The sequence below is a fragment of the Catharus ustulatus genome, chromosome 2 (genome assembly GCF_009819885.2).
Source record: "Catharus ustulatus isolate bCatUst1 chromosome 2, bCatUst1.pri.v2, whole genome shotgun sequence".
NCBI lineage: Eukaryota > Metazoa > Chordata > Aves > Passeriformes > Turdidae > Catharus > Catharus ustulatus.
In genome coordinates this window covers 5,584,009-6,737,441 of record NC_046222.1, presented here as the reverse complement: position 1 = coordinate 6,737,441, position 1,153,433 = coordinate 5,584,009, and the positions used below count along the sequence as shown (strand labels likewise).

Below are 1,153,433 nucleotides of genomic sequence, written 5' to 3'. Positions count from 1 at the left end.
CAGGCTGGATGGGGCTCTGAGAAACCTGGTTTAGTGGAAGGTGGAAAGGTGTCCCTGCCCGTGGCAGAGAGGTTGGAATTAGCTGATATTTAAGAACTCAGATTCATGGAATATTCTGGACTCATCTGACCCAAACCTTTCCATGATTCTACAACAAATGAAAGCATTGTCCAGGCAAAATGAATGTGATTTATGCATTTCCTAAGGTTTTTTAATAAATATTCTGTTACTCTTGTCTGCCACAAAGTTTTAAAAGTCAGGAGTGACCATAAAGCAGGCCATGGACTTTTTTCAAAAGTTCTTTCTGAGAATTAATGGTTCTCCTCCCTGTGTAATACTTTGCAGGTAAACTAAAGTTTGGCTTTTCAACACATATGTGATTTTAATTTTAAAGCAACAGATCAATTGCTCCCTTGGTAAATTGCTTCAGTGGAATACAACCCTCATTTTGTACAGCTGAATTCTAACCCAAATTTGATTGTTTTCAAACTTTAGTTTTTCAGCTATGTGTGTGTTTTCACTCTGTCAGTTTATGTAGCTTCACTGGTCAATATCTCATTCCATGGTGGATATCTACAATCCATGATCAAATCCTCTCTAAACCTTCTCTGCACAAACCAGAAACTACTGATGTTTTTTGGTAGGAGGTGAATATTCCAGTCCTTACCTACTGTTCTTTTGAGCATTTTCCTACAAATGGCAGTCTTTTTAACTTAATGAATTAATCATCTGACATAGGTATTGCTAAGCAGGTACTGAAGTCTGGGGAGGAGGTTAAAACAATTATAGGAAGAGATGATGTCATTATTTGAAGCCCTGCATGAACTGCTTCAGAGGGCTTCTAGTTGCTGTTGCACACACTGCAGCATCCAAAACTTGAATGGGAATGCTCTCAGGGTGTTTCTTGTCCTTGTGAGAGCTCATGTGAGACCTCATAGGGAACCCCAAGCAGCAAAAAGCTCTTTGGGTTTGCCTTTTGATTGACTGAAGAAGAACAGACTAGCTGGAAGACAGAACTGTGTGGGAGATGAAATGAAAGGAAAAGCATTAGTAATTTGCAGTTGTCATCTCTAGCAACGAGATGAACTGGCAGTGCCAGGGCTGAGCTGATCTCTCCTTTCACTGATGAGGAGTAACAGAGCTGCTTAAATGCCAGGCATAAACAAGGCATTAACACTACCTTAGTATCTACTAAGATAGTCTTCAGGCTCAGCTCAGCATCTCTGTACTGCTTACATTTCATGATTGTCAACACACAGGAAATGAGTGACATAACTCTTGCATGCTCTGACCTCTCTGCAGTAATTTAATCCATGGAAATCTTCATAATGGAGTTTGACTGCAGTTTTCTGCTTTGGATTGAGTTTTGAGGTCTGTTGTGGTAAAGGTCCTTAGTGGATCAGGCTGTGAGGAAAGCGTCGACAGAACCATTGCTGTTCCCTGCTTGCAAAGGACGTCCTATGAAAGATTGAATACCGCAGCTTGATTTTTATTTATTTATTTTCTTTACAAGGAAAGTCACTTACCTGAATTGTTGAATAGTACATGTAATATTTATTAAGAATGTACCAGAAGAAGGAAATCAGACAAAAAAAAATAGAAAAGCTTAGCTGCAAAATCCAACATAAGTTAGCTAATGACCTCAGGAGTCTCAAGTAAATCCCTTTTATTTGAAAATATCTAAATGAGGCTTCTACATATACATCTTGATTTAGATTCATTTTTTTTCTTAACAGACTGTAGAATAGGACAAGTTCCAAATTGAGATAAAGCACTCATTTTTTGGATGTTGGGGTAAAAAATCTGTTCCAGCATGGATGAAGGACAACTGTTCAATTGCGGCAGCTAACCATAAACTCGAGCCTTAATCTAAGAGTTCTTCTGAGTCAAAACAAGAAGCTGGATTCATGTTAACACAGGAAATTGGACAATTACATAATCTTGAGACCTCTTCCAACCTAAATAATAATAACTATTACTTATTATTATTATTATTATTATTATTATTATTATTATTATTATTATCATTATCGTTATCGTTATCATTATAATTATTATTTTAATATAAGGCATATTGCAGACATTAAATAAGACATTGAAAACTAGCTAGTCTAGGAAAGTGTCCTCATAGATGTATATACTGAATATTACACAGTTACTTTGCATTCTGAAATACTGAAAATTCAAATTACAATACAGAAGGTGATTTTTATTTCAAAATAAATTCTGCATTTGGGACCCCAAATTTGTGCATATAGAAAACTGGATTTACTCAAATATTATATGTGAGGAATTAAATTTTCTTTCCCTATGTAAAATAAACACAGAAAGCTCTGAAAATTCATATCAGATCATTTTTGTAAGAAAGGAAAAAAGCCTTCAAGAGAATGATGACATCATTTACACTTACTTAACCCATACATTCCTCATATGATTTTCTGAGTCTTATTCCTTCCTTTAAACCAAATCAAAGTAAAATGAGAGTTGAAGTCTTGAAATCTCACTGATTTTTCAGACTGAATTAAAGAAGATGGTAGGGATTCACCTCTTCATTGTCACAAGTCTCTTAATTGACCAATTGGGCAAGAGTGTTTCCTTGTTTAAAAGTGTTCCTTAGCCAAGAGCCTTGAAGGAACAAAGAGCACTGCTGGGAACATCAGCCTGGCTCTGCTCCAATAGATAGGATGCCCATGATTATCTAATCCAATGAGTCACCAAAAAATGAAGCACTCTAAACTTCTCCTAAAAGGTTGGGTTTTGCAAAAGTTTAGATGAGTAGATCTCCCTTAAGACAATAAAACATGAATAAAGATGTAATGCAGTTCATTATAAGGTTGTTTCTTTGTGCTGACATGATAATTGAAAACACAACAAGATTCACTGGACTACCAAACTTTCTCTCTGTTCTGCTGCTGAGCTGCCCTACCCTCTCTAACTGGGGGTTTTCTGTTCAGTTTGACAGGAGAGTCTGCTCTAATGGTTTACAGTGTAGACCAATCCATAGGGTTCAGTGTCTGCACCAGAAAAAAACAACTTTCTAACAAAAGCAATATGAAATCCCTTTTTGTGAGAGCAGAGAGAGTGAAGAAAAGCAAAATGAAAACACACCCTAGTTTTCACAAGTTTGTGTCTCTCTTACAGTATTTTTTGTGGTAAGATAGCATTTGGGTCTGTGTCTGTTTATCCTAATGCTTTAAAATAATCACCATCATCAAGGAATCTGAGCTGTACTGTATTTTAATTTTGGAGAATAAAAAAAAATTGGTAATTTATTATTTTGAATAACATGAAGTGACAGAATATTAGATATAAATACCAAGTAGAAAACATAGAAAGGGGTATTGAAATATTAACTCACTTAAAGTATTTTGAATCCTTGCTTTTAGCTGAAATCTTAAATTCAGCTGGAATTTTAAAGACTTTAACATTTAGTGATAAATAGTCCTTTGCAATCTGTAGATAGAATATTTCCTGAATACATAACAGTGACAGAAGACAAAGAGAGAATCTGAATTTGTGTGGGAGCCCCAGTGGCAAGTAGAACTCAGTTCCCTACATACACAGTGAGGTAAAAAAAAATAAAAATTAAATTACATCAGATTATTCTCAACTTCAAAGCAATAATGAAGAATATGAAACTCAGATAGTCTTGTGTACACCTGAAGAGTTATAAATATGTTCAAATTTAACTCTCAGCTGGATATTAATTAGCAATTCTGTTTTTTCCTTTCTATGGACAACAGTGTTTCTGTACACTCCACCTTCCAGCAAATGCTTGTTCAAGCAGTAGTGTGTACTTCTCATCAAAGAAACAAGTTTATTTTCAAAGTATTGACAAACTGTATTTTGAGACCTTTGAAAATCCTTGCTATACTGAAGGCTGCTCAGCACAGATACAGAACCCTTGAAAATCCAGCTATAATTTTTGGTACTGAACCTTTGAAAAATCAATCAATGTTCCTCTCCAAAAACATAGGTCTAAATAATCTATACACTTAACAAAAAACAACCAACCAAAAAAGAAAAATCACAAAACCAAAAACAAACACCAAAACACACAGGAGAGCAACCACCCTGCATATTAAATATACATTCATTAGTTACTTCAAAGAGACAGCAAAGTGTTGCTTTGTGAAAAGCAACAGTGACTCCTTTCTCATATTAAAACTGGGAAATTTTATATTTGAAGTAAAAAGGACAGGTGGTAAAATATAACAGTGTAAAATAAATGCTAAATCTATTCTAGTCACTAATTAACCTTGTCTCACATGATAACAAGCTCGAGAACATTTCCTGCTTTCCTGTATGCATACATATCAGAATTACACTGCAGAGAGTTTGGATGAGTTTGGGCTAATTCTGCAAGTTCATTATGTTCCAGACTTAAAGGTCTTTTCTTGCAAAATAGAAGGAAATAATGTCAAATTAAGGGTTATATTTCCTTCCTAACAGGAATGCCATGTGCCTTGACTAGTCCAAGATGTACCACATGAGTACCATGGGTTTGAAGATTTCCTCCAGAATATATTTCTGCCTAGCAAACATGCAAAATAAAAAACCCTTTTCCAAAGCTGCTATTAGACTTCTTTGCTTCAAACACATCACAAAGAGATGATTATGACATGTCTTAGCAGTCCTGCCCATCTCCCCCTAAATTTATATATATATATGACAGTACAGAATCGACATGTGTTGAACTAAAAATGATCTTACTGCAATTAAAATTTAGCTGTCATGTATACCCCCAAAGAAACTGGAGGGTTTGAAGCATTGAGCAAAGTTGTGCAAAACCTTGTTTCAAATTCTATTCTTAAACTTCTCAGGAGCAAGTTATAATTTGCCAAAATCATTTTTAATTAAAGAAATTTACAAATTAATTCCTGTAATTATTACTAGCTCTGTAAATTGTTTAGAAGCTTTAATTACGAACATTTAATATTCAAAATTCAAGCTGAATTGTGATTAAATGTAGTCCTATTTCTGCTTCTCTGCTGGATGAAAATAACTCTTGGAATGAATGATTTCAGAGTATTAAAAATACACAATTAACAGTTAAAAATGTGAAACTGCCTAATATTTACCTAAAGTTCGGTTTCTTCTTAATGTATTCTTACAGCTAAGAAATACTGCTGACGGGGCAAAAACTTTAAAAATTTGGAAAGAACTGAAAAGAGTTGCATAAGAAGTGCAGGTGAAGATGAGAGATTTTAAGGCTGAAAATCAAATGCATGGAGAGGTGTGTATGCTCAAATTTGTCTGTTTTATATATTTGTGTTTCTGTAAATCTTTACATAAACCACATGGCTGCAGACACAAGTTTGGTCAGGCATTAGCTCTGTACTCTTCAAGCTTGTTACTTTTTACTGTAATTTAAGTACTTTGAGGCCCTAAGAACTTTCATATTTTCATCATTTTCAATACATTTGACACAGATGTTAGTGGCACATGGATTATCTGCTTCTCTCTGATCAGTTCCTGCGATGGACTTTGTGCAGTGAGGAAGCACCTCCTCAGTAATACCTCCTGAGGAGCAGCCAGAAAAGTCCATGATTTGTTACCACCTATTCCTGCCAAACAACTCTAGAAAAGTTTACCAAGAGAACAGCTGGATTTTCTCTTAAAAAAGAAACAGCCCAAAACAACAAAATCCAAACTAAAGACTATAGAAGCTGGTAATATTCTATAGGAAAATTAAATTCATTTATTTCCCTGTGTGTGAATGAATCAGACAGGACAGTTCACTAATGAATGTCCAATTACACGGGCACCTTTCCCCTCTTTGAGGGTATATTCTAGAAAAAGACTGAGAGACAGGCAGAAAAAGGAAGACTTAATACTGTCTCGTTCATGATAGTTTTCTGTATTTCATTTCCCAACTAATTAACCTTTTGCTGCAGAAAAGTTCTGTGTTAAGAAGCACAGCAAAACAATCAAACAACTTATCATTACTGAAGGACTGGGTCTAATTTAAAATATTTCCACTCTTCAGAAAAAACATTAAGTTCCATAAAAATTTTCTATTCTCTCACCCCCTAAAAAAAATCATACTGGTATGCAGAATCCAAACTTAGAAAGTTTTTTTAAAATTTCTGTTTCCGATTGCTCATGTCAAAAATGTTTGTCTCTTAGCAATATAGAAAAACAGCATTTTTCATACCACAAATTGTGAATAATATATGTTTATTATGTTCAGACTTGTCATGCATAACCATGCATAACCTGCAATTTAAAGAAATAGCACTCAAAATGTACAGAAAGCATATGTACACACATGGGGTCTCCCTTTCTATGGGCACCCACACACCTTGATTATATATGAATGCACATATGTGTGTGTGTGTATATATATATATACAAGTATGCATCCCTTCTTTGTGTATGAGAGCAAACAATAAATATAAAATGTGATATGCAGTGTTTTTTATTGACTGAGCAAAGGGAATGAGGTGAAGTTCCTCATCCCTCTCAGCCCCAGACTGCCCAGAAGTCTTTGTACATGACCATCATCTCTGCCTTAGTAGAACACTAGCACAGTTGACTGCAAATATATTCTAATTTAAAGAACACATAAGGCAAGACACTCTCAGAACTTGCCTCTCCTCAACATACTTCAAAAGCAGCCACTCATAAAAGAGAAATATCTCCTTGCTGAGATGCTTTACTGCTGCTTTAATTTACCTGACAATCTATTTTGATGACTTCCTTAGTGACAGATATTCAAAAACTCCTCAATATGAATATACTTAATTTAAAATCAGTGAGCTAAAAACCTATAAAATGCATAATTTTAATAGTTTGAAAATCATAGTCACTATTATACAGGAAGTTGGTATAACCAGACATGATTATTAAATGGATAACACGTTATGGTTGAAAGATTCCAACAGGCCCATTATGCTGAAAACATTTCTGGAAATAGATTTTTTTTCTTTTCCCTTTTTTTTTTTTTCCCCTACATTTCTGCATTTTTAGAAATTATATTTCTTTTCTACATTTCAAACATTACCTCTAACAGACAAGTGTATTTATGTGCAAATTTCAACGTGACTGAAATTGCCACTTCACAGCCCAAGAACCCTATTAGTGGCAAGTAGTCTAACAACTTGTTCCCAATATCTTCTCTTGCTGTGCTCCCAAAGCCCAGCTCCTGGGTGTATTCCACTGCCCATTTCCCTGCTGTGAAGGGCACAGCCTATGCTCCACCAGTTTGTGTATGAAGGAAGTCAAATTAGAGTAGCTGATGGTTATTATGCAATACATTTATCATCATCTGTAGGTGCTTCCTTAACCCCTGCTAAAGTCACAACAAGGACTTTGCTGGCTTTGAGAGCTGAATCAGGTCTGCAGTTGCTTTCAGGCTGTAAAAACATGCACAGTTTTGTAAGGAGGGACAGCTTTGAATGCAGTTCTCTGGAAAATGCCTTTCCTTATGCAAGGGCTGGGGCCCATCACGAGACATTACGGGGCAGAAGCTTGGAGATCAGAGCAGGCTCACCAAAGATGCAGCATCAAGGCTGTCAGACACAGTGTGACCATTCTATCCATGACAGATCAGACATGCCACAAGAGAAAAAAAGAAAAAATGTCAGGAATTCTCTGGTCCTTGTATTGTGCCAGGGTACAGGGTCATTGCAACAGCACCAATTGTGGCAGATGTTACAGGTCATCCTTGTCCTTACCTGTCCAAAAGATCACATATTTAGTAGAAACTCCTTGATAATTCATTCTGTCCCATGCCATTGCCTAGGAATCTCCTGCAAATTCTACTTTGTGATCCAGTTGTCTTTTTTTGGTTTTTATTTTTTTTTTTTACTTTATGAGTTACATTCAGCATCCTGGAAGATATGAACCCCATAGTTTCAAGATAGAGTTCATATGTATTCCCTCAGAATCTGATGAAACCAGTAGGAACTTAAGAACCCTTCAGGATACAGCTCTGTAATTTCTTACTGAAAAGAATGAGATATAAGATAACTGTAAGGAAATAATTTATGTTATTCCTCTAGAAATCTCTGTAAGGATACTGAGGGAATATACTGACCACAGAGTCTGAGTCTGCTACACTGAAACTCCATAAATGGAAGATTTTGCACCAGTGCAGTCAATTGCTAGGTATTTTTTTTTTTTTTTTAAATAACTTGTGCTTGCTATTTTTTTAATGACTCATGTTTAATGAGTGTCAATGAGGAGAACATGTTTCTTCTTCTATTAGAGGCCTCTGAGATCTAGTTTGGAAAGACATCAAAAGGGTAAGTCTTATTTTAAAAAATATTAAAAAATGAGAGATTAGTTTCTAAATTATTGTGTTCTACCTTCCTTTAATTGATTCTCTTATTCAGACTTGTTTGAAGTTTTACATCAGAGCCCCAGGGGAAACATAGCCATGGATTAAGCACCAGTTTGACCTATGTGCTACTGCACAAAATCTTCACTTATCTTGAAGTACATATGTAAGGCCTAAAATTCTGATAATAAAGGAAAAAATAAACATATTAGGTGCCATGAAAATAGTGAATTAATTAATGAACAATTTTTAAATTATAATTTAAAGTGCATGAGTGTGTACAGACTAATGTTTCTTTTCACAGGAAAGATTTGCCCATAAATGTGGTCAAATGTAGTTGGCTTTCTTGCTGCCCTTCGGAGGAAAGATGCTCAACAATGTCAAAAGGTTACAAATTAACTTTCAAAGTACAGTGGTTGTGCAAATACTATATTCAATATTAATTGCAAACTGTTCTTGTCTTTTGTTAGAATATTTTTTGTGTTTGTCAAGACAGTTTGGAAAGCATACCCAAAATGGTATTTCTGAAAACATAATTCTTAAACAGAAAAGTTGGTTTCTTTCAACCTACAATAAAACAGGTTTTATGTCTTACATAAGTTTAGAGCAATGTTCACACTGTACCTAGCTGTTAATTAATACATGACAGAAATTTCTGAGTGACTTTTTTTTAGGCAATGTATGTACCAGAGTCCCTTGGACTAAAAACAAAACCAAAAAAACCCCCCAGCTAACAAAAGCAAAAGTCAACCAACAAATGACACCCACACAATAATTTAATTTTAGTCAAAGTGTATACAATTACTAGCTCTGTCACGGATTAGGTCTAAGCACATCCTAAAATGTACATTTCTGGATAATATATTTGTCTTCTGCCTTCCCTAAAGGATGCAGTGCATCTCCTCTAACAGGTGAATTTTCACATTATAAAATGCAGTGTGATCTTGTGGTTCCTCAAGATTCCTCAGCGGAAACACAAGATCTGATTCAGCTTTCTGCCACCTTTAGCCAAGCACTGAAAAGAATTCAAAAATCAAAAACAGCAAATCCATTTCCCTTCCTGTGCTCTTTTCTCCCCAAATTGATGTTCTGCATCATCTGCTGGGAGACAAATGGCTTAAGTGGACTGAAGTCTCACCCTGTTAACACTGATGCTGATGAGAAAAAGAAACAATTGCTTCCATGAACTGGACTGAACCTTTAGCCATCACTAGAGAGAAGCACTTGAGCTATTCCTTAACGATGTTCAAGAGAACACACTGTCATAAGCACTGCTAACACAAGCACCCAGATACTAAAATGTCTTTCTAATTAAGGCAGAATTGAGAAAAACCATGAAAACAGAAGAGATGAGGAAAAGGAAACTGCAAGAAGGTCAGGAGTTAGTGCTTCCAAGTCAGTTTTGCACAGAAGTGCTAAATAACATCAATACATAAGAGAAGAGGCAGGCAAATGGAGAGGAGAAATCAAAAATAGATTCAATCCTTAAACATCATTTAGAAAATAGGTGTTTTTCTTCTCTACAGCTTCTGGGATTGTTTGCCTCTTCCAAATTCTATGGTAACATAGAGATGTGTATAAGTATTAATGTTCAGGAACATTTTATCTCTCTCCCAGAGACTTGGTTATATAATCATATAAACTGCAAATATGCAGTGCTCCTTGTACTGTGCATTTGTGGAATTAGAATATCAGTCTATGTTCAGGCTTTCAGTGTGAGGCTCTAGAGACAAAATTCACCCTGTGCTGTATCCATATTTGAAAATAGCTCATGGACCCAGTCAGAATTGGCAGTGCCTTACAAATGCCTCTGTCTCCTTTCTCTGTTACCATCTTGGTGCATTCCCTTGGGAATCCCATCCCAGAGAGACAGCAAAGGTAAGGAGTGTGGGGCACAGAGAAAAGGGTGCAGAGAACAGCCCCTGGAAAAGCCTGCAAGCCTATAACTCGGCAACCAAACTGATTCCTCTATCATGCCCTTGGGGCTTTGATAGATGATTATTAATAGGGGAAAATTCTAAATAAATATGACTATATAAGGCTTCGTAAAAGTTACATACTTGGAAAGTGTTCACAATTTGCAGAAGGTCAGAGCCTTCTAATTGCATCTTGTCTCCAAATGTTCTTCAACTCTTCTGTCAAAATGCTTGGAACTTTTTATTCCTTGTTTTTTTGTTCATCTGTTTAGGGTAGGTCATCATCTAGAAAGCATTTTTCATGTTGTGGATTTAAGGAAACATCCTCCCAAGAAATTGCTTTGAGTCATGGAAAGGTCATCTATGGGAGTACAGAAATATAAATTAGTAAGAAAATTACTGGACTTCATATTTACTCTAATATTGACTTTTAACATACACTTTAAGGTTGAAACAATTTTGTGCATAGAGATGAACTAAAATCAAACTTCTGATAGTTAATTTTAAACTCCAATATGCATCTTACCGATCAGCACTCCAAATTAATTAATTGTACAGTAATAGTTGTCCACAAGTCTATGTACAAATCCACTCCATGTGTTACTACCTTGGTTTTTAAGGTCAATATAGGTCTTATTTCATTGAAAAGATGAGTAAAAATGAATTAAATAATTAGAAACATATTTAACTTTAAAGTCTAGCATCCAATTTACAACAGCTTCATCAAATAATTTAGAACCTGAAATTAAAAAAAAAAAAAAAAAAAAGGATTTGGTAGGATTATATTGTGTCCAATAGGTGTGATTATGCTACAGCTGCTCCCTTTTCCTAACTAATGGTGTATTTTGACACTTTCCTCTACAAATAGGTAGCTTGAATTACAAGGTCCTATGCCAAACAGTTCTGAATGAAATCTGGTTTAAAAACATTTTAGTAAACTTCCACTCCAACAAAGCCGTGGAGACATTGAATTGTATATGCATATACTTAATTAGACTTTTCATCCATTAGGAATATGAAGAACATGTGTGTCAGATAACTGCAAATTCTCTAGCGAAGCCAGAAAATAGTATGGGACAAAGTCATGTCAGCTTTTAATGAGAGAAACAGTCCTGTCAAGGCTCTTTTACCTCCAGGGAAACAGAATGCTAGCTTATTACCTACCCTTCTTTCAAATAGTTATCAAGTTTAAATTTCTCTTACCTCAATGAAATCACATTGAGTTCATTATAATCTAATTTTCTGATCCAGAACCACTTAACTTATTCTTAAATTAATGCTGGTACCATGCATATATTTAATTGTGTCTACATTTTTCTTTTATGGAAAAACCAAAGGATGATCTGCCATTATAAGCTGCATATCAAATGCACATCCACTATGGGACATTACTTTCTCCCTACTACTTTTTTTGGAACCACAAGATTTTCATACTTAAGTAGAATTTTGTTGCTGCTGAAACACAGAGGTTCATGCTTTTTCCCCATACCCTTTCCTCCATGTGCATTATGCTGTATATATTTCTCAACAGTTTATCCACAGAGTTCTCTAAGTTGCACAAAATTTCAGCACCTAAATCTTTGATGAATGCATCACTAAATAGATTGGAAAAGAAATGATATGCTGATGTGGATTGCAAAGTCACATGGAATTTCTCAGAGAGGGTTTTTCCCTACATGGCAAACCTTAGTAAAAGTATTGTCAGATATTAAATTTTTAGGAATGATTTCTCAAATGTGGGCACTATGAAAACAGTTTCCTTTTTTGTAGCTTTCTCAGATATGCTTTTTCCTCAGTAACCAACATCCCACCTTCAATCACTGCTGTGAATTTTTTGCCTCTGTTTTTCTGTTAAATGTATATCTGGAAAAAAAAGGGCTGGATTCTGACCTGGTTTAAGATAGAAGTTTTTAGAACAACCCTACTGAAATCAATGGAGTTTTTCATCATGTGTCTGGAAGTCAACCTGCTTCTTTCAAACCCTTCCTTAGGGGCTGATGGGAATGCCCTTATTTCTGGTGAAGCTTTATTTAAAAAAAAAAATGCATATCACTTGGTTATGCTTGGTGTAATGAAAGATATCTGAATTAGATTATATAATTTGATTTTTTTTAAATACTGCTGTTGTTTATGGAATAGCAAGGATGTGTCTCTGTCATAAAAATCATAGCAAAGTGCTTTATATAAAATTCCATGTTGTCTGCTCTAAACTGATTCCTCTAAGGGTGAACAGGGTTTGCAGGTGGCTCAGGTAGCTCCTCTCTGCATTCAGGCACTGCTGTGTAGGTACAGATTGTGACAGGTTTAGATTTTGTCACATACAGAGCTGCAGGAGCTGCTGAAATCTTCCCAAGATTTCCAGAGATCTGTGTGGGACATCTCTCATACATTTACCATCATGTGGGTGTTTACTGAGCATGACACAGCTCCCAACCATCAGTGCCTTTTATCCCCTACGCAGTCTGAAGGCGTCTGACAATGCCTTCCTCTTGCAAATGTGAGAAAAGACAGACTTCTCTAACTGCTTTCTCCAAGTCTTTAGCCACAGATTAATCACCCCAGTGCAGAAACAACTGCAATATTCTCATAAATATGTTCTCAAAAGCAAAAAAAAAAATTAATCAGCTATTCATATTAATCCAAGGAGTAGTTTCTACAAAAGGTAGTTGGTTTCAAGATCTGAGTCTGGTCTCATACTCATTTTATCCCAAAGTAGTCAGAATGTTTGTTTTTAAATTACTTTTCCAAAACCAAATCCAAGACCAGCTAGTAACTTTGTCTTTCCTATGTTATAAATTAATTCTTGCCTATCAGGCTAAGCAAGATTAGAACTCCATCAATTTATGTTGTCTCCCTCTCTTATCTTTTGTGACCAGTGGCCAGTTGTGAACCATCTTGTGAAGCCCCCATGTGCACCTGTAATGCCTTGGGGTTTGAGGATATGACTGTGGGATGAGAACCTCCTTAGCACAATTTGCATCCTCCTGCCCCTACACCAAGAGCTTTTATTCAGTCACAGACTTCCTGAAATCTTTTACACCAGCTTAACATTTATATTAATTTGTACACTTTTTGTCTTTGAACAGATGTCTATCTATATGTGTGTGTGTGTGTGTAAGCCTGGAAAGTGTTGCAGTATGATGCTCCAGCCCTCAGAACATCTTTCTTACATAAAAGTTACACCCTGCTTGAAAGCTTCCTTGGAAATGCTGAGATTCATTGTATTATAAAAGTGCACAGTTTTGTTAGGATGCAAGGATTTCTGGCTGCATATTAATTTTGCTGTAAAGTGCACTGAGATGATAAGCTTCCAGCAACTCAGTCCAACTCAATTATCTGCATCCTTCCAGGTGGAGACATCAGGACTTTATGCCATTTTTGTCATTTCACTATTTTACAGCTCAAACTTCTACATAGAGCCAGAGCAATCTAAAATTTAAAATGTCTATTAAACTTCCCACCCCTCTGGCAACCAATATGGCAGCTGCTCTACTGGATCAAAAAAAATTTGCCCTCTTGGAGATGAACTTTTAGAAAATGAACTAATCATTTTATACTATAACTTGCTTTAAACACGAGCCAGAATTACCTAAATTTTGATCTGTGCACATTTGGCCCAAATCATGCAGCCCCATATCACTTTCACCTTTACTTGAAGACACACAAAGGAAGATGGAATTCTTCCTTTGAAAAACACCTTTGTGCTTTAGCTGTATTTCCCTCAGGGCAGCCTCCAGGAGGCAAAAATAATCCAAGGAGCAGACTTTCCAGCTCAAAATCAAATAAGAGCAGAATGAGACAGCATCTTCTGTGAAGACAACTTTCTTCAAGTCTTTCCTCTGATGTTGATGCTACCAGAGCTCTATGCCTTGGGATATGCTGACAGAAGCTGACATGTGGAAGAGTGGAAGTAATACCAAAATAAACCCTAATGGCCCAGATTTTAGTTGTACTTGGTACTTACTAAATAAATAAATAAAATTCTTCAGGATTTAAAGGTTCTAACCACTGCATTAAAAGCAGCCAGTTAAAGCTATCTTACCATGTACATAATGACATATTTACCGATTCTACATAGAGAAATGATAACAAAGTTTGTGCATTAATTATGTTTTGTAAGTTAAAATATCCTCCTGTTATCTTAAGAGACAGAGCTTTAACTTTAGAAGAGCAGTGACTCAGGTGAACCACCTCACATTTTGCACAGCTTGGGTGCAAACTATGCCTTTAGACATCTTGTGTTATGACAAATGCAATGTACATTTTCTTCCTTGAGGTTGCTTTAAAAGAAAATTAGAGGGGGATATTTTTAGAAGTTTATTTCCCTGAAAGATCAGATAGTAATCTCTACTCTACTCTTCTTTTTCTTTATATATGCTGTTGTCTGAAAGTGAAATATATTTTAAGAATCACACGGTATTTCAGTGTCAAATATAACTATTAACAGATATACTGAGAGAAAAATCCACTGGTTGCATAAGAATAATTTTTTAAAGTCTGAAGAATACAGAAACTTGCATTCAAGTCCCAAAATTGCTCCTACTTCCAAAGATATAAAATCTAATTTTTATTTCCAAATACACTCTCCAGTTTATCAACTGGGTAATAATTTTATTTCTGATAAATGCAATTGGAGAACGTAGATTGAGATTCAGGATCCACAATCAGTTGTCAATAAACCTGAGGCACTGACATAGGAAAGATTTTTATCTGATTTTCACTTCTTTTTATTCATATTTCCTTGAATTTATTGTTGGTTTTAAATGTTCTAGAAGCCTCTAATGGGATAAATGTACTAGTACTATTTCTAGAAATAGGATATCTAAGGTCATGAGGAAAAAAAAATCAGTTTTCATCTATGATACGTACCAGGTTTCATTCAACTGTTATTGTAATTTATGGAGTAATATCTAAGCAAGGTAATTAATTGATCAAAGATGCTTTTCCAGAAAGGCAAAATAATCAATACACTTCAGCACCAAGGTGCTACATTCACTACAATACTTTACAAATTAATGCTTCTGGGTCTCATTTGTCCCAAACTTCAGCAATACGTAAACATTAGGCCAAAATTACAATGTGCCTATAATAAACAAACCTTATTTAGGAGGATAAATTCGCACCTGACTTTCAGCTGTTCATCCTGTCAAATTTCATGGTTCCAACTAACATTTGTTATGTCCTAATGCTCATTTGATCATGTTTATTCCTTTGACAAACAGTGAGGTTTCAGTGATGGCAAAGCCCAGGAAACCCCTCCCTGCAGCTGCTCTTGTCTCACAGGGTCACAGCATTTACACACTGGTGCCTTTAGGCAAGTACCTGAGTGCACTTATCAGCATTTCCTGAGGCACTTGTGTTTGTAAGACAAAGTGGGAACTTGAAGTGCCACTGTAAAGGGTGCTTCACAGAGGTACAGGAAGCTGGATTGTCACTTTAGGAAATTACTATCTCTTTAGAATACACAGGTCACGTGAGGAATTCTTCAGAGCTAACAAAAGTCTTTAAATACCTGGTTATACTGCGTTAATGCTAATCAATTAGCTTTAACAAGCACAGTACAAAACCCAGCTCAGCTCTGGCAGGTGGCAAGGTGGCAGGAAAACAGTTTTGCTGAAGGGCCCTTCTGGTATACAGGGTCAGGAAGAAAAAACTTCAAAAAAAGCTGTGGGAAAGGTAGTAGAGGAGATTTGGGCACTTTAGCCAAGATAGAAAGCAGACAAACTGCCAGAGATAAGTGTTAGGAAACGAGAATGTGCACAGGGGAGCAGCAGGAGGGCACAAAACCCTCAGTGGTGAAAGGTCTCAGCAAGGAGTAGATTTGGCAGCTAACTTTCAGAAGTTCAGATGTAAAGTAACAGTGACTGAAGGGAGAAGAGCACAAATTGTGTTTGTAATTGTTAGAAAAAAAAATTATTACCTTGGAAAGACGTTTTGTGGGGTAATCAAATACAGACCAAAAACTACAGACAATGTCTCCCATGTAGAGTAAGACCAACAAGGTGACCCACACTTATGCTGAAAAGACACCAGCTCGGTGCTTGGCAAACTTACCGTAGATTTTCTGCTAAAATGTTCTTTTTCATGCATGAAAAAATAATTTAGGGCAGAATCCTGACTCCACTGAAATCAATGGCAAACCCTCATTGACCTACTGAAGTCCAAGCTCCATTTACATTTGCTGTTTGATTTTTGTTAGCAAAATCAAAAGAGAATGTCACACTCCTTCTATTCCCTATTTAAATGGTAAGAACCTTAGTGCATGGACTGTCTTTTGGACACAATGCAATCTCAAGTGTTTTAAATGTAATTTTTTACTTTTTTTACCGTCTTGATTTGCACACTTTTTAGAACAGATATATGTATATAGTGTTTAGTTAATAAAGACATAGGCTGCAAATGCAACATTTAATTTCCACACACAGGTTTTGAGGTGTCTACTCTTTGATGCACGTTTGTGTGTTATCAGTGTCCGGTCACAGGGAAGCAGATCCTCATTTAGACTTTTAAAACCTACTAAAATGTGGAGGTGCTAACACGCCTGGGGTGACCTGCCTACAGAGCAGGCCAGAAATGAGGTACCACAGCAGAAAGCTGCCAGAGCACCCAAACAAATTACCCAAACTGAACAAATGTGTGTTCAGTCCACAGCTGCAGGTCCCCTGAATGGGCTTTACCCTGTCTCCAAACACATCCACCTACCTCTGAAATTCTTTCTTGTAATCATGACCTTCAGTATCGCTATACATGATAAGAACTGATGCCATCAGTGTACTATAATATTCATATATTTCATCAATCACATTTTCCCCCTTCTGCCTGACATTATTTAAAAAACAACATGCATTTATTGCATTTTCCTGTGCAATGAAAAGAAACTTTTTTCCCAACAGTTTACATGAGAATTAAATCCAATATCACTATGGAGTCTTTCCATATACTGTCTTATTATTTTGTTCCTGCATAATCTTTACAATTAAATGTTTAATTATGTTTATTTTATTTTTTAATATTTTTTCCCTCGCCAAAATTAGGGACTTCTGTTGCTTTTCCCCTTTTAAGTGAAGAGGAGGTAGGTAAGAACTCTGGGATTGATTTCTTCAACTGACCTGCAGAGATTATTTTATTATTTTGTTTTGTTTGAAGGTTTGAGGAAGTAAAGCATAATGACCAAAAAAACCACTCTGTGGTCTTAATGTATGTCATCTGCCTAATGCCCCCAAGAAAAAGACATCATATACTATATATTTAAACCTGCTTCTCCAATGAGGTTGCTGCTTTGACGTTCTAAATTTTGAAAAATCACAGGAGGTATGTTCACAAAGCCCATTAACAAATAAGATTTGTGCTCACACTTCCTGCACACTGTTTTGAAAATTGATCCCTGAGGGCCTAATTAGCCATTATGCACTTTTCCTACTGGAAAAGGAGAAGGAACTTTCATGCTTAAAATAACTTAGCAACCAAAATCTTCCAGAAGATGTAATCTTTCTTAGTCAGTATCTCACCTCCAAATTAAGGGAATCCCACAGGGCTCCATCCCAGCATCCAGTGAAAGAACCACAAGAATTACCCCATTGGATATCAGCATTTGTCATCTGCATAAAAAGCAGGAAAATTGTCATGTCTTAATCCTGACAGATGTTAAGTTCTCTTAACTTATATGGAAATTAGGGATGTAAAAGGAGAAGCTGCACATCCCTCAAAAGAATGAGCTGAAAGTGTAGATGATTGTGCAGAACACTGGGATACAGGAAGATGCCAGAGCAGAAAATGAGTGCAGAAAAGTGTGCTCTGATTATAAGGACTTGGATGCTTCACTTTAAGACCTCCCTGAACACAGCCATGGGCATCCTAATTATTTTCTTCTCTCAAGCATGCTACTAATTTGTCCACAGCATTTAGCAATCAAGTGGCATTTAGCAAACAAGTGCTCAGCTCCACATAAAACAATGTCCCTCACTGAAATGTTTACCTGTGGGGAGATGCTTGTTAGAAAATTACTCAATATAAAATTATTCAATATGCTTGGGACATAAATTCTTCTGGTCTTCAATATCCTTTCACTCCCACTGGCTTGCACTTTTGCTTTGCCCTGTTGAACCATGAAGTGACCTGCACAACTGCTTTCCAGAAATGGCAAAAATCTTGCCCTTCACAGATACAATCAACAATTTAGCAGGCACCAATTTGGAATTGCTCTAAGTCAGCTATCTTCATAAAAGCAAATTTTACCACACTGTCTTGGAATCCAATTATCTGTTTGACAAATGCTGGACTTTGGGATGTTTACTACCCACTCAGAAGAAAAATAAAATTAAAAACTTCTTATTTAAAAAATAATTAGATAGGTTCAGTGCATAATTCTGATATTAAACTTTTCAGAAAACAAATAAATGGTGAACTTTTATTATGATACAGGTTTCATAGATATTAGTAGAACATTTTAAAACTATTTTAGAATGAAAATAATTACAAACAAGTTTTTCTTCAAGGAAAAATAATTATATTCTGAGAAAGTTCAAATTGAGTGTTTTAGCCTTAGGAATGTTAAAAAATATCTGAAAAAAATCTCTGCCAAAATGTGTCTATTTCTTAGAATTTTTTTTACTTTCAATAAATCATCATTTTCCATAAAGATTGTTTTGGGGAAATTTTAATGAAATTTTAATGTTACTAAGAAATATGAACATCTACTTTTCTCTGAAGGTGAATGTTCCTAGAGGATGGATTCAAGAAAGAAACTGTAAATCAGTGTAGCCTTTTCTATTTTCAAGGCTAAATTTTTGTTTTGACCAAGAAATCGACCAGCAGAATTTTAGAGAAAGAGAAAAATGGAAATAATTGTTTTGAGTGGCTTAATTAAGAAGTCAACAGTAGCTGAAATGGTAGATGAATTATGTTTTATAGAATGGTTCCAGTTAAACAGAATACTTGCCAAATACAGATGCTTAGTGACATCTAAAGACACTAAATGATTAATTACTGTTAATAGCAATGGAAATGTTCAAAGAATAAATGACTCAGTTTTTTAATTTCCATAATCATACTGAAAAAATTCTAAGAGTAGCACTGAAGTAGCATAACTACAAAATGCAAATGAGCTATGTGTGATCACCCAAATATGACTATCTCACTCCCAGCATTTCACCACAATTTACTTTTTTGATTGAATCACGTTAAAATGAAGAACAGCCATTCTGAGTGCAAGTATTTCTGAGTAAGGTTAAAAGATTATGACAAAACAGAATTGAAGCATAATCCATTACCAATTTATTTTTTCCATTGTTGACTCATTCATAATAGACATAAATCTGGTATTTTGCATTAATGGTTGCAAAAAGCACTCTGTGTTAATTTGTAAAACACGTTGGAAAAAAAATATCAGTGATAAAGATGTTTTTCTCTTGGTTTCCTGATAATTAATGTTTCTTCTACATATTACCCAAGCTAAATTTGTACATTGGTATTTCCAGCAATTTCAACAGAGTTCAGGCATGTAGAACTTCAGTATTTTTCTTTTTTCTTTCTTTTTTTTTTTTAAATAAAGAATTTTGTTCTAATGCCAATGCTGTATGATATTATTGCTATGAGAACAAGCAAAGCAGAGGGAGAGAGAAACCCACCATAGTGTGCAATCACGTGTCCCATAAGCACCAGAGGAGAAAAGGGCAGTCTGGTTTTCCTAATAGAAATGCATAGCACATAAAATATACAGAATAACATTTTACTAGAGCTTACATAGTTTTCCATTTAATTTCAGTCTAACTTTACATTTTATATTCTATAACTAGCAAGAGTTTTAAATAACTTGCAGTTATTTCGTGTTTTGCAATTATAATAAGGTTTGGGTAATTATACAAAGAGCATTTTTGCCATTTATTTCTAATTTGAAACTTTCTCAAAAGCATGGAATCAAAACAAAGTATTTCCAATTCTAAAAGAAGGGGAAATAGCTATTTATAAATAGGCAACAATTATCAAAGTCTCTTATCTACCTGCTATCATTTTAAGAAGGGACCATGCTGGCATAAACCAGTAAAAAACTCAGTAAGTATCAGCAGTATTAAAAAAAAAAAAGTATTAAATTATTTTACATATATTTAACATCTATAAGAATGGCAGCAAAAGTTGCTGTAAGGTTGGCAACTTGAACCTCTTTTCTCTACTCCTTCTCTCATTCCTAAAGCAAATAGAATAATTATTTGACCAAAAATATTCAGAGAATGGAGACAGGAAGTCAGTTATTAAAAAAAAAATTATATGTATGGTGGTACAAACAATATATGGGCAGATACTAAAGGACAGGCACAGTTAGTTGTACTTTGGCATAGAGCTCTTAGTTTGAAAATTGGAAAGTGCAAGTCAGATAAATTATATTATTTTATCAAAGCCTCAGCTCTTACACTAAAATGTTTGGATAGCTAGGAGACCTAATTTGAAAAAGCGTTAAAAAATTAATCACACATGACTGCTGGATTTTTGGATGTAGATTTTAAAATTTCATTTTAACTATTCATAGGAGGAGTTGTCTTTAAAACTTTAATAATTTTGTCTACCGTGACCAAACATGACCTTCGATTTACAGTATTTAAAAATGCTATATTACTACCTAAAGCTTTGGATAGTTGCCTCATCTTTTTGCTGTAGCAAATGTGGATAAATGAATAATGAACCTGCCCCATAATGATTAAACAATATGTGTTTAGGATGGAAAAATAATTATGAAGGTATTTTCCAAAATAAAAAAATAAAATTAAATCCAGCTGTTTGCAATATATCACAGTAGTGCCAAGCTTCTGGCTGTGAAACATGCAGCAGGCTGTAACTTAGGTAAGAAAACTGCTGTCCATGCTCTTCTCTAATTTTTCCCACAATTTGACTTGCCTTTGGGAAATTCTTAAGGATAGAGGCCAAAGCATAAAGGTGTACAGCATATTTTTAGCTCACAGGATTTAGAAAATGGAAATTCACCTTTTTGATGAAGTAACTCTGGAGAAAAATAAACCTCTAAAGACAGCACAGACACTTTTTCTGGCTATGACAAAACAGTATGAAAAATTTAACTGGAAAGACATCTGTTCTTGTGAGCTGTTGATCCAGGATAAGGGCAGGATCGCTTTTCTTTGGGGGAGGTGGGTTTTTTCACATGTTTATCTGGGCCTGTCACAAGCTTAGCCTAGATTGTGCAAAGAACTTGAGCACTGTGAAGAGAGGTTACTCAGTTATGAATGTACCCTTAGTTAATGTGCTATGGTTGTAAGGTTAATTATTACAAATTATATGGCACCCAGAACCTGAATTCTAGAAGAAAGGATAAATTCAAACAAATTTGTTTTATTTCTAGCAAATCTGGAAGCAATTCTTGCCTCTATTCAAATTATGCACTTACAAAGATATGCATCATCTCCAAGGACTCAGAAACTGATGCAGGTCCTTATTATCCATAAGCATAATTGGCAAGTTTTACTGTTTCCTTTACCATTTTGAAATAAAGCAGTCGACAAAAGAAAAAGAAAAAGGAAAGCTGCTAACACCTTGACCTGCTCAGCATCCTCCCAGAAGCCAGGATGCAGTAGGAGCTTAGGAAGATGACACTGTTCTGCTCTTACCCTTTTAGCGATGCAAGAAGTGTGCTGAGCGCGGCATTCCAGAGCTGCCATCCACAGCGAGACAAGGTCTTTAGCACATGGCATCTGGATTCCTGCCTCGTTCCCTCAATGCCACAAGTGTGACCAAGTCACTAGATCAAGCAACACCCCCTTAGAAATTATGCAGTGGTTATGCACATGCCCTCCAAAACTGAAGCTGAAGAAACCTCCTGCGGAGCAGAGGGGAATATTATTTGTAGTTCTAGACCTGAGCATTAATCACAACAAGGTCAGACACACGAACAAAGCCCATACATTTAAATGATTCAAAGCTATTAATCTGAGCTTGTAACACTACATTTTCACCATGCTTTCCCTCTCATAGCTGGGCACACTCGTTGACTTGTTTTATCTTTGAGTACCAGCCCTTGCTGGCAGTAATAGGTTTTCCCTATATGATTGCACAAGGAATTCCCACAAGGAATTTCTGATGCTGACTAGGCAGGTGGGTCACTACCTATGAATTTGGTTTGCACCGCATAAAAGATTGAAGGAAACAAAAATAAAAGCAACAACCAATCTCAGTAAAGGTCATCTGAAAACTCATACAAAGAATTCAAAGTAAAACTTTAAAAAAATAAAATCAGATTTTGATAGAAACCTTTTTTTTTATCTCACAAAATATTCGCTCAATTCAGGTGAAAGCTGAAGACTTTTTTCCCTCACCAAATGTCTATTAAAATAGCAATCACTGACTTAAAACAAACTCAGATGGAATTATTCGGGTAGCTGCAACCAACCTACTTTGCATTTTACCATGTGCAAACAAAGTACCTACCTCATGCACTTCAGAGGCTACAGAAAGGGAGAATCTAACAACCTGGACATTTGGAAATGTAGAATCTCACAAACATGACCATCTATCAATATTTTACATATTATTTGAATATAGTGAATAAAATATGCATTAATATGTCACCAGAATGAGTTTTCTGCCTGAAGGAAAAAAGGTCATTTGTGATGCTGAAGGACTGAATGATTGAGGGGATATAGGAGCACTAAAAGCAAGAAAACCCAGTTCATTTGGCTATTCTGAACATCAGATAAGGTTAATAAATGGTCTTAGCATAGTTCTCAAAGTGCAAGAACCCACACCATAAAACTGTTAACATTAATTGATACTTTCACCAGTAGTCTCAGCTGAAAGGTCACACAACGGGAACACTTCCAGATCTGAAGCACGTCACAGAGACCTGAAGCTTATACACATTCTGCCTTTCCTGTGTCCTGCCAGAGCTAGAGATTTTATTTTCAAGGACTGTTCATTTGGAACTTTCTTTGCGCACTAAAACTTAAAAATATTTGCTAGCCTCTTCTACCTATAAATCTAAAAATAGAAACTTGGAAGGAAAAAGTCATTAAAATTTACCACTGCCTTCTACTTTTAAGGGAAAGTATTTCCAACAGAGAGTAGGAGGAGGATGAGTAATCCTGGCACCTATTCTATATTTCAGCTCTCTACATCCTTTATTGTTTGCCTAGCTGTTGCATAAATTCAGAATTTACTATTTTCAAAAGTATATATCAACACGATATATATAGTGCAGTACATACCAACTAGAGAATTGTGTGAGCAACATAAACAAAAGGCCAGGCTCTTCTCTGGTGCTCCTGAACACAACCTGGTGTGCTCTCAGAACTCTGAATCCCACCTCACATCAGACTTCGAGTCACAGAAGCACCAGTTATTTAGAATATTCCCCTAAAATAGGCAGCCTGGGAGCAGTGCCTGTAGGAACTGAACAGAGATTTCAGCATCCCCCCTCCCATCCCTGTGGGAGGCTGCAGCCTGCACACACACGTGTGTTCCCTGCATGTGGCAGCAGTCCCACCCATGGAGCAGCCTCCCTTCCCACGCCAGCCCACCCTCTCTCTTCATCCTCTGTCCGACCACTGCCACCCTGGAGAAGAGGTGAAGGGAGCACTGTTCAGGCTGGCTGCTGTGCTGGGCACTGGGAGGGAAAATAAATGGCAATATAAAGAGTGTTCTTCAGTTTGCTGAGTGGAAGACAAGGCTGCCACTGAGCTGAACAGGTACTGCTCAGCCCAGCTCAGGCTTCCCACCAGCAGTGGCAGCAGCAAACAAACCCAGTCTGTGCCTGTGCAGCCTCTCTTATTACACATATTTCGCTCTGATGCACTGTAGGTTTTCCCTCTGGGCCTACTGAGCATTATTTCCATCTGTGCACTCACACAAGTCCGGCAGGAGGAGGACAGGATTGCATTTGGTCCTTCCTGCTCATCGTGGTTTAACCCCAGCCATCAGCTCAGCCCCACTTCAAATGACCCCATCACCCCACCAGCTGGGAAGAGAACCAAAGGAAAAAAAGCAAACCTTTTGCATTAAGATAAAAACTGTTTAAAAATTGAAACAAAATGAAGTATAAAAATAATAATAGTAATGAAAGGGGATGAGAGATAGCACTCAAGAAAGAAGTGATGCTCAGCACAACCTCTTCACCACCCGCTGACTGATGCTGGCCAGCAATCACCCCTTCCAGCCAACTGCACCCAGTTTGTGTACTGGACATGATCTTTTATGGTGTGGAATATTCCTTTGGCCAGTCCAGTTCAGCTGTCCTGGCTGTGTTCCCCTGAGGTTCTTGTGCCCATCCTCACAAGCATGAGACACTGAACAGTCCTTGGCTGAGGGCAAACACTGTTCAGCACCAAAACATCAGTGTGTTTTCAACATTATTCTTGTACTGATTCCAAAACTCAGCACTGCACCAGCTACCCCAGAGAAAATTAACTCTATCCTACCAAAACCAGGATACCACCACTGAAACACTAGGTACTTCCCTAGAAAAGTACCTAGTGATGATTCTTACAGAAATATTTATGAAAAAACAGATTGGACATCAGGAGCATTGAGAGCATTCTGAGAGCAGAACACAAACTAGATGCTAATTCTCAAACCCTGTTGTTAAGGTTCTCCTGCACGAAGTAGACATCAATCTGAAATGTGATGAACAGTAGTGTGACGTGGATATTGGAAGATGCTTTCTTGCAAAAAAAGGGAGCAGGTGGTAATTCGTAGTACATGAGGTTGTTTATTAGCTCTGAATTGTTATATGAATTGTTCACAAATGACCTTCAGATGCCATCATTAAAAAATTCAGAGGACTATGTGAAAAGTGAGTTATCTTAGAAAGATAATTAACATGTTCTCTATGTTATCTACTGATTTTTATTTTCAAAACTTAAGAGGTAATAAAATGCTAATTAATCTTAGGATAGTTTTAAATGTAAACAAGCATTTTCAGTCCATTTCTGACTTCTTTAAAAAAAAAAAAAAAAAAAGTAGAATCAGCATTTACACCAAGCAAACAATTCACTCTCCCTCTGTCCATCGCCAATTTATTGACAACTTACATTTTATTATTTCTACTTTATATATATAGGCTAGTTTAGTTCCAGTGCATGACACAGCCATGAAATATTTCTTCTACTGCCTAGAAATAGAGAAGGGACATGGATTGCTGTTTAAATGGCAGTGTCACATTGACAGCACGCAAGAATCCAGCTTTACAATCAAATAATAACTTGATTAGAGATATCAAAAGCCAGGTACCATATTTTTGGTCATATCATTTGATATTATTCTCCCCCAGACCCTAAAAAATTATTCCTTTAAGAAACAGTGAGTTAGGATGAAGTGAGAATGAGTTCTGCAATTCTGGAAGAAGTAATAAGGAACAGAATGACAGAAGCCTTGATCTAGCTTTAATACCCCCAGCTTCCTTAGCCCATAACATGAAGATACAGAGTCATGGAGTAACCTATGCAGTTTTCATAAACTTATCAAGTTTTAACCACTGAAAAATAAGGGTTTGTCTTTAGGGTTCTGATGGGTTGTTTTTTGTTTAGGTGGTTTTTTTTTGGTTTTTTTTTTTTTTTTTGGTGGTGGTGGATTCTTTCCCATTTTTTTAACTTGGGAAGCACATATAATGGTTTTGTAATAAAAGTCCTACAGTTTAATACACATCAGCATCAGTTTTCACCAGGGATATCAATATATCTGCATGGGAAACTGTTTCCTATAGATTGATTTCAGCTTCGTACTGCTTAGTTTTAGGATAATAGTCATTACTGCTATAACTACAAGGACAGGAATTGTTTTATTAAAATAAATGCACTCTTCCATAAATGCCAGCGTCACACGAGCAAGGTCTGCATAAAATACAAAACTGCTGACAAGAAGGGTTAAGCAACCAAAATATATCAATGCTAAGTCTCAACATAATTGTCTAAATGTCAGCTAAACCTTAGAGGACTACCTTTCCAAATCTTAAAACTAAATATGATTAATAGAAAAAAGTTAAATATCAATCTCTAGACACAGAATAATGTTTTAAAAGGCTGGGTTTAGAGATAATTAACTAAGGATCCATTTGAGAAAGGTTATAAGTCTCAAGTAGCACAGTCAACATTTTGAATGTTATTAATCCTAAGATTTTAAGCTATTTAAACATCTAGATCTCATTTAAATACCCTCTCTTATATGTGATTTGCCATATTAGCAAGGTCATTTGACAACAATTTTGCACAATTGATGTAAATTACATTACAGATGAAACTCTACTGCCAACTATGTGATTAAAGCAAAAAATGAATAGAAAGAAAAATCCAAATACAGTAAAAGTCAAAGCGTGATAATATCAAGATACCTCTGAAACATGTAACAGTGTCTTGGAGTCCAAAAGAATTATTAACTGATAGGTGAGTGTGATTTGTAGCTGCAGCTATCAACATACATGCAGAGGCATGAATGCATGTGTACAGACCCATAAAATGTGTTGAAAGTATTATCACATTACACTGAAAATTATTGGAAGAACACATGTGAGCCATTGAAGTTTAGTCCTCATGCTTATAGACATCAGATCACAAGCTTGAAAAGCTAATGAATCCCCTAACTCCTCATGCAATGCAAAGCTTGGATGGAAATAATTCTCCATTTTTTATTCCTCTTCTTTTTTTTTTAATGTGTAGTTCCAGCTATTATTAGTGGCACAGTCTTAAAACACTGTTCTAAAAAGAGAAACTTAATTCACACATTTCTACTATGTCATGGCTTCCCAAATACCAATTTATTTCCCCAGCCTCTCACCCCTCTAAAATGATGGGGATGTATTCATTATTATATACATTTTAAAGAGGGTTTCTGCATCACAGGGAGTTTAAGGTCAAAAGCATCAAGAGATTTTGCATGTGAATTTTGAGAGGTGGTTGGAAACTGATTTTTCAGCACTCTTAGGCAGCACTTTTTATGCTTATGGATTTATTGACACTACAATTTTAGTTCTGATTTATAAACACTTGTCCCAGGCCAGGCAGGGTTAAGTTTTGCAGGTGAGGAAGCACAGCCAGGACCTGGAGGTTGTTCTAAACCACCTCACACCATTCCAGGGGTGTGGGGAAGGAAGTATTTCCAGAGGAAAGTCTCTCTTGCTGTCAGAAAAGCTGCAGTCAGGTCATGGGCTCCATGGTGAACATTTTGGCACACAAATCCTTTTGTACACTTTTGTTCCTAGGGTTGCTACTAATGTTTGTTTTCTTATCTCACTGCTGCTTTCAGCAAACTGTTCTCACTCCAGTCCATGAGAGATGAGTGGCTCATGGGTTTAGAGGGAATAATTAATTGGAGAATACCATTCCTAAAACATGGTAACACTTTTGCACATAAGACACCAGGGAAATGAAGAATCTTGTTTACAAGTGAGAAAAGTCGGGTTGAAGTTATTTGGTAGCATAAGATAGCATTTCATGTCATAGATAGGAATAAACTCCAGTTTCTCAAAAACATCCAGCTGCTTTCATTATCAGACCTTCCTTCACTTCACTGCAATCTTTTGCCTCATTCAAAATTCCCCAGCAGCAGCTCAGCACAGGTCCCAGATGTGCAAAGGACTTCTCACCCTGGTTAACCCATAGAACAGTTTTACCCTGAGCACTGGCCTGGATGGGATCCTGAGAAAAAAAAGCTGTATGTGATCATTGACTTTTGTCAGGGTCATCATACCTAGGCACAAGAAATGAGTCAAGAATCTGCTCCTCCAAAGTGACTCACCTGGCCTGCTGCCTTGCCCTTTCCACCTCAGAAGTACACAGACTTCCTGCTCTTCCAAAAATCCTTTCAGTCCCTCCATTCCTGCAGTACAAGATGCAACATAAACCTGAAAAAACTGTCAAGTACCAGGCCCCTCAGATCAGCAGAGAGGTTGTGTGAAATAAAGTAGTTTTAAAGGGATTACGCATTTTGTATGTTATGGCTGGCAATAAGAAACAGCATTCAAACAGAAGAAAAATATAATGTGTGGAAGAGAAGCAAATGTAGGGAAGAGTCACTTGTAGTTTGGGGAATATCAAGAGAAATGGTTGAGGCTACCACACAGTTACATTAAGAGCACTGGAGAAAAAATTCAGAGGGTAATGAAATCAAAATGAGGGAATCCAAAATGGAGACTACCAGCCTCTATCAGAGAATTTACTCTGAAAACTTTAATACTCCTCACACCTTAAAATCAAACTTAAGTGCTGATAAATAATGTAAAAAAATCCCATACAGCTGCACTTCTCCAAAAGAAAGATAGACCTCATCAATGCATCATAGCAAACTCAACAGGAAATGTGCTGTTTGAATTAAAACTCTTGTCATGGCAAGCTGAGAGTAAATGGTGATGAATGCTGGTCAAATAAAAATTAAATAAAATTGCAATACAATGTAGTGGACATGTTCTTTAGAAAAAAAAAAAAAACCAAACCCTTCTGTGATCTCCTCTCTTTGCAAATCACAGCAAAACCAGTGTGGAGCAGTTGAACCATGAAACTTTCCCTTGATTAATCAACCAGAGAAACAGCTTTCTCACTTAAATACACAATGTATTCCTACAACTGCTTAGTCAGAGCTTCTAATCAGACAATGAGCTTAATTCAAACAAACTGTAGAGTCCTCAATTTTTTTATTTTTTTTTTTTTTTAATTGGATTGAAGTCAGCTAGTGGAAGAAATCCTCTAAGACAGAATCATAAGGTTCTTCTTTTAAGGTTCAGTTACTTTTCAGAGATATAGGTCAAATCTCTCCAATTTTTTGCTCCTTTGGTTGCATGCCACACAAGTGTAAAAAACCATCAAGGTGAGATAGAAAGGTTGACATTCACCCAAATACAAAGTCAAGCTGCTTTTCAAGTAAATCATCAAAACATGATGTGTAATCCCTGTCCTGTCACCTGCAAAAGAGTGAACCCCAGGCATTTCAAGACATTAAATGCACTAAAATGAACCACTTCATCTGATAAAACATCACAGACAGAAATTCAGGCTTCTGTCTTAATATATCTGTATATACTCCCAGAGGCAAAAAAACTAAGACATAAAAATTTCCAAGAGGAAAGTGGGTAGGGAAGAAGGAAAGGGAAGCATTCCAATACCAATGCAATATTTTTTTAATCATCCTGGAAGCTAGATCTAATCAAAGCATGAGCCTTCATGGAATATGATCCAGCATTGCTCTCACAGTGCTTTCACTTGAGTCCATGAAGTTAAAAGTATTGCTTTATTTATGGGCAGTGGTGCATCATTTCCTGCAGAGTGTAGTCTTGGAACAAGAGGTGAAAAGAATAAATCACTTGAGAAGTCCTCCCCTCTTATCACTACAGCTGAGCATCTAAAATCATTTAGGTGATATTAATAACGATAATCTGGCTTTTGCCTACAAAACCATGCCAATTTCCCTGGGTTTGACCTGGCAACCTCAAATATAGATGGTGTGATATATCACCAAGGAGAAACCATTATGAATCAAAGCTTTTGAACTTTCAAGTAACTGGATAATTTTGTTCCCTGTGAGGTGCAATATAATACATTTCCAGAAGTCACATCATGCTGATTTATTTCTAAATACAAAAATTCCCAAGTATTCATTCCCTGACCAAGAGAATATGCAGGTTGGAACCACTTGGTATCACTGAAGCAGAGATTTTTCAAGACAGTTATTCCTCATTCCTTGATTCAGCAAAGGAAAAATGGGTCCTATCTGTAGCCACTTAGGGATCTCCAAACATGTTCCAAATCTTAGCTCCCTCTCTGCTGATGGAGAGAAAAATGGTTGAAGTGCCAGGGGACAGGTTGATATCCATGATATTTTTCTTTCTTTCCAAAAATCTGAATAACTCTTTTATTTTAGGGACACACCCTTAACTTTGTTCAACATGTAGCAGAATAATTTAAGAGGAAGGGAACTATCTGGCTACAATTTAAAGCACGATAAAAAAAGGGTGAGAAATTCTCACCCTCACCATTCTATCACAGGTTTGCAGTCTCTGGACACCTTGCCAGTGTGCAGGACCACACTTCTATGTGACACAGCCTTGTGTTTCAAACAGATTAGTAGCCAGAATCAAAGCATCTGGTGTTGGCTGTGCAGAACCACTCTTCATAATTAGTTTAATATTTTATACCAGGACATATTTCATGTGTCTTAGCCTACTAATCCACTATTATACTCCGTGATTCTACTGATCTGTGTTCCTCATTCATCCATTCACTGTAACTGAAGGACATCAGTTTTGCTGTTTAGTGTCCACAGCCTTTGCCTGATGGAGATGGAGGAATGTAGACTGGCCATGTGACATAATAAATCCATAGGGATTAGTGATGATGTATATCACTTTCATGCTTGTGAGAGCACTGACACTGTGATATTACTCATTGATAATGATCCAGCATCTGCACCTCATTTCTGTGGAATATTTCTCTACATCAGCTTTTTCCACTAACTAGAACAACTGTTTCGGGGTTGTGCTTCCAGTTTTCTCCTGTTATTTTCAAAGTAACACACAGTTTGGGGACTGCTTCAGCATATTGACCAATATTTCTTTGGCTTTGTGTTTGCTATATCACAGCTTTCATTTTGCACTTGATGTGCTATGAATCTCCCTCTGCATATGTGACCATGTGGGCTTTGATGATAGCACTTTACCAATTACTGCTCACAGCTGCAGATCTTTCCCAGTGGCATTTTCTTGATGCACAGCATCTTAGGCTCTTTTTCTGGGCATGCCTCACACCAGTTGTGTTCTAAACATGTTATTGGAAGAACTAATCGGCACATCCCAATTTTGGATAAATTTTTTATAAGTCTTTGCCTGTTGCACTACTTTTTGTTCATTACAATGGGCATACATGTCATAAGGGTCAGGAAGAGGTATGAGAAAGGTATTACAGATAATTTTTGTCTAAGTGATTAACTGGAATTGCCAATGCTGCCTTTACAGTGAAGCATCACTGATGGGGCAGAAGAGCTTTTAAGGATGATACAGCCTGCTATTTATATAGCCATCTGCAAGGCTTTTCCAAAGCCATGAGATGAAACATAGGGGAGAATGTGAGGTGCTGGTCTTCAGTGATTTCTGTCAAAGAATTCATGGTATTTGAGGACCTTGAGGGCAGATTTTCAGTGACTGTGAAGAAGTAGCACCCCTCAGCCTGTTCTAAGATTCTTCTCCCAGGTCCTTGGTTCAAGTCAGGAGATCTTGGCTACCTGATTCCAAGCAGATTGATGTTAACTGATTTCAGCCATTGCTTTAGAGTGCATCCAGGGGTTTAACACATGGTATGTGTTCCTGGCCTTCCAGCCAACCTGGGTACAAGGCAGACAAAGCTATGGGATGGTTTTATCTCCTTCCAGCAGCCAGATATCCTCATATTTTTACATCTGAAAATCTCAGGTTTTCTCTTGCCACAGGAACACTGATGGTCTCAAGGCAGGTTGTAGAGGTATGCATGGAAGAGCTCTCTGAACATGCACAGTGAAAGAGCACAGATGAAATGCATGTGAATGGTCTGAATTTCCATATGGGTGCAGTAAGAGTGCAGGTTGTGATGTAATACATAAACTCACAAAGAAGAAAAGCCACTGTTAGAGAAAATATGTATATGCAAAAATAAAATTGACAAGAAGTTTTATTCTGTCAGTTACAGAAGACCATTGACAGATTATGTTATGGGAGAAAATGCTTCACTAATGCAGTTAATGTGGTGTTATCCCAGATGTATCTAAATTGCTTTGATGCTCCCATTTTGTCATGTCCTTGTTTGCTGGGCTGCTTTTAACTTGCAGCCAGAGAGACCAAGAACTAGAAATTAAATTCTCAAACACTTTTAGATGTCTTATAAGCAGGTGTCTCCATTTTCTCTTAACAAAATGGAATTTTTCATTTTAGCTGGATTTGAAGAATAATTTAGGCAGGTATTTGCAGCTGGTGGTTCTCCTTCTTCAGTATCTGAGCATTTCTAAGATGCATTTTTTTAATATAGTATCAGGGAAAGTAATTAATCTCTATGAATCCTTCTTTAAGTACATTTCACAAGTTTAAATATATAACACCTGCTGTGGAATAAAAATCTTCTGTCCTGTTATATTTCAACTCTGATGCTTCCTTTTTTGTTTTCAGAGTAATTTTGTTTCAACTGAAGCTCTCACATTCCAAACTAAAGCAGGAGGTGGTACAAAAGCTCTAACAGACATTGTAGAGAAAGAAGAGCTCATAGCTCAGAAAACAAGTAGGAGCATCAGTGCTTCAGCCTCTCAATACTGAATGGCCAAGAAATCTCTTCCAATGGCATATTGCAAATCCTATCTACTTCTAAGCTATTTTAACCTCAAATAATAAATTTGCTCTGGGTCTGAAGCAATAGAGGGACACACTAAAAATACAATCATTTCAGAATTGAAATGACTTAGAATGTAAAACTCAGCCTTTGTAAATGTTCATGGCCAATATTTTGCGAAAGCAAGCAACTCTTTATCACTCTTACCTTTCCATAATGCAGCCCCTGAGATGCACAAAAGGGTTGTATAAGCAACCTTTGTGATGGGAGAAGCACTCCTCCTTTTCCCTGTCTGCCCAGCTGCCTCTCAGGCAGCTCTGGGAGCAGGGAAGCAAGATTGACAATGGCTCCAGGTGTGTGGTGGTGACACGAACACACTTTGCTAGTCTGCTTCTCTTCAAAGACATGAACAGGAAAAGAAGCAGCAAGAGCCAGAGAACCCCCCTAGGCTGCTTTTTTCCTAGTAGTTTCTAAATTCCTTTAAGCATCTGAACCCAACAAAGCAACTCTCTGATGCATTGCATTTGAGGTTGTCTCTTGCTATAGCATGGCTCACATTATATTCCACTTTCTTATCAGCGACAATCAATTTCCCCACCTATTAAGTAAAGTTTCTTCAGCTGTTTTTTTTGCAGAGGAAATTGTGATTGACTTGAAAAATTAAAAAAAAAAAAAAAAAACCAACAAACTCAGAGTCATTACTGTAAATTTATTTAGAAACAGAAAACAAATATTGTCCAGTTCCAGTCTTGTTGTTTACCAAGAACATTGTAGCCTCAGTTCAGTTGTTTGTGTTACTCATCTTTGTGCACTCATTAAAGTGAAATATGGGTAAATGGATGCAGTGGCAGCCCATAATGACAGCTGATGTTTGAGGAGGGTATTAGACCCTTTTACCCTTTTATGCCTCAATCCCTCATATGTGCATTTAGGGGGGATGGAGTGGTTGATTATCTTCCTAGATACTAAATAATCCATCATATAGTTTCTTATCATCCCATCCAGAGGTTTTTGCTAATTTGGAAATCTTCTTTACCTGCAGAATCATTAGTTCTCCCTTTCTCCTTGAGATAATAATATTCACCCCTAAATACACATGGTTTCATTTATCTCTTTGGTCTTTATCTCACAGGACTTTTTTGGTTTTTTAAATTTATTTTCTTTCTTTTTAAAAAAAAACTCTTTTATTTAGATATAGTTATTGGCCTATAAATTAACAGAATCTTAAACCAATCTAAGGATTCTGAAAATACCAATAAAATAATTTATTCATTATTTAAGTCCTATTAAAAATATTTATTTGCTAATTTCTCCTTTATAAAAAAAAATTGTTCTGTGAAATTAACTTCTATTGTAAACTCATGCACAACCAGTGCATGTATTTTTTTAGTAACAGAGATTTGTACACTATAGCACAACTCTGCCTGAAAGGTTTTAACCTTTCCAAGCAATATATAGGTCATAGTAAAGCCCTGGTTTTTAGTCACTGGATAATGATTTACACTTGTAAATAATGTTACTTTCACTGTGGAGCTTATAAGAAGTATTCAAAAAATGAATTTTTTTTACTTTTGGGTTTTTACACCCATTTAGTTGTAAAATCACTGAGCCCCTATTACAGAGAAAGTAAATTATTCACAGAGTTGAAGGACAATATCTTGTAACTGAAAAAAGTTGTTTGAACCTACCACCCCATATGAAATAGTTATAATGCCCCAGTCCTGAGAGCTGGTAGTCACATGCTGAATGACAGATCTGCATTAGTTTGCTGGTCTGGATTTGACCCACAGAGTAATTCAATAGTCCTCCACTTTTTGTTCCAGAAAATTTATGAGTGTAGGATGAAGGGGTATTAGATATCGGCATTTATTCCTCTGGTGCTTTGGGATCTGTTTTAAAAGACACTGACTGCTGACATTATTAGTGAATTAATTGCTTCTACTGAGTCTCTTCATAGACAATTATGTAGGATTGCCTCTCAGAAGTCTGTAATGAAGGTAGTGCTGAAACCCCAGCACTGCAAAAAGCATTTACTGCTTCTGCCCCAAATGACAGAGCATTTTACATGTGAGGGAGGAAACTTTAAAGGCTTACTTTTAAATTTAGAAAATTTTATGTTGCATCTATAAAGAAATATGTTGGAACTAAACAACTGAGCAATTCAAAACTCAGCTTATTTATTTCAGGTGTTGTATGCACACACATGCATATATATTGTACAGATTTTATGAGATAGTATCTATATTTATGACTATTCCATATATTTATTGGAAGTAATACAATACATTTTCTACAGTTGAAAATATGAATAATTTTGAATTGAACCATCTTTTAATTACTAGTCAAAACTCATAGAGATTATTTCTAATAGGAGGATACCTACAATGAACACAGCCCAACAATATCTACTCTTCTTAATGTGGCAGTTCACTTCATTAATGTGCCAAAACTAGATGAATCATAGGTCCATAATTATGCTATTAAAGACAACTAGGAGTGGAGAGATCATATATGCCTCAAAGACTCCATCTTTTAAAACAAGGAGGGGATGAAAAAGAGTCCAGTAAGATCAGAGTATGTTAGATACAGAATAATCTTATTGTGCAAATATCCACAGCTGAAGGAAATTAAACAAAAGCAAGTATTCACCATTATTTCATCATGGACCCTGGAACCTTCATAGTCCTAGATACAGTGCTAATAAATTAATACAAAACATTTTTTTAAATGTATCCAAGATTTTAATTTTTTTTTTACATTGGAAGAGGGAGTAAAAGAAAGCACAAAGAAAAGAAGCAGATAGGAAAGAAGCACAGAAGAAAAAAAAAAGGTGTCAAAATTTGATATCCACAGCAGCAGCTGGATAGAAGATTTTGAAAAATGAAATGACCACAGGCAGCTTTTAAATGAGAAATTATAAAACTGCAGATTTGATTAATAAATATCTAGTTTGTGAAATCAAAATGACTTAGCAGTATAGTTTATTTTAAGCTTGATATTCATTTATGAAAACTCCTGAATCAGGATCTCACTAAGGATAATAAATAGAACTAGAAAGAAACCATGATTAGCCAAGTAAGTATTCTTGAAAGGAAGAAAAGGTGTACTGAAACAATACAGTAAGAAGATTGAATAAGAAATAAAGGTGAATTTAAAAAATATGGTATTTTCAAGTTCAGCAAAAAGGCCTTATGCTATGTTTGGAATTATCCACCAGCAAAATACTTGGCTATACTGCTCCCCTGATGCCGAAAAATTACTTTACATGGAAGAAAAAAAGTTTGAAATAAGAGAAAAATCAATCCCAGATAGTAGAACAATAATAAATTGAAAATAGGACTGTCTCTTATGTGAAAAAACCTCTGTAGAGCTGTGAAGAAATAAAGAAGCTTTAGTTCTAATAAGGATAAGGCTTTTTAAGAAAAAGCTGATGAGTGAGAAAATGCAGAGAAGATGCTTCCCTCCCCAACTTCTCTGAAATCAAAATAAAACCTGATAAAGTTGTATATCATAAGGGATGTTTACACACCAGAAATGGGGACATAGCTTACATCTCACATATGACAGATCCTTGAGAACACATATGTGCATTTCCTGTGCAGCTTGGAGGGAAACAATCGCATCCGGAAACTCTGCTGGCTCCAGCAAAGCTTGGCACAAATATGAACGGCTTTGAAGGCTTCAGGTGACAAATAAATTCCTCAGGCAAGTGAACAATAGCTAGCAGGATTATCCAGTTAAAGTTTTGGGGTATATCTGTGGTCTCACCCCATGTGGCAGCTCAGCCCCACCCAGCCCCACTCTCTCGTCTGCCCTGGTGGGATGCAGGACAGAGTCAGGAGGGAGAAAGTGAGAAGAAAAAAAAAAAAAAAAAAAAAAGTCAGGCATGTAAGCAAAGCAAAAGGGGAAATCCATTCACCATTTCCCATGAGCAGGCAGGTGTTCAGCCATCCCTAGGAGAGCTGGAATCTAACATACATGATAGTGATTTAGGAAAATGAACACTATCATTCCAAACATCCCCCCCTTCCTCCTGCACTATGTGCTGAGCATGATGACAAATGATCTGGGACATCCCTTGGTACAGATCAGGTCAGCTGTCCTGGCTGGGTCCCTCCCAGTTCCTTGTGGACCCCCAGTGCCCTCACTGTTGGGGTGGTGTGAGAAGCAGAAAAGGTTTCTGCACAGACCCTGTTCAGGAAATCATCTCTGCATTATCAACACAAATCCAAATCACAGCCCCATGCTGGCTACTCTGAAGAAACTTAACTCTCTCCCACCCCCAAACCAATACAATTGGACATTCCAAATGGAAGTATTGCTTCAAATTAATTTCTTTAGGTTCTGTTGACATCTTGACAAAAGAATTCTGAACCATTTGATAAAAGGCAGTGTACAGATGACATAGGTCATCTAAGTGGAATTTTCAGAATAACAGAAATTCATTGTTTAAAATCAGTTATTTGGGCCACTCCTGTTAAAAATAGTCATGACTAAAAAGCAGAGATGCACATAACTGAATACCTAATTGGGTTATTCTAGTAGAGAAGTGACCATCTGAAAGTTTATTAACAAGAGTAGCAAATACCTGTCAACTCACAATTACACGTGTGATGGTTAATAATCATATAGCATAAAATAGATAAATTCATAACAGAACTAGATGACTAGCTAGTTTTTCCACCACATCAATAAAACTAGTTCATATATTGCAGAGTATTCTTAGGTGAATTTTGGGTGTAAGGTTAAAAGAAATCAACAAACACTAGATGAGATAATGCAAATGGCTAGAGCAGTATAATTTAATAATATGTCTTTGCCAAATAGCTCAAATTCTCTCATTCCCTTTCTCAGAAAGACTTCTGGTAAGAGTCTGCAGATTTTTAAAAGGAACAAAATAGGAACTCGGAAAATCCATACAATTTCAAAGTGATAGAGATCCCTTCTGAGTTTTCCTTTTTAATCATCCTTTTTTATGTTACAGAAGACACATTTTTCCTCTGTTATATTTTGTGGGATACAGATTAAAAATTTGCAGGAGAGAGCTTTGTGCAAAGAGCACTGCTCTTGCTTCCATGCACCTTGCCTTCAAGGTTGTCCTTTTGCTTGGCTGAAGAACCACTCCTGGAAACTGATCACCTCAACATCAGCACCAGTTTTCAGCACAAAGCAGTGGGCAGATGCAGAGACCCCTCCTAGTCTGGGGAGAGTGGGAAAAAATTCACAATTTTATTAATTAATAAATGTTAATGTTATTCATATTAATGTTAACATGATGTAGTGTATGCATATAACTTATATATGTTAAGAAATAAACGTACAATCAGCAATCAAACAATTGGATGATTTTATATGTATATATTTATGTGTGGAGCCTGAAAGGAATATGTTTTTAAAAAGGGCAATAGGAAACAAAAGTAGTGACCATGTTACACTGCCAGCAGTCTCAAGCCTGTGTGATTAGAAGGTCAATATGTCTGTAGCAGAAAAAATGTATATATTGTGAGATATTATGGAAGGTGTGTTGTCATGTCAGTCCCCTTCATGCAGTGAAAGGTCAGTGATCCACTGTGGAAGAAAGGTGACAATTCCTGTGTAAGACTGACTGACAGCACAGATGCTGTTGGACATTGTGTCTGGTGTCAAAAGACCAGTGGACAAAAAAGCAGCTGTAGCTTTATTTTAGATTTTAGAGCCAAGAGCAAAGTAAAGTCATGCCTGACTTTCATGAAAAATGGCACCTGAAACATTTCATGACATATTTATAACTCCTAATAACCCTTGTAATTAACTGTGTCAATAACCTCTTTTCAGAGAAAAAGGACAGGGTTGCTTTCTGTGCACAGTTTAGTCCTGCAGCTTTCAGTGTAGTTATTGAAAGGCAAGAAGAAAATCGGTGGCTGTCAGAGCAGTTTACATTGGTCAGCTGGAAGGGAAAAGAATAAATGTGAGCAACATGTAGTATCAGAATGAACTATATCATGTCCTCACTTTCCATGGGTTTGGGGTGGAGGGATTTGATCTCACCTGTAAATTTCTGAAGAATTTGCTCTCCCAAACACAAAGGTCCTGATTCTCTTTAGATATGTAAGTTACATGACAAGTAGTTCCACTGATGCAAAGTAAGTTTAAGGAGAATCCAATTCTTACTTTCCAGCTGTCCCTGGCACTTGGATAAAATGTAGTTCAAAATTCTCTTTTTTCCTGTGAGTCAGTCTCACAAACACAGTGCCTCATTACTGTCCTTGAGGAATGTTTTAGAGCTCCATCAAGCTTATTCAAACAATGCATAAGAGTCCTTAAGCAGAACTCAATTACTGTTCAAGTGGAAGAATAGGTAATTGGACAACACTCATCAGTTTTGGAATAAATGATATTAGGTGCCGGATCTGAAAAGCAAACCTTTGGGTTATAATAGAAAAGGGAGATTAATTTAATGAAAGACAAAAATTTCCAGTTCTCCTAGGTTAGAAATAATGAAACAAAAACTTTTCACTGTATTTCAGGTAGTAGTAAAAGAGAAGGTGCATGTACACTTGGCTTTTTAAATTATCTAAGCTACTTTCAAATGAGAAAAGGAACCACGATTAGAAGTTTCTCAAATTATTCTTGTATCAAAAAGGTTTCATCCCTATGTAACCTTTATTGAGCTGTGACTCAGAAGTATTAATTTGAAGTTTTATGAGTGCAGATGGGAAACTGAAACCTATATTTTATTCAATTCAATAATTTTATTCTACTTTAAATTAATTTCTAAATAGATGCATTGATACAAACATACATGAATGGAGCCATTGTATATATTTTCTTAAATGTACTTTTGGTGGTAACTTTTTCAGAAATATCATTAGAATGTCTAAAAGTAATGTGGACCATTGATTTTTGAAAGAAGCAACAACAAACAGGGATTCCTAAACTTCTTTTAAATATACTGGAGCTGAAATGTTAATCAAATCCCCCAAAATCTGGAATATGGTACCTGAGGGAACCTGAAGTTCACATCTTGAGGTACAGAAATAAAATATTTCAAAGGAAGCCAAGGTTAATGGAAAGTAGTGGTGATATGCAGAAGGTGACAGCTAATTTTTCTGAAAATAAGATTCTGAATAAAGACAAGATTCAATGTGCAAATAAAATGGCCCCATAATCAAGTATATTTAGCCCTGCACTTTTTAGTCAGAAAAAATGCAGCTTCTGAGGCAACTAATAAACTTTTTTAATGAATTCCCAGTCCTAATAGAGCCATGTTGCCAAGACTATATATTGTCCATATATACATATATATATATATATAATTAAACTTTAGAGATAAATGCTTGATATAGATGGGACATACATTTTAATATTTAAATAATGACACTGACAATTAAAGAAAGTATAAAAGTTAAGGAAAATTGAAACACACACATTTTACAACAATCAATTTAGGAGCATAAAATAGATATGGTCAAATGTTTTTGGGGGAAAAAACCAAAACAAACTGAAAAAAAGAATCCTGGAAAAAAACCAATAAATGCATGGATTTAAAGGATTTTGGATTCAAAGTAGTGCAGGCTGCTTTTTGCTGTTGCAGATGTTGTTACATTTTGGATGGTATAGTGAAATATTCATTGCCTATACTGAGGACTGGATGTGACCTTGGAGTCTAATGATTTGTGCAGTTACCCAGGATAAGGAAAAGTGGGGTTTCAGTTCCTGCACTAATGAATGTTTGTGTTCTATATTCAACAAAAATTGCTCAAAATGTATAAATATTCATTGGTGTTGAGACTATCTCTCCTTGCAGATGAGTGCTCTCATGCTCAGGTGAAAGCCATGCTCGATTTTTTTGTCAGTGTGTGATTTGACCTCATGGTTTCTCTGGTGACCAGGTGGGAGAGGTCACGGCTTTGGCCACTCTTCAGTTCACTGCTCATTTAAATTGGGCTTTGTTAAACAGAAAATGTACAGATTTACATGCACCCTCTTCCTTAATGTGTCTTTAGCTATTCCATCCTAGAAGGATACTGTATTTCCAATACCCTATTGATCCTGCAGTACTTTGGGCATTTAAAAGTATGGATCAAATTTTAAGAGAGATCCAAATAAAGAAAAAGAAGGCACATCAGAGAAAATGTATTCCTGTGAGTGAGATGAGGACCAAGTCAGAGTGTTCACAGTCACCAGGTATATCTTGCATTTAATCTATTTTCCACAGTAGACAATTAGTTTTGTGAATTGTAAGAAAATTAATCTGGTTTTACTAGAAACTAAACTGAAGTAAAAATTCCTAACTTTTAAAAAGTTTATAAAACATTTTCCCCTATACAAGTACTGAGAAAGCCAGCTACAACTTTGCTTTTACTCTCTTCAGAACAGAGTTTTATGAACAGCAAGTTAACTTTTGCAACAGATTCAGTAGCATTGCCATATTGATCAATAATGGTGTCTCACTTCCTTTCATTCCTTTTTTTATTATCATTCAGCAGCATCACTCCCCATCCATTACATTTTTTCACAAACACTGTTTGCTGACTCTGGCAAGACACACATTTGTGCACAACTCATCAGTACAATTCCTAGGAGATGCTGCAAGGGCTGTGAGAAACAGGATACTCCCCCTTCATGTTCTCTTCATTTCAGCTTCTATTCTAACTTCCTTTTCTAAGGATCCTCTACTGGAGTTGCTCTCTTAACTGATATCAACTATGTCTGCTTCTTGTATTTGGTTTAATCTGTCCCCAGTATCTCTTGGCAGCTGTTACACAGTTATTTGAGAATAGCAAGTTTAAAAGAGGGATGGGGAAGGTTAATTATAACAGCATAATTAATATAGTTCCTACTGAAGTAAGTGGCAGTTTTGTAATTTTATGTAAAACAAGCAGGATTACACTAATTATAATTTCATAATCTCCCCATTAGAGAAGCACAACAGTAACTCCATTAAAACATATTGCTTAGCAGTACATTCCCTGCTGACAGGATCCATAAAATAGAACTTTAGATGTTCAAAACATGAGATATGTAACATGATGTTATGTCAGGCAATAGCCATGCTCTTTTGGAACTATTCTAATCATTCCCATTATGTAAAATTTACACTTTCCTCTATTTTAATCTCAAAAAAAAATCACACCATATCTCAACTCTTTATTTAGATATTCTGAGTGGAATGCCCAGCCTGATTTTCTCCCTTTGCAATGTAGGAATTTCAGCCTGATAAGAGAAGAAAAAGCTCAGCATTAATTTGGCACATGAAAATTTGCAAGTGTGGGGATAAACAGACCACTGAAAAGTGTAGTCTTCTAACCCATTTCCAATTCTTCCAATTTTTTTTAAACCTATATTTCATCCCCCTATTTACATGACTAAAGAAAGAAATTATTGTAACATCACAGCATTTGAAAAACAATCTTACATCCAGGATTAGACTTAGTATTTCTCATCCACAAGGAGGCCCATGATGCCCTTCCTAAACACTGCAGAGCTGTGAGTTCTAGATCTTTAAGGAGTTATATTTTCACTGAAGTTAACAACGCTAACTCAGCACAAAACTTGATGACAGATTCCAAACACCTGTGGGAAGTAGGTCAGAATTAGAACTCACATAAAAAAAAACCCTAAAAAACAACCAACCAACAAGCAAACCCCCCTCTCTGCAAACTTAATTTATTTATATCAGATACCAAAGTGATGCCATAAGTAGAACACTGCTTGTAATGTTTTTCAAATCAAAAAGTTACTGTTGCGAGATTTTCAGTAGATGGATCCTATCTACATTAGTTTCTCTTCAATGAAAATTTGCCAAGATCTGTAGATTTGGAAGGAATCACATCTTTTGTGGTGCATAACCATATGAAAATTTCTCCTATTCTGTTAGTCCTTCACATTAATTCATTAAAATGGATATTTTTTCACAGATTTTATTCCCTTTTTAGCTATGGTATCAGCAACATCTTTTTTATTTTCCCTGCTAACTTGGATTTAGCACTTATGTTCTTTCTTTTCAGAATCATAAGATTTTACAAACAAAACAGGTAATTTAAAAACTGTCAGGAGTTTTGTAGGCAACCACTGTTGAAATATTTTTTTCTTGCTTACATTCAAGCCATTAGGCCTCTGTGCCTGATTTTTGCCCTCAATTTTCTGTAAAGTTGATGAGAAGTAGATATTCACAGAACAAAAATGCCCATATAAAATGAACCTGTATGCACTATATACTCATGATCACACTTTGGGTCACAAATCCAGAGGATTCTGGGACTTAAATGTACACAGGCTAAGTGCATCTTAAAGCAAGTGGTGATGCACCAATATCGAGAGGAATTTTTGGAACCTTGTTCCAATGATGTTTCTCATAAAGTAAAATGCTAAACAGAAATGAGTTAAAAAATAATTAAATGAAAATGTTAGCATCATATGAATATTCACATTAGTACTTCACCTTGAAAACTTCCTAAACTCCGAAAAAAATTTGTAAGTTTCTTCAAATATGGCTCAAAATTGGCAACTGAAGACTAATTCTAAATAGTGAAGTGATACTTCTGTATTTATCCACATATGTGTATTACCTATATAAAATCCTACAGCAGGCCCACTGAACCTATATATATTAATGATATACTAGCCTAAACCAACAATTAGTGCACATTTTTAAGAATATCAATATGTCCTTAGACTGAAAATAATTGAAATAAATTTCCAGAGAAATCAGATTGTTTCAGTACTTGCTTCAAATAGGATAAGTCATGTTTGGCTGAGCACATTCCTGGTCACAGTGAACAAGAGCTGGGTTTCTGTTCAGCTTCTCTGCTGAGGACCCCTCACACAGCCAGGAGCAGAAACAGGAAAACCACCAGAAGCTTTTAAAAATCTTAGTATTATAAAAAGTTTTTTATCATAAATAGTTTTTTTTCCCTGATCAAGAGGCAATTTCAACTCTGTGTATGCAGTTTCTAGGGGGGTTTATTTTATTTTAATTTAGTGAAGAAAGCTGAAAACTACCAACAGTGTTCATAATGGAACCATATGCTAAACTAAAAAAGAAATAAAATGTATAATTGCATCACTATGTCTGAGATGCACCAAATGTTTCAAATTCACTTTTTTAATGTGCAGGATGTTAAAGTCATACCCTGTACATCAGTATTGAAATGTTTAAATGCATTATTTTCATATTTATACCTTAGCACAAAGCCATAGGAGAAATTTTGCAATGCATTACCCCACATATGCAAGCAAACCGCAGGCAGCATGGAGCAAAGATGGGGTTTTTGTCTTTGTGTTTACTTTGCAAAATGAGTTCATTTGGAGAATACAGGGCTGTGATGAAACTTTAATGATGGAAGGGACACTTGGAAATTGAAAAGCTGTAATTTCTCCCTGTAAATGTATGAATCCTACTGTAAGTACTCCTGGAAAGCTGCAGCTCTTTAGTAGCCCTGTAACACTCCAGGAACATAAAGCCAAGGGACCTCTTCCTCTGCATTGCCAAAATATTCTCAGTAATTAAAAACCAGCAAACTGTTTATTGTTAATGGCACAAAAGGAACTAAAAAGCCTGCAAGAGCATGGGCAGGAACTGAAAAGCCTGCAAGAGCTTTCACACTGGTGCCTGGCAAAAGGAGATTGCCAGTGATAGAAGTTACCTGTCTTTCAGAATCACAAAGTGAGATAGGATTTAGTGAAAGCTGAACATTTAGATAACAAGGAAAGTTGGCAAGGCAGCCCTGGGGATTGCTGTTATTCAAACCCATCCATCCATCCATCCATCCATCCATCCATCCATCCATCCATCCTTTAAATCCCCTCCCTAAGCAAGTTACTTAGCAATAATCTCATAAATTCTAGCAGATTACAGTACAAGTAAATTGTTGTTTTACTACAGCTCCTCAACATACTTCTCTGGGACTGTACCTTACAAAAAATTCCATGTTAAGAGTCTGGTAAATACAAAAAACATATCAATGAAGATTTCTTTAATTAAATGTTCTCAAAGTACATGAGAGAGTAAGAGAAAGAGTTTTAACAGCAAATAACATCATAGCTTGGTCACATATTTAAGACCAGAAGACCAAGTTTTATTTCTTGTGTTGAGTCATGGAAAAAAGGTCTTGTAGTTGGGTCCCTGACATCTGTGTTAATATTTGTGTCATGGTGACTTTAGTCTCCCTCTTTTGCTGACTTACCACAATTAGCTTCAAAAAGTGAAATCTCAGTTCTTTGTTTTTTGCTTTTCGGAGTTTTTTTAAAGATACAATTACATGTCACCCAACCTTATCAGTTAGTTCAATGGAATTTCAGAGAGGCTAAACTAAAACTGACAAGTAGAGCTGTGGAAAACACAAAATCATGGTAATCTATCCTAAAAATGTTATCCATTACAGCTCTCACCATGACAGTCCTGTGAGTATTGCCTTCAGGATGTTTTCTGCCTGGCCAAATATAATTCATTTGTGTGTTGTTATTGAAGATACATTATGAGCATCTGGTGGTATTTATATGTCTAATTTTTCTAACATATTAATTGCATTTAAAACTAAAAAGACTACCATAACTGGAAAAGTTCCTTTTGAATACTTCCTGTTATCTCTCATCTTTCTCCAGGACTCTCAGCATGCTTTTGTGGTGGGTTTTAGATCTAAAACGTGTGAGTCTTGAAAGGCAAATTTATGTGCATTCATAATACTAAGCAGTGCATACATAATTAGATTTAAAGAATGCAACTGATAAAACACATCTACTTGCTGTGTTGTTGCTGATATTTATAGCTGGCACATGGAATTTAATATGGATCATTACTTTCTCAGGATTTTACACATTAGTTATGGCTATGGCATTACCCCAGTACTTCTTGATGTAAAATATTTTTGAGTTGTACATATTAGAAGAATGCTTTCCATCATATTTGTCTTACCTTAATAGGAGAAGACAAAGTTTTACATCACCATAGCAATGCATTAATTTCTGTCTTTCAATATGACTCTAACATCAGGCACAAGACATAATTTCTATTGAGCCAACTATCTCCAGTATGGAAACATCTGCAAACTATTCATGGATTTTAAACAGCAGCCCATTTGTGTGTATTGTTTCATAACACTTCATGCCACCATTTATTTAAGATCTTGCCCTCAAGGTGAATTAAAATATTATTTCATTTAAAGAATAATTCAAATTCAACCCCCACACACAGTAACACTGTTTGCATTATTTGTAAGCACTTAAAATTTAAATAATATTGAATCTAGCCAAGCTAAACCAATATGCTACATTTTTCAGATCTCATCTTTGATAAATGTTATCATTTTTGATGCAATCCTTCAGAGATCTGTGCCCATCTCTTAAAATGTTAAATGTAAAATATATTATCAAAGTCACTGGAAATAGTAACATTGATTAATAAAAGATGGCAAATATGCTTTTAAAACAGAAGTATTCACATGGATGTAACAAGATTGCTATACTCATAACCTCTCTCAAAATACTTATAACATCTTAGAATTTAAATATGTTCTTCAAAATGTTTTTTAGTACACTCTCTAACCCATTGTTGCAGATGCAAATATTTTTTTTAAACTTCTCTGAGTGACCAAAGATTCTTCTATCTCTAAGACTCACTTAAAAGGGGAGACTCCATCTTTTCCATAATCCCACAAAATTTAGGTTAATTATTCAATGTGATAACTTTTTTTTTCTGTGTTATAAATAGATATTTTTAACAGTATGAAAAGTTACGGAAGAACAGAGTGCAGAAATCTTCCTACTAAATACAGTCCTCAAAGTTGCATATAAAATAAGGAAAAAAAAAGAGATAGATAGATAGATAGAGAGAGAGAATAAAATCTCTCAACTCCTTCAGGCTTAATGATATATGTGCTATACTAAGGACTTTTCTTTAACATGTTTTCTTTTCAGTATGCAGCACTGAATAATACTTTCTACTATTTAAAAGCCTAAGTAGTGTGAAAACTGTTGAAAGAAGCAAATACACAAAGCTAACTAAGCTGATAAGGCTGTGATTGAATGTATCAATAGAGAAGGGAAATTCCCATCTTAGTAGCATGGTTTATAAACAGCATGCATTTTTTTCCAGATGGAAATTTTTTAACTAGCAAATAGGACATAACTTGCATTCATCTTCCTCCTAGTCAGACTTACTGATGACAGAAATATTCAGTGTGCACTGCATACACTAGTCCTGAAACTGATATAAACAACAATAATAAAAAAAGGTTAAAAAATTGATTTGCAATCTCCTATAAAATACATGTAGACATCAGTGATGACTCAAGCAAATTGTTGTGAATAGTGTTCCTTAAAGCAAAACAAAGAAGTTTGAGGGCTGTTAATGTTAGATGCTAACAACTCTTCCAGGCTGTGAACGCATAGTAGTGACAGAAATTAAAAAGCAGATGTCCTCCCACGTTGAAATTCCCCCCAACTTACTTCAAGATTACATGGTTGAGGAAAGTACAGCAAGTTCTAATTTCTAGGGGGAATAATGACTTGTAGATGCAATAATTTAAGGAATAATGTACCCCAACTGTACTTAATAAGGCTATAATTCCATCAAAGCCTTCCAGGGACATAATAAACCATGAGAGTGAAACTCAAGTGGTTTCCTCATGTCACCAGAAGGCTGAGATGGAATTACAGTTCGAATTTATATTCATTTTGAAGGAGACTTATTTAATATTGCACATTGATCATGATTAATGCCTTTGGAACCGCCAAAAACTATTAGGGGTGTTCACGGTCTTTTGAAGCCACCAAAAGTCAATTATGCCACTGACAAGTGATTCTCAGCAATTCCTTTCTTTTAAAGCTGTGGTTTGGCCAGCACAAATGGTTTAACCATGCTAAAGTTAACATCAATTTGGTCATATATTTTTAATAGGTTTCTCCTTCATATTGAATGAAGGTGGGAAATATTAATTCTGTCTATGTGCATAGCTCTTTATTTATAGATTTTCATTGGAAATTAAGGGGCAAATTCATTGGAATCATTTGGCTAGCTTAGCCACTGAGCATCACTGAATGGATATACTTTTATTAAACAGATTTTTCACTTAAATGCCAATAATTTGTCCACGTCCTTTGTGAGCTAACTGAACTCAGAGGAGCTTTAGTAACAAGAGAAAATTCTTTTTTTTTTTGCTGGAAGGCAGCAGGTAATCTGTTTTAAAATGAAGGATTGCATGGAAGTGCCCAGAGAGCCCACAGACAAAATATTGTGGCATGGGGGGAAAAACCAAAAGGGGAAATCGGGCTCTTAAATAATGTGTGAACCAAAGTTTCTAGAGGTAGAATAATGTTCAGTGTAATCCCTCAAATTTCTATTCATTTTTGGACTTGATTATGCTGTCTCCCTCCACAGCCTCCTAGGACAGGAAATCCCAATGTCATTGCCTAAAGGACAGCTACTCAAAAATGTGGTTCATTGTGATCTCCTACTGAATATCCTTCCTTGCCTAAGCATAGGGACTTAGCATCTTTGGGATGCCCTTTGGCATCTCTGGACTCAAGATTTTCCTCTCCTGAAGGGTCTCCACAGTTCCAATGTGGATATTTGCCAGCCTCTCGTGGATTTCACAGATATCATAGGGGATCTAATACAGCAGAAGATGCCTTTATTTAGACAATGGCATTAAGCCAAAGTGTTTACATGTGTCAGAGAACCTGCCATAAAATATATTTCCCCAGAGATGACAGTGTGTCAATTTCTGAAATTCCTAGTGCTGAGTAGTTGATTTGATTTACACTTCTGAACAGAAAACACATCAGGGTAATCTCAGCTCCTCTTTGCAACAATATATTCCAAGTAGAGGATTTATTTGTAATTTTTTAAGATCAGACACAGATAGAGATAAGTCACATACAAATCCTGTTGAAAGTCTTTTGGCCAATTTCTAAGATGATAGTAGAGCAAATTGATCTTTAAAGCCAAAAACATGACAGCATAGTAATCAGTTACATACCACTTCTGAGCAAGATAAATATACATTCTACACACCAAGCTAAAAAAGCATCATTAAAATGTAACCCAAAAAAATGCAGTGTTGTTTACTTCAAGCACAGCAATCCCTTTTGGCTTTTGGAAGGAGATTTTCTCAAACCCAGGGCCCAGTTCTAAAGGTTGCCTTTGGAAAACCACAGTATGAAAACTTTCTGATCCTTGCATGGACCATGAAAAGTCAAACCAGATATCAGGTTTGCACATGGTTTATGAAGAAATGTCCCTTTGGTATTTGATGTTTTGAATGCTGAGGACTCAACATAGAACAAATGAAAGGAAGAAAAATCCAATCAGGATCTAATCAGGCTGAGAAAGTCTCAGAGTCAAAAGTTTTTGGAGGGTGAGACAAAGTTCATAGGTTTAATGCAATAGGGGTGTCTTGTTCTTACAGACTTCCCTTGGCATTTAGTCTTGGACAAAGCCATATGAAGTCTTTGTCTGCAATAACCCTAGAGAGGTGCTGCCAGTGTTCCCTTCCCAACAACAAATGTTGAACCCTGGCTTTGCTTCCTGAGATGGATTGGAAGCTTTGCAGTTTCCACATGTAATATTTGCAATTCATGCCAAATCACCGGTATGCTCCAGCCTTATGTGGAATCTAGCACAACTCAGATTCCCAGTGCTCTTTTGCAACTATTTCATCAGTAATCATCTCTGCCTGGCTTCTCTGAAAAATTACTCAAATTCATGAAAAATTTAAATTCTTCAAAAAGAGATAAGGTCAAAAATAACAGCCTCCTGGATGTTTTCCTCCCTATTAACAGCAAATTCTTTGAGAGAAAAACTGCTTGAACTTGTCTGAGTTGCTGTTCCTAATTAGGAGTTCCAGCACTGGAGGAGCTTTTAATTGTTCCAATCCATTTCTCAGGTTAAATAAATAAATAACAATATCTTTGTATTCCTGATACTGTATGGTTTTAAGCTGAACTCCAAGCAAAGGCATCCTCAGGAGTTATCTACTTCCTTCTGTGCCTCAGTTTTTATTGATATGGAGTAACCAAAATACATTTTATGGCCATTTTCTAGATGTGCTTTCTCAAAAATTAAGACATGAAGTACGGAATTCTGGATACACAGGTACAATCACAAACAACCAATTAAAAATTTATCTAGCCAAAGCAAGTGTTCTGGTACAGAGTCAGCCTGCTTTTCATTTGCTTTCATTTCAGTTCATTGCTTTTGTGATCAATCAGTGGAAAACAGAAATATGTTCTGAAACATGGAAAAGTGTATAAAATTTTAAAATATTTGTATTCAATCAGATCTAAGGAGAAATTTTTTCTTTCTCCCTCTTAAGGACATTGGAGGCATAATAATAATAAAACATTGGAGCAACTGCCCTGAGATGCAGCAGGCATCTTCTCTGGAGGTTTTCAAAATCTGTCTGAACCAAGCCCTGAGCAGCCCAAACTGACCACAAAGCTACTTGGGCATAAGCACGAGGTTGGACAAGAGACTTCCTGATGTCCCTTTATCCTATGAAACTATGTGTGCATGTCTTAGGTTGCTGTAAATTAATTAATAAATAAAAGGTGCAAAAACCATTTCCAAAGTTTTTAAATTTTATTCCCCAGTTCTCTTCAGATACAATCTTTTTTATTTTTTGATAACAAAACAAGGAGTGTCTTTGGCAAATTATTTCAGCTCTGAACTCTATTTACCTAGACCTTGCTTTGTCAGCAATTGTCTTCTGTTAGCTTCTCTGCTGTACATTGACATTGGAAATAAAGAAGTTGGCTAAGGGGAAATAGCTGGGTTTTTTCCTGGAATGATTTTTGAAATGCTTTCCATTTTTGAAACTTTATTCCTGAAAAAAATTGAATAAAAGATTAAAAAATAGAAAAAATCATAAATTGGAACAGTATATTATTGGTATTTTCTTAGTCATCTATTAAGTATGAATGTTTATTAGATTGGATAAAAAAGGTGCTAACTTATAGCAAAGAGCAAAATAATTGGATATTTTTGTACAGGTCTGTTGATGAATATCCTAACTTATTTTCAAATTTTGAGCATTGAATAATTTGTCTGCAAAGCTTGATATATTTTGAATAATTATTCTCAAAATGGAAGCAACCAACTATAACAAGAGTTTTGTAAAATTTTAACCTTAATATTTCTCAAATCCTTTCATGCATTCCATAAGAACATTGACAAGGTTAAGCACATGGTAAGAAGAATACTTTCGGGTAAACAGGAGTCTTTCTGTAGCTCTAGCTGAGACTTAGAGGTCAAAATGAAGGTATTTTAAATTGGTGGTGATTTCTTTTTCCCTCCACATAAATCCAACTATAAAAAATGCACTATGGGAGGTATTCTGAGGAAAGAGGTAATTTGTGTGTAGAGGTCAAATGTGAATAAACATGCATATATGTGTACAGCTATTTAAATATAGCTGCACAAAATGGGCCAATAACAACAAAGTATGGTGCAGTGACATTCTGTATGATGAAAAAAGATCATGAAATTCATGAAGGAATTATTGACATGTTAAATCTTTGGTACAGGGGATTCACAAGAAAAGGAAAGAGTGGTGTGAGAGGATATCTTTGTTATACCTCTTTTTAATAAAAGTTTTCAAGATTTCTAGTTAATTGATCTCAGGAGAATACAGAGTAAATTGTTTTATACTTCCCATATATTTCAACTTACTCTAATTGAGCATAAATTGAAACAAAACACTTTTCCTCTCTCACACTCTGCTATTTGCCTCAAAGGGCCACCACCACAGACAAAGGACCTTTGAATCTGTCCAACAGCTCACTCAGGGCATCATCAGAACCTGTTTGTACAGACACAGACATGTCTCAATTAATTGATGAACTCAATCTGCAACAGATACTGCTGGCATCTCCTGTACTCTGGGCAGCTCACTAATCCAACACTACTCCATAAAAATCCTATTAAAGGACACACACTTGGAGTTCACACTGGAGCTCCTGCCTGCCCAGAACAGGAGCACTGGTCCCACTGCTGTCACCAAAACATTCCCAGGCCTGGCAGAGCAGGATGATTGCTGGAGCTTGCAAATTTAACCCCACAGGTGATCAGCAACACAGCACTGCAGCAACCAGTGAAAGCAAAAATCAGCCCCTAAGGAGAGAGAGCACCAGACTCACAGTCAGGTACCCCATGGCAAGCACAGGAGCTCTCCATTAATAGCTGAGCAGCAATAACAGCTATGGATTCTCTCCAGCACATTCCAATCAGATCTGGCACTGCCTTGAGCCCTTTGTCCCACACTGAGTGCCCAAAAGGTTTAAACCCAGCCAGCAGCTCAGCCTCACCCAGCTGCTTGTTCACTGCCCCATGCATGGTGGGAGAGAGAAACAGAAGGGTAAAAGCTGGAAAACTCATGGGTTGGGATAAAGACAATTGCAGGTGTTCAGCCATCCCAAGGAGAGCAGGGCACCCTCATCTCCAGTGGTGACTTAGAATCACAAATCACTCTGAAGGTCACCCTGCTCCTTCTTCCCCCACCTTTCTGTGCTGAACATGGTGCTACATGGTCTGGGACATCCCTGTCCTGGCTGTGTTCTCTCCCATCCCCTTGTGCCCTTTGAGCCCACCTGCTGATGAGGGGAAGCAGAAAATGTGCAATTGCTGCTCAGCAGTAATGAAAACATCCCTGAATTACCAACATTGTTTCCAGCACAAATCCAACATGCAGCCAGTTATCAGCTACTGGGAAGAAAATTAGCTCTACCCCACCCAAAACCAGTAAATACCTCATGTAAGTGTTTAATCCATCTCTAAAAATATTAATAGGAGAACTATAATCCCAACTGAGTGAACAAAACTGCCATTAACAAGCACAAGGATTGAGTTGCCTGAATGGCTTAAGGAGATATACTGTTTTATTTAGAAATACATGAAACTAAAGTTCAGTAAACTTCCAGCACACTAATAGATTTCCTTTTTGGGAGGATTAGGTATTTGAGATGATTTTGAGTGATTCAAAAGGAGCTCAGATACATATTCCCTAGCAAAACATACAGATCACTGAGACACTGATTTTTTTAAAAAACAGCCCACCTTTACACTTGGAAAAAAACTCTATTTTTCATCAAGCACTTTCTAGAATACCCAGGAACTTCTTTTCTCTGGAGTCTGAGTGTAATGAAGTGTCCAAGGAGGTGTTGGTAAAAAAGATATAAATTACAATTAATTTTTCAGGTGTAGCTCTCTCAAGTGTCATGTTCTGTTTTCTTTATTTATGAATAAATTACAATTTTCATTAGTTTTTTCATTATTACTATTTTAAAAAATATGAAGCTGGTTTCTAACTTATAAAAAAATAGTTTTGCTTTTTTTTTTTCCCACAAGAATGAATTTTCTGGTTTTTTATAGTTTGAAATAGATTAAGGAAAAAAAAAATGCATCCTCTAAAATTGCTTAACATGGGACAGTGCCTTATGATATAATGGGTATAGACTTTAACTCTTGCAACTGCCTCTTCTTTTTTTGTTTTTTATTTTCCTTCCCTTAGCTTTTTCCTCTCATTCCCCCATAGTATTTTCAACTCAGAGTATAACCCTCATATAATTTCCCTTTGGATTTGAATCCAGTGGATCTATCTGTACAGAAAGCAAATTTGCATACCTTTCAGATGAAGCTTTGTAAAAGCTTCTTATTGACATCATCATTAGATATTAGGGAACAAACTTTATGTAAGGATTTCTTCAATGACACTTCTTGAACAAAATCTTACTAAAATTGTATTTCCTTACTTGTTACACACAACCAATATTTCTGATAATCAGAGTCTGATTCAGGACATTGAGCTCATTTCTTTGTTGCCCTGTCATCCTCAGCTTTTGGGATACTAAAAAAGCTGATGTGTCTCTGACACACACCAAAATGAAAGAACAGAATTTGTTTTTTCCACCACTCCATCCAGCCCCAAATTAATCATACATCACTCCAGTTATTTGGATTTTTGTGGCTTTCCCCTACTGTTTGGTGAACACAGTCCTTCCAAATGTGGGTCCATGGTAGCCAGGAAAGGCAGGTGATAGATGATCCCTCTGCCAATGGCCAGACTGAGAAAATGCACATTTCCTACTCACAGAAAAATAAAAATACAAAATAAAATGACATAAAAAGTTGATGATTTTTCACAAACCTTCCCAAGCCTTCCAGTTTTTGGTAAAACTGATGTCCTTGTCAGAGTCATTGTTAAGAGCACTGGATATTTGTTCAGCTGTGGAAATCTGGAGCAGAAGATTGTAGATTCAATGAAATGGCATTTTCCAATTAAATTGTGTTTTGCTGGAAGTTCCCCAAGCTCTACCAAACACCATGGTTATACATCCTATGTAAACTACAGATTTACATTATTTTTGCATGACAGATTTTTGAATACATAAGGCTTGGGGGAACAAAGCTTTGCAAGGTGAACATTACAAAATGCCCAGTGATTTTTTCTTTCTCCCACAGGCTTTCCTGTAGGCATGCATAATAGGGACATTAGTTATTAAATTGGCACTGGGTCTTTCTCTATTTCTCTATCATTTTCAAACAGGTTAATTAAAGCTCATTTATATGCCAGTTAAATAGAAGGTAACTTGAGTCAGAGGAAACATCAGCACACATTTTATCATAAATCCTTCTGAACTTATAAATGACCTTCAACCACTTCCAATATCTGCCTCTTGAAATATCTAAAAATCTTCTTATTTTTTGTTTTACATGGGAGACTTCCTTTTCCAAAGTCCTGTGTCGTGGCTGTCAATAAGCTCAAAGGAGGAAATTATTTTGCACAGTTACCACTCATGAAGAATGAGAAGGAAAAAGAAAACATTCTCCTGAGACTAAAAACAAAATAACAGTAGTGCATTGCTGCCGTGCAGATGCACCAGCATTGGGCACTAAAATATACTTTTAGCCTAAGTGAGAAGCAGGTAAACAAAGCAAGCATTTCATCCTCAGCCTCAGTTCCTTTGGAGACAGATGTTGACACAATTGCAAGTGCAGTTTCTGTGTACAGATCTGTCAGTGACGGAAAGCCCCAGGTACTGCTGGCATGCAAAAAAACTAATTAGCCACAAGTACACAAAACTTGGTTGTATCAGTGCTGCTCAAGGCTCAAAACCAGAATTTTAGGGCTCACTTATATCAAGATATGTCTCTGTTTCCTTTGTGTGTGCTCTTTACCAACAGCAAAACAAGACAAAACCACGAGGTTCAATCTTCTTTAACAGTTTCAAGCTTGTAATGTTTTAATGTGAGTATGCACAAAACTATTTTGGAGCATCAGAAACAAGGGGAACTTTCTAGGTAGGGTGATTGTAAACACTCCTACAGTCATAAAACTCTTTAATTCTACAGTTTTTGGTTTTCTATATTTTCTTAGATTTTTCTTTTCCCTTTAATCTGCTAAACTCCATGAAACTCTGTCACTGAAAAATCATAAAAACAATGTGTCTATGAAGCTAATACCCAGAATTGTTTTTTTGCTATTGTATCCTCAAAGATTGTCATAGAATATTCTAGAAAAAAAACAACTTGGATCATATGTAACCATTGATTTTTAGTCATAGTTCCTCTTTGATTTCAGTGGGGAGTTCTTATTAGGCATCCCTGGCATGAAATGGCCACTTGTATTAGATTTTTTAGGAAAAAAACCCCACACAGTTGGCAAAAATAATCAAAACAGGCATCAAGAAATTTGCCCCATATTGTGAGCAATCACAATAACAAAGTTATCTATCCTGCACCACTGAATAATTGCAGTAAAAAAGAAAACAAAACTTTTTTTTTTTTTTAAATAAGTATCAATCCTCAGGAGCTAAAAGTAGACAGATCAAACCATATGATTTAGGATTAGTTTCTGAAGAATTAGAAAAAGAAATCTTCAGAGCCTGGAGTTTCTCACTGTGGGAGCCATCTTGTGGAAGGAAATTATTTTCCCTGTGATAGCTTAAAAGCAGATTTGCTTTCCTTTAATTGGAAAAAATATAGATGGGATGTAAAAGGCACACAGTCCTAAGTATATCTCCCTTTCACAGCTTTAAGAGAAGAAAAAAAATAGACAGATGACTCAGAAAAATATTTTTGGGGTTTTTTTTATACCCATTATTGGATGTTCATTCCCTAAAGGTTTCTGTGCATGATCCCAGATACACTAGAGGAAAAATTTTAAATTCCAAGCTCAAGAAAAGCTCTCCTTTTTCCAGAAAAAACATGATTTTCACTCTTTAGAATTTGGATATCAATGTTTCTTACCCAATATTACAAAAAATCTCATGAAATGCAGTTCATGATTTTTATCAATGTCCTATTTTCTGAAGACTCTATTATACCTAAAGGACATTTTTACTCACATGTGACAAGTTATTACCTGTCCCCATTTCCTAGATAGCAAGGAGGATTAAAATAGGGCATATAAGAAATCTGTGGAAGAGACTGGAGTCAACCTGGAGGAGTTTTGCCATTAGCAATTACAATGTTTATACAATTCCTCAATCTGTTATTCCCTCAAAAATATAATTCAGCAATTTATGAGCAACACACCTGATCTGCCAGTTCTGGCTGCAGGACTTCATGAGCTCCTCTTCTCTCACAGCAGGGCTTGGAGGGGCTTCTTTGCCCAGCCAGTCAAGCATCACTGATGGGGAAATCATGTCAGCTGTGGCTGCCTTTGCTCCAGCAAAAGTGCATTTGATCTGAACATTTTTTTCTCTTGATTCTTCCTTTTTGCTTTGCTTTTTCAGTGAGTTCATTCCAGCTGTTCTTTCCATGGATCACGTTGGGATCTGAAGTTCTTATTCAGTCTTGGTGAGCTGGAATCCACTCCTACAGGAAAGACAGCCCCATTGTTTCACTTTTGTGCTGCCAAGGTAATTTCTTTAACGACCTGACCATTGCTCGCCTTCATTTCTGCCTCTGCAAGATAACCTGGAGCCTCACTGCTGCTGCCTGAGAGAGGGCCCTGGTGTTTCTGAAAGGAATTGGGTAAGGGTGGGCACTGTGTTAGAGGATCAAAGTGCCATGATCTTCCCAAGAAGTGTCTTGATAAAGACACCTTGGGGGTACAGGCACATCTGTGCTCTCACCTTGGTGATTTCAGCTCTTGCGGTGTAGGCGACACAGAAGAAGGGATGGAGTCCTCGTTTGGAGTTCCACAGAGAGCTCTGCTGTGAAAGGGGCCAGACAGAGCAAGGGTTTATATAGGGATAGAGAGAGGGTGGTACAGAGGCAGGGTGAGGGGAAGGACCAATGGGATACAGTAAATCTGCATATAGCAGCAAAGTATCTTGGGAAAAGCTTCTCTTCTTGCCATGACAGAGTCATTGCCTAGGGGCATTCCCTCCAGGGGAGTGTGATGGACTGTTTCTTAGCAGGCCCACCAGCCTCCACAGTTAGGAAATGAGGATTTCTTTCCTGGCAGATTATTCTTTAGTCCTGCATTTTATCCTGGCTGCATTTATCCTGTCTTTCTCACCTTGCACAGGTGGGCTCTTCATGAGAATTTTTGCAAAGAATCGTGAGGCATTGCTCTTCAAGCTATTCTGCTGTCTCTGACATCATCTTTCTAGAACATTCAAAAAGTTTTAGAGTACCCTTTATCTCCAAATTTTGTTCAGTGTTGTCCATAGTCTTATCAATTTTAAGCATAAAAAAACCCTCACCAGCAGTCATAAAATTCAACTGATTATCCATGGGGTAATGATGTTGGGTAGCACAGAAGAATATTCCAGACCACCTCATTCTTGAAAATTAGCAGCAAAAATAGAACAATTGGAAAGTTTTACAAAACTACAAAGTAATATGAAAGCTGAGTTCAGTAATGTTCCAGAGAATTGAGTTTTGGATTTTTCTAAGTTTTTGGCAAGTGTTTTGTGCTTGGTTCAACGTCTATTTTCTTTTTTATATTATACCATCAAAGCAAGTCAATTTCACAATATTATCTTTACTCCTTTGGTCTGTCAGTGACTTTGATGTCCTCATTGTAGGGTCAGCTCTAAGAAGTCAGAGCTTTCCCCAAAGACAAAGTTTTATCATTTCTTCTAGGTTTGCTGACCCAGAAAAATTCAGCAAGTAATATGAACAAAGCAGACATTTAGTCCATAGAAAATAAGAAAGTACAGATCCCAAGACAGAAATGCAGTCAAGGACAAAGGCATTGCTAAGGAGCAAGGAGAAAGGAATTACTGGGAAAAAAAATATGTCCAAAACAGTCAAGGCCTGCAGATAAAGTAGGGAGTGAAGCAAAAGAAGGGATATTTTTGGAAATAGTTAATCTCTGCACCTCCCACCCATGCTTTTCTTTAATGCTGCAAAATAGTAAGTAGTAACAAAATACATTTGAATCTTTCATAAAAAATATCTGTGACCAAGCAGAAAAGACTTTCAATAAGGTTTATGTTCTTGAGGCATAGATAAAGTGTTAAAAAATCTCTTCCCAAACCCCGTAATTTCTGCTTCAGTGATAAAAGTGACACCGATGTTTTCAGTTCTCCTGTTGACGGCTTTCTGTCCACTTGAGTTCTCTCAAGATACCTTTGATTTTGTTTAAACAGGCAACAGAATCCAGGCATTTCTTACAGATTTAGTTATGTAATATATGATACTCATCATCTTAAGTAGGCTACTCACTCCTGTTAAAGAATGTTGTTGATTTTTCGGTGTTTGTGCAGCCATAGCAGATCTGACCTAAAACTCATGTAAATGAAAGGCATCTATTGAATCCATGGGCTTCAGGGCACAAACCAGTCAGCCTTTCACTGACTCACTGAAATGCTGCAGTCAGATATATGATTCATGTTTCTTTCCAATGCCTTGGACTTGAATGTGGTTATTCAAGGAGTTAGTAATCACAAGGCCAGTATTTTATAAGCTATGAATGTTACAAGAATGCAGATATATCAACTCAGTACTGTTCTTTCTGAAAAAGATGATTTTTAACAGTGCAATACAGATTTGAAAAGAAATGAAAGGAAAAAATTTCGGGGCAGATAAAAGCTGTGTTAAAACTGCTGTTCAAAACTGGAATTTGCAAGTGTTTGCTTTCACAACTGATATTAGGTAAACAAGGAAGATAGATAAGGTGTTTGCTTGCAAAAACAGATAACCAAAGAAGTGTCAAAGGGATTTGAATAGAGAGGAAATTTATGGACCACAGTTTTTATTACATTCGTGTTTATTGACATTACTGCTAGGATTTACTAGCTAGATTTGTATAAAGTGAAAGCATATTTGGTAAATGTGGGTGTAGATTACTTTGAGATTGTAGCAGAAAAAAACCCCACAAACCACCAAGATGAAAATCCCAATTATATAAAATCTGTCATTAATTTCAATAAATAAATGGATAGTTTATCTAGTTATGGCTATGGGAGGACAAATATCAATGAAGTAACAGAAATCTATTTGCCTTTTACTGATTTGTCACACTCTCCCTCCAGTTTACTAGAAAAATACATTCATATTTTTCCTAGTTATTGTTCAATAATATTCCTTTATGTATTCATTAACTAAATTACTAAACTTAGCAAGTAATGCAATCCCTAATTTAAAAAAAAAATCCTGCTTTTAAATAAGGGCAAAATATTTTAGAAAATGGCTGCATTTTTTGAGCCTGAGTCTGTGTTTATCAGTAGTGATTTAAACAGCATCATTGAAGACTTTTATGTTGTTAAACTAAACCCTAGTGCTGAAAATATTAGTGCAGTTGCATAATACGTGTGATAAGTATTTCCCTGAGAATTATTACAGAACATAAGAAGGTCCTTCCTCTTTTACTTGGCTTTCAGGAATTTCACTGGGGTCCTCTTAACTTTGTAGAGGGAAAAGAAAGTTGAGTTACAGCAACAGATAAGAAGGCCTTCAAGTTTATAGAGCAGATTTCATTCCTTCCTTGCTAGACAGCTAATGTGAGGAATGATTGCCATCTGTGAAACCTCTAATCTGCCCCACCAAGATAAATAAAATGGGGAGCAATCAAAATTTGCAGGATACCCTTCACACTGTATCACCCATGGCCAAATTACCTGTTTTCATGAGATTAAACCCCACTTCAGTATATTTCTGAAAGGATGTGATAGAAATACACTGTACAGTCAGGGTACGACGCCCTGGTATTTTAGACTTATATAGAGAAAAGCTTTAAACTGACATTTTTTCCCTGTCAGAGGAAGGAAATGATGAACCAAGAAATCTGTCTCTGCAATGTGTCAGAAGGTGATCCCAAGGGGGAGAAGTATTACTAGAAAAATGAGCTCTGCCTTAGTTTCTTAGGTATATACAAGTAGCATTGCTAGAGGACAATTTCATACCCCTGTGAAGAAACCTGAGTTGAGAACTCATGTCACAATTAGCAGCAGTTTCTGTGAACTGCTCAAGTTTCAGCAAAGGGAGCTACTCTTGGGTGCACCCTCTTTCCACTGGAAATAAAAAAGACTCTTTGATTCCACCTTCCTTGGAAATCTTGCAAACAAATTTTTCAATCCCAGCCTGAGCTTTCTGTGTGTGTGTGACAGAATAAGTTCGAGATAATCCGTGTTTCAAGACCACTAAGTAATGACTTGGCTTCTTCTGTCACTGTCATGCAGTCGACAATCATTCTTACTCCTTGTTTTTAGGCAGGTAACACCAGGGAAGCCAAATCCATACCCAGTGATAGGTGTGTCACAGAAACCCCTCATTCCTCATCAGCCAGACTGGCACTGTTGGGAATGTGCCCTCAAGCTCCAACTGTGCCCAAAATTCCTTCCAGAAAAGGAGTTGCTGATCAGGGGAGGAAAGGGCTGGTGCATTGCCAGATCTCACTTCAAGAAGGAGTCAGCACGTAGTCAGGGCAGGAGGCTGGACACGAAGGCTCAGAAATGTAAAGGGGGACAGTTAAGATACAGTCCCACAGTCTGCAGGAGCTGAGCTTTGTAAATTACTTAATCCTTAAAATTAGGATAAAAAGGTGATGTTTTCATTGACTACAGTATTAATGGATCATAAATGCCCTTTCTGTCAATTCTCCAATCTCGGTACAACTGGAAATTGCAAATTTTTAAAAATACTTTGGAGAGTTTCTGACATCAATTACTGCTACTAATGAAGTAGAAGCTAAAGGTTTCAATTGTCTTATTTTGCTATGTACTTTCCTGCAAAAATAAGTAGTTTGAATAAGATAAACTGAATACTTGTATGTGTGTGTGTATATATATATATATATCTGTGTGTATCAAAGGTAGCTATTTCTTCTTTTTGTTGATAAGGAACTGTAGGACAGAGAGTTGACACCTAACCAGAGTGTACATACAGAAATCACAATATTAGCCTTCTCAATTCCAATATCACCCTGTTGATTCTTCCTAAAATATGCAAGAGCACATTATTGTCCCACAGCAATCACTTCTTTTTCCCAACAGGAGCTCACTACCACACACTGATTTTACTTTCCCCACCAGTCAGCATGCAGACCATTCTGTGCTGGTTTGGGGTTTTTTTTAACTTTGAAGTAAGATGGAGAGTTTCTATGCAGTAAAACCAAGAGACTAAAATGGCTGAAATGGTTTTATGAGTAGTTACCTGGCAGTTTTTCTTCTAGCAGGCTAGGCAAAGAGCATGGAGGTTAGAGAAGAGGACAGAAAGAATATTAACAGGAAAACTAATAATTTTATGAGTTTGAGAGGACTTGGGCTGTAGTGATAGTGTGCACTGAGATATGCAGTACCTACCAAAAGTCATAGTCAATGGTTAGGAGTAGATAATATTTAACATTTATATAGTGTTACACAGCTTCAAAGGACTATGCAAACATAAATTAATTAATCCTCAGGATTTTAAGATCTCTATTTAGATAGGTAGATTCCTCTCAGAAAGTTCTGTGTAACACAGATGATTACATCTACTTACAAAATAGGACAAACAACAGCAATAATATCACTGGCTTTGTGATTCAGTTAAGCACTGTTATCCCTCTTTTGCTGATGGAAAAGCTGAGGTTTAGCTATCAGGAAATTTCTGTGAGGCATGTCAATGAGAGAGCTGAAATTAAATTTTTGGAATGGCCTATCTTTTGACTCTTATTTTCTGCCTGCTAAGTAAATCTAAGGAACAATATAGTTTAGTGATATGAGGCAGATAAATAAATTTAAATTAAAAAGTTCAGAGTTATGAGGTTTCTTTTCTCATAAAATTTCCATACCAATAGTGCAGTTTTGTGTTATTTTTTGAAACTTACATCAAAGTAATGTTGGGGTATGGGAAAAGATATAGGAAAAACATTCATCATAATATGGCCAGATTCTGACCACTGTCAAAGAACAGACTTGTTTTAAAGGGCCCTATTAATTGATCTGTTTGGTGACTTTGAAAATTTCTTCTTTATTGTCCATTGTTTCATATTTTCAAACACAGCTGACACATACATGTTCAATAAAGTCTGATGTGATTCAGAAATGTCCGTCAGAGTCTGCAGAGATCCTGTAATAACATTGATCCCACTTAGGAGTTAACTCAGAGGCCTGATGATAATTAAAAATGTCAACATCATTAAATATTTCATTTCTCGTATATGAAAGAAGAGGTTGAGTCTCATATTTGCATAATTTACATAACAGCCTTCTAATTTTGGTGATTGAATTGATGACACCTGGGATGTCTGAGCTTTTGGTTTTTTCCTTTCTAGCCCACAAAGTGCCATACCCAGAGAACTTCTCAAATCCTATCAGTGTATTGAACTTCTTCTGTGAGTATTGAAATCCAAAAATTCTGAGAAACACAATCTTAATGGGGTTTTTCACATCGTTTAAGTATGATGGCTGAGCTGATACAGATGGAGCACAGAGAGCTTTTCTCATGTTATTGTTCTCATTTGACTCCTGCTAGGAAGATAAATGGCAATGTTGTCAGTCAAAAATATTTTAATATTAAGTTTTCTCTCAAGTGGGACCAAAGGGTATTACAGCTTTGCATCAATTATCTTATTACTAGCTTTTAGGAACTGTAAATTATGTTTTCCAGAATGAACTCAATTTTACAGAACCAGCCACAAATATTGCAGCCTGGTAACTTTCTTCCTTACTTTAATTCATCTCTAATGTACAGCAAAATACCCCATTGGTAAACCAAAAATAACCAAGGAATACATCAAAGAAGACCATTCACTATATAGGTAACTAACTTCAATTTCATTTTGAACTTTTGCCACATGATTTAAAATGCTAAATATTTCAAGGTTCACATTATAAATGTTTTTCTGGTGGCCTTTCATTTTTACATTAATGTTGTAATATACAGACAGAGAATTTTGATATTATGTACTGAATTGTTTTGTTAGAGTTGCTGTAAAGAATTTAAAAACACCATGGCCTAGGATAATATCTCCTGGGAAATTCAGCTGTCATGGGAGAAGAGGGGAGGTCTTCTCATGAATTAATAAATAGCTTAAATAGTAGGATTAAGTGATCAGCTTCAACAAAATAGAGGTTTAACAGCAGAATCCCTCAGGGAGCTCTGCTGGGATATCTACTGCTCAACATAAATGATCTAGAAAAAGAAGGGAATAATGAGATGACTAAGTGTTCTGATGATACAAAATTCTCTAAAATAATAGTGATGAGAAATGACTGCCAGGAGTTGCAGTGGATTTCAAGGTATCAGTCAACTGTGGGACAAACATTACTCTGGACAGGAGTAAGATAATGTACATGAAAGGGGGGAAATCTCTTTATTGTAAATACAGAGTGATGGTCACTAACCAAGCTGTTATCATTCTGAAGAGATATTTAATTGTCATTGCCCATAATCCTAGGAAAACATTAATAGCCTGACAGTGACAGGCAAAGCCTAAGTAGAATAAGAAAAAAGCAGCTGAGGGAAAAACAGAGAGTAAAAGAGACCATCATTATGGCTTCATGTACAGTCACAGCACAGTCACATCTTGAATTACAGATTCATTTCAGTCTGCTCAGCTAAAAACCAGGACTGTCAAAAAGGCAGGGCTACAAAAACCCCAAAAGGATGGATTGCTCTCAGTACTAAACAAACCCTGACATGCTGGCTTGGCAAAGTGAACTCTTAGGTATTTAAAATCATAGAGAACAAGGTATGATTATTTATATTTTTCCACATCAAAATTAAGAAACCCAAAGTTAGTAGACAGAAGCATTAATACCAAAATTCACACCTTTTAAGTATACTTGTGGAGATTTTTTGCCATTTGTTGCAATGCCTTGGATCTGTAATAGGCTTAAAATTAGCATCATGGAAAAGGGGCCCTGACAGGCTACTCTTACAATGCTAAATTACAGCCTCCAGCTCAAAGGCCAGGTGAGGAAAGGCAGAGGAAATAACTGAGAGGTCCTGCTCTGTCCTTTCTCATGCATCAGAACCAAAAAGGTTGGCTAGATGAAAGTTTCAGTCAAAGTGCTTTTATTACCTTCTGGATTTTTTTTCTAATTACAGCATGTCTGCTTCTCATCTGTGAAATGGGGCTAAAAATACTGCTCTTACTTTGGAAGCATGTTAAGATTTGAGATTTTCTGTGATGTCTTTAAAGGTGAGTAAGGCACAGAAGTGGTGGGTTTTGTTTGATTGCAAAAATACTCTGACATTTGCTTGTGATTAAGTTATTTTAAACGTCTTCTAAATAGCTTGGAGACAGTTTCATCTAGTTGTAGTGACTTCTAAGGAGAAATGACTTTGAGTAGAAATTGTATTGGCATGCTCATTCTACACTCCATCATTTGTTTATTGAGGTGAGGGCTGTTAATGTTCTCTTTGGGCCAGCCTCTGCCTGCATATGCAGAAATCTATAAAATCCCAATTAAACTACATTTTGGTATAAATGAATGGCAAGCATTCTGCTTTTCCCAGGACACTTTGGCTCAAGTGTTTTTCAGACTCCTGTTTCCCCTGTTCTTAGCACAGAGGTAATGGATCCTGATGACACACTCACTGCTGCTGGAGCAACTGCAGCATTTCCATGGCCTCTTTTTGCAGCAATTGATCAAATATCTGCCTGGTGAGACCTTTTTGAACATGCCTGCTGACGAAGGAGGAGGAGAAAGGAGCCATTACTTTTACTTGGTATGCAAGCACCATTTCCAAGGGAGTGGTGCCTTGACCTGCCAAAGTAACGTGTCCATTCTCCCTCTAAAAGGTGATTGCTGCAGCCTTGATTCCTTCAGAGGAATTAATCTCTGCTAAAAACTTCTGGAATTTGCTCTCTAGGCAGCTTGAAGGCTATTGAAAAAAGAGGTTTTCTAATACATCATAATTACATAAACACCTGTGCTGAGCAACCTTTACTGAGCTGCCCACTTTTTTTTTCAGCTGCTCACCAATGCTCAACACTCCTCATCTTCAGTTTGGTGGTCTAATGGCTGAGCATAGGATGCAGTGAAGTACAGATGGGAATTCTAGATCAAAGACATTTCAGGAAAAGTGCTCAGATATACCTGTTCATATTATTGGTTTTGATATAGTTTTACAACACTTTGTAACAAAAAACTGCTGAATTTTAATGTAAGGGCAAAACCTGAACTGGGAATAATGTCTTTTACAAGTGTTCTCTTCAGATTATGTAAAAAAACCCCTTATAATAATATTTTTTTACTCAATATATAAATGCCACCCTGCACAGTACTGTGTGCAATTTTTAAAGATTTTGTTTACTTTTCCAGATTGTTCAAGTGTTTTTTAGAGTCATACAAATTTTAGAGTTTCCAAATCTCAAAGCTATTCTTTACCAGAAATATTCCTAGCATCACATCCTTTTGTGAAGTTATCTTAAAAAATATAAATACTTAAGACTGGATTTGAAAGTTCATCACAGTGTTATCTGAGAATGTATTTAATGACCCATTCTGTCTTCAGCCTGAATCAAAATTGAATCAATTGAATTGAATCAGTTTTTAGATGGGCAATAACTCTTTCCCTATGTCTGAACTTCTTTCTAAAACTTGCTAAGCACAGCAACATCTTAAGGAATTAGTATATTCTCAGTTTTTCTCACATTAACATTATATGGTATCATCAACATAGACTAATCAAACACTTATAATGATATTAACACAGAAGATGTCCTTCCCTTCACACCAACTAAGAACAGCATTTTTTTAAAATTATGGTTCAAGTTGTTTGAAAATATAAGCCTACTAATGAATTTAAACATTTGGGTTATTTAAAGAAAAGGATCTTTCAATTCAGTATTAATGTCATCTTATTTTAGGAACAACAGTCCTACAAGTCAGAATGTTCAAAATTCTCACAACATTAAAGCAGCTAAAAATCTATGTATTGACATAAAGTTTCTGACCTGAAGCTGGTGTGGAGTTGGAGAGATGGAATCATGTTAGAATTTGTCTGAGAACATATATAAGAGAAATTATAGGAATAAAAGAAAACAGACCATCCTGCCCAGATTTCTCTCTACAGCAATGTATTCCTCCAGAATAAAAGCTCAGAGCAAGAGTGAGAATTTCCCGGTGTAATCTTACAACCTCCTACTCCACAAAGGATTTCCAATGCTAAGATGGTCCCTTTGTACTTAATATGCTTCCATCAAATGCATTTGGTTCTTTCACCCAGATTTGTCCAGCTTCCTTTAGAATCCATGAAAACATTTAGCATTACTTTTTAGAAAATTATGTGTAATCACAAAAACTAGAGGTTTGGCTCAATTTTCTCTGTCTTGGTTTTTAATCTGTTTAGTAAACAATCTGCCTACTACGAATCATGGGGATAGAGAATATCATTACAAAAGCCCAAGCTGTTAAACCATGAGGCTGACAAGGGATTAATTCTTAAAAATTGCCTCAGGCTTTCAGAGGATTTTTTACAGTTTGGAATTAAAGACTGATGGAGTGGTTGCAGCTCAGCCATGATGTGTTTTGCCCCAGAATGGTGACACTAAGCTAAAGCAGAAGAGGTTTCCTTTAAGATTTTCTTCTAGAGCTTCAGATCTCACAGAAGGTCAACCTTCATATTCAAGTCAGAAAAAAATAAGCAAAATATTTCTATGTTATATGCACTGTACTTAAAAAAGACAGTCTTTTTTCATACATGTGGAGGAAACTGAAAACACTATTTACTACTTGTTCTCAGCAATTCCTTTTAGTTTTAGGATCCTGCATTCAGTTTAGCTGTTCTCTGCTTCCCTTACTTTTCATTGAATTACTCAGTGACTGTTTTAGATGACTATATAGACACAAATCTTTGAGAGGATCTTCCATAATTCTCAAAAACATGTTCTGAAAACACACATCTATTCAGACATAAGCCTGGAATAAATAACATCAGTCACAGCCCTATCCAACAATAAGACAAAGCAATGCTCAATATTGGACTATGGGGGTTTCTTTTTCGGGAGTTTCTTTTTTGAGGGTTTCTTTAAAATACAAGTCTGCACCCAGAAGTGTTATGATTTCAAATGCATATTTACAAAGCAAAAAATTACTATGCATGAGAAATATTATGTCATTGACCTAAGAGTTATATTATTTAAATTAAAATAGCAGTTACAAAATTTATTTATTTATTTATTTTATTATGGGGTGTCTTTACTTTTTTTATTGTCATATTATCTACTTAGCATCCCATGGAAAATACATTTTTCTCCTGATAGAATTCTAGTCCAGATACTTGAATTCCAGTTTGACATTACTCTGTATACTTATGAACTTCCACTTGAGTTGTATATTTTTTTCCTTCACATGCAAAACCTCTTTGAGCACAGCTCTCCTTGCAGATTTTCTCTTCCTCTCAGCTTGCTACTATTTGAGTTCCAGATCGAATAAGTTTGAAGAGTCTGCATATGGTATTAAAAGACTTCATGATTAATCTTTAATTCAGAATCATTTATAACATTCAGAAACAGAAATATTCTTTGATTTTATAACTCTCAAAGTGAGATATTTTCAATACCATTAATTAATTTTCTTAGTTTATTTAACCTACATTGTGAATTATTTTATGTAAGCATTATATGTACGCATAATACACTGAAGATATTATATTTCCTTTTAACAGTAAAACTTCTGGGTTTTGGGCATTGAGAGGGTATTATTTTTTAATTTTAAACAATGAGCTAACTAATAAACCAAAAAAGATCTGTTAAACTTTGGCACTTCATTTCATCAACTTGTGTTTGATTGGAAGGCAGTTATTGAAATAGACATCTCCTTTCATTAAGAGTGTCCAAAAGTTAATTCATGTGTAACCTGTAATTAATTAGGCTATAAAAGGTGCTTGTGCTCACATCAGGGTAAGGTTTTCAGAGTAAGAATCCTTCATTTTGTTAGTGATAGCTGTCTAGGTTTTAGGGACCAGCACTTTGTGCTGCTTACCTGTGGGAAAAAATAAAGTTACACATAAAGGAGAGCATTTTGCCAGAACAAAACATTTGTGACCCCTTGAAAAACAGCACAAATATTAAAAATAATACAAAAGTCATTACAGGGTTACAAAACTGAAGAAGTCAGTGAAAAAACTGTATTAAAAGTTTCCTACCGGTAAAAATATACTTTGATCATAATTATCTTCTGAATCATCAACATGGGCTTATATTCAGCAACAATTTTACAAAATATAATCATGCTTTAAAATCTCAAATTTCATACCAACAGACCTTGACTAGCAAAAATTAGAGTACAGTAATTTCACGAATACAAGCCGCACCAATTTGACCAAAATTTTGGTGGAAACCCGGAAGTGCGTCTAATATTCCGGGGCAGCTAATCTATTAACAAAATTCTAAAAGCTGCCAACACGGAAGTGAGAGCCCGCGGCAGCCCCAAGCCAAGCTGGAGCCCGGCCGGCCCCGGCAGAGGTGGGAAAGCCTGGCAGAGGCGGGGCCAGCAGTGTGGGGGCGGGCGGCAGAGCCTGAGCCAGCAGGGCGGGGCAGGGAGGGCGGCAGAGCCTGAGCCAGCATGGCGGGGGAGCCCGGGAGAACTGGGGCTAGCAGTGCAGGGGAGCATGGCAGAAGCAGGAAGGCCGGCGGGTGGGGCTGCCTGGCAGCGGGGGAAGCCCAGCAGAATCGGGGCCAGCAGCGTGGGGGAGCCCGGCGGTGCGGGGGCCTGCAGTGCCGGCCAGGGCGAGGAAACGCGGCGGCGGTGCAGACGGGAGGGGGCGGCCGGCGAGCCTGGTGGCGGCGGCGGCAGCCCTGCCGGCGGGGCGAGCGAAAGCGGCGCTCGCGAAAGCGCCGCTCGCGAAAGCGCCGCCGCTCACGAAAGCGCCGCCGCTCGCGAGGCGCGGCGCAGGGCGAGCGAAAGCGGCAGCGGGGCGAGCGAAAGCGGCAGCGGGGCGGACGGCGAGCCCGGCGGCGGCAGCCCTGCCAGCCGGGCGAGCGAACGCGGCAGCGGGGCGGTGCTGACGGGAGAGGGGGGCCAGCGAGCCCGGCGGCAGCGGCGGCAGCACCACCCGGCCAGCCCCGCCGAGCCGTGGCGTTGAGCTGGGCCACCCGGCCCCGTCGGCAACCATGAGCGGGCCGAGCCTTCCTGGCCCCGCCCCGAGCCAGTAAAGCCCGCTATGCCACGATCCTGTTACTAATTGGCCAATTTGTGAAAGCTGCGCACAGATTCTCGCGACGAACGAAAGTGCGGCTAATATTTGGGGTGCGGCTTATCTATTGACAAAGACAGCAACATTGTCGAGGCACCGGGGGTGCGGCTTATAATACGTGCGGCTTGTATTCGTGAAACTACTGTACTAGAAGGAACAAATAGTATGTACCTAACTTGGACTCTGTCACTACTTGACAGATATTTCTGTAAGATAGATATAATAAACACTGTATATTAAAATTAGATTAATTTCTCATGAGGACATAGACACAAAATTAAATAATTTGATCTCATTCAAACACTGTGCCACAATAAAAATATGTAGCCACATCATATTTCAAAATGTAACAAAATCCTCCTTGCAGAGTCTGCTCTGAAACTACAAATTTGGTAACTGAAGTTTGTTATAACTATACTTGCTGAATAATTGTTAAACTATTGCTTACTCTCATTAAAGAGTTTAAACATATTCTGACTTCAACACACTTTCTCCACGGTGTCATTTGAGGTCATAACACATTAATTTATGCAATTTCTGTAAGCAACACTTAGGCTAGGAGAATGAAAGCTAAGAGAAGTCATCCTCTCATAAGATGCTTTTGAGGAGACTGAAAAACAGGAACTGATCCTATGCAAGGCTGCCTAGGAAAAGAACAGGAAAACTGTTTCTTACAAGTAAAATTTAGCCAACAAACTACATTTAAGAATTTTGCATAAGTCAGATTTTCTACAGCGAATCCTTGTGCTCAAACCAGTAGAATCAAACAGTACAATAATCCTTTATTAATCATTTATTTCTGTTGAATTAGCAGTCAATTAATAAGCAACTATTTTAATAATTATTATTAATAAGTGAAGTATCAAGTATTGATAATATTGTGGTTTGCTTCTTTTCCACACCTTTGCAAGACTATCACAGTGAAATAATTGCTTGCAAAGGACCCAAATACAAGTTCTAAATTAGATGCAATAATTTTGAGGAAACATCAAACAGCATATGTTTGCATTTCCTGAATTCAAATTTGTAAAACAATTTAACATTTGGATATGTTTAAAAATTATTCTGAAATACCTAATTAATATGCCCTGGGTTTCACTGATGGAGTTCAAACCACTGAGGAAAACATAATTGCTTGTCTAGAAGTGAGAAAAGTGTGGGATGGCATAGGAAGGATATACTGAACACCTCCCATAGCTTGGGAGGAAAAACAAGCAAATATAACCGTAAGTACTAGTTCAGAATTTTGCACTTCAGACAACACTGCCTGAAATAGAGTACTATTTCCTTTTCAATGGAAGATTTGTAGCATGGGATCTGCATCATATCTTACTTAAATGGGGCTCTGGTTGAAATCAAATATTAGTTAAAAGAGATCATGTACTGAAAGGAGCTAAAAACCCAATTTTCGGTTTTGAGGGGTTTTGAGGGGCTTTTTTGTGGTTGCTGTTTGGGTGTTTAAATGCCTAAAAATTCGTTAGAAACAAATATGTGTTTTAATGACTAAGATAGTTCTTGCCTTCAGTAACAGCAAAGGAAAATCTTTACAAACTAGAATTTATGATCAATAATTTCAAACCAAAACAGTCTGTGACCAATGACGTTTAAATCTCTTGTGAGTGAATGATATCTCTAGCAGTTAATAGAGGTAGATCTTGGAGAAAGCCTGCTAGTAATAAGTGAAACATAATGAGAAAAGTTATAGATGTGGTTCCTATCCCTGTATTTAGGCACCACAGTCACAATAAATTTAGTTTAAAATTCTTTACTAAAGACCTGCAAAGCATGCTTGGGTGTACTCTGCTTCTATGAACAAGCAGGTGAAAAGTAGAAACTGAATTGTTTGAAGCAACTAGACTTATCTTTCCTATAACTGTAAGCACAATAAACAGCCATTTAGCCCATCATTAACATATTAATATTATTTATTATTTCTATATATCACTACATAAAAATATAGCTTGTTTTCTATTGTTTTGTTAGTGCAGTGTTTATTCCCTGTATCTTGAGTTACAAAATATAAACCTATTTTTCCAGTACATTGTATTTTATCTATGCAGCAGAGGCATTTTATTGAAAGCATATATAAACTTTATTTCTTTTGTTTGTTATAGCATTAAAAATAATTGCTATAAAACTTGGAACCTTGGAATTTTAGGTGCACATACTAGTCCTTCCATTCCTTTCTGGTTAAACATTCTCACTTGTTCATTTACCGGAGACAAATGAAATGAGACAATGCAAGGTAAAAAGAAAGGAAGAAAATTAAAATTAATTAAGCAACAATTCATTGTCTGTTTAAATAGCCACAAATGGGAATATTTTATTTCAATGCAAACTTTAAAATTATTTGCAAAGAGTTTCAGTCATTCAATAGGGGAAATTAACAAAGAGGGAACCTGGATGCACCTCTGAAGACTTAAACTGTTCTTTCTGTGTTTATAATTGCACTTGAAAATTGTCTAGCTGAAGTTCATAAGGAGTCATGGGATGAAAATGTAAACCCTCAAGTGTAGTGCTTTAATGACAGATTGCACTTTCAAAATGTTTTTTCTTTAACCCTTGCAAGTTAAACCTACTAGAGTTATGTAATTTCCTAGAAGTACAAAAAAAAGTTCAGTTGGGCAATTAGATTAATACAGAATAGTATTTACTTCTATTGAAACTTATTGACACCCTGCAGTTTAGCTTATCATAGACTTTTGCTGATTTAGGAATTTGATATGGCACAATTTATCAGTCATAATTAAGATTTTAATAGCTGTTGAGATTTAGTCACATTTATTTCCCTTCCATTGAGATGGAAGTCTGAAGACTCTTAAATACCATTAAAAACAACATTTTAAAAAAATCTATCAATACCTAATTTATACATATGCAATGGTCCAAACAAGAAAATGAAAATAGGTTAAAATATCACACTCATTTGCACTTTCATCCATAAGTGTATGTATATTTGGACATACACAGTCTTCTTCTATACAATTGTATTTATTTTATGATATAAAGGTTATGTACTCTCTACAAGAATATAATTAGAGATTCCTGAATAGCTGGGTTATTTTTCAATTAAATCCCTTAATGATATGCACAAAGCAAACAGAAATGCTTATTGTCTTATTGAAGAGAGATTTAGGGAGCTGATTCTCCTCCTCTACTCAGCCCTAGTGGGGCCACACTTTAAATATCGTGTCCTGTTCTGGTCTCCACAGTTCAAGAAAAACAAGGAGCTACTGGAGTGGGTGCAGCAGGGGATACAAAATTATTGAAGGGCTGGAGCATCTCTCTGGTGAGGAGAGACTGTGGGAGATGTTCAGTCTGGAGAAGAGAATCCTGAGAGGGGATCTCATCAATGAGCATAGATATGTCAAAGGATGGTGCCAGAATTCTCAGTGGTGCCCAGAGACAAGGCAGGAGACAACAGCCATAAAACAGAACCTGGGATGTTCCACGTCACCATGAGGAAGAACTTCTTTATACTGAGAGCTGCAGAGCACTGGAATGGGCTGCCCTGGGAGGTCATGGATTCTCCCTCTCTGGGGACTTTCAAACCCACCTGGAGATGTTTCTGTGTCACCTGCTCGAGGTGACGCTGCCTTGGCAGCCGGGTTGGGCTGGATGATCTCCAGAGGTCCCTTCCAAACCCAACTATTCTGAGATTCAGCATCTGAGTGTTGCAGTGAAACAAAGATGGGCTCTGCTGGGAAGGATCAGCAGAGTTTTACTGCCAGGTGTGAAGCTGTGGGGCCTCAGGTATCCCTACATCACAATTACACTTTGGGAGCAATAACAGGTGAATTACTCTGAACAGAGCATCATCATAACAAAGTGGAGTTGGACTCTTGTGTGGATGAGTGGTATCTGTAGCAAAATCGATAAGAATGCAGCGAGTTTCATTTTACACGAGGTGCTTTTGCAGTGCTGCCGGCAATTGCTCAAGCACCACGGTTTCCAGAAGGGCCACTCACAGCAAGGACAACCAGCTACGCTGCCGTCAACAAAGAGAATGCATTTGACTTCCAACTTAAAAGTAATTTCTCTAATGAATTATTCTAAATGGGAAACAATGAAATTACACTAAAGGGAGGGAATAAACAGAAAATTGACGTGACTTGCAATCTGCTGTTGCAAAACAAAGAATATGGCTGATAATATATATAATTTTACATGTAAATGGCGTGTAATCTAGCTATATACATGAACTACATGTAAATTTATCATGTTCAAATTTATTTTTAATTGGTTTAATAATGTTTTGCTTCATATATTTTCACATTTTAAAAACTAATCTTATTCCTTACCAGGATAAAGTCAAGACATTTTCACAAAGAAAATTTGCAGAGAATTCCATCTTAAACTAACTTCAAATTTAGCATATCGCCAAAAACATATGTACTGAAACAGTGATGTACATTTTTCCTAACTGTGACAATCAATATAAAATGTACAGTTTGAGCTACTTGGCCAGAATTCAGGTTTTCAGCAGAAAGACTGTGTTTGCATAGTTCTCCCCACCCTTCAGATTTAAAAAAAAATGGCTTTTCCCTCTGATTAAATGAGAAATTCAAATTAAGCTATTTTAGTTCTTATATAAGTTTTACATTTTTTCCTCATCATGAATTTCAGAGACATCCCTCAAATTTTAATTATTGTAAACCTGGCTTTATGTGTCATTAAAAATAATATCTCTGAAAAAATTGTTTCTGGACCTCTCAGATAAGCCAGAGGAATCAATGATTCTCCCAGTAAATATGGACTGTACTACTGGATCCTCATTTTTATACATATCTTCAATTCTCACTCTGCACGTTTCCATTAATGACTTGTCATGTTAGCCAGAAAACGGAGTTACTTTTCATGCATTGCTTTGAAATCTTTGAAAGTACAATCACAGACTGATATTACATGAAGGTTTGGAAAATTAAATCTGCCCATTTCTATAGACCATCCCTGCATTCCAGTTTAGTTTTAGTTTCCAGGTATTACTGGTTATCTCATAACATTTTCTGGATGCATGAGCCACTATAGAAATTCTTTAGCATTGTTTCAAACATTTTTCTTTTTCCTATATTAATTGATGGTGAAATGACCACAGGTGTGCAAAGCTTTGTTTCAAGAAAACAATAAAAGTAAAGCTACAATAATAACACTACAAAAAATTTCGAATCAATAAACCACTTTTCTTCCAAGTAAGCATTAGCACTAAACTGCCTTTATAGGTTTTTATTGTAGCTATAACCCTTTTAACTAAGGTTTATTATTTGTTCTTAGTTGACCATTTCTTCCTCCACGTCAGTAGAGACAACTTTTTAGCATGACCAGAAAATATCTGATGTACAAGAAATACTGAATAAGTGAAACTTTAGACACAGCTTTGTTTCATTTAAAAATATTCAGCTTCTCAGCTTAACAGGTTCACTGCTGTAATTGATGTAACAGGAAAAAATAACCCCAAAAACTGACAGGTTTGGGGCATTGCCCACCTCTGTCTCTCCTGGGAGCCTGTTCAGTGTTAGACCATTTTCTCTCTCAAGAAATGTTTCCTCTTGTCCAGTCTGAGCTTCCCTTGAAGCACCTTTGAGGCTCAGCACCTAAGGCTTCTAATACTGTACATATGAGGAGACACTGAAATTGGAAGTTTTCTCTGCATTGTTGCTTGACTATCAGTAGGGTTTGGGAAGGGGAAGGAGTGGTGCTGACAATTTTTTGGGTGGAGGTTGTTATTTGCTTTTAAAAAGGTGACCATTTACAAAATTGTAGGGCAGATTGACTTGGCCTGTAAAAAATGTGAAGGGATAGCACTTCTGTGGACAAGACTTTTAGCTAACACGTGTTATTTGGCTTTGAACATGTGTTCAGTTAAATACAAAGTAGAAGGTGGATGATAATGTGTCCTTGGTATTATTCCATAACTACTGGCCTGTAGTACATTAAAATAAAAAAGGCAAACAAAACCAAGGAACATATCAGCCTTTTTCATAACAGTGATCTTTTTTCCTCCCTGGGCCAATTTCCCTATCTTCCCCTCTCTGTCCTTCCCCAAAAGGGAAAATATGAAAGAAATCATGAAGCTATAATTTTATTCCAAGTATGCTTTTTTGTTTAGCACTTCTATGTGATTAGCCTAAGGGGTGTCTTCACACATGCCATGAAAGGCAAATCCTACAAGGACAGTATCAAAAATGCTGCTAATTTTGAGGATTTCATTTCCTTCATCTTAAAAGACAAATCTCCTACCCAAATACCAGTAACATATCCACACACCATTTTTCCAAACCCCACAAAAGTAATTTTAAAAATCCACTAAAAATGTTATGCTACAACAGTGCAGTTCTTTGCCATATAATTTACATCCCTCAATCAATGATAAGTAATAGAAATGAAATAAAAGGGCAAAAGAGACTTAAGCTATCTAATGTTAAACCTGCATATTTTTTCATAAAAAATATAAATGGACACATATTTTACTATCCCATGCTAGGGCAGATGTGATTTTCCATAAATAACACTGCTTGTCAGTTTTTCCTACTTAAAAAATAAATTTATATTTCCTCTACTGAGTTACTATTAAAAAAAATCAACCCAGCAAAAAACAATTCATGTTATTCTGAGTCTGTGTTATCATTTATTTATGAAAGAATTCATAATCATGTCATTCTCTAGCTGGATTTTTTAACTTGTTTCCTAGGTTTTGAGATAAAAAGAAGGAACTAGTTATGAGGAAACTAAACAGCAATAGCAATGTCTTCCACAATTACCAATTTGTCAAAACAACTATGTAAATTTCAAAACGTGTCCATTTTTCACTGTCAAAATCATCAAAATACGTTTTGATTTCAAGCTGATTTTAGTTTGGCTTTAATTTTAAGCAAAATATTTCTCTTTGTTTGAAGAGTTGAGCTCGTTTTCAAGGAAGAAAAGGTTGATGTATACAACAGGCTCTAATTCTCTGAATTCAGGATCACTCAAAAGAATGAGCACTAAATATAGAAATATTATTTTGCTGTACTTCAGCCCAAAAATTCTATAACACCATGACCACATCTGTTTCTTATGACTGAAACTGTTTTCAGTGAGGTCCATTCTTAAATACTCTTGCACTACTCCAGGGAAAGGAGAATTGGATGTTAAAAGTTGTGCCTGGAATTCAGGACACTCGCCTTCTTGGAAGTAAGGAGTTTATTATTTGCTATAATTATTAATTTAATATTCTATTTAGTAAAGGGAAGAAAGCCTGATTGCATAGCTAATCACATATTATACAACCTAGATAAATTTGCTATAGAGATGTACACCTTGCTGAGGCTACTTTCCATTCATTACCCAGCCCATTATGGCTTTATGGTTTCATCATGAGCAAGGGAGTCACTTATTGCAAGTTCTGGAGGAGCACATTGAGTGATATTCCCTGGCTAAAGCAGGGAGTAAATGCCCAAGATACTTCAAGTGTATAAAGCAACAAGAACTTTCCAGGAGTCAATCATGGTTCAAATGATCTATGGCTCATTTTAGCCTTTGCATTAAGGTTAGAGAAATTTTAAGAAACAGAAAGGTGGAGTACACATCAGTCAACTAGTAAAAATAGCATGGGTAAAAATTCAGAATTTTTCATAGCTGAAAGTATAACTTTCATTATACGATTTCAAAAAATTATATTAGTGAGGCTTAAAAGACTCAGTCTTTCTCCCCAATTTTTTGCCATAAAAATGTCACCAAAATAAGAGAAGCTTCATGAAATTTAAAATTATTGAAACAATTTTTCTATCAGTATTAAACATTGGAAAACTTTGAAATATTTCTGTTTTTGAATGCTTGCTATGGAGCAGAAAGGGGAACAAATATTTTGGAAGCTACAAACCTTTAGGAATTTACATGAGTTCCTGGACTGTATAATCACAAAGATAAATATATAAGTTATAGCAAGTTCTAGCAAAGTGAAACCTGAGGGAATCTCCTCAGAGGAAAAAATAAACCAAAAATCCACAGACAGAATTCATTTAACACACAGTGAAAAAAACCACTTTATATAAATAACAGGTACAGGCTTTTAAGTTAATAAGAATTCAGATGTCTTGGGTTTAGATGCACTGCTCTGAAAAACATGTTTATAAGAACTTTCAGTCTCAACAAGGACCGTGATCCATTCACAGCAGCTGCTGCCCTGCTCTTCTGCACTCACTTTAGCTGCTGTAAAGGACTGACTGCACAGGAACAGACCAGGCATAAACTCTCCATTAATTCCACACCTCAAAGCTGGAAGCAGTTTCATGCCTCTCTTCTCCATCCTTCCAGCAAGTGGAAAGGCAAACGACAGTAACCACAGTGATAAATTATTTTTTGTTGGGCTCTCTGCACTAAATCTTTTAAAATGCTTGAGTACTGAAGTTCTCTGCTGTCTCTTGTCATGCACACCAAATTAGCAAATTTCCTTTCTTAAAAGCTGTTATCATAGCCATACTCTGACCTTGGAAATTAAATGAATAAAATACTCATTAAAAAATGAGCTTCCTACATGGATAATTCATTTTTGTTGTAATCTTGTTATAACATCAGAGCTGACAAAGTTGCCTGACTTCAGATTGATTACCAGTCCTGCTCAAACTCTTGTAAACAATTATAAAACTTAATACTAATGAAATAATATACTTAATGTAGATTTGATATCAACATTGTAGTTCCACTAGGAAGCACTCAAAAAATACCCCTTTCTAGAAAAACTAGCATATAAAAAGCCTAAAACATGAAGACCTGTTTTTAAGTTAGTCCACTACCAAACTGCTGAAGGCTAGTTCCTATAAAAAATTCCCATTTAAATCCATGGTGATATTTTAAAAATTGCATGCTGTGAAATCACCTAAAAAAATTAACATGTTACCCATTAACCTGGGTATCAACATGCAATAATTTTAGGAAAATAAAAATAGGAGCTTCAGAACTTCTGTCAGTATCTGAGCTCTCTGAATTCCTATTGATAGAGGGAAAAAAAATTGAAAGACATTCTGTCTAACCATGGAGCAATTTGATCTAATATAGAAGTGCTTGGGTACAACTGAAGAACAATTCCATTCATCCTGCTAATAGAAACAGACTAGATTTTCATCCACATCTGTGGTAAGGACATGAAATAGATGAAAAAATCCTAGGGAAGGTCATAGTCATGAACAGAGAATAAAGCAAAACTGAGGGCTGAGGCTTTCTGTAATAATGAAAAACTGGCAGCTGGACTGGCGCTAGGAGAGACAAAAGATTTTGTGGGGGTAGCAAATAAAAGTGGGGAACCAAGGCATGAAAGCAGAAATTTGCTGATTACTGATTTAAAATAAACTGATTACTTTCATTGTTACCTCAAGACTCTCTACCTGCAACACATTCAGTATTTACTGAAGCAAGAATTTTTACCACAGGGGCCAAGAATTCAGAAACTGTCTTAAAAAATTAAAAAATCCAGTGTTCAGCTGTTCAGGTGTGGTGGAAAGTATTTATCTCTTCCTCACATGAAATAAGAGGAGTGTCTAGAGCTGTCTAGATAACTTTTCCAGTGTTTTCAGAAAACTCCAACTGCAGTTTTGTTGTGGCTGAGTCCTATTGGAAAAATGTGCAGTATCCCACTGGTCAATAAAAAAATTGGTTACAGAACAGAACCTAAACTGACACAGGAAAGATAGAGTGTGAGCTTTGAATTTTATCAATATAAATCAATATATATATATCAATAGATGCTACACTGAGATAAGAAAAAAAATAAAGGAAGTTTATTTATTTATAGGCAAGGACAAAGTGAAATAATACAGAATTGGGTTGTAGAAAAGACAAAAGTGAATAGGACATAATTATTTTGTTGAAAGCAAGCTGAGGAGGTTTTATTCACAATGAGTAAGCAACATGCAGGAAGAGGTGGTAAAGAGGATATGGAAGTCCTTGATGAGATAGAAAAAAAAATGTTGTGAAAAGAAAGAAACAGCATGGTCTTCTTTCATTTCTTGAGGACATTTTGTACCATCAGTTTACATCTTCTTCTGCCTATTTTTCCTTCAAATACAAAGCCCTGAATTAAAGAAGAATGATATTTCAACACTTAAATTATTCATAATCAAGGTGAAGAGAGGATAAGTACAATAGGTGTGGGTGATATTTTGGTAGAGAGATAATAAAAAGAACTTAGAACAAACAGCCCTAATTCAGCAAATCTGATAAGCACATATTTATTAAATTCTTTCAGAATCCAAGAAAACTCTTCCATATTTATTCATAATTGCTGGGTAATTTCTGTATGCTTGTACATTCTTCAGGATGTTCAGAATGAAGTTGGAATTCTTAAATGATGTAGACACTTAAAAACCCTCTGATGGGTTTGACACTTCTAGATTTACAAGGATGTCTCTAAAAATTATGGAAATAAAAAAAACCCAATAAAAATCTTAGAAGCACAGATATGAGGAAATGAAAGGAGCTACATTTAGCTTTTGCCACATGGACAGAAGTTCCAACTTTGTTTATTTTTATAACGTGTAACTAACCAATATTTAAATAAAGATATTATAATATCATCTCCAATCCATGAGTTTACTTGAGCCTTTAGAACCTTTGACATCTGCTAGAGCAATGTTACACAATTTGATCTTTATCTGATAGATGCAAAAATATATTATTTGCAGGATAAAAGGGAAGGAAAAAAGGTACAATAAGGAAACTTCAAGATAAGTAATTTGAAAAAATGGCTGCATTAAGTATTTGGAATATTATACTTTAGGAGAAAATCCACACCTACACACTGGATTCCAAAACTCTGTATTTGCAGCCAGGCCTAGAATATTACATAACAAATGCTCTAAAAAATGACAACAAAATCCAACAAATGGCACAGAAGACTGATGACATGCCAAAATTACCAATAGACTCCTTATTTTAAAAAAATGCATAGGATATGCTGCCTTGCACAAGCTGTCTGTTAACTACTAGGGTATGACACCTCGATTACTTTTTAATATTATTGATTCTTACTATTTTATTTCACTTTGAAGAAATCTGATCTTCAAGATCAAAATACACTTCTACCGGCAGTTGAGCTGGTGACAGTAGACTTTTCAACATCCAGGTAGAACAGGGAGAGCCTACAAAATGATCCAGCCTGTCTATGAGGGACATTTGCTACTGAAATGCATGTCCAAAATGAGTAATCAGGAGAACAAGCATCAGCTTCTGTCAGGAAACCACCAATCCTCAGCCAGTCTTTATTAGACATGTCATTTGACCCAGTAGAAGAGCTATGATCAGAAAAAAAAAAAAAGGGCATTCACTATTAACTTGGTTTTCAATAAGTAAAGGACTTCCAGAGTTCAGTAACACGTGAAGATTTATGAAAATTAGGATTGGGACATGGCAGACACTGAATTTCATGTACAGAACACACGTTATATTCTTACCATTGTACATCAACTGGACACTGTGGGCACGGGTACTATGCATAAATAATGGTGATTTTCTTTCCTTTTCTGTTTATAAATATGTAAATATTTCTCACTCAAAAGAAACTGAATAGTAACTATTAAGTAGACAAGCAGAAATAAAAATTATTAAGGTGATGTCTGTAGTACAAACCATACCTAAAACACTCTGCTAAATCATGAACTCAGAAATTAACCCCAAATTATTATTATTTGACAAGTTATCAGTCCAAGACAACCTTGAGTGTGTTTGGCACAGATTTGGATAAAGCTTTCCTTACTGCTTTGGGACAATATTTGCATCTAGGAGTTCTTTGTCCAGAGTTGATTCAAACAAATCTCCAGGACATTTTAATGACAATCAATCAGTTATTCTGGGACGTTTGTAATCAGGGGATTCTTCTATATTCAAAAAAAAGTTGGGATAAATCCATCAAATGTGCTAAGATAAAATGCGTAACTTTGGTGTGTTAAATCCCTGTGTAGAGGCGCTAACTAGAAAATAATTTAGTTAATAATGCACACATTTGTTCACTTGTCTCACATTTCACACTTTTCAGATTCTACTCCTTACTGAACAGGTAAATGAGAAGTAATCTCTATTATTATAAACAGATTTTTAAAGCAAATCAGTCTAAAACTTTCCCTTAATGAAGAAAAGAAATAATGCTTGCAACTTATCACATATCTGTGATGTGTATTCCAGGATTTCAAAAAATACAGGAATTGTGAAACAGAAATCACTATGTTTGTAAATTAATTTGATATTACCACCAGAATAAGTATTTAAACTGTTACTTTAACCTTTTTTTTTAAAAAAGTGACATTTCTGAACCGTTTGTCCCTGTAAGCCAACAAAACATATTTTGGGGAGGAAGGGGAGATAACAAAAACCCAAAAGGGTGGGGGCAAGTGGGACATGTAGTTTAAGGAAGAGTATTGGAAATTAAGCCTTCAAATAATTTCGCTCTCTGGAAACTAATTGTTTTATGCTGAATCTGCAGATGTATTTAAAAATTAAATATCACAGATAAGCATAAATGTCATTAGGCAGTTTTTGCCAATATAGGCTCTTCTAAATTGAATGTGTTATACTTTAAAATGAAATTTCTCCAGATCTTTACAGAAGTTTATCCATTTCTGAATACTTTAGTAGACAAACTTGGATGAAAAATAGAAAGTCAAAAGCCTTTCACACAAAAGAAAAAAAAAATTCAATGATGTGGGGAGGAAATTCACCTTCATTCTTCACACTATGTTTATGAATGATACTGATACAGTGTGTGGCTGACAAAATAAAAGAAAGGGAGAAGAAAAGAAAGGGGCAGAGTAAATTCTAAGCAAGCTTTAATGTTTAAAAGCCATAAATGAGTTGGAAATCCCTTGGTTCTGTGCAAAGTCCACCACATGCCCCTCCACATCTGCAGGACTGATTTAAGAGTCAGATAACAGCTCGATATTTCACCCCCAGTGCAGAGTCTTAGGTTGTAAAAATTCTTACTTTCCTTGAAGTCATTTTGTTTGTCATGTTTAAACCCTACTGCAAAGTCATCTACTGCTCTTCTGTGTAAGAGCTCTAACAGAAAATGGGGGAAATGGGCTTTAGGTCACTAATTCCTTTGAGTTTGTTCACAGTACTAATGTGTTGAACAAGGTTGTATTAACTAATCAAACAAAACTCTTAAATTATGTGAGCATAGGCCACATCTTCTATTTCAAGCATTGGTACTTCCTCAGTTTGCCTTAAGCCAAAGCAAAGATTAAGAGCAATGAAGCAAAGTCTGATGAGTTGCAAGTATTGCAATATGCAGGGTTTTTTTTAAAGTACTGTTTAAAGATCTAATTCCAGAAATCAGTCTGTGCCAAGCCTCGCCTTTTCAAAACTGACATTTCTTCTTTATGGAGTTATGAATGAAAAATAAAGACTGAAAATTAGAAAAAAAAAAATCAATTAGAAATCAGCATTAACATTTTGCTGAAATACATTAAGTAGGACAGTCAGACTTCCAATAAAGGTCTACAGCTATGTAGTATTGAGGCTCTGATTTGGTAACATTTTATATGACTAACACCTACAACTGTGAGAAATTGTAAAGTGTTTATTTGTAGCCGAAGGTCCTCACTTTTCTCTTAATGATGTGAACATGTGTAGGATGTGCAGTAACATTAACACAGAAGGATTTATTTTCTTCTTGCAAAAAGGAGTAACTCCAATAGATTTTCAAAACTCAAACTGTAGACAAGTATCTTCTATAATAAATAATCATATATTGTCTGAGATCCACAGTTAACTAGATTTACAACACTTGGTATAAAACATGAATTCTTACAAGCAAAAATATTTTGATAAATGGAGTATTTAAATGTACATTAATTTTTTTCAAAATGCACAGTCTGTTCCCCTGTTTAGTTTCAGAGTTGCTCTAAAGAAACAATAACCTTGAACACAAATCATGAGCATCAGAGATGGCCTTCATGTGTCTGTTATCCTTCCCTGACATCACAAATAAAAACATAACACATTTGCATTTCTTTGTCTTGTCATGCTTCTGAAGAGTAAATGTACACTCAGGCAAAAATTAAAGGCTGGAAAAATCCATTGGAAACACTGCTGAAAGAAGTCAAGCTGGAGATTAGACACTTTGCTTAGGGAGCATTCTGAATTTTTAAACTGGCCTAACTTTAGACTTTCTAGAGCGCTGTTGGCAGGGTTACCTGAAAATGATACCTTGAAAAAAAACCAGGGCCATAATATCCATGAGGAGTAAGAATTCCTTTTTGAAAAATATTAAACACTGTAGATATGAGCAGTTTGTGTTTCAGTTTCCATGCTTCAAGGTCCATTTTGTGAACATTTGAGTTTTAGAAGAGGAAGGTGAAGAAAACATTCTTTTCCTGACACAAGAGTTCTGCTTTCTCCCCAACAGATTTTTTTGTGAAGCACCTCAAGTACTGTTACACAGATGCTGAGTTTGCCCAAGCATTTGACATAACTTACACAAATGGTGTTATGGGTGACAGAGAGCTGAACTGGTTTGCCTGCTTTGAAGGAGCAAAGGGGTGTCTCAATTGATAGCAAGATATCTCTAGGCATTGCTAAAATAAGCACATTAAAATATACTGGTACTCACATGAGTGCTGTTTACTGTCAAACTATACTTTAACAGTATCAACTATAGAAGATACTCCAAAAATGCAAATTAATGTGTATCTGCATTTATATAATGAATAGATGGATATATTTCAGAGACAATACATTTCACTGTTAATCTTCACTTCCCACAAATATGTGTTCTGCAAGGTTTCTAGTGCTTATTTTTTCTTTTTCTTTTTTTTTTTATTTGTTCTTTTTGTTTTGCCATCAAAATAACAATTCCCCATAGCCTCCAAACACAAAGATAGATTAATTGTACTAATCAATGTTACAAAATGGGCATAGGCTAAACTAACAAATACCTTTGCTTTTAAGTTCTTGTTCCCACACAGATGTAACCTCTGGGTATTCCAGGGGAAGTGCTAAATGCTTCATATGCTTGATATCCAGCCAGTCCCTTTTCTATTGTACTGAAGTATAAAGAAATTCACACTGCTGGGAGGCAAATTGCTATAGAGTCACTACATTTTTTCATTTTTAGAACCTTTTTTCCCTAAATGTTTTATGCATGTAGTAGTTTTGAATGGTGTTGATCTGCTGGACTAGATCCATTTTATTTATGGAAAAAAGAAGTTTCAATCATGGCAGTGCTCTCTCCCTTAACCTGTTATTACACATCAGTTCAGGTAGCCTGAGGAATTAGTTTTATCTCCAAAATCTGTTCAGTTGTTTTGCCTGATGTTGTCATCTCTGGTCCTATACAGTGCCCTTATGTTATTGAAAATTTCTGTACTGACATTGCCTAGAACTAAGCCTGCTTTAATTTCAAGAATGAACAGTAAAGGTTCAAAAGGCATCTGAACATGGCACTAGGATGCATGGGTTGGACTTGAAGATCTGAGATGTCTTTTCCAACTTTAACAATTGTGTGATTCTAATAAGTCTTTTATTTCTAATATTTGTTACTTACTATTTTGTGGTCGATCATACCTGAAGCAGCTGCAGTACTGACCACCTTATAGAGACTACATATGCTCACCACCCAGCTGGTTAAAGACCACCCAGCTCCAAAAAACAAACTTTCCATGGAATTTTGGACAGCAGATAAGCAGAAAAGTGTCTGTAAGGCACTTCACCTGTTCATCTGCCATTAATTTTACCAAACTCAACCCCATGGACTGAAACTGCTCATCCCAGTGACAGCTTCAGACCAGATTTTTAGAAAACATCATTCAAACCAGTTTGGCAGTTCCTTAAAAGAAGAAACCAAGTCCTTCTGCATGTGTTAAATAATTCACAGTCTGCTCATTTTCCCCATATATTCAGTGGGAAGTGTTTCCAAGCTGGAGAAACAGACTCTACAGTTTAAAGCACTAGAAAGAAGACTGTGGTTTGCACTTCATCCATCACTTAAATATTTTACTAGAACAAGAGACAGTTTCTGAAGCATCTCTCCCTGTCACCCACGTACTGTGGCCTCGTGTCACTCTGTGGAGGGGCCTAGGAGTAAACAAACTGGATTTCTTTACAGACAAAGAAATAATTTGAAGATGTTGAAGGATTTGAAGATGTTCCAGGAATACATCAGATATGCTTCAAATGCTAATAGTGCCTTAGGTCTACAATCCTGGCAATAGCTGGTTTGAAGTAAAACTCCTGAAATGTATATGGAATTGAGTGCAGCTCCCCAGAAAATCTGCCATCCTGCTCTGTGCCACTTGGAATTAAGTATTTACTTTTAGCATTCACAGACTTTTTTCTAAGTTATCAACATGAGCTGGCTAGGAACACAATCTGAAGGTAACTGGAGCTAGCAAGGGACTTGCAGAGAAGAAAATAAATATCACAATGAATCTTGTTCCCCATAGAGATTCAGGAAGGTAAAATACATAACTTCCCAAGGAAAGGAGGGAGGTACCTTTTTTCCTCTTACCCATGATATCACTATGATGCTCAAAAGGTAAGAAAGAAGCATTCTGACTTTTGTTAAGTCCACTACAGCAAAAAAAAAAAAAGAAAACCATTATTTGCATCCTGCAAGAAGTTTACTGTGTCTCCAAAAAGCTACTCATTTCTGAAAATGGTAGAATGCAACAAGTTATGAGGCAAGGAAACAGTTAGTATTGCCAAAATTGTAAAGCTTTGTTTGCTTTGCTTTGTTTTTATTTGAACAGACTGTTTTAACCAAAATCCTATATGCATAATGAAAGCTGCCAAGTCACCATGGACTAAAACAGAGGAAACACAAAAAATAAAATTTAGCCAAGGTTGTCCAGCCAGCTCTGTAAGAGAACAGAGGATTTAGCAGAGAGAAGGGGATCCTGGAAGAAGGAGATTATCACTGAAAAATTGCATCCAAAGTTCATATGAACCAGAAAAGCAAATTTCGATTATGTAGGCAATCTCAGTTTTGGCTTGCCATATTTCATAGGAATTTCAAACTGACACTTATTTTAATAGGTCTGTCCTGACCATGGAAAAACCTCTTGATCACTTCACTCTGCATGATTGCTTTTCCTTTACCTGATGAACTGATAAAGAATACCTTTCTTAGACAGAGATTTTTTTACACCTCTGCTACACCTTCTTTTAGAGTGTGTTTAAAATATTGCCAGATATTTTGTAATAATGCTTTTTAACTTTCTGTGGTACAGATCTTTACAGTATTCAACATTTCTCAGTACAGAACCTGTATTGAGAGCAGCTGAACCTGTTATCCCCCACTTAACTTTAGTAAAGTCTTTTTCTCTTCTTTTACACCACACTAAAAATCAATGATTTCTATAAATTCTCAGCTTAGATTTGAAATGTCAGCAAGTAGTCTGTTTTCTTCTTCTTTTTTTTTTCTTTTAACACTTGAGTGAAGGATAGTGTATATTTACACATTTCTTAATTTGTGGTAAGTTTTTTACTCCTCCTGTCTCTCATCTTGCTCCCCAAGGAAGGGAGAATAAATGAGTAAATTAAAACCTTTCGGTAGGTTAAAATACATCCATGCCAGGAATCATTTTGATTTTCACATCTATCAGAAAAGTTGACACATTTTAACACATTTGCTCATTATGAATAGAAGAAACAGTTTTATCACTCAAAAATAAGAAATAAGGAGGGGGGAACCCCATATAGGCTGTTTTCTGACAGGCATTGACAACTACAAAGAGATAAAAACTTTAGAAGTGATAAGAGTATTTAGCAACAAAAATAAGCATATCAGTTTGAAAAAACATCATGTAAAATTTGGAATTTAGAAAAAAGTGAGAAGGTAAGTTACTACTTTAATTGGAAAACAAAAGGTAAAAAGAAAAGCAGAATGTAATTTGTAACCCTTTCCACAAACACTTAGAGAAATCATCATTAAAACAAACCTATTGAAGTACTACAGATTAAAACAGATCTTCCTCCAATTGGAGGGAAAAGATCATCTTCTATTTTATCATGTTCTAAGGCATTATCACCTAAATTAATTACAACAGTTCTAAACACCAATCAGTTCAAAATCAAGAAGCATTCAAGTTCTTCATGTTTCCAAGGCCTCTACTTTTTATGCCCAGGCCTATCCGAAAGAACAGCTGCAAGTTTTCATCTCTGAGCTTCTCCTAAATTGCAGCATCTCATTCCCTGAATCAACTGCACACAGGTGTGAAAAATTAAGATCAGGACAAAGGGAACCTCACTCTCCAAAGATAAAAAATGCTACATGCCAGCTTCCTTCCCATCCCACTTTGTTTTATTCCTCTTGTTACTTTTAAGAAAGACTGTCATGGACTTTTTTTTTAATATTTGATGCATCTGGGACTAAAGTTTTTTTATAATGAAGTTAAAGCACACATTTTTATGCACTTACATGTCTTATATGCATTATATATGAATATATAATACAAGCTATGTATATTATGCATAAATACATCAAGTATACAAAATATGTACATTATGTAACAATACATCAAGTATATAATAAAATAACCCACCTGGTTTGTGAAAAAAAAAAAACAGGCACATAGGCCTTTGTGACATCTTAAGACATTCAAGAGGTTTTCTCACAATAGAGTTTTTGTGGCTCTTTTGATCTAATATTACCCATGAGGGAAGGTTTATATGGTCACATGGTGTTTCTTAAAAGATCAATTAATATATTTACTAAAAACAACCCTCAAATAGTTGAAATATTTTACTCTTTTTCCAGGTGTACACAAAAAGTAGAAATTTCAAAATATGAACAAATTCAAGCAGTTATTCTAAATTTACCTTTCTTATGTTACTCAAACAAGTTATTGTTAATCACATTGGGAAAAACAGATAGAAGATTATAAATCTTAGAATGCCTAAACAGTTGTTCAGAGCTGTAACTATAAAATATGGCATTGGTTTGGTTATTGTCTTTGGAGGTTTTTGTTGTTTATTTTTTTTTCAGAGCTGAAAGAGGTCTGTAGTTATGCACACTGCAAGAAAATTGAACACAAAGTTAATGTAAAACTTGCTCCTTTCTTTCTTTTTCCCTTTTTAAAGAATGCACCTAATAAATATGCTGATTCTTCCTTTTACCTTGGATTTCTTGGGCTGCTTGTACTGTACTTGTAGATCCAGTGCTATGACCTCAACTTGTCTTATGATTGAAAGACTTCCATAACCTAAAATACCAGTTTTAAACCACCTCTGAAGAAAGTATCAATATTATTCATTCTTTGATCAATGATACCAATTAAGTCCCAAACACAAAAGGCATACCTGAAATAATTTCTTCACTGGGAGATGGTAAATTCCTGAAGGTATTATTCCTGTGGCTGGCACTATTGGGGTGCAGAGGAAAGGAAATGAGAAATAGCTGCTCCTGTGGGCAATACAGCATGACTAATTGCTCCTTAACATTTCATTTGGAGTTTATATCCCAAAACATCATTCTCAGAACAGCTGTTTTCACCCTGGGTTTTGATATATTTAATAATAAAATATTGTCTAAGATATCAGACATTGTCATTTTTACTCTGTTCCTGTTGCTCCTAGTTCCAGCTGGCCTAATTCTATTTACATTTAGCAGCCAGACAAGCTTATTGTCCCCTCTGTAATCTTTCCTTTGAGAAACTTAATGAATTGCAGCTCTTTCAAACCTTTTCAAAAGACTTTGACATTTCTTTTGCAACATTTGACCCTGAAGTAGTGAATACTTTTCATCTCTTCTGACAAAAACAGCCTTTTGCATGTTGCAAAGACGGGAATAACAAACTGATGTTTGGTTGTTTGATTTGATCCTATTTTCCTAATAAGCAACAAAAAAGGGGAAGACAGTCTTTTCACTCAGCCTAAAGAGTCAAAAAGCAACAATATGTCAAAGCTACAGTGGAAAAGAACTGAGAAGGTAGGTGACATCTAATTAAAGCCCAATCCAACCACTACATAGGTCTCTAACAAACCCTTTCATCAGTAAAGTGGAGCTGAGTGAAGCACACATTTAAATGGTGCTCACGGTGGTCATAGCAAACATAGGGAGAGCTTTTCACAGCTAGCAAGGCAAAGGAAACTATTGGGGGATTTATAAGACAGTCTGCCACAGTTGTGGAGCACATGATAAATGCTGGGAAAGTGTCTGTCCAGAGGCTTAGCAGGGAAGTGATGGCAAATAGCATTGCTTACCAGGTGGGGAGCAAAAGTGATTTCTCAGAACTGGAAAACAAGTTTATAGGAAGAGAAGAAAGAGTCTTAAGGAGTCTTGAAAGTAGAATCAAAACACAGTATCTGACATGTTAAAAAGGGAGACGTAGTGTAAGACATGTAAAAGTTCTCACAACTAATCCAATCAAAATGACAAAGTAGGAAAGAGATCCTGGCTGTGGAAGTGAGGCATGGTCAAAAAGAATGCAATTACTGAGGTCATTTACATTGCTTTAGTGGATGCTTCTGTTACTGTGTAAACAGCAGTTGTTAGGTGCATTGAAAATTCACTTCTGTGAGCACAGGTAAACTGAAGGTTTGAATCCAATGGTGAAAAAAAAAAATCCTGATTTTCTGTGCTTGGCTCTGCTCCTCTTTGAGAGCAGACACAGCTCGTGCCTGTCACTGCACACGCCTCCACGCACTCGTGCTTTCATAGCAGCACATCCAACTCCCAGAGCTGATGCTCTGCAAAGTTCTCTTTTGTTGCTCAGATCTCTTCCCACTCCTCAGCTTTCTGCCTCCTTGGGCGGCGCGGACGCACGCGTCGCTCTCTCGGCAATTAGGATTGTGCAGCCACCAGTTTGCATTGGCTGCTATTTTTCACTTCTGCTCTATAAAAGGTATTAGCCTTTTTTTTTTTCCCCCCACTGGGTAGTTTGGTTTATGTTTATGCATGAGTTTGTACACTGCTACATATGCTGAGCTAAAAAAGTTAACTCGGTGCTTGTCACTCCCTGATTGAAGCTCAGCAAGTATTGCTGGAATTGGAATAACAGAGAGCAGAATACATCTGAAATAAATATGTGTGTATATAAAAGGGCAATAAATGCATGCAGGAGGGCAATTGCACTGTTGTTCCATTAACTTACTCAAAGTTTCAATTTTTTTTTTCCTGTGACAAATGTAGAAAACTTCTAACTTTTTTTCTTAAATCTTGAGGTGATGGAGAGGAGTATTTCCCACTCTGCAATAACCAAGAACTATAAAATATTTTTTAGCCAAGTGGAAAATCTTTCTTCAGTGCATTTCTTGACTCACTGGGAGCAAAATAAATGCTTAACCTTCTTTAAAAAATCCTACCACTAAATTTACAAGAAAACCCCAAAAAACTATTGCAATCCAAAATGGTGAATCAGGAAATTTTTCACAACCATGTTACACAACTTAAGAAAACACCTGATGTGCATGAAGTTGAGGTTCGGTTCCTGTTTTGAATTAGAATGAAGAAATTGTCTCCTTTTTTTGCCAGACCTTGTAATAGTGTATACTAATTATTCTTTGGAATTAGTTCAGATCAATGCTATTTACCTACTAAGGTGTACAAGCCACAGAAAAGAATTCAGGTAGCTCTGCTCTGAAAACCTCTTAGCCTAGGCAATGTAGTGTCAAGGACTAAGTCATTATCCCAAACTTGCTCACTTCTGCAGTATCTCTGTCTCTGCTTCTCTACCATTATGAACAGACATTCCATCTTGAATGTGAGAAACCACTGCTCCCACTTGATCTGTACCAATATTTTTTCCACAAAAACGGCTTTGCATTCATTAAATACCATTTCCCATAAAAAGAAAAAGAAATTGTGGAAAAAATTATCTTTTTTTTAAATGTAGAAAACTTATTAAAGGGCAGAGAATCTATGAAGTGTGATTGTTAGGCAGATCTGACTTTTGAAAAAAGGTTTACTTTTGTCCTATTTGTCTTGCATAAAATCCACAATACTTTTGATGCACAATACCAATCATGTTTTGCATATTCTAGAGGAATCACTAGAGCTGCAAGGAGCAGATAATGTGCAGCTACCATCCCTGTTACCAAGATCACTGTCTCCTGCCTGTATCCAAAGAGATATCATGTCCAATGACTCTTATGGGTTCAATTTTATATTCACCCAAGAACTAAAAAATATTAAAAATAAATGTGCTTTTGGCTCTGTTGTGCTCTGGACCACAGAGCACAGCTCCAGCAGGATTTCCTTTCCTGCTATCCTCACCTACAATAGGTAAGCCAGCAGTTTTCTCAAAGCCTGCTCCAAAAATCAGTCCCTGCTCCAAGAAGAACATTTGATCTCACCACCCCCAGTCTCCCCTCTCCTCATTATTTTATTTCTGAATCTTTAAATAATTTTCTGAAACAAAAACATTTCAAGGAAAAGTTCTCAAAGTGTTTTCCCACGTGCAAGACTTGTCATAACCTGGGCATTAACACAGGCTATAATAAGAGATTTAAGTGAGCAAACATTCAGGAAAAGAGTGGAAAAACATCCAGAGATCCCACTGGTACTAAGGATGAAGGGAAAGGGCTGGAAACAAGTATCACATCCTGCTCTGGCATGTTTTGCAGCAAACATGACAGCTGCCATGCTGTTTTGTGAGAGCTGTGCCCTTGTTGTGGTATGTTCTACATGCTCTGCACCTCCAGGATTTCCCCCCTCAGGGGAAGCTCATGCAAGAAATGCAATATTGTTGAGTCTCATGTTGTTTGGGCATTTGATTCCTCAGGCTCAGATGTTTCTCAGATTCTGTCTTTACTTCTTGTGCAGAAAGAAAAGGGTGTGAGCTTGAGCTGCCATGTGGATTAAAGCCCAGAACACTTCACTTCCACTTTGGAGTACATCAGACCTGATGGGGGCTTGATAAGTGAAATGCAGCAACTAAGAATATGCATTTAATGCAGGTAATACCTGTGACACAGACAGCTGGCTTGGAAGGCAGAAAGGAGGGGGTGTAGGGGATGTTTGTTTAAAGAATTGTGCTGATTCCTTTAGAGCAACATGGAAGAGGTTGAGGGTAGCATAACCCAAGTCAGGGGACTGTAGTCTCCAGGATCGCACCCTCTGGGAGGAGAAGGAGGAATATTTCCTGAAGGAGAAATGCCCTTTTTGAAATTCCATGAATTTCAGTAGTTTCAATGATAAAACACAACAAATTATTTTCAGTCTTTTCACCCAATATATATCTGTCCTGCAAACAGAAACACCAGACTGCTTGTGGATTTTGAGAATTTGAAACAAAAAGTTGAGTTCTTCTGATGAACTCATTTTTTTTTTTTTTTTTTGACTTCTTTTTTAAAATATTCATCTTCCAGCAAAAGTCAACTTTTCTATCAGATACTCAGCCATTTGTCAGCCATTGTGTTTAACAATCCACATGAGAAGTCAGGAACTGAGATTTGACTGTCAGACTGAAAAACTGTGTGACTGGAAGAGAGAGCATCTCATAGGCAAAATTTTGTTTTTATCTTGAGGGCTAACTATATCATGAACATATCAGGAAACATTAGAAATATTATTCTGTTGTCAAGTATTAAAAAAAAGAGAAAAATAATCTAGCCCCTTGACACAGCCAGCTCATCACAGTTTTCTTAGGGTTGGTATTTCTCCTGCATGGTCATTGTCACAGACATCCACATACTGTTTCTCTTGTTTGAAATAAGAAATAGAAATCAATCCATAACTCTTACATCTCCAACTCCCTTGGCCAGCTGGAGAAGCCGGCTGGTGGTTTAGCAGCTCCCACATCAGGAACCTCTCCCACATTTTGTACTGGCTGGATGAGTTTTTGAGGAGCAGGCATCAGAAACATGCCATGTCATCACAGCTTGAGGTGTTTTGGTGAGTGTACATTTTTGGTTTAACATTTGAGTAGGAACTTGCAGCACAGGAAATAAAACCCTGAAGCTCTCTATGCACTAACCACAAAAATTATTTCGCACAAGGATGGCTGCTGTAGCAGGAATGCTTCCTGCTAAAGCTGGCCTGAATGATGATATTTAAAATACTTGGGGTTTTTCTTAAGCTGAAGCCACATAGGCCATGAAAGTATGAGATAACAATTCATTCTTTTTCTTCCACTGCTCAGATACCAGTTCAACAACTTTCTTCACCATGCATGCAGTGAAATGTCTCTCCATACATTTTGGTATCATCATATTCTATTTCATTGCTGGCAGACTTGGACTGTGCTACAATAAAATAATGCATCTCCACTTGTGTTCAAAACAATTTTATACTAGATTTACTGACTACATCCTTGGTAGAGGAATTTTGCTGAAATATCCAAACATAATTTGGGTGTATTATTATTATTGTACATGACAATTACAGACATATATTATACATTAATTACATACTATATATGATATATTACACATGAGTTATAAATAAGTAGATATATGCTTCAGTCTTTATTATTATTTATATAAAGCCAGAAAGATTTATTTTTCATATTTTCAATATTCAAGAAATTACTCTATTGATGACCTAAGTTTTGTTTGTATGCCCTACAAACAGACCTTATCCATGAGGAAAAAACTTATATATATGACCAAGCAGGTAAAACATTTTAAAATAATTTTAATCTTAATATCCTTAGACTTACAATCAATATATTAATTAAAAATACCTAAATAAATATTATTTTCTCTTATGTGTACCCTCCAAAGATACCAGAAATTGCTTTAATAACTGATATGAAGAGCACTAATATAATTTTAACGTGAAGTTATTACCAATTTGTTTGTGATTTTGCCAGGTGTCAAGAAGTGATTGCAGTAAATTTGCTATCTGAGATGGCTACTCAGGATAAAATAGTCCATCTTTTGAAAGGGATATTTGATTAACTGAAACCATTGAGCCAATTACTGTAATTTGGGGGGCATTCTTTCTTTTATCCTGGGTGATTTCCTTATTTTAAAGAGAAGCAAACTCCCTTTGAGCATTAAACTGTATTTGCTTTATAATGGAAATAAAAGACATTTTCTAGACTGTATGGTGCTATAACATTATTTTGTTTGTTGTGTTTTGAAATACACATAAAAGTAAAGATCACATTAATTTTTATGAATATTTTACATGGAATCTTTAAATTAAAATGGTAAATGGTATAAATAATAGCATGCAATCCTAAAAGCCTTTTATGAAAAGAGAAAGAGATGCAAAGCTTAGATTATCTTCTGCAAAACCAATTTAATTTTTTTCCATATTATATTTATTCAGTAGTTCTATTTAAAGTAAGAGTAGTTGTTCAAATTCAAGCTGATTAGAGTACGGATAATTCAGAGAAACATAAAATGCACGGAATATGCTAGCAAAAGCTATAAACAGTATTGTAAGAGTAGGGTGTTTTCACCCTATATTTCAGTTAAAAAATATTTTAAAAGAATGATATTATTATATTTCAGAAAATGTCTTATACAAAGGCATTGTAGAGCATCCACTTATTTAGCATAAAATGGTTATTTTATCTTTGTAAGATATTTAGGTAATTGCAAACACATGTTCTTTCTTAATGGTGAAAAAAATGCAAATACTTAAATACTCAAAGCATAAACCTCTCAAGTGGTACACTTAGAAACATTTTGTATGTAAATTCAGATAACTGGTAATAACATCCTAATATTGGTGCTATGAAAAAAATAAATATTTTATATTCCAGTATGTAGGATAGTGGCTGCATTACAACTGGTTATGAGTTTAAAGAAGCCATTTGAGTATAAAGAATTTATCTTAATTATTAAGTTAATTAGGTATTTAGAAATGTGTAAGTAGCTTAGTGCAAAAGCAAAAAGAACAGAAGACAGTGATCTAAAAATTATTAAGGGAAAGAAGAGCTTCCTGAATGACTCTGTGCAGTTTATGACTTGCTTCATAAGTTCAAAAAGGCTTTTTTCAGATCAGGTAAACTTTTCAAATTAATAAAATTATCTCGAGTTCTGACAGATATTGAAAGGTTTCCTCATTAAGTGTGCCTACCAAGGGTATAAAACAAACTGTAAATATTAGAGATGTTCCTGCAGTTCCAGTCCCCAAAAGAAAAAGAATACTGATTGTTTTCCTATTCATGAGCTGATCCTTCTAGCACCATACCACACACTCTCATTTCATTACATTTTCCATTTCCTTTCTTTTAAAATAGCTTTCTCCTTCCAAACCTAATCTGAAGCAATTTTTCATGACCCTTTTTGATCACTTTGCAAGTAAGCATTAAATAAGTGATTCTGGTTTATTCCATGTTAGTTGGTCTAAAATGGTGATTTTTGTTGAGTTTGGTGAGAGGAGAAGAGCATTACTGGTTTTCTGGACTAAAGCACTGCCATTTTATGCAAAAATCAACATCCTTCCCACCTAATAACCCTAACATTGTAAACAATAAGGGAGTCTCAAGGGCTGAATGGCAATAATCCCCACATCTGATCCAAACTTTTATTAAGAATCATACCAAAGTTATACAACAGCAAATTACAAATACTGCAGAAAAGCACCACTTGCATAAGTCTTCACATGAGGCCTATATTCACAGAATTAAAATGTCTCTAATGTTCAGCATTTACTCTGAAGAAATTAGTTTTAGATTTCACTTCTCACCAGTAGCAAAATCACCTGGACTAGAGCACCCAGCAGTGAAACAAATATTACTAAAGCAAAGCTAAAGAAAAGGAATGTTTTTTATTCTTGTAACATAATGAATTCAACAGAAAATTTTAATTCTGTTGTGATTAGAAATTTAAGACAATAATTATGTCTTATATAACAGTGTCAAATTACAAATATTCAAGTTAAGTTATGCTGGCAAGCAGACATTAATTAATTTTGGTAAACAGAGAAAAACAGTTAAACTTAATTACATTTCAGGGCTATTTTCTACTCCATAATTGTTTGTTGCAAGAATGCACCTTTAATGACTTCTTTTAATTAACTGGTCCAAATTCTTTATTTGGTTACATGGACTGGATAAGATGGCTCACTAGTCCACCTATACACTTTCCAGGCTATTCATTACAAATTGAAGAGAATTCTCCAACCATTAAACAAAACTCTTTAGCCCGTGAAGAACCTGCACCTGACTGTCTGAGGCATAAGAAGACAGGATACATTGATTTCAGAGAAAAATTTTCTTTAAATTTAATTTACTTACAAAGGAGGTACTTGACTCAATGTATTCTTGCCTGTAACGATGATATATCCATGTTGATAAAGAAACATGCAGTTAGGTGAAGAAACCAGCATTTATTCCTTGTGTTCCCTGTTGCTCTCATTTTTCCTGCTTTTATTGGAAGTCATTACAGCTATTTTGCTTGTCTTCAATTAGATTGCTCTCTAAGACAGCAAACATTAATCTAATGTGAATAAAATACTGAGAGCCATCTCCTTGTGACTAAAGGATGCTGTTGTTGAGCTTTGCCCTGTGTGTTTCCTGATTTTTTAGGACCATGCATATTAGTAATATCAGGGCAAATCCTTTGAAAAAAAAAAAACCCTGCCTGTAATGGATTTGATGATGTATCCATAGCCTCTTTGCAACTTACTGTGTCTTTTTTTTTTTTTTTTTTTTTTTTTTTTTTTTTTGCTGCAGCACAGAACAAATACATCAATATTTTGTTCAGTTTGCAAAGAGGAACCTTTCAAACAGGTACAGGGAATTTCATATTGCTTTCAGGAGGCAGAATAAGTGTTGGAAAAGAGCAACTCTAGACATCATTCAAAGAGGATTCAATGAGTTCTTTCTGAATTTAAGAAAACCCAGATCTACACCCTTAGAAACAGACTTATATTGTACACCCAGGAGGGTCCTAGAGGAGGCAGATTTTCACAGGGATACTGATTTTTGGTAGCAAAACATTTCACTGAACCTTCATTAAATTTTTCCTGATGAGAATATGTACAATCTCTTGCTTTCAACAAATTTGGTGTTGTGGTGGTCATCTGGATTAGTATTTCTGAGTACAGTTTGGTTTCAGTACCTCAGTAAAGTGCATAGTTGGAATTTTACTTTACTTATTATATCATGTCTCAGTAGAGCTAACGCTGAACAGTGATTTGGTCTTTTGAAAAAAACAAGGTCTTCAGCTCCTTCATTAGTGTAAAAGAGCAAGGTTTGCTGATTCCAAAATGGTAAAATTAACTTTGTAAATTTGCATTGGGTCTGCACCCCCTTCCTGTGGCTCTTACCTGAACTATTTCTCCTATCTGTTCCAATACCCAACTTTTCATCATTTTAAATTTCTACAAAGGTCAGACTGCACTCCTTATACTGCACTGTAAATATTACTGCAAAAATCCCCTGAATCCACAGAAGAAACACCCAAAAAACCCAAACAAACAAAAACCAAAAACCCAACCAAACAAAAAACCACCCCACATATGTGCGACCCAGTTCCCAATGTTTGCTTGCCACTCTGTAGAAAAACTACAGTAATTACTGATACCAAGACTACAAATTTATTGAAAAAAGAGCTTAATTTCCTGTCTTTCACAGACACTAAATTTAGTGGTTATTCCATGCAAAATGTCCCAAGCAAAAATAAATGAACTCCAAATTCCCTGGTATTAACTGATGTTTATGTTTACCACACTTAATTGCACATAATTGTTCTCTAGAATTGTTCATATGCAAGAGAAAAAAAAATAAAATTAGATTAAATAAAAATGGTTATCAAATCAAGAATTTTCCTCATAGTTGTTTCCTTAATACTTACATGTATATTGTTGGTGGGCAAATCCTTAAAAATTAACAAAATTCATGTTTCACGTTTTTAAAGTTGTCCCCATGCTTGAAATGTCATGCCCCAAAATTTCTGCCTGAATTAGGAAAAAAAAAAAACAAAACAAAAGAGAGAGCACACAGACATTTATTATAAATATTGTGCAACAAGCTAAAACTTTGTGACAACCAGAAATTCCATCCTCTTGCACTTTAACTCAGCACAAACATAAGAGATTGTTTATGTGTAAAAACTAGAATGACTTTCAAAACAATATTTCATTCTTTTAATAATAAAATGAAGTTTATCATTGTAGGAGGTATTATATGAAATTTTAAAGTTCTGACAAATATTAAAAAGAAGCAAGTAAAAATTGCAAGCATGAGAGAGATGGCAAAATATTTTCATAAAGCACTGTTTAAAGATTTGAAAGCTCAAAAGCAAACAGAATTGGTACTGAAAATGGCTAAGAGTAAATGCACATAAGGTAATAAAAAATAAAAACTAAAACCTAAGGTAAATAAATAAAATCTGATTTGTTTTGTGGTAAAGACCCAAAAATAAAACCAACAGTAAATAGATTATGTTGGAAATAAGTCATCTTTAGGAAATATTTTTGAGAAAAAATTTGTTAGAAAATATAACAAAATCAGCATTACCTTTAAAGCAACAAATGTTGAACTCCTTTTTTTTTTTTAAGAAAAAAAGGCATGTTGAATTGATAACACAATCTAGAGAAAAAACATCTTCTTGCAATCATTCATGCTTTATGCCAGTTCTCATCTGAATCATCCCTGTGAAGAAATTTTTCACCCTCTGCTTGCAAGGAAGTGTTCCCAGATTTCTAATAATCTATCCCAAGGCCATCTTTATTTTTGAAGTAGAGAAAATGGAAACTGCACAACATCATGTCTACACACCAAGAGTGCATGATAGAATTATAACACTTATTTTCTATGCTATTTTAAAAACATTCTGATGTTTTCATATATTTGTTTTATGTGATAACATCACCATACACCAAGGAGAGGTTTTTACTGAAGTAAATGCAATCATTTGCTTATCTGTTTGCTGTTTGTGTTTTTTCCACTCAGTGTCCCTGAGCTATTTTTCTAATACAAAAACTTGTATGGATAGATGAAATTATTCCTGTGGTTGGGTATTTCCATGCTTTTTATCAAAATCCAATTGACAATTATTTTTAGTTAACATTTCAGTTATGTTTGTGACTCTTCCAAAAGTACACAAAATTTCTTCTAATTTCACTTATCTAAAATTTTATCACATTTTCTAGTCCTTATATTATAGATCTTGAAAAATATATTAAATTACATCAAATTTTTACTGTTGGGCAATTTTCCATAATTGTGCTATATTAAAAGCGAACAAATCCGCATACACAAAAAACTCCCCCCAGAAAATCCATTTTTTTATTACTTCCATTTTTGCAATACTTTACATATTTAGTTTCTTCGGTCTTAAACATCAGTTAACTCTTATTTTAAAAATACAGACCCTATTTCACACCTACATAATTTATCATCTATTAATCCCACAGTGCTATATTTACAATAGAGAACATTAAAAACAGCCTTTGAAGGATAAGAAGATAAGTTTCCATGATGGATATTTGTGGAGGATTTTGCCATCCATGCAGGCTACTATTAATACCTTTGAATATACCAATTACCTTTTTTGTTGATACAATCACAATATTGTGGTACATTGAGGGTACCTCTGTATTTTCAGATAGAAAGACTGATTCATTCCTATAAAACTGCCCTGGATCAAATGAAACCAACTTTCCTTTTTCTAGTAATTCTATATTTTGATTAGGGCTAAATAGCCTGAAATTACCCAACACCAAGCACCAAGGTAATTAATGAGAAATATTGATTATACAGCAAATTTCTTTCGAAAGAAGAAGTTTTTTATTCTGATATAAAATTTCGAGAAGTCACTTGAAAAAGTTGGTCGTAACATCACATTTGCCTAGCCAAGACTTACCTGTGTGAGCTTTGTGCCATGTGTAACAAGCACAGACCTGGAGGGAACCAGGAGTTTTCATGGTGTGGAATAAGAGCTTTACAGTCTCCATTTGTGTTTACATAAGGCAAACATTTTGGCTCCTCGTATGGTTTGGTCCAACTGTTCCAAAAACACCTTACTCCACTGGATACAACAGAAAGGTAATTCCCGACCCAGACAAGGACACTTGGCTCACCAATTTCACAAACAGCTGCCACTGCGAGAATGTGTGTCATCCAAAAATCTACAGCAAGATATTTTGAAAAAAAAAAAAATCAAACACATGAAATATTTTCTCCTGGTTTACTGTCTTGGCAGCAGGCTCTGAAGCCTCATGTTCTCACAGCACTGGAAGGGGCACAGTTGCATGGCCAGGGGTGAGGAGTGAGGAGCAGCATCCCTCCTTCCAGCAGCTGTTAGCCACCGTTTTATCTGGTGAAATCCAACAGCACCATAAATTAATTCCAGTAATGAATCATTTTGCCTTTCAGATTGATTTTCTATTGCTTCCATCTGGAAAACCTTTCATTTTATGCAAAACAGGTGTTAAACACTACCAAATACAATCATTCTTGTACTGTTGGACTCACTATGAAATGGAATAAGCAACTATACAGGGTGCAAGGAAGTGGAGATTTAAATTCATTTAAATTAAAAATATGTGAACAGAATGTATCCTGCATTCATGTCTGCAGCTCATCTTTACAAAACACTGCCAAATTCTTTCAAGTGTGCCAAAGTTAATTTTTTTTTTCACTGATGTAAAAAGCTCTTTTAAAATAAAGCTGTCCTTTAGAAGTGTGAGCAGTTCTTATATATTTACTGCAATATACTCTCATATTTAGGAGCCCAGGGTTTTTCTGCTGTTATCTGACCCCTGATAGTGACTATTGCTCCAGTACTGCCTTGTTGCAATTATTGTGAGTGACAACCATGCAAGGATTGTTTAGACTGAAAGCATTTGCTCTGGGTATGTCCATTGCTTTAATTTGCTGCCTTGGAAGAAAGAGAGACATACATTGCCTTCTTGCTAAAATTAAAAACTATTGCACTAACTTTTTCATTAGTATTTTGACCTTATTTGTCGCAGAATTGTTTTGCCTCATATTTCCTCCAACAGTTATATTCCATATCAGAGAAATTAAATAAATATAAGTCAAAAAAAAGAGTTGAAATAAATGTTAGCAAGGAAGAGCTCAATGTTTATGTTAAAAATAGTTAGGACTTAAAAAAATTGTTACGTTTTCTGTTGATATTTTCTAATAAAATGGTAATTTTCCTCTAAAACTGAATTTTTCTCCATTCACTGAGCTGACAGTTGAATGCTGCAGCTTATGTAAGTGGACAAGTCCTACATTTACAGCCAAAGAACTTCAGGTTCTATATTTGATGACCCCAGACTTCAGGTAGGACACACTGTTGAGCCCATTATTCTCTAATACATTTTTCCAAATAAGTTTTTTTTTTAATATGCTTTGCTATGTATCTGTTTGGTTTATTTTCCTTACTTGATTTAGATATATTTGTAAACTCACATAGCACAAATATGTCCTGCAATAGAACATGAAAATAATAAAATATATTAATATATAATTAATATATATTAATATATTATTAAATGTTCTTTTCTAATTTAAACCATAAGCTCCATATCTACATGTTACCTTCCATTCCAAACTGTTATTGTACAGGCACTGTGTCTGACTGAAATTGCTAAAATAAAAAGAAAATTTTAGGTGAAAAAAACCAAATAAACAAACCAAACAAAAAACAATCTCCAGCAAAACAAACAAGACCCTACAGACATTATTCAGTGCAATATTGTGATTAGCAAATATATTTGGAAAAGAAAAACACAAATTTGATTGTCTGTAATTTGAAAATTAAATATAATGGGGAGGTTTTGAAATACAAATTTTTATACATTGTTAGCTCTGATTGTAATTTGGTATTCAAAATAGATTAAAATTGGATTGGTCTGTCTAAAAAGTAATAATTCCATACCATGTTCACTTCTGAGCTTGTTCTGCAATGTGAGTCTTGTTTGTCAGGTCCCTACAAATATTCTGGGCTACAAGATGTAGTTTCCTGTGGGAAATGCAGGCACAGGGAACTCTCAGGGCCTTGTGCATAGGGGCTCAGAGATAGAGATGGGTACAAGGCTTGACCTAAGACCTTGGAGAAGGCTTGGAGAATTACAACAGTAAAAGTGAACAGACATAAAACAAGAATAGAAGTTTTTAGTTCAAGTAGAAGTATGTTTTAAGCAAACAGAGATATGTATTATGTAAGAAAAGCAATATGTTAAGACAGTAAAAGATTTTAAAGTTTAGCAATAGAACTTATTATAAAGTTAGTTAGAAACTTAAGATGTATCAAGGTAGGTTTGTGAAGTGTTATTTGATTGGTTAAAAATGACACTGTGGCAAAACCACGAAAAGCAAAGCAATTAATGATTGGTGTGAAAAGATGCCAACAAGTTTCATAGAACTGTGTGATTGGCTAAAAAACTAACATAAGGCACTGTAACTAAGAATTAAACAGCTTCTGATATTATGGCATTGGATGTAACACCTTGAATGTCTCACCCTTCTCTGAGGCTGATGCCATGAGACAATAAACCATCTTTTAAAACATCTCTCAGCTGCCCCATCTCTCGTAATTTTAACCTCCTGATAGTTACCATCACAAAGATGATGGACAGAATGATGAAGGACTTAAAAACAGAAAGCATGGTTATACATGTGAATTGAACATAAGGAATGAGGAAACTTCTTCCTAAAAGCATAAACTTTGAGCTGTAAGAGAAGTTTGATTCTGCCCCGTGAGAACTGTGGCATTTTATCTTCTTTTTGCCAGGGTCAGGATTAAATGCTCAAGAGTTGATATTTCTTGCTTGGACTCAGATGTTTATTAATTCCCATCTATATTACAGTGAGTTCTACAGCATTTCTAGCTAACAAGCTAAAAATGGAGATGTATCTCTCTCTACAAGGCGTTTTAAGGCCAGACTGTCCAAGAATGGACAACTAAATTATTTTTACTTTTAACTCAATAACTGATCACCCCTAGCCCACAATGCAGATTTTTGCATCCAATTAAACAAGATCACCTAGACTCATGAAGAAGTTGAAGAAGACAGACAAACCTCTGTCCTAAAATCTGCATCTTCTATATGTTACTATATTCTAAAACTTTAAATTCTAAGTTTTCCAGCGTGTGATATTGCACACTTCTATTCAAACTGCACACCAGTGCTCCCAGCTCTATCATTCCATTTTGGAAGCCTTCTCCATTGCCTCAGGTCAAAAGCTATGTTTTCCTGGGGGTCGGTGCCTGCCAACACAGAAAGTCTAAAATTCTCACTTTCCAGGATTCCAACAGGAGCCATTAGCAAATTCTTTAACAGCCTTCCTGAGCCACCACTTCACAAGAGAGAAGCTGCTCTTGCTGTGATGCTCCTCTGTGCACAGCCACAGCCACCAATTCCATGCAGACAAGGCAGAGATGCAGCATACAACAAATTCACTCTGAGGACACATTTAGCCCTTGTTTTCAGAAACTCCCCAAGGAACACAACGTTATTTTCAGTATATTGTCAAACACTGATAGGAAGTTTGTTGATTTTCATGTTGCATGTAGCACAAAGGATGTTTCTCAAAAGAGACTTGCCTCTCTGGTAGTGGAGCTGTTATCTGTCATAACAAGGCTGAAATACAAGTCTGGATACGACACTCTTCTTCTCCAGCATTGCACAAAACACACTCAAGGATCATGCAAACCCATCTGTGGCTGATTCCAGACCAGATGCCCTGATTCTTCTTGGATACAGTACTATAGTTTTTCCCACATGCAATTGCATGGAAGTTCATTACACACAATAAATGGAAACAGCAGCAGGAATTAGACCTGATCTTAGTACAACCACTGGAAGGAAAAATGCATTTCTACTTCTGTAATATTGTGTAAAGACACAGACACATCTGAGAATAGAACTAAAAACCAAAAAGGAACAGGAAAAGATATAGAGCTAATCCTCAGTTATCTTTTTATAATAACTGTTAGGAGAAATGATTTCCCAGAATATCATACAAGATACATGTGAAAGAACATTATACATTTCTAAAGTCTCATGGACTATAACATTTTATGGCAGATATATTGTACCTAACAGCACTAATTATAGACTGTGAATTAGTTTGTATGGTGAACCTAGTCAAGAAAGTGTATTAATTTTAATATATGAAAGAAATGCACACTACTTACAGTTTGGGAAGCTATAGTTTGTGAACCAAGTATTTTGAACATGGATTAAATTTTAAAGGGGATAACTAGCTTAACACAGTTTTAAAACTTAAAAAAAAAGCAAGCAATGAAAAATTGTTGGCAAAAATTATAATTTAATACTCTAAAAGCATAAACACTTGAATGATAAGTCGATTTATTCCAGCAATTTTATCTTCATTAATAATGGTGGTGGAGGTGACAGTGGAAGATTACATTCAGCTGCACCTGCCGAGATTTTAAAATGGACATTTAAAACATGGAGTGTGTATCATACAAATTACTATTAAAAAAAAAGCCTTGAATACACCACAAAGCTTTATACTTTTTGTTAAATAAAACAGTGATAACATCTCTGAAAGTCTTGGGACTGGTCATAAATATTTACTGAGGAAAAATGATGCATAACCATAAGCTTTTTACTTCAGCAAAGAGTCATGCCAAGAAGATGTGGATATTAGGGTTAGGCACACATAACTGATGTTGAAATAGTTATTCATCAGAACAAGCTGTTCTGCAATATTATGGATTTTCCCTGTTGTTATGACTTCCAATCAAGTTTAGAACTTCTTCTAGAAAGGGTTTGCTGTGTACAAATTATTGAACCTAATATTGTGTTAATTACATGAAACCAGATGGCTTTATCCTACAGTCACACTAATCCTCCAGTAAATCTATATATCCCTCATTTTTTTATGAGTTCAGAACAAAAAGAACAAAATGATCAAAGAATGCTGTATGAGGGAATACTGTCATTGACACTGAGAAAGCAGTGTTATCGGGTTAATTAATATTATTAAAATTCTTTCTTTGGCTAATTGCTTTCCCTATAAAGGATGCAATAAGACACAATAAGTACAACTTCTGTATGTACATTTCCAGTTTAAATGTATCTTCATTTAATTAGGATAAACTATTGCAGTTTAAAGATATTAAAAATCTAGAACTACTATCTCCCTAGCTCTGTGTGATATCTGAAATCATATTTTATAGCAGCTTACTCAAACCAGCTCTATGTAGTGGTTTCAGGTAGACTATATACTTGTCACTGACCAAAATAACTGATGTTATTAAAATTGCCACCTTCTAAATCAGTATTTCTCATTCTGCATTCTAACATTTTTTAAAGAATTTGAGACTGCAACTATTGCTTCTTTTAATAAAGAAGCAAAAAGCTAAAAAAAGAATATTTCAGTCCTCTATTAAAAGCATGATTGCTACATTCTCCTCTTACATCATGTATCATAATTCTGCTAAAACCCCACATGATTTACAAGGAGTTTCTATCATTAAACTTGCTGTTGGCTTCATTTCTAATCTTATATCTTCTGCCAGTCACCACAATTTGCATTGATCAGCCAGATGATGTTGGTTTGGGGTTTTTGGGGGTTTTTTATGGGAACAGGATAGGAAGGTTAATGACACATTAAGTTTTATTCTCTCAGGTACTGGGCCAGGTACCCAGCCTGCAGTCTGAGAGCTCATAAGCCCATGCTTGAATCCACTCTTATGCAGAACATTAAGCAAATGCTTTAAGAGTTGTGCCAGTTGGGAATGTTTTCATGTGTCAGTGCTCAGGCCATTTATTTTACAGGGAAGGGTGTTATCTACAAGAAAAAAATCTTAGACATGTCATATTAAGTCAAAAATACAGTATGTCTGGAAAGAAGCCTCCCAGTGCTCTGCAAGCAACAACTTAAAGGTGAAGAACTCCTAAAAATCAAAGAATATCAAATTACACTTTTTTACTGATGCTATCAGAAAGGAACTATGCTACCAAATAATTTATTTGAGTATGTGTAAGCAGGATTTTTTTTTAGTTGAGTTGTATAGGTAGAGTTCAAATTGAACTCTTTTATTTAAAGGACTAGCAAAATACATTATCACAGCCCTTCTCTCTTAGGCTGGCTCTTCTGCCCAAAGTCTAAGTGAATTTCAACAAGGTTAATTAAGGCTAAATGCAGATACTCCCCTGATTCCTGGGGCATAAGTAACAACTTTGGTTATTATTTTGTTTTTCAAACAAAAAATTCCACTTTCTGTGTTCACAGTTCCTGCGGGCAGACTTTTAGGATACCCCACACTAGGGTGACACTGAAGGAAAGGAGTTGGTTATCAGACATTATTTACTGTGGAAATTTTACAAAGTAATGCACAATATTAACACAGTTATGCAAGTGCAGGATCAATACTTTATTCTGTGATCAGCAGAATAAACACCTGCCACTTTTTTTTCTGATAAATATTAAATGACTACTAACACTGGCTGAATAACAACTTTATGCTATTCTATTAGGCACTGGACTTTAACATTACAGTTGCAGAGCAAGAAGATATACAACTGTTCAACTGTTGTTCAACTGTTTTTTGGGGTTTTTTTTAAACTTAATACCTTTTAGGTAGATTAAATAATATATTATGTGTTTGCAATCCAATAAAGATACTTGAAAACTGTATTCTTCAATATTTATCAAAATTAGATTCGTTGGAAATCTGAGCCTTTTCTGAGTTTTTGGGAAAGATATACAATCTATAAGGGGTTTTTTAAAAGTTATATAAAAGTCTAGAGTCCATCTGCATTGCATTTATTCATCCCTAATCCAACAAGTTTGTTAATATTAGCAAGAGACACTTGTTTTTCACTTCTTAATTAATTGATATTCCCTTACGTCTTTATCCTAGCCATAATACAGTATTTGTTCTCCATTTTAGATGCCAGATCTGGTCTTCTCTAATCTCCAGCAGCAATGATTCAAAATTTTTCAGGTTTTTAGTAGCACCTCTGTTCTTTTGATTGGCCTCATGGGAGGCTTTGGGCTTTGCTCTTCCTTGCAGTTCTACTGAGGGAAAAAAGTCTCTTGTATGACTGTTTAAACACTGAATTCAGGAGAAATTTTACATGTATGCTATAATTCCCCTATTCAGGGTTGTGTCCTTTTACAAGCTGATTTTGGTGCTTTTTGACTTGATAGATGCACAAGTGCCCTCATGGTGAAATATATTTGCCTGGTCTGGCATAATATGGGGCTGATACAGTGTCCAGATCCAAAGTTCATGATGGATTATCTATCATCATTAATTTCCTGAGGGCCAGAGTCAGAACCAGGCTTTTTATACAGTGCTACTCTTAAAAATCCTGTTACCCTACTTCAGAAAATGAAGAATAATAATTTTGATAACCTATAAGAACTGAAAGACACATTCCAGTTTTCAGTGTCTGAACTCATTGAATGCATGGGTGTAAATTTGTGCAGCAGTTACATTAGAAATGTCTGTGTGGGAATCCTGTTATTACTCAACACCCACATTTCTTGTAAACTAATAACAGGATTTGTGTTGTCTTCTGTACACTGTTCATAAAATTTACCCTACATCCTCCACTTTACCCTTTAAAAATTTAATCAAGCATCTGTCATTTCATAGCCTTCTCCAAACCCTCTGTGTTGCTGTAAGGGTCCATATTATTCCATGATTATTAGGAGGAACAGGTTGCATCTCAGTTTAGTTTGCCTCAACATGAATAATCTCTCAGCTAACATCTGAAAATACAATAAATGCACCATGTGTGCATATGTTTAAGGGGATAGGTGAAAAGGAGAAAAGAGATAAAAATAAACCTTATAAACCTTTTTGCTAAAACTCCTTATGTTTTTTTTCCTGACTATACAATGAGCATAGTCAGAACCTGGATTAATTTTTCTTCCTAGTGGGCAAGTCTGGATATGCTTGATCATACAACTAAACATTACCTACAGAGCAATCTGAATTTATTTTCTTGCGTAATCTAGAGGATTTTCATACTTCCAAAATGCTTTCCACCTTTTCACAGGTCAAGCATGCCTGAGTTCACGTGGCTGCACAGCTTCCCATTCCTACTACATTTGATATAGCCATAAAACCTCTCCACGCATATTTCCAGTGTTCTCAAAACCAAAGTCACGCAAGAAAGGGCTTCCACTTCTCAACACACTGTGGAGAGGATGTGGGAAAATTATCTGCTGAAAACCATGATGATAATTTAGAAGTCAATGAGACTTAAGTAGAAGCAGCTGTACTACTATGGTGGGTAACAGGATCCAGAGAGATGAGCAAACACCTGCTACCCCCCTCGCAAGATATTGTTAGACTTAATTAGTCAGTGTTGAAAAGCACTTTAAAATCCACTGAAAAAAAGGGCAAGTATTATTAATTTTTATTGTAATTACCATAATTATCTCTATTATTGTTATGCAAAATGCACTGTGTGAGAAGGCACAAGATTACAACAAGTGCTTTTCACAGAAGATACAAAATATTGGTTTCAAAATTCTCTAAATTATAGCCATGTCTACAATGTCAATTTGGCTAATGTCTCATTTTAGTCTTTGGTCTCACTTCTCTGACACTCTGGAGAGTTTGCTCCTGGGCTGGTGTTTGAAGCAAATCTTGTGAAAACACGTTACCAGCCACATCAACTCAAACCTCACAAGTCCCTGAAGAAAAAACCATTAATGACAACTGCCAATGAGGTCTGGAACAGCCTGGCATGCACAGCCAGAGCAGGACCTTGGGCACCATCACAAAAAAGGTTTTTTGGCAAACGTTCGGTTTCCTTAAGCCTGAGTGAGGTCAGAGAGCAAGGAGGGAAGGGGCAGGGGGCAGTGATTGTGTTTGGGGACAGAAAATGACAGGGAGCAGGGTAAAACAAGCACAGGTGACACAAGGGAACAAGAGCTTCTATACCTGGCAGCCTCCCACCTCCAGCTCGCTGATTCTGCCTCCAGACAGCAGGTCTGCATGACAGAAATGACAGAAAACTGCATCACAGCTCTGGCCAGGAACGGAGTGAGACTGATAAACCACGGAGAGAGACTGATAAACCACAGCCATACACGTTTATAAACATCAAGAACAAACAGACACCTACAAACAGTGCAAAAACCTGATCTGCCAGGCATCCCCTCTGCACAGGTCAGAGAACAACTGCAACTTTCACAGTGACACTCAGCTACTCAGATGGGGGAAAAAAAAAAAAAAAAGAAAAAAATCATTCACTGAATTTTGAAGTAAAGCTGCCTGAGTACTGCTTTTACAGAGCACCATCTTGTTAGAGAAACATTCACAACTCTGACATCTGCCTCACACAACCTTCCCTCTCTCCCTGTTTTCCCCTGGATACATCCTCCACTAGGCTGACCAAAATATCATATTCTGATATCTCTGTCACCCTGCTGCATAAACAATAGATTGAGGTTCAGTACACCTCTGTGGCTCTCCCACTCTGTGGGTTTTTCCTCTCAGGTTGATTGATACACAGTCACAGAAGGATCTCTGATTTGCCAAAATTGAAGAAAAATGGTATTTTGAGGCACCCAAGCATCAAATACCAGGACAGCAGTTATTCCACTCATGACTCTTCCATGGCAGTCTCTGACTTCTTGCTTGATATATAGGGAGGGTAGGATATTTCAAACTCTTTATAGGGAATGTAAATCCCACAGATGGCCACAGTTCTCCAAAGCCTGAGAGGCACCTGGAGAAGTTGCTGATGAATTCTATTAATGGATCAAACAGTCTGGTGGAGCTTTCCGGACCTCTACTCTGGTCACACCTGTGGAGAAATGATTTCATAGTAGCCAGCAGAAGCTGTGGTTGACAAGCATGAGAAGCTCATCAGTGAGCCCTTGTCCAGCTGTCACTATGGTCTGAGAGAAGGATGCACTTCATCTTGATTGTGATGCTGATCCTAACACAGAGTCTTAAATGTGATCAGAGATGCACACACAGCTTCATCCTCCCTAGAGTTATGTCCCATTTTGGAAGGTGTCCAGAGCAGAGGAGGAAGCAGCACATCCAGTGATGTGGTCGAGATGACGCCCAGACCACTTGAGCAACAGCAGTGAATAAAAGAGTAGAGAGGCAGCACAGAGCAGCATGCAAACACAGGACTCTAAATGAAATGGGCTTGGGAAGGGCGCTGATTTCTCTCACAGATGCTGGCAGTGCAGAGTGGGAGGAGGAGGAGCATGTGCAGCACCGTGTGCCTGCTATCCCACACAGGGCACCCCTGTGAGCTGCAAAGGGCTGGAGCAGCTGCTGAGCCAGCCAGGATTAGGAGAGGAGGCAAGCCCTGCCTGTCAGAGGATTTGTCTTGAGCAGTGTGAGCACAAGCTGTTTCATATCTATTACTACAGCAAGGGAAAGCTCTCTTGTATAAATTCCATCCCTATGGCCTAAATCCCCTTAAATATCACTGTTTTTCTCCTTATCTAATGCCTCTGTTCTCTCAGATTTTAATATTATTTGATAAAGTTATCAAGTAATCAAACATTTCCAACTGGCTAGCATATCATAACTTCATGACTCATGCATAAAATTTTCTAGCAATCACAAATGAGAGAGTTTGAGGAAAACAAATTCTATTCTTTTTCTAAAAATGAACCCAGAATATCACTTTACAGAAGTCTGTATTTGTTACTGGGCTAGTTAACCAACAGAAAAACAAATATGCACAATATATACATATTTATTGTGGGATGATCTACCACAGATCCATCAATCAAAATATTAAGTACTCACTGTACCTAAATGAAATGATTGTTAAGCTCTAATTGTCATTTTCTCTCCCAACTGAATGAGAACAGATGCATCTAGGAAATTCACAAAATTATTACTTTGTAAATGTACCTACTGGCTTTCATTACATGTGAAATTCTCAAATCTCACCTTATATGCCCCATTACAGTTCTACTATTAATTGAAATATATAAAATTTCTTTAGGTTGTTCATCTAAACAAGTAGCTTGTCAGGATTACTAGTAGGCTAGTCCTTGCCAGCTAAGGCTAATCCTTACTAGCAGACTTCCCACACTATCTCATTCCCTTAGGGACTGTAATCATCCAAATGTCAGTGCTCCAGGCTCTCACAGTGGGATTGCCTCCTGCCTGATAAAGTCTTAATTTTTTGCTCCTGTCTAAAGACTGAGATAGAATTATGAAAATTTACTTATAAGTCAAACAGTGACAAAATATTTAGGCCTGAAATAAATACACGGATTCAAAATTCACTGCTGGAATAAGCTGAGGAAGCACACAGAAACAACAACATCATCATCATCATCGAGCAAAGTCATTCAGGGTCTTAGGTCTGCCTGTAACAACACACTGTAAAGTACACTGGGCTCCAGGCACAAGCTTTCACTTGGACACTTTGGGGCAAGAAAAGCAGAACAAGCCAGTCTAACTGCTATTTTCTAATTGGAAATGGAAAATGTCCTTCAGCATCTGTGTAGCTGAAATAAGGAAATAGCATCTCCTTGAATGGAATAGCCAGGGAATCTGAATTAGCTGGTCCTTATGTGGTGGTAAGTGAATCTTTTCCATATTCCATATCTAGACTGAGCTGCCAAGCAAGGATCTCTGTGGCTGAACTTGGTCAGGCTAAAAGCCCATTTAGTCAATGATACTGTCTCTGGAAATGACTGAGCAATGGTTTAACCAATGAAGATTGTTCAAATAGAGAAAAAAACAGGATAGAGTGATATTTCCTATATTGGCAGCCCCTCACCCCAACTACCTGAGGGAGGCAAGGATTTTTCTGAGCTGGAAGAATAACTTCACCACATGTTTGAATTTTCAAGAAGTATTTAAATACATTAGCTAATTTCATCATTGTTAAAGCACACTTTGACATATTTTAAATTCTGGGGCAAATGTTCTGGGATTAAGTTTTACATTATAAAAAAAAAATCTCAGTTATGGTTTAATAAAATTACAGAAATTGCAAAGAATTGTCTTTTCTCAAGACTTGGATTTAGGTATGAATGTAACATATAATGGGATAGTTCAAAATTAACTACCAGAACTTGTCAGGACATTCCAGTCACAAATACCTACCAACAATCTATTTCTAGTGTCTCTTTGAGTTATGATTCTCGTAGAGCAGTCTACACCTAGGTAAATCCTTTGCTGTGATAACATTTTGTAAGCAAAACTGTGGGGTTTTGGCCCTAAAACAGTAAAGAATACTCAAGATTTCCTTTCATTTTAATGCACTTATGCAAACAATCTGATTTTACAAACAGTTATTTTTGACTCTGATGTTATAACACTTGCATATTAATTTAGTAAATTATATAGATAAACATTTGTGGGATGTGTCATCACAATACATATTATATTATAAAGAGGATGAACTTTGAGAATACATTAAAACAACATTAACAGGTTAACAATTAAGAGGTTTTGAATAAAAGAAAAAAATTCCAAAACCATCACATGTGCAACTCTCCTCATTATCTGAAGTACTGTCTGACAAGACAAAGAAGACAAAGCCAGTATGGATGCAATTTCTGTAGAAGTTTGCCATATTTAAAAATAAAATAAAATAAAATAAAATAAAATAAAATAAAATAAAATAAAATAAAATAAAATAAAATAAAACAAAATAAAATAAAATAACTACAAGTCTACCATAAATTTGTTGTAGCAATTTTTCATGATTCCCCCCAGACCAGTTCTGCAAAGTGAAACTTCAAGGCTGTTGGATCATGAAATGAGGTTTTAAGGGGATAGGATGTCACAGTGTTGGTGAATGGAGGCAGGAAAAGTCATTGAGCATCATGATGCTCTGAATTCTTCATCCCACATGTCCCAGATCAGAACCCTGCCAGCCAGGGCAAGTGACAACCCTCATCCCAAGTACTTTTCTTGTTGAGTTCTGCAGCTGCTTGTCCTCCTGGATGGAAAGCTGTGAAAACTAAACCCCCTGACTGCTGCTGCTGCAGGTACTCCTGTTTTGTCAGTCCTGTTTCCACCAGAAGGAAAGGAGTGAAACAGTATCTCTGAGGAGCTGCTCCACCACACATCTGGAGAGAACCATAAAGAGAAGCAAGACACTTTCATCTTCACTTTAGCTATTTATATCAATGCTTGGCATGTATCTTAGAGCTCGGTAATACCCATGTAATATGCAAGAGATTTATTGATATCTTTCCTTATTGCAAATTTCAGTCTATCCTAGAGTACTCTATTACAGTTTGATTTTTACCCACCTGCCTGCATGTGCCTTCACAGATGCAAGAAAACCTGATTATAATAAAATTCTGGAAGTAGAGGTAGAAAGACTTGATGTTACTAAGACCTTTCTACTTTTTTTTAGTTTTACTAATACTAATAATAGTTTTATTATTGCATGACTGTGTAGTTGAATTTCTGTCTTGGACTTTGTAGAAATATTTGTTTTTCCTTTTTAGGTGTTGATCTCATGATATGGAACTTAAAAAAAAAAAAAAGAAAAAAGATGTTATGCATTCTTTTCTTATGGAATCCTGAGAGGAAAGGGAACTTTTTATTTGGAATTAAACTGCCAGTGCTTCAAAGTAATTATTCCAACTGCCTGTATTAATCTAGAAAAGACAGTCTGTAATCCTTCAAGGCAATAAAGCCAATCCACACTCTAAACACTGAACTGAATAGATTACTGAAAATCAAAACCAATCAAAGCTAACTAGTCATCAGAGCTGATGCTCATGAAGTATTAGCTGTTCCTGCTCTTGTAAGGTTCACAGACATGTTGTCATGTCTATGAACATCTTTCAGATCCAAGGCTTTGGATTTAATCTCAGCATACTTTGAAGAAATTCAGATTTTTCAAAGCTTGCCACTTTTCTGGTTATGTGACCTAGTTATGCTCAAATGACTACAAACATGCTGCTCATGAAGAATTTAGAAGCCTCTGTTGTAAGAATCACTGGAACTCTTGGCTTTTCCCTTAATTTTATTTGCTGCAGGGGACCATAACACCCAGATGCAGCTATATCTGCATACTCAGCTCTCTGCCTTGGAAGGGTGCAAAAAAATGTGACTATAACAACAGCTGACATCTTTGGAGGTTGCTTTAGATTTTGGGTTCTCCCGGTGAGTTAATTCAGGCCACCTAAAAAGGAAATTTTCTAGTCCTCATATCAGCTTCTGACCTATTTGACATGTGCTGTGCACACCAATCTCTAAAAAACAATAATAAAAAAAAAATAAATCAAATTTTGTTCACTTCTACATAGGCCATAGAGACATTGCCCTAGGAGAGGCTTTTTTGTCACAACTTCTGGACAGATTCAAAATGAGCACCAATATGAGCATAGACATAGGGTTGTTTATTACTGCTATTATGTTTTTTTTTAAACTCTAAATGCATTCCAAAATAGATCTCCCTTTCTAGGATCCATTTCTTGCATTGTTGATTCAAGTCACAGAGTTATTGTTAGGTTTTGTGGGTTTTGGTGTACTGTTTTCCAGGTTTGGGTTTTTTTCCAAGAATTCAAAACTGTCTGCTTTCATTTGGTGGCTAATCCATTTCTCTCTCCAGAAATAGAAGGTAATATATTTGTTGCATTATGGACCTTGTTGTTAGAAAAGGAAAAACCAAGTAAATAATGTAAAAAATCAACCTCACTCTTTCTTAAACTGATTTTACAGTTGAATGGCTTCAAATGTAGTGTAAGCAAAGCTCCATGACAAATCTATCATCTGCTATAATGCTTTATACAAGTCAATGTACAGTAAATGTAATCTATGTGGGTAAAGTTTGGCAGTAATTATTTTGCTCTGGAGAAATTACAGGTACAGATGTTAAAATTAACCAATTTATAAGAGAGGACTTTTTCCATTGTCTTGTGTTCATTAATAAACATAAAAAAGGAATAATACCTGATATTGGTACTTCAACAGAACATGAGTAAGTCCGTGTGCAGAGGACTCTCAACTTCTAGTCTGTCCTTCATGAAACTGCATCATAACAAAAGATGTACATTTTGTGATGCTATTTCAGTAAAAACTTTTATATGCCCATCTACAAGCTAAGAAAATATTATTTGAAAAGGTAAAACGTAAATAATAATTATAAATAAATAAAACTAGATAATATAGTATGAGAAGGGTACAATTAACTTAATAGGTATTTCCCTTTTTAAATTTACAGTTAGACCCCAAGATCCTTCAAACCTTATTTAATTTGCATATCATTCATTGCCCATCTGCTGTATTTCCAATTTCTTCTTTGCCATCTGGTTTTCTAATGCTGTATCTACCACATAAATTTTTCTGCATGTAAGGCCACTAAATTGTAGCTGATTGATTAAAACATATTACAAAATAAATATGTGTAGGCTTCTTCTACAAGCTAGCTCACTGCTTAAAATTAATTACAGACCCTAAATCACCCTTGGTAGCTGATAAGGTGAATAATGACTGTAGAGTTGACTCCTACAAAGAATGGAAGAAAAGAAGAAGCTACAGCAAAAGACAACCAGAAAAATCAAAGGAGAGGTCCCAGAAAGGTTATGAAAAGAAAAGATAAATCCCAAAGCAGTCCAGCAGAATGGAGATATTGAGGAGAATACATGACTGGGAGGAAATGTGACAGTCCCAGAATGTGTCATGCAGTGTGATAAGAGAAGCAGCAGCAGCTGGTGCATGTTAAACAGCACTTTGCTCTGCAATTGGTCCTACTAATTTTAATAAGATAGATTTCTATTCACTGATGTCTCATAATCTGTCCTTTGTGATGTATCCAACATTTCTGCCTCTCCATACACCCCAGGTCTCTCAGACTGTTCTAGCTGTCTGTCTCAGCTGCTGTGATTTTTGTCTTACTCTTGCATGCTTTCCCCAGCAGACCCTCCAACTCCTTCAATCCAACAGCTGCTACCAACACTTGTAGTTTTGGCACAGCAGCCCAACAGTTTCAAGAGGTTTACTGAAAATGTAGGTGGGTCAGAATCTATATTTCTGTAAAACGTGATACATGTTTGATCTTACACAATTCAAAAGACTGTTCTGTTTTGTAAGGGTCCCAAAAACATGTTAATTTTGACTGCTATATTTTCACTTCTGTGAAGGTACTCGTCCAAAGATAGGTAAGTCATTGCAAAGTGGCATAAATATATTATTTGCCTGACTGGGCATGTAAATAGGCTGTGGGATAGTGAACAGACTGTCAGCTTGCTTTCTAGGAGTGTTAAATGAAAATAAAGCTCTGAATTGAGAGGAACACAGTACCACATCAGTAGTTACCCATTGTACAGATATTTAGGAAGGAAGTGAAGGACCATTATAAAGGTTAAAGTGTCCAGAGACTACATCAAAAAAATTTCAAGAGAGACATTCAGAAAGAAAATATAAACATCAGCAGGTTTTTTTCAGAATTAGTCCAGTTGCTCTGGAAGGATATATTCACATCTCTGATTTCTACCTCTATCACTTGAAAAGTACTGAAACAAAACCTAAAACTTCCCCCTGTTCCTCACTGTGACATCTCGCTAACATATTCCATTTTGCTGTCTCAAAAATGAAGTTAAAGTAGCTAATTTCAAACAATTTACACTCCTAATCTTTCCTACGCTCCTAATCTTTCTGACAAGAAATGCTAATTATGATGCAACTCCATTCATACCTTTTCTCACTTCTTACTTAACACTTTGTCAACAATCCCTGCTGGAAGTTTTTTCATGGAGAGTATGAAAATTGTTTTTAAGAACTTTTATTTTCTCCTTATTTTTCCTGTGATAAAAATACATATAGCTTACAGCAATGTGGAAGTCCACACAGAACATTAAACTAGATTTTTTTTTTTCAATAAAACTCGAAATTTTTTAGGTATTTTCTTACTTGCAGATCCTAAGCAAGAAAAGGAGATAACACTCTAAATTGCTCCAGGAAAAAGCAATCATCATATGACACCTACTGTACTCATCCTAAAGTATTTTTTCTACAGCAATCACCTCATGCAAGGATTCTGACATCAGAGGGGATGCTCATTTATACTGGAATGAAGTCTAAGGCAGATACACTAAAATAACAATAATTCTCTTTTGGAATGGCAAGTTTCTTTTAATTGAACTCAAGTATTCAGTAACAACATCATTTACCATGTAGATCATACTAAAATATTTTCAGCAAAATAACATGTAAAAGTTACCAGACTACTCCATGGATTACAAACCAGCAGCATATTATTATTTGCAAAGCAACACCTTGCTTGCAGAGCTACTATTTATACATTCTTATTAAATGCTTCTTTCAAATTCAAGGCATATTTATGAGCCAAATTTTAGAACAAAATTGCAATGTTAGATACACAACACTCTCCCATAGGTCTGGAGAGAGACTGATTCTTTTTGATATCAGTAAACTTCAGTTGAATGAATTGGCGCTTGCCAAACATTCACCAAATATATTCAGGAGTGGAAGAAAGCAATAAACTTTAAAATTCAGAGAAAAACCAAGTTGCAAAAAGATGCATAATTCTATTGAAATTTCATGCTTCAGAGACTTGATGTAATAAATTTACTTCTGGACTTCATTCTTGATTTAATAAATTAAGTATCCCAAACTTTCATGCAAAGATATGAAAGTGATAGGCTTTCCCTCAAAGCATTTGTTTTCTTATTCAGAATCATCTGCCCAAAACACAGGACCTCTCAGCACATGTTCATCATCACATAATATCACACACAAATTAATGTTAATGTTAATGTTACAGATTATATCTGTCCTGATTAATTGTCAGAAACAAATAGAGGTGCAAAAAAAAAAAAAACCTAGATTATATATATTTCTACAGATTACAGCCATTTCCAGAAACACATTCTTTCAAACTCTTTTCCAATTTCTATAATAAAATAGACTGTAAAAGTGAACTTCACAGTCCCACTGGCTCACAGTTTATGATAAAGAGTTCCTAGGACACTAATTAATTCTCAGATTAATCTTATTGGTGGAGCTGCTGGACTGCAGACCCTTTTCTTGTACAAGTTACAACTGAAAGCAGAAAATACTGGATGGAGGAATAAAATGCCTCCTTTAGTTTCTCCTCCATTCAAAGATACAGATGTGTCATCCTGAACAATTTGCCACTAATTCACCTCCACTGATATCTACTGATACAGACCTACTGCAATTTCTACAGGCTAATATGTGAGCTAATTTATAAATAATACATCATATTAAAACACATTCAGGTTATAAATGCACATATTGACATAGAAAACATTTACTAAAAAATAATAAATACTAGCAACAAAACTTTTTTTTTCCCAATTTTTTGCAATATCTAGATCAAAGAAAATACACAATATGACTAAACTCTTGATTTTGAAGGCTGTAAAGGATTTGACAGAAAGGGCCAATGACACCTGGCACTTGTTCACTCTTGAAGTCTCTTTAACAAGATGCAGACTCTGCTGGCTCTAACTTTTCACTGTTAGGAACTCCTGCACGATCACAGAGACTGCAACATGTTCATAGTTTGTGGGGACCAAGAATCTCTCAGCTGTTTTTCTTCTCATTATGTTTATGGCTTTTTCTGCCCATATTTTCAATGTCTGTCCTCTTCATTATAAGAAAATTCCTTCTGTCCTAAAATCTGGGTGATCTTTTGAATGGCCAGATTACTTCGGGGGGATGGAAATTATACTCCTCTCTATCACCAAAACTCAGAAAATCACTTTCTGACTCCCTTGCACTGCTTAGAGCTTCACTGTTATTGATTAGTTGGAATCCTCGTGGCAAAGGTTAATGTAACAAGGATGCAGAGAGCAGAACTGCATCTTCATTGCTTGAACTAGAAAATGACAGAATTTTCCTGGTTATCTGGTTAATTGGGCAATGCTGACCGTTCTGCCTTAAACTGGCTTTATTATCAAATCTTAAAGAAACAGGGAGAATGACAGCATGAAAAGAGAGGAGAAAAATAAAAACTTTCTGAATTCAATGTAAACAGATATTTTTTCAGTGCAGTTCAGATCAACTCCCTGGCTAGAGGTGCTGAGGGACAGATGTCTGATTCGGCTGATCTGAATGAAGGAAATTGGCACAAAGAGCAAATTGTCCAAAAGTGCAACAGATCTCAGAGCAGAATTCTCTGCATTAGAGGCATCCATTGGGCGGTATCAGGGCACTCTCTTTCTGTCATTGCTCCATTTTATAATCCCAGTTCATACGAAGCAAATATAAAGTGATACTATTAAAAATTAACTAATTTATTCTGAACATATTCCTTGCTTCATCTTTGTTCTTAACTTTGCTATTAAAAGCTTTAACACACTTTTTCACTTGACATTAAGCTTCCATTTCTTCCCTCCAGGATTATGGCAGCTCCCCATGTGATGCACAGATATGTTCAAGTCAGGGCAAGTTTTGAAACCACAAATCACAGAACACAATACTCTTAGCACATGCTTTCCTTGGCACTTTGCTCTTCATGTGAAGCAGAAAGCTCACAGAGGCCATTTTTTGCCATTGAGCACCAAAACTTATTACTATTATGAGGACAAGAAAATAAAAAAACAAATTAAAAAGGCAAATTATTAAATTGCAACAACATAAAGCACACAACACAGCGTCACATGTCATGGAATGATGATCACAACTTGTGTGGGAAAACTACCGAAGCAAAGAATTTTCAGTAAATTCCAGGACAGTTTATGCTAATTTTCAAACTTCAAGCAATTTATTTAGTAATTTAAAAGATACATTAAAATTGAAACCATTCAGTAGCAACAAACTCAAAATTATAGCTTTCACTGAATAATGACTTTCTTTGGGTGGTTTTTCCTCTAAATTTTAGATTTTTATCTTTTTATAAAATATATTGAAATAAAAATTAAAAGCCCTTCAAATACCTCTAAAATCCAGTACCTAAAAATTTATATACACCTGTGCTTTTCCAAACAAAAAGTTCAAATTGCTTGCTACTATAATTGAGCTAGATCATGCTTCATAAAATGTTGTGATCACATCAGTAACTTCTTCATTTTATTTTAGAAGCATCGAAACAGAATCCATGTTGTATAAAAATTTGGGTTTCACTGTCATGCAGAGTAGCCAATACAAAGATAGAAAATTAGAAAATTAGCATATTAACAAATTAGCTACTTTGCAGAGTGATTGCACAAAGCACTAGAGGATCAAGTTCCATTCAACAGTTCATTTTCAATTTGGTGACAAATCATGATATGCAATTCCTTTTATATCTCATTTTTATTTCAATCTACCTACATGCACAAAGAAATAGTCTTGCTAGAAATATGTAGGATGAAGGTTTAGATGTGCATATTGGTATAGGAATAATTTGATACATACATTTACTAGAGGAAAAAATGCATATGTTTGCTATAGTGATGGCTTTTTGTGGAAAATTCTTGCCATCTGGAAGGGTGCTAAATGAACTGTTTGCAAGGTTATTGTTTTGTTTTGTTGATAGCCAGAGCACTTATTTTCTATCGTTGGCATTTATTGTTCTTTGCAAATTGCTTTCCTCAGCCATTATAACAATACAATTTAACACTACTTAAAATATATCCTCACTTGTGATTGGAAAACATTGACAAAAAATGAATGAATTAATCATCACAAATTCCTCAAAGTCATTAGGATGGAATTAATCTCCTATATCAGGGTTCAGGTTTCTGTTAGAAATACAGCAAATAAAATTTACCACAGAGAAAACAACTTTAAATCTTCATCTTCTGCTTAATATTAATCTTCAGGCCAGATGACATATTGTTAATATGGAAATACAAAACCATTGTATTGACTACAAAATAAAGCACCAGAAAATTATATACACTTACATAGATTTGACCTTTATTTACACTCACTATTAAATGTTTTCTGTGGAAAAGAAGAAACTGCTAGGGAAAAAAAATCCTATTAAGGAAAAATTAATAAGTTAGATAAAAACCAAGTTATGATAGATGGGACACCACCATCCAGAGTTTTTCACATGGGCAGATGCATTACTCAACACTTCAGGTCTGAATGTGAGCTTTGACCCAGCACAGCTTGGTGGAACACCAGGCCAAATTTGGGATTTCAAGGCAAAGATCAGCCAGATCTATTTTCATTCTTTATTTTCTGTACAGGGTGTACAGACTATGCTACTTTACCATTTTCCCTCTTGGATAAGCATGGTTATTTAGCTCTTTGCTGAGTGATACAACTTCAACAGCAGCACCTTACCCAAGCACTTAATTTTAAGCACACCATTAATCTAAATGGAACCAAATGAATATTAGCAGATTTCAGCTTAAATGTTTTAATAAATCCTTTGTTACTAAACAGAGAGTTTCTACAATGAGAAGGACTACCAGGAAAAGAACAATGTAAATTTACATCTGTTCATCTGCAGATTTGGTCCACATAAGTTGCAAGAGCTGGATTTAGTTTTCCACCCCTCCTGTCACATTTTTCACTCAATTATGCAAGGAGTTCTAATGTCTCAAATCTTAGTGTAATAAATCAGATTTGCAGTTTGATCACAGTAAGTGACTTCAAATATAATAAATTATTTCACCATTAACAGAATTAATAAAACTTGGTGTGTATTTCATCTAAATTTATCTCTCTATGCATCAGCATTCTCATCTCAGGGATTCACAATAACATCATACTCATGGTATAACCAGCATACAATCCTTTGTTTTATTAAGACAGACTAAAAACACATGTGCCATTTCGAGTTGCAACTTCTGTACATTTAGGATTTAGAATAGATGCTCTCCTTCAATGACAAGTAATCATTTTCTTGTCCTGTTTCCTACTCTGAAGTGAAAAAGCTGTAAAATACAACTGGACCAAAAAAAACCAATGATACAGTACTACTGCATGTTTCCAGGTGAAGAGTAGCATATGCAATATGAGGAGTAAAAATATCTATAATTCCACTATGCAATAGCATTAAATGTATATCCATATATAAATACATGGTGTCCTACTTATCTCTTTAAAATAAGACAAAAATTGTTGCACATTCTAAAAAAAATACTTCCAGACTTCCAAAATTTATAGCCTTGCAATTAAAAAGGGGGTTTTGTGAAATTATTCTATGTAGTTTGTAATTATATTCTGAAATTGTACAGCACTTTGAGAAGAAGGATAATCTGCAATACAGCTATAGTAATTTTATATCTATCACTAGATAAAAGATGAACTATTCAAATCTATCTGGAAAATAATCCCTTTTGGCAAAGTTTTCTCTCTGCTCTATCCTTATTCATGTTGTGAAATGCATGAAGTATAATAGGGCAAGAAATTAAAAAATAAACCACACAACTTTGTATTTGGAGGTTCTTGGTCATTGTTTTATCAGTTTTACAATTCGTACCCTGAATTTATAAAAAATCTACACTCTAAATACTCATAACAAAGATGAGATAAAAAAATCCCAATCATCAACTTCCCTGAAATAAATGCTGAATATTTTGTAGGGAGATTTTTAGTTCTTAAAAATAAAATTGTCTTGATTTAAACTACTCTCTAGCCTGAGCTTGAGGAGCTAAAAAATGGGTCTATAAACAGACTGTAATTTTTCAATATAAAATATCTTTGGGGCTACAGAGCTTTCCTCTAAAAGATTAATATGCCCTAATCTTATTACTATTAGAAATATATTGCTCATATAAATAAATATTAACTCTATTGAACAGGAATTTTTCTGCCCCAAGATCATAAACACTGATTAACCAATACTACTTGGCATACTCAAATTTTCTTCCCTCTTTAAAGCATGCAAAATGATTTCCAGTCTTCTGTGTTTCCAAGTTGAGTGTAAAAATAGAGCATATTTTAGTCCATGAGCAAATCAATATGACTGTTCTAATAGGAAAGAAAAATTGCATTATCAGCTGGACTGAGAAAGAGGGCAGCCTGCACATATCTAGAAGGATGGAGGGCGTAGTTTCAAGTCACTGCCATGAATTACCTGTCCAGAAATTGAAATCCATTTGAGTCATCCCGAGATAAACACACATCCTCATCCTGCTGTTAGTTACCTGATTTTCTATAAACCTTGTCTATTTTGGACCAGGAATTCCATCCTGAAGTGAAATACTGAGTTTTATTTTCTTACTGAATTTCTTTTCAGTTTGGGGTTTTGAATTTGCATTTGAGAATTTGTTTGTGAGAATGAACGTTATCTGTTAAAGCTGTAGCCTTCATCCATTGCACTCTTAAAACTGAACTCAAACTTGAAATTAATTTAGCTTGAAAACCAGACATAACCTCAGCAATTGAAGAGCCAGAATCTACCTAGATTCCCAGTAAATCAACACCAATGCAAGGTTCCAACTTCCCTATGTTAATTCAGGGTAGTTGAACGCCTATTCCAACATTTTGTGAGTAGCAGAAGTGACAATTGCAATAGGCACATGTTAGAGATTTACACCTTTGAGTTGCAGAAAACTCTCTTGCTCTTTTAAAGCAAAGACTGTCAAATTTTCATGTCCTGTTAAAAATTAAATTTTTGCCATAAAAATCAGTAACAAAAGTTTTATTTAAGTTAGACAACTGAAGAATTGGTAGTTACTTCCCTATCTCTGACTGTGGCTGATAGCACTGGCTCCAGATACCTGATAAAAAGAAAATTTGTGCAGTTTTGTTCTCATTCAGTTGCTTAAGCTTCAGTGCCAATGGGATTTATTTCCTCAGTGGTTATAATTACTTTTTGATGCCAGAGGTATCAAAAAGTCCAGTCACTCCTTCCAGTTAGGATTTTCTTACATCTGCTAGGAATAAATTACATTACCTGTCCAACTGCCTATTCATCTAACCTTGTTATTACTTCAGAACGTTTCCAGGCTTCATTATACTTGACTACTCTCAATAATTTAGTGTCAGCTCTAAATTTTTTCTTATCTGAAGTACTTTCTTCAGTTTTCACGTCATATAATAATCCAGAGAAAATTTGACATGGGAAATATCCTAACAACCGCTAGCCTTTAGACAAACTAAAGATGCGATTTACACTCACATTTTCTGGTGTCTGCTTTCCATTTCTCATTTTTAATCAATACCATTAATTTACTTCTCACTATTTGACAGTCCTTCCCAAATAAATTCATGGGAAGAATTAGCTCTGAAACAGTTAAATAATAAGTTATTTGGGATTTTTTTTTTAAATGCAAATACATGGTCATGCTCAAAGGGTTTGTCTTGGCTTGTAAGGCAGGATGTAACCAAAAGTATGTATTCTATCACCATCTGTTAAAAATGAGGCGGGGCAGTGTTCTTTATCTTTCCACAACCCATCCTTCCTCCAGGGAGGTATATTCTGTTAATGGCCATTTAGTCCCACTGCATGATGATAAAATTACATCATCCCATTGGGAGATGCTCCACCCAGGGGAAGGAGCCAAACATTTCCCACCTAGATAAAATCTGAGCTTTGGAACATCACAGCAACCTTTTTCCACTGGATTCCGGTCCGGGTTTTCCAAATTACTGACTCCATTCCGGACTCTGGGAGGAATCCAGTCCGGGTTTTCCAAATTACCGACTCCATTCCGGACTCCGGGAGGAATCCAGTCCGGGTTTTCCAAATTACCGACTCCATTCCGGACTCCGGGAGGAATCCAGTCCGGGTTTTCCAAATTACCGACTCCATTCCGGACTCCGGGCAGAATCCAGTCCGGGTTTTCCAAATTACCGACTCCATTCCGGACTCCAGGCAGAATCCAGTCCGGGTTTTCCAAATTACCGACTCCATTCCGGACTCTGGGAGGAATCCAGTCCGGGTTTTCCAAATTACCGACTCCATTCCGGACTCCGGGAGGAATCCAGTCCGGGTTTTCCAAATTACCGACTCCATTCCGGACTCTGGGAGGAATCCAGTCCGGGTTTTCCAAATTACCGGCCGACTCCATTCCGAACTCCGGGAGAAATCCAGTCCGGGTTTTCCAAATTACCGACTCCATTCCGGACTCCGGGAGGAATCCAGTCCGGGTTTTCCAAATTACCGACTCCATTCCGGACTTCGGGAGGAATCCAGTCCGGGTTTTCCAAATTACCGGCCAACTCCATTCCGGACTCCGGGTGTTTTTTATCCATACATATGCCGCACCTGATTATAAACCGCACATTACAATACGGAGTGTGACAAAAGGTATCTATTCTATCACCATCTGTTGAGGGTGGGGGCAGTGATCCTTATCCCAACGGCAGATATTCTGCTAATGGGCCATCCATTGAAACCAGGCAGGGCATTGTTCTTTATATTTTCACAACCCATCCTTCCTCCAGCCAGTCATTTTCTGCTCATGGCCATTGAGTCCCACTGTGGGACTGACAAAATTACTGCAGCCCATTGGAAGTTGCTCCAGCCAGGGGGAAGAGCCCAGCATTTCTTACCAAGATAAAAACAGAGGTTTTGGGATACTAAGGGAGCCCCTTTCTCCACTGGACTCCAGAGGAAAACCGGATTTCTCCACATCACCACTGGAGCTCCGGAGGGAAACTGCACCTTGTACAGGAACACTGCTCCAACTGAGCCACATCTGTCACTGCAGGAGGATGCAGCCACCATTTAATGGGACTGCTGGCAACACCCTGCCTGACGGGGTGTCAGGTTGTACTCTGACTTTGTCAGGGTTTGCAGTTTGTTTCTTTGTAGTACTGTATTTCTGTTTCAATTTTTCCTAGTAAAGAACTGTCATTCCTATTCCTATATCTTTGCCTGAGAGTCCCTTAATTTCAAAATTATAATAATTTGGAGGGGGAGGGAGTTTACATTCTCCATTTCAAGGGAGACTTCTGCCTTCCTTAGTAGATATCTGTCTCTCAAACTGCAAGAGTTTTAAAGAGTATATCTGTATCTAAACACAAATACAAGGCATATTTGTTATGTTTTAAAAATGATAGCTTTACCTCTTCCTCCTTGGAAGCTGTTCACTCTTCATATGTATGTACAAGTATGCACGTGTAAATACATACAAAAATTCAGCTTTACATGCTTCAGATCAAGCTCACACAGTATCTTTGTTCTTGTGAGATGAATCATGCCAGTCCCATCCTCTCCCAAATTTTTTAAGATGAACCAAAATCCTACTACCCAATGGGAGCCACGAGCATCTCCCATTTGATGTAATATTTTACTTATCCATATTGATATGGACTCAGATATGCCTGTCCAATAATAAACAAGGCAGACTTTATTATTATAGCCATACAGTGGACTGAAACACAAAGTATTGGTGATAATTTAAGAACTACCCTCAGAAACTCAGTACCCATCAAGGTGTTCTATCACCTTGTCAGTCATTTTTGTTTTGTTTTTTTTCCCACTTTTTTCTATTTGGTCTTAATTTTCTTGACTTTCCCTTTATCAAATGTACCACAGCATGATGAAATTTTATGTCTGAATAGTTCCTACTTAAGTTTTCCTGTAATGGAACTACAATTCATGCCCAACCCTTTGCTAAATATTATTTATACAATACTTCTGAAGGAATTTATCTTCTGAAATTTACCATTTAACCACTTAAATATTTATTCTTTCTCAAGTTTTAATCTGTATACTTTTGCTGATGATGGACTTAACCTTCCCAAATCTAAGAATTTCTAGTTTTTACACTTTGTTTTGAAGCTTATTTATTAAGGGTTAGGCTTAACCTATTATTTACTCATTTTTTCTTCTTGAGTATCCAGTGTTGTATTTCTAGGTTGTTTTTATACATATACAGTTTATTCACCAGTAAGAAACTTAATTCTATTGTGGCCATCTCTACTGCTACGAGCAAGTGTTGCTTGAACTTTCATGAGCATTTCTTTGGAATGCTATAAAATTTAGGGAGTTGTTTTCTTATATACCTTGATAAGAAAACAATTTTCTTTTAGTGTGAGCTTCCTATGAATGATAATCAAGTGACATTAAAAGCATTTTTTAATGTTTTTTCAAGTTCCCTATTGATGTTAACCTTCATTTTCTTGAACAAAAGTTTGGTAGGATCCTCTGAGTTCTGAATGTTTTCAAAACTTTGAAAGCTACACAATATGCAGTACAGAAGGGGAAATATTAGAAAATTTGACATATAGTAATCTAGACTGAAGGATTTAAGTCATGCAGGTTTCATGGCAGTGGAAAAGACAAAACTTGAAACACCTAATTTGTTTTTTACTGCTAGTATAATGGCCAAAGTGATGAAATCTTCTCTTTGTTTGCAATCACTTTAAGCCCAGAAAAATGACCAAAAAAAAGGGTTTTTAAAATAAATTTTATAATATGGTTAAGTGAGATTAGAGCCTTGTAGGCTGTCCTACGCTCAGACCTTGACAAGAAGAAGCAGTTTCACACGTGCTAAACCCTGATGGATGTTTGAGCCCACCCAATGTAGTACACACACATTTACACTGTAGGATATGCCACACAAATATCTATAGGTTCCACAGAATTTTGTTCTCATTACAAAAAAGTTCTTTGGACTATTTTACTCTGGCTGCAGTAAGGGAGCACTTCAGAGCCAATTTGAAAATAGCAGGGGTCACAGTACATTAACAAAGATCAGCCCCATGAGGTTATTATCTTTTTTGAACTGCAGCCTAACAGGACATGCACGAAGCTTAGATCCCATTTCATAATGAAATAACAAGGTTGTGTTATAGCTGCTCAGAGGGAACACTTCAAATGTGACCAAACTGCTAATTCTGCTATAACTGTCCAAAGTGCCTAAAGGGCCATTTATTAAAAATAAAAAATAAATTGCTTCTGCCACTGAATAAATCCCCAATTGTACAAGGTCTGAGGGCAGCATTTTGAAGGAGAAATATTTAAATGTTACAAGCAAAGTTTGCTTAATAGGAGACATTGGATTTTCATTTGTTTTTAAAAGAGCTACATGTGCCTGTCTCAAATTATGATCATATGCAGTTGAAGCCAAAAATTAGTATCATAAAAGATAAAGTCCACAGTACATCACAACACAGTACATATACACACTCCATTTGGAAATCACTTTATTTATTACAGCTAGTGATAATCCCAATTGCCAAAGAAAAAAATATGCTTTCTACTGAAAAATTTCATTCTCTCTGTTCCACATTGGCTAAACCATCAGATTATAAGAATCATTCCTTGTAAATTTAAATAAATCCAGTTGGTTCACTTTTTTTAATTGATGTATGGAAAACTGCAAAACCTTCTAGTGGTTATTCCACTGCTGTCGTCTGACAATTTCTTATATTTTAAAAGGTGACCTAGTGCAGGATCTGTAGACCAGACTCTGCTTTGATTTCAAGTTAATGCAATTTTAAAGTACTTCCATGTAATTAATTAAACACACACAATATTTGTGCTAAATAATTGCAGAATTTTATAAATTAATCCCCGTCTTTTTTCTGTAGCTACATTGACATTTATCAAAATATGTAGCATTAATATATTAAAGACAACCTGGTGACAAACATCTTAAAAGTGTTTATAAAGAAAGTAGTAAATAAAAAAGAACATTTTAAACATGGAAGAGTATCAGTATTCTTATGAAATACACACAGGTGTGTTCAGTCCTGCCTCTTATTTGCAGTGTCATAAATACTCTGCAGTGGTATTTTATTATGTTATAGCAGCACCTCTGCTTTTGAGAAAAGACATTATGTGTTGTGAATACATGTGGAAAGACAGCACCCACTCCAAAATAACCTCATGTATTAAAAGCCAACGTTGAAAACTCATTATCCACAGATTCTCAAGTCCCAGTTCAGTCCTCCAGCAAAAATATTTGCCTTTTCTCCCTCCTTAGACTGACTGTTCTAATTATAAAGTTGTTACAAATATGCTCACAAAAAAACAGTCCCAATTATGTTCCCTTCCCAAACAAAAGGAAATGTGATTAAAATGAGAACATAGGGAAGAGGAAAACAGACTAAATCCTCTTGCTGTAGCAGTGCTAGAGTCTGTACACTGCATGCTGAAGAGTTCTATAATTTAAAGTAAGTAAGAAATGCCATTCTATTTCTCAAAGTTTTCTATAAATCACATTTTGCCCTCTCTCAGTTCCTTCCCTTTTACTGCTTCATCCTACAGAAAAAGCATTATGCTGGATTTTTGACATAATTTTCACGACTGCAATGCCACACATAGGATTACAACTTAACCAAAGGATCAGGCAGAAAATAAACTGTGAGGAGAGGCTGTGAGCTTTTCTACTGGATTAAAGAACAAATCTCCAACAGTAGTGCAAAGAACACAGACATCACAAACCAAGAACATTGCTTTTACTGTGAACATTCTCACTCAGACTGGCTCCACTGTGATCCCCATCTAGGAAGACAAAACCAGAAATGCCACAGACAGCCCGACTACACCTATGGGGTTTTTTCCTTGCTACATTTTTTGGACCCATCTGACAAAGGATAGTTTTTGCTCTGCAGGACAAAGAGACTCCTTCACCTGCCAGTTCTTACTTTACCTTGCCATCAATGCACAGTTGGGACCTTCAAAGAGCTCCTATCCTTGTACTTCACTACAGATTAAAATCTGGATTTCAGCACTGGACAGCTAAAAAAGAAACCGTAACAAATTACCTGGATGCCTGTATCATTTGTCAAAAAGTAACAGTCATAGATTTAAATATTTACCTCCTCTTTTTTTTTTAAATAGTCTGAAGTCTTCATTTGAAAGTGAAAGCAAGCTGTGCTCACAGATAAGAATGTTCTATGTTATGAATACCTGTGCAAGTGGTTAGAGAGACTTTACACACCCATTATTCTCTTTCACACAATCAAGAATAGAGGAGCTGTAGGTCCACAGACACTTTTCCAGGCTGTTACAAGTAAGAATAGATGCTGACATTGAAAGCTGGTGCTTCACAAACTGCAGCATTTAGGTTTAGTATGAGTTCCCAGAACCTGCTTTGTTGGTGTCTCAAGCAGAGAGGACAGCACAGCTCCTCTTCTACTGGTATAATCTTCATGTGCAAATGGCTGCTTATCACATTATGAAAGAGCTGTATACTGAGAATTTCAAAGGAGGTGTCCAAAAAGCTGAGGTTTTTTGCCATACAGGATTGCAAGTGCATTGGGATAGAGGAGGCTGAGCAGGGTGATAAAAAGGAGAAAAGAACCTACACAGAAAAATAGAGGTAAAATGCAATGTTAGATTTCATAATACATATCCTGAAGGCTCTACAATGATCCAATCCCAAAATATTTCTGCAATGTCAAGTCAAAGCTGGAAGGCATTTATTTGGGTTTTGAGGGTTTTTTATTAGGTTTAAGAGGGAAAATTTAAGGTAGATGCTTGGTAAAATTCTAAGACTCCAAACCACCCAAAGAAGGTAAGAATATAGCACAAAACTGTCTGGTTTTCACTAAACAGCATTAAACTGCTATGAGAGACTTATTTAGGCAAGTCACCATCACTAGGCAGGGCAGCAGTACTATAACATAAAAACCTTACTTTAAAATTCACCTTTGGAAGAAATTCCAATTCTGAGTTAATAGAGTCAGTTGGAAGTAATCAAAAACTGTGAATTGCTGCAGAGGAGAAGAGTTTTTTGTACCCCTTACCTAGTACCAAGGAAAGTAAGGTCTCCCCAAAGAGATATTCATAGGTTAATACTGTGAAATGAGCCTTATTTGCAAGGAGGTAATCTACTATTAGAGCTCCTAAGGTCATTCTAAAAACCTCAGACAAAAAACTCACAGTCATTTCTAAAGGAACCACCAGCAGAAATACCAAACTCATTTTAAGTATCATGCATTTCATGGGTAAGTAGGAAGGAAAAAATGGAGAAAAAGTACATTATTACCCCTTGAAAATTATAGCAAGCAAAATGCAAAAACTGACCTCTTCTAAAAAGATGCACTGCTTCTAAAAGGGAACAGATATTAAAACAATAATCCTGAGCCTATGCACCTTAGATTTCCAAGAATTTAATATTTTTCTAAAAGAAGAAAAAGCAAACAAACTGCAATAACAAGAAGGCATAAGAATTTAAAATTGTCCTGTGAATAGGAATATGTGCTTTATAGGAGTTTTCAGTTTTGGTTTCAAGGATTTGACTTATTCCCAGATGAGGAGTACATAGCAGCTTTCATCCAGAAAGAACCTCCAGGATGCATTTCTCCTTGTACAGCTATTTAAACTCATGTGCCTCCATTGACTTCAATAGATTTCCTCCAGTCACAGTGGAGCAAGGCATATCTAGGCTGTAGGACTGAATAGAAATGTCAACAAACACAGTCAGGCAGCCAGTATATTATGGAAGAGTGCCCAAGGACAGTGCTCAAAACTGGTCTGCAATGGTTCATTTCATTGTGGAGGAAACTACAGGGCATTCAACTTGCATTAGGTTGAATTTATCTGTCAGATTCAGAAAATTATTCAAAGAAAGATGATGTGCAATTGCTGAAAGACATTGCTTGTAACTCCTGAGAAGCTGTGTGATGCTGATCTCACAATTTATCTGAAAGAAGAATTTGATCTGTAACTTCCATTGATGGTAAGAAAAGCATCACCAGTAGCTATTATATTGCAGCATTTGTTCCCATTAATTCAATGAAACAATTGATTACAACACATCAAATGAAAAATAAATCTAAAAGCCCATATTTTAAACCTTAAATACTTTTAAATAAACTTCAAATTTAATTGATAGGAAGAAATTGTAGGCAGATTTGACTTGCTAGTTAAAGGTAATTCCATACAGACAGCCCTTTGGTACTCACATGCCATTTAAAACACATGCTCTGTAACTTTCAGTAAGACTGGGTTTTGAAACAGAGCACAGGCATTTTGTTTTTCTTGCAATTAACCTTTTATGTAAGTATTTGATTGCAAAGCTCAATATGTTAGAAGAGCTTTGTGTTTAGAACAGGATAAAATAAAATGGAACCAATGTATATTTATATATTTGGAGATCAGTTTGGATGAATCCTACATCAAATCAGTTGAGGAAAGTATTGGATTGCTTTAGGGGCTAATGCAATCAATTCCAGGCAATCATGTCCCATGTTTCATTGCAGAATGAGTTGTTTTTCCATGCTGAGTCTTTGCACAAAGTGGGAGAGATGCTGACACAATCAATAGCCTGTTCCCTACAAAAAATAGTTCAAAGGCTCTATGTAAATAACATTATCCTATTTTAACAGAATCCTTCCTAGCATCAAGTAGTATGGCTGCAGACCAGCAGGTAGCAGAGAAATTATGCACTCTTTCCTGAAACTAAATTGATTAAAGTCAATAATATCAGATAATTTAGGATAACTAAGCCCTAGCTTCTTAGCAATAATTTTTGAAGAGGTCTTCACTCCTAAAAGACCAAGTAACATCCGTCATCACTGATAAAATGAGAAGGAAGGAAAACAGTTTCTTTTTGTTGGTTTTATTGTTTGTTTATGGGTATTACTTGTTTGTTTTCTGATGGTAAAAGAAATCATAAAAAATCATAAAAATAATCTCCTCTGGTCAACTTTATAAAAATGTATGCCCTCACCTTTTCTGTCAATACTTTATATTTAATATTTTATTTTGCTGTAGGTTTTTTCATTACTTTTTTGCTATAATTTTTAATCAGACATGTTGTAGAGCAACTTTTGGTTCTGAAGTCAAGTGGTTGCTGTTATGCCCCTGTGTGTATCTGGATTTAACTGCTTTGTGATTGTACATAGGCTGATATTCCAAGTTAAATAGGTCAATATTTAGTCTAACTCTAAATCTATATGTTCCTTTTAAAGAAAAGGTTTGCCATATTCATTACTAAAGCATGACATGATTTGTCCAATGAAATTTTTTATTGATTTCACTTAAAAAAAGGTCATAAAGAGTTCATCCAAAGTAAGTTTCAAAGCTATTTAAGATATAATACAGTTATTTAGGAAGAAAAAGAAAGAAGCAAATGTCTACCTATGGAAGATTTTATTTTAATTTTTTTCTTTCACTCCAAAATAAATTCGTCATGTTTTCTGTTCAACAGAAACATAAAATTTGACATATAATTTCGTTTTTAGACATAGAAATTATACAACTTTTCACTGCTCCTAGTGATGATTGTCAGCAACAAATGGCAATTATGTCTACAGCTAAAACTATTTTAATGATCATGGGATAGATATCATATTTGGATGTTTAATTTTGTGCACCAGTATGGCTACTCCTTCTGCATTCTTATATTCTTTTAAATAAATAGCAAGGCAACCTGAATAGAGATGCTCATGGGGAAAATATTTCAGAGACCAAATGATTGAGCAGGCTCACATCAAGATTCTTGTACTAACAGGGCCTTGCATGGGACATGAAGAGCTTCTCAGGAATGAAAGGGAATTGGGAACTCTTTGTTGGAGCTTGAAAATCATTGATTTCCTGAAAGCAAGGATCCATTGGGCAGGGGGAAATTATACATAATCCATTACTCCTCAGTTTTCTCTTCCCTAATAGATGAACATTCTCTGTTCAAAAAGGTTAAATAGTCAACCTAGTTTTCTAGTAAATTTTTGTAAGTATTTAGCAAGCCTTTGATCACTGGTAATTCATTTTCCAGGGAACTGGAGACACAACTAGACATATCTTTCTCAGGGTTTTGTCCAACTTTGGTATTAGCAGGAGTTGCAAAGTCACATTGGAAAAAAATCACTAACATTTTAGTAGCTCTTTCCCAACAAAGCCCAGGGTCCCAGGATAGTTTCAAACCTAAAGCAAGCTTTCTCAGTATGTGACATCATGGTTTAGCCCCAGCCAACAAGCAAGCCCCTTCCAGCTGCTCCTTCATTCCTCCCTGGTGGATGGCAGAGAGAATCACAAGAGTTAAAATGACAAAACTTGCATGTTGAGATAAAGACAGCTCAACAGGGAGAGCAAAATCCATGCATGCAAATAAAGGAAAGCAAGGAATTCATTCAACACTTCCCATGGGCAGGCAGGTGTTCAGCCATCCCTGGGAAGACAAATGCATCACTCCCCTGTTTTCCTTGTTTCCCCAGATTTATGACCTGATCACAATGGCAGATGGGCTGGGATATGCCTGGGATCAGCTGGGATCACTGTCCTGGCTGTGTCCCCTCCCACCTCCTTGTGTCCCTTCAGCCCCCTCACTCTGGGATGGGGTGAGAGGCAGAAAAGGCCTTGGCTCTGTGTAAGTGCCCCTCAGTAGAAACAGAAATACCCCTGAATTATCCATGCTGTTTCCATTAACAATCCAAAGCACAGCCCCATATTAGCTGCTGTGAAGAAAATGAACTCAATCCCAGCAAAACCAGCACAGATGATAAGTACTGGAACTAACACGGAGTTAAGAAAAAAAATTTTAAAATCCACCAAAACTCAAGCAAACAACAACAACAAAAAAAGACCAAACTGAGCTAACACTACTTTTCATATCCAAGCTACAAAAGCTGTGTCACTTCACTTTGAAAAACAAAATTACACAAGACAGCTTGAGCCAATCTAACACCTTGTCACTGCTCCCTACTGCATGCTGTCTCTGTTTACCTTGCTTTAGCTGCAACATATATCAGGCCTCTCCATGAGGCAATTTCAGATGGTTTTCTGCTGGGGTAGTGCAATCCATCTTTTGAGCAATGGTCTTGGGTAGAGCCTGGAAAGGAGCAGAATGACACCAAGGGAAGGAGGGAGGAATGCTCCTCCTGAAACCTCCCCATCTGGCAGGGCTGTGGGACCAGCTCAGGGTCTCACCTAATTCCAGCTGGAGAGGAATCAGGTTATAATGGGTTTGGCAACTTCAGTGCTTTGGATTTACAAGCTTGAGAGAGACCTAAATAGGTATAATGATGTTGATATAAATAGTGATATAGTTATAATGGATATAGTGCTCATTTTGATGAATAAATGATGTTGGATTTATCATGTTGCTGGTTGATTCTAGCATCAGACGTCAGGTTTCATTGCCAAAATTTCAAGAACTCCTGAAGACTGCTGCTGGCTAGGAGTAATATGGGACTGCTGATCTCAGAAGTGGAAAACGTTAATTGATATGAGACTGTAGTAAAAATTGTTCAACTCTCAAAGGGCAAGAACCTCCTCTGTTTTGTAGCCATCAGACTCTCTCAGGTGCACCAACACTAGGTTGAAAACTGCATTCTGGCTAAGCCACAGTGTACAACCTCTGTTATCTTCCTACTGTTCTTTACAGAGACCCAGCAATGGAGGAATCCTTGGAGGAATTCAATTAAAAAATGTGCTGGTAAAAAGAAAAAAGCAAATTGAAGAAAGGAGTATCTATCTGTATATATTTATTTCTGGATATGTCTATAACTGCTAAATTGCCAATACTATTTTTAGTATTATCTAGATTTTTCGTAAGTGAAAATGAAAATAATTTATATCATGTTATGTAAATGCTGTATTTGTGATTACTGAAATCACAGTTTTATTAAAGTTCTGTTGGTACAGGGAAGGTGAACTCAATTCATATTCATTATTTAAAAGCTCTTAAAAGATACATGACAGATTTCAGAGCAGTTTAGCTTCAGAATTTTAAAATGTTCTTATAGTATAGAAAAGCTGCTACAAGCAAAGATAGAAGATTATACTGAAATGGATTTCACTGAAGAGGTTAAATCACAGGTTCCCACATTAATTTATTTACCTCATATCAGCACAGCTAAGGGTATACCTCTTTAGATTATGTCAGATCATGCATATCTCAAGAGCAAAGCCTCTTTCATAGACCAAAGGACTGATCTTTTCAAAAATGCAAAATAAAGTACAGTAATTTCACGAATACAAGCCGCACCAATTTGACCAAAATTTTGGTGGAAACCCGGAAGTGCGGCTAATATTCCGGGGCGGCTAATCTATTAACAAAATTCTAAAAGCTGCCAACACGGAAGTGAGAGCCCGCGGCAGCCCCAAGCCAAGCTGGAGCCCGGCCGGCCCCGGCAGAGGTGGGAAAGCCTGGCAGAGGTGGGGCCAGCAGTGTCGGGGGCGGGCGGCAGAGCCTGAGCCAGCAGGGCGGGGGAGCCCGGGAGAACTGGGGCTAGCAGTGCAGGGGAGCATGGCAGAAGCAGGAAGGCCGGCGGGTGGGGCTGCCTGGCAGCGGGGGAAGCCCAGCAGAATCGGGGCCAGCAGCGTGGGGGAGCCCGGCGGTGCGGGGGCCTGCAGTGCCGGCCAGGGCGAGGAAACGCGGCGGCGGTGCAGACGGGAGGGGGCGGCCGGCGAGCGTGGTGGCGGCGGCGGCAGCCCTGCCGGCGGGGCGAGCGAAAGCGGCGCTCGCGAAAGCGCCGCCCGGCGAGCGAAAGCGCCGCCGCTCGCCGCGAACCGCGAGCCGCGAAAGCGCCGCCGCTCGCCGCGAACCGCGAGCCGCGAAAGCGCCGCCGCGAGCCGCGAGCCGCGAGCCGCGAAAGCGCCGCCGCGAGCCGCGAGCCGCGAACCGCGAGCCGCGAACCGCGAGCCGCGAGCCGCGAGCCGCGAACCGCGAGCCGCGAGCCGCAAACCGCGAGCCGCGAACCGCGAGCCGCGAGCCGCGAACCGCGAGCCGCGAACCGCGAGCCGCGAAAGCGCCGCCGCGAACCGCGAGCCGCGAAAGCGCCGCGGGGCGGGCGCGGCGCTCGCGAGGCGCGGCGCGGGGCGAGCGAAAGCGGCAGCGGGGCGGGCGGCGAGCCCGGCGGCGGCAGCCCTGCCAGCCGGGCGAGCGAACGCGGCAGCGGGGCGGTGCTGACGGGAGAGGGGGACCAGCGAGCCCGGCGGCGGCGGCAGCACCACCCGGCCAGCCCCGCCGAGCCGTGGCGCTGAGCTGGGCCACCCGGCCCCGTCGGCAACCATGAGCGGGCCGAGCCTGCCTGGCCCCGCCCCGAGCCAGTAAAGCCCGCTATGCCGCGATCCTCTTACTAATTGGCCAATTTGTGAAAGCTGCGCACGGATTCTCGCGACGAACGAAAGTGCGGCTAATATTCGGGGTGCGGCTTATCTATTGACAAAGACAGCAACATTGTCGAGGCACCGGGGGTGCGGCTTATAATCCGTGCGGCTTGTATTCGTGAAACTACTGTAATGTGAATATGTCTGGGCACAGACTGAGATAAAGAAGGCCAGTAACTGATGATGGAAAAAGTAATTGTAACTATACATTTCATCACTTTCTCAATGGCTCCCTATTAAGATATTTGCATACTGAAAAGAGAGTAATGGGAATAAAGACACTGAAAGACAATCAGATTTTTTAATACATCCTCATTTTCTGAATTTCATTTTTTTTGGGATACATACACAACATTCTAAAAAGAAAAAGCAGCCCAAATACTTGATTTATAGAAAAAAAAAAATCTCATTTTTTCTCATTTTACGTCCCCTGGAGTATAGTGCAGAAATATTTCAAAAGGAAGGTCACCTTTCATATGCGACCCTTGGAGATGCACATAAAAAAGACAGGAAGAAATCTCAAAATCCACTTCTTAATCAACCACTGTGCTTCCCAGGAACAATCATATCTGAAAATCACCATGTCTGTTTCAATCACCAGGTGGATGTGGCAGTTGCCAAAGGCAGAGCCAGTCCTCCTTCCCTCCACGGAACTCCATAACATGCAGCACAGTTTCCTGGCATAAAGCTCCAGAACATTCTGACACAGACATATTTGTAAGAATGAAGTAAACCCCACTTCCCAGCTGGGAAAAACAATCTCAATGTTTTCAGAATTCTGTGAAGGCTTTTTTTCTCATTTTAAGCTGTAAATAGCTAAGTACACATGCATCTTGGCAAGTGGAGGCTTTTGCAATTTTTTAACAGCACCTGCAAAATGAAAGAGAAGAAAGACAATGTAAAGTATGTGTGGGTTGATCACATGTTAGAGGAATGGTTTTACATCCACTATATGATTTTTTAAGAAATGAATTAATTTTGATTTAAAGTGATAAACACTTTTTCTCAAAGAAAACTGTGACAGAAAATATCATTTAGCTTTCCATGTTCTAAAGTTATTTTGCTCTGAACTACTTCTCTGCAAAGTTACTGCAAACAGCATTTTACAGCAACCTAAACTAAAATATTTATTATATGCAACCGATAGTTTGTGACCTATTTCTATATAGGTCTTTACTTTGTTCACCTATCACCTTAAGATATATCAAGAATTTTGTCCTTTTATCTTTCACTGAACATGCCCTAAACCAAAAGGCACTTATATAAATCAGAATGATCAGGAAATGTGTTTGAAGTTCAACATTTTTAGCATCTCTGACATAGTTTGTCCATATTAATATTAAAATGAAACTATCTCAGTGAACTACAGTTCAATTCATGGAATAATTTAACTCCATAAATATTTTAGCAAACACATTATTAGGTCCCATATGTAGCTTATGCATTTGTGTGATGAAAATAATTCTAATGCTCTGGAAAAGTCTGTGTCCTCCTGAATTTAATGATGGGTCCTGCTTAATGCTATATTGTATATTATGAAATTATAATCACCTTATTTTGTCCCTTAAAAGCAAGGTAAGAATTCACTGCTGATATGCATTTGCTTTGCTATTTAGGTAACCAAAATCTGGAACATAAATTGTTCCAGATACTTTGCCTCAAAGTTGCTCTAAATCCAGAGCACAGAGTGTTAAATATTCAGATGGAAAATTTCAGATGTACTAGACTGGGAGTCGAGAAATTCAGGTTCTGCCTGTTTCTGTGTCACTTCAGATGCTTTTCTGACTTTTATTTTGCTTGCCTGACATATCCTCTAAACATATATGGAAAGAGTCATCCTAGCTCATCAGGAAGGAACCCTGATATCATCTATTATTGTTCATTTCAAAATGGGATCCATATCCAGGTGTTATGCAAGCATCTCAAATATATATTTTAAAAAAATAAAATAAAATAAATTCCTGCAAATCTAAATCAAAATGTGATATTTTTCCAGATATCACGTTTTATTTGACATTGTCATATTTACCTTTCTTCCATAACCCAGTAGGCAATCAATAATTGAAGAGATACATAAATCTCTTACAGTATATTCTTGTAAGTGAAGCATTAGCCCATTACCCTTTTTTAAACTTAATTTATTTACCACCACTTGGAAGACCTGCTTCTTTCTTTCACTAACTTCAGGCTCCTGGAAGTGGTTTGTCTTTCTCTTATTAATCTGACACATGAACAAATAGATAGTGTGATAATTACCAGGATGCTCCAAGGAAAGAGCATGAATTCCAGAACAAAACAGCAGGGTATGAACTCCTAAATGTCTGTCCTGCTTAATGTCCTTGGCAAATAAAAAGGAAACATTACAAACCAGAACATTTTGATAATGGGATTTGTTGGTTTTTACACAATGCTTCTGGTTTTACTTGTGTTCCATGGCCTTTCCTAAAGCTATCCTCAACTATTTAACACTTACAAGTGTCACAGGAACATAGAATGGTTTGGGTTGGAAAGAATCTTAGAGATCATCCACTCCCAACCCCGCTGCCATGGGCAGGGACAGCTCCCACTAGACCAGGCTGCTCAGAGCCCCATCCAACCTGGCCTTGAGCACTTCCAGGGATGGAGCAGCCACAGCTTCCCTGGGCAACCTGTTCCAGTGCCTCACTGCTCTCACTGTAAATACCTTTTTATGATATCTAACCTAAACCCTTCTTCTGTTTAAAACCACTCCCCTCTTTCCCTACCACCGCAGGACCCTGTAACAAGTCCCTCTCCAACTCCCTTTTAAGCCCAATCCAGATACTGGAATGCTGCCACAAGGTCTCTGAGCCTTCTCTTCTGCAGGATGAACAGCCCCATGTGTCTCAGCCTTTCCTTACAGGACAGATCCTCAAGCCTTCTGGTCATCTCTGTGTTCCACATCCTTCCTGTTCCAAGGACCTCAGAGCTGGATGCAGTATTCCAGCCAGGCTACTCATGGGAGCAGAGTGGAGGGATGAAGAACTGCTGGTCACTGTCCTTTCAGTGCCATAAAAAAGCCTCTTTGGAACTGCAAAACCTTCAGCAGTGACAATCCCCAGAAATATATCATCTTCAGGTGAAACCTCAAGGGCAGAAGGGAGAGGCAGTTGCTGTTCTACCATTCCTTCAATCATAGTGGAGGCTTCTCTTCACCTAATTTGTAATCATTCCAAACCTCCCTTGACTTATTACCTTTGTGGGGGTTTTTTCAGGGGCTACCTAAGAAAAGTCAGCTCCAGTATCTGACAGCCAGCTGTTCAGCAGCAGAGAACAAATGAGAAGGGCTTAGCTGGCTCTGGAGTGGTTATCCTGGAAGTAAACTAGAAGGGAAGAAAAATGGCTGTAATTGGTGTGCATAAACCACTTCTGCCCATCCCTCCTGAGTGGTGGAAAAGGAGGAAGGGAAACTCTGTCCCTCCTGCCAGGTTCAGTGGTTGTGCCACTTTCTTTGCCCAGCTGAGGAGCATCTCAGAGCTGCCAGAGCAGCCTTGCAGATGGCAAGGGGGATAACAATGCTGGCCACTTCTCCTCCACGTGTTGGATAGTGAACTTAAGCCTAGACATCGAATGTAGCTCCATTTCCTTTGTGTGTAAATGGCATTACACACCTTGCTGCAGCCTCCCTCAGAATGGATTGTAGCCAGAAATGCTGCAGCCACTGCTGCACTCTCACCTTGGAATTATTCATCCTGCTTCATGGCAGTGAGAGGTTTCCCATAGACTCTAACAATTGTTCTCTTTATGTACAGCAGCTGATGGCTCACCTAATCATTTCCCTGTCACACACAGATCTGTGAATGGGATCTTACTTCAAAAGTCACAAGGAAAAAACTCTCTTACTTGGCTTTAAAGTTTCTCTGACAGTAAGGTTTTGCTCTGCATAGTATCTTCAGCACTTGTTACACAAACAGAAAGTCACTGATTGATAAGACTTGACTTATTAATTGTGCAAAGGGACCAATTATAATAGATTATTAGGATGAACCTTTGTCCCTGAAGATGTTGAGACTAGAATCACAGGAAGTCAAATATTATGACAACTATTCTTTTGGGTTTGGATAAGAGCTTGAAAGTTATTGAAATAAAATATCAATGGCTAGACATGCATATAATATAATTAAATGTATTAAAATAATGCAGAAGTTCACAAAATATGACTCATACTTCTGAGCTACCAACAAAAGAAAAGAACTGCTGCTGCTGGAAGGAACAGTTGACAAAAAGAGTCAGTATACAAAAGCAACCCAAATAAACAGATAATCTTCTCAAACAAGAAAGCATGCAGCTGGATTCTTCTATCACTTTATGACTAAGTAGCATAATAGGGATGAGGAATGTGACACATAATTCTTTGGCTTATACTTCAAATTGCTAGGAAGGATTTCCAATACTGAAGAGATGTGTGTTGAGATGAAAGAAGCCCGTGTTCTGTATGATCATAATGCATCAAATAAAAAAGTTATAGGTTATTACAGGTCATAATTAAAGTCAAAACCAATCCCACAGCTCACCTGACACGTGGATAAAATATAAACTGGTATAAACTGACTTCTCCACATGTATATCTTAAGTGTGTGGAACCACAAACCACTGTGGTTCCAGAAAACATGTTCAGTCTGTAACACCATGACCACCTAATGTCAGGCAATATACAAAACATTACTCACAGTATAGTGAAAATTATGAAACAATTTTAGTATAAACAACCCTTGCCAATGTTTGTGTTTCAATAGCTGAATATGCATTTTTCTTGCTTTGTGGCTGCATTGCTTCTACTTAGGTGACACTTCATGGGTACACGAGTCCAAAATGCAGAGATTTTTATCCACAGCTCTGTAATGGACAACAAAAAATGTACTATCTCTGGGTTAAAACAGAAAATGAAAGCTAGAAAGAAATAGTCAGAATGTGGCATAAATTTATTGGACCCTGCCATGTAATTCCTGTCAACAATCTGAACATACATGCCAATGGCATAAATGGTCCAGTAGCAGTATCTGGTTTTAGCTGTTTTACTCAATAGGCACACGAATGCATTTCTGAATAGGAAACTATGATTTTTTTCCTATTATTTTTCTCATATGCAAATAGGTCTGAGAAATAGGTTGCATTCTGAAAATAAAACTTATTTAGTAGCTTGTAAAAATTCTCTATAAAATGTGAAGGAAGAGTCTGATTAATCTTAAGAGGATTTGTGAATATTTTCTTATGTATTTTTCTTTCTCATTGCTAACTGTAAGCTTTAGTGGCCATAAACCATTCATCTTAAAGAAAGACCTTAAAGTTGCATATCCTCAGCTCTACTCTGACTTACAATTTTATCAAAATTGAATTTGAGGATCTCTAAAGAAACTGCATGGACAAATTTAGCACAATCTTTTATTAGAAAATGATAATGGGCGCAGTATAATCTTATCTCATTCATCTTGACGTTCTTGTACCTTTTTTCTGTTCCCATGTATGGGACAATTGCCTTTTGTTGTTGCTGTTGCTGTGGGTAAGACAATAGAGGTCACTGCTGATGGTGTAAGCTGAGAGCTGGCCTGAGGTTCCCTTCTTGAGGAGACACTATCATCCATCCTTTTCAGAAAAAAAGGAAATGCTGACATTTTGTAAACAAAATCAACTGGCTTAGCTGACAGCCCCTGCAGTGCTCTGTATTCAAAGATGCTTAAAAGCTATTATCTGATGAACATTTGTGAAAAAATAAATATTACGATGCGCAGCATTGTTTTACCGTTTTAGTGAGGGTATTTGCATATGGCAGAGACGGGGAGGTTTGTACACAATGTGAAGCTGACATGTTGGCATCGCTGAAAAGATAGGGACTAGTCACTTTTGAAAGGTCATTCTTCAAAGGAAATTATTTTTCTCTGTTATCTCACACAAAATTGTTTAGTTTTCAAACTTTCCAAAGGCATTCAGATTCCAGTATAATCACAATAGTGCATTCCATTAACTATGAAAAAGATTAAGAATGACCTTTCATCAGGCAAAAGACACAGCACAACTGGCAGCTTTATGTATTTATTTTCAATTAGATATAAAAATGCAGCAATGTTCCAATTTTCAGCTACATTCTTGCACAAAGGTGGGCATTTCAGACTATGCAGGTACTAAGAAAGTGTGAACATTGAATGAAAAATAAATGTATATAAAAAAGTGAGGAATATCTAAAGAAATAAATGAAAATTTGTTGTGCCATCAGTGGGACAATATAGTGTATTTAAACAAACAAAGAAAGAAAAAAAGAAAGTAAACATCTGTTCATCCACAGGCAGGGTAGGGAGATTCCTTGATAAAAATAATTTGGGTTAGTTTGCAGCTCTAAGCTTTTCTGGAAGAGACTCTACAGCCATTCAAATATAATAATATTATTAAATAAATCTCAGTGAAGCAGTGGTCAAATTGAATCTTGAGGCACAAAAGGGTGAGGAATGACCCTAAACCTACTGATCTTGTTTGGTTAATGCCCTCTGATGACCACCAGTGGCCTCTGCAAGGGGCTCTGCTCATTGTCTTTGGTTTCATGAAAGGAGTGATGAGCACATTCTGTGACATGGGGAGCCAATGCCAGCTGGGTAGGACTTGTCACACTTTCCTGGGTTCATCTTGCAACAGGCTGAGATGTTCCTTGGGATAGAATCATTCATCTGAAGCCACCATTCTTTATCAAATTCCAAAAAATCAACTGTGATATATTGTATTTTGCATTATTGCAATCATAATGCCAGTTTGGGCAGAACTATAGGATTACAGCTGATTCAAAAAGCAAGAAAAATTCATCTCAGCTTGAGGGACTTGTTTTATAATAACTTCCTTTCTTTTCTGACCGATATCCAACAGAGAGAAATTCAAGTACTTTTTAAAGGATCTCTGTCAAAAATAAACTGATAAAAGCAATACAGAATTAGTCCATTTCCTTGATGACCTAACTTTATTTTTTCTTTTATCAACTCTACCAATTTATAGAGCACTGAAAAGCTGTTCTGACACTGTGGTGGAGTTGGTATTATTAGACACATGCAAAAATATGCGATTTTCTTTGTAAGAACATCCTAACTCTAAGCACTGGAATTCAAGCTGTTTATACAAGACAAAATTCTGAAACTAATTTGGTCACTGGAGTATTATGCCCAATGGCAATATCCTCATTATGTTATCATCTAGCACTAACACAAACTAATTTTGATTTATCAGAAGAAAAACCACAGATATACAACTCCTATATCAGAACTTTGCAAAATTTTTTTTCTACATATAGCTGTACTGGACAAGTTCAGAGCTCGTATTCTAAGAATTTCTACATAAACAAATTCAGTCAGTAGACAAGAATGGCTCAAAAAGAGCACAAACATAAAAAAATTTCCAAGTGTAACTATCCCAGCAGTAGCCAGACAGCTTCCATGTGAAAGGAACGGCTGAAACACATGCTGGCTTTCAGTCTGGCTTTTCACAATTTAAACATGAGAGCTTTACTTCAAGTAAGCTTTTGTTAGAGACTTTTTTTTAAAATTTAGTTAATTTATTTCGTGGAGAAAGAGGGGAAATATTGCTTGAAATTTGCATGCTGAAGTGAGTGACAGTGCTTGCAGTAGCAAGGCCTTATAGAAGGTTTTGTGTTTGCTCCGAAAACAAGTCAGAGTGGATTCATGTAGGGTCCTGGCAGAGTGTGTTCCCTGGCAACTTCTCTTTGACTACAAAATAAATAAAGAAAAGAAAGTGCAGTGAAAGCCTTTATGCTTTTACAAATTTCAAATAGGTTTTAAAGTAAATTTCTTTTGTTGTATTAGTCTGCTTTCTAATATGTCAGCATTATGTGTACTCCTCAGTCAAAATAGTCTATTCCACCATTTTACAAGATCTGGAGAAAACTTTTTTTGTTAAAACTACAGGTAATAATGAATGGACTGTGATGTCCCCTAGAGACAAATTCCTTGCCTTGTGCCAGACCTTTTGTTGTAGCAGTTTGATATTTCCTCCAGGGGCACAAAGCTGGCAGGGCTGGATGGCTCCCTGCCCTGGGCTGTGCATTTTGGGGCACAGTAACCAGGACAGCACAAAGCTCTGCTCTGCCAAGGCAGCCTTGCTGGAGTGAGAAATGCATCCACTGAGGGTCTCAGTGGTCTGGGAGTGTCAATAATAATAATAATAGTAATAAAAATATTAATTACTGCTATATTCTATATGAAAATGCAGTGGAAATGAAGGTGTGACAGCTTCTTCCACATCCACTGGCTCTTCCCAGACAAGAAATTATCTCATGACACAGTTCACAATGTTCAAACATTTTAATGCTTCTTTGTAAAAGTGTAGCATAAAATGCTCTTGCAGCACTGTCTAATCTTGTGTGTATGTGTTAAGGTACAGAGGCTTCTGCCCAGACATCCATCAGTTCTCTCTTCCTGTCTTTCTTTGTCAAGTTGAACAGGAATTTGATGATTCTTTAGGAATCCAACTCCCTGATCAGGATTTTGAAAATATGGCTTATTTCTACCATAACACCAAAATCAATTTTTCTGTGTTCTTGAAATATCCTTTTTCCATTATTATTAGTAATTATTATACTATTACTAATAGTAGGACTCCCAGCAATATTACAACTTTTACCCAGGTAATATTTTAATTTATATTTATGCAATATTGCCATTTCTACTTCTTTACAATTTCCAAACATTCTGAAATCTTTTCCTCTTCTAATCATCGTTTCTTTTCTATTAAAACAGAATTGAAGTGCCAAATTTCCCTCAAAATGCCTATTCTGTTGGCCTTTAATTCAGAGGTCAAATAGTTATGTTCTACACACACATACACAGGATTTAATTACTCACTCCCTTGCACCTAGTTCACATATTTGTGCAAAATAAGTGACACATATGAATGAGTAAAAGTGGCATATACTGATTTTCATACAAATAGATGCACACACACACATAAAAAAAAAGGAGGATCAAACCCACAACACTTACAAAAAATGCAGGGAAATATTACCAAGGACACAACCACCTTATCTACATTGATATGAAAGGACTCATCAGAATTAGCCAACAAACACATTGATAACAGTAATCCTAGTCTAGACAAGGTCTTATAATTTCAAAGAAGATTTTCAGAATCATCTAAGAGCTATTAGTCCTCTAAGTCTCAAGATGGGATCCTAGATGCACCAGTTTCAGGTAAGAGCAGAACATGACAAAGCAGTTTATGGTCAGTTACAGAACAGAAAAAGGGGATAGGATACTTTTAGCTTTATGTGCCAAACTTGAAAACACACAAAAATCCCCATACCCAAGCCAAAACTTGAAAGATTTAAATATCATTAGAAAATTTGATTTTTTAGAAAATCCTTGATATGTGTAAAAACTTACACCTGTATTGCAGACATTTGAAAACAAAAACCCACAAAATTCTTATAGGAGATTTATTTTCCTAAAATAGATTAAAGCCAAAATCCACCTGTATAAATCAAGACTAAAGAAATTATGAGAGACAATTTTTTTCCTGTAAATAAGTTGTCAGTGCCTGACAGCTTTCCTATTGATTTTTATTCTAGAAACTGCTTAGTTCCCCTCTAGCAGTCACAGGTAGAGAAATCTTATTCTCAGGATGTTTCCTAGATGCTTTTTACTTCTACAGTACTTTTTAAAAAGGGAAATATATCAAGGAAAGCAATTCTTATAGGCTGATGTCCACAGTTAAAAGAAAATCTGCATTCTTGCTAAAGTAAATTACACCATCAGAGACTTCTGTTTCTGGCAACACCAAGAGAGATAAAAATTACTTTATTTAAAAAGACCCTACTCACATTAGATGGACATAGAAGATGATTCAATCTTCCCTCTACAAATGCATCCCCAGACACACTTGATTTAAATCTTACAGAGGATGAAAGAGTTATTGAAAGTTGTATTAACCATGAGGTTTTCTTCAACACCTGGGCTAAAATGCTTTAGTGCAAAGCACTGATGAGTTTCAGAAAATCTGGAAATGTTAATGCTAACTGAGACTAAAAAATTCTGTGGTTAAGGATGGGTAAAACAATGTGCAGAAAGAAGGAACCACAGAGTGTGGTCACAGTTTGCATCTCATCTTTTTGCTGCTCTCATGAAAAATGAGCATACTAGACCATTTTTTTCTGTCAGAAGTTTCTTGCTGCCACCTTGCTTTATAAAAGTACATTTATTTAGTCAGGCAGCTGACCTCAGGAGAAAGAGAAAAGACTTGTATAAATCTAAGTGTGAGGCAAATATTCCTTCACTTATATTCCACAAAACGTTTTCAATGAAATATTAAGTGGATGAACTTACCCTCAAATTATATTTTGGATAACACACTAATGTCATTGTGGTGCCCTTCACATTCCATCAGTTTATGCTATGTTGGATAGTAAAACATTAGGCACAGGTCATTTATTTCAACAATAATCATCTGTGTAACGTTGAACAGAATGTTACTTCTCTAACAATAGCAACAGGATGACACATCCCACTTCCCTTTCATTTGGATACTGAATTGTTGCACTGCACTAAAAGGATTAAGCATTGCATAATAATCACAATATCAAGATAAATGTGGCTAAGGCAAAGCACATTAAGGCCATTTCAAGGCACAATTTCTCATTTGAGCTTTGTACAGAGACTCAGGAGCTCGGCTCTTGAAACACAAACAAAACTGGGAAAATGTTTGGTACACTTAATAAAAAATACAAATGTAAAATTTGCATTATTGCGTGTTAATTCCGGACACGCAAACAACCTAAAAATTATTTTTGAAAAAGAAAAGAAGTATTAATAATAATAAAAAAATGTATCTATCTGGCACTATGTATAATTTTAATATACCACCTAAATTGATAGAACTGGAGTATTATTGCAAACTTTTTGATCAGTATTCAGTCCCTAGAGATAAGCACTAGCAAAGTCAGAGGCTTAGATATTCCCCAACTTTTGGATCTAGAATAACCTGTTTCACAAAACACTTTCCACTGGCTATTTTTTCTCAAAAAGCAGGCCCTTAAATTTTAATTAAGTTCTTCTTTGAGCCTCTGAGATTTTCAGTAGGGTCAATATAATGATTATATCACTGAAATGTTATTGCATTTCGTTTCCAATACCTTTTCAACTAAAAAATCCAAAATTTTTCGTATTGGCCCAATAGATACATGATGCATTGTTAAAAAAATTGATCGTGATGTTTTTGTGACAGAAAACTCCACTTTTTTCTTGAAATCACATAATGAGAATAGAAAACCCAAAAGTGAGGAACCTGTTGAATCACATTTTTACAACTGGGTAGAAGAGGTTTGATTCAAATTTTCTTTAATTAAAATGTCTGTAACCTTAGCCTATGTAAACCAGTATATCCTTTGACAAAAAGTATGACCCACAAATGTAGTAAAATTGTCAAATGAATTATGTATTAATGGGAGAATACTAACAAGATGACAGCCTTGTAAAAATCGCAATCGGTGTAATTCTGAACGTTTTTAAAAAAATATTTATTTAAAATTCTAGATTAACACTTTTAAAATCTACCACATAGGAGTACGACATACAGGAATGTTTGTCTTTTTCTACCTGTTAACTATTTAATTGTATACACTCCTTAATATTCTTTTTTGTTCTTTTTTTTTCTTGTGAATAGGGAGAATTCTTCAGGAGCTGGGGTGCTTCATTGGTGTAAAATTACAAATTTGGTATGACTGTGGAACTATGGTAAAATCCAATAGAGACCAATACTCTTATAGCTAGGAGCTCTGAATGTTTGATATTGTTTTCAGGTCTTGGAAAAATATATTTCTCTAAGATCAAAAATCCCTCTTCCTGTAAATTTTTAAGGCAATGGAGCTGAATATTTTCACTTAAAAGGTTTGTCAGTTGCTTCAAACATAGCCATGAGCCTTTTGTTTTCAATACCTCTGCAATACCAAAACCTTACACAGTCAACGCTGCATAATTTATTTCCATGTGAGTTCTAAGGAAAAGATTTTTATAGCAAACATCTTAAGTCACCTATAGGAATTTTAGGGGGCTTTGAGGAGTTGTGGTGTGGAGAACTCGAGAGTCAGAGGACAAAGACAGCCCCTGATAAGAAGACCCACTTAAGTGTATGGCCAATTTTAAATTTGAAATCTTACTTATTTTTATAGGAACAGCTGACTTCCTGATTTTAAAAGCTCTTTGGTCTTCCTCGGGGATCCAGGACATCTAATTCTGTTCATGTCAAAACAGGGACAAATTTCCCATTTCACTAGGCTGCGTGTTTGACAATTTTTGGAGTTTTCTTTCTATAATATTTTAGCCTTACTTTCTATTTTGTCAAGGAGACTATCTCCTTTATAATATAAATCCAGGAAGCAAAATACTCTTAAGTTATTTGCCAAGACTTTCAGAAAACTGCTCTAATGGTACAAGATGGCACAGAGATATTCTTCTGTTAATTATTAACTAAATTCTTTGGGGAGGTGGGAGGGAAGATACCCATATTAACTATATCCATCTATGAAATTTAAATAGATAAGCTGAATTTGGGCTAGACCTTTACTTGGTGTGATCAGCATAAACTTTCTGACTTCCCCCCAACCCATGCAACACGTAGAAATTGATTGGCTTGTTCATTCAGCAAGTTCTCTTTTCCATGATTACCTCTGCCAAGGACAGACTCCAACCACAGCCCCAAGCACTCCGTGCTGGGTTATTACCCATTCTCCACGACTGGCCATGTAAACTTCTAAGCTTATATAGCCATCAATTTTGATGAGAAGTCATACAGGCATAGGGGTCCATGCGCCCAAATGGCCTTTCTTGAGCTGGAAGAGATTATATGTTTATTGTTTTCAAAGTCAATACTTATCAAACTCTACAGTTTGGGAGTATTTTGTTTTTCGGAGCAGCCCTTGTCACATTCGTCAAAGTAACTGACTACTTCTTCACTCTTCCATTCATCTTTTTCTGTTTTCCAGACTTTTCATTCCATTGTAGCAGTTGCAGTGGATCAGAGCCATATGGCTCTGACTTTTAACTGCTGCAGCAAGCTGCTCTACCACCTGGCAAAGGAGTGATACAGATTCTGCTCCTTATTTCCAGAAATTCCGTGTCTCCTTTCACAGTGACTAGGCTTTTCACAAAGCAGTGAGAGGAAAGAATTAATCTGAACCCACTTAACAGACAACATACAATTTTTTATACTGATATTTATTGAAAATATGTATCTTTGAAGACTGCATGCAGTACAGGAATTAATTTCTTTTTAACGTCTTAACAGTGCAAAAGTCAAGGATGAATGTAATGATGACCAGAATGTGCTTTGTAGATTTTTCAAGTAATCTTGCATCCAAAAGCAGATGTGGTATTTGATCTTCAAATAACACGTATTTCAAAAGATTAACGGCAACCTCTTAAAAAAAAAAAAAAAAAAAGGAAAAAAAAAGAAAAAAAAAAAAGAAAGCCCTCTTGATTTTCTTTTATTTCTAAGACAGTATAATAGAACCAGTATTTATCCCTTCACCTTAGCTACTTTTCCATATAACATGCAGAGGTTCGACCATGTGGTCTATCTGAAAATACTCAGTAATGTTTACACATTTTTCCCTGTAAAATTTTTAAGTGAATTCCATGTGTCATTAACATTTGTGCTGTAACTGAGGAGCAGCTTGAAGATCCAAATGAAAAAGGAAAACCACCAAAAACCACCACAAGAGCACTTAAAAAAGAGAGGAATTAAATATAGGCTCAGTGTCCTTACTTGAGAGTGCACTTTGCTGCACACAGAGCTGTGGTAAGCTTCATAAATAGGTTAAAATATATAAAGTTTGTTGACATGTATTGTGTTGCCCAAGCTTCACATTCATCAACACCAGAATTTTGAGGAATTGCATTTTCATACTTGGAAAATCTGGCTTATCCTTGATTTTATATTATGCTGATTCCTTGGGGTTTATTTTGTCTGCAATTCATTGGTCATAACCTAAAGTAAGTGAGTAACGATCTTGCTGATTGACATGCATGCCAGATGAAGAGGAAATATTTGTTTGTTCTCAAAGACTCAACAAAACTGTCATTTCTTGAGAGTAAGAGAATTCTTGGTGAGGTCACCTTCAGGAAGTCAGAGTTGAAGGTGAGGGTGGAAGGGTTCAATGAGATATTTCCTCACATTAGACCATAAATCACTGGCTGCATATGTTTTATAAAAAGCCATTTGGGAAAAGAAGAAAAAAAGAAAGAAGAAACATGGAAAGACAGAAAAAGCACTATGGAACAGAAGGAGTGTGAGGATAAATAAGGAAGGCAGGAAGGAAAGGCTACAGTTTCAAGAAATGGAGAGCATTGGCTTGCCTGTGAGAAAGGGAACTTTATGTTCTAGAGTCTTGGTGAAGGAGCAGAATACAGAGTGTGGTATGAGCAGTTTCATATAACCACACAAAAATGACATTACAATTACTTCTGATATCTCCAAAAAAACTGGAGGTGCATTGAAGAAAACCTCATAAGACTGGAGGAGAGATGCAGGGAAGTTAAACTTCTAAGAAAATTACGAGCCGTGATGATTCTGGTTAACAACTCATTTTTCATTACTGCTCTGTCATGTGCTGCTAAAGGCACTTTTAAAATCTTAGCTCACTAGATTGCTGCCGAGTTATAGCATGTTTTAAAGGGAATTTTGGCTTCAGTGAAGCCAAACAAACAGAAATGTAGAACCTTCGCTAAGGAGCAGGGGAGTTACACTACGTGCTGCTGTGCAGTGAATTTCATCAGCTCCTCACAATGTGCTGTGAAAGGACACAAAAAGAACTCAGGGTCCTTTTATCCTCTGGAATCCAAGCTAAAATCCAGTATCTTTGTGACACCAAACAGAAATAATTCAGTAGCACTTAGGAAGGGGATACTTTTATCTACTGTTCTGACACCTTCTGGTCATAAGTAGCCTTGGCTTTCAGTCCTTGTTGATTTGAAGGGGTTAGATACTGTCCATTTCTGCTGTGACAGAGGATGAGTTTAGTGTTCAGAGGATGGTTTTAGTGTTCAGCACTGAAAAATGCCTATTTTAATGATGTCCCGATGGAATGGACTAAGCAATTAAAAGTTTTTTGCTGAAAATCCTGCTATTAAATTATTAACACGTGGAATTCACATGGAACAGGGTTATAGATCACCCTGTCCAGCACCTGTCATTGAATTCACATGCACAACAAGTTGTACTGTATCATTCTTGACTCTGATGCTTTCATTGTTAAGGAAGATGACTCACAAAACAAGGATCTCCCTCTTTTGCTCCACTTCCAATTTCTTCCTTCCTACCATCCTGCTCCCCTTTCCAGAAGCATCAGATTGATGCAGTGTGCAAATGCAACACACAAACGATGAAGAGAGCCCAGGAGCACAGACTGAATGCCTGACTCATTTACTCATTAGCTATTTAATTGGCAATTTAAGAACTGTTTAGCTAATTTCAGTATTTGTGATTTCTGTTGTGAACCAAATCATTGTCATGGTTACCATACAGTTGATACACTACACACACAGTTTTTTACAGATTTTTTACCACATCTGGGAAAGATTATCAACAATAATGGATTGTTGTTCCAATCCAAAATACAGAAAATTCCCCAATACAGAAATGTTTCTCAGGTGGATTATCTTCTAAAATCTGGTAACCACCCCACTTGCCATATTCAGTAAACAAATTATACATAACAGATGCTTTTTCAAAGCATGAAATAGGTTCCTCCAAGTGTTTAGGCCACAGAGACTTTTGAAAATAATGGGGAAACAATGCAGTATGTTCAAGCAACAGAAGAGGTTATTTGTTAATTAAAAGGCTAGAATAAAGTATTTATGTGAAGCTAATGAAAGTTCTGCCATAACTGGGCAAAAGTGGGCAATGATAAACTAAGGGTTTTTTTGTAAAAGCTTGACATTATTATCAAAGGGAGGAAAAAGTTGCAGTACCATAAGTTAAGGATGCATGATGGTCACTGAACTCTAATTACATTGTGCTTTTTTTCCCCTCCTTTTTTCCCTATTTTAGGCAGAGAAATGCACATTGCAAAGTGAGAAGAATATATATTTAGAGAATAGAAGTTACAAAATGCATGTCTACATTTGCAGATGCAGGCAAAATATTAGGTGCTCATGCACCTCTCTGTGGCATAAGAGTTTGGGTTGGATTTTGAGAACAGATTAGTGTTAAGTATTTTAAGGGAGATATATATTATTTACTCTATTCATCTGCAGCTTTAAATTGTAGAACATGAAAGCCAAATGATTTTTTAACATCTTGATGTCACTGCAGCACTGACTTATGGTGGCAAACTGACAGATGAAAAATACACACACTTGCCTGAGTCAGTGAAATAAGGATATGATAAATATTAAAAACTGTAGCAACTTCACACAGGCATGGGTTTATCCCTTGATCAGAAGGGAGGAGATGAAGTAAAATCACCCATTTGATTATTAATATAATGTTTCTATAACAATACACATTTTGAAACATAAAAGGAATAAAACCTCCACCTTCAGAGATGGTTTCAAAGTGAACCTTATTCTTGTGCATCCAATAAAAAGTAGATGCAATATAATTTAAAAACATAAGCTTTTGGTCTTGCATTATTATCATAAGCAACTGCCTTAAGAGACTGTAAGGGGTTTTAATCATGCAACAGAAAACAAATTGTCTGCTTTATTTTCTTGTTGATCAGTGCTTTTCCTTCCACTGTCACTACCTCATATGTTTTAATCCCTTCTTCCTATTGCTTAGATTAGTGCACCAAACAAAAAAAGATACTGTCCCTCTCTGAGATGCTTTCCACTGGTTTATGAGTCCTAGGTTCATACTTTGGTGTAAGGAAAAGCTTGACTGTTAATTTCTGGAGTTATCCCACTCTTTTCTCCTGGTATCATTGTTGAGCTGCAAATGCAGTTAAAGAACATTTTTTTACCTTCCCTCCTCAGATAGCAAAAATTTACTTCAGTACGCGGTTGGTGTCTTGTTCTCTTTTCTGAATTTTTCTGCATTTCCTCATACTACATTGTGTCTAAGCTATGGTTTAGTTTTGTGGCCTCTGTTCTCATAGCAGTGGAGCTCTGAACTGGAACTCTGGGAAGGTTCATAGGTGGGAGATATTCCTGTCTTCTCAGATAACTTCTATATCCTTCCTTCATGTCCACAAAGATCCCAACACTATTTTATTGAATGGTCATATCCCCAATCTTCTTTTTTCTTCCCTTAAATTTTCTGAATGTTTTCAATTCTCTTTTTCCATGGTCTTTGCTAAGTTACCTCTCAAAAATCCTGAGGCAGACTTTTGCAAAAGAATCCATTGGGCACCTTTGTCAACAATGTACTTCTTTCTCCAGTCTTTTTTTTGAATCTACTGATTACTCAGGAATTAAAAGTTCCAAAACATCTCCATTTTTGAGAAAACAACTACTGGCTTGTCACACTCAACATGAGACAGGTCTTTGCAATAATATCTACTTTATGTCACATAGCTCTGCTTTGGTGAAGAGTAGAAGACGGACCTGAGGACCACATGGAGATTGATCTCATCTTTATTTTAAGGATGTATGAAGAAAAATTAGTCTGGTTTATGGTCTGGAATACAGTTTTCTGAATACCATGGCATTCAGCACTAAAATGTCTACATGGAGATGAAGAAATTCTATGAACAACTTTAAAAAAAAAATCTTTTTAAACAAAGATGATGTTAAAAATTCTCATAGACAATTTTTATCTTGAATATACATCATCTATCAATAGAAATACCTTCTGAATGTAGGATGGGACAAAGTTTTTGGTGAAAACGGTTTTGTATGCGCATATTTAGTATGTCACCACAACTCCATTCTCTCTTACCACCAATTAGTAGCGTGACAGTTTGAAGAATGTCAAACATATTTAGAGAAGAGGGAATTTGCCAGCTTTACAAAAGTGTAAGCTTGTTTTGGCAAAGGTCCACAAAAATGGGCATGAATTTACCAGCTTTGTTAAAAAAAAAGAAAAAAGACACCTAATGGATCAGATGGGAGGACATCAATGGTTCTTCCCACTTTGATAAAAGTCCAAGCTGCTGCCTGTGCCAGGCTGGCTCCCACCTAAGCAATCTGCCACCTAGGGCTAGGAAGGGGATGCAAGTGAGAGGGTAAGGAGGATCCTGCTTTGGAGTCATAAAATTATGTTTTCTTCACAAGCAAAAGACTTTTAAAAGGTGAAATACAATACAACAACTGCAATGTGCATTGAAAGAGAGCTGATGGACAGCATGCAACAATTCCTGCAGTAACCTACTGCAGATTATATGTGAATGTAACCAACTCTTTATTATATTGTTCATCCTTCATTAAAACAGCTGTACAATAATTTGATATGTATTACAATTTGAATATTACCCCATCAATCTTACTTATCTCTCTGATATCTAGCTGTTGTGATCTGCACAATGCAGAAGCTGAGCTATTGCTTGAACAAGAACAGGTCTGGTTTGGAAGACATCCTACAGTGACATCTTTCCACATTTTCCAACTTCTCTTCATTGCAAGAGTACTTACATAAATCATAGAATCCTGTGACCAGCTCATGGACTATATCAAGAATACATTTTAAATATGGTCAGCTAAAATCCAGTTCTGTCCTGTCTGTCAAGGCTTTTCCTTTCAGAATGTAAAGCACTCACATGTGTTGGAACACCTGCTTGTCTTTCATCACTTAATTTGATGGGAACTTTTTCCAATCCTGTTTAGTATCCACAGAAAAGTCATGTCTCTTCTCCCTCCACTTCTCAACCCAAGTATGAACAGTATGACAGACAGATAGACCAGGATTTAGTCTACATCTAGAATAAAATACAGCACCTACAAATTATTGCTGCTAAAAGTGTGTTGATTACACTAAACCTCCTCAATGCTTAAAGCAATAAGCAGACATCTTTTCCTCCAGTCTAGAGGGATATCTTAGCAAGCTGATCTGTCTGCACAACCTCATGGACCATGCTCAGCTTCCAAAACAGATACCTAAGATACTGACAACACACACACAAATCCTAATCTAAATTTGCCTCTTAACAATAATCATGTTAAAGAGCACTTTCTGTAAATAACCTAGTTAGACGCTCAACTGCTCCAGTCAATACTACCTGATAGAACAGTCCTTTTAAGACACATGGGGAAGTAATCATTTGAGCCAAACAAATTAAAGGGAATTAGACATCTTAGAAATCGGTAGGAATTAGTGCTCGTTCCATTACTGTTTTGGGTTTGCTTTTTTTTTTCCTTTCAAGCGTTCTACATTCAGTGGAAAAGGGGATTTATTTGTCAGCCTATAACATCAAGGTTCCTCAGCCTGTGAATATCTAACAGAAGATTGATTGTAGCTGGATGTACAGGCTCATTACAGAGGGATGTTTAAAGAACATCGTGATGAAAAAAGTCACTCAGAACAAACAGTAAAGCCAGGGAAAGAAGGATGTTAACAAGATAACACACAGAATGTAATTAAATGGGCATAAAAATTAGAGGATCACAAATACAAAAATTACTTCCGTGTGCTGGAACTCTTTTAAACACTAGTCAAATTAATCCTTAATTTCCAGCTAACATTGGAGCTTGTTGACACCAGCTGACTTTGTGTAAGTACAGGTGCTTTTGCCTGGCCAAACAGAGGTATAATATCCTGATGCTGAAACTCCTACATGCACAGGCAGGCTTCTAAAATAATATTAAAGAAATTATGCAGAAAACCTGAGTTAAAAAAAAAAATAGAAATAAAAAGCAATCAGCATTTTCAATACATTAAGAACACTAAATTTCATTAGATGATGACCAGAAAAGCTAAAGTAGGGGATTTTAAAAAGTCACTCAGGATTTGAATGCCTTGCATGTTCTGCATCTCTGCCACTGTTTAAAGGCTGAAAAGTACCAAGGGCATCATACAGTTATTTTCCCTACTTAGCAGAGTTAATTATTTATGTCTGATACCCTTTGTCTTAGCATCATATTCTGGAAGTAATACTTTGAATTCATAAGACCTCTCTGGTACAAGGTCTCTCTCAGTAGGAGTATGTCAAAAACCAGCCCTTACTTAATCAACATTGAATTACTAAAGCTTTATTCTGTATTGAAAACTGCCATTTCTGCAATCAGGAGAATAGACAATGAAGGAAGGGACACTGGGTGTCTCAGAAAAACTAGCCTTTGTCATGACCAATTTTTCAAAGCAGATAATAAATGCAAGCTTTGGCAAGACTGAATGTCATTAAGCTTTCATAAACCAAGGATTTATGAAGATGGGCCAGTGTAAAAGTTTGTACTTATGCAGATAAAACCTGGATCACAACTAAGCAAATCTTATAATGAAGGAGTATTTGTTAATTTGTGGTGTTCGGTCTTTCTTGCAAATACAGAAATTTCATAGTGGTTTTTAGGTAAGGTGTCCAAAATAATTTGCATATCATGGCTGCCTGTATTATCCAGGAACCTGAACTTGAAAATACAGAAGATTTCCTTCTGCCATAAAGTCCTTGGTAAAATACTGTAGAATCCCTGCCTTTACTGTGTCTATTATGACTGTCTGTTTAAAACAACGTCAATATAACTGTACTCATTTGGAGAACTGCAGGAGACCAAGTTTTACTGACTGTCCTTTATTTACACATTCTGAGAAGCTAATTGTAGCCAAACTTCATAGTAGAACTACCTCACATTCCCCACTTTAAGGTAGAAGGGTTAAGAACATACATATGGGTGTGCCAACAACTATAAACATATGTAAAACAGTTTCTTCTCAAAGGTAAATCAGATAACAGCTCTTAGAAAAATGCATGTTTTCACTCTGTAGGTATTAAACAATTGTGAGCCATTGTCTTGTACAGCAAGACACGTGGTCAGCTGTGTACTATAAAGAATTGCTGGGAGCTCACTCTGGCACAATTATCCAGGATTACCCCCATATCCATCAGTGGATTATTTGAGAATATATTTAAGTCCAGATCTTCACCCCTCACTGCCATAAAAGAGCACTGTAACTTTTTATTCCATGTCTTTTGATCTGATAAATCTTTCCTGTTCTTCTGCTAACCAAAATAACTTAGCAGGTGACAACAGAATTTGTCCTGCTCCTCTGTCCTGTGCAGACACGAAACAAAATATAAACTAGTGATTAGATCTTGCCTAAAAAGAAAAACAAAATTGAGTTTGGACACTACATTTTCTGGAGAGACTAAACTTTTGCACTATGGGTTGTCTATTCTGTCTAGGTGAGACCTCTAGCAGGATTCAGAGGGGCAAACATCTCTTTTCAGAAGAAAATTTAACTACTATGTAGCTCAGCACTAAAAAGCTCAGTTCTAGGTCTGAAATTAAACTCTGCCTAAATCCCATTTTATGTAAAAAAGGTAGATTATGTATCTGTCTATCTTATCTCCCCATTTTTAATCTGTGCAATGCACATTTTGCCAGAAGAAAGACATTGGGTAGGATGCCTCAAGAATAAGAATCACATTTATCTCAGGTATAAATTCACTCATTTATATTTGGCTTCATACGGTTTGTCTCAACAGTTTTTTAAAGAACCACTCCACTATCTTCCATTTTCCCAAAGAAAAGCATCATTTTGTGAGCAGGGGGTAGCTTGCTTCCACATGGAAAAAATAGTGAAGCCTCTCAAAATTGCTGATTCACAAATTGTCGTGATTGAAAGTTAATCTCAATTATAGTACTAAGGTGTATTGTCACAGTGTGATAATGGTATTTGCTGCCTTAAGTGGATTTTGATTCAAACACCAGCTTCAAATAAAGAAAAGAGAAAAAAAAAGGAGAACTAAACATTTACTATATGCTCACTGCAAACCTAGTAGAGGCTTTTATATTTACAGAAGGTACAAGGACACCTGCACAGAGAGAAGGAACTTTTTAAATTTTTCAAGGTATTTTCTTAAACAGCAACTTTAAATATTTTTAAGAAGGGGATGTTGCTAACTTGAAACTAGTTCATATTCGTATAGGAGCTACATCTCTGTTAATTATTTGAAGAAATAGAAAATAATCTACTGATAGCTTGACTGATGTTTACAGGGGTCATATAGAGGAAATAAAAATAAAAACAAGACAATGCCCTTAACTAGATATAGTTTCTAACTCTAACAGAAAAAGTTTTAAAATGGAGAAATCCCAGGAGAAGTTCAGTAGTATTTCCCTGCAAAATAACTGTTAAAATAATCAAATAAGTGTTGAAAAGGATCAATTTGGAAATAATGCTGTACTATAAAGTTTACTACAATAGGAAATATAGAAAATATTGCTGCACTCCAGATACAGTACCCAATTCACAAATCCTCAGAGTAAATGGCCACATAACCTACTACAAAGGACAAGGATTCCCCCATTTCTGGCTTTTTTCCCAGAGATTTTCTTTTACAGTCACTGTCAGAGAAATAGCATGGTTCTTGACACATCTGTGGTTAAAATAATTATTTTACTGGAAATTTTAAACTGAGCATGAATCAAGTGTAACTTTCCTTTTTGACATCCATTAGAGCACATTATCCTATTCATCTTCAGCACTGCCAGCAGAGCCCCCTCCTGTCTTCCAAAGCATCCCTGTCTTTTCACCTTCTGACTGAATTTTTCCTCCTCACAAACAGATATTTGGTACTTTTGAACCCAGTCCCAGACAGTGACAAGATAACTTGCTTAGACCCACAGTATCTCTCTGCAGCACTTCTGCCTCCATCAATGCTCTCATACATTATCAGGTTTAAAAGGGGAGCACACTGTAACTGAATTAGTCCAAATTTCAAAATATGGATTTGTCTTCAGATGAGCAGCCAGCACACAAAACGCACTCTGAATTTCTCTGCAAATATGAGTTAAGCAAGAGAATGGAAAAAGAACGTTTTCAACCAGATTAATTCTGCTGGATGCTGAAGTAGCTCCCAGCAATCCATCAAATGAGGCTTCGTTTCACCACATGAGGATCCATCCGCACGAATACAAATTTAAGGTACTTTAAATGTTACAACAAGGAGAATAAATTTGCAAAGGACAGAAGGGCAAATCATGGTCCAGAGAGAGAAGTGAGCCAGCTGTTTGAATTCCTGCAAAGGAGGCCTAATTATCCAGAGCAAGGAGCTTGTCTTAAATGTCAGCATTCATAAACCTGGAAAGTCTGTGACTGAGGAACTCTTCAGAAGCTCTGCAGCTGAAATGTATCCAGAGAAATGTGTCTGGAGAACTAGATGTCATTCTAAACAGAACTATAAAGTTGGGTGGTGGGGTGGGGGGAAATGCTGTTTATAGGAAATTAAATGCTAGAAATTTTATCTCTAATGTGTTTTTTGGTCTGTTTTTTATTTGTTCATTTTAATATCATTTTTCTATTTTTAAGGAATAGCAAACAAAATAGTAAGTCACTAAACTCCATTGTTCTTAACAGAGAAAGATATAGAATTTATATTCCTCAGTGAGTTGAAAATATTGCAGCTGATTATCACTGTCAGGCTGAAATTTCCATTGTTGTTATAAGGGGATATATGTTACCTTACCACCTTCACAGAAATTGAAGATAAAGAAATCCTATTTTACAAATTATTTCTATAAAGAAGCATAAGAGTCTAATATAGAAGGTGTAACAAAAATCAGAATTAAATACAGTGATGCAGCCTTCAGTTTCTCTGCTTTGCAAAGCCATGACGTTGTTGGGAAGTGAGTCACATTCACAGCTGGAGTCAACACAGGCAAGGTCAGAGATACGAAATTTTCATGCAGAAAGGCAATGGAATTGCTTGGAGAAGTCCTGACATTTCAGAATCCTGCTCCTTTTCTTGTCTTTTTCATGGATAATTTCATCACACTTTACCAGTGAAATAGGGCAGCACTAGGCTGGATCTTCCCAATTCCTTAACTGTAATTATAAGACTAGCACAAGGCCATTTTCTTAACCAAGAGGATGTTTGGACAGCAGCTAGAGGGACAGAATGCCCTTTCTGAATATTTAGCTGTGCACAGACTGCATAGAAACCTAGGGGAGTTTGGCAGAATTTTCTCTGAATCTGGCCTGTACCAAAGCCTTGGGTACTGGAGCAGCTTTAGTGAGGATACAGTGCTCAAAAATATCTTATCAGCCCCTGATGATGCTCTACTGAGCACATGTTAATTCTGATTTTCAGAGGTTTATAACCCAGCCAATTTGAAAGGAATTTTCTTAGAGATAGCAAAAGTCTCTTTGGCCAAATGACTATTCTCCTGCCAAATTTTGGGTACCTACTGCAAAGCCAAAGAACCACACCTCAAAGAAATGCTTTTACAAAAATCTGATACTGGCAAAAGGGTTTGCTTGGCTTAAGCTGGTGAGAAAAGTACAGTTGTAAATTATAATGAGATAAGGTGGGCACACATTTCTACATCAGTTAAAGATTCACTGAAAATGGAAAGTTTTAAGGTACAAAACCATCTGCAATTTTATGTTCACCTTCCCCCTCAAAAAAAAGGGTGGGGGAAAAATTAAACTCCAGTAATTTTTTTTTAGTATTTCCTTTTCCCTTTCGATTGATAGCTTTCCATTCTCATTTTGGGAATGCTTAAAGTATGTCTATGTTTAAATCTAACTTTACAAGTACTTTGAAGAATATTAAATCACACCAACATGAAATTAAATAGTTTCTTCTTAGTTGTATTAAAAAACAATAATTTTTTAATTTCCAAAAAGAAAAAATACTTCAATTATCTTTTACTATTTTTTTTTTTTCTCTTTTCCTTCTACAGTTTCCTTTTCCTTATTCAGGTTACCAAGGAAGCTCACAATCTACTTTCCTGACACCTGTACTACTGCCTTGGAACATAATTTCACCAGACAGTGAAAAACACCTTCTCTCAAAACTGCCAAAAATTTGAGATCCTTTCCCTGTTCTTAAATACTTTTTTTATCTTATGCTGGCTCTGGTCTTTCCCAGATTGCTGCACTACTCCATTCACTTCACTAAAATGGCATTGGAAATGGGGAGGGGTGGTGAAAAAAGTGGATTCCTATTCATTTAGTGTGTAAAATAAACCATCACAACTGCTGAGCATGTAAGTTTAATTTTTTTTCACATTTTTTCTGAACTAATTAAATTGTAAGTCACCTTATATACACTCACTTGTAGATAAGTAAATTTATAGAACTAAATATGAAATTTCTGGTAAAAACAGGGTTATGTTTTCCAAAAAACGTTTTCCAGAAAAACCTGAAGCAAGTACTTATTTCTACAATTTGCCAGAAAATGTTTTCATATCTACTTAAAACATGCATGTTACACATTGGGGTAAATCACAGCTCCTAAGAAATTTTACATTTCTCACCTTGCAAATTCTCCCAAACCGAAGTGTGGCAAGCCTTTTTACTTCAGTAGATCATAGTGTCAGACACTTTGTTTGCAGTGATGAGTCTGAAGGATTTGAATTTGACTTGAATATCAGGCAATGGATGCAAACAATCAGATCTGCATCAGCCTGAACCAACAGCAGCAGGCACTGTGCTGTGGATTTACCCATTTCTGCAGTCTCAAATGAAAGATCTGTGTGCTGAACTTGGGATTATTCACTGTGAGAACCACTGGGGATGATGAATGCTCAAGTGAGCACTTGCTATTGGCCTTGGACTGTGAAGCTGCAAGAAACACTGATATGAACAAAGTTAATGCAATTTCTGCTACTTTAGGAGCATTCAGCTGTCTACTGATGTGAGCAGAGAGTTGATGGACACAACAATCTCTGGCTACTTGCTCCCAAGAGGCAAATAAACTTTACTTGCAGTTCTTTATTGTCCTAAATTTTTAATCTGAGAATAGTGGTGTAGTCTAAGAAATCCCTGGAGGATAATGATTGAAAGTAAAAAAGTACAGCAAGTTTATTAATTGCTCAGCTGAGCTGGGATGGTTTTTGTTGTAACTGTTTTCTTACATCAAGAGTTTCCAATGAATAGAGAAGTGACAGATGTTTAGAGGAGCAGAACAGCACCTCTTGCAATAGCTTAAAATTAAAGAATTCATCATGAAGTTGCTCTCACCTGAAGTACAGCAGCATTCTTTGTGTCTTTACTTATGGATCCTAATCCTGGCAACTAGAGGTTCAAGGTTTGGAGGATTAGTCCCCTGTCAAAATCTTAAGGGAGTTTGCTGCTTTCAGCAGCATTAGAGAATCTGAGGAAGTCCAAAGCCTAATTGCATTTAGGACCACAGCATCATTATGTTCTTTCTCAGGAAAGAATAGCTGTCTCAGGCTCCCACAGGTGAGTCACTAACAACAGTCCCACAGACAGCAGTCACCAGGCTGCAGCACAAAATCCATCCTGCAAAATGCACAGAAACCATTCAGGCTGTCCCTTCCAGAAGGCAGCCCTGAGGAGCCAAGTTTTCACAGTTCTAGCACCAGCAGAGCCTGGCTTACCCTTTTTACAGCCTCCCAGCAGTCTTCATTTGTTACAGGAATGGTTTGTGAAAGCAATTTGAATGCAGAAATAGATTCACCTCCACATGACTGAAAACTGTACATCCATCATTAGAAACATTTTTGAAAATATCAGTTCTTCCTCAGTTACAGTTTGGTATGTGCATGGGTGTGTTGCTAGTGCCCAACAGATGTGAGTGAGCAACTGATAAATAAATTATTTGGTTTTGCCATTTTCCTCTATAGAAAGTCCGTCTTGGACTGTGCTGATTTTTAGCCATTGAACAGACTTGTGGGGGTTTATTTCTTCACAGGGTTTAATTATTGTTCACAAATTACAGGTATGAGCCATGGACCAATGTAGTCAAAAGATGACAATGCCTTTTTAATGAAAGAGGAGATTAATTAGTACTTGATGACTGCTCATGTAGCTATATCAAAGTCCAATTATTTTTAGGATTTCAGAAGAGGATTTTGTGTGCGTTGGAGATTTTTATCCAACCAAACTATGAGCACTGAGATCTTGCTATTTTACCATTTTTCATTTGTTTATTTTCCCAATATTTCTTTCTTTGTTAATTAGATGTGTGGTATTGAAGCTGGAAGGACACAAGGCAAACATAAAGACACAATAAATTGCAAAGTGACCAAAACAGAGTGAAAAAAGACCATCTGCAAGCAAGGAAAAAATTGGCCTTAGTAAGTGTAAAACATACTGAGAGAAAATAAATAGCAGAGATATAGAATGAAAGGATATGAAAAAGCTGCAGGAACAAGTGGATTTTTGTTTACTTTCTTTGCTTAATTCTGTTTTAGTAATGCTTTTTCATGTCACCAAACACTACAAATCACAGGTAAAAGAAGTTGGTGTTCATAAAAAGTTTTTTTTTTCTTTACTTTCTGTGAGAAGAAAATACATAAATAACAGAAGAGTTCACAGATTTTAGTACTGGTTGAGACTAGAAATTCATTCTTAATCCTGCAATATTATTTGTAGAAAACCAAAGTGCACATTTTGGCCACTTTTATCAATGTGTTATTTTTTTAGATATGAATACTTTCAGAAATAAACTGAATTTGTGCAAGTATTCAGAAGTTACACATAAAAGCTGGTTAGACATTTCCAACATGATTCCATCTGCACATCCCAGGTCAGCAGGAAGAGTGTTCAGCCACCAAGTTCATCAATTTTGTGCCCATTATACGTCCTTGACAACTTTTCTGCGATTTCTGTGGTGCTGTGATAAAATGAATATACTTCCAGTAGGCAATATATTTATCTCAAATTTATTTACTGCATGGAGACTGGCAAACAGCTTTCTGATGATAGCAACATTTTATTCAATATAGCCTTGTGAAAAAGGTTAACAGCCTCCAGATAACTCAATGGCATTACTGCAGCAGATCTTGCATCCCAGGGGTTTATGAGTGAATTTAGTAGGTTTAAACTAGTCCTTTTTCCTGGCCTTTCCAGTATGCACCTTATCACACAGATGCTTTTCCTAGATGTCCTCACTTACATGCCCCTAGTCATTTAGGCTCTGCATTGTAGTCCCTGGAAGTAAAGACCCTAAGTAGCCTGATAGTGGTTTCTCTTAATGCCATTTTACACCCTCTAATAGCTACAGAACCATAAAATTAATGTAAATATAAATTACCCCCGTTTCACTGCCTCTTTGTGCTATCAGAGTGATGTGAAGTGCCCCTCTTACAAATGAGAGGGAGCCCTGGGAGCCCGAATTGATGCAACTCTCATGATGGGTGGAATGATGGGGACAAAGCAGGCAAATTTAAATCACTCAGTCTTGCTCAGGGCTGGTTTAATGGGCACTACTTGTGCTTTCCTTTGGCTCCTTGGGCAGTACCTCAGATGCCCTCATGCAGGATGAGGAGTGTGGCAGCCTGGGACTGAGTCCTTCCCTTAAACATAGCTGTGATATCTTCCCTGCCAGAGGTGCCAAGAGAAAATATCTTTGGTGAAAAGTGCATTATAACAATACCAAAGGATGGCTGAGTGCCTATGGAGCTGTAAATAGAAAAATGCAAGTATTTTACCTAATTAAGGATTTTATTTCATTTAAAGCTTCCCATTCCAAATACAAGTTGCTATTAAATGTTTATTAAAGGCAGCAAACTTTGATACTTCCGTAAGTAGCAAAACTTGCATCTTTTTAATCCAAGTCCCACAAAATTCCAAAGTGTGGTACTTGTGTTGGTGAAATATCAACGTGTATTTTGATTACCAAATCCACTTGTGCAGTGTAAATGTACATAATTTATTACATATTAGTATTAGCCATCATTATAATCCCTTAGGAGATAAAAGCCCAGATAAATCAGGTCTGGCAAAGCAACGAACAGATACCATCACTTTTTCTGTTCAAACAGAATAAAGAATTATATCACTGCAGTCTAATACTAGAGAAATGTTGTTTCCTCTCACAATCATCCTTTGAAACTCTTTATTTAGTAGCAATGCCCAATGGTGTCACCACAATCTGCCTGGCTTCCAGAGAGCAGCTCAGGAATCACTGAACTTCTGTGTTTTTACCAGATCCCACAACTTTTACACAACAACTTCAATAGTGCAAATTAAACTTGGCCTGTTTAAGTATTGTAGCTGAAAAATTTGGTTTCATACCATTAAATAACTATTATTTTACCCCTCTTCTTTTAAGCAGTCACAAATCAAGCAACAACTATTCCAGAACATTATTTGGGAAAAGAAGAGCTTCTATCTAAAAACTGTTGGTCTGAGTTCAGTAATTTTAAAACATTGTTTCCATAAATCGAAAGTTATCTTTTATTTTTAAAAAAATTACTTTTACTGGACAGTACTGAAAGTTAACTTTTTAAAAAATTATTTTCCAGGAGGCTGCAATTCTACCATTGTATCATGCAAAATATGCTGGAGTTAAATGGAGTCAGAGTTCCTAAGGGTAGGTGAGTGTTTAATTAAACCTAGACATGAAGTACAATGCTGCAGTTTGCAATGCTGTGCCTGGTAGACATGCTAGGAATGCAGTGCTCATTTTATTTGACTGTTTAGGCAGAATTCTAATATAACTACATTTATCCCTATTAACAGTGGTATCCTAACATTATCAGATTCATGGTAGGGGAGCAGCAGTATTTCCTGTACTCAATAAAAAATTAGAGCAGACTTGGGTTGGTCTCATTTTTCCCTATTGTGTTCAGTGTCTGATAAACCTGTAAAATTTGCTTTTTTTTTGTATCTTTGCAAAGAGCAGGAAAGAAAGGCCACATTTCTCTTTTGTGACTGTTGGCTCTCTGATCCACAGAATAATGATGAACTTTTGGACTACTGTAAGAGGTATTTTTATAATAAAAAGTAAAATTCAATATAAATCAAACATATTCTGAGATTCTAAGTTGTCTGTGTCTCTAAAATGCCTTGAGCATGAAATGTTTCACCTTCAGTTTTGAAGATAGAATGTAAAATATTTGGGATGCAAAATGAAGACTAATTCTGGTTGCTAACTCTGGTAGTTGACTATTATCTGATGCCAGATTTTAATTGGTTTCTAGATATATCAGCCTGTATTATGATATGGTAAAAACAGGAAAGTGTCAAACATAGAGAGCTCATCCGGAGATATTCAGGTCTAGGGCCTAATGCAAACTTGTGCATTAGTAATTTATGGATCTTTGAAGCTCCTCTTTGGCATCAAGGCCAACTGGAATGGAGTGAACACTGCAGCACATTTCAGATTCTCACCCTCCACAGCAGCCTGGATGCCTGCAAAGGGACATTGGAGAGCATCCCCTGGCCCAGGCTGGTGCCTGAGATCACTCACTGCTGCATGGACAGGACCAAAACCTTGTTGGGGACAGGTTACAAATAGCATTGGCAGCTGAGATTCCCATGCTCAAGAAGGTTCCCTGGTATTTTTTAAACTGCTCATATAATAATATATAAATTTGTGCCAACAGCTTTACTTAAAGCCTCAGAGAGAAAAAAGAAGGTACATTTTATGTGAATATGTCTGAATCAATTGTTTAATAAAATTGCCATTTAACTTCTCTTTCATAAAATATGTAAATTATATTCCTTGGTTCTTTCATTTTAAGATACATTTTCCACTTCTATAATCATTGTCTTAGCTTTTTTTGAAATTTCCTCAGGCTACAGGCTACTGACTTCTTTTATTTTTTTTTTTTTCAACAAGAATCAATGAGAAATAAAAAATTATTCCTGAAGACTTACTTCAGTGCCAAACACAAACAAATAACGAGAAAAAAAATCACAATAAACAAACAAACAAATAGAAAAAATAAAGATGGCTTTCATACAATGTGATATCTCTTTCAGACTTCTAAGTAATGACATTGCACTGGGAGCTTGAGTTCAACTCATTATTTATCAAAAATGCAATTTTTTGCAGATTTTTCACCCTCCAAATATGGTTATATTTTTTAGTCTTAAAGATACCGTTTTGCACTTTGGCATACTAAAAAAATTCATTGCTCCTTTGCAGCCATTTTACTAACAATGGCACATCTTTCCTTTTCCGTGCTAGTCCTCTGACCCTTGTCCCAGAGATTTTATTAAGAATTATATTTTCTTCTAATTTAGTTGTTCAAATTTTTAATTGTGTAAAGAAATGAACCCACTCTTTTGAGTCTTCAGTAGAAGTATGCCTGGAAATTTTTTAAAAAATGTTAAAAACCCAAGGATATAATCTAATGTTTCTGGATAGACATGACCTTGGATACAACTGTTTATTTCCTTGTGACAGAAACTATTTGTTGAAGATGGAAAAGTTATATGTATTAAAATATATGCAAAAAATGTTTACATACAAAAACTTTATGTAAAACCTCTCTATCTTCAGTTTCTACATCTTGAAGCAATAGTATTGATATCAGCTAGAAAGCTCACAAGAAAATTGTGGGTTATGTTTTACATAGTTAGTAATGGAGTAAGTTCAATCTTGTATTCAACCTAATTTCCATATGCAGAATAAATTGAGGACATTTTTCAGATTACTTTCAAAGAGGAAAAAAACATAAAATCTATACTGAAATCTGATATTTATTTTAATAGCGTGTTGCTAAGAAAATTACCTGCTGGCATTATTTTCATGAGATATTATGGAAAATAAATTGTAGTTAGGTGTTTGGGGTTTTTTTGTGCAAATTGTGAAGCAAAACTAAGAAAACCACAGGTTTTGGATGTGTGAATAAGGGCTGTAATTTCAGCACGGGTGCCACACCAGCTGCTCCATAGGGAATGGCAGCCAGGGGACAATTGGGATAGGAGTGTGAGTAACCAGGGCCAGCCAAGGGATTGGTGTGGGTCAGACAAGCCCATGGGGATGAGGAAGAGCTCAAGGCAAGGCAGAAATGGACACAGGGAGGAAGGGGCACATCTCTTCCACCCAATACTGACCCCAGGATGAGGATCCATGTGCCAGCCCTGGCCTGGAGCAGGCAGCAGTGGAGCTGACGTGACCTTGACTGGGGCAGCAGAGCCCTTGGGCTGTTTCAGGATCTCCACAGGCACTGGAGACAAGACAACCTCCTGCTTTAGGAGGGAAAAAGGCCGTGGGCATGCAAGCTGTGTCATGCCACTTGCCCTCGGGTGCAGCAATTGGTCATGTGTTGCTTACTGGCATAGACAGAGCCTCCAGTTGTTTGCTGGAAGACTTGTACAGCAGAGCTCGTGCTTAGCCTGTGTCACAAAAAGTACAACCTGCCAACTAAAACAGGGTCTGTCCAGCCACTTGCTACAATTTCAGTATGCAGAACACCTCTCTGATCCTTTAGCAGATTTAATTCTAGCACACAGTCAGGAGAAAACCTGCATGAAGATGAGGTAATCATTACATGGATTTCCTGCAGTTTGTTGCTCATGGGATTCTTTTAAAGAAATGCCTTCCAAACGGAGCGCCTTGCTATCCAGATGGACACGACTGCACTGTTCATTTCATACACACTTGGCAGCTTACCTGAGGTGAAAATAGGTATCTCAAGATATCTCACACACCTCAAGAGATGGATGTGTTGACAAAGAGAAGATGCTGAAAGGTACAATACCTTTTCATACCTCCACAGTCTGTGATTTTGTCTCTGGTTTTGATCTGCATTGTCATGTACCATATTGAGCAAGAAGATCAGCAAAGAGCAAGTGTGTGTGGTTTCATCAGCACATGCCTGCAATTTGTCAGTGTTAGCATTTCAGGACTCATCTCTCCTCAGGGTTAATCTGATTAGACTCTGTGTCAAAGCTGCCTGTAAGTCAGCTTGCTGCTAATAGAGTCCTGCCAAGGAGGACTTCGTTCCTGCAAAATGTTCTGCTGCTCTTTCATCTGGAGTTTCAGTGTGTCATCATTGACATCAGATCAGTGTTTTTCTGCTCTGGATAAAAGTCAATAATGTGCATAAATAATCAGATAAAACTTGCCAGTTTCCAAAGCAGAGTTTCAGTTTCAGACAAAACTTGGAATGGTTTTGAGCACACAATTCTTTGAACATTTCCACGCTTTATGTTTTTTCTGTTATACAGCTGTTGTGATTGGTTTGGGGCAGATTGAGTGACCTGTGCAGCAGCCAGCTGAATGAGAGCAGAGGTTTAAAAGTCACTCCCATGGGTGATGAGCAGGCACAGCACAGACCTGCCCAATGCCCCTTTGTCTTGGCTGTTGGAACATGGTGCTGGTGGTGCTGGGTCACAGCTCACAGGGGAGATGATGAGGCACACACCTCTGCCATCAGCACAATCTGCTCCTTATCTGCTCACAAGGCAGGAGGCCCTGTTCCCCATATGCCCACTTGGGTCTACCAGAATGAGAAACTCCTCAGATATGAAGACATCCAGCTCTTGTTATATAGACTTTCTCTTTTCTCTTCCAGGACTAACATACTGCATAAATTGCACTCAAATTTAGGAGGCACCTTGCCAAAAAAAAAAAAAAAAAATCATCTGCATTTAATGATGGTTTATACCTCAACATATTTTTTTATGGTGAAGTTTTGCTTCCACTAATTAATTTTATTCCATTTTTAAAAGCCAGACATGGGAAGATTATATTCTTTAGAAGTGATTACCCCCACAACAATTGCATGCTTATTCAACAAGTTAATTTTCCATCAGTACAGTAATGTTTATTGCACTTGAAGTTTGCTGTTTGCCAGGGAGATAGAGAGATACAGCTGGCTTTGGACTAACCAATACTCCTTAGGCATTCTAAGTCAAGCCAGTTACTTCTTCTGGTCACCTTTAAAAGATCTTATATTTGGTTAAATCACATCTTTATGTACATAGTGCACTATCCTCTTATAATACATTCTTTCTAAATTAAGCTTACAATTCCTTTTAACTCTTAATGCTATACATGAAATCCTGAAAGTACCTAAAGGAAAAATAACACTTTGTAGAATTATTTCATTTCATTGTTTTAAAAAATATAGTGTGTGATAGATATAGAAAAATTAAGAAATCACTTTGAAATGTAAGATAGAATACTAGAAAATATTGTTAATTTTTGGCAAATAATTGTTAAATTTATACCAAATTATAAAGCAAACAGTGATTACTTTCCTGCATTAACTATTGTCTATGTATGTGTGTCATTTTTCCCAGTGTGAGGCTGATCTCATTCTCCAGATCAATAGTAATTTTTCAGCTTCATTCAATGGGTGTTAGATAAGCTTTTCTGGGAAATGTACCTTCCACAAACCTGTTGAAAATGAAGACATTTTTCATGTAAAAAGACATCTACATAATTATCCATTAAAGTAACAATGCAATTCTTATGCCACAGGTCACAGTTCTAAGGACTTGCTCCCAAAGTAGCTGCATTGTCATGAGACAAACCCTCTGGTTTTTGCAATGTTATTTTCTAACATTTCCTTGGCCTAAATGTACAAAAAATTTAGCAGCAGGAGTCAAAGTCCTAGAAGTGTAGTGAACACGTTGTAGGGTTTTAATGGTAAAGTACCATTTTGCTTCTCAGTGGAGAAGCCACTTCAGTATGATCCATTATTAATTTTAAAATTATTTCAGATCAAGACATCTTCTCTGAAGGACTCTTAGTCAAAGCTATAAATTGGGGGCTTGTTACATCTGTTAAAAAATTTCACTTCACTTGCATCAATTGGATCTTTCATAAAGAATATTTTTAGACTTTAAGAAAGTGAAGGGAACTTATCTTTATGTATCAGTCATCTCATAGCAGAATGTCTAGTACATGGATTTCTAAAGCAGCATTTATCATAGAGTCATGGAATGGTTTGAGTTGGAAGGGACCTTAAAAATCACCCAGTTCCAAGCCCCTACCCTGGACAGGGACACCTTCCAGACCAGGTTTCTCAGAGCCTCATCCAACCTGGTTTTCAGAACTTCCAGAGATGGAGTATTCACAACTTCTCTGGGGAACCCCAAACCTTTCAGCCCGTCAAGTTCTTCCATTTACCTTTGTACCGTGCTAATATCCAACCACAGACCCACGTTATCTGCTGACTATCACTAACTTGGTGAACTTGAACAAGGCTTTGGTAAGGTCACTGCCTTAAAATGAAGATATAAGAGTCAAGAGACTGCCAGATCCTCCTTGATGCTCATGCAACAACATTTATAGTTGGATTTAACCAAAATATAATCCCAGTCTCTGATGCTTAAGCCTCAGGAAGTTTTTTATCCAATACCAGGTAGGTGATCTGGTTTTGTTTCCTCTGATTTTAAAATTAAAGCACTCTAGTGTCTCTCTCCATATGTAGAGGGATAAATGGAGGGTGATAAAATGACTTTTGCAGGCACCTGGTGTCCAGGTAAGGTCACCTCACCACATTCCTTTTAAATTGGAAGGGTGTTTGGGACAGTCTGTCCAAATTTCTCTAGGTCCTAAACACTCCCCTGAGCCCATCCTGATCTGAGCTACAAGTCTGAGCAAAGTTATTCTTGGATTACTGTACCACTGTTTATCCAAACAGTTTATCAATACAGTTTTCTCTAAGTGTCTGAAGTCACATTTTCAACTCGATTCAGTAACCCTGAAGCTTCAATTCAATTTTCTCATTAGCACCCTGACTCAGAGGAGTAGGTTCAGTTGTTAGATCAGAAAACTGTGAAACCAAGGATTATAGCTTTGTTTATGGATTAAGTACTCCTGTATTTAGGGTGACATGAAAAAAGCCTTTGTGAAGTTAATGATTCATCCAGTGATTTCTGAATCACAGAGTACCACTGATAAGCACCTAAGAAACGACAGTTCCAGAGAATGAGGGAGTATTCATTGTGTGAGAAAAAGCAGAGTAAAGTGAAGTTTGGGGGTTGTGTGGTGATATTCCTGTTGATTCCGCCTCTTCAGTGCTGAAATCCAGCTCCATAATCTATAGCTCCTTGAGGAAGCACTTTTTAATTTGGCATTTCAGTTTTACATTCAATTAACAGCAGTTTTACCCTGAAAGCCAGACAAAGCCAAGGCAGTGTCACTGGAACCTGCAGGTTTTGATGTGATGTATTTGATCTGACCTCCATTCCCCGAGCAGCATTATCCTTCTGAAAACAAAACAATCCAAAATCACGTACATGACAGAGAGACATTTTCCTCTTATAATAAAGTGCACATCTTAAAGCTTGCTGAGATGCTATTTGGCATTGTGGAAAAAACCCAATGCTGCAGCACAGTAGGCATCTCAAAGAGAAAAGGGACACTGAAGGGAAGAGAAAACTGTCTACAAAATCAATGAGACAAAAAGATAAACACTCCACCGAAGAACTGAATGTTCAGTGTGTCTTATACAATTCTTCTAATATAAAAACAGAAACTGACATTTGATTTAACTGAGGAATTAGATAATTCTGACTTCAAAGGAGGAGAAGAAGATTGAACTGACAGATGAAATCAGCTACAAAAGGGTGTTCTTTACCCACCATCAGTAGAAAAAGAGCTAAGGATTGAAGTCCCTACCCAGAGATCACTGATGGCCAGAAAAAAACCAGTTTATTAGGAACATTCTGATTTTGAAAGTGCCCTAGAGTAATGGCTAATCTCATTTAAAATATTATTTTATTTTTTTTTTTCTTTTTTTCTAAATTAGGACTGACAACCCCAGAGTTCTTGTCTGGTTCTAATGCAATCTCCCTGTTCATTTCTCTAATTTTCCAAAAAGCATTCAGCACCTTGCAGGTATCTACTACAAGCTTTCTTTACCTGTCTCTGAAAACTGAAGAGTCTTGAAATTCATGAAGGCAATTCAGTGAGCTCTTACATTATGAGAATAATTATAAGAAAGTCAGCATAAGAATCAAATTTCTTCTGTGCATGGCAGAAGTAAGGAAAACTTAAATTCCCTGAGACATTTGATTTGCTGCAGCTGTAATGATTCTTAGGTAGGAAAAAAAAAAAAAGGACAGGATTTTTCTGTTTGGCAGCTACTTAGAAAACAATAATGCTAGTCTATTTATTTTTTTTTAATATTATTGAATTTCCAAGTTCTATATGAGTAGAAACAGGCAGGGGGAAAGACAGATAAAAACTTTTTCTTTATTCTGACTTGTGGGTTTATTGATTTTACTTTTATCTAAACACACGTAGTTTCTTTTGATGCTAAAAAAACCTTCCACACAATCTTGGGAAGTGATGCAGTTTTTCAAAATGAGCCGTATTTTAAAACATGCAAGAAATAATTATACCTTATTTTTTTCAGAAATGATGGTGAGTTGGCTTATATTTTCTATTTTCATAGCAAGCACAGAATGTTTTTCTCCACATTTTCACTGACATCTGCTTCGTATGCATCACATCCATGTATCTTTTTGATGTGTCATCTTTCTCCCCTTTGTCAGAGGTGAATAAAGGGCCTAACCATAAACTTAACCTTACTATTAAATATTTTTGCCAAGAATCCCTACTCTGATTTCTTCCCAGGCTGTAGAGTGTCAAGGCTGTTTGCCTGCCTGACATTAAACAGCAGTTATGTTTTCTACTACTTTTATTAAAAATTAATGAGATCAGAAGGAACTAAAAAGCTTTGTTGCTCTAAATTGCTTCTAAAATACTTCCAGAACATGCTATGTGAGAAAGCCTTTTAGCTGCAGAAATATTGCCATTTGAGAATCTAGAACCCACTTTCCAGAGCTGGTAATGACATTTCCCAGAAGAAAGAGAGAAAATGTTTGAGGAAATTTTCCTAATTAGATGATAGAAGATGTGTCCAAATCATCGGGAGATAATTTGTGCAGGAAAGGGAATGAAAGAGGAGAGAACAATCCAGAGTAAGTACAGAACAATGCAGATGAAGGATTTCCTCCAAAAGCTCTCAGAAGTTAGAATCTGAGATCTTGTATCATCTATGGGATGCAGGAGGCTGCCCACAGCTCTTTCTCAAGAGTTGGGGAGGATTTGATATCTCCTCTTATAAAGAGAGGATTACTTCTTGGGGTGAATTTTGGCCACTAGAAAAAAATACAGTGCTTAATTTACTGATTAGAAACAGATTTCTTAGTTACACTTAGAATTATTTTCAGCTGCCTTTACAAAAAATATCCAATATAGAAGATAAATGTTAAACTGGAGGTGCATATGTTCTGTAATAAAAATCCTACATGTGATAATAATCCAGATTTCTTTAACCCTTAATTTCACACAAAATAGATGAGAGGATTTCTTTATTTGGCACTGAGTAGTTTTACCAACAGCAGCAATACAGACAGTTCAGAATTTTCTTTGTGTTAACATACTGTCAAATCAAAACAACTCTGGTCCATCACCAGCTCTAATTCATCCAGTGAAATCAATATACAATATTTACTCACAGCAGTTCTGAATTTTCTATATTAATTTTAATTAGAAAATAAAATGTGAAGACAGGATCTTAGTGATGTAATGGAAACTGACCACAGTAATTAAGAAAACTGACATTTACAAGTCACAGAGGATCACAGAGAGAAATCCTCCTTAAAATAAAACTGACAGAAGATGCTCTAAGAACATGTAAGAAAGATCTAGGAAATGAAAATGAAAAGAACACTGTGCATCCTTCCCAACAGGAAGAAGCTGATTCCTGCAGATCTTCAATTATATCTCAAAACACAGTTCTTCAAGAAGAAGTACGCTTTGAAAGATCCATGGAGGATGTTTCTGGGAGAAAGGATATCGAAGATCAAAGTTTTCATAAGTGAGTCTAAGGACACAGATAAGAATCCACAGGCAGAACACACGATTAGAAACAAACCTGAAGGTAAAGCAAGCCACTGTATTTGGTTATGGGTGTTACTCCAGCCATTCATGACACAGGAACCGGGATGCCTTTCAAATATTTGCAGATAAAAACCAAATATCATGTTTTGCTGCTCACTTTCTGGTCATCCTGAAAGTCTGATGGAGTTGGAAAAATCTAAACCATCTGGATCCATGCTGAAGCAAACAAACTCCTGGTTAAAAATATGCAGATAGATAGATAGATAGATAGATAGATAGATAGACAGATAGATAAATAGATAGATAGATAGATAGATAGATAGATAGATAGATAGATAGATAGATAGATAGATAGCTCTTCAAATTCCCAATAACAGGATGTTTACTTTGATGAGAATAAAATATCAGGTTATATAAAAAGGATATTACTCCCATATTTAGTTTCAACATTCTACTATCAGAACAGGCAGCAATAACTTATACAAAGGTTGTTTGGCCACAATATCCCTGACCAGTACTGGGATTTCCAGACATTAAATAAGAACATGATTTCTGTTCTTAGGATGAAAAGTGCAACTTTTTTTTTTTGCCTGGTTGATAACTTCTCTTTTGCCTCTATGCAAACATGAGCATTTTTGTGATGTGTAGTTTTACTTCGTCTCTGTACAGAATTTGTTTGGAATTCAGGAAAAAAAAAAAAAAAAGGTAAGAATTTTAAAGAGAACATAGTCACTGAATAGTTCAGGTTGGAAGGAACCTGTGGAAATCATCCCCAATCCCCCTTCCAAGGAGGGGTCAGCTCAAGCAGGTGAAACAGGAATGTGTCCACATGGGTTTGGAATATTTCCAGAGAGAGGGAGAATCCAGAACTTCCCTGGGCAGATGTTCCTGTGCTCTGTCCCCATCATGGAAAATTCTTCCTCTTGCTGACATGGTATTTCTTGTGTTTTATTTTATGGTCATTGCTGTTCCCTCTGTCACTGAGCACCACTAAAAAGAGTCTGGCACCAACCTCTTGGCATCCACCTTGGAGATATTTATGTTCATTGATGAGATCCCCTCTTCTCCAGACTAAACAAGCCCAGCTTCCACAGTCTCTCCTCATAAGAGAGATACTCCAGACAAGGATGAGTTTATTAATTTCTGTTAATTAATTGCAAAGCTTATGATATTAGGGAAACTGCTGTAATTTTTTCAAAGTTAAATTCTCGCAGAAGAATATATTTTTATCCAAACATAAATTTTCTGTGGCAAAGCAGTTTTAGACCTCTTTTTTTCCCCCTGTGTTCCAAAATGACAGTTCAAAATTGTGTCCATCTTGATTATCAAAATGAAATAAAAAATGCCATTGGATTTTAAAGTGTGTAATTATGGTTTTGATATTTTAAATTTGCATCCTGAAGGGAACAATGAAAAGGCAGCTACATAGGAGGAATTCATTGAACAAATATTTCCAGGGGAATTTGAAGGAGTTATGCAAGTGGCTCCAAATGAAGTTAGGATTTGGAAACCCTGGGTCTGGCACCTTCCAAAGAGGTTTAGAGGTTTAGAAACTTGAAGTTCCTTTCCTAAACTGCATTAATTCAAATATAGGAACAAATGATTCAAACTAATTTCATAGAGCTCTATCAAGGAAAACTACTTCCAGACAGATTAATTTGGGCACATAACAGCAGTAGAAACACTGTTGGTAAATCAGTGATAATGGGAATTATGCTGTCTGGACTCCCTTTTGTACAACTGCAATATGTCAGTCTCCTGACTAAAACACCTTCCACTGTTCTGTGCCTTACTGACCAAATTGTGCTAAATCTGGGATGAAAGCAGAGTCCATGTGGAAGTAAACAAATGGCTGTGGAAAAAAACTCCAAATTGTGTGGTTATCGTATGGAGTAAGAACATAACAATAGCTTTTGTTTCTCAGGGTTAAGCTATGTGAAAGTTTGTTACTATGCTGATAATAAGTTTCTAGGATTTAAAACAAATGCAGCCTTGCAGGATGGGCAGGGAAATCACTTGTTCCATGCTCTCACTGCAGGATGCAAAACATTATCCATTCAGTTACAAAAATATATCTTACATACCCAATCAATCCCAACATGGGTACAAAATGGTCTGTTTTGTTTATAAGTTTCTTTGTTTCATTCTCATATTAAGAGTCCAATTTGAACATACTGTTCTTAGCACCAGCAAATGTCTGCAGCAGCAGGCACAATTATGGAAATGTATTAAGAGAAGAGTGTCTCACAGCCAAATTCAATGCTTCTTAAAAATGTCTGGTTGCTGGATCAAGGTTTTATTGAATGTATACCTCCTCAGTATTGGATTTGGGGACAGCATAACCTGTGAAAATAATGATGAAATATATTTACCCATTAATGGCATAAAGATTAACTAACTAGAAAGGAACTTCCAGGTTGCTAATTTATTCCAAAGTAAGAGCTGGCAGTTCCAGGACAGATGATGCCATGTTCTGTGCTGTTTCACAGACCTGATGCATGTAAATAACCACAACAACACATGTCAGATGTACCATGGTTGCATAAGGAGTGCTGCAACCTTCTGCATCACACTCGGCTGCCACATTCTCCTAAAACCAGGAGCATTTGGTCTCAAGCATCTGAAAATGTTACATGTCTACTCAACAGGTTATGGCAGAGTGAAAAGGGACCCAAAGACACAAAAGGGCTGCTCCAAAACCCAGCCCAGCTGCAGCCTTCAGTAGATCGCTGTAGCTGAAGTTATCCTTTTTATTTCCAGACATTTCCTCTGAAAGCTCATAGAAAATCAAAGTGTCTCAGAGACATTTGCTTCAAAACAAACTGTCTCCTCACACAAAGATCAATATGGCATAAAGGAAGGAATAAAAACTTGTTTATAGGTACCAAAGACTGAATACGTATTTCTGCCTTTGTTGTGTTTAAGGCACTCTTGCCAAGTTCTGAAAATCCGTTCCTGGTTTGGGACTGAGGACTAATCCTTGCTGATTTTGTGCTTCCTCCTGGCAGAAATCTTTCTAGGCATCATGGGTCTAGAGATTTAATTGCTCTAGTTCACCAATTCTCTATGGCACCTATTTCACCAAAATGTGAAAGCCTTTGAAAATAATTCCAAAAAATATTCAGTGTGGTAGTTGGATAGTTGTTTTATTTGTATTTACTTCTGTTAACAGTTTGAAAGGCCAAATAACATTTGAGGTTTTCCATATTAACAAATTCAACACAATTGGCCTGGATAACAAGGAGCACAAAATAAGGCAACACTGATTATGGCCTGGCAGATGAAAATGCCTTGAGCTACCTTCAGCTAGAATAGTAAATGTTTGAATAGCCCAAGGCTCTGTTAAACAAATGACCAGCAAAACCTGTCAGTACCAGTGGGTTGGCTTTTAGTTCCAAATAATTATGTATAGCAAAATAAAAATCAGTGGGCAGGTATGCATCATTGTTTTCTTGATATTTTCAAAAGAACAAATAAAAAAGGATTGAAGAGAAGGAAGAAGAAACAAACAATGTCTACTCTTCAGAAACATTCAGTAGTAAAAACAAAATTTTGGGTAAAGAATGAAAGCTAGAGTGAAAAGTGGATTTTGTCCAAATGTCAGTCATGTATTAAGAGAAAATATAATAACAAATGTGCAAACATCAGTTTATTTTTAACTTCAGGTCTGTGAAGTGGGGAGAAGATCACACTGTGAGATAAATCTGTTTACTAAGAAAAAGTTAACAATCAATCTGCAATAATAGTTTTCGTGGGCTACAACTGAGAAACTGCCATCCCAATTGCAGCATGTTTTGAAAAAAAATCTCATTATGTCCTTCAGATAGAAGTACTGAACTTAAAACCCAAGACTGAACTCCTGGAGCATATAAAAAAAGTTCAGAAAGGGGAGTAGCATAAAAATGGATGGATGAACAGATACACATCTTTCCTTTTGGTCCTTCATGTGTATCCTTCTATGTCAAGTACATACTTTCAGACCAAATGGGATTTCAGTCCTCAGTCTTTCTATCCAGTACATGGTTCACCAGCTGCTGGCTTTTGTTTTAAAGGAGAGTAAACAAATGAGCAGACACAGAGCAGAATTATGAATTTTTATTCGCTGAGGATGGTGGTCAGCTTAAGTTATTTAGCATGAGAAAGATCTTGTATTGCTCTGTGCATCTTAATGCTCCAAAACTGAAACACAAGAAGAGATATGCAACCTTGCTTCTTTCATGTTGAATTACCTGTCTGGATGGGGAAAAGCAACTTATTACAGATGTTGGTTCTTTGTGTGTAACCCATGAAGTGTTTTTAAAATAACAAATTAATGCTTACTGAGGGCAACATATAATTTGTATCGCAATACTAATAATACAGAAATAGAAAAAGAAACTAGAAATTTAAAATAAAATAATTATTTTAACTGAGCAGTATTCCATTGAAAGTCTATGATAATAATTCTAGACTGTTCTAGAATGTTCACACTTTTCTAGTGTGTTCATGTGTTATTAAAGAAAGTGTTTAAAACAGCTAATAAAAAAATATGTTAAACTTCCTTTAATACCCCACCAGCTTTTATACTGACTTTTTTTTTTTACCTCCTACATTTCACTGTTTATTCCTCTCAGGAGTGATGCCTCAAGGTCAAAGTAGTGCAAATTCATACTCACTTCACAGCCAGTTTTGCTCTTCCAAGCAGTTCAGAGTAAGCTCCAATTCTATTTCCAATTTGTCTCTTGTGGGAAGGATGTTGAGTGTCATTTTTTTTCTCAGTACTGTGATGTGAAATAGATATGTGCTGTCATGCTTCTGAGAGATTTGAGGAAAGGAAGCAACTGATTTCTAAACCAGACTTGAGCATTTATTACTTACCAACATGAAAGTCGCAGGGAAAAAAATTGGAAATTACAAGATATTGCTGTCCTCCAAAAATGCTGAAAATTCAACACACTCATCACAAGAATTTTGTGGCTTCCACCCAGTTAGTTGGTGTTTTATGAATTCCTTACTTTTTTTCATTTAATAGCTATTTGAGGCAGGTACTATTTTGCTTATTTTTTTTGTGTGTGTGAAGGAGATAGTTTGGTTTGAGCTATTTTAAGTATTTTGTCTCAGAGCACTGTTCATTTATATTTTTAAATGTTGGAACTATCAGCAGCCATATGCATAAGGGTGATGGATACTTTCCCTTTTGCTTGTAACTCCCTTTCTTTCTCTTTCTGCTCATTTTGCTCTTAAATGACCTCTACCTGTCTTTCTCCAGGAGACAGCACAAACAGGAGTTCCCAACAAATGTAAAACCCACAGAAATTATGCGAATATGGCCCAACAATTCATTCAGTCCAACAGGTGGGAAAATCATCATTCTCCGGGGTAATGAAAAGCTGCCATTTGTCTTCTGTGTCAGACAATAAAATGACTCTAAAAAATCAGAGTCAGGAGGGAATCTCATGGGATGTTCAGGAATACTGATCTCCATGTTCCTATTTTTTACTGATTCCTTTTAACAGCGCAGCCTTATGCTCCTTTAAATGTTTTGGACAGAATTTAATCCAAATCATGGCACCTAAAAGGGATAGAAAAAGGGACTTTAGGGTATTGTTAGGCAGCAAGCTCAGCATGAGCCAGCAGCATGCCCTGGCAGCCAAAAAGCCTCCAGCACCCTAAGCAGCACTAACAGGAGCACAGCCAGCACTGCACTGCCTGAAAAAAACCCCAAGCATTTTTTACTGTTGGGGAAAGAGGAGGGCTGGCAACAGAACAAGACAGTGCATTCCACCAGCAATCTGCTTCCTCAAAAAGCCTCCTGGATGCAAATCCCTGTTGCCATGTAAGACATCCCATGGATCATGTCCTGCCTGGTGCTCTGCTTTGCTGCTCCACCTGGGGCAACCTCTGCAGTTGTTGATGGAATTTTAGTTCAAGAGTTGAGCAGCAGGTCACGTTTACATGGCCATTCTCACACATATTGTTTAACAACTGAGCAGTAAGAACCATTATGATACAAAAGGCAGTCATTTCTCCTGTTGGCATACATGGGCAACAAGGAAGTTCAGAGTATTGGACCTTACTGATTTTATATTTAGCTACATCATCTTGGATACAATGGGAAGAGAAATTTGAATAGGTAGAAGGTACAGCAATTGTAATTTTTATGCCTATTTTTCAAAAATATTATAATTTATTTCTCATAAATAGAGTATTACATAAAAATAGCATGAACTGATAACAGACAGGAAAGTTTTATCCTAAGAGATTCAGATAGAATCCTCTGCTTTCCAACACTGGCTTTTCCTGATAGGATGCATGACTGAGACCCAAAAGGGGTCCAGAAGTATTTACACAGGCCAATGGTGAGCTCAAAAGCCATAGCCTAATCTCTTAAAGAGATGTTAAGATATGCCAGTAAGAGTTCCTACCTAAAATATATTTTATAGTTTACATTAAATTCAACCTAAAAGCTCCAAGGACTGAACTGGGACAACTCTTCAAGCTTTACTGGTAGCCATTTCTGGTCATCTGGCTTCTTTATGATGATAGTACAGAAAACCCCTGCCTTTTTAATCAGGTGTTAAACTCTGAGCACTTTGAAGACATAATTTTCTGGAAAGAAAAAGAAGCACAGTCAGCAGTGGTTGCCATTTAAATTTAAGGTGAAATATGGCAGGAAATATTCTGGCCATTACAAAACATCCTGACAGCAAAGATAGTTGAAAATTGCTGTAAATCCAAGCATGGCATTAAACATATATTTGTGATAAACACAGTGAAACAATTACAATTTTTCATTTTAGAAGTGTCAGTATAAATTATTTTTTCTTTTCTGCATTGTCAGATTACAAAGTTCATCTTCTCAAGCTACTACTTTGCAATCTGGCTTTGGAGTTCAATCAGAATCTAGTGACAGTCACCACCTCATCAAAAAAAAAAAAAAAAAAAATTGTAAAGACCATTCTAGCAAAGGATCTTAAGCAAATGTTTAGCTTGAAAAAATATTAGAAATCATTATTCTTTCCAAGAAGCTGTGTACTGTAAAATGGTTTTAAGGAATATATTCTTGCAGAATGACTTCTGCCTCCTAAAGAAGATATGCACATATGGAATGATGTCTTATATAAATACCAGATTTGTGTGCACAGATGCAGCAGTGTGCATGTCTGCAAGCTCAGATCAGTCTTCAGTTTTCAAAAATTCAGCATTGGAAGTTGAGCACCTGATTGAACCTCTCCCATTTCTGCCATGCAGGGCTTCTTTTCAGAAGTTTTTTTTCTAGACCATTGTTCCCCAACAGGTGCATTGGTGACATAAGTGCCTCTCTGCTCAGGTGCATTTCTTTCTTAGGAATAATTTCATGGGTGCAATGTCTAGTTTGCCCAATTGAACCACTGGTACTGTGAACTAACACCTTGTTCTGAGAAAGTGTGGAATGGAACATTGTTTCTGGGACATCTGTCAGCAGCCCAGAGCCCAGAGGACCTGAAGGACTCTGAAAAGATGACCCACAAGCTCTAGTTTTGTCCCAGTATACAAAGACCACTTTCAGTTCACACCTTTGCGTGTCCTGGTGCTTCTTGACTTCTTCCCTGTCAGCTCAGTTGTTCTGATTGATGTGATTCCATGGACAGAGATTTGGCTTATCCATTCTCCTCTAACTGGAATAAAGAATGATTCCATGACTTACAGCTGCATGACAGGGCTGGTGATAAGGTAATTCCTGCACAGTCAGGTAAAGAAGTTCCTTGTTCTCCTATATCCCTTTGTGCAGATCATGAAGACAAATCCATTTTATTTAACTTTCTAGAAAAGAAGTTTATTAGAAACCTTGGCCAGAAATACCTTACTTTTGTCTATTATTTTCCACATTTTTCCCATTTTTCTTTACGCTTGCACTTATGCTATTTTTCAGTTGCCTAAATCCTAAACACCACACCATAACACAAAAGGAACTACAAATACTCATGTACACGTGATCAGCTGGTGTATTTCTCAGCTAAAAACAGGTGATGCTACTCAATAAGAATAGAAAGTTGTATTATAACAGTTTCAGGCAAGAAAAGACATGGAGCATTAAGGAAATTCAGTGGACAGGGATTGAACCTTGCAGCTGGAGAAGTAAGATAAATGATAACAAGCTTTTCTGAAAGCAAGACTAAACCATAGCCTTCACAAGGAAAAAATATTCTGAATTTTGTATGTGAGCAATGCATAAAATCACAGAAAATATTATCCAGGAGTTTAACAACAATGAAATTAGCTTTAGAATCTCCAGAGCTTTACAAACAACATTATAATAAAGAAAAAAAAAATCACAGATAAGGTATTTCTGCCTGCATATAAACAAGCAATGTTATACTACTCCTTTCTTTATTTAGAAGTTATGATTGATTTGTAAAATAAAGATAGAATCCATATTCATGAAAGTGAAAGGACTGCTATGCATATTATGAGAGAGAATTTGTTTATTCAAATAGCGAAAAAAACAATCAAAGCTTATGCATGTAAGACATAAACGTATATTGATAATTACTCAATATACCACGTGGACCCAAAACACCTGAACCATACAGAACAGTCTTAGCTGGTCAACCCATCCCTCTTTGTGGGAATATATTTATTAGTATCAGATCCTGTTTATTCACATTATAATGGCACTTCAGGTAAACTAACTCAAGATTAAACCACAAGAACCTCAGCCAGGACAGTCTCCCAATGCCTCTTCTGTGGCCCATGTTAAAACTTTGTTGAATCTGGATGAAAACTTATGTGAAAGACAAAAGCTGTGACCAGCTTGCATTTCCATTGAGGAAGCCAAAGACTGTAGTTTATCTTTACTCACACGGTACTTTGCCTTCAAAAAGAAAGTACAGGTTGATTAAAACTTAAACTTACACAGGTTGATTAAAACTTATACAAACCCCCTCCCCCTTAATTCTTGAGATATAGGTAATTACTCCAGAGCAGACCTAAGATTCAGCAATAGAACAGTGTACAAAAAACCCCAAAATGTCATTACTTGAGTTCAGTGTACTAATTAAATAGAGAATTATACTTTCCACAGCTGTTAGTCCAGTGCCTTTCAATAGAACATTCAGCTCAGGTCTTATAGAGAGAAACAGCTACCTTCACAAAATATGGTGCTTCATTTCAGAAAAAAAGTGATTCAAATATGTAAAAAAAATTAACTATCCATTTACATGATTATTACCAAAGCCTTCAATGACAATAAGCCAAGATTATTGGCAGAAGCTTGACTCTAGCTGTGAATTATTTTTTAAAATAGTAATCAGATAAAATTTCCAATTTTCCCATCCTTTAATTTGAAATGTGATTTCTTAGCTATGAGGTGGCGTTTAAAATTTTGCCTTTCACCTAGCTCAGTAATGATAGTAGGTTTAAAGTGTTTCAAAATAAAAAAAAAAAGATTGTCATAAGAAAATGCCTTTTTTATTTTTTTTTTTTATTTGTTTTTTTTTTCATGGTCGTTGTCCTTATTTGCTAGACACTCTCATTGTGATATGATCACATCATCTCCTCAAACTTTTCAGGTACATGAAATCATGTTTGTAAATGCTTTCCATTTCAATGTTGGAAAGCCAAGCCAAATATATGGGATAAAGAATATGTGGAAGGACTCTCAAGGCACTAAACAACAGCATGATGAGAGATTTTAGAATATTAAGTATTTTTCTTCAACCCAACAGGAATATTTTTTAAAGAAGTCATGTTCTAAAAACACACATCTTGTGAGTTTTTCTGGCTTAATTTCTATCCTTTGCATTTTTCTCACAATGGTTCTTACAAAATTAATATTTTCTAGGACAAAAAACAGAATTGAGGGCTAAAACCCTGCAGAAATCTTGCATTACTTTTCCAGAAAACCTGCTTTGTAGGAGGTTTTCACTTACCTCATTATGTACATGGAAAAAGGCATCTTTGTTCTGAATCTCATTTGTATCTGAAAACATCATTTTTGAGTTTCTAGGTAAATACCCTCTCCTCATCAATTCAGAGTCATGGCTGACATTACTTGTGGTTCCCTAGTTCTTTGCCTAAAATAAAAATTTGAAAATGATTACAGGAAGGTTGTACCTGAAGATGTGTCCACAGAAGCCAGGAAAAAAAATGAAAGAGCATAAAGTGAAACAAATCAAAATTAAGTAGAGTAAGCATGTTGCAGTCTCAGTGAGTCTTTCAGTTCTAGACTGAAAAATAAGTATTAATATTAACATGGATACTGGTGGAGACTTACAGGAAATTTTTTTTTTTTTAATAAAAATGGAGATTAGACCAAATCAAATAAAGAGAAGGGAAAATAGTCACAAAAGTAGGTTTACAGTTACTGTTGGTTTCCTCTCATAGGTTAAAGGAATCATTAGATGAGAAAATATTATGGTGAAAAGGACAGAGTTCAAGAGTAATGGAAAAAAAAATGTAATCTCCCAAGAAGTTTGGGACACAAGTTCTGAAAAGTATTGTTGCTTAAATGTTTCACCACTAGTTTTCATTCCCAGAACCACAAAATTATATCTAGAAATGTCCTTTCTAAGTTTAAGTCACATAATGCTATTAATATACTCACTATACTTTTGTATACTTTAAAAAGCAACAGAAGGAAAAATCTTGTTAATGGAGAAAATGGATTCATTATATTTTTAAGATTTTTTTTCATACACACACAAAAAAAATCTTATTTGTTAAATTATATTTGGTTTTTAAAAGAAAAAAATATAATGTTTTTGAATCTGAGAGGCAAGAAATCAAGCACAGCTTTCAGGACTTAAAATGTTACCCAGTCTGGGGGTGTATAGAGGTCACCACCTCCCTTCTGAGGTGATCCATGCCACAAAGCCTGGAGTCATTCAGGCATCCTTGGATAGAGTCAGACTGTCACAGAAAGCCCCTGAGAAGCATTCAACCTGTTTAGGAAAAGTTATGTGCAGCATGGGATGTTCTCCAAGATAAAAGCTCAATTTGGGATAAAAATTGTCTTTTGTTACACAAGAGGGTGTAGGATGCACCACTTGAAGCAGTCAATAGATGTTGATGATTTTGATTTTTCACCTGTAAGAGCCAACAGATGATTATGGTTGCTGTTATTTCAGAGCAATTAGATTTTTCCAGACATTTACCACTTGCTCACATGATAAATTGTTGTTATAATTCCTTGTTTATGCATCTTTTGGTGGTATCTCAGGGTGCCTCTGGCATCTAGATTCCCACAGCTATTATTCACAGTTTCCAGATTACTTTTCAAGGGAATTTCTGATTCACAGAGTTACTTCCAGGCTCCAGCATCCAAACTGAGAGGCCTCCCTCTGGCACTATTTTTCAGGAGATCTTTTCCCCAATAATTTTACCTATTTAACCAGGCCATCCTATTGCTGCTCACATCAACATTTTCTAGAGGGCTTAAGGGATATCTTTGAAGCATTTCCTGCTGTCATCACAACTTATGTAGCCCTAGTAAGGTCTGATCACCTAAGACAATCCAGAGCGACTAAGTGGACAAGAGGAAAAACTGAAAATATTTAAAATTCAAGGTGCATATTCTTTTAAGTACAAGAAAGTCCTTCCCACACTGATGAAGCCTTTACTAGAGAGTTACAAGTTTTTCTTTTCTTTTCAGTAAAGACTTCAATTCTCAGCACTTGATACTGAATTTTCATAATTTTGGGAATCCCACTGAACCAGAGAATGGCCTATCAGATAAAATCTGTGTCAGCAAGTTTCACGAATGAAACTTTTTTCTTTCTATAATCATCTCAGTGTGAACAGATGCATGTTTGACAATTTGCAGACAGAATAAAAGACTAAGGAAATGAAGAAACAATTGGTCTAACCATGCAGTCATTTACCCAAGCAAGCTATTTCCATTTAAATCAAAAAGCATTGCTTACCTGAGCAAGTATTTCCCACCTACATAACAACTTGCAAAAATGGAATCGCAGTCATCCCAGTAAAGTATTACTTCTGAGCAAAGGGAAAACAGATGAATAATCTTTCAATGAGATAAGCAAAATTTTAACCAAATTTTATATTTGACAGTATATTAAATGTATCACAGAGCAATCCTCCTGAGGAATCAACACTTGAAATAATCTCTAGGCAACAGAGCACTTTCTCCCTGCTGTAGTTATTGTAATGTCTGATTTTTGAGTTGCAGCTTGTTTGTTTGGACAATTTAATTAAAGAGCTGAGTTTGAAACAAACTTTTCTCCATTGTGAATTCTGTCTAGGATAGGATTCTATCTAGTTTTCTTGCCTTGAAAATCTGTTTAGGAACACAGCTGGAATAAACATTTATATACCTTTCCAAGTTTATCTAAGCATATAGATGTTCACCTACTGAGGAGTCTCTAATGCTACGTGGAAACCATTTGTGTTCAAACACTGATGTAAGGAGGAATGTTATTGTGGATTTTGGCAAGAATGGTGGTTTTATATTTAAGAGAATTCCCACAATACTCACCTAATTAAGAGTTAGCTTGAGACAAAAGGCACTAATAATGAAAATACGGAACCTTTGGAGTTTCAGGCATAAGAACATTATGATATAGTAGCAGAGAGGGATGAAAGTATATTCTTTCCCCTATCTTATTTTCAGGAGGTTCAGGAAACCTGAAGGCTGCTTCTGGCAATTCACCTGGATGCCCTTTTTCCCTTTTATCAGTTTCATTGTGTTTTACAGAATGTACAATGGCCTGTGGTGGCATAAGATCACCCACAGAGCCCAAATCTGAGTGCAGCAGTGCACAGAATACACATATTCATGGCACATATCAATCTCAGGAGGGACAGAAAATAACTTCCTCAGAATTAGAGTAGAAAGGCAGATTGTGACATTGGCCTGCACTGGAGGGGGTATGAAATTGTATTTGCTTGTGGGATAACACTCTGAGCCCTCCTGATTTCCATAGGAGTTCCCAGTTCTTTTTAGATGGTGTGCTTATACCATCACACCCTGGTATTTCAGTCTGCTCTTCCCTATGTATCAAACCAACCATAACATCAAAGGGGAGCAAGAACAAAGAACAGCCTGAAGTGGTGTCACACACACAGGTGGCAACAGATCCCTTTTTGCCTTCTTCATTCCTGTGGGTACTCATCAGGGCCAGGAACAATCTGTTGTTTCTCAGGTTCATCTGCACAGTTTAAAAAAAAAAATACCAAAAAACCCTACCTACTTAGAAACAAACCACAGCAAACTAAGTCACCATGAACTTTTTACATCTGTTCGATACACAATAATGAAGTTCAGGCTCATGGAATTCCCTTATTTTGCCAAGTCATTAGTTACATTGGCAAAAATGGTTTCAGAGAAAGGCAGTGGAGTTGGACTGAAAATTATATTTAGTCCCTAGTTCTGTTACAGTGTTTTATCATTACCAAAGTAAATTCCTAAGCCTCAGATTTCTGGTGTCAGAAAATGGACAAATGGGATGGGGGAGTGCCTGTTGCTCCTTGGGAAAAGCAGGGTCTTGCTTCCACTGCAGAATGAAAGTGTTGAGAGGAAAATTGGGCAAATATATAACACCATGGAACTTCATGATAGCAAATTTGGGAGTTTAAAGTAAGATGGTAGAACATAGATACCTTGCTGGTGAAAGTTCTCGACTTCACTAGTGGTATCTGTCATTTGTCATTTTGTGGTAAAAATACTCTTGCATTTTCACTCAGAAAACAAAAAAGACACACAAAAAAATTGATAAGCAACAAACAGGTGAGAAAGTATGTACAAAGAAAAGTACAGAACAAGGAAACTAGGCAGCTAGTTGTAGCTGTTATCAACTTAGTCAGAAAAATAGAGGTGGAGTCCATTGAAAGAAAGCTCTGAAGGGCACAAGTGCTAAAAAATTGGCAGATCTTTAAAGACAATCTCCTCCAACAGGAATAGTTGGTTCAAACTAATGATATAAATAGTAGGCATTATGAGTTGTCACTAGATCTGTAAATTAGTTCTAACAGAATGGATCATAATTACCTTTGTATTATGTAAATAACCAATCCAATAAAGGGAATGACAGAAATATGGAAAGGAAAGATAAAATCTCTAAATCTAAAGAACAACTATTCCCATTCTATAAGGCAAGAAATGTGGACTGTGGACAATGCCACACCCTGGTTCTTTTCTCTAGAATATTCCCCAAAGAAACAGAGTAAAACTTTTCCAGCAGTAACTCTCTACTTTTTTCCCCAAAGTTTGCTCTCACTGCTGTGTTCTCCTCCACCCTCATGTCCACACCTGAGCTCCTCCACTCCTCCTGCACTGTTGCAGTGACCATGGGTGCTCTCCCAGCTGTTGGTCCTGGCCCAGTGTCCCAGACCAGTGATCATCACTCCAGAGTTACACATCTTGCAGGTGAAGAGTGCCTCCTCATTCCAGAACCCCTCTTGCACCCACCACTGTCTTCCCAAGAAGTTCCATCAAACAAGTTATTGGCACCTTCAAACTAAAATTGACTGTGTGCCCTTTCCAACCCAAATGTGATGAAATATGTCAGAGTGAATCTCTGACTCTGTACAATCTCCTAGACATGTTGCCTCTTTTCAAATGCCTTCCAAAATGTTTGGCCCATTTGGGGTTTTAGGTATCTGGTTTAGCACTGACAGATGAGACAATTTTTTTTTTTTTTAACCACTGGACCCAAAAAAGTCCAGGAGTTGTAAAAGACTTGCTGATAATATATTTTTAATGGTTTTTGTCACTTATATTATTTTGCTATAGGATCTTACAAAAGCCGACTTAAATGGGCACAAGATGAAGACTTCTTATATGATGGCAATTACAGTATTATTAAATAAAATTACATATTCCTATTTTAAAGTCCCAGGAAGAGCACTTTCCTCCTCCCATATATTCCATATATAATACATGTTTAGATGAAATGCATTTTATATTTCTATAGTTTCAGAATTAAAACACGTCCATCTGAGGAAATTCAGTCTAAAGGGATTTATCCATCAAAACAAAAAGCCACACTAGAATCCAGCCACAGCAGAACTGATACACTGTTTGGAGCTGTTGTCTTTAGTTAACAGTAACTTAGGTGGATTAAGATTTAGAGTTTGATTTTTAACAAAAAGAATCTTGGAATAAAAAAATCCCTATCATAGTATTCAAGAGGGGAAGCAGCACAGAAATTTTGTAAGATGGTTTACAGTGGGAGGAGGGAAGGGGCTAAGAAGTTAGAGACAGAAGAATAAGGTGCTGTGGCTCATTGACCTCTCCCTCCAAAACCCATATGTTTGATTCATTCAGTTCCCTCTCATCCAGGGAGAAGATCATGCTCCATGCTATGCAAGCACTATGAGACAAATAAAAACATTCATTGTCCTAACTGAGCTATCCAGGCAGACGATGACAGCAGGAGCAGGAAAGGAGCAACACTGTACATAAATCACACAGGACTAGCAGAGAAAAACAAATTATTGAGGGATTTGTTGCAAATCCTGTGAGCTGACTTGTCTCCCAGTAAGGGAAGGATGAAATCTGGGATCTTGGAACTGGTTCTGATATTACAGAAAGGGCAAGATAGAAAGTTACCAGGCAAGTAAAAAGGTGCTGCAGAAGTTCCATCAATGGGGGAACAAGCTTCAAGGAGCAGCAAGAAACAAAAGAAGCTATAAAAAGAAATGAAACTGTTCTGTGTATAGCATGATAGCTAGAGAGTTTAACAAAGTGTTGGAAGAATAAATGTTTTTCCCTAAAGCAGAAATGTCAGTGTATCCTCACTAGACCTAGCTGTGTGCCAAGAGCTTCAGCAGTTCCAAGAAAGTGCATGACAGTATACAGTCTATCATTTTAAATATAGGAAGGGATTTTCAATCACTGTGGCCCAACATTATAATCTGAAGGTCAAAAGATTAAAATAAAAAAATAAAAAAAAAAGCACACATGCTACTGAAGGTAAGAGGTCTGAAAAGACGAGTAGCACTATATCGATTGTTATGAATTTTCAGTATGAAAATACCAGCAAAGAAACAGCAAATTTATCTTGAGAAGTTCTCTGTGGCAAAAGTACTCTGCAAGTCAGCAAACAGAAGGAAGATGTATTTGTTGTGAAAAAAGTTTACAGCCTAAATATTAACACTGTATTGTGTCAAAAGCAAACATTGTACAAGTTATATGAGTGAACAGGAAGGACCGCAGATAATTAATTTACTCTGGATATTAATAAAAGACTAAATATTCATGTATGCAAATAATTATTATTTAAAAACATGTTATTACCTGCTTAATTATCATAGATTAATCAATGATAATTAACAAGTGATTAATCAACGGATCACCATAGAGTTGAAAGAAAAAAAGTTCCTACCTGAAAAGAAGACTCTAGATAAGCAAACTTGCCACAAACAACTGAATGCACAGAGATGGTGTTTGGCAATAAATAGAACTCAGCCCCAATCCACAGGAAAGTGTGAAGAATGACATCCTGCCATGGACCTGTGGAGAGGAGAGGGCTTGGCAGAGGCACTGCCAGAGCGCCAGGCAGGGCTGAGATTGCGCAGAATAACATCAATGGCTGGGAGCAGGGCAGGGGAGACACACCAACCAAAGCTCAGGGCAGCTAAATGTTAAACTCAAACTACATCACCCAAATGGATGTCAAGTGTGCTCAGTTGCACAGTACAGTGGTGACTGTGACTCATTTCTAAAAAAAAAAAGGCACAAAGTGATCAATTTACAGACAGATTTCTATTAAAATAAAAGTATTCGGGTTGTGCCATAATATCTGCTGAAGTAGCAAAATGGCTTCAGATATTCAAAATAGACACAGGTGCACAATTCAACAGCTTTCCTTTGAGGTGATACAGATGGTGCTTGGCAAAAACTGTGGCATGGCAGGCCAGGGGTCAGGGGAGGCCAGCTGTGAGCACACAGCATCCCCAGGATGCAGGGGACACGTGCATAATGCAAACACCAGCAGCAGGGAAAGCACTGAGCCTTGCAAAGGGGCAGCAGCTGCCCAAAATTGCAATTGCTCTGGGGGAAGCACACAGTCCTCAGGGGGTTACACCAGAGACATTTGCAGCTGTGATGAAGGTACAGAGGTCCCTAGGAGTCACTGCCAAATCAACAGCAACCAGTTTACAGTGTACCCCCTCCTTCTGACCAAAAGGAACTAACAAAAAATGTTTCCTATGCAAAATACCAATCAGGAGGAGAAGAGTGGGTTTCAGCCACCTCAGTGATGGCTATAGCAAACAAAATACAGAAAAGAATTCATATTTTTACACGTCCAAGTGTCTTAACAATAAACTATTGTATGAATACAACAACCAGCACTAAGGGCTGCATGATATGACATTCAAGATGCTCTTCAGTGTGTAAGGTGAACAGGTGATGCACTGGCAAATGAAGCTGGGTTAGAGGTGCAGCCTGCTAACCTGCAGCAAATCATTTGGCAGCTGCTGATTCTTTAAATGCCCTTTGCATCCCATCTGCAGAAGAGGGGGATTTTCTTCTTGCTTTTCCAGAAGGAAGAGCATGAGGTGCTTAAAGGACTACACAGAGTGAAAGCCATAACTGACAAAATTCCCAAGTATAGATTCCCAAGTCATCAATACAGCAAAAAAAATCATAGTACTGCCTAAAAATATTGCATTTGCTATATACAGCTGAATCTGCACCCATAAAAAAAAAGCAAGAGGGAATCACACACTTCAAAAACATTTTAGGAGAGATCAGAGACAAAGCAAGATGAAGGGAAAAATAATCAGCAGATTTCCCAACACATCTATAATTCTTCAAATATTTTGGGAGAGAGTGAAAATGCCCAGTGACATGAAATTCTCATGTAAAACTTGACATTTGCCACAGCATCAATAATCAATTAATGGAAATGCCCAGAACTTGAGCAGTTTGTGTATCCTGTGGTCTGATGAACTCATTCTGTCTCCAGGTGTGTGCTCCTTACTTTTTGTTACTGCTATTCTACACAGTGCATAAAAAGCAAGGGCTGAGGGCAGAAGTAACACTTTCACCTTCAAAATTGCTGGTATACTTTGAGGTAAAAGAAAATCCTAGAGAAAGTTAGTTTTGTTAGGCTCCTCCTGCAGAAAAGACTATTACAACTCTGTTTTTCAAATGTACAGAAGCTTAAAACATTTCAAAAGTCAGTAAATTTATGGAATTGGGATTCTGCTGTTGAATAATTACTTTCCAAAGTCTTCATCTTTACTGTATTTTAAATTTAACCCCTACGCTTCCTAGATTAAAGAAAATAGATTAATATGTCAGCCCTAAAGAAGATTTTCAACTTGTTAAATCCCATTAAATTAAACAATCTTTTCCAATGTATATCACAGCATTAGTAACTACAAAAAGAAATATTAGTTGCTATGCAATAGATTTAAAATCATTTCAGAGGCTATAAGGATTAGCATAATCTTTCACTACCGAGCAAATCCATCATTGAGGGTAGCCTTAAAAACATATGGTTGTGAATAAAAACTGAAAAAAATATGTTTTTTCAGGTAAAAAAAAAATTGGCAGAGAATTTGCATACTATTAAAGGAAAGGCATGAATTCATAATTAACATTTTCTGGGGAGATGCAGAAGTTAACCACAAATACTTCATTTACAGGGAAGACATACATAGGACATCAGGAGAAATATTTTCTACTAAGAAATGCTGAAATACAAAAGCAAGTCCATGGTTTGTAAAAAAAAAACCACAGAGATAAGTTAGATAATTTTTTGTCATTGAGTAGATTAAGATAATCTCTTGAAGCAATTTTGAATCCTATTTCTAATTCCCAGAAGAAATTCTGGGTTGGCTATATTTCCTTTCATTTAATAATTAATCTTTTAATAAGGCATTTCTTTTTATAAATTTGAGGATTTTTCTCTGCTACTGATTAATGTTCCTCCTTTTTATTTATATATTGAAACGGAGATTATGTTAGAGTCAAAAACACATATTTATTTTGTGACTTTTTGTGGGTTTTTACCATCAAATTACTAATAAGTCATCCTACTTCTAAGTTTGTGGCATTTCTTTCTAAAAAGGCTTCATATTTCTGAACAAAGTTTGCAAGTTGATCCACTTCTTATGACCTTTTACCTTCAAGAGCATTATTTATTACTGCCTAAATATATTTTCTGTACATCAGTAGCACACACCTCCAGTTTTGGTTTCAATTTTTGATGGTTTAACTTATCACTTGTTTCCTGGGAAAGAGGGAAAACATGATTTAATTGTGAGCCAAATCCTAATCTATTTCTGCACCTTTGATAAACTGTGTAACAATCTGTGTACAGATTTTGTCTACTCATCTTTGAGTACAGTAGTTTCACGAATACAAGCCGCACGGATTATAAGCCGCACCCCCGGTGCCTCGACAATGTTGCTGTCTTTGTCAATAGATAAGCCGCACCCCGAATATTAGCCGCACTTTCGTTCGTCGCGAGAATCCGTGCGCAGCTTTCACAAATTGGCCAATTAGTAACAGGATCGCAGCATAGAGGGCTTTACTGGCTCGGGGCGGGGCCAGGCAGGCTCGGCCCGCTCATGGTTGCTGACGGGGCCGGCCAGGTGGTGCTGCAGCCGCCGCCGGGCTCACTGGCCCCCCTCTCCCGTCAGCACCGCGTCGCCGCTGCGTTTACGTACTCGCCCTGCCGGCGGGCCAGCCACTGCCGCCGCCACCGGGCTCGCTGGCCCCCCTCTCCCGTCAGCACCGCCCCGCTGCCGCGTTCCCTAGCCCTGCCGGCGGGCTGCCGCCGCCGCCGCCCGGCTCGCCGGCCGCGCCGCGCCGCGTTCCCTAGCCCTGCCGGCGGGCTGCCGCCGCCGGGCTCGCCGGCCGCCCCCTCCCGTCTGCACCGCCGCCGCGTTTCCTCGCCCTGGCCGGCACTGCAGGCCCCCGCACCGCCGGGCTCCCCCATGCTGCTGGCCCCGATTCTGCTGGGCTTCCCCCGCTGCCAGGCAGCCCCACCCGCCGGCCTTCCTGCTTCTGCCATGCTCCCCTGCACTGCTAGCCCCAGTTCTCCCGGGCTCCCCCGCCCTGCTGGCCCGGGCTCTGCCACCCTCCCTGCCCCGCCCTGCTGGGCCAGGCTCTGCCGCCCCCCCTGCCCCGCCCTGCTGGCTCAGGCTCTGCCGCCCGCCCCCCACACTGCTGGCCCCGCCTCTGCCAGGCTTTCCCACCTCAGCCGGGGCCGGCCGGGCTCCAGCTTGGCTTGGGGCTGCCGCGGGCTCTCACTTCCGTGTTGGCAGCTTTTAGAATTTTGTTAATGTATTAGCCGCCCCGGAATATTAGCCGCGCTTCCGGGTTTCCACCAAAATTTTGGTCAAATTGGTGCGGCTTGTATTCGTGAAATTACTGTACTTCTCAATTTCAGTATTCCAGTCATTCCCTTAGAGTGTAAATTTATTTTAATGAATTTATTTTAGTGATACAAATGTATATCTGGTCATAGAGCCTTGCTGCTGCTGATATTTTTGTTGACATGCCGCAGTTCTTTGCAGAGATCTGGCACAGAAGAGAAACTTACCAAGCCAATTTTGTCTTCATTTCCTTTTTGTATGTAAAACTAGTAGAGACAGAGCGATCTCACTTGCAATAAAATTCTGGATAGGAGGATATAGCCATAAAATAAAAACTTTTTTGGAGTACTCTAAGTAAGACCTTGCCTCCAGAGGAAAACAGAGAGCAAACACATCCTTGTGCAGAGAAGGATGACACCAAAACAACCAATGCAGCAAGAACAGCTGTTATCCAGAGTGAACAGCAGAGTCAACACACAGTCTAAATCCAAAGGAAACAAAATGTTAAAAGAAACAAAAGTGTTTGCAGAACCAAGGCTATTTTCAAGACTGTGAAAGAAAAGAAATGGATTAATAGTAGGTTTACTACAAATCATACTTAATGCTTTATTCTTTCCTTTATAGAAGATTCTCCTGAATATGATGATCAAGCAATTGACTGAAGGATTATTTTATCTGTATATTATGTTCAAAGTCAAATTTAATGTTCTATGAATGTATAAGAGTCTTACCAATAAAATATATAGCGTGCTTAGAGCAAGTACAAGTGTTGGGGCATGAACAGGTTCTGTGTTTGTCACAGGGGTTGGAGTAGCCACAAATAGTTGCCAAATCCTAAACAACATCTGATCCACATTCAAAAACATGCTGGTTCCCATGCTGGTTTCAACAGCCCAAGGATATTCAAATGTTACAAATTCTCAAATGCTATTGCAATTAGGGGGACATAAAAAGAAACATTTCATGTAATACCTAAAATTATAATAGCTTCAAACAATGTGTTACAGGATGGCAAATCCTTCAAGATTTAAACCTAATGAAATCAAAGATACATAGGCTTAAAACCACTATTCACATTCAGTCAGCCATACTATTAACTTGGTTGGATATTTTTCATGTTGAATAGATTCTACTCATAAATGTCACCACAGGGATATTTGTTCAGCAGAAGGCGTGTTAGCAATTTCAAACCTTTGAGCAAAGGTCCCCTGTTGTGGCACTTCTGCTGCCATCAGGATGCCAGTGTGCTCTGGGATTGCAGCTAAAATCCTGGGTGGAGGTGAAGATGCATTCACCAGTTTTTATTAGCTCAGAAAGGAAGGAAGAAAAGAGAAAAGAAAGAGCAACTAGCTTTCTGCATCCAGCAATAAGTTATTTCTTAAAGCAGCAGACACATCTCAGCAGAACACACCAAAGTCCTTTACCTCAAGCATCTGTCATTTTGAAGCCAAATGACCCAGATATCCCACCATAAATAGGAATTGTCATTCAATTAATAATAGGTACAAAGAAGCATAAGACTGTGTAACAGTTACCACGATGTTTGATTTGTCTGATTTATTCTTGCTGTTTTCTAGTCAGCGTGGAATGATGAATGCTTTCTTTTTATTATTGTCTGCTTGAAGATACACTTCTAATTTTCTCTCTTGACAAAAGGTGAGAATTCATGTTTGGCACAATTGAATTATCAAAAAAAAATCAAACATGATTTTTAACTATAGATGAATGTATTATTCTTCTTTATTCCTACCTTTTCTCCTCCTGTGAATCCTTGCCAGTCCTTCCACAATGACAGCACCTTCTTTGCACGAGCAAAATACGATAGAATGAGTTAGTTTTTTTTTTTTTTTTTTTTTTAGGGGCATTTCTAGTTATAGAAATAATTAAAACAGCTGGTTTAGATTTAGGGTTTCATCTACTGCAAAGTTTATGCATTAAAAATTCTAACACGAAAGAAAAGTGTGATGTTTGGTCTTTTGGTCTACATTTTCTGGTGATTTTCCTGGATTATAAATTCTCTCACAAAGACGATTTTTTTTTTATTCAAGTGACCCAGTTATTTGAAAATTGTCTAGTCTTACAAATAATTTTACTTCACGCCTATGTGTGATTTCACTGGGCAGGCTTCATGCAAATTAGGTCAGTGCAAAATCAGCTTCTAAATTCTTCAAGTCAGCCTAACTAATGATTTTAGTCTTGATCTTTTGCTGAGCTTTATGCAATGAATTCTTTGCACATACCAAGCCCCAGCAGTATTAGCACAGGGTTTGGGGCTGCACTTGTTCTTCAAACCATTGTGCACTACTCCCAATTAAATTCACTGGATTGAAATCAAGATGGCATTTCGGGAAGTAGGTATGGCTTTCTGTGCTTCGGAAACCAAGTGAGAAATTCTGAGAAAACAAATGAATAGAATGCAGAGTGAGCAGCAGCAGTATTCATGATCTCCTCCTTCAGTTTTTCTCTTGGTGTTTCTGCAGCGTGTCCGAACTCCCACATAATCCCTCTTTGACTTCAACTTTTCTGCCAACTCTCCCTGACCATGACATCTTTTATTTTATCAGTTCAGTCCCCAGTTTTTGAAACAGAATATAATGCTGCAGACATAGCTTGAGTTTTAAAGGAAACAAAGAGAAATGATTCCTGCCTTCCTAAGACAACCTCGGTTACTCCCTTAAAAGAAAACAGAGTTGGGATTTGTCTGCATAATGTCAGGGTGGCTTTGGCTCTGCTGAAAGCTGCTTACAGGAGAGGTAACATTCTGTGACTGTGCCTCTTGAGGTGGCTGCCAGGTCTGTGGGAGAGGTTGCCAGGGCTGGCTTGCAATGAAGCTGGGAGAAAGAATCACGTAGATGTCAAAAGTTTAGAGGACATTTCCACTACAATTTCTTGAAAGGGAATCCTTTGGGCTTTCCCTTGATTCTTCTGCTACAGTTTTAGAAATTTTGAACCCCTCCCTTAAAACCAGCACAGAAGGGCTGCAAGTCCCCTGTACATTTCCTAAGGTGACCTGAATGCAAATACACTGATAACTCCATGTAGCCCATTATACTGTCTGCCTCAAACACATACATTTAATTAAAAAGTAGAAAATGCGTATTTATTACTAAATAAAAAATATGCAGCAAGAATTCATCGTTCTTTCTAATCTCCATATTCATCCCAGCTGTTTTCCAATTACCCATGTCCACCATAATCTTTCTTAGTCTCATTTACTCAGTCCTAGGCACAGCGCTACAGTATGAGTTACTCTTCCTTTCTGCTTCTAGGACAGATAGTTAAATACTGCTTTTGGATCTACTTTTACCCACTGCTTCTAGCTCCCTTTTTCAAACCATAACAGAAGTTAAAGCTTCCACCTTTGGGAAGATTTAAACATCTGTGGCTGCATTAAGACGTGTGACTGCCCCTGCTATTCCCTAACTGCTGTCCAGGACTATCATCTCTCCACCAGAGACTGACCCCAAAACACTGCTGGCAAGAGGCCTTTATTTAACCATTTATGTATTAAACGACACATCTTGCAGGAGGCACAAATACAAACAGCATTATGACTTCTAGAAAGACGGATCTCAAGACATTTCTTCCTATTCTTTCAGTGAAAGAAGTCTGTCTTGGGATACAATGGCCAGGTGCATGGTTAGGAAACCAGAAGCAGTTCTATAAATGGATGGCTGCCACCTTGTCAGCATCTGTGATTCCACCCTTCAGGGGAATGGAGCACTCAAGTTTCATTGATGCTTGATACATAGGGTTAAAAGGAAAAACAGAAGTCAGAGAGTCCCCAATAACTCACAAAGTTTTGTTATCAAATTACTCATGTGGCATGGAAATCCACATGTTAGTCTGTGCTCTATAAGGGGTTTGGATAACGGGCGAGGGTAAAAAGGAAGAGGGTAAGGTAAGAAAGACCTTCCGGGGTTTTTGGTGGTCTTGTTCCCTCCCTACAATTCATGCTTACTTCTTGATCTTGTTCCTGTGCCAGAAAAGTGCTGCCCATGGCTCCTTTTTGCAGCCACACCCTGCTTTTCCTCCCAGAGTGCCAATACCAACAATCCTTGGCTGTTAGTGACAACAATTCTCATTTGGCTTCACAGCCATCCAGCTATTGCTGTTTGAGACATACACAAAAATCCCTTCTCTTCTGGGCTTCTACTACATCCTAATAAGATACATTGGTATTGGATAGCAAAGTGAGTGATGATGCTACCACAAGAATTGTCAATCTTGACTTTTTATATGATATATCTTCCAGGCAGGTAATGTGTTTACGTACACACTCCCACATAATGAGCACACCATGCGTGTAATGCAATCCTGAAATTTAACTGAGGTTATATGCCAGCTTTTTAGCAATGCACAGTATCACTATGAAAGCCATCTGTTAGAACTGTGGTAAGATTATAGGCAGTTAAACTGCTAAATGTTATTCGTCCGTCTTTTTTAGTCCCCTTCTGTTCACTGAGACTCACTGGAGCATGTGCAGGTGCTGTAACTCCCTGAAATAGGAGGTACTGCAATCTGATTACTCTTCTATCAGGGAAACACTATCACTATGTCATTTCTCCTAAGAATTTTCCTTAAGTCTCAGAAAAAATTGAGAATGATGCTACCTGCAGATTGCTTGACTCTCCAGCAACGGCCAGCTCAGAACTTGAGAACTTACATGGCATTACTCATTCCAAATGTGTGCTTGCTCTTGGGGTATGAAGAAAGTGTTTAATTATTAAAGAAGGATTGGTTAAAGAGAAATCTGAACTGTTGGATATCAATTCTGCTCATCTCATCAACATTTTATTCATATAAAATGAATAGAGAGTTCTCTAGAAAGAGTGATGTCATCTCCTTCAAGGAACTGGGTGACCATCTGCTAATTAATCAAGGTAGTTCAACAAAACCAAACCAAGTTGGAAAGAAAGTAGCATTTCAAGAGGAAGAGAGTGCAATTCATAACCAGTGCGTTGTGAGATTCCTTCTTTGTATTTCAAAGGAAAACTCTAAAAACTAGAGAATAGAAGTAATGCAGAGAAGTGGTAGCTTTAAGATTAAACTGAACAATATTTCTAAAAACCAAAGGCATTTATGGAAATTGTTGCACCTTTCTCACCTAAGAAATTTCAGGAGGTTTTATTTGTTCCCCAAATAAATTGCAAGAAGTCATCACTCTTAAATACCCATGCCTCTGTTTGAATTCCTCTGCAAGTTATGTGAAACATTCTTAGGAAACCAACACCTCATTCCCTTTCAAGGTATCAGCCAACCAAACTATGAGACCTAACACAGAATTCATAGTTTGTAAGCAAGATATCAAATGTTATGTCACCAGGACAGGTGGCAAAATATAAAGTCCCACATTTTGAGAGCCATAATTAAAGTAAGCACTTTTAACACTACTAGCAAGGTTTTTTTTCAAAAAAACCCAGACATCCAGAATTGAAGGTTATTGCAGATTTGTACAAAATGCATTGGAAGCTTAGTTTTTAATACAGATTTAAGAAAAAAAAATTGCTTGCATTCATCTTCCTTTTAGCTATGGAAAGAAAACAAAAATAACGTGAAATAAAATCATGGTTTCTAAAAATAATTTCAGATTGCTTTAGCTACCTCTTCAGGCACTGCAAACACCAGCTTTGCCTCAAATGTGGTCTGCAGACTACTTTTTATAATTAGGTCTTTGAAGACACTTCCACTGGAAACAAACCAAGAAAGGGAGGTTATATCTACATTCTATTTGAGTCCTGTAGTGAAGAGACACCTAAAAATGAGTCACCAAAACAAAAGAGCTTTTTCCATCAAGGTCACAGGATTTTCTCACAGACCTTGCCAGTTGCTACAAAACCCAAGGCCCTAATCCCTTAAATTTTAACACATAGTATCAATTTCAGTGTTGTGCATCTCATTGAAGTGACTAATGCTTTTTAAAGTGGGAAGTAGATGCATAAATATTTACAGGATTGTTGACTAACTCTGCAGAGGACAGTGTGTTAGATAAGCAGAGAAGGGAACAAGCATCCTTGTAGTCAAATCTAGACACAGAAAATTGTGACATATTCTAGTAAACTCCTGAGGAACATAGTGTATATTTTATAGAATCTCTAAAAAAGAACCAGATACGTTTTCTGACAACACAAATGATGGGCTTAATATTTGCCTGAAAAGGCCATGAATGGAATCTGAAAGTAAGCACTAGAATTCAGTAAATTTCTTATGCAGAGGGATTGGAAGGGTCTGTCTGTCCACTAAACTCTGTGGAAGACACACGAGAGGACACAGATTTCCTGACTTTGTACAAAGATATTTCTTTGTGTAAGATGAGTCAGATGAATTCCAATTGTTTCAATGTGAAATTAAGTTCTTATACATTCTATAATTTTTGGATAAGAAAGTAGTTCAGGAATCCTGGACAACTTTAATGATTAATGTTTGTGATGTCTATACATGTACCTCTCAAGGGCAAATTTTCTGCATGGTTCATTATTAATGGAAATTGCATGCCTAACTCCCTGTACACCATGCAGAAAATGTACTTCTTTACAACTGTCCTGATACAAAAAGTAGGAAAATATTTATTTTCCTATTTTAAAATTATATTCAAAGTATCTCTGATAAGAAGCTAATAAATATGCAAAACAGCTGGAGAGAAAAATAAGCAGAAGTGGAAAGAGGTTCTAGCAACAATTTATTCTCAACACAATGAGGTGACTTCCAATATCTTAATGTACATAAAAGCATTCTTTAAGGTTGCATCTTCTTATACCTGCGCAAGACAGAGTATATTTTCTTTGTTTCTCCCTTAGTAATTATAGGAGGTTATATTATGCATATTATGCACTTAAAATAAATATTATAGAAGCAAAGGAAAAAAATACAATATTTTTTGAATGTTACTGAAACATGAGTGAGTCTTTCCAGACAAAGAAAGGTGTAGAACCTCTGTAGTTTATTAAGTCTCAGGGTGAAGGAGTCCCTTATTTTAAAAATATTGACTCTTCAATTGGACAGGTTCCATTTCAAAATACTGGTAAGTGATTTAAACGTTCAGTTTCTCAATGGTATTGCTGAAGTCCAAACCAAACCTTCTCAATGCCTTAAATATGAATCTTCAGTAAAAAAAAAAATACCTATAGAATCATAGAATATCTCAGGTTGGAAGACACCTGTAAGGATCATGAAGTCCAACACTCTGTTCCTTACAGGACCCCCTAAAAGTAAACCATAAACTAAGAGTGTCATCCAGATGGTTCTTGAACTCTGACAGCTTAGTGCTGTGATGGCTTCCCTGTGGAGCCTGCAGTAAAATAAAGGTCAGGTAAGTGTCACAAGGTAAAAGAATTTGTCATTTACCTGACAGAAACTGCAATATCTCAGAACATCCAGCACACTATCAAGCAGAACACCAAACATACGGCTTGGGAAAAGAGTTGTTTTCTGGAAATGAATAAAAAATTGTTTACAATAAGAAATACACTTAAATATACCATGAAAAAAATATCAGAAAAACTACTGTAGAGGGCAGAAAAAAAATCCCAAAAAATAATATTGTAGTGAACACAAAGACTCAGAAAGTGGCATAATCCAGGACTAACTTGAAGGAAAACATGGTTATGATTTGCTTATGGAGGATGAGATGGGGGATGATGTAGCAAATCCCTTGTTTCAAAATAGTCAGAAGAGGTTCTTGATAATTACTACAAGCCTACTGCCTACCTGATTCCCAAGCTACTTCCAGACATTTTAGCATCACTGCCCAGAGGGTGATCCTAAAAGCTGCTAAGCATGATGCTGTTAGATGTTAATTAAGGAACCTCAGTGTCATCTTAACACTCTCCTATGAAGTTTCCGGCTCTGATATGACCAGGCTAAAACCAGATGTTTTAGCAAAATCAGGTAGGAAAAGGGAAAAGAAAAATTACTTACAGCTCTCATTAGGGCTTTGACTAACTGACTCAAGTACAAAACAATAAAATGTATAGAAGTCATTGATCTGCTCTAAAACAGAACCAATCAGTAACCGTGGTTTGTAATTAGCCAAGTTTCTGGATGGCCTCTGGATGCTGTGATATGTTGTATAAACTATGCAATCTTGAAAAACCCTAGTAAATCCTAGGCTGGTTTTGTTTTCTTTCTCTCTGGACATCCAAACACTGGAATTATTTGTTTTCCCTTTTTCAGTGACCTCTAGTTATGCAATGCAAATGAGAACGTTTGGTCATAAATTCCTCTAGTTTGGAACTCAGCACTACAAACCATCTTTACTTCCACAGAAGACAAAATTAATTCAAATTGTTTATTTGGACTAAACCCATACAGCCACTTTTCATCAGCTGGGGTTTTTTTTAACAGAATTAAAGTTCAGTTTGAGACAACTCCTATGAAATTACTGAGCAGGATGAAAATAAACAGCAGCTGTAACACTCATGCAAAATTTAATCTACAAAAAGTTGAAGAATCTGATCTTTCCATTTCCAAAAAGTAAGCAAGGTGGTTTGAATGATGAAGTAATCTGAATTTTGTAGTTTGATATGGAAAAGGTAAACATTTTCCCTGTTTCTCTTGAGTGTTCCTTATAACTAGTTGGGAAAGTAGGAAAAAATTATTTAATTTTATAATAAAAATAAATATTTTACTATTAATTTAGAATTTATTTTTTTATATAATTTTTGTCTCTACTTCCCTTTGTCAGCACCTTGTTTGAAGGAGTTAAAAGCATGGTCTCTCTGTTACACTAATTTATTTTTCAGAATGAGAAGTTTTGGATGACTGAGAGACACTGTAAATATTTATGCCAGATTCTCTGCACAACCAGTCCCAGTGGTTATCTAGAGCCTCCATTGAGATTAACACAGGCTGCATACTGGATTTCTGGCTGGAAAAAGTTTAGCACATGAGTATTTAAAGCAGTCCACAGCCCGCCCACACCTGTAGCATTTTCCTTTTCTGACTGAATTCCTTATGTACATCCCCATCAACATCAGGACTTAAATGTTTTTTAAATCCATGCCCCAGTTCTGACCACTGCTTGATCTTTAACTGGAGCAACGGAAAACACTCCTCAGAGGTTCAAGATGGAAAAGGGGCAGCAATTGCAGCACCCACCTTTTCCTGGTTCTGTTTTCCCATTCTGCCAGTAAATTCCAGCACCAGCCTGGGGGTTTGGTTGCGTGCCTTTTCTCCAGTCCCTGGTTCAGAGTTTCTATCCAGGGTTTCTTCTCTCACAAGCTGCTCCAGGTCTCTTGGGGGGAAGCTTTATGTTATGGCATTTCTCAGGAATGCATCACCTGGCACCTGCACCCCAAAGGATTCCTCAGGCTCATCCCCGACATTGAGGCAAAGGGCTGGAGCTACGCCTCAGTGGGGTGAGATGAAGACTCCAAACAAACACCCACAGCTACAGAAATCAGCATTCCTTTTTCCTGACACTTAAAGCCCTAGGAGCTCTGCTCTTCTGCAAAATCTTTGTCTTAGCATCAGCCCCAGCCCCACCCTGAGCCCAGGGACCCCTCTCAGGGCAGGTCCCAGCACTAACCCAGATCTCCAAGTGCCACATCCACACAGTTGTTAAACCCTTTTCAGAACACTATTCTATGTGTGTGTCCACTGAATTATGTACTAGATCCATGGATGCGTCACAGATAATGCAGAATAAATTCCTCTGCAATAATATAATTTCAAAACTGTACTTGAATATTTTGTATAGCCCTTGTCCCTAGAACCAAGAATTTGTGAAGGAAACCCCAGGGATGCAGAGAATCAAAAGTATTTCTCATTCAAATAGGTAAGAAAATTTACATCTTACTTAGGTGAAAAAAACCAACCTAAAAATCAAGAAAATAAACTATCAGGTAGTGTAGCAGCGAGCCAGATGAATTTTCTTTTAATAATCCCCTTTCTGCCATGTACCACTGCACGACAGTGGCTCTAATTTTTAGGCAATGTTTGCTAATGAGGAGCTACTATTTGTAGGGCTCCTAAGTAAGAAACACTGCATACCTGGTTTAGAAATGCATAATTTGCCCCAGTTTATTATTCTTAGCTTTGGAAAGTAATATCAGTACCAAAATCCACAGGAATTTTATCATTGAACACTAACAAGGTTAGTTTCCTGACATGGAATTTTTTAGACTACAATACTGTTATTTGTAGGGCTGGAATTTTAACACAACACATTCCTTCCACATGCTGGGATCCTCGGATGGGGAGCAGAGAAATTCTCAAGAAACATAAAAGAGCAACTTCGTAGGAAAAAAGTAATTAAACACTCAAAACCAGATGGGAGAGAAGCTGGTAAATTGAAATGACAGCTTGATCATGGACAAACGTACACCAAAAGAAGAGAGCTTAGCAATTTCAGAGAAATTTCTGATTGTTTAAGCGTGACCCTCAATGAAATCGTGTGGAAGGTGGATGATACATCTTTGCATCACTGACTATGTGTTGCTAAGCCTTTTTCAAGTGGGACAGATAGAAAATGTCAGCTGTATTATACAACAACCACATTCAGGACATGCTTTAACAACATTCTTCCATAACAAAAGGTCACAGAGACATCACTTCAAAAGGGAGGCCCTTCTTAAAACATGGTAGAGAAAAATCTACTCTGCCAATACAATAGACAAACAATAGAGCTGCACACTCCAGTGTGAAATAATGGTGCCTAATGCACCTAAGAATGCAAATGTTAAACATTTAAAACCAAAAGCACATTTCCATAGCAATTATTTTCTTCACAAGAAAATAAAATCTCAGCCCTAACTAATTCAGACTGGGAGTATCACCAGGGAAGTACAGAACAACTCAATTGCTCAGTTGTGGACTATTTTTTGTATCCTATTCAGTAAATGTTTCTCACTATTGTTTGTTACTGAATTCAAACATCTCAAATGTAATTTTATTACTTTAATGTAGGGAAAATTTATCAGTCTTAACTTCTCAGTAGAAATCACATACTACACTGAAGTCAATATATTTCAAGACAATGAGTTTATTTCATACTCCTATATGAGCACTTTCATGCCAAAATTCATGCTTTCAGAAATCTGAAAAGTTGAAAGAAAAAGATCTATATGTGCATTACAAGGCTAGATTTTCTTCAAGAAAAATCTCTATTTCCCACAACAAAAGGAAAAAGCATTCCACATCTCGACTTCTTCAAATTATTCTTAAAATTGTAATCCAAGATGTTTTTCTATTGCTGATTTAATGAGGTTTGTTTGGATTTGATAGAAGAGACTTCTGGGCATATGATCTGGACCAGTAAGTGGACACGAGTGTGTGGTGATACCTTGAATATCTGAGAAAGAAAAATTAATTTGGAAACAGAGAGAGAATACCCTAATGAGTATTTTGTAAATTCCTCAGTGTAGTGGCAGGCAAACCCTGCTGTGATGACTGTCACATTTTCTGCAGCAATGAGAGAAAGAGAGATGAGAGACACAGAAGGAGAGACAATCACCACCTGAGCTACAGATCCCATTGGAAACAGTTTTCAGGAAATAAATGAGATTCCAAGCCAGAGGATCACAAAATTCCCCGTGTAACTGAAAGGGGCTTTTCTCCATTCAATACTGAACTAAAGAAAGAGTGTTTTGCTTAAAATGCTCAGTGTCACAGTATCAAAGCTTCCACCCAAAAACAATCAGCCCATTCCCTGTGGGAAGATGCCATGGTGAAAGACAGCATCAAAAAATGTGTGTTTTTCTTATAAATATTCAGTACTTTCACTTTAGCCTTAAATTCTTCTTCTATTGAGCTATTATGGCCATACATCGATTATTTGTTTGCTCTAAGTGATATTTATAAAAATTCCGTATATTAGTCTTGACACTCCTTGCCAGTGTGCAGGATTTAATTAGCTCTCCAAGATGCTCTGCTTCTGGTCAAGTGATGGTTTTCTCCAAACAGGGTCCCAAGCAGAACCTGGTCATGAAAAAAAGAGAACTTTCCAGCTCATGATGACCCAAGCAGCACAGTGAGAAGAGGGGGGAAGCTTAGGCTAATTTCACTAGATGAAGTAGCAAACTGTTTTCCTATTGAGGCTGAAATGGATTTGAACTGCTACATGGAATTTGATAGTTCTTGATTTTCCTATGTTGAAAATAAGGAGGAATTTAACTCATTTACAAAGTCCCATGGTCTATGAAAAATAATAAACCAAGGAAAAACATGTTATGAAAAGAAATTAATTTAGTACAAGTAACCTTCTGAAGGAAAAGTTCAATTCACAATGAAAAAATAAAATTTCCTACGAGGTCCCACAAAAATCTTTGCAAATCTAATGTGTTTTTTGTCCCCCCCCTGAATTTCTAAAGAGCACCAAAACCCCATTATGCACTCAATTATAAAATGTATACAATTCAATTCATTTGAAGAAATCCTTTTAAGTAAAGATAGGGTTATGCCACCAAGCAAGAAAACACAATAAGCATGGTTCTGCAGAAAAAAAAAAACATTCATTCTGAAAATGTTACAAGCACATGGGTGCAGGAGGGCTCCTTAGACTAACTGCAGTCTGGTTTTGTGTATTAGAAAACCCACGAGGTGGTGAAGTGTGTAATCTCAAGCTTGCATTGTGATTTAGTTTCATAAAGAAGAAATCCAGCTTTTATATTCCAAGACCACTCTCTGAAGCTGCAGAGAGCACAGTGACTGTGGATGATCTGGAAGTTCATACAGGACCAAAACCAAAACAAACCAAGGTAAGCACACCCTAATGTTTCCATGCAGGCAGAATTTAGAAAAGGGTCTGCATAGTTTTAAGTACATGAATGGTCTCAATGGTCTTAGAAGAGCTTGGCTAAAATTACAGCTATACTCTTTGCTAAAATACAGATTCAGTTGGCTAAAATGCTTTTTACATTGCAAGCCCATGCAAAGAATTTTAACCTAAATTGTATCTTTTGAAATTCAGAAACATCCTGCCCTTTATTAATATTTATGTAGAATGTTCATTTACTCAGCTATTTGTTTCCCTTACAGTTCAGAAGTACTTTCAGGACACAGTTCTTAATAAAAGCAAGTAACATCCTCCTCATCTACTCTCAAAATTGTTCAAGGCACAAAACACCAAAATATTTCCATTTCAAGTCACTCGGGGAATGAGATAAGTTTCTTTAGCTTCCTGTTTTTTCATCATCTATAAACTCATGTGGACTAGCAGAGCCATCAGGGAGTACAGTCAGGTAATTCATCCTCTACAATTAGTTTCAAAATGGTAACATTCTGCTGGTGAATGTCTGTAGGCACAGAATACAGGTCTCCAGCTTTGCTACACACAAAAAAATATTAAAAAAAAAAAAGTATTACTTTATACGGCTATGAGACTGTGGAAACACTACAAAATTAAAATACTGAGAGTGAGCCATTTCATGGCCACATTTGGAAGTGCAAATTATGGTCTTTGAAGACAAACAAAACACTTTTATTGGCACAATTCAAAGTGTCAGACACTTGATTTCCATATGATATGACACAATAAAAATTGTAACCAACAGTGAGTGACTAATGATAACACATTGACATCACAATTTCAACTGAACTGACTTTATATGATAATTTATGTAGATAAATGTGTTGGCTAAATGTAAATCAATTGTTGTATGGCATTAGGCAAAGGCCTAATGTTCACTGGAACTTGCAAAGTTTATCTGGGTCTCTTTTCAGAATACTGTCAAAAGGATTGTCAGAAGACCTTACATATTTTTAACAAATTAGACTGACCTCTCAGAGAAGTGGAGGAGTCCAGTAGCCACAGGTTAGAGAGGTGAAAGAGATTCCTTAAACAATATGAACTGCAGAACTTCATGTAGGAAACATTTCCCTTAAAAATGGAGAAAACCAGGCCAAAAACTACTAGTGAGTATAGCTCTCATAAGGTCAAAGCCCTGAAAACTTCTTTGCCTTCCTAAATTTGTTACTCTTCTCAGTGTAAAAGAGTAGGGGATGATGTACTTAAACTATGTAAAACTGCTCAAAACCTTAGATCAAAAATAATACTATTGTAAATATTTGGTTGTGAAGGCCAGAAAATTCATGAACATGCTTAAGGTTGGAGAGGACCTAGCAGCCACAGGAAAATACAGTTGCTTAGCAGCTGTCCCAGATTTTTCTGGAACCTCCACTTACAGAGGCTTTAGGGTCATCTTGAAACAGCAGAGATTTTGGTCTTGGTCTCTCACTGCATTTTGTTACCATCCTCAGAGTATGCTTGCAAACAGGAGTCACTAAAGGAATGCATCACATCATCCCAGATTCTGGTGAGTCATTTAGTAACCTTCATTCCCAGCCACAATCCGTCATCACTTTGTGGAAATGTCTGTGAAACCACTGTGAAAAACAAACAGAATCCCTACTCTATCAGTTTAATCTTCAATAAATATCTGAAATAAAAATAATTGTTTTTTAAAAAGGTAAGTGTGTGTTGCATAATGTTATACTGACAATTAGTTTTGATGTGATGATGCATTTTCAAATATCAAGCTATACCTGGAGTATGAATATTGGAAAAGTATCCAGTCTTACTTCTATTTTCCACATATAAAAGATGCCTTAACAGAACATAAAAAGTGAACATAAAGTTTCTTATTTTTCTTCTTCAACTTACCTTTTATATAGTAAATAGATATTGTATACTGTTAAAGTGAAATATTGAAATTATTTAATTAACCTTTTTTGACCTCTGTAAAATGCAAAAGCTATAAATATGGAGCAAATCAAATTGAGTTCTGCTGTAGGCAAGAAAGCAGCCTCCAGTGGATTGCCTGCTGCTCAGATAGCATTTGCTAATTTCAGTCTTTATAATTCCACAGGAAAAACTGAGGGTACACACGCAGCATAGTTGTGTTTAGTGATTTTCTGTAGTTTGGTGTTATAAAAATCATTCTGATCTTTAAAAACGAGACGTAGCTTAATCCAATTAATTCAGGCACAGTTGAAGCTCTGTTGTAAGTGAAAAGTTTCAGACAACTAAAATCCAGAAGAATTTTTAAGTGTCATTTTGTATGTGTTCCTACTTACCACTACTTCCATACACAACCTCTAGCAAGGGATAATTTTTCAGCTCATTCTAATCTTATCATCTGCCACTGAAAAAATTACTGGTGATAGGCTACAACACAGTCATGATATTAATAAAAAAACCCTCAGGATCTGTAATTTGGAGCCATAAGTATCACAAATCTTACTTTACATGTCATTATTTTAAAGTTAGTACCATCTTCTAACAACTGAAGTAATAATGGCAACTGAATGCACTTGCCAAAAACCAATTTTGTAATTATCAGAGAATTTAAATTTGCTTCAACAGGTACAAGCCCTTGAAAACCTTTTCATAGTTTCTTCTGTGCCTCTGTGATAAATATGTTGTTTTATAACTCTTGTATCTTGCTGCTTTAGAAACTTGAGTTTTGGATGCTAATACATTAAATCTTGTGTATTACAGGTTTTTTTTATGGCTGCAGGTAGTGTAACATTAACTTTTTTAAAATTTTTAATTCAGTTTTTCACTTAGTAGCAAACTCTGATTTGATTGTGATTATATCACTGTGGCAAGTGATATAATAAAACACTTTACTGCATTGTCATGTTTTAAAAACATTAAAAATACCCTGTGTTCACTTCTTAATATGCCATGTTCATTAAGCAACAATTAGAAGTTCTAGAATCACACTTCATAAAAAATAAATCTAGAAAATTTATAAATGTTTGTATTCCATACATTTCTGAGATTCATGTGCATTTCAATGTGATCACAAATGGCAATGTTCTGCTTTAAAAAAAAAAAGGCTTATTTGCATGCAAAATAATGTAGCAATTACAGTAACAAACACCTCTCACCTACTCTGAAGCAACAGTTCAACAGACTGACAAGTTGTTGTATTTTGCATAATTCCTTTCGGTTTATTTCTTTTCCAATAGATTTCCACTATTTTTCTTCCAAAGACAGGTGAAGTCAGTTCCAGAATTTGAGGCAGTAACAAGTTGCAATGTAAGTAATTTTTTGTCTTAGTAGTCATAATGTCTGTGTTCATTTGTGATTTATTGGCTTAATACAAGAGATTCACACTCTTCAGGGTGAAAAAAAAAAAAAAAAAAAAATCCCGTGACTTTCACTGACTTCATTCATGACTATTATGCTTCTGTGATATAACAGATTTAAAGTGTTAGGCAAATATTTCAGAATGGTAATTGCATCAAAGCTAGTAAGCTAATTTAAAAAAAAAAAAAAGTAAATAACTTGATCCTAATAAATGACCACTAGATGTACAAAGCCATGTCACTAAAAGTGAGAAATCAGACTTAAGAAATGCCAGGATTCAGAACTGCCTATTCAGCTTTAATTTGTCCCCGTTCTGCAGACACATTATAATGAAGTATTTAATTAAGATTAATGTCAAAGGTAACCACTAATTCCAAGTGGCCAATTTTCATTACACAGCTCTGCGTGTTCTTAGTCCGGTTCACACTGGCTTTAGGATGTCTGCAGTACTTCACATTTCTGCAGATAAGACTCTGTGGGGTGAAGTTGGGAACTGAGAAAATGAGCATTAATATCAATTTATTAGCACTGTAAAAACATTTGGTCTGAGTGACTTACCTAACATCAGAGAGGAACTCTGAGGCATAGTGAAACATAATCCAATTCTCAAAGGCCTCTTTTAGTTACTCAGAGACTGTCTTTTCCTCTTCTTTCTGACCTCTGCCATATTGAATACATATTTTATGGTTTTCCTTCAGTTAATGAATTAGAGATGGAAATCTATCAGTGTCATCCTTCTCCCCAAACCCATGAATCACCCCCCAGAGCCTCTTCTTGGGCTGACTGAGCCCAAGGCTCTGTGTGATGTGGAGGAGGGGTAGAGCAGGACACCAGATGGAAAAGGCACGGAAGAAAGCAGAAGGAAGAGCTGCCAAGCAGCTTTAGTTCATCATATAAAAATGCAAAAGCAACATAAAGTTTGTATAACTAACAAGTTCATTTCTTTCATTATGACCATCTCCTAACTGTGAGATCCTTATGGACAGTAATTGTATGTATTTCCCTACAATTTTTGGAAGTGAATAAAGGGGAAAAAATGTTATCACATTGATATCCATGCAGATCACTAGAAGGCACAGAGCCTTAAATCCACCTGGTATCTTTTTATTTGAGTTCATCAGTTAGGGAGTGGTATACAAAATTACTGTTTCCTAGGGGAGACAGTAACTTCATAAATACTCCAACATGAATCTCAGATATTTACTAAAAGCAGATGCAATATGAAAGTGAGATACAATGAGTTTTGGGTCCTGCAAAACGATTCGGATACTGACATTTATTCTTTTTTTTCAAAGCCTAAAGTTTTCTTATTCTACTTGTTTGTCTTACTATCAGTAGCTACTTTTATCATTCCCCTTTCCATTCCTGTGTCTTCTCAGCTCATGCTGTGTAAGTTCTATTTAAAGTACTATTTAAATCTTGATTTTTTTTCTTTCTATGCTTTGTGTCTTTTCTCTGTTGTCATCTTTTTTACTGTGTATTTTCTGTTTTTTCATAACCACACAGTTTCCCTTTGTTACCTGTTTTCTGGTCTTGACTCATGCTCCCCATTCTGTACCTCCTCAGTCTATTTTTTGGACTCAAGGAAGTTCTCTTTAAAGCTTTACTCTGTCTTTAGATTTATCCTATCCTTCTTATTACCCAGATAATCTGTTGGTCCTCAATTCCTCACCTGGATCACCACAAACTCCTTCCATTCTGGCGTCTCAACATGTTCCCATCACGTTGTTTTCCTTACTAACAATTTGTCTTCCCTCAGATTTCAACCTTAGTGTTATGCCAGCCTTTTTCATCCAGTCAGCCTATAGAGGCCTAATTTTACTCTGACCTCCCAGCACACCTGTACTTTTTCTAGACCTAGTCTCCCAAAATAATTTATCTGAATATATTTTTCCTTCCTCTCTTGTGGATTTTTCCTCTATTCTGGTTTTTTTTTTTTTTTTTTTGGTACCACATGACATCTTTTTGATTCTGCCTACCGTCAGCAGATCAAAAGATGACACAAACCTCTGAAACCAAAGACCTGGATCTATTTCCAACTCCTTGAGAACTGTGCTCTCTCAGACTACATCTGCTGGGAACTAACAAGAGCAGGGCTGCTTCCTATGGAAAGGTGAGCCAGGAACACAGGGATGCCCAGCTCATGAGGACAGAAGCCTCAGCACTCACAGCCCAATCTCACAGTGCTGAAGCAAGGAGAGACCCAGAGGTTATAGCAAAGTCCAGCTAGGAGTCCAGGCTGTAAGGCAACATCCCAGTACTGGAGCAGTTCAGAGATCACACTGCCAAGGCCAAGGTTAGGATCAGGGGCCACAGGATCAAGCAATCCATTGAAATCTGGCTCAAAGTATTCCACAACCAAATAGGAGTAGGACTAAGCTAGGGATATGCACTGTACTAACACAACTCAGTTTAAACAGAGCTCCTGAGCCCATGGGTGTGTGTGGAGACCCCAGGTGAACAGGATCATTAGGGGTTATTAATGCCCTCAGCATCCTGACTGAACAGAAGAGCAAGAACTGGAACACTCAATTTCTCATTCTCCCTGGTTTCTTTTGTCTTTTTGCCAGAACACAATAAAGCAGGTCTTCAGTAAGAATGATTCTGGCATCAGAACTGGTTAGACACAGGTCCAGCAGTCTGCTCTTTCTGCTCCTAATTGTGGTATCTAACACCACCCACCTGACAGAATTACAATCTCATTCCCATTGCTGGAAAGAGCACTGGTAATTCAGTATAGCTGTATTTCACTGGTAGACCATCCAGTTCTTAGGAGACTGTTGAGCAGAGACAGAATACATAGAAATAATAAAGGCTATAATCTTTAAAGTCAGTTGTGTGCATTTTTTAATTTCCCTGAGGCTAATGCTGTGGGCCAATTTTCATAGAGACAGCAAAAGAATTGCTCTCTTCAGAAAGGTCCTCTGAATTCTTAGAGCCTTGTTTTTAAAAAGCATGGATGTGCTTGAACAAATATTTTAGGAGTCTTTAGTATGGGCAAACTGATGTATTTGTCCAATTCTATGAGTTTTACTCTGGAACAATTAAAATACTTTGACTTGTATTTGAAATAATTTTCGATGTAGGATGCACTAACGTGAAAATCTTAGTCTAAAGAAACCCAAATGTTGGACCTAAATGTCCTAGAGCCTTCTTTATATCATCAGAACATGTGAGAAAATCATTGCACTGGTGTCAGTAATCAAAGCTGTTCTTCAGAAAGTAAAACGGGTGACACGATGTTCTACAGAAGTTACAACTCCCTTCTTACTGAGTTTTTGAATAGTTTTTTTGTCACTTCAGCTGACTGCAAGAGAGGTTTTGTGCAACACATCACATAATTTCTCCATAAATAATGAAAGGCAAAGCAATTAAAAATTACAAAATATTAGAAATTTAAAGAAAATTAGACAATTGGATAAGTACATATTCCCAAGATGTTAGCTGTGATGTATTCTAAACTGTATGTAAATCTGCTCAGAAACATTTAAAACACAGTGTCTATTTAATTCCATGCATTTGTATGTTTTTATTGCCAACTGCAACAGGCACAACATAGAATGATAGGAAGGGCCCCACAAGGACCACAGAACAAGAAAACCAGAGAATATTCCAAGCTGGAAAGGTGCCCTCAGGGTCACTGAGTCCAGCTCCTGACCCTGCACAGGACACCCCAGGGTCACACCATGTGCCTGAGAGACTTCCAAATTCTTCTTGACTTCTGTCAGGCTTGTGACCACTGCTCTGGGGTTCCAGTGCCCAATCACCCTCTGGATCCACAGTATTGCTGGAATAGTTTAAAAAGCACAAGGAAATAATGTTACAAAAGCTGGCAAAGTTGTATAACTCTCCAATTTTGTCATTTTGGGTAGGGAACTAACATTTCTTCAAGTAGTTGCTTCTTGGCTGAGGGTTATAAGGCGTAGGAAAGCACACACTTCTGCTAATTATCAAACACTCTAGCAAGTGGGAGACCTAACCAGAATATATGGAGAATCATGTTAGCAGCACCATTTTTTCTGTCTTCATTCCACAAATTATATGGATGAGAGGTCAGGTAATGAATAAGATAATTCTGCTTCCACTCATCATTGGTAATTCTCTTCTGCAATTATATTCACCAACTCAAAATGTAGATTAGGTATTTTTCAATGAGAATGATACCAGTGAGGTTTGACCTTGGTTTACTTTGCGCTGGCATTGCATTGACAGGGTTGTTTTATAGACTTTTTTCTTCCCCAAAAGTCTGTGAAATATCTCACATTTATAATTGCTTTATAAATGGGACTTCATCCCACACATATTTTATATGTAGTATTCACAGCATGCAATTCTTTTTACTTGCTTCATCTTACTAACTAACACAGAACAAAATTTCACTGAATTCATAATATTGCTCTGGAACTGATACATTCTGTATATTTACACACCAATATGTTTTATGGAAATGAACACATTTCTTCTCTGGAGCATATTTTCAAACTTCAATTGCTCTTTACTGAAGCCAATTTTTTTTTAAAGCAAAAAAAAAAAAAGTGCAATGCGTTTCATGTCTATATATTTTTATTCATGCCAATATATTTTCACAGTTGGATAGATTTAACTAAATTAGTAGTTACAGTATTTGTTCAAACCATTGCATTTTTGCTGGCATCTGGTAAGTAAATGTTATCTGGGTTTTTGTGAGTTTTTTCAGTAATCAGCTTCCACCAAACCCAAACCATTAAAAACATGAAAACAACAATGACTTACCTCTCAAAATTTCTCACCCCAAAGAGCAACAAAAGCAAACAAAACCCCAACTCCTCTGCTGCAGCTGCTGAAACACGGTAAAGGGCAGTGCAAAAGGGAAATGCACAGACTCCAGTGATGAACTCTGGTGCTCTCATTTCCACATAGGCCAGGAGTGATGTGCTGGGCAGGGAAATGCACTTTCTGTGATCCCTCCTGGATCTAGGGACCCTCCACAGGAGGGAGGCTGTGGTGCCACTTTGAGGTGTGGTGGGGCAAATAGAAGCAGTAAGCACTTATTAAGTAAGAACTACTGCAAGAGGCTGCTATACAGCAGAGATTTCTTCAAAACTAGGAGGACAGCTGCAGTAGAGTTTTCTCACAAGATTTTTTTCTTTTGCTGAGCCCTGTAAGTAAATCTCACTTTCAAAACTGCTGTTTTAAATGTGATCATGAGTGACTAGCAGTTTTGCAAGTCAGGATAGAATCTCTAACTTGTCTCACTAGCAGCTTGCCTTCTCTTTATTTCCTGTGGGGCTTTTTTAGTTGGTTTTGGTACTCTGCAATCATATTTTGAGTACTTCTTCGCTACTGTCTAGATTATACAAAATTTACTTTTAAATATGTATTAGAGGACACAGTACAGAACAATTGTTTCTAGAGCTATTTTTCCCAGCCTGGGAAGTTTCTCTCTCCATAAATTATCTACACATCTTCCGCTGTTGGATGAATCAACAAAACCATAATATTTTGCCAATAATATTTTGGGTTTCCTCTCCCTAGTCACTGACCACTGATACTATCAAGGAGCATTGTTAAAAAACATGATTATCCCTTCAGATTTTGCTTGTTTTTTAGGACAAAATCTAGAGGTACTCTAATCCAACACAACACAGATGGCTCCATTCAGAAGAGATGGAATTTAGCTGTTGTCTTGGGGTGATTTTATGGTAAGTTGGGGAACTTGTTATTTACCAGTTCAGTGAGAAGAAATTCCTGAGGACTCTTTCTGAATCATGTTTGGGGATTAAATTATTTTCCTTTGTTTTGCATTAGGAATATTTGTACTTATGAATATTTGTACGTCACTTTGGTGCATAACAGGATAAGGCAGAACATTTTTCTGGTTCTGATAAAATGCTTGCCTTCTGCACCTGATTTTCAGTGCTATCTCCTGTTGGTATTTTAGGGTATTATATTTTACTCTGTTCTGAAGTGTGTTTCCTGAAGAATCCCTTTTGGTCTGCAAGCAATGAAGCTTCTGGCCATGCTGCTCATGAGCTCCAGCTCCACAGACCAATTGCAAAGTTCTGTGCTAGGTTTAGATATCAGCTGCCCCTGGATATCACAAGATGTGCTACTGTGCCTACAGAAACCATCAAACGAGCACCTCTGATTTAATCAGGAGAAGTATGACACCATATCTGGCAGTTGTAATGACTTTAATTATACATTCTTCAGATATATAGCTAGTAAAAAACCCAGGGACTTTTGTTGGGATTTTTTTTCCTCCATCAATACATTGCTTTCTCATTTCAGACCTATCTGAGTCAGAAAAGAATGGCAAGAACTGGTATTTTGGTTATGGTCCTGACACAGGGCATGATGTAATATCCATGTCACTAAATTCTAGAAAGAAAAAGTCATCTGGTGTTTCTAAACACCCAGATCAGCTTTTCCAAGTGTAGTGATATGGCAGATTTGAAAACCCCACGATGTACAAAGGTACTTCATTCCCACATCTGCCAGAGGACCTCTTTCAACACCTTTTAATCACCAAGCAAGGAAGACTCTTGTACCTTTCCTATAATGTTTCCTGGAACAAGACTACAACCAAAAGTATGTCTTGTCAAAAGTACAGAGCTATCAGCTGCCATAATTAATGTGCAAAAGCACTTCAGGATGGATTACAGCCCTGCCTTAGTGAAGGATTTGTGGGAATTGTTTTTTTAATTTCCTCCACCAACAACCAAAAAAAACTCACCAACAGTTGTTGGCGTTTATAGGGCTGTGTTAAAAATGAAGACTTGATCCTTTCTGTAAGTCTTCTAAAATATTTTACTAATCATTCCCTTTTCATTACTGCTGCACCTGCACTGAACCTGAAGAGAACAGCTGTAAAACCTTTGCCTGTTGCGTCTTTTCTCACTAAGAATAAAAAAACCCCCAAACAAGTAAAGCAAATATCTACTCAAGCATTAGACTTGAGTCTATTCTAAAGCACAGACTATAAAAGGTTCCCTGTCCTAGGGGACATTCCAGTGCAACATCCTCTTTAGTGTTAACATTACTCTCCAAAGGCATGGAGATGGATGTGATGGTCCTTTGCTTCCAAACCATACAAATGCTAGAACTTTAAAAGGTAATTCTTTAATTTGACCCTGTATTTTATGTGAACATCTTTTGGAGATTGGGGGAACTCAGGATAAATCCTGATGCAGTCTCAACTGCTGCCAGGCATAATCATCACTTGCTAATGAAGAAAGTGGAGGATTATGACTGCAGAATGCATAACTTCCCTGATCCCACTCCTGTGCAAGCTCTTCAAGGTGAAGCTGACAACTGATTGCACTTCCTTGACGATCTGAGATCGTGCCCCCTTCAAAAGAAATGAGCTTTTAAAGAGCTTCTCTCTCCAGTGTAGGAAAGACTATTTCACCACTTATCTCTGCAAAGCTCTTTGCTGTCAAAGGCTGGGACATCAAGGTGGAAATTCAGAGAGTTACAGTGGGAAGCATGCATGGTGTTGGAGAGAAAACCTCAATAGGAAAAGGATGGAAGCAGAACTGGAGAAACACCTGATCATCACAGGCATTGGGTGCAGGGGAATGCTGCTTTCTACGGGATGAGGCAGCACAATTCCTGCAAAGGGTGTTTACAGACAGATCCAGCAATTCAAACCCAGGCATTCTGTGCTTGTGCAAAAGGTAGAGCCCACCCTGTGCTGAACCCAAGCACACAGAGCTGAGCGCTGCCTGCCTTCCCGTGTTTCTCATGGCGCTCACTGCTTTATCTTTAGCTACACAAGCAATTCCGGACCTTGAGCCGAATGCCACCAGCCCCCCCAAGAAACCCTCCAAAGGAAAAGCTTCCTCCACGCCAGGCAGAGTCTGGACAGCAGCACAAACAGTCCGGGGAGCTCTTTATTATTGCCATTCCTCGGGGCCCATCTCATCGCCGCCGCTCAAGGCACCTGCACGCGGTTCGCTCCCACCAGCACGGAGACGCAGCCAGCCCTTCTTTTATCCGCGTTTTCGGGGAGGAAAAGCAGAGGGAGGAGAAGGGGCTTTGGGCAGGGGCCGGCCGAAGGGGCCGAGTCCCTCGCCGAGCCCCGGGCCGGGCCCGCGTCCCGCGGCGCTCCCGCCCGGCGCCGCCGCCGCCGCTTCAGCACCGGCCCTGGACAGCGCCCGCTCCGGCCCCGCCCCCGCCGCTCCGGCCCCGCCCCGCCGCTCTGGCCACCCATTGGCTGCGGTACCGCCCCGCGGCCGCCGCTCCCCGCGATTGGCTCAGAGCGGCTGTCACTCAGCGGCGCGCGAGGCACGCCTGGCCCGGGACACGCCCCCGGGTTCCTAACGCGGTTTCTCATTGGTCGTCCGGCCTGCTCCGGCAGCTGCTATTGGGCAGCGTCCCGCGCCAGTCACGCGCCCGACAGAGGGGCGGGGCGGGGCGTGAGGGGCGGGGCCGGGCCGGAGGGGGCGTGGCCAAAGGTAGCGGGGCGGGGGCGTGGCCGCGGCGCAGGGAGGGCCGGGGTGTGGCGGGAGGGCGGGGCCGGGGGCGGGGCCGGGCGCAGAAAGGGGCGGGGCGAGCGGAGGTTGCCCTTGTGTCTCTCGCCGGGAAGCGGCTGGAGCGGAGCGGGAGCGGAGCCCCTGCGCATCCCCCCCTCCCTCCCCGCCTCCGCCCCCGCGGCGGCACGGCACGGGACAGCCCGGCACAGGCGAGCGGAGGGACGGACGGACGCGCCGGCAGGGACAAGGGGAGCCAGCGGGGGCACCTGGCACCGCTCCGCGGTGGGAACCTGAACCTGCCCAGCAGCGCCGGAGCCAGCGGAGAGAGCCGCTCTTTCCTCCTCCTCCTCCCTCCCCAATCCACCCCCGCGACCCTGGTCCTCCTCCTCGTCCTCCTCCTCCTCACCCCACTGGATACAGCGAGGGAGACACTGCGGCGGAGGCGGCGGCGGCGGCGGCTCCTGCGGGGGGAAGGAAGCGCCCGGAGAGCGGAGCGGCGGGAGGCTGCGGATCTGCGTGCCTGGCGCCCACCCAGCCCGAGGGGAGCCCCCAGGATGCGGCTGAAGCCCGGCGCGCTCCTGCGCTTCTACAGCCTCTGCGGGATCCTCGTACAAGGTACCGCCTCCTCCCCACCCCTGCCCCACGCGCGGGGAGGGAGGGACGCCGGGGAGGCACCGCCGCGGCCCGGGGCATCCCAGATTTCCCCCCCACCCCACTCCTGACCCGCTCCCTCCCTCGCCGTGCGCCCCCAGCCTCCCGCTCGGGTAGCGCTATCCAGCGCTGAAGCGCCGCACGGCTGTTAACCCTTGCTGCTCATCCCTCGCCAGCCTCTGCCCGTCCTCCTTCGCCCTCCGCGTTTCTTCCCCCACCTCCCCACCACCCCGCCGCCACCGACAGCCGCTCGCCGGCCCCCGCAGCCGCCCCTCGGGCTCGCCGTCACCGCCGCGAACGTGCCCCCGAAAGTGCGAGTGCAGCCGCAGCAGCGGCGTGTGCGCCGCAACAACATCCCGGGGAAGCGTGCGGGCTCCAGGCGGGCTGCGGGCTCCAGGCGGGCTGCGGGCTCCAGCCGGGCCCCCCCGGCGGGATGGGGGGGTGCCCGCGCCTCGCTGCGCCGCCGCCGGCCGCGCGTGTCCGTGTGCGAGCCCTCCGATGTGCACGCATGGTAATCGGATGAGCCGGGGGCTCAGCGGCGGATCCCTTCGCCATCCTGCTCCAGGCGGCTCATCCTGCAGCTAGTTTCCAGGCTGGATGCATTCCCCTCTCCCTCCTCCCGCCGCCGCTCCCCCCCTCGTTCCCGTGATCCGGCCAAGTGGGATGGAGCGGCCGCCGCAGGGAAGCCCCGCGAGGTGCCCGCCCGCCGCGGCTGCCTGCGGGGAGCTTCCCCCAGACCTCTCCCGCTCCAGCGGCGGCCGAGCCCGCTGCGCTGCCGCCGGGAGTTTGGCCCCTCGCTCCCGGGATGGCGGAGCCTCCCCCCCGGGCACCCCGCTCGGGGGGACCCCGCGGTGCTGGAATTCGGGGAGCGGGCGGCGGCCCCGCGGTTCGGGGGTGCGGAGGGGGCCGGGGAGCCACCCCGCTGGAACTCGCTGCCGGTCCCCGCTCCTCCGGGAGGATTCGGGGGACCGGAGGGGTATCTCCCATCCCTTCCCTCGCTCGGCGTGCGGTGTGGGAATGAGAAGCGAAGAGTCAATTGAACTAAGTAGCCTTGTAGATTTTTTTTTTTCCTTTCCTTTTTTTTTTTTTTTTTTCCCCCCAGCTCGCCTCCGTCATGCCATTTCACGTCAAGTTTAATATATTTCGCGTTTCACATGGCTGCGTCATGTGTCGGGCGATCTCTCCGGAGGGAGCCGCGGCTGGCAGCCCGGAGCGGGGGCACAGGCAGCCGCCCGGGTTCCCGAAACACGGGAGCCTCACCCCCCTGCCATCCCCTGCTCCAGACCCCCCACGAGTGCCCCCGCTCCACCTCGCCGGGAAGTTCCCGGCTGAGGACGAGAGAAGGAATGGCAAGGGAAGGGAGTGCGCTGGGCAACTGCGAAGGACGGGTCCGTCGGGCGGATAATTTGTGTTCTTTCCCGATGTTTATGGGTTGCCCGGTACGTCACCGCACAAGGAGCTGCTGTGTTGCTGCTCCGCAGGATTATTTATGGGGGCATGTGCGGCGCGCTGCACCTGGGGGCTGGCTCCTCTCTGCCTTTTACATTTCCCTGTGAATTGTCAATTCATTGCCCTGCAAAGGAGCTGGGGGTGGGAAGCCTCTGGACTGACTTTCTGTCACCAATAAAATCGGGGTTGCTGCTGGAGGAGGATGATTTGATCTTTCCTAAGATGCAATCAGCCGCATTCAGCGCGGCGCAGCTTTGAGAGTAAACCAGTGATTAAAAACAGTGATGTCTTTCACTGCAGTTTAGGGAGCGTGCCAGGCAGAATGTAACTCTGTGAACTGCATCAGGTAAAAAACGTGTTGCAAGGAACGGGGTGTAATACAGATCCGACTGTGACTGTGTGAAAATAACCAGGCTGGGCCTGTCCTTGCAGATGGGGAAAAGTGATGCTTAACACATTACCCAGCTTGCCCTCTGCGTGTGTAAAACCTCTCCCCTCTCTTCAGTTATTTTTTCAGCTCCTGATTAAAAACTTCAATCAGAGATACTTAGGCTTTTTGTGTACCACACTTCAGCAGAGTGTTCTTTCAAGGGGATATAAAGAACCTGTAACACTCAGGCAGAAGTGAGAGCAAGTAATTTCTCCAGCCCTTGTTTCCTAAGGTAAAGGAGAATGGAGGAGATGAGTGAATATATTCTGTAAGACTCAGTGGCAACTATATCCAACAGAATATCACATTCTTTCAGTCCACCTTAAAGTGCAACTTCGTAAATGTTGTTCTCTCAGTTTCTGCCATTTATTTTGACAGAAGTAGCAGATAGAGTTACCATTAGATACATTTCTTGTTGATAGCTTAATAACTGCATTTAGAAGTAGTTTTTCCTGTTGGCTTGATTTACTTCCCCAAACTGTATTGTGAAGTGGCTCAATTTATTAGATTCCTCCAGTTTTCTGTTTGTGGGCCATGCAGGTTTTTCTGCCAGTTCTGATGGGAATAACATCTCTGTCCTGAGGATCCAAAGCACTTCTGAACTGTAATTACCGATGGCTTTTGTTGGTGAAACTGAACCTAATTAAAGACAAGGTGACAAAGAGTCAAGCTGTCATGTGTCCTGTATGGAAGTTTGCCTTTCTGGCAAGATCTGTGGAGAGACTTACTGAAGGAATCTGTCCTGAGTATTGATGAAGCATCAGCTGAGGGAAGAGGACATAGAATAATGCTTCTCAGCTTGTGCATGGAATAGCACTAGCAGCAAGCAGCCTCTCCAGAGAGGAGGCACACAAGAAGTAGAAGAGCCCAGTGTCAACTACTTACTGAAAAAGGGGAGAGATGGAGGTGGGAGAGGGAGTAATAACATGTGGAGCTAGGAAGCAGTTTGTCAGCTGGGTTTAGGGACTGTATTTGTCTGCTCTGCCCTCTCCAGCATTTGCTGTGAAAATAGTGGCATCTCTGGCTGCTTCTGTCCTTAACTTGTGTGCTGTAATGAGCCTGGAGCACTTAAATGATGTCCCAGGAGTTTAACCTGTTATTTATGTTTACAGCCAGTCTGACTGCTTTTTTATTTTTTTTTTTCATTCTGATTGTCTTTTGACTTCATGTCTGTAGTCTTAGACAAAATTTAACAGTTGTAGGGGATCATGTTTTTGGAATGACTCGAATGTTTCGTCTGAGCTGTATTTATGCAACCTGCCGAGTAAGCTCGTTACTGTCAAGAGTCACCACGTGAGAAACTGTAACAATAAAAGTAGTTCTGCTGGATTCACAGGATACAGACACAGGTTAGGATTATCCTGGAATTGTAGCTGCTGTAGCCCCCTGCTGTGTGATAATGCAAATGGCATCTAATGCCTTAATGTGCTCGGCTCCGAGAAGGCACTGGATAGTGCCATGTGTGGGAGCAAACGATCCACTCCCAAGATTTTGCCAACACTGGGCAAATCTTCTCAGTGTGGTTGCTTCAGACACTTCAAATGCTTGCAACCTTGTCTACCAATGAAAATAATGTAGAGGCTCTTCAAATTTTGTCAGAAACTGTGGCCACTGATGCAACAAATCAACCAAGACAGGTAATTGCTTGCGGGTGAGACTTTTCGTTAGCCCAGACCTGTTACAAGCAGAATAAAAAAGAAATGCAAACAAACCTGGACAAACATGGATATGACTACTTATGAGATCGTCTAAGCTGATTTAAGATGAAGTTGTTGCACGTTACTCAGTATCTTGTGTATTTAGACTTTGTTTTGAATTTTCACTTGGGTTTCTGTTAGCGGAAAACCTTGGCAACCCAAGGCTGCCTGCACAGGGGTTGTCTTGACAGCTAGGCGTTCATATGCTAATACAGTGTTCAGCGAGTCAAATGCATGTAGTTTTAATTCTGTAGGTACTGTGAGGGCATGCACAGTGACATAATAAAATGCAGCAGTTGTAGTACAGTCTCTGTGTGGAATATTTTAGACACAAGTTGGAACGTGAAATTTTTGACTCTGCTTGATGGTGTCTGTCTTTATATGATTTCCATCAATCTAACCAAGGCTTGGTAGGTTATTAGCTGCTTAGTTCTCAGGCTAGTTCATATTTTATTAATTATTTTGCTTGATTTCTTCATGGTTTTTTTTATTGATAGTCATCCTATAGCAGTTCAGGTTTAGAACATGAAGTAACTAAACAATCCAGATTCCCATTGATGGTGTCCTAGAACTTCCCTGTGGAGTACATGAATAGGGATTACTCGCTCAAATATTTATCACTCTCGCACTCAGAGTATTTATCAAGTTTCTACCATCAAATCAACAGTAAACAGTTTTGATGTTTGTCACCAAAGAGGTAACTCCATGGAAATAATGATAAACAGAAACACCTCTGTTGAAGCAACTACATTTTTCTTGTCTCCTTCCCTGTTAATTTTGTTCTTTTGTTTTTTTCTTTTTTATTTCAGAAACGTAGAACAGCCAATCTGCCTCTGCTTTTGAATTTACTTGTCAGTTCCAATTCCATGATAATGTACTGCAAATGTCTCTAAGTTATAGTTTATTATTATAGAAGCCTTAGTTGTCATAATTAGCTTTCTCATCCCTCTGGCCTGATCCTACTATTGACAAAATGTGTTGAATGAGATTACCCTTACTCTTTCCACCAATGAATTATTCTCTTAATAGGAGTTATTCTTTTAAGTATTGGCATGTAAATTGAAGCTTGGATTTTGAGGAGGTTTTGATTTCTGTGGTTTTTTTCTTCCTTTTTCTCTCTTGTGCATTACAAATGTTGATTATATAACTGGTAACAGCAGCTATGCATGGTAAGGATGTGGACATCAGGTGCTTGCCAAAAGAGCAGCAGTATAACCCACCAGAGTGGGGTTGACTGAACTGGATTAGTGACTCCCTCTCCATCTAATACTTAAAAATGTAGAAATAGGAGATGTTGTCATTTTCTTAATACCTGCTCCAATAGAAAGAAGGATTACCTCAATTCTATTTTAATTGAGTTGAACAGCAGGCAGAAACTCTCAAAAGTTTGGCCCTCTCAAAGCAATACAGGGTCTTCTGTAGAGAGAATGCCACTGATATGCTTTTAAAAATCCATTCCTGAAACAAATGCAGAATGGTAAAACTACTCGACACAGTTTAGTGTGTGTGTGTCCTCTGGGATTGCATCGATATTAAGCATGATCTTAATGAGCATATCCCTTCTTCCCAAGGAGTTTTTAGGTGTATTTGAAAGGAAGAAAGGCAAATATCATGTTCCAATGGCAAGGAATAAATTGTAAAATCATGATTTCTCTCAGGAATTTCCCCTTGAACAATTATCCTTCTACATAATGAAAACATTTTGGAAAGAACTGAGTATTTTCAATGAATGTGGGTATCTTTGCAAGGGTTCTTAAGGTTGTGGGTTTTTTCTCCTTTCTGCCCCCTTACCCCCTCTGAACCTATTTCAAGATATTTTCTCTTCATTTTATAGATGAAAATTAAAGACAAAGCTCAAATGTTTGTGGTTTCTCTTATGTAATGCATGCTAAGCTCAGGATGGATGCTTTAAATATCAATGCATAAGACACTGTGGTAATAGCATCCTAAGGGGGTTGAAAGAAGGAGAGAACATTTATTTCAGTGACAAAACACTGGGGGCTGTGTAGCTGTTCTTCCAGTGCTCTCCTTTTATGCTAGAGTTTGGTGTGTAGGACTTCCTGGCATGTGGAGCTTGGAGCAGGCACAGAGGGTTTAGTGAACAATGTAGGTGGCCTACCTATTGTCCCATCTCCTTTCCCTTAAATCTGTAAATGTGAAAAATCCTTTGCTATTCTTTTATTTGCAAAATAGAGATCTTGGGACCTTTGTAAGTCTAATTTAGGAATGCTTGTGCTGTCTTGACAAGTTTGAGATTTTTGAGGGAAAGACATTTTCATCCCAACAGTGAGTTGAGTTGTGTTTATTGCTTTCTAGTTTAATCAAATGGCTTTTGGAGAGTGTGAGTGCTTTTATAACTTTTGCATTTTAAGTAGCAGCAAATCAATTTTAATATACTCTTACATTATTGTAAATTCATGCATTTATCTTTTTCTTTCTCTTTTGTAATACTCAATTTAGATTTACCCTTTTTTTTCTGTAGCTGATAAAGATTATTATCTGTCCATAGGCAGCTGCTCTTCAGTTTCAGAAAAAATAATTATAATGTATATTCCTCAGTGCAAACCCCTCAAATTCTTTCAGAGCTGAAAATTTTGCTGTATAAGTTTTGTTCATGTGGAGATACATTCCTGAACTACTCTACAGCTTTTCCTTTGTTGTGTGAATGGAGTTGGCAAGGTTTAGGTTTTTTGTAACACAGCATGTATCATCACAAATCCAGCATGGTGGTTGTTTAAATAGCTTTGATATTCCCTGTGTCATCATCTTTGTGGGAAGGATAGTGCAGGAGAGACTGCTTTGTTATGTTAGAGGTAAAAGCATCCTGGTGATACTTTAAATCTCTTATATGCCACGGTATTAATCAAACAATGGTTCCAATCCTGGTAATTCAATTACAAAACTTGAGGTGAAGGAACCAGAGTCTGCTGCTACATGCAAAAATAATTTGTGACCATTTATGAAGATTTATAACATCAATATATGATGCACTGCATTATTGCTGCTTCTTCTGGCAGAAGCTGAATAGGCAGCACAGACCCATTGGAGTCTTAAAACTCTCTTTTTTCCCAAATTTCAGCAGAGGAGATTCAGGAACTGCCACTGACTGACAGCTCTGAAGAGAGCAAGACCAAATTACTTCACAGCAGCAGTTGTAGTAGGCACGGGCACTGTGGTATTTTCTGTCTGTTCCGATATTTATCCCAAACTGACCTACATCTGCTGGATTAACAGTGTAACTTGACCTGCTTTTATTCCTGCTATGCTATAAGGCAGGAAGGCTGTTCTGGTTAGTCCCCAACCAGGGGGAAAGCTGTGCTAGTTGAAACAGAAGCAATCAAATTCATTTTAATTAAAAGATTGTAAAAATTATGTTCTGGCAAGTTCATTTTATATCTTTCCCTTTTAAAGTCTTTTCTTTTTTTCTTCCCTGAGTGTTAATATGTTTTTATAAGTGAGGTTTAAATCTTGGCATGCTAGTTGGTGCTTTATTGTGGTACACTGGAGAACAGTGAAGAATTCTCCATTGATTTGCACAGTTTATACAGAGAAAGTAAGACTTTATTTGATAAATGAAAACACTTATTTTCACTCTTGAATTTCTTTCAACGGAATGAGATTTTTTAATGTCTTCAAGTACACAAAAGAATCAAAATGCAGCCATTTGCAAATTGGGGAATAAATGCAGTGACTAGAAATATTACTCACTAAAGTGATTACTAATCAAGGATTAACAAAGTATCCCAAATCTGTGACAGGCCATCAAATGGCATAATATACTGAAGTATTCCATTTATGTGAATTCTTTTGTTAACAACTAAGATAATAGTGGGAATGAAAGAACTTCTTGTCTTTGGAAGAAACATCAAACTAACATGCAATTCTTAAATGACATGTGAAACATCTTGGCATTGTAGTTTTCTCTTAACTTTACAATTTTTAACATCACCATTGCAGGTTTCTAATAATGTTACTGATGTCTTTGGGCTTGTATCATGTAGCCTTGTAACCCTACAAAAAATAGATGAGATTTGGACTGATATGGAGGAAGATAGAAGTGCCATCTTGTTCAGTGATGATTGTGGTTTATGACAAATTATATGTGCGCAGTCAAAGGGGAATCCCTTCAATTTTAACTTAAAATCAACTGTAGTAAAAGTGGCAGCACCTAACACTTAAGAGCTTTTCAGAACTTAGATATCAAGTCAGACAATTGACAGGACATTGTATAGTAAAAAAGTGTCTCATCTTTTGGTGTAAAACCAAATTAGCAGTGAATTATCTTTAAATACTGTGGTCTCTCTAAAGGCTGGAGTCCTCAGTCTAACATGTCTTAGGGCATATCTTGACTGCTGCTTAAATAAACACAATCAAGATGGTGTGGTTTTGAGCAAAGGCAGGGGATAAGTAATTCAGCATGGGTTAGAACCTTGACTATTTGCTCATCTTCTTCAGAACTATTTGCCATTCTTCTTATTATATGGATTTTTTTATCAAGCATGTGGCATATCTCTCTGCAGTAGATGTAAAGTTTGTGGTTTACAAACTTCTGGTTAATGCTTCTCTTTGGTGTGCAAAATGCAAGATTCATACCATTTTTAGACTGAATAAACCTCATTCATTCCTTAAAGAATGGTCCAAAGCTCACAAAACTTAAAATAAGCCTGAGTTTTAGAATTGGATCAGAATAAAATTAAAATATTTTCAGCTTCCTAAGCCATCCTTTTTTCTTTCCAAATTATAAATCGTTACTGTTTTGCTGCATTCTGAATGGTGAATTTGGGAGCCACTGGAAAAGCATATAATCAATAGAAATATATGGGCCATTTGTTTTTATTTATGAGAGATAAAAAACCTCACTGGCTTGTGGACTTATTTATGGGACTTTCACATATGCTTAGCACATTAGATTAATGCAATTGCAAAATAACTTGGAATATAACATTGTTTTAAGTGACTATCTTTTATGTATTTTATGGAAGGAATATCTGGGGGTGGGAGGAGGTGTTGTATTTTTGAGCACAAATTCAGTGAGGTTGTAGAATTTCCCAAGCTGTCTTTGGATTTTGAGAGAAAGACTAATGCCAGATTTTGTACAGATCTGCTTTTGTCTGTTAGAAAAAGAAGTGATACTTCTGTTCTGCAAAAGGACATTTTCTTCCTGATCTGATGCAAAATGGAATAACAGGAAATCTGGATAAAGAAGGCAGTTGAACATGTGCAATAAAAGATAGTCTTCATTTACTGTGATATCTATACCTCAGGATTTGGAAGTGCAGATGCACTTAGTGCTCATTAGACTGTGTCTGTTGCAAGCTCAAATATCCCATAAATCCCAACAGGAAAACAGAATCTTGTAGTCTTTATCATTTCAAGTAAACAAATTAAAAGTTTTTGTTTAGAATTAATACCACAGGCTTTTTTATTATTTTATTTTTTTCTTTTAGTTGTTTGTTACAAACATATAATTTGATCTTTTTTAAGAAAGTAAATATCTTCAGAAATAAATTTCAAAATACATGACTGGCTGGTCACAGATGAATGCAGAGTAATCTCCCTCTAGGCCTTGTCTGCCCAGGATACCTGCCAAGAAAAAAAAAAATATTTTTTTTTTCCTTCTGCTTGCTGCCTCAAGGCTTATGGTAGAGAAACAGCAGTAGCCCTGCTCTGTATGCATGAGGGATTTGCTTTCTTAAGATTGTGAGGATAAAGGCCTCAAATTTGGATCCTGTCTAATCTGTTTACATTGATGTGTCAATTCTGCAAGGAGTGAGCTGTGCCAGGGCAGCGCCTTCACGGATGATCCGTGGGGATGTGGATGGATGGAGGACAGGGCATGTGCACAGCTCGTGTTCTCTAGGAACAAAACATCCTTCTGGACTTAACACAGAAGCCTTTGCTGAGAAAGACCAAGACATCTGTGAAGATCAGGCTGGGACACACCCCTGCAGGTTTGCAGGGTGCAGTGGGACTTTTCACCTGTCTCCTGCTGGGATTTTCCACCTCTTCCTCTCCACAGGATCTGGAATGAAACGAGTCAAGATTTTTGGGGAAGTGCATTCTGAGAGGACATCCATCTTCCTACTTTGTGGATGTGATAGCAGGCTTAGAATTATTTTTTCTTTTTAATTTTTTTTGTTTGTTTATTTGTTTTGTTTTTTGGGGTTTGTTTTGATTTTGTTTTATTTGTAATTATTAGTGTTTTATTCTGCCTTCCTCAAATGTGCAGTGACAGAGGTGAGGAGAGCCAGTGGGAATCACTCCCTAGCACTGGAGCCTTCCTCCTTCAGGGACACCAGTTGCAAACGTTTTTTTACAGGGGTGGTCATAAAGTTCCAGTGTCTTTTGTCCATTCACCTGATTTTTTTTTTTTTTGCATCAATAAAGCATAGAAGACTTCCTGCAGGCATAAGCAGGACAGGGCAAATATGAGAGCTGAAAATAGTTCAAAAGTCGCCATAGGAAAACCAGGAATTGGGATGAATTTCTGCAGATTGGTACAAATGTACAGCATGAGAGCATTTCAACGTAGCCCCATTTAATTTTCCTCAATCTGAGTTAAGAGAAATCAATTGCTTGATTTGAGCATTTCATTCAAATGCAGCTAAAGCACTTTCTAGGTGCAGTTAACTCCCATTTGCTCTATAATGTTACAATACAAGTCATTTCACTGGAGAATGCAGTACTACCCAGAGTACTCAAAGTATCAATGTCATTTGTGCTCTGTTTCAATTTAGAGGCTTAGAGAAAAATCCAGTGGAATGTATATTAGTGTGAGAAATGGGAGATGACTTATGAATATCAATGTCAAAACAGAAGATGTCTACAGAAATACAGTTCCACTCCTGATCTGAGTGGGCACTTAGGAAATCTAGCATGTCTAGAAAAATGGAATAACTGCTCTGCATGTGTAGTAATGTGCTTATCAAATTTAAATATTGGCAGCCACACTACTACAGCTTGGGTAAGATGTTTGCATGGTAGGAGTAGGCAGCTTCTTAGGTGCTGCTCTTCCCTCCTGGTAAAATTCTGTATTGTCCCAATGCACACACCACTCATTCTCTGAAAAGGGAATTCTTGACATGGAAGGTTCAGCTAACACCTGAAATATCTACCCTATTTCTAAAGGGCTTCTACTGCTTGCAGAATAGAAAAGTAATTGTAAAACAATCGGCTTTAAGTTTTTTAAACACACTACTGAGGCTCTGGGGATGTCTGTATCATGAATATATTTTTGTATCTGGAACACGTGTACACACTATAAAGTTTCAGGCTGCTGTACAGGGGAATCAATACAAATACAGTGTTTTGGCTAAATTAGGGAAATAGTCCCAAGAGTAGAATTAAGAAAAGATGAGCAATCCATCCTGTGTTTCTGGTGCTTCAGAACAAGATTTGTATTATTGCAAGTCTCTGCTATTCTTGTATGTGCAAATTGTTTCGGGGTTTTTTTTTGTTGATTTTTTTTTCCACAGCATACCCTTGTAAAGCATCTACATCAGATGCTTTAATAACTCCTGACAAACTTGCTAGTATTGTTTCCTGTGGCAGTGTGACAGATTTTATTGCAGAATACACACACATATGTGAATTTAGATTACAAAAATAAATCAATGGATGATGATATTTGGGAACTTTTAAATAGAGAACTAGGTGGTGCTGTTCTTTCATCTTTGTTGCTTAGCTGAATTCTTAAGTATGGACTGAGAACACCAGGCTACTACTTTTCAGAAATGAATTTAGCTGTCTTAAATGCTAGATTAAGGTATTGTTTCAGATTTCATTAAGAATGCTACTTTAACAGCTAATAATTGCACAATACAGCACTTATGGAAAAGAACTTTTGCCTTGAACAAATGGTGTAGTTTTATTCAGCATGGTGTTACACTTTTAGTTTCAGTTAGAATGACTTTTGAGTTAATTCAAATAACTTTTTAGACTCTTTGCTTGGTGTTTTATTTAGGATTATTTGTTTTAATCAGTTTAGCTTGTTTAGATGTGTGAACCTTTTTAATCCTTTTCCATTGCTGGTTTCTTAAACACTTTGGGACTAATTTGCTAACAGCACATCGAGATCATCAATAACTGCTGGGAGAAATTCGTTGTAATTCTGTAGTAGCAGTATATAAACCACAATTAATTAAACAAGAAAACCAATTTATTAAGTTTTATTCCATTTACAAAAAATATAAATTTTTAATCACTCTCTTGTCTCAATGCCATTACTGCTGCAATAGGAAATAGTGAAGCTAGATTATAATGAACTGCCTAGAATCGAGATAGATTTGTTTTATTAGTGTTCAGTGTTGCAGCAGAATAATAAATGTCTAATTAGAATCCAACTCCAGTGTGTAGCACTTTGGTAGAGAGTGCCTCTCATTGACCACTGCTTAAACTAAAATGTTGAAAGAACAGATGGAAGATAAAGAAATAAGGGGAAAATGTACTTCTGCATTGAAAAAGAAATGAAAATGTGCTCTGGCTAGGTCAGAGTTATAAATGTGTTTGCTCTAAGCATTTCATTACTTATTCAAAAAATAAGCTGCAGCTGTTAATGGAGGAGTGTGAAAACACTTTTCCATGGAATTTGTTTCCCCTATTCCTTCTGAAGTGCTGCAATACAGAGTGGAATCTGAAACAAAGTTAGGTTTGTACTTTATGTTTAATAATGAACAATCAAAAAATGTTTTTACTTGGCACAAATTAGAGATTGAGTCAAATATCCAAACAATACCCATACAATTGCAAATTCATACCTAACAATGTTAAAAGCAATAATTCATTTTATGTTGATTTTTGTGAGATGTTAGTGTCACAGGAGTAGCTATTCCAATGTTTGACAAGCACCAAAAGATGTTTCAATTTATTTTTGGAAACAGGAAAACAACAGGAAAACCCAACTCCAATTCACAAATAACTTCAAAAAAAACCCTTTTAATTCCTGACAAGCAAATATACTTAGCTCTGAAGCAGGAGTCAACTTTTGTTATGCTCTGTGTGGTAATGGACTCTGTAGAGTGTTTTTGGTTTGTACCATTAAAAAACTAGAAATAAATCTCACTGACAGAGTTACTTCAGTGCTGAGCTTGTTGCAGATTTGCATCTCAGAGACAGTGGCTTGATTTGCATGGGTTAGCAGACTATTTACTTTTAAAAGGGGTGTGTTAATGGATTAAGTGTTCTTAGCTCTAACTGGGTACAAGTGGGTAGATGATTTCTGAATGCGTATTATAAAATGAAAATTGTCAAACCAGCTACCTTCAGAAGTTTCTACTTTCTCCTACAGCCTGTAGTTTGACCTGTGGATTAGCACATTTATTGTGAGCACTTAATTTTTACAGCATATTCCTCTTTTCCTCAGGAAGTGTTGGACTCCTGAATCAAGTCCTTCTATATGCAAGTGTCCTCCTAAAGAAATATTTGACTGAATTTGAGAGAATTTATTATAAGTAGTTGCTTCTTTTCCAGTGTTGTGATTCAAAACCACTAAAATTGATCATTTATGTGTTGGATATGGGCTGTCAATAAATAAATGAAGGACCACTTATAAGTCTTTCTGCACCTACCCACTCGTTTCAAAGCAGCCAAGCATGAGCATGGGAAGGAGTGAGGTGCTAGAACCAGAGCTGCTGTTGTTTTACTGATTTTTCTAAGTTACAAATGCTATCTAAGGATCTAATTTAAGCCTGGTGCAATGAAAATGTCCTGTGATTTCTGCAACATTCTGCAACACTCCAAAATAACTTTTAGGAAATGGATGCTGCTTGAGCCTTAGATTTGAGGAAGAGAAAGGGGCATTATAATTATTTCAAAACAGAGGAAATATGGTACAAGTGATCTTTATTTTCTTCTGCTTGGGTTCTGGGAAACCCAGTGATCCCAAAAGCATTAAAGGTGTCCTTGCCCATGGCAGGGAGGTTGGAAATATCTTTCAAGTCCCTTCCAACCCAGGCCATTCTCTGCTTCTATGATTCTGTGGTCACTAAAGCTCAGATTTGCTTTCTTAGTACATTAAAATATTACTAAGTTCTTTATTTGTTTTTCCCAAGTACTGAGTATTGCCAGTATGGAGAGCGATCTGAATAAGGTGCTGAGTTTTAGATAACTTCTGTGTGAAATCATTTAAATTGGCACAGTAGGTTTTTTCCCTTGGCTTACATCGCAATCTGAATAATTTATGCATGAAGTGCAAGATGACACTGTATATAAGGTTACTTTTCTAATCCACGAAAATGCCACAATGTAAAGGAGCCATAAAATGCTTTGCATTTCTATTTGTGAGAAAATTATATATTTTTTTAGCAATCTGTGATTTAGGCTTTATATTCCACTTTCACATTTTACTCTCTTTCAACCTGCAACTTCATCTTTTCTTTCTCCATTGTCTGGGCTTTTACTTTTTTGTTCTCTTTTGTTCTTATGTCAGTGTGTTGCCATAAGTCCTGGTATTTTAAATTTATTGACTCAGATGAAGAATAATTCTGGAAAAACTTGAAATTGTTTTCTATTTTGGGCCAAAAGCATGAGAAACCCATTGTTTTGGTTTTTTCCCTTTTGTTTGGATTTGAGTAAGGATAATGAGACCCTAAACATTAATGTCTGATTTAGTAAAAAAGACAACTACACCCAGCCTAACTTCCATGGTGTCTATGGAACGGTTGTGAGAAGGAGGCAATAGAGAACTACCTTGTTTTTCACAACAATATCCAAGCTTTTGCTGCTGCTGCACCACTTTTAAGTTCTTGGATACTTTATTTTGATATTTACTAAATATTTTCTGGTATTTCCCTTTGTTTTAAATGGAGCTCTAAGGCTACTCTGGCTCATGATAGCGGTACAATTTTTTTTTTTTTGAGAGTTGTTTCATACTGTTTGTCACAATTAATTAATCTTGAAAACCTCTAACATTGCAAGTGTAGCAGAATTAAATGGAAATTATGAGATAGGCAAAGAATTGATATAAACACCCGTTTATATCAATACTGAAAATAAATTATCAAAAAGAGCAATTATTGTATGATATTTGATGAACCTAATTCAGTTTTTTAGCTGACTCTATGCAAATGCTTGTTGGTTGGTTGCTTGTTGCCAGCCATATTTCTGTCTCCCCACTTCCCTGAAGAATTTGAAGTGTGTATGAAACTTTGCTGGCAACACTTTAAAAATACCAATAAAATTCAGAAGTCCAGTTCTTCTACCATGAAGCCAGTTATTTAAGCTGAAGCAAAGATGATTGTGCTTTTTCATCTTGGCAGGACTGTATTATTTGGAATTCTGTCTGGTTTAATTGTGAAATACATAAGTAATCAGTATCAATGCTCAGATAATATCAAGGTGATTTTCTTACTGTAGTTTGTGTGTTTTCTATGTTTTTCTGCAGTTGAAACTGTAGGCATGCCCCTGTGTCTGCTCTGTATCTTCTTGTGAAAATTCAAAGGTGCAGTCGCAGTATGTGAAAAGTCATTCAGCCCCACAAGTGTTGGCATTTTTCTCAACTTGCTGAGTGCATGAGCTGTAAATTTTAAGTAATTGCCATGTAGAAACCTCATGCCTATAACAGGACCATTTTATCTATGCTTATTTGTCAGCAGCTGCATCCCAGAATGGATTTGTTAAATAAGTACTACTGTTCTGCAGTCTGCACTTGTACGTGCTTTTAAGTTGTCTGATGATATCAGCAAATCAAAAACTCTTCCCCTACCCCACCAAATAGTATTCTGAGGTTGTGGAAGTACTATAATATGTTCAGAAAAATGATATAATGAATAAGGCTTTCAGCCACCTAAAGTGTTGGGTAAATTTTTGACTATTGGTTTTCATTAAATCTTTTGTCTTGTTGCTAGGTCTGCTGTGCCTTTCAGCATTTTCATTTTTGGGGCTTTCTCATCACAAAATGCTGTGACAAAGTATCAAGTAAAGCTGGGCTCTTCCTTCTTCCCTAACCCTTTGAGTTGAGCCTGTCTTATTCCATCTGAAGTGCATCTGTTGAGCAGTTACAGTTCACCCCTTTATAGGTTAAGGGGCTGAAAGTGGAGTTTTCCAAATAAGCCCTTGAGCTGAAAACATCATGGGGCTGTGGCCGGGCTAATTAACCTTGTGTAGTTAGTCCTCAATATACTGGCCTTCCTCACTCTTCTCTTTGCAAACACAACCATTTAACTTTTTGTTAATGCATGTCCCATTCTTCTCAGGGAGAGTTTTTAGTGTCATCTCATCCTAGCACTGTACTAAACCAGATCTAGTCATTAGTCTTGGTGTAGACTGCTAAAAATGCGTGTTGAAATTCAGAGTTTCGAGTGAGATGTAGTCCACTTAAAAAATGCAACATCCACTGTGGTCAGTAGAAATACATGTGCAGAAGTTCGGAAAAAAGTCAGGCTGAATTTTCTGTTATTTAAGAAAAAAATACTTGATGTAGAGTTTGCATTTTTTAAATATGTTTTTAACTATAGTTTTACCTATATTTGTATATAAACATTCAGACTAAGTTTAACTCTGTATAAACATATATATATATGTATATTCATCACCTGATTTGCACTGCATTCAATGCTAATAAATTAAATATCCATGCATGAGTTGGCTTCTGGCAAGAAAGTTGCCCAAAACTAAAGACAACTTTAAGTGCAACAACTGAAGTGTTATGAAAGTGAAATGTGATGACATCTCCCCAAAGTGTGCATTTTTGCTCTCTGTAAATAGAAGCCACATTAAAAAATGTGTACTTGTTTGGGTTTTTTTTTGTTTGTTTGTTTTGATTTTTTTTTTTTTAAGTGTCGATGTCAATGCAGCTGAGTTATGGAAGATCTGGTGCTGGCTGGTTCAACAGAGTCAGAATTATGTTGTTCCAGGTCGTCCTGGGTCAGCTGGTTAATGCTGCATGTGAAAGGCTGTGCTACATTCCAGCCTTTGTCCTGCTTTCATGAAACAGATGCTCTTCACTGAGGGGACATCATTAATTTCTATGAAATGGGTGGGTGTCTGCTCACCATTCCTTGAATGCAGCCATTTCAGTTAGTTTTGGTTAAATTCTTTGTTGTTTGTGGATACAGTTCATATTTTGAGGCTGTGAATTTCTTGACTCCAAGACAAACTCAGTAAATGGAAATATAAATGTCTGATATAAAATTTACAGTGCTTTTAAGCTTTTTGCTTATTTTGCAAGCATTTGAGCTTATTAACCCTAAAAAAAGTAGCAGCCTCCCCTTTCACAAAAAGAACCTGAAATTTGCAACAGCAGGTCACTCAAAAGACCTCTAGTTTCCCACTGAATGTGGTTTAATGAACATTTTCTTTCTTTGAGGGTTTTTGTTAAGCAATAATTCTCCTGTAAAAAATTAGGCTATTTACCAGCAAGACTAAAAGGTAATGCACCTAAAAAACCATGATAGCATGAATTTCCTTATGCATGTGAAGCATATCCAGTGTATTTTCAGCGCCAAACCAGATCTTCTGTAGGCACCACCTTGCTGAGCCTGGAGTTTCAAGGCTAATCTTGATCACCTACAGTGCCCATTTAGATGGGGGAAGCATCTAGGCAGGATTTATAATGCTGTAGTTATGTGGAAGAGGCTTCAGATGGAATTCCAATTTTGGGTTGATTTTGTCTCTCCTGGGCAGCACAAAACTGCATTTCTATGGCAGTGTAGGAAATGAGCAAAAAAACTGGGAAATACAGAGTTCTGGAATGCTGGATAGAAAGGAGAGGGATAGGACTGATGTACAATAATGTAGCAGAAGGGAGAGAGACAGGACATATGATTTGAGGCATGAAGGGTGGACTGCCTGCTGTAAAGTATAGGAAAATAATATAATTTCAGATGTGTGCAGAGATCCATGCCACGTGTAGCTGGTTCAGCCTCTCTACACAGTTTAGTCCTAATCAAGTTGCAACTTAAAATTGTTCATTAGAATCATGTTCAATGTCTTGAACATGATTCAGCTTCACAAACTTTCTGTGATAAAATAATAAAATACTTTTCAGGGTGAAACATTAAATACCAATGTATGGTTATAAATGGATTTTTGTTAATATAAATTTGCACAATATTTTTTTATCTCATTTCTCCACCTTCTCTTTTTTTCTCTGTGGGATCTCTTTAATGATAATATTCTTGTCCTTGTGGCTCGTTCTTCCTGTGCCTGGTTTCAGAGGAACATGTGACTTCCTCAATTCAGTTTTTATATAGTGACAAGTGTCTCATGTTCCTCATCCTAACGCTGTGTGCTTGACTACCCTCAATCCAGAGGCTGAATATCCCTCTATGAACAAAGGTCTTCTAATAGTTTTCAGAATATATATCAGCACTATTCTGCTATTCTAAGCTGCCACATGCTATAGTCCCTTTTATGAACCAAGAATTCATTTATAAATAAGATTAGGAATTTATTATTACTAATCCTTCCTTATTTTAATGTCCACTGCTGCTGGATTACTCTGCTTGTCATTTACAGGAACTGTAATGCTTCAAGCTCACATTTTTGGGGTTTTTTATGTTTGTTTATTTAATTTTTTTTTTCTTTGCTTCCCAGTCTTAAACCAGAAACATAAGATGGGAAACTCTCCATAATATGCAGAAGGAATGAATAGCTACCATTTCTCATTTCAGGCTGCTGTATTGATCCAGTACTTTAAGTCAAGCAGGTTTTTTTAACTGTTACATTGTGCTTTTTGCCTACACTGATAGTTCTTCCCAAGTCTATCATCAGTAAATTTAGTTACCACAGTCCTACCTCTGTGGTCATTTTTACTGTCTGAGGCTGTCCAGAAATAAGCAGAAGCTAATAGAGTTTGATTTCCATTTCATATTTGAAGTATTTGTTGTCTTATGAAGATGTGAGAATTTTTAAATTATACTTTCTATTTGTGTCAAAAAATATTAGTTTTTTTTGTTTGTTTGTTTGTTTTCATTTGTCCAACATGGTATTTGTTTAGAATAAAAATACTTGTCTTCTGAAACAGAACTTGAAGTTTGCTTTGCTTTTTAATCAAAATTCCATTCACATTGTATTAAAAAATAATACAGATGGAAATATTTTTGCTCCTTCAATCTTCCTTATATATTTGTTGCAAGACCTTACTTGTTAATTGTTCTTTTCATCCTCCTTGTAAGTGTTAATTTACGCTTGCCTTGTTTAGTTTTTATGATTACATTTTTTGTAATGTTCTCAACAGGTTTAGGTGAAAATTGATCAAAGAGTTCTCTTGATGTAGCTGTCAATTCATTAAAGTCAGAAGCTTCTCAATAGGTTTTTGGGTTTCTGCCCAAGGACTCAGATTGTCTTTCCAGACAAACTCTTGTGAAAGTGCTGACTCTGTAGATGCTTCAAGTCTTCATTTTGTCTTTCTGAAATTAAAAGTTTTATTTTTTTTTCCCTAGTTCATCAGAAAAGTTTTTCTAGTTGTGCAAAATTGTGTATTCTGGTCTCTGATTTAGCTACTTGTCAAAGCAATGTATGAGATAGTATGAAATCTAGCTGATGCTTTGTGGCAAAAAAAAAAAACCCACAAAAAAAGCCCCAACCAACAAATCCCATCTCAATCAGATTTCTGTATTCCCAATACTGGTACTCAATGTTCTTGAATGTGCATTTGGAGAGTCTAAAATGTATTAATTTCTAGTGGTATCTGCTGACAGACCAAACCCCCGAAGCAGTCAAAAGAGACTGAACTTGAAAAGGATGTTTCCTACAGGACTTGCAAAGTTCTTCTGTGGGTTGAAATCACAAAAGAGAGAAAAAAGCTTGTGTTTAATTTTTACTCTTCAATTAATTATAAACACATACTACTGCCTTTGAATAATATTTTTAAATATGTCTTTTGCAGACATGCAAAATTATGACTTCTGAATAGAATGTAAAGTTATTTCACAGTAGAATAAAGATTTCACTGCTTAATATAATGTTAATATTTTTACTAAACCAAAGCTCTTAACCTAAAATATTATTTTGGCATTTCATTCATTTAACAAGACTTCAATGATTCTTAGTACATATAGCTTTGGAATTGATTCTCGACTGTCTATAGTAGTTTTGTGTAAAAAAAAAAAAAGTTGAGTTGTAAATTTATAAAAGCTTCTTATGACAGAAATTGCATTATTCTGGTGTGTGTATATGTGTGTGTTGAATATGTGTTGTATTGAATTAAACTTTTACGTCGGGAACATGTGGTGTATTGAATTATGCTTTTTTCATTTTCACTCTTCTTAAAAAGGAAAATATATCTTTGCATCTCTTTACTCAGCAGTTTTGTGTAATGTGACTGAGACTCAAGTTTTTTTTGGCTTGCACTTCTTCCCCTGAAAGTTCACAACAGTTCATTAAGAGTAACTTTCAGAAAGCACCCAGTGGACTTACACAAGCACTTCAGAGTTCTTTATCTTCTGCAGCATACAGATGTACTGTAGAAGCGTGCATACATGTATAAACTCTCTTAAAATATTTTTCAAGCATGATATTGACCATTTAATTTAATAGGTATTCAGGAACAATCTTCTGTTTCTGCTTTGCTTAGTCATACTCCTAAAGTGCTTCCTCTGCAGAGCGTATTACAGCAAATCTTTTGAAGTGTTTCATCAGAAGCTGCAGGTGCCTAAGACAAGTGAGACACTCGAATAGCTGCCTTATGAAATCTACTCATCATGTGGTATTCACACAGATTCATGTTTGTTTACAAGTCAATTTAAAATTCAGTTCTTGCAGTAAGCAGCAAGACAATGGTTAGAGATTTATTTCCATCATAGTTACTGAAGAAAGAAAAACCAATAGGATCAGCTAGCTGATGTATTTCCACTACACTGTTTTCAAAGATTTACTTTACTGCTGGTGCAGATGAGGAAGCAATAGCTAAAAAAGGCTCAAACTTGTCATTATTTGCTGTGCTTACCACAAAAGGCCCATGCTAAAATCTTACTAAATCCAGGTGCATATTTAAGAAGTCACTTAACTTATTTAAATTATTGAACTGGGGATGACAAATTAAAGGACTGATTCGTTGTTTATTTTCACAGCGTCACTTGCCAGAAAAATTGCTATCCTCCTACATTGTTTCTAAACATTTTTTTGCCTGGGAGAGTGACCAAATTTTTCATCATTCCTGACTTTGCCAGGATGCATTTGTTCTGCGACTTAAAGCTGTTAGCTATGCTCTAAATACTCTGAACATGACAGCCCGCTTGGATGGCACTGTTAGTCAGCATCTTCAGCTGCCGTGTCTCCCAGGAGCTGTCTCAGGGTGCTCAGCCCTTGGCAGGGTTTCCTGGGGCATCCTTTGTGTGCCTGGCAGCTCTGAGAGCCCTGGAGCCATCCTCAGGTTGCTCCATCCCTGTGCCTTGGATCCTCCCCTTGTGCATCTGGGGCAGGGGGAAGGCACAGCCACATTTGGGGACTTGGGAAGGGTGGGAGAGGAGGGGAAGGGAAGAGGAAACACCATGGTGCCTGCAGGAGAGAGAAATGGGAGAGGATATGGCAGAGGGATGGGATGAGAGCAGCAGGGAAGAGAAGATGCAGCAGGGTGTGGTGAGGTGGAATAGAAGGAGGAGGAGGAAACAATGGCCACAGGACTCTAGAGAAAAGCAGAACAAATCACTCAGACACTGTGCTTAGAACCCTGTTCCATTTGTGTGTTTCTACACTGTTGCTGTCATCAGCATTAGAGTCGTTCAAGCAAGAGCACACACAGAAATGATGATGTCTCCTTTGTCTCTTCTGATGATGCAGCAACGTAAGCAGATAACCCTGGAAGTTTAATCCCTGAGTCTGGAGTTCAGGACACAGCCAGCCTGCTATTGTCCTCTGTGTGTGTGTGTCTTCACACTTGGAGACTGTTCTGGGACACTGATGGTTTTGCTCCAAATTTAGGACATCTTAAATTATCTCTTTTCCTAGGTAGAACATTTTTACAGCTACCAAGCTTGACAGCGTCATAGAATTTGTTTCACAAGTGCATTAACTTCTAAAGTGTATCCTAACTAGAAATATTGAAAGTTGATATGTCTGTCTGTCCTTTCCTTTTCTTTATTATGAATCATATAATATGATGTGACTGTTCCACACATTGCAAAAAAATCAATGTAAATGAGAAGTATAGTTGAATTGAGAGTTTGGCAGTATGCCAAATATGCTTGAGGTTAAAAAAGTATCAAATATGTTTCAAATATGGATATTGTATTAATTTGAAAGAATGTAATATATTAAATAGATCAATATTATTGTTTCATTAATATATATAGAGAGATTAAAATAATTGTGTAAATATGTACTTATATAAGGTTCTGAGACCTTATGTTGTTCCAAACTGTGCAGTAAACACAGTCATCTTGCAAAAAACAGGAAGAATTTCTGTCTAGCTCTTCTCTCATCTTCATGTCTGGCTTTTGCATGAGCCAAGAATACTCTTTATTTATCCATCCTTGGAGCCTGTCTGACATTGTCAATTTTAAAAGTTAGAAAACCCCAAAACATACAAAGCCCAAACACTTCCCTCTCCTTCGTTTTTTGCATGTCTTAGATCATTTAGATGCAAGTGAAAACTACAACAGTAGAAGACAGAGCAAACTCCCATCACTGATTCTTCCCTCATTTATCACTGTGATATTTGGGAGGGGACAGAGGGGAGCTTAATGTGTCCTTCTGTGAATGCAGCTTCCTCCTGGCTTATGAGAACCATTTTGCCAGTTTTATTTCTTCTTTTAGCTGCCTCCAAGTTTATGGCCCATCTGTTGGACATAAACAAGCCAACAAGTTGTCTTGGGTTGCAAGAAGTGCCTGATTCAATGGCAATCTGAATGTTGGATGGGGAGGATGTTGTGTGCAAGGGTTAGGCATGTGCAGCATTGCAGAGGATTTTGTAATGCAACAGGTATTGGAAATAGCAAATTTGAGTGACTTGTGGCTGGAAAAACGGAGTGACAGATTCTGCTTGTTCTTTCTTGCCATGGTCAGTGGACAAAAATCTCTGGATCAGCCATATGCAGGCATTCTTGCAAATGATTCCTGTCTTGAAGGTCCTGAAATATTTTATTCAGTTCCAGGACATCTGGGTTCAGCAGATTCATAGGCTTTATAAAATCCAAGGTTTTATTTGCCATCAGTCCCTGATGTAAGGAATTGTATGGCTGATCTGGAATTTAGCTGCAGCTCCCAGGCCCTGTCCTTGCCCACGCTGGCCTTGCAGACAGGTGTTTTGATGCTGAAAGTGTTGATGCTCCTTCTGCTGCATCTGTTGCCAGCTCCATGTGTCAGTACATTACTGGGCTGCAGTGCAAGGCCTGGAGAGTTTCATTTAGGAAATATTACAATTTTAATATCGGTTCTTACTTGGTTCAAAAAACTCTCAAATTGTCTTCTTTTGAGAACAGTGGTTTTTTGCATAGTAAAACTGCCACAGAAGAGTAGTTTTATGTAAGAATATACTCCATATTTGTAAGGATAAGTGTGTTCAGTATATTGATAATGAACACTATTAGCTTTGATAATACACACATATAGCTTTGTTGCTGGGCCACAGTGGTAGTAGATGATAATTTTGGACACTAAGCTCTTGTGTTTTGGGATTTTAAGAAGCTTTCAAAGTTTTCTGTCACCTTAAAAATTGCTTCCACCTGCTATCAGCTTTTCAAATAAAATACAAAATACAGATAAGTAAATTTAAGTTAGTGCAAATGTGTGACTTGCATACCTGGGATGGAGAGGTCAGGATTTACGTGATGTAAGAGATCACAGGTGCCTAAAGAAATGTGTCAAAGATTTACTCTTGCATACTGGAATATGCACTGATTTCTCATAATTGTGGCTGAACTTGTAAATCTTGATTTGATGAAAAGTGAGCAAGAACTATTTGCCCAGCCATACAAGGGCAAGCTGATGTTAGTACAGTCTAGAAAAAAATTACTGCTTTAAGCTAATGTGCTCATTTTATCTACAAGTTTGAAGCAAATTTTGTATTTCAAAACTTCTCGTATTTTCATTGGGTTTTTTTTTTTTAATTTGTTTGTTTTGATTGCTTAACTAGTTTCACTCTTTTGAGGAATTTCTTCCCGTACAGCTGAAGTATTTAGGCAGATAAAAACTAACAGAGACTCTTTGTGGAGTCTTCAGTTTTCTATGCAAACCAGTTTCTTTGACCCACTTCCCAAGTAGTTAGATCTCTTCTTTTAGTGGTTTTGTGTTTGTTTGTTTGGGCTTTGTTTGTTTTTGTGGATGGTTGTTTTTTTGTGGTTTTAACATTTGACTTTTCTGTGCTATCACTGACTTCTCAGCAACACTGAGAAAATTCTTGAACTACAACTTTCCAAAACAGAAGAAGACTATGTTGATGGTGTAAGTGCAGAAGTAGTCTCCAATCTATACTTGCTACTGCCAAATTGGTGTCTGTAATGCTGTATCAATTCACCTTTCCAGCTTTTGATGTGGAATTGACTGTGTAGCATTTTGAGTTGCTTTCTTCCATTTACTTGTTTTCAATATTCCATTTAATTACTTGGCTTGGACTAATACGTGGTTTTGTTCTTACATCCAGAAAGTATAGTTTTACTTTAATTATTGTATCTGGTTTCACATTAGTGTGCAGTATCCTAGCAACTTAATTCCATGGTAATTTTTCTTACTTTGTTATTATTTCTGCAGTTTGACCAACCTTTTCATTCTGTTGCAATGTAAATCTAAATATGGTTCTGTCTAATTTGCCATTTGTTTCTTCAGTAAAATGGAGAATATCCAGCTATAAGAAATGGAGTCCAGATTAGTCAAGTCTACTGAAAACTGATGCAGTGTGTATCCTCTTGCTGTGTTAATGGATTTCTGTTCTTTATTGTTTGTTCAGATGAGGTAAATGCAAAATCTCTCTTGACCCTGAAAAACTGTTTTTTTAATCTTTGGTGCATACAGAGTTGTGCTCTGCAGAATTGGCATTCACACTGGGGAGGTTGTCCTGACAAGTGGGTGTTTGTATCTTCAAGGCTGTTAGTTTGGAAAACTAAATGGAAAGAACTCTTATTTCTGCATATGCTTGATGTGGTAGCAAATAGGTTTTGTTTACTGGGTATCTAATTAGGTTTCTGTTGGACTATATATTTTTTTTTTTTTTTAGATTTTGCATGTTTGTAGTGATTGATCTACTGTTTAAGTGGCATACATATTATGTCATATAATATTATTAATGTCATATAATATTAATATTATAGTTTACTTAGCAACACTTTTCTTCTGGATAGTCCCTTTATCAGAGTACATTTTGGGAAGAAATCTGTTTACATTCTGGAGCCTTGTAATAGAAAGCAAACATCATCCTGGATGTAAGATTAACATCAAGCTTGGAGAAAATAGGATTGGAGTGCTGTGCAGCTGGAATTATTTGAAAATGCACTGGGCAGAGGAATTAAAGGACAGATGTTCTTCCATGTAAACTAATATGGATATATTACATATGAGAGTAGTGTTGACATGTTCATAAAAATAAAAAGTGCACTATATGTGTGTCTTTATATTGAGAAGAATTTTGAACCTTTTCTGACATTATGGATTTAAACACCAAAGTAAATAAAATTTGTCAAACCTATGCATAATACTTAGTTACTGAAATGCTCACTAACATGGGGATAATCTTCACAACTGTAGCTTGATTTATTGAATTTCACTCTTTGGCTGTAAGGAATTTGTAAATGACAAAGGGGACAAACCTATTTCTGGGAATGGGGAGGATGCCTATGCTTCTTGATAATTTTGGATATATAAAATTTTAAAAATCTTTGGGGAAAAAAGTGCCTTGTTAGAAAAGGCACAGCTGTAAATATCTGTTACCTCAGCATACTTGTCCTAGAAGCTGTAGAGTCAGGAGACCTGAGAAGACTGGAGTTGTTGAGAATCCCTGTGGTCAGAAATAGATGTACAGAGAATCCCAAGTGCATCTTCTGGCTGCCCCTGGGCATTTGGAGTCCTTGGGGAAAGCAGTAAAGCATATTTAAATCTTCTCTCACAAATCTGCTCTGGAAGGGATAAGCCACTGCTTCAGTTTGAACTCTGCAATTCTGTGCTCTGCTGACTTAGACATGACTACAGTTTGCCTTCCCTATAGCCCCCTTTCATGAGATTCTGGGTTTTTATCTTTGTATATAACATTTACTCAGTAATTCTTTTCACTTGATGGATTGAATGCTTGTGCCAGTTAATGAGCAAAACACAATTTTTAAATCTCCCCAGTGGAAGACTCCTCACCAGTCCCTTCTCTTTATGCTTTCAGTGCTAAGAGTATTAAGAAAATGTGTACTTATTAATAGAATTCCCAGGAAAAGAAAGAAAAGTTGATCTGCATGTTGGATTAAGGATATAAAATATTCAAATTCAAAAAAATAATAGTAATCAGTATATTTAACACTTCCTAAATTGTGGCTTTTACTAATGTAATTTGATGTAATGTATCAACGTATTTTTCCAGGAAGAAATGAAGAAAAATAGAGATCTAGTTTGTTTTAATCAATTTTTATTAATTCTGCCCTGAAGCTCTTCATGATTTCAGCATGGAACACAAACATGCAGAGCAGCAGACAGAGGGGGAATCTGTCTCATTAATCTCTTTTGGACAGAGCAGGGTGGAGAGTAATTTAGGATGCAGACAGGTTTTATGGATAACATGCTGTCCATGTTTCCACCCAGGCCAGAAAGGCTTCTGTGTCCTGTCCAAAAAGGTGCCAAGCTGTGAGTACAGAGAGTGCAGTCAGGGAAGGGGTGAACAAAGTTTCCTGTCTTCAGCTTGGGAGGTGGGGAGAAAAGGCCAAGGTCTCAGGATTTTTCTTCTATGAAAGGAGTTACTGATATTAAACCACAGAACTGTGTCTTATCAGAGTGCTAGTTTCCGGCATTTTTATTTCTAATTCATGAGAAATATTTGTAAAACTCTAGACAGCTGGTTTTAAAAGGTTCTTTTGTTGAAGTTTTGGTTTTCCAGTTTGAGATTAAATATTTTTCCCAGGTTTGCTTTTTAGGCTTAAAAATTCCAAAAATAATAGGAAAAATATTATGGGAAATACACTTAAAAAGACAGAAAATCAAACCCCACACAAACCCCCAAACCTGGAGGAGATAGCAGTCAGTGTTTTAATGAATAGCAGGTTTTAGTGCAGCAGATGGGAAGAATGTGATGTGCTGAATAGTTTGAGGCTTTTTAAGGAAGTTTTCTTAGACTTGCTTACAAACTAGAAATCTCCCAATTTTTCAACCAGGAGCTGGAAGTCTTCATGTACCAGGCTCCAGCCCTGAGCTTTCATGTGCTCTTGAGCAGAGGCAGTCTGAGATTTCTGTGCTCCAAAGGCATTTAGGCTCCCTGCTCCAGAGAAAAGGGACACAGGAACTTGGGCACAGTGAGGATGTTCCCAGTTCACAGGAGCTGATAAATAATTGCTGATGGGATGGCACTATGTCCAGGAATTGCCAGCAGGGCAAGGCAACCTCCCCAGCTCCTGTGCCCTGAAGTTTCTGATTCATAAAAGGTTAATCACTTTTGAGACATTTTGGTGGTATTTAGTATTTTCCAGAAATCCATTAGAAAATAAACAGCTCTGTTTAGAATCAGTAATAAAATGCAGCATATTACAGCTGTGCAGAATGAGGTACTGTCTCTCCAATGTGGAATACAATTTATATTGCATTTTATAAGTTATTTTCTGAAATAAACTAATATATGATGTAGCTACAGAAAGTGTATGTTATGTAACAGACCACAAAACTATTCCCATTCTTACATGTAGCTGTGTAAGAGTTAGCTTTTGCTATTATTTATATGTTTCAATTATAAAATTATAATTTTTTGCTTATATTAAATAGAAGTCTTAAACTGTTTTAAGTATAGTAGAATTTGTAATCACTTGATGATAATGTAAAAGAGGAAGTAAGACTTTTTACAAGCTGTCAGCATGACTTGCAGAAAATATAATATTCCCAGACTACCACAAAATATATTTAAAATATGTTTGTAATGGCAAGAAGATATTTAGAATAGCATAAGGATAAAACTGAAAATTGAAAGGAGAAGTTTCAAGCATAAAGTGGCATCAGAATCTCATGAGAATCACCCTGGACTGCTGACATCTGCAAATGTACGAAGACAACAGAGATGTGAAGCAAGAATTGTGGTCAATGAACTCAAAATAATCTATGAAGTCATCTGAAGAAGTAATGCATGTGAAATAGTGTAAGAGACTGGCAAATTAAGAATAGGTGTGCTGGCTTTTGCCAGGCACCCAGCACCTGTAGATTTTGCTTTATGTGTACCTATCCCTTATTATCATTTATTAAACTCTTTAAAATTTAAGAAGAGTGGGCTGCATTTCTCACACAGGGAAGTACAAATTTGTGTATTACTGTCCATATAATCTGTATTCCTAATCTCTATCCCCAAAAAAAGCTTTGCTTCATAAGGGAGGATGGTTTGTAAGAATAGTGCAGAAGGCAATTTTCCTCAATGAATTACAGCTGTACTGATTGCTGAGAAGTGGAGTCAGCCTTGCCTGCCCAATGAGGATGGGGGTTATAAAAGAGTGGGGCAGCTGGTTGAGAGTGACTTGGAGTTAGAGAGTCGGGGTGTGCTGCAGTTTGGGATGGAGTCTGCTGGCTGTGCTGTGAGGAGGAAGGGACATGAGGTCGTGCAAGGGACAGACAAGGTAAGGAGATGCTGTGTGAGGGACAGGTGGCTGGGTAAGGGATGGGTTGGGGTTAGCCAGTTGTGCAGAGAGAAGGAAAGAAGGAATTAGTGCTGTGTGGAGCTGCCTGAGAGAATGCATAAGGAGTTTTTAAGATAATAAAAGGGTGGTGATGGTGCCAGTTGTGTCTGTCTTGACAACTACTGCGGTTTCATTGAGTTTTATTTTCTTTTAAGTTTTGTTTTCTAGTAACTTCATTCAGTTTTTGTAATGATCCATATTTTAGAATCTGAAAGAACTAATCTTTCCAAGAGAACAGGCTAGGGGGGTGGAAATCCCACCTGGACAGTTGCCTTTTAGTTTGGCTTGACAGATTATAAACTGGTTCTTAAGTATCTGCTTGTTTGTTTTCCCCTTCTGTTATTACTGAGCTCACCTCTATTTTAATGAGGGAGAAAAGAAACATGGGTGCAGTAACAGTACCTGGTTTGATTGAGGGCAGCTGTGTTATAAAAGACTAAGCATTTACATGGAAATTTGCAAGGATTTTTTTTTGTTAATGTTTTGTGTGTTGCAACTTGCATTTTGGCTTTGGAGACAGAATTTCTGCCATAATCAGTCTTTTTTTCTTTGTAATGTGTCTGAGTGCTAAGTCACCATTGTAAACCCTATTTACTCCTACTCTTCCAAAAAGTTAATGGTAAAGGAGGATTACAGATATCATCTTTTGATGTTTCATTACATAATATTATAGAAATTCTTGGCTATTTGGGTTCTCTAAGTGTCCTTCCTGGCGGATGAAAGTCATCAGGAAATTACAAGTATACATTTTGGTTTAGTCTGCTGCCATCTCTTTCTAGGCAAGAAACTCAAGCCCAGATTGGTAGAACAACACTGGTGTAGGAAGGAAATATCTGAGGGATGATCTGTAGTTACTTGCCCAGGAGTCTAGATATGAGAGAAAATCAGGGTGCAGTAAATAAGCTTCTGAGACATCTCCTATTGGACAAGAGAAAGGACCACCACTTTCACATCTCATCCTCCCTTTCATGCCAAATGAGAGAGCAGACTCCCCCCTCAGTCATCAGGGATCCTGGCAGGTGTCACCTGTCTCAGATAAGTGCTTTAACCAGAGGGCTTGGAGAATCCTGCTCCATGAATTCCTCTCTAGTACAGCAGGTTATAAAGTGTTAGCTACTCAATGTTACAATTCTGATAAGAGTGGGAAGTAAAATAACTTGCTTCACCTGCTGAAAAAGCCCAATATTCTCTTTGTGAGACAGGATGGATTCAAACTCTGCTGTCTGAGTAGTGATTCTGTACTTTACCTTTTTTTTTTTATTAAACCACTGCACTTTTGGGATTGCATATATCCCACTTAAATGGTAGTGGATCAGCAGTACCCTGCTCCCTTTTGCTTTCTCTGATGGTTGTTTGAAATACAAAAGGCTCCTCATTTTACAGTTCCATTTCTAGTGATGGCAAATTTTAGACCTGTTTATTTGACAATGTTAGATTCTTAAGATAGATGCTTAAACCTCTGAGACCTGTGGAATGAAATGAAGTGTTTGCTGTCATTCAACTTGTATACATTCTTCTAAATTGCATCCTCTGCTCTGAAATATCTCTTCTCTGAATGCTCTGTGCAAATTGGACTCTTCCTGTGAATTTGGATACAACCCTCAAATAATTGCAGTGTAAATGCTGACTAACATTACTCTAAAGTACCATAGTTACCTGACTCTATTAAAGATGTCTTTTGCAAGATTTAAGTTTTTAACCATTTTCTCTTTTTTTGAACTTGAGAAGTTTTTAATAATGTCTTTGTAGTCTTGTAAAAATCATAATTTTTTCAGAATTGTTTTGGGGTTTTTTTGGTTTTTTTCCCCTGAAAAGCTAATATGTACCAAACTGTGTGATTACTCATCACTGCTAGGGAAAGGAATTGTCTCAGCTCAATGCAAACCCCAGGTAATGTTTGTACAAAGGGAGAAGCAACAAGAAAAATTAGGAGTTATGATAATGGCAGTTCTGAATGGCATTTGAAAATTTATTCCACAGCTGTGATGTGTTGGGAAAAGCAAATTAATTTTCCACAGAACCTGCTGTAAGGGCACAGGTCTTTTCTTCTGACCACCAAAGTGAATGTATATTTGGAATATGAATATGCTCACAGCCTAAAAATTACAAACCAGTTTAAAGTGAGATTTCTGTGAAATTTTCCATGGTTCAACACCTTCATTCTGTACAGGTTAGGTGTCCACTATAGTTTGTGCACAGTGGAAGGACATTGAGCTGAAATCACTTAAATGAGGGAGAAAGAACAGCTCGTATGGTTTTTCTTTGAGAGGAAGGAATTCCTATCCTTGGGAATTATTTTTTCCTTTTCTTATGAGGCTCCTGATCACAAAAAAAAACTTTATCCAAGGAAGCAGTCAGTGGACTTCTTAACTAAAGGGCTTGTTTCAAGGATATTTTCTTTATTGTTCTTGTGTTTTCAGCAATGAGTATTTGTCACTAAGTTTGTTTCAACTGAAATAATTTAACTGTAACTGAAGTCTTTTTTAGTTTTTTGACTTGGACTAACTTACTGATGTGGCTTTAGAATTATATTTATTTTGTAATTCCATTTGATCTTGATGTGTTCAGAACCATCATAAACAATGTCTTGGTATCCTAGTTGGCTGATTAAAAATAAGTATTCTGTTGCTCTTCTCATATCCTTAATTCATACAACATTCTAAAACCATTCACTTCCTAAATATTTTTTAATTAGTTGGAACTTGCAAATTGTGTGTTAAGTCTATGCAACAAAGTCTTTTATATTAGAAATGCTCTATAATTACATTTTTTCAGTCATGAAGAATGAATTAGTGCTGCATTTTATGTGATGACAAATTTTCCTGTTTGTTCTAATTTTACTGAATAGCGTGCTGTAACTTCTTGGCACAGCCTAGAATAACTCTATTTAGCCATGAAAGTAGGAACTGTGCTTAGCACCAGAAAAGGCCAATATTGTGTGTAAACAATTAACTTGCATGAAAGCAAAGCAAACCTGCTGTGAGAAGGATGGTGTGGGGGATTGGCCATCAGACACCAGTACACCAGTTTGTCCAGACAACTGGGATGAGTCAAAGTGTCTGGAATGGAGCTTCAGCAGGACTGATGGGCAAGTGGTGCAGATATTTTCTTTTCTGTGCTTAGCTCTGTCTAACTTTGTTTTGGTAGTGGGGAAGTAGGAGTTAGAAGACATCAGGGCTTTTTTTTTCTTTGTTGCTGAAAAATCTGATTAAAGACATACCCAAACTTACATTTTATTTTGTCCTATGGGAAAGCCTTGTTTTTGTTTTGTCCATTCTGGATGAAAATGGAAAATACCCAGGAGACAAATTCTCAGAAGGAAACACATTTTGGGTCTGTCAAAACACTTTGTTTTGATAAGTGTGCTCTCCTGTTGCATTGTTTTTAGCCTTTATTAAAGATTGGTAATCAGGTTGCTTACAGTTTGTTGGAGTTGCTCTCTAGCCATTGTTCTTCCTGACACCTCCTGGTTCTTGTGAGGTGTCAGATGGAACCAACCAACCATGTTCTTGTGGAACTCCAGAGAATTAGGAAACACATCAAACAAATAAACAAACCCACCAGTCTGGGTCCACTGAATCACCTCCATTTCATGGAGCTTTCTGCACTAGATCTGGCTAATAAGTGACAAGAATAATTTTAGGAGAGAGAGATAATGACTATTAATCTAATTCCTCAATTAGATTGCTCTTCTGGTACTGCCTTCTAATGCTCAGGTTAATATCTTGTTATTTGCTTTTCTTTCTGCCATGTGTGAGCTTTTTGCCATTGAGACACCCTGCTTCTTTGTAATATGTATATAAAGTTCAGAATGTTTTTTATGTTATAGCTAATGTAATAAATGCGTTGTTCAAATAGGATAGAATATTCCACGCCTGTGTATGTTTGTAATGCCAGATGAATCTCTTGAGTCACTTAATTCAGAGTTTTTACTTGTCAACTGGGAGGCTTCCTCAGCTTTTAAATCTGAATGCTGTGTCAGACGTTCAAAAGCTTTCCAAAAGTCAATGTACATTGCATTCACTGAGCTTTGCTTATCTGCATAGACAGTCACTTTGTCACAGGGGGAAATTAGGTTGGTCGAGCATGATTTGCTTTTTGTAAATCCATGTTGACTGCTCCTGATTGACCTTTTTAAACATGTTTTGAAATGAATTGTGAGGATTTACAATCTGTGGCTTATGCCTTTCTTGTTATCCCAGGTGGTTGCCTGATTTCCTTTTAAAACACAACAAACCCAAACCCCATAATGAATGGTTTTGGCTTTGTTTAAAAGCCTTTGAAAATCTTTGTAAATTCCTTAGATGGAGCATCATTAACCTTGTGCTGTTGTTCCTCACAGAACTGCATTATCTTTCCAAGCTTTTCTTCAAAAACCCACATTGACTCTTCCAATATAAATCCCATTTATCCACACATTTTACTAACTCTGCTCTGTGTTCTTTGCTACTTTGCTTAATGTAACAATCAGAAGCATGGACCCACAGTTCTCTTAATAAACCATGTAACCATTTAAAAATATTTTGATAATTATTCTTTTTAACAGTCATTTCCACTTCATAGATAGGAAGGTAATTTTTACTGTGATTTTATTGTGCAAGCTGTGATGTATTGCACAGCAAGCAATGCACTGTGCTAGATGGGTGGTTCTTTACTAACTTCAGCATTTGTAGGAGCATCTATGCTGTGCTTTGAAAAATTTTTAACCAAAAAATATAGTTTGGACTGCCTTGAGAATCCATTATCAGTTCCTGGTGCTGATCAAGACATTCATTTGATCCTGGCTAAATAGGATTCTTTAAAAGTAGGCTCCATCTTAATTTAGCAGCTTTAGGCTGTTCCAGGTGAAACATGTGACAGCTATCTGATATCAGTGACCAATGGGGGACAAAAAACTGTGCTTTGGATGGGAAAGTTTATGATGTGCTGACTTTTCAGACCAGGAGAGGCTGTCAACACATCAGACAGCTCAAGCACTACAGAGGCAGAAATCTTCACAGTACAAAACTTGTCAGAAAACAATACAGCAGAAGCTGGTTTTAAATATACTAGGTAAAATAGCTGTCTCCATTATTCTAATGTGACCTCTCTACTAATATATACAGTTTAGACTGAGTGTAAATGAATTAGATAAGTGACAAATGATGCAAGCAATTTGAAATTTGCTTAATTGTGGCAAAAGCAGAGTCTCACTGCAATAGGTGCATGCCTTGCCCAAAGTAGGATTTTTTTAAATTTTATTTTTAAATAATTTTTTGTTGTTGTTAAAACAGTATGCATGTTTCTAGCTGAGTTTAATGATTAGTCACTTGGGAATTCATGCTGCTCTAGCTGATGTGAATTCCTAGTTAGGATGTGTAGGTGATTTTTCCACATAGAATTTAAAAGTATTTAAAAAATAAATGGCAAAAGAAAGTAAAAGCAAGGTGAACAACTTTGGTGAAACTTCTCTGGAATATTATCCTAATTGCCAATATGTTATGATTAAGGTACTTGTGTTACAGGTGATACTTCCTCTTTAATTAGGTGTTTGGTTCATGTTTAGTCACTTTATCTTCAATAGCTGACTTTAACCAGCAACCTTGATTACTTTCCTAATCATCTCTTCTTTGAGATAATTTAATAATGGCCCATCCAGTTGCTGCCTTGGAGCACTTAATTGAATATCTCCAATTTCAGTATCAATCCTTGCAGAGCTCCACTAGTGCCTTCTCCTTACTGTGACCATGTGCTACTGCACTGTTCCTGAGCCAGCTATTTCCTCCTGCTGCATTTTACACCTGCTGGCAGCTTTCTTCCTTAAGCACCTGGGGAAGGGACCTTTTTCAAAGTCTTATGTATAAGTACATGCCTGGCCATGACTTTTTGACACCTTGGCAAGACCCCAGTAGCATGCTGAAGTATCAGTACCATTGACAAAAGCCAGGAATATCAAACCTTAGTCTTTAAACCTTCTACCCTGCTTTTAATAACAGTTTATATTAATCTACTCAAAAAATACATCACATTCACAGAAATGAGTTTGTTTGCCTTTATACTGTCTCCAAAGATGAATTCTTTTGACCTTCCTTTCAGCTGTTTTTTTTTTTCCTTCTACCTGTGAGTTTTATAGACTTAAAGTAATTGAATCACCATTAAAGGTGTTATTTTTTAATTATCAAGGAAGATAAACTTAAAGCAATGATGTAGTGCATGTTGCAAAAAAGCAACTGTGGCAGAGTGTCCTGTGATTTGGTTGGTTTCTTTTCCTTAACTTCTCAACTGCAAGCTGTGGATGCTGAAACTTACAGTACTTTTAATTTTTGTTATGGAAGGCTTGTATGTCCATTCTGGGTTTGCCTTAGCATTGTTACAATTAGGTTTTATTTTTCCAGAAACCTAACTGAAAGTGTATCATAACCATATCATTTTCAAGGACCACTATCAAGAGCTTCTAGTTTTGGTCTCTCATTTTTCTTCCTTTTGTTGTCTGTGTTTACAGCTTCTCTGGATAATTGAAAAGGCTCTTGTGATAGTCTCACACACACAGGCAATTATATTCTGAGTTGTTCAGGTAAGGAGAGGAAAGAGCCTGGAGTTGCACTAGGGGGAGTTTAGACTGAATATTATGAAAGATTTCCACTGAAAGGTTGGTCAGATGTGGGGACAGAATATCCAGGGAAGTGGAGGGGATCCTTGTCCCTGGAAATGTTCAGAAAATTGTCAGTGTTAAGCTTAGGGACATGGTTCAGTGCTGTACTTAGCAGTGCTAGGTAAATGGTCAGGCTGGATGATCCTGGAGCTCATTTTCAACCTACATCTTTATATGATTTTTTTTTTAATTTTTGGTTTGTTATAAATGACAGTATTGGCTTTCACATGCATGCATTAGCTTTTGCACATTATTAATCACAGGTATTTTTGATATTTATACTTTTAACTGATTTTTACAGGTTTAATTTTATTTTTGTCTTTGCATTGCACCTCTGAAGGGTTAGTGGTTATGCAAAAGGCTCTAGGTATCAGTGAGTCACACCTGTGGGAAAAGCAGGAATGTGATATCCATGGAGTCCTGTTAGCTGAACAGTGAGAGCAGGTGAGCAGAGGTGCTGGTTCAGTCTGCATGGTACCCCCAGACCTCTTCTGATAGCTCAGTGTAAGGACTATTTTCCTCTTTATAAACACCTCAGAAAGGCTTTCAGTTACTTAAAACTCTGCACTAGTATTTTTGATTAGTATCTCTTATGGTTGTTTTTTTTTTTTTTTTAGGCAGCACTGCATGAGTTGAGTCCCTGTGTTCTGTCTGTGATACTGGGTTGTGCAGTTAATTACATGGTGTAATTATGGGCAGAGGTGAGATAGACATTCCCTGCTCTTAAAATCAGCTGTAAGCAATGGGTGTTTAAACTGATTTATCCTGTGTTTCAGCACAAATTGCTGCTTTTGGTCTGACATTGTCCACGTGCTCAGTGGGCAGAGCTAATGCTGTCAGAGGAAATAGGCTCATATTTACTTACAAAAATCTATTCTAAGCTGGACTTTTGGAATTGAGTTGTAAAAGTTGACAATGCATAGTGAGTCAAGAGTTGCTTCTGTATTTTCTAGTAATTAAAAAAAAAAGCTTGGGTTCTCTCATGGTTAGTGAATGCTCAGAAAATACTGGAAAGAGTGTGAAGCTGCAAAAAAAGTATTGCTGAAAATACTGGAAAGAGTGTGAAGCTGTAAAAAAAGTATTGCTGCTGCTTAAAATATGCAGGTGAGCAGTTTGGATGATAAACGTATCTGTAATTGAATTAATGCAGAATTAAAGGTGGTGGAAGATAATTAAACTGAAAGATGATGTTCCTTTTTACCTTTTCTCCCTATTTCTTAGTTTTTTAGCTTGGCAGAAGTTTTGCCTGAGTTCTGAGACTTGACTAGGTGTGCTTCAGTTTGGGAACAACCTGCTACTTCTTGGTACCAAAATTATTCCCTGGCTGGCTGTGCTGAGTGAGAGCTGTGCCTGTGCAAAGAGTTTCACAGCTGAGTGTCAGTGCTGCTGGATGGTGTTTGCAGCAGCTCCCTGCAGAGGGAGGTTTCACAGGCAGCAGCAAAGAAGTTTCTCTCTTAGAATTTTTTTGCTCTGCATAATGCAGAATAGTCCTAAGTGAATGTCCAGGCTGAAGCTGGTGCTGTTGCAAGCTAAAAATAACTTAATCTTTCATTGTAAATTCAACCAGCTCCTTATGTTCTCAAAAGTAGTGACTCAGTCCAGGTGGTTGTAACCCTATGGTGGTGCTATTTTTGAGGTAAGTTGTGTTTTAGCCTTGTTGTTGATATTTTTGGAAAGAAAAAAGACTGTAGTAGCGTCACACAACTGCCACAAGAATGGACTACAAAAAAGTTCACTCTGTTTCAAAAATTCTATAGTATGTTTGTCTGTACTCAAGGAGTAAATCAATCTGAGAATAAAGTATAAATAAATTTATTAAAGCAAATAGCCAATTAAAAAATGCAATTAAAATCCACTACAACTTTAAGTGAGGTCTATTTGTACTTGTAAGAGCTATATGTCTCATGAACAGCTCTGCTACTGAGTGCTTAGACACCTTGTGCAATTCACATTGCTCTCACTATGGCTCTGTCAAACTTCAAGTAGGATTACTTAAAATGGATTACTTAGAATAGCAGGGTACTTTTCATTTGTTTTCCTTCCACATGTAGTTGCCAGGGCTTCTCTTTGCATTGCAGCCTCTGCTGCTCAGAGTTAATCTGTGCCCATTATTAAAGACTCAGCTGCCAGCAGGAACTGAAGTTAAACTGGTGCTGCTCCCAGTTGTTCACCAGACTAGGGTTTGACATTCTGATAAAAGGCCAGTGGAAGATCCAGAGAAATTCAGTAGAAAATGATTGACTTAGTGAACTAAGATGTGAGGAACTCTCTTAATTTATTCTAGCACCAACTCCTTTTTACTATCACCTACATTCTTTTACACCTCCTTAGAGCTGTGGAGAAATCCCTTCTCAAGCAAACTCTTTTTATTCAGTAGAGGTAGGGATTTTGAAAATACTGTATTATATTGCAAAATACTTTCTGCAAACTCTTTAGGTTTTAGTCCTTACTTCAGCTAATGAGTGAAGTATTTACATTCAGTACTCAATGACAATGTGTTTTCACAATTTTTTATGCATTAACTATTTAATATTATTTCTTTTGTTGTTTTCTGAGTTTATTAAACTTCCCTCTTTAATGAACAGGCATCTCAGTGCAGTAAAACCTTGTACAGCTCATACTTTGTTTCTGTAGTGAGAGCCAAAGATTGTACTTACCTCAGACTGTCAAATGTGCTAATCCTGTAGATATCTAATTTTGACATGTATGTTTCTTGGAGGCTCATTTAGATGCAGGTTTGGATTTGGTGCCTGATTCAGGATTTTAAATATAAAAGTTTAGAATCTGGCAGCCTTTGTTTCAAAGACAAATTATATTATGAAGTGGTTTTATGTTTATTAGTCATTGTTTCTTGGCTGTCACTGTCATGGTATAAAATACTGTCTTTGAAGGTTATTTTAATTGAACAGTTCTTCCCTTGAATAGTTATTTGGAGCTCTTCAAACCTGTCATTTCTGGTTATTTCAGTGGTTTCCTTGATTTAAATGTGCTTGGTTTAGATCTGTGTGTACAAGCAGGATGACAGAATCTTCTGAGCATTAAATTCTAGATGAGAATATTTACTATTTTGTATATGTGCTTCAAGTTTTAAATGTGGGAAAATGTTTCTTGTTGTCTTGGATTAGAAGTGTAAATGCCATCCAAATAGTTAAAATAGAACCTGAAAACTTGCAGCATGTTACCTATAAAGCTGCTTTTTTTTTTTTCCCACTACATTCACAGATATAAGTGTTTTTTCTAAGTACAGTGGAGCCTTTTTAAAGGAATGTTTTTGGTTGGTGGTCCAACAGCAAGGCCAGAAAAAGTGTTTCTGTGATGGCATGGGTTCTGAGAATTTGCAGATTAAAGCTAATCATTCTGCTAGGTTATTTTGTGTCTGGATGCCTTCCACAGTCCAGAAGCCAGCAGTCAGAGTGTAGGTGGCACAGCAGCAGGAATGAGCAAAATGGAATTACAGGGAGAGCTGGAATTCCTTCCTTCTGTTCCTTACAGTGATGGGGAGTTGCAAAGTAGTGGAGACAGAGGAGCTCATCTGAAAGGGGATTACCTGCCAAGTCAATACTTCTGAAATATGACAGTGGCTTACATTTCACCTTATAACTTTATTTCTTTCTGCCTTTGAAGATTTTTGAAGAAATACTTAATTTTTCCTTTAGTAAGGGTGGCTGGCAGCTTTGCTGAAAAAGCTTTTCTAAGCTTTCAAACATTGGCTGAAGGTGTATTTTAACACCTAATACTTGCAGTTAAATTAGGTTTTCATTTGATTAAGCATAAGTAAAGACTTGGACATGTTCTCCTTTGATTACTTGTTGGTGTTTTTATTAGTTTGTTTTATTATTTCTGCTTCTTTATTTAAACAATGCAGCTACATTTGAATTGTAAATACTCTGGAAAACATCCAGTTGAAGCAGATGTTTCCACTGTAATCTGCTTAATTACAAAAAAATTGTTTAATTGATTTTTAAATTTGGGAATTCTGAAGTTTAAATTGGCCTGGTCATAGTTATTTGCAAATACTTTGATTAAAAAAACCAACAAAACTACAAACCACTAAAATTGGGAAACAAAACAGAAACAATTGGATATTTCTACTATTTTAGTGAGACTAGCCAAGAGAGGATGTCACTTCCTTCAGTTAGCAATTTTGGTTTATTTAAGACTTGTAAATAAGAAATTGCTGTGTTGAGTTATACTTAAAATGTCTTACTCCTCAGGTATTGCTAGAGACTTAATTGCAAATTAATAGATAGATGACATTCAATTGAGATGGCATCCCCTGTGCCCCTCTGTTGTGCAGGCTTTTCCCCTCCTTAAATCTGCTGTCTCAGAGTTACTGGCTCAGCCTTGACCACAGTGTGTCCACCTTGGAGCTGCCTGGCATTGCCTCTGTCACACCTGGGGGAAGAAGCTTCTGGCAGCTCCTCACAGCAGCCACATCTGTAGCACCCCTGGCTACCAAAACCATGCCATGCAAACCCAACACAGCAAGGTCCTTGCTTGGCTCTGGCCAGTTGTTTTCCAAAAGGGGGTAGCTTGATAAAGCTGCCGAAGTATTTTTTTTGTCATTTTTGGGTCTGAATGTGCATCAGGAAAGGTGGTGTGTTGTTTTTCTAAGAGTATTTTGTGGTTTCTGGGATTCTCCACCAGAGTTCTGTGATAAGAACAAGAAAAATCTGCTGTGACTAATGATGGGGTGAAGCCTTGAAATGCAAAACATAATGGGGGCTGGAAGTTACACACAAGAGCCATCAAAAAAGAGGTTTTTTTGTGAAAGATTGTCACAACCTTTGGACAGGAGCTGTATCTGCTGCACTACTTATTAGGGCACAGTTGCTGTGTTGGAACTCCAGACAGGAATGCTGATATTGTACCATGGATGATCACAAGTAGGCTTACTACTTCCACAGCTGCAGCTGGGATAATGAAGGTGGATTAATGGGGATGTGATGTTGCTCTGGTTCCCTGTTCCTTCTGCCTAGTAAGACAGTTTCATAATAGGGCATCATGTCTCCATCATGGCCATGGCTCTCTGTGGTTGTCAGCATTTTAGAAAGCAACTGATACTCCTAAAATATTATGAAAAAACATTTAAATGAACTTTTTCAAGAAGCTATACTTGCTCATTCCAAAAAAGGAAAAAAAACCCAAAAAAACAGGAAGAAATATTGACAAATGATTGACTGGATTTCACACAAAACTGTTGAGATTTATTTATCTACCTCACGTGTTGCAGTACACATATATATTACCTCTTCTGAAAAACCTAACCTGAAATATAAGCAGTCAAATAATTGATGGTTCCATTTCATGCTGCTTCATTGACAAACTCAATGAAAAAATGTAAACCTGGTTCTCTTTATAAGATATGAAGTTTAATGTATGTGGATTTTTGTCTTCATAGTATTCTACCATTTGACACTTTTTACAATCAATTTTTTCCCCCCCACTTCCATATATGCAAAATTGCGTTGCCTTCATTGTTCCACACGGGTTTCCTCAAGCAAAGTGATCTCTGAGGAATTGGTGAGGCAAAAAATGGCAGGGACTTGAACTTGAAATCACCAAGGGTTGTTGGGAAAACAAGTGTGTTCATTGAAGTTTCAGAGTTTCAGGGTTTTTTTGGTTTTTTTTTTAAAGCTTCCCTGTCTTTTTGGTGGAGTTATATATATTTCTGGATGATTATCTTTCAGTGTTATTGGATGGTGTGGAGGCAAAGTCCCAGAGATATATTTTGCCTAATTTGTTTGATATTGGACTGTTGCTTTTGCTCTTAGAGAGGTAAATTGCTTTCTTTGACATGAATCCAAGGAACCCTCTTTGTCACTTTTCCCAGCTACTTCCCAGTGGGCAGTTATTCAACCTTTTTGTACTGGATGCATGGTTCTGGGGTTTGATTTTTATTTTTAAAATTTGCTTCTGACAGTTCTAAAAGTGATGTTTTATTTTCCAGCACACCAAAATTGCTGAGAAATAAGATTTTAAGGAATGACAAGAGATAAGGGCAAAAGGCATCTAGGGAAGGAGAGTCCTACCTCTTTGCAATGCTTGCCCAGATCTGGAAGTGTGTGGAAGTGGCTGTGTTTTCCTAACAGCCCCCACCTCTGCTTTTGCCGCCAGCATCTGTGGATTTATGGCTCTTGGATCTGTCAGCCTTCTTTATCAGGATTTCAGATCCCTGCCAGAAGAAGGGAAAAGGCTATGTGGAGCTAAGCCCTGCGTTAGTGGAGTTTTTAGTTCAGATGAGCCTGTGCATGTCAGAGCTGCCCTGGAATCCTTTCTGTGCTCGTGACCCTGAGTGCTTTGGGCAGCTGGCACTGCCAGGCTGGGTGCCCTGTCCCTGCTTCTCCACAGGGCTGGGGACAGCCTGGCCTGGCTGCCACCTGGGAGTAGCACAGTTTGCACCTCAGACTTAGTGAAATTTTGAAAACTTGTTCCTATCCATGGAACAGGCTGCCAGGGGTGAGCTTCTGTGCAAGCCTGGAAAGAAATGAAAAGCAGGAGAAGGGGAACAACAAGCACTTTGACTTACAGTAATGTCACAATTATAAGCTGCACCATTTTGACTAAAATTTTGGTGCAAACCCAAAGTGCAGCTTATAATCAGGTGCGGCTTATATAAGGACAAAGAACAAAGAATTGCTGTTTTAGTTTGGAGGACAGGTGCCTGCTGAGAAAGGCAGGAGCTTCTCTTTGAAATGGAGAATGTAAACCCCCCTCCCTCCAAATTATTATAATTTTGAAATCAAGGGGCTTTCAGCAAAGATATGGGAATTAGGAATAACAGTTCTTTACTAGGGAAATTAAAATAGAAATACAGTACTACAAAGAAACAAACTCCAAACCCTGACACAGTCAGAGTACAGCCTGACACCCGTCAGGCAGGGTGTTGGCAGCAGTCCCATTCCATGGTGGCTGCATCCTCCTGCAGTGACAGATGTGATTCAGTTGGAGCAGTGCTCCTGTACAAGGTGCAGTTTCCCTCTAAAGGTCCAGTGGTGATGTGGAGAAATCTGATTTTCCTCTGGAGTCCAGTGGAGAAAGGGGCTCCCTTAGTGTCCTAAAATCTGTGTTATCTTGGACTCTTCCCCCTGGCTGGAGCAACTTCCAATGGGATGCAGTAATTTTATCAGTCCCACAGTGGGACTCAATGGGCCATTAGCAGAAAATGACTGGCTGGAGGAAGGATGGGTTGTGAAAAGATAAAGAACAATGCCCTGCCTGGTTTCAATGGATGGCCCATTAGCAGAATATCTGCCGTTGAGATAAGGATCACTGTCCCCACCCTCAACAGATGGTGATAGAATAGATACCTTTTATCATACTCTGTATTGTAACATGTGGCTTATAATTGTGAAATTACTGTATACTTTCACTATCACTTCGTTCTTATTGGGATGAGTTTTAAATTTTCTAGAAATGCTGAAAATAAGTCCAGGTTGAGCTGGTGACATCAGATGTAGGAGCCTGAGCCACAGCACACAGAGCATGCAGGATTGCTGGTCCTGCAGGGTGGAGATACAGGAGCCAGGAATGAGGGAGTAGAAATGAGGAGAGAGGAAAGTGTCTGGTTTTGGTCTCTTTTCTCACAGTGTTTATAATAAACTCTAGTTTATTTGGTAATAAATTAATTTTCCCCAGGAACAGTCTATTTTTTTAATACTAATTTGTAAATGATCTGTTTTTATCTGGACCCATGAGCTTTTCCATCTTGTTTTCTCCACGGGTGAGAAGGGGGAATGAGAGCAACTGGGTGAGTGCCTGGCAACTGGTCAAGGTCACATCATCAGGAAGTGAAAATCCATATGTGCTCTTGAGGGTATTTAGCACAAGGGATTAATTTCAATTGCTTTCCTATTAAAGCATTTGCAGAATTTATTTTTGTATTCAAATGTAGCACATCTGTGAGATCAGAAAAATGTAAGTGATATTTTATTTAAAATTTTGAAGAAGGTCTTGAACAATATATACTTCAACTAAAGCATGGAAAAGGTGTCCTGATTTAGGGTGAAATTGGGAGAAACTCTCCTAAAGGGCTCTTCCAGAAAGAAATCTTTTCCCAAACCAGTTGTGGGAGGAACCCCTTAGGAGGTTCAAGTTGGTTCAATAGAAGCAACTTGTGTTGCAACTTTTGTGTTTTCATAGCCAATTCCAATGAGATAAATTAATATTTGGCAAATAGAGAGAACTTGATGTGGTAAATAGTAAGCTTCTGGAGAGGTTTGAAATAAATATTGTAATAAAAAATATGTTGAGAATCATCCTAGGGTGTCTCCATTTACAGAGAACAGATGGCATGGAGATTATTAATGGCATACAAAGCTTTTTACCTCTTGGTCATGAGTTTGAACTGCCATGAGGTTGGATGTGATTGAAAGTTGTGGCCATCTGTCTAATGGCCTAAATGAAATGAATTAGTTGTCTAAATCCAGTTACTAAATAGCATCACCTTCATCATCATGCAGATATCACAAATAATATCAATTTTTGTCTTTAATAATTTTGCCTTTTGAAAAGGAAATACCTTTTCAAGAATAGCCAAATCTCTTATGGCTTGCAGCTTTATTTTTGCCATATTGTAAATTTGGGTTTTTTTTCCCCCCAGATATGTGACTGAAGACATTAATTTAAAATATCCTATTTTTAAGGAACTGCATTGATATGCTGGTTTATTATGTTGAAGGAGGCATTTTATTTCTGTTGGCAGCTGCAAAGAGTCTTAATCTGACTGTGATCCTGCAGTTATGCCACTGCAGTACCTTTGCTGTGCTCTCTTCACACAGATGCAGTGTTACAAAGGTTTTTAAGGCCAATTTTATTAATTTTCAACTTAACTTTCTGGCTCTCTAAAACTCCGAGTGATATTAGCAAACTCTGTGCTTGGGTCATTTGCAAAGCAAATGTTGCTATTTTTCTTTTGAACATTTGAATGATGTCAAACAAATAAAACTTTTTTTCCTAAGCAGATGTTTGTAAGAAAGCCTGATATAAAAATCTGAGCCTTTTGATTCTTTAGCTTTTAGATCATAGACTTAATTTGCAGGCAGGAAAAATTCATAAATAGGAAAAAAAATAATATTGCCTTGAGAAGAAACAAAAAAATCTTTTCACCCTAACTGTTGTCTTTGATGTGCTTACTGCATGCACATTTGAGAAGATTTTTTATACAGAGATGGGGAATTTATTAAGGTATTTGACATATTTCATTATAAACAGCTTTTGGAAAAGCTTGAAGTGCTGTCTGCTTTCTTTTAGAGGATTATATAAATGCAACAGGTCATGCTGAGGATTCCTATGTTCTGTCTGGCATGCTAATAACCATGTGAAAGGAATCAATGGACCTCACTGCTCCTGCATCAATCCTTATGTTTTTCTTGGTCTTTTAGTGAGCAGCCTCTTAGTAGATTACCACATAGTGAAGGAAAGAGAAGTAATAGGGGGATAGGAAATTAATCTGAATCCACTTTATCATAGCAATATGCTTTTATTTCGCTTAAAATATTTGAGTACTTGTTTTACTTTTGTTACATTAATGAGTGAAAAACACAACTGAACACAATAGATGTAATCCCAAGTAATTTATCCTTTTACAATTTGATCCTAACTAACTTGTGCTTTTTCAGTCTCATTAAGATTATTCTGCAAAATATGTGTAGCATACTGGTTTTGGCTTCATAGGTTGATGCATGCATTGGCTAGGCATAGATGGAAGGAATTCTGAAATAAACAGACTTTCTGGGTGTTCAGTGTCTCCCCTTATTTATAGATTAACTTGTCCCATACCCAGTGAAAGGGAGGCTTTTCTGGTGTGCTGAAAAACACTTCAGATAATACTGTACATTCTGTAGCCACTTGGCATTATGAAGAGGAAGGGGAGAACTGGGCTTGAGCCTGCTTATATCATCAAAACTAAAATTGTTGCTGGACGAGACATGGTGAAGGAAGGGGTAATTGAGTGTTTCCTCCTGGAAAGTAGAAATGTTAACTTTGAAATAGGCATTTCTACAGGTGGGAAAGAACACTGATTACAACCTAGGGAGAGTGGTAGCTTTTTTGCAGTCTGAAACTGCTTTTCTTTATTTCTGTTTCTTCTTTTGGTCATAAGTCAGTCAAAAAAAGTCCAAAATCAACGAAAGAGGAGTTTGCTAAAGTTATAAAGAAGTCCTGCTAAAATGCTGTTAGTTATATCCATCCACTGCTTCCTCTGAAACAATTCTAAATATTCAAGATCATGGAGTGGTAAAATGCTATTTATTTTTTCTTAAGTAATAGACTTGGTAGCTGCAGCACCATGGAAGGGAAGCAAAGGAAATAGTCGTTTTTTATACAGAATGAAAGCCTGTGATGTCACTGTCTTATTTGTTATGATACTCATGGGCACAGATGATGTTGGCAGATTACTTTCCTAGTGGGTAATTGTAGTTGAAGTTTTATTCTGGAATTAACACGAGAGGGAATGGCTTGGGGGATATCCTTCTCTCAACTCCAGAAACATCAGTGAAATTGCCACAAACAGGACACATCTCCCCTAGTCTATAACAGCATAGCCCTGTGTTAACTGCCTAGATCTAGTATTGTTAGCACATTTAGTTTTGATGCTCTGCTTGCAGATCAAGTCTAGTTGCTTTTCAAATGTTTTGAGTGGTTATTGATGAAGTTACAGGCTCTGTTAGGGACTTAGTGAAATTTTGGCATGTTACGTGGAAGTGGAACACTGAGGAAAGGCAGATCTTAAAGACTTCATTTGCTTTGAGCATGGTGCTCATAATGCCAGGGTTGTGGATTTGATCCCTGTATGGCCATTCACTTACCAGCTGGACTTGATCCTTGTGGATCTTTTCCAACTGGGAATATTCTGTGATTTGTGACAGGTAAACTTGAGTGTGTGTTCACTTTTTTGTTTGCTTTCACCATTTTAATCAGGGGGAGCAGAGTTTCCCTGTGATCATGTGCAGGATTTCTTTAACTTGGCACTGACAAATCTGTGTGTGAGTGAGAACCAGCTGTTGGAGTTTGCAGGGAGAAAGCATGTGTCATTATCTGGGAATGTTTTATGAGGTTTCTGAAGCAGTGTTCAGCAGTGCCAGTCAGCTCTGCTCTGTCTGCAGTGCTGCTGCTGGATCTGCCAGCCTTTAAACACGCTGCAACTTTGTCTGCTGCTGGGGTTGAAACAACAGTTTGGTTTTTGCAGATAGAATATTGGCCATTAATATGCAAGCAGATACCCAGCTGTTATTTGTCCTGCTGTTTTTGGTTCAGGCAGGCTGTCAGTGCTGGGGCTGGGAACAAGCTCCATGGTGTGAAAGGTCTCTCATTTGTGAGCAGCTCTGACATGCACACTGACTTTCTAAGGCTGCTTCAGTCATTAGGCAGTGTTAAATGTATTGCTTTTTTTGTGATTTTCAGGGTGTTTAAAAATGAGTTTTGCTACAGCATTTCAAATAATGGAGATGATATCTTTGAAGATACTTGATGTATTGCTATTTTTTTAGGGGACTTATAGAAGTATGCTCATAAAATTAATATAAACTAGGAACAACATAAGCTTCACAGGTGTTGGAAAATACAATTGGGTTTTGGATGAGTCTAAAAGCTATTTAATTAGGAGTAATGCAAGTTAATATTTTACAGTTCTATGTGAGCTGTGTCTACAGAATTAGCAGCTTCTGTAAAAATGACTAACTAGGTGATGCAGAAAATACAGGTCAGCTTATTAGAAACTACTAGTGAGGTAAAAAAGAATCTGATGCAAAACAAAAATACTTAGTCTTGGTCTAAAAAAGCCCATATAAAAGGTTTCTATGTATTCTGCCTCATTTCCAGTTGGGCTGAACTGGATGCAGGTGGGCTTTTTTTCATGGTTTTTTTGCTTTGTTCAGTGGCTTCACTGATGTTAAAACTTCTTTCCTTCATACCAGCAACACATTTGCTGGGTGACAGAATCAACCTTGTACTTCTGTAAACATAGAACTAACTCTGTCCCTGTTAGAGACTTCAGGCAAAGATAATTTTTTGTTTTAAGTTCCTCAAATAACTTATAAGAAAAATATTACTATATTGGCTTAAAAGGGATATTTGATTTTTGATTTTTTTTTTTTGGTCAACGATAAGATCTGTAACTAATAAGAATGTTTGTTGCTCCTTGTCTTGGACAGAAATGCTGACCTGAGAGGATTTTCAAGGTTTGGGATATTCTTGCTGTTTGTTTATGCAAAGATGTGGATTTTACTTCCTGAAGAAAAGGTTGTTAATGTATTTTATTTGGAAAGGGATCTGATATGGCACTGGTAGTCATTACAACTTAATGTACTCTTCTACACAGGAATTCTAGTATTGCTCCTCTGACTGATTAATTTTTGTCCTGAAAGAGTAGTTTTGTGGCGGAAGTTTGCCATGGTTTATCACCACACTTGCACAGAAGCTTTGGAGGGCATTTTTTATATTTTGGGTTGATCCTGGGTAATGATTGAGGCATCTGTCTCAGTGATTAACTTTGCCAGACCTTCCTGCTAAAATGTATTTGTACTACCTTGCTTTGCTGAGGAGATGGACTTGTTGGGATTTTCCAAGTTTTTTGACATTTGAGATCAAATAGATCAATAAATAATTTTGGAGCTGAGGCTGCTGGGTTTTGTGCAGCCCTTACTGAATTAATGAGAACTTTGTTAATTTTGAATTCCGTGGAAGCAGGTAGGCTGCTATTTGAGAAGGAGCTATGCTCTTTGGGAAGCACTCCCAAATGTGTCTAATGTTTTATTTTGAGTAGCATGGAGCATAATCTGCTGTAAGAATGCATTCAGGCTACAGGCTTGCACAATTCATGATGCTGTTTATGGTCCCCAGGTAGATCCTTAAAGAATTTTATTTTAATGCAAAATTAAATGACATAATTTTCTTTCCTCTTGATGGCTTTGATTCTTGTTAGAGCTGTGAAATGTAACCCTCTGCTAAGAGATGTTTGATGTTAATCTGCACTCTTGATCACAGTATTTACAGCATATCCAAACTATTTATAGTGAGCAGCTCTATTTATCACATTTTAAAGTGATTTTTTTCCTTATCAAAGGGGTGCTTGAGGTTTTGTTAGAATGATCAGTAAGCAGCTCTGAGATACTGAAGAGTATTAAATTCTCTCCTACCAAATATGTGTTAAGGTGTTACCTCATGTGTATATAAAAGGTTGTTAAACAAATTTGGCTTACCATGGTGGGGTTGTCTCCATTATCTTATTACAGATTTTGAATCATCTTTTGGCTTCAGAAGAAGCAGAATGTTAAATTTAGCATTGAATGTCTTCTGAAATTCAATGAGAAAAGCCTTTTTTGTTGTTTTTTTGATGGCTACATTCTTTTGAAGCAGAATGTCCTCTAATTTTGGGATTTTTTAAGCAAAAGTGTAAAAGATGCTGCTACACAAGAGCATTAATGATGAGATTATTTCTTCCTTCATTGACCTGTAGTGGTGTTTTTTCTTTTTAATTTGTTTGTCCTTTGTGATACTCTGTTCTGAATTAGTTCAGAACTTAGTTGTATTTATAGAATGCTGTCTGATAATCTGATTTGATTTTAGTTACTCTCATAGTACTTAGTTAAATGGGTATTTTTTCTAATAGTTTTTTAAATCCCAATGTAGATTTAAGCCTCAAGGAAAAAAAAGAAATTATATCATTGCGGCTTTCTAGTTTATGGAACTCATGAGTGGTGCTCTGATATAGTTCATGAATCTATAAAACATTACATTTGTCTGAATTTCATGTCGTGGGATGGCATTGTGACAGAAGGTGCAGCTGCCTCTCTAGGCTGGCTCTACATAACTACAGCATTTCTAACTCCAGTCCTCTGTGCTGAGTTTTCCATGTCTGTCCTGTTTCAAGCCTTGCAATTAACAGGGGGCATCCTTAACCATCACCTTTGTGTGGCTGGCATATTCATCTACAGTGTTTCCCTGAAATATCAATCCCAAATGAATTTCCAAAGGAGCAAAATCATGCTGGAATTGGAAACCCTACCTCTGTTGTGCTGTTCCTTGTTATGGACAAAAAGGAATTCACCATATGTATAACAATGAGAATTTACTGTTAGTCCTGATATTTTTAACAGTTTAATAATCCAAACTACCTAATTAATACAGGAAAATCTCAAAAAATAATTTCTGTTTTCATCTGTATCCATATCACCAGTAGCTTACACACATCAGAAAAGCAGCAGTGGATTTGGTTTCAGTGTGGTAAATGAATCTTCATCTTGCAGTTCTTTTAATGACATTTATTTTGCAATTTGTTTGCTGCACTTATGGGCTGAGGCAGAGAGGATTGAGTGGTTCTGGGTTCTATGGAAAATTTATGAACATAACAAATGGTTTGTGCTACTGCATGTGGCTGCAGCTCAGTGCAGCAGACATCAAATTTGAGGGAAGAGAATGATGGAAACAAGACATTGAGACACAAATTGGGTAACTGCTCAGGTTCATTCATTCTGCACCCACACAACATAATTTGACTGAATTTCAGTGTGTGACTTATTAAGCAGATGTTATTTGAAGGGAGTACACCTTGTTTGAGTACTCTTGGGTCAGTTTAGAGCGTTTCAGTTTAGATTTAGGTAAAAAATTGTAAAAATGGTGTAATTTCTTGTTGTTATGAAACTCTTAAACTTAACAAGGCTTGTAGTATGATGAAGAAATACTGTTCTGTCAACTGTAGGGATATAGCAATATAAAGATGGGACAAAGTGTTTCTACTTTTTCTTGAAACCATCCAAAATATAACTGAAACCTGTGCCAGTCTATATTTCTGTTCCGGCACAATAGGTTTAAATTATTTGGGGTTTTGTGCCCTAAGCTTGTTAGTTATGTGAAATTAATCAAACTTTGTCCAATGAATCCCTTGACAGCTGTGGAAGCTGCTTCTTTCAAGAAAGAATAAATATGACTGGGATGTGAATCTTGTTGTACCTCCATATTTAGGAGAATGATTTACTGACCTTGTGGCAGGCCTTTCAAAATCTTCATGCCTCCTGTCAGTGGTGATACAGGTGGATCTGAATTTCTCTGTAGCTCACCAGGATGTAAATGAACATTTGAGAACAAATAGATCTTGCTAGTTCTTTTATATTAGTGTAAAAACAAATTCAAAGAAGTAAGAGGAATATTTGTTTAATTTCAGTTTGGTCTTTTTTTTTTTCCCCCCTCTGGAGTCTTCAGGATTTCTTCTTCCCATGGTGGTTTTTTGACTTTCCAAACTTGCATTTTTCAGTATGACTATTCCCCCAAACCACTAATACTCATGTGTGTTTATGTACAATAGTTGTGCTGTCAGTCATTGGTTAAAAAACAAAACAATTCTAGTGCTGGACAGAGCTTTAGCAAGAAAGGAAAAAATAGGAAATACACAAATTTATTTCTGTAGTTATTAGAAATAATTTTTAAAGGGACTAAAATGGTCAGGAACAGAGGGATCAAATGACTGGAGCAGTGGTGTGAGTTGGGGAAGAAAATGAAGAGTTAAAATGTGTTTAATTATGTGTGTTTCAGAAGAACAGTGTTCAGATGCACAGGTTGCAGCTTCCATTTCTGAAGTAAAGATAAATTATGCAAACCGAAATGACACGGATCAGCAGAGGAAATGCTGGGATTTTTGAGCTATAAAGAGTTCTGAAAATAAGGCTTGTGTCTGAACTTTCCTGTAAGGGGAGTATTTTTACGGGTGATATTATGCTGATTTGGAATTTATTTTTATGAAGCAGTGAGAAATACTTGCTAAGATCGAGACTTGTGGAAGAATGTATAATGACCAGTATCTACCCAGACAGTGGCATCACACTCTGAACCTTAAAACTTGACAGGATCAGTGAGTGTGGATACTGAATTTGTAAAGGAGAGCTGGCAGGGTATTTAATGTATAATTATTAACTACACTTCCTGAAGCTCAGGGACACGCTGTTTTTGTTGGCTGACAGCCTGCAGCCATACTTCAGGTGACAGGAAGTACTCAGGACAGTTAAATGCAGAGAAACTATTTACTCATCAGATAACACCTCTGTGTAATCTGCACCACTGTGCTGCACTGAAAACCAGAGCAGTGCTGCTGGCACCAGTCTGCCAGGCAAGTACAGAGAGCGCTGACAGAGCTGGCACTTGCACCAGCTGGTGACTTGCTGCTTCATCTGAAATTGAAGTGAGTCACACCGAGGAAAGTGTTGAGCATGTAATTCTGTGAAGCAGCCTCTGATGAGGGGCTGCAGCATGCTGGAGAACTGCTTCACAATAGCAGGTTCAGCCTTGTTTTACTGAATTAAAAATGACAAACATTGATCAGTCCCATTGCACACAGTTAGCTTTCACAACGAAGCTTGGTTTCATAAAATCTATGTGGAAGATTTTAGACCATTACCATTTAAATAATGGTTGAAGACTTCTTGGCAGAGGGTGCTCACATGGAAGCAGAATACTCTCACTTTGGCTGTGTTCTGTCTGATCAGACTTGTTACTAATAATTGGAGATGGCAAATTTCAGTCTGAATAATTCAGTGAGTAAGGCTTCAAATACCTCCCTGATGGATTGTTTTATTGACTAAAAATATAAATACTGACTGAATCCAGTTAGCAAAAAATTCTAAGATGCTTTAAATACAACAAACAATATGAACCATCTTCTGATGATTGCTGTACAGCAAGAGTGATGGTGTGCTTAAGCCTTAAAACAAAGTTGGAGCAATGAACTCAGCTGGAAAAGGTGTGGAAGAGGTCATACTCTTTCTTTTTTTGTGTTTGTGTGATTAGGTCATAATAAGGTCACACTGAGATGCTGGGTGGGGACACTTCACAGATTAACCTTCTTGATATTGGATCTTGAATTATATAAAGAAATTCTGAGCAGAAAGGAAGGAAAGCTCATTTGATATAATTAGTGACTACTAGGGAGTGCTCACTGAACAAGTTACTGTAGTGCTACACCTACAGAAAAAGTCTGGAACAATTGCCAAGCTTGCAGATGTTTTGCTGTGAAAGAAATGAGCCTGAGAGACTGTCTCAGCTGACTGAAACAAAGGAAACTTCCCAGTGGGTAGCAATTGAGGCAAATAGCAGGGTTAAAATGCGAGATGTGTGCAGTAAGGTTTGCTGGGTGCAATGAACCAGTGCAGTCTATTTCTGATTTGTTTTCAAATTTTAAGATGTGATATAAAAATATTGGGTTTTTCTTATCCACTAGGAGAAGTAGTATTTGTATGGATACAGTGAAGTGTTAAGTACTGAAAGTAGTTTCTAAATTTAGAGAATATGGAGTTCTTAGGTATCCTCTTTTTCTGAATTAATGTGACCACAATACCAGCTAAATTAGGAATATGTTACACAAGTTGTCAAAACATCCTGCTATTTCTTTCTTGTACTTATTTTTAGGGTGCCCATAAGTCTTTTCTTTTTCTGTTGTATTGAGCTAATACTACAAAACTTTAACAGAGGGTGTCTTTAGTTCCAGTTACATTGCCAGGTTACACAAAAATACAGGAAAAAAAGCAAGCAGAAATGCAGAGATTCAATTCAGCCTGCAGTTTTCCTCCAGCAGCTCATCCCAGAACTTTAGCAAGCCAGCAGAGTCCTTCCACATCTGCCTAGAGAAGGGGAATCCAGATGACCTACCTTTGTTTGGAAGATGGGAAAGTAGGTCTTGTTAAATACAATTTTGACCTAAAGAGAGATTATATTGTCATAGGAATCTTACACATTTTGTTTTCTTTTTTCCAGAGAACATGCACAACAGGTCTGAAGTAGTCAGGATGACATAAGTCTTCAAGGCCATGCTTAAATGTTTAAAGAAGAGAGATTGCTGAGCTTTCCTTTCAACCAGCAATGTGTTTTGGAGTAATTCTGTACTCACTTCAAAAAAAGAACCTCTAAACAGAAGGCAAGCCAACTGACAAACTCTTTTCATATGGTTGAAAAAGAATTATGGGGTATTTTAGATTTTTAGATAGACCAGGCAAAGCTCTTTGCCCTGAAAATCGTGTGGTTTTTTTTTTTTTAGATTAGGACAAATTGTTCTGTGTGCTGACAAGGACTGAAAAAGCAGACATTTGGTGCATTAAGATGCTTTTGATTGGTGATTTGTAAATACTACCAAACTACAGAAGCTGAAAATTGTTTCTTTGGTTTCTACCTCGTGTAGGGGAGTTTGTGGTTGAAGTGGCACATCAGTCTGCATTTCAATTGAGACAGGAGCTGATGCTGATTTACAACTTCAACTTTTCATTTGCCTTTGAGTTCCTAACCACCAAAGTACACAAAACTTTGTAGCCCAGATGCAGAAGAACGTGTCTGGACTGAATCAGGCTTCTTAAGGACTACATAGCATTCTCCTGTTTCCAGCAGTGAGCACAGTAGCCTAAGTATTTGGTACTTCCCTTAATATCCCTATCTTAATTTCCTGAATTTCTAGAGACAGATGTGGGGTTGTAAATAATTGGCTAGCCTCATTTGATTGTTATCCCATGAATTTTCCTAGGCCCTAGTGTAATATTTAGCTTTTACTTATCTTCTGGCAGGGAGTACAGCAATTTTATCTCCCATTGCAAGTAAACTGCTTCCTTTTGTTTTAAATTACAAATTCATTTGGATAAGTACTGGTTTACATATTACAGTGTACAGTGATACTTAGCTGCTCTCTGTGCCCTGGGTGGCTATGGAGAGTTGCAGTCATGGCTTTTAAATGAATTGGCTGGTTTTGCATGTTTTTGTCATTCCTGTTGCTCGTGGGGATTTTTCCCAATATTTTTCCCCCTGTATCCTTGTAGATGAGGTGATCTAAACGTAACACAGTATTCAAGGTGCTGACAAACATTAGACTATGGTCCAATTATGATCTGTTTTGTTTTTTCTAATAATCGCTAGCATTTCATTTTTTGGGAGGGGAAAAAAACCCCAAAAACAAAACAAAATATTACCTTGATTTTCTTTCTTTTTTTTATTTGGTAGCATTATACAGGAGCCTCATTCCTGAATGGAAATAGTCAACTTATTCTCCAAAAGTGCAAACATCAAGCTTAGGATTTTTGTCCCGTGTATTACAACTAAATTTCATGTGCTGTTTCATTGGAAGTCACAAAGTCTTATTAGGATAATTTGCAAGTCTTCATTTGCCTGTTGTACTTACCATTCCAAGAAATAGCAGCATTTGTTTGTCCTCCTTTTTCTAGATAATTTATGTGAATTTGGATTTATGCTATCTATAAACTTTGCTTTTGGTTGAATTGAAAAACAAACTGGGATTGGAATTGTCAAGATGGTTTACAGCATCAAGTAAGTTGTGGGATTTAAATTGACAGTCAAGACTGCAGCATGGGTCTCTGCCCATGGTGTCAGATAAGACATATTCCCTTTTGTTAAAGTCCCTGAAGTTGTTTTTCCTGGTTCCTCCTCAATATCAAGCTTTCTCTTTGTCCTTTATACTAAGCCAGCTCCATTTCCTGGTGTTTGCACTTCTAAACATTTTCCCTCACGGTTCTTCAGGTGTGTGAGCAGCTCTCCATCAAAATAAGCCAGCTACTTCACAGCACTACTCTCAGTTGCAAATAAGTACAGTCCTTTTCCAGTGACTCCTGGAAAAACAGTCTTTGACTTGTTTGAAGTCATTACATCTCTATTCAGCTTCAGTGAAATTACACTGAAACCTCTGTCTGATATTCTGTTCCTTTCTCCTCAGGCACAGTCTCTTTTCTGGTTTGTTTGGTGTTTTTCTTGGAGATGTGTTAAATTAGTGGGCATCCTAGTAAGAGCCTGGTTTGTTTTATCAACTCTACTACCACAGGTAAATGAAGTTACACAGAAAGCAGCAGCTGCCACTGAAGGTGGGGGAAACCCTTCTGTAGTCATGTGCATCAATAAAGATGCTTACTGTAGTTATGGGAACTGAGATTGTTATTTAATCTGTTGTGCCATCAGGCTTTCAGGTTAAGTTTAAAAAAAACCCCATGCAACTAAGTATTTCCATTTTCTTTTTGTTCTAATTTATTTCCTAAGAGATTGTAATGTGAATTATGAACAGTAAGCATGGTAGGAGATGGGTTTTATTTTCCTGCACTCTTGTTTTTGGGGGTTGTTTTTTTTCACTTGATCTGAATGCTTAAATGTTGTTAGAATTCCTGAAAGTTGCCACATTCTTTTGTAAAGTAATTCAGCCATATATAAACTGTATGTTGGAGAGGAAGTAGTTGGGCTGGAGTGAGGCTGCATTGATGTTGGAAGTCAGATTAGGTGATGGGGTGCTCTGCATTTGGGTGAGGAAATGGGTCTGTTGTGCTCAGATGAATTGGGAAGTAAGGAACATAATATAGAGGGGAGTAAGAAACTAGGAACTGAACCAAAAAGATTATTTAGGAGTGATAGTCTTCATTAGGAGAGGCAGATGCAGAAGGTCTTGAACTACTTGAAGAATCTGAAAGAGAATCCAGAATTCCTGAGTCAGACTTGGTCAGGTGTTGGCAAGTAGCCATGAAATCCACTCTCAGCAAACACGTGCTCCATTTCTCTCTTGCTGGTTCACACAGCTGCTGTAGGTTATAATCTTTTGTCAGTTAGGACTGTCAGCGTTCATGTGACTTCTTCAGTTTTAATTTGCCCCCCCATTCTCCCTGTGAGTGTGTATTATAATTGTCTTTAATTACATGTTCACACACTGTCTTTAGTGGGTGGTATTTGGAGAATGAGAGCTGTACAGTTAATGAAGCTGTTGTCTCTAGAGTTTCTGCTGTAGCTTGGTGCAGAAATCAAGTCGTGTAATGAATGAAACAGATGAATTAGGGAGAGTAAAAATAATGGTCTTCCAATGTAAATCATTCCAGGAGATCACCTTTCTCCTGGTTTCCAATTCTCCAGTTTTTCATATGTCTCCAAAGCACTGCTCATGAAAGTGACTTTACTATCTTGTCACTTCCATGGAAGGTGTCTTGGAGTGGCTTTCCAGACAAGCAGCACAGGAAGGAAGACTTCAGTTACCTCTCCGGATATCTGAAGGAAAAGAAGACTTTGGACTCACAGCTGCAGATGGTGCTGTGTTGTGCCAGGGATCACAGTCTTATGTGGGATGCTGATGAAGCCATATCTTGCTTCAAGAGGGAAGAGGGCTTAAGAGGTTTCTAAACCAGAAATGTGCAACTATGCTTTTTTTTTTTAATCCCTTCTCCTATCAGTTTTGAGGAAAGCTTGAGAGTACCCCATCCATATATAGTAGAGGGTATGTCATGCCTTTGTACTCCTTGTGAAATAAGTGTATCTGGAAGAGAACGACATAAAAGTTAAATGGTGGAGAGAATGATTCTTCTTGCCAATGACAGCAGACTTAGGTATGAACATAAGCATGATAAAAATACTTGTATTTGTGTACTGAAAACAGATTTCTTTATCCCTTTGGCATTTCATAGTAGTTTTGCTTTTCTGCCAAAATCTTAGGTTTAGAAGTGTACAAGGGTAACAAGAACTATTCCTTGGTTCTGTCCCTAGAACCAAAACACTGGTGGAGCCTCTGGGGCTTTCTGGCTGTAGGTCTCTTGTTACCCTGGCATGAAGTCATGCCATGCTAAAAGGAAGTTCAGCACCCTTCCTCACCATCCATAGCTGATACTGGCTGTGATGGCTGATAGCCCTGCATGACAAGGAATGTAGAGTAAAAGTGAACTGTCAACTACACATGTTGTAAAATGTGTTTAAACTAGTCAGTGTTTCTAGAGTGCTAAGACACATTGATAAAGATGGAGAAACACAAGTGCTTAATACAGAGATGTTATTTTTCAATAAATTATTTATAGGAATGCATTTAAGGATGAAGACAAATCTAAAGTAGTAGTTAATCTACTTTATGGTCTGAACTTTCAAGATTTTCTTATGTAATCTTCTATTTGTAAGCCTTCTTTTAATGTGGTATATGTAACATATAGGTGTAAACCTTTTGAAGAACGCTAAATTTGAGCTTAAAAACTAAAATTTTGATTATGGGTAGTTAGGCTTGATGATATGCCATTATTTTAAAAGGAACATTAACAGAATGTGTACTTTTAATGGTACTGTAAAATTTCTTTATGATATAATTTAGAGAAGTAGTAAATAAATTCCTCCCTTATAGGTGAACAACTGGGGAAGTTTTGCTTTCAAATTTTCTTTTAGATTATTTTCTCTATATAAAATTCTCAACTTTTTTAAACAAAGTTTGAACTTCTGTTTTTTAGAATCATCAGTGCCATGTTATTACCAGATAGACAATAGCACATGAAGAATAAAAGAATGTGAATCTCAAAATATTTACACTGATTCCAATTGCTCAATTATTAAGGGGCTTAGAATTCTTGAGGATGACCTTTAGCTGAGGTGTTAACCAGTTCTATGCAGTTTTCTTCTAATGAAATGAAGAGCACTTCAACCTGATATTTCAAAGTGTGAAAAAATCAAAGCTAACCTTTCACCTTGTTTTAGGCTTATTTTTTATCATTAATGATTTTTGCTTTTCTCAAATTGCCTTCTGAATCACTGGCTTTATTTCAAAGTGATAATGCCATTGAGTATTGACAAACTGGTTTCAACAGAGTTGGTGATTGCCTGCTCTTTGTTAGAAGCTTGAGGAAAATGAGCAGAGTAAAGAAAGGGACTGTTGTATTTTGTGAAATGGAGCTTATATTAAGAATGGAGCTTATTTTAAGGAAGGAGCTGCATTTTACTAGGATTTCCCTATTTTCCTTCCACAAACAGGAATATGGTTGTACTCCCCAATAACTGTATGAATGACAAAAATGGATGTGCTCAAACTTTGTGCCCTCATGCTGGAAAAATTGACTATATTACAGAATTCTCAGGGATTGCTTGTAATTAAGTTTTTTTTTTTTTAGCACCTTAAGTCCATTTTAGGTCAAGTACTGGCCTTGATATCAATGTTGTGTGCCTGCAGGTCCTCTGAAACTGGTGGCATGGGGCATCAGCCTCCATGGCCATTTCCAACAGGAGTTTTCAAATATCTGTATCCTCATTAGCACAATGCTCTGATGCAGTTCCTGGGGAGATGGAAAGGGATATGTGTGATTTTCCTCAGTCACACGTGTATATTAGGCTCTGTATGTTAATTTTTCTGCAAGGATGTCCCAGAAAAAAAGTGCTCTGTATTTTGTAGGTGTCAAAGGATGCCATGTCTGAAGGTGTGCTGATATTCCAAACCCTAGATCTTTATGGGGGAAAGCAAGTTTATTATTTATTCTTTAACTCAGAATGGTGTGGTGGCATTTTTGGTCTGTCACGTCTTTTTCAGGCTGAAGAGTCAGTTATTTCTTCTACAGAAATAATTTGATACCTTGTTAGTCTGAAATGTATTTCCAGCTCACCTGCTGGAAGAGCAAACTCTCATTTAAAATGCATCTTTGGCTGGTTCATATTTTGAGTTTGAGTAGGGGAAAATGAGATTTAAGGCTTACCAATGCCTTTTAGCTCCTACTGAAGTCAACCATCATAAAATATATTTTCCATTTCTTTCAAACGTCCCATTCAGGATATTAATGTGGACTCTGATCTAAGCATTATCCACTGTGAACCAGATCCTGATGTGGTAAGACTGGATCTTTAGAGTTTGATTTGACCACAGTAACAGATTGGAAACAAGCCTATTGTTTTTGCTCTGGAACTTAGTTTAACCTTGTTGATTTACCACCTGTGAAAGACTGAATTTGCTACTTGGTACACTTGCATTCCTTGGCTAAAGGTTTCCAAGGTCATCATATGTCATTCAGAGCCCTCCACAAGAGTGAGCATCTAACAACCACTCAAGTCCATAAAAATCAGTATTGTTCCTGAAAAAAAATTACTACTGTACTGCAATGCATGATAGCATTTTGATTTGTGATGTTTTAGGAGAAATTAGAGTATAAAATACGAGACTGATGTGCTCTGTGATTCTGAAAAGAAGATAAACACAGACACTGTTCTGCGTCTCCTTTTTGAGTAGCAAAAGGGAGGTCAGGGCAGTAAAGGTGTTAGCACATTTGCACTTGAAATATCAGTGTAGATGCTTGTGGTTTGGGGTTTTTTCCCCCCTAGACTTCTAAAATGAAATTTTAGAAAATATTTCTAAAACTATTCTTGATCTCTGTGCCATTGTTATGTTGCTTTTTATTTCTTAGTTTGCATTAGGACCAACAATTAAGTCAACTATTTCCAATGTGAACATTTTCAGGACCTCTGAGCTGTTAGAAAATCAGATAAATGTTGCACTCTAACAGGACAAACAAGAGGTTTAAAGTTTCCATGCACACTTCAGCTTTGTGACTTTCCTGTATTGTATTAATATTTTAATGTTCGGGTGTTTGAGAGAGGTTAAATGTTCAGTAGAGCCTCATATCCATGTAACTTGTCAAACTGAGATTCTCTCTTCTCAGCCACCTCTTCCTTCCAAACATCAGTGCAAAGATTGGTTCTGGGAAGATTTATGTGCAAAACAAGATGTATGTAACATGAGGAATCAACTTTGAGGCAGGCTGGTAATTTTCAGTCCTCAGTCTGCTTTTAAGAATCAAACTGTAAAATTTCTTCTATTAAAATTCTTTGATTTTTGTTAAGTTTTTGTCTTGACTGTTATACTCTGAAATAATTTCAATGTTCAAAATTATTTTAGTGAATCTGCAATTGAGCAAGTCAAGCTTATCTCTTGTCCTGCAAACCAATTATAGTAAATTACAGTCATTCAGAACCTAAAAACTGTAATAACTCTGACAGAATTATGAGCAAACTAATGGGTCATTTATTATCAGATAAGTTTGCTTTCATTGAAAATGAATATATACTTGGCTATTTTTCCTTCTAACTCAAGAATGGCTGTTAAACCAAAAAAACTTGAAAGATAGCTTGCTACATTGCTGTAATATAGTTCTACCTCATACTGTGCTAGCAAAGATCTATTAGATTGGAATAATATTTCACCACTAACAGAACTGACCAAGTTAATTTTTATTTCAATGGAACACTTGCTAACACTTGCTAGTTTTCTGTCAGCCTGGATAGTAATACCCAGGGTGAAAAAAATATGATCCAGTTTTACTGTTGTTAAAAAGGAATATTTGTATTAAAGACTCTTCATAAATGACAATTGTCTTCCTCACCAGAAAGGAGAGAACATTTTTGTTCAGCAGCTTTGCAGGGTATGTCTGTGGAGTGAACTATCAACAACAAAGCACTCCTCATGGAGAATACTAGGTGGTTATACCCCAAAAATTTGGCAAATGAAACTATTATTGTATGTGGATGAATTTGAAAATATATTTTGATATCAGAAATGAATGATTGCTTTTTATACAGCAACAGTAGAAATCGCCTGCAAATCTGGATCTGCATTCTCTAACTGGTTTCTGTACAAAAATCTAAAAGACAAATAATTTAGGTTCTGAGTAAAATCGGTGTTTTTATTCATGTTGCTTTTTGGGTTGTGACCTTTGCAAGATGCATATTGATCTGTTACTTGCTCTAAAATTCAGAAGTCTTTCTTGAATCTGTGATACCTTCTGATACATTACACAGAAACCTGATGCTTCTTTGATCAACATATCTGATTTAATTTGAAATTTAGGTTTGAGCTTTGTGTTTAATTGTGTGCCTAGGAGGGGAAGAACGTCAGTTGTCTATAGCTAGAGGCAATTTTGAGAAAAGTTTTAATAGAGTAATTGATTGATATGATCAACCAGCCTAATCCATAAAAGCTTGGAGATGGAAGAGGCTCTTTTAGTAAAGGAGAATCTAAGCCTCAGACTGCTAAGGAAATAAGTTGCTGAAGGCTGTTACTTGTGCTGAACTTAATCCAAGGGGACTTCAGGCAGCATGATAGAACTTGAATCTGCTAATAATTTTAAATTATATTTATAAGACAGCAGGATACTAGATTAAGGGTAGAGGGAGACATGAAGATGTAAGTAATAATAATACCTTTTATTTTTCCAAATTATTGGAAGGAATCAAGTACTTGGAAGCACCAAAATACAAGGTATGGAGTAATATCCAAACGGTGCTTGAAACTAAGGTCTCACCATCACCTCACTTCTGTCTAAGAGCAGGTGCAGAGGAAATGCAGAGCCTGGTTATTATTAATGGTGCCATTGAGACATCCAGCTTGGGAATGTTGGTAATGGTTGGGCTGCATCTTAAGGTCTTTTCCAGTGTAATAATTCTGTGTGGTGTTGGTTAAAAACTCACTGAGACATTGCCAGTTTGCCAAGATGAGGGACAGAAAAACACCTCTTAGGAAAAGTAAATTTTAAGAGATGCAAGGCCTGTGGTGAAGAGGTCCATGGGGAAATGGTTGAATTTATCAGCTGGGCTCCCTTTGGTACTGCCTCATCTGACCTCAGTTAACCTAGGCAGAGTAATTCTCTAGTACAGGTATATTTGCAGTTCAGTTTGGCTCAAGGTTCTCTTTCTCTTTTTTTTCTGGTTTGTTTCTGTTGTTGTTTTGGGATTATTGTTGTTTTGGTTTTTATCCTCTTCTTTTGCTCTTCGATATATGCTTGATGTGCTTCGATTTGTGATTAATAACCTTTTTCTTCCTCTTAGTTATGTGTGACAAAGTAACCTATATCTGTGTTAAAGTTCTTTATTTTATATTTTTGGGTGACTAGGTGAATTATCCTTCATGGTATAATTATTTCCCTACTCATTTCTTATTATATTTCCTTCTATCTATATACATAAAGAACTAGATAACCATTAAGTTGAGTTTTTTCCCTCTGGTGAGAAACTAAGATAATACTCCAAGCTAGAAGTAAGAATGTGGCTGCTGAAATTGCAAGTCCATGGACCAAACACTGGTAGTCAATGCCATCCCTGTCAGTGTTTGAGGCATTTGGAAAATGCCCTTAATCGTTTGTTGTAATGTTTGGTCACCCTGGAGGGGTCAGGCAGTTGGACTTGCAGCTGAAGTATTCTCTTCTATTCCAGCACTGTTATTATCTAACTCATAGGCTACAACAACATTGAGCCATGAATTACCTTTAAAAATAGCAAAGGATGCACAAGCATGCTGAAATGCCTCAGGCATGCTTAGTTTGCATTCTTATTCACAGTATATTTATCAGTAAAAATGGCATTATATTGGATTTGAAAAGAAAAACAATAATTGTTGAACTGTTTCTTTCAATCAGAACTGCTTGCAGTGTGTTAATTCATCTTATGGTCACTTTTTTCTTCAAGCTGTCTTTTTTTCTGGAATCTAAAAATCCTTAATTGCAGGTTTTCTGTGTAACAGAAGGCATGCTTAAAAATGGTAAAGAAAATGGAAGACTCACTGAGTCTTCCAAACAAATTTTGTTTTCTGTGCTTTTAGTTTAAAATAGAAAGTGAAGAAGTCTAAGATGCCTAGACACAGAACTTATTTTAGGGCAGAAGTGTAGAACTTTATACCCACACAAGATCAATAAATACAATCAGAACCTCTAAGTCCCAGCACAAACAACAAGTGGAATTTTCTTTCTTTTATTAGTCTCTTCTGTTTGACTGTAAGCTGTTTTACTTTTTATACATGGCTGTTTTTCACAAATCCCTTTTGATAAGATGGACTCATTGAATTTCCTTACACTTCTTGTACTCTTCTTTTTTAGAAGGATAATTTTTCTTCATTTTTTTAGGCTGAAGTAGTATTATACTTACTTTGATGGAATAGTTTTGTTTAGTTGAAGAATGTCTGTTTTAAATATTCCCTTGTTTTTGCTGTTATTGAGAGCTGTATGCAACCTTTCAGTAATTGATTATTTCTTGTCTCGTATTGAAATAAATATTGTTCTTTTTGTGTGATTCACTAGGTGAGCTGGGGCATTTTGTAATCAAAGGCAAAAAGAAAAAAGCTCTTTTCAGCAATGATTCTTTTGAGGTTGTTTTTTTTTTTTTTGTAGTGATTTGCTGAAGTTTGACAGAACTTCTGTATTTCAAATTCCTGGCATAATTCTTACTCCTCTAGGTGTGTGACATTGACTGGATAAATATTTCCAATAACATTTGTGTGGATAAATCTTTCTCTTTATGTTAAGTATTTTCATTTTATTATATGATGTTAAGAGCTTCAAACCCTTTCTTTGGTCAGACCTGCTACGAAGCAGAAACACTGATGCACCTCAAATGGATACTTCAGTGAGAGCTGAAAGCAATTATGCAAGTCATTAAGCTCCAGATTACACCAAAATGCTGATCATAACGTTGTAGTAAGGCTATATTCTGATTGCCACAATAAAATCAGCTTCTGTTAGTCAACCACAAAATATTTTTAGAGAAAGGAAGATGCATATTTAAACAAAGCCAAAGTCCCAGGAGAGATGATGTGCATACAGAAAGGAGATCTAATGTTTCTCCCTGAGAACAGTAGATAAGGTGTTTAGTGTTCCTGTTTATTGCAAATGTGTTAATGCTTTTCATAGTTGATTTACTGTAGTTTTAAAAAACTGCAAAAAATGGCATGATGATTGTGGGGTTTTTTTTGTTTTTGTATGTTAATCTTGTTTAATTTTAAGAATTGAGGTATCACTCTGTAAACATGGAAAACATAGAACTCACTCTTTGGGTTATTTTCTCATCTAAATGTTTGTGTCTTTTAAAGCAAGTCACCTACAAGAGTAAATTTTTATTTCTCTAGAAGATGGCAAAAGATTCAAGGACTCAAAGCACACAAGTGGTGAGAAAGAATGGCTGCTGCTAATTGACTCCATGAAACAGTTTTACTGAAAGATATTTGTATGAAAAAACTGATACCTTCTCCTGAGAACATTTGGTTACCTGGATAAATACCTGTTATTTGCACTGCAAAAACTGCAAAAATATTTAATTAGTCATTGACAGCATCTAATGGCTGTGCTAATATGATTAGTGGGAATTTGACATTTTTAGTCTTTAATTTTTTATTTTGGCAGGGGTTTTGGGCTGGTGACTCACGTGCTGTGACTGCATTGCCTTTTTTTTTCCAGTTTGGATTCTTTGAGAGGTCTTTGGCATACACACATTCAATGCTGTTTGAGTTTGCAGATCCCTTTCCACACGTGTTTTTCACAGCTAACAGCATTATGTGATCTTTGGATTCATGCATGTTGCTGACACTGTTTGGGTGTCTCCTAGGCTGATCTTGAATCTCAAGGATTCTGCATAGGTAGCAATTCTCTCTGGAGTATGAAGTGTGCATTATTAGCCAACAAAGCATGTTTGTCTGCAAAGTCCTGACACTTCTGCACAGTCAGCTGTTTTATTTTTTCCTTTGACCTGTCTGTCCACTGTGCTTTAAAGGAGGATGTTAGAACACAAAACTGCTGGGTAGTGCTACCTTTGTGAAACTTGCTTTATAAGTTTATTTTTTGTTCTGTTTAGTTGCATTTTGTATTGACTTGCTTTTAGATCAGTTTGGATGGATTTCAGACCATTGTTTGCAGCCTGCAAAGCATTCCCATGGAGCACATGTCCTGTGTAGAAACTGCTCACATCACACCAGCACAGCATTGGTCTGTATTTACTGCCCCATGGAGGCAGGGCATTATCTGGGGCATTGCCTTTTTGTCATTGGATTTTCAGGTCAGAATTGTCTGGTGTGAACCTGGATGTGATTACATGATAACCAGAAGCAGGATGAGTCCTGCCAAAAAACCCATTTTAAAAGAAAATTCTGATTGAGAAGCAGCTTGAGATATTTTGGTGGTTTTGTGAGGGCTACTCATGTATTTTTATCATGTGTTACAGGAGGTCTTGAGCTCAGGTCTCTTGTTTCCTTTAATCCAAATAGTTGCTATAACTTCTGTGCTCTGTGCTGAATTTCTGGTTGGTTTTACATGGGAATTACAGTATTACAGGGAAAGCATGCTGGAAAGAAGGCTGTGTTAGTCTGATGCATAGTCTTCCTCCTCCTAAACTGTTGGTTTTTTGCTTCAAAGCAATTCTTATAATGTCATCTTACCCTCATGGCTCTTATTCACAGACCTATTTCTCATGTCCATATTGCCACTGGCCTGTCTTAAAGAACACTTGAGAGGCTCCTTGTAACAAAAGGCAAAACAAGTACAAACCATGTAGGATGTGTTTTGGTAGGGCTGTCAGCTGCTGTTGTGCTTCAAAACAGATCCTGCTTCAGCAGGCAGCTCTTGTGAAAGAAATGCCTTTAAAAATGGAAGTAAAATGAAGTGCTTGGAGTGGGGGGGAAAAAAAAAAAAATACTAAGCTTAGTGCAGTTATGATGAGATTGCCTGAGAGCACTGGGAGCAAGCCAGGCATAAAAATTAAATGCCTATCTGCTTTTTGTCTTGGAGAAATATCTTAAAAGCTGGTGTGGTGGAAATGCCTAGAAAACTGGTTCAGAACCTCACTATGTTACTCCTAGCAAAGATCTGCTTTTCTGGAGCTCTGTTAAATTGCATTTTGTGTCATTCCTCAGCTGAAGTTCTAAATTAGTCTAGTGTATGTGGCTTCCTTGGTTCTCAGCCTCCCACAAATGTCCCCTGCCTTGTGCAGAACAGAGACTTCTTCAGAGGAACAAGATTTTCTAGGTGACTTTGTGCAGACCTCAAGCTGATACTATTTAGCTACATATAAATAGAACTAGACAAAGAACTTGCAGTACTTCAGGAACATCCATCAAACTGGGTTTTATAAGCATTGCTTTTGCTTTTTGGATTCAAAGAAATCAAATGTAACCCATCTATAATGTACCTGACAAAAATCATCTTGTTAAATGGCTTTACATTGTATGTCCAGGTGAACAGAACTTAAATTTTTTCTTGGTTTAGAGCAAATATAAACAATTTTCAGATTGTTGCAACTGTAACTTTGTTTCAGAAAGAACAAATCTGAATTATTTTGTAGTCCTGTGCTTCTGTATGTGGTAACTCTTAGCTGTTCTTATCTGCAATGAACTCTGCAGACAATATGCAGCACAGATGGACATTATAGTTAAGGAATTTCTACATCCAAACTGAATATAACTCAGTTTTTCTGCCTAACACACATGCTGAGTATGAGGACTACCAGAGCATTTGCAGTTGGACTTGCATTGTTCATGATGTGTGAGTTGGAATTGCCAATGAGATCAGTGTGGGGAATACATCTGATCACTTATAAAAACTTGTACAAATATGTTCCATGTATTACGCTGAAATCCAAGGTAATAGTTGTCACAAAGGCTTTGCTTCAACAGAAACTGCAAAAAAAACCCCACAAAAAACCTGGGTAAACTAATTTAGTTTTTGGTTAGGGTTTTCTTTGTGTTTTGATTTTTGTCTTGGTTTGAGAGTGGCATTTTACTAGTACTTTTAAAGTGTGAGTTATTTTTATTTGGTAGTGTTTTTCTTTTCCTGTTTTTTGTCCTTTGAAAGGTGCACTTCAAGTGGTCTTGCTTCCCTATTGACCTGTAGTTCATGAGAAGGAAATTAGTGCAAGGTTAATGCCCCAACACTGAAGAAACAGGAGGAAGACCCAGTCTAAATTAAAAAAAAAAACAAACCAAAAACCTTTCAATTGTTGAATATACTCTAAAATTTTGTTATAAACACCTTGCTCAAACATGCCTGAGAAGCATCAGATGTGGTCTGCTGTGAGATGTAGGGTGTGCTTGAAGGATATTATCTTTAAAAAAGGGAGGATAGGGAAGAAAGTGATGGGAAGGTTTTTCATTGACTCAGTCTGTTCAGTAGTGCACCAGCACAATGTGACTTCTGATTAACTCTGAAAAAGATCACTTCTATGTAGCTGAGGAGGAAAATGTAGTGAAAATGCAAAACTATACTGAAGACCAGCTCTAAGCAGAGTTTGGGGCTGGTAAATGGAAATTCTGCCTCGAGTTTAGAAGTTTCTGTGAATATTAAATTTTATAATCCCAGGAGAATTTGTAATAAAAATTAATTGGAAGAAGACATCATCAGCTGCTCCTGTTGGTAATGGTTGGCCATAATATCCACCTGAGCAAATGTATGCAGATGGTTTCATTCAGGGACTAATTAGTATTGTAAAATGCCCACAAATGTGAATATATATAAGAATAGTTCTCCCTCACTTTGGTGACTGATGAAGAATTTTTTTTGTTTTTTTATTACTGTGGGATTACTGGCTGCTAAGATACATCCAGTGCTCAACATGAATCCTGGATTGGTCAATTACAGTAAAACTTTCTGTGCTAAAGACATTTTGAAGTTCTTACTCCATAAATCAGGGTACTAGAACACTGAAAACAGTCTAATTATTTTTTCTACCTCCTGAAAATAGGCAGAAGTCTAATGTATTTCCTTCACCAATTTTTTAAATTTTTTTTAGCAACATCTGCAAGGTAAATTATCTTTCTACAATGGACTCAAACACCACTTCAGTTATTGAATGGATTCCAATGTGTTGTGTGGACAAGTCTAAGGAAATCTCCATTTAGAATATTTTTGTAGTTTCCTTGTGTTTTGATGCTAGTAAGTGTTTTTTTTTTTTTTGTTCTGGGTGTTTTGCTGTTGCTGACTTTAGGGGAGGGTTGCTTGTTTTTTGTTGTTTTCTTGTTTGATTGTTGAGGTTTTGGTTTTTGTTTATTTTGTTTGGGTTTTTTTATTGTTTGAATTATACTTCATTTTCCCAGTTCTTTGTGGTCTATATGCCCTGGATTGTATCTTCTGGCTGAACTAGATATCTCAGTGAGCAAGGAGAAACAAAGTAATAGAGACACTCCTATCTCTTTATCCTGCTGAAAACTGGGCCTGGCAGTTTTTAACTTGTTTCCCAGCAGAGTTACTGTCCTTGCTCCTATCCCTTCCCAACCTTTATTTTTTCAGCTTTCAAAATTGCATACATTGAAGTTTTATTTTTGTTTCAACTATGAAGCAATAAAGGGAGTTCTTTAACATGGGTATCGTAGATGCTGACTAAAATTAGTATTTTTTTAATAACTGTTGCACTCTTACATGCTTTATACTAATATTTGTTAGTTTTAATTTTTAAGTATTATGACTCTCACAAGTTTTCACTTGAAAAGATTGTCTTTCAGTATTTAAGTTTCGAGAAACTGCAAAAGACCCCAGAAGCACTCTAGTAAATGTGTGAATAAACATATGAAGGAGTCAGAATATATGCGTAACTAAATTCTTTATATTTATATTCACGGAGAGGATTTGTCAACGTTAATTAGTTCATTTGCAAGGCAGTCACATTGGCAAATGACTCCTTTCTTTTTATAGGATCAGATGTCAGAGTAAAAATAGATGGGGGAAACCCAAGACTGTAGCAGTAGTTGGAGCTGGTGTCAGCTCCTGGTTCTGTGCATTTGCTGTTAGACTTTTTTCCATCCTGTACATGGCTTTGATAGTGAAATTATTGGAAAACTTCCTATTTTTCTCCAATTAAGAAGTTGAAAACAGAGGTTAGTTCTGATATGCTGTAAAACTTGTGCAGCAGAGTTTCCTCATTCAGTGCACACTTCATGGAACATTTGTACCAAATTCATGGCATAAGATTAACAAACTTTGGATATAAGTTTATAATAAAATTGTTTCTTAACTCATAGTTGTAAATCATTCATGCACTGCTGGAGGGAAAAGAATGTGCTTCCTAACTTTGGTGGTTTTTTTCCCCCATCTCATTATGCTTTAACTCTGGGGTAGAGTTCTAGAGACAAAAAGTTCTAGGAGAAAGAAGAAACCGGTTGCCTCATCCTTCATTTAAGGCTTAACACATCTTTCCTTTAAAGTAATTTGAATTTAAATTTAAATTCATTAATGTGTGTGTGTTGGTACAGATGGTGATGTAATTTTCCTTCCTACCTTTCACTGAGCCAGCATGAAGTGTCCAGGTCATAAGAAGTAGACTTAAGCTTGCCTTGAGCTCCAGTCTGATAACCTGAGCTGACCTTTTCCAAGTCAGCTCTTGGATTTGGGGCAGCAAACACTGAGGGTGGATCAATTCCCTTCCTTTCTCACCACCTTTATTACTTTCTATTTTTTGTCTGGAAAGCAATGTTATCAAATAGATCTGTTCCCTCCCCCATAAACTCAATATTAAGTAAATAGCACAAGCACATGTAAAAGGAACTCTTTCTCTTCTTACTCATTGCCTTTTTGATTTCAGACCAGAGAAAATGAGATTACTTAAGCAATACTAGTTTTCTTTATCAGATCTGTTTTAATTTTGGATATGATGATCATTTATCAAGGTCTTTTTTTCAATAGTAAAACCATGTTTTGGGGTTGTTTTTTTTGGCTTACTGAGTGTCTAGAGTTGTTTATAAACACCAAATATTTTCCAGTTTTGAGACCAGGGGAGGTTGACTTGACCAAAGTGCCTGCTAACAGCAAGCTCCTGTCTTGAGCACTATATGCCCTTTGTTCATTTAATACAAAAAAATATACCAATTTATTAGTAGGGAGGAGCTCAGAATACTGGGAAAGAAAATCCCCCATACAGAAATTGGAAGATGTGTACATTTCTGTGCTGTCAGTGCTTTAAAAGGAGGGATGAGAAGAGGCAATGCATGCTGAGTCAGACAGCAGATGGTGTTTTTAAGCACAGGTGAAAAGGTGTAAAGGTTTTTCTCCTGTTCAAGCGTGAGTGGAAGGCTTGCTTTTCAGAACTCAAACCTGCAAGACACAGTGACTTGTAGAGCCAGGGCTGTTGAGTGGCACCACTTGGAGCTGTTCAGGCTTGGGAAGGAGTTTTCTTGCCTGGCACTCCAGGGTGGATCTAGCTGTGAACTAGTTAAGTATCAAGTATCAGGTTTTCTGTCCACTGCACAGGGAGGAAATGGAAATGACTGGTAGCAGGTTACATAGCATCAGCAAAAGGAAGTTAAAATCCAGTTGAAAGAAATTTTGACCTCTAGGTAGGTCTAAAGTAGGATGGGGAAAGAGAAGGAACCAGAATGAGCAAGAGAAAAATGGATGGGCTGCCATGTGGTCGCTGGGCTCTCAGGAGAGAGGTGCACAATGGAGACTTGCTCTGCTGTGATAAAGGTATAATTGACCAAGTACCCATTTTTTGTTGTTGTTCCTTCCATCATTTTGGCCTGGATTGCCATTCTTCATGTGAAACTATTTCCTGTCACTTGCAGCAGTTCAGAGTGAACAGATCTGGTCCTTTCTGGACTTTTAGTTATAAAAATGTCAAACATAAATACACATAAAACAAATTAAGGACCCTCAGTGTAATTGAAGAGTACACTGTTGATTATAGTAAAAGTAAGTATTAAACATGGATGTTTTGGCTGGGAAATCTCCTGAAATGACATCATTTGTGGATTTAGCACTGCCATCTTCATGCACTATGGTTCTGGACTCAGAAGGGTCGCACAGGCATTCTCAAAATAATCCTAGCACCTCAAAATGATTTTAGGTTACAAAGACCTAAAAACATTCTGCTGTTAATGTATGTTTGGGGTCACTGAACCCCTTTCCTTGTGTGCCACTGGGACACCCAGCCAACACTGAATCTCGAGGCTGTGCGCTGCAATCGCCGCTCTTCTCCCCAGACTGCTGCTCACAACCCTGCCTGGGCATGTCTGGCTGGGCAGGGCTGGCTGACAGCTTGCACAAGGTCACTTCAGGTAGGGCTGGGACAGAAGCCAGACCAGGCTGATGCTGGCAGAGTGACTCTGTTACCCCTCGGCTGCTGTGACGGGTGATGGTGCTGCCGCTCCTGCGTAAAGGGATTTGTTCACTCTCTGAGCCCATGTCCACTTACCTGGAGCAGAGCTGCTGTGACAACTGGGCTGTGATTCCAGAACTCAGGGAAATCCTGGAGTGTGTATTGATTAGGGTTGAGTTGTGGGAGTTTGTTCAGCACCCTTTAATGTGAATTGCCAAAGCAAGAGCAGGACAAGTGCCTGGTATTGCACCTGTAAATAAAATTATGTGTTTGCACATGGCAGGGTCAACTTTAATGCTGTAACTTTAATATGCTTTGTTTTATCTTGTGGAGTTTTGTTTGGTAGTGATTTTGGCTTGTGTTTTCTTCTTAGTTTTGTTTCAGTTTTTTTAGGTTGTTTCTTTCAGGGGTTGTTTGTGTTGGTTGTTATCTTCCTGTTTCTGTTTTCTTTTTAGGTCAATTACAGATGACATTTTACTCTTTGGAGTCCTTTACCATGAAACCCTTCAGCTATAGCCAAAATGATTTTACATAACTTTTGTAAGGTGTCAAAATTGTTGTCTAACATACTTAACTAAGGATGGGGAGATAAAAGGTTAGGATGGGGCACTTGAGCAGCAGTGATCTCAGAAGTGCATTGCCACAGATAAAAAAGCAGTTTGTAAAGTTGGGAGGCTCTTGGGAGCGCAGAGAGTCTAGAGAACACAGTCAAAAATGGGCTGTATATGATAGGAATGAATGACTGGGAAGCAGAGGGCAGAGAAGGAATTCACTGTTTTCTCCTTGGTTGTTTCTGACAAAATGAGTTGGAAAATATTATCTATTCCATAGGAAATCCTGCTTTTTATTGTCACTGACATTCAAGGCAAATTTGTTTGCCACAGAAATAATACACCAATAATTTAGTTTTGGGTGTATTGAAGTCTTTTTGCCTAACTGATGTTGAATCATTCCCATTTGATTTTTGAAAAAAAATCGAACCATTATAGATTGAATGAAAATTCAAACAAAAACAGAAAAATAAAGACTTAGCAAAATGAAAATCCTAGTCAAGTATTTTGAAACTTAGGTAGAAAATGTTTTCAAACTGTACTTGAACAAAAACAATTTTGATAAAAATACTTTTTTTGATGAAAAAGAATGTAACTTTCTCTTACTGTTTTTAAGTCCTGTAGGCTGTATCACACAGCGATGAAAATGAAGTAGTTGAAACATATCAGACACTTGTAGCTCGAAAGGAGTTGTGAAGGTGGGAGGCTGAGATGGCATCCTGCTTCTGCCACATTTCCATGTTGCTGCTGAGTATCAGAATACCCATTAAAAAAGGCACAGCAATTCCAGTGTGGCTCACGATAGCCATCAGCTCCATGTTTAAAGGACCTGACTTAGAATGCTGAACTGAAATTTTCTTGTCACAGCAGGAGACTCAATGGATGGAAATCAGGCTGCTTGAAGAGAAGTCCACAGAGTTAGAGTTTGTGTTTATATTTGGCTAAAACAACTCGAGGTGAAGGAGTGCTTTTTTTTGCCTAAGCAGCTTTTAAGGGATTAATGTAAGGAGATCTCCTGCAAAGCTGGCTGGAGAAATGACACAGAAACAATCAGTTCTATGCTTGTGTGCTTTTGCATGGAGCTGGACTGTCAACAAAAGCAGCAAAACAGACTTTGCAAATTTGTGTAATCCCAGAGGAAAGTACAGAAACTGTACAGTGCTGGTGATGAAATAGGTGAATATGCAAGTAGGAGGAGCAGGTTTTGTGCACTTGCTACAGATATAACAAAAATAGAAAAACAATCCAAGCAAGACCAAGAATTCCTGCCCCTTGTTTCAAAACAAGGTTGATTGTAGTAGAAGATATCTTTAGGCAACTGTGGAGAAAAATACTTTAGAACTTTTTCATAGTAGTTCAAAGTTTAATTTGTAGAGCTTTAGAACGTATCTTGGGTTTTTGGTATGTGTTTCTGTTGATATTGCTTGCCAAGATCCTTAACAGAATACATTGATGGGGAACAAACCAACAGATAATCCTCTGAATGCTGTCTTGATCTGCCCATTCCAGTGAGGTTTAATTAATGTTGCTGTGTGTAAATTTTGGGATAAAATTTTTGGTAGCTGTTATTATAATCTGTAGTTTTGGGATGAGCCATCTACTCATGTATAATCCATGTGTGTGATTTTAGCCTATGTAACAGTAGTCAGATACTAAAGCAAAGAAATTAAAGTGCCCACAAGTACTGGCTTCCTTGTAGCTTTGCTGTATGCATTGTATAAGCAAACAACTTCAGATAATGTTGATAAATAAATAGTGGTTATGTCCTTTAGTCTTATCTAAGAGAAAATACAGGCTGGCAGAGGCTTATTTACCTAATTTGAAAGTACATGTCAATTGTTCTGAGTCATTACCATGCATTTATGAAGTAGTAAGCCCTATCAAAAAAGGCATCAAATACTGAAAGTTTTAATGTATTTCAAACGTGGAAATGTACCATAAATTAACACAGAGTCTTTAATGTGATTCAATTCCATATCAGTTTTTTTTGGTGTGTTGGTATCTTGGGAGTGGGGGTTTTATGGTAAATTGATGTGTTCTGTGATTGGATTTTTAGTTTGTACTGTGGGTGAAGAGAGTAGTATTAGGGTGATGACTGATGTTTGCTTATATTCTTCTTTAAGTTCTCTAACTTGAATAAATTAATATGCTTAACTAAAAAAGGAGAGCTGCAAATCCTTACCCAGAACACAGTGATTCAGCATTTGTAGTGTTTATCAATCTCAAAAGATAGGCAAAGGTCAAAAATATTGTTTTGTACTGGGAGATATCTTTATTATGTGGTAGACAATATTCTAATAGCTCTGTTCTTTCAATAAACTGTCCTTGATTTTTATTAGATTATAGTCATTTCAGGAAGAAAATACATCATTGGAAAAAAATTATACAAGTACATACAAAAGATATGTCTGATTTACTTTGTTTTCTCAATAATTAACCAATTTTCCCACTCTGAACCAGAATGTGACTAAATCCTTCCCAGAACACATTTACACTGAGAGTATTGTTCATTTATCTAGCTCTTGTTCATTCATGGACCATCTCTCAAGATTTAATAATAAATGATAAAAACAAATTTTGATCAGTTGATGATTTATAAGCAAGGATAATATTTATTTCTGAGTTTTAGATTGTATCAGGCAACTTAGGATGATTTTCAATAGACAGCAATTATTTTAATGTTAGGATCTGTGGTTGTAGATTCCCTGAAGAGGAGGGTGTATTAAACTCAGTGTCTTCAACTGCTTTATTTTTCTGTTCAGAAATTCAGTATTTGAGAGCATGTTTTTCTGAAACATGCAGCTAATTCTGCAGAGATATTTCACTTATAATCCATGTCCTCTTCCTAGCTGTCTTTTTTTTCTTTTTCGATGTGAAAACCTTGATTCTGAGAGAGGTTTAACCTTCCAACATGGGAGATGTTAAGTGATTCAGCCACAGTCTGACTTTTATTTTCTCAAGAGAAGTAAAACCCTTAGGTAAATAACAGGAATAGTAATAATATATTGGAAAGCCCGCTAATACTTTTGGATTTTTCTGAACCTTAATATTTTGAATAGCCTGGCCTTCAAATGGTTCTTATACTTTATCTAGCTATTATGAAATTCCAGAGTATTCATTCTGTATATATAACTTTACATAGAAATACCTACAAATTTTCAGTGTGATCGTCCAACTTCTTAAGTAAATTGGACTTTTAATTGAAGTTCCTATTCACTGCCAATGCTACTTTTCCTAAGAGATGCAGAGATAGAGGAAAAAGTTTTGTTCTAGATCTTTTGTTCCCTAGGATAGGCTGTATAAAAAGATGGTTTTAGACGTGTTTTGCAAATAAATGCTTTTAATTTAGTAACTTTCACTTTTTTCTTGTTCCACAGCCACCCCTGTATTACCACAATCATATTGAATGTGTAGATAGCACTAACATTTTGTGTGGTTTGGTCTCCATCCTTTTAATTGTTTGTTTTCTGAGTCCCAGTGCAAAATGGAGCAGGGCCATTATTGAGTTGTGGCTGGGGTGTGACACAATTGTGGCCTTGGTGATGCTGCTGAGGACATCGCATCCCCTGGCAAGTCAGACTTGGGTTGTGGCTCTGTTCAGGTGAAGTCATCAGGGATGGAGGTGGGTGGACTGTGAGAAGAGAGGAGTAAACATTGTTTCTGGTTTACCTAATTTACAGTATTATATATATTTATTATTATTACTACTACATTTTAATGTCTGAAAGTGGGGCAAATATATTGTAGCTGGATCCACATAATGGGGGGAAGGACACTCATCCTGGAGAGTATGATTTATTTCTTATTTTCACTTTTTTTTCAGTATCTTTGGTAGGAAGATTACTTTTACAGTGGTGGTTTTTTTTTTCTTGTTTTGCTACATTAGCAACTGGGCTTTCTGTTAACCATAGAAACCTTTAGATATTTTTCTTCTACTTTACTAGAATGTACTTGTCTGCTGGGAGGTTGAGGTTAACTTGATTTCTGACTTGAATTGAAAATCAATTCAAGTACCCTTTAGTCATAATGCTATAAACTACATTTGAGAAGCTGATCTAGTGTTGAATTATGTGTTTGTGCTGAGAATTGAGTCCTAGCTTCCTGAAATGGAAGTTTTTATACAATGACAGGCTTTTTTTCACTCTTATTTTGAAAGCATCTGCCTTAATGAGAAGTAATTAAATTGTATCTTGCCAAAAGATGGAGGAGGTAGAATTTCCTGGCTGGGTTTAGTTGCTGTTTGTGGGGATTTACTTGTGTTTTGGTTTTGGTTGTGTGGATTTTGCTTGCATGGGTACAGCATAATGCAATATTTTTTATTTATATAAGTGTGTGAGACTTTTCTGAGTCTTTTTTTTTAAGTGCTTGTTATCAGCTTGTTGTCAGTTTGCAGCTCATAAAGACAAATTCAGTAAACAGAAATACTAAATGGAAGAATAATACTTGGTTATCCAGAGTACAGATAATTTTAGTTTTTGGGAGGGGTTTCTTGTCTTAAAGTATGTTCAGGCTTTAAGGTGAATTTGTCAGAAACTAGTTTTCCTAATGAAATTTTTTGTTACTTGTAGAACAAATCTAAAAAGATTCACTAGTTCTCCTGGGTTTTGTTCTTTCTTTAGTCTCCTCTCCCAATGACTCTGGAAGTGAAGTTTATGCAATTCAGCTGTTTGAGTCCTTGCCCCCTCATGTCTTGCTTGGTGTTTTTGGTCACCTTGTGAACAGGTGTAAATCCGAGAGAAATCAAGCACTCCTCTTAGTTCTAGCAGAGAAGAGATCCTATTTGTTGGCTGTATTTGCTGCTGGCTAATTACATCCACGATTTGACGTGATCCAGCACAAAGTGTGCTGAGGTGGGAGAGTTAATAGAAGTTGTTGTTGTTGGTTTTTGGTTTTTTTTTAGTGGAAATACAGAGTTCCAGTCCAGAAGAGGCTGAATTACTTCAGCTTGATGTTTTGTACTTGATGTTTTCGTGGAGTATCTCTGGAGAAGTTACCAAACCTGTGTGACAGCAGCCATCTTATGGTTTGGGTATTCTTCAGAGAGTCTCATTTTTAATAAGTATGTGGCAGTGAGAGGGACAGAGTGTAAGCATGAAGAGCATGGGTTACTTAGGAGAACACTGTATTCAATTTGCTCTTTAATTACATCATGTTTATATTAATGTAAATGAGTCACAAATTTATTGAAGAAATGTGAACTTCATGGCAGTCTTCAAGGATATGTTCTCAATTTTATGCTGAAGTGTGTTCATAGTCAGCTATGATATAGAGTATTATTTTGTTATTTTTATTTCTGGAGAAGAGAACAAAAATCTCAAGCATTGATGAAGTTTGCAACCAAGTGTTTAGGTCTGACTTGTTTTTTCTTGATTTTTTTTTTTTTTTTTTTTTTTTTCCCAAAGGTGATCTGGAAACTTCAAAGTTACCTCACAGATCATGGTGAACTCATTCTATTAAAAAAAAAAAACACCTCAACAAAACAAGAACAGTATTATCATTACATTTTTATGCAGTTGAATGAGCTGTTTTGCTCTAATATTTTAATGTGATGACCAGGAATTTGTTTTTGTTAAGTATGGGTGTGATTATCACAAACTTCAGTGGGTACACCTCCTGTGTTTGAAGGTACCAGAAGTTATGCGTGCATAAACTACTGGTTTAGTATTTCTTTGCCAAAAAATCCAAAAAAATCTGCTGAATTGGCCAAAGCAAAAGACCATGTGATAATTTTTTTAATTTTATAATAACTGTTTTGTCTATATTAAATTATATTAAATTTTTACTGAATCTTTTATGGTTAAATTAAAAAAGCTAGCCCAGATATATTAGGATGCTTTGCTTTGATCTGGTAAGGTCAGTCTGATTTGATATGTTGTAAATGAGGACAATTTGGTCTCTGTAACTAGGAAAAAGCCACTTGATGTTTTTTGGTTTCTCATCTGTTAAGGGACAATTGCTGCCTTCTATTATCCACAGGACAGTAATAGTTGAAATATGCTCTAAAACATGTGCCTGTAAAGTATTCCATGGACTTCTGTGTTTTGTGATTTCAAGCACCATAAAAATGAAACTTAGTTATAACAGTTATAAGAATGAGAAGTAAATAGATTTATAATGTCTGCAGCATAGGATTAATTTAGAGCAGTGAGTAGTTTTTTTTAATGGATTATAATACTCACTTGCCATAAAGTGTGTATTATCCACCACTTTTGGAGACAAAATTTTGTGCAGCTCCATGAAATACCAATATTAAAGGCAATTATTTTATCTTGCCTTTTCATGACTTTGTTCATGTTAGTAAAAACTGAAGTAAGTTCATGTTAGTAAAAACCATAAGCACAACTCACTCTACTTTTCAAGGTAAGAAAGACCTTGATGAAGTAGTTTTAGTTTGTTGTTTTTATTTTCTTTGTAGTTTAGTCAGGACTTTTTGGTCGCTGTTTCAATTCTTTGCTGAGTAATCTTCAATGAGCTGTGAAGTTCTATGGGCCTTAACAATTTTTGTGTACACAGTTTTGATCGGAAAGCACTTTCCCTTCATGAAGGAAGAATAAAAACAAGACAACTGATATGTTACTGTATATGCTCGCCTGATAAAGAGATTGTATTGGCAGACAACCAGTGTAATGACTTTCTGCTTTATTACCTGTTTTGGCTCAGTAATGTTGATGCTATCCTCATGCAATCTACTTTATTATCTTTTTAGGACATAAAAAAACAAAGATCCATTTGCTATAGAACTTTAAAAGAGAACACTTGTAGTGGTATACAATTCTTCAAATACTGTTTGCTGCATGAAGCACAAGATTTCTTCTTCTTTTAAATCTCATAGTAAGTAGAAGATGTGATTTCAAAACTGCATCTTCATCATAAAGTGATAAGTTCTAAAAAGACCAAATTTTAGGATTTCATTGTGCAGGATATGTTCTGAAATTTTGAAACAGTTTTCATAAAATACCTTGGTTTGAGCCTTCTTGGTAGAATTTAAATAACTGACAGGATTTTCTCAAATTTGCATGCTTTTAGAGGAGCTATGTTAAATATCTCTTATGTTAATGAAAAATTTAATCTTTCTGTTTTTTTAACAATGGTGTTCTCCTTTCTCTTAAACTGCAGATCCTACTAGGAACTGAATGGCTAAATTGCTTTCTTTCTAAGTAACATTCTCTTCTCTCATATGGTTCATGTGAATTCTGATTCTTTTGTCCCAATTATCAGTGACAATCCATGGCAACAGTAGTCAAGTTAGATTAGCTTTTGGAAAGTGGTGAGAGTTTCTGTTGGTTTTCAATTTTTCTGTTTTGTTTTCCTAAAAGGAAATGTAGGCTTTTTTTTTTTTGGTAGGAATATTAAAAAAAAACCAAATCTGCTGCTGATTCAGTAGGAGAATTTCTAAACCTGCTTCCTCACAATCTTCCTTGGTAAGATTGGACGTCACTAGTTTGGGATTTTACAGTAGGCATTGTTGAAGTTCAAGTATTGAGGAGTGAAATTACTTCTCCCTCTTCCCTTCCCCTATTTTGAGGCTTTGATGTGTGAAAATCTTGGAAAAACCTTGGAACCCTGTGAGCTATTTACCTGGGCAGTAAACTAACCAGTGGGGGAAGACTGCTCTTCATAACCCCAAACTGCAACCTTACAGTACATAACATTTCCTCCTTTTGGGTGACTTGTTTTTGTAGAGATGTTGTGGTTTCACCCCAGGCAGCCACTTGCTCACTCTCCCACCAGTGTGATCAGGGAGAGGATCAGAAGGGTAAAAACTGGGAAACTCATGGATTGAGGTAAATACAGTTTAATGGGGAGAGCTATGACTTCACACACCAGCAGAACAAAACAAAGAATTGATTTCCCACTTCCCATGGCTGGGCAGGTGTTCAACCACCTCCAGGAGAGCAGGGCCCCATCACACATAAGGGTGACTTGGGCAGACAAATGTCATCACTCCAAATGTCCCCAACTCCTTTCCCCAGCTTGTTGACTTGAGTATGATGTCCCATGGTCTGGAATATCCCTGTGGATCACCTGTCCTGGCTGTGTCTCCTCCCAGGCTCCCCTGAGTGCCCTGATGGTGTGGCAGTATGAAAAGCAGAAAAGGCTGTGGTTCTGTGCAAGCTTTGCACAGCTACAACAAGAAAAAAATAAATCTATGTGATCAAGCCTGTGTTCAGCACAGAATCAAAACACAGCCTCTGTGAGGAAATCTAACTCTACCCCAGCTGAAACCAGCACACAAAGCCACACCTTTTTATGGGTATTATGAGGACAACAGCCCCTTTTTGTGTTCCCTTGCCTGTCAGATTAATTTTGGATCTATTAAAGCAGACCTGTTAGTTCCTCCATCAAAGTGGAACCCAGGAGCTGCAGAAAAGGATAGAAAGAGTTCTTGCTGGGATGGATTAGCAGTAGGCTGTTTATTGATTGATGCTTCCATGTGGTACCTTTCTTAAGTTAAACTGCATCCATTCTATTGTCTGCCAGTGTGGTGTTGAAGACAATGACTAAATTGAACCACTTGCAGATATGTGGTTTGAATTTATTAGCAGTATTTTACCTGAATATAAAAGGATTCCTGACTCAAATAGGCTTTGTTTGAGAAACTGTATAACTGTTTTGTTCATGGAACAGTACATCCTATTTGACTTTATTTCCTTTCAGTGTCTTTTGAAAACCTTTTCAGGTGTTCAATAGGAGCACAACCAAATCCACACCAGTAGCTGAGTGCACTTATACTTGTTGTTGTGTGCAGTACATCAAATATAATGGGAACATAACAATATACTGTTGTATACAGTAATTTTTTAAGTCAGCCTCTTTAATAATAACTTGTAATGTTGTGGTTTTCATAACATGTAGTTTGCTGTACTATTCCTTTTATAAGTCTAATACTTGGTTCCCCTGTAATTTCAAGAATTTGAAATTGCATGCTGTGTGGTAGGGTTTTTTGGTGTACCTTTTTTTGGTTTTTTTTAACAAAACTCATGTGAACAACTTATTAAAACCATGGATGTAGGTGTGATGTATTAGTGTTGTCTCCATTTGATTTAATGGCTTTTCATATTCCAAGTGCCCTAATGTAAGTGATAAAGGAAAAACATTATTTTTGGAAGAGGAGTTAATAATGCCAAATGTGGCCTCCATCCTTGTGTTAGAGCCATGAACCATTGGGGAGCAGAATTGCCATCAGAACTGTGCCAAGTGGCTTCTTGTGCAGAGGTCCCTGCAGAAATGGAGCCATAATGTTTACTCAGTCTTCACTTTTTCTTGTATTGCACAGGTTTATTATTCTAAGTCAAATGTGATTCTTCCATGTTCTGTGTCAGGCACTGTCAAAATCTATTGTACATAAATGTAATACTTGGCTCACTTAAAAACAGCTTGCTTAGGGGACTAGATTTTTTTTAATGCATTAAATCATTCCAGAACACTGCCACTATAACACTGAACATTGACTTTCCATGGTTTTTTGTTTAATTTTCCTTGAATTGATTTTGGATGACTTTTCCTTGATACTTCTTAATTAATATTTCCTTTTGTATTTCAAGTTATATTTTTTTTCATTTTGAGATTCTTAATTTTCTATGAGTTGGTTTCATCACAGAGGCATTCAAAACTTTCTAGTTCTCATTCTTAAGATTTACCAGAGGAACCCTTAGCTTTGAAGGGAAGTCGCAAATACAAAGCTGTTAATTTCAGCCTGGATTTTAAGGCTTGGTTCCATTCAAAGTAGAAGAGTAAGATTGCTTATATCTATTCCTCTATTAAATATCCTCCAATATTTAACTCAAAAGACCAAGATGTGTTTTTGTCAAAGAGCAGGGGGTAATTTAGGCAGCTTGAGTGGGAGGTAACCTCCATGTGCCAGAGATCCCAAAATGGGGCTCTGGCTCTAGTGTTGGAAGGGGATTTTGTCTCTTCCACAGGCAAGCAATTTCAAGCTGTGAATTGTAAACTTCAAGGGAGTGGTCAATTACAGACAGAACTGCTTTGGTCTTTTTAACTGGAAGTTTTTTCTCTGAATTGCCACAGTTATGAAGACGAAGGGGAAAACTTTTATTATGTGGTAAAGTAAATTCTGTTAGTTTTGAGACCTTGGGTACCTAGTAAAACCTTAAGGCTGGATCATGAGAAGAATGGACATGACCCTGAGAACTTGAAAGAAAAAGATAATGTTTGGCAGCTTAAAATTGTTAATCTAATCATGAAATTAAACTACTGGGAAAACTGCGAATCATCAGACTATGGGAATCTTAAAATATTTTATTACTAATGCAGAAACAATTAATACTTGCTCAATTGAAATTTTTTTTTGGGTCAAACCTGATTTTAGAGCTGACTCCAAGATGGACCTGCTGCTGGCCAAGGCTGAGTCAATCAGCAAGGGTGGCAGCATCTCTAGGGTAACATATTTAGGAAAGGAAAGATAAAAAAATCATGTTAAAAGTAAGTTTGATAATCAAATGCCATGGTAATCAGTCTCCAAATTAGCTACTGTTATTACTCGAGGGGAACAAAAAACATCCCCTTGAAGACATTATAGGTAGTTGTCCAAAAATATGAACATAGTATTTAGCTCCTCTTATTGAGTTTCAGAAGGGAAATGGAATCAAGGACAAGGGAAGCAAGATCAGTATGTCATTGGAAATTCATGAGCAACACTATCTTGGAAAGTACTAAATTAAAAATAGGCAAGTTGCACAGAAGGATAATGAAGGTGTTAATTTTGGAAAGGTTTCCATTTTAGGTGAGATTAAACGTGCTGGTGTGCACTATGACCTGGTAGAGAGGCAACTGAGCAGGGTGTAACAATAGCATGCAACTATGGAATACATGGGAAAAAAGGAACAAAGACATTTTCTTCACAAAATAATATCTTAGCTATAATAGAAATAAAATCTCATGCAACTGGCTTAAATTTACAAGTGCCTATTCACAAATGAAGCAATTATTGTGAACTTTACAGATTCAGAATACTACAGTTGCCCAAACAGAAACTTAAAGCTATTACAGCAATTAACACACATATCTACTTAGTGACTATTCATACCAATTACATGTGAAACTCCAAGTACCTGCAAGTTTTTGTAAGTGGGGATAATGCAGAGCCCTCTCTCACCAAAGAATGCTGTGTTTTAGTTTATTTCTTCTTTGGGCACCTGTCAAAGTGTGATTGAGAATGTGGAGATTGGTTTTCTGCTGCTTGTATGCTCCTTGTAGAGGAAATTATGCCACTTAAGGAGAATAACTGTTGCTCTGAATTCCCACTTCACCCATACTTTGACCACTTAGTATAGATTGGTAGCTATTCAAAAGCAAAATCTGCCCATTATTATACATTTGCAGTTTTTGTAGGACTGTGGTGCTTGAGTTTTTTGTGCAGGAAAGCCCAGAAAGCTAAAGACAAGTTATTAAACTCCCAAGGCAAAATAGTATATGAACAGCATCATTCAGTTGTAACCTGGTGAGCAGGACTGTCAGTCTACAAAGTATTGCTTAATGAGCCTCAAAAGAAGTTGTTTTTCTGGTGCTAGAGAAATCTTCAGTAGGTTTTATAGTTCTAAAGCATGCTGTAGTAAAAAGAAAAATTGAAAATTTAATTTAGTAAGCAGAGAAAAGAATAATTTGCACTATGTTTGCCTCAAAAAGTTATCTGTTGGGTGGAAGAAATGTTGGTTGGTGTCTGTACTTGTTGACTGATAAACAGTTGAAGGTTTATATAATACAGTGTAAGATTAACTGCTTTATCAATCTTTGTTTTTGTAATTGTCTCTGCACCTTTCTCTTCATGAATTCAGCTTTACAAAGTTATTTTCTCAATTGAAAGGTCACCATGTTGTTTGTGCACCAACTCCGTTTTTTCAAGTGATAAGAGAAAAGCCAGAGAGCCCTTCAGTGTGAACACAACCCCACTGTTGTGTGCTGGTACAGAGCAGAGCTGTCAGGACCAGCAAGCTCCCTGAGTGGCAACTTCAAGTACTGGCACAGCATGCCTGTCTGTAATCACTCATTTTTCCAATTTTCTGTATTTTTAAAATATTTATTTATTTATTTTTGTGTTGCTTCTAGAGATCCTGAGAAGCCTCTTTCTGAATATGGAAGAATATATTTTCTTTGTTCCTTTTATGGTTGAATTTGTTCATAATAGCATGTCTATAAAACCTAAAATATGAATATCTGAATAACATTTTCCCTACTAAGTGCTCAGAAAGAGCCTATTAGAATACAGGAACATTTAAGGCTAGGAGTAGGGCATCAAGGATAAGTAGGTGGAGTGCTTTTTAAAATATTTTAGCAAGAGTGCTTTTTAAAATATTTTAGCAACTGTCTTGGTTAGCTTGGGTTAATATGATAATGGTAAGAAAATAGAAATAGAAGTATGACTTTTTTAATTCTTGCAGCTCTGAGAGAAACTCTCCTTGTAAAGAAAAGAGCAAAACTTTTTTCCATTGCAAATACTTTTAAATGTATTTGCTTTGTAGTAGAACAGAATTTATGCAACTCAGTAGGATTCACAAGAGTAAAATAAAGTTTTTTAGAATGTTCTTAGAATGGAGGAAGGAATAAATTAAAGGATTAAAAAATTTTACTGATTTTCAAGGTCTTCAAAGTGGTAAATGATCTTCCCAGTTTCAGTGGACTGAAGATTTAATCTTGATAGTGGCTGTGTTCTAATAAATCAAACGTGTACTTTATCAATATAAGTTTATTTTGTATTTTCAATATAATGAAAATCCCAATGATTGCATACCTACTACTGGTAGCAGATGTGATATGCTAGACTACAGAAAAAATTGTTGTTGTTCTTTTGGTCTCTTAAGTTGAAAACTGGAAAATCAGAGAAAATTTAGTAGGCTTATCAGAATGAAGGAATTATGTGAGTGTGTTTTGGTATGCATACGAATTCTCACTTATCTCTGATAAGACTTTGTAGGTATTTTTAATATTCCTGCATTTCTGAAGATAATGTTTTGTGGTTTTTTATAGTTGATAATTGGAATGTATGTGTTCCTGTTTAAAAAAAGAGAAAAGCACAATTAATTCAGTTGAATTATATAAACTAGCAGTTGGGATATGTTTTCAAATTTGTTTTATGAATCTTTTGTAATTTACAAAAGGTGATCTGTAAAGGTTTTTTCCAGATGATGTAAACAAAGACTATTACTTCAAATTTAAATATTTAGCTTAGCAGAAATTGCATCATGGATAGTGACAGAGGATTAAAACATTAGAGGTTAAAATCTGTCAGATTTGGTTAATCAACTGACTCATTTATTGAACCATGAGAACATGTTTATTTTCCGTGACAGAATTGCTCATTAAAATTAACATTGTACATAAATAGCCATGCTACACAGAAAACTGTAAAATGTTTATTCAATATGTAGTGTTTTGTTCGTAATTGTAGCATTCAGTCAAAATATCATGTCACAGTGTAACTCCAAAAGGACTGCTCTGAAATGTCTTGCATCCAATGAACATTCCCACTTGTTTACAAAAAGACTATAAAATGAGTTATTTATCATTATAGATGCATACATACACTTACATATAATTTTCAAGAAAATAAAATGCAAAATTCTAGGCAGTACAGTAAATTAATACAAAAATTTCAATCACTATCTTTTGAAATCGTATCAGCCTGGTTTTTAGCCCAAGATAAAAAAGTATATAGAAATGCCAGTGCAACTGAATGTATTTAATTTGGCAGTAAACAAGCTAATAATTAAAAATCATGTCCCCTATTTTCCCAAGGGTTATTAAGAAAATCTACGTGAAACCAACTTCTTAAAGAGGTGCCAAACAAAACAGACCACCAAACAAACCAACCAAAGGAAACAAAATAAAGGGGAAGGGCAACAAAACCCAAAGCCTCACAAAAACCAGAAACCAACCTCCAGCAAACATCTTATTCTGTGCTGCTCAGTATTTCTATGAGTGTTAATCAAATGGGCTTTAACCAAGTGCTCTGGTAAAACTACTAATTTAATGTATTATGAAAATGAATGTAAAATAAGTTGTTCTGATTTTTGTTGTTGACTGTTATTTTTTTTTCCTCTCTCTTCTCAGACTTTGCCATCACTGATAGTTCCAGAGCATTCTGGAAACACTTGTTCATAACTCCTCTTCGTTAGGAAGTTTGTTTTGTAATGGGGACTTTGGGCTACCAGGAGCTGCTTTGTTTTGACTTTTTGCTACCAGGACCATGTTTCCAATGTTTGTGGAGCTAGGGGGGCTTCACTTATTCTCATTTACTTCTATTCATTGCTTCACTGTGTTGGAATTTCAGATGCCAAACTATAATCTTGATTCAAATCAAGGCTTGTCCAGAAGTTATGGGGGAAAAAAGTTTTTCATAATATAAAACTATATTTATATTGGATTTTTTTTCCCATGGAAGGTGACAAAATAGTACATTTCTCAAAAGTAAGCACTGTGGAAATTGTGACACTTATTCATCATTTCTAATGTCAACATTACAGGCAGGAACCACAAAGCCGATAGTAAATTAAGTTGGATAATTCTTTTTTTTTTTTCCCCTATCTCAGAAATTAGGTAGCTTTTAACTTTTAAAAAGTAAAAGGAAAACTGAATCTTCAAACTGAAACTGAGTTCTTCTGCTCAACTGTCAGGAACCACTGTGGAGATCTGTTCACTTCCAGTTTGATTCCTTGGAACTGGGTGTTCTAATCTTTGAGAACATCCTATGCATGCGATAAAGAATACATTAAAAGAACACTTGGGAAATTTGAAGGAAGGGAAAGTGTAACTAATTGTAGAGAAGAGAAGAGATTACAATGTCCCACAACAAAAGAAATTAGGGGTGAATTTTCCTTTTATGCACACGAGCTGGTGAAACAAGAGTCATCCAAGTGAACAACTTGGTACTTCTTTAGTAGTTCAAGTAAAACTACAAAACCAAAATGTGTTACTTGTTAAAATATCAATCAGTAGAAATAATTCAGTATCACAATGTGCCTGATTTTGGTGTCAATGAACAATCAATTGTGTTATCAACATATATATTTGAGACATTTGCACATGCGTGAAAAAACTTGTCCTTTACATAATATATTATTTTATAACAGTAAAACTATGGATGACCTTGAGTACCCAATTGCATAATATTACTCTTCCCACCCTGTTAATGGATTTTGCTTCTCTAACATTTCAAGCCCTGTTGCCTAAACCAGTAGATTCTTATAAAAGAAAGTGTAGTTCCTTTTTAGTACCACAAGTATGGAAGAGCAATAAAGTTAAATGAGATTATTTTAAGTTTCTAGAAAACCCTATAACCCAATAGCAACCAAAAAATAGCAACAATTAAAAAAAACCTAATCAAACAGAAAACCAAGCAAACCACAAAACAACCAGACAAATCTCATACAAGTAACACCCACTACTTACAAGTATTTCAGGGCAGACACAAATAGAAATTTTAAGTGATTAATTAGTAGTCCAAACACAAGATATTTTCTATTATCTTTTCCGAGTTATTAATGTCTTTGTTTTAAGATAAGTGTTTGTGTAGTTTAGCCAAGGAACAACAGAAAATTTATAAAATCTAAGTTTGACTTTTTCCTTAACTGTCCTAAGAAATCAGTTTGAAGTGGTATGTATTGTCTGATTTAGTTTAGAAAATTTCTGATGGTACTTTCTGTGTTAAAATTGTTTATTATACATAATGTTATTTCTGTGCTCTCAGAAGCAGTGGTGTGCACTTTTGCCTTGCAAGTCCCCTATACGAATTGAAGGTTTACCATTTTGGTAGTATGTTTTCCCCTCCCTGTGTGAAACAAACACAGAGTAGTTGGACTCATTCATAATGGAGTAGTTTTTAGTTTTGTTTGGGTTTTTTTTTTCCCCTAATCTCAGAACTCTAAAGGAATATGAATATAGTTTTAGGCATGTTGAGCCTTTGAATTATCTCTGTCATATCTGTCTGTTAATGCAGTTAAACTTCTAATTGGAAGACAAACAAATGTGTTTACTGAAGCTTGTTCTCACCTCTTGTAGTTACCAAACCATAAACTCAGGAAATGCCTGCATGCTAAATGTCATAAAGACTTTGTGATAATGATATTCATGGAGTTTAACTCTTGAGCATGGTGAATGCTTTGCATGAAAGGCACGGGTGCACAGAAGGTGTGTGCAGCATTAGCTTTGCTCTGTTGCAGTTGCTGTACACTGTTTTTAACACAGAAAAAAAAAAGCAATCTGTGGAGCTGTTGACATGGCTAGAAATCTACATCTGGAATATTATGAAGAAAAAAGCTCAGCTCACATTTCAGGATGAGAAAAATTACTTTCAGACTTGGAACTGTAGAGGGAAGCTTTTAGGGACTTGGTATTTCTAGAGTTCCTGTAAAGAGTGAGGACCAGCATGTATGTTCAGATGTGGAGAAGTGTAATTTGAGGCACAAAAAAGTCTGTGAAGGAATAGAATCTCTTCCACTGAAAGTCAAATTTAAAAGAATATAGGAAAACACAGTTTTAAGAAAACAGAAGTAGAAAAGTAGATTTGATCAAATACATGTAAAAATATTTCTGCATATTTTGATTCCATTCTTTCATTTTTCATAAAATACTATTGAATGAAGAAAAAGTATATATTCCTTAATTTCTGCAGTTATTTTGTATATAAAATGTTGACTTTTTTGGGCAAAGATTTCATTATTCATAGAATTAAAACATGATGCTTATCACCTTTGAGTCATGGAGTATCTTTGTTACAGAAACATTAAACAGAAAAAAATATCAAAATTGAGACTAAAATATATTTTTAAAATCCATTTTTTAAATTTAACTTGAAGTGATTTCACCATTAAAGGGCAATGAATGGAATTGGTCCACTTGAATTAATTTTTTGGTGTTCAGTGATTCAGATCCATTTAGTCTTTAACTGGCTCTACCCCTATGGCCTTTCAAATAGTGGAAGGAAATGAGAATTGGGAAGTGATGAATTTATTGCTTTACTTCATGGTTGAGCTGTTTGGGATTTTAGAAAGTTTACATCAATGCTTGTTTTCCTGGAATTGTGGATGGTTACTAATTCTGTTGATTCTTTCCATTTTTTATGTGCATATATGTATTGTCAGGGAATTTTCAATTCAGATTTTCAAATTTGTGACAATTTTAAATTAATTTGGCTAGCAGTATTTCATCATGTTCCACTTTTAAAATTCCACCCTGATTTAGAGACTCTGAAAAAAAATAAAATACTGCCTTCTCTGATTTTTAAATATATTTCATCTCTGTCTTTAGAATTTATGCAGACATTTCAGAATGGAAGCTTGTCATTCCTGCTTAATTTTTTTAAAATATCTTTTTATACATACAAACATACATATATATTTGCAGTCTGAAAATTCTTTTAACTATTATTCAGTGGTTTTTGCAATTACAGATTCTCAGTTCTTGACAGAGGTAGGGGTTTTTTTGGGAGACACAGTATTATAAATAAATTGGGATGAAATGCAGGTAACCATTGGAAAGTCAATTGTTTCTAAATTGCTACCCTAATTGTGTTCTGAATATTGTCAAGTAACTGCCACAGGAATAAAATGTATTTTATTGCTGTCTCTCTGGTCTCTTGAAGGTCTTAAATGATGAGGTTTTCCCCCTAATGTGGGATCATGTTGGGATAATGTTGCTCTTTTGTGCCTGGATGGGACCCTGAACCAATTTCTGAAATGGTGGTTCTGATGTCCTGGTTCAACTGCTGATGCTGAAGTTTTTCTTCTGTCTTTATCAAGATGTTATTTGAATGATCAGTTACATTGAAGTATGGTGATACAGATGAAGAAAGTCTTTAAGGCACAATTTATCAGAAGTAATGAGAATGCTTGAGCTGTTCCCTTGGCATTCTCAGTTATGGGAACTGTGAATGTCTAGGTTTTCCCTGTACTGACTTTCTTCTTGTCAGAGCACCACAGAGATGAGGTGCTGGCCAGCTGTGGGCGGGTGGTTCCTTTATTATTCCTTTTCCAGAGTGCTTTGACTCCAGGTTTGTGCTTTGCTTGGTCCTTAGTGTCATCTCTCAGGCATGGGCTTAAATATCTTTGTCTATAGCCCTTACTTAGTCATAGGTGGAAAAAAATGAAACCACCTTTTATCAGAAAATGTCTTTCCCCTTGTTGACTAACTCTTCATAAAACAGATTTATAAATCCAGGAATTTAGAAGCTTTCTACTGGAGGGAATGAAATCTGTTCCAGTGTATTTAGAATTCTTGTTGTTTTAGAGACTCACCCCAAGGACCTAGATTCACTTTCCCCTTTTTGTGTGTTTGTTTTTTTTTAAATTGTTTTCCCATGTACAAAAATAATTTTATTAAAATGATGTGTGAAGCAATGATCATGTATCAGGTTGCACTGAATTTCCAACCTCAAGTGACAAATGACTCTATAGCTTTTGTCCTGTTCTGTTTCACCAAAAAAAAAAAAAAATCCTGAAAAGAAAAACAAGCAAAACAAACAAACAAACAAAAGAGAACCTACAAAAACAAATAACAAAAAAATAAGAAACCACAAAAAACCAAAACTGAACTGAAAAACCTCAAGAAAATCCCCAATAATCAAACCCACTGTAATAATTTTTTTGACTGCTTAGAACTCTTGAAATTTCAGAAAAACAAAAAAAAAGTGGTGAAATTCTGAAAACAATTTAACAACTCATCATACCTTATTCAGTAACATTAAATGGAAGGAAAAGCTAATAAGCTAATAAATGTTTTCTTCCCTAATGAAGTAGTGGTTCTCTAGGCTCTCTGTTGAATATGGACATAAAATTTAAACATCTGCATGCTCCACAGTAGCTTCAGAATGTGAGATCAGCTGTGCTGTTCTTACATGTGCAGGGTGTGTTGCTTGCCTGCTGTGAGTCTGACTGAATGTATTTCAAGCCTGAGTAATATGTCCAGAGTAATTGTTTTAAATTCATCTTAGAAATTTTTTGGCTGTATTTTGCCATTTAGTGAGGCAACCATCCTGCCAAGCAACCTTTCCACATGGATGTTTTAGTGACCCCTTTCAGCACTTTGATGTGAAAATGCCCAGGATCTTAAGTGTAGAAAATGTGCTTACTCTTTTGTTATTTTTTTGATACCTTTCACAATGAGTTTTTTCTTGTCCAAAATGAAGCCTGCAGAACTGACTTCAGCCCTTTTTTCTTGGTTTGGCATGGCAGAAACTTGAAGGTTATGTCAAGTTGCATTTTATCTGTGATAAATAAGCTCTTAGAAGTTTTTTGTTTGGATTCAGTACAGGAGACTTTCCAGCTGGACTCGTGGATTGTGCAGTGTGGTTTTTGGACAGCATTTGTTGAACTTGTCATGAGGATAAAGCTTTGAGTTCCCTCTCTGTGTGCTACTGGGGAAAAAAAAATAATTGATCTGAAAGTTTCTAGTCTAAAACCTAGCATCCCCAACTCCACAACAATTTCTTCTGCCTAAATAAAATTCTGCACTTAAAAAATAAAGGAATTAACAAACCATGAGTAAAGGTATCTGGGACAGATGAAGTGTAGCAGGTTCATACATAAATCTGAGGTTTCTAAGTTTTTCATATGACTCTTGAAGCTTTGCTGTTATTATTAAACTACTTTTTTTTCTACAGTAATGGCTTTTAAAAGTTTATTAAACATCTGGCAACACTGTGTTTTATGGATCCAGATCAAGTGAGTTGTTCAATTTTTGAAGACCATCATGAATAAATTAAATAATGAAATAAACCATCAGCTGGGCTGCTTTTGGAGAGGTAGATGTGGGACAGGGAATGCACCAGACTTTGGGTCCAAAGGGTCACTGCAAATGCAGTAGAAGGAAAAGTAGAGTTTTTACAGTAATTTTATAAGGGTTCATATAAGCATGATGGTGGTGTCAAACAAGGTTGAAATAGAAGAAGAAAATACCAAATTTTAGATGCCTGTTAAATTTGCATGCAAGTCAAGAGAAGCAAAGGACAAAAGTATGATGTGCTGCTTGTAAGTGGTGGGTTTCAGCTGTGACAGGCAGTGGGGGTGGCAGAACATCCTTCCTGATAGATTTTGTGATTCTCTTCCTCTAGTAGCTCTAGTTTATTTTTCTGGGAATTCTCTTGCTTGGATTTTTTGGATGGAGGTTTTATTTCAACCTGTGTTGTTCTTGTAGAACGTTAATGCTTTTAGATTGAACTTGTAAACATATCAAGAAGAGCGCAAAAAGGCCAATTAAATCTATGTTAGTGGAACTCATGCATTGCAACAAATTTATTTCGGGAAATTCACAGGATGTGCAAGGATTATTGCCAAATGATTGTGTACAATCTGCAGTGGTTCATATTGAGTTTATATTTACCTTTTGCCCATTAAGATCTTCAATTTAAAAAGATCTTAAAAGTAACCTGGCCAGTGCTTGTAACCCAATTTTAACAATAGTATGGTGGAGGAGCAGGGAAGAGGAGAGGTTGTTGCAGATGTCGAGGATTTGGACAATAGAAATGTGCAGAAATGCTTTAAATTGAAGAGTAGGGAGTAAAAGGTTAAGTGACAGGCATAAAGACAAATCTACCTTATTTACTAGCTGGCTCACCAAAACGTACACAGAGTAGAAAATTAATTCAGCAGAAAGGCAGGTTGGGTTTTCTCCTTCCTTTTTCATCCTGTTTTAAAATTAGGTTGGACCTATTCAGTCATGTCTTTTCAGGAACTTATGCATAACTGAAATGTTCATTTACACAAACCATTTGATGGAAGTAACCTCAAAATTTAAGCTTTTTTTACCATTATTGGAGAAAAAATGAGAATGTTACCTAAGCTATCTATCTTTATAAAACACTTTTATGTATTTTTTTTATAGCTGTTGTGGTCTTGCATGAAAGTGTTTAAAAAGGTGTGAACTTTACAAAATGAGAACCAAACACAAGCAGAGGAGCAGCCAGCATATCTGGACCTGCTGTGCTGTGGGAATGGTCACCAAGGAAATTGGGGTTGATCTGTTTTAAAAGCCACCAAACCAACAGCAGTGAAACCCAGGGCTGGCAGCAGAGTGACACGAGCAGTGTGATGTCTGTGAAGATTTTTCTAGGTTAATAATAAATAGCTATACATAAATAATTACAGTTTTTGACAGTTTCTATGACAAGTCATCCAAGGGAAAAAAAATCTGCATATTTGGAGCTGAAAAATGACAAGTTGGAGATGACAGAGGGAGAGAGGTGGCTGGGGAACTGAGACAGGCAGCTTGTCTAAATATGTGTAATGCTAAATGCAGGTGATTATTTTATTTGAAATTAAAAATAAACCTTTGATTTGGTTATTTTTAAGTTGTTAGGCCTTCCCAGCAGCAAATTTTTGCCAGGTGCTGGAAGTTGTAGCACCAAGCACATAGCTTATTGCTTAAAAGTGGCATTCCTAGGCATCAGTGGCTCTTTCTAATAAAGAAATGCTGTTTAGTGTGGTGAAAAGCAAATTTCCCTTTTTTCCTCAGGTAATTTAAGATAATTTATGGAACTGTGTGATTCAGAAGCAACAGCAAAGATTTTAAAATGTTGCCTTTTTCAAATTATTGTATCGGTCAATTGGGTAACTTGTATGTGCTATGGATAATTTTTTTTGTGGCTATCTAGGGCTGAATGAAGAAATACCACTTTTAGCTTGCAAGCAATGCTTTTAAATATCACAGCATCACAGAATATGCAGAGTTGGAAGGAACCCACAAGGATCACTGAGTCCAACTCCAGACCCTGCACAGCACCATCCCCAAGAGTCACACCATGTGCCCAAGAGCATTGTCCAAGTGCTGCTGGAGCTCTGTCAGGCTTGGTGCTGTACCCACTTCCCTGGGGAACCAGGAATCTCACATAAATTTGTAAATATTACTTTGTTTGCCATTGTTTTACCTCAGCCATCTCACTGAAGGTTCAAGTGCTGTGAAAATCAACAGGTAAAAAGAGAAACCTTATACTTAGTGTTGACACATTATTCCTAAAAAATAAAATCTAAGTAAGTACAGAACACTCTAAATATGTAAAAACCCCCTTGTTATTCCCTTGTTGGCCTGTACCAGTGGGATAAATTGATCATTGTTTGAAAGTCAAGAAAGCCACAGGGATTTCACAGGAGATGAAGCTATGCAGGTCCAAAGTCTGTGCCATTATGGAGCCAGAAAAAGGCGGGAAAGGTGTTGGAACAGTGGTGGTGCTTATAGTGAATCTGCTGCTCATGATATTGCTTTATAATGCAAAGGGTGCCCAAATTCACTGAACCCAAAAAGAGTAATATTTTATTGTCTGGAAAATTATCATACCACCTCTTGTTGCAGATGGTAAGAATAGCCTTCCAAATTTATTTTTCAAAGTCATTTTTTTTTAAACTTTGGTATTGAAAAGATAGGAGGCTTGTTAGGTCTATATTGAAATAAATAAATAGTATATTGTAAATACCTAAATAAATACTTACAAACTTGGAAAAAAAAAAGTAACTTTTAGGTAATGATGGGTGAATTTGTTATCGCAGTATTTCAGCACCTCATTATCTTAAGATACTGCCTTCAGTTTTGATTGGCAGCAAGTATAAAGTTCTGTACACCATTTGCAAGTTATTTATCTGTTGTAATTTCTAGTAATGACTAGACAAAGCTCAGCTCAGATAAGCTTATTTAGTTGTCATGCATGTCAGGCCTCCAGTCAGCTGAGGATTGCTTAAAGAGGTTTGTTGTTTTACTTAGAGATGTGTCAAAAAATAAACTTGTGAAGATCATACTTGAAGAGCCACCACCCATAAACTTTAATGTGTTTTCTTTTTGTGTCTTGACTTGAAATGTTATATGGTAAATACTAAATTTAGGAACCTGGGCTTCCTTTTCATCTTTGACTTGAAATGCTGTCAAATTTCAGAGAGCAAAACTCATTGAATCTCTGTGTGTGTTTTGGTGTGATGCTGATCTCACTGTGGTTGTCACCAGACTAAAGGTTTTATTCAGTGATACAGAGATACAGAGATCTTTCAAGTATCAGATCTGATGTGTTTTAAAGAGTGCCTCTGTAGCACTGGGTGTGTGTTCATCTGGCTGTGTCTGAATATACATGAGCTCTTTTATATTTTTATGTTGTAGAGTGTGTTTCCAAATAGATTTGACAAAAATGTGAAAGCTTTGATCAATATTTTAATTTTATCCTATATTTGATCTTTTGATAATTGCAGTTGCTTTCTAGTATATTCATTTCTGTGTATTGTGTAATAGATGAAAGAAGCACATTGTGTTTGGGAAAGACAGCACAAAAATAGCCTTGCATCTCTGAAGATCATTATGCAAAATATAAGGAGCTAATTATTCACAAAATTGTGTTTCTTAATAGTTCTGATTGCTTTTAAGCAGTTCTTGGAAGGAGTTTTAATGTTCAGAAAGTGAGCTAATGCAGCTTAAATACAAAACTTTCAATTTAGAATGGGTTTCAAATAAAGTTAGAGGTTTTTATTTAAGATTTGTGTTGATTTGCCTTACTACATTGTAAAAACTAGATGAACTGTCCACAGAATAAGTTAGCTAACAATGAGTTTATGTTTTTTGATCCTATAATTAATCACCAGCTTCTTGTGTCATGAGCAGATCACCAAAATGAGGTTTGTTTGTCATGGCCACAGCAGGCTCTGCTCTCAGGGCAGTGCTCTGACATCCCTCCTGATGCTGTATTCCAAGGATCCTGAATATCCCATAAATCATGACACTAGTTCTATTATTGTGTATCTTTACTGGTCATTTACCAGGTTTCTTGCCCCAGTGAGAGGCACCACATCTGTGATGGTGAATACCTGTTGTTTACTCAGAATTCCATGTTTACTGTTGGACAGAAAATACTTAATAGCTAATGAAAAAAATCTCATCCTTGCCACTTGCCATAAAAATTAGTAATACAAGCAGATGAAATCAATAGTTAAATTATGCTTGACCTAAGATGACATACCAAGAGATATTATCCATTTTGGAAGAGCATTGGTGTATGGAAGTTGTGTGAAGAATGTCACTGCTCAGCCTTTTGTGAAGGATATATGTTATCTAGGACAACTAAAATGATGTTCATTTGTCTTTAAATCATTAAAGTTTTCATTAAGCTTAATTGCACTGAAAGTTTGAGGAGTCTGTACAAAGATAATTAGAAAAGAAATGTACCTCTTAACAATTTTTTGCAGTCTTATAAAGAACTTACTTCAATTAGTTAAATGATTTCTTAAATATCTAATTGACTAGAAAGTTTTCAGGAATTAACCTCTGCCATTAATATGCAACTGTCACATCATTTGTCATATATAGACAACTGAATTCTGGCCTTAGATGTTCACCTCAACCTAAATTCTATATTTTTCTACAGTTGAGGGCCGCTTAACACTGAGTATTTTCTGTTTAAATCTCTTTAATTTCCACATAGATTGCATAATTTAAGTAGGAACTTTTCACTGAGCAGAAGTTTACAGAAGGTATCCTAGTGCTTTAATAACTTTAGTGGCTTTAACTGCCACTATAATTTATGTGAAGTTTAAGTTTACAGATTGGTACCTGTGAATAAATAAATAAATGAAACCTGTCTGCTTTTGACCTAAGTTGCAGTAGAAAGGCAATGCCTTGTGCTGACATGCTCAGGTTTTACCCATGTGGTTCCTTGTCCATTTTTTAAAGGTCAATGTTAGTAATTATTGAGAATTTAAAATAAACAGCAAAAACCCCTAGAATCATGCACTATAAGATTGTGATTCTTATTTTTTTTTTTTTTTTTTGGGATCCAAATTTGAGCAGTTGTTCTTTAACATTACATACATTTACTTTTGGATGAAAGTAGTCGTGTAAAACATAAAGGAACTTTATCAGTAGAATTAAATATACATTTATTTGCTGTTCCTTTTAAATGCTCGATAATTACTAATAGTGACCTTTAAAAAGTTATTTACATTTTGTTTTAAGGAAATAAGTGTATTTGACTTAAGCTGTTTCAAGTATCCTTTCATTTCAAAGCTAATTGTAGATCTCTGGGACTGGAATTTATCACGATGGCAGTAAGAGTAACTGTAGATCTGTGTATCTTCCTTCTATGAAATTAGTCATGTAGTATTTACTTACACACAGAAACACAGAAAGAAGTGCTGCAATGTCCAAAAGGGAAAAAAAAAACGTTGTCAGAGAAGTCATGAATTGTACCTCTCCTCTCTGAAAAGTAACACAATTTTATAGTGTGGAATTTTTTTTGATAATTTGCCTGTTTTCCTGCTTGCCAAAGAAAGAACTTGTGCCATGTTGTGTCCCTGTTCTCCCCATCACACTAAGCCACACAATGAATTGAATTTTTTATTAAGAGGACTGAAGTTCAGCCAGCTGTCTGTAATTTTTCCTTTCTGATATGTGCTTTTGGGATTACAAGGCTTTTATATATTATCCTAATTAAAAATTGTGTGGACAGTTAATATTTGAAGGTATAATTATCCCATACTATAGCAATGCAATTGTTGTGCCTGTATACCAGTAGTATGGTAAATGTTCTTGATGATCTTTAAGTTTTCTATTTCTTTCTGGCTTAAATTCAGGTTTCATATATACTCCCATATACATTGGAAAGTAACAAGTGAATATAGAATTTAAAAAAAAGAAAAAAAAGGTGTGGTTCATTTTTTAGATTGAAGTATGATTTGATTTAGTCAGGTGCAATCATGAAACAGCAATTGTTTTGGCTATCAATATTGTACAAGACAGGCTCAAGGTCACTTTAAGCATATAAACCATTACATTCACTATTTTTGACTAATGACTACAATTTGCTGTCACATTAATAGTCTGACACTGGGAAATCACAAAAGCATAACGTTGGAAAATGCAGGTGCTTAGAAGATTTTTCACTGCTCCACTGATGTAATTTGAAGGACTTTATGGAAGAAGTTAGGGGGTTTTGTCTCTAAGTTACACTTCTCTATAGCAGTAGATTTTAAGAGTGATTTTTATTTAAAACAATAAAAAAATCTCCTCTTAATGCTGCATCACCAAAAGCAATATAGCATGTATTAGAACTTCACAAAGCCTTTCTTTGCTAGTAAATGGCTTTTTCTTTGCCTTTATGGAAACTGGATGTAGGGCACACTTCATGGTTTGGTTTCATAGTGCAAATTTGATGTATAACATTGTGACTAAATATTTTAAATACTATCTGCCTTGATTTTCAATTGCTTCTTTAGGAGAAAGCTTTGTATCACTAGTGCTTTATAAAGCTTCCGTGGGTTTTTAGTGTTCTGAAGTTAGGTAAACATGACCCTTGCAAACTCAGATTACAAAGAGTACTACTTTGGAATATAAACTGGAAGAGTCCACAGTTGTGCTGGAACTGCCAGCAGTTGAAGGACTTTTTACAAAGAGTATTAAACAAGTTATAAGGAGTGAATAGATGGTTTATGAGTACCAGTTTAGTTACCTGATAGATTTTCAGAGCCATGGGTAGAAATTAATCCTCTCTACATGAACAGGGCCAAGCTCTGTGCTCAAGTGGATTACCTGTTAAAGTCATACTGAGGACTTTATTCCCTGCATTTTAAAAATTTGCTTAATAATTGCTTCAAGTTGTGCCAGGTGAATTTCAGGTTGGATATTTGGAAAAATTGCTTCACTACAAGAGTGGTTAAGTGCTGGAACAGACTGCTGAGGGAGGTCTGGAGTCACCATCCCATGAAGTGTTCAAAATATGAGTGGATGCACCATTCTTGATATGGTTTAGTGGCCATGGTGGTATTCAGGTGAAGGCTGGACTCTGATTATCTTGGAGGTTTTTTCCAACCATAATGTTTCCATGATTCTCTCTTGGACTGCCATGCCTTTTTTTTTTTTTTTTTTTTTTTTTTGCTGTCTCTTCTTAATCAGTGGAATGGTGTGGACCTCATCTCGCTCTAGACCTAATTTATGTGCTTAGGTCTGAGAACTTGAGATGCATCATTATGAACCTCATTAAAGATTATCTATTGCCCTGCAGGTGTATTTAAAATATCTGTTATGAAGCATGCTGTGTACTTTTTCATATGTTTACTACACTATTCCACTCAGCAGTTATGCTCTAGAAAAATGTGAAATAAAAAGGAAATTGCTTTTCCTGAAGTTTGGATGTGCAAGAGCCTACAGTGGTATGTAAGAGCTGCTGTGATATAAAATTTTGTTAGGCTATCCACAGCAAGACAGTCATAATATTGGCTAGTTTTTTTTGCCGAATAATTTCTGCAAGAGAACTGTGTTTGTACAATGAAGGATGGCTGGGTTGTAACAGGACCAGTTTTAACAATCCCCTCCATACCACTGGAAATTCTTGTGGACTATGCAGAGCACCAAGTAATCCTGCTTGGTCTGGATGGCTTTGCACCTCACTGTCACTTGAGCAGTCTGAGTGCTAAAGTGAGATTTGTGAGAGGTGTGAGGGGCTCTTCATGCACTGAAATGTGGAAGGGTGCCACTGATGTCACCTGAGGGGGCAGCTGGGATGCTTTGGGGCTTTGTGAGTGGCATTTCTGAAGAACTGCATTTTAGATTGCCTGTGGTTATGACTGCACATTCCACTAATGTTGGAGTGGTGAGGTTTTTCAGATGTGCTCAATTTCTAGCAAATTCCATTTTATTACATCCTTTGAAGCCTAATTTATTGGCAAATCTCCCAAATGCAAAGGCTCAGCCTTTCCTGAAGCTAATGCAATTTTGTGTAATATACTATAAGGAGATATTGGCATTCTTGGGAAGAGTTCTACTGGGGTTTTTTGTTGTTTTTTTGTTTTTTTATTGTTTGTTTGTTTTCTATCTATTGTAAACATTTGAGATCCCAGAGTTTTTTAAACACATGTATCTTACATATATACACTGGTGTAGAAAACATTTATTCTGATATTCATAATTGCTTTCCGTTTATTCTACTCATTTATAAATGCTGAATTCATCAAATCTCCAGAAGAGTATATCATCATTGATACTGATTTGGCACTGCCTAAAGCACAGTGTGTTCACTATTCTGCTAAAGAGAGAGTACAATAAAATATATAAATGTAATATATAAATGAACCTGTTCAGAAAAGCTGTCTAATTTTATCAGGCAAAACTTTGGATCTTCCACAGGCTTCACTGAAAACCTTGATAATGATTGTGGTAATCACAAGAGTTTAATTACCTTTGCAACTATGTTCTATTAAAATGTTGCTTTAGGCAATGTATTCTGAACTCAAAATCCTTATCCATTTGGTTTTCAAAGATTTTGGCACTCCTCTTGTAGCAGAGCAGAATTGTGTCAGTGCTCCAGCTGAACGAGCTGCTTGGATTTTACACAAATGAGACTTCTACTGAAATGTTGTTTTGTGATCCACTTTTTTGTGAAACATTTCCATCTCCGTCCTTTTAAGTGAATTTGAAGATATTTTAATTAAAAAAATCTCATGCACATGGAAGCTAATGTACTTTACAAATTAACTCTGTCATGTTCTTTCTCCCACCAAGTGTACTTATCCCTTTCTCTTCTTTTTCCTAGGTGAGTAACTGAAGGTTAACAGAATTCCTGCTTGCCAACTATTGCTTATTGCTTTTCTGTATTATGTGGTGGGTAAGTAAGACAGATAATGTTTATTATATTGTTGTTTCTTTCTATTTTTTTAATGAGCACACAAGCAAAAATGAATAATTTATAATAACTCCTGCAATGGTGTTTTAATCATCGTTGGTGTGTGCCACAATTGTCTAGTATATTAACGTGCTATGTAAAAGCATGCAAAAGATTTGAAAATATATTTTATATGGGGAAGCTTGGCTTGGATTGGATACTCAATTTCATGGAGTTGTCTGACTGTTGTGTCCTATTCTTGTTGAAAATATGTGTGTAGGGCAGGCTTATAAACTTTGAGAATTGTAGATGTGAAAATGGTTTGTGTAGGAACAAATGTTCCATGAAAGACTAAATTCATAGTCAGACAAACTGATTCAGAAAACTCTTTCCCAGATTTGGGTAACTGTTTTGGGTTTGTGGCTGCAAAACATATGAATAAATATGTTGTATTTAGAATTTCATTAATGTTCAGCATTATGCTTTGGAGTTATAGTTCCTTTGCAAAAATTGTTAGGAAAAAAATTGTTTTTAAGGTAATACTCAACTTAGAAACTTCTTAGTTAGGACTTACATCATTTATGGTTTTTATAACTGGGGAAAAAAAACCAACTTTTTTTTTATTTTCTGGAAGACTTTTAAACAAAGTGACATTCTTATGCTGGATTTACTTTATGTCAACCACTGAGTGTATGATGGGAAAAACTGGCAGTGAAGACTTTTGCTGTAATCCCAGCCCTATTGGAATGCATTGTACAGCATTACCAGCAACTTCAGTGTCAACACTTGTTTTCATTGAAAAGTCTGTTGTATCAGCCAGAAATTACAATTAATAGAAACATAGCTGTACAAAAAACACTAAAACACTCAAAACTCCTAAAAATTAGTTCTGAGCTCACATAAATTGGTGTTTGTTTAAATGGTAGTTAAAATAATTGGTGAGATTTGAAAATTTGTCATGCTAATTTAATGGTTTTTTTGTCTGAAATTGTGTTGTCAGTGTGGATGCTTAAATTGTCAAATGCCCAGTTGGTTTAAATGATGGAATGAAGTGTTTAAAATAAGCCTGAGACCTGGTTCTAGGGTCTCTTGGGAGCCTGATAAGTGTTCTACCAGTAATGCTTTTTGTAAAACTGCAAAGGGTTTATTCAGTTATACCTGTATAGTGTTATTCAGGAAACATGACAAGAGCATGCTTCTAGGAAATTAGAATTTTGAGGCGGGGTTTTAAACCTGGAGGACTTAGAAATTTGTTTTAAAAATGCTGAGTAGTCCCATGTGATGCATATCATGTGTATGGAAGGGTATGTGAGTAGAGCAAAGAGCAGAGAAACACTCAGTCATGAATTCAAAGCCTCAAGACAGAAAATTTTTATTGAAAATGTAGTGAATGGGATAAATTCAGGATGCATTTTTGCTATGGCTTTCTTATTTGAGCTCTAACATTTTCTGTTGCAGCCATGAGTTACGTGATTATTACACTTTCTCTAAATGTTTAGAAACAACTTTTACAAAAGGTGGAAGAAAGCTTATAGAGATTTTTTGTGTCTGGTTTTATATCCTTAGGTAACAGCTAACTTTTCAGAAAGTATTAAAACAGCCTTGAAGTTCAGATATCTTGTGGAAACAATAAACAGTGTTTTCCTCTAATTTGAGAATTAATTTTTGTAAAACTTATGCTCTCAAATCTTTAACTGAGTTCTTAAATTGAAATACAGAGAAGCCACTGATAAGCTTCATGGAACTGAATGTAAATCTTGATTTTATGGGTCAACAATTCATCCCATAGGAAAGTATTCAGTGGTTTACATTTTTTTCATTCAGTGATTCCTTAATAAGTACAATGTATAGAATATCTATGGAACCAAAATTGGTTAAAAGGTGACAGTAGTTTATGGACTTTAAAGATATTTTTGAATAATTTCCATCTGCCCGGGTATCTAAATCTACCAAATTAAGTAACTGAAGTGTGATTTATTGTCTGCTCTCTTATTAGTTCTGTTGTTGGGAGCTGGTCACAGTTGCATTGATCTTATGAACAAACTTAAAGCAAGCTCACAAAGGAAATATTAAGGCTGTGGATTTATGTTCTAGGTTGGATTCTATTCAGAAGCATAGCTTTGAATATCGTAGTCTTGGAATAAATAAATTAATAAGGAACAAAAATATTTTTTATTCTATGAGTAGTTGCTAACATAAAAGCCAGGTTTCAAAAAATCTGGAATTTTTGTGTCAGCATTAATTAGCTGTTGGAGAAGCCTCTGACAGTATAAGAAGAGATCCAAATATTGGTGACTTGCAGCTCTTGAATATAGAATAGACTGTTGATCTTCTATGCTCTACAGAGATAATGCGAATTTCATTTAATAAAGGCAAAAAGCTAAGCAAAATACAGTGGAACTTTAACATAGATATGTTTAAAAAAAAGTATTAGGAAGAAATCAGTTGCAAAATACCAATGCTTTTTTCATTTAAGCAACTACTAAATGTGGATGGATGCAGTGTGTAATCCAAATACAGCATTTTGTAAATAAGCTGAGTTGCATTTTTGAATAATAGCTACCTTTAAAAGTTGCTGCAGGAATATCTTCTGACACCTTGATTAATGATATCAGCTTAGCTTACATACCAAAATTGGTCTTTACAACTCGCTATGAGTAAACTTCTGTTACCAATTGCAGCAGTAGTGGCTTTTGTACATGTTAGAGACACTTCATTGCACTATTTAAAAAAGCAAAAAGACAACTTTAACTCCCATTTTTGTAGCCAGGTTATTTCTTTCTGGCTTACACCAAGTTTGATGTGAACACTGACTTGTCATTAGCACTGCTTAGAACTTTGGTTCTGTAAACCAGAGTATATCCATCCTTCCACCCTACTGTTCCCGTCTACCTCCTTCCCAGACCTTTAGACTTGGCTTGTGGTATTAATTGAACTATAAAATGCCTGAATATGAGAAAAACTGATGAGAACAGGAGCATGTTCCTAAATCTTTGGATGAGAGCTAAAATCGAGCTGGCACAGAAGCAGGCATAGCACTTCCTATCAAAACCCAGAGGTGTTTCATTCATGGTGACTTTCCTGCAGCTACAAAATCAAGGTGCAGCCAAACTACACAATTCCTGAAGTACCTCAACAATTGGAGCAGTCAGGACTGTGTCTAATAAAAAGGTTTGTTTCAAATATACCTTGATAAAGGATTTTTCTCATCTGCAGGTGACTTTAATACTTCATTATTTGCCCCAGTTTGCGATGAAATTCCAATTTAATAGGCTTTTGAATACTATGACTACACCTTGTTTTATTCTGACTGAAGGTAAAAGAAACTGAAGAAATAATGTTTTGATAATCTGTTACATGTTCTTTTCCTCTTAGAGCTAGCTTTTTGTTGATTTTTGGTTTGTTTTTTGTTTTGGGGTTTTTTTGTGTGTTGGTTGTTCCCTTCCCCCCCCTTCCAAACAAATGTGCATTGTGCATTTAAAACAAAGACTTCCCCCATCCCTTTTGTTCCTAGGGCAAACAACTCCTTTAGAATGCCTGCATTGTACTTCAAAGTGAAATAATAGAGTAGGAAGTATAATGTTCCAGACTTGATAGGGGTTTTTTATATATGTAAGAGCTACCTGTGGAGCATTTTTTTACATCTCAGCAATTACAAACCAAATTATTTATTCAATAGTATCTGTAAATCCTGTGAAACAAAGATCAGTTTGAAACTTCTCTGTTTTAGACACTCTGTAAAAGAAAATTCTGTCACCAGCTATATTTAGGTACCCCTAAATAAAAGTTCTTCTTTGGTTGTAATCTTTAAATGCTTTTTTTGCTAGTACATGCATATGCAGAAGAGGCGTTTTGTAGAGTGCTTAAAATCAGATTTTATTCCTTTCAATTGCTGCTTTGTGCATTTAGAGTGGTTTTTTGTTTGCTAGTTTGGTTTTTTTATTTAAAATTATTTTGGTGTTTTTTATTTTTTTGTTTGGTTTTTTGGGGGTCGTTTTGTTTTTATTTGGTGAGTTTTGTGTATACACTAGATATAACATGGTAGCACTGGTAATTCACTGTGTGGACTAACACCTCAGCTTGCAGGTGGTTCTGCAGCTTTCTGTTGAAAGGTGACAAATCAGCCTTTAACAGTGGCAAGTTTAAACTGCATGGAGATGAGCTGTTTGTGTGGTGTTCCTTATTTATGTGAAGTTGGCTCTCTCTGGGGTTTCATGGGCATGATGTAAATGACCTGAGGGCAGTCAGGCTGGCCAGGGAAACATGGAATAGAACAGCTGAGTTGAAGTTGAAAGAGGAAAATACAGCTTGGTGTTTATAATAGCTGTGCTGAGAGGGTTCATGTTTATTGCTAGCAGCCTTGTGCATAGGTATATATGACACTAAATATTTTTCCATATCAAAGCTACCATGTAATGACAACATGAATTAAGCAGGGTAATTACTAAGAGAAACTCCACCAAGATTTGTCATGACTGGAACATTTTTCTGTGCACTGAATGGGAGGTGTTGCTACAGGGCAAGATGCACTTTGTCTGTGATCTGCAGCTTAATTGAACATCTTATGTTTTGTTTGATTATTTACAGTGCAGAAAATATGCTGTGTGGCTTCAAATATAAATAAAATATATTATCCTTCCTTCAGCTTAAAGGAGGCAGTGGAGGGCAGGAGTAAGGTGATAAAAGTAAGGGAGTATAGTGAGGTGGTATTCATTGGGAGCTGAAAGTATGGATTGATAGAACTCTTGATTTGATGTTAAAGAAATAAGTAAGAATCCTGAAGGATTGTTATTTGACTTCACAAGTTGTACATCTTCCAGAGGACAGATGATCTTCTTAACCTGGTCCCTGTGTTAGCCCAGGAAAGGCAGCAGAGCAATTGAACTGCCACAGAATATCTTGAAGTTGCTGCTTGTTCTTGCAGGTAACTCTAGTCCAGTTTGCTATTTATCAGGACAGAATGAAAACTACTGACTAATGAAGCTCCCAGAGGGTCTCTCTGCCTACCTGGATGCTCTTTTCCAGGTTGCTCAGAGTTTTTTTTTGCAGTGGAGACAGACACAAAGCCAAGGTCTGATTGATAGGACTGTGCTGGTTAGGTGCCTGTTCAGTGATGGTGAGTGAGCTGTTTGCTCACATTTCTCACTCCAGATCTTTTCTATTCTGTTTTAGCTTTCATCTAGTAAAACCCATTTTATGCCTTCTCAACTGCTTCCCATGCCTTAGTTTATAGGCATTATTTTTAATTTAAAAATTTTTATATGCATTTAGTTCCCTTTGTTTATGAGGCTTTTTTTTTTGAAGGAAAGAAACATAAATTAATCTTTTCTGCAAGGAATGAGAAAAGACTTAGTTTATTTCTGTCCAGAAATTCCAGTCTCTTCTCTTTTTGTTTAGTTAAGAATATGTGAGGCCACATAGGAAGATGAATCAGCTAAACAGTTTAGTGGTTTCCTTATTTGCGTTGTGAGTGGCTACTTTGAGACAAATATGGTTTTTTTTGAAAGTGCCAGGTGCTTCAACAGCAATGAGCAGGCTTTTCAGAAAATAGCCAGCAGTTCCAGGCAACCTGTGTGTAGGTGGAGACCTGAGATTTTAATGCTCTTCTATGTCCCTCAAACAGGAGCCAAAACATGGTTTTCCTAAATGCAAGATAAAGATCATGAGCAATGTACTGGAAATATTGGTGGTGAAGTAGATTTGTCTGTGCTTTTGGACAGACATTGACCAAATCTAGTTTTAAATAAAGAAGTATTTTTTTTCACTGCTACAGTTTCTAAATAACAACAGCATTAAAAAATATTAGACTTTAATAAATTGTACTTTGTTATGAAAAATTCATGATTTATTCAATTCTCATGTTCCAACAAGGGCAGTTGAATTTTGCATCTTCCTATCCTACTATGCTATAATATAGTATGTGTAGTATTCTATATTTCTTGGCTTTTTGATATTAGAACATTTAAATATTTTTTACTCTAAAAATATTTTAGACTTTTCCATACTATTATCAGTTGCTTGTACTGGATTTTTTTTTTGCAGGCTTGAAACCATGAGTTAAAAGTAGAAACCTATAAGCAACTTAATTTTGCGTCATCCAATCCCGATTTCTTATGCATAATGTTTATAAAAGGTGGTTAGATATTGTCTTGTTCTAAATACTGTAAGGGTATCCAGTTAGCATGACTGTAAAACCATAGACAATGAGATGAACTTTAATTTATTGGCAAATCAATGGCATATTTATGTTATCTAAATTACTCTTTAGGTTTATAGAACTTCCAGTAAAAGAGAATAACAAAAATCACTATCCAATATTTAAGAGACCTTTGTTTTTTGCTTATATGCAACAGACTTTTTAAGAACAATTTTTTTCTCCATATACTGGTCTGCCTGGGCTTGTTGGTGGTTTTTAGCTTATTTTTTATTTTGTACTTTGTGTCAGGTGGCTTTACTGACTTTTTGACCCTGCTATATAACCTGGATGGATGGCATGAATGGCATCATTTCACTTACTGCTACTTTAGGGAAGTAATAACAGGTTTCAGATATGATTGTGGTCTCTTGAATATAGTCCATTAAACAATGAAAGCCAGGGCCCTTTCTGATAATATTATGTATGGTTTATTAAAAAAATTCACCCCCTTATTGTGAATATATTCAGGAAAGTTGTCTTGAGATGAACCTGGTTGAATAAAAGCACTGAGACAGCTTCAGATGCATTTACTGAACTGGATTCAGCCCAATGAACTCACAAGGTTTTGTGGGACAGAGGCAAGAAAACCCCAAGTGACTCCATGTAGATCCAGTTTGTAATTAATTTATCTTATTATACTTATTCTTACTGGTTGGAGGAGGTTCTTTTGGAAGTGAATTATTATTAATCCTCCTTGTAATCATAAATTATTCTAGACATTTCCTGCTCTTCATTTAGACATTCACTATTCCATTTTTGTCTTTGAAATGACTGCACTTGATGCGGTGTTATAAATAAATTTATATATTACAATTGCAGTTTTCTTGTGCTATGTTGTAGCTTCTTCATCCAGTGTCTATATTCTATTTTCTCTGTACAGATTCTGACGTGTACTTTCCTAGCTTTGAGTTCCTTCTTTTATGCTTTGTAACAATGCTCCTTCTACTATTTATTCATCATTGTTCCCACAGCAAATTTTCATTTTCCTTTCTCTTCTATACATGGTAGCTTTATTTTTCTCGACTGCTTTGTAGTTTTAGCAGACAGTGAGAAAAAGTGATTCAGACTTTGATCCTACAGTAAGCATTTCTCTCATTCTTTGAGGGGAAAATGACTCAGTACAGAATAAAACTGTATAATATTACATTTATTTCATGGATTAAGTTGGGCTAAAATGTTAACTGTGGTAACACAGAAGATCACTTTTAAATTCTCAACTTGGTCCAATGTCAACTACTATCATACCTCTATTTTTTTGAAATTATTTCAGCTGCAATAATAATATTGGGACAGCTGGCAAGTAAAGTCTCTATTGAAATGTTTCTCAACATATTTTTGAAGCAGAGGTGATAATTTTCTATTTTTTTATTGTTGTATAATGTAAGATAAGCCTTGCTTTTGAAGGACTTCTGGGTGGGAAAGGTTAGTCACAATGAACTAAAAATTCTTTCTTATCAATGATTGTTTCCTTGAAAATAGAATAAGGCAAATTCCTAAAAATTAGAACAGGAAGATGTAGTTTTTATTTATGCACTCACCTATTGGCAGATTTGCTTGGGTAGCCAAAGCTTAAGGCATGGTTTTTTCTACTCACTAGAAGCCAAGGCACACAGTTGCCCAGCTCAATCCATTTTAGGCGCAGACTGATTATTTCTCTAGAAGTTAAACGTAGTTATTTAAAATGTCTGCCTCCTTGCTGGGGATTAGCAGCTGAATTAACAGGTTGTCTGAATTTTGTAACTCCAATCAGAGAATGGCTCCTAGCAAGTCCAAATAACTTTGTGCTGAAGTGACCAGACTTGGTAATGAGCATCTGGTGCAGTGAGTTTTCAATCATCCCAGCTCCCTGTGCCAGAATTCATCTTTCTGTGCCTTTAGTCATCGATTTCGCTGGGCTTTCTGCTCATTGACTCACGACGGTGTTGCAATAGAAAGTCTCGACTGGCTAAATCAAAACCCTTTTCAGAAAGGTAGTCATGGAATGAAAAGATGAAGAAAAAAAAAAAAGAGAAAAGAGATAAATGAAGGGGAATCTGAGAGAGGGGAAAAAATGCTGGTGTTAAACTCTGAATCAGTTTCAGAAAGGAGCAGAAATCAATAGGAGCCTCAAGTACTTTGAAAACCTCTTCATCCCTCTCTGGTTTGTTTGATCTGGACTAGCACAAAAGTGCCAAAGACAGAACAACTCTTCCTCAAATCCCAAAAGATGACTGAGTGGCAAGAAGGGTCTTCTTTCTTCTTCATTTTACATATGTTTTCATCAGTGCCAGCCTGGAGTAATTTTTCTGTTTACATCTAGGACACAATGCCAGATTCACAGTATGCAGCTTACTCTTTCACCCCTTGACTCACTGCTTATTTTTTGCACACTTGGATCATGGATTTTTGCTATTGTGCTATTTTTGTTACAACCATGTTTCTGTTAGACAAACTCAGTGGTTCCAATAGAAAAATTCAATCTCATTATTTTATCCTGACTGCTAATGGAGCATTTTGAGAAATGCAAAACTGAATAGCACAGGTTAAAAGCAACCATGCTAATTCTCTGTTAAGTGACTTTTTCTACCAGCTTGGACAGGATTGTGCTGTGCATTCACCTCAGCATCCCAGAGATAAATGAAAAATGAGATAAATGATACCTTTCTCCTGCCTTCCTTTTCTTTTAAATGAAGATTTACTTCACAAATAAAGTCAAAGGAGGCTGATGCTTTCCATGACACAGTGAACTCTTTAACAGATTATTCTTTTATGCTGTGATAATCTTTTTTGGATTATATATTCAGTAAATAGTCTCTAATGCATAATACAGTTGGTAATAATAATTGACTGTTTCTAAGATCATGAACGTGCTCTATATAATCAAGACATGATTTAATATTAAATTTTGTATAAATGTCTACTATAAACTTCCATGTTCCTATGCTCCTGTGGTCTGTTCTGAATGCATTGTCTGCTCTCACTGGAAAAATCTCAATTTTCTGGGACATTCTTACTTAGGAGTTCCATTAGATTTGAAAATGCGGGGAAATTAATATTCTTAAATCAGGCAATTACCAAATTTAATCTGTCTATCACTGATAGAAAAATATTGAGGTGTGGATTTTTTGTTTTTACTTATGAACACATGTCTGTGGTACATATGTGTGCATGTATTTTTAAGGGGGCTATTTAGTCTTCTTTTTCACTCCTAATTTGGTGTTCTAAACTTACACTAGCAGCTACTAAAACACCTCTTATGTTCTTTGAAGTTGATTTTTTTTTTTTTTTTTGTAAATGAGAGAGAAGAAAGTTGGATGGTTTTGCAAATGCTATGTTGAAAAGATTAAAAAAAAAATCTAACTTTTTGTAACTTAAACATTGCAAAAATCACACTTATTTCCACTCCATTGCATGAAAGAATTGCTGTCCAGTGCATGAATGGACTTCTCAGTTTCTTAAACTGAGAAAACAATTACTGAGTGGCTTCTTCCTGTAAGCACTTCCATGCACTACACCCAGGGAGATTGTTCAGCACACAGTGAGTGCTGCAGTTCCTTGCAGGTGTCTTTATTTAATATCCAGAGCCATAAAACAAACAAACAAAAAAACCAAAACCAAGCAGTTTGAAACATCTGGAAGTTTTTAAAATACAAATATATATGTCCAAGAACTTAGTGACTTGAGGATACATTTGGTTTTGAATGAGTTGGTGCTGTTATGGTCTACAAGTTGCATTATTTGCTGTGTCTATGGGAGGACTTGGATGTTGATGGCTGCACACTGAACCAGTTTCTCACTAATCATCTGAAAGAAACTTCCTTCAAAGGCAGGTGATTTATAAATTCTAAATGCCTGGGGAGTACTTAAATATCATGGTCAATATACCTCAGTGCCTTATGATTCAGTTTGTGGAAATAAAGGGGTTTTAGGACAGCCTGAGGTGTGCTGACTCTGTCTCCTGAATAGGCTTTGTTGTAGTGTTTGGGAGATAAAATTGTCTGGAAAAATGCCTTGTAAAATATCTGAGGTGCAATGAAAGGATTCATCTGAAAATTGATCTGGCCCCAAGACTTTCTTGTCCTCCCAAGATGGGAAAAAAGCCAAATTATATTGTTCTTGCAGAGTAACTTATTAAAGAACAGCAGAACTTGGATATGTGGGGAAATTAATTTCCGAGTGAAAAATTTCTTGAGAAATATTTACCTCTGATGGCTGCTGAATGTAGTTTTAAGTTCCTAAAATGTGCTTTATTATAAATAATTGTTCATAAGGAAGAGAGTATAAGAGTATAGCTAAGTGGCTGAGAACCCTCTTTCTAAAGAATAATAATGTTTTTATTGAGCAATGAAAATTATTTCTGTAGGCAGGACTTTATCTGCTCTTTTTATCCATCTTAGAGACCCAGGTGATCGTTTTTTTAGCAGTTCACATTTCAATTAAGGAAAGTAAAGAACAACTTCCAATCACCCTGTACCCATGGTCAGTACTTCAGGCTTTTCTACTTGAAGCATTTCTACAATGTTTTTACAAGCAGTAGAAAATTTGGCTGAGGGATATTTGCCTTTGGGATTTAAGGGCTGCTCCAGAGTGGATTGGCAGGGAACACAGGAGTTGTAGGAGTTGCAGAGGGAGGCAGCTTGAAGACAACTCACTCTCTTGCTCAGCCAAGGTGTTTGTGCAGCTATTCCAGGAGAAGGAGTTTTATTGAGAAAAGTCCCTGGAATACTTGCAATTCCTGAGTCATCCAACACTGGCCTCGCTCTGGTAATCCCTTGGGAAATCTAATTGCTAGCAGCTTCTTAGAGGTCAATATTATAGATTGCTTTTTACAGAAAGATCAAGGAAAAGATCAAGCTGTACTCCTTGTTTGAAGATGGGAGGGAGGAAGGACAGGTAGGAAAGGGCAGGTAGCTCAATAAGAATGTGATCTCTGCACTGGGGCACTGAAGCAGCTTTTCATTGTAGCCTTGTATTTGATTATGGTGCTTCAGAAGTAAAGCCCAGGGGTGAAAACAGGATGGAATGATTAAGCACCATCTCTGTTAAACAAATAATTTCCCATGGAGAAAGAGTCTAATGGGGAAACTTTTTTTTATTTTATTACGCAGACAATTTTATTTTTATTTTCTGCATCCAAACTGTATTTTCGAGCTCAGTTACTATTATTTTTAATTAAAAGCAATTTAGATCTTGTTAGTTTTTGAGGAAGGGACTCTACCATGTGAGTTCTGTTTGATGTGGCAAATACAGGACATACATAGGTGTATTGAACACTTTGAAAATTAACAAAAATGAACTTGCTTCATTAGAAAATTAAGAGAAATACCTTATTCCATAAGTCAGACATGGACTTTTTGTCTTATTTTCCTGTGCTTTTTTTCATCTTTTCTGAGTTTTTCCAGTTCATTTATTGTGAGAGTGCTTTAAGCAACCATACGTGTTGAAGACACAGCATTGAGCTGTAGTGGGAAGCAGATAAAGAGAGTATGAAGCATAGATAAATAAAACCACAGGATAGTGGTTTTTAAAGTTACATTGTTGATGAATGCCTTCACTTCTCCTTGTCAGAGGCTGTGTTAAAAGGTAAACCAAGTAGCAAACTGAAGCTATTAAAGTGATTACTTCGCAGAATCTGTGAGCAGATTAAGCATTAAAACAATAAAATATTAGTAGATAAATGCTTATATTTATATAACCAAAATGCTAAAATAATCTTCTGCTCAATAGAACAAAAAAGCAGTTGTGATAACAAGAGCACAGACTCTGAGTTCTGCACCATGACCAGGCAAGCTTTCAATTGGATTTTAGTAGAATATATCTGAAGAATGCTAGAAAAACTGAGTTTCTAAACTGTTTTCTATCTGAAAGAGTACTTGTAGAATAGCTTGATAGAACACAGAGGAAGAGACTCGTGCTTTCGTGCTTAATTTTGGGATTTTTTAGCTTTTATGGGTGAGACAAGATAAGTTGATATAGATTTAGTTCCCATTTAAGGGCACAATTTAATATAAAGAGACCTGAAACATTGTTTTACTTTTCAGTAAAGGCTTGGTCAAGACCTCACCTTCATCTTTTTTATGCTGCCCAGTGAAATTAGAGTCTTCTTGAAATTCTTCAGAATTTTTCTTAGCATTGAGCTATACCATCCAAGTTTGTGAACTACAGTGAATTAAAGAATGTAAAGAAGTATAATTTTTCAGTTTGCACCTACTTTGGTTTGGGAAACAGGAGTCCTCAAGGAACTCCTAACAAGCAAACAAATAAAAGGTGTTAGGTTTAAAAGGGTTCATGGGACAAGCCACCAGACAATATCACAGCTCATCAATGCTGTAATATCAACTTTATTAAAGCCTGAAAATTAGAAATGTAATGGGACAGAAGGAGAAAAATTACAAAAGACCATCTTGGGTCCCTGCAGAACCAGAAACCCTTTAGGCAAATCAGAGCTCATTTTAGCAAGGACCAAACAACTGCAGAGGTGAATCTACTCTGCCAGAACCACAGGGGGATGAAGGCAGGAGATCCCTGCTTTTGTACAGTTGGGATTTAAGGGCTTCCCTGGACATTTGCTATTCTTTACTCTCACAGTTAGCAGTGTGGTGTCTTGCCATCCCAGGCTTGATAAAATCTTTACTTGAGTGAACGTTTTTCTATTTGCCATTTTGTTCCAATTATCTTTGAACAGTGCATCTTAAATAATGCTTCTCTGTAAGACAAATATTTTTCAGGTACAGTGATCTGTCAAAAAATGTTAGGATATCATAGTGTAAATTTTATCACAGGTGTCTTACATCCTGGCTTAACTGGTTTAGCATTTATTGTGCTGTAATGATTTCCATTTTCTGCTTGTTCAAATAAGCTTTTGTATTTCATGCACCTAAGTTTTGACTGACACTGGATTTTTATTCTAATATGCATTTTGATAAAGTATAGAGCAATTAGAAGGAAGATGACACTTATGAGGGAAGACAAGTAGTTTTCACTAGACAATATCATTTATCATGCTTTTATTAGAAAAAAGATAGAAAAGCTGTGTACAGTTCTGGACTGAGGGCAGTGGAGTGTAGAACGGTGTGCCCCTGTCAAATTGATAGAGTAAAGATGTTGAGAGAGATAATGGAAACTTTCTATTCAGTGAGGAGTGGAATAAAGAAACCATTTCTAGTCATTCTTCAGCATGCTTTAGGCTTAGATCAGAACTTGCACCTAATAAAGAGAAAGCTGAACAAATAAGGAGATCCAGTTTGGAAAATGTAATTAGATGAAGCTGATCCTTTGGTCTAGAGACATCAGGAACATATTTACATGGAAATTTAATGCAGGTGATAACTACAGTGGTGATAATAAAAAGGAAGAAGCTGCAGGCAGTAGCACTGATAAAATATAAATCATTTGGTGTGTAGTGGAATAAATGCACAACACATGGTTCCATATTTTGGGTTTGACCTCATTGCAAGGAAACAAAGCCACAAACCTACACTTGAGCTGTAGCAGTTCACAGGGGTTCTTTATTTATGTATGTCAGGATTCCCTTCAGTTTCCTTCACACCTGGCTCTACCAGTCAAACACTTGCATATTCTACACCTGCTCATACCTTTCCTCTGCAATCACTGTGGCAGCCGTGGGTATATTAAATTAATCACTTAGCAGTTTTATTATGCAGCCTTCTGAAGCTTTAGCATACTATAATTTTAAAGCAGTGTCATTATGGTTACCTGCTGGGGCATTTTATGTTCAGTTTTTATGATGCTTTGGTATTCATTATTTGTAGTTTAGGGTTGTCCAGAAGACTGGATTTTGCAAGGCTTCGTACAAGAATGTAGGAGCACAAAGACTTGGAGTCAGAACATCTGAAAGCGAATTACAGAAAAAAAAAAAAAGAAAATCAGAGAAGTTACTTTAACAGGTACAAGAATTTGCTGTTCCTGCATCACACTTACATTATTTGCAAAATAGTAAGTTGCTGTAAATTGACACTGGTTTTATTAGCCTGGGGTCAGGAATGTTCATTACAACAGAAGTGGTGATTGGTGTGGCTGAGAATAACTTGGAATTTCTGTGAGTCTCACAGTGCAGAAATTAATCAGCTTGGGATGCATTCTTCTACAGAAAAAACATGTGTTAGTTGGTGTGTAAATAGAACAGAAAACCACCTTGGTATTTAAAAAAATATTATCTTTTTCACTAAAGGGTAGGGGACTTGAAGCAAGATTAAAAGACAAAATTGCAGGTTGTGGGAAGAGAGTTTTACACCAAAACCTGTTTCTAAATGGAGAAGGTTGTAAACCATTAAAAAAAAAAATAAAAAAGAGGACACTTTCATCAACAAGTGATGATAATCTAAGGGTGAAATAAAAGTTGAATTATTCAAGTTTTGATAATTCTTCTGAACTGTTGAGTTATTTACAAGAAACAGATCAGCTGGTTTTTTTCTTTTCCTTGCCTTTCATCATCCTCCTCTTACACAGAAAAGATTTTTTTTTTTTAATGTAGGTGGTAGCAAAATTATCCGTAATTTAGTTTGTTAGTATGTTCACAAATGGTTCAACTTTTATGTTTTTTAATTCAATCTGACATTGGAAGAAGTTAAGTAGAGAGGTGGATGGTCAGAGGAGTTTCATTAATGTCTTCTCTTCTTTAGCCTGCTATTTAATGAAGAAAACACATTGTTTGACTCAATCTGATTTTGACAGCAAACTTCAAATGGTTGTTGCCCATCACAAGTTGAAATTTAAAGTGCCTATTTCTCTCATTTTAGGGCCAGCTTTTTTTCTTCCTGACTTCAAGTCAGAATTGGGCCCATCTCACTTGCGTGCTGTTTTTTTCTGCATTATTTTCAATTTTTGCTCTTCAGCTTTGCAACATTTTTTCCCATCCTTTCACATTTCAACTTTTAGGGTTTCTTCGCTAAATTTTAATTAAAAATTTTAATGTTTCTATTAAGGTTCAGGCTACTGCAAATAAGCAGTATTTACAATATAGCTTGTAAATGCAAATATCAGAAGGAAACAATTTTCTACTAAAATCTTTCATTTTAAAAGAAGTGGTTGTATTGTGGTAAAAAAAACCCTGTTTCCTAGCATGCTTTTCACTGTCTTGTTATGTATTCCCATTAATTAGTATTTTGCCATATGCTAGGTTATTTCTGTGTATGTTTGTGGAATGAAAGAAATTAGTAACCTAAATCTAATTAGTTCCCATATCTGACATCTACTTGAGAAGAAATTATTTTAAGTGTAAAACAAGCACTGAGAATCAGCCTTTTAAGCATTATTAGGAATCATGGCAAGTGGAGAAAATATTTGTTGGTGATGTGATACAAACTCTTAACAAGTGGCAATATAGTAATGGGATCCAGCATATTAGCCAGGAATCTCCACTATTTTTGCTTTATAAAATTATTTTTTTCTAAATAACTTCTTGCATTTCAACCCTGTTTTTTTGTTTACCTGTTGCTTTAATAGCCTGTCCCTTCTACACGAAAGGTTACTCTACAGGAGATTGATAAGGTTAACCTTTATATAAGCCTAATTTGTGGAAAAGGTATTAATCTCCTATCAAAAAACAACTTAAATATATTAAGGAATAATACTTCATATTTCAGGCATTTTCACTGAATAACGCCACTGGAATATTGAATTAAATTTCCATCAGTGGTGACAGTTGGTATTGTTGGAGTACTAATATATATTGAACAGTAAAGTATAATAGAAAATGATGTTTTATGAGATACTTGACCTAATTTTTATGTCCTTATGATACAAAGAATCAACTTCCTGGAATTCTTCATTGTGCAAGAAGGGAGGACCTTCAGCGTGCACCTGTGGGGACTTGTTGCCACTCAAGAATAATTCAGTTGCTAACAGTAAGAAAACAGAAAAACAGAGGGAGAACAAGTAATAAAATTTTGTTCTTGTAGTAATATCAGATTTTTCATAAATTTAATGACTTTTATTGGCAGGCATAATGTGTTGTGGTAGTCTGAACACAATGTGCATGTTGCTTGTAATGATCATTACACCTGACAGTCTTAAATCTCAATTGGTAAACTAAATGAAATATCCTTTGCATAGGTATAAAAGGAAAGTTATATAGATGTAGAAAAATTTGGGACATGGGAGAAGGAAGACAGACTTACTGAATTCTGTTTTGTTTAGTTTTGCCCAGAGGAGGGGAGTACTGAGTTGTTAACAATATATTCTGTAAGAGTTTTAAAAACTTAATACTGACAGTGTTTCTCACAGCTAAAACATCTCCCCTTCCTTGATTTGAGGGAAGGTCACTCTGACAATCATTTTGTTCAGAGATTTCTGAACTTTATCTGTTTCTAAGAAATTGGGTGAAAAATGTATTTGCTGACCTCCATTAAGATGTCATTTGGCTTATTCTTTTTGACTGTTTGTCTTATTTGGATGGGTTCTTTAAGCTACCAATTGTATTTTATTGGACTCTCATCTTCTACTTACCCTGCATTCTTTTATTGGAGCTTTACTAGCCTGCCATGATCTTTATGGGATTATATTATTTTTAGCCTGAATGTTTTGCTCTTGCTAAGGAAGCTGGGGAGATGGCATGGGGAACAACATTTTTAGCAGGATGAAGAGATGTGTCTCTGTCCTTATGTGTTGGACTCTCCTGGGGCAGTAGATCAAAAGGAAGCTCTTTATGTGAGCTTACTAATTTCCTGACAAATAATAAGTTAGCTCTCTGATGTTCAGCAGAGCACATTCTCAAGTCCTGAGCTGTCTGGGACTTGTACAAGCCACAAATGCTCCTTGCCACCAATCTTGGCGTGAGTTGAACTTCTCTTTCTCAGCATGTTCCACCTAATTGTTATTTGGAAGTTAGACTAGCAGAAAATACTTAATAAGATTTGAACTGTTCCCTAAAATTTGCTGTTGCTGTTCTGGTTTTTTGAGCCTTGTATTGGCAGAGGTGACTGAGATAGAAACCTCTTAAAATAACTGAGAAGATGCTGGTAGCAGTGTGCAATTGTGAGAGACATCTGACTTGAGGTTTTTCTGTCTTTGTTTAAATTCAGCATCTGACTTTATTAACCTGCCAGAACATGACACTTCCCTTCTCCCCATTTTTCTCCTGCCCAGCACATGTAAATACTCTTCATGTGTTGTTGAGGAGCAAGTGGCTTGAGAATATTCTTTGTTGTAGGCAAATTGCTTTGTGTTTCCACTTGTTTAATATAGTACAGACACATATCTGATAGCAGTTTTTAATGGATTTGGGTAGCAACACAAACTTCTGAAGAAAGGAAAGGGCTGACTCCTTTCAATGTGAGAAATTGATAGTCTGGGTTTGAGGAGAGGGGGAAAAAGTGGCTTTCATATCCGTGCTGTCAATCTGACCACGTTTTCAGAGGGTGTAATGAGTGGCAGTTGTTAGCAGCTGATGGCTCTGTGGTGACCTGGGTGACTGCAATTGCAATCGTGCCTGATTTCAGACTCCACAGGTGCTTACATTGCAGAATAAACCAGCAGAACTGACAGTAATTGGCATTGGTTTCAGCAGGCTCTGCAAGAGGTCAAGGACAATCCAGCATTCCAGGACATTGCTGGGGCACTTTGGAACTGTTGTCTGAGAAAATTTCTGTGGTTTTCCCAAGCTGAGGATCAAGAGAGTTTTCATTTCCAGGAATGTCAATTCCACAGTCCAGAAGGACTGTCATTGCTCTTAAAAACAGAAACAGTGGAAGGGTGGAGGGTAAAATAATAATCTCATTATGAAAGTATTAATTCCTTTCTAGCAATACCCTATTGGAAGTTTATCTTTCACTTTCCATTAAATGAAATTGGAAATTAGCTTTTAATATTGGTTTTGATTTCCAGCTTAAGAACAATGAGAAATACTAGCTGGTTTTGTGAACATGTGTGTATGTGTGCATGTGCAAACACACATGGGTTTTATGTACAGCAATTAAGCTCAGCATATTGTGTGTAATTGGTGATTTACAACAGAAAGTGGCTCAATTAATAACAATTAAATGCCAGTAAATGCTTAACTGTACCTTATGCTCTATATAATTGCTCAGTAATTTCCTTTTGTATTTACTGAAGATTCAGCTATGAAGAAAATGTCTAAAATCCACCATGAACCTGTGTATATTGTGGGTATAAAGGGATTTTTGAGATTTTCTTTATTTCTCTTGGGCTGGAGAATCCTTTTAGTTCCAGTTCTGAAAGACAATTTCTTGGTTATTTTTGATTAGAGGATAGCTCAGTGGTTTTTTAACTTCACCCTTGTTGTCCTTTTCAGTGATAGTTCAAGAAGTGATAGCAGAAGTTTTCCATTTTCATATTTAAGTGTAGCTGTGTTGGACTTGTGGCATGGACAGCTGGAGGAGACTTGTCTGGTGTCTGATTTGTGCCTTCAAAGATTTTTATTCTTTGGAGAGAAAGATAGTGAAAAGAGAAGTGAGGAATTTGCTCCTCTCCAGTATAAACCAAAGAGTTTGAATGACTATATCAGGGTGCTGCTGGGTGGTATCTGCTAACCCAAACTCGTGGAAGATAATAAAGCTGGGATTTTTCAGCTGAGAAAATCGTTCTCTTTTCCAGATATTTGGATTAGGGTTGATTCTAATGGTTACAGCCCTCCCCTTTGTGCAAGACAGTTATGGGCACATTCCTTGCTCCCAGAATTTTACCTGATAAAATTCATGTGACATTTTAATAGCGTCAGCAAAACAGATATATTAATTCACTACACATTTATATTTTGCTTTTTAGTGCTGAGTGCCACAAATATTTAATCACCTAGCTGTAAGTACTCCTTAAATCAAAACTTGTGCCAACTCTTAGAAATAAAAACATACTTTCATAAAACAACACCATTGGAAATACAAGTTATATCTATCATATTGATTATCTTTTTTGTTTTACCTTTCCTCCACAATTTAGAATCCCAGAGGTTATTGCTAAATTGGCAGGGGATTTTTTTTATCCTTCCCTGTTTAAGAATAAAATCAATCTGTCCTTCTACTGTCATGAGTTATATTTGGTTCATTTTTTATCACATAAGTTGAAGATGTAACTTGAATATTTAACATATCATTATGTATTTATAAATAAATGTATCAATAAATAGTGCTAAAAAGTTAAGCTTTTTCTAAACCAGTATTTAACTGTGAAGAGAATTTGGTGTTTGAGTCCTTTAGCTGCCTTACATAAATCTTAATGTAGCCATTTATTAATTTGGAAGCAGTAACTTGAGGTTTTCTCCCCTCTCTCTTCCTTCTCCCAGATCTTTTTGGTCTTGGTCTTGGTCTTCCTTCTTTTCCCTTTCCACTTTTTAACTGAAGCCCACATTGGTGGGATTTTGTCATGAAATAGTGTCATTAGAAGGGATTTTATTAATTTCTAGTCTCATTGCATAGGAAACAGATATTTGTTCTATTGCACTTGAAGCAATAAAGAAATTTGAGCACAGTCTAGATGCTTACTCAACTTCCCAGACATGGCATGAATTTTATTTGTTGTTAGTTTAGTTTAGATGACTTAGGATGAAAACAGAGTGCATGCAGGTACTTCTCACTATTAAAGTATTCACTGAAGAATTAGGAATAGCTATAGGCTGCAATGTTATGGATCTGTAGATGCATCTAATTCAAGTGATTCACATCAATGTTCTCTCTCCCTTTGTGTTTCAGTGCTGAGCAACATCTTGTTTTCATTACTATGCATCTACATAGAACCAATAAATGCCTTTTAGGAGTGTATTAATGCTGTGGTTCTGAAATATATTTTAAGAATTTGCTCTATCCTGTTATAAACAGCTTATAAACAAAACAGGAAAAGGTGCATGGTAAAGAAGTTTTTTTCTCTTGATGTTACTACCTGTAAGACATCTATTTTATGATATTTGAGATGGACTCTGGGGGACAAGTAGGAAAGAAATGTATTGATGAATGAGGACAGAGATATTTCTAGAAATGTAAAGCAATCCTCTCAAGGTAAAGTATGTAAGGAAAATGAAATATTTGGAAAATGCATTTTTAAAAAAAATCCATTGAAAGAAAACTACTTTGGATGCATGTCCAGTCCACTTTGTGTGCAGAACCAAGGTGATAGAGAAACTCCATTTCAAGGCTCAAGAGGAGGTTTGGGAAGCTAGGATGGACTGTAGGGTTTGGATGGTGGAACAGAATTCCATTCAACATTAATTCATTCAAAAATAGCATTTTGAGAAGGGAGTAAGGCTTTGTTAAATTGTTTTATTTAAAATGATGCATTGAGAAGTATGTTCTAAGCCTGAATAGCTGATCCAACAAGAGAATTTAAGACATGCTAATCTTTTATAGAGGCTATTGGAGAAGAAAGTGCTATGATCATCCTTTGATTTCTGCATTTCAAATAACCAGGCTCTCATTCACATGTGGATTAAAAAGGAATAGTTTCTCATGTAGGTTCAGAGCGAGGCTGATGCATGAGTGACTTTGTGGTGAGACTCATTAACTGCATGTTACTGATATGAAAAGTGAGTTTAAAGGTAACCCAAATATACTGCAGCCTGTTTCTAATTGAAATGTGATTGCAGAAAAGTCAATCACAAAAGAAACAACACTTCTGATTATGAAGTGGCATGTTATAAACATACCATGGATCAGTAAAAAGTAATACACAATATAGTTTGTAAATATGTGCTCTATCACCACAGGTGATAGCAAAGAGACATCTCTTTGCCTAATCTTCACCTTCTTCATTTTTGTCTTGAAAGTTAAAAAAGTTTTTAATATTGGTAACCTCTTTGCTCAAATAACTGAGGTGTTCTTTTGTCTTTTTTTTAAAGTTTTCAGTTTCTGTGTTAGTTCACTTTTGAGTCCTTGCCAAGTTTTTTTTTTTCTTTGCCAATTTTTTTATGTTTCTGGCCAGCTGATTTGATCTCTAGCTTGTATTTCTGCATATTTCACTTGGGTTGGAGGAAACCCAGGTGAAACCCATTTTACTGCTCGCATGCAAAGGCATTTTGATTCTTGTTCCATTCCTTGACTAAGCTGTATGTTTTTCTCTGTTTGAATTTTATACTGCTGTTACTATAATATTTATAGATGACCTGAGAAATCTTGGATCAGTATCAATTTTGTTCCTGTGTGGAATGGATTTCACCTTCTCTGAATGTACCACAAAATCAATCACTAAATGAAAAATATTTATTGGTTTTCATTTTATGATGATGGAAAGCTGACTTTATCACAATTGAGACAGACCTGATGACGTTGAAAACTTGATTACGGAGGATGTTTTTTCCCCTCCTATTTATACGGAAAAAATATTGATACTTTGGAAAAAGTTTAAAACTAGCAAGTTTATAACTTGAATATGTTTTTAAAGTGGTCTCTCCTATTATGGTATGAATTAAGCATTCAGAGTTACATCTGTAGATGAAGAGTTTGGATTCAGTTGGAGCAGCTCAGCCTTTGTTACCAGTCACCCACTGTGTTGTGACCTCTGAAGGGAGGTAACCCTTGTTCAGCTGGTTCAGCAGAACAGAACAAGAGCTGCTGAACAGCTCAGGATATTCCTGAAGCAATTTAGGGTTTTAATAGCTGGATTTTTTTTTCCTGTGCTATGCTTTAGAAATATGCTGCTACTTTTTTTTGTTTTACTGAATGGTTTGATTTACATGGGTCTAAGTGGTATAGGACTGGAGAGAAGAGTCAATACTGCTCTGTTAAGCAGCATCCTTAGAAGGAAAGCCAGACTTCTGAAATCCATTGACTGTGTCCAACATTTTCCTTTTAATTTTATAAACCTATATGCTTACTTTTTACTTGAGATTAAATATCACATGAGAAACTTATTTTTCATCTTTTGTTATTATGGTGAAATTTCAAGCAGATTTACAGCAAGAAAATAAATCTCAGCTACAGGGGTTTATTAGATTTCTTCATGCAGTATTTGAAGGAAAGTTTAACAGCTCCTTGTGCAGTTTGTGCATCTGAGTGTGCACACTTACAAATATATAAAAATATACATATTGTGTCCTATTGCCTAAATAGCTGGAAGGCTATAGAATTAAGTAGTTTTTGTAACCTCAAGTAAAATGTCTTCAGAACATATGAAAATAATTCCTTATATATTTTATGTATGCTCTTGACTGTAGCATTTTATGTGTAAGGCCCTTGATCATACTCAGTGATATAAGATCTATTAGAAGTTTAGGAATTAACTCTCCTCAAGCAGTGCCAGTAAAACATGAAATGTACTGCAGCTATTGCTAATTAGTCATTATTATTCTCAGATGTTACTGTCTTTTAACTATAGCAGTGCTTTGAGAAATTGTGGTTTCCCCAGTACAGTCATCCATCACTTTTTTATGTATCATCTTCTTTCATTGCAGTTTATTGTGACATGTTTACTAGGATGTCTTAGTGTTGATTGGTATCATGCCCTACTTGTGAGATGATATATTTTATTGCACTGAAGGTTTTTAGATTGGATGTTATAAAATATTAGCTTCCATTGAAATATTTCTTCTTTTAATTTCCATTTTTAATGTAAGTGCTTGAAACTCGAGAGGATCAAGGCTAGAAACAGCTGTTTGCAGGAAAGGACATTGCACTTTGGTTTATCTCAAGCCACAGCCGTCTAACTCCCTGACATGACTGCAGTCACCCCTGCTGTGGGTGTGGTTTTGGACCAGGTAACATCTGAATGTCCCTTCCAGTTTAGTCTGTCTTCTCCATTGTCAGAGAGTTGCCAAAATCCTTAGGTAATTTAAACTTGTAGACACTCCTGTGAGTAAAAGCAAGGGCAAAAGCTGGCACAGGAATGCTTCATCTAGCCCAGGTCAGTGCTTAATTTTCCAAATTCTGTGGAATAATATGGATTAATGCAGGAAAGGTTTACACGTGAGAAGTTCAGCCATTTTTAAATTTCATTCTTCAATATGTTTGTCAGGATGCCCCAAATGTTGGGGGGATTGTTGTTTCACCACTGTGATTCCTGTTTCATTGCTTGCTGTTCGTCATTTCATTGCTGTGATTGTGTAAGGGACTCTGAGGAAAAGTTTGAAAACGTGAGGTAATGCCTGTTTTTTAGCATGCAACATTTTTCCTCCCTGCTAATAATTTCTGAAGTTTGAAACACAAGCTTCCTGCCTTAAATTTTCATTTGACACTTAGTCTTTTATAGGTTTTTTATAAACTTTTAATCTCTATTTTATTTACAGAGTGCTTAATCTAGCTGCTGTAATGTGCTAGGCTTACTGATTGGGAATATTTGAAATCTAAGATTTCCTTCGTGGCCCATTTTAAAATAAAAACTGTTGGAAGATATGATGGCCACTACAATTTATTTTTGACAAATAATACTTATTATAATGAGCCTGGTGGTCATTGTGTGTGAGGTACAATGCTGTATAACTGTCTACTATTATTTTTTACTACCGAGTAATTTACAATTCCTTTGTCAGTCAGTGACCCATGTCTGAACATTTCTGTATATTCATCAAAGCAGATCTTTCCTTTCACAAGAAGAAAAAAAAAATCCAGTCCTCATTGCCTTACAATATTCTCTGACAAAGGACATTATCATGAAATAATTGATTGTGCTGGAGAATTACAAATGTTGCAGCACCACCAAGGTCATCTAACCCTCAGCAATGTGGGTTACCCAACGATAAGAGTGCTTTGTTCAGAAATATTGGTATTGTAAAGTGGTTTAGTAGTAGCACAAAGAGGATGTTCACAATGTGAAAAAAATCATGTTTTGAGAGAAATGCTGGCCAGAAGCAAAACCCATTCTGACAGTGGTAATGGTTTAGTGGGACACTATGGGTGATAAAAATGCTAATGACTAGAAGTTAAGTATCCTGTAGCAAGTCCATGCAATTTGTAGTATGATCTTTGCCTTTTGAAAAAACTTGAATTTATGAAGAAATGAAGCTGTATCCCAATGTGTTCTAGGAGCAGAGCACATTCTTAAGCCTTCTAAATCTCAAATATTTAATTCCAGTGTGCCAATGCTAATAATAGTCTGATGGCACTTAAGAGGTCAGAATAACTTTGTTTAATTGGCAGGATTTCTGTCATTCCTGAGTAGATAATTTACCCTAAGTATATTGTAATAGCAATTCAAGCTGTGGCAGATTTCTCTCTCTGTCTATGGCAACAAATGATTGATTTTAGTTGTGTCATTCGAATGTAGAGATTAAAAGAAAATGTTATAACCTGGACAAACTTTGTGTGAAAAAGCATGAGTCACAGGAAACAGAGGACAGGTGCTCCAATTCATTTGTTTCTCTCTTCAAGAGACTATTTGTCTACATTCCATATACTTGCACTCACAAATTACTTTAGATTGGAAGGAATATCCTTCTGTGTAACTAATACTATTCCTGCAATGAACATCTCTAGTGGGATCCTAATTAATGTAAAAATACTTCAGCATCCAGAAACTTATGCTGGTAGATAGTACTTTGATTCCATACTTTTTGCAGCAGGTGCTTCAGCAGTTTTGAAAGATCAAGTATTTCTACATAATGTTTTTCAGGGTCCTTATTTATGCCCTTAGGACTCTTACACATTGATCTTGTATGCAGCAGCTAATAATTTTCATTGGGCAGCTTTCAAAGCTGAGTTCTGAATTTGTTTCAGAGCATGTATTTTCACCTTTAAAGGTCTGAAACCAGCTTTTTATCAGTATGTAATCTACAGAGTCTTTCCTAACAGAACTCGTATCATTCTGTAACCCTCATATAACACAATATGTAAATTTTCTGATGTTCCTGCACTCATTCAGTTTGGGGTGTTGTGGGTTGTCCTGTGGAGGCCTTGCTGATTTAGTTGCTGTCTTGGTGGGTGTGAAGAAGACATGACTTGATGCACCAAATACTCCATTGGTTGTCCTTACATGAAAACTTAGGGTAGCAGGTCTTCTTGGGACTGAGTTGTTTGGTTTTTGTTTGGGTTTGTTTGTTTTTGAGGTGGGTGGTGTTTTTTGTCTTTTTTGTGTTTTTGGGGTTGTTTGTTTGTTTATTTTTCATTTATTGCATTGGGAAACTTTATCTTATTGTGCAAAAAAAACCCCAATTCAAAGTTTAATCTTTATCAGTGTGAGAATGTCAAGGCTCACAGCCATGTGCTGATAGCTACATTGGTTACATACAATCAGATGATAACCTGAGTTTGCAATGAATGACTGGAGTTTAGAAGTAATTTCACCAACTGGAGCTTTGTGGTTTTTGGAGGATAAATTGGACGTTTTTTCCTTGTCATCTTCAATTTACTTTTTAAATGCAGTTTTCCCTCATCTATCATTTCTGCATAGTTATAGAGCTACTCAAATTGAATTCTCTTATTTCTCAAATTTTAATTACAATAGAAAACTGAGGATTTTTTTTGTAGCTAATTATGAAAAACCCTCTTGATATTACTTGAGGTTTATTTATTTTCTCTTCTTAGGTTCAGTTTTACTCTCCTCCTTCGTTCATCCTCCTCTAAATAATCATTAGTGTAACTTCACCAAAATTATTAACTTTAACTTCTTGAATATATGTTCATCTTTACTTTCACTTAGTTTAATTGGTCTGTTTTTAGTTTGAGTTGAGGGCTCAGGTTTGAAGTTTAGGGTAGGGGTGATCTGCTCTGTTGTCTCAGGGTTGATACAGGGATTACTTTTTAACCTAACGGTGGAGAGTCTCACTCTCATTGCCATTTACCCTGGTAGGGTGAGATGCATTTCTGTCAGGTCTGTACAAAACCTTTACTTACTCTTGGAATGTCTTACTCAGAATTGTTATTCTCTCATTTTTTTTTACAGTGATTATAGATATATTTCTTTAAACATCTTGACCGTGTAAGCTGAATCTTCCTATTAGTTTTTACTTTGTTTAATCTTATTTGATTGTCCCAAATATCATGAATCCTTTTTATGACATTTCCTTCTGTTGTTTTTGTGATGAGCTGAAATTGCTAGAAGTTGACTCTTCAGAAATTGTTCTATTTGGTTACTATACATGTTATAGTAGATATAACAGATTATATATAATTTTCTTTATTGTTATTTGTGGCAGTGCTTGACACCAGTTACTACAAACACTGAGGGAGCTAAGCTTGTCTTTTGAGGGATGACCCAATGTAACATGTGTCTTCTTATGTAGTGATCCACTGGAGTGGAATTTCATCCTCTAATGCTCTATGATTACACAGCACTTCCCAGAGTGTTTTGCACTTTTTATCTGGAGAGTTCAGTGGGAATACAGCCATGCTCGTTGCCCTCTCGCTGGAAAAGCTTTCAAGTGAAGATGGCTTTTCACAACAACTAACAGAAAGCAAGATTGCTTTTGCCCTCAATATTGCTGAACCTTTGGCAAAGAGTCAACGCTTCTGAGAAGAGCTGCTAAATGTGCTTTATCTTCTGCCAGGAGAGGAAGAGAAAGGGTAGAAAGTTGTCCAGATTGATTGAAGCTCCTTAGAAATGACGTCCACATCAATAAGCCTGGGAAGTCTCCCACCACTAGCAGGTGGTCAGAGTCTGTGCCAAGCCATCCAGATGACCACATGGATCCACCTTTACCAATGCCAAGCCAGTGTTGTTTCTTGGAATTAATCCTGTGTTTATTCTGCAGTTCTTAAGGGATAGCAGTGCTTGCTGAGTCAGACTCGAGGTTTGTGAGTAACAGCCTTTGAGACCTTTGTCAATCAGTTTGATACCAACACCTGTGAATTTTTGCCTTCCTGTGCTCTGAGCCCTCAGTCTAGCACATCAGACTGAAGCTATCCTGTATGGGGAAAAATACCTCTGAATCCATTACTTAAACAGTGTTTCATTTCTCCAAACTCTTTGGGACTACAAATAAATGCCTTTTCAGTAGCTGAAATCTGTTGCTATTGTTCAACAAAGGTTAAGCCTGTATTGTGACTTTGCTTTTCCCCTCATCTTGCTCTGCAAGCTGGAGGAAACCAGGTAAGTACATCTACTGATAGGGCACCATCCTTCCTTGTGGAGTATCAAAATCTCCCTCTGCAAACCTGTCACTTGGCCATTCACTTGTCATGTTTTACTAAGCTTGTGGTAAACTAAATTACCTAACACAATGTAGCTCCTAGCCTTGAGATTAATTCTTTTGCCCACAAAGTGTTTTAAAGCAAAAAAAAACCAAAAAAAAAAAAAACAAAAAAACCCCACAAAAACCTCCAAAAACCAAAACAAAACAAAAAAAAAAGCTTTTGAAATATACTAATGACAATTGACTTTTCTTATTGGAGCTTATCCTTCCCTTTTGCAGAGACAGGGAAAGGTTTAAAAATGTTTGCACACTGCCACAAGAAGCAGTGTTAAAAATGTTTCTCGAAACTTGAAAACAACCTTAAAATACTGTCATGCAATATAAAGCAGAGAGTCACACTCAGTACAGACAGGTTTTCCAGAAATTGTAGTGTATCTGTTGTTCATGTTCTCTGTTTAGTTAATGTGAGAACCATCAACTTGTCCTAAATTCTTCCTTTTCCTTAATGTAAGTGAGAAAAGAGTTACAAAAGGTATTGTTATATTCATGTGTATCCTTCCTAGGGGGCAGTAATTCATCCAAGAAAGAGAGGCTCTTTTAATAGAATGTTTACTCAGTAATTTGTGCTGTATTTTTAGAGACTGAAAAACCTAACACATACAAAAATTACAAAAGTAATCAAAACTATTAAAGTATGAAATTACTTTCATTTTGGCAATATATTTAATTTCACTGAATTTGGAAAAAATATATGCAAGATCCATTCAAGGATTTTTTCTTTTTCTTTACGTACATTAAAAGAGTAATCTCGCTAAGCAAAGATTAGTTTATCAAATAAAATGCATGTTATATGGATATAATAGTTTTCATCCAAAGCAAATTATCACTTGTCTAGTGAGGGGGGAAAAGAAAATGAGACAGAAGAAAACCTGTGATGCAGGTAAAAATAGCATTTAGACCATTTTAGCTGATTAAGAGGATATGACAACCTGTTTCCTGAGCTGAAATCTGCCATCAGTGAACTAAAACCCCTACACATGAGCTATTGGTGCATCCCCAAAACTCTCAGATCATGTGTAGCAGGTGCTTCCAGATAACTGGGTCTCAGAGAGTAGGGGGAAGTATTTATTCCAGCTTGGCAGGAGTCAGCATAGATCATCATTTAATTTAGAGCACAATAGATAATGAAAACTTACTGATTCAGACATCCTTAAGACTAGGAGGGAAATTAGCATTTTTTTCTTTCTGCTGTGCAAGTTTCACTCCAGATAGGTTTTGTTCCTGTGGTCTTGAAAACTGAATGTCTCCTTTCTCTCTTTCTCTCACAATTTTGCTTATTTGTTGAACTTTGCCAGTCTCTTTGCCTTGTTCTTGTTGCTTCAGCTTTGGATCCACTAAGTATTTTGTTCATCCCCAAAATATCTGTAGTTTGCACAAAGGGACAAATTTTTAATTTCTCAGTGTATTGATAAATGAAACCTATGAGAGGACGTGATTCACTGTAAGAAAGGACCTTTGAATTCTGACAGAAATTAACTTTCATCCTGAATTGCTTCTGGTTTTGTTGCTGCTCCCAAGGAGTAATGTGGCATCACCTAGAAAGTATTTGTGGTGTAGTCCAGTTAACAACCTTGTTTCTTCAACCAGTCTGGGTCTCTTTGTTCTACAAAAAGCCTCAACCTGAAAAAAAACAGGAGTTGCTGTTGGGAGACACCCATCCAGATAAATTCCTGCTTGTGGAAAGCAAAATTCCCACAAGAGACTCCTACACCAACCATCCCTCAGTGCTGATAGAAATAAAGTTGTGTTTTGCATCTGTTGGAAGTAATTTTTTGTAGAGCAAGGCTAACTGCAATGAAGTTCATCCATAATTTAAAATTTCTTGCATTACTTCAGTCATAAAGTCAGAATCAAAAAAAGCAGCCTTTGGGTTAGAATTAGTGAGCATGAAAAGGAACAGAAATGAATCAGCAAGTAATATCAGGATAACAGTAAAGCTTCCCTTTTTTACTGAAGTTGTAAATATAGCTGTAACTTTTCACATTAAGTTGAAATATAGATGGATTCTTTATAATTTAGATGCAGAATTTTAATTCTCCTAGCTCCAAACAGCAATATTTATGTTTGGTTATCTATAATTTGATTTCATGGATAGTTTCTAAGGAATAAAATATAATTGAGACAGGTTCTCTCATGTAGCATCAGTTGCATGATATCAGTTGATGAATTTTTTATTTATTTTTTTACATGGAAGCTTTGCATGACTCACTAAAAGGACTAATTTATCTTTTCTCATCCTGTAAGTGACATGTACTGAAAAAAAATACACAGAGTTTCAGGATTGTTTTTGATCTAAATTTCAGTCTGTTTTTTTTTTCTTTTTTTTCCAGAGAAGATGGCTAGAATTTACCCTACTGTATGAAACATAAAGGTAGAAAAAATACCTAAGAGAAGAAAAAAACATTTTCTTTAATGTACTTTAATTATTGAATTTTCTAGTCAATATACTGTCACATGATGAAATTCTTAGACTATAAAGGCATAACAGCAAAGTGGTAGAATATGCATTATGTTGATGTTCATATGCCTTCATATAATAGACACATAATTTTCATTCTATTTTTCCATGCAACTCAATTCAGAGTTTCACATATTTTATATCAGGATAAATTGCCCAAAATAGTGATTTACAACCTTTACTAGCTATGATTTATTTCCCAGAAATTTCATTTCAGTGGAATGATGTGCTGTAATGTGGCATTTAGCATCATCTAAAAGATCTGCTTTATTTGGGTTAGCGAAATAGCATTTTCTGTATATGAACTTCCATTTTATCTTTTTTTTTTCTTGGCAGTAGCTTAAGTGTTAAAGCCTAAAAGGAATTAGAAAGCTGCAGTGAATGTGTTAAGACTGTTAATGAAGCCTCTGAATCTAAGGACAAAATTAGCTCTCACACCCACACTGCACAAAGTACAGCAACTGTCTGATAGGATTGCATCATGGCTTTTACCTGGGGACATGGGTATTGTATTCACTCGAAATGATGAAATTGGGAAGACAGATGTCCCCAATGGACACTTTAAGGAGTTTGTACCTACGTAAATTGCTCGACAAAAATCCCTGAAATTTGAACATGAAACCTATGTAAAAATGCTTATTAAATGTGAGCAGTGGATAATGCATTCCATCATGGAATATCTGCTTTTAAGTGTGTACAGGGATATGCTTTTGATACAGAATAACATCAGAGAGAACAAAAGGAAGTTTTGACAGCAAGGACTTTGAACTACTTAATGCTGTTGGAGGGAAAGATAGCTCTGCATATGAGATTCTGATTCATCAGAATCAAGCTCTGGAGAACAAAAAAGGGGCAGCTTCTGGTTTTCTCTGTTTCAATGAGTGGGAAAGACGCCTGTGGCTGTAGTCATGGAGAAGGAGAATCTCCAAGATCTAGAATATCCTGTTCTTCTCACCTCTCAGCCCACACAAGTTCCTTCTTTCAGGTGCAGCACAGCCATCAGGCCCAGGAGATCTGTGAAAAACAAGACCAGGAGAGCTGCCATTCCCTTGAGAGCACATGGCTGGTTCTGTGCTGCTGATTTCATCTCTTTCTTCTTGATTTTATATGAATTGTTTGTGCAAGATCATGACTGAGTAGCAGTTGGCACAATTCTGCACCACAGGCTTGAATAGGATATGAGAAAGAACTATAGAAGGAAGTAGAGAGAGCAGGGAGGAGGGGATAGGATCAGATTCCTACAGAAAGCACCAAAATCAAAATATTCTGGATACAGGTCAGTGATAGAAAATGTGTACAGTGGATGTAGCTGGCACAATAGCACAAAGTGAAATTGCTAATTACAAGAGAAAAAAGATTATAATTTCAATGTGTTTGTACCATACATTGTTTGCAGTAAGTGAAGTGGTCTTTCTTCATCCACTTTTTCCAGAAATATAGGAAGGGATCTGTAGATCAGATGTTTGCTAGCAGCACTGTGGTGCTAGTTGTCCCGCAGAAACTCACGGATAAGTAGTAGTTAGAATCTCATTTTTTTCCTCCTTTTAACAGAAAACTTCTTAGAATGGGAGTCTTAAGCAGGCAGTAATTGAGAAGAACCTTAGTATGCATTAAAAAAGGAATATTTGTAGGCACTTAATAAAATTAAACAAGTAAGCTTGAAATCTTCAGCCTTCAAGATTAAATATAATTTCTTCATGATGAGTGCACTGATGAGGAGGAAACACTTCATAAAGAAGGGTTCATGTTTTTCTTCATGAAGTGTGTTGACTCCAATAGCACAGAACTAAACATTTGTGTCATGCCTCCTCATAATTTTAACTTCCACAGTACTGAAAAACCCACTGGCTCCTTCCTCCTTGAAAAGGAAAACATGTTGCTTTTAATAAAGCTAGTTGTATTTCATGCCCATTATTTTATTAATTCTTATAGAGAGAGTCTTATGTGTATCAGGATAATATCAGACCTTTGCTTTATTAAAGTGAATATTATTAAAACTACGTAGCCCATCATGGTAAGACTGGAGTTTTATATCTGATTCTTGTGGTGGTTCTTAGAACCCTGTATGAAATTGAAATGTGTTTGGAGCTATTGAATGATGTCTATTTGAAGTCATCAGGATTCAGGGTGATTTTGCATAGTGTAGAAATACAATTAATGATTAGGAATTTTGTTTTGGAAGAATTTTAGAAATAAGGAGTTTAGGGCATGTGAGAATAGTAAAACTGATATTATTGAAGAAATTGATGAATTAGGACTGTTACCACTGCTTTTTAGACGTAGTATTTTATAAACATGATAATAAGGTGAAGTCAATTAAAAGTCTTCAGAGATCCATTTTACAACCATGGGTTAAGGCATGTGCACACAAAATCCCAGACAAGTTACCAAATATCTGGGATACTGAAATCAGTTTTAAATACAACTCTTTGACAAGGCAAATTGAGAAGAAGCATTTATGATTAGAAAATTAGTAAGCTAAAATCCTGTAACATAATTCATAATTGCAGATAAAAAGCAATATATTGAGTAACTTGAAAATGCCTTTAACTACATGTACAGTCACATGAGAAGGTGCAGATATTCCTTGTTTACTGAGCAACTGACATATATTATGACTTTTGATATTTACCTTTACAATTTCTGTCATGAAGGCAGAGAATGTTGAAAGTGGGTTATGTTTATGTTATTTTGTTTCTTGTTTATGTTGAAAATGGGTTAGTTTGGTCTTAACTCCATTTCTATAGAACTAGTGTTCTACAACTTATTCTGCAATCCTGTCAGTGGTCACACAAATTAATTTCCTAGATAAACCTACTTTTGCTTTCTCTGTAGAGCCTGAGGCTATACTCCTTACCACTTTATAGTCATCAGATTGGTACTTGGCAAGGCAGTGTCTACTACAGCACTTTTAAAATATGACAAACCATGAATGAAATGTAAAATATCAGGAAAAAAACAGATGTAGTACTAAAAATCGTATATAAATTGTATAGGATATTATAGAACAAATATATAGCATGTAGCATATAGCTTTCAATTAGTTTGGTAATGAGGCTTACTCTTTTAGTTCATTCAAAAACCTGCAAAACTTGGGGGAGAGGAATATGGAAGAAATCAGTGCAGTAATTTTGTATTTTTGCAGAAGGTTGGCTGTTGCTTTGCTAAGCCTGACTTGCAAAATTAATTCAAATTGGCTTGGATAAGAGCACTGTCATGTGGATTAAAAGCTGGCTGAAACACTACAAACAAAGGGTGTCTTGAGGGTACCACAGGGATCACTGCTAGAACCAGTCATTTTTAATGTCTCTATTAATGATCTGGGAGAGAGTGTTTAACACCATGCTAATAAAATTTATGTGTGGTACTAAACTGTGAGGAGATGGAAATATTTGGAAGTTCAGACGAAAAAGGAAAATATGCAGGGTCCACAGAGGGATCAGGAACACTGCAGAAGTACCACAGTGAGCTTTGGCTTCAAGGAAATGGAGCCCAATTAGATCTCACAAGGAGAATTTGGAGGATGGATAACCAAGGTGGAAGCAGGTAGAGGGGACAAAAAAGGCTGAAAGGAAGAGGGATAATCAACAGCAAAGCAAATGTGCATGTAAGAGGGGGGCAGAGGAGGGTGGTGGCAGCTGCAGCAACCCAGGAACCCCTGGGGCTGTGGGTTGGGCTCTCAGTTGGAAATTTTGAAGTTTGTTAGAGCAGGAAAGTGGTAAATACTGCAGTGGGGAATAGCCATAAAATTATAGATTTGTTGTTTGTGTTTTCTTCCTAATTTCTTTGGATCTGACATAATGTTCTAAAGGGCACATTGCATAAATATTGCAACTATTAAATATGAGCATTTCAGCTAATACTGAATAGTGATGGAGCTAAATTATTACTCCTAAAGTACCAATGGTAAGTATTTGGCAGAATTTTCAAGTAATAAATTCAATCACAAATAAATAATGGAAAATACAATAGTATTGAATGCCCCTGGGAGTGAAACCAATTTTGTGCACAGAGAGCAGCAACTAAACAATCTTCAGATCTCAAGAATTTGATATTTCTGTAAGTGAAATATAAACACTTCTTATATCAGAATAAATACTGACTGAGTCATGGTTACATGACATCCTTTAGTACTAAAGTTCTTGAAGAAATGGATTGGCTTTCTTAATAAGTAATTCAGATCACCTCAAGAACTAATGAACAGCTTTTGGAAATCTTTGTTTGCAGTTTATGAATTTGCAAGTGTTTTAAATTATGTTGTGAAAATATCTCCCCCCACTTCATCTCTGTTATTGTGAACAGGCAGCTTTTGATCTATGTTACTACATATTTCTAAAATATATATTTAGAATTGGGAAAAATAACGTAGTATTTTGGAGGCTTAACTATCACATAAAAGCATACCATATAAATTATTATAGCTGTGTTGGTAATTCAACTAATAATGTCTTCATGTGAGACTTTTTTTTATTTAAATGAAATTCTGCTTTGTTTCTAGCTGGAATAGCTTGCACACATACTGAAAATGTGCTTTGCTTGATGGGAGCAGGTGCTTCTTGCTGCTTGTTTTCTTAGTTATGTTTAAGGAGTGTTTTCCAGACTGGTTTTTTTCTTCCTCACAACTCCACAAAAGTTAGAGCATTCTGGGTTCCCCTTATTTTTTAACCTTTCTAATTAGATAATCAACCCATTTATGCTAGAAATCTGTCACATAAATGTTTTAAAACTACTTATGTTCTTATTTCTGCTTGAAACAATCTTTCTAACAAGGTGTGGAGTTGCAGTAAGGAGAATCTGTATAATTCTCTAGCAGTGTTCAGAGTGGCTTTCCAGCTTCCAACAGCTGATAAGAGGCAAGATTTGTTGTGGAAATGTGTGAGACACAGATAGCAGATCTTCTGTGCCAGCTGTTTCTTCTTACATCTTTGCTTCCAGTTGGCCCACACTTCTTGTTCTGGACATCACCCACATTGTTGGAAAAGCATTTGCATTGATTTTGAAGCTGTTCATTCAGGAACAATGTTTGAAGAAGCAGTGATAGTCTGGGAAATCTTTACTGTCTTAATTGTTAGTGGAACTAAAGGTGAAATACATTGGAAAATTGATCTGTCTGAACAGTAACCATTTTTATTATTTTAAAGCAGTTTATGTAGCATGAGATGTGGCCTCAAAAAGAAAGCATGTCTTGTAGCTGTGTGGTTTAATTGAGAAGGAGGTGGAAGTGTCTCTGTCACCTCTGATGGGATCTATATATGTAGCATCCATTGAGGCTTTTTGGGGTGCAGGGATGTAATTCTAAGGATTTAGTTACACATGTATTACCATGAAATAGCCAACAGAACCTAGAGAAGAAAATGCTAGGGAAAAAATATTAGTGGTAACTCTTTTATCAGCTCTTTGTGAAAAAACAGAATTTTCCACCTTGTATAAAACCCTGAGAATGAAGTGGTGCTGGTTGTGGTTCCAGTAATCTGTTTAGTATTCTGCTGAACCCTGGGGCTGTCTGAGTGCTCTCTATCAATAACAAAGGTTCAGTTGTTTTATTTGCAGAGCAGTTTGCACCAGCTTTAGTCAGCACATTGAAATCTACATTTTGAGTGCTTTTTTGAAACATTTGTGAAATAGATTTTTGCCTTCTGTTGATGATTAAGGTAACATGGTACAGTTCCAGACTGCAAGAAAATGCAATGGGTTTTATTTGTGATTAAATAGATGCAAATCTGCATATATACTTTTTTCCCCATATTTTTAAAACTTCAAACTGTGAGGCTACTTGGTCTATGGGCATATTTATTCCACTGTAGTGCCGGTATAAGCAAATAAAAAGCTGGGCATGAAATTAGATTTTGATCAGAAAATGGAGTTCTGGTTATGTATTTTTTATGTGCACAATAGTGTTATAGATTTACAATATTTGAGGAGACAAATATAATATGCATCCTAATTTCCAGAGACTGAAGTATATCTTTGTCACACCTGTAAACATAAACAAATTGAGTTCATGAAGTTTATAAACAACTCAAACTTGCAAGGTCACTTTGCAAGTCTTTTACAAGTTTCTAATCTGTTAAAGGTTTTAAAATATTAGCCATCTAATCCTTTCAGAAGCTCATTGAGGAAAGCAGTGAGTACAGTAACACTGCTGAGCTCCAGGCAGGGTGAAGTTCTACCACAGCACCCAGGAACTTGCCTAACTTTGGGTTTAAGCCCTGAGTCAGAGCTGGTCTAGGCTCACTTTGGAATGGCTTGGTTTGGAGGAGATTGCCTGGTTTTGAAGCTTGGCTGGCTCTGGATTCAAGCCTGTGCCCTGATCCTGAGTTGGTCTAGGACCACTTTGGTTTTGAGGAGAACCCAGAGGTTCTCATGGATGGCAAAGACTGTGGAGCATCCTCCAGAGAGCATCACAAGCTCTTTCCCTCCTGGGGCCTCATCCTGGCTTAATGTTACTCAGAACAGATCAGAGACAGCCAGGGAAAGGAAGTGTCATTATTTGGAGGGGCTTTTTAATCCAAATGTTTAAGCAAGGAAGCAATCACTAAAACATTTTGTTTGTTAACAGCAGTGATTGCTCTTTCTTGAAGACTGTATATTGCTTATACTTATGACATACTCTAGAAGTATGATCTGGTATTAATGAAAAGGCACTTGGCAGAATCAATTAACACAGATGTTTGATTTATTATTGTGACTCTTTGTTTTTCCATCAGTTATTTGCTGAACGTGGTTGATTAGCCTGTTCTTTGTTTCCATTTACAGTGGTAAAACCTTCTGAAGAGTTTGAGACCTTTCACTTAGACACATAAAGCTGATAAAACTAAGAAGATGCACTGTGCAGGATCTCTTCAGAAAACTCTCTGCAGTACTGTAGTGCAGGGTTGAACAAAGCAGGTTAAACCATCTGACTTTGCATTTAATTCACAAAGGAGTGTGCCAGACATTGGTGGTTATCTGGAAAACTGGTGATAAAAACAGGATGAGATTGCAAGTGATGTTCCAGATAAGACCAAGACTGGTGTCTCTAGAAGAGAATACAGGTTATCTAGTTTATCACTGAAAAGACACTATCTGTTGTCTCTTTTCCCTGCAAAGGGATGGGAACATTGTACTTGTGGGTTCGATTTTTATAGTTGTATATCTGTGATTTTTTAAATTTATTTTTTTAACATGAGGTAACATCAAGCCTCAAAAAGGGAAGAGGAAAAAAAAAGACAATTGATTTAACTGAAATTGGTGATAGAGCACTGTTTTGATGATCTCTGTAATGTGAAGACTTGTACTTTGGGCATGCAGGTGCCAGAATGGTTTTGGATTTAGGGAATCTCTATGACTTTACCCATTGTGTGCAAGGTGTGTTATTGCTTTTAACCAGTTTTCATAGGTTTTGTTGTTTTATAGCATTTGCCAGTCATTTCCCACAGTTGAAAGAACTGTGTAGCATAAAAGCACTTCATATTATATCCTTTAATTGACTATAATCAACAATTTACCACACATTGTTTGAAAGGGACACTGTAATCTCAGCCAAGAGTATCACTTATAGGATGAAGCTCTTGCACAAATTGCTTTCTCAAACAAAAAAATGCAATCAGTTTTAAATATCTACAACAATTTTTGTGAAATTGTGTGATGTTGTGCTCACTGTATTATAACAGCACCTTGTTTAAATGAGTGGAATACTTGAATGTCAGTAACACCTTGTGGGGAATTTTATTACACAGTAGTTGAGAACTTAGAGGGTAAGTGGTATCTCAAAATAACAATTAAGATACTGTCAAAAAAACGATGGGTACATTTGAGAAACAATCTAAGTTATCCACATGGATAACTTGTGGACAGCCCTGTTATCCACAGGCTGCTCAGGCTATGGTTTATGTGGGAAGGATTGGAAATACTCTTTTTGAGTCTCCAACTTGTGTTTGCTACCTCTTGGATGCTGCTGGAGGGAGGGACCAAGGGGCACCAGCCCTGTCCCACCATCCCTCCAGGTTCTGGAGGAGAGAGGTGGCTGCTCCTGGGGGTGAGCAAACAGCAGGAGAGCAAAATATCTGAAATACTCCTTGAAATAATGAAATGCAACAGGATTGAAGTTGGTGGAGAACTAGGGCAAGCCCAGCATTTTGTGCTTCGTTCACTTTACAGAGCTGTTGCATTCTTTTTATGAGGGTAGGTAGTTATAAAACAAAAGGTAATGTATTCAAACTTTAAAAGGGTGGGTTTATATTGGATTTTGAAATTAAATCCTTCACTGTGAGGGTGGTGAGATACTGGAATAGATTCCTCAGAGAAGCTGTGGATGCCCCATCCCTGGAGGTGTTCAGGCAGGTTGAATGGGCTCTGAGCAGCCTGGTTTAGTGAAGGTGTTCCTGACCATGGCAGGGGGGCTTGGAACTGGATCATCTTTAAGGTCCCTTCCAGCCCCAGCCATTCTATGATTTATGACTTGTGTCCTGTTTGGATGATGGCTGCACTCTAGCCCTTGGTGGTCAGTACCAGCATCATTTTATAAGCAGTGCACTGTAAATAAGAAGAGGAGAGATTTTTATTTTTTTTTCCGGCAGACCTTTGTTTTCATTGATTCCATTGTGCCACAGCAGGTAGTTCCAGAAATTTGTCTGTTTCTCTCATGTTTGTTTGAATGAGATAAGTAATACTCTAAACCCTGGATGGGAAATGATTCCTTGCTCCTTGCCACTCCACAGCCTTTGGTAGGAGTACCATGTTGTCTTCTCCACCCACTGCATCACTCCTTGCTGCTGCATTCAGTAACAGATCCAGCAGTGACTTTTTCCTTCTGTGGCGCTCGGCAGCAGAACAATTGATGCTGACTTTTAAATCGTTATCATTTTGCATTTTCATTAGCAGCTGCTTTGCACACAGGATCAGCTCACACCTCAGAGTGGCTGTGTCAGCCTGCCTGCAGCCCTCTGCAGGTGCCACTGCAAACCAAACCCTGGGATTGTTGTCATTCCTGGCCTACAGACTAGAGAATTTGGGATTGGTGCAGGGGAGTTATGAAGGAACCTAAACTAGAAGGGATAATTAAGCAGGGATTTTCTGCAGCTGCATAATTGCTTTGTGCAGCAGTCATGACTGTGCTGCAGTAATAAATTGTAGTGGTGTCCATGCCTTTTAAAATGTTATCTTTGCTTTTGCATGCGAGGAAATAACAAATAAGATGTATTCCAATTTGCAGGTAATCCAGCTCATTTAATTCTCGTTTGCATACATCACATTTTAGTTGAATTTATCACTGCTACCAAAATCACCTCTTAGAAGGCAAAGTCTGACTAATTCTGACTAATCTTGGCAGTGGCACAAGCAATGCTTTTATTTGCATTTGGTTTTGTTGCCACGTCTAACTTCTCAAAAAATATATATATTTAAGATTTTTTATTTTATTTCTGCAGTTTATAGAATCAATCACTGATTCACAATAAACCCTGTTTTCACAGAACTGTTCTTTTTAGGGTATTTGGATGCAGTTCACTAACAAAATGCTGAAAGCAAAACTCCATAAGGTTCCATGCCACTCATGACAGCATACTTTCAGCTGTAAAAAATTCACTATAATTTGAATTATTTTAATGTATATTTTAGGATAGCCTTACAGACCACTTCTATTATAATTTTCTTCTCTAAAAGTGAAATTTTTCTTTTTATTTTAATTGAGTTTTAACTATTTAACAAATGCTTTTTCAGATCTTATTACAGAACATTTTATTCAAAGCTTTTGCTTTAGTCTCAAAGTTAATAAAGTTCTGGAAGAACTGAATTTAAATGTAAAATGGAATTTCTTAAAACATGACTGTTCAGTTTCACTAAAGAACTAAACACTGGAAAAGTAAAATATGCAGAATTATCATCTGTAATTTAAAGCCAAATCTATATCTTAATGTTGTCTTAGGCATTTAATCATCAGCGCTAATGTCTGTGCATTTCCCTTTGCAAACTGCATCGGAAGAACCAACAGGGACTTCAGTCCAAGGATGCAGGAAGTGTTTCTGATGAGAAGGGCAAAAATAGTTTTGTTTGTCTGTTGGGTTTCACTTTTTTTAAAATTTGTTTTTCCCATGTACATTTCATCGCTCTTTTGTCCCATTAGTAGTTTCAAGTACTTAGTAAAAAATTTTCTGATGTTGGGTTGGAATGACCTTTTCCCATAGCAAGGGAGCCTCAAACCTTTATTGGAATGGAGCAAAGATTATAGATGTATGTTTGGTTTAATAAAGGTAGTAAAAACCCCCAAATTGAAATGCAAGCCTTTCCAAATGGATAAATTATTACCTTGAAAAATGTGAACAAATGTGAGTTTGTTTGCATAAATACTCAGCATTGTGTGGTAACGAATAATGATCATTTCTGCAGTTCAGTAGCATGGGCAGGATTATCACTGGGTAGATGTAAATGTGTCCCTGTCTTATTTTTCTCCTGTACCTGTGCCAAGTCTTATGTTGCTCTTAAAAATTAAATTAGACAATAACCCATGCTATTGTTTTTGGACTTAAAAGAAGCTCTGGCCTTTCTTCTTGTCTCCTTGGTATCTAATGTTCAAATGTTTTAAGCTTGCGTATTTTTAGTAGGCAAGAGATGAGCAAATTTAATATGAAAACATGAGATTTTGTGTCCATTCTTGAAGTACTTAATGGATTTAGCAACTCTGCTTCACATTGACTGCCCATTTTCCAGTGACTTCTCTATCAACTTTCTCTCCCCCTTGAAGGGCAAACACAAACTTTCCCTCCTCCCTTTGCAAAGACTGAAGTGTAAGTGTTTAGATTCCAACTGTTTTATTTGTTGTTTTGTTGTTTTTGGGGGGGGTGGTTCAACACTTTTAATGAAAGTGGTATCTGTTTGAGGTCTCCTACCCTGCTGTGGTCTCCTGGTTTTCCCAAAAGTTGGCAGACCTCTCTCTTGCCAAAGATATGCTCATTAGTGACATTGGTTGTTAATTTGCTTGCTTTGTCACAATTATTTAAGAAAAAGGCTCATCTTTTAAGAACTGTCTTTTCTGTGGATGAGGCTCAAATCAAATTTCTACTCTGCAGGTAAAATCCTCATGGCTTTAAACTGTGTTCAGCTGTAATGCCAGGAACCCAGAACTGTGAAAGAAAACATTTTTCCTCCTCCTGTTGTTACTAAAACTTTCTGTTCCTATATCTACTCACTACACTATTTCAGATGCTGAATATAGGGTATCTTCCTTCACACTATGAAATAAACAATTAATTTTTTTGCAGTTTGTATGGTGACTCTGTCACTGAGTAATTGAATCTGAATTATTCATGTGCCAACTAGTGACATGAAGTGTGTTACAAGTTTTCCAAGTATATACGAAATATTTTTTCCAAGCTGTATTGTATTAATTTGTGGTGGAGGTAACAAATTCAATTTGCCTCACTGAGAAAGCAAACCAGAAAGTTAATTCCATTTTCAGTTAGCATGTGAAATCAGCAGAATAATAAAACATAGGAAGGAGAAGCAAATCTGAAATCTTGATTCAAAACTAGAGAACATACCTGAGGGAGCACAAATTTGGGGTCACACAGCTAGAAGGAGCATATATCTGATAAAATGTGTGCCATGTAATGGGGGAAAATAGAGTGAGGGGATCTTGGGCACAGCACTTGATGCCTGCAGTGTTGGGGCACATGGAGCAGTGACAGCAGCCAGCCCACGTGTGTGGTGGCCAAAGGATGCTGAAGCAACACTTGACAGTCCAGGGCTGGATCAACACAAGACAAGGTCTGAAGCCTGACAAGGAAATTGCCTTGTCCAGAGTAAATGCCAGCAACACCAATTTGGAACAAGTGGTGTAGATAAATGTTGTTTCAAGAATTGGTATAAACTCCATTGTTGTTGCTCAGAAATCCTCTTTTTCTCCTTAATAAGACCTTTATAGGGGCTTTTAAAGACTCATCTCTTTCATAGAGGAAAAAGCAGCTTTGTTGATCCTAGGATTTTTGTTGTCTTACTTGGTTTCCTGGACAAAGTGGAAGAAAGGGGTAGTTAACAACGAGCAAGAGTGAAATGGGCTTTTGAACTAACAGAATTGATAGCATACACTGAACATGGGAAAAAGGGAATCTCAGTCAAAACCAGTGGAAGTCTGACAAAGAATCAATGCTTGTGCAAAGTACTTCAAGGACTAAATGGATCTGGATAGGAGGATCCATTTCAACTAAAGAACAGGACAGATTGCTCCTGCTGTTGGGGACCTGCAGACAAATATTTTGGAAGCCCTCTAAGACCAACTCTAAGAACAAATGGTAATTTATATCCAAATTGTTTCTCCTTCAGATCTCTCCTTTAAAAAATGCAGGGGGGAAAAAAGGTCAATTTGAGCTGTTCTAGGATTTCTTCCACAAAAATTAAAAAGAAATTCTCTGAGCAAAGAATCTCTGGTCAAAATGTATAACTTTAACTGAGGTTTCACACTTATATCTAAGGAAATGTTTGATTTTGCTAAGTGGACAGCAGAGTATTAGGAGAGGTAGTTATTAAATGAGCAGAAAGTTGGAAACATTCTAAAATGGAGAAAATAACTGCTTTAATCATCAATGAAATCTAAATGTAAATTGTTGCAAGAATTTCTCTTTTGCTTCCCATTTATCATGTGTGAACCTGAAACTTTACAAATGTTTCCATTTTCCTTTCCTTGTAGGCAGGTAGATATTTAACAGAAGCAAGAAATTAAGCAAACCAAACTCATTCAATACAGGATTGAATGTTTTTGTGCCTGTCTCCTCAGCAGCAGCTGAACTAAAACAAATGAAATGTTTCTGGTCTCACTCAGTTTGTCAAGCATAACAAACTTGTATTTCAAATAAAATAAAACTGGCACCAGAACACTGCAAGCCAGGATGGTGCTTGTCTTCAGCTCCATGACATTAATTCTAGTCCAGAAACTGCCAGTTAACAGGTCCTTAAAATAACCTCTTTGCTTGTGTCTTTGACTAGATAAAACTGCATCTGCTTATTAGTTTCAGCACAGCAAAACGAACAAAACCTCAGCCAGAATTATTTTTTTTTTGGTGGTTAGCTGTGAAACACTTGGACTGCAGTCTGCCTCCGCCATGAGCACTGCTGGGAGCTGAGGCATCTTGATTGCAAAACTCCTGAGAGGATATCAGAGGTCAGGTAGACCATCAAATCAAATTCAAGGGAATTAGAATTTAAGAGGTAATAATTTTTGTAACTGCACAGACCATTTATTTGCTTTGTCAGTGGCTGTATGAGGTGTACCAGGTATTTAAACCATCCTAGAAATTGAATGTGATTGACTTGACCTTATTCTACCCGCTGGTGTAAGTAGAACTTTAGTTCTGTACCTTGACAGGTGGTGACTGATGGGACATGCAGGCTTGTCTAAGTACAAGCAATCTGCCCATAACACTCAAGGCAAAGTAATTGGCATTTCCCTCTGTCTGTGCAGTCTTGTGGCTGCTGGGCCCAAAGATCCATCAGCACGAATGCAATTATGTGAATGCCTGGAATCCTTTCTGCCCAAAGTGGTTTTAGTCAGCATGCAAATAATGTAAATAAATGCAAACATGAACCACTCAAGAAAAGAAGCCTCACCTCATTTTTTTTTCCTTTTATTTGTTGTTATGCCTATATTTATGCTGTTATGTATCCATAGCATGCCATTCCTTCATTCTTTTTGATTTTGAATGGTTTAAATTTGGCAAGACAACTTTGTGCACAAATTGCAAAACTGGTATGACCTGAACTAATAAATTTTCCATGAGCTGGGCTCTCTTTTTATTTAACTGTAAGAAATCTACTCAAAATACACTTTTTTTTGGAGTATGCTGTGCTAAATGTAAGCCTTTGATCAGACAGTACATGAATAAGGAATGTTGTTTTTCTGAATTAAGTGGAAATGAGGCCTAAGGCAGCCTGCTGTTAGGATCATAAGTACTAAATAAAATATAAACTAGCTAAACTTTGCAACCTTCCAAGGACAGGCATAATTTCATATATTAAAATAAATCTTATATAATGAATTGAGATTTGTCTTACATACATGTCGTGTGCATAGTTACAACTTTAAATACAAGATTGAAATTTAAAAGTGCTAGTCTTAGAATTTAGGTTTTTTTAAAATTTTCTTCCTCCCTACTAACATTTTTTTTTTTAAATTATCACAATACCCTTCTACCCTTTTATTTTGCTCATCTTAAAAAACAAATCCTTTGTAGTTCTACTTGTCTTTAGTTCTTCGCAACCTAAAGGCATTAAAAAAAAAAAAAGTTGATTCTTTATTCAGTGTTATTTGTCTTTCACATTCTTTTTATTTCCTATTTTTTATTTCCAGCAAATTGCATCAAAAATGTGTCTTGAAGATGTGATGACCAAAAAGTAAATGGAAAAACTAGTGATTTTTTTTTAATGTTTTTGAAATAATTCTTGAAGCTATTATGATTTTCAGCCTTTGTTGGGTATTGGGGAAAGCATTAATAGTGTTTTCTTTGAATCCAGTTGAAAGCTGTCTGAAGCAGTCAGAAATGGTCAGATTTGGTTAAAACTGGTTTCAAACAGTCAGAACCAGTTTGTTCTGGGCTGAACTGGTTCGATCCTGTTTAAGCCAGTCTGAGCTGTTTTGAATTTGTTGACACTGCTAAGAACCAGTTGGATCTGGTTGAAATTGTTCAGTTTTTTGTTACTGTTTCCATCAGGGACCAGAGATGGAGTTCTTGGTTGCTTTTACTAATGTGTGTCTCTTAAGGAAGGTGTTCTGGAGAGCAACCATTGGCTTTTTCTTCTAATTCATTAATTTTTAGAGTTAAAAGGATAAAGATGCAAATTAATCTTCTGGGCGAGTTTATCTCATCTCAAGTCACAACTTTGCATCTTAACTGTAATCTTTAAGGGCAGAGTACATGTCAAGCACCCTGTGTTAGTGTGGCCTAAAGAAACACACTGTATAAGCAAATCCATGATTTGTTCTTAATCTCATTAAAGTCTTAAGTCTACTCAGACAACTATTTGTCTTGGTATAATGATATTAATTCCTAGAGACCAAATTATGCAACTATTACAAGTCATTCCCAATAATTGGACAATCAGAACTGATAGAAACAGATGTTCTATATGTAGTCCTTTGTCTAGTGTTGACCTTACCTTTTGTAAAAAGTCTTGGCACTTACATTGATGGTGATAATTCAGTAGGAAAGCTGTATGGAGTTGTGGGCATTGGTCAGCACCTCACTTTCTACACCAGAAATTGTTGATATTGATCATTCTTTCTCCTCTTGGCTGGGAAGAGTGGGATGTTGACTTAGAGTGTTTCTTCCTCCACAGTTAGAGGCTGCTTTGGTTTATTTTTATTGTTTGGCAAACACAGGTTATTAACTTGATCTTTATTGACTTGTGAAACCATTCTATTTTTTCTTCAGCTCACAAACCTGTGCTCCCTTAGTGACTGTAATTGACCATTTCTGATTTTTGTTTGTAGCCCTGGCAGCTTTACCATCATCCTGTGCTCCCTCTCTCATGGCCTTTGCTGTCATCTGGTATTTGGGAAATTTGTGCTTGAATCTCCTGGTTTTCTTCAAGGTGTGGTTTTCTGATAGTCTGAATTAAGGTGTCATTGTCACAAACTAATCACATGTACATCTTTTGTTCTAACACCATGAACCTTTCCTATCCCCTTTTAGGAGGAACACTTACCCCTTGTTTTTGTTTTTTCATTTCAATAAACAGTTCTCAGATACAACATTATTTTATTCTGAAAAATCTAATCCAAAAGAATTCTCCCCAAGTCCTGCTTTTATAGCAGGATGGGACACCAGTAGCAATTCACTTGACAACAATAATGATCTGATATTACTGAAGACACTCATCCATAAAGTAATATAAAGCCTTGAAAATATTTTTGCCGACATTGCTCAGGCCATGCTGTTGTTAAAGGGAATGCACTTGAACCACACCTTTAATCTGGTCTCCCAAATATCTTCTCTGGTGTTTATCATGGCAGAGAAAGAAAGTGCAAAGACAGAGAGCAAGACTCCTGACAGTCACAGGAAACTGTCAGCAAGAGGAAAGCAGGGGTGGAAGATTTTGTGCCTAAGAAAAGTGTTGAAGCTCTGAGATGATTTTGAGATGCATTGATTTATAGGAAGACTATGAACAGTGAGAAGTGACCTAGAACAGTAAGAAATGCCATGCTAAAAATAATTTTTCTTTTTTTCTTTTTTTAAAATTTTTTTAGTGACAAGGGGATAATTTTGTGTGTGTGCTTGTGTTTCTGGGTCCATATATTCCTTTATGCTACTGGGTAAAGCTGTACTGTGTTTTTTAGGTATTGTGTTTTCTTTCACACTGAATCCAAAGGAGAGGTGGAACAGAAGTTCTTGTATAGTATTAGAAATAAGGTCAACACTGGTCTTGGATGCCTAAAACAATTTTACTGTTGGACTGCTTTGCTGTTCAATATTAGTAGGCAGATGTCCCAGCCAGGAAATATGCCAAGAGGCTCAGGGATTGAACAGGGGGACAGCTAAATATAGTAATCTTGCACACTGTGAGACAGCTTTGGAGTTGGAGGCATTGTAGCTTCAGACATTTTATCTTCAGACAAAATGATGGGTGTACAACCTGAACTAAGCAGCCTTGCTGGCAGCAGGGCTTGCTGGCTCCTCAGAGCACTGGGAGATGGCATCGTGCCTGTGGCCTGACCATTCCTGCAGAACTGGAGTGGGAGTTGAACTGGAATTGGCAGGAAGGCACACACTCAGTGCCTGCAGCCCACAGAAACTTCTGCAACTGTGTGTATGAGACATTGCACAGGGCCAGCTCATCCATCTGCTCTTTGTGCTAAAAGTTATTAGGAGAAAAGGAGACCAAGGTCTTGTTGGTTCTGCTCCTACTTTTCTTCCAGCTTGTACAGGTTTGGCAAACGTGGCTGCGGCTGTGCAGTTGAACTGTGTCTTCAACCAGGTCTACATAAACTTCATTTGTGATCAAGGAGCCTTTAAACATGTGTGGGGTATTTGTTTTTGCTGAGAAATATATTTGGTGCTGGTAACTTGATTTTTAACTGCAGATTGAGATGCAAACTGAGCTCTGGGTATGGGAGCCCAAGACAAAAGGCCTTGATAACAGATGGGTGTCACCAGCCAGGTGGATGGACAGTGGGAGACAGAGCAGGAGGGGACACTTGGGAATAAGAGACCTTGGCATGGCTGGACTGTGAGGGGATAAAAGCCCAGAGATCCTTTGGGATCTCTCCTCAGAGGAGCCAGCTTGGGCTGTTTCTGTCATCATGGAATGAGATATCTGAAGGTCTGCTTTGGGAAAGCTGGGATGGAGCTGGTGAGGAAACATGACTGTGTGAGTGGGGACTCCAGCGGGAACCTGCTAGGTCACTGGGGACCACCACTGGGAAGGGACTTTGGTCCCAGCAGTGAAAATCTGTGATATTTGGGAGTGTGGCTGTCAGAGAGTCTTGTGAATGGTGACACTGCAAAGTTTCCTTTACAGTTTTGGTGTTTGATTTTTTTTCCTTTCAGTCTTTTTGAGTTTTTTTTTTTTGTTGTTGTTGTTTTGGTTTTTTCCCTCCTTCTCAAAAGCAGAAAGCTTTTCAGCATTTCTCAATGTCTATGCAATCTGAAGCCCTTTTCTAAAATGTGCTCCTACATCAAAATTTGAACTGTGTGTGTGAAGTGACTCCCTTTGAACAGCTTGGCTTGTGGCTGTCTCTGTGGGGCAGAACCACTCCTGCACTCACTGCTTTGAACCACAGTAACACCAGTCATTATGGGTCACGGTGTTAAGACATAACATTATCATTGCCTTTGCATGTAGTGTGATTATAACCAAGTCACAAGTAACGTTGGGTGTGTACTTGAATATTTTTCTGAGAAAACAACAAAACATGCAGAAATGTCTGAAGGGTATGTAAGGAACCTTTTGTTTTTATGCTTTGGTAAATTCTTCCATGTTCTTTTTATTTTTTTTCTTTTCCCTTTTTCAGAAATTTTGATTAGCTGATGCTAAATGGGACTCAGTATCATTTTTTCTGTGCTCACTCAGTATCTTTCAGGCAAAGGTTTTAAAGTGCATCACACATTTGTCAGAGCTCATGACTGAACCTCAAATTTCCTGGCACATTTAGCATGTAATTAATTTCGAGTGGATGCATGTGGGTAGGTCAATACACATGTATTAAACTCTGTAGAGCAAAACAGAACTGACCTGAGTATTTACATTTGTACTTTCAGGAGCAGGTTCCAAATTTGCTTTTATTTTCTGAAATGTTGTATAGCAGCCACTGAGAACAGGAGAAGCAATTGAGTACGATTAACCTGTCATTGTGTTAATTATATACAGTGCAAGGTGGGGTGGCAGCAACACTCATCAGTTTTGTTTCCAAACTCAAGTCTTCCTGGCAAGTGAGGATTTAGTAAGTTTTAATTCCAACACACATGCTGAGGTTAAGCTCAGTTGGAAGAACTTTATCCCTGAAATTTTTAGTCAAAGCTTAATCACTCGATTAACTTCCTGAAACTAGAGGATTGACCTCAAATCCTCATCCTTAATAAGAACTTTGCAGTAGATAAGATTCAGTAGAAAACACTTCTCTATCTCCAGAAAGGCTTTTCTTTACATTTTTTAATGAAACTGGAAGGATGAAGTTACCCTTCCATTATCAAATCAACCTTCACTGAAATTCAAACTTCATGACTGGTACCACCGAAATTGCAGTCCACTTGTTATTTGACTTTTCAGACTTCTTACTTCTTCTCAGCATGAAAATATAATTACTTGTGTACCAGGTAGTGCTACTTACCTTGGTTCAGTTAAAGGAACACAATGCTCTTAGTCACCAGTTTCTTGTAGAGACTGAAACATTGCTATAAAGGTTCTTATGGTGCCCTACAATATTCATCATGGCTAAGCAGTGGAATGCCTTTTGTGGGGGGAAAAAAAAAACAAAACTGTTGCCCACCTTCAAAAAAAAATTCAGAATAGATATTTGCCTGTATTTTGTATTGTTATTTCCTCAGCTGAGCTGGTTCTTCTGGGTCAGATGAGACTTTGTTCAACTGGAGTTGATTGCATTCATGGGGATGTTCCTTCAGATTGAGATTTGCTGAGTAGAACATTGAGTTGCCAGTCAAGTGGTTTTCCCTCTCCATTATCCTAGTTGGTTTTGGGTTGTTGTTGTTGTTTTTGTTCAGCATATTCTTGCTATTTTGCCTGAGGTTAAAACTTATCCTTGAAAGTACTTGTTTAAAATTGGTTTAAAGTGCACTTATGTTCTCTTCTTTCCCCTCTCTATAAAACTTTCACTGACTTTCAGGTTTGATGATGTTACTTCTAAAATGCAGAAGGGGAGAGCAAAATCCTTCCTCTTTGTTTACCTGTCCTTCTTTGGAGTTACACTGGCAGCTTTTTCATGTCATCCTTTGCAGTGTGGTGTAACATTTGGAATGATCAAAACCCCCTAACTGTTAGGTACTTGGATTCCACTCAGTCACAGTGAGATTTGTATTCCAAAATCACGCCATAGTCCCAGGCATACCTTAAGCAGCATCTACTGGGCAAGAAATTGGACTTTTTCCAGCCAATTACCAAATGCTAATTAGAAGATAAAGTAGGTCAAATGAGAATGAATAACTTCTCGCGCTCATCTTTGCTCAAGTTTTCTGAGTGGGCTCGCAGGCAAGGCTTGGGAGGTGCTGCAGCTTCCACAGGCAGATGTTTTCTGTGCCCTGGCTCATTTCACTACAGCTCCTCTACACCATGTGCTTCCTAGGGCTTGTCTAATTTTTGTGTGATTGATAATTCCTCCCAGGGTCTCTTAATTCACACTTCCTTTTGGTGTGGTACTGGTAATTCTGTTGGTTGTTCCTAAATACCTCCCAAAAGTCGAACCAGACTGGAACTAGTATGGAAAACCAAATGTAGAGCTGGTAGAAAGTAATATCTAAACTTATGTGGCAGTAGATGAGACAAAGAATACACTTTTATGGTTTGTAGGCCATGTACAGTTTTAGGAAAATCTTGATAGATCCAGTGGATGATAATCAGCAGTACAGTTTGCTGTGTATGATACTGAGGTTGCTATAGAATTTAGGATATTTAAAACATTTTTATGTTTACAGGTGGTCTAGTTGTACAAAAATATTTGAATTTTACTTATCTGTATTTATGGACTGAAGGAGTGCAGAAGGTGTCAGAGTTCTGTAAACAACAGAAATTTTCAAGATGTTCAAAAAGTATCATAAAAAATAGAGCGCATTTTTAAGCTTTGGTTTAGCTTTCAGTATCTGGATTTTATTTTCAACGAGACTAAGGTTGTTTTCTGCTAATTGCTGCCTATGTAATGCTGTTGCAGTAAATTACACCAGTTCTACAGTGTTCTCCCACTTTTGCTTATGATAACTCTTTGTTCTTTTCAGAGAGACAAAGACTTGTTCCTTCAAGAAGTAACACAAAAATGTAGCTTCTTCTTTTCCCTTCTGCTGTTCTTAAATCCTGATCTTGTGAATTCTTTTTGGGGGGTTGTGTGTGCTTGTTGTTTTTTTTTGGTGTGTTTTTTTCTTCTTTTTTTTTTTTTTACATATAGTAGTTCTAACAAGCAATTTAAACTTAGTCAAATTTGCAGCAATAATCAAAAAGAATGGTTTTGAAGGGAAAATGAAGAAGACAAGAACATTTAAAATTTTTTTGAAGAGAAGGAATGACATCTGCTATGTGCCTGGAGTTGGCAAGAAATCTCCCCTTGAGACTTTCTTGTATCTTCTGAAACACCTTATTATGTCAATGTCACAGATGGAGCATCCTATTAGGCTACTTATACTATAATTTTTCTATTTTATCTACAAAGTGCAACTCTAAAGCAATCATGTCAGGAGAAAAGAAAAGCACATCTTGAAATACAATGAGCTCATCAGTGAGTAAGCCTTTAATAAGATTAGAAATATGCATAAATATCTTCCTGGATAAAGTCCATAGTATGTCGAATAATATAAAAATCCCATTGAAATCCTTCCTGTATGGACAATGTGAGAATTTTTTTTTATTATTATTTAGTGCTTGGCATTTTTTCTTTGACACTGTTGAAATAGCTCTATTCTTAATTTGAACACTTTTTAAAGGGTAGTATTTTGGAGCATTTTGTTGTGTTAAAGTAGGTGGGGAAATTAGTCTTCCTACAGGTTCTGTCTCAACAAAATTATGGGTTTTTTACACCTGGAAGTCTAAAAACAAGGACTGATGCTTTCTGCTTTTATGATGAAAGGCAAATGAGTTGTTATTCTAATTATAAATTTAAAATATCAATAGAAGTACTCAGTAGCAATAAACATCTCTCTTTAAATTTCCTGTTCTATCGATTGTATCTCATATGATAACCCATTAACTGATTGCTGTTGATCAGTAAAATGAAGTGAGATTATATTTATTGCTTTTCACTGACTGCTCTCATAATAGATTATTATGGTAAATGTGAAAGGCAGAAAAGTGTAATTGCTGCTTCACTTATGTTAATTATTCATTATTTTTAATATCAAACTCTTTTGAAACATATGGAATAAATTAAATCAGTTTATTGTTGTACAATTAAAATGCAACAATTATTTGCTTGTTTGAGGTGTTGAAAACAACTGAAGATTTTTTTTTAAATTTTTTATTTCACTTTCGACAGTTCTGCAGCTCTCACATTACAAGATAGTTTAACTTTTTCCTATGTCAGGAGACAAATACTAAGAATGATAGTGCAGCTGCTGTGCTTGGGTGTAATTGCTGACCTTGGTGACACTTTAGTCTTGCATGGACAATCCCGGCTTAGAAGGTCAGAGTGTTAATTTCCAACATGGACAGAGCATAAACTTACTCTGAGCTTTCTCAACTACTTTATTAGCAGGCTGATTTGTGGAAGAGGCTCTGTTGCCTTGATGGATCAATTTTTCTGTTTTTCTCAGTCTGTTTTCTGTGTCATCGCTGTAGTTACAGTCTGCAGAAATCCTTCTATTACCCTCACCTCTGTCACCTGAATGTCACTGCTCACATTGCCAGAGTAGTCTGTTTTCCAGGCACTGAACTAATGCAAATGAAAAATATTAAAATATTTTCTTGGCATTTTGGTTTTGGGTCAGATTCAAATGGCCTGAGACTGGAAACAGGAAAATATGTGAAAAGGTCACAGTGAATTTAACTTGTGATTTCAGTGTTGTGCACTCATCCTTGTCTGATGTATCAATAACCATTTTGTGTACTGGAAATTGCCATATTAATAAGATCTTTTAGAACAGAAACCAGTGGCTAGGTCTTCATTGCCATCTGAACTGGTTCTGAAGATTGTCACAGTGAGAACTAAAACTGTTATTTTATACCTTTATCTTCCATGTTAGCTAGATGATCTTTAATTCCCCTTGAGTTGTGTGTAAAAGTGAAGCAGAATTTCTCTATTTCACAGTGTAGCAGTGTGCCTGTACCTTTCTGGCAAAGAGAACAAACAAATAAAACCCTCACTTAGGTTGAATTAGCACTTACCCCAGTGGCAGCCAAAGGTAAGTGTGGTTTTATGTCAGCCCTAGGAAATCCCTCTGTGTGAACAGCAGTGCACCATGGGCTCTAATGGGAATTTTACAAATCCCTCCCTGCAGGGGTTTACATTGTCAGTACTCTCCCACATATAATAATATATGCTGTAATGGAAATCAGTTTTTTCTCTCCTAATTATACAATAATATTGTTTTACATGCCATGTAAGAGTATGTATTTTCATGATTTGTGTATAGCTACTTCCAGAAGATCAGAAAGTCGTGGGTTTTTTTTTTTTTTTAATTAATGCTAATTATTGTTTGTTACTTCTTAAACACTGTTTCATGCCACAAGGTTGTTACTCAAGCCTAGTGGCATTCTAGCTTAGTCAGAAGCAGGTACAGCACTGAAACCAAAGCTGGCTGGACTGAAAAGAATGGACTATCACACAGCTAATTTTTAGTGAAGTGTGAGTCAAGGTCTTTTACCATGCGTCTATTTCCAGCAGAAATGGATATTTCAGAGTCACTGATGTAATGATTGCATTTCTTAAATAGCCTGAATTACATATACTCACAGATGATAAAGGTGCCTAGAAAACTGAGTGAACCAAAATGAGAATTAAAAGTCTAAAATTACTGTAGAGGTTGGAAGCCTTGACGCATTTGTGGTGATCACAAAGACTGAAGTCATGGGCTGGTCTATAAGGGCAAAATAATCTTGCAATTTAATAACATGTCCTGAAAATTGAATCACTGATGGGCCACATGGCCCTTGTGGTTTGCCATCAGTAATTTCTGTCGCAGGTTTTTCCTCTTGCTGAAACCCCAGGATAATGTGACATTTGCTCATCCTCCAAGGAGGAAGCAAATCTCAATGGAGTAATCTATCCACACGCCTCTGAGGACAAAAGATTGAGACCCAAGCACTGGGAATTCATCCCCAGCAAGCTGTGGTGGTGTGCAGATGTGAGGGACATGCCTTAGGACTGTCCTGCAGGACCATGAGCTGGGCAGATGCTCCACAGCTCTGGGCAAACCCTCTGGTCTGGATGTGGCTTTGAAATCTGTTTTTATAACGGCAGAGTTAGGAGAGGTGATGTTGGCGTGATGTCATTTTAGTGTGAACCACCTCAAGGGCAGCTAAGAGGGGTTGGGGAGAAAAGAGACACAAAAGACCTGAGCAGAAATCAAAATTTTTGATCTTGGCATTTTGCTATAAGAATTGATAAGAAAAAAAAAAGCCAGACCTTGGGATTTTCTGCCGGCTTGTCAATAAAGGGTATGGCTGACAATAAAGGAAACAGGCTGCTCAGATGTTTCTCTTTCTGGGTTACTCAGCACCTTGGAGTTCCATCAAGAACAGAGTTCCATCCAAGCAGATTGTTATTCTTCTGCTGGACAGCCTACTGTGAGCCTCTGACACAGCTTTAATTATATGATATACAAGCTGAAGGCTGGCAGATGGAAATGAGGAAGGCAATGTTGATTTTGCGGGTAACTGCTAAAGCAGTCACTCTCATAATATATCTATTTTTCAATATCTACTCTTAAAAGTCTTAAGAATTTGAAAAGGGGATAGAACAGAGTTACAGGATTTTTCAGGAATGGAATTTACTCAATTGCAGTCTAAGAAAACTCCTCACTCACAGTTTATCAAGGGAAGGGATAATGCATCTCTCTTGTAACAATTGTTCTGTGTATTCTGCGGTGCTGTCTGTGTAGACTACAGTTGTTTCTCCTGGCTTTAAGATTTTCTGAATTTTATTTAACTCAAAAAGACCTTGTGGCAGAAAGGAGAATTTGTATAAAACTACCTGGGACTATCTCTTGACTTTTAAGGTGGGCTTTTCATTGTGAAATTACCTGTTGAAGGCTGAGTGGAAGTGCTTATAAGAGTATTAATGAAATAACTTGGAATAAGAAACATGCTGACAGAGGGCTGGAAGTTGCAAGGTTTGCTCTGTCATTCCTCATTGCTTCCCTGGTCTTCTGCAGAACTGTGTTGTTTACCCTTAATAGCAACATTTCAGTTTTTGCACATAAATGGTCATACTTTTTTCATTTACTGGCTTTGCATGTAATATTCATTTTAGTGCAACACTCAAGGCAAAGAAAATACAGTGTTCGGGGGTTTTTTGTTTGTTTGGGGTTTTTTTTTGTTTGTTTGTTTTTAACCCTTAAAAGTTTAGTTTTATTGAATTTTAGATTCAAGTTTATGACTGATGAAAGGGAGACCTTTAAAAAGTCTTAAGCCATGGATATTGCATATGCTATGCATTCCTGTAACACTTCACTGGGACTTGTTTTTAGATTGCACTAGTCTCCTTTCAAAATAGGGAATAACAGAACATAGAATCATTCGGGGTGACAAAAACCTTTAAAATCATTGAGTCCAGCCATTAACCCAGCATTGCTGTGTCCACCATAAACCATGTCCATAAGTGCCATGTTTATACATCTTTTAAATATTTAGGAATAGTATTTAGGACCTCAGGATTCATCTCCTCCCTTGGCAGCTGTTCTAATTCTTGACAATCTTTATGGTGAAGAAATTTTTTCTTAATGCCTGATCTAAGTTTCCTCTGGTACAAATTGAGACCATTTAGTCTTGGTTCTTACTAAAGCCCCACCCCATGATGAAAATAGGAGTGTTGACCAGAGAAGCATGCAGTACAATAATTTCATATTTGAGAAAAAGTATAAATTTGAACTCAGCTGCATATGACTTACAAAAGCAATATATCTGTTCTAAAATCTATTGTTAGAATAATTGGATTTCCAGGCATTAATTAGATAAACTTCACCATAAAACAGCAACAACAATAAAAAAAGTTTATAGCTCAGATAGAGGCTTATAAGCTTTAAGAGATAAGTTGGTGTATCTTGTGCACTTGCCTTAAGATTTGTACTCCAGTAAAGGAAGCCCACTATATTTCCCCCAAAGTAAAAATAAAACAGAAGTTGTGGCAGGTTTTTAACAGTTTTATAATCTTAGAAATAAGAGGATTGTGATAAATTTTCTATAAAATCTGTATTTCCTCGCAGGAAGTTTTTAATTCAACAGAGCATGTTTTATATAAACTCATTTAACATAGGGGTTATTTTAAGCACAACATAAAATGAAAATGCCATTCATATTTTTCAAACACTGGAGTATCAGACATTTTACTTTTAAAATGGTATTAAATGCATGGTACAGGCAGAAGCAACTTCTGAAATGCTGATATATGCAATCATAGGGAAAAAAAAAAGTCCAAATCTTTCCTCCTTAATACCAGAAGCAGCCAAATTATATGTGTAGGAGACTTTTCCATATTTTTCCCCTCACAGTTTGCTGTTTTAGGGCCAGACTAATGTGGTGGCATGCCAGGCAGTCAGCAAGAAAACAGTGGATAATGGAAAAAACCTTGAAAATACCCACACTGTTGGGATGTGCAGCACAGCCCAGCATGAGAGCTGTCATATGGGCTCAGCTTATTAGTGCTGGCTCCGTTCCATGCCAGCAGGACCCAGGCTGGCTCCTGCTGGCTCATCCCCCTGTTCCCTCTGTGTTTTGGATCCAGAAGGAGCTTATTAGCTCAGGTGCATCGCCTTGCAGGGCCAGGTTTTGCCTGGGATTAAGTGGAGGCTAATAGGAATGCAGGGCTCCCTGGAGTCAGATGAAGCCTTGCCATGAGCAGCTGAGCTGCTGACCTGCCCAGGCATCTGCTGGGGGCTCTGCTGGAGCATCCTCCTGCTCTGGGGCTGCCTCTGCCTGCTGCCAGCTCTGCTGCCTCAGCATCTGTGGTGCACTTCACCCCAGCCCAGAGCATAATCCGTGGGCTGAAGGTGTTTTAAAGAGCGACCCCACCACTAAAATATTGGATCCCAGAAACCTGGGATTTTTGAGCTTTCTGTGCTTTCTGGCACTGAACCCCTGGAGAACACTGCTTTTGACCTGAGGTCTTGGAGAAGGCTTCCAAATTTGAGTGATGAAGTTAAAATCACAGGTGTGTAGTTAAATAGAAGTGTGTGATTTTACATGGCGAAGGGTTTTGAATTTCGGATTTTTAGAATATAGTAATAGGTATGGGACAAGATGGATGTTCTTGGCATTGTCTCCTCTCTTCTTCCTTCCTCCTTCCTTCCTTCTTTCTCCTTCTTCCCTCTTCTTCTTCCCTCTCCTTCATGATTTCAAATTGTATTTTTTAGTCAAATAATTAGTGCTGCACTGCAAGTCACAAAAGTTTATTAAGCCAAAAGTATAAATAATACAGGTATTAGTTCTTTATTAAACTGCTGAGCTTTAAAAGACCTTGTAACTAGATTTGCTTCCATTTTTCTCGCTTTTATCTGGTAACTAAAAGTGTTACAAAACTCTCTGTACTTTAAATAAGATTTCATAAATAACCAAGTACGAAAATGAGAAATTTGTCTTCTTTGCATTTTTAATCCTAACTCTAAGTAAAAACAACAGCAACAAAATAATAACAAGCCACTAATTAAGTAATACAATTAACCCACTTACACTAAGCCACCTGACTCTTTGGTGCCTTCCCCTTTCTCCCTGTTTGCAGTTTGTAGCTTGGCTGGGAGGGCAGTGAAGGTTGAGCTGGGATCAAGCAGGCTCTGGACAGCTCCTAATTACCAGCTAGTTCATAATCACTCCAGGCCTGTCTCTAGCTGGGAGCACTTGATGTTGCTTAGTTATTTTGGAGGCTAAAATTCATGTCTGATCTGGATATTGCCGTGAACTGTCTTCTCCAAACCATTTTAAAATCAATAAAGTAATGGTGTATTCACTGATAATCTGTTAAATCACAGCGTGTGAATTAATGCATCCAGATATCTTTCTGATACATTGTAGTAGCTAATTACTTCAGTAAATCTGGGATTCAGAAATTAAGTTTATCCCAGTTAAATTAGTAATCTGTCTTGGCACTTTGGTGAACTGGTCAGCTCTGAATTTCAATGTTAACAGACAGAAGAGAATAACAGTGTTACATTCCTTCAGTAATGAGAAGATGAGGAAACTGGATGTCTTCTACTCCTTCAAGGATTTAAAATCTTCCTATCATAGCATTAGGTATTATTAAAGAAAATTATGTATCAGTGACATAAAATAATAATACTGTATATTATTATAGACACCTAATAATAATTACTAAAACCAAGATAAGTTAGAGGAACATAAAAAGGCTTATAATTATGTAAAAAAATTAGTCTTGTTTTTCTTTTAAAACACTAGTTGGAGCTTACTAGTTAAGAAGTACAACCAACCATTTTTGTTCTCCTCAGCTTCTCTTCCAGATTTAATTTTCTTCTTGTCTGTATGGAATATTAGCTTTAAGAGTGATTTGCTCATTTTTCTCTGCTTTCTGTGCTTTTGAGAGTACCATGAGACATTAAATACAGGGCTGATCACAGCAGTTAACATTTATATTGGTGGTTTCTGTTGTCCTGCCAAGTCTTGCTAAATCCACAGGTGGCCTAGAAGTTTGGACAGTTGTCATTTTTTTTTTTTTTTTTCCAAATGAAGCATTTTATACTAATGAATGCGTGAAATAATGTGATTAGATATATTTTGTGAATTCTTACCAGAATCTGGCTACTTATTTCTGTTTCCTGAAAAGATACTTTTGTTTTCAAAAGCATGTCTAAAATAGACATGCCAAAAAAGTGTATTGAGGGGAGCCAAGTCATTGTTTTCCTTTGATTTGAAAATTTGCTCTATACAAAGTGCTTTCTGTTTCTGGCCATAGCTATGGGATTCTTACAAGGGGAATCATCTATTTCAGAGAAGATAGTAAAAATTGTCTTTTGTTTTAAAATGAAATTTTATTATCCTAAACACCAGTACAACTCTCATTAGCAGATTTTCAAGCCAATTTGCCCATTTTTGTCCTGTGGAATCCTGTATGTTCTAGTTGTTATTATAAGAAACTTTGGAAAAGAATTCTTTAAAAAGGAGGAAGAAAAAACCAATTTTATTTTAAAGTGTGACACCTAGTAAGATTTCTGTGGTTTTTTTTTGTCTTTTTTTTATATCTTCTGGTGTTATATATGACATATTCTGAGTGCCTGTTGCTGCTTCATTCTCTTTTTCTTCCACCTTTCATTATCTGGGGTACTTTTGTGAACATAAATTTCCCTTTCTGCAAAAGCAGTCATGTCAAAACACTTCCTGCTAGCCACTGATCTATGGTGGGATTCTATTACAATCCAGGGGATTGCTCTTTTAAGAATCTCATTAAAGTCTGAACAAACAATATGAAATGAAAAATCCATCCCCAAGGCACAGAGGCTGTAGACAATCCTGCATTGCAAAGCTGGATGGGTGAGATGATATTAGACAGGCGATAATGAAAATATCAGAAAGATTTCATAGCTAAAAATGTGTAACAATTAAGGTCAAGAAACTCGCCCATTTTCTGATTTTAAAACTTAAATATAATTCACAGATGAGAGAGCATAAACACAGAAAATCCTTCCTGATAAGGCATTGGTCGGAGGGGAGGTTTCTCATAGACTTTTTGTACATCTACTCAGAATTTTACAGTGATCTTTACTTTAAAGATCCCAACCAAAAATATACTGAAAGTTGGGGTTTAATTTTTTTTTTTTGGAAGAAAAATAGTTCATGGACATACTATAGAAGATCTTGCCAATCATTAATCTAAGGGCAACTTCTATTAGTTTTTAAAATGTGTGTATAGGAGACATAAAGAGTGGTCTATAACTGAGTATTTAATAAAATTTTATCTGCACTTAGGGTTTAACTCAATTTGTATTTCTGAATATCTCTTCTTACCGACACCTGAGCAGTTTGTTACTGTAGTTGTCTCCTGAGAAGGAAAGAAGAGCTTGAAACTCTTATTCCTGAAAGGGTGATGGGATTAGAGGGATGCTAGAGACACAGTGGGGAAAAAAAAAATAAAACCAAAAAAACCCACAAGTATTTTCTAAATTAGACCCTTTGAAAATCGTTGTATTCTCTTGGAACTGAGACTTTTAGTGTTGGGGTTCATGGCATTCCTGGACTCTCCTGCGTGGCCAGAGTCTGACACTGTTCAGAGCAGATTGGTGAATTGTGCATTTTTCTTCTGATTGCATTTCTGGGTAGAAAGCTGAGTGGTTTTCATTTTGGTACAGACAAGTATTCACTGCCTCTATCATCTCCATGTACAATCTACTCTTGTTGCTGTAGCTGTGTATTTGCCAAAAAGACCCCAAGGGAAAGTAATCTAATGTAATTGTCCCGAAATTAAAGCTTGGAAAAAGAGGTAATTAATACTAAAATCCATAGCTTTTGAATAGAGACACATGCAACTTGGTTTTGTGTGCTTTGGACAGTTAGAATTTTTATTTTGGGCTATGTTTGTCTCCATATCCCACTAATGTGCAATTTATGTATTTACTCTTAAGACATTAACAAAGGGTTTATCAACAGAATTCATTCATCAGAAGAGGAAGGTTCAGCTGTTTGAGGATTACACACTGTCAATTAAGACAAATAGTTATTGGCTGGTGGGAAGCTTGTGAGCAAGTAATTACAAGAGATGTTCTCTGTTGAACCACCACATACAATCCATCAGATTTCATGTGATGTGGATTAGGCTGATAAATTGAGTTGCATCATTTGTACCTTTCTCCCCTAAGGTCTCTTGCACTTTTTAAGTTTAGTTTGCTTTTGCAGGTGAGGAAGAATTTTATTTTTTTTTAAAGTCATTTAAGTCATTATGAACTGAGCTGAGAAAATTATATGGAATCAAAGTTCCTACTTAACTCCTGGTTGGAGGCTGGGATGCCCATGTGTGGCTGGGAAATACCATTTGCTTCCATCTCCTGTAAACCTGAGCAAGGGCTGCAGGACAATCACGATGTGGAAATTGCCTCTTTCCAATTAATTACTTAGCACATAGTACAAGGCAGGCAGTCCAGGGAAGACAATTCCAAGAGAGGAGCCATAGGTGGGTCAAACCAGGCAGTGACTTGTTCAAAATCCCTGCCAAAGTGGTTTATTTTTGTCTGCTGTTCACACAGGAAAGGTGCAAGTAGAGTTTTGAATCTGCATTGTGAAGATACAAGTTTTCATACCACACATCAGTTTAAAAATTCTTTTTTTTCCACAACCAAATACATTAAAATGATTTTATATCTTAAAAAAAGAGAAATATTACAAATATTAAAGAGACACTGGTAAGAAAAGTCACTGAAAGTGCAAAATCATAATTTTTTTCTATGCACTGACACAATTTTTTTCTATTTAGATAAAAATCACCAGCCATATAGAATTTGGATGTAAGTATGTCAACAAACATTATCAATCCCATAGAAAACAGAAGATACCATGGCATTAAATGCTTTAGCACAAAGGTTATTTCTTTGGTGTTCATTTTTGTAGCTATAAATGGAAGTAAAAATGAACTTGTGTGCACTCATATTGTGGAATAAATCGAATAAATATTAAAAATTGCAATTTTAAAAAGCAGAGTATAAAAAAAAAAATCAAGTGACAGTAAATTGATACATCTGGGGCCTAATGAGTTATTTTAATTTTTGTTTTATTTTGTTTGCAGTTGCAAGTTAAAACCCAGGCACTACCAGGCACTCTTCTGTGTGATTGCTCCTGTACACATCTCATACCATGTATGAACACAACATACAGGAAAAAGAAATGTATAATTACATGGTCAGGATAAGGAGAAGTCTTAGGCCAGACTGAAGTCTTTGTACTTTATTTCTTTTTAATCAGTGGAGCTTTGGGGGCAATAGGGAGAAGGGAAACACAGGCAGAGACTTGCAGCACACCCTTGGCTTCAAAGGGCTGCTGTATTTTCCATAGATATGTTGGATTTTGCTTTGGAGAGACAAAGGTAGCTGGGTAATCCATCCATGGAGCTGAGCTTGTATTTCCCTGGTTCATGCTCTGCTTGCACTGGCAGGAGCAGTGTGAATAGTGAAGATGGGCTTGATTCAGGGTATATTCACCCAAATTGGTGGGGCTGCTAATCTTTAATGACCATTTATTAAAGAAAGTTTGAATTGTTTCTGACTACTAACTAGTCCTCTGTGGGTTTCTATTTGGTCAGACTGTGGTGTCTTGTTAGATGCAGGTTTTTTGGTTTTTTTTGCATATGCCTGAGTAGGAACACATGAATAAAAACAAATACAGAATTCCCCTTGTTCTATGAAGTAGATGCTTTTGTCATAAATCTGTCTCAGGAACATTATTCTGAAAAAACTCTATGGACCATATAATACTGGATTATTTGCATGGTATACAAAATATCAGGATTTTTCTTAACAAGACAGAAATCCTGTAGGCTGGATCAACATGTCACCTTTGATTTAAAGGGGTGATTTTCTCAAAAGAAAACTTACAGAATGATCCATCTGTGTAGGCATATTTTGTGTCTAATAGTGCAGTACAGTATCAATATATCTCATTTTCAGTGAGGATGAGCTGTACTTTGTGTTTAGGCCAATCTATAGACATACAGATCTTTTCTGTCTAAGCTGTCTTGTTTACTATGGAAAGTTGGGTTGCAGAAATTCAATATAGTGGATCCACCAGTGAGTCATTGTGAAGCAGTTTGTGGTTTCTGGTTTTGTTTTGATTTTTTGGGGGGGTTTTTCGTTTTTAGGGTTTTTTATTTGTTTGTTTGTTTTTTGATTTTGTTCTTTTTTTAGTTTGTTTTGTTGTTTTGTTTTTGTTTTTCTCCATTTCTGTTGTTTTATTGCCTATACAAACAGATGCGATTTGGTTGACCCAGAACTAAAAGGTACCACAAGTTGGGAAACTGAGAAATGAGGTTGTTCATACTTTTGAGTCAGATTTGATAAGGTCTCATTGCAATGTTTCCAGGGCTTTTCCTGTGGTTTTGGGAGCCTTGGCTGGTTTGGTTCTGGAGAAATGAATTCCACACTGATGAATAAATTTAAGGCACCCTGACACTGTCCTAAGATGCTGAACCACCCCAGCACTTTCCCCTCCTCATGTTTTGTTGAGTACCTTAGAAGATTACCAAAAACATTTTCTCAATGTGTAATATACATGTCTCCATAGCAATAACATGTCTCCATTTGCAGCAGGTATTTACATTTTAAAAGTAATTTTATGTATCAATCTACTTTTCTCCCCTCCCCCTTCCCCAGAAGTTATATTGTAAAGTAAATTTGGGTATAAGTGTGTTGTTCCTTTTTTTTTTTAAATTAAAACCTTAGCCATTCAGATCACATTAGGCATCTTACATGTCATTAATTTATAAAGAAAATACCTTGTGTATTAAAATGTAATTCTGGTTAATGCACAACAACTAAAATTATTAATATTTTCTGATAGTCATTACTTTTCAAATCTTTCTCTGTGGAAATCTACAGCAAATGAAATAGCAGCACACTGTGTGAAGTACAATATCTATCAGAAATTACTGAGGATATGCCACAACAATGACAAACATTTGTGATAAAGCTCCACATCTCTGTTTCTGCTCCAGCAAAGCAGGCAAACATCTGTACACTGCTTTCAGTGCATTTATTTAGATGTGTATGAGAGCAGAGGGCTTTGCACATGGCTGGATAGGAATGGATTTAGGAAAAAAAGATGAAACTTGGACTGCAGTTTGGTGGAAAATAGGTTGATGGAGAAGTATGCAGATGAGGAAGGAAATTACTCTATTCCAGAGTGCTACCATCATAGTTCACTCTGTGAGGTGCAAATTCAGTTCAGATTCAGATTGCAGCCAACAGATTCATAGTTATAAAAAGTTATAGAGATAAACCCAGCGTCTTCCAGGTTGCATTCCATTAGTAACAAGCAAAATACAGAATATCCTGTCCTTTCTGTGGAACCTCTTGGATTGTTTCAAAATTTTTCACTGTTTCTTTGACCAGGCTCTGTTCTGTACATCCTGGTGGAGATGTTTATAACATGGCACCGACTTCAGCAGTCCAGGTGATGTCTCCTGCCTCCTGTTCGGAGCTAAAACATTGTTCCAACTGCTCACTTGGAACAAGGAGATGGCTTCTGCAAAAACAGGCTATCAACATTTATTAGCATGGCATTCTTCACAATCCTGAGACAAATGAAACATTTAAAGGGAGCGTGTTGGGTTGTTGGGTCCCATTTCTCCTGAGAGGGAGTGTGCTTTTCTCTGGCTAGTACATAGATAGATGTGCTTCAGTGTGTGTGCAGACCATAAAACTTTGGGTTTACTAACTCAGAATTGTTGCATTGTTCCATTTGGACACTTCCAGGTTGACCATGGATCTGAAATTAACAGTGCATAACTTTCAAAAGGAAGCAAATGGAGTTGATTGCCTTAATTGCAGTGTAATATTCATATTAAATATATTTATATTTTTAAATTCCAATTTTAAGGAGATTTTAATAGAAACGGGAGCTGATGAGGCAAAGCAATGCAAAAAGGCTGTTCCAGATGGCATTCATCCAGAGGGACACATTTGTGTATTGACAACGGTGGAAATACATGAAAAGAGAAATAAGCAGTGAGTATGAGACTAGTGAAGAGAATCCGAGTGAGAATAGTCCAGGACTCAATCTGCTGCTGCAAAGAAAGGAGCAGCAGCATTCTCTACGTGCTGTAATCTGATCCCAGGGAAAGATACTGAAAATAGTATTTCAGTCAAGCAGCAGGGGAGGGGAGGAGTGAGTCAGCAGGGCAGTTCTAGCTGATATTCCAGAGTGGGAGAATAAAGCTTTGCAAAAGTGGGAGAAAAGAGGGAAGATGAATTTATAGTGAAGGTCACTCTTGAGGTGATGATAGAGATCATTTTTATGGATTAAAACCCCCAAAAAACCTACATTGTGTGAAGCTGTAGTTACTCTCATGGGTAATTTGGTGAACCAGGGATCTGATCTGGAATAATGGTGATTCTTCCTGATGTCAGAGGATACTTTTCTTCAAGGGAACCTCTCTGTGGAGCAAAGTGTTTACATTTGACTAACTGCATGTAGTTGAAAAATTAATTGAAAGAAATACAGAAAAAATATATTTTGTGTTGAAAGTCTTTCCCATTCCTTTTTGATGTTTAAAGTGACACCACCAATTCCAGGAAATACCTGATAACTAGCTCAGGCAAAGTACTAAATATTGTGTCAAGGAAAGTAGGCTTTTTAGTTAAAAGCAAATGACAGCTGCTGCCTTTGATTTTAGAGGAGAGCTTTTCTTGCTAAATGCCTCATTATAGTGTCGTGTATCTGCTTCCCTTCCATGCAACGTTTGTTCAGGCTCCTTATTCTGAAGTTCCTTAGAATTTATTATTTAGTTTTTAGCCCGGTGCTATTTGGATATTTTGCTTTAGATATTAATTTCTTCCTCATGTGCTTATTTTCCTCTGTGCTGTAGAGAGTCTTCAGTGTCATGCCATAGGCACAGAGCACCAAGGGAGGTATTTTTTTCACTTCCCCAGATACCAGCCAAGCAAAGACTCCCTGGGAGGACTCCTGGGAGCGTGGAGAGTTTCATAAATTGCAGATTAATTAAGAATTGCCCTGCTTGGGAAAGGAGATGTGGTGCCTTGTGCTTCATAGCTTCCATCTGCTGTTTCCTATCCAACAGGGCAGCATCCTCACGCTGACTCTGCTGCCCAGAATATTGGCCTCTGCTTGGCTGACCAATTGTCCTTTGCAATTCAGATTGAAGGAGAACATGCAGTTTTTGTAGCCATCTTCTGCAAGTAATGGAGGTTTTTGTTCTGCAGTGGAAAGCAGGTTGAATTTAAGTTGAAAATTTAAAAGAGTAAATGCAGTGAATTTAAGTCTGCTGTTTCTAACTTGGAACTTAAAAAATACTGGAGCTTCTTTTTTCTCTGCCAGAAAGAGTAACAGTTATGTCCCTTATGAAGTTAAAGCAAGTCTATTTTATAATGAAAGTTGTTAAGAGATGGTAGGGACATGGTTCAGTGGCTGTATCATTGCCATCTTATCAACTTTCTGAAAGTGCTGTCCATCCATCAGCTGCTGATTCATTTTCCCTTATTAAAATCACACACAATGCAAAAAAGGCACTGACACATTAAAAAGAAATCTACTATGAGAGGGCTTTTTTTTTTTTCAATCAGGAAAATGTTGGCTTTGTGTTATCCTAGTTTATTGTAGTATATATTATATAGTATTCCTGAATTTTCTAGCACATTTTCTTCATGTGAAATGCAGCAAGATTTAGTTGCCAGAGTTTTTGCAGAGAATGAGTTGTCTGAGAAACCATTCTGAGCTGTAAGGCAAGGGTGAACCTAATACATGGACATTTTTGAAGGGGAATTTTCCAAGGGCACAAAGGGAAAGGAGCAACTCTGCCATCCAAGGGCTCTGGTTGAATGGTGTGGGAGGGCTGCAGGAACTGCCCCAAGTCCCACATGGGCAGGGAAACTCTTCCAACTCCACTTGGGAGCCCAGGACTGCTGGTGGAGCAGACATGGGGAGGAAAAAGGAGGGTAGGAAGCAGTATCCAATATTAGTGGAGAAAAAAACCCAAAGGAAAATATTTTTGTTCATATCTGCTTAAACAGAGCTGTTTCTTAGAGGAGGATGTCTTCAGTGTCATGGCATGTTGGATATGGCTTTCCGTTTACACTGATGTAAGCTGCAGGGTCTAAATTATTGTTGCTTCATTGTACTACAAAGATGGAGCTGCCCTCTGAAAGGAACTTGTTAATACAAGCTTGTAATTTCAATTTTTCATGCATTTTTCATTCTGTTTCTCTAAAAATCTAATCTACCCAATCATTGCTTTAGGCTAATCGCCTGTAATACAGTATAGTGTCAAAAATGTCAAACTTGATGAAAAAAATAAAAAAGGGAGGAATCATAAATGTTCACTGAAACCACTTCTTTGAATACTTTTTTCCAAAAGATCTAGGTTTTGTGGAATATGTACTAATCAAATCTGAAATAAAAAGTGAAAGCTGTACATGGCTAAGGAATGTATTAAAGCTATACATCTATTAAATATATTTTTGAGAAATCATTGACAGAAAACTAGTAGAAGGTTTTATGCTATGCACATCAGATGTATTTTGCTGTATCCTTGTTGAGATTTCTACTTGACCTTTTTTAATGGAAACCTGAAATATTTCACCATCTGTTGGGGCAAGGTGGTCAAATTCTTTGCTTTTAAAAAACACTTTAAAATTTCTGTTGGAAATTGAGGAGAGAAGGAGTAGATTCGACAGTATTCATGCTATTTAATTGCAACAAATAGTTTAATTACCTGGCTCAGCCGTGTATGACAATCCCCTGAAATCTCTGAGGTGCTGTGATGGTCCATGTGAGATGAAACACCTGCATGTCAATAGTTGGGTTGATTTGCATAACTCCCTGGAACAGGGAGGCCATGGAAAATCAGCAGCAGTGATTTAACAAGTCTTTGTGTTCATTGCTGTCCTTCCATCTCTCCCATTAATATTTGTTTTGTTTTTCTCCTTCATGCTACAGCAGTAATGCTGATGATGCAACCCCAGACAGTTATTTCTGTGTAATAGCTTTGGGCATGAAATGCTTGATTTGCACTCCTGAGCAGCCACCACAGGCTCTGCTCCCCAGGTCTGGATGGATGAGGCATCAAGGAAATGAGGAATTTTCATAAACTTAGGGGTGGAGGATGTAATGCACAGAGTAGAAAAGAAATAGAGTGACTGAGTAATGCCACCACAGTGCAACAGAAAACAGAAATAAGAAAATTTTTGCTCAAATTAAGAGGCTTATTTGATACAACTCTTGGAGAAAAATAAGCAAGAGTATAATATTAAAAAAAAAAAGAAACAAAATATTCTTAATCTACACTACCACATCTAAACAGTTAAAAAAAGAAAACAAAAACCCCAGGATTGTACAAATAATTAAAGAATAGCTTTTTATCTTCTGCGCAAGGACTGTCTGGACTCATGGCAGCTTTCTCCTTAGTTATTTAGGTAGCACATGCAGAAGAGATTATTATATGCCAATATATTAAATATTCTACTTTGGAAAACTCTCAGAAAGGTCAAGAATTATAACATTGACAGTTCTGGTTTTTCTTTAATTTAGAATTTCACAGCTTCCTCCCCTTTCCTCCTTCTGCATATGTGGTTAAGAGATTTTAAAACTTTCCCTTAAATCCTCTAATGTCTTAGCTAATACAATAAATGTCAAGTATCTTTGAAAAAGTTCCAAAAAAGGGGGGGGTTTTTGTGTCACAAAATGAATTTGAGGCTGAGAAATTTGAATATTTTTTGTCCATGTAATTGAAACTTCAGTGGGAAAAAAAGTTCTGTAAATAAAAATTAAATTTGCTGTTGCAATACATAAAATCATTTGACCTTGGTGAAAATTAGTCCATGTGCAGAAGAGAGAGAACCTGTCATTTTGCTTATGGGTCAGAATTATGGCATGACAACTAAGAGTCCTAGTAAAACATATTACTGCCTTTATGCCAGTCTACTCCTATACCAATAGATTGTAAAATGTACTTTATCCCCAAAATGCCCAAATCAGCATTCAGCAAAATTTAGTTGATTTGCCCTGTTGTTTTTAGGTTGGGTTTTTTTTGTTTGGTTTGGTTTTGTTTTTGTTTGGGGTTTGGTTTTTGGTTTTTTTTGGTTTTTTTGTTTTTTTGGGTTTTTTTTTGCCAAAAAGTAAAGGAATAGAAATAAGTAAACATGTTCACTACATAAATTTAAGCCATGGGAGTAACACAGTCTACAGACACCAGTAATGCAGTATTCTCCACTTTGTTTTTGTTTAACAAGGCCTGAAAATTACTCTGTTTTCACTTTACTTGGAAGCAACATCGACCTTGGTCTTGAGCTATGGTTTGTGAGTTTATCTCCAGCCCCCATCCCCATCATTAGTTCTCCACTAATTGGGAGAGCTGTGAAATAGTCAGTGATGAGGTTATTCTTAGCCATCTGCCCAAAGTGTGTCTTCCCTGGAAGTTCACACATGCATTCACCAAGACACAAACCACAGGGTCACTGTGCTCCTACTTAGGCACAACTGGATGAGCAGGATTAACTGCATTTCTCCATGCTTGAAGTTAGATGCAAACTCAACTTGTATCTTTATGAATTTAACTCAGTGTTACTAGATTTCCACAGTGAAAAGGTTTTGTTGGCTTTAAAATAGAGCTGGCTGCATTTTCTCTGATTTTAGAAAATATTTTGATTTGGTTAAAGGGCACACTTTTGAGTAGGAGGTTTTTTTGGGAACTATTGTTCCAACAGTGTTGCTTCATCATATGAAGGTATGCCACCTTCTCAACCAACAGGAATTCACCTGTTAAATAACTACACTTATGGTCAGTAATCTACAAAATAAATTGCCTGGTTTTCAGTTTTAATGACAATTTCCCTTTAGCCTTTGCTGAAAAGGAAAGGGGTTGATTGAATAATTTCTACATCTTTCAGTATATTAAAGTGCTAGCAGCGTTACTCAGACACTGCTTTACAGCATTACTTATGGTGGTATCAAAATGTTATATTCATTAAGAAGTGCTTAATAAATTCCTTTGAGGTGACTCAGCATCTGTAGCAAACTGCCTTTAAAACATGCCTGTGGCTGTGCATTTATGCATGGGGTGGCAGAAGCCTAATCCAACCAGATCCATGAATCATGAGATGATGGTATTTTAACCTATTTTCTGCTAATTAGTACATCAGCATTGCTACATGAAATGCATCTTTTAAATGAAATCAACATATCAGAGTCTATTACAGAATGCCAAAGGAAAAAAAAATGGTTACTGTGGGGTTTTTAGGTTGTTGTGTTTGTTTGAGAAATTATGGTCGAAAATGAAGAGTCTTTCCAATGTAATACTTTGTAGCAGGAATGGGGAAAAAAAAAATGGAAGAACTGGGTTTCATGTTCATGAAGTTTCAAAGGTTCATGTTTTCACTGAGCCAAAATCTTCATGTTTTTCTTAAAAAGAAAACAAAATAACTAGTGCAAATAAAAAGGAATTTGATCCTAAATCAAAATTTTAATGTTGTACTTTTGAATCCTTTTCTTTTAAAAGATAAATTTAGTAAAATTTCAAAAAAGTTTTACTAAAACATTTTGTCATTTATTTGACAAAAATACTATTTTGTCAAATATCTGATATTAGTCATTTTTATGTTGGTTTAAAAAGTTGATGTGAAAGGTTAAAAGCAAAGAGTAACTTTCTGTTCAGTAAGGATAACTTAATTCTCATCAGACTGTCTTAGTCTGAGGAAGCAAATATAGTTATTGCTGAATTCCTGTCTATACAGTTCTTGAACAGTGTTGATGCTCTTCAATTTATTCATAGTCCTTTCTAGTTCTTCATGAATTTCTTTCAGGTATAATCAATATCTATGCGATGATACCATACACAAATGTGTTGCAATGTAGAGAAAATTGGAGAGTAGAAATAACTAATTCTTTGAATTTTCCACAAATATGAATAGTGGTAACAGAACAATAAAACTGTGATTGTCTATAGTGTAGCCAACAAAATAATCAAAGGTTAATTGCACAAATATGTCTCTGTGTATATTGTCAGTGTTTCAATTGAGAAATGAAGCTTTGTGTGTGTATGTATATATTCATTGTTACACTAGGAGAGCATTTTTGTGCTGCATTGTTGGGAAGAACGTCTGAAGTTGGCAGGTGTGGAAGTATTCAAACCCTGAGCTAAGAAAATTATTTTCCTTCTCAACCAAAAAAAGTCCCAAAACAAAAAACAAAACAAAAAAAAAGAAACCCAAGCAAACTAAAAATGCAGCCCCAAAAACAAGCAAAGTCAAAACAGTTGGTGTTGTGGTTCTATAAAGTACTAATTAAGCTGCATTTCAAATATGGACTCAAATGCAGCTTGGGAATGTCTTCAGTCATTTTTCTGAAATCACTGTTGCAAAGACATAGATGTGTTCTGTATATACAACATCAGGATTAGGGAAAGAAATTGTAGCATAACCATATTAGAAAGCAAGTTGATTGGGTAGTGTGTGGGAAACTCTTAGATTAAGTGAAGAAACTCAGGATTTTTGCCACATTCTCAATTTTATTGTCAGCTTCCCAAATCTGGTGTGTCACTGCTTCTCAGGTGTTACTATTTATTTATATATTGTTTTATAAATGCAAGGCTATGTAAAAGTTGCCTGAAAAAAAGACAAGGCTTAAACTGACACACAGAGAAAGCATAAGTAGATTATAGGATAAATAAACATTTTATGTGCTCTGACATTATATATGTATAAACAAAGTCTGTGTTTCTGTAACACATCTGTGAACCTGCATAGTCAGAGCAGTGTTGAATCATTCAGAGGCTGAATTTTTTCCTTCATAGCAGCACCCTGTTTTGTATGAATTCTCATTCTCTCTGTGACCAATGCATGCATTGGTCATTCTCTTTTTTGTGATTTGGCTGAGATAGAGAGAGTATTGCTGAGATAGACAAAAATGAAAGGTGTTAGAAAAATATGTGGAATTTCAGGGTTATAGAATAGCCTATCTAAGCTCCAGGAAGATTAAAATGGAAGAAGAAATATAAATCCTAGTCAGGTTTCATCCCAACATTTCCTGTCTATAATAGAAGTAGTGAGAAGCATTTCAAAATAATGTTTTAGTTTTGTGGCTGCCCTCTAGTCTCCTAAAGATGAATCATGAACATTTGTGGCTCTTGCTAAAATTGAAGTATTGGAGCTATTTTGTTCAACAAAAAAGTAGTTTGGGCATTTTTTTTCTGACTGTAGATTAGAAATAGCATGTTCAGGCTCCATTCTTCCTGTGCCTCAAGTTTGCTTATAAAAAAGAGAACAGAGCAATTTTAAATGATGAACTTGTAAAATCTGTTGGATGCTTTTTTTTTACTCTGTCTTCTCTACCTCCTGTCTTCTTTCTTGTGTTTTTGTTCTTTTCATCCCGTGTATCCTACAGGTCAAGCTACTTTAGAGTGTCTGCGAGGAAACATCAGAAGAAAATCCTGACTGCTTGTTGAGCCAGATTAAAGATTGTTTCCGTGGGGCTGCTGCAGCCCCAGGCCAGCTGCTCCTGATGAGATTTATAGGATGGTTCTCCTGAGCTGGCTGCCACTGTGCTGACACCAGAGTTGTTTTTTTGTTTGAAATTCACCATTCAGCTGGCCCTGGGCTTCACTCCTACACTTGTGAGGTGTCTGGGCAGCACTGACAGAGCCCTGCACAGGCTCTGGCCATTGGGTTTATTTGGCAAAGAGCTGTTTGCTCCGGCTCCTGGATGGAGCTGCTTTATCTTGTTTTAGTTGACAACTTTCTCTGTGCTTGCATAACCAGAGTACAGTAATTTCACGACTATAAGGTGCACCCTTTTGACTGAAGTTGTGATGGAAACCCAGAAGTGCTCCTTATAATCCTGTGTGCTTTATATATGGACAAAGTTTGGAAATTTGCCAACCCAGAAGTGCGAGCCGCGAGCTGAGCCGTGCCAGCCGGCGCCAGGGGTGGGCAAGGGTGCCAGGACCCACAGCACAGGGAGGGCTCCTCGGGCTGCATGTAAAGGCTACACTGATCTGTGAAAAATGTTTGCAAATTGAGCACCCACCAGTAAACCCCGCGATGGCGCGATTCTGTTACTAATTCGTTACTTTGTGCGCGGACCCACCGCAATTAAAAAAAGTGCGCCTTATAGTCCGGTGCACCTTATGTATGGACAAAGTTTGGAAATTTGCCGACACCTGGAAGTGCGCCTTATAGTCATGAAATTATTGTAATTAACTGAGTGCCTGCTTCAGATTTCCCACACTCTTTTGGAGTTTAGCTGTTTTGAAATTTGAGGGACCAAACACCAGCAGAAAGTGGTGTGGTTACTCTGCTGTGAGTGCCACATCAGTTGTCATGTCATCATCACCTGGTAGCGTGTGGTTTCCAGGTTTCGTGAAAGCATTTTCATGTGGGGTACTAAAGTCAGCACCACATGAACTGCAGCAAGAGATAATTCTAACAGAAGGGTATATGATAATGTCTCTAATTATGCCAGTAGTGTTATCTGTAACAGAACTCATGAGAAATCTTGTTTCCATGTAATTTTTTTTTTTTTAATGTAAAGGTTATTTCTAAAATAATATCTCATAGTACTATAAATCAGGGATAGCCACTTTGTAGAATTAGCAGGGTATACAGAGAGAATTTTTACACCAAAGGAGAAAAAAAAAGTCTCCTTTTAGTAGCTGTCTTCATAAAATAGAATTCAGTATTTGAACCATTCTAGTTTCAAACTACACTCACTCAACCTATGCCCCATATTCCGATAAATAATTTTCTGTGAGGGTTTGCTGGTTGGGGGATTTTTTGGGGTTTTTTTGGGTTTTTTTTTTTTTTTTTTTTTTGTTTTTTTTTGGTTTTTTTTTGAATGGGGGCATGTTTGTGTCTTTGGGGGAAGATTTTTAAGCTTATAAAATATGTCTTAAATCAGTTTTGCATAGGAAGGAAATTTTAACTGTAAGAAATCTGGGGTAACTGCAAGTCTTGACAGAATTAAATCATCTGTCTGCTTGAAATTCGCAGTGAGGATTAACATTTCTGTTTGCCATGAAAGAATTGTGTTACTTGCAGAAAAGGAATTTTACTATTTGCATCTCAAAATGAAATGCAGTACCTATTGTAGTGCTGAGCTATGTTTATTTTTCATTCTGAAACTTAACATGGAAAGCATTTGTAATAGTTCAGCATCAAAATGTGTATGGAAGCTTCACATTCAGATCTTATTTCTCTATAGGCTGGCATCAATGGGAAATTCCATAGATATCTGTCAAAATGGAACTTTCAGGACATGAGTCATTATCACCTAATAATCTTTATAGCCTGTGGATGGTTTGCAGACGTTTGGATCTGCAGTCTTAGTTCTACATTGCTCAATATCATGCATTTATTATTTAATATATACCAAAATCTCAGATTTCTATGTTAATTCTTTGCCCTCCCCAACTTCTCATTTTCTCTGAAAATAAAGCATTGCAGACAAAGTCTTAGGAAGAAAACAAAATAACTGGTTGGGAGAAGTGATGGCAGGTGAGGTTAAAAGTGACTTCAGGCTAACAGTATTGATTAGAATTTTTAGAGTTTGATAGATAATAGTTTAAGTGTGGTTTTTTTTTTTTTTTTTTTAAAGCACAAATCCTGATTTAACATGACAGCCACATTATTAATTAACAGAAATTGGAATGAGCGACTTCAACTAACTGCTAGATGCATAATTTATTAATTTATATACAGTATAAATAGTTCTGGGTGTATGCCAAAGGAATTAATAATCATAGGAATAATATCACTGAACATTCATATCAAGGAGACATGGTAATACTTTATTAAAATATTTGAATTAATGTGAAAAATTAACATTCTTATTGTATGCTATGCTTATTGTAATTTAGAGAGAAACTGATAGCATTACAGACCTGGAATCAGGAGACTGCGACTCTAGAAAACACACACAAATTTAAAGGTTGCCTTTCACTTTGCAATTGTGTATTATGTGTAGTGAAAGAAAGCCTAATATTATGTTCTTTGGTTGGATGCCTCATGATTAAAAAAGAAAAAAAAAAAACAACAACAAAAACAAAATAAACCAGACCCAAAGCTACTATGAATGACCTATATTTATATCTTATTGAGCTCCTACATCTCATAATTTTGTGAATATTAGGGAAGAAAATTAGTATTTTGCCATGCATGCCTAGATGATTATTATGCCAATACTTTTGGTTTTTAATGGCAGGGGGAGATTAGCATATTTTTGTTGTGTTTTGCATTCTCTGATGTTTGAATCTGTGACACTTGAATATTCTAATGAGTTCTGGTTGTTAATTTCTGCTGTCCAGATTTAAATAAATCACTTTTGAAATACTTTGACTGTTTAATTATTGCTTCTCCAAGCAGCCTATATGTAGAAACAGGACATATTGAAGGCAGACATCACCTGGGCTTCTACTCTGTCTTTTGTTATATTAAATCATTATTTTGCTCTCCTTGATGGCACACAGAAGCTTTTCACATTCTGACTTTGTCTGCTCTGCCTCTGGACTCTCCATAATATGACCACACCCAAGGCCACACAATAGAGTTGAGAACATATATTAAAGTTGTGTTTCATCAGCACCAAAAATAATGGCAAATAATGGTTGCCAGAACAGTCCTAAGAGGGTTATGAACTGTCTGTGGTCAGAACAAAGTCAGTACATGATGGTATAGTGAAAATCTACTTTTCGAAAGTCACATGCATATTACTTTTCCAGCTGTCATCTAATGGACAGTTTAGGTTTCTCTGGAAGAATGGGCTTGGAAATTTTTATACTGAGTTTCTAAGAAATTCCCATTGCAAGGCATCTATACAATCTTTCTCTCTTTGGAAAGACTTGAGAAATCCACTCTTGTTAGATAGATTTTCTTTTCCAAATAACATTTCTTCTGTATACCATCACTTTTACTCTTTCTCCTATTATGCTGTGATTTTACTGTGCTTTTTAATGATTTTTAGTTTTTCTCTATAGATTAATTACTTTAGTTTCAGCCATGTTTAGTGCTGTATTTTAACTGCACTCTTTCCTTGAATTTAACTGCACTATTTTCTTGTATTTTAACTTCACTGTTTCCTTTATTTTAACTGCACTGTTTCCTTAGTATTAATTGAATCCTTGTGTGAAGGGTAATTGCAGCAATTTTTTATGAAGTTCATTGGTTTCTAAGACTAGCAAATAAAGTAGCTTTAGTTACTTGGCTAGCTCTTAAATTCCCCGAACTGACAATATTAGAATTAATGTAGAGCACCAAAGTTCTACAATTTTAAAGAAAAAATAATTAAAAATATGGAGTGCTTAATAAAGAATCAGGTGCGGCTTTTTTGTTCAGAAGTCTGGTGCTGAAGCTGATGGAAATATAGAGGTGGAGGCATTCAGAAGGCAGCAATCTATTGCTCAGCCAAGTCAGGAGGCAGGATAGCACACAGGGTGATGCTCCTCTGCATGACTCACTCAAACCTAATTATTAAATCATCAACAGCTTTGCAATTAAAAAGATTTCTAATAGACCCTTTGCTTAGTTAATCATCATCTAGTAAAGAACAATGCTAAAGATTGTGCAGCCCTTCTGACCTTCCTCTTCTGGTCTATTTGTTTGGCTGATTCCTCCTGATAATCTCAGAATCAGAGAACACCACCCTGGGAGGGACTTGGAGCAGCATCTGCTCCAGAGTTCCTTGGCAAAAGCACGGTCTAGACACATTGGCCAGCCCCTTGTCCAGCTGGATTTTCAGGCTTTGGCAATGGGGAATGCAGCATCTCCCTGAGGAGGTTTTTGCAGTGGCTGGTTGGATTTTTTTGAATAATTTACCTTCTGTGCCCAACTGGAATCTCCCCAGAAGTAACTCACACCTGTAAAAAGGGACTTTCCATCTTCTTTTTAGCCCCTCTTTGAACATGGTGCCAAGGTCTCCTCTAAGCCTTCTTGTCTCACTCTCTCACATGCCAGGCTTCCCAGCCTTTGCTCATCTTTGTGATTGTGCTTTTATCTTTGTGATGGTGTTATTTTGTTATGATCAGGAGGATTATTTTATTTTTACTCTAGAACAATGGTTCTGACTGAGCCTTCAGCAAAATGGTGTGTTGTATTGCAACTACTCATTTTGTTCTGAGTATTTTGGAGCTCTGACTATCAGGTTTATAAGTGAACATTGACATGAGGTTTATAATTTCAAGACCATGTGAAAATGGAAATGTTTACAGTACTACTTCAGTCTTCTTTTAAGATCAAAATATTTAGTCCTACAGTTAAGAAGCTATGCTTTTGAAATTGAAATTTCAAACCAAATGGCAAAGATCAAGAAAAATACCACTTGGGTAGGGAGCAAAACATTCTCAAAGTGCTTATAAAATACAGTGTGTTGCATCTAAGGTAATACACTTTTAAGGAAAAACAAACCACAAAGAAACATATTGAGTGATTGTCTTTCTCACTTCTTAATAGTGATATTTAATAATGAAATATGTTCTTGAAATTTCTATAACATCTAAGATTTTCTATTAACACTTCTAGAAATAAGTATTATTTTGGGGTTTCTCCCTGGTTCTTTATCCAGTTGTAAAGAAATTATAACCTGGACTTTACCTCTTCTTCAGCATTTTCTGTGCTACTTTTAGACAGATAATCACAGAAACAATTAGGATGTTGTCCTGAGGCTCCTGTACTGCAGGTGCAACTTTGTGATTGCTGTTTTGTAATTACTGTATAATTCCAACCACGCATATGCATCAGATAAATTGTACAGTGTACTTCAAATAAGTGAAAGCCCCTTTTCAAGCTCAAGTAAGTACTTAATAATTTAGGTTGCTGTGTTATTAAGTCTCAGATCTACTCCTTGGTATGTTATTTGTGTGGAACTCAGAGCTAATGGAGAATTTGTCGTGCAATTGGTTAAATTGTTGCAGAAATCTGTTGCATAACAGTGCTGATTAAAATACTGAAATTCTAATTCCTTGAAATATGCAAAAAAGCTGTAAATTATTACAGAGGCAATGCCAACTTTAGTATTTTTGTTTTTGAAGTCTTTGAAGTCTGACTTTGCAGAACAGATTGTGAATCCCTGGCCCATTACACACCTGCAGAGATTTTGGTGTTTTATTTCTCTTGGGTGAAACAGCAGAAGCCCAAACCATGTTAATCACTGTCAGAACCAGTTGTATAAAATGCCAAAATGCAATGAACCAGGAACTTTATAATAAATATGACAATACAGTTTAAAATGTTGTTTTGTTAGGCTTGCAATTTGTTGTAATTTATCACCTCTGATAGCACTGGAAGGGGAAAATATCTGGGACTTTCAAGTGATCATTTCACTTGGAAGAAATGTTCCTGCATCTGTATGCTGTTTTAAAGATGAAAGGAGAAAGGAAGTGCAGCTATGAGATATGTAACACGTGTGTTTTAAATATATAACTTTAAAATGCACTGCAGTTGCCTGTTAGTATCTACTTAATATGGGTGCTATTTGAGATCAGTTGTACCTTGTTTATAGAAAGGGACCTATATTTTATTATCCTTTTAAGCAATCAGCAGCTTTACCATATGAGAATATTGGATTTTATATCACAGAAATGGCACTACTAAAAGCTGAAGAGAGGAGTGGCTCTCAGATACATGAAAGAATCTGCTATTTTTTGCAGTTTCAGTATCCATACTGCTCTATTAAGTGAATTAATTTATGAGAAGTTACTTCTCAATGTACTTTCTGAGCAAATTTATAAAATAATTTTCAGAGAATTTTCTGGAAAAGAAATTGCTCCATTTCAGCTGTCTTGACAGGGCGTGACACTTGTTCTAGAACAGAACAGGATTGTTTTCTATTACACTGCCATGGTGAATTCCAGTTACCCTGGGATTTACCCAGGTTTGCTCAGGGGCAAATTCTCAGATTCCTCTAAAACAGATTTAATTGAAAATACAGATGCACTTATGGCTGATTCTAACAATTTAGATTCAGATTCTGAAGTTTAGCATGCACAAGTTTATGCAGATGTTTAACTCAAAGCACAAGAGTAAGCAGGTTTACTTCACTGAAATATATCTGAGTAGGTAAAACTTTGCCAGATGGAATTTCTAGCATACTTTTCCCCATTCCTTTGCTATAGTTTTTGCTGTCTACACATTCCAAAATTGTAGGCAGCTGTTGAAGGTTCTTGTTTTGTTCCTACAGGAAATTTTCACTGCTTCTGGCATAGTCCTAGTGGAACTGCTGACCACAGGAGAATTGCTCCTGTCTATGTCTCTGTTTGTTGTTCCTCCTGCTGTGACAGCTTCTTCCATCATCTGGCTGTGTTATGCTCCTGCTGAATCCCTCTGATGCCTCTTGGCATCTTTGTAGCCCCTGAGCCACATCACTGGCAGTCTAAGCACTAGGGTAGGACATAATTTCAGAGGTACTTGTAGCTCCTGCTCTCAAATAAGTGATCAATTACATGTTTTTTTAAGTAATTTTCAGTAGGGAATCCTGGCACAATAAGCATAGGGTAAACATGTCTTGAGGAAGAATACACACGATCACCCTGGGAGGGAATCAGAAGAAAAATTACCCAAAACCTACCCCTGAAATATATTATCAAGCTGGATGAATTTCCTGTGGATGTGTTTGTTTGTTTGTTTGTTTTGGGTTTTTTGTTTGTTTGTTTTTGATTTTGTGTGTTTTTTGTGTTTGGTTGTTTTTGGTTTTTTTTTTTCCTGAGAGGATTTTTCCAATCAGTGGTAAATCAACTGAAATGTTTTTCTACAAGACCAACAAAAATATGTTTTTAATTGTTAGAATTACTTGTTACTTGTCATGCTGGTTGTTTCCACAAACTATATCCTAAACAGAGCTTTGAAGTGGATATAAATGATTTATTGCATCCTGGGTTGAGTTGGAAGGATATGTCCCTTGGAAGGGTGGTGAAATAAGTTCCCAAATCTATCATACTTCCCAGTGGATCTGCATTAATCAGTAGTAGAATCCATCACTCTTCAAAACCTCAGACTAGTCTTTCACATGGAGCCATAATATTATTTATGACACTTAACAGAGTTTCTTGCTGGAGCTCACCTGAAATCACCAGTACTTGATGACAATGTGGGCAAGAGTTTGCACTGTGAGCATTCTTGCCAAGTCCAAATTCAGAATTTTAGGTAAAAAAACAATGTAGGTTGAATAGTTGGCCTTGAACAGCTAAATTTGATACATACACCTTTTTCAAATGTACCTTTATGTTAGAATAATCCATTTTTGGATTGAGTTGCTGTCTCAGCTCTGACTTTTAACACAAGCTTGACAAGAAAATTGTCACGCTCCATTCTTGAAAAAATATTCTCCTCATGAGAGCCTAATGTTCCTGGGCTTGTTTGCCAATCTTTTCTTGATTTTTGAATGCTGCTAGCTTCAAAACTTTCTTCTCCTACAATAATTAGGACAGTGCTGAATTTTTCTGGGTCGGTCCCTAGAAGAACCAGTCTCTCTTCAGTAAAGAATGGCCCAAGAAATTCCCCTAAGGAAGCCTCTGCTGGTGATCTGGCTCTGTCTGAGGCACCTGGCTTTTATCCTGTTGCACTTTTAGTGTCACCCATCATTATGACTTTTAGTACTTTCCTTCCTTGAGAAATAAGTACTTTCAAATACTGTAATTTGTGACCAAAAGGTTATGAATTAGCTCTGAACAGGCAAAGTTTTGATTTTAGGAAGCTTTCACATTTGCAATCATTTCCTCTTCTCCATTTTCTTAGAAGGGTGAGACCTACCCTTACTTCATTCATGGTCAGACTAGTGAAAGTAAATTGTGTTGCTGTTGTTTCACTGGAAATCTTCTGTCCTAACAGAATAATAGGGTAGAGCATTCACTTATTACCTGAACATCTCTTCTGGTGTGGCAGGTTCTTTGTGATTTCTCCTGAAAGCCAGAGAAGACATTGCTGTGAAGTAGATCTCTGCGGAATGGATCTGAGTTGTAACAAGGTCTCAAGATAGTGACTTTAATCTGGTTCCCTGTTTGCTTCTTGTTATCTACTTTTATCTCCCATTTTGTCAGAGGTGTAATTTTTTTTCTCCTTTTTTTCTGTTACATCTGCTGCACCTGTGTGATAAGGTCTCTTATGTTTGTTTATCTTTTGATGAATGAGTTCTAAAAGTCTTTTGCTTGAAAGTCAAACAACAGTCTTGTTTGAAAGTGTCTTGTCTGAAATACCATTTTGGGATCCTGCTGTTCTCTTTGAATCTGGCTTTAAATGAACTCAAGAAAGCATTGAATATCTATGTGGATGGCTGACTGACTTTTTGCTTGCTTTTTCTGAACCTTTTGCTGTTAAAATCCCTCACATCAGGAGGGTAAAAAAAAAAGCTCTGTGTGATATGCTTATGAAGTATGTATGCAGTCCAGGATTCACATGTTTAGAAAATATATTTGTATGACAGAAAGCATGAACCTGTAAGGCTCTATAACCAGGAAAAGGAAAGGGGAAATTGGCATAAGGTAATGGACTTATTTAACTTGGGCTCCTCTTCAGGAATCCCCCCTCTTTCCAGAGAGTTCTCCTCAGCATGGGCTGTAAAAGTGAAGCTGAATTGCAACTTTACAGCAGAAATCTTTCTTTAAACCAGTGCACCACTGGTGTGAGGAACTCCTTGCTGCAGGATTTTTTAGATATCAAAAATTTTGTGTAAGCTGAAAAGGCAGCAATTGAGTTAGAGATGAGACAAGGCTCTCAGAGCCATTAGATTGAAAGATGCTAACACCAGCACAGCATATCCTTGAGTGACACCTTTCTGCAGGATACCTGAAAATTCTGGAAAAGCTTAAAAATGTTCATTCTTGTTCAAACAAATGGTATTTTCATTCTCAGGTGTGTATCCCTTGTACCTCTAGAAATCTGCAATCATGGTGGGAGTGGTCATGCTTCATTTTCAATGATAAGTTTTATCACTGAAATTCAATTCTTATCACTATAAAGTCTGGCTTGTGTTCCCTACTTTCCAAAAATAAACCAGTAACAAATAATTCAAAAGTGTAATTATTTACAGTACAGTATGTAAAAATGGATATAATTTAATTTATTCTGAGTGAATTAATGCATATGAAAGAATCATCCAACTGAAGATCAATTTATGTATTAAATGTATTTGCATCTTAATTCTGACTTTCTAATATGATATTAAAGTGACTATTAAAATACAATTCCTCATTTTAACCACATGTCTGGAATGCTGTTAATGCTCAGGTTTCTCACCTGCACTCGAGTCAGGGGTTATAAATCTACTATTGAGCTGTGACAGGACTATTGTGCCCTTCACAGGCCACTGGCTCCTGATAATCTCATTTTATCTTCAGTGCTTGTGTACAAGTGGAATCTCATAAATGTGGTGCTGTTGAAGGATGCCATGATTGTTGTGGAAGACGTGTTTGGGGCCAGGCTGGTGCTCCACCAGAAGGGTGGGGAACACTCCTGTGTGAGGCTCTCCAATTGCTTTTCCATTTGATGGTTTCACTCAGGCTGCCTCCCTGCACTCCCCAAAGGCTTCACATACATGGCCTCTCTAATAGACTTGACAGAGTCAGAGTCAGCCTGTGCACCTTTCCTGCAGTAATCATGGTGAAGTGTCTGCTCACATTAGTCTGACATTATTTTTCTCCTTTCTCAAACGATTGTAGCCCAGGTTTGGTACAGAGAGTGTTGTTGAGTGAAGGGAAGGTGAGAACAGCTTGTCAAAATATAGGCAAGGACTTAAGGCAACTAAAGGTAAAAAATGCAGTTTACTTGGGTGGAAAACTATGTTTAGGTTAGTTATAGCGTTATTCAGAGAGTGGAGTTTTGATGTACTAAGTTCTTTCTGTTTTTGCTAGTCCTTTGCCAAGCATTTGTATAACAAATGCATTGTTGGTATAGATGAATTGTAAGACCTAAGCACATGTCCACATAGATACTGAAACACTGGTGGCAGGTCAAGTCCATCTAATACTCTTTTTTTAAAAAAAAAAAAAAAAAAATTTGACAGTTTATGGTAGGGATCATTTGATCTAGTTCTTGAGGAAAAAAAAAAATTAAAGCCATTATTATGGCTCTGGAATCAGAAAGAAACAGGAGGGTATCCTGATATGCCCTCAATCTAGAGAAAAAAAAAAAAACTTAGGGGAGGAAAAAAAAAAGAAAAATAAAAAGTAATAGGGGTAAATTAAGACCAAAACCAAATTTTACCCACTAATTTCTGGGTATAGCAAAAAGCTGAACAACATATGTAGGTTATTAAAATAGGTGATGTAAACATCTTTCAACCTTGAACTAAAAAAAGAGCAAACAAAAATCCCTATTCTGCAAATATTAAATGTTGAGTACATAATATATTAAACCTCTCAATCAGGGAATTTTTTTTTTTAATGCATTTTCTCCCTTACGCCCCCTTGACACTATAATAATGAACAAGTTATTTAGTTAATGAAGAAAGCATCTTGTATTTAAAGATCTACATATTAATGTGACCTTCCTTTGTTCATAGCTGTTAATATTTATTGCCTTTTCTCATTGAGATTTTATTTGGTGTTCTGTGACAAACAAGAGTATGATTAGTGAAGCTGTAAAGTTCTCATGGTGGCTGCCTGTGTTCCCAAGATAGCAGCATTAGTGTCTGCAGAAGCAGTTAATGCTGTTTATCATTAGTGACAGAGGCTGGGAAGGACCTTCTGTAGCTTTCATCTTTCACCTTGCCAACAGAAGTTGATGAGCTCTGTGATTTAAATGCATAGGTGATATTGTAATATTTATATTCATTTCACATAGACAGGAGCACAGGTAAACTGATCTTGTTGATGGAGATTAATTAAAACCATGTTACTGTACAATTGGACAGGCTAGGAATTGATATACTTGAGGAAAAAACACCATCAGCACTGCATTTGCTTTTCTTTTTGATCAAACTAATGTCAGAATTTGTAGAAAGACAATCAGGTTAGGGTTTTATACCTGTTTTTCCACTGGTTTTGAGTTTGGAATCTTGAACTCTACGTCTTGCATCCACAATTTAGAATAAAAGAATTTTAGCAACTTGTTGCAATGGAGTCTAGTTTGGAAAATAGAAAAAATGTCATGTAAATTTTTTGTCTTATGGGCCTTTATATTCAGAGCTCCTTTTGTATGTACATGTTTGGGTGCCTTGAATTTCCTCTGTTTTCAACTCCATACAGGATGTTTCAGCATTCAGGTTGTCCAATATCTGTGAAATAAATGATGCACACTGCTGTTATACCAAAGTCTCATCATACAATTCTACTTACAGAAAAAGTTGACATTTTCTGAGCCTTATATTTTACTCCATTTCAAAGTAAAGTAAGTTGGCTGTCTACATTTTGTAGGATCTCAATTTCAAAGGAAAACTTTTAATAATTAAAAAAAACCCCAAAAAACCAAAAAAAATCCACCAAAAAAAACCCAAGATAAAACCAAAAAAACCCAACCAACCAAAACACCTTGGATAACATAGTTGCATTATTTATATACATGTTAAAGTAGACTTTTAAATAATCCTCTAACTGTTTCAAAAATGCTTATTTGGAAAGGAAAATTCAAGTGGTAGTCTTTCAGGACTACTGCCAAAAGAGCTGCAGACTTAACTTTACTGTGATCCTTATTTGTTTGTTGGAAGAGTAGGAGATTTTATTGGTTCCATAGTAATATAAAAAGATAAAAGGTGATATATAGGTGATAAAAGGTGACACTATCCACAGGAAATCTTCTGAGATGAGCTCCTCACCAAAAGCTCAGCATAAAACCTGTGTGAAGTACATGGGACTTTCCTGTCAGCTCAGAGAATAAAGTGCCAGGGTATGAGACCCCTTTTGTACAACGTACCTTTTTCTGGTGATAGTTATCCTTCTTTTTCTGACTGCAACTGCTTAAAGCATTGATGATTTGCAACCATTTGTAGTTTGGTGATTATACTAATCCAGTGTGTACGTCTTGTGTTCTTTTTCCTAATTATTTTAAACAGATTACAGATGAATTATTTAGCCATATAAATAATGTATAGTTGCCTATAAAATTTTTGTGTCTAGCTAACTGTAGCTGCTTTGATGGTCAAGGTGAAAAGGAATGAAAGGGGAGGCATGGCGGGGAGGATTTAGTGATATATGATACAGCTACTTAAAAATGAAAATTAATAGCAATGTTTCTTGCCAGTTTACATTATTGCAATATTTCTGAATTTGTGTGAAGGACAAAGTTTAAGGACTAAATATTACATCTTTTTGTAGCAGCTTAGTTTCTCTAGGCAAAGTATAACAAAATAGTATTGCAAAAGGTATGGGGTGAAACACACATAAATATGGTTGTACTCATTTTATATTTGTTCTTGCTTCAAAGTTTAATTAATGTTCTTGATTCTACAGTCTTCCCAGTTTTACATTATTTGTAAGGGTAGCCTAGGCAAGAAGCAAAAGTATAATTGCAGAAGCTCATTTCCACCAAGACTGGCACTTCCTGCACTCTTGTTGCAGTCAGTGGTGAAGTGGAGGCTTCTCCATTGAATTACTTAAAATATTTGAGTTATGCCATCACCTGTACATTGTCTGGGGTATTTTTTCTCTTTGAGGAGGACAGCTCAGTTAACCTGTCACTGTATTCAAAACTCACAGTCAATAAGAGAATGATTCTTTCTTGTCTTAAATATGTTGATAAGGCGCGTAAAGGCTGAAAATATACGTGAAAAACAAAGAGTGCACTTACAGTAATAGTAAACTATCACTACAAAGGCAATTAGAAAGATTAAAAACTTTGAAATTTCTTGGAGAATTACTGCCAGATGACCATTCTGTTAAGGGAAGAAGAGACACCAACCTCACCTGAACTGATAGATTACATTGCAAAGAGTCTTCAAGCACTTGCAGATGGAAACCTTTGCTTTAATCTATCTTTGATGCAGGAGGAGCAGAATGTCAAGGGAAAGCCTGTTTTAATGACCAGGTCACTAATATAAAATTGTCTACATTTTATATATGAAGTTATCAAGAGAAGCTTTTATAATGAGCACCTTGGGTCATTCAGCTTTCCTGTAGGAAATTCCACTTTGATTTTCATTTTGGTTCTTTTGATTTCTGAGATATTCTTTTCAATGTTCTTTGTTTTTTGACAAGCCATCATCTGTATTCCTTTTAATCTCTTTTCAGTGTTACCTCATGCTGTCTAGTAAGCCAAGAATGAAAGATTAAGGTTAAGAAAGTTCTATGCTGCTCTGCAGTTTGGTTTTTCACACTGAATCTTCTTCTAGACAGAAGGTGAGGGGAAAAATCTTGGTCACAATTATCTTTTGTCGAGTACCCCCATTTGTGGACTTGTACTGTCAGGAAACCAGGACCTACAGCAAAAGTAATTTTATTTCCAAGTGCTAGAAGACCTTTGATCACCCCACCCACTTCCTTTGGCTTGCATGAAAAACCAGTATTGATGGAGGATGATTTATTCTTTGATATAAAGTGGACTGAGGGTTCCTAATGGCTAAGAATTAAAAGACCATTGTGTTAATTTACTGAGCTTTGACTGGAAAATGAATTATTGGCATTTGCAAGTTTAGAAAATGGTTGAGTTGACTGAGGATAAATAAAAGTAATAAATTTGCTGCATAACTCATATAACTAATAATAGCTAATATATCTAATAACGAATAAAAAATGCCCATCTGGAAAAAAACCAGCATGGTCTTAATACATTTTCTCACAAATATTTTTCATTAAACTGAAGATAAAAGTCTGCACTCATATGCCACAATACATTTAGCTGCCAATGATTCCAGGTTTTTTACCATCCAGAGTAGAGGCAAATGAAAAAGGTTATAACTCTCTGGTCTTAATTTTTTCCTCTATTGTAACATGGAACCATTTGGTTCTATCTCTGCCAAATAACTGGATGAATAAGGGTAATTATTTCATAAAGCATTTTCATAATCTGTGTATTTCACCTCCCCATTCCACACAAATAAATATTTGTTTCTTTCCTTGTTCCAACGTGGGAAATCACCTAAGTTGTTACTGGTGGAGCACAGAAAAGGGCTGCTGAACTTTGCTCACTCATATGACTGAAGAGTTTATGGAAAAAAGTTAGTAATTTGGTTTTCATGTAGAACTCTAATCATTTTAAATTCCATTGTTGTAACATGGATTTAAGGTCTTTAATTATATAAGCTTTTTTTGAATAAATTACCTCTGCTCTAATCTAATTTAATTGACTTCATGTGGTAGGTGGGGGATTTGTAGATAACAATTAGTCTAGGTAATGTCAAATATAATGGTAAGAGGAATGGAATTCTTTAAGGTCAGTGCTAATGCTACATTAGTTATGCCTGAAATTGATACATAAGGGGAAAAACACTGAGCTAAATGAAATTTTAATGTCAGTTACCACCAGTAATAGATTGATTGTTGTTGATGCTCAGTGCAAGTAACAGTGAACAGCAGAGAAGTCTGGGCTAAAATAATTTAACATCAATTAATATTTCAGCTAGCTGCCTTTTTTTTTTAATGACTTGAGAGCATCTTAAAACTTTAAACCAAATATAAGCAAATTTTAATTCAGCAAGGAGAAGGGAGGGAGTTGATGCTTAAGCTTCTCAGGTGTACATTTATTTAACTATTTTTAATAAAACTAGGATTATAAAAAATGTTTCAAAGACATTTCTACATCATATAAGAAAAGTCAGTGCTCTGAAGGTGATACTTAGATTTTTATTTGAGTACTAGCCTACTCTTTCTCCACAAATAAACCAAGATGTAGCTATTGCTGCTTTGTTTGAAATGATCTCATTTCTTCATCTGGCAATCACTTTGGCAGTACATTGTAGAAGGAATTTCATCTTATTCACTTATTTTTGTTTTGTGAACACTTCTGTCACTCGTTGTTTTTCAATGAGCTCCAAAACTATACTCTGCACTTTTTTTTTTTTAATATATGTAGATATATGGTGCTTTTAGTGTACTTTCTACATCTCTACTTAGTATGAGATACTATAAATAATAGCCTGCTACTTCTTAGCTGTTTTGAGGAAGGCTCTGGGAAGCCTCCACCATCCAACCTGGAAGAGCTTGTGCTCATGGAGGAGATGGCAAAGCTCTTCTGTCCCAAGAAGCTGCTATTGATATAAATGATTTCCTAGCTGAAATTCAAAAAGGTGCTGGTAAATAGAGGAGCATTTGAGGGCTGGAGTCTAAGGAAGTTTCTTGTTAGTCAGTTTTATCAGGATTTGTTTTTTCATTTGTGTTTTTGTGGGAGCTGACTGTAGCACTTACTTAAGGAATCAGGGAGGAAGGAGGAAAAGAACTGTAAATTCTCAGATATTAATAGGTTTTTTTAGACCTAAACGGGAAAGGAAGATGATTTCTCAGTGAGAAAAATACATTGTATATGTGAATATACAAAACTGCCAAATTGTTGCTGTTTGTGGTAGGATGTGTTCTCTTTAAGAGGAAGCTTTCTTCTGTGTTGAACCAGTGACTGAATTTTTTCTGCTAATTCTCCTCAGGATAGTCTTGGAACAATGATGAACTTTATTTTTTCTGTTAAGTACTTTAAACAATTTCCTTTGTGCACAGGATTAGCAGAATGCCAATTAGAAAGAGTTCTTCAGTGGGAATCTTTTCTTTTTCCCTCTGCATCTTTTTGAACCTGTCATTGCCCAAACACAGCTGCTTTTTGATGTAAATACCTTTTGTTTAAAATGATTGTATAAAACTGCCAGTCAGCAACACTGTGATCAAAGAATAAACCTGAGCTCTGGGTTTCATTCCTGTCATCTCTTTGAATGGCAGATGTGAATAGCTCCAACCAGTTGTGGATGCTGATTTTCGTTCGAGAAATCTGCTTCAAAATCAAATACTTAATTTTCTAAAAGCTACCATTTGGAGAGGCTTTGTGTTAGCACACATTAAATTAAGTAATTCGAGGTATAGTTATATTTCACTTAGTTACATCATATATTTGACTTTGTCATGTTAAGAAGCAAAAAGTTTTCAGAACCATATGAACCACCTGAGGAAAAGAGACTGCAGAATCAGGTGGAAGAGGAAGACTTATAAATGACTATAATCCTCTGATCTGCATGGAGTACAACTCCTTTTAGGCATGAGACTATTTTGGGAATGCCTATTAAATACATACATATATATGTAAGCAAAGCTGACTCATTGTTTTTTTACTTTGAAAATTAAATAAATTTTAAGTAATGTATACTTCTTCAGAAACTGATACCAATACATTATTTGATATTTTATCTAAGTAATGATTTCAATGCAGGATTATAGAATAATATCTGTTGGTTGGGGGAGACCTCAGGAAGTTTCCAGTTAAATCTCCTGCCCGAGCAGGGTTGGTTATGGGGTCAGACCAGGCTGCTCTGGGGTTTCTTCAGTCAGGAATTAATAATCTCAGGCTGAAGGTGGTACAAGCTCTTTGGGTTACCTGCTTCACTGTCTGACTGTCCTCATAAGTGATTTTTTTGTTTCTTTTTCCTCACTTATAGATGGAATTCCTCAATTAAATTGATGCCTGGGGGGTAGGGGGGAAGGCAAAAAAATCCAACAAAAGCAAAACTCAGACATCATTTAAAAATCTCATGTTGAAAGTGTTTCTCTTTAATGTAGAACTGAAGAATGCAGGGATCAATTCTGATGATAAGTGAGGTTTGTTTGGGGTTGTTCTTTTTGCTGTGTGTGGTGTTTGGGGTCTGTTTGGGGTTTTGGGGGTTTATTGTTTGTGTTTGTTTTGCTAGTTTTGTGTTTATATGGAAAGGCAATATTGTACTATGCTCTTCTAATGTTTGGTAAGGCTCTATAGAGTACAAATGTATGGATGTAGATTTCTGTTTGCTTAATGGAATGACATTTTGGAACTATCTCCTCAAGATTCTTGGTGACCAAAAAAACACCTTCTAAAACCATTTAGGAACACTTTTCAATACATTTTATTTTGTATTGGTACAGCTAAGAGCTTTACTGGTTCATTAGAGCTCAGAGGCTGGTCCTTCCATGTTAGAAAGTTTTGGTGTATGTGGCAGAAATTACTGTTTTAAAGACAGCAAGCATTTCAGGGATCTCAGTATATTTTAGGATTCCTAGTGGAAATAAATGTTAAATAGAATTAAATTAGAGTTAACTGTCAAAAAAAAAAAATCTTAAAACCTCATGAATGAAATTGCTGTTTGTTTGCTGAATGGTGGGGGAAGAGTTTATAATGATGATAATATTAGACACAGAGGTGTTTTGTTGTTTTGGGTTTTTTTCCCCCAATTATTTGTGGCAATTTTTATTGGTTTTCCTATATATTAATGTTTTTGAGCACTTCTTTGATTGTGATTTAATATTTGAAGCAGAAGGTATCTCTTATATAATTAGAATTTGGGTTTTTACTGTGGGCTGTGAGGAGATTGAAACAGATCCAGATTACCATTTTTTTTTATCTCCTAAAAAAGGTTCATGATATATCTTGGGCCAAGCTAACAGCTGTAATTCTCTGCCATTAGTTCATTCATTTGAAGCCTAAACACTGTCCTAGTTTTTCATGATGATCTATTAGCTGTCTATACCGTATTTTATTTCAGTGTGTATTTTTTCTCAATTAGATTCAGACCATTTGATCTTGAATAATATTTATGGATCTATGGTACCTATTGCTGTCTGTTTTCTGGAATGCATGTCTAAAGATTAACCAAAACAATTAAAACCACAAGAAAAATAAGTACTAGCAGTCCCTCTGGATTTAAATATAGCTGTTGAAGGGAGCCTCACATTTCAGTGTTCTCTTCAGAAAATTGTCACAACTCCTAAGTAAATATAAGTGCAGGCAGGTATTATATATTGCCAGCCAAAAATGCTGCTGAATGCTCCCCCTCACCTCCCAAATGTGCAGAATCCTACATACACCTGTTATGGTAAAATCTCTAGCCAAATGTAGAGGATGCTTAGGAAATACCAGGGGAAAACAATCAAGCACATCTGTTTACAAGCTCAGATTCCTGGGATGCTGCACTTTGGGATCTTCCTGAGGTACAGAACATTTGCCTGCACCACAGTCTTGGAGAGCTTTTTATGCCATGACCTTTAGTCAGTTCTCTCATGGAATCTGTGCCTGTTTGTCATCCAGAGCTGTGTGCATGACAGTGACTTGCAGAGTGTGGCTAGACATTGTGTAGAAAAACTCACTCCCACCCTCCATTGCTTGTTGATTTCTTATACTGGTTTCCAGTTTTGTGTTGTGAGCAATAGTGAGTTGCTTATTTACTCATTCAGTAATAAAGATTATATACCCCAACATATTCAGCATTAAAAATTTTTAATAAATAAATAAAGAAGCTATGTTAAGCATACCAGGCTTTGAAGTGAAGTGTCCTTCATCATATAAAGGCTAAGTGTGAAGGAAGTATGCTTGATTATTTTTGAAAAACTAATTTATCTAGTTTAATATTATTATGCATTGTTTTTAGACAATGGTGATTTCAGCAAAAAGTGTGATTAACTCGAAGCTGACAGCCATTATTTATATGAAAATCTACTTGTATTCGAGAGTGGTATCATCTCTCATTGTTTCTGGAACAAGTGCTGCTTCAGCAAGACTCATCAGATGAGAATTTTCACAATTTTGCAAAGTACCAAATGCCCATTGTAGTGGTTGGGCTTTTGTTTCTGTTGAATTAAATGAGTTTACATTTGGAACAGGATGAGATCTTGTAGCCCATCAGTTGCAGAGCTCCAAGTGACAGGTGGTAATTTCTGAAACAATTGGAAGTTGTGTGCTTTTGATCCATAACCTTTGCCTCCCTAAACTGCTGCAGTCCTTGTTAGTCCTCCCAATTTCAGATGTCTGTAAAAACCTCGCATTTCTCACAGCAAAATCACAGTCTACCTTTTCCTGTCCAGCTGTGCCTGGACTGTAAGTCCTCATGTACTATGCAAAATATATTCAGAAAGTCTAATTTTGGTGCAGGACTGCTCCTTTCTGAAGGATTTTGTTAACTCAAAAACTCCTTCAAGGACTGAACCATGTATTAGGAAGACAAATTATTTTGAAGAAAACATATCTGGTAAAAGCAAGGAAACCTAAAGCAGTCTGTACAGATGCCAACACCTAAACAATGACCTCTTCTGCATAAAGAAACTAGAGAAAGTGAAAAAAAAAAATACAGGGGTAGCTGGGTATCTAATATAACTAGAATTAAGAGACACTTCTTCTCTCATCATGTCTTAACTTTTCACAAGCTTTTCTTCAGTGTTTTCCTAGGTCAGCTCTTCTTTCTCAAAAGTGACAAAAATGCCCTTGAAAGTTAACTCTCCTTCCTTCACAAGGATTTGTGTACCTGAAGGTTTCTCCATTTTTATGCTTTCAATCTAACAAAAAACTTACCAGTTTAATGTATAGCTAAGGAAAATGATGTTGTCTTTCAAATCTGTGCTTGTCAGCTGTTTTCTGGAAAGAGGTGGCAGTGTCTTCCTGAGCAGATTGCATTCATTTTAAGAATTATAGGCATATGGTGAGCATCCCAACTGTTTTAGCATAACATATTTAAACCAAAAGTGTTGGTGCCTCATCATAGTCACATAGTTATCTCACAGACTGCATTCATAAAATTGTTATATTTCAGTATTCATAATGCTACTACAATTTCCATATCCATTATCTTTCTATATAATACAGTTTACAAGACTCCTGTTTTCAAAATCAGTGGAGAGGCTTTTAACATTTCTGATAGAAGTATAAAGGTAAAATGAAACTGTAGAGACTTATCCTCATGGAACTATGTGAGGCAGTCAAAGGAACTCAACAAAACTAAGAGGAATACAGATTATTTTTCTTTTCAATGAGAGAGAAATTTCTAGACATTTACAAGTGCCATTTTGGAGAGGGAGACAGTAAAAAGCACCAAGCTGTATTTGTTTTTATAATCTGGTTTTAGTTATATTTCTTAGGGGGATGTTTCTGGTTTGAACTAAGACTATTGAAGCTTTCATTGCAGTATCACCTGGCCTGTAGATGCTTCTCTGGAAGCGTTGGAAGGGTGAGAGCTCCCTACAGTCCTTTTATCATGGGCAAGAGAGGGCAAATCCCAGGCTGGGGTGGTTGATGCCTGCAGTTCAGGCAGCTGAATTCCAGCTCCAGTACTGCTTCAGGCTGTTTGTCAGCAATTCATCTCAAGAACATTACCTGTAAACATTTATTTTTATTATTTTTTTGTGTTGATGGTTACAACACAAAACAGTCCCTCCCATCCTAGTTCACTGCAGGAAAATAGAGAATATTTCAGCAAGTTACTCAGTTGTAACAAATGTACACAGCAGATGTTGTGTGAATTTTCACAGAACAAAAAGAGGTTGTTATGTTTATACAATCACAGTATCTTGTAAATGACCTGTAGATGCATGGGTTCAATTTTAGAAGTGTGTATCAATTTTAAATATCCCATTTCTTCTTTATAGAATAATGTAATAATTCTGTTCTACGTTAATTACCTGTGTATTTATCCAGTGGTTTCTGTGTTAACAACCTATCAGCTATCAGGATTTAAAAAAAAAAAATTAAAAAAAAAATAAAAAAAGCAGGGAAGGCTTTTGGAATTCTGCCTCATGAAGAGTACACAGACTTTGGTATAGTCAAAATTCTGGGCTACAATATTTGGAATTATTTTAGGACAGGGGTTACCTTTGCCTGATTGGGTGATTTAAAGGAGTCAGAAGCAGGGATCCAACACAGAAAAAATGGTAGTAGAATTTAAAGAACCAAGGGAAAGCTTTGTCTCATGACAGCTGCTTAGCACAGAAGATGATTTCTCAAGGCATGTCTCATCATGTAAAGCATGATTGTTGAGTATATTTTCCTATAAAAATAGGTATGCATCCAGAAATGGATCTCAACAATGCTGAACCTGAAAAGCAGGCAGACTGATAATTTTTGATTTCCATTCCTCTTTGGAAAGCAAAACAGTGCACAAGTCTTAAATGAATTGAATCTGACATCACTATCCATCCTCCTTTTTCTCCTTAAGTCTAGCTCATGTGAACTATTGATGTTCAGAGAGACCCTGCAGTTTTATGAGTTCAGACATTTGTGAAACCACAGCAGAGTGCTTTCTCTTTCACTCACCCAGAACCTTCCCACAGCCGTGCAAAGGTTATTAGAAACTTGGAACATCAGAATTGAATTAAAGTTCTGAATCAGGCTGTGGTTTCTTCCCTCCTGCTTCATCACTGGGACATCAGCACTTCATTGGTGGTGAGAGCAGAAGTTACCAGCATCCTTCTGGAATTAGAGCTGTGCTGTTGAGCAGTGTCCTCTGCAATGCACAGTCTCTGCTGGTCTCTCAGGAGTGTCTTTAAGAGGAGGTTTTGTTGGCAGTACTCACTGCATTCATATTCTATTCCTTTATTTTTTTCCAAAGGCTTGAGACCAAATCACTGAACTTTGTTCATTAGTGAGGGGGCCATTGAGCTGAATGGAAGAAATTAGGCAAAAATTGTTCCCAAAGGATTTCTAAATAGGAGAGCATTTAGAAATAGAAAAAATACCATTAAAGCACAGTTCACAGCCCAGTGTCCTCAACTGACAGCAAAGCTGTGAATTAACAGCATGCAATTAAGATGATCATAGACATTTACTTCCATTATTTCAATATTCCCTTCTGTAGATCCCCATCAGTGCCATTTTGTAACACAGGGAAGTTTAAATGAAGCTTAGGATCAAAGTTTCTCTGAGTGTAACAAGGTCCTGCAAGATTCCTTAGAGGCATGCAGCTCTTCCTATCTGGAGTCCTGCTGCTCCCTCTGTGGCTCCACGTGGCACAGCATATCCACGTGCAGAACACAAGATATAATGTCTTCCTTTATATCAGAGATAGGATAATTAGCATGATTTGTGTCACAATTTAATTTCACCCCCTCAACTGGTGGGGATGAAGCCTTATTCCACTACAAGAGAGAATTTTTCAAGTGAGCTAGGATTATTAACCTTCTTACTACTACTAAGTGAGCCACCCTCCCCTGTTACCACAGCATTTTCCATTTTTCTTTTTCCTATTTTCCAACCCCAGGGAACTCATCACCTTCAGTTTCCTCCTCTGTGCAGGAAAACAAAAAAATCCTAAATCAATCTACAAACAAAACAAAATCAACCCAAAAAAATTTGGATTCTGAGTGGGGAATGGAGAGAGAAAAAGATAGTAATGGGTAAGGATTAAAAAGGAACATGGAGGGTTCTCCTGTTGAATCACAAAGTTCAGTGAGCCCACACTTGACCAACAGTTTATGCCTAAAATCTCAGTAGCACTTAAACCTTACCAGGAATGGAGGGGGAATGTCAGTCCAGGATCCACTGAAGTCAAAGGAAGGTGATGCCTCATTTATGGAATTTGATTATTTCTGCAAAGAATTTCCCGTGCTGCTGTTCAGAACTTCCACTTAGCTGACCAAAATTTCTTCTGACATGCCAGTTTTAAGAAAATAGCTTTTAAAATTCTGTTTATAAGTGGTAATCTCTTCTGCTCCTTCTTGGAAGTCTAATCCTGGCAGCTCATTTGAAGAGACCCTGAGACACAGATAATGCTTTGAAACTGAGAGCAGGAGAACTTTGAGATACACTCTTTAGTGTGCCAGGAATTAATTTCATTATTTCAGAAAAAATCCCCCAGCTTTGAAAAGAATGTATTGAAAGAGGTATACTTATGAATTCAAAAATTGATGAATTATTGATTATACCTATCAATGCAGAAAACAAATTAAAGATAAGGGGAAAAATATTTTGAAAGCGTGTTCTTTCCAAATGCATTATAATCATGGTGTAAATACTTGGAGAAAAGCTCAAATATTTTTAAAAGGCAAGACAGTTACACTGCTTCAGATCCATCTTCCTGGCAGTTGTTGAGACAGCTGCTATACTTGAAAATGCATTTTGAAACGGTGCGTGGATATGTGACAGGAGAAAAAGCTTAGTGTTAAAACACGGAATACAAGACTTTGGGAGTATAAAGTTAATTAAAAGTGAGAAGAAGGTGGTCTTTTCTAAACAGGCATGCATGAGAACAAAATGTGTTTGCAGCTTTCAGGCCTCAAAGAGTTTGGTTAAGAAAAGAGGCAGACTATGAACATTTGAAAAATGCACTCTGAAAGTGATTCAAGTGTTCAGTGCAGTGTGATGAGGCCCACCTGGAAATAAAACAATTACAGGAGGGAAACTACACCAGTCCCAAAAAAAAAAAAAAAAAAAGGTAACCTCTTCTCATCTATTATTTGAAATAACTAATAACTTACCAAAGTTCCATCATCATCACTTTTTTTTACAGAGTATTTTCAGTGAATATAATATTTTCAATATAACTGAAATAGGTTCATTTTAGTGCTATATGTTAACTAGAAATTTCATTTATAATTAATTTATTTGGAAGAAATCCTCATTTTTACAGTCAAAATGTGCTTTTAAATATGTCCATTTGTCTTACAAAATCTTTTTAAGCAATATCAACTAAACTGATTTGAAATCTTGTGAAAAATTAAAATACCTTATTTTAGACTGTATTTAATTTAATTCTATTTACATGGAAGCTGCTAGAACATATGATGGTTTTAAGAGTGGGAATTTTATAACACATCTGCAAATTATTATGCATAAAATCCATCTCTTAACTAATTAGCAGTCTCAACATGTCTCCTGAAGTATAAATGAATTATTAAATGTTGGCTCTGATGAGGAATGATTGAAAAGAGAGAATTATTTCTTTAACCATTCTGGATGAGGATCAGAAAAAAGGGAAGCTAATTCTACATCAATAAATAAGTAAAATGGAGATCAGTTTGGTTTTCTTGATTTCCAGCTGTGCTCCCCAAAAGATACATCCTGCATCTATTCCTTTGACAATTCTGCCCAAGGAAAGGAAGGGTTTGACACAGAAATAAAACTACAAAATTCTGAGTTAATAACACAGCAATCAAATTAATTTTTACATATTTTCTCTTATAAAATGAACTTTTTATAAAGGTCATGTGTCTTTCAGGTACAAAATGCACATTTGACCCCCTACTACTTTTTTGCCAATCTTTGGATTTTGTCTTTTTGGTTGTCCTGTGCAGGGCTTTACTCTGTATTTAATGTTTATTTTTTCATGAGAGGATATTTTTCTCAGTGAAATGCTGATCTCTGGCACAAACTGATAATTTTAATGAATACATGAAATGAAGGACCAGACTGTGGCAGGGAAGCAAATTCAGACCAAATTATGACTTTACACTTAGAGCCTGGTCTCCTACCAGAGGTTGTTGCAGGGCCCAGCTCACCTCAAAATGCACACTGGCTTTGAAATGACATCACTTGATGTCCTTGCCTGTACCAGTAGCTCTGATCAAAAACCCTTTTGTCACTATATATTTGGTGAAACCATCAGTCTGAATCCCTTGAGAAGTGATCTTTGGGAAGAAACTGCGTTCCACCCCTTGGAAAGGGAGTTAGAAATGGGTTTCAGATGGATGTTGTTTTAGGGCAAAGAGAAGAATTCACCCTGTAGAAAGTATCCATGCTGAAAAATGTATTGCAGCAGAGAAAGATGTGTCAGGAGCACAGATTCAGCATTGTTATCATTTCAGATAAAGACTATATTTTTTAAGGTAATGACTGCTGGTATAAGTGGCACTGCATTTTGTAGTTCCTTGTTCTTATAAACTTACTTGATACTTTATATTGATTTGGTCATTTATTCTTCCTCTCTGTAGTCTGCATCCTTATGCTGTTGTGTTCGTCAATGTTGCTTTTACGTATGATTGACTTGAAAAGGAAGAACTGGAAAAAACTCAGTTCCACTAAAATATTTCTTAATTCATTATGAATCTTGGGAAATTCAAAGCCATGCATTTTTGCCTTTTTTGTTGCCTGAATACTTTCATGTAAACAATATGTGAACTGTGTTCATTTTACATTGATTCTGGATGGGACGATGGTAGGAAAACATTTTATTTGAGCTAGAGACTGGTAGAGAACTTCTCTCTATTTAAAATGGAGATAATAAAAGTTTAGAGGGGTGTTGATATAAATCATAAAAGCTTACTTTTTGATTTGATAAAAGGATGTATTTTATATTGTAACAACTCTTTAAAGGTGCAAGAGGTCTCTAAAGAATAATGCAGTAAATGTAAATCATTCCTATTTCCAATCATAATCTAAGTTAATCAGGAATTGTCATCAAATGTCACTTAAGCATCTAGGCTTAGTTAAGAACATTATCTGAAATAGAAATGTAGTGTAGCTGTCAAAACAATCTTGCTGCTGATCTTATCTTTGAAAAATATAACTTTTTGGATTGTTTTATATTTTTGGCCATTTTCCTCTCTAATAAATCTGGACAGTAGATGCAGAATATTTTTATTTGTCCTCTTCTATGAGTTAAAGACTTTCACTGCAGTTTTTCAGTTTATAGGTGCTACCAAACATTTTGCTTTTTTTATATAGTTCTAAATCAGGGTTGTTAAATATGCTGCTCGGTCATGTTAGAAATTGATTTAAAACATCAAACTCTCATCTCAGTTTCAGGGTACTTTGTTCATGTTGGTTTTCCTTTTTTTTTTTTTTTTTCATAATTATATTTGGGTTTTGCATGTTATCCTAGTAACACAGGTTTGATTACTTGAATACTATTATGTCCAGCTAGCAGAAGATTATAATTTTCCCATTTTCAGCTGGAAACCCCTCTGTATTTTGTGTTAGCAGTGTAAATAAACTGTTCTGGGTGTGAGGTGTTCAGCTGCCTGCTGGGTTAAATCACTTCAGTCCTTTCAGGAGAGTTTTCTACCCCAAAGTGAATGACTGGGCACTCTGAGGAGCTCTAAGTGATGCTGCCATCCCTGCAGCCTGGTTTGTCATCCCCTGACCTCATGTCTGCAGAGAGGATAGGGCAGCACAGCAATGGAATTGTTTTCTGGAATACAACAGCACAGTTGCTTTTATAGAGGAGTCATTTTGTCAGTCCTGGGCACATTTATAGCAAATTATTGAATCCAGCAGCATCCCATTGAGATTGATACAATGCTGTGCACAGGGTTGTGCTGTCCACAGTTGAAATAAATGGAACAGAGTATCCACTTTGGCCTGTGGAAATCTTTAATGTACATGCTCTAAAATATCTACAAAAGGTACCACAGATAACAAAGTAGTTCTGTCTGTAGTCCTGTTATTCACATAACAACTACTTATTCAGAGAAAGTAATCAAAATGAAAAAACAAAAACAAAAAACCAACAAAAACCAACTGCAAAAACAAAAAAGGCATGGGCAGTCCCCATTATCTTAGGGCATGTTTTCACATTTTTCTTCAAAGGCATTGCATTGAGTGCTTTATCTTGGTGAGCTGGGGTGAAGTGTTTGTAGGACCACGGGAACACTGTGTTCTAGTGGCAGAGAAGAAGTGCACAGCATTTTGTGTGTTTTGTCCATTCAAGACATAATTTGGCTTTTGACCAACTTGTGTGGGCTGCTTTTTTGAGGGTTTTTTTGACATTTGAAAATAAATCCTCAACCTTAAGAATATTTTTGTTTGGTTTTTAGAGACAAATGACAAGGAGATCATATCTTGCTCTCCCACACCTGATAAACATTGTCATATTTGGGAACTTCAAGACAAAATGTAATTTTCTTGTAGCTTTTAAGGTATTACTATTTCTCCATAAGCAGTATAAACACCAAAAGGCAAAATATCTTTTTGCATTCTCTTAGGACTAGATAACAATTATTTTTACATTAAGAATTTTTTGTTCAGTTAGTTTGTTTTTAATTACATATTAAGGGGGAAAATTCTGTAAAATCTGAGGTGTAATCTTATTTCTTTATACATTTTCATTTCAGACATTTGAATGCTTTCTATCTAGGGAAATTAATTATATTTTTTTCATTTACTTTAATGTGTGCATGACCAGCAGTTGGCAACTCTGTTCCTATTCAGTCTTTGTTATTGGAAGCAATGCATAAAGGAGAAAGATAAAAATTTGATTTAAAAACAGTATTTGCCAATGAATTAAAAAAAAAAAATCCCCACCCCAAACAAAGAAAAAAAACCCAAGAAAACCAGAACAAACAATTCAACTAAAAATTTACAGTGCACATGATCATGTGGGAAATGGAAAAAGATGTGTTTGAGGAAATTCTTCTCTTCCTGAGCTCATCGGTTTATCTTTGGTAGCCCATGCCTCTGTTTACAACCACTGGTCTCAATTTAGGACATTCAGATGAGAGTGTGCTTTCCTGAGAATATATTAATTACAGCATGAGAAAGAAATCTACAGTAAAGGAGAACAGTTGAGGAAAATAATTCTATTTGGTTTTGCTTTTTATTTTTCAAATAACAACAAAAAAAATTTGTCCTGATTTTCAGAATTTCTTCTATGATAATTTTATGCAACAGCCACACTAAAATTAGAGTAATTTTGTGGTTCATGGATCTTTCCCATTGTTAATGATGTGGATAGATTTCTGTGCTTTATTTGCACACTCCTGTCTTCAGTGGGAATTTATGATACAGCCTCAGACTCCTTGCAAGTTGCCCTGTGAATAAAGGATTAGTTTTTGTGGTGGAAGTTATTCCATCCCAACACAAGCAAACCTTCAGTCAGTGATTTTGTTGTGTAGCCCTGCATAAGAGATTAAAAAATGTTTATTGGGCAATCTTTTGGAGAATTTTCTCTTTTTGTCCTCTCAAAAAACTGTCAAGTTTTTTGAGACAGGCATTCCCCCCCAAAAACCAAAATGTTTCCTGATTATTGGTTTGTCTCAGTGCACCTGTTTCAGGAATGGGGGCAGGAACCAGCCTGCTGCAAGGCAGAAGTTGTTCTTTTGAACCAGTGCTTAACGTACCACTCTATCACACCATCTGTTTTATGGGCAGCAGCTCCAGGGGAGCAGATTGCAAAGGTGCTGAGGGTGGAGCTGCTCAGATGTGGGGGGAAAAAAAAAAGAAAGCCTGTTAAGTTTTGATCTCTTGGGGGCTAATCTTCAGATGCTATGAGATCTGTTTATTCTTTTGAATTTAGTGGAGCTCTAAGGGTGTCTATCAGTTCAGGATCTTGTTCTCTCCCCTGTCTATATTTCGACCAAGGCAAATGAGAAATAAACCCTTGCTGGAGAGGCAAGCAATTCCCTTTTACTCCTCTCTTGATTTGGATAAGATCTGGCACTTTGAAGAATTTATTAGATTTGCAATGTCCTTTAGTTCTCTTGTTATGTATGGTGAAAATGATATCATTTCACCTCTGCTCCTGTTTGCTCTTTTTGGGTTTTTTTTTTGTTCTAAAGAATATGTGCACTTACTACTAGATTAAATTTAACCTGAAATTAATATTTCCCTGCCACTGTGTTCTGTTGTTCGACCAGTGTTTGAAAACAGAAAAATCCTCATCTGACCTCTAATTTAAGAAAGAGGAAATAGTGTATAAAGAATTGCATCAAGCACAAAGCCTCCTTTGACAATAAATTATTGCTAACTGCAAGAGTCTTATAAAATTTTTTCCACACTACAAAATAATTAAATAATTAAAATAATAATTAAATTATTAAAATAATAATTAAAATCATGTGGTGAGTAAAAAAAGAAAAAAGGCAGTTCAGGGGGCAAAATTATATACACAATGCTTAAATACAAAATAATTTTCATTTTTAAGGGCAATATATGGTAAATGTTTATATATTCTCCCTGCCCCCAAAAAAAAAAAAAAAATGAAAAAATGATTGCAGAATTTTCTTTTGTCAGCATCCATTTAAACATTTTTAAGTTGCTTAAAATAAGGCATCTAATGCCACATGAGATGCTTTAGTGTAGCCAAGAGAGGTTCCTGGAGTAGATCAACATGACACAACATCTTTGTGAGGTTTGGGTCTGTCTGGTCCAGATACCCCTGGTCTGTTTTATGGCACAGGACATTTGTTGGTGAATCAGCAGAACTCAACAGCTGGATTCTGCTTCCCTGTTGTTACTATTAGTTTTCATCATAAATTTTTACTGTTATAAGTCATTGAATGAGGAGTGACCTTTTGCGTAATCTCTGCAATTTAATTTCCAAAATACTAAATTGTATTTTTTGTGGTTTTTAATGCACTCCACTTTTGACATATATTCTAAAATTCGCTTTCTTGTAGTCTCAGAAGTCACTTAAAAAAAGTCTTGGAAGTCTTTGGATTTCTCAGAAATCAGGGCTATAGAGGAAACTGTTTTGATAAAAGAAAACATACAGTTGAAAACAGGACAGAAAGGCACAACAAACCTTGTAGCAAACCTGAATGAGCTCCCTGTGATGAGGATGACTCATTTACAAAAAAAACCCAAAGAGTGATGAAGATGTGTTCTGTAATTAGACAGCACTTCCTCAATGTCTCTGTGAAGATACCACTTTTTAAAACTCATAGTCCACTTAAAAAATTCTGAGGTTTGCAGGTAATTTTCATGCTGCCTAAATGGTGCTGTTTGTTCATTAATTGACAGTGTGAAAACCAAACTATTGCACTTCCAAATGAGAGATATTTTCCTATCACCAATACTTTTGATGTCCTTGAAAGCATCATAAAGCTTCCTGGCAGTTTAGACATGTGAAAAGTGTCTATTTACATGGCAAGTGATACATCACCTGTAGTGGAGCAAGAGAAAAAAAATTAAAAAAAAAAAACCAGATAGCTGACTGTGAGAACAGTTTCTCACCACCTAAAAATCAGGGAGGTACATGAAATTATGGCTGATGACATGTAATTGGGTTTGGACAAACCTTTTGGAAGTAGTCATATTTTAAATATTGAGTGCTATCTCTCTCCTGGAAGAGAAGTTCTGCTACAATCCAACTGCTCCTTTCTCAGAGCTTGAAAATATGTTAGCCCCCCTCTACAGATAATATATTCCAAATATGCTTTGTAGTTCCACAAAGCATAATTCTTATGAAACCTGGCACTTTTTTCCCCCCAAAACATTTTTCTTCTGAAGGTATTGTTCTACTTCTAATAACTGTTGTTTCTCATGTAAAATTAAAATATTCTTTTCCCTTTATAAAATATTGAAATATTGATGAAATAACATTCACTGGAAGGCTGAAATTTTTTCTTACAATAGTTTTAAGTTTTCATGTTTAGTCAGAACTTACTGTGTCCTCCCTTAATATTTTATTATTTTCAGAAGAAAGAAGTCTTAAGTCTGGTTTAAAGCAACACTCTTCTGTAAATGCATTATAAACCCCCTAATTTGTTTTATGCTAAGCCTGGTAATACTTTTGCTTCCTTGGTCATGAAGAAATGCATGTATTTGTGTCTAGGTGAGAATGTGAGAGCAGCATGTGTGTGCATGAGCAGAAGGAATTTTGCCTTCTCTCTGTATCCTATATCCTCTGTTTTGTTTTTTTTTTTTATTCTTCATTTATTATGTGCAGTCAAATAACAAGGGAAGTTAATTAATATCTGTAGAGAGTCATTATAACAGTGAACAGGAAAAAGAAAGGTATGAAGGTATGCTTTTTATTCTTGATTACTGATTTGCACCATTTACCATTCATCTACTAAATATTTTTATCTTCTGTTTTTACTAAAAGTGTAATGTTTCTGCAGGAAGTGTTTTTGGATTGCCTTGTGTGTGGCGGTTATTATCCACCTGTCTCCTTCCTGCTGAGCAGGGGGATTCCAGAAACATGTTTGACTCTAAAGTTTTTCTTACAAAAGCCTTCACTTTTATTACTAAGTAGGCCCAGGAGCTTTAATTTTCAAATGTCTCTTGGGGACATCTTTTTTTACTTTGGGTTGGCTTAGTCTTACTTTATTTCCTATGCTGGAATATTTTATAGATTACATCAGACTACATCACAAAATCAATTAGGCTGGAATAAAGCTCTGATATCAGAGTCCCACCCATGACTAAACACCCCATGTCAACAAAACCAAGGCACTGAGTCCCACTTTCAACGTTTCCTTAAGCATCCCCTGGGACAGTGACTCCAACACCTCCCTGGGCAGCCCATTCCAATATCTTATCACCTTTTTATGTGAAGAAATTCTTCCCAGTGTCTCCAACCAAAACTTCCCCTGCCACAGCTGAGCATGACATCCTCTCATCCTGATTTTCTGACAAATGATCAATTGTGCTTTTGAAAAGTATTTCAGTAGCAAGCACAATAGATTCCTCATGCAGAATGAAAAAGAGGAGAATAAACTGAATTTCTGACACCTTCAGATATGATTCTGAAAGTTCACATGCCAGCCTGGAGGAGTATGCAGGGAGCAGTGGATTGTCTGAGCATCAATCTCAGGAAGCTGCTGAGACAGACAACTAGCAAAGAGTATAAACCCAAGGGAGTGCCAGAGACAGTTCATCCCTTGATGATTTATATTTCAGAAATGAATATTCTATCTCTGCCTGGCATCTTTAGTCAATTCAGTGCAAATAGCCCATGAACACGAGTATGCAAGACTGTGTATATCTACATAAAGCCTTACGGAAATGTGCCTTGCATTTTTTATTTTTTTAATAATATGGTTTATATCTTTAACAGAATAGAGAAAAAGGCTCTTTATGGATCTTTAATATGCCTTCCATTTTAATGTTGTAGCACTAACAAAACCTAGTAATCCCTCTTTGGATTGGAAAAATGATAAACAAACCTCTTTGAATCTTTCTGGCTTTTGGGCTAACAAACAGGGCTATTTCTTAGCCTTGTAGTTTATTTTCAAAAACTGTTACCTTTGTCTTGATTATTAAGTTATCTTTAACGAATGTACTCTTATCAGCAGTAAGTGTCAATAATTCCTCTGTAACTTTGGCTTTGGACACACTAGTGCCAGGATCTGGAGTCACAAACTGAGTGACTTTCTCCTGGCTTCAGCACCTCAGCTCCCCATAATGTGTTGTCACAGCTGTGCTCTGAAGTTATTTGGAGCACCCCATAGCAGTGATTTCATAGGAATTATGCTTGCAATAAGTCTTCCTGAGAATTATTTTTGTTTAGAAAGATGATTGTATTGATAACTGAGGGAATCATCCCAAGAAGAAATATAATGAGGTGCAAAGGCTTCTCTCCTATCTGTTCCATCTGTCTGGGGAAGGTTGGAGAGATGTTTCTCATAAAGTTTCTGTTGTTTTTTGGGTTTTTTTCCCTGTGGACCAAGGTGACTCTTAGCCTGATAACAGTTCCATGATCTGTTTTTTAGAGTTTATATCTCCCCTTCATAGCACCAGCCTTTTCAGAGTTTATCCTCACACATGAGCAGCCCCACAACCCCTGGGGCTGACACCAGAAAATCCTCTTGTTGCTGAAGTTCAATTTCCAAAAAAAGAGCATCTCAGATTGCAAGGCTAGAAGAGTCCATCTCCCTCCTTCCTCAGGCTGCAGAAAGGCCATGAAAATGCTGGGAAGGAAATATTGTCCCACAGCTCTGTCAGCTGTGACAAGGGAGGGCTTGTTGATGATTTGACAGGTCTTGGAGGAGCTGATAGATTTGATGCAGGTCAGTTCCCAGCTCAGGCTTCAAAGTTCTCCAGACACCAACACTGCTTGATGGAGGAGCCTGGAAGAATTCAGTTCAAAAAGAAATCAACCAGAACAACTTTTCAACCTAAAGGGGAAAAAAGGAAGAAAAAGGGGGTAAATATTGAGAACACTCTCTGGAATGCTCTTGATTATTTCAGAAATATAAAGGAATGAAAACACTAATTCAGCTTCTGCTTTTCAAAGGCAATGCAAAATTATGGTGCAATTTGGAGGATGGATTTATTAGGTAAATTGAAAAGTAAACATAAAGTTTAACTTGTCCAACGGGAAAGGCTCTATCAACTTTATTCAAAACTGAGGAAATATGTGTAAGTTTTGCATGGGTAATTAACAATCATTCTTTTTAGCCATTATGGAAAAGTGAATTTAAAGCTTTGAATACAGTGAATTTACAACTGAGTCTTCAACAAAGCAAATGAATCAGTCTTTGTAGTCTAACCCTAGAATTCAGATTGTTACAATGCTGCACAAAGGGTCCAGCTGCAGGAAGCTTTTGTTGAATACATTTTCTTTAAATTGTAATCCTATATGAACTCCCAGCAAACTGTAACCAGAGTAGATTCAATCATCAATTATTTGGAAAAAAATATGCCCTTTATTGGCTGTCTGCAGGTCATTATTCTGTCAAAATGAGCAGACATGAAGGAAAGGGGGTAATTTGGATGCCAGCATTCCAGTAGTGCTGCAGCCTGTCTTGCTGTGCATGGTTGTGAGCTGAAGAGGTTAACATGAAAAACAAATTACTGTGCTTTTCTGTAGTCTTCATTAATTATGTACTTCACCAGAAAAAGAGACAACAAGTGGGAATGGTACCAGCTTTGCAGGCTGAATTGGTATTCTGCTGTGCACAGGGCTTTTTACTCACTGGCAGCAAGAGGACTTGTTTTTTCCAATTTTTTGGTGGTAAAGGGTCAGGAAACAGTATTAACTAAGGCAAGTGATTAGAAAGAATTAAATTGAAGACTTTTCTCTGCCCAGCAAAAGTCAGCATGCAAACTTTCTTACTTTGCTAAAGAGTGATTTATTACTTCTTCCTCTCCCCCACCCCCACAATGATAATACCCAATGCCACATGCACGATGATCTTCCAAGTTGTTGCTTTTCATTCAGGTGGGAAAATGTTTCTTAAAGCATATTTTGAGGTGTTTCAAGTGTTTATTTTCATTTGTGCAATAAACCTTGCTCTAGTCCTTCTAATATTTTTAAGGAATGGATTTAGATATACAAGGAATGATGAAATATATTTTTTTCTGATCTCTATATTGTCCAACAAATCAGCAATCTGAAGGGTATTTTGGGAATTCAGTATGGCAGCAGATACAGAAGAATAGCAGCATTGGGTTTTTTTAATGCTATATTGTTTCTTTTCTATCCTCAGCTTGCCAAAACTGGCACAAAATTTAGTGCTTTCTGTCCTCCTCACAGCACTTGATATCTGACATTTTCAATTTTCCATTGTCACAAATCGTCTTCAATAATGGTCTTATTAGAGAAAAACTCCAGGAAAATTAGCAATTTATTTTTTTCTGTAAATGTTTCAGTAAATTTTGTTCTCTTTAAGGTGCAAAATGCACATGTGATTTACACTGGCTTTTCCAAACTTTACTTTTCTTGTATAATGAATGGCAAGGTTATTAAGAAATGTTGAATTTATGCCAATGAAATATTTTGAATTCTGTATATGACAGGTTGAATCGTGGTGCAAATTTCACCTTTACAAATTACAGTATTTTGATTTCTCAGTTTTCTAGGAAAATACTGTTAATGGAATTACTTTTTCTCATTTAATTTCCATGTTTCCATTCTTTGGGTCATGGAGGAAGGAAGGGTATTTTTTGCCATTTCCTACTATTAGGATTTAGATTTAGCATATGCTGAGGTAACCAAGTAATAACCAGACCAGTATTGAAACTAATCCATTTGATTTTTATAAATGACAACTCTCTCTACCTTTTAAAATTATTTTATTGGCACCCACCACCAACACACATGCCCCAAGTGCACGTTTTACAAAATTAAAGCATACAATGAAGGAAAAAAAAATTCTGTCAGTGTTAACACTTTCAAGAACAAAAAAAAATATAAAGAAAATTTGTGCTATCAAATAGAGTCTTTTTCAGTAACCATGGGAACTAGAACTGTGGACTATTCCCCTTAATGCATTTGGGGGTGTCCATTATGGGCAAAGAATAGATAAATAATAATGTAGATTTGTTCTTTTAGAATAAAACATATTGCTGCTGTTTTGTTCAGAAGAGTCCTCAAAACATTTGCTTCCCCAGTGAATTTGCAAATCAAAATTTTCATTTATGAGATCTAAAAGCAAAAAAATTAACAGAATTTTAGAGAGGAATTTTTATATCACGATTATGAAAACAAAAAAAGTTTTCCATTAATGATGAATGCTTGTTTACAAAATATAGCCTGTTCACTTTATTTGGATTATAGGGATGCTTTCTATAGAGGCATACTGCTGTAAAAACATGTATCTACTTTCAGAATTTACATCTGTAAATTACTATTTACACTTTGCTTTCAGATTTAGCATTGCTTGCTTGGGGGTTCCTGAACACCTCACAGGCACAAATATATAAAGATAAATAGAGAGGGGAGTTAGTTAATGCTAAATTCCATTTAAATTGTTTCCACCTGTTGAAATTAGAAACAAGTGGTAAAATAAATTCAACAGAGTCCTTCTGGAGTATTACATCTTGCAATTAAACTCTGAGATTTGTTAAGACTTGCAAATACAATTGATTTTCTTTTACTAGCACACATTAAAGAGTTGTCTATTATATTGCATTTATTAATAAGCCATTTGACACATTTCTAATAAGAATTTGCATCCTTTAGCCATAATTTATCCTCACTGTGCTGAAACAAACTGCCTCTGAATTGGAAAAGCACTACAAGTTTCAGAAGAGGATGCTGAACCCAAATTTGCTCCATTTCCCCCTCTGTCTCTTGAGACCTTTGATGACTGTTCTCAGGCACTTAAGCCATTTTTATTTCACTGTTTTACCCTATTTAAAGAAATAAATCACCTTGCACAGCCTATACAGACATGCCATTTAAATTTGGGATTTTTTTTTCTTATCCAACGTTTTAGAATGTAGTAGAATTATCTACTGGGTGCTTTCCCAAGAAAATTAAATTCTGGGAAGGCTTCCAGTTCTTGTCACCTTTTACTTGTGGTGGCTACCACCACTGGGAAGAAGGATGACATTACTAATTTTGTGCCAGTCTTGGCAAGCTTTCCTTAGTTATAATGTAGTCGTGAGATTGTTGTGGATACGTGATTGGTTTTTTTACTTCCCTTTGTAGTCTTTTGCTTTTTGAGTCTATTTCCTTCTTCCCTTCCTTTTTTTCCTCCCTTCCCCCCTCCTTTTCCTCTCCCCCTCTCCTCCTCCCTTTATGTCAGGTAAATACAAATTATGGCTATTATGATATTCAAGCCGTGCTTTTCTGGTGGTCATATCTATTAAACAGTTTCCTTCCAAACTGCCACATACAAATCCCTTCACAGTAAAATTTGCACATTTCCTCATTAGGGATTTTTTTTTTTTTTTTCCCCAGATTGCTTTATCTAAGAATGTGAAGATACTAGAGAGCTAACATATTTTCTTTAGCAATCCAATTCTGTGATGCAAGTTTTTATTCATGAGGTGCAGATGTAAACAAAATTAGTCAAATTAAGTATTTCTTTCTCTATGTAGTCAGTACAAACACTTCCTTCTTCAGGCATTCTTGTTTTCCAGAAGTTGTAATCCTTGTGAGTTTAGTTTGATTCATAATGCCTGTATTTTCAACCCATATTTGTTTTTAATGAAAAAAAATACAATAATGCCTTCATTATATGCAGTTGTTTTGTCATGTAAATTTAAAATATTATCAGATAGTGTGGAAGATACAGAGAAATGGGTCTTGTAATCAACTTGTAGAATTTCTGCAGTAAACTTGAATTTTGAGTTCATATTTGTAATTTTAAAATATTGTAACTGGAATATACAGAACTAATTTTTGAAGGAAAGTTTTAGCCTGCCTCTTTTCCATATGACTGAGGGACATGAAAAAAATTCTTTTCCAATAAGGTATCATTTATTTTTGTGACTTGAGAGCCCACAGGGACAGATATCATGCATGATTTCAAGCATATACACACTTTTAGAGAAAATTAGCTAGAAAGATAGAAGTATTTATTTTGAAGGAAAACCTAACAGGTTTTTCAAAAAATTTTTCCATCATATCTACTGCAGCAAGATAATGCATCAGGTTATTTTAAAGAATTTGGGAAATTTTACAATTCAAAAATAGTCACATTTTGAGACACTGCTGATCCATTTTCATCTCTTTTTAAAATCAGTTCAAAGAATTGGATATGAACACTCCATACTACTGCTGTGCAGAAAGTGCAGCATCAGGAAAGTTATCAGAGAGGTGGAGTCTGTGGTTAAAGGTGGAGGTTTTCTTGCAAAACCAGATCTGGTTATCTTTATCACTATGGTGATAAAGAAGCTGAAAAACAAAACATTAAAGTTACCCTAAAATTAAAGTGAAAATCCACTGTACTTCTAGCTGGTGTGCTGAGAAATAAAGGGAGAGATTTAAGACTTCTGGACAAATGTGATTGCGCTTTATCACCTGCTGGTCCTAAAGACAGAGTTCAACAGGTAATTAACACTTAGTAGTAACACAAAAAGAGCTTTTGGAACTGACTTGTTGGTTAGGGGCTGAGCTAACACAGAAGTGCCAAACGAGTGGATTGCAGTTAGTTTGAAATTCTGACAATAAATTAATGTCTCTCTAAATTTTCTCAAATATGCCTGAGTAAGAGGTTCACGCACCTAGCAATAATATGTATATAAGAGCAATAAGGTAAAATAATCCTTTTTTTAACCCCCAAGTAGCTTTACTTTGATGCTACAAAACAACAAAAATAATGTAGACAATCAGTGCGTTTTTATGTTACCTTTTTTTTTTTTGTCAGGTGCAGTAAAGATCTGCAAAAACAAAATATAAATTATTTTGTAAAAGAACATCCTGGAGATAATCTCACAAATAAAATTGGTTCATGTATATTTTTGTTACACCCTTAGGAAAATGCATTGTACAGGCATCCTTCTAGAAAGAAAAGTGCAGCACTGCTTAATGAGACTTTTGAATATACAGACACAGCATTAAAATAAAATAGAAAGGCTGTTAGCATTCCCTTGTTTTACTTCAGAGACAGAATAATGGTACACTTTAAGCCATAATCAAATACACATTTTCTGCTTGGCAGCTGGAGATATCAGACTGTGTAGAATTGGTGAGGTGCATTTGAGAGTGATTTGTCTGGATGCAGTAGCCAGCTTCACAGCCAAGGGGAGTTTGTGGCTGGAGAAAAGAGGGAACTGGGGCAGAGGATCAAAAGCCTGGTGAGCAGGCAGGCAGGGGGAGATGGAGGGGCTGCTCAGCAGCTTAACAGAAGGAAGATGCAAATGCAATGATAAAATTCATACCCCGTCAAGAGGTGGTGCAAAAAGAGTGGGTGAAAAGTTAGTAGCTGTCCCTGGAAGTTAAAAAAAAAAAAAAAATCAAACCCTCCAAATGATGCAATTTCTTTAGATATTTCTACTAAAAAATGAAATTATTAACAATCCATTACTGTGCTTGTTTCTGGAACTGATTTGTTTCATATAATTGAGCTTTGGTTTGCATATGTTCTTGAACAGGAGTAAAGTGCATAGGAAAAATCCATTGTCCTGGCCAGCAGAGTAGATAATATCCTTCTCTTGAACAGTCCTCATGAAACCTAACTTACCTTCTCCTTAAGAGTCCTCTGGGTTTTTCAGTAACTCTCATATTTGTAAATTTTCTGCCCTTTGGGGGATATATAAAACCCTTTTTAGAGGACAGTTATGGGAGAATGTTTCCTCTTCACTGTTCTCAGGCAGTGTTATCTGAAATAATGTTCAGCCTCTGGACAACTCCAGATTTTTGTCTGCAATGGCAAATTACCTATCATTATAGATGCCTCTCTTCTACAATTGTTGTGGGAATACTTTTATTTGTGGCATTACAAAAGTATTGGTTGTAAAGTGCAAGTTGGAGTGTGATTTTGGCACAGATTAAAGTTTGTCACTGACATTATGCCAGAGTTGCTTTTGTTCTGTTTTTCCATACAGTATAGCCACACTACTTTAAGCAGTTCCTCACTTTGCAAATGGTACAAGGTAAGGATAAAGCATATCTGTTCCAGCTTCTACAAAACTTGAATATTTGTACCCTGTGAAAATTGTTGATAGCTTCAGCAAACAGAATTTAATACATTATTAATTTGCTGTAATTAACTGGCTACTAGCCAGTGATGAAAGCAAGATACAAGATAGCTTGCAGTGTTAAAATTTTGCTTGATTTCAGTTAATAACTTTGGTAAACAAGCCTTTTATACATCAGTTTAGGGCTCAAAATATTTTCCTCACTTTTTGATGCTTCACAGCCTAACAGGAGATTCATAAGGTTACTTCCTTTATCTAAAAAAAATACTAGTTCTTCTTGAGTCTGCTTTCTGTGTACTTCCAAAGTCTGATATGTAGCAGTTTTGATGTAATTACATTCCTTCACTCCCTGAATATGTAATCCCCTTCAAGATTCTGATGGGAAATATTGGAGCTGGATTAGTTAAATGGTCAAGTATATCATCACATACTCTTAGTAACATGCCTTGATTGGCACCAAAAATTGGCACTGGCAAAGTTCTAGACATAAAGGATGGAATAAACCAGTATGGAATTGCAACTATCTGTTCATGACCCTGAACTGTGTGCTCTTGTCCCTGAAGCAGGAGATCATTGCATTTTTGTTATGATTTGTTTAGGGGTGTTTCCTGGAAGCGACAGGGATGAAACTGAAGAAGGGTTTAGAAGAGTTCATAGCTGCAGAAAATAGATTTATTTACCATGGGACAGAATAGAGACCTGTCCTTGCCAGCTGAGAAACAGGAAAATTCCCAAACTTCACCTGCAGTGGGTGACATGGGGTTAGAACATGTGTGCCTTGCAAGTCACGTCATCTCCTGTGCCAGGTGTCTTCGTCCCTTTGCTTAGGTAGATCTTCAGCAGCAGAATTCTCTGCCTGCTTTTCCTTGTAGCTCTTTCTACAGCTACAGCAAGAGTGAGAGGTGTTGAATTGTCCCTTTGTTCTTCCTCTTGTCATACCCTCTGTATCAAATGTCTGGGGTAATGCCTGCCTGCCTTCCTTTGCTGCTAAAGAATCCCTCCTGTGGGAGATCTTGTTTAGATTATACAGTACCTTCTTAAAGCAAGCAGCATGCAAACTAATCCACTCCACTTTCCCTAAAACCTGAAAGTTGTTAACAAGGTATTGCTCAGCAAGTGGTCTCATCCATACATGTTACTGGAGGACAAAATATTCTCTGGAGTCTCCTTCCCATTGGTTTGTATTTCTGCAAAATTCCCTAATAAGAAAATGAGACTTCAGTTGCAGAAGACAAACCGACCCAACTTCGATGCAGCAATGTCTGGGATTTTTTTTTTTGTTTTAATTATGTGTTTTCATGGAAAAATGAACAGTCCTAATGATATTCAGGCATCCAAAATGCAAAATGAGCCCCATATTTCATCTCATTTTTGCCAATTCTGTTTTCAATACCTCTGTCTGAATCCTGTAATATAGTTTTTGGAAATCCCAGGTCAAACAGGCCCCAGAAAGCACAGGCATAATTCTAGTATTGTTTTTGTGACCATGTCTGATGAACCATTTGCAGAGTCCTGTAAGGAAGTATCCCTTGACCTACCAGGTTTGGAGATCTGATATTGAGAGCATAAACCAAGGTTACACATGGTTCCAGTGTTAGGAGATTGAATTCCCAACAAGATATTTGCATTCCACACTTCTGCCTATTTTGTCTAAATTAAAATCCATTTAATATCCAAGTAATTAGAATACGAGAGTACTCTGGAAGTCTGATCTTTTACTTTAGCTTCAAATCACTAAAGGAGTGACCTTGAAAAGAAATAAATCTGCCTATTCTGTTCCTTTCAGTATTCCATAAATATGTGAAGGAATAAAATGGCTGTCAGAGATACAAGATTCTACCAGCAGTGTAAAATGCACATAGAAAGACAGGAAGGAGGTTTTGCAGCTTTGTTTTTGCTGCTTCCTTGACTTTTTGAGGGAGTGAGGGGACGGTTTTGACTTTGATCTGTTCTGCAGGATGGTTCAGAGTTGGATGTTTCAATTCCTTTTGTTTGACAGTCTTGCACAGTGCTTATATAAATTATATATTTTTAATGGCTAATAGAAAGAGTAGTACTTGTAAGATTTAAATATTGTTTTTACTCTGATGTGGATTTTAAATGATTAATGCTACTTTAACTGTATCTCTGAATAGCGGTATGAACACAGAATGAGCGAGGAGGTGAATTTAAAGTTCAACATCTATGCTGCATTTGCAAGGTAGATTAACCCAAACTAGAGAAGGTGCTTCTGGGTCAGAGTGGGAGCTTTGAGCCATGAGCTCTGTTGATTCCTGCTGAGCAGATGAAGAGGATCTGGCTGGAGTCTGTCCTTCCTGTCCCACAGCTGAGAGGTTTTCCCAGGAGTGGGGTTGAGGGAACAGTGACATTTCTGCTCCAGTGCCAGGGTAGTATTAAGGTAAACCAAGGGACATTGCAGTTTTTATGTGAGACCATGAATCATGGCACCTGCGAGGGCAGATTCACAGTCCCTGCAGGATTTAGCTGCAACAAGGTAAGAAATTAAGTTCTGCATACTCTTCATTTATTTTAACTGCCTGATTGGGATGGGACAGTAACCTCTTCAGCTGCTGCAACTTAATCAGGCACGAGCCATGAATCAGAGCCACAGAGCTGCTCACCAAGGACTTAGAAAAGTGGGGTTCATTTGCATTCTGGTTTATTCACCCAACCTTGCTGCGTGACACCCTGGGGTGGACTTGCCCCAGATCCACAGTACCAAGTTGCTGGCTCAGGGAGCAGCAGCTCCCTCATGGAGCAAAACTTGCTATCCTGTCATCCATGCCAGATTCCAGTCCTGCAGGAGAGAGGGATGCAGCTTGTACCAGCTTCATGGGCCAGGAGCAGGCACACAGTGGGAAGGGGACATCTCTGTATCCCATGGTTTTGAATGCTCTAGAGGGCCCTGTGGTTTGTCTGAGCTTTGTGGAAGATCAAATATTCAAACATTTGCATTGAAAAAAGACCTCTAAAATCATTGAGTCCAACCAGAACCCAGCAGTGCCATGTTCACCTCTGAATCACATCCCCAGGCACCACCTCTGCACATGTTAAATGCCTCCAGGGATGGTGATTCCAGCACTTCCCACAGCAGCCTGTTTCAATGCCTGACCACCCTCCAGTGAAGACATTTTCTCAGTACCAAACCTACATCCCCTAGTGCAGCTTGAGCCCATTTCCTCAAAGACTAGGCCATTTTCAGCTCTGACTAGGTTATTGACTGCTACCAGGGCTGAGTGAGACCTATTTCAGAGAAGTAATTTGATGGAGAATCCTCAAAAAATGATCTCTTGTAGAATTACTTAAGCCTACAAAGTGGTTTTCTTATTCTGTATGTACATGCTGAGTGTGTCTGAAAAATTTTGGATTTTTTTTTTAAGAAACTGAATGTTTGGAGGATTTAAAAATTATTTTATTTGTATTGTACAAAGACAACATACAGACTCAGGTGCTATAAATTTCACATCACAGAGTTCTGAGGTTGAGTTTCTCTCCTGTATCATATAAACTTTTTTTTTTTTTTTGAGTGTGAGTAGCTGGGTTCTTGACATGGCATTAAGGAAATGTCAAAGTAGACATCTATTCCTAGTCTATAAGTCATTATTCAACAACTTCAAAGGTTTGACAACTACAAAGAAATGAAGCACAAACACCTTGGTATTGATTTTGTCTTTTGCTTTGTATCTACTCCATTAAATTCTATTGGCATTGACAACTGCTGAACTCTTCTTCAAAATTCTGTGAGCTTTCAGTCTTTAAGGACAGCTTTATTTCATTTTCCACACCTTTTTCCTTCTAAAATCTCTCTGCCGTTAAACTATTAGTGCAATCTCAAGAACTCTTTGAAATGAAAACTCTCGAAGTTCATCCTTCCCTTATGTCTGTGCTGAAAGATAATACTGGGGTAACATGTCACTGATGAGTTTAAGGGTGCTTGCTCTCAATGAATTTTTGATACTAGGTTTAGTTGCCCAGAGTAAGAACTAATCATCTGGTTTTATATAAAATAGATGGTACAAAGAATAGTTCCTCAAAAGAAATGTTTTTAACGGTGGAAAAAAATATATACTTAACTAGAAATTATTACAGTAGTTTATAGATTGCTAGCTGAGATTGTATTTAATTTCAAAATGAAGAATAAATCAATATCACTAAGCACTGTCGGAAATACCACCTTTCAGTGCAATGCAGGATGACCATCAAAAACTAGCAAAGGCTTTGTACACACTGCAAGTCACTTTGCTCTGGGTCTCCTCCACAATTTACAGTGTCTGAATCTGTAGACAGAGCTGTTGTTTTTTTGGGTTTTTTTTCCCTGCTTAAGGTCCTACTGCCTAAAATATCAGGACTCTTTTGCACTGGCCAACTTTTTATGTTGTGATATGCATATCAAAGTAGGTGATGCTCTGTGCTGTGGCTGGAGTCAGAGGACACCAAATGTGCCAAGTTGGTCTTGAGAGATTCTCTTGGGTGATGGGAGGCAGTTGCCTGTGATGCTGTGTCCTGAGAGCAGAGCTGGGAATAAATTGTCTGAAAACATGGGCAGAGGTTTTGCTTTGTGAATAGCTGGGTTGTGCATTCTGGAAAAGAGTCTGGGATAAAAGTAACAAGGGATGATTCAGTGCTCAGTGTCACTTCTGGACATGTTTTATGTTCAGTGCAGATGTCCCTTCAGGGAAGTCTACAAACATTTTAATGTGGTGGAACTCAGAGATTGCTGCAAACTATTGATAAAACAAGTGCAATCTAGGGAGAGTCTGGAAGCTGTGGTTGTATTTTATTTCTTCTTGTTTCAGGAGAAACTAGAGTTGGTTTTGCACTAAGCATGTATCTCATACGTGTTGTTTCTCAAACCTTGACCTCTATAAACAGACCCCCACAAATTCTCACTGAGTTGTTCTCACTGTCCACTTTTGCAATAAGGAGTATGATGCAGAACAAGTAGGAAAACCAGAGATTTCTCATTCTGATAGGGAAAGAGAGATGAGATGCATATTAAGGTAAGCAAAGGTAATATTTCTTCTTGGGGGTGAGAAGAAAAGAAATAGCAGGAGGTGGTATTTGCAGATTATATTTTAACTGCCAAGTTCAAGAGCTGTGTCTGATTTTAATTTTCCCAACCCTGGAGGTACTTCAAATCATCTTTCTCTAGTTTTGCGAATCCAGACCCTCACTGCCTTTGCTTCCATTTTTCACATTTAATGTCACATCAACTGGAACATATTAGGAAGGGATAAACCTTTACTTTGGATAGGTTAGGATGAGAAGAAAGAAATTAGAACTTTTAAAACTAAGTTTGATCTGATCAAAAATTATAATAGAAGTTTTTGATTCAGTTGCAGATGAAACAGTATTCAACAGAGACCTTCTTACAACTATAGTTTCAAAATGCTTTCCAAGTTTCTTTTGGGCCAATATTTAAGTGTTCCTTATCAATTTTACCCATCTGTTTAATTTATGAACTGAAGTTGGGGTCACTGAGAAAACACTGTGGAATAGTACAGTAAGCTGTGTTTGCATTACAAAATAAATTTTAAGGGGGTTGTTTTGGTGATAGTAATAGTTATGTACAATAGGAAACACTTGAATTTCAGCCAAGCACTGACTGTATTTCAACATTCTCCAGCTGTTCTTCTGTTTTTGGTGAAGTTTCAGTGACTGTGGATAAAAAAGCAATGCCTTTTTTTAACTGTACTTCCAACCAGAATGAAGCAAAAATAATGCATTTGTTTTACATACCTACTTACATAATTAAAACACTGTGAATGAAAAATTAAAAAAACCTTATTTATCCATTTGTATGGAAATGACCATAATTTTCCAGTTCCTTGATCTTTTTCAGATAATGATCCATAAGGGCTCAATAGATTTCTTAGCAGACATTTATGAGAGTAAAGTTGTATTGGATATTGAGATGTGAAAAAGTCTTTGAAATGCTCCTGATAGTTTAGGACATAGACATTTCTGTGTGCATTTTATTACATTAAATTGAATAAGACAAATAGTTTTAAATGTAACTGAAGCCATTGGCTTCTCTCAAAATTTTTAAATTTATTTTTGAAAACAGCAGCTAGCTAACAGAATGAAGACGCTGGTATTGGCAACTATATGGAGAGTGGAAATAATTTCAATTATTTATTTTTTTTTATTTTGGAGAATATGAGAAATTTTTTCCCCTATTATTTTAATTATTCTTCATTTTAATAATTTATAAGGTGACAAAATCTAGTTTGGATGTTGTCATGAAGTAGTAAGCAGTTCAATCATTCTGCCTAATTCTTGTCTCCTTTAAGAAGGTGCCATTGTTTGCATTTCCAGAAAGGAGAGAACTATAAGCTGAGGAGCAGAAATTTTTTTCAGCTGTCAAATTGAATCCTACACCTAAAATCTCTTAGACCAGATTCAGCATCATTTAGGTTGAAAAAGACCTCTAAGATCATCAAATCTAAGTAAATGTAACGCCATCAAGTCCTCTGCTAAACCACATCATTTGAGAAACATCACTGTGGTGGTACAAAGGCAGAAATGAAAGATGTAGCAAAGTTTAAAGTGACAAATACAAGACCTAAAAGTAACCTAAATTTGATTTTGTCTGTTCAGATAGTTAATTTGAAACTAACCCGCAGGAATCAAATGGTTTCTCCTCCCTAGACGAATATTTTGAAGTTGGTTGACAGATTAAGGGCTGCTTGTTTTGGGAGGAAGAACCTAACACTAAGATTTTAGGGGGGCTCATTTAGTTTTGCTCCCAGTGGCTTGGCTGGAAGGGCAGGCACTTTTGTGTTCATCTGGCTGGAGTTACTGCTTTCTACTTACACCTAAAACTCCTGCCTGCATCTCATCCTGCTGCAAAGATGCAGAATTTACTTGCAAGCAGTGAGCAACATGAAGTTGGCTCTTAAAGCAATTTTGTTCTGGCATTTACTTTTTAGGGACCTGGGGGACAGATACTAATACATGTCACAGCATCTGGAAAGTACTTTGCTAGTTCACACGCCACTTGATAGACTGCCTCATCAACAGGAACTTTTGCTGCTGTATTTCTAATGAGAAAAATCATCTCTTCTTAGGACCAAAATCCAAACTTGCAGCAGACTTAATTTCCTTTCAAACATCTAGCTTTGCACTTACTTTTCTATTATATAATGTTTGCAAATAAATGCTTTTTTCAACCAAAACAATTTTATTCTAATTGCATATGAATATTTTCTGCTTGTGGTGTCTGAAAGAATAGTATTAAATGCTACTATGCTTTATTTTGGTATCACAGTTTTATTAAAATGGACTTGCAATTCCTGTAAGAATTACAAAGGAATAGCCTTAATTAAGCTGCTCCAAATATCAGCCCAAATTTTAATATTCAAAAGCTTCCTCAGTTTTCTAGTAGAGAAGGCAACCTAATACTGTTACAAAAGAGTCAGTACATCCAGGCTGGGGGGCTAAAGGGACATTCAGTTTCCAAATCAAGGGGCTTTGACAGTGAATGCCCTTCTAGGAGGTCCCACTTCACTAAACTGACAGAACTCCAGCACAAATTTCTCTGCACTACAATCACACAACAGAGAAAATGTCCCTCAAGTACCCTTTTTCTAGCCATTTAAAGGTCAAAACTAACTCCTTTGGTTTCATTTGAAAGCCCACAGGTGTGGTAAGCAGCTTAGGTTACAAAGCTAATGACTGATAAAGTTGATTCTGCATGACAGAAGGAATGCAGAGATTTCTCAGACAAGATTTAGTTTGTTATCTCCATTGCTAGCCCTGCTATTCTGACCTCCAGTAATTATGTGAGGGCTGTCCAGATTTGCTAACAGATGTGTGCAAGTAAAACAACTTCATGCATTTAAGGCTTGGTTATTGAAACGAGGCAGGGGGAGGATTAGGGAAAGAGATAGATACCACTTCCTTCCTGGCTATAAACAGGTATCAGACAAAGTTGTGCAATGCAGAAAGTTTGTGGGTTTTTTTTTTGTTTTTTTTTTTTTTCCTCCGTCTAGACTTCTCTGTTTTTTGTCATGGTTGGATTTCTGTGGAAATTGGGGTGGGGACAGGAAGCTGGCTTCACTTTCTGCAGAAAACTTCAGCTTCAAACCCTGGGAGACAGCTAACTGAGAAAAAGGACATCCTTTACATCGTGGTGAGGGAATAGAAATAAGAGCTGTCTCTTGGGGGCTAACATGTTAACCAGTTTGTCACAAATAAGGTGCTGTTCTTGGTTTCCATATTGGTTGGCTGGCTGCTAGCTGCATTTATGGTTTGTTCCTTATCCTCATTATTGATTGGATCCTGTGCCCTCCACCCCATCTATTCCCTCTGTGCTTTCTGGGTTTTGGAGTTTTTGGAGGTTGCCCTTGTGCCACGTGGTAACGTAAAAATAACAAATGTAGAAAAACCGATTTCCACAGGGTCACTCACCACGGTTTTGTTCTCAAGTTTTACTTTAAAGCAAAAAAACCAACTAGTAATTCTTAGAGTAGGGAAAGCAGGAAGGAGAGGAGGAAATATTTGTGTAAAAATGAAGTGATTCCTGCTGCTGACTCCTCTGCAAGGCTACTGGCACTCCTGGGGACCTCACCTCTGCCCTGCCATGGGAGGCTCAGAACTTGGAGTGGCCACCTCCACCCTGGCTGTCAGCAGAGCTGGGCGGGTTTTTAGAAGGCTGGAAACCGAAATTCCTCAGGGGTTGGATCGACACACTGTCAAAGGACCAGAGAGGATAACTGTCAGGAATGGCCCAACACTATTTCACTTTGACAACTCAGTGCCTTGGCTCGGTTGTGACAGACTGTGGGGTCTGGTGGGGAAACTTTCTGTGGGAAATTCATGAGCAGCCCCTGCAGAGAGATAAATAAGTGGGGAGGGTTCCCCACTTGTCGAAGTGGTAAATCTGCAAAGCCTCTGCTCTCTCTCTGAGTACAGTAATGCTGTAGGGACAGAAATTTAAAATCTTGTAGGCAGAAAGGGTACAATGAAATTTCACCAGGTAAGCAAGTTCACTTTTAAATCAGGGATTGTGACCAAAGAAATCTGTTAAAAGCAGTCTAAGATAAAGGCAAAAAGAGGCAGAAGTTGCTTGGTGAGTGGATGAAAACAGGAGAAAAGAACTGGAAGGATTCAGGGGGCATAAAGGAGAGCCAAGCTGCAGTTAAGGAGGCAATCTAAATCCCACCCTCTTATCACTTTGTATTTGCCTAAAAATATGTACTCCTTGTCCTTTAAAAGTTGTTAGCCTTGTTTTTGCAAAGTACTATGGCCACTAAAATGCAGTGCTACACACTGAATACAGAAATTTATCTTTCTAGTAATTTTCCATTTTGTTAATGCTTTAGGTGATTAACAGACTACTTTGTTTTCCCAGTATTTTAAGTTGAATTTATTTGTATTTGAACATGGCTTATTTTTTTTCATATTAAATCCTCTTGTTGGTGGTGGTGATTGGACTTTTGAGATTAGGAAACTGCAATAACAATGTCACTTTCTTTCCTAGTTACTGTCATTGTATTTTTTATTGCAATGCAATTTCATTGAGGGTACTTGCTTACAATTGTGACCATCTCAGATGATCAATAACCAGAAGTGGTGACTGACCAAATTAACATATAGAAAATCATAATATTATAAATATGTTGAAGTATTCTTATCATGGGAGGTCTTTAAACATAATAAAATTACTCACAAGGCAAACACCATAGTAAATTAAAATGTAGCATTAACAAGAAAGTGTACCCCAAAGCTGTCTGTGTGGAAAATCAAGACTTAATAGAGCAACACTAACATTTAAATTACTCCTCATATATTTCAAGCATTCACATATGACAACCAAATTGTTTTTACCACATTGTTTGAGTCTATGGATGCTTTATCCTTATCTGAGAAGCATGAAGCTGAGAGGGAACTGATATCTTTACAGCTGCCTTTGCACGGTGTGAAGGCTTGAGATCCATACTGCTGGGCTTTAGTACACACACACACACGTGTATATATATCCTATTTTTTAAAAAAAATATGCATTTTATTGTTGTTGTTTTTTTTTTTTTCTTTTTTTCCTATATATATTCTGATGATTTTTCTTTAATTCTAAATGAGAAGTGTGAGAAACACCACAGAAGAATTTTTTTCCTTATATTTAATTTATTTAATTCAAAGGGCTATAGTCTGGTTCTGGTGGTGGGAACATCAGAAATACTTTAAGTGATGGCTGGGAATCCCATATGAAACAGAACACAGTGGCCAAGCATTCTTATATTTGCACATAAATTAGATTTTTGTTGAAGATTGCAGTGTATGTAGAATGATGTGAAAGATAAGAATGAATGTCAGCTGAAAGCGAGAAAATTTAATAACTCTTGGTCAAGATCATGGAATAACACAATTCTTCAAATGTTTCTCTGAAGCATATATGTATGTATGTGTGCATAAAATGTTTGTGTGCTCTATTTTATTAATGTGTATCAGAAAAGGATTAAGTGCCAGCATTTAGAGAAACGAGAGTGTCATTTTTATAGTGACATTAAAAGTATTATGGAAGAGGGATCAGTCAGCCTTGGTAAAGATTTGTGTCTCTGCTGAGCTGCAGTATTCTTTCTGTTCTCTTCCTGAATTAAGACAAGCGGAAGGTTTCACCTTTTTTAATTTCCTCTCCTCCATTGTTTGCACTGATGTACAGCATCCCTATTTAGGAAACCCCTATGTGGTCTGTGTGGTCATGGCACTTGTTCCCAGATGATTCATTGGTGCCTTTTCTTGAAGAATATCTTCACATCTCTTATTTAGCAGCACCGACCATCCCACATTGTCTTCCCTAACAAATCCTGACTTCTGAGGTAAAACCAGCCATTTGTTGCCTTCCCATTCTCAATTTCAAGGACTGGGATTTTGGTGATTAATGGAGGCAGTCGAGATTGGATGGGAATATATATTTTAAAAGGAACGTGGGTTTGATGGGTGGCAGAATGTGGGAATTCAAACGAGCTCAGGAAGCACTGCAGAAGCCAGGAGCAGAGCTACCAACATGCTGCTCATCAGGGGGAACAGGGTGGCCCTGCCTAGTCCTGGCTTAGCCAGGACTGCCAGCAAAGGCGATAATTGTGATGGGCTGCTCGATGGGATGAACTGTCCACCAACACCGGGGAACAACAGGAAGGCTCTCAGGTAGTGACACCTGTGGCTCCATTTGAAATTACAATTAGCTGCATTATTGGGAAGTGCTTCCCAATTCCAAAGGATATCTATTTCCATTATTTTCTACAATTGCTGACGTGTGACATTCTATTACATATAATGTAATTTTCCTGAAATTTGATTTTGCTTATCAACTCATACTAATCATTTACTAGGTACTTTTTTCTCTATCTGTTGAACTTGGGTTTGATTTTTCAGTGCATAGCGTGAATTGAGATGTATTTTTTGTTGTCAGCCTGTTTGAATCCTTTCTTTTATCACTTGTGACAGAATTGTTTCATTTCAGGGAATTAACACATTATAATAAGTACATACAATGAACTATAAGCAGGCTATAGGATTTCTGTTTTTCTGCCTGTAATATCTACAAAAGGAAGAAAGGAGGGGAGAAAAAAGCAGTATTTTCTCCCCTGAAATGTGTACCCTTTAAATTAGGGCCAAAAATGAAGGTACAGTAGCTGAAATGTCTGTAGTTCTGGCACTGAAAGGGAAACAGGTGGGTTTGAGAAACTGTAATGAGGAAGTTTCACAATTAGACCAATTGACTTAGCAATATGTTTGTTTGGTTTTAAGTTGTTGCTGGCATTTTTCCATTTGGCATTTAGTGATTTGTTAAGATTCAAAGAATTTTCTGGTAAGTAAGCATCTCTCCAGGTGGTAAGATTCTCTTTTAGTGGGGGCAAACTTGGGGGTGCTGTAAAGCAGCTGCATAATCACTACCTGAAAGCAGCAGCTAATCTGAGATGAAGTATGATCTCTCATTTCTTCAGCAGCTTCCTAAATTAACTCAGAGCTACCTCAAAGTTCCCTTGCAACATCTTGTGCATTCCTGAGTGAGATGTGCTCTGTACCTGGGCTGAACTCTGTGGGACCTTGGAGCTCCTAAGGCTCAGGAGCTGCAAGGACCCATGGAATAAAACAGAGGAAAACTCCACACTCTGAAACATACTGAGCTTTCAAAAAAGTGTGGGTTTTTTTGGAAGCTTTTTGGGGTTTTTTTGGGGTTTTTTTTTGGTTTTTTTTTTATTGTTGTTGTTTTGTTTCCTCGCTGGGACAAATGAAGCCTTTTCAAAATAACGTATGTGAGTTTATGGGTGGGAGTGTCATGTCTATTTGTGTTTTGTTCGGATATGAAGCAGGAAAATGAAGGAAATCCCCTGCTAGAACTGTGAATTCATACAGCAGAAATGGCAACAAATGTTCACCCAAGGTCCTGTCTTAAAAACTGCTTGCTTGCTGACTGGATGTGGGTCTCCTCTTTTAAATCTGAACTTGTTAATTATTTGGAGATAGTAACAGATTAGTTTTTAGAAAATCCGAATTATTAAAATAATTTTCTATAGTAGAAGTCCTTTTTTAAAAAACGTAGTATTTATCCAAACTTAATAATGGTGTGGAGCATGAAAAGTTCTTTAAAACGGAACTTTTGAAGCAAATACAAAGCAGTTTTGATGTTGTTTTTATCTCTGTGCTCTGTCTTTGGGGAAGGAAAGTGGAAAACAAACATGACAGTACCTTAATTCATTGTTTCAGTAAAAGATCAGATACATTCAAAATGCGCATTTGTTTTCCTTCTTTGACTTTAGTCAGTGCAATAGGAGAAAAGACCAGCTTTCTGGTAGTAGATGAATGTTGCAAGTACATAATAAACCCAGATCTCTAAACACATCAGTCATGTGTCATCTGAAATATGCATTGTGTCTCACATTGCAATTGCTTCCCCAATATTCATGAAATATTCATGCTGGATATATGCAGTACGTGCCACATGGATGGATGTGACATGAAGCAGCAACAATAATCGAGGCTTCAGTAGGAGGAGGCCAAAGCAGAGGCAGAACAGCTTCCATTTCACCTTTGCATAAAGTATCAGGAAGGAAATGGGTTAGAAATGAAGTGTGGAAGGCTTCCCTTCTCACACCTGTGTGTGCACACACAAATGCAGGTGCACAGAGGTGCCTGAGCTCAGCAGGGCTCTCCCTTCTCTGTCAGTCAAGTCAGTGAAGAGTTTGGTGTCTGGTAATCATTTCTTTCCCTTTCTAGAAGGGGATGATGTGGCCCTCTAATCATGGAGCAATCTTGGTTATTAATGGTGAGTTTAGCTGCTTAAGCTCATGGGGCAATTGGATGTAAAAAAGCATCCACACCTTAAGCCTGCTATTTGAATTACAGCTCTCTTTTTCCTGTTCACTTAGTCTGTCCTGTTTATTTTGCTTGGAAGCTGAAAAGAGAAATGAGCCTGTGCTATGTTTTGTCATCACCCATAAATCCTCTGGAGGATGGAGTAATAAATTTCATTTCATAGGTAGATGGTGGAGTTTGTTTTTATTTAAATTATTTTTGTATAGCTTCATGCCTAGATGCTGGGTATATTTGGATGACCTGAAAGAATTTCCAGATGTCAAGGTCTGGTCATATTCCATAGACAAAGCCCAGGGGAACTCAGCTCAGCCCAGAGGGGTTGCAATCTTTGCAGGTGTTTTCAGTTGTAAATTTCTTGTTTTGTTTTGGAAAACCAGAAAACAAATCCTAACACTGAAATAGGGCTCTGAGTCATGGCATTTTATTATCCATAGTGCTGTTGCCTTCCTTGAGTGTTCAAATATTTTCTCTGGTTTTATCAAGTGATCCAGGAACTAGAACTCTGAGCTACTTGTGAAGTACTTGAAATGATTACATCCCATTTTAATCCTATTTGCAGCTAAAATAGTGATGTAGGATAGGACTGGAAGTGTCTCTAATAGTGACAGCTGATGGGCACAGAACATGACTGTCTTAAAAGAGACTTTGAAACCATCATGGGTGACCTTCCAGAAGAGAAATGCAGTAATTCCTAACCAAACTTTTATTGATGGCACATGGTCTTTTGAATACCAGCTAACATGGTATTAGTTAACAAGGTTTTGGCTGTTCAGATGTCTGCATTGTGCAGTCCTTACCCTCACAGCACACATAATACCAAGTGTAGGTTTTTAACACACTCTATAACCTAATCCCTGAATCCACACTTAATAAGAATTATTACAGATTCTACCTTGCAGCCATGAATAACACAATAACAAATAATAAAATACTTGCAAAGGGTTACTGGAACATGAGAATATTTTTTCCCAAGAGAAAAGTGTTATTAGGACTTTGTCAGATTTATTTGGCTAACCCAGCCACTGATTTTTACTCCCACAGTGGAGAAGCAAGAGATGTTTGCTCTTTCATACCAGTGAATTCATAGTAAGGGGCTTCCTTCTATGTGGAGAAAAGTTTTCTAAATGGTGAATGCTTGTCATTCTTTGACTTAGAGAAGGCATTATTTTGAAAATTACCATGTCAATTTAACTGTGACAGTAACAGAGGCAGGTACCAGCAGTTTTCTTCTGATTATGTTAAAATCTCATCTATTATTTAGTTTGAAACTGACAGCACATATTAAGGCTTAATGAAGGCTTTCAGTAATTTAAAAGATGAGATTTGTCTTCGCAGATTTTGGGATGCTTCTGTCACTTATGAGCTCTAGGATTTTAACAAAAGCTAATCTTAGGAGTAGTTTCAGCCAAATTATTTTTACTTTGAAATAAGGAACTTTGAATTTACTTAAAAAAAAAAATTAAAAATTATTACCTCTAGTCTGGTTCAAACAGTCACCGAAATGGTGGCATTTTTATCTTTTTCTTTTTTTTTTTTTTTAATGAATATATTACAATAATATTAAAAAGTAATGGAATATCATGAGCAAAAGTTGGAAGTTCAGACTGGTTTATGAAAATGAATCTTCTACATACACTTTTCATTGTGCTCATTAAAATTGACTGAATTTAAATGAATCTTTCTCCTGGAGTAAGGAGACTTTTTGGATTTCATACTTCTGAAGCATAGCTCAGAGGCAAGACAGTTTCCATTTTGTTTGTTAAGGTAACACTGGTTTTGTTTGATTGATTGGTTAGGGGACTTTTTAGTGGGGTTTTGGTTTTTTAAAGGAAGAGTTGTACAAGTTTTCAGTGTTTGTGACTTTTCAGGGCTCTGTCTTTCTCTGAAAATATCCAAAGCTTTTGGATGATTTCAGTCAAATTTGACAGAAGGCTGCAGGTCCCCAAGGTAATTACGTTTATTTTGATTTCATAAAGTCAGTCAGAAAAAAAAGAATGAGCTTTGAACTATAATAAATTTGCCTCAAGAACTTTTGTTCTTGTTTTGGGAGAGCAATTTTAAGGAAATATGAAGTAATTATATTGGGAAAAGGAGTGAAATGTATAAGCATATGCAAAATTGATGAAAAATCTTTAGACAATAAAGTGAAAATGAAAATCAAACAGAAGCCATAAAGTGTTAGGAAAGCAGGGTTTTTTCCCTCAATCTATTGCATTGCCTTATTTTAGCAGGGGGAAGGGAAAAAAATGCAGCTGCCATAAAACATCATTAACTCATCTTATGAGAGATATAGAGAGGATGATTTTTTTATGAACTGCATTTCTAAACTAAGGCAGCACTTGACAGAAAAAAATAAATTCCGCTTTTGAAGAGTGTTATCTTTTTTCAAACACTCAGAATTCCATATTTTTTTTAATTGCATACTTTGTATGATGGCAGACATATGTATTAATCTTTAAAATTGAGCAAGAATTATGTTTCGTATTTAATTTTTGCTGTCAGCTGGGGAGAAAAGGAGCCACAAGTGGTTATGAATCTTTAAGTACTTTTTATAAATAAGCAATTTCGAGATTAATATCTGGGAAGAAGTGAAACCTGCATTTATGTTGTTCTTCTGCATATATTCCTGGCATTAGCACTGCTTCTTTTGCAGAGCAACGTGCAGCTGAATTTCAGCCTTATAGACACTGATAAATCATCTGAATTGACCTTGCATGATGGGTTAAGAGTGTTATAATTAATGTGTGGCTAGCATACTCCTTTTTCTTTTTTTTCTTTTCCCTTCTTTTTTTTTTTTTTTTTTTTTTTTTCTTTTTTTTTCTTGTTAGCAAAGCTGAATTCCTTGGGAGTTTGTGGAGTGTCAAACCTTGGAAACAGTCAAAAGCCAAGTGAAAATGGTCCTGAGCAATTAGCCCTAAGTGATACTGCTTCAGGGAAGGGGTTGGACCAGATGACCTCCAAAGGTCAAAGAAATTCTGTGATTGTGTAAAATTTAGGTGATTTTTTTCTTTTTTTTTCCTTTTCTTGTCACAGTTTCATTTTTGCTATTAGTCAATGAAAGAATCAACCATAAAATGCTTGGAATATTTGAGATTTGAAAGGGAAATAGTAGCAGCCAAGGGGAGCTGGGGCTTATCATGTGGATTGTAAGGTCATTTGCTAATTATCCTGGTAGCAGGTATCTGAGCTGGCAAATAGATATCGGTTAAATATGCTGAAATATCTGTAGCATGAATGCAGAAACTCACATGGTGAGAAAATATGTAGGGAAGATATTACATTGATCTATTTTACCTTGTTTACTGAACACAGTAAAACTCTGAAGTTCTATGCTTCATTTATTTTGTGAAATGAAAGATGGTTAATAATTGAGTTCTTCAGTGAAACTGCTCAATGAAAGGGCAGCCCCTCTCCCAGAAGTGGGAGCATCAGCCACTGCTGCTCACAGGTAGCATTCACACCATGCCAAGCCTCAGTGAGAGGGCAGCTCTCTTTCCCAAAGGTTCCCTGTGTCTTCTGAGGGATTAGGAGAAATAAAAAGGATATCATCATCTGGTAGGGACCAGTTAATCCCTGCCAAAATTGCCTGTGGACAAGCTATTGTCTTCCTTGATAGCAGACAGGAGTGGAATAACTAATATTTAAAAAAAATTCTGGCTATAATAAGGGAAAAATATTTTAAATTGTGGCTTTTTTTCTAAGTGCATTAGTTATTTCAAATTATGCAGAACACTGGAAAACTAGCAATTTGTTAGTGAAAGAAATAAGACAGACATGAGCAGGCGCAGAAGCACAATTCTTATGAGACCCTGTGTTTAATTATTTTTAATTCATAAGCTAAGTGACAGATTTAGTTAAAATCCTGAGAAAATTCAATCTTTAATTACAGTGTGTCCTTTGAGCAGGGAAGGTGTTATAATATATCCTTCAAATAAAACAAAGAGGATAATTCCCTTTTTTTTTAATACAAATATCCGAAGTCAATCTTCATCCAGTGATTGTTTATATAATATGGCATTAAAAGGAATGAAAATTAACATATGCCAAGGCTACTTCAAGGTGGCAAGGCAAGCTCTTGCAGCCTAGGAAACACTGATGAGGATTGCCTATGCAACCCTGATTTGTCCCCTGCAGGCACAAATAGAGGCTTTAATTACCTGCTCACAGACTGGTGTCACCTCACAACGTTTGACTTCTGCTGGGGACTGCATGAGCTGCTGTTCAGAATTTCCTTCCAGCTTCCCCATTCCCTTCCTGCATGTAATATTTACAGCACACGGTCCAGTCCTCACGCTGGACACAGATGGAATTATTGATTTCCTCGTGTGCTTTCTTTCCAAGTGTTTCAGCTTTTATACCTTACAACTTGCTCCTCAAAGGGACAGAGGTATTTTGCCTAATTTGTAGGTGTCTGGCTCTCAGCTTAGCTTGTACAACCTGACTTAAATTCCCTTTTAAGCAGACGGACGCCTCAGGGTATTGCTGCTACAGGCTTTTCCACAGAGCAGGGAATCCTCAGCTTGCTTTAGGTGACAGGAATACTTGCACTGCTGCAGGCTCAGCAGCACACATCCAGCTTTCTGCCATCCTTAGATTTAGCTCCTGGTGCCCAGTGAGGGGTTGGGAGGCAATCCATCACTGCACAGGTGACCATCGGTGTTTGTACATGTAAGGGATGCTTGTATGTCAGATCTGACATACTCCTGGCTCATTGAGAGATAACACATCCAGGCATGATTGCCTGAAGTCTTTATGTGTATAACACATTGCCAGGGAGGTTGTGGATGCCCCAGCCTTGGCAGTGCTCAAGGCCTTGAGCAAACTTGTCTGGTGAAAGGTGTCCCTGGCCATGGCAGCGAGGGTTGGGACTAGATGATCTTTAGGGTCACCTTTAATATTCCATGATTCCATTTCTGCAGGAAAGGAGGGTGATTCTGGCTCTTTTTCTGTAGAGATGTTCAAATTCCTGTTCTCTTGCTCACCCCTTACATGATGGCTCCTGGTTGGACACTCAAACTGCAGGATACCAAGGTTTACCTCTCACCTTCTTTGAATGAGCTTTCTGAGCTATCTGCAAATACAGCCTTTCTGGAATCATCTTGTTAGCAATAAGCAGATGATGTTGGAGTGCCAGGTGCCAGCAGAGACCACTGCTAAACCTGGATGGGGTTGGGCATCACTTGCAGCCTGGGATGGGGCAGGACAGCAGCAGAGCTGCAGGTGGGCTGGGGAGTAGGGTCTGGGGGATGCTTGGGGTCAAGCCTGATGGTTCTGGGGTTGAGGGACACCCCTGGGTCCCAGCACAGCAGCCCCATCCCACAGCAGATATCTGGGCAAGCCAGGCAGGCCTGGGGATGGTGAGAACATCCAGCCAGTGGCAGCACAGCTCAGGGATCTAGGATGAGAGGCTCAGCATAAAAGCAGCTCCCAAGGGAATAGGGAGCAGTCCCAGCTGAGGTTTCTTCTCTCTTTGTTCACAGTGGCTGTCTCAAGGTCACCAGCTGGGCTTTGAGTCCAGCTAGACGAAGCCCCAGGAGGTGAGATGCACCTGGGGTCCTGACAGCTTTGTTCCCCCTGAAAAGTTTCAAAGTGTCAGAAAGGAGAGATCATGAGCACCTCATTGCTTGCAGGGAAGCAAACCTGAGCTTTTCTGTTGCAAGAGAATTTTATTGTAAAATACTTGTCCATATGACAAATCCAGCTTTAAAACACCTCTGTGATTTGAAACAATATTAATATTATTCTTAAATTGTGTAAGGCAAAGACATGGACAATGTATATCTAGCAATTTAGAAGTGTTAGTGAGTCTTCATCTGGACATTCCCAGTGTTTGGTGCAGAGGTTTATGTGCTGATGGCAGCACTCTCCTTGTTTGTGTTGTTGTTCTGAGTGCTTGTGTCTGCACATTATGCCCCAGGTGTCTCAAATTAATTGCCCCCAAATACAGAACGGACAATTAGTAGCCATGAGGAGGACTTTGATTTAATATTTTTTGATTACAGTCTAGAGATAGAATAGACTGCTGCTCTCAGCCATAAGATTATTCTTCTATGGTTATTGCTTCTTTCCTCCTCACTGGACAGCTGTGAGCTCCTACATGGGTGTGGTGTGGATGGTAGAGGTTCAATCTTTCCCAGGTGATAGTTCTGCTGTAAATGGGAAGAATTCCATGCAGGGAATGGATGACTTGAACTGAGGCAGTCCAGCAGTCAAGGGAGCTGACTGCAGAAAGGAGCATAATGCTCATGTTTAAGTCTATAACCACATATTGTTTAAAATTAGTTGTTTTACATAACAGTACATAATGTCTTCTATGTATAACAGGGATATGTTCCTGTTTCATTATTGATAGCCTTTTGGGGAACAATTGTATAAAAAGACTTATGTACTTCAACATATATATAGAGAGAGACACTTCAAGAAACTTTCAAATGTGCAAATAGAAGATTCACTCATCACCAAGAAGTACACACTCCCACCTGCATTTTACAGGCCAAAAACATAACTGCTGAGACCTACAGCTCTGTTGAGCACTGTCTGCAAAAGTCTGAGATGATGTAAAAACAAGGATTTTCAGAGGGGTTAAAATGTTAATTGCATTACAATAAGAAGGGAGAGGGAGAGAATTGGAAATGCCCTAGGTACGTATAATGAGTAAGTAATGGGAAAGACTGAAATGCATTAATATTAAACCTTCAGTATATAACTCATCCTTATTGGACACAGCTGTCGATAAAATATGCCCTTACTCTTGACAAGTAGCTCCTGTGTTTTGCTTGTAGATTAGCTTGCAGCCCTGCTCTGTATTCTTTATCTTCATCACTGCACCAGTCATTTAATTAGGCAGTGAAATCTTCTGCATAGTGATTAGGAAATCACAGTTAAGAAGGTGTTACAAAGAGAGGCTCTGGAAGCTGCTCAAAATAGCTTTCAGCTTTGGAAATTCCTCCATCTACTGTGGGAAGGAAATGCATGTAGGATCCAGAAGGGTGTGAAAAGCAACCTTTGCTCAGTTGCTGCAGAAAATTCTTGGCCTTTAGTATAAGGATATCATGCTTAATAAAAATGATCTTCATGTGAGGAGCTAGCAGTTGCTCACTCAGAAATTAATAGTCTTAGGAATTTTACCGAGGTTGTGTATAGGAATTAAAAGTGTGTTTAACAGCTTCGTGCTGATGAAGATTTTTTGATTTCAAGAGAAATTATCTGGCATTCTATCCAAATTCATTCAGAGCTTCAGCTGTTGGCACTTAAATGAAATCTAGATTTGTTCTTCATAGTAGTGATTTTGGTAATGCAACCCTCTGTTATTGGTTGGGTTTATTTTTTTGCTTTTGGAAACATTTGTGCTTCAGCTCCTGGCAATTGGCTTGTGTTAGTTTTCTAATTCCCCAACCCAGATCATTGCCTGCTGCATATGAAAATGTACACATACATGGAGAAGCAGAGCAGTGGGATATAAAGAAATCTTTCCTGTTGAGTTTCATGCTCATGTTTTGAGAAGAAATGCTTTCTAACATACCTGTGTGGAGGCAGAGGATGATGGAGATCATCTGTTGAGGGAGAGATTGATGTTCTTACCTTAAATATATGTGGAGGAAAGGGGGAAGCCAACATTTTACAAGGCATCTCCCGTCTTACTTTGTTTCATGTTCTTATATCTACATGTTCCCTGTGATTAGGAACTTATAAATGTCTGCCTTTAGACTCGCTCCTGTTCTGTGTTAGTATATCTTAAATCAGAAAACAGAATGCTTAAATGCATGTTTAGCAGTAGAGTATTCTGGGATTCCCTGGATTAATCATTTCTAAGATCAAACATACACTTTTCCACATAAAGATATTCTAAATTCTGTCACATTAAACAAGGAAGTTGGACAATACAGAGTCAAATTCAAGGAAGCAACATTCAAAGAATAGCTCAGAGTCAGTGCATAAAACCAATATTTCTGTGTTGAAGAGGAAAATATGAAAAAGAGTTGAGTGGAATAGGAGAAAAAAGAAAATTGAGAAGGTTCTGATGTTTTTCTCCATTCCTGGTATAAGTGCCAACTTGAAGACTTCCTTCCTTTCTTCCCTCCCTTCCTGCCTCCCTCCTCTTTTCCTTTTTTCTTTTCCTTCCTTCCTATTCCCTCCATTATTAGAGCTACAGTAGGTAAGTTGCATTTTGTAGGAAGTGCTAATTTCTATAATTTTCCAATTTTCCAGAGAACATGCTGGTTTTTGGTGGTTTTTTTTTTTTGATGGGTTTTTTTTGTTTGTTGGTTTTTTTGTTGTTGTTGTTATTTTTTTCAAAAATGCTACTAGTAAAATACTTAACAAGATAGATATCAAGAGTTAAGAGCCAAGACTTTATATTTAGGCTTCTGAATAACAATGATTATACAATAACAAACTGCATCCTCCAGAAAATGTTGATTTCTGGTAGGCTTTGCATTTACGTAACACAGTGTGTATTGCAAAACTACAAAAACTATTAACAAAAGGGGAAAAAAGTCTGATTTTTGAGGCCAGAGCTCACAGAACTCCTTTGACTATGTTCTCTAAATTTGCACAATAACTTGTGGAAATTCCACCTATTGTTTTTGTTAACCTGTTCCTTACCAGGAATGTTAAACACCTGAAATATCTTAGTGTGGGCATAGGGGTGTAAAAAATGTTCTGTTGTTTCACAGCTTGAAAACATAAGATTTTGAGATGTAACGGCTTTTTCACACTTACATTTTAGGATGGTAGTTTCTTTTTGAAAAGAGGAAAGTCAGTGCCAGACTGCCTCAAAGCTTGATTGCCTGTATGGAGTATGCTGCAGGAAGTACAAGGCAAGTAGGGCAGAATAATTCTGCATACACTCCATGACAAGGCTCACAAGTTTTCCTTTTGGAATAATGCACTAGTTGGATAACCTGGGAGTAACTTTTTGAGTTGCTGCTTTACTTTAGAGAAACATTAGAAAACAAATGGAAGAGTAACTCATGACAACATGTGTTTCTTTGTTGAATTAATTTCACTTTCTGTCTGATATTGAAAAGAAAAAGATAGTGGTAGTATAGCTTTGTAACAGTTAGACACACATATCAACATAAAGAAAACTGTGAGAGGTTCAATATTCCTGAAAAGACCTTCCCTGTACTGTCTGTCATTGAATTAATGCACAAACAGATTTTCTTAGACATAACATTCACACTCACATATTCACAAATATGTTCTAGGGCTTTGGTTTTTTCCCACCTTTCCCATCAATACAATTGTTTTTGGAGCTTGTCCCACCTGCTGTTTTCTTTAGTAGGTTCTTGTGTGGGGTGAGGGTGAGAGCCTGATCTCCTCATCTTCCTTTTAGGACACACACTAGACTTTGATGACATTAATCCAAATTTGATCACATTTTTAAGCAAGCCTGCTAAAACCATTTTTTGCTACTCATTCAGCTTGATGAAATTCAGTCCTTCAAATATGATAAAGGCACGTTGTGTACAATAGATCTTCCATGTAAAAGATTCAGTTATGTTGTCATCCTCGTCTGCAGCAGTATTTTATTTTAAAATGTACGCATCTTTTTGAACGTGCTGTATCAAACATAATAAATGGCTCTTAATTTGGCTTTGCAAAGTTCAAATTTTCCCAATGACAGAAAAATGATTTCATTTTCACTCAGAAAAGTGCTAAATTGTAGCAGTCAGCTGCTCTGCTGAGTTATAAAAAACGGTATGAAAATGCTCTTTGGCTATGTGGCCTCTAGCAGGCAACACTGGAAAATGGATTTGTAACTCAATGAATTAAGACTTTTTACCTAAAGGCACAATTATTAGGTGTGCATTTTGCCTGCCTCTGAGGATAGGTGCCCTGTCACTCTACTCCTTTCATTACCAATGGCTGTAGTGTACAAATTCAAGTTTACTTTTTAATGTTTTGTGAAGTTTTTTTGTTTTTTTTTTCCAATAGCTGTTGATTGTCCAGCTTTATTTGCCTGGTTTTAGTCTTCCAGTTATTTAAGTAATACCATTATAAGTCTTTCATCCCTACATGTCTTAACTAGGTAAACATAGCAGCAAAGAAAGGGGATTTTTCTTAAAAAGTCAGAAAAACTAATTAAAAATAAGCCATATTTTATTTTATTTATTTTTTTTTAAACTTGCAGTGTGCTAGTCACTGCTGTTTCTCATTGCTATATAGCTCTTCTAGATAAAAGATCCACATGGAGTAGTCATTGGGCCAGAGTACATGGAGTTTCCAGCACTGCAGGATGCACTGAATGGCTTAATAGCTTCTGGAGAATGCTTAGGGGCACTTTCAGTAGTGCCATTAACAGAAATTTATGTTTAAACCAAATTGCACTCCACACATCAGATTTTAACCCTGAGTTATTCCCACCCTTTGAATGTAAGCCTCTTTTGAAAGCCTGAAGCTGGACAAGGGTGATTTTTCCTGGTTCAAAGTAAAAAAGCATTGGTGGTAAAGCCAAGTGATTGTGGAGGAATTATTTTCAATGGATCATGAGAAAGATGTGAAAATTATGGTAAAAAGAAAGGTTGGTGAAAGAGGATGGATGATGCCACAACTATTCTTAGTCCTAGTTCAGAGTCCTACTGCATAGTGGACAAAATTGGCAGAACAAGTCACTAAAATGGCTTCCTGGTAGATTTAACTCCTTGTCCTAAATCTAGAGGTGAAGATGTTGCATAAATGAGGAGAATAGATAATTTATTTGCATATTTTTAGCAAAGTGGTTTTGACAATTAAGAGTGGAACTAAGTGCAGCTGAAATTAAATATTCATGTACATTTAATGGCTTGATCATTATTGTTACAGAAATGATTTAACCCTTGGGACTTCAGGTATTTCTGGCATTTCCATTATCAGCCAAAAGCAGCAAAGTCAGCTGCCACTGCAAAACATTTGTGTGCCAGAGATAGGATTTATTTGGTGCAGACATAAATATCTAGAAGTCACTTCCTGGGCTTTTTAGTTAGGTGGAGGCTTCTCTGACCACTGAGACATAAAAATGCAAGCCTAAGTTCTTTACTTCCTCCCTTCTCCCCCTCCCCAAAGTTTCCCTATTAAGCACTGCAGAATAAATTCAGATATTTTGAATAATTCTCATTTTTAACAATAAACAGAGAACCTTGGCTGTATAGAGATACCTAATAAGCATTTCCTCCTGGAAAATGGTTAGCTCCGATGGTTAATGGCAAAGCATCTCATGAGGCACCCTAAAATCTTCCTTTTTTTTCTGGGTGTGGCTGATATATCTGTCCAAGTCATGGGCAAACTAGAAGTAGATTATCTTGAAAGCTTATTAGGGAGCATTCAATGTGGTGTACCTGTTAGTGTCTACCCCATGCTACTAAATCACCCCAGAGACCATTTAAGGTTTGCTGGGAGAAAAAGCACTGCACTGTTAGGTGCTGGATGTGTCTGTGACGTGCTGGAGGTTTTGTGCTGCCGGTTATTCTTTCTCCAACCTGGTAACTCTTATTATAACCCCAACTGCTGCATCCACGAGCAGTTTTCTGTTGACATGAGGACTAGAATAGAGACACAGACAACAATTTAAACAAGTGTTTGCTCCCAAAAGTCACCACATTTCTTAACAATTTTGCTCTACAAGCACATAAATCCAAATTTAAGTACTTGGGCAGATGTACTTACAAAAGGAGTATTTAAAGAAACTAGCGTGTGTCTTGAGAAAACCAAACTTTTAACAATGGAGAGAGAAGAAGAAGAATAAATTCACTGCACTATTTTTGTGTCCTGCATATAATTATAATTCATTAAAGGGCTCTCATGGTGTATCATGGTGGCATTACATGTGAATCCCAAATACCAATAACTCTAAACTACACAATCCATAATCTGTGTCCAGAGACACAATTCCACAATCTGGAGGAGGGAAAGGGGAGAGAAGAGACATCATCATCATGGTGGGATTCTTGGGGTGTCCTGCACCAGGGCAGGAGTTGGACTTCATGATCCTAATAGGTCCCTTCAAACTCACTGTATTCTATGGTTCTGTTTTTTTAAAAGTCTGGGCTACTGAAAAGGAACAAAATCAGTTGCTAAACTAGGAAGAAAAAGGAGTTTCCTCTTAAAGGCAATATATCCAAAGCTAGCAATGGTAGAAAATTTATAGAGAAAATGAGAACATAATCTTTAACCAGCAGCCAGCAAGGACAGTCTAGAAGGAGTTTAAACATACTAGGAGCAAAAAGGAATCCTAATGATTTTTATTATAAATAGTAACCTGTTAAGAAGGATGTGGAAGAGATACAAGGACTAGATAATGCATTTGCATTTGGAGGAGGAAGAAGAGCAGACAGCTAATGCAGTCACATTACATAATGCTGAAATACTTGTATTCTAGAAGGAAAGGGGTGCTAATGGCTGTGCAAGTAAAACTATACTGGGTATTGCTTCCAAGTGCCTTAAGATGAGATGGAGGTTGGTCACGCAGCCATGGAGCCAGCATTTCTGCTTTTCCTTTATTACTGTGCTGCTTTGCTCTGTGAATTCAGCCTGAGAAGATCTCCTGGAAAGAAGCAGAAATCTCTCTCTCCCCTTCACACTGGTTTTATCCACCTCTGTGAGAGCTCATGCATCTCCTCCAGCCCCAGCCTGGGACTGAGAGAGCTCCCTCTAATTGGCGATTAGCTTGCATCTATCAATCTTATTGTTAGGAGGATTGACAGCTGAGACAGATGTCCAAGCTTAGTCAATTAAAGCTCCAGTTGCATCCATTGCCAACCTTATGTCAGGTCAGTCCCTTCAAGTGCAATTTGCAAGGCTTCAAGCAGAAGCTTTTTACATACATTTCCAAACCTGTTCTCTAAAACTGTTTTTTACAATTTTCCTTTAATTTTTCTGAGTGCGGTTGGAATCTAATTTTCACTTTGTCTTCATTTTGTTCTGTGCTGGTCTAAAGCGTAGACTCATATTTTTACAGCATGAATTCATTTAGGTGTGCCAGGTTAATGCTTCATGATTCAGTAGTCAATATCCATAGATGGCATTTCCAAAGGTGTTATTACCTACTGCAGGTAAACAATTCCTTTTATTTATTTTAAAATTCAAATCCTTTATATGAATCCCACAAAAGAGATTAGTTTCTCATTGAAATAAATGAATCTCTAGCCAGATAAAATCTACTTGCAGTGTGACTATTAAGGTGGTGAGTAAATTCCTTTTGTACATAAGAAGGATTTCATTAACAAGTCAGAAAGGGTATTTTGACTTGTTTCCAACTTGGTGCAAGTCTTTTTCATTCTCACTGATTAACACAAGCACAAGCAAGAGATTTTTCTTCATAATGCTTCAGAAAGCAACAAAAAAGTGTGTGTGCATTTTTTTTTAATTCCATTGGAATGGAAGTGGAGGATGAAGCTAGTACAGTTTTGTGTTCTGAAAAAAAATGAATTATTTCAGAAGCACTGGAATTCTTTTGCAAAGGTTTTGTTACAAGTGCCCTCATGAGCATTCTATTGATGTCATTAGCCCTCTTTGTGAGCTGGAAGGTAGCTGTACCTCAAAAGAAGCTGAAAAGGATTAAAAATGCTAAAAGAAAAATAAGTAGAGATTAGAACATCAGTGATTTTTCTTTCTTTGTAGAATGCTGAAGTACTACAATTGATGAAAGTGAAAAGTGCAGCACAACATTTCATAACTCTGAGGGAAGTGATCTAGCAGGTAGCTGAACTGAGAATAATAATTTTTTCCAGAGGTATTCAAATCACTATTTTATTTTTTCTTTCTTGTGTTCACTGTAGCACTGTAGCATTGTTATATTTTCAGAAACAACAGAAAACCACATTTTGATTCACTCTTTTGCCCTCTTTTCTACTGTCCTTTCTTCACTCAAAGGGGTTGCATATAAGCAGAGAGCCTGTATATGTAAATTATTTTAAGGGTTTGAGTCCCTAAAGGAGGGAAGAGGAGTTGAGACAGATATTTAATTTCATCTTTCTGCTGGAATCAGGCAGTTCAGCTGTATCTGTAGTCACTGGCATGCCTAGGTTGGATAATTGAAATGCTCAGTGTAAAATCCTCTGCACAATGCATTTGCAGGTATTTCATTTGCCTTTTTCACATTTCCTTGAAAATCCAGTTTCATTTCGTGTTGGTGTTCTAGTTTGGGTTTATGGGTAGATCTGCTTTTTCTTTTATGTGATACCAGTGTTCTATTTTTGGAGACTCATTTTTCCTTAGACTGAACTGGAGCTCTAATTGGTTCCATAGCTCATATCTAGCAGCATCTTTCAAAACTACCACAGAAGTTATGGCTATATCCTAAAATGCTGCCTGCTGGACTTTAATCAAACTGAATTTTAAATGTATTAAAAATACAATATGTATCATGCCTTAGTCTATTTAACTTTTAAAGTTGTATCAGTAATAATGTCTTGATGAGTTAAAAAAAAAATCCCTTCCTTGTTGCTATGAATCAGTTTTTTTTTTCTCATGAGAAAAAAAGTTTTTTGTTTTTTTTTTTTTGTTCTTCACTTTCAAAATAACCTTGAAAATTTATAGGCTGAACAAGCAGAGCATACTTACTGACAGTGTTCAGGGTCAGAAATTGAAAATTCGTTGTTTTATAGCATCCCAGGAGTTTATGTAGAAGTTTTATGTCTTCCTTTATGCCAGGGCACACAAAGTCACCTGAGTTTTCTGTAATAGAATAACAGTGTCTGATTTTTGTCAGTTTTTTTATCCTCTTGTACAATCAAAGCTTCAAAAGCAAAGGAGATTTTTTGGATTAGTTTTATGAAACACCATGAATTGCTTTACCTGTTCATTTTGTGCACATGTGCTGCTTCTAACCTTTGCCAGTGGCGCTCATTATTTGCATGGGCATTGTTTATGACAGGCAATACCTGGCCAGGGACAGTGAAGAGGTTAAAAAAGCTCATTGGCATTTGAATAGGTGCACTTGGGCACTATAGTGATACAGGGAAGAAGCTGGCCAAGCAAGGCACCAGCTTTGCCAAGTGGGCCAGTGACCAGCTGAGGGTTCGTCTGGCGCGTTTCGACAAGAGGCATTCCGACAAAACTGACTGTCAGGTTATTTGACAGGGACTGGACACCCACAGTTTGGGGAGGGGAGAATGCTGGACACAAGCTGAGGTGCTAAGAGAGCCTCCTGTCTTAGGAGAGAAGCCAGGATCTGCACCAAAATGAGGAGAGTGAGCACATTTTCTGATTTTTGAACACATATTGCACTGCAGTCAAGGGTACTGAGTGACACCAAGGAAGCGCTTGAAGATGTGATATGGTTTGACCTCATCTGAGCAGCGGGGCTGCATTAAGTACATTTGAAATGACAAAATCTGAAAATTACTGTTTAGCTTCAGTAGAGGCTAAAAAATTTAGCTACAAACCCAGAGCTCTGATTTATGGTGCTTAGGTGCTTAGGTTTGTAAGTAAATACACGAGAGTCCAGAAAAGCTATTGCTGTTTTTTTGTTTGATTTGGTTTAATTTTTTGTTTGGCTTTTGTTGTTGTTTTTGGTTTGGGGTTTTTTTGTTTGTTTGTTTTTGGTTTGGTTTTTATGTGACATTCTTTTCCAAGCTACTTTCTTCTTAAAAGCTTTTCTGGAAATCCTTGAGTCAGAGACTACACCTGATCTCTTTTCACACTGAGGAAGCTTAGCAATAACTGGATCCTGTCTGGGACATAGGCATAGCAGCACAGCCAGATTCAAGCACAGGAAAGCTTTACTAGAACTAATGTCAGGCAGAAGTGGAATTAAGCTGCTTGTTTCAGCTCTGGAGCAGAACATTCTGAAACGCAAGATTTAAGGCTTGTCGATTCCCGAGTTCAGTCACTTATTTTATCCAGTTACACTCAGGGCATTCTAACTTGAAAAGGTTTATTGGCACAGCATGTTAATGTGGCTAGACTGCTTCCAGGACAGATCATTTCCAGCAGGGCTGTGTGGACGTGCTATTCTGGGACCTCTCTCTTGATCTTCCTTCCGTGCTCTAATTACGTAGCCTCTAATTCATCTGCAGCCTTTATTCCGAGAAGGGCTCTGTCAGTCATGCCACTAATTTAATAATAAAAACTGCCTCCTTACAATGTTTCAGGTGCTTCAGTCAGTGCTCCATCGTTTAAGTAACTGAAATTAGTGGCTGTGACTAGAAATCTGATCATTTTTAATGGTTTGGGGTTTGTTCAGGTTGGGGCTGGGAAGGAGGATGTGAGGTGCCTGTCAGGTTGCATTTCAGCAAACTAGAACTGCAGTTGGTCAGTCTGTTGATAAAAAATGGCAACATAAGGACCTAGGAATTTAGCTGCAGACCCTGCAATTTGTATTTCTCTGAGTCACTTTTTTTGTCAAATATGAAGGGGAACACAATGACGTAATTCACTGGAGTGTTAATACCAAATTTAAAATGTTTTTCAGTGACAAGTAGCAAGGACAGTGAAGTGTCTAAGTAAATATATATATATATAACTTTAGAGCACTCTCTGCTTTTGTAGAACAAGAGGGCCCCCTCCATTACATGACCTTGTGTTATAGCTGGCACTGTGTACAGCTAAAGTTCAGGAGGGTTCCAGTCACCACTGACTGAGGGGTTAATGACTACATGGTAAAGATAACATTAATTTCTCTCAAAGAAATCATCAGCTTAGACTTTAAGTATGCTTTTAGCTCAAGTGAGGGAGACTATGTATCTGAAATAAGGTCTAATTTCTTTTGTAAGCAAATCGAGTTTTCCTCCCTTTATCTTCAGGCTGTTTTAGAGTTCTTGTGATATCTTGCCACCAATGAAAACTTTCATTTAAAAAAACCCACATGGATGGAAGAGTTAGAATTCTAAAGGATGGTGCCAAGATCATTTTGTCTCCTGTTATTTATACTTTTTTGCACTGCACATATGATAGAGTTCACAACTAAAAAGTGAAGCATTTCACCTGTGGTGAAAATCTGATAGGATTGAACTGTGAGCTTCTGGGTTTCTGTGACTTAGCTGGGCAAGAGCCAAAGAAAGAGCTTGTTTTGCATTTATTTCTTCCTACTGTTCATAATGCCAGCTTCACAGATCCTGTGAAGAGAACTGTGGGAATGGTAAAATGTTAATGGTAGGGTGGTAAAACAGGCTCTGAAAATTGCTCACACCTTTTATAGTGGAGATTGCCAGATATATAAGATCACACAAGTTTGAAACTCAGATTTATGATTGTACTTTTTTTTTTAAAAAGGACAGTATTTTGAGCAGGGAAATGTATTTTTCCCTTCTAAACCCTGTACCTCTTGTTGCATGAAAGTTGTCATTTACTTTTGGTCCATGATTTGCACACAGACTGGTTTCAGGAAAAAAAAAAATAGAAAATAGGAGAGCTTCCTCTAAAGGTGATTGTGGATAGCTCCTTGAATCTCATAATGGTAATTTTCTAGTTAATAGAAAATTTTCAGCAAGCTTGAGTTGTGAATAATATTTGGTAGAAGTGGCAATTGCTGAATATCTGTGGTCACTTCTGCTTCAGTCCTGAAGAAGGCACAGCCTATGCCAGCTTTATTGGATAGCAGAGGAGGTTTGACTCCTTCAGAGTTTTTGGTTCTTTCAAATCATTGCACACCCAGTTATCCACTATATTCATGCCCCATGGAAAGTGTTGCTGCCTCAGGCGCTCTAGCCCTGCACAACAACTTGCCTTGAGTTAGAGGCAGCTTTTATCAGGTAAGGTTGGGAACAGAGTGCAAGGTTGTTTTGCAGCTGAATTGGTTTTTCCCTGGTATCAGTCTGCAGCCACAAAAGTGCTCATTTTGGTACAAAATAAGTGGTGTTATGGGGGCAAGAAGAAATAGGAACAGCAACTCCTTTTGAAGAGTTAATTGGGGAAAGAGCAGTTTCAGCCATCTCCCCAGAAGGGTTGTTAGTATAGTAATTAGTCTATTGCTAGCATTTCCTTTTCTTCTGCCTTAAAAAGTCGCTGAAACCGTTCTTCTTCTCTGGTCTGGCAATCTGGTAGTGGTGGTTATCCTCATTGTCTGCTGCCCAACCAGCTCCACATATTTCTAAGGTGTTTGGCTTCTGCCTAATTACTCAACAGTTCTAGAGATCCTCCCCCCAGAGCCTCCAGAAATCCAGCTTCTTACCATAAGCTCCTGCTTTACCTTAATATGTCCACACCCTCTCAAGAAACAAAAATTACCTTTGCTTCTGCTTCTTTTCCTCATTTGCCTGCAGAATTTCATCCTTTCCTGAAACCCACTCTTCATTATGCAAGTTCAGTTTGCTCATTGCCTCAGCCTCTCACCTCAGCTAACAAGCTGGCATCCATTTACTCCTTAGACACCTGCAGCTTCCATTTGCTACATCCAGCACAGCTTGAAGCAGTTTGTTTTGCTATAAATTGGAGTTTATGGTAGCATACAATGCATTTCTAAATGTCACAATATTTAAATAACAAACTTCCATACTCGTAAATAACTGAAAGAACTATAAGCAGTGGTAACAATAGGACAGTTTCTGCAGTCTTAATGATTTACACAGGTCTTTGTAACTGAAATCTCTTTAGGAAACCATCAACTTTTGTTTCATACCTTAGGTCTTAGATCAGGCCATATGGTTTTAGACAGACTTCCACCCACCATCATCCACCTTCATCTCCCATTTATTTGTATTGTGACAACTTCAAATCACATTTTTCCTATTTTATTCTCAGAATTTACTTTACTTCTGTAACAATGTCTTTAGATAAAGTGTTTGCAAAGAAACAGATGGTAGTCTTATTTTCTGTGCTGTGAAAGGACAGTTTAGTGAGTAGAGTGAGATCCTTGTGCATTTAGAAGGATAAATCAAGCATCAGAACAGAGAGAGTCCCTTTTCCATTAATCACTATAGAACCAGCTATATGTTATTTCTACAAAATGGCAGAGTTGCATCTTGCCAGTTGATATAAAGCAAGAGTCAGTAAAGCCACACTGTTCCCACTGACCACTAATCCATTTTCGGGGGAAAAAAAATAAAATTAATTACAATATTTGTATTCAGGATCCACCACTAAAATTATTCCATTTAAACTGGAAGAGGGCAGACTGGCTATCGGGGACAAATTCTTTAATGTGAGGGTGGCGAGGCTCTGGAATAGGTTTCCCAGAGAAGCTGAGGCTGCCCCATCCCTGGAATTGTTTAAGGCCAGCCTGGATGGGACTCTGTGCAGCCTGGTCTAGTGGGAGTTGTCCTTGCCCATGGCAGGGGGTTGGAACTTGATGATTTTTAATGTCTCTTCCAACCCAAGCAATTCCATGATGATTTATGACTCTTCCATTTTGGGAGCACAAAACATAAAATAACAGTTTACCATTGGATAAAGCACCTTTTGGTGTAGAGTATCTTTACAGATGAGTGGCTTATTTCTGATATTTTCTTTATCCTGAATTGCAATTAAAAGAATAAAGATCCCTCTGATCAATATAGCTCAATAAGAATGTTATTTCTAAAAGTCTCTTCTGTAAGAGGAAGGTCTAGAGAACAGAGATCCTTGATCCTTTTTTCCAGTCAAATCACATAGATGTTTATTTATACTAAATAAACTATGTTGCAGGGTTTATTTCTCTCTTGTTAACTGCTATTCCACATCTTGAGGTGATATACTTTGTAATAACTAGGACATGGTCTTTTTCTTTATTCTTGCTTTCTTCTAAATAGTGCTCCTCTTAATGATAACTCTCAAAGATGAAAAGGCCTAATGCTCTTCATGTCTTTACACATATATAATGATACATGAAAGCCTAACATGTCTATATATATATTTTTTTTTTTTTTTGGCAGATTGCATGTTTTAGAAGTCACACCAAGGGCAGCTTATTAAGTAAAATGCAGTTCCCAAGTGTCTGAGACTTTAAAAGAAAAATAGGAAAAGGTCTTTGTTTTTAAAAAGAAATATTTAAAACCAGTTTAAAGTTAAGTATGAGGTTCTGTGGTGGTGAATGTGAAGTTCAGTAACTGCAGATGATAAAAATAATAACTGCTTTGCATAGTTATACGTGATGAGAGACATTGTAATAAATATCCCAGCACATTCAATAACAACAGTACTTGCTATACTTGAAATAGCTGCTCCTTCTTTCTTCAAGGTGAGATTTAAGAACAGTGTAAATATGAGTTAGTGCAGCAAAGAACTGTGCTTGCTAACCCATAAGATGTGTTTGTGTCAGTGTAAAGTCAGTAAGATTTTGCATTTTGTTTCAGTAAAGATCTTGAAAGGGAAATGTTGCACAATCATGGCTTATGACTGTACCAGCTCTGACTACTGTAACATATCTGATAAGCACTGCAGCAAGTGCTAAACATGATATTAAATTGAAATATATTCACAGTGGTTTATTTCCTTCCTGTTTGCAGATCTTTTATTTTTTATATATGTGTCTCTTTTATTTTAATTCAAGACTGCTGCAAGGCAACAGATGCATTTTAGAATAAACATCTGATTTTTGTGCTTATGTGCCCAAACTTTATTACTGAGATTGGTTCTTCTGCTGAATGTGGCTGACAAAATTCTGTGTTTGTTGTTTTCATGGTCAGAACTATTTATACAGATCCAGGCTTTTTGTGCATATCTGGCTTTATAGTATTTATAGTAGAATTACTCAACAGTGCTCTGCTGCCCCTCTACCTGGGAATTTGCAGATTAACTCCTCTGATTTTTTTTTTCTTTTTTGTATTGCTTTTTAAGTTAATTTATTTATGTAGTTATGGACTCTACAGACTTTTATAAACTGCTTCCAGTAGTGGCTGGATAATTACTTTTAAACATTTAGTTAAAATGTCCATTGTCAACATAAGAGAATAAGAAAGGAAGATATAAAATATCTTGGAATTTTATTTTGTGTTTGTCTGCATGGTATTAATTGCTCATCTAAATTTGCTGACAAGTTATCTTTTATGTCTGACAGCAGAAATGAAACTTACCCCAGAATTGTGCAGAGCTAGGTACCAATGAGAGAGCTGCAGTCAATTAGCACAGGCAATCACCACTGTTCTGCTGCCTGTATTTAGCTGCCTGTTATTTTAATTCATTTTGTGAAAGCACATGTCAAATAACACTTAACACAAAGTCCGGCAGTGGCAAAGTGGCAACATAATCACCTGGTTATGATATGTGGTGCAGCTGTGGCCCCAGGAGAAGTGTAACCAGTTAATTTGCTTAATGTATTTTTCTGACCAAGAGATCCCTGGGAGTTCCACTGAAGAAACTTGGGGATGGTGAAAGGTGCTGAAAGATCACAGAAAATGAACTCGGCGCTCTTGGGATTCTGAAGCTTTTGTCAGCTAGAAGTATGATGATATTTACTGCAACATTTTATTTCTTGACCATCTTTTACATTTCTGGGACAAGACTCAACTTGATTTGCCAGTCAGTAGAACTGCTTGAAATCTTACCCTGAGGTGTGTGTTTATCCACCTCAGAAAAGAGGTACTGTGTGAATATTACCAAGAGAAGGGAGACAATTTACTTCATAAAATAGAAAATTGAGTACGTATTTGCTTATTTTATGCTACTTTATATTTATTTAGATGGGTGCATATATCCACAGGATTGCTTAGTAAATGCATTATGTGTAGAAACAGGGAGAAAATAGACTATTTTAAAGTATCAATGTTTTTTAAAAAATGTATTGATACATTAGTAGTTCATAACACAGAATTTCTCAGAGGAAGGTGGTTTAAATTATTTTTTTGCAGTCCTCTGCCTTTATCTACTGAGTTGTAGTTTTGAATATAATAATAAATTATCTTGTACTTATTTTGTTGAATATGAAAATATAATTTATAATCTTCTGCCAATTAGCTTTCCTCCTTAGTTGTATTTCAGAGGCATTCATTGCTGTTCTAAAAGTCTATTAAGATAAGACAATACAGACTGTTGGACTTCTTTGCTTAATTTTCCTTGAGGCCATTACACAGTGCTTCTCCCAGTAAGCCAGGAGAAGAGAGAGAATGTAATTTGTACTTTCCAAAGCTTTTGATTTGAGCTGATTGGTATATTCTTTGCAAAAAAAAAGCTACGTTTTATTGCAGTACAAAAACGACCTTCAGGGAAAAGTTAAAGATAACTTTACCAAACTTTTTCCCCAAGCACTCATAAAGAAACAGTTGAGCAATGACTGTGCTCAGCTCCTCAGGTAACCTCGTTGGTTGGCTGCTACTGGCATGATCATTCTTATAAGACAATTGCTGTTATTAAGTCTGGAACAAGAACACACAATCAACTAGTGAAAGTGAAATGCCAGAAATAAGATGTTGCTAGTTAGCTTTTATAGCTAATGAGGAGATTTTTGTGGTCACATCGGTAGTTGCAGGTGGTTTAATGGCATCCTTTCTGGGGTTTTATAGTTACAAGATCATGTGGTTAATTTATTTCTAGCATGTTAATGTGATCTTCATTCTGCTCACCTTTCACATGAGGAGACTCATTACTTTTCTCCAGGGATACAGCATGATAGACAAAATGTCAGAAATAATTAAAACTGATGATCGCCACAGACAGAGAAATGTTGAGTAGGAATTCAGTCTATCTGGTATCAAGAATTCCCCCTGGAAATTTGAAATGAAATTCTTCCCAGTTGAATTTGGAGGCTTTCTCATCAGCCTCGTGATTTCATCACTTTGATAGTTGTGCTTCTTTGGCACCCTGATTTATTGGCTTGTGGGAAAGAGGTCAAACACTTTATGGCCTTGCATTGTTTAGGCTGTTTTTATAACTCCCTGGATAGAATGATTGTTTCGTGATAGGAGTGCCTCCAGTTTAAAATCCAGCATCCTGAAATTTGTTGTCATGGTCCCCAGGTCCCTTTGGCAATAAGAACTATGCTTCCCTGTGCTGTAACTTTGAAAGGGCTTTTATATCAAAAATTAATGTTATTTTAAAACATAAATCGGGATTATTTGCAATTCTGACTCATTGTATGTACTCCAGCAGTTTTACCTTATAACAGCCATATAAGCAATAAAGTTTTCTCTAATTATACCACTCCATACACAAAATCTTGACTCTAAATTTTCTGTTAAGAATGTGAAGGAATTATGTAAGCATTGTCTTCAAGTGGAATATGTACACTTGGCTCTTAGATTTTTGAAATCTTTCTCTGAAATTGCTGATTCTGTTCTTAGCACTGCTTGTAGCTCAGGTGTGCTGGGATTGGGAAGGGCAACTAGATTAATAAAACCAACCAAAAACCCCCTATGAATTGAAAATGAGAAGCTCTGCCATTTTTTGATGGATATGCTGGGAAAGGCAATTCACACATGGTCAAGGGCAAGAGTGATCCAGCTGTGGAACCAGGGGTGAGAGAACAAAAATATTGAGTTCTGCTGATACTCAGAGGTAAACTGAGTCCCTCAAATTGTAAGTGCTGGATGGTGTGGTTAGATTGATTTGGAATTAATATTAGCAATAGGAGCTGCATCCTTCAATGCATATTTTTTTCAGGATCTCCACTGGAAATCTTGTTTCTGTGAAAAGTCTAGGAGAAAGAATTAAGCATGATACTACTTAAATATTGGTTTTTGAAAATAATGTTTACTTTAGCTTCTGAGTCTCCCTTCTCAGGGACCAAAGTCGAGAAACTCTAAATCCAAGTGAAATGGTTACAAATGTTCTTAATTCCAAATGCATGAGAATCTCTGAGTGCATAAGTCTATTTCTGTGGTTTTTTGGTTTTTTTTTTTTTTTTTTTCTTTTAATTCATTTCACCTGTTTCATATACGACACATAGAAACAAAGCTTGGAAGGTGGGGTATTTTGAAGACTGAAATATTGCTGACTTCTTTCTTGCATACTTAGAGTTTTTATTTGTAATACATGTCATTTTTATTGAAAACTTATTAATACAAGTGAGGTGGGTGTTAAGAATGGTCCTTGCTTCACCTAGAGCTATCAGGGCTCCTTCCCTTTTCCAGTGTTAGGAGTAGTGCTCATTTATCTTGAGGTGCTGAATCCCCATCTTTCACACTTGATGAAGCTTTGCTTCAGGATAAATCTTGTGTCCTGCTACTTCATCTTTCATAAATGAAATGCTGTTAATAAACCAAGTGCACACACAGATTGCACAGCATTGCTAGCAGTCTACCCCATGCATCTACCTGTGGGTTTAACTGATGTTACTTTTAATTTTGCTTATCAGGTCTAACTCCTCTCCCTATCTTTCTGACGGTTGTGACTGCAGTGGAAATTGATTCTAGCTTTTAAGATCATTTTGTCATTAGGTGTGCGTTGCTGTATTGAAAAGCCACAGATAAAAGGGGCTGATGGACAAGGTGCAAGGATTAAAACCATGCCCCGTTTGTGTTTGTGTGTGAGGCAATAGATCTGCAAGATTGAGTTTATTTTCCCCTTGCTATTGTTAATGCTGTTCTGGAAGATGAAAATAAAACCTGCTTCTTTCTCAGTATTTTTTTTCTTCAGTGCATTTCCATTTGTGAGATTGTTCACCAGTGCTAAAACTTCATGCCCTATTCTTTTTTTTTGTGTGAACAAAAAGCAGATTTTTTTGGAAGAGAATATTTACATATATCCACAGAGCACTACCAGAGAAATGCAAAAGAAAATATAGGAAGAGTACATGAAGTTTTACACTCAACATGAAGGTGAAGCACCAAGCTTTGACTGGAGAATATCCAAAAACATGAAGCATTACTGGCAGCCTAAATAGCAACTCCCACTTTTAGCCACACACAACCATGAGCCAGCATTGGTTTATTCTTCTTCCATTTGCAAATCTAAAATCTTAGCTTGCTTTGCCTTAAGGAAATCTTTTGCCACTGCAGTGCTGAATAGATTTTGGGATGTGGTTGAGTTCAGAGCTTGAAAAGAAAACAAAATTGCTCAATTAGTCCCTCCAGAACAGGTTCATTTGTTGTAGTGAGTTACATTGGTCCCTGGCTACCATTAGGAGAGGAGAAGGGAAGGAACAAGGGATCACATGTTCAGAGCAGGTCAGATTAAACCAGACAGAAAGGTTCATGGTGTCATAAACATTGCAGAGAGTGAAAAAAGACTTTGATAGCTGATAACTTAATTATCTGCCACTATCGGTTTGGAAGGGCTTTTAAACATGTCCAAAGTGTCTACCAAAATTTCCAGCAGGAGTGACAGCAGATTTTTAAGTAAGGATAAAAATGCAGAAGTCTTCCTGGAATAAGAGCCTGGCAGACTATGATGAATTACCTTATTATAGTTGTTCGCATGACAAATGTACTTGATCAGTTGTTTCTTCTTGGGAATAGTTGAGCTTATCCAGAGGCAAAAGTTGAAAGGAAATGGAAGCTAGACAGTAATCCTAAGTGTAATACATTAGAATTTCTAGCAACAGAAGCTGAGAAACCTAATCAGTTATTGTGTATGTCAGTAACAAAACAGTCCTCATGTCCCCCATAGTGTTACTTCTTCCTTCATCTGTTTAGTGTTATTGATAGAAATTTCACATACACATACTTCTGTAATTGACTCAGAGGTCTACTTAAAGCAAAATGCTGGATAAATAGCAAGATTTAGCCTTTTTCTCTGCTGCAGGAACAGCCACAGCACTGACTCTGAGTACCTACCTTGTGTACAGAAAGTGACAGAGAAATTGGGATGGGGCACATCTGCCTGATGACCAATTACAGCTGACTCTGTTGTCCAGCTTCCCCAGAGAATCTGCAGCCTTGAGAGCCCTGCTTATGAAGCCAAGCTGCAGTTTGGGGGTCTGCAGGGCTGCAGGTGCCCAGGCTCTGGCAGCCAGAGCTGCCCCTTGCTGTGCTGCCTGGAAAGGCTGACCTGGAACCGAGACTGGGCAGAGCAAAAGGAATAAAATAGGAATTTATTGAAAGGATTCACCTTGGGCAGTGTGAGAGCCCAGCCAGGGCTACACCCAAATCAAATCCAAGATGGATCCTGGTCATGAGTTTTTACACTTTTATAAGTTTTGGTTCATCTACACATTGGGGTCAGTTGTCCAACCACAGCCCCAGGCCATGAAGTCTGAGCCCCCTGGCTTGCCCCCTTCCCTTTGCTGTTTATACTTTTTGGGTACAGGTTGTCCTTGATTCTCTAGGTGGGAAGGGATTGTTTTGTCACTACCCTGTGAAGAGACTTTACTAACACCTGATATGAAGTTTCAGAGTTACACACCAAGCAGCAGTAATCTGAAAAATGTAAAACCCAAGGCATCAGCTGGACACAGCAGGATCCAGCTGACCCAGAGCAGGGCACAGCTGAGCCCACAGCCAGGACTGTGAGGAAAAATGTGAGAAAGAGCCCTGAGAGCCCCAAGGGGAGAGCAGGAGGAGGTGATCCAGGTTGCCCTGCAGACCCCATGGAAAACCCCATGCCTGGAGCCAGGGAAAAGTGTGAAGAGGAAGGAGTGGCAGAGAGGAATTGTTGTGGACTGGCCACAGCTCCCATTCCCCAACCTTGCTCCAGGGGGGGAGACAGAGGATTTGGGATTGAAGAAGTGTTTTGTGGTTTTTTTCTTAATCTCTTGCCATCCAACTCTGTTTTAAGTGGCAATAAATTAAATTAATTTTCCTCAAGATTTTTTTTTTTTTGCAGAAAAAAACCCAAACAAAAGAGAGGCATTTTCATCTTATTTTTTCCTCCTGATGATGTTTTGGACATCATCAGCTGGGTGGGCATCTGGCAACCAACCAAGGTCACCTCACCACAGCTTCTCTGTGTTTTTTGATACAGCAATGCAATTCAGGCCTATATCTAGCACTCACATATTTCCTCTTCTTATTTTCCAAGTGTTTCCACATTAATATAAGGCATAGTGTGTATTCTAGAATCGTATTCAGACTTTGTAGCTACCATTTCTCAAAGTAACTCAAGTTTTGTAAATCAGTATAAATGAGACACAATAGTTATCACTGTTTTGATTTCTACATCATTTCAGAAGAAACTCGTGGCATAGGACCTAATGTGTGATTATTTACCCAGTGTATAAGAGCTATCCTAACCTGTAGTTTTACAATTTTCCTACCTTATAATTTAAGCATGACAGTAGTGGGAGTCCTACTCCAGAATTTAGAGTTTGCAAATAAGCTTTTCATCATTGATTTCTCTAAAGGTATAAATTAGGTTATTACCCCAAATTACAGTTAGAGCCTACACCTGGCTTTGAGAAACAAGACTACAATCTTGTCAGGACACAAAATCTGTGTAATGGAAAGGTGAATTCAGATGGAGAAAAATCCCAATATTTTGGATAAATTAGATATATTGGGTTGACTTTTTTGTTGTTGTTGTTCTTGGGTGGGTGGTTGGTCTTTTTTGTTTTAACTTGACACATACATTTAAAGCAGTCTCAACTTATCTCAACAATATTGTGCCATAGTAAGTTGGTTAATACACTAATGATTTATTGCTCTATGGAATAGAAGTTAGACTCAAGTAAAACTGAAAGCACATTTTTTGTCATGCTTATATCTTTGATGTTTGGTTTTTTTTTTTTCCTCAACATATTCTTACTATTCCTCTGAAGTACTCATCGGCAATGCTTTTCTAGCCAGCAGTGTGAACTGGGGACATTTTCCTATGTTTCTAGTTATATATAATTATTAGTTTGTTCCAAGGCATGATTTGAAAATCAACCATGCATGAAAAAAAGAAGAATAAAAAAAAAGTTTATCTTGGCTTTAGAGGACAGATAAGTACATCTGCATCCAAGCTTTCAAAACTTGACAGAAAATAATTTCATATAAAAGAAATACTTCTGTTAATGCTTACATGGAAATTGGGGTAAATAGGATTTTGTTATTGTTGTGCTATGCAATATACTGTGTATATAAAGTGCTCAACAAACTTTAATGTCCTTGATTACATTAAAATGATAAAGTTAATGGGAGTAGTCAGCTATTTTGAGAGTAACATATTGATGATGTAACACATTTTTTTCTCATTGTTTTCTTTGACTTTTTCTGGTGTTTCTGTGATTAAGAGGACAGGAGTGGGACTGTATTTGGATCAAAAGGCATATTTTTTTTTATTCCTCATGAGTATTTGTCCAGACTTTGTATGAATATGATCCATCTGAGAAAATTAGTACCTGTCACCTTTTTCAGGAAGTGATCAGTTATAGGTTTTACTAAGTTTGCCTGATTACTGGAATAATCTTTCCATAGCAATAAGGAATTCTGTGGGCACATAAGTAGAAGGTGTTTACTAAAGCACATTGTGTTTTTTTCCTTATGGGGAGAAAAAAAAAGTGAAAAGCAAAATACTTTTTGTCTCCCCAGGACTCCAGACTGATCAGCACCCTTCTCTATAAACATCCTTCTAAAGTCTTATTGATCATCTTCTTCAGACTCACCCAACATGTTTTCTCTTACTGCTTTTCCTCTTACTCCAGGTAGCTTTGTGATGTGAGAAGTGGGTTCCTGCATTCTTTGGTTAGGAGAGCACAGTTGCAGTAACTGTCATCTCTACTGAGAACTTACACATCCATAATAATGTAATAATCTGTCTGAAAATTAAAATGTTCTGTAATTTCTGTACCAACATTTGTTTGGTGTTCTTTTTTGATCCATCTGTATCTCAAGCAATATTTGAGGTGGAAAGCTGGGTTGAAAGACTGAGAAGGCAGGTGGAGGTTCCTTGAGGAAAAGGACAACGCTGCAGCTTTTTAGGACCTGTTTAGGACTGTTTTCATATCTTAGTTCGGCTCACATGTTATTTTGTTATTCTATCAGAATTTAGAAAAAAAGAATTGTTAGTTTCCTACAAGGTTTTCTATGCCTTTTTTCCAGCAAGGCTTTTATACATTTGCTCCTTCTTTTAGTTCTTGAATATTTTCCTATCCCTTTATGAGGATTATTAAAATATCTTTATGAAACAATGACATTTGAAATTGCCAGTAAAGAACAAATGTATACATTTAAAAGTAAATTAGAAAAAAAATTGAATGAGTTGGTTTGTTTTGTTGGGGTTTTTTTGTTTTTTATTTTTTTTCAACTAAGTCTCGTTGTGCAGAATTATTTATTTTGTCCTTTATGTCAGACATTTATCTTGCTGATGTTTGTAGCATAAACTCAGTCATATGGTACTTTTGTCGAAATTTTGACAAAGCAGTTAAACAGAAGAGTGGGTAAAACTGCAAATTAATTGAATGGATAGACTTGGGTCTAATGCTTCTTTAGCTGTCATTTGCTTGTTTTGTTCTGCTTAATTTAGCCGCTTTTCAGCTCATAAACTTCAAAGTCAACTCAAAGTCGAGCTCAAGGAGAATTCATATGATTCAAGCAGGCCTGATTAGCCTGAGAGCTGTGAGCAAGGCTTGGATCTGTGCAGTCTGCATAGCTGTGGTGAAGATGTAAATGTTTATTTTTTTTGTATTCTGCATCTGAGCTCAAAGGATTAATTTATAGTAAGAAATTAAGGAGGTTGCTGAGATTGAATATATAAAATCACTAGTTTTAAGACTTTAAATGTCATCTATTTTAAGGGAAGGTAATTTAGCAGTTTGACTCATTAGTAATGATCACAACTTAAAATCATGAGTTTTTTCCATTACCATGGATTATTTTATAATGGATTTTCCTAACTGGGTTTTTGGAACAATGTTTATTCAAGGCTACTCTTATACTCTGCTATTGGTGTAGGACTGCTGTTGATTTCTAGCTGGTCAGATATTTGTTGAACTCAGCTTGTTCCTGGATCATTGATCATAAAACCTATAAATTGCAATTTGCACCTCAGTTGTAAAGCTCTGGTCTCTTTAAATCATATGGAAATGAGCTCTAAACCTGTATAAAATCTCTTGTGATGCTTTTTACTTATGCCATTCCCTGTGTCCTCAGTGTCCATGACACAGAATTCTTCCTTGGTCTACTTTTCTCTGTTCCCTTTGTGTCAAACCAGAGCATGGCAGTTCCATTTTGCTATCCCACATTAAAGCAGCCTTCTTTACTAATTATTGCACTGAAATCACCTGTTGCTCATGAACATCTGCTGCTCAGTTTCACAGCTGAAAATACAGGGTATAATATTATAATATTATACTTTTTTTTTAATCTTTTTTCTCTAACATGTGTCCCAGCTACTAAAACCTGCAGATGTTTTGGTATTTCAGATGACAGCAATGAATCCTCATATACACCCTTAGAATCTGTTTCTCTTTCCCAAAGAACATTTTAAGTTTTGTCTCACAGGACATGAAAGAGACCATGCTGGTGGCTGCACTTGTGAAATAGAAAAATACACGTAAATCCTGAGTTAAACACAGTCTTTTATTCTGTAGATTGAGAAGAAGAGTAGAAAGGAACAAGTAGAGGGATGCAGCAGAAAGAGTCTAGCTCTGGAACTCCTCTTTTACTTAGACAAATGGCATGATCACTGAATAGGGAGGATTTTTAGAACTGTGATTACATTGGCAGTAGTGGGACTTCATGTGGCAAAGTCTCCCTTTCTCAGAACTTACTTGACTTGCCCTGAAGGAAACCCTTTTTTTTTTAATTTTATTTTATTCTTGAAATATTTTCAGATCACTTTTGCATCCTTCCTCAAAGTGTTTCACAATATGAAGAAAATACATTAACATTTGTAGATCTAAACACTTTGTTTTTTAACAAAACCTTAGATTTTATATTCTTGCCAGAATATTCTATAATTCTGCAAGTGTAATAAAACCTTTACTGGAAGTTGTGAGGATGAAACCAAGCAGCTTTTGTCTAGAATAAAATCTAATAGACACTAGAAACCATTTACTATTGGGAATGTTACCTTTTCCCTCCCCTTTTCTACCCCAAGTCCATCACTCAGCCCAAGTGAGTCACAATTATCAAAGAAAATCTACAAAAATAGCTAAGTTAGTTATTAAAACTGATAATGAGTTTAATAGAGGGAACATGAAAATTATTGGTTTTAAAGAAATCTCTGTTCCACAGGTGTCAGGAACAAGAGAAAAAAAAAAAGTTAGTTTTACTGTCCCATAGCTGTTTACTGAGAAAATCACTTAGATCACCTAATGGATAAACAGAATTAGGTTAAAGGAAAGACTGGGATCCTTTGCCAGCAAAGCTTTCTCCACGGAGAGTTATCACACTCTCTGTTGTGCCATCTCAAGAACTACTATTACCAGAAACTAACCCAGACCTGTCTTAAATGATCTGAAAAAGTAAACAGAAAACTGTTCTTCAAGTTTAAATGGTTTGAAGTGCTTAGCTACAGAAACAGAGCATGAAGAAACTGCAGCATCTGGGGGGAGATGGAAACAAGCAGATCCACATTTGTTGGATCTGCTGGAAAAAAAATGTTCCCAACCTGTGCTTGCTGGATATGTCAATGGTACTGGGCCAGAACCAGTGACAGATATTGCACTGGTGGATTTTAAATTATCTGAAAACTTTTGTGTGTTGAAACTAAGTTATCTGGGTTTGTGTTCATTTTTGCTGTGTTGCTCATAAGAAGTTAAACTGCATTTCAAAGCTAAAATTTAAAATGTTAAATATGATAGATGTTTAGACTATTTACCACTAAATAGTTTAAGCCAAATTTGTTGGTTGTATGTAGTTCATTCTTCTTTAATTTGCAAAATGTATTATTTGAACAATGCTATGAATTAATCTGAAACAATTTCTCTTTTGTGTTCTAGGTAAGAGAATATCAGGTTTCTCACACTATAATCAGACTACAGCAAGGTAACATACTTCAGGTATCTGAAGCCTGTGATGGGACTGTAACTGTGTGTGTGTGAACATCAGATTCCCTTCCATATGCAAAGTGTCTCAACCAGTAAAATATTTGATTTCCAAAGGAAAAGTAATCAACCTTAGCAGATCTTCAACAAACCTTGAAATATATAATATAAAAAACTTATATTCTGAGCTACTGTTCTGCTTTTCTTCTGTGAAAAATATTTAATTCATGTTGTTTTCATACTTGATGAATTTTGTATGTCTATATATTTAGAAAGCAAGGCTTAGATAGCAATATTGCCAGTTTGTGAAAAGATTTTAAAGATTAAAAGGAACAAAAATGGAAAAAAAAGTAGTTTGATGCAAATAGTAACAAAGTATGGAATTGCACATGTAGGTCACAATATCAAGATTAATGGCAAAAGATCCTGAAATACTATTGTGCCATAAGGATACTTCATACTCATTTCTACTTGTAGATAGCATTTATTTACATATGACATTTTGCGAAGAGGTGAGATTGGTACAGCTTGGCAGTGCTCAAGCATCAAAATATTTTTTATTTTATTAGAAGTTAATATTGGATATGGACAAGTCTAAAACCAAACCAAACAAGCTTGGTTTCCTTTTGCATCCTTGGGGTTAATCAAGATTTATGGGTATTACTTCTGTAAGAATCTTGTATTTAAAACAGACAACTGAATGTCATTTCTTTATTAACCTGTGATTATTGACACAAATACAATGGATTACAGTAGCTTCAGCCAAGATCCAGTGCTAGAATGTCTGTCATCTACAGCTTTCTAAGAATGTCCTGGAAAATTTAATTGAAATTGTTTCATGTTTTTCCCTCACCAATAACCTGTGCTTTTGTGGTCCTTGATGTGGCTGTTTTCCAGCAAGGGTAGAGTGTAGCCTCTTGAAACAACTGGAATATCTTGGAGGTCTTTGTTTCCTTGATTGCATCCTGCCTTTGAAAATGCAGCTTTAGAATGACTGATAGTGCTGGGGTATCCTTAATAATGTTGTACTCACATTTGAGCACTGATTTTTTTGTTGCTGCCAGTATCTGCACTGTTGGATACTGGGATACATAAAATCCTGCAGCTACACAAAGACAAGTAAACAACATAAATCCTTTTACTGCTAGACAGAATGGTGTGATGAATCTAAATGGCTTTTTAAAGGTAAGGTTTGCTGAGATGTCCAGAAGTTGCAAGATTATTTTGCTCAATCACCCAGAGGACCATGAATAACTTTGGGATAGGAAGGTCTTGTCTTGTCCAGCTGCATTTTGAATGCCCTGTCAGTGCCTCTGGATCAGCAGAAGATTGATATCTGTTTGGTGTAGTAACATCTGTTGTTCTGCAATGTACTTCCAGCAGATGCTCCTGCTTTAAATGTAACATGCTGTTTGTTTTAATCTTAGAGCGTGTTACCTGTGGCAGATGAGTGGTACTGAAGTTGAGGCACAGGTTTCCAAACCATGGATTGTGTATCTCTGCTCAGATTGGCACCTGTACATTGTGCAGAGCATCATTGAGTTTGATAAGGCTGGCAGCTGGAACAGTTTCTGATTAATTCCTCAAGCTGGCATACAGAATTCTTCTAACTGTAGGGCAATTTGTGCTTTCTTTTTTATTTTCCCCATCTCTCCCTGCCCACAGTATCCATCCTTTTTTGCTCCTGATGAATTCATGAAACTGCATAGGCACAAATTTACCACTGTTTTTCCCTCTCACACTGTATGAAAAGTTGTAATGAGAGAAATGTTAAGTGCTCAAATCTGTAACCTAATTGACTTTGCATGTATAGCATGCTGGCAAGTGGTCTAGACTAAGATCATTTTAAGATAATCAGTGTTTCCTACTTTATGTAAATGCATGATAATGCATATTTATTTAAGATAAAATGGAGATGATACAAGGAATTGCTGTAGTAAAAGGAAAGGTTTTGGTAAAAAAAAATTACCCTTTCCAGCAGGAACTCTTCAAGTAGAATATTTTACCATGCAGTGCTCTTAAATAAGTTTGCACAGCAGGCATCCCATATTTCTTGGTGTTAACAAGTCTACTTGGAAGCACCATTTTTTTTCTTTTTTCCAAGGAGTGACTTGCTATTACTTGTATGCAAATCCTGTTTTCTGTTGCAAAGTTACAGCAATCAAGAGATTCTCACATAATGATGGCATCTGCTGAATGTTGTTAAAATTTTTCGTACAAGCACAGACAAAAAAAAAATTGAGCTGCTGTAGATCTTTCTTTGCATATTGCTGGCTATTTGACCATTGACCAAACTGAAGTTACTTTCCTATTTAAATTTTTTCAGTGGCTGAAAAGATGTAGCCATAATAACTCCGCATGATTGTGTTTTACCCAAAGAGAATGCAAGAAGTTGTAAAGGCAATTTGACAGCCACTTTTCCTGTGTCTTTCTCCACCCTGAAGTCTTTGCTCAGTACATTTGCAATACCTGTTTTGAAAATTTGATCTCTTTCAGGGTTCTATGGGAAAGGAGAAAATTCTAGAATTTCTTTGACTGTAGGTAGCTCAGTCCAGGCTTTATATGGGATTTGGGCGGGGTTTTGTTTTGTTGGGTTTTTTTTTTGTTTTGGTTTAGGTTTTTTTGTTGTTGTTTTTTGGATTTTTTTGACAAATATTAACTCTGCTTCTCTGTCAAGTAGACATTAATGCTCTGAGGTCTGACTTCTTGGGGCTAAATAGTCATCTACCATGGTGGTCAAACCCCAGCCAGCATGTAAGCACCAAGCAGTCATTCATTCATTCATTCACTCCTTCCTTCCCTCCCAGCAGGATGGAGGGAGAGAATCAAAAAGGTTAAAGTGAGAAAACTCGTGGGAGTTGAGATAAAAGGAGTCTAATAATTGATATTATATAGTAATCATCATCAGATCATTTTAAAAAGGGAAATAAATAACAAAAATAGAGAAATAAACCCCAGAGAAGGGAAGTGATGAAACAGGAGTAGTTTTTCACCACCCCCTGGCTGGTCTATCCCCTCCCAGGTTCTTGTGCACCCTGGCTCTGTGCAAGCTGTGCCCGGCAGTAAGGAAAACATCCCTGCATTGTCAGCCCTGCTTCCAGCACAAATCCAATGCACAGCCCTCAGTTCATTCAGAAAATGAACTCTATTCCAGCCACAGCCAGCACACCTATACCAAGAGATGTTATCAAAGTTCTTAGGAGATCAGTTTCTTTGGGTCTATTGAGATTAATGGAGGTTTTGGAGCAGTTTGATGAAATAGCATATTAATGCAGTATAATGTTATATAAAGCTACATGATGCTTAACCAAAACTACTCAGGATAATTTGTGACACAGGATATTATAATCCATTAGCCATAATTTCCAAAACAATTTTCACTCACTTTTACGTTGTGACAACAGTGTATGCTGTAAATTGTTATATGAATTGCAGAGATTCTTGGGTGTTTATATCATTTTCACATACAACTGTGCTATAAGCAGTGTTTTTATAGGTGAGGTTACATTGGGGCAACTTGGATTTTTGTCTCTCTACCTATTGTGAATGGAGGTATGGTGTCTTTGTGATAAAAATGGATAGGGATAATGGATAATCCCTCCTTTTAAGCTGCATCTCTAGTTTAGGAAAAAGTCATTAAATCTAAGACTTGAATTCACAAGTAAAATAAATTACCTTCAGTCTATAAGATTTCTTGTCAGTGCAGGGATTGAGTGAAATTTAGGACTATAAGTAGGTTTATGAGGTTAAAAGCACACTGAATTTCCCCTTCCTGCAAACTGCCTTTGCTGTGACTGAAGAGGGAGTTATGCAGAAACACTAATATAAAATGAAATTGTTAAAGCACACACCTGTATTAAACATGCACGTGGTATCACAGGAAAGATTATGTGGAAATTGAGGGGCTTCTTTTTGCAAAATTTCTTTTTGTACTTGATTTTTCAAAATTTAGCATTTCACATGATGGTTTCTGTGCACATTTCTTAAATCAATCAAATTAAGGTTTTTGTTACAGAAGATGAAAAGAAGGAAAAGAACAAAATTTTAAATTGCCTATGGTATCATTTACAGTGAGGAAAAAAATAATTATATCCTTAAAAAAAAGAAAAAAAAAATATAATAAAAACAAAACAGAATACTTGGCAGGGACCTGTGGAGAGCATCCATCCCAAACCTCCTGCTAAGGCAGGGTGACCCCACATCCTCATGCAGAATTCCTCCAAAAAGCAATGCCCCATTGCATTGTCCTTGACACAGGAAACATTACTGCATCACATTTCAGCTTTTAGTGAAAGACCATAAAATCCTAATGCATGTACACACAATTCAAAAGCAAGCTGAAGCAAAGCTCATTTCTATAGTGATCAAATTATTCAGTAGAAAAGCTGGCAAAATTACTGTACTGTTGCGATAATAATTAAAGAAAATATATTACTTTTCAAATTGTACAGTTTTAGTAGAAATAAAACTAGAAACCAAAATCAAAACTGTTTTCATATCAATCAAGCACCAGTTAATTTTTAATGAGATTATTTAAGGAGAAACCTTCACAATTATGCTGCTATTAATGCATTAAAAAGTAAATGCAAATATGTTGCTTTCCAGATCATAGGGTTTCAAACCAAAAAGCAAATTCTAGTGGAATGCAGTCAACTAATTTTTCCTCATCTGAGTAATTCAACTTTTCATCAGTGCTCTTTTTGTTCCCCTTGATTTGACTATTCAAAAATTCTGTTGCTTTCACCCAGTCAATTTTTTTTTCTTTTTCCTCTTTTTTAAAAATCTTACTTGAAGAAATTCAAAGAACAGAGCTGTGGTGAGTTTTGTCATGCCTGCTGGATGTTCCCACACAGGTGACACTGGCATTGAAGGCACAGATCTCTAATGAAACTGCTCAAGCCAAACATGTAATGTGGGTAGGGATTTTTGGGTGTAGATCAATGCAAATTTATTTTTGAATGAACACAGAAAATATTTTAGCAGTCTTGTCTAAGGATGTTTTCCTGTACAATTACTGTTATTCATGTGGAAGATGAGTTGGACGACAAAATTACTTACAAACAAATAGGTGAATAAAATGCTCTAAGAGACCCAACCCATAACTTTTTAATGTTTTATTTCGGTATCTAAATCTGCATACCCAGAACTTTTGTTACAGAATATTTTTGCTATTTTTGTTGAAAAATTGGTCAAATATTTCAGTTACTGACCAGAAGTATATCAGGCTCCAGAGAAACCTACCAATAATTCTTGTATTGTTAGAAGAAAATCTGATGAGTTAATGAGTATTACCACTTGAAGAAGTAAAAAGGATTATTTTTCTTTTTTTTTTTTTCTCTTTTTTTTTTTTCTTCTCTTATGCTCTGCTTTAAAAATCTCAGGAAAACTCTCTGCTGAAAACTCTTCTCCAAAACGTTGTTCATTTCTTCATTTCTCCTTGGAAGGAATATATCTAAAAAAAGTTGAGTTCTGGCATAATATGAAATATCAAGGAATTGGAACTTGGAAGGTGGCTACTACTCCTTAAGATGAAAAAATATGCATTGGGAACTAATAGCAAATGTTCCACCTTATGGTGCAGAACTCCTCCAAAATAGTTCCACCCTCCACTCACCTTTCTTCATTAAATATTCTTGGTTGGTATTTGCAGAGCAGAATGATCCTGGCCCTGTGCAGCTTCAGCACTGACAAAGGAGTGACAGCTCCTCAATGATTTTCAGTTAATCACTCTAATTACCTTTCACTCCATGGCAGTGGCAACATCAGGCTTGTAAGGGAAAACTCTTCAAGAAATATCCAGGCTTCTCCTATTGTGTTTTCTTCATGCAGGCTCTGTTGCAACAATTAATTTTAGCATTTATTTCATCCCATTCAAGTAATCCTCGAGGTCACCAGCCTGTTTTGGTGTCTCCTGAAAGGATGGAGCTGGGTACTGAAGAGTTTCCCTGCACTGCAGTCTAGGAGTGAGGATGGAATGAAAACCTTGGCTTTACAAGTCATGAGCTGTGGTGGGTCAATACAGGATTAGAGGATCACAGAACATCTCAAGTTGGAAGGAACTCACAAGGATTATCAGTCCAAGTCCCTGCTTCTCACTGGTGACATCTTCATGTCCCCTTATCCTCACAGAGGTTGAGTCTTTGCACAATCAGGCAGCCTGGCACTGACCTGGTACATTTAAATTTCAACCACCAGTAATTTAATTCCACATTTTGACATTAGACTTCCCCAGAGGTGATGAGGGAGGGTTTTCAGGGTCTGTGCTGTCTGTTCCTTCACACAGTGAAGCCTCACATGGCAGCCATTGGTTAATACATCTGTATTATCTGTGTTTTATCTTTGTTCATATAACTCTACAGCCTTCATTAGTATTTCCTGGTTCAGAGACAGCTCGTAAAATTATATTTTGCCCTTTTTTTACTTTTGTGGCCCTCACTGTTCTTTTATGATTCTGGCAGATGTTTGTGTATTGCTCCATTAAACCTGTCTTCTTCTGTCATTTTAATTTTGCTGTAATTCAATTTAGTGATAATAGGTAGAAAGGAAGTAAATTTTTTGATAACAATGCAAACCATCAGAGGATGAAAGCTGGTCACAGTAAACACAATTGCATAATTTGTGATATTCAGACAAAAGTCAGAAGATTAGAATATAAACCTGTAATCAGAGATTGTTCTCGTTTACATTACCTGGCCTTATTTGGGTATTTAGTTATTTTTAACACTTATTTTTGAGGATTGATTTTCTAGGTGACTAAGAAAAACCTATGCCAGAAACTAAATGATTTGTTTTCTCTCAAGTGATGTATTAGATCCACATTTGTCCCCATTTGTAAAGTCTTTGCTTTGACCCATTTATTTTGATTCTCTTCTCAGCATGTTTTCACAGGCACATAAACAATTCAAATAACAATAATATGTGTAAAGAAAGTACAGCAAGATACCTCAGGTGCTCTATTTAGATAGAATATGCATCTAAATTGATTCAGAAGTAATATGCACTTTGGCAAAGTGCCATGACTTTCAGACTTATCTGTAGGAAGAATCAGCAATGAAAAAATAACCAAGACAAAGAGAAGACAAAGAAATCCAAGTTGTCTTTTTTGTGCGTGCTGAATTAAAACAAAACAAAACTCACTACTGTATAATTTTATTAGAAATATAGAATGATGCAAACCAGCACATTCTGATAACCAGCAGCATTACTAATTGAGGCTCTTTGTGTGGAGTCTTCTGCCCCCTGTATTTGAGTCAGTGGTGGTCAGTTTGTACATGTAGATGCAGAGAAGTCTGTTTGGGAATATCCCACCCAGCCTACTGGTTGTGCATCACACTGGACCTTGCAGTTCTGCCCTCAAGAATCCCATAATTTCCAATTGGAAACTGAGGATGGTGCCAGTCCCACAGTTCCATGGTTGCCCACTCTGGCTGTTCATAAACTGACACCTGTGACCACGTTCTTCCAGGAGTGTTCATGGCATGGACAACTCTCTGCCTTCCCTCAGAGACCCCCAGATTCCCATTCCTTCTGGTTTTTACCTCCTTGGCATAGAAGATAAACCTCTGCCAAAACCTGGAGGATTTACCAAATCTGCCACTGTCTTAAAAGAGGGTGTGGGTCTTTGGGAACAGTAGGAAACCTGAGAACAAAACTCTGTCAAAAGAATAATGTTCTTTTTCAAGAGCTCTATGCACATGTCAATGTGATAACTTGCTCTGTCATGCACATTAGTGTATATTGTCTGTCATATTTGTTATGCACCTTAAATCTCACAGAAAGCTCTTTTTTCTCAACGTGCTCTTTAAAATGCTTTGAATATTTTTAATGTAAAAGCTTTTGAGATAAAACATAGTTTAAGTACTATATTAAATTATATTTTCCTTAGCTTTGTGAGGCCTCTTAATTCAATATAAAATCATAAATCATACTTTTTTTCCAGTTTATTCATTTGTTTAATTCTACAAACAAATCCTGGTAGATTTTTAAATTCTGTTGTGTCTGCCAAACATATGTATCATAAACAGTGCAGAAGGGCAAAAATTTCATTTTTTTATTGATTGGCAAAGCTTGAGTGAAGCTAGAGAATGAATGGCACCATGAGGTGTGGCCCAACCATTCTAACAAAGCAATTTGTATTCCAATGATCTGTATAAAAATGAAGATCACTTCTCTTACTACACAGTCAGCATTGCTGATGTTTTAAAGCTTTACTTTAAAATAAAGTTGGGTATAATGTACTTCAGTCACCAATCAGTAGATAAAAATAAAGCTCCTTAATTTTTCTACTTTCAAAATAAAGCATGCAAAGGAGTCCTTTGATGCTTTCTTGGTTTTTTTCTTTTTTTTTTTTTCTTTTTTTTATTGAGTTCACTGTTATTGTATTTTACTCAGTGAACAGTGAAAGAAATGGTTACAGTCTATAAAACTGCAGTATTCACTGGGAGGATATCTAGATCTTGAAGTGCTTCTCAGTTGAGATTAGTACCCCTAATTTGTGATTTTTTTTTTTTTACAGTAGTTATCAATTACAAGATAATCATATATTAACATGAAAACTAGACTGTCATTTCTAAGAAATTGTAAGGAGTTTAGGTCATTCTTGTTTGCAGATATGCAATTCTGAAGAAATTAACTTAGAGATCCTGCTTACTGGTATTTGTCATTGAGTACCTTGTGTCTTAAGTGCATGTGGTGAAGCATTTTCTCCTTCCCTAAAGGTAAAGCCTGATAAAAATGGAGTGGAGTTCATTAAACTTCCATAATGAATTCTTTCTCTTGAAAACAAGAGAAAATTGATGTGTCCTGAATGCAAATTGCATCTTAGGTTTATAGAAACAAGCTTAGGTTCAATCAGAGGTTTCACTCGAGTAATTTTTTCATTATTCAAGTTAGTGAAGACTTCAAGGGTTGTTGTTTTTTTTTTTTAGTAAATACCTTTGTTTGGCTTTAACAGAGGTCAACTGTCTTGGAATTCTGGTTTCCAAACTTTGTTGTTGATGCTTCTTCCCATGTGTGGCCTAAGACACATCCTTCAATTTCTGGAAATACTGAAGAAATCCATTCCTCACATGCAGAGCATTTCATGTACTGCAAATCCCAGCTTTAGCAGCAGAACTTTTTGTTATTTATAAAGAAATTTACTTTTATATTTTGCCACTAATACTGCTCATGTGCACACACAGGAGGACACATATATTCCCTGTTCTGTGTTTTATTGGCCAGACTCTGCTCCTTTACCCTTTTCACCCTGAAAAAGTGGTATTGTGTGAGAAGCTGGATACTCTGTCCTACTCTGTATGTTCAATAACACATTTTTATCACAACTGAATCATTTGCCCTTTTTGTAGCATTCAGCTCTCATTCTTTAGGTCATTTGTTTCTGTATTAAGGCTGGCACCAGGCATTACTGATAAAAGCAAACTGAAGGTGAGCAATCAAAGAAACACAGGTGCGTGCAGCTAAAGCAGCAACTTTGTTCTCTGGAAAAATTTGACTTTGTAATAGCAGATTTAGCATGTGTGTTCAGCAAAACAAAGTGACTCCTGCAGTGAGAAGTCCTCTAATGGTAATGGATGGTGTTTGCTCTTGAGGGCTCTTTGGTTTTCATTGTGGGGCCGAGCTGTTTGTGGAAATATCCAGGATGGCTGAGCACTTTGTGAGTGCACGCCTGCTCCTGGGGGAAGGAGAGGCAGAAGGAAACAGGGTTCTGCTTAATGGGAATGTTTATTTCATTTCCTCAGCCAGACTTTTCTGTGGAAGAAAGTGTTGGAGGTTGAGCTATTCAGACCTTGACAGGTTATATATCCCCTCAGCTCCCATTTAATTAACGGGAACGAACTCCGAACAATATTTTGGTTTGAGAACCTTCACAAGAAGAGGTGTCGGAAACCAAGACTATTATCCACCTTATCTCCTCTCTAATCTTCTGTCTCCTCTGCCCATCAAGCACAGATTCAGCTCCTCATCATTCCCTTTGGTGCATCCTTCTGACCCACAGGGTCTGCTTCCATCCTGGCGCGGGTCAATCAGTCATGGATGGATTGCTGACTGTGCTGCAGGAGGTTAAAATGTTTCCCAGGGTTCAGCGGTGGGATGAGAGAGAGGAGGCAGGGGAAGTCTCAGGTAACATACATTAGTGCAGAATTTCACTCAAAGGGGTGTTTTAATTTAAATACTTCTATTAAGAGTTTAATAGAGTTGTAGCTTCTATCCCCACTGAGCTGACACATAACAATTTTTCTCCCCCTGTCTTTTCACAGAGACAGAGGCACTGTTTACACTCACTTCTTCTCATAAAATGTCTTTTTCCTTGGATTAATAGAGATATACTTGGGTTCTGTATCTCTCTTGTAAGAATTAAAATCATAATAGGAAATAATTTTGCTTTCAGAAATGAGCATGTGGAAGAATGCTGCTTAAAAATGAAAGATAAATTTATAGGCTTCAAGGACAACTCTGTCAGGACAAGCCTGGAAAAATGTGTATACTAAAAGGAATAGAATGAAAATAGTAAAGACAAAGGTAAAGAGTAAACATTCCTCACACCTCCTTGAAGATAGAGTCAGTTACCTCTCATTGAAAAGAAACTTGAAATTAAATTGAGCTTTACAGTAAAGGAGATAGCTGAAATGAGAGGTAGATACTGCAGAAAACACGACCTGGAGGGAACAGTGAGATAGTATGGAAATTTAGAGTGAAATACTGGCAGAGAAATATAAATTATAGGAAAGAAGTAGAAAGAATCTAGTAAAGAAGCCTGTCAAAATGTCACATAAACACTTGTACCATTACTGTTGGTTAAAACAATTCTGCAGATTAATATTTCCTGGTATGCTCATGTTTTCTCAAGACCAAATCTGAGATGCCTGTTGTGCTCAGAAAAAAAAGAGTTTTTCATAGGTTCCCTGTACATAGCAATGACTTCTGTATCAAAGAAATGGTGATTGGATCCTCAGCTTCCCCTCCAAGCATTAACTGTCTGGAAGTTCCCAAGTATTCACTGACAGTCTGGCTCAGAGGGGTCAACAAATTCCCAGACATTTGTACGTTCATTTGCTGTTTCCAAAGATTATTTTAGCTGCTGGATAATCTCATCCGCAAACATTGCATTTACACATACACCCATAAAGTATCCTTAATAATAAGTTGTGTGTGAGAGACTAAATTTAGTCCTGTTCTTGTAGCCACTCTGAAGCAAATGTGGAATTCAATTTTGTGCCTTCCCTAGTGTATCTAGCCAAATTCTGAACAATTACAAGGCATAACAGGCCAAAATGAGGCATTTAAAGTAATTTCCTTTGTGTGTCTGCAATGTTTCATTATGGTCAGGTATATTATGGAATGGAGGTTGTCAGTCTTGTGCCTTGTTTGACACAGGTTGTCAAATGTATATCCTTAAGGAGAATATGTTTATTGTATAAATTTGGTGAGTATTCATTCTACTAAACCAGTAGTGTCCCTGGCAATCTGAGAAATAGGAATTAGAGGCCAAAGTTCTCTTCTGCCACCAGGAGGGAAATGTGGGTTGCTCATTTTGAAGCAGGGGAATAGTGGGAAAAATTGTTATATAGACCTGGGTCATACTTTTAAGTAGACTTAGTTAACATAGAGTCTATGCAGAAGGAGCTGTGCATGCAGTTGTGAAGAAAATATGGAATTTGTTTAAAGATCTGCAAGTGATGTTGAAATATCAGGTTTCCTGCAGGCAGCCTGTGTTTGTAGGCACTGCCCACTATTCTTCAACCCAAAACTTGCCTTTGGTTTTGGTTTTGGTTTTTTTTTGTTGTTGTTGTTTTTTTTTTTTTTTTTTTTTTTTGTACCTCAATGTAGTGTTTGTTACCTCTTTCACCACTTTTCCTTCTTTCTGAATGTTTTTTGACTTGTAAAGAAGTTATGTGTGTATCATGTGCACATGAACAAAAATATCAGTAACTCTTGAACCCCCTGTGCAAAGCCAAGCCCATGCAGTCAGCAGTACAGCTCTGCTCCTGCTGGCTAAAATGTCTGTATTTATGTGAATTGGTACTGCATGTTAGAATTCTTCTTTCCCAGCTTTATGTTGCATCTTTAATTAGTCCTAGCTCTCTCCAATTAATAAATTAAAGACTGTCCTTTCTTCTATTGACAGGAGCACCAGTTACAAATTTCAGTAGCTCAATGTTGCACTGTAAATCAACTTTAGGCAAATAGATTTTCAATGATGACTGACCAAATCAACTTATTTTTCTTCAGTGTATTGTTTCACACACTGGCAGCATCATTAAATTGGAATTAGCTGGTAGCCCTGAAACTCATTAATTTCTGCTTAATTTGTAAATGTGACTTTCCTGTGGTATATTTTAACATAGGCTGGACAGTGTTTTTCATTCTTTATTCTTGTTGGATCTGTTAATTTGCTGTCTCTTTTCCATATGGAGCCCCATGCCATGTTTACCTTACCTTTCAGTATGACTGTATTTGGCCAGAGGTTAAGATCCTGTCCTTTCCACCAGGTTTTCAAGGATCTCTGTGGAATTCTGTGTATGATAAGGCATGTCTCACTCCTTGTACATAATCAGACCTGGAGTTCACCCTTGGAAAACACTTTGGGCATTGTAAGAGCATTTCCCTCTTCTTGAGGGCCAATCAGAGGCTGCCTTTGGAGTTGATATAAAAGGAGCTCTCTAGGTCCCCTACAGAATGCTGCAGTCTGGGATCTCATGTGCTGTGATCCATGGAGGGGGGAACCATTATCTCTAGCTCAATCTAAACTGATGCATAAAATAGCAAATATTTCAGAGTTTAAAATCTTTCTCTGTGGTGCATATATATAGATATATATACACACAGAAATATAAGAAATGGAATTAATGTCCTCAAGTATTTGGAGTTCATTTTACATTTACACTCATTTTATATGCAAATGACTCATAATACTTTGGAAAATGAATATATTAATTTGATTAATTTCTTACCTTATTTAAATTTTTGGAAATGTCACCTGTCATTCAATCTACATGCCAGTTATGACAGAACAACAAATATTACCTAGAGGTGAAGCATTAAATTTCTCCTAATCACAAAACAGATGTGACAGGTCTCAGTTGATGTACATGGACATTGCTGAGTGTGCTGAAAATATGGAGATATTTCACTCCCTTTAGAAAACTCATTAGAAAAAAAAAAAAAAAACTTTAAATCTGTAACTGAAAATGGTTTTTTTCCTGTGTCATAGCAAACAAACACAGGGTTCTATAAATTTACTGGTGAGACCCTGAACTAGATTTGAGGGTGTTTTAGATAAAGCAATTTATGAACAAACTACTGAATAACTGGAAAGTTGGGGAGGGGATTTTTTGGTTTGGGGTTTTTTAAGTGGATGCTTTGCTGAGGAGTTTTAGAAATTTTGTGTCTGAAGTTTGATGTCGACTAAGAAGAAATAAATTCCTCCATGCCTTTATTACCTAGTAAAATACTGTATCCTTGTGTCTGTCCTGGGCTATCCAGCAGGTAACCTGTCAGTTCCATTATTGCAAGAAGGTTTAGCCCAGCAGTCATCAGCTCTCCCTCATTCTTTGCTGTAGAATTCTGTTTAAAACCACTTGAATTCAGCATCTTCTCTGTAAGAAAACCATATTTTTTAAGTGTTAGTCCAGTATTTAGAGCTTTAACATCTAGATTCAGTTTGCCATATTGTTTTGAGACAGGACTGATTAACAATTCTATCCCAAAGCTTTACTTAATATAGCATAAATTATTTCAGCCTTTCTAGGAATTTAATGAAACATAATGGCTTTTAATGTTTTCAAATAAGTTTACTTTCTTCTAATGCAAGTGATGCACAATTCTAGTGTGATAATAGTATTTTTTTGTGATGGTTTCTTTACTCCACTGGGGGCTTGCAAATAGATGCTTGTGGTGCTAAACCTCCCTGCAATCTTCTGTTCAAGACATTTCCATCACCAAAGATTTCCTGGGACTGGAAAAACCCAACATGAAGTTGCATTTAAGCTTCATACATGCATATAGAGATTTTTAACCACATATAAAACACAGCTGCTTACTGAAACAATCTCAGATTTTTGAGAAAGTGATTCTAGTTTTGAGTGCATTCTTTCTTGAACAACTTACTGAAAATATGAGAAGTTAAAATGACCTTGAGGAGAAAAAATGCAATTATTTTCTTAGTTAAATATCCATTTGAAAAAGTTTACTTCAAAAACTACTCCATGCGAAAGTAATGTCTACCTACATTAATAGTTTTATTATTAATGGCTTTGGACTATATTATATCATTTAATTGGTGTTTATAAATAGCTTCCTTCCCTGTGGTTATGAAATATAACATTTACCAAACTTCTTCTTTGATGGAATTTACATATGGCACATCATGATGATTAAAAGCCAGCCGTCTTTTCACAGCATGGCAAGAAATAGGATTTGATTTATCTTCGTTGCTCGCCTACCACTTGCTGTGACTGTACTTTTGAAATTTTAATATTCTCATTTCTCAAAAGGAGCTTGTTATGTAAAGTATTATGTAAATATCTTTTATGCTTTGTTTTTGCCTTTCTATGTAAAAAAATTGGAATTTTAATGTGATGAGCAAACAAAGCATGAAGGTGGGAATGAAAAGCCTCAGCCAAAGAGATTTTGTGTCAAGAGAGGCAGATTTATTTATACTTTGAAATCTGAAATAATTCAAGTACAGTGTAATGTGAGCAGTGTTTTGAATCCCTTTCACATGAACTGTTGATCAATAATCAGTTGCAATGTGTCACTTCCATACTCCCAATCCTTTTATAGATTCGGTGCAGTGTGGTTTTCCCAGACAAACCAGGGAGTACAAACCAGCTGAGTGTGGGCAGACAGATCCCTTTTCCTGCCCTCCTCCTCATGCTCCCCTCTCACAAATGACTCCCCAGCAGCAAATATGGGAGGTCCAGAGCTCAGGCTGATCAGGCAGTGATGGGATGATCTTTATGGGGTGAGGATGCAGCAGCTCCATCTGCATCTGCTACAGCAAAGCACATTTAAAAGAGCAGGGATTGTGTATTCCTGTTGCATCTGCTCAGATTTTAACACTCTCCCTTTTAATATTGGCCTTCCCAACACAAGAGATTTGATCAAGGTGTTCTTCAAAATTCAGTGCCACGCTGGGAAAGTCTAGTATAAACCTGTTGTCTGTCACCTCCTAATTCTTTTTAAGCAATTAAGCACCTGCTGATTCTCTGAGGTTACACCAGGATTTTTACTTTGATTTTTCTCCATATTTTAGTTCAGTTCTTTTTTTTCTGTTGCTCAGTTCAGCAAGGGAGCTAAAACGACTTTGACTCTCCTCCTTTCCCCTTCTTGTGAGGCAGGCTGTGCCTACTAAACATCTGTTCCTTAGAAAAATTAAAATAGGGATAAATTAAATGTACTGAGTGCTGCGGTTTAGAAAACAGAATATAGAACTATGTATCCAATTCAAATAGAATATTGTCTAAAACTGCACACAAGAGAGAGAATTAACCAACACCTGTACCAAAGGTTTGAAACAGGAGGTGCACAGTGGGTGGTTGATATCAAATGCAACCCACAGATAGAGTGGGATTTTTTTTTTTTTTTTTTTTTTTTTTTTTGCAATGGGTGTTTTGGAGTTTTGTTTTGGTTTTTAAGGGGCTTTTTTTTGTTTGTCTGTTTGTTTTTTTTCTAGAGAGATTTTCAGGGTATTTAATGTGCCAAGAAAGAAGGAATAATTACACTAAGGGCAAATGATAGGTAGGTAGGTAGATGATAGATAGATATATAGACAGAGTTCTGATAATTTGAACTGGTGAAGAAATACTGTCCTCTGTAGAAAACAACCCTACTCTGATACACCATTAGAAAATAAGAGGAAGCAATCATACCCCTCTCCTAATTTTTAATAGAATACTTCATATACTTGTCAGTTTTCTTTGCCAGTTTTTAGAAATTAGTATGTCAGAATGAGTAATTATCAGTTCTAAAAATAACAGATAAAATCATCCCAGAAGTGGAGCCCTGCTGGGGCTGTAAAGCTGGTTAAGATGGGGTTTGTCTTGGAATGCTCTCAGGCCCTGCCCCATGAGATGTTGTACATCCTTAAATCATGTTGGATCTGAATGGTAAAAAGGATTAAATGTTCTGCAAGGCAGAGTAAATTACTTCCTGTCTCAGGAAGAATAAACATATAAAACTAGTGCAAAACGTGTTTTTCTTGCTCTGTGCATTGTTATAAATGCTATTTGTTGTGATAAACAATATATACAAATAGATTGTAACCACATTACCTCGACTGAAACTTGTTTGCTAGCTATAGAAGAAAAAAAAAAAGAGGATTAGGTAGGACTCCTTGGGATTTAGTTTACAAACTGTAAACTGTAGCAAATCTCCATTTTAATAATTCTTGAAGAAAGTATGACACTCAAGAATTTCAAATTCAGAAGTTTCCTACTTGCTGTCTGGCTTAGCAGTAGTAAAGTCATGCTGTTTCCAAAAAAGTAAAAATATTCTGTCTTGAATAGTAAAGGCCTCCAATCTCTAACATGGTAATGTCAGACACTTCAGATTTTTTTTTTATCTTTTCACTTTAAATTTTTTCTTTTTACCCTTTAAAATTTGAACCTGTTTTGCCTTCCTCCTAACCCTATCTCACAGCAGGAAATGAGTAGATAATTCTAGTGGGTGCACTGGTGATTTGGCCAACACCAGACCCATGGCATAAATTGGTGCATTGGCTGGGAAATCTCAAATTGGCAAACTAAAACCACTACATGAAATTGATGTTTCCACCTGGTTAAACCAAAACTGTGACAATGGTGAAGACTACCAAAGTGTTGGGTGTGTAATGGTAAATTTTATGGCACTTAAATAATTTTCTTTGTCCAAAGGATATGCTATAATGGAAATAAAACAGTATAAATGACCTGTGGTTGATCTTTTGTAGCCTTTAAAGAGTACTGTAACAAATTAGAAAAGCCTTTCTTTTGTGTCTGTTGTAGTTTTTTAAGATGACTGTTAGGATGCTGAACTGGAAAACATTCAATTTCTGTGCAGGCATTTCAAGAGTTGTTATATAATCCTAACATTTAAGCTGGGATAAATATCTTTTTATTCCAATCATACATTCATTTTTTTTTGTCGAAACATAAAAATGAGCTTATCTTTTTCTTGCAGAACAGAATAATTTGTATTTACCATTACTGAGGAGGGCTGTAATTATACTTGTGCAGATTAAGACACTGATGAAAAATGAACGACCTTTTCATTGCACATGCCAGGTAGGGCACAGACTGCACAAGCGTGCTCACAGTGCTGATCTCAGACATGCCCTCATCCAACAGAGGATTTCTTCTTTCTGCAGAAGAAGAAATAGGTGCTGCAGCATGTCTGATAACTCTGTGCTTTGTACGTGGGGAACAATGGAGTGTATGTGGTCTCCCAGTGGCAGGAATAGCAACAAACAGATGGCTTTAGTTTACCCCTGCAGTGGCTACCCCGTGAGCAAAGTGAGCTATATTTTGCATTGTTTTGATAAATCTGTTTCGCTGCACTTATTCAAGATGTGAGTGGGCTCAGAATAGCGGTAACAAGAAGTGTATAAACAAAGCTAAAAAACAAAACAATCAAAGGACAACCCCTAGACTTATTATTTCCAATTTTGGGTTGTTAAATGACTGTAAAGGTGTGGACAGTGCTTCTCAGGACTTCTGTAGAGTGCTATGAAAAATAGTCATGGTCTGGATTCATGGTGGCCATCAGCTGACCTGACACTTGAATCTATCCCTGGAGTGTAACAAAGCTTTTTTATATTTCATTGGTTTGCTTTGGAATTGAAGCTTTGGGTGTTCTGACCTTAGACACTGAGATGTTCAGCTAAAATGAAAATAGTTTATCCTATGGCTCAGCTTACAGGCAAATGCATGCCAAAGAGAGCTTAGAATTGCTTCAAAGGTAGAGAGAAGAAGGAGGAAAAATGCTTACCCTGCTCCTGGAAACTTGTGAGACACAGGCAGTGTCTAGCAGTTGTGTCTAAATCAAGATTATCTCTGGCAATTTGTGTGAGAGTTTTGCATTGCAGTCTCAATATGTGTTAAATGGTGACACACACTTCTCACACCTTCTGCTGTGCTCTCCTGGGACTTTTGCCACCCCCTTTCTCTCTGGGGCCTGACAGGTTCAGGCAGGAATGGAGGCAGGAGTGGGTTGCAGTGAGTCACCAGCATTCTGTGCCCTTCACCAGGACAAGTGAATAAATGCTTTATTTCCCCCTCTTGCTACAGTTCATTCGAGGCTGATAGAACTTCTTGCAGCAACATGCTGTACAATTTATTCCTTCTTCCACTGGTTAACAGCCCCCCATTACATCCTAGCTTATATTTTTTACAAATATTGTATTTTTGCTCATTTTTTTTCTTATGATCCATATCTCAAGGTTGCATCTGTTAGTGACCAGTAATTGATTACCAAATATTTTTTCTACAGTCCTGGGTGTTCTGTCTGTACTTTGAGCCTCTGGTCTCATTTCATGATTTCACTCCTCTATCTGCATTTTTAGGCTAGATTCATAAATAGCTTGCTAGAAGAGGACTAACAACTAGGTACTGTTTTGCATTATTGCTAAAAATATTTCAAGATATCAACAGCAGTGGGGTTTACACCTCAGCACTGTGCAAAGCTAAACCAAATCAAATCAAGTGGGAGTCACCTGATAATTAGAGGGTTGCTGTCACTGTTTATTATGCTAAAATAATTCTCTAGATGAGCCTAAAACAAGCCTAGACAAAAGCTGTTGTCTCTCTGCCTTGAGTCCTTGCAGAGTCACCCATCAGTGGTGACAACTTTACTGGGTTAGAGAGCTGCACAGCAGCTTCATGACTTGAAGCCAGTGCTGCCATTCAGTACTGCTATTCACATTATTTCATCATGAAACCACATAATTAGATTTTTTCCTTGTCCCATTTTCTAATTTTTGATGTTGCTCTTCTCTATTTGGAATTTCAGATTAGGATGATTCCCATCCCTAGCTAGCAAGTCAACCTAGGAATATGTCTGCTGTGCCTTAAATAATTTTGTGGTTTGTGTGCCTTTTTTTTACTACAAATTAGTATATTACAAGCTAAATCAAGGTAACAATATCTTGAAAAGTAGTCCCTCCATGGAACCTCAAAGAAATAATAATTGGAGGCTTCCTTCCCAGGTTTTTTTCCTGTTGCCTCAAGCTGACTGTTAGTTTGGTTACAGCCCTGCTTCTTTCCTTCCCAAACAGGCCAAAAACTCTCCTGTGGAAATTCTCTTAACATGTTTGTCAAAAGATACCCAGACAAAAAAAAACCTAACCCCAGCCTTCATTAACACAGAGTTTAAGTTGCCTAATTGCATCTCATAATTTCTCAGGATGCAGTTCAGCAAAACTCAACATGAAGAAGAAATAACAGGGCAAAGGCAAAAAAAAAACCAACAAAAAAACAACTTTAATCCTGTGTCCTTCACAGAAAGTACCTGAGAGCAATACAGCCTAATATATGTGAGGGATTAATTAATCTGCGCATTCTGGAGGTTTAATACTTGGTAAGTGAAATTTTACATTTACATGGACTATGTGCTTATGGGCAAGGAAGATGTAGAATGGGAAAGATACTTGGAAAATATCTTTTCCATGGAGTGGGAAATGAAAGATGACTGAGGAAGGAGCTGTAACACAGAGGACAATTCAAAGAGAGGAATATTAAAATAGCAAGTCCTTAATACAAAAAGTACTAATGTTAGAATTAAACTTTATGGTTTACTTTAAGTGCTGAATAATGATTTCTTGGTTATTTAGGAAATAGGTAAATTAGGAAAAAACAAAAAAAAGAGTACTTTTGTCAGATTAAAGTAAAACCGTTACAACTTGTTGCTATAGAGTATTGTGAAGGATCAAAATCTGGTTGTATTGGAAAAAAAATATATAAACCAAATAGATAATGGAAATGAAGCCCAAACAACTCACTAGGGGCTTCTTGACAGAAAAAACTGTGCTTTGTTCTGGGAATCCTTAGACCTCACACTGTGTGAGAGCTGCTAGAAGCCTGTTCATGTGGGGACAATCTGAGATGCAGCCAGCTGTTCTGAAAGGGGCCTGGGTGTCTGTCCACCAAGGAGAGGGAAAGGTAGACCTTAAGATTCACCACTCTTTATCTTTTACACTTTATTAATCCTCTCTTCTGAGATTTATTCTTTATTCCTCAGCCCCTACTCCCTCTCCATGTTCACTTAGTCTTTGTCTCTCATTTCAGCTGAGTGCCTTTTCTTTTTGCCTGTGTCTAAATCCTATTAACTACATAAATAAGAGATATATCATTACAACTAACTTAATGAAAATTAGCTGTGGTTTATTTGAAAGAAACTGTGTGGACCCCTTACTTTAAGAGGAAAAAAAAATCTGCAAAACATTTGTGAAGTAGGGCCAGCATTTTTCCCCAAAACCAAGAAGTCTTTCATCAAGACTTCCAGAGTATTTTCACAGGGGCTGAAATCTGTGCAAGCAGGTTTTCAATCTCTGGCACCTGTTGCAAGATTTATGAAGTAGGTTTCCATTTCATTTTAGAAGTGACTGCCAAAGGTATGGCTTGGGTAGAAACTTTATTTTTTTTATCTGAAGCAAGCTGGGATGTATGAATGCATGTGGGTGAGGCAATTTATACTATTAAAATTTCATGCAGCAGCATTGAAAGCAGAATAATTTTGAGGCACACTTTTTTTTTTTTATTCTGCCATGGGCCTCCTTCTTTTGGTAATTAGCTGAATCTATCAGCTGCAATCAATGGACTTGTTAAAGAATAATTATCCACATCCCTGTTAATGTACATTGAGTTACTTGTGTGTTTGTTATAGGTGCCACAGTATTGATGTCTCTACTATATTAAACACAGGAAAACTAAAAGCATGAACTAGCCTTTATTAATAGACAGTGTTTTAACTGTATTGAATTGGGATTTTGCTGACATCAGGAGAGCAGAAAAACCTCCAATACAGTGATAAAGTAAAAAGGCATCATTACTGTGTATTTGAGTGCTGACAGTTATTGTTTAGACAATTATTATTAGAGGAGTATATTATATACTGCAGGAGTTAACTTGTCAATTGCATGTACAGAAAATTACTTTTGCTTATTACTTATACCAAAAATAAAGACAGAAGGAGCAGTAAATGTCAAGTTAGGAATTTTTTTGCAAATATAAATTGGTTTCTCTTTGGAGATATATGCAGAGATTTTGTGTGTTCAGCTTAGGCACAAAGCTAGTCTGCTTAACCCACTTCTACAGATGATGTATGTGGACTATCAAATGATTGGCTCTAACTGAAAATACTAATCCATCAAATAAAAGGCCTAATTTTCTAAACAATAAACTTTTTTTATCATCCCTTGCTGGCTGTCACTGACAGAATTCACAGATATGCATGGCTGCTTGCAGAGGCTGTGTGGAAAAAGTGAGAGAAAGGACTCTACAACCTGTGTGATTTTGCAAAGTGATTCTTCAGTGTTTGGGCCTCATGTAAAACTCCTAACAAACCAAGGTTTATACATGTTGAAATGTCACAGCTGTTGAAAAGTTTATATCAAGCCTGACAAGTAACTTTGAGCCTTTTGTTTTGTGAAATGAGGTGCCTATTAAAAGTGCTGTTTTATGGTATATGTAAATAGAGGAAAACACCTTTTCCAAATGAAGAATGGGAACTAAGCTTGTAGTATACTTCATTACCAATCTTACAAATTTGAAGCTGGAGTTGGAGCTGAGTAGAAATTGCTTGTGATATCCCTGTGATATTTCTGAGATCTTGGATCTTGCAGAGTCTGTTCTCTCGTGCTAAGTGAGGCAGGTTGTCAGGCCATTAAAAGCAATTTGTTTGTGCAGCTTTTATTATTATTTATGTTGTTTTTGGGCTCCTTTTTCTCAAAGGTAGAGTTCTATGAGCTCCTCATGATGTACCAGGCAAAGTCACTGGAGGTGCTGAATGTGTCTTTGTTGGATATGATAGTTAAGCATAATCTTTATTGATGGGGATATTATGTTGTCATGACTTTTCCTTGTCACTCACACTTAGAATTTAATGACTTTTTTTTTCTTTTTTTTTCTTTTTTTTTTTTTCCCTTTTAACAAGCCATGTCTATTGACAAAGACAGCTCTGAGTTTTGGCCATGATGATATCCTTTATAGGGGGGCACATACATTTTCTGGAATCAAGGTATCTGCTACCTGCTGTCTTATGCTATCCCCACAACTCTTTATGGAGATCCTGAAATGTTGGGTCTTGATGAGCAGCATAGTTTACCAATGCAACTGAAATTTGGCTGAAATAGGGGTTTCTTCCCAGCCTAAGAAAACAGGAAAATTTTGGGCTTGATGCTTGAGCCACTGCTTCTATTTGGATATGTCTGGTTCCCCAGAGCTCTCACTGCTTCTCTGTTGAGCAGCTGAGTTTCTGACTGGGTCAGTTTTGCCTCATTTCTGCAGCCTCTGCCTCTAGGTTTGCCAACTTACACATCTTGGTATAACTTCACACACCAACACATCATCTCAGCTTCTGTACATCCCTTCCTTTTCTCTCTCCTGCCTACTTATGGCTGCAGCAATTTTGAACAGAGCTTAAGATGATGAATTCCATGAAGTGGATTTCTAATGTGTATCTTCTAATCACAGTGGACTATAAGAAAAATGAATTTTTGTGTCATCATCTGTGCAAATACGTAGTCATTGCTTGTCCTTGCTGTGCTTGCTCCCTTAGTTCTGAGTTCCCTGGGTTTGTTTATGAGCATGTGCTCTGTACTGCTGTTACAGCACATCCCAGGCCCTTCAAGGGCTCAGCCTCTGTTTGTACATCTGTTGGCACAATCAGGGGATGGACCTGAGCAGAACTGGGCACACTTGCAGAATGTAATCTGGTGGAAAGGTTTTTTAGGCCATTTTTCTCAGCAAAGTATTGAGTGAATCAGTAAATAAATTATTTTTGTTTCCCTCAATGTATTTTTTGGCTTTTCAAGTCTTTAACTGTATAAAGGCAAAATGGAAAGGATAAAACCACACTGATATTGAATGTGTTTTGCACTCTGAGATTTTGATAGTACTGTACATGGAAGAGTATGTTAATAAATCCAATCTCAGCTGGATTGCATGGTGGATGGTAAAAAGAATAGAAAAACAAAAAAAAAAAAAACCAGAAAAACAGAAAAAAAATCCACAAACATTTAGCCTGCTTATTATGTTGAACAATTTTAAGGCATATTAAAACAGACATCAGCATTTACTTTTATCAGGCAGCAACTAAAACTCTGTAGTGTTAAATGCTAAAAAAATAGGTTTTCAATTTTGTTTTAATAAAAACCCAAGACCTAGTCTCATTGAGAAGTTACTAATGACTTGGCCAATTATTCTTATCAATTCAGTAAATATTTTTTACTCTATCTCAAGTTATTTGCTACACTTTGGTGCCCAGCATCAGAAAAGTGCAGCTTCAGATATGACTGATAGGAGCTGAAAATTGGTTTCAATGAGTTTCATCAATTTAGGACATTGGTTTTATATCTGACAACACAGGAAAATTAATTGACAGCTGTCATTTCAGCTGGAGCCCATTCAGCTGCAGAACAATGAAATCCTGCAGAAGGTTAGTTACTGGTTTTTTTTGTTTTGTTTTGTTTTTGTTTTGTTTGTTTTCTTCCCAACTGGCTTTGCTTGCAGTTCTGAGTATTATGAGAGTGGAATATATTTCTCCAACTCTAATTGAGCAGGAACACAGCATAAAACAAGTCCCTGTTAGATTGACAATAAAGTTATCAGCTAAAATCATTATGTGGAAAGGCAGCAGACCTATGAAGTTCTGGAAAGGCTCTATCTGCTTAAAAGGTTTGAGTGTTTTGCTGTTGCTTTTGTTTTGGCTTTTTTTGTTTGTTTTTGCTCCTGAGTTTTAGTTTGCTTGTTTTGGGGGGTTTTTTGGGTTTTTTTAAATATGTATTTGGTTTTCCATTTACTGTAACTTGTTCCACTTAAAATGTCAGGACAGAGACAGACCAGTGGAATCTTATTTTTCTTATGTATTCTGTGCTAAGGTTTTGTAATGAATTGGTAGATCTACAGAGCTTTACAGAATACACTTGCTATTGAACATAAATATGAATATTGCAATATAGATACATCCAGAATGCAAATGACACTTAATGCAATGAACATAGATCATGCTGATATAGTCCCTCATATTTTATTAAAATCTTAGACAAATGGACTTAATGAGTACTTCTTTTTAAAATTATCAAAGTGTGCACTATTAAAACCAGGAAGTTTTCCTAGAGAGAATTCAATACTAAATTGACTTTCAACAAAACTATGCAAAAAAAGAAAATCAATTATAGCAATCATATTATCTTTCAAGTATGTCCAATAAAGTCACTTAATGGATATAATTTATTCTTTATGGAATTGCTCTTTAAATGTACTGGAAGGCACTTAAACACAGGAAACAGAAAGGCAATTAAGATTTCCCTTTCATATGAAATGTATGAATGCATAAACAACCTAAACTGGATTTAAGAGTTCTACTAAAGAAAGTTTTTTCAGAACAGAAAAAAAAAAAAATAACAAAGAACGATCTCTGGCTACCACTTCCTTGCTTGATTAAATATCCTTAATTATTATATATTGCCTGAGGTAATAGATTTTGACAATTTTTCCCACTTGCACTCTGCTCAGTCCTCCTAACTTTTTCCTGAAATAATGCAGTAGTTGTGTATGTATCAAAGTATGTCAGCCAGTAAATTATTCAAATTTTTGCAAAATTTGTCTAATTTAAAAAATGTGTCTACCCCACACAAGTTTTTCCAGGTAAATTGGGAGTACAATGAAATTAGGCACCCTCTTGTACCAATCATGTTGTATTGGAAGCTTGGAAATAGATGAGAACCCTACCTACTCTCTGCTTTTTTTTGGGAAGGTGTTAAACTAATTTTTTCCTTGCTTACCCCACTTGAAGTATTTTCTAGATAGAAAAACAGTTACATTAGGAAGCACACAAAATTAGGATGTAACATGAAGTGACTGCTCTTAGAATGTGATATTCTGTTGTGTGAACAGTAAGGTCAGATAGCTGAAAGGCAAAGCTTAGGCAGGGAAAAAATATTGAAAAGAGGGTAGGGGATGTTGAGAAATAGTGGGGAATAATGTGGGAAATGAAACAAGCTCATCAGCCTGTAAGCAGTAGTACAATGATGTAATGTCCACTTTAACTTCCTGGTTTTATGTTTGTGTTTAAAAACATCTATATTCATAATTATAAACAGCTAATAAATGTTCTCAAGCAGTGAAGTCCAAACATAATGAAAACATTACTTTTTATTATTATTTTGTACTCTGGCAATCTATGCCTCACATGGTCCCTTATGCAAAGGTAAAATGGCAAACACACTTAGCAGAAATTAGTTAAACTTTTTCATTCTCCTGCTGGAATGTATCACTGCTTCTGCTCAATTCCTGGGAGCTCTGCAGTTCACAGAGAGGCCTTGATACCTGTTCATGCACAGAAGTTTGCCTGGAGATTTACAAATCAGGATAGGCACTGACATTTCCAGCCTTAGAAAATTGCTGCTCTACGTCCATGTGAATAAATTTTGACCTACTTTCTAAGAACAAACTTAGTGCAATGAAGCAAGGTTTTTATTCATGAATACACTTCATCACTGCTCAAGAAATATGCCTATTTGGTTGAAATATGGGCTATTTGGTTGATATTTCAGTTTTCTTATCCTCATGTGTATCCACACATCTTATAATATGCTGCTGACTGTACAAATCATGTGAACCTCAAGGGGCAGGGAGAGAAAAAAAAAAATAGAGTAAATAACTGTGTGCTGTTTTTTGGTTTTGTTTTTTTTATTTACTCATGTCAAAGTATATTTTTTATTTTTTATATCCATGTTCTGAAATATAGATTGCTTGTTGAATAAATGTATATCACCTTTCCAGACTGTTAAGCAACAAGATTGTATAGCAACGAACAAGTTATTGAAGAGAGGTTGGTAATCTGCCCCATACTTTGGTTTTGTTTAACAGTAGAGTATTACCAGCACATTGCCCTAGCATTAAATATAATTATAAGAATTTTAAAAAGAAACATATACCATCTCAGTCATAGCTTTTGGGGTGGTTTGGTTTTTGGTTTTTTTTGGGGGGGGGGTGGTGTTGGGGGGTTTGTTGGGTTTTTTTTAACTTTTAGGGGACCTTGGTTTGTATGAGCATTTTCTGGAGAAAGCAAAGCAAAACATGTAAAAGATAAAATTGGCTAAAGTAGAATTGTTCTTCTGTTTTGGTAGGCTTAGTATTCTGCATAAGGCCTTCATTTTTTTGTGTTTTCAGTAAAACATACAATGAAACTCAAAGATGTTTGCAGTGTCTCATGTAGTGCACAGATGGCATCTTTACCCCTATCTGCGTGCCTTGTCCTTTCAAGGATATCCCTCTAGGTTCATTGCCTTTATAGGAACCAATTCATTTCTGGAAAGAGATGGTCTTTAAAATTTAATTTTAATCAAAATAAACCAGATCTCTTGAGTATAAAATGTTTGCCAGAAACTAATTTTATTCATTTTTCATGCATTTTTTTTTAAAAACATTTTGTGACCAGGCCTGTTTGTAAAGGCCAAGTAAACAATTGCTAACTGTACAATGATATATGAGTTGGATAGAATTACCATTCCTGCCTTGGCTGTGCAGTGTTTTGGCCCTAATCTTCCCATGGATTCCAAATAGATGGACAGCTATTTCCCCACAGTAGAAAATGAGCCTGGGGGAAAGTGAGGTCGAGTTACAGTCCATTTCTGTGTCATGGTTTGTTTTCTGGGTTTCCTTTTTTGCATGTGTGGCTTGGCAAAGTTGGGTTTGCTTTCCTTCTCTGTCATTATCCTGTGATGATGTGGTAATAGATTTTAATGGTTTGAGACTCTAATGTCCTAAGGTTACTCTCAACTGCTTTCAGCAGGATGCAGGTCTAAATTTGGCTTCAGTTAAGTGAGGAAATAGGATACAACAGGAGAAGCAGGTAACCTCTCTAATAGACAAATATTTAGATGCTAAAGCTCTTTCATCCATAGAAGAAATAAATTTAGAGCTGTGTTCTGGTCTGCTGCCAGTTGAAGTGACAAAGAGCAGAAGTTGACTTTCTAAAAGGGATTAAATCTTACCTGTAATATTTTGAGTTCATGTCTGCACAAGGTGCAAAGACACAATGGCAAAAAGGCTACGAGTATCACAGACTTGTGGGACTGTGAGAACTTGTTTCAACCAGTCATAAAATGCCAAACAAGAGAAATGTTTGTCACAGAAGGATCAGCAAATCTATAATATTGAGGTTTGGGGGAAGAGCATTATACCTGCCAAATAAATGTATCCCATGCCTGCTTGCCCCAGTGAAAGACCAGGAACCACATGTGGAAGGAATGGAATGGGTGGAATTCTCCAAACCATCAGTGTAAGGAAGTAGGATCAAATAAGTGGTGAGGTTTTTGGGTTCTTTTATAAGCATCTTGTTTTTCAGTTTCTGCCACAAACTCTCCTCAGAAATTCAGTTTTATTCACTGAACTGTGTTTCGATTTCTGAAAACATCATTGCTGAAGAAAAAGTGCTCTCAAACACTTTTTCTTGATACTGAATGCATCTGTAATAATCAGTGTACTATTAGAAAAGGGTTTAGCATGTAGCTTCTGTTTTTTGGAACAGTATTCTCTGACCTTGTTGGAGGTTCAGTTGCTGCTGATGTAGGAATAGACCTTGTACACTATATGTTCTTTTGCCCTTCTGAATAATTTAATTTTTCATTAAATAGAGTTTGTTAAATCAACCTAGCTTTTTATGTGAATGACAATGAAGCCCCATTTGAAGAAAATTAGCCTCTTTATGCTGAAAGAAATTATGGTACCAGGAGATGAAATAATAAATCCACAAACTCTACATGAATGCTTATGTTTGTGCATAACCATAGCTCTGCAAAACTATTGACAAATTGCTTTTCTGGAGAACAGATTTCTCCCACTATGATTTTATGTATGTTATAGAAATACAGTTATTGAGATGTAAAGGCACAAACCCCCAGCCCAACCAGACAAACAGCACTAATAAATTATTCAGCTTTTCTTCTTTTGGAACAGTTCTGCTCTCAGTTCTTAAACAGAGAGGACTTCAGATTGAAAGGAAACAGCATCAAAAGCTGTGGACTGGTCAGGAACTCTCGGGGTTAATGCCCTTCATGGCTGGGATAAGTGGAAGACTTACTATGGGCTTGGTCATTTTCTTTCTCTATAGTATTAATGCACTAAAAATAAATTTCCCATACCAGGAAATACAGAGAATCTCAGATGAGCTTCAGTAAAACTCTTGTATCTGCATTTATTCCTTTGCTTAATGCTGCTCTGAACTACTCCACAACCTTGGCACAGATGTTTGCCTTTGTTAGCTACTGTTCTGTGTTTCACACACTGAGATCATATTATAGGGTTGGGATACTTTTTTGTTGTTAATGCTTGTTTGGTTTGGGTTTCTGTTTGTTGGGTTTTTTTGGTTTTTTGTTTATTTTTTCTTTAACTGCATTATCAAATTACAGGATATGGCTTAGTTTTTTATTCTTCTTAGTCAAAATTTGCCCCAGGAAGCCTTTTACAATATAAATCTTTACACATTTAGTGTTCATACTGTGCATGCAATGTGTGGGCAGTTTTTCATTTGACATTTTATATTGAAAAATTGTTTTGGTAAAAAAAAAAATTACAGAGAGACCTATCAAAAAAGGGCTGGAGTTTCAGGCTGCAAACATGTCAGTACAGTAGGCATTTGTATATTTATAATATCTGTGTAGGTTGTTCTAGTTGATTTTTTTAACACACAGATGTCAAAATATTATTTTGACCCTTGTGATGTTAGGCAGCAGAAGTGAGTTTTCTGTGCATTGCAGCAAAGGCCAATGGTGCCTCTCTTCTCTGGCTATCCCCTGCAGTTTTCCTTCACAGCAGTTCTGGGATCAGTTCCTGACACACCCTAATAAAAAAAGGGATTAGGACCTGCTGCTCTTTCTTGACAGCCTTGGAGTAACAATTGGTTTATCCTAAAAAAGTCCCTTCTTGATTTTACACTCAAATTAGCTCTGATTTGCTTAAGACAGGAAGAAGCAGCACTCCTGGATGGATGGAGGGTGGAGGGAAGGATGAAATGTGGTTTATCTGCACCTCTCCTGTTTTACAAAATGCAGTGTAGGTCAGCTGGAGATCCAGTGCCCATTCCCAGGTAGGATCCTATTCGCTGGTCTGAAGAATTGTTTTTCATCTCTGGTAAAATGCAAAGACTTCCATCAGAGTCCTGTTTCTCATTATGTTTTCCTGAACTTCTTACCTTAAGAAAGTACAAAATTCAGGATCTACTTCTGGGAGAAAGCGGATTTCAGGTTTTCTGTACCACCTATCAGGTGTATGTCTTCATTATTGGTCCGTAGGGTTTTCTGAGTTGAATCCTCTTTCATCACTGCTGTTCTGCTTTTCTCCATCCTCAGTTGGCTGACAGTTCCAGTGGTCTCTGTAAACAAAGAGAGAGACTGAGGACCTTAATAATTTGGAATCACATTAAAAATGTGGGTACAGCAGAGGAAAAATTATGATGATTTTTCCAAGGCTTCATAAAATTAGTCAGGTGAATATAGATGTTTTAAGATCTTGGGTATGAGTTCTGTGGTGATGACCTGTTCTGGGTGTATTTTAGGCTGTTAACACTTAATGTAGTTTTTGATATTGCAAAACAAAAATGGATATTTCTGTCCGTGACAATCGAATGTCAACCGGAAAATAAAAAGAACCACTTCCAGGGAAGGCCTTCTATCTGTCTCACTTTATCTAGAGTCCAGAAATTGAAATATTAGGACCATAATAGCTAGTTTGAGAGAGACTGAAAATACAAAGAGCAATGCTGTACATACAGAAAAAGTGGGGTTTTTGGAGTTCTGTCTTCCCCTCTTTGTGTAGTGCCAGTATGTTTCAGTATGTTGGAATTTTTTCCTTTGAGATCCTGCAAACAGAAGCGCCTTCTGGGTGATTTGATAAAGTTCTGTGATTCTTACAGTGTTTTCCTGTGAGAAATTATAAATGTGTTCAGAGGAGTTGAGTAAAGATGCACCTTTAACAACCACAGAGGTCTTTAAATTAAAAAAAAAAAAAATTAAAAAAAAATACTACAATAGTCTGCTGAAACAACGTCCTAACTTTTTACTTCTGAAATGTAGATGTATTCCAATACTGCCAGAGTGTGTGTACAGAAGTTGCTGGAAGAAGGAGCAAGCAGCTGCATGCCTAGCTTCTGCTGTCTCTGAAACTTTAGTTTGACACACATACCATACCTTGAAGCACAGCTGGCTGAAGGAGGCACCTTTGTCTTGGCAAGCTGTCACCTCTCAGCTGGTTATCAGTGGAACCCCTGCATGCTGGAGGTAAATATTTGCAGTAACTCCTGCAGATGGGGTGAGTCTGAGGCAAAGAACACAATGCTGTGAATACCCACTGTTCATCTCCCAGGATGAATGTGTGGTGACAGGCTGATGGGAATAGGAAGTGCAAGGGAGTGAGATGTTGCTTAGAAAGAGGTCTTTACTGCAGACTGTACATAAACAAATTTTTGACACCTTGTGGGGTTGTTTCCATTTTGATCAGTCTGTTTTGTCATTATTTGAAAGGTTCTATGGAGTTGGGAGTTTATCTAGAGACTTTTTTTTTTCTGTTTTTGTTTTTCAGTCATGCTTTAGCTGGCAATTTGGAGGGGGAGCATTGTTCTTTTCCCCAGACAGTTGTGAATCAACCAATGTGACCTTACAGCAGGAAGAAATATTCTTGCTTCTAGAATCTCCTGTGAAGTTGTTCAATTGTTTACTACCTTTACTCTCAAATACAGTGGCCAAATGATGTATACACCATAAGGCTACTTCCTTAATTCATCTTTCTGACTGGTTGTTACAGGCTTTTGGAAAGAGTACTATTTAAGCCCTTTGCAAAGAGAAGCAGTCAGTGGATAATGTTTCTAGATGTGAGGGGTTAGAAGTTTGTATCAGGAGCAATCTCTTCATGTATCATAAGACAAAGCAAAATGCAGGTTTGTTTTTAGTGAAGGCATGGTTATCAGCTCTGCCATGTCTCTTCTGTGTTTGTCCATCTAACTAGATACTTGTGTTTACTTCAGAGTGTTGTAAAACACATCTTTGGTCTGAAATTTATACTTGTAAGAAAACAGAGAAGATAATACCCTCTAGAGAAGCTGCTCTTAAGGAATTTTTTACTAAATTTTACTTAATTCCTCTTCTCTCTTCGTTTGCAAAACAAATTAGAAAATAATGTCAATGGGATGATTATAAAAAAATACAAATGAAAGTATCCATATGATCAGTGAAAAATCAGCTAGCATTGCTAATGCAAATATAAATGAGAATGTAACAAGTACCAGCAGCAGAGCATGGGGGGAAAGAATGATTCAGATTTGCTTTCTCATTCTCCTAAACACAATTGATGCATTCAATCTTATTATGCAGAGTTAGGATTTTTATTTTCCTTGGTGATTGTTCACTCTTTCTGTTTTAGAGAGCTTGAAAAATTAAAATTTGTTCACTTGCACTACTGCCTGGGTCATAGCTTGACCTTCTTAGTAGCTGGCTGGCAGAATGTTTGTTAGCAGTACAAAAATTTTCCCATGGTTGTTTTGGTGTCATGATGGACATGGTTTGATTCAAGACCACCTCAAGTGAAAAAAAAAAAAAAAAAAAAGCCAGTCATGAACTGGAAAGAAAGGTATTGGGGTTTTTTATTTTTTTTTTTGTTTGGTTGGTTTTTTGGGGTTTTTAGAGTGTTTTTTTGGGATTTGTTTTGTTTTTTGGGGGGTGGGTTTGGTTGGTTGGCTGGTTTTTGGGGTTTTTTGGGTTGGTTTTATTTTGGTTTGTTTTTTTGTTGTTGGTTGGTTGGTGGTGTTTTTTTTTTAAGAGAAGTGATTGCAGAAACTTGCCCCTGGGCAACTGTTTTAATGGATCCTCCTAGAAGAAAAAGGAAGAATTTTCTTAGGTTGTAAGTGGCATAAATAGTTAAAAGCAGTCATTTAGGTGAAGTTGAGGGGGTTGTGAGAATTTAAAATATTTGGCAGTTTCCTAAACTTCCAAATGCACTTATATAATTTGTTTTGTGTTCATGTGTTTTGATGTGTATTAGTTGGAATTCCTTTTCACAGCTTGTCCTGTTCTATTTAACAATAAAATTGTATTGAATGCATCATGGGAAGGATGCCTGGACATAAATTTTTATAAATCCTCTCAATATAAGCAAAGATAAATTAGCTGTATTAATAAGTTTGATTTGGCCAATGTCTTAGTTTAATTTGGGGACATGGCTCTTCCTTTGGTGATGACCAAGCCTTGGTTTCCAGTTTTCCAGTTCTGTGTGCTTTAGGAGCTCCAATGCACAGGACATCTGTTTTAAGCGAGGAGGTGGAAATTGGAAAGCTTTTCTCTAGTACTGTGTAGGAAAGACCAAACTGAAAATATGTGCACATTATTGCTGTGAAATCAAAGGCCATCTCTGCCTTATCAAGTGGCATTAGGGAAAGGAGGAGTTGATTGAAAGGGCTGGTGCTGAGGACCTGCTCTGTGCCTTTCTGAAAGCTTTTCCTGTCCTGGAGCATCTGTCAGAGCTTGCAGAGCGCTACAGGTGTTCATGGAGTATATCCAGTTTAGTTTCATCTTCAAGCAATCTGTTTGTGCCTCCCAGGACTGCTGATAGATGTGAACCAAAACATTGTAAGTGGGAATGACCAGATTTGTCCTGAGAAAGTGCTGCTCATATAAAATGACATAGGACTCACCTATGTGAGACAGGCAGGGATGAAATTTTATTCTAATCCAATTCTATATTCAAATTGCAAGCAACTTCTTGCAAGCAGGTGAACACCTGAGTTTGAATTTCTGCCTGAAGGAAGCAGGTTGCTAGCCAGAACATTTTCTCAGCCCATCTAGCTAAAGAGCACTTCTAGAGGAGTTGTACTGATCTGTTCAGTGCTTTCAGTGAGCAGTTAGCAGAGGAAGCTCAGAACAAAGGGTGCAAGCCTGGCTTTGCCCGAGTCAGCTATGAACTATTGTTGACTTGAGAGGCTTGTTCTGAGAGATGAGTTCTGCCCTTTCCCCATCTGCTGTGGTTTCATCTGCCAGGAAACTGTCCTGGTGGCTGACTGGCCCTATTTCAGATGTTCTGAGGGCTTTACTTTCACAGTCCTGATGGAATTAAGGAACCATCCTCCTATCTGCTAAAATCTAAGATTTATCCTTCCCCTTGCATTTCTAAACTTTAACTAATTTGAGTTTACTTACTGCTGTTCTTACCATTTTTCATTTTGAATCTTGGTTTCCTTTTTTTTTTTTTATTTCCTCCCCTCTTTTTCTCACTCCCTGTTTATTTACTTTTTTTTCCTTAAAGAGAATATGCTGTGGTTAAGGGCTTGTTTCTTTCGGGTTTTTTTGTTTGGTGGGGTTTTTTGGGTTTTTTTGGTTTTTTTTTTGTTTTTTGTTTTGTTTTTTGTGGTTTATTCTGGTGTTGTTTTTTTTTTTCTTTACCCCCAGAATAAGTATCAAATCTCAAAGGCAGTGAAACTAGATAAAGCCAAAGTGCTGCCCCAGCACTCTGTATCAGTTTACATAGTGCAGGAATAAATTATCAGGGGGAAGAAGAGGTTTTTGGGTTCTTTACCACTTCCTATATTTTGCATCCAATTTTGGCTACATCAAGACTTGTGGAAGCATCAAATGTGTGATAGTGGAGATGAATCTGCTCCTAGTTTCCTTTTCCCAGGGGCAGAAACTGAGCTCAGGCAGGATTGTTCTAAGTAAGGTTTGCCGCTGGGATCAGATGATGTAAGGAATATTTCTCAGGGCCTCAGTATGATGGGAAGTTGCTTCCTCTGATTATAGGACTCAGTCACTGATTTGTGACAGGAGTCTATCATCAGATCAGACTTCTTTTTGAGAGGAGATAATATTGGGAAAGTTTAAAATCAGTCTTCTTTAGTGCATTAGCCATAATTATTTAGGGAGAATGGGTTTCCTTCAACTGCATCTTCAAAGACAGGAATTTTCTGTGAGGAAAATGTAAAATTTGTATCTCTGAATGAATACAGAGCACAGGCAGTTGTCAGCCTGAGCATACTTCAGGGAGGCATTATATTCACATTTTGGTTGTGGAAGTTGGAGGAACCTGCAGAAAGTCAGCCTGGCTGGGTGGTAATGTGAACAGTGGAGCCTGTAAGCACGCTGGTCTCCAGAGACAACTTGGAATCCAGAGGGAATGCACCCATTTGAGTTGCATGACAGTGCCAGCAGGGTGTCTGTCATGAGAAAACTGAAACTTGCCAGATGTTTGTATCTGGAACACACCCCCAAAACATCAGAGTGATTATTGTGGCAGAGCAAAGGCCTTTGCAGGGCATGAAACATGATTTTACCATACAGGGAGAGGGATTTCAAGAAAGAGGAGCTAATTCAGGTGGGGTAAAGTTGCATTTTCTCATTTTGTGGGGGCATGGCAGTGGAAATGGATGCCCTCTAGAATCAGACTGCCCAACTAAAAGGCTGCTTTCCATCTGTTCTGAGGTGTGTGCTGCTGGTGTGGAATAGACACGTTGTTGGTAATGTGGAGACTAAATGGGGACTGGGCTGCATATGCTGGCTTTGACAAGTTTAAGGATTTCCATGCCTTGCAGGAGGAAAGGTGGTCTGGCAGAGAAGTTGTGTGTGTCAGCATAAGGATTTTACCCAGAATATGCTCACCCTGATTTCAGGGCTTCAGGGTCCCCTGGGCCAATGCCCATTTGCCTTTTCTCTTTCAGCCTCTCTTTTGTTCTTCGTGTGTGCCCTGAAATCTCTGATATCCCCAAGTTTAACTCGCGTTGTTCCCTCTGTGTGTCACCACAAACACTTTCCAGAGTGTCTACTCACTTTTTCTCCCCAGGAACCTCTTCCCCTCCATCTCTTGCCCCTTTGGTGGCTGCTGTCACTCACCTCTGAGTGCTGTGGTACCAGGACAGTCTTTTTTTGGTTGTGACACCATGACTAAAGACTGGGAGCTGTGCTGGCTTGAGCAGCATCTGGCTCTTTCCTGGTGGCTGGCTCAGTTTGAGAATCAGATTCACATCCCTTCTGCTTCACCCGTGACAGTCCTGCTCCTCCAGGTTTTCTCTAAGGGGGCTGTGAGCAAGAACACTTTCAGGCACACCAGTGAAACGAGTCAGGATCTGAATAAAACCTGAGTGCATTATCAGGGAGAGGTAAGCTAATGGAAGATGAGTATGCCTCTCAGTGAGTTCATTGTGCATTTAAAAGGAATGCTATTCAGTTAATTTATTTTCATGTGTTCTAAACATCTGTGAAGGCATAATGCTACTAGCAGGTATTAAAGTGCTATCAATAGCAAGAATCCAGTTATTTAATCCCATTTATGGAATTTGCAGTAATTTAGAACTGTTGACTGGTTTCCAACAGTGACTGACTTGTTACAATGCACCCATAAGTGTGCATTATTTTGTTGATATATGAGCAAAACAGAAGCTCTTGAATAAACCAGTTTCAGATATTAGACCTCTTTAAAATTATCAGTTATTTATTAGTTGAAAAATGGTAGGAAAATCAACAAGCTGGAGTACAGGCAGAAGGTGGTTCTGTTTGTTTGGTGCTGGTGCTCTGTCAGTATAGCAGCAGCTGCATTGCAAATGTGAGTGATTGAAGCAAAGTGTGAAAGTAATATCAATTACAGTGGTATAGAAACTGATAGTGTGTGTTTATGCTGCTTTTATCTTTGGTTCAAAGGGTCGTGCACTATCTCTGTAGCTGTGTGTTGAAGAGTTTTGAAATATATTTCCAAACCCTTGGAAAGGGAGTCCTTTGAGTTCATAAGAAAGTGGTTTTTATTATGACTGATACAGTGGTTTTTTCACTATCCAGAGCATCCCTTCAAGAGCAGCTCTGCCATAAAACTGATTTTTCAGAGTTCTGTGTTTTGAAGTTATTTTATTTTCTGGTATTTGATTTAAAACACGAAATCATCCATGACATTGCAATTAAATAATGAGACAGAGAAGGAATAAAGGCAAAATGAGGTACTCAATATGAATAAACAATTCATCAGGTGTCTTATAGGCACTCACATGGAGGATTTCTGCTTTGGGTGACTGTGGCTCATAAAGAAAATTTGCAGTGTTGAATGGGTCTAGAATTGAGAATGTTGCATTCAGGTGTGTTTCCCTCTGTAGTGCTTTAATCACAGCCAGCTACCAAACACCTCAAAGCCACTTTGTCCTCCCTTCCCAGAGAGCTGAGCAGTCCTGGTCCTGCTCCCTTCCAGCTCCTTGTGCCATTTCTCACTGGCAGAGCATGGCAAACTGGAAAGTCCTTAGATTAAGCTCTACTTACTGACAACTAAAAGATCAGCATATTATCAACATTATTCTTATTCTAAATTCAAAAAGCAGCACCATACAAGCTACTGGGATGAAAATCATCCCAGGTGAAACCAGGACACCCTACAGATGTTCCAGACACTGGGACTTAAAGCACAGCTGTAACACAGATTTAAGAATCATGCCTAATTGCATAAAGAGAGTTTTTGAAAATAAATTTTTGAGGTTTCTGAAATTCTTAAATACATCAGCAGATCATGGTAGAAATGTTCACAGGGAAAACAATTCTTTTTATGTAGCAGATAATAGATCCAAGTTTGTGTTTTCAGGCACAGGAGTGTACAGTGCACATAAGGATGAAAGCAAGTTTGTAGTGATCTCTTTCACTGCAATAAGCAGGAGTCCTGGTGGAGAAAGGTAATATTTTACTCTTCATTTAGGAAGGTGTTATAGCATACAAGAACTGGATTTTTCAGGCTACCTTGAGTCTGGCATTTCTTCATTTTGAATACTTTGCTTAGCAACCATTTCTTTATATGATTTTGTGGAGGCAATTTAATATTTATGTAGTGATGGTGCCCATGGGCTTGATCACGATCAAAGACTTGTTGTACTAACATGCACATAGACACAATTTCTTTGCTTTTAACTGTTTCTCAACTGGAACTTCTAATTCAGTGTCATCACGTTAAAGCTCCAGGGAAAATATGTCATGTTACAGCTGTTTTTTAAGTTAACAAAACTGCATTATGACTTTTTATAGAGTATTATTTACATTCGGTGGAAGAGACTTAGGATACATGAACTTCCCTGAAGGTGAAATAAAGGAGTGTTGAAAACAAAGGTTCCCCATAAGAAGAAAATTAATTTTTTTTTTTGGCAGGTTTGCATAGAGACAATTATGGATGAATATCTGCTTTAAAATCTTTCTTTTCTATAAAATGGCTAACTGGGAAATAAAGGGCTGCAGATTTTCAACAAAATGGCAGTGGTTTTGTTTTGTTTTTATTTTTCTTTGCCCACTTGGGCATGAGACTGCTATAAAACCATATTACTGCAAGTAGAGTGAAAAAAAGAATGTATCTACATTCAAAAGATAGAATTTTTAGCTTTTTGCAAGCAATGTTTAGACAAAATCCCAGGATGAAGTTTACCGTGCTGATTCTTAAATAATTTCAGTGGTCAGAGAGAAGGAACAAAAATCATCCCAGGCTTCAAAGATTTAATTCATGAAGGAAGATTTAGAAGCTGACTGAAAAAGAAGAATATATTTTAAGGGGATTTTAGTGAAATTTATGTATTGGGGGAGGATGGCTAATGTTAAATGAACTCTTTATTCATGCAGCAAGAAAAAGGGGGAAATTGAAAGGGATTAGGAAAGGTTGAGAGAAATCTTGAGTGAAAGATTTTTACACATAAAGCAATAAATGTATGAAAAAAAAACAAACCCTGGAAAGTTTATTGAAGTGTAAAACATTGATGGATTCTAAAGGTTTTTAGTTTCTGAGGATAAGAAGATATGGAAGCGAAATAGTTGAATAGAAGTGGGAAAGCATAAGATGCCAAGTTTAAGTTGTGTGGGGTTTTGTGTTTGGTCGATTTTTTTTCCTCTTTTCTTGAAAATTATGTATTTGAGATAAGAAAAATGTATTTTAAAGAAAATTATATTTGTTTTGTCTCTTTCAAAACCTCTTTTAAAGGTGAAAGCAAGATTTGAAAATCTCTGATGCGTACTGTTCTTTGAACCTTACCTCTAAATCTTGGTGACTGCCACAAAATATTATGCCAAATTATGACACAAAATCTAATGCAATGCAATTTAAAGAAGATTTTACACTATGTAATTGTGTTTAGTGACTTGCAAGTGCTATGTGAATGGAGTCCAGTCAAAGTTTACTGTGTTGTAATAACATATATAGGTCCATTACACTGAGAACCACAAAATGGAAACTAAAAACCACAAAATGCAAAAAAAAAAAACCACAAAATGCTTAAAAATAGACTGCAATCAGAACTGTTTGAGGAACACACTGAAGTAAGTAGTGGTATTTATATGTGAAATATTATTGGGGGTTTTCTTGTTTCTCTTTTTGGGTGTAGTAACACTGATTTTAAAAACTTGATACTTTTTTTTCCAGTAGGTAGACCAACAGAGTAATGTAGATCTCAGTTCATAGCATGATGTTTTGTATGAAGTGACTGGAATGGGGAGTGTCTGGGCACCAGAGCATGTCTGAGCTCAAACCTTGTGAAGAAATTGATTAAATTTTTGAACCTGCTGCCTTGTGTCTTCCAGGGGCTCATGCAATAAGGGTCTTTTATTCCTATGGAGAATTCTCAGATTACCATCTCATGGTTTTAGACTTTTGAAAGGTCCTCAAAATGTTTTATCAGCTATTCAGATTTGCTGGAAATCACCACTTAGACCAGCATCTTCTAGCCATGATGTTAATTTTGGACCAGACTTTACCTTTCCTGCACATAGTGCTGAGGTAATCCATCATCCCACTAAAGCCAGGGAAATTCAATCCATCACTGCTGGATTCTGATGCAGGGCTGTAAGGGGGATGCAAGTCATCTTCCCAGTAGTAATCAAACAGCTGTGGTACATGCCACTTTAAGCTTGTATCATCCCATAATAGATGGGTTTCTTCTACATGGGAGCCTGCTGCAAAATCTTCTGACAGATGGACTGTCTTGCAGAGGTTTCTTTTTGCAGAATTTAAGGCTGTGAACTAGTTATTGACAAATACTACATCATCAGTTCCAGCTGAAGACACAGACTAATAAGTAGAACATTGGCACTAATCCTTATTTAATCAGCCTTAAAATGGTAATTTCAAATTGATGAGGGCATAGGGAATAGATTTTATACTTTTAAAGTGCTTCTAAAAATACCAGGAATGTGTGTATACAACCAAGGATGAAATTAAAGTGCATTCTGCATGTATGGTGAGTGAAGCATGCTACAGCAAGCTGAGGTTGGAGCCATACTGGCACCAAAGAATTTCTTGTTTTAAAAACAATGCATTCCCACTCCAGGTTTCAGAGTGTCTGAGGGAGCACTGTTGGTTTATTTTTGTTCTGTGGCTTTGTTATTTACTCAAGCCCTTTCAGAAGCTGTTAATCATGTTAAATCATTAACTTAATATAAAAAGCCCCAAAACCTTAGCAAGCTAAAGCATCAGGACTCATTAATCTGAATTCTAATATTTTATATAATAATTATATATCATATAATAATTATTTATATTAGGCAGTTATCTAAGTATTGACAATATTGACAATAATTTCCCAGTTGTCTTTACTGTATATTTACAGTAGTTTCACGAATACAAGCCGCACAGATTATAAGCCGCACTTCCGGTGCCTCGACAACGTTGCTGTCTTTGTCAATAGATAAGCCACACCCCGAATATTAGCCGCACTTTCGTTCGTCGCGAGAATCCGTGCGCAGCTTTCACAAATTGGCCAATTAGTAACAGGATCGCGGCATAGCGGGCTTTACTGGCTCGGGGCGGGGCCAGGAAGGCTCGGCCCGCTCATGGTTGCCGACGGGGCCGGGTGGCCCAGCTCAGCGCCACGGCTCGGCGGGGCTGGCCGGGTGGTGCTGCCGCCGCCGCCGGGCTCGCTGGCCCCCCTCTCCCGTCAGCACCGCCCCGCGCCGCGTTCCCTAGCCCTGCCGGCAGGGCTGCCGCCGCTGCCAGGCTCGCCGGCCGCCCCCTCCCGTCTGCACCGCCGCCGCGTTTCCTCGCCCTGGCCGGCACTGCAGGCCCCCGCACCGCCGGGCTCCCCCACGCTGCTGGCCCCAATTCTGCTGGGCTTCCCCCGCTGCCAGGCAGCCCCACCCGCCGGCCTTCCTGCTTCTGCCATGCTCCCCTACACTGCTAGCCCCAGTTCTCCCGGGCTCCCCCGCCCTGCTGGCTCAGGCTCTGCCGCCCGCCCCCGACACTGCTGGCCCCGCCTCTGCCAGGCTTTCCCACCTCTGCCGGGGCCTGCCAGGCTCCAGCTTGGCTTGGGGCTGCCGCGGGCTCTCACTTCCGTGTTGGCAGCTTTTAGAATTTTGTTAATGTATTAGCCGCCCCGGAATATTAGCCGCACTTCCGGGTTTCCACCAAAATTTTGGTCAAATTGGTGCGGCTTGTATTCGTGAAATTACTGTATATTTAGACAACCTGAGGCTGATAGCCAAACCTTTGATTTTTACAATATAACACACTGATGTCTATAATGATTTTATTTAATAGTGGTGCTGGCTATCATTATTAAATATGACCAATAAGTATTCATGTGGAAGCAGAATTAATTTGTAGCCACTTTGCGAGTTTCAGCACAAAGATACACAATGCAACAGGGGAAGATTTGCTGTTCAGGTGGGGTCATACAAATATTTAATAAACCTTACTGAGTGCATTAGTCTGCAAACATCAATCTCCATCTATTTTGAAACTAAGGAAAGCAAGCATGGAACATGAATCAAACATGTAGGTGCTTTGGTTGGTTTTTGGAGTTTGATTGTTTTTCAGATGTGAGATTTATCTAAACACAGTTAATTAATCATCTAATGATGGAAAGTAGCTTTGTAGAAACTGAGACCAGGAATGTTAACAGGCACCAAAATCAGTTGTAACTTTTTCAACTTTCACATTTAGCAGCACTTAAAAAAATAAAAAAAAAATTAAAAAAAAAAATAAGCCAAATAATTTGAAAATGCATCAAAAAAATGTGGTTGTATTAATGAAATGAACCCTCTGTTTTCCTTTTAGTTCTTGCTCCAAACCAAGCAAGCAGAGTTTGAGTGTCTTTATAAAGCTTCTGGAAGTTGGTACAGAAAATCTGCTAGAGATCATTCCGCAGTCTTAAAATGAAATTTAAACTTTATCTTTTTAGTTCAGTGAAATAACCAGTAGATTTACTTGCATAGATTTTTGTCTATTTGATAATCTCTTCATTCAGCAGTTCTGGAGTTGCTTGACACGCACAGGTACCAAAAGAAGAGGCAGTGCACCTGAACCTTATTTTCAAAAGATTATACAGGAATACAGAAAGCCTAAAGCACCTGATGTGACACCTGGACTACTGAAGATAACCAGAGGAGATAGAGAGGAATGGGTTATGCACTTTGGTAGGCTACAGAATTTTGAAGGCCTGTTATAAGCTTATGATGTGCCTTTCTGCCTTTCTCTTTTGAAAACACTTCAAACCTAACAATATGCACTTAAAACCCCACAAACTAGGCACTTTTATTTTGAAAACCTCTTGGGATGTACTGGATGTGACCACCTTCTTTGGCAGTATCTTGTGATTAAAAACAGGTAAACGCTGGCCACAAACAAATATAAAGCCCCTTTGTTGTTGTGAGTATATATTTTGAAAGTTTTTTAGAAGTGCAGCCCTGGTGTAGCCAATTAAACCATCACCATCCCCAGCAATTTCACTTCACCTTCTGCCTCTGATGTCACCTCATGGGAGCAAACCTGAGGCACTGTATAATATTATCCTGCTGAGGGTATTATCCTTGTTTTGGAGAAAACAGGAATTTATACTTTGCAATTGCTTTTTAATCTTTGAGGAAAAAATTGCTTGTATGTCCTTCCAAATACTGAATATAGAGCAAATGGCTTCTGGAAGCAGAGGGGAAGGGTAAAGAAGTAAAAATGTTAAGTACAAACCTTGTGTTTTACAGAATGGTACAAGTTTGGCAATGAGAAAAATAGTGGCAAACCATTCTGAAAATATGTTTTAGTACTTAGTGCATAACAAAAAACTGGGAATAAAGACAAGATGATTTGTAAGAGCAGATTCAGACTTAAAGTGAGAGCGATTCAGGTAAAATATGCATGTTGAGTAAAGCTCTAGAACTAACAGACAAAAACTATGAAATATCTTTCACAATAGTGCAGTTAGGTAGGAAACACTTTGTATTTCATATTCGTAAGTTGGAGTTCAGGAGTTCTGTAAATCATACTTTTCCATACTGAAGAAAAAAAAAAATTCAACAAATGAGTGAGCTATTTCTTCTGGGTCTTTTCTGAAATACGTTGGATGATGAAAGCTAAGGCTTTGCAATATATTATGCAATATTAATGATTTTATTTTCTAGTTTTTCTTAGTATTTTCTTATCAGTTGTCATTGCATTTTTCCTGACACAGGTATTATAAAATAGTTACTGAAAGTATTGTATAATAACCAAAATAGAACAGTTCCAGTGTTTTGGTTTTTTTCCTAGCTCTGTTTATTTAAGTCAGAGGACCATAATATCAGTGAATTGGTTAGATACAGGAAAGTGTGGTAAGTTGCCTCATTTTGATGTGGTCTATCATGAACATTGCAGAGGTTGGCATTTATCCATCTTCTGTCCAAAAAACTGGAAGTCACATGAAGTTTGAACACCAAACAAGAAGACCTTGTTGCCTCATGCCACATTTCAAGGATGTTATGAGGATTGATTTTTTCATAACAGTCTCCAGTCCCAAATATTTGTGTATTAAAAGGTTGAGCTTACAAAAGAGAAAATCAACTTTTTATCAAAGGAAGTATGCCAAAAGCTGTAGCAATTTGCTCACAGAAATTTAGACCTAGACTTGGCCCTGGTCCTACTTTATTGGGTTATTTTTGTTAGCTTATTTTTTGTCAATACCATCCAAGTAAAAACTGTTTCCAAAGGTAGGTTACTAAAGGTCTGTGGTCCTCAGAGGACACATTTGAATTCAGTGACAATTTTTAGATGTTGTGTTTTACTTTTTTGAGAGGATCTTTGAAATAGTAACTCAAGTTGAGTGACAAAAATTATTTGGGGTTTGTGCTTAAATTAAAGCATGTATTTGAGGTTTTGTCCTTTGCTGCAACCCCTTTTGTATCCATTCCAAGTTGTGAAGTCAATGGATCACTTTTTTTTGTGTGTGTCCAGGCACTAAAAAGGCACTGTCTCTCTAATAAAAAAGACAGGAAAGCTTCTTCCAGAGTCTTCTAAGTTACTCTGACATGCCATTTATAAACATTAGGCTTTATTTAGTAGGTCTGAAAGTTCAAGCTTTTGAGAAAGCTTCCAAATTGCTTCCATGCCTAACTCATGAAAGGCTTCTTATATTCTAGAGCAGATAAGACAGCTGCAGGAAGGGTGGCACAGTGCCTGCTAGCAAGGGGAAGGGTTTTATTCCAGATAATGCACTTTGTGCGAGCTGCCAGAGATCTGGCTCTCCCTCCATCAGGAAATATCTCGATCAAGATAAGATTGTGACAGTCTCTGAGCCTGCCAGGGGAAGGCTATTGCCTCTCATTGTTCATCTTCAGAAGGAGTAACTTCCAAGAGCTGCAAATATTTCAGATTAGCTATCAGGGGGCAATGGTGTGCTCTTTATAGTCTGACTGTTTGCTGTAATTTCCCTGTAATCACTGTGAAAGTCAGCAGTCAAATTCATTTAAAATTTCCATGTTTTCATCATGTCTTAAGAGGGAGCAAAGAAGCTGGAGAGTTTCTTTACCACCTTTGGTGGGGGTGTGTTTATAATCCTAAAATAAATTCAGAGAAGCTACTGATGTCTTCAGTAGGAATCCTTTAATATTAAAAAAGTTTGCTCCTGCTTCCTCTAAGCTCTCATTGTTGGATTCAGCTGTGTTGTGAGAACTCTCCTATGACAAATCTAGACAAGGAAGTCTGAAAAATACTAATGACTCCTGCTTATCCTTACTGAAGATAGTTTAATTTAGATGAAAATATCTGCACAAAGTTTGAGTGGTAAATAAATTCACTTCTCCTAAGCACACTTACTTCCAGCTCTGCTTGACGAAATAAAGTTTGGATAACAGATGAAATATAAGTGCAGGGCTGGCCTGTTAGAAGCAGCATTCATTTCAGGTGTCAGTGTAATTAATAGTCTAAAGCCTTCACTTCCATGTAAGACATGCATGTCTTCACCTGATATGATGGCTCTAATGGAATAAAGAGCTCTCAGTAATGAGAGGGGGTGAAATTTGAGCATTCTGGAAAAATAATTTTTATTGAGGGTTATTTTCCATGCTGATTTGTATACTCATGTTCTGTTGCAAAAGATGGAGATAATAATTGTTGATGGGGCAAAAGATTGGTTAGTTTGTTTTACTGATGCTTAAAAGTTGATATCATCTTTCTCAGGAGCACCACCACAGTATCTATATAACCAAATTACTTGCAAGAGCCTGTTACTGTTGTATTATTGAACAGATAATTTAAATATTAACTGGGATTTTCTTTTTTTCTTTTTCTTTTTTTTTTTTTTTTAAATCCAAGTTGCTCAGTACACTGGAAACGATCTAGGTGAGATCTCAAATAGGCAGTATGGTTTTGCAGAATTTCCAGTTAGTGCTTCTAATTTTCTTTGGCAGGTCCTGCCCAAAATCTGCTCAAGCCCTCTGACACTTGGGCTGTTTATACCACTGCAACTGTATTAAGATTGTGGAGGAAGTGCCAATAGTTGCACTGTAATTCAACCTGCATATAAAGTAAGAAAAGGTTGGAGAGGGGAGAGAGAAATTTTGGGTGAGAACTCAAATGGAAAAAAGTTATTTTTAATATTTTTTCATCACTTATTTATACCTTCTGTGAAATAAAGGAGGAAGAGGGAACCAATTTCCACAGCATACTGTTTGATGAGCTGGTATTTCAGTGCTGGATTCCCTTTCTGACCCTTTTCCTGGTCACACAGCAAATCTCTGACTACTACATGTTCCTTCAGACTTGCATACCAAATTGGTGATGACATTTTATCTGAATGATGGAAGTCAGGGGGAAAAAATCATAAAGAAAACTGATGATTGTGTCTGTCACACAACCCCTGACTTTTCTTTCCCAGAGTCACTGTGTTGGGTTTTCTTTACACTTCTTAACTAGAGCAGCTTCCTGAGATGCAAGACTGAGGACAGGGACGAGCTGCCTGGGATTTGACAGCTCTTGAGGGAGAAAATGAGAACTGCAAAAGAGGAGGAGGAGGAAGATTCAACTTGGAGTGATCTATAACTCCTCTGTAAATATAAGTTTAAAATTTGGTATTCTTGCTCCATTCTGATTAATAACCAGTTTAGATTTGAGAAGATTAATATCCTCATTATTAAGATAATTTAGCAATATATGGGGAAACTCCAGGCATTGGAAATTTTGTGAGCAGCAGCCTGTTGGTAGCCTAGTGCTTGGTTATTTCTCACTGGCTATTACACTTGCTTGTACAGGATGTGGAAAATGTGCATGGTGGAAATTATATTCCAAAGAGGAAGAGCAATTTATATAGTGCTTACTTAAAATGATGCATTTAAACAAAGGAAAACTTTCTTCATTTAAACAAAAGTTATATAGTATAGTTATACTAGTCCTTGGCATTCTTATTAAGTCACTGTTTTGAAGGTCTAAAGTGCTGTACCATCCATTTCCTTCATTAGCAATATTTTGGTCTTTGTCAGTCTCAGCAATGTTTAGACTGTGTATATGAATAAATATTGTGTGTATATACTGTGCATGCATGCAAGTTTTAGAAAGTCAAAATATTAGTGCTTAAATGGAAAAAAAAAAACAAACAAGAAAAATCTAGTACCAATGAAATGCACAAACCCCAACATTATCTCTACTAGGTGATGGTTATTAGTTTATTAAATTGTTGGGATCTGTAAACTTTTTTTCTGACCTCCTTTGAATATCAAGTTTGAAGTGGGACATGTTCATCCATGTGGGATTACAACTTTTCATAGAGACAGAAGTGTGAAGGATGATCTTCATAGCAGAACAGCAAGAAGACAAGAAAATGATAGGTAGTTAACCAAAGGTACAGCAGTAAAAGGCTTGTTCTGAATGCTCCAGCTAAGAATATATCTTAACCCCAAAGGGTTCCTTTCTCCTTCTCCTCCCCTGAAACTGCTTTTTCATGTTATCTCTGCCTCAAACCTCTTATCTCTGCTCCTTAAGCTTCAGCATGGAAATCATAAAAAGGCAGGAAGCTGTGCCTGTAGAAACTTGAAAAGAAGTGTAAGAGAATGAGACTAATGCAGTTATAGGGACAGAAAGAAATTATTTCTTGGAGGAGTGAGCCCTGCCCCCATGTTTATTTTTAATTTTTAGAGGATGTAATAACTTACTGGTGAATTTGATGAGTTTTATTATCTAAGACTTAAACCTGACTATTTATGACTTTCAATAACGTTATATTAGAAATTGTGGTGTTTTAATGAGGAATGCATTTCCTTTTCCCCAGTTAAAAAAGATGTTGCATCTGTGTGTGCTCTTAATATTAAGAACTTGTTGACAGTTGAAAGTCAGAAAGTCTGAATCCAGAGGGTTTTTTTTAATTTTTATTTTGATTTTCTGGGGGAAAAAAAATACTTATTTTATGTGCAGATCATCACTACAGAAATTAGTTATCCTCCTGCAATGCAGCAGAAGCAAATAAGACCCTGTGTACTTCATGGTATTAAAATAATTATTTGCATCTTTTGAGAACAGCACAAAGATTACCAAAAAATTGTGTAAGATGAGCTGAATTACAAAGTAGAAAATGGTTTCCATTTTAGTTGGAGACTTATGCTTGATCATGTTTTTAATGCAACTACTAATGTGATCATTGCTTTTAGGTAACTCAAGTTCTAAATTTGCAGATGTATAATGACTATGAACATCTAAATCTAGAAGTAAATATCAGGCTATCTAACAGTAGTATTTCAGAAGGAATAATCTGATTCTTTTAACAGTGCTGTTTAATATTATTAGTTTGTGATTGTTTGTTGACCCACCTGTTCCATATAATGATGGTGGGAAAAGCCTTAACCTAATTTTCCATCTACCTAGTTCCAAGGAAGGAGAGATTTTGCTAAATAAAAATCTTCTCTACTCTAAAAAAAACCCCATATATTGTGTGTTATGTGCATGTAAAATATGTGGAGTCCTGCATACAAAGATAATAACAACAACATAAAGAAGATTACATAACAATAAAGTAGAGAAGATTTCAGTAGCTCTCCTTGAAACAAATGAGAGAAAACAAAAATTACAAGCAGTTAAAAATGGAAATGAAAACTTTGTAGTTGTACTGCATTTGAAAGCTCTTAATAATGAATGGTAATTTGTGCTTTTCCACTAATTGTAAAATAAACTTAATTTAAACAGATGGTCCAGGAGGTGAATTTGCAATTTGTGATGCATGATGTCATCACTCAAAAAGAAAGTATCACTTCAAATCTTCTTTCTTGAATCATCTTCACCAGGCAAGCCCAGCTTGACATTACTTGTTTATTTTGCTGGCAGAGTATTTTGAGAGGGCAGTGAAATGAGAAGGAGCAAATATCAACACAGAGATAAAGTGTCTGCTTCAATCTGTGGTAATAATAACCACAACCCAAATTTTGTATTGTAGAAATTAAAATGAAGATTTTCTTTAGTGGATGGATCTCTATGAATGGAAGAATGACACAATGTATTTCAACAACAAAAGTATCTCAAAGAATTTTAATATTATTTTAATAATATTAGAAGATCCTGGTAGTTCTCCAGCCTTTAAAGTAAATTTAAAAACACAAAAACAGCATTAAAAGTATGTTTGGTACTATAAAGCAATCTGGCAAGAGAAATATGGCCCTGTATACAAACTTTGAGCTTGCTCAGCAAATGACCTATTATATAATTTCTTTCAAGAAGATCAAGGAAATTAAGTGTGACGTTATTAAAGTATCACATACTGTGGGTGCAAAACAGGTGCAATACCCAATACTAATATGCTGACTTACATCAGAACAAAAATGGGGCAAATTTAAAAGTTTTTAATTTTGACACATCAAAGCCTTTTGATCCCCAGTAATTGTTGTTTCCTGTTTTGCACTAATCATCACTTCCACAGCATTTTAAAATGCGTTATTCTTTCTTTTGAAAAAAAACTTAAAATAATAGTAGCCAGCAGATATTAATATATTTGCAAGTGTCACTCCTCTCATCATGTGTATCAAATGCATTTTGAATTCAGAACACTGTTTTGAAGTTTTAGATTTAATTCTCTATGTCTTTTTTCTTGCTGCAGTTATGCTGAACCCAGCTACCATATACAGGGTTCAGAATTTGTGCATTGTTGGATCCACCATGTACTTAAAAACCAACAAAACTGTTGCAGGTGAAAACTATTATTGAGCAACGAATAACCTTTGGCAAATCAATGGTATATCAAAAATTACTAACCTGACCTAGTCTACAATTTCAGCCCTCAAAAATAAAAGAGTAACTTGTAAATAGGGAAAAAATTAAAAATCTGCATTTTCTTTTTAAACTTTAAAAATAGCTGAAAGAGAAGGGGAGTGGAAAAAAGGTTTTCTAGTCCATTTAATCTAGTTTCTTTCATCTTTGTTAAGGAAAGTTTCTATTTCTCCAGATTATGAGGGATGGCATTGGGACTAGGAAACAAGCCTAGGCAAACTTGTCAACAGAGGCAAATGCAGATTAAAAAGAATAAATATATATAAAAAGGGTAATTTTAGAATGATCACACATACCTCTAATAATGTGTCAGGAAAATGGAGATTTGTTAAAAATTTATGGTTTTTTTGGTTTTTTGCCTTTTTTTTTTAATATGGTACTCAAACTTTGTCCTTTTTTCCATATTTTGTTTTTCTTTTAAGGGTTTTATTAAATACAATAATAATAGACAGTGGTTATTTCTGAAATGGCAATTTTCATTATGTGAAAGTTAAATATATTCATTTAGCCTGATAATAAAGTGTCTGTACAGCACACTGCCCACAGGGAGACCAGCTGCCACATGAATTATCTGTCTCTCTTTGCCTCTTCTGGGGAAAGCAAAGCAAAGCTGTTCTATGACTGGTGGAGAAGTCTGAAAAGATTTTATCTCCAGTTCAATGAGCAGTTCTCACTCTTGAAATGGCAGTCTCAGATATAAGTGAGGATCTTGCAAAGTTTGGGGTGGTTCATGTAAATTTTTTTCCTGAAAATTACTTTCTTCAAATTTGGAATCCAGAGAAATTTGCCAGTAGCAAAGGGAGCAATGGAAGTGCAACACAAATATTAAAAGCAAAAAAGATATTTTGTATTTCTCTCAGAAAGTGTCCTCCTTTTAGGATTAGTCCTAAGAAAAAGAGTTTTATGCACTTTCAAAATGCTGAAGAAATAATCTTCTGTCCAACCAGTGACTTTCATGTAAGAGTGCCACATATAGATGGAAAATGGAAAAATATAGCTATATAGGAGTTATTTTGGTAAATCTTAATATATATATAGTGCATATATGTATGAAACAGCATAGTATATGCCAGAGGAAGAACACAGAATTCTTCCCATGCCTATCCATTTGGATCTAAAGTAAGCTGATTCACTTGTTTCCTCAGTCCTGTGGTAATCCTGGAGATTTTCAGTGCCTCCATTATGGAAAAGTTATTTTGTTTAAGTTAGTGATGTAATGTGATGTGATTTGAATGGGTGCTTGTTTTTAAAACAGTCTGGGAATGCATGAGCCAGAAGATTGATAATTGTCAGACAAAAAGATCAGAGGTCTTCAAAATAGTGCCCAGAATGCCATGAAAGCAACCAAGGCACAAAAATTGCAGTATCTGACTGTGGCTGAGGAGAAAGGGATCATTATTTGGATTCTGCATGAAAGCAGCTGCCTCACTGTTCAGTACAAATATCCCAGGTAGAAAATCAGCTCCTGTCTAACCAGGGCATGTGTTGGAGCTCTCTTCCAGTGGATATTCCATGGATAGAGAAATTTCTATGTCGAGGATGGAGATTTAGTAAAAAAAAAACAATTCTGTAGAAATGCAGTTTTTCTCTCCAAAGAAAACTTTTTTTCAGTCCTTAGTGAATTGGAACCTTCTGGAAAATTGTATTTGGATGGCAGTTTTTTAGGAGAAGAATGGAGTCATAATTTAATTTGGAAGTGAAGTCCAAGTGCCTGTTCCCAGCATCTCAGTAGGTCAGGTACGTCAGGGTCAGGGTCAGCTTGGTGGCCCAGCACTGATGGTCATTCCAGTATGACAGTGTCTTTCTCATACTGGGAGACTTAAAAAGAGGTTTTTTTGTGTGGCCTCATATAGGGAAGTGGGCTCACTTAGCTGCCTTTAGAATTCTTTAGATTAAAAAATAGTCCATGCTCTTCTTACACTGGAAATACTAAGAAAATGCAAGTCGATTCTCTTTTTCTTTAATTTAGTGAAGGGGAGCTTGGACAGATTTTGTATTTCTTCTTTTTAATTTTGCACATTTGACTTGTTTTAATTAAATTCCTGATAAATTTCATCCTATCAGTTTGTTGGTGGAACATAGTTTGTATTCTAGAATGATCACCTGCAGGCATGTGGGAGATTTTCTTTTTTTAATACTCTTCCACCCCAGTGTGGATGTAAAAGCACTACAGTGTGTTCTGTTTTAGATCACAGGAGCAGTAAATTACTTTTAAGTTCATGCTGGACAGTAGTTTGTTTTTTCACCTTAAAAATGCTTACTTTATGTGCTTTAGAAAATCAGAAAATACTTCCAGTGAAATCATGTTCTGTGTCTGATGATTTTTTATTTTTTTTTCATTTTCTCATTATTTTTACCTATTCATTAAAATCACCAGCTGGGTAGCTTCTTTAATTTACTTCTGAATCTCTTTGGAAAGCTCTTCTAGCAGTAATACTTCACCTCATGCATATAAAACCAGCTGCTGACCAGAGAGCAGCTTATGGCTGACAGAGTGTCAGCCTTATGTGCAACACCTGCCCCAGCTTTTTATGTGCTGTAAACAACAAGGTGAGAAATAAGCACACTATGGAGCAATTGAAACGCTAAAGGAATCCTAATGCAGTGCCTGTGAGGATAACTCAGTCTGGGGGAAAAAAAAAAAGTGCAAAATAAAAACAAAATAAATGTTTTGTGCATTCCCCACCTGCATTTGCCACTGCAGTGGCAAAGTTAGTTTACATCTTTTAATCTTGATATATAGGTAGAAGATCAATTAAAATTCTTCTTTCTAAGAATAAATGTTGCTGGTATTTTGTATAAGTCTGTTGCTATTATTTGAGGTTTTTCCAAACGTGGATACTCCTCCTGAATCACAAAAAGAAAGGCTTGGATGGGGTTTATGTGTTTACTCATGTTAACCCCCTACATAAACACAGAACCTCTATTTTGGTTGTCAAGAACATTCAGTAAGAGAGATTGTGCAGTGGGTTGAGATCATCTCTTTGATTGCTTTAGTTCTTTTATAAATGGATTTTCCTTCTCGTGTCTTCCAGACTGTCAAAAGAGAATCTTTTATTGCAAACCGAGTCCATCTCTTCTTGCCCTCCAACAGAGAAAGGGCAAAGAATTGAACAACTCTTCTCACAACTATTTGTGTATCAAGAACCTTTGAGTCCAAAAAACAAATATTTTATGAGACACACACATGCTAAAAAAGGGGTTCCCTTTACCTTTTCCTGAAAATCATACATTTTGACACGTCTAATGTGGAAGTTTTCCTGTGTAGGTTTACATTTGAGTTTAGATAGTGCTACGTGTTCTTCAAGGAATACCATGTAGAATAAATATCTGCTCTGTGTTGGTCAAAAGATGACAGAATTAAAGGGTTTTGTACATGTTTTGCTGCACATGGTAGTGAGCAGTCAGCAAGCCATGAATAAAGAATATTCAAGGCTGACTCCTACCTTGAGAATCCAGATCAGATTCAGTAATTTTGTTGTGACTGGTGTAAGTGCTAGCCGATGGAATTTGAAATTTCTTGTTTGAAGAAATGCTAGCTGCTGTTTCAGTATGCTCAATTCCAAACTTTAACTGGCAGATTAAAAGTGAACTGTGTGTGGATATGTATCCACAAATATCTTGCCTTTTTTTCAGCAATTTTTATTATTGCAATTCCTTTGTTTTTCTTCTGTCTGTAAAGCATTTTGTCTAAATATACTTTTTTGGAGGCAGTGCTGGGAGTGGTTCTTTTTCTATATACAGATGCCACTTCTGTGTAAAACTTAATTATATTGAAATTCCTAGTTCTAGGAGCCTCTTTAAATAAATATGATCTCTTATAAAATTTTTCTTCATGTATCCCCTGTGCCATTGAGCCAGATTTCACTTTTTAATTCATTTCCATATCAGAATTATTACTCAGGCTTTCAGTATAATGGTGGAAATGCTAAAATCAGTGATGTATTGCTAGTTAGAAGGTAGTATGACCTGTCCAGCTGTTGCATGTCTGAGCAGTTAAAATTAGCTCCTGTCTGGCCATTTTGGCAGGGTATGGAAATTAAAAAACAAGTTCAGACTCTTTCTGGGTCTCTGGTAGAACTTCCCACCTTCTGACAACGTTGCAGACTGTCACTGATGCTTACATTTGTATTTGTATCACTGGAGAGGCCATGGTAAAGAGTGCAGATTATTAATTTAAGAAATGTATTTATATGCAATCAGATGCTATTTCTTACTGAAACCTCTGTACCTCAAACATGATTAGAAAGGCACTTTAGAAAGGTTGTAAGATTTCTTAGTGCTTCTGCTCAAGTCTAAAAACTGTTCAGTGTGAAAGTTACCTCATTTCTGACATAAATCAGGTGTTTCACATTTTATTGTTGGTAATATATTCCTTTTTCCAGTAAAATATTTTGTGTCAGTGCTAGCTTAAGCATTTCTAGGACACAAAAACCCATAAAGAACTTGGGAAGCATAGGGCTCTCAGAACTTTCACTTATTCTGTTTTTTCGTGTCATTTGTGTTATCTCCAGATATTTGCTAATGAAAGTTCTCAATAGTTTGTGAGGGCCTGAAAAGCTCTTAGGATTTTTCTGTGTGGCAATCATTATTTCAAGGGTAAGAAATATACAATGGCAAAAAAATATACAAAATGCACTCAATAGCATCTTTTCCTTTCACTGTTAAGGTAATTAGAACATTTTGCATATTGCTTCATATTTTAGCAAAATGTGTCCTTGTATTTCTTCTGTAAAATGTTCTAAATCAGTCTTAGTACTTTTAGCTCCAAATCTAACAGGTTTTAGTGTGCATTTCTCTAATGAGTTGCCAAAATCTGGCACCTGCTTTTCCTCTATTACAGCACATGCTTTCTATAGACTTCAGGTAAACCTTGCACCTCTCCACTGATGATTTTCTTGGATCTGAAGTAACCAAGAATGTCTTTGATTACTTCAGCATCCTTGTTGATCATCAGGCTGTGTTTTCCTTTGCCTTGTAGGGATTTGCTGTTTCCTTAGGGTGACACAGTAATGAGGTAACATTTTCACTTTTAACTGTATAGCGTGTGTTCTTACAGAATCAACATTATAGTTGCTAGTAATAAATTTTTTTCTTTGTACCCTTTAAAATTTGAGCTTGTTTTTTGCCTTCCTCCTAATCCTATCTCACAGCAGGAAATGAATAAATAATTCTAGTGGGTTCACTGGTGATTTAGCCAATGCTAAAGCTGTGACAAACGTAAATGAAAACTTCACAGAGATTTTGCATTTTTGTATAATTTAATCTATTCATCAGTTTTATTGAAAGTAATATAAAGTGACAATTAATTCTATCACATTTGGCTAATATGTAACTCAGCTGTCATGCACCCACAGAGATTGTTTCGGGTGTTCAGCTGTCATGTGTAATTTATAATACAGTTTTGTTGCATGAGAGAGGCAAATTTAAAGCTGAGTATGTTTGTTTATGTTTCCCTGAATGGAGAGGAAGGGTCTGATAACAGTCTTTTTAAAAGTGGATTTTCATATATTTGCTTTGATAATGTTGACTTCTGTAACAACAAAAGAGATTCAACAGCTCAACAAAAAAGGATTATTGCAGAAACATTCCCTGAGATACCTGTTACATGCCTGCTGTTGGGAAGAAGAGGTCAGAAACAGTGGAAGAGATCAGATTCTATCAAAGCAACAGCTCACCCAATGAAATAATGATAAATGCAGTAATTCATGTCATTCACTGATATTTGTATCTCTTTGCCAACTCTCTCAGTTGGTTTTCCCAGGTGTCCCCTCCTATACTTAGTACTCAAAATATTGACTTAAACAGTGTAATTTATGATCAAAGGAAATAAATCTCAGTGGAATAAATCAAATATGTCACCCATGAAGGGTAATCATCTTTCATTTTCTCAGCTATTGTTCAACCCTAGATTTCTTTCTTCTAATACTTATGAATTAACAGATGCTACTTCTATATACGGTAAAATAAGTGTCAATGTCTTCAAATATATTAAAATTATGTTGAATAAGGAGAACTGATAGCAGAACTTTTAAAACCCCTTTATGTTTACAATGACCAGCCAGCAGTATTTATAAAATTTTCTTTTTTGTTTTACATTCTTGCCATCTTTTCAGCACAAATACACTAGACTCTCATAATACTGTATTTCAAGGTTTTTTTGGTACCTCCTTCCTCTCTTGTGATTTTAACAATTTATCCAACCCCAGGAACAATGTCTGTAGGAATAGCATGAGTAGCAAACCCTTTTTTGCATGTGGTGATCTATCAGCTGACTTGCTGGGGCTTTTTTGTCTGAAGTGCTGTGCAAAAGACAATGAGGTCATACAAAAAAAAAAGTATTTAAAAAAAGGTCTTGTGTCCTTTAACTCCAAACTTTCTGCCACTCTACAGGTGAGTCAAACATGGGTTATCAAACTGATATTGTCAAACATCTTAAACAGGCTGTACTTGCCTCATTCCTACATGAAACTTTTCCTGTCCTGCAGAAAAACTTAAAACTCCCTCCAGAACTTATAAGCAAGAACTTTAATTGATGCTGCTTGGAGCTTTTCCTGCTACTTGTCTTTCAGTAAATGGTGTGCATCTATCTTTAATTGCCTGCCTGATGGTAATAATGGTAATCCCCCAGTTTTAGAGAAAAAAAATAGAGCATATAGCATTTAGAAATATTTGCATTGAAAGTTTTTTTTTTTTTATTTGCATGAAAACTTTTGTGTCAGGTTAGTCAGACTTTTAAATTATGCATTTGCATTATTATTCAGAAAGAAAACACTGACATCATAAATCATTAATTTAATCTGGAAGGGGTTTTTTTTAGTTGTTTATCCCAAATGTAAAAAGAAAAAATGCAGGGTACTTTTGATAGCATTGTAATATTGAGTTGATATTCATGTCACATTTTATGAAGGCAATTAATAACTTCCCATTGAAAGTCTAGATTTCTGTGGGATTTCCAGGATAGGTTGTGACAGATTTTTTTACTGATGTTCAATGTTCAAATGATATTTCAGTTTGCATCTTTGTTTATGTAGTTGTTTTTTTTTTTTACTTTTTTGTCCATTTATAACCTGTTTGTAATTCGTGTTTTGTGTTCTCTCAGAAGTGTCTTCTGTCTGTGTTTTCAACTATGTTTAGCTTGCATCATCTTCACTTAAAACTCCTACATTTTTTCAGATAAAAACCAGTGAAGCAGAAATTGTTATAACTTCTGATTTGGTGCCACTAACTACAGAACGAGGAAACTTTTCCATTCTCTTGATTTATGTCTCAAAAATTGCTCACATATTTTGTATACAGAGGAATAATTACAGCAGCTTTCAACTCAGAATACCTTCACACGTGTTAATTAGGACAATTATTTCACTGCTGTATGATTACTCAGACCTTTATGTGTCTGTTAAATGAAAAGCAAAGATGTGGTATTTTTGTGAAGTTAAAATATTTGGGGTGATTTCCAATAATATTTTTGATCAGGACTTAATTATAGGATTAGATTGTTTTGACATGAGGCATCTTGCTAGATACTTGAAAGATTAACATGGATGTGAGCAAGCAATTTATACAGCTGCTAAGAACTGGGTGACTTACTGTGTTAACAAGTGTGGTAAAAAATTAATTTGGAAAGGAGGTAAAGATCTGTTAGAGGAGGAGATCCTTAGCTTGCTTTCAGTATCACAGCATCATGTTCTGCCACACTAGAGAGCAGGTAAACAAGAGCAGAATGAGATCTGATTGGAAAATAACTGCTTCACTAGAAGTAAAAGTATTTAGAATTTTCTCCCTAATTTCCTGCTACATTGAACCTGTGATTTCTGAGTAGAATTGCCATATGTGGAACCAATCCCCACAACCCAGTAAAAGGTGTAAAGATTGTTAATTTACCTCTGTTCAAATCTTGCTCGTAATTTCATTGTTGCCAATTTGATTGCTATTGGGCAAAATAATTATTTGTGTCTTCCTGATATTTTTGAATTCCATGCCCTGGTTTTACCTCCAAGTTCCTGAAGTGAAATGTTGTACATTAGGTTTAGAGGCTTTGTATGAATTTCTTGTATGCCTGTAGCTCTATATTACCAATGTATCTCTTAACTAGAAAGCTTCTATTTGGTTAATTTAGGCTGTTGACACAAAATTGGTTTTTAACTAACTTTGAATTTGACAAAGATTCATGGGGAAACAAGGGTTTCAATTTGAGAAATAGAGAAAGTCACTTTGCCTCAAAGGATGTGCAAGTATTTAATGGAGAGTAATGTGAGAAAGTACCTGAGGCAATGAAGAATTTGATTTTTTTTTTAAATGCAGGTGAACTCTCAGCCACTAGAAATACTCATCCAACAAATGTATCAACAAATGTGCAGTAATGTTAAAAAACAGTTCCATTATGATTTTTATGACCACAGATGCATAAAAATCAAATTTTTAGCAAAATTTTTGTCACTACAGTTTGGTTGCTAATGAGTATTCATTTGAAGGTAAAGGGATGATAGCAAGCTTCATTACTTCTAAATTTCCTATGAAATCTGATGTATAATTCATGATAAAGTTTGAAGTTCATCTCTTGCCTTAGCATAATTTCTTTGTTCTTCACAAGTAAGCTTGTCAACATACTGATTCCTCACTTCATTTATGGTTTGGGTTTTTTTTTTGTTTTTTTGGGTTTTTTTGTTGTTGTTGTTTTATTAAAATATAGATATGAATCATTCCAGTGATTTATTATGTGAACTGGCAGAGGCAATTCTTGGAGCAGTGGCTAGAACAGAGATGGAGAGAACTGTTTTTCTCAACCAATTAATTGGGTGGGAAAATTTGATTCCCCAAGAAATGCAACCTGTGTTTTTCTGTTTTATTCTGGGCTTCAAGAAAAAAAGTATAAACCCTATCTGTTACTAGTTCACTGGTTTGACACCAGATTTTCTTGTTTTAAAATTTCTTCATAGAGTATCCTTGTTTTTCAGAACACACTCATTTTTTTTTGTAAAGAAGGAATAAAGTTGCAGAGACCAAATGGATTGAGTTAAACCACTGGTGTTGGGCACTTGATCAGTTAATACTCAAACTGAATTGTAGAGTTGTTTTCCTCTTTGATGGACAAGAGTGGTAGTGTTCTAATTTCAGACAGATACAATCTTTAGTTTTATTTCCTTGACATTTGAAAAGTAGCTGGTTTAATGGATATCATCTCAACTGTATATTTCAAGTTCTTTGAAAACTGTCTCTCTCTCTGGAAAATCTTCCTCAAGTTTTACTTCAGTAAGCATTAAGTTTTTACGTTATACTTTTAAGTGTATATCTAATTTATACTACAACTTAAATTTGGAAGGTGCATTTTTTCATTAGTTGGTGTTGACCTGGGAGTTAAGGTGAATGCAGAATATTTAATCAATAGAATCACAGCAAAGCAGTTTATGGGAACAATATTTCTTGAAGAGCAGGGCTGGCAAAAGAAGCAACCTTTTTCTCATGTGGATTCCATTGAAATGCCTAAATAATTTTCTGACTGTGCTTTTGAATTTAACTGCCAAAATCACAAATAGGCAAGTTTAGACTGTACCTGTGATAACAGCAAAATTAAAGTTTAGGTATTGGTTCCAAACGCCTTTAATCTTGTATTTTTAAGGATGTTTTGGAAAGATTCTTGTGTTTCTATTGGGAATGTTAGGAAACACACACTTGTTTAAAAATAAGTGTCATATTCAATACTCTCTAATGGACAACACCTGTAATATTCTGTCAGAGGGAAGGTATTTAATTCATTTTGTTTGCACTTGAAACTAGCATATAGCTTGTGGTTTTGTTGTAGGATATAATATAGGATATGTCAAATGTCACAAAGTCTGGATTTTCATATTTTGGAAGGTTTCAGAGATGCCATTATTAGTTTGTTGTTCCAAATGCAATTTCAGGAAAATCAAGAAGGCGTTTTATGCACGATTATTTTACAGAGAAAAAATAAAGAACAGGCAGGCAGAATGTACTTGCTATGATTTCATGGCAGCTGGTAAAGAGAATAGAGAATGCCTAACCTTTTAGATTTTGGTTTTTATTAAGATATAACAAATGCTGTATTGCTGAAGCTACAATTAATTTTTTTTTCTATGATAATTATACTAATGATGAATTTGTAAAACTTTTGACAGTAATAATGGTTGTGTGATCATTCATTTTTGTAATGAGAGACTCTAGAGCAATGGTGATACTCAAAATTGAAAATCCATGACACCAAAGATTTGGTGGCACTGTTAAGTGTCTTTAATATTTACCCTCTTCTGTCAAACCCCTTCCACTTCTAATGTTCCAGCATTTAACTGAAAATCAGAATGTATAGCTGAGAGGAAAAAAAATCAAAGCATTAATAGCAATTCAATTAAATCAGCAACTTTTAGGAAATTATTATAGAGACAAAGACGGATTATAGACAGTAGAGACACTTTTTACCTCCCAAGATCACCTATTTCTGTTTGCTAGTTACAGCTGGCTAGATAATTTATTTCAGGGAGGATCTACGAAAAATCATTCAAGTTTTTAGCAAAGCATCACCATTTGAATTTCTTCATCAAATGATTTATAAATTAAGTATTTAAAATTTCTTTGCATAGGAAATTTTTTGGGCTTAATGCCATCTTTCTAAAATCTATAATACATAAACAAAAGTTCCAAGTAAAATGTTTTTGACAGCATCTGAGTGTGTTTTATTCTTTTAAATGTATTTTCTGTAAAATCAACCTTCTTTTTTTTTTTTTTTTTTTTTTTTAATTTAAGCTGCACTTCATTTAAGACTGTGCCTCAGTTTTTCCTGCTCCTTTCTTCTGTTCCAGTATCTTCATCAGGGTATTTAGACCACAGTGGTTTCAGTGAATCAGGTATAAATGTCTGTTGGTGTGTCCCTTTCCCTGTCCAATGGATGTAGTGCCACCTGGTACCACTTTGTCCTTTCCTGATTCCCCACTGCTCTGGTTCTGCTGGCTTGGTGCAGGTCTGGAAGGGTGAAGCTGGAAAGGAAGGAGGCAAGCTGTGCTTCAGGATCTCACTGAACACGTTCTGTTCCTTCTCTGCAACGCCTCCCAAATGCTTTTGAGCAGCCCAGAGCTGCTGTTTATTCTCTGCTGCTGCTTCCCTGCTCAGGTGTTGTGCTGGAGTTGAAGGGAGTCTACATTGCACAAGGAACTGCATGGCTGGGGGAAGATGGGGATCTGCAGTGATAATCCTTGAAGACATTGGATGGCTTCAATAATGTCATTCTGGTGGCTGCCCCAAGTGTAAGCCAGAGGAAACACAAAAAGGATACAGGGACTTCATTGTGGTCCTAAGCTGCACCAGGGAAAGTTTAGGTTAGACACAGGAAAGAATTCTTCACTGGAAGAGTGGTTGGGAGCTGGAATTGTCTGCCCAGGGATGTCATGGAGGCACCATCTCTGGATGTGTTTAAAAACAGCCTGGATGTGGCACTCAGTGCCACGTTTAGTTGATGAGGAGGTGTTAGATCATAGGTTGGACTCGATCTCAAAGGTCTTTTCCAACCTTTTCTGTGATTCTTTCGTAGGGAAGGGATTTTGCAGGGATATGCCTAATCTGAATTTTGTCTCTTAAAGCATGCTTGGTCAGAAACTGCTGCTGTGGTAGCTGTGATGTTATATTTTTCAGAGCATTAACTTTGATCTATCCCTTAGTGAAACTCATGTAGGAAACTCATGTAGAGGCCAGGCAGTGAGGAGCAGCAGAGTTAGTGGGTTTAGAAGGCTGCCCTTGAGTTGGATAAGGAAAAAAATATGGGTAGATACTCCATGCTAAGAACTTCACAGAAATAAAATAGAGTATAGCTCCGTTTTCTTTCCTATTTCTCTGTTACTTCAGAAAAATTGAAAAAATGAAACTACATAGTCTTAATTTTATGATTATTTTGAACTTGTTTATCCTACTGATCTTTTTTTCTTTTTCTTTTTTTTTTTTATTTTTTCATGGGGTGAAATCTTACTTCTACAAGCTTACCGTGAAGATTCTGGTTGTTAAAATTCTGTTGCTTTGTTCATAGTTTTCCTTTTTTTTTTTTTTCTATGAGAGCTTATGCTTTTAAATTGCACTGTATTTGTTTAATGTAACATTACATATTCCTTGAGCTTTAATGTTAGTCATACCAGAGCTTCTATTAATGTTCCCTCTCAGTCAACATACAATTCTGTGGAGTTTTTATTCAGACTGCTGCACAATAATGAAAATTAGGATTATTGTTAAAAGCACTGAAATATGAAAAAATAATTATAAGGATGAAATGCACGATATCAGTTTCTTTACAATAAAGTCCCGATTTGCAAACGTGAGTGAAAGATTGACTTTACGTTTCCAGAGATGATTAGCTGCCAGCTCTAATCAAATTGAGAAGTAATTAGCAAATCAAAACTTGATTAGCTCTTTGCCTGATTTACTAAAATTACAGTTTATGCAGTTTAAATGATGGGGGAGGGGAAATGCCTCTTCTCTGCCTGCATCCCACTGCTGGATGCTCGTGGTGCTCAGCTGCCAGTTCCAACACAAACACCTGAGTGGAAGTGATGCTGGAAAAGCAAAGGCTTCATCCCTCTCCATCTGTGAAATAAACATGTTATGAGCAGCTGTGGAAAGTTGCTTGGGATACAGGTGACCCAGATAACCTGAATTTGTATTGCCGGTGCTGTTCTTCATGAAATGCTTCAGTATTCTTACACAGTTATTAAAATGTGAGACCTATGCTTGTGATTCTACAGTGAAATAAGTTACCTAATTGGTGCATGTGCTGTAGCAATACAGGCAAGGTTTAAAATGACTGCAACTCTTTGCACAGTGTGAAAATTCAGTTTTCATCTCTGTTGCCTACAGCCTGTGGGATATTTGTCTTTGCTTAATTTCTGTTTTTCCTCTCCATGGAGCAGGTATCACACATTTTGTTCTTTCACCTTCTTGAACTTTGAGTTTCTGATGGAAATATAAATAATCAAAATGTAATCAAGAATGCTCTAATAGGCACCCCTCTAGCTACATAAATCAAATACAAAATATTATACTTTTATCTTCATGAGACCAAAACTATATCTGTTTTTTCAAGTATGCAGTTTATTAGAGTCTGCCTTGTCTGTTTTCTCCTTGAGATTATATGGCTGTAATGCTCTGTGCATTTACATTGGGACCAAGACACGTTTTAATGCATCTTTTATACTTGAGTCTTATTTGTTACTGAAGTAACTGCAGTGGAGAGCTTCTCAGAATTAATTTAATGGCAGAATTAGCAGGCAAGCTGTAATCCCACTGAAGTACAAAAAATCTGCACTTTTTGGAGGTAGCTTTATTGAAAAACAAGAGGTTTAAAACAAATTCAGAATAGAGTGTAAGATGCTATATTTTTCCCCCTGGAACTGCTATGCCAATATCTTAAAAATAAAAAGTACAATTTAATTAAACAGAAGACTAGAGAGATAAGCCTGGCAGTGATATTACAGTACAGAGTATTGCAGAACTGCTGATAGAGAGCCCACTTCTGCTCTTAAATGCTAGGTATGAAACACTAATTAAAGCAAATTGAATCTTCCTTGTGTTTGTATATGTGAAAGCCAAATGGATTTCTCATATTGTCTACATTTTAGAGTACATTCCAGCAAAGTTGAAGAAAAAATGGATGCCCTTTTCAACAGATTTTTTTTTCCTTTATTTTTTAGGGCACTTTATTTTCAGACATGGGTTGTTTATATAGCAATTTAATATATTGAGTATTTTTGCCTCAGGCTGCAAGGTTGTGGCATGGCAGCTGATCTATTTCTCTTTTGGATTAAGTATTTAATCCATAAAATTTTCCTTACTCTAGGGGACTTCAGTAGCTTTAAACATTACTCTTGGGCTTTCCATCGTATATAGACTATTAAATGAACTGTTGTGTTTTTTTTTATCAAAAGCTTTATTTACTTTTTTCCTTGAGCTCTCAGGAGCTGCACTACACTTATTTTCCTGACTCCTTTCCTCCTGTAGACTCAACCTGCATTTAGGTACCTTCTGTCTTTTCCTGCATCTGCTGATAAGGAAACCTTTTCCCATTGGGCTGAGGAGTGGCCCCACCACCAGCTCGCAGGGTTTGTCACAGGATGTCACCTCCAGTGCAGCACAATTTCTCTACCTGCAGCTGGAATGTGCTGTTGGAGGAGGCAGATCTCAAGAGGAGCAGGAGTGGCAGGAATCCTTGACAAGCAAAGCTGATGTTGATATCTCTGTGAATGGGGTTTATACGATGTGTGCTGAGATAGGGGAGGGATTAAGCTGATCTCTCTGATGTCCCATCCAGGGCTCAATTCAGATGCCTGATAGCTGGAACTTCAAGCTGAGAGAATTTGTACACTTAGAAGGAGAAAATTTCACTTAATAGTTTTCAGATTAGGTTCTTAAGGAATAAGCATAAAAAAAACAATCAAACAAACAAACCCTTTTAATGTAAAGGCAATGGATCTGTTGCAACTGTGTTGCTGTCAAGGCTGATTTTAGTTACAGAAAACTGAGTTTTCATTTTAAGGGGCGTGGAGTTTGGTTTTTTACTTGGAAGTGTGATGGGAGACAGCAACATTGGATAAAAATATGTATTTGTCAAAGAATAGAAGATATTGAAAATGGGAATGAAAATGTAACTGAAATTAATTTTCAGAACTGTTTTCTCTGAGTTTTTATTTGCTTACATTTCCAACTGCTTACAACTTTTGCTTTGAATTACATTGTTTGCACGCCATTTTTTTTAAGGAATAGTTTAGATAATTTCACTTACTGTAAATAAGAAACTTGTCAGCAAAATTTATTCTCAAGTTTTCTTGCAGGCAGTAGGTTTATAGGCTGTGATACAGGTCTAAAAAGCATTAAGAGATCTAAGGAGTATTTTTGTCTCATGGGTGGCTTGGTTCAGGATGTTTGTATCACAGAAAGTTGCAATCTTTCAGGCTGATTTTTGCATTGTTTTCCTATATAGGTGTGGGGTTTTTTTGAGTGAAATGACTGTGTTTTTCATTAAATTTGTATTTAATTTCTTGAGAGCAACACATATGGTGCTGTGTTTTGCATTTGTGGCTGAACCAGTTTTGGTAACACAGCAATGTTTGCTGTTGCCAAGAAGTGCAAAATCTTGGTTCTATCCAGCCCCACAGAGACTGGAAGGCTGGGAATGGGCAAGAGGCTGGGAAGGGACACAGGACAGCAGGACCTGGCTCACCAAAGGGATATTCCATCCCAATCCCCATGCCATGCCATGCCATCCCATCCCATGCCATCCCATGCCATCCTATGATGCGCTCAGACATGAAAGCTCAGAGCAGGAAGGAGAAGGGACATTCAGGGTTAAGGTGTTTGTTTTCCTAAGCAGCCATTAATGTGCTCTGAGTCTCTGTTTGCCTGGGAGCTGGTGAACATCTGCCTCCTGATGGGAAACAGGGGATTTTGATGTACTTGCACACACAGCTTTTGCTTTTCCCTATTAACCTGCCATGGTTTCATTCCACCAGTCTTCTTGCCTTCCTTTTGTTTCCTCCCTACCCCACAAAAGAGTGGGGTGAGCAAGAGGCAGGGTGGGTATTTGGCTGCTGGTCAGGATCCTGCATAAATGATGGGGGTGATAGAAATGATTGGCTAAAATGAAGTACTCACATGCCTCAGGTGGAAATCCCTGAGATGTTCTGGGTCTTTTCCTGAGTGTCCAGCTTTTTTGATTCTAGCATGTTATCAATATGTACTTCACAGTGCAAACTTGAGTTCCCTGTCAGAAAACCAACCAGAGTCAGCACCAACTGTAGCTGCAGCCATGAAATCTCACTTGCAGAAAAGGTCTGATCTGCTTTTGCTGGCCTACAGGCAGCCACTGCTACAGCAGTGCTCTGGAAATTCTCTGCTGCCTTTTCCCTGGCTGTTCTATGGTTTCAGTGGGAATTCTCTGTGAAATAGCATGACTCTCTGGTAAACAGTACAGGGTTAGGGAAATGCCAAACTCCCATTAATAAGTATTGCATTGAAAGACTTACTATAACAGCATCCCAAATGTTCAATATGAGCACTAGTTGAGTAGGTAGATAAAAGTCTGAGAGGTTTTAACCTTACAAACATTGTGTCTCACTAGATGTGATGCTACTTCATGTTGTGTGTTGTTGTAATTAAGAAGCATTCAGAGGCTGTTTCTCTTTCAGAGATTTCAGACGTGTTCTTGTGATTCAAATTTTAGTGAAGATCATAACCTGTACTCCAATAGCACAATTAAGGTAATTGACAAAGGCAAAACTAGTTTGCAAAGTTAATTAGATTTTTCCATCTCCTCACTTTCAATTAAGCTTGTTGGTCTGATGCATTTCTTCCTGTTTAATTGCCATTTTTTTTACACAGTATACAGGTTGTAGTAGTCAGGTAAACAGTGGTTATTGAAATAATCATGAAGCTGAACTATTTTTTCCAAGTTTTGATTGTCCTCATCTGTTTGAGCCAGCAATTTCATAATTAATATTCCCTTCATTTATGTGGCAGTTTTGATTTGTGCTTTGAAGTACATTAGGTTTTTTATTGTTGTGGGGATTTTGTTTTATTTTTTTTCCCAGAGAACAAGAACCCTACTGTGTTGCAGAAACAGATATAGCACATTAAAACAACTATAATTGCAGCAGATGAAATATTAAGAGACTACAAATCCTTTAAAGTGTTCATGGATTAGGTTAGAAATAATAGCAGTGCTGAATGTTAAACCTGACAGTGTCAGGAAAATATTTATGGCTTGGGTAACAAAGCAGTATTAAAAGTTGGATTGCTGCCCTGCAGATCATACAGTTCTGTCAAACACTTTTCATGGGCAACTATGTTAGGATTCAGCTGAATAATTCACTCCTTTCAGAATATAGAGTGGTTTGCAACACCATTGATAAATTTATTCTTTTGATCGTCGTGTAGGTGAAAGGAGGACAGATACAGCTGAAGCAGGATGAGATGCAGATCACAGCTAGTGTTCATAAAGTGTGTATAAATGCATATTTTAAAATCAAAGTGTTTGTTCAGTGTGTGTGTACAAGCACCTGTCCAGTCCCTGCAACAATGAGATATCAGAACCCCTTGGTTCAGTTAAGTACTTTGCAGAGAATGAAAAGTAAAAATTCCTGGTTGTCTTGAATATGATGACATTTGTGCATTTTAGTGAAAATGAGTTTGAGAACAGAAACAACAACTCCTATGGCAATAATCTCCACTGTGCTCTTCCCTCCTGTATCTTACACCTCAGGAGTGTGGTCTGAGCTTCCCTACAGCCTGTCATCCCTTCATTTGCTCCTGAAAAGGACATTAACCCTTCCACAGCTGACCTCCACATGCACATCCCCATCCAGGGGGTCACTCAGCAGTGCTGCCGTGGCTGTAGCTGTCCTGCCTGTGCCACAGCCCAAGTGAAGCAACTCTGGAGGCTGTTTGTGCAAAATGCAGTCCTATCAAGTCAGCTTTATTCCACAGGAGTCTGTGATACTTGTCATCCCACAGGACATGAGGTGGCTCTGTGCTGGTAGTCTTGAGTTCTCACAAGTTCTCTTAATTTGCAACTGGGCAAATTAATTCTTGTCATACCATTATGTGGCTTAAGATCCTAATGGAAAGCACAGCTGTATGTTCATGGTCTATCACTATTTTATTTTGTTTTTTAAATGAACCTGGATTCCTGTTGTTTCATTTGGAAACCCTTCCAGCCCAGCTCCCTAAAAACTTGGAGATTACTATTGTGCACGTTGATCCAGAAGAGTCAGGACATGTGGAATTTAATAACCTTGTTGATGATTATTGAGCAATATGTCCATGCCTTGAATTTTGACTAATATGCCCATTCCATTGTCTGAATCTGAATAGTTTCTGAGTCTAATCCTACCTAATAGAAAATTATTTGCTTCTTTGAGACCAGTTCTCTACTCCAGGTGATGTAAAATCATGAAAGGACAGATTATTTTGTTCTTTATAGGCATTTGCAGTAAAACATACATGTATAAAATAATTGAGAGTTGGGCTAGGCAGCTAGATTTGTATTTCAGCTGTTGTTCAGTAAAATCTAAGAGTCTGGATTGCTTCTTTATTCAGTAGTGAACACAAGGGACTGCATAAAACCATGGGAAGGCTGATGTTTTTTATATCTATGTTTCCCTAGATAAGATGGATGAAAACAGAAACTTGATATTTTCTCTACTGATGTATGCAGAGATTTGTCTTAGTGACAATGTTAACATTCATGGTGATCCATTAGGCAATTGTCTTGCCTAATGATATGTTTCAAATATGTCTTGATGTGTCAGAAATATTTAGCTTTCATCTTACATTTATTCGGCATTCCGCAGGACTGTGATCTTCCATCAGGAGGATGTGCTGATCAAACTGAGAGGACCAAACAGTGGTTTTGAAAAACAATTGGGAAGTCTGCAAGACTTTTGGTTTATAGGATTTTTTTGTTTTCAACAAATATGTTTGGCTTTCCATGCTAGAAGGCTAATAGAGTCCTCAGAGAATTAAATGTACAAATAGGAGGAGCTGGGAAACCTTTGAAATTTTTTCAGGCTTTCAAACTCCCCTTGGACAGTGGTGATGGCTCAGAAGTGAGTTGGTCTGTGGCATGCAGGAGGGAATATTTCCTAAATTGAATAGTTTGTGGAACAAGAACCTAATCTGTCTTATTTTGGGGTATGTGAAGGTGAGAGGGCACATCTCCTACCCATAACACAAGTCACTGGGAATTCTTTTCTGTAAATGTTATCAGCTGTATCTATTCCAGCTTTTTTCTGAAGCTGACTTACTCATGCCATGTATCTGTGCTGTTCAGATGGCTGGTTTTGTTTTCTTTATAGCATTGATTAGATGATGAGTTGGAACTCCATAAAGATCAGCGAAATGAAAACCATTATTTCTCAAGGAATCCCTATAAACATGGAAATGCAGGGATTCTGAATGCTCAAACTGTAATAAAGTGCAGGTAGTGCACTGGTAGAACAGGCTCTTTTTGAGGGCACAATAAATGGGTCCTGCAGAAGAGACCATTCAAAAGATTCCAAACAGAATATTTTCTTTCTTATCGAGATATCAATCTGTTTACCTCACTTGAAAAGGCTCAGCAGCATGTGATCCATTGACTACTTTTCCTCAGAGTTTACCTGGCAGACACTGCTGCTTTTTTATGGGTTGAGGGCAGGAACACCAGCTTCAACACATTCCTCTGGTGGTTTAGTTTATTAGGGAAATGATGCATTTAACACCCCTACAAACAAATCGGCTGTGTCATGGGATATTAACTTTCTCTTGCCTGAATTAATGAAATCTGTTTGAGGATTTTTTTTTTTTTACCCAACCTCAAGTGCCTTAAATAGAAGGTTATTTTCTGGCAGAAGAAAATGCAGTTCACAGATGCAATAAACTGCAAGGTCTAGTGACTGAACCACAAAATATTAAAGTTAAAATGATGTTGAATGTTAATTCAGAATTCTCCTCTATGGAGGAGAATGCCTACCATGGCAATCAGGCAGCCATGTCAATAATTTGTTTCTCTGTGCAGCAGTTTTAGAAGAACCTAACTTCAAAAGAGAAGGCCTGGAGGGAGGGGGAAATAAGGCAGAAGGAGATAAATCTCTCAATTTTTAAGCAGACAAATGCAAATATCCCAAAAACAAAGCACCAATTTTGGGTTTAGCATTACCTTCTGCACCAGCCACCGCCCAGGGAGGCAGTGCAGGAGAGAGCTGAGTTCTTGTGCTTCTCATTGATATTCCTGAGTGATGCTCATGCTTGTAGGTCAAGTAAAAGGTCACTCAGCCAAGCAGCAGAGAAGATGCCTGCCAGCCTCAGGTTAGTCCTGCCTCTGGAGGTTTATATGTCAGCCACTTGGACCTCTCTGTGCACCTTTATTAGACACTAGAGATGCTATGTAGTCATTCAGGAATTAGTGAAAACTGTGTAAACATTTGTAAATACTCCAAGGTGTGTCATAGCTGTGATGTATGTGACTGAGGCGGTGTCTGAAGTTTGAACTGTAGGAATCCTCTGTATCTTTTTCTCAAGAGCTAAATCAGAGATACTTATTTAAACATCAGTCTGAAACTTGTTAACCAATTTTTTTCTGGGAAGGTAAAAAAAACAAATTCAAAAACAAACAAACTACCCAAAACCAACCAAACAAAATCAAAAAATGAATTTAAAAAACAACAAAAAAATTTGTGGACTGAGTACAAAGTATGAGATATCACCAAAGCCACATATTTTTGTTTTGTTGTTGCCATATTGTGCTCTTAACACTGCTGGGAAATAGATGGATCAGTCAGCTGCCAGCAGAAATCTCCAAAGGATCACTTATGTTTGCTTCCTCAGCTGCTGCCAGTGTGGTATTTTCCAGTTTGCCTCTGCAGGAAAAGGTTCAGAAAGGGTGTGAAAAGAAGAGCTGGTGTTAACAATGACCTGATTGGGTTCTATTCTGTTGGAAATCAAGCCTCCATCTTTTATATTTAAAAGCTTCTGAATTACAAACAGAGAAAACCTACAAAAACATGGCAAAAAATGCCAGGCTTTTAATAAGCGTTTGAGAGATTTAAGAATAGCCTCCACTATTATAAAAGACAATGAATTTTTAACTAACCTTTTGATGAGCATCATTATTCATAAGTACTTTTAACAAACTTGGAAATAAATTTGAAAAATCTCTGTCAATATCATGTTTATGAGTGAAGTCAAACTGATTTTTATTTTCTTTAGTAATTTTAGGGGCTCTAAGTAATGAGTGAATTAAGGGAGGGAAAGAAAAGGAACAAAAAATATTGGAAATAGAGGAAAGCTAAAGGCTGTCTGTGTTCTAATGTGACATTGCAAAGTTTGAGTTTTGGTGCTTCCACTACAAAATGAAAACATTAGTATCAGTGGAGAGATTTCCCTCAAGTATTCCTGTAATGATATTTGCTGTCCTTGGGAGGTACAGACTTATATGGGAAATAGGAAAAAGAATTATAGCTGTTATGGTAGAATTGCTTAAGGTGATGAGGAGTATCTTTGTCTTTGCTCCTTTTCTAGTGCTTTAAGTCCTTCATGGAATTTCTATCTCTCTCTGTTAGCTTTGTGATCAGGATTTTCTCCCTCATCCTGGGTTCAATACAGAAAAAAAAAAAGAAAAAAGAAAGAAAAGAAAAAGAAAATCCAACTTAGCTGTCAATTATTGATAACATATTAAAATATTGATACCATATTATAAAGAGGAGGAGGAAGCATAATGAAGTAGTACATAATTTTGGGTCACCTACAGAGGCCCCACCTCTCAGCTTTCAAAAATCCACCTTCAATTTCATTTGTGAAAGAAGATTTTAAGTATCTGGTTTTTTATCCTCTCTCTTGATTAAAAAAAGCCTGCCTTTTCAGATATATACAATTTGAGACTCAGATTATTGCCCTTGTTAGTGAGTAGCACCATTTCAGTATAAATGTACATTGTATGTATTATAAATTTACTTCTTGTTATATCAGCTCAGATTAAACTAATTGCAGTAAAAAATAGGATACATTTATGGTTCAGTAAGAAAGAAGATATAGATGGTACAGAAGATGGACTTCCCTCTGTTTTTCAATTACTTGGATTAATTTCAGTTTTCTTTTATTCTTTTAATAAGCTATGCTTGTTTTCTGTAGTTTAAGTGTTAGTTCAATCCTAGTTTTGCTACCATATTCATTAAACAATGTTTATTTTGAATTCTTGCTCATGATGACTTTTATCTTCATCAATACCAAGAGCCTAATATTATATTTTGACCTCCTATTAGTATTCTTACCATACTAAATAGCAGAGTATTTCCTCAATAATTGATAAGATAAAAAATGTAATGTTCTGCAATACCTCATTTTTCCTCCTTTGGCTCTCTTATAAAGATGCTGTGCAGCCCTTTTCCTAAGCAGAGAGCACATTCCTTGCCTAAGGCCAAAACAATTATCTGCCATCATAAAGAAGTTAAACCAGTGTGGACGAGGGGGAGAAAAGGCTTGAAGTGCTACTTATAAATTCTAGCAGCAAATCTGCAGGAAAGTGAAAAGAATCCATGAGGGTAGCTCTTGAAAGCAAAGCCATGTCCCATTTGGCATAAAAAGCTCTGGGCTGCAGAGTTAGGACAAGCTGAAAGGGTAAGCGTGCTGCAAGGTCTTTGCATGTTTGCTGTTTTAAATGACTTGAGAAAGAGTTTGGCTGAAGATAGACATGTTTTTAGATCTCTCTGTCTAGTTAGACATATAAAAGGGTAGCATTGCCAATGAGAAACTGTGACTTGATATATTATGAGGGGGTGTTTTGGCTTATGAATCAATTTGTCCTTTACTGGTTTAAGTTGCTGCGTTATTTTTTGTTTCTTTTTCAGTTACAGCATTTGAAATAATGTCTCTGTCACTGCTATTAGACACAGGCTTGTATCTTAATGAGCAGTACTTTGTGAAGCAGCAGTTACCAAAAATACAGTGTTGCTTTCATCCATATGATTGCAGAAACTGATGCCTTAAGAGACATTTGTGTTCTTGCACAATTTGTCTGCTTTCCTTTAAGCCATGTATAAGCATGCTAATCAACTTTTTTTTTTAATGTTGTGAAGGATATTTCTCAGGGGTCCATTAATTTTGGTGTCACATAGCTGATCTCATGGATAAACTGCTTGTTTATGGATGTTGAATGTCTAAATAATCAAGAGACCAGAATATAAAATACATGCTGAAGAACTTTATTTTTTTTTCCTTAGCATAGAAAGTTCTCGTATGAGTATAAACATTAACTGTTGACTACACTGTCAGCTAGACACCACTTTTAAGTGAAAATATGTAAGAATCATTTTGTTGCAGAAGAATGCTGATTTTAAAAACTATTTTCCTACTTCCTGCCCTCCCCTGCCTCTTTGTGATATGGATGCGCCTAATATTTTGATATAGCTTTTCTGTTTTAAAAAAGTGGTTGTAAAATATAATTCATGCTCTAGCTGTTTCTCAGACTGGCTGTATTTTTATTGAGACTAAGAAAGGTGTCACAGTCAGGTTTTTTGTTAATTTACATAAATATTTTCCATTCATTCACTGTGTAAGTGATAAGACTGTGCTGTATTACTTGATATATGAACAAAGGAAGGTAATAGATGGTCTGTGTTATTTTTTCTTGCAAGAACAGAAAAGCAACCCTAAAGGGGAAAAAAAAACCAAATAGAGAAATGGACTCAGTAAGATGATGTTACAGTCCAGTTTGGCACAGTGTGCTGTAGGTTGAATGTTGTGAGAGCCTTTGTTGTGATCCTGGCAGCATGAGGAAGGTGGATTTTAGGGGCTGTTTCACAAAGACCAATGCTTCAGGTTTCTAGAATTTCCCATTCTATAAAAAATGGCTTTGAAGGGTTCCAGCTTTGGTTGTGTCCTAGTTCAGGGCAAATTTGGGAGGACACCTCCAAATGGGGTCCCTCTAGGAAACACATTAAAGCATCTCTCACCCAACTGGTTCCAGAAAAGATTTCCTAGAGAGAAGTGGAAAAAAACTTTATTTAACAGGCAAAGCACTCCCCAGCACAAAAATGAACAGTACTAAACAACAGAACCTCTCACTGCTCTGAAGATACGACAAATTCAGAAGGTCCCTTTTGTGGGTTGCAGCCCAGCTCACTCAGTCTGTTCTCAGTCCCTCCAGCACTGGGAAATGTCACAGCCCAGGCCAGGCCAAGCCTGGGGGGCCACAGGTGTGAGCTGTTCTGGATTTTCAGTCTAGAGCAGGTTCAAATAATTCCAAGAAAAAGGAAAACAAAACAAAACAAAACAACAGCAACAACAAAACCAACCAAACAAACAAAAAACTGAAAGCCAAGGAGAGCTCTCTCCTGCTGTCCACTGCAGATGGATCAGTCTGTGTGAAGGATGTAGGGGAGCAAGGGCAGTCTCTGAAAACAAACAAAGCACCTCTTGTCTCCCCTTTCACTCTTAAAGTTGCAAACTTAATATCCAGCACAAACAGAACAGACAACTGGGGATACAAGCATCATAAAGTCACCCCTGGACAGACTGAGAAGTAGAAATCAGTATCAGTGTTAGGGTGAAGGGGATAGGACAAGAAGGCTGAGAAAATGAAGAAAGCTTACATTTACACAATAAAGGAAATTATGTACCCATCTTTTCAAATGCTTTGATGCACAGGTGAGATTCCTTGGGGCCCTACATAGTTGTACTGGGGTTTAGGATGCAAGAGTGTGCTGCTTCCCTGAGGTGATCCAGGACATTCACACAGGAGCAACCACTGCTGATGGGATGCTGCAGTACTTCTCTGCTGCACTGATAAATCTTTTCCCTGGTGGTAGCCACATCTGGAACAGATTTTAAGCAAGCAAAACTGCACTTGTTTAGGACAAAACAAGGAATGCAGCCATGCAGATGACAGGATGAGCTTTCTTTTTTTCTTTTTTTTTCATCTTTTTACTTTTCTTCTTCTCTGTCTAAAAAGATTAGAAGGGCTATCTTTTCAGAGATAGCATGCAGGAAGCATCTGTGCACCAAAATGATGAAGGACTTATCAGAGGGTATAATAAGTACAGTGATTTAAGTCATATTTAGAAGGCTGAGATGCAGGTGGTTATTACTATAGAAAGTATTCATGAAAGAGATTTTAAATGGGGGGATGGGGAGGATGGGATGGTGCAGAATGAAAAAGCTTCAGTTGAGCTGTAATATATCTGAAATACATGCTAGACATCCATAACAAAAGCCTGGAGGAAGAGGCTAATGAGATTTTAATTTGGACATGGTAGAACAGAATGAGAATAAAGAGGTAGACTGGTGAGACAGGTTGTTAAAGCTGTTATATTCACTCATGTTATATGAGATTTTTTGGTTGGGATTTAGGCACAGGAGACCTCTGTTAAGTACAGTGGTCTTGGAAAATCTTGAAGAGAGCTGAAGGGGAAATGAGCAGGCTCTGATGAAGGTCACTAAAAAACAAAAAAAACAGAACACAAAAATGAAGCAGTGAAAACACAAGGGGTGACAGATATATTTACAAAAAAACAAAACCTGAAATTTAGATTAGCTAGACTTCAAATCTTGGAGCAAAGGGGTTCAGCTGGAATTAAAATAAAATGGGAAGGAATTGAAGGAGTAGTATCTGGTGAAGTCAATCCAAATGTCTTGATTTTTTTCTTTAGAATTTTTGAAAGGACAAAAGAGGAATCTGAGAGGAGAATAGGTGGGTTTTATTGTTCTGTTTTACTTGTTTTTGTTTGGGTTGTTTTGTTTTTCTTTTTTTCTGTGAAGACTGCAGATAGAAAATAGCTTCTTTCAGGGGCAAGAGTAGGAGCTCTTCAGTGGCCATCTGAATTCAAGTTAAATGCATAAGGAATGAAAGCCCTACCAAGGAAGTATTTTCTGTGGGATTGGGAGTAAGTTTCATGTTTTTAAATAATAAATACTTGGTGTTTGTTTCATTAAGGAAGCAAAAGGATTACAGTAGTTTCACGAATACAAGCCGCACGGATTATAAGCCGCACCCCCGGTGCCTCGACAATGTTGCTGTCTTTGTCAATAGATAAGCCGCACCCCGAATATTAGCCGCACTTTCGTTCGTAGCGAGAATCCGTGCACAGCTTTCACAAACTGGCCAATTAGTAACAGGATCGCGGCATAGCGGGCTTTACTGGCTCGGGGCGGGGCCAGGCAGGCTCGGCCCGCTCATGGTTGCTGACGGGGCCGGCTGGGTGGTGCTGCAGCCGCCGCCGGGCTCACTGGCCCCCCTCTCCCGTCAGCACCGCCCCGCCACTGCGTTTACGTACTCGCCCTGCCGGCGGGCCAGCCACTGCCGCCGCTGCCAGGCATGCCGGCCGCCTCGCCGCTGCGTTGTTTACGTAGTCGCCCTGCCGGCGGGCCAGCCACTGCCGCCGCTGCCAGGCTCGCCGGCCGCCCCCTCCCATCTGCACCGCCGCCGCGTTTCCTCGCCCTGGCCGGCACTGCAGGCCCCCGCACCGCCGGGCTCCCCCACGCTGCTGGCCCCGATTCTGCTGGGCTTCCCCCGCTGCCAGGCAGCCCCACCCGCCGGCCTTCCTGCTTCTGCCATGCTCCCCTGCACTGCTAGCCCCAGTTCTCCCAGGCTCCCCCGCCATGCTGGCTCAGGCTCTGCCGCCCCCCTGCCCCGCCCTGCTGGCTCAGGCTCTGCCGCCCGCCCCCCACACTGCTGGCCCCGCCTCTGCCAGGCTTTCCCACCTCTGCCGGGGCCGGCCGGGCTCCAGCTTGGCTTGGGGCTGCCGCGGGCTCTCACTTCCGTGTTGGCAGCTTTTAGAATTTTGTTAATGTATTAGCCGCCCCGGAATATTGGCCGCACTTCCGGGTTTCCACCAAAATTTTGGTCAAATTGGTGCGGCTTGTATTCGTGAAATTACTGTATTCTGAATTTAATATTTATATACCTATAATAAATTTCCATAATTATTTTTATTAGCATATTATTTTATACACAGCATCTCTAACTGCTGTAGAGAATCTTGCTTATATAATGAAAGGATTTCTCTAAGTAACTTGTCTATGATTAATATAAAATTTGCTTGTTTTCCTGTTACATTCTTTTAAATAACCTCTTAAAATTCAGTTGCACAAGGCTTTGCCAATTTATGTGTAAGCCCATATGATATCTAATAAGTTATAAATATAAAACAAACATTTCAAAAGTTCTCTTTTTTTCTCTATTCTCTTTTTAATGGGCTTCATAAAACCCATCAATAACAATGAAGTTGACATAACAAGAATTTGTTTTGCAAAGTATAAGATTCAGCTATGAATTCATTACTCACTATTCTGAAAGTTCATAAAATTTCATAACTACAAATCTTTACATTGGAGCAACACACATTTATGTATATACATATCTGTGTATAAATATATGCATATGTGTAGCATTCTGAATGTATAAAAAGTCTGTCACATTCAAGAGAAGAGGCTACAAAGAAAAATGTCAGATGTTCAGTCTAATACATTCCTCCAAAATGTGAATGTTTCAGCATTGCCACCTGGAATATGTCAGATATTAGAAAGTGATAATTTTAGAAGACAAAGATGAAATAGTGAATAAATGTGAGATGTCTGTTGTTCTCATCTGTCAGGAAAAAGTAATTTGAAGTATGACAGTGATTGAAATTTTAATATGCACTTAATTCAATAAATTGTGTTAATATGTCCAAAATGCATGTCAGACAAGGCAACAAGTATGATTATATCAAATTTGGTTACAATAAATATTTCCCTCCACCCTAATACAACTGGCATTACGTAAACCTGGTTCTTCTGAAGCTCATGCTGTTAGAACTGAAAATGTCTTTTCACACAAGATAACTGCACCTGGGGCTGCTTACCTGAGATTTTGACAGCAATTTTGCATCAAACTTTCAAGGGAAGATTTGCTGTTTTTAAAGTAATTGTTTGGCTTAACATGTTAATAGGAAATGTTTCTGAGTTTTACTTTATTTCTAGAAAGTGGTCAAAATCTGTGTCTAAAGCCTAATCCCCTACCTCTCCCTTTCTCAAAGCTGATTTTTTGCTTTCCAGCTATTTCAGCAGTTTAGGGTCATCATTACCATATTATCAGGTCACCAAGATACCTGGTTTTATCTTTTTTTCTCCCCAATTTATTCTTCTGTTTGCAAATTAAATTTCATTTGTGGGCATGAAAATTACCACACCATCTAATGCTGTCTTGATGCAAATCATTATTTGCTGGTAATGTCCAGTTGTTTATTACTGGAGCTGAAAATGCCAGTTTTTCCTTCCATCAGCACAAACCCCATATTTTATTAATAAGCATGGTGTTGTTAAGACACAACGTTAATTTAAATGCCTTTTCCAATTTTGTTTGCTTAACACAGGAGGAACAATCTCACGTACAGGCCAGTGCTGGGTGCCAGTGCTCTCCTTTGGTAGGGGATGGAGAGCTGATTTTCTCTCACTGCACTGGTAGAGGGAGGCTGAGTGTTTGCCCAATTCCTTTGCCCCTCGTTATGTTTTCCTCTATCAGTGGGAAAAAAATGGATCTGCTCCAAGAAAATTATTTTCCCCAACTTAGACGAGGAAAACAAAGAGCTGTGATTCATTCCTCCAGGGGTTCGTTAAAATGTATTTTATATGGCTGTGGTGGTTAAATATTCCTGTTTCAGTTAGTGAAAGTTCATACTGCCTTTGGAAAGTTTCAGGTAATAAAAATTTCTACTCTGAAAAAATCCTTCTTTAGTTCTGAGTATGAAGTTCAAAGTCTTTTATTACAAGTGTAGTGCTCCTAAGGGGAATTTGTTAGAGCTCAGAACCAGAATCCAAAACTCCTTTTGTTTGGTGGGCAAATAACAGGTGGGGATTTGTGTGACCCTTCAGCCCAAGCCTGGCCAGGACCCCAAATCGTGGCTGCCATAAAGCAAGCAGAAAATATAAAAAATAAAAAAAAAAAAAAAAAAAAAAAAAATCCTACTTGTTATTTTAAGCTTGCTATGAGGAGTTAGTTTGCAGGAGAAAACATAAAATTAATACCCAAACTAGGTTTTATAGCTTCCCTGTAGCTTCTGAAGTGTTTGCATGCAGATGAGAGTGAGATATACATTTTCAGCAGTTGGCTTCCTGTCACTCATAAATATTTTTTTTTCCTCAGGGTATCCTCAATCAGTGTATCTTTTTATTGAAAAGTTTGCTTTGGATGTCTGAGCAGGAATGTCAGGCTTAGTCAGAAAAATCTGATGCCTGTTGATTTTGATGTCAGAAGGAAAAAGCAAACTTATCTGTAGATGCTCTTAACAAGTCCATCTGATAGTTTTGGATTCAGAGTTCCTGAGCTAGTGCAGTATGAAAACAGAGACCCATCAAATTGGGTCTTTGGTGGAGATGGATTTTATTTAGTGAAATGTAATTGGGTTTCCTACTGTCAGCCATAGATGACAGTGTCAGTGCAAATTAGAGTTTAAATTTCCTTTCCTGAGATTGTGAGAATATCAGTGGTTAGCTCTGTTTTGCTTTTTTCTCGCTAATATTTTTTTTTAACTCTCAACAGAAATATATTTTTTTTCTAAAAATGTTAATTGCAAACTGGTTAGGTCATGATAGTATTTTCAGGAATATCTTACAGAATGAACTATCAGGTGACTAGAGCTCTTATATTAGTAGCCAATTTACTGAGAAAAAAATCAGATAATTCACAGTATACCATAATATTACTATTTTTGTTATATCTTGTGGTTTTTCTGTGCAAATAGTTGTCAAATATTTTGTATTGTTAAAATCTGCTCTGAATCTAAGTGTCTTTCAGGAAAAAAAAAAATCAATTTTATACTCAATGTAAGAATCCTTGCTAGAATCAATTTAATATCACCTTTTGACTAACTCTGAGCTTTGTGTGTATTTTATACTCAGTGAAATTCTGCTGGCTTGTTGCTGGTGGTATTCCAGAAGTACAAGTGGAGAAAAATCTCTCTTTTGTTGTCAGACCTGCAAGAACAAGAATCAGTAGCAACAAAAAGTTTTGGTGACCAGGCGCTGGTTGCTGAAAAATATATCATTATTATTAGGTCTCATAAAGGTCTGGATTAATGGAATAATTAAAGGTCTTTGTACAAGGTAGGCACAAATGGATAGACTGAAGAAAAGGACTGGAATCTCTTAGGCAGGAGATACTGGGAAGTGTTGAGGAAGGAGCTAAAATCAGAAGCATAATTCTGTGACATATTGAGTAACAATATAGGCAGCCTAACAGTGAGATTAAGATGAGAATATATTGTGATTAGAATTGATTTCATGCACCTGGAAGGAGGCTTTGCCCTCAAGGGAGAGGGAAGGTGGTTCAAGCAGAGTGTAGATATTGCCATTAGAATAAGGTCATTCTTTCTGGTTTCCTCATGTCACTGAGAGGCAAAGCAAAGACAAGAATTAATATTCTGAGCCCAAGAGTCTTTATGGAGCAGATTGGTGTCACATCTCTTTTCACTGATCAGATGGCTTTTCTGAAGTGGTGAACTACTGCTACCTTATATCTCTATTATATCTCCATCTTCCTCCTCTTTACATTGCATGACTAAGAGCAAAGCCAATAAGTAATTTTATTTATTACCTTCAATTTGTGCATCAGTCTATTGCCTCATTTCCGGTAACGATTTTTGGGTCTTGTCCTACTTTTGCCATACTAAACACTCCAAAGAATACACACTGTGGCTTCCCCATTCAGAATTTTTGAGGTGGAACTATGGCAGATTACTTATTATTTGTTCTACAAAAGAGAAATTCTCCTACCATAACCTGTTCCTTTGGTAAATTTTACCCAATGAAATCTCTTTCCAAGCTGTTGATTTAGTTGCTGTTCTTTTATTATTAGAGAGGCTTGTTAGAGAGGCATCTAGCTTTTTTTAAGGCTCTAAAATTTTATCAGTTTTAGTAATTCTTTGTTCCATTTATCTTTTTTCTTGACAAAAGATTTATAGTTTGGCTGTAGATAGACCTTGCACTGGCTGTTTCTGGTGTGGAGTTAACTTTCTTCAAGTGCTGTGCCTTGGATTTGTGACTGGAATAGTTTGTTGGCTCCTACTGAGCACTGCCTGGTTTGCAGTTTTGCCACTTTTCTCCAATTCCTTTGGAGCTTGGTTTGTTGATCAGTTTTTCTTTCCTAAAGTTTATCTCAGCTCACATTTCTTTTTTTGCTTTTGTCCATCCTTTTCTCTCCCTGTCCTTCTGGGGAAGAGTGAGCTGGATGGAGGCTTGGGTGCTGCTTGGGGTCAACCCATCTCACCACTCTTCAGACACCAGGTATAAGAGATGATTATGGCGTCAGAATATGGAAAATCCACTCATTTGTCTTTTTCTTGGAGAACAGTTTATCCTGCAATCATGTTTAAGAACAAAGCATATCTTTGGTTATTTGGTGGTGTCCTTCATCTTATTCGTTAAGGTGTCTAATACATTTGCCTTGTATTATGGTCATTTGTTTGAATAAATGTCATCATTATACTGAATAATGTCCTGCCTTTCATAAAACCCATAAAATTTCCTGTCTAAAATCTCAGTGTCCTATCTTCAGTGATGCAGAGCTACTATTTTTCATATTTAACACACCAAAAATCAGCTTGGGGAAAGGACTTAAGGAAGGGAACAAACTTTTTAAAAATTGTTCTATTCTTTCTTTAGGAGAGATTGAAATAAGGCCAAAAGGTTGTGCAGGAATCTAGGCAGCTGCTTAAATGTGGGCATCAGAAGTTTTCCCCTTATTGAATCATGATGGGACACCCACAAACTCCCTGGAGGTGGAAGTGCCCAGTCAAGCTGAGCATAGATTTCACCAGAACTGAACCAGGCTGCAGATTTGGGCACAGAGTGATTGATGTGGAATTGGCATCTAGTTGTTCATGCCCCATTTTGCTGGCTGTGATATTATTCTCCTCAGAGCATATCTGACCAGAGACATAAAGTCTAATGTGTCATTTCAATCCATCTCTGGCCCTTCTGCACTAAAGCAGATCTGGAGTTTAGTGTCAGTAGGACCATAATCTAGTAAGAGAGGAGTATAAAACAACCCCAAACCTGTCTTTGAAATGCTTAGAACAAAGGGGATAAACTGTTTACATCTCTTTATACAAACACGTATTTTCAGATCATCGGGATGAAATAAGTTATGACAGTTCCAGCAAACAAAATTTTCCTTGATCAATTAATTGTTTTTTCTACAGAGGATAATATTTTAATGTTTTCTGTCTCTTCTCAAGGACTTCTTCTAAGGACTGAGCCCTGAGTCCTTTGTATCTCATGCCCTACTTTCTAGTGTCCAAATATATAAATGAAGAGAGGGTTTCAGATGACATCTGAACTGTTTTAACTTCGGTGGATCCTTCCTGGTCTAAAGTCCTCTATGATTCTTTGTTCCCAACCAGTCCTTTGAGCTTTTGTTTGCTTTTGGAGCACAGTGGGACAGCTGGGTCTCATGACTTAGAGATGGCACCAGGAAATGGTTTTCCTGCTTCAGGGAATGGCTGCTGACCATTTCTCCTGGGTCAGCTGCTGAGTCCAATTCTCTCAGCAGCTTCTCCTCTTTGGGCTGAGCCCCAGTGGTGCTGAGCTCCTCCTGCCAGTGCTTTGCCAGCACAGGCTAGAACCTGCTCTGCAGAGGTGCCAGTCAGGTTTTGCATGGCAGTTCTTGCTGCTCTTTTCTCCTGGCTCAGAGCATTGCCCAGGTGCTGTCAGCACTGTTTGAAGCACTGCTGGCTGAGCTCTGCTTAAAGCTGTGTGAGCTCCTCTGTCAGAAGGGCAGGGACACCCCTTCACACCCCTCTGGAACTTTTCCATGCTGTTACCTTTGAAAGCTGCCCCTCAGCCTCCTCCTAGCTTATTTCTTTCCTCATTGCTTCTCCATAATGTGCCTCTCTTATAATGTGTGCCTACATTTTTCTGACGAAATTGGAACTCTGCTCTTTCAGACGGCGATATATAACAAAATGATGGAGTTTGGTGCTTATTGTGAATATAACTCCTAAATTAATTCTTTTGCTTTTCTCTTTCATGAAAAGCCCTCAAATCCAGAATATGGTTTCGGAAATATTGCTGACTGTACTTATTCTGAGGATAATACATTTTCCACCTATTTATTGAAACAAAAAGATATCCTTGTTTGCTCCCTTAAAAATGGTGAAAATGTATTCTAGATCATATGGTTTTAAGAAAGTAAGAATAACTTGAAATTTCAAAACTTCTGAGTCTGAAAACTAGTAGTCCTATAATGAATATCTTTTCCTGAGTAGATAACTTTGTTAGTGGTCCTTAACTTGTGCCATTTATACTTAATTGTTTTGTGTCTGTCAGTGAGAGTTTGTATGAATATGGACTATTTTCCTCAGATTCAACAGCTTTGAATATTCTGTTTTTGTTAGCTGATATCTTTGTTATTGTAGTTTTCAATCAGTTAAGTGCAGTTGACAAATTCAGGATGCCATTTTTTGCATCTTGCACTGAGTTTTGTCTCGTAAGAATTAGTTGGCTGAGTGCAGATATTAAATAATTCCTCAAAATATCATAAATAATTACTGCTGCATATGGGGATCATTTAGGGATGTTCATACATGAAATAGTGATTTTCATAAAAGTACATCATAAATAAATAATTGCAGTACTAGCAAGTCCATATGAAGAAATATCAATCTCAGTCAGTGTTATTGCAGCGTGCTGTGTTTGTGCAAGTGGCAGAAGTGCATTGCAAATGCTGATGGAGCTGGGAAGTGAACTAATAGGAAAGCACAAAGCTGAATGTCACTGCAAGCATATTTATGTCAGCTTTTGATTGAATGTTGCCCACTAAGTGCTGCAGGTGAAGTGAGAGGAGCTTCCACCTGCAAAGTTATAGAGATACTTAATGAATACATTGGTGCCTTAGTCACTGGAGGTCCAGTGAATTTCAGTGTGTTCATCTTCTTTATAAAGCACAGCTTCCAGATGTCTCCATGTTGTATGCCTTGCAAAGCAGTCACTGAAAGGCTCTTTTAAAAATGCAAAATATTCAAGGATGGTTTTAAATAAATTTTAATTTCATAGACTTTTTTTTTTCTCTATACATAAATTTTATTTTCTTCCTTGTGAATAGTTAAAATATCAGATTTGGAAAATTATGTTTTTCTAAGTGCAACAGCTTATTTTAGCCACTTTAGATAAATCCATTATACAACACATGTTCTTCTATGCTACAAATAATGTTTGCAAATAGAAACCATTCTTCAGCCTGCTGCAACTCTGAGTGGTATAGCTGGCTTCAGCTTCCAGTGAATCTTATTTTTGTCAGGCAGGAGTAAAGGAATAGCCTTTTGTTATAACCATTTTATTCCCTGTGCATATCTGATGGACATATGCAGACAAGCTGACAACAGATTTGTTATCTACAGGCCAGCAGAAAAATTAAATAATATGAGTAGAAGTCTAAAGAGGAGTGAGTGTACAATAAAAAACTGACAGGCCCTTTAAAAAGAGCTGAAAGAAAAGGGGATCTCTCTGATAATCCTGGCCTTTGTTGGCCTACATTTTCTTTTTTTTTGATAGAACAAATATTTTTGTTTTGTATTTCTAGAATAAGTATATTTTATTCTTTTCTCCCTCTCACATATTATTTGGAAAAATCTTAAGTTTTATTAATACATTAATATATTTTAACCTTTGGACTTGCTGTACAGTACAGGAAATATGACCAACAAAATGGGGATGTGCTTGTATTCAATTGTTGTTAATCCTGGGAGTAGTGACCTACCTGGTCTAAGGGTCCGTCTGTGTAGATCTTTGCAAGGAGATGCTTCATCTGCTTCCTAACTTGACAGGAGCCTAATCTGCCCTTAGAGTGCTGTACTTGTGGTGATTATTGCACAATTTTATTATATTATTTCTTAACTGATATAATATATTTTCCCCTAAGTAATAGCTGGTAAAGCAGTCTTACAGGAAACAATTTGCTATCTGAGACAGCACATCTACAGAGGTAAAACATACACTTGTTTCCTCTGAGTTTTTCCCAGTTTCTACTCAACATTCCTTTTCCAGGCTTAGGGGAAAAAAAAAATAGATAGTTCATTAAGAGATGCTAAAGTATTTCAATGAAAAAATGGCAGATGAGTACAAAGATGAATTTGTGTGTTGCTTTGGATAATTTTGTATTAGCAAAGGAATGCTCTCTGTGCTTTTTAGGCTTAACACATAGGTTGGATGAAAGTGACTTAAATATGGAATCACCATCACTTACATTTGTATTTATTATTTTTGTGCAATTTCTCAGAAGTTTCAAGAATGTCATGACCCCTCTTCAGTAAGTTACTTTGTACAACGTGTCCAAATCACTGCAATAACACACAGAAAAGGTTATATTTGAACATATGATTGGTGTTTTCATGCTTTGATACTGCCCTGGCTTACTCTGATAAGAGATGAAGGTATTTTCAGGAAGCTAAGTAAAACCTGTGTGGAAAAGTATTTCATGTTGTTCAGACCTCTGTTTTCTACCTTGCTCACCCCTCTTCCTCCCAGGGAGAATAAAGAGAAAACACTTGAAGTGACTCAAGAGAAGCTCAGCCTTCTCAGAAACATGGTTAGAGGGTGAGCTTCTGGAGCCTGAAGGGACCTTCCAGACATTGTTCAATCTGATCTGAGTCCAGGATTGCATTAAGGGTTTTTATAAACTATCATTTGTTTCGTCACTGTTGAATCTGAATGCTACTGAATATTTTTTCCCCTTTTCTCTAGTCCATTTCCATATTTATCCTGTTTATTTTCTCTCTCTCCTCTTACGTTCTTCCCTGCTTTGCTTTATAGTAACGCTCTGCTCTTTTCCTCTGCTCCTTTTTATCAGGAACACCCCTCTCATTGCCCCAGTCATACATTCTGCTCCTTTCTTGTAAAGAAACATGTGCTGAGGGCCTGCAGAACTTTCTTGATGACTTGGCTCTCTTGTGCAGTGTTTGCAGTTCTTAACAAGGATTAACAGTTCTATGGACAGGGATTTCATGCCCTGATGTTTGTATAGTGCTCAGTGTAATAAGATTTGTAACCATAGTGAGATCCTTACCCTCTGCTGTTTTGCACGTGAAACTGAGCATCCAAATTCCAGTTCACAGTCCAGCCATTTGTTGCTGTTTTAAAGACAATTAAGAAGTTGCAGCCTATTTTAGCAAATGGGCACTTCAGCTGTGTGCATGCACTGCTTGCAGTTTGATGTGGAGACCATGTGACACACTTTTTTGCAAATTCTTTCTTCTTTCCCATAAATTGGTGTCGAATGGTGGAGTCCTCCAAGTATTAAAAAAAATAAATTACACAAAGAAAAAAAAACCCTTTAATTTAATGCCATAAGCACATTTGAGGAAATATCCATGTCACCTCCCTATAAGCGTGAGTTTTAAGAGATCATTTCAAAGACTGAGAGGCAGATTCTTCTGAAGGGGAAGTTGGAGAGGAAGCCTAAACTAAGAATGTTTTTCCACCAATTAAGACATTTTTGGTTTTGTATTTTTTTAGGCTTTATTTGTTTACTTTGTGTTTTGACAGGCATCTCAGTGAGGTGACTGAGTTTGAGTGCCATAAATGCACAAAGCTCCCCTTTCCACATCTTTCCAAAGGTTTTCCAAAAGGTTCCAAGCCTGGCCCCTCAGTCCAGAGCGGGCAGAGTTGCACTGAATGAGGATGAGGAAGAAGCAGGATGAGGATGAAGCACAACCATGAAGACACATGGAGTGTGCTCAGTGCTGAAGCCTGCCTTTACACCCAACAGTGCAAGTCCCCAATCTGCAAAGAAAATGAGCAGATTCATCTTGCATTGATTCCTACAGTCAGGAGACTTTTCTGTCAGGCTCCAATATATTCCAGGTGCTTAATCAATATCAGTGTTAAACTGCCACCCATAACCATTTCCAGGGATATTTTTCTCTGCTTTTCTGACTTACTCACATAATGCCATATGTCTTTTAGTGGATTAAAAATTGGAAGAATACATGTGTAGATGTTTTTGATTAATAGGATCTTTGGTAGAAATTTAATAACCTCAAACGTAAAATATTGATCTTGTTCTTGCTCTTATAATTTCTTTTAAGAGTTTTGGGTTTGGGGTTTTTTTTGTTTGTTTGTTTGTTTTGTTTTGTGTTTTTTGTGGGTTTTTTTGTGTTTATTTCTTTTTTCAGTTGCAATTACATAGGAAGACAAACACAGTCTTACTACCTGTAATCTAACTTGTGGCTTGATGCAATACACATTTGCAGCCCTGAAGGTCAGGAACTTGAATGTTATTACTGGGGAGAGAGGGTATATTTTTAGAGAGAAATGGAACAACAGGGAGAGAATTCATGACATTTTCAATACCATAGACCTTGTTAAGTGACTATGGAAATTAAGTACATTGATGAATTTTAGTAAAAGCATTGACAGGAACATTAAGAAATACTTGAATTGCCTGTGTCATGTATCCTATGGAAGGATTTCATGATGAGCACAACCTCCTATAAAGTTCTAATAAAGTTCTAATAAAGGTTCTAATAAAGTTCTAATAAAAGAACCCAGTGTTCTGGGCTCTGCTGGTGCTGATGGGCATGAAAGGATGTCTGGGTGTATCTGAGGTGGTCTGGCTGGGTCAAGCCAGCCTTTGAAACAGTGGAGAATGCATTTTGTTCTCACAGTATAGCAGAGTTTTTGCCATTACAGCAGGGGAAGTAAACTTTGCAGGAGGTAAACTCTGCTGGAGCTTGGTTTGTTTGTTATTTATTGCACCATGGAATGTGACTGTTTCAGGCCTCTGTAGCTGTAGAGCTTTCCTGGCTAACTCTTGCAATCTTTCTAGAAGAATTCTCCATTACTAATGCCCAAAATGGCTTGTTAGCACCCATTTATACTTGGCTACTCTGAGGAACAGTTTGATGGTAAAGGTACTGCAAACCTGTTCAGTCTCTTGGGTCTTCAGATTGCCAAACTCTTGGGTTTGAGATGCCTCAGTGTTTGCTTAGTACTGTAAATCACCCTAAACATAGACTAGTTCACAATTTTGTGCAAAATGAAAAAGTGATTTAAAAGTTCTAACCCTGGAGAACATAGACACAATTTAATGGAGCAAATACTACTCTTATCTCTTTCTAATCTACTGAAACTCTGTATCATCTGTCTAATAACCTGTTTGTAATTCAAGAGAAAAGGCTGCTGCTTGTCAAAATTCTTAATTTGCCACCAGAGGGGGAAAATATTGCTCTTTTACACAACCCTCCTGAGGTTCTGTACCTATTCAAATCTTAATTCCATCAAGAATAATATCCCTAAATCCTGATATAATTCAGGAATGGCTTTATTTTTTTTTTTTTTAATGTTCACAAATCATGACAATTAGTAAATATTAGAAGAGCAGTAATTGTGTAGGGAAAGTATGCTTTTTCTACTGTGATCAATAGCCCTATTAGTGTTTCAATGCACCTGATACATAATTTATGAACAAAATGCCCAAGGTGAAGTTGCGAAGTGGAGAGTTGAAGATGGGTTCATGGCATGTAAAATGGAGAGTCTCCAAAAAACTGAGATTCTTTCTCATCCAAGGATTCCATGATAGATTCCATGTGCTAAATTTATTGAAGAAAAACAGAGAGCAGTGATGGTTCCAGTGCCCTCAGCCAGTGTTACTGTGCCAGGCTTGAAGCTGGAACACTTATTGCAAGAGAGAAATAATGCTTAGATTTTAGAAAGGGTCATAAAACCAGGGTGAAGATTAATGGATGACAGTGTTTTCTGATGAGCCACAGCACAGCCTGGGTATTCTACCACACTCTGCTGACTGCACACTGATTATTTTTTTACAGCCCTCACAGCCTTTGGAACAGCAAGACTGAAAACTCTGAACTAGCCCCACTTTACTCATCCATTTTTATTTCCCAGTCCTTCTTTTTCGTTAATGGTAAATTCATGTTTCTTTTTTCCATGACTACAAACTAATTTAATTTTTTTTTTCTCTACTGACAAATTAGAGGAATTTCTTCTTGCATTGTAACCTCATCAGAGTCACAGAACAGTTTAAGCTGGGATAGACCTTGGGGTCATCTGGTCTGGCTCCTGGTCAAAACATTTTCAATTGTGCAGCTGTTGTTGGAATTAGACAGTAAAAATGTGTCTGTATTTATTTGAAATAAAAATAATTTATAATCCCTAACATAAAATTAAATAATCAGCTGCTATAGCAGAAAATGTTTTGACCAAGCTCCTGAATTTCAGTCAGGTGAATGGAGTGAGCAAAGCAGTGAATCTGGATATCTGCTGAAAACTGTCTTTTATATAGAACTGTTAATAGTTCTGAAGGTCACTCTTAAGCTCAAATAAATAGGATAACTATTAATCTGTTAGAACTAACCTGATCATTATTGCTTTCAACAATAAGAGGGAGGTGGAATTTTAGCTTTTTTGTTGTTATTGTAGATAACTACTTTTAATTCTTGAGTAAAAGAATAGAAGGCTGTATTTCTGAAAAACTCTTGGTTTAGTTTTCTAATTTTGTCATGTTTCTATAATTGATTTGAAAATTCCTCAGGAAGAAAATGAGTTGCTATAGTTTTGCTTTTGTTTGGTGGGAGGTTTTTAAAATTTTTCTGTTGTATTTTTGCTGTATGAACTCTGAATATAGCTGTAACTTATAGGGCACAGAAACTGCAGACAGTAACTCAGGCACATTGTACTGATGAGGCTGAAGATGGCAACTTCTGAAAGCCTTGGGGGCATGGGAGAATATTGAATCTAACTTGAAATGCTTTCACTCAGGCCCTTGTTGTAGGAGTTCCTGCAAACTGTTTGCAGTCGGTGGAGCTGCTGTCACTTGTTTGTGAGAGCAGAAAGTGCCAGGGGTGGAGGAAGCTCATGGCCTTGCTTTGAGTGAGCAGCTCTCTGCTGGCCTCTCTGTGCAGTAATTGGGAAGAAAGCAGCAATGCAGCCTCTCTGACACAGTCCTGTGGCATCTCAGGAGTCAGGGATTTTCAGCTTTGACTCCTTAATGATGAATGTCTTTGCAGGGGTGATGAGGGAAGAATCGATAATGCAGCCACCTGGATTTCAGTGTGGGTCAGCAACCAGTGGGCTGCAGTTCTTTTTCAGATTGTCCTTGGAATTATTGCATTGCAAAGTATGAAAAATTCTCATCATGAAGTAAGGCATGAACTTTACTTACTTTATTGGCTTTGTGCTGTTTCACTTATTTCCTTTAGGAGTGGTGTTTGCCACTTCTGCAAATGTGCACTCCTAGGGTTTTATGGGTTCAAGCAATATTGTTAAATTGTTTTTACTATTTTAAATTTAGTGTGTATATTCGAAAAGATAGGTGCTTAAAATGATCAGGATTTGACTATTTTTTTTTTGATGAAACTCTGAAGTTCTCCAATTTTTCATAAGTACAAGATACTAAGAACTTTGTGCATTTTTCTTGTATTTGTAAGAGACTTACTGTGTACTATTATGAGATGTGTTTGCACTCATTATCTTTTTCTGCTAAATTTGAGTCAATGAAAGGACAGTCAAATTTTGTACAATTTCATGACTTTCCACATATGTCCTTCCTTCCACATTTCTTTATTTGTTTTGTTTTGTTTGTTTGTTTTTCCCTGGATAAACTACTATTCACATATTATGAAGTTTTTGTTTATTGAGGAGTTTTAGCACAGAGGAAGATCTAGAAATATTACAGCAGGAAATAATACATATGTGTTACACTGCTAGTACCCAAATATATTCTTAAAAATCAAAAGACAAACTTCCACACTGAGTTAACCCATGGATTTCTCTTGGCAGAGGCTAACAGGTTAAAAGGTGGTCAAATAACACAGGTGATGTTAGAGTTCACATTTATGGGTTGAAGAAAATGCTATTAGTAATAGTTCATGCTGGATTTGGGGCAAAGGGATTCTGTTTCGTACCCTGAAGCATGAGATTTAATTACTCTTACAATTATTGTCTTTGCTTACAAAGCTGCCACTGTTGTTTATCATCAGAAAATTATCCAACCCTTTTGAAAAACAGCTTTAGTATTTGTCTCAATGAACTTTCACAGCAGTAACTCCATAAATTAATTAAACACTGCCTTGGAAATTGGCTCCTTTTTGCAGTTGAAAATTTAGCATGATTTCATAGAAGCAGATTTTTCACACTCAGGGAATAAAGTTCAAAAGAAATTGGATAGTTTAAGAATGCTCTTCATTATTTTATTATACTTTTTTCACAGTTGATAAATTAATTGACCAATTATATCCCTTACCCCTCCTCCCCCAGTCCCTCAGCTTCTTTTTGGTCCAGTTCAGCCCAAATATGCAAAAATTTTATAAATTACAATAATCTTGTGAGCTGCCTTAAGTTGCTGTATTACTGATGCCATATTTATGATCTGTCAAAAGGATGTCCTTCTAAAGTTAGAACTTGAATGTTAACCTTCAGTGAAATTCTACAGATTCACTGAGTTAATGTCATCTTCAACATCTGTTTGCGCATGCTGAAAGTTTCAGGTTGTGTGCAATTTTTGTTTGTTTTTATCATGTTAGGATCAGTTTCTATTTATGAGAAAAAATGTAGATTATATCTGAGAGCTGTTCAGTGTTCCTAATATTAACTATAATGCATTTAAAAAAATATTTTCAGATTAGAGATATGAGGAGAGGTTAGCGTGTGTTTTCATGAGAGTGAAATACGTCACAGTTATAGTAAAGTACAAAGAAGGAATTTAGGTGTTAATTAAATTTTAAAAAGAGAACTGAAGCCACAATAGAAATGCAAAGAAATGGGTTTCAGCTGCATTAGTTCCTTCATTAAGTTCTCCACATAGTTTGGAACATACTGGCATAAAAGGGGAGGGGGAGTCCCAAGAGCTTGGGGGTTGGACAGAAGAAAGGAACATTCACTCAGATTTATGGACACTTAATTCAAAATGCTCCCAATTTAAAAAGGCTTAATGTTAAAAAAAGGATGATGTCAAGATGATTATCTTCTGGTATTTAATGCTCCTTATTACTATCATGCTTTTATGTCTTTAATGTCTTCTATGGTGCTTTGAGCTTCATGTTTTTAAATTACCTGGGATTATTGTTAATATAGGTTTTCATGGAGTTTTGATGACTGTGCACTCATCGTGGCAGTAAGCTTGAAGAAGGCCTTCATCTGTCTTTCTTACATGCAATTAAATCTGTATAAAAGACCCTGTGTTCCTCTAAGCAGGTGCTTTAACCCTTCCCAAAATCGAACATAACAAAGAGTTTTCTACATTTAAATGAACTACACAGCTTTTAGAAACTTAATGCCCTGGTAAAACTGCATGCCACTTGTCAATAAATGCATTCCTGGGTTTTAGAGTGAAAGTATGAAATGGCCTTTGGGAGTAAAATCATGGCTTTGACAGCCAGTAATCACCTTCCTGGAGGTTCCCTTTTAGCTGAACTGATGTGAGCAACAGCTCAACCACAAGTGATACCTGTCAAGAGACAGACAATCTCATGGCTGCTTGCTCTGTTTCTTAGGGCTTCCATTGTATTGTTTCTCCTCTCTTTGAGGTGGCTGCTTGCTGTGCCAGTGCTGGTTGGCTGTTGATTCCAGGATCTTATTGTGTGAGTCATCACTTGGTCTGGGTAGCAAGGCTTGTCATGAATGTTCTCTCTGATAACATTTCTCAGTTAATTTGTTTTATCAGTAGTCTATAATGTGCAATAATCATCCATCTTGGCCACTGAGTATATAATAACGTGCACATGACTACTGATAATTGCAGCATTACAGGATGCTGAAAAATGCAATTTCACCTAGCCAAGGTTGATACCAGATTATAAGGGTTATTCTAGGGCTATTTCCTTTTTTCCATTTATTTTTCCTAAATCACTGTTATTTTTCTTTCAACAATCTAATTGTATAATTATTACTTGATTCATAGCTTACTAAAGTCAATAGAAATATCCCTGTCATATTCAGTGGGTATTAGATTTTTAACCTGAATTTGCTTTGTACATGTGTATTTTTGTTAAAATACCTTTTCAGTCTTTCATGCTGCACAGGCCAATTTTTTTTTTCTTTCTTTGCCCCTTCTCTTAGAATGGCAGATTACAGTTCTGATTGAAAACCATATTAAATGAATTGAAAGACTGTTTGTTTTTTTTTTTTCTTTTGCTCGGAAAACAAAACAAAAAGGAATAGAAAACTTCCGTGGTTAAAGGAAATAAAATGTTAGAATCATGGAAGGTAAACCTATGTTAACTAAAAATGTTAGTTTTCAACAAATAGATGTGTATATTCATATGATTCATTGTAGAGGGATTTTTTCATGGCTTACAACAAATTTTATGATCAACTGTCATTGAGATTTGCTGTATCCGTACATTACATATTTCAGCTTACATACTTGGTAGTGAAAATATCTCTGGAATTGTTTGCCATATGATGAAATATGGAAGGTCATGCAATGTTGCCTCTGTGCAAATGATATTTTTGTTCCTACTTACAGTATTAGAAATGTGGAATAAAAAAAAAAATACTGAGTCTGATATGGGTTTAGCACTTGCATGTTTGCTCTAAGTGTTGTTTTGGAGCCAAAATATTTATACTTGTGTTACTTTCTGATTGACAGCTTCTCACAGACTGGTACCAGTATTTTACCTCGAGTGACATTTTTTTGTCAGCATTCTTTTTGTTTCTTTGAAGGGAATCTAATTTGAAACTGCATTTTTAAACAATATTCAGCTTGGAGTACTTGGTTCTCAGTGTTGCTTGGTAGACAATGTGCTGACTGTAGAAGCTGTTTTGTTTCTCTTGAAAGTATTGTTATGAACTGAAACTTGTCAAAATAATGGTTAAGCAAAGAAGATACCATGGTAATATCTCTTTTTTGTATGTGTACTTCAATTGTAGGTTAAAGCAGAGAAGGAAAGTGGAATAAAACAGTTTTCAGCTAATGTTTATGTAGGTTTCAGAAATTGTACTTTGAACTTTTTCCATGTTATTCTTTTTTATCCTAGAGCTACATTTTTCCTCACTGGGAATCAGTACTAAAATCCATGAGAATGCATTTTACTGTTATGTGCTGCCTGACAATTTAACCAAGTATTTATGTGGCCTTCATAGTGATATGAGGGGAGAAATTAGAAATATTTCACTTTCATGTGTTCACAGGCAGGGTGTCAAGACACTGAGTCTGTCTTGATCCATTCCCTGATTTCAGAACATCATCAAACTTGGTTTAGGTATTTAGTTCTTGTCAGTCTGTTCTTAGGCGGACCTGATGCCCACATTTAGAGCACCAGTGTTTGGTGTTCACCTTATTATTATTTGGCTGTTTTCAGAACATCACTTACTAAGGTGATCATCAAAAACCAAACTGAATGGAGAAAAGAATATTTCTAAAAGTGTATTTTTAACTGCAAAGATTCCTGGTTAACTGGAAAGATGTAAGGCTGGGGTTTACCTGAACAACACAGTCTTATTCTCCTCCTTTACAAAGCAAACAAAACAAGTCAAAAAACCTTTAAACCTTTAAACTTGATTTCTGGTGTATGCAGAGCAAGTTATGGCACTACAGTGTTTGCCTTGCCTGTTTTACTTTTATATGTAAAATTTGATCATGTCTTTCACAAAGTTCAGTTTTATAACACTACATAAATTATTCAGTCATTCTGACTAAACTTGCAGTCAGTCACTCTTTTTGCTTTGCCAGTGGTATTGGATATAATCATTGATAATCTAATTGTGCTCTTTCCTTGCTTTTCCAATTATAATCACACTCTTGATTTATAAAATAGTAAAAAACAAGAAGAGAAATTACTGAAGGAAATCTTAATGAATATGAATAGAAATATCACAAGGTAGCACCTTTTCTGCTGTTAAAGAATGTTTTTTCATTCAAATGATATGTTGGTTTTGTGACAAGACAGCATTTGTTTTATTTTAAAAGGGATGAAAGAATGGGAAAGCTAGCTTTTGGCATAGTAAAACATCTCTGAAACAGAACTGGACAAAATAATGTTGTAAAAGTTCATTTCTTGACACTCTTGGAGCTCATCAATCCAAAGTACTGTTTTCCTTTATTTATATAATTCTAACTTACAGGTTCTTTGCCACTGTGTAGTTGTAAATCTAATAACATGATTGAAATTGCTCGATAATCTTCTGTCTCGAGCTTTTCTTCATTTCAGATTCATTGTGTCTGTTATTAAACCCAGCTGTCGATGCTTCTGAACAAACTGATTTCTGAATTAACTCTGCATTGTGTTCAATAATAACGCCACTTCTGAATTATCATGGGCTGCTCCCAATTTACTTTCAGATAACTAAAAGCTGTCTTTATTTCTATCCAAGTTGCCTGCTTTATTTCCCAGAACACAAGGATGTGATTTCATTCATGCTGCTCTAGGGGGTCTGGAGTTGATAATAATTTTTCTACATCTGCCCCCATCAGTGTCATCTTCCAATATCTGATGCTCCAGCACTTTTCCCTGGCTTTGCTCATTAGCATTCACAGAGTTGGTGCTATGTTGTGCTAGTCTGTCTGCCACAAACCATTCCCTAATGTTTTCCTGAGAATTCTGTAGAGGACCTGTGGGATAGTCTCATTCCTAGAGTACATTCCTCTTCTTTCTATAACCTTTTGTTCACATAAATTCCTTTCAAAATTAGTGTTACCTTTAAATCATGCACTACTTAAGTATTTAAATAGATTGTGTATTAATTAATATGAGTATCATTGAAATATTTTTAGTGTGTCTCATATATGGTGCATATACTAATTACTAAATTAAATTTAAGGACTTTAAAATAAACACCTCCATATAATATATTTTGGATAATTGATTCATGCGCTCCTCATATCTGCAAATAAAATATGTTTTTCTTACTTAAAAAAAGAAAAAAATCAGTAAAGCCAACCAAACAGAAAAAAAACTCCAAACAAGATGGACTTCAAATAAAAATACTGACCATGTTTGAACGTGAGGTCATACATAATGTTTTGCTTCTTTCTTTCATCAAAACATGGCATTGCTAAATTCAATAGGAAGAGTCTCTCACAAAAATTTAGGAGGAAAAAAGAGAAAAAACAAGGAAAAATGTAAAGGATTTACAGTAAACCCCCATGACAATTTAAAAGATTTATCTTGTTTATCCCCACTAAGGTTCATTTCAGGACATTCTAGGCTCTTAATAGTCTTTTTAAAATTAGTATTGACCTCAATTTATGAGAACTGTATATATTTCCCCTTGGCAAGAGCAATAATTTTAATCTGATCCTACAGCTTTTCCCTTGCTGACGTAAAATTATTCTCCATTTGCTAACTGAGATCTTTGTGGACTGTTTTTTTTTTTTCCTTTTTTTATTCTTTTGAGGCATTCTTGTGGTAATTTCAGTGTAGTAGCAAACCTGAGCAATGGACCTGGCAAAAAGTGTTTGTCACTTTACTAATCAATAGCATTAATTAAACAGGGCGAAAATTTGGTGTCCAAGGTGTACCTATTTGCTTAAAAAAGTAGTGGCAAGATCTTTCATGTTAGTGTTGCCTTCACAGAGCAACAGATTTTTCCTACTTGATTTTGAAGGTTGGGCTCAAGGGTCTCAGAGGTCTTTTCCAACCTCAATCATTCTGTGATTTCACCTAGCTGCATATAAGTCAAACCTTTGCACTACTTGCCAGTGGGTTTTCTGTTTACTTCCTTCCTTTTTGTATAGGACTTTCCTCTATGCAGCACAGTTTGGATGCTGTGTAAAATTTTCAGACAAGTGCTGAGGCCCACTCAACAAAAGCATGAGTCTTATTGATGATGTGTCAAATTACTGTTCTGAGAGTAGACCTTTTAGGTTGCATTCAGCCTTTAATTTGACTGAATTTAAATAGCATAAAACGCCTTTTAGTTGGAACTTGGCTTGCATATTACGTCTCTCATTTCAATGAAAAACATTCAGATGCAAATACGGTTTGTTTGGACTGAGTACAAATGCCACTATCATGACTGATGAAGGCTTTTGATCACACATCTACAAACTGAAACCTTAGAAAGGGAGAGGCTATTTGGACTGGCATCTGCAGTGCCATGAATTATTTAGTTCCCATTATTCATAAATCTCTTTGAAGAGAAGGCGTATGAGGTTTTTAAGGAGGAGTAGTCATAGTTGTGTTGCCAGTTTCTATTTATGCTGTGACTGACTGCGTGTGCAAACTTCTTCTAAACTGCAAGGATTGTGCTGAATGGGAAAGTGTTGTGTGGCTGAAATGATCAGGAATGTCCCTGAAAGGCTTCTTGAGTTTCCTGGGATAACTGTGGGGTGTTCTGTCATTCCTGTCTGCTTTGGTGGGCTCCAGGAGGTGTGCAAGGCAAGAACATGCCTGTAATATTTGGTGAGCTATGCACTTAGTTGTTAGGACGTGGTGACTCTTGCAGGGCACTTGTTAACAGCTGGAGTTTGCTCTGTACTCGTTCACTGAATTACAAATGTCTCTGGGCTGTGCCCTGCCAGCCAGGCAAGAACAGCACCAGCACCCTCCTTTTCGTGTTCTTCTGCTCGGTGCCTTTTATTGTGCAATGTTTGTGCTACAGACGGGTGGCATTCCAGAATATCTGCCTTTCCAGTGGTGATGGAAGCTAACACTGCATAGAAACCCTGCTCTGCTCTGAAGGGAGTCTGTGTGCTTGTTTTGCTCAGTGCAATTGTGTAATAATGTTGTCTGGAAGATGCATGGTGGTAGAGGTGTCAAGGAACGAGTTACAAATACCCAACAGTGTCTTGTTTATTTGCCTTGCAGACTAGTTTGGTGTCTGGGGGAGTAAGGGATATGGGGCTATGTGTATATCCATTTTGGGGATTTGTTTGTTTGTTTTTCAGTAGGATTTCAGACTGCATTACTGAGGAATACCTCAAGTAATGATTTGCCTGGCATATGTCCTTCCAGGGCATTATAAAACTCACATTGGGAGAAAAAGTACTGGGAAAACTCAACATGGAGCTGATGTACAGTTCAGAAATGTACAGAGTTCACAGATCCTTTCTTTACCATAACACATTCATCATTGTAGGAGTAGTAGGAATAGTTCAGTTCCTAAGTCTTAACTAAGAGGATTACCTGAAGAATCACATAATTTTCTGTAAATAATCACTCTGACTGTATGTAGTCTTTAATTTCCTAAAATGGTATTTTTTCTTATGTTATTCAATTTTTTTATCAAAAGTATTCCATCTTGTCATCTTTCCACATTATCATTTTTCATTTCTTTTTTACCTCCCTGCTTTTTAATTTTACTTGGCTTTGAAAAACTGGGGTTTTTTGGTCATCTATAATTTTCAACTTAGCCTAGTATATTAACTACCCACCTGTCTTAGACTCAGTTTTTGAGATGCTATACTACATACAAGCCAGAATCCTTCAGTCTTTTCTTTTTCAATTCACCAAAGCAGGAGAACTTGCAGAAGTGCGTTTTTCTCCCTTCATTTATTTCCAGCAGTCACTCAGAAGCTTTTTTGGTGCTGCATCTACACTGGTCCGTGGACCATTGCTGATGTGTGTGTTTGCCAGCTGCTTGTGCTGACTGCACTTTCACTGTGGATACTCACCCTGCTAAAGATCTTCTCTAATAAATCCTTATTTTGATGACTCTCTGGCAAAACTGGGCTGGTCATGAAATGGATCTGGTCTGGTTTTGAGCTATGGCCAATGTGTACATCTACTGTAAACATAGATCAGTTCTTAAATGATTCTTGCCTACAAACAGTTTCAGTACAGTGGGCACATAATTCAAGGAGGAACAGAAATGTGTTTAATGCTCAGAGCAAATCAAAATGGGGGTCTTGTCCATATTAAAAATATAATATTTGGAACAATTATAGCTTTTGTTTGAAACTTTCATTTCTAAGATTTGTAAACAATGTTTGAAATTCTCAATTTAGTGCTACCCTTTTCTTTTTCCTGTCTGAAAAACATAATGGTTGCTTTATGAGTTTTCATATTCTGAATACACAGGTATATGCTTGTGGATTCTGGTATTCATTCTTGCTGTAATTAATGGCTTGTGTTTCTTTATATAAGAAAAGTGTGGGAATGGGCATGAAATCTTAAGTCTGGAATTGTGAATTGCTTTGATTTGTTATAGAAGTACTAAGATTTAGGTCATAGATGTCCATTTAAACCTAAGAACATCCAATTGTTTGAGCTCTGCACTGAGTTTATTATGGTATTTTTTTCCTCTATCTTGTCAGTTATCTAAGTTTGTTTCTTAGTATCTGGAAAAGTCTAAATGGGTAATATTTGGGTAATAAAAAAAAATCTTATTTTTCTGTTTAAGGTTTTAATTGCCTGCCCTTTAAGGTATGTGCTTGTTTCCACATGCTTCAAGCATTGTCCCAGTGGTCCTTAATGCACAGATTAACCTTATTAAGAAAGCATTTCATACAGATGATCTGTATGATTGTGGTGCAACACTTCTTATCCAGAGACACCAAGGGCTATAATTCAAAATAAATAAATAAAGAGGGAAAGTAATCATGCAAAAACCACACCAGCTGCCTTTTGATAACCTTCTTAGAGCTTCCAGTAGCTAATAAGTAAGCAGAGGTAATATAAGGAGAGTACCAGCTGTTTGTCTGCATTGCTCCTTACTTTGGATGATATGGAGGTGTTTTTTGGGAGGAGAAGGGGGATTGTTTGTTTGTTTATTGCTGGTTTTGTTGGGGGTTTTTTGTTGGGTTTTTTTTGGGGGGGGTTAACATTTCATGCAGGCTGCACAAGAGCTTATTTTCAAATACAAGAACCCTAAACATTTGTGGGTTATCAGACCTGTGGACTGTGACCAGAAAGGAATGCGTATGAGCAGAGTAGACCAAGGAAATTTATATTTGCAATAAGGTAGGACAGCATATACTTTATCAAAAGCCATGACATGAATGTCACAGGTGGCTCTAGGATTGAGAGAAATGGACAAGGCATTGTTTGAGGTGTTTTGCATGTATTGATCTGCAGATGTGAAAAGAACCAAAAGCTCACTGCTTACAGCTGCTTGTGCCCAGTCACAGTTACCTGATGACAGACAATTAAGTACTTTGGTAATTGTTTCCAGGGGGGATCTTTTCCTTTCCCTTTATTCTGGAGACCTGACAAAAACACAGAAACTGTGCAAGTTTGTGTGTATGCACATTTTGTATGACTAACAATTCTGATATCTTCTTTGAGGGGATGAATGAATATCAAAGCTTTTCAAATATTTGTTCTAAGTTTTGAAATAACTGTGAAAGAGATCTGAGAGCAGAGCTGAGGACATGTATCTCTGCCTGACACAACCCTGCTTACAGCCTATCCCTGTGCTTAATTCTGCTACTCCTGAGCTGTCTTTATGCATACTTCTTAAAACCTTCTGTTACCTTGGTAAAATGAAATATGAAAATTGTATTTACTCTTCTTCATAACATAAATTATTGATTTGCACGCAAAATTTCTCTGATGTTTTATTGAAAGCTAGTTTATGATAAAATTGCTTAGTTGCAACTTGCATTGCTTGTAGAAGTTACCTTTCCAGCTGCATTAAAACATGCATAAAGTTGGCATTTTGGGGTGGGCAAACAGTCTTATCTCAATGGTTTTAGGAAGACCCTTTAGGACATGATTATATTCATCTTCTATTTTCACTGTACTGTAATATACTGTGTTGTGTGTTTCCAGCTGCTAATGTGAATCATCTACAGCTGGAATCCTGAACTCTGGTGATGTTTAGATTATAAGATGCTTCTGCTGATCTCCATCATGCCAGTCATAATGAGTATTGAGAACAAAATTACTATATTTATACCCTACTTTTCAGAAAGAAAATGGAGCTGCATGTTTTCCAATGTCTTGTGATTAGTATTGCATAATAAATGTTGTTGCATGTGATAATCTAGTCACGGTTTTAAAACTGAGGAAGGCAATAAAGTGCAAGTTGGAAAACTTATGTTGAGAAAATTTAGATTATTTTTAAGCATACAAGAGGAATAATAAATCTTCAGTTTTGCAAAGAGTTGCATTAAAAAAGTATGCATTCTGTAATTTGAATTCCTGGAAGGAATGAGAAGGGTGAAGGAATTGCACCAGTCTCCTACATATAATGGTTGAGTTATATATCAGCAAAACAATTTAATATTGAGAGGGACAACTGTGCACTGAAAGAGGTGATCAGAAGACCTTTTGAAGTCCCCATCACCAAGGGTTTTAACAATACATTAGGCAATCTGTTAGGAGGGGTCCAAAGACAACTCATGATGCTTCAAACGAGAGGATGCAGTGGCTGACGTCCTCACAATCCTTCCAATTTGTATTTTTTGGTCCCTTTTTCAGTTATATCTTTAACACTATTTTAGGTTTCTGAAGGAAATTACCTGATGTCCTTTTAAGAGCTTGTGTTGTAGATACAATGATGCAGAGATAGAACACAGAATAAATAGAATAAAAGGAGGTCATGTGTTTGAATTCCATTTAGTTACATATGACTGCACAGATTTTTAATGGTATATACACAAAGAGAGGAAGGCTTATTTGAGAATTTATGCATTCTGATTGTATTTGCAAATGCCACTGTGGTATTTTAGGAATCTCCATGAGAAGAGTGTGCAGAACTTATGTATAAAAATTATATTCACTATAAAATGCAAAGACATATCAATAAAGAGAATCAAGGGAAAGATCAGAAAATCAGAAGCAAACAAATTTATCTATGCCAAAGGATCAAGGTTTCTTTAAAACTGCATCCAAAGCTGAAAGAATTCCCAAATCCCATGTTTTTGTGTCATCTGTTGGCCATTCTTCAAGTCTAAGCAGCAGTGTCTTCCTGAATTCAAGAAACTCAAATTCTCACCATGAATTTCAAGTGATGGTGCTGCTTTGTTTCTCCTTCAGTGGCTTTTGGGAAGTGCTGGTTTTGAAAAGGAGGGTGGGAAGGATTCTGCGTTGCAGCACATGGGGTTTGGACGGGTGTCTAGTCTGTGAGAATCTAATAATTTGCATTATTTTCTGGAGGAGATGTTTCTGCTAGGGGTCTTCTGTCACACAGAGGAGCTTTTCCAGTGAGAGATTTAGAGCTGGCATTTAGGTGACCTAAATGATCAGTGATAATCCGTCAGTTTATCCAGAGGGAAAAAATGCAGTTGTTGTCATCATCATCTTCATCCTAAAATTAAAAAGAAAATTGTAAATGTAGGCAGTGTAAAACTAAGTAATTCTTTTCTCTTTTCTCTTTATTTATTTGTTTTGTAATTTTTTTAAACTGGAAATCTGAGTTTAATGTTGGATGTGTTGCGGAGCAAAGCTGTGTGATTGTTGTTCTTTGTTTCCTCCTGCTTTGTGGGGTGGGGGATGTTTTTTTATGCTGCTTCTCTGATCATTTTTCATACTCTATGATCCTAAAGGATTTTAAGGCTGGAGTAAAAAATACAGGTTAATAAATTCGTCCATATGACTGGTGGTGTATTAATTTTTTATTGAAGATGAGAGGACCTCCAGAATTGCTGGAACTGTAGGTTACTGTATTTAGGAGAAAATCAATGCAATATACTTTATGAATGTGACTTTCATCTTTTCTCTTTTCTTCTTGAATAGAGTATTTAGTCATTATGAAGTTTAAATATTTTACTGTTTGTTGTTCTTTCTGTGATTGTAGAGCATCCAGTAGGTGAAATGAGAACAATACTGACCTCAAACCTTTCACTTTCCTTTTTCTTTCCCCTTATTTTTTGAAATAAAAGGTTAGGTTAGCTGGATATCTGGGGAAAATGCTTTTTCCTTTTTTCTATTTTTATTGAGCTATTGAAGTAATTGTATGGATGTGGTTTTCTCCAAAGACAAAAGACAAAACTCCAAATCGAATAATAAATCACATATAAGAGAAAAATAAAATAAAAGCTATATCAAATCTGTCTAAAAGTGTCTACAAAATAGAACAGTGTAGAGACGACTGAGTGTGGAGAAAATATTGAACAACTTGTAGCCACCATTTATCAAAGAATGTAATTTAACAATTGTTGGCATACAAAAAGCAAGAAGTCAGGAAGATGTATCACAGAAAATAAAGCACAATATATTACTGATATTTGAGAGCAAGGGTATATTATGGTTTTTGAAATTTGAATCTAGGCTTTTACATGCAGGAAGTGATTTTTAAAAAGATTGTTTCAGCAGCACAGCTATGGCAGGATTACTTGTCTGATTTAAAAATGCCCTAAAAACATTAGTTCTGTGAAATTTAGCTGCACCTGGCACAGTTTTCCTCCCATTTTCAGATCTCTCATAGTGGGACTCCCCTGAGATCACTGACCTTGTGTTCTTTCTGCTCTGTGATCCCCTCACTCACAGACCTTTCCCTGGTGGCCAACCCTTTTGTTTTACATATGCTGTGACCACAAGAGCCTTCAGAAAATACAATACTGTTTAACCTTGCTAGAGAAAATAGAAGACATTTATTTCTTGGCTTTACCTAGAAATCTAGTAGCTCTGTCATGCCTTTCAACCTGACTTCTGAAAATATGGTCTTTCTTCCTTCTTTGTTTTTCTTTCTTCTCTGGTCTTCAAATTTTTACCTTGAGTTCCAAAAAGGTTACTGTTCACACTTTTCTGTGATATGCCTCCCTGTCCAGAATAATTTTCCTAAGAAAGACAAGACAGGGTCACTAAAGAAAAATGCTGTTGTAAATGTTCTTTTTTTTTACAGATATCCCTGAACATAGGAAAATAATAGAAGTAATTTATTTTTATCCATTAACTGATTGACTTCTTAATTGAGACAAAGAAAGTATGACAACCAGCCACATATAGCAAATTCCAGTTTTTAGGTTACATTGTGCCCAAAATTTATTACTGACCAGTCCTAAACCATTTTGTTTGTATTACAGAAGTTTCAAATCAGTGTCCTGATACAGTAGTATATAAATATACTACTTTGAGGTGGTAGACTCACTGTCTTGGAGAGTTTCTTTCTTATGACAGCAAGCAAGTAAGTCTAGGTGGGAAAAAAGAGAATGTATTATGTGAAATGTGGATAAATCAACAGACTTGCTGAAGATTTAAAGCAAAAATGGGTTCTTTGACTATAAGGTTTGTTGAAACCTACAGTCTTTTTTCACTGACATAAGTGGCATAAAAAACTGAGTTTTACCATATCTGATGGTCCAACCAAAGCCTCAGCTTCCCTCTGCTAAAATTCAGTCTTGATGATGCTCATTCAAAACATTTGTCTATGTTTGTCTTCTATAGCTTTTCATGTAGTAATAAGATGTGGGTAAAATTTTTCAAACACAGTGGATATAGGTTGAAAACTGTCTTCTCTTTACAGTGTGACAAGGAGAGTAAAGAGCGAAGAGAGGAAAATTCTTTCAGCTTTAAAAAAAAAAACAAAAAAACACCTCAATGATAAAAATGAAAGAGAATTTTCCCTCATGCTCAGTTTCAGAAAGAGGGAAACAGCTGCAGCTAGTTGCCTTCTGTAGGCAGAATTATATTTTGAAATACCATTTTCAGCTAATTTGGCTGTTGTGCAGTTTGAACTTTATGAATTGACTTGTAATTGGACCATGCTGTCAATGGGAAAACTTACAAGTATGGAACATGACATTTTTAAGAAGGTTACTGTCATCTAGTCCTCCATTAGTGGATTTGCAGAGAGTTATAATTGGCCTAACAAGCCTAGTAACCTGTCCTACTTCCAATTATAATGTACAACCTCATTTATATATTTTCTTTATTTACTGATGGGTAATAATTCTCTGCCTAGTGCACATGCTTCAAAATAAAGCTGTCTCATCATGGAATGTGAGGGTTCTTTTAATATACATTCATATATGTGCCCATACATGCAAATTATATCACTTGCACATGCATATAATTGTGTGTATATAAATCCTGAAGAGTTCAAGAACATATATATTTTTAATGCATGTATTTATACACACAAACACATATATTTTTATTCTGTTTAATGAAGTACAAAGTCTCCTGTTGCTTTTAAATTTCTGGTGGGGACAGGGAGATAGTGTTGTCTCCAGACCTTTGTTAAGTTTATATGATTACTCTGGCTAGAAGTGATAATACATTCATGTAGATGTAATTCTTGTGACTAAAAAAAAGAAGGAGGCTTGTAAGAAAAAGAACAGGTTGATGAACTCAGTGCATTCATTATCAACTTAGATTTGCATGAAGGAGAAACTGTTCACTTTTATAAAATCAGAATGGCATCATTAATTTTGTTTACTACACAAGCAATTTTTAGCGCGTGTGAGATTTACGGGCAGTTTGCAGGTGAATAGCTCTTGTTAAACAGCCCCATGGAAAGAGCTCTGCAGAAGCATCTGCACTCTCTGTACTTCCCCAAAGCAGAATTTTTGTGTTGTTTTCACTGCAAGGAGCATGTTGACAAGTCACAATGGTGAGCCTGGAAGTAAAGGAGGGATTAGTGAAGAAATTAAATAAAAAAGAGAAAATAAAAGAGGGGAAAAAAATCCCAAAAAGCAGCTAGGGAACTGATATTTTGATGCATTCATAAAGTTAAAAGTTTCAGGTTTTCAACCATTTCTTCATACATGGCAACTTGGTCTTTATTGCTATGCACTCCTTGCTTGTTTTAGTAAAGCCTAACTGGTGAGACTCCAGACTGAAAAAAAAAAAAAAAACCAACCATGCAAACCTTTTAGGTATGAGCAAGAGAAGGAAAGACACCAAAAAAGGGTTTGGTCTTTCTCCTTTTCTTTTACATCTTTTGGTCTCAAGCATAGCTGCCTTTGAATTGTTAATGTAGCTCTGCCCTACAAGAAGGGCCAGCAGAAGAGGAATTACATATTCTGGGCTTTTTTTTTCATGGAGATGCTCTTGAATGAATGCCTTCTCAGAGTGTACTTGAGAATTTAGAGAGGTATGGATTGTTCTTTTTGAGTAATTTAATTAATTCCATTAACAGAGTAATTCCATTAACAGAGAGATTCTATTCTAATTTTGGGTTCTGAGTAATATTTTATTTCAACAACATTATCATATGAATAGAAAACAATGGTTCTGTTTATTTTGGTGATAGAATGGTTGTTACTGAAACATTTTAAACTACAGTCTTAGTTTTTGTTCCCTGTTGGACATGAAGAACTACCACATGACAATGTGTGGATTCAGGATACTCAATGAAGGCTGCAGCGCCTGTCCCTGTTTCTCTCAGTTTGGACTTTGGTCACTGTTGGTTAAAATATCATCTGTTCCTTTTTGGTTTGCATGCTCCATTATGGTGCAAGAACAATCTGAAGATACAGGCTTCAATGAAGAAAAGTAGTGATTGTATAGCAGATTATAAATCATTGGGGTATCTGCAGATTAACTGATGCTTATTTGCATCAGCTTCACAGAAGAAGAATGATGTTTCAAGAAAGAGGAGCAAGGGGATGAAAAAATATTTAGGTTCTTCAGAGTGTACTTTTGGCAAGGCAAATTGTGCTTTAAGTTTTAGAATTCACTAATGTGTGTGCATGTGTTCTCACCTACTTGTGACTAATGATTCGTGATTTTTCTGCACTCCTCACCTTCTCTGCTTTTTTGAGTGTGTATTCTGGTGCATTTCCCAACTTCTCAACAACACGAGGTTTCTGACAGAATCATAGATCTGAACTCTCTCCCAGCACAGCAGTGTCTCTAATAAATAGGTCAAATAATCTTAGAAACGGTGTTTGTTAGCTTTGAATCGATAGTGATGAAGTTTCTCTGTGTTCTTGCTTGCTCAAACTTCTGTCTAATCTATCTTTGTTCTCTTCTTCTTGTGCAATCTTTTCCTTGCTTCCAGTGGCTGCTACAAAGAACAAAGCTAGAGGTGAGTTTCTGCCTGCACCCTTCAATTTGCATTGCATGGTTCTGCAGCCCACGCATTTTCTCCCAAGGTTGTTTCTGCTTCTCCAAAACAAAGAAAAATCTCTTTAGGTTCTGTGGTATGATAGATTGGTTCTTTACAATTTTGTAATTTCACCTAAGTGCATTGTTTATCAATCAGCACTGCTCATGCTGTATTTTGTTAATTGCTTTAATTTGGGAAGTTTTTAGGAAAAAGATAAAACTTAGTGCTTTGTAGTTAGATTTCTGACTTGCATTATAGCAATGTAGGGATATTGATGGCATTTTAATCGAAATGAAGATATTGCATAAAAATGCTCATAAATATGTAAATGTAATTTATATTTTTTATCTCTAGTCATAGTCATAAATATCTGAACAGAGAACAATGAACTCCTAAGTGTCTCCTAAGCATTCCCTGTCTTTTCACACTAGTATAAATGATCATCACTGTTCCTGATAGCATACCAATATATAGAAGGGCATGCTATGATATCTGCAGAGATTTATGGCTTCAGAGCAGCAAGGTGATTGCCACAAATCAGTGTTACAAAGAAGTAAACCTTTCAGAACTAATCATGTAAGGTCAGCAGTGCTGTAAACCATTTCCTGAATTTCAATGAAGCAGTGATGTAGCAAATTTAAGCTGAGGGATGTATTTTGACTTACAGATAAACATGAATTGCTGCATACGTCTTTATATATACAGATGCATGTGCATTTATATGTATGAACATGTATTTTCATAGAAAATAATGAAAATATGTGTTTTACTATAATTTTTATATTATTTTTGGTGGATAAATTTGTCTGAAAATTAAATATCAGATTTTAAGGCAAAAATCTGTGCTAGTTTACATGTATATTGGAAGTTAAGATTCACAACGTTTGCAAAGTTCAATTCCATACGTTGGTTAGCTTGAGGTTGTTGAATGGTAATAGTTGATAGTCAAAGAAAGCACAGCCAATTGAAGGTGTTTATGAATTAGAATAATTAAACCAATAATTAAAATACAGCCCAGATTTGTTGGTTTTTGGTTTTTTTTAAAAAAAAAATCTTTGCATGGCTTTTTGTAAGATCTTTTATCTCAGAAACTTTGCATGTGCTGGGTGACATGAATGAGGGGAGTGAACAAAGTCAAATTCATCTATTTGCCTATGCATGCTTTGAAATTTGCTTTACTCCTTTCTGTACTGTTTTGTATTCAGCTGTGATGCTGTGTAACAGTGGTCAAGACTTTGAGACCTTCATAATTAATGAAAAAAACCCAAACCAAAACATCCACAGAAGCGACTTTTCAGCACAAATAAACACGATGTCATCAGCGTTCAGTGATTAGTTGACATTCCCATATATTGCCATTCAAACAGAAACTGCCCTGGAGGCACAGGAATTGTAGGATGAGTCAGAATTAGTCACCACTCATCTGTGAACATTAGCACACCCTGATTTCAGAAGTGCACATGAATACTGAATGCACTGCTGAAGCTCTGCATGCTGAACGAGGTTTGACACCAGGATCTGAGTTATCTTTGGAGATCTCTTGCTCAGCTGCACAGTGCCTTCAAGAAGTCCTAAACTTTTCCTTCAAATCTGAACAGCCTTGTGATGAAAGCACCCTATATCCACAAGGAATTCAGTCCTGCAATAGTTCAGTCTTTCACCAAAGCCACAGGACCTATTTTATAATCTCCTGTGGTGGAAGACGTGAAGTAGATGATGCTTCACTGCTTTTCTCATTACTCTGTCTAAGCAGTAAAGCAAGGTCTGTTCCTCCTTTTCAGGTCTAACAGTTCTCTAATATGGCGCTGGAAACATCAAATCAAAACTGAGAGAATTCTCTTTTGGAGGAATTTCTCTTTTGGCACTTATAATATGAAATCCAGCAGTCCTTTATGTCTTTACTCTTATGTATGGACCTTCATCTTTCCTTGCTGAAAGTCTGGGATTTGTGCTGCCATTTTCAGCAAGGCACAGTTGACCTCATGCCTGCCCTAAGATCTGAGGATTCCAGAGCACATTATTAAGTGATATTCTGTGGGATCACCTGTCTTTTGTTTGTGCATTGTTGGCATGGAAAAATTCCTGCTGGTTCCCACTTCCCTCCCCCTCCTTGTGGGATTGTGTGTAAACTGAACACCAGAGCCTTTGCTCTCAAACATTGCATTCAATGCTATTTCCTGAAGTATTTTCTCAGTCTTTGTTGAAGACTGCTTGTATTAAGTGCTGTAAAGCAGCTGTTGAACTGTCTACTTTAGCCTTGCTTTGAGGCACTTAGATTCAATTTAGGTTGAAAGGTCATCTGCTCTGCAGGTCATTTGGACTGAGCTACCACGTAAGTAAAACCCACTTAAATCTGTTTGCTCACAGCCTTCCAGTAAAATTGAACCATCTCAAGGATTTCACGGCTCCAGGATGGATTTGCACTATGATTGCTTGATTTTACCATGGGCTTCTTTCTTAGACTTTTGATTACCTGGAAGAAGCTCTATGAAGTTTTTTGTGGTCTCCAGAGGGAGTAAATACTTGGATTTTGCACAGAAAAGTCCTTCCTTTGGACTCCTGGGCAGAAGCTACCACAGGATGTTTATGAGGAGAATACTTGGGACATTTCTAAGAAGTCTAGTTCAGAAGGATTTGAAGGGATTGGGGGGACAGGGAATGAAATGACCATGAAAATGGTCATTGATGGCACTTAATTTGATGAAACAGAAACTGAAGATGCCACCTGAAAATCTCAGACTATCAGATTTTTTTTTTTCAGTGCATGGATATTTTAAATACCATTTCTTAATGTACCAGATGAGATTTGTTTAACTTGATCTCTATAAGAACATTTCCTCTAGCAGAACACCTGTTTGAAGATTTCTTGACCTCTTAAGAGGTGCTATTGTGACAATTTTGGGACAGTATTTTTTCAGATACCTTCTGGCAACAGTTAAATTGGTTTCCAGCCTCAGTGGTCTTACCAGATCTCCTCATGATGTGTCGATTTTCAGCCAGCAAGTGGAAGAGAGGGCCAAGTGTCTTCATTCAAATGTAGTTAGTTGAGGAATGGAGTTCCATGCTCATAATTTTCAGTTCTTTGATACACTCAAGGTCATCTTCTGTTAAAAAGTTATTCCCAGAGCTGTCCCAAATCTTCTGTAGTTAAGTGATTGTTTTTTTGTCCTTCAAAGTATAAATTGGAGTTTTTGATAATGTTGACTGTGAGGTTTGTTGAGTTTTTTTGTTTATTTAATGGTACTTTTTGTTGTCATTACTTCTTTTTTTGGTTGGGAATACTGAGGATAGCAACTTCTTATAAAGAAAAAAAAAGAATATGAAGACCATCTTCTGTTGCAGGAGGGGAAAGCAACCCCTCCAGAAAATTCTATCATCTTCTTGTTGAGAAGTACAACATTCCTTCCTGATCCTAAGACTCTTGTGGCACACAGATTAGAAATGGTGACATTTCCAAGAAGATTCCTAAGTCCCCAAGAAGAAACTTTTTGGAGAGGGGAAGATGTGACTGCTTTAATATTGCAGGATTCATACTATTCAATCTATATAAAAACCTGTTGGATTGGTAACCATTTCTGCCATGCTTCTTTCCCCCAATTTAGCTATGATTGAAACACTATTTTAATTTTTTTTTTTTCTCAGGGGAAATACCATTTTTATCATAGTGCCACTGCTTCTCATAGCAAAGCACTGCTGTAGTACCCACACAATGCTGTATTCTATATTTAATGCTATATTCTCTCTGAAAAACTGGCATAAAAGCTGTACTTCTGATGGTTCTAGGGGATGTCCTTTTAATGGGAGATAATGCCAAGCTTTTTTTCTATTTTAGTATTACAGTTTTAAGTACTGTATGTGTCTTAAACTCTATCTCACTTGCCTCACAAGTTGGATATAACAGCACTGGTTTTTGTACCCTGGTGGATATCCAGGGCATTTTTTGTGATGTGTCTTTTTCTTGACTTCCATTGCATCTGTGTCCCAAAGAAACTCTTTTTATTTTTGAGTACCATGGAAAAACATTTCTTTTCTTTCAGTCATTTATTCTACAAATGCAGAAGTACATTGTTTCTGCCTTGCATTTAAAAGAGGACACTGATTCTCCTTTAGAAACATAAGACTGAATTTAGCTTTAACAATGCTACTTAAGGCTTACATCTCAGTCTGTAATGTAAATCATCATAGCAGTTGATGCACTGTCTAAAAGCATCTTATCCAGGAGGCCAAGATCACTCTGGACTTCATTCACTTGATTTATTTTGTTTGTTCTCATTATGTCAATGAAATTGGTATCAGCTTATTTGAAGCTTAAGTCAGGAGGGATCATGTGAAGAGTGCTGTGCCAACACACTGTTATTGCCTAGACAGTCGTGCAATTGCTTTATCTTTTAGTTAAGAATTTTTTTTTTTCCTCAGGACTTCACCAGATCTTCATCATTGGTCCTTTTCTACCCAGCCATCTCTTTGATTTTCTTGCAGCATATGATAAAGTTTATTGTGTATATTCTGCATAAGTATATTTTTAAATATATAGGTAAAGAATAAGTTTCATTCATAGCAGAGTTTTGACTGAAAACCATGCAAACCAGGAGAAATTTTGTGGGCCAGAACTTGTCAACACAATTGCAAGAACTACTGGGTCTAAACCTATGTTTAAGTTCTCTCTTCAGTACATGGAATTAGCCAAGTATATTTCTCACTCAGAAAATTATTGTAGAATTAAGTCAGTAACACAGCAGCTGTCCATGTAAGGAGCAGGATGAAATAAATGTACACAAAGGAGACCCAAACACAATTATTTTTCTTATTTGCATTATCTTCACAAAGTTCTCATCTATTCAGTTACTGGCATCAGTCAGGCATTAGCTTTGCTGTTTCTTTTTTTTTTTTTCTTGTTGAGGAATAGATAGCTCAGGGTATCATCTGCAAAAATGACACTGCAACATATTATGGCAAAAGTTGTGAACAAGTGGAAGTGTATAGATGTTGAAAGTGTGAATCCAATATAGAGCCTAGGGAAACTCCATAAATCAGTAGTTTGGAGGAGCATTTATTTATGGTTATAAGCTTTCACCCCTGAGACATGTAGAAATAAAAACCTGTCATATTCCACCTTTACTACAAGGTCATTACAAAAAGCTTGCCAGGACCGTTGTAGTAGCATAGCGGGATCTGAAACCTGATTGAAATTTTTCAGATATTTCAGTGCCATTGAAGTAGAGGAGCTCTGCTTTGTGAAACCTTGTGATGTTTTTATCCAAAATACAGTTTCAACTTCTAAAGGTATAATTTTCATATGTCACTTTAAGGTATTAAAGACACCTTTAGTATTTATAAGTGGTTGTACTTTAGAGAAATAACAAAGCCAATGTAGCCTTAATAACCATTCTTTTGCTGTCTCTTTGGTATTTCCTCCCCTGCAGTTTAGTCACTGCTGCCAGTATATAAAGCTTGTGCTTTCCTCCAAGGATTAAACTCTCTCCACTGGTTAAACTTGTGAGGATGGATTTCAGTTTTCCTCCATGATTTCTCACGGACGTTAAGGGTCGGAGTTTTTCTCATATTCAGCATTTCTGATGAGGAGGAAAGTGGTGATGTAGAACCAAATGTCATGCTTGTCTGTGAAGACAGTCCACAAAGAAACAAAAAACCAGAAAAGTTTGGAAGTGAAAAGGTTTTGAAAATGACCATGTTAATTAAGAACACAGAAGGACTGTGAAGGTTTAAATTTAAAATTGTGTTGGGACTTTGTTGATTTTTTTTTTTATATCCTCTTAAATGCAAAAGTTCACGTTAGATCAAGACACTAGATTATTTCATGGTTTAGTTTTCCATTAGATAATGTAAGACATTATAATTTTTTCTCAAAAAATCATGCATATCTACTTAAGTATATTATAATTATGCCTCTTGTAGTAAGAGATTTGGGAGAGAAAGCAGTTGCCTGAGTTCTAGAGGGTCTCTTAGAAAAATCACAAAATATGTTCCTGTCCTTTTTTTCCTTCCTTACGAATTCCAGCTGTATTCCTCAGGGAAAAAAGCTGGAATCATAATGATGATAATAGTTCTTAACAAAGTTGCTAACTGCTCTTTACTCTTTCTAATTATACTTGGGAAATACTGGCCCTTAACATCTGTAAGATCTTTCCAGTGTTGAGAGAGCTGAAATTTCCACGTCGTGAATGCAGTCAAAATGCTCACCATCGTGGTTCCTGCCAGAATTCTTCTGCCATTCAAGGACCCAAGTCCTGCTACATAAAAAGGAGACCAAAAACATGAATCAGGTTTCCATTTTTAAGTGGAGCAGTGCTAGAAGCAGCAGATTGACAAGTCCTCTCTACTACTTTTGATGCAATTTATTCTGTTTTCCAGAAGAGATGCAAAAATCAGTATTATCAGCTGTGATCCTATAACACACTCACTGAAGTTGCAGGTTATTATGGAATAGAGGTGCTCTAACAGCACAGAAATAGCAAAGGAAGGCACAAACCCCACCTGAAATGAGATCTGTGGGGGCAGGCTATTGCTGTCAACATGTCCTTTTTATTTCAGAGGCATCTACACTGAGCCAATGTGTCAGTCATTTATTGGCTAAATGTTTTTTAGCCAATTTGGGATGGTGTAAGGACAGTGTCTGTTATCAGGCTTGTGAAGTGCAACACAGCTTTGGGAGGGGACTCTAGGGAGGATGTTCCACTCTGAGGTGAAGCTGGTTATCTTTGACTAAAGCATTTTGTCAGTTCTTATTCCCCAACTCCGAGAGGCCGCTCTTCCCTCCACAATGGCTAATACAAATTCTGATTGCCTTTCTTTTCTTTCAATTTTTCTGTGCTCATTTGGGTGAGACTGTCAAAAGCAGTGTGTTAGGAGAGCTTGCCATACTTGAATAGAACTCTGCTGGAAGTGTGGTTGCTTTATTTGCCATTTGGATGGATGTGCTGCTGTAAATCTGGTCATGGTTTTGAGCCTTGGGCCCTTATGACTATCTGCAAAGAAATTCCAAAGGCAGTGCGTTGCATTTCAGACACATATTGCTGTGTGCTGGCTCAGTTAAGTAATTTGTCAGATTCCAGTCAGACAAAACACTTTGCTTCAGAGTCTAGACTGTTGATTTAGGCACAATCAAAAGGATACAGTGAGTTCCCAAGACGTGTTCATCATATATTCTATATGCTGTAGAATTGTTGGACATGAGTGCCTAATATCTGGCAGGTGGATGTGGCTGCTGCTCTGAGGCAGGTTGTCAACTTCTTTGTCCTAAATATCTAAATTTCTCAGCTTCTATTGAAGTTTTGGGTTTGTTTGTTTGTTTGTTGGGGTTTTTTTGTTTGTTTGTTTTTTTTTCCTTATAGAGAAAATGGAATTGATAATAATACTTAAATACAGGAGAAAAGGTAATAGTTGGTGTACAGGTTAAACCCATGGTCACTGATTTTTGTATTTCTGAAGATACAGACACTTTTAAATATACAGGCTTTTCTTTCAAGCTTAGTTTTGTTCCAGTGTGCTTTTATAACAAAAGGAAGTGGGAAAAGTGCTTTAATTTTTTTTTTTTCTCTTCAAATGCTCTTTTGAAAACCAGAGGGCTTATAATGATTCTCCACATTAGGTCAGATCTCAAGATTTGTTCCTTAAATCTCTGTATGAGATCAGATCACCAGAGAATTTATTTTACTTGAGTGGTCAGTGAAACACACAGTGTTTAAATGGCTGAGGATTCACCACCACTGCAACCATTTAAGGTTTTATGTTGATTCTAACTTGTTTTCTTGGTAGAAGCAGAAAGGCCTAAATCAGCTAAGACTTTTTCATGTCTGCTATTAGAGTTTCATAGGGATCTCTAGTTCTTTTTAAATAAGCATTATGCTCAGCATGCCTCTGGGATTCTTTCAAGGGCTAGTAGCTTCAAGGTCTTCCTCACATTTTAATTATGGGCTGCATACAAAGGAAAAGCAGTGGCAATCACTTGAGAAGAGTCCTTTGGAGGGATTTTTGTTCCTGTGCTGTTCATAAACTACTATTAAAAAAAACCCACCAAAATTGCTGTGATTAGAGATGTTCATGGGATGATTTATGTTGATCTGCTGGCCACAAGGTCTGATGGATCATTAGAGAAAAAGGAAAGAGAAATACTCAGTGTTCCTTTACCTGCACCTTAAATTGTTCATTCTGAATTAACATCTTCAAACATTACTCACCCAGTTGCAAACACCCAACTCCTTCTCTGTTCAGCTGATAAAGTGAAATTCATCTCTTATAAAAACTAGCTGGCAACACTACATTGTCTTTATGCAGCTTCTCATCTCATCTCATGTAAAAGAGCCAGAGCTCTGTTTGGAGTATCACAAATAATTGCAAATTTCAGAAGGATCCTCTGCCATTTGTGTTTTGGAAGCTGTTACTGGATCCCAGGAAACCAAACAGATGAATGAGTCTTTTCCTGTTTTCCTGGTTTTTTTTACAGATTGCTGCAACTCAAAGTTGCCTCCCAGGAAAGAAAAAAAATCTCAGGTTTTCCTTTTTAGGATCCTGATTCTATGATTCTATGAAACCAGATCTGGAGGCTAAATAGATTAACTAGTAGATTAATAACATATAGTAATTAAAACCAAACCAAACCAAAAAACCCAAAAAAACCCCCACCCAAACCACTGTAAATATTAGATATTTTCATGTGTTGTTTCAGCATTCTGTTCATAGTCTCCCTAGAGAACTACTAGCCAGAAGTCATGATTCCAACTTAAGTTTTCTAAGTTTAGAGAGTATGATATAAACCTTGACAAAACTGTAACTTGACAAAAATCATTTTAAGGGAAATGAGCAAGAGAATGAAGGAGTTAGAAATAAAATTGAGTGTAGCTGTCAGGAGGGAGAAAAACACTGGAAAGAACCATGGAAAGGAATAGTGCAGTTGCCCTTTGCAGCAGCCAGCAGTGGAGGTTCTTCCCAAGCTTTGCAGGTCCCCGTGTGTCTTCTGGAAGTCACTGTGAGTTTGCCAAAATCTGGTTTAAAGCAAGCAAAGAAAAGAGTATAAACCCCTGAATTATGTGAGTACCTGTGCACACAGAATGCATCCAGCAGGTTTCCCACAGACTCACTCTTCTTTTGTTAACTGGTACTGAGAATACTGCAGCCCTTTTTCTTTTGTGAAGGGTGACTCCCATTTTTCGGAGAGCCACTTCTCCCATTTTTTTTCCTAATAGTTATTCTTACTTCTATATGCATACATTATATCTCCTGTGTGGTTTGTGAGGAGAAAAAGGATTTATTTTAGTTGATGAAGAAACAATTCTACACAACTAAGTTTTTCAAGGTAGAATTTTTTGTGCTTTTTTGTGTAGTTTCCCTTTTCATCCGAAAAGCCTGTCATTGGAAATCCCTTTGTTTCATTACTTAATTTCCTTCAGAAGAAACCGTTTTCATTTGTTTTGGGGAGCAGTATTTATTTTGTTTATTCATCACTGATTTCTGTAAATGTAAAGTGTGTCAGCTAATGCTTTCCAAATAGAAGCTCAGAAATGAAGGGAGAATATCAATCCCTGCATTAATGTCCATTTGCATTTTAGGAATTTGCAAGTGTGTAACACTAATGAGCTAATAAATCAGTGTTCTTTGCAGATAATTTTATGTACAGAAATGAATAGAATGAATGGGCTTCCCTACCATGATTGGGCTTCTCTTACAGAATTTAATTTTTGTAATGATTATCATGATGGACTACTCATCTCATTCCAACAATAAACATTCCCCAGAAGGCGGAGTATAAAAATGCTTTTCCCAAGCAGATGCAGTAGAATCCCCCTGATTTTTAGCTTTTCCTCTCTTCAAAAGCCCAGGAGGAAAAGTGGCCCTTGGAGTTCTGTTGAGCTAGGCTTTTGGGGTTTGATGAGCAAGGTCCAGTATTTCTCCCTAATATCAGATCTAAACCTACCCTCTTTTAATCTGAAGCCATTCCCCCTTGTCCTGTCTCTGCATGTTCTTGTAAATAGCCTTCCTTTATTCAGCTGGCATCTTGATCTGATCTAAATATCTTCCAAAATATATCCAGGCATTATTGACAAATATTTTAATAACTTTACATTTTTAAAAATATATTCCACTTCCTTTAGTGCTTCTATGAAGAGCACAGTGTTATTTCCTGTAACAATTACTCTAAATAAGATGCCATACCAGTGATTTTGACTGTAAAGCAGTCAATCTTACCTGAAAAATATTAACATGTTTCCCAAAAGGTGTGAATTTGGTTGAGTTCTTGAAGGACAGTATCCAAGCCCTTTGACTGTTTTTGAAATGCAGGTTGAACATGAACAACTATGAGAGTTATTCTTGATCATCAAGACCAGTCTCTATAGGTATCACATATTTCCTCCTCTGTCTTCATTCTTCTAAAAAGCTGTGGACTTTTGTTTGTTTGTGAATGAGTTGGGTTTTGTTTGGGCTTGATTGGTTGGTTGGTTTGGGTTTGGTTGATCTTCATCCTCAACTGGTTATTTCATTAGGGAAACTCTGAACCTTTCCCTTACAGGTGCACTCTTCTAATTTCCAGAAGCAGCATACTCACATCACTTTTTCTTTTGTCAAGATTATCTTTAATTATAGACATCTTCTCCCACGTAATTTTTAAATCTCTGTGAATACTACACATAGCTATATTTTTTCTCCCAGTTTTTGTTTTGGTAGACAGATATTTTTCAGTCTCTTCTATTTCCAGGATGATATTTTTCCAGTGTGTGATGGTGTGAATTGGCTGCTGTTGAAGGAAGTGTGCAGAAAAGTGCTTTACCAGGGATTCACCCCATCTTTTCTATCCATCCTTCCTACATCTACCACAAATTCTTCAACTGCCTTAGAACTGCTTCCCTTGAAGCTGCTCCATATTGGTCATTCATACCCATCCAGTGATAAACTAGAAAATGTGTCTTCTTCCTGCCTGCTTGTTCTCAGCTAATGAGATTCTAGGGTACAACTGAAGTTTCAATTTTTAATCCCCAAGTGCATGGAGATTTTTTATCATTTCTATCACTGCAGTCCTAAAGGTTGTGTAGCACTTTCTTTGAGCTGTTTTAGCCCTCTTCTGAATGAATAATACTTTTAGATTTCACCTCTTCCTGGTCATTTGCAGTGAACAAATTCACTTATCCTTCCCACTCTACACAAGGTGACTTGATGTTGGATTTGTTAACTGGGGTCTTTTGGTCAAGACAGTGATATTTACCAAATGTAATACCACTAAGTGGAGGTAAAAAGCAAACAGTGAGATTAAAAAAAAAATCTAATCTCACATAAATTATACCTATACTATATAGATAAAAATTTCCTGACAGGTGGATTTTTTTTTCATTTTTCTTACCATAATTTTCTTCTGGCCATTTTTTCATTAATTTTGTAGTTGTGTTGTTACTTCATCTGTATCCTAAGTACATAAAATAACTGTGCTCTGTACCATCAGAATTTTATTTGACCTAGCTCTGTATCCTTAAAAGACTTTATTGGACATTTCCTAGATTTTGCACCATTTTTCATTTAATTCCTAGAGTGTCTTATGTTTATCTTCCAGAGCATTTCAATCTGCTACAGATATTGTAAATCCTATTCCATAATTCCTTTTTGCTTGTTGGTCACACTCTCTAGTTTATCAGCTATTATCTAGCTTATCTAGCTTATTGATGGACTTTAAAATTATTATACGTTGTTCTTATTTTTTTTCCCTTTCTTTTCTTCCCCCCTTCTCCTTCCCCAGGTATTCATGGCATTATTTTACATTATAAAAGCTTTCCTTTGGGAATTTTTAATATTCTAACATGTTCCTTGCTTTTGCAGTGATCCATAACAACCATGGAATTTTTTAATTTTTTTTTTCTCTTTGAATATGTGCAGCATCACTCAGTACCAGCCTTGCTGCTCATGGAGAGGCACAACTTGTTACTCTGTCAGCAGCTTGGTGTAGTGTCGTGGGGAGCTCAGCATCTGTTCCAGTGACCAGCAGAGATTAACATTCTCTATGTCAGGTCATTTACTTGGCTTGTCAGAGTGCAAGATTACGGCTGAAAGGGTGTATTGACTTGAAAACATGAGGTTTTGAATTTATGGAGCAAAGCTGAAAAAGTATAAAACATAATATAGTTATATATATATATAAACATATATATATATATATAATAAATGTAACAGAGTCTATCTGCCTCCCTCATTGGCAATAAAGGAATATGTAAGGACCTTGACATAGGGTTTCTTCTGATTAGAAAGGCTTTAAGATGCTTTCTCCATGTTTGGGGTAGAAAAGAGTCCTTTTATTATCTTAGAATTTCACTAGTTGGTTGTTTCTTTTCTAATACCTCAAGTTACTTCCTAGGAAAACAGATTCTGTATCTTCCTGGTTTTCATCATGAGGCAGGGTTGTCCAAAACCTTTCCCTGGATTTCTTTTGCAGAAAAGAAAGCAAAACAATAATTTGATATACTTGAGGCCTGTGCAAAGGGTGATGGCAGAAAGGAACTCCTGGAAGGAGGAAGATGGCAATGATTTAAGTAGGAAAGGATTTTAATTAAATGTTTGCAGAAATTTTACGTATCAGTTAAATGAAACCATATTTCTAGTGCCCAGATTCCATAGTAATTTGAGTTTCAGAATTTTTTCTGGTAAGACATCCCCTGGCCTCCTGCTGCCAAGGATTTTTTGTGGGGTTATTTTCCATTTTCAGTGTTCTGTCACTTGTGTCATTCAACATTAAGGCCTTGTGGCTAAAGAGGTCTCTGTAATGGACCTTGCTGGGTCGTTCATGGCAAATTATTTTACAAACACGTTGTTTCCCTCTTTCTCTCTGCTTTGTTTCCTTGACTGTGCTGTTTGAGCTTCTATTAGACACAAACTGTGTATCCTAGGGGAACATAATAGGAAACCACAAAGCACCAGTCAGTCTGGAACAGTTCCATGCTGAAGATGTGCATGGGAGCACTGGGATTTCTCAGAGGAGGAGCTTTTGTGCTGGAGGGGAGATCTGGGCTGGTGACAGGACAGACAAGGCTTCTCAGCTACTGGCCTGTGACTGAAATTAGCCATTTAGACTCCAAACCTGTTGAACTTTCAGCCATTCCCTCATCTACAGCATGGCAGTGATCAGGCTTTGTGTGCCTGTTGGATGCATTACAGCGTGAAGTCAGATTGTGGCATGGCAGATCACTAAAATAGGTTAGCTTTTTCTCTAAATCACTGTGTAACTTATCAGATTTTTTTTTTAATATATTGAACTCTCTGAGCCTCTAGAATGCACAGATGCTGCCTTAGCTACCTTTAGATTCATTCTTGAACAGAAGAGACTGGCAGCTGAGACATACTTCTAGCCCAGGAAGCCTAGAAAATTCATATGAAATAGAAGCTGAAGAGAAGCAGCACCTCCAACTTATTTTATTTTCCATTGATTTAAATTTTCTATCAAAAAGTAATGATCACAGTGTTTTCTAGTGGGGATTGACATCTATTTTTCTAAGAATAAAGGGCAGAAATGACATTTGGATTCCAGAAGAAATGTCATTTAGCTGTGTCAAAGAAAGTATCTGGGACTCTAATGACCTACTTTCCTGTTAAGTCTCTAGGCCATTGCTGAAGTTAGGAGCATGGGGAAAATACATTTCATCTTCAAAGACTTCAAGATGAGGTTTGTAACTTTCTTAAAGGGAAAAAAAAAAAAGAATCCTCTCTCCTGAATTGAGATACATAAAGTTTCAGCCCAAGATGGATATTTTTCCCTGAAGATTTGAAAATTCAGCCACCTGCTTTAAATGAGAAGTTAGAAAAAATGCACTGTGTTAAACCAGTGTATTCAGCTTGAAAAGAAGGTGAAAATTATATACTTTTACTTCTCTATAGGTCTAAATAAATAGAAAAGGCTTTGGATAGCACAAATAGCACAAAGACTGAAAAATACTTTCATATACCCGTGGGTCCTAAGGGTACTGACAGATGAAGTGGCTAAGTCATTATATTTTAGAAGTTGTAGCAAGGTGGTGAAGTTCCCACTGGCTGCAAAAAAAAAGAAATATAAACCTCATTCTTACAAAAAAAAAGGAAAGACCTATTAGGCTTTAATCTAAAAGAGGGTAGTTTTAGATTAGATTTTAGGAGGAAAATCTTTACTGTCAGACAGAAGCTGTGGATGTTCTGTCCCTGGAAGTGTTCTAGCCCAGACTGGATGGGGTTTGAGCAATCTGGTCTGGTGGAAGGTGTTGGAACAAGATGATCCTTAAGGTCCTTTCCAACCCAAAACATTCTGTGGTATGATTCTATATTTTAATAGGAATCAGAATTGCTGTTGAATCACTATTTGGGGAGAAATTACACCTTGCATTTTCCTGATATATCATATTAAGGCTGGTTGAGTATCAAGTGTATTTCACAATATTTTCAGCTGAATCTGAAAGCTTCCCTGCAGACTTTAATCTCTGTGTCTTAGGAAATAATGAAGTGCTCACAACCACGAGTCCACATGTGTGAGGTAGGCTCACAATGACTCTGAATGGGAGGTTTCAGATTGGTTTCAGATTGGTTTCAGGTTGATTTCAGATTGCTTTCCCTGTCTTCTGGAACAAGCCAGATGACAGACTGCTGTCTCCTTATGTGCTTCCAATTTGGATGGGAAAACCTGCACTTGGTTTTGATTGTGCCTAGTAAAAATCCCAGCTCTCACTCCAGTTTGTGGAGTTCAGTGAGGCAACCACAGAGAGCTGCTAACCTAGGTGTGGAATCAGAAATAGTACAGCTAGGGCATAGCTGAGCATCAGAGCAGTCTAGGCACACGGATAGGAGTGGAACAGATGGCTTCTGGATCTCAGTGCCTCAGAGCTGGAAGAGCTGCTGCATTGTGACCCATTGGGCCACACAGATATTCTCCACACTTCACTGCTGTTTCATATTCTATGAACCCATCCTGAAATCATCCTTATCTTGAAAGAAGCAAAAGCTTTTTTTTTTTTTTTAATTAACTATTCATGATGGAGGAAATATTCAAATTGACATACCATTCTGGATCTTGAACTCTCAAATGCCTTTTTTCGTTCATGAAATTTAGTGCATCGCTGCAATCAGTGTTTCAAAGCTTTCTGTAGCTTCATCACTTAAGGAAGGGATATGTGGTGAGGGGAGGTAGGTGAGAAGGAAAAAAAAAAAGGAAGGAGGTGGAGAAGACTGTAATTTTATCTGACATTTTCAGTATATTCATCTTTGTGTTAGTGGCAGTTACTCTTCACAAAATGTTGGACCTGAGTAAAAGGAAAAAGGAAAAAAAGGTGATATTTTTGTCTCCCACTTATTCAATGGCTCTCAAGCCCTCCTGTACATGAACTCCAGCACCTTAGCATAGTTGTGTTGGAGCTTCCTGCATAATTCATCATAAAAGAACATGAGGCATTCAGCAGTAGTGCTCATTCAGAGATGTTCTGCATTACTAGCAGCACTGGTAAATATGCCTGCTCCATACATAATTTATGGTTCTCAGCAGAGATAGTTTTATGCTTCATAATAGGCTAGCTTTGATCCCTTAAAATTTGTTTGTTCAACTTAGGGGTTGGGTGCAAAACAAAGACTTGAAAATCTCTTTCTTGCAGTGCTTGTTTCAACAATCATCATTTCCCCATCCCGTTAACAAGACTGGAATTGTTTCTGACCCACTTTTGGGGAAATGAGCCTTCCTGTAATGGATTTTGTGTGTTAGACTTTTTATTAGCCAATTCCCTTCACACACAACTTGAAGTAGAATGAAAATTGGTTTAGAAACCTTAGTATAGTCTATTCTGTGCTTCTGCTTAAAGAATTTATTGCTATTTCTTGTGACCTGTAGGAGGAAAATGCAGATAGACCTTGTGTTCTGTGAATCCCTCTTTTAATGCTGTGATACATCTAGAGACTATATATAAATGTGTAAATGAATGTGTTGGAACTCATTGGGATGATTCCATTCTTCGAATTCAGTAAGTACTTAAGAAAAAAAAAATAAAAAGAAAAGGTACTTTTAAATGTTTCCATTTCCAGCAATATTTCAAAACAAAATAGCAATCAGCTATGTATTTCTAAATGAAAATTCTCATTGTTGCTCTCTGCATTTTAAAGACTATGAAGTTTGGGGGATTTTTAATGCATAATTGACGCATTTCTGTGGCGTGTATTAATTTGTCATTTAAGCATTTTCTGATGGAGTTTGTTCTTTCATCTTTCTCCTGCTTGATGCAATTTTCCCTGTTCTATTCTCTGTTTTGTTTGATTTGGTTTTTTTCACAGTGATTGCTATACTTTAACCTATTGTCAGTCTTTGTTTTTAAAAGCCTTTTTGGCACCCAAGCTATTTCAGCAATAAAATTTCAGAATTGCTAAGTGGTTTTCATTTCTTTGGCAAATAGTAGACCTGCCCTTTGGAAACTTGGAAACTAGGTCTATTTTTACACATACCAGGTTAGGCATGTTAAAGACTGATTAAAAGTTGCTTGTCACTGTTCAGACTTCCTGTCACAAGTTCTTTCCCTCCAGTTTCAAACCTTTGCCGATAGTTTGCCCAAGGGAATTATTTAAATATTCTCTCTATGTGAAGTTCAGTTTGGTTTTTCTGTTTTTCTCCCACCTAGTCCTGTATTTTGACCCTTGCTGCATCAGATTCCAGTTGTGTGTTGTCATCTATAAGGCATACATTTTAGTACCTCCTTCCTTTCTGCTTTTACACTTTAGTATTTTAAATGTGGTGGGTTTTTTTACATAATGTGGATTCTTGGCTATTTTAATGATCTTAAATGAGTCCTACATATACACCATAAATTCAAAATGGAGAATGGGGTAGAACAAGCTTTTTTGCCATCCTTTTGACTTTTCATCTGTAGTCATGAATCTGTGTGTGGCCACACACCAGCAAAGCTTTTTTCTGATTTTCTAAGAATGTGTTTGCTTCAAGAATGGGCACAGCTTTTCTACCTCACCTTTAATAGCAGTCGCACTAGAAAAGCTAGCTTCTACTTTTTACCTATATTTGCTATTTTAATACTTTTGGCCAAGTCTTCTGTAAGTATATGAGGGAGAACAAATAAGAAATTTACCTTCTTGTCTAACTTCCTTTTCTGGCAGAGCCAGCAAATGTTTCTTGTAGCAAGCTCTGGATTTACCAAGCATTTCATTCCAATCTATCAGAGCAGGACTTCCCATATCCAAACAAATGTGATATTGCTTTGGGGAGTCAGAGGGGTTGCTGGTTTTGTTGATTGTTTTTTTTTTTTGGTTTGTTTTTCTTTTCCTTCTTCCCCATGATGTTGGCCTTCTGTAGATGAGCCTGAAGCAAGAGCATTTGTAACATCAGCAGTTAGAACAGTCAAAAGCAAGTGAGCTTTCTGTATCATTGTACTAGTTCTCAAATACAGACTGGGATAGAACTTTTGGGCTTTTCCTTGTCCTTGCACCAGCATCTTAGTGTGCTTGATGTGGCTTTTGGAACAGAAGAATCAGATTGCAGCAGCATTACAACATACAATTATTTCTTCCCCTTTTTCATTTGTGTCTGAAAAAGAAAGTTTTTATCTCTTGCTACTCTGTGTCAAGTGTCATGTTGTTTGGTGTTACATTTGATTTCTTAATTGAAGCCCCAGGTCTTAGAAATGTTGGGTTATATATATGTATTTTATTTTTCCCCAAATGGCACTGCATAAAAAATTTGAAATATTTATGCAAATCGAAAATCATAATTTTAATGGTTGTTATTTCACCTTATTTTCATCCTTTCTTGGAGCAGATTCATTTACTTTTAAGATTTTTTTTTTCTTGATAGTGTTTTTGAATGGAGCTGTTCTACCTGTTTCAAAGTACAGTGAGTAAAAAGAAAAATACTCTTTATGGTCTAGTGGAGGTCTATGAGAATAGATGGTTCTCACTGAAAACATATGGAGGATCTAGTTTTGGGGTTTTTTTATTCCCCTCTCATCCCAACACAAAGCCATTAAAAGCTATTTTTACAGAGGACATCTTCTAAGAAGGTTTCTATGCATGGGGAATGTAATGTTCCAGCTACAGTGAATTTATTATTTTGAAATAATTGCCCAGAAGCAGTGTAAATAACGTTAGAGTCTTTCAGTGAAACAGACGCTGCAATGTTGGCTTTTTTGGAGATCGTAACAGTTACCTGGTTGGTTTTCTTTTTTCCATGGAAGCACAGAGCCAGAATTATGTTTAACTAAAAAACAACCAATTAGTCTTGGCCTTTTGAATATGTAAACTTCCTTGGTGGAATGTAAATGAAATGTAAGTTGTTTCTGTAAGTGAGCTTAGTGTAATATTTAAGAGAACTCTGGCTGAGTTTTGACTCATCTTTTGTAATCCTACTGCGCTCTTATCCAGCCCCATCCCTCTGTTTGCATATAAGTATTCCTTGTGCGCAAGAAATCACAGATATGTGGCTCAGTAATGATTTTCTTTCTTACAAGCTGGAATCAGAGGAGTTCTTCCCAGTCCTCATGACCTGGGTTGCACTGATTGGCTGTTTGCCATCCAGCCTGGGACAGCTGAAGCCCAATCATCCCCCAGATTCAGTCCAGGGTCTGGCCAGCCTGACAGCTGAAGTGGTACAGCAGCACACAGGGTGAGGGGAGCAGCATTTGGCAAGGGAAATAAACACCTGGAGCAGAGCAGCAGAGATATTCTAGCCTCTGCTGCCAGTGACAGAGGAATGCAGACTTATCAACCCAAACCTCTCATACAGGAGGAGCATACTTGACAAAAGGCTTCAAGGCAGCTGCTTTCCATGGCAGAAAGTATAAGTCCTAAATAGGAGGATGTCTAAATCAGGCATGATTTAATTATACATCAAATTAATTGAAAAGATCAACTTGTTTTTTATGCCCCTGATTTTTTTTTTTAAGATGTGGTTTATTTTATGACAAGCTACACTTCTAACTTTTGACTCATATTGGCATTACTGTGCTGATAAATCCATTTTCATCATTCTGGGAGAACTGAAGAATGGAAAGTCCATCAAATGCTATAAGAAAGATTTATAAGTGCATGTAATAGCCTGTAATTCCATGGTGCTCAGGAGAACTTGTTCAGGCTTTTTATAGAGTGCATGATGGTAAAAGATGTCTTCACTGCTATCATTCTTTCTGTTCCTTTGATTCTCAGAGTCGAGCAGAAGGAGCAACATCTAAAAGTGAGTAAAACAGCACTTGAAAGCTAGGTTTTTTACTAAGGGTTTGGAAAGAATTTGTTATGGATTTTCTGTACCTTCTCGAAGTGGGGACACATAACTATTGAAATTAAGATTAAAAAAGCGATATAATGATGCTGCAGAGGACAGTGATCTCTATTCCACATCTGCCTGGCCCAAAGGAGAGATATGGAAGATATACACTGGTGATAGAATTTAACTTGCCTCAGCCATTTAGTTGACATGACTTTTTTTCTTGTGGCTCTGTGAAGGAAGCTCAGGAGGATCAGTAAAATTGATGGTTACACTGTGAATGGGGGTGCAGTGTGGAGATAGCTGTGCTTGCTCTAGGTCAGAAATGGAGAAACAGTCTAAATGAACCCTTGTAGGGCTTGTCCTGTGGCCGCTTTTCGTTGCCTGTTTTGAAGAGAAAGCACTAAGCACTGAACTGTAGGGCTGAAAAGGAAAAAAAAAAATAAAAAAAAGAGTCCAAGTGTGACAGATGCCTCAAGCCTGAATATTGACTGAGAAGAGATTTCAGTCATAGGCAAAGTCACCTTTTCTGCTGTTTCAGATCTGCCCTGTGCTCAGAGATGTAGAAATTTGTGCACTCCTTTTAAGTTGTATGGTTTCATCACAGAAGATCCCCAGTGCATCAGCAACTCCCCTTTCCAAACAGAACATTTTTCAAATCTTTATAATCTTAGCTAACAACTCCATGACAAAAGCATTTACTCTACAATGGCTCCACAGGAGTCTGCATCTATAAAATATATAAAATCTGTAGTAGCAGTGTTCTTAAAGCACATTGTGTTCTAAACACTTGCTTGTTTGCTTTGTCAGTGTTCATAAACAAGTGCATGGTCTTGACAATACAGAAATCTTGATACTCAAAACAAAGGCACTTGGTGAATGGGATCAGTTCTTCTCTTGCCTTCCTCTCATATATGGTGTTGCAAACAGGGATTTTGATAGCTCTGTGGAAGAATGCCAAGAATGAGATGCTTTGTGCATGAAAGGAAAAAGATTAGTTGAATGCAAGCAGGCAGCAAGACATAGAAATATGCATGCTGCATTTTCTTCTCTGTGGGGTTAAAAACTAACAAAGACCTGCTAAGGAAAAAAAAATAAAGACTTGTTTTATTCAAATATAGGACAGGGCTGTGATTGAAAGTTACTAAAATTACCATGCTCATTCTGAAGATCAAAACTCAAGAGCTGTTGTATGTTATGTATTTTCAAAACTTACCTTAAAATTCCTAAGTTCAGAAACTCCCATTTAACTTACATTACCCACTTTGAAACACATTAATTCACTGTAATGCTCTTTCATTTCTTCACCTGAGAAATGCACTCTGCTGTCTGGAAAAACTCTTGTTATCTCAATCTGTTCAACAGATGTTAGTCATTGTGTCTCTTATTCCCCTCTCCTGCCTTCCCCTGATATGCAAATATGGTCTTTGACATTTATATTTCCCTAATGGGAAAATATATTTCCCTGTTTAGGGTAGGTATTGTAACTGTTTAAAAAAAATTGCAATCTCTATACTGAAGCTAGTATATCAGTTTTGTAAATTTTATCAGACGTCCTCCTCTGCTGTGTAATTAATTCTTTACTGAGTGGGAGATTTATGTTTTGTAAGCCCCTACATTTTAAAAATGAACTTGTAGTGTACTTTAAGGCATTTTAATTCGTGCTTGCGCTGTTTGCTTTTTCTTCTTATGAATAAACCCATCACCACTCAATTCCAATGCAATTAACACTGGCTAGAGCAGGCTGCAGGAAGAAGCCCATGAACATTGCATGCATTTGTGGGCTCACAGACTGCAAACTGACAGCTATCCAGTGAGAGAATAAATGGAGAAATCCTCCTTTTCTCTGCATTTCCTAATTGCAGGGCAGTGCTGTTGTGAGTTTTTGGAATATTTTGTTCCTTCCATGGGTGTTCCTTCCAACTCCTCACTGCTCAGAGCTGCTCACCTTCTCTGGCTGAATCATTTTCCCTCCTGCACCCCATTGCAGCAGGTTTTAGTGAGCTCAGGGTTTCATTTTGGCCTGGGTAGTTGAGTGTGGCTGTGATTCAGACAATAACCCTGTGTGGATGTGTCAGCTGAGTTTCAGGCTTGTTCCAGAGATCTGCACCTTTTTTATCTGCTGCACGATCACTGACTGCACAGCTGGAGCCACCTCACAGGGCTGTAAAAATAGCAAGTTACCACTCCTGTCAGTTGGCCTTGGCAAAATAGTGATGGCATTTAATCCTGAAAAACAGCATTTTTGTACCAATTTATTATGTAAAATGCAGGAGGTGAGTTAATGTCGTGATGATCAGAAACAGAATTTTTGTCTACCCTACAAATTTGATCAGAGCAGACATTTTCTGTTAAGTGGTTTTTTTTTTTTCTATTTTCTAGAAGACAACATTATGTTAGGTACCAAATCATCTTTATCATAATTCAGTAAATTATAAAATAAAAGGCTTCAACTGAAATATTCTTGCAGCCAAGTAAGGAATCTAGTCAACCATTACTGACATTGATTCACTGACCTAGAAAATTGCTTTAATGCACATATCAATTTACTTGCTGATTTCTTACATTTCAGTGGAAATAAAAAAAAAATTGCAAAACTGTTATTGCTGAGAGCCCTCGTGGATCACATATTATAAAATTCACTAAAATTTTCTGTACTAAATCAATTATGGAGTTATTGTAGCCTCTTAGGTTAACCTTTTTAATTTTTTTTTTTTTTTAAGTTGAACTTAGCTAATTTATGAGGGTATTTATATGGAGCTGATTAATGTGATTCTTTGCCTTTTGAATACAGTTAATTTAACTGTGATTCTCATTCCAGATCTGTGAGGGATTCTTTGTGCAAGAGGACATACCTAAATATGATTTTAAGGAAGACAAAAAAATTTCCTGAGAAAGATGCAATTTTCTAATTGAAAGTAATTGATGAATAAAGGTATTCTGTCAGCCTGTTGGACAGAAATTAGGTTTCTTTGTTAAAAAAAGACAAAGACTTCAGACCAGATGACACTGAAGCTGATGTTAATACTACTTGTGGAAATTCAGAAGCCACTTCTGAGTTCCCAGTTCTGCCACTGGCTTCCCACAAGTGCCCCTGTCCTGTCCCTTTTTGTACTTTCTGAGGAGTCAGAATTTAATTGGCTCATGAGAGAGGAATAATGAACGCCTGTATCTAAAAATATGTTTCATGAACACATAAAGTAAAGAAATTTGGAAAATGTTTTTGGCTGATCCCTATTGTTAAACCAAATTATTACCTTTAAGAGCAGTAAGGGCAAGAATTTGAGGCAAATATGATATTTGTGTTGAAGCTTTTAATTCATAGATGGCTGGAAATGACAGACTCCATGTTGAATTCTCACAAATAAAAGGGATCTAAAGGTCACAATAAAAAAAGAAACACATTCTAGAATAAGAACTTAGAGATTTTGAATAAGAGTCTGTTCCTACCACCCACTGCTAAAGTGAGGTCAAGTGATGAAAAAAGTAGGGTTTCAAAAAGCAGTTTTTGAGGGCAGCTAGAGAATTCAGGAATGTAATTTTCTTTAAATTACCACAGAATCTTAGAAGCAGAATGGTTTGGATTTGAAGGGACCTTAAAGTTCATCCAGTTCCAACCCCCTGCCATGGGCAAGGATGCTTTTCACTAGACCAGGTTGCTCAGAGCTCCATCCAACCTGGCCTTGAGCACTTCCAGGGACAGGGCATCCAGAGCTTCTCTGGGCAACCTATTCCATATTTTAAACTAAGTTTTAAAAAATTTAAATTGTTCATGTCCTAAATCCCCTTAACAGTTTCCATTGTCCCAGTCTGTACAATCTGTGAGGGGCACGATGCTGAATGCAACTTGCATTTCTGGGTTTATATTGGCAGGGAAATAGAAGACCAACATATGAAAGTGTCTTTCTCATTTATAGCTGTGCATTAACCTGAGGTTCTGTAGCACAACAGGGGAAGTTTAGGGGATGTTTTAAAGAACCCAGGTTTGTGTTTAGCTGCATATGAGGAGCATGACATTTGTAAATAACCCTCTTAAAGAGGACTGGAAAAAACCACAATCATTATACAGCACCACGCTCAGCAAAGCTCAGCAGCTTTTTCCTGTCTCTGCTGCTGCATGGCAAACATCCAGATATCTGCTGTACTAACATTTGCTCCTGGGAGGAGATGAAGAAAAAAGGGTCCATAAGGTTTCCATTGGCCTAGACAAGTGAAACATCTGCTAGATTCACGAGCAGCTTGCTGGCCTGAGCCATCAGGGAGAGCTGCTGCAGATCAGCACTGCCATATCAATGGGTATTTCACAGACCACAGGGAGGGAAAGAGAAAGGCAGGAGAGTAAGTGATTTGATTTCAAAGTACACCAAAGTCTAATGCAGTTTTGCATAGCGTGATATCTAAATTGCACAAAATTAGAGCCACGTCTACTGATCTGCCTGCAAGACTCATTAGGGAAAGAGGTACGTAGAATAGCAGGATCCAATCCTAATCTTCTAATATCTGCTCATGGAAACAATTCACCTGGTTCCCTGATGAAATTTGGCAAAAAAAGCAATCATCTGAGAAAACAGTGTCTTTACTCAGAAGGTTGCATAGGAAGAAGCCTCCTCTGTCTTTCTGAAATACAAATAGTGCTGTTGGAAGGGAAAGGGCCATTCTTTGTTGGGACACACAGAAAAGGGAAAAGCAAGTGTTGGAGCAACAAGGGGAGAGTGCATCCTTATTTGGTGTAAACTGCCTTTCATTTCTGTACTTGGAGCCTGGCTTCTGACACCTGAAAGTGTAGTCTGGCCTAAGTAATTTTGTTGTTTATAGTTTGGTGCTGCTTAGGCTCAAAAAAGCTGCTACAATTGTACAAAGCAGTTATTCTCCAGACCAATTCCTGGCCTTGTTTTATTGTAAACCAAAAAGAGAATGCAACCCATCCAGTGCAAAGTCAGTTTTAAAATGTTGTTTTGTACTTGAACTTGGATGAGCTTGAACAGAGCTGTGATCTCTTCTGCACAAGAAAGAGTCACACATCAAATAAGGTGAATATCGACAGGGTGGGGGGAACCATCAGTAAGAAAATTTGTGAATATACAGATGATCACAAGTGGAAAACACTTTATTAATCATTCTGGCTTTTCCTTTGTGAGAATCAGAATTGTTTTCTTCAGGGAGCATTCCCGGCTGACCAGGGTGTGTTCAGGTATTGATCAACACGAGGTCATTAAGGGAAGTGCCTGCTCAGATCAAACCTCCTGCATGCCCCACATTTTCCACCTCTGAGACAGCATTGCTTTTGTGTGCTAAAAAACAACTCTTCACAATAGTTTTTATATTTATGAAAGTGATTTTTTTCAAAAGTGTTTAACTTGTTTAGCTTGTCCATTAGCTTGTTTTGTTCCATTGACAGAATTCAAAGATCTGACTCCTGTATATTGATCCCCATTTGCTGCCAGGATAGTTTTATCAGTGTTATTTACAGCTACAGAGTATTTCACTGAAAAACACAATGATGTGGTAATCAGAACAGATAAGTCTCTGATCAAAATCTGTTTTTTCCACCTTTTCTGTTTCCCTCATTTACCTTTGAGGATGCCATGTCACCTGAAGCGAAGTGAGCAGTGAAAGTGTTGGAAGTCCAAGTAGCAAAGATTTATTTAGTGTACTGGTGCAATAACAGGTGATTCTTATTCAGACTTGTTTCCAAACCAGAGGTGGTAAGATCAGTGTTTAAATGTGCTGTTCTAGACTAATTAAAATATACTGAACCATATTTTACAAGCTGAGCTTTATTAGCAATTGTATCACTGTTCTGTTTCCCTCTCCTGTATGGGTGTATATGAGTAAGTATGTACAAGACATGTGTTTATTTCTATTTTTTAAAACAAGAATAAAGTACTGTGTGAGCAAATACTAAGGCAAACCTAGAACAGTTTAATTTTCACTTTTGCTCAGCTGTTCAATACGGTGAAAAGTTCAGGCTTCCATTTAAACACAGGAGGTTCCATTTGGTGAGTGAGCTCTTGCCATGCATGTTTGTAACTAACAACGAGCAGTGCAGTCATGGGGATTTTGGGGGATTTCTGAGTGCTTTCTGAGACCACAAACATTCAAACAACAGCACTACTTGGAACTGATTTGTGTGGCTGCCTCTTCTCTTTTTTTTAACTTCTTGTTGAATGACATTTCAGAAGTTGGTGAGACAAAGTTAAAAGTGGAAGGGTTTTAAACCTTGGTTGTGTTCTGCTCAGAGAGCAAAGATAAGTAGATGTACAAACAGAAGGTCCTTGCCAGGTGGGTTGCCTGCATATTGGACTTCATAATTTATCTTTAAGGATGAAGGAAATAGGAAAAGTGTATTCTTGGAGAGATGCAAGTATATTTTCTTTTATAGAATTCAATAGCTGGGAAACCTAAGAGAGCATTTTTTCCAATAGATTTGAAATTTTTCACAAATGAGAGAAAAGAAGTCATGAAAGGGATAGTAGCAAAATGAGGAGGGGAAAAAAATGAATCAAATCTACTGATACATTTTTATCTTCTTTGTGTAATTACCTCTCAGTGGAATGTTTGATTTTAAAAAATGAAAACCAAAGTTGTCTTTTTCTTTTTCTGAAGATTTTTTTTTAATACTGTGTGAAAAGTTAATATTTTTAATGCTATCAGTCCATCTTCTAGCCAAAATTTTCTTAATTATTTGGAATTTCTAGTAATTTCTATCTTCTTTGCACATTATTTATTTTCAATAAAAGTATTATTTTTCAAAATATTTCCCCCGATATTAATGTTAAATGTTTTTACATATGCCCAGAGTATTTCAAACCAGGATTAAAATAGAGGAGAATTGTGGAAAAGGCTGTGGTTGGGTTTCTGAATAACTGGGAGATTAGCAAGGGTATAACACAGGTATATATTACAGAGTAGGAATAGAAATATGGTGACAATGAGGCCCAGATCCTCAAAGAAATTAAAGTTTCCAATTCCTTACTCTTCATGTTAGGACTGGATTCTTCCCTTCTTTTAGAGAAAAAACTTTTCAGTTTGTTAAGGCATAAAGAATTGAGCACAATGCTTTAAAGTGACAAGTGACACAAAGCTCTGAGCCATATTTGCAATTATGAGAACCAGAAAATTAATCAGTTTGTTACAACTTTTGTGGGAAGATGAGGTTCACTTCAATTTATGTTTGGATTTGTAACTTCCTCAGGAATTCAGAGTGGTGGAAGAGAATGCCTTTCAACAAATAATAACTGAATAAAATAAAATCACTGGATACTCTTCTCTATTCATAAACAAGTAATACCATGGTGATATCCAAGAATAAAAAATAGTCACTTATGCAAGGTTCCTAGGAAACAGCACTATTTGTGCCTCCTTTTTTTAAAATTTTTATTTATTTTTTTTTTCCCTATTGTCTCTCTCATACTTTTTTCCTGTTTATTCTTGTGGAACAATTTTACTTCACTATTTTTTCCCCAATTTATACCTGCAATCTCTTTCATTATATTATAGTCCAAACTAATTATATTTTAAGTTATCTCTTGGTTTGAAAACATACACCTGTAAAACATGGAGTGAAGGAAGGAAGAGGAGGTTTCTTCCTTTTCTATTTTTGCTGTCAGACATAAATTCCACAGTCTGAAATCAGAGGCTGTACTGGTGCACTCTTGTCCTTTGCCTTTGCATTATTTTAGCATTGCTGAAACATTTAAAAAGGCTCAGTGACCTTGGATGCACAGTCTGGGGTTAACAGTTCTTCCCTGCATTATCTCTCCTCTCTCTCCTGAACCTGTCATTCTGCAGAAAGTTTCTGCAGTGTTCTCATTAATTCCAGTGTTCTCTGCAAAAGTTTTTTGTTCCTGGAGTGTGTAACAGTTGTTAGAGGACACAATTTTGTTTGTTTCTTTTTTTTTAAAACGATATTTCTTCATTGAGCAAACAATTTACAGCATAAAATCAAAAAGCATTTACAATCCAGATGTGGGAGTAAATTACTCCTATTTAAAAGAGCAAGTTCAGAGAGGTGAATCCATCCAGTCAACGACTCTGTATCCAATGATGCTCAGGCAATTCTTTTTTGTTCTCTAAAAATGCTGTGTGAATGCAGTTTAACATGCAGGCACAATGCTGAATTTTCTTTTAGAATACAGCAAAGCAGGCACTTATGCATCAAAAGTTAAACTGTCTTTTTTAAATCTGTCATCAATATTATTACCATGCTGTTCTAGAAAAAATTAAAAATAGTAGAGGCGACAACTTGCATAGTTCCTTCCTTCAGAATTTCCAGGACACTAACCTCCAGTCTGGTATCCATGCTGACAAAACAGAGAAGCAGATTGATTCCCTTTGCAAAATCAGAAGAACACACAGCTGCACAGCAATGCAGAGCTCTGTTGATGCCTGCTGAAATGCAGTTCACAATATCATTGCTCTTTAAATTAGGTAAAGACAAGCTAATAACACTTTGTCTCCTTGGAGAGAGGTTTGCATTATTTCATATATAAATTAAGTGAGAAAGCCAAGAAAGTGATTCAGTGTATTACATATTTCATCATAATGGATTTTTTCCCCCTAATGTTTTAGTTTCTTTACTAAGAAAGAAGGCAAAATTAATGTAGTCTCCCTACAGATGCAAGCTTCTTTTTGAAGTAGTAAACTGCTGGCCCCCTCACCCAAATATTTGATTTTTTTAAAGGCCTGGTCCTGTTAAATATTTAAAATCAGATTGTTTTGAAAAATAATTTGCTCAAGTTTGGGTTTTTTTTGGGTTTTTTTGTTTAATTTTAAATTTTCTCTGCTAAACCTTTGCATTGTTATGGGCTCTGGTTTTGGCTGACCATGCTGTGGAGGTATCAAATGAAAAGCCCATGGCTTTGTGGTTCCATGCAAGACTGGAAAGGATAAATCTCTGCTATAGAACTGCAGACTCTACTTTTTCCCTCTGACATGCTGATAAACTTAATTTACCTCATGGGGACACTGGTCTGCCAGGCTCTCAAAAGTAGAGCCAATGTGGCAAAACATTGATAATTCTCTGCTGTCTCACTCACCTCTTTTCCAGGTCATCCTCTCTACCCAAAACCTTTTCTTTTTGTGGCTTTCTGACACACAGTGATGTTAGTAGGCACTGATTCTGTGAAATGCTCTTAATTTGTGACATAGCTGTTCACTTTACAAAAAGAGGCCTTTGCAGAAACAAAAGAAAAGAGAGGATTATGTTTTCTCAGTGCTTACAGCCACCTAGTCACATTTATAATTAGCCCAGTAAATTGATTCAAATGTATCACCCAAGCATCAAGTGGAAGTGTTGAACTCATTAAAGAGCTTTCATTGTAATTGCAAAAAGCAAAAACAACCAAAAAAATATAATGACAAAATGACAAAACAAAAACAAACAAATAAAAATACCCCACCAAAAGCAAAGCCACAAAACCAAGCAAAAAACCTAACCCAAATATAAACAAAGAAACATGAGATGAACTCACATGATGAATGTTTGCAAACTGGACCAAATAATGATAATTATTCCACATAGATTTGTCACATAATGAGATAAAAGTCAGTGTTAAATGTAAAAGCAGGTTAGCCATAGTTTCTGTGTGGGAAAAAGAAAAAAAAAAAAAAAAAGCCTTTCTTGACAAGAAACAACTTGTGGCTTATGAGATGAGTGTTGGTCCTCCACAAAGCATTGCAGAAACAACCTGTGGCATAATATATTCAACCATAGCTCCATCTAGTCCAAAAAGTTGAAATAGTGTTACTGACAAAACTGTTAAAATGAGTAGTGGGGCTGGGGTACAAAATTATGACAATGATGTCTTGATGCAGCTGCCTTGCTGCAGTAATATCATTGCTTGTTGTAATTCACCTTTGCATAACCTTGTAGGCTTTTCCTTTTCAGATGCAAGGGAATTAATAATGTGGGCCATCAGTACTTTTTTTTTTTTTATTTTACTCTTTATTAGTATATTCCATACAGACAGTGTAAAATTGTTTGTCCTTCCTTTAGGTTTGATTTTGGAACAGAATGTAATTTTATATACTGTAGTGGATATATGTATATATTTATGTGTTTGATTGGTTTGACCTTCTGGTGTAGGTTAGAAATGTCATTAATTCCCAGTCATTTGTTGATGGATGGATGAAGCTGGATGTGTAGCCCTGTCTTTAGGATGGCCAGCATCCATTATCTCAATTAAACCTGTCAATCACCTCAGTTAACAGTAAAGCAGGAAATAAATTGTACTGAACTTACTTTAAAAAAGCTGTGTTCAGTGAAACATAGGGGTGTAGAAACAGGAGCTCCAGGAGGAGAACTGGAAGGGTGATTGTGGAAAAATGAAAAAAAAAAAAATACCAACCCATGCTAAACCTTCAGTCACACCCGAGTCTGCCCTGAGGCCAAGGGACTCTCTCAAGTGTGCAAACAAGAATGCCAAAAACTGGCAGAGAAGTGGCATCACCTTTGCATTTTTGCCTTCTGTGACTGCAGCACTGGGGCTTCCAGGTCTGGGCTGCACACTTCAGAAAGAGGAGGGCACAGGGAAGAGCCACAGAGTAATTAAAGGATTAGAAAAATGCGATTTCTGCAGAAGGACTTAGGAGCTCAATTTATTTAGATTATCAAAAAGAAGGTTAATGGGTGATATGATCACAGTCTCTAAGTGCCTACAAGAGAAATTTGATAAGAGAGGGCTCTTTAGAGCAGGGGAAAGGATACAAGAACCAGTGGAAGCTGGGTGCTACAGCAAGACAAATTCAGAGCAGGATTAAATTGTGTGGTTTTGTTTGAACAATGATGACTGCTGCTCTCTGAAATAAGTTACTCAGTTTTCCATTACTGGACTTGTTAAGTCACAATGGAATGCTTTTGTTAGAGCACAAAATATTGTCAGGTCCTCCAGAGACAGAAGGCATCTTTAGTGGCATAAACCACTTGTTTGACACTTTTGCTGCAATAAAAGGGCAGGATCCTGATGCTTTCTTTAGTGTTCACCTATTTCATAAAGGGCTTTACAACCTTCTCCTGTCCTTCCAGCCCTACTTCAGCATGCCAAGTTAGATGCAAACAGTAAAGTAAATCTCAAAGATTTTTTGGTCTTTTTTTGTCTTCATTAAGAAGTGTGCAGTACCCATTCATTTGGACTTGCTTTTATATAGTTTTCTCTTTCCTGCAAAGGCTCCCTTCTTTCTACTCAGTCTACTTTCCATACAAAATTTTCTCTCATATTCTCTGTACCTCTTTCTCCAGTCCAAACTTCCCATGAAGCTCTGTGCACCTTCTCCAGAACCATACAGACTCTCTGTTGGCAAAAAATAAGACAAATGTTTCGGTCTTATTTTTATATTTTGAATTAATTCTTGTCTCCAAATCATCAGCAATCGCTAGGGTGGCCAGAGAAAAGAAAATTCTTCTGACCTATTCAGGTTATGTCATCTATTGTGACCATTTATATGGTTGATCAGAATAGTTATTTCCTGACCAGAGATGAATCTGTGACTTGGCAGTCCTTAACAAATGATAGAGTCCATGTGAACTGACACCTTCATGGTAAGAGCTGTAGTATCAGACAGGGAATGCAGGGCAATGATGGGGAGATCTCCTAAACTGTGTTAATAAGGTCCTGAATCATTACAGCAGGTTCTTTATTAAACTACCTCCCATTCCAGTTCTTTAATGCAAGTGACAGACTTCACTGTGCTAATCTGTGGCACCAGGTTCTGTTTAATGCTTCTTGTAGGCAAAAAGTGTTTTAGCCCACATCGCCTCCTATTCACAGCTCACACTTTAGAAGGTTATTTCTTTGGTAAGTTACCTGTAATTTAGTGGAAGTAATAACAGGCTGTGTGCATTTTTCTGGATTAAAAAAAAAAATCTAATTTAAATGATAAGCAATTTCTGCAGTATCTTGAGGTTCCTTGACACATTGGAATTGAAAGAGGAGAAATGGAAGGAAATTACGGATCTTTTCTGGTTTGGTTTTTTTTTTTCCCCATCCTTGTTTGTGATTTTTCTCTCATCATGTACTTCTCAATGTGTGGTTTTCAAGAAGCAGGGTTTGATTAATGAAGTGTCAGAGGGTGTCATGAGAATTTTGGCATTTATTATTTGCAGCATTCAAATTAACTATGGTATTTTTAGTATCCCTTGGTTTTTTTATTTACTATATCTGTTATCCTGTTGATAGTAAATACCCTCTTAGAGTAAATATCAGTACATGGTAAATTTTGATCTTTAGACAGCTGTAGTTGATATTTATACAAAAATTATACCAGTTATTAAGATTTACATTTTGATGGAAATATTTTATTAATTTCACTGATTTTTCTGATTTTGTTCCATGTCTAAGGCCATTTGGTTTATTTTACATAGGGAAATCAAAATCTAGATAGAGTTATGTTTTTGGCAATATCAGTAGGCCAAAAAGAAGTTCAATTGTTAATCTTTTATTTAATGCTTCTTTAGTCATCTGCAAAACTGTATCCTAGAGAAATGATTTTATTATTATGCTTTTGTCTAGAAGATATGCCTAAAGTTTAACTTGGGAACAAGTCTGATGAGAACCACTAAAATAGGGTGTTTCTCTGGAGGCTTTATGCTGGGTTTGTGATTCTGTGTGGTATCATGAATGGATATTGTATATATTATTTCCTTGATGTGTTTGTGACGCGTCTATGAGCTTGTTCTCTCCTGCAGAACTGTAGAGAGGTCTTTAATTTCTGACACATCCCACTTGGGTGTCAGTCTTGACATTGCACTTCTTATGCAAGCATCTCTACCTACTCATCAGTGTTTCTTTTAATAGAACCTGTATAAAAGGAGGAGAAGAAAGAAGCATGTATTTCATTTAGAGTATTAGGTTTCCTTTCTTTTGCATTGTACCCTTAAATGAATAATATATCTCCTAGATAGCAATTGTATGTTCAATTATATGTCTTGCTTATTATTGAAGGTTTTTTCCTTTCCCCGCCCATGTTAAAATACACTTGCATGTTTTTTCTGTGCTCCCCTCTTGCAGTCCTGTTTGTCAGAATGTGCTGTGCTATCCTCACACTACATAAACACTTTAGCCTGACTGTGCCTTGTGCTTCAAGAAATGCTTGTGATTCAAGAACCTGACTGATAATACTCCTGCATTGTGTAGAGGCATTTGGAAAACTTCCCAGTGACTTTTCAGCAAGCACTTAATGTGATTCATAATGCTCTGGGATAGAATCACAGATGTGAAAGAGATCTACTGCATCATCTCTTCCATTTTCATATGATCAGGTTATATTCCCCCAATAGAGCATGCATCAAGTGTTAGATTCACACGACATTTGCTCTCCAACAACTTTCCAAACCTGACATGGAAAGCATCATCCTGAAAGGCCTTTAAAATGTATTAAAAAGGGACAAAGAGTCAAGGTTGCCCCAACCCTCTGTGTTTAAAACTCTGTGGTTTTTATGTTATCCTTTCAATGATGTTTTCAGCAATGATTTAACTGTATTGCCTGTGCTGAGTTGTCTTTGCTGTGTCTGAGGAGACAAAACTGCAGAGTATTTCTTTGGAACTAAATAGTATGACTTACAGAGGGGGGAAAGAAGGGGGGAAGCCTTATTTCTTAATTCATCATGTTTCTCAGGGAATTTATTGTAAATGCAGTTTTTAAAAATGTACTGTACTGCCTTTCTTTGGTCAGACTAGATCACATTGTATTCCGGGTCTGTCATCTGTGGAAGCTGCTGCAATAAATTCAATCCTGCAACTTAAATATTTTCTCTTTTTTTTCCTCTTATTCCCTTCCTTTCTGCATCCCTTCCCTCCCTCCTCAGGCAGCCAAGGGCAGTTCCCACTGACACAGAACGTCACAGTTGTTGAAGGGGGAACAGCAAATTTGACCTGCAGGGTCGATCAAAATGATAACACCTCCCTCCAGTGGTCAAATCCAGCTCAACAGACGCTGTACTTCGATGACAAGAAAGGTAAATTGCTTCCTGAACTCATGCTTCTGCACTGCTTTACATAAGAATTAAATGTTTAAAACAATTTCTCTTTAATACTCTGATATGAATGTATTTCCTATATATTCGAAGAATAGCTGTCTTCTGTTATAATTATTTTATGATTTTTTTTTTTAACTGGTGTTCACTAAAATTCTCTCATACATTATATCATATTAAATTATTAAATAAAAAATAATAGGATTTGAAAGGATTATTGTAAGATAATTTGGAAAATATTGTTGAAAAATAGCTTGGAAGAGAATTTACGAGTGGCAAGAGAAGTAGTAGCCCATAAAACATGTGACTCGTTTTTATTAGTATGTATGCATAAATATATATATATTCTATATATTTTTACATTTGTGTATATAATCCCAAAGTTTGCCACTAGTGTACAGCAGTCTGGTTGTTGGTGCAATGCACAGTTGCTGTGGTAGCTGTTCTTATCAGCTAATAAAAACACTTGGATTTTGTGTCCTGATGTTTCCAATATATCTGGAAAATATCCATTCCTTACAAAAATAAGGACAATGTTTTGAAGTGGTATATATTAGTAAATATTGATTTGAACTGAAAAATAATTGCATTTTACATAATAGAACGTTAACATAAAGATTGCAGTAGATTCTGTTGAGAAATTAGTTAGGAGTAATAAATTCATCAGTTGGCTTTAAAAAATGTAAAAGTTTTGCTGTTGATTTCAGCAGTACTAAAGTTCAGCAGTCATACTTAATTCTGGTGCTTGAATTTATTTTGAAAGGTGCTACATACTCTAGAACATATTTTAACAAGTGCAGTTATTACTTTGCTCAAAATTGAAGAACTGCTGTCCAAGTGCTGTGCTGAATGATTACAAGAGTTTAAAACACCTTGTAGGACTGAAAATGCTTTTTGGATCTGTGCACTTCAATAAAAGAGAATCTAAAACCTGTCATTTTATACCTGCTGAAGCTGCAATCAAAATATGTTTTTTTACTATTAATATAATAGCTGAATAGAATCTCTTGATGGTGTTGAAGTGGTTCCTTTCTCTTTTATCTAATTTCCTGTAGCGTGTAATCATTTGATTTGCAATTTCTTTGAAATCATAAGTACCTTTTGAATGTAGGATTGAAGATGAGAGGTTTTTAAGGTGCAAACTTTCCAGCTCTAAGTCCTGTGCTGTCACCTTTGCCCACATGCACCCCTTCATTTTGGCTGTGATCATTAGTGATTTGGGGTGGGTAAGTAATGTCTGCAAATCTATAAGCCAAGAGACCTGGTCTGTTGATAGGGCACATCAATACTCAGAAAATCTATATATATTCTAAAATAAGTGACATTTTAAAGAATGCTGGGAAAGACTTGTGAGGACTGCAAATACATTAATTTGAGCATTGTAGCCATTTTGGTGTGAACTGAATTTTCTGTGTGCTTTAGCAAAATCTCTACTTTTTAAACAAATAATTGAAGTTTGTATTACTTTTTAATATAATGAACTAAAGCAACAGAATTTGAATGGCATGTAGAGCAGCAAGTACTAGAAGCAATTTATATTCCCCACAGGAAATGTGCAGAACTCAAGTGTGTAAATTTAAGGGACTGCAGTCTTTATTGAACTTTTAGCTTGTCCCAAGACTTGAAGGAATATTTGATGATTAATTTTATGGAAGAATTACTATGCATCTATTGCACATGAAAATGTCTTCGTGTGGTGAAGAAAAACTTCAGATCCTTTAGTTGAAGATATTAAGTCTTGTGTTAGCAGCAGTTTGTACTCTGTGTGCTATTTCCAGTCTCAAGTGTACTGAGGGGGTGAGCAGTACATCCAATTCCTGCATGGAAAACATTCTACCACTTCTGAAAGTGAAGTTACAGCTTTCACTGGCAATTTTTCCTGTTTGTATATGTATGGGTTCCTATAAGTAAGAAAGACATTTCCTTCACATGCTTTTGATGCTTGCTTTATTGAGCCAAAGTGGAGAGAGATATTTCTTAGTGGTTTTGTCAGGAAATGATGGCAAGTGAAACTGTAAAGGCTTCCCCTTTTTTTTCTCTCCTCATTTCCCACTTCTCCCAGCCAGGCATACAATTTGGCTATAAAACAGCAGCTTTCTACTAGAACCAGTCATTGCATTTGATTTATTGACAGCAGTGCCTTTGCCAGAGTCTGTTCAAACCTGTCTCTTATTGTTAGCCAAAACCAACCTCCAGGTCTTCCTCATCCTTTCAACACCATGAACATTGCTTTTTAATAGCTGTGTTTCTCCAACCCTGAGAATTAATGGAAGGTTGAATAGCTGTGGAATTATGTCCTGTGTAGAAAACAGAAGCTTAGACAGTCAGCATCACCAGCAGCCTTTATATCCATCAGAGCCAGTTATCCTGGCTGTTGCCATGGTCAGAAATAAATCAAATTTGCTTACTTTGAACTTTACTTCCCCTCAACAGGTTATTTTCTGTTTATATGAATGGCACATGTAGGAGTGGGAGTGTATTTCTTTCAAGTCTGGAAGCATAAAACAAATTCAAGAAACCCTTTTTTTGATAGCTATATATTTTAATAGTTATGAGAGATTCGAATCGTAAAATGAAGGAACACATGGAAGTGTCAAAAAGGTTGAGAGTCCAGCAGAATATGAAGGAGGTGAGAGCTGTCAATATATATAATAATTAAGGTTAGAAAAGACCTTTTAAGTTCATCAAGTCCAGCCATCGACCTTAGGACCACCACCACATGGCAGAAAAGGTGCCAGAGATAGAGGAAATTGTCCATGCAGTGAAAAGCTCTTCCCTGTTGGATTGTCCTTGGTGAGACCCTTCCATGCTCATGCTTCCTTCTCAAAAAAGTTGGTTCCCCTGTCTTGCAAAGACATTTTCTGACCAAAATAGAACTAGTGAAAAAGCATAAGAAGAGTCAGTCACCTGGAAGGAATGTGCCCTTCAGATTCCTGTGCCTTTCCACAAGGGGTTAATTATTAGTCTTCAGTTTATTAAAAATAGATGACATATATATTATGAAAATCACATCCATGTAACTTTTCATTCTTCTGAACTGTGATATAATCATTGGCTTTGAAGTTAGGAGTCATTCTTCCTTTTCTGTTCTAGATATTCTAAAGTACAGAAGTGCAATGAGCCAAACACACTAATACCAAAACCACATTATTAAAATTATTATTCTGCTTCCCCTCACTTACTGCTTTGGCCCCCTCTTTCTAAGGACAGATTTTTCTCATTTAGGAGGGTTGTGTGGCTCCATCCCCAACCTTCATATCAGTTTAATATCTAATTATTATTTATGAAAGAGACAAGAACTCTTTTTAACTTGGGACATTTCTGGCACTTGGTCTATGCAGCCTTAAAATGATAGAGACAAAAAGTCAGGAGAGCCCGGTTTCAGAAAAGGCAACACTGAATTTAGTGAATGTGAAATCGCAGTTCAGAGGTTGTTTCCAGGATTTTATCACTTGTAGTACATCTGCTTTGTTTTTGTTGTAAATTTAGGCCTAAAATGTGTTTGACTCATTGTGGGGATGGGAATAGGGAGGAGAAAGAAGTCCTATTTTCCTACAGGAAATTAAGTTATAGCTTTATTTTACTATTGAACCAAGGTGAAACTGTGGCTTCCCTCCAACACTCTTTGACACTCTAAAATATTTTAACATCTGATAAACTTTGTATTCATTATCATTCTAATGCAGAGTATCTAAAATGCATGAAAATAGAAATGTTTGATCCGGTGGGCTTGGTGTCACTGATGGCTTGTCTCCTTTTGGTCCATTTTGGTACTTCTGTCTTTTTCTGTTTCCTCTAACTCAGATATTCAAGGGCACTGTATATCAATAATATTTTAAATTCTTTCTCTTTCATTTAAAAAATCAAACCTTTACCAGACAGCAAAAAATACTGTACTGAATAAGTGGATACATGGTCCTAAATGTTAATAAGCTTAACAGACATACCTTGGTCTCCTACCCTGTCTTCCCCAAGAGAATTTTAAAGACTGTGTCTTCCCAAAATATAGGAATTCACAACTCACCCTAAGGAACTTCAGATTCTCTGGAAACAAATGCAAATTGTGTGCTGCCCTTGAAATGAGTTTTTCCTACACAATTTTCAATTAAAATGAATAATTGCCATAGAAACCTCCATATCACTTTATGCACCCAAGTACCTATAATTGCATAGCTGCCTGTGGAAGAAGCACAATGTGCAACAGTGTAGAACTGGCAGATATTATTTTAAATTAATATAGGTTATTTTAGTTTATCTTCGCTGGTGTCACTTCTTAAGGATTTTGAGAGGGCAATAAATGTGGAGAGACATAAATATGAATGCAGAGCTATAAGAAAAAGGCCACAGCATGGAAACACAGAGATATTTGATAAAGAGAAGGCTGAAAAGAACCTTTATGCAACTTACTGTAGCAGCCATCTTCTCATATTCCCATTCAATAGGGAATACAGATAAATATGGAGCAGGATATTGAGTCATAAAGGAGGAGTGTACAACTGCACAATGGCTGTTGATATCAAAGGTGTTTAATCTCCTGAACATAAAAATGTGTAATTGGACTATCAAAAGGAAGAAAATCTGTACCTGGTGTGTACATACCTAACAGTTTTGCTCAGTCAGGCCAGTGTAAAATACCTGCTCTCCACCTTAGCAGGCAAGTTGATAGTAAAACAAGGCTGTGTTGACATTGACCATGATAAGTTTGCCACGAAGTGACACAGACTCTGATGAGACATGTGCCTGATGCTAATCACAGGTGGGTACATTTCCCCTGTGATTCCATCAAGTAGTAGCACTTCCATGTCTTACTGAAAAATTAGAAAAGATATTCCAGACTCAGAATTATTCATCCCTCAGCAGCAGAATATGTTTCTTTAGATGACCTTTGATTTTTCACGTGTAAGTGTGCTTGGCATTTATGTAGCTCCCCATCATCTCGAAAGCTTTCAGAGATAGTGATGCACGAGGCAAGGGCTGTGGGAGGGCACTGCTCCTGCAAAGCTCTCCAGAGCTCCCCTGATAGGCACAGTGCCTCAGGTGATCTGGTGGGAACGTGTTTGGGAGCAGCAGCAGCCCGTGAGGTTCAGCATTTGCTCCCTCTCAGGGGTGGCAATGTTGTGTTGAAACTCGCATGTGAGTTTAGAGAGTTTGGGCTGAGTCTCTAATCAAACCAACATGACTATTGGGATGCCCAGCTGTGCCATCAGCTCCATGAAAACAACTCCTGACCTTTTTCTTTCTCAATAGAAAGATGTTTTTGTTTCTTGTTTTATTTTCTGTGGAAAAAGGGAGATGAAAATTGTGTACAAGGCACGGGATTTTAATTCCAGCGTCATGCATGCCAGTTCAGAAGGATTCATTAGTGCAGAGAATTTTTTTTACTCTAACACTAAAATGGTGATTGAACTGCCATCTGAAAGGCTGGTCTTTTCAGGTATGAAAATCCTCTTTTTCATGCTATAGATACAGAACTCCATCCTAGTTATCTGTATTTATCCTTTGAGTTGTTTTGTGTCAGCCAGGCTCTGACTGTTGAATTTAAGTCTAAACCAAATCTACGCCGTTCTCTGGTGATTCAGCCTCAGATTCTAATCTGCATAAACAAGCAGAGGTACTTGTGAGTTACAAAAATAATTTGAGGATATTTCTGACTGGGGAAATGGTGCACTTGCCTCTTGTAGACATTTAATGATTCTAGTAAGCAGTGGAATTTAGGATGTAGGTGAGCATGAAGACAAAAGGAATAGACTTGTACAAAACACAAATCAGAGAAGCAAAGAAAATAATGTTTCTTTGCAGTAGAAAGTAGAACATACATGGTTTAAATTAGTTATGCAAGACAGGGAGGCAGACAGGCTGTATTGGTGGGAGGATGGAGAGCATTAGCATTTAGGTAATGTGAAATCGAGTAGCAGTGATGAATGGACTTATGTCTCCACCTTCACATGCTCTGTTTCCTGTTACATAATTGAGTGGAGATGGTATCAGACAGCAGATGATGACCAAGCTTAACCCCATCCTAGGGTGCACATATAAATTAGGGATTCATTGTACTTAGAGTTTAATAGACCCTTCCAGGAAGAGAATTCCTTGTAGTCAAACTATGAAGTAGCTTGAAAAGCAATGGGAAAAATGCAAGAAAACTATACAGGTAATTACTGAAGGATTACTTTCCAGCCAGATAAGTTTGGGAGAAGTTATACAGAGGGACAGGATTTTATTTTATCTTCTTTTGTTTCTCCCTGACCTGAATAGCAATAGTTTGTAAATGCATTATAATATTTATTAAATTTCTAGCACTTAAAAAAAAAATCTGTGAGGTAGAAATGCAATTTTCACAATTTTTCCATAAAGATCTTTTAGAGTAGTTGTTCCAAGGTACAGTATGTAGTTCAGTTCATTTTTTTCTGTCGGTCAGATCTGTTGATTTCACAGCTATGCCAGGCAAATATCAGAAGCTGTCTGGCCAGCTCTTATCTTTCCTTGAGACCCACAGTATGACATACAGGGATAGATAACCTGGGTTAAGGTGTTCAGCTGCAATTTTGTTTCTTACTATTGCATTCTTGCTCTCACTCTCCTGCAAGGGGAAAGGGCAGAGAATCAGAAGGGCAAAACCAAGAAAAAACTTACAGATCAAGGTTAAGGGAGTTTAATAAGTGAAGGAAATAGGAATAAAAGTTTGCAAGTAATGGAAAGGCAGTCATTCACTCCATCCCACCAGCAGTGTGATACACCAGCCAGTCTCCAAGCAATCTCTACATGGGGAAAGCAACTCCCAAGTTTTTTATTGCTGTATTTTATTGAATATTCCATGGTCAGATTGGGTCAGAAATCTTGGCTGTGTACCTTCCCACCCTCTTGGTCACCCCCTTGCCTTCTCGCTGTGGGTGCAGAGTGAGAGACAGAGAAGACCTTGACACTGCTCAGCCATAAATGATATTTAGTGCATGATTTGTTTTCCACACTGTTTTGGTCATGAACCCAAAACATAGCACTGTACTGGCTGCTATGAAGGAAATTAGTTCCTTCCCTGCCCAACCCCTTCCAGCTTCCCTCTGGGTCATGGATAGGAAAGAAGCTTAAATCATTTTGGATGGTAGTTCCTTAGTGCTCCAGGGAGGGAAAGAAGCTGTCTTAGAGCTTTTGAGATCAAGTGTCTCACTTTATCCTCAAACCCCATGGTTTCAAAACAGGTTGCCACTTTTGAAACCTGGAATGCTTGTGTTCATGCATCTTCAAAAAGATAACGTGATAAAAGGGACCAGGAGTCTGTTAAAATTCTTGACAGTTATTGTCTGCATGAGTATGAAAATTACATTTTAAAAATGTATTACAATGCATTAGAATACGATTTCATTGCAATAAATTAGTAGAACTACTCCCACTTACAGCATTTACTTTTCCATTTCTTAGCAGAATTAAGGGAGTAAATGGCTGTATTGTAGAGATGGTTAGAAAGTGTAGGAGTTTGCATTATATTGTGCTGAAGTGTGGGTATGTGCAGAAATTGAGTTTACCAGCACTCAAGCTAAATGGAGAATGAAGCTGATACATTGGAATATGATGAATTGAAGCAGTAGTTGTGATGACACTGCTAAGATTACTCTGTAATGAAGTTTCATGATGCTCAGGCTGCTGGCTATTTTTTTTTTTTTAAACAGCAAAGAATCTTTTACAAGTGAGAATTTCTTTCATTGGGTGAGGGGGGAGAGGGCAAAGTTGAAAAGAGGTGCAAAGAGAAATTTCATAAATCTACCCTCTGCACTAGCTGTTTACATGGATGAGCCAAACTTCCTGGGATTTCTGAAGAAAATGGGCCTGTTACATTAAATTCTGAACCCTTTGGGGGTTTTGAGACAAGTCTTAGAGCAAATGATGGCGAGGAGCAATCTGAGCGCAGAGAAGGGCGAGTGGGACGATGCACGCGCGATGATGAGCGGTGCATCCCAGAGCAGTGGAGCTCAGCACTGTACATCATAAGGAAGGTGAAGGCAGGCAGAAAAAAGACATTTTGTTTTTAATCAGGAACACAGCGAACAGCGTTCCTTAGGGAAGGTGAAGGTTATTTTTTTGGAGGAACCAGGTGACAGGCGAGAGTGCTGATTGTTATATCACGGTGTATTCAGTACAGCCGAGTCGCAGGAGTAAGAGAGTCACCAGTCAGGCCAGAACCTGAGTGTTTTGTCATATAAGTGATTGTTAAATCCAAGAAAACTCCACTATGGAGAACAGAAAGAACTGACTTTGCTGGGGATAACTGATCTCTGCAGCTCTGGTGAAAATTATACTTCTCAGAGGAAAACAGCAGCATTGGAAAATGTTGAAGTGCAAATATTTAGAATCGGTGTATCAGTATATAAATGAATAGCTTTAGGATAAAAACATAAGAGTATTTATGCCTAAAAGGGAAAGACAATCATGGAACATTCAGATATTCCCCAGACAGAAATGTGTGATGTTGGATATAGAAATAAGAAAAAATCCACACCACAAGCGTAGTCAGGACTTTGCATCTGGAGGACAAAACTCTTCCAAGGGCAAAGCAGAAACTCCTGAAAACATGACAGTATCTGTGTGGCACAGTGCCATGACATCTGAGCTAGCTCAGATATTGCAGACAGTCTGTCCAGATTTCACAGGGTTTCTCCAAGCAAATTAGATCAGCTGAAAAGAACATTTTTAGGATGGCTTATAGACATGGATGCAACTTTACATATTTAAAATTTAGGATTCTGCACCACTCTGGGTAGTGGCACTGGAAGCAGTCAGTCAAAAGCTGACTCAGAAATGAAATGCAATATCATCTCAGCAGCCCTACACTAACAGCAGGTGGTACAGTCACTGCCATTCCAGCTGCTTTTAGAAGGGTTAACGTGGAGATTAACTATCAGTCAGTAAATGCTGGAGGAATAAAAACACAGCAGGTCAAGGAGAAATGTAGTTCAGAAAAGCATTCAACAACATATTTTTAGAGAATTACCCAAGTGGATGGAAAAGAACTCTAAAGGATCTGACTGAAGGACAGTGACTGCCAGGTAGGAAAATAGAAATGGAATAGGAAAAGCCTCTTCCATCAGCATGATTCAGAATTCCCACTCTGCCTTACCTGAGACAACTGGATGGATTCCAAACCCGCCCCGAGCCTGCTTTGATATCAGAGTGGTACCTGTGTGCTCCAGCCCTGTGCCCTCTGAAATTACAGCCTCTCTGAGGAGGTGGAGGCTTGCCAGATTGTGGAAACATTTCCATCTTGACCAGGCAAATAGGGTAGAGAAGTCCCAGCGATGTTCTGTACCCCCGGCGTTGAGTTAGGGTTTGGGAGTCTGTTGGCTCAGGGAGATAAATCCTGTCCGAGTTAGAGCTGGCTGGAATGCAGTGAGGATGAACATCTCTGTAGCAGGCTTTCCTCTGCACACTTAGCAAGGGTGAAGACAGCTTGGGTCTCTTCTCACTGGGTGTGTTAAATATATGTGTAATATATCCACTAGAACAAATTTGTAAAAGGTGTGTACTAAATCTAAGTGAAGTTTTTGAATGCTTACGTCTACACCTTATCAAATAAATAGAAATTCTGTTCTATCACCAGACACAGAATAACATATTTAGATTTCCATCAGCGGTGGGAAATAAAGGCAATTTTTACCAAATCTAACATCAGATGTTATGAAGCCTATCCAAAAGCCAGATGAGTAGGCTTCAGGAGGATTGTAGTATTAAGGTCAGGTAAACTGAGGATTTTAATATATCCAAAGATTTAAATAAAGGCAGTAAATGTATGCTTTCACAGTGCCTGGATGTGCCTAACAATAATACTGTTTCCAATTTCTGAGGTGGAAGCATGGGATCTACCATTATTAGAAGTGTTCATCTTTCCTCTCCCTTTCTGGTGGAAACTTATTTAAGGAACATGATTGTTTCAGCACAGAAATTGTAACAAATCATCGTGTCCTGGATCTTTAGGATCTGTGTGCAGAAAAGTAATTGCTGATGAGCTGCTGATATGGGGTGAAAATCCTCAATACCTCAGTGAGAGACTCTGCAATGTTCTGCTGTGAGCCAAAGAAAATAACTTTAAATTTAACTGAAACGAGAACTGAATCAACCTGAATGAGATTACTTTCAGAGGCATGTTCTCTGGGTAAAAGGAGCTTGAGGAAACACAAAAGCCAAAAGGCAGTTGTGTAAATGAAGAGGAAAAAACAAACCAACAAATCAGTAGCACAGAGAGTTTAATCTCATGTTAGCAGATGTAAAAAAAAAAAAATATTAAAATGCCTGTAACAGTTTATCTACTGTAACTAACAGGTAATAATTGATATTTGTATATTCACTATCAAATATCAGTAAGTTTTCAGTATGCTGTTTAGGTAATAAAAAATAATTACAAAACTGGGTAGAAAAATTAAGCTTCTGAAATCTAAATAAAACCAAGATGTAAGATAAGTGGATAGACAGTAACAGAAGTACTTTTTGAAAGAAAAAATGCAGATGAGAATTTTCATCGTGGAGTCTGAGATGGTAAAAAGCATTTCTTGTATGTGACAGCTGTATTAAGTCTGGAGCAGCATTCCAAGTGCCTGCTAATTCACTGAGATACATCCAAAGTGCTGGAACACCCATTATCTTTTCCTGCCTTGAACCTCAGCTTAGCTTCAGAAGCAAAGACCCATTGATCACTCTGATCAAACATTTTAAGTGTAACCTGTCACAAGCTATTACTATTTTATTTCTGTCTGTAGCTCCATTGTCCAGCAGCAGCCTAAGAGAATAATAATGCCATGCAATTACACTGACAGCTCAAGTGTGTGTTAGATGGAAGCAAAGTAACTTAAATGGCATTTTTCATTATATAAAATAACATTTAGAAGCAAAAAATACAAAACCATCTTACTAGATGAGTCTTCCCATTAGGGTTACCTGGTCATGATGTAGTTTATTCCAGTAAACAAAAGCTTAGTTTATAAAATGTACAATACAATGTACTGTCTTAGCACATGTGTATTTATTTATTTTTCTTCATAGAGGATGTACTTCCTCTCCTGACGTTCTTCCAATTTTTTCAGTCTTTTTTTTTTTATGGTCTAAAAATAAAGCAGGTGTCATTTGTACCTTCCCCATCCTGAATGAAATTATCATTAGTCTCAGTGCAACTCTCATTCTTTCTATTTTAATACCATGATTGTGCTGCTTATTAGCACAGAGGAGAAAGCTTGTCTGCACTGAATTATGTTGAGAAAATACATCAAACCTGATCAAACTTACGTGATATGGGTGCAGAGAATTAGTACTTATATTAATTGTAAATAATAAGTGCAGACAAGACTTAAAATCTGCCTCATTCAAAGGAAGAAAAAATTCCAATGACTTGCAAATCCTTTTTTCCTCAGTCTTACAGAGACAGTAAGTTGTGTCAACCACTACAACAGCAGAAAAGAAACAGTGGCACTGTTTATACTGGAATCAAACAGTTTTGAGTTTGCATGCTGTTTGAGCAATTGAGTGGTGAGCAAGCTTTAAAAATGTTATTATATTATTAAAAATACATATGAATAATTCAATCTCTTAATTGTCAAAGGTTGCTAAGGAGAATCAGAACAGTCACATTCCATTTCTTTTAACAGCATGATAGAAAGTTTTTGTACACAATTAATGCAATGCTTATCTGAAAATGAGAGATATGGTCTGAAAAGTAAAGAATTGCCTCTGTTGAGTTGAACCATGGGGAATTTCTGGAAGATTTACAATTGTATTGGCTCATTGCTTAATCGGATGGCAGAAAGATGTTCTCAGTATGTATTCCTTTCTTTAATGAAAGAGGTGATTAACCCATGCCAAATGCTATCTTTAAAGACTTTTTTTTTCTCCAGCTACCTAGCAAAATTATATTTAATCCATCTACAGATGCACAGTATGTTCTGCTGATGTATCTGATAAAAGACATTTTTGATCATTTTTAATTTTTGAAGGATAAATGTTTATCACAGTCACATCTTGTGAGAAAAGCAGAAGAGACATGAAGGACTCTGTACAGCTGAGCTCTTGGCAGGTCTAGTAGCAGCACTTTAAAATGCTCCTGTCTCCAGTTGTCTGCCCTGCCCCACTGCCAGATGTTATTTAATGGCATTGTGAACGCAGCAGCAGAAGGGAATTTGCTCTTTGCCAGCTCGTTTCTATCTGATTTTGTTCCTTTGTTCTGATTCTGTTATGGGAGTGGTAATTGCTAGTGCTGGGAATAGAATCCAAGGCTGTTTCTTAAACTACCATTACTAATTCCATCAAAGCACTTACGCCACAGCTCAGACTGCTGCAGAATAACTCTGCTCTGCTATCCTCTGCTCTGCCTGGGGAACTCTCCTGACAGTTCTGATCCACTGGAAAAGTAGAAATGTCAACTTAAAAAGTCAGTCTTGTATCTGCATTAGTCAGAGCTTTCTTAGCAACTGACTCACACATGCGGAATTTTCTCTCTGTGCAGATAAGCCAGGATTGTGAATGGGTATTTTTTCTGACCTGTTGAAGGCTTCAGTTTCCCCTTATTAGCATAAAAACATTTTCTTATCATTTTCTTCCTCAGAGCCTTGATGCTGCCTGGTCAATGTTTTGAATTTTAAGTGGCTGTTTCCCTGTGCACAAACATCTGTCAGGGTGGGCTGGGTGATGGGGCACAGAAAGGGGAGGGCTTGTTCCTTTTTATTTTCTGTTTGTTGCAGCGTACAGTTTCCTGCTGGAATTATTCTTGTGCTCAGCTGGGAGGGTCACCTTAGAGCTAAGGCAAGTAGGAGCCTTGAAATCATGCAAGATGTAATTCCTCTCAGCCAGGAGGCTCTGAGCTGTTCTTGTTAAAACACCTCTGTCAGCCTCTACTCACTACTTCTTGGTGAGGTGTTTGAGAAACCTCATGGGTTCCAGTTCCTGCTATCTGACAAGGAATCCTTCCTGCATGTTTTCCAGGTAAATTGGTTGCTCACCACTTACAGTAAGAAATTGTTATAACAATTATAACTATAACTATAAGCAAAGTATCAGGCTTCATGTGAATGACACCTGCCTGATCTTTCATCCTGAATTAACTTCTGGAAAAGATTATGAAAAGACAACGTTTTTGACAGTGTGGGACAGAAAATATTTGAAAAAAATTATTAGATCACTGTACCCACGCTTTCTGTAACAGACATCCTTAGTCATCAAGACACCTTTGTTTTTCTTTCAGGCAGAGCTGTGGATTGATGCTTAACAACCTGCTTTACTGAAGCTTTTGAGTGTTAGTAAGGAAAACTTCTTGTCTCTTTTAAAGCTATTCTCCTTCAGAACTTAATTTCAGTGAGATCTGGACTTGCTATTTTGCAAACTTTTTCAAAATAATTTTGCAAATTTTTTAAATAATATTTTTAAAATGTTTATTTCAGTTCAGCTTTATAGGTATGGAATGGAAACTTGTTCTGATATCTCAATCTATTACCTATTATCCATCCTATGTTTAACACAAAAACAAAACACAGCCTTATTCCAACCACTATGAAGAAAGTTAATTCCCCACCCCCCCAGCTAAAATCAGCACACCTTTCTAGCAACACAGTTATTTTTTTAAAACATAAAAATTAGTTTTAAAAGAAAGCTTTAAAATAGAAATAGGAAACGAAGCATTAGTGCATCAATTAATTAGTGATTTTTTTCTATTAATAAGATGGTTTTGTCAATGTGAGCCTTTTGATAGTTTTGTGTGAAACACATCAGCCTATCTGCACAGATCTCTGATAAAGCATCATTCCTTTTATTGGTTCAAGAGCCTCCAATTGAAAACTAAATATAATGTAGGGTTTGGTTTTATTGCTTCATGTGCTCATATCAAGTGTGGTAGATTGGAACCATGGAAAGATCCACTTCAAGGATCAGGTGTAGGAGTTGACCTAAAACTGAATTTCAGTCTCTTGGGAAATAGGAGGGAGGGATAAACCTTGGCACTACAGAGCAAACACCACCAGCACAAACTGATTCTTAGAATGACTCTTCCCAGAAGTATTGCCTTACTGTGAGAACAACATCTGTTCTCTCAGAGGGTCCTGAGTCTGGGAGCTGCGAGCTCATTCCCTGCTCCATCCCAGATCTGCTCAGGGATAAGGCTCCTGTGGGTGCCTGGCTGCAGAAAGTGAAGGGGCAGCAATACAAGGTGATGTGCTGCTAAATAGCAATACTTAGTGTTGTGGAAAGCTCCACTGGTAGGATAGCTGTGTATTTTGGTTTCTTTTTGTGTCAGTTTCTGGTGGGATTTGTTACTACAAGAAGCAGAAGCAGAAAAGATATCTTCTGTGTTCTCTCTGGGGCATCTCGAGGTTTTTTATGCTTATTTTCAGCAAGTGAGCAGCTTCAATGGGGACGAAATAAAGGTACAGTTTGCAAGCCTTTTTTTTTTCTTTTCCTTGCTTATTGAAAATTGTGCACACTTGTCTTCTAAAATAGCAGGGTAAAAAAGCAAGATGTGTTTTTGTTTTGATGCCCTGCCCCTTTGCTGAGCTCTTCTACTCCAACTCCCAAGGAAATGAAAACGATGATATGGAACATGTTGTGGCTTTGTGTAAAATAATCATCTTCTCTAGTGAGACTTTTCAAATCCAGCTTGGTTTGAGTGTTGAAGTTATCAAGGACATGCATAGTTTTACCCATTTATAGATGGAAGTGTGCTAAGCAGAAAGACATATTTTACCCATTCTTGCTAGCTACAGCCTTGCTTTATTACTCACATTATTCTCTGTCTGACTGTATTGCACTTAAGGTGATGGAAGAAAAGTTTATTCCAAGCATATTTCTCCCTGCTCTGTCTCTGCTCCTGGAGCCAGAGTTCATCATGCCAGGATGATGCAGGGCCACAGCAGCACACAATGCAGGGGCTCCCAACGACAGCTGTAAACTCTTCCCTATCATGTTGTGTTTGAACCACTTCTTTTCAGAGCCTATAGAGGAATTCAGGAAAGTTAATGCAACTCAGGTCAGCTTGTGCTATTTCCAAGGTTTTTAAGCCTGGATGAGCTTGGACTCATCCTCCAGATCAATGTGTCCTAAAGTGTATATCATTGCTTTTTTTCAAAAATGAGAGGATTTACTGTCCAAAAAATGTCAGCCTTGCTGCTGAAGGCTTTAAGAGGTGCAGTTCACCCGTGTTTAACAAAACCTGCTGGCGATGATGATGTCAGTTTGTAATGAGGTGAGTTAAGGGGCTGTGTACAATCCCTGCACTGCAGCTTCCTCAGAGGATGGTTTTCACACTGGTCAGTAATGAATTCACTTTGCTGGGAAAAAAAACCAACCCCCACACCCTTATTAATACAGATTTTTTCTTTAGATTGTGACAGAATCTTTCCTTTTCTCCTAAGACAGTCAAACAGCCTACATCTGTGTTTATGTTTTCAAACAGAGGAGAGAGTAGCAAAGGAAAAGATCAAATGGCAGTGATATGAAAATGTCCTTATTCATTTTATGTGCTTTGTAACAGCTTTGAAGAAAGATATTCCAGCAGTCATATTTTGTAGCAAGCTCCTTTCCTTCTTTTATCTACAACAATAAATGGGTATTTTTTTTACGTCAAACTGATCGAGTGGATCAGAGTTGTCCTTCAAGTTGCTCTAGAGGCGATAAGGATTAATTTCTTATTTTAAAATGTGCAAATTGCTCTCCTTGTCTGAGAGCACTATGTCACCCAAGCATCTCCCCATTACCACGGTTTAACTTATGATAAAAAGGGCCTTGCATCTCCCTGTACGGGCACGACATGAAGGAGACCTATTAGTAAAGATTTAATAGGCCTGGAATAGAGGGTAATAGAAATTGAATTGATGTAATTTATGTGGTACTGAAAACAATATGATCTGAGAATCTTCAAAGGGTTTCCTTTCCTCGGTGGTTAGAAATGATCAGGTGTTTTCAAGTCATGTTCCTGCAAGGGGTGTCCTGTCAGTGTGGTTTTCTAAGACTTGTTCTGGAATTTTGTGAAGTGCTGGAAGAAAAAACACTTTTAGCTGGTGTTCCTAGTGAATTGTGCCATATGATTGCACCATCAAAAACTCACGTTTTCTTCTTCCAAATGCTCCCTCATTAATATGTTGTCCAATTCCAATCTGTTTTAAAGAAAGTACGAGTATCAAATATCTATAAATTCATGGGTATTTGGAACATGAGAAAAAGTGATCTAAATATGTTCTGCCACTGCAAGAAAGGCAGGTAGGATTTTATTCCTTCTTCACTTGAAGAGGCAGAGACTGACCAGTCAGCTGAGAGAAGAAAATGAGGGAGCTCTAGACCAGGAAGGTGAGTTCCAAATCTTTCTTAACCAGCAGGAAAAGATGGAGAAAAAAAGCAGAGAATTTTTGTAAAATGCACCAATAAATATAAACAGCACAGGTGTGAATTCTTGGGGTTTCATATTTCAGAAGCTCTTTGCTGAGTAATTGACTAAAAACTCCACAAATAGCTAGTTTTTAAAAATCTTTGTGTGTTCAAGAAATTAAAATATAATTTATCACTCCCAGCATTTCCTTATAGGCAGGTTTTGTCTGTGACAGACCAAATGATGGCACAGAGGACAACTCTGTCCTCTGCAGTGACTTTAACTTGATTCTGTAAGGAGTTAACATGGTGCTGCAATTTCAAGTGTAAAGAAGTTCTCCACCAGGCTGCTGAAGTCTATAATACACAGATATGAAAATGTTCCCTTTACTGGAGCTCTGTTGGAACCTTATTCATCCACTGTTGAAGAGAATATAAACAACTGCTCCCTGCAAGGCAAGTGTTTATTTCCAAGATAAAGAGGAGTTTAACATCTTGACTTTCATTCTGAAATTTTAAGCCATTTCAGAACAGACTTGGAAAAAAGGATCCATTAAATATCCATGTTAATGATACAAACTGTCTCGGAAGGTAAAATGGATATTTTAGCAATTTAAGGCTGAGAATTCTTATAAAAAAAAAGAAATAGTTGAAAAATGGTTTAAGTAATGAAGATTTCACCCACTGCTTGGGGGTAAAAGAGGAAATCAGAACCATTGAACTGACTCACTATTTTATGCTTAAAAACAATTGAAACCTGCCTTAGCCATGTCACTAATAGCAGATTGCAGCTCTTTGCAGTTGACATGGCTTTTGGATATCCCCTACCAGAAACAGGTAGATTTTTTTATTACGTTTTGTTTTGTTTTGTTTTAATTAGCATAGGAAGTGGGAACTTAAAAACATTAAATGAATTATGAGAAACATAACTTCTTAGCTGCGAATACTGTCTTTGTGAGATTAAAATATCAAACCAAATTGGATAGTTTGCTTTGGATCTGTGCTACACTTGGCTGTGGTATCATGTCTTACAAGACAGATTTTTATTTGATCATTGCATGAAAGGCAGCCTTGTGATAGTTTTTAGGAGAAGGATGATGATGATAATGTTGGAGATTTACTAGGAAGAATTTTGAAAACCTATAGGGCTCACCAATTTAAAACCCAATTTGATTTTAAATGGTTCTTCCAGAATAAGGGTGATGGAAGTTAAGTATTTTGGATGAGATTGACATTACTGGGACTCTGACTGTGACCCTTCCTCCAGCATTTGCAAGGTGCAATTTTAGTTAAACAGAAAGCTTTTAACATACTTTATAATCTGTGAACACCTATTTTTTTGTCTGATTTTTTTAATATAAATCTGAGACCATGACACAAAAGGTGCACAACTACATTGGGGAAATTGAGGTGCCTGGCTCTCACTGCAGACAGACCCACTTCACTATTCACTATTCACTTGAAGGCCACCAAGACCTTCTATAAGAAAAGAATTTCTGGCACTTAGCCATACTTTAAATGGTGCTTGACATCAGGAATTGAGTTTTGCATCCTAATCCTAAAACAAATGGACTCCTAGATGATAATTACTTGCCCCAGGCGCTGAGGCAATGGGTTTCAAAATAGGATGAAAAACCAGGAGTCCCTGCCTTGTAAGTACCCTGCTACACAAGGTATTCTCACAAATATTTATTAAATGTTAGTTTATAGAAGTAATTGATATAACAATAGCACTTTATTGTTTTTGATTGATGAATCATATTTGTTTATGTGCAAGACCTAGGAGTTTCTTATAAAGTTTTTGTACTAAGGCCCTTTGTTTCACAGGCAGTTTAACACAGCATGTCAGTCCTTTTGTCTTTTGAGGTAATGACTTGAATCTTATTCTGTAAGTGTCATCCAGAGAATAATTATCTTTGTGTAACTATTCAAAAACAGAGTTTGGTTGATTTCTTTTAACTTGACAGCCATGTTTCTTTAGTTCAATAAATGTTATCAGGCATTCTTTGGCTGCTCCTATTGCATCAACTTTAATTAGTTTTTGATTGCTGTTAATTTCACAGCTTTTTCTCCTTAATAAATTGCATCAAAAATGCTCTTTGTGCTGCATCAAGTTTAATTAGTTTTGTGCTTTGCTTACTCTATTTTGCTTGCTCTTTTTAAAGAAGCTCCCCCACAGCATCTCCCTCTGAGTCACTGATTCTGATGTCGGTGATTAAAGGAGATTTTAGAACCCCTGATCATTGAACCTGTCTCTCCCCAGAGGGATGAGAACTCTCCTGTCTCACCTGGTTGTTCTGGTGAATGTGGAGTGGCACAGGAAGGTCACCAAAGGGCTTTGCACACTGGTGCCATTTGCAGTGACATTCTCACAGCACACCAGCAAGCAGAATTCCTGGATTCCTGATCTCGAGAAATTCATGCTGTAAACTTCAAGTTGTGTATTCTAAACAACTCAGAAGGAAAGGAATGCCATCAAATTGAAACCTGCAAGTGAACTGCTTCACTAACTTGTGCCAGTGATAGGCTCATGCTATAATCCTTTAAACATAACCAGGTGCTTTTGGAAGGCCATGTTTGGTGGGACTGATGGGATGTTTCATGAGAGCTGTCAACTCCCACCTTAACCTAGTCCTAAGGAATTTCAGTTCAAATGCATAGACTTGGAATTTATCTCTTGGCATTCTCTAGTTTTTCTAACTCATCACTGTATGGACAAAGTTTCGTTCTCACCAAGCTCCATTTAACCCATTTTAAAGATTGCCTTTTTAGCCTCACATCATCTGGAAGTCTCTGTATTCCTTGTTGCTTTCTTCATTTTTGCACAGTTTCACTGAAGATTTCTGTAGGACTCAAAATTTTAAGTAGTGAGTGTCCAAATGGTCCTCAAAGAGCATCAGGAGGTGAGATTTCAGTACTCTGCTTCTTCAGGCTGCTGCTTTCTGTAGAAGGTGGTGGCGGTTTCAAAGAGAAAAGGGAGTCAAAAGCCATATCTGGGAAGAAAAATGAAGCCATAGATGGCTTCAAAGGAGAACAGAAGAACATGTAAAAGAACCCTATCAAATAGAAAAAAAGTTGTCTGAAATCACTTTAAGACTTTAGGTACTTTAGGTATCAGTAGCAAAATGACTTTTCAGTAAGACACTGTGAGGGCAGAAACTGGCTGAGGGGAAACTGGTAATTACAGAAAAAATATTTTTATGACTGAAGTACTGGGTTAGGAGTCATGAAATGTGGTGTTTATTTCTCTTTCAATCAAAGTTTTCTCCTGTAGCCTTTGATAAATAAGATGGGCTATCATCCATCTTAGGATGGATGGAAGTATTCATGTCTCACCTTTTTTTTTTCTTTTAATGAAGACAATAGTAATGTTTAGCTACATTTCTGCAGCATTTCTCTGGTTCAAACATAAATAAGCATTATAACAAATCCTTCTTTGGTTATTTAATATTCAGTACCATCTTCCATCTTGAAGTTTCCAAATTTACATTTCTAATTACACAGAAAATATCCTTGACTATCTGATAAAATATTTTGAGGGCTTTGATGATTTCTTTAAGAAAAATATTGTCTGTTTTCAGTAACAAGTGCTCTTTGCATCTGTCCCTTATAAAATTGGGATCTAGAGAAAATGAATTCAGGATTTCTCATAAGGTGTTTTTTTTGGGAATTGGGATTTGACAGAGTGAGGAGCCCTTGCCTCTCTGGAAGTCCAGGGAGATGGTCAGGTGAGGGTTTTGTTTTGTCAAATAAGCACTTCTGCAAATATGGCCATCAATCTCTTTCAACTTCTGTATGATTCCTGTGCTTTGGAGGATTTAAATGTCCCTTCTTTCTCTGCTCTCCCTCATGTCTGAATTACACCTTTGAGGGCAGGCTATCTTCATCTTTGTTAGTGTGCAGTGACTCTAAATTAAAAATTTTGATTTAGACATTGTGTAACAACCAGAGCAAGTAATAATTATTATTTTTCTGGCAGCTGGCTTTGAGATTGCTTTGTGTTATTCAAGTGGAAAGTGTATAAATATATTGGATATCCCACAGCAAATGTGGTAATATGGGTTCTCTTCCATATGAAGGTTCTTTCAGAGTTTCTGTAATTTTAGAGAGGGAAAATTCTTCATTTCACATATGAGGCTTTACAAGTCAGCTTCTCTTCTTGTGAATTTATGAGTTTCCATCTCAGTCTTCCCCTTAGCAACATCACCTATAAAATTATCACCAATGTTTCAATTGCTGATTTATTCTGAACAATGCCAACAAGACCCAATATTTGAAGTATAGGACTGGAATTCTGGAAGTCATACTATTACCATAAAACCTAGTTGGAGTTTCCAGCATCCAGAGTCCAAGAGCATTTTGTTAGAGGCTTCTGTTAGAAATGAAAGGGTTGTTCACAGGAGCTTGCAGTGTGTCTTGCAACACTCCTATGAATCAAGTCAGGGAGTAATCAGGTGTGTGGGACCAGCCTCACAGTGCCTGAAAGCAGTGTAGGTTTTCCAGAGCTAGCTGACCAGTAGAAGTAGGAGAAAATTCACAATAGATCTGTAAATAACAGAATTAAAAATAATAATAATAATAAAAAAAAAAAAAATAAAAAAACCCCAAATCTTAGTGAAGTTCCTTCCAGGCTCTGGCTCCTAATGTGTCCTGATGCCACAGAGGAATTGCTTAGTGATGGTTTCTCTATCACAACCTTTTTGAAATGTGATAACTTCCTGTCAGTGAGGTTTCCAGGCTCAGCTGTGGTACTTTTCATTTACTTTCCACTGTTTTCCTCTCCTGGGTTAAATGAGCTCAATTGCCATGTGACCAGACTCAGCATGCTGTCTTTTTCCTCAGAAGTATTTTAGCTTTGTCAGAGAAATTATCTTTTGTTAATGAAATTGAGTAAATAATTTGTAGCAATTTTAATGCAGAAGTTTGATGAAGTTGTTAATTGAAATGCTTCCTGTGGTTTTTTGCAGCAGATGTTAAAGGTCACAGCTGCTTCCATACCAGAGATTTCTCTTCTTTATATGTATATATATATATATATATATATATATATATATATATAGGATCAATGTTTCGTTTTCCAAAGGCACTGTAGCAAATATTTTCCCAGAATAAAAATAAATTTTCAGGTCACATGCAAATAAGGTGGCTATAGGTTTACCTGCTGTTGGATGGAAACAAATCAAGCAGTAACTAAATTTTGAAGGTGTATATTTTTTATATTTGGGGATTATTATTTATGGTGTTTTGCAAAAAAAATAGCCCAAACAGGTTAAAAAGTGGAAAAATAGTGGTCTAGGGAGTTTTCTTTTTTGTCTTATTTGCAGGCTGTACATGTTTGCATGATATGGTTAGAAAAATGAAATTGCATTCTTCACAAGTTCTTAATATTGTCATCCCTGAAATACCAAACCATAGTTTAAAATCCTGGATTTTTGTGACTTTTTAATTCTAAAATTAAAAATCTAGACTTTTGATATTGTCAGACCAATAGGAGGTTTAAAAGCTTTCACATGAAATTTGGACTGAGCACTCAATTCCAACAATGCACCATTAAGGAATGATAAAAGGCAGGAGGAGAGGAGTAATGCTTATTATATAATTTCTAATGTACTTTTGAAAGAGCTCTTCAGTAGTTGGCTTCCTAGGCAGGTTTTCTTCCTCTCATGCTTTTGAGATGGGTAATAACTTGAGATAAGAAATGCTCAAAGAAACTGTAAACACTGTGGCAAAAGTATTAACACAAACAAAGATGTGCTTATTTTCCTGAAGGCTGTTTCTGGGGTTTATCATGACATCCTTTGACCAGTCATAATGTGTGGAGTTCATTTTTCTCCTTCCACTTCTAAGCTTTGGCATTATATACAATTTCTTGTACAAACAGGATCAGAAAGATTTTGCTGGTTTTTATTTGTAATGGCAAGTTTACCTTTTTTTATTACGTTTGCTGTTGACTCTTGGTGTGTTCCTGCCTCTACAAATAGTGCTGAAATAGCTGTTGGCATCCATTCTGAGATGTGTTTTGGCTGGACAGGTGCTTTAGGGTCAAATGATAGCTCATTCAGTCAAAACTGTGGTAGCAGCAATTGCCAGCCTCAGGCCAGTTCCTGAAGTTTACATTTTCAGGGTTGCAATCCATGATCATTTATAGTCCTGAAACTTCCAACAAACTGTTACTTGTTGTTAATTTTATATATGTGTATATATAAAGAGCTCTCTAAAGAGCTCTGGTGTTAACCTTCCATCCATCCTCTCTACCAGAGGTTGAGTAGGATATGGCACAAAGTAGCTGTCAGGAACTGATTAAATTTCAGTGACTTCCAGGATCTCAGGGTTCAAACAAACACCTGGTGTTTTCAGCTACTGTTTATGGGATTAATTCATTAATTAATTCATTCATTCTAGAAAGTCAATCCATAGGAGATGACAGTTCCACAAACTCAAACACATGTTGTGTGTTTACTTCTCATGCTGCACAAATTCCCTTCTTCATCATAATGTGCTATTTTAATATTTTAAATAATGGCGAAATTTTTAATACCATTTCCAAAAGTCAAGAGTTGATTTTTATTTTCCTAGAAAATAAAGGAGGCCTGAATGACCCTGTAAGTACTTCCAAATTTTGTAGTTAAATTCTAATATTAAATAATTATTTGGATAGCTCATCAGGTAGTTCCAAGGGAAGATGTGTCCACCAAAATTAATAGAATTACACGTTAATGCCTTAACACAGAGAACTTAGTTGAAAAAATCCTGGCCCATTTGCTATTGCAGTTCTTGAATTCTGAATTTCCTTAAATTGTCAAATAAGCTCAAATATATGTAGTCAAGTGTATGCAATTTTTGCCTCTGAATTTCTTTTTTTAGAAGTGTCAAAAGAAACTTCATCTTATCCATTTCCCCTTATGAAACACTCATTCAAATTTTGTACCAACAGTGATGTATAGCTTTGCTTGTCTACTGATTGAATCACTGTTCTATTTTTCCACTAAGTCATAGAAACAGGATAATATTTTTATATTCATTAACATTTTAATAAAAGCCTCATAATTGTATGGACCATTTCCTTTTCTTACAATATGCATTTCCTTAAGATTTTTTACTGACGCTTTCTCAAGTAGATAAAAGAAAGTAATATAACTCCCAAAGAATATTTGAGAAGTGTACAACTCAAATTTGAATTTGTTGTCATAATATTGCTTAGCTTACTGAGTGTTGTTTACAGCTTGTTCCACCTTCATTAGGTTATTTTTTTGTAAATGTGGTTACTGTTGTCACTTCCAAGATTAACACACTAGAAGTAGGCAGTGACATAAGACTTGCCTGAAGTCTTAGTGGGGCTCTGAAGGATTCTGTGACTCAGTTATCATCCTAGGGTAAGGTTTTTTCTAGAACTTTAATATTTCCAGTTTATGAGCCCATTTTAATATTCTTACAGTGATAATAAGATATCATTCATCTGAGTAGGTGTTTATAAGATGTGCTTAGAAAAACTGGCACAGCTGGCTTGGACCTTTTCCTCTGCCATTAAATAGCTTCTAAAACATCTGCTTCCCACTGACTGAGATTAAAAGGAAAGACTTTTCCATAGGCTTTTCCAAAGCTTCATTCTTTCCTTCTCTGAATGGTCCTAATGTAGTTCAGTTGAAAATATGGATCCCTGAAGCACTCAGGAACAATGACTTTAATTTTTGTGATGAATTTAAAAATTTTTATGTTAAGCATTATTAAAACCTCTGTGACTCATTATGACTTTAAAATATAGCAGTCATTGTCATAATGGATTTTTTTTTTGCTTCTAAATACAGATAAAATAGGAATATTTTGTATCATTGCCTCCATTATTTTAGTACTCTGCACCCTCATTTATCCTTTTTTTACAGAAATTAAGTACGCTATTGACATCTGGGTGTCCAAAACTTGGATAGACTTACAGTTTTATACAAAAAAAAAAAACAGTTGAATCATACATGAATCTAGGTAATCTACCTTCTTAGCAACCACTGAAGCAACCTAGTATTAATTACAAATGCAAAAAGATCTCCCCTCTCTCCTTTTCAGAAATAGATCTGTCAATATCTTAACCCTTTTTTTCTACTTCTCAAAGTCCCAGAATCACAGGATGGGTCAGGTTGGGAGGGACCACAGTGGCTCCTCTGGTCCAATGTCCCTGTTCAAGCAGGGTCATCCCAGAGCACATTGCACAGAATTATGTCCAGAGAATCCTTGAATATCTCCAATGAGGGGAGACTGAATAACAGGAGAGTGAAAAGTAATTTATTCTATGTCATGAAGGTATTGGTATCTCTTACAACTGCTTCTGAAATGTATGTCTCAAATCTTTGAGGCATAATTTTAGAATAGATGGCATTCATAACAAAATTTGGCAAACTCTGTGCTGGCTCAAGGACAAGGTAAAAGCATTGATTTTTTTATTATATTTTTTCCACAATCAGAGACTAATTTTCAAGAACAAAAGGCTGCTGGCCCCCCTCCATTCCATGAACAGGCACAATCCTTGTGGCATTATCCCAGTGCTCTTTGAAGGGTCCTGCAGTCACCTGAGGTCTGCCTGGAGTTAGAAAGACAGGATCATGCCCTTTGTGCCCTCTTGGGAAGAACAAGTGAGGCACTTTACAGCAGGTGTTAAACCAAGCAAGATATTAAGGGTTTACTCACCTTTTGTAGGGAAATACCTCTGGATTGTGTCCTGGGGTGACTTTACGATGCTTGCATCCCCAATTGTCTGTTCTGTCTGTGCTGGATAATAAGTTTGCAACTTTAAGACTGGTTCCAGGAGTGAAGGGGCAGACAAGAGGTGCTTTGTTTGTTTTTAGAGACTGCCCTTGCTCCTCTGCATCCTTCACACAGACTGTTCCATCTGCAAGAAGTTCCCTGGACTGTGGGGGGTTTTTTTTGTTTTGTTTTTGGTTTTTTTTTTTTGCATTTTTCTTGGACTTGTTTGAAGCTGCTCTGGACTGAAAAACCCAGAAGAGCACCAGAAACAGCTCGGGGCAGGGGCTGCCATGCCCTGCATGTGAGGTAGAAGGTATTTGTGTAAAATTTCCTTCTCATTGCCTCAGAGAAATAAACCTTTAAATAGTAGCCAGCTGCTATGGTAATTGATAAACAGTTTAGCTGGTGAGCTCTCCTCAGCTATGTGAAAAGAAGCAGTGTAAAAGACCACATGCCTTTCATTATTTTAGAAGCAAATCTGCAGTAGCTATTTTAATATTTGTAAAGGCTAAGGAGAAAATGATGAGTCCAAATACTCACATTTTTCCCCTTGTAACAATTTTTAATGGCAAAAATATGGGCCAGGGTTGTTATAAATACATAGAAGTCACATGCCCATACTTAGCAATTCTCAGTGCAGTGAAACAGAGCTGTCACACAGATTATGGGACAGTAGCAAGTCTTCCACAGATTTTTGCATCAGTGGAGTACTATGAATTCCTGGTCTTGGATAATTCCTGGGAAAAGGTTTTAAGTTGAGGACCAAGCATCCAAATGACTTGTTGAAGGGAAGCTATGAGAGTTACAGTGAACTTCTGCATTCAATCCTTGTGGCATTCCCAAGCAAATCAACTGTTCATTTAGAGTACTTGTATGAAAGGAGATTCCTCACATAGGAATTAAAATTGGGGAAAATGAAAAGAACTCATTCTTTCTCTCCCCGCCTTTTGGAGCACTTCATACAGAAGAATGAGGAGATGCTAACATATGCATCAAATGTCACCTCTGTTTCAATTCTCCCATCTGCTTAATGCATAATACTTATCATTAGGTAAGCCATTAGGGAAAGGGTTGAATGTATGGAGATGGACCTTTTCATCTTCTTTTATTTGGCAGTGTGAAACATGAGTGCTCGATGCCCAAGTGTGTCATTCATCTGACAGGTTCTGCTGACATGGAATGAATCAAGGCTGGCTCATCACAAAACAATTTTAGAGGACAGCAGTTCATTCAGTGTTCTGCAATTCCAGTGTTTTCTTTAATCACATCTGAGGATGCCCCTCTTTGCTGCTTTTATTCTTTTCTTTTTTTTTTTTTTGATAGATGCTTGTAATAGCCCAATGCAGTTTGCTGTGACCAAATCCTGTGTGACCTGAGGCAGCCTTTTCACCAGCAGTCTTATTGCCAGCTCCACCTTATTTCCATGGATTGTACTGTTAATTTGGTGATGTCTTACTTTAGGACCCTTAGGCACAAGGAAAATGTGTCATGTATGGAGTAGGGGGTTTTTTGGATAATCTTAGGCCAAATATGGTGTTAACTGAGGCTGGACAAAGGCAAAAACATCTTCATGGAATCATTTAGGTTGGAGAAGACCTCCAGGATCATCATGTCTGACTTTGACCAGTCGCCACCTTGTCAACCAGACCATGGCACTTCATTTCTTGACCACCTCCAGGGATGGTGACTCAACCTTGGTGAGCCTGAAGAGTTTGCCCACAGAAATAGGATATTTAGGTATTCATAAAATATAATGGATCTGTCTCTTCACTGAAGGCTGCCTCCTTTCTAGTTTTTTTTGTTTTGTTTTGTTTCTTGTTTGGTTTGGGTTTTTTTTCTTTTTTGAGGTTTTTTTTGTTTTTTGTTTATTTTTTAAAATCATTTCCTAGTGTTTTATTCAGTTTAGTTTTGGATTTTACCCATACAACATCATCTGGTGTTTTTCTACAGAAGTATTCCCTTGCCAAACTAATTTCTTTTATTTAGGAAACCTTCTATTCTTTCTTAGGCTAAAGATGTAGTTCATCCCAGAAAAGAGCCCTCAGTTTATCTATGGCTAGATAAAACAAGGAAGTGACTTATGGCTAGAGTGAAAGAAATGTTACCAGCTTGTCATTTCGCACAACCTCAGTGTCATCAGCCAGAAATGCATCCATTATCACACATCATGTCTGGTGTGTTGGGTATTTAGGAGAACAGAGCAAAGGATCAGCTGAAAATGCATCACTGAGCTCCTTGATCCTTAAACAGTTGTGAAATACGATAAGAGAATGGAGAAGAATCAAGTGTACATTTTTATTCTCATATAGGACATGTAATTTATTTCTGATTAGATTGTGCCTGGTTGAGTCAATCAGAAAAATCCGATATGATTGGCAGGGAACTTCTCAGAGATTGTGTGTTGTGATGTAAGATTTTATTTCCATGCACTCAATATCTTCCAGTAAATTGGAGGTCTCATTAATTAGTAAGAGTTTTCTAAATATGAAAAAATAAAAAGCTGGCACTTTTTCTATGGCTTTGTTACAGAGAATGCTTTTTCTCTTATTTTTAAAGCAGTGAAACTTTATGAAGAAACAAAAAGAACAATTTGACAGAACATGCTGTTTTCATGGCATAATATAATTGCATAACAGTCACAGAACAGGAAGAAGTAATTAGATTACTAGTATAAGTATAATCAAAAATAGAAAACTTGTCAATTCTCATAACATTTTGAGAACAACTGAAAAGACTGAAGAAAATTATTAAGTGTAAGAGAGAACTGGGACTTTGCCTCCCACAGTTATTTTGCACTCTAATGGAACTATGGATTCATAGCATTAGCAAAATAATTATCATTAGAAAAGGAGGTAAGAGTTGAGAACCTTCTGTCAAAAAATAAAAGGAAACAGTTCAATAAACTGATTAGTAAACTAATTTTTTTTCACTGTTTGGTATATTAAATATGGATTGTAGAATTGTACCTCTGAGATGGTGTTATTAAAAAAAAAAATCAGAACAAAGCCCTGCTACTTTATTTGTAAGTATGAAATGAAAGCCAGACAGAAGTGGATTATTTTCCACTCAGTATTCTATTTATGGGTCAGTTTCATGTACACAAGTTTTTTATGTGTGTAAACAGATAGTTTAGAACAGAAATATATTTGCAGGGGGAAGGAGGCACTGGGAAAAAAACCAAACAAACTGATGGGAGAAAAACAGGAATTAATTTTAAGGAATTTTAAGATTCCTTAAAATACCTGCCATGAAATTATTTGCTCCTCTTCTTGTTGCCAACTAGAAAATTTTTGGGTTTTGCAAATTCTGAAAATGATATGGGTTTAGTAAATTAATTTTTTAAGGTATCTAAAGGTCTGAGAAGGATATTCTGCATTATCACAGTCCTACCAGACACATATTCATATATGGAGGAGGAGATTGGACATCTTCCCTTGCTGTGCAGTCCCTGGGTCTGCATCTTGTGCAGGCAGCTCTGAATGCTTTGCTTCATCTCCTTCCCTTGTCATACCACAGTAAATTTGATTGACATCTGAAATATTCCACTCTAAATTCTAGATAGTTAGTTCTTAGAGTGTTTTAGTTGTTGCAGAGTATTTTCATGGATTTGTATTTTCAACATAATTATTGAAATAAAGCTAAAAAGGACATGTGAAAATATGAAGGAAGAGGCAGGGAATCTGAGCCATGACAGGTTATGTGCTTTTCAAATGTCTTTAATGCAAGTGTCCCAGAAAACAGAATGCAGTTATTGACTATTTAGTTCCCTTTGTGTTATCATTTCTCCTAATGTTCTTGTCATTCTAGTGTGATCAAATAGTTTTCAGTGTGTTTAAATTGTATGAAAGCCATGGCCATCATTGTCTTGGCCGTCACCATTTTACAAACCTTGCACTGATTATTAAAAGGAAAGGCTAATGTAATAATAGTATACTTAAACTGAAAGCATAATTGAATAATTACCTTGCTACTACAGAAAAAAAAAAAAAAAAATCCCAGATTAGGGCTGAGTCCTTCCTTTTCTAAATTCAGACACCCTCCTTAGAATTTTAGAATGCATCTGGCTTTGCTCCTACTCTCTACTTCAGCACACTATAACAGTACAGAGACATTAAAGTAGATAAAGGGAAAACAAAAGGAATAAAAGACGAGGAAGATAATAATAAAGAGGGAGAATAAAAACCAGACTAGCAAAACTGTGTTAAACAAAGCACATTTATGAAGTACAGTGACATAAGAGAGGAAAAAGAGAATGAAAAACATAAGGCAGGAAAATAGCATGTGGAAAGGAGTCTTGAAACAACTGGGATAATCATAAAATTTTTAAGGCTTGATTCATCAAATCTAAAATGGCGTGCCAGCCACAGAGAGCAAAGTAAAAGAAGAGGCATTATTATTCAAGGAGAAAGTACCTCAAAAGCTTTTGAGCAGCATAAATTGCATTGGAATAGAACAGGACTACTCTAAGATTATTGATGAAGGATTTTATGTCACTAACTTCCTATTCAATGAAAGTAATATAGTCTAGTATACCCTTGAGAAGTGTTTTGAAGAATATTTCTTGCAAAATCAGTGCTACCAATACTTAAAGTGAACTAGGGAAGTCATGATTTTAACTTCAAGGGGGAAAAAAAGTTGTTTTGAGCACACCTACAAGTACTTGAGGGGGTTTTTTATGTATTGATATATCCATCTTAGAGATTGCATGTCTACTGTGCCTTGGAGTTTGAAAGATAATGTCATGTTTATGATGTTTTTTCTCCTGAGCACTGTCTTCCTCAGTAGCCCAGAACATTTGCATCATGCAGGTCTCCATCTTAGATAAAAACTAGGCACATCTTCCAAATTCTCTTGATCCATCACTTAATCTAATGATAATTCATTAAAGCTATGCCCTTACCCTAACCTCAGTAAAAGTGCTGCAGCCTTCTCAGTGTGTTTTTCCCTTCCATTTGGCTCAAAGAAGGAGAACACAACCTTGGCAGTTAAATGAAGAGCTGTGTAGGCTCCCATAAATGTAATTTCTAAATAAACATGTCCTTTCTTTGCTTCTCTGTGAGATGAAAAAGGGAAAATCCTGCAAAAAGCTACCTGCCATGGGGCTAATATGCCCAAGGATCTGCTGCTGGAGCTGTGAGTCCTTGAGGAAATGTGTTGTGCTGAAATTCTCCCTTTGGGAGCAGGAGGTGAGTGAAGGTGTCCCTCCCAGTCAAGCTGTGACATGCTTGGACCAAAGGCTGCCACAGGCAGGAATTGCCTGGTAATTGATTGCAGCAGGGATTCCTGCTGATTAAGATGCTTCTTGATGTGAATAATAGTGACAGATTGTCTTTGACTGAAATTGGTTTTGGTTGTAAATGTTTAGTGTCAGTCTTAGAGGGCTTTCATACTGATCTTAGTCTTCCAGCAGGTCATAGAAAAATAGAAAATCCTGATTTGGAAGGGACCCATCAGGGTCATCGAGTCCAACTCCTGGCCTTGCACAGGACACCCCAAAAGTCACATCATGGCCTTGAGAGCATTGTCCAAGTGCTCCCTGAAGTCAGACAGGCTGATGCTGTGACCACAGCTCTGGTTCAACCACCTTTTCCTGATATCCACCCTAAACCTCCCCTGACTCATCTCCACGCCATTCCCTTGGGTCCTGTCACTGGTCACAGAGTGAAGAGAGCAGTGCCAGCCCCTCTGCTTCCCCTCATGAGGGTGTTGAAGCCCACAGTGAGCTCTCCCCTCAGTCTCCTCCAGGCTGAACAGACCAAGTGAGCTCAGCCATTTGTCAGAAGGCTTCCCCTCCAGTCCCTTCACCATCCTCCTCTGGACACTCTCCGATGGCTTCACGTCTTTTTTATATTGTGGCACCCAAAACTGCCCCCAGGACTGGAGGTGAGGCTGCCCCAGGACAATCCCCTCCCTTGCCCAGCTGGTGATGCCCCCAGGACAGGGATGTCCCTCCTGGCTGCCAGGGCACTGCTGGCTCAGATCCAACTCACCATCAACCAGGACCCCCAGGGCCCTTTCCATGGCACTGCTCTCCAGTCTCTCATTCCCAGGCTGTCCACACAAGGCTTGTCCTGTCCCAGCAGCACAGTCTGGCACTTGCTGTTGTAAATCTTCATACAGTTGGTGATCACCCACCTCTAATTTATCAAGGTCTCTCCCACTGAGGGAGTTGACAGCTCCTTCCAATTTAGAATTGTTTGCAACCTCAGTATTCCTGTGAGTCCTGCCTCCAGGATATCAATGAAGATGTTGAACAAAACTTGCCCTGAGCCCTACAGGACCCATTTAGAACCCAGACCCAGTAGTGTGGAGTAAAAAGTGAAAAGACTACTGGTTCTAGCACTTGCCTGTGCCTGGCAGAACTTTTGTGAAATACAGCCATGTCTGAGCTGCAGAATAGCAGCAATCAGCTCTGTCTGCTCATGTCAGGTCAATATGAGACCTGTCTGCTGTTTCACAGAGCAGTTTTCTTTCCCCTTTGAAAAGTAATTAAGCTTATCTGTGATGTATATTCTCTGTGCCAAACAATCTTTTATGGCACATTGGCTCAGGTGGTCTGATTAGCAAAAACATCACCTTGCAATGAAAAATGGGAAATAATTTCTGCTTTATCTTTCTGGTTATAGACATAAGAGTCACTTTTTATTCTGTGCTGTAAAAACTTATTTGAAGAACTATTCCCAGTATGATTTGCTGAGATAACAAGCATAAGAAAACTACTTAAATCTAAAATAAATATTGAAATAGATGAATGATAGAGACTGATCAAATATTTAGGCAATTAATGGTCCTGTAAATCGTTACTGTGAATTCTGATGCACTCTTGCTAGTCCTGCTGGACAATTATGATCCACTTTGTAATGGCAAAGTACAGTATCTGAAGAATAAAAGGTTTCCTTAACGTGAAAGTTACACATAATTAGTTACAAGAATAAGACAGTTCTCTGTCTTGTGGGGTTTTTTTTTCAGCAATCAATGTGCCAGTAAAAATCAGATTCAACTCAGTAAATAGGAAGAAACTTAGACATTTCCCACAGTGAATTACAGCATTGCTGTGTTAGCGAAACAACAGCCTTGCAAAGAGCCTTGAAAAATATCTGTATGTCAGTCAGGAGGCAGAGGCAGCAGCTGAGATATGCAGCCAAGGGCAGGACTGTGCAGAAATGCCAGCACAGCTCCTTGGTGTGGTATAACCACATCCCTGTGCTTCCATTGCTCTTGCTGCATTCAGCTGGTGCAGCTGGACTGGTATCAGCTCCCTCTGCACCCTGCCTTCAGTGGCTTGCTGGGTCTGATATTCCTCTTGTGGCACTGCATTTTTCACTGCAGAACCAGCTTTGGTGGGGATTGTGCTGCTGTTCCTTCTTTTATCCAATGCACTCTTTGTGGCACCTTTTGTTTGAGGCTGTTCCAAAAGTCAATAGCTCAAGCCACAACCACCAAGAACTATATTTCTGTGCAGAAACACATTTTTATTGTGCATTGCATCCTGTTTCCCCTGCATCCAACTTAGCCTGGCTTTCTCTTTTAGTCCAGCCCCAAGCAGTGGCACTCTGCTGTGCCCAGTGATATTCCACATTTGCAGGGTCTGCTGTTCCTGAGCATCCTCAGGGGGCCCTGAGATGGCACCTGCTTTAGCCAGGTGACAAAGACAGGCCACATAACAAACTGCTTCCCAAATGCTTCCCTCTCCTCATATTGGGCATTTCAGATGCCCAAAGAAAGAAGGAAACTCTTCTCTGAGACTGTGCATACACAAGATGTTGCATCTGTGGCTGAGGAGCTGAGAATGGCTGGTCCAGGGAGTTGTGGTTCAACAGCACCAAGCAAACCTCTGGCAATTCAGTTCATAGTTGTATTCAGGCACAGACCATGGAAAAATGCAATATAGTTGTCTAGATTTTCCCCAAGGAGCTCCAGGCTGTGGAAACTGCTCCAAATTTTTATTAGAAAAAATACAGGTCTAGCAGTCCTTAAAATATCCTAAATTATGTGGGGTTTTTTAAATTATATTTGTTGGAGATTTTGTTTCTTTGATGTTTTTGTTCAATTGTTGTGGATTTTACCCTGTGAGATAATAAGTTGTAGAGCTCTGAGGTAGTTGTGATGCCATGATTATTTTTTTCCCTACTTTGAGTCTTGTCTTGGAATTATTTGATTTTAAACACATGATCTGATTGTCAATAAATTAAATTAATCTCTCCAGGTCAAGCCTATTTTCCCCATGATGGCAATTGCTGAGTCATTTCTCCCTGCCCTTTTCCTGACCCATGATCTTTATGTTATGTATTCTCTTCCCAGGTATAGAATGCCACTTTTTTGATTATAGGAAGAAATCATGTTTTCTGTAGCTCTTTCCTCTTTTTTATATTAATAGTCTCAGTATCTCTTGGGCTGCTAGTAAACATCATCTGCTTTTCTGAAATAGGAGCAGAAAGTAAAACCCAGGCTTGTCGAGGCTTAAGAGGGTGGTATAAATTCTGAGATAAGAATGTGCAATGACTGCCTTTTGTCCATGTCTCATTTTTCTCAAAGCCTTTTAGACCAGTTTAGAGCTGTTTTCTTCCCAGTGCCAGTGTTTGCATGTTGCACTTGGATGTGAGTGTCATTTCCATTTGATATTGTAAAAGTTAATGTTACTTTAGCAAAGCACTTAAAATTTTGACTTACAAATTACTTAAAATTTTGAGCTGGAAACTTAATCGATCCAGTGTCAGATTCTGTTTATGATGAGCAATGTGTTAGAGAAGGAATTACATCTGAGTAGCTCTGAGTGATTCCCTTCATTGTTATTTTGGTCCAGATCTCATTCTTTCATAGAGTAAAACCATTTTGACAGGGTGTAAAGAACATCATGCTTTCAGGCTGTCTTGCAATGATTTTAGGCTACTTTTGAAACCACAGGTTTGTTTAAATGCATAGATTTAATTATTGTTAACTTCCAGTGTGAAGTGTGGCACACAGAGAAAAGTAGAAAAGAAGTAAAGTGGTTTTTGGCTGTATTTTTAAATGATAGTGCATCATGTTACTGCTTTAAATACAGGAGACTGAAATGTGTTATCAGAAGGGTTTTTGTTATACTATTAAAAATAACAAGAAGTACATATTTTCTGAAAAGAAAAAAGGAAAAGCAGTCAAAATAAGGACAGATTTTCATATTAAAAGGCACAAGTCTATTAAATTTCTGGGGATGTGCTTGTAAGAGCTGCTCATCTCTTAAGAAGGTTAATGACTGTGCTACAGTAGGAAGAAGCAGTCCAGCTAATGCACACTTCAGTAAATTAAAAACCCCTCTATTACACTCAGGTATTTTATTCACATATTTTCCTCTTGCCTTGTCCCAAGGAAGACAAGATGGCTGAAACAGATTCCTGCACCTGAAATAACACTAAAAAACCTCTGTTGTGCCCAGAAACATGTGAGTGGAATGCAGGAAAAAGGGCTGGAGCAGGAGTTACCTGCTGCCAAGTCCAGTGGCTAGACAGGTTTTCTACATTACTGAGGTAATAAGACATGATGGGGTGTGCATGTCTGAGCTTTGGGGGTTTTCAGGGACTGTGACGCGATGCCAGAGAGAAATAACTTCAGCAGCTGCAATAATGTGCCTGTAGCACAGTGGTGCACACTGACACATGTCTCATTAAAATATAGATCACTGCATTGTGATGCAGGTGTAGTGCAGGAAAGAGAGGGGAGTTTTTTGGTTGTCCTTCACTTCATGATTTGTTCTGCTTGTGCTGGCCAGTGTTAAGTGTAGTGCTAAAGCACAACCTTAAAGCAAAATGATTTGTTGGAGGTTGTAAAACAAGAACATTTTCAGTCAAAATCACTGAATTAAGGGAGAGGAAGGTGCACTGTTTTGTAGATGAGAAACCATCTCAAATGCCACAGTAGCAAGCACATGGACAGAAAGCAGTGGGACTTAAAAGTGTTCTGAAATACCTGTTCAGTTCAGCTGTTCCAGACAAATTCTTTGTTCCTGTTCTTGCTGCTGCTGCCCCAGCACTCAGCAGCCAGGATGCAAACAGAGCTGTTAACACAACCAAATCTGAGTTTGTGTGTCAATAAAGAAATGTTTTCCAGTTCACCCTGGAATGAGAGCTGAATTTCCACCTTTCTTTGGTTGCCTTTTTCCTAATAACACTTCACAGCAAAAATGTAGGTGGAAGGAAAAGTCACTGTGACTGCATGGGGTTAGGAATGAGGGGCTCAGTGAGGTAAAAGTGACTCCAGACAGGGTCAAACCACAAACCAGGAGCCAAAGGAGAAGCAGATCTTGTGTTTCTCAGGAGCACTGTTAATTTCTGTATGAGAGATGGAGTGAATCAGGAATGAAAGGTCCTGTGCATTTGCTTTTAGAAGAGAGAATATCTCTTGCAAGTTTTAAAGGTGTGCCTTGCTCGTAAAGGTCTGTGCAGCCCCTCCAGTGAAAGGGATGATTTGCAGGACATTGTGGCATTACAGGGTCCCTTCTTCTATTGTGTGATGTTCTTGAGTAATAAAGCAGAGTTTCACTGTTTCACTGGCATTGAAACATGTGGAAAAATTTTTGCAAATGCTGTCTCCTGTGTTACAGATATTTACTCCTCTCTTGAGTTATTCTGCAGAACTCTGAAAGATACTTGGTTCATCTCAGAGTATTTCCTATGAGTTGTTTCTTTCAAAGTAAATGGGCCAATAACCAGAAAAGTCACTTTTTTTCACCAACACTTCACTGTGTAGATTTTTCCTTGTTCCTCTCTTTGTAGTTTTACCTGCCTTACAAGATTTATATGCTAAAATTAAATGGTGCTGCTTCAGTGTTGTGCTCTACAGAGACCTGTGTCACTTACCATTTTTAGTAGTTAGGAGCTGATGTGGCAGGATGCATTTAGGCTTTGTTTTCTGAGGCAGCTAAAAATAGAATTGTTTGATAATATTCCATTATTCACCATGATGCTACCCAAGGGGCTACGCAAAACTTAATTTTGTTTTTCAACTAAGTTGGACAATTGTCCATAAGCTGATAACCAATAAATTACTGGGTCATTGCAGTATCAGCAAATATAACTACTAAACATGAATTTGAAAAAGCAATGGTAACTTACAAAAAATATAAATAAATAAAAAAGTTCTATCAAAAGTTTGTGGGAGCTCACAAAGGTAATGCAGAAAAAGGCAATAACAAGTAAGCCACCCTTAAATCCATCAATACATTTTTCAGAGTGCAAACTGAATGCCTAGGACTGTCCCTGTGTCTGTTCTGTCAGTCTCCACCCTCCTTTTATTAGTCTTAGATAGACGATAAACAACAAGACTGACAGCTTTGTGTCCTTTGGCATTTTTGTGTCACCATCACAGAGTAAGAGGTTATTATGTCATCACTCAAGCCTGTCAGGTTTAGTTTAGTCTGCTGTTTGTCTTAACAATTGTTTTCCTCATTTTTTCCCCCCTCAGTTAATACACATACCCTGTATGGATTGTATATTTTTGATGTTACCAGAATCCATTTTTTCAGAGGAAAGGTGTTTTTAACTTCAACCATAGAAATGTCACCCTTTTTTTTTTTTTTTTCCTTTACACCAAAATAGAAATTAGAAAAAGCAGCATATTCTGCACTCCCTCAGTTCTGGTCTGTGCAGAATTTTTTCATAACTCACACATTCAAACATTATTTGTATTAATATTACAAGCAACAAGGACTCTTAGATTTTTACTTTCTTAAGGCTTTTTTTAGGAAAGTTCATTATGTATAACTGTTGTGGAGTCTCTGTAAGTTTTCAGCACTGCAAGTTGATAACCAGTGCTCAGTACCCACCTTTAATTATATAATTTATGGGTGACATAAAAGAGAATCTTAGCTGGGGTTTGTTTTTTGAAAACATTGAAATAAGTGTGAAGGGAGATTAGAGAGTCAATACTTGGCTCTTGTTAATGTTTTGTAGCATGTGGAAAGTACTGTTTTCCATCACAAGGGAAGCCACAGGCTGCTCTCACAAAAAAGGCAGAAGTGCCCATAGGAAGTACCTGCCTCAGGTTACACATTCCATCTCTCTGAGAAATGTCTGCAAAGAGCAAGAAAAATCAGGAGCAGACTCTCTAAAGGCAGCAAGCTGAAGAAGAAGGCAGATAAACCAAGCATTATGAAGTTCTAATGAGAGGGAATAAAACCTGGACCAGCAACTTCAACCTAAAGGATTCTGTTCAATGCTTCTTGTGATTCTCCTCTTTTCTCTAAAAGTGAGCCAGGTCAGGTCTTGCTCATGCTGAAACAAAGACAAAGAGTAGAGGCTCAGTCTAGCTGGTAACCACAGAGCTGCATCAGTCAATGAAAAGGGATGGGAGGGAAAGGACAAATTTTTAGTCACAGTCCCTAATGCAAGCCAGTTATAAGACCTTTTGTCCACCAATCTTCTCAGAGAATATTGTAACCATATGGGCCTTGTACTTTCCTAATGGATTTTGGTCACACCTTTATGAACCAAAGCTATGCCACTGCAAATATTCACAGTAGGAAGCAGAAAAAAAATTGAGCTTGCAGGTAGGACACACAAGAAAACGTTTAAATCTTTCCTTTAATTACTATGTATTTATATTTATATGTGAAATGTCTGCATTCACATAAAGTAGGACAATGTCAAAGGAGGTTTTAAATGACTGATGTCCCAAAGTCCAGCAGTGATGGCATGCAAACAGATGGTCAAGGGAGGTGGAAATTCTGGGATTTCTGTCTAGCCAGGCCCTTGTGTCACGGTGTACAGGCATGCTGGGACAATCACAGTTTGCCAGAGGAGATCCAGCAAGTAATTCTGGGGACATATGGTGGGTGAGCTGCTGGGTGAAATCAGTGGAACAATACTTTATTTGGGAGTTTCCCTGATGCAGAAACAGGATCTATCCTGCACTCCCAATGCAGTTAAATGACCCAGGAGCATTCAGGCAGTTGCCTGGAGGTGTTGGTACCTTCTGAGAGACTTGAGCTCAGCAACTCAGCCAGGTACTTGTCATTGCATAATTGAAGAATTTCAGCAGTGCCCAAAGGTTTTCCTTAGGCACAAGGACTCATGTTTCTGATATTTGCTGTAGGGGTTTTTTTTTTTGTGTTAAGTTCATCCCCAGCTAGAGCTAGGTGCCATTCCTTAATAAATTACCAGAAGTATCAGAGCCCAAATAGGGTCTCAGAGTGCCAGTGAGCCTCCTAGGTATTGTAGTGGCTTTTTGACATGCCTGTCTCTGCTGTCAAATTTATTCCAGTAGAGATCACCTTACAAGATGATACTTGATTTACATTACCTGATTTGTTCTGTAATGGGGGAGATCAGAGTCGAGTCCTTGATTTCATTTTCACAGGGAACAATGTATCTTTAATTTTAAAATGGATGATCAGCGCCTACATTCAGAGAAGTTGGCTCCCACAATCCCCATTGTAATCATCATTCCCATCCTACTTTGTCTCTTGCAGTCAGAATTGTTTCATCTTGCCTCGTTTGGAGTGTCTGTCTTGGATCTAGATAGACACACCTGGGCCAGATCCTCAAGTAGTCCCACAGTCTTTCCCCCTCCCTTTCCTTCCCTCTGAATTTAAGCAGTCTCCAAGGTCCCTTATCCTCTAAAGTGCTCTTGGGGGACACAAAGGTGTTTTATACCCCTTTTTTTCCTTTAATCCACTTATTGTTTTTGTCTGCTGGCAGAATTAGGAAAACAGATTTGCACATGAGGATAAAATTTTGGCTTCATCCCCTGGAGATGAACCTGGTTGCAGACTCTAATAATTATTGGTGCAAAGCTCATGATGGAGATTTTACAGTAGGAAGCTCCCTGTGGTCTCCTATACAACTTTACACTACCTTTGAGTTAGTGTTAATCCATATGGCTCCAATTACCCTTCACCTGACTGTAGAGTTAAACTACTGCTATTCTAAAGTTTGTAGGGTTGTAATTTTCTGTGCAACAACAGTCTGATAATTTTTATTTTATTTTATTTTTTCTTTATATTTTGTTTTATTTTATTTCATTTTTCTTGTGGCATTGGTGGTGGATTTTTTTTATTCTAATCTATCACTGTTTGGTGATACTTTCTAGGATTCAACTAGACAACATTTAATCTGCAAAGGAATTTAAGAGACACTAGATTTAAATTTAATTTAAAATTTAAGAGACACTAGAGAAATTAGCTCTGAGCATTTTTCTACAAAGTTGTTGTTTGGGGATTCTTTTTCTGTTTATTTTTTTTTAAAAATTCAGATTTTCAAGCAAGGTTTTAGTAAGTTCTTGGACCTCTTGGAAATAAAAATAATACATTATGACTCTTGTCTATTCAAGCACAGAGGGTTCAAAAATGTATTCAGTAAGTTAGCATGTGAAGATCTAAGTTGCCAGAGCTTCCAAAACTCAGTGGGGGTTGTTTTTCTATCCATGGTGCTATAATTCAATGTTGATGCAGAAGTTTTCTTGGGAGGCTCAAGCTTGTGCTGTCCTAAAAATGGCAAAAGCAGCTCAGACCAGATGACAACCCCATAACAGAATCCTGGAGCATGTGAGAGCTCACCTGTGTGTACTCAGACAAATATCAGGGTCCCTTCTCTTCACCTTCTCACTTTCTGTTGTTCTATCTGGAAAGATTTTCACTGATTTAAAAATTCTTTTTTTATTCTGGGAAAAGACATGTCTGTGGGAGGGTCTGCCCAGAACAGCACTCGGTTCCAGAGGTGATCAAATTAATCTGTCAACATTTTCCCTGTACCAGATAAGACATATTTCTATGGATGGATAGTCTTCAAACAGTTTTCGTTATTACAGTTCAGCAGAGCACTCTGCAGGGTATCAGTTTTTAACTATACAAAAACCATTTAAAAGCCAAGAAGGTGGAGAGTGATTCCTGAGAACTTTTTGTTTGTTTTATTTTGCTGTAGTATTGTGGTGCAGGTAAAAGCTTTATGAATCAGAGAATCCTTGAATAGCTGAGGCTGGAAGGAACCTCTGGAGATCATCAGGGCACTCCAGCTGCCCTGCTCAAGCGGGATCAGCCAGGACAGGTTATCCCAGATGTGTCCAGTCTGATTTGAGCAGGTAAAGCTGGAGAATTTACAACTTTTTTAGATCCTGTGCAGTAAAATACAGTACCACAGCTCTTTCTGTGATTAGGTTTTAAATTCCTGGAGGACTGCCTCCAATGCTGGAGCCCTCCCAGTGAGGAGGAAGCAGCAGCACAAACCCAGAGTGAGGAAGTGACCACAGCCCCCATTCTGTGTCCCTCTGGACTGCTGGGAGAGAGGAGTTAAGAGAATATTGGGAGTAAAACTAAGCCTGGAAAGGAGGGAGGGTTGGAAGATAGATGTTTTAATATTTGATTTTATTTCTCACTCTGATTTGATTGGTAATAAATTAATTTTGCCAAGTCTTTAAGTTTTGCCCATGACAATAACTGTTGGGTAATGTCTCCCTGTCCTTATCCTCACCCTTTCATTACATTTTCTCCTCTGTCCAGTTGAGGAGGGGAGTGATAGAGCAGCTTTGGTGGGCACCTGGCACTCAGGCCAACCCACCAAAATGATTGAATTTGCTGTCCCTTGCCTTTATGGCCCCATTCCAGCATGACCCTGGCTCATGCCAGGAAAAGCTAAAGAGGATTAATCTTTGTGAATATCTACCAAAGGGTTTTTTAGCTGGCACTTCAGGATTGGTCACATTTCTGAATTTTGTGATGTGCAGGTTCTTTACCCCAAAAATATCCAGAATTAAAAGAACCCATTGGAAAGGGCCTTTGGAGTAGATGCAGTCCAGCTTGGTTCCCTGTGTTAGAGCAGCTTCCTATGAAAATTAGAGGTCTAGATCTGCTGCCAGTTCGTTTTGTTTTATTTTGAAATTTGGATGAACTTCTGGACTCTCTGCTTCTTCATGCTAAACAATCCCAAGTCTCTTAGCCTCAACTTGTATGAGAGATGTTCCAGTCCTTTAATTATCTGTTTTTGACGCCATTACTCAGTAACAGGTTCTTTCACAGCACATGTACATCTGGAAAACTAAGACAAATCCCACAAAAGAGGGAGCATCTGTGGTGGAGAGACAGATTGTCTGCTGCTTGGCTGAATGAGAGGCATCATGAAACTTTAAGGGCTCTATCATGAAAGATGTTGCAGCCATCAAAGAGCTTTTCTGAGAATCCTCCCTGGAATTGCACTAGACTCATCTTGGATCTCTCCTGACACTTTGTTCCATATTTCAGTGCCCTCCATAGTGAGGTGTGCAAGTCATCCCTAACAGCACTAATATCTTCACTATTGATTTGTACATTAGGTTTTGACTCTTCATTGGTACCAGGATCAATTGCTGGGTTTACTGCAGATACATTCATCAATCGTTGATGATTTCTTGGCTGTTTTGTCCAGGTTCTGTAATATTTTCAAGGCAGTGACCTGTTCTTAATTGGCCTCTGGAGGAAGCTCACTTGCTCCAGTGGCTGCAGCAGGAGTTTAGGGAGTCTGCCTGCTTAATGTAGTTAGGAAGAAAGAGTATTCCTGTGTTGGCATCTGTAGCCAATGTGGCCATCTGCTACAGGAAGGATGGTGTTCATTTCTGTATCTCTGTCATCAAGAAGTGCAGAGGAACAGAGGCATCTTATAGATATTCTCAGGTAGAGAAAAATCTCTTACAGAACATCAGAAAATGAGAAAGTCTCTCCATATTCTGCTGAAATAATATGTTTGAACAGCACTGCACTCTTTAGAAATTAGAAGACTGACTTTTCAAGGAATATGAAACAGTACCATAAACATGACTCTACCATGAGTACCACTCATTCATGCCACTAAAAACACTTCCAGTGTCATGGGATCATGAAGCTTGGCTAGTGAATGGGCAGAACTGTAATGTCACCATCTGCAGGGTCAGAGAAATGCAGTTCTTCAGCTTCCTTGTGCAGACACACTCCAAGATGTGCTGCATTTGGGCAGCCTGAGCAGAACCTGGTTGTGCAGCCATGCTACAAGTGTGAAATCTGGCTGAGTTATTCTGTGCTCCCTGTCCTTTAGGACTCCTTTCATTCAAAGCTGACTAAAGCCAGTGCATGAAGGTCACCAGCAGTGATTGTAAAGAGCTTTCTTGACAAGGAAGAAGAGTATTGTACAACTGATGCTCTTTAAAATACATAGATGGCCTTGGTGGAGCTCTGTGCTGTTTGGCCAGACAGTTTTTAATACCTACATAAGCTTAACTCTGCCTTAGTCAGGAATCTTTAAGTACTGCTAACACAATGATTAGTATCTACATAGCAGCATGAGGAAAAAATTACCTGGTCTGATCTTTGCAGAAGAACAAACTTGGAAATCTGTGTGACTTTGTTTCGGCTTGCAAGAGAATTAGTATTTATTTCTCTCTTCTACTTCAATAAAGTCATTATCTAACATTTCTCACTCACAGTGAAGTCCCATTTAACCTGAAACATAGTGTTTTGTCTTTTCAGTATTACCCTAAATATTATAGAAAGAAAAAATTCTAATTTCTGTTAGTCTTTCCTTAGGTGCATATGAACTTATTATAGCTGTCCATTGTATTATTTTCATTTTCTTAGTATTATTTTTGCAGCAGTAGTCCATCAGTAGAGTTTCAGAAATTCTCTTCCCAACTGAGAGACTGCTTCTGTCTGTAATTTACAATATATGGCACAGTGTGGAGTATGCTATTTTGGAATGTTGTAGCATTTTCTTTAACTATAATTGCAAGGATCAGTACAACCCAGAATAGGATTCATCTTTTTGGAGTGATGCTGCATTTGAACATATAGTTAAATAATTTCCTCTAAACATATAGTTAAATAATTTCCTCTATAATCCTTAGGGCTCCTTTCCTGCGTTACTGTTTTCAAAACAATCATCTCCAACTTGGTACATAAGACTAACGATTACTTTTATCCATTGAATTTCATTTATTTTAAATTATGTCCATCTCTAACCTTGCCAGATCATTTTGCAATTTTAATTTTTGCAGCTGTATATTTGAGAAGTATGGTTTTAAAATATTTTCTAGGCAACTGTGCCGTGGCTCATGTCCAGTTGCATTAGGATAACAGGAGATCTTGTAATTCCCTGTTGAAGAAGGAACCAGATGAACAGACCTTGTAATATAGTGTTTCATCCATACTAAGGTGATTTTTGTTTTATTATTTGGAGGTATAGTGAAATATTATTCCAACACAGTAAAACAGTAAAGCATCTTCATAGTCCAAAGCCTGCATGCTTTGCAAAGATTTGAAACTTAAATTTCTTATGGGAAAGAGAGTCAGGCCTCAGACCTTCTCAGACAATAAATATCCTCCTTATGGTTCTCAAAAGACAAGAAGAAAATAAGTTCACTTCTTCTTTAATACAAGAAACAGGCATTATAAACACCCCAGAAGGCAAATTTTTCCTCTCTTTTTGCATATTGCCACATTTCTTGAGTGCTCTGAAAAAGAAAGAAGCCAATATAGAACATGATTGTGAAAGAAAAGGTAGCTCAGTGCAGAAAATCTGCCATGCAGGAGAGTTTTCTTTATTCCATCCATGAAGGGCATGTAGTCATCCTGGCCTTCATTTGTCACTTGGCAACGAGTGGTGAAACCTCAGCTCGGCAGCTGTGTTCAAGATCATAAGTCACTGTAAGTCACTTTAAACTCTTTTCATTTTATCCAGACTGCAGGAAAAGGAGAATTGTTGTTTCACTGAAAAAAATTACCTTTCTGTTTGGGTTTTCCTCATAAGCATCTAAGGCTGTACACCCTGATAAATAATAGATAAGGTTGTACAGACAGGTTCTGAGTCCCCAGTGCTTTGGCCTTTTCAAGGCAAGTGCAGAATAGATGCCTCTCTCAGTGAGGCTGTCAGCACCTCTCCTGATGAAGGGAATTTGCTGCATGTCTTTGGCAGATGCATTATGCAACATGCAAAAATTCTGAAAAATTTAAAAAGGAGGAAGCAGCTTGCTCTTGAACATTGTTCTCTAAATAAGCTAATCAAAAATTTCAGCAGTGTATCTCCACTGAAAACAATCTAGTCTTGTCTTATTAAACTGCAAGCCACAGCATAAGGTAGAAGGCTAGATGATTAGAGGTGGAAGAAGTATATTTCTATTAACCCCATTGTTTCTTCCTTTTGATCACCAAATACTTTAGAAATGCACTGGAATGAAAATAAAATCTATCCCCAAGAATTGCTACATAGATCTTCCATTTCTAGACCCTTACTTTTAAGCTAAGTGATGCCCTGCATTTATTAAATACATTAATGGGTTTCAAAATTCAGTGATATTGAAATATTCTCAGCATCCAGGTGACTGAAAACTGTGAAAGGCAGTGTTTGGAATGTCTGTTTGAATTCACCTGTGTTCCTAATCACTTTCCTAATGGGGGAAAAGCCATCATGTATCAGCAAACTGGTCAGACTGTTCCACAGCTTTTTAGCCGAAGATCCCTCCACGGCATTACAACATTGTGTGATTTCTGCTGATTTTACTTATAAATGACCTTTATAACCTTTAAAGGACACCAGTGGTACATATGTTAGCCAGTTTGATAGGTTTCATAGAAATCCCTATTTCTTTTCCCTCTACATTAGTATTACCTGTGAAAGGACTACAAAAAAAAAAGTGATAGTTTCACAAATGCAGTGCTGTGGACAGGTAAGCATTGCCTCCACTGAGGGGTAAGAACAGCCTCAGCACATAGAGAAGTAGAAATAGAAAACATGGGATTACTAAATATTCACACTGCCACTCTTGTGTACTTGAATGAAAGTAATCAACTTGCATGACTGGAAATCAAAGAGGAAGGAAATGGATTTTCTTTCCACGTGAAAAACAACTGAGAAGTTTTTAAATCTTAGGACTTCAGATACCATGCAAGTAGATAGTTAGACATGAGTAGAATAACTGTGTATCAGTGTTTCTTTTAAAGGAAATGTGAATGTTTTGGAAAGAAATATGCATGTTTAGAAGACACAGAATAGCAATATTAGTTTGGTTTGTTCCATTTATTCCTGTTCTGTCTCTCTTTTTTCTTGCTCTGTTGGTGGTTGTTGATGCACAACCATAAGCAAATTCTGTAGATCATCCTATGGGGACCTTGCTATGTTGAATTGATTAGGAGCAAAGAAAAAGGGGCTTCTCAAGTATATCCAAAACCACAACATAAATCCCTTTAAATCTGTTTCAGATTATGGTACTGCTTTCAGAAAGTTGGAATCTGAAAATCAGAGGGGTTGTTTCATTTCATAAGTAATAGAATTCAGGGAGTTTAGCGTGACCTGTAGAGTATCAAAATCCTTCTGGTTCCAACTAATGGTTGTGTTATTCCCGTGAGAGAGTGAAGAGCTCCAACATAAGGAAGAAAATTTTGTTGAGTGAATCCCAGGATGGCAGCATATGTCAAGTTAGTATTCTCAAAATATCAGTAAATTTCTCTAGAGAATTTGGGGATTTTGTTGTTTGTTTATTCCCCCATTCTTCAAATATATGACTCAAAATACTACAAAAATGTGGTCATTTTAGATGAAATGGCATTAGAGATGCTGCTGTGTGGCTACTACATCTAACAGGTCCAACTGCATTTCCTTCACAGTGTGAAATGTGGATATTTTTTTCCCATTTTTGAAAATTTCTAGGGTTCTTTTTTCTTTCCATTATAATTCCTGTTGCAGGATTTCTCTATGATAACATATGATTTTTTTTTTTTTTAAATAAAGTACAGCTTTTTTAATTGTGAACAGGGAGGCCAGTTTGTTGTGATGGTCATCAGTCTCAATAATTACTAATTAATGAAGTTGAAATACATGACTGTATCTCTTACTTGTAATTACCTCAACTGTACAAATTATCAAGGTTGCTTGTTTCTGTGTCAGAGAACATTCTGAAAGGAAATCTTTTCCACAGGAAAAGAGAATGACAGGTAAAATAAATGAAGTGTGTCTGCTTAGGAACAAGTGTTTTATGCATAATTATTCCATGCCTTGCAAATTAACTACATCATATGTGCCTGGGAATTACAAAAAACTGAAATAATGTACCTAGGGCATATTGGAATTTAGTATGTAATTATATTTCTTGTTACATTTTGTAATTTTCAAACGGCTTGCAACATGAGAATCCAGCAAAGTGCTGCCAGTGCTGGTATTCTCTGTTACTGCTTTTGGCATACATGTATTTCCCAGAAGTCAAATAAATATTCTGTTTATTTACCCTTTTTCTGGTATCTCTATAGGTGTGCAAACTATGGCAGGGTAATGATTCAGCAATGTAGGATAAAATCCCTGGGCAGAGGCCAGAAGAGTGTTTGCTTATTGTGGCTGGCAAGGTGACATCTCAGTTCTGTTTGGAATGTGTCCATTGCACACAACCTCAGTCCCTTTGATGTGCCTTGAAGAAGTTCATGGCTTGTCTTTATGTTAGGCCTGCTTAAGTTACCACCTTTTAGTCCTCAGACTCTGCAGAAAAAACTGAGCTTTAGCAGTCCTACCCTGAAATAATCAGCAAATTCAGCTGAAGTTTTCTGGTAAGAACAAACCTAAATGGCAGTCTTGGATGAAGACAAGTTCAAGTGATGTTTTTGCTGAATCTTCACTGTATTATTTGGTGTAAATCTAACTTGGGCAGAAACATCTAGGTTTAGCAGCAAAAGAACCACAGTGTAACTTTTTATTTATTTTTGTCACTGGAAAGAGAAAAACTAGACAAATCTAAGAGTCTCTTTGGAGACTTTAGAAAGAGGTGAGAGAGAAGAGCATTAGGGACTTGAGCACCTTTGTTCTTCTCACGAATGCAAGTGTAACTGTCTTGAAAAATATCATGGTCCCGTTTTACTTTTGACTTTTAGAGGTTTGCTGTAAAAACAACTCACTGAAGTTTCATACACTACCAGGCCATTTCAATCTAGAGCTATACAGCTAAACTTCCTGAGTTAGAGGCATTTTATTGTTTGCTTAGGAGAATTACAGCATTTGCTCACTTATAATATTAATATTTCTTTGCTATGGAAGTATATGTAGATTCCTGAAGCAACTTTACTGCAGAAAAATGCGAATGTTTTGTGAGTTTTTCAATAGAAAATGGGGGTTAATCTAAGTACAGGTTAAAGCATTACCTAAAGTGACACTTTGAATTTAAGTGAATCTTCATGCTCCTTCTTCCTTGTGGCTTTCACACAAACAGAAGAGATCATATTTTTATTCATAATCAAAAAAAGGAAAGCCACTTTACTCAATCGCCTCAAATTGTTAAATGTACTGCATATGTATGTATAAGTGGAACTTTCAGTCTGTTTGAAATAAGAAATAATTATTTACAGAATTTGAGAAATCTGATATTCCAGCTAAATATTAGTAGTAATGGACATAAGAAAAATCTGTAGGCAAACTATGCAGGGCCAGATACAGGACTCTCAAAATGTGTAAATACATGAAAAACAGTCTGGTTTTGGGAAGGATTTATTTTAGGCACTGAACAAAGCTGGGAAGGGGCAGAAATCAAAGTCATTGTTGGTATTTTTAGAGGATGGCCAGTGGTAACTCAAGTCTTGCAGTTTCTAGGTTTATGTATGTTACAAATCACACAGTACACCGCTCAAAATCTTGCTCAACTCTGCTACTTTATTCCACAGAGAGAACAAACTGCTCTGTGTTGGTTCTGGGATTTTTTTTTCTCTTATCTTATATTTACATATATATACATACATATATATATGTATATATGTAAACAAGGGGACAGGTCTGCTGGAGCAGCTGCCTCAAAGCCTTTATTCCATCTCAGCCATCACCCTCATTTTACAGAACCAAGCAAGGGAGATGGAAACAGTTTCACCCTGTTGCTCTGAATTTCATGGTCTCTTAAAAGTTTTTTAGCCAATAAGATAATACTAAAAGCTGAAAAGCATTTGCTCTAGCCAATTAGTATACTTACAGGTACCTCCTGCTTCTAACAATGCTTACTGTAATGGTTTAAAACAATAGATAAAGCTTCATTATTAAGCTTGCATAATTCTATTATCTTGCTTGATGTATTTTCACATATTCAACATATTTACACTGTCATACAGTAACTTGAGATTAGCAGCCAATTGCATAATTCTGTGAACTCTCTGTTTTCTTTTCCTACAACTCTTTCTTGAACAACAAAAGCTTCTTCGATGGTTTTGTCCATCATCTGTCACACACAGATTTGCTTTCCCCCAGCTTTCTGAGAGTCTTGTACCTTTTCTATTTCTGCACAGACAGCTGTGTCCACACACTCTGGTGTGGTTTCTCTAGGAACCTCTTGTACAACACTCTTTGTTAACCTCAATCCACCTTAACATAGATTTTTTGTTGTTGTTTTTCAGCTCTGAGGGACAACAGAATCGAGCTGGTGCGAGCGTCGTGGCACGAGCTGAGCATCAGCGTCAGCGATGTGTCCCTGTCAGATGAAGGGCAGTACACCTGCTCCTTGTTCACCATGCCTGTCAAAACCTCCAAGGCTTTCCTCACCGTCCTGGGTAAGCACTAACAGCTGAGCACAAAGAAACAAGTGTTAAACTGCTCAGGCTCCTGGCAAATTATGATAAGAATGAACTTTTCTAAAGCTTGGCAGAAGATAAATGTGAGCGTCTGATCTGGTTCCCCCTGATGTTTATTGTTTCATATTGCTGTGCTGGAAAATAACAGAATAACAAAATAGCTTGGCTCTTGGTGTTTGCACCGTGCAGGGTAATGAGTGAGGGAGCCCACAAACACCACGGGATGAGTGCTCCATAAAATGGACATAACCTCCACATCCCGAGCACCACCAGTGCCAAGGAGGTGCATGTGTTCATCTCCTGGCAATCTATTGGATAGGGCAAAGGGGGAAAATCAGAAAGCATGAAATCAAAAAGGGCTTTAGAGCTTTTTCCTTAGCTGTGCTTTTTTTTTTTTTTTTTTTTCCTCATTCTGCTTTTTTTTTGGTACAAATTTTCACTGAGTTTGCCGCTTCTTTTATGCTTCATCCTCTAAGTGCTCTGCTGCTTTCCCCAGAGGTTAGAGATGCACATAGAAACACAATAGATTTCAAGAGATGCCCGGGAAATAAAGTTTCTGCTCGAAGCTTGATATGATTCTATGAATGTCAGTAGCCCCATCAGCCAAAATTGCTACAGTTCATTGAAACACACCTGCAAACCTAAGAGGTTATATGATTTTTTATTCTCTTTTCCTTTTTTCTGTCCCTGAACATGATTCTTTCTTTCTTTTTTGTTTTATTTTTACATGTGGATGGGCAGGCAGTCAATTTAATAGGACTAATGTAAGACATTCTCTGTGGCAGTAATATTAACCTTAATCCAGACAGGGAATTGGTTTTGTGCTTAGGATATGAAATACCTTTCAGACCCTATGAGAGTATTTTACAAAAATCTTCACAAGTTTGCCATTAGTGACAAAAAGCACTCACTAAAAGCAGAATATTCTGGAATACCAACTGCCTATGCTTTATCTTCTTTCTGTGGAGAGGCATTTCATGAACTAAGCAATTGAGGAGTGTGCCAGTCTGACCTTTTAAATGGCAGAAAGACACAGAAAGGTGTTACAAAGACAAGAAAACCCCAAAAATAGCTAGCCAATATTTATTAACAGAAGTAACTTGATCTTTAACAGGCCTTTAAGCTTTACCTTTGTTTTGGGGAAGGTTTTCATGAAGTTTTTCCAATGTCATTTACTTACCTTCCAAGAGAGAAAGCTGCACAGTTCAAGATTCCTGCGATATTTAAATTTTGTATTTTTAATTTCCTATTTCAAAGAAACATTTTGAACTCTTAAAACATTTTCTAAAGGAGAATGGGACCTTTACCACTGAAATGTATTACATCTTTTAATCAGATAAACTATCCTTGTATTTACTAATAATCTCTTTATTGACTGCTCTACTTTCAATTAGAAAATTTAAGTGTCAGGGTATTGAAGTAGACAATCATTTTCTGTCCTGAAAGAGAGGAATAGATTTATTAAAGAGATGTACTATGCAATAGGTGATGCTGCTTTGCTTTTTATGTACATAATCTGTCATTTTGGAAAAGAGATGTAGAAAAACTGAATTATTAAATACAGGCCACAGGATCAATTACTGTGACTTAGCCCTTTATCTTGCCACAAATGTGAATGTACCAAAGCACTGTAGATGCAAGTTATAACTGACTTTTTTTAATTTTTTTTAAATTACTGCCATCAGCATTATTTTAAAATAAGTTACTCCTGTGTCTTCATAAGTTAAACTGATTTATGTGTGCAGTAATCAAAATTTTCCCAAATTTTTTCATGTTTTGTTTTTTGTTTTTGTTTCTTATTAAATCTTCCATGGTTCATTGAAAAACAGCCATATCCAAATTGAATATTGTTATGGTATATCCAAATCATATGATCTCCTCGGAAGAGCTTGTATCCAGCTGAAGAACTCTCCATAATCAGTGGAGCTGTGATTTTACCTCTTGGTGTTTTGGTTTTGCTTTCTATGAAGATAAAGTGACTTCAATATTTATTTTCACCCTCCCTTTTCCCTGGATTTTGTATTAAAGTCTTCGTTATTTAGGTGTAAATATGTTCTGAACTTAGGTCAGTTCAGCTTTTTGTTGCCAGTTATGTTTAATTTTCACAGCTGTGCATCTAATGTGCTTTGTCATCCTGCTTGCTGTGCTGAGCAGTTGAAATGTTGTAACAAGTCAGACTAGACCTGCATGCAGAATATACAGAGATAAGGTATTTATTGAAATGCTATCCATTTCTCTCAGAAAATTTGGTAATTCCTGCTTTCTTTATTTATTTAGAATCAACTACCATTCAGATTGATGGCTAATTTACAACAGAAAAAAGGTTTAGCTGACAAGGCACAAGGAATTAATTATCCTGTTTCCAGAATTTAGAGCGTATGAAGAAGTGAACTTTAGGTTGGTGGTGCATTTGTGGCAGCAGCTGACACTATCAGAGACATTTTGCTTGTTTGCTTGTTAGGTGTTCCTGAGAAGCCACAAATTACTGGATTTACCTCACCAGTTATGGAGGGAGAGAGGATGCAGCTCACTTGCAAGACATCTGGTAGTAAGCCCGCAGCTGATATCAGATGGTTCAAGAACGACAAAGAAGTTAAAGGTATTTAAAAGGATTTTGGTGTCATTTCATCCAATTGTCAAAATTATAAACTCTGTGGAATTATGTTTTTTAACCTGTGTTTGTAAAGCTCCTCCTATTGGGTCGTGAGAGGAGTAGGGGATTGTACACAGATGAAGAATTGATTGTAATTTACTGTAATGGTCACATAACCATCTTTTTATTATTTCTTCAGATGGCAAAAACTGGTGTTTTGGATTTCTCAGAATTCTGTGCAGCATAATAGACTCAGCTGTGAGGTTTCATAGAGAAATGTGCTCTGGATTATTATCACAGTCAGACCACTCATCCCTGATATTTTCCCTTTTCATTTCTCTTGTGCCATTCCAAAATGGGGTATGTCTGGTTCAGTTCATTCCCAGATTTAGGTTGCACTCCCCTAAAAGATGTGGCCAGGTGAATCAGAACCATCTGGAGGAGACAGGGGAATGCATTCCCATAGGAGGGACACGGAGCCTGCTCTGGTGAGGAAGAGTCAGGATGCAGCAAATGAGGGGATCTCAGCTGGGGATCTCAGCATCTCCAACTGAGGCAAGGATGCTGGCAGTCTGCAGTGAGGAGAAGATGGGCTTTAAAGGGGATCAGGAAAACTTCACAGGGGCTGGGGGAGTTGGACAAAGTCTACTGAAAAAGCCACTGAGTGACTGAAACCAAAGCTGGCAGCAAGGATTTGCCTGCAAGGTGAAGCGAACCAGGAAAGAACTGCATATAAAAGGCTCTTTATTTCCTTCCCATCTTCTCTTTCACTTGCTATGTTCTTTGGTTAGAACTTAGTTTTCTATTCCATATTCTTAAAAATGCTGGAATAGTTTTAAATCCTCTTTGGTCAATGGGTGAGTGCAGAGAATTTCCTGATGCAGACTGTCACACCTCCAAGCCAGCTGAGGTGCCCATTATAAAGTAAATGGATAAAAAGGATAAGGTATTTATTCATGTCACCTCTATTCATTCTGCTATAAGACCAGATGAATAAATGACTCAAAATCCGCCTTTTCTGTGCAGCTTTAAAAACAAAAACAAACACCCTTCATTTATCTGATTTTTCTAATATTTTGGATTTCATTAGCTCAATAAACTGCCTCAAGCAAAGTTACAGAGTTAATTACAGAGCCATTTATCTTCCTTCACTATTGTCTACCACAGTTCAATGTGCAAAAGCAGAGCTGTGGTAAAAAATTGGTAAATAAATGAGATTGCAGATGATTTCCTAAAGAACTCTGTCCGTTCTAGCGGTGTCCTTATATTTCTAATGAAAATGAGAATAGTATTGTAAGGAACAAGGATTTTAGAACAATTTGTAATGTCTAACAAGGATAGAAAATGTGGGAACAGAATAATTATTTTCATTACTGGGAATTCTGAGGAAATTGATGAAAGATAAGCAGCATCTAATCAAATGTAAGTAAGAAGAATTAAACAGTTAACACACATGGCACAGCCTAGGTCATGTCTTCCAGAAAAGATGTCAGGATGAATTTACATATTCAAGTCATGCTAAGATTGGAAATAACTCCAAGCCATGTCAATACTATAAGAGAAATAGTGATACAGTTTGCCTAACAACAAGGCAACACATATTTGAAAAGATCTTATTTTAAAAATTATGTTTTAAAATCTGGTGTAATACCTTTGCCTTTCCTTCAGCTGGAATGTAATTGAAGCCAACAAGCAATTTGGTAATTTGACTTTTTAACTAATTTGTTCTTCTCTAGAGTTTCTAAGGGGATTTAAAAAAAATTCAAAACTGGATTGGGAAACAAAGGAGCAGGAAAGGAGTATGAAAAAGACCAGTGAAGGGGAAAAACACCCAAGAACCAGAAACAGGAGGAAAGTATTGAGCACATTCATTTCAGTTTAGTTTTCGAGGTCTTCTGAAGAGCACATTGCCATTTCTCAAAGGTTAGAAATAAAATAACCTAACCAGCCTACAGTGGCATCAGCAGAAGTTACATTAGCTTTGTGCAGTGTAAAAGGTGAAATGATAAATCTGAGAAAATAGATATGAAATGATATGCTAATGCAGCTGACATTAAAGGTTAGAAGTTCGTCTGTCTAGCTCCAGTAAATCCAATTGTGTTACCCTGTATTATGCATGTTGCAAACGAATATAAATGATGCACTGAGATCACAGCTGCACCAAAGGGGAAAAAGCCACTCTAAAATTGCAGCTCCATTGCTATTACTCAAAAAAGGAATCATGATCTGGTAAGGGACTAGTGTTTGATAAAGTAAGTGTTAGTAATGAGAGAGACTGAATGTGAAGCACTGGGTGCCACACCTTTTACTTTAGTGCTCTGTCACTCATACATGCACCAGCTTAGCAAAGAGATCTGCAGTTTAGCATTCTGGTGACATTTCTGGAAGATTATTAAGAACAAAAGTACTGGAGAAGCTAAATACAAATTTTTAATTTTGAAATTACCTATTTTATCCAACAAAATTTATTCTCTTGTAATTTTTTTCTTTTGTTTTTTGATTTTGTTTTGTTTTTTAATTGCTCTTTCAACAAAATTATATAAAGAATTTTTTTTAGGCTTCAGGATTATTTTGAATGGATTTTTTTTTTTCTCTAAGTAGATTGGAGTTTAAAACTAAATAAGTTCATTTTGTTGCAAGATGTTAAGATATTTTAAGTAAGTACAAAGATACGTAAAGATTTCAGAGGCACTGATCATTTTGTCTTGATAAACCTCTAAAGCACAGATGAATTTTTTATTAGATAATAAGACCATTTCATGTCAGAACTTGACTTTAAATGCAAACCAAAATTATATCTGCCATGGAAAACCAGAAAAAATGTATTTTTTAAAAGATTAGCATTTCTGTGTTACAGGTATGTGCTTTTATAAATAGCTTTCAATGAGCAATGCATGATGGACATTACAACATTTACATTTATTATTTCCCTACCAGGAATGCACACTTATGAGCTATAAACCTGTGTTAGTTGATAGAGGGATATCTGTGTGCACCTGTCTGACACCATGGGAGTGGGTCTGAAGCTGATCCCCAGGTTTCATTTGCCCCAACATCTGTTCCAAGGTTAAATCAAGTGGCCAAAGGTCTTCCCCAATTCAAGTTTGAAAATCTCCCAGGACAGAGATTCCATACAGACATTTCTGCCTGAACTAGATTCTTCAGCATTCTAAAGCCTCCTGTGGAGTGTTTTCATTGCGTGTAGATATTTCATGATACATAATCCAAATTTTTCTTGGTGTAACTTGTGTTTGTTGCCCAGTGACTTTTGCTGTACACCTCTGAGGGGATTCTGGCTTTTTTTCTCTATGGCCATAATTTATGTACTTCAAGGCAACAATTTGATTTGGTTTTAGTCTTCTTTTCCTTGGGCTAGATAATATCAACTTTCTTAAGATGTCCTTGTACAGCTCCACTGACGACAATGTTTTTCAACAGGTTTATTTTGCATTTACTTCAGAAAGCCCAAAACTGGGTCTGGTACTCTCAGAGTATCCATGTCCCTGCCAAAGAGGGAAGGATCACTTCCCTTGACTTTCTGGCTGGGATTTTACTAATGCAGGGCACTGGGTTTTAGCTTTCAGCCCTGCAAGGGGATGCTTTTGATTAGTGCTCAACATGTCCTGCAACCCCCGTGGTCCTCCTCTACAAAGGTGTATCCCTCCAACCTGTTCCATCCCAGTGCTTCCCACACAAATGCTGGTGCAATGCATTTGTTTTCAACCTTCTCTTCAAGGGAATATTTAGGAAGGAGAGCAGCAGCAAGAAAACAAATGAAACAGTAGGCTACAACTTAAAATTCAAAAATTCTGTAAAATCTAAATGTCCTGAGTGATGGTGTGCACCTATCACCACCATTTTTACATTAGCACATAGTACAATCACAGCTGTGTTTTGCCATAAAGAAACATCTAAGAAAATGCAGCTGATAAGGAGGACAAGCTAAAAATTCCTGTTGGTGAGGATGCCAACAGTTTGTGGAATCTTATCACTGCCCTTTTTGCAGAGGAAGTTACTTCTAATAGCTGAACTCTTTCACACAATAGATACCTAGAGAGGGACTTCTAAACATCAATTTAGGAAATCAACTGCTTTTGTTTTTCTAAAGGATTAAGAATCCACAGCCTCTCAATAATATTAAAGTTGTTGATGTTTTCAGGAGTCTTCTGTCCCCCACCTGAAGTCAGTAAGCAAAGGGATGTGCACATTACATATAAGCAGAATGTTGCCTATAGAGCTGCTTATTATTAAATTTGGAAACCTAACTCTGGGAACAAAATCACGTGTGTTTGCTTTAAATATTAGTGAAGACATTTCTTGTTTGATTATTATAACTCTGCTTTAGCTCTGGTCAATATTTCTCTCACCTACTAATCCCTAAATATTAATAGTGACCGTGGCAGAAATTGAAATCTTTTGAAGCTTAGCAGCAAACAGGCAGAAAAATTCTTGTGTGCAAGAAATGATTTTTTTTTAGGGAAAAATGGAAGCTGTATAACTACATGGTGTCCTTGTCTGTCTGGAGACAATGATAAAGACCACCTCTCTGATGTCAGAAGTATTTTTAATCTAAAAAGATGTAGCTTAAGCCATTGAAGATTTGCTTTCTAAAATTGATATTTCATGGAAATTTTATTTAGGTCATTCTATTCTCTAATGGGATTCAGTATAATTTGTAAAACTGAAACCTCACACTTTTTTAGGGCACAGAGGACATAAGAAATCTCAGTGTAATTTAATATATATGTTTAAGTATTTATAGATGTCTTTTCAAGCTTTCGTTGCAATAAATCAATATAACAAGCTTACCATTTTTCTGAAATAAACTAAAATCAATAAGCATCCCAAGTAGTTGGAAACCAAGTAAAACAATTCTAAAGTATGTGTAAGAAAGTCTCATGTTCCAGTTAACACACTCAAACATTTTAACACATATGCTCAGTCTTTTGGATCTTCATTTCTGGTCTGGCATGGATTTCTTACAACAAAATGTTCTGAATGTGAATCTTCACCTTGAGCTGAGATGATGTTTCCTAAGTGCAGCTGAAAGCTCCCTCCACTGCAATGTCTGTGCTGAAAACTCTCTGATTTTTAACTGGATCTGCACAAAAGTTATCAGGTCAATTTTAAATGATGTAAAGCAGTGAGTGGAAGTTCTCTGCAGTAATCTTATTTCTGGTCTTCTGGGGACTCATCTGTATATTGTATTAAATACGATGACATGTTTTATTTCAACTGTTTATTACTACTGATGACTATACCTGGATTTAGTTTTATTAGTAAATTAGCATAATTCTAGCCAAACAACAGAATAGCAATGAATAAAGTAAGCACAGGATTAATCTGTGTGCACATGGCTTCAGTAATATCCATGTATTGCATTACTATGAGGGGCTATAAGAATGAACCTGGGAAATTTAATATTTAGTGACACTGTGAATATGTAAGGTAATGAGGGTGGGACAAGATCACAATCTTTTTCTGATGACCTACAGAGAAAGATTATATCAAGTAGGGACCCAAACATTCAGGAGGTAATAATGAATTAATTTCTGTTTGAATGCAGTAGCATGGAACAAGTTTTAAAATTCTCAATATGTATCTCCTATTCTGCCAATGAGAACAAATTATATTTTATATTTAAATTTATATTTATATTTTAATTTTATATTAAAGAGACCAATGCAGATATGAAAGATGCGTGTTTTCCAACAACTGCGATAGCAAATTTAACTGTCTAATGCTGGACTAATTTTTTCCCCAAAAATTTTGGAAAGACAACTAACTGTTCATTCTTTCTTTCAGATGTTAAATACTTGAAAGAAGAAGATGCAGTTCGTAAAACATTCACAGTCAGCAGCACGCTGGATTTCCTAGCAGACCGCAGTGATGATGGTGCAGTTGTAAGTTGCAGAGTAGATCATGAGTCCCTAAACTCTACACCTCAGATAGCAATGCAGGTTCTAGAAATACACTGTAAGTAACACACATTATACATGCTTGCTTTTTTTTGAGTTCTGTTTTGTTTCAGAGTGTCTGTTGGAGCAAAATGCTCTGGTGTTGTGCACATAGCTTTCTTTTAGCCAACTTCTGTGGTTTGTATTTGGTTGTTGGGTGTGGGTTTTATTTTAATTTTACAGGAGTGACTCAAAAAAGTTTAATGAGAGCTTTACCATTGAGAGCACTGTGAGACTAAATTCTTGGGTTTTTTGAGAAATAGTGGCAAAATGCATTTGTCTTTTTTGGTTGTCATTGAAGCAATGTAAATGTGTTTTTAAACATCAAGAACATCCTAATTCACAGTTTTCCTTGAAAGTTTCAAGAAACTTGAAACAAGGGTATAAATATGCATAATTTGTAGCAGATTGCTTCAATAATCATGAATCCTGCCAAGGAAACTCAGTAGTGTTGTTAATAGCTCAAACTCAGGAAGAAAAGTTCTTTAGGATTTCTTTTTAGACCTGACCTACACAAGTTGTTAGTCTAGCTAATCCAAACTTCAATTGTTTAGCATCTTTATATATTGGCTATTTTTTTTTTCTTTCAAATAGCATTTCTGAACATGATGCTCTCCACGGTGCATTGTTACAAAGTTGAATGAATCTAGTTTCCTATCTGTGTGTCTTACTTTGAAGTCAGGTTGTCCTTTGAGTCAGTGGGTTTTTGTCACTTAGAAACTGTGAGACACACAAGAGAACACCTTTTCACCATCAGCTGACATCTTCATATTCACCTGTACTGTATCCACCATTTCCCAGTGTCCAGCTGTTTGGTTTTCTGGAGAGCACTTTTACATCTCATTGCCTAGCTAGCAACAACAAGCATCTGCAAAATGGGGAAGGACAAGACCTGTCATGGATCTCTGTCTAGACCAGGTGTAATCAACCCCAACCTGTTATAAACCAGACAAGGTTGTCCCTGAAGCAGGCAAACATTCAGTGGCTCCAACAAGTTCCTGAGGAATCATGTCAAGGACTGCTGCCATATGCAACTTGTTTCTAAACAGGGATATTTCTACAAGCATCTAAGACTTGCAGCACATGTAAAATGCAGGAAAGGCAAAAGCACTGTGTGCACAGAAGCTGACAACTCTGCTAAAAATGCCATCTGCAAAAAAGTCTGAAAATGAAGGAAATGTGGATTAGCATATGTGATAAAAATGTTTTCTGAAACATTCCAGCCATCATTTTACTGAGGGAGATCAGGGCCTTTCTTCACCAAATGGCTATTAAACACCTCTCCTAATAAATTCAAATGCATCTGTGCTGGAGGCATGAAACCCTAACAACTTTCTTTCCTTGAATTCTAAATTGCACAGCCATCAACCACTGTACTTACCCATGCCTTCACTTCCAAATCCTTTGCTCTTTTTCAGTGCCTTGCTCAAGATGTTGGCACCACAGGGGATGAACCAAATTGAATGGAACAGTAGATACAGAAATTGGACAGCTGAAAAAGGTTTAAAATGGCTGTAATGTAATGGGACTGAAAGTAAAGGCAGGGCTCTGGTTTGCATGAGCATCATAAGGCAGAAAAGCCTTTTTTTGTGTTTTTTTCTATATAGAACTTCCTGAATATTTGTTACTTCCTTCCAGTTTTCACCCTTGTACCAAGGCACTGCCTTGCTAAATAGCAGTGAGGTGCATCTTCCTCTATGCTTGTTTCTCCAAGTTTTGGACAAGACCCTTCTGCCTCTTCTCTGGCCTCACTGAAGTTCTCTGACAAGGTCAGACTGCACTGGGCATTTCCTTTACTGGTGTACTTTATGTTAGTGCCCCTCAGACTGCCAGCTTATCAAAAGCCATAATGCAGATGTAATTGTTCTCTATCATTCCTGCTTGCTCCATTAATTTTCCACCAATCAATTTAATACTCTCCAGCACTGGTACAGAGTTGTTATACATAGAAAGAGAAGTGATAAATGTGCCAAAAGAAGCTGAAGTTTAGGGCAGACAGTGGAAGTACCATTTAAAGCTATGGAGAAAGAAGTATTCTACTGTCAGTGACAAGACTCAGAACAGTCTTGTTGTCCTTGTTCTTGCTACCTACATTTCCATGGTCAGCATACTCAGAAATCTTAATGCTGGTCAAATTTTGAAAGGAAATTTTATAAAAAGAAGGTTCAAGGAATGATGACATGGTTCATCAGAGAGCCTTAAAGGAAAAAGAGGAGTGAAATTATTCATTGAGGCAATCCCAAATACTCCAAACGGAGTACATTACATTGGAACAGGGCTCCTTGATTTTATTCTCCTTGTGTTGCTGACCATTGTTGTGGATAGTACTGCAGTCACTGGAAGCTATTTTTTTTTTTTTTTTACATCAGTCCATAAGATTTCAAACATATAAAAGATAACCTATTTATATTAATAAGAATCATGCTCACAGGACCCTGTGGAAGCTGATCCAACATATATCCTCAATGCCACCTTGCAGCAGGGCAAAAATAGTGCTGGCAAAATCGATGAATTATGGCACCTCAAAGTCAGGAGAATTTGTTAATCTGACAACCTGTAGACTCCAACCAAGCTAGTGTGGCACTGCCACACACTCTTAATGTCCCAGAGATCTATAAAATTAGCAGACAATTGTGAGAGTATGATAAGCAAGTCTCTTAAAATAGTCAAACAGAACAGCGTGGGTGAGCATCAGTTTGGCAGATAATGAATGTACAAAGATGAGGCATCACTGCATTTGAGTTTTAAACACCTTAAAATCTGAAAAGTTTTATCTGTGGTACATGGATGCTCCTCGTGAATTGTCAGTGTATCATCACTAGTTAGAAGAAAAGGGCAATAAGAACTTGTCTAGGCATTTCTGCCCTGTATAATTATGCTTGGAAGTTGAAAAAACCTATTTTGTTTCAAGCAACTGGCCCCTGACAATGGGCAAAACATTTTTGGCTCCAAGAAAACAAATAAACAAACCAAAAAGTAAAGGAAGGTAGAAGAGAACAGTGGGAATTACAGGGTTGAGTTTGCATCCAGTGGATGATAGGTAGAGAAAAAGGAAAGCAAAATAGTGGAATGAAATGACAGGTTTTAATATATGCCTGCTGAAAGATAGAATAAAATTAAATCTACCTTAAATGCTGAGACTGTATGAAACAGATATTTGTAATTAGTCCATGGAGAGATGTAGATAGAAGTGCTTATGGGTCTACACAGCTGCTTTTATTATCAACTTTAGTAGGAAGTAAACTTAACAAAATAAAAGCCATCAGATATAGAATATGTTTATTCCCTCTTCATCCCCTTACAATAATCTTATGTTTTATTGTGATAGAGAAATCAAATAAGTTTTCCCAGTAGTGCTACAGTTTATGAAAGGAAACTGAGGACTAAGCTTTTGCACTCAAAATATTTTTATTTTCTATTATTCGTATTTATGTGTATGTGATAGAAATAGTGTCTAAGTCCTTCTGCTGCTCTTTTTTTTCCCTTCTTATAGTTCAGTCAGCTAGTTGAGATTACCTATATTATTATTTTGAAGGAGACTGTGGTCAATCCTTGTTTTTACAGGGCTTCACAGATTAACTTTGCAAACTTGAAATATTGAAATAATAGGGGAAAGCATAACACACCCCCACTCCAGACCACGGGATAATTACCTCCTCCAATCTCCTTTTGATTTATTTTTCTGTAATTTATGTTGTGTCTCACTTGTGCTTAATCCTTCATCTGGATGTTGTGCTCTGTGCACTGCAGGGCAGCCCAATTGCCCAAGTCTTTCTGCTGTGCTGAAAGGTTTGCCTGTAATTTAGTTTCTGCTTGGCCAGCAGAGGTTTGTGGTAGCATGACACTGCTTGCTGAGTTTATTTTCCTCTGACCCCTACTGTCAATAGCAAACCTAAAATAGACTTCTATCCCCTCTGGCTTTGCTCTGAAGTTTGCTTGTCAGCCTAGCTGCCACTGATTATTAGGAAGTGCTTCTTGTAAGTGATAAACACAAATCTCAAAGGGATATTTAATTTCGTTGTTTACTTCTGTGTTCAGACTAAACAAAGGATGCCTTCTTTGTTCCTGTATTAAAGAATCATGGGTACAGTGCTTCAATTTTGAAAGCTTCTCAGTACAATGTTCAAGAGATTGTCTAAATCCTGATCCACACTCCTGAAAAGACATTTTGAGGGCAGGTACAACTTCTTGTCCACATCTGGGAAGTCAGTGAATTCTTCTCATCCCTCCTCAGTGTCACAGACATGTCGTGCTTCCCAAAATCAGCATCTCCTCTTCCTTCCAGGTCTTATCTGAGCAGAAACCAGCCAAGGTGCTCCATGCTGAACAGAGTGCCATAAAATTACCCAGTGGTAATTACCTTACCTTAGTGAAGATTCTCTGACTACAGCAAATTACCCAGCAGACCTCAGTAAAAATTAATTGCGTAAATCTACCCCAGAGGCTGCTTTTGAAGCCTTAAAGTGCAATCAAATAATTTGAACTTCAAACCTAATCATTGTGCTTCTAAAATGGCAGCTGCAATTGGGATCTGTGCTAATGGACTCGGTGAGATTTTGCTCAAAAGCTGACCACACTCCCAAGTGACAGCACTAATAAGCTAAATATGTGTTATGTAAAGAAGTGTCTAGAGAGGCAATTTTGAGTAAATCCTGTATTGGCAGACACAGATGTGCAGTGAATTGTCAACCTGACAAATCTGTAGCTGTCAGCTATTGCTTCCACAGCTATTCCAACACGCTTGTGTGATAGGCACGCTTCTTCTTTTGTGGGCTGTTATTAGATGCTTTTGCAGTGAACATCTGGACTTGACTTTAGAATTAGGCAGCTATTCCATGAGAATGTTGGAATCATTGTCCTGGAAATGAAGGGATTGATTTTGCATTAAGCAAACAAAGCCCTGAGAGTGCAGCGGGCTGCAGGTCGGAGCAGCCACGCCGTGTAGAACACGGGGTGTCTGTGTGTGCACGTGTGTCTGACAGCTCTGTGCCCTCTCACTCCTGATCTGCCAACAAATGGAGGCTTCCCTGGTGACCAGATAGATCCAGAATTTCTGCTGGTGTAAGCAGAGTCACTTCATCAAAGAGCTGCATTCCCTGATGCTCGCTAGGAGGGTTTAGCTCATTTTTTTCTGCTTGGCTGCTTTCAAGTTTTTGTTGGAACAGTTTCTAACATGCACATTTTGAACTAAAATTACTAAAAATGTGTGTAAACATAGGAAAATATAGGAATATAGTGTATAATGTACTACACCTATATAGCACCCCATTAAATAAGGCATGCTAAAAAAAAGGTAAGAAAATGTTTGTGCATTGGGTGCTGGGCTCTGTCTGTGATGAGTGTCTACAAGACTCAGAGCTCAGAACAGTATATAGAGACAAAAATCCCTGTCTTCCTTAAGTCTTGATGTTCAATTCTAATGAATGTTAAATATGCTAGTGGCTCTTCAAGGTGTCTGTCTGTACCCAGACTTGCTGACTTTTGTAGCTCAGAAAGGGCAGATGTGTGCCCTTGCAAAAGCACACAAAATGGGACACTTCTTAGCTATGATAACATAGGAGAGGAAAAAATTTCTCTGCTGCCTACATATGGTTCCTCTGTACTGTAAATGAGTAAAATATGTGTCACAAATTCATTTTCTTTAAGCTATGTGGCCATTTGTCTTTTTGAAGCTGATTCTGATTTTCTCTTCATGTACTCCTTTCTTTTTACTTACTTTAGTCGTTTCCCCCAGTTTTGTGCTTTTTTTGCTTTTACACTTTGGCAATCTCCCTTTCTCATTTGCTTTGAAGTTATTTAGATAAGTGGCACCTATACATTAAGAACAAGGGCACATCTCCCTTTTTTGGAAGTAGCTTTTACTCTCTAGGCAGAGAATACATTTTTCTGAAATGAAGAAAATATGAGAGTTAAAAGAAATTTCCTTCATTGGTGCTGATCTCTTTGGTTTCTGATCAGTTAACAGAGTTGTGGTCATTCTCATTTGCTTGTGACCATCTTTTTATTACACCATGTGATACCCTGACAGACACACTGGTTAAAAGTAAAATCTGGTAACATTTGGTGTGATTACACACTGCCACAACCTTTGTATGGACATCCCTAGAGTCAGAAAATTCTTTGTTAACTAGGCTAACAAGGTGTCATAGCATAGCCTTCCAATTTTTCTTTGATTTTTTTTTTTTTTTTTTTAGCAGGGCCCAAAATACTAGGTGAATTCAAACAAATAGCCTGTGTGTTGAGTCAGGAGTGAAAATAGTTGCAATTCTTGTGAGAATTGAAACTTGTTTTGATGTTTCCAAGAGAGAAAATGTCTGTGTAATGATAACTTCAATCAATGAGTTTAACCACTCAATTCTGTAACTTCTGATACAGTGAAAAGCTCTCGATTTTCCAGGGGCACAATTCCCTAGATTCACAAAAAAAAAAAAAAAAAAAAAAGAATTCACCTGAAATTTGCACATCCTGGGCTTTGTAGTTCTCTATTCCAAACTAGCATGATTTGTTCTATTCCTATAACCATTTTATCATGGTATAATTGGAGTGGTTTGGAACTGTGATACCTCAGAGACCTTTGGAATTTGTGGAAGGATGCCAATATTTGAAGCCTGGTCTTATTGATTAAAGCCACCTTTTGTTCCAGTTTAAGAAGCAAGAGGGGGCAGGATTTTCTGTCTGATGTGCAGACAGGACCTCAGTCTCTCACAAAGCCTCTGATCACAGACAACCTCTGTAAGCCTAAGCAAGCAGGGATGTCCTTCAGTGAAAACCTGTGGGCTGTTCAGGGGCTGTGGAAGCTCATGAGGGAAAGCTGGATGTTTTCATAACTGCCCCCCTGACTCTGAAAGGGAGGCACTGTCCCTTTGACTGATCCTGTAGACATAACTCCCTGAGCATTGTTCCTGTTTTCTCTTTCATTGAAGATGTTTTGTGGATTGCTGAGACCTTGAGAAGGAGAGAATTCCAGGCTCTTCCAGCTGACTCTCTTATACAATTTTATCCCTCTTCCCATGCAAGGCTCACCCATGTTGTGATGCTCAACCAACCCAAAACGATGGGTTTTGTTTTCTGTTCCTGAATTCACCCTGTGAATGTCAATATGGAAAATAAATATATCTCAATACAATACTTTGAGGACCAGCTTTCCATTCTCTCTCCCTTAAAGGAGGGATGTTTTTGTACTTACCAGTGTAAAATGCAGATAAAAAGAGTAATAGTAGGAATGCAATTTAAAAGCTACAGTTTCACTACTCCACATCTCTTCATAGTGAATGAAAATTAAGTAAGAAGTTAATTATATAGCTCAATAATTATGTAAGCACTGTGTTAATTAGTGCAGTTATATTTTTAAGCTTTTCATATTGGTGAATATTTGAAACAAATCAAACTTAAAGGATAGTTACTGTAAACAGTGAAGGATGATATCTGTGAACAGGAAAGTTCACTGCTGCAATTTGCATGTTTAAATGAGATCAATTAGGTTAATGATGGATGAAAATAAGAAATCCATTATTTAAATGCAAAATAATTCATAAACTTGTAAGCCCATTTAGTGCCAAACTTTCATCTTTCAAAGGGGATATCAAGTTCAAAGGGTTAATGTACAGTCCTGACCTTTACCATCTGGAGGCTTATGTTCAAATATGGTTTACAAGTGAAATATAACCTAATTTATTTCTCTGTAAAATCTTATGTAGGAAATCCACAGGCTGGCTTGTCTACTCTGCAAAAAAACTTTGAAATGTGGTGTGGGCAGGATATTCCATGTGCTTGTTGTGTGACTAAGAGAGGGCTCCAGAAGGTTTCAAAGGAAGTTTGGGAGGGAGGTTCAGTATTATCAGAAGTAGCAAAGACTAGCAAGCAGGTGAGGCAGTCTGGAGGAAAAGATAAAAAACATATGTAGGGATCATTACCTGAACCTCCCAAGGAAGAGAAGTTTGCCATTCATGAGAGTGGAATGTATATTTTCAAGAAGCAAGTCAAATTTTCATTTCCTGATGCTTGTGGTTAGTTATTTTTATATAGACTAAACTTTTATAATGTCCAATATCTGATATGAGTGTCAGAGAAAGGACTGAAGAGATATTTCGAATGCTGAGCATCCAAAGCTCTCATTTAACTCCTTCAACAGTTATGGATGTGCTACATTTCTTAAGCCATATTCAGGATAATTTGTCAGACACAACAGAGCAATGAAGGCTTTAAACAAAAGAATCTGAGAAAGCAGAAGATAAAGTTACACTGAAAGGTCATGCACTCTCTCAAAGTTCAGCATTTCTTTGTAATGTGGTTTAGGCAGAAGATTTTGTCTTTTTTTCCTTCTCTTAATAACAAAAGTAAGATAAAACAAGTTGGAGAGAGCACAGTGTAAGGCAGTGGAGATGCTAAATGGAACAGATTGTTTACTCTGAAGAAGTGGCATGACAAAAATAATTAAGCCAGATGAAAGTTGTAAAACTAAGCTTCATCGCTTGCATTCACTGGCGAAAACACAACTGATTGGCAAAGAAAATATTGTTTCTACCATATCATTCATTTGTGCATGGGACTTCATGCATAATTCAGAAACCAGTGACCCATTCTGCAAAGCCATGCAAAGGGAGTTCCTGGTGCTGTCTCCCCGGAGTGGCACACACTCAGAACTGGGTGACAGTGCCACTCTGTCCTCCACTTAATTCAGCAGGGGCTGCTGATGTGCTCACATTTATCTCTGCCTGTTTTAAGGCCAAGCACAAAGCAGGTAAGAATGATCAACAAACACGATGTGACAAAGGCAGGCTAAAGTTGTAAACATTTGAAATGGAGCAGGGAGAACTGTGGAGCTTTGGTGTTGTATTTCCAGCTTCTTTTTCACCCTCCCAAAAGCCCAAGCCACATGTTATGTACTACCACACTTGCTTTATTGTGTTTCAGTAATTGTGGTGAAGGAGCCTGGCATGACCAGCAGATGAGGTACTGAAACAAATCCAGTGGATATCTTTAACAAAGTACCACATAATCAATGCCCAGACAATTAGTAACCTAAATGCTTTCCTGCCAGGTTGGTGCTCAAATTCAGGCATTCATGTAATATGAGTGTCAGGAGGGAATATTTGACTGATCAATCATTCTTTTCCCCCACACTGACATTCACTTTCTTGTTTTTCATCCAGGAGAGTGTTTTTGCACTCTTGTGTTACAAGCTGTTATTACTCTTTCTACAACAAATACCATTTTAAAATAAAGCAGATGAGATTCAGGATGACACAATAGTCATCAAAGAATCTCAGGTAACAAAGGGACCATATGCTGTTTCTGATCCTGCTCAACTGTAAAGCAGTTTTAAAGGAGTAGAAAAATAAGACATTGGAATATCCAGGTGGATATGGTACCAACTATTCACTTTTATCAAACCTAAATATTTAAGTACTATCATAAAGCTTAATGTTAGTGTTGTTGAATACTTTTATTGAAATGAAACACCAGTATCATAGCACAATTGCTTGAACTAAATTGACTTAAATATTACTAATTAAATAATTGCCCAGATACACAATACTGATTTTTTTTTCTCTCATCCATTTAAGCAATGAGTTCTTCATTCTTTTCTGAAGCAGAGCATCAAACTTACTGTATGTGCCAGGCAACTTTTGTGAAGTTACCAGGGCTTGACCTAAGTGCTTATTCAAAGCAGCAGTGCACAGACAGAAGCCATGCTGCTTGCCATTTCCAAAATAAGCCAAATTTGGGGAAATGCTGATTCACAGCTGTAGGATGCACAGCTGGTAAGTGTAAAAGCTATTAAAAATGGTGAGCACTCGCACAGAGCTGATTAAAGTGCTCCTCTCTCCTCTTTCTCGTCTCATTTGGGATATCCAATCTGATGTTTATTTTTGTGCATACTAGAGTGGTTTGTCCTTGGAATTTACTTTTAAAATATCTTCTTTCCTAAGCTTATTTTCTTACATTTTTTAGAAATAGGAATAAAATGATGTAGCACTACAGAATTTTCAATGACCTTTGTAAGTGCTATCTGTGTATGACAATTATAATCTCATGGTTTTTGAAGAAAAAAAAGTTCCTGAAACTGTCCTGTGCTTACTCCAGTGCTAATTAATTTAGAAAGTAGATACATCATAATTTTCAGAGGTATCTGCTTATTTTATCTTTGCATCTGGAAATGATGGAAAGGTTCCAAGGAAATAAGAGAGAGAAAAAGCGCAATGAAAAATGTAGAAGGCTGTGACATAAATAGATTTCACAAACATGCATTTTGAAAAAGCAGACAAAAATGGGTAGAAAATAAATGAATTAGTCTCTCAGGAAAAACTTTTAAAATCTTATCATCTGGCAGCCATTTATTACCAGGTAGCAATAATCTTTTATTATCAGACTGTTAGATTTTTATAACATTTTTTAAAATGATAGCACCAGAACTGTTGTTGTTCACTGCCACACTAAAATATCTGAGAAATTTATGAAAGCTTTTCAGTATTCATAAGGTTTGTGGTCATAAAATAAAACCATGAAGTAAAGACACGCTGCTGGTAGCTCATAATTTAGCTAAACCTGTAAGAAGAAAAATGTGTTTTAATGAACCAGTTATAGTAATTTGCACTCTGGTACAAAAAGGAAATGGTGGTTTGTGTTCAAAGAAAAAAAAAAAGGTAAATATATTTATTAAAAATGGCAGATTATTAAATCTGAGTATTATAGATCCAGGCAGGAGGTGCTGCTGCACAAGATGAAGTGATTAATTCAGAACTTGGAGTAGTCTGGAAAGAGTCAGTGGGTAATGGAAGGAAGGTGGGGTTATCCTTTTCCTTGCCAGATGATCTGACAGCCTTGACATGGGTGTTACACCACAGAAAAGGTCTGTGTGCTTTATCTGGGCTGCCTGCAGCTCCACTGAGTGTATTCTAAGTAATTTCACGATTATAAGCCGCACCATTTTGACTAAAATTTTGGTCCAAACCCAAAGTGCGGCTTATAATCAGGTGCGGCTTATATATGGACAAAGAACAAAAAGTTGCTGTTTTAGTTTGGAGGACAGGTGTCTGCTGAGAAAGGCAGGAGCTTCTCTTTGAAATGGAGAATGGAAACCCCCTCCCTCCAAATTATTATAATTTTGAAATCAAGGGGCTTTCAGCAAAGATACGGGAATTAGGAATAACAGTTCTTTACTAGGGAAATTAAAATAGAAATACAGTACTACAAAGAAACAAACTCCAAACCCTGACACAGTCAGAGTACAACCTGACACCCTGTCAGGCAGGGTGTTGGCAGCAGTCCCATTCCATGGTGGCTGCATCCTCCTGCAGTGACAGATGTGGCTCAGTTGGAGCAGTGCTCCTGTACAAGGTGCAGTTTCCCTCCCAAGGTCCAGTGATGATGTGGAGAAATCCGGTTTTCCTCTGGAGTCCAGTGGAGAAAGGGGCTCCCTTAGTGTCCCAAAACCTCTGTTTTTATCTTGGTAAGAAATGTTGGGCTCTTCCCCCTGGCTGGAGCAACTCCCAATGGGATGCAGTAATTTTATCAGTCACACAGTGGGACTCAATGGCCATGAGCAGAAAATGACTGGCTGGAGGAAGGATGGGTTGTGAAAAGATAAAGAACAATGCCCTGCCTGGTTTCAATGGATGGCCCATTAGCAGAGTATCTGCCGTTGAGATAAGGATCACTGCCCCCACCCTCAACAGATGGTGATAGAACAGATACCTTTTATTACACTCTGTATTGTAACCCAAGACAGCTGCCGACACCTGGACGTGCGGCTTTTAATCAGATGCGGTTTATAATCATGAAATTACTGTAATTAATGAGACACATTCCCTGTGTTGCTGAGAGTCCAGGAAAGTAAAACCTGGCAAGCATGGGATGCTCACTGGTCACAGTGGGAAGGACTGCTCTGTCAGACAAGCACAGCCCTCTTCCTGAATGGATCCTTTATCATATTCCATTCTGTTGGATCCAGGGCTCAGCTGGGCTGTTAAACAAAGCCTTTCCTTACTAGCAGTACTTTTAGGGCTTTTCAAATCATTAAGTATAGAAAAAAATTTCCAGTGACAAAAGGTAATTAAAACCATCTACCCATCATCCTAAAAGATTAAATTAGGAGGTAGTATCAATGCTTTTAGCAGGAGGGATTTAAGTCACGTTTTTGCACATCCTGATGGATTGTGAGCGTTCCCTTCCCCTGCCAAATGCAGCCAGGGAAGTGTTTGCCCCTCCCTGGATCTTTCCCCTGTCTTTCCTTTCCCTGCTAACACAATTTGCACTCCAGCAGCAAGTCCAGCAAGGATCACAGGTTTCATTACAACAAACTCAGCTTCTTGCTGCAGCTGAAGATGTTCATAACACAAAGTTCAGAGAGAGAATCTCTTCCAAAGGAGAGATGCATCAGAATCAAAGGATTCCAGCAGAGGCCTAGGGTAAAATTATTTTAATCAGCTGCTTTCAATTTTTTATGACACAATTAGGGACAGGGTTGTTTCTGCCCTGGTTTTGAGATAGGCACCTGACAATTTGGCTGCATGGAAAGGAATAAGTTAGGAGGTTTAATGTATTTGTTTTAGTGACACATTGTGTAGAGCTGTAAGTTTTTATTCATCACATGCAAATGTTTGACCAGCTGTGCCTCTTTTTTTCACAAGGTTTAGTTCTTTTCACTGGTCTGAACTTCCAAGACTAAGTAGGGCATTGTGGAAAAAAAATAAATAAATAAGTACAGAATCTCTCGTGTTTTAGGAAAGAGAGATTTGGGCAGCATATATCACACTGATGTGTGTCATGCATACAGGAGAGAACCTGGCCACTGGAGTTTTCCTTTTGAACCCCAAAGACTCATAAACTAAAATAATTGAAAAGATATATCTTTCTCTATGCACCTTGTATATATTGAAGATTATATGTTACTGTCACCAAATGGGATATTTTTTTCTGTGCCAGGTCTCTTAGTATTCTACAAACCAGAAAAAAAATGCTTTCTTTGGTGAGGGAAAAACAGAGGAAGTCAGGAGAAATGTGATTTCTGCTTGACACTATCACCCATTTGCTTAAAATTATGTGAATGAACCTACCTAAAAGTTGAGAGCAATACTACTTTATGAATTGATTACTACTTAAACAGTAAATAACTTGTTTGTCTTAAAGTATTAATTATCGGATTGCTTTGATCATGAGAACGTTATGCTAAACATGTACAAAAAGAAGATCCAAACAGTTGGCAAAATTACTGTATAGCATGTGAAGCCTTAAATGGAAAATACCACAGGAGATTTTTAATTGAAATGTGGTAGAACCCACATCTTCTGTGATGCCATTTTACTTTGGGAGGTAGGAGTCACAGACTTCATGCAATAAACGAATTTAAAAAGCCAAAGACTTGAAGGGATATGGCAATTTATATGAAATAATAGTGTGGAAACATAATTGCCCTAACTGAGTATATATTTGTTATCAGTTTGGACAAGTTTTTCTTAAGTTTGTGTTGGTATTAGTAAGATATCTAAGGTCTGCTTATGACATTGTGTTTACATTGATTTTTTAAAAAATAATTATTTAAATATTTAAAAATATTTCCATCTTTGACACATAAGAAGACTACTCTGAGGCCACCAGCTCAAAAAGTACTTTAAAAAAAAATTAAGTAATTTTTTTTGCATTTAAGCCCAAGAATGGATGTACCAAAACTACTTGATGCTAAGGATTGATATATTCCTAGGAAATAGGTGGGGATTTAAAAAGTTTTATGAGTTTTTCTTTCTGTGAATATCTTCATCTGGCTCTAGAAAACTTTCCTAAATGTAAAATGAAGGGTATATTCTGTGTTATGTTGGCACTGACTGTAATAGAGACAATTTGCACAGTACTGAGTTACTTGAGGAATTCTAAATCATGATGTGAATTGGGCTAAGAATTTCCTCATAACTGGGTTCTTTTAGTGTGTCAAAATATCCTGATTTATCCAAACTAAGAAAAAAAAACGCCTTTTCAGATTCAAAATGAAATCTTAGCTCAAAATCTGGCTGGAGGGAGACCCTAGCATTCCTCTGCTATTGCATGGGAGGTCCTTGCACTCTGACCTAAACCAAAAACCTTAATCCATGAACTCCAGAGGCTGAATGTTCTAATCTCTAAATTACTAAATACTGAAATAAGTATTTTACTGTGTCTGATCAGCATAGTGTGAATACTTCAGTGCTCAGTGGAGTAAGTAACCTCTTTTTCTCATAAATCACTGCATGGGGTCTAATAACTGATCTTGATGGATTGATTACCACTTCTCACAAAAATCAAATTATGTCTAAGTGAGGGAGTGCAGAAGTGGCTTCCTGAGACATGGAGGTAGAGCAGCCTCTAAAATGCAGACTGCTGAAGTACAGGACCCTTGGGATTAGTAATTCTGTCCTTGTAAGGGAAAAAAAAGGAGGAGTCCTTGTTCTGTTCTTTTTTCTGAAAATTCAGCCACACTGAAAGGTATTTGGGGTGCTAAGTTTAAACTTCATAGCAAGTTATTGCATTTATTTCTTTTAAAAAAAAAAATCTATACTTCAGCAGAAAATTTGCAAATGAGGAACCCTGATTTAGATCTGTACATCTGATGCAATATTCCTATGTAAATTTCTGCAGAGGAAAACCACTGAGATTTTTTTCTGTTAATCCTCCTTTTACTGGAACACCAATGAAAGCTGAGCTTTACCTTTTAACCAAATGTGTAGAGAAATCTAGTGGCAAGAAGGTTATATTACAGCTAAAGTAATACATAAAATTACCTGGAGCAAAGACTGCTGCATGGTTCTTTGCATAGGCACATTTTCAGCACTTTTGGAATTCTAATGACTACAAGATCAAGAATACTCCTACTCCTGAATAGTCTAAAACTTCCAATCATTGTTTCTCAAAAGTATCAATGGAATATATGTGCTCCACTCACTCTAACACTAGAAGGAAGGAAAGTGGTCTTATTTTCTGTTTCTGGGACTGTAATTACATTGACTGAAGGTGATTACATTAGGGAGGGATTATTTGATAAAACAGCATGTTCCTATCACAATCTCATGATAATTCTACCCCTTTGTCTCACAAAATGATTCTTGATGTGCTTATTCCTACACATCTGTTGCTCATTAATGCCCTAGGATGAAAAGGGTTGTACTCTGGTTTAGTGACTCAGGGCTGTGAGTTCCACTGAAGGATTGCTTAGAATTGATGGGACCAAGGACTTCTGAAGATACACATGAAAAATAGGCCAAATTACACTTTTCCTATCTTGGCACTAAGAAGAAACTAGTAGAGATTCATTGTCTGATTCTGTTGTTGGCTTGTTTCATGCTCTTAGCAAATTTGTTTGCTTTTATGAATTCAGTTTTCTGGTTTTACACTGTGTTTGTCGAGGGCTTGCACATTAAGTATAACATCACTTATCATGCAGGATTTTTCCAGCAGCTTTCATGTGATTACTTTATGTGAGTAAATTTATGTGAAGGAATTTAATCCTGCAGGTAACCTTATAAAGGCTTGATGATAAAATAATATATACTGAAGTATATTTTACTTCAAGCAATGTAAAAACAAACAAGTGCATTCTGAAAGTAAATACACAGCTTTAAGCACAGAAGATGTGATTAAGAGCAAAGGTCTAGTGACTGATAAGAACTACCTTTATTTTGAAAATAGCTTCAAAGAGATTAAATCAGGCAGTGGTGCAGGTATGAATGTTGCCATTAGTTGCTGCTAGAAGTACAACAAAAGTCAAGTGCTGAGGTGTTTAATTTCTTCAGATCAGATCATTGGTATCAATTTTCCACATATGTTTACAGGTTTTGAGTGTTGCTGAAGATGACATAACCTGATCAAAAATAGATAAATGTTCCCTCAGCTTTGGAATGGGTTTCCCAGGCTTGTGAGATGAGATGTGCCCATATCCTAGAAAGACGGATGAAGCAGAATCACTCAGTGGAACTTTTGTCTTTGGTCTGCTGAATCACGAAAGGTTATATAAAAAAAAAGCCCCATGCCACAATTCTTACCTGTAGCTGATATGTCCAGAGACAAACGAGCAGATTCTGTGCTCACAGAGGGTAGGAGAAGTGAAAAGACACGTTTGAACCTCAATTCAGATTGTGGTAGCAGTCAATTGCAGCTCGTAAGTACTGTACTCATTACTCAAAGTGAGGACTGGAGGGCCAAAGGAGCTCTTGCTGCTGGAGATGGATGTGACTGAAAAAGTCACTGGGTACTGAAAGCAGTGAGTTTGACTGAGAAAACTGCTGTGGTGCTTACACCCATATAAACCACTGGGTTTTTTTATAGAATTGGACTTTCACAATGCTTTTTCTTTTTGGAATACTTGTCTCCTCCACAATATTCTTAGAATTCAGGATAAGAACATATTTGTAGATATTGTAAAGAACATGTAGTCACCACTCCCTTTCTGCTTTGAATACTGATCCATGATATTTTATATTAAAAACATACAAATTATTAAAGTTCTGGTAAGTTCAACTGGTACACATTGATATAGTTCTGCTGACTTTAGAGAAGGAAGAAAATATCTGACCTACATTAAACCATTGGCTCTACTCCTTTGGTTTGTTTTGGTCATAGAAGGAGATTTTTTTTTGACATGTCTACGTCACTTATAGCAAGCTGATAAACATATCTGAAAAGAAATCAACCTCTTACTGCATTACAGTTCTTGATTTTCTTTCTTTAGGCTGTTCCCTAAAGTTGGTATTTGCTGAAGGTCACATGATATTCAACTTGTTATGATTAATACTTCTAAGTGTGACATGTCAAAACTTAATGTATTGATAGAGTACATTTATACTTTCCAAATTCTTCTAAAATGAACAGTCACAGTGGGAGGCAGTATTTTATAATAGCATTTTGTTTTCTGGAAAAGTACCAGTCAGCAGGGTTCTACATCTTTGTTAAAAAAATAAGATATTTGGGTTAGTTTTGATCCAATTCAATTATTTTGAGGATTTCTTCTCATTTAAATTATTGATGTGAATGTGAAAATAGAGGGCAGGTTTATCTTAAAAGTTTTCCCTTTTCAAGTGTACACTTTAATTCTGGAGAGAAATCAAGCATGGCCTAAAAAGAAAAAAATTTGGAGAGAATAAAGCACTGAATTTAGCACTTTAGCATTAAAGCACTAAATTTACTGAGAATAAAGCACTCAAAATACAATATCTATTTTTTGAAAAAGAATCATTAATAAAATGCAAAAATGTTCCATTGTTAGCTTCCCTAAAAATTATATATTTGAATTAAACCCTATGTTTCCTGCTTTAGAGAAACAAGTAGTTACTCTTCAAGTCAATTGGCAGGGAAAACCACTAGGGAATGTATCTCCTACACCACTTTGTTGTGCCTTAGAGAGTGAAACATAAATATAAGACCTTTCTTATTCTGTGTTAGCAAGCTCTGTTTAGAAGTGCATGGAGAACAGAGAGCTGCCTGGTGTATTAAAGTGGGAATGGGAATTTCAGGGTGGGGGAAACAGAACTGCATTGATCCATGCAAATGAAAGCTTGTCTGGAATCCTCTCTTCCATTTTATGTGGGTCATTTACAGCATTGAATAAATGCTGATAATTTTTTAAAATATTTAAGCCAGGAATAATAGCTAGATGAACCTTTAATTTCTTCCTTCACCTGTGGCTGTCAGGATTACTTCCATCAAAGTTTTGCTCCTTTTCATATTTCTCTGGAAACCTCTTGATCTCACTGCATTAGTAGTCTCCCTCCCTCAGTTAAATTCTTCATGTATTCCTATCTGATACTAATTTGCTCCTCTGGTTCCATGTATAGTCAAGAGAGTAATTTATTCATCTTCAACAGTACCACTGAAATCACAGAAGTACTTGATGCCCTGATTTATTAAGGCACTCGAGGTCAGTGCCTTAAGCATGTGCTAAAAATGAAGCAAATGCCACCCTGGCCTCCAAGGGATTGCTCACCTGCATAATGGTTTGCAGGGTCCTTAAAAATATGAACTTGTGGAACAGATTTGCTGCTGGTGTAAGGTTAGAGAAGCTGTTCTGCAAAGCTGAATGATGCTGAGAATACTTTCAGTGGAATTACAGAGTCTGCACTAAGCCTTTCCCTCTTTCTGTCTTGTTCCATGCTCTTACTCTGTGGTGTGTAAAAACAAAAAAATCAAAAGTTAGAAAAATGTTTCCATAATTTTAGTTGTTCAGGTGCCATTTAGGGTTCAACAGGACTACTCTCATCTCAATTAGAAACTATATTGTTACAGCATTTTTTTTTTGTTTGAGTTTCTGGGGTCATATTGTCACGCTCTTTCACATTTGCTTGACAACAGGACATCTGTGGTGTCACTGCTTAGGAAAACAGCAACTGCAAATTGAATGAGAAAAAAACTTAGGTACCCTAAATTTGCAGAATAAAGAGGTTTGTATTAGGAAGATAGAAAGAAAGAAACTGTGAGAAAAAAATAGAAATTTTTTCTACTCAACCTGATATATTTTTTTTCACTGTGACAATGAACTTTGGTTTTCTCCTTCCTAAGGAAAAAATGTGCTACATTTCTTTCTTTATCATCTTTTTTGTTCCTTTTAAAGGCACCCCTCTAAGTCATAGGTTGACTATGAAAATATATTCTTGCAAGCCAGGTGGCAATTTTTTTTTAAAAGTTAAAGATCTACTTCAAATGCTCTGTTCAGCATGAATTCACAGTAGTTTTATTGAGAATCTTTTTGCAATTAAAACTATAAAGCTAATCCAATCACATTGGACAGATTGCAGATTCTTCTGTAGTGCTTTTTGCAGATACTTGAAACATTCTCTTTGCAAATTCTGCTTAAGATTGTTATGGTTTAGGGGCAGCTTTATTGCATTTCCGAAATAATATCCTGTAAAATGTCTGTAACAAGGTATTTTGTCTGAAAGCCTATTGTAGCTTTCTTATTATGAGTTTCAAGCTTCTGCAACAACAAAAGGGATCTTATTCAAATGTACCCTATTGCATTCATTCCTCTAATAGCAGCATTCCATCATATCAGCCTAAAAATAGGCAAACAATTGCATGGAGTATTGTTATTCATCCTCCATGTTTTTTGGGTTTTTTTTATTATTTTGTTGTTAGATATCAGACTTTTGGATAGTCATCTCCAGTATTTGCATCGAATACAGAAATAAATAATTGTTTTCTCTTAGTACACACATGCTTTCTATCTGTGTCTCCTAGGGATAGAAAGAGTTGCTGGTTTAGTTACATTGGTCATTTTTATTGCCTTCCTGAAGACAGTGGAAGTTGCACAAGGCTCCATATGAAACTGTCTCCAAGTGTAAATTAAATCTGTGGTTTAATCTGTTGTAAATAGAGAAGAATGTACTCTTAGATAATAAATCTTTTTTGTGTATATCAACAAGTTGTCTATTTTTTTCTTCCTAGATACACCTTTAGTTAAAATCATTTCTTCCAATTCATGGCCTGAAGAAGGACAATCTATAATTTTGACTTGTGAATCCAAAGGAAAACCAGTGTAAGTGATTTAACAAGTAATATGTTTTTTGTTATTTTACTTATTCTGCTGTGACTGCAATCCTCAGCTGCAGAAATCTCCTGGCTTTGTCTCCTCCTGGGGTGTAAAGTACTCTCTGGTATAGAAAACCCCTTGAAGCCTGTCTTCATTAACTGTCTATACAAGACTAGTCTTTTACTTTGTCATCTATTTCAGTTTTCAGGAAGAATTCCAACTGTGAGATTTTTTTTTTTTTCCAGTCAGACATATCAACCTGAAAGGTGTGCAGGTTTAATCTATCTCTGTTTACATCATTGAATTGATGATAGAAGAGAAAACATCTCATGGAAATCTTCCTACACCAACCAGCCTCAGAAAAAATATATTGAACTTTGGCTGCCATTTACAGGGGAATTTGAAGTTTAATTTTATGTGCAAGTTGGCTGCCTGTTTCTACCAGGATTTGGAAAGATGTAGCCTGCTTTAAGAACACAAATTGTTTTCCTTGGGTATTAAAATCTTTGCTATAAATGTCTTTAAAGACAAATCTGCAGAGGTTGACCCTTGCACAGAATTTATACTTAAATAGACTTGACTCTTGAAAACAGTAACTGTTCAGAGGAGCTGTTACATATTTACTCATAAATGTATATATAAATAATTCAATTGCTTAATATTATTATGAATCAAATTTCTTAAATACTGACCTTTTGCTCAAAAGATCAATATATAGTGTAGTGATGATGCACAGATTTAGAATGGTCTTGAAAATGGTAATGGAATAATATTTTGAATTCAGAAAAGGCGCAAATTGCATGACAAATATCATGTCACTTATGGCTGAATTTCTCCCTGGTGTAACTTTAGTGACTTCATGGAATTGCTTTATGTAGGAGCCTGAAGTCAGAATTAGGTCAAGTAAGGCATTTAAGTCCAAAATTTCTGTTTTGAAAAGCTCTTCTGAGTTATACCTGGCATAATTTAAACTCCATAGGTACTTTTCTTTTTTTTTTTTTTTAATATTATGTGCCTGCATCATTTTTAAGCAACTCCTCCATCCAGATCTTGACTGGGTGAGCACCTAGATAATGATTCTTTCTTGCTTGAGACCAAAACACTGGAAGTCCATCTAGTTAGTCTGACCTGTGTACTTCTGATGTATGTGTGTTTTTGAGAAAAATACTTCTGTAGATAACACAAAAACCCATTGTGAGCCATCTCTTGCTTTTGTAATGTACCTGAAGGAGAAGGAATTATCCTTTTATCTCATACCCCTTGAGCATTCCCCTGAGTATGAAGAGGTAGAGACTGTTTCCCCCTTATTTTCAAAATCTGCTGAAGATGTGCAAGTGCTTGATTTTAGAAAAGAGGTCAGCACTGATTGCCCTGAGTGCACCATTGGCTGGGTGGTATTTAGCATTTTCCTTATTTCAGTGTTTTCCTCATGACTTAACAGGTGACAGCTACATGTGGGGTGCTCTCTTTGGCTAATAGACTCGAGGTGTTCTATCCCCACTCAGCTCCTCACTCACCAGCAGCATCAGGGAAAGAATCAGAGGAGTAAAAGTGAGATACCTTGACATACACAATATTTCCTATTTTGTGTGCATACTTTATACCATTAGGAGGTACTAGCTAAAATTCAGTAATTAAAAGAGAGCTTCAATTAAGGTGTTTACTTATTTATTTCTTTTAAGTAAAGCTGTGTTCTGTCCTTAAGGGATTCAACTGCAAAACTTACATGAGGTTTTGAAAGGGGAAAAAAAAATCATCACACTACAGAATTATCAAGATGGGAGACCTGTATGTGATAGCCTTTGGGGCACAAATATTTTGCCAATAAATGCTCCTCTAATTGTCCAGGCCATGGGCACTGCCAACATCATGCTGCTCTGTATTGCTTCATTAGGTCAATCTTTCAGGGCACAGGGCCAGCAATAAATAGGCATCCTCCTGGGAGCAGTTTGCAGTGGCTTAGCATGAGAAACAGGAATTTCATGCTCCCAAACAGCACTGTGAGTACCTCTGGCTGGGAGAGAGAGAGGAATTGGAGAGCTCCACAGAGCCCAGATATGTCAGTGTCACAAGGTAAGTGATGGGCTTCAAGGAGAGCTCAGGGCCAGCTGTGGTCCTTCACAGCTGTTGGCACACTATGGGTTAATTTCTGTATGCTTTGTGTCCTGGCTCCTGCAGGCAACAGTAAATGCACATTTACTTAGAGGTGCATTTCTCTTGCATCCCTGAGTAATTTTCAGAATCTTCAAAATTACATTTGAGATGGAAAGTGAGAGAGGGTGAAGCCAGGTGGTGGCATTGATGATGCTGATAGGTGCTGCTGAGTAGTTCTTTCCCAAAAGGGAAAAGCAGGATGAAGCTAAAGCTAGAATGTACTTACACCATCTTACAGCTCATCACCAAGCCCCTCCTGGAAGGGATTTTGTCCCTCAAACCATGTGCATCATCCTTACCCTGATCCTGTGTTTCCAATCTACAACACAGTGCTGAGGAAAAGCCCTTTCCTGACTTACAGTCCTGTAGCAGGAAATGGGAGGGAAGATTTGCTGAAACCAACACCTCTGGGAAATCAACTGCACCCTGCATCTCCTGCTGAAAACAGCATCCTCCAGAGATACAGCAGAGGGACAAAGAATAGCTACAAAGAACAACTGTAATAGGAGTAAAAACCTGCTGAGGTTTCACAATTTAGGGTGTGAGATTTATCTTGAGCAGTCATTAGCCATGATTTTAACAGGAGAAAAGATGTCCCCATAGGACATGGGATGTGAGCAGCATCCTACTGGGATTATCCCAGCCTCTGAGGTTTCCAGTTGCTGTGGATGGGTTTGTGTCACCCCTCATTGTGTTCTTGGTACAGAGATCCCAGTGTTGGAACAGGGCTAAGGGGAGAAGCTGGGGACATGGAGAGGGGGTGGAGAGGAAGATGGAAATGTAGTTCAGTGAGGGAGCATAAAAGGGTGTAAAAGTGACTGCACTAATTCTGTAACTGTGCCCATCACATCATTTACCTCTCTGTTCATCACTGGGAGGATGGGGATCACTCTGGCTCCAGTCAGAGTCTAATTCCTGTTAGTTGGAGGCAGGAGCTGGAAATGAGCCTCTTTGGGTAACCAGTGTGTTACTGCTGTGCAGGTGGGACAATACTAACAAAGAGAGCAGGCCAGGATTTTCTGCCTGATCTGTGATGCTTTTGCAGAGGCAGGCCACATGGATTTGATGATGTTCTGACCAGCTCTAAGAAACAGCAGAAGGCTGGTGTTTGGAATACTGTGTGAATAAATCTATGACATTTTCAATTAAAATTTTCTGGTGATAGGAGGGAAAAAAAGGAAATATATTCATCAGTTCACCGCAGATAAACATGACTCACTCTAGGAATATACCCTATTATGTGTATTATTTTAAGGGAACTTGAGATATACCATTTATGAGGACTTTGTCCAATTGATAAATGCCCAGTTGGTAGAAAAAAATTTAAGAGTTTTCTTTTGGAAAACTTTGAATAGATGTATTTGTATTAGAGTGGTCTTTCCTTTTACAAGACTCTAGTTGGCTTCTTCAACCTGTTGACAATTTTGGTAATATTGATGTCCTAGATTCTCATGTTTTGAGTTTTTTTTCCTCCAAATTGCAGCTAAAAAGGTATTTAGCCAATTCTCTGCATAACTGAGGTCAAGATACTGTACTTGATATCTCTGTTCAACAACATTCCTTGTTTGGAGGTACATTTGTGTAGTTTCAAAGCAAATGGAATCTCTTCTCTTTCCAATTCTTAGCACTGTTTTCTTTTCCAGTGTTTTTGGCTGGATCCCTGGAGAATTGCCAGTCTGTAACATTTTAATCAATGAGCTTGCCCAATATATCTGTAAGGTGTTGTTGAATCTTCTTAATTTACTTCTTCTTTTAGCATAATATAGTTTTACCAAGACTTTGTTTATTTTCCAAAGAAGGAAATGTAATTAAACTTCAGAAATCATAGACATCCTGTTTATGTAATGTCTAGACTTTTCTGAAATCATATTACCTGACAGTATTTTGAGTATTTTAAAATAAACATGAGGTAGCTGTAAAAATTATAAAAAGTAAAGAACAAAATGATCATTTACAGTCATCTGTGCTTACAAATTTTTTTTAAAAGCCAATGTTTTCTTATTGCAAGCTATAATTTCTATACACTGTTGTCTTAACAATAGAGTCTAGTGACTCAAAACTGCCCCAAAAGTAAATTCAAAAACTGACCCATAATGAAAGAAAGGTTTAATATTTAATATTCTTAAGTCAGTACTCTCATCAAAGCATGCATGAAATATGTGAGTTTTTTATGTCAGTGTCGTTTCAGGAGAAAAGACGTCAAAATATAATGGAATAATTAGGGCACAGGAAACAAAGAGAGAGTTAACTGTCTCCTGTGTGCTGTAGAGAAATGTCTTTCCATTCCATGCAGCTCAGGGGAATCATAGTAGAGTTGGTTGACTAATATGAAGTGAGTATTTGGCCTTGTTTGAGATAAATAGGGAAGATTTTTATTTCAGAAAACTCACATAGGTATCCTTCATTAGAATAATATTATCCGTGAGCTCATGAAAGTTATAGAGAAAACCACAACCAAAACCAAACACTAATATGTACAGAGTAGTATAAAGTATGGACAAATAAACATTTTAATGCCTCCCATGAACAACCTGTTGGCCCATTCCTCCAGATGGATCAGTACAGCCAGATTAATGAACACATCCAGCCACCTCCACCAGGTCTGGGGTATTCATGAGTTAAACAGGACTCAGGAACAAATCTGCTTTTAATCATCCCCTGAGTAGTGTTCCTTCAGCTCCATCAGTGCTCCAGCCAGTTTTTCACCCATGGAGTGGCACAAACACCCAGGGTACAGTGACACCCCAACTTTAGAGTGGCACAAACTCCCAGGGGACAGTGACATCCCAGCCTAGGTACAATGAGTGTCACTGGAGACAGTCAGCAAAGACTTGCTAGAGTCAGAGTTGACAACATGTACTGTCTTCTTCACCAACAGGTCCTGCCACCTCTTCAGAGTTTTCACATGTTTGGTGGTTGAAAAAAATCATAAAAACATTCATCTCATGAGTCATTTTGTCACAGGTTTAAAGGTGAAAGTTACTGTAAAGAAAAGAGCAGAAAATATCTTCCTTTTTCTGAATACTTGCCTTAGTTCAAATTAATTCAAAGTGGAAAGACATCTGAACCTAAGGAAGGCATTTTGAGAGATACTGGGAGGGACACATTTGAATTTCCTGATTTTTTCTTTTTTTACTTTTTATTATTATGAGAAATATGATAATGATTTTCTTCCTGAAAACTGTGGCAGGATATAACCTTTGAAGAGGATTCTTGACTCCTTCAGTGGAACAGTAATTATGAATGGTACCTATGAATGGTCTGCATATCTTATTTAATGCATACCCTCAAGAAGAGAGAATTAGAGTTCCTTCATACTGTAAATATGATTTATTTCCCATAGTATCTGAGAACTTAGAAAATATTCAAATGTTTATTTTTACCCCACCTTTGTATGATTAGATTATTCACTTGCCTCAAATTTACAGCTGGGAAATGAAGCAGTAAAAAGCCCTAAGTACAAAATTGACAAATAGGTGATGTGTATTTTATGTCTAACCTTGATCACAGTCCCTATTTCCCCAAGAGTATTTTGGAGTGACACAGCATCCTACTCAGGAGATAGCTCACCTTTGGTTTGGGTTGTAACAGTGAGTTCTTACCCTTCAAACCTGTGCTCAGTGAAATCAGAATCTAAGGCAGAAAATTGTGGAAACCCACTTGATATCCAGCTGTTAACATTTTGGTGTAAGCAGTTTGCCAATATTGCTTTCAAACTGCAGGTTTAGCCTCTGAGTCATTAGTCTAATGACCAGGCTTTTGTCCATGGACAATTTTTTGTGTCCTGCTTTGTTATGATGTCCTTCCTGGCTTCTGTGGCAGGTGAGATGGAGGTTCTGTAAGAAATTATCTCATTTTCCACATAGATTTTATTCACTGCTATCTGAGTTTTTGTCATTAGTACCCAGCAGCCTAGAAAGGAATGCTGGTATCAATTCTGCCTATATGAATTATCATATAGAATATGGAAAAGCATCCATGTTTCTGTGTTTATAAATTACCATGCAGAATGAACCCACAGCTCAAACTGGAAGCTCAGGCAGTATCAATAAACATTAATGATTTTGGAAATTGGATGGATTTGTTTATCCATGATGAAATATTCCTCTTATAAAGCATCAATGTGGTGTCAAAGTGTTTCTCCCTTAAGCTTCATAGACATCTGTACATAAGAAATCCTGAATTGTAAGAGTCTCTGATTTCTCTGGAAAGGACCATCTACTATTGAAATGAAGTAAGTGGGAAAAAAAAAGGGGAGGGTGGGAATTTAGGTATTAGGTACTTCAGTTTCACTGCTTTGTGTTTAGATCTTTTTCTTAGCAGAAAGGTGGATGGTATTGAACAAAACTGCTGTGCATGTAGCTAACCAGGAGCCTCCCTGGTGCTCTTTGCCTTGATCCCAGAACTAGTGTTAGCTGAAATATCTTTATCTGATTTATGCCTTCTGAATGCTCTGAGTTTACAGTGGAGTTTCCAGGGACACATGTCACACACAGCTTTGGGCAAGGTTCTGTAAATATATGCTTGAATAAATGCCTACATGTATAGGACAGGGTACAGACTTGGAGAAGGGTCAGAAACCCTCCTCACAGTTCTCAGCCCTGTGTTCCTTGTCACTGGGAACAGCTCTCAGGATAGCTCAGGCTCTCCTAATCCTGTCTTTTGTCTTGCTTTCTGTCCATTCCAAGTTGTCTTTCTTTGAATTTGGCTTGTTCAGCAGTTAGATAGAGCCTGTCCTCTGCAAATACCGCTGGTATCTCTGTCCTGCTTGTCTCTTTGCCCTTGTTATAGTTTCTTGAAATGTTCTTACTCTGTCTTTGCTTTTTTTTAAACATTGCTTTTTCATCTCTGTATCTTTTTTCCCGTTTAGGCTGTCTGTATGTTTTTTTTCCTGTTTGGAGAAGTGCGAGCTTCTATTTCTCCAAAAGGAACTTAACCCTGTTTGAGTAGGTGATTGTGAGTTAACTCAAACCTAGCCTCGTGTTAATTTGATCTGATGTGATATATCCCATGTCAGCTGATGTTAAACACTCTTATTGCCAACCACAGAGAAATGCTGACCAGTTTTTAAATTATTTTAATTTTGAAGTTCCTGCTAGTAAAATCTCCTGCCTCGATTTAGTGTGCATCTATTATATTTAATGAGTGCTCATTTTCAGTAAAATGTTTTAAAATCTTATGAAGAATATCATATAAATTGTAGGAAAAAGTCTACCTGGTGAAACTTTCCAGATAGGTAGTTTGTCTTTGCAGGTAAAAGCCAATTATTTTAAAGGATTGTGTAAATATTCATCTTGAGAATTTCTACATCCATATTTCATTGACATTACCTCTCCACTGTAGAATTATGCCATGATATAGTAGATAACATATTATGAAGCAGGTAAAATTTTTGTTGAGATACAGTATGTATATTCAACAGAATAAATTTCAGTTTTATTAAACATCCTGTCCTTCTGCAAGCTTGTATCTTCTTTTCACAGCTGGGACATTCTCCCCTTTTTTTTGTAATTTTTTGTTTCCCAAGTATTTTACAGAAAGCAGGGAAATTGGTGTTATAAAAAAGTGTGACACAGAAAGAAACAGGTGGGAGCATTAGTGGCTGTCTGAAAATTACACTTTACAATAAAGCCTCCTGCAGTGCTTAAGAACTTCCCCTTTAGTGTTCTGTAAAATGATCACACTGCCTAATAGGCTCAATTCAATAATTGCTTTTCCTCTTTTTTAAGCATCCCTTTTTTTGCAGTGTTTACCCATAAAAGTGCAGAAAGTACAGTATGAAAAACAACTGCACACAGCATTTTTAGTGCTCATTAAATCCATTTTGCATGTGTATGGCTTTTGAAATAATTCTTTTCCTTGCTCTCAGGTGGAAGCACATGCTAAAATAAAAAAGGCTGTGGAATAGAATAATAGATAAAATTGAAATATGGAGCAGGCAATTCTAGACAGCAAGTTAAAACATGAGAAAAGTTTTGGGAGAGGATGTGATGTTTGGCCTTTTGGGTACTTCAGTTTCTGCAGACAAGTGTTTGGCTGCAGTTACACCTAAAATTACAGAGCTTTTGAATCAACTGCTAGCAGGAGAGCTCAAAAAGGCACATTAGTATGAATGAGATTTACACATCAGTGTAAATCGTGCTGATGACACTGATTGTGTTCCACAATTCAGGAATATGTGTAGCAGATGTTATGTGGAACACCCAGTGTCACAAGGAGCACCAGCTCATGGAATATCTGCATTTTTACCCCACATTTACACCAGCAGAACATGTGTGTGCTGTAAACTGGCAGGGTAAAACACCTCCTTCTGCAGGAGTTTAACACTGCTCTGTGATGGGCATAACCTCAGAAAAAAATGGAGATAAAAAGATAAATGAGTTTGAGGTTCAGACAGCAAACAGGTAAGAGAAGTAATAGATTGTATTAATTTATTATTAGTGTAACAAATTATTCATTGTTTGGCTGAGGTAGTCTTTGGCTTGGCATTGGAAGGAAGATGTTGGAGATTTCTCAGACCTGAGTTTGGCTGGTTAAAAATGAAATTTCCATATGTATACAATTCTAAGCACCACAGCAAACCATTTCCAAAACTTACATTATTTAAGAGCTGAGGGAAGACTGAGTCTGAGATTTGCAGTCCTGCACAGGAGAATGCTGCTCCAGAGCATTTTCCTCCAGGGGCTGCAGGACAATCCCTGCTCCTGGATCACCTCTTCCCATTGTTTTGGTTTATTCCTGCTTAGGAACACTGGATTGGTCACTTTTAAGAATTGTAAAGATTTTCCAAGGGTTGAGAAATGCTGGTGTCTCTGGGGGATGGTGGGAGGGAGGTAAGTGGGAGACAGATCAGTGTTTCTACTTACTATTGCTTTTTGATTAGGATTTTTGTTGAGGGTTTTTGGATGTTGTTTTTTTGGGTGTTGGGTTTTACTTTCTATTGCTCTCAAATAACCTTAATCTACCTTTCTACCTCTACACACAATTTCTAGAATCTTCCAAAGGGTGTCACAGACTGAGGGAGCTCTCAGCACCATCTTCATTCAGCTCATTCTTTAAAAAGTATTTATTTGCTGTTTGCACCTAGAGGCAAAAAAATCAAGTCTGTGCAATTATGTGGCAATCAACATCAAAAAGGGAAACTACATAAAAATTAAGAATCTTGTTTAAAAAGGAGTTATAAGGGGAAAATAAGAGAATTAAATCTTTCCAGGCAGCCTGAGGACTATGTTAGAAAAATAAAAGAAGAAAACCACAGGGTCAATGCATATCACCTAGCAGAATCCCTTGAGAAGAAGTTGGTGAGGCTAAACAGAAGAAAAAATCAAAGTAATAAAAAGGGTAAAGGTATAATTTGAAAAGCTGGAGTTGTTTTCCAAAGGAAAGAAAAGATCTTGGCAGATTAAATATAAAAATTCAGTAAGCCAAACCAACAAAAAAAGCAGGAGGAAAAAAGAAGTCATATTTAAGGAATAGACAGAAAAGAAACTTGAAAATAGAAGAGTTTTTAAATTAAATAATGGAAAGTTTGTCAGTACATTTTTTAAGATCAACTGAGAATCAAGGTTAAAAGGCAAGCCAGATGAATTTGCTCCATCCATATTTTTTGTGGCAGAGGAAACTGGGTACATTACAGACTGACTCCCCCTTTTGTCAGGTGCTCACCAGCAAGATTTAAATGGATGTGGAGGTGGTTGTGGAACAAATGAGCAGGAAGTCAGCAGGACCAGAAGGTTTTATATGAATTATAAACAGTGACAGGAAATGCTTTACACCACCTGGCTAGGTCAGGACAAGAGAGAGATCCCAGAATCTGTAGAACTGGCATCTTCTCAAACACTAAAATTTATAAAAAGGACTAGAATTAGCAGACATCTGAATAAAGACCAAGTTTCATGGGGTTGGAATTCCTTTTGCAGGGGGAAAAGCTTGTTTTATAAACATTTTTAAACAATCCTTGAAAGACACAGAAAATACACCTTGTGGTGGCCTAATTGGTATAGAAGGGAAACGGAGCTCTTTCCAAAATTGTAAATGGTACAGAGGTAGCTGCTAAGAACTGCTAGTTCATTCTGTCTACAAATATAAATGTTTGACAGTAAGTTAAACTAATAAGAACCAGCTTTGTTGCCAAGCAAGAACATAATTTTTCATAAAATGACTGGTAAACTTTGGGAATTTGTTGTCAATGGGTATGACAGATGGTGAAAATTCACAGTAATTCAAGGGAAAACTGCCTAAGTTCATGAAAAGGCAAGTCCTTAAGGTTTACAGAGTATTTTTAAACTGTGCTTGGTATCAGAAATGCCTGAGATCTGTGCTTGGCCTGTTCCCTAGACATCTGCTTGTCCCTGGAGTTGGAGATAAGGGACTGGGCTAGCTGAACTTTTTGTCTGACTCAGTACAGCTGTTCCTTTGCTGCTGAGCATTGAACACAGGCTGTTGTGGCTTGCTGGGACTCGATGCTAATGGAGCTGGATCCCATGGAGAGCTTGAGGATATCTCCTTTGCAGTGCTAAAATTATTACCATGAAGGTACTAATGAATAATTTTCTGTGTGAGAGAAGTTTGTGGGAACTAAAGCACTCCCCTGTCTGGAGATAATAACACATTTGGGAAAAGAAAACAAACTTCTCTAAGTAAATAATGTTTCTCTCTTTTTCCCTTTATTGTATTACCATTTCAGAAGTTATTTTTAGATGCAAAAGGAATTGACACAAACCATGGTGTAGAACTTAGCTCTGAAATAAAAATACCTATATGTTCACAGTGTATTATTGTTAGGATATTGTTATATTATCTTGAAAGCATAAAACATTTTATTATTCATTATGATTCAATACAGTGTGCTTCAGCTTGCTCAAAAAAGCAATCAGTTTTTTTTGACACTGATGAAAAAATAACTGAGGTACAAAAATTTTATGGTGTATTTTCATTCCCTTGGTGCTCCTATAAACTGTTGTATATTGCAACTAATATTTACTTGCTGAAAAGACACAATTCAACAGAAAATCTTAGAAATGTCAGTTATTAATCTGGTGAAAAGAGGATACTTTGCTTCATCTCCCAAACTTCACGATGTTCTTACATGAATTGAAAGTCAGGAAGTGCATACCTTGGTTAATGAGGGTTGGTACTGAAGTCCTTGCTTGTCATCCAAGAGGCAGCCCTGGTGCTTTCATCAGCTCTCTGGGTGTTGTCACTGCACCTCAAGTGCAGGAAGAAATTTTAGTTTAATGAGGCTTCTCCTTGACTGTGTCTTACATCAACAGCAAATGATTTCAAACAAGTAGTATTTGGACAAGCAAACACACTGTGAATGAGATTTTCAACTGTTTACTTAATGGAAAAAGTGGAAATGAATCAGACACTCTTCATTTTCCTCTTTGATTTTCATGCCAGCAAGCATTTGACCTTAACTCAGAAAACGCAGCTGGCGTTTCTTAGATGGGATTTCTCAGCTTATTGTAATAACAAAGTTTCTTGTGAATGTTGGGACACAGTGTAGGCAAGTTCAAAACAGTGCAAATTAGGCATGTGAACATCCATCAGTGTGGCAGCCTGAAATATCTAATCAGTTGAAATTCAGGATTTATCAAAGGGGGGAAAAAAATCTCATAATAGTGTTTGCTCATTAATTCCCTCATAGACCCTTCAGACCTCAACTGGAATTGAGGATATGACCAAGAGACATAATGAAAAAGGAACTGAAAATGTAGTGTGACAGCAGTTACTGCCCTGCTTCTTGTTTCTTGCAGTCCCAACCATTATCTCTGTGTGGCACTTCAGCATGTCCTATGTCTCTCCTAAGAAAATGTACTTTTCCTAATCCTGTAACATGGAAATGTAAAGCATTTAAAATCAGTGGTGCTGAAGCTCTTTCTGCTGTTTTTTCTCTGTTATTTCTGATAAATCAGTATTTTCCTCAGTGCTTGCTCCCCTGGCTGGGGATGCAGCAAGCTTGTAAACTGGTGTGAAACAGGTTTGAAGATGTGCCAGATGAGATGTTATTTCCCTCTGTTCTATGGCATGCATCGTAACTAAGGTGTGCACATCCTATCACTATGCTTTACTGCAGCTTTCCTATCCCCAGCAGTACTTCATTAACATTAAGAACATAGTTCCTGGTTGAGCCCAGTAATTTTCAGCAGCCATTCTGATGCAACAACTTGAGTATTACCTTAATACTGCTGACATTTTTATATCTTTGAAATACATTTTTGGCAGATATTGTCCATTTACTCCGTGGCAGTTTCCATCATCCTTTGTTTTTATAGTCATGCTTTACTTTCAACTGGTGGAAAAGAATATACTAATTTTTCAATAGCTCTTAAAGCTTAAGAAAGAATCAACAAGGTGTAAACAGCATAGGAAGCCCAAAGATTTAGCTGTTTGAATGCTGGCTATGTAATTAGAAACATATGGAGCTAGAATTATAGTGAAACCAGGCCATTAAGATTTCAATATTTAATCAACACTTTTTCATGTGAGTGAAATTGTTACATGCCATTTATCATTTCAGCTGTACTCTGACAGGAAAGAAAAAGCCTTTAGGAACAGCAGTAAAATATTTAAGGAAGGTGGGACAATTATTCTTTAATATTCACTTACCTGTGGAGTTTCTCCTCTCTTCCTGTACCCAGCCTTATCTGAGAGTGTAGAGACTGAAAGGAAAGGGATTTGTCTTTGGAATTGGCACATCAGTATATGGCATCCATCCCAGGCAGAACAGGGAAGGGCATATATTATTGACGTGCTCCACTGCTGATCCAAAGTACTTTCAGCTCCAGAATTTCAAAGAAGTTTTCAGGGCATCATTGTTTTTTCTGTCAGTGGACCTCACTTGTTTCCCTGTGCGAGATTGCCTGGCCATGAGTTTGGTACTTGGCTCTGCTGGATTTCCATTCCCTGGAGGAGGGGGCAGCTCCACAGCTCTGCTGCTGCCTTCCCCTACTGCAGCAATAGGGGGGACTCACCTTCTAGAGGTCTCCATCCCCTTGCTTTCTTGCACAGCCTCCTAAAAACTGCTGTCACGTTCTTTGCTCACTGATTTGTCATCAGGTGTGCCTTACCCATTGCCTGTGAAAGCTGCAGCAGGACTGCAGGGCAGGTAATGCATTGTGCATGCCCTGAACAGGAGCACCATTGTGCAATTGCCCATATCAGCCCTTCAGTACAAGAGTCCTGATACAAAGCCAGTGTCCTTGATGCTTTATAGGAATTGGAGAACACCTTATCTAATCTGTGCCCAACCTGCAGATGCGTCCTGTGAGGTGCTGCCTACTGCTCTCTCCTTGAGCTATTGGCAATTAGCTCACAGTGGCCTTCACTCCTGTGAGGTCTCTGTTCCCCAGCAAGTGAGGCAGGATTTATGACATAAGACTGTTTAATGTGGTTTGAGTTTTTTTGTTTGCTTGGTTGTTTTTTTGTTTTTTTTTTTCTTTTCTCTTTCCTGCTGCTGTATAGGCTTGCACCTCTCCTCCTGCCTTTTTAGCCTCAGGAATCTTTTTGAAAGACGTGTTATACTTCTGTGGAGGACTTTTCTTTTTTCTTGGTTAAAATTTAAAAGTAATATGAATTATTTATAAACTGGTGACATGAAATGAACAGTATAGCCATACATACCATTGTTTTTTAAAGGCAAGGTTTTAAAGCAGACTTCTGTTCACAAACTATAGAGGTTATAGTGTTTCCTCTGAACTTAAGATGTTTTGAGCCTCAGACTTTAAAATACATATGAAAAAGTGTGGTTATCAGCTGGCTACTAAAAGTGTTCCAAAATACTTGGCATTTTGGTTTGAACTACTAAAAATGCATTAAAATGTCCAGGTCTTTTCCAGATTTATTGAAAAAAAAATTAAGTCAGTGCCTATTCCCCAACCTGATGTATTTAAAAGAAGTCTACCTGTCTTCTTTATGGTATACATAAGTTTAGCAGTATTCTTCTTTAGTTCTATCTGCTCCTAAGCAGTGGCTTGGCCTTGAAAATTTGGAAATAATGGCAACCTCTTCCTCCTCCATTTTTTGCTTCTAAATCCATAAGTGATAGGAAGCATAAATTAGTTCAGCAAATTTTCCCTTTCATGGATCCAGTTGCTGGCCTGGTGCAGAAAGGTCTGGAGAAGTAATAAAGGACTAGAAATTCTGAATCTGTTTTCTGAGAAGTTGGTCAGATTCAGAGAAAGCAAAAAAATGGAGGGGGAAGAAATGAGACACCGAAATTTGGAAAGCAGGTGCAGTGTGTGACAAACGTGGGAGAGATTTGTGTGACATGGGATAGCAGGGCAGGTTCTAGAATGGCAACTCCTCCCTATGGCATCTCCCTCACAAACTTTTGTTGAGTTTGTTTTATTTTTTTCTTTTTAGACAATCTTTTTGTCCATTTCTAGCCTCCCTGCTGCTGACAAGAGTAGAATACAAGGGATATTTCTGATGCAATTCACTGATAAGTTGTCTTCTGATTTCACATAAATTCTCTTGTTGATCTGTCTCATGACTATGAGAAAGCCATTCCCCAAAATGTTATTCACAGCAGGGTTTTTATACTGCTCTGAGAAGATTGTGAATAATACTGGAATTAGGTAAGAAGCTTCACATATACATATATATATATAAAAATATATACATATATATGTGGATTAGGCACTTTTCAGAGTATTAGTCTGATATTGCATTGCCTTCTTGAAAATAACGAACAAAGGAAATTTTTTGGGGGGGAAGGAGGAGGGGGTGCATGAGATGCACAAGGGGGAGAAGTAGGAGAGGTAAGTAGTTTCAAAGAAGTTGCATTGATAATGGCTTGATGATCAGTTGGGAAAATCTCTCCAGACAAAAAGCAGCAGCACTGCACAGCTGTGTAAAGGTGGAAAGCCTTAGGTCAAAGGGTCTCTTAGACTCTATGGGGACTAAAGGATAAAAGAAAATGGATTATCAGCCTGATGAGAGGAAATAAATAGAAAAAAAGGAGAATTAATGCAGAAACAGAGCAGTCAACTTCCCACAGGCTAAGGTTTTAGATCTGAAAGGAATCTTAATACCAGTTCAAGGAAATATTAGAGTGTAGATAGGAGAAAATATGAATATGAAAAATTACTCTTTTACCCTCTAACAAGATATATTTTGTATCTTTGGGTAGAAGAATAAATATCTTTGCTTTGAAAAGACTCTTGATTCACTTTAATCAGTTGCTGTCACAGTCTGCTGAGGGATGAGGACTTTCAGCTGTAAATTTAGTCTGTCATATCAGCATGGTTAGCACCTGTAATCCAGCCAGGGTGGGAGGACTGCCAGATTTATCCAAAGCAAGATCCAGGCAGGGAGGTCTGTCACCTAAGTATGGCTGTGATGAACAAAGCAAAGGCTTTATAAAAGGTAAGGAGTGAAGGGTGTTTGCTTTTTAGCTGGTTTGGTTTCTTTGTTTGCTTGCTTGCTTTCCTTTTCTGCTATTTTTTTTCTATTTTTTGTTCTCTTTTTCCCCTGTAAATGAATATTAGCACCGTTTGAGGTCTGTTTACCTCTTTGTTTATTATTTATGCACTTTTTTCAAGTATACACTGCAGCTCTCTTCAACATTTTTTGTTGTTCCTTTTGTCTTTATAGCTGTAAATTCTTGTCAAATTTTTATGGTATAAAAACTTGAAATCTATATTTAGTGGACGCCTCATTTTTTAACATATTTTGGTAATTTAATTCTTGATCATTTAAAAAGCGTTAGTATAGAACATTATAAATATTTTTAGGCTGCATTATGTCTGTTGAGATGCTTGAAAGAGAAAATAGAAGCAAATATAATAATACTGAACTCAGATATTTAAAGTTTCTTAAAAAATAAGAGAACTTTGTGTAAGCTACTTTGGATATTCTTTACTAATTTTCTGGGGAGAAAAAACTGTGAAGGTTACTCAGGTTTTGCAGAACTCGAAAATCAGAGAGAGTTCTTATCTCATAAAATAAAATCCATCTATCCAAGCCTTTTATGAAAGGCTAGAGACTGTGATATTGATGTTTTTGATAGATGAAATGCTCCCAAACCAGCTCATCCCAATATGACTCCTCAGGCTGAGACTTTAGATAAACAAGAGGTTCCCCCAGGGTTTCGACTTTCAGGTGGATGATTAACTGATAAAGCTAAAAATCCAGTTTCTTGATACAAAGGAACTATAAGTTTCAAATTAATGAAGCAATCATTCCCTCAGATGACTTTGAACATTGCACCAGGTTTTCAACAAGAAGCACTCTGATAAATCTTGTGATCCCTTTTCCATTACTCATTTGAGCATATCCACTAGATAATGATTTTTTCTGGACTTCAGGGAATACCAGTGTACCCCTGTTTGGAGAAGTAAAAGGTATTTGTTGGAGAGGGCCCTAATCAAAATAATGAATTTATTTTTATGTTGTTAGTGTTCCTCAAATTCTTATTCTTCTTCTTCCAACTTTATTTTTACCCACAAAATTTTGGAAGGATGCTTAGATACCCAGTTGGATGATAATATTCCCAGTGAGACTGGACATGTAAAGAGGTGGCATTGGGGGCTTTTTTGTTGCTGTTTTTCATTGGTCAGGGGCTTTTTTTTAAAAGTGTGATCTTATGGAAATAAAAAGGTTATTCTGTGCTATTATAGTGGGTCAGTAAGTTTTCCAAGTGTTTTACTAAGGACTCAGTGAAGAACGCTTTGTACATGACCTTTCTGTACATAAAAATTAGAAAAGGGAAAGGAAAATGCAGAGCCAAGAAGTTTCATGTGCAAATGGATTGCATTGCCTAAATTCACTTTATTTAAAAAGAAAACATAATGCATTATATATGTATAATTTTTAAATGAAGGGTAAATGTCTTAGGTTGCAATGCAGGATGTATTCTATCACCATCTGTTGAATTTTATAGTTCAATATAAAGATATCACCAGAGAGGAGGATTATAAGAAAGCACTGAAACATCACTGTCCTTGGTTTAAGGGTGGAGAAAGGAACAGAAGATTGCCAGTCTTGTCTTAAATAAAAAAAACTCCAGTGTAATTTTAAAGGCCTCAGCTAAAAAAACAATTAAAGTAATGTAGACAAATATAATTACTGACTTTCATGTTAAGCACACACTTGTTGAAAAGGTAAGGCAGTGCCTAGGTGCTCTTTTCTAATCAAGCATGTGGTTTTTAATTTTGTTCTGACTGGAGAAAAATACCAAATTTTGCTGGTTCTCTGTCAGGTTTTGAGGCTAACATGAAGGCAGTTAAACTCAGATTTCAATATTAAAAACCAGTTCCTTTTTTCAAGGCTTTCACTAAATGCACAAATGGAAGGTGCTGTTTGTGCAAACACTCTGTCCTGGTTCACATAGGAATTGACAGCACTCAGTATTAAAAAAACAAAAAAACAAAAAAACAAAAAAAACCAAAAAACAACAACAAAAAACCCCCAAAACCTTCTGCAATGTTAGAGATATATGTAATTGAGAGAAATGTGCAATATTGGGAGTGCACGTGTTTGTCAAGTGTTTTAGCATGTCCAACCTAAGTATTCCTTTCAAAATTCTGGATAAGAGCAAAAACCTCTGCACTTGTGGACAAGTTTCAGCTTTGGACAATGAAGGTACTAAGGCAATTAGGAAAGAATACCCAATATGCTCTAAATTTAAGATTCCTTTGCCCCTCTTTATTTTTGATAGTCTCAGAAGGTATCAAATTCTAGCAGAGAAAAAGGGGGAGAGACAGGCCTGCCAGGTACCAGGCTGTCATAACTTACAGCAAGGTTATAACAGGAAAGTGTTACTTACCATGTCCTGAAATATTCATTGCCACTTCTAGGAGCTCAATTAAAGACATGAAAAGTAAATTTAAAAAAAGAAAAAAAAAAACACACCCCAAAACCTTCATTTTATCCCATGTTTATCTATGTTCTAAAACCCTAAATTCCAAACTCCATACTATACAAAATTACACTTCTAATCAAACTACACACCAATAATTCTAACTCTCTTACTCAAATTTAAAAACCTTCTCCAAAACCTCAAATCAAAACCAATATTTTTTTACAAGTCAATATCAACACAAAAAATTCAACATTCCTAAACTTCAAAATTCCAACACATGGCAGGTAGGGAACTTCCAGAATTAGTTGCTACTGGAGGCTGAGTTGCTGGACGTCATAAGCAGATTCCAAAAGATATTAGAGACATTCACAGGCACAGGTGTAAATAATAAGTGGGTACAAAGGAGAAGAAAAGAAGTGGCCTGCAGCACCCCTGACAGGATGATTTGGCTGCTGGCATGGTGCAGGAGGAAGGGGCAGCAGGAAATGGATGTACTCCCGTGTTTCTGTAAAGCATCCCCTTGCTGCTGCTGCCCACAGCAGTGATGGGTGCATGAGCACGTCTGCTGCTCCCAGTTCCCTTCTGCCTAACCAGTGAATTGTTTGCCCCAAGTGTCTCAGAGGTTCCCAGCAATGCAGGCAGAATTTAATTCTGTGGCTGTGACAGAATTGCTGCTTTAGGCACCCCTGTGCCCCAGAACAGTGTGAGCTCTGCCCAGCCACCAGGATGTGCTGGCAATGGCCCTGCTGCCTCTGCTGCTGCCAAAATACAGCCCAGGAGGGCTGAATATCCACTCGTGATTAGCAGCTTCCCCAGCACCCAGGGAATGCAGATCTGCCTCTCTCTAAGCCCTGGCTTTTCTGCCACACATCATTTTGCAACCACAGCTAAGTGCTCTGTGTAAGTCTGGAGTTGGTGTATTACAATGTGACAGAGCTCCCTGAATAATTTATATCTACAGCTCCATTTCATACTTATTTGTTATCCTATAGGTTTTCCCCTAGGATATGCCATCTAGTTTCAATTTAGAACCTAAGTTCCATAAATTACCACTGCACAGAAGTTGCTTTAACACGCCATTTATGCAGGTAATGGCGCACATTGTATCAGAAGTGTTTGAGAGTCCCCACTCCTGGGATTACAGATCCACAGCAAGCTGGTAAATGGGAAACAATGCAGAGTTGGCCAGAAAATTGAACAAATCCACCTTAACATATCAGGCAAATCACACCTTAATGCTGGGAGCTCTGTAGGGCAATGTTTCTACAGCAGCGTGCACATCTGGATTCCCTGCTTGCATTAAACAGAAAAGGAAGTGTGTTCATTGTGTATCCTGTGTGAGTGGATGCCAGCTCATGAAAATGAACTTGGCAGAGCATTAAGACGTATCTATGATAAGGTATAAATAAGTACCATCATACCATTAGCTCTTAATCCTTGCTTTTGTTCTCTGAGCATATGATCTGAAAAAAATCAAAACTTCAGAGTATATCCAGTTTAAGTACTAAGTTCAACAACATTTTAAAAAGTTGTCACCCAAAATATTAGTAAAATGTGTCTAAATCCATTATATTTCAGAATAAATATTTTTCTTTAAAGACTAATTTGAATTTTATGGAAGTGCATTTCAGAAAAATTCCCTCTGTTTACATGCCTTGGCTAACTCAAAAGAAAATCATGTCATTGCAGCCATTACAACTATTTTTCTGTTTATGAGGCCACATTTTGACTAAATGTTTTTCCTTAGGTATTTAATTCTTTTTCTTAGCACTTATTATATCTGATAGGCTTTAAACACCTGCTTCAAATCAGTGAAATTAAGTGTTTCTTTAGTATAACCAGTGACTAACCTGGCAACTGCTAATTTTATAACAGTGTATATTATATTTTGGTGTATTACTGAGTTGTACAGCTGGCATGTTTGGGTAGAGATTGATATGTGGCTTATACTGCACAAAGCTACAAGCAAGGTAGCCCTGGACCCCCAGGCTGTGAATATCCTGCTGAAGTGAGTGATGTGAAAGGGCCTGAGAATGCTGTCTGCTGGTTTTACAGACAAGATTCAGTGAAACACCCTTTCATTCCCACTTACTCTCTTTTTGGTGATTTCCTTCATGTAAATTTGAAAGTATGTCTTGTTACATGTGAGTAAGGGCTGCATGGCAGGGATAAATGCATCCTGCTGTCTGCTAGGCAGAACCCATGGGCTGTGCAGCTCCCTGAGAGGCTCTGGGAAGGAGTGGGAGGATGTGTGTGAACCCTCAGGACTGCCAATTCCCCTCTCTGTGCTGCCCTCACCCTGTGTAGGGAGTATCACTGCCAGGGCATTGCCCTTGGCTTGTCTGATGTGAGTGCATCAGGCAAAACAGGAAAGGTTTCACAAAGAGAAGAAAATCCAGGATTTCTAGTTAAATCTTACATTTCTTGTGGTAACGTGAAAAAAACAATTATTTAAGGGAAGGATGAAGAAAAGGTGGAAAAAAGGATGAACTGTGACACAATGCAGCACGAGAAACAGATTTAGGTCTTGCCTAACACGTGCTACTTTGGGACTGACACACCTGGCCCAGGAAAATACTCAGTGCATTCAAGGTCACTCATTAATATGAATGGCCTAAGTAATTTAAGAATCCATTTACAAGCCACTTACACCCACATCATCCTATTTGCACTTAGCTTGCTGAGCATCTGTGGGCCCTGAAACCTCATGAGAACTATTTTTTTAATTTAGGAAAGATCTTGGTCTATTACAGTAACATTCTGCTCCCTTTTTTATTTATATCCTTTCTTATTTCTCTGCTTGTTCTTTTACTTTCTTTACATCCAGGATGGCAAGGTTGTAACAGTGAGAGTTCACTAGATCCAGTAATTCAAATATTCTTGGGGTGGTAGGCAGCTATTCCTAAGTTACTGGTGCTGCTATTTCTGATGTGCATTTGGCATGTGTTTCACCTGTCTAAATAAATGCCTTTCTTTGACCCCAACAGGCCAGAACCAGTACTGTGGACAAAGGATGGTGGAGAACTCCCAGATCCAGAGAGAATGGTTGTCAATGGCAGGGTTCTAAGCATCAGCTTCCTAAACAAAACAGACAATGGCACGTACCGGTGTGAAGCAAAAAACCCCATTGGCCGGAACAGCACAGAATACGTCCTGATAGTACATGGTGAGCGTGCTCTCCTTAGCTCATTCTATGCATATTTTACTCTTGTGGCTGATACAAGGTGCTTATGATCATTATGGAAAGAACAGAAAGAAAATTTGGAAGTGTAATTGCACTTTTATTGATGCTGTCATCTAGCTGTGGGGAGTCTTTCTTTTACTGGCATGCTTCTCTTCTTGCAGTTTAAACAAAATATATTCACTTATACTGTGAACTTTTTTGCTAAGTAAGCACCTGCAAAAATGTTTTTCAGTGTGTGGGTTTCATGAATACTTGCCTCAGGCCCAGCTGTTCAGGAAAGGCTGGTTGCAAAGGATATATGAACAGAAATATCAGACAGATGTGTACTTGAGGTTTTCTGCTTAGATTTTTATAGACCACCAAAGACAGGACATGGGATACTTCACACAAGTTAGAACCTGCTGCTGAGAAAATTCAGCTCATATAACTGAGCTGCCATCACCTGGCCCATCATGACCATCAGACATCAAAACTTGTCATGTCCTAAATGCATTGCACTTCTTGCAATAAAATGGAAAATAGGAAGGCTCACATTAAATTTCCATTGTTGGGGGTTTTTTTTCCTGTAGTAAATTAGGCAACAGTATGTGTCATGTGAAAGAAACAGCTGCCTTCTGCATTGATCATGAAATAGATTAATATAACTCAGTTGTAGGGGAAACTATAATATAAAATTAGCATTTTCCTTTAATATAGTCTGGCAAATTGGATCTAGGAGTCTCAAAACATGATGTACCTGCGATGTTATCACAGGTAATTCCTGGAAGGTTACGATTTCCATAATTTGAATTTCAATATAAGAGAATATAGAGGCAGAACCTCCTCTTGAATTCATGATAGTACTTTTTTCCCTCTATTATTTTAAAATGCAACTTCTTATAACTATGACAAAATGAAAAAATCTAATGCAAATTTTAGTCTTTAAATGGACAAGAGAATTATGTAGATTTTATTTGCTCACGGTGAACTCAGTTACAACAAGTATACATTTCCTGAGTGGCTGTAAAGTATCAAAAACAATTTTCACTACAGGTTTACCTGCCTCTAGGTGTTTGGCATAAAACTTCCAGTGAGTGCTGCTTTCAGTAATGAGATATTTATTGGCACTGTTCATGAAATGTCATTTATCAAAAGAAACACTTAGGTTACTTTTCATTTTTCTTCAAGTTCACCATTAGTTGATGTAGGATTAGTGACACAAATAAGGAGATCTTTGCATGAGGAAAACAGAGCCTGTACCACTGAGTGAGTATTTCTGTGTTAAAGGCAAGCAGAAAAACTAAGCCCTCCAACCTCTATTGACATTGGCCGTTACAAGAAGAGGAAAAGAAAAAATTTCTTTTGCATCCCAGAGGCGGTGGTACGGTGGTTGTTGGCTGCAGGCACAAAGTGCTCTGCCTTTGATGAGGTAACGGCTTCTGCACTTGCCATATGCTGAAACTTCTGTCATTTGTGTTTTCTGCCCAATTTATTTGTGTGCTTATTTCTGAAAATATGGCCTTTTATAATAGGGGATCTTTTTTCCATCAGCAGTGACTTTGCAATAGAACTCTATCAAAGAACATTTCACCGTTCCCACTCTTGCACACTGGTGTGCGCCGTGTTGATCTGGTTATCTTATATCAACTCCCTGGCAGTCTGTAAAATCACTCATTATCAGGGAGGCATTCTGTTATGTTTGGCAGCACATTAGGCACGTTATCAGCTTTAGCTTGCTCATTGCTGACCTTTCCTGTTATGAGTACCCGAGTTTCCCTAATTGCGTTTCTGCGATTCCAGCGCTGGAACTAGGGAAGGTAAATGTCAGGTGCTTCCCAGGTTTCTGAAACAGCCAGAGTTATGTGACAGAGCATCAGATGATGTTTAGTGCTTAACAACTTACTGGGGTTCAGAGTTGTGAGGTTTAAGTACAAAGGAGACTGACACAATTATTTTATCAAGTGTAGCACAATCAGTTGTATAGATAAATTTAAGCAGTCTTACCCCTTCTTTAGCTCATTACATTCATGAATGTCTCTAGTGAACCATAATCCTCCTAAAATTATACAGTATTTTTTTTCTCTCTCTCTGGGGGCTAGAAAACCTACTTTTTATCATTTTCTGAGATGCATCCTTCTATTTAATAGCGGTGTATATATTTTTTATCTTCCTAAATATATCTGGAAGCATCCTTTGATTTCTCATCCCTTCCCCTGCGCTTAACGTGTTGATGTGATTTTTTGCCCTACTCCTTTGTTAGAGCTCATTAATCATGTGACTTCTTACCTTGAATATCAGGTTTCTAAGAGGAGTTACATGCCAGATTTCCCACACCAGTTTGTGAGGGGAAACAGGGGACATCGGTGGAAGGCATCCTCTGCAGAGGCAGGGAAGGGCAACATGATTCACAGCTTTCCTTTTCTAACATGCACTATCATTTCCATAAATTTCGTTCTTTTCTTTTTTCACTTCAACAGATTTTTATCTCTTTCTATGTTAATAGTGTAAGAGCTTTTTCTGCTTCTCTCCTTTCCTTTCCCCCCTAAGAATTCTCCCTCTCAGTGATACTGAATCTGCTAATTCTCCCAATTTTTAAGTTATCTTCCTAACTCAGAGAAGATTTAGGTAGCTTTAATGTACAGAGAACATTGGCTAAAAATGGAAAATATAGCTTATCATAATTATAGATAAGGTGTAAGCAAAGCATTTATACATATTAATTATGCAAACCAAGCAAAGAGTGTCTCATGCCTTTAACTGGACCAACCTAAACACAAAATTATACTATATATAAGTACTGTATTTTTTTAATGTGAGTGGTGATGATGAGGTAATACTGTTTTGATGTTAAGTGATGGCAGAGGAATATTGCTGTAAGCAGATGAATGGAAATCTGTCCAATACAATTAGTATCTGACAACATAAAAATTATTTTTGGAGTTGTTTTTTTTTTTTAATAATTCAAGAAACCAGACTTCAGAGAAATTGAATCCATTTGAATAAGGTTAAAGGCTTGGGCTATTAAATATGCTCATGCTGCTTTGCTGAATCAATGTGACTGCTAATTTCATTTTTCTTAACATTTATTGTTAATAATAAATGTCAAAAAGTACTCTGGGAGGCAGGAAGGTGGGTACAAAGTCAGAGTTTATAGGAAGAAGCACAAAGGCAAGACATGTAGTTTGCTCAAACATTTGTTTCATGCAGTAACAAAGGCACAGGCTTTAATGCCTGTAGCTGTTGTCATTTCTGTATTCTAATTGGCAAGCTTAGTGCTTTAGAAGTGCACATTCTGGCTAGATATATTACAGCCTTTCTTTGGTAATGGGCCCCAGGCAATTTTCACTCTCTTCCAATTTATTAAGAATTTTTGTTTACCTTTGTCCAAATACTAGTCATTAATCACCAGCAAACAGAGCAAACTGTCAAACTCGTGTTGCTCAACCCCAAAAAACATAGACTCGGCTTGCAGAGCTCTGGTAATAACTGCAGTGATTTAGCTGGAGTTGAGGAAGGAGCTGTTCCATCATAATCAACCTGAAGACACAGCTGCTGTGTTTGGAGGAGCAGTTCCCAACCTCTGGTGTCACTGCCAAAGATTCAGTTCAACACCTTGGAGTGAGCGACAGAAGTCCACATCACTGAGAAATGGAAGCAGCAGCAGTTCATATTTTGCAGCCCTGTTTGAAACAGGGTACCTCAGTGAGATATCCTGATAGGCCAATCTACAGCCAGGCATTAAATTAATTGGAGTATTCAGAGCAGTGTATAATGTGCTGTGCAGCAATAATCAGGAAGAGCAGTATGGAAATGAACATGAATCAGCAGCTGTGGATGGTCCAGGCAAAAATTTTACCCAAATTTTAACTAGGAAAGCCTTTGAACTAGTTACTTAGGATCTTTGGGGAATAAAAATTGGCATGACATATTCCTTTGTCTTCAACCTCTCTTTTTTTTTTTTTTTTTTTTCCCCTTGGGCAAGCAAATAAAGGCAACTGAAAGACCAAGTTACCCCCTCATTAGTGTTTTGCAGTGTGCTTTTGAACAGATCTCCTACAATGTGCAAGACCAGAAGTCCCACTGCACCTTTCCTAACCATGGCATTATTTATATTCCACCTGCTCGTCCAGTCCCATTTCAAAACATTTGCCATCTCAGCTTCCACAGTAACCTGTGGCAACAAGATTCTGAATTTAGTTATGTGCTTTGAGGGAAAAGTATTCTCTTTTGTTTGTTCAAGCCTGGTGCTTGATCTCTTCACTTTCCAGCCTTACAAGCTATTTGGCCTCTTCTGCTGTTTGTGCTGTAAGTTTGTATTTAAAATTATATTTTCTACTTTCCTTCAATAGATTCTCATGTATTTCCCCATTCTTCTCATTATTTGTGATCTTAAATTCTGCATTTTCTGGAATTCTCCTTCTTTCATAGTCTTTTTTTCATCCCCTTTTTTCTTCATTTTTTGATCTAGTTTTAACTCCCTGTGACTGACTGTTCTCCATATCTGAACCTGCACTATGCCAAATCTGTTCCAGAAACCTTAGTTTATTAAATCCTACCTCTAAATATGTTTACAGGGATTCACCTTCTGTGCCCGACAATATTTCCATCACCATACACTTGCACATCTGTGTAAGCTGTTTTTTTTTAAATTGCTGGAAACTGTGGAATCCAAAACACAAGAAATTGAACAATCTCTTCTATCTGTTATAGATTATTTTGTCTTTTTCAGCTCATTTGCCAGCAATCAGATTTTTTATTATACTTCATTTCTGTTTGGATGTCCTCAGAGGGGGCCTTCTCTTTCTCTAATTCACTTGTGCGTATCTCTCTATAAAGGTAGAAACTGAATAGAGCAGAAAATTGAAAATAACCTGAGGAGGTGAGGATACATTCAGCTTTCTTTCAAACTTAAGCTTAATGAATATCAATAGATCTTTCAGTTTGCAAACATTTCCAATACAGACCTCCAGTAAATTGTGCAGTGTTTTTAGACACCTTATTTTTATAAATATATAACAAAAACAATATAAAAAATTTTGGGAAAAAAAGGCAGCAGCATCCTTGGGGAGCAGCACACTCACCAGAAATCTCGGCTGCTCTGTGTTTTGGTGTTAAGATCCTACAAGTTGAGGTGATTAGACTTTTAGAAAATTTTCCTCCTCTAAACTTTTCTGAGTTGAAGTGTCTCATTTACACACACACACAGCTCAGATTAAAGCTTCCTTTACCTGTGGGAATGTCTTGCCTTTATGTGAGCAAAACTTGGCTTTGCAAAAAGAGAATTGAGCAGAGCTATGTTGTGATGTAACAATAATAACATTTATAGCTGCAGTAACAGGTGGATTTGGTAAATAACCCAACATTGCCCTTACAGCAATGAAGGCATGTCAAGAATATGAGACTCAAAAGACTTCTTAGGACTTAATTAGAATTTCACAGTATGTGACCACGTGTGCCTTTTAGTTTTGAGATTTTTCTTTTTTGTATCTTTGTTTGAATTAAAAAAAAAAAAAAAGAAGTCTCAGTATTGAGTCCTTAAAACAAAGGTGAAAAGTTTGTCCTATTCCCATTTTATAAGAAGATAATTTGCAGAAAAAAAGGAACCTGGGCTTTCAGATGGAAAATAAATAAATAAAAGCATGCTCATGAGTACTTACTTAGTCTCAAAAGCCTTCCTTCCCCCAAGCTATCTTCTTCAAAGCACAGCCCTTCAAACTGTGCTGAAATACTCTAATTTTACATCAGTGTATAAAATGGCATTAAGGCATTAAATCATTACCACAACATTACAGCTGACTTCTCCAGGAGCCTTTTGGTGGGGGAAGAGATGGTCCAGACTTTAAAGCACAATGCAGATGAATTTCCTGCAGTCAGATGAATTAAGGAATTGTGCAACAGACCTTTTGTTATTGGGCTGAAGAAGAATAGTGTTTAGTTGATATTTTCAGGTATGAGAAGTCTGTCAAGAAACTTGTGGTGGAGTTGTTGGCTTAATTTTATGGATGAATTGTCCAGCTATTATCCCTGAACACTCTCAAGGCAGCTACTTTGAAATTGCTTTTTCTTGATAAATACTTGAATAGTGGGCTGTATAGTTGAGCTGTATGAACTGATCTTTCTTCATTTATGGTGACTTTAGAAAAATAAGATACAAATTTCTTTTCCAGATAAGCTTACAAGTATTTTGGAAAGGTCAAGAAAATAACATTCCAAACCACACTAACACTTTTGGGGAATATGTTTGGAACTTCTACATTTTTACATTAAAATACTATTTCTCATTAAAGAAAACTTGTAAAATGAAGTGGTTTTGTTATATAATACCTGAGGTTTTGGATAATGTCTTTAATAATGCAAAACTCTTGAAAATATTTCATTTTCTTTGTGCACATATTATTGGCTGATATGATTGTTCTAATAGGATTTCTGAAAAGGAAAAGATTGTGTGGATATTCCAAATATGTCACTCTTGCTTTTTTAACTGACCTTCACTACTTTTAGGTTTATTGTCACTGATTTGCTGTAGTAGCAAAGACTGCTCTCTAATTTTTCACCCTTTGCTATTGATTATACCCCCAATTTTCCTGAACTTTACTTCACTTTACCCTTTTTTATTTTTTGAGATGCCAGCTTGTAAAATTGCCATGTCTATGAACATCATATGCAAACTTCATGTAGAAAATATTAGTCATTTCAGTTGAGACTGATAATAAAGTTATAGTCTAAAAGTTGTTAATGATCTGTTTCCATCTAGATCAGTTATTACTCAGCAAACTCAAACCATAAAGACAATATTAAAGTAACTTAGTGATTTTTCTAAATGGAAGTCTTTCTTGCACCATGAGGTGATGGAATCCAGATAAAAACGTCCTGTCTCTTTCTCATGTGGTGCTTCCATAACTTTCTTTTGAGAGTAGGTTCCTCAGTGTTTCACTCCATTCAGGACAGAAAATAGAACATTATCTAAGTGATATTGCTTAAAATGACCACTGGTCACACCAGATGATACAGCAGGACTGTGCTTGGCTCCAGCTGAGATGGTGAATCCTCTTGGAGATAGATGTGAAAGCCTTGGAGGATGTTTATTCTGCAAACAGCTCTCTTTGAGCCTTGAGAACTTTTGTAACTGAGGCCTCTGATCCTGTATGAGGATGATCATGGAGGCTCAGAGAGAAGTAGATAATTAGCTTTTCTCAAGCCATTAATATTTCTATCCTCTGTAACTTTATATTAATATCTGTTAGTACTGATTATTCTATTTTTTTTTTTTAATTAATTACTTGGTGATTTTTTCTGGAGTTTATCTTAGCCTGCATTTCTCTGTTACATGAAGGAGATATGTTCAATTAATATTGCTTAGATTAATTGACATTTTTCTTAGAGCAAGTAAGGTATTTCTCCACTTGTTTTCAGTATTTCATTCTTTCAGTATTCAAACTGACAATAATGTGAGATATTGCCAAAGAAAACTCAAAAATCTTCCTAACATCACTTTTCACAGCACAGGTTCAATCTAAATATCTGGTGGGAACTAACTTGTCTTTAGCTCCTCCTCCAAATTGGAATCCTCTAATCACAAACTATTTTTTTCTAGCTCTTACTGCTTGAATTCTTGATGCAATATAATGAAATTCTCTTAGCTTTGCAATTAAAGTCACATTTTTAATTACTGAATCCTTTCGTAGACTTTCTGCATTGGATCTTACTCTGACTTGTTATGCCTTAACACGAATCACTCTGCTTTGTCTCAAAGATTCCAGAGTGCTTTGGCAGATTTCACAAGAGCTCGTGGCATCAGTCTTTCTCTGTGATTCCCACAGAAAGGGGAACAGACAGCCAAAATAACCAGGAGGACAGTCAGGATGTATCTCAAAACCATCCTCATGTTCGAGGAGAAAAAAAACAAAGCACAAAAGCATTAAAGCCATTGCTGCCAAAACTGATGAAGTTGGGATCTGCCATGTGAGGAGGTCCCAAAATGCCCAGACTTCTTGCACCTGCTTGTGGCTCCCTCACAAGCACTGAGAGTGTTCTAATTCCATGTGAAGGAGCTTTCCTGGCAGGTGCTTGGGAAGAGGGCTCCAGATATGTGTTGTAAACTGCTGTGTCATTTGTGACAGTGACCCCAATAACTTTCAGTCAGGACCCTTTGCTTTCCCTTCCCTAGTACCCACACAGTTTGTTTATTCCCTTGGAAAAACAAACAAAAAAATGTTTTCCTTGGTAACCTCATGTCTGAGGCAGATTTATCTTTCAGCTGAAACTGCCTTTATTAATCCTCATGGCAAGTGTAGGAACAAAAAAAAAATCAGAGGAAGAGAAAGGACAGAAGAAAGTTTGGCACGGAAAAACTCAAGGAGCGGGCAAAATATTTATTCTTCAGATATTGCTGTGGGTCATTGCACCAGTGGGTTTCTTTTCCCCCCAGGTTTTGTAGTTTACATTTTCTGCAGGTTTCCCAAGCCTTGATTGGTGAGAAGCGAGGAGGATTGAGGGATGCTGGCATGTTGAAGTGCCTGATGGAGGAGAGCTCTCATCATTTTGGAGCAGGAGCTGAAATCTCTTGGCGCTGCTTTGTGCCTCACTTTGTTTAAAATAAATTAGCAGGTATGATCAAGCATTCTTCATTAAAAACACCCTGTGATTTCCACTGGTGAACTATCCTGCTTGATGGCCTAATAGTTAAGGAAATAAATATCTGCCAGCCTGAAGGGAAGCTGGGAAATTTCAGCAAAATTCAGTCTTGACAATATTGCATGGATCCCACCATTCATAGTTATGCTGAATACAAAGCCAGAGAATCATGGAAGGGATTCAACTGCATGTACAGAACTCTTTTTGAGGACAAAAAACCCCAAAACCTCCAAAAAACAGAGAATAAAAGATTGGCAGCTGGGAAGATAATGTTTTATTTTCTCAGGTAGGGTACTTTGGTGACAGGAATGTGAGAATTAAGAGTATTAGTCAGAGACAGTGCAATGAAGTGCAAAAATCTATGTTTTAGGTTGCACAGTGCCAGTCACTTTCCCAAGCTGATTTTCAATAAGGTACAGCAATCCCACTGTGATAAAGTGTTTCAGATTAGTGTTGGAACCCTTTGATTTTATGTTGAAGTCAACTTATTTAAAATAAATGACAGTCCCCGTTTTCTCTCTTTACTAACCTTAGAATCATTGCCGTGAGTTTGGAGTTGTTTAAGCAACTTCAGTGATTTGCCCTGAATTTCTCAGAGAAACAAAAGTAGCAACTGTAATAAAATAGAGATCAACAATCTGTTTACCTCCACTTCATTTCAACACGTGTTCTTAAATAAGGAAATTTTGGGAAATTCTCTTTACCTTCTTTCTTCTCAGTGCAATTCTGGCTGAGCTTTTTGAATTTTTTTTTTTTTTTGTGTGTGTGTGCAGAAGGAGTCAAGTGTCATTCTGAGAAAGCTGTCATCTTTGTTCAAGGCTGCTGGTGTCTGAATTTGTATTGTGCATTAGCTTTTCCTTATAGGTTTTCAAGGGCCAGCTGCTGGTACTTTATTTCATTTAATTTTGAATACTCCTATTTTATGGCTTGGAAAAACAAGGAAATATGGCTTGTCTGCTTACTTTAAAAGAATAAAAATGAACATCACAGCCTTAATGTGATTTTTAAGCAGTGGCAATGGTCCTAGAACACCATATTAATATTGATAGAATGGTGTGCTTCTGGGGAAAATTGTGCTGGCTTTATTCATACAAGATGTTTGGTGGCTTTTGTGGTGACATTTTGTCCTGAATGCAGTGAAATTGGCACTGCAGGTATAAGGACAACTGCTTTTTTAAATGCAATTTTGAGGGGTTTTTATTTTTGGGGTTTTTTTAGCAGAGTATTAAAATGAGCCTCAGGAGATCTGTTCTGAACTCCCCTGTCAGGCTCAGAAGTCTGAAAAGTATAAGACATTCCACTTAATTCTTCTGTGTTCATTTCCCCAGCTGTGAAATGGGAGTAATGCTGTCTCTTTTTCCCCTAAAATGTGGTCTATGCTGCCCAAAAAATGATCTTCAAGGCAGAAGTCCATTTTTTACTGTTTCTGTGTTTGTTGATGTAGAGCTGTGAACAATATATATATATGTATATATGTAGAGATATATATATATATAATATATATATAATATATATGACTTTTTATAAATAAGGTACCTTCATCTGAGGCTGTGGTCTCAAACAGTGCTCTATCACTTTTCCTTTTAATTTATTTAAAATGTTGAACTACCAAATCATTTTTCTTAGCCTGTTGCATGCCCTGCAAATTTCTTCCATGCAAGTTGCATAAGCTTCAGTGCAATATTTGTAGCTAATTTATACAACAGAGATTGACTCTTTTAAAACAGTAGGCTTTGTTATTGTTACTACTGTTGAATTGGAAAGGACTTTTTTAACTGCTGGCAAAACTTGTGCTAAGTTTGAGGAAAAAATTAGGTCTTACAGTACTTCTGGAGTAAATTGAAGTACGTATTATATTCATAAAACTCCAGAATATTGAAGCTTAATCTTTCTCTTTCATATGTGGTTTGATTTTTCCTTAGAGGTGAATCTTGCACTAATAACCATTAATAAAGTAAAACTGAGAGGGCTTGAAAAGAGAATCTTCAGTATTAAATAATTTTCCTACTTGAGAATTTAAATTTTTCTTGCTATAAAATATTTTTTTAATATCTAATTACCTGGTTAAGTTATAATTTTGTTAAATTTATCCTTTTTAGGAAATCTCTGTGCGTCACCTGGTTTCAGCATAGATAGAAATTAAGAAATAAGGCATTGCAGCCTATTGGCTTCCTACAGTCCAAATGCTGCAGATAATACAATTTTCCCCACAAAACTGAGCAGGAATAGGTAAATATATTGTGAGACACTACATTATGTCACCTTTTATCCTTCTGCTTCACTGGGAGCAGGGGCAGGGAGCTTTTTAAATGGCTGGGCTGATGACAAACAGCGAGTGTGACGGGCGGTGAAATGGGAGCGTGTTCCAGCATCTCCAGGCCTGCATTGCAAACTCCTCTCTGTTTCAAGGGAGCTGCAGCCAGAGTGCTTTTGCTGATAGCAAATTCAGTGGAGTGCTGTGGGGAGCAAAACGATCCCTAAAGTAAGCACTGAGGGCTTCAAAGGCCAAACCCGACATTTGGAGAGCTCTGAGCCACCAGGGCAGTGCTCAAATGTTCATGTTAGATGCGTCCCTGTGAAATGCGTGGTTCAGGTGTCCTGTGAAATGCTTGATTCAGGTTTCCTGGGATCCCTCTGTGCAGCTCCACCAACTGGGAGTGCAGCAGACTGCTGCAGTGACAAAGCCAAATCTGTGCAACCTCAGGTGCTGTGCAGAAAGGTCGTGGTTTGATATCCTCTAAAAAAAAAAAATTCCTGCCTTTCCTTGCCTTTCTTTGCCTTTCCTTGCCTTTCCTTGCCTTTCCTTGCCTTTCCTTGCCTTTCCTTGCCTTGCCTTGCCTTGCCTTGCCTTGCCTTGCCTTGACTCTGCCTTGCCTCTGCCTTTCCTTGCCTTGCCTTGCCTTGCCTTTCCTTGCCTTTCTTTGCCTTGCCTCTGCCTCTGCCTTTGCCTCTGCCTTTGCCTTTCCTTGCCTTGCCTTGCCTTGCCTTTGCCTTGCCTTTGCCTGGCCTTGCCCTCTTAGAATTTTTAGTAAGTACTGATGAGCATTATAAAGCACGTAGTCCCAGTGTCTACCAGATCCTAGATTCTGATCTGTGCGAGCAAAGGCTGGGTGCTGCCTCTACTCAGCATATTCTGCTTGTTAGAAGAGGTGGGTTTTACCTAAATACCCTTAATACCCTAAATGCCCCTCCTGCCTTCCTATCCCAGGGCCCCAGCTCTGCTGAGGATCTGGGCAGATGCATTTTGTGGAGAAGTCAAAGCCTTGCTTATCCTCCCTTGCCACACCTTCCTACCACACTGAGGCACTTCCACCCCACTGCTTCTTCCTTCTCCCCTGCCTGACATCCACAGCTGCTTGTTTTCTGGCAGCTCTCACATCTGTCCTGAACCTGACCTGGCTTTGCTGGTGGAAAATCAGCCTTTCACACACCTGTAGTCTTTGTGAGTCCTGCTGTTGCTCTGGTGCACAAAATAAATGAGATACTCACTACAGGAGTTTTTTCTAGACAATTCAGGGAAGCTAACTTCTTCATATTTCAGTGTCAAATGAGATGGCATAATCAGAAATAACTTGCTGCTACACCTTGTTTTTTCATATTCATCGCATTTTTTATTTTGTCATAGGCAATTGTGGTCAGAGCATGTGTTGTAAAATGTGCCACAGTGTGATACCAGGGCCTCATTTTAAGTGATTTGGGATGACAGCATACTGCCAGTACTAAATACTAATATTGAAATGGGATTTGTTCTTTTGAGTTATATTCTTAACTTTCTAAGGACAAATTTTGGGCCAGGGATTCCAAGTTTTTGCTTGGCTCATTGAGAACAGAAGGAAACAGTCTTTTTGTTGCTGTAACTTTTAAAACTTCATTCTCCTTCATTTGCGACTGAAACCTATTGCTTTTGAAATAGGGCAAAAAGGTGAAAAAACAAACCACAAATGAACCAGCAAGCTATAAAACTTTCTATAAGAAGAGAACACTATTGTTTTTTCCAGTTCCTGATTTGTTCTTTACTGTTCCTAATTTCTAGACGTTTCAGTCACACTGTGTATCTTGCAATATGAATTCATCCACTAGAAGACTTTATTGGTATAATTAAAGATATAGATCTACATGGGGCTTTTGTTAAAAGGGTTTGGATATTTTTAATGACATCTGATTTGCTAGCCCAAATGTCAAGCACATAATTGCCATTTCAGAGTTTCATAAATCTGAATCAATTAGTAAAAAGAACCCCTTGACCTTGTGTCCATGAGCATTCATGATCATTCAGTCTAAGTGCTAAGGAGCTATTGGCACATGATGTTCAAGCTGAGTGATCCTTTTGTTCAATCTCATTTTCTTGGAGCAAGGTAAATGCAGCTCCCTTTGAGTTTAAAACCTTGCTAAATTATTTAGTGCTACATACCACAGACTGATTAAATTTTTCACAGAGTAGTGAGATTGTTTCCCAGGTAGGTCATCACTCAGTTCAGTTTACCACTTAAAATTTCTTTCATTCTCAGTCAAAATACAGCAAGGACCATCCATCATTATCACTCTGTCCTTTAATTTTTCTGTCAGCCTTTGTCAGGCTTGAAACAAAAGCCTTTACATTTTTATCAACTGCAGCTATTGTTGTCTGATTTGTGCTCAGTCATGTCAAAATATCGGTTGTGTTTTTACCAAAAAAGTCAAATATTTTCAATAGGTCAGATCTATCTTTCACATAAGCCCACTAAACCAAACAGAACCATTTCTCATTTCTTTGGAAATGGAGAGTAAAAATGCTCAGGGCCAAATTGGCAGGAAGAGTAAATTATCCAGGCTCCTTTCACTTAAATGGATGGATGTCTTCTGCCTTAGCAAGGAGAACGTGGCATCAATTCAGGGAGGAAGGAGAAGCAAACAGGAAATTTTGAGCAGGTGGGGCTCGACACGGCTTTGAGCTGATCTTGTGCAAGGCTGCTCTGCCACTCCTAAGCAGTTTGCATCTGTGCCTCTGCTGAGGAGCAGCTTCCACACCAAGCCCAGTTTGCCTGTTCCTCCTTTTTCCACTGGGATTCAGCCTTCAGGTCGCCTGCTGGCTGCTCTGCCCTGGCTTGTGGCACAAGGAACTGCTTTCAGAGCCTTCCTCAGCCTCCTCTCTGCAGCACGGAGCTCTGACATTGTTGAGTCCTCACTGAAATGAGGGCTCTGGGATGAGCATTTGCAGCTCAGCTCAAACCTCCCTGTGCCACTGGAAAGAGGTCAGAGCCCATCTCTTTTACCAAATTCCAGTCCAAGCCTCACCTGTGTAACCTGTGGAACAGAAGGGTCCATTGGAGTCCCTTGGCATGAAGGTCAACCCCTTTTCTATTTCCAGCAGCTTTTATGGAAACAATTAGTTCTCCATGAGCTGTTTGCATTTCAAAACTAGCAAGATGATGAAGTTAATACCAACTTAATTACATTATTGGATTTTTGACTGAATATCTGCCTGTCAACAAACATCCAGTTTAGAAGTGAGGTTTCAAAATTAATGGAGACAATTATTGCTTGGCTTCTAGATCTCCTGAGCATGGCTTTTCTATCCTCTTTGGTTTCCCATCTGCAAAATATAGCTATTTTCTGCTTCAAAGGAGGCTAAGGATTAATACTTTAGTATTATTGAAATAGTCATCTGGTGCAGTGATTTGGGTATGGCTACTTGAATTAAAAAGCTCTGTTCTGCAAGGTCTCTTGGTCACAATGATCCTTGGTATTTAGTGGCACGAAAGTCATAAACAAAAATTCATTTTCAGCTGAACATTGTGTACAACTAGATTCAAAAACTGCAAGACAAGGAAGTGGAATTTAGTTTCACTCCAGCACAGATTTCTTGGGCAGAAATCTGCAAATCCATTCTGTTAAGATCCTCCCTGACAGAAAGCTCAAGAGGACAAATCCACGTTGTCCCTTTGATAGGATGTTCTGAGCAGCTGCCAGGAGGGAGCTCTGGATGACAACCTGTGCCTCACTGGTGAAATAAGATAGGTTTGCAAAAAAACCCCAAAAGTCCTGCAGGACTAGGAACAGGTCAATTGTAATTCCCTTTTCTGGAATGAAATGGAGCAGCACACCCCCTATGAAGCACAGTGATCCATGTGGCTTAAACAGAAACCTGTGCTGTTAAGTATCTGTTTTAATCCATAATCTGTGTGCTTTTGGGAACTTCAAACCCATTTACCTGCAATGCATGATGAGAGGCTCAGGAGCACTGACCACTACTTTAGGTTATTTCTTGAACTGCATGGTCTGTATTCTCTTATGCAAAGACAAAGTAGGGATCATACCAGAATGCTGTGCTCAGATCTGGGCTGTCCAGAGTAGGATGTAAGGATGAGATATGGTCCAGGCATTCCAAAAAGTGTTGTCTGAAGAACTATGAGCTATTGGGTTACTTTGCACATTCCTATTGCAGACTTCCATGTTTTTAATGAAACAATTCCATGGGGCAGAGCCTCCAACCTCAGCTGGTACCAAGCAAACCTTTCTAGAGCCCAGAACAGAGTCAGATTTCATTGTCTGGGCAATGCAGTGCTCCTCAGGCTGCTGATTCCTGGCTTCTCTCCTGTGCTGTGGTCTTTAGGAGCAGGTCCTGGTATTGCTGTGGGCAAAGCAATCAGATGCAATCATTTACATGGTGGCTTTCACCTCACTCTGGAAAGAAACTGAATGCTATTCCTTGTTTTTGCATCCCTTTTGAGAAGATATATTTTCTTTGAGACTTCTGCCAGGTTTCCATTTTGATGTTTGGCATCAGAGTTTATGACTTGCATCAGGAAAATAATTCCTGCACAAGTTTTCATTATTCTTAACCTGATGAGATCACATCTGTATTAAAGCACTGACATATCCTAATTCATGTTAGTTAGAACATTTCCTATGTAGCCTTTCATTTTAAATAAGAAATCTAGTTTGAAATGCTTTGATCAGAAGAGAAACCAGAAAGGTCTAAGTTCACCAGTGACTCATGTAAGCCATTATTTGGTAAAATAGGTAAACAGTGTGCTTGCAGGTTGGATAGCACTGTCATAAAACCTTAACTTGTCATTGCAGTCTTCAGTAATTGGTATTTAAGAAAGATAATGAATGGAACCATGAGTCACTTTAATTAGTTTTACATACAAGAATGATGTATAAAGCTTTTCTAATAAACAAGGTTTTGCTCTCCTTATGAAGTAGGTGGAGTTTTTTTTCTCTTTGATTTAATTTTTAACAGATACTTATCAGGGAAGGAGTTTCATTTTATGAGAAGAAATTGCATAGATCAGTACATGTGACATGTATCTTTTTAACATGTTAATTTATTTCTAATGCTTGTTATACTCAGTTCTATTCCATTATTGTGGGACTCATACTCCAGGTAATATTATCATTATTCCTGGTGATTAATATGACTACAACTGTGAGAGTTTTTAAAAGCCTGTTCTAATTTTTCTGTCTTGAGAATATTTTATACTGGGAATTTGATTAAATATCAGTGTACATTAGATTAAAAATCAGTGTACAGATGAAAGATGAATCTTACACTGTTTTCTGATGGCTTCAGAAGTAGAACATCACACAAATATAGATTCCAGAGAGCATAGTGGTGGTTTTTATCAACTATTAACATATTAACTAACAAGGAGACTTTTAAACTTGGAAAATAATCTGTCGTCCAGCATGGAAATAAGGTAAGTATGCTACTTTGAAGCCTTAAGAGAGTAATTATCTAATGCTGAGCTCAAGGACCCTGTGTCTGAAGTGTGTTCTGTAGGGCCCAATACTGAAAAGCTCTGAGCTACTTCAGCTTCCATTGATTTCAGTCAGAATTGATGGTGCTCAGGGACCAATTGCATTTCTTTCCACAGCAAGGGAAGACAGATTGTGGGTCAGATTTTTGCTCTTTTATTGCACTAAATAGCACCCTTCAGAAATATTTTCAGTGAAATCAGTATGGAATGGGTTACTCACCATCAACAGCTGAGAAATGAGTCCTTCCCTTTCAAACCTGCAATATAAATAATCTGAAAAATGCCAGATGCTTTTTATGTCTTCTCAGAAGTGCTTTTCTCTAGTTCTCTTCAGAGCTCTTGTTTGTTTGTTCTTTAAAACCTGCAATCACCTTATAAGCAAAGTCCTTTTGGCCTTTATTGCTTCTGGCAGTGTAATCAAAGTATTTTCTCTGTATATATCTGGTTATGCTCTGCTCTGTCCTGGAGCATTCTGCATCAGGAGTTGTTGAGAAGCAGCCGTGCTCCTAACCCTGGCACACCTGCACTTGCTTGAGCAAAACCTGAAGGGTTTTATAGGATGCTGTCATCATTTTATGTATGGATTTTTTCTGACTTGCATGCATGCTATTTTATCAGTAATGTTATTATCACTTCTGGTTTTTAGTTTGAAGGTGTTATAGAAAAGTACTGATGTGTGCTAACAATAAATTGTGAGCATTAAGGATGACTGAAAGATGACTGTGCCTGCAAATTAGGGTAAAGATTTTGAAATATACTCTGCTCTGGATCTTAGCAGACAACTGTGTCTTAAGCAAATGTGTGGGAAGAAGAAAAGCAATCCGGAAAAAGCAGCTCTTATAGTTAGTAGCATTTTCTCCCCTTTTTCCCTCCATTGAGTCTGTCTGAAAGTGGGTGTTTTAACATACAGCCATTTCTCGTTAACATGTGTGTGTTTATTTTAGCATGATGGTGTTGTTTTTTTTTTATCATCTCCCACTCTGACACAGCATGTTTCATCTGTGTATGGTTTCCACTATGTGAGACATTTAAAATGGCTCAGTGAAGAAATGGATTCTTGTCACTTAAACCGTCACTCTCGTTCTGTGGAAATGTGGTCATTTTAACAGAGTTTTAAATTCCGTGTACTCAAAGATTGACTATAGAAATTGAGAGTGATAAATGTCAAGAATTTAAAGGTACTCTGTTGTACCTGTAATAATTTATGTTAATCATGTTTTAATTTAGTCATTTTCAACATGCTTGTATTTACAAATTAAACCACTATTATGGTTCTCCTTTGTTTGCATGATATGATTTTATTTTGTTTTTTTTTCCACTCACCAGATGTTTTCAACACTTTGCTTCCCACTACTGTCATCCCCTCCCCTACCACTGCAACAGTCACAACCAATGTAGCCTTAAAAGCCAGCACAACCACATCTGCAGCAGCCACCAGCATCAGAGGTACAGTATCCTTCTTTGTTATGGCCTGGGAAGCACATGATAAGTAGGAAATTAGAGCTTTGATTTTGATTTTTTTTTTTTTTTTTTAACAAGGATAGAAATTGCTAAAGAGAGGGTGCAAGCATTTCAGTTCAGTATGTGTTTAACAGAATAACCCACAGGGTGATATGTGGGTTAAGAAAGATATAGTTTGACCTTGAGTGTTGTCATTGCTCTAGCAGTGTGTGTGTGAACTTTGACAGGATGCTTAAATTATTTGTATACATTTGCATTTAATTTTTTAAGGTTAGTAAATTAACTTTAATGCAAAATGCAAGCAAGCTATTTTTAAATAAACATGACCTTTTAAGACTGGTTATTTTGGGTGCTACCGTTTGAAACAAGCTAGGTGCCTCAGCACTGGAATTTCTGTTGATGAAATCTTGCTTGATAGCAAAGAGGCATTGCATTGCATCACCCTTGTTAGCCTTTTACAGTTTAAAGCATTCCTAATTTAGGGGTGTTGTTATCTCACCAGAGCTAGAGTAAGTGAACTAAAAGTTCTCTCTCCCTGACCCCCATCTGTTGGGGTTTTTTTCTGTTACAGCTTTTCAAATGGTTCTAGTAATGCTTCATTTCTTTATGAGCAAAATATAAAGGTTATTTTACTCTTTTATGCAGTGGCTGATCAGATAACTGCTAAATAGGGAAGATTTGTGCAGAAGGTTTTGCAGATTATCATCTTCTGGGTAGCTACAAATCTCTTGTGGTAAATGAAATGGCAGAAGGTTCCTGTGTGGTCCCTTGAAAGCTTTCACTGCACAAGAAGAGAGGAAATCATTCTTTTACCACAATGCAAGTGTTGACATGATGAGGTGTAGTTAGGCCAGGAAAGTTAAGACAGGTATGAAATCTTTTTTTTCTGGAAGTGTTGTTATTAGTCCATTGCAGTGACCTGCCTAACTTGCAAGAATAAAGATTGTGATAGTGTCAGGTCTCCTAAATTTTTCCTCCACAGGGCACAGTTATCTTAGTAATGTGGCCTTCATAAGATAAACTGACATCAAACCTAAAATTATATTTTTTAATCTTTAATATTACTTTTAATGTGAAATTGCTATTATTTTAATGAAGAGAGGAAGTGTTGTAGTAGTCCTTTTCCTTCAGAAAGAGAAAGCTAGACCATGGAAAACAGTGTTCATGGGTCTAAGAGGTTGCAAGAGCATTTCCTGAAAAGGAACAGAATGACAGGAATTGTCTTTATAAAAGGGAGTTTTGTATAAAGCACTTTCCAGCTTTGTGAGGGCTCACATCCTGGAAGGACGATGCTCTTGGTGTGCTGTGCTGAAGTTTTCTGCCCTTCATGAATTGTTTTCTTTTGTTTGTTATGTGGTCATAACTGTGTCATTGTTATGATTGTACTGATGTTTTTAATGCATTGTCTCACCTCTTCAGTGTGGTTTAGGGCCTCATTTGCTTTCCTGTGGAGTGTTCATTTTCACTATTTGTGTGTCCAGCATCAATAGAAAGGTCTGAAACAGGGGAACTCCTTTCTAAGTTTCAGCTCTAATACATGGGGGAATGCATGAAATTTGGTGCTACACTTACAGAGATGCTGCTTTACTAGAAAGTGAAAGAAGGAAAGTTGGGTGATGAATTGCTGAAACATGAGCACTCACTTTTTCCCAGAAAGAAAGAAGGGAATGCAGCAAAATGTCTGAAAAGATGAGACCACTCCAACCTCAAGGAAGTGGTAGATAGAATCTGTTGGGGAGATATTCAAAGGGACAAATGAGAGTGGGAAGTCCGTTTCCTCAAAATCTTGTATTGAAAGGAAAATGATAGTTTATCCCAATGCAGAGAAAAAATAGGACACATGTAATAAACTAATGAAGTTGTTTTTTTAACAGTCTAAGTTATCAAACCTCACTAAAACACAAAAACAAGAGGTTGCTATAAACATAAATCATGGAACATATCAATGTGGAAGAAACAGGAAAACAGGCATGCAACTGGGTGCAAAAAGAAATGAGCAAGTTGTGAGAAATTTAGCAAAATAAAAGTGTTTAGAAACACAGTAGATGAATAACAAAAATAACGAAAACAATAGTGAATAATGAGGACAAGGCTGAAGTAATTGAAATTTTAGCCAACAGTGGAAGACAACTGGAGTGCTGTTTCCAGTGGGGGGTAGGGGGAGGTGAAAAATGACCACAGACAGAGACAGATCAAAGAATAAGGACAGAAAACTGTCAGATAAGCCTGCAGAGAGCTAAAGGCACCACCTTGTTTGGGTTTGCTTTCAAAACACAAGTCAGTATGACTGATGAAAAGTTAATTTCCAAGTTCGGTGGGGAAATGATTCCCTGAATTAATCACAGAGACATTTAGTGGAGACACTTGGTAAATGCATGGGATACAGTGACTTCAGATATTCAGCTATTTAAGATCTGTGACTTCCTTCATCCTGACTTTCTTTCAAAATGTTTGATTCCCATGGCAGAGGGAATTGGGCAAGGTGCATCTCCTTGGTCTCCTCATCCCCTATCCTTCTTGGACCCCTAAACAAATAATGTTGACAGACTTTCAGTGCCTGCTGTGGCGTTCTGCCATCCTGAAACACAAGACTGAGCCTCATCTCCATGTCAGAACCTCATCTCCCCACAGAGCCACAGAGAATGACATAAGAGCCATTTCAGAGAAGGTCAGGTTTTTCAGTACTATCTGTTGCTAGCTGAGCAAAAAGTACCACATAAACATATTTTCCTTTGACACCTCTGCTTCATATTACAATAGGATTTTTGACATGAAAGAATTTATAAGGACATTAACTTGAGAAACTATCCATATATTCTCAAATATCATTTTTTGTTTTGTTTTTTTCTTTGTCCTGCTTTGATGGATCATGCCTTAAAGAAACACTTTCTCCTCAGATCATGGGGTAGTGAATGCTATTTAATAATACATTTTAACTAGGTTACCCATAGCTGGAATAATAAACTTTCTAGACAGATTTCAGATTTAGATTTTGCTCTAAAAATGAGTATACTTAATACTTAAGAATCTCCTTGGGTGAGTTTTACAAGACATTCCTCTGTTCTGCATGATTTTTACATAGTCCATTTTGGGTATGTGTTGCTTCACATCCAGTCACAGGAAATGTCTTTACAGGCATAAGATACAGGGTATAAAAAGCCAATGGAACCTGTAAATCCAAGGCATTTTGCATTCTGATTGTTGTACCTCCTCATTACCAAAAACCTTAATTCATGGGGAAAAAAAATTCTCCAGAAGTCATCAGTTAATTCTGGAACCATGTGATTCATTGCTGTCCTAATTTGCCTGGCATTTAGTAAACAACATGAAAAAGGCTACGGATCCAGTTGGGTGACAGCGTGATAATTCATAAACTTTCTGTTTAGTCAAACTTTTCACTTTTTCAGACAAATATTCGCTCGTTTTTGTGCTCAGTCCTTCAGGAATTAATTATTCTTTTACTGGTACATTACCTACTAACTCAAAAAACCCTAAACATAATTTGATGCCAGTGAGGAATATTGCCCTTTATATATTTGTCAAGGGTATCTTAAAGCCTAATAACCGTGATGAGGAATGCACGACAAAATGAGAATAAAATCTATGAGAAGAAACAAATCTGGAGGACTACTGAAAGAATAATTATACACTGTATGAGTAGACGTCTTTCTATCAGATTTATGTAATGTTATTTGCGAAAGCTGTGCATGGATCCATGCAATTTTTCCCTTTTATGAAGAGGCATAAGAAGATTGTGGATTTGTCCCAACAGTAAAACAAAGGGTGCTTCCATTGGAGAAATTCTTTGTTAGTGTAAAGTTAATTTAGGTGGTGCTGTGCCAATCTTTCCAAGTCCTGTAGGTGGAGAAGGGAGTGTGATGAACAGTCTAGGAGAAGCCACCTCCAGTCAGAGCAGCTCTGTGTTTCTGGATGCACAGGGGGGAAAAGCTTGTGCACACAGATGTACATAAAACCTTCCCATGGGCTGTAATTTTGTTACTCACCCCCCCATACACACACAAACAGAACATTTGCTTTGTTTTGTTTAAATCCTATTTCTATCAAGGAAACAACAAAACTCAAAGAGGTTATAAAACTTGTTTATTTTGAGTTTATTACTGGAGACTGAATCACCCCTCCGCCACCCAAGCAGGTGGAAATGTAGCAATGCCAGAGCATCCCAATCCCAGCAGACAGATCCATTCAGTTCAATCACAGACATCAGGGTGAGTCAGGCTCAGCTGACTCACTTGGATGGTGACTGCACCAGAATGTTCAAAGCTTTATATAGCAGTGCCTAAAAGCATGTCCAGAAGTTGTTGTGTGCAGCACAGACAGGATTCTGCTCCCAGGCAGCTGCACTGGGGACATCAAGAGTTTGTTGGTGACCACAGAGCCAAAACGTGTGCACATTTATGTATCAGTGAAATCCTTGCCTTGTTGCAATCCACTTTGCTTTTATTGGGTGTGGCTCTGATATAAAATAAAGATTTCTTAAAGGAAATTTCTGGAGCTAAACTTAGGATGTGGCATAAGGAGGGTTTGAGGATGTAATAATTTTGAAAACTAAAAAAAAAAACAAACCAAAACCAAACCACCCAACCCTACTAGAATAACTGTGTCATTGTAGGCAGCTTAAAGCAGAAACTACTTGTACTCGTCTTACTTTTTCCTGTCAAAAATGCTAAACATTACCAGTTCTTTCCTTGTGATTTTATTTTTCTGTCCCATAATCTGATTAATATAACTTGGCAGGCTGAGATATTAGCAAAGAAAGAAACAACAAAGCAAGGAAAAGCTATAGAATATGTAAGGAGCAAAGGAGATAAGGGTAGACTTACACTTTAAATATAGTTGTATGTACTTACTTGCATTCAGCTCTGATAATAAAAATGATTGTTGTCTAATGTTAAAAGCAGTTTCCTATGACAGCCAGCTAAAAACCAGTTCATTTAAATGCTACTTTTATAGCTGTATCAGTAACATAAAATCTAATTTGTGGTTGGGTTTATTCAAACTGTGTAGGAAAATTAGAACATTCTAGGTTTTATTTCTTCTTTCTCCCTACTTTTACACTAGTCAGAAGGCTGAACAATTTGAGATTCAAACAACAGTGCCTTAGGGTTTTTTTCTCCATTAGACATTCAAGTCTTCATCATCCATCTTTCAAGAACTGCCATCTCTTGATTTTATACTGATTTCTTTCATTACCATTATTTTTACAATCTTCTTTTTCCTCAGCTGTATAGATGGTGTGTTTTTAAATCATGGAAAACCCATGTTAGGCCATGATGAGATCTTGAACTTATTTTCCAGGCTTCTTTTCTAAAATCTCTAAATAGGACTGTCTCGGTCAGAGGTATTACCCAGGTGAAACATCCACAAGTTTCAGCTGAGTAATACCTAGAAAACATTCCCTAGCATCTCCAAACAGCTGGTAGATCATACGGTTGGATTTTTTTTTTTTTTTTAATATCAAAATATACCTGTTGTGCACAGTACTTGAAGTTTCTTAAGTTCTACAACAATATTTTCATGACTTAGTCATCCACAGTGCCCATTTTAGGGGTTACACAGTGTTTGTTCTTTTTCTGAAGTACCATTTAATTAGGGTTTCATTCCACTAGTCAGGCTTGGTGGTGCAATTAGTGCTGTGAATTCTCAAAGCTCACAGATTTAAGATCAACAGAGGAGATTGTAGCATCTGTTCTAACTCAAAGAGCTCTTTGGTTTTCAGGTCTGATAGATACAGAGCCAGGAAAATCTTCTTTTAACATGATTTGAAAAAAAAAATTTAAAAAAAAAAAAAAAAGGGAAAAATTAAACCACTCCCTTCAACCCAAAAAACAACACAAAACAAACAACAAGATTTAAAAAAAAGAACAATGTCAATCAGTTGCATATTTTTTTGGCTGGATTCCTACAGGTTTCTAAGTCCCCACAGAATTAGGATAATGCAAACAGGATGTGTTCATGTGCATAGTAATCACACACCAAAACCATGCCAGCTCCAAGCAAGAGGCTATACAAAGATAATATGAAAAGAACTTTTTTTCTTTTTTAAATTTGTTTAAAGCTAGGAATTTTGGGTGTTGGTGCATCCACCCAGAATATCTTCTTGTCTCAGAGGCAACAGGGCCATAAGTGACAGCAGAATGAGGTTATGGAAGGAGGAAATTTTTCATGCAGTGTGAAACTAAATATAAAACTGCATGATCACTACATCCTAAAAAATGGAAATGGAAATTATGTCTGATGTCAGTTGCCAGAAAATGCTGACAACCCAAATGCTTCTGTGGAATTTTCACTTCCCAGATACTTTTAAAAGATGTTTTATAGTTGTAATATCAATCCAGGAGTAATCCTCAAGGCAACATGCACCAACCACCAAAAAATTCTGGCAACATGAGCCATATGAGGCTAGTTACCTCCACTGCCACGAAAAGTACTTGTGCTTTTCAATTTTTACCTTTACAAACTAAAGCAGAAACCTGTGCCATTTGTAAAATGGCAATTTTCTCTGCTGAACAGCCATTATGATGTAAGATGAGGACCGTCATCATTATTACACATTATGTGGTCATATTATTCATGAAATGAGGCTGTTGCATTGTGGAACAAATAAAGATAGATTTCATGATCTGAATAGTTTGCCAAGTAAATGAATATCATAAATGAGACATAGATTAAACTACAGGCATGCTGAATACATGAAAGAAAATATCGTAATATCATATATTAGGAACCTGCTCTTTGTGTCTGGGACAAATATTTCTAGTGCTAACAAATCCATCCAGCTGTCAGCTTGCAGTAATGAAGTAGGCAACTTAAAAAGTACACAATGATTTCCAGCCTTGATGGATTATCACTTAACCCAAAATGCAACGCTGTGCAGATAAGTATCACAATTGGTTGATGGTCTGATAAAGATTCCATTATATGGCTGGGCTCCAGAGAGGCTTCAGCAATGCATCAGGAATTCAAACATTCCCAAGCTCTGATCACACTGGGGGTTTCTTGGGTTTGGTTTTTTGTTCTTTTTTTTTTTTTTTTTTTCCCTACTGCATATGAATGATGAAGTCTGACAGTCTCTCTTGTAAAATGGCAGTGCAAAAGGTTTTCCAAATTAAGAGTCCCTTCTGCTGGAAGCATTTTTACCTCCTGCCAAGAGCATCCTTTGCTCTGAGTTCAGCCTCAGACCTCCCCTCAGGTGCTACAGGCTGTTAGGTGTCAGCTCTCCTTCTGCTCAGCTAGCAAGGAAACACAGGCATTTCCAAAAAAAAAGTCCCTGGGAAGAAGGACTGAAGTCATCAGTGTCACCACCCCTGTGTAAGTGCTGCACCAGAGTCAGTGTGTACTGCTGTCACACTGGCCATTTCCATCCTAGCTGTGTGCTGACCTCAAGTTAGTGGCTTTCAACATTCAGCTGTAAACAAGATGTGAAAACTGTGTTATTCATGCTACCTTCCTACTCTCTTCAGGCTTAAAATGTGATTTTCAAAATAGTAACTTTTTTAAAAGTAGGTTTTTCTACCTCCTGCTTTAAAATGCAGAATTCTACTGACCTCAAGAGATTTTGGTGACATAGTATTTATATCTCTACAAGTAGTTTGGTTAAATGAGTTTATCCCATTTCACTCACAGGTAGTTCTGAAGTGGGTTTATCTGGATTTTCCAGTCCAAAGAGAGACTGTCTGTTTTTGTGCTGCCCCATAAGCTTGACAATGGCCTGCAGATATCCAAATTATTTCCTCTACAGGAAAACAGGTTGTGCTTTCTTTCCTTTCTCCCAAGTAAAACTTTACATATAGATAAGCTCATTAATTTCCAGTGGGGCTGTGTGTAGTTTGGTGTGTTATTCCCAGATAAAATCTATGATCTGCTCAGTCTGGAGGGACCTGCTGGGTCACTTAGCCTAAATTCTTGTACAGCTTCCAGTGCCATAGATTTATAATGAGACACAGAAACCTTTATTTTATTAAAGAGCATCCACCAGAACATATGTAGACTTAATTTAGGACCTAAGGAAACAGAGAATGCACAATTCCCCTTGGTGCTTCTCTTCAGCACTTAGTTATCCTCACTGTTGCAAACTTGCTTCTCACTTCAGTGTCTTTGAGGTTAACAGCCACAGATTGATTCCTGAAGGCTTCACATTCCATATGCATTTTCTCCTCCAAAGCGAATACTCATTGTAAAGAAGACTGTAAATATGCTTTGAAATTGATTCTTGAATTTCATTTGAAAGAATTGAATCTATGATCTTTAGGATCTTATTAAGGCTTTGATTTGGTTTGCTTTAAAGGCGTTGTCAAGCATGTCTTTAATGGCGAGTTTTAAGGGCGATATATTGGATTTCTTACAGCAGGGAGAAAGATTAAGCAAATGGTTGCTCTTGAATGTCCTTCACTGTTGCTGTATTTGTATGGGATCACAAAACTCGGTTTTACTTTATTTAGAGTGGTGTTTATGGTATTTTAAAGGCACTACCTGCACTACCTGCTTTTTTTTTTAATAGTTATTCGTGGGTAAGGCAGATTTTGGCAAGGTCTGAGCTATCAGGGTATTGATGAAGTGCTTCACTGTTACAAGCAGAAGTATGCAACTAAATATTGTTATAGCTAGCAACAAGGACATCTAAAGCACTGTTCCAGTGCCATGTGGGATGATAAAAAAAGACTGAAGTGGTGCCAAGTTCTAAAAATGAGGAAAGGGAAGAAAAAAGAAAGAAAAATGCTTATAGTTTCAAATGTATTGCTAACACCTTTAATAAAAAATGCACGTCTTTCTCACTAACCAGTGAACTAAAGTCATCAACTGTGCCTTTGAAGCTGAAAAGATTACTCTCTCTGCCCTTCGTTTCTCTGACATTCCACTTGAAACACAGTTAATAACTTCCAGTGTGAGCCTCACAAAATGCAGAATTGATACTAATTATATTAAGTTTTTTGGATGAAAGATGACCTTGGTGAAATTTGAAGCTATAGCATTCCCCAGAACAAAAAAAAAATAAAAGCAAAATCGACAGAGAGTGACTTTGGAGATTATTTAACCCGACCTATTAATTTGTGCATGTGAAGTTATTCAGACTGTGAATACAAAAACGAGTATTCTTAAGGTATTCTCTCTTTTTTAGCATTTTTCAGAGCATTGAGATAAATTGCTGAAACACAACCCTGGGGTTTTTTTTTTTTCTGTTAGTCATTTGGGATGTCTTTTCTGTGACAGATTCAGCGAGGGCACTGTGGAGAAAAGGGAGTGCTTGGGGGGGCTGGCACGTGTGTGTGTCAGCAACCAACAAAGGCAAACAGGTGAAGAAAAATCAAATACCAGTGTTTTAAAAGATTAGCTTCAAACACACCTTTAAAGGAAAGAAGTGGAAGAGAAGTCTGGTTTGAAGTCCACAGTCTCGTAATCACAGCTGAGTTCATTTTTTTTTTTTTTTTTTGTCGCTGCAAAATTGAGAAAAAGAGAGAATTACAAACTCATCTACTCTGAGAAATATAGGGTGGAAAACCTTTTTCAATAACACTTGACTCACTGTTTGGCTGACTATAAAAGACCAAACAGGGAAGCAGAACTGGAACTGACTGAAAAAATGAAATTCAGAACCAACACAAGGAAGTACTTTTCACTCAGAAAGAAATACAATTTTTCAACAGCCAACTGAGCCAACTTTGGAATTGGAGGCACTGGGGTCATTAAAGAAAAAGGGAGATACTATTCTGGAAGAACTGTGTTAACCAGGATGACTTGCAATGGGCTGAATGGCCTTTTTCCCAAATTTATCTTCTTTTTGGAAAACTTTGATTACAAGTCATCCTGCTGTGATTTAGATAGCATGAATTTGAAAAGAGTGTATCAAATCTTTTCAATCAAGGTGCTTGGGTTTCTTTCCAGGCTGAATTCTTGCAAGCCTGTAATAGAAAACCATCAGTCAAGGGAAAGAAATATCAGGAGTAGCAATTTACCTTAATGTACAATTTCCTTTTCTAGCATAAAGGGTAAGAGACAAGGATCCAAGACACAAAGGCCAGAATATAAATATTTATGGGAATATATCACAAAAAAAAAGGAAAGAAAAGAAAAAAATCCCCAGACTGACAATTTGAGGAAGACATTTTATTTCTTTTGTACACTTCTTTTCTTGTGGCTAACAAGTCTCCACTGTATACACATCAGGTCATGAAGTGCATTCAGCACCCAACAGAGAAGACACAGGTTTCATTTTAATGAATTCAAAGTGACATAATGGACTTTAGAATTTACTTTGGACCAGGTCCCTGGACATCTGGACATACTTGAAAGATGCTGGCTTTTAAAACTATATTAATTTGTTAGAGAATGGGAATATCAAACAAAATTAATATGTAAAGCTTTTTTTTCTTTTTTCCTTTTTTTTTTTTTTGTGCGCAGTTTTCTGTACAGAGGAACATTTCTGATCTTCACGTTTGAGTTTCACTCAATTACTGTTTCCAGAGCAGGAATCCACTCTGTTACTGGGCTAAACTGCAAATACTGGGCACACTTTGAGATTCTTTGGCACAATTACTGCCATCAATCCTGAACTCGTTTATCACCTACAATGCAGTTTTGTTAGTGTCAATGCTGGGTTGCTCTTGTGTGTGTGGACATCTAAATGTCAGACTGTTGTTGTAGGGGTTTAGGGTAAACTGTGTGATTTTGAAAACAATGGCAGCCCTGGGTTATTTAAGTTTTTACCTGGTTCCAGAGCCCTATCCCTGCAGTTCATCTCAAAAGTGTCTGTTCCAGATATTTTGGAGTTAGCAACACCAATGAGAAATTAGTATTTTATTGCTCTCCTGCACCACAAGACCTTGTGCCAAGTAATTTGTGAGTGGTTTTATAGATTCCCAGTGCCTATGGGTTTTTTGTTGCTGCTGTTTTTATTGTAGGTCCCTGTATTATAGCATGACTGTGGACAAGCATGTTAATTGGTTTTTGTCTGATTAAAATCTTCACCTTTTTACTTCCTGGTGCTTTTGAGTAGTATTCACTAATTCTTACCAAATAATTTCTGTGGAAAAATTTGCTTCAAATTACTGCTATGACACTCAAAGACTTCAGTCCTGCTTTCCCATGCAGAATGTGCTTTATTAAAGAATAATAAGTGAGTGGACTGTAGGATTTCTGCATAATTCTACTCAACCAAATAAACATTCAGGGGAAAAAATAATACACAACAGAAAATCACAGCAGTTTAGGCTTGCCTTTAACCCTGTAATAAAATAAATGGCTTGTATGCAGTCTGAAGCTGCTTCTGTTATATTTGCAGTGTTATGAAGAAATTAAGAACATCAGGAAAGTTCAAGGGCAGGAAACTTTTTCTTCTGGCCTGCATGCACTTGTATATGATAATAGAAAAAATAGTGTTCATAATATGAACATTACATGGGTCAGTCTAAAGCACATTTTCAAATGTGTCTGTTTTATTAAAAAAAAGTGATGAACTGTTAAGCTGCATTCTGAAGAGAGAACATAAGGAGCAGATTTGAGGACTGTGGAAGTTAATGCTGCTCAAATACATTCAGAGGGATTTTTTGAATTGTTTTTTTACTGTTGACAGTGTGCTGTCTATTTTTATAGGCTTCTAAACCTATTAGTAACTGTCCTGGTTTCTAGACAGAACAACTTTCAAAACCCTACCATATTAAACCATTTTGTGAAGAATTCTTTCAATCTGTGGTTGGTTGATACATGACAGTGTTTGAGTTTAGTTCAGAATTCAAACACAATCCTATATTACACTTCTGTCTCTCAATGTGAATGAAATTAAACATACTCAGGATCTAGCATTTAAACAGAGATCATATAAAACAGTCTTCATTTCTTTTTGCAGTCATCTGATTTAGGTTTTGTAGGATTGGACATGTCTTAAACCCTTATCTGTCTTTTGTAGGCTCTGGAATGATGCTGCTAATTCTTCATGCTTTCACAAACTTTAGTAAAGAGCCCAGAGTAAACTCTTAATGAGTATTTAAAGTCACTAGTGTCTAAAATTCCATGGGTTTGTCATTGGCCAAACAGATGGTTGGGGAAGGCAATAGGAAAAACAAAGCTGGATAAAAGAAAATTAGTGGCTTCTTCTGTCCATTGTAACCTCTTCATTGTTGCCCATTTCAACCTCATATTTCTCTATCATGCTTTTTATTATCATTCTTTTACTTATTGATTAAATAATTTTAAAAAGGAATGCACTCAGGATAATATTGTGGATATGGCATATTTAAATGGCCTTCTTCATTCAGAGTCAGAATTGGGAATAATCTATTGAATTGACCTCTAGTTTGGAGAAAACAAGGGTGATTCTGAGGAGGGAAGGTGGAGAGGGAAGTGCTGATCTCTTCCTTGGCATGCAGTGACAGGAATGGTTCAGAGCTGCACCAGGAGAGATTCAGACTGGGCATTAGGAGACATTTCTTCATCAAGAGAGTGGTCAAGCACTGAAACATCCTTCCTGGAGAGAGAGGTGGTGAATGCCCCATCCCTGTCAGCGTTTAGGAGGCTTTGGACAATGCCATCAATAAAGATCTTTGAGTGCCAGGCCTGAAGCAGTCAGGCTGGATGATCACTGTGGGTCCCTTTCACCTTTGTCCCTTTGTGGCTTTTCTGTCCTGTTCCATTGTATTTTATTCATCCCTAGCATTTATGTCATGGCAGATGCCTCATGTTGCACTGGAACTTGCAAACCTCCAGTTGAGAGAGGTTCCTGAAAAGATCTAAGCATTACATTTAATATCACACGTGAAAATTTAGGTCATCTTCCCTTCCAAATAAATTATAATCAAAGGATTCAAGTTATGGAATAATATAATTTTTTTTAAAAGCCACACAAACGTTTAGAACAGTTAAAGTCATAAGTTTCCCCATCTGTTGCTGGAGCCCTTCAATAAATGGCTTTTTAATGCTTGAAAAAGCTATTTTAATTCTTTTTGTAAGGGTTAGAAGAGGGTCTTTTGTACTGTGTTCAAAAGACCAATGTTGGAAAAGGCAGTTATTTTAGCCATATTAAAGGTATCTTAAAAGGATGGTTTCTGGAAAAGGGAAAAAGGAAAATGGCATTTAAATAATTTCAGAGTCTTGGTCAGTTGAGAGTTCCAAGAATCAGCTTCATTAGCCCTGAATATCAACTAAAACTGAACTTCAGACATCAGATCTAGGTCAAAAATTACTGTGGATGAGTTATTTATTAGCAAATGTAGTAAATGGAATTTTCCAAATGGAATGGACCCTTCTTCTGCCAAAAAAGTGGTAGCCCTTTATTTAATTTTTAATGAATTGACCTATACCAATACATTTATTCTTTCTATCAGGATGTTATATCTTAAGATCTCGGTTTTATCTGATGATATTTCATTAGTGTTAATTATTGGTTTTGCACTGTAGTGAAAGAAAAATACTGATGAAAACCTAAAAATGCAAGTACGTAGGACTGAAAAAAGGGGGGTTTTAGGACTGCAAGTGAGTCCCACAAACCACACGATGCACACTGGGTGTTGTAGGGCTGTGAGCTAATCCTGCCTGCGTTCTGCAGCTTTTCTGTCAGCAATCAAAAGGAAAATGATGTATCAGCAGCAGAGCTGTGCTGCATTGGCAGCACCCCTTACATACAGAGCAGGGCAAGAGCACGGCCAGGAACGGGACCTGCAGTCCAGCCAAGTGTTATTCAGCCAGAGCTTTACAGGTGGTCCAATTCTGCCAGTGCTGAAATTCAAGAAATTTGTTGTCAGCATTATGTGACATTCAACATGTGCTGTGATTAAATATTAACTGAATTAGTTTCTGACCACATAAAAATGCAAAATGTTCTTAACATTTGCACTTTTCTAGGTGCCTTCCCATGGCCTGATTTCTTGTGTTCTGGCCAAGGGGCAGTAGTCAGGCTGCAGATACTGCCCTGACCCTGCAAACCTTTGTGCTGTATCAGCCATCCCATGGAAATCAGGGATGCTATATCTGGGTTTTATTTAATTTATTTAATTTATTTAATTCAAATGTGTGTGTGTGTCTGTAGGACACTAGGACCCTGATTGACATTAGGGGTAAACCCCATTCTTTGAATTTTACTTAAGAAAGTTTGTTTGGAAGGTTGTGTAGAAGGCACCATGGCATAATCGCACCCAAATAAACCATTAATTTGATTTTTTTTTTCCCACTTACTCATTGCATACTGAGACAAGCAGAACAAAAATGAGGGATTTTGGTTTGTTCCTTTTTTCTTGGCACCCAGTCTGTGTTATTATAGACAAATAATTTTCATGATAAGCTTAAAGCATTTATATTGTTATGCACTTATCAAGCATTTACTCTATTTGCTCATTTTTTGTAGCACTTCACAACTTTGATAAGGTGTGAATATTAAGATAAGACCCAATTTCTGTCTGAAGTGTCCACAGAACCTGCTTCAAAGAAAAAGTAATCAGACTTCCAATTTTTACTCATTTTTCAAATATATATCTGAACATCTGCAGTGCCACAGAAGATAATGCTAAATATTACTGCTGCTAGAGAGCAGTTGTACCACTGTATTTTTAAGAAAGAAATTTAAAACAAATTAAAACTATTTGCTCATATGCTGAACATTCCCCTTTTCTATTCCACAGTTTTTTTTATGTAGTGACTGTATTTAGCAGAAAGGCATGGTCACCTTGCAGTTCATGTAACATTTGAAATCACTTTTATGATTAAATTAGGAAAAGTTCATAATTTTCAGTGTCAAGGTATTTATAGAATTGTACCAGAGATTATGCATAATTTTCCTTCACATACTAAAGGGGATAACCCCCCCTTATCCCTCCTGTCCTGTAGAGCTATTTTCACAAGCCACTTGTAAGATAACCCAATAAATTATTGTGAAATAATTTCAGGACTGTGAAGAGCACAAAAATCTTTTATTTGCTACCTGAAGTGACATTAATTATTACCAGCAAACAAGTGATAGAGCCCTGTGGTGTCATTGTCACTGTCACTTGACCCCTCCTGACTTTTGCTGGAGAGAAAGAATGATTTTCAAACCAGGAGAGGGGCAGAAACCCAAACAGAAATCATTGCTTTGTCACTTCATAAATGTGGGGTGGACCTTAAGGATCCTTAGGGTGTGGCTACCATGCTTTGGAAATGCAGCATGGAGTTCTGCTCATCCAGCAGAAAAAAAAAAAAAAACAAAAAAAAAAAAACCCACGAAAGTGATAGAAATGAGAGGGGGGGAAAAAAGTAAGAAGGATGGCTGATCTTTGAAAATGGTGTCTGTCCTAAGAGAGATTAAACTCACTAGCACTCTTCACCTTGGAAAAGAGCTGGAGAGAGAAGTGGCAGCAGTTAAATTAAATTAGAAATGACATGAAGAAAAGTGAATAATGTGAATACAGTCACCAATGCAGAAAGTTTGTAGACTCTTGAGTCACAAAATGGGTAAGTGAGCAAGGGAAACTTTATGTATTCCATTTTTCATTTAGTTTTTAATTAAATTGGACTAGTTGGTGGTGTTTTCCCATCTAGTATAGGCATTCTTATTTTCTCAAATTTGTCTGCAGAGGAAAAAATGTTAAATGTCCCATTTGTCATCATTTAAATGAAGAAAAACATAACAACCTGAGTCAAACCTATATCAAAATGTACCTTTCCAAAAGTTGACTAAAAGAACTAGTCTATAAGGCTAATTTTCTTGCAATGTTTTGAAAAATAAATTTAAATATATTAATTTAATAACCACAGATAAAAATACTGAAAAATGCAGACTGACTAAATCACAACTGTAATATACCTCTACATTCATCCAGTCTGCTTAAATATTTTAACAGTATAAATATTATAATAGAGAATATAATATAATAATAATATAATTTATTATTCAAGCATCTTTGGTGTACAGACAATGTAAATATGCTGCTCTCCATAGCAGAGCTCTTATACCACAGCAAACAGAGGTAAAAACCATTTGATTCAAGTCTTAGAAAAATCAGGTCAAGTCAGTGACCATTACACAAATCATCAGCATTTTTAAACACCACTGTTTAAAAATCAACTTGCCCTTTAGAAATTTCTGCTGGCTTAGGATGTTTTTTAAAGGCTTCCACCATTTTTTTTGGCAAAGTGAGGTTTAGCAGGGAGAGACAAAGAAATTGAGAGAGAGATGCTAGAAAAACATCTTCATGCAGCATGAGAACATTTTTGTCATCCTGCCCACTCTGACTCTGGCACTAGCTGGAAAGTGTGGACCCAATACATTGTTTAGAACTCTAAACTAAAACTATTTCTCTCCTAATTGTCTGGTGAATAGAAAAAAAGTCTTTTGCAGTCTCAGTTGGACACTGTCTTGTTATAAGCCAGTAAAGCTAGGTTGTTTAAGTAGTCTATAACATTTTGAAAGATTATTTTTGCAAAGTTACATTTATTTGCTTGTGTAAAATTTAAAGGCTAGGACATGGTTAGGATTGAAAAATAGCAAATGTTGGAACTTTTTGTCACAGAAAATAATTTCTCAAAGATGCCATGGTGGATTTTAATTAGGCTTCAATCCTGAAAACATAAAAATACACAGGCAACTGATAATGCATGTAGTCATAAAAGTCTTTTGTGCTTTCCTAAAAGATGTTTTTGAATGAAGTGTGTTTTCTTTTGCTGTTACAGAATTTGCAACTTTTCCCCCTAAATTTAAGATTGTATTTGTAAGCTAAATAGAAGTTTAATGGTTGTGAGGGAGATAGAGATGCTTGAGAGTGCAGCTTAATCCCCCCATTATTGCCATAAATAATAGTGATGTAACACTTCTTAACAAAATGAATTACTAATTTGGATTCTTTATTGCCAAGTCACTCAGTTTCAAAGACATTATAAAATCATAAAACCAAGTTATGGACTTTCCTCCTTCAAAATAATGCAAATAAAAATTAAAGATGAAAAAGACATTTGCTCATCCTACAATATAATTCACTTTATCAGGAAAAAAAAAGATACCATCTGATGAGAATGCTCATCAAATGTGAGTCTTATTGCTATAAAGGAAAAAATAATTTCCCTCCATGGCCAGCTACTGTGTGAGTTCAGTGATAAAATGATTATCAAACTATTTGGCAATTGCACTGGTGATGTGTGCAAAGAAATACTGTCTGGGTGGCTCAAGGTTGTAATAGCAGTAATGGCTCCACAATTAACAGAAGTGATAGGGGAAACCCAAAGAGCATCTGTTACAATAATGGTAGGAATAAGGAACATAAAGCTGAGAGAGGGGTAATACAAATTCAGATTTTACAACCACAGATAAAAATACAGGAAACTGAGAGATGATTAAATCACAACTGTTACAACCCTCTACCTTAATCCAGCATAGTTAACCTAAATCTTCTAGCAGTGTAATTTACTGCTAAAAGCTTCCTGATGTACAAACCATGTAAACATGCTGCTGTGCAGGTCACAGTCCATTTGCCACAGCAAACACAGGTAAAACTTTGGGAATCAGATTAAGTTGGTGAATATTAGACAAATCTAAATTTAAGCCTAGTACCAATGAAGGAAGATTTATACGATCATGAAGTACACAGTGAATAATTTATACATAAGCATTGTTTTTCCTTCCAAAAACCCCCACAATTTTCAATATTCAGAAGTTTAAAAATTCCATGAATGGAGCCATAAAAATAAGAATTTTATATAGTGGGTTAAAGGAAACAATTCTGTGAGTTTTCGTTAGATTTTGATTTTGGGAAAATATACTGTGTCATTAGAGAATTTTTATTGGTTTTTTTTTATACACATAAAATTCGAGCTGCTTTTTGAGTTCAGGAAGGTCATGGAGCACATATGAAGCTGTGCTCTTGCTCTTTGGCCAGAGAAAGGAGAGCCATGTGCTGTGCAGGTGCCTTTCTGGAGACCAGCCCCAATGCTGCTGTGGTTCTCTCCTCTTGGTAGAAAGTCATTTCTGATCCTGCATTCCCTGAAATGCCTGGTGTGGGACTCCAGCTGCCAAGAGGATTCACATCCTGGTCAGTGACAGCTCTCCTCTGGTACACAGGCAGGACAAAGCATGGCCAGTCATTAATCAGAAACACTTGTAGCCCTGAAAATCTAGAAGTGTGTGGATTTTACTCTTGTTCTTTGTCAGTACAGTAAGTTCACGATTATAAGCCGCACCATTTTGACTAAAATTTTGGTCCAAACCCAAAGTGCGGCTTATAATCAGGTGCGGCTTATCTATGGATAAAGAACAAAAAGTTGCTGTTTTAGTTTAGAGGACAGGTGTCTGCTGAGAAAGGCAGGAACTTCTCTTTGAAATGGAGAATGTAAACTCCCTCCCTCCAAATTATTAGAATTTTGAAATCAAGGGGCTCTCAGGCAAAGATATGGGAATTAGGAATAACAGTTCTTTACTAGGGAAATTAAAATAGAAATACAGCACTACAAAGAAACAAACCCCAAACCCTGACACAGTCAGAGTACAACCTGACACCCCGTCAGGCAGGGTGTTGGCAGCAGTCCCATTCCATGGTGGCTGCATCCTCCTGCAGTGACAGATGTGGCTCAGTTGGAGCAGTGCTCCTGTACAAGGTGCAGTTTCCCTCCGGAGCTCCAGTGGGGATGTGGAGAAATCCGGTTTTCCTCTGGAGTCCAGTGGAGAAAGGGGCTCCCTTAGTGTCCCAAACCCCCTATTTTTATCTTGGTAAGAAATGTTGGGCTCTTCCCCCTGGCTGGAGCAACTCCCAATGGGATGCAGTAATTTTATCAGTCCCACAGTGGGACTCAATGGCCATGAGCAGGAAATGACTGGCTGGAGGAAGGATGGGTTGTGAAAAGATGAAGAACAATGCCCTGCCTGGTTTCAATGGATGGCCCATTAGCAGAATATCTGCCACTGAGATAAGGATCACTGTCCCCACCCTCAACAGATGGTGATAGAATAGATACCTTTTATCACACTCTGTATTGTAATGTGTGGCTTATAATCAGGTGTGGCTTATGTATGGACAAAGAATGAAAAGTTGCTGGCACCCAGAAGTGAGGCTTATACTCAGTGCAGTTTATAATCATGAAATTACTGTACTCACCAATTTATGAGTGAGAGAAAAGTGACAGAAACAACTGCAGAGGTGTCAATGGGCAGAAGTTCATGACCTGTGGAGACATTTTCAGCCAAGTTTTTTGGTTTTACGTACCCTCTTAGCTTCTTCACATCAGTGAAGGCTGCTCAAACCCTGTGTGTCTAACCTAGTAATTCCATGTATAAAATATTCCATGTATAAAATTGTACCTGTTACACTGAATATATTAAGGGAATATGCAGGATTGGATAGTTTGGGGGAGTTGGGATGGGTGGGTGAAGAAGGTATTGAGTTGATTTTGGGCCCATCCATTAAATGTGTCCCAGTTGTATCTCCTGGTGCTCAAGAAAAGAAAAAAGGTGACAGCTTAATGCAGTGCTACAGCTGTGCTAATGCACAGGGTGCTTGAGGTATGTTAAAGGATACATAGCCAACACTGATCAGCACTTCTCCTGCACTGGGTGATGCAGGGAAGGCTCTGCCCCTGTGTGTGTGCTCAGGAAATTGAACTGAGCCCACTTCTGTTGGCTGTAGGGATGTTAAAGTTTCGTTTCAGCACAGCCCCTTGCCTGCTTCAGGCAAAAATTGGAATCCTGGCTTGGTCCCAGCAACTTGAAAAGAGTCTGATGCCTATACAAATATACATAATGGCAGTCTTAATCATTAGGAATTATGTTATTTTTCCCTTTCTCCAGTAGTGTTTCATAATGAATCAAAATGAGCTAGATGGCTCGCTATCAGTTTGAATGCTAATTAAATGGAGACCTTCAGCAGTTTGTGACCACTTCTAATGCTTCTAATTTCTGTTTGTTTATGTTTCTGTTTATCACTGAGGCTTGTGTTGTAGAAAACTCCGGCATAACAGAAGAATCTTAATTTCTTGCTTTTTCTTTCCTTTTTTTTAGAAGAAGAGCTTCCAAATCTACAGTAAACTCTTCCTGTTTAGAGATTAGTCCAACTCAGACTATGCCAACAGGGTTTTTTATCTCCCTGAAGTAGGGATTCAGAATATTAAGCAGTTTGGAGTAGGATTTACAAGGATTTTACGTGCCTAGTTGCCCCATCATTTTCTCACTTCTTTTCTCCAGTTTTGCTTCAGTGGACAGAAAATGAAATTCCTTGAAAACAAAAGGAATTTAGCAACAGCAATGCACCAAACTAATTGGGGAAAAGAGAGAAGAAAAAAAGGGAAAGCATCCTAAAATATGTATTGTTTGCCTACCTGTTTTTTGCTAATACTGCCTTGAAATCTGGTTATGCAGGTTGAAGTTTCTTGCTGACCTAATAGGGGATGAGTTTGACCATTGGAGCTATTCCCATCCTCACTCTTCTCAGAGAGGATTTAATTTCATGTTTCAGCATCCCCTTGTTGATAATATTGGGTACTTGGGCACACAGCAAATCCAAAGCAGAGCCTCTGTTCTTCCTTGTATTTTATTTCTTTGTCGGAATTCTTCTGTCTTTAAATGCATTAAGGATAGAAAGGGGCAGTAGTGAAATCTAGGGTAAGATAAACATTTTATTTCCTATCACTATTTTAAATGGTGGGCAAAGGGACAGTGTTTAGAGGAAAAAAACACAAGGTCAGCTTATAACACTAATTCTAATTTTCCCAAATGGTAAAGAGAGCTATATATGTTAAAAAAAACTGATATTCCTACTAATAATAATCACAGCAATAACTAAGGGAAGGGCATGCTGATTTTAATTCATAATTCTAAGGAATCTCTGAAAATCTGCCTCTCCTTTCCCCAACTCTGCAAATAAAGAGAACAAGTGTACCCAGTATTTTTTCTTGGTCCTGGCTGGTTTCACCCACAAAGGCACAGTAAGTCTTTCTGCTGAATTTTAGTATGTTCAGGAAGCACCAAAACTCATGGCTACATCGCTGTGATTCAACAATATTTATTAACTAAAGTGAAGAAAAATTGACAGAAAGGTTTGCATCCTTAGGGCAGATTCTTTTCCCCTTTTCACAGTCTTTCCAGCCTCCTCTGTTTCTTTAAAATATCTTAAAATATTTTCTTTATGTTCTTGTATCAAAAATGTTAATAAGCCCAAAATGCTGGGAAGAAAACATTATTTTGGTTTTTCCATAATTTCCACAACCAGTGTAGCATTTCTTTTGTTATAATTGACTTTCAAGTTTCTTTAAAATGTTTCACAAGGTGTAACATATTGAAATGAGTCACCCAGTTTTCAGGGTGTTCTTGGAATAAAAGGTTGCTGTACAATGTAGGTGTAAAAACACTATTAAAATGTTAGCAGCAGAATAACTCTCCCTAAACATGTTAAAAAGGGTTTGATTTTTTTTTTTTTCTTAATTTGAAAGAACAGTTCAACTCCCCATCAATTACACTCAGAGCTCATTATGTTTGTGCTGTTATAATTATCAGTCCTTTTATGTCTTGGGCCTTTCTTGTAGCTCCTTGGAAGAATATTTTGGTTTTGATTCACAGCTGCTTGTTTCACACAGGTCCTGCCTCAAAAAGCCAGATCTGATATCAAATGCTGTTGTCAGTTACAAAAAGCAATCACTGCCACTATTTTTTATGTTTCCTCAGAAGGCACATATGAGACATTTCAAAGTGTTGTACTGGAGTGCTTCACAACATTTTTTTTTTCTCTTTAAGCAACCCACTGAACGTGTACTTTTGTAGTGCCATGGATCCCTACACACTGTTGCTCCTTTAAAGGATGATACTCTGGAGTTCTTTCAGTCCTCCAGTAACCCTTCCAATCCTCTTGGCACATGAAGAGATAATAGTAATAATAATTTAAAGTCACATTCTGGGAACTGATAATTAAGAGGAGAGATTTTGTCTGGCACATCTCTCAGTATTTGTTTCTCTGTGTGAGTCTATGGGCTAAAATATTATTATTTCTTCTAAATTTTCTTTCATGTGTCAGCATTTTCAACAAGGATTTCTGAAATAGGTGATTATAAAGCTTACCTCAAAAAAAAGAAACAAAAAACCAAAAAATACCAAATCATTCATCCACAAAAAGGTGTAATACCAAAATATGTGATTTGAAATGACCAAAATAATCTTTCCTGAAGTTCTATTGCTTAGACCTGGGGGTTTACCAGCACAAGGTGGTTCTTTCCCACCAGGCTGGAGACAGTTCAAGAGTTTGTTCTCTTCTCTATCAATTCAGGCTTCTATTAAAGATTACAAATCTGATTCAAGAAGCTTACTCAGTGACCCTGTGTTTATATAGATGCCATGCCACCAAATACATACGTGCATGAGAAAAATAGAAAAATACCTCTTTAGTGCTTTGCAGGGTGGAATTTGTATTCTCCATGCAAAGAAACACATCTCTGAGCAATTCACACTAAGGAGGTCCCAGTCTGGATGGGATGAAAACTCTGTCAGCCAACAGCTCTTAGTGATAGTTTTAAGTTGTTTTAAATATTTTAAAGCTTGAAATGTATATTGAGTCATATGGGACTAGGCTGCATCCTTAGATACTGAAATTAAAGCAAGCATGAAGCATACACCATGTTAAACTGTTCAGTTCTAAGCCTCTGATGAGGGACTCAGTCATGATAGTATTTGTTTAAAGGGTTGGCTGGTGTAGTTACTTTTGGATGTGAAGGAAAACTAAACTATTTGCTTTGTTTGGGCAAGGTTTTTTGGGATTTTTTTTTCATGAGCATATTTGACAAAAGGGAAGTCAGCTTCTTTTTGTTGCATCTGTTCTGTGAAATGACAGACATCTCTCCAGGCAAAAAAATATTGCTGTAATTTGTGTGACTCTCAGCAGACAGGTAAATACAGCTTGAAAAGCAGATGTTTCAAAGAGCAAATTCAAGCAACACTAGAGAATGTGACTTACATTGTGCACCTTGGCTTCTGCAGATTTCCTGTTAATAACTGCAAGATAAATTCTGTGAAAAAGCAGTGCTTAGAAGGGAACTTTCCAAGGTTTCACATACACTGTTTTCTTCTGTGTTCTCATAAAAATATTAAGATGTTAGTAGCATAGAAAATGAGTCAATTAACTATAAATTCCTGTCACAAGAGGCTAAAAGGGAATTGTTTAGACTAAATAGTGGTGAATGCAAATGCGTGATATACCCTATCAACTAAATATACATGTGCTTAAAGCATCATGTTTTAAATCAACAGCTGTGACAGAAATGCACACCCCTGAAGAGATGGAGGAGAGAGAGGGGGAGGCTTTTAACTGAGTGTTGCAGTGAGGCATCAAACTAATCATTACAGAAAGGAGAGGAACATATTAATGATGCCGTTATTGACATCTTCAAATAGTGTTCCATGCTGCACTTCATTCACAGATGAGCTGTTAAGGAACCACTCTGCTGGCTGTAGTTGATATCTTGTTAAGAGTTCTGGAACATTTTGACCATGGGCAGGACTAAATCATGCCATTGCTGGTCAGTGTGCACTTGCTCATGCACAGAAGGGAGATGAGATAGGAGATGTGTCACTGCATCCATCTTCTGAGTCATTTTCCCAGGAGGAATTTGCCTCTCTAGGTGCACCCAGCCAAAAGAGGACACAGCCAAGGAGTGTGATATTGAGTGCCTGGTGCTGGGCAGCCAGCTGGAGAAGGGGAGGTCAGTGCTGAATGAGGCATTTCAAAGTGGTCTTTGGGTACAGTAACTCCTGTGTTTATCCAATGCTCCAAAACAATTCCACTCAAAAGGGGTGCTTTTTTGGAATTAAAGTCACAAAGCCCTCCTTCTCCCAAAACATCACTATCCACTTCTGGGGACTTCATTTCTGTCTCTTAGTGCAAAGTCATGGCCTTGCCATGTAATTTTATTGTGGTAGTTCCCTGACTGTTTCAGGGGGGTTCATCCTCTTTTATGCATGGAGGAATTGTATTTATTTTAATATTCTTTGTTAACTTCTACATCCCTAGTGAAACATAATGATTCTGTTCCCTTTCATGCTGCATCTTGAATGAAATAACTGTGGTTAGGGCATTTTGGTTTGAATTCAGTGTTTTCAAGTGTATATTTAACACTCTTGAGGTAAAGCAAATTGCTTGTGGCCTCAGGCAATATAGGGCTAGAGACACCTACTTTTTGAATTTAAAACAACTTTTTGGGGCAGGCAGCTCCATAGATGTAAAAAAAGGCATGCTGCCTCTAGGCATGTGCAGCACAGCATATCGGTTATCCAAGGATTTTTTTTTAAGGGATGCATTTGTCTTGCTGTCCTTTAAATGGCTTAAGCCACTCTTCTGTGAACACTCTTCATAACTTTGCTGCTCAAATTTGTCTTAAGATGTGCTAAAGATAATTAAATGTTTGTTTGGTTCTCATCTTGAGTGCACATTCACATTGAATAGAACAAAAAATTTCCAGAGGTCTCATGGACCCTACTTTTGTGGGATGAGGAAAAGTTCTGCACTTCCAAAGTAATAGCAAAAAATAACAGAAACAAAAAGGCAATAACAGGATTTGTGGAGATGCTTGTGACACTGGTTAAGCCATTTTAAATGGCTGAAGCTGTAAGAGCATCTTTAGTGGAAAAGTAGCAGAGGAAAAGGAAAGCAGGAGACACAGAAAGCACACTCCTAGATAGAGTTAGGACACAATATCATTAACAGATGCTCTGAGAAATTTTCTTCTCCTTGAAGTCAAGTTATGTCACCAGAGAGGAAGGGATATTGGAATGTTAAAGGAAAAGAGAAATAGCTTATACTCTCCAGAATATTTTCCCACAGGAAACTCAGGGACAGAGAGAAATTTCAGGCCAGAAATTTTTGCAGCAGGATTTTAATCTCCTCAGGCTTGGGGAGAAGATTTGGACCATGTATTTAGTTGTCAGATTGTTAGATGAGGGTTTCCACGTGGTAGTTCCATCGGAGCCCCTGCTGTGTTTGGGGTCTGCAGTGTACTTTGAAAAACGTGTGCTCACTGTTATTACATGGAGATAAGATTCAGTATATTTTTATCTACAAAATGTTTTGTGCATTGAATATCAACTCTGACAGGCAGAGAAGCAATTTCTGTGGTTTCTGGTTCTTCCTCCCTGCTATTACAGAGAAACACCACCATCCTGAGTTTTACTTGCGTGACAATTTCTCTACTGAGTAAAGAGATACAAGATATTTGAAATGAGTTGACCTTGCTATAAATAAACCTAGCTATACTTGAGGAAAACAGAATTACACTAGTTTTGTCAAGCTGGCCATAAAACTGAAATCCTGACTGAAAATACTGCAATTGCCACAGAATGCTGAAATGTCAGCTCATTCCTTTGCAAATCTAACCTCTCAGTAATTGTAAACATAATTTGATGGAAAGTCCATTGGAACAATTTGCTGATCTTTGACATTTTTCATTAGGCATAATGCTTTGTAAAACATTCTCTGAAGTAATCTAGTGTAGAATTTACAGTTTTATTTTGTTTTTTTTTCTAGAGTTCTGAGACTCACTTTCTGAGATTAAAAACAGATCATTTTGAGAAAAAAAATTTAGTCAGGAAGACAAGGCCCTTTATATCACATTGAGTTTTCCTCTACTAACATACACCTGCTTTCTGTGGTATAATTTCTAAGGTTTTAGGTGAACTCCTGCTCCCTGATTCATGTGTGTCCATCACTGGAAGGTAGGAGAAGAGTAATTGTGGAGCCTTTTGAATTTTTGCAGCATGGATAAGACAGTGATGGCAGCAATGTATGACAGCACAGAAAGAACAGCACCATCTAAAGCAATGGCAGGATCTTGGCATCCTCTTGGATGGTGGTTATTATTAACTCTTCATTTAAGAGGCAGAAAACTGTAAGTTTTTTTTTTCTCATGTGTTCTTCGTTTTAGTGGCTAATGGCCCATTTCCTAGAACTGTAGAATGACAAAAGCTTTAACACACCTCCAAAGATCAGCTGGTTGAAGCCCAGCTTAGACCAGGTCCATGATTGCTTGTTCAGGTGAATTTTTTCATGTGTCCATGCAAGGAAAACCCACAGCATTTATGGGTAACTTGTTCCAGTGTTTGACCATCCTTGAGGCAAATAAGAATTTATTGATAGCTGTTTTGAACTTTTTGTGTCCCAGCTTGTGTCCATTGCCTCTGTTTGCACACCTCTAAGGAAAGCCTGGCTCCATCCTCTCTTCTCCTTCCCCTGTAGTAAAAGAGAGCAAGAGTGTTTCCTCCTTCAACTCTCTTCTTCAGTAATTCTCCCAGCATCTCCTCATTCATTGTGTGACATATATTGTATTTTGGCTTGTGCCTCTAGAGTCATGGTGGCTTTTAGAACAACAGGGGTTTTTGAAGATTATCCATGAAAATTTAACCACGTGGCAGCAATGAAAGAAAGGCACAGTGGTCCCTATAAATACTTTACTTGTTTATGCCAGAACAGTTACTTACTAAGAGACATCACTCTACCTGTACACACATTATTCTAAAATATTAACATTTTATGGCTCTGTTTTTGAGACTGCTGTGGTTGCTTTTGTTGCTCAGTGGTGACAAAAATGGTAAGATTACCTTATTGTTCCCTGAAACCTTGACCACTAGATGCAGGTTTGATTGCTTCATGTAATTTTAAAGTTCTAACCTGTGTTGTTGCATTTCATTAGCATACAAATAAAGCATTTAATATTTAATTGCACCCCTGAGATTTTAGGTAACTTTGTGTAACTAAATATAAAGACGTTTTAATAATAATTTTCTAAGTTTAATTGTAATGCATAAATTATTAGCACTTGTTGGAAAGTAGACATTACTGGGATGAAAAAGAAAACTGAAGCCAGGAGAGTATAGCTGTTCATTTTTTAAACATTAATTCTATGGTACCTTCTTGCATCAGCTGACATACATCTTCAATGATTCTATTATTAAAATGGAACATCCTTTCCTATTAAATTCAAGGTTGTATATGAACCCAAGGGTTCAGGTTGACCTGTTTAACAATATTAACAGCATCCCTAATACTTCTGTTTGTTTCCATAATTTGGAAGTAGACTCATCCTATTTCTGGCTTATTCCCATATTTCTGTTTATTTTTATCTTTGTCAATTCCCTGGTGTGAATTACTTCCAGTGGCATAACTGGATGAGACTGTCTTGTTCCGTCCCACCTCTCTGAAATAAAAGCATTTAGCTTTTAATTTCTTCATTATGCAAATTCATAATAATTGATACTCAATTTCCTTTTATACAAGGAAAAAGAATATATATATGTAAATATATATATATTCAACAAAAATCTTAGTAAAAATTAAACCCACAGAAGTCCATTTAAAATGTTTTAAAATGTTTTAAACAAAAAAATGTTTTAAAAAAAGATACTATTATATAGAATATTGTGTGTAAAGGCAGGTGAAGTGTCTGCCTTACCAGTACTACTGTGATATCTAAAATAATTATTTTTAAATTTCTTCTGTGAGTCAAGGTAATACATTGTCCCTGAGCCTCTCTTTATTTCAGAGGAACCGAGGCTCGGATAAAGAGAACACTTTGCCAAAGCTCAATTCAAGGCATGAGTTGAATGGCAAGGGCTTAAATCTGATTTTCCACACTTATTCCCTGGAAGAACCTTGCTCCCAAAGGGTGCCACCAGCATGATGTCCTGGAGGAGCACCTCCCCAGCCCCTGGGCTTCAGGTGCTGCTGTGAGCACACCAAGGCTTCATGATTTTGCTTGGCCGTGAGGTGCTGAAAAACCCCTTTCCACCTTAAGTATCAAAATGGGTCTGGAAAGAACAGGCCCCATGTTGGCCCAGGTGACAGGAGCAGGGCTTTGATGAGAGGCTGCTCCCAGCCAGGGGCACTCTGATTATTCTGTGCCCAGCGCCACGAGCTCGCTGCTGCCGCTGGCGCCGGACCCAGACATGCTGGTGTCAGAGAGGAGCTGTCACCACGGGCTCTGAATTCATGAATCTCACCTCCACGGGGTGAGGAGCAGCATGCTAAAGGTTTCCAGAAGGCAGGGAAGGCTAAAAACACTGCCTCTCACAGCTCAAGGATTTCTAGCTGTTTCTTTAGCTTCCCTGTGTCTTGTAAACAGGAGCTGAGATCTAACAGCCCAGTTCCAAATCATCAAAAGCACTAAATCCTGTCTTAAGTCTTGTTTGTTGCATGCTTACATGTTTTACTGAATTAAGGGCTGTAACACCCTTGAATTATCCATAGTTGGCTTCACAGCTCTCTCTTTTTCAGCTGAATTTAGTGTCTACCACCTGCATGTCAGGAATGGTATTGTTAGAGATGTTGTTAGGTTGTCATATCCAGAATTTTGCTGACTAACAAAAGTTTCTGCATGAAAGAGGGTGCCATCCATCATGTCTTTGAAGATTATTTTTATTTCTAATGAGTTTCAACATTCAGAATACTTCGAGAGAAATATCATGTACCTTACATAGCTATAAAGGCAACAGACTTATTGGGAGGGAAGTGAAGAAGGAAAGAAGTAAACAAAAGTTACTCAGCAGTGGCATTTGGAAAAGTTAATTCCAGATTTGTTCAGAACATTGTTTTCTACTTTCACAATTTGTCTTCCTGACTTCCTAAAGGGAGGACCAAGTTTTCAGAGGTCTTTTGAAAGGAAATGTCATTTAATGAACCACTTCAGTTATGTAAGAGTGGATGGTAAGTGATGCAGGCTAATCAGACAATTTAAGGTGAAGGGTTTATATGGCAAATCTCATGCAATTAAAACAGAATAAGAACTGAGTAGGGAAAGAAAGGAAAAGTTGTTGGAGTGATCACATAGGAGATGAGAAGAATATGTCAAAATTTTTCTTAGGCTCATAATGCTTCCAAGAACTTTTTTCCAGACACATCTAGGTGGAAACTAATTTTACCCCCTGCACTACAAAGATGCTCTCATTTAACAACTGTAGAACAATAAGGGTGTTTTCCTCAGCTTTAGAGCAAGAATTTACAAGGCCAAAACTCTCCTTGATTTACACTGAGTGTCTTGGTATATTTTCTGGGCAGAATGAATGTGCAATAAGAACCATGACAATGTAATAGGGTAGACCAGAAATATCTATCCTTTGACTAGGAGATGATATTTTCCTTTTTTTTTTCTCAATAAGTCCTGTATTCTCAATTTCAAATTAATTTTGTTGATGATCTGTGAGCTATAAAGCTCAAGAAGTGTAAATCATAAGAAAAGCCCTTCAAACCACAGTTATTGTTCCGTGAATATCCTCCAGAAATGTTTCCCCAACCTTTCTTTCTTTCTTACCATAAGTTTTTAAAAGACCTTCAGTAATGTACTAAATTTTGACTGTCCACATGTTGCAGCTACCACTGCAAGGAGAGCTGTAAAGTAAATCGTGAAATGCCAGCATCATTGTCTGTTTTTTCCTTGAAATTTGTGTTACTTTATTTTTGAGGTTTCTGGTTGGGATTTTTCTTAAATGGAAGGCCCTGAACTACTGATTTTTTATTTCTTTTTCTGCAGATAGTGTATCATTTGAAACTATTGGCATATTTTGCAGGATTTTTCTGATCTTTAAAGTTCTCCTCTAGAACTAGATCTTTATTTCCGCAGTGTTAGACTTTGTACATCTTTCCAGTATCTGGAACAAGTTCAGGCTCCTATTAAATTGGGTGTGCCATCTTCAAACAGTGTGAGCACAATCAACATACAGTAAAATAAACATGGCATCATTATTTCTTAATGCCTTGCTTAAAAACTTTAAGATTAGACCACGTCTCCCATGCTCCCAATAGGCAACACTTTACAGTGAGTAATATTTCTCTCTGCCGTAGTCAAGTAATCCCAAATGTAAGTAATTTACAGGCTGGCATTAGGGACTGTTACAAGAGACATATTGTAATATGTCACTGAAAATCAGCCTGCCTCTGCACATTTGATCAACAGCCAGATGGAGGCTTTTATCACATTTATTTAATCTGAGATATACATAGTAATTACAGTGGACCTCTGGTTTCTCGTGCTCGGCGCTGTCTCAGGAGAAGGTAGGAAATGAATCTGTCAGCTGCAAACTGGGGGGGATGTGACCCCCTTGCTAGAATCTGGGTGTGTTACAGCTAGTGGTGCTGACAGTGGAGATCATGCTGCTGGAAATTAATGCATGTTGCCAGGTTTAAAAAAAAAATAAATTAAAAAAAAACCCATAAACCAAAGGCTGTGTAACTGTATTTTTTTATGAATACAGAAAGCCTTTAGGGAAGCAAAGCCCAATGTTATTCTTAGCAAACCCATTACCAATCGATGGCTTTAAGAGCAAACAATCTCTTACTAATAGCTGGATGGTATTTAACTTAAAGGCATCTGAAAACAACAGGCTTAAAGTTCCCAGAGGAGAATTTGGTTAAGATATTGAATTCCATCAAGCATGTCATTATTAAAAGGGGAAAATATTGTTGTTTCCATTAGTACAGGGTTGGCATAAGGAATGAATAGCATTCAATGAAACCACAGGAAAAAATTCAAACAAACTGAAGGTAGATTTATCTCTTGGACAGGAACTTCACAAATGGATGTTGCCATTGTCACAAAGAATTTAATAAGATTTTGTGCCCTAATTAAAGCAGCTGTAGAAGGTGCCTCACATATTAACGGTGGTGCTGACCTCATCAATAATGTTCCCCTCATTCCTGTTACTCTGTGCATTACAGCAGGCTAATGTCTCTCACATCTCCCTTTCTGAGATGAGCTGATCAGTCTACATCCTCTTTTGGATCAGTTACTCCCCTAACCACAAGGATGCCTGGCTGATCTGGAGATACACTGACAGATAAAATATACTATTAACTGCCCAAGAGGCTCTTCTATTACAGTAACTCATACTGAGTAGTCCCATGACAGATTAAATTGCTGTTCAGCCTAAATAAGGTGTCAGATTCTGGCTGTAAGTGGCTGGTTTACTGGGGTGTTTTGATGACATTATAGGCTTATAATTACTCTAATCTGATTTGGTAAGAAAAAAATTATTATGACAAGCAGAAAGAATTCATTTGAACAATAGGTTTTCTTCCACCACAGAACTAAGTTTTAATTAGAGCTGTTCTTCAATTAAATTAAATCTGCCCTTCTTGGTTTTAAAACTCTCCTGAACATATTCAGTACAATGTACCTCGTACAACTGTGAATCTGTTGCTGCCTCTCTGATCTTTACTCATCCTTACCTGTTCTCAACTAACTTTTTGGGTGTGGCTCTGCCTTACTGGGGACAAAACCTTCTCCTCTCCAGCTTCTGCCATCAGGAACATCTTTGTCTCTCCCTCTCCAGATCTCCCCATCCATTTGTTTGATGCTGTTTGTTGACTGAAAGTGTCTTTCTCCCACTGCTTACTTGTGGTGGTATTTATTATTTGAGCTCTGCTTAGCTCTGAGAAGTAATCAGTGAGGGAGTTCATGTAACAGCATGGAAAACAAGGTGGCAAAAAAGCCACAGTGGAAATATTTATACCACTTTTCAGTGGGATGAAGTTCTTGGGGCTTCCTTTTTTAGTGGAGGAAGCTCTGAGCAATCCCTTCAGCGCTTTGAGTGATCACTCTCTCAGCACCCTGCCCGTAATTTCTGATGGGTGTTATGGTGACAGTGAGTTTCTTTCTCCTGAAGTGTGAGTGCTAAGACTGCCAGGGACCATCTGAGCCTGGCCCAGTCCCTGTGCCAGCTCAGCCAGCTCTATGGAGCACAGGTGCCATGCTCCCTTCCCACACCGTCCTGGTCGTGTTTGCACCAGCAAATCAAAGTCTGTGGGAAGCTACCAAAAAACACAGATTAAAGGTACTCTAAGAAAGGGAGAAGAAACTGGCATCTCCAGTTTCTGTGTTAATGAGAGAATGGTTTAATATTTATATAGATAATTAACTTCTGGTGACAGGAAAAGGAGCTGTGCGCACACTAACTCCATCTGGTCTCTGGCCTCTTTGACAAAGAAAACCAAGAGCAGGGATCTTCCTATATTAATTGATGGAAAGTCATCAAAAGAAAGATGGCACTTCTGAAATGTGGCTTTCTCTCCCAAAGTAAGAAGTCATGAATCTCATTTTTCTAGGTAGAGATCGGTTCTTCTGTTTTCTTTTTTTTTTTTTAAGTATCTAATAGGTGGATGCTTCCAAAGTTCAATCTTGTTTTACTGCAGTGAAGGCATTGAGCATTCTGGAACTTCACAAGAAAATTAAAATTTAAATGCTGGAACAGTTGACACATTCAAGTTAACAGGGAAATTCTCATGTCATCTGTGCCAGTTGTCTTCTTCCCTACAGCCTCCTGTTTTAGCAGACAGAAGTTATAGCTGGATAGGCAAGTATTTCTTCAAACCCAGAATTGACTTAATTATCCTCTACAGAAAATGAGATGAAGGCAAAACGTTGCAGATTTCAGTTCTTTTTTTCACAAGACAAAGTCTGAAGCAATTAATGAGTTTATTGACAGCCAAAAATATAATGTTGTCAATAAGAAAAGTCTTTTATGTGCTCTAATTAGAGGAACTGTTCCCTTCAGGAAACTGGAGCTTTTAAAGCAGCATTAAGGAAAAAAAGAAGAGAAAGGGGAAAAAAATCTTTTAAAAAAAAGTGTCAATGACACAGGCACAAAATATGGAACAAGGCTCTAAGAGCCCTGAAAAATATTGTTAAACTTTTTATCTTAATGTGGTAGGTATACAGCTCTCTCCTAAGCATAAAAAAATATACATTTACAAAATAAATTGGTATGGGTAATGCTTTTGTTCACTTTGACTAGGTCTATCTACTCACAAACACATATCAGGAGACATTTGCATTTTTCTCTCTTCTGAAAGAAGACTTGGTTTCATGAGAACAACAGGAGTTCTTTGAAAGGAGCCGTAGTTTTGGTGCTAAAACATTCATTTGGGACTTTTATCTTTCTGGGATGTAGGCTCTTCTTAATAGGAATGTATATAAAATTCAGTACTGTGAAAAAACCAAATCACTTAGAGGCAAAATGGGCCAAATGTGCTACTGCAGTAGCATGGGAAGAAAAGGCTATCAGTTCTTTTGAAGGTTTAGAAGTATTTTTTTCTGCCTGTCTTTGCTATGGTTGATGATGTGCTACTATTAAAAGAGCAGTTTATATGTGCTGTATATTAGTACACTGTTTTGTTCCTCTTTGCTTCAGGCACTGAAGGATAAAGAAGCTTGTCACATATTTTAAGTTCGGAATTGGTTAATAACAAAACGCATTTTCAACAAATTTCACAACCAGCCCCTTTGGGCAGCTACTCTTTGCAATTTAAATGAAGGTGCAGGAAGTTTTTCCCTCTTAACAATAGTTTCACAAGTTTGGCATGCATGTATTTCAGGGGTTAGCAGTATATTACAAAAAGAGATTAAAAACACCTGTTTCAGCCTTCCAGGCCATGCAAGAGAAATTGAACTCTGGGGTGCCCAAATTAGGATGCTGAAAAGGGTAAATTCTGCTTACCAGCATTTATCACAGACAGCACTACTGCCACTTCTCCTAAGGCAAATACCTTGTCAGCTATCACTTCAGTCTAACCTTCTATCCATATTGTGGGACAATTCCCACTTTAGTCTTTTTGTCTTTTTTTCCTGCTGATGTAAAATCAGATCTTTGAGGTTCTGTTTTGAAGTTTTGGTATCGAGGTTTTTGATTTGGGTTTTTTTTAGATTGTTTGTTTTGATTTTTTTGAAGTTTTCCTTTTTTTCCCCAAACTTGCATTGGTGGGACAGTTAAATGTTTTATGAACTCTATGGCTAAATCTTGGCAATGATATGAATGTGAATGTATTTCAAAACCCAAGTTTGTGCCATAAGCTGCAGAAAGAAATCTTCTGTGGTTTCCATGAGATTGTGCCTCGAGGGTTTTTAATTGAATTATGGAAGTACTGCAGTGTGAGCTGAGACAAGGAAGAGAAGCATGGAGGGTGGGCTTTGGGGAAAGGAGAAAAAGGTGAGGAGACAAGGGTTTAGAGGTTATAAATTCCACCTAACTATGTGAAAAGCTTCAAACAGGATCTGTGCCACTGGACACCAAAAGTATTTGCAATGGAGAGACACCTCTAATGAAAAATTGATTTTTGGGCAGAGATTTTGACGGAAGCTTTTGTCTCTATTAGGGCTTTTATAAAGGCATTCTTCCTACACATTCTCTGGTATCTAATAAGTTCTGAGCCCCTGCTGCAACCTGTCCTCTCAGGTTAGTTGTAAGAAAACAAGACTCTTAAGTTCTTTACTGTCTCTTTAAGCTTGTTGTGATGGAACCACTGTTCATAAGTAATTTGAACAGAGTGAAAGAGAATAATCACACAAGCTCTCATCTCCTTGGGAAATTGCACTGATATGAAGAAAAAAATTCACTGGGGAATACTTCTAATGTAATTTACATTTACTGGTGGACTTCAGAAATCCTCAAACTACTCTCTCCCCATTGTTGTTGCAGTTTGGTCTCTGCTGGTTAGGACACTTCAGTGCAGGTTTAGATATCTCATTATTTGAGGGTTCTTGCTAGATTTTCTCCAGAAATCTTCATGGTCTCCCACCACTCATTTTCACACTCACCTGGACCATTTCAACAGCCTTTCAAATGAGACAGAGATATTTATTTAATTTTTGTACTTTTTTGGGTTTTACCACCCTAAAATGCAAATTGCTTTACTGATCTGATTTCAGCAAAGCACTTAAAAAAAGTTTTTGCAAAAGTATGAAATATTGATGGGTTGTACTGGGGGTTATAAGAAGTCCCTGAATATGGGGAAAGAATCAGGAATCATTTGAAGAGATTTTTCTGCCATATAAATTGTAACACAGAGCCATGCCCCAGAATCCCTTGTTGGAGTAAGTCTACTTTGCCACAGCATTTCATTATTTACCAAATCAATAAAAGTAGGCTGGTGGCTTCAGTACTTCTGTGAGAAACAGGACAACCCTTTCTTTTCCCAGTCTTAAGGAACAGTAATTTGTGAATAATACTTATTAACTAGTGCTATATACTTATTAACTTCATTTTGTGAATGCTATTTAAGCTCCACAGCAAATGAGGATATTTCCAGTTTTTCATATGGTAGAAATGGTCAAAACAAGTTATTATTTTGGATACTTCAAAACCTAGGTCATCTCACGCTCAGAGTGATTTTTTTAACTTCAGCATATGAGCCAAAAATACACATTGATAAAATTCTCCAAAAGAGAGGGCTACTTGAGCACATATTCCCCAAAATATGCCATTTCAGCATTCACAAATGTGCTTGTTTTGCCTTTGCTCAGGAAAGGGTTATCTGACCCTTTCCTGCAGCCTGCTCAGTCAAGTCAACTCTGCATAAATAAGAAGGAAACTTATGCATGAAGAAACTGAAATTAGGTGAATAATTAACATAAACTTTATGCAAAAGCATGAAAAACTATTCCAAAATTTCTCTGCTTAACTAAAGTGTGAATTCATATTAATATATTCTTCACTGGAACTTTATCAGCAGGTCATAAAAAGTGCATATCAACTTATTTATTAGATCTAGGGTTTATCTGATGTGTTTCATCTCTTAACAAATGAGGCCTTTTTTCCCCATTAGTCATTTAAAGTGTTATTTAATATAACTGTGTGTTATTTCATTTAATTGTATTCACAGTTTGTGAAACAGCAACAGAGAAATCCCAGAAGTTGAAAATGGGTTCATTTTCAAACACTGGCAATAAGTATTTTGAAGAAGCTTTCTAAATTTTTGGGGCGGGGAGAAAGCAAATAAAGCAGAATTATGAGGTTTTGTGTCATTATGTTTTTATAAGATTTTCTTAGTTTCATTAAAGGATGAAATAAGCAGAAAAAAGAACTGATCTCCAAAGATCTAGTCTGATTGCAAAATTGTAATTCCACTGTTTCAGGCCATGACTACTGTAGCTGCCTATGCTCATGCAGAAGAAAACAGTGTGTATTGAAATAGTAACGTAGTAATGTAATTTTTTATATATCTATTTTTAATGGAAACAACTGAATTATAAGTATTTATCACAGTTGCATACCTAAGATTTCATTTGCTGGAGTTATGTGCATGGCAGGGTAGGATTTACTTGGTAAAGTCCACAAAGCTTAAAAAACAAATCTAAAAATAATATTAATAACATTAATAGAATTCTACTTTTTGGAAAGTGAACTGTGGTAAGTTCAGTGGTTTCAGGAACTTTAATGGCAGTTGCTAACACTTGTGCTCAGAACACCTGAATAATTATGCATGTTCACTGTATAAATAAGTAAAATACAAAAAAACATGGTTTCCAAATCCCTGTATTTATGTCTTTCAGATTCTGCTTGGGCACATTTTGAAACAGTAATTATTTATACTATGATAGAAAGCCCCAGATCTATAATTCACTCATGAGGCTTAGGTCATTTCATGAAAGGCAAAAGTATAGTGCATTACTCTCTATGCATAATGTAGAGAATATTTATATTTAATGCTAGCATTATTCTTCTGTGAGGAGACTATTCATGAGTTATGCTTCCTGTTCAGAATATTGTTTATGTTGTACAGATTTTCATTTTGAAATGGAAGAAAGGCTTGTTTCCCATGAAAATGTTGGCCACTTGTAAGAACCTTTCTTTATTTCCTTCACTTCCATCTTTTCCTTTCTCTACTTCCTTCCCTTTTTCCTTTTAACAGAGGAATTGTTCATTGGTAATATAATACTAATAGGTTATATATAGGTTTTTTTGTGGTTTTTTCTGGATGAACTTCTCTAGCAATAGCAACCACTCTAATCTGGCTTTGATAGCAAGGTTGGAATTAGAGCAAAAAATATGATGTTACTTTTGCAGACCAATGAATAACTACATTAATTTTAGTGTTAAAAAATTCAGGCTATAGCAGTATCAGAATCTCATTAATCCATGCTAAGAGGTGGAAACCTTGTATTTAGGCTGGGTTTGGGTCACTGTGCAGTCACATCAGGTATGTCAGAGGAGGAGTGAGTCACTCTATGTCAGAAATCACCTGAGGATAAAAACACAGAGATGTATTTATCTCAGTGTATTGTGAGGATTTTTATCTGTAATGTTTATTAAAGCTCACAGAGGACATGCGTTGTAAGTCTGGGTATTGAGCTAAGGCTGTGCACTTCAATCAGCTTTGCAAAAATGCCTGTAGATAAAATTCTGTGCTAACCCTTCTCTGGATTATGCTCTGCATCTGGAAGTGTATTATCCCTTAAAAGATCTTTTATTCTACAGTGTTAGCAGCAGGAGCCAGTTTTTAGTGGGAAAACACACTGCTCCAGTCCCAGGGCTGCCAAAGAGCATCTCCTGCAGGTCACACACAGGGCTTGGGGACAGGGGTGGTCCTCGAGTCCAAATGGGTCCTTCCCTTTGGCTGCAGGCAGGAGCTTTACTCAACATTGCCACAGAAGAAGGAATTTTCTAGGTGGCTCAAGCAGGCTGACATTCCTGCAGCAAGCTGTCACCTTCCATCCTCTCAGGTGAGCAGCCAGCTCCTCCTTGCTCTGCTTGGAAAACAAAGCCCCTGCAAGGCAGGGAGAGAGTGGCTGACTGCTCCAAGCTCTTGCTTTGGGAAGGCAGTGTTTTTGCACTCTTGCTTTCCCCTGTGAGTCTCCTGTGCACAGGATTTTGGGTCAGATTTAATGGCCAAAAGGGAGCCTGTGTCCCTCTGGACTGGTGATGTGTGCTCAGTGTGGTGCCACCACGAGCAGCACTGTGCCAGCAGGATGTGGAGGTGGATGAGGATGCAGGTGAGCTGATTTTAAAGGTGTTTCTAGCTTCTTTGAGGCCAAATACCTATTACTTGCCATCATGTCCACAGAAGTGCGATGACCAACTTCCTCAAAGTCCTCGTAGCAGCCAGAAGAGAAAGGTGTGGGGGCTCAGGAAGGCAGCACTAAGTGACAAAGTCCTGCCTGGTGAGCCCAGTGATTGTTAAGAGCAGAACTGAACCTGTACCAGTGACCACACTACTCTGTGCTCCAGCAAGCCTGGAAATGTAAATGCAGGAAGGGAAAACAGGATTCTTTTCTTTCATCTATGGACCATTATATTTATCTACATGTGCATGTGTAGATCTTGGAGTCATAGGATGGTTTGAGTTGGAAGGGACCTTAAAGATCATCTAGTTCCATGGGCAGGGACACCTTCCACTAGGGCAGGTTGCTCTGCTTCACAGACTTGCCCTCTTTTCTGTGTAAATATTTTTCCTCCCTTTCCCTTTTGCAAAACAAAGAAGTTGTTTCCAAACTATCTGAAGAATATAAACAGCTCCTACAAGGGAAATGCCCTTGAAGCAGTGAGAGTGGAATGATTGCAGCATACAGCACATTCTAATAACATCTTCAGAGAATTGCTATTACTTGATAGCAGAGGCGTTTTCATTACAATAGGAACCATGTCATGATCCTCAGATTAAAATTTTACCTTCTTCTGCATTAATCTGTTGAGTCAACAGTCACAGGTTACTGGTTCACTGTTAAAAGCTCTGAAGAATTACTCACCCCAAAGTATTGCCATATCCCATGATTGTCTCTTTGCAACTTTTGTGACACATTGGGCAGCAGAACAGACAAATGACCAGCACAGAACTTGAATGTGACAGCATTCCCTCCCAGTGCTGGGAAGGGAACAGAGCTGGAAAAAGGAACCTGCTGATTCACTCTGCCACTAGCAAATGTGCAGATGACACCAAGGTGTGGGGGAGTGCTGATCTGTTGGAGGGCAGGAGGGCTCTGCACAGGGACCGGGACAGGCTGGATCAATGGGCTGAATACAACAGCATGAGATTTAACAACACCAAAGTGCAAGCTGTGCCAGAGGAGGTTTCAACTGGGAATTGGGAAGAAGTTTGTCACAGAAAGAATGATTGGGCATTGGAGTGGGCTGGCAGGGAGGCAGTGGAGTCACCATCCCTGGAGGTGTTTAAGAAGAGACTGGATGTGGCAGTCAGTGCCATGGACTGGTTGACAAGCTGGTGTTACTTCACTGGTTGGGCTGGATGATCTTTTCCATCACTGCTGACTCTGTGATTCTGTGATATCTATTACAGCTTGCTCACACTGGGTGTTAATTGAGCGTTTGTAGTAAATTCACAAACTGATGCTTGAGTCTGAAGGATGAGTTTCAGGTTTCCTGATACCTTTATCTGACCAAATCCACGCAGACTGAGCCATGTGCAGAGCAGCTTGGCACGGCTGCACTTTATCTGCCTCTTTAGTCCTGGTGCAAGAGGGTAGGAATGAGAGGAAGAGAACATATAAGGGTTCCCCACTGAGAATCAATTCTATAAATTATGTATTATGCAGACACTATTCTGCTGATGCTATCTGATCCCCAATTCTCACTTCCTTGTTTTTCCTTCTATAAATAGCTATGGCCAGGTTTTCAGTGGTAAAATGACGAGGACAAAGCTAGAAACCTTTTCCATTTAATAACCTCTGCCAAAGAAGAATAAGGTAATATTTTTCATAACTGTGATGTCCTCAGGGTTTTAACAATCTGGGAATACAAGCAGCACTGTGTCGTTGATAAGATACTGGGAATAAAAGTGGGAATAACCATGCTGAATATTAAAGAGGGAAATGCCCTATTTTCAGGATGATCATAAAACTCGGTATTATGAATTTTCCTGTCATTCTTTTTTCCCTGTGTAGGATCATTTCTGCTTTTTTGTCTCTCCCTCTAGATCCAAATGCTTTGGCTGGACAGACTGGACCTGACCACGCTCTTATAGGAGGGATAGTGGCTGTAGTTGTCTTTGTAACACTATGTTCTATAATTCTCCTTGGTCGATACCTGGCAAGACATAAAGGTAGGACACATTTAGTGGAAGTTCAGTCACTCTTGAAAACAAGGCATGATTTCACCTGGAAGTGTCATTCCCTTTTGCCTTCCCCTCTCTGCTAAATAATTTTTTTAAAAAGTAATTCTCAGTCCAGTTGCAATGAATTTTTACCAGTTTTCCAGGGGCTGGCTAAGGCAAAGGATGTAGAGTTAGTGCAGGCTCAAGGTCATCTTCTAAATTAGTGATTTAGAGACCAAGGGGTAAGATTGCCCCTTGGTTTGGATCTTGACTCCTGATACTTGTTTGCATGTTCTCATCATGTTCTCATAGTTTTAACTAGCCTATCAATTCAACAGAATAAATAAGCGTCGAGCGAATAAGATTTTTCATTTTAATGGATTATGCTAATATTTTAAATATATGTTTAAAAGATAATATTAGAATCCAGTGGTGAATTTTCAAATCAGTTTATCAATAATCCTGCTGGAATAAGGGGTTCATTCCTGGGGCTAGCTTTACTTTGTCCTGTGGTTTTACCTTAATAATTCTGGTCCCTTCATTTCCGTCCCCTCTGCCACTAAAGATAACAGGAATGGAGTGACACTGACTTCAGACTTCTCTATGATTTAATTTTGACCTAGTTAGTTCCAAAACCATGCCTTGAGATTTAACCTCTGTACAGCTTGGAGGCCTATTGCTAAAACTCGGTTGAATACGTTTCCACACCCCACAAAAAAAAAAAAAAAAAAAAAAAAAAAAAAATCAGTGTTGGTATTAATTCAGTAACTCTCATTCCAGATAGGATAATCATATACCTAGCAAACATTAATTGATAAGAACCATGTTTTCAATTTGATTGGACTACATTTGAGGAAATCAGAATTTTTATTTTCTTTAATGAGCCAGTGAAAGTGTGTCTCTTTTGTTTTACTTTCCTGAATGAACAGTTGTACATCTTATGCCAGCATAAATAATGCTTCTCACAAAGGGAAATTCGACTATTGTACACATTTCTTTTTTCATTCATATCCAGAGCATTTTTATCCAGAGCATAAAAATAGCTGCGATAATATGAGTTGGTTCAGTTAATAAAACTGCCTCAATTTTTTAATTCTTGGAACCTACTAGGATGCAATTCTGTAAAATTAAAGCCTAGATATGATCAAGAAAAAACAGAAATACAAATGATTAGTGGCCATTAAAAAAAAAAAAAACAAAAAAAAACCAAGCATGTTTATGAATATCTAAGTCCTCAAAATAGCTTTGTTTTTGATGGATAGCTATTTCATGAAATAACCATGATTTTATCACTTATTCTGTAATTGAAAAATATATTGCATATTACTGCAGAGAGATAAAGTGGAGTTTTATTAAAATATTTCCTCAATTTGTTGTGGATATAGTAGAGTTTGTATATGTGCCTTTACCAGTACAAGTATCAGTGTAAATATTTCTTAAGCAAATTACAAAGTTGAGCACACCTTTATGATATATACTAAAAACTGTGTAAGAATATCCTTCGTTCATTAAAAAATTGGAGTACATTGCTTGAAATGCACTTCCTATAATGCAATGTGAAAAAAAAAAACCAACTAATATTTCTCTTTTTTTTTTTCTTTTCTCTTGTACTGATTCCTACAGGAACATATTTAACAAATGAAGCAAAAGGAGCTGAAGATGCACCTGATGCCGACACAGCCATTATCAATGCAGAAGGCAGCCAAGTCAATGCAGAGGAGAAAAAGGAGTATTTCATTTAGATGCAGAGCTAGAATCTTGGAGTTTTTCTTATCAGGCTGACTGCTGGAGAAAACTGGCTATCATTTCTCAGAATTCATTTCTGCCATCTTCTGCTATCTTTATTAACTCACATACCTGCTATAAGTAGCCAGTTTACACCAACAACCAGCTGTTGACATCATCATTCTGTAATTACAGTATCATGCATAAAACAGGACATTTCTTATTGCCTAAAAATCATATCCACTGCTCTCTTAACATACAGTGCTTGAATATACAGCCTTAACAATGTTAATCATCATCTTAATCCAAGTTTTCTACATATTTAAGTGTTATGCAGCTTTCTTTTCCAGTTTTCTTTTATCATGCCCTACTAGTATGTCATAGAACAAATTTCATAACAAGTACTATTAGGTAAGGTCCTAATTTACTTACAGCAAATGTTAAGTCTAAGATTAGAAGTTTACAAAGAATATTTTATACCTGTCTATCTATAATTCAAAAAGCAAATTGTTTTTGAAACATATGCCCTTGGAAATACAAAGTGAAATTTGTTTAGTATAGTTTCCTGTATGTTTGGATTTGGTGGGGAAAAAAATATCAATCCAGTGAATTTCTTGTTTTGTTTTGCTTTGTTTTGTTATGATTTAAATGGTACCTTGACAACAGTGCCATGTTTCAGTGGTGAAGACATGCTGAATAGCTATTCAGATTCTAGGTAGCTCTAGGTATTAGGGCTTCTTTTGAAACAGTTTTCCTTCCCTTTTACTGGCTTTTGGGGTCACAAAGATTAGAGAACTTTCTGAGTAATTTATGTTTTTTATAATTTATTTGCTGAACATGAATTCACCTGGCTACTCAAATTAGATGTGTTCATGGGGCACAATGCAAGGCATTTTAGTGTCTGTATATAGTGCATATAATAAATTCAATTAAACATTACTTGATACATATTCAACTTTTTTGGCAGTAGCTAAGTCAGTCACAAGTAAGCATTTTCTAATGTCCATTATATCCCTTTAGATATGACTCAAATTGAATATTCTGAGTAGATAACATGTGTTAGTATTTTTTTGTCTGTATGTCCTAGCACTGTTCAGCAGCAAACTTTTCTAGTTCTTGTTAATTTTTTCTTTGTTATACAATGGAAGCACAATGTTATATGGAAAGGTAGTTTTAAGCTAACAACCAGTGCACAGCCTCAGGTTTTAAATTACAACCACATTTGATTATTATCCTTAAAAAGTACTATTGAGTTGCTAAAATTCTCAATTTTTAATTTGGCAGTTCCAGAGCTGCTTCTTTATGTTGGTTTGCCAAAAAAAAATAAAATAAAAAAAAAATTAAAAAATAAAAGAAAAAAAAAAAGAAAAAATAGAAGTGTTAAAACAAAAGATATATGTTTTGTGTATACAGTAAATGGACTAATTCTTTATATTAAATTCCTGTCTATGCATTTTGTGAGGTACAAACTTATGTCACCGTGAATGATAGAGAATTCCTGCCATGCTTTTAGCTCCACAGTGAAGGTCTCTGTTTGGATTATTTCTGAATTTTTTTTTTGTGTAATTGACAGCTGAAAAATCACATGCTCTTAAATATGACAACAAAACACTGTAAGCCCATTGGCTTATTTCCTCTTCCAATGAAAAGAAAAGGTTGCCATAAGAGGTCTTGGAAATGATTCTACACTGGAGAAGGCAAGTTAGTCTAGTCGGAGCTCGCTTTGCTCCTGTGTTTTGCACCTTTGACAAAAGAAGTATTTCTCTCTGGTTGATGTATTTGTGAAGCATAAAAGCATGATGGTCTGCTGTAAAGGACTTTCTCCTGGGATTTTATTTTTGTGTGGGGAAGGGAGAATTTGGAATACGACATCATGTGGTATGGTAAAATGGAAGATAAAGGTGCTGTGACAGATTATTTATCAGAAGAATATAAACCTTTTAAGGACAATATTAGAGTATTTTAATTGTTTTTGTTGAAACATTTATCTTGTTAATTTCTAAGAAAAAAGGGTGACGTCAATCAAAGCAGCACTTTTTTTCAAAATATACAGACATAAATAATATGATGTGGTTGAGTGTTAACATAATAAATCATATACAGTATGACATTTTAAAGAAATAAGTCTGCATTGATGTGATTGCATGCTTGTTTTTACAGATCACTCCATACCCATCTGTGGAAAAATGCAATAATATGTTAATATAATATGGTAGTTTGAGAGAACCAGGTAGGTGCTACTAGACACATTGAAAACTAGTATAGGTTTACAAGATATTCATGTCTTTCAGAACATAAACATGTAAACGGCTGGCAAAGGAAGTCATTCAGTTTAATACCAAAAATATGGGTTCTTGTCACAGCAGTAAGTTCCATTAGCTATAGTACAGTATCAAAGTTTTATTTCAGGACCTGGGGCCCAGTTCAACTAAGCTTCTAAGCACATAGTCAGCTTCAGGCATCAGAGAGGTTCCCTTGGAGTATAAGGCACTGTTCACATGCTTAAAAACGAAGTGCTTCCCTGGATGAGGGCCTTATTTGCTCAAGTGGAATTCCCCACCAGTGTGGTGTTTACGCCTTCCTTCATCCTTCCTAATTCCAGCTCGCTTGAATAGTAGGGTTGTTACTTGAACCATTACCCAGCCAAGGCCAGGTAGGACCTTCAAAAGCAGGATTGGTCTTGTGGTAACCATTTCAAACCATATTCTCCAGTGGCATAGAAACAGCATTTCAACTCAGAAAAAAAACCCAGATATAAATTATATCGTTAAAGCTGTTTTATTTTGTTTTGTTTTCCATTAGCTTTCAATTAAAACTCCTCACACGTGCTCATTTTTAACCCATTTGATCTTCCATTGCCTTGCACCTGGTGATGTCCCTTGCAGCTGTGCACAGCAGGTGTGAAAAGCCCCGCACAGAGCATTCTGCACTTAGCAGGTCTGTCTGGTCTCCACGGGTTCCAATTACTACATTGGGTGCAAAGAGCATCCCTCTTTTCTGTAAGCAGAACCATGGCTCAGCACTAATGACGTTAAGTAGGCTAAAAGCCAGTTGTCCATTCCTTTTGCCCAAGTTCCCATTCTGGAAGAGAAAAAAAAAAAAAGTTTTTGTGATGGTGTGAGGCACCCAGAGGGTGTATAACATGTATAATATGGAGGCTCTGAGTGGGAACCACCTTCACTAAAATGTAGGTGACATCCTGTCCCTCACTCCCTTGCAGAGTAGTTTTCTCCAGACCAGGTAGCTAGTTTCTGCCAGTGTACTGTTTACAGTGTCAATTGCTGATTACTTTTAAACTTTTTGATGTAGACTTTTTTGTTTGTATTTTTTTTTAAATGCTTCAAGAACATTCTCATGATTTGAACAAGAAAGCGGTGCATCAGAAGACAAGGGGTGCATCATCCCACTCTTTTAGTGTCATCTGACAAACCAAGAGACAGTTTAAGGAACCTGATGTTTAACTTGAGGCTCAGAGTTTAAGCTAGAACATCTCAATAAGTTTCCACATCATTAAGGATGGTTCATCTTGCACTGAGACTCCCTCTCTTAAAGGAACACATGAAGAAAACCAACTTTTCTAAGTGAGACATGAAAGTTAACATCTTGTGTGTTTTCATTGCAGTATAATATATATATATAAATATAAATATATATATATATAGCTATTCCAATGAAAAGGAAGGAGAGAATCATCTGTAATTATGTAATTCATGATTGTAACAGCACTGAAGTTACCATGTACGCACATGTACAGTAGCTCTTTCAACAGTTACAGTGTAGTTACATGTAATTCCCTGTAACATAGCAGTTCTAGTGTAATTTAGTGCCACTTATTGTAAAGTGTTACCAAAAGGAAAACGGACTTCTTACCTTTAGAATTCCGTTCGAATTAAAGGTAAGTTTATTAAATTAGCATCATTGAATCTGATATTGCGTTTCTTAATTAAGGAGGTGATTTAAAACTTTCATGTTCACGCCGCAGCTTCCCCCACCGCTTACCCAGACTCCTCCAAATGTCTAATCTCTACACTCCTAGGAAATGGTAATCTTTGATGAACATACCAAAAATCCCAGCTACTCCAACTTTGATTGAGCAAGCTGTCTAATAAAGAAAAACAGCAACAACAAAAATGATGAGTAATGCTTTTTATTAAGTGGCACAAAGTACACACTAAAAACTATGCAAAAATATAGGTAAATACAGTGTACTTACATGTAAGTATCTTGTACTTGCTGTGTATGGATATTGGAAAACCATGTAATTATAATATGCATTTTGATTATTTCAAGCAGGGGGTGACCCCTAACAGTCACAAAGGAAAAGTGGAAGGTACATCTGCAAGCATATCCTAATGCAATATGTGTAATTCCTCTACTTGCAACGACAACTAATTTATAAAAAATACTTATACTGCTCCTCATTCTCAACCAGCTTTGCTTTCCATTTCTTGGAGCACCATCTGAAACACCTTTAGGCAAAGTAAGACACTGACTCCTCTAATGGCTTTGCTACCAGCACTCTGAATGTCTGGCAACACTGTTCTGTAATCTTATTTCTGGCTCAACAGCACAAGTTTCATCTTTTTTTCTGTCCTCAAGGGAGCCTAGTATGTTAAGATGCTGAAATATGCTGCCATATGCCCTGGTATTTTTAGCATGAACAGAGAGAGAGAAAGAGAGAGAGAGCTGCATTCTTCTGACCCCTGTTTTGCTGAATCACCTCACCTGGAATTTCCACTTCTTGCTCAGTAACGCCAGGTAATCTTAAATTGCAAGTACAGAATGCTTCCATTACAGTACAGAGGATGCCTTTAATGATAAAGCTAACGTTTTTGTAAACATGAAGTTTTGTATTATAGATCTTTTTACTTCTTGACACTTTCCCATCATGCCCTTCCAGAAGAAATGCACCAAAAGACAGGTAACATAGAATAGCAAAAGACAAGAATTTTTTTGGTAAGCCTTCTTGTGATTGCCATTGTTATGATCCTCCTTTGTGTCCTGTGTAACAGGAAAATAAATGTATTTAGCAACTGCCATTAGCATCATTCCACACTATACTATTCCTAGAATATGACATCTACCTCTTAGTCTGAATACTAGCTATGAGATATTTGTATACATTTTAAATACTATTAAATTTTTGCTTTAGTCTTGAAATGAAATCACTGTATTTTTTTTTCTGTTAAAAATAGGTAAAAAATTTTACCTGGGTTCATAATTCTTGCCCTGTTCTTATTAATTTTGGTATGGTTTTAGCTTTTTAACAGGGCATAAGGACACAGCCTCAGCTGGTATAAATCAGCTTCACTCTGTTGCCTTAAACGTGGGCCAATTTACGCTGGCTGGGGATTCATCCCAAACAGCTTAGAAACAAACTGCTATAACCCATCAATATTTAGTCAGCTCTAGAGAATGATTTGCAATCCAACTCATTGCAAACACAATTCTTCCTAGTAAGGCATGCACGTATGAAGAGAAACCTTAAAAAGCACATGCAAGCTTTTGAATTAAATATGCAATACCAACACTGTTGAGATATCCTGACTTGTCTCTTACTTATTTAAACATAATATTGCCAGGGCACGTTTACATTAAAAACACTCAATGCATGGGGAGCAGAGAAGGACTATTGCAAACAGCAGGAGAAAATTAAATTAATAGAGAAGCCTTTGATGTCAACAGAACAGAGTAGAAACTCTTTATGAGAGTTAGGACTTCCTACAGGGTTTTTCAGGGTGGACCTAAGGCCTCTAAAACACATGGGAGTTGTTTACTTGGCATTAAGAGAAGCTAGCACAGTTCCTTCTTGCTATCGAGGAATCTTACCCAGCACTCTGCACTTCTTTTAACTCAGGAGAAAATAAGGGTACAAACATGGTTGAACAGCACACTTCTGTATCACTCCACATCCTCAGGATGCTCCAAGCCTCGTGCGCTTCCAGCAGCCCTTAAGGGAATTCTTCCAGCATGTAGGAATCATCCTGTTGCCAAGCTGTGTTCATTTCCTTCAGCAATGTTTAATGTACTCACAACTAGAGAGAGGGTGTGAAGCCAATTTGAATGAGTCTGCAGTTCTAGGGGCTTCCAGAGCCTTGCAGTAGATGGGAGGAAAAAAAACAAAAAAAACTTTAAAAAATTCTTCATGGCTTCTGTGTTTACTGTGGTCTGCCCTCCACATTCTGTGTCTTAAGCAATTTATTCTCTGCTGGGCTAAAAGCAGCAGTCTAATTGGAAAGGAGGAAGGAAAAGTATCTCCTCTAAAAGGAGCAGTGTGTGCTACTACTAAAGAAAAGTTCAAGCGTTTTTGTTTGTTCCCTTTTTTAAGATTTCAGGTGCAAAGCCAAGCCTGTTGGGGTCAGCACTTTAAGCACTTTCCCTGTGTTCAGGGTCAAGCCAGCAGTGTTTCATGTGTGAGCTCTGATCTCATGTTTCAGCACAAACTACAGACAGCCTTAGCCTGCCCTTATGCATAGTGCTGAAGATCACCAATGCTATTTTCTTCTAAACATGGTAATTTTCTTGGTCTTGTTCTAAAATGAAATATTGAAGGGTTTTTATAACAGGTGTAAAGGGAGAGAGTTTAAAGTAATAGCTTGTAAAGAAGATCGTAAGGATGATCATCAACTCTTTATGTTGGCTATAAAGAGGATAGTCTTTAATTGCTGGGCTGATTTCTTTATCATTTCCTTTTTCTCTCCTTTCTATGCATATTGATTAATGTTAGTAAATATGCAGTTGCGCATGTTGTCCTTTTTCAGTGATGCAGATTTGCTTACATCCCTATATAGCTTTCATAGAAATATGCAAACATAACCTACAGTCATCTGCTTCTGCCAAAACAGTGAGCCAAGAGAGTGAACTCATGGATTACTGGATTCATATATGTCCTGCTTCCATCAAAATTGAGTACAGTAGGCCTATTGATTTCAAAAGAACAAGGCTCAAATCCTTAATGCACATGTTTGAGTTGCTATTTAGCTCTTTTTCAAAAGAATTATAAAGCAATCCTTGTGCATCCTTTACTTTTAGCCTAGATATTTTATAACTACAAAACCCCTTCAGTTCAGCAGGAAGTTTCCTAGAATAAATAATAAGGCATAATTTGTGAAAGGACTATAACAACTTCATCTATTCATGGTCAGTGTGAGTGTATTCTCCTAGGAACCCTGGTGTATTTTGCTCTCACACTGGCAATTTATGGCCCTTAGAAGGATATATTTGAATGGTTCAGAAATACAACCTCTAACCTGTAAAAAAAAAAAAAAAAATCCATGGGAATTAAACATATTGCACTGATGATAAGACACATCAATTTCATTTTATTTCCTCATTGATAACTTTAAGCAGACAAAATGCATATTGTAATGTTGGGTACATGACACTTGCATGTTGCTATGCCTATATACTTACAAAGTATTCAATGTGTACTTGGTGGCGCTTAAAAATGTCATGTACAATTCTTCTAAACATTCTTACAGGGTTCCCATTTGCACTTCATCTTTCAGAAAAGTCTTGTCAGAAAATTGTCTGATGAATATTATTGAAAAAAAAAATAAAATTTCAATTTTAGTTATCTGTTGGACATTTCTGAATTGTCTATTCATTTGATATATTACCTGGTGCTTGCCAGTTTGGCAGTGGAGTTGATTTAGACCAGTGGCTGTACACACAGACTGTTCACTGAGCAGATTTTGCTGTTTCCAGTGGAATTGTTGCAATCATACTCTTCTTGAAATATTAATTCTGAGATTTTAAACAGTAATCCAAGGAAATAATCTGTGAGACAGAATTACAAATTCTATTCTTTGATTTGATGTTTATATACTATTTATTGTGAATTGCTTTGTAGTTTCTTCTGACTGACAAAGTAACAACTGTCGGGTGCTGTCCTCACTGTAGGGGAAATTCATCCTTATGAAGAGGTCAAGTGATGAGAAGCATTTATGCCTGTGGGACTTAAATGGTGGATTAGCCCTCTTGAAGGAGCTAAGGAATTCATGCAAGGTTTTCTGCACCACTTACCATGCTTGAGTTGATGTTGTAAAGGGCAAGAAGGCCACTAGTCTCAAAGGGAGAGGGACAAATGTCAGAGGGAAGAGGAAATTCTGAGTGTGTCTGTGTTTATGAAAAAGAAACCAGTCCCAGATTGGTACTCCTGGGCAGAGGATTTACCGTGCTCTTGCACATCTCAGTTTTCCCGTGACCTAAACTAAGCACACATTTGTAGAGTCCTGTTGGATTCAGTGGATAAGTTCTTACCTTATTGCTTCTTTTCACTAACCAAAATATGTCCTCTTCACTGATTTTTAAAGTGCAATAAGAAGCTTTTTAAATATGCCAGCAATACAGATTTTCACATTTCCCTCAGTCATATGCCCATGATCTTTAAGGCAAAGCATGCTGAAAGTCTACAGTGTACCCATGCAAAATGACACAGTCCAGAAAATGTCAGCAAATTTTGCAATCCACCCCTGGATTAATAGTTTTCTGCATTCAAGCAGTAATTTTAGTACTGTCCTGGTTTCTGTCACCAGCCAAAAATTTATCCAGAGGTAACTGCACTTTGCTCTGTGCCTTTCCCTGGTTGAGAGTAGTTTCTTATAGTTAGCAACCTGAACATCCCTCACATGTTTCCCTTTAAAAAAGTCCTGCATCTGTAAATTCTGCTAACAGAGTTTTTTTTTTTTTTTTCATCAACAGCCAACAAAATTCCAGCCCTCTTTCCCACTTTCTGTAGTAATAAACAATGAGAATCCCTTTTTCTATGGGTTTTTGGTTTGATTTGTTTTGGGTTTGGTTTGATTGGTTTTTAGTTTAGAGTTTTGTGGGGTTTTGTTTTTCTGTTTTCAAAAGGGGAAACAAACAGGCTTTCTTTTAAACTATAGAAACTGCCTGAAATTACACTGAATACTGAGAATAATTTCCTTGAATACAGAGTCTCTGTACCAGCCTGCCATGGCATTATACACATTAAACACTGACGTGTAAGAGGGGCTCCTTGCCCCTTTTAACACCTGCATGAACACACACTGAGTTTTCCAAAGGTGATGTTACAGAGGAACACTTGGCCCAGCCCCTTTGGAAAGTGCAAGGTAAAGGTAAGTGCAATTAGCGAAATTCAGAGATAATTAAGTGGGGATAATGAAGATGATTCCTTGCTTGACAAAGAGTCATAGTGTGTTGCCTTCTGGTCCTGCTCCAAGCACTTGGCAACATCCTGAGCCATGGGAGGGCACTTTTGATTATCTCTGGGCTCCTTGCTTGCCCGAGCTCTTCCTCCTGCTGAGTTTGCAGCAATAGCTTCTCTGCTGCTCAGGGCTGAGAGGCTGGGGCCTTATTGATTCTGCAAGCTGCACACAGGAAGAAAAGAACACAAGAGAGTGTTTTGAAGCAAGCCGGAAAGATTTCTCAGAAAGAGGCCTCTCCTTTATTCTGTGGCATCTTACAGGAAATTAGCACTGCTGTCAGCTGGTGGGGATAGCAACCATCCCTGCTTGGAGTATTGAGGGGGAGGACATCCTCTGAGCCCTGCCAGCTGGGTGGAGGAAGGAGGGAGCAGAGAGAGCAGGAAAACTGCATGCCAGGAACATGGGAGACAGGTTAGTCCCTCTCTAGGTATAAAACCAAAGGGGGTTGTTTTTCTTTTCAGCCTGCATTCATGGCTGGAGGTGCAAAAAGAAACCTGTCCAACCAGGAGGTTCACAAAGCCACTGAACAGCAAGAAACACCTCAAATGTTGATGCCATCACCTGGCAAGCAAGCAGTGCTTCCCACTTCAAGGACTTTGAGCTCATTGAACTTAGAGAGAGGTGGGAGTTTATAAAAGACAAAGAAAAAAAGAAGAGAGAAGAAAATCAGAATTTGAACTTTGACAGATAAGGTTGGACAGAAACTGCAAGCAGCAGAAAAGAAAATAATACCATTTGCAAAATTTGCAAGGGCTTTCAGTCCTGTATCATGGCATTAGCCAGCCCTGTCTCAGGACAAATGAAATATTTTATATAATTCTGTATGTTTTCCAGTGCATTTTCTTTTTTTTTTTTTCTGAGCATCTAATGGTAACCTCAGAGACAAAAGCACATATACCATGATGTGATCCAGTTAAAGCACATCATTATATTGCACTCACTCACATGGGATGAGATTACCCTCCAGAACAGCAGTAAGCAGCATCACTAAGAGCTGTCACATCTATTTTCTCATTCACACCCTGCAAAGGAATGTGTGTGCAATGAAGCGTTGGGGTTTAGCTTTTTATTTATCTATTTTCATATTTCCCCAATGTTTATGTAAGAACTTTATATTTTTAAAAGCACTTTGTACTTGAAGATGAAACCAATGCAGTTTGTAATCGTTCCTTCTTCCTGTGAGATTCAGTGCTCCAGTTTTAGCAAATTCTCCCTGTAAAGCCTTCAGCAGGACAGAGGAATAATTTTCTTGATGATGAAAAATCTACATTTATGATCTCTAGCAAGACTTTTAACTACATTCAAATCCAGTCTTTAAAGTAAAGTCCAGAACCTTGGAATTAATTCTGAACAGCTGATGTAGGCTGTGGGAAATGGGCTGAGCTTGTTTATTAAGGAGAAGATGCATCCAAGTTTTCCATGTCTTTGAGGAGACATGAGGACATTCCTCATGGCCAGCCATCCTGAACAGCTCTAACCCACCTGAGAGGTGACACAGATTAACAGTTCACACCAGCTTCACATTAATTTATTGCATGAAGGTGGTAACAAGTCATAGCTGCTGGAGAGGAGGGTAGCAATCCTCCTGTTGGGAGTGTAGCAGTGCCAGTTTGGGGCTGGTTTTGGCATTCCCTGGGAGCAGACAGACTCCTAAATTTTATTTACCTGGACACAGTTGAGGGTGGCTCCCTCTTCATGTAGGTAGCACAGGATTGCTGTGCCTTTGACCAAGCCTTGTCTGCACAGGGAAGGTGAAGGTGATGTATGAGAGGGTGAATCCCATGGGACTGAGCAGCCTCAATTCCTGAAATATGAATACAATATGCACAAGGTTTTGTAGCTACCATCATCTCTTAGGACACAGCTTCCTCTTTTTCCTATTTGTTTTATACCTGCACAGCTGCTGGTGATGCTTTGTGTAGCACAGGCAAACCAAGTTTACTCATTGATCAAGGTTGGCTGTAAGTTTTTCAGCAGGAAGCATATTGAGGTTTTCTAAGGGAAGCCAAAATATATAAAAAGGGGTGCTGGTGATGCCATTTGGGTTTTGCCTTTTTTCATTTATAGGATCTTTGTATTCTTCACACATATATTTGTAACTCTGTCATCTATTGCATTAGTAGCTGGTTTTCCCAGTACTTTTCCATGGCCTTTCCCTAGGCAGAAAGTCAAAACAAACTCCAGAGCCCCTTGGAACTTCAGTCTCATGGACAAAGTACAGCCAGAGCTGAAGGGAGCTCCAGAGAAGGGGCTCGACCTGGGGGGAATTGCACCACTTGTCCTCCTAATTGGTGCTTTTTATCAATTATGCTAGTTTCCTAAAACCCATAAAAATTTACTCATCCCTTGAGGGGTTGGGTTTTTGTGGTCCTCTTTACATAACTGCTCCTGGAGTCCTTCATTAAAGATCCCCTTTTACATTACCTCCTTACTAAAATTATCTCGAGTTTCATTTCCAGGTTGGGAAAAGGCAACAGTGGGAAATATCATGGATTTTCCCACTGTACTCAGTACAGCTAGGCAGTATCCACTGGAGTGGGAGGGAGACTGAGCATCAGTTCCTGCAGGTGCTGGTAGCTGACCCAAGGATGGGAAGGAAGCTGGTGTGGGGCTGGTTTTGGCTGTGCTGCAGTTTGGCAGAGTGTGTGTGTCCACACACCAACACCACTCTTTATTTCCTTCAAAGTGGGAGGGAAACAGCAAAGCCTTTTTCAGTGCCCCTGGGGCATTGAATCTGTGTTTTCATTCAGGAAATGAATCATGATCATCGTGCCCTTTTGTAGGGCAAAACCAGACAAAATGGTATTTCCCCTAACAAATGCAGGACTTGTAAGGAACTAGGAATAGGGGGAAGAGGATTATATAGGCTGTGTGGGATGGAGAATGAGAAATAGAACAAAAGTGAGAAAAAGGAATGTGCTGGCAGGAGGAAATGCTGCAATACCTCTCCCAGCACTGAAAGTCTCACAGTTAAATTGTGAATGTGAGTTTCACAATTAGAGGAGGGGGGCATAGCTAGATTCAGATACAACTGCAAAAACTGTCAATGGTTCAGGGAGAGAGTGAAAGAAATATCAAAGCAAAGCCAGAGAGAGAAAAAGGCCTCAGGAAGAAGACAATGGCAGACTGAGAGAGTGTCACCTAGACACTGCTGAGGTGCCCTGGTGTCCCCAGAGCTGGCATCACCAACACAAAGGGCTTCCACTGTCACTGACAGGCAGCCTTGGAGCTGATCAAAGGTGCTGCTAAAAACCCACACTGCACTCTGGAGCCCAAGAGAGAGCAGATTGCCTACAGGCAACACCTTGAGCATAAAATCTGTAGGAGAAAATAAGGTAAGAGGGACATTCCTGAAGCTACCAGAAGCCCTCTCCCCACAACTAATGGAAATGATGATGTGGTCTAAAGCATTCCCTACTCTTTTGGGGTAAAAGTATACCAGCAGCTTCAACTGGAGCAGGAGTATCTGATACAAAGATTTACATCTGCATTAACTCCTCTCTCAAAGCTGTACTGGAGACATAAAGAAGTCAGCAGTAACTGCTTCAGGCCCAAGCTCTGCTCCAGCTATCACAGGAAAGTGCAAGTGCAGTCACAGCCCTTGTCACCAGCTGCCACCCACTTACTCTGCATAAAGAATGACAGACAGTTGCTCTCTGACAATGGCAGTGGCATTCTTCATGGCTAAAAGGAGCTCTAAAACCCCTCTGTTAAATTCATACTGAAAGAGGCTGAACCTTGATGCACTATTAATAAGCTCAAGAGACAAAACTTGGAAATCTCTCCCCTCCTTATATAACTCGGGCAGGAATTTCCTTCCCAGAAATAATCTCCTTTATAACCAGCCAATGAAATTTGTTACAATTAGCCAAAAGAAAGGAGTGAAGACCATTGTCAGAGTTTCATGAGCTGCAGAGTTCATTGTACAAGCCATGAAATTCTCTTGCAAATGGAAATGAAGTACTCTGTAGAAACAGGGATCATTATATGAGAAGATAAAGGAAAGCCCTTGCTGCCCTATATCCCTAACCAGCCAGCTAATTTATGGGTTTAGGTTTTCTAATGACCAACAGTGATTTGGCAGACATCACCTATGTGTGAAACAAGGTGAAACTGAGAACCATAGAAATAAGGCTGAGTTATACCAAAGCTAGCTCAGTTTAAAATCAGCCTAACTCCCCCAGACCTCTGTGAAATTGCTCCTGATTCATTTGGATGTACTTAGGCATAGAACCCAATTATTGTTTTTGAAAAGTGTTGAGTGTAGTGTCATGCTGGGGCAAGGAATGAAGAAAGGTTTGTTTCAGCTTTTTTCTTCTTTCTTCATTGCTTTTTTTTCTTTTTTTCCCCTTTGAATGACCTCTTATGCCAAAGTTCTCATTATGCTGCATCAGAGATGTCCAAAAAAGCTGCATGAAGTGTTACAGTACTGACTCAAACCTGGTCTAGCATCTGTAAAATCAGTAGCATGTTAATGCACCGACCTCTCCCGAGAAGCAGGGACAACTCTACAGCTTGTTTCTAAGCTAATGCATAGAAATTGGAGTGGGAGAATATTGGGAAGGATCAGTGTCAGGCACAGCCATATATTGGGAGTGAATTGCCCATGAATCAAGTTAGAAAATGTGCAATTACAGCTGGACAGAAAAAAAAAATCTGAAAATAATGGAGGGAGTTGGTATTTACTTTTTGTTTGTTTTCTCTGAAGGCCTATATATTTACTAGAAGTCATGGGAAAGCAGGATGTTTATTTTGTTGTTTGGGTTTTTTTTGTGAAAGGCTACAGGAGGATTTGTCAAATATGACAAGGGAAAACCAGGAGCAGATATGCCTAAAAAGTTGTTATGTGAGTGAAATGTGGGCCTGCAGGGAAAGGCCTGGGAATTAAATGTCCTCATAAAATTCACTGGGCACAGCTGCTTTCAGTAGCTGTGCTAAGCTGCAAGAAATGCAAATGACTGATTTCTAAAGAATCAGAGTCCCCCCAGTAGAGTGTGACTAACCCACATCCCCTGCTCCTTCTGGCCAAACACTCACTCCAGTGCTCAGCCTCCTGTGAAAAACCAACCCCTTTGCTGGTACAGAGCTGGCACCAAGAGCCAGCTAAAGCTTGGGTTTTGTTTGCTTTTTTTATGGCTTCTTTTTTTTTTTTTTTTTTTTTTTTTTAATGGGGCCAATCCAGCAGTTTCATCTGGTTGGTACAGGATTACAGCAGCATCTCCTCAGTGGAGAACTGGGCTTTAAACCAAAAGCAGAAGTGTTTCTGTTAGGCTGCTGTGTGAAAAGCCCCTCTGCAAATCATTTCTCACCAGAAGGCTTGCCTTTTCCCATGAATTGATAAAAAAATACTAATACAAATTTTTAAAATGTTATTGAGGTGATCCCTTAGTTTCTTGAAATTGCTTATTCTTTCCTAAATTTATTTGTACCAGGTAACATTCTTTAGGAAAGTTCTGATAATCAAAAGGGGAAAAAAAGGAAAAAAAAAACAAACAAGAAAAAAGGTAGGAAAGAAGGCTTTAAACAGTATTAAAAGCTTTGCTTTATTTGTTTGTTTTTTAAACAGAGTCTGGAAGTACCCATGTTTCTTACTGCCTCCTACTGTAATGAATCAGAAAGTTGAAACACATCTTGCAAACCAGCATTTCAGATGGTACTTGATCTGTGTTGTGAAGCCAAGGATTGCCTCTGTGCCTCTTGTTGACCAAAAGTCCCATAACAACATGGCTAAAGAATACAGATCTGCATCTGACTGATCTCCAAATATATTTGAGATAGATATATACTGATATCTCTAAAAATAAATTTATCAAAACCCAAGGCAACTTTTGTCTCTGACTCTGTGTCAGTACAAATCTATTATGTTGTCAGCATGTTTGGGTCAGGAGGAGTTACTTTAGGGTTGTTCTCTTCCACAAACCCCTTTAGCTGATAGGAGCAAAATCAATACCAGGTTACCTAGGTTTTACTGCCTCTTGAGCAAGTCTCATATCCATTCCATGTTTTCCATGTATGAAATGAAATTATATTTAAGGCACATTTTTAAAAACCCTTCAAAGATTGTCGTGTTAAAAATTAGCCTCTGCCTCTTACTAATATGTTAGTTTAACATGTATTAGAAATCCCATTAGATTTGCACTTGTGCAGTCTCAGGGGAGCAAATGTCTGTGACAGCCACTGATGTAGAAAGAAACTGGCTTCAGCAGCACCTCCTGAATTTGCTAATAAACCCACCTCAGATGGCTGTCAGAGCTGGAATGGCAGCCCCTATTTGGAAATGAGCAGGCATCTCTGAGTGCTGCCACTGCAGGAGCACGTTCTGCACAGGACAGCTCTGCTCCCCCTGCAGCAAAACACCTCTGCAAACAGATGGGCTGTGTGACAGTCAGATGTGTCAGGAACTCAGGAGAATAGGGGCTTGTAATTGGGGCTTTGCCTTAGTGCAGGAGTTTTAATAGCATGGATATTTTTCCTGGTATTTGTTTCAAGAAATCAGGGAACTGATGGTAGTGACAGCAATTGAATGAGACAAAACCTACTGGAGACTTCCCTCTCAGTTCTGCTGATTCTGTGAAATGTTTGATTTCTATAAATGCTTGATACCCATAGTCTGGGTAGAGCATAATGCAACCCTCTTTGTCCATTCAAGAAAGATAAATTATTGTGTGAGTTAATTAATAATATTAATAATTTAAAGATATTATCTGACACTAAGGTACAACCTGTTCCATAAAGTACAAGTTCCTATAACACAAATTTGTCTGGTTTTTTGACTTTAGCACTAGAGCACCGTTCTGTGCTTTATTTAAAAATAGCAAAATTATTGTTTTCTACTCTGTCTGTGCTCTGATATGGACTAAACAACTTATTAGAAAACATGAGATTATAACAACACATCCTTATTTGAGCTATTGCCAAGTTAGAAACCCTGCATCAACATTTCTATCACACTCTTAAAACTCGAAAAGTAGTGCTTCAGCCTGTGTGGTTAGTTCAAAAGATTGCAAATGCAAAGTTTACAGAAGTGTGTGACAATGATATATTTGCCAGCAGCAAATTAGTCCAAGTGAGTTGTAAAGCTTGCTCTGACATATATAATTCTTAGCAGGTTTCAAAATGTCTCCTCCAGGCTGTGATTAATTTCATTAGATATTCTTAAAGTTAAGAAAAAAAAGAAGAATAATAAGGTAGTCTGTCAATCACAAGTTCTAAAACAAGAAAATATATCTCAGATTAAGTAATCTTTCCTTTCTGTGGAATTGATTCTCATCTCACTGACATGTAAATGGTTCTGCTGCACTCATAACCCACACATTTAAGCAGATGAAGATTTAATTTTAGCACCAAGCACTGATGTCTGATGTGTTTATCTCAAAAGATCTCCTCCAAAATGGAGATTATGCAACAAAGTGTTTTAAATTTACCTGTCCCCAAATAATGTGAAATGCCATCTAAATTACAAAATTATGTGCCCATAGGAAAATGCCATTACATAATTAATATGGAAAACTATTCATATTGTGCAATAAAGAGTATTTATGCCATAAATAAAAAAGGTAAACAATAATTTAAAGCTAGAATTATGCTTTATTATGGTCAAGTAATGAAGCAAATGTTTACATTCATCACAAAGATATTACAACGACAGAAGTTATGTGGGAAGGCAATTTGCAGCCTGAGTACCTAACAATAGGAATCACCATTAAGGTGGCTCATGGCTAATGACAACATGGCTTTTGTTAATCCTTGATGATTAAATATTACTTTTTTTTCCCCTGGTGATTCCATCACTGATTTGAATTCTCAAAAGAAGATTGATCTAATGACAACAGTGTTATTTTTTTTAAAGAAGAGGGACACCATTTCTCTTCTCTGCTAAGGCCCAGTTCTCTGTCTCCTGCTCATAGGTTTCACTCATCACTTTCTGACAGGGCTGATTTTCTCTGCTCAGGACACACAACTGGTGGTGTCACCAGCACCTGGCTATCACTGGCCTCAGCTGTGGCCATTTCACTGACTCTTTAGTGGGTGTGGGAGGAGAGGGGAACTCAGATTCCTTATTTCTTACCTCTGCCCAGAACCTATTCTTGCTCAAATGCTGTTCCCCACAGCTTCCAGCTCCCCCTTCTGAAGGGTGACAGCAGCAGCCCAGCAGCATGGCTGTGAATACCAATAACCTTTATTCAGTACAGCTTCCAAATTTTCTAGATTACTGTTTTAATTCTCCAAAGACACCTGTGCTAAAGGGTGGCTAAGTGATTTCATGTCACAGAGAGGAATTTGAGAACAAACAGGTGGATTGGTAAAGGGGCCTAAGGATAAAAATCATGTGTTTTGATACCTAACCTTTAGTACCTCTCTATTACAGCAGAGTCCAGAGCTCTGTTTTAAATGTGTGGATGCCTAGGGCATGGATCTGGATGTAGCTCCTTAGCCCACTGAAAAGGGATACATTTAAAATAGTTGTGGAGAGTAGGATGGCGTGAGATGCTCACAAAAGGGCTGTTTCTGAACTTTCACCTTTTTCTGAAGCATTGCCAAGTTAGCTGAGCATATCATAAATCAGATATTCTTTTGGGCTCAGTACTGGAACCTGTTACCTGAACTTTTTCCAGAAACCAGGTCAAACAGCAGCCTTACCAGGAAGGGTAATGGGGTTGTGTGGTCCCTGGTGTCAGTGTTTTCAGCTCTGGCACGAGTGCTCTTCTGTAAAGGGATATGGCTGCAGAAACGCCCACGTTTGCTTCAGGGTTTGTTTGTCACCACTGCTAACTCTCACAAGAATAAGATCACAACTTTACTGGGTCAATGCTGATGAGAGTAACTCTTAAGGTTAACACCTAGGGACCTAAGCCATTCTTTTGTGAAGTCAAATCACCTAAGAAAGAAGAGGAAGAGCTCATTTCTCCTCCTCCTTTCCAGCACAGCTTTATTTCAGCTATGTGTAGTGGTGCAGGAGAGCTTGCAGATGCAGGTTGGAATTACCCCAGGCAGGGTAATTCCAGCCAAGAGGACTGGAATTGGGTCCCTGTTCTGTTTGCTAATAATTCCATAGTTTATGTTTTGTCTGCCTTGTACATACTAGGAAAGAACTGTTATTCCTATCCTCATATCTTTGCCTGAGAGCCCCTTAATTTCAAAATTATAATAATTCGGAGGGAGGGAGTTTTACATTCTCTAATCCAAGGGAGGCTCTTGCCTTCCCTAGCAGACACCTGTCTTTCAAACCACGCACCAGCCAGCCCAGAAGGAGTTTTACACACCCAGCTGAGGCAAGCTGCAATTTTCCACTTGGCACTGCTTGCTTGGGAGCTGCCACTGGTGCCAGCACCAGCTTGGGGCTGGCTCAGGGAAAGGGCTCTACTTTGCACATCCATTTGCACCCCCACTCAGGCCCTTCTCATCACAGCAGAGGCTTTTCAGTCACCCATGGATGCTGTCACATGGGGAACAGCTCAAACTAGTTCTTTTAACTTCTGTATAGGCCTACAGTACAGGGAAAAACAAGAGCTAATAGAAATGCTTGAGCAGACAAATGGGAGCTGGGCTTTCTGCCACCTTCTCAGTCTAGTTCCTCCCATGCCTCTCACTCCTGCTTTGCAATAACCCCTGCTACTCCCATCACGTGTTTCTTGATCAGAGTCTGTCAGTCATGGTTCCAGGGTGCCAGATGTGATGTTGTGTTATGCCAAGTGTGGCCTGTGCTGGCTGTGACTCACTATCAAACCATTTCATCCTGTGAGACAAAGATTTAATAAATATCAAAAAAACCCAAAAAACCAAAAAAAGAAAAAGAAAAAAGCAAAGAAAATAAAAAGAGGGAGGGGGGTGGTGATTGCATGACTGTAGGTCATGTCTGTTGGTTGAGTCTGTTGGCTTAGCTCCTCTGCAAGTTAAAAAATAGTATATTTACTAGCCTTTGTTTTTACACAAGTTAACAGTGAGAGGCCTGAAAAAAATATGGGTGGAAAATAGCCTGAAATTAGGATTTTATTTTTCTTTATTGTAAAAAGCACATGGATTTTTGGGGTTGTCTGGAGCAATTTCACAGAAACAAGAGCAGATTGAAGGAGGTAATGACATGTTTGTAATTTCATTCCTAAGGCTCATAGTGTCCTTGCCTCTGTCTAGTTTTCAGCCTGGAGATAAATCAAGGGCTTCAATTTCCAAATCTGTCATAGAAGCTTCACAAATAAAAATGCTGACAAAAAATATCTGCTTTTAAATGGCTACTTGCAAGCACTGACAACTAGCAGTCTATAGATCTTTCACCTTACAGGGAAGAGAAGCAGTGTGTATTGCCAGGAAAAATGAAGAGCAGAAATGCACTGCTCCTAAAGTTAAAGTAATCTAAAAGTATGACAATAATAAACCATTTACAGTCATGTTTTGAATGCTAGATGAAAATAGATTTCAGGTTGTATATTAACAAAGTCTCACAGCTGCCTGGTGTGGAAAAAGAATGGATGTGGCACTGGAATAAGAAGTAAAGAAGCCATGTGGACAAGAAAAATTCCTTCCCTGCTGCTGTGGCTGTTCCACATGTGCCCACAGAGCCCTTGTAAGTGACTGGGGAGGAGTGGGAAAGAGGCAACATGAAAACCAGGGCAGATTATGCTGGTTAATGCTGAATAATTTGCTGTATCTGTTAGCTGCAGGCTCTAGCTTTTGCACTGTATGAATTCCAATTATAAGTCAGAGCTGGAGCAGCTGATAGCAAGAGGCAAACCAGGCCAGTTCCTTTGCTGGAACTCGGGGTGATGGAGCTGAGGAGCGCTTCTCCTGGAGCACTGACCCCACAAAAAGTCCCCACACAGGGATTGGTGTCTGCTGCTCACACCCATGGTCTCCTTGGTCTGTGGGATTCGATTCTGTGAACAAAATTGCACAGCCACACTGTGTTTTTGAACACCCCACCAAACTCTTGGTGATTGTAGAGGCAGAATAGGATGAGCCAGTTCTCCCATACTGTGGCTTTCTGACTTATTGGACTTGTTTCAGCCTAAAGCCAGACATGCAGGCTGTGTGGGGCTTTGCTCTGAGAGCAAGATCTGAGCTCCTGGGGCAGAATAATTGCACCCACCCACCCTCACTTCCCAGGAAAGTGCTTGTTCTTTACCCTCTGCTAACATGTACCTGTGTGCATTTGCTGCTTTTCATCTCTTTAAGGCTTCAGCCTGGTAAATTCTGAAAAGAGACATCCAGCAGTTTCCATATCCAGGGGTGGAATGAATGAAACACGCTTTAGGCAGTTGAAGTGCCTTAGGTAAATTTATTTCATGCATGAGCATGTCACCCCTATGGTGGTGGCCCCAGGACTGGCTCTGTGGTAGCTGCAATCCCTGTTCCAGCAGGAGCAGGGCTCCTGTCCTGCCCAACAGGCAAATGGCCCCAGCTGGCCTGAAGGTGATTTGTGAGGCAGGAAAAGAGAACATGCCAAGGGAAATGTGTTTCTAGTGTAGCCCTACAAGTGAGAAAGGACAAGACATGAAAGATAGAGATGATGCTGTCTAGATAAAATAAGGATTTTTTGAAATGCATGGGAACTGCCTGTGGGACATAATAACTTTGTAGGACAGGGAACTTTGCACATGCCTCTGCCATCCATCGATGGGGATACAGCATCTGCTCAAGACAGTGATTATCTTCATCACTACAGCCTTTGTCAGCTGCTTGGATTCAGGATGAATCTGGAGAACATGGATGGTTCTCATTTCGCTCTTCACAATTTATGCTTCAAGGTCAACTGAGCACGGTGAACCTCACCGCTCTAATTTTGCTTCTGGTTTTATCACAGCTGTAAAAGGAAGGGTTAGAAAAAGTTTTTACTTCAGGTTGAGGACTTGTCACTGAGAGATGAGGCTCAGTAAGTAGCTACCACCAAGATTTTTATTTCAGGGAAAGTTTTAGAAAAAGAATACTTTAATCTGTTGGTCTGGAAAGTCATCTGCGAATAAGGGCAAAAAGGGTTATTATTTTTAGGACATAGTATACGTTCAAAGAGCTGTGCACAGTGCTAATGCACAGCCATTAACAAATTGATCTTCAGCCCCTGTGCACAGTTAAGTAGGAATATTTTACAGATGGGCAGACTGAGACAAAGCATCTTGCTCCAGGCTGCCCAGCAACAGAACTGGCTTTGGAAGTCAGCATCTCCCGTCTGCCTGTGTCATTCCCCCAGACAGCACTGCCAGGCAGCAAAAAGCTGAATCAGAGGCACCTTTCTGTGAGGCTTAAAGAGCATGACCATGAAATAAATATTTAACAGTTAAAGCAAAAGGCAGTCAAAACATTGCTGCAGAGCAGCGGGGTCTGCAGAGCAAAACCATTGATAGTTTGATAGAACTAACACTAAAGACATTAAGTTTTATTATCAATATCATATCATTGCCCATCTTGGCAATCACTGGACTATGTGTTTGATAAAAGAATGTTTGAGAACAGTCAGGGTGTTATTATATATAATTGCTCTTTACAATGACTGGGTATCTCTGGTGAAAATGAATCAGTGATCTCCACTGTAGCAGAATCCATTAAATAACCGGAGAAGCATGCGATGGTTTGCATAAATTTCCTGAAATTGTTTGCTGTCAGGACCTGGGTGGCCTCCTTTGGACCTGACAGGGACCAATCCCTGTCTGATTTTTAATATCGATGCATTGTGACACCAATGAGAACATTTATGCACCTTTGTAAAACACACATGTAAAGATGAAAAACCCTGGGAATCTTTATTTTTGGTTCCAGCTGTTCAGCAGGTAACTGTCCCTGGAATAGATCACATAACCATCTGCAGGCCCTGGGCAAGGTGTGAACTCTTTCACTGCCCAGAATGAGACTTGCAGACACTTTGTTCTCTCTCCTGGGTGAAAGAAAAGGACTGAGATGAAGACAGGCACAGAAACAGCATGAAAACACCAAGGTCGGACAGAAGGAAGAGTCAGGTCCCAGATGGAAGGGATTGATGGAGATGCCTCACTCTTGGACTGAAATGTCTCTTTTTTAAGCTCTGGAGAAGAGACTCTTGTTTCCCTGTAACTCATAGAAATGAATTATGGGGTGGATGAAATGTTCTGACTGTAGATACGAGCAGAGGCCTTTGTGCTGAAGTAAGCAGAGGTTGGAGTGGCTGTGATCCCATGAGAAGTTTGAGCAGAGGGAAGAGAGGATCACTGCTGTTCTCCAGGGAAGAGAAGAAATAAGACCTGTGTTTTCAAAGATGAATAAAGCTTTTGTTTGAATTCTTGTCATTCTTAAAGTGTATCCCATAAGCTGACATGGTCCTCAGTAACAATTGTGGGAGGACTGTTAGTCCAGGAAGAGATTTTTACACAGTGATCAGATTTCCATTCTCCCAGGTGGCTGAATCACTGTGACATCGAGGACATGGGGAAACTGCTCCTTGTGGAGAAGCCTCCATAGGCTGAAGTCTCCTCTCCCTACATAAATTGGTGAAAGACTATTTTTAGAGATGATAAATAGACTTATTTGTTTCTCTATGTTGTCAGTGTGAAAGAAAAGAAGTTGTGCAAGGAGGAGAAGTGTTCTGAAAGTTTTATTCTGATTCTTATTATTTTTTCTTGTAGTTTCTGATAATAAAGTTTTTCTTTATACCCTTCAAAGTCTGAGTCTGTTTTTCCTTCCTATCTCACAGCAGGAAATGAATAAATAATTCTAGTGGGTGCACTGGCAATTTAGACAGTGCTAAAGTCACCACATAAATTGGTGTGTTGGTCAGGAAATCTCAAATTGGCGAATCAAAACCACTACAGCATGGCTGGTATCTTTGATGTGGAAAGGAAGAAATTCAATAAGCAGTCTCGTCAGGCTTTCTAACACAGCAGAAAAAAAGGGCTGCAGGCAGGAACATTCTGACACTACAGGTCAGTGAAGGTTCATGGATTTGTGTGCCTTAGAAAGGAGGCAGAACCTACTGTACAGGACTGTTGAACCATTAGATACCTCAGGGTGTCTGAGTATTTTTGTGCAGCCTTCTAAAAATATAAATGGTAGGGCTAGACATCAAAAGTCTCTCCCCTGCCCACGTTTTATGCGAATATCATGTGTCCTGAGGAGATGTCAGAATGGAGCTTCAGCTGTTTTGCTATTTGACAGTGGCACATTATCCTTACAAGATTCATTTCTGCATTTATTAACCCATCTCTGCCTCACAGACTCACATCTCTCCATCAAAAAAGTGCCTATTTGTCTTTGAATTAATAGCTTACGTGTATGTAGTGGTGCTCATTGAAATTAAAAAAAAACCAAGAGGCATTCAGCTCCCTCTGCCAAATGTAAAACAGCTGGCAGGTACTCAGTACATCACCCTGGGAGGAGAGCTGGCTGAAAAAAAGCAGAAAAAAAGTCCTTATTCTCTTCTAACAAGAGGTACCCAGGGACATTTAATGTGACCATGGGACCAGCTTTTACTGCCTCCTCTGCGTACAATGCACCTCATGATGCACTCTTTATCTGCAAGGCTGGAGGAGGGAAAGGGATCAAGGGGCTTTGAGGCTCAAATTATACCTCTCTAATGTTCACAGCAGCATTTGTGCTGGCATTAGGCCATGGAAGGGATATTTGGAGAAACCGTTGACAAGATGAGGTTGGTTGGTCATTTCCTCTGTAAAGATGTGCAGTAAAAGAGAGCTGAGCACCCAGGTGCAGAGAGGTAATGCTTCTGCAGTGCACTGCGGGTAGCTGGTGCAAGATTTTGGGACAGTGTCAGTGGCCTGCCTCCCTGTGGGTGGCCCATTCCTCACCACACCTCATTTCTGCCACCTGAGGATTCAGCCAAGTTGAAGGAAACTGGCCAGGAGAAAGCACAAACACTCTGTGGTGACTCCTCAGTCTCCAGGGCAGAAAGCCAACCTCCCTTGTGATGCTGTGGGAAGATGTTTGTAAGGAGAGAGCAGAAGGCAATTTTCCTCAATGATTTACAGCTGTACTGATTGCTGAGAAGTGGAGTCAGCCTTGCCTGCCCAATGAGGATGGGGGTTATAGAAGAGTGGGTTAGCTGGTTGAGAATTAGTTGGAGTTGGAGAGTCAGAGTGTGCTGCAGTTTGGGATGGAGTCTGCTGGCTGTGTGGAGGTAAGGGACAGGGGGCTGTGTGTGGGACAGACAGGGTTATGTGGCTGTAAAAGGGATGGGTTGGGGCCAGCTAGTGATACAGAAGGAAATTTGCAGAGAGGAGAGAAGGAGTCAGTGCTGTGTGGAGCTGCCTGTGAGGAAAGGAGTCGGAGTTGTGTGATGGAAGTCACTGTGAGAAGGTGTGGAAAGTTTTTAATAAAGGACTGGTGATGGTGCCAGTTGTGTCTGTCTCAACATAATTACTACAGACCTGTGCCCAGGGCCAGAGGGGACACAGTGAGAAATGTGGTGTTGCCAGGGTGTGTGAGAGACTGGAGAGCTGGAGAAGCTGGGGGGACCTAATTTTTAAATTTCTTTATCAATCCCAAAGCTGTGTGGCACAGGCTTGGGTGCAGGCAAATGGGATCACCCCAGTGCCTTCCTAGGCAGACATCCAAATCCTCTGACCTGCAGGCTGTTTGTGGAGCTGCTGTCTCAATGTGGCATTGAAAATCCTGTGGACAGCATTATGCACTATGCAGATCTGTTATACAGCATTTTTCAGTATCTTTCAAGGAGTCCACGTTGTTTTCATCCATTACCTGTTTGTTTCAAAAGTCATAAATACATAGCAAATGTTGGGTGTAATAAGGTCTAAATTTGTCATCTTATTCAAAAGGTTTTCATTTCTAGTGCGACACATCTGTACAATGTGATGATTTAAGTTTAATATTTTTTTACCTCACTTTATGCTGAACTGTGGGTCTAGAATATTGATTTATAATATATGAGCTAATGCCTTTTCAGAAGTCTCAAATGAAACTGGTTTGCTGTGAAACCATTTTTCTCATAAAAACTTCTTCTCTTTCTTGTCCACCTTTTTCAAGCTTAAGCAAACTAAATGAAGAATTCATACACAGATCAAACAGAATGTTTAAGAGTAACTTTCTTGACTTACTTTCTCTTCTAGGATCAGTAACTTTTAATCTCAGATGTGGTGTCTTGATTAGCTTTTTTCCTTGCTGCTGTGCTGCAGTATTTCTATTAAAATGTCTTAGCAGCTTCATAAGACATAAGTTGTTTTAGCTGAAGCCTCCACACTGTATAAATGAAGCTTTGATTGGAGTATGTGATTAAAAAGAGCAGATGAGTGCAGCAAAGTGAGATAATCACAAGGCCATGTCAAGTTCCAGACACTGATTCATTCTTTGGACACTTCATAAGGCATTCTTTACATCTGTTGGATTCTGTAGGAAATGGACAACAGGTTTGCATTTTTGGATCAACTTCTAGGATCTCCCTTTCCAGCGCACACTCAGCCACAACAGGGCTGATAATCTGTGTTGGAGTGTGGCTGCAGATAAATTTGGGATTCGGAGCTTGCACTTCTTGAGGGTCAGGGCTTTGAATCTGCTGTGAGTCTGGGCTGAACACAGAGCCAGGAGCTGGCCTGTGCGTGCCCAGCTTGTCTGGCTGCTGGGACTATGCACAGCATTCCAGCTACTCTCTCTCTCTAACAGCATGCCCCCATTGTATTTCTATTTTTTATCACCTCTGCTGTGTCTTTCAACTGAAAGAAATGATGACCTGCATTTTTTAATTTGTACTTAGACGTGTGTTTTCCCTTTGATGCTGAACAATGGATTCTTTCCTGTCAGTTCCAATTTATGAAAACTAAACACCGGATTTTGGTTCCCATTGGACCTGTCACCTTAGTACCATGCAATTTCACCTCTCTGGCCTGGGGTCCTCCCAGGGTTGGACACCAGCCCCCAGCAACACTGAGGAGAAGCCTTTGGGCTCCCTTCCCCATGGAAGGCACTGGGTTGGAGCTCCACCCGTGCACCACAAGCCTGTGCCATCCCCCAGTGGGATATTTTGGGAGCCACGTTGCTGTTGCCACTTGCAACGAGCCTGGGTGTCTCATGTTGTAGTGATGATAACACTGCACGTTCAAAAGCTGCTCTTGCTCCCATGGCCCAGCTGCAAAGGCAGAACAAGGCCCTTGTGATGCCTTGGCTGATGGAGACAATAAGCCTGTATAACATGGCTTTTCTCCCCTTGCCTTAGAAAAATCACTAAGGAAAAATTATTTTAATCATTTCTTAGAGGTACCTTTTCTAAAAGGCGGTACTTTCTGTAATTCAGATGTGCTTTTTATCTCATCAGCCCTTCAGTACAAAGACCATCAATGTTTTAAATTGTCTCATTTTATGTTTATAAAGGCTTTATATATTTTTTAAGAAGCCAATTAAAAAGATTGCTGGTATATGCTGCTACTTCAGAAGGAGTAGAGAAAGATGTGTGTTCTAAATAGCCAGGACTCCTGGGGCGAGTTGGGTTTAATATTTTGGCAGGGAGAATTTCTATTAAATCCATATAATTATCACAAAAAAATGTTTTTCTCCTTTATTAAAAAGCTTAACATTTTATCACATTTAACATGAAGGTGGATTTTTTTTTTCTGATTACATCCATATTATATTTAGACAATTGAACGTGTAGTCCTTGCTGTACTCTGCTGCTGCAATATTGGTGTGCACCCACAATTTATCAGAGAGCATCTTGTTTTCTGTAATCTTGGTTCACTTGCCTGACTTAGATGCTTTGCTGTTGGGATTTCATGATTTTCATTTGTACTTCTCAGCTCATTGTATAATTTTAATGACAAAATAATATGAAAAATCATAATTAAGTCCCTTGATTTTTTTTTAAATGTTAGCTTATGAAAATTGAAATGAATTAAAATAGATTCACAGCTCTGTCAAGACATTCCTGAAAATGAGCAGCACCAGCTGATGTGCATGCCAAAGGCCAGGTAGCCTGTGTTTGTCAGTGATCCAGTCCAATGATGTGGAGAACATGGAACTGCAATAATATGTGCTCAGCTGGCTCCTAGCTCATGGGTAGAGTTGTGTTGGCTCTACTTCTGGCTGCCACAAACCTCCTGCAAATTAACCAGTCAGGGTGGGAAGAGCTTGGCCCTTTGGAATGATTCAAGATAAAGAAAAGTAGAAAGGCGACTTTAAGCCCCAAGCAATTTAGAATCTGATTTTAGAAGAATATGATACACAGGATAAGAGTAAAATTGTAAGATAGGGTGTGATACTGACAGCATTTAGAGCACTACTGTCAATCTCAGTGAAATGTAGGTTATATGGAGGGATTTGAAAGAAGAAAATGAGAGTGCTTTGCTGGCAGGGGAGAAGAGTGTTCTTTTACTTAAAAAAACTTTGCTTTGAAGAGGACAGCAAGTTTAGAAGAGGAATAGACAGAAAAAAGGAAGATGTATGAATGGTGGTATTATGATGATGCTAATATCTGTAGCGTTTAAGAAGTAATGAGCTTAATGGCATATTTGAGAATTCTTTTGAAAAGTATTGCAGGGAAACTTAGCAATATGTTTTTAATGGTTAGCAGTTGCTAAATCCTGCTCTGCCTCAGAGTTTCCTTTAATGGGCTACAGAATCTATTGCCCTGAATTTATTTGGAGTTTAAATATTTGCTATTTTCCCTGGTCAAGAAGGGAATGACTAATGAAAAAGTAACTCCTTAGTTATTTTTAGTAGTTTTGGAAGTTATTTTAGATTGGTGTTTTCAACACACAGCAATTTCATGACCATAAGGCGCACTTCTGGGTTTTGACTAAATTTTAGGAAACTTGCAGAGACAAAGAGGGAAGGAGTCCATGAAGAGTGGAGCTGCCTGGGAGGAAAGGAGTCAGAGCTGCCTGAGAGAAGGCACAGAAAGTTTTTAATAAAGGACTTGTGATGGTGCCAGTCGTGTCTGTCTCGACATAATTACTACAGGGAGGCATTTCAGAAAGCCAAGAGTGATTTAAGAGGGACCAGCAGACCCATGGGACCTGTGGGAGTTTAGGATTCAAAACCACGTGAGGATTTCTGATTGTGCACCAGAGCTGTCCCTACAAACCTGCTCAACTCTTTTTCTGGTGTAATGAAAAGAGCAGCAAAGCTCTGGCTTCACCATTTGAATGTGTGCTGGTGTTGTGTGCTCGTGGGACAGGCATTATGTCTTAATAGCATAAACCAGCCAGAACTATTGTCACTTGTTCAGCTGTTCTTGGTCAGGGTTAGAGGACTGCAGAGTGAGCCCAGGCAGTAGGAAACCTCCTTGGAATACAAATAACTTAATCAAGGCTGCTTCCTGCCTGACAAGTGTAGTGGCCAGTGTGGAACAAATAGCTGGCACAAACCCCCTCAATTCAGTTGCTCCTTGAGGGGGAAATGGGATGTAAACATGGGACAATGAGAGGATCCTGTTAATTCTGCAGGGATACAAAAGTCCCTCTCTTAGAATACTATCAAGCCAAAAAGTAGGAGCACAGCTAGTTTTGAAGACCTGTATTTCATGGAGCTGAAAGCAAAAAACACATTGCAGCTTTCTTATGGTGATTTCTGCAAATGTCTCTCACCGATTACTCTGATTTAACAGCAACCTGGTGCTCAGTGCTTCAATCCACCTGTGCACAGGTGTGCAAATGCTGAGTTTTTACTCAGTCTTCAGCTGCTGTTTATTATTTATTTCTCCTTATGATTTGATACTGAAAAGATCAATCTGCTTCATTCACTTCTGTATTTCAGAGCTCTATCTCTCAGCTGAGTGTTTTAGATACGGGTGAAATTTTATGCAAGAATAAGCTTGAAGAGCACTCACAAGGTTTTAAGCAGGGTTCTCTTTCCTCCTAGATTGAATGTAACAATACAGCAAAGGAAAAAAGTTGTGTAGAATGTCCCCCTTTTCTGACATTTTGAAAGGGAACAGGGCAATTAACCTAGTTCAAGATTTTGTGGCAGTTGAACTGCTTGAACAAACACCTTGAAAACTTTTTATAGAAATACACAGTAATTTTTAAATAGTTAATATTTGGTTGCTCTTTGGTGACATGTTTTTAAGTGGGTTGATGTTCTTTCCTAGTCCGAAATGGCTTTAAATGAGTCATCCTGGTTTTGCCTTCTGACCTTGAAACCAGCAGTAGGATTTGCTTCAAGAATTTATTTTTATTTTCAGTGTATCAGTTATTTATTTGTATAAATATGCATATAATGTCCTCCTGTATGTGTCCTTTCTAATCTGTACATTTTCCCCTTTCTGTTCTCTGTTTTTGATTTGAATTAATTTTATTCTTCTGAGATAAAGTTCTTCTCTTGGAGAATTCTGAGTTTGCATTTCCCTCCTAATAATTTTGCCTTGTTGCTTAAGTAGCCTTCACTTTCTCTGCAAAGGATGCTGTGTCCCAATAATGACCCTAATTTCTAGTATTCCTTTTTGCTCACAAAGAAAATGAGGGCTAAACCCAACAAATAGCTGGTATACCTGAGAATTAAGCACAGTCTCTCCTCCACTCTGAGTTTGTAATCTAGAATTCTGTGGTGGAAGCACAAGCAGAGTTGCCTTCTTCCAAGTTGCACAGAACACTTTATAGCCACTTAAAATTGTCATGCTGGACATCCAGCTGCCTTTTACTAGCAAATGGAGATCTCAGAGGCTGTGATCAGCCCACCTATGACACATGGAGCAAAAGGGATGATTTGAATGCAAGCCACCAAGTCCCATTTCCTAAAACCTTCAGTTTACAGCTCTGGACTAAGGCTGCTCTTTAATAGGCATCTACTGGAAGAGGTGTGGAGGAGGTGGAGGGGATCACTTCCTATTATCTAGTAATTTAGAATGTACTATCATCCTCTGCCTGAGGGAATGAAAATGGATGCTAACCTTTTACCTGAATGCTGCTTTAGTAACTGCTCTCCTTTTCTAATTAGCTTTCACACCCCTCCAAAATCCTATGGAACAAGAGAGAAAATAACAAAAAACTTTGTCACTCTGTGTGAAAATGGTTCCTGGAAGTGGAAGAACTGAGGTTTGTGGTCAGCAGCTGTTGTTCTTTGAGGTGTATTATACAATGTGCAGAACTCTACTGAGAAATTGTTGAGAGACAAATTATTCATCTTCATCTTCCTCTCCTTCTGCTAAGGAGGTTTTCCCCTTGCTCACCCATGTGAGTTCATTCCTGAACTTACAGAAGACTGGTTATTTGCAGTTTCTTCCCCTTGACTCCAAGCTTTGGGGGTTTTTTGGGTTGATTATTTTGGAAAAGGTGTGGAACCCTTTAAATGTTTTAGCAACTGACCTAATGCCTCTCTCCTTCTCCCCTACTCCACCTTTTATTTTTTTTAATAAAGAAAATGGAGACTAATGCTTTAGATGATTTTTCAATGCTGAATTTCCTGCCTAGAGTTTGAGTTTGGTTTTTTGCATCCAATTGGCTCATTAGGGTTTTCTCTTTCCTGGTAATTAGTTTGTGTGTGTTTATATTTCATGCTTTGAAAGATATATCTGACCTCCAACTGGGTTTTTCTGCCTTATAAAGATTGTTCCTCTGTGTAACAACTTTTTTTTTTTGTTCTTGAGGCTTCATGTATTCATGATGTTTTGAGGATTGCATTTTAAGTGCACAGAAAACCTACAGTAAGCCAGATGTGAAGTCTTAATAAAAAATATTCCCTTTTAAACTTCTTTTTGAAGTTTAGCTAGTTTTATTTTGTAGGAATGAAAAGAACAGGGATTTATTGAGTAAATGTGCTGTTAAGCTCCTACAGCTTAAGAATATTTCTGATGTTTACTGTGTTGACCAATTTCTTCTGGCAGCTCTAATTCCCTGGTCATAAGGTATTTTGGCTTTACCCTTTGGAGAAAAAGGGCAGAAAGGCTTACAACTTGTGTATGGTCAGTAAATAGCAATTAAAATTATTCTTGAAGATTTTTGACATTTGTTTTGCGCCCTTGACAATCAGGTTGACATGAAAGACTATGATAGCCCCCGAGCAGCTGTTAAATTCCATTGCACTGATGATCTGTGAACTAAACAGAAGTTGACTGATAGACTGTAGCTCAATTTGAAGGAGCCATCATGGGCCATTGGGTCAAAAATGGCCTGTTAAGAAGGAGCCTAAGTATAAATTCACAACACTTTCAAAGGAAAATTAGACTGCCTTGGGCCTGTTTGGATTGTGTTTCAAACCTTCAAATGCTTTTCAGGGTGTAAAACCTTAGAAATGGTATCAGTAAAGCACCAAGCACATCTGCAGTGAACAGTTATCATCCATCCTGGTGGTGTATGAGCGTGCACACCACACCTACACTCCAGGAGGGACTGGTGCCTCACCCCAGGGCTGTGTGGTGTCCCCTAGCTCATGTCAGACTGCATGAGCAGATTAGCCAAATCTGTATTTAGGTGGTCCTTGGATCTGGGACTCCCCTGAGTCCTCAGGACTGCTTTGCTATGAAGTAGTTTGTGTGGCTTTTTCAGTCTGAAACATCTCCTATCACAGCCAATTGTGGCCTTCTGGAAAATTGGTCTTCTTTGTCATGAACTTTGTCACTAATAAATAACAGTGTAGAGAAAAGAACCCAAGTCCTGTGGAATTCCATCTTTATCAACTCTGGAGTGAGCTCCATCCCTGGATGTGCTTGGGTAGCATGATGGATATGTGTAGTTGAAATACCCAAATCAGATAGGGAAGAGCCAGTCTGGATGATCAGGGTCCTGTGCCCAAACTTGTTTCCTGGTCCTTTTTTAGGGAATGACAGAGCCACAGCTGTGTCTCTTTGTGCCACCCCCTTGCTGTAAAATATCAGCAATACCATTCTATTCAGAAGTCTGCATTATTGTAGGATTTTTACTTGTTTCTCTAGATTACTGAGTAAAACCCTTAGAGTGGTTGTCATACACTCTCTAACACCTGGCCTATTGCATGGGGAGCCAGCTAATGAAATCCCCATTCAGGGCTCTCTTGGGAAGGTGTGGGAAGGAAACAGCTGGCTGTGGCAGACAGTGCTTTGTGTGCTTCTGAAAGGTGCTAAGCGTTACAGAAGAGCAAGGATTTTATGGGAAAACAAAATTCACAAATTGGATCTCTTGCTAAATGAAGATGAGAAAAGGAGTTTTGCCTTTGGCTGTTGCAATATTCCTTCAGATACAAAAGCCAAGCCAGTGGTAAGCCTCTTGGAAAACTGGCAGCAGGGCTCTTTGGCAGTCATAACACCAGGACCCCATGTCTGAGCAGCTGTTGCAGACCAGAATGATAGAAGGATAGTAGGGTATGCTTATGTGTCAGATAACACCCTATAAAATTAGAGAGTTCCTCTTTTTACCCTGTTATCTGTCATTTTTGTCTAGCCTGGGATCAGAGGAGTGTGCAAGTGAGGGCAGTGAGGAGGTTCTGCTGTATAAATTACCTCAGCTGTCTTTGATGCAAATTCTCAAATTGGACTTTGTTCCCCTCTCCTACGTGTGGTTGGTAGTGGCTGTAGAGAATGCACTTTCCACACATAACTGCCTTTCTGAAAAGGAATAACTTGTTCAAGGCTGGAAGAATTGTCCGAAAGATCAGTTATTTTTTTCCTAAGTAAATTGTTGTGAATTAGAAGGAAAAAAAGTCAGTAAGATTAATAATCTTAATTACCTACTCTTATTAATAACCACAGGGAAGTTTTCCCTAGCTACTTGCACAAAATTTGTTTCAAAGTACAGAAGATCTCCCCATAATGCTAATTGGTTATGAGTTTATGCATCTAGAGTTGCTCATCCTTGGATGAGGTTGCATCTGTGTGTTGAATCAAGCACTTCCTTTTTTTAGTAGAACCACATAAAGCTGATGAATGGTGAGTGATTTGCTTATGAAGAATGTCCTGGAGTATGAAAACTGACAAACAAAACTTTCTCCTCTCAAGTCCTGTGGAGAAATCTGAGGAGCAATGAATGCATGCTTTTGTTCATGACAATGTATTAACAAAGGAAGCTGCTGAATACCAAGAACAATTTTCTCCTGAAGACATACAGAGAAAGCTGACAAATGCCAAATGGATTCTTCTGTTATAATGAGATGGGAGAAAGCTAACAACTACAGCATAGATGGTTTGCCCTACGCTTATTAAAATTTATAGAAGAGAAACTAATTGTTCACTTGCAGAGACTCAGTCAATGGGTCAAAAATATTTGCATGATTATGAATATTCTTGAGCATGTGGTGTTAGTACACACTCCTTGGTTGGGCTCAGGATCTTGCCTCGCTGTTTGTTTGCCAAAAGAAGGGATGCAATGTTTTTGCTCTTGGTTTGCAGAGATGTTCCAGAAGCACCTCCCAAATAATGCCTTTTTACTAACAGATAGTACTTGCTGCTTGGCTGAGTTAGAGCAGTATGTTAAGAATAATGTTGAAGAGTTTAGCAATAATGTTGAAGAGTTACAAGCCTGAATTAGAGCAAACCAGCTGATTTATTCTGGGTTTATGCAGCTTTGTTTAACCAATACTGTTAAGATAGTTTGATGGGTGTGGAGGGGGATGGAAAAAGATTTTCAGAAATGGTTAGAACTGTTCATTGCTGTGGGTTTGACAATGAAAAATCCTCCATTAATCTCTGGTATTAAAGTCACTGCAGTCTATAGCACAGATGTGTCAGATGAGAAACAAGGATTGCTGAAGATGAAAGGGCTGGATAGGAAGTTGATTCCTGCCTGTAGTGCCCCTTCATCCCTTGGAGCAGACTAGATTTGACTTCTCTGGTCCACAGTAGATCTGTGACTTCAGGGAAGGCATTAAGTGATTTAAGAGTTCAGGCTTATCTCTTTCTGGGTAGCATTTACTTCTTTACTCTAGGGTTTCTGCTAGAAGTCTTTTTTTTTTTTTTTTGGATGCTTGTGAGTTATTTGGGACTGTGAGGGAGGATATTGTTTTTACTTTGCTCACTCTTTATTTTGTACTCTGGGAAGGGGCTGTTGTCACCAGTGTGGGTTTTGGAGGGAGGGTGGGAGGCTGGTTTCACTGCAGAGAGCAGCAGATGGATTGTGGGGAGGGACAAGCAAGAGGTGGCCAGGGGAAGAAAGCAGAATAAAGACAAGGATATTAGTTAGGGCAGCAGAAACAGGGTTGTGCCAGCAGCCCAGCCCAAGAGGCTGTAAAGTGCAGGAAAAGTCAAAAAGGAATTTTTTTTTGCTGACCAGTCTCTCACTGGCAGAGGTAGTGCTTCCTCTGATAAAACATTGTTAGCACTTGCTGTGAAGGAGAAGCTTTCATACTTCAACACTTAACTGAGGATAGCAGTGCTGCAGCATTTAAGCTCTTTCAGGCAGAGATAAGACAATTTTTTTTCATAATTTATCTCTTGACACATTTATGATACTATATTAATTTTTGAGTTAAAGCAAATAGAGAACACTTGGATCACTCCATAGTTCAGCTGCATTTTCCAGGTCATTTCCAAATTATTCAAGATAAGCATGAGACTTTAGGAGTGAAAAGGAGAGTGGGAAATGCCATAAAATTTTCTTCTAAAAGCAAAGGTGAAATTTGTCTCTTCATTCTTGGCTTGTTAATTCAGAATGATAGTATTGCAGAATAAAGGATCTCCACCACCATCTTTGATCCAGGGCTTGTGTCCTTGTTTCAGATAGCCACTCATGCTGTGCAGCCAGGAAAGTGATGTGTCTTTGTGTTGTGGCTCAGCTGTCTGATGATACAGCAGTGTCTATTATTCAGATGTAAAATCTGCAAGAACAATAGTTATGATAGTGTTTGATCACAATTGGTCATAAAATATGGATTGCATAACTAAAACAATAGATCACAGCTCTTCTTTTCAGACTGAGACTCAGCTGCTCTTAAATGCACATACTTGATGTAAGTATCTGCATTTCTTTGTCTTTCTTGCTAAAAATGAGATAATTTTTATTAAGGCACAGCCCATCCCTTCCTCCACAATGTTAATGCCAACTTTTAAGCCCCCCTAGTATGAATGCTGGGTTGGTCCTGCAATGTGACTGTGCCTTCTCCAGTCACCAGTCTGCCCTCCTAATGACAGCTCTTGGCTGTGCCATAGGGAAACTCATGAGGGGGCTGATTACTGGTGCTGGTGCCAGCTCCCTCTGATGCTCTGAGTTAGGGATTTGTGTCCTTCAGTGGCAGAGGAGGATGGCCTGGTGTCATGCACTGCTCTGGTTTGTTTAGAGCATCCTTAGCCCTTGGAGGCTCCAAGATCATGTTTCCCATTTGCAAGAACCATATCCAAACAGACATTTCTCCTAGCACATTCTGGACTGTACTTTCAGTCTCTTCTGTCCTCCCACTTTTCAGCTGCAGCACAACAGCCCTGAGTCACAAGCCCAAGGATGAACACTAGGGTGACTTCTTGTAAGAAGAAAAGCAGCAGGCAGCTTCCCATCCTGCAAAATCATGTGTCTCCCTCCCTAACAGTCCCCAGGAGCATCATCTTTTCCTAAAAGCATCTGTTTCACTTCTTGTTTCTCTTTCATAGGTACTGAAGAGAGTATTTCTGTTCAGGGTTCTTATGCATAATTCAATTTCCAGTGTTGGTTTAGAAGCTGCCTTTAAATCTGAAGGCAAAAGGGTTGCTTTTTCTTTGCCCCACATGCAAGGAGAATTTAAATTTCCTCTAGAAGAAACTGCATGCACTGGATTGGGGTCACTCCTGCCTTGTTATTCTCCCATCCATGCCTCTGCAAAAGCAGGCAAGGAAAGCTGCATTAGGAGAAGCCTGTAATCCAAGTCCCATCACAGAAATCTTCAGCGAGTCAGCCTCATTCTAGGCAGCTCCTGGTATTTGGCCATTTATTTCCTTTATTCTTCCTCCTGAAATAACACATAATGGATGCACCTGTCCAGTCATGCAGAGAAAATGAGGGCACTGCTTGTAAGTTAAGTAATGATTCTCTCACCCTAAGTGCTTCCCCCAGTGCTTTGGTCCCCTGCATGTAGTGGTATATATATATTTTTTTTTGTCTCTCTTTTAAAGCAAGACTCAATTTAATTCTCTCTGAAGTGTCAACTGCTGTGATTGCTTTATTGCACAATCCTATGCCACTCATAGATTATCAGATTTTAAATTACCATATAAATCTACATAGTTTGACAGTACAAGAAACATCTAATCTCATTTTCAAAGTTAGATAAGAAACAATCAACACTTTAGAATGAAAGTGATACCCCTAAGCTAGAAAACAGCAACCTAACAAAATTATCTACACTAATCATCATTAACTATAATAATACTTGCAAAACAAAAAGCACTGGTATAATTAATTGCAACACCTAGCGGGCAAAAAGGACAGACAAAAACCAAAATCCTTGGATTACATGTTGTTTGCTGATTCTACAACATGGTGATAGGAAGGGTTCCTAATTATATATGTTAATGTTGCTGAAGTTTTAGCAGAATATTTGTAGGGTACTGCATGTATTATAATGTAGTAGGCACAGCACAACCCCTGTGAATTTGAACTCCCTAAGTGGAGGGGAAAAAAAACTAAGCCAGCAATGAGGCTTGGCTGAAAATCTGTCTAGAATTACCTCGTGGTCAGAGCAAAGCAAGCCTGCTGCAAGACCTGGGAGTAATGCTTAATTAATATGTGGGAGGAAGATGGTTTGGAAGAAACTTTTGCCTGCCTTGGGAGGGGAGCTTTGGCAGGAGCTGAACAGGGAATGCTGTACCAAAGAAACAAACCGGGAAGCCTCGTTTTGAATGTTATTAGTTGTTTGAAAACAAGCTCTCAGAAGTCCCATTACTGAGGAAGGGAACAGAGATAAACTGGCCTGAGGCAAGAGCAGCCAAGGTGCCATAGAGCAAACAAGACTTGGGTCTTGGAAGCAGGGTCTCTGAGGACTGGGAGGGACACAGACCAAAGAAGGGGTTGCCTGCTGAAACTTGACCTCCTGTGATTCCAGCAGGGCTGCACAGGTGCAGATTCTGCAGCACCACCTGCCCAGTGGCATCAGTTTTCCACTGCCTTAAGCACTCTCTCACAGCCATGGTGCTTGGGGAGCATTTCTGGCTGCTTTTCTATTAACTCCTGCTCTGAGCGCACAGCAAGGAGATTGCTGTGCTTCCTCAACTGCTCTTGGGGGCTTTCCCACCTTGGTTCTGCCTCTTAAACATTCAGCCTGCAAACCTTTCCTCTGTTAAAAGGGCTGTTCAGCTGTGTGAATAAGAATTGGCGTGGGTGATTGATGGTTAAAATAATGTGGCTTGGCCCAATACATATGAAATATAAGGAAGCTGAAAGGGATGGGACTTCTGAGGAGAGCCAGTGGTGCTGCCCATCAACTGGATGGAAAGTGCTAGGAAAGCCTGTCCTCACATCCAAGACTTCTGTTCTTAGGAGTCATACAAAAGGTGTCTAAGACACCTGCTTTAGTGTTATTAACATGTGTGACTGCATTTAAAAGTTTCAGATGATCTATATTTTGCCAAAAAAAGGAAAAACATGTTGTTTTTCTCTATCTAAGTTAAATCTGAGAGCCTGACTGAGAAGCTGCAAAGCCTTATGATAAAAGGGATAAACCTGCTGGGTTTACTCAGGGGGAATTTCTGAATTCTGTGGTTGATGCTCCAGACAAGATGAGCTTATGGTCAGATGTCTGCCTCTGGAGCCCTGGGAGCTGAATCTGCAGCAGGTTGCACTGGGGGCTGGTTGTTCCCAGTTAACTGCATGGGAGGGGAACTGGAAATGGAAATGCCAGGCTCTCATGCTTCAGGCTTGGCTGATTGGAGTGACTGCTGCACAAAATCAACTTGTTCTTTCCCTCTTTTCCCACCTCTGCTTCCTGGAGCTGCATGTGGGGCATGAAATGCCAGGTAGCCACTGCCCACAGAAGGGAGAGGAAGGGAATGGCCAATCACGCCTGGCAGAAGCTGTCAGCTCTCTGCTCTCCTCCACTGGCACCTGCAGAGCCTGTGGGCAAACTCTGCTCCCTGCCCTGCTGGCTGCTGTCAGGGAAGGTGGGAGACATCCCTCTGCCATCCCAACATCCCCACTGGCCAAAGCTGGACATTTTGGGGCTGGGGGTTTGGCCAGCCCTGCTGCAGCCTCTCTCCAAACAAACATCACCAACCAGTTCTGGAAAAATATGCATAAGGGTGGCATGGTCAAGCATCTAAAGGTAATTGGGAAAAAAAGCACATATTTTCCTGATTGTCCCAGCATGAGGTGAAGTCCCCAGTGGCTCTAAACTCATTTGGCTTTGCTGTTTTATTGGAGCTGTGCTGGCTCGTCCTGGCAGATGAGCTCATTCAGATGTAGATAGTGTCCAAGTTTCAAATTATAGGCTTGTCAACAACTGGAAAGCACAGGTACTTAGAGTGGGGAACATTTAAAATCAGTTTTAATTGCAGGAACTTAGAACCCACTGTCTGCATTTTAGCCATTTGTTTCATCTGTGGTTTCCCCGCACTTCCAGATCTGTTTTCTTTTGATAGGATGTATTTCATAAAGACAAGCATAGTTAGCCTAAAATCTCGGAGATGAATTCTGAGAAGTCATCTGCTGTACTTTTTTTTTAATTCCTCAAAAATAAGGAGACCCTGTCCTTCTCCCCCACCACTGTTCCATTTTTTCCCCTCTCTCCTTATAGTGGAAATTCTGTGTCTAAATTGCTGTTTTACAAAAGTAATTCTGGCTGACTCCATCCATTTTTTTCACTTATGATTATGCACTGTGCTTGAAAATGCAAACCTACTACAAAGTGAACAGGAAGCTGGGCACTTTCTACTTTGATGTTAGTTCTGCATTTTGGAAAACTTGCAGAACATGAGCTCAATCTGTCTAGCATGCAAAATTCAGTGTGATGTGTGTATAAATTTGTATAATGTTTCTACTGAAACCTAGCAGAACTCAGGAACTGCAAACTGGTCAACTTGGTCTTATCTCTAAATATCAATGTTGATTAAACATTCTGAGATGAAAAAGTAAAAGTCAGGTATAAGGGTTGTCTAATAGATATGATAAGTTATTAAAGTGATGGTTTCAACAGAAAAAAGTGAGATAAGGTCCTGTTTTGAAATAAGTCTGTGGCATGTTTGCTACTTGGTGTCTGATGAATGTTCCATCCGCACCTTGTTCACCATCTCTCTGGTCATCGTGAATCATTGGATTTATTTTTTTCTTGTACTTCTTGGGTTGTTGCTTTTTGTCCCCCTTTGTGACTAGCTCAGATGACCAGCCTTGGAATTCAAGAGAGGAAGAAAATCAAGGATACACATTGCTCTGGTCACTTCTATTCTGTATTGTGACAGATTTCCTTTCTGATATTCATTTTCTTTCTGACACCTTATGAGATTACTGCAACTTATTTTTAGCCTGGGAAATTGAATGAGGAGTTGAGGCCACTGTGTGAGGCAGCCCTGCTTTTTCACTGATGGTAGGTGGAAGAGGCACTTGCTATGATGTAAATAATGTGAGTTGCCTTTGCTGCTCAGCCACTTTGCAGCTTGTTGGTCCCCAGGCTTTGCTGCTGACTGGAGTAATTTCCTTCCAGGTGCGGAAGATTCCTTTTGTCCTTGTTAAATTTCCTGAGTTTTCCTGCTGGCCAGTCCCCCTGTTATCCAGCTCTTGGGGGAGAGTATTTAACACTGTCACCTCTTTGGTCAGCAAAGACCAAAGGATAGAAAGGTCCTTGCAAACTGGCTCTGAAAGCAACCCTGTGAAGAACTTTTCTGGGGATAAAAACACTGCTCAATCTGGTCATACCTGAGCAAAGAAACTGTCCCATTACTTGAGTCTGTTTTGCTGCTTAGGCAGGGAAACTTGTTGTGTCTCATATGAAGCATGTGCAACTTAAAACCCCAATGAAATCCAGCCCAATTTCAACGAGCTTTATCTTCTCAAATCCCTTCCTGAACTTTTTGGGTCTGAATAAGTAATTCTTGAATTTTCTTTCCCTACTATTCCTTCTGTACCTTCCCTCCTGCTTCCTTTCTTTGTTGCTGTTGGTTTTGCTTTTTGTTTTTGTGTAAAATCAATGCATGAACTTTGTTCTGTGCTGCTCAGGTGAAGTGGGACCAAAGTAGTTTTATATCAGCCCTCACCTGCATCCCCAGCAGGGAAGATGTCTGGGTTGCTCTTTCAATGTGTTCTTGCTGTTCTCACTTACCAAGGAATCTGTTAGGGGTCTTTGACATTTTGGGCACAAACCAGGGCTGTTCCCAGCAACTCTGAACAAGGAAAGGAGAGCAGATCAAAATAATATCTCAGGATAGGCTGATAAAGGGGAGCTCATCACTCTCTTGGTGCTTCTCCCCCATTATTTTAGTTCATTCTGGTTTAGAAAGATCTCTTAAATACCTAAAATGAGTGTAACTGTGATATAATTAATACTCAACTTAGGCAATAACAAAGAAAAGTGTAAGTTTTGTTTTGGTTTTTTTTTTTTCTCTGAGGATTCTCTGTTTTTTTTTTCCCCTGGATTTTTTTTTCCTCCCCCTGCTCCAGGTTCTCGAACTTAATGTCATCGCTTTTAAACCTAAAAATGTAACTTTTGGAATCGTAACAATACACTTAATTGCAGATTCCTCTCCACAAACTGAGGTTACCAACCTGAATTGTAATTACAAGTGTAGTGAACCTCCAGAATATCTGTGTAATCAAGAATAAATTTCAAACTACAGATGACTTTTTTTCCCACCTTGCCATAGAAATTTTTGTTTGCAGTTGGGCTTGGGTATTTTTCATTGTAGTGTGTAACATAATATATAGTATCTAAAAATGTTTTGATAGGTTTATTTTTTTTTTTTTGGTGGAATTATGGATTAAGGAACTCCTGTTTCTAGGCTTTTCATCCAACTGGCATTACTACCAGGTGCAGTGTTGTTTGTTTTTTTTTCTGCAATATACATTGCTTTAACTATAACTCATTTCCAGACTGACTTTTGTTCTACATTTTTTTCTAATTGTGCAGAGATGTTTCAGATTAGTGCATGCAGGTTACAATTAACCAAGTTCTATCTCCAATATGGTCAAAGCAGGTGGGATTTTTCCTGTGGAATTATGGGCCTGATTTCATTAAAAGTATTGCAGAGAACAATGCAAATAACCCTGCCATTCCAGGGGTTTGCCTTTTTTCTTCCTCAGAGGATATTCTGATTATTGATATTTGTACTGTTAAGAGATTCAATTTCATTTTGATGTCTGAAAAAACTGTTTTTGTAGTAAATTTCTTTTTTTTTTATAAACTGTTAGAAATGTGGTTGGTCTTCTAGCCCATCTTTTTTGTCTCTGACCCCATGGAATTGTAAAAGGGCTGGGGTTGGAAGAGACCTCCAAGCAAAGTGCCAGTGATGGAGGTCTCACATTGACTCCAGCCAACTGTGACTTATTGATTGTTTTTAAAGATTATGTGCCATGGCTGTGCAAAAAGCAAGGATGTTTTTGTGCCTCTACCTTAACCTCTGTTTCTAGATGTTGAAGGACAAACCCTTGCTGTCGTTAGCCTGGCTGCATGGTTGGGTTTGGCTTCTTGTTCTGAGTGCTGAATGGAAATGGCAAAGTGATCTTATTCCTCCACAAAAGAAAATGCCTGATCCATATTTTGCAGCTTGTAGGTCTTTCAGCTGAGACTCTGCCAGGCTTTTCTGTCAGAATTAATGCAATTGGAGCATCCTTTCCCAGAATGGAAAGGTGAATGGAAATTTAAGCACCTACTTCTACTGATTAGGAAGGGGAGATTCTGTGTGCTGAACTAATTTTTCTCTTTTTGCTTGGTGAGATGACAACTGCCATGTTTGTTCTTGGAGCTGGTTTTGAATAATAAGACTTCATGCCTTTTTTACTTGAAGGTTAAATGTTAATGGGCTCTATATTGGACTGTACCTTGAAGTCATCTGTAAGCTGCATACAAGTTCCAAACCTGTTGCTTATTATGAATCACTCTGCCCACATCTAAAGACTTATCAAGAATTATGTCAACTATTTTGATGTTATGGTTTAAGCTAAGCCTCTAAGATTTGGCTTAATACAATTTTAGGCCTCCCTTTGTATTAAAAGTAACAGAAAAGAGGAAGATCTCAAAGGACCTCTGACATGACAAACAATATCAGTTTTTCTGAAGCCATTATCATTTCTCATGTCTCTGCAAACAAATAGGGAGCCTTTAATCCAAGGACAAATATCATGTAACACTTTTATCTGTCATCTCAATATACATTTTCATATTTAAAAGTATCACTCAGCATTAGCAAACTATTGTACTGCATACTGAAAATACTGTCAAAAAGTCATCATGGCATGCATTAACTGGCTGTGAAGACTCATTGCTTTGAGTTTAGTTAATATTTGTAATTGTGGTTGACTGTTGATTTCCCTTTAGTTGTTTTAAGGGAGACCTACCTCTACAGGTGATATCTAACAGTGTATGTTGTGGAAATTGGAGTGGGCAGGGGGCTGGCTTCACCTGCAGATGCAGAGAGCATCAGCTTCACACCCTGGGACACACCCAGCTGGGAGAAAGGACATCCTTGACATCTTGGTGAGAGAATAGAAAGAAGAGTTGTCTCATGGGAGCTAGTATAATAACAGTTTGCTACAAATAAGGTGGTGTTCTCTAAGGTTTTGGGGTCTTTGGATGTGTGCCTTCGAGTTGTGCAGTTTGTACATTTGGTATTTTTTGTTGCATTAAAAGCCTTTATGTTTCCAGGCCACTCCATCATTCCCATCTCTCTGTATTTCCACCACGGATTCCCAGTCCTGTTGTAGCCACCCACAGCAGTGATAATCTGTTGTATTACATAACATACTAAAAAAAATTCTTCAAGACAAAATGGCATGAGTTTGAGACAAATCTTAATCACAGGTTGAACAAATTAGGAAAGAAGTGCTTTTGTTTTGTTTTTTTTTTAGCAGAGATAAAACTTGCTACTGCACTTGACATCTGTTTCCCCTTACTGTGCAAATAAGCATAAGAAAATGGTTTACTGTTTTCAAAATAAGACAAAGATACACGTTCAATAATCTCTTCAACTCTTTTTGGTATCTCAGTAATGACCTCAGATTCACAGCTTGTTGAGAGATACAGTGTTTTCTTAAACCAAATAGCCTGGGTCAAGGAAACAAAGAGCACATCTGTCCATCTCAGCTCGAAAGAGCAATGGAGTTGATGTTGAGCAAAAAATAGCAGCATTTTAGGGATAGCCTGAAATACTGTGTGACTAAGAAGGTCCAGAAGTCACTGTGATCTAGATAATTCTCTCAATCATTGCTCATCCTGCTTGTCGGGAGGGGGCAAGAATTTAATCTTGCTCTAGTGAAGTAAATTGCAAACTTTTTTCCCAGCTCTTGTTTGCTCAGCTGCTCTCATCAGTGAGTTGGAGGAGGGATGCAAAGGGGGCAGTCAGCAAGTTCTCTTTTCTCTTCTAAAACATGCTGATAAGCCAGGTAGCTGGAGGTTGATTTCCCTTGTGTGACTGTACAGCCTGAGACAGAACTGAGTCTGACTAAAGCTCTTCTCAAGAACAGAAATTATTTACTCTGCTTTTTCCAAAAACAAGCAGAGCTGAAAATGCAGTGGATTATCTTTTTCCTACTGGTTTTGTTTGTTGGGTTCTGGGCTTTTTTTACTCAGTTAAAGAGAAAATTCCCTTCAGCATCTATACACTGCTGCTTAGCCTCTAGGAAGTGGAGTATAAAGATATCCATCATAGCACTTCCAACATTTTCAAGTCTCTGCTTCAACCATGTAAATTCTTATCCACTGCATGATGGCAGCTGGGGAGCTGGTGTTTGTGTTCTTGGACTTGTATGCAGATAACATCTACTGCCACATAAACCACTTTGTATTAGTAATTTTTCACTATATAGTTAGTAAGATAGAAGGCAAAAACCTGTGCACCTCACCAGTTTATTTTTTACTAACTGCTTTAAAAAAAGGCATAATTTTTCCTAGGGTTTTTTTTTTTTTTTTTCCTTAATGTTGTGGCATTTAGTTTGCTCCCACTCAGTCTCCAAATGTTGTCTTTGCCTCCATTAATAATTTTGTGAAAACAAGAAAAACCAGGGTGGAATAAGGAAGAGTTTTTTACAGTCTGAAACATTATCATGATCTGTTGGCATACTTCATTTTCTTCTTCCAAGTCTCACCCTTTTTTCTTCAAAAGCCATATTCCCACCCATGTTTTCCCCTTACTCTCACTCACTTTATCCTTTGCTGTTTGTGTCATGGTGTTCTTTCCACTCATCATCAATCTCCTTTTCACTTTTTTTCTTTCCCTCGGGATTTTCCTGTTGCTCACTGCAGATTTGCTCTCCCTGTTCCCAGGTGGGTGATGAGCTGAGGTGTGGATCTGTAGGCACCAGCCCCACAAGTTGTGTAAGAGGGGGCAAGGACCTGCAGGGCTCCCTGTGGCTCCCTTGCATCACTTCGGCAGCTAAAGTGGGAAGAAAGAGTTTCTGGGTTCATCCCACAGCTTCTATTTCCTTCCCATACCCTTCTTTTCTCTTCCCCACCAGCAGGAGTAGGCATTCATGCCCCTGAAGCAGAAAAGGGTGTGTGGGCAGAGGAAAGAATTTTTTTTTCCTTCAATTTGACTCCCTGTTGTCATGTTTAGGTTCTTAATGTATTTTTCTGTAATAATCAGTGTGCAATTCCTGGGGAGAGGGAGAAGAACTGTGAAAACATTATTTTTTACTTCCCTGGGATGGGGTTTGTCATCTATTGGTCTTGTACAGCAATGTGAATATATGATGCAACATGGGGAATAACACTTCAGACAAACACAAAAATGATTTCCCTTTGTTAGATTCTTGGCTGAGAACTGGCTGGCTGAGGAGAATGAGGCACTCTTTCACTTACAAGTGGGTGCCTCCAGCTGCACAGGAAAGGAACCTATGCTATATTAATTCTGCTCAAAGACAAAGGGCCTCACTGTTCAAGAGCCTTTATGATTGTTTAAGAGTGGTTTGGCATTCAGAAAAAAACAAAAAGGCAGCAAAAAACAAACCCAACCCCCCAAAGCAGCAAAAGACTAAATACCTTTGAAGTGATGGAATGTAAAATGAAGGAAAATAGGAGTTAAGTTTTGCTTGTTGCCAAAACTGTGCAGTATGTAGATAGTGTATCTGTAACATGGAGTTTTCTGTTCCCTGCTCTCCCCATCCTTTGAGAACTAGAGTGCTACTCTCTACTAAAAAATAAAGTAATTCTAATTAACCACTGAGAGTTTTGCTGTTGAATTTCATGGCAGCAGAATGTCACTCCATGTGTTTCATCACAGGAGCAGACCTTCCAGAGCTCTGGAGAGAAACAGGAGAAAGAGAGATTATGGAAGAGAGAAAAAGACCACACAGTTTCTAGTCAAGGTCAGGAACAATTCATAGGGGGCTTGTCCAGCACAGAGTGGCACCCAGATTTTCCCATCTCCATCACCTCAGGAAATTCCCTGCTGGGCAATAGGATCAGGAGGATTTATTCTCTTCAAGTACTGCACAGAGAAAGACAACAGCAGAGCCAAACACCATCTCTGCTCCAATACAGCCTGCTGTAGAAATCTGTGCCCTGTGGTTGACTCAGACTCCACTCCACTCCAATAAATCAAATCTGGCTTTTTTTTTTTGTGTGTGTTTTGTTTTTTTTTTTCTTGGTAAGAGTTGAATTTTGCTTTGGGAAGGATGAGATTTTTACCTCTTTTAAGACATTCTGTAGTGTCTGATTCTTTGAGGGAAGGAGGAAGGGAGAGTAAGGGCATCATGGAAACCTCAGTCCTGAGGCTGAGAGTAATGGCATTGAATAAATCCTAGACTCCTTAAAACGATGAATGGGTATGAGAATGCTTGGTCTGAAATTACATACCTAAATGTATGATCCCACCTCTGTGAAAATGGAGGTAGCTAGCTGAATGAAATGTCCTGTCTCATACCATTTATTTTTCCTGCCTCAAAAATACACTGAAATAGAAGAATTGCACAGATGGTGTCCATGTCTTTTATTTCTGTAACGAAAGACCTGATGAAATATAGAAAGAAAGAAGATGAAGCAAAGATGAGCGTGGTCTTTGTGTTTCACAAATTGCATCTTGCCTGTACTTCTTCTGGTCAATAGCTGGACCTAGAACCATCTGCCTTCTGTATTTGAGCAGTTCTAGTTTTTTTAGTCACACTCAGTAACAAAAATGTGAAATAAAGAAACCTACTGAAGGCTGAGTAAACCAAACCCTGCTCTCACCACCTTGAGAAACAGAAGCGTTCACCAAGGTTTTTCTTGAATTATGTGGAGCAAATTACATGTGCAACCTTGTGAATTTTCTATTTCTGTTTCCAGAGTTTCCATGTTCAAGTTCTCAAAACTGTCATAAGAAGGTTTTGCCCTTGTATGAAATTAGCATAGAACATTTCTAAACTCTGGGGGAAAAAAAAGAACCCTCATTTTTAGGGGTTTTTTTTTGTTTGTTTGTTTCATGGGCATGGGTTGTTAAACCTGTGGAATGAACAAGGGCTGCAATTTGAATTGTTCCCAGTAGCACCTGTGGAAGCTGCTGGCTTCAGAAGCAAGAGCTCAAAGCTCTGGATGAAGTTCTCTCAGTGTTAGCTCCTGACTTGTCAACAACTGGTGAAGTGAGAGAGAAAATAACATTTACATTTTCTCTCTAATTTAATGAGAAAAGACAAGAAGAGGGAGAGCTTGGATAATTTTCCATTCAGCATTGACTTCAATGCTTTTACAAGGACAAGCTAAGAAAGGCAGGAAGCTGTAGAGGGTAATAAATCAAGAGCTGCTTGGGTAGCTGGAGAGGCTTCTGTGGTGCTGAGTTCTGGGGTATAATCCTGTAACTCAGTGGCTCCAGCCCAGTGAGTGCCACACTGCTTTCCAAGAAGCTCATTTACAATCCCAAACAGCTCCACACTGTCACTTCCTATTTGCATCTTCTCCTCACCTCTTTTTTTTTCTTTTCTTTGCTATCTCCCCTGCCACAGTTCATCTTAATTCTGATTTCTGTCATCCTTTCTTGAGCTGTTTCAACTTTTATTCTTGCTGCTATCACCCACCATTTCCATCAGAGAGGGGTTAATAAAGCAAACCACCTGCAGCACCAGCACAGTCCCCAGCTCAGAGCTTTTCTCATTTCCTCTGTCTCAAAGTAAGGCTCTTTGTGTACTTGCTGTTTCTCATAGGCCTAATTTTTGCAGCTAAACCAAGACCTCTGCTTCCAACAGGAGATTCTCAGTGATGGAATTGTAGCAGGAGTCAATGGAGCCCCACAAGCAAATGTTGTGGCACTGGCACAACTGGTAGTGCTTTGTACTAAACGTGGATGTAGGCTATTTGTCTGGTATTTCTTCATCTCCCTTTCCTGTTTAATACTTTTACATTCTTGAAGCAGTCAGATTAATCTTCATCTCTTTGCCGTCTTCAGTTTCTTGAGACTAGACACACACTGCAAACTGATTTTATTCTGAGTGTCTCTGGGTTATTATTTGGCTTCATCTTCTAAACAAACAAGCACTACATTGTTGGTTGGTGTTTTTCTGAGCCTGCAACTTGAACAGGTGCATGCCATTGCTGTCTTCCATAATTTTCCTGCTAGTTTTACACTGTTCCTCTTGAGCAAATTCCATTCCCATCCCTGCATTAGTCATGTGTAATCTTATCACCATGAAACTTTCCCTTGGTTTGATCAGTGACCCAGCCATCTAATTCTCCTTGGCAATCCTGTCACTCACTGTTTCAACAAGCACATGCTCTCAGATAATTTATTCTTCTGTCAGAATTTCCCTGTGTTTTTTCCACCACGTCTCACTCAGTGGCTTCACGAATTTTCACATTATCTCATCCCAGTCCAGTTGTCAGCACCTTTGCTGATCTTTCATGTCTTTGCATTCCAGCAAATCCTCTGTGCCATGAGACACAATGAGGTACAGCAATAGCAGAAGAATGGAGTTGTGGTTTTTTTTCTGAGAGTCATCCCAAGCTCATATTGCTGTGAGATGATGGGCAGGAGGCAAACTCTGAATCCTGATGGTCCTTTTTCTCTGGTAGGAATGACCAGCTGAAGAGTGAGTTACAAGGAATGGAGTTTCTTAGGAGTGCAACATTTTTAGGATCTCTTCCCCAAAAACCTGTATTTCTGTAGTGGGAGGTTAAGAAATTTTCCCGTGGTTAGCATCATCATGGAGTCATCTTGTATAGCTGACAGTACCATCAGAATATGTTTCATTTCCATTGAACAAAATACTTTGTTACAGTTAAATGGGATTTTTTTCTGTGTTTTCAAGTACTTCTGAAGGTTTTTAGAATTACATGGTTTCAAGTAAATTTTGTACATAGATAAGTACAACGTTTTTAGGAATATTGTGTATTTGTAGGTAAACTGAAAAGGTTATCTTTCTTTAACATTTAGGGAAAGAGATACTTAGAGTTTCATGCTGATGTTACTGATTGTATATTCTCTTCACCTTTTAAGTAAACATTGTGTGTGAGAAATTTGTCCTAAACCTTTGAATTCAGGAGTTCTTTAAAAGCACGAACAGAGTATCTGCTATTGTAAAAAAGATACCTCTTGTATAGAGACAAAACTCTTTAGCTTTTTTTCTTTCAGGCAAACCTTACTTTGGATTGATTCTTTTGAGATGTTTACCAAGAGTGTGTCAAGACAGCCTCAAGGGGAGGGTGGAGGAAATTAAGAATACTTAGAAACTGTGAAAGCAGCATTTCAAACAAGGAAATGTGATGCTTTAGTAGCCTGTTTGGCATGGTGTATGTTCTTTTTTTTTTTCATTTTTTGCAAATCTGATTTAGTTTTGTTTGCCAGATCTCTTGATACCCAGTAGTGGTGGGCTCTGGGTGGCTCTGTCTTAGGATTCTACATGTGAATAGCTTTAAAAAACAACCAAACACAATCAAAACCAAACACTTTGGTGTTGCTCTAACCTAACTGACAGGCAAGAGAAAATATCCTCCCATTTAGGCAATACCTCTGTGACTGCATGAAATATTCAGAACTGTGAGGTGATTAACAGAAGATAGAATAAACAACAAGAAAAATAAGAAATTTGGTTGATCATAAGCTATTTCCTGCAACAGGTAACTTTTCCTTTATAAGAAACAAAGAAACAAAAATAATTCTGAGGCCAATTATGCCAAGGTTTGAAAAATGCTACTTTTTTTTTTTTTTTTACTTTTTCATTAGCATTATTTTTATGAAATTGTTTTCCTCAGCTAGGAAATTTCACAGCAGAAGTGGAAAACCTCATCATAAACAGACCATGACCCAAATCACTCCAGCAAATGCTGTCTTACTCATATTTGACAATCATACTAATTGAAGCAGTTACCAAAAAAATATAGCCTTTTAAAAAGTATTTCCATCACATTTTTTCAGGGTAGCAAAAGGAAATACTGTGACTTAGTAAATTCACTGAATGGTCAGGGAAATGACCTCAAATCATAGATTATAGGTTTTAAAGGGGTATCAGAATGCCCTGAGGGAAGACAATGCAGAAAAATGACAAGACCAAGATCGTTTGCATTTCCTGAAAAATGCTTCTCTTGCCTGTTCTTAAAAAATTCTGGTGATGGAAAGTGGATTTCCATGGCTGCAGCTTCAACCTCTTGTTTCTTGCTTTTTTTTCTTCATGGACACAGAGGATGTGTTATTCCTTCTCTCTCTGCAAAAGCCTGTAATTTACTTGAGGACTTTTTCAGATAGCAACCCCAATTTGTTATAGGTTATGGGTCTTAGACCTCTGATCCTCAGGAATCTCTGCAAGCAACCCACACTTTTTTTGTTGGGCAATACCCAAAGCTGAACCCATTGCTCCAGCCAAACTGGTGAAAGCTGGGGAAGACAAAAGCAGTGCAGTTTATGCTGTTGTCCCTAATCCTGCTTCTATGTTCATCTTTTTTTGCTAGAGGATGGCATTGTTGATTCATGTTCCTTCTGTGATCCACTGTAATGCCATGTATTTGTCTGGCTTTTAGCAGGTTGCTCTCCAGGCTGAGCTTGTGCAATCTATTTATCTATTTTTTTTTTAAATGTAGCTCTCTGTGCATAAAGCCATTCTCAAGGGGGACAAAAAAGGCCCTGATACATATTTTTATATTTATATATATATATATATGCGAAATAATTTATTGGTGTTTCCTGTGACTTCCCCATAAGCAGCACAGAGTCAGTGCACGATTTACAAGGGTCCCTGTCACAGAAAAGTTATGAACAGAAGATCTATTATGTCACCAGATAAAGATACTGGATAGATCTGATCAGGATTGTTCTTCCCAATTTCTCTTGTCCTTGTTTCCTTGCTAGATCTTAAAAGTTGTTTGTTGGTACTGATAGGTTTTGAGGTGGTAGGTTAAGGTGATGCATAATTTCTACCATTTGTCTTTTCCATCTCAGAAATGTATTTTTTATATGTGCTCTCTCCTAGTTTTCTACAGTTGTGCCATTTCCCAGAGATCCTGAAAGTACAGCCATTAATGGGAAAGTTCTTCCAACTTTGAGATGTTTTAAATTCCCCCAAAAACCAAGTTTATCAGGCTCAGGAAATCTGAAAACAAATCATAAGTCTCTCTGAGCTGTTTATTCCCTTTTCTAGTTTTTTTGCTGCCAACTTCAATTGTGCATCATTTTCTATGAAGACTGACAACCAGGAAGGCATGCGGTACTTCAGCTCTGTGGGCATCCTCTCACTATAAAAAGGACAATATTTTTATTGTTTTTCAACCTTACATTAGTGTATTCTAGGATGATTTCTTGTTGCCTTTTCCATTCTTTGCTAGTAAGCTGTGCTTCACATTCCCCCAATGTATTAAAACTCTTTTTTTTTACCATCCTTAGTAATCTTGTGTAGCTTCCTCTAAAATGAAGTCAATGAAAAACTTTTGATTTACACAACAGGGGTCTAATTAAATTTTCCATCCCTCCTTTATATCGGGTTAGTTTAGTTCTGTGCTTTTGTTATAACTTCTTTAAGGAATTGTTAGCTCTCCAGAATTTCTTGAGGCTTATCTCATCCCTGTGAGTGTATGATTTACCAATTCTGAGTATTTTACCCTTCTTTATCAGATTTACTACACTATTTTTTTTTGTTCTTCTCCAAAATTTATGTTTCTAAGAGCAGTTAATTTTTCAATTTTCAGTCCCAAATTACTATTTATCTGCCTTTTTTTTTTCTTGCAGGAGTTTTATTTAAATCACTCAACTTTTCTCTATGTTCTGTAAAGAAAATCAAGAATTCTCAAAAGTAGTTTTAAGGAATGTACTGATCTCCCTTAATGCTCAGCAGCTCACAGGATTCAGTGTCAAGCTGCTTATGGAGTTTCTGCAGGCTTTGATAAACTCCTTGTGTCAGGAAGAATACCAAAGACCTGAAGCAAAATATCGTCTGTGGCCTTAAGGGTTTGACATCAAGCTGCCAAGCAGAGATCCTGCAAGATACATTTAACAATTATATCTCTTTTTTTCTTTTTATCCATTCAAGCACAGCCATCTAATATGCTGTTCTTATTTCCCTTCTGTGTATTTTTTCATATCATGGAATCCCAACATTTTTGGGTTTGAAGGGACCCTAAAGGTTATTTACTTCCAGCCCTCCTGCAGTGGGCAGAGACAATTCTCCCTAGAGCAGTGTTTTCAGCCTGGCCTGGGAACATTTCCAGGGATGGAGCATCCCCAGCTTCTCTGGGCAACCTGTACCAGTGCCTCACCACCCTCATGGGAAAGAATTTCTTCCTACTGTGTAATCTCAATCTGCTTATTTTAGCTGAATGCCACCCCTGCCTTGTGCCATCCCTACCCGCCCTTGGGAAAAGTTCCTCTCCAGCTCTGCTGTAAATCCCCTTTAGGCACTGGCAGGCTGCAGTGAGGTCTCCATGATCCCTTCTCTTCTCCAGGCTGGGCAGCCCCAACTCTCTCAGCTTGTTTTCATAGCTGCTCCAGTCCTCAATCACTTTTTTGTCCACCACAGCAGCTCCATTTTTGTTCTGGGGTGAGGATCCCAGAGCTGGATGCCGCACTACAGAGGGACAGAATCCCCTCCCTCCCCTGCTGGCCACGTTCCTTGGGATGCAGCCCAGGGTGTTTTGGCTCTCTGGGCTGTGAGCACACACTGCCAGCTCATGGGAACATCCTCATCAACCAACACCCCATCAGGGCTGCTCTCAACCCATCCTCCTCCCAGCCCGTTGGGAAAACCTTCATATCACTGATTAATTTGAAAAAAAGAGTAACACAGGAACATCTCTAAACTAATGCACTCCTAAACACAACTTCCAGATGCATTTCCCACATTGAGTTTTCTAAGACAAGATCTTTTAACTTGCTTGGTTTTCTCATGTACACACATGTACCATCACAAGCAGTCTTCAGTATATTCAGGTCAGTGATGAGGGAGGAGTAATACAGTTCTTTATCTCTGGATTTTATGGAAGCAGCACCTTCTAAAATACTTTTTTTTTTTTTTTTTTCCCCTCCTGACTTCTTTCATACTATGTTGCTGATTTAGGCAATGGAGCACTATGACCAACTGAATCTCCCAAAATCTAATGTTAGGAGATGGAAAGGAAGGACCTTTGTGTCAGCAGAATAAACTGAGAAGTGTTCAGGAAGCACCAGTAATCCTCTCTGAGAAAAGCAGAAAAATGTATTTATATTCTACTGTTTTCTTCCAAAGCTTGTTACTGACTTTGATTAATTAATGCTACAGCTTTTTTTTTTTCCTAATGAAGATGGTGTCTATTCCAGATACTTCTGATTTGAATGGTATAAATGTTTAGCAGAACCACATTTCTATAATGATAAAGATCTGTTAAAGAATAATTTTTTGCCTTGTGCAAAGAGAAAGAGAACCTAACATTTCTCAAACAAAAATAAATTTGAGACAAAAATGAAAATAAACAGTTCTGTAGCAGCTAGAGAAAGCTGATTTTTACTTTATTTACAGTTTCAACCTATTACTGAAATTTCCCCACATTGCCTGCCTTCTAAGTGCACTGATAGTGTAATGCAGTTGCAAGGGTCTGGTGGGCTCCTCACGTTTTGTAAGCAGAATTTTTGTAGTTACACTTTTCAGGTTAATCTGTTATTAATTTGTTATCTCAGCAGAGATATGAGAACACATCATGGAATCATAGGAATTTCTGAATTGGATGGGACCCATCAGGATCACCAAGTCCAGCTCCTGGCCCTGCACAGGACACCCCAAGGTCTCACCACATGCCTGAGAGCATTGTCCAAACACTTCTTGAACTCTGTTAGTCTTGGTGCTGTGACCATTTCCCTGGGGAACCTGCTCAGTGCTCAGCCATCTCTGGGTCCCAGTCTTGTTTGATCAATTTTGGCATTGAGAAAGCTTAATATTTTAACATTGAATTACAAAAGGTGTTTCTGTGCAGACAAAACAAATCCAAGAAACTCAACCTCCAATTCCTCTGTTTGCCTTGCATCAAAAGCAGTGTTTCATCTCCATTTTTCCATTTCAGGCTGAAGAGTCTTTCATACACACTTCCTCTTGTGCCATTGTGCATGGATAAGTGCCTACATTTCTGTTTTTACTGTAAAGATATTAGCAGGACAGCTTGGTGCACCTTTGCATTTTTCACAGAATTTGCTCACAGAGCTACTACTTTGTTGTTGTTGTTGGCCTTATTGTCTTCAGGATTAGTCATGCCAGCAAATAAATTGGTGCTGTGGAATGAATGGCTTCATTTGTCCTTTACATTCTTGCAAAGCAGAGTCCAGGTTTGGTACCTGTTTAGTGTTGATGCTTAAAATGTGACACTATTTTAAAACAATAGCAAAGATTGCTGTAAGTGTTTCTTTGATGAGAAGGATAATAGGCCAGGCCATGTATTTCTGCAGGCACTGGAGCACACTTTTTCTGACACATCAGGGCTGCAGTGCAGAGAAGCTTCAATGCTAACAAAAGGTTTCCAGCAGATAATTTCTGCCTGTGACCCTGGTGCAGAGTGCAGGCACATCCTGTGTCACTCTTTCAAATCCATGTACCTCAGCTGGGAAAAGGGGAGCATTTGATGACTTTCCTGGAGACTCCATCCTGATGGAGTTCATCCTCCAGTTGATAAGCCTGATATATAGGATGAGTTTTTAGACAGGTCTAAGTCCTTTAAAACAGAGAGCTATATTGGAAGGATGGGATCTACATCCCTCCAATCCTAAAACTGAGAAAACATCAGTTGTGGTGTATGAGCACTCTTGGACCCTGCAGTCGCTGACTGCATGAATGAGGAGTATCCCTTTCCAAATAAATATGAACAGAAGATTTATTTTAATTCTTCATGTGCTCTTTGTCTATGCCAGTATTTTTGGTGCAAAGACATTGTATTTATACACATCTGTGCAGTGGCAATGAGGAGTTCCTGGCCAAGGGAACTCCTGGAGAGGTTGTGCTTTGGGAAAGATTAATTCCTACCAAACCTCTCTGAGACATCCCCTGGCAGGGTGAGACCCCACAGTGTCCCACAAACAATTAATTCTGGGTGACCCTGAGCTGTGAAAGGAAGATTTCTTTCAGTGCATTCCTCAGCAGAGCCCTACCTCCCTTCTGGGTAACTGACCTTGCTCTGGGAAGGCAGAGGTGGCAGCTTCAAGGGCTTTGCTGCTGTGTTTGTGTGAAGGGAAAGCAGCAGGGCTTGGTGCCCTTCCCTGCTCCTCTGCCTCCCTTCCCCTGAGCCCCAGGACATTCCCTCCAGGACCACTCATGCTCTGGGCCCCAGGATTTGCTTCCAGCACTGCTCTCTGAGCACAGAGGTGCTGTATTTGTGCATGCCAAGGAATTATAGTTATGCATTACAGCAGATGCTTTATGGTAGTTGTGTAATTAGCACTCTGTACTATTATGCCAGAGGCACAGATTTGATCTCCTGCTCTCTGAGCTTAGACAGTGTGCAAAACCCCAGATGGGCAGGGAAAAGGAATATTTTTCCATTGCTCTGCAGTGGACCTCATAACTAATGATGATGGCATTTTGTGCTCTTATGCCTTTCATTTAAGGATCTCTGAGTGCTGTGCAGGCATTAAGCAAGACATTCTGTTCCCCAGGGTGGGGAAGAGGGGGAATCTCTCCATCAATTACCTCTGGGCCATAACACAGCAGCTGTCCAGCAAGGCACAGCAGAATCAGTCAATACTTTAGGATGGACAGTAAGCAATAGAGCTTTCAATTAAAACCACAGGGAAAATCGAGGTAGGAAAGGTGCAGTGGCACTCACACTTAGGCAGAGCATTTGGGCCAGTGTATCTGTTTGGAGGGGAAATTGCTGGGTTTCTTAATCCAAACACACATCTTCCATCAGCAGCAGCCCCTCCCAGCCCCAGACACAATGATGGGTCTTTGCCTTAGTGATTCAGTGAGAAAAATGCCATTCCCTGCCTGCTCAGAGACCCCACAGACTGGCAGTGGGTATTTGAAAAGAGCCAGATAAATGATCTGACACTCCACCACTCAGAACTCAAGACTTGCATCAGCAAATATGGATTAAGGCCCTTCTGCTGCAGCCATCTCATTAAGCTTCCAGCTCCATTTAGCAGCTCCTCACAGGACTCAGTTTGCATTTTGTTGGCTTCCCCTACTATTTCCTTCACACTGTTTAGGCCTGTAACATACTTCTTATGCTCAGCTTCAAAGTTTTTTCAGCTCAGATGTTCAGCAGTGCTTCCTTGGTAAATTTAGATCACTCTAAGATGTTCATTAAATTTTCTGAGCTAAAAGATCTGTGTAAGGGTTTTTGATTTACCCTTTCTTTCATTTATCACCCTCTTCTCTTATCAATTATATGCCTGTCTTCATTTCTCTATTGGTTCTATTTCTTTTTCTGTATAGATTATTTTATTGTGATTAGTTATGCTCTTATGCTTTAGCCATAGGCCAAAAATAATTATTGTCTTTGTGTTTATCTGGGATCAATGCGGAGACATACATTTTATACTTGTCATGGTTTTTTCCACCTATATAACAGATTTTGTGGCTGTGTTGATGTAGCCATTCATGTTGCACTGTTTGTGATTCAGGCTTTTTAAGCTTTTTTATTTCTGTAGGATTTTTTTTTTTTTAATATAACACTTGGATGTAAGTCTTCACTTCTATGTTTTTACTGTGTGGTTGCAAGTGCCAGTGTTGATTCTTTGTTGATCTCTGCTGTCCAACAAGTGCAGCAGCTGCAACACAAAGGTTGGTATTTCTATCTCAGATGCCTGAAATCCAATACAAACTGTAGATTGAAAAGCCACTGTATTATCATTTATTTAGCTAAGTTGTTGACTACTTCTCCAGAAACAATCAGCAATCAGAGGACATGGCAGAATTTGAGTCTGGGAACTCTGAATGCTAAATGACAAATGGAGCAGTTCAGCACAGCACATCAGAATCATATTACCACTGGCTACCACCAAATTTTCCTCCTGCGTGTCTAAAGCCTGGTGAGGTGATCCAAATTGTCCACGCTTGATTTGTTTTGATTATAATATGAGCTAATATCAGGCTTGCTGCCTTCTGAAATAGCCTTGTTGTCTTCAATGCAAAGTGATGATGCTGCAGCATTTCCTTTCTTTGGCGTCTCGCTTGCTAGCTCTGTGGTCTGCTGAAAACAGAACACAGATGCTTTCTTTGCACATGGATGGTTTGGGAATAACTCCACTGGAACCTCATGTCAGTTGTAGATCAGCAATTGTACCAACAGCAAAAGTGCCTCTGCCAGATTCCTCTGCAGGAAAAAAAAAAAAAAAAGGCACTGTGACATTTTAACCTTTGTTTTCTGTAGGTTTCCAGTCATCTGGTGAAATCAGAGATATTATTCTGTGTCTCTTTCCGCCTCTTCTGCATGTTGTCACGAATGCATTTCTCAGTCAGGGAACATGACATTGTAAAATCACAGTACCAATGTATTTTTACTCTGTAGCTCTGCTCTTAGCAATATTGGTACAATTTCCTGGCAAAGTTTGCCTGCCATACTTTCAAGAAAATGTCTACACACCCCTCTGAAGGCAGCCAGCTTTTATTCTCCTGTCTACCTTTTCTTGTTATTCTTCCCGCAAAGCCACAAAAGCGCAGCAAGATCCGAAAGTGCTGCTTGAAATATTGTGCTACAAAATATGCAGAAGACTGTGGCTATTTCTACTCTTTCCAATTGAAAAGTGACAATCAAATAAACACAAAATGTGCTGCATGTTTATCCATTTCACGTTCGGTTCATGATGTTCCATTCCCTGTGCAATGGAAATGAAGTGTCTGTACTTGGAGCACCTTTTTCCTTCCTTCATCCCCACACATCATGGCTAGCAGACTGCACGGATCTGTAATTAAGTACTGTATCTAATTGCCACATGTTGTTATGCACCACACAAATGCCTCTGCACAGAAGTCATCTAGGCAAACCTAAATGTTGCCTTGTTTTCATGGGTGTGGATCACTTCCAAGAGAATGCTCATGTTTTCTTTGGTGCCTGTTGTGGTTCTGTTAAAAGGAATAAGAAAAGTAATTTATAGGAGAAAGATGTCCCCTACTGTACTGTGCTGCAAGGTTCTGATCCAGCTTTGCCTGGTCCTGGCAGGCTGGCTGGCACCTTGCTCTCATTCTTGTCCTAGAGATCAAGGATGTATTTTGGGTTTCTGGATTCTATATAGAGATATCAAAGGCTGCCATGGTCCCTGGCACGCACAAATGATTCCTTGTCAATACTTTGATAATTTCAATATATTGATCAGGGCTCTCATGGGTTTCTCTGTGTGAAAGTGGGCCATGCTCCACAGGGAGAAATTGAGCTGTTTTGCTAGAGTGTGATTGATATATAAATGCATGTGAGTTTAATGTTCTATTGGTGCTACTTTTGATAGGCTGCAAAAAAGACTTTTGCAAATATTGCTGACTTGTAATGAAATAACTTCTTTCCCTAAGGCAGCATTACAAGCTAGATAAGGAAGGGTTAAACAGCATAAATACAGTTTTATCCCTTCTTTCAAGTTACCCATGTATTTGATTTCTTTCGTGTTGTTCTTTCATTTCCTTCCATGATTATTTATATCTGGCTTAGAAGCCAGAGCTTCAGTGTTCTGGGCATTGCACAAATACAGAACAAAGGCAGAGCCCCTGTGACAGAGGCTTTGCTTTTATTTCATCTATTTGTTGTAGCCTCTCATGGAAAGGCTGCCTTTTGACAACTAAAGACAAAACGTGTGTGCACCTGGAAATTAAATGGGAACTTGTGTTCCTCCCACCCCCTATTTCAGCCCTCACCAAAGTAATTTGCTTTAACTTGGGCTATAAAGAGAACAAACTTTCTTGACATTTTTCAAATTCAATTACACAAGATAGTTCATTCTCTTGTTTGCTTTTAGAAAGGAATAATTAGGAGACATTTCTGTTTTCCACATGGATCTTAGTATTCTGCAAAGAAGATGACATTATACCTGGGTAAACAGCAAAGTGATTGTCAAAACAAAGTCAAATAAAACAAAGGAGACTTTCCCTTGCTTTCAGAAACTCCTGCTACTCTTCAGCAGCATTTCATGTGTAACTGAATCTTTTCTTCTCAGATTAATTTCTGCTGTTGTACATGTGGCTAAACATAGAATAATCGAAGTAGTTTTAAGAGTAGTAATTTATTTACAATAATTTTATTTGCCTTAATTCCCTTGTGATTGCATTGGGTTGAATTTGTGCTACAGCAGCCTGCATGCAGAAAAATAGCTTTAATGATTTTTTGTTATGGAGCTTTATTTTACAGCCTGCTTTGTTCTTTGGAATTTGGCAACGACCGTTCCTCCTCTTCCTAGGGTCAGAGTGATTTGAGCTTCAACTAGTTATTTAGAGAGATCTGATAAAGAAATTTCATCTCTGTGGGTGCTGGCCAGTGATGAACAGAACCCTGGGTTTCAATAGAGACTAATCTTAACTCAGGAGGGAAAATTTGGGAGGGGAAAAGCAATCTGCTCTTCGGTGACAGATCGCTGACAATTTGCTTCCACCAGCCACCTCTCTCTTCCTGCCTAAACTGTCAGAGTGCCATGGAAGAAAAAGCCCTTTGTGCCTGTCTGCAGAAAGTGACTGTCATCACCATTATGAATGGTATTTTACATAGGGCTTGTAAGGATCAGCAATTACTTCATCCTTCCTGCCTCCTCTTTGTGCCGGTTCCTCTTCGCGTGCGCCCAGCTGAGGTTCGGCCCAGAGCACATCTGCCTCCCTGCTCAGCGAGCACCTCCACGAGCTTCCTTGTGCTCCAGCCCCTTCTTGCTACTCATCTTCCCAAATCTGCAGGGGGGAACAGCTTTTCCTTCTCTCCCAGTGGGCTGGGACCAAGATTTGTACCTCTGCTGTTGGCTCAGAGCCCTAACTCAGGTTGAGGTGCAGTTGGAGTTGTTGCCTGTGGCTGCTTTGACCCCGAGGCATTCCTGCTGGGATGGGAGAGATGACATCTGGGAGGAGTGACAGTGGGTGCATTTGGGGAGGAGAAAGGGATGGAAAAGGATGGGTGTGTTAAGGGACGTGGTGAACAGCCATGGGAGCATCAAAGCTGGATGGTACCACAAGTGATGTGAAGGAACTTGAAAATTTTTATTTTAAATCGTGATTTAATTGGCTTTTTTCCCTGAATTAAGAGGAAATTAAAATTATTCTTAAAGTGGAAAACTAAAATATTGAACTTTCAGAAATTTTTAAACTGGATGTTACACTGTGCCTGCCTGAGTGGGGCCAACACATTATGAAAATTAGAACTCAGCTCCTTGTCTACTTTGGGTCAGCTTTGGGCTCAAACTACATCATCTTTCAGCACTAAAGTCTTATGAATCAGTGTGTTTAAGAGTGTAGTTGGAGGAGTTGCTGTGTGTATAAATGTAGCTGGAGCTCAATAAAGGTGGCTATAGGGAAAAGGTGAGCTCTAGAACGAGCAAATTTCTCTGGTGAGGTTTCCTGGCAGCTCTGGGAAAACATATTGGTGAATCCAGTCCAAAATGAAGGGGCATGGTTAGGTTTAAAAACACAACAGTGTTTTGTTTCAGATCAAACTGTCTCCAAAGTCCTTCTTTCTTCCTTACATCCTGAAATAGAAAACATAAAACATGGATATAATAAAGATTTTCATGTATAAAGCGTGTGGGTTAGGCAGGACACTTTGATTTCCATTGAAGAGGCTTGTCACAGCTGAATTCCCAGTCCCTGCTAGTCCCAGTGAGTCAGACAGATGAGGTGAGGGGTGAGTCAGGGGTTTTGTGACACAGCAGTGAGTCAAGATTGATGTGATGAAGGTACATCTGGTGTGAGTGAAATGGGTGTTGAAATGACTTTGTGTAGACAAAGCTTGTTCTGAGAGGGATGTCTGTCCAAGAGACACCAGGAATGGATTTTTATGTAAGAAAGGACAGTCCTTGTGAACAGCCAAGGAAGATTTTGACTGCTCATGTTTTTCAGTAGCTCCTTTCCAGACTTACTTTAAATCTCTTGAATTTTAAGAGAATAGTTTTCCTTCTTTTCAAGAAATAATGTAATTTATGGGTGATTTTTTAAAGTTAAAAAAAAAAGACAGCCAGTATATCCATAGTTAGTTGATGGAGACATTCTTAGTTACATGAACAAATTGTTTCCCAGGTTCTCTGTACTACAAAGAGAAAGTATTAAAAGCTCAGATTATCATACGAATTTAATAAAAATCTGACAAATTAGAAAGCAGCATATTACAAACCCAGAGGATAGGAAATCCTTTGATTGCACCTTTGGGTGAAATTCCTACAGACAAGAAAAGCAGGATCTTATCAGTCTGTTTACCTATGAGAATCAGAGTTTCACCGATGCTTCCTGTTTTTCTGCTATTACAGTAAATGGGTTTTGCATTCTTTTACCCTTATTTAAATTTCATCTCTCTATACTTTCTCTATTATATTAATTCTGTGATATTTATCTCATTTCCTTTTTAATTATTTGAACAATTGTCTTTCTAAATATTCTTCTTGTTGTTTTTAATTTCTTTGGAATTGTTTAATGTTGGTGTCCATGTTCTTTACTGCTTGTTTCCAGGGAGATAATTAGTTTCAGTCTCCTGCAAATTTTCTGGATTTTTCTTACTAATTTGTAATACAAACATAATTATTTTTAAAGTGTTTCATGAGACTACTTACTTTTTTTTCTAATTTGCAAAATAAATTACTGTTCACATTTATAAAGTGCCTTGACAACCTCTCTGAAGTAAGGGTGAATATATTGTGGAATCTGGAGGAGGAAAGAGGTCGTCTTAAACACCCTCAGAACTGGTAAATTTGTTTGCTAGAGGGTGGCATCAAAACAAATTTCACTGTGGAGTGTTTTAAATAGAGAGATCAATTTTTGAGCAGCAAAATATATGATTTTTATGTGCTTAGCACATGGGGAAATTGTGGTGACACTCTTCAGCCTGCAATAAGATTTTGCTCTCTATTCAATGGTGCACAAGCCCTGGCTGTAGTGCAGGTGCTGCTGAGTTAAATATTTCCCTGAGAGATACGAGCCTGAGGACACACCTGTGCTGCCACAAGGGGACTGCACAGTTCCAGGAGATGGGCACTGCTGTGTGTGCTGCCCAGACAGAGCAGCTTTGTCCCCTGGCACAGTGCCTGGGCAATAATTGACGGTCACTGGGACAGAGCTGGCATGTCCAGCCTGCCTGTGCCACTTGGGGTTACTGCCACCAGCAGGTGACACCTCCAGGGCACCACAGCTTGCTGGGGGGTGGCACAGGAGAAGGGTGTGAAGGTCTTTCAGAGCTCTGCAGAGGGGCAGGGACTCTGTCTCTGCTAGAACAGATTTCATCCCCTTCCATTTCTCAGTGCTTGGTGTTTCCTACAGTCACCTCCTAAAGCAAGAAACACGGGATTTCCTCAGGGAACATCCACTGCAGGTGTAAAGCAAAGTGCAGCATTTTCACACCTAAAGGTGTTTGATTCCATGTGGGTTTGGATTTGTTTGTTGGATTGGTTTGTTTATTTTTTTAATGGACTCCATGATTTTTGGCAAAGCACTGAGCTCACTATCCCGAGGTTTCAAGTCTGCAAAATCTAGAGGACTAATAACATTCTTCCTGAAGCTTGGTGGATTTTTCTTTTTGAGGAAAGAATGACTATTTTATGTTGTATCATACCATCTTAAGTTATTTCTGTTTATTGCAGTAACACCAGGTCTCATGATACTTCATATTCCTTTTCCTCTTAACATCCCAGACACAACTGTATAAAAACTTTAGCTGAAATAAGCTTCTAGCTCTTCTGATTGTCATGGACAAAAAACCTTGATAAAATCTTTCCCAGAAGACTAAAAGAAAAAACTAGGACAGAAATGAAGAGGACCCAAACTCTGTTCCTTTCTGAAATTAGTAATGTGTTGGGAGTCTGAGCTGTGGTGGGTGTGTGTCAGGTCTGGCAGTGCTGCAAGCAGGAGCAGCAAGATGGGACTGTAAATGTTAAATATGTTCAGCCAGGCTGATAATTAGAGAGTTCTCAGCAATTTGTCTTCAATTCAGAGGAAACATTTTTTGATCAGAGAGTGTAACTGAACAAAGTTCCAGGAAAGGGAAGCAACATAAAGAATGCTTTTACTCCCTCCTCTGCCTCTCTATCCCCTTGGCATATTGTATCAGAGCTTAAGTGCAACATTTTCTCTCCTTTTTTAAATTCAGCTTTTAATTCTTAATAGGAATTATAGATTAAATAGGCTTAGTTTGACTTCAGTATTTATATTTTTCTATATGTTGAACATTATTTTACAACTGCGTGTATGTGATCTCGGTAACATTGCAAATAGTTAAAACATCATCTTTAAAATGGGTGCCAAAGAAATAGCTGTAGTAGTGTTGGTTTCATAGCATTGCTCTTTGTTTTCCTTTTTTTTTCCCACCAACCCTCTGTCTGGACTAGATTTCACATGTTTTAGATGATAACTCAGAAAAATATCTCTATCCCTGTACATCCACTGGTGTTTTCATGGTCATGCCATGAAGATAATTGGAAAAAATGGAGCAAGTAGCATCCTGCTATTTAACAAAATAATGTTAAAAAAATCTCCTGTATATATATATATATCATTAAAAAGAAAAGGAGTATAAATGACTTTGCAACATTGCCTTTAAAACATTAAATTAAAGGGACAAATCCCTGTGTGGAATAAATTGAACATGTACCATTGAAATCAATGGAGCTACACAGATTTAAAGCAATTTGGTATCTGGCACTCTATTGGAAATGCTAGATTAAGTTGGAAAGACACGTACTTGAAAAAGCACACCTTTCACTTGGGAATCTATAATGATCCGAAAAGAGCTGAAATACTCCCCAAAATGTGATTTGCACAAACTCCAACCAACTCTGCTTTATATCTTTGCACTGCTTTTACCTGGAAAGATATACTTCAAGTAGTTCTCAAAATGACTGAAGCAAATCTGACAATTTATCATAATTGAAAGTGTCTTAGGAAAATGTCTTGGAGGCTCAATTTCCTGCTGAGAAAGGGAATGTCACTGTTGTCACTGACCTGTGGCTGTAAGAGGCACATGATCAAGACTTATTAATTACAACATTAAATGCCAAATATATGAGGCACCACAGACATTTTGCTGGATGTGGGAACTAATCAACTTGCTACTGAAGTAATTCAATTCCATGCAGGTTTATTATTCAAGCACTTTAAAGCTCAAGGAATGACAGCTGATATATATGGAGGAAAACTAAGAGAGACAGCAATAGTTCCTTTTAATTGTATTTATTGTATTGGATAAAAGTGATATACAGCTTTCCTTTCTGGTCTTGAAGTGATTTGTCTCATGCTTAATTACCACTTAACTATCAATGACCAGGATGGAGCAAGAACAGCTGAAAATGCTGAAAACCACCAAGTTCAGTGAGTGGGTTGCCAGGCACAGCTTTAGGTTACCCAGCTCCAGGTCCTGCAGTTTTCCAGGGCTCAGCAGGATAAGGAAGGAGGTGAGGTGTGTTCCCAGTGCCATCCCATGCTGGGTCCTCCAGGCAGGAGCTGAGCACTAAATGTTTAATTTAGCTCCAGGCACTCTGGAAAAAGCGAGTGCAGGCTTTTGCCTCCTTGCACATGGAAAAATTCCTGCAGCCAAGCCTGCATTTGGCTATCCAGGGATCAGTGCTGTGTGCTGCTGGGACCAGTCAGCCTGGCAAGCTGGAGCCCTCCTGTCAGCTGAAACTGTGTTTTCCACAGGCTTTGTTTGCCTGGGAAGCATGTGGGATTTGGGTAGGTACACAAAAGAAAAACCTGCTGAATTATGTACCTCTGCAAGTACAAAGAGCTCTTGTTTGTGGAGCACAGGTGACCATCTCCCTAGGACAGGATTCTTGGTGGTAGAGTTTCATTTTTTTTTTCCCCCCATGGAAATGTATTACATGGCATATGTGAGAAACTGTGCAACTTAGTGAAAATGGAAAGATGCTCATGTTCTGGAAGGATGAACTAGATGGAGTCATCACAGATGATGCATCTCCTTCAAATGGGAATAATATGGCTTTATAATAGACTAAACCAGAGAAAGTGATTTCTTCCCAGTCCTCAGGGACTGGATGGTTATGATTTGAATTCATTAAAAACATTTCTTATTTGTACTTTAAGTTTGAAAACAAGATATGTCCTTGGCTCGGGAACAAAACTTATCAGGAGAACATGCATTTACCTAGCCTCTGAGGCTGAAATTTAATGCAAAATTTGTTTGGTGCTTTGCTTTTGATTTTGAAATGCAGACTTCATTTCTGTTTACCCTAAGTTCAGTCATTCATGATCATATTGATACAAGTACTAAAGCTATGGAAACAGAGCCAGTTTGGGGTCTTTTTTAATGTAACTTGAAAATACCCTGTTGTTTTTCTCTTTATCATGGTAGTAGAAGGACTGAAGTTTATTTTTTTCTTTTTAATGCAGAGAGACCCATACAACAAAAATTCCTGTGGGTTTTTTTCCCTTTTATTATGGCTGCTCATCTCTATTAATACAGAATGTCCATTTGTTGGCTGTCTAAAGATTTTTCCTAAAACAAAATAACTGTGGTATTTGTAGATTTATTTCATGCTTTTCATTCTGGTTTGAATATAACACCTCTTTGGAAAATTCATAATCTTTTTTGTGTTTAAAATGGGTTACTCCAAATTATTCCTGGTATTAGTACCTGAAGCCTTACCTATAGATTAGGTAGGAGTTGGGAAACAAGACAAATATTCTCAGCAGCACTTGGGGCTGCATAAAATCCTTGTGGCTGTTAAGTCATATGCCTGGACAGATTAGCAAGTGTTAAAACTAAACCAGGGAATGATAAGCAAATTATTTTTTAACTTCTTTTTACAGGTGGTTTAACCACAGGAAATAAGGAGGAAGTGCTAGCATGATTAGAAAAGCATCTCACTTGTAGTTAACAGTGGCAAACACAGTGATGCCAGCTAAATTTTGAGTTGGAATTTTAGGCAGTGTGCTAGCAAGGGGAAGTGTGCCCACAGGGATATTTCTGTTACTCATTCCTAATGGAGCTTGGCTAAGGCAAGGCAGTGGATGTCATCTTTGTGCTGTGCCTCCTGGCCAGAACCAGCAATAAAAATACACAATAGATTTAATGCAGCTTGGCTGTCCTGTGACCAGCAAGTTGGCCACAGGCAGGGGCAAAAAGTACACTGAAATTCTTCAGCCTTGGTCTTCAGGCTTTTCTCACCACAGTCTTATGCAGAGGACATAATCTGGGCTGAGAGTGACCCACTGAACACATGAAAATGCAGAACAGGATAACGGTGAAAGCAGAAACAGTACTAGAAACAGTACTAGAAATGTAAGCAATCTTGCACTGAAATAGAATTTAGAAATGCATTTGTTAATTTAATACATGGTTCTTAAGGATGTCTGTTTACTTGATAATGTCACAACTTGGTCTTTCTGAAGAGAGTTGGAAGGTAAAAATTTATGGCCCACTCTGAGATGTTTAACCAAGTCAGAGATCTTGATGAGATTGGCATGGAGCAGTGTTGCTGTAGCCATGAATGGGGAAGCTGATTACAGAAAAATTTAATAGCTAAAGAAATCTAGCAATTTTTTTTTTTATTAGATTCCAGCTATCAGCATCTAATGGGTAAATTAGAAACCAATTTGAATTACAAAGTCAGACCTTAGTCACCTATCTGAGGAGTACAATCCAAAATACCTCCCTAACACCAAAATCAGACCAACCACTCAGACTTCTCTTTCATACAGTGTTAGCTTCTTTTTAAATGGAAATGAGATTATTTCTGATTTATGCTGGTGATGTCTTGAGCAGGTTTGTGCCCATTTGCTTACCTGGTTTACAAGAGGTGTATTTTTCCTCTGGGTCAAATGTTGTGCTCCCTGTAAAACAAAGGTTATGGCACTAACACAAGCTATTTCCTTGAGGCCAGATTCTACCACAGCTTCTTGAATGCAGATCACTGGCATTACACTTGGGTAACTGAAATCTGAATTTACCCTTGAGTGCTCAGTTCAGTCAAAATTATTTTGCAGCTTCCCTGCTGATGGCTAAGAAATCATCCAACTCCACTCGTATAGCCACCTTTTATTCAGAATTCTCTTCACAAATATAGCATAAGGGTTGCTTATAAATATACATGCTTTTGTTGAAAATTGCTGTTGAAATTCACTGCTTGGCATACTACAGGTATAGTGAAAGAAATACCTGAAAGCTCATAATTAAACATTCCTTCTGTTCAGGCAATGCAAAGGGAGATAAGTTCTCAGACACTATATGCCAGATCCCATGTCCAAATTGTTTTCAGCCATTCTTCACACAATTTTGGTTGGTTTAGGGCAGAGCTGTACTAGTTAACATTCCTGGTCATCCTCAGCACTGCCAATGCCTTGTTGTGTGCTTCAGATCAAACCCTGCCTTGCTCTGAGCAAAATAATTCAACTCCCCACTGTAAATCTTTTCCAATTAGGTTATTTTTGTCTTTTAATCTCTTACTCTGAGAGCCATTAATGATTTTGAACTGAGACATGTATAATCTGTAACAATTTAGCTTATCTGGCTTTTTGAGACCATTTATTTTGCTTTTAATCTTTAACAACACTGTTTGGATTTAAGACTATGTGTGCTAAATGACAAAAGTAGAAACAGTTTTGGCATCATTATGCAATTGTTAACCTGATGCTGAGGCCTGCAGGTGTAAAGTTTATGATGTCATCCATGAATTAATTAAAATAAAAAATGTATCAACTGCAAGCCAAGAAAAAAGGTTGAAATCTCAGATGATGAAGGTAGTAGTGTGTCATATGTTCATTACTTGTTCTGCTACTGTATCAAATATGAAACTTGGTGGTTTTCTCTTGCCTATTTGAGCTGGTAGCTGATGTGGATTATTAGAAGTTTTTTGAATCTAACCTTTCAGAGATCCTTATGGACTTCAGGCTAAATCAGACAAACTGCTGTTAGTGGACCTTGTTTGATTAGCAATGCATAAATTTGTTTTAGTGGAAAACAATAGTGAATTACCTCAGTCATATATGAGAAAATGATCACTACAGTGAACAGTAATTGGAAATCAGAGTAGAAAGATCAAGGATTTAATTAATTTTCATGATCCTACCACATTAGGTTGCTAGATGCTCCTCTACAGTAGGAAATATGGATATGGTAATCAAGTAGAGTTTACAAACCCTGGACATATATCATATGTTTTAAAGTGATGGGTAGAATTATTTTACAATACATTATGTGTTATCCTCTAGTGCATGTCTGGGATGTTCCTGTGCTGCAAACAATTTTGGATAATCAACCATTGCTGTTAAGATGGGATGTTTAGCAAAGATGGATAAATACCTCAACAATGGAGGCCCCTTTCCTAAAATGAACTGTAGAAGTATTTTCACAGCTGTATCAGAATCAGTCACCCAGGGATTTTTTTTTTATTAAAGGCTTGGTTGCATCTAAGTGGAGGTGTTTTTTGTTGCAGTGAAATGCAACAAGGGAAAAGAAGTTTCAGATGTGTTTGGTTTATTTAACCTTCCCACCACTTTTGCTGTGCACAGTCAGACAAATGCATGCTCATGAAACTTTAAGAGCCATGAGGGGTGCAGTTCACATGAAACAGCACTTAGACATCTGCTCAATCCCACTGGGTTTCCAGTCAAGCCTCGGAAGGATGAGCAGTGTTCTGTTAGAGTTGCCCCCTGACTTCCTGGAAAGGAAAATTTTACACACCAGGCAAATAGAATGGATGAATGTAGAGCAACTTGGAAAAAAAACCAATGTAAGACATGACATAATGAGTTACTCATGCCCATCTGTGGTAGTTGTCTTTGAAAATCCCAAACAAGTAGGAAAATACCAAATCTTTGTAAGTGAACACATACAGGTTTAGATACCTACACAATATGCAAAAACCAGATTTAACAGTAAAAGCAAAGAGCTTTTCCCTAAAAAAAGGTGTTCTTTTTTTTTTTTTTTTCTTTTGCTATGGCAAGTCTATCAAGTGTTTAACATAGACTAAATTCCTGTTGTTGGTAATTTCACAATGGCCTTGGACTAACTGGATTGAGAAGTACATGGAGAGGAGGTGTGGTGTGCTCTTTCCCTCACCAGTCCTGTCCCACAGCTCCTGGCAAACCAAGCTGAATTGTCACTGACCAGGGAGTGGGAAATTATGTTAAAATGGCCTTCTGGGCTGGGGAAGACTTGGAGAAAATAGGTTTGTGGGAGGATAAATGGATCTGTCCATTACCTTGCTGCTTTGTTCTCAATGATTATTGCAAAACACAAATTACTTCTCATCCCAAATCCATGTTATTGCAGGCTTTCACTGAATCAATTCCTTCAAATGCCAAATCTTGCTGGAGTTGTAAGGTGTAAGAAATAAGAAAAAGGCAGAAAGGTTTTTGGGTTTGGGATTTTGTAAGGTTTTTTTGGTATTTTCTTCATCAGCAGGGAAGCCTGATGATAATTGTGGTTTATTGGGATGCACAGTTCATTGGGTTATATGGACATAAACCTGCCTGAGTACACCAGAACTGTCTTGAACTTAGAGGAAGGCAAGGAAACATTCCTCATGCTTGACAGTTCAGAGAAAACGAGCTGTGCTGGTGACAACTCTGATTCTCTGCCCTTTGAGACCTCTGCAGGCTCCAGCAGGGCACGGTGCTTCCACTGCCACCACACAACCTATGCTTCCCCTTTCCCTCTGCATCCAATTCCGTTTGCCTGTGTGGCAGAGACTGTTCTGAGGACTGAAGTCCTCTTACAAAAGGCAGCTTTTCCCCTGCTTGAAATCTAAAGAAGGAGCTTAGCTGCTGCCTTCTGTGCCCAGTCTCTTAACAAAGAAAACAAGCCTTATTCTGAAAATCTCCTTTTTTGTTGAAAGGTCCACACATGTTAAAATCCTCTGATTTAATAATATCTTTGGTCAGAGCTTAGTGTCTAAATTTACTGGAAATAAGCAGAAAGACCCTTCTTTAAAATGGGAAGAAAGTTGGCTTAAGAAGTAGACCTTAATATTCTAGAGTCCTTTTTTATTAACTTCACATTTGAGGAAAAAAAACCTCTTATGACTTATGTCAGGATCTTTTGTTCACTTAATGAATTTTTCAAGGTATTAAAAATAATTTGTGCAATGTGATGACTATTAAGCTAGTAGGTGAGGATGGGAGTAGAATATAATTTCAATTAATATCCCATCTGAAATAAAAAGAGCATTCTTAAAGGTTTTAAAGAAAGGAAATCTTTACTGATGCAGAAAAGAGCCTCATCTTTGTTGGAAGCTAAGCCCCAAGACATGGCAATAACAGCTCCACAGGAAGAGGGGGAAGCATGGTAAAGATCACTCCTTACATTTAACACTTCAAAAAATGAACTTCAATGAAGACACCAGGCAGTCGTGCTCCTCATGCACACTCATATGTGTAAGGATATATATATGTATTTATAGATAAATATATATATATATCACTCCTCCTCATCTTGCTAATTTCTGTGGGTGTCATGATTACAGACCAGGAAGAGATTAAACCCCAAAGCACAGCCACACGGTGGCTCTAAGCAAGTTTACTTTGGGAGTGTTAAATGGGTGAAGTGATCTCCAATATATGCAAATTAAAAGCTGCTGGGAGTACTGTGCATGCAATGAAAAGAAAATATAGCCTTCTGCAGATGGAAAAAGCTATCTTATTAGGAATTAATAACTCTCCCAGTCCTAGGGAAATAAGAGAAAATGGTGTATCTATTTCTCACTGCAGCAAAATGTAATTAACATGAAGGTCAGAGGGCAAGGACATAGCATGCAATTAAGTCTTCCCCAATCTTGCACTACACAGGTAAACACAATATAAGTTTAATAATGAACAAATCCTCTGGTATCTAGCACACATTTTTAGAGCTCTCATTTACATGAACTCTGTGGGGAATCTTGTTTCTTGCTATAGCATATTTTGCAGTTCTATACAGAAAATTTAGGAGGGCTCTAAGGACATTTCCCTCACATCTTTCTTGAGGTTTCCTCTGATCCCCCTACCACTGAAGCATTGCTGCAGCTCATTTTTCTGCATGATACTTGAGATTTTGTGCTACTGCAGATAAGGCAAAGCTGTAAGAAGGCACTGCTAACATGTGGAAGCTGTGCTTTGAAGTGGTAGTGCAATGAATACCTATGTTAGTTACTGCTGGATGCATCCTTTACCTTGCAGATGTCAAGCTACTTTAGGATATGATTTTTTATTTATTTTTTCCTTGGACCAGGACACTTGCTTGAGGATATGGTATTCATTACATGCCTGTTCTCAAATGCAGAGGGGGAATGGATTCAGCTCTGACTGTGCTTCGAGCCGGAGGTTGGAGCAGATGACCTCCCAAGGTCAATTCCAGCCTGAATTAATCTAGAAGCCTAAGATTTGCATGCAGGTGCCTGTTAGTTTTTCACAGTTCTTTCAGGGAAGAAAAATATTTCTGCTAAATATTGGATTTCACCTGCAGTATATTCAAGTTCTCAGAAGAGGTCTGGTTTTTATTCACGCCCTTCTGCCCCCACTTTACTTTCTCTCGTCTCATTTTCTGCCAAGAGCTTCCAGACTTGCCCTTGATTTCTGCCTCACAGCAAATCTCACTAAGCCCCACTTCCCTTTTGGTTTCTAAACTCTCTTTTCTCCGTGGCTCTGAGCCCAGGGAGCAATGTATGAAATGCTGCAAACCATGACACGGAGACCCGGCCCTGCACAGCACAGAAATGGGATGCAGCATTATGAAATTGTACCAGCAAGAAGGGACTGCTCTATTATGGGCTTACCTTTCTGAGCAGCATCAGATAAGATTTATGCAAAGGGGCTCTCTGGACTTGGAAACATCAAGAAACAAATCAAAAGGGCAGATACAGACACTAAATCACTCCTCATGACAGACCTCCCAACCTTATGCTGTGTATAACTGTGAGTGGCAAGGTACAACCTAATCTGAAAACTCTGTAGTCAGATTAAGGAGTGCAAAAGTGACCTGGTTCATCTCTTCTGTCATTAATGGAGAAAGACCCTTGCCATAAATGCTACAGGATTTTTTTTTTTTTTCTCTTCATGGACAGGGTTCCTTGGGAAAAGACAGGAGACTACAATATGGTCAATGCCCTTCTCCCAGATATTCTGTGAAAATCACTACCTGAAAAAGAAGAGGAGAGGGATAAAAAATGAAACAGGGATAAGTACATGGATTGATTAGAAAATTACTGCAGATGATACAATTTTTCTCAAAATAGCTCTGGTTTTTGAGCTCTCAACTTGTAACCTTGGAGTAACAGTAGGTGATCATTTTTGGGGGAATTCCTGTTCAGTCTAAATCCTACTGAGATGAGAATAAAAGCCTCTGCAGAAAACAATTTTGGTCTCAATTAAGATGGAAACACAGGGAGAAGAAGAAAAAAGATGGCTTTTGTCTCCTTTGAAAAAGACAAACCTGAAATTCAGGTGGTAGGTCCTATTCTGCCAGGTGTATGGGATGTGAGGCAGCAGAAGAATAAGTGCCAGTGTGTGACATGAGCTAACCCCCTCCACACTCCCTTTTTCCAAATGATCAGATGTGAACTGAATTTCATGCACTCAGCTGCTAAAAAAAGTGGGGTTTTCTCTCCCAGACAGCCACACTTTTTGCTACTTCAAAGCAAGGAGAAGTGAAGAGCCAACACAGCAGCCAGCAAGGAGCAGTGCAGAGGGTGAACTGGGGTTATCCTTTGAGAAAGGGCACAGCAGCCCTGTGCCACACACCCACCTCCAGCCTGGCCCCATGCTCACAGCCTTGCACCTGCCTGTGCTGCCTTGGATCTTCAGGGGGGTTTTCTTCCCCTTTGCTGGCTGCCAAAGGGGGCCAGAGCTGGAGGCCACCTCCCCTCCTGGGCAGGGTGTGCCCTGGCTGGCTCCTTTCCCTGGCAAGGCTGCAGGAGCTGCCAGAGAGGCAGAGCAGCTCGAAAAATACAGCTCTAAATGAGGCAACAGCTCTGCAGAGCCTCCCTTTCTTCTTTAACTTTCAAACTCATTTGCTCTTTCCACACATGTCAAAACATGTCAGATATTTTGAGCGTGATCTCTGGAGAACATGCTAATTCATCACTCCCTTAATATTCCAGCTCTTTTTATTGAATGATTGTGGTGTATTTTACCCTCATCTTTTGCTCACTTGCTTTCTCTGGTATAAGCTGGGGTTATGTTTGTTTTCAGGGGTATGACTATATTTTGTCTGACAGAAAATGGGTGGTTAGTTTGAAATATCTGTTATTCTGCACATTCCCCCTTTTCTCCCAGAGAAAAATAGGGAGGTAGAAGATGATTGTACTGCAGTGCTTGCATTTGCAGGGGCAAGAGTACAGGTATTCTTGGTTTATTGAATACTGCATACAGGAAGGGTAAAAAAACCCCAAATGAATCATAAGTAATTTACAAACAGAATCGGAGTAAAATTATAATGAGCTTGAGCAATCCTAGAGAAGGCAGCACAGATGGATTCAGTACTTTAAAATTAATGTGAGAAAATGTTTTCTTGAACTTGTGAATTTGGTGGGGAGAATGAGATGCTTTAATATTAATAATACCCACATAGCTCCGTAGAACAAGTGGTGATAGGGGAAATAACCTTACAGTAGTGCATATAATGAGACTGATATTTACAGTTCTTTAGACCTATATTAATTTTACAGAGGAAGTCTTGTCCTTTTTTTTCCTTTTGTGTTGGTATTTGCAATTTAATACCATCACTAAGAGCAAAATGAGACTCCTGCACATATGTTTTTCTTGTTAATCTCCTAGCTGAAGAATGATGGAGATAACCTGACCAAGTTTTTAATTTTTACATGCAACCAAAGCTCAGTTTCAGTCATTTTACTTATAAAGTGAATGCTGATATTAGGGAATGTACTTTCTTCGTTATGGTTCAGACATCATTCTGAGATAGCTGTACAGAAGTGTACTGCACTTCTTATCTGAATGTGGTGACTCAGAAGAGAAATTAATAATAACTGAGCAGTTTTCTTCTTATACTGACCAAGGGACCTGTGCCTGCTTGTTTTATGAGAAAGAAAGAAAAAACCCCTGCATCTGACTAGTAGGAATTTCACCTGAGCAAAAACTACAGGTTGCAGTCCAAATGAGACTATTTGTTTCAGTGCACATTGGTTTCATTTTCTAAAGTTTCCATATTTTGATAGCACCTATGGGAGCAGCTTTAATTTGAGGCTTAAAATTGCAGCTTTAGGAGACCAAGCTGCTGCAGTGATTGTTAAACTCTTAAGCATTTGTTAAGGCTCTGCTCTGTTGCCTACCTGAAATCTTGGAAGTTGCTAGTGTTTACCCAAAGTCCTGGTGAATAGCTGGGAGGGTTTTATGCAACGGAGAGGAGGAAAAAATAGCAGCTGCATTCATAGAAACTTTTACTTCACGTAAAGGCATTCACCCACGACAGCCCTGACATGGGACAAAGGTCTTGCTAATGATGCTCCTATCCAGGGTGCTGAAGGCTTTGGGCACGCTGCACAACTGCAGGTTGGCAAGGACATGACACTGTTAACCAAAGCTGTCTCTCACATCTCTACTGACCTCAATACCAGCGTGCAACTTGCAGCGAGTCCTTGCTCCCTTCAGGCGCTGATCTGTTCTCTTTAAGTGTGTGGGAATGCAGGGCTTCCTGTAGCACAACTCACCAAATGTGTTACCCAATACAGAGAAATTGAATAAAACTGCACAGAATGCTAGATTTAAGACAAAGAAGTGCTTCATGGCTTAAGTATTTTCTTTTAATCTATGTTTTTAAATATGTGAATGTAATATATCTTTCTGTGTATAGATATTTCTGGCAGATATATATATATGTGCGACTAGTTCATGCAAATCTCGGCAGCAGATATTAGAAAGGGCTGTTTATAAATATAAATAGCTGAAGCAGGTATTTGCTTTACCATTACTCCACCTACTGGTGTTGTGCTAAAGTGACTGAGGTCTCAGAGCTTACTCAATAAAATGAAAGAATTACACGTATCCCCAGAGCATGGGCACTGAGTGATTAATTAAACAGCAGTTTTTGAGAATGATGCTTTTAAGGAACAAATAATGATTTATTTTGTTTGGGTGGAGGTTGCACTACACCTTTCTATCCATAAATACATATCAGTAGTTTTCTTGCCATTAAAAATATCTAAAACTTAATTTGAGAGAGCCAGTATTATAACACATCTGACGATATATTTATGACAGAAATGTGTACACACATATTATTTGAATAATGGCATAGAATTACCTTAGAACAGTAAAATATCAATTAAAATTAAGTCTTCCAAAAGCCACAGCAATGTGAGTAAATAGAGTGTGACAGTGCCTGAAAAATTACAGCAGGGAAAACAAACACTGTCACAAGCAGACTGTGAGCAGCTACTTGGGGCTGAAGTTTGCAGGAGATGATTCCTTATCACAGCGTAATTGCTGGAGGAGCCTGAGCTCCAAGATGTGTTGCAGACAGCCCATGGAAGCTGTCAGTTCTATGCCACATGGCCTCTGTTCAAGGGCAGTGGCTGCTTGTGATGTCTAAATGAAGTCAGGTAAATCAAACACAACTGGAGGGCCACCCCGGGCTCTGCAGCAGAAAAGAAAATGCAGCAGCGTTTTGCTTTCAGAGAGTCTGTAGTGCCAGGGTAGCCTTGTTGTTGCCTGGTTTTTCATTCTTTCCACCTTCCCTGCCCTAAAGTAATGTGTCCTTTTGCTGGAGCTATCATAAGGAGTCCACCATGCAGTGAGAGCTCTGGGAGCCTCCCTCATCAGCAAATTTCCTGGATAAGCTTATCTGGTTTTTAATGTTAAAAAAGAGAAAAAAAATGCACTATTGTTTGGCAATCCTGCCTGTATTATATGTGCCCATCACAAAATGTACATTATAGATATGCTCATGGCCATTGCCCTCATTTTCTTTGTGTTGGTTACCATTTTGATGATAGCCACATTTTCTTAATAGGTGCTGAGAAAATTGCTTCTTTGAGCAAATTTTGTAGCAGTGTAAATATGCAAAACAGAAGTTCTTCATTTCTGTGGCTTGCTTTCTTGCAAAAGCCTGGTAATGAAACTTTTCTTCTGTTTTTGTAGCTGAAAGAGTGATGAGGGCACAATCACCTTTTACTCTGCTGTACCTCCTAACACCAATTCTAAAAGATTTTTTCAGGGCTGATTTAAGGCCTATTTATTTCCCTTTTCATGCAAGGGCAAAGCAAACCCTGATCCCTTCTCCAAAGGGTCCTGGAATCCACGATGGAGTTCCACTGTGAGGTGTAGGCAGGGAGTTCATTAAAACCAGACTTCTCAGCTCAGCCTAAACCAAGGCTGAGGGGAAGAGGACATTCTCCCTGTGTGGCTCTGTGTGCATTGCTCTTCTGCACACTGACTGACAGTGGAGAAATGCAGGTGTCTGGAGCAAATGGCAGGCAGGCACACTGTGCTCTGCTCAGGTTCTCACCCACATGACAAATCCCCAGGACACTGGAACGTGCTGTGGTGCTGTACTCTGCTCTTCTTCCCAGCTTCTCACACATTTCCTTCTGTTAACTTCTCTGGAGCCTTTGGACAGAACTGGCACTCAATCACCCTGGAAAGATGTTCAGAGAGGTCAGGAAGAGAGAGACTTGAGGAGAGAGGAGTGTGCAGTGACTCCTTTGGAGTGGCCAAATGTGTGTCTTTCACTGCTGGGTTTTCCTGGGATAATTTTTACTCTTATTTTGTATATACACATATCTATGAGCACAAACAGTGGGACAGGAATGCTGGAGCAGGTGTCTCCAGATTTATTCCATCGCAATTATCAGCCTCATTTTACAGAACCAAGCAAGGGAGATGGAACAGCTTCAGCTGCTAGCACAGCAGACCAAGTTCTCTTTGTGACAAAGTCTTTTAACAACTTTCTAGCCAATAGCACAATATTAAAAAGCTGACAAGCATTTGCTGAGGCCCATTAATAAAGCCACATGTACATCTTGCTTTGAACAATGCTTGCTTGTAATAGCTTAAAACAGTGGATAAGGCTTCATTATTAAGCTTACATATTTCTACTGTCTTGCTTAACATATTTTCCTGAGGCCTGTCTCTACACAGCTCACAGCCCTGTTGTTTCTTGTCCTTGCATCTTCAGCATTCTTGCATTTCTCCATCCTGAGATTTGCTTTCACACAGGGAGAAGGTTCTGAGAGTTTTGTACCTTTTCTATTTCCAACACTTCACCCTGGGAGGAAGTCAAGGAGAAAACAGAGCTTTAGGAGATGTCATTACAGGAGGAAGCACGAGGGATTAATTAGGTGGGTCTGAGTGGTCATCCACTATCAGCTCCTTTGCAAAGCCAGAGAGCTCACACCTGTGGATTCCTGATGGAAAAGCATCCTTGGCTGAGCATGGTCCAGAGTGAGATCTCTTTCTGCTGACTGCAAGAGGAACAACACAGCTGGTTGCTAGCATCCTGATTAGGGATGGATGAGCTAGTTTGGATAAAACAGCAACTGGTCTGACTGCACACAGACCTCCAGCTGAGCCTGAATTTGGAAGGGTCAGAGCAATACAAAGCTTATGTTATTATTTTCATTCTCACATGTTCCCATTTGTCTGCAGTTCCTGGCTGCAGTAAAACAGCTGAAAGGCAGTGGAAGGATGGCATGTTTCTTGGCTGACTGGAAAGAAAGTGCTCACTTGGTCTCCTGTATGAGAATAGTTTGTAAGGATAGTGCAGAAGGCAATTTTTCTCATTGAATTACAGCTGTACTGATCAGAGAGGAGTGGAAACAGCATTGCCAGTCTAATGGGCATTCTAAAAGTGTGGGCTAGCTGTTTGAGAATTAGTTGGGACTTGGAGCTTGAGACCCAGAGTGTGCTGGCTGTGCTGTGAGGAGGAAGGGACATGGGGTCCTGCAAGGGACAGACAAGGTAAGGAGATGCTGTGTGAGGGACAGACAGGGTTAGGTGGCTGGGTAAGGGATGGGTGTAGAAGGAAGAAGGGAATTTGCAGAGAGAAAGAGAAGGAGCCAGTGCTGTGAGGAGCTGCCTGAGAGAAGCTTGTTGAGAGAAGGCATGAGAAGTTTTTAATAAAGAACTGGTGATGACGCCAGTCATGTCCATCTTGACATAATCACTACAGTCTCCCTATCACCAGACATGCTTCTAGACAAAACATGTTTTTCTCTGAACCCAAGCACCCATCAAAAACTGTGACTATTTGCCCATTTCTATTGTATTCAACCTGTAGCAGTTAAGAGAAAAGTCCCTATCCGTGATAGATTTTCTTTTCAAGTGTCTGTAGAGTTTCTGTAGAGGTTTCTCAGGGCTGAAGCACTGAAAATTTCCATGTGGGCCCTTGCCTGTGTGTTCTCAACACGCTCAGAAGGCTCCAGGCACCCTGCATGTCACTGCCAAGGGGAGGTGGAGCCCCTTGCTCAGTCATGGGAATGACATCTTGGCAGTGCTCAGGGCTGTGGCTTTCTGGGAGCACCCTCCAAATGTTTGGATTCTGATTTAAAGTGAGCAGCCACCTGGCAGTTGTGCTGGAACATGTGTTTGCTGCAAGTGCATCCCAGTATTTTGCACAATAAAACACTAGTTTTGTCCAAAAAGATCCCTTAAAATACTGTAATAAATCAAGTTTGGTGTTCTTATTGAACATATACACGTTGGCCTTTTTTCTGTCTTTTTTAATTTCATGAGGATAGAAGGTAGGAAATCCTGTTCTGTAGCCCTTCATTTAAACCATGGTTAATCTTTGGAGAGCTATATTTTACAGTGAAAGCTGCTATTTAACATACATAATAAGATTTTTTTTCCCCTTTAATTGCACAGAAGGGATTGTTTCCAGTAAATTAAAATTTCTTTGACACCAATTATTTGGCAATATGAAGATGTAGTATTTTGCTTTCATTTAATTTCCTCTAAATTAATCTAATGATGATTAGATTTAAATAATAAAAATAATGAGTTGTTTCCCTCTCTAAATTACTTCTTTGTCGTGTGTCTTTCCCTTTGTATTGAACTTGGTGACTTATTTGCTTTTAGTAGTTCTGAAATATTCTGACACTAATTGCATTTTGAAATATAACCTTCCAACTATGTTGCTTCTGTTTTTCACTCATTTCAGATTGGTTTAGAAGCATTGACTTGTTATTTTATTGCAGAATATTGAAGCTGAGAGCCACATTACATATATCAGTGCTTTCTTTTCCATCTTTAGTTTTGTTAATTAAATTCTGTATTCTCTATATTGCTCATGATTTGTAATGTTTGTTGCCAAAACCCAGCCACTGCAATGTGAAATCTATTCAATATAAATATTTTATTTGTCCAAATGTTTTTTAAAACTAGTTCAGCCATAATCTCTAGCATTTTCTTTCCTTGCAGTGTGCTAGACAACCATCACGCTGTCTAAAAAATCAAAGGGAAATATTCTGACTACTCCATGCAAAAATAAAAAATTAAGCATATATTTTTCCTGCTGCTAGTCAAAATGTAGAGAGATGTGTTGTTGAGGTTTCTGGGCTATATGTGACAGAAATATAGCAGATTAAATAGCTTAAAGCAGCCCAACAACTGAGTCCAGCATTCCTTCTGGATATGGGACAGACCCCAGTACTGAGTTGTAGGGAGTACAAATAGATTTTCATTCTGAACTTTTAATATATTTAATACACAGGGGAAAATATTAATATGTTTCAGGTTCTATGTCTTGTAGCCTAAAGCCATAAAGATAATCACAGTGAGTCAGACCAAAAGTTTGGTATTCTGACCCTGTAGGAGCCTATAAGTGAATGTTTAGGGAGGAGTAAAAGCAGAGTAAAGATGGGAGATGTTTCCATTCAGTGTTTCCACTGGTCTCCAACTGTTTTCAGTCAGAAAACTCTTTATGCCAAGTCTGTTTTCTTCTGCTTAGTGACTATCAGTGAATTTCCTTTCTAGGGTCTGTCTCCTCTTGTACCCAGATTTTGCATCCCACAGTACCTGTGAGGAGTCTGTCTCCTGCTGCCTTAATTTCATGCCCCTAGTTCTGATTCTGTTGAGAAAAAATTCAAGTTTATTCCTAGCCACTCTTTTCTTACCAGCAATTATGCTATACATTTTTCTCATATCCTCCCTCAGTCACTTCATTTCCATGGCAGAGATTCTTGGCTTAATTGTGCCCTATACAAAAGCTGTCCTGCACCTTTGATTTGCCACTGATATTTTTTTCTGTGCATATTTCATATTCCTGTATTTGTTCTGAGGTTAAGGAATAGCCAACATTCAAGAAACTGGTGTACCACAGGTTTATACAATGGAATAATGGAGTTCTCCATTTCATTCTCTCTCCATTTTTGAAATAGTTTCTGACTATGATTTGTCTTTTTTGACTACTATTGAACTCTGAGCAGGCATTTTCAGGGTATTGTCTATCACAATTGAAAGATCACACTCTGAAGCTGCAACGCTCAGCTCAGCAGCCATCACTTTAAATGTGGAGTTGAGATTATTTTTCTTCTGTCTGACTAACTGTACTTTTACCTATATTGAACAGCATCTGACATTTTATTGCTCAGGCTCTTCTCAGCTCGGTCTCATAATATCCTTCTGCAATTTTTCATGAGTCTTGTCCTTCCTACTTTAATAACTCAGTATCATCAGCAAACTCTGTCAGCTCACCACTGGCCCCCTTTGGGAGGTTATATTTATGGCCATATAGAACAGCAGGGGTCCCAGGGAAATTTTCACTGATGATTTTCTTTCACTGCTTGAGACCCAGTCATATTACATCTTCTTCATCCCATTGATAGGCCTGTTATCGAGCCAGGAATTCTTCCCTTGCATGTGCCCATCTAGTTCTCTAAAAAATTCTGAAAGACTGAAAAAAAATTGAAAGGCTAAATAGGTTATATATGATCTTTATCTAGATTTCTGCTGAAATCCAACAAAAAGAACCCAAAAAGGTCTTTAAGGCACTGCCTCTTTGAAAAGAGACATTGCCTTTTTCCAAGTAGATCGTGTTTGTTCAAGTTTCTATTCATCTTGTCTTTTCTTAAGGCTTTTACTAATTGGCCATGTCAGGTGTCAGACTTTCATCTTATTCCTTTGACATATTTTCCTTGAATTTATTTTATTTTATTTTCTAATGAAACCCTATTTTTATCTTCACGTATTAGCACAGTTTTATAACAATTTATAACCCACTGTTTGTCTGCTTCCTCCTCAGGTTCCCTTGAAACTCCTGGGTGGACACCATCTGGTCCAGGTGAGCCCCTACTGTTCATGATGTCCATTTGTGTCTTGACATTTTCTGCAATGATTTCAATCTCATATGGACCCTCTGACAAATCTCACAGTCAAAAGGACTTGGACATGGTGATCTGGGGTGTTTTCCAGTTTAAATTAAAAATTAATTTGGCTTCTCTGCTATTGTTTCCACCATCACTGAATGTGCTTTTTTGTTGCCTTATCATTAATTGGTCATACAGTAATTTTGTTCATTTAATGTCCCTGCTGGAGGAAGGATTTATTAATAGTTTATGTTGAATGTTTATATTGAATCTGTCATTTTGATTTGTGTGAGTATATGTGTTTTCATTAGTAGGGCTCAGCCTATTTGAAGGGACTCTTATCTCAAACCCTACTGCCTTCCTGCTCTTTTAGAGGTGTTTTTTAGAGGGTTTATATGCCTTCCAGACAACTATATGTATTTACTGGGATGTTCAGTTTCTTTGAAATGCAGTTGCCATGACTGTTGAGTAATCTGTGACAAAATCTGCACAAGCAGATTCTTTCATCAGGTGTACAGAGCAGCCTGTAAGTGGTGTTTATGTGTTTTTTCAAATTAATCCAATTGTAGTGGAGCTAGTGAGAAGTATCTAAAATTCTAATCAGGTGATTTCTTGTTAATTTGAGTCAGTACATAAACAAGCTTTAAATGAAAAGGGATATGGAAATTATTCAGAGAGGGAGACCCACAGAGATTTCTATGATTGCTGTAAACATGAGGGATTCCAGATGGGGCCCCACAGGAGATAATGTATGGAAACCTGAACATTGTGCAGCTTCTGTAAGAATTCAGTGGAGTGAAGATGCTATTTTTTTTCCCTCTGTTGCTTACCCATCTCACTGCAGCTTAAAAAAAAAAGATGAAATGAGGATAAATATTGTTAAAGTTAAGTTCCTATCTTGTCACAACTGAAAAATTATTGAACATATTGGCAGCTCCACACAATATTTTTTTTCTAAGGTATGTAATGCATAATGAGGTCATACTGTAGGCAGCCTTTCCCTCTGTTTTGAGAGGCTGTTTTCAATTGGAATTTCACATTATATTGTCAGCTACAGAAATTATTCATGGTTTCTCAGGAATGCAAATGGGTTTGGGTTTTTTTTAATTTTGATTCCAAGAGAGAAAATAGGAAAGAGGGATGGGAAGCAGTCCTGGAGTTCAAGGTTGTGGGAACAAAGGTTTAGGAAAGGCTCTTATGTAGGGGATGGGCTAGGGGAAAAATGAAATGGAAAGGAAGACTGTCCTTATCCCTTCTGGGAAAAGAGAGGGAGAGAATTGGGCCAAGAGTCCTGAAAGCAGCACTGCTAATGAGCAAAGGGATAAGAGAGGATGTGCTAACAGCACCCACCCCATGTTATCTGCAGCCATCTCTCAGAAAAGCACTTCAAAGAGGAGCTGGCTGTTCAGACTTCTTAGCCCTCAAATCAAATCTAGGAGTCTTGCCTAATCTGAATGGATAAATCTGAAATCCAGAGGGTTTTTTTTTTTTTTTTAATCTAGATACAAATGCTTCCACAACCTGAGATTTGCTTAGTTTATTCATTCACTTGATTTGTTCTCTTAAGCAAAATAAAGATACTTCACAAGACTGAACAGGGACATTACTCAATGAGAAGTGAATGCTTAAATTTCTACAGAGTGAACAATAGCATCCATTATTCATTTTTGAATGTGAGGATTATTGAGCACCCAAATATTAAAAAAAAAAAATCTGTGGCATGAGGATGAGCAGGTCTACCCTGTAAACAAAATGTCACCTTTTAAAATAGACATAATTGCCTTATTTTTTGTCATGCAGTAAGTTAGATTCCCGTGTTGAATATTTTCAGTGGCTGTCATGTTCCCTCTGCCACGTGGGAGAAGGCTAAAGATCATTAATGCTGCTCTCAGATGAGGAATATTTAAGTGCAATAACACTTACAGTAGTTTCACGAATACAAGCCGCACGGATTATAAGCCGCACCCCCGGTGCCTCGACAATGTTGCTGTCTTTGTCAATAGATAAGCCGCACCCCGAATATTAGCCGCACTTTCGTTCGTGCGCAGCTTTCACAAATTGGCCAATTAGTAACAGGATCGCGGCATAGCGGGCTTTACTGGCTCGGGGCGGGGCCAGGAAGGCTCGGCCCGCTCATGGTTGCCGACGGGGCCGGGTGGCCCAGCTCAGCGCCACGGCTCGGCGGGGCTGGCCGGGTGGTGCTGCCGCCGCCGCCGGGCTCGCTGGCCCCCCTCTCCCGTCAGCACCGCCCCGCTGCCGCGTTCGCTCGCCCGGCTGGCAGGGCTGCCGCCGCCGGGCCTGCCCCGCTGCCGCTTTCGCTCGCCCTGCGCCGCGCCTCGCGAGTGCCGCGCCTCGCGAGCGCCGCGCCCGCCCCGCGGCGCTTTCGCTCGCGGCGGCGGCGCTTTCGCTCGCGGCGGTGGCGCGTCCGCGAGCGGCGGCGGCGCTTCGCTCGCGGCGGCGGCGCTTTGCTCGCGGCGGCGGCGCTTTGCTCGCGGCGGCGGCGCTTCGCTCGCGGCGGCGGCGCTTTCGCGAGCAGCGGCGGCGCTTCGCTCGCGGCGGCGGCGCTTCGCGAGCGCCGCTTTCGCTCGCCCCGCCGGCAGGGCTGCCGCCGCCGCCACCAGGCTCGCCGGCCGCCCCCTCCCGTCTGCACCGCCGCCGCGTTTCCTCGCCCTGGCCGGCACTGCAGGCCCCCGCACCGCCGGGCTCCCCCACGCTGCTGGCCCCGATTCTGCTGGGCTTCCCCCGCTGCCAGGCAGCCCCACCCGCCGGCCTTCCTGCTTCTGCCATGCTCCCCTGCACTGCTAGCCCCAGTTCTCCCGGGCTCCCCCGCCCTGCTGGCCCGGGCTCTGCCGCCCTCCCTGCCCCGCCCTGCTGGCTCAGGCTCTGCCGCCCGCCCCCCACACTGCAGGCCCCGCCTCTGCCAGGCTTTCCCACCTCTGCCGGGGCCGGCCGGGCTCCAGCTTGGCTTGGGGCTGCCGCGGGCTCTCACTTCCGTGTTGGCAGCTTTTAGGATTTTGTTAATAGATTAGCCGCCCCGGAATATTAGCCGCACTTCCGGGTTTCCACCAAAATTTTGGTCAAATTGGTGCGGCTTGTATTCGTGAAATTACTGTAATTTTTCTCTCTACTTTGGTTTTGTGTTTTGTTTGTGTGTAGTTGATACCGTAAGTTTTATGAGTTTTGTAAATGGAACTCTAGAGGCTTTAATTAGTCCTAACCACATCAAAACTAATTCCTATCAGGGCATTTTTTTCCCTCTCTCTGGAGAAAAGTTAAGCAGCATTAGTATCAAACTTAAAAATTAGCATGAAAAAAGACCTAAAAAGCATAACAATTTATTGGTTAAGGTCAAAAGGTTATCCATTTCTCTCTCCCAAGCGGCAAAAAAATCATTCCTGGCTTTGTCCACCTGCAATTTGATTATTTAGAAGCCTAAACAGTAGAAGTGCTAAAAGGTAGCACAGTTTACTAGTAAAAATCCCACAAAAATACCCTTCATGGAAAGGGTGGTCAGGCATTGGAAGAGGCTGCACAAAGGAGTGGTTGGGTTACCAACCTGAAAGTGCTCAAGAAATGACTGGACATGGAACTTGGGGACGTGCTTTAGTGGCAACTTGGCAGTGCAAGATGAATTATTGGACTTGATGATCTTAAAGGTTTTTTACAAGTGTAATGATTCTATGATTTCCAAAAATTTAAATGAGGTAGAACGAGGGAAGCAAGACAAGCAGAGACAAGCAAAATCATTCTCAAGGCAGTCAGTGAAGCGCTCATTAGTTAAGTGCTAACATGGAGCACAATGCAGCATTTAATTGATTTTATTTTATTGGTAAAAGGAAGCCTTGTGTCAGTGTGTAAACTACATTTCTGCAGGTTAATCTTGGGGACATGTATTTTTAAGACATATAATTAATGGGAGCATCTATGAACTGTAAAACCAGAAGAAATATAGATATTTAATAGAGAATAATTCTCCCTCCTCAGCTATTCAAGAGATAAGAGCTGAAATTCAGCTTGGAGAGAGACCCAGGGGAGTAACATGCCTTGGAACTTTATGTACACGAGCAAGAACAAGTCCTATTTCAATGGAAAGTCCTCTTGCAAGGTTATGCTAAAGAATGAGGTCATTCCACATTTATTCAAGTTAACAGAGCACTCCAAAAGCTCCTGAAGAATATGAAGCATAAGATTAATTAAAATACCAGGGAGAGGTGCTTCTGTCTGGAAGACGAATAGTGCGACTCATGCAGGGGCAGCAGGAGGCAGACTGTCAGTTTTCCACTTGGAAAAGGAGTTTGCTCTGGATTTTCCAACTTTCTTTATGAACTGCAAAAGAGGGACAGTGCAATAGCCCTAACAGATCTTGCTTGCAATGCTGTGTTTGCACACCCTGAAACACCTCCTTACACTGTTGCTGTGTTGGGTTGTAGCTCAAGCTGGCTTTGGGCACCATTGGATTTCATGTGTGGATAACGAGGAATTCAGAGAATTGGCAGATAACACCACAGCCCCTCTGCAAAGGGCTCTCTGCTGGCACTGCAGCTTGGCAAGCAGCTCTGCTTTGGTGCAGAAAGGCTGCACAGCTGGAGCATGACCCCAGGTCTCATGCTTTTGGGGTGACCTGCAATGAAAATCAAGCTCTGAGGCTTCACTGGCAGTGCTGGCTCAGTGCTCCTGCCCAGTCTCTTGATGGGCTTCAGAGGAAGCTGCTTACTGTCTCCTCCAGCAAAAAAATAAAAAGCAAATTTCTTGTTCATGCTAATCTAAAATTTTTGGAGACATGGCAGAGGAAAAGGGGTGGGAGAGAGAGAAAGTTCTCATGTCACCTTCACACAGACTTTTGATAAGGAAAGACTGATAGACTAATCATGGCCAAGAAGCCTTGCTGGTCTCTTCTGGAGGATGAGTTGATTAAAATCTTGTGTAATTATATTTCACCTTAAATTCTCTCTCTCCATCTAATTTTTTTTTAAATCTTCAGTGTCAAATTAGAGGTAGAAATTGCTCCTTCCCATGCAGGATCAAACTAGTGACTTGTCTTGTTTTAAACTTTCCTGCATTAAATCTTACTAGGATTAGCACACCTGGTATATGGGTCCTGTGAATACTGCTGCTCATAGCATATTACAATCTTAGTTTAAGAAAACTAAAGGGATTCACTTGCTTCCAAATGTTTGGTTTCCTTTGAATAAAGGATTAAAAGTTGCTTTGTAGGGTCTTTGGCTTTCCCTTTTGATTTTCTTTATTTTTCTCTGCTACTTTACATGGACTTGAAGTTGCCCCCTTTGCCTCAGTATATCATATTTTTTACTTGCTGTCTTCTTTCCCCTTCTAAAAAGGTCATTGGACATGGTTGGATTAGCCCCAAAATATTGCCAAGCCTTTTCATGTGGAGATTGCACACAGGATCATTGAGTAACAATCTTCTGAGTTTCCTCTGAGTGAGGTGTGGATGAGAATCACTGTGGTGATTGGGTTGTGATTAGAGAGCACTGTGTTCCTTATCAGTTGCAAAGAGAAGGATAAGAGATTGGAGTGTCCAGACTTGAACTGAGGAAAAGACACATTTCTACGTGTCTAGAAAATCATCCTCAGCCTAAGGGGCTCTTATAGAAGGGAAGGAGAAGCACCTTTTATAGAGACAGATAGTGGGTTTAATGGTTTTAAACTGACAGAGGGCAAGTTTAGATTAGATGTTGGGAAGAAATTCTTTACTCAGAGGTGGTGAGGGCCGGTCACAGGCTGCAGAGAGAAACTGTGGCTGCTCCATCCCTGGAACCATCCAAGGCCAGGTTGGATGAGCTGTCTTGTCTAGTGGAAGGTGTCCCTGGCCATGGCAGGGAGATTGGAGCTGGATGATCTTTGTTGTCCCTTCCAATCCAAACTGTTTTGTGATTCTGTGAGCATAGATCTAAAAAAAATAGATTGGGGTATAGCAGTGCTTTTCCTCAGCACTGTTTTCAGCTCATATCTCACAATTTGGCTGGAAAATGAATCCAAGAGATTTGTTTTGCTAATCTTAAAAACAGTATTTCAAACCACTGCTGTCATCTCTGAAAACAGCACATACATATTTATGACAGAAATAAACACTGTCTGATTAATGGCATGCCTAATACTAAAGGGAACTTGTCTATGACTTTGTATGGGCTCCTCCCTCCTAAAAAGCTCCTTCCCTTAATGAACAAATAAATGAGTCCCCATCTGTGTAAACTGTATTATAAAGCAATTAATGGTGTTGTACCACTGAGGTCATTCATCAGCCTATGAGCTTCTCAAAAATTTAACATATTGATCCTTCTTTGTTCCATTTTCCTCTGCATCCAATATCCTTCGCACAGTTGCTAATTATTTATTTTGGTAGAAACACAAATGCTCCAGTGATCATTGCCAACAGTTCAGCACTAATGAGCAGCTCTCTTGTAACGAACAAACACTGTGTGCATCCAATATGAGAAGTCAAATTGGTAAGGAAAAAGCTTTAAGTGATGTTGTGTTGCTGTAGATAATAGCGAGGAGTAAAATCTTATCTTTGCAATTATTAAAAAGTATCTATCATCCTGAGAACTGGAACTTAATGGACTATAAATATTATCACTACTGTTACTATTGTTATTATTATTGGGGCAGCAATCTTTTGTTCATGGTGAAATAAAGGCAGTGGAGAAGCACTAACACTGCAGCAGGTACTTTCTGGCTGAACAGAGAATAAGGAGAGCTTTTATTTTATCTTGAAATGCAGTTCAAGATAGCCTATAATTCCAACACATTTTTTTTCTCTGTCAGGTATATCAGTCGTGTCAGAACTCTGTAGAAAATCTTTGAGGTGTGAGTAGAAATTTTTAAATTTCCAGAAAGTTAATTAACTTCTCAGAGGAGAGATTCTGATAGCAAATGTTTTATTCAGCTTCACTGGAGCTTTCTTCTTCAGTAGAAGTCAAGACCCCTTTCTATCACCTGTTCTGACCATCCACACATCCTTTGTGACTTCAGTGTTTTAACAATTTATATTATAAGGGGGTCGTGAGGTAGGAGCTCCTATAAACTGTTGTGGTTGAACCCAGAGTTCACCTTTCAGCAGGAACATCAGAAGGATTGCATTCCTTGCTTCCTCAGTTTCACAGAAATTACGAGAATTAATCTTTCTGAAAACCCTTAGCCAATTACTGTGAAAGATTGTCACGCACCCCACACATCTTCATTTGGAGATCTCTGGCATTCCTGTGTCTGCCATGCACTGGGATAGGTGCAGGAATTCCAGCAGCTGTCTCATCCATGCTGGGACCACCCTTCTTCTCCTGTCTCCAAGGACTTCATTAGGGCATTTAACAGCAAGACTGTGTTCACTGTTGATGAACAGGCAATCTCTGACCTCATCTTCAACTGACTCATTATTTTCATGGCTCTGATCGCCAAATGTTTAAGCTGCATCCTGCAGTACACATATCTGGGTATTACTCTGAATTTTTGGCTGATTCAAATATACACTAATGGGTGACTGTTTTTTAACCAAGAGCTCCATTTCACTCTTTAATACTCTGCTGCATCTCCTTGTTACCCATTAATCCTTCTGTGCTCTGCAGATTCTAGTGTTTATGCCCTCTTCCACTAATTAGCATGGATGCTTATAATATTTTAAAAGTGCAGCTATTTAATTTCTTATTGTAATGTAGGAATCCTGTATCCCTCTACACCACGTTATTTTTTCAAAGGGTTCAAAGTTGGGTGTAACACCTTCAAAATATAAATCTGAAGGCGAGGTGAGTTCTTTTCCCAGAAGAATGTCTGTTTATTATTAATTCAAATGTTTGTGGTTCACAAGAATGTGGATACTGAGATGCCCCCTCAGACCAGTTCACTGATGAAGATGTCATTTTTCACATCAAAATGAAAACAGAGATTGAGATATGTTGCTGTTGGGGGGATTTTTTGGCAACTTCATCCAATATTGAGATTCTTTCTGGGTAAATTTTTCTATATTCTACATTTCAAGACTATTTATCTAATTGGGTTATCAATTATTTATTTTTGCACCATTTCTGTTTCAAAATAAGTGTTAATTTCTGTTAAATTAGACTGAATCTTTCATGACTAGGCATTTCAACATCCCAGCTTTGTTCAGATTATCTTATTTCATTCAAATGAGTGGCGAATGGCAACTCTGAATTTAGTCCCATTTATTTTTTATTAATGTCAGGATGTAAAAATCTTTTCCAGTTAAGGTCTTTGCTTCAGTCTGGAATTGCTTCAGTCTGTATTGCTGAAGGTATTAGTGGAGAAATCAGGAAGTTTTGAACTTCAAAAAATACAGTGATTGTAGGAAACAGCTTTGTAGAATTTTTGCTGACAATGCACAGCTTCTTTGTTGCAAACATTTCCAGAACTGATGCAGGCAGGCCTCCTAAATGAACTGATTTCCCTCCCTGCCACACACCACCAAAGAACCATTCCCTGATCTCTGTGAAAGCAGTGGGTTTACAGAGTTTAGGATAAAGGATACTTGTTTATTCTGCCCCTTCCTGGGTATCATCACAGCTGCAGGACGTGCTTTACCCACATCATCTCTCTGGGTGGGTCCTGGGCATGTTTGTGGTTCAGCTGGGACTCAGCTCCTACAGAGAATGGAGGCAGAGAAATCAGAATGTCCCCTGTAAACAATGAATTATAATGGTTTGGGCTGGGTGCTGACTTTCTGATTTCTGTCTGCTGTCATGAACGTCAACATGAGGAAATATATTTACACAGCAGTGAATGCATGTTGTAATTCAGATAGAAATGAAACCTAAGAATTATTTGGGAGAAATGCTGCTAACCCCATTTACACTTTAGAGAGGTCACTGGGGAAGCTCTAACATAACTCAGATCAGATTTGGGTTTGCTTTGCAAGTTCTACAATGTCAGCTGGCTTGAACAGTGTGTTTAGGCATAACACATCATTTTTTATGATCCAAGCAGCTTTTTGTCCACATTCTCTTTGAAAAAACTTCTTGGATTTTCTAAGAATAATTGATAGACTCTGTTAGGTTTTGCTAAATTGGTGTTTTAATAATTTAAATTGATTAGAGCTTCACATCAGCTTGTTGAAGTTGATGCTGTGGAGCAATTGATATGAGGAGGAATTCTTGCTCACCTCAGGCATGGAGAAGGAATATAGGTTTTGGACCCAGCCCAAACCCATCAGCTATTAATAGCTCAGATACAGACATTGGTATCTAAAACATATGTTGAAGTAAAAAAGCAGACTTAAAAGTTTTTAGATGAAGCAAAGAGACAAAAAAATCTTTGTCAGGGCCTTTGTCAGGCTTTTAGTCCATTGAGGCTTTTTAACCAAAACAGCTTCTATATTCTGTGAAGCTTCAGATTAAAATAACCCTGAAGCAAAAGCATTGTAAGGAGATGTCCCTTTGTTAAAGGCAGTTTCTGCTGAGGAGCAGTCTGGCTCTCTTCCTCCAATAACTTCTGAGGGCACACAGAAATGGAAGCATTCCCTGGAGTTTGAATGGATGGAAGAAAGCACAGTGGGAGGACAGAGAATCCACCCTCCCACCCTCACCAGCCCCTCACTCTCCACATCCTTACCCACCCACACAGATGGGAGCTCTCTCAGGGCTTGTTTAACTGAGCAGATAAGAGGGTTGATTCTCACTGATGAAGCCAAAACCTGTTGTTTTGTAAGGTTTTCATTCTCAGCCTCCTCCCTCTACTGTAATATTTTCTGTCTTTTCAGAATTGCAGCTGTATTTAAGAAGGTTATTTGTGCCTGTGCTGGGGACTAGGGCAGCACCTGCCTGGGTGCAGGACATTCCCTTGTGCCTGAAATATCCCTGTACAGACACATTTTCCTGTCTCTCCTCTGTGTTTTGGAGGGAGGGATGTCCCTGAGAGCAGCTGTATCTGTGTGGCACTTTTCTTGTTTCCTGGTTATCTGCAGCATCACCTCCCTCTGTGGCTTCCATGATGACTCACAACCACTGATGGTTCCACAGAATTGTGGAGCATCCTGAGCTGGGAACACTGAAATCCAGCTCCTGGGATCCCTCTCAGGGGATGGAATTAGGTGGAGCTGCAGGAGGTGGTGTGAGCTTGGGGCCACAGTCTGGGGTGCAATAGGAGTCGCAGGGGATACCCTGGCAGGGAGTGTAAAGAACTGGGGTAGGAAAAAGAGAAGGAGGCAACAAAGATCTCTTCTTTGCCTTTTTGCATATTTCACAGAGCTGGGGGTGAGCACTGCCTGTGATTGTATAATCTGCTGCAGCCAGTGATGCCCAAGCAAAGAAAGCTGGGAAACCTCTTTCTGAGCTTCTTTTTTTAATATTTTTTGTAGAAGAATTTCAATTCTGTTTCAGCCTGAACAAATTCAATTCTGTATTTCCCATCTTCTTGAGGAGAGTCAATTACAGGCTGTTCTGGAAAAAATAAAGTTACGCTACACTCTTCATGGTGAAGCTGTTCCAATTTTCAGAAAACACTGTAAGCTTTCTTAGACCACAGAGAAAAAGAGAATGACATGTACAGCCTATTTGTTAGGCATTCCACGATAGAAAAGAGGTAAAAGTTTTGTTCCCTGCTTCACATAGTTTCACTGCATTTCCAAGTACTGTAAAATAGATTAAAAACCAAATCTTCAGGATGAGTCAGTTACTTCTAGTCCAGATAATTGAACTTGAAATTCTGAACCCAATAGTTTACAGGGTTAATTGTTGATGTGTCAAGAGCTGATGAGATTTATTTTCATGCTGATATCTTGGGCTTGTCTTTAAGTCAGTAACACTTTAAGAGATATGGAGCTAGGGCAAAGGCACAAGAATTCTTTGAAAAATGTTTTCTGAGGAACTTCCTAAGGCTCAGCACTAACAGTGCTCTGTTAGTTTTACAGTATTTTTTCATTTTGTAATACTTCTTTCTGTAATACTTTTTTTTCTGTTTTCCTTCCATAAAGATTATTTTCAGTTGTTTTTTTTTTCCTTTGGCTTGGATTATTTCCTCCCACAGAAATATTTAGCTGTGCTTGGCAATATATGAGCCTAACTTAGAAACTCTTTTAAGATGCATGACTTTTTCTACTGCCTGTGTAGGAAGCTTGGGGAGATTAGGGTTTCACCTCATCAAATTGCAGATTTCTATAGTATCTAGATCTGTGCTGGTTTTCTAGACCCCCACTTATCATCAGGGGAGAGAAATGTCAGTGTGAGAAGTTATTTGACTCATTCTAAATGACAGAAACTGGGTCAGAGGAGCCACTGCCTGGAAGTAAAAGCCTCTCTGTACTGGGTGTGAATATTCCATGTGCACACAGACCTGTTTCAGGGCGTACTCCATCGCCAAATATCTGTGCTTGCAGTCAGGGGGAAGGGGAGAGGGCGTAATTATTTGTTTAATAAGAACCTCAGCCTTGCACAGGAGCACACCCCAGCTTTTATCAGGAAAGGCAACAGCTCCCCAGGTACAGGAACTCATCAGCAGCCAGGAGGGGCTGCCTCTTGCACGGTAAAATGCTGTTAATCACCAGTTCTCTGGGCAGCCTCTCTGCTGTGCCCAGAGGAGCTCAGGAGCCCCTGACTCTCATCAGCCAGTATCTGTGCAAGACAGCAACTCTCTGAGTTTCTGCAGTGCTCTTGGCAGAGTTTAGTACATTTTGTTTGTCTTTTTTCACTTTTTATAGTACGTATGCCTCTCTGCTTGGTGTTGTTGAACAAAGTGGAGGTCTGCAAGAGTTGAAGCTGCAGGTGTTTCAGGTTCTGATCTGCCTTAAAGTCCTGCTGTGCTCCCAAGTGCAGAGTGAGGTTTGGCTGTAAAAGGTTGAGCTCCTTCTGTGTCTAGGCTGAGGAATTACAGGACGTGTTTGAGGTCCTTTGGACATCTCAACAACTTTGCACTGCACATCCTGAGCAAGATTAAAAGCCATCATGTTGGCTGGTACCATACAAAGGTATAAATTATGATCCCAGAACCCAAGGAGCTGATACAGCCACTCTGACCAGCAAACTTTTCCAGTTTCATTGGGATTTTCCATTCTGTTCCCAATTTCAGACCCTGCAGCAGACAGCTGTGTGTCACCTTCTCACAGTAAGGGACAGAGGGGAACAAGGCACAATAACTTCCAGGGGTTCAAATATTGCTTTTGAGAGCTTCAGAAAGCACAGAATGCTGTGTAACCAGCCATGCAGTTTTTATCTAAGTGTTCCCAGGTCGAAGTGTTGTGGCCAAAGTGCTGATTGTGAGAATGATCTTAGAAAATTCCAAACAGGAACGAAAGATGCAACACAACCTAAACTCATCTCCCCTTGAGAGGAGGGTGAATGGTAGAGCAGCCTGAGAATCTGCACTCACACAGGGAAAGAGAGAAAGGGAATCTTTCTGAGTGGTAAATTTAAACATATATCAAGTACAGAAAAAAAAAAATGGACTAAAGCCTCCCTAGAGACACATGCTATAAATCATAGAGTCCTTTTGATAGCATCAGTTCAATAACTACAACAACAGAGATGATTATTTTTTAATAACTTGGCCTCCAAGTAGGCCAGTACCTTGTAAAATCAAGAGAACGACTGACAGACACAACTATCTTGCAAAAGAGTCAGAGTCACTTTTTAATAATGCAAGTTTAAATTATGAATCATTTCATGGTCTGTGGGCAGAGAAATCCCATCTCACAGGACTCACTGAGAGTAACCTGTGGCTCAACACCTCTGCTGCCAACACAGCTGCTCAGACACAAGGTTTCCCTTTCTTTGTGTGTGCAGTTTGCCCATCATTTTTCCCTCTATCAGTTTAATTGTTTGGAGACCTGATTCCCTCATGGAAAAACGCAGAGGGGTGGTGCTGTCACTGCATGGAAGGAAATGATGGGAGCTTCTTGTAGGAATTACTCTTCTTCTTTAGGATCCCTTTAAAAGTTTGTCAGATTGCCTTTGGGCATTATCTACATCCTTTGGGGGAAGTAAACATGAATGAAAGTAATGTTAAGTGGTAAGTAATATGTTGTCCAGGTCAGGGCAGTCACAATCTCCAAGTTTGGTAATTCCTCCACCTGACCTGTGTCCCATTGCCAGAGGATATTTGCATTGTTTATGCCCTTCATGCATTCTCCATGGTCCCAGGGGACTGGAAAAGCAGAGTTTTCCCTCAGCCCACTGTGGATATTCTGCGCTTATTCCCTGCCCATGCCAACACTACCCGTAGAGGAACCTCCTGCATCCTCCCTTCTTTCAGGAGACCAACTTCTGAGGGGCTCACATTCACCCTTCCTCCTTTTGGCTAGCCTTAAATGCTGTCTGAGTGCTCAGTTTGGAGAAGGGAGGCATGCAGAGGCAGTCCTTGCTGCCAGCCTGCTGCAGGATTTGAGGAGAGCAAGGATGGGAGAGCATTTCCTTGTGTGCCATGGCTGGGAAGGCAGCAGCATCTGTCAGCTGTGATACGCTTGAACAAGGACATATGATTTTTCCTTGGCACATGACTACTAGATGAAGTCTTGACAGTACAAACAGCTGACAATAGGAGAAGGCAGATAATAAATGAGCAATTTTACACATCCCAAGCATTAACAAATCTGGACGGCATCATAGGATAATACCTTAAAAATAATTCTTTGAGGTGTGTGGTTTTTTGGGTTTTTTTCTCTTTACTCTTTATTTCTGTACTGTTTGTTTGCATGATAATTGTGTTTTTATTCTTGTACTAAAAATTTTGTAGGCTGGAAATTTGTTTTGAAGAGAAGATAGAAAAAGATATTCATACATTCTGATAATGCTGGCACTAAGGACTACTTGGGGGAATAAAAACAAAACCAGCCAAAAGAAACAGAACTATCAGGACTCCATGAGGCAACCAAATTTCCAAGATTGTCAACCTTGACTGAGTTCTCTCAGTTTATATTTCTGGAACCTTTTGCAATGAAAGTGTTGCCCAGCAGTAAAAGAATAACATTTTTTTAGTTAGCAAGTGTTTGAAATAGCATGTCACTAACAAAATCTTTTTTACCACTCTCAGCCAGTTCGTTTTTCCTTGCTCTACTTAATGAGCTTGAGACTTACATAAGTATGTAGTCAGCTCCCTTTCATAAGGTGGAGATGCCATGAAGAGTATAAACACATTTTCTGCAAAGACAAACTTTGATCCAGATTTTGCTGTACTTCTGAGATTAAATTGTCTATTTTCTGTCCTTAGTTGAGGACTGCAGTGGTTTGATTTCCTAAGTGTCAGTTTATCCAGCAGCATTTAAACCCTCTTTGTGCATGTCTGTGTGAAAATGAGAATATTGTGTTGTGCAACTGAAAGGTTTAAAGAAATTTAAAAATAAGAAACATATTGAGTATACAAAATGAATGTTTTTTTTCTCCTGAGGGTGTCTTCAGTCTTTCTTTTTCTGTAAAATATAGTCCTCCCAGAAAACCCTAAAAAATGAAACATCACTTTGGAAATTCAGAACTGTTGTCTGACCTGTATGGGGGGGTAGGGGAAAAAGGTGTAGTGAGGTGCTGCATTTCCTCAGCCAGCACATGTTATTGAGATGTTTGTAGTGGGCAAGAGTTTGTTAGTGGGATGATGTATGTTCCCTTGGGGAGGCAACAGTGTGTTGACATTTCTGCAGTTTGTCCAGAGAATTTTTGCCAACCCATATTATTTTTCTGAGCAGAGCACAGCTACCCATTCTGCTCTGGCAGGGCAGGATATGCTGATACAAAACACAGTGTGGCTCCTGAGCTCCAGTGAATCTCCTAAAATGAGAGGATAGTCTGCTGTAATTAAATTGTGGAGCAGTCCCTATAGAAAAACATACTTCCCTTAAGGCATAATATGCTTTTAATAAAAAGGATAGATCTCAATGCCTTGTATTCCCTCCCAGCTGCCTGGCAGTGTTTAGGTATTCAGGATGTTAAATCAAACCCTTGCAGTAGCAAAATTGGAAGTCTGAGATGCCTTATTTCTTTTTGATGAGGAACTAATTGTACCAATATCACTGACATGCTGAAAAAATGTTGCTGAAAGATCAAGTTCCAACATCAGTAAGCACTTTGTGAAATCACACACTTTCAACTGAGAAGAGGACCTGTTTGTGATCAGCCTGTTAGGCAAGGTAGTGATTTTCAAAACTACAGCCAGAAATCTACAGAGATAACAATTGGAAATATGTTGGTCTTTCTGGTCTGATTGCTTTACTTATTAATTTTTAATTTTAATATGCAATCTACAGAATCATTGAAGATGACTGATATAAAATAGTTCTTATAAAGCAACCTGGCTAATTAAAAGCTGTAAAAGTCCTACAAACACCCCAGCCAATATCTATCACCATCAGAGACCTTAATTTCATGGAAAAGAAGCCCTCCAGTGAAATTCCAGTGGTGGCTGGCTAAGTGGACTCTTTAATTTACTTGTCTCCTTTGGGAATTTTAATAATGAATGCCACTCCAGCACTTGGAAATGCTCATTTGTCCACATGTGATTGCACACACACACACACACATTTCAGAAAGCTCCACACATGAAGGACCTGGCCTTGGCAACCTGGAAACATCACGTGGAATTATCCACTTAAACATGGCCCTTCTTTCTTCTATAAAGGCCAAAACTAAAGTTGTGTGCAGCTGGAAAGGAATTTTCCATTTCCAGAGAGGAATTTTGGTAGGTTGTTTTTCTGTTTTTTCCTTTCCCAGCAGGGCAGGGTAGAAGGCTGACTCACTCACTCTTATCTAACTTGTCTGAATTGTAAACTGCATCAGGATGCTTCACTCTGCCTTCCTACGAGGTCATGCTTAAGGAACAGCTCTGACTCATCAGTTCTTCAGGTGGCTACCCACAGTGCCAATTCATTATAAAATCACAAACCTGAGGGCAGGATGGGGTCTGCCTATTTCCAGTTTTGTTGCCCCTTTCTCTGCCTTTCTCATGAATTGTACTTTCTGAGAGTTATTAGTTGGAATAGGAAGGTGAACAGTTAGGAAGAACAGCCCCTACATGCTTCTGTATCATTGCTATGGTGTCTGAGCAATTCCTATTCTCTACCACAGGTAACTTCACGAAACTTCAGTGTGGAACATCCTTGCTACCTGCATTTTACTGGCTGGAGCTGAGAACCTGCCAGTGTCTATGTGCAGATGGACACATTTCTGTTAGGGCTGCCTTTTATGCAGAAATGTTGCGCTTAGATAACTTAAATGGAAAATACAGCCTGAAGGGGATGATTTTTCACCAATCTAGCTCTGCTGGGAGTGCCACAAAGGGAGCACTTGGGTAGCTGGGCTGAGACAGGAGCATGGGCTTTGTTCACCTGCAGCAGGTGACACAGGGTGCACCACAAAGTGAAAGGTCCAGGATACTGAGAAAACAGTAACCTGACATCACAGCCTGGTGAGGATTGGTCTCTCTCAGGAGTCTTTTGGAGGGGGTACTCTGTGCCCAGGGGACTGCACCAGAATTCCTCAAGCTGAGCATCACTGAGTGAAATGTATGAACTGGTCCAATTGCAGTGCTGAAAGCAGGGGTAGCTCTGCTTGGATCTATTTTAAGTGAGGCTGGAAATAGGCTGACCAGAATCCAAACTGAATCAGGGGTGTGTAATGATGCACTGCCTTCCCCTTGGTTTCCTGTCAGGGTTCCTTGAGGTGAGGGGTGAAGAAGTGGGTGCTTTCACTTCATCCCTGCTGCTGGTTTGTGTTTTGTGGTTTTAAACAGGAATCCACACAGCCTTGAAGACAGAGCTGTAGTGCCAATCAGTGAAGGCCAAAAATACCTCCAACAGCAAAAGGACAAACCAAATTAGACACTGAACCAAATCCAGCAGAATTCATTCTGAGCAATGTTTGGGAATATTCATCCTGGCTTTGCCCTTTCTATCCCTGGTTTTCCAGCTCACTGCAAGGACTGTGTCCAGCACCTCAGGGCCAGAGGGCCATGAGCAATGCTCTGTTTATGCACTGTTATGCAAGGAACTCTGCTCCATCAGGACTTGTGATATAAAGAACCAATTTTTTTTTTTGGTGGGGGAAAAAGGGTGAGAGACCAACTTTTGATGATTGATAAGCATAATTGTTTTGGGGGATTATTATTTATTTTACCCCATGATCAGAACCACAGAATATGTCTGTTACCAAGATGCTGACTCTGAGCTGAGAGAACAAACTGTATTTTAATAAAGAAATATTGAGCTCAGTCTCCTCCTGCTTCTCAAAATGTACTCATAGGCTAGCCACAATAATCTGTGTATTTGATTACTTGCTTTCAATCTGCTAAATTTATTATGGATTTTATTTTCTTTAATTGTGTGGGGACCTAACTCTGCAGACATGCTGATATGAATTCCTAAACCTTGAGGATTAAATCCCTGCTGATGCTGAGTCTCTGAAGTTGCAGCAGCCTCTGTTCTTCCCTGTATTGTTGTGCAGTGATCCCCTGTGCTGCTAAACCACTTCCAGAACTCATTGCAGCCATGTCTGTGTTCTAATTGTGGGTGAAATGATCCTTGCCTGCAGTTTGTTAAACACTTTGACATTCTTTTGATATGAAGGTGTTATAAAAATATAAGATTGTTATGTGGCTTTAGATTCCCAAACACCTCCTATAAGTATTTGAATATTGATAAACTCATGGCTGGAAAATGCTGTGATTGCAACTTCAGAAATTTCTTCTGTTCCAGTTTGTTTAACCAAAGCTTGTTTAACATTAAATATTTAGCAAATTTCTTTCTTCAGATCAGCATACTCATTAATAACTTAAAATATAAACTATCATACATTAAAGATGCAAATCAGACTTTTTATTCAAACTGGTTCCTCAGTCTCCTACACATAGTTATGATAAATAGCACCTTCTACAGTGAGTCACAGCACTGCTTCTGTCAGAAATTACTCCCTGAGCAAGAAGCAAGGCAGAATAAGACAGCAGTCTGGCTGCATTTATGGCTGGTGCTGACTGCCTGTCACAACACACCTTTAAACTTTTGGCCTCTGTTTCGCAGTTACCAGGCTCTGGCAATGTCCTGTATTTAACTCATTTCAGGGTATCTTTACGTGGGGAGAGTAATATAATTTTTTTTAAATTATTATTATTATTTTGGGGTTTTCTGGCAGCTTGCTCTGTGGCATGTTCACCAAATTATTGCTAAAAAAAAGGCATGTCCATTTTGGAAATACTGGAAGCTGAGGAACCAACCAAGCTGGTTCAAACTATAGTTTTGTGAGAGAAGTGACAGTGGAATATGCAGGTGTCTGGGAAAAGAGGATTTCATGGTGCTGGCAGAGCACCTAAGGGTACGTGTAAGACTAACTGATAGCATCCCTTAGTCATTGGCACAGTAAGAGACTCTTGGGCATCCAGAGAGGATGCCAACCTCACATGGAAATTGGAAAGGTCATGGAGAAATAAAATCAAAAACTACACAGTTTTTTTCCTTTCAGTGAAGCATTTGTAACAGGTTTTTGGAAAGGCTTCCCGAAGGATTGGTAAAGACTAGCTGAGCTGTTCAACCCTTGGGGGACTTTGATATGTGAAAATAGGGACAGACACCAAATGGTGTTGACTTTGAAACAATCTACTCTTTTGTACAAACAAAGAAGATCCTGGAAATAGCAAGAGATTCCATCCAAGCCTATTAAATAAACATTGATTGATCTTTTTAGGGAAAAAGAATTTCAAAGAGACATTTAATATAACCTGGCAATTCAGCTTGTTTTGGCAAGGAGGAAAACTGAGGCAATGCATTTACCCAGTTCTAAAGTGAGCGAGCTCCTGGTCTCAGATTGAGGGCGTTTGTTGTTTGTCTTAGTAAGCCCTGTCAAAATGCTGAGTTTTCTAATCACATCACTTCGGGATTTAACAAATGTGCTCCTCCTCTGCCTTTAGCATAGCCTCTCTGCTTCTGTGTGCTGCCAACAGACCAATGGTGAACACTCAACAGTTTCTTACTTCAAAAAAGAAAAAAAGTAGTTTCATACTGGCACCTTTTTGGTTAACATGAAACAATTATTCTTAAGGATTTTTAGCAAGAATTACCTTAAAAGACTAGGATTACTTGAATATGGAGTTATTTCATTCTGAAAATGACGTGTTGTTTAATATTTGTTTTGGTTGAGGCCCTGGTGTTTCACAGAATCCTTATTTGCAAAAAATAATTTCATCAGCTTTAGCCAATGCTGCATCATATTCCTATTACACATTGGGTTAAAGTTTGTATGGCCCAGGCTGTAAGACTAGGAAACAAAGGAAAACTCATACAAGGAAGGAAAATATTAGAAGGACTTAGATTGTATTAGATACTACCCAGAATTTTAATTCAGATCTATTTTCTGGTGATTGGCTGTCTAAGTTTGACTCTGGTATGATAAAGGAAAACAGCACCCTCTAAATTCTGAAAACTCTACAGTCTGCAACTGGTGGCTTGATTTATCTCTGAGCTCTTTGTTTTAAGCTATATTGGTCTCATCTGGTTATCTTCTTTGTCCCAGGTTTCATACCACTGCTATTTATTAAAACAGAAAGGATCTGCACATTGCCCTTCAGCTTTCAGAGCATTTGGCTGAAGGGCTATCACACTACAGGTTGCCTTTCCTTTCAGGCTATTTGTATTGCATCTGAGTATAGAAATTGTTTAGTGCACTACAGCCATGTGAAAACTGTTGTTTTTCTTAATTCTTTATTTTCCTTTCATCCTGATTGCCACCCCTGTCAGAATTTATCAGCACAGCTCTGTGCACTGGACTGTGTGACCTAAATTTTATGACCTTGCATCCAAATCTAATTCTCTGGTACAAACTCATATTTCTTTGTTGATCTTTTAAAGACATTTTCCTCATTAGCATGGCAGGAAAGCATGTGGAAGCCAAGCGAAACAAAATATGCAATTTTGCATTGCACTCAAATTCCTTGCTGCAGTGCACTCAACTAACCTGCTATTAAAATTGTGTTTTCCCCCCATATCCTTGCTTTCTCTTTTGCCAACAAATAATCTGTCAGGGCTAAAGAGTTATTTATTCTGTTCATCTTTGATTATTCCTGTTGCCTACCAGCCTCCAATTTGTCCATTTTTCTATGGCTACTGAAGCAATCACAGTTCCATCAAAGCCTTTCCAGGACTTGAAAAATCCCAGCAACTGTGTTTCTACTGCAAGGGTATCTTTCTTTAAAATTAAAATATTTACAAGAGATTATATATAAGAACAAAATAAATCTAACTCTCAGTTGTGCAGAAATCTGGTAAGTGATTGCAAGTGGCAACTTTTTTTGTCCCCCACAAGAATTCTTCAAGAATTTAGATTATTTTAATAAATATGAAACTAAAGACCTCTCCCAGGAATTTTTATATCCATGCTTAGGCAAAAAAAAAAAGTGTTTGTATGTAACTGTCAATGCAATTTTATTTGACCATGTCACATCCTGATAGACACACAAATGCTTATGGGTCACTTGCAAAGTTGTATAACAAATATCCCTCCAGAAATAGCCAGGACCACCAGCTGAACAACTTAAGATAAAATGTAAGATATTCTTTAACGTCACAATAGCTCCTGAACCACATCCAGTCATGAAAAATAGGGTTTGTACTTCAATTTATGTAGAAAAATCACCCCAGTAAAATTTGCAACGAAACCAAAATAGAATGAAGGGCATCTAAAGGATTTCACTGATGCATGGTGTAAACTCAGGCTGATAGAATTTCAGTTTTACTTCTTGGAGAATTTACTGGTGTTATTTAAATCTTATGTCCATGTCACATCACCTTTAAAAACACTGATTTTGGAAAAAAAGTGTTGCTTCCCAATCTTGTGTTCATCTCTAAGGTGTTGTCTGGCTCTGGAAAACAGCATGTAAGTGCTATGATCCAAGGTTTTTTCCTCCTCAATATGGCACAATTTACAAGAACAAAACACAGGTGAGGTTTATGCCCTTGTTCTGTGATATATATACAGTATATATTGAATAACTGAAGAATTATTAGTGTTAGAGCTATTTAGAGGAGAGGAACTCACTGATGGTAAAAAATACTTGATGTTTAGACATTTCCATGCTTTTTATTACAAAGAATTGGGGGATCCTGAGGCTCTCCAAAAGGTAATGTGGTCATTTTCTAGACAGTACAAGTTGGAAAGTCAGGGAAGCCTAAAGCACAACCCCCTTTTGTTTGTTGCCACTAAAATATGTGCAGCTTTATGAGCTTCAGATAAACCTTCCACTGTTCACAGTTTATTCAGCAGATGATAATGCACTTGATTAGGTACTTAAACTCCTGTTAAATTCATTGACTCTTGCTGAGTGGTGTTGACTTGTGCACACACTGGACTGGATACCTTTGTTTTGTGTTTTAGTTATTTTTGCTAAAAAAGTTCTGTACCCCAAAGTTTCCTGCTGTCACTCAGAAGTGACAAAAGCTCCTGCCATGTTCTTTGTCAAAAGTGCCCTGTGAGGCCCCAGTTCCCATCCTCTCTCTCATCTAGAAACCACCCTCCAGTATCTTGCCAACAACAGCATCCCAGGCAAGCACAACCCTGCAGTGCTCAAATGCAAGTCCTGATTTAGCTGACACACGCTGGGTTATGAATCCCAGGATCCACAGCATCGTCTCGGTCTCAAGAATGCAAATACCTCTGTTTGGAAATAATTGCCTACAGAAGCCTTCAAAGCATAAATAATAACGAGACAATGCAGAGTGTTTGCTATGGCAACATGAGTTCAAAAGCCAGCAGTGCAGTAATGATGCCTCTGAAGAGAAAAATGTGGAATTGCTCTGGAAGGCAAGTGTCTCAGCACTGCTTAGAAGTTGATCCAGACCTCCCCTGGGTCCCTCAATTGCACCTAAACAAGGTTATTTGTATGTGAGTGGCTTCTTGCCTGATTCAAAATGTCTGAAATATTGTTAAAGACTATAAATGAAGTTTGTTTGGTTTTTTCCTAGCGTGAGAACCAAAGGTCTGCACTGCATGCTTGGAACACAGCAGGAAGGGCAGGTTTTGGGATGCAGTGGATACTGTGATACAGTATTGGAGAATAACAAATAGTGAGGGGAACCAAAGCAGCACAGTCTTATCCACAATGAAATGTAGGCAACTGTCCCTGGAGTTGAATATTTGAAACAACTCAGTTTTGTTTTGGTGGAAACTGGTTGGTTGACTTCAAGAACCTAGAATTGAGTTGATTTGTGTTCAGTTTGGACAAGCAGGGTACCAGAACTTAGGGTTGAACTGTGAAGTTGATCATAGAGATAAATCCTTGGTTGTGTTTTCTTCTCTGTTCAGTTGTGGAAAGAAAGTATTTAGATGCTTCTATGTAAATTTCAGTCCGAGTGTTGCATTCCCAAGAGAGATCATTTGCAAATATTTTTATAAAAGTTTATGGGCAGAAATCAAAGGTCAAAAGCACATCAGAAGCTTCTGATGTATCTTTCATAGCTTCTAGGGCCATGATGTCTTGAGTGACAACAGAAAATAATTTCAAACCCAGCTAACATCAGATCAGGACTTTGTGCTGCAAAAGAGAGAGTTGAACAAGTCAGATTGTGCTGATAGCTGAATGATCACAGCCTCACTCGTGCTGACTAGCGTGGCATTTCAGCAAGATTTGAAAAAGTATTGTCAGAACCCATCTGCTTCCACAGATAGTGTGGTTCACGTGTTGCCTGCAATTAAAGAGGCAGAGCTGTCCTCTCCTATTAGATGCTTTACATACTCAGCTCAGTCACTGAAAAAGGCCTAAATATGCACCAGGTGAACAGTGCTTGCATCATTTATCCCAAGCATGCACACAGCAAGAACTGCTGGAAAAAAAACAAAGCAGCTCCTGCTGGCTGTTTACCAATGTAAATTAATAACAGATGTTCTAACAAAGTTATGACATGTTATCTGCATAGTTAGAGCTACAATCAGCCATTAGTGCTGTCAAAACAGATCAGGACAAATGGATAAAACCCCATGACTTCTCTGAAGGTGATTTGACAGGAGTTGAAAGTGTCACCTAGATCCTAGAGCCCATCATCACAATTCGTGGTGACAAAGGAATGCCTTAAGTTCTGGGGACATTATGGGAAGATTTTTATGCCACTGAAAGTCACCAGCTCTGTATTGGCAGCTCATTGGTAACAGCAGTGAATATTTCAGAGTGGCTAAACACCTAGATATTGTGAGCTTTAATTGTTTTGTTTCTCTGGGGACACACACACACACACGGAGGGCGGTGGTGAGAAGGAAAAGATGTTCATTCCTTGCTCAATTCCAGATGCAAGATGTGTTCCCATGAGGAAGTCCAGAAAATTAAGATTTATGGTGGGTCCTGCGATTCTGGGTCTGTAATATGGCAGGGACAGAGAGACTCACAGGTAGGGGGTAGCAGCACTTCTGATAAACCTTTAGAAGGCAAATCCTTGCAATTTACCCCCCACCTGTGAAGCCCTCAAGTACAAGGATTTGAAAATGTGTGCTTGAGAAGATATTAGTAGGTGTTCTGCTATAAATCAGAAGGGTATTAAATATGCTGGTGTATGAGATTACCAGCTGAAAATTGAAGACAGTAAAATGTGATTCCCCCATGTGGTTGAAGCTGTGCAAAACCAGGTATTCATTACTGTCAGCACTAGCAGAGGAATACCTTACAATACCCAGCAATTTCAAATAGTTAGTGAAAGAATCTGCTCAGCTGCTTGTGATATTATCAGTGTTCAGAAGTCTGCCCCTCTGGGGAGGATGTCAATCAACTCATTATCATTAAAAGAAGAAGTAGAGAGAAAAGCTAGAAATGTGGATTCTGTCACTCTGAATTTACCATGTTTTTGACATTGGCTTTTTTCATGAAAGACAATTAATCTGTGTTTGCTGGAGCTGATTTAATTCTGAAACTGTTGCAAAAGTCTTGTTTTCTATGGAGACAGATAGTTTATTGCAATACGTGTCATTTTTGGGGGATGCTTTTTCTCTGTTCCTGTTGGCTAATTACCTTAAATAAATTCCAAAATTCACAACACTGTAAGGAGACAGTGACTTTTAAAATGGGCTATCTGAAGCACAGCTAAGAGATGTGACCTTTGATCAAAAATATCATGGAGAGGAGGAAGCTCATGATTACCAAAAGGAAGAAATCAGAATATGTGGTATACCCAAGAATATGTGTATGTGTCATAAAAGCCTTGTTTGATAAACTTTCAAGAGGAGCTATAAAACTTCAAGATTAGGATACTTCTGAATGTGATAGCTGAGATCAAAGGGGAAATCATAATGTTATATATACAAAAGTACTTCTATCTCTGGAATACATTACTAAGTCATGGTAAGCAACCCACTTTAGATTCCATGATTACTTGAAAAACACTTTGTGGCTTACACAGAGGAGACACAGCACTTGAGATATGATGCCATTTATATATTGTAGGAAACAAGCTTGGAATTGCATAAAAATCTTGCACCTATTAAATAGGAAATCAGCTAGGAGGCTTAACAGTAGAGATTGCATTAAGATGTCAAAGGCAGCCCTGTGCTAGGATCTTTCAAGGGTTTTAGTTTAAACTTCACAAAATAGAGTTCTGAGGCACAGAAGATAATGTGTGTTCTGCTGGGTTAATGACCTTGGTCAGGGACAGGAGGCATTACAAAGTTTTTAATTTGCATCCTCACAGCACTTGTTAGAACAGCAGATAATAAAAAATACAGAGAGAGTTCCCATTTTTATCTTTCTCCATATGAAGAAATACTTGGAGAATTAAAAGTAATAAGAATGCCTGGAAAAAAATTTCTTTTTTTTCCAGTGGCAGTTGTAATAGTGTTTAGTGATTTAAACATGCTAAATAGGCATTTTGTGATTTCATGGTGATGTTACTTTTGAAGACCATATCTTTATAATTACCTGTGCAAGAGGAGAGAGTGGGAGAAAAAAAAAAACACCTCATTTTGTATAGTCAGTGTTAAGGCAAAGCTATGCACTGATGGAAAAAGGAGTAGTGTCATAGGGAGAGCAACCAGTCATCTATTCTTACCTTTCATAAAGTGTTTTACAGGCTTAAATCGCTAAATACTGAACAATCTGTATTAATGAAAGTGCTTTTAACTCCCCATGGGCTTTCTGGATAGTGCAAATGCATGTTATTGTTGTTGTGTTTTCTTTTGTTTGTTTTTTTTTCCCCTTGCAATATTACAACCTCGTAACCTTGTATGATTATCTTGATCCATTCTACCAGAAGTATTTTTTTTTTACTTATGTCTGATTAGTCATTTATAGAAATGTGTTGACTGGCTCTTGTGAATGGAAAGTTCAGTTTGTTACTCTTTTCTTTTCTTTCTGGGTTCTATCAACAAGCTTCTCTTACGGTTTCACACGTCAGTGGTAACTTGTGCTGGATTTGGAGCTGCTTGGTGAGAAGGATGTGGTAGATTTGAAGCAAGATCTGGAGCTGTTCAGAAATAATGTGTTAGTTCAGTGAGGAGAGCAGTGCCTTTTCTGCTTGATAAGAAAGTGTAACCTCAGCTTCTCTTTTAGGAGGCACTGTAATGGCCCATGACTCTGAAAATCTTTTCTGTATGAGACTGGCACATCCATTTTCAATCTGTGATTTCTTCTCTTGTCCTCAGCACTGAGAGCCTTTCTCAGCAGAGTATGGAAATCACTCTGCTTTTTTCTGCATACCCTATTTCTTACTACTTCTTTTGTTTATAAAACTATGAGCATTCACTTTTATTTTTAAGACCAAAATCTGCATGAATGATTCCTTGTTTGCATTATGTGTTAATTTTAACCCCAGAATGGCAAAATGTAAGCTGCTGTTCACTTAATCTCTCTTCCTGGCAGATGTACTAAGATGTGCCCATAGTCATGCTAAGTGTGGCAATTCTTTGTTTCTTTTCATTCTTTCATTAAAATTGATTATTGTTGTCTCTTTCACCATTCAGTGGATGTAGTTTTCTTTCTCGTTGACTTTCATTTTTTTTCCCTGTCCTTTTCTCACTTCCCATCCTAAAAATTGTACATGGAAATTCCTTTTCTCCTCTGTTTGCTCTCCTTCAGCACTACCTTGCTGGCGCTATTTCACATTCTTGTCCAGAAATGTTCCTTTTATATCTCAGTTCAGAGGCAAACAGGGAATCTTGCCAGAATCTCTGCCTATAAATCTTTGGTGTATTTGAGTATCAGTGACATCTCCAGACCTGGAAATTTCTATTCCATGAAGTCCATTAAGGAAAAGTTCACAGAGCAGGAGGTTTTAGGTTGTGTATAATATTGTGCTCTGGAATATCATGTTTCTGTGTTGAATCACAGACTTAAGAGGAGTGGATTATTTTTCTAGATATAGTCAGAGGGTCAAGAAATCTAAGGCAAGTGTCTTTATAATGTTTTTGCTTCCAAATGAATTAGCTGTATAGAAGGTAGCAAAATTCCTGAGAGTTTGCATGTCCATCTTTAAAGTAGTGCATGTGTTGATAGCTATGACTTATTTTCTACAGAGGGAATTTTTTATATGGTTTAAATATCTTGTGCATTTCCAAAAAATAGCTTCTTTTTTCCCCCCTATTTTTATATCATTTGGAAACTGCAAAGTAAGCTACATGGCACAAAACAAGCTTATTCCAGTGAAGTTTTATTTTGTATTAAAGACAACCTTGTGTTTTTGCAGCTGGTGGGGGAAAAAAAATCCTGGAGAGGGGGTTCTCCCCATTAGGATGTGGGTGTTGGGGCTTTATAGCTATTTTCTCATATTGCAATCTGAAGCCAGCTATCATGCCTTGATGCCTTAAATTTTTGCTTTCATATTTTCCACATTGTGTACTGCATTAATATGTAACTGAACTTCATATTAAGTTTTAGCAACTTCTCTTCACAGTTTAACCAGACAAAACAATCCTTTTCCAGCCCCAGAGCCCAGGGTATTGTTACAGCTTCAGTCCCAAAAAGCGTAAATAACAGAATTGAGGAGAGCACTTTGGGAGGATGGGACTGCAAAACCTGAGGCTGTAATTGGACAATCAACCCCAGCATGTAAATGGACCAAAACTTATAAAATGTGAAAACTCATGACTTGGAGTCCATCTTGGGTGGAGCCACTGCTGGGCTCTTGTACTGCCCAAGGTGTGTCCTTTAAGGGCTTTTTAATAAATTCCTACTTTATTCCTGTAACTCTGTCCAGCCTCTGTTCCAGGCAGCCTCTCAAGGCATCAGCCTCACACCATAATTCTGTGCCTTCATTGTGAATGTCCTGATCCTTCAGTTCTGAACCATTTCCCCTGTTTGCAGTGCTGAGGCTACATAAGCTGCTTAGTGTTCAAACAGTTTTGTATTTATGTGGGTAACCAGAGACAAAAAGGATTCCTTGGCAAATATCTCACCAAAAACTGAGTACACCAGTGCTGAAACCCCAGTACTGTGGAGAGTGAATTTTTGCAATCAGGGTGTTGCAAGTTTGGAAACTGCTGGGGTTTGTTAGAGAGAGAATTTTGAAAAGTCACTGAGCACTGACCTAGCTCAGCTCCCTCAGCTGCTGAGAGCTCTTTTCCATTTGCTTAGTCAATACAGAGTGCCTTTGAAAGCATCATCCATTCCAAATTTACCACCCATTTCACAGCTCCAGAATATCTCCTTTTCTCTTTTTTTTTTTTTAATGTTGGGTGTGTATTTATTCCCTTTGTTGCTTTGTTTAATAAAGATGTTCAGAGTTAGCACCTTATCTGATGATGACTGGAATCAGTTTTTTCACACCTGAGGAGTTTCTGGTCTGATTTGTTTTACTTCACTGTCTGCTTTGCATTTGCTGGTTTGGATGGTTGTTTTTGTGTTTGTTGGGTTTTTTTGTTTGTTTGGGTTTTTTGTTGTTATTGTTGGGTTTTTTTGGGTTGGTTTAAGTGTTTTCTTTGGTTTTCTGTGGAGAATATTCAGTATTAATATATCATTATATCAATATATATAATTGCTACTCTGTTTTATGTTTATTTCTGACTTGCTGGGTTTTATTGAACAGCTATCCCTAAAGACAAACTCTTTTAATATTTGTGCAAAAACCTTGTGTGTCTCAGAATTTAAAATCCGACAAATTATTTCCATATAATTTTATTTTTTTTTTTTGTGTGCACAAAGATACAAAACCTTTTGTGGCAGATTGAGGATAACGAGTTCTCCTATAAGTGTCAGCATGTAATATGGCAGCAAATTACTTTGATTTATTGCAGTCTAATTGTATAGAAAGCCAATGAATTGATATGTCATACGCTCAAAGTAATACAATTTAACTACAACAATTATGCAGCTAAGTAGAATTAGAATTTGATTGCTAGACTATAATAACCTCTCATAACAGAAAAATCTCTTATTTATCCCTTTTTAAGCAATAATGGAAGTTAAGATGGTTTCTTCACACATCAGGAAGGGAAGGCAGAGAGGAAAAAATGAAAGGAAGATGGAAATTTGAACTCAACAAATCTATTTTTCTCTAGTGCTGTTTACTTTCTCTGTTTACATGGACAGATAAAGCCAAAACAAACAAAACTGCAAAAACCCCCAAAATCAATCATAAACCCTCAAAAAAAAATAGCAAAACGAAATCCAAACAAAAAATCCCTCCTAACAAAATCCAAAAATGAAAAATTCTGTTTTTTTCCCACTGTTCTAATTGAAGCCCAAGATGCAACCAAATCCAAAATCCTCAGCTGTAACCTGAGTGGATAATTCACTTTATGTTCCATTTTAATGCAAGGGTGTGCTTATTAGGTACTTATTAGTTCTCCTAACTCAGGCTGAAGAGCCAAGTGTGTGGTGGTGTGAAAAATGTCTTGTGCAAAGCCTGTTACCATTCTGCTTGAAACTACAGGTTATTGTCATACTTTGCACCAGAGGAACAAAAGCAAGACAACACATTAAACCAGGGACAGATTTTTCCAAGTTATATTGTCACGTTTCAGCAGCAATCAAGTTTGTTTATTTTTTGGCAAGTCAGTGTTTTATGTACTGACTTTAAAAGGAAGTGAAGCTCAGGAAAGGCACCAGGGCTAAACAGGAGGCTGATGGACAGGAGTGCATGAGGACCTTTATCCCTCTGGAACATCAAATTCTTTGTGACTTCTCCGACTACACCTCTGAAGCTAATTTCTGATTTGTGATGTGCCGCTGTGTTGAGGCAAAGCAGGTTGCAATTATTCACAGCTACTCCACAAAATACTCATTTAACAGTTTTTGAAAGGTGTGGGGTCCCTGCTGGCGTGTCACATACATCCTGCAGCGTCAGTTTTTAGGCTGGTTCTGTGATTTATGCAGGATCAAGGGCAGAAGGGGCTGGATGTGATGCAGTGCAATGCAGGGTCCTTGATCACACATCTTTGGTTGAAAAGCAATGTGTTTCACCCTCTGCTTGTGGCAGGATGGCAGGGAGGGAGGTTTTCTCTTGAGAGAGGCACTCAGGTTATTGCACCCCACAAATGCAAGGGTCCAGCAACTTTCTCACCATCAGTAAAATGAACACAAGAGGTGCCTTTTGCCAGCAGATTCCCACTGAGCCAGTGGAGTAGGAAGGAAGCAATTAGCTGACATGTACTGCCAGTAATAGCTGCTCTAGGCAGCACATTAAGCAGTGCATTAATTGATGTATTAATTGATTTATAAACACCAGCTTCCTGATTAGCCTGATTATTGCTATTGTACTAGGATGAGGAGGATGGTGGGGGTCTCAGTAAGCCTTAGTGGCAGTGTAATTAAACATTTCTTTTGTTCCACTCTCTGTGACATTCACTAGGACAGTGCAGGAATGATGCATTTTTCTCTGCTTGAGTAACGAACTGGATTCATTTCAGCAAACTTTACAATGCTCAGAATTGCATAAGGGTTTTCTGAACTGTGACTTATCTTAAAAAAAGAAGGTGTTTTAGTGAAGTGAACAATGAAAAGATGCAGGGGTCTGGGAGGCAGGGAAGGGCCAAGAACCAGATATTTAATTGCAATAAAATGTGTAAGGAGAGTTGTTCTGCTCACTGTCACACCTGGGTCTTACAATGTCCTGGTGAGGGGCTTTCCAGATGCCTTTTTTGAGATGAACATCAAGCTTCAGCTGATCACAAGGAGCTAGATTATGGCTTTGTGCAGATAGATTCTGCTTTTGCTCACAGTGCAGGTGCTGCTCTTGTATGCTCTGGGTATTTCCACTGGCAGCAGACAAAGGGAAAACCAAGAGAACCTGATATCCCTGATCAATCCTTTCTCTGATGCTAGGCTCAGGGACAACTGCAGGAGTGTAAATTGTACCTTTCAAAAGCCTCAGGAGAAGAGAGTATGTGCGAGACAGCACACATATAGCAGGGGCTGTGCCCCAAAGTTTGGGCTGAATTCTGCTCATCCTTTGCTCACCTTCCCTCTGCAGCCTGCTCCTCCCCTCCTAGTGGATCAGCAGGAGCTGTGAGTCATCCCCCATCCCACACTAAACTCAGAACAATATTTAATCCCTAGACATCCCCCTCAAGTCGTTAATGGACTCTGCTCCTTCTCCTTTTGCCCTCTCATCAGGGCAGGGGCAGAGGAGCATCTCTGGGGTCTGCCAGCACTTTGCTCAGGCAGTTGATTGGGCATTGCCTCGGTGTCAGCAGCAGGCATTAGCACAGAATCCTGAGTGTGGGGAGCATTCCATTCCAGCTTTGAAGGGATGCAGTGCAGCAGTTTAAAGCACAGATGCTGCCCAGTGTGCAGATGGGGTGTCACAGAATCAGTGGTAAGTGGGAGACTAGGGAAATCAGAAAAAAAATTGTATATGTGCATCCCTCTGCCCCCCTCACCACTTCAAACATCCCATTGATTGTTTTTGAGGTGAAAGGGTTTGGCATTGCCTGAAACACAACAGTGAAAAGAAGCTGGGTTGAAACAGAATAATAATACTGATGCAAAAAATTCTTCATCCCCAGATTTTTCTTTGCTTATCTTTTCAGTTAGATGTTTTATACTAATTTTCAGCAGTTCAGGATATGGGAGAGCTTCATGGAAATGAAGTTCCAGTGGTCATGCTCTGTATTTTTGTGAGCCAGGTGTATTGCCTGTACCAGGGAGGTTTCATTCTCATAGGCATTGGCATATTCCTCCCCCATGGACAAATGCTTGAGGGCAGCTTAGAGTGTGAAACTGCAGCTGGGGTTAATCTTCCCAAGTTTCTAGACTGTATTAATATTTGGGCAGCGTAGAAAGCTACCAAGTCTAATTGTACATTGGGAAATGCTGCAGACATTTGTAATCTAGCTACAAATCTGTGAAAATAATATCTTAGACTTAATGAGGAGAGTGGAAAGCAACTAGGAGCAAAAGTCCCATTCATTTCAGTGGAATTTGTGTTGCTGAAATCTCTTAAAAATTCTTGAAAACCAATTTCTAGCCTAACTAAAAATATTGAAAGATGAAACATTTGCTTGTTTCTATGCAAAATAGCTTTACAGAGTCCATCTTTCCACATTTATTCTATAGCTTGGGTCATTGGTCATTGAATAATTTGGGGTAAGAAGCAGAATAACTTCAGTAATGTTTATCTTTTGTTTACTTTCTTGGGATCTCTCCCCATAGGACTGCAAATGATGTAAGAGCCTTTTTCTTCTGTTGCACCAAACATCATTAGGAGTCCACTGGTGGCAGAGGGGTCCTGGATAGAGAGGGAATGTGGTTGGAAAGGAAGGTTCACAGGCTAATGACAGGGTTCAGCTCGAAGTGGAAGCACAGGGATGGCTCTCTGCTCTGTTTGCCATTTTGCTCACCTCAAACGTGGGCTATTTTTCCTGCATGCTTCATTTTTGTGTTTGCACATTAGTAAGAAAGCAACAGCTCGAGCAGTGCAATCATCTGGGCCCTCAGTAAATGCACCATGACCCCTGATACTACAAATGAGTAAGACAGAGCAAACTGTGTGCAGCTCAATACCTTACACGAGGCATCTTGTCTCTAGACAGTTCATTTCTATCTCTGTTGTTGTTGAGACAGTTCTTCTGGCTCATTCTTTTTTTACAAGGGTCCTTCCTTGTAATAAATGGTAACTGTTCTCCAACTGCTCATGATGATTGTGGTAGAAAACAAGTTTATTCTTCAAAAATACCCAGAAGATAATATTCAGTTTAATCCTCTCATATTGTACCATTTCATTGTTTTTGTCCTAAATGCTCTGGAGGTACTAAATTCTAGCTTTTCAATGCATCTAGAATGGTTTATGTTGTATTAATATTAATCATCAGTTAATACATTGTTTGGCTGACAGTGCCACTTTGGAGTGGCAGCTTTCCTGACTGTGGACAGAACCTGGGAAACCTGATCTGAACCTAGGGGCAGGTGTGTGGATTAACTGTTATTGTGTGGGTATCACATAAATACTGCTGAGCAATGTTCATTTACCTCTCTGAAATTGAATGATTCATGTATCCAGTCTGTATTCCTGTGTTCTGTTGCCTTGGGACTAACATGCCTGAAGTGGTGCCCTTTACTGTGTTGGTTGCTTATGTATTCCTGCTACTCTGCACTTGGCACACAGGGAACCAGGTCTGCTCAATCCAGAGAACTGCTGGAATAACTCAGGGCCTTTTGAATTTGATGCTACAGCAATCACAACATCAGTTTTAATCTGCTTAGCAAGTGATCCCATCTGAGGCAAAGTGTGGATTCCTTACCTTCAGTGGAGTGAGAATGAGCAGATTAAGGATTGTCAGGGATTTAGGGATGATGGAAATGGGGTGTCTCAGGTAGTCCTGGAGAAATGTAATACATTTCTTCTGTGCTGCTGGGAATTAGCACTCATGGCATTCACTGGCATCCAGTCTGTAAGTCCACTTGAGCCACACAACAGTGACTGTGATTCTGGCAGGACAAAGGTGGGGACAGGGTTTGTTGTTGGGCTCCATTTTCCACCAAGAGCTCCATTCCAGGTAGTGCTCCTTAAAGGTTTTCTGGAATTCTGGATGTTCTGGCATTCTTTCTTGGTGTGTGGCAGAACAGTTGCTTACCCAAGCTGTCCTTAATAAACAACAAGGTACAACAGTGATTCTTCACCCCACCAGACACATTAATGTGTTTCCTGATTATTAATCCAGGTTGCTGTAATACCAGCAGTCTCCTCTTGTGACAGCAGTCAGAGGCAAAGGCTCTGACTGTGATTACAATTGAAATTGTAAATGAGCTCCTCTAGACAAAATGGGCATTAGATAGGGTACTCTTTGAGAGGTAAACAGCAGACACTGAAGGGCCTGATGGATGTCTTACCTGGTTTTGTCTCATCTTACTGACTCTAAATCATTGCCATTGTTAAACTCAGATTTTCCCAGCCATGGGAAGATTTGAAAGCAGGAACATTCTTGAGGGCTCATTGGTATGATCAAAAGTGCAGAAGCATATGCTGGTGAGTTAAGTTTTCGTTCTCTTGGCTAGTGATGCAGTATTGGAGATTGTAAAAATGTCAGTCTAGGATATATAACTCCAAATAATTACTCTTCTGTAAGTCTGGATAAAGCAATATAATGAAATTACTGCTAATACAGTGAATTATGGTTTAGATTAATGTTCACAGGCAATGTCTGTTGGTGTTTTTTTCTTTTTATTCCCCTTGATTGTTTATTTTTTCTTGTTTCCCCTGTAAGCAAGGCATTTTGATTTCAGGTTTAATAATCTCCAATAGCTTCCTTTTTAAGGTCTGCTAAACTAACAGTATGAAGTAACTACCATTGATCTTAGCTTGATTTATGGTCTATAGATGACCAAGCAAAGACTTGAAAAACTACTTTGCACTAAAGAATAGCTATAAACCCCACTTTTCCATCAGAATGAATTTTGTTAGTCTGAAAATTCTGGAAGAAAAAACCTTGGTATCATGCTCACAGATAATAAATTATCTGCAACCTTTCCCAGCCTGCAATCAATATGTTATTTGCTATTTATTTCCCAATTTTAATCAAATCCAGAGACAGAAAACTCAGAAAAGTCAACCCAGGACAAAACTGATGATAACAATGACATTTATTGACATTTCTGAGGCACAAGGAGATTTAAATGAAGCTAAAAAACCTCTCAGCAAATGACAAGGGGGCTAATGAAAACCCAGTGAACACAATAAAATATGCACCGTCAGCTGCATGCAGGTCAAAGATGGAATTTAAATAAAAGTAAGATAACTTTGCTTTTGTGGCAGTTTATCCTGCTGCTGTACAACTCCTTGGTGGTTGCAAACCACAGCAATAACTTTGTGCTGCCCAGGACACACAGCCTTATTTCTGATTGTGTAAAAGAGAAGGAAAATGAAAGGAAGTGTTGAGGGGCAGAGACAATCCAGCAGCTGGAACTCAAAGATCTTTAGGTACTGTTTTATTTGTTTATGACATACATGTTTAACTGGGTTTCTATTTGCTAACAGGTCCCTTGATTTACATCTCTGATTCTGGTGGACATGTGCATTTTAACATCCCTTTGCATTTGTGGTACATTTTTAATGTTCCACCAGGTCTCCTGAATGGACAGCTGTTACCAAGCCCTCTTTCAACCAAAAAGTGTTTTATTAACCCCTCTTGACATTACTCTGCTCAATATAAAACCCTCAAAATGTCTGAAATGTTCTTTCCTCTGTTTTGGAGACACAGTCTTGGAGACAAGGTTTGCAAGCATCTGTAATCTAAAGAACTTGTTGCATTGCTGTTTCAATGAATTTATTAGACAAATTTCATGCTGCTATTAAAAGTCCTGTGGCTGAAGAGAGAATCAGGCAGTATGAGGAGACAATGGTGAATATTTTTTACTGTATGTGAAAGCAGACAAGGTAACAGTGGACTCATGGAGTTTCTGGGCTGGTGAGGTGGAAGAGAATATGTGGGAGAGTAACTTTGCAGCACTTTCAGAGCTTTGAGAGACCATTTTCAAAGAGCAGGCTGGTGAACAAGGGACACACTGGACATTTGCACAACTCAGGACTCCTCAGAGCAGGTACTCTTATTTGTTCTCTGGGTACCTGGAAGTCTTAATTCTGGAACAGCAGCAGTAATTGAGCAGTGAGGAGCAGTGGAGAGGTTTTCTTGATCACATCTTATATGAGGGCCTGCCACATCACCATGGGATTTACTTGAGGAAAGCAGCAGGAGAAACTTCCAAAACTTCAAGCAGAATTTAAGTGGAACCAGGTAGGGCTGAGTTTGCAACTATATTCAAATACCTCCATCATAAGGTGCATCATAAGGCTCTGTCAAAAATTGCATTGCTATTGAAGTATGGCCCAATAACAACTTTTCTGTTACAATCCCTCCAGACTGCTCGGAAACAGAACTGTGAGTCTAATATGAAGTTTTTTAGTTTTACTTTTTTTTTTAAATTATGGGAGTATCTTCGATTTTCACAGCCCTATCATTGGAGAGATCCAGGTTTTATTTAGGAGTGCAGTGGTGTTTAGAAACAAGGTACTACAATTGCAGACCTGGATTTCATGCTGCTACACACTAAACAACAACTATAATAAAACCAGGTCCTTTTCTCATCTTTAAATTCAAAATGACACAAAGAAATAGAGACAATACTGTGATATTATATTGGGAGCTGATGCAAAAAGATGTTCAGTAGACTTTTTGAACATTGGATACATACAGCCACTCTATCTTGTTTATCAGTCTTTGTAGCTACTGTGCTGAGTCTTATTCTTTTAGTATCCATTTTGTATGAACATGTAAAATGAAATCTGTATAATTACTCCTTTGTACACAGAGTGGAAAAAGTATTCAGTCAAGCAAAATTGTCATTTTATCTTTTTTTTTCTAGGCTGGAATAAATGCATGATTTTGTCATTTCAGTGGTATGGTTTTGGTATTCCATACAAATGAAATGAGTTGATGTAATTTAAGTGACAGTTTCTGGAGGGATACCTCCATTTACTTAATTCTGACTGCTTTTACTCTTTCCTTTTTTATAGCTAATGAGTTGCTTTTAAAGCTGCTGCTTTGTATGAATTTTGTAAATACTTCCAGCGTTCCATGCATCTGCTGAAATATTTTTGCAGTTAGGCAGCTGAAAGTGTTAGGTTTTCTTTTATTATAGGTCAGGCAAGGTTTTGCATTTGTCTCTGCTACTTCGTGCTCTCCTGCAATCTCTTTCTGTCCTAGTAGGGAGGAAATTGCAATCAAATAAAATTTAGATTGATTTTATATTTATACTTCTCATCCTACATCATACAGCTTGTCAAGAGGGGAGCTGTAGTAAAGCTGCTGCTGTACCTACTAAAGTCATTACACCACAGATCCTTGTGCTCTTTTACGAGCCCATAATCTGCTTCTGTATGAGGCAACCAGATTAGTGCCCCATAAAAATGGCAGAAGCACCACTATTACTGTTCTACAAGTTTTTATGCTTTGCTGAATTTTATCATTATTATTGTTATTTTACTGATAGTGTGGCCTAGTGAAGCTGTGGTTGCAAGAAAGAATTGTTTGTGTGAAAAAAGCTCAGACCCAACAGCTTGAGAGAAGTGTGCCCCCTTGGAGAGAAGCAGGAGTTTTATGGGTAGGTTTGGGATAGGATACCTGCCCAATCTGCAAGTCATGTCCATGATGCTCTTCATTGGGATGGGGGGGGTTTGAGGCCAAATAAATTCCCAAGTCTGAGTTTTGAAAGCAGAGTGAAATAATTGACATCAAAATTGTTGAAGTGATAAAAGGGAGATAATATAATATTATAACATAATAATCTGCTTATTTAGGTATTCAAATATCTAGTGCAGTGTTTGAGTACTAAACTTCTGTAGCTCTTTCTTGTTGCTTTTGACACAAAAATTTATTGGCACATACCAGTGGTTTTAAAACTGCAACTTGTTTTTCAGTATCTCTATTTCTAGGTAACAGAAGACTGAACTTGTGACAAAATGAGGGCATTTTGCTTCTAGTTTGGGGCAAACAAATAGAATTATGCCCATTTGGTCTGTGGACATTCTCTAAGAAACTGAAGGGGTTTTATCTGTTTATTTGCACATGTGTTGTATGGCTCTGAGAAAGTCATGAACAGTCTTTGTTTTCCCCTAAGTGTGTCCTCAACTTTAGAAAAACAGGATAGTCACAAGGACAGTGCTCCAGAAGTTTTGATGAGAATTCCAGCAGATGCAGAATGATAGAAATTATGTCCCTTGTGCCAGGGCAGGAAGAGAAATCCTTGGAATGGGAAGCCAAGCAATTTATCTGTCCCTGCAGCTTTTGAGGCAGAAAGGACTTCCCACAGGGTCAGAACTGTGGGTTTGGTGGGCAGCCAGACAGGGGGAGAGCTGAAACAGAGGAATCTTGGGGGCAGATGGTGATGCCCATGGCCCTTGCTCTGGGCACTTGGTCTTTGCCAGGACACCGAGCTGGGGCTGACCCCTGCAAAGGCTTTGGGATGCAAGGACCTGGAACAGCCCCAGTAAATCCTTACTGCCACCTGGCTGAGTCAAAATCAAAGAAATTTCTTTCTTTGTAGCTGTTAGCTGACAGAACCTTTTAGTTATCCTCTGGTGCTGCTGTTTCTGAATACCTCATGTTTTAAAGGTCGTTTTTCTTCTATCTGGCTCTATATATTGAGTATAAATTATAATTGCAGACACAAATAAGGATATTTATCTTGACATCACTTTAAGTGTATTTTAGCAGAGTGACTCCAGAGTGCCCATTCAGCAAAATACATCCTTTCAGGTGGGATCATTTGCTTCTCCTTATCCTGTCAGACAGAAGACTATTTCAGCTTTTGTCTCAATAACTCAAGGCTCTCTTAATTTAAATTTATTAGAAGCCAGGGAAGGTGCCCTGCTGCAGTATAACCTTGGATGTCTTACAGGTTTTTCAGCTGCAGTATCAGGGCAATGCCCTGAGTAGATACAAATTTAACTAGACATGAGAAATTGCAAAATCCTTTTTTTTATCACCCGTTTTCAAGTCCCTTGATTCGACCATCAGAATAAATTTTCTATGATCTCATAACTTCAAAAGCTCTCCTCGCTCCCTTCTTCCCCCATCTGTTTAACCAATAACCTATTCTCACAAACACTGAAAATCACTTTATGAGCAAAGTTGTCATGATGGGTCTGGAATGTATTGTGGATCCATGCTGCATTAAGTGTGCTGGGACTAGGCAGGATAGAGTAAAAGTGGCTACTCTTTTTTTTTCTAAATTTTATTTTCTTAAAGGTAGTCTTTGTAAAAAAATTCTTTTTTAACAATGATAATAATAATGTGCTTGATTTGTACAGCTGAAATTGAGGGGTTTTTCATCAAAAATATTATAAATCATCAAGGAATATGGAAGCAAATTTTTTCCCACCCTTTCCTAGTACTACTGACAGGTCGGAATTGTAATTTTGGAGACTTGTTTATGTTGTTCCCCTAAATAATTTGAGGTGATGTTGCCAATAATCTCTCTTAGTGAATACAGACAGAGTATCTAAGATCTGAATCCTCCTGTAGGAAATGAGGTCAGTGTGGTGTTGTCAGAGATGGTGGTTACCACAAAGGATTCCCAGATCCCTATTTCAGGAAGTGAAGAAGCCAGTAAAAATTTTATTTTTGAAAGATGTTAAGACCAAAGCTGCATTTAAGGAATGGATTTTCAGGGGGGAAACAATTGTTGTCAACCAACCCATTTCATTTCTACATCATGCAAGGGAAGAAGCACTAAATCCCTTGTGTCTTGACTTTGGGAAGTCCTCTGACCCTGCCTCTCCTGATATCCTCAAAAGCAAAGAAACCACAGCCTGCAGAGATCTGTGACAGCGTGTGTGTGTGAAATTGTTCAAAACTTCTGCACAGAAGGCAATTATCAGCTTTCCTATCAAAAGAGTGGTGTTGGAGCTGCCCTGTTGGTGCTCCTTAATGATCCCCACCCTGGAGGTGTGGGCAGGTTGAGAGGGAAGAAACTGCGCGCGCGGGGCAGCAAGAGCAGAATTCCAAATGATCTTTGCAACCTGGGGAATGTGAGCTGAAATGGAGGAGGGGGAAGTGCATGAGCCTTCACGTAGGCAAGCTGAGTCAACTGCATAAATAAAGTATGAGGAGCAGCTGGCTGGGAAGCTGTTATACAGAGAAGGGTCAGGGGTTGTGCTGAACCACGAGCAAATACGTCTGAGTCATGAGTTAAAAATGTCACACTGCTGTGGTGAATCCAAATGCCATACTGGGAGGCAGCAGGGCACCTGAGGGACTGCTTCCATTCTGCTCAACTTTGATAAGATCCCTGGGCCTCAAGGCTAAAGGGTTATACTGAATTTGGGGCTCTTGCTTAAAAAAAGACCTGGATCAGATGGAGACATTTTAACAAGAAGTTCCAGGAATTATTAGATTCCTAGAAACTCATCTCAGATCAGAGACCAAATTGAAATTGTATAGCCAAATTTTTGAAAAAAGATCATGGAGGGAGCACATAATATTTTTTAAAACTGCAAAAATTTCTGGAATGAAGGAAAAATTAATCTCCCTGCTCATGGGCTAAAACTCCCAGTCTGTAGTGGGCTACAGCCAAGTCAGAGTAAGCACAATTCATTGGAAGATGCAGAAATATAAGGAGGACTCTGAGTAAGGGAAGTGTTCAGGAATTTTTTGACTGTGTAAATGGGAGTTAGGAATTGTTTGTCTTATCAGGCAAAAGGGAGCATAATGCCACAGGCAATCAAATAGGAAGGTGGGATGGTTAATCTCCATCTTTCCCAGGTGTATGAAAGTTCCAGATAGAGGTTTGCTGATGTGTAGAATATGGGTGTAGGCAATTTGCAATGTGACAGAAAGGAAAATGTGACAAGGAACAACCCATTAGGTGAATCTAACCTGTAAAACTAGAAAAATAAAGAGCAGGTTATTTATAGAGGAGAAAGAAAGCTAAGGAAGGAATATTGTTATATTGCAAATATGTGGAGACTTGCTCTGGACATCTCCCTGGTTTAAAAGGCAAGGAATTAATGTGCTGCTTTTGAAGTTTTGGGAGCTTGAAAACACTCAGGAGGGACTAGACCAGCCTCTGGCAACTATGGAATAAAGTAGTCCCTGCACAACAGTTTGTATGTTGACACTTACTACAATTGCACCTTTGTTCTGCTGTGTCGATGTCCCCAGAGGGGAAGGCCAGTCCTGGTGGACAGAAATGGAGGACCAGGCAAATGTCATCTTTAGTTTATATCCCACTCAGAGATCATGATCTGTGCCTTGGCTTGTATTAGAGCAAATACCAAAGTCAGAAGGTGAAAACAAAACCTCTGGTTACGCTGTCAAAGCAAAACAGAAAAATACGAGGGATAAACAAAACCCGAAAAACTCAAAAAGCAAAACCGTGTCTGACTGATGCAGCAAAACGTTTCTGATTCTTTGGTTGGCTGGAGAGAAGAGAGGTTAAAGATAAAGGTTTGAAGGGGAGATGGATGAGGGAATAGGGAATACACTTTCTGTATCCATCATGGACTTTGGCTGAGATGGGGAGCAAGAGAATTTGGGCCGTGGCTGTAGCAAGGAGCTCTCTCTCTCTCTTTTGTGAGATTTCTACATTACCATCTTTCTTTTGTAAGGGGAAGGCACTCTTTTTTACTATTTTCAGCTATTGATTATCCAAGTATCAGCTTGGCAATGTGCTGCTGTTCTGTGTCCCATACTGCTGTTTCCATGGCTGAGAGAAGAAAAAAATCACTGTCAAGCCAGGCAAGGATGGGTAAAAACATAAAAACAAAACATATGGAGCCATCACCCTGTGCTTTTTTTGGAGACCAGGTCTGACCCAACCAGAATCTTCCTGGATAAATTTTATTTCAGCCCTATAAGCATGTAGGTTTTGGGATGGGTTCTTCTTTCTTTACTTAGACTTTAAAAAGAAGTGTTATTTTAAAGTGCTTGGACACTGCATATCTCCATACAGATTATGTTCTTGCTGAGATCAAGAAAGCTCTACAGTCTCCTAAAATAATGGCTGTATTCCAAGCAAGTAAGGCAGAGAAAGGAAAAGGGGGGGAAAAAAAGATAACTTGTCACTTTCTTGAGATGAAGATGCCATTTGTTACATAACACTGAAATTGTAGAATGGTTTGGGTGGAAGGGACCATAAATAACATCTATTTCCAAACCCTCCTGCCATGGGCAGGGACTCCTTCCACCAGATCAGGTTGTTCAGAGCCCCATCCAACTTGTCCTTGAACACTTCCAGGGGTAGAGCATCTACAGCTTTTCTTGAGCAACCTGTTCCAGCGCTTCACCCCCTCACAATAAAGAATTTGTTTCTAACAGCTAATCTAAACCTGCATGCTGGTGGGAAAATCTCTCCCCATATTTCTTGTAGGCTTCCTTAAAGCACTGGAAGGTCCCAATGAGTTCTTCCCTCCAGAGATGTTGAGCTGTTGACCACAATTCTGGGCGCAACAATGCAGCCAATTCCTGGTCCACTGAGTGGTCCATTCATCAAATCCAAGCTTCCACAGTTTACAGACAAACATGTCATGTTGGACACTGTCAAATGCTTTGCACACCTCCAGGTAAATGATGTCTCTTGTTCTTCATTTGTCCACCAGTGCTTTTTTAGGCCACTAAATCTGGCAGGTATGATTTGCCTTTAGTGAAACCATGTTGTCAGTCACCAATCATTTCCTTGTTTTCCTTGTACCTTAGTATTGCTTCCAGAGTGATATCAGTCTATCACTAATCTTCTAGCTCTGAGGAAAGGCTATGTGAAAAGTGGTAGCTCCTCAGCTCTTTCATTATCTCTTTAGCCATGTGTCTTCAGAGGAGCTTCAGTGTTTTTCTGATCCAAACAGAGCAGTGAGATAACCTCAGTTCTTATTAGTGCTGACAGAGGCACCTTGTCTCCACAGACCCACAGTTGCCTCTTCTTTATAACATTGTACATCACAGAGTCCTTGCATGAGCATCTCAAGGATATGCAGCAGCCAGCTTTCAGCTGTGTCCTTTAAGGCTTTTCAGTCTTTCATGTCACTCCCCCCAGCCTTTGGAGATGATGCATTATCCAATTCCTCTTTGCATTAAGAATCTACCATTCCTTGGGATGCCGTGCTGGCCTCCATCCCCTGTGATACTTAAAAAGACAGCAGTGTTTCATAGCTTCAGACACTGTAAGAGTAACCTAGTTTCACACAATTTTAAATTGGAGTGAGCTTTAAAAATTATTTGAACTCACCTCCTGACCTGAATATTCACATTCTTGTCATATTATTCCATTTTGATATAATGATGGCGTAACAGATTTGGGAAAGACTCAGGCAAGTGTCTTTTCAACTTAAATAAGTCTGGAGAATCCTTTCTTCATAAGACCTAAAGCACATTAAGTCACACGGTGAAGGAGTTGGGCAATGCAGCTCTGTGTGTGTAAAACAAAAGATTTAGCATTGAAAATCCACTGGACACAGTGGAAAAGATGAGCTTTGGAAGCAGTCTATACCACCCACTGAAGACAAGAAAAGGGTATTCAAGTCTATTATTGTGATAATAGTGTCTCTAGTGATAAAATCCAGATTATTTATCCACTCTTTCAACCAAAAATCCTAAGAAATAAAATGTGTCAGGGAGGTGCAGCAAAATAATGGAGTACAAATAAAGGATAAATAGAGTAACCTAATCTTGGCTTTTTTTTTAACCAATATCCTGCCATTTAATTACTCAGTGTCAGTGTTCTTCACTGCCATATCAGTAATTTTGTTTTCTTTTGGGGTATTGTACTTTTTGTGGCTTATTGTAGACTGCATTCTGCCATCCATGTCACTACTGTATAACTCACATTCTGCCCTCCCAGTTACAGCAGGAGTACAAAGAGAGTGAGAGACTAATCAGAGTCAGCACAAAAGGAGACAGAATGTGTCCCTGAATGCTTAAACTCATCAAGAGAAGGCCTGCTGCCTTTTCTATTTTGAATGCACAGTTGGTGCCTGATATCAAATACTTTTCCTTTGGTAGTGAGGTCTGTGGTTGCCTGCACAGAAAGCATTATGATCCAAGCACTAATTCCTATTCCCTATTCTATTCTACTAAAAGTTGTCAGTGCTTGCATGCACCCATTGAAGAGGTTTAATCCTACTGCCTTTCTGCCACCTGAATGGAACCAGGCTCCCTGCATGGCTTAAGGGGCTGAGCAGATGTTTCCATGAGGCAGGAATGAAAACAGGAATATTCAGGTCAATGGCATTGCAGAGACAGCAGTCAAGGGCCGTGAAAGACACGAGGTGTAGCAGCAAGTTAAAGTGAAAGGTCTCTGCCAGGCCTACCAAATATATTTATCAATGTAAATAAAGAGGTGAAAAGGGTGTTTCCACATGCTACATCCAACTCTGCATATATTTGCATAGGCAAAAGGAGGAGCACACTTTCTCCTGGGCATAACTATAAAAACACCAATGTGCCACAATTAGGGAACTTCACCAGAGACCAGAAAAAAAGATCTATGCAATGGGTCTCTCAGGCACATGCAGTACTCTAAAATTTAGCAGGATCAGACATAGGGAAGCCAGAAAAAGCCCAATAAAGGAAGAAGTTAAGGTAGAGATAAAAATTTTATTATTTTTCCAACCAAAAAAAAAGATTGGAAACAGTTTTCAAAAGATGGTATTCACTTCATGAACAAAGGTTTTGGGACAGATTTTGAAAATAACTTTTTCTTTTAAAAACCTAGCAATAAAGGAAGAGAATATTAGAGCCATTAGTTATGCACCACATCTTAATATCAGTGATAGAATTTCAGCTGTCATAAAGCCACAACATCAGAAAATGAAGATCATGGCAACAAAGGCAAATCTACAGATCTAAGTAATTAAAATAAAACAGGCTGTATCAAGACATGCTTCACAAACAGCAATGACTATTCACTCTGAGGTCCCAGATTTAAGAATAATTCTCATAAAGCAGTTAAACACAGAAAATGTAGAAGTGCACAAAGGTGCAGTCCCATGTAGAAAAACAATTTTTCCAGTTTCAAATGTCTCCCACCTGCACTGTACTTTTGCAGGGGTAAAGCAGCAGCTGTAATATCAGTGTACTTGATGTGTGCCTTCTGCTTCATTGTCTTCTTTTGTTGTGTGCTGAGGACAACTCAAATTTCTTTGTGAGATACCTGTGTTCCTGTGCCCAGATATGTCATTCTTATGTTTCATGTCAAAAGTCATAATTTTCCAGGAATAGCTCGACAGGAATAGTTTCCTGAGGTTTCTGGGAAAAAAGGTTTTATTTTCTTCATCCTGATCAGAAATCCTCCTGCATCCTTCACACAAATAACTGAGTAGAACTGAGCCCTTGTGCCTTCCTCAGGCCCTTTGCAACCTCCAGAGCAATATGCCAGCCCCACTCAACACATCTGGAGTGATTTAGTGACATTCTCTCTTCTGTCCCCTGCCAATAATCCCTGGAGAAGTTTTTGTGTTTTTTTTTTTTTCTCATTACACTTGGCTTTCCTGTGGGATCACTCTGATGTGACAAGTTCCTGAGGTGCATCCCTTGAAACGCTTGCTCTTCAAATAATTTCTCAGAAAGCACTTTAGGACTTGCTTCCTTTCCACAGGAACATAAAATTTTGTGTTTTCTCTGCCAGGTTGGTGTTGAATTCTTAAGTGTTGGGTAGTAGCACTGCAGATTATTGTGGGCTAAAATCAACTAAAGCCATTATCTCACAACTTTTTGGGGTGTACTAACCTCTACAATGACAGACATGCATGTCCATCATCTTTCTCTGCTTCAAATGGATGGCAGTGAAAAAGCAGGAAGACTGTGACATTCCCTGTATCCCTAAATCATGCTGTACAAGCACTGTGTTGTCCTCAGTGAGGTCATGAGTGACTATCTGCAGAATATATTGCTTTTCTCCTGTTTGTTGTAGAGTGCTTGCACCACTTCCCTCCTCTAATGCTTGCCTTCAATGAAATACCTAAATTTATTTATTAGCAAACGTATTAGGTGCTCAAACTACACTATTCTCTCCCAAACTCTTAATATGATTTGTTTATATGGCAATTAATGGCAATACTCTAGCCATCACACTGCTAAAAAGTGGGCAGTTCAGTACCAGATATATTGTTAAAATCTTGTAGGGTCTCTCTGATTTGAGCAGACTCTTAAGAAATTTTCATAAATGCCCTTGCACCAGGATGTTGAAAATTAACAAGCAAACTTTCTAATTTTAATGTACTTTTAACCTCTGCTACTAATAGTAACCTCAGTTTAGAGATGATTCACTACACTGTACATAGCAATCAGAAACATTAACTTTGCTAATATCAGTCTGACTCAAGATATGTTAAAATATCCGTTCAGAAAGCTAAAAATATATTAAATTTGATCTGTGCATGTTCTCAGATCTTTGAATCTTTGTGGTACTACTCAGATACCTCTTTTTTGGGTCCAAAATGAGAGAAGCAAAGAATAAAATTGCCTTTGTTATTACAATTCTGGAAATGTGGAGAGCTTGGACAAGAAAAAAGGATCCTCACTTGCATCTCCTGAAAATGACTTTCTAAGGATGTAAAGGTGGTGTTATGCACCAATTTTGACCAGCTAGCAGAGAGATTCAGTGAAATGTTCCCACTTGAGACAGGTGCTTACAAAACTGAATCAAATTAACAGCTTTCCTGTTTATGTAGTCATAGGGAAAAAAATCTCATTAGGATATGGGTTCTGTCTCAGACTGCGCTGCACTTCAGGAAGCTTTTTGCTTCTGACTGTACAGAAAAATGGAAGTCCTGGCCATGCAGTGGCACCAAGGTGACACACTGAGGGTCTTTGCTGCCTCATGATCAAAGAAATGACAGGAGAAATTCGCTCACAATTGCTGTAAAATAATGGTGTCGTAAGGCAGTGGTGGTTTGCTTCTGAAGGGAAAGGAAACACATGAAAATAGTTCTTAAATGGTAAATGTGAACTTAGTTGAACTTTTTAAAAGTAGAAAAAGCATAAATGATGTTTCAGGCCTTTTTGCTTTTTTTTTTCCTTTTTAAAAAATCCTTTTGGAAAGAAAACCATGTACCAGTTATAATCCTTTAAGATAGCAAAATTCTTTAAAATAAATTGTCAGGAGAGATCAAAGAATGAGTCAGGGATGTAAGAAAGGCTATGTCATATCCAATAAATAATGAGTGTTTCTTTTAGCATGTTGCCAAAGGCAGCCAGGATCTGGTCTTTCACACTGGAAGCCTTGGTGTGTGTGTTAGGTAAACAGGCTTGAAGAAATGAGGAGGGGAAAAGTAAAACCAAGGTAATTTTTAGCATCTTCTCTTTGTTATAGATTATTTTTCATAATCTGCTATTTGATCAGCTGCTGGGGCTGCTCAGACCTTATAGCAGCTATTAACATGGGTGGAAGAAATGCCACAGATGGGGAAGGAAGGAGCTGAGACAAGTGGCAGCACAAAGATGACTCATCCATAAACCAGACACAGGTAGCAGGAAAAACTGCTTAGCTGTACAGCTCAAATTAAAAATATAAAAATACCAGGAGCAATCTCACCAGATCTCTCTTTTTTTCTTCTTGCAGCTCAGAGTTTTCTGGAGGTTTGCAGTTGTTTTTTCTTCATCCTGTTACATTCAGGTGTCCCAGCTGCTTTTCTATGTGTTGCATCTGACCATGCAGAGCTCTTGTAGTCCTGTGTAAAAACCTGGTCTCTGCCTCTTCCAAAACAGAGATGTGATCTGAAATATAAAATTTTCACACACCACCCCCACCTTATCCTCTCCCTTGCAAAAGGATTCAAGGGGCAGCCCTAGAAGAACCTGTGGGCTGAAAGCAGACAGAATTACAGAATTAATATGAGATAATCAAGTCCATTGCATCCTTGCAAATTTTTCTCTTTCCCCACCAGGTATCAGCTTGTGCCTGCTGTATTTGCCAGACACTCAGAGGAGACTCTTTGGAGGTTGCTGGTGGGCTACAGCATCACCACTGTGCTGAATTGGGAGAAATTCCTGTTAGTGCTGTCCCTAAAAAGCAGAGCTTAATGCCACCACTGGATGCCCTTCTGGCTACAAAGATAGAGCTGCTGATGTTAAGCCCAGCTTAAGCAGGGTAATATGAATACCACAAGGCATTTAGTGCAGAAAGTTAAACATTATTTAAATGACATAATGTTCTGCTAAATACAGCTGTGCACCAGAACCAAGACATATCTAAAGCTTGGCCTTTAATATTTCTTTATGCTCACCAGTCAGGATTAGGGTTGGTTTGGGAATGGGTACCAGTAGAGTTTCTGTGGTTGCTGCATCTCTGGAGTGTAATGGGTCACTGCAGAACAGAACAAATCAGAAATTGTGATCTGTGTATTTGTGGCAGGCTGCAGGGCTGGCAGTCTGCTGGGTGGGTGGGTGAAGAGCCTGGCAAATATAAATCGTGAGGTGGGAGTGAATGTTCCATCCGATGATAGACACATCTAAATGGGGACTTTAATTAGCTAAAAATATTAGTTCTTTTAGCACAATAAAAAGCTATATGAGCTGATAAAAAAGAAAAGAGGAGGATTAATGGAACAGGTTCCTATGAGTCAGTAGCAATATCCAGCTAGGTATAGAGAATTGGTTTTGGTTTGGTTATTTTTTCCCTGTTGAGATATCAGGAAGTCTTTCTTGGAAAAACCAAACCTTCCCAGGGTGGGAAAGAAGATCATATATATATTGTTAGAGAAAATAGAAAAATTATTGAAGACATCAATACAGTTATATTTGGCTAAATAGTTCCATTTCAAAATACATATTTTGCTTAGAGTGTCATAATTTAGTGATTTTCCAGTCAAGCAAGAGTATATGATCTTGTTCTGTCTCAGTGTAGTTTCCACTTATTTCTGAAATTGTTACCCAGTTCAGCCAAGACTTAGATGGATTAGAGGGTCTCAAAGATGAAAGTCCCGCTTTGTAAACACTCATTCAGGATAAAATCTGGAGTTGTTGCTTCTGTGGAGGGGAATTCACAGCGCCAGGTCAATAGTTGATTGGACTGGTGGCCTCTTCTCAAAACACATCCAAGGCTTAGGAGAGGTGCTAAGGGTGACTTTGCAGAGAAGAAAAATAATAAGGTCCTGTTGGGACAGGGAATAGGGGTTCAGGTCATATGCAGAATTAGGAGTGTGCTGGGAGCAGAGGGATATTGAAACCTTTCCCCAGAAAGATCTGCTCATCATGGAGTTAGTTGTTTCTTCCCTTTCTTTTCAGCCCAGATGGTAAAGCCAGAAATATTTCTGTGTCTTTTTTTTAACTTTTTTTTTTTTTTTTTTTTTAAATAAGGATCTTATTCCTACTTTACCATGGATTCTGTGGTGGTGAATTGAGGTCTGTACTCCAGAACAATTTCTTCAATTCCCTGTGGAATTATTTCCATCTCCAGTGTTTGTGCACCACACTGTGGTAGTGTCATACAAACAATACAACATTAAACCTGTGGAGGAGTCTCAGTAGGAGATGATTAATTTATAAGCATGAAGTTTTTTATTTATTTAATAAAATAATTTTGATTTAATAATATAAAAAATTTATTTCCTATCCACCAAAGACAAGTTCCCCTTTAATACCCCCTCTTAATTCTCTATGTCTATTTTCTGATATTGGACTGGACTTTTCTGATATTAGCTCTTTCTTAAGTGGACAGAGGGATATTTTTGGTTCACTTCACTCATGTTGTGAGTGCCTGGAGCAGGGAAAGTGAAAATGCTGAAGGCAGGTGAGTGCAGGGTGGTGGCAGATTCTGTTTTCTCTCACCTGCTCTCACATCCCTGCAGTTGCTGCTGAGCCCTGGCCCAGGGTAGGACCTGCTGTGCCAGAGCCTTGCAGGGACAGCTTGATGAGATGCTCCTCCAGCCATCATGTGCAGAGAGAAACAGGCAGAGGAGCTTTAGAAAAGCAAAGAAACCAAGCCAACCCAGGGCTGGCTGCACCTGTGTACAAAAGAGGACAGCAGGAATTTCCCTGCCCTATCAGACCACTGGTCCATTGCATCCCGTGTCCAGCCCCAAATCCCAGCCAACAGCAGATGCTCCAAAGTGTGGAGCAAGGCACAGTGCAGCAGGGAGCCATGCTGGCAGGACCTGTGGCTATTAATACTCACTTGTTTAATTTTTTTTCTATCTCTTCTCTTGGAGGAACTCAATGATTTAATTTCAGCAGATTCTTTTCTCCTAACTTTGCCTCAAAAAAGGGTTTGCTTCTCCTGCTGTAATGCCAGTTTCCCAGTCATCTTTGCTAAGCTGATGAAGGATTCACTGTGTTCTCTTAATAGTAGTTTAATTCTGTAGGTATTGATAGCTGGGGGAATTTATCTGCAGTTAAATCTGCTCTTTGGCTGTGTGTAGTAACTTCTTAGGCAGGTCATGTACTCCATTCCACTGCTATCTCCTGTTCCTCTGTATATTTTTCTGCATTTTGCATTATCATTTGTTAAATACATTCCAACCTGCAATTTATCTTAGTCAGCAGTTTTAGGACCTTTGTGTCTCTCTGCACACCCAGGGAATTTAGAAATAAATCACTGCTCTTACTGGTTGCTTTTAATGCAAAAAATGTTTTAGAGAAAGTCAAGAGGGGCTTGGTCAATATTGTCTGGACTCTCCTGTGCAATAAAACATTTTTCATATGCTTTCCCAAGTGATAGGAGAATCCTGATTCAATTCAATTTTCTGCACTTGCTATTTTTAATTTTTAATATGTATGTTTTTCATTGAATTCAAGCTCTGCTGGTTAAATTTCATGTGTTGGAGGTAATGCAGGCACTAGTCAAAATTATTTTTCTACTACTTATGCATTGATTTTTGTTGGCAGGATTTGTATAAAGAGAATCTTTCTGAAATATTTGGTAGGTTAGATAATGGAGAATAAGCTAAGGAAACAAGAAACTGCATAGAGCACAGCTTTGTTAGGCAGGGTTTCGTAGATATTTAAAGACAGAACCTGGTTTTAATAAGATATTTCCTAAATTACATTGCTTTGCTGAGGTGGAAACTGCATTAATGTAAGAGAAACATGTCTTCTTAAAAACCTCTCAAAAATAGGGTTCTTTGAAATGATGAGAAGGATTTGCATGAAGATCTAGGTCTCTCTCCTTTTTCCATTGAAATATGTGAAATTCTGTGCATTCTGTGGTGATGTGGGTGGAGATCCTCTCCCAGTGCAGTGAATTACCCTTGCTAGGCTTGCCAACCTTCTCTGGCTATTAGTGCAAGGTGTGGATGGGCTCCTTTCCTGCCTCTGTGCTGCTCTGGGTGAGCACAGAGCCCTTGACACTGCCAGGGCTGTGCCACAGCCGTGCCCTGATGTCACCTGGCTGCTGGGGAGGGTGGTGGGGCATATCTGGGCTCACCACACAAATCCCTGCTCAGCACACCAATCTGTGCTCAGCACACCCATCTCTGCTCAGCACACCAATCTCTGCTCAGCACACCCATCTGTGCTCAGCACACCCATCCCTGCTCAGCACACACATCCCTGCTCAGCACACCCATCCCTGCTCAGCACACACATCCCTGCTCAGCACCCCCATCTCTGCTCAGCACACCCATCTCTGCTCAACACACCCATCCCTGCTCAACACACCCATCCCTGCTCAGCACACCCATCTGTGCTCAGCATACCCATCTCTGCTCAGCACACCCATCTCTGCTCAGCACACCCATCTCTGCTCAGCACACCCATCTGTGCTCAGCACACCCATCTGTGCTCAGCACACCCATCTGTGCTCAGCACACCCATCCGTGCTCAGCACACCCATCCCTGCTCAGCACACCCATCTGTGCTCAGCACACCCATCCGTGCTCAGCACACCCATCTCTGCTCAGCACACCCATCTCTGCTCAGCACACCCATCCCTGCTCAGCACACCCATCCCTGCTCAGCACACCCATCCCTGCTCAGCACACCCATCCCTGCTCAGCACACACATCCCTGCTCAGCACACCCATCTCTGCTCAGCACACCCATCAGTGCTCAGCACACCCATCCCTGCTCAGCACACCCATCCCTGCTCAGCACACCCATCTCTGCTCAGCACACCCATCAGTGCTCAGCACACCCATCCCTGCTCAGCACACCCATCCCTGCTCAGCACACAGATCTGTGCTCAGCACACACATCTGTGCTCAGCACACCCATCCCTGCTCAGCACACCCATCCCTGCTCAGCACACCCATCCGTGCTCAGCACACACATCCCTGCTCAGCACACCCATCTCTGCTCAGCACACCCATCCCTGCTCAGCACACCCATCCGTGCTCAGCACACCCATCCCTGCTCAGCACACCCATCTGTGCTCAGCACACCCATCCGTGCTCAGCACACACATCTGTGCTCAGCACACCCATCCGTGCTCAGCACACCCATCCCTGCTCAGCACACAGATCTGTGCTCAGCACACCCATCCCTGCTCAGCACACCCATCTCTGCTCAGCACACCCATCAGTGCTCAGCACACCCATCCCTGCTCAGCACACCCATCCCTGCTCAGCACACCCATCTCTGCTCAGCACACCCATCAGTGCTCAGCACACCCATCCCTGCTCAGCACACCCATCCCTGCTCAGCACACAGATCTGTGCTCAGCACACACATCTGTGCTCAGCACACCCATCCCTGCTCAGCACACCCATCCCTGCTCAGCACACCCATCCGTGCTCAGCACACCCATCTGTGCTCAGCACACCCATCCGTGCTCAGCACACACATCTGTGCTCAGCACACCCATCCGTGCTCAGCACACCCATCCCTGCTCAGCACACCCATCTGTGCTCAGCACACCCATCCGTGCTCAGCACACACATCTGTGCTCAGCACACCCATCCGTGCTCAGCACACCCATCCCTGCTCAGCACACAGATCTGTGCTCAGCACACCCATCTGTGCTCAGCACACCCATCCCTGCTCAGCACACCCATCCCTGCTCAGCACACCCATCTGTGCTCAGCACACCCATCCCTGCTCAGCACACCCATCTCTGCTCAGCACACCCATCTGTGCTCAGCACACCCATCCCTGCTCAGCACACCCATCCCTGCTCAGCACACCCATCCCTGCTCAGCACACCCATCTGTGCTCAGCACACCCATCTCTGCTCAGCACACACATCTCTGCTCAGCACACCCATCCCTGCTCAGCACACCCATCCCTGCTCAGCACACCCATCCCTGCTCAGCACACCCATCAGTGCTCAGCACACCCATCCCTGCTCAGCACACACATCTGTGCTCAGCACACCCATCTCTGCTCAGCACACCCATCCCTGCTCAGCACACCCATCTCTGCTCAGCACACCCATCTCTGCTCAGCACACCCATCTGTGCTCAGCACACCCATCCCTGCTCAGCACACCCATCCCTGCTCAGCACACCCATCCCTGCTCAGCACACCCATCCCTGCTCAGCACACCCATCCCTGCTCAGCACACACATCCCTGCTCAGCACACCCATCTCTGCTCAGCACCCTCATCCCAGAGCCTTAGCTGGCAGTGCTGAGGAGCACAGGCTGTTTGCCCATCCATTAGTCTGCTCTCAGCAGGGCCAGTCCTCCACAGCTCTGGGAGTCACTGAGCACTCAGGTAATGATGAGTAATAAATGATCGTGGAGTAAAAAAAAATTGTTGTGAGGATTGGGTGAAATTGATTCAAATGGGAGGCAATTGTCACAACTTGTTTCAAAAACAAAAGCAAGGCTTTCAACAGAGCTGTGGCTATAATGCTTCATTATCACAATCAAGTTTCTGTCAAGAACTAAGAAAGGCTGGGAGCTCATGGGGACCCCTCTTGATAAAGAAATAACATTCACTTTTTGTCTATTATATCAGCCTACAGGTTTAACAAATTATAAATAATTGCTGAAATTAAAAATTATTGAATAATGCATTCAAGGGACAGTTTTCATATTAGCAAACTTGTCTGGTGTACATTCAGAGGAATTTTCTGCCAGGTTATTTAGCAGCAGGGATCAGAAATATTCATTTCCTCACAGTAAGCTGCATCTAACAGTTTTCTTAATTTGGAGACAATTAAGACTGGAATGTGGAGGGACTATTCCAGTGGAGTGACTCATGCCATACCTATTAGGGAGCAATAAGATTACTTTACCTTCTGAAGCAAAACTAAATCTCCAAACTACTTATTTTAAAATAACTGCAGACTTTATATGAATAGGGATAATCGGATTCGAGAGATTTTTCTGTTACTGAACCAACAAAAAGCTGACACAACAAAACATCTATTTGCTGTGCCTGAACAAAATGGAAAAAAAAATAATAACAACAATGTAGAGAAAATGACTTAAGTTTATGAGTACAACTGATTTTTTTGCATATGTGTGTTAATACTTTTGGGGTGTTTTTTGAGCACTGGTAGATGGAGTTATTTCAGCTGAGGCATTGGGCAGAACTTTGCACAACTTTTCTCATGTTTCCTTATCACTTCATCAGTCCTGATATGTGCAGGCAAATTCTGAGAGAAGGCAGCTGTTATCCTGCCCATGTGCCTCCCTCACCTATCTGTTATGTGGCAAGGCTGCTATAAATGTGATTTTTCTAATACACTGCTACCTCTGCCTCCAGCTGGATCCTCTCCTCGAACTTACTCCCTCTTCAGACAGACACAAGACTTTCAAATTGTCATCTTTCTTCCCTTTCAATCTAAAAGTCATCATTATATAAATATTTTGGCAGAAAGCCCATTTGCTCAGAAATTTGTCAAGAGCTGCTTTTTGGGTTTTATATATATATTTATTTTATTTATTTATTTGGCATAAACCAAATTTCAAATAAAATTGTTCATGTGGGCTTCTGGGATAAAAAATTTTGCTAATAAAACTTCTCCTGACACAAACAGATTTTGGACAGAATTAGGGAGTCACTGAAACAGGAGATGCCAGCAAAAATAGGGTTGAAAATCAGTGTGAGACTGTCCTGTTCAGCCTTTGTGGCTTTGTTTGTCCTTCATTGAACTTGTGTAGAAGAGGTGTAGTCTGGGCAGAGGAAGAGCTTTATAGAGATGTGAGGTCAGAGTGTATGAAGTGGACAGGTGAGAGGAGAGCCTGGGAAAAGGCCATGACCTACAGGCAGAAAGGAAGAGGGACTTGTCCTGAGACAAGGAGAGGAGAGGAGCAGGGAAAGTGGGACCAGGGCTTGTAGCCATTGCATTATGAAGAACAAGCTTGGCTGTAGGAATAGTGATGAATGATCAGCTGTACAACCCAGAGAGCTGCTAGGCAGAGGAGTCTGTGCAGAGATTGCTCACAGGGGAAGAAAGATGGAGAGATAATCACAGAGAAGTGAATCACAAAGCAATGTGTCTGCATAAAGAATTTAAGTAGGAATTCAGTAAAGAATAAGATGTTTGAAGTACATTTCCAGATATGTTTTAGATTGAATATTTTAAGGATGAATGAGGAAGTTCCTTGCACCATCCTTCTGAGTGTTGTGACATTTGCTAGGAAGTACAAGGACTTTTAAAATATAGTTTACCTGTTTACAGTCATGGTCTCAATCTGAAAGGCTTTAAAGCATCAATACAGTAGCCAGTAGCACTCTGAATTCTCTCTAATTCAAGCATCATTTTTTGCAGATATAATGGTTGGACATTGAGCAGGTTTGAAATTGTGTTCTACAGTAGTTATACCACTTAAAAATCAGCTCCTCACCAAAAATTCTCCTCCTTTCCTCCTGAGATGTTTGTCTTTTTTTTTTTTTTTTAATTCAGATGTATTAGAATAGAAGAACCTAAGGAAATAGTTTCCATTTTGCCCGATGACTTTAGGTGATAACATTATCATTACAGATTATTAGTACATACCCAAAACCACATACCACCAGAGATGGGATGGATACCCAGTAAAAAGTAGATTCAGCATGATCTCATGAAAGTAATCTGAATTGATAAGCTCTGAACACCACAGCTGGATTTGTAGAATCAGGGATGCTTTGAAATCACAGGAAAGTTGTTCAGTGCATTTAAAAGCCATATCAGCAAAAGAGTTTTATAGAACAACAACAAAATGCTATGAGTTGCAGGAGCTCTGGAATAACTTAAGATTCCTTTTTACTTGTCAAGCTGTGCTGATCACTGTGATCCTAAATGTAGAAGATTTTGGGAAAAGCAATTTTCTTATCCAATTTGTCAGGGGGGAAAAAAAGCACAAGAAAAATAGTAAGATTCAAAAACTGAAAATGTAGGGAGCTCATGACTCCGTTTGCATCCAGCTGTGAGCCATTACTCACATGAGTAGTCTCACTGATTGCAGAGGGTCTATTTGCGGATGCTGGAGCTTACATCTGGGAGCAGAGGCAGCAAAGGCACAGGAATCAGGCACCAGTTTGGGGAGGCAGGCTGGAGCAGGAAAAGGCTGTTCTGACTGTTTTGGAGGATGTGCTCCTGCAGTCTCAGGCTCTGGTGGCATCAACTCCCACGAGGTTTGAGGGCAGCTTGGGCTTTACTACCCTGCAGCTCCTGCTCTGCGCCTCCTCACTGGCCCAGAGGCACCAGGAGAAGTAAAGCAAGGGATTATGAGAGGGTTATTTGGGGTTTTGAGTAAGAACAGCAGAAGATGAAGGTGAAATTCCCAAGCTGATTTTTCTTCTCCCCTTGCTTATCTGGTTCTTCCACTGACAACCCTCTGTCCCTCTCCTGCACTCTTCACTTTTCTCCACACAGACCCCCAGCTCTCCCTTTCCACCTCACCTGCAAATCCCTCTCCTTTATCCAGTCACCCTACAACTCTCTCTCACTCACCCCTACGGAGAGACTCAAATTTTTTTGCATTCCTGTTGCCACACAAATGTAATTTTCCAGCTCCTTTTGCCCTCCCTGGGCACTGCCCTTCACCTGGCAGCAGATGGCTCCTTCAGATCTGCTCTGTCGCTTCTGCTGCTGAATTGAATTTGCTTGAAGGATCTTTGGAAGGACAAAAATGGATTTGTAGCTGAGGTGCCTTGAGCATTCCCGTCTATAAAAGAGGCTGAGGGAAGAATCAGATTTGAAATCCAGCTTTTAGTGATTCATATGTGAAATAAGTTTTACGGAAATGTCTTAAGTGGGGTATGGAATAAAACTCTGAGATCTCAGCTAGTAGCTCAAAGCCAAAAGAATAAGGCATGATGTGTTAAATCCCCTTGTTAAAATCTACTTACCTATTCTAATTACAGACATGTCTCGTCAGGACACTGACATATGGTATAGAACCTACTCAATTTCTTTTATTGTGGAATAAATTTATCATGAGTTCACTGGAGAAGAAATATGATAGATGAAAAGGTATTAAAATGCCCTTTACCCTTGTTATATTTCTTCCCTTGGATTTGGGGCTTGGGGTGGGTCTGCTTTTGCTAAATATGCAGAGTACAGTGGGCAGCTACATGGATGCCAGCTGTCACACAACTGTGGAAAACTGGAAGGATAACTGGCCTAAGGTTATTCTTTGACTTTCCTTTTTTTCACCTTGCTACCCCTAATATTTCCTAAACAGCATTTTTTGCCCGAGATAGAATACAATTAAAAAGATCAAAAAGTGATATACAACCAAATAGAGTTGGAAGTTATGGCCAGCTTCAAGGTTTTTCTGGGAAACCAATATCCTGTTCTAAGAAAATATTTTCGTTCAATACAATACTTGCACAAATACTTAAGTCTATGATAAAATAAGTACTTTCATGCATCAGAGGCCAAGATCATCAAAAGCCCCTAATTCCAATTGATTTTTTTTTTTGGTCCTTAAATGCTTAAAGTATATCTGCAGGGAATATGGACTTTTTAAGATACTTGTAACTTCATGTAAATCATGTGATTTTAAAAATATTTTTTCATATCATCTGAATGGTTCCTGTTTGTTCCTGGAGTTTATTTCTCCATCTACAAAGGTAGAGATGGCCCATGGTTCAGTTGTCGTGTTTAACGGCTATTTTGGCATTCCTCAAGTCACTTGAGCTCAGTGCTCTGTCCCAACTGTAGAAATTTTCTTTTCTTTCAGGTGAGTGTAAAGAGTCACCAGGATATGTGCATCTCTGTATTCATATTTGTCTTTGTAAGAGCAAGGTGCCTGGAGAGCCCTTCAGAAAGCATTGAATAGCTCATTGAAGGTCTAGATTATTAAAAGTGTGTCTCACAGAAACTGATCCTGATGAGGATTTGGCTCTGATCAGCTGTGTTGAGATCAACAAAGAAATGTTTCTTCAATGTCCTGCCTTAGTGGCCAAATCCAGTGTGTCAAGGCAAATCTGCATGAGATCATGGCAGACATACTATTCCTTTTGAATTTTCCCTTACTATCAGGCTAAAAAGTAACATCCTCTCTGTCTCCCTCCCTCCCTTTTCAGACCCAGTTACCAGTTATTTATTCAATACAAACTGAACTATTTCTAGCACTGAAAGTGAGCACCTCTGATCACTCCTGAATACCTGTCACTCACTGCTAGAACACCTTCCTTGAACATAGAGAATAGAGATTCAACCAATCTTAAATGGCATTCTCCCTATCTCTGTTTATAAACTTGAAAATGTCTGCAGACCCACCAGGCTGTGCATCTGCTGAGCCCAGCAATCCCAGAATGTGTCAGATTTAATCTGTGTGGTATCCAGCATGCCTAAGACATGCTGAACTCAGAGCACATTTGCTCTAAGTTGATCCTGAATCTATAGTGGCATTTGTCTGGCACTTTGGGGCATCCAGACTTACTGCTCAAATGTTCACAACCCTCAGGTTCTGCTGGATGGAAAAATAATTTCTCTGAAAAAAACCTTGAGTTTTACTCTAAAGGAAAATTATTCTTGGCATGCCAAAAGCCTCACTTTGCATATGCAAGGAGTTAAATACTTGTAACACTCTGACAGCCAATGTGGTGAGCTTTGGCAGAGAAATGCAGTCATTAAATACAAAGAAGCCATCACCACAGCCTCAACCTTGTGACAAACAAAAGATCTGGACATCTGTAATTCCAAGATGAGGCAAAGAGTCTTAATCCCAGAGGGGTATCTCTCTGATTATAATGCACCTGCATGTCTTGGAAAAGGATAAATGTGTGTTTTGGGAGGCTTAGGTGACTCCTTCAGCAAACTGAGGTTGGTGAAATATTTGCACCAATTTCTTCCAAAATCCTGCATGTGCTCCTCACCCTGGGTGAGGGACTGCAGTACACAGCAAAAATCTAAAGTTTGGGAAATTCAGCCTAAGGTTGGAATTTATGGTCTTACAGGTGGCTGAGTTGATCTCTTGCCTTTCATCCAAAATGAAGTGAGCTCACTTCTTCCTCCTTCATACAGAATGTTGATACCTGTCAGATGCTTTTGGAAGAAGTGCTCCACCTTTCAACTTTTGGTGGAAGAGGACTTGGAAAGCAGCTTCACGGTCTAAGCACAGCAACCAGAAACTGCTTTTCTTAATGGATGTCCACACTAAAACACAATGAGGAGCTCAGTTATTCCAGTAATGGAACTAAGTATTGCAGACAAAACTTCATGGATTGTTGTCTAAGCTAGATAAAATATTTCAGACAGTGTGTTATGTTTCTGGAATGCAACATCTTTAAATTTTATATTATGTGTTGATCACAGCTGCTGGCAAATGTATGTATTGGCTGAACTGAGTACCCTCAGAAAAGCTGAATATTTTTACACAATTATATTGCATGCAGTTGTGTACATCATGCAAATATGAGTAATCCTATATGTGCCCTCACATACCAGATGGGGCTTTTCACATCTAAAAAGGGTTGTATTCAAGTCAGATGTAAATAAGACTTTGTATCATTTTAGATTCCCTACTCTTACTAAGAAAAATAAATATGGTATTGGATATCATGCGTTAAAATTTGTTATTTTAAATATGATACATGATATACCCAGTGAAACTTATCCTGATGAGGGAAAAAAAATTACCAAGAGATGACAAAAACTTAGTCACACATGAATTACCTGGAGAATGACACTTCCTTCTATTGTATATAACTTTTATAAAGAAAGTGTTCCCACTGAAGATTTCATATTGCTAGCTCTAAAATACAGCTACTTGCATGAGCTTATGATAATATAAAAATGTTGGGAGTTAATTCACTCCTTTATATTGGTGAAGTTATTGAGCTATGATAATAATTTCTGTGGATTATATATTTATTGGGTGAAAAAAATGTGCTCTGGATGGTTGCTCATTGGGCTGAGAGGGATCTGGGTTGATTCATTCTGGCTGTTCTCCCAGAAATAGATGGTTGACCTAGAAGATATTCCAATCCAAGGTTTGTTTGGATGGAAGCCCAGTTCAAGCTGCAGACCTTGCTGGTGTCCTGGAGCTTGGTGAGATGGAAGCCTTGACCAGTTGCCCAAAGTGTGCCACAGCTTGCCATGGCTATGGGCTGTCTCCTGACAGGGCATGGGGGGCCTGCCCAAATCTACTCTGCAGAAAAGATCTGCCCTTTGACTCAGAGCAGCTATTTCTCCAATTCTTTGTCATTTTTCTTCTTTCTCCATCATTCCTTCTATTTCATTGGTATTTATGTGACAGCCAGTACAAGAGCACTCGTAAGATGACTACAGCAGATTAAATCTCATTGGGGTCTTCAAGGAACCACTTTCACACAGATAAGTTAAAAATGATGTAAATAACCTCAGAGAACTCACGACAAAGTGCTGCAAATTTGTAAGGAAAATATCTAACCCAAGGTACCTCCTAGACTGTGGTTTATTTTACCACAGAAACATGAAAGCACTCTCTCAAACGTCCTTCAGTTTGAGGGCTCTCCTCATGTAAAAGATAGTCAAAGCCATTACCATTCCACACTGCTCAAAAGCTCCTTTTCCTCTCAATTTCCTTGCTGAAATTACCTTTGAGACAACACTTTACCCCTCACTTCTATTAAATGATTACATAGCAAGAGCTGTTCCTTAAGTGGGATGGAGTCTGTGGATTTGCAGTTCTATTTTTTTCAGTTATTTATTATTTCTTTTAGTAAATATTTGAGGTCCCTCATTTTGGTTCTTTGTTAGACATTATGGTACACATGTGTGCTCTGGCAAGTTGAGGGCTGTGGGAGCAATTCTGATTCTAAACAACCTTCTGGTAAACACAAAAATGAGTGTGTACCAATTTCAGAACCTCTCTAGCTCGAATTACCAAAACAAGCAGCTTTGAAATTGGAAATGTGTTTACCCTGGCCCTTCAGTCTGGCAGAGCAACCTTGGCCCCATGGAAAGGAAACTGTGCATTTGAAACATCACAGGCGCTGTAAAGCTTTGGAGACCAAATAGGAAGAAGGCTGTGAGCGTTCTGGATTGAAATACATAAGGAAGAGAGGAAAGAGCTGGCTGGATCCACAAGATAATGTGAGACCTTTCTGTTGTACAGGGCTAGCCACAAAGTTCTTCATTTTTCAGTGCAAACAATCACTGTTACTTCAACAGTTGAATTCCTTGAATTCTATAGTAACACAGTTTATTTTCAGAGGCACTGCAAACATTGCAGTGGAACCATAGAATGATTTTGTCTGTACTCTGTTTGCTGGCAATAAAATAAGTGATGAGATTTGTCTTTAATTCTATTGTTATCAATATTGGAACTTTTTGACAAAAACTAATCTGCCATGCTTTATAATTTAGATTATTAAAATGCAAGTTAGAATTGTCAAGTTTGCAAATTAAGTGTAGACAGGAAAAAAATGAGGACCAATGATTTTAATGACAATAATTTTATTAGATCTTCTGAAAAGATTATTGAAAATAGATATAATCTGAAATGGATTACATTAAGAATTTTTCTACAGGGTTAAGACGCATGCGCTTGGCATAAATTTTAAATGTTATTTAGTTGTCAGGGATAACAACTATTTTATACCCATAATGGGCCAGAGCTGGCTGAAAATAGTTTATCTTGATATTATCTGTGGGCTAAGTGCTTAAACATATTGTAGCTAAATCCATGTATTTATAGGGATCCTAAGATGCAGGTAATTAGTGCATTGCAATTTTATTTCCAACATCAACCAGCAATATGAGTCTGTGAGCCAACTTCACAGATGGCAAAGTCAACTTTAACTCCATTTATTTCATCACGATGTCCTTACAATTATTTCAGAATCAAACAATATTTTGGAATCAAGTCTATCATTTCATCTTTTTCCTTGATGATCCTGAACCCTCCTAGGCAGTGCTGTCCCACTGATTTGTAGTCAGAGTCTGGATTGCATTTAAGGTGCAGCTGGGAGCTGGTCCCATTTCTCTGCAGATACTTTTAGGTGCAGCAGAAAATTAAGAGTCCTCCCCAAAACTGTGTGTATGTTATCAGGATGAGACACACCATGGAGAAGCTCAGTGTGGAAAAGCAGATGTGGCTGAAGGTCCAACTGATACAACCTCCAGCGCTGTTGTGCTTGCCTTTGGTCTGGCTCCAGACTGACCCCATGGACTGAACACCATGGCTGAAGCATGTAAGGAGAGCTCAGAGTCCTTCAGTTTGGTTTGATCCAGAAGGAGCCAGTTTGTGCCCACTGAGTCTGCTTTGGTATGCAGACCACGACACGGTGAATAGCAACTGCCAAAATTTAATTGCTGGCCCGAACCAAAATGCTATTGTAAGACATTCTGTAAAATACATTGAAAATCACTCCAAGCCTGGAGAGCAGTTTGGAAAATTTCACCTTTCAGCAGTCAGTTTCAAGCCTAATTTCCATATATGAGAGGTAACCCATGACACAGTTCTGGAATTCCTTCTAAAATGCTCCCGTATCTTCCCTCTTTTTTTGTTTTACAATGTCCAACCATGCTTCCTTTTCAAGAAGGAAAGATGTAGTGATTTGAGGTTTTCCTTTGCTATAATACTATCAAAAAAGACTAAGGTATGAACATAATTTACTCCAAAAATCCAGTACAGTAAAGGAAAGAAAAGCAATGAATCTTCCAAAGACATGATAATGCTATGGAAGAAAAATTAGATAGAAGAGAAAGTAAGAACAATTCATGGCTTCTTCACCTAAGATTTTACAGTATAGAGAAATAAATGGAGTACAGGATTTTTCTGTTTGTGGTGATATCCAAGCTGCAATAACTGTGTAAGTCTACTGAGATCAGTTTGTAAGAAAAGCTTAGCCAGTCCTTGTCTCTGAATTAATTGCAGTGTTAATGAACAAATCTTTACACATCTCATACAAACATTTCAGCCTGATGCATTCCAAACCTCAGAAAGGTTTTGCTTTGGTGCAGCCAATGAGCACTTTAATAAAATATTGCCAATACTCCTTCATTGAACCAGTTATGAGAGCTTTGAGACTTAAGGAGCACCGATCTTCATCATATATTGCATTTTATTTTCTTTTACACGTCTTTGTGTGTTTGTATCCTATGCATCCACATACATATGCATCTATATAGAGAGAATTTGTGTCTGTGTGTAGAGAATGAATGAACCTCAAATTAATTTTTCATTATGTGATTGTTGTTCTTTCTGACACGAGGGATGATTACTTAACATTTGCCAAGATGCTGTGGAATAATTTCTTTGTGGTTTCTATGAAATGCTTCCCTGTACTAAACCTCTTTGTGAGTGTATTCTTACAAACCAAACAGGCTGAAAAATACTAAAAGACATGGGTTTCACATACTGTAATAATTTTGCTCCTTGCTGTGACATCTGTTTTGGTTTTTTTGCTGATGTTTTGGTCTTTCTGTTCATGATTACAATATAGCCACTTCTAACAAAGTTTGAAGTAACTTCTGGACTTATTTCATATCCTTAGGAAGGTGAGACCCTGGCTACATTCTCCGAGGGTTTTTGCCTTTTATAATTTTCTGCAGCATCATCAGTCACAGGTGAGGTGAACATTGCACTCTGCAGTGCCAGGCCTGCAGGCAGCTCTTAAGGATTTTCTGCTGTGACTACATGCAGAACTTTTCATCACTGGGTGCCTCCCTCACTGCAAATGGGTAACTTTTAGTTTCATTTCTCTACTTGAAATCTATTGCTTTACTGGTTTGTTTTCTGGTTTATAATTCTCTCTTTGAGACATGAGCTCTGTCACAGCTGAGCACAGAGCATCCCTTGTGCTGTGTGAGACATAGAATGGTCACTCCTGCTTCAGACTTGGAGAACTAAAATAAATCCTCTGTCACTTTGTGCCTCTCTTTGGTTTCTTTGCAGAGAAACAGCATGGAGAGGAAAACTGCAGACCATGACTGCAAACTACTGTAAAAGCTGTAATAAAGCAAAATGAACTCAAATACTTCAGGCATACATATAACCAAGCTGTAGGAGTCCCCATCCCTTATCTTTATAATTCTACCTGCTAATGAGTTCTGTGACTTGTTTCTGAACCAAAATGTGGCTTATCAATGTTTATGAACCTTTATTGCTTTTCCCTTAAAAAGTCTGTGATCTGAGCCTTTGGACTGGAGGAGTGTTGATAAAATAAATACTTTATAAAGAGCTGTTAGTCTTGTGTAGCCAAAGGTTTGAGAACCTGAGGGGTTACTGAGACCATTTGCCAGTATCATTTCACATTCCTTAGGCATCTCCTTCAGGGAAAAGGAAAGATATAATACCCAGCCTAGTTTTCTCACAAATCTGTCAGACATTACAGAAAAATATTTATTTTATTAGAGACCAAAACAGGACATTTCATCTAAATGGTTTTTTTAGAAATCATTTTTACACTCTTGCATCTCAAGGCCAGCAAATATATCAGTATAGGAACATGAATGGTAGTTGACATAAAAATGCCTGCATTTGTGTTTCTTAGACAAGCTACCTAATCAGTTTAAGGAGTTATTTATTCAAACACTTATTCAGAAGCTGAAAAAATTTCATGCTTGGAGATGCATTATTCTATGAATTGAATTTAAAACTGCAGCTGACTTCACAGTGAGGTATAGGTCCTGGTTTTAAAGAATGAGAGGTGCACTATACTTTTCCCTGGCATTTTTGATTGGATTAACGTTGGGTACAAATAAAACTATTCTGTATCTCTGAACACAGACAATTTTTGGTAGGACAAAAATGCATGCTGTTTAAATATTAGATATCCATATCAAATGTTCCTTTTGTAGATATTCTCCCAGCATATTGGCATTACTCAGGTTTAACTTACTGGAGTTCTACTTGAGGAATCTGAAAACCATTATTTGCCGGCTCCGGTTTTTCAATATTGGTAGTTTTGTCACGTCATTCATTACAGCCTTCTGCTTCTCTTTGGAAAGCATTACTCCACTGGAAAGGAGCAATAGGATTTCATGACAGCAGCACGTTAGCCAAGACAATCGATTACAATTGTAATTTCTCACAGATGTTTTAAGCTGGTGGGTTTAAATTGATATCCAAGGAAGTTTTAAGAGACTTCACGGAATGGATGTGCATCTCCACTCTACATGCAGCTGTCTTCCTGACAGTGCCACGTATTATCTGTAAGGAAGAACCACATGGCTTCAACTCCAATGAGACAGCACCACTGTGTGCTGATGAATTTCTCTAAAGCTGAATAGCAAAACTACAATGCACCATGCTAAAGTGCATGAGAGGAAACCAAGTGTTATAAACACAGGTGACAACCTGGCAGGCTTTTCTGGAGGCATCACCCATCCTCTCAAGATGATGCATGATGAATAGATACTGGCTGTACACGTTCTTCATCTTTTCTAAGTGTTTGGTGGTGTTTATGCTACTTATGCACTTGGGTTCTTTGGCAGCAGAATTAATAATGTTGTCGGTTTTGACCTCTAAAGACCTCTGCAGTAAATTACTTTATTTCAGTGGGCTGACTCTGAATCTGTGGGAATGCATGTATTATGGGGAAGGTTTCTTAAAAGCTGTGTTTCCCACTGGGCTGTAATAGCAGTTGACATATGGCCTCGTGTTATGTGTAAAAGTTAGCACTGCAGAAAACCCACTCCAACTCACATGGAATCTATTAACAACTGGCTTAAGAAATCTCACAAAGAAATTCAAGTGCAGCCATTTTTCTTGAGGTCAAGGAGAGATTTGGGTTTTGCTAATGTTATTCAGTGAGTTGCTCATGCCTTGGCTTTTGCAAACTGATGCCTTGCCACTTTTCACCAAAATATCCTGGTGTTTGATATTTCGCTGAAATATCTGTGGAAAATTTTTTCAAAGTGGGTTATGATGCAATGCTTCCACCGGGGAAGTAAAGTTTAAGAGAAGGAAGAAAATGGGTTTCTTATGTGAGACAACTTTTCCTTTTAAAATGCAAATACCAAGGTCACTAGAGGCAAGTTTAACACTTATTTCTTATGAGCCTAGATGGTGACACTTTTGCAGTGGGATGGGTGTCCTGGTGAGACATACTTGTCTTTGCAAAAAAAAAAATTTCTTGGGGTACTATTGAAAATATGCTATTTCTTTAACCCATCTGTTGGCTGTTGATTGATTTTAACTACTGATGTCCTTTTTTTCCCCTCTCATTTTTTAATGTACACTAGAAGTGTTTGGTTTGTTGTTGGGGTTTTATTTAATCCTATTTCAACTGTGATTTCTCAGCTGCTGGGGCAACATTTTCCAGTAGACTGAACTCAAAATTTTACAACTGAAGGTGAAAGCTGATCCAGTACCCATGACCCAGCCCCAACACAACACAATGTCAATCAGCTCTAATTTATGCAACCTTTGTGAGGTATAATGGAAAAAATATCACTCTGACACATCTTTTACCATCACCCTCCTTCATCACTGATATCACCTCTGAAAACATAGTCCAGAACTTCATTGCTCCCACCTTCTGCACAGAACTGATGCTAACTCCATTTGCAGAGCAGGGAGAGATGGAGAAAAAAATCCTAAAAGTTCATTGGAGAATAAACAAAAGTCACACAGAGTAAAGTAGACTTACAAGATATAATTTAACAAAAATTTATACATATTTGGGTTTTTTTAAATCATAGTGGTAAACTGACCTTGGTTTTCATTGTCACAGGATGAATAAACAGAGAGATACTGATGTAGAAGAAAGTATAAAAAGATACAGGCAGTTCTCCTGTAGTGTAGATGGCATTATTGTTTTCTGCTTTTAGTAACATAAATTCCTATGGAGACTCTCTGGCTTCATGCTTCAAGAGAGGAAAAAAATTTATGCCTATATTTAAACTATTTGATATACAGAAAACACAAACACGTCATTGATTTGGTTCATGATATGATTGTGTTTTACTCTAGGCATTATTGTGCTAATTATTTTAAAATCTTTGAAATGCCTCATTCAGATTAGGAGTTTTTTTCATGGTTTTTTTTTTTTTTAATTACACAGAATAATAAGAATATATTAATCATCTATTAATGTCAAAAATGAAGTCCAAACAATAGCGACTTCACATATAGCAATGAAGCTTTGTGATATCAGGATGTATATTTTCCTTTTCTTCTTCTCTGTTAGATGGAGGTCAGCAGTAACAGACACTAAATTTGAAATTGTGGCTGCAACCCTGAAAAGAAACAATTAAGAATATTTTCTTTTTCATAAAAATTTACTAATTCAATGGCACTGACTGCCTCAGTGGTTAAAAGAAAAGAGCAGAACCGTCTGTCACAATAATTCCCACACAAACAACAGTGAGGAGCCAGAAATCTTCCTGTAGTTATATATTTTTTTGGCCATCCATTGTGAAATGTTTCATTATCCATGATAATACATCAGGCAAACACAGTGACTAATAGCTGCACTTTTTTAACATTTTTGGATTTATTTTGACTTATTTTTAAAGGTGTTACACAGTGCTTAATTTTAATGTTTTTGGGTTTTGTCACAGGTTTGGGTTTGCTCATTTGGCTTTTCTTTTTCTAAGAATTTTCTTTTTGTTGTGAAACTTCTTTCAATTGATTTCCAAAGTATAAACATTTATATTGGATATTTAAACTGATGAGAAGTCTTCAGTATTCATGCATTGATTGCCATGACAATTGCAGAAATTGGACATGAGGGCTGTAAATGGAGAGATTGTGTTAGTGGTGCTCATTTCCTTTGACTTTTGGGCTCATGAAGATGAGTAAATTTCTCCACTGAGTTCCAAAGAACAATACCTGCCTGCACTCTTGAGAAGTAACAATCTCAGCAAGAAACAGTGCTCATGTATGGAGAACTCCCCTGGTCTTCCATGCTAACAGAATTTTCTGCCTGGTATTTATTTATCCATACACTCATGTGTGAATGAAATGTCTTTTAAATTATGCAGTTCCTTTGAGTATAGAAAAAGAATAGAAAATGCAACTAACAGGTCTAGTAGTTATTAAAATAAAACTCTCTAATCACCCCTATTAGGCCAAATGTTACCAGGTAAATTAGTTAATTTGCAGCTATCACTTTGAGCAAAGTTTGGTCATCTATAGAGAGCTAAGATGGGCTGACCAAATAAACAGTATAAAACAAATAAGTGCACAGATTAATCTAGTTCCTCTTCCTGCTGCCTCTCTCTTTCCAGTTTCTTGAGATTCATTCCTTCATTTGTTTTTCCTTATATTTATTAGTGGCTTTTTCCACCAGTCTCTCTTGTCCTTTACATCTCTCAGGTTTCCCCCAAGGACAACCTTCCTATGTTTAACCATCATTTTTTCAAGGCACACGCTCTCAACATACACATCAAGAAAAAGAAAAGCATAATTTAGCATCACTCTCTCTGCAGGCTGTATGAGTTCTATTTTCATGTTGTCATTCATGTTTTAAAATCCCTCAGATTCTTCTACACCCAGGTGTAGTTCCTTTTAGGATTCCTAAAATGTGATTACTCAAGGAACTGGAATTCAGGTTAAAAGTGGAGATAAACACAGGATTTCTGTTGAGGGCCAAGAAAGTACAGAGTAGAGAAATTTAAAGCAGGGAGTCAGGCTGAGGAGGCAAACACCAAGAATCGACCAAAAACCCATAAATGGTCTGAGAGGTTTGAAATTTTCCTGCATCATGCCTGTGGCTGCATTTCCAGATGGTTCAACAACACATATATCCCATCTGGAATGGGAGCTTGTTCTCACCAGCATCTTTAACCTTTTTCACACCAACCCTTCATGAGCAATATATTTTTTGTGCTTCCTCATCCATGATGCAGTAAAAAGCAACTAGTAAATAGAGCTTGCCACACAGTCCAAAATAGTTTCCAATTAAACATTTTTAAACTACAAAGGGTTAAAATAAAATCTCATTTTTGCACCACTGTCCCAAACAGTACCACTGTGTCTTTCTTTTTATTCCTCTGCCTTATTTAGGTTTCCAGTGCTATTCAAAGTGGAAACACTCCTAACTGGGAAGCTGATGTGAATGGACATTCAGGTGGCATGACTACTAAGGAGAAAAGAGCTGTAGCAGGTAGGAAAAACAAAGTGTAATATAATGCTAAAAAATGTATTTTGTTCAGGATGTCCACAACAGTTTACAGCACAATGAAATCAGTTTCATAGAAAAATCACCTATAACTACCCTTCTGTTTTACAGTGTTTTTCAGTATTTTTTTACTTTCATGAAGGGGGATTGCAATCTTCTTCTGACCATTGTAAAGTATTTCCATTCCACTCTTGTTCACTTTAAATACATTTCACTGTTCAGTCCTTTAGCTCAGTAAAACGTTTCAGATCTGAACTCTATCACTCCATTGACTGAACTTTGCAATTTAAAACTAATGTGCTGTTGCACTGTCTACAGGCACTCCTAATGGACAACTTTAACATTGTTTAGATGCCAGGTAATTTGTTACAACCTGAATTTCCTCTTCTACTTAATGGCTGAAAGTTTAATGTTTGCCATCAAAACCAGTGGTCTGTTGAACATTGATCCATGTGAGAACAGTGAACCTGTGTCTCTGCAAATTTGTAAGTCATCTAAGAGGCAAAGCAAAGCTGACCTCGTAATGTCAAATCCCATTTAGAGCTGGTGAATAGGTTGGAAAGAAGGTACTTGATATCTTTTGAGCAGTATTAAAAATACACTACTGTGCAGAAGGATGAAAGCCTCAGTAAATTAATGTGGGGAGTCTGGCCTTTCCAAATAATTTATAGTTGAATTTTGTCTTTTAAGAGGAATGGGATGCAGTTAATAAGTGTGGTGACTTCAGTAAACAGTTTCTGAGCATACAGCCTTCCAGATAAGTGTTAGAAACTGTAGCTTTGCCCTTCTGTGTGCACCATTTTATTTTAATTTGTCTTCCCTTAGACCTCATTAGTAATTGCACTTTCTAACTTCACTCAAAGTGGTTAACTCACATCATCACTTGGCTGAAGCATCCATTTGGAGTTGAAATACATATCTAACTGCATTTTACTAAAATATGAAGTTTTCATTTAGTCTGTATTTTACCTAAATTATTCTTACTCACTGGCTACAGGCCACAGGAAAACCTGGGCATAGAGTCATGGGGCTGACATCACTCAAGACTGGTGGTTCCATTTCTCTAGGAAACTTTTGGGGCTTCCAGATTTGCACCTTTAAGATCTGACTCACACAGCTTGCAATTTGCTGCATAATTTATTTGGCTAAACTAGCAGGCATTGTTGCTGTTAAAATAATTTTTTGCATAATGGAAATTAAATATTTAAGGACTTATTTAAAAAAAAAATAAAAGGTTAATAACTGAAAATTAAAATGTTGAAGTAGTAAAGCTTTTGCCTGTTTAAAAGGTCTCAGAAAAGCTCTGAGCAAATGCAAGAGAGATCTTCATCCACTCTTTTTCCAGAGTGTCACTGCACTGTTTTAAACATATATATACTGGCAACAACCCAGGGCAGAATTTGAAATGGAAATCAAAAGTTCTTTTGAAGGGCAGTAGCAATTTATCAGAATTGTCAGAGACCACTGAAGAGGGTGGTTGCTGGATATAAAAACAAGATGTGACTCTGATGGTTGTGTGTGCTAATATATTTATGAATTTGGGCAGAAAGATGATCGGACACTTCATCTGTGCCTAATGCAATTTCATGCAGATTCTCACCACTTGTGACCTCTTTGCATGGCTCCAGAATGTTATGCCTGAAATAGCCTGCCCTCTTCATCCCAATATTTTTTATTAGGCTTCTGCTGTGGCCAAAACCTACAAAATCTAACTATGCAGCCTGTGGAGTGCCATGCTTTCTGAGGAATTTAAGTGGAGCCAAAAAGCAGGCTCCAATTAGACAGCTTGCTACATTCTCACCATGGAGAGGAGACAGCATGTAAACTACCCATATGCATTAATTATAATCTCCTCCCCTGCTTTCCATTTCTCGGCTTGCCAACTCTCTCTCCCCAAAATGAATTCTCCTGCCCTTCCTTTGTGGCTCAGATTAGGAGGCTTTGCCCCCTGAAATTAAAAGGAGATGGGCACAGCCAAGAAAAGGCTGGTCTGTGGGGACTCAATCAGGCTGATGTGTGTGTGGTTTTTTGTTTTTCTTCTTTACTGAGTCATCGTTGGTTAAGAGTGGCAGTGGGGAACAATTAGTGTTTCCATAAAACTTAGACCTAGGGCTGAGGAGAGAGCAGGAAGCAATATATCTGTGGTGAGTAAGCCTTAAGAGCCATCATTTCCCTGTTTGTCTCAGTTCAGATGAGTGCCACCCTGTTGTTTGTTTTATAAACTGTTTAATAAACTGTAATATTTATTAACAGCAATCCATTAAGATAATGTCCTTTGAGACCTTTCCTGTACAGTCAGTGCTCTGCACTTCAGTGAGGAACCCAGTTTTATTTTCCTCTTGTTTCTTGTTTTTCACCAGAAACTCTGATTATTTTATCTTAACTTTTACACCATACTGCACAGAGAAAGAGACCTTAAAGCTGTTTAAACAACCTCTGCCAGCTTCAGATGTGTCATACAGAAAAATAATGAAGTCTAAAATATGTGTATGTGAGCCCCATTGTCTGAAATTGTAACAGCTCAATTTCCTTGCTAGGATGTGGGAAAATTTGCTGTGCTGTGTCATGTGGTGGATCGAGGTGGGAGGTAGCACAGGTGGTCATAACAACTGCAAAGGTTTTATTACAGAAGGCTCTGCTCATTTTTAATAAAATTGTCCTTGAAACCCAGCTAGCCAGAAATTAATAGGAAACTTGCAATGATCTTTTTTCTCAGGAAGGCACCCTGAAATTTCACATAGCGAAAACCACTTATCAGTGCATCTAAACCGAGTTTTATTTTAAAATACAGTTTTTAATTAAAGTTTGCAATTCTGAGCCTGCTGCTAGTACCTGATATCTTGCTAAAAGGTCACAGCACTGGTGGCATTAATGGCATGAGAACCTGATAGAGGAGATTATGAATGTTCAAATTGGGTTTCAGTGCAGGTTTATCATTAGCAGGGGCTGCAGCCATTCCTGGCTGATGGTTCAGTGATGGAAGTGAGGTTCTTGCTCTCTGGCACGGCTGTTTTCACAGGAACCAGGCCTTTTCCTAGGGTGGGTGTGAGCAGGGAAGGGGCAAATGCTTGTCCTTGGTCTCAGCTCCCAACTTTGAGGAGGGTGCTGCTCCAGCAGCCCCAGCAGTGGGGTGGTGGGCAGGGTGGGGATAGTGCCTGGGATGCAGTCACCCCTGGAGATACCAGGGACAAAAACATCACCTCCCTGCCCAAGCTCACTCTTCCTGTAACAGAAGTGACTTTGCCTGTACTGCTGGAAAGCCTTGAACTGGTTCCAGTTGTATCTTGAGATGTAAACAGAAGGTCCTTGGGCTGCTTTCCTGCAGCTGACAGCGATGCAGGGGGGCTGCGAGCCTTGGGCGCTTGCCAGAGGAGAGAGGAGATGCAGCCACGCTCAGAGTGCCATTGCAGAGAGCTAAAGAGAAGCAAATTTAATTTGGAAGCTGTGAAAGGAGTTTATGAAGAGAGGCAGAAGTAGATGTTTGTTCTGGGGGGGGCTGGCACTGCTGAATTCTGAGCTCCTGAGGCAGCCCAGTGTCGCACCTCCTTCCTCCGGAGCACGTCTGAGGTGAAGCAGAATGATGAACTTTGCACAGAACTTGATTAACTTTGGTGCTGCCTGAGCCAGCAACCTGAAGCTGCTGCTGTGCAGGGCAGGCAAAGGACAAGGATTGAAAATGCTCCAGTTTGGCGTGGAGGAGGATGCTAAGGAGGCCTCAGAGCTGCTGCTCTCCAGCAGTAAGCACAAGACTAAGCCATCTGCAAACAACCCCAAGGATAGATTGGGCACAGCCTTATTACTCTGGTCATAACTCTGAATTGCTATTACTTTAAAAATATATTGGTCTAGTGAAAGCTGAAATTAAGTGGAACATATTGCCACTGCCCTCGGGGATCTGGCATGGAACCACCACTGAAAGCAGAAATGATCATTTGCAAACAGAACAGAAAACAGAGTTCTGAGAGTAAGAGGCACTCACTTCAGAACATCTGCCAGATGAGCCATGGCATAAACTGCAGCATCCGATTATGTGTGTTGGGCTGTTGGGTTTTGTTGCTATTTTCTTTTAAAATTGCTGTTTGGTCTCATATAAAGCCGTGAATCCTTGCCAAAGACAGTGCTGAGGGTGAGGATCCAGATGAAGTAATTATGTCTAGCACAGGTCTCTGAGAGAATTTATTTCCAAACTTGTGTTATCAATATGAAAGTGAGTTAACAATAGCAGATTTTTTTAAAAAGTACAAAGGTGGCCAGAATGCCTCAGAGAATAAACAAATAAATAAAAGGGCACGTTTAAAAGGTTTTTGTCAAGGAATGCAAAACCTGAGCCATGGCTTCAGCCACATTGAGGAAACCATCACACCAAAAAATAGTACCTGCCACAGCTAAAAGTAGCTAGAGAGTGAGATTTTTAAAATAATGTTCCTGTTTAATTTTCTTGTATAGAGAAGAAACTGCTTCTTATTCTTATTTTTATGAGGTATCCTTTCTGTAAAAAGATAAACCAAGTAAACTTTCTAATTTGAAGTCTTTGGGAATTGGTGGTGACCAACAGAGGCCTTGGGTAGGTCACAGTGATATCAAAAAGGAACTTTTGTCACTGCAGAGAAATTCTTGCTAAGGCAGAAGAGGTTATGTCAGTGCAAGGCAAAATGGGAGGGAAGCAAAGGTCTTAGTGCCCAAGACAGTTTTATTTGGGCAGTAACCTCCCCTTGATGAGCTGGCTGAGCCAGGGGACGTGATTCATTTGGTGCTAATGAGCTTTCTGCTGCCTCCAAACAAGTGAGACAGCACAGGGTGTCTCAGATTAGCTGACTAGAGTTAGGAACTTGCTTTCTTGTGCAGGAGACTTTTTATTATGCTGACTGCTATTAGGGCTGTGTTTGGTGGAGGAAGTGGAAAACTGTTATTCTAAGAAGATCTTTGTGCAGAGGTCGGTGTTAGAGGTTCAAGACCAAGCAATAGATCTTAGACCCTGGATGAGTTTCTCAACTTTGCTTTTGTGTTGCTCAGCAGCCAGGAAAACAACCTAAGGATAATGGCTTTTGAGAAAGGTAAAGACTAAATAACTTTCGGTTTTCTCATTAAAATCTCCTCGTTATTTAAAAAGATATTCGCCTAAGACAGCAAACTGCTTTTCTGTATTTCAGACTCCCTCTGAACTTGGGCTTCTGAAAAGTTTATGCTGTTAAGCATTCAAAAAGAGCAAAGAAATGGAAGGAGCTGCTTGCTCAAGGTAACAAAGCACACCAGGAATTAAATCCCGGCTGTGTCATTCTCCCAGCCTACATGCAGCCTGAGGATGCTGGTTTGGCCAGCACCGGGCTACTCTGCATTAGCGAGTGACACACGGTCCTCACACTTAGGAAAAAAAGCACAGTCACTGATAAGAGTCTCGATATGCCTTGTCCTTTTAACAACAAAGCTAAGGAGTGGAGCAGGTTTTGCATGTAAATGAGATTCTCTTCAGGTTTCAAATCTAATCAAAGTGGAATTCAACTTTATTCTAAAGGATATGCAAACTAGTTGGTCAAACATCCTTCAGCCTCTAAGTTTATCACCAGCCTGATGCAAGTCTGGAAATCCCAACTTTCTTAAGAGATGATAAATTTTATCTGCCAATCTCTTCCACTGAATAAACTCTGTTTGATCTGCATTAATCACACTTGGCAGAAGCTGTTCAAACCTGCTAGCAGCAATCCTAGTGAACAGCTTGGCATCATTGCTTAATAATGAAGTGGAACAGTATGAAAAAAAACATGAAGGAGCCTCCTTTTCATTGCCACCCCAAAGTTAATGAAACACACATTAAAATGTATGGTTTGAAATATTCAATAGATCTGAAACTGTCTTCTTGTAATCATATTATTGCTCTCAAGGGCAAAACATATCCCTTTCTTTTTCACTTTTCTGCTATAATGCTGTGTGTCAGAAGTGCACAGAAAGAGAAATACCAGATACTTCTGTAATTTTTGATACTCTATATAATTTAGATAAATGAGTGTTTGATGTCCTGAATTAATCTCCACAAATTTTTCCCGAGAATGTTTGAGTCATTATCGCTTTCATCCAGTATGATCAAGCACAGTTCAGAGCTCAGCAATTCCTGCCATTTTCCTTAGTAAGGAGAAAGGGACTGGGACAGGTCTGTGCATCACAAACCCTATTTTGGGGGGGTCTCTGGATATTTGAGCAGTGACTGGAACACATGCTGGGAATTTCCTCCAAAATGCTCTGTCTGGTTGCACTCATCCAACAAATACTTCAAAATCTTTTCCAGTGACTTCACTTGAGTGTGTGGCTGCACTAAACTCAGTGGGACTGTTGACACAGGGAAAGTCTAATCCAGAAATAAGGAATTGGTAGAAACATCTATCAGAATACTCAGGGAGAGTGAGAAATGTGCTCCTGGGGGGTTGCATAAGCACCTGCCTTGGTTTTGAATAAATGGGAAGAGGAAGTAATAAAGAAAGTGAGTAGAGAGGGAAGTATAGAAAGTAGAGTCACAGCACTGAAAAATGAGAATGGAAGGGAAAAGAACAGAGGAGACAAAGTGAAAATAGTGAAACTATTTCGTTTCCTTGTGGCTAGGTGGGGAAAATAATGTTTTTTAAGAAGGGAAAGGTCTTTTCCAAAACCTCCCATACAGTTTCTGGGTGTGCAGTGCTCACCCAGCAATGATTCTCAATGTTCTACTGAAGAATCTCTCTTGTAAAAAGAACTGGCAAAACTAGCACGATTGATAAAGGAAAAAAACACCAATTAACGTTTTCTCCCTAAAATGATAGTACACTTCCCTGGAGAAAATATAAATATTTCCATGTTAGGAGTGTGCAGAGATGAAAGGATAGCATGGTTGATCTTCTTTATAAATGTTCATTCATTTCAGCTTAAGCCTTGAATTTTTGAGAAAGACAAATTAAACACAGGTTTTTTGAAGCAACATCATCATTTTGTGATCCTCTGGGCCTTTTCCTAAACTTTTATTCCTGAAGGTCGAAGTTGCTTTAGAACATATTAATAAGTTTAAAAAGCGTATTCCATCCTAGTATTCCAACAGATTCAGTGAATACGTCCTGTTAAACTATTCCCCTTCCTCTAGCCTGTAATATACACTACTACTGGGTTTTTTCTAATTAAAAACTGTGTAATTTGAATCCTGAGAGACACCCTATGAAATCATGTAACATTGTAGTTAAAGTAACAATGAACCTTCCTCTTTTTTTCTCAGGAATTTATTGCATGCACAAGAGTTTATAACAGAAGGGGAAGGCTTAGAACAAATTAAAAAATTAAGAAATGGGGCAAAAAAAGACATTAGCACAATCTATGAGATTTTTTCTGAAGTTTGTATATTCAGACAAGGAAATCAAGAAGGAATTAATTAAGTTATCATGTTTTGGAAGATATGTCTAAATCTTTTAGTTTAATGCTAGCCACAGAAGCTTCTTTCATTCTTAAACAATTAAACAACTTAATTACTGAAATTTCACTTGGATACTTAAACTTCCATATTAGACACTTGGAAGTCTATGAAAATATTTAATTAATTACTAGTGGGCCAACATATTTCCTGTTACTGGTAACATTAGTAACTAAAAAACTAGAGTTTTCTTTCTTGCAGACACCTACACTGATACCTCATTAATTTACAGGAATTTGCTGCATATTCATCTCCCTGGAAATATACTTTTGGCTATGCCCACAAATAACTTCCATTTTTAATTCTATTTCATTAAAGAATTGCAGGATCCATATGGCAATATCTATGGAACACATACTATATTAATTCAAATTACTCTCCCCTCTCTAAGAAACTGTCAGTTTAATGAGATATCACAAATAAAGTGCAATCTGAAAAAAAAACCTCTCACCTATAATTGCTCAAAGCATGCATTCTCTCTCCAAGCTTCATTTTCACTGCATGTGTAATGTTTTTTAAGTGGTGTTGAATGTAATGCCTTTGAACACTTTCTGGCTTGAGTTTCCTTCTTGATATAAGAGGGAAAAGTTGAAATTGCTTCTAGACGTGTAGGAAAAGCACTAGAATACAGATTACATTCTTAACAAGGTTTTGATAAGTCAGGAGTCCACTATCTCAGAAGCAGCAAGGCTAATCAATAATGAGGCAATGCTAATTAATTCATGTGCTTGTACTGGGTCACCCTTTTACAAACTTATGTATAAATATGTGTATATATACATAAATATATGAAGTGACTAAGGCCACATTCTTTTGTCTCTGTTATTCAAAAGAGTATTTTCTAAAGCCTCTACTGAAAACCAAATCTGTCCACAAAAAACAGGAAGAGTGCAATAAAAGGAAAGAATGTATATGATGAGAAAGAAATCTATGAAAGAAGACCCATCAAAAAAGTAAGGACTGGTACAGAAGCAAAAAAATATGGGTAAAATGTTTAAAAGCATGTTATTCCCAGGTTCCAAAATGGTAGATTGCACTGAATTGAATTTTACATCCATTTCCTGGAATATCTGCTTTCAGACACATTTTAAACCCAGGAGTCTAAAAGCAACTGTTGCCCAAGTGTATTTTTGTTAGGAACTTTTGTATCTAAATGTAGATGGTGAGACAAAGAGTAATTTATAATGGCATGATATATACATTTTGGAAACCACAGGGTCTTTTTTTTTTATATATGTTTTTTGGGGGGTTGTGTAAATGGTAAGGTTCCTTCAATTTCTCTTCTCTTAAAACAACTGTATGGTTGGAAAAGGATCATTTATGAGGAGTGGTGCTGCTTTGGAAACATGCAGCTTTTAGTATCAATCTGAATTTTTCAGATAAAGGCTAAAAATTGTATTGGGTAATATAGAACACAGAAGACCTTTTCAAAGGTTAATGTAAATAGCAGGAAACCATTTAGACTGTTCTTTTTTATTATTATTTTGTTTATTAAGATTAAAGGAATTATTGCTATTCTGAAGTGAAACTTCAGTACCCTGGGGAAGGAAAAAACTTTGCTTAGGAATTCAGATACTGCTGAGAGACACATGCTGTATGGTGTAAAATGTCTGAGGATACTGCTACATAGGATGCTTAAAAACTTGGAGGATGATTGGCAAGTTGGAAATCTTTTGTTGCTTCAACATAGGTTTTATTATCCATGTATTTAAACCTTAAAATGGTTATTATCTATTAATAAATTCACATAGCAAATCAAAATTAAAATGGTAACTGCTTTGCTGTCTTTCTTTCAAAACATCTTACCATTGCAGGACAGCCAGGACTGTGAAGGACCTGGAAATTGGGAGGTGATTTCAGGATAGTGAACAATGAATGCATGTGCATGCTGACTAGATGGACTTGATCAAGATGTTACAAATATCATTGTCAAGGAGATGTAAAAATGGGTTCTGAAGATGACTCATCAGGATTTCTGGTCAACACAATTTTTGGCTTCATTTTCTGCCCTAATCCTTGGTGTGGACAACCAAATTATTCCCCAAATTTTAATTTCAATCTGTCCCCAAATTTTAACTTTAGTAGCTGGAATGCTCAGGTAAATATATTTATCTTTCCAAAGTAGGAAACCAGACATTGCCAATGAGAACTCAAGGGCTACCAGTCTGAATTTCCCTCCTTACATTGATTTGACTCTCTGAGTAACCTGCCAGGTCTCTCTCCTCACCTCTTTTTCTCAAGTTTGCTGTTGTTGTTCTCTTGTGCTTGTTAAAACCCTGTCCCTCCTGGTGACCACGGCTGTGTTTTTACTGTAAATTTATCTAGAAATTCTTGACAGAACTTGAAGCATAAACAAGTAAACAAATAAATAAGTCTGGTCAGAGTGATGGCAGATTCGTGCTTGTCTTCCAGGTAGCTGACAGTGACTCAGTTCTTTCCAAATAAATGCCAGATTTCTTTGAGCAAAACTGCATTAGAGTAGGTAAAATGACATGAGAACCTTAAAAAAAAAAACAAGCACAGCATAAAAATGCATTGTCACTTAAAAATCCCAATTAAAAACTAAAAAGAAACAGGCAGAGTGTACCTGAAGTATTGGATCACACACTCTGCAGATAAAACTAACAAAGCCTGACTTGTGGAACAGAAAAGAAACCTTGTTTGAACATAAACAAATTAATATTACAGGATTATTTTTGGCCTGTTTTTAGAGAAACAGAAATGGAGACAGCTGACTACAACAAATGCAATCAGAAGCAATGGTTAGAGTCATTACTCTTAATAATTAGAAAAAATTGCAACATTTTTCAATATTGAGATAAAATGACAAGCACCCAGGAGTAATGTTTCCCTTCCTTTGACATATGGGAAATTTTTAATTTTTATTTTAACAGTGAGAGTTATGCTATGGAATCTGGAATTTGGAAGAACATGGATTTGAACAAGTTCAAGTGCAGTTTTAATATTTCTTTTAATACAAGCAGCCAAGATTCTTTTACCTCTTGGTTTAACCCTCACATACGCTCAAGGGTCTTCCTTGCAATTATTTTGTACTTTTATTACTTAGGAGAAAAAAAAAATTAAAATGTGAATGTGTCAGTGTTCTGATGGTGAATACAGGGACATGTCTTGGCAGTGTTATGTCTCTGTAAAAATGCTTGCCAAAAAGATGTGATAATATTGCCACACAACATCTCTCAGTCAAAACAGATTCCCTTGGCTATTATTTTTTCAGGGAGTTGATTTGATTTTTTATAGACCTAGGAGTTCACACAACAGATCTTCCTCTTTTTTTATTCATGGGATTTTCAAACACTCCCCAGTTTTCTGGAGACAAACTAGACAGGTATACATTATTTGTTATGACAAGGTTAATTTGATTATTATGACTTTCAGGTTCTGAGATCCAACTCTGTCATCATTTATCTTGCCAGGTGATGTTTTTTTCCCTAAGAATTTCAAAAATAGAAGCAGTCCAGGGTTAACTGTATGCTTGATTCCCCAGAATGTTTATTCCAAGGTATCTCACTTAGACATCTGACCAGTAGCAATCTCCTTTCTCCCTGTGGCCTTCATCCCTTGCTGTGAAGATGGGTTTATGAATTAAGCCCCTTGCCATAATCAGCTTAACAGCTCTGAATTTGAGTTACAGTTTGCAGTCGCTGTTGTCTCTCAGGGCTGACAGAGTTAATGGCAGCCTTCATAAAACACATCAGCATTTTTCCTGTAACCAAAATAACTGCAAGGGGAAAAAAGCACTGAAGGTAAGATGGTTAAACAAGCATCTTTAAACAAGGCATGATACATAGCAGGTAATAGCTGTGAAACAACTGAGACCTTGTCTGATGAAAACACACTCCTGCTTTGTCTTCAGATACATGTCCTGCTGTGAGCTCACGACTAATTGTTTAAAATATTTGCCTCTAGCCTCTTCCTTAATTTTTTTTATTCCTTGTATGTTTATGACCAGTAACAAGTACTGCTTCACACTGGTACAAGCAGTCAGGTCTGAACAAGTAGCAGACTGATCCACTCCTTGCAGTCCTTGTCCTTAAAGTCCTTGTCCTATAGCAATGTACATAGAGAAGTTTCATCTTTGACTGAATATGTGGAAAAGAGAACCAAATTTTCTTTGATGTAATTGCACCTGAGCTTTTTAATAGAGAGAATGAAAGGAGCATACATTTGTTATTGACTGGGGACTAAAGCTAAATGCTCTGCCATCTGGGGATTTTATCGACCAGCACTTGGAAATATTCTAAACTGAAAGTGAGCAGCCTGGTCCGTGTGTTGGCAAAGGAGAGAATGATCTGAATTAAATTTGCTGCTCTGGGTTCTAAGATGGTATTGGTCATCATAACCTTGGGGGTAAAAGAGGTGTAATTGCTGTCCTGCAATTATAGGTGTAGTTCCTAAAAAGGTGAGGGAAGTATCCACCAACAGCCAACTGTTGCAAGCCAAATTATCTATCCTAGAAATAGATACAACCCCACTGACACTAGAGGAGCTTTATCCACTTACAATAGCAAAGATCTGCCTTCTTGCTGAGGTTTGTTGTTGTACACATCTGCCCCAGGGTCATTCTGTAATTACTATAGAAAATAGTGTCCTTACTTGATAACTCCTTCGAGCAGAAAAGCAATTAGCCTGCCAAGTGACTTGATGTTCCTAAGAAGGTGCTGGGAGTTTTGGAGGCTGGAGATTTTAGCAGAAATAAATGGAAGTGAAAGAAGGAAAAAGTCTGGCTGGCAGAGTACAAAGAGGGGTCTGGCTAGGGAGATAGAGATGGCCACATTAGGAATTACAGTTCCCAACAAGAACTCAAAGATTTCATGCAATACCAAACTCTGAAAAATGCTTTGATGCCAGCTAATGGTGCAGGATCCTTGCAATATGGAGAAAAACAACTGGAGTTTCTGCCTGAACAATTTTCTCAGGCTGTTCTAGGCTGATGAGCAGTAGCTGCATTCTACAAGATCAGTTGTCACATCTTTCTGATCTAAAATATTATTGGTGCAAAACAGAAAGAGATCCTTCTTTACAAAAGTGATACTACCTTATGAATATAATTTCTAATGTGTAAAATGCTGCTTGACCAGTGCTTCAGGCAAAGTTTCTGAATTAGGATGGTGCTGGTAAAATCTCAGTTTATTGGGCACAAAAGCAGAGATGGAAATGTTAGGGGATATCTCAGATTGTTGCAGTATTGTTATCAAAATAGCACAAAGTGTTACTATTTTGTTATGGAAATCAAGACAATTTCTCTCAAACAGAAAATAGATGCAACACATGACAGAGACTGTGCAACGTCTGAAAAAACTGCTTAGGCAGTAGGAAATTGAAGAATAAATTGAAGTGCACCAACCCTAAAGTATAATAACCATTTTTTGACTCTATTAGAGGGGAAAATGATTTTGCAAAGTGTGATTTACCTGGTTCCATAGAGCAGGCTGAATTGCAAACCTCTGTTGCGTTTTCTTTTCTCTTTATAAATCTCAAAGAACAATTTTGAATCAATATGAAGTGGAATATTGGAATGTCAGTATCCATTGAAAATGAACTGTTTTATGCTGATCTGATCTAATTAAAATCAATGCAGATATCTTCAGAAATCTTTTTTTCTTTTGGGGTTGAAACCCTGTAGGGTTATTGGGTAAATAAAATCCTACCAATTATCTGCTTTTTTAGAGAAAAGGTTTATGTGATTGAATCTCTGTTTATGGATAGCTAATGTTTTTATTCCATGCAAACTAGATTAAACATTAAAAGACTCATAATTCACAGTAAAATTTATTTTAAGGGATGGGATTACATGTATATAAATATGTAAAATATTTTTTCAGGATGCACATTGTTGACATTAGCTGGAAAAAATAGAATGTTAAGTCCACATGTATTGAAAAGCTTTATGTTTTTAGATCCAGGAGAAATATTGAAATTGTATTTCCCAATCTATTTTCAAAAAATGAAGAAAACCCCAGCTACTTAATAACACAAACTCATTCTAAAATCTCAATCAAGTTCCTAGAAGGCTCCTGGCAACCTGATTTGAGTTTTGTAAGTCACAGTAAATTCAAAAGAGAGGGAATCAGTGCAATGAAATGCCTCTGAGGAGACAAGGAATGCAGACTAGATCTAAGGAAAAGGAGGGTTAATTTTTTCTTCAGACTAGAATTATCTAAGTTTATAAATTCATCTTGAAATCTTCACATTGTATGGTAAAAAAAGGGGAAAGGGGTGGGAAACAGTTGCAAATTGATATTTTTTAAGGGAAACTTTTAAAATTAGTTTTCACTTTCATTTTAAAAGGAAAAATATACTTTCTGTGTTCAGGAAAGTAAATTCTAGTTTTGTGTGACAACAGGAGCTCTCACTACTCCTCAGAGACTGCAGCTGATGCTGAGGGTGCAAGACAAACAGGAGCCCAAGAAATGCAGAATGTCTCATAAGCACCAATGATTTTATCCTTTCCTATTTTCTGCCTTTTTCAGGGACAAAACCCTGCAGAGATCCTACAGATCTCACCTAAAGGAGTGAAATCCCCAAGGTAAGGAAAACACTTGCAGGTAAAGTTTTATACTAGATGCATATTTTGAGCATGTGTCACTTTTCAGGGATATTAGATGTAAGAACAAATGTAATGAAGTAGTTAAGTTCAAGTGTGAGCCTGTCACTGCTGCAAGCTGGGAGTAAGAGCTGTAGTCAGCAGAGTTCAGTCTGCAAGTATTTGACATCCATATGCAATGTCAAATAATTTTCTAGGGCCAGATAGTCATGAATAAAAGTTCATAGATTAATTCCACAGTTTTCTCTCCTACAATTTTTAATGAGTTCTCTCACTTAGACAGGGATTTACATAAGGCAGCCTGTTAAAAATTACATTGGGATGATTCCACCATAAATCTGAACATGCTGTAACATCAAACTCTACTGGGGCAAAGTAAACTTTTAGAGATTTTTTTTTTTAAGGAATATGTAATTTTTGCATTAGTTTTGGAATTCAATTTAATGACAGCTTTTTGATCTTGTAAAGGTTCTTTAGACTCCTTGAAGAAAATATTGCTTTCAGTCTACACTGTGCTGCAATGACTTGTACATGTGTTTGTCCTGCATGTTGCCTTCAGCTGTGTTCATTCACAGGTACAAACAGTTTTAATGCAATTAAGTCAGTGAATTTTGAGAACAGAAATCTGTACCCAAGGGGAAAATGTCATAGGATTATCAGAGGTGACTCCTGGTACAAGGTGTCTTGCTCACTTTAGTTACTCACAGCTGTGGCAGTTTCACAAACTCACCCTCTTGTAAATCACTGGGCTTGCTTTGATGCACCTCCTGCTTTTGATTGCATTTAGAGCAGATTTTCTCCTCTCATTCCACATGCACTCCCAAATTGCCCATTCTGGCAGCTTTTTGCAGTAAACCAGCATCACAGTTATAATGAGCTGGTTTGTGGATTTTTTTTTTTTCCTCTGAAGACATATCAGGAATTGCAGACCTCTAATTAGTGGTACTTATAGTTAAAGTTCAATAGTCAAGTCTTTGGAGGCATTAAGAGATTATATTCTTTAATGGCTCTGAAATTAATGAAAAACATCCTTTTTGCTTCTCATTTCTCAGCTCTACCAATACCAGGATATAATTTGGTGTGCATTTTATCTTCAATAGGCTATACTGGTGCACTGGCATGTCACCAGAACAGGGAGAAAGCTCTTGTCTATCAAAGAACAAAGAAACCCAAAAAACTGAGTGTATCAAAATGAATGTTTGTGTGTGTGTTTGTTTCTGTCAGGGAGAACTTCTACTTTTTTATCCTTGGCTATGATCTTGCAATAGATCAAGTTGTCCCTTCTCTTTCATTTGACTGACAGCAGAGCCAACACTTGCTGAAACTTTTTTTTCATTCCTCACGTTTCCTTTCACCTTTTTTTTAAACTTCATTATTCTCTCTTCCTCTCCAGAGATCCATCACTCCAGCATGCAGCTCCCAAGTGTAATCTTTGATTTGTTTGGCAGTGTATGTCTAAATCAAAGAGAAGGGGCAGAAAGTATCCTGACTGATGTGCAACCTTATAATGATTTTCTTCCATAATCCCTCACAGAGTTTCTTTCAAGGAAAGCTAAATAATTACTTTAAAACAAGACCTCAGAGTTTCATGATGATGTTCTGCATGTCAAAAGCTCATTCTGTATCTCAGTTGCAAGAAATAGTCTGTCAAACAGTCAATTAAAGAAAAAAACAAACATCCAAACAACAACTCAAAATCCAAAACAAGAAGGACCCAAAAACTTGAAATATTCCCTAACAAATCAGCGATCCCAGCTAGTTGGAGGAGTCATAAAAATTGATTCCAGATGCCCCAAATTTTCCTTTCTGTGATTAATGTGTTAGAGCAAAAGTCAATGAAGACTGCTTTGAGTTACTTTCCCACCAAATTAAGGGCATTGAGTTGTCAATACACCTCAGGCTTTACAGATTTTATCAGATGTAGCTAAAATCTGCAGTGTAAGAGCATTTTTTTCCTACTGTAGTGTTCAATTGAAGAGCAAGTTCAAGTGTTTGTTGTCAAGATCAAAAACATTCAGCAAATTTTAAACTTTTTTTTAATGGAATTTCTTATGTTTTGCAATTATGGGGTACATATTTATTTGGAAGGTTTGCAATTGTACTGCCAACACATCTTTTTGCTGGATATATCACTTTGCTTACTCTATTGCAGCATGTTTGGGCTCTTTTAAAGAAGAACCCTGCAGTCCTTGAGTGCAACTCTCCCAGGTTTTAAGGCAGAGTAAAGGAAATATCCCAGTGCATCTGCATGAGCTACACCCTTGTGATAAACCTTTGGCAGAAGAAAAGGTGCATTCCTTCAAAGGTGAATTCTTTTTTCCTCTCTTGAGTTGTTCACAATATTTTTTGGATACTTTTGGCTTTGGTCATGTACCCTTCTGGACACCCTCAAGTGCTGCGTGAAAAGAACCCTTGCAGGTGACACCCTGAGCCATAAATCCCCAAATGTCCCTTTCAGTCTGGAGACCCTCTTGGCACCCAAACTTTGATCTTCTAAGCTGTTTGAGTTCTGTGCACACCCAGCAGCACAGCCATCACTCCTAGGCAACAATTTCATGCCTTCAGACCATTTTCTACGCTTTGAGAAGTTTGTTCTGCTGGGCAAATTCAGTGCACTGCCTTTTCAATTACAGCAGAGACGGGCTCTTCAAAACTGTAACCAGAGGAAAAAATATCAGTCTCTAATTTTTGAACAACTTAATAACATGTCTTCCATCTAGGAAATGAAATATTTCCTTTCTTAAATATCACCTTATATTGCTTTCCTACCAGATAATCATCCTCATTAATAATTAGAATCGCAATTGTTTTAATTTCCCCTTTATTGTCTGTTTTGTCTGGATGTTTTTGTAGTTTCTTTGCCTCAGACTAGTGAACACCCGCCTGCATAGAACATCACACAGGAAGGGCAAAGCTATGAACTTCCACTGCTTCTGACCAAGGAAGATCAAGAATTGTGCATCTACTCTCAGGTAATTTTATCTTTTATCTTTATAATTGTAGGGTAGCAATAATAAGTGGCATTGTTATCCTATTGTCCTAAACCCCAGTCATCCTCCTCCAAGATTCACCTTGTGTCCTCATGCAGGAATGCATTTCCTAGATAGATTACATGGTCTACAGCCCTGAGTCAACATTCCAAGTGCACATTTCTTTTGGGGGCACTTGTGCTGTTTGGGGTGTTGTGAATCTTGCTGATAGTTGGAAGTCTCATTGTCTTTGCTCACTTAGGAGAGAATTTTGGCCCTAAGATGAATTTATGAACATGGAATTTGGCACTGGATTGCACTGAGCTTTTATTTGCACACATCCACTGTAAGTGCAGTCAGAAACCCAGACTGCTGAACTATGGGCATGGCCATCATTTCTGCCAGACTGGATTGTGCTGTATTAAATAATTATGCAAGCATGAAAAAATAGCCTTAGAGACAATGGTGAAAGACCTCAAAGTACCAAAGGAATTAATTTCATTCTCTTTTCTATTAGAATATTCAGAAATGTTCTGGAGTAATTTATGGAATCATTAAGAGACATGGTTGTTTTATGTCTATATGCCATTTCAAATGATACAATGACATAATTATCAGTTATTATTAGTTTTTTTCATGGTGTGTATATGTGAGCTAGACTTTGCTTTTATTGGTAATCCAACTGGTGTATAAAATAGTACAAGACTGCATAAAAATAGAATCCAGCATATTTTAATGCTTTTTGTATTCAAATCATCCTAAAGCATGATATAGAATATGTTGTTAAGTATCCTTAAAGACCTTCCTTCATTAACTAGGATGGCTTCAAAGATAATTGAGAAGAAGTTTTTTAACATAAGACTAAAAAGAAAAAGCACTCTCAAACAAATTTATCCTACAGAGAAAAAGCTGGGGAGAGAACTGACTTTTGTCCTCTCTTGGTCAATAGATGCTATTAAATCTCCAAAATCGTATTAAACAATATTTTAAGGAACTGACTTAAATCCACAGGGGGAATAAAAAAGAATGACAGCAGATATTTATTCTGAAATTTCATATAGTTGCAACTGTATTTCAGAGGCTGATGACATACCATGATCACATTATTATTCACTTTGGTCAGACAGCAAGGGTTAAGATAGGAATATCATTCCAGGCATTAGCCATTAATCTGGGTATCTCATTGCTTTACTAAGGTTTAGGTTATACAGATAATAACTCCAGGCCATATTCTGACACCTTTATTCATGCTGAATGGCATCTGAGGCAGCATCAGGTCCCACAAAATCAGAGGGTTATTTACAGGGAAATGCATTAGTCAATGTAGCAGAATATTGTCCTTTGGCAACATCTGCAGATGGAATTGTGCTCTAAAACATTACAGCACCAGCCAGGCAGGGTGTCATAATGGCTTTGTATACAAGTTTGAAACAGATTCTGAGATAGTGGCTCCTGATAATGTCATTTTTCTCTCTCTTTCAACATGTGATTCCTTGCCACAGAGGTGTAATGACAGTACAACATTGACATTTTATCAAAGAAGGACAGTCAAACCATGGATAGGAGTTATCAAAGTTATAACACTGAGACATGCTTGGGACTCAAAGTCAGGAAGAAATTTACTGTGTTGATCTTAAAAGCTGTTTTAGTTTAATGTAGACTGCTTTGTGATTCTGTGTCTTCTTTTCATAGTTGTATGATTTTATTGCTATATTCTGCAACCAAAATCACAGACAAATCTTTTAAAACGTACTTTAAGCATATTTTGGGAGTAAATTAGACTCTTTTGGAGCCATTTCAGTCTATTTGAGTTTGTGTGAAAGCCATAATATTGGAAAATATTATTGTAATGCTTCTAACTTTAATATTTGCAAAGGGTGAGTCCCACTTTAATAACCTCTAAGAACTACACTTACAGAATCTGGCTTTTGGGGAAATTAAAATAGCAGAGAAAAGAAATGGCAAAAATCAACAATGGAAGACCTGCATTTAAAGAGACAACAGGAAGAAATTCCCTACATTGTCACTTCTGCTAACACAGGACAAAAAGATTGTAATTCTTGTAGAAGCTGGGGAAAACCTTTCCAGAGATTTTCCAAACTTTTTGACCTAAGGGGTCAGACCTCTTGCCTGAGAGAGTTGAACTCTGTTAAGATGTATTGGTTCCCGGTGAAAGCTCTCTGGACAGAAGTTCACAGCCCAAAAAGTGAGGTGTTTGAACTGCCCCCAGCTCCTTTCCAGGAGCTCCAGTCCCTCTGTGTGGAGTTAAGATGGGTCCATGCTTCGAGGAGAGGTCTAGTGGGCATGGGGATTTATCCAGGGTGCTTATCAGGCACTGAAACACTGCAGAGGATGTCCCCCTTCCACTCAGACAAGGAAGTCTGGGGTTTGATAATGTCTTTCAGGAGCATTGCTTTTTCTCTAGCTGAGAACTTCTGCAGCATTTATTTTATCAGTCGTGGACAAAGCAGTTGTGGCCATAAAACGTGATCTCACTCACACCTTCCTCCATCACACAGCTCACCCAGCAGAAGCTTTCATGACTCACCTCCCTGGTTTTCTCATTCACATTATCTGTGAAGGGGATTTTAAGGGAAGCTATAGATGATCCTCAGGATGTTAATATGAACTCCTTTGCTGTGCTGATATCACGCTGTCAGCCTCTGTCACTGCCTTCCACTGTTATCCAACAACTGCTGTCTCCTCTGAAGGTCTTTTGTGCTTTCTGTCTCTATTGCTGCCTTCTTTTCCTTGTCTCCCCTTAAAAACTGCTCATTTAGCATATGAAAATGAGATTTTGCAGAAGTTAAAACTTGTCTGGGTGTGAATCCTTTCCATGGAATAACATTGAAGTGTCCATTACATGAAGGTGACTGTCTCTCTGGTCCCACTCTGCACCATCTGCTGCTGCTGTCACTTTGCCAAGTTGCTGCAGAGCAAATGAAAGTTAGAACTTTTCAACCCAAAAATGGGAAAGCCTTATCCTGACCCTCAAAACAGCCAAAAACAATTTTCCTGAAAATCCCTTCTCCCTTATCCCAAACATGCCAATCCACATCAAAAATTAGTCCAAGGGAGACACAAACATCTTGAAAAAGTTTTTGTTAAGTGATAGGATGATGACAATATCCAAAAATGAGAAGAGATTTGCAGATTTAGGATTGGCTGAAACTAAGGACAGAACTTTTAATTAGAATCTAGACAGTGAAAACAGCACAGTTACTGATACCAGGGCTAAAATCTGCTCTTGGATAACTATTTCGTGAGAAGTTCCTATCAACTTTCAGCAGAAACATTTGGAAAGATTCAGCTCTGAATTTCAGCCTGGATTTGCAGGAAACCAGGTTTGATTTTGATGCTGGCATCATTGCCAGTTAGAACTGCCATAATTTATGTTGTTATATATTCCATGCCATGAGGAAAATAGATATCAGCAGCATGTTATGATGGTAAAAAAGATGAAAAGTTTTAAGTATAATTACTTTACAAAATAATCAGATTACACTATTAGGCATTATAATACTTCATGACATGCACAGTGCCACAGATGGAAATTTAAATTTTTGCTACTGATAAATTAATATCTTTTTACTTCCTTTAAATTTGTCCCTCTCCTTATGGGAAAGTTCCTGAGAAACAAATGTGAAGAGAGTTGAAATGTGCAGTGTGGGTGGTGAAATGGCCAAGTTGGTCACTTTTTTTCTGGGTTTAGTAATTGTAGAAAATTCTCTTTGATTTATTAAAAGTTAAGATTGCACATTAAAATAATTGAGACCCCAATAATTACAAGGAATAAAAGATAGGACTTCTTTTGGTAGACACAGAGGTAAAAATGCAATATTAATGCTTAGTATAGGTAAAATAAAAAATTGTCTGCAAAACAAACCTGACTGCACTGGGAATCTGAGCCTTTCCAGGAATTGATACTAATGCCAAATCAATTTGTGTTCTATACATAATGTGAGTAATAGGAGAGAAAAGCAAATTGAACATTTCTATTGTGGCTTAGTAATTAAATTCTGGGTCTTAAGACATTGTCCCACTACAAAATCATTTTCAAATGAATGAGTGGCCTATAAGTGCAGCTTTAATAACATTGACTTAGATACATTCCAACCTACTACTACATACCTGTGCTTTTAAAATTTAAGGCAATATTTCTATTTAATCCTCCTTAAGACAATTGAAATTTTGAAAACATTTGCTCTGAGGTTCTGCATTAAAGTTTAGTTGTTGAACTTTTGTCTGGCAATCAAAGAACCACTGCATCATATTGATTGCTGCTGCCAAGTCTCTCTCAGTCTATAGGACTGAGCAATTTTCTTGGGGAATGTGAGCTAAGTAGGGCCAGTACCAGCTCACCTCTGTCTCAATCTCTGGCTGTTTGTAAAAGAAACTTCTCCAATGACTTGAAGTCTTTGACCTGCAGACTGCTCCTCACAGCAAGCAGTAATTTAAGGGTTAATCTGCCTTATCTATTGCCTCTCTTTAAGATGATCTCCAAATTCAGCTCACAGATTTAAGTCTAAGACTTCTCTGGCTGCAAGGCTATTCCACAATCTTAACCCTACTTTGCCCCCTTGATTCTTCCAGCAGATCTACAGTGATTTGATTATGGGATGTTTTAATGGGACCATCTCCATCCTGAGTGCAGTCCTAAACACCTGTGATCTTTGTCTAAGGATGTGAGAAGAGCTTATGCACTTCAAAATCTGATCACTTTTATGCTACAACACCTTCCCCAACAAAACACATCTCCTCTCCCCTAAGATCCTGCCAAATTAAGGATATTCTGGGCAAAATAACGTGCTACAGCAGGACTTGTTCCTCTGATACTGATGTGAGAGAGATGACAGAGTGGCTAGCAAGGAGAAGTTACATTCTGTACAGTGCAGAGGCCAATTCAATCTTACGAGGTGCAGGCATCACCATTAAGATGCCAGGTTGAAAGCAATAATAACAATTTAGTCAACACAAGAAACAAAGACGTTCTTGACATCTTGGTCCCATCGAAGCCAATTGCAAAACTTCTGTTAATTTTGGAGTATTCTCTTTTCAAAAGCTGTGAAGTACAGAAAAATGGGGCCTGAGGAATAGCTGCACCACCCAGACACAAAAGGCCAGCTGCTCCATTCCTCTTTAAGGGCAATTTCTTGCATCCATCAGCTCCTGCCATCAGCCTTCCAGTTTGGAAGCTGTGCCTAGGATCACATGTAGCATTACAAATGATATGTTTTCCTTCTGTTAAAACTCTGCTTTTGAACTGCCTGCCTGCACAGCCTGAACCAACCTAGGACAGAGTGAAGCAAATGCTCCCAAAGGTACCCCCAGTCTCCAGGGATGAGGTGAAAAAGGGATTGTTTCCTTCCATGCACGTCCCATCACTGCACGTTATTTGTTGCTGTCCTTTGAGGACAATCCTCCTTAGCTCTTGGGGTAAAGACATTTGCAAACAGCACAGGATCCCTCCAACTGAATCCTTGTTCTTTAGCAGTGCTGTAAATTGTACTTTTGCTGGAGTTTTGTTTGGTTTGTATGTTTTCTCTTTCTTCATGGCTCATTATTTTTAAATATTGCATATATGCTTTATTTCTTCTCCTTTTAAATAAATAGCAGTGGCACTTGGGAAGTCAAGAGGGAGAACAAACAGTTTGTTAGCACTAAAGCCTTTCTTTTTGTCATCATGTCAACTCTACTACATGACAGGGGATAAGGTTTAGATGAAACAACAGGACTGATCCTACATCAAAATAAGGAATGAACTCTTCTGCTTGAAACTGTGCTTGTATGAATGCAACCATTGAATGGTAAGTGGATCTTTGAAGCTGAAAGCTTAAAAATAAGATTTCAGGCATTTAAAAACACACACATACATATGAGTCTGAGAATTTGATACTTTATTCCTACTGCATTGTTGGTGACAACTGAACGGTGAACCCAGTGCTCCAAGCACAAACATCCAAAACAGCAAATCCATAAATAACAGTGCAGAGAAGACTTGGGAGTTCTCTTCTCTGCAGACATCTCTAGTAGTTTAAAACAAATACCTAAAAAGATATCCTCTACTGCAATTGAGAAGAAGAAAGGAGGATACATAAAGCAGTGAAAACCCAATACAAGTATTTAAGTGAAATTTTGTAAGGACTTTTTGGCCATGGGTGCTCAGTACTCCGTGCTGTGACTTTCCTTAGAAGCTTCTTGTTGCATTTGGCTTGTTTATGTACTTAGTGCAACATATTTTCATACAAAACTTCCCTTTTTTGGTTGCCTGAGTCCTTTCTTTTAAGTGTATAGCATGGCAGTAAAGGACCAGATGTGGTGTTTATAATAAGCTCTACAACGAGGCAAATATAAGTGTTTTAATCAAAGGCATGGCTGAAGTGATAAGCCATTGTTCCCATAATATCCAGTATAGGGTTTAATGTGTTTGCATCAGTTCTTAATCTCTGAAAACAAAAAGAAAAGAGAGACACTGGAAGGAGCAGAGTCAGCTGAAAGTTGTATGAATTGAAAGGATCAAAAAAAAAAAAAAAACCTGTAAGAGTTTGTGCAATTGTTTAAATTTCCATTCTCATCTCTGCTTTCTCCCTGTTGCACTAGACTGGTTACTGACTGACAATGTGATTAGGCTGTTGGTCTTTTGATTTCACAGCAGAAAATGCAAAGTTATTTCAGGGCTTCTCATTTCCCACCTCTCTCACTTCATATCTTTACAAGTTTAAGACTGTTTTGCTTCCTTCCCCTCTTTGTCATACCTTTCTCCATTAACAACATTTTGCATGCTGCAGTTCTGTGCCCCACTGATGTGCAGTTTGCAATAATATACAATTAGGTGACCTTTTACTTCTTTATTTTGGTAGTAAGATATCTGCCTTATGATGATTTTAATCTACTGCCACTACAAGCATCCATGTTTTTTAAGATATATCTTTTGTAGCAATAGGAAGAAATAACTGAAATCAGATTCAAATGAGGATATGTTAGATACAACTGGATCTCTTACATTCCTTATGAGTTGTATCCATCTTTACTATGGTTCAAGAGATTTTGCTTCACAAATATATGATTCTGTAAATCAAAATTATTTAAACTTCAAGTTGGAAAAAGAAATCAAGAAGGAAGAAATAAAGTAAAATGAAAATCCATCTCTTTTTCCAAAAGATTATTTTATATATGGCTCCCAGCAATTTGTCACTGTGCCACCTTCCACTTTCATGTCTTTGCAAGATTATTACTTATCTTTTTTTATTGAAATATTTGATACAGCATAAAGACAAGACAAGTAAAGCCCAAGGGACCAAGCATTTGATTTATGTATCCTTCTCTTGTGTGTGACAATAAACAAACAAAAAAAAGCAAATGCATTTCACCACCAGATATATGAAAGCAAACACAGAGGAAGAAGTTTCAAAGGGGAACAGCACTAATGGCAAGTTAAACATAACCAAACAGTCAAAGGAATCTCTGGTGCAGTATTTTTTAACAAGAATAGTGAAGAACTTGCCACAAGGATAAAATACACCCAACTTCTTGTCACAGTGAAATGATGACAGAGCCTGCAGAGCATGCTAAAAGGAGCGAACTAAACATGGTAATTAGGCTTTTTGCTTGTCATTGCAGCCTCTGAAGTCTTAAGCAGGCTGAGCTAAAATATCAAACTAGAGGAGAAATTGCCTGCAACAACTATGATGGCGGAATGCCATTGAAAAGTTCAGGATTTAAGTTTTTGTGGGTTTTTTCCTATTTTTTACCACAGTCCCCTGCTACCATTACCAGTATTTTGGGACATTCTGGCTCTGTGAAGAGTGGCACACAGAGCCCAGCTCCCCATGCTGGGGACTGCCATGTGGAAATGTCGCCATGTGGAAATGTCACCATGTCACTGCTGCTTCCCACTGGTGGCCAGAGCAAACAGCTCATTGCTCACCTTTAAACAAGAGGCCTGTGTTCTACTACCACAGGGGCAGCCATCTGGAACTCTGCTTTGTGTCCCTCTGGAATAACTCTGGCATGGTCGGAGAGGTGACGCCAAGTTTCTCAGTTTTGTTTCCACTTTAATGATCAAACCAAGGAGCCATTGTAACTTGCACCAACATATCTAAACTGGATCTTCAAAGTTCATTTATTCTGAGAGTCTCTTCCCACTTCCTGGTCATGGTGATCATGGCACAGAGGCAGCTGCCTTCTGCTGGGAGAGGGAATCCCAAAGGGTTCAGTGGCAGCAGTGATGCTCACCCTGGGCATTGAGCCCTTCACTGGCTTGGAATGAATTCTGGTAGAAGTAATCTATCCTATGAATTCCCAGGTTCCTTGCTGCCAAGAGGATTTCTTATGGCAATTCTGCACTCTGGCACATCACTGTGAGGGGCTGCTATTTCTGCAGCAACCTCAGGGCTATGACAGAGTTACTCTGCAGTGCTGACACCTTCAGCCCAAGTGATTCAACCACACAGGGGTACTGACACTCCTGCTCTATATTTGCAGAGAATTTAGGTGACCAAGTGCATTTTAAATATGTTTCATCCTCTGTTGTCCCAAGTATCCTTTGAGATGGCTTTTCTCTCAGGATTTCTCCGGGATGCTCCATGGTATCAGCAGCTTTTCACCCTTTCACCATCAGCAGCCATTGCAGCCTCCTCCTTTGGAAGTCCTGGGCGTGCAGCCCTGTGGCCTCTCATCCCTCCTGCCAAGCCTGCCCAGCTCTCTCTGCCACCTTTTGGATAGCAAAAACCGAGTGGAATCAGAGCTCTATAGACCCTGCTTTATATTTCGTGAGGTCCTTCTATTCCTTCATACCTGTGTCTCCTGACTCTTCACCCAACCACTTCACTTTTTTTTTCTATTCCCTTCTGTAATTCTATCTCCCCACAGTGCTGTTTTTCCTCAACGCAGATTTTTACACATGTGTAAATCACTTCATCTGATACTCTCAGGTCACATCAACCTATGAAAACTGCTCCTGTTCCCTTTCCACCTCTCAGGCAAGAGAAGTTTCTGCCAGAGAGATCTGAAGAACTTCCCCCCTTGACTTTAAATTGGTTTTACTCATCTTGTTTTCAGTGAAGAACTTGGAAAAGCAGATGAAAATAGGAAGTATTAACATTAAGGGACTTTACTGCTGTGGTACTGGTCATAGAAATCCTGAGACTAGTCTGAGGACTATAGATTGCAAGTCACTGTCTTACTGTTTAGAAAATAAAAGTAAAGTATGAATAAGTGCAGCAATCCATCAAAGCACAGTTAAGTACAAACGAAAGGCCACAATTATAGCAGAGTGAGTTGTTTTTCTATCTCGTCACATCTGTCACACTCAAGAAGTTAATGAATTCTGAAGGAGTCTTCTCATTTAAAATAGAGGGAATATCTCCTATATACTGAGACATTATTTTTAAGGACAGAGCTTACATGGGAACTGCTGTACATCTATAATGAAAAATATACATCACATATTTCAAAAGAATTACTTTTGGAGTTAACCAAATCTGAAAAATTAAATGAAAGGATTTTATACAAGATCAAGGTATGTAGTCATGCCCCCAGTTGCTTTTCTTGAGGATTACAGTAATGCACCACTTTCTGCATTTGTTTGTACAAATTTGCAACTGCTGCTTCTGATTTGTTCCACCTTGGTATGATCAATGTGAATTCATGGTCTCACCCTGTGCTGCCACAGAGATGATTTGTGGGAAACAGAGGAAAATGCAACAGATCCTGCCACTGTGCCAATGGCTGTGACACTGTGCCTCCACTGCAAGGTCAGTCTCAAGAGCTGAGTGCCTCTGACCTTCCTCTTGCTTGTAAATTTAATTGCTTTGGTTGTTAGTTAATATCCTGAAGAATAAAATAATAGAAAGGATGTAGCCAGCTGATTCATATTTATTTATTCTGTATTCGAATGTTTTACCTGTTAAGAAAGTCATTGCCTGAAATTGTGAGTGCTGCCCAAACAGGAATATTTGCGGTGCTGACACACCAGATTAGCTGAGTGTGATATTGCATTTTCAGTGGATTGTCTATGCATGTCCTAATGCAAGAATACACCAAACATTGCTGTCCTGACTGCCCATGTATTTGGATGCCACTTATGTTTACACTTAAGCATGCTGTCCAGCGATGGCATGAGTTCCTAAAAACCTCCCTTATAAACAAAGCAGAGGCTGAGAGGCTTTAAAATCCAAATTATGGGATTCACATGAATTCAGTTGTACTGGAGTGAAACTGTGTGGTTATGCATACCTTTTCTGCCTCATATGCAGCTGGGCAGGAGGGCAAGGGAAGCACTGAGACTGTGATTTTTAAACTGATTTAATCTTTGAGGTTTATCTTATTTCCTTTAAATAACCAAATATATATATATATAGTGTGTGCTTCTCCCTTCCTGATTTATTTTGTCATTTATTTTGTCACTTGGAGTGAAACCAAGCACTAAGCTAGGTCTGGCCTGAAAATTGAACAATGAGATAATTTAAATGCAACAGGAGAAGGTCCAGAACTTTGTATTGTCTCTGTTTGCAAATTTCTCTCTGTTGGGATGTTCACCTTGTTGAATAGTCTTGTACCCATGCAGGAATGTTACTGCCTTGACAATCACTGAGGCCAAGTTCCCAGAAACCTCTTCCAGCCACTTTTTGCAAGTTTGGCTAAATGAAAATGTCGGTCACTTTAGTGACACTGACAGAAAGAAAACAAAAGTCCCTCCAGAGACACTCCAGTAGATAGGAACTTTGTTAATTAGCAGTGGGAAATGGGAGTAAGAACAATTTTCTTTTCACAGGGAAGGCATTAGGGTTTTGTTTTTTGCTTGGATATTAAAGCCATAAAGCCTTAATATGTTAATTTGTTGGATCTGAATGTGCTTAGGCTCTGTGATGAAGCTGTTTTGACATTGGATGATGGGGATGTTTTGATAGTGCATTTCTGAGGTTGTGCTGTTTTGACACAAAAGGCTTTGACAAGATATTTGTAAGGTCACTGTGACCTACCACTGCTGTTATGTGGAAGTGGTGGAAATGTAAATGTGCTGATGTCTAATCAATGGAATGAAGCACTGTGGGATATATGTAAATTGAGATGCAAATCAGCTAGTTTGGGTTATAAATGAGCATGTTAGGAAAATGCTTCATGGGAGATTTCTTGGCCATCTTGGTTTTCCAGTCCTGTGGGTCAAGGAATATTTAACTTTAAAAACCTGATGAGTTTTGGCGGCATTCCAGTACCTAACAGGGGCCTACAGGAAAGATGGGGAAGGACGTTTGATCAGGAAGTCTGCTGATAGGAAAAGAGGTGGCAGGTTTAAATTGAAATAGGTAGATTTAGATAATATATCATCAAGAAAAAATTTAGTGTGTGGCACTGGAATCTGTGGCTGCTCCATCCCTGGAAGAGTTCAAGTCCAGGTTGGATGGGGCTCTGAGCACCCTGGTCAAGTGGAAGGTGTCCCTGCCCATGAATGGTGTTTAAGGACCCCTGGAACCCAAAACTTCTTTTGATCTTGTGATAGTAAAAAATAAATGTTTGGCTTTTCATAGCTGCCTCTTTCCACTGATTAAGACAGAAAAATGTATGTATTTATTTCTATTTAAGAAAACTTGTGACTATAAACACCTAACAACAAATTTGAATTGAAAAAAGCAACCAACTTTAACTGGTCCTTAATTTCTGGTCAGGTCCCAATGGGAAAGTTGCTGGTTTAGTGATGTAGAATCCACATCACAAAATTCGTTTTCCCTCTCATAGAACAGAGGCTGCTGTGACTTCTGCTCCTGAGATGACACCTGGATGAAGCAGGCAGAGTCAGCAAAGCAAACTGCTGGGCTGGCAAAGCAGAGGGGGCACAGAGGCAACCCCTGGTGAAAGGATGCTGCCCTAGGCTCTGGGATGCTTGTGGCTGCCTTTACTTCTCTCTTTTATTTTGTGCCAAGCCAGACAATGATTGGAGAATTAACAAGGGGATACCACACAAATAGAGCAGCCTGTTGTATTGTGTATTATGGAATTTAATGCCCTAACAGGAGATGGATCAATATCATAGCAAGGAGAGGTAAGGCATCCAAAAAAAGTCACAAAAGGTGAGAAGAGAGAAAAGACTAGAATGAAGAAAAGTTCTTCCTTTCCTTCAGAAATAATATTATTCCTTTTTTTTTCCTTTTCAGTTTGGTCTGTGTACCTCTATATATTTGGGATTATTTGAAGGGATTTTGCCAGTGTATTTTTTGTTTGGTTTTTTTTTTTTTAATTTTTGTAATCATGTGTCTGCTTTATTGCTTTAAAACCTGTCAGAGCCTGATGTCAGAACACTGCTGCCCTAAGAGCTTGTACTGGCCCCTATTTCCAGTCCTGTCCAATCTCACTTCAATCTCTGTGGCAGTCAGCTCGGAAGTGCCTGTAGGTGGAAAACATCACTGTAACATGATGCAGTTGATTGTACTTCAGCATGGCCTTGAGACAAGCCACACTGGCCCATGGAATGTGTGTAGCAGCTCCTCTTTCTCTGCACTAATTCATAACTTGGAAATACAAATTTTCCCTTTCTGAAAACAGTTTTAGAAGATGCACAGTAAGCCACCATTTTTAGAAGATAAAAGCAAATATTAAAGAGATTTCAAACAAGGCAGGCTGACAGATAAACTTAAGATATCCCATTAAGCAAGCAGGTCACTCCTTGCTCCTTCTGTGCCCTTTCACCTTTTTTATAATTTCCATCAATTTTCAATCACTTCAGTCATCTCTTTCCAGCCTCTGCAACCTGCAAAGAGTTTAAAAAGGCCCTGTGCTGGCTCTGTTGTTTGATATCTCTTCTCTTTGCTCACAGCAACACAAATAAGTGATTTCACAACCATTGGGAAGGGAGAGCTCAGGGAAAAAACGATTTAACCTACCTCATCTAATCAGAAGCTCCTAACAGATGGAGGCAAACTGCTCCTTGAGCCCAACAAGGAACTGAGCCAGGGCTCTTCCCTCATCACCAGCTGCTGCCAGCTAAACATCTGAATTTCCTCTCTTCTGGAAGCTTTTTAAAGCTCTAGTCCAAGAAATGGCACCTCAGTCTCTCCTCTTCCCTCCCTCCTGCCATCTCCTTCTCCCACAGCACATGGTGTTGCACCCTTCCAGACTGATGAGTTTCAACATTGTGACAGTATCTGAGTCATCATTTTTCCACCCACTGTCAAATCCACTGAAAAAAGAAAAAACACTCTTAAAAATCAAAACAAAACAAACTCCACAGAAAAAAATAAGAAAACCAGCTGAAACTGTTAAGAGTTTATTTTTCTGCACGTCTTCTCAAGGTTTTGGGTTTTTTTGTCCAAAAGGTTCAGCACAACTGAGGACCACAGTTTCTAAAATATCATGGAGAGCCACATTTTGAATCAGGAGGGTAAAATTCAAGTGTCTGTCTGGTATAAGGTAACATCTGTTAGCCAGCCTCTTGTATTTTTGTGGGCTTGCCTTTCCTTTTTGGAACAGGAATTCCATCCTGCACCTGCCTAACCTCCAAAGTGAAGGTGGTGCCTTGGTCCCTGTCAGAGCACCAACTGCAGCTGCCCAAATTAAATCTCCCATCACACCAATTACCCATTTCCAGCTCTGTGCTGTGTCTGGGCTGAGCTGAAGGTGTGCAGGTTGGCAAATTTCAAAGTCCAGCTCCTGCCTGGGCATCCAGATGGGAAACATAGCCAGGACTCCTGGGCTCCTTTCCTGCTTTGTGTGGAGAGGATGGGGCTGCTGGATCGCCCAAATGAGGGGCTCCAGGAGCCAGCCCCAAAGGCTGGGAAGGCTGCAGTGCTGCCCAGGATGGATACAGCTTTACAAGTGATAGTAAGGAAAGATTTTAGACAATGGAAGCAAAAATCATCAGCATTCAGTCCCAGGGAGGCCAGTGAGTTGTTAACTCATGTCCACCTTAATCATAAAAACAGACTTTTTCTTCTAGGTTGGATCTCTGGGCCTTTATTGCAGAAGATCTGCCTAATGCAATCCACCTGCTGAAGTTAAACAGAATGACCCTTGATAAAAATTCAGGTACGAGTCTCTTCATTAGACAGATGGCGAGTATTTTGTATTTCAGCTTCATTAAGGGAAGGAGAATTCCTTTGAATACAAGTTAAAGGAAGAAGAAGACCTTGAATACCAGGTAAATGGTGTGCTAAGCCCCAGGGAGTTTGTGAGGAAGGGACCAGAAGCAATGGTTGTGAAATCATGAAAGTTCACCAAGTATTCGTTTTGCAATTTTTGGAGTGTGATAATATTTTGGTAGTTGACACAAAGCTCTTGTTCAAATGCTGTACCAGAGACTCCTCCTGGGTTCTCCCATGTTCAGTTTTGAGACTCAAATACAAAATTCTTCTAAGTCTGAACTAGATTTCCTCCAGAGATGTTCATGCAACTATGCACACATGCATATGCATCTCTCACTGGAAAAGAACCTAAGAGTAGGAACCAAACAAGTAAATTCTCCTAAAGTTTTAGAAGGCATAAGAACAATACTATAATTTCTTTCTTAATATCCACTTGATATAAATTATTCTGTGGCTTTTATTCCAGCCTTCACTGGCAAATAATTCCTTTATTTCTGTGTATGGCTGGTGTATTTGTCGTAGGCATTGAAGTGACAAAGACACTGTTTTTGTTTCATAGGGATTTTGATATGTCCAGTAGTACAAATATCTAGGTTGGTGTTACAAATGCACTTTGTCACCTTCTGCAGAAAATCAGGTGCACTTTTTGTAGCTGATTTATTTTTCCTGCAGAATATACCTTGACAAGAAATCTGTTTTGTGAGTGTAATGAGATGTGACTTTCAAAAGTAGTAAATGGGCAAAAATTGAAATATAAAACATTCTTTTTTAATAAAAGAAAGAGAAAGTCACTTTGGGGTCTTTTTTCCACTTGTGAGAGTGCTTGAGCACTGTCAGGGGTTGCCCAGAGGGGCTGTTCAGTCTCTGTCATTGGAGATATTCAAACCCCAAGTGGGCACAGCCCCAAGCAAATTGTCTGTAGGTGACACTGCTTTGAGCAGAGGGTTGGACTTGACAGCTTCCAGAGATGCCTTCCAGCCTCAGCTACTCTCTGAATCTAAATAGTTGTGTTTTCTGTGCAGCCACAAAGGGGTAGTTTCTTTTTAGATAGTTGCAAAAATTCCTCCCGTTGCCAGACTCAATAGCATCAGTCATCTCTCTGTTGTGATAACTGAAGCTTATCAGAAATAAGAGGGACAATTCACAGGTGATTTCTGCCTTTCCAAGAGAGAGGGCTGAAAAAAAAGATTAGCTGTGAAGCTATTGCAAATTATGGATGCTGAGTTAGAGGTAACAGAGTACACCTTCTTTAAGTGGGAATTGTTTGCAATCTTTCATGTTAATCGTTCTTCTTCTTAATGTTTAAAGACTCCATCCTTTAAATGAAAAAATCTTCCAGGTGAATTAGAAATAGGGAGAGTTAATGCACAAATTGGTTGAGACAAAATAGTCAAAATGAAGAATTGTGTTCCTCAAACTGCATCCTAATCTGACATTCAAAGGGATGAAACTAAAAAGAGAGGATAAAATGTGCTTGGATCAAACATTTAACTCCTGTGTCAAATGTGTTCAATAAGCCAGTGAAAGAGAATATGATACACTGTGAAGGTTAATTATTAATGAAAAAAAATAAACACATAAAAGGGGGGGAATAGAAAAGGGAGCTCTGGAGTTTGCAATGATTGAATGCAGCTTGCTTAGGGGACTATTGCCACACATCTGCTTTGTGACAAGTACAGTAAAATTAGTTATGGATCATCAAAGAGATTCCTAACACTTAACAAAATGAGACCAAAAGTGCCTTTTTTCCCCAGCTTCAGACATCTGGGAAAACATTAATCAAACATAGAGATTCAGTGGGAGGGAAAATCTGGAAAGCAGCAATGTTGAAAAAGAGTGAGTGGATAATATTGGCAGAAATTAGATGTGAATCTGCAATGCAGCATCACAGCAAAACAGACATTTTTGCATGTTTTTTTTTCAGTCTGCCAGTGAAGAACAGTCATACTCCTACTCAGGAAGGAACAATAATGCTGTTCTGTTCAAGAGTGGTGAAATGGAAAGTCTGGGTTGATTCTGCAAGATGTTTAATGTTTCCTGCTAAATGCCCTTGGGTCCCTCTGGTGCAGAAGGGAGCTGGCCCCCAGAACACAGAGGATGGGGCTGGACAGCTCCTCACCTCGATGTTGCAGAGCAGTTGGAAAAGAAATCAAAGAAATGCAATGCTGGTGATTGCTGAGGGGACTGGCTTAGGAGAAAAGATTAAAACTTGTCTGATTACATCTGTGCCTGGTAGGAGGGAGTGAGGATCTTCCTAAGAACTAGACAGGAAAAAAAAGCTCTGTGATATTGGCCACTGCATAAGAGCTGATTCCTCATTTGGGGAAGAGAGTTGGCTCTCGTTTCTCTGGCGTGTGAAGGCAATCTCTTGGGCAGAGATTTCATCTTGGTTTTCATCTAATTTGCTTTTAGCTTATCTTGAACATTTCTTCTCAACCTAATTTAAATTGGCAAATTTTAGAGTCTGGATTTTCGAAAAGCTATTTATTCAATTTATTATTATTTCTAGTAGTAGCTGACAATATCTAACAACAAACAGACAAAAAATATGGGAGAAGAGGCACTGTGCAAATGGTGCAATAAGGAAGAGCAAGGGAATAATGCTCAGAAAGGGACAATTGGCTTTGAATCTCAGCAGAAATAGCTTCTCTCAGGGCTGCCTACATGGCCTGCTTGGTTTTCACAAAGTGTGACCCCCTTCAGCAGTTGCATACCCAGTACTGCACTATATCTGGCTCAGTGCACTTGCTTCCACCTCCCCACCCACTCTGATCTATTTTTTGTGTGCAGGCGATAAGCATTGTGATTTTTCTTTCTTCTTTTTTTGGTGTGCTATGAATCCTCCTCTCTGAAACTGAAGTTCTGAGACAAAATTCACACATGTCCTTTGGTGGTTTTGCAGGCTATTTTGAATAAAAAAGTGTCCAGTGTTAGCCTCTACCAGTGCATGTCAGGCAGGCAGGAGGGGATGTGTTCGTCATCTTGCCATCTGCTGGCCTCATCTCTGCAATTCAGAGCTCAGAGTCAGAGCAGTTTGAGCAAGAACTTTGATCTTATACTTTATCTTGGCCTTGTACCTCCTCACAATCAGGGTGGGATGATGAGCAGGGGCACAGGATGCGCTGCTGGCTGCTAAACCAGACCTGTTTCTTTTAGTGAAGCAGCAGCTCCCACCACCACGATCACACCAATAGAGATGGCAGAATCTTTGTCCTGGGACACCCTGCTGACTCTCTCCTGCCTTTTTCTAAATAATAAAAATCACAAGCAAGAGCAGTTTAACCATCACCTAAAGCAGTCAGTAGCAGGAAGGTTTTGGAAGCTGAGGGTAGGTGACGTGGCACTGTAAGAAGTCCCCAGCTGATGGGCAGTACCTGCCCTTCTCACATAATTGCATCTTATCTTTTGAACACCTAAGAGAGAAGAGAAATTAAGAGAAACTCCTTCCTCAAAATCACATTTTTCCTGGATTCTTAACCACTTAATCAGAGAAGACTCTTGTGGTCTATTTGGAGCATGATAAAAAATTCAGAGCTATATGATTTCCACTCCTTTTCTTTTTATTTTCTTTTCTATGTGTAGCATTTTCTTGGGCATTTCAGACTTTAGTACATTATTTCTTAGGAGTTCACTGGTTGCTTTGTGAATGTTGCAGGGGTATTGAAAAAAGATTTTTTAAATTGGGGGAATACTGCTTTTATTGTGTGTGATGTAGCTATGTTCCCACTGTTTTCCCATTCTGTTTTAATATTAGCCTATTGGACCATGAAAAAATCTAAAGTATGAGAAATGTACTTTTTCTTTTATGTAGCTAGTAATATGAGCCTCATAAAAAACATATCTCAGACGACTAAGCAAAATATTTATTTTTGCCAAACACAATTAGGGAGATATAACTATCTAGAAGATACAACTGCTTCAAGAAACTGTGCAAAATTACACAGGTGCTGTTCCACATCCATGGGTAGAAATGAGTGTGGGGTTTGTGCACAAAGGCTGAGCCACCCTGTCCAAGTTTCTGCATTTTTGAAACCTCCTGTACTTTGTCAGATTTGTCTGCAGTGCTACTCTGAGTTCAAAGATTGTGGAAAGGGAGGAGAGACAGCCCTGAAGGCGGAAAGAAAATTTCCTTCTATGAGCCTCCTTTCCAAAGGAAATCACTGAAGGTAAGAAAGGATCACAGGGGCCATAACAGCACATTTCAAAATCATCAATTCACATAGAAAGAGAAAAAAGGTGCAGCATTTACACCTCCTGCAGTCATGGACCCTTCTCCTTCTCACCTTGGATTTGCTGTCCAAGACAGTTCGTGCCACACCTCCCAAGGACAGGCACAGAGGACACAGAGGCAGCACCTGTGCTTCGAAATGATTGCCAGAACACCAGGGGTTAATGATGCCCAGAGCCTCCAGCCTCACTGCTCCCTGTGCATTTCTTATGCAGAGCTGATTTGCAGCTGCACTAAGTTTTATCCTGGGAAAAAGCCTCAAAAACATGTTTCTGCAACAGCAATTCTACCCTTTGTAATTGGGGAAGAAAATGCCTATGAAATATTCCATAGAGCTCTATGGTGCTGCATTCTGAAATGTACTTCATGCCATGAGAGCTGGAACTCCAAAACCCATTGATTAAAATGAGAGCATTACTGTACTCTGCTAATTAGGATATAGTGTTTAACTATTCTTAGTTTGGGCTGTGCACAGTAAGTACACTTCTGTTAATAGATTTTGGGGGTAGGGAGACTGTGTTTATCTTTTCTTTCTTTTTTTTTTTTTTTTAATTGCATGAAAAGGCAGGAGCCAGCAGTCACATTTTAAGAGCAGATTTCCTGCTGGGAGAAGCCAAAGGAGTGGAAGGAGAAGATAGATGTCAGATGGTAGAAGGGGGAACAGACCAGTTGAGGGGTGGATAGCTGAGATACAGTGAACTGCTACACTCTCACAATCTTTTTTTTTAACCAGTATTTCTGGGTTTGAACAGGGAAAATACTTACCCTTCTGAACATTTAGGGGAAAGGGTTATCATCATGCATGAAATCAAATAGGGCTTGTGCAAATCCAAGCAAACACCCATTTGATAGTCAGAGCAGGAAATTTTAAATGCACGCAACAAGCAGCAAGTCTAAGTGGTGTTTTCTCCTGCACAGTCACTGAGGAAAGGTTAAAACTTCAAACAGCTACAAGTCTCCAACAGATACATGGAAAAACAGGTCCTGGAGGTGTGTCAAAATATTTAATATTTGCTACATCTAATAGAAGCGTAAGGAAAGTTGGAAGTAAGAAAGTAAAAGGAAAAAAAAAAGCCACAAGCCTAGATCAGCTTCTCTGTATAAACAAGCTGCCTATGCAAAGTGCTGACAGGTTTTATACCATTGGTGTAAAAAGATTCATGCTGGGCTCTCACTTGAGTGCAGAAGAGCAGAAAAACCCTGCACTGACCCTTCAGCAAATCAGCCACCTGAAGAGAGAGCGTGGCAGCCACATCTCCTCAGCCAGCAGCCTGACCCTTCCCCTGCTCCCCTCTGGGGTGGCTGTCCCACTGCAGGCAGTGCCAAAGCACAGCCACACTGCAGGGCTGTCACCAAGGTGCCCCCTGGGCTGTGTGTCCCCAGCCCTGACCACTCTCAAGCATTCCAAGCCCTGCCTGAGAAAGGATTTGGGATGCTGATCCTCAGTTTTTTCTGCCTCCTCTCCATCATCTGTGGGTGTTTACTGAAGCACCAGGTTGGTTACATAATTTTTCACATTATTCTCACAGCCTGTCCAATGTATGAAGTCAGTCTTTAATTGAAGCTTCTATTTGCATGCTTCACAACCCTTAAAATATTCTGCTTGGAATGTCAGATGAGGTTAATTGAGGACCCTCTTGATGATGGCATTATTGTAATATGAACTTGGAGAAGCCAATATTAATTCTAGGAGGACTCTGTAAGATTTATTTTTCCTCTTTAGGTTTTATCTTCGTATTGAGAATTAGTTTGTGGTTTAAATTCAAAACGATTTTCAATGCAGTGAAATTCATAATGTTATAATGAACTCTAGAAATTATTCTATTCCTAGAAATAGATAATAGCATGCATTTAAATATCACTATTTGGATTCTACCACATAGGAGACTGCACTATACCCTTTCTTGGCTGGTATGATTTGAGGAATTTTTATTTCCTCTTGGTTATGTGCAAGAAACTATTTCTCAAATTTGCCTGAGATCAGCTGTAATTACTGTTCTAGGCTGGTGCCTCCCTGTGCCTGGAGTTGTACATTACTTTTGGAAAACTGACTGTAAAAGTAGTTTTTTACCTAACAATAATTTTGTTTAGGAATAGCCTGTTTTCACTTTGCTTTGTCATTTTTTTAGCATACAGGATCTTCCATGAGGAAAGGTGTTTGCCCCAGTTTAAAAGACAGAGAAACATGACAACAACCTCAGTGAGAGGCACCTTTGTCAGAGAATTGAAGCATCCATTCAGATCTGTAAATGCAAATTTTATCACTCAAAAGTTATGGAAATTTTTTGTTCCCCTAAGCATATCTTGGCATCAATTTTTCTATCATCCATTATAAACTCATGTCCTGTTGAAGCATTTTTTACCTTCTGTTGGCAATATTTTCACTCTGAATACAGTTGCACAAATTCTGTAATACAGAGGAGTAATACCACACCATAGAAATCTAAATTCCTTATCCTATTTAAAACTTAAAATTATTTCAAATAATACATGTAACACTTTAGTCCAGAGTTTTCTGAGATCATTTAAAGCCTTGTACAAAGGATAATTTGACAAATACTTTAAAGAAGTCACCACTAACAATATCAACATATTCACATCTGAGTTTCAGAATCCTGTGATATAATTCTCAATCATTTTTTTTTAAGGGAAACTGAATATTTGTTTCTAGCATATCACACTCTGCTTCCATAGAACTGAAATGGAATTTGGATACAACTGTTTTTTCACTGAGTCATTAGACTGTGTTTAAAAATGGCTACATCAGGTAATACTCTACACAGATCTGTTATTTCAGGTTCTGTGTCTGATCCCTCAGAGAGAGAAAGAGGCAGATTTTAGCTCCATATGGAGTCAATGTCTGTTTGTTAAGGGTCATCTGCAGGGGATTGTCTCCAAACACCAATTTCATGCTCACGTTCATGTCGGTTCTCGAACCGATGTTCACGTTCGTATCAATTTTGTACAGTATGGCTTTTCTTTGCTCTGCTGGACTGTTCAACAAACTACCTTTCTTTGGTTTTTAACTTAATATTCAGGTCTTTCAGTTTTACTCCTCTGCACACCTGGATTTGAGTCATGGGCTGAGAAGAAATGAGACAATATTTTATTGTAGCAGCATCCAGAAAGAGTTCTCCTGCTGCCCAGGCATTCCTGTTGTTCCTGTGCAGAGGATGCTAATTATCCAGTATGTGAAATTACAATGGCAGAAAATAGTGAACATCTCAAACAGAGAAGTAATTACAATGTAAGACAAATTATATGGTTCCGTTTGTTTTCAAAAAAATGTTATGAAAAGTTTTTCTTTTTTTATTTTTATTTCTTTCCTTTTCTCCTCAAAGCTCTGTGCTCACCTCACTGGGAGCAGCAAGCTCAGAATGCTCAGACGCCCATGGGCCACAATCCTGCTGGTATTGAGCACAGATCACTCTGGAACATGTCTGGCCAGGAGCAAGAGCCACTATGGTGAGGGGCAGGTGTCCATATGGATCTCGCCTCTCTTTATGCATGAGCAGGGCATTTCCCTGCAGATTTTCCAGCTGCTTCTTATCCTTTTCCCTTTAGATGGGAACTTACATTTGTCTTCCTCTGCTGGGCCTCTCCCTGAGGTGTTTCAGCAGAGGGAGGTGATTTGTCCACAGGTTATTAGAGCAGACACCACATACACTAGGAATTCCCAGTGCATAAATAATGTCCTTGCTAATTAATTTATTTTTGTTTGAGCTTCTCGTCCTGTCCTGTTACTGGCACTTGTGATTATTAGAACAGAAAGCCCAAGTCCTTTCCCAGTCCTTTGTCAGATGGCTGCCTCTTGTGTTAACTAGTGGGCTGCTCTGTACACCATCCTTGGAATGGAAATTAGCTGCTCTGCAAAAAAGGCAACAGCAGGAGAAGAATAGAAATTATGAAGTTTGAAACCATAAAATATATTGCTGTCAGGGTAAACCTGGAGATTAACACAAAACACCAAATAAAGGTGTCCCCTTGCCCTTGGCCAGCCTCTTCCCAGCCAGTCCTGAGCAAGCAAGAGACAAGACCTTCGCTCTGGGATGGGATATAAAAGCAGAATATTGAGGAATGGTGATGCTTGTCTGACCACTGCTATCACTGCTAGCCACTGCCACTGTTTGGATTTCCAGTAGCTACAAGAAATGCAACTAGATCTGGTCTGGCAGGTGTTCCAAGCACTGCAGCAGATTCTTATCCAGGTGAAAAAGACAAAAATAAATGTTTATCAAAGAGTTCTGATTGCTAGAGAATTGTCCCCCCCAGCTCCTAATGGAAAGTTACATTTTGCAGAACAATCTATAGATTCTATCTCACAGCTGTCACAGTGAAATTACCTTCAGCAAAGTGAGCCAGGAGTCTGCTAGGAGTCACAGAATGTGCAAATGTCCTGAATGTGGGTGCCTCAGTGGTGCAGTTATATCTCACCTTCATTAAAAAAAATGCAGAAAGGAAAGATTTCACAACATTCTTTAAGAAAACATGAAAACCACATCAATTCTGGACTGTCACATTCTTATTCTACCCGAAGGTAATTTATTTCCTATGCATAAGTAGAGCTGTTATTTCCTTTTGTGCATCCTCAGAAGTATGAATTTTGTTTCCTGCTCAATAGAGACTCAGTGAAAGCAAATATATAAACTACCTCTACCTGTGTAAGCTAAGCATGCAAAGTGCCTGACTTACAGTTCAGAAGCCTGAGAAAAAATCCTCTTTGTTTTATATTTGGGTTTTGGGCTGAGTTTCTTTTTTGTTGTTTGTTTTTTCTGAACAGTGTCTATGCTGAGAGGTATGGAAATAATCATCAAAATGAAGAGACAAGCAACAATAGCCACCACAGGGAAGTTCAGAAAAAAAGTAACTGATGAAAAAGTTTAACAAACAGCCTGGAGAAAACACAAGGAAGATGGTGAGTGGGTTTTTTGCTCTTTATTTTCTTTGAGTGATAAGTAGAATGTGGCAAAAATATGTGACTTGGGAGTTTTGTTTTTTTCCTGTGGCTGGACATGTGCAAGAAGCAGAAATGGCCTAAAATAAGGGTGAAAATGTAGGGGAAAGCATTTTGTAATAGTGAAAACTGTTAGGGAAGTAAAAAAACCTCTAGTTACTGAATGAAAAATATACACAAAATAATATTCCATAAAAAGCCCCAAAGAATGTTTATTCAGAAGCCACAAGTCTTGGTTTTAGGAAGAAAAAACAGATGATTTTTCCCCTCCACTTATCTGGCAATACATGGGTTAAACTGCCATTCATTGTATTATAATATACGCTAAAAGACTTTCCCAAATGGTAAAGGTAAATATATGGGGGTGTGTGTGTATGTGTGTGTGTGTTTACATATACATATATATATATGCTGTAAATAATGTATGTTCCTGAAAAATCCAGATCTGGAGAAGGACACTTTTACTTGGTGGTCAGATGTGAAAGAGCAATTCTTCTCCTTTTTTTAAGACCAAACCTGCAACGTTTAAAGTTGTTTTAGTAAGCTGTGGAGACAGAGAGAAGACTGTGGGCTAAGGCAGTGGCTGGAGTTGCTGTACCTTAATGAAGAGCTGTCAGTACCAGGTTATTACTCAATTTTCTGCTGCTTTGGGCAGAATATTCAAAAGATAGACAAGTTCTGACAGGCAGTAATCCTGTTCTTATACCCCAAGTGTTCAGATGCTTCAGGACATTTATCACAGCTGCCGAAACTGGATGCACCATCTGTAGGTTTCAAAAAGAGAGGGAGATTTTGCCTGTTCTTGCTTTGGGAAAAAGGGGAAATACTGCCATTCCTTCTTTCCTTTCTTTGCCTACATCTTTTTCACCTTTTTCTTTTTCTGGCTGGACTCAGCTCAGTGATAAACCATCCCCAGGAGGAAGCCCACGCTGCCTGTGCTGCACCAGAGTGTTTGCAGGCACTGCTATCCCCACATCCTGATGCCAGGTGAAACTCTGCTGTCATTTCCTGAGGCTGGGGTCCAGCACACAAAGAGAAAGGAGCTTTGAGCAAGAAGTCAAGAATTAAGGGAGTGAATGTCAGATATTGATGATGCAGTGTGTCCAGCCTGCAGCTGCACCACAGGGGGAAAGTAAAAGCAAGCATCACAAAAGCAGTAGGCATCTCAGATTGCCTCTCGCAGTGGGTGGTGAGCAGCACTCTCACCTGGACAAGAGATGTATTTAGATAATAATTCACAAAGAATTAGACTGTATGAACTCTCTTGAGGGACTGTGCATGTCACACAGTTAATGGTAAAATATCAGCAAAGGCTGCAGCTACCTCAGGCAGCACACACAGTGTGAGATAGAGCAGAGCAAACCTCTTGGATCCCCAAAATGACTGCTCACATCAGCCCTAGGTTTGTACCCATTTCAGGGCATGTTCTGGAGTATATGTTGGCACAAGCAAGCATATGCATCAAAACCAAGGAGTTTGCCAAAGAGAAATAGAGGGAATTTGCTCCCACCAAGCTGTGATGCTGGCCAGGAGCTTGGGCAGTGCCACATAAACACCTGTTTCCATTTGCTGAGTGGTGCTGTGACCCCAGGGTGAGCGGTGACACGAGGCTTTTCACATTGCCGTGCTCTGCTTTCAAAGCTCTGTAAACAGCTCTTAGCTGAAAATATCATGTAACATTTTTTTTCCCCTTTGTTGCACTCGGTTCATCCTCAGAGGAAGAAGAGCCCTTGTGCTCATCTGGGCTTGGGAACAGCAGCTCCCTTGAACACAGCAGGCATTCAACCTGAGGCTGAGCAGGTTCAGGCGCTGAGCCACGAAGCTTAAAGTGTGCAGGCTTGCCTTGCATAAAGAGGGAATGATGAGTTGTGAGCAGGGGGAGATAGCTGCTAGTTGGAAATAAGATGCATTCACAGAAATTCAATTTAAGCTAAAAAAATAAATAAATAAAAGGAGACCAACCTAGTTAATTGCATAAGGATTCATGAGTCGGGATGTAAGACCTTTAGTTAGGAAATAATTGCACACTTATGACCTGAGGCAACAGCCAGAACTTTCTGGGAAAAAAAATGGCATATGTCATTAAATTTAATAATGCTTAATTATAGAATCATAAATATTTGAGATTGGAAAGGCCCAGCAAGTCACTTAAGTCCCCCTCCTTATCAATGCAAGACTGTTCCCTATTGCATATATGCTGATCTGTTTTCTGCAGAATATTAGAACTCATTGTCAGGAGGATTTGCCTTAAATTCCTCAATTCCTTCTTTCTTAATTTCACCCCATTAGTCCCTGATACACCTGCTTGTTTCCTGATAAGTAATTCCTTTCCTTCCCTAGTGTGTGTGGCAGTCGAATATTTGTAGATGGTTGGAATGCCCCTCCTTAGTTATCACTTAGCCAAACTAGACATATTTATTTAGTTCTTTTAATCTTCCTCATAGGTAAATCCCTCTAGTCCCTAATTATTTTGTTGCTCTTTTCTGAACTCTCTCTTTCCAAACCTTGCTTGTAGTCATATTAAATTCAGTATCCTCATTCTTGTCATCCAGAGCCATGGAAAAATCAGGGGTGCAGTTGCATCTCTGCTGCAATGTGATGTGTCTTGGTGTCTGACCTACACTACAATATTTTTTCCCCTGATCTGTCATGCTGAGCACCATGCAAGGCTGGAGAGAGGTCAAGACAACTTCTGTTTTTAAAATTCTGCCCTGCAGCTATTCCTTACGGTGCTGTCAGCAGGGAAGTCATTTTGTCTTCTAAAACCTTACTTCTGATATTTTTTTCCATCTGAAGCTGTTGTAACTTGAGCCTTCTTCTGCATTGGGCAATAACTTCACTTACACTTCTCTCTCTCTGAGCTTCTTTACTGTTCTCTGCCCCATGTGTTTCAGAGGAGATCAGTAAGAATGGCAGAACAGAGAGAGCAAGAACAAAAAAACCCAAAATGTAGCTTACTGCACAAAAAGCTTTGTCTCCTGGGTTTATCATCCCACAGATTAGTAGCCCGGGATGAGGAATAGGCTCTAGGGAGTCACTGTGATGAAAATTCAAGAATAAAGACTGGAGTAACAAGACAGAGTAGCACAGAAATAAAATGAAAACAGGAAAGATAGTGCATGTGTTATCTCCCTGACCAGCACCCAGCAGCAGATTCTGTTCCTGAATAATTGGTGCTACACTGATTGCTTTGGAGGGCTCTGTTTTGACTTTTCTTTGTCAGTTTTGATATTCCCATTTGCACTGAAACACTTCCTTCATTCCTCAGACCTTGGTGGGCTTTCCTTACAGACTCTGACTTTGCTTTCCTGGCAGGTCCTGTGCCCGTGCCACAGGGTCCCCAAAGTGTGACATCCCTCTCTTTAGTGTGAACTCAACAGGGAGTGGTTTCCAGCAGCACATTGCAGAATATTGAGAGGCTTTAGGATAACCTGGTTGATGCCCAGGGTTATAAAGAGACTAGTCAGCATCTATTCTCTTGAGACCTTACCAGGTTAAATGAAATCAAATATTAAATATTAAATAAAAAATATTAAATAATAAGTAAATATTGCCCAAGAAGCACTAGATTAAAATAATAATCAGTTGTATCGGTGCTCAAGCCAAGGGATTTTGTAGTGTTTGCTTTATCCTTATCTTTTACAATTTTCATTTTGTCTTGTAAAATCATGGCAATTGGCAGAGCTGTGCAGGAATGCAAAAAGTAAATGTGAAAATCTGCAAATGTAAAGGTATATATGTAAATACTCCAACAAAGGAATCAGTGTCTACATAAAAGACAACATATTTCTTCTTCTTTCTGGAAGTTCTCATCTTTTGTTTTGTTGTGTTTTCTGTTTCCTTGAAAATAATGAAATTGTTGTGTCTCATACTTTTAAAACAAGTTTTAATATGGCAGTTGCAAAGGTATTTGTTACAATAGATAGGAAATACCTTTTTTTAAAAATTATTTTTCATGTAACTGGCATTGATCTCTGTTTCATACATACATATACATATATCATATATATAAATCATTATCAGAGTAACTCTCTGAAATTATTCCATGGGAAGAAACTGACCCTTGAGAGAAACTTATTTCAAGCAGCAGAGGACAAACATGAACAAGGAGCATTTCCATCTTTAACACAGTAGTTTCCAACCCAGCCATCATTTTCTCCGTGCATCCAGCCCTACACAAAATAGTTCCTGTGTGCATGTTCAGATGTGTAATGAGTGCCTGAAGCTGACAGGACTCATGGAAGCCACCACCTGCCTGTGGAAATCATGGTGCTTAACCAAAGAGCTCCTGAAGAGCTCCCCTCATCAAAACATTTCATAGTTGCACATGTACAAGCAGTAGCCACACTGCCACAGAGGCCAGGAGAGCAGGATATTGTGGGACCTTGCTTTTCCAGCATGCGCTTGGCTCTTGCTGTCCACAGTTCCAGGAGGATTCCCCTCCTGTTCTTTCTGGATGCTGCAGGAACCTAAATCAAGCTGAAAATTGAAGTCCTGAGGCAAATTCAGATGATGGATCCTGAAAGCTTTTGCCTTTCTCTGACTTATCTAATATGTCAGACAGCCAGCACGACACAGAAAGAAGGGTGTTTATGCAGCATTTTCCCCAACTTCCATCATTTTCTCAGCCTATGTCTAAAACACTCTGACATTTTTTCTTCTCCCCTTAAAAAGGCTTTGAGATATTTTTGGGAAAAAAGAAAGGATGCAAAACATGCAGCGATTAAGCTCCCCTCTCCAAATCTCCTTATTTTAGATCTTTGTTTTGGTGGCTCAGAAAATGAAGGCTATTGGCTCTTGGATTATGTAAACTGACACGGTACATTTTGTTTCATTTTCCTCAGAGTGCATGCATCAAATTATCCATAAACTATTGATTGCAGGAGGTTGAAGCTGTCTGCAAGTGCTGGCTGATTTTAGAAGAGATTTTACTTGCAATTCTGCCTCAAAAGCAAGGTGTTGCTGTTACTGATAATAGAAAGTACGTAGTGTTGAAGACTTGCAGGTGTCTGTGGGAGAGGGGCTGCGCTCCAGTGCCCAAGTTTGGGTCTTTATGCACAGTATTTGTAAAAACATGAGGAAGTCATCGCACTTGAATCATCTTGCTGGGGCAAATTGCCTTCAAAGCTTTGTTTTCCCTGCTACATCTGCTATCTTGTTTGCTCTCTGTGTTTTCCACACATCTATATCTGCAAGGGATTTCCCGTGTAGCTGTCTGCCAAACCCTTGTTCTGTGCACAGACAGAAAACACGATGTTCCAGGGATGGATCACTCTGAGCTCACTGTCAGCAGATCCAGCAAGCTGGAAACCTCAGCTTTGCTGAGCAGAGCTGCGTGGCACAACCACAGAAACCTGAGCAGGGACCTGGCAGGTCTGAGAGCAACAGAGAAAAAAACCTCTGACTTCTGGGGAACCTGCAAAGCCTTTGGTAGAAGCTGCATGAAACTTCCTCAGACAAAAGGCAGTGTCTGAGAGATCCTCAGCCACCAAAAGAATTTGGATACAGAGCCACTGAAGGGATTGCTCCCATCATTTCCTTGCAGCAGTGCTGCCTCCACCCTTTGGTTTAGGGTCACAGGTAGTGTATACACAGGTAGATGTTATTTGTGATCTGATCCAGGGCTCTGCAGCACCAGGTGGGCTGACAGCTTTGCCGGGCACGACCTGGCAGAGCTGCTCCCTGCATCCCGTTTGGAATGCTCGCTTGGCCATCTGGCCCTCGGTACCTGCGGGAGGCAGGAGCACAGAGCATCCCCGGGGCGCTGCTGGATGCTCACCTGCCGCTCCCAAAACAGCTCCCAGATATTCCAAACAGGCTTTTAAATGCATCCAGAACAGCTCAGACCTTTCCCTACTGCCTGGCTTCCCAAAGGCACTAGGCTTTCCCAAAGTTCGCAGCTCTCCCGGAGGCTGTGTTGGAGGCTGAGCGCTGGAATTTGCCCGTTCCCAGCGCTGGAATTTCCCCGTTCCCAGCGCTTTTGCTGCCCTGGGGCTCCTCGGAGCGGCGGGCGCCGGCACTGCCGCCCGGCTCGCCCAAATTTCGGAGCCAAAAAAAGGGACAGCGCCCATCCTGATGGACAGACTGCTCGTGTGGGATTTGCTGTGCTTCTGTGATGTGCTTCTGTTCTTCATGGCTGGCGCTTTCTCTCTTTCTTTCCTGCGATTTTGCTTTCTGCGTCTTAATTTGTCATACCCCTGCCTCACTTTTTTAAAAAAGGGATTTGTCCAAACCAGTGTGCTCTAGGTGATTAATGAAGCTGGCATATTCCTTCATAAACATGTATCTCAGGATTTAATAACCCCGCGTGGCAGCAGCTCCTTGCGCTCCGATTTTGGGGAATCGGCATTGGCAGCGCCAAGGACAGCACCAGTCACTCCCAGATTTTGCAGCCCATCCGCCCTGCTCTGGGCATCCCTGGAGGTGTCATCCCTGGAGGTGTCATTACTGGAGTGATGAGACATTCTGCTCTAAGTGCTCACGGTCCCTGCAGAGCACAGGGCTGGGAATTAAGCATGCATCTTATGAACAGTAGTGCAGAACAGCATCAATAAATGACTAGTTTCCTCCTTAATGTTTGCTTTTAGATTCGGAAGCATCTACTGCCTGGCCAGTAGATGATTTTTAAGTCCTGCTCAGGCCTGGATTGGTGCTGCTGAACTCCATTGTGCCTCTGGGAAATGGACACAATACTTGCAACTTGTCATTGAGCTGTTGTGCTCACCAGGGACTGCCCAGGAAGTTCTTGGAGTGTAGAAGTGTTATATGGAAAAAAGGTTTGTGGTTGTAATGGAAGAGGATGTTATAACAATTCCTGGCTAAGGTGAGACCACCAGCCCTGCCCAGTGAAACCCTGGGTAGTTTGCAATTTGTCTCAGATGGAGAATTATTCTATTTTTCATGTTATTTCTTCCACTGCAAATGCTTCTTTTTTCTACCAATGGCAAGTAAACATGTCTGTGTGTGCTCTACAACAGGTTCTATGATTTGGGGTTTTTTGGTTTGGGTCACTATTAAAACACAGAGGAATAATCTGATGGCAAGGCAAGCTTTGTGTTGAAGTTAGCACTAATATATAGCAAGAACTCCTTGTGCTAAAAACACAGCTATGGCAGCAGAATTATTGTCCCTGTGCAGTTTTCACAGTTATTACTTGGTAGGTTGCCTCTTCAGTGTCAAATTAGAAGTCATTCGGCCAGAACCATTGCAGTGGTGCCTCTTGAGGTTTGTAGGTCCACATACTCCAAGTATATTACGTATTTCTCTGAACAGTTGTGCTTTCACAGGGGTCTGTATTAGAACAGCATGAAACCTGCTGCTGTTTACACGGGTTTCATCTAAACCTCACTGGTGGGTTTGCTTTGTGCAGTGTCAGCAGCACTGAGAGTCAAACTCTGTTTCAGACAAACTTGAAACTTAAAAGAAAACTTGAACTCAGCTGCCTGAATCTCTTCCAATAACTTTCTCCTTTCCATTCTTTATTTCAAGGGCAAATTTGCTTTTAGCTTTCTGATGCTCTGTGAACACCAAGCAGCTTCTTTCCTACTTTTCAAGAGCCATTTCATTTTGCAGTTTTGTTTTCACAGGAACATCTGCATCACACACTTGCTGGGAAGTACAGAAAGAAGTATGGGAAGCAAGAATATTTAATTCACCTTTTTTTTCCTTTTTTTTTTTTTTACATGTTTCTGTCCATGGAGGATAAACATCCTGTATTCAAGTGTTTGTTAAAATGCTGGCTGTGGAGATATTAAAAAAGACGAAAGAAGTGAAGGGTTGATGAAAAGATTCAAGGAACCAGCTGCCTCATTCAGGTGAAGAAATGCTTATACTGGGCATAAAGTTAAAAAGTCTTTCTGTGCCTTAGTAATTAATAATTGGACTGGTTGGTGAAGCAGAGAAGTGTTGTGGTCCTCATTTCCTTAAGGAATCCACAGCTGCAAAAAATGAAGGCAGATATGAGAGATAATCTAACCAGTTCTGATTTGTGTAGAAACATGATGAAAGGGTTAGGCAGCAAATTAAATGTGGCATTAAGCAAAATAGTGATGAATTTTCTTTTCTTCCGGTGCCTCTGCTTTTGTCAATTGCATTTGGTCTCACCCATATTTTTAAAAATACTTTTAATAAATAATGCAAGTAGTGTCCTGTCCTTTGTAGTTGACTGAAAACCACCCTTCTTTTTCATGTAGTGCTTCTGCCTGAAAATTGTCACTACCATGTCTTCTGGCAAATGAGAGAGAGATTTGAGCATGGTAAAAGACTAATCTGTGTATGGATTAAAACTGAGATTTCCAGTTTCCCCATAAGATTCTTGATCCTAGTAAGTAAAACCCAGATGAGATTAAAAGGAATTATATAGCAAACAGAGTTAATGCTTTTATCTAATACAAAGAGAAGGAAAAATTTTAGACACAGATAATTAGTTTTACTTAAAATTTTTAAAACTAAGCATTTTGTATATACATGTGTTTTATGTTCTACAATGTGTGTTAAAATGGAGTCTCCAGTAACCTCTTAAAGTTCAAGATTCAAAGTCAAAAACTGACTGAAAATGCAGTTTTGGTCATGGTTATTAAAACAGATATCATGAACCTGAATTGGTCCTAGTACAGTTTAATTGCTTTGTCTTTGTGAAAGAAAATGAACTATCATAAACTTTGGTTGGATGCTTCTTTATCTTTTCTGGAGAAAAGATAACACTTCCCTCTACTGAAGCTTGTATTTGCAAAGCATTATGGATAAGTGGGTTCAAACTGATCAAGACCCACTAAAATACTTCCATTGTATGTGAGGTGTAAATTTCTTATGTGAAATAATGACAGATTGTAACAATCTGGAGAGAATCCATATAACCCCTTTTCCATGAAAAGGAGAGGCATAAATGTGGCAGTTGTTTTATTTGTCAGACACAAGAATTTATGAAATCTCCTCTAATTCCTTTCTCTGTGCAACCACATCAATACACATGCAGGTACACACATCACATTTTTTTTTCAAAAAGGCATTTCTTCAGTCCAGCCCAAAATTTTCCTTGTTCATATTTCAATGAATTTGCACAATTTTGCTGTCAGGAAGTGATATTCCTTCTAGATTACAAACAAGTCTATCCAGAGTAGGGATGGAGTTGTATTGTCAAAAAGGGAGTTGTGATGGATAAGACTGATTAATATTGCATGAGACTCTTGGGATAATCCTTTCAGAGCTTCTCTTTGGATAGAGCCACACACCAGTGCATCAAACAGGAAGAAGAGGGTCCATGGAGCATCATTCTGCTGCTGGAATTGAAGTGCTGGGCAGGGAAAGTCTGGAGTTTCCTCAATCCCCAGTGCAGATTGAGCAGGGATTACAGGAGCCTGGCACTTTCCAAAAGGCTCTGGCACACCCTCAGTGGGAGCCTGTGGCTGCAGCTACACATCTGAAACCTGCCCAGAGACATTTTCTTCCATGACATATGATGTGCTGACCCAAATCTTGGAAGTTTTACCAAGCATCTGCTCAGGCTTCCCACCAGGGAAGTCGTGCTTACCTGGGAAGGTGCTGGGCAGAGTCTGCTGTGAGATTAATGAGGGTAAGTGGGGTTTAACAGAAAAGACAAAAAAAAGCATCAAATGAAATCTTCTCCAGGCCTCTCCTGTCTGCAGAGTGTAGCTCAAACCCCTCAGCCACACAAGAAAAAAAAAAATAAATTCTTTCTAGGTAATTTTATTGTTGAAGATTAACTTGAGCTCAGAGACTCGCATCACGCTGTGCCGATGCCTCTGTATTTTGCAATATAGTTATTGGTACAGATTTTTGAGGACTAAATTGTCAAAATAGCTCGGTAGTTGTGTGAAATTTAATAATTTTGTACAGATTATAGTACCTCTGTGTTTGAAATGGATTTTTAAATTCCAGTTGCTGAGACTGCATCTTTAGTTGTTCCCTGATTGTTTGTAGATATTTTGGATGCTTTTGGACCATGCCAGAGTGATAATGATTCTGAGCATAGAAATGGACTTGCAGCTGGGTTCCCAGGAGAGCTTTCTACAAAGGGTAATAGCTCACACAGTGAAATGTGCTCACCAAAGAGGTGTTAGGAAAGCAGTAAGGGAACCCAGATTTGCCTGCAAAATGGGGATTAGAAACAAGAGCAGGTAAAATGAATCTAATTTCTCATAGGAGTTCTGGTTAAAATCAAACCCCATTATTTTCGTCACTAATTATAGGGCAGGATCTGCAACCATTGCTGAAGGTACCCATTACCTTGTTCCCAGTGCAGTTCCATTTATTACAGTATGTATCAAAGAAACATGGAAAATTGTTCTTCTGAGGCTAAGCTGCTGCTTAACACGAGAGTCAGAAGTGTTGAGCCTTTATTAATTAAGATTCTAAGTTCTTTATATGATATAACCAGCCTAAGCAGAAATAGCCAACATGCTGAAAGGCAGTAGAATTTATTTGCAAAAAGAACAGCGTGAAAGGATCTGTGCTGCAGTGATGTCTTGTTTTCTTTACTGTTTCTGTGGAGTTGAAAGCCCATCTGTCCTCCTTATTATGTTAAATTCATTCTGGAGTCACTTAACTGAAGTATCCTTAACCTAGTGCTTCTGCAAAATAGTACATCCACATAGAAAATAGCTATTAAATTAAACATCTAATTATCAGCAGCCTAATGCAGTACCATTGTGAGTAATCAATGAGGTCTCTGGCAATCATGGGAATTATACAATATAATTGAGTTATTTATTATAAAATTGCTGAAGAGTTGCTGACTTTCCCAGTTAAACATTTCTTCTTCCTTTAGTACAGCTTGCTGATCTTGCTCTGAGTTTTCAACACATTATACTTTCTTTTTGTCCTGTCATAGCTTTAGAATGGAAATCTATTAAGCTAAGCACAGGTTTGTAAGATATCCTGAAGTTGCATAACAGAATCACATTGTGTTCCTTCAGCTTTAAAAACATCACTTCATGTAAGAATTTTATGCTATGTTCCAAAATGAAATTGAAGCTGAAAAGATACAGTATGAAATTTTTTTATGTGTTGCTTCCACCTCATGCTGACAGTTTATATTTTGCCCCTTTTGCTTTAGTCTCTTAGCCAGCCATGCAGGAAAATGGGTTTGAATCCCCTGCACAATCATTACAGGCAGCATCCAAGAGTCAAGGTAATGCTGGAGCCTCAGCTCTGAGTAAATAAATATAGGAATAAAAAGCCTTCAACAGCTACCATAAAGGCAAAGAAATGCCTTTGCTTTGCAAGCCTGTGCTCCCCTCCCTGTTTTTCCCTTCTCATTGGTCATTACCCACAGAGAGAAGTCCTGGCAGAAAGTGGCTGCTCCTCCTCTCAGATATTTCCACCTTGGCATAAACTGGTGATGAGGATGATGTAAAATAACCTTGCAGATATTATCCAAAAATGAATGAAAGAGCATTCATGCTCTTCAGTTTCAGGTGTGATCTCTGCTGGGTGGGCGTTGGTAATCATCTGGAAGTAGTAAAGTTATTAACCACATCCAGCACTGGGTGTTTGCTCACTCCTACCTGGAAAGGGAAGGGATACACAGGCATCTGTGTATCCTGCCCTCTAGACTGACCCTCAGAATAAGAAGGTCATTAATATTCATAGTCCAGGTTTGCATCAGCACAGCTCAGTTGTGAGACCATTTATATCAAGAGGTTTCTTTAGGAGACAATAGGCTTGTCCCCTTTTCTGTGGGTACAAGATTTGGAATTCTGTGCTCTGGTTCAGGATTGAGAGGTTAGAGAACAGCCCACCAGTGTGGAGATGGAAAGAAACAAATTCAGAGATCCTATTTTGTGCCAAGAAAAATATCCAGAGGGTAAGAGTTGAAGCTTGTATGTTTACCAGGGAGATGAATTTGTAGGTGAGCTGACTCCAAGCTGCACAGCAGCTGGGGAGCTTTTCTGTTGACTGACAGCAATGAGCTGAGGACACCTCAGAAGTCAGGAGGGAAAAAACTGCTCTCTGCAGCCTCTGTAGTCCTTCCAAACAGAGGACACCACGTGGGAGGAGGATGGGAGAGTTAAAACATGGTCCTGACTTCTATAAAACAGAAGTCAGACCTGGATTCCCAGAGGTCTCCACCCAGCCTGAGACAGACAAGGACAAACCCCACGAAGGTTTGCAGGAGATGCTGCCTTGCTCCTTTTTCAGTGCACAGCAGTGATGATGAGGAAGGGTCTTGCCAGCTTTTTTCCCCTCATCCTAAAAGCTGCACTGCTGTGTTTCATTTTACTTAATGCAAAAGTGGCAGAAGGCAGGAGGCAGAAGAAAAGCATCTATAACAGACACAACAGAAGGAAATATGGGGGGAGGGTGGGGTGGTGGGCTGGTGGTGTCTGGTTTATGGCCCTTCTGTGCCATCTAAATGGCACAAAAGGCTAAAAAACAGCCTGAGCATCTGTGTTGCTCTCTGCACCACTATGATAATGAAAATCCACAAATGCTTAGAGGAATAAACAACATTTCAAGTTTCCTGAGGTTATAGAAAAGAAATATTTATTCTATCTGAAAAAGACTATGCAGAGAAGTATTGGAGTTAAAAAAAAAATAAAAGTCATAATGTGTTCACAATGTGAGGGAGAAGAGCAACACAGCAAGCAACCTTAACTAGGCTGTTTCCAAACTTTTGACTGCCTAACCATGCAGCCTTAATGCTCTGCTACCATATTTGTCATGCACACAGTATTATATAGATATATAATACCAACTGTCTGGCTAGATATAGATATCTTATTTTTATTGGAATTTTATCCTCAGTCTCCTCTCTGCTTCTCTTTTCACAGTTTTTCTTAAGCAGAATGTGAAACTAATACTTTCAAATTTCAGCTGCACTTTTGAACCCGTGATATTTGAAAGCAATTTTTTTCTCATCACAACCTGAAACTGATATGTTGTTACACAGGAAATGTTGCACATCTCACAAGTCTCCACTCACTGACGAGGCAGAATGTACCCTTTTGAAGGTGTGGGATGCATATGAAAAAAGTATCAGGATTTCTGGGCTCCTTGGAAATTATCTCTGCAACTCTTTTCCCTGCCTCTCTTTTTCTTTACACAAGTGCCAAAACTGTCTCCTAAAAATGCTTAAAATTCATCTTCTGTCATGGAGATGTTGGGATTTATTTTGAAATGCAAGTTTGTCTGAGAAAGCTGGATTCTGCATGTGCTTTATAATGTAAATCCATGCTCAGATCCATAATTAGATCTAAGAAATGAATAATTAAAGCACCTAAATGACCCCCAAGGTTAAAATCTACCTGCCCAATGAAAGCCAGTGACACTGGAGCCCTCCAAGGTCTGTAATGATCAAAGGATCTTAGCCCCAAGCTGTGTCAAAGATTTAGATACTTAAATCAGCCCTCTATAGATGCAAAAATTCTTCATATTTTATTACCAAGGAATTTGATTTTGGTGACAAAGAGAAGGGACAGAAAATGGAGTGCAGACCTCCAGCCCAGCCAGATCTATGTCTTGAATTTGTGGCAGTGAAATGAAACTGCAAATCAGTCTTCAAAGCAAGGAGACTCCTCATACAGAAGGGAATATCAAGAGAGAGATTAGTTTTGTCAGGATCAGATGCAAGACAGGAACACCAGGGAACTTTCTGGTGAACATCCAAGTATTTTTATCCTTTTGGATGCCAGCGAGGTTAAGAAAGGGTTTTGTGTATTGTGTTTTTGGATTCAATGTCTAAATCTCACATAAAACCTACCCAGGATATCTAACTGCCTCTGCTGAATTGATTTTGTTTCCTACTGTTTTTTCCTGATTACTTATATATATATATTCCCTACACGTGTGTGTTTTAACCCCATAACTGCTGCTCTGTTATGTGGCAAATCAAATTTTGAGAAAGGTGAGGCCAAACTCTTAATTGCTCTTCACTCCTAGAGTCCAGTAACTCTGGGTAGGAAACATTTGTCATGCATGAAAGTGTTGATTCCGTCTCCACCCATCTCATCCATCATACTGGAACAGATTATATGTAAATCTGATTAGCTCACATAAGAATATAAAGAGATTTCTTACTTCCTTTGGTAAACACATCAGTCCAATAACCTGGACATCAACAGAAACAAGCTTTACACTTTATGGGGGAGAATCAATAACCCTGATTGTAAGTGCCCACAACCACCAGGCAGTCTGTAGGCAGTTTATGAGAGGAATCCTTCATCTCTCAAGCTGTTCAGACCCACAGATTTGCTTGGTTAGCTGATCATGCTTTCTTCAGAAGACCTATCTGCTTGATGCAGCAGCTCAATAACTCAGCATTAATTTTAATTAACAAACTGCTGGTACACCTACAGCTCTATCATATTGTTGCTGTATCCAGGGTTAGGAAATTGTTAGAAGAAAATAAATTTGGAGCAACTCAGGCACAGGTAAATAGCCTGTGCCTGAAATCCACAAACCATTGTCATTAAGGTCATTTCTGAAAAATCATGTGTTTCCCATAGTTCATTAAATCTGTTTTGCTGCCTGGATAAATGAGGTACTTTGAGGTGTCAGCAACAACCCCAAGCAAGAGGCTTTATTCTGCTAAGAAAGATGGCAATCAGCAGCAAGAAAGGCAAGCCAGAAAACATCTTATACAAAATTCATGGGTGTATTAATTCATAATGTTAAATGTTTTTGGCAGCTAACTAGTCACAGAATCTAATCAAGATGTGCACTTATAAACAAAGGGAAAGCAATAGTTTTCCTTTAGCAACTTTGCTGTGATACTTCTAGTCCTTCAGGGGAAAAAAAAGTAACATTCTCATTTTCTATTTCAGCAAGGCTGTCTACCAGATTGTCAGAAAATGTCTTCAAAATGTCCAGCGTGGGGCTTCCACCAAGATTTGTCAACAAATGAATAAGAAAAACTCCACATTATGGAACCAGAAAAAGGTAAGAAAGGAGAAGGGGAGGAGGCAATGTGCCCGTTTCAGCCAAGGATTTGTGCTGCCCTTGCCACAAAGAGATTTTAGAGCAGGCCAGGCTGGTTAAGTGACTTCAGCTCCTCAGGCACTTACCCAATGGCACAGAGAATTTATTTCCATCCCAGGAATGCTGTGAAGAGGGAGAGCAGAGACAAAGGTTGGTGCAGGTGCTGGGGTTTGAAGAGGAACACCCTAGAAATAAGAGAGGAAGGAGAGCTACACCTTCCACTAGGGAATATAAACAAGCCAGATTCCCAATTCCTGTGCAGGGAAAGGGCAGGACAAATGGTGGGAGAAGAGGAAAGCAGGGAAATTCTGAAGGAGTGGAGAATTTCTGAAGGGAGCAAGAGGCTGCTGCAGAGAAGGGCAGATGTACAGCAAGCCTCAGAAAGGCAGAAATGGCTTTGAGGACTCCAAATAGAAGTCAGGAGAGGGGACACTTTATCTCAAACACAGAAACACTGAAAGTTGTTAAAAATTTGAACAAAAGCCTGGAGAAAAGGACCCATCCTTCTCAAGAGGAATATTTGTTTCCCAGATTTTCATGTGCTTTATCCCTCACATTTTAGGCTCTGAATTTTTCCTGCTTAGTGTGCTATCGTACTTTACTGTGTGTGATGTTCAGAAATTTTCCTCCTAATTAATCTTAATTTGAAAGGCTGCAAAACTATTCACTTCAGATTAATAGAAAATGTTTCCTTTTAATTTCTAGACCCTGCTGGTTCAGGTCTTGTGAGCAGGTACACCACCAGTTGAGCTGTCAGTACTGGCAAACCCCACAAAAGGTAAAGAATAGGTAAAGATAGGCAAAGAATAATGTTGAATTACTCTAGGAAGTTTGCACAGGGACAAGGAGAGGAAACTATTCCTCCCTTTCTCTCAAATCTACAAGAAGATATGTGCTTTTATGCAGATATATAGCTAAGTGACACTGCCTAGCTTCTTGCATCTTTCAAAAACAAAAATCTAGCTGGACATGTGCATGCAGTAGAAAACCGATGATGAGGAGACAAGGAATTGTTTGCTAGAAATCAATGAATGACAGCCCTAAAAGCTGCCTGTCCTTACTTGGAGGTGTCCAGTGAAAAGATTCCTGTTGATGTGTATCCATATTACATGTTGGCCTTTTGTAGCCTGCCCAGCAAAGCAGAAACCTGCCTTTGACCCAACACTGCCTGTGAGGCAGCCTGTCCTCCAAACCAGCCACACTCAGGATATTGAACACACTTTTTTTTCTCTCCCAAGTGCAGCAGGGTACATGTGGAATATTATATTGGTTTCCAGCCACCTGCCAGAGTTTGATGGCAGGAAATTTGCACCGCTCTTGTTGTAGCCAGGTGACAGATAATAAGTGAGAGGTGCCATTGTTGGAACTATCACTATCAGATTTTCTAATGCAGCCCTGTTGTAATGAGATCATACACATTGCTCAAGCTTCAATCAGAACTTCCACTGAAGGAACGAGCCTGAATAATAATAAAAGCAGAAAGCATTTTAAGTAAATAGAATTTCCCAGATACTGCATAATGGTGTTTGTTATTGCTATTTTTTATGAGCCTCGAGAAATATTTTGTATAAGAATAATTAAGAATAATAATATAAGCTGCTATCATGGAGGTCTCCTATGTCAATTCTTATTTAAAAGATATTTCCTTACAGTCCCAACATTATGAAAGCATAAATTAACACGACCTCTTTGCTTTCACTCCATGTTCTTATAAAACCTCGCTGCAGCTCTCCAAAGAACAGTTACGTGCTGCGTTGTACAAATGTAGCCTAAACCACTCCAAATAATAAGATCCATTTTGGCGGTAAAAATTTATTCTATGTACATCTTTCCAAGCCCCTGAAAAGCCAAGGTCTTTCAGTGAGGGCTGCATGGAGCATTTTTTTTCTAGGCTTGAGTGTTAAGAAGTGTGGAGCCGATCTCCTGCTCCGCTCTCCTGATGGAAAACCTCCAGGAGCCTGAGCAAGTGCTGCTGCTTTTGAAGAGCTCATGGGGGACACAGACAGGGATCCTGACAGAGCAGGAGTCAGTGCAACAACAACACCCCAGCAGCTGCAGAAGGCAGGGCAGGTTATTTTCATGAGCTGCAGTAAGACATTATTTCCCTCTTGCCTAAAGCTTGCCATTGGCAAAAGGACAAAGCCAAAACAAACTCCTACAGTGCACACATTCCTGCTTAGCATTTCCCCATTAAGACCATTTTCCTGTTTTGCACAGCTTGCTTTTTGTATGTATTTATAACTGTTGACAACAGATAATAACAATTTCATTATTATGATTCATTATTTCATTACATGAAGTTCTGACCACTGGATCCTCCATACACTGCTTTCTGCTAGTGTAAAAAAGCTGTATGATTTCTAAATTTCTTCCTTAAGTAGCTAAAATCTTGTTTACGGGCAAGGAGGAAACATATCTTAAAGTCAAAATTTATCATTAATACTGTTGAAATCCTAAGAGTCTCATCCAAGAATCGCTATTATTTCACAAATCATTGAAAGAGAAATAATAAGTCTGTGCAGAAAAAGTTCAGTAATAAAAATAATAATGCAGTTAAATTTTTACGAATGCACTTAGTTTCTACCTCTTTCCATGATGTTCTGCTCACCCTCCTGAGGTTCCTCTTGCCCCTTGGGTTGGGGGTTTCTTTCTCATGGTGGCTGTGTTCCCAGTGAGTTGTCAGCACCCAAAGTCCTTTGCCAGGAGGAATACAGTGCTCACTTTGGAGTTTTCCTCTTTCTCTGTCTTGGGTTCTTTTGGGGTCTGCTAACATGCTTTTACAGCCAGGCTGTAAAAAAGGCTGCAGGCAGGTCAAGAAAAGTTCAGACAGGGCAAGACCTGACACTTTGCAAACTCAGTGCAAAGTTTATGGCCACAGAAATTACAGATCAATATACTGACAGCGTGTTCTGACATAATAATATCTTTTACTTTTTCTTAGAGACCTTAAGCATGTTTACCTTCTTTATGTTTTTATTGTAAAATATGAATTTGACTCCACAAATAATTCTACAATTCTTGTAAGTACTTTGCTTTGTGATCTTCAGTGAAATGACAGTGATAACAAAATAGTTATATAATGTAACATGCACAGCTTTGGTGAAATGTATAATAAGGGATGAGGTGCTAAATTTCCAGGGTGTCACCATGAAGTAGCTGGTGGACTTTTCAGTAATAAGCACCCCATCTCTTTCCTTGGGATTTTTGCTTCCACCTAATTCCCACTACTTTTTTTTTTAATTATGAGATTTCATATTGGAAAATATTTATTTTCCCAGTGGCAGATGCACAGCTATCTCACCATCAAATACTGCATTGATAATCTGTACTGAGTGAAGAAAAACAGTTCTTATTCTGTTTCTACTTTTCTACTTCAGCAAGTTCTACATATCCAGGCAAAGGGAAAGGACAATACTGCAAGATGCTGCCAACATACACAGTGAGTAGCAGCTTCTGTTCTGATAAATTTATGATTATCCACTCCATTTATCTCAATGAGAAGTGAACTTTTAAATTTGCATGGCCCATTAGGGCCTCAAGTGAGCAAGGCATTTAAGCATGTGCTTAAATCCATCTGTATTCAGGAAACCAATTAAGTACATGCTTAATTTTAATGATGGATCCTGTACTGAGGGCAATAAAGCTAAACTGCCTTTAAACTTGGACAAAGTCCCCTTTCTCTTTATTTCAAAAGAAAACAAGCAAGTTCAATGCAAGAAGTGGTGTAAGAGCAAAACAAGGCTTTTCAATTTCAGCTATCAGGGATCAAAACAGTGAGGGTGAGCTGTGATAGCTTTAACCTAGAACAAGTAGGGTTAATCCACAAATGCCTAATGAGACAGGGCAGTTCTGGGTGGCTTCTGCCTCTTCCCTGACTGCAAAGGCAGCCCAGGGAGAGCAGCACAACCAGAGTGGAGCTAGCAATCATTCTGTATCTGTGCAGCCCAGCCTGGAATTCCACATTCTCCCACAGGAGACACTGTAAATGTATAAAGCAAATTAGCTCATGGAACATTTCTTCTCCTGTGCATTTTCATCTGCAGCTTCAATCGTTCCATTAAGAGTGTCATAGGTGCCTTTATTTTGTTTCCTAAGCACTGGTAACATCCAGGACTGACCAAAGATATCAAATTGCTGTTTCACACTGAGATATGTATGATGCCTATTGATGTAGAAATTGAAGATTTCTGGAGAAACAGTGATGCAACATCATTATTCCTTCACTAATTGCTCATCTGGTTTAAATTGGCAATGACATTTTATAATGTATTCTATTTCACCCTCTTCACCACACTGTGCAGGGCAGCTAAGTACTTTGAAAGGAGGTATTTCTATTTATGAGGGAAAAGGCAATATGTAGGCATTCCCAAGCAAAATAGATCTGAATCAGCCTTAAGAAAAAGAGTTAGAAATGAAGCGGCAGCTTATTAAAAAGGAGCTTTATTGACATGATTTTAGAAAAGCCAACAGTATTTGAAATTACTGGGAAGTACCCAGCAACAGCACAAAATTAAAGGAGGAGACAAACACCACAACCTGTCTCTGCAGGTGAGAGAAGTAGCCTCTCCCTGAAGCACTAATTTAGACCTGTATTAAGTGCTTAATCCAGGGAGTTCAGTTTAACACCATTAGAAAAAGCAGAGCACATGTTTAACAAGTGAGCAGACAAAAAAAAATACCTCAAAGCTCCAGCTCAGCTTGTACTACTCAATACAGCTGTTAGAGCAACACTGGCCTGGGGCACATGAAGAGTGCTAGAACAAGAAGATAAAGAGGTCAGCAATACATTTACAGATACTAACATTATACTTCTGGAAAGTATTCAGTGTTCCCTTCACAAATGTACACAATGGCAAAAAGGTAAAGATTAATTTCAGAGCAGTTTATTGATGGGCTGATTAATTTCAGGAGACAGCTGTAATAAGAAGGACATTTTTAGTAGCATTTGTGCCCAAAATTCTAGCACATGGATGTGCACTGGCAGGAAGATTCATCCTTACTTTGCCCCTCCCCTGCCTCTTGTTAACTTTTCCATTCTGTACCCAGATTCCCTCTCCTTTTCCCAACCATCCATAAATTAGTCCAGACTTACCAGCATGCTTTCCTCTCCTTACAAGTGTTTCATGTCCTTGGCAGCAAGAACTTGTGACAGAAGCCAGCGTGAGCCCATGTGTGCACTGGAGTCTTCAATTATCCCCCAGGAACCAGGAGAGCTCTCACAATTCTTTTTTCCTTTTTTTTTTCAGTCTTCGAGATTTTGCTGGGTTTGCAATGTGGCAATTATTCCTCGCGAAACAGAAGAGGTCTCATGATTTCCTTGGTGAGAAATAGTTAAATATTTGCTGGGTCACAGACAGAAAGCAAATGTGCTGCCTTTCTCTTGAATTAACCCAAGGTGCAGTGGGCCAGAAAAGACAGAGAAGAGCCCTCATTTCTAAGGGTGTTTATCTAACGTTGGCTTATTCCAAAGCATTGAAAACAGTGTTACAGTCCTGGGAGCAGCTCCCATTTTCTTGTCTGTTTGTGTGAAAAGGGTGCCCGCCTCCTCCTTTGGCCATCTTTAGAATAAAACAACCTGTTGCCTCCAATTCCTCCACATGTTCTCCAAAAACCCATGGGTCAGTCTTCATTTGGAGGGAGGTTTTGTGTCTGGACCCCAGCTGACACGAGCCTTGAGCCTTTGAGAACTGCAGTAATTCTTTATAGACCTCCAGAGAGAGGAGAAAGTTACCAGTGGTGTTTGGGCAGGGCCAGAATGAGGATGCTGATCGGTGGGTGTGCTCCAGGGGGTTTGCATGTTGGTTTGGATCATGTCCCTAAGCTTGCACGTAGGCAGGAGTTGTGTGACACAGCTCTTGTCAGCATTTCTCACTGCAGGAGCCTTCAGCCTTTGCCACAGAATCTCAGCCTTTTTTTTTTCTTTTTGCCTTTTATATGTTTCTGAAAGTGTCCTAAAACCATATGCTTTTAATCTCCTTTGAGTCATCAAAGAGTTTAAAACAACACTCCTGCAAGCCTGGGGACAGAAGTGATGCTGTGCCACCATGAAATCTGACATTTTGCTAAAGTACCACATGAGTCAGTGTTTTACTGCAGGTTTAATTATTTTGCTATTATCAGAAGTCTGAATGCATTAACTTTTCAGAGCCCATTCTTTAGTGAGACTGGATATGGCTGCGTCTGGCTCTGCATTCTTCCCTGCAAAACAGGAATACATTGATGGTGGTGGGGAGAGCAAAACCAAAGCTGTGCCACCGAGTCTAGGGGAAAAGGAGACGGCACAGAAAGCAGAAATATCTTTCTACTAACCCTGTTTGGGATTTGGTGAGAGAGATGATAGCCTGACAAGCAGAGGAGAAAATACTCCTTAGAATCTGTTTGACTGTAGGATAGTGAGAACGAAGGAAAACCTTGTGTACCCTTTCCCATTGCCCTGTGTGCCCACATCCATCCAGCACTTGGATTCTCTTGCAGCTCTCTCTTCACTGTGTGCAGACTCTGTTCCTTTGATCTTGGTGGGTTCTGTTCTTTGAATGATTTTTTTTCCTTGGGTAATAAAAAGCCCATGTGTTTCTATGAGTAAGACTTTATGCACACCACTTCTGAACAGGTGCTAAATAATATTTACAACATGGAAAGGAAACTTTGATGCTGATTAAGTCATACAATGGACAAATTACCTCAGAGATATGCCCAGAAATGTGTTGGATCTGCAGCCAGTTGAAAATGTGTGGGGTTTGATTTGCCAATTTGAGATTTTCCTGGTCAATGCACCAATTTATGTTGCAGATTTAGTGTTGGCCAAATCACCAGTGCACCCACTAGAATTATTTACTCATTTTCTTCTGTGAGATAGAATTAGGAGAAAGGCAAAACATGCTCAAACTTTAAAGGCTACAAAGAAAAACTTTATTACTAGAAACTATAAGAAAAAATAACAAGAATCAGAATAAAATTTATAGAACACTTCTCCCCCCACAACTTTTTTCTCACACTGACCACAGACAGAAACAAATCAGTCAGTTTACCATCTCTAAAAATAGTCTTTCACCAATTTATGTAGGGAGAGGAGACTTCAGTCTATGGAGGTTTCTCCATGAGGAACAGTTTTCTCATGGCCTCGATGTCACAGTGAATCAGCTGCCTGGGAGAATGGAAATCTGATCACTGTGTAAAAAATTCCTTCCTGGGCTAAAAGTCTTCCAAAAACCATTATTGAGGACCACGACAACTTATGGGACACACTTTAAGGATTATTGCAGTTCAAACAAAAGCTCTCTTTGTCTTTGAAAACAGAGGTCTTTCTTCTTCTTCTCTTCCCTGGGGGCAGCAGGGGTCTTCATCTTTATTCAAACCTATGGGATCAAAGGAATTTCAACCTCTGCTTACTTCAGCACAAATGCCTCTGCTCGTATCTACAGTCAGAACATTTCATCCACCCCATAATTCATTTCTGTGAGTTATAGGGAAACAAGAGTCTCTTTTCCAGAGCTTAAAGAAGAGACATTTCAGTCCAAGAGTGAGGCATCTCCATCAATCCCTTCCATCTGGGACCTGGCTCTTCCTTCTGTCAGACCTTGGTGTTTTCATGCTGTTTCTGTGCCTGTCTTCATCTCGGTCCTTTTCTTTCACCCAGGAGAGAGAACAAAGTGTCTGCAAGTCTCATTCTGGGCAGTGAAAGAGTTCATACCTTGCCCAGGGCCTGCAGATGGTTATGTGATCTGTTCCAGGCTGGCTGGGCTGGACTTGGATCTTAGCAGGGGCCCAGCCAGAAATGGGGGTGTTTTATTTGGCTGTGTTCCATTCTGGGGAATTGTCCTTAGTGCCAAGCCAGCACAGTGCCATGGGCTGCTGTTAGATTGTGCTGGTGTGTCAAACTGCACTGGTGTTCACCACCTGTGCAGCTGCTCCAAGGTCAGGATGGAAGAATCAGGGCAATAATTAGACATTCTGTTTTTCAATTAGGAACCACGCAGTAATGAAAAGCTTTCCAGAAGATCACTTACTGTATTATTGGGTTGGGTTTTTTAATTGGCTCTTAAAATGAATTCTGCTTAGGTGACTAACCGGACAGTCACTATTCAGCTTGAGAAGTGCAAACAGGCTGGGGTAACCAAAGCAAAAAGGACTGAATTGATTTTCATATTAATAAGAGAGTTCATTGTAGAGAGAAAAGGTTAATTTGCTTTTCAGTGAGTTTATGGAGGAAGAGCTCAAGGTGATAATTTATAGCTAAATCACATGTTTAAAGGCAAAAATGATTACAGAAAAGCTAGGAACAGCATTTTAAGTATTATGCAGTGGAACTGTCAACAATGTTTTCTGTGCTTTCTTCTTCCCCAAGCACAAGGATTTGAGAAAGAAGCCAGCACAATAGCACTGTCATCTGTGGCCTTATTTTCCTCTGCTCATCAGATACCTTAACAAATGCAGAAGCAGAGACAATGCTGTCTCACTCAGCTTTAAGACTGCTCGTGCTTATGGTCTGGGAGTTCTCAAATACACGTGGCTTTTATTGGGCTTGGCTTCCCCACAAAGGTGCTGTCTGTAGATATTTTAAATTTATTTTTTGTTAGCATGCTAATTCTTGAGATTTGTGCATTTTTAGAGATGCAAGTAAAACAGCTCATGCCTAACATGATGTCTTGACATAGACATAATTATTACAAATATAGGTTGGGGTTTCTTTCTTTAGTTTTAGCCAATAAGAATTTGTGATATTTAAGCAACTGAGTATGAGATGGGCTAAATTATTTCTTTGACATGTCTATGCTTAGAGTTGAAATTTTGGATAATCACTTCCAAGGCTAAATATATGAGTAACAGTGGTAACTGTGCTGCTGATTTAAGAAGTGATGTAACAAATGTGACATGAGGAGCAGAGACAGCAGCCTGCCCATCCTCACTTTGATGCTTTATTTAAGGTTTAAACAAACATGCTAACCTAGAGAAGCTCAACAAACAAATACCCAGCAATGTCTGCCCTTCGTAATTTTGTAAATAAAAAATGGTAACACACCACCTTTAGAACTGTGGGGTTTGCTACACCTGATGTTGTTTGCATGGGGATGGAATGAAAAGCCCAAGTCAGAGAAACATCCAAAAGGCCACACTTCTAATTTCTGTCCCTTCTTGTGTGAAAATTTGAATTTGCAGACTTCAAACTACATGAAGCTGAGCTTTTTGTTGTAGCTGTTCTGTGTTATCCTGGTCCATGACTGAGGCTCATGAGCTGCTTCTTTCTGGTCTCTGCTCCTGTGTGGGGGAGGTCAGAGCAGGGTCCCTCTCCTTGGCTTAACCTTTCTCCCCCATCTCTTAGCTCTGCCACCAGGCTGGATAAATCATTCACCTGGTCACATCTTACACAGCTTTCACCTCTCCTGCTGTCCAATGCCAGGTTCTGGCATTCCCTGCACTCTGGGACTTTGGCACCTGCAGATTTTCCTGAGGGCTCCATCTGTGAGGTTATCTGAGTCTGGTGATGTGGGGATACTTCAGCCTAGAACCATTTTAAACTCATCTTGTAGTGCAGAAACATCCCTGATGCTCCTGAAGAAATAAGAATAAAAAAGAAAGAACACCAACACTTTATAAGCACTCTTGCATGACGTGTACAAAAGGGCATACAGGTATTTTCACAGGCTATAAAAAAGAGAGTTCAAACTGACCAAGAAACAGATAAAACCAGTAATCTTCAGGCTGCTATCTGCAGTAAAGATTATGTATTGCAGATTACAATCTATGCTAAAAAGGGTATCTTCCTTGCTATGGCAAAAGAATGGTTGAACCTTCGAGATTTCCAAGCTCACATGTGGGCATGATAAAATCTTAACAACATGCCATTAAATATGCCTTTACAGCATCTATTCTGCCTTGGGTAGATATATCTGTGAATCCTCCCTTTGCACTGGAGATTAAATAAACTCCCTGGACAGCTGAGAGGAATTAAAGTATGACCTGCTAGTCTCTCTGCTTGACAATAATATTGTCTGTCAGTTTGTGCTGTATCCAAGATACTGTTCTCTGGTCCAGGCTCAGAAAACAGATATTGATGGGTTTACCAGATTAGCATCTCTATATCATTTGGCCTTTCAGTCTCAGAATATATTTTACAAAATGTTGCAGCAGGTGCTTTCTAGACTATGCACAGTGGTGCTCAATGCAAATATTTCCATGTACTCCCTGGCTGAAGACTTGAAACTTTTTTCTGTCTCAAACAAACAGCACTGCTGTCAAATTTGGCCACTGGAACCCAACATTTTGAATGAGACAGGGTTTGCACCTTGTGAGATGATATGGGAAGTTTGTCTGACCATTCTAAGCCTCTATTACACGACAGAACATCAGCTTCTAGCTGGTATAAATGCACATATTCTGATACCCCAGTAATTTTGGGTAAGGCGTCTGGACAGGTGATAACACAAGGGAGGAACTCTCTCTCTTCTACATGCTTTGAAGCATATTGATGTTTCTTAGAAGTAACTATGTATGGGAGGATGGTTTGTAAGGACAGTTCAGAAGGCAATTTTCCTCAATGAATTACAGCTGTACTGATTGCTGAGGAGTGAAAACAGCCTTGCCTGCCCAATGAGGATGGGTGTAATAAAAGAGTGGGGCAGCTGGGCATTAGTTAGTTGGAGTTGGAGATTTGGAGTCTGCTGGCTGTGAGGAGGAAGGGACATGTGGTCATGAAAGGGACAGGCTGGGGTTTAGCCAGTCATGGAGAGGGGAAAACTTGCAGAGGAAAGGAGTCAGTGCTGTGTGGAGCTGCCTGAGAGAAGGAATGTAAATTTTTAATAAAGGACTGGTGATGGTGCCAGCCATGTTTTTCTCACTGCAATAACCATGGTCTTACCTGTTACACAACTGGAATACCCGAATTTTGGTTTAGTGTTCACCAAGTTGTGAGAAGGGAGAGGCTGTGAGTGTCCCCCTGGAAAAGGATAGAGGGAAGCTGGACACAGGGCTGTTCATGGGCTACAGCCTGCTCCCTGCCCTGAGATGCATAAGAAAATGTTTGCTCATGCATTGTTTATTTAATAAAACTTCAGACCTTTCATTATTTAAGTTTTACATCAAATTGCCTGAAATTCCTTTAAACAGCAGTATTTTGCCTGTAGGTGAAAGGAGGAGGTACCTGTGATGTGTCCCACAGGAGCCATCACTCACCTCCAAGGCTGGTGAGGAGAGAGGGGAGATGAGATTTGGGGAAACCAAGAGGCTTCTGAGGAGAGATCACAGATGGGTTTAACATCCATTGCCTTTCTTATTGTAAACAGATGGCCCAGTCCCAACAGTAAGGGAGTGCATCAGTTTACAGAACTAGGATCTGTGTGCCAAAAGTAAAATTCACACTTGCCATGAAAAGGAAAGTAGTGACAGCATCCTCAGAGACTTCCCCTCCTCAACCAGACTATGGAAAATGGATGAAAATTCTAGGAAACAGGCAGCAGGAGTAGTTCAACTTCCTCCAGCCCCCTGGATCTGGCAGAGACAAAAATCTAAGCATCACCCATTGATAACAACTGGGGCACTGCAGGAGCTGAGGATGAAAGGCACAGCCATGAAAAGCTCAGGTCCTGCACTAAGCACAGGACAGCTGGGGAGTGGTTTGGGCACTGCTGAGACCCCTCCCAACACCAGCACTTGGCCCCAGACCCCCAGAGAGGGCCAGGGCAGAGGAGGGGAGAGGAGGCAGTTGTGGTGTTCTGGCTCCTGCCTGTTTTCAGTTTAAGAGCTACTGTTCCAGCTTCCTGGAACCTGCATGGAAAGCAGTCCAAAGAGGATAAAGAAGCCACAAAGTGTGTGGTGGCAAAACAGAGATGATGAAATGCAATCATGGTTGTATAAGAATGGCATATGTTCTGGTATAACAATGAATTAAGGCTGCAATGAAAATACACAAATTCTTCTCTTTGTAGTTTGTTTTCTTTTTAATTTTATTTTCATTAACTTCTGATGGCTTGGGAGCCATTCCTGTACACATTTCCAAATGCCATAAAGTCATTTATGCACCACTGGAAATTATTTTAGATATTCAGGCCCATGTTACTACAAACCACAAGTTGATGACCAAACTATAGCTTTGGAATCCAATTTAAATTGGCCATTTTAGCACAAAACTATACACTTGTGTTATTGCAAATGGATAGAGGAGTTATTCTCCATTGTAAAGCAAATTGTATTTTGCTTACCTAACGTTTAAATGTCCAGTGCTAAAGCAATACAAAAAAAAACCCCTTGAAGTAACAAACTAAGCAACATCACAGATTGTCATTTTCCTTGGGTGTGATGATTGCCAAGGACCTTTTTGGTCCCGTTTTCAGACACATCCTAGCCTTTCTTTGCAAAGTGCTTGTATTTTAATTCATCTTTCTTAGCTATGGCTGATTAGAACTGGAGGCAGTATTGCAGATCAGGTCTTAGTATTACCCTGTAAAACAGCATGAAATCTCCCTCATCCTTACTGAAAGTAAGAGGCATTTTGGACTGCCATTGCCTTTTGACAGCACTGGTGGCTCTCAGTTGTCCCATGGCCAATACCCCCAGATCCTTCTCAGCATCAGTCATGCCTAGCTAATGAGCTCCCACTACAGAGCAAAAAGTGATAATAGTCCCCAAGCCCAAACCCATTTACCCTCTGCACTATAAAATTTAATTCCACTTCTATTACTTTTTCCCCTGAGGTCGTGCAGTTCTCCCTCCCGTGACAGCCTGATGCTCTTTACACTGCTGCCTCCTCATGGTGTCATCAGTGAGTTTCATTTGTTCCCTTTGTGCTCATTCTCATGCCAATGCCCCTGAAATAAATATTAATATTGAAAAAAAAGTTAAATAAAACCAGATTCGCTCTCCATTTCACTGCTTTAATAGGTACAAAACCAAAGTGAGTCCATTCCTTTAACAAGGATGTTGAACAAGAAAAGAGCTTAGCCAGGTACAGACATCCCAGACAGCCCCACAGAGCCTCCCTTGCCATTACAGATCCATCTGGGAATAACCCTTGCAGATCCAACAGGGCAACCTCACCAGTGCTGGAGGGGTCAGCAGCATCAACCCCTCCTGGCAGCCAAGAGCAGGGCACAGGGCACGAGGGAGCAGCCAGAGAAGGAAACAGAGGCAGGACACAGGTCCTCCATGGGGTGAACACAGCAGGGCTCTCAGCTTTTCATTCTGATCATCTTCAGCTCATCTTGCCACTGCCTTGATATGCCCAGGAGCTGGAGGAACATCTTCACCCTCCAGCTTTCTCCCTGCTCGTGCAATGCACACACTTTCCTCTGAAGGAAGCCCAAGTAAGTGAAACTCTTGTGGCCTTGACTTTTATTCTGAGCACCCCATGCAGGTTCTCTGAAAAAGGACTGTTATAAAGATTTTTCAAAGAAATTGGGGTCACCTGCTGCAGTGAACTGAACATAATTGGGAAGTACTGTAGATATCCTCTGTTTGGAAATGCATTGCGTGTGGATGTGGCTACTTCAGTTTTAAATTTGTTTCTGGCTGCACATGCTATTTTTAAGAGCTGTAAATGGAGCAGGTCCTGCCCCCCTCCTTCCACCCTCTCCTCCTACTCACTGATTTCTCATCTTAAATTAAACTGGGAAAAAAACACTGTAACAAATAATTTTCTCTCTACATTATAAGAAGAGAGGCATAGACAGAAGTTCAGAAACATACAGCATGCAGCATCTTTACAAGATAAGATCAGCACTGTGGCTTTCTGTCACAGGGTTTACCTTTAAAAATTGTAATCATCAGCTTAGAGTGTTTATCATCCTGTGAGAGGGACACTCTTACCACTGCCTATGAAGAGGGACGTCTGTGATAAAAGATTGTCTTTATGTTTATCAGAACCTTTTAATTGTCCACAGCAGGCAATCCTTGAGGATTTAAACTGTGGTCCTTATAAGCATTTACATCAGGATAGAGAGATGTCACCATGATTTGTGAAGATCTACATGTTAAAAAGGATTCACCTCCTTCAGCCTAAATTTAAAAGTGGAACTAAGAGGTTGCTGGTTTCCCCAGCTTCCTTCGTCCTTGCAAGAGAGAGGAGCTAGAAAGCAGATATCTCTGCCCTGCTGGCTTTTGCACTTTTTGCACTACTGAGGCAAGCCCAGCAGTCCTGGTTTGTTGGGCCAGGAGTCTGAAAAGAGGAGAGCAGACACCCCTCTTGTCTCCCCAGCCTTTCACGAGTGTCAGCCCCAAAACAATTTGCAGAAGCTGACAGTTCCACCATGCTGATTTAGCCCAAACTCAAGTATTTCTGACTCGTGCCAGATACTGCCTGTTTTGCAGAGCCAGATGCCAGCTGGAAATGGGATGTCCCAAACTCCACAAGTAAATGTTCTCCTTGTGCTTTTGTGTACAGGAAAATTAAAAAAGCACTGCACAGGACATCCTCCTTTGAGGTGCAGAGAGTGCTCCAGGTGCCTTTAGAGCACAGGTTGAGGTGATTGGGTTTTACTGATGTAAATCAGACCTTCCAAGCAGCTGCCATTTCCTTATAGCTCTCCCCTGAATTCTTGATGTATTTTCTTCCATTTATCACAGGTCTCGGGACCATTTCCATGTTTGGTCCAAGTGGTCAAGCAAAAGATTCAGGGTCTTCCAGTCTGTTTCATTCAGAAAGAGAAACTGATGGGGGCATCAGGGAACTTGGAGGTAATTGTGCTTGCTCTCAAGGAAAGGCAAAGTCTCCTTTTCTATCTCTTTGGGGGAATTGAAAAGCATACACTCAAATCTCCTTCCTGAAAGGGCCTTTCCTTGAGCCAGGCTCACTTTACACACCTGGGCAGTGCTGGGACAATAATCACTGACTGCCTGTGATGTCTGTGTGTCACCTCAGCACTCCAGATCTTTACAGAACTGAAATGTAACTCCAGAACTCTGTTATGGCCAGTGGGGTTCCAGTTGCACACATCTCTGGATTGAGCAGGGATGAGGCTCCTTCCTGGGCTTTGGAGATACCCATTAACTCAGCTGCCTGCTTTAAGGTGCTCTAGAACTTCCTGCAGCCAAGGACAATTATTTTTCTCACCATTCTGACCCTATCTGCAGCAACATCCGTGGTGCATGTCCCCAAAGCCTCATGGCAAGGGAATGGCAATCCCTGGCTCTGTAACTTGCAGCCAGCTTGGCAGACACAATTTAGCAGCTGGGCTGTCTACTTCTTAAAAAATGTAGGCTGACTCCAGGTAACAGGGAGATCATTCTGGATTGAAACCATTTATTTGCTGTTTTCCCAAGGAATAACTGAACTATTTGAATTCAAAGGTTCTTGCAGAAATCCCATTTCAAAAGCTTCAAGTTTGTTTTTATTTGTTTGCTGCTTCTCACACACATTCTGTATGAACTCACCATCTACCTGCCCTTCAGTGCTTGGCAGCTTTTACCACATTCAGCCCAACAAAATGCAGGTGTAACTCCAGCAGATGCTGGCACATCCCTGCAAGCTTCATCTAACAGAGGCAACTTTAAAGGCACCTTTTTCAGGAAAAGCAGATTTTTGCTCAAGAAATAGAATATGAAAGGGTCCAGATACCAAGGGTTATGAATCTAGCAATAACATAGCTCTGCTGATAATGACAATGTTTTGAATAATTTTTATTTGAATAGATCTGCCTGCATTACCAATATCTATGGTGTTGCTTGGTAACTATTTCCTGATACCCAGGAGACTGAAAAACACTTTTTCAAAACTAAATTGCAATTCTGATATTAAATTTCACATTTTAGTGGTTTCAGTCTGTCTGAACTCTCTGGCCATATTTTTTTATATTAGCCACCTTGTTTTTTCTTTTTTACTTTCTTTCCAAAATGTACCAAGTAAGGTTACAAGTAAATATTTCATACTCCTTCCTTGGAAATACATTATATTTTAAGAAGAGTCAGTAAAACTGTGAAGTGAGAATACAGGTGATCTCAGGCTCAAGTTGCATAATTCAGGATGAGTTTCAAAATTCAAGTAGAAAGCAATTCTAAATTATCAGTGGATGGAAATAAAATTACCACATAAAGTAGTAAAGCAAATTATATTAAAGGGTTGCATGGAAAATAGGTGAATATGTTTAAATATTAGTCACATTTCTCTGTATTCATTTTGCTGGTGGTGCAGTGCCAGAATTCACTTCATTTCCAGAAACTGCATTATGTGGTCATGAAGATAAAGGAAACAATAATAATAGAAATAATAAAAAATGTAGTACTGTTGATAGGATCATCATTCAGTAATGAGTAAAATACCACAGTGCTCTACTGAATTACTTGTTAATGTTTGCCTCAGAAAATAAAAAGGCAAATTAAAAAGAGGAAGAAATAAACCCCACTATGCTGCAGTTTTAGAAGTGTATCCGCTGATTTCCTCATGTTGCAAATTTTAATTACAAAGTCATTCTTTCCCGTATTTTGTGAGGATTAACAAATTCACTTCTGCCTTCTCTGCTAAGGAGGACAGCACTACAGAAGGTGGTAGGATGCTTGCAAATGCCAGGGTTTTCTTGATTTGTGGATACTTGTGTGCCTGAAGGAATGTAGCAGTTGTGTGAGATGACCCCTAATATCTCTTCTGCTCCCCGACAATGCCAGACTGTGCAGGGAGCTGTGCTTGAAATTTAAATTCCCACCTCCCCAAATATGTGCACAGTGACTTTCTGAAACTTGATTTTCACAAGTACCCACTTGTGGGCACTTGTGGAACAGTTCTTTGCTCCTTTGCTTTCTCAGTGGCCTCTTTTGACAGAAGGCTTGAAACTGGCAGTTCAGAACTGTAAAGGTCAGAAGAAAGCAAATAATCTTTAACAGCATATATGTATATGATAACATATAATACTGTTATATAATAACAGGAAGTAGCAAAATTTTAGCTGATAAGTGGGTAAGTGATTACATAATTTCTATTCCATAACTCTTACAAAAGAAGATTGATGCCCAGGATCACTTTGGAGCACCGTTTCTCTGGCTTTGAGGAAACAACAAAATCTACATGGCAGATGATTCGGGAGTTCTGATTCCTATAAGTCCTCAGCCACTGAATGCACTTCCTGAGAAATCCTCCTCCATTCCAGCAAACTAGACAATTTGGAGAGGACTAGCAATTTCTGTCAAGGCAGTAAAATGCAGAAATGGAGAGCACCTGTGGAAAAAGTTCCAATCTAAAACTTCCCCCAGTTCATTGCCAATGAAACTGAATTCTGACATTTAAAAAATAAATAATAAATGGAAGGTTTGTTTGCCCCCAGGACTCAAAAGTGCCACATTCCTGTGGAACCTTCAGCACTGGAAAACTGGGGGGGGGGAAAAAAAAAAAAGAAAACCAAAAACAGATTAGACAGAGATATCTGGAGTGACATCTGCAGGCAAGCTTGCAGTAAGACAAAGGAACCCAAAAGTCCTGGTCTCACCCCTGTCATATTTCTAATATTATTAAGAGCATTTAGTAATTGTTGCACTAAAATATTTGTCCTTTTTACTGTGAATATGGGAAGTGTTTAAGCCAAAGCCAGCTATCTTCTAGACGAAATATTTTATTTCATATATTTTGGGCTCCTGAAATGACTCATAAGGAGATTTTTGGTCTGTGCTACAGAAAAGACCAAGCTGCAATGATCCCAAATAATTCCAGATTCACAGAATATATCCCAGCAGTTGTTTATTCATTGTTCAACTACAGATATACTTAAAATTGCCCAAAACCCGAGGCCATGGGTGTGGCACATCTTCACTCCATCCCCTCTCACCCAGAAGGAAGGCATCAGTGATTCCTCAAATGGCTGTGCTGTGCCCTGTTCAACCACACAGGGAATAACTGGGACAATGAGATATCTCAGGTGTAGTCCTCATCCCAAAATATTAAAAAAAATTATGAACTCTGTGCCAAGAAACAATGGTTGAGAAACTGTGAGTTCTTTTGCTTGGGTTGGGGGTTAAACTCCTAGGGGTCACATAAACATTTTTTATTAAAACCACAAAGTTCTCCTGAGGTTGTGTGTCTCAGTCTGGTGAAGCTTTTCCAACAGCATTATCCTAAAGTAAGCCATGCTGCTGAAAAACTTAAAAATTCTCTTTTTGCTGAGGGGGAAAAAGGGAATATTGTTGGGTGGCTTTGGTGCTTCATAGGTGGGATAAGCTAAGAACTCAATATTCCTCCCAAGTTCCAAAAATTTAACATCTCAAGGCCTCAGTCCTTGCAGAACCAGAAGTTACTGTTGTTACTTTGCTGATCTTTTACAACTAGATGTTTTCCTTCCTCATGTGTTTTTATGCTTTTGATCACTAATATTGCACTGTTTATTTCTCTGCTTTCATTATTGTCAAGGCTAAAATAATATGTGGGAGAGAAATGTGCTCAGGAAAGACAGACTCTAGTTTTATTCCTCTGCTCACACTGCAAAATACAGCACACAACAAATCTGCAAGCAAATCTGGATTTGTGACTTATGTGGGCCATTAATGTTTAATGCATGCAGTATCTACTCTTTTGCAGGTTTGTCCATATTCTAATGTCCTGTAAACAGTCTCCAGGTAATTTCTGACATCTCTGGAGCAAGAAACTGCTATGTATACAAAATTCAAACTGTGCCAGAGATGAGAAATGATGGCAGAAATAAGTGTTAGAGCCCTTTGATCCCCCTTCCTCTCTGCAGCAATAAATATATTCAGAAAGGCAGCGCTGTAGATTTATAAATGTTAGCACTCTGAGTGAAGTCAAACTAATTTACTCTATGAACTTCTCTGACATTATGGAAACTTTACAAAGAGATCATTGCATGTGAAGTATTAAAATACTACAATTTTAACTTAAAAACCCCACTCACCAGACATTCAAGTTCCCTTCTGTATATCTGCTATGTTTTGAAGTGCTTTAAGAATAAGTGGGAACACCATAAAGATGGCAAAATAAATTATGCCTCTTGAAGTTTAGGAATAACACTGACATAAAATAAAATGGTATGAATCCATTTTTCATGGATCCAGGCTCTGGCAGTTAGGGAGAGGAAAAGTGGAAGGGGATTGCTCTGGAAGGAGGGATGGTGATGAGGAAGAGAGAAGGGACACTGGAAATGTCAAGCCTTGTCCCTCTGGTGACAAGCTCATGCACCATTTGTCCTGGGGGGAAATTAGTTAATTGGGTAAAATCAGAAATTAAGCAGTTGCAGATTTGAGAGTGGTGGGTAAAGACACCTCACTATTCAGCACTGAGCCATTTTAGAGGTTTTTGGCCCCACTGCCTGCAGAGCCACAGCAGCCCAGGCAGAGCACCAGCTGCACTGGCAGCTCCAGACCTTTCCCTCTGCTCAGAGATGGGACAGAGGGAAAATCTCCAAAGGGGACAAAGCCCAGAGGCTGGGTCTTAGAGTGATCATGTCTGCCAGGAAGGAGGATAAATAATGGCTAGGGGAGCACTTTCCCTCCTGATGTGGAGCTCTCTGCTGGCAACAATTGTAGGCAGCACTTTCCTGGCTTCTGTAACAGGCTGGGAAACCATGGATGCCTTAATTAGCTCAGAACAGTGCTCTGCATCTTTTGGGCTGCTACAAACCTGTAGGAGCTTTGCTCCCCTCCCTACAGTGATGCCCCATAGATTTTTAAATCCTTGGTTCTCATCTGAGAAGGTCTCAGCAGCCACCTGGGGCTGAGCTAAAGGTCACACAAGACATCTCCATTTTCTGGCGATTGCCTGGAGGACCTGACCTCTTCCATGTGCTGATCAGATGATGGCTCCCCCCATGTTCCAATCCTAAGGGGAAAAATCGAGTGCAGTCCTAACCAGCCATGTATCCCTGCTCTGTGCAGCTGGCAAAGGTGGCTGTCCAAATTTCAGCACCTTGGTTAGGCTGCTGAGACTTAGCTTGGATACTTTTCTTCACAGCACCATCTAGTGCTGCTCATGCAACCCACAGTTTTCTCTGTCCTTGCCTTTTCTCACGTAAATACACAAAAACACATAATCTTAAGGTAAACACAGAATGGACCCCAGTCCTTTAAAAAAAAAATCTATATACTTGAATAAATACTGAGGAGTTGTTTTCCCCTGAGGAAATAATGAGAGGAAAACAATCACACCAAGAGATATGACTTGCACTCTAAAAATAATGCTGGTAAAGTTGTTGGAAGAATCTCAACAAAGAAGGAAGCTAAAATACACTAAAATATAAAATGAAAGCTTCTTTAACTCTATTTTTTTTTTTGTCTGGAGTAAGAAACTGTGTATGGTTAAGTGTGAGTTTTCCCAGATGGACTTCCTTGCCTTTTACAGTCCTTGCCCACTTTTTCTAACCTCAGAAACAACTTCTAGCCTCTAACCTTTTGCTTAACATTGTTAAAACACGTGGCACTTCACTAAATAAGGAATGCCAAAGAAAAAGATTGTCTTTGCCAAGAGCTCAACAACCTCCATCAATTACAGTGTGAGAGTCCTTGCAGGAAACTTTCCCTCCCTGATGATCATTGCTACAAGAGACAAAGACCCCACAACCTCTCCCCCAAAATTTGATTTATTTCTTGTTATGGTAAAAGTAAATTTAAAAAAAAACCAACAACAACAAAAAAAAAACAGGGAAGAGAGTCAAGAAAGGGAGAAGGGGGAAAAGAATAAAGGGAAAATACAAGGAAGAAGGAGGGAGAGGGGGAAAAGAGAAAAAGGGGCAAAGGAAAAGGACAAGGAAAGAAAGGGAAAATAAAGAAAGTAAATAGAACCACACAAGAAAACTGTGTACTTCATTTTTTAAAATTCTAATTCTAACAATTCAACTTTTTCAAAATTCTGAAAAGTGTCAAAATATGGAGGGGGAAAGCAGCCTGACATTAGCCCAGGGGTTTCTCACATGCTCACCTTGCACTGCTACAATAAATTCCTACAAATTCTTCTGGAGATCACAGTGGGAACCAGCTGGAGAAAGTTGCAGTGAATTCCAGAGCACTGCACACTGATGGGAGTTGGATGTGCAAGGGTTCTTCCTCTACTGAAAATCTCTAGTCGAGTCTCATATTCATTTATTGCAATTTTGCCATTTGACCTTGACAGCTTGTAAATTTTCAGGACACTATTCTTAAAAGCAATTCTGTCGTGTTAGGCTTTCAAGTCACTGGTTTAATGGCTGGACTTTATGGGGAAAGGTACATGTTTTAAATAGCTTTTGTGTAAAATCCCTGCAGGCTATGCCAAAGGCAAACTAATGACCACTGGTGGAGCTGCAAATGGAATTGGATAATATATTGATACCAGCAGTAAACAGTATTCAATTTTAACAGCAACTAGTATAGAATAACATGTCTAATTTAATTTATGAACCTAATTTAAACATTGGAGAGGCTTGACACAGAAAAACTAGTTGCTGTGTTGTTCCTGCACTTTTATTTTCTGCCCATCAGAAAAGGGGAAGGATGCTACAGCAGTTGATGTTAATTTGTTCATCTGCTTATGCTATTGGTATTTCTTGCCTGCTCATGGCACTTTTGCAAGTAATTCTATCTACTCTTAATCCTGATTCCAAGAAACAATTGATTTTCTTGTTATGATTTATTATCATTGATCAGAGTGCAAATAACACATTTTTGCTTTTGGCACTTTGTACATCCACAGCTAAAGTTTCCAACCTTTTTCTATTTCTCTCTGCAGGGAAGAGCTATGGCTCCAGAAGTGCAAATGCTCTTTCTTTGTGAGCAGCTTTGCCCACACCAGTAAATCATGTAAGAAAATTCCCCTGCACAAGACTGTACCACCTGGGACCAGGGTGGTTGTGAACAGCTCAGCTTGAAAGTTTCTAATTCTCCTTTTCTTTATGGCACACATTTTTAAAGATTTTTCAAACTATTTCTATTAATAATTGAGAAAGCTGAGCCTGCCTGAACTGCAGTTCTAGTATAATTTTGAAAGAGAGCAAGGGGTCTTTACTGTGAACAAACCAAAAAATCCAGCTTTCTTTTTTTTTTGCTATTTGAATGATGACCTTATGAAGCATAGTGAAATAAAAGTAAGAAGCATTTTCCAAAGTTTTTGCACAAAATAAAATAGGCATGATTAACTTCTAGCTATCTCATTTTCAGGTCTTATAGGCCTGTCTTGCTTTACATGTACCTTTGCTAAATAAAAATGGTCACTGTATTGCTGTAAAACAGTTAAATGGGAAGATTTCACTCTGGTAACCACTGAAAGACAAACTGCACCATAAGATATAAATATATTCACTAGAAGTTACCTTTTGCTGACTAATAAGGAAAATATTTGTGACTTTAATAGGAAGAATAATATTAATGCTTTTTTATACTTCTTTGTGCTGGTTAAGTGTGGCTTTTTCTTGGCTTTAGGTATCAAACTTCTCCAAGAACTCTACATCCTGTACAAAATTAGAATTCCCACAGCCACTGAGAGTGAAAGGAAGGATGGGTTTGACCTTCTGTGACCCCAAACAAGGGATCAGTCAGGTTTTCAAGAGCAGCCCCTTCTTCCAGGTGATTTTTGGAATCATGGGTGTGGGTCAAGATGATGTTAATAAAGAAAGCAGCACTGCAGAACAATCAAACCCTGCATCAGCTGCCCCCATGGCATTTTTTGTGGGCAATATTTTTCTCAGTGAGGCTCTTCCATGTGTGCTTGGGGACTGCAAAGCCCAGCACAGCAATGCCAGGGGGTTCCTGGGCTGTGGCAAAGCAGCTTTTAACAAAGAATGTACAGCTAAAGGTAGGTTTGCTAAAATCAGGAAAGGGTGACCAATATCTTGATGACTGTGTGGATTTAATGATAGCAGGATCTGGAAAAGCAACAGGAATTCTCCTGCAATGCTTCATTTATAGGATCAGGGTTTTCTGACCAAAACAAAACAAAACAAAACAAAGCCAACTAACTAACCATAAAAAAATAAAATTAAGTAAATAAATAAATAAAAGTAAAAAGCTTAGAATGGGGAAATTGTTTTATAGCCCATCTGTTTCTGTTTCCCAAACTGTGCCTAATGAAAAGATGACAAATATTCCCATTCTGAAAACTGGAATTTGTAACATTAAGAGTCTTTTGCCCTTCACTAATCTATACTGGGATATTGAGAATTGGGATACTGGTTCATGTGTACTATTTGAGTCAACACTTAAAACTGCAGGTATTTCAGGCTAAGTAGCAGTAAAAAAAATTTACTCTGAATCATCAATAGCTGAAAGTAAAAATTCTTTATGTACATGCAGAGAGAAAACAGATTTGGGGTGGAAACTTTTTTGACAGGTATGAGTCTAACAGTATTTGAAGCAGATGAGCTATTGATTCCCCAAAATAAATAAATAAATTCAATTGCCCAACCATTTTAAACTTCAGAAGTATCTGCACAGTTAACAATGCTTAGAAAACTGACAACAATAAAAGTCCTTTCTACACTATTGCCATGAAAAAGGATTTCTCTCACTTTTCCTTTCTGAGAACAGCAGGCATGGCTGGAGAAACAATGCAAAACCTCTGGAGTGGTTCCTGGACTTTGTGGCCCAGGTCAGATCCATTTGAGAATAAAATATGTTAAAAAATCTGCAGTCAGTGTCCAGCCTGGTTACTAAAATAGCAACATAATAAAAAAAAATAAAAAAAAAAATCCAAAAAAACCCCAGCAAATCTCACTCAGGCTGGAGCATCAGCCCATTCTCTGGACTGCTCCTGGAAATGAACACTGTTAATTTGGTAGCACACACTTGATGAGAGCAATAAGGAGCTGCTTTCAGACTGACAGCAGGTCTGAGCAGTGCTGCACACTCCGTGTTCTCCAGCTGTGAATCAGTTCCAGCCCACAAAGCACAAAGGTGTGTTCAAGCCCTGAGCTGGTGTCCTTTCCCTTCCAGCTGCATTCTGTGCCTTGTACCCAGCTCCAGTTCTCAGGCTGTACAGCTCCAGAGGAGCTGCGGGCATCCAGCTGCCCTGGCTCATGGCAGCAGCATTTTTATTAGCATTTTTATTATTCCTCAGTAGGACCCCAGCGTTCCTGCAGAGTTTGTGTGCAATAACTCAGCTTGCAGCTGAGCAGTGATTTGGAATCAGCAGCAGCACTGATGTGAAAGCCATGAGGCTCCAGCCCTGCAGGTCACAGCTGCCCTCAGCTCTGCAAGGCTCAGGGCTGTTCACACCTGCCCCCAAGGGCTCAGCACACCTCCAGATGTGCAGAAATGGCTCCATGTCCCTGTCAGTTCTCAGAACAGAGCTCAGGGTTGGTGTGGGAGGAAGGGGGAAGGAAAGAGAGAATGAAATTGCCAATAATGCTCAGCAAACTCAGAGGGACGCATGGTGTGGCTGAGGTGAAAGGCTCAGCTCTCCCAGGTTTACTTTGTTAAATGACTGCAGAAGAGTTTCAGCTGTAGCAGCAGGAGGAACCAGAGGGTTTTGCATGGGCAGGTTTTGGTAGCAGGGATGGTTTCTGTGAGAAGCTGCCAAAATCTTCCTCCATGTCCAGCAGAACCAGCCTCTGGTGGCTCCAAAGATGAGTTTGCTGCTGGGCAAGGCTGTGCCCAGCAGGAACGGGGGGAACTCCTCTGTGATAACAGATTTAAGAAGAAGAAAAAAGTTGTTGCACAGATGTGGTTATGGCCAGAGAAGAGCAGGATGACAGCATGAGAGAGGAGCAGCTCTGCAGACACGCAGGTCAGTGCAGACACGCAGGTCAGTGCAGAAGGAGGGGTGGGAAGCGCTGTGGTCTAGCTGATAACTGGTCAAAAATGAGACTTGAAGTTCTTAGAGGATTTTTCCAATTTAAATTGTTCTTTATTACCTAAATTTAGTTATTTGGTGAGCTGAACATACACCAGAATTGGAGAAATGTAAAAAAGAGAAACCTGACACTTTTGGGTTTGTTCAGTCTCTGTTTCCTTGAAGGGCTGGACTCTGTCTCTGGCTTGTTACCTACACCTTGCTACAATGCACAACATTTAAATTATGTGGTCCCTTTCAAGCACTTCAGCTCTGATGCATTTCAAAAGGTTTGGTACCTTTGAAAAGCTGGAGTTGAGCATCTTCACATCCACTAGATGTCACTCAATAGTCATCATTTCCAGCACTGGCATCAACACAAACACAAAAAGGCAACAAATATTTTTTTTTTTCTTCAGACTCAAAGCAATGCTCTTTCAAAAAATTTTAGTCACTGTTAATATGTGTTGTCTGAAAGGTTTTCATCATCACTTCAAAAATTAAAACTTTCAGATGACTCCATTAGAAGACCTGGTTGCCACCAGGAAGTTACATATTCCTTTAATATAGTTCTGTCAAAGAAACAAAAAGATAATTTGGAGGGTGATGGACTTGATGTTAATGGATAACTGTGCCTCTGAACCGTGACAACAGATCAACATTTTGATCTGCATGATGCCTAATGAAATTTATCTTCAGTGATATTTTCTAGCTTCTATGTTCATGCCCTGTGGGGTTTTTGCCTTTGTTTTGAATCCATACCCTTCAAAACAGCCAGGATGGATGGAGTTATTCTTGCTCTGCTTGCAATGGTGGGTTTCTACCTGGATGTTCTCTAGCTCCCAATTCCAGGCATTTGTTCTTGTGTGCATTCAGAACCGTGATCACACCAAAATGCACCTGGCTTTTCTTCCCAAACTCAAGAAAAAATTTCTCTAGCCCTCAAGTGATTTCCTTGTCTCTTTCCTTACTCCCTCAGGCTTCCTGGAGACAGATGAGAGGAGGACCAGGGGGTGCCTGAAGAATCCACTGGACCTGGATGGCCAGAGGGAGCACTGAGGGAATGTCAGCAAGGATCAGCAAATCTCACCAGTGAGTGTGACTTTGCGGGGTAAAACATGGCAGGATGGTGGGTAACAAAGGAAAATTGTAAAAGGGTCTTGACTACAGGGATGGTGATCCCAAAATACCTCAGAGGGTTCTTTGGGAGAATGTTGAGGTGGTTTGTGTGTTCTCCCAGAGGAAGTTAAGGATGTGGATGTCCAAGAGGGCAATATGGGGGTGGTTTGGGGAAGGATTGGTCAAAGGGGAGTGTGGAGAAATATTGTTAAGGCAAATAGCAGCAGCAGGAGGTGTGGTTAGGCAAGAACAGTGGGAAATTCTCTGCCTTATCTTCAAAATCTGCAGTCTGATAGAGGGCCAGGTGCAAGTCTTCTGTATTCCTGGCTTCCAGGAGAGGGAAAACAGGGAATTATTGTCCAGCCCTCCCCGGGCTTTTATGGAGGCAGGCTGGAGGATTAGGGTTTTTCTGCTACTATTCAAGGGGGATTTTCTACAGTGGGAAGAGCTGAGGCCAGGTGTGAGGGCTCACAGGCAGCAGGGGCTGGAGAAGTGGCAGGGTCAACCCTTCCAGGACTGGATAGAAAGGCATCTCATGCATATAAAAAGATAGGAAAGAAGGGATGAGGAAAAGGTAAAGGTGCAGGCAGGGATAATGGCACAGTTTTACAACCCCCAATAGGAAAAAGTGCAGGGGGTCCTAGAACCAAAGGGAAGGGGGTGGCCACCAGGGCCATGACTGGGAAGGAATCAACATGCCATTTGTAAAAAAGAACATTAGAAATGGATTACTAAGGGTGTCAAGGTCTGCTCTTGTACAGGGGCTCACCACACTGAAACCCTTTCTGGACCCAGAAGTGCTCCTGATAGACACAGCAACTTCTCTGTCTGATTTCTGTTTTATGCCAAAGGGGGAATGTTGTGTTTTATCTTTTTTTTTTTTTTTCTTTTGCTAGAGTCAGGATTAAAAGGGTTAGACACAGAATTTTGTGTTTGGACTCAGATCTCTATTAATTTTTATCTAAGTTACGGTAAGTGCTACAGCACTTTTAGCTACCAACCTAAAAATGATGAAATGGCAATGTATTTCTCTTTTTACAAGGTCTTTTAAGGCTTAACTGTTTAATTAAGGAAAGCTATTTAAATTATTTTTACTTTTGGCCCAATAACCAAATACTCATGACCTGCAATGCAGAATTTTCTATTTAATTAAGATTTTTACTTAGACCCATGAAGAAGAAGGTGAGGAAGAAAGACACCTCTGCCTTAAATCTTCTGTTTTGCTCCATACACATTACTATATTTTAATACCTTCAATTTTAAATTTTCCACACTTTTATTCAGACTACACACTGATTTTAGTTTTGTCACTCAGTTTTGGAAGTCTTCTCCAAGGCCTCAGGTTAAAAGCAGTATTTTCTTGAGGGTCTACCTGTCAGCACAGAAAGCCCAAACCCCTCAGTTTCAAGGGTTCCAACAGGGAAAAATTGTTGAGAAGTTCTTTTGCTAAGTGGGAAAGATGAGCGGGTGTATTTGATTCCAGCACTCTTGTTGAATGTGGGTGTGTGCATGGGAATGACCAATGTGTGTGTTAAATCCATAGCTGCCTCTGCCCATTCCCTTCAAACACTGCACAGGGAGAGGCCAGGAAGAATTGGACATGAGCAGTCAGCTGCCCTGTGCCTTGAGTTGTTCTGTACTTTTTCTCTGTAACAATATTCATCACTTTTGTTTTTTCAGCCCAGATTAAGACTCTGTGCTGTGTGCAGCAAAGCTGAAGGGCTGCTGTGTGCCAGGTGAGTTCCCTAGCTTGCTCAGATCCTGTTAGGAGAAGCCAGCTCCTGCAGAAGAAGATGGATGGAGGGCCCGGGCTGGGAATGAAGCTGTGGGAGAGTCTGCTTTGCATCCCTGTGCCTGCCAGCCTGTGCTGATGTGCTGCTCCCTCCTGAGAGCTCCAGGGGCTGCTGAGCTCACAGGGGTTACCTGAGGCCATGTGAGGTCACTTGAAGCCATTGGAGTCCCTGGCGCACACCTTGACAGCATCAACAGCACTCCACAACCCCTGGGGGTAACATCTTCTTTTTCTCTCTGTCTCCTCCCTCCCCATTCCTTTCCCATTTTTCTTCCATTGCTCTGTCTTTTCTAGCCCCCTTTAATAGGGTAACTCATTTTGATTTTGTTTTTATTTGGTTACCAATAAACACTTCTCAGATAAAATGTTTCTCTTGACTGACTTAATTTGGTTCCTGACCATCCATGACTAGCAGAACTCCTGGAGATTCTTCTTCAGTGGAACCTGACACTTGAGGTCATTGCAGTCCTGGGACAGAACACTTGAGGTCACTGGAGTGCTTTTGAAATTATTCCAGGGGTTATTTGAGGTCACTAGGGGTTATTGAGGGTCATTTGAGGTCATGAACGAGGTTACTTCAGGTCATTGGGGTCATTTGAGGTCACAGGGGGTTACTTCAGGTCATTTGAGAATTTTTTTATTTCTCCAGGGGTTACTTTAGGTCATTTGAGACCTCAAACTGGGTCATTTGAGGTCACGATCGAGGTTACTTCAGGTCATTGGGGTCATTTGAGGTCGTGATCGAGGTTACTTCAGGTCATTGGGGTCATTTGAGGTCACTTGTGGATCAGATCGAGGTTACTTCAGGTCATTGGGGTCATTTGAGGTCACTTGTGGATCAGATCGAGGTTACTTCAGGTCATTGGGGTCATTTGCGGTCACAGGGGGTTACTTCAGGTCATTTGAGAATTTTTTTATTTCTCCAGGGGTTACTTTAGGTCATTTGAGACCCCAAACTGGGTCATTTGAGGTCATGATTGAGGTTACTTCAGGTCATTGGGGTCATTTGAGGTCATGATGGAGGTTACTTCAGGTCATTGGGGTCATTTGAGGTCACTTGTGGATCAGATCGAGGTTACTTCAGGTCATTGGGGTCATTTGAGGTCACAGGGGGTTACTTCAGGTCATTTGAGAATTTTTTTATTTCTCCAGGGGTTACTTTAGGTCATTTGAGACCCCAAACTGGGTCATTTGAGGTCATGATTGAGGTTACTTCAGGTCATTGGGGTCATTTGAGGTCACTTGTGGATCAGATCGAGGTTACTTCAGGTCATTGGGGTCATTTGAGGTCATGATGGAGGTTACTTCAGGTCATTGGGGTCATTTGAGGTCACTTGTGGATCAGATCGAGGTTACTTCAGGTCATGGGGGTCATTTGAGGTCACTTGTGGATCAGATCGAGGTTACTTCAGGTCATTGGGGTCATTTGAGGTCACAGGGGGTTACTTCAGGTCATTGGAGAATTTTTTTATTTCTCCAGGGGTTACTTTAGGTCATTTGAGACCTCAAACTGGGTCATTTGAGGTCGTGATCGAGGTTACTTCAGGTCATTGGGGTCATTTGAGGTCACTTGTGGATCAGATCGAGGTTACTTCAGGTCATTGGGGTCATTTGCGGTCACAGGGGGTTACTTCAGGTCATTTGAGAATTTTTTTATTTCTCCAGGGGTTACTTTAGGTCATTTGAGACCTCAAACTGGGTCATTTGAGGTCATGATGGAGGTTACTTCAGGTCATTGGGGTCATTTGAGGTCATGATCGAGGTTACTTCAGGTCATTGGGGTCATTTGAGGTCACTTGTGGATCAGATCGAGGTTACTTCAGGTCATTGGGGTCATTTGCGGTCACAGGGGTTACTTCAGGTCATTTGAGAATTTTTTTATTTCTCCAGGGGTTACTTTAGGTCATTCGAGACCCCAAACTGGGTCATTTGAGGTCATGATCAAGGTTACTTCAGGTCATTGGGGTCATTTCAGGTCATGATCGAGGTTACTTCAGGTCATTGGGGTCATTTGAGGTCGCGATCGAGGTTACTTCAGGTCATTGGGGTCATTTGAGGTCACAGGGGGTTACTTCAGGTCATTTGAGAATTTTTTTATTTCTCCAGGGGTTACTTTAGGTCATTTGAGACCCCAAACTGGGTCATTTGAGGTCATGATCGAGGTTACTTCGGGTCATTTGAGGTCACTTGTGGATCAGAGCGAGGTTACTTCAGGTCATTGGGGTCATTTAAGGTCATGATCGAGGTTACTTCAGGTCATTGGGGTCATTTGAGGTCACAGGGGGTTACTTCAGGTCATTGGAGAATTTTTTTATTTCTCCAGGGGTTACTTTAGGTCATTTGAGACCTCAAACTGGGTCATTTGAGGTCGTGATCGAGGTTACTTCAGGTCATTGGGGTCATTTGAGGTCACTTGTGGATCAGATCGAGGTTACTTCAGGTCATTGGGGTCATTTGAGGTCACTTGTGGATCAGATCGAGGTTATTTCAGGTCATTGGGGTCATTTGAGGTCACTTGTGGATCAGATCGAGGTTACTTCAGGTCATTGGGGTCATTTGCGGTCACAGGGGGTTACTTCAGGTCATTTGAGAATTTTTTTATTTATCCAGGGGTTACTTTAGGTCATTTGAGACCTCAAACTGGGTCATTTGAGGTCATGATCGAGGTTACTTCGGGTCATTTGAGGTCACTTGTGGATCAGATCGAGGTTACTTCAGGTCATTGGGGTCATTTAAGGTCATGAGCGAGGTTACTTCAGGTCATTGGGGTCATTTGAGGTCGCGATCGAGGTTACTTCTGGTCATTTGAGAAATTTTTTTTCTCCAGGGGTTACTTTAGGTCATTTGAGACCCCAAAGTGGGTCATTTGAGGTCATGATCGGGGTTACTTCAGGTCATTGGGGTCATGATCGAGGTTACTTCAGGTCATTGGGGTCATTTGAGGGCCACTCGGGGTTACTTCAGGTCATTGGGGTAATTTCAGGGCATTTGAATTTTTTTTTTAATTTTCAGGGGTTACTTGAGGTCTTTGGAGTCTTTTATTCAAATAAAGTTGCAGGACTCCTTTGTCTCCTTTTGGACATAAACCTGTGGTGTCTGTGCATTTTTCTGATGATTTTATATTGGCAGTTCACCTCTTCCCCCAAATCTCAAAGGAATCCTCTGTCTCTGAGGGAGCCCTAGTACTTTATCATCTCTTTCCCTAATTACCAGCAGCAGTGACATTTTCAAACATGTGCTACAAAGACATGAAACAAATTCTGCCCAGCTCCATGTTCAACCCTAACACTCAGAGCAAGGAACTTAAAAATATTTATTTACTATTCTGTGCAAATTACTCCTGCCAAGCACATTCAACTCAAAATACAGTGAAAGGAAAACACATGGGAGGTGGAGAATTTAATAATTTTTTTTCCAGCCTCTCTTATTCCCCTTCTATTTTGTCACCAGAGTTTTAACACACAAAAAATGGTGTTTGGCAAATCTATCAGAGGTTGCTAACAAGGGACATAACTAATGGGCCTTTTGATGGCACAGAAAAACAGATGCTGAAGTGAGCTGGATGCATTTTTGCCACTGCTGTTTCTGGTGCAGCTTGATCATCTTTCCTCAAAGACAAAGCAAGCTCAAAAGGGGCAGAAAATAAAAAAAACCTGTGGAGATTAAAATTGCAGCTGCTGTTTCTGAGCCTGTCTCTCACTTGCTGTCAGAGAGTGGCAAGTTCCCAGCACCAGGTCCTACCTTTTGTGATTATATCTGACAAACCCCCCAAATCAGACTATTTAAAACTCTGCTTGAGCAGTTTTTGTGATCACAGGCTCTCTGACAGGCTACCAAACAATCCCAGCTACAAGGCCCAACACTTGGGGGAAAAAAAGTAAAAGGAGAGGGAGAGAAGGGGAGAAATACACAATACACTGGGAAATAGGGGTGGGAAATATTGGGGATGGGGATGGAAAGCAAGATTAGGACTTCAGGTCTCATAGTTTTGCACTGACTGGAGATTTGCTGAAGGCAAGGGAGATGTTGGTGGCACATGGGTTCGTTTTGGCACCCAGAGCAGTCAGGACATTGTGGTTCAGGAGAAGGATGCTGTCCCCAGCTGTGCTGTATCTCTGATGTGGGATCTCACTGTCCTCTGGCACTCTCCAGCAGCTCCCTGCACATCAAGATGGAATGATGGATTAAACATCTCAAACTTTCATCACCTTGCTTACTATCTAACTGAATTCTCAGCAATCCAATATCATCCCATTAATTTCATCCACATACCAGCTATTTACCCACCTTAATACCACCACAGCTGGCCAGCTCATTTTGACTGCAATAATCCACATTCACACTTGTCCACTTTGAGCCCATGGGCTGCACTGAAGCATTTTTTGTTTCACAAGACTTAAAGCAGTATGTCCTAAGGAAGTACAGCCTGAGGCCACAGGATACAACAACTTGAACTGCAAATCATTTTAATCCAAGGCACGAAACTGCACTTGCTATCAGCCAAAGTTATTTACTCCTGTGGAATTGGAAGGAAACAGGTGGGAGCTGCAATTTTTCCAAGCTTTGTTTAAATGAGGCATATTTTAAGTTACCTGGAGACTTCAAGCAAACCAGAGTTTGTACAAACAAGTACAGAAATGGTTTCTCCTCCACAGAGTTATTACAGTACAGAAGTAGACACACAGCACAGGGAAAACCATTCTAAACTGGCCTAATTCAATGAGCCATTTGATAGATTTCTGACTTCCACTTCAGTGCTTTATCTGTCCCACACTGATAGGAAACGAGCATTGAGGGTAATTTTACTGCTCTTTGAAATAATGGAGATTTGCTTTTCTAGTAGTTAAATCAATGCAGAATCTATTTTCTGAACAGCAGTAGATGTTTCATCTGGCTTACCTGGCTGATGGATTTGATCAGATGCATCCATTGTCCTGACAAGGATGTAGAACACATCTCAGTGTGGCAAGGGAAATTCCTGCACTGACAAAAAAAGTAATCATGTAGCAAGGAAAAAGTAAAAATCAGTGGCTTGACTTTGTTATAATTCCTTTGTCACTACACTGCAAAGTTGAGAACAGCCAATGATGTGAAAGTCAGCATGTAAAAATAATTATCAAATGAGCCCAAGTCTGAGATGATAGAAATAACTGAGTGAAAACTCTTTCCAGTGAAGCAGCTGTTAATTGCATTTATCAGTCCAGTGAATGTAAGAGAAAAATTAATGAACTCCTGACCAATGTCTAATGGAAGAATTTCTTTCTTCCCTTCTCATTCACTGTGCCTGTTCCAGGTGTCTGAGCTGAAACAGTAAGTTTGGTGTGGACTCTGAGTCTTTCAGAGCACTAATTTTTGGAACTGAATAAGTTTTTCACCACTTCTCCACAGGACTTGTGATAAGAGAAATGCAATCCAACACTGAGGAAAAAGCCACCTGCCTCTTGAATTTAATTTCTCTTACCTGCTCTAAGAACAGAGTGCTCCAGGAGCTGAGGCCAGCACAACTCAGAGAGTCTCTGGGCTGGCGCTGGAGGAAATAACTCAGCCTCTTACCTGTCTGTATTCAAAGTGGAGGCAGTAGAGAGGAGACACACAGCTAAATCTAATTAACAAATCAGGAGAGAGAGTGAAACAAGTGTGGAGAGTGAGGTTTTTGTGACAAACTCCATTTCCCAGATACCATTATCTTTTTCTTCTAAAAAACAATTCCCCTCAGCAAAATTCCTCTATTGTTGTATTGTCTGGTGTGTTGTTCCCTTACAGAGGTTTTCTTTCTCTTTCTTTTTTTTTTATTCCCTTATTTCCTATTGATCTTTAATCTTTGCAGCATAAGGGCTTCAAAATCTTATAACCAGCACAGATGTGAAAACATTCAAATCTAGAATCAGAAAATCTGAAACCAAGACTTCAGGGACTGCCACAAGGCTTCTCTCAAGACAAGGCTTGGCTACCACGACCTGGGGAGCCTCAAAGCTCACACCTGAATTCCACCAGGATGTTCCCCCTGCAAGGGATGAGACCCAGACACCCCAGCTCTCCTGGCCAGGTGACAACCCCAGGCACACACAGACAAATTTTCACAGCTCCAACACCAGAGGGGGAAGACACTTGACAAAATAATTGCAGATGTAATTTCTCAGGACACCCTTCTTTCCCACCTCCTCTGCAGCAGTGTGGCACAGCCACACTGTGTGAGATAAGTATTTGACAGTGGGAAGCATCTCAGACCAGAGAGAACTTCTAATGTGTGCTTATCCAAAGGCTGTAACAGCAGAACATCAAATTTCCCATTGTTTTTAGAAAAGTCAGAGAGGAAAAAAATAAATCACAAGCTTCAAATATGTAACTATTCCTAAAAGCTTTAAGAGGAAGGACATCAGCCTCTAACTCAAAACCTACAATAATTACATGAAAGGGATTAGAATAATATGAAAACCTGAATTTTCTTCTTAAGAGCTGCAAAACTGATTATAAAGGAGATGCTGTCAAAAGGAATACTCTGTTAAAGGAAAGTCTGTCTTTTAAAAGGCAACAGGCTGGTGAGTACAAAATCAAAGCAGCTTTTAAGGAGCACCCTGAAGCTCTTACACTGCTGAGCTTTGTACAAAGCCAACAGAGATCCATGCAATAGGGAGTGCTTGATGTTAGCTAAAGCATTCAAAGGACAGTTCTAAAATTTAGATTTATAGATTATTTCATTAATTGCTCACTGAGCAAGGTATACAGTAGATATTAAAAATCTATCTGCATTAGAACTACAAAAGAAAATCTCTTAATCCTTCTTTTGGTTAGGTAAATGTGTATCTTTTCCATACTCTGCGTCTTTGCAGCAAGGGTAATTAAGTAGTAGTTAGGAATCTGCTGAGTGTTGCATGTTCTTAATGTGCTTTAAGGAAATTCTAGCATTACAGATGCATAGCATTCCTATTACTTGATAATTGTATTTTAAAGTTTGGCATTTTAATTATGCTAATATGCATGGGGTTAGATTTTAAATTTAGTACCTTCTTTTATGTTCCAAGTGCTATAAGTTCTTGCCCCTAGATTAGTAAAATTTCATGGAAATCAGAACTGTAACACCCTATCACTTTATCCTCATAGTCTAATTAAATGCTGACATTGTTTAAATGAGTTAAATCGAGTATGTTGGTTTTGTGTGTGTTTTGCCAACTCAAAGCAAATTTAAATTAAGAGCCTTTATGAGAGTTCCGTACTCCTTCTGGCACGCTGCATTATCATATCATAATGGATGCAATTTAGAAGATTATATCACTCCCTAATTCATTCTCCAGTTGTTTAGGAGACAGATTTGGGCTCATCAGTTTGAATTGAAGGCTTTGTCACCCGTCTCAGCTATGCAAGTAACCAAGTAACTCTCAGTGAGTCACTTCTGAAATCTGAACACTGCAGGATGCTGTGGTGGGGCCTGTGTTTCCAAAATAGACAGGTGACCCAAATTCCAATCCAATTCCTGAAACACCTGTCCTAAGAAACAAGTAAACAAGCCTCCCTTTTCAGCATAGAGGTGCTTCACATTTTCTAGAAATTCACAGTACTCCAAATTTTCTCAAGTCTGGTAGCCAAAATGATTAACTGTTTCAAAAGCTTGGGCTAAAAAGTAATTAAAAATGAAATACTTGGAACTGATTATCCTTCTTAAAATGGCTTACATGCTCACAAACACTGGCTCTAGGCTGTTCTCTGCTATCTACATTTAAAATCTGTCTATAACCTACGGCTGAAAAATAAATTGGGACAATCTGTTCTGTCCTGTGTGATTTAATTCTGCAATTGTATCAAAGCAGATGGACAAATGAAGATGATTTGGATAGCACCACTTCAGAGGATCAGGAACCTTCAAAGGTGAGAGGAAGGGCAAGGGAAGAGGAACTGATTCTTCTACATTAATGTAAGAAAAGCAACACACCATAATTCTGCAGTAGTTTTAATAATAATAAAAACTATTAGTCCCTCTGGCTATGAAGGAGTTGAAAGAAAGCAAATGAAAGCAGGGGAAAGTGGCTAAAAGGGGAGGATAGTAAAAAACCAAGAAAACACTCTGAATAGCAAAAATCACCCATCTAAGTGATTGATGAATTCAAATATGATACAAAGAAAAGATACAGTAAAGCTATCCTGAGATTAAAAAAGTAGATTTTGAAGTTTCAGGTTCCTGTCCAACAAACTGATCATCAGCTCTGAAGACCACTTAGCATGTGCAAGACTGTACTTCTTTTGAAGCAATTGCTTGTCTACAAGAGGGATGTTTAACCAAATCAAGTGCTGGCATCAAGTCAATGCCTGCATGCAACAATCATTTCTTAATTTATTTTCATTCTTACTGACCTGACCCATGTCACTGGAATGAAAAGAACGAAGAAGAAAGAAATGCAATTCACCTCAAATTTTTTCACATTTTTGCAAATTTACCTTCGCATTTAAAGCATATTTCCCCTTATTCACAATAAAAAAAAATTCAAATACCTCCAAACATGTCTCTTAGCAGTTTCCTCCTACCATCTAGCACTTAATTGCAGTGGGCAGAATGCAGAGCTAGGAATGATTGTGCATCTTCATCACAAAGGTCTCTCACAAAAAGTCTTAAGGAGGAGACTGAGAGCAAGAACCATTAAGCTATATTACTTCCCCTTGCCACAAGGAAAAAACTGAAACTGAAGTTAAGATGCTTCTCTAGAGACAGAGCTGGATTTTGTCTTTCACCTGACATCCCAGAAAGATGAGGAATGTTCTCCCTAGCACAGAACAGAGCCACTTCCTTTCTGCCTACTCTCCATGAGGAGATATCAGCATTCTATTCCCTGAAAGCTGAATCCTTGCTCTGGACAGTCTGGACAGTCAAAGAGACTTGCACAAAATGGATTCCAAAGTGATTAATCCCAGTAATCATCTCTTACCTGTTAGACTTTTCCCACTGGCAGTAGCCAGCTCAAACCTAGATTGAACAAATACTTATCATTAATGCATGCTAGGCAGGGACAAAGTAGAACAAATTAAAATGCCCAAATCACAATTAATTTTAAGGTTTCCTGGCTTCTGAGTGCCTGATGAACATCTTTAACCAGAATGCAATGGTAAACACTGCAAATGGTGTGTTACAAATACCCTCATCCTAAATTCCAGGGGGAATGCAGTCTGGACCCCACTGGTCACCATCTGTGCTGCAGGTCCAAGCTTCCAGACACTTTTCTGGGTCACTTTATCCCAGGGGATACAGAGATCATCCCTCCAGACCTTAATGGCAAGAGGTCCTGTTGGGGCTAGAAAAGCTTTCTCTGCTTTCATTCTCTTCCAGGACCACCTGTTCTATGGCCTTCTGTGATGGAGCTGAAATTGCATTTTATTTCAGACTCCATAAGTAGTGAAATTGTCTAGTGTTCTCTGTCTGTGTCTGTACCAACATCCATTCAATCTTGCCTAATGCAGCTATTAAATTAAAAGATCCGACTGGTTCTAATTGGTCTTCCTGAGTCAAAGTGTTTATCCATCCCACTTTAGGTAAAACTCCATAAAGGGTCTATTTATAAATGTTGCCAACGTGGTTAATGCTTTTAACCTTTGATGGGGAGCAATTCTAATAATTGTGCAACACAGCAGCAACATTTTTTGTTAGCATTCTGGATGTTCCTGTTCCAGAACAGTCTGATGGCCTCTATTTCCCTCTCTTTCTTTCTTTCTCTGTTTTCTAAAGTCTGCCAAATGAAAGGATTTATTTGCTCAGACTGCAGACCAGCTGAGTTTAGCAGAAGCTCATGAGCAATAATCCACAGAATAGTTCACATACCAGCTTCTGAGAATCCACCCCATCCAAGCACACAGTCCTTGTGACAGGTATTTTTTACAATTAGAGGCAAAATGGACACAAGGGGAGGACAGGAACATGTCCATGGGCTAAAGTATCAGCAGTTACATCTTTCTCATATGAGTGATGCAATTACCTCCTGGATTCTGACTTAGGGAAGCTGAGGGAAAATTAATGAAGACCAAATTGAAATACTTAAATGGGGCAAATGCTTAAAGCAAACTAAGAGGGGGTCTAGATTAAGGCAATGATAACACAGATTTTGAAAAAGATAATAAAATTATTTCATTTTTTTTTCATCAACCCTTGTATTTATTTTCATTCACTGCTTTATAAGTGCCCTACAGCTCTACCCTAGCTAGGGTTTTTTTAATGTGTGATGGACAGACTGCTGCGCATATGATTTCAGAGGGGTAGGAAGCAATAACATCACATCCTAACCAGCACAATGCTGGAGCCTCTGTGTGTGTCTGGGTGGAGAAAGCCTTGGACAGCAGAGGGGGGGATTTGGCTGGATAAAGTCATGGAGTTTAAATCCCTCTCATGGGTGAGTGCAAGGGAAATGTGCTAGAAAATAGATGGGCATGAGGGGATAGAAGAATTCCTCCTCATCATCAGTAAAGCACAGAGCATTTGCTTTCAATGTCCTCTGCAAGAAAACTGAGGTCCTGGCTTCCTACTTTCCTAAATTTTTGGTTCAAGATTTTTTTTTTTCTGTTTTAGTTGTACTTGAATTAGATTTAAATCTTTGGTTTGAATTGCAGAAGAGGGAATTGGTAAGGAAAGAAATGTTGGCAATCATCTTTTTTTGAGCTGGAGTGAAGCAGGGTATGACAGCAAAAAAAACAACCCAAAAAACAAAACAGGATTCCCAGTGTGCATTCAGGTCTGGGAAAAGGCCAGAGTCAGGAGCACCATGCCAACCCCATGTCATCACTTGCTGGCAATCTGCCACAGCAGAAACTGCACAGTTGAAAGCTGCTTGGTTACACCAGCAGTTCATGTTTTCTTGCTGGAAGGAGGCTCATCTCCTGTACTGAATATTTAGAAAAGTGCAGCAATTCTCACCCTCCTGTCTGGAGCTGTCCCCTAATTTTCCTTCGGGATGTGGACCTCCCTTTGTGCACTGTGCAGGCACTTGGAGCACCTCCATGAAGTTGTTCCAAATTCCACTCCCAGAATTTTTAAAATTTAAGTGCAGCAACGCTCAGCAGAACTACCCCCAAACTCACTGGTGGATCTGGGCCAACATCACAGCTCCAGAGACAGAACCAAAACTGGGATTGAACTCAGACAGTCAAAATATGCAAATGCAATGCCTAAATTATATTCCCATTATACACAAGTCACAGACCAGCAGAAACACACTGCCTTCCTTTCATTCTTACAGAACAACCAGAGAGAAAAGGTATTTTTTAAATATCAGACTAGAATTTGGTGGTTGTTGTTGTTTATCTCCACCACACTGACAGCCTTTAATTCAGTGTGAATTTCAGTCAGAGAGAGGCTGTGTGTGACAGCAAAGCAGCCCAGATTGGGATCATTATTCCTGCAATGTATGACCTACAAGGACACTCCTACCTGATGTCTGAACCTTCCTCAGGAATTGCAGCCTGGGAATTTCATTGCACGTCCATCTCAAAGGTTACAGACCACAGAGTGACTTAGTCCACGTGCCCCAGGAATGGGACTAAGAGAATAATGGAAAAAGGAGTAATTGACAGCATTTCTTCACACCCCTAGCCAGACAACATCTGTTCAAATTAGATTTTGTGAATTTGATGCTATCTGAACAGCAGGTCTGGTCCATAAGCCACCAATAACTCCTTTCCCTTTTCTAATGAAATAATCAGCTCTGAAACAGATTCCTTGGAAAGAGATATGTGCAAATGGATTTTTTTTTTTATGCCAAACAGAGCTTTACTAACACCAGTAAAATCAACATGGGTATAAGGGATTGCTCATTAAAAGGTAGAATCTCTATATTCTGCTCTTCTAAGAACTGAAATATTTTAAAGACAAACATATTTCTTATTCATCTTTTCTCCCTGGTGACAAGTTGCTATTGGACACCTTATTTAATAGTTTCACAGACACTCCCTGCAAAGAAGAGTGAGAAAATTTATCTCATCTGAAAATGGATTTTCTTTGAGTGGGAAAATCCATGGATCCGGCTCACTTGGCATGAGGATTATAATTCTGAGACAAGCTTAAACTGTCACATCCATCCAAACAGGTTTGGGGTGGTGTCTTTTGGCCAGAATGCTTAGAAATAGAAAGGGAAAAGGTTTCAGCTTCCTTGAATTGTAATTCTTCCTCTTTTTTTCTCACTGAGGAAAGGAAAATTAAAGCAAGATAAATGTCTTTATTTCATTTTACTACTAAAATTCACAAAATGCAACTTTCTGTGTCTCTTGCAGAAGACTTCCTGCAAACAAAACAGGAAAATCTTATGCATGAGTATTTGAATCAGAAGTGCTGGCACATTTATCTAAGCCCTGTATAAAATACACTGTGTTCACAGCCATGTAAAAGAACAATTTTACCAGGCCAGATCAAAGATCCATCTGCTCAGCCAGCAGTTTCTGAGAGCAGCAAGTAGGGGATATCTGCAGATAATGCAGTGACACTTCCCCTGTCCTGTCTTTAGACAAAGGGGCAATTAAAATCATTCACAATCTCCATCAACTGCTGCTAACAAGATTAAATTAAAACTGTGACCTGGCCATTTGCATCCCAGAAGCAGAAAAAGAAAAGCCAAAATGCAGCATTTCTCACTGATTTATTTGGTCACATCTAAAACTATGTCAACAGATAAGATTATCTAAGATTTTTTTTCTTAGCTAGTAATTACACTTCACAGAAAGTAAATTATTTCTTTCACGGTCAGCTACAAGTTAGAAAACTTCTGGGACATCTGTAATCTTAGACCAGGTTCTGAGGACAAGGACAGTTTCTTTTAGCACTTTAACAGGAATTATTTTCCCTTTTAGGCTAATCCAGAACAGCAAACCAGTACCATAAAAGTTGTGTCATGCATCCTTTTGCTGCAGAACAGCAAGCTGTTGTTGCTTTGCTTTTTATAAATGGCTCGTTATATCAATAAAGAAGCCCCATATTTTCTGTCTCTCAACCACTGTGCATTTAGACTATTTCTCCCTTAATTCAGTATAGTGGCTCTTAAAGCTATTGGTTGGAAGAAAGTTGGTTTACTGGAAAAAAATTCCAGAAATTTGCACATGATTTCATGTATATGGCATCTTTGTCATGGTAGGATTGAAAATACTCCCCCACAGCTACTGATGAGAGCTCTTGGCTTTTTTTAATGCCATTCTGTTTTTCATTTTTTTATGCTAAGCAAGGAATGTCGTATAACAATAAAAATTAAGCAGCTTACAGGAAATGTGCAATAATCCATCCTCAGTCAAGACAGTTAATGAAAACTGGGATTCATCAAATTCTGCTGATATAAGAGACAAATTGCATCCAGAACACATTTATGTAACATTCTGGCAACATATAACTGTACAGTCTCCCTTTGAATTGGAAAATCTGTCTCTCCCTCTTTGATTCCATGAGGCATAAACATGAATAAAAAGTAGCTGCATTCTGCATGTACTGATTTAGAGGTCCTCTGAACAGGAGGGACACTTCCAACACCCTTTTGGTTGGTAATCAAGGCTTCTGTCTAAAATCCATTCAAAAGGGGGATCCCTAACCAAGTTCATAATTAAAAGAACAATCCTAAAATTATTAGACAATCATAATAAAAAGCAGTCTGACATCTCCTTTTGCTGGTCACTATACCAGAAACACCCCAGAAGAAGAGGTGTGTACTTTAAGGACACTCCAGAAGTGTAGGCATCAAGTCCACCTGCTGCCAAAAAATGTGGTTACAGCAAGGATAACAACTGCAGTGGAGGTGAAAACTCAAAAGGGAGTGGCAGAGCCACCATTTGAAATTATACAGAGAAGGGAAACTCCCCTGCTACCACTGAGTGGAGTCAGTGATGGAAGAAAAAGCTGCAGCTAGAGCAGCAGACCCAAAAAATGAAGCACAGGGTCTGGGCAAAAACACCTGGCTATTTCAGCTGCAGCTGCTTAGGGGACACAGAGCTGCTGCTCCTCCAGTTCTGCTCTGCTTTAGCTGGTTATCAGGAAGAAATGCAGGAGCTGGATGTAGGTGGCTCTTGCTCTCTGTCTATTCTTCCCTTTTCCTTCTTCTCTGCATTAATCTATCCTTCCCTCCCTCTCCTGCTCCTCCAAGCATTATTTCTTGGCTCTATCTCTAATACACTGAGATTATTTTTCATTCAGCTGCACTGGAAAGGCAGGATATTTGTAATGTCAGGCTCAGGTGGGGATGAAAGAGTAAATGAAGCTGGAGGCTGTCTGTGCAACAACCTGAGAATTTCTATCATAGATCCTATTGTTAGGAACAATAAAAGAAACTTCTTTTGCCCTTAATGAAAAGGGGAGGGAGGAAGAAGCTGAAGGTATATTACACTTTAAATTTGCAGCTAGTAGATTAGGAAAAAGAGATATTTTACTAAAATTATAAAGAATAAACAGAAAAATGAGGTTTGCTGTTCCATCACCCATGGCAAATCAAGTCCCAGACTTTTTTATGCTTATATACACCCTACACAGCTGTGTGTGTATATATAGGGTATATGTATGTATATAGGAACATTGCTTTGGAATTGCTGGACAGGGACATGGATTTGATGAGAGGGGCAAAAAGGTGGAGCCTTGTCTCACACTCCTAGGTTGTGACAAAGCCATTCCTGGAGCTTTATAAAGAAGGTAATTTCTGCTCAGCTCATCTCCTCACATGTTTTCACCAAGTATGTTTTCATGGTGAGCTATTAAGCCATGGGCCTGTGGAAACTGGAATGCACAGGGAGCTGGATTCACCTGCAGATGCTTCAGCTTCAAGCCCTGGCAGACACCCAGCTGGGAGAAAGGACATCCTTGGCATCATGATGAGTGAATAGAAATAAGAGTTGTCTCATGGGGGCTAACATGTTAACCAGTTTGTTATAAATAAGGTGTTGTTCTTGGTTGGCTGGCTGCCACCTACATTTATGGTTTTGTTCTTTATCCTCATTATTGATTGGATTCTGTGCCCTCCACCCCATGTATCCCCTCTGTGCTTTCTGGGTTTTTGGATTTTTGGAAGTTGCTCTTGTACCATGCGGTTTTTCTACGTTTGTTATTTTATACATCAAAAGTTCTTTGTTTTTCAGCAACTCCATCATTCCCATCTCTCTGTATTTATGCCACAGATTCCCCAGCTGGCCCAGTCCTGTTACAGCCACCCACAGCAGCCATAAGGGCCACACCCCCTTAAGAGACTCCTTGACACAAAAGCTTTTTAGCTGAACCACTGAGGAATAAGAAGTGGAATGTTACCTAAAGTTGTATTTCTGAAGCTGCAAAACACCTCCCAGCTGACTGATTATACAGGTGACTGTTGCTCCACATTTAAAACTGGTACGTGCTACAGAAACAGGAAAAAATGTGAAGTCACATCCCTAAAGAGGAATGGAGAGAAAACAAGTTACTTCCCTCCTCTGCTTACTGAAAGGGAAACAAAAATTTTAGATTAGTTAAAAAACAGATAGACTTTTGTTCCAGCTCTTTAAAAAAATTTGAGAGGAAGAGTTGCAACTTTTCACTTTGGCAATATCACATAAAGATAACTTCTAGCTTTTCTTTGCCATTGAACTATTTACCAAGTTTAATCTGAGTTGACATAGTACTTAGTTGCTCTGAGAGCAGCAATTTTAAGAGGTAAATCTACCATTTCTGTGTAATTCACTTTCCACCATTCCATTTCCACATCAGCAGTAGATACATTGGCCTAAAAGTGAATTAACTTCTCTATCAGTAATCCTGAAGCAAAGCTCATCAATCACTGGGACACAGGACAAAGGAAAGCTGCACACTCATGGCTGGCTATTTTTCTCTGAGATAGAGTACAGTGCAAATACAGATTACAAGTTTGATGAAGGAATTACAAGGTGTCATGGTCTGAGCTAGACAGGAGATAAAACACAATTATATTGGTTCATTTGAGGCTTCACTCTCAAAGCTTCTGTCAACCAAGCCTGTCACAAAAGGCAACATCCCATCCATGCAAATTAAGAACATCCAAACCAGAATATTCTAGAAGATAAGGAAGACACTGCTTACATTTCACTACTTAGTAGAAGTTAAGCACTAGAAAGTTCAATTTTTTTATGTTACATAACAACCTGTTGATAAATAGGGAAGTCTTTTTGCAGGTATGAACCAATGAATTGTTTTTCTGGAACATGGGAGACACACGTCAAGAAGTCTAAACAAAATAAACCATTATGCTAAGGATTTTCAAAATTTAAAAGAAAATGGGAATAGTAATTCAGGTAATAAATTCTATAAAGTAGATTCAAACCAACATGATCAATGTATTCAGAAGAATACACAGAAGGCACAGGGCACAGTGCTTGCTTATTTACTGCTGTGCCCTCAGAATACAGAGCACCTCTGATGGTGCCAGTTGCAAGTAACACCAGCAGAAGGATTTACAGCCACTCAGGGTGGTGATGTGCTTCAAAATCTGAGCACCCCCACATTTGAGATATTTATTACAAAGGCTGTTCAAGGTCTGTGTGACTCTTCCCTTACCCTGGTGTCAGTGAAAGGCAGCACAATCTCAACTGGAACATTTCCTAGCTCAGACTTGAAAGCTTTGTGCTGAGGGATTTTGTTTTCACAGGAGTTAGAACAATTTGTTTAACTTTTTGGTATTCAGCTCAGGGGATTGAGAGAAGTTTCGTGGGGAAGAAATGTAATTTATGACATGTTTCTTATTCCTTTATGCTGAGAAGGTGCTAGCAGGGAGGCTAAGATAATTTCACAAGTCGATGGCTGCTAGTGTGAGGGCTGTGCTGCCTCAGGTTTTACAGCTGCAGGTCAGGAAAAGCTGTTCAGAGCCTTGTCCAGGAGGTGGCAGGAGAAGTTAACCAAAGTTTCCATGGTCCAGCTCTAATTCACAGAACCATTATGAGTTAAGAGCTACCACAAGGAAAGGTGATAAAGTCTGGTTAAAAAACCTGAAAAACAGAAAAGCCTCTCACTGAATATTTCTTCCTTGAATCTGATATCTATGCCTATGTAATTTGTCCAGTTATAAACACACTACATTTTAAAGGAAATCCAATTTGCAGCAGCATGCCAGTGCTGTAATTAATACCTGGAGTACAAATTCATTTTCATTCCAGTTTCATTTCTGCTCTGTTCTAGAGAAATAACTCTTGCAATACTCAATTTACCTGAAAAACAACAATTTAAAGGAATCCAATGGTGAAAAAAAGAAGGAGAGGAGAGGAGAGGAGAGGAGAGGAGAGGAGAGGAGAGGAGAGGAGAGGAGAGGAGAGGAGAGGAGAGGAGAGGAGAGGAGAGGAGAGGAGAGGAGAGGAGAGGAGAGGAGAGGAGAGGAGAGGAGAGGAGAGGAGAGGAGAGGAGAGGAGAGGAGAGGAGAGGAGAGGAGAGGAGAGGAGAGGAGAGGAGAGGAGAGGAGAGGAGAGGAGAGGAGAGGAGAGGAGAGGAGAGGAATCAGTGGCACACTGAAAACCATCCATCACTGATGTTCACACTTTGTAGCTGGAACATTGGAATATCAAGTATTTTTATTGAGAAACCTCATTAGTACTTTTATATTTAGCCATATTGCAGCAACAAGGGAGCCCAGGCCACAACACTAGATTTGGTACAGAAAAAGTCATCCCCTAATTTGAGTTAAAAATAAAAAGAATGAGTAATGCAAAAATCAGCCTCTGCCCATACTTCCTAGAATCTGTGCTTTGTTCATCCTCTTTTAATTATTTCAAACTCTATTTGTCACTCAGTACATTTTCCTTTTCTTTCACAACCACAGTGCACAGGAAAAAGGATCAGTCTTTTGGGAATTCTATATTGGTTAGACACCAGCCATTAACTAAAATGAATCAAGTTTTCTGACGTTGTAGTAATTTTTAAATGGTATTCATTTTGTTTTGCTCCAGTAGAACAAAAAGCAAATTTAAAGAAATTATTCAAATTTAGATAAAATACCAGCCTTGAAAAAAAATATGCAGAAAAATGTCTTTTATAAGTTGGTAACCCCCACAAATGGACAGCCTGGCATGAGAATGCTTAATATTATTAATTATTCAGATGTTTCAGTGATGATTTTTTGTTTCTAGAGGCACAACTACTGTGGTATGCAAGTTGCAGCAGCAGAAGAAACTTGAAGCAAACAAGTTCTCTTTTGTTATATGCTGCACAGAAATGCTGCCCCCAATGCAGTGAGCACTTTAGGAAGCCAAAAGCCTTAGGAAATATCAAGCCCCTATGATAGCAGATCAAACCATGCTGCAGGAAGCCTGTGACAGAGCTCTACTGCAGATTCCTGTGTGCCCTTGTCAGAGAAAACTTGTTAGATGGTGATGTCTTAGCAATGAGAAATTTTCACCAAGTGATGGAGAATTACTCCGCACGACATTTCCTCAAACACTCCCCTCATGTTTTCAGTTTGGGAAAAAGAAATTAAAACAAAATAAAGGTTTTTTCTTCAGAAACATGAGGGAAGTTTTCAGGATTTCTCTGGCTGCTCTGGGCTCTCCCTGCAGTGCAGTTGACTGAACTTGCTGAGCTGTGTTAAATGAAGAGCTGTCACCTCTGTCATTACAGATATGAGGTGGCACACAGTGCTAGAGACCTCACCAATGTAAGTCACTATAAAACAACAGAAAGGCAAGATGCAGCTTGGAAACATCATGGCAGCAGTGGGAACAAGAGCCCTGAAATCAGATTTGATCTCCTTCAATATTAACAATCCATCCTGGGACACAGGAATTAAGTCCTGCTGGGTCAAGGTCATCTTGTGTGCACCCATGGGCAGAAGCAGAGGGTGTGATGAAGCCACAAGGGTAGGAGACACAGCTTTAACCAAAGCAGAGCATCCAGGTGTATTCCCCATCCCTCAGCTCTGGGAATGCTTCACAGCCAGATAGAAAACTCAGTGCTCAGCACTTGTGAGAGGGGAAAAAGCAAAAGTAAGGAAGACAGAGGTGGTGGCAAGCCTGACATGCAGAGCAGGAGCTGTAACTTTCTTTCCCAGCCCCATCCTCAGATCATCAGATGCTGCCCAGCATTTTATTACATCATTGGTGCTTTGCTCTAATCACATGGATTTAATTCTCTCATTACCACTGCTCTGAGGAGTGCTGCTCTGAAGCCCTGGAAGTGCCAGATCTGCAGTGCACAGAGATGTGTTTGCCATTTACTGCATGCTCACAGAGCAGGCCTTTGATCCCAGCCAAAGGCAAAGCCATCACTGCTGTAATTTTAAAGATCTTGGATTTTTCCCTTTACTAATGATCCTCAGGAAGACAAGAGCTCAGCCTCATGAGATACTGCTTTGGTCTCCTAATGACACAGGCACACTAAATTCATTTCCAAAGGGAAGGAAGGTCATGAAGTATTCAGGTTTTTTTTCAAAAATACAATAAATGTGTTGTCTTTGCTGTGTTTCTCCACTGGCATCAGAAGTGAATGCACTGAAGGGTAAACTGCTTTGCTTTGCCATTAACTGTAAAAACCTGCAATTTCAGTGCTCCACCAGAGCAGAGAGGCTATAAATTAACCTGTGCTCAGCAGAGGAGTGATGGCCACAACTGAAGTTCCCCCAGCTCCTGTGCCCATGACAGACCCATAGCAGCTCTCTCACAGAGGGGAAATTTGTCTGGTTGTTGGGAAGACACAGAGGTGTCCTGAGTCACCTTCTTATGGGAATGAGAACTGAGTGACAGATCCAAAATGGATGGTGTCTTTAAAAAAAAAACAACAAACAAACCCAGCCAAACCATTTAAAAGAGTTATCAGTGATTTTTTTTCTAAATGGAGGGGAAATGTTGTGCAGGTTTGGATGGGGTGCAGGTAGCAGTTATCCACAGAAACCTGAATAAACTGGGACAGTGTCCTTAGTTTGGAACCTGAGAACCCCAGCAAGGACTTCAAATGCAAGAAGAAGTAGTCAGGTGACAGAGAGGAGGAAAGCTTCAAAATACAGAGTAAAAAAATTCAAAATTCCACCAAATAACAAGCCCAGGACATTTGTTTAGGCAAGGAGAAACAAGTGCACAAAACAGGATGGGAGAAGATGACCTGGGATTAGAGCAGATTACCTAACAAAACAAGGTACTTTCCCAAACAAAATAAATAAACACTGAGATATAGAAACAGAAAGTCTAATAGTCTCACACAGGAATTCTTCCATTTAATTCTGAATTGACAAAGCCTGTGCTGAAATATGTAGGTTTCAACATCTTGCTAAAAAATAACAGAAATAGATTAAAGAAGAGGTTTCACAATTATTACAGGAATAGAAAAAAAAATATTTATGAAGAAATATCAACACTTTTCCTGACTTCTCCTATGACAAGAAGTGTATTAAGCTTATTAAGTGTATTAAGTCTTCAGATACAGAATGGTTTTAGTAATATTATTTTGCCACATTGAGGCATTCAAGGAACCAGAAAAGTGTGGATCCCTTATGCTAGATCAGAAATGTGTTAGACATCTAAGATAATACAGGTAGGGATCTGTTACAAACTTCCCTCAAAACTTCAGAGACAATAGTTAAAATTCTATCATTAAAAGGCATTAGTTTCCTCTATGCAGAATGGAGAGCAAATGTAAGTAATAAAATGCTCAAAAGCATTTGAGCATAAGGAAAAATTATCTTGGGGCATTCATGAAGGAAACAATGTTTTAGGTTAAGATAATGCAATTTTGGAAACATTTTTGAAAGGTAGCATAGCACAGACCTCAGAGAAAACTTGATTATAAAAATGGTCCTGAGTAGGGCAACCATGAGTTTATAACAAAATGGATCATAGAATCAAGGTTATGATTTCAAAAAGGCAAATCCAAAAAGTCAGGGAATTAACCTGGATGAAAACTCAAACAGGTGAAGGAGAACTTAACCAACTGCAGCCTGGGAAGGGGATCAATGATGTTGCCCCAAACTCATGTAAACTCAAAACAGGACCAAACATAATTACCACCAAAATGTGAAAAGGAATAGGACAACAGAAATAAGCATACAGCTACCAAGATCAGCAAAGAAACTAATCACTAGGGAGACCTTTAAGTTGGGGGAGCAACACGAGAATTTCTAGAAGTTGAGTCAGAATTTATGAAGCAAATTACTAGAAAAAACAAATGGTTCAGTGATTGTACACTGGGGAAAAGTGTTAAAAAAGAAGTTCTTTTATCATGCAGTAGAGGGGAAAGTTCAAGACAAAAAGTAACCCACTCATATTCTAAGGCAAGATTAATACTCTGCCTCCATTTTCAATTAAGTAATTTTGAATGCAGAGTGCAGGATGAGCAGCTAGCAAGATGAGGAGTCATTCCATGTAATAGAGAAGCACATTGCCAAAGATTGCACACAGCACATTCCCATCAGAAGGCTTGGACCCCTTCTTTTTAAAAAGCTGACAGACTGTTTGTTTGGAATCCCAGATCCTGTAGAAAGGGCTTGAGAGACAGGATTTTGTGCTTTAAAATATTTCAGATTGAGGCAGCTAAAGAAAAACAAGGGCCAGCAGTATCTGTCCATAAAGGAGACAGTCATATTCAAGAGCTATGAAGAAGTCTTGGAGGAGATAATTAGAAACAGGAATAAACAGGGAGAAGGGAGAAAATGCAGCATGTGTTCACTAAAGCCATTGTTGATAAGCAAATTCTATTTTATTAAGATATCAGTTTGACCAGAAGAGGAGCTGTTTTAAGCCAAAATATGCTCAGCCTTTTGGATCTGATCTAACATGCACAAAATGTATAAAATTCATTGTCAAATGCAAAAAGGTCTGGAACACATGACGACTGATGCAAGTGAAATGAAGCAGAATATTAAATCAAAGATCATTCATTTAGCATTTGATAGGAATATTTCCTACAAGTTCATGCTCATGAATCAAAACAGACCAAGAAGGAGGAAGCCCTGGAGAATGATGAATCCACCAGTGATGTGTCACTGTGAAAGGACAAACATGACATAGCAGACTACATTTCCCACAAATAAGAAAGTACAAAACACTGTTCAGCTCTTTCTTACAGATGTAAAAAAACCTGAACCATGAGTCAGTTAACCCAGAACAAATCATGGCTATAAACCTCTTGGGCCACTAGCTCTATAATCAGAAAATCTCCAGGACAGAGTCATTCACTAGGGCTACTAAGATGAAATGGTTTCTGCCTATCCTGATGAAGTAGAACCACCAGGGAAGTAGGAAACTCGTTTAAGCCAAGGAACAGCATCACCCAATAAGCTTTATGAGGCCATCAATTAATTATGACAACAAACTTGAAAAAGGTCAAAACACAAGGAAAGTGATATTCTGAAGCAGGTATTTATCAAAAGCACTCAGGACAAGAAATCACAGTAGTATGGTTCATATAACAGACAAATTACATTAATGCCCAGGGCAGGAAAAAAAAAAAAGTATTTCTTTGTCTAGGTGCTGTTTTAGGGTGCAATCTCCAGATTGGAATAAGAACCTGTGCCCTTTTGTATGAAGAGCAACCAGCACAGTTATGAAAGGTTCTCTGAACGAATCCAAATTTTATAGGTTAATTTTGATTTGGGAATTGGGTCAATCTTCTGTTCAGAGTTGTTTTTCTTCTCTTCTCCATCTTAAATATGATTCACTTATTGCTAACATGTGCTGTGTCTGAGTAGCAGGAGGAAACAGTTCTGCCTCTGAAGCACAGGATAAAAAAAAATACAGCTGGCTTGTGTATACACTTGAAAAAAAAATGCTTTTGCTGTTTTTACTCCTTTAGAAGTGTTGGGCAGCTTGTACTTCTAATGCCATATCATTCTTTGAAGGCAGATTCTGATACCTGTGCCAGGAGAAGAAATAGCTTTCACCTTTTAAAATAATTAGTTGCTTGTGTAAGAGGTCATTACAACATTTTCCTATGAATCATGAGCTGGATAATAAAGCCAATAGTCTAACAAGACTTTGCATCCCAGTATAGCCCTGGGACTCTGAAGAATGCACATTGAAAAATCCAAATGCAATTATCTGTGACTGCACTCCACACAATTGCTACTGTGGAAAAAAAGAAAAAATCAGTAAAATTCCAGAGAGAGATAGAAATGCTTATCAGATTAGCGACAGTAATACACAAAAAGAAATGGACTGGAGAGCACCATTTTTTTTTAAATTTTGGTTTTTTAAATACGAAACTATATTATCAAAAATATTTGTATCACTTTATGTTCATAGCCTGCAAAGTCACAGTGAAGCTGTCATGGGCCTTAGGAACTATTAGAAGGTTTTTACCTATTCATGCAAGCATCAATTACACAGAGTGTCTTATTCACTGTACAAATTCCCCTCCAGTCAGAAATTCTGAGCTACACCACATTATTCAAACAATGACCCACAGCAGAAGACAAAGTCCAGCTCAGAGCTGAAGCTGTGGCAAAATGTATTTGTGAGGCACAAGGTGGATGGATTATTATCTCACATTTGGGAGGAAACATAACTAAGGAAACATTCTTACATAAGACGTAGGAATCCAGAAACTATCAAAATAATAGTTAAGTACCAAAGATAATATATGTCAAACCTGATTTATTTTTTTTAAAGGAAATGTACAAACCACACTCATCCCCTCACACCTCATCTTTTCTTTGTGTTCTCAACACACAGACCTAGATACTGGCTGGACTTCACCAGGAGCTCTCACTCCTCTTTCCCAAAACTCCCACAAATTAATCTATGTTTGTGAATCTATCACAGGGTCTTAGGATCCCTTAGTCCTGGATGGTAAGAAGGTGACTGAAACCACCCAGTCTGCCTGGCAAAAACTCAGAAATGTGACCATGGGTATTCTGTAGGAGAATTCTGGACAGAGTTGGAGGCAAGGTCAGCCCATCCTTCTCTCCTCTGATAATGTGTAACTGTATCAAGAGTCAAACTACACCAAATCACCATCTTTTTTCCTTGACATAATGTTTTGCATGTCAGCCATTAGAAAAAAATCACAGTGAAAAAGAGGAGTATCAGCTGATCTTCTTCTGTGATTAAAAAAAAAATTTTAATCTCAGTTCAACTTTGTCTTCTCCTTTCAAAACAATTTTTTAATGTTGACAATATTTCCATCATTTCAGGTGTTTTTGAAAGCAATTTTCTTTTCTTATAGGAAAAATTATCAAATTACTAAATATCCTACCATACCATGGTGAACCTCTAAAAATTCTTAACAGTTAGTTGACAATTTTTTAAGTGCAAGAGCAGACTGTCACCCCAGAGAAGGCAGTTCCCAGATTTGTAAGGTTTTTTTTTCAAATTTTTGTTCATACTAGTAAAGATTTTATTTTAGGGGCTTTGATAAAATCGCCACAGAAATAAGTTTTTGAAGGCTAATGTGTAAGTTATGAAGCACTGATCTTTCCTCCCTTGTGTTTCTGCTCAGGTAGGCAAGTAGGTGAGAAAACAGTGATTTTAACCCAGGGCACGCTTCATATTGAGAAAAACAAAATCTGAAAAATGGAATTCTTCCTTATATGGAATTCTGAGCCAGCTCTCTCAGTTCCATCCTCTTTGCAAGCACCCTCCTACAATGGTGTAAAGTACTGAGGCACAGCTTCTCCTAGGCAAAACACCACAAGTTTTGCTGACTGATATTTCCATCAATTCTCCCTTTGATACAGATGCCTCACTGAATAAAATTTTCATTTTGTCTAGAACTATGGCAACCTGGGCAGCTGCCAGGAGGCAGCTTTAGCTGACAACTCGTAAGAGAGATTCTCAGGCAAAACAATTAGTGGTAACTGCTCTTTTCCAGGGAGGCAGACTTCTTGGCAAATTGCACAGCTAAGTCAGAGAATTCAGACGAGGAGCAATGCAGCCTGCTTTGCCCAAAGGAAGGAATGCAGGTTTTTATAGCATGGAAGGAGGAATTCTTTTGGTTTCTCAGTGTAGCTCCAAATAGCAAAGCTGCCTGTGGCAAGGGTGAGCCCTGGAGGGAGCTCCGTGGTGGCACCAGCAGGGCTGTCCAGGGTGCCACAACATCAGCCCTGAAGCTTTCCTGGGGATGAATTAGCCCTGCAGGGACAGACTTGATCCTTCCAGGCCCTGGCTGCCCACCCAAGCACTCAGCTGGGTGATGTGTCCCTGCAGGAGGCACCACGCAGCATCCGCTGCCACAAAGGTCAGCCCATCCTTCAGCAGCCAGGTTTTGGGTAAGAGCCCAGCACAGTTCCCACCAGAGTGAGTGCTGCTACAGCAAGCTCTGAACCACCTCAGACTCCCACAGAGCCCTTCCAACATCCCTCCTCTCTCTCCTCTGCCCTTTCTGGCTCTGGCTCCTCCAATGCTGCCAGGCACAGCAAGGGAAACTGCTTTACTCATTACCAGCCCAGTAGCAATTGCAGGTGAAACCCTTCCAAAGAATTTGCTTAAATCATGCCTGGAGTGTGGCTGAAATTGCTTGTGAATTGCTGAGCTTAAACCCAGGCTTTCCTTACTTCCCCATGCTTGATTTGTAAATTGTTTTTTGGTCTGATTTTCCCCTCCTCTCGTGTCCCCTCCACACACATCAGCAATTTCCAGTTTTTTCCATGAACAAGCACTGAGAGGCAGTGCCCATTTGTAAGCACCTCCCTGCTCTACAGGCAATTCAGCGGCCTTGCTGAAGATACCTATGTGTTACATATTTTTAAATATGTTTGTTGTCCTTTTAAATATTTCAAAGCTACAGTCTTTTTGTTGGTATCTTTTATCAGGTATTTCTCTAGAAACAGTTCACAAGTGCAGCCCAAACTTACAGGTCAGTTTAAAAAAGCTGTAAGGCAAAACAATTAAAGAGGATTCTGCCCCCTGAGAGTTTGCAGTGTAATTCACACACAAACAGCATTGGCTTATTTTGAGTCAGAAATCTAATGCTGTTTAATAGGACCTGCAAGCACAGAGAAACTTTTTGTCCATTCAAATTATCCTTTTTAAACATGAGGGATTTTTATTTCCCTTCCTATATCGTTTAATTTAATCATTTGCATAATTTTGCTTCCGTAACACCCCATAACAACTAATAACATTATTTGCTCTCCATTTGTTTTTGCTTCCTGCTGTTGAATGAACAACCCATGTTTACAGATTAGCAGCAGTTGTAAAGTGCCCTGACTTTCTCTCCCATTTCAAAGTTACGAGTGAGAAGCACATTATATTGGTTGCTCTGGCATTTTTGGAGTAGCTCAGGCATTCACAGTGCAAACCACTGTTATTCATACTGTTATAATTCCTCTGCAGTTAAGTCATTACTAGCAATCAGAGCAGGCTTGTAGTACAATTCCTTATTTGGGAATGTCATGTGAGATGCCCAGAGCAATATGAAAAAAATAAAGGCCAACTTGTCTGGCTGTGGAGGGATTTATAGCAGGCCCACTGGCAGAGATCTGCTGGGAAGTATTAAGAGCTCCTGCTTAGCTGATCATATAAACACCCAAGCCAGCAGGTGCACTACATTTGTACACTATCTTTTTCCTTCAGGTGCAGTATTAAAAATCCTGTCATCACAGCATGTTTATAGAAACGTGAATTATAGTGGCTTTTCCCTGCAGATGGTCGGGCTGAAGTTTTTCTCTAGGTGAACGTGAAATTCATTTAAAATCGCTTAAATATTTTTGTTCTGCTCCTTAACAAACGGCAATATTGCTAAGAACAATTCTACTTCAGGCAACATGTTTATTTCAGTAAGAAAGAACCCTTCTTGGAGCAGAAATATCTGATTAGTAGTTACTTCAGACAACATCTGAGGGTGTTTATTTCCAAACAGCTGCTCTCAAATCAGAATCCCTCCTTCCCAAAATATGGACACCTCACCCAAATGTGAAAATTCCGATAAGTCACTTTAAATTTGACTCAAACCTGTATCATATATTGTTTGCAAATATCCATATTCTTTTAATGTGCAGAACATTTGATCAGATGAAAACATGATCTACTTCATAATAATCATACCCTAGGGAAAACCAAGACTGAAGATAATGAATGAAATTATTTTTGGTTAAGGGTACCGTAATAATTAAATTATTAGGAACAACTTAAAACTTGCTGTTTTACATGAGAAAAACCCACCCACCCCATGTTAATGCAACCATCTGCTGGCACTGTCAAAGAATTATAGTCAGGAAATGGATAAATTAATGTTTTATATGTAATTTTAGCTTAGCTCTCCATCTCAAGTGCTCAAATACAGAGACTTTAATTGCACAATCACATTCTTTTCTGCTCTCCACAGCAGCCCTATGTAATACATAACTATTTTCTACTGTAATGCTTGATGAGTCACTACTGTAGAAGGAACTGAGTATGTTTGGGAGCATGTGTATTCAATGGAACTATAATCAAAAAATTCTCCCTTCCTGTAGTCTCCTTTTATGGAATTCAGAACAACAAAACAGAACAAAAGCTTAGGAGAGGGAGGAAGGATGATCCCAAAGGTACGGTGTCATCCTCACCCTTCAAGACTTGAATTCAATCTCAAACCCAGTCCGTTCAGCCCTGCTGTAACCTGAGTTAAGGCACTTCAGGAGAAGTTTTGCAACCTGGTTTCTTCCTTTTTGCTTTTGAACAAGTGGGAGTGTTGCTAGGAAAGGCCTCACTTCAGAAAATCATTTCCCGTTGCTAAACAGAGATTCTCTTTTTGTAGCAGGAATAGACCCACTTCTCGCATATTTTTGGCTTCGAGTTGCCATCACCTCTCTTGCCCTCACCCTGGCTATTTTCTGAACCCCACTGACAGAAAATCAATCAGCAGCAGAGAGGAACACATTTCTAGCAGTTTAGAGAGCAGAATCACCTGAACTCATCCAGGTGTGGGATGGATCCCAGCACCAGCCCAAGGGAAGTGGGGAGATGATTTTCACAAAGCAGCAAGCGACCAGGTGGCCAAATCTGGAACCCTATTTTGACTCTCTAAGCCTCATATCACCCCTGTGAGCATTCATCACTTTGTGGGTATGTTCTGAGGGTAAACATGCCATGGATTACAATGCGCTTGCTACAAACACAAGAGCCCTGCATAGGCACTGGACAATTTGCTGCACTGCTATGTCTTGTTCTGCAAAGGGAGAGTTTGTACACGAGTGCCTTAAATCCATTTTCACATTAAGTTTACTGTGACATTGCTGGTGTTCTATCTCCACATCTTTTTTCCGTGAAGCTTCAGAAGATTTAGCATTTATGAGAAGCAAGAGGTTTGCACATGTAGCACTTGTCACAGTTTAATTTTCAGAGATAAGCACCTCTTTCTAAATAATTTGGTAAAAGGAAAGTCTGTGTCAAATCATACATGTCACTCTGGAGACCTCTTCACCTAGCACCACCTTAAGCATCTTTTCCCTCCTCCCCCAGAAAAAGCCATCCTGGCTTTTAGCATTTGTGCTGCAGCAAAGCAGACACCCTCTTGTTCTCTAACCTCATATGTTATGCTGATTCTCCCATCTGTGATCTGCTCACCAGCTGCTCCTGGTGCAGCAGGGCCCCAAGGAGGAGGCACAGGGTTCTGCAGTGGGCTGGGGGCTGGGTTTTATTTTCCTTGTTACCTGTGTAATTTTTCCCACTGAGTTGCTAAGGAAGCATTGATGGCTTGAGATGGGGGAACTCCTCTGATTTTTGGGAGTGTTCTCTTGGAGAGACAGAGACACAGTGAGATTAGAAGCAGGTAAAAGGAGAGCTGAGAGGGCTGGAACTGGGTTCCTGTTCTGTTTGTATTGAGTCCATATTTGTTGCTGTTTTGTCTGCCTTGTTGCACATACTGGTAAAGAACTGTTATTCCTATCCCCATATCTTTGCCTGAGAGCCCCTTAATTTCAAAATCGTAATAATTCAGAGGGAGGAGTTTACATTCTCCAATCCCGGGGAGGTTTCTGCCCTCGCTAGCAGACACCTGTCTTTCAAACTGAGACACTGTGGCAGAAACTCCACCACAGTCTGGCCTTCCTCATGTCCAGCAATGTCCCCTGTGCTCCAGCACATGGGGTATCAGTTGCAGAGGGGAAAAACAGCTGAGGTCTCAGCAAAGACCACAGCAAAGCAGACAGAAATAGCCCAACACACCCCAGTGTGAGCCCCAGAGCCAGGTCAAGGAGTGAATTTGGTGACAGTGGAAGCCCTGCACATGGTGATCACTAGCTGCCAACAGTGTCTGCAAATGCTCAAGGTCTTTAACCTAAGGGACTTAAAACACATGGAGGAACTGAGTGGGAGTGCAGGGCAGGTGAGTGTTCATGGGCTGGAGAAGCTCTGTAAGAGCTGATCTTCCTTACCAAAGGCATTTTCTGGTGTGAGGACAGAGCTGTGTGTCCCCAGGGTTTAGTGACCTGGTAGGCATGCTGGATCTTTAACCAGCTGTCTCCAGGTCACATCAGCCAGAAATTGTCAGACCTGATCTTTCCCTGGCAGAAAAGAGCCTGGGGGTGCTGGCCAGCTGTGCCTGGCCATGAGCCAGGTGTGCCCAGGTGGCCAAGGAGGCCAGTGGCATCCTGGCCTGGATCATGAATAGAGGGAGGAGCAGGGCAGGGATTGTCCCTCTTGCTGAGGCCACAATTCAAGTCCTGTGCTCAGTTTTGGGTCCAGAGAAGGGTGATGGAGCTGGGGAAGGGTCTGGAGCACCAGTCTGACCAGGAGTTTAGCCTGGAGAAAAGGATCAGGCTTGGAAGTGTTCAAAAACTGTGTGGATGTGGCACTTGGAGACATGGCTTAGTGGTAGACTTTGCCATGTAAGGTTTACAATTGGACTCAAGGATCTTAAAGGTTTCATCCAACCTAAACGACTCTGTGATTCTGTATTACTGGCAAGAGAGTAGAAGATCTGTGAGAGGAGAAGGAGAATTTTAAGGGATACAATGGCAGAATCTGCACAGAAAGGGTGTATTTTGCAAGGTTAGAAAGAACTAAATTCATGCTGGCCTAGAAGAAAAAGGAATAATTGAGCATGGCTTTTCTCAGAGCAGAGGGAATGCAGGATGAGACAGGAAAGCTTTCCTTCAGGGTAAAAAAGACCAAAATTTTTATCATCTCTAAGACAAAGTGATCACTGAGCCCAGCCAAAAGGAGTGATTCCTAGGTCTTCTCATCAGGAAGCAAGGACTAAGACTGGATCAATCAGGGACAGTACCTTTTCTACCAGCCAGTGACTAGAACTGCATTCCTTTGCTGGATTATTTTATTCATTGTGCTAGTTCAGGTGAGTTTTTCTCTAATTTTCCAATAACTTTCAATCATCATCACCTCACCCTGTGCCTGAAGCATGTACTATGCAATTCCTAAGAGGTAGATTACAGAAATTTCTCTATTTGAAAGGGATTTTTTCCTTTCCTTCAATATATCAAATTTATGTCATGAAGTGACAAGTCATAACATTTGCAACTTTTAAGCATTTTTAAATAATTTCTTATGCTTCGACAAAAGCTCCGATTTTACTCAGGTAAAGCAAAGAAATGAGGTTAAAATAAAATCAAAAGGGAAAAGCCCACAAAACCTAAAGAATAAGGACATGAACACTATTTTTAGTCTGAAAAACTTTGTTTTCTCCTCATAGATAAAATGTGCAAAATTGATTTTGTGAATTGTGAAGCGCTTTACTCCAGAGTGGCTTTCCTGGCACCGCTGAAGAGTTTTACAAGTGCTCAGCCTCTCTGCTCTGCTTGCTGTGCTATCATTACCAATTAGCAGCTGTGAGGAGTCCAGCAACCTTCCAGGCACGGAGCAAATGGGTGGTGGGGGAGCAGCTGTACCCTGGAAACTTCTCACAGTTAGCTGGGAGTTCATCCTCCACAAGTGCTGCGAGCCATGCTCCCTCTCCCTGGAGCCAAACTGCAGACTCCAGGATTTCATTAGTCATGTTCCAGTTTAATGGTGTAAATGTGAGGCTGCTGGTGGTGGCTGAGTGAGGATGGAGTCTCTGTAAACTTCCCTTTGGAGCTCAGCTGAGCTTCCTCTCCCAACCCAAAGGAGCCTCAGCGTTGCACAACGTGGGGTCTCCTGAGGAGAAATCACAGATGATGCCAAACTGCAGACAGTGTAATGGCAAGGTGGGGAAATACTAATTAGGTGTCAGATTGAGACCACCAGCCTTATTTAACTGTGAGGTCAAGCTGACTGGAACCTTGTCTCCAAATTAGATATAGACAAACTGTTTTGTGAGCAACATTTCTGATAAAGATTCCTTTTTCTTCTGTTTACACACAGGAAGCAGACTAAAACTCTCAGAAATGTGTTCTTAGTTGTTCCTTGAACCGATTATTTTTGTGACCAGAGAGGCATGAGTAAGGGCTAGACTGTCTGGTTTTCTTTGTCCTGTCAGCCCCCCAAAACCTGATCAGATCCAAAAGTTAATTCCTGCCTTCTCTGTCTTTCTAGACTCAAAAAAAAAAAAAAAAAAGCGTTTTGGAGAGCATTTGTATCCATCCAGACAGCACAGGGCATTTTGATCTTAACTCCTTGGCAGGAATAGATTGCACTACAAGCAAGTTGGGCTTAGAGGCACACCCTGTACCAACTTTTATGGCTCAGGAAAAAGCCTGTCAAGGCCTCCCCATTCCTGGTGGTGTCTTGGGCACAGCCCTGAAGGGTCCAATGCTGTGCTCCTCTATTCTGACCACAGCCTTTGACAAAAAAAAAAAAAAAAAATTCTGTTCTGAGGGAGTTTGCTTCCACCAGTGACAGAACCTCTTCTGCAGCTTCTGTGGGGATGAGTTTCTTTCTAGACACAACACAACCACCTCTTGTAATGCAGCCATAAAGATCTCAACAGAGACAACATCCAGCTAGAAGCCCTGGATGCCCAAACAAAGAAACATACTTCTTTGGATAATGGAAGTGGCAAGGGGACTGCACAGGGCCATAAAGCTGAGAAGTCAAACAAGAAGAATATTGTTTTCTTCTTCCCTCTCTTTTTTAAAGACTTTCTCTCAAGAGGACAGGAAACCAGTTTAATTCCAATGATACAATACTGCCTAAACTGGCCATGGTTCAGCTCCTTGTAGTGACAGCACTGTAAAGCTATGCATTTTTTTTTTTAGCTAGGCTTGTCTGACTTAAGCTTTCACTTCAAAGATGTTGACTGTTTAAAAGGGAAACAAACTATGTAAATTATATTTTACAAGTTCACTAATGATCTAATTCTAAACTATAATAAATGAAAGAATCAGAGGAGGAACACTCATGCTACCCTCTGAGAACCAGGTAAAGGAAGAATTATCTTTCATAATGTATAAAACCTTCACAGGAAAAAAAAAAAAAAGCAAAGAAAATTCACCTAGTAGCAAATTTTGACACCTCAGGGGCCTTAAAACATCCCTTCCTTCCAGAAGAATGAACACATCCAAAAGCTATCTTTTTGTCATAAGTCCAAATGCTATTCAATCAAACTTTTAAAAACTACCAAACGGTCTGACTTAGAGTAGGTGTGTCTGGCATTTGAGAAATGGGACAAATCCCATAACAGACACAAGTAATTGATTTCCTGATGAAATTGCCACGGGAGGAAAACTTAAGGCTACTTTGCAGATCATTTGAACAAATTAATTTCCATTCAGACACAATTATTGCTTTCTCCCAGCACATCACAGGGAATAGACAGAAATTGTTTGCTTTGGTTTGCTGTGTGGAGGTATAAGGGCCCTCAGTTTTGATGTGTTTCCCTTGACTTAACTTCTTTTCAATTTCAACAGGTCACTATAAATTGCATCTTTGAAGGAGAACCAATTTTACAAGCACCAAATGGTAAAGAAATGGGGGCTTTCTTTTACATATATTTATAAATTTCCCATATATTTGTCAGTATATGCTGGAAAACTGCTACATGAAAATGAGTAAAAGCTGGTTGGATGGCTCTCTCCTTAGATTTACAGACAAATAAACTGTCCAAACTTAGAAGCCAAAAATAATTATAAAGTCTATGCCTACAGAGAGGGGTAAATTATGCTATGAGGCATCATTTCCAAAATATTACTGTTTCAATTTTATTCTATTTTCCACTCTGCTCAGTCACCTTTTCTTAACTAGAATGATTCTGTTCCTCCAAAGAGGAAGAAAATTTGCTCAGTTGTGTGGTGTCTGTTTAGCATTTTAGAGTTACAATTTTTTAAAAAATTAAAATAATTTTTTAAATATCTTTAAGTTCATGGTTTTAGAATTGCAGCCAGTTATGAAATGTGCTTTGCTCTCTGCTAAGACAATCCATGTCGGATTCAACACTGAAAAGAACACATGAAAAAAAGAGAGATCTCTGATTTATTCTTATGTTTGCAACCTGCAGAGGACCAATATTATTCCCCAGATTATGTCCCTTGCTTTCTAGAACAGCTGTACTCACGAACACAAAACCAGAGGAACTACTTGGAATGTCTTCCCCAGATAAAAAAACAAACCAGAGAAAAATCACATAAATTTCTACCTTTTTATTTCTTTCCCCCTTTGGTTGAAAAATGGAAAAAAGCTCTGGACCTCTAATTTTATCACTAGTATTTTTCTATGGAGAACAAGTGGAAGCTTCCTATGAGTCCTCATTGAATGAAAAACGGGAAAAATAATTTTCACCAGTCATCTGAAAATTTATTGCCTGCTATTCAGGAACTTTTGCCATGGCACATGCATCCTCTTTGATTCAGAAACCTCCTCCTGACAGAATGGGTAACTCAGCGTCTCTTTAGGTGACCCCAATCCTCCCAGCTACTGTACACCAGATTTTACATTGCTTAGGTTCACCAGATTTCCATGCACCACTTCCCCGAGTCAATGCAGAAGGATTCTTGGGGCTGGCCTGTGGACAGTGGCATTTGAGGGAATCTCAGTTATGCAGGGCATTCACAAATGTATGTAGTGCCACTCACTGCCTGCCACAAAGGGCCTATTTTTTAAACTGTCAAAGAAACACTTGTGGCACGGTGGAAACCAGAGAAAAGCTGTCAATTCTATTATTAAATTGACATTCCACACATGCTACTTTGAGATGATAGTCCATAATAAAGTTGCCCTATTTCTTTGCCCTCTATTCATGTCACCACCTAAAGTTTTCTCTTGCATCCTCCTCAGGCTGAGTGATAGAGCTTCAGACGTGTGAGCTCAACAAGAGGTCGCCATTGTGGAGCAGTGACAGATGTTTACAACACCTGAAGAAAAGCAGGGGACAAGGTCCTCAGGCACCCTTGGTACTCCAGGCTATCACAATGCACGGAGCAAGGACAGTGACATCTCCCAGGGTATTGTCAATCAAGGAGCGCTGAAACAAAGGGAGACAACAGGGACCATTGTAATCCCCTCGGAGGGAAGAGGGGGGAAAAAAGGCATAACAAGGCTTTGTCCTGGTCTTCAGAACACAGCCCCATCTGTGTGTTTCTCTAGCTGCTGCAAGCTAATAGGGTAACACGAGTTGATCTGACCCTGATGGGAATTGATACAAATTGGATGCTAATTCCGTTGTGTCCAGTCCTCCAGTGAGGCTACGAGGCCTTCCCAAAGAGAAAGGAGCTCCCACTTTCCATGCTTGTTTGTTTTTAGACTTGTCTAAAAAGATAGAGGTTGCAGGAGCCTGGGTTTCCCAGGTAAGCTTCCTGCTGGGAAGCTTCTGTGAAAATAAGAAGACAACAGAGTCTCTCACCCTCAGGGGTGTCTGATTTAGTAAGGGTCTGTGATTGACAGCTGTTAAGGGGAATGACAAGATATTTTACATCTGTTTGGTGTCCTGTCACCCATTCCTTCCCACACTGGCTATTGTCATTCTGCCTATATCCAGGAATCCTACTGCTGCCAATGCAAATGTCAGACCACTGTGGAGCTATAGTGCCACGCAGCATACATCACACAAGAAGAGAGAAGAGGAGCAGGGTCATTGCACAGGGAATGCTACGAGCCCAAAGTGTGTTCATTATCCCAGACCTAACATTTTGGACCAATAATTGGACCACCAGCTACTCAGCTGTGCACAGCAAATCAGAGAATAAATCCAACACACATGGAGTTCTCTCTACATTTTTTCCTTTTCCTTGCAATGTATTTATTATTTACTCTGCAGCAAACCTTAAGCATTCCTCCAGTGATGATGAATGAATAATGCAGCACATCCACACTGCTTATTATGCACAAAAACTCATATTTCTCCATTCCTATAGCATTAGTAGGGGCTTTGGATTTCCATGGTTTTTATATGCACATCAAATTTGCTAACTGTTAAGCAGTACTTTCAGTATCCTGACACAAACAGCATATAAAGTATGGTATAAAGAAAACCATACACTCATTTTGGAGAAACCACTAATTTTATCATGACTTGAAGTACCGCTGGCAATGACAGACAAAACTGAAGCACATCCTGCAAGGATGCTTTCTCCAATTAATGAGAGCAATGGTTTTTGCTCTAAATCTGGCCTAACAAACAGAAATAAAGAAAAGAAACAAAGCTCACAATGCACAACCATAAATGACCTGCCCAATGAAGGCTATCCAGACTAGAAGAGACGTATAACTGATTAAAATAAACAACAGTTATACTGAGTCTATTCTATCTTCATTACTCTTCAACCCAGTCCAAGTGGGAATGCTGTGTAAATTCTGAGCTCTGCAGCATGCCTGGAATGTTAGCAAACCTGGGTCTCGGAGCAGTGGTGGCAAGAGAATTGCTGGGTGAAGGATCCTTCACTGGGTTTCAGTCAGCTTCAAAAGTGTCATCACCCTTCAGCTACAAATATCTCAAGCTGTTTTAAGCAAATCTAGATTCAGTCCACCAGTTTTTCCCCTGGAAGGGGAAACTACAGAGCACCTGTGTGATACATCCTTGGTGCAGAATTCTAAAGCATGAGGAATACAGCACTTCCAAATTGTCCTTGCACCGCAGGCATCATCAAATCTCCAGCTGGAAATGGTATGGATAGCACCTCCATGGTCTTACTGGTGGCCTTTTCAACCCAAGGAGTCATGCCAGTATTGTTTATTGCAGAGTTAACAACTGAATTGCTTGGAACAGAGCCTCTGAGATCCTGCATTCATGTTAGCCTGCTATGGGAGATTTACATGGGCTAATCAAATGAGATGTAGCCTTTTTTCTGAAAGGGGGTACCTATGCATGAAAAGGGATGTAAGTCTTTTGAGCATAGCTGAAATACAGCATATTCAAAGGAGAAACTCAATTCAGGTGATGAACCCTGTGGATCAGGTGTGTATATACCAGTCAGCAGAAAAAGGGAATTTTCTACTCATTTCTCTCTCTTTAACTCCTTCTGAGTGATATTTGGTATCAAATATTTGATACCAAAAGTTCAATGTAAGTTCTACCTGACCTGCAGCCTGGTCAGATCTCAGCACAAACAATCCTAATGTGTTCTTATTGCTGCCCCTACTAAGTAAATTAAAGGAGAAGATGAGTTCTTCTGAATATACTTATAAAGCACAATGATAGTGGGAGAAGGCAGTTTTTGCATTTTGCTCTCTAAGCTTTGAGGTCCACAGAGAAAGCTTTGGCTCTGGGTTTATTTCTCTGGCAGGCAGATTTATTTTTCCCATAGAACATCGCTGTTGGCATAACAGAAGAACAGGAGGCTGGCAAAGTGGCACGAAACAAACGGCCCAGATCTTTTCCAAGCTGTTCATAACTACAGAACTAAGAGTTTAATAAAATGTGCTACCAAGATGCAAACATCTTGCATGCATTCAAGCATTTTCTTTATTAACTTAAGTGATAAAACTGCCCATTCAATGCATGTGTTCAAATACAAGATGGTCAATATTCTCGACCATCTGAGCCAAAATCTAATATAAGAAGACAAAGTGATTTTCAGACAATAACATTCAACATACTCTTTCCCCAGTTCAAACATAAGAGATTCCTACAATCTGCTGGCTCACAAGAGAGAAGAAACTATTGTGTGGATTTGAACTCTAGTGTGTTGCCTTTAAGCATTTGGTGGTACTCACTACTGCTTAAGAAGATATTTAGAATTCCAACATGAAAGGTCTGTTTCATATTTTAAGCCCAATAAATCTCGATCACAGCTCTCAATTGAGACAGCAGTCTGGCAAAACTACATGGACAGCAGACACTTTACTGTGGCTCTTTCTCCCCACTCAGCCTCTCCCTCCCCCACCTCCCTCAAATTGAAGTTTATTGTTGCCAGAAAAAACAAGAAACAGCATATCTGAAATTTAATCTTCCTTAAATTTGCAGAGCAAGCCTACAGAGAAGATTAACCATATAAGCAGGGCATACTTTCTTATTCCTCTTGGGATACACATCATGCTTTCCCCCCACCCAGAGTTTTCTGTTGTTATTGATCATCAAGTTCCATCCCTCAGCCAGGCCAATCTCAGCAAAGCTAGTACTCTCTTGTGGGGTGGGATTTTTTTTCCTCATTTTTAATACACCTTTGCTGTGAAAATAAAACTTGTTTGATGCAGCTGCTGCTGGGGAGATATTGCTGAGAGATAAATACGCTGGTAGAAGACATCAACTTATTTGATGCCTAATTAAAACACACTAATTACAGTGAAATCACCAAGGGTGGTACAAAGCACACCTTTTCAGTATAACTCAGAAATTTATCTGAAATAATTTAGTTTTCAGCTGGCCCAAGAAGTAGAAAGCTTTTCTGTCCCTCTCCTTGCCCACCAGCACCCATCTGACAAGGACACTGGATAGATATCTGAAGGGTAGCTGGGTGACACAGTGGTTTTGACTGGTATTACTCTTTTGTGAGACCAAAACCTGCTCAGGCAAGATGTGGAGCCTGGTGAAGCTTGTGAAAACCCTCAGGTAGCCTCAGAGGGTTTTGGAAAATAGGTAGATTTATGGAGCTGATTCAATGTCATTAATGGAGCAATTGATGCTCTTCCTGATAATTATCACTTACAACTTAAGCAGAGGAGGTGGGAGAGTAGCCTGTGAGGTATTGAGGTTCTCACTGGAGGGGCATTCCTCAGGAGAGCTATCAGTGCAAGTACAGTCAAAATGTGGCAGCAGACTGATGAATTTGTTTCATTTCTAAAAACAGAAAGTTAGCATTTGGTTAGGCAGGAAAAAATACAAAACCTGAGATGTATAAAATGTAAGTGGAAATGAGTTTGCTTGCATAGATTCACTGCTGCTTACATGAGAAAACACAGCATTGAACATCATCACAGGCTAACAGAACATACAGGTTTGCATCACCTAATTCCTAAATCAATCCTTTAACTTCCTCTCACTGAAGCTATGTCTCTGTGGAAGTCCTGGTTTCAGTACCCTCAGAAATGGGTTATCTATCAGAGATAAGTTATTACTACAATGAGGGCCTAAACTAAAAGCACTAACATCTTGTGTAAGCACGTGTAGGGCCAAATAATTTTAAATTTGGCAGAGAAAAAAAAATGGCACAACAACTACCACTTTAAGTTTTGGCTGTGCTTTACCATACTCACGTAGCATATGTGAGAATATGTGTGAGTCCCAAAGAACAGGAAGAAAACGTAAATCAAATCAGGTTCCATTGTTTGTGCTTTGAAGATCCTGCAGATCTGGATGCAGAACTTCAGTTTTACTTGCATGACTGATTTAACTGTATGTGAGAAAAAGCTCATGCTATCCATGATCTTGGCAATTTTCTAAGGCAAGCTATTTGTGTTCAGAGAACAGTCACAGGGGCCAGTTAGGCTGGGAGGATGTTAGGGGAAGGCCCCTATTCTGGAAAAGAATTCATAGCAGCTCTTTAGCTCCTGCTAATTTCACACTGAAGCCAAGGAGCTGAAGAGCAGATCCCAGAGCAGAGCAGATCTGAGCACAAGGTTTCACCCACAAGTGATTCCCAGGGCATTAATACAGACACAAAAGTGAGAATGCTCAGAAATATTTTGAATTAAGAGGAACCAGGTGATACCAAGACCTTAGGCCCTACAAAGATCCATCAGGACCATTCCAGTGTCACAAAGAGCTATGCAGAGAGTTCAGCTCTCCATCTGAAGATTAATTTTGTAATACACAAGAAAGTTACACATAGGAGTAACTCTGTATGCAGTGTGAGGAACTGGTCTGCTTTCCACCTGGCCTGATTTGTCACGTTCTTCAAGTATCCTGAAAAGAGAGACTTGGGAAAAGGTGCAGAGAGGATTAATTTTATATCAATTGGGTAAAAACCCACACCAGATTGCAATGATCATCTTTCTTCCAGCTGATGACTGAAAGAACACCTTCCAGCTTGTTTTGGGCTCTGGGTTGTGATTCTGATTTGTTTTTACTTGAATATGTTGTCCTCAAGGCTTGAGTGCCACACACAAGAACTTCCAGCCCTTCCATTTTATGGCAAATATCACTTCAGTCCAAGAAAAGTGTGACATTTGCTGAATTCACTGTCTCTACTCCATCCCTGTCACAATTTGATGCAATTGTTATATTAAAAATAATGCAAGGCCACATTTCATGCACTTTTTTTTTTTTTTTACAGGAGAACTATTTAAATCAGATAATTTTAGTGGGATTTTCCTTTTCTTCTAAAGACAGAAGAGAAGGAAGGAAGAATATGGAAGCTGTAGTTTTTTCCATTAATAGTTTTCATGGAAACATCGCCTACAGACTGTGGTTTGCAAAACAATTTTTCTTTTAAACCATCTAATGAAGAGAAGGGGCCACTCCTCTTAGCAGAAATAAACAACCCTGAAGAACTTTTATTTCTGATCAGCAGCATTCAGAAGTCACTCAGATTACCTTCTTTATAAAGCTGTTACAGTACCACAGGCCAGATTAAAGGAAATTTTCTAAATCCTCGTTCTCCTTAGGTCTAAATCTGTCTTTAGATGACCTTCCTGATTTAATCCAGATCATGAGCATGCTCAACACTCTTTTCTATATATTTGTTAGAAACCAGTCAAATGGAATGTAGTATCAGAGCTGCCCTTATTTGTAATTTGTCTAAGAGGTGTTCCTATAGGTGATAAGCACAGCTATTTCTTTTTTTTTGTTATGCTTTTATGAAAGGCTCATCTAACTTATTGATATCCTGAATAGGTGTTCCATTATAAAGGACATGGTGGTTTTGCTATTGTAATATTGTGGATTTTTTTTTTTTTTTCTGCAAAAGGTATTAAGTTTTTGAACTTAAAACTACTAAGAGGAGAAAAAAAGAGAAAAGTCAAAGAATAAAAAATAAAGACAAAGCTCTTTCTCTGGGATATTTTTATCTTTTTCTTTTTTTTTTTTTTTTACTAGAATCATTCTGTATTTGGATGCTATTGTTCCAAACACAGTCTTTATTTCTAGACCTTACATCACTTTAATTTTAAGTACCTCGTCCTCTATATCTGGGAGTCAATAAGCAAGACTCAGAGAAATACAATATTTAGACATGACAAAACATACTGTCATGGATCAAATAAAAGCAGAATCCTGCATGTGATGCCCTTAAAGTTCTGTCTTTTAGAAAGACACTGTTTACAGATTAGTTACTGGTATTATTGTTTTTCCCACAACCTGACATTATGGAATTCAACTTTCCCAAAGGAAGATCAACGATGATCCACAAGATCCACAAAACCCACAGAACAAGAAGAAGGTGCTGAAAAGTTTTGTACCAAGTACAACCCAAATTAGAAATGGCCATGGCAACAGAGAGAAGGAGAGGGCTTGGCAGAGCAGTTGAATGCTTAATGCTCACTAATGTGTTCAAACATATGATCACAGCTATTTTCCCCAGACTGCACACCATTTTCTGTCATTATAATAATTGGGTGTCTTTGTGTTGGACTGAGGGAATGCCTCTGTTTAAATGATTGTTGGAAGTGCAGTTCTCAGGCAGCAGACCACAGCACTAGAGCTAGTGTTTGCTGAGCACTGTATTTGAATTCTGTTAGGAACTATTTGGGCAAGAGTTTTTAATACATATTTTAGCCTGGGTAATTTTCAGAAAAGCAGTCCATGACCTTGTTGACTATGAAAAGCAAAGGAAAATTTTCCTATAAAGACCATTTTTGCAACCAGAGGGCTGCAGCACCCTGTTCATTCTGAGTGCCCAGGATCCCCTTGGTATGGCTTATAGGAAAAGATTGATGGTGTCCACTTGGGAAACCTGAGAAAAGTGATATTCCTAATATAATTTCCTATATTGTGTTCAGCTCAGAAATGAAATATATCCATGACAGGCAGATGACCAAATAGAAGAATGAATGTCTCAACCCACAATGATATATATAATAATTCCACTTCCATCCAATGCTGACGTAAATTGGAGTAAGGGTAGAGCTTCAAATCATTGTTCATCAAGAAGAATAAGGCCCACATTGTGCAAGAGAAAAACAAGTTTATTACTGATGGCAGGAGCTCTCTGACCCAGCCTTCAGATTTGAACATCCAGCCTACCTTGACACTATAAACATGCTTGGAGAAGGCAGCAGCTGTGTCTGAATAACTGCAATTTGCTACAACACTGGAAGATAGAAAATATGAAAAGCTCTTCAGAAAACATCCCTAGTATTGTGTCATCAAAATTGTTTATCAGTTAGTGAGTCAAGAAATTAGAGCACTAAAAAGATGGTTTTGGTGGAGGACCAGAGAACCTAAGCCTATTACTGAAACCCAGGAAGGAACCAGAAAATATATATCTTCCTTTAAGCTTGTGACCTTGTTTTCTCTCTCTCCTTTCAACTTGCAATTTACTTCCCAGCTGAAGAACCATCTTTCTCAGCAGATCCATAACCTTGTCCCAGTGTCTGCCTCTTCTTTTCTCTTTTTTTTTTTTTTTTTTTGTCTTCAGCTTGTATCCATTACTGGCTGCACAGCACACCAAAGGCTGAGTTCACTGGGTGGGTTTGATCCAAAGTGAGGGATGGAGTGAGTCCTTTCACTAGGGCTGCTCATGGCAGAGCCAAGATGTCCTCTGGTAACTTTCTATACCCAGTGCAATAATGCAGGTAGTCACACTTTATCAACCAAAACACTTTTCTGCAGAAGTAGGGAAAAGCCTCTCCTGAAACTGATACTTTTGGAGACATGTTTTGTTCCAGTTTTTCTCTTTTGTATATAGATAAAGGAACCCAAAATATTTCAACTGTGTTCCTAAAAGACTAGATTTTACGGAGACATTTGAAATATTTGGAAAACAAAACTGGACTTCTCAGTGCTCAGCTGTTCCAGCTGAACCTTTCTGTTGATATTTGCAAATCCAGCATTTCTTAAATTTTCTCTTGCATTTTCTTACCATTCTTCTAATCAATCCCAGTTTTAACAGTGTGCCTTTGAGCTGAGGAATCAAGGTACCTTCTGGAGACAGTCAGCCCAAAAAAGTCCGAATTGTCTCAGGGGCTGGTCAGAGATCTTTGCTGTCTCTCACCAGTTCTGCTTCAGAGAGGCATGCAGACAGCGTGCCACAAGAGGCTTTCAGAAGCCTGCTCTTAAACTTGGTTTCCACATAGATGGGGAGAAGGCATCCAGCCCTTGACTTCACACAACTGGGGGACTTGGGCCGCATTGTCCTTGGAGAGCAGCTTCGAGTACCGAGAGCTGTCGAAATTATCCGAGGCTTTCTAGCTGCTAAAATATTCCCTCCCATATGCTGAGTTTGAAAACCTTGCTCATTCTTTCCTGCATCTGGCAGAGATTTCCAGGGGGGCAGGGCGGGCTCTGCGGTCGGCGTGAGACGAGCCCGGTTCGCAGCTGCTGTTTCCTTCCTCTGACAACGCAAAAAATATCTTCAAGGAGGGAATCCCATTTAACATGCAAGTGCTGATACCAAAGATGCTTCTCATCCTCTCTGTGGCAGGGTCCTGGAGCAAATAGTGCAGCTAATATTAACCCATACACCACCGTCCTCCAGTCTTCACCCCTTAACTCCTGTCGTGACTGAGCTCGGTGTAAACACCATAAAATACAGTTTAGCAATTATAGTGAACAATCCTCTTCAGTCAGCTTCATCCCCTTTCAGATTTTTTTTTTTTTGCCTGACAGTTTTGATTTTACACATCCATTTACATTCAGTTGATATGTGCCAAGTAGAATTCCAGTCACAGATTATTTCCCCCTACGTTTAATAGTATTTTAATAGTATTTCTGCATCCTGGCAAAACTGGCTGCACAGAATGTTTTGCAGTAGGGTGAAGGAATCACACAGGGGTCAGGGTATTGTCCATACATATAATGGAAAAATTGAATGTTGTGATCTAAACAGAAGGGACAGAGGCACCACAGATGTTAAAGTGTAATCAGAGTCTCTTAGAGAGGTTATGTACCTAAAATCCAACCCAAACTTGAGGATACTTAGGCGTAGTAGACCTCAGCCTTGTTATGATCTGTATGGAAAGGGATTTGCTTATTTAATTAGAATAAAAACAAGATGCAGATTATATTTAGCTGCAGGTGGGTAAGCATTTATAGGAACATCAGCCACAACCGTATTGTGCCCAAAAAGGGATTTTTTTTCCTATATTTTGCCCTAGCACTTCAGCAGTGACATTATTGGGTGATAATAATTTATCCTTTAGGGCATCTGTAGAAACTGCTGGTGTGGGGTGTCTCTTTGTAACCAAGGATCAATTACCTGGTTTACCAGGACTCTCTGTGTGCCAGAGTTGGAATGGACCCTCAAGGATCACCAAGTCCAACTCATAAGTGAGTGGCCCATACAGGGAGTGAGCCCCCAATCTGGTGTTGTTAACTCCATGCTCCAACCAGCTAAATCAATCTCAGGGTCACATAATCACACCCCAGAGAAGAGTACAGACAACAGGATACAGGGCAGGTTTAGATGGGATGGTGTGGACTCTGCTCAGCCAGACTTAAGCTAAATGTCCCTGTCAAGACAAGTCCCACAGTCAAAACACTTCGTGGTTATGTCACCACAGCCACAGAGCAGCAGCTGATCTGGGCATTTCAGGGAGAGGTTTAGAGAAACAGCAAGCACCAGGGCTAAGGGGGTAATAGGGGTTGCAGAGCAGTGTCCTTGGCTCCTGTTTAACCCAATTTCTTCCCTGCCCATCCCTCTGCACCGCCCTGGACAGTGGGGAAAGCATCAGCCAAGGTCTGACATCTGTCCCAGGACACAGCAGGGAGCAGCAGAGCTTTTCCTTCCCCAGGCTCCCACAGCCCAGCTGGGCCCAGCTGGCCCTGCACACTCACAGGACTGGGAAAACAGATGAATTGCAGTCACTGAGACTACCTGAATTAAGCACTGAGGGTCTAAGTGCTTTACAGGAGTTTTGCCTTTTGAATGGTTTTTTCTGCCTGCTATTTCTCACCAAGAACATTTTTGATCCAAGTGCTAGTCCAGCTTATTTTACATGGGGCTATAATTTTCAGGGCCTTTCTACCAGTGCTTGTTATCTACTTAGATAGGGATGCCTGTTCATCTTTTTCAAACATTGTAGAAACTATACAAGCAAGTGGATTTTAGTCCAAATCCAAAAAGCTGGTACAAAAGAGACATAAATCCTAAACTACCCCTGTGCACCAAGCAATCAGCCCTCATTACATCTATGGTATTTGTGTTACCATGGCTGACTAATTCTTAAAGTGAGGAGTGACCATCTCCAGCCAAAAAAAAACCAAACAAAAAAAACCCAAACAAACAAACAAAAAAAAAAACCTTAAAATAATCTTAATATAGCCATGGTCAAATGCATTCAGTGCAAGGAAATATTTTCTGCCTGTAAATTGCTCAGCCTGGAGGGATCTCAATGAGTCCTGGGTGACTGAAGATAAATGTATTAATTTCTCTGTTTGCCTCCACTGGAAAGATTATCTGTGGATAATTTCTGCAAAGGTCTTCCCTTCTTGGCCTTTCCCCAGTTGTTTATTCTTAGTTTTATGGAATCTACCCCCTGCTATTGTGAACCTGGAGCAGTTTGAGTTAACTTCTGCTAGTTGCTGTATGTGGCTTCCTTACACCTAAACAAAATTAAAATGCTGTATCTCCATTATTCTCAGTGATAGCATGGTCAGCTCTCATTCAATAGCAGAGTTTGACTCATAACAAGACACAGCTGAAGCAAAAATGAATCTTCAGAGAGTGAAATAAATGCATTAAGAAGAAGATTAAGGATGGCTGAGTGTTTGTGGCTTTGGTTCTTTGTGGTTCTTTTGGTTGGTGATTTATTTGGTTGGGGTTTTTCTAAGACATTCAGGTATTGAAATCAAAAGTGAAAAACATTTTCCTCCCTTTTATGCTCTTCTTCCTAACAAAAGTCAGACCATTTCAAGGGGGAGAAGAAGTAGTAAACAAAGAATATCTCTTGCTGATGGGTCAGCCACAGTTTTATGTAGGCTGAAAAGTAGATTGTAATCCTGTGAAACAGCAGCATACTTTTGTTCCCCCCTCCCTGCCCCCATCCTGAAAACACACATGGCTTGACAAAATGCCACTAGAACGTGCTTGAAAACAGTGATCTCATTGTGAAGGCTGAAAACTTAGGGCTCAGTATAGTTGGATGATTGAGAAGCACAACATGCTCAACAGATGTAAAAACTGTATAATTCATGACTTTCTCAAGTGGGGAATGAGCTTCCACAGCCAGTTACTAAACCGCTGCAAGAGGTGTAAAATATCCAGCGATTTCCTACGCGAGCGCACCAACTATTTCAGATATGCACACGCTACTTGTGAGTTTTGGCCAGTGGTCACTGGGGCTATTTCTCTCTGCTTGTTTTTGGGTATCCTAATAAGAGAGGAGAGAGTCAGCATTTTATCCTTCCTTTTCCTACTAAATGCCAGGAAGGTGGGGGGAAGGGAACAAGCAACTCCCAGCAACTTAAGTGCAGAGAAAACTTAAAAGGAGATTACAAACCTCAGGCTTCCCACTTGTCTTAGTGAGCTGTCAGGAAAGCCAGTTTAATCCAACTGGGTTTGTTGCTCCCATGGGTCTGCAATCCTGCACAGACCTCCCTGGCAGGCTCTGCAATTTTGGAAAGTTAACTGAGGCTCGCACGATCCCTTTTCAGGTTGTTTTTTTTTTTTTTCCAAAGAGTTTCCATCCCTTGCTTTCTTCTGAACCTCAGAACCCAAAGCAATTAATTTCTGAAACTTTTCTTTACATTTCCATATTTTTTTCCTTTTAAGCAGCTCTCTCTCTGCTACTGCACATAGTTTCTGCAGGGCCTCACAGGGGAAGGCTGCTAAAATTTCTTGCTTCCAGATCCAGCAGGCAGCTGGAAGACATTTTACCTTTCCATGCAGCAGGTTAGAACCATGTCAAATCATGACCAGAGGACTTCTTGCTCTCTAAGGACTGTCATTTCCCATCCTAGCTACACCTTCTCCAGCTCCAGACATATTCCCCCCAATAGGAACAGCCATCCCCACCTTTCTAAAACTACTTTGTTTCAGTACTCTTAATACAACCATGTGTCAGAAAAATAAAGAAAATAAATTAGTGCATGGGTACAATCCTGGTGCCAGATGGTCAGCATCTGGTCAGAAAATAGGGAATTAGCCTGGGAAACAGGAGAAAAAAAGTGTATCAAGATTGGCCCATCAGCTGTGCCCCAGTATTTATAAGTTTTGAAACAGGATCTGTTTACAAGAAGAACATGAATGAGATGGAATTATGGCATGTCCACCACCTCTCAGAGTTTTGAAGAAGTCTTCCCAAATTAACATGCCTCTTTAATTTAGACAGCAAAGAGCCTTCTAGGCACCTCCCCAACCTTCACAGTTGTTGGCAGGTAGGAGAGGATGGAGCAGGAGATAAGAGTAGAAGAGTGAATATTCCTTTTGGGAATATGAAGCCTCTGAAAGCAGAGGTTGATTTAGAGATTTCATTTGGCACCTGTCAGAGGTTATTGTGATGCTCATAATGGCTGTCCCCTAGCATTAGTTTATCACTGCTGCCATGCAGTAAATATTTGGGACAGTATTTTCATGCAAAACCTCACTTAAAAAGACTTGTGGTTTCCCCTCCCTCTTTACAGTTTCAGGAAAAAAATGCTCATACCCACTGGATGCCCAAAGTGCATTATTATTTCTGGCCATGTCTGAAGACATCCACATGAGAAAATCATAGGTAGTCCCAGCTGTTACATCTGGTTAAATTCTTTATTGAGATGGAATAAATCATCTCCCCTTGTCTCTCCTCTCTCTTTTTCAGATTTGGCAGGTACCTACTACTGAGTGCTGAACTCATGGCTTGACCCAGTCAAAGAATTTTCATTTCACACAATGTAGGAATAGCACGTCAGGTGTAGTGAAATTTAACTATGCAATCAGTTTTCCTTTTTTTACTTAGACCTCATGGAAACAGAGCATGACTCCCAGGAGGGGAGTGCTGGGTCACAAGAGACAATCAGTCTCACTGGCTGGCAAAGCAAATCTTTCTATCCCTGTCCCAGGAGAATGAGTTTTTCCCCGTCCTCCAAACAATCTTCCTGCTGCAGTTAAAAACACCTTTGCCTTTCTCATTTTGATCTCCTTCCTCCAACTCAAGAAAGAGTCACACACATTCATGCACAAAATGAACAACTACCAAAAAAATCAGTGAAAATTCTTATCTTTAAATCAATATTACAGTACTGTAAATAGAGACAACCTCCCTGACAACTCTGCAGGCATGAGCATGCCACCTTGCTATAGGTGAGGGTTTGGTGAGGCTGAAGTAGCAGGTAAAGAGGTTGCAGAGCCTTGGCTTTCCTGCAGACTGCACAACTGAAGATGCCTGGTTTGTGATTTGGAGAAACATTGGCAAAAACTAAATGCTCACTTTGTCCCAAGCTTGTGTAAGTATTTTAGATAACCAAAAAAAAAAAAAAAAAAAGAAAGAAAGGCAAATTAAAAGATTTGTTTTTCATAAGATTTCTACCTGAATTCAGCATGTCAATCCATATTCTGGGGAGGGGTAATGTTTCCATTCAGGGTTACTCAGGCCCTTCTCAGCCATCTCAGCTCCTCACCAAAATCCATTAACTTTCAAGGAACCCTGCAAAGTAACTCTACCTGCTAAAACTCTTGGGAAGAAGAAACAAGATAAATCATAAAACTGCTGGAAGATATTTGTCTTTTTGCCTGTTACTTACATTTGGGAATCTGGCATAATCTGAAAGGCTTTGCCATTATTTATATTTTTCCTGTATTTATAATCATCTGTGTAAGTATCTGGTGTTTGAGGACAGGCACTTTAAAAGCAAAACTAAACATTGGCTCAGACCCTACTCCCAAATATTCTAAATAACAAAGTCCTTCTGAAAGCAGATTGTGACCTTGCTTGGCATTGCTGCAGCGTGATTACTCTCCATTCTCTCACAAGGAGAGGTGAAAGTTGGACACTTCAGTCAAAATAAGCAGCCTGGCTTGCTTAAAGACCTACTAGAAGTAAAGACTACTTAAAGACTTACTAAAGTAAACCCAAAATAATGAACTAACTTTGATTGTTAAATAAACATCTTTGAGATTGTTATTTTAACACATCTGGTAACATGAAGTGACCTATTCTGAGTCGGTCAAGCATCCATGTATGCAAGTCCCAAATCCTCATAAACACAAAAGAAACCTCTCCACATTCTTGTTTTCCTATTTCTCTTCTGGTTGGAATTATTTCTACCAAAAAGGTGTCATTGAACCTACAGATCTTTTTAAAGCAGGTGACTGAAGAGGAAATAAGCATAAAGGACAAATTAAGGGTAAATCCCTGTAGATTAAAGATGAGGGAATAATTGCCAGGCTCTGCAAAATACTTCCATTGTATGGGCAAACCCAACATCAAATCAATAATCTTTATTCCTAGAGCCATTTAAATTCACAGCACCCATTCACTGCACTGCATTACTGGGGAATTTCACTGCTGGTGTCCAGGTTTGGGAAGAGGGTAAGGGCTGCTCTAAAGGAGCTCCTGCCCTCAGGGCAACTCTTGTCTACTGAAAAACTCATCCAAGACCATCACTGCAAGGTGTTGGACTACTACTTGAAGAAAAAAAGTAAAAATTCTCAAACCTTGTGAGGGTACCTAACCCAAATTTTTTAAGTGCTTAAATTGACTGAATATATAGCAATAATTCATCTGAACTGAGAGTAACTCAAATATATGGCTGTTTAATTTTGTCTTAAAATATTTTAGAGGTGAAATTTGTTGAAAGAAAAACAATTAAAGAAATGAGTGCAAAAAGTTTGGTGAACAAAAACTACAGGGTTCCCATTTGTCAAGAAGCAATATATCAAATTATGGCAAATCAGATTATTGTAAGGTCTTTGTATACAGTAATATTACATATTATACACTACTGCTCTCACTCTCAGCTTCCTGTATTTGTAATTTGGGGGCATTATACAGCTATGAATTCCTCATATTAATTTCAGATGTCCACAACTTCTGGCTTCTATAACTCTCAGCAATCAAAACTAATCCTGAAGTCAGAAAATCAGTTGGTAGTATATCAACATGATTCAAAAATGCTTTTGGGAATAATATATTTTTAAAATACGTATCAAAATACATATGCACACAATGGGTACCCATCCCTTTAAATCTTTAAACACACATTCATTGATCAAAAAACTCCAAACATCAATTTCTCCATTTTCTTTGTATATACATATTTATATATATATTTTATAAACAAAGGAAATATTTAACTTTCAGTCTGCTATAAATCTTGAGGTTACTTTTACAGAATATTAAAGTGACAGTAAATTCTTTACTTTATAATGCTATAAAGTAAGCCTTTCTTCCCTGAAAACCCTAAATTTCATGTGACCTTGTAAATCCTATATTAATTTGTTAGATTTGTGGCCTGGAATAATATGAATGGCTTCCAGAAAAACCCATTCTTCTCTTGAATTGGTGTAATGAGTTTTACTAGCCACCAACTCAGAATCACTCTTTTTAGTAATTACTATTTCAATGCAGCTAAGGAAGAATCTTTCCAATATTAATAAATATTCCTTCAAAAGTATTTAACTAAGTTATCCTAGCTCACTGAGAAAAAAAAAAAAAAGAACCATTGCAAAAGTCTTTTTCACTTATGCAGTGGAGCTGATACACAGAAAAATTTTGCAGCTCTTTCAGTCTGGCTTGCCAAAAATCGTCAAACTTTGGATCTAGACAATGCAGATTTTTGTCACCAGTACCAGTTTGGTCTCTACTTACAATCCAGGGAAAGATTGCTAATTTGTTCAAGATGGCACTATCAGTCCCCTGAACCATCTTTCTGCCTTTGTGGTGACAGCGAATCAGGGAAGAAAAGGGAAATTATTTCTTTGATGAACCTACCAAGGACTGGTTGTTAGTAAAAAATTTTAAAAAGATGAAAAAAAAAATAAGGTGGGTGTATTAAACAAGTTTTGTGAGTTGTACCAGGTGCTTCAGCCCAGAAATTTCACTGCTTACAAGGGAAGGATTATCACTGAGATATGAATATTTTACTACATTTTAATAATATTTTACACATCCCTGAATAACAAGCAATGTCACTCAAGGATGTCAAGATAAAACCAGCAACCAGGAGCTAACCCAGTAAAGGCAGAACCAGCTCCTGCCTTTTGCTTCCTGTTCTGCAGCTACAGTTTTCAGAATTCCCATCAAATCAGTGTAAAACAAGCAGTTGGTCCTCTGTGATCCCAGGGAAAGTTAATGGCTTGCTTTAAACTGTGGTAATTGATAAACGTGCTTTTCATTTAAAGGAAAGTTAGTATTTTCTACACATTTCCAGGACACAGGGAATGCCTAAAGCCAAATCTACACAAATTACTGTGAATACACAGCTAGGTCTGTTTCCTCATCCTGAATGGTTCCCATATAGTACAAAATATGAGCCAACGTGAGCAAAGGTGGCAAAGACTGGCTGCTAGGGCAGGGTTGAAATCCAAATTTATACCAGAAGTTGGGCAGCCAGCAGAATACAGTAATTTCACGACCATAAGGCACACCGGACTATAAGGCACACCTCCAGGAGTCGGCAAATTTCGCAACTTTGTACATTACATAAGGCGCACCGGACTATAAGGCACACTGTTTTTTTCGCAGCGAAGATCCACGCCGCGCGTAACAAAGTAAGGAATTAGTAACGGAATCCCACGCTAGTGGAGTTTACTGGCAGGTGCTCAACTTGGAAACATTTTAACAGATTGGTGTAGTCTTTAAACGCAGCCCCAAGCGCCCTCCCCGCGCGCTCCCCTGGCTGGCGAGGCGGGGCTCAGGGCGGCCACAGCTCGCGGCTGTTGCGGTTTGGGGCAGCCACAGCTCACACCCCGGGGTTGCTGTGGTTCAGGGCGGCTCAGGGCTGCCACAGCTCGGGGGGGCTCAGGGCTGCCCGCTCCCTCCCTCCCCATGCGGCTCCTGCTGGCCGGGGGCTGCCCTGTCCCGATCCCCCTCACGGCTTGGCTCACGGCTCGCACTTCCGAGTTGGCAAATTTCCAAACTTTGTACATTATATAAGGCACACCGGACTATAAGGCACACTTCCAGGTTCGGACCAAAATTTTAGTCAAAAGGGTGCGCCTTATAGTCGTGAAATTACTGTAATTAAGGGCTGCTCTGGTGTCCTTACACAACACCTGCAGCACAGAGGATGGCTGAGCATTGCACAGACAGGGCTGCTCACTCAGCAGGAGGAGGAGATCCTTGAGTGCTCAGTTTACTCTGGTTCAGGTTCACAGGAGTCATGGAATGAGATCTCAAGGCCTTCTTGGTTTCCTCAGTTGCTTTACTGTTCTGTTTCAGGGAATTTGGAGAGCACTGATTCAAGGATGTTACTGGAATTCTGCAGTATCTTGGCTCAGTTTAATCCCCATTACCCACAGGTGCCAGGTTGAGATCATCACACTGAACAGAAACAACTGGCCAGAATCAAACCCAAGCAGAAAGAACTATGTTTTCACGAGAAAGAAAACATTCTTTCTGGGAAGCAGTTTCTGCAGAGCTGTATCCAGTGGTTGAGGGTGTGCACCAAGACACCCTGAAGGACAGACCACAAGTTCAGGACCTGCATTCCTGTCTGACAGCACTGCCTGTAAGAGACCATGGCAGGTCAGAGAGTCCACCAGCTCCTCACCAGCAATGACCTAACCCCAATTGCACCACTTCTTGTCTTTCCATACAAGATTGCAGATGTGGAATTTAATAGAACGAGAAATAAGTAACCTCAAAACAAACTGCAAAACCTGGGATTGACTCCAGTTGCTTGCCAAGAATCCTGAAGTTTAAGCCTTCCCTTCCATGACAGCCTTCAAGGTTAGGCTTGGGTCCACCAATGCACTCAGGTTTTTCACTGTGTGTTCTCATTAGCTATCAGAAGCTCCATTTGGCACTGAGAGCACTCGAATAGATGTGCTTCATCTTTGCCAGGCTCAGCACAAAATTCCATGCAATTCAGTGGGAGCTGAATAAATGCTGACAACAACCCTAAGGCACTGGCACTTTGAGGGTCTGTACAGACACACAGTCAGATCTTAAAAAGCAAGTAATCAGGTAAGCAAATACCACAGCAACTTATAAAAGGAAAGAGATGGTAACAGAACTTTATTGACTGTATTGACTTTAAATTGACTGACAGAGGTCATCTGGCTCATTTCTAGCTGGGGAGAGCACTCGGATGCTTCCATAATAAAGACAAGACACTGCACAGAACAGGATTTTTAACTACAGGTGCTTGGCTGTCAGGCTGAATCCCATTTTTTTTTTTTTTGTAAATACCAAGTAGTTGTTCTGAGGACTTTCAAATCCGTAACAGGTGGCAGCAGGAACCCAAGACTTCTGTGTTTAACCTGCTGCATACTCACTTTCTGAGATTTAAGAGCACCAAGCAACCACTAAAAGTCAGACTTGCCTGACAAAGCTGTCCATGCCATACATAGTAAAGGTGCCTGTATAAATACTGTACAACATGAAATAATAAAATAATATGTACTCTTAACATAAGTTTGTCTCCCTCCCTAAAAGTACAGGCCTTGGGGAAAAAAAGAATGCACATTAACCACATATTCCAGGAAAGAACTTCCTTGGCATCCCAAGAGTTTTTGTTTGTGAATGTGAAAGATGGATATCCATTCCCAATGGACTGCTTTAATAAATTCAGTTGATAAGAAAATAATAACAAGATGCAAGGACTCCAAGCCCTTAAAGGACCTTAAGTGTCAACTGACAAAATCAATATGAAAATAATTTCCAAAATTAATTAGAAAGAATCAACTATGCACTAGTTTTGGGATTTTTCCCCATAAAAGCCAAGCTAATGAGAAGGGACATAGATGGAACAAGTGAGGGACTGGCTGATGTAAAAATAATCCACTCTTGCTATAACCCAACACCATTTTAAGGTGCCTGTGAAGTTGATTATAGTACTCACAGCTTCTCAGCACAACCTTTTCCCAGGCAAGGTGCCACAGCAGTTTTGGTAGGACAGCCTGAACCAACACCTTTCCAGGACCATGTTCATCCCTGAGTTCACCTGTGCTCCAGGGTGGACAGGAGCTGCCCTTTGGAGTGCTCTTTCCCAAAGCTTCTGGAGCCACCCATTGCCATGGCAGCACCTGCATGTGGAGGGCACCCTTTGCTGGGTTCTGCAGGATCCCAGCCAGGCTCTGCCTCAGTAAATCACCATGGCACCAGACAAATGGCTCTCAGGGAAGAGCTTCTAGAAGCTGGCACGCATGTCAGCTCAACCACTTTGACATTGGCCATTAGTGTGGGTTCAGACTGAGAGAAATCCAGTTTTTCCATAAAAGGGAAATCCTGAAAATAATTAGTCTGGCCCCAAATTAAATGTCCATTTGGTTTAAACAAGGCCCACTTCTGCTGAACTGTGACTACTTTTTCAATTAGAGACAGGTTAGCAAAAGGTAGGAGGAAAAAAGAAATTGTGGATATGTATTTTGGGCGAACAAATAGAGTACTTCAGTCAAAAAATGCTATACAACCCACACACCCCCAACAAGGTCTGAAATTTATCTCTGCTAAATGCTTTTATTTTGACAAATGACATTTTCTAGGGGAGGGTCAGCCACCAGCTGGGCTGGCAGAAGGCAGAACTGCATTCATAGGACCCACTGCCCAAAAATAATTGCTACTTGGTACCCAGCACTGAAATAAGCAAAAAGCAGAAAATCCAAGGTGACAAACAGCAGAAGAGGGAAGAGAAAATCCAAGAAATATTCTACAAACACTCAGATTCAAGTAGTCTGTGTCTTGGGTCAGGCAAATAATAGCTTCAACTTCTAACTCATAAAGGGACTCGGGGTGTCAGATAATTGAGCCTTTATGCAAAAAGCCATTCTTTTCTGACTTGGGCAGAGATTTCTTCTGCACTGGAAGGGTTTGAAACAGCAAATAATGCACCAGCAAAATTTTCAGATAGTTGTGTCCCCTGGGACACAGCAAGGACAGGTATTTCTAAAGGTCCATACAGGTAACACAAAACGCTGCTCACAGGCAAGTTGTACAGAGGTCTTTTAAAAAACTCGACCAGATTGTGAAGGAAAAGGTTGGTTTTGCTTCTCAAGGTGCCTGTCTTCATTAATCAGCCTCCCAGAATTGCTGCCATCTCCACAGGCAGCACATCCAACAGCTACACCCTCAGCCACACATCCATGGGCCTAGATCCACTGACTAGAATTTAATGCAAAGCATGCTTCCAGCATATTTTTGTGATCCTGAAGAAAAGTTGCCTCCCTTCTGTTCTTAAAACAAATGGGACCATTCCATATTTCCAGAATAACAGCTATGTATCTCATAGCAGTGCCATATTACAGTGGTGTATGTTTACAATATAAAAAAATTGCTGAAATGATGCAAAGACCCATTGCAAACAGGGAGGCAGAAGACAGCACAGCTCTAATTTGAGGTGAGGCTTCTCACTGGAGCTGCAGCTCTCATGTCTGAGGAGCTGTTAGGTGAGAACTATTCACCACAGGCTCAGTGTGCAGAAGTTGCAACAACTTCAAAAACAAGAAATAATTTCAGTCAAAACCATTTGTGCACCTTGGAAAAAATTAATAAGGTAAACCTTTGCTTTAACATTTTCCAGGATCTGCTAAGAATTTTGCTTTTCCTATGAAGTTTGGGGGAACCTCTTCTGGTTAAGGCCTCCCTGTTTATCTCAAAGGAAAATAATTATATTATAAATAATATATATATTATAATACGGGCAAGTTCTAGATGAAAACTATTTTATAGACATTCTAAACAGAAATGACCATTAGAAAACTCTTCAATTGAAGTTTGTCAATGAGACACTCTTTTACTAAATTAGTCCTTAAATGTTTGCTTTTTTGAACTTAAAGTGTTAGGATAAGCAATGTCCTTGAATTTTTCAGGTTGATTGTTTGATGCTAGCAAAGTAGACAAAAATAAAATGAATAAGAATTCTACCATGAATCCTAGTACATATCCAACAAACTGAAGTCCATATTTGCAACCTTGGCGTAAAAGCTTCACAGCAACTGCCAGAGAACTGGCTAACAAAGAGGTACTATATGAATTAGTTTTGGTTTTAGCACTATAAACAACAATAACTAACATTGCACTACAGACCTTAGGATACACCTGGCAAACTGCAATCCACACTCCCAACATTGGTGTGACATCCCCACTGAAAAAGAGGTGATTGACAAAGATATGGAGGCTGCCTTTTGTAGGGGGCTCAAAATTTGGGTGCCACATCACTGGGTGAGGTCTTGGTGCCACCAGCTCCTTTGAGCAATCCTATTTCTGCAGCTTTGGTGGAACCTGACTGTTGAACACCCATCAGGGGCCAGCCCATGGTTCCAGCTTGAGTTTCCAAGGCAACTGCAGCACAAGCCAAGCTTGTACTGCAACAGCCTGGGGAGGGAAATAAGCCCACAAGTCATAGAAAATTATATTTGAAAGTCTTTCTAGAGGGTGAAGTGCCCTCTCAGGTGGCTCTTGAATAAATGGAAAGGAGCCCACAGGATTCCTGTCACTAATTTTGGCAGGGTTTGGATCTGTCCCTATTGTTTCATTAAAAACTGGAAATAAGTCATGTCTACTCAGATAATTTGAACCACACTGTAGCTATGTGAGTTTAATTCACTGCAGTCCGAGCCTCCTATGGGGATAGAGGCATAAATTCACATGATGTGAAAGGGACATAATCCATAACTGCATCCACAGGATGGCTCTGGCCAGAACAACATTTATTGATCAGAAAGCCACCTGCCTTCCCCCTTCCAGCCCAGCCCTGCACATGGCACAGCAGCTGTTCATCAGGGCCCTTCTTTCCCACACTCCTCCTAATTTGTGCCTATCACCCATGAGCATGCACACAGAGCTCTCCAGCTCCCATTTGCAAGGTCTCTCCACTAATCCAGAAGGCCAGGAGGAGAAAAAAAACAAAAAAAAAAAAAAAAAAAAAAAAGGCAGCTATTAAATATGTGAGTTAAGAGAAAAAAAAAAGGAAAAAAGGCAAGCAGCCAAAATATTTCACATAGACTCAAACTGCTGATGCCACGTCTGGATATGGCCTGTGTGCCTCACAATGGGCATCTCTGACACATTTCTTAAAAGAAAGGAAGTGCTTGGGTGCCTAACAGAAGGACACATTTTAAAAGGAAAAAAAAACCACAAACATTGGAAAAAGACCTTGGCCATGAGCCCTGTGATCTGAGAAATGCAAAGGGGTTGTGGAGGTTTTCACCTTGGAGAGATTCCAAAGTTGTCTGGATAGAGCCCTGAGCAGTCAAGGCCAGGTGATGCTGTTTGGGCAGGAAGGTTGAACAAGGTGACATTTAGGGTTCCTGTCTAATGTCAAGCATTCTGTGAAAAAGTGACTTAGCCCAAGTCCGTATGGGTCTTTAGAGCCATCTCTAATACCCTGAACAAAAACATTAACTGGGCATGTACCCTGATCATTTCCAAATCACTCTCTCCTTTTCTCTCCCCCACTAAAATTCAAAGTTGCCTCCTATGAGCTTTAAAGATTGTTTTGAAATAACTATCCAAAAATATACACATGTTGTGCATAGCCCTACAGAGCTTGCAGCAAAGCAAATTACAGTCTGGGGTGGATGAAGGCAGCTGAATCAAAACATATCTCTGTACAAAATGCTTGTGGCTTAGCAAAAGCAGTCTTTTTCTTTCCTCTCATAGTTAAAATACATTGTGTTATGAGCCAGTGTCATGCTATGAAGCACAGGGAAGAAACCATACTGGTCTTTTAAACACAGAGTTTTGGGACCAAAGCTAATCCACAGAAAATCCCAAATAGCTTTGAAATGGAAGAGTTACACTGCTGTCTCTCTTCAGATGTCTGACAATGGCCTCATACTAAATTTTATCATCATACTCATAACATTATATTATGCACAGCATTATGCATTTTAACAGCATGCAGAGACAGGGAGATGAGAAAACATCTCTGAATTCTGACCAGAGTCTATTCCAAGCAAAATTAAAAGGTCAAGTTTTGCTCTCAAACCATCCAATAAACAGGTGAAGCTGCAGGTTGTGTTGGGTCAGAACACAACCAGATTATCTCAGGTGCAGATATTTGAATAGCACAGAGTTTTGCAGGCCAAAACTCACTGGTACTTTGACCTGACCCCACTAAAAGCCAGTCTGTGGGGCTTCCAATGCCCTGACTACATTGTGATCAGCCCCCAGAGAGGGTTTTTATAATCCTTTAGGCTCACATTTGAGATCTAAACTTGGTCTCTTTGGTTCATCACCCAGACATGAAAGCCTGTGTCTTTCAGTAAAAGAAAGACTGAGCAATTCATTCTGGTGTTAGCAATTTCTGCTGTGAAAATGGCCTGGATAGTATGAAATTTGCATGTATCTGCCATAAGATAATCTATATCATCAAATGCAGCTGGGTGCTCAAGCAAGCATCAATATTTTTTGTATTGTGCACCAAACTGGAAATAATTTGTTGCCCCTGAGAGTCAGGTGTGGCCACAAACCCTTTGGTTGATCTCCTCTTTCAGACAGGTCACATTTTGTAAGGTTCCTCACAAGGAGCTGTTGGACAAGCTAATTAAAGTGTTTGCACAAATCCTGTGGCCTTAACTTCTATTTTGGCACCTCACTTCCTTGCATTCCTAATGTTGAATAGCTGGCTGTGATCTTCACCCCATTTCATATTCAAGGTGCCAGAATACAGCTCTAGAAGGAGAGAATATACAGAATTTTTATTTTTAACAGGCAGATATTACTCCAAGTACAGTCCTTCGTGGATTTGTGTAGTACTGCATTTGAATAGCCTCAAAACAAGGAATTTTTCTAAAGTAAATAAATAAATATCACATCTTGTACTTCTCTGATACAGTCACCATTCTAGTCCAAAATCCATCATCTCTCAGTGTTTTCCTTTAGATTTTTAGGCCTTAATAGCAAAAAAAAAAAAAATCTTTTAGCACAATTAAAAGAAGCCAAACCAAAATGATCACAGCTCAGTTTTAAGACTGATGTTTAAAAAAATTCAAGAGTTTCAATACTCAGCATGGCTTTCTCTAGGTAAACATTGCTGGGGAGGGCAAGCTGCAATTCTTTTTTGTTTAGTTGCTTTTTAATTGGTGCAACAGTTGAGCAGATAGATGAGCAAAAGCTTTCTCAGAGCATCTCATGTCTTGTGCTACACTGTATGGTGTGCCCACTTCAGAGGCAGCCAACTGGTTTTAATCATCCCAGTAGGAGACCATCTTATTCCTAGCAGAAAAGCTTCAGGGAAAAAAAAAAAAAAAGAAAGAAAAAGAAAAAAGACAAAAAATAATTTTAAAAATGAGCAAAACTCCAAGCTGGCAAAGGCATCATTATCCAGATAAAGTTTTGCACTGGGGTCCATCTATTTATCCATTGCTGAATTGTTGATGCAGGTGAAACAAGGGTCACCTCAGAGTCTTTCCCAGCATCTCCAGAGCAGGTCTTTGCTTGCTTTGTGCTGTGCACAAGCAGCTGCTCAGCACCCAGTGACAGATGGGTTTGTCTGAAATGTCTCTGCACCACCACCATGAAAGAGGCTGCTTTGGGCCAAACTACAAGTTAAAGGCATTTAGCTCACAGTTAAATCCAAGAATACATAGATTTAAGAAGTATATATTTATAAATTTATTATCCATAAATACATAATCCCTCAAAATCTCCTGTACTGGGAGACTGCAGTGCCACACTATGCTCCCTGTTTCTCTTCCTTTCTGTCTCCATGGAGTTGGATTTCTCATCCTGAAATGGTCCTTAGGATGCATCCTGGGGACAGGGGAGTGTCACTGGGACAGTGGTGACCCTCAGCAGTAACTCCAGCACTTTTTAAGCTCCTCTGATTTGTGCCAGAGGCTTGGTTTGCCTTTGAAGAGCATGGCTTTAAAGTGCCCCTCAGCCTTCCATTAGGCAATTAAACCACATCTTCTGTTCTCTAAATCTGTTGGATGTTTTAAACAGATTTATTTCTCCAAAACTGATTACTGAAGGTGAAATTATTTCCCATTCTGGAAAGTATTATCTTCCTAGAGTACCTACACAGCTCCAGTGTAATTTTCTACACCCTGTGCCTGCAGTTCTCTTGTTGAAACATCTGAAGACCAAATTTCTGCCAGAACACGTGCAATAGGAGACAAAATTTGGCTCCCCAAGTGTGAAATAGCTCGGTTGTCTACTGACTCTACATTAAAAAAAAAAAATCATCAGCTTCCTGAAAAGGATTAATTTTCAAAACTTAAAGTAATAAGGAGGTGAGGAGACAGAAAAAAGATAAAAACACTTCATTTTTCACAGCCAATATCCCTTTATAATGCTCTGTTGAAAACACCAACACGTGATAAACTTCTTTTCCTCCAAAATAAAACAAAGTATTTTCCTGCTATCTTGAATTTCTCTTTGATTTCATCTTCCTAGCTAATGTTTATAAAACAATTGTTGATACAATCAGGCTTAATTACAATTTGCAGGAGCAATCCTCATGATACCATGTGAATGCAGGTACCTCAGCTAAGACTGGAGCAGCAGCAGCTTTTATGCTTATTTTCAGTCCATATTTAAAAAAAACCAGACTTAGCCTCCCAATACCCTGATAGAAATGAAAAAAGATCAATCAATGAGGTTTGAATCTCCAGGAAAGCAAAACCAAAACTGTTCTGGAGACCCTGCAGGACTCTCAGCTGCTGCTGCTGCAATCCCCCACGCTTGGGTGACAGCACAGGCTGCCTGCCTGGGAAAGGCAGCTTTCCTAAAGGTCCAGCCAAAGCTGCACCACAAAACCCCTGCTGACAACCCCAGGCACTCGGTTCCAAGCGCACTGACATTTTCCTGGCTCGGGAGTGCACGTATGTGGAGACATAGATGGTGTTTAAGGAGAGTAAATCACCCACAGCCCCCAGAAAATGAATTGTTGTGGGAGATGGGAGCAATGGGAATCACTCCTGTGTTCCACACCAAGACACCACAGTGCCCCAGTGACAGACCCCGATTCCACCCTGCAGGACCACTCCAGCTCAGAGATCTGCTCATCCCTCGAGCCCCCCAGCACACATTCCTCCCTCCCAGCACAAACACGGAGAGCAAAGCCCGGGGATTTCACTGAGCAGAGCTCAGAGTGGAGGGGATAAAGCTGCAGGACCTGATACCCCCTCACATGAAAGCAAAAGATGCCAAAGTCTTAAAGTACTTTGGCAGAAAGCTAGCTCTGTATAACTAAGAATGCAAGCTCTGTGGTTACTTTAATCCCTGGAATAGCTCTGCAGATTTCTGAGTAATATTGCACAGGGCAAGTTTGGCTGTAATTTTTTATATATATCTTCAAATTACTTACTGGTGTATGGCCCTTTCTTTTCTTTATATGAGCTTTGTCCTAAAACATACAGGAGAAGTAAGAAAAAAATAAGTATCTGTCTGAAAACAACTTCTACTACAGAAAATTTGAATCCTGGGAGAGAAATTAGTTCCAGTAGCTGCCCAAGCAGCCCCATCTAGAAAGGATACATCTGCTGCCTCAAGGAGTTTTTCAAGGAAAGGAGCATTCAAAATACTTTTATTAGTTTTATTGCTATTTTTATTGTCATTAATTCATTATGAAGCTGTCAGAGCTGCACCAACCTATTCCTGTATTATTGCCACTCTTCTGTGTCCAGAGAAATAATGTCAGGACAGAGATGGAGTGGAAAGGGGAATGGGAGTTGCATGAATTGTACAGATGAGTTGGAGTCATTACAGGGTATTTCAGAAAAATTCTCTCTTCCCCCTCCCTTTCTTCAAACACAGGCTTAGCATCTGAATACAAAACTTTAGTTTAACAGAGAAAAGAGAGAGAAATGCTTTATGATTTCCATATGTTTTGGTACCTTTAAAATAAAGGGATGGTAATACTTAAAAAGTATTAAGCTTCAAACAGCTGGTACTGTGTTTGTTACTATAATCATCTCTCTAATTATAGTGGAATGTGACAAAAAAAAAGTAAAAAAGGGGGTTGCTTTGACAGCTCTGCACTCAGGGATCCCAACAGGCCACCAATTAGAACCTGGAAAAAGAAAGGAACTTATAAAAACTAATGACTGCTCAGCAATGGGATATAGGCCTATTTTTGTTATAAAAGTACCTTTTTCCCCTACAATAAATCTAGCCTCTTTTAGCTACAGCAAGTTTATTTAGGTCACATTCATGATATATAAACAAAATTAAAGATTTTTTTTGTCAGTCAACATTTCTCTTCTGTTTTTTCAATTATATCCTCTGGTTTCTATAAACATGCAAAACCTGTCCTGAACCTGAAAGTGAATTCCTGATGGTGAATGAAGAATATTCTGATTTCCAGAAGCCCTGATCACTCTGAAGGGCTTTAGTCAGTGGTTCTGTGTAAACTTGAATAAAATGATCCACGTCCCACACATTCAGAGATCAGGTTTACAATGCACTTATCCAACCTCCAAACACTGGTGAAGATTTCTCTCAGACCAAGTGAAAACTCTCATGCTTAAGGAAAAAAACCCAAATACATGCACAATATAACTTACACAGCAATGCTGAGCACTGCCAGTGTTATTTAGGGCAGCATGGAAAAGCTTAACACACAGAATGAGATGCAGAATATGGTCCATTAAGGAAGTCTGTTATCCCAGTGCAAGGTTTAATCCAGCTGCACAGAGGTTCATGGCTATCTTTTCCCTCACTCCAGTGCAGTTGGATTTGGCCTAAACTACTTTCTCTGTAATGAAAAGGGATTTTTGCCTCTGCTGTGTTTCTTTTACTGCTCTGTAGCTTCCATATCTTGTCTTTTCCACCACTCTGTTGTTGACATTTTAAAATAAAATTGCATTTCCAATGTACAAGCATAATAGTATGTGAACTCAAAACTCATTTAAGTGAAGGTAAATAAAGCTTTTCAGATGTTTCCAGATCTTGGTTTTGGTGCTTGTCTGAGTCTATTCCACAACACTTGGCAATTCAATTTTCTGTTTTGAAATTGCACAGAATGTTTTTCCACAGACAAGACTTGCCTAGGAAGCTCAAAGAAAACCAAGATTGAACAGGCATTTTTTATTTTTAAATCCCTGCACTGAGGTTATTTGTACCCAGGAGCTCTGCTCAATGACAGCTGCACAATGAGAGCCTCAGCTGCAGGAAGGGTTTTGCTGGTATTGTCTGTCATTTCAAAGTGAGATGGTTCTAGCAAGAACCACTTATCTGTGAACACACATGGCATACAAGTAATTTTAGCCTCATTGCCATAAGACTCCTTTTAATTTAGCATTTACAAACACAGCTCTTGATGGGAGAAGTTCCTCTTTTTTTAGTTGGAGGGTTGATTGGTTGTTCTGTGGCTTACTCCTACTTAAGAGCAAAGATCCTGATTCAGCCAAGGACTTGTGCCCAAATACAGTCACTTATGTAAGCTGTAAAGTTGCCCCAAGTTTAGATGATGGGCTGAAAAACTGTGAATTTGGAGAAGAAAAATACACTTAGATTCATGTGAAAAAAATGTATAGGAAGTAATCAAATTAACCTTTCAATATGATTTTTCTACTAACATTTTCTTCAGTTCTTTAAGGCTCCCATTTTCCACTGAACTTCCTTTTCCCTTTTGTCCAGATATGATAAAGCCCACACATTTTTGAATGTCTCATAAGGCAAATCAAAAAATAGCCTCTTGAAGGTATACAGAGCTGTTTTCAGTGCTTTCAATATTTTTCTTAAAAGAGAGAATGTATACAAGAGATGAGAATGTCATCTTGAATACCTGCTACAATTTAGAACGTGCCATCAAAGTTCCATCAGTTAGATTGTCTCATGGGCCCAGCAGTTATTAGCAGGGAACAAATATTCAATTGTTCCATTTCTTTTCATGGCACACGTTTGGTCACCAAAATTTTTGTATTTCTATATTTGTATTTATACCTGTAATTATAGCAGTGGGAGACATCTCCTGGGAGAAGTCACAGGAGTTTAAAACAGTATTAATTTTTAATGACTCATTATTTTCTCACCATTGCACACAATGGGCATTTGGAGAATACATCCTTGTAGCTACTCTAATGCCCATTTCCTCTTATTTCAAACACTGCAACAGGTATTCAGAAAGCTCTGCAAAAACCTCAAAGCTTATCAGGATGCATTCCTACACTGTAACATTCCTTCCAGTTTCTGCTGTGAGGCCAAAGTCTATGAGGTTTGGGAAGTCCAGCTTGTGGAAGCAGTTAATTAGTTAATGTAGTTTTTCTATTAATGGTTGCACTGAACAGGATGAAATTACTCTCAAAAACTAACATTGCATCCTCCCACACTCTGCAGCTTCTTCCTGCTCCCATGCAGCACTGGGACAGTGATTCACAAAAAAAGATTTGTGGGGCACAAAGGTAAAATCCTTTCCTATACCTTGGTCTTAAAAAGGCTTTGATGGCAAAGGAAGCTGCACTGGGCTGGCTTCTGAAGCTGATATTCATAGTACTTATAATTTTAATCTAAAAGTGTAAACAGAAAGAGAGAAACTCTTAAGGACTTCAAGGCAAACTTGCATAAAGCCACTTGGAAGCCCTATTTCCACTTGCCACTTGTCCCTACCTGGTTGTCCCCAGGGATGTGCTGTGTGCTCAGCTTGTCATACCCACTGAGCCAGGCACATCAGCTTAGCTGTGCTTATCTCCTAACAAACATTAACCCAGAGCAATGCACCATCCCAAGGTCCAGCCCTGGTGTAAGAGGCTACTGTCCAACATGAACAAAATACAAGAAGAGACAGACATGCAAAGGGTGTTTTTTCTTCTTTTCAAACATGTAGGACTGTGTATTTCCACTAAACCTCCTGGAGATGAACTGATACATCAGAGATTTCCATGCAATGAGGTAAATCATGGTTTCTACTTGTTTCACACGGAAGAAAATTTAAAAGCTCAAACAACAACACAGAAAACATGTCAGAGAGGAAATCTGGTCTGCTGGCCTTCTCAAGTCCTGCATCTAGTCAAGAGAGGTTCAAAACCACAAAAAAGTGATAAATACCACTGATGGAAATGGCAGAGCTGTGCACAAGCTGCTCCCAGGTATCCCTTTCCTGGTGCTGCAGTTCTAGCTCAGGGAAGCTGTGCCACACACCAAGCTTTCTTCTCACTTCAAAAGCCACACAGCTTTCATTCTTTCCCCTGTTGTGTTCCCCTTCCTGCACACACATATTGAGTTTTTGACCAAGGTAAAAAAATTCATATTTTACATTTTCAGTTTTTACATCTGAAACCACGCTGTGCACCTCTACCAGTACAATGGGTTGATTATAACAGCACAGATTTATTCACATTAAAAAAAATAAAATCTCAGAGCAAACCGAAGAGAGCAGTAAAAGCAGATACAGGTAAAGCACACAGTTTTACTGAATGACCAGTTTCAGAGTAAGTTACATCATTATCCATTTCACCTCCTGCTCAACAGCTTTCCCCTGCCTTGTTTCCCAGCTTGAATTCTGTAGATGAGATCAGCTGTTCATATCCAGTTCATAAACAGCTGGAGAGATTTACCCTGCTGTGAATGAAACTTTGTTTGTGTCACTCAGGACAATTAGTATAATCTTAATTCCTCAGCTAAGGACAGAAAAGCAGCCTGCTGTAACAGTGCACCACAAAAGCTAAATAAATGTACAGGTGTCCTCAAAGTAGTTGGTAAATATGAGAGCCTGTGCATAGTTTTTGAGGGTAGATTTACAGTTTAAATCACTTAACCTTAAAAAAACAAAGACAAAACCTCTATAGGTATAATCAGTCCAAAGCCATTTCCTTTCACTGAGGTTGTACAGCTACTTTTCATGCTAAATTCGGTGCCAGCAAAAATGCTATTGCCTTCAATAATAATTAGAGAGGTGGCAGCAAGGGTTTTCTAATTAAAGTGGATTTAACTTTTGTATGTTAATTACTCTCAGTTAGTATCAATCAAGTAAAGGAATAATGGGGTCGTTTCACATTTAAATCACAGAAGCTTCAAGCATAAGCTGCCTTAGAGGAAATTAGCCTGTAATTGAACAGTGTTATTAATAATTGCCTGTAAATGGTAATAGCCAAGCTGTTGCACAGGCTGTGCCTTGTGGTTACAATTACAACCATACACACAAAAACTGACAGAGGTAAATTCTAAATAATCCCTTCTCAAGATTTCAATCTGCTGAATTTTTTTTTTTTACATCTCCCGCCTTCATAATTAGCATTATCCATCTTTGCCTGCCACGAGTTGCACAGGGCACTGTGATGTTTCAGCACAGCATCCCTGCCTGTGCTCACCTGCCTGCAGACAGCAGGGGGACCTCCCTGTCCTCCCTGCTGCTCTCCCCTGCACTCACAGGCAATTTTTCCAGCCTGAAGAGCTGCTTTTACATGCAGCAGTTAGCACAGAGCGAGACTCTGCTCATCCCAGAGCCCTAAATGTACGACCACGCTGTGAGAACTCATTAATAATATTGCCCACTGACACATTTAAACTTCCTTTTGCCTGTGCAGTCTCTATTAATAGTCTAAACACATAATCGAGCAACTGGTACATGTTGTCCGCAGAAAAAAATTACTTGTCTTCATAACAAGCTTGAAGCCTTAAGTTTTCTGTAGTGTTTTCTGAACAGGTGGACAGAATGTGCATGCATCTCACAATTAGATGGGAGTAGTTTGAAAAAGCAGATCAAAATTGATATCAAAATGATGTTTACCTTCAGCTGAACTATAATTTTACTCAAGGACTCTGGCAGAAGGAGATTTTTGTGCTGTCTCATTCCAAGAAGCACACCTATTATTGTGCATCCACCAAAATAAAAGACTGTACCCCTTAAAGAGTTTGATTCAAATGCAATCTTCTCTAAAATTACCCAGAGGGGGAAAAAATTAAGAACAAAAAAAAGCAGGTAGGGAGATCCTCTAATCCAGAAGACTGCATTATTTCCTCAGCAAAGAAACTAAATACATAAATACAAGAAAACACAGGAAATGCATCATGCTATGCCTCTAAGTTTCCTCCTACTTCCCAATGTCAGGCAATTTTTGAAAGTTTTACTAAATGAGCAGGAGAGTTACTGCAAAGCCAACCAACATCACCAACTTCAGCAGCAGAATCACAGAAATACAAGACCTACTTATCAGCTTTAGCCGATTCCAGTGCTCCTGACAAGACCCCACAGAAAACAAAGGGCATTTTACTGGTAAAAAGCAAATGAAAACTTACCTGAGTTTAAACTTTTTTCAGGAACAGTCAGGTGAAATATGAAATTACTTGTCTCTTTCTCCAACTTGTTTGGCAGTCAGCCCAGCTGTATATTTCTATGTGATTACCCTGACCTTTAATTTAAAAATTAAGCTTTTATATTATAATACCTGATCACAAAGTATAATGTTCATTGCTATCCTGGAACTGAACTCTCCTTGAATAATGCTCATCCAGTGAGCCCACACCTACAAAACCAGAGCAGCATCCATCACTCTCTGTTTCCTCCTTACATCAGGGTGCTCATCCTCAGCTGTGTACTGGGAAAGGCAACACCTGCTACAGGGCTCTGATGTGCACAGAACAGCCACAACCAAGGGTGCTTCTGCTTTTCTATTTTTAATAACTTTTCAGTATTAATGCATTCCCATAATACAACAAAAAGAACAACGCGGAGGAATTGTTTTGTTGAACTTCTGGGAAGTTTTCATAGACACCTTCCCCTTAATGAGTCTGTTTATAGGCTGAGGGGGAAAAAGTTAATCTGAAAACTGCTTTCTTGTACCCATTTGAACTTTTAGGAGCCACAACTAGGGTAGGAGCATGGAAACAAACATGTGGCTGAGGAGCAGCACAGACAGAGCTGCAGTCCTGAACAGCTCCTGGGTCTTTGCAGGGCTTGTTGAAGCTGTGTCCTTTTCAGAGGCTGAGCACTGTTTGCAGCAAGTACAAATTGCATTTGGCTCCCAAACACTTTCTCTACCATTTCCTTTTGGACAGTCTCACTTTTTTCTCTCCTTAAAATGTCCCACATATCATTTCAGAGCTCAGTACATTGCTCTCTCTTAAACCATTTTTTTCTTGAGATTTATTTCAGGCTCTTCCTTGAGGAGCCCGTGCTGTTCCTCTCAGGGAGGGACAGGGAATTCTACACATGCACCTGCTCAGAGATCACAGAAACGCACTTGCAGCTTCCCATATGGGAATTAATCCCTTAAACCTACAGGCAGCAGAAAAACCCATGAAAATGTATGGCTCTGAGAGACCAGACCAGCCTCACTTCACTGAGAGCAAAGGAATAAAGGTAAAAGTGATATTCGTTGGGTTTTTTTGGTTGGTTTTTTTTTTCTTTTTTTTTTTTTTTTCCCCAGACCTTGAAAGAAAGAACTGCAGAAGGCAGATGTCCTGGCTGGATGCTCTCTCTCACCTCACTCAGCAGGATGCTGGGATGATTTTTGGCCCCTTTCAGGCTCCTTTAACATCAGAGTTGAGTGAGTGTGAACGAGCACAAGCAGGGCTGAGAGTGGGGACCTTTCACACCCACTTGGTGCAGGTGCAAAGAGCTGGGAGCACAGCACAGCCCTTACACAGCCCTGCTAGGGCTGCCAATGGTACACCAGGAAATGATCCCTCGGATGCATTTAAACCTCAATCTTTTCACTCTTTCCAAAGCACTTCCCAGGTTTAAGAGTTGGATTTGTAAACTATTCTTTATGTTCTGCCCTTCCTAGGCTCCCTGTGATAATATTGCTAATATAGCTCTGATTTCTTGGGTTTCCTGTTGAAATTAGGATCCTGGCCCCCCAAATAAGTGGGGGGAAAAAACCCAAAACAACTGAAACATCTCCAGGCGTTTCCCTTTCTCCCACAGTAGCCAAATTGTGACAACTGGAACAGCATTTTACCTTGATCCAAAGATGGATGTAAAGCTGGATCTTCTGAGCTATTTTGGAGGACAAGTGTCTGATGAACCATTTCTAAAATCATTTTCTATTTGTGCTGCTGTACAATACATCCAGTAACCACAGAATAAGAGAATAACAAGGATGCAACTCAATTCTTGTGCACTGCAAGGGTTCAGATGGCTTAATGATAGATAAAAGCTCACAGTTCACTAATGTCTTGTTCTCTTAGGTTTAACTTAGTTCAAGAACATTCTGTCTACAGATATGCACAAATTATTTTGGGGGAAGAAAATACAACGTGGATAAACACCAACATGACAGTGTCAGCCACAGGAGATGGAAATGATACAGAAAAATACACAACTCCCAACCACAACATAGCATTAGCACTCTCAAAACTCAAAAAAGGATAAAAGCTTTATTGTTAACTGCCTTAGCCCACATTGCTGATATTAATATTGAAAGAGCCCAAACAACAAACCAGCATACACCACTCCAGCAGAAATCTCCCATTAAATGGAAAAAAACCAGATATCAGGAAGGCCTAGCAATCATAAACTTCAAATTAACAACAAAGAATTGCAGCCTTCATGCAAATACACTGACATGTGTAAGAAGATTTGAGTTTTAGACCACTTTGGAAACTCATTTTTGGTTCCTGAAGATGCCCAGCAGAAGGAACAGCCACTCTTACGAAGACCAACATCAGAAGCACCATCAGCAAGGTGCAGGTGGTGGATCCAGAGCTCCCAGAGGTGGATCCAGCTCTGACAGACTGAATCCTGGAGGGAAGGACTGCTTTGAAAGGCAGTAGCAGTGTTGGCATCCCCAAGGAGCCACTCGTGTTGGACATGAAGCCACAATCTCATCCCTGCTGGGAAGGTTTGAGTCACAGCTCCTGGTGTCCCTCCTAAAAAGCTTCCAGCCCTTTTCCATTGGCTGTGGTTGTTAATGGCAGGGCCATGAATTAACCCAGGTTATAATCAATATCTCCTGACAGAGCAGCAGGTCCTGACGGACTGGGAATGGTGGCTGCAGCCCCTGCCCTGTGGTGTGACAGTCACAAAGCACTGCCAGGGTGACAAACTGTGACAATCAGCTGGACAGCCACCCCCTCCTGCCAAAACCAACAGAGGCCCAGCAAAAGCAGTGCATAATTCAGTGAATAACTCCCTCTGAAAAGCCCTTGAGTATGGCTAAATAATGACCTTGTTTACCTCATTTAGCCCCAAGTTCTCCAAGTAAGAGCTGGCCATGAAGAGTTCTTGTGCTCTCTGATATCCAGCCGGGACAACGTGTCCTGTCTTTGTTTTCAGCCATCAGGCTTGTGTCAAACACACCCTGACAGCTGCAAAATTTTTTTGGTGAAAACAATAATTCCAGTTTTCCTTTCCATCTGCCTGCAGATGGTTTAAATCTGACCCATCAAACAGCAATGAAAAAAAAGGGAAAAATAATATTCCAGCTGAAATGAAATTACGATGATTACTGATTTCATATAAAGAAAATGTGAAATCTCAGGTCTAAGATTTGCACAAGAGTCTTTGTTGTGGTGAATTAAACTGTGCACAGGAGAACTGGAGGTTTTATCAGTTGGTCTGGGTTCTCTATATTTCCTCTCAAACCTCTGCAAACCAGCAAACAGCAACATCAAAAATAACCAACAATGTCTGTCATGGATGACAGCTGCATCTTCTCCTTCACTAGGGAGAACCTTTCTTAAGAGCCACAGAAATACAGCTCAAAATCTTAGAAAGGAATTTCTGAAGGCACAGATCTGAAGCTGGGGAACCCCATTCAGTTTCAATGTTAAGTTTCTCCACGTTTCAAATTCAAATTAAAAAATTGATATGGTTCCCAGTCTGTTATCAATTCCCTGCACCACAAACACTATTTATCAAGAATGATGAGTTTGCTCATGAAGAACATCAAGGTTTTGCTGGTCAGGCACCATCCAACAGGTTGCAGTGCCTGTTTGACAGGACCAACACACTGCAAAGTATCACAGACACCAAGCAACTAAAAGAAATTCCTTCCTGCCCAGGGATCTGGGGGGGAAGAATGAAATGCCATGGCTTGTTGTGCTGGGCTCACCACAGTGTGGGCATGGCATGGAAGAGGAAAGAAAGAAGTTCAATGTCCCATCCTTGAGTGTTTCTGCCTCTGCCTCTATTTGCCTCACCCAAATCTGGCACAAGCAGATTCTGGTTTTTTGGTGTCCGCTTTCATGCAGAAAGCAACTATTTCTCCCTCAGAGATGAGAACAGAAAGCCTGGCCACACATGAGCCACAAAGCATTTTTTTGAGCCATGGGCTTTAGCAGTGATTTCAAACTAGTGCCTCATCCAGCCTGGTAGCAATTTCTGGTCATTTCCAGGTGAAACTGGTGGTGGAATATATGCAGGTTAAGAGCTGAGGAAGCAAGAATTCACTTGTAAACTTTGTAAATTAGGAGAATGCAAATTAAAGAATTAAAGAATTGCAAATTGCTCCAGATTGCCAGTGCCCATCCAGGGGACACAGGTAAGGTGACATTGCAACACAGGTCAGGTGATGATGAGGTTCAGTTCCAGACCTCATAAAGATCTCCTCAAGGATGTTGACACAGAGATGTCACAGCAAGGCAGGGAAGAGTGCCTGGGAGCAAGGAGAATGAGCAGCAGCAAATCTGATGCACTTAAACTATTTCCCTGGGCAGATTAAATGAGACTTTTCCTGAGGGAGCCAGAAAGTACCCTGAGCTCCTGTCCTTCCACTTTGCCATCACCCAGGCTGCTGTTCCTGCAAGCACTTCCATTTGTTGTGACTGAAATCACTGAGCAAACAGAAGGAGCTTGCACCTTTGGACATTGGCACATCCAAGTGTCCCAGCTGATGGACAGGAGAAATTCAGTATGACACAGAGCTGCAGCCCCATGGGCCTGGACATCCAGGAGTTTGGAACACTGTCCTTAAAGCAGTGGGACTGGAAAACAAGAGCAAGGAAAGAGGTGGAAAAAAATGAGTAAAAACAACAGGTGGCTAAGTCACACCAAATATCCTGTAGAATTTGGAAGTGGTACAGTTATTACACACAGAGGATGCGTTACCCTCTGGAAGGGTGTCTAAAAAGCAGCATAATACTCAATTTTGAAAAAATTATGTTAAGAGTTTCGGTGATTTTATTTTTAACTTCCCACTGCAGTGCTCCCTAAGCCTGACATGGGAATGCAGGTTTCAACTCTCCCTGTCTAAATAAAAGCTAAATTGCAAAACTGTCATCCTCTCCTAAGCAGCAGCCCCAGCTCAGGAAATTGAGCTCTGTGTGCTGGTGACTAATGCTGCTGTCACGCTCCTCGGGCTGCACTGCCCAGGGACAGCTCTGCTCTCCCTCTGCCCCTCCTGAAGGGCCAAGCTCAACCAGACCAGCACTGCCCCACCTCCAGCCAGAAGGGATTCCTGTCTGCTGCACTCAGGTGCCTCGTGGGAAGCAGTTCCACCATCCACCAGGAGGTTCTGCACAGAATTTCAGGCAGAATCGCTCCAGCCCATCCAGCCTCCTCCCTCTCTGTCCAGTGGGAATCACAGATTATCTTGGAACAGACACAGATGCTTAAAAAAAAGACAGGATGATGGAAAAAAACATGACACAAAGCCTCCTCACGTGAGCAATGAGTCCACCCCACAGCTGTCAGCTTTGTTATGCATGTTTTACATATTTACATACACAAGATATTTCCAAACATCCTTGTGTTTATTTAAAACTCCATCAGAAACATGTCTGGTAAAACAGACACAGTGCAAATATATTTACTGGATGACACTTGCCTGCATTGTTTTTAAAATGCATTAGGGGTCCAAGGCTCAAAAAAGAGAGAAAAAAGTCCCAGTTTTCCAAATGAGGAAGAGCTAACTCTGTAATCCTTCAGCATTCACCTTACAGCAAAGACCTTCAGCCAAAGAGTCAGCAAACGAATGAAGCAACACTTCTAAAACAAGGACAGCTGCCACATTAGAGAAAAGGCTTTTTTCTGCTCACATGTCACACATGCCAGTTGCTTATGGGTGGGTGGTGGGGGTGGGCTGGAATGGGAATAAATCCTTCGAAGGAAAGGCTGAACAGCCCTCCTCGAGTGGTGTAGAAAAGATATAAAAAAACGAGTTCAAGATCAGAAAGGAGGTGTGTGCCTCCTAAAAACACAGCTGGGAAATCATGGGGAAGAGCATGGAGATGACTTCCCACAGAAAAAAACCAAGAAAACCAAGGGGGTGGGAGGGACCATGGGCTGCTCCACGTTACCTTGTCAGGTGGGGCAGGGGTCTGTCCCCATAGCCAAGGGATTGACTTCCACACAAAATCCAACCAGAAGGAAAAGGGGGCAGAATGAGCAGGGGGAGCTGTGCAATTTGTGGCATTCCCATTCTGCATGGGCCCTGCTGCTCACAAGACAGGGTAGTGCAGGAGAAACACATCAGCAAGTAGGGAAGATTTATCCAGCCTGCCACCCCAAAAGGGCTTTACTGATGGTGTTCTACAGAAGCCTCCTCGTTGGCTTCCACACAGATGCCAAAAAATAAGTGCATACCTTTTACATTGGCCATTTGAGAGAGACCAGGGAGTTTCCCACTGAGAAACTGGCTTCCTTAAAGTTGAATTTTCTCTTTATCCATCTCCATCAGAAAAGAATAGAGTGCTATTCTTAAAAGGGAACAGATTTTTTGGTTTTGGCCAGAGATAGAAATCTTTGTTGCTATATTTGGCTTCCAATGCAGGACTCTCTGCTTGCTGGTGGGAGGAGGAAATTAGAGCTGGTGTTATTCATAACTAAATGGGCACGAAAAACAAACCACCTCCCTTTGAACCTCGGTGCTACTATGGGCATTCACATAACAAATCATTTTCAAAGCCTGTGATACCTCTGTACATGCAACAGCCGACATCAAAACTTTATTACCCACTCATTTTCCCATAGTGATAAACTGTTGCAGATGTACAGTTATTGTCAAGGCAAACACATTGGTGCAGTTCCTGGTGTTGGTTTGTTGTTTTGTTGGCTTTTGTTGTTTTTTGGATTTTTTAATATAATTTCTTTCTTGTCTTCAAAGAAAGCAAAAGTGATATTTTGGAGGAGAGACAGTTACTGGAAGGCTGTGGCATCCAGCCCCCCCTCTCCTCCTCCTCCCAGCAACCCCAAAAAAGAAATCAGCTAAATTACTCGGCATCCCAGCCCAACGCACAGCTCAGCCGTGAGGAATTCTCACCAGATGTCTCGGTCCCCACCCAGCCTCCCACGTCATGAAGGCAGCATAACCCCTCCGAGCCTGAGGTCCTGCAGGGACAGCCAGCCCCAGCCACCCAGCCTGGAACATCCAGGACAGGCTGGTGACACCCCTGTCCCACCAGGGACACCCTGCCTGGAACATCCAGGACAGCCTGGTGACACCCCTGTGCCACCAGGGACACCCAGCCTGGAACATCCAGGACAGCCTGGTGACACCCCTGTGCCACCAGGGACACCCAGCCTGGAACATCCAGGACAGCCTGGTGACACCCCTGTCCCACCAGGGACACCCAGCCACAGCCCCAAGCCTGGCCACTCTTGTCTGCTCCTCCAGCACAGAGTCCAGTCCCACTCCTCTCCTTTTTTGTGACCTTCCTCTGTGCCAGGTGGGCACCTACAGCCCAGTTCAGGTGGCACTGAGCACCCTGAGGTCACCCAGCTGGTCCCTGGCTCCAAGGGACAGTCCCATGCACCCATCTGGGACCCAGTTTCCAGCTGTTGACACCCACAACAACATTTATCCAGAGGTATCTGGTAAGATTCTCCATGGGTCTTAAATTCACTGTACCCAACAGAGTGCCAGTGATTCACATTAATGGAGGACATGGATTGTCATGAATAAAATCAGCCACAAAGTAATGTATCCTCCCCCTGCTTTCATTTCTCGATGCAATGAGAGCACAGAAATAACCCCTGTGAGCACCTGGACAGCCAGCTGTGGGGTAGTACAGTTGGAGACCAGCCCTGGCAAGAGCAGAACTTAGAGGGACAAGAAAAATCACTTCAGGTATCTCATTCCCCAGTTTAACACACTCCTGCTTCCTAAAATACATTTCTCTCTGGGTGGCTGAAAGCAAAGGGATCCTATGCCTCCTTTCACTGACTAAACCACAGTGTGCACACCTTCCTCCAAAGAAAGGCATTTTCTGCAATGTTTATCCTACATTTTCCTTCCCAGTTTCTAAGCCCTTACATTATTCTGGTATTTTTTGATAGCTGCCACATCCCACTCTAGATCATTCATCATGGGGCATTGTTTGCTTATTTTCCAGCAGTCCACATCCCACCTTCACCTCCACTATTGAAACTGCTCCTCAAGCCCATTCTCTCCTATAGAAAGAATGCTGAACCCTCTCTCCTCCTTTCCTGGCCTCCCTCTCCTGGAGTTTTTGGCTGCCAGTTCTCTCCAGCTCTTCATCCCAGCCTGAGAAAGAAGAGCCCAGTGATTCTGCACAAAATGCCCTACTTGCTGTCTGGTCCGGGAAACAGGGCCTGGAGTGGGATGTATGGGAAAAATCCTGCTCATCTCCTGATGCTCTGAACCAGAGTACATCCCATATGGTCAGGATCTTCAGAGGATTTTGCAACTAAATTCTTAACAGCTCCCTGCTGATTGCGTGCAAGTGGCAATTTTTCAAAGCTGAGTGCTTGGCCAAAGCTTGGAGGCTTTTTTTCCCCCCACTGCTGGAGCAGTAAATGATGTAGCTGTGACCAAAACACCAAACCTCCAGCCCTTGAGCCAGAACACAGATGTGCAAACATTTCTTAATTAAACAGTTGTAAAATAATTTTAGCAAGGGCAGTTATCCCCTTAGAGGGAATTACTGAACTTTGCCAAAACAAAAAAAAAATCAATTTGAGGTAAATAAATTGCATGGAAAATCTCTGCCTGATGACTGTCAAAGTTGCCAGGAAACAATAAAATTAAAAAAGGGTCTTACACTAAGAAGTCTCAGGTTGTGATTCTACTAGGTCTGACTATAAAATGGTGTTAATGTAATTTTTAAAAAGATGTTAAGAACAAAAGAGGACATTGTAGCATAAGCACTTGACAGTGCCTGAGAAGGCAAGCCTGTGCCTTCATGAGATCTCTGCTTGAAATCCCTTCAATGCAAGGCTTTTACTCAGTTTAATTTTAGTACACAACCAGTTTAGAACACTTGTTTTACAACATTTTCAACAGAAGACAAATCATTGGCTCTAAAAATTAATCTCATGCAAAGAAGAGAAACTCAGGATGCAGAAATTTACAAAGAGATTTATGAGTTCTTCAGTTGCATAAGAACAAAAAGAATTAGCTAATTGTTGAGAAATACAGACGAAACTGAAAATGCTACATAAAAAATATAACAATAAAATTCACATTAAATTATTTATTCAGTAATAAACAGTGACACTTTTCTTTATACAAAGGCCCCCCCACCCCAGTTTTTGATGCAAGGGGCAAATATTCCAATGGAGTTTTGAGGGAAGCAAGGTGGGAAAACAGGTGGGGGGAAGAGAGGGACCCTGATTTGACTGATGGTTTTAAACAATGGCTACAAAGAGCGAGCAGGGAAAGTGCAGCACAGTTCTGCAGATACTTCAGTCAATTCCTGTAAACCTCAAACTCCTATAAAACACTGGCTGTCTAGGTACCAAATACCTGAGCCCCAGCTCACCAGAATCAAGGCTGGAGCAGCCTCCAGGCCACCACTGGACTGTAATTCAGCATCCAAGGCTAGTCCCAACCATCTCAATGCCACTGAAGGATTCCAGGGACACTGAGGGGAGGAAACAACATCCAGGCTTCTATGGGCAAGCAGCCACAGAGCACAGCTGATTTATATTGGAGGCTTGAGCCTTAGAGCAGGTGCATTAAATAATTGGAGTGTTTTAATGACCCCCATCCCTACACTTTCTTTATTGGGAGCTGAAAAAATAAAAATGGTGCATCTACCAGGGAACTGCAGCCCAGCTTTCAGAGATCCCACTGTGGTGGCCTGGACTTTGCAGAGCAAGAGCTGGGAGAGCAGACCAAGGACAGCTAAAACATGACTTTCCAGGGACATCTGCAGTTCCCCTTGGCAACCAGCTCACCCCATAAGTATCAACCTGCTAACGCAGCCTAAATTTAGTATATTGACCAGTGTCTGCCCAACCATGTCAATACAATTTGGAGAGGATCATCTCTGCTCCCAGCTCCACCAGCTCAACCTTTCCAAGACCACTCCAGCGTCTCCTGGATTTTGAACTTGCTCAGGCAAGAGAACCTTACTTTATAAAAGGGGCATCTTCCTGCACCACAACTCTCAGATTGTGCCCATAGGGCTAATATGTAAAAGCAGTATTTATTTTTAAATACTTTCCTGCTTTACATGAGATTTTAGTTCCAAACAACATGCATCAATTTTTATTAAAACCCACACACAAACAATATTTATCACTAAATACCCTTTAGAAGCTCAAAGGCTGGCATACCAAAACCAAGAATTCCACCTGAAAAATATATATATTTCTAAATTGTTTATAAGGAAATATATATGTCGCTGGTCCATTGATACGGAGCAAAAGCTTGTACCTGAAATTAATTAAAATAATCATAATCAGAGATAGGCTTGTCTGCTGAAAGGCAATATATTGCACCTCTCTACATAACTGCTGATTCCATGATCATCTTTACAGATACAAATCAGGTGATTTGAAAGGGTTTTTTTAAATGTGTTTTTGTTGTGTTTGGGTTTTTTTAACAAGTAGGGAAAAAATTCACTCCTGAGTTAACAGAGAATGCAATAAAATGCCTACATTTTCCATCTCAGATGAGATTTGATGAAGTCATTCACTTCATTTCCAAAGGACATGCATTTGAGGCACGAGAGTGGAACAGAGGGAACCAGGTTTAGCTACATGTGCATGTGTATGAATATATTTGTAGAGAAATATATCCATACACATGTAGAATTCTGGGAGGGGGATAGCAAGACATATGTAACAGCCTGGAAGCAGAAAGGCTGGGTGAGGCAAGGCAATCCTAAGGGCAGGCTGGGGGAAATGTGACATTCCCCTCCCTGTCTGAAGGCTGGGATGAGAGATCTCTTCTCAAAAGTGTTTTGATGCAGGTGTGGGTGATTGAGACAAAACTGCCATTCACCGAGGACCACATGAACTCGTGTGTCTGGTGAGGGAAGGGATCAGAACAGAGTCCATTCTACTATTGCCAAGTGCAGCTTATTCAGCTCTTCAGAAATTCCAGAAATCCAATCTCCTGGGCAGCCAGCACCTGCACTATTCCATCTTCTTGTTGGGATGGAAATGGGCCGTCGGAAAAAACTGGCGGACTACTTGAACCCTTCCAGTTTTCAAATGAAGACATAAAAATTGATGTCAGATTTCTCAACATTAACAGGAATAAAATAAAATCCTGGACAACTTCGAGGAGGTCAGTATTTTGAGTTTCTTGAAATAAAACAATAACTTCCCTATGTTCTCCCAGAAACAGTGACAGAGTACAACATGTTTTATAAGCCCTCTCAAAATGAATCATCCACTTTCTTGGGACAGCATCAAAACACACCACACAGAAAAAGAATGACACAACTCCTTTAGTAAATGCATTAAGACACACATCTTATCTATGACCTGATTTCTAGGGCCTTTTTTTTTCCTATCTGAAGAAACACAAGCTGTCTCAACCTTTCAGCTCCTCCTTGCTGCCATCGATTCCCCACCACTGCAGGCGAGCTCTCCCCTCTTCCAAGAGCAGAACCACGGCAGCATCTGCTTCTCATAAGCACTTCTGTGCGTGTGTGCAAGAGTGCGTGTATGGGAAAGAGGGAGAGAAGGAAATCTGCTGAATTTAACTTAAAAGTTTGTCACAGGGAAGGATGGGTTTGTGGTTTTTTTTTTTTTCCTTTTCCATCCCTTGTATTTTAGAACACAGGAGGGCTGCTGCTAGGCACTTAAGGCTTTTCCTTTCTCACTTGATTGCACAAATGACAATCGGTGACCGAGGGGAAAAGGAGAATTTATTTCACCTTCAAGGTCGACAGACTGGTGCATGAATGGCTACAGACAACAGCAGGTTTTTATTGGCACTTGTCACCCAGAGGGTGCAGAAGTTCTGCCAGCTCAGTCCCAGGTTCAGCAGCAGACACTGGGTGCAGAACAGTAGTCCTGGAGGTGGAAGAGGCAACAGCTTCCCCACTCCTTCATCCCCACTAGCCAACAACTCAGCGATACAATCCAGAAAGAAATTCCAGTGCAAACTGTGGGCCTGTTTCATTCCTGTCCCGTTCTGCTTTAACATCTAGAATTAACCAGAGGAGTCCCTCATAGTATGAGCTTGTGAAGGGGAAGGCAGTGAGCAGACTGCTCTTGTTAGGCTTTAAACTATTTCAGGAGGTGAAACACCTCAAAAATAATGCTCCCTTTTCTTATGCTTCCCCTGCCACCCAAACTCTCCCTCCCTGAAGTTCAACGAGGACACACAGTCTCTGATTTCCACCTTTGCCATGTCCAGGGGAGAAAAAAAAAAAAAAAAAAAACCAACTTAGATTTTTTTTCCTCCCAGTATTTCTAATACTGTGAGCATTCCTAAGTCAGAACTCTTTTTCTTGAGATATTCCCTGAACTGTACTGTCCTGATAAGAAAGTGAACTGTGGCAGCTGATACTCTGTTCCCTCCCCTACAGTTTTCCCACTGCATTATGAATTTATTGACAAATTGAGGAGCTAGCTCCACCAGAGCAGCAATAATATAAAGAACTGTCATGAGAGTGAAATTTATTGAGAGAAAGAAATACTGATGGACTACAAAGATGAGGAAAAAAAACCCCACCACATTTAATTCATCATCCCAACACAGACTACAACCTTATTACTTTAAAGCAATATTTAAGCATAGCCCATTCAGCATTTATACGCTGTCTCCAACTTCAAATCACCAAGGTAGAGACTTAAGGGTCTTGCCAAATTGTGATATAATCCTAATGCCTCCAGTGCCAGCATGTCAAGCCCTCTGCCTTGACAAGGAAGAATGCTCAACACCTCACAGGATCAAGTTCAAAAAGCCTGGAGGGAAGCAGCAGTGCAGGGAACCTCAGAGTGGCATGCACTTCCCAGTGCCCCCTCCCCTTTCACACACAGATCCATGTGGTCTCCACCTGACAAAACTACATTTACAACACTCAGTGCCTTAAAATTAAACTCTTTCTTATCTCAGCCATGTGTTTGTCTCTTGGTTTTTCCAGGCCAGTGTGCCTTTCAGACAGGGATGTCTGAGAGTGACAGAAATATAACGCTTTGTAAGAGCCTTAGGAAACATTGCAGAAGGACCCTGGGTGCACAGAGCAGAAAGGCAACATCTCCAAGCAACAGCCAGGACCCAGCAAACCAGCTCCTGACCCTGGGATGCCCTCAGTCCCATCTAAGCTGACACCTGGGAGTCCCCAAGGGCTGGGCACAGAGCCTGACCCAGCTCCAGCGCACGGCGACCTCGCAGCCCTTACCCAGGATTTCATTTGGCTCACCTTGGCTCCAACCACAGCCTTCCTTACACAAGCCAGAGCCAAGGCCCAGGCCAGGGGGGTTTCCCAAGCACAGGGCTGCGCTTCCACGAGGCCATGCTGCTGTTCCAAGGCCAGGCTCTGCTGCTGGTGGCTGCCAAGCCCCGGGGTGTGCAGGCTCAGCGCGCGCGGCTGCTTCCGACACCGCAAACGCATCCTGAAGTCAACGGGAGATGGGAACTGCAGTGCTTGCCTCGAGCTGCTCAGAACACAGAGCAGGCCAGTTGAAACCCTTTTGTTTCCACAAGCCACACATTTTTATCAACCTGGATTTTTAATATATCTTTTTTTTTTTTTCCATTTCCCTGAATATTGATGTTGTAAGTTACCACCTCAAAATGGCTTAGCTGAAAGTCCTGCCTGTGAGATTGTACTGCAACACAACCCACAGGGAACTGTGATCAACATCTTCAATGGATCACAGATGAGGCCCATATTTGTGTCTGATTTAAGAGTATTTGGTCCATTTTGAAATGCAGTTGCTGTGACCTCAAGCTTTGCTCTGTGCTAAAGGTGTTTGCGAGCTTCTGACAATCAGCACGGCACAAAGCCACCTTTAGAAGCAAGAAAAACAAAAACACTTTTACTACAATCTAACACCAGGAAAAAATATTTGGCTGAGACTTCAGGTGCGAATTATACTTGCTTAAGCTAGAACAAAAGGACAAAAACATCAGAATCTAGTAAAGTGGAAACAAAGGAGTTTAGCTCTTTAAAAAGAAAGGAAAGATAGACATTTGAGGTAACAAACAAAAAAACCCAAAATGCACAAACACATCACAGACATCTAAAAATAGCATTTTATACATTTTTGCCAGTGCTTCTCTGAGAGCAAGTTCTTTAAACAGAACTTAACAATTTTACAATTTTTTTAAAAAAATATGTCATCCTAAAATAGCCCATCAATCCTTACCCAAACTTTCTGTATTTCTACAAAAATAGATGCACAAAGAGCTACAAAATACTGTATTCCTGAAAGAAGGCGCACTGTAGTCAAGGGAGAGTCTTTTTCCTGACTATTGAGACTGTCCATAAAAATATCAAGCTGAACAAAACAAAACACTGTTAAAGGAGCAGAAAGGAGTTAGGTTGCCCAGCTGCAGCAGGCTCAGATGAGGAGAGAAAGAAAAGTTAGGTTTCTGGTTTGTTTTTTTTTTTTCCAACACTGTGGGACCCATAAACGGCCTTACAAATAAAAGGCTCAATAGCAAAACCAGAACAGTTGGCCCTTCATCTTCATGTGTGTCCTTTGCTCCATGCAGAAGGAGTCAACCACTGCTGCATCACCCTGCATCACCAGCTCTGCCCACTCCAGCTCCAGCTGGTCTCAGTTTCTCTGGACTTCAGAACCAAGCAGTTTCCTTGCTCTTGTCCTGATGCTGTAGACCTACGTTTCAGAAGAGAAAAGGAAAAGAACTAATATTAATAAATATTAATTAACAAATTAAATTTTTTTTTCTGCCCCAAGCAACTGAAGTGAGGATAAACAAGTTTTGTTTAAGAAAAATAAATAAATAAATAATGGAAAAACTAAAAAAAAAAAAAATCACAATTTAACAGTAATTTAACAGTTTAAAGGACTTGTCAGCAACAGCATTACTGCTCCAAACTTTTTAGTTTATGAGGGGTAAAATTAAACCATATTGAAAGTTTGATTCTGGCTCAAGCATTTCAGCAATGGTGACAAAATTCCTGTATGCACTTCTTTGGTTTGAGATAATGTGGAGCATGGCATGGAGTGAAAAAGTCCTCCAATAAAGGTCTGTATCAATTATCCAGTATGCAGCAGAGCAATTATTTCCAGGCAGGGTCCAGCCAGAGACACCATCTCCTCTAGAAAATGCCTGGGACACGTCAGGATTTCAGTTTCTGTGGCATTTCACCTCGCAGAGGACAGAGGGAAAACCTTCCTGCAGCAGGCAAAAAACCCCAAATAATTTCACCTACAGAGTGCAAGATCTTCAGCCAAGAATGGCTAGTGCTTCCACATGGGAAAAATTAATGGTTTTCAGCTTGCATTTGTTATGAGTTTCTCTAACATTTTCCTTTGTAAAAAAGTGAGGACTATCTAATAAATGTGGTGCTATGTTGTGGCTTTAGCATTACAGACTTGGAACCTACATTATAATCTGGGATTTCTCTGCTCCAGAGGGATCCAATCCCTAGATTCACACCTAACAGGGCATAAACCTCAAATCCAGACAATAAAAGGGGAGGTGCAGATTAAATTTCCCAAAGAAGATACATTCTTGCTCCTTTATAGGGAAAGTAAAAGACTGAGATGCAGGCATGTATTTTCAGGGGTAGTAAGGCATTCAATTAAAACCTGCCCTTTGATGTTTTGCGGTAAGTAAATCATATTTCATGAAATGAAGGTACATTTCCCTCGATACATCATCATTCCTGCTATGCAATGTATCAAGGCTTGCTAAGAATTTAGGGTTAATTTCACCACTCATGTAAACAGGGGCAACTCCAGTCCTCAATGATGTTGTGACCACTGGAGCTCCCTGTTCATTTGACGTTTAACCTGTGAAAAGTGACAGATCCATGTGCTAGGCATGGATCTCATTTCCAAATCCAATCACACAGTGAACATGAAAGAAGACCCACAAGTTTTCAAACAGCCTAGTAGGCATGGAGGATTCAGATCTGACAGCTACCTCATTGCTTTAAGATTATAAACAGTTAAATATTTAATGATGATCAACATTTCAGAGCTGAGCTGCAAAGCAGTGAGCACTCACATAAAAGATGAGAGCATATGGCTCTATCCATGTGAGGATTCCCAAGCAGGGCACAAACACTTGTGTGTCCAGCAGTGAAGAGAAAGTGGAAGCAAAGCCCACAGGTGTGGTTAACCAAACCTCCAAACCTTGTTCAGTGCTTTCTGCTCCATTTCACATGCACTTGTACCTGTTCCTTCAGATTGGAAAAACTGGGATACCCCTCAGCTAGAGCATGCCTATAAAAACATGTTCAGAGGCTCTTCATTCAATGAAGTTGTCTCCTTGTTGCTTGAGCTGTTTTTTTCCCTGGCAGCATCATACACAGACAGTCATAATGAACTGCTGTTAGTTCCCTTCAAAGCCCCCTCAAAGTTAGTGATGACAATTTGGGGCTATTTCTATTTTTCCCCTACTGCTTACAATTTTTAAACAAAGGTGACCCTCCCAAAAAAATTGTAGTCTGACAGCAGAAACCTTTCAGAGCATAAAGAAGTCATTTAAGTACACCAGTGGGCCACTAAATGACACCAGAGGCCATGGAAGATGTAAGAAGAGAAACAGGTTATATGGCTCCAGCTGCTTAAAAAATGACATACACACATTTAAGAGATCTTCCACCTGACAGCAGCAAGTGGTAGAAGGAGAATAACAGAGCTGAACCTCCTAGGCAGGTGTCTTTGCAAGACAACTGCAACAAGGAGTTTAAGGTATAGCTACAGACTCTGAACAGCAAGAGAAAATTATCTAAAAAACCAAACTTGTCCTATTTACAGAACTGAATATGGAACATTTTCCATGCTTTTTCCTTGTTATATTCCTATCTCCTTCAAGGCAAGGCCATCTGCAGTCCTAATGCAGAATCCAAGAACCCAATCTGCTTCTCACTGAGAGCTTCCACGTACAGTGCAAGTGCTGCAGTGCTTTCCTTTTAGCAAGGAAATCCTCACTTCCACTGCATGACCCAGCAAAATTCCCCTTCCCTGGTACACCAACATTACACCTGATTTCCACACAAACATTACACAGGTTCTGTGGGACCACCTAAGGAAATTTAATGAGTTGTGACAAACTTGTGGGATGTGCCTGAACAGACACGTGTGCAGAAGGGATCAAACTCCAAATTCAATGCATCACACTGACATATGGGCATTTCCAAAAGGGGATTTTCCACAGCAAACCAGGACTAAAGGAAGGGGATTAGTTCACCTAAATTTGAAGTTACTCACCTCAATGTGAGTAACTGTACAGGATAAAGAATGTGCACCTCAATTTTTATAGATTTACAGCCATTACTCCTGCCAAAGTCTGCTTTGCTCTCAGTGTGCTGGGGCTGCAGGAAGCCTCCCCCAGCACATCTGTCCAACAGCAGGACAGGATATCCTCCTAGGCTCTGCAAGGCAAGCTCTCTGCTCTCCTCCCCACGGGCTGCCAGCAGCAGAGCCAAATCCCACTGCTCACCTGAAGGGTGTGCAGGACACCTCCCACCCACAGCACTGATGGCTATAACCACCAGCAACACTGCAAAACACAAATTGCCCTTCCCAACCCCTGATCTTCAGTGCTGGACGTGGTTTAGCATAAGCAGGAGGCTTTAGTGGTGACACTGAATTATGGCTGCAGTCCTGAGCCACAGGCAGAGCTGGTGACAGCCCAACACCAGCAGGCCTAAACTCCAAAAAACCTGTGCTGATTCCAACGTGTTTATATCAATGCTTGACCTTCATATTGAGCACTGTGGAAAGACACTACACACCAGCAGACACAAACCTAGTAGCATTTTCTTGAATCCCACTTGTATCAATACAGAAGCTTCTCAAAGGGTTAATTTGCAGCCCACAACGTGAGGATTAAGCCACATTTAATGGCAATCAGGTAGCTAAATCCTTCTTCATCCCCTGAAACAGGGCCATGTAAGTTCAAACAGATGTGCAAGCCAGATCAATAATTTGTCAGCTCTGTGCTGGCTGATGTCCCACACAACGAGTTCTGAAACATAAATTCCCAAACTACACCGTGCATGGGGTGGGAACCTCCCTTTAACCTCTGAAGTGACTCTGCACCATCCATTCATGAGATCGATTATTTGGCATGGCAGAGATGCAAAAATGTAGCTGGTGGAGGGTAAGATTACAGCCAGCCTGCCCTGATCCCAGCACTACCATCCCACATAATTCAGCGTGAGGAGCTCTGCAAATGTTCCAATAATCACGTGTGACAGCAGCACAAGGAATGTGACCCATGGCAAGAAGAGGGAGAATCAGTTTGTAAGTGAAGGACTCCAAAAGGCAATGTCCAGGTACAGACCAAACGAACTTTAACATAAATCACCTGAAGCTCACAGAATCTGATATACTGACAGCTCCATGGGTTACTTTCTCCAGGGTATATGAGCAAATGCTTTCAGAATGGACAAATTCTTGCCACTCTGACCTAACCCAACTCTGGAGAAATTTATATATAAATTGTTAAGAATCCTGATAAGCTTTTTCTTTGGTTTAACTGACATCAAGACAGCAAGTGGCATAGCATTTAGAGATTACTGGTTGCTTTAAAGGGAAGAGGCAGAGATTTGTATTAGGTTCATAGTATGTCATCTTTAAGAAAGTCTTTTTTCCCATTCTTTGTTCCCCTGCCCATTAATCAAGGCAAAGAAATGCTTCTCACACATTGAACCAGTCAGAGTGAGTTATCAAAAAGGGAGACAGATACTTAAAGGAAAAGGGGACAAAGATACAAACCTAGTGTTTCTTTAATCAGATAACATACTGTCTTTAAGAAGTACTAATCTGCAAGGATTTCTGCTGGTGAGATAAATATCAAACAGAAAAAGAAGCCCTCAGTGAGCTCCAGGATGGATGCACTGGGAACTGTCAGTCACCTGATTGCAAGGAACTTCAAGCCCTGAGGGATGCCAGACAGCTTCTGATACTGAGACAAGAGACTCAAAGCTCCCAGACAGATGGAATTCATGGTCTGCAGTTCAGACTACAGACACTGCAGTAAAAGGAATTTAATTCACACACCTCTGCCTAGACCCTATAGAAAGATGTTTAGTTTGACGGCAAGCACAGCTCAACCAGCACCTCCATTCTCCCTGTGACACCTGGATACTACACAGGAAGGAAATGCTGAGCTGTTCCACCTCAAAATGCAGTGCTGATGTAGTTATTAGCTCACTGGAGCTGTGTATTGGTGGATGCACATATGTGTGGGCAACTGTCTGAGGCCTAGGAAAATCCAGCCAGGATTTTTCCCAGGCTGGACGAGCTTTGCTCTCAGGCTTCTCAAGGACAGGAACCCAAAACAAAAATTACACACCTGCAGCGTACATAACTCTAGCCACAGAGTGTGTTTCTAAAAAGGGTGTTCCTCCTCTACCCAATCAACCTTCTCTAAATTGTTTTACATGATGTATACTATTTAAACCCATGATTTCCTTAAATAAATGCTCTTGCTTGCTCATGTAAAGTACATGTTACTGTAACCATCACCAATCAAAAACTACATACAGTAACACATATGAACTAGCTGAACGAGCAATTAATTATCCTAATGGAAGCATAATTAATATTTTCCCACAATATTTAAACAAAAAGAAACAAATTAAAAATGCAGATCAAGCTGACAGCAATCACAGGAGGGATTCCCACATGGAAAGACATTTGGGCATGGCTCTGAGAGAGTTGCAGGGAGTTCACACCTCTGCTCCAACACCCCCTAGAACATCACCAACCCGAACCAAGCCGCCTTACCTGTCTCGAAGCCAAAGCCCGGCACGATGTCCACGGTTCCGTGGAAGGCTCCAGCCCAGGCTGAGGTAGCGCTGGCGAGGGCGGCGGGCTCTGCCTTGTCCCCCTGGGGAGCAGGGATCCTGGCACGCACCGGCGGCAGCAGCAGGGAGCCGTAGCGGGGGTCGCGGGGCGCGCCGGCGTGGTGGCGGTGCACGTACACGTCGTGCATGTGTGCGTACGGGGGGCTCACCTGAGACGCTGCCAGGGGGTAATGCCACGACTCGGAGGCGGCAGGGGGAGCGGGTGGGGCGGTCTGGTGGAGGGCATGGCCTGCCCAGCTGGTGGGGTCTGGTGTTGGGAAGGTGCCTGGTGCAGTCACGGGGAAATCGGGGTGCACGCCGCTTAAGCAGGGTGGAGGAGGAGGGTGCTGGTAAGAGCTGGTCCAAAATGAGGTGGGGAAGCTGCTCCTTTGGCTTGAAATCGTCGAGCTTTCTGGTGGGGAGGAAAGAAGGGAAGTATGACTGAAGCTGCACAACTGACAAAAAGTGATTTGCTACACTCTGAAGTCTCTAACAAATTTCCTCAGTAAATATAGAATCACAGGACATTTGAGGTAGGAGGATTGTCTAGTCCAATTCCTCTGCTCAAGTGGAGCAGTTGTCCAGCACCATGACCAGTCAGATTTTGAGCAAGCTCCAGACTCCACAGCCTCTCAAAAAAAATCCCCAAAAACAACCACCAACCTAAAAAACCCAACAAAACAAAAAGTTTTCTTGTATTCAGATGGAATTTCCTGTTTTCTCATCTCTGCTTATTGCCTCTTGTTCTGTCAGCAAGCATTGCTGCAAGGAGCCTGGCTCCCCCATCTTCATTCCCTCCCATCAGGTTTTTACATACAAAAGATCTCCTCCCCCTAATAAGATTTTTCTTCCTCAGGCTGTAGTCTGAGCCCTCTCAGGATCTTGGTACAGAAATTGTGATGCGATGCTAACTCCTGCCCAGACTAGAGAACATAATTTATAAAGGCAGCTGTTGTGGTTGCAAATGCTCCTGAGAAAAAAGAACCAGCTCACACTGCAGAACAGGAAACATTTGGCTAAAAGAATACCTGATTTTCTCAAATTAGTTGCATGCTTTGATGGGATAAAGGTCATATCTAACACAGCTCATGTTAGCCCTCTATAGAATATATCATGGTGCCCTCTAGTCAACAGGATCATGCAAGCAGAACCATCTATGTAGCTCAAAGAGGTTTTCGTCAGAACTAAAAGCCTTGCTGCTTCTTACAGCTAGGGCTTAGCTTATATTTAAATGGATTCCAATACCTCTACATTATGAAATCACATTCTAAAAATTCCTCTTTTGAAGGAGAAGTTAGTGCTTTTGATGTGTAGCAAAGTCTTGGCTTCTCCATTCTCACAATCCTCTTGCCAGTTCATGCTAGAAAGTACTGCTTCATGCAATATGTCTCAGCTCCAACAAGATTTTTAATTTTTTTTGGTCAGGGATGGAAATATAAAAATACAGAACTTCATCTCTGATGAAAGAACAGTCATAAAAATAGCCTATGGAGAAATAAAGCCAGGGTAGTTTAATATTTGGTGAGACAAGGAATCCTCTGTTCCTCATAACTTTTGTAAAAGTACTTTTTTTTTTTTAAATCACCTTTGTTTTGCTTTAATAAGCAGCTGGAATGAGACTTGGGTGAAGACACCATTGAGAATGAACAGATTCTTCAAACCCTCCTCCCTCTGAACTTGGCTTATACAAAAATATTTTGGAAGCAAAAAACTTGAAAGTGTTTTCTGACTGCATCACTAGGACACTCATGTCTCTGTTTTAAAATCCATTAAAATCATAGAAGTTTTTCCACACATCAATTGGCTTTGATTTTAGGCAGTTTATTGAGTCTGATTAACTTCCGATATTGGAAGCAAACTTTGCACACATACCATGGACAAACCTAGAGCCAAAACTTTGTGCCAAAATGCTTCAGAGGCTGCAAGCTTATCTGACAAACTGCATCCCAACGTGGTTTTCTTCAAAAAGTTGGTTTTAGCCATGTATTTCTACTGCAATTAATGCTTGAAGACTAGAGAGCTTCAAGAATATTACAGAAGCCTCAGCACCCCTCCAACATTGGTTTTGTTCCTTATTTGTAAACCATTCCTTGTAAAAAGGGATTACACTGAGATGGAGAGTGTGTATGCATGGCTTGTGCTGTTGGCAGCAGGGCTGACACAAAAAAAAAAGCAAACTTCATGTCCAGTCTGTTGTTTTCCACACTACTTAACAGAGGAGCATAGCTTGACAATGCTCTGCCAGTATTCTGGAAAATTAACCTCTGTAATCGAGTTTTTGAAAACTATCTGGCTGTTATCTGCATGGAAAAGCCCTAAATCCAAAGCACTGCACTTCAAAAAAAGCACAGAAAACCACAGAGTATCTGCAGGACAGCTTTAGTAACAGGAGAGAGCACTTTAAACCACTGAATCTGCCAACATGAATTCATCCTGGATTGCATAACAGCTTGGCTCTGCCAGTCATGCAGGAGGTCTCAGCCACAGAAAACATGTTGGGTCACCTCCATTTTTCAAACCTTGGCAGGTTTAACAAAGCCAAGGCTGCTGCCTGACTCTGTCACGGGTCAGCCCCCCAGTGCCACCACTAAGTGTGGCCATCCTCGCTGGGAAAAGCCTCGTGTGGTTCCATCCAGGTTATAGAAACACCCAGAAAAATTTCACCCACTGCCAGTGCTCAGGGGTACCTGGCCTCTATGGAACATGGGAAACAGCCTTTTCCAAGCCTTTTCCACACTGCCCTTGAGAAAGAAAAAAAAAAAAAAAAAAAAAAAAATCTCTGTGCTTCCACGACCTTTCAGGAGGCATTTAACAAAAACTGCCTGCCAAGAAAGATAATGCAGTTACCACAATTTCCTACCCTAAGTACAGGGAATCAGGGACAAGGCAACAGCCCAGGGACCACGAGATTGTGGCTGATGCAAATGTTCACAGTGGCCAACCCAAATGTTCATGGTGGCCAAGCCAAATGTTCACAGCACACACTGAAAACACTCCAGAAGTGCACACGCTGCAAAGGAGACAACGTATGGACCTTTCTGTAGCACAACATCAGCTCTCACTTAAGGCAAGAGGAAAGGAAAGTAAGATAGAAAAACAGCCAAACACTTCCAGTAAGGAAAAACATGTTGATAAAAATACCATTAAAGTAACATTAGTGTCAAGGTATCATTAGCTGCAAAATATTTCAGGCAGCTACACCTAAAATTGAATATTTGCATTGCTCCAGCCTGTTGTAGGAACTGCATTTTATAAAAAAAATCAGTTTTCAAAATAATTTTAGCCTAATCTGATCAGTAGTTTCAACAAAGAAATTATGAAATTTGCTCTTTTCAGAACAACAATTTCTAATTTTTATATGTAAGCATAATCCCTCCTCAAAAAATTTAAAAAAACCACCTTGCAATATCATCTTAATGATAAAATTGGCTCGCATTTTAATCAGAACAACTTTAAAAAAAAAAAAGAAAAAAGAAAATAAAAAGAAAGAATAAAAGTAAAAAAAAAATGAGAAAAAAAAGTCAAAAACATTGCTACTCCCTCCTTTCAGATGAAGGAGAAAACTCAGTGAGCTGGGAGCCAGCTCATGCTCGCACACTTTCCACTGAAACCCGTACCTCCCAAAACAGCTGTTGCAAAAAGAATTTTTCTTTCTGATGTCCTAGTAAGAAACTGACACCAATTCTGACTACCCATGAAGGTTATTTATGGAAGGACCTCAAGCCAATTACTTCTTTAGGTAATGGGATGCAGACTCACATTCACGTGCTGTAACTGAGCATCTTTGATATTGTGCATAAACCACAAGACCAAGCTGTCAGGGCTGGTCCTTCCCTGTTGTTTTCAAGCAGGAATATTTCAGAATCCCATTTGGACCTGATAAAGCTCCTGTCAGCTTCTCTTCTCTGGAGCAGCAAATGCCCTCAGCTCTCAGAGCTCCCAGCAGCCTCCCCAGGGATTTTCATGGCCCTTCAGCAGGTGCAGGGATGGCACAGGGCGTATCTCCTTACTTCATTCCCAGAAGATGTTCAGGACACGCCGACCCCCATTCCCCACGGAGGGCATGGGGCACACGGGGTCAGGAGGCAGCAAGAACCTCACACCAGGTCACCCATGTCCCCTGGAGAGCCTTCTGGGGATGGCTGTGGAACCACAGAGGGGGGACAAACAACAGGGCACATCTGAGGCCAAAGGGGAGACCATGACCCCACCCCCAGAACGTCCCCAAGCTGGCTGAGGAGGGCTAGCTGTGGGCATGGGGTCTCTGGGGACTGCCTTGATCCCGTTGCTCAAACATTTATAGCCTGTCTGGGCCATTTATAAACGCTCCAGTCTCCTTTTTAGCAAGCATAGGTTCAATCCTGCTCTCAGCCGAGTCAACGGAAAATTTCCCATTAATGTTAATGGTCCCAGCTCAAGCCATAAATTCCTCCAGCTCCCCAGCCACTTGTGCTGACCTTTGCTTAAACTTCCTTGGATTTGTCATCATCCTTCTGGAAAGCAAGTCCTCCTGTGCTATTTTTCTCTTCACAGTTGTTTCCAAATATCCCATTTCTATTTAGTATCTGTGGCTTTCATCAGCGCAGCCTCACCTCCACAGGGCTGATGAGGAGCACCACTGCTCCTGCTCAGACCCCACCAGTGCCTGAATCATCAACCCAGTGCAAGGCCACTGCTCACCAAGCCTAGCTTGCACCCCTCTACCAGTCCACATAATGATGGGATCAGAAATAATGCAGCTGTGAGAACCTTAAAAAACACCCAGACTGCCACATTCAACAAAATGGAAACAGCGCCTTACTGGCACACTTTTTCCAACTTGGAAGTTTTGTCTGTAAGGGCTACCAAGTGTCCCTGTCAAGATCTGCTCTTTGCCAGGCCAATACATATAATGTATATAGGCATTTATGTGCATAGCAAGGGGTAAGTGTTAGGACAGTGAGTAAATGCCTCGCAGAACTCACCACATTTCTGTTCCCTGCTTGGATGCAGAGTAATGCCATGCCCATTTTACACCCAGCAAGCCATAACATCACCTGCACCTCTCCCACAAGCAAGCTGCAGTGGAGAACAGCACATGGCTGCAGCCACAGGAGCCAGGGCTTGCTCCCCAGCCTATTCCATCCTCTGCTGGCTCCTCCCCACCTGGAAAGCAGCCGTGGACAAATCCTGGACTTTGCCTCATCACCTGGCAAACTCACTCCAGAAGGCTGAATAGGTTTCCTTCACGTCCAAGGCCAGCACCCTAAACAGCTTTGCTCTGGCCTCACAGGCCAAGTTTCACACTTGGAGCTAAAAAAAAAACCCTCCAAGCTTTCAGCAGAGGTTTGTGAAGCTACATGAGCTCTGCCCCCTCCCACCCAGCCCTGGCAGAGACAGGATATGGCAGGAGATGCCTGCTCCTTCCATGCCTTTGGCTGCTCTCTCCCCCTTTAACACCTCAGATCAACCCAAGAAGCTCCTCAGTTCTTGGACGTTTGAGGGGGATTTTTCCACTTCCACAGAGAAGGAGAATTTCAGCTGCAATGCAATGTGTGTTGCTGCCGTGCAGCCCGAGTAAGCCACGCCACAGAGTGAGTTCCTGCCCCTCTTACCTCTCCACAGAGGATTCAGCCCTGCCTTGCTCTTGGAAAGGGCAGTCTCTGAACTGAAGCTGCTGGCTTGGCTCAAAGCTCTTGAGAAGTGTTCATCCACCACGGAACCAATGTCTCCCTGGAAGTAGGTGAACAGGACACAGCGAGAGTTCAGGTACTCCATCTCGGCAGGCTGGTCTTTCTCATCCTCCTCTTGCTTGCTGGGAAGGGTCACTTCCAGAGACTCCTGCATCTTGTTGTACACAGCTAACTTCTTCTGGGATTAGAAACAAAACAAACAAGAGATCTATCAGTGATGGCATTCACTGGAAGCTCAACTTATGATTCCCTTAACAAAAAATAATTGAATACACTGGATAACTGAATATTCATTTTCTAATTAGATTTGGACTACCAGGATATTTCACACTGGCATTTCACAAAGAAGAAAATACCAGCACCCACTTCATAGTCTCTGTTCCTCCCACACAGATGGACCTGCTCCTCAGGCATGGCTCACAACCACAATTTATCAGCACCAGCTTTCACTCAAAACTTCCAAAAGAAAGCAGACAGCTCTAACAACTCCCTCCTGACTCCCACCTGGAGAGGCTATTCCATCAATAAAGGCTGGAGAGGCCAAGCCCAGCCCTGTGGAAGGGTGGCCAGGTACACAGCATCTGCATTTCACACATCCAGCTGGGAAGCACCAGGTTTCTCTGGGCACGCTCCTCCACCTGAGTGTAGAGGGCCCTCTGGATTCCCCACACTTACTGCTGAGGCTGTAAAGATGGGACTGTTCCCTGCTTCCTGAAAGATTGTCTATTGTATTATCAAACTCCACAAAATGCATAAATTTTTACTCTCTGATGACAGAATTTTTACCGTAGTTATACCTTGGAGTGGTGACTGGAGATGGTCAGGGGTTTGAGAGTTTGGTTTTTTGGTTGGTTTGGGGTGGTTTGTTGGGGTGGGAGGGGTTTCTTTTCCTTCTGTATTTTTTTTAACACCAGCTTTTAGGAAAAAGGAAAAAAATTCAAGTCATAAAAAATTAAATGTGATCTGGGGAACAGGGGGATTGACAAGTCCGCAAACACATGCAGAAAAATCCACCCCAAACCAAAAACACAGAGAAGCATATGAAAAAGTAAAACCCTCTCGAGCCATCTGTGAATGGCTATTTCAGAATCTTCTCTCTCTCTCTCCTGCAAATCAAACCTAAATGTCAAAATAAATGTGTGTGAAGATCCATTTTGCATGGAACATATTTTTCAGATGTTCCACTTTACAACTGTTTTCACAGAAAAAAAAAACCAAAAACCTCTCCCCACAACAGTCAAGCTGCAGGAATCATAGCTTTTAGCTAGCCAGCCATTTCCACAGCTGACTTTACACACAAGCACTTTCAGGAACCCAAAAACAACTACAGTCCATATGCAGAAGTATTTCATAGCATTCCTATAGAATTACAGTTTGACTTATCTTTAATGGTTTGCTTGGCAACACTCTAGCACCATCAGAATCTCTTTAAGTTTATGGCTTTTTTACCCTTTTTCCAAAGTAGTTCTACAGAAAAAGTTAAACAACTACACAGTCTATAAAGTTTCATTTTTACAATAAATATACTTGTACAATCTTAAAATAATCAAAAGTTGTTTTCTGACCTTGTGTACCATCAATACATTTAAATTTGGTGCTTTCTAAAATCATATAATCCGATAAAAAATTCTGTAGTACAAAATAAATGCTCTGGGGCAAAGTCTTAATTATGAACGGTTATTTTAAAAAATAACTGTAAGAAAGAGTTATTGACAAGTGGAATTAAAACCTATTATACTTAAAGCTCACAGTAACTTAAGCAACATATCTGACATTCCAGTGGGTTAACTGATAAATGTAAAACAGCTCAGTGACACCATTAATTCAGATGCTGTTGCACGAACTGCAGTGAGGGACGAACGCAATTTTATTTCAGTTGGAGATATCCAGGCAATGGCCTGGAATTCCAGTAAATCTGTGCTTCACAAAGTTATACTGTGGCTCAGTTTAGCACAATATTACCTAGACTTAAGGGAGAACCACTGGGACTCACTTTTAAAAATAAATGAAACATACAAAAATACAGAAACAGCAAAATAAAGCAGTTTTACTAGAAACTAGAATTGCTAAAATGAAACAGTCTAAGGTTGTAAATATATTTTTGCAAATGCAGAATTTGGGGTAGCCTACACTTTTTTTGGAAGTGCTTCGTGCCTTCTGTAAACAAACAAACAAACATACATCTCAGGAAAGGTCTCTTAATGTTTGTTACCCAAATGTTCCCTAGGATATCACTCCAAGTGAGCTTCGTGGTTCTGCCTGAGCAATCACAGACCACTGTGGCTTCAGTAAGACAGAAGCAGTTCCAGCAACACTATACAGACAGGAGACACGTGCACTGGAAACCTGCAGGGCATCAACCTCACTGCCTTGACCATTCCTGAAGCTGCACCACAACTCAGATCCTCTTAAAAATGCAGGACAAGTGGTAGGGGAGGGTGCTTTTCTCATTTTGGTTTCGACTAGGGCTTTGTTTTCAAAGTAGAGATGAAGTATAAAAGAGATCTTATTTAGAGAAATCTAAAGAGACCCTATATAGAGAAATCTGAACAGGTCTGTTACATGGCAGACCTTGGACACAGGCAGCACACACCAAAAGTGGGCTCCCATCCCTGCAGGTGCTCACGTTGATGCTGCAGTTATGCAAATGCAGACACAAGCACGCAATTACAGACAGACACACACCGCTAACACAGCCCCTGGCTTGACTTGGTGATCAGGAAGGAAGTCTTTCAATGTTCCTATACAGGGACTGGAGCTCAGGAAATTAAAACTTATCTCCAGAGTCGCTTCTCTGTGCAGGAATGTTCCCCCTTCCACAGCTTAAGAATCTAATTCGTTTTCCATTTCAACTCTCTTCCCTCCCCTCCAGTCCATGGGCAGTCATTACAAGATGCTCTGAGCACTTACTCCTTTCAAAAACATCAAATCAGACCCTTTCTTTAAATGTGAAAAATTAAAAAAAGATAGGACTGAGGGACAAGAGCAAGGCCTCGTGTGGATTGAAGTTATTTACAGTGCAAAGTTGTGGTTTGCAGTGAGTTATCTGCAAAGGATGAGAGTTCTAAATTAAACGATTTTTCAAAACAGCAAGCCCATGATCAGACACAGATCTAATTAATTTGCATTTCAGGAAGAAATTATTAGCCTGTAATTGCAAAACTCTTTAAACAAGACACTACAGTGAGAGAAATAGCTCAAGTTTTCCTTGTACACAGCGTATATACATCCTTTGCACTGTATACATGCTTTAATAATGTGAGGTCTTTTTCCCCCAACCCATCTAAAATATCCTGGTTGCACACAAATTCCCTTATTTTTGTCCTGACCTTAACAGTAATCTTCTCACAGTATTTTTGACTGCAGTTGTGTGAGTGGAAAACTATGCAAGATCATCAGCTGCTAAATGAATTTGTCCCACAATCATGGGGTGTGAGGGAACAAAAACAAAAAACAAAACCACAAACACCAGGGTAGGCTTATGATAACTAACCTCAGCTAGTCCAGTTTCACTTGTACTTTTTCATTTGAGCAGTTCTAGCATATATTTAAGCAGCCAACTGCATCTGTAAGATCTTTACAAAGAGTATTTTCTGACCAAACACGGGGTTATCTCTTGTCAACGTTCAGTACTTTAATATATTCATGAAATACACCTCTCCCTTCCTTACACTAGACACTGATATTAAGCAGCCTTTGAAAAACAAAACAAACACCCAACTTCTGTTCTTGGCCAAGACGCAGAATAAAGAATTTAAATTCAGAATGCAGAATTTAAGGGAAAAAACAGGGAAATTCAGTGTCTATATCCCTTAGGTAACAGATCCTAGCTCGTGGCTGAAATGGTACAATCTCTGGGTAAATAGAGCTGTGCAGCCCAGGCTGAATTCAGCTTCAACCAAGATTAAATTATTTTCATAATATTATGTTGCCACACAGGCAATTTCAAAGAAAATTTAAACTCTTCACTTCAAATAGCACAACAAAAGGAAACTGGAAGTCAGCAGCATATCACTGCTGATATGGGAATATTAAAGAGAAAGTTTATTCTAAACAATCATTATCCTGTCTTCATGAGCACTTTTAGACCAAGAAAACATTTAGTCCAGAATCTCACACAAAACCCTCACTTTGATGATTCCTGTTATTTTCTGACATCCCCTACCAAGAAAGAAGCAAACTGGTTCTCATGCAGAGAAATGTTGGCCACATTAAAGCCTGTGGCAAAAGTCCAACTGACTTCAAGTCTCACCCAGAGCGTCTGGTAAAAGTGTCAGAACATTCCTCCCCATAAATTGAAAAAAAGTCACTTCTAGCATAAACCAGTTAGTAGCCAGCAGAACAACAACAACAACCAAACAAACAATCCAAAAAACAAAACCCAAAAAACAAAACAAACGAAAAACAACCCCACCATACTCTGAGAATAGAGAAGGTTTTACTTTAGCCAAGTTTGAATCAAAAAATCAGGCCAGCTCTTACTTTTTGTATAAACTGGTTGCCTTTTCCTACAATTTATTATCTCCATACATGCCACCACACAGCATATGGTCCTTTATGCTCCCAAGCATGAAAGTCTGGTGTGCCTGTGGCCACCTGTTACAGATTTTCCATTATGAGAAAAAGAACAGGAACCAAAAATAAAGAATAACTACGCTGAGGAAACACTATATGACCCTATCCTGAGAAAAAGGCTGTCATTTGACATAAGCTTCTGAGAAGGAATTCCAGCAACAAACTCGAGGCAAATCCTCAGACAGTCCTCCATTTGTGGAGCTGTCTGCCAAGCAGGCTCCAATTGATAACACAGAAAGTATTCAAGGGAGAGGACAATTCTAAGAAGTCAGGGCACTGAATGCTGGGACTGAGAGATGTATTTATGGCACTGCCCTAAAAACATGAAACAATTACTTCTATACACACAAATGAGTGAGGTGAGAGCTTGTTCTCAGCTGAGCCACTGGATTTGTAGAGGTACAGCCTGGAGGTCTTGCTGTGTGCTGCTGATGGGGGGAAGTGGTGAAAAAAGAATGAATTTATACACCTTTTGCTGTACATGTAAACAGACATGCACCCTTAAAGTTTAAAAGTCTAATTTTATGTAGCTAGAGAAGATCAAACAGAATTTGGTCCCAGTCAGAATGACAGAGTAAACTGAGCCAAACTTTTAAAATCAGTGATGTCTCATGGGATTGAGCCAAACAAAACCTCACATACAGGACAAGACCTAACCCAGGTTTTACATCCTGTAAATCTGAGTAGATGAGTTATATAGGTTATATAGCTCAGAAATAAGTTTAGCAAACAGCAGAGGAATAGCCTTGAGAAAGAACCTGAACTGCAAAAATTGAATGTGAAGGTGACATGCTCTGCTGTTGGCCATGGCAGACTGCCACACAGCATAAGCAGCATAACAAGCCCATCCTCAAAAGCTGGGGGCACATGATGCAAAGAGTTTCACTGAAAAAAATAAGTTACAGTATGTGAATTGGGGTTCAGCCACAGTCGGCTGACCCAGCATCAAATGTGACCTGTCCTTGTCTGCAGCTCTGTCAGTTTGGAAGGAAGAGCCGAGTTAGTGACCTAAATTGCTAATGAAGACAAGGCCTTATCTGGAGCAAGCCTGTCTACAGCACTGCCAGCAGAAAGTCTGACTTGAGCCTATCACAACCTCCTTATGCAAGACTTGATTTAGGAAGGACGGTGTTGGCTTGGATGTTGACTTGCCTCTACATACCATGGAGAAATTCCAAAACTACCATTTACTGAAACTTCCCGTTCCAGAGGTCTTTAGCTGGTGTGTTGGTGAGCCAGGGTGAGCCCTACCTGAGCCTCAGCCCTGCAGCTGGCTGTGCCCAGGCTGACGTGACACGACAAGCCGTCCCCGTGTGCCGGGAATACAATGGGATTCTGCTCCAATTACGTGTTCCCAAAGCCTCTCCGAATCCCGTTACACCCATTGCTCACCCAGCCCACAGGAAAGCCAAAGCTCACTGTCTCAGCTGCACAGCAAGGCTGACAGCAGAAGAGCATTTTAATCTCGCCAGTCTGCAGGGTTTTACCCTCACGCCTGCACAGCTCCCCACCAGACACAGGAACGCGTTCGTATCCTAACACCGGCACACACTCGCTCCTCTTTTGGCAAAGGAGTACGGAAATCCCCATTTATCTGTAAAATCAGGGCCACACCCCATCTTCATCAGTTCATTCTGGCACCGTATGAGAACGTAAATATCCATGTTTTGCTTACTTCCCTCCAGCAAGCACCCTGGACTTGAGCAATCTCAAAGATCTAAGGTGCTAAGCCTACACTCCCATTAACATTCAAGAGGAATTCAGGCTTCGGTCCATTAAGAGCTTTAAAAACAAAAATAAAAAATCCCATCTAAATTAATTTGCCAGCAAGTCTTTTCCTGGTTAAGGACTGGTGAAAGCTACATTTCCAGAAATTCTGCCTTTCTGTGCAAGGCAAAAGTCAATTCTGCACTGATTTTAAGGGAGGAACAAAAATACGGACGCAGAAATGCGCTAATAACTTTAGTGTGGGGAAACTTTAAAAAGGCATGATGGGCTACAACATTTCTGCACAGCCCAGATGCACACTAGTCCATCATTTAAAAGCAGTCTGAGACTTCCCACTTAAAAAAAAAAAAATAAAAAAGGAGACAACCATTTGAACTGCCCCTGACCCACAGAAACACGACACGTTTGGCTCTCCAGAGAGACCCCGGGGCTCAGAACTTGAGCCTGCAGTGGCAGCTCCACAGCTAAAGAGCTGCTTGGCTCTTTAAAGCACACAGAACTGATATCCAAAGCCAATTACACACCAGAGATGGCTTTACTACAGACACCTGTGGAAATGCATGAGGTTTTAGGGTAACACACCTACATCTCCTAGCCCTGAGAAGAAAAGGAAAGCCAACAGCAGCACAACATGGAAGAGCTTTCTGTCTCAGAACAAAAAAACCCGAGAGACACCAGTGTGGTACAATACCACTGAAAAATGCCTTGCTGGAGTCCTCAGATATCTCAAAGGTGAGCTCCATTTCATCATCTCCAATGAACAGATTTATTTTTAAGATATCCCACTAATTCATCTCCACTCACTGTTGTTTTTAAACCACAGTTTTAATTCCAGCAAAGAGGAACATTCTTTAAAAAGGTCATCATTCTCACAAAGAGTGCAGGAGTGTTTTACATGTTGAACACATGTGTAAGAACCAAAAACCTGGCAACAGATTCTTCATCTTTTTTTTTTAACCTTCTCTACCAGTTGATTAAGCATCTCTGACAGGACAAGTCTGAAGGAACAGAGGCTTGCAAAATATCATTCACTACCCAAACAATAAATCTTGATGCATGAGGGGTTCCTTCTATGTTTACCTTTTTTTCTTTTTAAATTTAGAAAATATTGGATTCAGAGAAAATACATAAACCACTCTAAAGTTCGCAGCTGTTAGCAGTATTGGGTGCAACGCTTTCTTGAGCGAGAACAGCTCAGATTTTCAGTCTGACATCCAAGTATCTTGTGAAGACCCTTCAGCTCCAAGTGTGCCAGGAAAACCAGTGCCACCAGGATTAATTAAGCTAAACTGTCAATAACATGTAAGATAGCCAACTTTAGAAAGCTTTAGGTGGAAATGTGACATATGGTGCCAGCCAAGACTCAAGAGCTGTATTGGCTCATCAGAGCTATCTATGTTTCTTGCCTTGCTTATATCTACCTCTACTTGTTAAACAGCATAACTCACAGGAACTCAGATTAAAATAAAATTATAAGAAACTTTGGTGTTCATTAGGGTACTCCTAGAACATTTTGTATATGGCCCTGCTTTTGGAGGAAGAAATTGTGTACTTATACTTAAAAATAAAAAGCACTTGGACTTGAACGCGACACGGTCATTCCATAGATTTCCCCCTACCAAGTGTTCTACAGATCTGGAAGAGAAATACAGACAACCACTACCAGAGTTAAATGTCAGAACGCTCAGCAGAGTTTCAATTGCAGTTTTCTACTTCTAGGTCTCTCTGACAGACAATCAGGCTATCAGTGATCATTTATTCATTTTCCCTCCAAATCACACAGGCCATGAACTGGACCTCCAGATATCCAAATACAAACTTCGTAAGTAAAATTACTGCACAGATGGAAGCTTCTGCAAGCTCTGACCAAGATTAGAGAAGAAATAAATGCAAAGGCACTCTGCAAGAGGCAGAACTCCCAAGTTTTCCAGAGCTCGCCTTTAGAGTGAACAACACGAGCAACCTGGGGTATCATTTCTGCAAACGGGCTCTGTCTCCCAACAATAAAGAAAAAAGCCAGCAATACACGATAGGAATTTTAATGTTCTAGCCCATACTCGTGTCTCCCAGGCAAGTTGATACTAGGGGTCACTTCCCATGTACGGAGAAAACAATCTTCATGGATAATAATGATAAAACCTTATGGAATGCAGCAACAACCAAAAAATGTATTCTCAGATGACTACATTAGGGCCAAGTCAATATTAGTCCCACTTCACCCACGCACTGCATAGTTCTAAAAATGCTGTCAGCCTGATAAGAATTTCCTGATTCACTTAAAAAAAAAAAAAAAATAGGAATACATCTGATCACCAAATTCAGCTGGAAACTCGCCGCAGACGATCTAGCAGGAGTGCCGGGCGCGGGGAGCAGCGGAGGTTGCGCCCGTGTGCGCGCCCGCGGGGCGAAGGCGCTGCTCCGCTCCGCAAACGGGGCGAGAAAGGCACGACAGCGGACAGAACGGGGAGAGGAGCGAGGAAATAACTTTTTCCTCCTGCCCCACGCCAGCTGACCAAGCCAACCCGCCAGATGCAAGAATCTGGGGGGAAAATTCTTTTTTCCCGTGCTAGGAAAGGTCTCTTACCAAGCTCCGTTGCTCCGGGGCACCCCGAGCAGCTCCCCGCATCTCCAAACCAGCCCGGGGGCTGCGGAGCGCATCGCTGCCTGGCCGGGGCGGAGGTCTCCGCCCAGGGCAGCGAGCGATGCGCCGTGCACCCGCTGAGAGGGGTGGCCTCCCCAAAACCCCCCGCATCTCCCAGCGCTGCCCTGCCCGCCGCTCACCTGCGCGCATCCCGCCGCGGGCGCGGCCAGGTAGCGGGGCGCTCCGCACGCCGCCGGCGCGGGCTGCTGCATGGCCACGTCCGAGCAGCTCATGGCCGCGGCCGCCCCGCGCCACCGCCGTCTGCCCCTTCCCCTTCTTCCTCCTTCTTCTTCTCGTAGCTCTGCTGCTGCTGCTGGAGCTGCTCCCGCTCCCCGGCGCGGGGCGGCCGCGGCCAGGCGCCGCGCAGCCCCGGCTGCCAGCGCATCTTCGGCGGCTGCCGCGCCCCGCGCCCGCACTTATAGCGCGGCGGGGCTGCGCGGGGCGCGCCGGCGGCCGCGGCGGCGGCGGCAGCGCCGCGGGGCGGGGACGGCTCCAGCCCCGCCCGCCCGGCCCGCGGAGAGCAGCACCTGCCCGGCCCCGCCCCAGCGCTCCCGGCCGGGCCCTGCTCCGGAGCAGGAGGTGGCACCTGCAGCGCCCGCTGCCCGGGGATTCGCCCTGGAAATGCGGCTGGGAGGAAGGAGGAACCGACGCGTTCCATAGGATGCGTGTTGGATGGAGGCTGAGCTAGGCTGGAGTGTCTCTTCCCTCCTCACATTTATTTTTTTTTGTGAGTGTATTTTTCAACTTGAAAACTCAGATCTGGCTGTAACGACTGCAGTTGTGTCGAAATATTTTCCTGGCCTACCTCTGTGCGTGCATTTCTGCCAGCGAGCTGCCCCTGCTGCAGTGCTGCGCTTGGAGGCTTTCGATGCCATTCCTCACATGGAAAAGACTATGCCTTGTTAGCATTATCCCAGCTTATGAGCCTGGGAAGGACTCAGGCTTGTTTGCTCTTTCATTCTTCTCATCAAGTCTAAAGTGAATTATTTGACGTTTCTTTTTCATAAAATTTGTTTTAAAGTTTACCTGAACCTAACAGCAGCCAGAAATTGACACCTTTAATCAAAAATTCTAAATTTATACTCTCTCCCTCTCTTTGTATATATGCACACACACAAACACACAGACACATCTCCTCTCTCCAGAACAGTCAGATGAATACACGAGGTTAAAATAGCTCTGTCTGACCCCTGTAGGATTCCCTGTTTGTAGAAAGCGTGTCTCCGAAACATCCAAACTGCAATACTTTGAACAAAGATCCAATTTCCTGCAGACGTGTTTAGGTTTTTTTTTTTTTTTTCCTTTTTCAGTTTTGTGCATGCAGGTTTTAAGGTAGCTATATGCTTTTTAACTTGCACTCTGATAGCTTGTTGCATTTTAAGTTTTTAACATTTTTAAGGTAGCTATATGCTTTTTAAGTAGCATTCTGATAGCTTTTGTTACATTTTAAGATTTTAAGGTAGCTGTATACTTTTTAACTTGCACTCTGATAGCTTGTTGCATTTTAAATTTTTAACATTTTAAGGTAGCTAAATGCTTTTTAAGTAGCACTCTGATAGCTTGTTGCATTTTAAGTTTTTAACATTTTTAAGGTAGCTGTATACTTTTTAACTTGCACTCTGATAGCTTGTTGCATTTTAAGTTTTTAACATTTTTAAGGTAGCTGTATACTTTTTAACTTGCACTCTGAGAGCTTGTTGCATTTTAATTTTTTTACATTTTAAGGCAGCTAAATGCTTTTTAAGTAGCACTGATAGCTTGTTGCATTTGAAGATTTTAAGGTAGCTATATACTTTTTAACTTGCACTCTGACAGCTTGTTGCAGTTTAAGATTTTAAGGTTGCTATATACTTTTTAACTTGCACTCTGACAGCTTGTTGCATTTTGTGGATCTATGTGAGTGGATTCCAGCTGGAGCAGTCACCTTTGCAGTCACCGCGAGGTTTCTGCAAGGGTACAATGCACTTGCTGTACCAAATGCATGGGCTCCTGACTGGTTCCTCTGTCAAAACAGAAAATCCAGGTGCTGATTGCTACCTACAAATCTGTTGGATCCCCATTAATTTCAGAAATCTTTTTCCCCTCATTTCCTAGCCTAAGGCAGGACATTGTCCTGCCAGGAGCCGGAGCCCGTGGGCCGGCAGCTCCAAGCACCGCTTTCTGCAGTTCAGCAGTTCCAAGCACCACTTTCTGAAGTTCGCTGCTCCTGGCCTCGAGCCTGCTGCTAACCTGGAGGGTTTCACCGCAAGCACATGGCCAGGCTGCCTGCAGGCATTCCTCTTTCCTCTGGCTGCCCTGGCTCCTGGCCTCTGGACACTGGCTGCTCTCCACCCTCGCAGATCCTCCCCGGGAAGCCTGTGCTGCTCACCGCAGAGGATTGTGAAACATGTTTCCTGCTTCAGGGAGGATGTTGTTTAGCACCGTTCTGTCTGAGGTAAAATGCTTTCTGTTGCATTGACAACAAGGCCTGGTGTTAGTTTGTAAAAAAAGACACCTAAAAAAAACCCAACCCAGAACAAAACCCTCCTACACTTAATAACAGTAAGGAAAAAAAAAATAGCCTGTAAAATCACAAATAGAAACAAATTCTTTCAATACCAATTGATCATTCTTAGGAGAAAATCCAGTATGGGTCCTTAAAGCAGAACAGACTAAAATAGAAAATGATTTATCGTTTATTATGTTAATGTGACACATTGAAGTGGGAGTACATTAGTGATCATTTTTCACCCAAGTACATGAGGCATTTGGAAGAGATTTATAAACGCACTAACACAGAGATCACTGTTTCCACAAAATGCCGAAATGCTCCAATATTCAGTTAGCACACATTTCTTATTACCAGATCCTGACAGAATTCCTATCAGATGCCTTTTGGGCATGGTACAGTGGCGTGATGCATCGTGTCAAAAAGCAGATCAGGACCATTATCAGGCAGATGTTTGACACGATGCATCATGTTACTCAGCCAGTGGCACAGTGCCATTGCTCAAAAGGATTTTGACACAATACAGTGTGCCAATGCTGTAGCACAAAACCAGCATGTTCCAAAAATAGGGACAAATTCACCTCTGGCATAAGTAGAAGTAACTGCAGTGACTTCACTAGATTTGCATCTGCTTATGTCAACAGTGAGTTTGGCTCGTAATCTCAATTTTATATAAAAGAGTGGTAGGTGGCTGCACTTTCAGGTATTTGTTATATTGTTTTCTACTCCCAGCATTCAAGCTTCATGAGACAGCTGGTGAAACCACCACCTTTCTCAACTCCTTCCCCTCCACCCCACTAGAAGCAGCATCAGATTTCCATTTTTAACAGTGTAACAATACCTCAGAGTACACTGAGGGCCACTCTTTTCAGAAACTTGGGAGGTTTCGAGTTTGGGAATTTCACAAGCAATAGGAATTCACAAAAAGAGGGAAGAGAGAGGATCTCTGCTTTCTGCCTCCACGCTATTTCTCAACAGTAGCTGAAAGTGCTAGGTGCACAAGAGCAGCAAAATAAATTTTGACTGGCAATTAGAGTAATAGTAAAAGAATGACATGAAAGAGCAACCAGGATGAAATGTGAGATCTGATAAGATTTGGAGACCTCTTAAAAGGCATTGTAATTTATTGTTGTTCCCTTTCATCACTTTGGAATGAAAAGCACAGCTTGCTAATGCAGATGCATAACACTGACAAAAGGAGAGGAGGGGAACCAGCTAAGGTATGACTGGTGTGAGATCTTTACAGGAGAGAAACATCCCAGCTTTCTGCCTCAGTCTGTGCCTTTAGTGAGGAAAAGAACTGACTGGTTCTATCTTAAATAAAGTTCATTCATGTTTGCTGTGTGGTCTAGCTTCTTAAATCCATCAGGGTACAACTGATTCTTGGACCAGCTGAACTTCAGTGGTGCTAAGAGTAACCAGAAGGACTAAAGACCAGAAAATCCTCAGAAAGCACACAGCAAATACCACCACCAAACATGACTTGATCCAGCAGCTCTGTGGGCTGTAACAGCAGGGGGAAATGGCTTGTCTGATACACTGGAGATCTGAAGCAGAGAGGAAGAGCAGAGCAACGTGGCCAAGCAATCTGCACAAGCTCTTCAAGCATTCATTTACCAGACCAGCTTTAGTGCTGGATTTAGAGGTGCTCACCCCTTCCACAGATCAGAAGAGTTACCTAGTGGTCTAAATACATTTTGGAAACAATTGCAAGCATGTCAAACCTTTTGAACAATATCAGCAAAAAGTAAGGGTCTCTTCTCACCACTATGCGATTACGTATTCTCAAATATTTCTTTGAGGAGACAGCTCTGTACAGTGAGGAGCCCCCCAGAGATTACAGCCACCAAAACAACCATTCCACTGCTGTCTCCTATCTCCCCTCCTAGTTTCACCCTCTAGTGGCATTCTGTAAGTATTTAAATCTTTGGAAACCACACTCTAGCTAGCTGTGGATGGTGCTTATAGGCAAAGTCCCTTACAGGCAAAGGCTTTGCTGTTATAGCCTGCCCAAAAGCCAAAAACATGTTAGTTTTTCCTCAAGGAGACCAAATTGGAAGATGTACACAGCATCCCAAGGAAACACACACTAGCCATGCTTAAAAAGGAATAAGAAGGTTGAAAACAATGTTTATTCACAGCTAGCTGGGGATTCTCTGATGAGATGGTCAATGACTTTTTTTTCAAGAAGTCAACTCTGATGGAACAGCTGACACTTGTAGCCATACACCCTCACCACCAAGGCTTTGACCCCACTGGAATAGGAGGTAGCAGCTCGTGTGTGGCAAATACATACCCTGAGATTTTGGGATCTCTTGATTCAAAAATCAGCAAACCACTGGCCAAAGTTAGGATCATGAGATGCACTGTAATCTCTCCATAGAATGTGAGGATCTGGACACCTCTCTGGTCATCTCCTTCATGTTTTGTAATAAAACCAATGCTGCAGAGCCAATTACAGCAAATATCTTTCTTCAAACCACTAACAGCTTTCACATTTCATGCCTGTAATCTTCAGCAAATAGATCAAGGACTGTTATTCATTTTAATGCCTGAATGCATTATATTTATTCTTGTTATAATATGTTCTGTTACCACAGAAAATGTTTGGCTTCCAAAGAAAAAGAGGGAATTGTGTCAAAAGTCCAAATTCTTCCTTGAAATGCAAACATTTTTAATGGCTTTAATGGAAGATATGCACTGGAATCCCAGGGCACAATCTGGCACTAAAATCCTCCATCTAAACTGGAATTTTTCACCATGGCTTTTTCATAATCTATTATTAAGCATGTTTCCATCTCAGCAGTTGAAATTTGGGGCCCTGCTGCATCTGAGAGGGAAGTGCAAAGCAGCTGGGAAGTAAAGGAGGAGCAGAAAACTGATTGAAACCTTCATATACTGGATGGTGCTGTTCTCCATCCTTCTACCCATAGAGAAAAAAAATTAAGGAAAAAAAAGCACGTTGGGGTGATCCCAAAACTTCTAGCTGGAACAGTAGCAGAATCTGACCCAGTGCAGGGCAGCTTCAGTGCTGCTCACAGCCACCCCAAGGGTTTTATTGGTCCCTAACTGGCTGCAGACTGAGCACAGATTCTGTCCCCCCTTTCCTTATGGATCTCTCAGGCTGCAACAAAGGTGGTCAATGTGGAGTGAATGAGGATGAAGCCCAGCAGCTCCTGGCTGCTGAAAAGCCTGGGAGAACAGGTTTTCCTGTTCTGTAGCCCTGGTGACCAGTCCATGGGCACTAACATCAGTCCTGTTGTCAGTGTAGGCACTCACAGAATGTCCCTGCAAATCCTCCAGGCTTTGGCACAGCCCCTGTAACTGTGGAATGATGTGTATGGACACTTTTTGCATGAATTAGCCAGAATATGATACAGAATGTCTGCCAGTTTTATGGATGTGTCTAAATGGTTAACAGGACAGAGACACAAACTAAGAGCAGTGCAGTGAAATAATGATCCCTTTGATCTTGGACTAATTCTTAGTTTGAAAAAAATCTCAGTTTTCTAATCTCGCTCCCCCTCTGCTCAAACGATGCTTTAATGTCCTACAACCATCCCCTGCTGGCACAGCTAACATCCCTGCCCATCTTGCACTCCACCATTGCAATCTTCAGGAAAACAGGGCTGATTCTGCATTCCTGCTTCACCCTCAGACCAATATCACACTCCAACAGCTTGTCACCAAACACTGGAAGTCCATCCTTCCCAAGTGCCCTCTCATGAAACAAAGCAGTTGCAGCACTGTGTCCAGTTGAGCTGCATTCACTTCACTTCCTCCTCCTCCCCCTTTGCTTGACATAAGTGGTTTCAATAATATTTCAGCTAATAACACTCCTTATGGTTTATTGGGTGTGAAAAGTGACTATAGGAACATTTGATGAACGCTCTGGTTTGCAGAAACAGGGCAGTGTGAGCCCTTTCTTTGGCTCACAGGACAGAAAAAGCATTTACTACAAGGAACACTGCCATGTTTTTAATACCACATACCATTTCCCAACTCTAAATAAATATATGTTAAAAGGAAGTGAAAAGTTGTTTTGCTGCAGTTTCATAAATGCCTTTAAAAATTTAACAATTGCTTGTTTGGGTTTTTTTCTGGTGTGGGTTTGTTTTTGTTTTTTTTTTGCTCCTTTTGCTGAGAGTGTATATTAGGGTAATAATATCATTTCCTTTTATTCTAGATTATTATAATAATCGAGACTGTCAGCATTTCCCAGTTTCTTTTCATATAGCTCTTGTGATTTCATTATTACAGGCTTTTCATTAGCTTTTCTTTGCTCATCAAAAGAACTTGTGTGTTTGGTGAAGGAAATGACTAGAAAAATACTTCTAGAGTATTACCCATCCCTTGGGTAAGTGCATAAATAAAATGCAGCCATCAACAGCACTTAGCCAGCTCTTCTCTTTTTTCTGTGACATCTTTCCTGTCACAGTGGGAAAGCAAGTAATTAATTCCTAGTGAAATAGTACATGGCATAGTAAAATGTGTAAAATATTTATATATGATTGCACTAATTCTCACAATGGCCATGGTGAGCTATCACCACTTTTTCTCTTAGTGCTGGGGATACAGAAGCTGTGGGCTTAATTAGATCAAATCATGGCAAGAACTTTTGTCATTCAGGCATGGGCTTCAGTCATGCAACTTGTTTAGCTTCTTGTAGGGAGCAGGATTCATTGTCCTGATTATTTCCTACTCTATGGGTATCTCTGTGCTTAGGATGTGATTGCCTTAACAACAACAACAAAAAAAAAAAAAAAAAAAAAAAAGGAGGTCTTTAAGTGAGTAAAACCAGCATCCTGAAAGGGACTTAGAAAAGATGATATTGCTCACAATGATGATTTGTTACTTCCCAGAAAGGCAGAGGAGGTGGGAAATGCAGGAGAATTTTGCTTACACAAAAGCCAGTGCACACTATCAAATCTATCAAATAGAGATAATATTCCCAAAGTCAGGGATAAGAGAGTCAAAGATTGAGCTCCATCCTCTTTTTCCATAATGGAATTTCCTCACCAGTTAAACAGCCCTTACCCCTATACACACACACACATATCTCTAACATTTAGAAGAAATTATCTCTAACATCTAGAAGAAACGCTGTGCCTGTCTTAAAAGTACAAACAGTGTTCTGGAGGAGATGGGTCCAATGCAACAGTACTCAGTGTTTTACTTTGTTAGGGTAAACTCCTTTTTTAACAAAAATAAAAGTTTTTACCACTTTCTTCTAAACTCATCTTTCCTGTTTCAAAGTGAGACAGAGAATTATCACCTCTGGAAAGGTACATTTGAGCCAAAATAACAAATGGGCTAAGAGCTCTGGAATAGCCTCTGTAGCTCTGTATAAATAAAATAGGCAATTCTCCAAGTGTATCAGTGCCAGAGTTCACATAAACACCATCAGATTTTGGTGAGTTTGTGGGTTTGTTTCTGGTTTTTTTCAAAGCTTGCAGCAATAGAAAAATAGGAAGTGGTTAACAACACTAAGAATAAACCCAGGCATTTGAATGGTACACTGTAATGTATTTGAGAGGTATCTTTACAATTTTGGTAAAGTTTACTGGGAAGTCTCTTTGCAGGCTCAATTCCCTTAATTTAAAGAAGTACTAATTGCCTTCCAATTCACCACTGCTGAATCATAGCATGGCTTGGCTTGGAAGGGACCTTGAGGATCTTCTATTCCCATCCCTCTGTCATGGGAGGGACATTCCCTCTAGACCAGGCTGCTCAGGGCCTCATCCAGCCTCAAACAGTGTTCTTTTACTGGAAGCAGCTTATTCATTGCAGGCCTCTCTCAGAGGTACCAAACACCAATTTTTTTTCACTTCCTATTGCCCTCAATTACAGCCTAAACAAGCAAGTAAAGAGAAGTGCTCACCTGCTCTTGAAATTCTTGCAGAGAAGAGCCATGTGAGAAGGATACACAGGCAGCAGTGGAAGAGAATTTCCTCTCCTGGGACAGGAGAGCACAGCAACACCCCTTCCAAAAGCATTTTCCTTGGAAGGAGAATAGGAGCCTGTTTGTCTCCTCTGTCCTTACACCTATGCCCTGGGGTCCAAGTGTGTTGCTGTAAGTCCAGGCTAGAGGTGGCAAAGTCCTTTCACTCTAAGGGCAGCTATTTCTTCCACCCATGGCATCTGCATATTCCCAATCAGGGAATGCTTTAATAAGCTGCTGTATCTGAGAAAGGTGGGCTGCAGGGTCCTAATTAAATAGCGACTGACATATCGCTTTTCAAACTAAACATCCAGCTGGGATGCTCAGTGCAGCACACTTGGTTTGTAAACAAGAGCACAGAGCACTCCACAGAACAGCCCTGTGCACTTTCTGCCATGAAACACTGCAGAGGCTCCCCGTGCCCTTGTAACAAATGATCTAATGATTCTCAGGAGGAGGAAACAGGGCTGATTTGTAGCTCTCTTCAAGAGGCTGAGACAGTTAAGCAAGACTTCTTAATTGCCTGCCTTTTATTATTTAATGCACAAGTTAAAAAAAGAAAAATCCTTAGGGCCAGATCCCAAAAAAGTAGTGAGGTATCCAAGCTAGGTGGAAGTTAGCTGCAATTACAAACAGTGACACTAAAAATTTCTGCTCAGCTGCTGCCCAGCTCAGAAGGCTCTTAAACCTAAGTAGGTACCTCTTTCAAATTTAAAGTTCTCCAGGTGCCCAGCATTCAGCTCCTGCACATGCCAAAAAACATTTCATTCCTGACAGTGCTGAGGAAGCTCGTGCCAGCCCAGTGCTGAACCTCTTGAGAGCCAGGAGAAGCCCAAGAGGTTTCAGTCTCCATGAACCTGGTGGACAGAAACACCTGAAAGCCCACCTGTATCTCTTGAATGGGTTATAAATAATGTCATCCTAATTATAAGTCACAATGTGGCCAGCAGACAGCCTGTCACAGATCCAGTAGATACACAAAGGAAAGCAAAGCAGCACTGAGCCAATCCCAATGTTCTCAGAAATATTCAGAGCTGCAACTTATTAAGAACAAATGAGCCAGGTACCTCACCCACAGCAAGGCAATAAACACATTTTTAAAACACTGCAGCTTCACTCTTCAGATTAAACTGTGGGAAAATTGACCTTTTAAATGAGTTACACTCAAGTCAGACTAACATCTGAAGTTCCTTGGCTGTGGGGGTCTAAAACCAGTGGGGCAGCCCCTGTAGCCTTGGCCCACTCAGGCTCCTGCCAGGAATGTGGAGAGAGAGAGACAGGAATGAGGGCAGGAGCACTTTGTCCCCTCTTCTCACACATCCTATCAGTGGTTCTGATCATTTGAAAAATCTCGCTTTCCCAAAGAATGGCATTCGTGCCGTGCCGTTTAGATATCACCATTTTGAAATAAGTTTGTTGTTCTCTTTTGTTGCACATAATCTTCTTCTCTTTGCTCGAGAGGGATGCAGCTCTCTCAGGAGAGCCTTTGGGGCTGTGTTCCGCATACAACAACGTCTAATAAGATTTATTGCCATATTTCCTTGCTTTGCTGTAAATTCAGGTACTGCGCTAATGGAACAATGAGATAGACCCTTGACTTGGTTAATACAGAGTCACAAGGAAAAAAGGCTTATGTAAGAGCCTATAAAAACAAGACAGTTCAGAATTCAGGCAGCTGCTCTATTCTTGATCCCTTTCATTGTGCCTCAGGATGGACAGACGTCAGCCAGCCAGATCTCTTACATGCATTATTGTACTCTGTGAAGTTTGGGCATGACAGAAACAATGGCAAAGATGAAATGGTAATGGTAACTTTTCTGCTCATTTTCTGACAGGCTTTAAAATCATTTCATATGGCATTGCACTCCTAGGAGATTTGATTACTTTTAAAATTAATACTATGTAAGGAAAAAAAAAATATCCCTTAGGCCTGTTGCAGTATTTATAAAGGTAATTTCTCTGTTCTCAGACTATTTAACCTTGGAAAAGATATTCCCCTTGTTGTGAATAACATCTGTAGAGATAAACAATACAAAAATCATTCTTAGGGCCCAGGAGTCATTTTGTTCTGTGTCCCACTTGTTGTCATGGCCAGTGCCTGGAGAAGACTCCAGGATAATGGAAATGCTAATGCTCCATACTGAAAACTGCTTGGAAGCAAAGCCTGTTTGGTATGAAGTTTCTGCCTTCTCAGAGCAGCCTAGACCTCCCATAGCACCAGAATGAAGGGGACTTAAATCTCTACAGAAGACAGAACTTTCTGCACATAAAAAGGTGAAAGGCTCCACCAGAGTCCTTACAAATGTCAATAATGATTCCATCAGATATGAGAAACTGTTTTCTCAAAAACATTCACAGAGACAAGTATAGCTATTTTAGTAATTCAACCAACTCTTTCCCTTCCCATCTTTACCTCTTTAAAGGGAATATAAACATCACCATGCATAACTGAGAGTTGCTCAGATATTATTGTCATTTTTATATTTCTGTATACAAGGAATAGAAATGGTGTTCTATGAATATTAGTACTACCTTCAGTAATTTATATTTTTAATGTGCTAAAGAGAACAAAGATGCTGCATTCATTCATGGCTTCGTCTCAAAAAAATAAGATAGCTGAGTGCACATAATGAATTTTAAATTAGCCAAACCAGGAAGTTAATCCATTGCATATAGTTAAGCACTGACACACACCAACACATCTCTTACCAACTGTCTCACTATTTATTTGACTTTTGAAATGTCCAAATGACACCTTGAGTCTAGAGCGTCCTCAAAACATCCTTAGAATTAAAATTTGTGGAGAGCAGTGAGCATTTTTCATATAGAATTGCCAAGTTGGAAACTGGGTAAAGACTCCTGTTTCAGAGGAAGTTACAAATATCACAAGAGGAAAATGTCTCATCCAATGGCACACACCAATTTTTAGGAGAAGTGAATGGTTGGGAATGCTGCTCTACTCATTCTGCAGATCATTAGGGACTGCACAGCTCACTGGGTCAGTAATTAGCCTGATGTGGGCACTTGAAGGAGAAAACAGGGACAGCAGGACACTCAGAGCAAAGCAGGACTTACAGCCACACTCCAGTTCCACCGTGGTTACTGCCCTTGTGTTCAGCAGCTGAAGTGGGGGATCCCTGTGCTGCTGGGATTCAGAAGCAGGGATCAGCTCAGTCACACAGCACCAGTGAAGAGAGGCTCCAGGGAGAAGGGATGACTACAGCACACAGCATCAACAGAGTGACCTTTCCATGCTGGCATGAGGGGAGGATGTGAAATGCAGCAGGATCCTCGTTTCTGGCAGTCCAATACTTTGGTTTGGTGCTGCAATACACTTTTGGATGATTTTGATTAGATGGTCACACAACCATGTGACATTTTCAAGAGAATTTTGCAATTTGTTGCTTGCTCTCAGACCCATGTTCAGTTTTGTGGATTATGAGGGACTGATGAGGGACTTGGGATGCTCTGAATCATTCATCATGAATAAAATTGACATAGAGCTGTCTGTTAATCTTGCTAATTCAAGCTTTTATCTCTCTGTTTCACAGGGCTCCTATTTTTAAATGCAGCTCAGGTACACTGTGCTATTACATATACCAGTTGTGCATCTCCTAAGCAGTGAGATCTAGTGCACACAAAAAAAATTCATTTCAGTGTCTCAGGAGTCTTTTTGGGTGTGATGTCTTCTAAAACAAATGGAGAGCTTTAAACAATAATTTTTAATATTGAGCATATGTGAATTTTTTGTTAGAATTCTAAGGGCTTCTGAGCCTTTGGGTTCGTTCTGGTTTGAGCTTTATTTGGGTTGGATCATTTGGAAAACTCTGCTCTGATGTTTCCTCCGTAACTGTGAGAAGAAAATTTGATTTGCATTTTAAATGAAAAGTAAGGAATATAAAAAAAATAATAATCATGTCATTTAAAGAACAGATGTGTAAACCCAGCAAATATTGTGTGATTTGAAACAAGAATAAAATTTTTTGGTAAAACTGGTAGAAGCAAATTTTCTTTTCTTAATGTTTGAGGTTCATATTTGGCATTAGACACTCAGGCTCTTTGGGGAAGAGCATTTCCCTGCTTGAATTATATTTCTAAACCAAGAGTTGAGCTATAAAAGTCCTTTTTCATAACATGCAAGCTGAGCTTAGCTTTGTCTGAACCTCAATGTCACCTGATTTCAAAAACAGAACAAAACTCACCAGTGGATTTCTCCAAGAAATCCTGGAATACACTGAACCCCTGAAAGTGGTGCTTTGCAGCAGCAGCACAGAAATACAGGTCAGCCTCGAGGTAAGAATGCATTAATATAATAACACATGAAAAACTCCAGGGTCAGAGAGGTGATAAATTCACTTTATGAGATCAACCAGCAGCTGCTTACATGACTACTACTTCCACCTTCAGGATTAGGTTCTGGTTTGAACACCCTCCTAGTGAACACCACAGAGCATCACTGACTGGAAAAAAGAGAAGTCTTTTTTTCCTAGCAAGGCAGGTGGTGTCAAGCAGCTGCTCAGCCCACCTCTGGCTCAGCCAGCAGGCTGGAAAAAGAGCATAATGCCTGTGGGGACACTTTTTGGCTTTTGTGGGACAAGCTTCATAATTCTGAGGGTCATGGGACAATTCATTAGTGAAACAACCTGCGTTTAGCATGGTTTTCAGAAATAAAGCAAACAAGGAGCTTTAATACAAGGCCATTTCTGTTTCTAGAAGAGGAAATATAAATATTGAGCATGCCAATTAATGCTTCTAGACCACAGTCATACAACCTGCTGTTTAAATCAATAATACTCTGAAAGACAAACATACATTAAAAAATGGATTAACCTCCAGGCTGCAAAATTCTAATAAAAATAGATCTTAAATAGATAAAGGGCAAGACTTCCAAAACCCATGAAATTAAACTGCTTTTATATTTCCTTTTTCTTCCTATAGCTCTACCTCAATATTTTCATTATAATTGCATCAGCAGTTTTGTATTGTTCTTCAAAGAAAATCTTTCATAACTCAGGCTAGCCATGAATAATTTTGTTTCTGGAATGAAAAACCAAAACCTGGGCTATTTTAAGTGGGTTATATGACCACTGTTCCTCAAGGGAAATAGAAATACCACTCCTCACTTTGGTCCAGAGTCATACTGAATATATCTTTCCATGCTTGGTGAGAGGAAGTTGCTCATCCTGGGAGGAGAAATTCAGATGGTGACCTTAAACCCTAGAGTTCAGTAGAGCTGTGGAGTAATTGATCCTGACTCCTCAGTCTCCCAAGACATATCTGCATTTTTCTGGGAGCACAGAAACACAGAAAGGGGAGCTAGTAAAGTATTCCTCTCTGAACAGCTACAGGAAACACCTGAAAATTGTCTGATTGCAGTCTTGATAAGACAGCCTGAATTGCAGGAGAAGGCAGAATTAAAAAATGAGTCTGTGCCTTCTTTCACAAAGGCAGATAAAGTCACTTCAGTTGAAATAGATCTGAATTCCTGATGGATCCCATCAAATGTGATCATAAAAAAAGTCTCTTAAATATTGAAACTATGAGTAAGTTTTATTGTACATTGCAATAATTTATTTTTTTAAGGGGACACCTCTATAATCACACTGGGACTTAATCAGTTGTCAGTAACATTTATGCAAGATAAAAAAAGTCTACTGAGGATAAGAGCAGGAACTGAAGAAAATATCTGATTAAAAGTGAGTGATAAGGACATGCTAAATTGCAGGGGAGCAGTTGCCACAGGACAGTCAGTGATAGGATATCAATCAGGGGTGCATCAGAGAAATCCAGTGATGACTTAGTGATGGAAAGCATAGACAAAACACCAAGACACTGCTAGGCATCTATAACATGGATTTATAAGTACAAAATGAAATGCAAACTACCCAATTTAGCTGAATTTTATTCAATCATGCCTTCTGTCTATTTACCTACTTTTCTTTTAAGCATATTAATCTATCATTTTCATATTCATTCTGTAACTGGAAGGAAGGTTTCCTTTGAATGATGATTTCATTAGGATATGTTCTGCCAGATAGCGATGCCTCCAGAGTTATGTACTACATTAATTCTGTCACTTCTTTTACCTTCCATTTTTACTTCACACAAATTATGAAAAAAAAAAAGAAAAAAAACTGAAAAAAACAAAACAAAAAAAAAACCTCTACATGCTGATAAGGAGAGGCTGCTATTTTCATGTATTTGGCATCATTTAGGTGAAAGTTGAACCTTCCAATAATAAGAGTTCACAAAGTAGGACTGCTTACCATGCTAACTGAATGAGGCTGTAGCTTATCAAAAAATCATTACAAAAGACAAGAATTACATTACTTAAAGTCAGAGCCAAGTAAGTCCTCACTACCTTTAGGAACTCTTGGAAAAGCTAACTCTTTCCAAATACCCCTTGGTGCAAGCTCTACGTGCTCCTTACCACGATCCAGTCATTCCTGCAGTTGTACAAGAAAAGCCATGAGAGAATGCTCATGATAAATCATGGAGTCACCAGAAAACTATGTAATAACAACCTCAGTTTATCTGCCCTGCTGTAGGATCCTCCCATCTGAAAGGGGATGGAAGAGGACACACTCAGTACAAAGACTGTGCACACAAAACTTGCTGGAGCATTTATGCTGCCCCAGCACAAAGAGGGACTTGCTGTCCAAAACCAAAAGTGAATTAGAGCCTCCTTGTATCTCTATTCCAGCAAAGAAATTCTGCCAGCTCAGTCAGAACAAGAATATCAGGATAAATTTCATTGAGAGACTATTTGGACCTTGCCAACAGAGCCTGTGGAATAAAATGTAGTGTACTAACCTATTTCTTCCTGCGCTACAGGAAACTACCAAGAATCCTGAGGAAAAGGCATAGTATGGGAGGGAACAGGATGGACAATTCAGCAAATTTCTCAATCTTTTTAGGCTTTCATCATCTGCTGTCACAAGTCACCAGAGAAGAGGGTTCTGACCACCAGGCTAAAGCACCAAGGATACCACAGTGCCGAGCTAAACCCAGCTGTGCAAAAGAAGCATTTCACATTCCTGCATCAAGGACACTGAAGGCAACTCTATACAGAAAAATTATTGATCTTATTGGGAAGAAAAAATGAGCTTGTTTTTAAATTTTATTACCTATGTTATATTAGCTCCAATTTGATGTAGGGAACAGAGATGATGGAATAATGAATATTTGTTGAAAACACGTAAAGTATTTATGATTTTCCTAGTAATAGCCAGGATAACTTAGGTACTCCTCACCCAGACTCACATTTTGAGCTGTGCTAAAGATTAACAGCTTCTCATCTCTGCAAGCACAAAGTGATGATTTTGTTCTAAGCACACAAGTTATTGAGACATTAAACACATGGAACTGCATCATCTCTGGATAACTGACATCAACTCAAATTCAGTCCCCAAATGAGTGACATTTTCAGTTCAATGGGTGGGATTTTGTTGATGATACAGTAAAAGATTTTGACCCTGCAATACATAGAAGCCCTTTCATCTTATTAAAAATGTGAAGTTTTTATGGGGTACAGAGGCTCTTTCTGACTTTGTGCCATGAAATCTCCAGTGGAGGTTTCACCCTGCTGTGCTGGTTCTTTTTGATGTATGGGCATGGAGAAGGACCCAGTCACCTGTGGAAAACCCCAGTGAACAGCCTCACACCAAGATACACCAACAAAGTGCTCAGAAAGCCTCTGGAGGAATTACAGCACCTTCCTCACCTGCTTAAACACTGCAGAAAGAGGCCCCAGCGGTTTGGTTTTCTCCTGTGCTGTTACAGCAAGGTCTGTCGCTAGCTATGGATGGCTTTTTGACTCTTCTGCTCTTCCCTCTCTGAATCCAGACCACTGACCAAACATGGAAGGTGAAAAGCCACCTAAGAAACCATCATTCAACGAACTGTTCCTCAGACTTGTGGAAACAGAACTTGTATTTCTTAATATTTTCATGTTCTCTGGCAAAATAAGGTAAGATTATAAGACTATTGCCATAAATAATAAATGTATAGGAAACTATTATATAATAAGTTCAAATCAACATCTGATATGTCTTCTCGTTTTTTAGGGTATTACACTGAGTCCAATAGGAAAAACAAAGTCTATGAAACAGTCAAACACCTCATTAACAGGAATATTATGTCAAGCCTTACTGACCAAGCACTGATAGGAAAAATAAACCTATTAAAATCCTCTCACAGAGCACTCCAGTGGAGATGAGTCAGCAATCACAGGCAGCTCTCACCAGAAGATTTTTGCTGGTGGGTAAGTTGTTTAGAGGCTGGCACTGGTATTAATTTAGTGAAGCAGAGGATAGGTAAATACTGAGGTGTGAGAATGAGAGATGGAACACCTTGAATAACTTTTGTCTTTTTTACTGTAATCACATGTGAACACTGGGATAAAGTCCTCAGCACAGACGGGAACACATCACCATGCTGATGGCAAATGACAGAGAGTCAAAGAGGGGGAAAGAAAATCCAGTGAGAAATACAAAGCAGGGGAGATGAGAGAGTGCTCAGCAAAACCCTGACCATACTAAACCCTTCCAGGCAGTTTGAAGGGGGTCAGTGTTGGTTCTTTTAAGCCATTCTCACAATGAAAACAACCTTCTGCTTAAAAAGACTGAAGGTTTTAAATCCAGTCATTGAAAGACAGCAAAATGAGTAACAGTGCTGTTATACCCCCATAACGTGGTAAAAAAGAACACCCTGCCAAAAACCAGTGCCATGTGGAAGAGTCCTGACCACTAGAAACACTAAATTTTCAGAGCTCCATAAGACAATCTTAGAAATGTTGAATATTTAAAACCAAGACAGCTGATGTGAGGTTCTTGAAACAGCTTCAGTACAAGAGATTGCAGTCTTGACTTCCTTCAGAGGAGGGGAGAAATGGTTGCTTGTAGGATGTAGCTACTCAAATCCTATGGTAGATGGCTCAAATAGATTAGATATAATTGAACACTGCTGGGATACGAAGACACATGTATGAATAGAAAATGCCAAACTTCTATAAGTTTCAAAATAAACCCTCTTTCATTCAAAGTACTCAACCTTAGCATAGGTGGAAAAAAAAAAGCCTCAAACTTTCATTCAATACAGCATTTCTTTAAGAACTAAAAAAGGCACTAAATTGATGCAGGTCTACAAATTGCTGCATTAAGTCTGCTATACACAGCCCACACACAATAACATAAGGGTAATGTAAAAACATGCATTAGGGATGAAAATCCCTCTCTCCCTCTGTGAAAGGACGAGCTGAGGGTTGATGGTGGGTGAGTATTGCTAGCAAAGCAAACACTTCACTACCTGTGGGTGAACATTTCATGCATGCTCTTTATTATAAAGCCCACTGAAAACTTGAAGTTGCTTTCCTGAAGGAGCTGTTGTGTAACTCAGACATCTGGGGTTTTCAGTTGCTGCCCTGCTTGAACTGGTTATGGAACACACTAAACCCAGAAGGCCCCACTTGAGCTGTTTACAAACCTTCCCTACTCCTCCAACATCTTTTTCAGCAGGCTACAGTTCAGTGCTGAGACTGAAGGCTCAGGCCTGGCTTTGTTAGATAAGCCACACCATGGACTGCAACAGGAAGCAGGACTTGTTTAAAACATCACTTTTCAAGAGTCCAGCAGAACCAAGACTGGCTTTTTCACAAGTTTAATGTGCTGCTATAGCTTTGGATCCACCCAAATATACAGAAATGATCTTTGATTCCACATCTATGTGCAGCTATGTAAGCCCATAACTTATACAACTTGTTACATACACCATTCATTCTTTTGTTTGTGTTTCATTATTGTGGTCAGGAACATCCAGTAGGTCCATGCATATCATGCCAATAACACTACTAAAAAATTCAAATGAATAAATCAAAGCAAATCAAACTCTCTTTTCTGTTCACACCTCAGAAACACACTTTGAATTTGTTGCTCAAAATAGCTATGGATTTATCTGTGCCGTTCTCCTAATGCACACAAGGTGCTCACAGCAACTCCATGCAAATATCAGAACTTCAGAATGCCTGTGAAGAAACCAGGTTGTCTCCAAGTGTTTTGGAAGCTGAGGGACTCAAAAAGCAACTAGATAACTTTGTGAAGGAAAATCACAGCAAGTTTCCATTAAACCCAAAGGCTTTGGGATCTTTGAATTCCAAATCACTGAAACCTTTGGAAAAGTGCTGGAAAAGTAGCAGTATTATAGGTGTTCCCTCTGCTTATCATCTACCTTAAGCAGCAAGGTGAGCTTTGGAAAGAGGCGACTGGATGAAACCCATGACTGGCCATACCTTTATCTGGCTGACCTCTGCTATTCTTGTGTTTCAGTGGCTTTTGACAGAGAAGTATCACTCTGCCTATTTTTCATGCTTTTTGCAGATGTCTGCTATTGAAATATATTTATTGTAGAAATTCACTTCTATAAAACATTCAAAAAGCTTGCTTATCTCTGTGTTACCATGGTATTTAAGCTGATTTTTACCATTCCAGACTCACCATGGGAATTTGTGATTAACTAAGAGTATCAATAAGCTCAAAAAGCAGCTGCACACAATCATGGACAGCAGGTCCATAAATGGATAATAAGAGGAACAGGCAGGAATTTTCCCTTGATATCCCTAAACCCAAAAGTTTTGACTCTGGGACAGCAGGAAGGGAATGAATCTCAGGATGTGAGCAGACTTATGTCAAAAGCTGTGTTAGACTTTGTGTTCAAAACACCCATGGCAGTGTTATTTGTTCCTTCTGATGAGTTCCACAAAACTCCATGAAGTGTAGAGTGGGAACCCAAAATGGATAATGCAATGGATTAGCCAAGTCAAAGGAAGAATAGCACATAAAAACTTACTATATAAAACATCACTATTCTTTACAAAATCAAAAACTATGTTTAGGGAAGGATGCCTTTATATTTCTGAAAAAAAGTTAGTGCCTGTGGACAGCTGGTGATGTTCATGTCATTGACTAAGACTTAACTCTAGTCATACTACAGACAGGAAATTATCAAATAATTGCATATAAATTTATAATCACATGGATAACACTGTGGTTTTCACAGCAATGATAGACATTTGGACCTGAGACTTCATCTACCCTAAACAAAAAGGCTCAACTGCAGCTTAAGCAACTCTGCCCAAACTGATTGAAGCAGGTCAGGTAGTAAAAGCTACAGTGCCACGGATCTCAGCTGGAGAGGAACCAAACCTCCCTGGCTGCTGCACTAGGTTCTGTGTAGTAGCAGTTATTTTCTTAGAGGGACCCAGCAATTAGTCAAAAGCTAATTTGGGAAAAGGTACGTGAGCAGCAGTAACATCATGAAAGCAGCAGAGTGGTGTTTGGTACCATGCCACTCATTAATTTCTTGGTACTGGCTAAGGAACCAAACAACTCTGGCAGACAAAAAAAAAAAAAGGAAGATGAATGAGAATTTACCTGCAGATTTAAGAATTTTTATAGCTCCCAATGAAGTTCAGGATATTTTGAGTCATTAGCCATTAATTGTCCAGTCTCTCACAGTTTTTGCTTTGACCATCAGCTCATCTCTGCAACTCTACCCGGCTCTGATTCCAGCACAAAGTCAGAATGGTGTGCTTCTCACTGCAGTGCCTACATGCTGACAGAATGTTATGAAACCACAATACCATTCCAAAATGGCACACAGCACATTTCTTCGTATATGAAATATGTTCTACAATAAGCTAATTGTTGATAAAAGCCTCTATCATGTTGCTAATTTTATCTGTAGAAAAGCTACTGAAAAGAATGACAATCCTGACAGGTAGATTCTTGAGTGATGTGAAGCACTGAAGTATGTACAGGATGCTGTGCTTTTATTACCTAAGCACTAATGGCAATTTCAGAAGAGGAATTCAGGTAAAGTGGTCCATAAGAGGAGCTCAGTCAGAAGAGTAATAAGTCATGGTATAAGTCAGGCAAGTGACTAACACTGGTAGGAATACAACCAGTCAACTGGTTGTGGTTTTAAAGAAGTTAGGCAGTAAAGAAGTTAGGTAGTATATTTACTGCATAAAACAAAGAAGATATTAAAGGATTTGGTGGAACAAAAAGCAACATCGAAGTCTATCACTCATCATTATCATCACCCTTATCATTCTCTGTTTTACAGAATCCAGGAGATGTGAGGAATCTTCTAAAAAGTCAAGCAGAACATCAACTGCAGATTCAAGATTTGGTCAGGAATCTTCCCTCCCTGTGGTGTGTGTGCCTTACTTACCCAATGACAGTGACAGGAGCTGTCTGTGGGGAAGAGAGCACAATTTTCCACCTTGCCTAGCATACCACAGGCTGTGCTTTCATACAGCTGATCATAACCTAGTCAATGATAACCTAATCATAAGAAAACATTTATTTAAAGGAACGAAATGTTCCCTTCAACAACAGAATTCCTGATCAAAATGCAACTCTGCTGCTGGTTCCATACAGCAAGAGCAAGTCCTGCAAAGTGCTGGATTCAGTCAGCCTTTAAGCACACTGTATAAGCACACCTCCATTTTTGCCTTTGGGAAACACAACAAAATTTTTCTCAGTCATTTCACAGCTGATTTTTCCAATGCATAAGAACTTGTCTGTCTTTTGGGAGTGCAACACAGCTGCCTTTTTATATGGGGAGGAGTATAAAGTAACCAATACCTCTCACATGCAGCACTCTCTGGACTGGCTTTTGCAAACACAGGGCCACTCAGGGCCCTAAGTGCCTCCTTTAATGAGGTATGTCCATGCCTGCTGTTAACACACAGCAAATCTGATTTACCATGGATTTTCTCAGTGCATGCAATGATTCCATGGGTCTGCTGGAGCATGCCTGGCTTGTGAGTGAAGCAAAGGTTTGGTTCACATGCACAGCTCACTTGATCCCTGCTTGTGTGAACAGCACCTGAGAAGAAGCTGGCAAGGGGCTACTTTGACCAAACATTCCTCCAGCCTGACGCTTCCTAGGGCACAGGTCCTGTAAATATTTTTGTGTTTAATGATCTCCAGAGCTAAGACATTTAATGCTGCCCTGCAGTGGGCATCTGCTTGGCCATCACACATCTTGTCCAGCTAAATGCAGTTCAGGGCTTGGGGTCACCCTCCCTGTAGGATCCAGGACACAATGACAAAGCATTCACGCCCTGTCCTTTATCCTCTACTCTCTGCTGTGATTGCTAAGCATCAGTGTTTTTACCAAATTGAAATCATCCAAGCATAAAATTAAATTGACACACTTTAAATGATGTGTGGCAGTTTCCTATTCACTTTCACAAATCTAAGTAATATAATAATTGTTTTTTTTGTGCAGTCAAAACAAATTCCAACCAAAGCAACAGATTTCAGTCAATCCAAACCCAGAACGTTACAAAAAAAGTTTATAATTCACAGAGATTAGCCAGAATAATTTTTCCCCTCCTCCTTACCTCTGCCCAGGTTGGGAAGCAGGGAATACCATTGCTGCAGGCAGTCTGGTCTCCTGCTTTGAAGGGGAAACCTGCAAGACAAGGGCTCTGTAAAAGAGTGGTACACGATAAAGAAGACACAGGAGCATAACAAACACAGATTTCTAGTGCTGGAAGATCAGCTTATTTCCCCAAGTTTATTTTGGGACAGTGAGAGCCTTTGAGCAAACCTTCTTCAGTGAAGCTGTAAATGCCATTTCCCACACAGACTGCATAAAAATCATGAGAGAAGTTTTGAGCCATTCAAATCCTTGCCATATCATTTCAAGCATGCATTTATTATACTGCTTATTTAGCACACTTCACATATAAAATGCTTTTATGTAGGAATGGATGAGGAGGAATTACCTGATGAATTTAAGAGAGCCAAAACCTGTACAGTGAGCACTAAAGAGCAGTTTGCAGGGCATGACTGGTGATATGAGCGCTCAGAAGGGGCACAAGGAATCATGATGGAAGAGGCAGCTTCCAGAGCATTCACTATGGGGCAAGGCTGGAGCCTGCAGCATGCCAGGTGGTGGTACAAGGGGTAAGATGAATTTGGCAAGTGTCATCTGGTGTGTAACATCTATGGTGATGGTGGTACAGGTATTAATGAGAAAGCCTGCAACCACTTGAAGGAAATTACGCTTATGAATTTTAACCAGCTAATAAATAATTCCAGAGACCCTAAGTACTTAGGCAAATCATAAAAACTTCTGAAATGGAAGCATAGCACACATTATATGTAGATTTCATTGGAATACCTGGCACAGATAATCACACCTGTGATTACATGTAAAAATATGTAAAAACATATTTTTCAGTTAATGGCAGAGGCTAGCACAGGGAACTTTTATGGGTATAATCATTATTGCTGGATTGACCAATTTCAAAAATAACTGTATTGCCAACAGCAGACAGGGCCCCCAATAGAAAAAATAAATGAAAAGTTATTGCTAAGTTAGAAGACAAAATTTCTCTAGAAAAGGATATGTAGCTCTACTTGCCTGGCAAAAACTGTAGGATGTACATGGGGACTGCACCACAGATAGCTCTAGCTTTTCATGACTGCTGTGGTGGGAAGAGATGCTGGTCTCTTGAAAAGTAGAGTGCCATCAGGTGAGATGACAGTGGGATAAAAAGATATGGCCCACCTTTACTTAAGGTTGAAGTACACTAATTAAGAGATGAGTAACTCAGTAATGATGTATAAAAACAGTGAAAATGATGATCCTTTCAAGGACAGGCTGTGCAAGCAGTGACTGAGGGTGATTTTCACAAGCTTACATGAATTACATTTTTCTCTTTCCAATTATTGGGCCATCCAGAAATCCTCACAGCTGGCAACTTCAGTAGAGTTTAAAAAGTAACTGCATCCAGACCCCACCTCTGTCTGCACAGAGGTATTGATTTGGGGTCAAGTCCCACAGGGGACATCAGAAAGGTAGCACAGAGAAATGTCTCACAGTTGTGTACACTGGGACTCTATGGATAGAGGGAAAGTCATGGTTCAAAGCTGGTGTTTATTAAAGCTTCTATAATTAGAGAATACAGATGTTTTCTTTATGTGCATAATGTAAACTCTGCATTGTGTAAATGTAGTAACAGTGAAGTGAAAGTTTCCTGCATGTAATTTTTCTATGCAACTATTCTGAATTATTTTAACCATTATTTCCAAAAAACACCTATGAAGATAACTTAGCAAACTGTCTACAAGGAAAGCTGATTGACTATAGTGCAGTTTATCTTATTCTTTTTATGCTGGAAAGATGAAAACATTATAGGTTTGCTATAAAAGCGCTGCAGAACTGCTAAGAAGCCGCCTGTATAATTTGTTTTTGTAACTCAGCGTGTTGACAGAGAATTCTTGATCTCAAAGGATATGATTAATTGTGGGCTGAGGGGATGTTTCCGTGGTTTGATTGGTCCTGCAGAACACATTGGAGCAGGTTTGGCCCCATAATAACTACACAATGAGCTCCCAAGAAGAGGCAGCTTGCATCCAAGCTGCTCAAACTGGCTGTGCCCTAATGGATGGGCTGTAAGGACTCAGCCACAGGACCAGAGGGAGTCAGGAGGGGGAACAGGACAGCTAACCCAGCTGCAGATGAAGCTGGAAACACAAACATCCGTCTTATGCTGGACTATTCCTGCCTTGGTATGCTTTGAGCTCACAAAAGAAGGACCACCACTGCCTGTAGGCACCAAGGCATGGCACAGAGGCATCCAAATCATCTTTGAGTGCAGCAGCTCTGGCACTGCAGTGGACACATTACAGTGCAGAGACCCTGGCATCTCAGCAGGGTGATTTAATCTGCAAGGGCTCTGTGCTTCTGTCACTGTCAAGGAGGCACGCCCGAACTATTTCTCTTGAACTTCGCCTGTTTTATATTAATGGGTTTCACTGCTTGAGGTATTTCAATTGTGTTCTGTCGCCAAAGGCTTTGTAATACCTTGATGATGTTTTATGTAGAAGCAGAAGTTTCTGGTTGCTTGAAGACTGAGATGACACCCTGACTAATTGCACAGCTTAGGAAGATGGTATTTGAGCATATGCCTGACGATTTCATATTCGCATTTGATAACCTCGTAATTTATATGAATAACCTAAAACCACAACAGAAATGCCCCAGTGGCTCTGATGCGTTCATTTTTAAAGGCAATTAGCATACAGGGTTCCCAACACTCCCAGCTATCTAGCCAGCTTTTGATACAAATTAACTGGATGCTGATAAAGAATAAAACAGCTCTGGTCTCTCCTGAATTGTCCTTTAATGAGACTGCTTTGCTACACGAAATTCCCACTGAAGCATGGTCACTTTGTGGCAGGGTAGTATTTGGTGAGGTGACCATTTCAAATCATCTATTCTGCTTTATTTTAACACACAGCACCTCAATCCAGGTCACAAGATTGTCTCACAAACAGTTTGGAAGAGACGGGGTGAGATCTGCGCCACAGCAATGGCAGCAAGTGAGAATCTGGCTGCCTAATACTGCCTAACATTTTGTTCTGAAAATCATGCTACTTTAGCACAGATCCTAAGGAATGAATATATTCAAAAGAAAGATCCAGAGCAGAATGTATTTTCCTGCCTTTTTTTTTCCTTTTTTTAGTGGGGGGTGGAGACAGCTTGTTCTGTAATCATGCCGTCTTAGCATCTGAAACAGAAGACAAACCATGAATAAAAGTGGAAATATAAAATTTTCTCTCACATATGACATGGTCACAACTAGGCAGCTGAGCAGCATTTCTGTTTAGATTAAGACTTCACCCAGTCCTGATAAAACTACTGTTAATTCGTGCAACACAGATACTGCTCTCACTGAAACCCATCTTGCATGCTCATTATATTCACAATATATGTACAAAGCTGACCACAAAAGCCAAAGGAATGCTGTAAGGCAAGCTTGAAATTTTATTATTTACAGAGATTGTGCCACTATGTAATTTCAGTTTTCACCTCTTGATGATTTTTGTGGGCCTTTATGTGAAGATATACACAGATAAGATACTCAGATAGGGGAAACCAGAATGTCTGGCCCAAATCAGAACTAAATCAGTTTTCCTCACCTCAGGATTTGATCCCGGCTTTTGTTGTTCAAAAGCTGCTTGTTTCTCACTGAAGCCAGCATTCAGAGTCTGCAGTGTTACCATGTGCTGCTTTAAAGATAGTCTGGCTGCCAGAAACAGGGAAGGATGTCTGTGTGAAAGAAATAAGCAGCAGGAGCAGAGGAACCTTTAACCCACAAAGGTTCATAATATTCAGGAAAATGTACTTAGTAATTAAAAACAAATGGAAATATATGATGAAAACTATGTATTAACAGAACTGTCTTTTTAGAAATAATTTTTTTTTTTTTTTTGCTGCCACAAATTATCAGCAATTTTAAACAAAAATTAATTAATTAAAAAAATTAGATGACTACATGAATGAATCAACATGGAAATAGATAACAAAGCTGAGGTAAAAACATATTGCTTAGTGAAGAGTGTTCAAAAAACAGAAAAAACCACAACACAAAACTGACATGATAGTATTAATTGACATTTGTAAAGTCTGTTATTCTAGATTAATCTAAATATGACTTCAATTTTCTATTCCTTCCAACGCTCAAACACTGTATTATACTACTGTGCATTTCCCCTTTTCTTTGGCACAAAAAACCCCAATCACCATTAAAATACACAAATGAGTCAAAGCTCCTATGGAGTTTTACTACTTCAATACATTTTAAAGGATTCTCTTTAGTTTTGCATTTTAAATGAAGTTGATGTTTTTCTCTGCTTAGAGTCTGGGATGATTTTTCACTTCTGAAACTTCTTTGTTTGAACTGTTCCACTAGTACTAATCCTTCCTCTCTGGTTTTCAACCACTCAGGATCTTATCAGCAGATTAAATATGCTGATGATTTCTGATCAGTTGTGAAAACCATGGCACACCTTTTCCTTCGTCTTTTCTAACTTGAGATGGATGTTGCTCCTTATGAATGAGATATTTTGAAAGCTGTGAATTATCCTGTACTGAATCCCAGAGCCCTCTTGGTAAAGAGGGGTTTGAAACAAAGTCCACCTCTAAATAGTTATTCTAGTCCTTGGATGAACAGCTTTATTTTGCTAAACAAAAGATAACAAGTAATTTTCAAAAAAATACATCTCGTAATAAAAAAAATATTTCTCCTTGATGTAAAGTGGCCATCATCCAGTGCAGCCACCAATAAGCTTCAGGGTTTATAAATTTAAGCCCACTTACTGACCAGAATTTCAATTTTAAGGTCTGCCTATAGCAAGGAAATGTACCATATTTTAAAAGGCACGTGCATCAGATATATATATCTTCTCATGCCACATGTTTTACTGTTTTATAGAACTAGAGAAGGGAGAGAAATTCTCCTCATTTAAAAGAAATAGTTACTGCTGGACAAACAAAAAAGACTGTACATACTTCTAGTTAGATACCATTAAAATATATAATTAGGAACAATTTCTGTAACACTTCCAGAGGCTTAAATTTACAGAATTGTCCCAACGAAAAATTATTTTTCCATATGTGAGCCATCCTTTGAATTTCAGTAGTCTATAAACCCCTCCTTACCTTGCCAAAGTATGAAAAAAGGAAAGAGAACTGTATTCCATCTCCTGTTTTGATTTATTACTGGTTTATTTGACATTTCTTGTCAGAGTAAATGGCCTTCAGCAATACACACTACAGTTAAACAAATGCCAAGTAAAATCAAATAATTCTGCCATAGGTCCATAGCTTGCAGTTGTGTCCTTGGCTGAAAAATTCTTCCATGTAACTTGAAAAGCAATAGTGTGGTCTTATTAGTCCTACTAAAAACCTGAAAATAATTTCCTCCTGTTAGCAAGGATTTTATCTGTATTTTCACAGATACAAATATTCACTGAAAATTCTGGTTTAGGGGATACACAAAGCCCAGTCTACAGCCATTTGAAATCTGCAGACATAATGAAGTGCAAAACCAGACAAGCCAACATTCCAAAAGCTCTATAAATTAATTTTAAAAAATTCTTTCTGTGTTCTTTTATATTTCTTACAGAATAAGTGTATTTTATTTAAAATTAAATTCAAAGCAGGACAAGATACATTAAACTCTAACTTTAACAAAATTTATTAAAATTCTCAAATTTAATGTCTTGAGCAGTTCATGCTTGTGTAATAGGCCCATCCTCAGCACCAGTGGGAAATGTCATTAAGTAACAAGTCCCAATAATTAAGGGAAGGGTCAGACTAAAGATGCTTTTTGGTTTGGGAGCTACAGGACAACAAAAACTTGGTCTGGGGACACCAAAGATGCTCAGCCTTTGATCTGATCTTAATTTATACAAGAACCAAAACCATCTGCCTAGTTTTTCAGGCAGGATCCACCAATGAAGTGCCCAGTGGAAGAAACTGCTGTCAAGAATGTATATCTACAAGGTCACTGATTTTAAAATAATGACTTATCAGAGGGAAACATTTCAGCCAGGAACTTAGCAAGGGTTATCCTGGCCAATGAAGAGCTGGAAACGCTTTGAACCAAGGTCACTGCCAGCCCTCTCCAAGGCACAGCTTTCATGGGTGACATTTCCATGGCACAAACAATTTTTAAAATAAATACAGCTACCACACAACACAGCTCTGTGCCCCCTTCCCCACAGATCTGGTTCCCATGGCAGTGAACTCACCTTCACCTGCTGTTTGTAGCACATCCCCCTTGTGCCACCCCCGCCCTGGCACACCCCAAACACATCCAATGTGCCAACTCCAGCAGCTTTGTTAAAATTAACAGTCTGGGGGCTGGAGGGATGTAAACTCAAGCCTCCTCTCTCAGATGAAGATCACTGATAACCCTCCCAGAGCTCGAACAAACAAACAAATGCAGGAAATGCCAACCATGTGTCACGGAGTTACTGCTTCACGTAACCATGGCAAAGCATGGGCAGCTCAGCAAAAACCGTGATCGTTTGGAATGGTTTAAAATATTCCTACTGTCATGAGGGAGGCCAATGGATGGCCCAAACCCAAAGAGGGTTTAGACCAACCATGTGATCCAGGATTAGAGACCAAATTGGAGTTTCTCTTTGCATTGCACCTTGTGAGAAAATTTCAATCTAATGAGAAAATTCAAAATTGTGTTTCATTTTTACTCAACTCCTTTCCCTTTATCCCCCAGGATCTAAATCTCTAAGCAGCCAAGACCATGATATCAAAGTAAAAGCGACAGAGTGCAAGTCCCTTTGTACCCTTCTTTAAAAAGCCTTTAGGAGCAGCCTGTTGGCTCCCTGGGCATTTCTGCATAACTAAGGCAATAATTACACATGTAGCAAAATGCTCCTATGAAGATTTTACTGGTTAGCAGTTAGTACTGTTAGGAAGTCTAATGATAAACTAACATTTAGTGTAATAGAACTGCACATTTTAATGGCTTCTTGAAAGCCTCTTAGTAGTTCAGTTGAGCCATGATTTTTCCATACTATTTCTGTTTTAATAACAGTGTCTCCACACCAGCTGACAACTTTCACATGTTTTATTTTTCCCTTCTGTGTTGCAACATGACCAAGGTTATTGCAAACTGCCATTCTCTTATTTTATTTTTTGTATCCATCTTATCTAATATTACTCATCTGTTACAGCTGCAAAGCCACATCAGTGAAGAAGACAGCACAGCCCAGCAGAAAGAAGTTACATTTATGTACGTGAGGGTTCTTTGGAATTTTTTTTTTTAACAGGGAGATGAGTAAAGCAGAGACACAGGTGCCTGGTGCCACTTAAGAAAATTGTGGCCTTTCTCTGGGCCCTGTTGAGTCACTCTGAATCGCAGGACTCATGGACATTTGGCTGTGTGGGCCCTGCTCAACAGCATTCCGAGGAGGAAAAATGGCTGAATGGCATCCATATGGCTGACAGCTTGCTATGACGAGCAGCCAGCTAAACAATTTGTCAGCAGAGGAGGGCAAAAAGTACATTCTGAATATAACTCTTTCAACATATTCATTTAGGAGGAGTAGGTTGTTATCCGACACGCTGTACGTTCATCTGGTGGAGAATAACTAGCAATAAAAGCTGTTGTTTGGTCCATGTGCAATACCTGAATAGTTTGAGGGAGTTTCATCATGGTAAGACCAGAAATTGGAAATAATGATGTGACTCGTAGGGTGCTGAGCTGTTGGTGTGAAATCAGTAGATTGGATGTTGAGAATAAGGTCAATGGAATGAAAATACTGAATACAAAGTGGGATCTTAGAATTTTGCACCATGTGTGTCTTTCAAGAGATTGTTTCCATCTTGAATAATGAGCCCTTGTATGCACAGCATGTTTATATAACTCAGTATCAGCCTTGGTGACTCAAATATCTTCATACATCAAAATCTTAGTCTAAGATTATACCTGCCCTGCCTTCTCACTTAGAAACATGCACAGTACATTTGAAAATACAGTAGTTTCACGAATACAAGCCGCACGGAGTATAAGCCGCGCTTCCGGTGCCTTGACAATGTTGCTGTCTTTGTCAATAGATAAGCCGCACCCCGAATATTAGCCGCACTTTCGTTCGTCGCGAGAATCCGTGCGCAGCTTTCACAAATTGGCCAATTAGTAACAGGATCGCGGCATAGCGGGCTTTACTGGCTCGGGGTGGGGCCAGGAAGGTTCGGCCCGCTCATGGTTGCCGACGGGGCCGGGTGGCCCAGCTCAGCGCCACGGCTCGGCGGGGCTGGCCGGGTGGTGCTGCCGCCGCCGCTGCCGGGCTTGCTGGCCCCCCTCTCCCGTCAGCACCGCCCCGCTGCCGCGTTTGCTAGCCCTGTCAGCAGGGCTGCCATCGCCGCCGGGCTCGCCGGCCGCCCCGTGCCGCGTTCGCTCGCCCGGCCGGCAGGGTTGCCGCCGCCGCCAGGCTCGCCGGCCGCCCCCTCCCGTCTGCACCGCCGCCGCGTTTCCTCGCCCTGGCCGGCACTGCAGGCCCCCACACCGCCGGGCTCCCCCACGCTGCTGGGCTTCCCCCGCTGCCAGGCAGCCCCACCCGCCGGCCTTCCTGCTTCTGCCACGCTCCCCTGCACTGCTAGCCCCAGTTCTCCCAGGCTCCCCCGCCCTGCTGGCTCAGGCTCTGCCGCCCTCCCTGCCCCGCCCTGCTGGCTCAGGCTCTGCCGCCCGCCCCCCACACTGCTGGCCCCGCCTCTGCCAGGCTTTCCCACCTCAGCCGGGGCCGGCCGGGCTCCAGCTTGGCTTGGGGCTGCCGCGGGCTCTCACTTCCGTGTTGGCAGCTTTTAGAATTTTGTTCATGTATTAGCCGCCCCGGAATATTGGCCGCACTTCCGGGTTTCCACCAAAATTTTGGTCAAATTGGTGCGGCTTGTATTCGTGAAATTACTGTATTACCAGTCTCTATTTTCTCAGTCTCAGCCAGTACCTGACATCTCTTCCTCTCAATCATCTTTGAGCAAACTGGAGGTATGCAAAACACTCAAACAAGATAAAGTAACACTGGTCAACCTGCTCTCTTTTCTCTCTCCACTCCAAGATCTCTTGTCTTAAATATTATTTATGTAGAAAGAAAAGGTGGAATACTTTAGTGATGTCTGTGATATGGAGGTAGTAATTGCACCTATGGGAACAATATTATCTTTATTATTTTATCAACTCTGAGCTAGAGGGTGATCAACACTAACAATCTCTCAAAAAAAAATGGAAATAAATCAAGAAGCTATAGAAGAAGTAAAAGTGATATATTCGTTCTTCTATCTTCTTTCCTTTATGGAATGCTATCTTTCTATTTATTACTCCTATCCCTTAATAATAATACAACAGGAACCTGCAAATTAGAATGCTTGGTAGAGTGAGTTATATTCTTCTCTCCTCCATACAACACTCTGGATTAAGGACCTCTCATTTCTAGTGCAAATAGCCTACCAGTTCACAGAATTTTGTAAAAGGTCTGACTTTCATCATGCTTATTTTTTGATAAAAAATTTTACAAACACAAGTAATTGCAGACAGTTTTGCTCTATTCAGCTATCATTTTGAGGCCCATTTTAAAATAATCAGTTAACCTATTACTTGTTGCTTTTGCAATCCAGTAACTAATGCTAAGTGATCAAATTTCAGAGAGCTGATCCAAAAGCTGCTATTATCCTAATAGCTAAACTATGCTAATAATAATAGTTAATTAGTATTTTCAAGGGTATGCCAGATAAATCCAAGAGATGCCACAAAGAAAATCAAGTTTTGCTATCAATGTGCTTGTCACCATGCAGGATGGCAAGAGAATTGCAGTGACACTGATTAAATGTGAATTTGTGCAGGATTTGCTTTTAATCCAAATCATAACAAGGACACGAAAGTACAGGTACAGAAAAAGTATCACAGTAAAAGTATCAAAGTGGCCTTTTACTGGATTCCCTCCTGTAGCTTCATCTCTTTTGTACTGAGAAAAAGTACAGAAAAATGATGCAAAAAGTAATTTTGATTTAAAAATTAATGCTAAATGCTAATTTCAGACTCACAGCATTAGAAGAATTAGATTTTTAAGTCAGCTTCTGAGCAACAGATGAAATCAAGGCAAAAAGTTATCTAGAGTCAAATGAGAAGAATATTTACTGCAACAGATGCTGTATAAAAATGTCTCTTCAGTAACAATGGATAAGTCTTAGAAGAAGTGGAAGAGTGGTTTAGGCATATATTCATGATTATTAAGAATAAATATTTAGCTTCTTGATATATTTGTCATGCTCTTATTATTTAGTCTTCATTTTAGTCTTCTCATAGAGCTTATTAAAGACAACAAACTCAGTTACTGCTGAGCCTTCAAAAACCAAAATTCAAATCCAGTAAAACTCATAAGTGAAAGTCTAGATCATCTAAAAAGTCCCTCTGTAATTCTGCACGTGCACACTTCCATGTTTTACACAAGGACCTGGAGTTGTTGTTTCCAGACATTAGATATGAAACAAGAGCCTTAATGAATTACTTAATGCAGCATCAAACTGCTGCTAAAGGTCCAAGTTTTAAACAAGGGTTACTTCACCTCCTTGCATGCTCTCTCAGCACTTGGGTTTTCACTGATTTGTGCTGTGTATTCTGCTTATTCATTAAATCAAAGCATGTGACTTTTAGAAGACAAGGATCTCTATTTTTCTGAAGTGCAGTTCTGAAAACACAGAACATGTGTTACTCATCAGCAGTAGTAGAAAGGAATACTTTAAATTCTCCCTTTTTGTCTGTAAGACAACATACATAAACTTTTTTCTCATTTGCTTTGCAACACTTAGATATGCAACAGCAAAAATGTTTTTGGAGTTAGTCACTACTTAACAAAAACAGATATTAATTCCAAATACTCGAAGAGCATCACATAGCCATAAATAGATTTAAAAGTAATATCTGTGACCACAATGAATTCCCTAGGGAAGCTCTGAAACAGCATTAAGCACCGTGGGAACATGAGTACAGGTGATTCTGACTGGGATCACAAGAAACAGGAGCAGTGTGTGGCACTTGTTAATAGCTATCAGTGCCCAAATGTATAGAAATATTTGTCTTCAATGGAGCAGTTCAGTGTGGATACTTCCCAGCAGTGCACGAGCAAAGAAGCCTGCTTGCTAAACAGAATTTATTAGTCTCATACTCAACTACAACAAGCCAATAGAACAGAAATAATCTTGGTCTTTACCTGTAGCTTTAGGCAGCTGCCCTCAGTAGGCTCAGATTTAGTTGAGAAAGCAGAGCGACAAAAATATCATGGGCAAGGCTGGTAGATGTTTGCTTGAGAACCTTCACAAAAATACTTTATAGATTTCCCACAATAGGTAGAGAACTATAAAATTCAAAATTCCCCAGGTATCAATGACCTAGAAGGATTTCTTCAGTGATCTACATTACACTTCAGTTACTGGGGTTTTTTTTCTTTTTAAAAGAAGAAGTTTTGAAGGAATATAAAACATTGTTTGAAAAAGGCAACATGTACCTCAAAAGACATGTTCTTTCAGTCTGGAAGCTTCCACAACAGATCAGTTTGGACTTGCTTTTATTGTGAGATAGAATCTGAGTGCCTGAACATAAAGAAAGACTCTATAATAGACAATTTTTATTTTTACCCTCTGAGGTCTCCTTTCACAGGAGCTGTCAGGCAGTGGATGTACACATCCATTTCTATGGAGGTTGAAGACCTGGAGCTCTTTACAGGACAAGGAAATTTAACATCCCTATATAAGGCAAGTCAGGGCTGCTTATGCTTTGTTATCAGTGAAAGGCACCTTGTAAGGCAATTCTTCTTCTACTCCACTGCTATCATTTTGCTGGAAGACTTATTAAATCAAAATTGAACCTGAAGTGTCTCTACAATCTATGAAACTACAGAGACAGTTCTATTTCCACAAGTGCTCTAAGAGTCTTTTGGAAAACCAAGCTAAATGTTTAAATCACTAATGTTAGTCCAAATTAATTTTTTAACTTGTTTAATTAAATTACAGGTTGCTTTCATGCCCATAGTTATACAGTGAGCATCAGGGAAACATTTCCATGCTGCCTACAGCAGGCTAAAAGAAAAATTCCCCTAAGACTGAGGCGCAAGGTTGTGTCATAGTTTTTTCCTCCTCATCCCTCCCTCCACACTTCCTTTCCTTCTTGAAGCACAATAGGCCATCAGTTCACAGCAATTTATTCTTTTGCTACACAAACCTCACTGAGCTGGTCCCATGCGAGAATGTGAAGATAATAAAAAAAGGAACAATAAAAATGAATCTCCTACTTATAGTCCACAAGGGGAAAGTTTGCACCTGGAGATGCTTCCCTAGCCCTCTTTTCATCTTTGCTCCTACCACGGTGCACAAAGCTCTGAAAACCAAGTAAATTTGAGTGTAAATCAGAGCCAAGGAGGCCTGACCCTGTAAAGATTTGTGGTTCAATCTGGCTGATGATGAGCCAGGTAATCCCCAACTCCCTGTCCTCCTCCCTGCCAGCATCCCAAACCACTCACCCTTACTTGCTTGTTGTCACGCTTTGGTCACTGACAAGAAACTTGTGGCCACATGGTCGGTTCATTTATCCACCTCTGAGTTGGCCTGGCCTAGAAACAATTAATTTTGAATTGTTGGTTACTCTGGTGACCACAGAGCCGCAGGACTGAGAGAACACCATAAGGGAGGAAGCAGCAATGCATAGCCTCTTTTGTCCAGGAATAGCCCATGTTTTTCTTGAGGTTAAGCTAAGCTGGAAACTGTAAATATATCTGAAACATCTAACCTTGAGTCAAAATTTGTTAACATCAACAATAGACTGAAAACATAAGATTATGATACATCAGATACGATCACAGAATATGCTGAATTGGAAGGGACACACGAGGATCACCAAGTCCAACTCCTGGCCCTGCACAGAACACCCCAAGGTCTCACCATGTGCCTGAGAGCATTGTCCAAACACTTCTTGAACTCTTTGAGTCTTGGTGCTGTGACACTGCCCTGGGGAGCCTCTTCCAGTGCCCAATCACCCTCTGGGGGAAGAATCTTTCCTGATACCCAACCCTGGCAGCTTCAGGCCAATCCCTGGGTCCTGTCCCTGGTCACCACGAGATCAGTGACTGCCCCTCCTCTTCCCTTGATGAGGAAGTTGGAACTGCAATGAGGTCTCCTCCAGACCAAACAGAACAAGTGACCTCAGCTGCTCCTGACACAGCTTCCCCTCAAGGCCCTTCACCATCAGGAATGCAGAGGTTACATCAGGCTAACAGTGTTTTCTGCAAAAAAAATGTGAAAGGTTATTCTGCTGTCCCAGGACAATAAGAAAACCAGACTACAGACTGCACATCACTGCTAGCTTCCATGACTTTTTAAATTAATCTAACAAGATAGGAACTTTTCAATGCTTAAATGTTTGAATCAGAACATTAAGAATTACATATTTCTTGCTGCATGAAAAGGAAGTTTCTATCACTAAGAAATGCAAAAATACCCTTTTTAAAAAATTGGCTTTTCAAGACTATTAGATTTTGGTTTCTCAGATCATAATAGTATGACCAAGTGACTAATTATCCTTCAGGAAAGGGAGAAGAAGCAAGACCTAATTTCTGAATGGCCATAGTTAAAAGCACATGAAAATCCTAAATTTGGAATTATGCCACTTGCTTGACAGATAAAAAAAACCACCCCATACATTCATTAAGACTGAAATTAAAGGCATGGAACTCCACCAAAAACAGAAAAGAAATTAATTTTTGGTCAATAAGCGTTTCTAAATCAGCTGGAGCAGTTAATTTCTTGGTTACTGAAAACATAACATGTTTTTATTTTGAGCAGATGTTGTTTAGTTGTTCAGAATCTCACTATTTTGAAATTCAAGGAAAAACAGCAACCTGGCTTCCAAAACTCTTAGACAAGTTTCAATGTCATGAAATCTGTGATTCTTTAGCTTTGACTTTTCACTTCTGAATACAGAACACAATCAATTCAATATTTAAAGAGCTCCTCTGCAAAGGAGGACATTCTCACAGTATTTAACTTAACTGAAAGACAATGTTCTTAGTGCAATTTATTGACTGCAGAAGTTGAGCCTTTAGGGAAAACACCCAAATCACGAAAGTTATGAACAAAGCTGAAAAGAACACTCACAGATTTGGAGGGCTTAAAATACTTGGGTTTATAAATGCTACCACTAAATAGAAGTTGACACCATCAAAGTTCTATTATCACAATCAAATTACAAGAGGGAGACTGATGACAAAGGTTATGTCTCCCAAAATTTGGCACCATTGGATATTGTGTTTTTGTCACTTATTAGAGAAAACTGATCCCTGAAACTGCTTCCAGAGCACCTACATTTGCACATGAAATTAAAGTTTCTTTCCAATTATCTTGAACATCACTGAAAATATCCCTTCTGTGAGTTCTATAAGTTCTTACACTTTCTTTTTAAGTTACACCTCATAGAGACAATATTTTAATTATCCTGAATCCAAATGTTTGGAAAGACCAAAGAAAAATGCTACTGCCACTTCAAAATACTGAAAAACCTCCTTGCAAGCCCTATATATTCCTCAATGCCCAGTCACTGTTGTGGGCAGTCCATAAAAATGTCTTGCCTGAATGAAACCCTCAGCTCCAAAGCTCTCTAAACCAGAGATGATGTTAAGAGCCTTTATTGCTGAAATCCAGGTGGTTTTGTTTTCTTTTCTTTCTTCTAGAATCAATATTTTTCCCCATCACAAAATGTGATAAACATATTCTAAATCAAAAAGATAAGGAGTTTCTTCTCCCTTTATTTCACAACATAAAATAAACATAGTGCTTTCTTTTTGCTAAAATATGAAAAAACATACATAATAAATATAACTTCTTTAGGATTGGAAGACAGTCTTTTTTTAAACTTCAGCAATGTTAGCAACCTCTGTCAAGAGATGGCCAACTTGATTTTCAGGGGTCAAAGGCAGTGTTTGAGATGTGCAGGTAAATTTGTAATAGAGTCTGCGCACGATGGACAAAGCACCTTTACTAGAGCTCACTAATCACTGTTGGCTGAATGCAAATTGAAATACATTTCTGCATTCCCAAAATCGTTTGAACCAACACTTGCCAGCATTTAATCCACCAGAACACAGCAAGAACAGCTTTTAAAAATGTAGAAATGCCAAGGGATACAAGAGCCACCAGAGGGAGCATCTCCAGCTCCATAAATGTGATCCAAACCAATAAAGTCTGGTCAGGAGCTCGACACACTTGAACATCACCATACTTTAATGCACACAATTGCAAGGCTCAAGGTGCAATCCAGGCTTCACTCTGACCTTTGTTTATACAATCTAAGGTGTTTGAGAAATAAGATTTCATTGATTCTTTACTTTTCTGTAAAAGCAGAAAGATAGCACCCTCCATCACATATTTATACATTCCGAATACAAATCATCATATTCTTTGGAGACAGTGCCACAACAAATGGTGCTTGTATATCAAAAAAAGCTATAAACAGTTGAGATTGCCATGGCAACATCTTGGCTCCCCAATTTACATAAATCCTGGGTAACATTCTGACAAATCCCAAAAGGACAATTTCAAAGGTAGCAAAGGTAGGACTCTGCCAAAAGAGATCTTGGGACAGCTGTGCACAAGGAACAACTGGAATTATTACAACTCATGCTCGTCCCACTGGTGAGGAGAAGCCATTTAATCTCTGCTGAAGGCACCATTGGTTGACATTTATGGCATTACAGCATAAATGCTAAATGCTGCAATTAGATTTTACACTGTTTATAATTCTTGTGCATTGCTTTCATCTCCTGTTCTAATTCTCACACCTGGAGTTTCATTTTATTTTTAAAGACAAGGCTATCAATGGCATTTTCACAAATGTTTCAGCCACTCAAGTTCTTATCTAGAAAAGCCCTAAACCAAAGAGTTTATTGTTCTCTCTGTCTTTCATGAAAACACCATACATTCTAGACAGTAACTCCAAAAGGGGGTTTCAGGGTTTGCTGCCATAACTAAAAACACAAACCTGATCTTCTGCTTTCCAGAATTTTTGATTTTGTTACTATATACGATGTTACACTCATTCCTGTAATTGTAACAGCAGTTATACACCCAGCATTATAGGTGTCCTAAAGAATAGAGACCAACAAGCTTAAAAATTATATAGAAAATCAGATGGTACCTGCACATAAGATGAAGAGAACATAGAAATATAGGCAATATGCAAAAAACTTATTAATACAAGGTTTCTCCATTCAATGAATAAATTAGAAGGAGTAGATCAGTATATGTTAAGTATCTGTCAAGATCATGAAGAAGGTAGTAAAAAAAAAAAAAAAAATCCCTTACCTGTAATAAAAATGAGAGCAATAAAGATATGGAGTGTGAAAGCTCTCAGATCAGAGATTTATCCCTGGGAACAGCTATAAAACTAGGGAGTGCAATTTAATTATGAAAGGGAAACATCTTGGACAACAAATTTATAGAGAGGTTCCAGCACACAATTTAAGATACAATATTTTGTATCCCATAGAATTATCTCTACTCACCATAAATCAATAGGAATGAAGTTCATGTAAGACCCAGCAAAGCTAATCAGAAAGCTACCACTGCCTTCCCAGGGTTACAAAGCAAGTCCTTAACTCAGAAACTTTCCTTTAGATTTGGAGAAACAGGAACAGCTGCACCTTTTTTTCCCCAACATATTCTCAAATAGTAAAGGAGTGCATGCAAGAGAACTGCTGGCATTTTCCTTTGCAATAGGTCTAATTAAAGGAAAAAAACCTATGACATAAACATCAAGGACACCTCACAAACGTACAAAATATGCTGGGAGTTGCAAAGTTTGCATTAGGTTTTTTTCTAGATTTTAGAAATGGTGTTTCTCTTCTAGCAGCTTTCACTCTGACCTTTAGCTTTTTATTCCACGAGCAGCATAATTAAGAAGCATAATTAGAATTCTGCATGGAAGTTTGGATTCTTTTGGACTTCTTCAATGGTGTTCTTAGGGACTTAAATTATAATTATGTGCCTGCTGAAGGAAATTTAAGGCTTTCTGGAAAACTTTTAAGAATGCAAAGGCCTGATGCTGCTCCCTGTTGACTTCAAGGAAAAATTCTATCAACTTCCACTGTGTCTTTGAAATCAGACCTAAAATGAAGAATAATTTGTTCCTACACTACTGATTATTTCCAGCAGCTTAAAACCAAGTCAAACAAAATATCTATAATTTTGAATTAAACCCTATCTAAGCAAAGCATTGATGGCAAAGGGCTGACAAATCTTAGATTAATAAAGTGGGCATTTATTAACAGCTGCTGAATTTTCAACCTTTCCTAGCACATAACCCAGCCTGACTAGAGCTTAAGTACTTCACAAAATCAGACTGGATTTGAGCATATGCTTAAGCAGCATGTTGACACAGGCCTTGGGGATCTCTAAACAGGATTTATTATGAAACAATAAATTTATTTCACTTCTGCTGAGGAAAGATTTGTCTGTTGCGGAACACACTTCATTATGATCCACAAGAGGCTTTGGATGGTGTTCTGGTTGCTGTCCCTCCATTCACATCCCTGTTGGATTTCCATCTTATTAAGTTTTCACTTTAAACTCTTCCCTAATCCAGTTTAAAGTAATGTAGTGTGAATGGACAGCAAGCCAGTGACTTAAACACTCAGTGAGGTGGGGAAAGCAGAGCAGCTGTGCAGAATTCGACTGCATCACAACAGACTCATTTTTAGCTACTTTTTATATTCTCTAATTATCTCTTACACCATCATTCTAATTACCCAGCTACTTATCTTCAATGACAAGCACTTACAATCATACAGCTTAATTAAAACATTACTGAAGTACCTGTGGTGATAAAAATATCTCCAGGAAAAAAATAAGGGGAAAAAAGCCTTGAGTGTAAAGGAAGGTCACTTTACATTTGCTACTAGACCCTCTCTCTGCTTTTTGCTCCCTAACAGCAGAGTTTGCATTGGTGCTCTGCAAGTTAAGCTTGTTTGTACTCAGTCACCACAGTTTGGAATAATACTGCTATTCTGCCATGAGAAAAAAAAAATCCTGGTTCCAAATTTTACTGACATTTTATTTAGTCACATATTTTTGTACATAATCAGTCAACCACTGGGGAAGCCAAGAATTCAGTAGTAGTATTTTAGAGGTGCTTTGCACCAGTTACACGTGGATCATGCAGGGAAGACAACCTTGGGCTCTCCAAAGCACTCAGTCTGACAAACATTTTTATACCATGGTTGGCCTTTCAGAACAAAAATATATGCTCCCAACACATGGCTCAATCCAGAAAAGATGACTAAAGGACTGGAGCATCTCTCCTGTGAAGAGAGGATGTGAGAGCTGGGACTGTTCAGGCTGCAGAAAGCTCAGAGGGTATATTATCGATATGTATAAATGGGGTGATGGAGGCAGACACCTCTCAGTAGCACAAATACAGGAAATTCCACATAAACAAAAGTAAAAAACCTTTTGCATTGCAAGGAAGGTAGACACATCAGAGGCTCAGCTTTGTCTCTTTTCCTCACTGCCTAATCAAAGCTGGATGTCTGCATGGTTTAGCATCCATCCCTTCAAAAGTATATAATGGTTCCTTTAAACTCTACGTTGAACTTTCCTTCCTTGTGACTTTTTACTTTCTCTGTGTCCAGGCAGCTCTAATTCCTGACACATTCTCAGCAATGTGTCACTCTGAAAATCTAATTAGCAATTCAGATAACACAGGAGAAGGTAGCTACTATGTCATTATTTTATCAGTTGATAGGGTTCTCTACAGATCCCGAGGATGTATCTTAAAGCTGCAGAATACAACAAAGTCTTACTGTAAATCTGAGAGAGGAGAAAGAGTTTTGAGAAATCCGTGCAGCATTCTTTTTATGCAATTTACCTCGTTACACCAATTTTAAAACTGCATTTTACCTCTACACTAATGTGCCTTTTCTACTTAAATTATTCAAATTCAGCATTGACTTAGAAACCCCTCAAAAATCAGGAATAATTTAATACACTAGCAGGAACATTACAGGTTAAATTATGAATATGTATCCTTATAATTTGTTTCACTGCACATGCAGGCATGCACGGATTTTAAGCGCTATTATGAGGCACTAGGAATTTAAATGAAATATTAATTAGAAAGCAATTACTGGATTTAGCAGCAGAGAGGTCTGGACAAGGGTTTGCATTAGGAGTTATTCCTGAGCCACAGGAGAAAAGGAGACTGATGGTGCCATCTGTTGGTCAATTTAAAATGGACCTGGTTAATGGAGGTTTGTGGTGTCCTGCACTAAAGGTAACACCAGCAAGTTCACCCCGAGCAGTCCTAACTGTGACCCTCACTGTTCTCAGTCCAGGAGTGTGAGCAGAGCACAGCCAGGGAATTGCAGCTCTGCTCCAACACGCAGAGCTGACCTCATACAACATCCCAAAGTAATTTTCACACAATGGAAAAGGTCAAGTGGCACCCAGGTCATTACAGCCTGATTCTGGATGGTCATGGCAGCACCCATGGAAATGTTTGTGTTTTGCTGTTTGCTTCACACATCGTTTTTATGTTTCCCTCTTCACACATCCTGTTACCTCCTGTGCCCTGCCTGTATTCATTTCCACACCCACTGAGAATCATGTTGGCTCCTGCAGGAAATAAAGTTTTCCTTTGAACAGTTTTGCTGACCAGATTCTTGCAGTCATATTTTTGGCCTTTGCTCCTTACCAAGCAGGTGTTTTATTTACAATGAAGTAGCAGAGATTTAGGGAAATGGAAAGGGCTGTCATAGCAAAATATCCCTTCCTAAATATATGTTTTTAATCTTTGCATGGGAGAAAGGTGTGAAGGGCTCAGCCAGTAAAGGAACATTCAAATCCAGCCATCCATAGAGGCTGTTGGCACATTGTCATAGACACCACAGAAAAGCAACCACAACCTGATTGTATTTCAGAATTAAATACAAAAAAGCCCTTTTGGTTGGCCATGAGAACATAAGTCATGACTATGTCTAGACAAGGATAATTCCAGTACACAATTCAGGAAACACAAAGAATAAAGGTGTAGTCAGTACTTCCCACACACTCTCTGAGCACTTGTGGATGTCTTCTGGAGACTGGCACAGTGTCCTGCCAGCTGAGAAGGCAGCAACCTCTTGGCAAGGACTTATTGCCAGTGTCCATCAGAAAACAGGACATTTAAGATGGAGAGAAACATCATCTGAGGTGAGGGACCTTCCCAGAAGAGCTGCCAAAGCCTCAGAAGTGTTTCTGCAGGCAGCACATCTCTTTGCCCAGTGCCAAGACTCAGCATCAGAAGGTTGTTGAGTAGCACCTTAGTAAAGATGCAGGAAGAGAAGCACAGCAACAACAAAAGGAAGCACAGAAATAAAAATTGGGTTGCATGGGCATGCAGCCCATATGCACATACATAATTACAGCCAAACATTATTTCTCTGTCACACAGGAATTAAAAGATTAAAGAGTCAATGAATATGCTGACAGCAAGTATGAGCAGTAATAGGCTTAGGTAGGATGCTGGGCAACAGCATGATATGAAGACTGAGTGAGGCTCTTTTACAGGTTTAACATCAGTTTTGAAATTCATTTACATATTTAGATTTACCATTGGTCTCTTTTTCCATACATCTTTTTCCATCCAACACCAATTTTTGCAGCTAGGCCATTGACCACAGTTATGGACAGGGAAGAGGTTGGAAGGATGGATAGTAAGGGGATAAAACAGACATTAATAAGTTATGAATATCATTTCCATTCACAAAAGAAAAAAAAACCAAAAAACAAACAAATAAAAAATAAACCAGAAAAATCACTAAAACCCCAACAAAACCCACCTTACTTCTCATTAAGTACAATAACTTTTCAGTGACTATGAGCACATTTGTCTATATAAACTGAAGTCCTTGCAGGGAGAGGGGGAGGAAACCACTCTCCAAAACCTCATCTTTGTATGTGTATGAAGTAAATGACTCTAAAATATCACAGTTTTTAATTCTCAACTCAAAATACATACAACAGTCTTTTTGCACAAGAAACTATCAGGACACTCTATTGTGACAAAGTGCAAGAGAGAAGACCAGCATGTTAACACTCCATAACAGTTTTTGGTAAAATCAAAGTACATCAAGGACTGGAAAAGTATTTTCATAGTTTCACCAAATTCAGTTTGTTCTCCATAAGAATCTGACCACTTACATTTTCCACAGCAAATGTTACTTAGTATTTTTCTCTTTCTTCAATTTATTTAAATAAGGACTAGCATAAATTGAAGAGGGTGGGGGCAGAGAAGGGAAAAAAAGGAGCTTTAGGCAATTGAATTTTCCAAAGTGTTTGGAGAGATAATTGGAAAATGGATTGAAAATGCTGCCAATCACCTTAATAGATGCAAAAATCACAGAAGATACTCCTGTGGGATACCAGGAAAGAACTTCACTCTATTTGTTTCCATCGTAAAGAAATTTCAGGCTACACCAAAATTTCATTAAACTCCATTAGACTCCATGTCTGTTCCCAATCACACTGATAATTATTACAATCATCATTATATTCTAGAGCACAGGAAAACATTAAAATGTAACCAAAAATCCACTCTGAATGAAGAATCCTGTAGCATGAAAATGTCCCTGATGTGGAGACAAAAAAAGGTGGTAAAAGAGATTAACTGCATTATTTCACTGTTTCCCCTCAGATCCATGGTGTAAAACTGTTCCAAGTCTTTGGTTAATCTTCACTTTTCCAGGGTCTAGAGGACATTTGTCACCAACTACAGAACTACAGATGCTACTGCAGTGTTTTGAATTCAATAAGAATCATGGAAATTTTAGCAGGTCTTTCTTTTCCTTTTAAGCTTTACATATAGAAAAAAAAACTGAATTAAGAAAAACAGTGTGTTAAGCACCTACATAAAATGATTGAATAATCTATCTCTTACCAATTCACTTCTTTTGCTACACAGTTTACCTACACCTACTCTTTGGAATTCACCATTTTAGATATTCAGGTTAGTCTTCCCTGGCTAAGTATCAAAAAGAAGGAATAAACACCACAAAGAAATAGACCTTCCACCCTAATTGGTATGTTTTTCAAAACAGATATTATAGAAAATAAGGAAGGAAATGGATAATATGCTGATCACATCCAGCTGAAACTGTAGGGATTGAATCCAGCAAAGTGGCAGAGTGGAAACTTGCATAGAATAACTCAATTTTCAGAGGAGCAGGTGGCTCACTACGCATGTACAAAAGTCCTGACTTAAAAGGTAGTTTTCTCTAAGCCCTGCTGACAGTTAGCACAAGCCACATTTGTCAGTGAAAGCAAACCATGCCACATCCTGCTCTTTATTCAGCTCCTGTAATCCTGTCTCAAGCCTTTGGTGCACATCAAGAAGAGGAGTGCATTTACATGCCAGACTAACACACTGTACAGGAAAACATTGTACTGAGCTGTCATTCTTCATATGCAAAAATGAAACACAAGATTTACTACTGCCATCCTCAGTGACCTAGAGCAGAGTAACCCCAGCAGAGGGTGGTTCAGCTGTTTTCATTGAGCTCTTATCTAGGAAACTCACACAAACCCCATTTTGCATGTCTAACTCTTCAAAATGATGGTGCTGAGTAACACAGAGCAAAACAGGGCTCCAGTGTTTGAGCACTGAAAATGCCTGGGCAGAGATGTTGTCTGGGATCACAGGAGTTACCCAGGACCACACCAAACCCTGGCAAATGCCAGGCTGTGTGTTTGCTGTCTGACTGCAGACCATTTCTGAGCAGCAGCACACATATGTACAAAGAGACCCATAGAATCCAATCCCCCCTCTCCAACAGCAGTTTGAATGCCATAGCTTAGTTTAATTTTTAATTAGATTTTACTGTAACAAATACCATAGATTGAGCTACAGCTTGCATACATGAGTACTGCTGCCAAGACTAATAAAATATTATGTCTTTTCACGATTCAGATAATCACAAATCTGCCCTTTTCTTTCAGCCAAAACCCACTCTAAAAATTCAGAATGAAAGGTTGTTTTAAATTGATGAAATAGGCAAGATAATTGCAGAAACAGCTCATTTCTCTCAGAGATGATAAAAAGGATACAATGACCATCCCTCATCCACAAAATCCTATTTGTTGTTGCTTAGGAAATGTGCACAAATTCTGGAACACAGTTTTATGATGCTATTTCTTTTTACCATGCTGTTACATCCTCTTTCACACCATGTTTTGAAACTCATTCATGTTAGACCCTTTTGTCTTCTACATAGAATATTTATGGAAGATTTTTACTGCAAATCATAAATTAATTAATAATGATAGACTGTAATACCAAGAGCCAAAAAACAGCCCCCATAAAATAATCCCTTCTGAAAGAAGTTAATGACACTCCTTTAGATAAGATACCAACCTATCAGAGATGATATTTCTATCCTGAAAGAGATTGTTTAGAGCACCTATGGGGTTCTTTTTACACATTCAGATGATACACTCCATAAAGGACATCTGAATAAAATAAGGAACTAATTTGGAAGTGTTATTACCCAGTCATGAAACTGGACCTCATGTCTTACTGGCAAGGAGAAACTTTGTTTCTGCTGCATTGAAATAGTTCTGTACAGTAATTTTTCTGAAGCTGCAATTTTTCAAATGCCATACAGATCCTTTATAGAAGGACAGTGGTTTCCAGATAATAATATCTACTTCTGTGTCTTCCCTTCAAAATATATGTTAGTTGCCCACTACATGTTAACGTTTTATACTCCTCCTTCAAATAACTGTTTAGGACATTTACATTCATATATATAACAAACTATCATATATTAATTGCTTGATACAACATATATCAATATAAAGAATATTTTATATGTTGATAGGGAGGGGGTTTGTGGTCATATAATCAATTTTTAATGTAAGATGACATCACAGTACAAAACACTGATTAACTGGTTAAATTAAGATCTACATCAGTTTAAAACCTTTTTTTTCAAATATAAAAGGTTTCTTTCACTGAGTTAATAACACAAAGGGGTTGATTTGGGGTGGGTTTGTTGGTTTTGGGGTTTTTTAAATTGTCAGTGCTTTGCTGAGGTGATTAATAACTTCTATAACCACTCTTGGGGCTGATGGATGTCTGTCTACACAAATTTGCTTTTCTTCAGGGGGTTGGAAAACATCAGTTTGGCACTGTTCATCCTGGAGAGGTGAAGGCTCCAGGAAGACCATCCCCAGGAGTGTTCAAGGCCAAGCTGGATGGGGCTGTGAGCAACCTGGCCTAATGGAAGATGTCCCTGGCATGGAAGGGAGGTTGTGGAATTACAGGATCTTTAGTGTCTCTTCCCACCCAAACCATTCTATGATTCTAGATCCAAAAACCAAGTTGGTGAAATTGGTGAGATTCACTTCTTTAAAATTAAGTATAGAACTTCAAGGCAAATGAAATTTAGGATTTTTTTTTTTTTTACAGAAGAATTTAAAAAAATAAAATATTCACAAAATTAACCCTCACAGTTTCCCAGATGTATTCACTTAGAGGACAAGATTCCAGATGTATTCATTTAGAGGACAAGATTCTCTTCCAGCTTTCACCAATCTAAATTAGAACAACTGAAATTAAACCAAATGGCAGCATTGTAACAAAAGCATAAATGAAAAAGCCTGTTAATTTTATTGCCACAGCCTTCAGAAAACTGGAGACAATACAAGAAACACAGAATGTGTGAAAAGCCCTGAATAATACTTCATCTTCCCACCAGCCCAGGGTGCAATCTCAGCAGTGTATCATCTATTACTCCAGCACTTGAGAAAATCCACACATCTCAAATCAGGCAATATCCCAGATGCCAGTGATTAACAGAGGTTTAATCTGTTTTATCCAGATCTCCGTGGGCGTGAAAATGTGCACTTGTCTAGGAAAGCTAACTCTGGGCAAACAACTCTATTTCAAGCTGGATGGAGGTAGCACAAGGGTTAAGAAAAACTTTACCAGCCTGTGTTGTATTGGAGCAATCACTGTAATGCCAGTGCTCTGGGCAATGACAATCTGTTAGGTCTTTTCTAAACCCAGTACAAGCATTTGTAATGCAAATGTTAGCACGCTGAATACATCACACTGTTCCTACATCCACTGGTACCAGCGAGGGGAGGAATCATGTGGCCCCATCCTCCCTCTGCAGCAGCTTGTTCCCTCTAGCTCTTCTTCACTTCCCTGTGTTTTCCCTAATCTAGTTCTCAATGTCTTTGAGCACAGTGTTTGTTGTTCAGGACTAGTTATAGCATGTTAACCTATTTTCTCCCCTTTCACATGATTTTTAACTTGGTTTTGTCGAGCTGTGTTCATGGTACCCAGAGTTCAGCACCCCATGAACAATCCTCTTTAGAAATTAGGAGCAGGGATAAAGGCCAAGAATATTTATGGCTTGATTTCCTTGGAATCTGGTAAAGTACTTACACTTTGTGAAGTACGCAGAAAAACTGGGAAACCAAGTCTCCAACTGAGAAAAGTTCAAAGATAAAGAAGAATAGTCTAAAGGAAAATTATTATAATTTTATATTGACATCCAGTTTGCTGCACAAAATACACAGATAAATAACACACATACAGCCTTTTGTATGCATCATTAATTCATTTGCTCTGGCTCACAACCATTTTTTGTTCAGAAGACACCGTAAGAATTTTACCACAAAAGTGCTGAACACTTACAGAACCAATTTAAGCCCACCACAGCTTATTTTTCTGACTGACTTGTCATGGATGTGCTAGAAACAGGCCTCAAGTTTGTTGAGGGACCTATAGAACAAACTGGAAACATATTGGAAAGAGTTGCATAAGAATATTTCACTTTTTCCCTGATAAAATCACTCCACTTACAGCTCACTATGCAAATGAATGGGAAAATTTTTTTTCCAGGTCCCCCTTGCCCTTTGTTAAAATAAACACACCTCTCAAGAATAAAAGTGAATCCAGCTACTTATCTTGGAAGAAATTAGCAGAGACCAATATATGACAAAGTACATTAGTCATATTCAATAGTTTAAGTCAGTTTAATCCAGAAAACTGAATTTTCAACTTATTTCTCCTTTCCTTTAAATGCATATTTGAAAGCTATGAAGCCACCAAATGTTCAAGGTCACAGCCACGTCCTTTCAAGTCAGACACACCTGTAAGAGCAGGAGGCATGAGACCAAATTTCAGGGCATTTTTGCACAAGTGCTGAGATGGAGGTCACAGCTCCTCACTTCTAGCTCTACAGAGACAAGATAGTGATAAGTGATATGACCTAAAAATTACACTGGAGAACCTGCCATGGCATGAATGTGAGCTGGACAAGACACAAGAAAAAGGAGCTAAGTGGTCTGCACAGAGGGTGAGCTTCCACATTGTTAAAGTGTCTACAAAATTCTCACAGGGAGGGCTAGGAAATGCAGCATAGACAAGAAATGTGGGAACTGTTCTTGCCCAACCCCAATGTTCAGTAGCAGAAGCAATTCCCATTCCAAGTGGTATATTTGCAAAGCAGTAGGAACTCACAATCCCATTGAATTAGTACAGATTCATTGGACTATTGCATAAAGAAAAAGGAAAACTACAATGAAAAGCAGAGTTTTACCTGATACACCGACTTAAATTTTATTTCTGTCCCTATGTATTTGCTAGTTTAAGAGATCACTGCTCCTAAACATGAAGACATCAAGTGTGAAGACCTATGAATACATTTTCAACACTATCTAGCACCAGAGCTACTCACAAAATCTGAAATATTAAATGGTGAAGGCTAAGTTAAACTGACATAACCTTCACACACAGACATAAGCAAAGCAGGAAAAAGTTTTATCTTCACATCAGGAATGAGGAAGTATTTACCATTATACCACAGGACTAAAGAGCTGTTTGTGATGATAGAGTAAATTAACAACTTGAAGACATAAGTCTTGTTTGACTGAACATCCCTTGTCCCTGCAATAGACTCATGCACCCAATCAGGTGATTATTAAGAAAATCCAACACTATGTGTAGAAGTTTCCAGTGATTAAATAAAACACTATTTCTCAAATTCTCTCATTCACAATCAAGGTCACTCCTAGTTTTATTCAAAGTGATCCCCAAGCACACAAGTCATTAAGGATCAGTATTCCTATCTACCTAGCTGCATATACTGAAAACAAAATGAAAAACAGCCATTGCAGAATATAGGTTAGGCAGGACATTTATCTTCGTACTTCATAAAGTAAAATAATTGAACTCATCAAAAATTACCTTAGAGGAAAAGAAATTTGAGAATGGATAGCATGTAGTGACTTTCCTTGTTGCATTTCTAAATGTATAGAACAATTCCCATTTGAATGGGAACAAATTATTAATACTTTGAAACAACAAGGGTCACATCTCTTCCTCAAAGTATTTAACATTATCATCATTTGTTAAGGAAAAAAACGAAAAAATATACAACTCTATTTAGCATATCAATGAAATTAGAAGTGAAGTCCTATTGAAGGACTAACTCTCCTTAATGCCCTTATTCTCCCTTCATTATGCCACGGATGCCCCATGACAACAACATTAATTTGACATGGATGAGTTATGACCCACAGTGTCTCGCACAACTCTCAGGAAGCCTAAGGCAGGGTTTTTCTGCTTCGGGTATTGGGGCCAGAAGGACCACGCAGAAAACCAGTGCAATAGAAGTAGCAATTAAGCTACAGGTTGTTTTGCTGTAAGCAGCTAACCAGCTGTGCCTAATAAATTATTTGATTATACAACATCTTATAGCTTTGACATCAATTGTCACCGTGCATAAAGCTAGCATTCAGTGGCTTTGTATATTTGCTTGTGTGGTTATAACTTTAATTTCTCTTGGTACTCATTAGTGCACCCTGGCAATCCAATGTTTGGTATGTTGGGTTTTCCATACCAATGGTCAGCAGGCTCAGAGCACCTCAAAAACATGGACTAAAATACAACACTCTTGAGAAGGAAGTGGGAAAGGATTCCTAGTACTTTTTGCTGCTGAGAAACAAGTCCACTCTCACCCAGAGCAGAAATGAGTAAGAGGGGCAAACTGGGGCACATATACATTGTATGTGTGTGTATTTACAATTACAATTCACAATTTTACTTACACAGGTGGCTGTCCATTGTAAATGCATTGTGACATACCTTCCCCAGGAGCTCTCAATTTTCTCTATATGCAGTGCTTCCTTCTTGGGAGCTGTAACTATGGACTTCACATTCCCAGTCTCACACTGACCCCGTGCTACTCTGCATCCTCAGAAAGGGGAATTTGCTCTGTGCAAGGTCTTGGACAAAATTAAATTTTTAAAAAATCACTGCAAATCTGAAGAGTTTCCCTCCCATCATGACAATCATTTTCTTAAAAAATGCTGGCATATGAATCCTCCTCATCTCCTCCTGTGGCCACAAAGAACTGTGGCCCTGT

The 1,153,433-nt window shown here is 38.3% G+C and overlaps 2 protein-coding genes across 6 annotated transcripts; one reads left to right on the top strand and one right to left on the bottom strand.

The window, feature by feature from the left end:
* Positions 1-219,999: 219,999 nt before the first annotated feature.
* CADM2 (cell adhesion molecule 2) lies at positions 220,000-778,257 on the top strand. Of its 3 annotated transcripts, XM_033051284.1 has the most exons (11): positions 220,000-220,526; positions 580,442-580,468; positions 613,492-613,641; positions 662,033-662,185; positions 664,668-664,805; positions 670,605-670,775; positions 690,161-690,251; positions 711,195-711,373; positions 729,073-729,192; positions 768,831-768,956; positions 770,571-778,257. In XM_033051284.1, the coding sequence occupies exons 1-11, from the start codon at positions 220,466-220,468 to the stop codon at positions 770,687-770,689; spliced, it is 1,335 nt and encodes a 444-aa protein (XP_032907175.1). In that variant the 5' UTR covers positions 220,000-220,465; the 3' UTR covers positions 770,690-778,257. The 3 variants fall into 3 exon arrangements, with proteins under 3 accessions (XP_032907175.1, XP_032907176.1, XP_032907177.1); XM_033051285.1 differs by lacking the exon at positions 580,442-580,468; XM_033051286.1 differs by lacking the exon at positions 729,073-729,192.
* Positions 778,258-1,077,706: 299,449 nt separating this feature from the next.
* Positions 1,077,707-1,103,400, bottom strand: VGLL3 (vestigial like family member 3). Of its 3 annotated transcripts, none has more exons than XM_033052985.1 (4): positions 1,103,308-1,103,400; positions 1,094,146-1,094,401; positions 1,088,493-1,088,963; positions 1,077,707-1,083,398 (listed from the first exon to the last, which is right to left on the bottom strand). In XM_033052985.1, exons 1-4 carry the CDS (start codon positions 1,103,398-1,103,400, stop codon positions 1,083,355-1,083,357), a joined length of 864 nt encoding a protein of 287 aa, XP_032908876.1. In that variant the 3' UTR covers positions 1,077,707-1,083,354. The 3 variants fall into 3 exon arrangements, with proteins under 3 accessions (XP_032908876.1, XP_032908877.1, XP_032908878.1); XM_033052986.1 differs by having other exon boundaries at positions 1,094,146-1,094,398; XM_033052987.1 differs by lacking the exon at positions 1,103,308-1,103,400 and adding an exon at positions 1,103,111-1,103,183.
* Between the last annotated feature and the right edge of the window lie 50,033 nt (positions 1,103,401-1,153,433).

Coding starts and splice junctions, on each gene's coding strand:
- VGLL3 (XM_033052985.1), bottom strand. CDS start 1,103,400: ATGAGCTGCTCGGACGTGGCCATGCAGCAGCCCGCGCCGGCGGCGTGC. Junction 1,094,402..1,103,307: donor CCGCGGCGGGATGCGCGCAG/GTGAGCGGCGGG, acceptor TTCTAATCCCAG/AAGAAGTTAGCTGTGTACAA. Junction 1,083,399..1,088,492: donor GGGCTTTGGCTTCGAGACAG/GTAAGGCGGCTT, acceptor TCTGAAACGTAG/GTCTACAGCATCAGGACAAG.
- CADM2 (XM_033051284.1), top strand. CDS start 220,466: ATGCGGCTGAAGCCCGGCGCGCTCCTGCGCTTCTACAGCCTCTGCGGG. Junction 613,642..662,032: donor GTACTTCGATGACAAGAAAG/GTAAATTGCTTC, acceptor GTTGTTTTTCAG/CTCTGAGGGACAACAGAATC. Junction 664,806..670,604: donor GAACGACAAAGAAGTTAAAG/GTATTTAAAAGG, acceptor TCTTTCTTTCAG/ATGTTAAATACTTGAAAGAA.